General features: G+C 40.6%; 133 protein-coding genes and 5 long non-coding RNA genes across 242 annotated transcripts; 73 read left to right on the top strand and 65 right to left on the bottom strand.

Moving 5' to 3' along the window:
• Window positions 1-1,746: 1,746 nt before the first annotated feature.
• Window positions 1,747-15,353, top strand: LOC108102753. 3 transcript variants are annotated; one of them, XM_017207912.1, is made up of 5 exons: window positions 1,747-1,871; window positions 2,485-2,632; window positions 13,796-13,911; window positions 13,973-14,392; window positions 14,476-15,353. In XM_017207912.1, exons 3-5 carry the CDS (start codon window positions 13,889-13,891, stop codon window positions 14,993-14,995), a joined length of 963 nt encoding a protein of 320 aa, XP_017063401.1. In that variant the 5' UTR covers window positions 1,747-1,871; window positions 2,485-2,632; window positions 13,796-13,888; the 3' UTR covers window positions 14,996-15,353. The 3 variants fall into 3 exon arrangements, with proteins under 3 accessions (XP_017063401.1, XP_017063399.1, XP_017063400.1); XM_017207910.1 differs by having other exon boundaries at window positions 2,482-2,632; XM_017207911.2 differs by lacking the exon at window positions 1,747-1,871 and having other exon boundaries at window positions 1,922-2,632.
• Window positions 15,354-15,558: 205 nt separating this feature from the next.
• On the top strand, window positions 15,559-16,558 carry LOC108102740 (mediator of RNA polymerase II transcription subunit 4). The gene is made up of 2 exons (XM_017207889.2): window positions 15,559-15,887; window positions 15,945-16,558. The coding sequence occupies exons 1-2, from the start codon at window positions 15,651-15,653 to the stop codon at window positions 16,479-16,481; spliced, it is 774 nt and encodes a 257-aa protein (XP_017063378.1). The 5' UTR covers window positions 15,559-15,650; the 3' UTR covers window positions 16,482-16,558.
• Window positions 16,559-16,850: 292 nt separating this feature from the next.
• Window positions 16,851-20,588, top strand: LOC108102742 (cell division cycle protein 27 homolog). The gene is made up of 3 exons (XM_017207890.2): window positions 16,851-17,466; window positions 17,524-17,599; window positions 17,669-20,588. The coding sequence occupies exons 1-3, from the start codon at window positions 17,443-17,445 to the stop codon at window positions 20,281-20,283; spliced, it is 2,715 nt and encodes a 904-aa protein (XP_017063379.1). The 5' UTR covers window positions 16,851-17,442; the 3' UTR covers window positions 20,284-20,588.
• Window positions 20,589-20,704: 116 nt separating this feature from the next.
• On the bottom strand, window positions 20,705-21,815 carry LOC108102743 (meiotic recombination protein P22). Its single transcript, XM_017207891.1, has one exon. The coding sequence runs from the start codon at window positions 21,683-21,685 to the stop codon at window positions 20,711-20,713; it is 975 nt and encodes a 324-aa protein (XP_017063380.1). The 5' UTR covers window positions 21,686-21,815; the 3' UTR covers window positions 20,705-20,710.
• Window positions 21,816-22,048: 233 nt separating this feature from the next.
• LOC108102762 (39S ribosomal protein L50, mitochondrial) lies at window positions 22,049-22,853 on the top strand. Its single transcript, XM_017207920.2, has 3 exons — window positions 22,049-22,118; window positions 22,173-22,282; window positions 22,340-22,853. Exons 1-3 carry the CDS (start codon window positions 22,065-22,067, stop codon window positions 22,767-22,769), a joined length of 594 nt encoding a protein of 197 aa, XP_017063409.1. The 5' UTR covers window positions 22,049-22,064; the 3' UTR covers window positions 22,770-22,853.
• Window positions 22,854-22,869: 16 nt separating this feature from the next.
• On the bottom strand, window positions 22,870-24,250 carry LOC108102761 (nuclear receptor coactivator 5). The gene is made up of 2 exons (XM_017207919.2): window positions 23,742-24,250; window positions 22,870-23,685 (listed from the first exon to the last, which is right to left on the bottom strand). The coding sequence occupies exons 1-2, from the start codon at window positions 24,161-24,163 to the stop codon at window positions 22,998-23,000; spliced, it is 1,110 nt and encodes a 369-aa protein (XP_017063408.1). The 5' UTR covers window positions 24,164-24,250; the 3' UTR covers window positions 22,870-22,997.
• A 590-nt stretch (window positions 24,251-24,840) lies between these two features.
• Window positions 24,841-26,019, top strand: LOC108102756 (60S ribosomal protein L18). The gene is made up of 4 exons (XM_017207915.2): window positions 24,841-24,896; window positions 24,961-24,990; window positions 25,278-25,364; window positions 25,432-26,019. The coding sequence occupies exons 2-4, from the start codon at window positions 24,988-24,990 to the stop codon at window positions 25,906-25,908; spliced, it is 567 nt and encodes a 188-aa protein (XP_017063404.1). The 5' UTR covers window positions 24,841-24,896; window positions 24,961-24,987; the 3' UTR covers window positions 25,909-26,019.
• LOC108102755 (folliculin) lies at window positions 25,955-27,616 on the bottom strand. Its single transcript, XM_017207914.2, has 3 exons — window positions 26,385-27,616; window positions 26,221-26,323; window positions 25,955-26,162 (listed from the first exon to the last, which is right to left on the bottom strand). Exons 1-3 carry the CDS (start codon window positions 27,547-27,549, stop codon window positions 26,042-26,044), a joined length of 1,389 nt encoding a protein of 462 aa, XP_017063403.1. The 5' UTR covers window positions 27,550-27,616; the 3' UTR covers window positions 25,955-26,041.
• Window positions 27,617-27,904: 288 nt separating this feature from the next.
• On the top strand, window positions 27,905-28,783 carry LOC108102720. The gene is made up of 2 exons (XM_017207860.1): window positions 27,905-28,585; window positions 28,642-28,783. Exons 1-2 carry the CDS (start codon window positions 28,065-28,067, stop codon window positions 28,781-28,783), a joined length of 663 nt encoding a protein of 220 aa, XP_017063349.1. The 5' UTR covers window positions 27,905-28,064.
• Window positions 28,784-30,689: 1,906 nt separating this feature from the next.
• On the bottom strand, window positions 30,690-31,665 carry LOC108102719. Its single transcript, XM_017207859.1, has 2 exons — window positions 31,126-31,665; window positions 30,690-31,002 (listed from the first exon to the last, which is right to left on the bottom strand). Exons 1-2 carry the CDS (start codon window positions 31,641-31,643, stop codon window positions 30,861-30,863), a joined length of 660 nt encoding a protein of 219 aa, XP_017063348.1. The 5' UTR covers window positions 31,644-31,665; the 3' UTR covers window positions 30,690-30,860.
• Window positions 31,666-92,023: 60,358 nt separating this feature from the next.
• Window positions 92,024-124,541, top strand: LOC108107817 (Down syndrome cell adhesion molecule-like protein Dscam2). Of its 17 annotated transcripts, none has more exons than XM_017215564.2 (22): window positions 92,024-92,716; window positions 98,475-98,807; window positions 98,880-99,041; window positions 99,667-99,813; window positions 99,930-100,047; window positions 101,791-102,239; window positions 102,497-102,641; window positions 106,737-106,888; window positions 108,699-108,971; window positions 110,269-110,553; window positions 114,054-114,173; window positions 114,316-114,489; window positions 114,604-114,754; window positions 114,816-115,096; window positions 115,163-115,648; window positions 116,794-118,110; window positions 118,359-118,649; window positions 118,704-118,850; window positions 119,041-119,204; window positions 119,651-119,777; window positions 120,526-120,616; window positions 121,929-124,541. In XM_017215564.2, exons 1-22 carry the CDS (start codon window positions 92,668-92,670, stop codon window positions 122,350-122,352), a joined length of 5,886 nt encoding a protein of 1,961 aa, XP_017071053.1. In that variant the 5' UTR covers window positions 92,024-92,667; the 3' UTR covers window positions 122,353-124,541. The 17 variants fall into 17 exon arrangements, with proteins under 17 accessions (XP_017071053.1, XP_017071052.1, XP_017071040.1 ...); XM_017215563.2 differs by lacking the exon at window positions 110,269-110,553 and adding an exon at window positions 109,569-109,856 and having other exon boundaries at window positions 92,025-92,716; XM_017215551.2 differs by having other exon boundaries at window positions 92,025-92,716; window positions 120,526-122,025.
• Window positions 124,542-125,048: 507 nt separating this feature from the next.
• LOC108107663 (arginine/serine-rich coiled-coil protein 2) lies at window positions 125,049-125,819 on the bottom strand. Of its 2 annotated transcripts, XM_017215251.1 has the most exons (2): window positions 125,426-125,819; window positions 125,250-125,370 (listed from the first exon to the last, which is right to left on the bottom strand). In XM_017215251.1, exons 1-2 carry the CDS (start codon window positions 125,685-125,687, stop codon window positions 125,339-125,341), a joined length of 294 nt encoding a protein of 97 aa, XP_017070740.1. In that variant the 5' UTR covers window positions 125,688-125,819; the 3' UTR covers window positions 125,250-125,338. The 2 variants fall into 2 exon arrangements, with proteins under 2 accessions (XP_017070739.1, XP_017070740.1); XM_017215250.2 differs by having other exon boundaries at window positions 125,049-125,819.
• A 1,120-nt stretch (window positions 125,820-126,939) lies between these two features.
• Window positions 126,940-139,888, top strand: LOC108107957. 3 transcript variants are annotated; one of them, XM_017215795.2, is made up of 9 exons: window positions 126,940-127,560; window positions 127,631-128,099; window positions 135,790-137,690; window positions 137,750-138,059; window positions 138,124-138,421; window positions 138,480-138,689; window positions 138,750-138,921; window positions 139,375-139,596; window positions 139,658-139,888. In XM_017215795.2, the coding sequence occupies exons 3-9, from the start codon at window positions 135,807-135,809 to the stop codon at window positions 139,886-139,888; spliced, it is 3,327 nt and encodes a 1,108-aa protein (XP_017071284.1). In that variant the 5' UTR covers window positions 126,940-127,560; window positions 127,631-128,099; window positions 135,790-135,806. The 3 variants fall into 3 exon arrangements, with proteins under 3 accessions (XP_017071284.1, XP_041673853.1, XP_017071285.1); XM_041817919.1 differs by having other exon boundaries at window positions 126,940-128,099; XM_017215796.2 differs by lacking the exons at window positions 139,375-139,596; window positions 139,658-139,888 and adding an exon at window positions 139,256-139,372 and having other exon boundaries at window positions 126,940-128,099.
• A 1,048-nt stretch (window positions 139,889-140,936) lies between these two features.
• On the bottom strand, window positions 140,937-149,126 carry LOC108107958 (protein melted). Of its 2 annotated transcripts, none has more exons than XM_017215797.2 (10): window positions 148,284-149,126; window positions 144,354-144,509; window positions 144,048-144,299; window positions 143,182-143,983; window positions 142,371-143,119; window positions 142,070-142,307; window positions 141,799-141,968; window positions 141,610-141,738; window positions 141,264-141,545; window positions 140,937-141,207 (listed from the first exon to the last, which is right to left on the bottom strand). In XM_017215797.2, exons 2-10 carry the CDS (start codon window positions 144,456-144,458, stop codon window positions 140,950-140,952), a joined length of 2,985 nt encoding a protein of 994 aa, XP_017071286.1. In that variant the 5' UTR covers window positions 144,459-144,509; window positions 148,284-149,126; the 3' UTR covers window positions 140,937-140,949. The 2 variants fall into 2 exon arrangements, with proteins under 2 accessions (XP_017071286.1, XP_017071287.1); XM_017215798.2 differs by having other exon boundaries at window positions 141,799-141,950.
• Window positions 149,127-150,059: 933 nt separating this feature from the next.
• Window positions 150,060-151,582, bottom strand: LOC108107580 (acyl-CoA-binding protein homolog). Its single transcript, XM_017215140.2, has 3 exons — window positions 151,539-151,582; window positions 150,732-150,763; window positions 150,060-150,416 (listed from the first exon to the last, which is right to left on the bottom strand). Exons 2-3 carry the CDS (start codon window positions 150,744-150,746, stop codon window positions 150,168-150,170), a joined length of 264 nt encoding a protein of 87 aa, XP_017070629.1. The 5' UTR covers window positions 150,747-150,763; window positions 151,539-151,582; the 3' UTR covers window positions 150,060-150,167.
• A 360-nt stretch (window positions 151,583-151,942) lies between these two features.
• LOC108107649 (acyl-CoA-binding protein) lies at window positions 151,943-152,474 on the bottom strand. The gene is made up of 2 exons (XM_017215235.1): window positions 152,436-152,474; window positions 151,943-152,271 (listed from the first exon to the last, which is right to left on the bottom strand). Exons 1-2 carry the CDS (start codon window positions 152,442-152,444, stop codon window positions 152,026-152,028), a joined length of 255 nt encoding a protein of 84 aa, XP_017070724.1. The 5' UTR covers window positions 152,445-152,474; the 3' UTR covers window positions 151,943-152,025.
• Window positions 152,475-154,203: 1,729 nt separating this feature from the next.
• Window positions 154,204-154,703, bottom strand: LOC108107623 (acyl-CoA-binding protein). The gene is made up of 2 exons (XM_017215192.1): window positions 154,644-154,703; window positions 154,204-154,581 (listed from the first exon to the last, which is right to left on the bottom strand). Exons 1-2 carry the CDS (start codon window positions 154,650-154,652, stop codon window positions 154,342-154,344), a joined length of 249 nt encoding a protein of 82 aa, XP_017070681.1. The 5' UTR covers window positions 154,653-154,703; the 3' UTR covers window positions 154,204-154,341.
• A 609-nt stretch (window positions 154,704-155,312) lies between these two features.
• LOC108107622 (acyl-CoA-binding protein) lies at window positions 155,313-155,680 on the top strand. The gene has a single exon (XM_017215191.1). The coding sequence runs from the start codon at window positions 155,360-155,362 to the stop codon at window positions 155,612-155,614; it is 255 nt and encodes an 84-aa protein (XP_017070680.1). The 5' UTR covers window positions 155,313-155,359; the 3' UTR covers window positions 155,615-155,680.
• Window positions 155,681-155,702: 22 nt separating this feature from the next.
• Window positions 155,703-158,476, bottom strand: LOC108107899 (Bardet-Biedl syndrome 1 protein homolog). The gene is made up of 4 exons (XM_017215701.1): window positions 158,467-158,476; window positions 157,359-157,643; window positions 156,235-157,302; window positions 155,703-156,172 (listed from the first exon to the last, which is right to left on the bottom strand). Exons 2-4 carry the CDS (start codon window positions 157,636-157,638, stop codon window positions 155,703-155,705), a joined length of 1,818 nt encoding a protein of 605 aa, XP_017071190.1. The 5' UTR covers window positions 157,639-157,643; window positions 158,467-158,476.
• On the top strand, window positions 158,061-160,090 carry LOC108107898 (protein male-specific lethal-3). Its single transcript, XM_017215700.2, has 6 exons — window positions 158,061-158,262; window positions 158,360-158,538; window positions 158,602-159,159; window positions 159,212-159,708; window positions 159,764-159,848; window positions 159,902-160,090. Exons 1-6 carry the CDS (start codon window positions 158,161-158,163, stop codon window positions 160,017-160,019), a joined length of 1,539 nt encoding a protein of 512 aa, XP_017071189.1. The 5' UTR covers window positions 158,061-158,160; the 3' UTR covers window positions 160,020-160,090.
• On the bottom strand, window positions 160,037-189,432 carry LOC108107897 (formin-J). 3 transcript variants are annotated; one of them, XM_017215699.2, is made up of 11 exons: window positions 189,307-189,432; window positions 172,696-173,090; window positions 171,948-172,122; window positions 168,447-168,480; window positions 165,609-165,756; window positions 164,291-165,315; window positions 163,878-164,228; window positions 163,440-163,819; window positions 162,812-163,376; window positions 162,569-162,702; window positions 160,037-162,506 (listed from the first exon to the last, which is right to left on the bottom strand). In XM_017215699.2, the coding sequence occupies exons 2-11, from the start codon at window positions 172,876-172,878 to the stop codon at window positions 160,564-160,566; spliced, it is 4,938 nt and encodes a 1,645-aa protein (XP_017071188.2). In that variant the 5' UTR covers window positions 172,879-173,090; window positions 189,307-189,432; the 3' UTR covers window positions 160,037-160,563. The 3 variants fall into 3 exon arrangements, with proteins under 3 accessions (XP_017071188.2, XP_041673825.1, XP_041673826.1); XM_041817891.1 differs by lacking the exon at window positions 189,307-189,432 and adding an exon at window positions 188,865-189,290; XM_041817892.1 differs by lacking the exon at window positions 189,307-189,432 and adding an exon at window positions 173,281-173,389.
• A 1,164-nt stretch (window positions 189,433-190,596) lies between these two features.
• LOC108107675 (pupal cuticle protein Edg-78E) lies at window positions 190,597-191,212 on the bottom strand. The gene is made up of 2 exons (XM_017215263.1): window positions 191,141-191,212; window positions 190,597-191,073 (listed from the first exon to the last, which is right to left on the bottom strand). Exons 1-2 carry the CDS (start codon window positions 191,150-191,152, stop codon window positions 190,702-190,704), a joined length of 384 nt encoding a protein of 127 aa, XP_017070752.1. The 5' UTR covers window positions 191,153-191,212; the 3' UTR covers window positions 190,597-190,701.
• Window positions 191,213-195,528: 4,316 nt separating this feature from the next.
• Window positions 195,529-196,606, top strand: LOC108107619 (pupal cuticle protein Edg-78E). Its single transcript, XM_017215189.1, has 2 exons — window positions 195,529-195,611; window positions 195,679-196,606. The coding sequence occupies exons 1-2, from the start codon at window positions 195,600-195,602 to the stop codon at window positions 196,213-196,215; spliced, it is 549 nt and encodes a 182-aa protein (XP_017070678.1). The 5' UTR covers window positions 195,529-195,599; the 3' UTR covers window positions 196,216-196,606.
• Window positions 196,607-196,718: 112 nt separating this feature from the next.
• LOC108107620 lies at window positions 196,719-197,423 on the bottom strand. The gene is made up of 3 exons (XR_001772446.1): window positions 197,310-197,423; window positions 196,901-197,243; window positions 196,719-196,812 (listed from the first exon to the last, which is right to left on the bottom strand). It is a non-coding gene; the product is annotated as an uncharacterized LOC108107620 (long non-coding RNA).
• A 402-nt stretch (window positions 197,424-197,825) lies between these two features.
• Window positions 197,826-198,514, top strand: LOC108107651 (pupal cuticle protein Edg-78E). The gene is made up of 2 exons (XM_017215237.1): window positions 197,826-197,959; window positions 198,028-198,514. The coding sequence occupies exons 1-2, from the start codon at window positions 197,948-197,950 to the stop codon at window positions 198,397-198,399; spliced, it is 384 nt and encodes a 127-aa protein (XP_017070726.1). The 5' UTR covers window positions 197,826-197,947; the 3' UTR covers window positions 198,400-198,514.
• A 3,941-nt stretch (window positions 198,515-202,455) lies between these two features.
• Window positions 202,456-226,868, top strand: LOC108108102 (GTP-binding protein Rhes). 3 transcript variants are annotated; one of them, XM_017216007.1, is made up of 5 exons: window positions 202,456-202,681; window positions 222,526-223,317; window positions 223,644-223,837; window positions 224,687-224,870; window positions 224,933-226,868. In XM_017216007.1, exons 2-5 carry the CDS (start codon window positions 222,818-222,820, stop codon window positions 225,339-225,341), a joined length of 1,287 nt encoding a protein of 428 aa, XP_017071496.1. In that variant the 5' UTR covers window positions 202,456-202,681; window positions 222,526-222,817; the 3' UTR covers window positions 225,342-226,868. The 3 variants fall into 3 exon arrangements, with proteins under 3 accessions (XP_017071496.1, XP_017071495.1, XP_017071497.1); XM_017216006.1 differs by lacking the exon at window positions 202,456-202,681 and adding an exon at window positions 207,136-207,431; XM_017216008.1 differs by lacking the exon at window positions 202,456-202,681 and adding an exon at window positions 216,390-216,441.
• LOC108107544 lies at window positions 209,439-211,282 on the top strand. Its single transcript, XM_017215085.1, has 6 exons — window positions 209,439-209,704; window positions 209,763-209,911; window positions 210,003-210,127; window positions 210,295-210,474; window positions 210,919-210,955; window positions 211,131-211,282. The coding sequence occupies exons 1-6, from the start codon at window positions 209,496-209,498 to the stop codon at window positions 211,280-211,282; spliced, it is 852 nt and encodes a 283-aa protein (XP_017070574.1). The 5' UTR covers window positions 209,439-209,495.
• On the top strand, window positions 215,651-216,877 carry LOC108108103. Its single transcript, XM_017216009.2, has 5 exons — window positions 215,651-216,049; window positions 216,109-216,253; window positions 216,316-216,441; window positions 216,498-216,647; window positions 216,713-216,877. Exons 1-5 carry the CDS (start codon window positions 215,838-215,840, stop codon window positions 216,875-216,877), a joined length of 798 nt encoding a protein of 265 aa, XP_017071498.1. The 5' UTR covers window positions 215,651-215,837.
• Window positions 216,890-219,045, bottom strand: LOC108108104. 4 transcript variants are annotated; one of them, XM_017216010.2, is made up of 3 exons: window positions 218,699-219,045; window positions 217,760-217,969; window positions 216,890-217,112 (listed from the first exon to the last, which is right to left on the bottom strand). In XM_017216010.2, exons 1-3 carry the CDS (start codon window positions 219,021-219,023, stop codon window positions 216,892-216,894), a joined length of 756 nt encoding a protein of 251 aa, XP_017071499.1. In that variant the 5' UTR covers window positions 219,024-219,045; the 3' UTR covers window positions 216,890-216,891. The 4 variants fall into 4 exon arrangements, 3 of the variants coding, with proteins under 3 accessions (XP_017071499.1, XP_017071500.1, XP_017071501.1); XR_001772459.1 differs by having other exon boundaries at window positions 217,089-217,112; window positions 217,192-217,969; XM_017216011.2 differs by lacking the exons at window positions 216,890-217,112; window positions 217,760-217,969 and adding an exon at window positions 218,366-218,647.
• A 6,315-nt stretch (window positions 226,869-233,183) lies between the features above and the next one.
• Window positions 233,184-289,444, bottom strand: LOC108107865 (collagen alpha-1(XV) chain). 10 transcript variants are annotated; one of them, XM_017215634.1, is made up of 24 exons: window positions 289,322-289,444; window positions 288,424-288,637; window positions 275,159-275,268; window positions 274,339-274,877; window positions 252,612-252,707; window positions 252,067-252,102; window positions 251,905-251,973; window positions 251,536-251,602; window positions 251,276-251,421; window positions 250,708-250,845; window positions 248,406-248,552; window positions 245,142-245,255; window positions 242,286-242,531; window positions 240,971-241,048; window positions 240,617-240,863; window positions 239,376-239,530; window positions 239,208-239,300; window positions 236,637-236,759; window positions 236,030-236,056; window positions 235,415-235,429; window positions 234,897-235,027; window positions 234,154-234,333; window positions 233,855-234,088; window positions 233,184-233,604 (listed from the first exon to the last, which is right to left on the bottom strand). In XM_017215634.1, the coding sequence occupies exons 3-24, from the start codon at window positions 275,247-275,249 to the stop codon at window positions 233,511-233,513; spliced, it is 3,066 nt and encodes a 1,021-aa protein (XP_017071123.1). In that variant the 5' UTR covers window positions 275,250-275,268; window positions 288,424-288,637; window positions 289,322-289,444; the 3' UTR covers window positions 233,184-233,510. The 10 variants fall into 10 exon arrangements, with proteins under 10 accessions (XP_017071123.1, XP_017071124.1, XP_017071125.1 ...); XM_017215635.1 differs by having other exon boundaries at window positions 288,424-288,632; XM_017215636.1 differs by lacking the exon at window positions 289,322-289,444 and adding an exon at window positions 289,112-289,240.
• LOC108107867 lies at window positions 260,021-261,025 on the top strand. Its single transcript, XM_017215645.2, has 2 exons — window positions 260,021-260,360; window positions 260,411-261,025. Exons 1-2 carry the CDS (start codon window positions 260,115-260,117, stop codon window positions 260,873-260,875), a joined length of 711 nt encoding a protein of 236 aa, XP_017071134.1. The 5' UTR covers window positions 260,021-260,114; the 3' UTR covers window positions 260,876-261,025.
• Window positions 289,445-293,683: 4,239 nt separating the features above from the next.
• On the top strand, window positions 293,684-298,555 carry LOC108107972 (sterol regulatory element-binding protein 2). 2 transcript variants are annotated; one of them, XM_017215815.1, is made up of 7 exons: window positions 293,684-293,877; window positions 294,473-295,912; window positions 295,968-296,779; window positions 296,846-297,237; window positions 297,298-297,424; window positions 297,656-297,823; window positions 297,915-298,555. In XM_017215815.1, exons 2-7 carry the CDS (start codon window positions 294,481-294,483, stop codon window positions 298,278-298,280), a joined length of 3,297 nt encoding a protein of 1,098 aa, XP_017071304.1. In that variant the 5' UTR covers window positions 293,684-293,877; window positions 294,473-294,480; the 3' UTR covers window positions 298,281-298,555. The 2 variants fall into 2 exon arrangements, with proteins under 2 accessions (XP_017071304.1, XP_017071305.1); XM_017215816.1 differs by having other exon boundaries at window positions 294,470-295,912.
• Window positions 298,556-298,636: 81 nt separating this feature from the next.
• On the top strand, window positions 298,637-303,034 carry LOC108107975 (ionotropic receptor 21a). Its single transcript, XM_017215819.1, has 8 exons — window positions 298,637-298,904; window positions 298,958-299,202; window positions 300,984-301,146; window positions 301,204-301,472; window positions 301,532-301,655; window positions 301,716-301,824; window positions 301,899-302,403; window positions 302,491-303,034. Exons 1-8 carry the CDS (start codon window positions 298,850-298,852, stop codon window positions 302,980-302,982), a joined length of 1,962 nt encoding a protein of 653 aa, XP_017071308.1. The 5' UTR covers window positions 298,637-298,849; the 3' UTR covers window positions 302,983-303,034.
• LOC108107973 lies at window positions 299,200-300,779 on the bottom strand. The gene is made up of 3 exons (XM_017215817.2): window positions 300,195-300,779; window positions 299,389-300,095; window positions 299,200-299,337 (listed from the first exon to the last, which is right to left on the bottom strand). Exons 1-3 carry the CDS (start codon window positions 300,706-300,708, stop codon window positions 299,215-299,217), a joined length of 1,344 nt encoding a protein of 447 aa, XP_017071306.1. The 5' UTR covers window positions 300,709-300,779; the 3' UTR covers window positions 299,200-299,214.
• LOC108107974 lies at window positions 302,970-304,224 on the bottom strand. Its single transcript, XM_017215818.2, has 3 exons — window positions 303,613-304,224; window positions 303,401-303,534; window positions 302,970-303,344 (listed from the first exon to the last, which is right to left on the bottom strand). The coding sequence occupies exons 1-3, from the start codon at window positions 304,139-304,141 to the stop codon at window positions 303,105-303,107; spliced, it is 903 nt and encodes a 300-aa protein (XP_017071307.1). The 5' UTR covers window positions 304,142-304,224; the 3' UTR covers window positions 302,970-303,104.
• Window positions 304,225-304,606: 382 nt separating this feature from the next.
• LOC108108056 (protein MIX23) lies at window positions 304,607-305,422 on the top strand. The gene is made up of 4 exons (XM_017215931.2): window positions 304,607-304,755; window positions 304,824-304,970; window positions 305,029-305,151; window positions 305,203-305,422. The coding sequence occupies exons 1-4, from the start codon at window positions 304,720-304,722 to the stop codon at window positions 305,305-305,307; spliced, it is 411 nt and encodes a 136-aa protein (XP_017071420.1). The 5' UTR covers window positions 304,607-304,719; the 3' UTR covers window positions 305,308-305,422.
• Window positions 305,423-305,424: 2 nt separating this feature from the next.
• On the bottom strand, window positions 305,425-305,686 carry LOC108108057 (DNA repair protein SWI5 homolog). Its single transcript, XM_017215932.2, has one exon. It carries the CDS (start codon window positions 305,651-305,653, stop codon window positions 305,447-305,449), a length of 207 nt encoding a protein of 68 aa, XP_017071421.1. The 5' UTR covers window positions 305,654-305,686; the 3' UTR covers window positions 305,425-305,446.
• Window positions 305,687-305,718: 32 nt separating this feature from the next.
• On the top strand, window positions 305,719-309,163 carry LOC108108054 (importin subunit alpha-7). The gene is made up of 6 exons (XM_017215928.1): window positions 305,719-305,823; window positions 306,446-306,670; window positions 306,731-307,233; window positions 307,294-307,557; window positions 307,617-308,116; window positions 308,177-309,163. Exons 2-6 carry the CDS (start codon window positions 306,470-306,472, stop codon window positions 308,356-308,358), a joined length of 1,650 nt encoding a protein of 549 aa, XP_017071417.1. The 5' UTR covers window positions 305,719-305,823; window positions 306,446-306,469; the 3' UTR covers window positions 308,359-309,163.
• On the bottom strand, window positions 308,963-311,792 carry LOC108108055 (probable cytochrome P450 305a1). Its single transcript, XM_017215930.1, has 3 exons — window positions 311,588-311,792; window positions 310,678-310,715; window positions 308,963-310,584 (listed from the first exon to the last, which is right to left on the bottom strand). Exons 1-3 carry the CDS (start codon window positions 311,679-311,681, stop codon window positions 309,202-309,204), a joined length of 1,515 nt encoding a protein of 504 aa, XP_017071419.1. The 5' UTR covers window positions 311,682-311,792; the 3' UTR covers window positions 308,963-309,201.
• Window positions 311,793-312,223: 431 nt separating this feature from the next.
• LOC108107570 (protein cycle) lies at window positions 312,224-314,581 on the bottom strand. 2 transcript variants are annotated; one of them, XM_017215130.1, is made up of 5 exons: window positions 314,386-314,581; window positions 314,065-314,139; window positions 313,259-313,713; window positions 312,761-313,190; window positions 312,224-312,692 (listed from the first exon to the last, which is right to left on the bottom strand). In XM_017215130.1, exons 1-5 carry the CDS (start codon window positions 314,403-314,405, stop codon window positions 312,431-312,433), a joined length of 1,242 nt encoding a protein of 413 aa, XP_017070619.1. In that variant the 5' UTR covers window positions 314,406-314,581; the 3' UTR covers window positions 312,224-312,430. The 2 variants fall into 2 exon arrangements, with proteins under 2 accessions (XP_017070619.1, XP_041673927.1); XM_041817993.1 differs by lacking the exon at window positions 314,386-314,581 and adding an exon at window positions 314,264-314,358.
• A 144-nt stretch (window positions 314,582-314,725) lies between these two features.
• On the bottom strand, window positions 314,726-316,403 carry LOC108107944 (acidic fibroblast growth factor intracellular-binding protein). Its single transcript, XM_017215775.2, has 8 exons — window positions 316,315-316,403; window positions 316,185-316,263; window positions 315,803-316,121; window positions 315,634-315,741; window positions 315,348-315,581; window positions 315,223-315,291; window positions 314,981-315,166; window positions 314,726-314,921 (listed from the first exon to the last, which is right to left on the bottom strand). The coding sequence occupies exons 1-8, from the start codon at window positions 316,315-316,317 to the stop codon at window positions 314,843-314,845; spliced, it is 1,077 nt and encodes a 358-aa protein (XP_017071264.1). The 5' UTR covers window positions 316,318-316,403; the 3' UTR covers window positions 314,726-314,842.
• Window positions 316,404-316,598: 195 nt separating this feature from the next.
• On the top strand, window positions 316,599-321,199 carry LOC108107941 (deformed epidermal autoregulatory factor 1). Of its 2 annotated transcripts, none has more exons than XM_017215773.2 (4): window positions 316,599-317,085; window positions 317,570-318,341; window positions 318,937-319,568; window positions 319,624-321,199. In XM_017215773.2, exons 1-4 carry the CDS (start codon window positions 316,957-316,959, stop codon window positions 319,792-319,794), a joined length of 1,704 nt encoding a protein of 567 aa, XP_017071262.1. In that variant the 5' UTR covers window positions 316,599-316,956; the 3' UTR covers window positions 319,795-321,199. The 2 variants fall into 2 exon arrangements, with proteins under 2 accessions (XP_017071262.1, XP_017071261.1); XM_017215772.2 differs by having other exon boundaries at window positions 316,600-317,085; window positions 317,570-318,350.
• Window positions 321,200-321,618: 419 nt separating this feature from the next.
• LOC108107943 (serine/threonine-protein kinase tricornered) lies at window positions 321,619-325,114 on the bottom strand. Its single transcript, XM_017215774.2, has 5 exons — window positions 324,402-325,114; window positions 323,625-323,834; window positions 323,456-323,562; window positions 322,913-323,397; window positions 321,619-322,849 (listed from the first exon to the last, which is right to left on the bottom strand). The coding sequence occupies exons 1-5, from the start codon at window positions 324,882-324,884 to the stop codon at window positions 322,755-322,757; spliced, it is 1,380 nt and encodes a 459-aa protein (XP_017071263.1). The 5' UTR covers window positions 324,885-325,114; the 3' UTR covers window positions 321,619-322,754.
• A 319-nt stretch (window positions 325,115-325,433) lies between these two features.
• Window positions 325,434-327,173, top strand: LOC108108242. Its single transcript, XM_017216212.1, has 3 exons — window positions 325,434-326,061; window positions 326,130-326,815; window positions 326,881-327,173. The coding sequence occupies exons 1-3, from the start codon at window positions 325,572-325,574 to the stop codon at window positions 326,995-326,997; spliced, it is 1,293 nt and encodes a 430-aa protein (XP_017071701.1). The 5' UTR covers window positions 325,434-325,571; the 3' UTR covers window positions 326,998-327,173.
• Window positions 327,052-327,437, bottom strand: LOC108108243. Its single transcript, XR_001772468.1, has 2 exons — window positions 327,397-327,437; window positions 327,052-327,251 (listed from the first exon to the last, which is right to left on the bottom strand). It is a non-coding gene; the product is annotated as an uncharacterized LOC108108243 (long non-coding RNA).
• Window positions 327,438-327,547: 110 nt separating this feature from the next.
• Window positions 327,548-335,856, top strand: LOC108108048 (mediator of RNA polymerase II transcription subunit 12). The gene is made up of 8 exons (XM_017215922.2): window positions 327,548-328,260; window positions 328,324-330,979; window positions 331,032-332,745; window positions 332,804-333,172; window positions 333,232-333,525; window positions 333,589-333,891; window positions 334,118-334,418; window positions 334,484-335,856. Exons 1-8 carry the CDS (start codon window positions 327,648-327,650, stop codon window positions 335,770-335,772), a joined length of 7,539 nt encoding a protein of 2,512 aa, XP_017071411.1. The 5' UTR covers window positions 327,548-327,647; the 3' UTR covers window positions 335,773-335,856.
• A 400-nt stretch (window positions 335,857-336,256) lies between these two features.
• Window positions 336,257-342,714, top strand: LOC108108098 (bifunctional 3'-phosphoadenosine 5'-phosphosulfate synthase). Of its 3 annotated transcripts, none has more exons than XM_017215997.2 (4): window positions 336,257-336,610; window positions 340,361-340,475; window positions 340,633-342,158; window positions 342,224-342,714. In XM_017215997.2, the coding sequence occupies exons 1-4, from the start codon at window positions 336,569-336,571 to the stop codon at window positions 342,428-342,430; spliced, it is 1,890 nt and encodes a 629-aa protein (XP_017071486.1). In that variant the 5' UTR covers window positions 336,257-336,568; the 3' UTR covers window positions 342,431-342,714. The 3 variants fall into 3 exon arrangements, with proteins under 3 accessions (XP_017071486.1, XP_017071484.1, XP_017071485.1); XM_017215995.2 differs by lacking the exon at window positions 336,257-336,610 and adding an exon at window positions 338,306-338,620; XM_017215996.2 differs by lacking the exon at window positions 336,257-336,610 and adding an exon at window positions 339,213-339,457.
• A 477-nt stretch (window positions 342,715-343,191) lies between these two features.
• Window positions 343,192-346,848, bottom strand: LOC108107568 (ras-related protein Rab-8A). 2 transcript variants are annotated; one of them, XR_001772445.2, is made up of 6 exons: window positions 346,205-346,848; window positions 345,178-345,238; window positions 344,912-345,116; window positions 344,410-344,550; window positions 344,132-344,328; window positions 343,192-344,060 (listed from the first exon to the last, which is right to left on the bottom strand). XR_001772445.2 is itself a non-coding variant. In XM_017215127.2 (5 exons), the coding sequence occupies exons 1-5, from the start codon at window positions 346,326-346,328 to the stop codon at window positions 344,236-344,238; spliced, it is 624 nt and encodes a 207-aa protein (XP_017070616.1). In that variant the 5' UTR covers window positions 346,329-346,848; the 3' UTR covers window positions 343,192-344,235. The 2 variants fall into 2 exon arrangements, 1 of the variants encoding a protein (XP_017070616.1); XM_017215127.2 differs by having other exon boundaries at window positions 343,192-344,328.
• A 75-nt stretch (window positions 346,849-346,923) lies between these two features.
• Window positions 346,924-357,900, top strand: LOC108107555 (ubiquitin carboxyl-terminal hydrolase 32). 2 transcript variants are annotated; one of them, XM_017215110.1, is made up of 14 exons: window positions 346,924-347,221; window positions 349,664-349,898; window positions 349,956-350,232; window positions 350,428-350,656; window positions 350,715-351,574; window positions 351,662-352,793; window positions 352,902-353,204; window positions 353,269-353,525; window positions 354,830-355,476; window positions 355,536-355,702; window positions 355,766-355,953; window positions 356,010-356,195; window positions 356,258-356,725; window positions 356,786-357,900. In XM_017215110.1, exons 1-14 carry the CDS (start codon window positions 347,161-347,163, stop codon window positions 357,062-357,064), a joined length of 5,289 nt encoding a protein of 1,762 aa, XP_017070599.1. In that variant the 5' UTR covers window positions 346,924-347,160; the 3' UTR covers window positions 357,065-357,900. The 2 variants fall into 2 exon arrangements, with proteins under 2 accessions (XP_017070599.1, XP_017070598.1); XM_017215109.1 differs by having other exon boundaries at window positions 353,269-353,582.
• Window positions 357,901-358,001: 101 nt separating this feature from the next.
• On the bottom strand, window positions 358,002-386,866 carry LOC108107554 (chromodomain-helicase-DNA-binding protein Mi-2 homolog). Its single transcript, XM_017215108.2, has 5 exons — window positions 386,710-386,866; window positions 364,399-364,475; window positions 364,091-364,334; window positions 358,574-364,024; window positions 358,002-358,511 (listed from the first exon to the last, which is right to left on the bottom strand). Exons 1-5 carry the CDS (start codon window positions 386,744-386,746, stop codon window positions 358,372-358,374), a joined length of 5,949 nt encoding a protein of 1,982 aa, XP_017070597.1. The 5' UTR covers window positions 386,747-386,866; the 3' UTR covers window positions 358,002-358,371.
• LOC108107558 (RNA polymerase II elongation factor Ell) lies at window positions 366,785-386,363 on the bottom strand. Of its 3 annotated transcripts, none has more exons than XM_017215111.2 (5): window positions 385,760-386,363; window positions 373,307-373,401; window positions 372,894-373,247; window positions 372,783-372,832; window positions 366,785-371,011 (listed from the first exon to the last, which is right to left on the bottom strand). In XM_017215111.2, the coding sequence occupies exon 5, from the start codon at window positions 370,720-370,722 to the stop codon at window positions 367,435-367,437; it is 3,288 nt and encodes a 1,095-aa protein (XP_017070600.1). In that variant the 5' UTR covers window positions 370,723-371,011; window positions 372,783-372,832; window positions 372,894-373,247; window positions 373,307-373,401; window positions 385,760-386,363; the 3' UTR covers window positions 366,785-367,434. The 3 variants fall into 3 exon arrangements, with proteins under 3 accessions (XP_017070600.1, XP_017070601.1, XP_017070602.1); XM_017215112.2 differs by having other exon boundaries at window positions 385,853-386,363; XM_017215113.2 differs by lacking the exons at window positions 373,307-373,401; window positions 385,760-386,363 and having other exon boundaries at window positions 372,894-373,287.
• Window positions 386,867-386,953: 87 nt separating the features above from the next.
• LOC108107562 (U4/U6 small nuclear ribonucleoprotein Prp3) lies at window positions 386,954-389,172 on the top strand. 2 transcript variants are annotated; one of them, XM_017215120.1, is made up of 3 exons: window positions 386,954-387,095; window positions 387,165-388,179; window positions 388,233-389,172. In XM_017215120.1, exons 2-3 carry the CDS (start codon window positions 387,189-387,191, stop codon window positions 388,985-388,987), a joined length of 1,746 nt encoding a protein of 581 aa, XP_017070609.1. In that variant the 5' UTR covers window positions 386,954-387,095; window positions 387,165-387,188; the 3' UTR covers window positions 388,988-389,172. The 2 variants fall into 2 exon arrangements, with proteins under 2 accessions (XP_017070609.1, XP_017070608.1); XM_017215119.1 differs by having other exon boundaries at window positions 386,954-388,179.
• Window positions 389,173-389,257: 85 nt separating this feature from the next.
• LOC108107564 (exosome complex component MTR3) lies at window positions 389,258-390,901 on the bottom strand. The gene is made up of 2 exons (XM_017215122.2): window positions 390,179-390,901; window positions 389,258-390,120 (listed from the first exon to the last, which is right to left on the bottom strand). Exons 1-2 carry the CDS (start codon window positions 390,327-390,329, stop codon window positions 389,297-389,299), a joined length of 975 nt encoding a protein of 324 aa, XP_017070611.1. The 5' UTR covers window positions 390,330-390,901; the 3' UTR covers window positions 389,258-389,296.
• A 91-nt stretch (window positions 390,902-390,992) lies between these two features.
• Window positions 390,993-394,140, top strand: LOC108107560 (26S proteasome non-ATPase regulatory subunit 2). Its single transcript, XM_017215114.2, has 2 exons — window positions 390,993-393,087; window positions 393,147-394,140. Exons 1-2 carry the CDS (start codon window positions 391,165-391,167, stop codon window positions 393,981-393,983), a joined length of 2,760 nt encoding a protein of 919 aa, XP_017070603.1. The 5' UTR covers window positions 390,993-391,164; the 3' UTR covers window positions 393,984-394,140.
• A 166-nt stretch (window positions 394,141-394,306) lies between these two features.
• Window positions 394,307-399,310, bottom strand: LOC108107561 (polycomb protein Su(z)12). 3 transcript variants are annotated; one of them, XM_017215116.1, is made up of 7 exons: window positions 398,657-399,310; window positions 398,548-398,594; window positions 397,879-398,368; window positions 396,972-397,818; window positions 396,077-396,900; window positions 395,365-395,493; window positions 395,175-395,290 (listed from the first exon to the last, which is right to left on the bottom strand). In XM_017215116.1, the coding sequence occupies exons 1-6, from the start codon at window positions 398,850-398,852 to the stop codon at window positions 395,369-395,371; spliced, it is 2,529 nt and encodes an 842-aa protein (XP_017070605.1). In that variant the 5' UTR covers window positions 398,853-399,310; the 3' UTR covers window positions 395,175-395,290; window positions 395,365-395,368. The 3 variants fall into 3 exon arrangements, with proteins under 3 accessions (XP_017070604.1, XP_017070605.1, XP_017070606.1); XM_017215117.1 differs by having other exon boundaries at window positions 395,180-395,290; window positions 395,362-395,493; XM_017215115.2 differs by lacking the exon at window positions 395,365-395,493 and having other exon boundaries at window positions 394,307-395,290; window positions 398,657-399,309.
• A 206-nt stretch (window positions 399,311-399,516) lies between these two features.
• Window positions 399,517-400,280, top strand: LOC108107569 (probable prefoldin subunit 6). Its single transcript, XM_017215128.2, has 3 exons — window positions 399,517-399,734; window positions 399,803-400,028; window positions 400,084-400,280. The coding sequence occupies exons 1-3, from the start codon at window positions 399,662-399,664 to the stop codon at window positions 400,160-400,162; spliced, it is 378 nt and encodes a 125-aa protein (XP_017070617.1). The 5' UTR covers window positions 399,517-399,661; the 3' UTR covers window positions 400,163-400,280.
• A 237-nt stretch (window positions 400,281-400,517) lies between these two features.
• On the top strand, window positions 400,518-402,632 carry LOC108107563 (Golgi reassembly-stacking protein 2). The gene is made up of 2 exons (XM_017215121.1): window positions 400,518-400,721; window positions 401,100-402,632. The coding sequence occupies exons 1-2, from the start codon at window positions 400,676-400,678 to the stop codon at window positions 402,422-402,424; spliced, it is 1,371 nt and encodes a 456-aa protein (XP_017070610.1). The 5' UTR covers window positions 400,518-400,675; the 3' UTR covers window positions 402,425-402,632.
• Window positions 402,633-402,782: 150 nt separating this feature from the next.
• LOC108107565 (metaxin-2) lies at window positions 402,783-404,144 on the bottom strand. Of its 3 annotated transcripts, none has more exons than XM_017215124.2 (3): window positions 403,963-404,144; window positions 403,181-403,890; window positions 402,783-402,902 (listed from the first exon to the last, which is right to left on the bottom strand). In XM_017215124.2, the coding sequence occupies exons 1-3, from the start codon at window positions 404,044-404,046 to the stop codon at window positions 402,896-402,898; spliced, it is 801 nt and encodes a 266-aa protein (XP_017070613.1). In that variant the 5' UTR covers window positions 404,047-404,144; the 3' UTR covers window positions 402,783-402,895. The 3 variants fall into 3 exon arrangements, with proteins under 3 accessions (XP_017070613.1, XP_017070612.1, XP_041673879.1); XM_017215123.1 differs by having other exon boundaries at window positions 403,122-403,890; window positions 403,963-404,143; XM_041817945.1 differs by having other exon boundaries at window positions 402,783-403,890; window positions 403,963-404,142.
• A 104-nt stretch (window positions 404,145-404,248) lies between these two features.
• LOC108107566 (rho GDP-dissociation inhibitor 1) lies at window positions 404,249-408,564 on the top strand. 2 transcript variants are annotated; one of them, XM_017215126.2, is made up of 6 exons: window positions 404,249-404,450; window positions 406,420-406,619; window positions 406,687-406,796; window positions 406,858-406,972; window positions 407,525-407,530; window positions 407,603-408,564. In XM_017215126.2, exons 2-6 carry the CDS (start codon window positions 406,436-406,438, stop codon window positions 407,797-407,799), a joined length of 612 nt encoding a protein of 203 aa, XP_017070615.1. In that variant the 5' UTR covers window positions 404,249-404,450; window positions 406,420-406,435; the 3' UTR covers window positions 407,800-408,564. The 2 variants fall into 2 exon arrangements, with proteins under 2 accessions (XP_017070615.1, XP_041673880.1); XM_041817946.1 differs by lacking the exon at window positions 407,525-407,530 and having other exon boundaries at window positions 404,254-404,450.
• Window positions 406,981-407,518, top strand: LOC121529893. The gene has a single exon (XM_041817947.1). It carries the CDS (start codon window positions 407,347-407,349, stop codon window positions 407,452-407,454), a length of 108 nt encoding a protein of 35 aa, XP_041673881.1. The 5' UTR covers window positions 406,981-407,346; the 3' UTR covers window positions 407,455-407,518.
• Window positions 408,565-414,885: 6,321 nt separating the features above from the next.
• On the top strand, window positions 414,886-452,728 carry LOC108107887 (adenylate cyclase type 2). 4 transcript variants are annotated; one of them, XM_017215678.1, is made up of 21 exons: window positions 414,890-415,204; window positions 425,336-425,680; window positions 441,124-441,257; window positions 441,478-441,675; window positions 441,739-441,861; window positions 442,509-442,703; window positions 442,854-443,081; window positions 443,226-443,353; window positions 445,404-445,562; window positions 447,071-447,825; window positions 448,111-448,209; window positions 449,017-449,135; window positions 449,504-449,730; window positions 449,817-450,024; window positions 450,094-450,410; window positions 450,465-450,627; window positions 450,704-450,916; window positions 450,985-451,089; window positions 451,209-451,223; window positions 451,709-451,951; window positions 452,017-452,728. In XM_017215678.1, exons 2-21 carry the CDS (start codon window positions 425,500-425,502, stop codon window positions 452,146-452,148), a joined length of 3,942 nt encoding a protein of 1,313 aa, XP_017071167.1. In that variant the 5' UTR covers window positions 414,890-415,204; window positions 425,336-425,499; the 3' UTR covers window positions 452,149-452,728. The 4 variants fall into 4 exon arrangements, with proteins under 4 accessions (XP_017071169.1, XP_017071167.1, XP_017071166.1 ...); XM_017215677.1 differs by having other exon boundaries at window positions 425,332-425,680; XM_017215679.1 differs by lacking the exon at window positions 451,209-451,223 and having other exon boundaries at window positions 414,891-415,204; window positions 425,332-425,680.
• On the bottom strand, window positions 426,484-427,107 carry LOC108107893. Of its 2 annotated transcripts, none has more exons than XM_017215690.1 (3): window positions 427,000-427,107; window positions 426,778-426,945; window positions 426,484-426,726 (listed from the first exon to the last, which is right to left on the bottom strand). In XM_017215690.1, exons 1-3 carry the CDS (start codon window positions 427,070-427,072, stop codon window positions 426,515-426,517), a joined length of 453 nt encoding a protein of 150 aa, XP_017071179.1. In that variant the 5' UTR covers window positions 427,073-427,107; the 3' UTR covers window positions 426,484-426,514. The 2 variants fall into 2 exon arrangements, with proteins under 2 accessions (XP_017071179.1, XP_017071180.1); XM_017215691.1 differs by having other exon boundaries at window positions 426,616-426,726; window positions 426,785-426,945.
• On the bottom strand, window positions 427,822-430,214 carry LOC108107892. 3 transcript variants are annotated; one of them, XR_001772453.1, is made up of 6 exons: window positions 430,001-430,214; window positions 429,757-429,933; window positions 429,223-429,698; window positions 428,981-429,157; window positions 428,444-428,912; window positions 428,267-428,376 (listed from the first exon to the last, which is right to left on the bottom strand). XR_001772453.1 is itself a non-coding variant. In XM_017215688.2 (3 exons), exons 1-3 carry the CDS (start codon window positions 428,526-428,528, stop codon window positions 427,899-427,901), a joined length of 495 nt encoding a protein of 164 aa, XP_017071177.1. In that variant the 5' UTR covers window positions 428,529-428,961; the 3' UTR covers window positions 427,822-427,898. The 3 variants fall into 3 exon arrangements, 1 of the variants encoding a protein (XP_017071177.1); XR_001772454.1 differs by having other exon boundaries at window positions 428,293-428,376; window positions 428,448-428,912; XM_017215688.2 differs by lacking the exons at window positions 428,981-429,157; window positions 429,223-429,698; window positions 429,757-429,933; window positions 430,001-430,214 and adding an exon at window positions 427,822-428,131 and having other exon boundaries at window positions 428,200-428,376; window positions 428,444-428,961.
• LOC108107889 lies at window positions 430,494-432,060 on the bottom strand. 3 transcript variants are annotated; one of them, XM_017215682.1, is made up of 7 exons: window positions 431,643-432,060; window positions 431,555-431,590; window positions 431,415-431,500; window positions 431,201-431,363; window positions 431,056-431,147; window positions 430,716-430,751; window positions 430,602-430,660 (listed from the first exon to the last, which is right to left on the bottom strand). In XM_017215682.1, the coding sequence occupies exons 1-5, from the start codon at window positions 431,761-431,763 to the stop codon at window positions 431,056-431,058; spliced, it is 498 nt and encodes a 165-aa protein (XP_017071171.1). In that variant the 5' UTR covers window positions 431,764-432,060; the 3' UTR covers window positions 430,602-430,660; window positions 430,716-430,751. The 3 variants fall into 3 exon arrangements, with proteins under 3 accessions (XP_017071173.1, XP_017071172.1, XP_017071171.1); XM_017215683.1 differs by lacking the exon at window positions 430,716-430,751 and having other exon boundaries at window positions 430,562-430,660; XM_017215684.1 differs by lacking the exons at window positions 431,056-431,147; window positions 431,201-431,363; window positions 431,415-431,500; window positions 431,555-431,590; window positions 431,643-432,060 and adding an exon at window positions 430,807-430,915 and having other exon boundaries at window positions 430,494-430,660.
• LOC108107890 lies at window positions 432,283-434,273 on the bottom strand. 3 transcript variants are annotated; one of them, XM_017215685.2, is made up of 4 exons: window positions 432,861-434,273; window positions 432,704-432,798; window positions 432,495-432,651; window positions 432,283-432,439 (listed from the first exon to the last, which is right to left on the bottom strand). In XM_017215685.2, exons 1-4 carry the CDS (start codon window positions 433,003-433,005, stop codon window positions 432,339-432,341), a joined length of 498 nt encoding a protein of 165 aa, XP_017071174.1. In that variant the 5' UTR covers window positions 433,006-434,273; the 3' UTR covers window positions 432,283-432,338. The 3 variants fall into 3 exon arrangements, with proteins under 3 accessions (XP_017071174.1, XP_017071175.1, XP_017071176.1); XM_017215686.2 differs by having other exon boundaries at window positions 432,283-432,430; XM_017215687.2 differs by having other exon boundaries at window positions 432,704-432,966.
• Window positions 452,729-454,013: 1,285 nt separating the features above from the next.
• LOC108107888 (uncharacterized protein C16orf52 homolog A) lies at window positions 454,014-455,236 on the bottom strand. The gene is made up of 2 exons (XM_017215681.2): window positions 455,058-455,236; window positions 454,014-454,987 (listed from the first exon to the last, which is right to left on the bottom strand). Exons 1-2 carry the CDS (start codon window positions 455,161-455,163, stop codon window positions 454,587-454,589), a joined length of 507 nt encoding a protein of 168 aa, XP_017071170.1. The 5' UTR covers window positions 455,164-455,236; the 3' UTR covers window positions 454,014-454,586.
• Window positions 455,237-456,873: 1,637 nt separating this feature from the next.
• Window positions 456,874-459,335, top strand: LOC108107543 (putative mediator of RNA polymerase II transcription subunit 26). Its single transcript, XM_017215084.1, has 3 exons — window positions 456,874-456,956; window positions 457,023-457,196; window positions 457,262-459,335. Exons 1-3 carry the CDS (start codon window positions 456,874-456,876, stop codon window positions 459,333-459,335), a joined length of 2,331 nt encoding a protein of 776 aa, XP_017070573.1.
• Window positions 459,336-459,531: 196 nt separating this feature from the next.
• On the bottom strand, window positions 459,532-461,032 carry LOC108107660. The gene is made up of 2 exons (XM_017215247.1): window positions 460,729-461,032; window positions 459,532-460,657 (listed from the first exon to the last, which is right to left on the bottom strand). The coding sequence occupies exons 1-2, from the start codon at window positions 460,932-460,934 to the stop codon at window positions 459,613-459,615; spliced, it is 1,251 nt and encodes a 416-aa protein (XP_017070736.1). The 5' UTR covers window positions 460,935-461,032; the 3' UTR covers window positions 459,532-459,612.
• A 115-nt stretch (window positions 461,033-461,147) lies between these two features.
• LOC108107578 lies at window positions 461,148-463,130 on the top strand. Its single transcript, XM_017215138.1, has 2 exons — window positions 461,148-461,797; window positions 461,869-463,130. The coding sequence occupies exons 1-2, from the start codon at window positions 461,242-461,244 to the stop codon at window positions 463,032-463,034; spliced, it is 1,722 nt and encodes a 573-aa protein (XP_017070627.1). The 5' UTR covers window positions 461,148-461,241; the 3' UTR covers window positions 463,035-463,130.
• Window positions 463,049-464,194, bottom strand: LOC108108247 (N-acylneuraminate cytidylyltransferase A). Its single transcript, XM_017216218.1, has 5 exons — window positions 464,114-464,194; window positions 463,871-464,061; window positions 463,613-463,817; window positions 463,382-463,549; window positions 463,049-463,328 (listed from the first exon to the last, which is right to left on the bottom strand). Exons 1-5 carry the CDS (start codon window positions 464,185-464,187, stop codon window positions 463,220-463,222), a joined length of 747 nt encoding a protein of 248 aa, XP_017071707.1. The 5' UTR covers window positions 464,188-464,194; the 3' UTR covers window positions 463,049-463,219.
• Window positions 464,195-464,835: 641 nt separating this feature from the next.
• On the bottom strand, window positions 464,836-466,476 carry LOC108107614 (flightin). The gene is made up of 4 exons (XM_017215184.1): window positions 466,383-466,476; window positions 465,518-465,793; window positions 465,307-465,462; window positions 464,836-465,248 (listed from the first exon to the last, which is right to left on the bottom strand). Exons 2-4 carry the CDS (start codon window positions 465,787-465,789, stop codon window positions 465,116-465,118), a joined length of 561 nt encoding a protein of 186 aa, XP_017070673.1. The 5' UTR covers window positions 465,790-465,793; window positions 466,383-466,476; the 3' UTR covers window positions 464,836-465,115.
• Window positions 466,477-467,115: 639 nt separating this feature from the next.
• Window positions 467,116-471,097, top strand: LOC108108051 (neuronal calcium sensor 2). Of its 2 annotated transcripts, XM_017215925.2 has the most exons (6): window positions 467,116-467,178; window positions 468,334-468,387; window positions 469,269-469,892; window positions 469,964-470,107; window positions 470,578-470,706; window positions 470,817-471,097. In XM_017215925.2, exons 3-6 carry the CDS (start codon window positions 469,782-469,784, stop codon window positions 470,991-470,993), a joined length of 561 nt encoding a protein of 186 aa, XP_017071414.1. In that variant the 5' UTR covers window positions 467,116-467,178; window positions 468,334-468,387; window positions 469,269-469,781; the 3' UTR covers window positions 470,994-471,097. The 2 variants fall into 2 exon arrangements, with proteins under 2 accessions (XP_017071414.1, XP_017071415.1); XM_017215926.2 differs by lacking the exons at window positions 469,269-469,892; window positions 469,964-470,107 and having other exon boundaries at window positions 467,119-467,178.
• On the top strand, window positions 467,123-472,834 carry LOC108108050 (neurocalcin homolog). Its single transcript, XM_017215924.1, has 6 exons — window positions 467,123-467,178; window positions 468,334-468,387; window positions 471,908-472,007; window positions 472,068-472,186; window positions 472,261-472,449; window positions 472,508-472,834. Exons 3-6 carry the CDS (start codon window positions 471,938-471,940, stop codon window positions 472,700-472,702), a joined length of 573 nt encoding a protein of 190 aa, XP_017071413.1. The 5' UTR covers window positions 467,123-467,178; window positions 468,334-468,387; window positions 471,908-471,937; the 3' UTR covers window positions 472,703-472,834.
• A 408-nt stretch (window positions 472,835-473,242) lies between these two features.
• LOC108108049 (4-aminobutyrate aminotransferase, mitochondrial) lies at window positions 473,243-475,352 on the bottom strand. Its single transcript, XM_017215923.2, has 5 exons — window positions 475,219-475,352; window positions 475,040-475,164; window positions 474,707-474,878; window positions 474,416-474,578; window positions 473,243-474,318 (listed from the first exon to the last, which is right to left on the bottom strand). Exons 1-5 carry the CDS (start codon window positions 475,253-475,255, stop codon window positions 473,355-473,357), a joined length of 1,461 nt encoding a protein of 486 aa, XP_017071412.1. The 5' UTR covers window positions 475,256-475,352; the 3' UTR covers window positions 473,243-473,354.
• An 845-nt stretch (window positions 475,353-476,197) lies between these two features.
• On the top strand, window positions 476,198-477,678 carry LOC108107585 (mitochondrial import receptor subunit TOM20 homolog). The gene is made up of 3 exons (XM_017215146.2): window positions 476,198-476,399; window positions 476,461-476,536; window positions 477,054-477,678. The coding sequence occupies exons 1-3, from the start codon at window positions 476,270-476,272 to the stop codon at window positions 477,361-477,363; spliced, it is 516 nt and encodes a 171-aa protein (XP_017070635.1). The 5' UTR covers window positions 476,198-476,269; the 3' UTR covers window positions 477,364-477,678.
• A 477-nt stretch (window positions 477,679-478,155) lies between these two features.
• Window positions 478,156-481,254, top strand: LOC108107542. The gene is made up of 3 exons (XM_017215083.1): window positions 478,156-478,642; window positions 478,696-481,064; window positions 481,129-481,254. Exons 1-3 carry the CDS (start codon window positions 478,156-478,158, stop codon window positions 481,252-481,254), a joined length of 2,982 nt encoding a protein of 993 aa, XP_017070572.1.
• A 409-nt stretch (window positions 481,255-481,663) lies between these two features.
• LOC108108197 (equilibrative nucleoside transporter 4) lies at window positions 481,664-486,282 on the bottom strand. The gene is made up of 4 exons (XM_017216149.1): window positions 485,683-486,282; window positions 484,881-485,442; window positions 483,750-483,995; window positions 481,664-483,691 (listed from the first exon to the last, which is right to left on the bottom strand). Exons 1-4 carry the CDS (start codon window positions 485,895-485,897, stop codon window positions 482,708-482,710), a joined length of 2,007 nt encoding a protein of 668 aa, XP_017071638.1. The 5' UTR covers window positions 485,898-486,282; the 3' UTR covers window positions 481,664-482,707.
• Window positions 486,283-486,966: 684 nt separating this feature from the next.
• On the bottom strand, window positions 486,967-502,865 carry LOC108108027 (WW domain-binding protein 2). Of its 7 annotated transcripts, XR_001772456.1 has the most exons (8): window positions 502,703-502,865; window positions 489,082-489,381; window positions 488,782-489,020; window positions 488,209-488,625; window positions 487,619-487,664; window positions 487,361-487,455; window positions 487,158-487,258; window positions 487,079-487,094 (listed from the first exon to the last, which is right to left on the bottom strand). XR_001772456.1 is itself a non-coding variant. In XM_017215892.1 (6 exons), exons 1-6 carry the CDS (start codon window positions 502,756-502,758, stop codon window positions 487,050-487,052), a joined length of 1,158 nt encoding a protein of 385 aa, XP_017071381.1. In that variant the 5' UTR covers window positions 502,759-502,865; the 3' UTR covers window positions 486,967-487,049. The 7 variants fall into 7 exon arrangements, 5 of the variants coding, with proteins under 5 accessions (XP_017071381.1, XP_017071382.1, XP_017071384.1 ...); XM_017215892.1 differs by lacking the exons at window positions 487,361-487,455; window positions 487,619-487,664 and having other exon boundaries at window positions 486,967-487,094; XM_017215893.1 differs by lacking the exons at window positions 487,361-487,455; window positions 487,619-487,664 and having other exon boundaries at window positions 486,967-487,094; window positions 488,209-488,544.
• Window positions 502,866-502,901: 36 nt separating this feature from the next.
• LOC108108026 (ecto-NOX disulfide-thiol exchanger 2) lies at window positions 502,902-508,699 on the top strand. 2 transcript variants are annotated; one of them, XM_017215890.2, is made up of 7 exons: window positions 502,903-503,003; window positions 503,288-503,866; window positions 503,919-504,644; window positions 505,838-505,944; window positions 507,151-507,270; window positions 507,328-507,945; window positions 508,015-508,699. In XM_017215890.2, the coding sequence occupies exons 1-7, from the start codon at window positions 503,000-503,002 to the stop codon at window positions 508,279-508,281; spliced, it is 2,421 nt and encodes an 806-aa protein (XP_017071379.1). In that variant the 5' UTR covers window positions 502,903-502,999; the 3' UTR covers window positions 508,282-508,699. The 2 variants fall into 2 exon arrangements, with proteins under 2 accessions (XP_017071380.1, XP_017071379.1); XM_017215891.1 differs by lacking the exons at window positions 505,838-505,944; window positions 507,328-507,945; window positions 508,015-508,699 and having other exon boundaries at window positions 502,902-503,003; window positions 507,151-507,236.
• A 1,195-nt stretch (window positions 508,700-509,894) lies between these two features.
• Window positions 509,895-528,535, top strand: LOC108107886 (facilitated trehalose transporter Tret1). 3 transcript variants are annotated; one of them, XM_017215674.2, is made up of 5 exons: window positions 509,895-510,210; window positions 517,913-517,949; window positions 525,769-526,389; window positions 526,713-526,964; window positions 527,082-528,535. In XM_017215674.2, exons 3-5 carry the CDS (start codon window positions 525,793-525,795, stop codon window positions 527,646-527,648), a joined length of 1,416 nt encoding a protein of 471 aa, XP_017071163.1. In that variant the 5' UTR covers window positions 509,895-510,210; window positions 517,913-517,949; window positions 525,769-525,792; the 3' UTR covers window positions 527,649-528,535. The 3 variants fall into 3 exon arrangements, with proteins under 3 accessions (XP_017071163.1, XP_017071162.1, XP_017071164.1); XM_017215673.2 differs by lacking the exons at window positions 509,895-510,210; window positions 517,913-517,949 and adding an exon at window positions 520,816-521,491; XM_017215675.2 differs by lacking the exons at window positions 509,895-510,210; window positions 517,913-517,949 and adding an exon at window positions 525,417-525,489.
• On the bottom strand, window positions 528,502-538,621 carry LOC108107884 (titin). Of its 3 annotated transcripts, none has more exons than XM_017215672.1 (11): window positions 538,013-538,621; window positions 534,311-536,694; window positions 531,518-534,235; window positions 531,145-531,458; window positions 530,782-531,086; window positions 530,669-530,723; window positions 530,415-530,605; window positions 529,875-530,362; window positions 529,659-529,815; window positions 529,412-529,603; window positions 528,502-529,356 (listed from the first exon to the last, which is right to left on the bottom strand). In XM_017215672.1, the coding sequence occupies exons 1-11, from the start codon at window positions 538,353-538,355 to the stop codon at window positions 528,842-528,844; spliced, it is 7,662 nt and encodes a 2,553-aa protein (XP_017071161.1). In that variant the 5' UTR covers window positions 538,356-538,621; the 3' UTR covers window positions 528,502-528,841. The 3 variants fall into 3 exon arrangements, with proteins under 3 accessions (XP_017071161.1, XP_017071160.1, XP_017071159.1); XM_017215671.1 differs by having other exon boundaries at window positions 531,518-536,694; window positions 538,013-538,394; window positions 538,460-538,621; XM_017215670.1 differs by having other exon boundaries at window positions 531,518-536,694.
• Window positions 538,622-538,909: 288 nt separating this feature from the next.
• On the top strand, window positions 538,910-539,953 carry LOC108108060 (splicing factor 3A subunit 2). The gene has a single exon (XM_017215937.1). It carries the CDS (start codon window positions 539,017-539,019, stop codon window positions 539,797-539,799), a length of 783 nt encoding a protein of 260 aa, XP_017071426.1. The 5' UTR covers window positions 538,910-539,016; the 3' UTR covers window positions 539,800-539,953.
• Window positions 539,945-548,404, bottom strand: LOC108108058 (pneumococcal serine-rich repeat protein). 3 transcript variants are annotated; one of them, XM_017215933.1, is made up of 11 exons: window positions 548,279-548,404; window positions 548,012-548,108; window positions 546,502-547,479; window positions 545,856-546,443; window positions 542,281-542,738; window positions 541,366-542,223; window positions 541,067-541,308; window positions 540,733-541,006; window positions 540,506-540,676; window positions 540,342-540,449; window positions 539,945-540,285 (listed from the first exon to the last, which is right to left on the bottom strand). In XM_017215933.1, the coding sequence occupies exons 2-11, from the start codon at window positions 548,082-548,084 to the stop codon at window positions 540,136-540,138; spliced, it is 3,900 nt and encodes a 1,299-aa protein (XP_017071422.1). In that variant the 5' UTR covers window positions 548,085-548,108; window positions 548,279-548,404; the 3' UTR covers window positions 539,945-540,135. The 3 variants fall into 3 exon arrangements, with proteins under 3 accessions (XP_017071422.1, XP_017071423.1, XP_017071424.1); XM_017215934.1 differs by having other exon boundaries at window positions 546,502-547,374; XM_017215935.1 differs by having other exon boundaries at window positions 546,502-547,242.
• LOC108108059 (sentrin-specific protease 1) lies at window positions 542,863-544,499 on the bottom strand. Its single transcript, XM_017215936.1, has one exon. The coding sequence runs from the start codon at window positions 544,428-544,430 to the stop codon at window positions 542,928-542,930; it is 1,503 nt and encodes a 500-aa protein (XP_017071425.1). The 5' UTR covers window positions 544,431-544,499; the 3' UTR covers window positions 542,863-542,927.
• A 389-nt stretch (window positions 548,405-548,793) lies between the features above and the next one.
• On the top strand, window positions 548,794-569,952 carry LOC108107969 (serine/threonine-protein kinase unc-51). Of its 2 annotated transcripts, XM_017215810.1 has the most exons (12): window positions 548,794-549,488; window positions 556,130-556,303; window positions 566,047-566,134; window positions 566,206-566,331; window positions 566,527-566,600; window positions 566,664-566,824; window positions 566,891-567,027; window positions 567,088-567,237; window positions 567,295-568,491; window positions 568,553-568,689; window positions 568,747-568,882; window positions 568,942-569,952. In XM_017215810.1, the coding sequence occupies exons 1-12, from the start codon at window positions 549,399-549,401 to the stop codon at window positions 569,016-569,018; spliced, it is 2,547 nt and encodes an 848-aa protein (XP_017071299.1). In that variant the 5' UTR covers window positions 548,794-549,398; the 3' UTR covers window positions 569,019-569,952. The 2 variants fall into 2 exon arrangements, with proteins under 2 accessions (XP_017071299.1, XP_017071298.1); XM_017215809.1 differs by having other exon boundaries at window positions 566,891-567,237.
• Window positions 558,058-564,199, bottom strand: LOC108107971 (keratocan). 2 transcript variants are annotated; one of them, XM_017215813.1, is made up of 8 exons: window positions 564,132-564,199; window positions 562,675-562,872; window positions 560,213-560,412; window positions 559,903-560,156; window positions 559,572-559,847; window positions 559,150-559,435; window positions 558,921-559,082; window positions 558,058-558,681 (listed from the first exon to the last, which is right to left on the bottom strand). In XM_017215813.1, the coding sequence occupies exons 2-8, from the start codon at window positions 562,725-562,727 to the stop codon at window positions 558,527-558,529; spliced, it is 1,386 nt and encodes a 461-aa protein (XP_017071302.1). In that variant the 5' UTR covers window positions 562,728-562,872; window positions 564,132-564,199; the 3' UTR covers window positions 558,058-558,526. The 2 variants fall into 2 exon arrangements, with proteins under 2 accessions (XP_017071302.1, XP_017071303.1); XM_017215814.2 differs by lacking the exon at window positions 564,132-564,199 and having other exon boundaries at window positions 562,675-563,474.
• A 34-nt stretch (window positions 569,953-569,986) lies between the features above and the next one.
• LOC108107970 lies at window positions 569,987-572,798 on the bottom strand. The gene is made up of 4 exons (XM_017215811.1): window positions 572,645-572,798; window positions 571,002-572,588; window positions 570,580-570,885; window positions 569,987-570,522 (listed from the first exon to the last, which is right to left on the bottom strand). Exons 1-4 carry the CDS (start codon window positions 572,692-572,694, stop codon window positions 570,078-570,080), a joined length of 2,388 nt encoding a protein of 795 aa, XP_017071300.1. The 5' UTR covers window positions 572,695-572,798; the 3' UTR covers window positions 569,987-570,077.
• A 329-nt stretch (window positions 572,799-573,127) lies between these two features.
• On the top strand, window positions 573,128-575,819 carry LOC108108184 (putative mediator of RNA polymerase II transcription subunit 26). The gene has a single exon (XM_017216129.1). It carries the CDS (start codon window positions 573,144-573,146, stop codon window positions 575,595-575,597), a length of 2,454 nt encoding a protein of 817 aa, XP_017071618.1. The 5' UTR covers window positions 573,128-573,143; the 3' UTR covers window positions 575,598-575,819.
• A 17-nt stretch (window positions 575,820-575,836) lies between these two features.
• On the top strand, window positions 575,837-580,790 carry LOC108108183. The gene is made up of 6 exons (XM_017216128.2): window positions 575,837-576,186; window positions 576,246-576,343; window positions 576,402-576,676; window positions 576,734-579,127; window positions 579,178-579,240; window positions 579,300-580,790. Exons 1-6 carry the CDS (start codon window positions 575,958-575,960, stop codon window positions 580,750-580,752), a joined length of 4,512 nt encoding a protein of 1,503 aa, XP_017071617.1. The 5' UTR covers window positions 575,837-575,957; the 3' UTR covers window positions 580,753-580,790.
• A 178-nt stretch (window positions 580,791-580,968) lies between these two features.
• LOC108107966 (huntingtin-interacting protein 1) lies at window positions 580,969-586,299 on the top strand. 2 transcript variants are annotated; one of them, XM_017215806.1, is made up of 8 exons: window positions 580,969-581,243; window positions 582,062-582,483; window positions 582,541-583,271; window positions 583,328-583,437; window positions 583,493-584,239; window positions 584,296-584,731; window positions 585,264-585,668; window positions 585,725-586,299. In XM_017215806.1, the coding sequence occupies exons 1-8, from the start codon at window positions 581,208-581,210 to the stop codon at window positions 586,210-586,212; spliced, it is 3,375 nt and encodes a 1,124-aa protein (XP_017071295.1). In that variant the 5' UTR covers window positions 580,969-581,207; the 3' UTR covers window positions 586,213-586,299. The 2 variants fall into 2 exon arrangements, with proteins under 2 accessions (XP_017071295.1, XP_017071296.1); XM_017215807.1 differs by lacking the exon at window positions 580,969-581,243 and adding an exon at window positions 581,946-581,964.
• Window positions 586,300-586,427: 128 nt separating this feature from the next.
• Window positions 586,428-600,035, bottom strand: LOC108107965 (vacuolar protein sorting-associated protein 13D). Its single transcript, XM_017215805.1, has 19 exons — window positions 599,886-600,035; window positions 599,035-599,825; window positions 597,664-598,710; window positions 596,700-597,610; window positions 596,360-596,490; window positions 596,083-596,223; window positions 595,393-596,017; window positions 595,217-595,336; window positions 594,831-595,155; window positions 593,982-594,774; window positions 593,676-593,928; window positions 593,477-593,621; window positions 590,081-593,419; window positions 589,808-590,020; window positions 588,896-589,750; window positions 588,530-588,838; window positions 587,976-588,470; window positions 586,800-587,918; window positions 586,428-586,610 (listed from the first exon to the last, which is right to left on the bottom strand). Exons 1-19 carry the CDS (start codon window positions 599,980-599,982, stop codon window positions 586,560-586,562), a joined length of 11,760 nt encoding a protein of 3,919 aa, XP_017071294.1. The 5' UTR covers window positions 599,983-600,035; the 3' UTR covers window positions 586,428-586,559.
• Window positions 600,036-600,322: 287 nt separating this feature from the next.
• Window positions 600,323-601,877, top strand: LOC108108148 (hsp70 nucleotide exchange factor fes1). Its single transcript, XM_017216077.2, has 5 exons — window positions 600,323-600,434; window positions 600,493-600,567; window positions 600,897-601,437; window positions 601,497-601,705; window positions 601,764-601,877. Exons 1-5 carry the CDS (start codon window positions 600,393-600,395, stop codon window positions 601,815-601,817), a joined length of 921 nt encoding a protein of 306 aa, XP_017071566.1. The 5' UTR covers window positions 600,323-600,392; the 3' UTR covers window positions 601,818-601,877.
• A 25-nt stretch (window positions 601,878-601,902) lies between these two features.
• On the bottom strand, window positions 601,903-604,477 carry LOC108108147 (ankyrin repeat domain-containing protein 11). Its single transcript, XM_017216076.2, has 3 exons — window positions 604,218-604,477; window positions 602,178-603,793; window positions 601,903-602,118 (listed from the first exon to the last, which is right to left on the bottom strand). Exons 1-3 carry the CDS (start codon window positions 604,348-604,350, stop codon window positions 601,945-601,947), a joined length of 1,923 nt encoding a protein of 640 aa, XP_017071565.1. The 5' UTR covers window positions 604,351-604,477; the 3' UTR covers window positions 601,903-601,944.
• A 448-nt stretch (window positions 604,478-604,925) lies between these two features.
• On the top strand, window positions 604,926-608,512 carry LOC108108159 (kinesin light chain). Of its 4 annotated transcripts, none has more exons than XM_017216093.1 (6): window positions 604,926-604,979; window positions 606,422-607,048; window positions 607,194-607,314; window positions 607,380-607,859; window positions 607,925-608,230; window positions 608,292-608,512. In XM_017216093.1, exons 2-6 carry the CDS (start codon window positions 606,447-606,449, stop codon window positions 608,307-608,309), a joined length of 1,527 nt encoding a protein of 508 aa, XP_017071582.1. In that variant the 5' UTR covers window positions 604,926-604,979; window positions 606,422-606,446; the 3' UTR covers window positions 608,310-608,512. The 4 variants fall into 4 exon arrangements, with proteins under 4 accessions (XP_017071582.1, XP_017071583.1, XP_017071585.1 ...); XM_017216094.1 differs by having other exon boundaries at window positions 604,962-605,048; XM_017216096.1 differs by lacking the exon at window positions 604,926-604,979 and adding an exon at window positions 605,190-605,211.
• A 55-nt stretch (window positions 608,513-608,567) lies between these two features.
• LOC108108160 lies at window positions 608,568-609,805 on the bottom strand. The gene is made up of 4 exons (XM_017216097.1): window positions 609,686-609,805; window positions 609,205-609,401; window positions 608,890-609,148; window positions 608,568-608,827 (listed from the first exon to the last, which is right to left on the bottom strand). The coding sequence occupies exons 1-4, from the start codon at window positions 609,744-609,746 to the stop codon at window positions 608,646-608,648; spliced, it is 699 nt and encodes a 232-aa protein (XP_017071586.1). The 5' UTR covers window positions 609,747-609,805; the 3' UTR covers window positions 608,568-608,645.
• A 218-nt stretch (window positions 609,806-610,023) lies between these two features.
• LOC108108244 (protein ABHD18) lies at window positions 610,024-613,286 on the bottom strand. The gene is made up of 7 exons (XM_017216213.2): window positions 613,070-613,286; window positions 611,796-612,063; window positions 611,359-611,471; window positions 611,162-611,300; window positions 611,014-611,103; window positions 610,252-610,961; window positions 610,024-610,189 (listed from the first exon to the last, which is right to left on the bottom strand). The coding sequence occupies exons 1-7, from the start codon at window positions 613,156-613,158 to the stop codon at window positions 610,066-610,068; spliced, it is 1,533 nt and encodes a 510-aa protein (XP_017071702.1). The 5' UTR covers window positions 613,159-613,286; the 3' UTR covers window positions 610,024-610,065.
• Window positions 613,287-613,678: 392 nt separating this feature from the next.
• LOC108108115 (tyrosine-protein phosphatase 69D) lies at window positions 613,679-620,009 on the bottom strand. 2 transcript variants are annotated; one of them, XM_017216030.2, is made up of 12 exons: window positions 619,689-620,009; window positions 618,762-618,864; window positions 616,831-618,674; window positions 616,530-616,775; window positions 616,229-616,472; window positions 615,267-616,161; window positions 615,062-615,208; window positions 614,895-615,005; window positions 614,654-614,833; window positions 614,282-614,589; window positions 614,085-614,220; window positions 613,679-614,029 (listed from the first exon to the last, which is right to left on the bottom strand). In XM_017216030.2, the coding sequence occupies exons 1-12, from the start codon at window positions 619,783-619,785 to the stop codon at window positions 613,952-613,954; spliced, it is 4,389 nt and encodes a 1,462-aa protein (XP_017071519.1). In that variant the 5' UTR covers window positions 619,786-620,009; the 3' UTR covers window positions 613,679-613,951. The 2 variants fall into 2 exon arrangements, with proteins under 2 accessions (XP_017071519.1, XP_017071520.1); XM_017216031.2 differs by having other exon boundaries at window positions 615,267-616,158.
• Window positions 620,010-620,353: 344 nt separating this feature from the next.
• Window positions 620,354-621,358, top strand: LOC108107596 (probable small nuclear ribonucleoprotein Sm D1). Its single transcript, XM_017215159.2, has 2 exons — window positions 620,354-620,481; window positions 620,913-621,358. The coding sequence occupies exons 1-2, from the start codon at window positions 620,468-620,470 to the stop codon at window positions 621,271-621,273; spliced, it is 375 nt and encodes a 124-aa protein (XP_017070648.1). The 5' UTR covers window positions 620,354-620,467; the 3' UTR covers window positions 621,274-621,358.
• A 91-nt stretch (window positions 621,359-621,449) lies between these two features.
• Window positions 621,450-627,370, top strand: LOC108107541 (phospholipid-transporting ATPase ABCA1-like). Its single transcript, XM_017215082.2, has 8 exons — window positions 621,450-622,591; window positions 623,104-624,003; window positions 624,059-624,320; window positions 625,971-626,097; window positions 626,158-626,286; window positions 626,344-627,000; window positions 627,107-627,142; window positions 627,196-627,370. The coding sequence occupies exons 1-8, from the start codon at window positions 622,451-622,453 to the stop codon at window positions 627,368-627,370; spliced, it is 2,427 nt and encodes an 808-aa protein (XP_017070571.2). The 5' UTR covers window positions 621,450-622,450.
• A 20,127-nt stretch (window positions 627,371-647,497) lies between these two features.
• On the bottom strand, window positions 647,498-663,426 carry LOC108108084 (homeobox protein caupolican). Of its 2 annotated transcripts, XM_017215970.2 has the most exons (5): window positions 663,025-663,426; window positions 660,389-660,892; window positions 652,163-652,269; window positions 649,953-650,251; window positions 647,498-649,661 (listed from the first exon to the last, which is right to left on the bottom strand). In XM_017215970.2, exons 1-5 carry the CDS (start codon window positions 663,064-663,066, stop codon window positions 648,685-648,687), a joined length of 1,929 nt encoding a protein of 642 aa, XP_017071459.1. In that variant the 5' UTR covers window positions 663,067-663,426; the 3' UTR covers window positions 647,498-648,684. The 2 variants fall into 2 exon arrangements, with proteins under 2 accessions (XP_017071459.1, XP_017071460.1); XM_017215971.2 differs by lacking the exons at window positions 660,389-660,892; window positions 663,025-663,426 and adding an exon at window positions 653,780-653,825.
• Window positions 663,427-707,743: 44,317 nt separating this feature from the next.
• On the top strand, window positions 707,744-709,190 carry LOC108107668. Its single transcript, XR_001772447.1, has 3 exons — window positions 707,744-707,802; window positions 707,874-707,959; window positions 708,023-709,190. It is a non-coding gene; the product is annotated as an uncharacterized LOC108107668 (long non-coding RNA).
• A 3,987-nt stretch (window positions 709,191-713,177) lies between these two features.
• LOC108108225 lies at window positions 713,178-730,647 on the bottom strand. Of its 2 annotated transcripts, XR_001772465.1 has the most exons (6): window positions 730,233-730,647; window positions 724,561-725,149; window positions 713,891-714,139; window positions 713,722-713,819; window positions 713,617-713,665; window positions 713,178-713,551 (listed from the first exon to the last, which is right to left on the bottom strand). It is a non-coding gene; the product is annotated as an uncharacterized LOC108108225 (long non-coding RNA). The 2 variants fall into 2 exon arrangements; XR_001772466.1 differs by lacking the exons at window positions 724,561-725,149; window positions 730,233-730,647 and adding an exon at window positions 718,317-718,356.
• On the top strand, window positions 718,569-719,774 carry LOC108108226. Its single transcript, XR_001772467.2, has 3 exons — window positions 718,569-718,640; window positions 718,711-719,631; window positions 719,691-719,774. It is a non-coding gene; the product is annotated as an uncharacterized LOC108108226 (long non-coding RNA).
• Window positions 730,648-738,894: 8,247 nt separating the features above from the next.
• Window positions 738,895-750,245, bottom strand: LOC108108107 (homeobox protein caupolican). Its single transcript, XM_017216016.2, has 5 exons — window positions 748,916-750,245; window positions 742,458-742,940; window positions 742,058-742,176; window positions 741,110-741,432; window positions 738,895-740,211 (listed from the first exon to the last, which is right to left on the bottom strand). Exons 1-5 carry the CDS (start codon window positions 748,964-748,966, stop codon window positions 739,133-739,135), a joined length of 2,055 nt encoding a protein of 684 aa, XP_017071505.1. The 5' UTR covers window positions 748,967-750,245; the 3' UTR covers window positions 738,895-739,132.
• Window positions 750,246-763,799: 13,554 nt separating this feature from the next.
• LOC108108142 (homeobox protein araucan) lies at window positions 763,800-778,936 on the bottom strand. Its single transcript, XM_017216069.1, has 5 exons — window positions 778,434-778,936; window positions 773,324-773,875; window positions 770,124-770,239; window positions 765,519-765,850; window positions 763,800-765,452 (listed from the first exon to the last, which is right to left on the bottom strand). Exons 1-5 carry the CDS (start codon window positions 778,482-778,484, stop codon window positions 764,413-764,415), a joined length of 2,091 nt encoding a protein of 696 aa, XP_017071558.1. The 5' UTR covers window positions 778,485-778,936; the 3' UTR covers window positions 763,800-764,412.
• A 7,732-nt stretch (window positions 778,937-786,668) lies between these two features.
• On the top strand, window positions 786,669-817,113 carry LOC108107766 (fibrous sheath CABYR-binding protein-like). Of its 2 annotated transcripts, XM_017215457.1 has the most exons (6): window positions 786,669-786,892; window positions 787,004-787,659; window positions 794,333-794,473; window positions 810,812-810,824; window positions 815,307-815,309; window positions 817,033-817,113. In XM_017215457.1, coding segments are annotated over exons 1-6 (942 nt in total). In that variant the 5' UTR covers window positions 786,669-786,765; the 3' UTR covers window positions 817,035-817,113. The 2 variants fall into 2 exon arrangements, with proteins under 2 accessions (XP_017070946.1, XP_017070945.1); XM_017215456.2 differs by lacking the exons at window positions 815,307-815,309; window positions 817,033-817,113 and having other exon boundaries at window positions 810,812-813,718.
• On the top strand, window positions 817,036-820,584 carry LOC108107768. Its single transcript, XM_017215459.1, has 7 exons — window positions 817,036-817,124; window positions 817,224-817,229; window positions 817,778-817,850; window positions 817,946-818,035; window positions 819,054-819,099; window positions 819,524-819,550; window positions 819,636-820,584. The coding sequence occupies exons 1-7, from the start codon at window positions 817,114-817,116 to the stop codon at window positions 820,301-820,303; spliced, it is 921 nt and encodes a 306-aa protein (XP_017070948.1). The 5' UTR covers window positions 817,036-817,113; the 3' UTR covers window positions 820,304-820,584.
• A 172-nt stretch (window positions 820,585-820,756) lies between these two features.
• Window positions 820,757-822,621, top strand: LOC108107765 (kelch domain-containing protein 4). Its single transcript, XM_017215455.1, has 4 exons — window positions 820,757-820,959; window positions 821,023-821,328; window positions 821,382-821,802; window positions 821,865-822,621. Exons 1-4 carry the CDS (start codon window positions 820,846-820,848, stop codon window positions 822,545-822,547), a joined length of 1,524 nt encoding a protein of 507 aa, XP_017070944.1. The 5' UTR covers window positions 820,757-820,845; the 3' UTR covers window positions 822,548-822,621.
• LOC108107770 (phosphomannomutase) lies at window positions 822,548-823,518 on the bottom strand. Its single transcript, XM_017215460.2, has one exon. The coding sequence runs from the start codon at window positions 823,395-823,397 to the stop codon at window positions 822,633-822,635; it is 765 nt and encodes a 254-aa protein (XP_017070949.1). The 5' UTR covers window positions 823,398-823,518; the 3' UTR covers window positions 822,548-822,632.
• A 159-nt stretch (window positions 823,519-823,677) lies between these two features.
• Window positions 823,678-824,069, bottom strand: LOC108107772. The gene is made up of 2 exons (XM_017215462.1): window positions 824,056-824,069; window positions 823,678-824,000 (listed from the first exon to the last, which is right to left on the bottom strand). The coding sequence occupies exon 2, from the start codon at window positions 823,994-823,996 to the stop codon at window positions 823,820-823,822; it is 177 nt and encodes a 58-aa protein (XP_017070951.1). The 5' UTR covers window positions 823,997-824,000; window positions 824,056-824,069; the 3' UTR covers window positions 823,678-823,819.
• A 303-nt stretch (window positions 824,070-824,372) lies between these two features.
• On the top strand, window positions 824,373-827,680 carry LOC108107763 (melanotransferrin). Its single transcript, XM_017215453.2, has 7 exons — window positions 824,373-824,539; window positions 824,628-825,055; window positions 825,130-825,263; window positions 825,328-825,488; window positions 825,547-825,998; window positions 826,070-826,234; window positions 826,300-827,680. Exons 1-7 carry the CDS (start codon window positions 824,479-824,481, stop codon window positions 827,356-827,358), a joined length of 2,460 nt encoding a protein of 819 aa, XP_017070942.1. The 5' UTR covers window positions 824,373-824,478; the 3' UTR covers window positions 827,359-827,680.
• Window positions 827,681-828,004: 324 nt separating this feature from the next.
• LOC108107764 (phosphoacetylglucosamine mutase) lies at window positions 828,005-830,847 on the top strand. The gene is made up of 3 exons (XM_017215454.1): window positions 828,005-828,230; window positions 828,849-830,292; window positions 830,358-830,847. Exons 1-3 carry the CDS (start codon window positions 828,130-828,132, stop codon window positions 830,454-830,456), a joined length of 1,644 nt encoding a protein of 547 aa, XP_017070943.1. The 5' UTR covers window positions 828,005-828,129; the 3' UTR covers window positions 830,457-830,847.
• A 309-nt stretch (window positions 830,848-831,156) lies between these two features.
• Window positions 831,157-832,584, top strand: LOC108107767 (eukaryotic translation initiation factor 2 subunit 2). Its single transcript, XM_017215458.2, has 3 exons — window positions 831,157-831,294; window positions 831,496-831,895; window positions 831,994-832,584. The coding sequence occupies exons 1-3, from the start codon at window positions 831,280-831,282 to the stop codon at window positions 832,515-832,517; spliced, it is 939 nt and encodes a 312-aa protein (XP_017070947.1). The 5' UTR covers window positions 831,157-831,279; the 3' UTR covers window positions 832,518-832,584.
• LOC108107771 lies at window positions 832,519-833,339 on the bottom strand. The gene has a single exon (XM_017215461.1). The coding sequence runs from the start codon at window positions 833,232-833,234 to the stop codon at window positions 832,587-832,589; it is 648 nt and encodes a 215-aa protein (XP_017070950.1). The 5' UTR covers window positions 833,235-833,339; the 3' UTR covers window positions 832,519-832,586.
• A 411-nt stretch (window positions 833,340-833,750) lies between these two features.
• Window positions 833,751-836,659, top strand: LOC108107821 (histone acetyltransferase KAT2A). Its single transcript, XM_017215568.2, has 3 exons — window positions 833,751-835,121; window positions 835,173-835,825; window positions 835,885-836,659. The coding sequence occupies exons 1-3, from the start codon at window positions 833,866-833,868 to the stop codon at window positions 836,412-836,414; spliced, it is 2,439 nt and encodes an 812-aa protein (XP_017071057.1). The 5' UTR covers window positions 833,751-833,865; the 3' UTR covers window positions 836,415-836,659.
• Window positions 836,660-837,804: 1,145 nt separating this feature from the next.
• On the bottom strand, window positions 837,805-842,581 carry LOC108107822 (protein LSM14 homolog B). Of its 7 annotated transcripts, none has more exons than XM_017215571.2 (7): window positions 842,054-842,581; window positions 840,591-841,100; window positions 839,749-840,272; window positions 839,486-839,683; window positions 839,106-839,335; window positions 838,685-839,040; window positions 837,805-838,618 (listed from the first exon to the last, which is right to left on the bottom strand). In XM_017215571.2, exons 1-7 carry the CDS (start codon window positions 842,172-842,174, stop codon window positions 838,611-838,613), a joined length of 1,947 nt encoding a protein of 648 aa, XP_017071060.1. In that variant the 5' UTR covers window positions 842,175-842,581; the 3' UTR covers window positions 837,805-838,610. The 7 variants fall into 7 exon arrangements, with proteins under 7 accessions (XP_017071060.1, XP_017071058.1, XP_017071059.1 ...); XM_017215569.2 differs by having other exon boundaries at window positions 839,456-839,683; window positions 842,054-842,580; XM_017215570.2 differs by having other exon boundaries at window positions 839,456-839,683; window positions 839,749-840,260; window positions 842,054-842,580.
• Window positions 842,582-842,673: 92 nt separating this feature from the next.
• Window positions 842,674-849,512, top strand: LOC108107819 (citron Rho-interacting kinase). Of its 2 annotated transcripts, none has more exons than XM_017215567.2 (7): window positions 842,674-843,236; window positions 843,343-843,587; window positions 843,652-844,002; window positions 844,074-845,441; window positions 845,668-847,170; window positions 847,232-847,427; window positions 847,492-849,512. In XM_017215567.2, exons 1-7 carry the CDS (start codon window positions 842,951-842,953, stop codon window positions 849,093-849,095), a joined length of 5,553 nt encoding a protein of 1,850 aa, XP_017071056.1. In that variant the 5' UTR covers window positions 842,674-842,950; the 3' UTR covers window positions 849,096-849,512. The 2 variants fall into 2 exon arrangements, with proteins under 2 accessions (XP_017071056.1, XP_017071055.1); XM_017215566.2 differs by having other exon boundaries at window positions 843,652-844,014.
• Window positions 849,513-849,565: 53 nt separating this feature from the next.
• Window positions 849,566-852,232, top strand: LOC108107824 (zinc finger protein 436). Its single transcript, XM_017215574.2, has 2 exons — window positions 849,566-850,335; window positions 851,354-852,232. The coding sequence occupies exons 1-2, from the start codon at window positions 849,844-849,846 to the stop codon at window positions 852,035-852,037; spliced, it is 1,176 nt and encodes a 391-aa protein (XP_017071063.1). The 5' UTR covers window positions 849,566-849,843; the 3' UTR covers window positions 852,038-852,232.
• Window positions 852,030-853,459, bottom strand: LOC108107825 (ubiquitin-conjugating enzyme E2 C). The gene is made up of 2 exons (XM_017215575.2): window positions 853,130-853,459; window positions 852,030-853,057 (listed from the first exon to the last, which is right to left on the bottom strand). Exons 1-2 carry the CDS (start codon window positions 853,234-853,236, stop codon window positions 852,628-852,630), a joined length of 537 nt encoding a protein of 178 aa, XP_017071064.1. The 5' UTR covers window positions 853,237-853,459; the 3' UTR covers window positions 852,030-852,627.
• Window positions 853,460-853,751: 292 nt separating this feature from the next.
• Window positions 853,752-855,140, top strand: LOC108108220 (EARP-interacting protein homolog). The gene is made up of 2 exons (XM_017216187.1): window positions 853,752-853,990; window positions 854,042-855,140. Exons 1-2 carry the CDS (start codon window positions 853,820-853,822, stop codon window positions 855,023-855,025), a joined length of 1,155 nt encoding a protein of 384 aa, XP_017071676.1. The 5' UTR covers window positions 853,752-853,819; the 3' UTR covers window positions 855,026-855,140.
• Window positions 855,079-856,128, bottom strand: LOC108108221 (kxDL motif-containing protein CG10681). Its single transcript, XM_017216188.2, has 3 exons — window positions 855,930-856,128; window positions 855,702-855,874; window positions 855,079-855,644 (listed from the first exon to the last, which is right to left on the bottom strand). The coding sequence occupies exons 2-3, from the start codon at window positions 855,866-855,868 to the stop codon at window positions 855,164-855,166; spliced, it is 648 nt and encodes a 215-aa protein (XP_017071677.1). The 5' UTR covers window positions 855,869-855,874; window positions 855,930-856,128; the 3' UTR covers window positions 855,079-855,163.
• Window positions 856,129-856,304: 176 nt separating this feature from the next.
• Window positions 856,305-859,163, top strand: LOC108108188 (1,5-anhydro-D-fructose reductase). Of its 3 annotated transcripts, none has more exons than XM_017216136.1 (5): window positions 856,305-856,482; window positions 856,605-856,772; window positions 856,835-857,004; window positions 857,088-857,400; window positions 857,465-857,774. In XM_017216136.1, the coding sequence occupies exons 1-5, from the start codon at window positions 856,411-856,413 to the stop codon at window positions 857,648-857,650; spliced, it is 909 nt and encodes a 302-aa protein (XP_017071625.1). In that variant the 5' UTR covers window positions 856,305-856,410; the 3' UTR covers window positions 857,651-857,774. The 3 variants fall into 3 exon arrangements, with proteins under 3 accessions (XP_017071625.1, XP_017071624.1, XP_017071623.1); XM_017216135.1 differs by having other exon boundaries at window positions 856,307-856,482; window positions 857,058-857,400; XM_017216134.2 differs by lacking the exons at window positions 856,605-856,772; window positions 856,835-857,004; window positions 857,088-857,400; window positions 857,465-857,774 and adding exons at window positions 858,101-858,268; window positions 858,323-858,838; window positions 858,892-859,163 and having other exon boundaries at window positions 856,334-856,482.
• A 1,196-nt stretch (window positions 859,164-860,359) lies between these two features.
• LOC108108208 (clavesin-1) lies at window positions 860,360-865,746 on the top strand. The gene is made up of 4 exons (XM_017216169.1): window positions 860,360-860,526; window positions 864,225-864,682; window positions 864,747-865,037; window positions 865,178-865,746. Coding segments are annotated over exons 1-4 (1,005 nt in total). The 5' UTR covers window positions 860,360-860,525; the 3' UTR covers window positions 865,433-865,746.
• Window positions 865,747-867,977: 2,231 nt separating this feature from the next.
• Window positions 867,978-872,130, top strand: LOC108107985. Of its 2 annotated transcripts, none has more exons than XM_017215829.1 (6): window positions 867,978-869,032; window positions 869,674-869,777; window positions 869,837-869,969; window positions 870,044-870,239; window positions 870,517-870,653; window positions 871,371-872,130. In XM_017215829.1, the coding sequence occupies exons 1-6, from the start codon at window positions 868,811-868,813 to the stop codon at window positions 871,995-871,997; spliced, it is 1,419 nt and encodes a 472-aa protein (XP_017071318.1). In that variant the 5' UTR covers window positions 867,978-868,810; the 3' UTR covers window positions 871,998-872,130. The 2 variants fall into 2 exon arrangements, with proteins under 2 accessions (XP_017071318.1, XP_017071317.1); XM_017215828.1 differs by having other exon boundaries at window positions 867,984-869,032; window positions 870,023-870,239.
• Window positions 872,131-872,252: 122 nt separating this feature from the next.
• LOC108107983 lies at window positions 872,253-883,048 on the top strand. Its single transcript, XM_017215826.2, has 8 exons — window positions 872,253-872,933; window positions 877,617-877,770; window positions 879,362-879,660; window positions 880,074-881,003; window positions 881,295-881,770; window positions 881,832-881,946; window positions 882,008-882,224; window positions 882,285-883,048. The coding sequence occupies exons 2-8, from the start codon at window positions 877,708-877,710 to the stop codon at window positions 882,519-882,521; spliced, it is 2,337 nt and encodes a 778-aa protein (XP_017071315.1). The 5' UTR covers window positions 872,253-872,933; window positions 877,617-877,707; the 3' UTR covers window positions 882,522-883,048.
• A 129-nt stretch (window positions 883,049-883,177) lies between these two features.
• On the bottom strand, window positions 883,178-885,935 carry LOC108107984 (protein odr-4 homolog). Its single transcript, XM_017215827.1, has 5 exons — window positions 885,747-885,935; window positions 885,478-885,652; window positions 884,960-885,050; window positions 884,775-884,900; window positions 883,178-884,411 (listed from the first exon to the last, which is right to left on the bottom strand). The coding sequence occupies exons 1-5, from the start codon at window positions 885,837-885,839 to the stop codon at window positions 883,418-883,420; spliced, it is 1,479 nt and encodes a 492-aa protein (XP_017071316.1). The 5' UTR covers window positions 885,840-885,935; the 3' UTR covers window positions 883,178-883,417.
• A 3,045-nt stretch (window positions 885,936-888,980) lies between these two features.
• On the top strand, window positions 888,981-894,296 carry LOC108108172. The gene is made up of 5 exons (XM_017216114.2): window positions 888,981-889,523; window positions 890,891-891,202; window positions 891,842-891,982; window positions 892,142-892,725; window positions 892,834-894,296. Exons 1-5 carry the CDS (start codon window positions 889,391-889,393, stop codon window positions 893,632-893,634), a joined length of 1,971 nt encoding a protein of 656 aa, XP_017071603.1. The 5' UTR covers window positions 888,981-889,390; the 3' UTR covers window positions 893,635-894,296.
• Window positions 894,297-925,205: 30,909 nt separating this feature from the next.
• Window positions 925,206-935,279, top strand: LOC108107573 (paired box protein Pax-6). 2 transcript variants are annotated; one of them, XM_017215133.1, is made up of 6 exons: window positions 925,206-925,787; window positions 929,832-930,098; window positions 932,556-932,696; window positions 933,655-934,101; window positions 934,187-934,371; window positions 934,541-935,279. In XM_017215133.1, the coding sequence occupies exons 1-6, from the start codon at window positions 925,568-925,570 to the stop codon at window positions 935,153-935,155; spliced, it is 1,875 nt and encodes a 624-aa protein (XP_017070622.1). In that variant the 5' UTR covers window positions 925,206-925,567; the 3' UTR covers window positions 935,156-935,279. The 2 variants fall into 2 exon arrangements, with proteins under 2 accessions (XP_017070622.1, XP_017070623.1); XM_017215134.1 differs by having other exon boundaries at window positions 934,558-935,008.
• Window positions 935,280-939,849: 4,570 nt separating this feature from the next.
• Window positions 939,850-942,501, top strand: LOC108108206 (ADP-ribosylation factor GTPase-activating protein 1). 2 transcript variants are annotated; one of them, XM_017216163.1, is made up of 5 exons: window positions 939,850-940,217; window positions 940,283-940,833; window positions 940,890-941,094; window positions 941,526-941,585; window positions 941,668-942,501. In XM_017216163.1, exons 1-5 carry the CDS (start codon window positions 940,158-940,160, stop codon window positions 942,193-942,195), a joined length of 1,404 nt encoding a protein of 467 aa, XP_017071652.1. In that variant the 5' UTR covers window positions 939,850-940,157; the 3' UTR covers window positions 942,196-942,501. The 2 variants fall into 2 exon arrangements, with proteins under 2 accessions (XP_017071652.1, XP_017071653.1); XM_017216164.1 differs by lacking the exon at window positions 941,526-941,585.
• A 240-nt stretch (window positions 942,502-942,741) lies between these two features.
• Window positions 942,742-955,437, top strand: LOC108107916 (probable calcium-binding mitochondrial carrier CBG00135). Of its 3 annotated transcripts, XM_017215736.2 has the most exons (8): window positions 942,742-942,863; window positions 943,443-944,078; window positions 945,211-945,337; window positions 945,395-945,482; window positions 945,543-945,654; window positions 952,889-953,047; window positions 953,112-953,685; window positions 953,771-955,437. In XM_017215736.2, exons 2-8 carry the CDS (start codon window positions 943,623-943,625, stop codon window positions 954,004-954,006), a joined length of 1,752 nt encoding a protein of 583 aa, XP_017071225.1. In that variant the 5' UTR covers window positions 942,742-942,863; window positions 943,443-943,622; the 3' UTR covers window positions 954,007-955,437. The 3 variants fall into 3 exon arrangements, with proteins under 3 accessions (XP_017071225.1, XP_017071226.1, XP_017071227.1); XM_017215737.2 differs by lacking the exons at window positions 942,742-942,863; window positions 943,443-944,078; window positions 945,211-945,337; window positions 945,395-945,482; window positions 945,543-945,654 and adding an exon at window positions 949,450-949,984; XM_017215738.2 differs by lacking the exons at window positions 942,742-942,863; window positions 943,443-944,078; window positions 945,211-945,337; window positions 945,395-945,482; window positions 945,543-945,654 and adding an exon at window positions 952,582-952,671.
• A 644-nt stretch (window positions 955,438-956,081) lies between these two features.
• LOC108107915 (SET and MYND domain-containing protein 4) lies at window positions 956,082-958,516 on the top strand. Its single transcript, XM_017215735.1, has 5 exons — window positions 956,082-956,797; window positions 956,859-957,201; window positions 957,259-957,795; window positions 957,879-958,100; window positions 958,167-958,516. Exons 1-5 carry the CDS (start codon window positions 956,227-956,229, stop codon window positions 958,483-958,485), a joined length of 1,992 nt encoding a protein of 663 aa, XP_017071224.1. The 5' UTR covers window positions 956,082-956,226; the 3' UTR covers window positions 958,486-958,516.
• A 299-nt stretch (window positions 958,517-958,815) lies between these two features.
• Window positions 958,816-964,273, top strand: LOC108108174 (RNA polymerase II-associated protein 1). The gene is made up of 13 exons (XM_017216116.1): window positions 958,816-959,001; window positions 959,065-959,369; window positions 959,430-959,658; window positions 959,715-960,162; window positions 960,219-960,704; window positions 960,758-961,070; window positions 961,131-961,216; window positions 962,035-962,272; window positions 962,361-962,518; window positions 962,575-963,112; window positions 963,169-963,307; window positions 963,380-963,792; window positions 963,857-964,273. The coding sequence occupies exons 1-13, from the start codon at window positions 958,875-958,877 to the stop codon at window positions 964,028-964,030; spliced, it is 3,654 nt and encodes a 1,217-aa protein (XP_017071605.1). The 5' UTR covers window positions 958,816-958,874; the 3' UTR covers window positions 964,031-964,273.
• On the bottom strand, window positions 961,084-961,951 carry LOC108108175 (general odorant-binding protein 69a). Its single transcript, XM_017216117.2, has 5 exons — window positions 961,831-961,951; window positions 961,700-961,778; window positions 961,548-961,639; window positions 961,386-961,488; window positions 961,084-961,328 (listed from the first exon to the last, which is right to left on the bottom strand). Exons 1-5 carry the CDS (start codon window positions 961,900-961,902, stop codon window positions 961,228-961,230), a joined length of 447 nt encoding a protein of 148 aa, XP_017071606.1. The 5' UTR covers window positions 961,903-961,951; the 3' UTR covers window positions 961,084-961,227.
• Window positions 964,274-966,772: 2,499 nt separating the features above from the next.
• LOC108108019 (solute carrier family 12 member 1) lies at window positions 966,773-989,117 on the top strand. Of its 3 annotated transcripts, XM_017215876.2 has the most exons (19): window positions 966,773-967,333; window positions 978,018-978,544; window positions 981,213-981,392; window positions 981,688-981,802; window positions 983,268-983,526; window positions 983,611-983,864; window positions 983,929-984,043; window positions 984,105-984,247; window positions 984,305-984,470; window positions 984,543-984,685; window positions 984,746-984,855; window positions 984,921-985,056; window positions 985,117-985,927; window positions 986,097-986,156; window positions 986,450-986,497; window positions 987,155-987,252; window positions 987,315-987,544; window positions 988,266-988,501; window positions 988,569-989,117. In XM_017215876.2, the coding sequence occupies exons 2-19, from the start codon at window positions 978,270-978,272 to the stop codon at window positions 988,811-988,813; spliced, it is 3,624 nt and encodes a 1,207-aa protein (XP_017071365.1). In that variant the 5' UTR covers window positions 966,773-967,333; window positions 978,018-978,269; the 3' UTR covers window positions 988,814-989,117. The 3 variants fall into 3 exon arrangements, with proteins under 3 accessions (XP_017071365.1, XP_017071366.1, XP_017071367.1); XM_017215877.2 differs by lacking the exon at window positions 986,450-986,497; XM_017215878.2 differs by lacking the exons at window positions 986,097-986,156; window positions 986,450-986,497.
• Window positions 989,118-1,013,122: 24,005 nt separating this feature from the next.
• On the top strand, window positions 1,013,123-1,021,923 carry LOC108108108 (gonadotropin-releasing hormone receptor). The gene is made up of 5 exons (XM_017216017.2): window positions 1,013,123-1,014,104; window positions 1,018,381-1,018,564; window positions 1,018,622-1,018,827; window positions 1,019,939-1,020,090; window positions 1,020,443-1,021,923. The coding sequence occupies exons 1-5, from the start codon at window positions 1,013,313-1,013,315 to the stop codon at window positions 1,020,873-1,020,875; spliced, it is 1,767 nt and encodes a 588-aa protein (XP_017071506.1). The 5' UTR covers window positions 1,013,123-1,013,312; the 3' UTR covers window positions 1,020,876-1,021,923.
• Window positions 1,021,924-1,023,656: 1,733 nt separating this feature from the next.
• Window positions 1,023,657-1,024,281, bottom strand: LOC108107682 (U6 snRNA-associated Sm-like protein LSm2). Its single transcript, XM_017215271.2, has 3 exons — window positions 1,024,197-1,024,281; window positions 1,024,067-1,024,134; window positions 1,023,657-1,023,992 (listed from the first exon to the last, which is right to left on the bottom strand). Exons 1-3 carry the CDS (start codon window positions 1,024,197-1,024,199, stop codon window positions 1,023,776-1,023,778), a joined length of 288 nt encoding a protein of 95 aa, XP_017070760.1. The 5' UTR covers window positions 1,024,200-1,024,281; the 3' UTR covers window positions 1,023,657-1,023,775.
• A 406-nt stretch (window positions 1,024,282-1,024,687) lies between these two features.
• LOC108107603 (LIM homeobox transcription factor 1-beta) lies at window positions 1,024,688-1,031,234 on the bottom strand. Of its 2 annotated transcripts, none has more exons than XM_017215168.1 (3): window positions 1,030,297-1,031,234; window positions 1,025,438-1,026,313; window positions 1,024,688-1,025,379 (listed from the first exon to the last, which is right to left on the bottom strand). In XM_017215168.1, exons 1-3 carry the CDS (start codon window positions 1,031,000-1,031,002, stop codon window positions 1,025,120-1,025,122), a joined length of 1,842 nt encoding a protein of 613 aa, XP_017070657.1. In that variant the 5' UTR covers window positions 1,031,003-1,031,234; the 3' UTR covers window positions 1,024,688-1,025,119. The 2 variants fall into 2 exon arrangements, with proteins under 2 accessions (XP_017070657.1, XP_017070658.1); XM_017215169.1 differs by having other exon boundaries at window positions 1,025,438-1,026,310.
• An 18,022-nt stretch (window positions 1,031,235-1,049,256) lies between these two features.
• On the bottom strand, window positions 1,049,257-1,049,508 carry LOC108107540. Its single transcript, XM_017215081.1, has one exon. The coding sequence runs from the start codon at window positions 1,049,506-1,049,508 to the stop codon at window positions 1,049,257-1,049,259; it is 252 nt and encodes an 83-aa protein (XP_017070570.1).
• Between the last annotated feature and the right edge of the window lie 6,512 nt (window positions 1,049,509-1,056,020).

Below are 1,056,020 nucleotides of genomic sequence, written 5' to 3'. Positions count from 1 at the left end.
ATTTTTTTTCAGCCATTCCCAGCCCATAAGGTACAAACGACTTGGCCTTTAAAGCAAGTGGCAAGGGTCATGTTAAAGCGATCCTTTGAGACCTACACACGTGCATAGATTGCATAGCATTGTATTTAAAGCATATCCTAAACTTTTTCACGACGCTCAGTTTGAAAAATCTGTGCAGTTTTATGCAACTTTTATGACACCAGCCGAGGGAGAGGACACAGAGCGCACACAAAACGAACTTTTTACGACTTGCAGTGCCAAAGAACAAACATCAGACGTTCTCGAGCTGCGCCTGATGCGTAAAGTAAACAAAAAGTAACATACTACCAGGGACCGAAACAAATTTCACAAAAAAAGAAAGAAATCCTCACATATAAGTACAAAAAGTGCTGACACAAGGAATCTTGAAATGGAATAGACAAAGCTAGTGCTCACAGGATCCTGTTCGTGTCAGAAACAAGGATATTAAACTTTAAATAGCTCAACATTCGCTGAATTGAAGGAATAAGAAGAAAATGTTAAAAAATGTATACATTAAATTTAATTTGCTTAACTAGAAGGTTATCTTTATCAAATGACCAATAAATTGGTTAGAGCTTAAAATTCAACATCTTAAAATCACCATCCGCATTCTTTAATTACATTTAATTAAAAATAAAATTATACTTGATTATTATTCCCACTTTTGCTTTCCCATTTTTGTTTAAAGTTATGACAGTCCCCATCAAAAACTTCATGCCAAATTATATTTCCAGCATTATGATTCAGCCAAATAAACTAAAAGCAAACTACGCTAGCGGAAGTTTTACAAATTTTGTTGAATAATTTGAGCAATATTTTTATAAATATTCTATGGTGCGCGAGTCTGAAGTAAAAGCTGGTGTTTATGTACGGGAATGTAACGCGAACTAGCAGGAAAAATATGGCATGCAATATTTATTTACATGAGTGACCATTTTGAATACCATCAACAGTGCTGAAAATGCAACCTTAAACGTTGAATGAAAAGGGGGGAGATTTTTGGGGAAAAGTGACCCAGAGAGCCCGAGGTCTGGCCCCATTATCGATGCCACTCATCCTAATGACATGATGCAAATTAAGCCCCCAACTTATAGAACCCTCCCTTACCCAGCCTGACCCCTAATGCTCCAGCCAACAGTCAAAAGCATTGCACAGTCACGTGCGGCAGCTGGCCAAAAGTGGTGCCTGTCAGGCAATGAAGCCTAATGTAGTAAGCCTCCAATGCACCTCACCTCCAACCCCTGTAACGTCAACCAAAACCCCATCTCCTCCCACTCAAACTCCTAATGCACTGAAAACATTTCAATATATATACTATAATGATAAATTGCCACTTGATATGATAATAACTGTAAATATATCATTTATCTTGTAACTTCCTCAAACAAAAGGAGAACTTTACATCACACTATTTTCCTCAGTGCATAAATAGAGTGCACGTGTTGCAGAAGTTTCGGTTAACGGTTATTAAATGCAGTTTTTGCAGTTTGACAACAAAATGCAGTCGCCAAAAGTGCAAAGTGCAGATGGTAGAGACCGGCACAGTCACAAAAACCCAGAGAGAAATGTTGGGAAAGAGCCCCCGACCAACGTTAGAGAGATGAGATTATCTTGGCCAAGAGAGAAACCAGTTCGAGTCGCGTTTTAGACCAGTTTAGACCACACTCACAGGTGCTGGAACGTTGTGGCAACTGCCGAGCGATCAGTTTAAGCCGAGATCGCGGCTCGTTCGCTTCGTTATTATAACCACGGTCCGCGGCGCATTTGCAATCTTGCGAGATTGAAAAACAATACAATAGCAAAACAAAGTTGTACTCCAACGAAAAAATCAACTATTTTTAGCGGATTACGTGAGTGTCATTTGAATTTTTTCGGCGTGAAGTAAACGCCTAACCCGCTGGCGAGAAAAAATAAAACAGAACAAACAGAGTGCTGGCCAAATTTGCTCACCATCTGTATATCTGTGTCTAAGCCAGAGTTTGTCGTTGTGTCTATGTGTGTGTGTGTGTGTGTGTTGGCCAGCTCCAAAACCTGCTGCTATTATTAGCCTTAGCCAAGATTATGGGCGATTTCATTATGGCGCTGCAATTTGCTGTGCCGCCGCAAAAATACCAAAAAAAAAACAATATAAGCAAAGTTTAGGCCGAGAAGATTTGAGCTAAGTTAGACGAGTTCCGAAGTCTTGGCCATTGTGTTTGGGCCGACTCGAAACCGATTCGAACCAACTTGGGAGAAGCTGCAACGCCTTTCATTCATTCATTCATGCCAAGCTATGATGATTATATCATACACCTCGCGCTCTATCCCAAGTATTTAATGTGTTGGCTGGCATTTTGGTCAGAACCAGTAAAGGTTTTTGGCCCACACACACACCAACACGCATGGAGACGACGTCATCGCCTTGATTTTAATATTAATATTTCTTAACATATTTATGTTTGTCGGTGTTTTTCGGTGCAGCAGTCAAGTGAAGTGTGTAATGTAATGAAATGTGTACAGCAGCCAGAAACTAACAACCTGTCGCACTGGCTGGCAAAAAGCGTTAACAATAAATAAGAGAAACAATACCAACAGCAACGCCAGTTCAACTGTATAACAATGAGGAGAGAAGGTAAGCCAGTTTTTGTATTTTTATTTATTTTTTAGCCCACAACCGTGTGCCTCGGAGTACATTCCCATATATATAGAGAGAGGAAGTTGGATGCATAGACGAGTATACAGAGTGAGAAATCCAAGGACATACGACTTAAATGAGAATTAGACTAGCTTAACTTGGCTAAAATATTCTAACTTAATTGGGTACCATTAAATCCGAAGAGTTTTTATATAAGTTGGTTAGAGTTGGCCAGATTACATCTTTGTAATGGAAACATATTTAAAAACTTTAACTAAGTTAAGAGTTTTTAACTGTAATAGATTTTCCCAGTGTTTAACTTATCTTGTTTATTTTGCCATCAATTTGTTTTTGGCTCAGTGGAATTGCATTTTGATCATCTTAAGGTTGTCTTCCACCTTCGGTTTCGATTTCCGCATAAATGTTGAACTCTTTTTTTGTGCGGGGGCGGTGATTCAGTGATTCCATTGATTACGCACCAGTTGACCCTGAAAGTGTCAGCAAAACGGCGGCTAAAGACTGGCCATATATGAGCATGATTCGGTCTTTTGTTGGCCATACACAAACACAGTTTGTTCGCCTTTCGATGGATGGCTGGGAGTGCTTATGTCATTTGTCAACAGACCAAATAGTTACAAAGACCCCGGTAAGGAAGCCCAAAGTGAAAATTCGAGTGAAAAGGCTTTTTGGTCATTTGGCTGAAAACTGCAATCTATGGAATTGGCTTTAGGCGACACCGACCAGTACAAATGCCAATACCAAATGGATCAATGAGTGAAATTTAATGGCTTTATATGCATTTAATTTATTGCTTTCTCTTTTGCCCGGAATGACAATCGTGATGGCAAAAGGCAACCAGGGAAATGCTATTGACATAAGCCCTTACCTAACGATATTATCATATCGCCGATGTCAGCACAAAGAAAATGAAAATCGTTTAGAGTTTTTATCTCCAGTATATCTGCAGCTCCCACAGTTAGTTCAGATACACAATATGCTTTTCAGGGGAAAACCACCCATGCAACCCACTGTGCATAACAGAACTTGCTTTTTGGGTTTTGGTTCGTTTTTAGTTTGGTTTGTCTGGGTTATTTTTCTTCTGTATATTATTTTTTCGTGTCTTCGCCGGCGGCGCTGTTTATGCTTAAAAGCCAGCCATGCTTAGCACGCTTGCCATCCAATAAAAGTTGCACAGCAGTTGGACAGCAGCAACATCTAGAAATTCAAAACCAACGCCAGCGGCCAAGTGTTTCTAGTTTTTCTCTCCTGTTTTTTCTCTGATGACAATGTTTTGATAATAATGATAATTTTCTGTGTCTCTTATTGTGCAGGGGTTTTGTGTTGTTTTTTTTTTGGGGTCATCTTGGAGTTGTGTACACTTCGTGATTGCGCCAAATTCGGTAACAATTAGAGTTTGTTTTTGTGATGATAACTTTTGCACTTAAAGACTGCTCATGGTCACTACCTACAAGCGTAATTCGCGAGATGCAGCGAAAGTTACGTAATGCCCATGTTGCGGTTTATAGCAGACAGGTTTTAAACGGCCAATTTGCAGCTGCACATGGTGCGTATGGTGGTGTTGCCAGAAAGTAAAAAAAAACAGCGAATCATTGGCTACAAGCCAAAAGAAAAAAACCAAACTTCATTTTGAAGAGGGGTTATATGCAAATGTTCGAAGACCATAAAACAAAAAAAAAACACAAATCAATCAGAGCTAATCACCCTGGGCAAGTCGGTTATATAAAGTCAAGTTACTATCCGCAAATATGCAATCCACAGGCTCCCAGCTTTCGCAATTTTCCCATCTTTTGCTGTTTGCGTGTGAATCTGACAATGGAAAACAGAAAAAAACAAACCAGCTATTATGCAGGTACGAATTATTAAGCCAACTGCAACTTTCGTTTGACATTTGAGAGCGTATGCATATGCAATTGAAATCTGCAAACAGACAGTTGACGGTGATGTCATCACATGTAATTAATGCCTCGTGTCGCCTGCACACTCATTGCGTGCAAATTATAAACGAAAAAAAAAAAATGATATCTCAGACATTCCGCGGTTGCACTCGGGCTATATAAATCAACGATCGACTCGCAGATCGATGCTAAATTGAATGCTTATTGAATCAGTGATGCCAACCGGTTTTGGCATCCAATTGCTGAATGTGCAGGCAGCCAGCCAGAGTCAAATTCCTTGAGATCACTGTTTTTAGGGTATCATTCAACGGAAAATTATGGGTTTCATTATATTCTCAACGCCGATTTTAAACGCCATTACGGGCATTTTTATTATATATATTTTGAAATTTGCATATGTTTTTGAAAATAAATTAAGTCAAGAGATATTTAAGGTTACAAAGTTGAAAAATGTTTTTAACGTGTAATTTGGCTTATAATATCATTGTTTTTCCACCTTGTTTTGCTTATAGGCAAGTTAATATCTTAGTTTTTTTGGTATATTAAAAAGCCATTAAGCACCTTTAACCTTCACATTTGGTTTTCACTCAAACAGACAAAAGGAACTTCCAATTAAAACAAATATTTGTACACATATTTTGATCTATTTCATTTACTTACTAGATTTCGCAAGCAAACCACCTAAGAAATCCTATAAATAGCCACATCAAATTTAAATTCGTTCTGCTTGGGAAACATGGGAAACAATTAGAAGTGGACAAACAATAAACAAAGCTCAATATGCACAAGCTCTTCACTTCTCAATCCATAGCATAACTCAAATAGGAGGCAAAAATCCAGAGCTATGGCAACGTCCTCAGTTTCAACATCTAATTGAGTGAACAAGCATTTGATGAAATGTGCCCATAACAGAGAAGCAATCAAGTCATACAGAAAATATAAAAACAAAAAACTTGTTGAAAACACAGTTTTTGGCTTCTCGAGTGCCTTAAGCCTTAACAATGCCAGCCAAGACGAGATTCTGTGAGCCACACTTGACATTAAAGCATTTTCTCAGGGGGCCATATCATCCACGCCCCCACAGATCTTCCACGTAGACCGATAAGTGGCTTGGAAATTATATATGTATTCCGAGCAAAGGCAAATATTACACAACATCAACAGCACAAATAACTTTGCCAAATTATAAAAGGCAACACCCCTCGCATAAATCGCTGTCTGAGTCTGTGCCGCCAAAAGACCTTGACGGCGGGCCAAAATATAAAAAAAAAGCAAAACTGAATGGAGAAAAACTTTAAATACAAATAGCCGACAACAAAGGCCAAAAAACTCTCAAGATTGTGTTTGATACTTAGCGGACATTTGTTAAGTCTAACATATTTAGTTTATTTGCTTCTATGTAAGGTATATTAGTTATGTTCATCTTCATCTCTATCAAGAGAGTGGCGTCATCTCGCTGATGATCATATAATACGATGATTACTACTGGGAGATGTCATGCAAACATTAGACGATAATTAACTTGAGACCAGCTTTTAAAGGAAACCCAAACCCAAATGGAGTTCCTGAAATGGAGAAAAACTGGTGTTGGAATTTCCGCCATGCCAGAAAAACAAAAATTGTGAAACAATGAATTTGCAAAAAAGCCTGGTTGCCACCTAACGAGTTGCAATATTAATTAATCTCTATCCGTGTCCCGGGCGCATTAGAATACTGGTATCAGCCACCAACTGGGCATTCTCGACATCGCCAATCCATTCCACTCCGATCCGATCCAATCCAATCCGCTGCGATCGGAGCAGCTGCACCGTAGCGTGGGAAACCGATGGCGATGTCGATGGCAAACTGGCCAAGGCGGACACAAGAGGCCCGGGATGCTAGGTGGTGGATGTGGAGCCACGATCTGGTCTTCGGTGCCTCGAGTTTGCATATGCTTATGTGTCGATTACTGCCGCATTGGCTTATTATTTGATATTTAAGGTATACTTTTATTTGTTACCACTTTTTACCTTTTTTTATTACCTGGTCAAGTGTAGCTATACAGACGTTGTTGTCAACTTGCCAGTTGTGTAATCGAAATTAATGTAACCCACATGAAACCAATACTGAAACTACAGGCCAAATTCTCTATAATCAACATTTGGTAAAACTTTTTCAATTTAAGGAAAAGTCAAATTTTAACAACACTTTAATGATTTTACTGGAATTTAAGTTTATTTTTTTAGTTTTGGTTGCCCAAATTGTTAAAACAAGAAACGTTTAATTAAAAATTAATCTGAAGGAAGTTATTTTGGTCAAAGCAAGTTTTTGTTATGAAAAAATGTCTTAAATGGTTGGAGCTTTAAGAGCAAGGCTTGAGGAACTTCGATCCATAAAGGGCAATGAAAACATTTGAAAATTGATTTTTATATAAATGCATGTTGTTTACTGTTTTACATAACAGGCTACCCTTTTTAGATATAATAATCTATAAAATATTTCCATTAATATCTCAAAAAACCATCTGTCAGAGGCACTTTTGACTGTATTTACATTCCCTCGATTGTTTGTAATTCGATCTGTATGAAAGTCTGTAGATCAATAGATTACAGCAGCCACTAGGTTTATGAGGTCGTAAAAATGGCGCACGGTTAGTGTGTGTCTGGCTTTGATGGCTCGTTGAGGCACTTGTGCAGTTATTTGAACTATTAATGAAACCGAATTATGTGCACAGGCCACAGCCGAATAAGAAAAGAGCCGCATACAGGGGCACAAAAACAAAAGTTATAACGGTTTGGTGGTATGGCGGTGGCATGCAGTCAAACAGATAGAAAGATATATATATAAATACATATATTTACAGATACATTTGGGTTCCCTACTGCCTTGGCTGACTGCCCATAAATAAGGGGAACAGGTTTACCCAGCAGCACCCTGACTAAAACCACTAAGCCACCGAGCCACCTTACCCCAAAAACCCGCCGACAAGAATATTTATTATGCGCATTGTTTCGGGTGCCATTTAGACCGTGCGCCGCAGATACGAATCCACACGGATTCAAGAACGCAGTTAGAACTGAAAAGTACTGAATAGCACACACTGAATCAGTGGAAACACCTGACGATCTCTATCTGGTATCGGTTCTGCTCGGAGAGCTGGTTAATGCGCCACAGAAGTAATCGTAATGTGACCACAAATCTACGCCGTCTACGCTGTCTAAACAGATCATTGTGTTTTCATAACGTACGACACCCTTGCTGTCTGCACTCAAGCCAAAGTGAAAATCAATTTACTTATGCCATATACTATACTTACATATATACTCGTACAGAGAACCTATTTCACTGGAGTGCAATTATGCCGGAAGGCGACACCATTAACCCAGAAGGGGAAACAGCAGGCGCCCACATAACCATATTGGAAAAGTGTGCTAATGAAGTGCGAATGGCGAAGAGTGCCCTTCACATATTGATACAGAATGGTAATGAAAGATGTGAATAGGGGCACTAAAATATTGGATACTCTTCCTAATACTTAATATTACATTAGTTCAATAATAATCCCTCTTAGTTGGAGCTCAGAAGGAATGCAATAAAATCTTAGATCAATACAAATTCCATTCCATCAGCAGATTATCTCAATCTATTACTAAAAATAGAACAATGAATGTTAACTTATGGCATCAGAATTGATTCTTTAAATCAACCTAAGAACCTTTTGTATTTTCAAGAGTGCTAGCTCAACTTCTAAGCCCTTGATGCTAACTGTTTTTGTTTTTTTGTGAAGTTGGGAACCCAGAGACAATCCCAACCATAGAGATTACTCCTCGGCAACTGTTGCGTTTGATGTGAAAAACGGGGCATATAGAGTCAGATGTGAGTCGTTCAAGTACTTACCCATCCGCAGAAAAAGTGGAAAAGGGCGTAAGACGGGGTCAGGTTGATTGAAATTGATGTGGCAAACGTGACGCAGTCGAAAAAAAGGGACCTTTCAGACACCTTACATGCCCACTTCATCGTTTCTTTGGCCATCGGACAGCAGATGGCCAACGGCTTCATTCATTTGCTTTTGCTAGTTGCCACAATTGCAGAACCCAAGGCGGAGTTAAAATAAAAACAAAACACAAACTTGTTGTAAACAGTTTTTTGTTGTTTAAAGTGAGCTTGCAAAAAAAAAACCATCCAAAAAGAATAATCAAGGGAAAAAATTAAAAGCAAAGGTGGTATTTTCTGGGTAGGAAGTGGCCTTAGCTTAGGCCGTTAAGTCAACTTTCTCCGCACGAGTGTTGAGATTTAATATTGTTTGCCCACACAATTGTAAGCTTTTTTTTGGAGTCCCTTTCTGTTCGATTCTTTTGAGCAGCAGACATGGTTGGCCATTGATTTTAATGGCTTACTTGACGCAGCGCAACATCAAACGCCGCAAATAAATGGCTTAAAAATTAATAAAAGAAATATGGCATCTTTATCGCACTTTCATCGCCCAGTCCAGCACTTGGCCATAATTAATTTTGTTCCCTTTGCCTTGCCTTTTGGCCAAAAAAAAATAAGGCCCGACGACGTGAGCGAGCATTTATGGCTAGAAAGTTTTTGAGCGGGGTGAACTTAAGTTTTTTTTTTTTAGGTTTTCGCATGGCTATTGTCGTTGTCAAAATGTTTTGCCAACTGACCGCCCATTTGAATTTTCGGCCAACTTGTTGGATTACCATGGGTCGCATTCGAAATTTGCCACAGTCGAGTCAACTGTTCCCTTTGCCACACAACATGTCCGTTAAAAGTTTTTAGCCTCCGATAGTTGGCCAAGTTTGGCCCAAAGTTTGCTTACTTAGCCATTGCTTTATGAATAATATATGACATTGTAGGAAATGTATTGTATATATTGTATGTGAGTGAGGAGGAGAGGGGATCCCAGGATCGGGCCCACGGTACGTCGGGAACTGAATAATTTTAAACGCTGCTCATTTTTCAAGTCTGCGCGCCCTTTTTCAAAATGCCTCTCGCTCCGCGGCGGCCTCTTTTTACGTCGGTCGGTTGTGTCTTTAATAGCCTGCAGGGTTAAAAATTTAATGGAAAAACGTTTTAATAAATCAGTTAAGTGGTCTTGCCGCTTTTTTTGCGGCTAATTACACGCATTAGTGTTGGCCAGTCCCAGATCCCGGGTCTTCAGCGGTGTTAACAGCCACAACAGCCGTGTCTCCAGCATCTGCCTCTAAGCTCCAACTCCATTTTCCACTACATATATATATATAGTATATGTAGCTTCTAGACTCTCGTCGCAATGTCGGCCATGCAGCGCGTAATTTAGCAATTAAAAGCGATTAACGCGCAGCAGACATGGCTACTTAGTGTCTAAGATCGGTGACTGGACCATATATATATCCAAGACAACCACTTCCAGTTCTTTCTCAAAAAGCCAGTTTGAAGACCGAACAAAATCAGCATTAAGTGCTTGCCTTAACAATGCAATCAAATTTTATGCTGATTATCGAACACATGCAGTCAAAACTAATAGTCGTGGGCAATAAAGAAAGGGTACTTTCTTCGATTGCATTTGATGTTTCTGATCCGATTTGAATAATCATAAACTCCCAGCGGTATTTTATGATTTTAGTGGTAAAGATAAAAAGCTATGATTTTTATAGCTTTTCATTAAAGGAGTTTTCAGACCTAAGCTACTTTTAGCTTTCCTATTCAAAAGAAGTCACGAAGTTTCTATCCACCTTTTTTCGATAGCCATTAAAAATTTGATAGTTGAAAACCCTGGATTTTATTAGAACAGACTGCTCAAGCTGTTCATGACTGAAAAAAAACAGACAACAATAGCTGATTTATGGATATTAAAAGATTACTTACTGGTCAAGCGAATCGAATGGTAATTCTGCAATGCACATATCACAAGAAACTCAAATTTCGCAGAATGACAAGGTAAAGTGTGTTATTATTTATTCTAGCAACTTCTGGGGGCATTGTGGGGATATTTATTGTATTGCGGATTGGTGAATTGTAGCTGGCAATTTTCGATCAGGTAATGGAGCATAGGCTATAAAACCCCACCCGTCTCCACATCCTCCTGCAATCTTCCGTACGTTTTTTTTTTTTTGTGAAAGGCGCCCGACTGCGGTTGAATGTTACAGATTTTTCGGTCGCAGGCTGCTGGCCTGCAGTTCTAGTGAATGCCTTGCCCCAGTTTTCCGGGCACATCTACTATACATCTACTGTACACATCGGGCAGAAAAACTTTCTAAACCGCGCCCCGAAAATGAAAAAAAAATGGCGCTCTGGCCATGAAATTTGCATGCTGACCACAAGTTTTGGTCCAATAGCAAGTTCAAGTCGTTCGTTCAACCTTTATGACACTTGACCACAACGAAGTGGAGTGCATTTTTGTGGTTAAACCCTCGGCGCCTCGCCTTGTTTCTCACCTGGGCATTAGTGTTACACAAATTGCCGCGAATTAACTTCTCGTTTTCGCTCCCCAACGACTTCCGCTCTTAACCCATTGTTGCCACTCCAACGGCGGAAGCAGCGAAAGTGGTGAAATCCATCGAAGACAATGGCAGAGGCGCCACCTCTTTAACGGTCGAACGACAAAATGCAAATCTCGTGTAACCTGGTCCATCTAAAATGCTTTACGAGCGATGGGGCAACAGCATGTAGTACACACAGAGAACAAATTGGTTTAATTGGTGATTAATATATATTTCAGAATACTTAATATTGGCAAAAAGTAATGAAAATGTAAAGGGAAGATAATGTAGTTCTCTTAAAATATGATTATCTTTATAAAATCACAATCTAATATATTTTAAACACTTTCCCGGTGTAGATATAGTACTCTCTTGTAAGTATAGTTCATATATTTTTGTGCATGAAGATAACGATGCTCTCAAGTGGGTTCTCGAGGCTTTCACGGTTTATTAAGGCTGTTTATGTGGCGTTAAATGTTAAGGCCAAGGTAAACGCGAGAGCAAACACATTTTAATGGCATTCGCATTCCATTTGCCAACGCCGCAGAAAAGGAAAAGGCTTTAAGGCAGGCCTAACAAAACAAACCCCAAAAACCGCATAAACAAATCAATGTGCGGAGTGGAAAATCCGACGCATGGGAGTTGCAAGTCGCTCCGGCTTTGATGGCCGCCAAGTGATAGAAGTGGTCAGAAAATCAGAAATACTTGCAAGGAAAGGAGCGGAATGGAGCGGTCCAAATCCAACCCAGAGCCATTGGGACCACACAGGCCCAAGTCGAGATGAAAGGGTCGCTCTTTCCGTTTCGGTTTCGGTTGGGTTCGTTTCGTTTTCTGTCTCCCAAACTTTCCGATCTCCACCCAATTCGATTTTTCATTTGACGACGTTCCCGCCCACACCATAAATGTGGTGTGTGTTTGTGCCCGTCCCCAGGCGCTGAAATCACCGCATTGAACTTGAAAGTTTGCTGCGAGAGGACCGGACTCGAAGCCAAAACTGAACCGCATAGAGACCCCCACACACACAGATCCACAGATCCAGATCCCAACTGACAATTGTATCGCGATTGACCGCCGGGCAGGGCACAAATGTAAATGCACTCAGAAATTGGCTTCAGCTGAAATAATAAGAAGGCTGGCCGCGAGTCTTTAAAGAGCCGGGTTCTTATCTGGAGGAGCACAAAAAAAGGAGCAGGAGGAGCAGTCCAACTGCCCAGATAACGACACCCTTTAATTGGCCTAATCGAGGCAATAACTCAATTTTATCAGCTGAAAAGCAGTAATGATATGCTGCTAGAGTCGTTGGCAAATCATAAACACATTTACCAGGCAGATTCGTTAAAAAATCCCAATCAAATACATACCTGTTTAGAATTTTCCTTGATTGACACATTCGAATGTCGTAAAAAAACACTGATTTTTCTTCAAAGCAATATGCTAATAAAGAGGCTTGCAAATTATGGACAGATTTCTCAAACTGGTTTTCTGAAAATGTTCGAAAAATACACCTAAAGGTGAGAAGAACTCTTGCTTTCGTAACACATGCCAGTTTTTGATTGGCATATTCGAGTGTCATAAATAGATCTCATGTTTTTGTAGGCTTTAATGATACACTAAACAAAATTGGGAAGTTTTAATAGTTTTCTGCAGAAAATATTAACAAATAAGATTAAAATATGTTACCTGTTGATTGACATATCCGAATGTCATAAAAATACTGATTTATGAGGAGCCAAGGTGCGTAAACAAATTCATGGGAACATCGACCAGAGATTAAGTTTACGGCTGGTGAGAACCAGTTTTGCCCTTAACCCGCTGGCGCTCCCTTTATCAACTGTCACCTCAGTTGGAGTGACGCACCCAGAACCGAGCACTACGTGACCAAGTGACAAATTGCAGGCGAACGGCGACGAAGGACGGGCAACTTCAATTTCTCTGCCATGAACTTGAAAGAACGAATTTCTCCAACTTTTTGAGTGGCTGCGGTGGGCCAGGAGTTAAGGTATAAGGGGGAAAATTTAACGGGACGTCGTGGAAAGTGCAACGAACTGCAATTCCAATCATTAAGCTGGGTGTGTCCTTCGCTGAAGAACCATAAATTGATATAAGTTATGCAAGGCGTAAAAGAAGTTTACGCAGCTCTGTTTTGATTGCAAAAAGGTATTAATGGCATCCTCAGTATTCTCCGTGGGCTTAAAGCTTATCGAAAGACCCTTTAGTTTATGATCCTTTGTTGCTGTTTTCTGTTAACACCCACGATTAGCTGGGGAAGAATAAGATACAGAAATAATATCTGAACCTAAGTAGTGAAATTTTAAGGTATACTTAATGTAGTGGCAGTGTAGTTTTTTTAAATTTAATCTGACAACCATAAATTTCGAAGCCATAAGCAAATCAGTACTCAAGTGTGTTAAATATTTGTCAGTTCAAACTTATAAAAAGGTATTTCTACTCGTTAAACTATAAACATTTACACCTTTCTGCGTTGCTTGAATTTTCCATAACTTGATTTTTTATGTGCCAGATGGTGTCTTTGAGTTCGATTCTATTAGTAATAAATATTTTCCTATTACATTTTTTTACGAGCACAGAACACTGAGCCATAAAAGTTTGAATTGCGTTTGTAAAATAGAAACGAACTAGTTATTTGATCGAATATTGAGGTGCAGTCTATAGGTGCAGCAAAATAAAACTTTCATCGTTCTAATTAAAAGTTCTAAGCTGTCCGATAAAGTGCAGCCAAAAGCTAATTGCCATGAAGCCGAGCTCATCGTCTCTTTGTTTTATTTTCCACATTGCAGGCACCTCGAGGAATTGCTAGTCGGGTCCATTAGCAGTCAATCAGCCGAAGAGCCAGCAGAAGATACAGATACAGCAAGAGTAAAAGGTACAGGATGCACGAGAGACAAGTGAAGAAGTGAGTCGCGGATGAGCCACTTAGCAGCCAATCGGCGATAACATTTGCGATCCAATTACAGGTTGAAAGGCAGCCATTATGTGGCCACGCACGGTCGCCTCACTCCGGATCCGCCCTACGTGCACTCGAATCGGGGCTATTCAACGGACGGAGATGAGACGCACTCCCATCGGGCTCCCTCAGAGCGGACATACTCGGAGTACACCCTGACTCACGAGCGCATTTCGCCTCAGTATAATCCGTCACGCAAGAAGCGCTCCTCCTCGAATGGCCACCATCAGCACCTCCAGAGCAGCTACAGCCACAGTCAGATGGGTCTCTCCAGTTCGCCGGATAACGGAGGACCCCGGTCGCTTAGTGGTCCACCGCCCACGCGCCAGCCACCGCGTGCTCCATCCGCCTTGAGTTATGATCAGGCTGGGGATGCCGGAAGTGACATCTATGTGACCAGTGCCGCATACAAGGCTCCCTCCGAGATAAGGTAAATTATTTGAGAGGAGTACAACCGAAAACTGAATTAAACTTACTATTATTGCAATATTAAATGATTTCTTTCTATTGCAGTCGCTATAGCCAGCGACCTGTGTCGCGAGGAGCTCCACGAAGTGTCTACTCGGTGGCCAGCACGGCTAAGACCGGACGGAGTGCCCGCTCGACGACCAGGAGGGGCGCCAAAGTTGAGACAATGTCCGCGCCGAATCCATTCTGTCCAAATGTGAAGGGCGTGTGCTGCCTGATGCTACTGCTGAATCTGGGCCTGATCCTGGTCACCTTAGGATTCGTAATAGTGGTGCAGTTCTATGAGCCGCTTTATGTATGGATCTTGGGCATTGTATTCCTGATCTTCGGATTCATAACGCTGATCGGCTGCATGATCTATTGCGTATATGTGTTCCGGGACGCCAAGACGCCGTCCCAGGTGCGAAATGAGGATCTCTATTGGACGCGACACTGGCAGAAGAATATTGGATACACGCCGCAGGAGATCAACTACAAGGCGGACAAATATGATGCTTATTCCGATCGCTATTCGGTTAGCAAGCTGAGTGGAAAATATTCGGATCGCGAGAGCCAGCGATACTGATTCATTGTTATTACATATACGGTTTGATTAGGGGATCCTTCAGCCAGAGACGAAAATATATCCATAGAAACGTATAAACCACTTATATCTTAACTAATTGTAAGACTATGTACTAGTTCTAAACGGTTATTAACAAGGCCCCTCAACGTACCTGCTGCAAGTTGCTTGCTAGTTTGTATGTTCTAAGAAAGAAACTGGAAGGAAACGAGAGGATACATCAGAGTATTGTAATCTGCCATATTTGAAAAGGTTTACCGCTCGTTCGGCTAATCAACAAGAGAGTTTTATTCTAAAATTGTAACTGCAATTGTAACACATGAGAAATAAACAAGCGAATAATACGTAATACGGAAAGCAATCCTACTTTTTTATTTTAATCTTATATTCTTAATATAGCTTTGCTGGCTTTTATTATGAGAAAATGTAATCTATTTTTTGGAGTGTCGCCTAATTTCAAAAGGTTTCGTCTCTAAAAGAAATCGATATGGCAACTTCGTAATGATAGAGTCTGGCAACTGTTAAATTTGGTATTTTATTTAATACTTAATGTCGAAGTAATGGTATACCACCGCTTACAGAAAACGGTCACTTTGCGGTGTGGAAGTACAAAACAAATTGCAAATATTAGGCTTGCGATTTGCCAATATCCGTTATTATGTCGTTCCACTTGAGTACAAAAGAGCGCCTTTTGCTCCTGATCGACGACATCGAGATGATAGCCAAGGAATTGATCGAGCAGGCGCACCAGAAAATCTCCAGTACGGAACTGGTGGACCTGTTGGATTTGTTGGTGGCCAAAGACGAAGAATTTCGTAAAATGTTGGAATTGGCAGAGGAGCAGGCCAAAGTAGAGGAGGCGATGGATAAACTCCGAGCGAAGGTTGAAGTGCACGTAAGTGAAAACCCTTTAGAAAAAAAGAAAAACTAAATAATGAGATTTTCCAATCAGGACCGTGAGATCCAGAAGCTGCAAAAGTCTCTAAAGGATGCCGAGCTCATCCTGTCCACGGCTATTTTCCAGGCACGTCAAAAACTAGCCAGCATTAATCAAGCCAACAAACGACCGGTGTCCTCGGAGGAACTGATCAAATACGCCCATCGGATTAGCTCCGCAAATGCGGTCAGTGCTCCATTGACCTGGTGCATAGGTGATTTGAGGCGTCCCTATCCCACGGACATCGAAATGCGCAACGGGCTGTTGGGGAAGTCCGAGCAGAATATCAACGGGGGACCAGTAACTCACCAGAACAGTGGAATGCCTTCGGAACAGCAGAGAACATTGTCCGGAAGTGGAGGAAGTGGGAGTGGTAGTGCGGGCGGTGAGGTGCCCAATGCCTACCAAAATCAATTCAATTGGAACCTGGGAGAGCTGCACATGACCATGGGGGCTTCTGGTAACACGGTGGCCTTGGAAACTCGTGCCCAAGACGACGTGGAGGTCATGTCCACAGATAGCTCGAGCTCCAGTTCCAGCGACTCACAGTAGATTCGAAAAAATTATTCTAATTAAATCTCGTTTAAGCTAGTATTAATAGGTATTTAATTAAAGCGCTTTATAAGGAATGGAAAATGTTTTAGTTCAAAATCGTTTTTCGTAACCTTCGTTTAGTTTTATTACCATAAAACTTACAAATTTAATACAATCTTACAAATCTTTCTAATATATGAGGCAGATTTTTCTTCTCTCCTTTACCGCAAAGGTAGGATTTGTAGCCCTAAAATATTGTGAAAATATGTGTCAGTGGAACCCTCCTATTAATTTCAAAATGTACCCACCATTGAAAACAGAAAATGGCCTTGAGATTTTCGTACTACCGAGGAAGGGTATCATTAAACGAGACAAACAATCGATTGGCAGGGTCGCGTGCAATCGATACTTTGACAGCTCTCACATATTTTAGTTTTGGTTTTTAAATAAAATGAAATGCAACGCGAATGCATGGTGTTTTAAGTAGCTAAAATGTGGCCAAGGTGTAGTCCAGTGTCCGCGCCAATTATAGATGTATACCGTGTGCGTCTATAACGAAAGTGAATACCCGAAAACGAGAGTAGAAAACCGACCCCCAGTACGTAGTGTGTGTGTGCAGAAGGCGAAGCGAAGCGAAGGCTCGACTCAACCAATTGCAATATCAAAAAGTGGAAGTGGAGTGGAGTGGTCAGGGAGCGAAAGACACCGCCATCTCCACTTGCAGCACCCCGCCGCATCCGCAATCGGGTTACATACAACATTCATAATATAACAAGCCACACAATTTTACTTTTCCCATACGATATTATTGTTGGGTAAAAATTGCCAAAAAAAAAAAAAAGCGTGTGCGAGTGGCGATATGATATTTTGTTTGATTTCTACACACTGCATGATAGAATTTTTCTAAGGCCAACAACTTTAGCTAAGTTACAAGCCCGTTCATCTATAAAGCCTCCCTAGACATTCGCTCCTGTCAGACATGATGATTCAAGAGCCCGTGCAGGTAAATCAATATCTCCTCGGTCCACCTGGCCTCTAAAAACTCTCCCTCTTTTTAAAGGCCGCCATATGGCACTGCCTGAACTACTACGACTTCAAGGATGCTGTTTTCCTGGCGGAGCGCCTATGCTCAGAAGGTAAGGGTTCAAGGCCTTACTGGACTTCCATGTACAGTACTAATATTCCCTTTACTTGTGTTGTTTCAGTGGAGAGCGATGAGACGATATTCCTGCTTGCCACCAGCTATTTCCGATCCAATCAGGTGCACCAGGCCTACTGGTTACTCAAGCAGAAAATGCGACATTCGCCGCAGTGTCGCTTCCTTCAGGCCAAGTGTGCATACGAGCTAAAGAAGTACGCCGAAGCGGAGGGCTCCCTAATCTCGGCGGGATTCGCGGACGGTAAGAACTGCGATGAGCTGCAACGAGACTTTGGCGATCTGGCCTGCTTCGCCTATCAACTTATGGCCCAGATTTGTGTGAGAACCGAACGCAACAAGCTGGCCATAATTGCTTTAAGGCGGGCCCTCAAACTGAACCCCTTCATGTGGCACGCTTTCGCGGATCTGTGCCTGCTGGGCCAGGACACAGATGCGGCGGCAATATTCCAGATTCACAGCACTGATGTGTTCAATACTTGCCAAGGCAGCAGCGCCAACGCAAACTCCATGGTTCTGTTTGGCGCCGAGCAGCAGAGTCACCAGCACCATGAGCGCCAATCGTTGATCACCAACCTAAGCAATATCTCCAACTACATTTTGACCACACCCGTAGATCAGCAGCAACAGAATCAACAGCAAGTGCAACAAATTAATCAGAATCAGAACCACAACAGCAACCTGGTGACGCCTATCAACAATAACAACAATAATAACAATCTCAATAGCTCCATCAGCATGCTGCGCGGCGGTTTGGTGCAGAACTCCAGCATGCTGGCGATGCTGGAGGATACGCCCATGGGCTATCCACAGGACCCGGTCGGCCAGAATCAGCAACATCAGCAACTGTACGACATGAGCAGCGGCACACCGTTCCGCAAGCAGTTCAAATACCTTTCGGCCATCTCACCGCCAACTCCGAGCTTCGGCATTATGCCGCTTACTAGTCCCTGCACCGGTAACGATGGCTCCTTCATCGGTAACCACACGCCCGTTATGAATATAAGCTACTCGCCAATGCCACAGATGCTTGTCGAGGTCAACCAGGAACCCAAAATGATGGGCAAAAAGCTGAAGACACATGTCGGAGGGCTCATTAATCGCAAGGAGGGCAGCCTTAACAAACCCGCCGTGTTTACACAAGCTGGAAACATAACGCCCCGCACACCAAACAACAATAATGTGGGTAACAATGGCAACATAAATGTGCCGCCTAACCCAAATGCTGCAGTGCGTCGAAGCTCTCGGCTGTTTAGTAACTCGTATTCGGTAAAGGAGAACAATAAATCGCCAAACATAGCCAACAAGTTCGTGCAGCCACGATCGCCTCCACGGAAAACCAAGTCACGGATGACCAAGATCTGCCTGAATAACGAACTGATCGAAGAGAAGTCCCACCACCTATCGGAAAAGCGCAAGGAAAAGGTGGAGACCATCACTTCCTCGGGAGCCAATAACAACAGCGGAGGGCGCAGTGCCGCCGAGGAGGCCAAAGTGCTGTTAAATAACAGCTTAAACAATGCCCAGACGATGGCCCACCAACTGATGGGGCTTAAGAAACAATCGGCAGATGGGCTGATGACCCTGTTGCGAGATTTGGCTGAAGCTTATCAACTGTTGTCAAACTTCCAATGTAAGGCGGCCGTTAAACAGCTGGAGTCGACGATACCAACGCACCAACTGACTTCCAGTTGGGTGCAGTCCCTGATCGGACTTGCCAAATATGAGATGCGAGAATATGAGGCCGCGGTGGCGATCTTTGAGGGCATACACAAGGCGGAGCCATGTCGCCTGGACTACATGGAGATCTACTCCTCCTCCCTCTGGCATCTGCAGCGGGAGGTGGAGCTCTCTGCTCTAGCCCAGGACCTGATCAACCAGGACAAGACCAGCCCGGTGACCTGGTGTGTGTCAGGTAATTGTTTCTCCCTGCAAAAGGAGCACGAAACAGCCATTAAGTTCTTTAAGCGAGCTGTCCAGGTAGATCCAGACTTCGTCTACAGTTATACACTTCTGGGGCACGAACTTGTGCTTACTGAGGAGTTTGACAAGGCTATGGATTACTTCCGGGCAGCCGTGGTCAGAGATCCGCGGCATTATAACGCCTGGTTCGGCATTGGCACCATTTACTCAAAGCAGGAGAAGTATGAGTTGGCCGAAATTCACTACGTGAAAGCTCTGAAAATCAATCCGCAAAACTCAGTAATCCTTGTGCACATCGGGGCCATGCAGTTTTACATGAAGAAAAAGGATTTGTCGCTGCAGACGCTGAATACGGCCGCAACACTGGACCCCAAAAACCCGCTCGCCCGGTTCCATCGCGGCTCCATATACTTCTCCTTGGGCAAGTACCAGGAGGCGCTGCGCGAGCTGGAGGAGCTTAAAGAAGTCGTTCCCAAGGAGTCGGTGGTCTTCTACTTGATTGGTAAGATCCACAAGACGCTCGGTAACATGGACCTGGCGCTGATGCATTTCAGCTGGGCCACCGATCTGGATCCCAAGGGTGCCAACAATCAAATCAAAGATGCCTTCGACTCCATGGCCCATCCCAGTTGCTGCCCGGCCAATACTACGGCCCTGGACGTTGACCAGGAGCCCACCTCGGAACGTTCCGATGACTCCACGCAGGCGCAGCAGGACGGAAGCTACGACAGCGACTACTAGGGAGCTGCGACTCCAAATTCACGCGGTTGTATATACGTTAAACAGAAACATAGTAAACAAAGGAAAACATAGTAACAGATACAAAGCCCAGATCGATTACTGCTGTATTGTCGTAGAGGAAAGCAAACCAATTATGAAGTATAATAAAGTCTAGATAACGTTTAGCATTAGTAATTTAAAATATACAACAAATTGAATGGTTTAAACAAAATTGTGCACTCAGAAAGTCTAAGGCAAAATAACAAAATGAAAAAAAAAAAACAAATTAAATACCACTTAAAAATATACAAGAAAAGATTACATTTTAAATGTTATAACAACAAATATTTTTTGGGAATGACCTGACTATTACACATGTTGGACCTAGTCAACAACTTCTAAAACTAAAAAGTCGGAACATTTTATATTATCAAAAAAGTGAAAGAAATTACTTCGACTTATCATCTATTTCTTCCACTTCTTGCTTAATCGAAAAACCCAAGATCTGCTCATGAGACAAGCCCTGAGTGATTTCCATGACACTTCGCAGTCGCTCTAGGTCTACGTTCAACATGGTCGCCATGGCGGGCAAGTGTTCCTCAATCAAAATGTATTGCCGTGGGCGCTGCATCGTCAGTATGCTGCTTATGTCCTTGGTCCCGAAGATCTCACCAATAGAATCGGAAAGAGAAAAGTTCATGGATATATCGGAATCGATTTCTGATGGTGTCTTGTTCTGAATTCCACAATAAGTCTCCGGAATTTCAATATCCTCCCTTTTGGCACTCAAATCACGAAGTTCGGCACTCGGTGCAGATAACGGACGTAAGGGAAGAAACGTCGAATCAACTGCAGGCGGCAGTTGGTGAACAAAATGGGCTGGATATTGCACAGGCAGTTTTGATGGAGGTGTAATTTTTAAATTATAACCAGGATCGGTTGATTGAAGTTTTGCCTGCAATTCCGCAGCTGGTTTCTTTGGTTTTCGACCTCGTTTTTTCGGTTTGGCCTGTGCAGTTTCTGTAGAGTCTGCTTTCTGAACCTGATTCTTATCTTCATCTAGTTTTTTACTTTCGTTATCTCTCTTTAGGTAGATAATCTTATTCGAAAGCATTAAGCTGTCGACCTTATTTGAAGGTTTTAGGGGAAAGTTTTCTTCTGAATATTTCAAGCGAACAACTTTATCTGAAGACTTTAATTGTACAGCTTTCGAAACCTTATCCTGCTGCAAGAGTAGTTGAGTGTAGTCATCTTCAGAGTTTCCGAACAACTGAGGAGAAGAGCTTTTGAGTAGAATCTTTTTCAGATCTCGGTTTTCTTTGTCGATCAGGCGCTGCGATCTCCGTACCGGCGAACGCTGTGAACTCGCTCTAACAGAGCAGTAGGTAGAGGCAGGACTCGGAGTCAATTGTATCCTATCCATATTTTATTATAATAGAAAATAAACTGAACTAAATTACAACATTCTCGTTGTAACGGAATTATGATATTGAAACGAATGGGCGAAAAAAGCTTAGTGATGCCACACTATGTATAAGTTTTTGAAACAATATATTAATTTTAACTTTTGTCCTAACCTAATTAATCTTCAATAGTACTCATATTTTCTTTATGTTTACGCTTCCTGAATTTTAAATATACTATTGAAGATAAGTAAAATCCATATATGTAGTATGTAGTAAAATATTATTTTTATTCCTAATTTCAATACAAAAAAATATATTTTTAAAATAACTTAACGTATATGCCATCTGGCAACGCTATGATTAGTAATAACTACCACTTTTTTGGTTTATTTTTATATGGTCACACGCGGTTTACTAATGGCAGCAGCGACTTTACGTAAAACCCCAATAGTGAGTAAAAATATTACATATTTTAATTAAAATTAAAGGAAACTGTCATTTTAGATTGTGGGATGCCTGCAGAGGAGTTTTGCCTCCACTGCCAAGGCTGCAAAGAGGAAGCCCATTAAGACTGTGTCATTATCTGCAGTAGGCGAATCAATTGCCGCCAAGGGGTCAGTACTTTGTACAGCTAAATAGCCAAAATCTCTAAATGTATTTCACTTATTTAGTTTCCTGCGTCCTCACAAGCCGTATTCACCACCTAAAGATGCAGCCAAACGTATACGCAATTTAGCCTCCTCCCTCCAGTTGAAAAATGATGAATTGGGAAATCTTTCCGAGAAGTTCAAGTTCTTAAATGCGTGCTTTCAGGAGCTACAGCATGGAGTGCCCAACTCCCAGGTTCATGAACTGCGCACCATCAGTGATGTTATAGCCTTCTACGAGACACCTGTGGACACAACAGTTCCATATGATGCACTGAAGCGCGTTGAACTGCCGGAGAATTTGCATATCCAGTACGAGTACTTGCGCTTCAATCCCGAAACAGATACCAAATTCGGCGGCAAGACGGCCTTCCCCAAGAGTTCAACGCTGGTTACGGGACTTAAATACCGCTCAAAATACGAAGGGCACGAAGCCAAGCGATCTTGGCCTTAAAATATCCCATTTGTTAGTTGTTAACATTTTACTTTTATTAAATTTCTGGTGTTTATCAGATCTCGCCTACCGTTCAGATTTAAACCAAAATTGTTTGAAGTCGTTTAGTTGACTAAATATTTATTGAATACCAGGAATTCTCTTATCTGGAACTTTTCGTCAAGCTATTCTTGACATAAAAGCCTAAATCTGGTAATAGTAAACATATACTAACTAAAATCCTATAATCTATAAGTACTCGGCTATAGTCTGCCTGAGATCAGAATTGTAAACGCTCTCCAATGCCGCGATTACGCGTTCGTCCCTCAGCAGCTCCATGAGCCTCTTGTCCTCCTTGACTGCCTCGAAAGTGGGATACATAAGCTCGCTGGCGATCTCTGTCACCGCCGGTTTATTCATAATGCTTAGAATTTTCTTCTGCAGCTCTATCTCTGGATCTGGAGCTTGGAGTTTGGCAAGGGCGTTTGCCTCACCAACCTCACGCTTTAGTTGCTGCTCACGTTCGCCCTCGAGGTACTTTAAAATTACGTCATACTGTGAGGCGGTTAATTGATGATTGTCAGCCAGCCTCTCCAGAAGTTCTTGCATTTGATCGGGATGGCGTCGCTTGCGATTGGAGGTCACTGTCTCTGGTGTGGAAGCATTTTGCTGGTTCTTTTTCAGAAAATCGGTGGCAATTAGAGTAATGGCGTCCTCCACTGGCATGTTACGATGCTCGGCAGGAACTCCGTACAAGATGTTCACGGTGATGCTGTTGTGTAGCTCGTGCTGGGGAGTGACTACGACCGCATACAGGCAGCCCCGGGATGATATGTTGGCCAAGACCTTTCCCAACAGGACGTCCTCGTTAGGAAACAAGACATCAACTCGCAGACCCGCATTCTTAAGTCGCTCCTCAATGTACTCGGCGTACTTGCTGCACATATTAAAGGATAAAGAAAATCTGATGAAAACTGTGTGACTATTACTCACGTATTCTCCCGATTCTTGACTATAATCTCGCAATCGTTAATGATTGGCTGACCAGCAGCCGCCGCTGCTGCTGACATAACAATTCCACCCTGTACTGTGACCTGAGCTCCTTGCAGAGGATTCCTTTTTGTATTTGCATTGGATACCTTTCCTTTTATGCTGGCGTTGCGTACAGTAAGTAAGTTTTGTTTAAAAGTGGACTTGTGCAAGGCAGAAGCGGCTTTATTGGCTAGCTCCTCCGTTTCAAACTGAACGAATCCGTAGTTCTTCTGAACCATTGACCCAAGAACATTGCCGTACGGCTGGCAAATGCTAACCAGTTCCTCGCGGGTACATGATGGCAGGTTGCCCAGGAAAATTCGATTCTTCACCAATTTTGGATCCTTTGTTATGTTATAGCCAACCGCCCCCGAATCGGTCATTATTTATTTTAGGCTTTGCAGGAACCACAGTTGGAAAAAGGATTTAATGGATTCCAAGTGTGGCCAGAGAAGTGTATGGAAAATGGTTACAGACGAGAATGTACTACTTCCATTTAGATATTATAATATATTATTATATATATTTTTTAAATGATTGTATTGCTAAAACGTAAAGTAAAAGTTGAATGTAATAATATTAAACTTTAATAATTCAATAACAAAATACGGTCCTATATTGAAGGTAATTAAGTTTGAAATAATAATGATAATTACAGAAGGTATTTTTCGGAAATGTAAAAATTTTAGACAACCAACCTCAAACAATAATAATTTTAATTCGATGATGAAAATATAATGCTTGGGATCAATTTAGACTTACTTTCACATTGGCATGTTTTTAACTATATTGAAGAATACCTCTAATAAATACAATTAAATAATAATCACGCAAAATATGTTAAAATGATTCTGGCGATGCCAGACTGTTGCACAAACCAATAATCGTTTTCAAATTATTCAGATAATTGAAATAAATTGTTGATTAACCATATTTGAAACATACATTCTTGCTTTTTATCTTTATTTAGGCTCATTTAGACTTAGGGAAATAAAAAAGTCTTGCGCATTAACAGCGCACTGTTAATATTAACAGCACGCACGGATATTTTAGCGTCTTATTTGTGGTCAGTGCAGCCACACTATTTTCTTTCTTTTGGCTTTCGTTTCCGGCGAGGTATGTGCAAGAAATTTCTGCTCCACGTTTTTAGCTTAAATTAATGTCTTATTTTCCATTTTAGCGTTGATTAATACATTCAACAAAAGAAATGGTGGGTTCCCTAAAAAAAAAGTTCCAACCATATTTGCAGGGAATAGGCGAATAACCTGCAAAACCGCAGCGTAGCCCCATCCCACGTGCACTGTGAAGCTTCTTGGCGACAAAATGAAATAAAAACAAATTATCTGTGCTCGGCATCTTGTGTGTGATCCTAAAATACCACAAGAAACGTGGTTAAACCGAAAACGTCAAAGAAAATGGAGTAAACGCTTGCAACGATGCTTGATAGTGCTTTTCCGGTCCAAAACACTAGATCTAATACGTGTTTTTCGTTTGCAGGGTATTGATATCAACCACAAATACGATCGCAAGGTTCGCAGAACCGAGCCCAAATCCCAGGATGTGTACCTGCGCCTGCTGGTCAAGGTGAGGTTTAACACAAGGAAACATAATAGAGGATTGTATTGACTGATTTTCGATTTTCGTCCCTCAGCTGTACCGCTTCCTCCAGCGTCGCACCAACAAGAAGTTCAACCGCATCGTCCTGAAGCGCTTGTTCATGAGCAAGATCAACCGCCCTCCACTATCTCTGCAGCGCATCGCTCGCTTCTTCAAGGCGGCCAATCAGCCGGAGTCGGCCATCGTGGTCGTTGGCACAGTCACCGATGATGCCCGTCTCCTGGTGGTGCCCAAGCTCACCGTGTGCGCCCTGCACGTTACCCAGACCGCCAGGGAGCGCATCCTGAAGGCTGGCGGAGAGGTGCTGACCTTCGACCAACTGGCCCTTCGTTCGCCCACCGGCAAGAACACTCTGCTGCTGCAGGGTAGGCGTACCGCCCGCACCGCCTGCAAGCATTTCGGCAAGGCTCCCGGTGTGCCCCACTCGCACACCCGCCCCTATGTCCGCTCCAAGGGACGCAAGTTCGAGCGCGCTCGTGGTCGCCGCTCCAGCTGTGGATACAAGAAGTAAGCTGCTGGCTGACTGGACTGGATTCGGCATCCTTTTGGTTAAGATATTGATTTTTTTCGTCGTCGCTTAAGCAGCGCGGCAATAAAAAAGTTTTATTCCAAAAGGTGAAAACGAATGTCCTTAATCTGTAATCTTAGTGAAGGTGCGCGCTCCAGTAGTTTATCAACGGTTGATCCTGTGGCTGCACACCGAGGACCTTCTTCAGCTTTCCCTGGACGCTAGTGGATTTGGCATGGTTAAGGCAGGTCACTTTGCTGGAGGAGGGAGTTCGATTGAGTTTTGGCAATTTTTAAAATTCTTTCGCCTACTCACTTTTTCCATTCTTCGATTAGCACCTTGGTCTGCTTGTTCAGTACCAACTCTGTAAAGTTCTTTTCCTCAACCGCCTTTAGAAGTTTTACCATGAGATCTGGCACTGCATCGATGAATTTATTTTGTTAAATATGATTAGATTTTATGTATGTATTTAAGCTTACATTTTCGTGGCAGCTCTCCTGGCCATTTGACTGACATTTCGTGTCCGTTGACGTGTTTGTCCAGAAAGTCGATCCGATATACGGAGCTACTTGCCATGGGCACGGCTATATCATTGGAGACCGAAATGATCTTGTACTCGGAGCTGATAGAATGCTGATGCTGGGCATCGATACGCATTAGATTGTGCATGGGCTCGGGCAGGAGTTTCTTAAGGCAGACCATGAAACGGAAGGTCTTCATTGGATCCCCTCGGACTACAATTTTGACTCCAGTCAATGCGCAAAAACACACCGTAGCAAACTCATCTTTTCGCACAACACTCTTCAGATGGCGCAGCGAAAAGAACTCCTCCAGATCTGGGTCATCAATGCTTTCGATCATGGGAAGCGTGGAACTGTTGTATGTGAGTGTTTGTGCGGGAGGACGGCCACTACTTTGTGGTGGTAACCAAGGAAGGTTGCCGAAAGTAACGTGCTCGGTTAGGAAGCGGGATCCGGCCAGCAGAAGCCAAGAAAAATGCGAGTGCAGCTGGGCAAAGATGTGCTCTTCGCCTGTGAGTTCCAGCAAAGAACGGGACGTGTGCATTAGAAACTGGGCACCGGATAGGCGCCTCTGCCTTTCCGAGCAGGTCAACTCCTCCGTCTCTTTGGTCTTTTTTGCAGCCGCCTGCAGCTCCGTTGAAACCTTCTTCAAATGCTCAGCCAGAAAGGGCTTGATGTTCAGCAGGAAGTACTTATCTTTCATCAGGACAATGATAGAGAAGAGTTGAGAGTAGCCACGGGCCTGCAGGTCGCTTACTCGAAATGTGTGGCTCAAAATATGCCCCCTGGCCGAATCCCCGAAGAAAACGAACTCGCCATCCTTGCTGGCATCCGTACCATTGCTCAGACTCAAGACTGCTGCCTGCTTGACCAGATTGGCAACTTCCGGCAGCACCGCCACCTTCGTGCTTACGAAAGTTGCTCCACTCTCCGTGTCGCGGCTATAAATGGCATTGTTATTCTTGCCCATCGAGTAGTTGCAGGCAGAGCAGGATTTCGTGGTCTGCTGTTGTTGCTCCAGGGACAGGTCCTCCAGCTTCGTGTCTCTTAGCGTCTGGGTGCAGAAAATGGCGCAGGGACCGTGCGCTTCGCAAAAGTGGCACAGCGCTATCACGGCGTTCATCGCAGTAAATTAATTTGACGATTTATTCGTTATGTTATTGTTTACTTTATTAGTTAATAATACTAGAGTGACCAGGTACGCGAAAGCGGCGTAGCACAAAAATACTAGAAATAGCTCCGAAAAACATCGTAAAAGTCCTTTTATGCGATAAGTAAACTTTTTAAAAAGCAAGAAAAAAAATGTTTGGAATCAATTATATTTTTAAATAAAATAATAATTGGTGTTTTAATTTTTAAACCAAAAAAAGCTTAAATTATGTATGCAGAAAAAAATTTTTAAGTAGATCAAAGCACAGTAAATGAAAATCAGTGAAAAATGAATTTATTTACAAAATTAATAAGGCTGAATGAACTGTAAAGCAGATACGTTTTCTAGATGTCTTTATAACCCAATTTGTTTTGGATGTTAATTGGATAGTTAAATATGTGCTTAGGTCGCAGAGAAGCGCAGAACGGTACCAATTTAAGTGGGTTTCATTCTTGAAAGGTGTTGAGCCACTGCCAGTCGTTTTTACAATGCAATTGGTGGCATTGATTTACATCTTGGCCTGTTTATTATTACCTATGGTTAGGAGTGCATACGATGTGGTGAACCCTCCAGTTGGACAGAACATTTCGGAATATTTGCATGCACGCCAAAAAAGACATCAACTAATCTACAGAAATGGAGGAACTATCCGTTTAGTAGTGGGTCCCGTAATGGCCACACAACTTGAGGATCCTGTCGTCTGGCGCAGTATGGTTTACTATTATACTCTACACTGTGGAGTATTTACACTGCCATCAGCACCACTTTATCCGTGGGACAAATGGGAGACAATCTACGCCCGCGCGCTACAGGAGAAGATCAGGAAGTTAGATGAATCCCACGAGGATGACACTCGCGTGTTTGTTTATGCCGCTTTGGAGATTTATATGGACCAAGTCAGTGGATCGATAGGTCAGGGTCGGCAGTGCTTGTTACGCGGAATCTGTGAAAATGCTCAGGTTAATCACCATGTGGGAATCATGGCGGAGTTATTAAACGTTCTTCTCACGTAAGTTTTTGTTTTTACTTCTTTGAAACATTTTAAAATTGGAAAAATATTTGCAGACCCGGCAAAGCGAGATTGGACGAGGCCTATACAGAAGCTTTAACAGCTGGCAAAGCTGGGATCGATTGTTTATCACATTTTCAGGATTGTCCAAAGGGTGAAAGTGTCTTAGATGGTTTTGCTGTTGATTTAGATTATTAAAAATAAAAAGATATATTTAAAAACGAAATAGCTGTTGTAACGTTAAAAATCCTAGTTAAGAAATCTCCAACAGAATTTTGACATCATCCTTCATCGTATTACAAAGCTCTAATAAATCTGGTTAATTTATAGATTACCACTGATAGCACTTTTCAGTTAGATCAACACCAATCACTTGTCAAACTTGCAGTAATCTCATCTACCTGAACTATCTTGGTACTCTGATGAATTTTTAACACTAATTGCAAGTGATTTGCGCCCTTGTCGTCGCCACGCCCTTTCAAGCTCTCTCAAGTTGGGGATTTCGCCTTTGGTAAACCAGAAACATGAGTGCATCCCAGCATCCCCCAGCCTCTCGGCGAAAAATCCGTTAACATTAATGGCTTGTGGCTGGTGCAACTTGGGCTTGGAAAGCGGTGCAGCGAAAGCCAACACACGACCGCCATTTTGTCAACAATGGCGTCAATTAAATGGAAAATGCAGCCCCACCAACAACCTCCAAGCTGCAAGAACAACAACAGCAACAACGAAAGACAATAAATGCGTCTTAAGTGGCACATTAGGCTCGCAGACGCTGACTGGCAAGAGAAGAAGATGGGGGTTTTTTTACAGGGTGCAGTAGGTTCCATTTTGCTAAAGGAATTTAAGACACTTATGTTCTTTTAATATAGACTTATCATTATCAATTTATCAATATCAATGCACAAAAATGTGAATTTTATGTTGATATGTATTTTATAGTAAACTAGTTTGTATGCTTTTGTGTTCTTAAAGGATATTTTAAAGTTTATAATATTCGGTTCGAAAAAATGTTCGACTCGATAGATCCAAAGTTGAAAGCACCCTGTTTAGAATCCACAGCTGCGCCTTGTGTGCACAGCTAATTCAAATGCGATTATGACAACGCGAACAAGGAAGGAGCTAAGCGGCGGAAAAGACAAGGAGAGGGGTGAAAGTGGAGAAAGTGGAACGAAGGAACCATGCAAAGTGCAGTTGGCGCAGCGAAGGGGGTAATGTTGGGGGAGGCCTGCACAACTTTGCGGTGTTTGAACTTGTGATGGTGCAGAGGAATAGGTAACTAATGTCTGCGGCTGCCAAGTTTATGCGGCAACATTATCGCAACGATTAAATAACGATTTTTCCACTGATTTATAACCCATAAAATAAGAAGAAAAATTGTAATAAATTATGTTTAATAGATATAAAACATAATTACAATCCCGTACTTCATTGACATACGAGGTGTGTTCCAAAAGTAAGGTGACTCTTCAAATTTCGCGAATTTCAAATTTTTCGATTATCGAAACCTTTTAGAAGTTATACGAGGTGTGTTCAAAAAGTAAGGTGACTTTTCAAATTTCAAATTTTTCAAATTTTTCGATTATCTTCAGTTTTGGGAACAAGAAAAAGTCACATGGGGCCAAATCCGGTGAATATGGTGGCTGAGGCATTATTGTGGTGTTGTTTTTGGCCAAAAAATCCAAATCCTTTGATCCATATTTTTCGATAGCAAAAAATCGCCGAGCTCGCAAAATAACTTGTAACTTTACGCCTCTCACAACCAAACAAAAGAGGATGTTCCATTGAAACTTGGTACAGATGTTAGGGAAGAGTGTACCAATATAACAAAACAAAAAAATCGATAATCGAAAAATTTGAAATTCGCGAAATTTGAAGAGTCACCTTACTTTTGGAACACACCTCGTATGATGCGTGTTATCTATATTGCGTTATCATTTTCGTGGTTTTCTGAAAAGTTCTTAGCTTTGAAAGAGATTTTATACGTGCATATCTTTATTTTATATGTTTCGTAGACTGAGCCACCGCATAAACCGTCATGCATCAGAGTTGCCTGCATCGATGTACACACATGCTCATCCTCGAGCCGAGTCAACACAGTTTCCTGCCCCTCAGACATGCTTCCGTGCATTTCCGCCCCAAATTATGCAGCAAGAACAAGCGAAATCCGACATCAGGACAAGACCCATTAGACATGCACTTTGATTTGGCTGAAAACTTTATTGCGGATCCCCATTCTCTACCGTATTTCCCAGAAATCCGAAGCAGCAGCAGTAAATCAATCATCTTCTTCAATCAAAAGCCCGTCAAGGAAGTTGAGACCCCGGGGACAGGATCTGTAGAGACCCAGGCAATTGGCTCCAGCTTTTCCGGCGGCATAGGCCTCGTGGTAGGAATTATCCAGATCTGCTTTGCCGGGGCTAAAAAGGATTAGTATGATTATGATTATTGTTAATAGATTAAGTCGTATTTATCTAATCTCATTATCTAATTCGTTTAGAAAAACGAGTGGGAATCATTTTTAAACATAAAATTTGATTTACCTGAGAATAATATCCATTATTTCTGAGAATACACCGATGTGATGGTGAATTTGGGCATTCTCGCAAATGGACCTTAACAGGCATTGTCTACCCATAGAAAGATCATTGTTGCTCCTGCCGATATAGTCCTCCAGAGCAGTATAAACCAAAAGCCTGGAATCGTCTACATATCTTACTCCACCATTGGCTGTATGTCTTTCAATATTTTTCCTCAACTGCGTCAAGGATCGAGCGAAAGTGGACTCCCACTTATCCCATGGCCAGATAGGTGAAGTGGGTAGCGAATAGGTTCCTCCTTGGAGCGTAAAGGAGAGTACACATGATCGGAAGGTAACCTTATCCTCCAATGGTATGGGTAGTGAAGGACCAATGCTGAACTTCAGGGAACCACTGTTCTGGTAGATCAGCCATCGCTTCTGTCGATGTCCCATAAACTCCGTTAGATTTCGAGAGGTGAGTCCCGGGGCTGGCAGGGCTAGCAGACTCACCGCCAAGAGCAGACACGTTGACCACATCATGCTCTCAACGACTAACTGCAGGTGTAGGCGTCACAGCTTTAACTCGTTTGGAAATCGCCCGTGAATTAAGTGAGCCATCAACTCGGGATGACAAGTGGACGTTTCGGAGGCACAAACATTTGGTCAGGCAATTAGCATTATGAATTTGTCAAGAACTGGATTACACTGTGGCAAGAATTTCGACTATAGTTCAGTTATATAGTCAGCTGCTACTATTAACAGTTTACTAACCATAAACTCAGCTTATATACAAGTTGCACCTAGCACTTTCTAAATTGATTTTTGCTATGCCGTGCACATTATTTTTCCATGTGTGCTCGGTCCGTTTTCGGTTTTCTATTTGCACACGTGAGTGGAAAACTGAGTGGACAACAGCAACCTATTTGATTTGGGCCCAAATGAAGTGACCCAAAGAGCCGAGAAGATCAAGATGAAAGGTCACAAAAATATGGAGAAAAAGACCCACTTAGGAGACCATTAAAATGCGGGAAATCTTTGCACACAATCAGCACCGGAGAGCGATGAAACGAAAAATGTTTTGCAAATTATTTAGACAAATAGGGGAAGTAGCACCAACCACTGCCCCACCGCTTTAGGCGGAGATAATATCCTTTTTCGGGTTGTTTTGTGATTTGTCGACGTGGCCGGAAATGAAAAGCAAATAGCAGTAGCAATAGCAACAGCAGCAGCAGCAGGCAAATAAATTTTCCTTAAATAACAACAGTAGCAACGGCAATGGCAACCATCGGAAAACAGCAAACACTGATGCAAACCGCAAAGATGAAGATGGAGGAGGAGAAAATGGATTCAGACCGCAGTGGCACACACAAATGGTTACACGATATAGAAAATCCATGTGGATGGGATATATATGTCTGACAAAATCACAATGCCGCGCAACTTTTCCATCCCAATATACCCATACCTGTCCCCAGTCCCTTGGACATTTCCGCTTTCTGTAAACAACAACAAGCAACTCGAACAAGAAATAAATTCGTGTTGACAATTTGAATGATTTATAGAAAATGCGTGCAGACGAAATTTTCACATTTCTCAAATAACTGGGCAAAAAAAAGACGTAACCCATTCCAATGTGTAGGCGTAAATAAGAAAATCAACAAAAGTCGTCGATTTTGAGCTCTTAACGCGGTTGGAAGACAAGATTCCAGATATTTATGTGAAAGAATTTAGAAGTGGCCTGTCATTGTTGATTTTTAAGAGTAGAAAGTTGGAGTGTCACTTATTCTGATCATTTTTTAAAATAGATTTTTGAGTGATACTAAGAATGATAGTTACAGAGTGAACTGATCTTTGAATGTATTACTTAAAACCAAAAATAAGATATATATTATATATATTATTATCAGAAAATCAAGGTTACTTTCCACTTTCACATTAGTCCTGTATTCAAGTAAAATAAAAAACAATTCAGCTTGGTTAGGAACAATATAATTCCATAGCTAATAAAGAGAAATTTTCATAGCCTTTTTCCTTTGGTGTTAAATGCCCAGCTTGGAGATTTTTAAGTCCTCTGGTTCATCTGCATTGCTTGAGAGTAGTCCTGATTTATTAGTGCATATGTGCTCCTGTTTGCAATATTTTTTGGCCAAAAGCTTGTTCCATGGCAACATTGCCGTATCTCATGCTCTGTCATATGACATTGCACATGTTTTTCCCTGCTGTCTTACCATATTTTTACTTGGCTCGTTCGCAGCCGCTCCTTTTGCCCAATTTGGCACAGCCAGAAACTTTATTTTTCTTGGCCGCAATTAGGCAGCGGGTGTTGGGGGGTAAGGTCTGGAAAAACAATATCTGAAGCGGGGCGTTGGACCGCCCCTCAGAACATTTCTCCAACTGTCACAGCCATAGTCGGTAAAAAGGGCGAAAAGGACTGAGGACTGAGAAAAAAGGAAGTTACTGTGACACCCAATGGACTCGTAGCTACCTCATTCGACCTTCTTTAGCCATCGTTCCTCCCCAAAAAAACGGCTCCCTAGAGCGAAGTTCTTCTTCTTCAATTTCTCACACAAACTGTATATAATATTTATTATGTTGGCATAATAAATTGCAACATGAGGCAGATTCATTTTCGCACTTGCGGACATTTTTCATTTTGTTGCCCGCCGGGCAGCAGCTGCTTGGACTTGGCGGAGCGACAAGAAAGGTGGGGCGCTTGTTCGGTGTGTGGTTTCTTTTTTTTCGGTGCCTTGTGGGTGGTAGAAGGTGGCTGAGTGCTAAAGAAGCGTTGGCGCCACATTCATGTCGCCACCGTTGTCCTCGTTGTGATGCTGCAACTGATGAGCAAAAAATACTTGTTGCCATTCGGTTCTAGTTCTGTTCTGGTTCAAGGAGCCATTGAATGTAAATGATACTTGAAAAATGAATATAAATTTAAGATCCTAGCATTATCAATGATTATTATTCGTGTAATTTATATTAAACTTTCGATATATATTAATATAAAATAATAATTTTATAAGCTTTAACCCCAAATATGTATTTTTTAGAATTTTTGTAATATTTAATATTATTTTAATTATATTCCTGATATCAGATTGACCAACTGGTTCCTTTCTTGGCAGCACTGTCTCACCTGTTATTCCTTCTTCCAGCGTAGCCTTGGCATGTGCACATTTTAAAAGGGAAATTTAATAAACCTTGTCCTATTTCATGCTCATTAGTGTCATGATAAATTGCGGAGCCACGTAACCGGAGTGAAGAGGAGACCCCGTCTCGTGGCCATTTCTCAGGTGAGAACACAGAAAAGATGGGAATCGCGCGGACGCCATGTAAATGTGGCAAGGGTATAAGTTCAAAGGCCAGTGGTGCTTAACTGTTGCACAATGCACAGACACACACACACACACACACACAGACACACACAAATGGCTATAAATTAGAAAAGTTCTCCTCTGATGCGGACAAGTTGCCTTTGATTTGCCAGTTTTGTTTGCCGTTTTATAGCCGTTTAATGTGCTGACATGTCGGCAATTACAAGTGAAAGATTGTCTGCGATCGGAGGGCGGGTAATGTAAATGTAAATGGGTATGGCTGTTGTGGGTGTATCAGTTCATAGAGCTCACATAAATTCAAGCAATAATCTCATTGTTTTCACATGCGCTTCATTGCGCGGTTTTTATCACGCATCGGACGAGGCGAGAGCTGAAAATCGAGACACTTTTCCCCATCTGTTTGCTGTTTCCGTTGATTTCCTTTCTTTCTTTTTTCTCTCTTTTTGTTGTCAACAAAGTTTTGCAGACACAATATGTCTGCGGCAGTCGGTTGTCTATATATATAGTATATATCTATATGGCATGAGGTATCCCAGCTCCCTTCCGTAGCTCTGTCTGTCCGTCTAACTGAGCTTCCATCTGCCAACTGATGTAGCTACTTTTATGGTTGATGTTATTACTTTTTTGTTGTTGCCTCCCGCCTTCTGTTGTCGCCCTGCTTTTCCATTTCCTTGCAGGTTTTCAACCCCCCCAGCTGATACTGCGGCATGCAACAGCATAAAAAGTTAAAGGTTGAAGACAATCAGAGGCACAGGATGGGAATCTATTCGCATATATACTGAAACGAGTAGAAGGTAAGAATGCAGCTTGAAAGATTTCTTAAAAATTAGTATTAATATAACATCATAAAAGTAAAAACAAAGAAGACAGAAACTTGATTTTGAAATAAATTAAACAACTTTATTACTTCCTGGATAAACATTCATTACCTTTCTCCCAGTGTATCTAACATAACTAACTTGAGCAGCTGGTTATTGTTTTTTATGCTAGTTGCAGCATTGCTTTTTTGCCTTTGTGGCTGCTGCATCTGCACTTCAGACGTCGCCGTCCTCGTGGTTTGGCGACGACATTTAAAGCGCCATGAATATGCAAAACTTTTACACTTGCTTTTTATGCGCAAATGTATAAATTGAGGGAAAAAATGAAGAGGCAAGGAAAACAAACGCCGTTGGCTCCAACCATGTTTTTTGTGCTCTCCGGGCTCAGCACTATTAGTCGCCAGCATTGGCAACTGGCAACTGGCAACTGCCGCCAGGATGCTAGGATCCTGGGATGTTGAAATTGTACGCCCCCACCATCGCGTAATAATTCTTCAATAATAACGGAGAAGAGTTGGCGGAGGCCAAAGCGTTTGTCGGTTAGGTGGGAAATGGGTTCCGGCAGATCCGGGTTTTCCGGCGTTTCCACTGCTGCAGCCAACTCCATTGCGGGCTATAAAATAAACACTCACTCACTGTTGCCACTGCTCCTTGTCGCGTTATCCTTTTTCCTGCAGCTTCTCATGGTGCACTTGGAGAAAATAGTATAGGTTTTGGCCTGAACTAACTAAAATTGAAGTTACATTTTTGGATTTTTATGGAGTTATAAAATATTTATAAATTCTACCTTTATTGGAAATTAGGAAATGTTTATTTAACGACTTTGATATCGTCAAAAAGGTAATAAGAAACTTAAAGGTTATCCTTTATAAAAATATCTTAAACGTAAACTATTTATTTTTAGTGTTCAGCTTCTTCTTTGTGTTTGTTTTTGTCACTAGCTGCGGTTTAAGTTTTTGTGCTTCTTTCTCGGGCTTCTTTATTTTTTTCGCAACTGCGGCTTGCTGAAATTTGTTTGCATTTGCAATGCAGAATTAAATTATTGCTTCCTCTACGCCCGTCCCTGTCTAACTTTCTGTCTGCTGCTGTTGCGGTTTTTCCTTGCTGCTGCTGTTGCTGTTGCTGTTGCTGTTGCTGTTGCTGTTGCTGTTGCTGTTGCATGTTTGTTGTTTTGCGCACCGCAGCAACATTATCGCCGGGTTTTGGCTTGTTATTTGAACGCCGCTCAGAGACACGAAACTTTGGACCGCGCGAAGCACTGCGGTGTGCGGGCCATATTGATTGGAAGGCGTTTAAAGTCGCCAAGAGCTGGCCAAGAAACTGTGGCTCCCCGAGCAAAGTTTAAGATGTTGCCGCAAGATGTTATTGATAGCGATCTCATCTATTAAACGCTTTCCAAAGTAAATGACTTGGGGTAAAAAGGAGAGCTCGATAAGGGTCTTGAAAATGGCCAGGATGGGAATATACTTTTTACCAACCAATTTTACAAAGATATCTTGTTATGTAATTTTTATTAATGGTGAGAGAGAGATGGATGGAGAATGATTATTATTATTTATGACTTTTTAACAATATTTAAAAAAGAGTTGTCTTAAAATAACTTAATTAGAGGAGGAAACTTTTCAATAGTAACTACTCTCAGTTTAGTTTTCAAGCAATTTGTAATAAAAAACTATCCTTAGTTATTCCGCCACGTTTAGCATTTTTCCAGAATAATAAACAAGGAATTTCAGATATTTTGTTTTATTTCTTCGCCATTTTTTTGGCACATCCTGAAGCTGTCGCTGTTCTGTCGCTTATTTGCCGCTTTGCATTCATTCCAAATATTTGCCGCCACATTTTCACAAACAATTTTCGCATGCATACTTTGGCAGAGTAAAAAAAGCGGGCGACTCCAGCTGAAAGCCAAAATCCGGCAGTAACTGTCTTGAGTCTGGATTCAAGACTAGCCAAGGATGCTATAGCTACCGCGCACTCACAACAGGACACCCGCTCGCAGCTCCCAAGGTTCCTTAATGCGTTTGTCTAAATTATGCGCGGCAGTTCGGAAGGAGAGAAAATCTCAATGACGAAGTTGATATACTCTGTTAGTTACTAAGCTACTTTCGTGTTCATGTTAGACTGTCTATAGTCAAAGATAAAGCATACAGATAACCATTTTGTGCGAGACTTTCAGTCTAAAGAAACGTTACTCATCATTAACTCAACTAAATGTAGTTCTAAAACTGCTCAAAGGAATTTTCCTACTTAATATATCTCCTGACCTTAAATACCCCCTGCAAAGGGTATTGAAAATATAAAAAAAAAAAGGAGGATATCAACCCAAGGAAGGAAAAGTGGCGACGAGGTAACAGCTCGGTTCCTGGCTGGCGAAGTTTGCCAGCTTGCAGGCCATAGTCATGCCCATGGATGAGTTGGCCCGGGCATGAACTGTGACCCCGGGACAGGGAGCAGAAGTCAAAGCGAGCGGGGGTTAAATATGTTTTTTGTTATTTATGCAAATTCGTTTCTGTGTTGCCAGCGACCTGGGCTTTGTTGTAACTCATAATGGCCTACACGCGGCAAGAGGGTGAACCAGAGGGGTAGAGGGACCCCTACAAAAGGGGTTCTTCTGACTTCTAACCTGTTGGCATTCGGGCTTCGTGTTTATGTGCCAAACACTCGTGCTTTCCCCTTGTTTTATGCAAATTTCCTAACCGGCCGCATTTTCTCGTCCATTTTTCACAGCATCTCGGTGGCTGAGCTCTAGCAATAGCACTTGCTCTACAACTTTGTTGCAAGTTTGTCTTTGCCGGCATTCTATTTCCCCTGCTACATATTTAATGCCCAACAATAGGCTTGAATAATGAATACGTTGCCCTGCGACATCTAACACAACAACCATACACACAAACATACACGGAGAGTCACATTCCGGTTCAATATTTGACACTTTGGGGCAGCACTTTAATCTCAAATTTGTGCCTGGCTCTCTCAGTTTATTAGATTTTATGTCATAATTTATAATATATATACCCGGGCCAACACGAATTACACTCAAGGACGAACAAGAGCCCCCAACAGCTAGGCCAGCAAGTTGGTAGCTCGAGGACATGGGTAATTCCGGCCGTTTCTGGCTGCATAATCACGAAAAACACTCGAAACATTTTTAATTAAAATTTGTGTTGTATTTGGGCTGAAGTGTTGGGTCGACTTAATGGGTTATAGGGTGTTGTTCGCTGCAGGTCAGCTCTCTTCACATTAATTTATGTAACCGAAAGGGGTCCCCTTTTTATATTAAATCAATTAAAACGAATTCGCTTACCTGGCCATTTAATGAGAACTAATTAATCAGATTGGGCTTAATAAACGAGAGGTTATAAATCAAATTGGGATATACTAGTATATAGCAGGAGATTTAATGAGCTTAAAGTGAAATACTCCTTTTTATTTTAACTCTTTTAAAAATATGATTATGTTAAAAGGGTTTATGGGGAATATCCAACTATATATATTTATATGTCCTTTGTATGTCATAAATTAGTGTTCTTAAATGTGTTCTTAGTAGAGATCAACCCTCTAATATTCTAATATTCTTCATAAATTCATTATCTAGAAGCTAAAGGTGTAAGAAACTCATTTCCAGTTAATGATGGAAAGGATCCAACTTCCCCTGATGATGGCTTCGTTGCTTTCGGTAGTAACTCTTGCCTTTTCCGCATGTGCGTGAGTTAATTTATTTAAATCTCACCTGTAATTCATATTTCAGAGGCAACGTCGGGCGCATAATAAGCAATACAGCCGAGTAATAGTGAGCTACGAACTAAGGAACAGCCAGGATCTGTGCTACCCAGCGTGCTATTTTCGTAAGCATCCTTGTTCGTAGCGTTGGGTGCGTGTGCGAATATTTGAGACATAAATTTGGCAAAATTCGGTAGAGCTACGTGTTGTGGGTCTTTCGTGCCCGGGACAGGACTCGTGTCGGGTGTAAATTCGCAGATAAGTAGCATTAGTTGGGCCTTCCATACCGCTGCCTCAGCACGGTTATTATGTAGTTAACGAGTGTTTATTAGCATTTTAATTACCTTTTGGGCGCGTGAAAGCTGCGCGCATTAGCAGACCTTTAGTCGCAGATATGCCGGCGGGCTGGCAATTTGCCCCAGGGACTTGCCCCGACAATGTATGGCTAAAACTTTAATTATGTTTTTAAAGTTTAATGAGCGGCATCGGCTTTGAGCTTTGAGTGGTTTTAAAATATTTGCTCATTTAAACAGAACCATAAAATAAAGAAAAAATCATTGAATTTCAAATTCGTTGAATAATCCCGTCGGGTATTGTAGAAATCGCTTTTAGCTGTAGATTTTTCCTTTAAATTTCTTATTTTAAATGAAATTTAAAAATGAAAAGGTTCATTGCATACTTTTCGGCATATAGATAAATTTGCAAAAATAAAAGGATTTATGATTTCACATCTCCAAATTAAACTTTACAATAATATTTACTCAAATAAACAATAATATCCACAAAAGACAATTTATTTTCATTTTTTGGCAACCCTTGGTACTCAAAGGGCTTAATTTAAACGAACTTCACTACAACATATTCCATATGGTCGAATGGTAGAGAAATATTTGCATTGCGCTAATAAAAACTAGGGAAAAATTGCAAAAACTAATTGGATGTGCTGGGCGGAAAAAAAATTGCACCACGCAGCGGTAAGCGTAGGAAACGATGGGCGTGGCACGAGGGGGAGCTTGTTAAAAGTTCATTAAACTCATAGAATGCTTGTAAAGCGAGATGATAAATTAATCTACAGCAGGCAACGAAGCGCGCTATTGAGTGGGCGCAGCGAAAGGGACAGGAAAATAAGGAGTGTAAGCGAAAGAGTGGAGGGGTAGAAAGAGTGAGAGGGAGGCGAGGAGAGGCAGGGTAAAGCGAGATGGAGAGCTAACATAAATGACGAGTTTAATTTGTATGCAAACAAGTTGGCGGCGTCGTCTCGACACAAACACGCTCCTGCTGATGTTGATGTTGATGGCGATGAGGATGATGTTGGACCTACAGTAATTACGCACACATTTAAAGAAATGCAACGGACACATACATTCCAAGAGTGAGAGAAAGAGGGAGAGAGCAAGCGAACGAGTGAAAAGCAAGATGGCGAGGTAGCCATGATGGTTGCTAACTGTTTCCGCTTGATGCTGAGTGACGTGCGAATGCCAGGAATGAAGAAGCATGCCAGAGAGCGAAAGGGAGAGAAGAGAGAGGGGAGAGAGAGAGAGAGCGCAGGAGAGAGGGGTAAGCTGCTGAGAGAATTATTGTGATGAAATAGTATAGTGTGTGCATTAGTTAAAGTTAGAGGGGGAGAGAAGCATTTTACAAGAGGGTCCATGATAATGCCAGCGAGGGGACTCTAAAGTAATGATGCAGAAAACATGGCAACTTTGTCATTGCTCGTCTCCTTTGAATGCCAGAGATATTTCGATGCAAGCTGTATACACTTTGTAGGTCAGTAATATGATGGACATGATGGAAAATTCAAAGAAAAATATGATTCGATTGACAGGAAATACTGAATAGTATTAGATCAGGGAGTGGAATGGTAAATGTTATACAATATTTTAACCCTTTAAAGCTTACTTACTTCTAGGTAAATTCCTAGACATTTATGTTTCCAAGCTAACAAATAAACTTATTAATTAACCAAGCGAATCAACATAGTGTTCTAATTAGAATGTGCTCGGACTCCATGGCGTATGCGTTATATTTCAAAGAAGAGCTGGGATCAACCTTTTAATTGGATTCTCGGCAATAAAATGATTCGCTCGACTTGCAGCGTGTAATTAGCATAAACTCGTACAGTTAATTAGCGTAATAATTGCGTTCATTCAAATAAACACAAAGACAGAGGGGGATTTCAACACCGAAGGGAATGAGAGCAGGGCAAAGCAAAAGCCAAAACCCAAAATCCAATGTGTAACAAAAACTAAAACTATTGGCATCTTAATTAGCGTGCGTGTTCAATTACAATCAAGAAAGGCAACTGGCTGCATCGAGTGGGCTTGGATTCCGGTCTGACTTGGCTCAGATTGGGTGGTGTTTGTAGTCCTGCTAATAAGCCATTATCAGCTGCTGTTACTTGAATTTATTTGCCAGACAAAACACGCAGAAACCAAGCTGAAGACCCGACCAGCACGTAATTCCAGGCGGTGGAGGGCGGTGCTGAAGGACGAATGCCGTAGGACAGGCTGCCATTCATGAATTTCAAATAATGTCGAACACTTTGACTTTGTCCTGGTGCCGTACAATGTGATGCGATTGAGGCAGGAGGTCCCTGAACCTTCGCTACCTCCTACTACTACACAATGTCGTGATTTCATTCCGTGATGCCTGGCATGCCAAAATCCAATGAAAGACGTTTAGTTTGCCTCGGTGTCGTAGTCCTGCGACGTCTCGAGGAATTCGTAAAGAAAACAAGCAATGAAATCGCATAACTAACAATGAATTCCTAACTTGAAGCTACTTGAGCAGCCAGCCACCAGCCACCAGCAGAAAGAAGCCATGAGATGAGATGAACGTGGTCTATGTCTGTGTTTCTACCGTGGCCCAATTCCCCTTACATCTCCATCTTTTCATCCGACATATACGTAACTATACAGAGAAAATATATATTACTTTATATAGTTTTTATCGTAAGGAAAAGTCACATAAAATATCTAACTTCTTCTAAAAACTCTAGTTTTAATGTTGTCAATACGTTATTTTTTCCTGTTCTTAGCATTAAAGTCTCTTTAAAGGAAAATTTAAGTTCTTAAAGTTTCTTAAAGAAGACTTATGACAGTTAAAAATGTTTATAGACTTCATCAACCTTTTCTTCCCGTGCATAGTGTGCAAAAGTCGACAGGGAGTTCCTTAGAGATTTCATGGCAAAAAACAACTTGAAGCGTGCTATTCTCCCGTGTGTCCTGCGGGCGGGCCTTCATTCCTATGCTGCCTGTGTGCTGCCGGTCGCGATTTGCTTTTGCTTTGGCTTTCCCATTTTCCAACTACTCCGGATGGAACGTGAATTCTTTGCTTTGCTTTCTGTCCGCCGCTCGGTTTACTTGTGGGCGCATATTTGATTTCTGCTCGCTGGAATTTCAAGGAGGGGGGGCATCAGGACTCGTTCCGGCTCCAGATTCATATTGCAGCAGCTCAGTTTTTACGCCATTTGAGCAAATGCAGTCGATTCATTGCATAACATTGAATTTATCTTATCGTCATGCCACTTCCATAACTCAGCAAATATTTATGGAAATTGACGTTGCAGAGTTTTCCATACTGGGATTGCTTTTCTCTCAAAAAGAAAGCCGTTTTTGGTCAATTAATAGCTGGCATTTAAATTGATATCGGATATAGTAATCTTCAAGCTCCTAATTTTGCTTTTCTTATCTGGGTGGGCTAGGATATAATGCTGAATATTCAGCTATATACACGAGTATATATTTGCCCCCTTAAAGTAAATATGTACTTGGTCCAATACCTATTCTAGCTACCACTAAGCCAATAAACATGCGAGTAATTTCATCGGCAAACAAGGTACAAATCCCTCGCTGTTTTGCTTACATTTAGCCAGAAAGAACAACAAACGAAACCAATCTGAATTGAGGGTTTTGTGATTCCAACTTGTAGCCCGAATCCGGTGCATACTTCAAGGGGTGGGATGGAATCGTATGCGATGCCACTGCCACTGCGACTGCAACTGCTCTTGACTTGCATTTCAAGTGCATGTTGGTTTGCTGTCGCTGGTGTTGTTGTTGCTTTTGCTGTTGCACCATTGTTCCATCGCATTGTGGTCTTCTTCATCTTCTTGGGCAGCTTCTAGTTTTAACAATGCCACTGACTGCGGATGACAGCATTTCGTGTCCCATTTGTTCCAGTTGTTGTTGTCTTAACGCCAGAGCCTACGGGCTCTCAAGCTTTTGTGACCATGGTGATGTGTATACGTCTGCATGCCTCCACTTCTACGACAAGCTGAAAAACATGTTAATTCCGATCCGAAAAGGCTGAAGGATGCGGGGAAACGATTATCACCGCCTAAGGCAAAACGCCACAACTGTTGATGCATAATTTAGGTGGAAGACAGGGCTCTAAATGAAAAGACGGCTTATCAGCAGCGCCTCTAATCAGGGCAAGGTAACGAATTCACCTACCACCCTCCACCACCAGACAACCAACAGCCAACAACAACCCACAAGAACATCAAGAATAAAAAAATAGAAAAAAAACAACAGCACGGCAGGCAAATAAGCGTTATAAAAACACGGAGGAGACAGGAAAAAAGTGTGTACAAAATAATTCCACAACAGACAGAGGGTAAAGAATAAACAACGAGAAGGCAAAGGTGCAAGTCAGGTCGCAACCATGGGTGGTAAAGGAAAATATAAAGGTAAAACTAGAGAGTGTCTTAAGATCAATATAATATTTCCGATTCTTAAAATGGATTTCTGTAGATATCATAGTAGTAAGATTGTCTATTTGTCCAAGGGGATTCGTTATGATAATAAATAACTTTTTCTTTAAATTTAATTTTTATGAATGAAGCCCGTTATGAGTTTTGTGATAGCTGAGCAGGGCCTATCTATCTTTTTCTTAGCACTTTAATGTCAAAACTTTTGAACACCACTCCCATGGTGTGTGGACCTTTTGGGGGTGCCGTGCCCGTTGTCGCCAGCGACTTGTTGGCAAAAGGCATTTTTACGACACCTAAACAGAAGACGTCCGCCCTGGCAGGAGATCCTTGGTCCCGTGCTGTTAGGAAGAGCCCAGACAGGAGACGGAGCTAGAGATGGCGTTGGCGTTGGCGTTGGAGAAGACGACGCTGTTTACATACAGGGATACTGGGTCTGACAGCATTTTTGAGTGAGGAGAGGAAATGGCAGAGCGACTGCTCGCAAATTCTAATAAATGTAAAAGAAATTGAATGAGGGTATGGGGAAGGTTATGCCACGGCAGCTGTGAAAATGGCAGAAATTGCCAGGCAAACGCAATTTTTAGACTCATCTTCCATATATATATATTTTTTTTTCGTTTTTTTTTTCAGCTCTGTGGGTAAAATGAAAACTAAACGAGTTTGTGCTGGCCTAGGCAACATCATCCTTGACTTGGATTTGATGGCAGTCAGCAAATTGCCAAACGCACTGCGGATTCGTGGTGCTGTTGGCGACAGTGAAAATTGCTGAGCCAAAATGGATATCGTTTTAATTTTTTCCAAATTGGGGGGACTCAACGTCGTTACGTGGATAGACAGGCAGGCAGACCCCAAGCTAGGCAGATTTGTCTGCGGAATTTATGGCCAGGAATTTAAATTATAATTGTAAGCGATGAGGTTTCAGCTGGCACAAACCGGACTATTGAAACTCGATAATGTTGTGAAGAGGAATTCCTGATTTGCCAGTCGGATATGCAGCTGCAATTTGGGAACGATTTAAATTGGGCTGGCCGAAAACGCCACATGGTGCAGTAGTAGCTGCTCCTGCTGGCTGACTGACTTTACATAATGCCTGCCTGATTAGAGCAAAGGGCATGGCCTGCGTTTTGGCCCCATGCCACTCACTTTGCACCGACCACAGTTAATAGCGCCCTGCATGTAGGCCTCAAAATATATAACCGGACCATGTGGCCATTTGCTTGCGTGTGTGTGTGTGTGTGTAAGCTACATAATGCCCAAAATGTGTATTTGCATGCGAGCATGCATGTATGTATGCATGTACGTGTGTGTGTGTGTGTCGAGTGCGTACGCAAAATTCATGTCTCTATACGCACAGGCGGCAACATTGGCGAATCAATAATGATGACCTGAATACGCAAAAGCTGCAGCCGATTAACTCTGGACCCAGCCATACGCACATACATGCGTACATTCATGCTAAGAGGCATGCATTCAGATATTACGTATACGCACTGATATAACGTATACGCACGCCTTGCCTCGAAATAGGCAACGGAAATGGTATTTGTTGTGTTTGGTTTGCTGCCTTTTTTTTTCTTTTCGTTTCATTTTTTGTTGTTTGCAATTGCTGTTTTGCTTCAATTTGCTGGTCTTCCGTTTGCCAGTTATACAGTTTCATTTGCGCTCTCTGGCCAGCGTCTTGTGCCTTTTGCGAGAGAGTGTGTGTGTGTGTTTCAGTTTTTCAGCTCTGTGTTCTGTGTTTTCATTGTCTTGCCGCTTGATTGTTCAAAGCGCAGCTTTCGGCTGAAACATTTGCAAAGTACTTTTGGACTCCCTCGTCCTAGTCCTCCTTCCCACCTGCACCTCTTCCTTTATTGTTGCAGTCACCTGGCAGCGCGTTTTACTACGACTCGGACTATATACAGCAGGATGGTCTGGTTGTAGGTTGTGCACAAGTACATAGGCCTCTCCCTCGCCGGTGAATGTGTGTGCTATATTTATAGGCATGTGCATTCCATGTGCAGTCCGTTTTCATTGTGGGTCATTCCCGTTCCCGTTCCCATTCCCGTTCCCATTCCCATTCCCCATCTCCTTTCTCTGCACCCTCTTGCTCTCACGTTTTTATGTTTTCGACGCCTGCCTGCTTCCATTTGCATTCGCACACTGTGCACACGAAATCCGCTTTGCCCACTCACACACACACACACATGCACACATGCACATGCACATTCAGCAGGCAGATGCACAGACAGATACAGATACGGATACATACAGTGCTCGGTCCAGTCTCCGGCTGACATGTGTGCCTGTGTATTGCGTATACGCCGCGTGGCCCATTGTGAGCCGCGCCTCGCTTCGTTCACCCAGCCTTTCCCCAACCCCTTCACCGCCTGTCCACTTGCATTACTCATATGCAACAGCAAACCAACGAAAAACCAACAAAAAAAAAAAAAACGGAGAAAATAAAACGAGAGAGGGAGTGCAAACGAAGAAGTAATAAAAAAATTGCACAAAAAATTTATTCATTTACGTGGCAAACCAGGGCTGCACCACAGCAGACGATAAACGGGCTGAAAGTCGAACGAAACTGGGTCAGCAATCGAAGCCTTTAAAATGCATTGCAAATTGATGAAGTCCCACTCGAAAAATATTTTAATTTTAATGTGCAAACAAGCAAACGGGCGAGCTCGATTCCAACAAAGGGCATACATATTGCCGCAGTTATCAGAATTTTATATCACATGAATATGGGATTTTTATTTGCCAATGGGTTGTAAAATTACTGTAGTAAAAATGACGAAATTAATATTGTATACTACAAAGAAGTTTGATTTTTTGAAAATTTTGTTATTTTTAAATACATTTTCCGTTTTCTGCAAACGTTAAAAACCTTCGTGATTTCCCCCCAGGACCTTAGTAAGAGTTTAAGTTCATTAAGCTTTGTTTGTTTCAAAGTAAATCTGTCATATCATACTCAGATTTAACTTGTCCGAAATGTAATTGTTTTACCTTAGCTTTAATTGCTCAAATATTCTGATTGTGTGCGGCCGGCCAGGCTTTTAATAGGTGGGTCTGCCCTAGTAGGAGCCATCAAATATTTAACTTGAATATGATAAGGCTGCATTCTGGCATCTATTACTTTCTGATTCTGCTGCATATTTCTGCATCGATTCCTGCGATATGCCATTTATCTTTGTTATGCATAACAGGGCTACTTCTAGCCCTTGCCCTCTGGCAGCCCTTTTCCCATCTTCGGTCTTACTTAACCCATTTGTTATGGCTCTTAAAGCCTGACCCCTTATTGCATTCTACGGGCATACACACGCTCACACCTACTCTATATACGAGTGTGTATATATACGTTTGCTGCAGCCCTGTGTATGAAATGTATATACATGTGTGTGTGTGTGTTTGTGTGTGTGTGTGTACTGGTCGTCATTCGGTTCTTCTTCTTTTTGTTCATCTTCTTTGCAATGCATTTTGCTGCATTTTATTTATTGTTCCACAGGCTGGATGTTGTTGCATGCATACATTTTGCATTGCCACCTCTGCATGCGTGTACGTGTGTGTATCTCTCTCCCATTTCGAGTGTGTGTGTGTGTGTGTGTGCCTGTATGTGTGTGAGTATGCATTTTGTATTTACGCCTGCTCCAATTTATTTATTGTATGTATATTTGTTTATATCGTATATAGAACTCTCAACAAATTGCCGCTCCTGCTGCTGCTGCTGATGCCGTTGCTGATGCTGATGTTGCTGTTGCAGCTGCAATTTTTTTTCGACATTTTTTATTGGGCGTTGGCCGCTTTATCGATTGGTTTTCAAGTGTTTTGCGGCTGCCTTCGCACCGCTCCACCGCCGATGCAATTTCAATTATGCACGCACAAATAATTAAATTGTTTTAATTGCCAGAAACGAAGTTGCCATGTTGTTAATTAACGGCTGAGGGGATGGAATACTAAATATTTATCAGTGGCCTGCCACGCAGGACACAGATCCATCCTCCCTTCAAAGATATATTTACACTGAAATTGAAAGAAATTAAAGATCAGTTAAAGAAACAAGTGGAAGTTGTAGAAAAATCAACTACATGTATAGAGAAGTTAACGACTAACAAGTCCGCTTTGCTGTAAAGGCTATGCTTCATCCTTAAATGTAGGCAATGAAAATTCATATTTGATAATCTGTTTCATTGCCTACTTTTGAGCAGAAAAATTATTACTATGACCATCAATTATGTTGATTAATTTATTTTCCGTGTACATTTATAAAAGGAAAGCATTCAGCAAGCAATGGGCATGAAAAGTTTTCATTTTCATTCCCTTTGCTTCGTTTTCAGCTTATCTAAAATTACTCCTTCGCACAGACACACACACACAAACACACAACACTCACACAATCAAGCAAAAGGAAAAGGGACAGGAATGTGTGGATAGCCTGGCAGCCAGATTAGAAAATATTAAGGTCAACAGGTTAGTGTGCTGTCCCCAAAGGACACAAATAACGGCAGCTCCGGCAAAACTGTTTTCAAATTTTTCTCTAAAAAAGTAGGTTGGCTTCCGCCCCTTTTTCATTTAGTGTTGATATATGAGTACGTGTGTGTGTGTGTGTGTGTATTTTGATTACTGCCTAATTTGGTGACGGAGCGAATGTAACATGGCGTATACTTAACGCGGCGTCTGCAGCTTGGCTCTTTCATGTGAAGTGCGGTTTCTTGCTTGAGTGAATGAGCGAAACCTTTCCTCTTATCTGCCACTCCCCCTCCCCTCACCGCCCCCTACGCAATTTACGTACAATTGCTCTATGTGTGTGTGGAGATTCGGGTGTGTTAGTCAGAGGGTGAGTGTGTGCGTGCTGATGACGATGTCAGCGACGTTTCAGCAACACTTGTCGCAAAATGCCGCATTAAGCAACGTGCGTGGTATATAAAGTCGCCATGGGTGTTAGGCCATGTTAAGGCAAAGTGCTGGGATACAGAGAACTTTTCGGTGCTGAGGGGGAAGGATTGGGTTTTCGGGATGTGGTGTGTGGTGTGTGGCTGCGGAACTTGGCCAGGGCGTAAAGCTGATGAGTGGCGAGAGCACTCGGCTTGCCCGGACCGGAGAATGCTGCTGCCGCTCGAGTGGAGTCGGCTTGATGGGTTCCCAGCCACGATCGGTTAACACTAAGCGGTCGTGTAGGAGATTATCAAAAAAAAAAAAACACACACGAAAAAATAAAGTTTTTATGTGAATATAGAGTTTACTTAAAAATAAATAAAATATATTCATATATAAACTAACTTAATTTAAGTTAATTTTGACTTTACTTAAATATTTTATTCTTGTTTTTCAGTCTTAAAAAAGCTTGGAAGCTGTTTTTGTCAGTGATTTTCCCAAAACGTTTATACAAAAGCGGCTTTTCCGTCCTGCAAAGGAATACAATACACGCACACTTCGGCAAACACGTTGTGACTGAGAAACCCTTGCAGGACGAACTGAGACCGTCTCACGGACAAAATGTTAGCATAATTTTAGGCACGAATGCGCTGCCACCGTCCTCTGTCTGCCGCAGTAGTATCTTCCGACGTCCTCAGCCAGTTCCTGCTACTTCATCCCTCTCAGCCCAACGTGTTTGTGGTCTTTCCCTCGCAGTACAAAATTGTGTAACCGAGGCGAGTGCATTTGGGGGAAATTCTGGAAAGTCGGGGGAGAGATGCGGCATCTGAGCATAACTCAACGAGTCAATGACTTCTTGGTGGCAACGTTGATGTGCCTTAATATTAACAACATCATGGGCAGGAGCTCTGTGCACACGAGGCGGCATTTGAAGAGCCACATTGCGCATCAAACTGCCACTTACCCGAGCACACACAAATAAATTTGCAAATGAACACGTTCCAAGCGATGCTCAATGGGTGGATAGTTGGGGGACCAAACGGTTGGTGCTAACCAGGCTCCACTGTAGATGTCTGATAAGTGTGTCAACAGCTCGGTATCCCCACCTCTCCTCTCCAGAGAGAAAAATAATTCAAGACCAAGACTATTTTGATTTAGGAATTGGTTTTAACTTAAACTGAGACGGAGTGCCTATTAAAACCCAATTATGCTTCACCCACCCATACTTAAGACCCTAATCTTATCTTAAATTCGATTTTGATATCTTCTCTCAGTGCCCAACTAAACTAAATCAGCAAATTGGCTCCACTTGACTCGTTTTCGCTCCCTTTGGCCTGAGCCTGCTTATTAATAATCATCTTTTTTTTTTGTGGGTCTCCTCTTTGGGGAATGGTAATTAAGGAACACAATAATAATTATAATCATCATCTGGCAAGAGATGCATAAATCAGCAAATTACCAACGGATGCCGCTGCTGCTGCTGCTGCTGCATAATTAAATAAAAGGCGAACGTGATAAATAACAATCTTTCAGCAAATACGCTTGGGAGATTTTTGCATTAAATTGATTAAATGCGCAGCACATGCAAAAATGATAACAACTACAGAAGTGCCAGAAACAGGCAGGAGCAGAAATTATCAACTTGGACCGAAAACCCGTTGAGACTCATAAAAATGTGCCACTTAGCAGGGACGTTGGGTGGGTGGCTGGTGGCTGTTGGCTGGTGGCAAGCAGGGGAATTCGTTATGGGGGCGGTGTAGGATTGATAGGAGGAGAGGTTGGTCGCAATGGGTAATGGGTGGCTATGTGGATGGATGTCGCACGCACACTGCGGCATAATATGTTGCCTGTTGGTGTTGGCTTTATGCGGCTATGTGGCTTTCAAGAGCGGTTCTCTCTTTGTGTCATGGTGAGCATGCGCACCATCTTCAACTGCCAAAATGGCGGCCTACACCAACAAGAGAAATGTGGCTAGCTGAGGTCAGGGGGCGGGGATGGGTTTGGGTTGCAACAGGGGGTCTCCAAGCCAAGTTAACAAGAGAGTTGAGTTTCTGCAGTTCGGAGCCGTAAATGTCAAGTGTAATGTCACAATCAGCAGCAATCAAATACGCAAACACACACATATACACCCAGACATTCACACGCATCTACGCAAAATACTAATGTGTGCGAATGCAACATTCACAGGAAATGGAAATGAAACAACATCAACTCTGGGGGAAAATCTACTTCTAGCCTTAGAAGCTTCCACACACTTGTAACTTGAAACTTATAAGGTCAAATAAGGGTAAATTATTTGGTTTATATACGCAAATCTTAGAGGAAATATTTTAATTATTGGGTAAAGTTTTTATTCCAAAATTAATATCTTAAATATCAAATTCCTAAAGTTTTCCGCCTAGAAGAGCCTCCTTTCATATTAAATTTTATTTCAAACAAAAAATATTACCAAAAAGAGGGTTTATCCTTCTGTAAATATTAAAATATTTCTGAGTAATACAGCCACCAAAATGTTTCCTTGGCCCTTGAAACAAATTTGGATTTTATGACTTTGCCCATTAGGAGCGCGCCAAAAAAAGTCTCACTCATTTGTGAATTTTGTTTGGCATTTCCTTTGGCACATTTCCTTTTTTTTTGGTTTTCTTTCCCTTGATGTAAAACTTTTTCGCGAAAATCATAGTGTGCGGGTCACAAAAAGGGAGGAACACAAATATATATATAAAAACTAAAAAAAAGAAATATAAAAAAGCTGCTGCCCAGCTGGCCAATCTCCTCTGGGGTCAACCTCAAGTCTTGGCTCTCAAGTTTCCCAATGGTCAGAGGAGAAGGTTTGTTTTTAGAGGGAACGATGGCAGATGGCAGATGGGGTATGGGGTATGGTGCTTGGGGTGCAAGGGCCAAAAGTGTTATTAGTTTTTGCGGTGCACGCTCATAAAATGTTGTTCTTTTTCAAGTGGCCGCAGCGCGAAGTTTGAAACGTTCTTTTTGTTTAATTTTTTTTTCTCTCTCGTTACTTGCAAAAGAGGAAATAATTAAAAATTTGGAATAGCTGGAAGCCTCTTAGTTAGAAAGTTTCAAAGAGCTGCCTGCAAGTAGTTGAGCGGATATCTGGTTTGGTCATGACGGAAATAATATGAAATATCTCACCAGAAAGCTGAGTTTGAGCTTAGAGTAAAAGCCACAAAATTCAACTAACTGAATAAAATATTACCCTCTAAAGTAAATTATCTGTCATTCCTATTTTTCAATTCAATTCATTTTATTTCTTTGACTTTTATGAAGCACCGACATTAGCCTTAATTAATCTACGCGTGGGCCTGCCCTTGAGCTTTTTTGATTGATTGCCTATCATTTATCTTCCAGTGTTTTCTTGACATTTAAGAATAATATTGTTAAGTATGAGAAGGTGAAATAAAATCAGATCTTTAATGTTTTCTTATTGTAAAAGTCTATTTATGAGCACACTCGATGCGTCTCTTTTACTGCACTTCTCATCCAAGACTGCAACCAATCGAAAAAATGCTGAACTATCAATGATCTTAGCTTAACCAAGGTTCATCGGTTATCGGAATTATATCGATATTTAGGGTGACCATGTAGCCAGGCTTCTACATTATTTGCTTAAAGCAAGCCCCGCTTGCCATAGAAAGAAAAGTTTCCTTAAATGCACATTTTCCTAATAGAGTTTTCCCCCTTCGACACAAACTGCCAACTTAAATGTCCCTCCCATTGTTTAACCTCCCCTATTGACAATTTTGTTGCACTTCATTTTAAGATGTTTATGTTTGGTTTGTAATGCACGAGAAAGTTGCATTTTTGTCATCACATTACTGGGACACTTGTACACTTGAAGAAAAGAGGAAAAAAGAGAAAAGTTCCATTGTGTGTGTGTGTTTGGCATATGCATGTCATAGCCCATTTCCTTCGTTCTGCAGCATTTGGATGAATTCTATGAGTCAGCCAAGGGAAATATGTATGTGGTGGGCAAAGTTGAAAAGACCGAAGGAAAACCCATCCTGCTGAGTCCTTTTCCTGGCCACTCAAAGACCGTTGAAGTGTGCCAGTGTGTGTACGTGTGTTTGCTAGCTTGGGAATACATGGACATAAGTGTCAAAAGCCTTTGTGGCAACAACACTGAAAAGCGTCAGATTTTAGGAATTGTATTCCTTCGTCCCTCACTATGCAGTTTTTCCCCAAGTGGTTAGCTTACAATTTTTAAGTCCGCTTCACATTTACGGTAATTAACAGACCCCCATTCGCTGGGAATATATGAAAAAAGAAGATGGAATGAAATTGAAGAGGTTCGCTTTCCCTTCCAGCTCCTCTGGCAGTCACAATTTTCTTTCATTTTCTAACGGCTCTTTTTCTCTCTCTCTCATAATTCCGGTTGTTTTGCTTGGCTTCTGTTTGGCTTACTGCTGGCACTTCGGGGGCTTTGCCACGCCCCCGGGGAAGAAGATGAAAACCCTCAGTTGTGGCATTTGCCAACGTCAACTTCAACTTCAACGCCAAAGCGGAAGTTTTATTGTTATTTCCCCCAAGTGCGTGCAGGAGCGGCGCTTTATATTGGCCATAAAATATGTCATATGAAAAATGTCGCCAACACGAATGCCTGGACCCTCTGGTTTTATGGTCACAGCATCCACTTACCTCTTTCCCCTCTCTCTTTCTCAACGACATTTTACAGTTCAATCAACCTTTCAATGCCCCGCTTTTGTGCGCAAATTGTTTACAAATGCAACAGCAATTATGCAATCATTTGTGGCCGGCAAATGAAAAGAGATTTACATGCTGGCTCACCATCTACTCCCCCCTTTCCCAAAAAAAAACCCTACAAATCGATGGTGCAATAGAGCAAATATATATCGAATGGTTGTGTGTGTGTGTACTTTTGAGGGGTTTTGACCAATGTTCCAATGGGCCAGGTCAGTATTCAGGCGGCCAACGCCCAAACCTCGTCCTCGAACCCGATCATGGGTCCACATTCTGCCAGGCTCTCCTCTCTGATTGTATGCAATTGTGTTCTGCGTATGAATGACCAGAGACCACATTGCGAATGAGTGCTCCTGACTCGGCCTCCACAGCTGCCTCATCCCTGCCTCCCCTTTTTATCCTTCATCGGACCACAACTCCACCCACTCAATCCATGTGCATGTGCTTATTTGTATGTATTGTATTAGCCAACATAATGGCCGCAACAGCAGCAACATACAGCTCAAATGGCAATGGCAAAAGTACACTGAGAGAAATTCTGATTTGGATATATTGAATCATAAACCTATTACACTATCAAGCGAAAGACAGGACGAAAGATTTAATTTCATACACCGGACTCTGATACATTTATTAGTACTTTTCTACTATTTTTAGTAAGTAAACTTTTTCTTGCAGTGCAGCAAAACAGCATCCTGCTGGCAGCAATTTCGCATTGGTCATAACGCTGGCTTCGCCATGGGTCAGGTCAGGCCGCTTCCGTTTCCGGCTGGTGCCTGTTGTTGGTCCTGGCATCCGTGGCATTGGGGGGGGAGTTAGGCTGAGTATTCTAGATGGGAGGAAGTGGGGGACTGCTAGAGGTGCTGGCTGCTCTTACTGCAATCCAATTTTCGTTGCTGCTATGTTTTTGACACTTACAAAGTGGTTACGGCTTTTGCTTTGGCATTTCTCACTTCAGCAACCGCACAAGCAGCGTACAAAACCCACACGGCACCCAAACACAAACACAACAACACACACAAACATACACAAACACAAACAAACAATGTCGAGCGGGCCGAGCAATTTACCAAATGTGTGTCAAAATCCTCCCTCCGGCTGGATGCCACTCGGAATGCCACCCAGTTACCATTGACGAGGTCAGTTCTTAACAAGTTATTGGATTGCCATTATCAGGCGGCCCTCCTCATTTCAATTAATTTGTTTATTGCCTGATCTGTGATTGATTTATCTTTATCTTGGCTGAGAGAAGGAATTTTAAGGAGACGCAGACGACAATAAATTTAATTAAAACCATTTCTGACTTTAATGTGAGTGTTAAAGAAATAATCGAATTTATAAAGCTGTTTATGGTTAATGGTTGCTCGCAAGGGAAGTAGATAACAGTTTTTAAATTTAATAAATAATTATTTTGGCATTTACCTAAAGGCTTAAACAAAAATTAAGTCAAAGGAAATCTTAATCTTAAATCGTTCTCAAGACTGAAACCAAATAATTACTATCAATGATCTTATCTTAGCTTAGTTCATCGGTTATCGAATTTATATCGATACTTAAGGTGACCATGTAGTCAACTACAACTACAACTATTTTATATTTTGTTTGTGTTGGAAATTGACATAGAAAATGTTAGCTTATTCGGATATTGGTGTCAAATGCAATTTTGAGAAAAGATTTTCAAAGATAACTATTTTATATTTCGTTTCTGCTTGGAAATTCACATTTCAAACTTAGTCATTTAAATTCTGTCAATATTTCCAAGGAATGTAGGCCATAAATTTCATTTTTAACTCATTTGTAGAATTGACAAACTGTTCAGGAAACTTCATGCCAAGATAAGCCAAAGTACAGACAAATAATCAAAGATCTGATGACTTCCAAATGCTAGCCCAGGAATCCCATTCATTAGGGCATACCAGTATGACTTTCATCTTTCATTTAAAAAAAAAAGGAAGATAATTCTGAACGTTAGCTAACACATTTTACAAATGTTGTGCATTAGGGGCATTAATTTTACACACTTATGACACCCAAGCGACTCGTAAAAGCGAACCACACGCAAATGACATTGGGCGAAGATGTTTTGCCTTGAAGCGGAATTTGCGGGTGGTATGTTAGGATGGATAAAATGGCAAAATGGGGGGCAGTTCTGGGCTGTCAGGGATGTCAGCTAAGCTGTGGCATTTATTAGAGTTGCCACGCGACAGTCGCTGGATCCGCAGCCACAACCACAACCGCATAAGCTCAATGGCTGTCCATGTGACAGCTATGAAAAAGCAACACGCAAAGGAGAAAGAGGCAGCCCAACGTCTTATTGTTTTGAAGGGAGGGATAACCCGGCAAAAGACAGGATGCTGATGCCAGAGCCCAGATCCCAGTACCCAGATCACAAGCAGTTGCTAACAAGCCAGCCAAATTGTATTTGCATGCAAGGCGCTACATCCTTCGTCCTGTCAGCTACAAATGTATGCAGATGCCTGCAGAAACCAAACCAACGCACACGACAGCCACGACATTCTAAGTGAATTTTATGTCGAAAAGTTTGAAAAGGGTAGGGATGGTAAGGCTAAGACTGCTAGGACATCCTACACTCTCTCTCTCTCTCACTCTCCTGCTCCTCTGGCGGCGGCATATCCTTAGGCAAAAGACGCAACAAGTGCTCTGCCGAATGTTGCAACATGCAGTGAGTCGCAGGATGAGTGTGGTTCCACAGTCTGGCCCTGTTGCGGCATTTGCATTTTCGGCTTTCCTGCTCTCGTTTCGGGAGTTGTGAATTATGTAAATGCTTAAATAATAAGATTCACCCTGATCTCCATTGCCCTCTGACCCTCTAGCCCTTCGCCTGCGTCCTTCCAAATGCGGTGTGGCTTAAGCTAATTGAAATAACAAATTTGATGCCATATAGCCCTAAATAAAGTCAAAGGGATATAACAAATTTGATGTAATGCAATCTTTAGGCAAGTCAAAGTGGACCAACAAAACTGATTTAAAATAACTCTTTTCTTAATGCTTAATTTTCTACCTCACTTTCTCCCCAAAGTGGCATAACTTAGCCAAAAATGCTCGGAACATGGAATGCCATAGCTCGTTGAGTTTGTCTTTTAATTTCTGTTCGAATTGCATTCACAGTTTAAAATGTACAATTTTGGCCATTTTTTGCAAAAAGAGATGATGTTACTCCCAAGCGAAAATGCGATAATTGGTTATCGCAGATTTTCTCCTTAAATTGACAGCATTATGCCCATAACTAAATATCACAATTTTCTTAATTACACCGAAGATGGTCGTATCATGGAATGTTATATCTTGCTGAGTTCGTATTTAAATTCCCCGTCCAACTGTGTACCACACTTAAAAAGTGATTTTTTCAGATTTTTCGTAAAATTTTATGATGTTACCCCTTTCCAAAAATGCGAAAATCGGTCTGTCCCGATTTTCGGTCTAAAATATCAGTATTTTCTTCATTACACCGCCAAGGATGATCGTATCATGGAATCTTATATCTTGTTGAGTTCGTATTTAAATTCCCCGTCGAACTGTGTACCACACTGAAAAAGTGATTTTTTTCAGATTTTTCGTAAAATTTTATGATGTTACCCCTTTCCAAAAATGCGAAAATCGGTCTGTCCCGATTTTCGGTCTAAAATATCACAATTTTCTTCATTACACTGCCACAGATGATCGTATCATGGAATGTCATATCTTGTTGAGTTCGTATTTAAATTCCCCGTCCAACTGTGTACCACACTTAAAAAGTGATTTTTTCAGATTTTTCGTAAAATTTTATGATGTTACCCCTTTCCAAAAATGCGAAAATCGGTCTGTCCCGATTTGCATCTCAAAATATCAGTACTTTCTTCATTACACCGCCAAGGATGATCGTATCATGGAATCTTATATCTTGTTGAGTTCGTATTTAAATTCCCCGTCGAACTGTGTACCACACTTAAAAAGTGATTTTTTTCAGATTTTTCGTAAAATTTTATGATGTTACCCCTTTCCAAAAATGCGAAAATCGGTCTGTCCCGATTTTCGGTCTAAAATATCAGTATTTTCTTCATTACACCGCCACAGATGATGGTATCTTGGAATGTTATATCTTGCTGAGTTCGTATTTCAATTCCCCGTCGAACTGTGTACCACACTTAAAAAGTGATTTTTTCAGATTTTTTTCGTAAAATTTTATGATGTTTCCCCTTTCCAAATATGCGAAAATCGGTCTGTCCCGATTTGTGTCTCAAAATATCAGTATTTTCTTCATTACACCGCCAAAGAAGATCGTATCATGGAATGTTATATCTTGTTGAGTTCGTATTTAAATTCCCCGTCAAACTGTGTACCACACTCAAAAAGTGATTTTTTTCAGATTTTTTCGTAAAATTTTATGATGTTACCCCTTTCCAAAAATGCGAAAATCGGTCTGTCCCGATTTTCGGTCTAAAATATCAGTATTTTCTTCATTACACTGCCACAGATGATCGTATCATGGAATGTCATATCTTGTTGAGTTCGTATTTCAATTCCCCGTCAAACTGTGTACCACACTTAAAAAGTGATTTTTTTCAGATTTTTTCGTAAAATTTTATGATGTTACCCCTTTCCAAAAATGCGAAAATCGGTCTGTCCCGATTTTCGGTCTAAAATATCAGTATTTTCTTCATTACACCGCCACAGATGATCGTATCATGGAATGTTATATCTTGTTGAGTTCGTATTTAAATTCCCCGTCGAACTGTGTACCACACTGAAAAAGTGATTTTTTTCAGATTTTTCGTAAAATTTTATGATGTTACCCCTTTCCAAAAATGCGAAAATCGGTCTGTCCCGATTTTCGGTCTAAAATATCAGTATTTTCTTCATTACACCGCCACAGATGATGGTATCTTGGAATGTTATATCTTGCTGAGTTCGTATTTCAATTCCCCGTCGAACTGTGTACCACACTTAAAAAGTGATTTTTTTCAGATTTTTCGTAAAATTTTATGATGTTACCCCTTTCCAAAAATGCGAAAATCGGTCTGTCCCGATTTTCGGTCTAAAATATCAGTATTTTCTTCATTACACCGCCACAGATAATGGTATCTTGGAATGTTATATCTTGCTGAGTTCGTATTTCAATTCCCCGTCGAACTGTGTACCACACTTAAAAAGTGATTTTTTTCAGATTTTTTCGTAAAATTTTATGATGTTTCCCCTTTCCAAATATGCGAAAATCGGTCTGTCCCGATTTGTGTCTCAAAATATCAGTATTTTCTTCATTACACCGCCAAAGAAGATCGTATCATGGAATGTTATATCTTGTTGAGTTCGTATTTAAATTCCCCGTTCAACTGTGTACCACACTTAAAAAGTGATTTTTTCAGATTTTTCGTAAAATTTTATGATGTTACCCCTTTCCAAAAATGCGAAAATCGGTCTGTCCCGATTTTCGGTCTAAAATATCAGTATTTTCTTCATTACACCGCCACAGATGATGGTATCTTGGAATGTTATATCTTGCTGAGTTCGTATTTCAATTCCCCGTCGAACTGTGTACCACACTTAAAAAGTGATTTTTTTCAGATTTTTTCGTAAAATTTTATGATGTTTCCCCTTTCCAAATATGCGAAAATCGGTCTGTCCCGATTTGTGTCTCAAAATATCAGTATTTTCTTCATTACACCGCCAAAGAAGATCGTATCATGGAATGTTATATCTTGTTGAGTTCGTATTTAAATTCCCCCGTCAAACTGTGTACCACACTCAAAAAGTGATTTTTTTCAGATTTTTTCGTAAAATTTTATGATGTTACCCCTTTTCCAAAAATGCGAAGATCGGTCTGTCCCGATTTTCGGTCTAAAATATCAGTATTTTCTTCATTACACTGCCACAGATGATCGTATCATGGAATGTTATATCTTGTTGAGTTCGTATTTAAATTCCCCGTCGAACTGTGTACCACACTGAAAAAGTGATTTTTTTCAGATTTTTCGTAAAATTTTATGATGTTACCCCTTTCCGAAAATGCGAAAATCGGTCTGCCCCGATTTTCGGTCTAAAATATCAGTATTTTCTTCATTACACCGCCACAGATGATCGTATCATGGAATGTTATATCTTGTTGAGTTCGTATTTAAATTCCCCGTCGAACTGTGTACCACACTGAAAAAGTGATTTTTTTCAGATTTTTCGTAAAATTTTATGATGTTACCCCTTTCCGAAAATGCGAAAATCGGTCTGCCCCGATTTTCGGTCTAAAATATCAGTATTTTCTTCATTACACCGCCACAGATGATCGTATCATGGAATGTTATATCTTGTTGAGTTCGTATTTAAATTCCCCGTCGAACTGTGTACCACACTGAAAAAGTGATTTTTTTCAGATTTTTCGTAAAATTTTATGATGTTTCCCCTTTCCAAATATGCGAAAATCGGTCTGTCCCGATTTGTGTCTCAAAATATCAGTATTTTCTTCATTACACCGCCAAAGAAGATCGTATCATGGAATGTTATATCTTGTTGAGTTCGTATTTAAATTCCCCGTTCAACTGTGTACCACACTTAAAAAGTGATTTTTTTCAGATTTTTCGTAAAATTTTATGATGTTACCCCTTTCCAAAAATGCGAAAATCGGTCTGTCCCGATTTTCGGTCTAAAATATCAGTATTTTCTTCATTACACCGCCACAGATGATGGTATCTTGGAATGTTATATCTTGCTGAGTTCGTATTTCAATTCCCCGTCGAACTGTGTACCACACTTAAAAAGTGATTTTTTTCAGATTTTTTCGTAAAATTTTATGATGTTTCCCCTTTCCAAATATGCGAAAATCGGTCTGTCCCGATTTGTGTCTCAAAATATCAGTATTTTCTTCATTACACCGCCAAAGAAGATCGTATCATGGAATGTTATATCTTGTTGAGTTCGTATTTAAATTCCCCGTTCAACTGTGTACCACACTTAAAAAGTGATTTTTTTCAGATTTTTCGTAAAATTTTATGATGTTACCCCTTTTCCAAAAATGCGAAGATCGGTCTGTCCCGATTTTCGGTCTAAAATATCAGTATTTTCTTCATTACACTGCCACAGATGATCGTATCATGGAATGTTATATCTTGTTGAGTTCGTATTTAAATTCCCCGTCGAACTGTGTACCACACTGAAAAAGTGATTTTTTTCAGATTTTTCGTAAAATTTTATGATGTTACCCCTTTCCAAAAATGCGAAAATCGGTCTGTCCCGATTTTCGGTCTAAAATATCAGTATTTTCTTCATTACACCGCCACAGATGATGGTATCTTGGAATGTTATATCTTGCTGAGTTCGTATTTCAATTCCCCGTCGAACTGTGTACCACACTGAAAAAGTGATTTTTTCAGATTTTTTCGTAAAATTTTATGATGTTTCCCCTTTCCAAATATGCGAAAATCGGTCTGTCCCGATTTGTGTCTCAAAATATCAGTATTTTCTTCATTACACCGCCAAAGAAGATCGTATCATGGAATGTTATATCTTGTTGAGTTCGTATTTAAATTCCCCGTTCAACTGTGTACCACACTTAAAAAGTGATTTTTTTCAGATTTTTCGTAAAATTTTATGATGTTACCCCTTTCCAAAAATGCGAAAATCGGTCTGTCCCGATTTTCGGTCTAAAATATCAGTATTTTCTTCATTACACCGCCACAGATGATGGTATCTTGGAATGTTATATCTTGCTGAGTTCGTATTTCAATTCCCCGTCGAACTGTGTACCACACTTAAAAAGTGATTTTTTTCAGATTTTTTCGTAAAATTTTATGATGTTTCCCCTTTCCAAATATGCGAAAATCGGTCTGTCCCGATTTGTGTCTCAAAATATCAGTATTTTCTTCATTACACCGCCAAAGAAGATCGTATCATGGAATGTTATATCTTGTTGAGTTCGTATTTAAATTCCCCGTCAAACTGTGTACCACACTCAAAAAGTGATTTTTTTCAGATTTTTTCGTAAAATTTTATGATGTTACCCCTTTCCAAAAATGCGAAGATCGGTCTGTCCCGATTTTCGGTCTAAAATATCAGTATTTTCTTCATTACACTGCCACAGATGATCGTATCATGGAATGTTATATCTTGTTGAGTTCGTATTTAAATTCCCCGTCGAACTGTGTACCACACTGAAAAAGTGATTTTTTCAGATTTTTCGTAAAATTTTTATGATGTTACCCCTTTCCGAAAATGCGAAAATCGGTCTGCCCCGATTTTCGGTCTAAAATATCAGTATTTTCTTCATTACACTGCCACAGATGATCGTATCATGGAATGTTATATCTTGTTGAGTTCGTATTTAAATTCCCCGTCGAACTGTGTACCACACTGAAAAAGTGATTTTTTTCAGATTTTTCGTAAAATTTTATGATGTTACCCCTTTCCAAAAATGCGAAAATCGGTCTGTCCCGATTTTCGGTCTAAAATATCAGTATTTTCTTCATTACACCGCCACAGATGATGGTATCTTGGAATGTTATATCTTGCTGAGTTCGTATTTCAATTCCCCGTCGAACTGTGTACCACACTTAAAAAGTGATTTTTTTCAGATTTTTCGTAAAATTTTATGATGTTACCCCTTTCCAAAAATGCGAAAATCGGTCTGTCCCGATTTTCGGTCTAAAATATCAGTATTTTCTTCATTACACCGCCACAGATGATGGTATCTTGGAATGTTATATCTTGCTGAGTTCGTATTTCAATTCCCCGTCGAACTGTGTACCACACTTAAAAAGTGATTTTTTCAGATTTTTTCGTAAAATTTTATGATGTTTCCCCTTTCCAAATATGCGAAAATCGGTCTGTCCCGATTTGTGTCTCAAAATATCAGTATTTTCTTCATTACACCGCCAAAGAAGATCGTATCATGGAATGTTATATCTTGTTGAGTTCGTATTTAAATTCCCCGTCAAACTGTGTACCACACTCAAAAAGTGATTTTTTTCAGATTTTTTCGTAAAATTTTATGATGTTACCCCTTTCCAAAAATGCGAAGATCGGTCTGTCCCGATTTTCGGTCTAAAATATCAGTATTTTCTTCATTACACTGCCACAGATGATCGTATCATGGAATGTTATATCTTGTTGAGTTCGTATTTAAATTCCCCGTCGAACTGTGTACCACACTGAAAAAGTGATTTTTTTCAGATTTTTCGTAAAATTTTATGATGTTACCCTTTTCCGAAAATGCGAAAATCGGTCTGCCCCGATTTTCGGTCTAAAATATCAGTATTTTCTTCATTACACTGCCACAGATGATCGTATCATGGAATGTTATATCTTGTTGAGTTCGTATTTAAATTCCCCGTCGAACTGTGTACCACACTGAAAAAGTGATTTTTTTCAGATTTTTCGTAAAATTTTATGATGTTACCCCTTTCCAAAAATGCGAAAATCGGTCTGTCCCGATTTTCGGTCTAAAATATCAGTATTTTCTTCATTACACCGCCACAGATGATGGTATCTTGGAATGTTATATCTTGCTGAGTTCGTATTTTAATTCCCCCGTCGAACTGTGTACCACACTTAAAAAGTGATTTTTTTCAGATTTTTCGTAAAATTTTATGATGTTACCCCTTTCCAAAAATGCGAAAATCGGTCTGTCCCGATTTTCGGTCTAAAATATCAGTATTTTCTTCATTACACCGCCACAGATGATGGTATCTTGGAATGTTATATCTTGCTGAGTTCGTATTTCAATTCCCCGTCGAACTGTGTACCACACTTAAAAAGTGATTTTTTTCAGATTTTTTCGTAAAATTTTATGATGTTTCCCCTTTCCAAATATGCGAAAATCGGTCTGTCCCGATTTGCGTCTCAAAATATCAGTATTTTCTTCATTACACTGCCACAGATGATCGTATCATGGAATGTTATATCTTGTTGAGTTCGTATTTAAATTCCCCGTCGAACTGTGTACCACACTGAAAAAGTGATTTTTTCAGATTTTTCGTAAAATTTTATGATGTTACCCCTTTCCAAAAATGCGAAAATCGGTCTGTCCCGATTTTCGGTCTAAAATATCAGTATTTTCTTCATTACACCGCCACAGATGATGGTATCTTGGAATGTTATATCTTGCTGAGTTCGTATTTCAATTCCCCGTCGAACTGTGTACCACACTTAAAAAGTGATTTTTTTCAGATTTTTCGTAAAATTTTATGATGTTTCCCCTTTCCAAATATGCGAAAATCGGTCTGTCCCGATTTGTGTCTCAAAATATCAGTATTTTCTTCATTACACCGCCAAAGAAGATCGTATCATGGAATGTTATATCTTGTTGAGTTCGTATTTAAATTCCCCGTCAAACTGTGTACCACACTCAAAAAGTGATTTTTTTCAGATTTTTCGTAAAATTTTATGATGTTACCCCTTTCCAAAAATGCGAAGATCGGTCTGTCCCGATTTTCGGTCTAAAATATCAGTATTTTCTTCATTACACTGCCACAGATGATCGTATCATGGAATGTTATATCTTGTTGAGTTCGTATTTAAATTCCCCGTCGAACTGTGTACCACACTGAAAAAGTGATTTTTTTCAGATTTTTCGTAAAATTTTATGATGTTACCCCTTTCCGAAAATGCGAAAATCGGTCTGCCCCGATTTTCGGTCTAAAATATCAGTATTTTCTTCATTACACTGCCACAGATGATCGTATCATGGAATGTTATATCTTGTTGAGTTCGTATTTAAATTCCCCGTCGAACTGTGTACCACACTGAAAAAGTGATTTTTTTCAGATTTTTCGTAAAATTTTATGATGTTACCCCTTTCCAAAAATGCGAAAATCGGTCTGTCCCGATTTTCGGTCTAAAATATCAGTATTTTCTTCATTACACCGCCACAGATGATGGTATCTTGGAATGTTATATCTTGCTGAGTTCGTATTTCAATTCCCCGTCGAACTGTGTACCACACTTAAAAAGTGATTTTTTTCAGATTTTTTCGTAAAATTTTATGATGTTTCCCCTTTCCAAATATGCGAAAATCGGTCTGTCCCGATTTGTGTCTCAAAATATCAGTATTTTCTTCATTACACCGCCAAAGAAGATCGTATCATGGAATGTTATATCTTGTTGAGTTCGTATTTAAATTCCCCGTCAAACTGTGTACCACACTCAAAAAGTGATTTTTTTCAGATTTTTTCGTAAAATTTTATGATGTCCCGATTTTCGGTCTAAAATATCAGTATTTTCTTCATTACACTGCCACAGATGATCGTATCATGGAATGTCATATCTTGTTGAGTTCGTATTTCAATTCCCCGTCAAACTGTGTACCACACTTAAAAAGTGATTTTTTCAGATTTTTTCGTAACATTTTATGATGTTACCCCTTTCAAAAATGCGAAAATCGGTCTGTCCCGATTTTCGGTCTAAAATATCAGTATTTTCTTCATTACACTGCCACAGATGATGGTATCTTGGAATGTTATATCTTGCTGAGTTCGTATTTCAATTCCCCGTCGAACTGTGTACCACACTTAAAAAGTGATTTTTTCAGATTTTTTCGTAAAATTTTATGATGTTTCCCCTTTCCAAATATGCGAAAATCGGTCTGTCCCGATTTGTGTCTCAAAATATCAGTATTTTCTTCATTACACCGCCAAAGAAGATCGTATCATGGAATGTTATATCTTGTTGAGTTCGTATTTAAATTCCCCGTTCAACTGTGTACCACACTTAAAAAGTGATTTTTTTCAGATTTTTCGTAAAATTTTATGATGTTACCCCTTTCCAAAAATGAGAAAATCGGTCTGTCGCGATTTGTGTCTCAAAATATCAGTATTTTCTTCATTACACCGCCAAAGAAGATCGTATCATGGAATGTTATATCTTGTTGAGTTCGTATTTAAATTCCCCGTCAAACTGTGTACCACACTCAAAAAGTGATTTTTTTCAGATTTTTTCGTAAAATTTTATGATGTTACCCCTTTCCAAAAATGCGAAGATCGGTCTGTCCCGATTTTCGGTCTAAAATATCAGTATTTTCTTCATTACACTGCCACAGATGATCGTATCATGGAATGTTATATCTTGTTGAGTTCGTATTTAAATTCCCCGTCGAACTGTGTACCACACTGAAAAAGTGATTTTTTTCAGATTTTTCGTAAAATTTTATGATGTTACCCCTTTCCGAAAATGCGAAAATCGGTCTGCCCCGATTTTCGGTCTAAAATATCAGTATTTTCTTCATTACACTGCCACAGATGATCGTATCATGGAATGTTATATCTTGTTGAGTTCGTATTTAAATTCCCCGTCGAACTGTGTACCACACTGAAAAAGTGATTTTTTTCAGATTTTTTCGTAACATTTTATGATGTTACCCCTTTCCAAAAATGCGAAAATCGGTCTGTCCCGATTTTCGGTCTAAAATATCAGTATTTTCTTCATTACACTGCCACAGATGATGGTATCTTGGAATGTTATATCTTGCTGAGTTCGTATTTCAATTCCCCGTCGAACTGTGTACCACACTTAAAAAGTGATTTTTTTCAGATTTTTCGTAAAATTTTATGATGTTACCCCTTTCCAAAAATGAGAAAATCGGTCTGTCGCGATTTGTGTCTCAAAATATCAGTATTTTCTTCATTACACTGCCACAGATGATCGTATCATGGAATGTCATATCTTGTTGAGTTCGTATTTAAATTCCCCGTCCAACTGTGTACAACACTTAAAAAGTGATTTTTTTCAGATTTTTCGTAAAATTTGATGATGTTACCCTTTCCAAAATGAGAAAATCGGCCTGTCCCGATTTGTGTCTCAAAATATCAGTATTTTCTCCATTACACCGCCAAAGATGATCGTATCATGGAATGTTATATCTTGTTGAGTTCGTATTTCAATTCCCCGTCGAACTGTGTACCACACTGAAAAAGTGATTTTTTTCAGATTTTTCGTAAAATTTTATGATGTTACCCCTTTTCCGAAAATGCGAAAATCGGCCTGCCCCGATTTTCGGTCTAAAATATCAGTATTTTCTTCATTACACCGCCACAGATGATCGTATCATGGAATGTTATATCTTGTTGAGTTCGTATTTAAATTCCCCGTCGAACTGTGTACCACACTGAAAAAGTGATTTTTTTCAGATTTTTCGTAAAATTTTATGATGTTACCCCTTTCCAAAAATGCGAAAATCGGTCTGTCCCGATTTTCGGTCTAAAATATCAGTATTTTCTTCATTACACCGCCACAGATGATGGTATCTTGGAATGTTATATCTTGCTGAGTTCGTATTTCAATTCCCCGTCGAACTGTGTACCACACTTAAAAAGTGATTTTTTTCAGATTTTTTCGTAAAATTTTATGATGTTTCCCCTTTCCAAATATGCGAAAATCGGTCTGTCCCGATTTGTGTCTCAAAATATCAGTATTTTCTTCATTACACCGCCAAAGAAGATCGTATCATGGAATGTTATATCTTGTTGAGTTCGTATTTAAATTCCCCGTTCAACTGTGTACCACACTTAAAAAGTGATTTTTTTCAGATTTTTCGTAAAATTTTATGATGTTACCCCTTTCCAAAAATGCGAAAATCGGTCTGTCCCGATTTTCGGTCTAAAATATCAGTATTTTCTTCATTACACCGCCACAGATGATGGTATCTTGGAATGTTATATCTTGCTGAGTTCGTATTTCAATTCCCCGTCGAACTGTGTACCACACTTAAAAGTGATTTTTTTCAGATTTTTTCGTAAAATTTTATGATGTTTCCCCTTTCCAAATATGCGAAAATCGGTCTGTCCCGATTTGTGTCTCAAAATATCAGTATTTTCTTCATTACACCGCCAAAGAAGATCGTATCATGGAATGTTATATCTTGTTGAGTTCGTATTTAAATTCCCCGTCAAACTGTGTACCACACTCAAAAAGTGATTTTTTTCAGATTTTTTCGTAAAATTTTATGATGTTACCCCTTTCCAAAAATGCGAAGATCGGTCTGTCCCGATTTTCGGTCTAAAATATCAGTATTTTCTTCATTACACTGCCACAGATGATCGTATCATGGAATGTTATATCTTGTTGAGTTCGTATTTCAATTCCCCGTCGAACTGTGTACCACACTGAAAAAGTGATTTTTTTCAGATTTTTCGTAAAATTTTATGATGTTACCCCTTTCCGAAAATGCGAAAATCGGTCTGCCCCGATTTTCGGTCTAAAATATCAGTATTTTCTTCATTACACCGCCACAGATGATCGTATCATGGAATGTTATATCTTGTTGAGTTCGTATTTAAATTCCCCGTCGAACTGTGTACCACACTGAAAAAGTGATTTTTTTCAGATTTTTCGTAAAATTTTATGATGTTACCCCCTTTCCAAAAATGCGAAAATCGGTCTGTCCCGATTTTCGGTCTAAAATATCAGTATTTTCTTCATTACACCGCCACAGATGATGGTATCTTGGAATGTTATATCTTGCTGAGTTCGTATTTCAATTCCCCGTCGAACTGTGTACCACACTTAAAAAGTGATTTTTTTCAGATTTTTTCGTAAAATTTTATGATGTTTCCCCTTTCCAAATATGCGAAAATCGGTCTGTCCCGATTTGTGTCTCAAAATATCAGTATTTTCTTCATTACACCGCCAAAGAAGATCGTATCATGGAATGTTATATCTTGTTGAGTTCGTATTTAAATTCCCCGTTCTACTGTGTACCACACTTAAAAAGTGATTTTTTTCAGATTTTTCGTAAAATTTTATGATGTTACCCCTTTCCAAAAATGCGAAAATCGGTCTGTCCCGATTTTCGGTCTAAAATATCAGTATTTTCTTCATTACACCGCCACAGATGATGGTATCTTGGAATGTTATATCTTGCTGAGTTCGTATTTCAATTCCCCGTCGAACTGTGTACCACACTTAAAAAGTGATTTTTTCAGATTTTTTCGTAAAATTTTATGATGTTTCCCCTTTCCAAATATGCGAAAATCGGTCTGTCCCGATTTGTGTCTCAAAATATCAGTATTTTCTTCATTACACCGCCAAAGAAGATCGTATCATGGAATGTTATATCTTGTTGAGTTCGTATTTAAATTCCCCGTCAAACTGTGTACCACACTCAAAAAGTGATTTTTTTCAGATTTTTTCGTAAAATTTTATGATGTTACCCTTTCCAAAAATGCGAAGATCGGTCTGTCCCGATTTTCGGTCTAAAATATCAGTATTTTCTTCATTACACTGCCACAGATGATCGTATCATGGAATGTTATATCTTGTTGAGTTCGTATTTAAATTCCCCGTCGAACTGTGTACCACACTGAAAAAGTGATTTTTTTCAGATTTTTCGTAAAATTTTATGATGTTACCCCTTTCCGAAAATGCGAAAATCGGTCTGCCCCGATTTTCGGTCTAAAATATCAGTATTTTCTTCATTACACCGCCACAGATGATCGTATCATGGAATGTTATATCTTGTTGAGTTCGTATTTAAATTCCCCGTCAAACTGTGTACCACACTCAAAAAGTGATTTTTTTCAGATTTTTTCGTAAAATTTTATGATGTCCCGATTTTCGGTCTAAAATATCAGTATTTTCTTCATTACACTGCCACAGATGATCGTATCATGGAATGTCATATCTTGTTGAGTTCGTATTTCAATTCCCCGTCAAACTGTGTACCACACTTAAAAAGTGATTTTTTTCAGATTTTTTCGTAACATTTTATGATGTTACCCCTTTCCAAAAATGCGAAAATCGGTCTGTCCCGATTTTCGGTCTAAAATATCAGTATTTTCTTCATTACACTGCCACAGATGATGGTATCTTGGAATGTTATATCTTGCTGAGTTCGTATTTCAATTCCCCGTCGAACTGTGTACCACACTTAAAAAGTGATTTTTTTCAGATTTTTTCGTAAAATTTTATGATGTTTCCCCTTTCCAAATATGCGAAAATCGGTCTGTCCCGATTTGTGTCTCAAAATATCAGTATTTTCTTCATTACACCGCCAAAGAAGATCGTATCATGGAATGTTATATCTTGTTGAGTTCGTATTTAAATTCCCCGTTCAACTGTGTACCACACTTAAAAAGTGATTTTTTTCAGATTTTTCGTAAAATTTTATGATGTTACCCCTTTCCAAAAATGAGAAAATCGGTCTGTCGCGATTTGTGTCTCAAAATATCAGTATTTTCTTCATTACACTGCCACAGATGATCGTATCATGGAATGTCATATCTTGTTGAGTTCGTATTTAAATTCCCCGTCCAACTGTGTACAACACTTAAAAAGTGATTTTTTTCAGATTTTTCGTAAAATTTTATGATGTTACCCCTTTCCAAAAATGAGAAAATCGGCCTGTCCCGATTTGTGTCTCAAAATATCAGTATTTTCTCCATTACACCGCCAAAGATGATCGTATCATGGAATGTTATATCTTGTTGAGTTCGTATTTCAATTCCCCGTCAAACTGTGTACCACACTTAAAAAGTGATTTTTTTCAGATTTTTCGTAAAATTTGATGATGTTACCCCTTTCCAAAAATGAGAAAATCGGCCTGTCCCGATTTGTGTCTCAAAATATCAGTATTTTCTCCATTACACCGCCAAAGATGATCGTATCATGGAATGTTATATCTTGTTGAGTTCGTATTTCAATTCCCCGTCAAACTGTGTACCACACTCAAAAAGTGATTTTTTTCAGATTTTTTCGTAAAATTTTATGATGTCCCGATTTTCGGTCTAAAATATCAGTATTTTCTTCATTACACTGCCACAGATGATCGTATCTTGGAATGTTATATCTTGCTGAGTTCGTATTTCAATTCCCCGTCGAACTGTGTACCACACTTAAAAAGTGATTTTTTTCAGATTTTTTCGTAAAATTTTATGATGTTACCCCTTTCCAAAAATGCGAAAATCGGTCTGTCCCGATTTTCGGTCTAAAATATCAGTATTTTCTTCATTACACCGCCACAGATGATGGTATCTTGGAATGTTATATCTTGCTGAGTTCGTATTTCAATTCCCCGTCGAACTGTGTACCACACTTAAAAAGTGATTTTTTTCAGATTTTTTCGTAAAATTTTATGATGTTTCCCCTTTCCAAATATGCGAAAATCGGTCTGTCGCGATTTGTGTCTCAAAATATCAGTATTTTCTTCATTACACCGCCAAAGATGATCGTATCATGGAATGTTATATCTTGTTGAGTTCGTATTTCAATTCCCCGTCAAACTGTGTACCACACTTAAAAAGTGATTTTTTTCAGATTTTTCGTAAAATTTGATGATGTTACCCCTTTCCAAAAATGCGAAAATCGGTATGTAAGCTGCACAAAACAGTATTTTTTTTGGTTCTGCGTCTTAATTTTACGAAGCTTTAAGCAAATTAGTGGAGAAAAATATCGCAAATTTTATTAAAAAGTCATCATTTTTATTTGATTACCAAACTATTAGTATATTTCCCACAACATTGTCAAAAATGTCCGATATACAGAGTGTCATACATCGTTAAGCTCGTAATTTAACTGTTTACCAGCCTCAAAATGAAAATGCGAAAATTGGTTATCTCAGATTTTCTCCTTAAAATGGCAGGTTTATGTCCATAACTTAACCAATAATGGTCGGAATTCGGAATGTCATACCTCATTGAGCTTGTATTTTTTATTGCCAATCGAATGATATTTAAATCTGATAAAGTACATCTTTACAAATTATTTCCAAAAATCGATAAATTGTAAAATAATTGAGTTTTGTGCAAGAAATGAATATTGAAAAGTGAAAGTTATATAAACTTAATATAGCTTCGAGTGATAACAACTACAATTAGCAATAAATTCCAAATGTCAAAATTGTGGAAATGCATCAGAGTAATTAACAGGCGAAGCAATCGCGAGACTCATAAAGATAACAGCCATTTAATGTTATGAAGCTCAGCTCAGAACTGCCATTAAAAGCTCCGTACGAACTGATTTAGTTGGTCGGAATCCCGCCCAGACGGAATGATGTTGGAACCCTCTAGCAGCTGCCACACAACAAGTTCGGCTAATTAGAAATATTTCGAGCCATAAACAACATTCGTTGGCCATTTCCCAGAACGAGTCCTTTGGCTTGTTTCGGTTTTTATTAAATTACGCGTACGCTGTGTTCTGCGACAATAATTTCCTTGGCCGTCGTCTAATGAAACGCAATAAAATATGAAACAGCCTGGAGACTCCGAAAAGCTTCAAAGGTTTTTCCATTTCCAGTTGTGGAGGAAAATGTTAATGGGTTCTTCATTTTTGATGATGGAAGTTAATCAAGGATGAAAGGAGTAACAGCCAGATTTTAAAAATGGTATAAAATTATGAAATTTAGTTGGGAAATATTGCATTGCTAACTTTTATGGCTTTAAGGTCTTGGAAAAATAATAATAATCAAAATTAAATTGTGAAAAATCAAGAAGTCAAGTTTTCTTATTCTTTCGCCTGCAAAACCTCTTAAAGATTTCTGTTTCCAAAACAGCTTTGATTGGACTTTCCCAAGAATAGTTTAAAATTCATATATGCACTCGGATTGATCACAAAACCAGGCAAGCACCGAACTAATCGTAAGCGCTCCTTGATGTGCAAAACTTGCTAAAGACTTCTACGAACCCCCCCTCTTTAACCACCCACTTAGCCATGTGCTGGAAGAGCAGCACTTCCTCTGTTTTTGGGGTCTTGGTACGCATGTTGCATATTTAATAGATTTTGACAGCCTAATCCATTGCACAGAGGCCCGGCCTGTCTGGGTTCCTTGTGTGGGTTATGCCCGGAATTTCAAGCATAATTTGCCGCATATTTCTGGCTACTGTATTATTTAACTATTAACGTTCAATTGCCGCCAAGATTTATCGTCGAGCTTACAGTCTCGGCATTTTTTCATATCACCCTTCGTTTGGTTTCTTGGCACTCCGGGTGGCAAGTGAGAGTGTATCCGTATCCGTATCCGTCTGCCTCTTCTTTGCCGTCGCCGTCTTAGTCTGAGCTGCACGAACAAAAAGGTAATTCAATATCTTAATATCCGCATAGATCAAGTGCAGGTACGTGCAGGTTTGCACAGTTTGACTCGGGCGCCGTTTAACGTGGGCTGTCTCATTGCTGGGGCTTCTTCTTTGGATTCCAGCTGGCTTACAAGAATAACGGCTGGGTTAAGGGGAAAATGTTGGGAAAACACCTTTCATGCTAGACGATTTTTGTGGAATATTTGCCTTCGTCTTTTTTTGAGAATCATTATCTTAACAGTTTTATTTACCTGAAATATTTTTAAGTTAAACTTTTATTAAGACTGCCTTTTTCTTTTTCATTTTTATAGACCTATTTCATAATCTTAAAACTCAACAACTTGCCTGCCCTTTTCTGATTTGCAAAAAGACTTGAAGTGAAAGTGTTCTTACTGATTGCTCCTTTTTGGCGGCCAATTGTGCCCAAAATGCTTTTGCGGTTATTATTATACATTTACGAATTTCCTTTGTATTTCTGTTTTTTTTTTATATTTTTTGGTCTTTTCGTATTTTGTTTCGACCGAAAATCTCGTCGAAAGTTTCGCAATAAAACTAAAAGTTTCAACGTTTATTGTCGCCAACTTGAAAGTTTAAACAATGAGCACAGTTCATGAGCCACAATTTTTGAGGACAAAATGCTGGGCGTGGGTGGCTTGGGTGGGTGGCTAGTGCAGTGGCAGGATTGAGTTTTTGTGGCAAAAGGGTTGTCGGCATCATCAGGACCAGCACGAGCAGCATAATTAAAAGCCAGACCCCGAGTGTGGGGGCCAAAAACTTTATGTAATTCTAGTTTTAATTTCTTTTTTCGTTATACAGGAGATCAATTAATATGAAGAGAGAGTGAGAGAGAGTGAGAGAGAGAGAGAGAGGGAGGGAGGGTGCTAGATAAGCCGTCAGGGGCAATATAAACTTTTATAAATTATGCAAAAATTATGAAATATTAAATGCGTGATATAGAAAGCCTAGGCTGTGCATTGGCCTGATATTTAATTTAAAACGACAAAATTATAGCTGCCGCTGACGTTTTTATTGACCCAAATGCTGGTCGCGGTGGGCGGGAGCCGTGGGCTTAACAAAAAGAATTAACAAAATCCCAACTAAAATTGCCATTTGCGGCAGCTGAATCGTTATAGTCCCCGGTTTATATATACACACACACACACAGTCACACATGGCAATCCCTATATATCGTTTTAAATCTCTGATTTTTTTTTTAGTGAATAAAAATAAAATTTATTTATTTAATTTGCTGTTTGGCGCTGCGTTTTGTACAAACAAATGGGCGAACAATTCATTTAAAATGTAACGTTCACATGTGCAGGTTGCACGAAAAATGCATAAAGTGTAGTGTATTTGCACACACACACACACACACACACACACACACAGTCATGGCAATCACATATACAGGCACACTCACATGCATAAATTGCAATCGCGTTATTTGCATTTAAAATTGCCAGGCAACGGAAAGCCAACTTTTTACGAGGTTTTTGGCATATTTTTTCCAGGTTTATTTGCGGCAACTTTTTGTTTTTTTTTTTATTTTTAAATTGGTTTTTTTCTTATTTTAGTTTCATTTTAATTGAATGATAGGGTTGATTTGGAATAGAGTTTGCTATGCACAACCCGATTAAATAATTATACGAATATTAAAAAGCAATGGAAAAGGCATTTGCAGTCCTTCAACGTTAATTAAAATATTTGTTGGTTAAATATTAGAAAAGAGTGTAAACTGGAAAATTAATTAATATGAAGTTTATTTGTATAATATTTAGGTTTTTGTAAGGCTTCTAAGCTTCTAAGATACTTAGATTAAGTTTCTCTAAGGCAGAACTCTCTGAGAGAAAGCTATTAGAATAAGTTTCGTTAAGGCAAACCTTTCTGAGTGAAAGCAATCATAATAAACCAAATTTCAAAAGACCTTCTTATTCAAAATTCTAGTTCCTTGACCTGACAGCCCTTCATGTGGTCCTTCTCATTCGCTTATTCACCATCATTTATAGCCCTCGTCAAAAGCAAAACTAATAACATCCGTTTTGCGGTTCGTTCGATTTGATTTCCATTCTGATCCTTCAACTGCGAATGGAAAGCGACTGTCAATTACACACAATTAAGCCGGATTTCTATGTATTTGGATTTCCATTTCCGTTGCGTGCTACGATATTAAACGTCGGCCGCAAATCCACAAACAAAATTGAACGATCTAAGCCCCTCCTGGCTCCTCCCGGTGTCTGGGATTTCTGTTTGTACACGAAACGAAGAACGGAAATTGATTTGGTTTTTATTTGTTGTTATGGAAAATCAACTTTGTTTAGGTAACATTTTCGTTTTGGGCCCGCCCGCATCGGGTCAATGAACTCGGGTCAATTCAATAAGCATATTATAATAATCAGGCCACAATGATGATGACCAATCCGAAATGCACATAAGAGATGTGTTGACACAGGGGTACAGGGGGGTACTGCTAGGCGATGAGTGAATGGAAAAACTTTTTGATATATTTTGCAAACAATAATGCCAAAGGCAAATTGAGTTGGTAGATGGGTGGATGTATGGATTGGAGAGATAGAGGTCCAGGCAGCTGGAAGTGCAAACAGCGCAAAGAGTAGGAAGAGGAAGGAGGAGAAAGTGGACATTTCGCATCTGGGAATGCGTATCACATGGAAACCCATCGGGATTACCCTAAACATAAGCTACACGACCAACTCTCGAGGCAGTCAGAAAAGATGAGGAGAATACAAGGAAAAAGTAAAACAATCATAAGCAGCAGCAGAACTTTTCCATATTTCGCCAGTCCTATCCCAACTATCTCCACTTCTTCTTCTCTTCGGCTTTTCCGTAGAACTTTGCCTCTGTGTCTGTGTGGCATACATTAGAGCGTGTTGAAGCGCATTGAATTGTGTATTGGGAATTGTTTACAATGCTGAAAAAGTTTTTACGTTCGCTTAGCCAAAGGCAAAGCTCGACTCGAAAGTTTCTTAAGCAATTGCCAGGACCCCTTCAGGAACAAAAAGCAGTAAAGGATGGTCGGCAAGGAGGTTTTTGGCATTTATTAGATGCTCCAACCCCCAGCGATCCACTGGCCTGTTTTACTCAGTTCGCAGTCCTTAGTCCTGGGTCCTTAAGCTCTGGGCCATGACATAACTTTTTAGCCACAGCATTTCGCTTTGCGGCTGTCACCGAAGGACTCTGGCCTGGGTTTTTGGCTGGCCCTTTTTAATTTATTTAAAATACTTTTAGCTGCAGCTCTGCGGAAAGTTGTAAGTGCAACAAGTTGTAACAACAAAGGACAAAGGCATCTGCCTTTCAATAGGAAAACTGACTAAATGCTGAATAACTTTTTAGTCCAGTCCAGCTTGTTCCTTACTTACTCTGAAAATTTATGCAAATTTTTCCAATTATTTTATATGTTTTTTCCTTTTGGCCAGGTCAGACGAACTGATTGTGTGGGTGTTTTGGCTAATAAATCAAACAAATTAGTCTGGATTATCGGTCCCTTTGGACAAAGTCAATTTCGCCTTGACTTTCAGCTAATATCCTGTCGCCGAAACTATAATCGAGATAGACCATCACAAAATGCTGTTTGGATTTGTAATTGCTTTGGCTGCGGGCCATGTTAGCTTAATTATATCCAAATGTCCTTTTTCCAGGACCCGGCAATTATTTTGATTGCCTTCAACTAGCAACTGTTTTTGGTTTTATCTCTCCTTTCCTTCTTTTTTTGGTTATAGCTTTCCCACCATGTTAATTTTTGGGTTGAAAACTTTTACGGCATGCGTCGCAATATTGGTTTTTATGGCCATTAATTAGAAATACAATTGGCCCGGAGCGGTGTGCTTATGTGTTTTCGAGGAGGAGTCAAACCGGATGCTGGACGCTCTGGGGCTACTCTTGACACCTGAATAACAACAGATTCACTCTCGGTCTCTGGGTCTCCGTCTCCATCTCGGTCTCCGTCTCAGTTACATCCGCCCGAAGGACACAAACGATGCGAAAACTCTGGCTCTGATGCTGATGCTGATGCTGACTGATGAGATTAATTAAGCAAGGCAAACAAAAGGATTTTAGTTTCATGTAGATAGATATAGATACTCCTGCAACACACACACACACACACACACACATACACACACGCACGTACATTGTTATTGCTGCTGTTATCCTTGTTGGATTGACAGGCAGCATTGCGTATGCCTGTTGGCATTTTTATTGACAAGGACACATTAATTACTCAATGACATTGTAATCAAATATAAGCATTGCCTGAAAGCATTTGCTAGTTCATGTTCATCGTCTTGTTGTTGTTTTTCCTATTGCTATTATCCTTGTTCCTGACTTTGTCAGTGTGTGTGTACGTATGCGTGTGTGAAAGTTCAACGTGGCTTCCGTAAATCTTTCCCCGGTTGTCAATATTGCGCATACGCCACCGACATCGCCACGTTGCACGAGTGTTTATTTAAGCTACACCGCTGCTGTCCTATGTCCCGTGTCCTACATGCCCGGACACGCCCTTATATACATATATACATATACACAGATATCTGCATGTGGTCGTGTCCTTAGGTCCTGTGTTTTATTAATTACGTAATTATGTAACAAATTAAATGCATATACGAGGGCAACGGGTGAAAGGGTCGAGGAAGTCGAGGCTCGGAGCTACTTAGACCGTTTGCTGGCATGTCGATGGAGCTAAGTGGGTTAACTTGTGCCCGAGCATCCTCCATATGATATGATGCATCTCATGACACACATCCTGCTCAAAGGATTCCGCCGCTCCAGGAGAGTGCTTCGTGTTTACTTGGTCCGCAGCCTGGAGTTTCAGCCAGGCAGCAACTCACCAACTCAGGTACAAAGTGAAAAACATGTTTTGAAAACGAGCCATGAATGGCATGCGAAATACTTGAAATTCAGGATAAGAGCTTGACAAACAGGCTGAAACTAAATGAAAATGATAGATAAACAAGTCTTGGCCAGGTTAAGCATTGAGATGGGTTAAATAAGTTTGGGGAATTATATTAACTAAGCGATCCAAACATTTATTTGGCTTGCATTAAGGTTCTTAAAGGAAGCAAACAAATTAAAAAAGAAAACATTTCCACGACTTAAAATCACAAAACTGATTTGTGTTTCGAAGTTAAGATAAAGATAAACAACCGGCAGACCGCAAATCTTCAGCCAGCAGACTTCACACAACACAACTCCCAAAGAAATCTGAGTAATTACAGATCCGACACTCAAAGTTTATCCAGTCCTGCACCTGCGATGGCAAGGACATTCCAACTCCATCCAACAGCCATAAAAAAGTTTCGCTGCGAGGTGTGAGTGTGGGCTGCAACATTTGTCTCATTTTCCCCTGTCGCCGTCAAGAGTCTCCGGTACGGTCCTCAGCATCTCCATCTCGTCGCTGCTGCTGGTCTTGCTCTTGCTCCTGGTCCTTGTCCTGGTCCTGGTCTCACATTACACCACGGCACGCATTTAAAATCCAAATTAAATATTTCCGCATGAAACTCAAATCTTACAACTGATTAAATAACCCACGACCGGAAGTAAGAGAGAGCAAGATAGCTGTAGAGTGAGAGTGAGATGGCGGAGGAATCCGGACGGAGGTTGTTGTTGGTGTTGAAATGCTGCGGGGCAAGTCAAAAAGGCAGCGAAGGCAGCCAGGACTTAAAATGCGACAAATATGCCAGCGAATGTACACAAAGAGAAAATGTTTACTTAAGTTTAGTACTTATGTTTAAGTCTGATTTAATTGTTTAATAACTTAAACTTAAGTTTAGTTAGTTTTTAACTTTAACTTTTTGATTAAGAAAACTTCAATTTAATTTCGAAATTTCCTTTTTAATCATTTTTCTTAGTGCTTTCGTGTTAAATGTGTTTGTATAATTGGCATGCCAGCCAACATACGTTTGCGGCAAGTTTCCTTCTATCTCGCTCTGTCACTTAATCTGCCCATCTCTTTCCCTCGGCCGATGTTATGTGTTAAGAATTTTTACCATTTAACAAAACTCTGCACTGGCATGGCGTTGTCCTGGGGTAATTGCGTTGTTATTTGCCAGCGCCCCGAAACTCACTCACTCGCTGCTCCTTGCGGGAAAACTCATTTGGCCTGGCCAACGGAGACGGAGCACCTGGCCAGAGATGTGTGTCTGATTGTGCGTTTTATGAATGAATTTAGACTCCTGCCGGCGGTGGCTCCTGCCAACACACCACCTTGCTGATTGCACAGAAGGACGAACGGAAGATGACAATGCGGGGGGGGTGGTAAGGGGCCAAAACTTTGCCCTTAGCTTTTTGGCCAGCTTGGCGTCCTTGCTCTGTCACTCACTTGCCCATTGCTTACAGTTACAAGTTTTTCCGACAACTTCCTGCTAGTCTTCACTGAAAATAAAGTTCCTTTCTATCAGTTTGATACTATTGTTAGCTTTTCTTAAAAGAAGAATCAATGTCCTGCTTATTCTTAATAATAAGATGGAAATTGGCCAAACCTAAGACCAATATTGATCTTGATCCTAACTTTTAATATTAAATCAAAACAGTTCTTCATTTTTCCCTGTGCTGACCAGGCTAAGACAGTCTTGGACTCCTGGCTATCACGGGCCAAAGTGAAAATCATTTGCACGGTAAAACGTTTTTCGGTAAACTCGTCTTGACTTGGATTTCGGAATATAAAATAAAATTACCAACAAATTGAAAATTGCATCCTGCGTGCATCCCTTCCCCTTGCCCAACCCCCCATCAGCAATCCCTTGACATCCCTTGGCCCCTTGGTTCAAGTTGCTACACGAAAACTTTTCTATTTTATACCCAAGGATTATGCTATGAATATAAAATCTTGCGAAATTACACTCGCACAGACACAGGCACACGTGCCTAAAACTACACGTAGAAAGTAACTGAAAGTTGCGGTCGTGACGTTGCAGTGGGCGGGCCAAAGGTTATGACTGTGCGAATGTGATTTCAGATTGTGTGACTTAGTTAGTGCTGCACTGGAATAAAATGTGATTGAAGGGCATTCGATGAGTTATTGTAATGAAATAGTGATTGATTAACATGAAATAATATATTTTATGGCCGAAGAATAAAAGTAATTTGAAATGTAAAACCATATACCTTCGGTGATTCCCCAAATCATAAAGATTAAAGTGCAACTTCCAGTCAGTCTTTGGGTTACACACCCAAAACCTAGTCTCACCTTTAAATCCTAAGGATACTTGCCTCTTCAGCTACCAATGTAAAATGAAACTTGTTATCTGATCGGTGAGTCGACGCTTACCAACAAGCTTGTGTCCCCCGGCAGAATGCAACAGCTGGCATTTAGCTGAAAGGTCGCACTTCGTGCTGGCCCTCGGGCTAAAAGCGCTCAGTGTAGCTCGGCAGCAATTTGAGAAACTTACTTGCCGTTTCTTCCGCTGCATTCAGCAGCTAGGTGAGGTAAGGAAAAGTAGCATCTGGCAAGGCAGCTGCAAGCGCAATCATAAGCCAAACACCTAAGCACGTCAACAACATGGCACCTGAGGCGGGGGAACACCACCTTGGAAAGTAGCGGGATGGAGGGACTGGGACATCCACGCCCTCATCAACTAACACTATTTAGTGTGAGTTGGAAGCTGCGAAACTTTTTCCAGCTACTACAAGTAAAACTAAAATTTGCCAGATCATTGCTTCCGCTACGTGCAAGGATTCTGGATGAAGGAATGCAAGGATTGCCAGTGCAACGTCTGGTGTACGTGAAGAAAGGTTTTCTGCCCCATGGGAGCTACGTAACGTAACGTTATTATGCATATGGAGTCCTTGCCTTGGCATGGCATCCTTGTGTTGTGATTGTCAGTGGGAGAGAAAAACTTAATTCGTATGCAATGCAACGCTTTGGAATTTGGTTTTTCTTTTTCCCTTTTTGGCCAACTCCTCGTTGCGGATTTGCCTAGGCACAACTTTCAGGCCAAATTAAATGTTAATTAAAACGTTATCAGGCGGGGTTGCAATTGCATTTGCTTTTTGCCGCTCTACTTGAATGGAAAAAGGCGGTTGCCGGAGCCGTTGTTGAGCATTACTTGCATTGCTGGGGCTTTGAAACTAAAGTTAAACATAATTTCTGCACCAATTGCCACTTGGCAAGTCTTCGCCTGCTTACTGCTCGCTGTTTGCTGCTGCCTGCCACTTGCTACTTGAGCGTAAATTGCACAGCTCCGGACTTGAAGTCGGAGTCAGTTTCAGAGCCGCAAACATGCACACCCACACACACACACACACATCCTTGCACACACACAAAGCCGGGCAGTCAGGCGAGTAAAGCCCGAGGGGTCGGTCCAAAAGGGCAGCAAATGAAATAAACGTGAGACCAAGGAAGGCATCGAGCGAGTTCCAGTTTCCAGTTCTCAGTTCGTGCACAGTGATAAGTTTTGGGGTTTTGTTAAGATCAGAGCTTAATATTAAATCAACCAAAAGAGGAATGAAAATATTAATTAAATTCCAAAAATAATTGATATATCTTTCTGATATAGCTTAACTAGAGCTTAATCCATAGACTTCTTCTACTATTTTCTCTCTCTGCACCTCTCCCATTGAGCCACTACAAAACTGCAATGAATGGTTAATCAAGCAGCCGGCTTGAACAGCTTTTGGCTTCATTTTACAGCAAGTTGCACTGGGATTGGGATTGGGAACGGGAAAGGGAATGGGAATGGGACTGGGAATGTTAGTGGCAATGGGTGGCTTTCGGTGGTGTGGAGTTCCAAGTGCCGGCTGCTTAACTGCAAATGCAGGGAACGGGTATATATTATGTGCAGAAAACGCACATAAACAAAAGCAGCCCAAAGCCGGAGCTAAATAGGCCGAGTGCAAAAAGGCAAATGCTGGCAAAAGGTGTGCCATGCTTGACATGGCCATGGACAGGCCGCAGAAAGGAGCTGCCAACAATACGGGAATTAGTATAATGCCTGGCTAAACTTTTAAGTATATAGGAGAAGGCTGCAAAAGGCCATTGTGCATTGATATGTAATTGATGGATGCACTTGACAGGCGGCTGAAACTGAGACTTTGAACCACTTCGGAAAGCCCAAGCCCGATTGTTCGCCCACAATAAAGGAAGTTGATGAACAAAGAGTTTCAGTAAATTACATTTACACACATTTTGACGGGTTTTATGACTTGGAAGTTTGCTTAAGTTTAGCTCGAGCCGAGAGATAAGCTTATCTAGGCATCAACGTGTCAGGTTCTAAATCAAAAACTTAATATTTACCAGAACCAAATTCCGATTCTGCAGGAAATATATATATATATTTTTTTTACGACTGCAGTAAGCTGCTTTATGGATCAAGCTAGAAACGAAAAAAAGAGCAGCTGAATAAATATGACCAGATGCAGCAGTAAATTCCGCAGCTACCCTGCATTACCTTTTGGCCATATAACTGACAGTTTAACTATCTGCTAAAAAAAAAAAGAGAGAGGGAGAGAAGGTGAGGGGAAATACATTTTCCAACCGTTTTATTGGCTGAAAAGCTTAAAAACGTTGAATTTCTATTAAATATCTGGCGCACACGTCGTATACGTAATATCAGATTACGGCAACGGCTTAAAGGCAAACCAAATACAAACGAAAGAAAAAAAAAGAAAAAGAAAGCGTAAAAGGGGGGCACAAAAAGGGAAAAAGGAAAAAACAAAGCGCGGATACAAAACAAAAAACAAAACAACAAAAGGTAAATACAGAAAAGGAAAGAGTGCAGAAAATACAACAAAAAGCGTTGGCATAAAATAAAATGCAAATTACACGGAGTGAGATGGGAGTTGGCTTGCTATAAAGGTGCTTACGTTTTTTAATTACCTCGTTTAAGGCTGGTGTATGTCTGTGTGTGTGTGTGTGTGTGTGTTAGCCGAAGCAGCTATACGACTGTATTTGTGCGCTTTTATCAACTCGTTTCGCCGTGTTTTACTCACTCGCAGACGTTGCCATAAGTTTTAATTAAAATTACTTTGCTCGCTGCCTGCCGGCTGATGATGGTTTGCTCCTGCCTCCATTGGCCACTTTTCCATTACGGCCATGATGCTACCCGGGCCCGGGGTAGCTGGTGCCTGGTACCAATGCTCCTTGTGATTTTTGTACTCCTCCTGCAGGCCGAGTATTTTGCCGTGTGCTTTTTGTTATTTGCTGTTTGGCCCGCTCTCTCTCTCTCTCACTCACTCGCTGACTCACTCATCACCTGGCCACTGTTTACGGCGGAGTTTTTGCGGTTCAGCCAGCCTCGGTTTTTTGTTATTGCCCTTGCATAGGCCTCCAGGCGGTGGCTTTTTCTGTTGTTGTTGTTTTTTGTTGCTGCACAGTAAATGCAATCTACCGGCATTTCCAGCCTACGCCTCTGACATTGCCCCATTACAATGACAATGGCAACGTTGCTGGTTGCTGCCTGCTGGTCATTGGCCGCATTCGGTTTCTGGCCGGATATTAAAACGCTGCGGAAGTTGGCAAAATATTGAACAATTATCAGGCTGCAGGAAGTGCTTACAAAAAAGGGTATATACAAATCGGACTGAGCCTGCGAAATGGGAATATTAATACTTTAAGCTTATTAAGGGATTAAATATGATATTTAACAAGAAATATATACATTTTTGTAGACTTTAAATGAAGCGAATGAAGTGGCTGGGAATCCAAACTATTTTCTGTATTAAATGTTATATTTTCTCTGCCCTTCTAAAGTTATAAAACTTTACACAATTTACTACTTACCATACCCATCTATACCCTTAAATTCCAGATTTTACAAAAGCTTAAATAAATAATCTTTTAGCATTACAAAATTAGCATTAAAGCTTCAGTGAGAATTATGAAAGGCGGATGTATTTATTGAGCGCTGATATTCAACTGGGCATGACAATCCGCTGGCATTTAGTTTCCAAGCCCGGCTTTATGGACTCCGACTCCCCAGCGCCGCCGTCATCATTCAAACAATCAGCCAACTGTAAAGCGGAGCAGCCAAACGAGCGGCTCTAAACGCGCAGTTCAACGCTTGGCTTGTGTTGGCCCCACAAGCCCCACGCAGGGGGTCCAAAGGGGTGTGGTAGTTCTGGGAGGTACTGCGGATGGAGCCGGAGCTAGTCCTAGAGCTGGGAGCTGGGAGCTGGAGTATATTTGCCACATGCTGATAAGCAGACATAATAATAAAAAATGTATGAGCTGCCTGGCAAGCGGCAGTCATAATAAAATGTGCAAAATAAAATGGAATGGCGAGCAACCACAGCGTTGGGAGCCCGGAATGAGCTAGGACTTAGGATGAGGACCATGGCCAGGACCATGGACCAGGACGAGAATGTTGGCGGCAACGGATGTGCGCCAAAAGCAGCAACGGAAACGTTGCACAATTTTGCGGCGACAACGGCTAAGATGAGTGGGGCGTGGTTGAGGCTAGAGGCAGACGTCGGAGGCAAGGGACAAATGCGACATAATGAAGTCAAAAGTTGTGGCAGCAAACGGCCCAAAAGAGTTCTGAACGTTTTGCTAATGAGAGCTTGGAAAGCTGGCTGCGATTATCAGGGCCAACACACCGATGCAGTTGGCCTGAGACTCGGATGATGGCTAATACCATCTCTCAACTTTTCCATTGCAATTTTTTGAGGGGGAAATATATTTTTGAAGTCAAGAGTAGTTGGTAAGGAGAAGTCACTGTGGAAAATCAGTGAACTTTTTGGTAATATATATATTTTTTACCGTGTAAATTTCGAAATACTTTTACCAGAGTCTTGTTTTTCCTTCTATATAAACCAACTTTCTGACCAACTTTGTTCCTGTTCGAAAATTGTTCTCAATGTAATGCAGCTTGGAAAAACAACATGTTAAATGCATAACTTACTTAATACGAAAAACCAACAAGATAAAGCAGCAAAAATATCCCCACATTATGCCACTCAACGCTGTTCAGTTGCTCGGTGCCGATGCTGTTCATATTTTCCGACAGGGGCGACAACATTCATGGCCTTTGGCATTAAGAACCTTCATAAATTCCAGAGAGCAGCCAATGAACAGTGGAGTCCCCTCCATGAGATGCTGTCGTTTTCTGGCAGCAAAGTCTGCATTTGATTGATACTTGATGGGCGGCAGCGGCAAGGGCAGGGAGGGGCCACACCAAAATGTGCGACCAGGCGTTGGTGTTGATGTTGTTGACGTTATTCGTGTTGTTGTTTGTTTGCCCCATCAACCATGGCCCCTCAACCTACTTGTTTTTGTTGTCAGAAGGCACAACAATTTAATAATAGATTCATTACACATACATACATACATGCATACAAACACACACACACAGACACAGACACATGTCCTGTCTTGGCTAGAAAAATAACGAAACATCTTTCACATGACAGTTGGGAGGGCTTGCCGCATCATGCGTATCATTATGTCAACACGAAATAAGTGTCTCTATATACTCGTATCGAATATAATAAATTGAATAAATTTTCATCAGCAATAGGAGCGAAAACAGCCGCAATAATAACATTGCCAACAGCAACATCATGTTAACAAATAAAGTTGGCCAAGGGGAGGGAGCCTAAGGCTCGAAAAATTTGCGTGGGCGTTGTATTGATATGGTAAGTGTTTTGTTAGGGAATTGAACTGTAGAGACATCGAGGTTAGGTTGTGATTAGATATATAGAATATATATAGTTCAGAAATATATGGAAATAAATATATTAAAAATCATTTCTTAACTATATTAACTTCACATTTTCTGATAGCATCATTTCCCTGTCATTTTCTTTCAACTTTCCAATTCAACACTAAAAACGTCCTGCCAACATATCCCTTTTTCAGATCCCGAAGCCTGTCAGGATAGCGAAACTTAGTCGAGGCGTTGAGGCGCTAACAGTTTTGAAGTTTATGTGGCATGTGGCAACATACAGCCAGCAGAGGAGAGTGGCGGCTTCTGTTTATCTGCTTTGGAGGGTTATTATCTACGAACAGTCAGTCGACTGGCGGGACAGAAGATATAACCCAGAACCGACCCTTCATTGAGAAGACCCTTTCCTTGGTTGTTGGTTTTTGGTTTTTTCAATAATGTTCCTTGCGGATGGGGGAAGTATAAAAATTTCATAGGAACTTGCTTTGATATTTTATTTATTTTTATTTGGCCATGCCACAAGCAGCTTTATCTTGCTCTGCTCTTGGCTCATTTTTCCTTTCCTTCTTGCTGTTTCTAATCAATTCCAAATCATTTAGCACACGCATGAGCTGTCAGTGTCTGCATTAGTGAGCGTGTGCGTGTGCTTGTGTTGGTGTTGGTGTTGGTGTTGGTGCTTTTATATGTAAGGACGCCATTTTGATTGCGTTAAAGTTGGGCGGCTTTAAGCCGCTCAAAGGCAAATGGCGGTCATAAATCAGGAGCGTGACAGGGCGCAAAAGCCAGCCGACAAAAGCCAAAAGCTGTGCGGGTAATTATGGCTAATTAACGTGCCAAAGCCAAAAGCCAACGGCACTCGTTGGCCAATTCGATATGGCGAACCAAATATCGACAAACTTCTTTTAATAAAATCATCAAATTCGGCTCGAGGCGGCATAAAAGGCTTTTGCGGCAGCCATAAAAACGTCGTCGTCAATGTCGAATGTCCAAAGTCCCAGGCCCTCGAATGTTTATGGCCAGCACATGTTCCTTTTCGGGAGTTGTAGTGTAGTGTAGTGTGGCTTCAATGGGTCTGTAATTTAAGTGGCGTAAATTATGGTCAAGAGGTTGCCTTCTTGCCGCCTCAAACCCTTGAATCCAGAAAAGGGCAACTGTATGGGCCATTATCCTGGTTCTTGGTCACTTTTTCTTGGTCCATGCTTTGTTACATATGTGAAGGAAGGTCCTCCTGCTGCCTTCCCAAAAAAAAAAAGGAGAAGAACATGTATCTGCCCAAGGCAATTTCTGGCCATTTTATGTGCGTAGCAGACCAGGACTTACCAAATATGACACACAGAATGTAATTTCAGCAGAGAAATTATAAACAGCAGGGACATTTTCCAGTTTCAGTTTCCATTTCTTGTTTTTCTTTTCGTTTTTCTCTTGGTCCAGCAAAGAAGAAACTTCTGCCAAAGTTCATTTTCCCAGCCAAAGTATTTTTCCGTCTCTTACGTTATTTACTTTGGCCCGCTGCGGAATGCGCAATTCAGCACGTTTCCATTGTTCATAATAAATGTTCATAAATAAGTTGATTAGTTTTTTATGTGGTTAGCTGGGCGCCATCTCTTGCCCTGATTCCTTGAGGACGGTAATTGAAAATGGCTCTTAGTGCGTGATTATTACATTCTTTTTTTTTCGGCCACATTACAACGTGATGGGACAAAAAATATAACAGACAGTCTCCATTTTTCAAGATGTTTATTGTGTATTAACTTGAAATGGAAAAGTGCGTGGTAAGCGGCTTTTGTGATGATCGAAGGGGGGGGAAGAGACTTTTCGAAACATATTTTAAAGTGTAAGGGAAGTTGAAAAGATTTAACAGATTTTTAGCCTTTACTTCGAAAAGTTTTAAAGGAATGCTGTTAAAGTTAACTAACTAGTTTAACATTCAGATTTCTCTTGAATTTTCTTCCCACTCTCACATGTCTCATGAACTTTTCTTTTCGCATTTGAAAACTTAAATTTAGCATTCATTTTGCTTGCCTTCACGAAAACTTTGACTATTTGAAAATGTCCTATTTTATGAGCAAATCACTTCAAATAAACTTTTCTTTAATAGAGTTCTATGTTGGGCCGTTATATGTAGTTCCATTCCCTCCACCGATTGTCTCTGGCCAAAAACGGAAACTAAGTAACGGTTATTTCATTTTAAAGTGTGCATTTGTGTATGTTATTTTGGCCTTCTTCATCACAATTTCCGCTACGCCAATAGAAATCCGAAATTCAGAGGAAAACTTTGGAAAACTTTGCCACATTCGGCTAGAGTCGTCTCAGCTGAAATGCTCAACAACTACTTGGCAAATTGTTTGCCATTGCAATTTCCGTTTGATAGAGACAAAAACGATCTTAAAACAATCTATTTTTGATAGCTGGTAATATATTTTCTTTCAGTCTGTTTAGTTTTACTCTTCGATTGGGTAATTTGCCTATCTTTTCGGTGTTTGTTACACGTTTTGGAATCTTTTTTTTTGCGTTTTTTTTTATTATTAGTAGGAAGTTTCTAATACTCTTTTTAATCATCTTTATTTCTAGATGAATGAAGAGTAGTTTTTGTGTATTTAATATTTCGATTTCGACTTCTTTCCCTGCCTTCCACTCTTACCATTGAAGTTGCAGCCATCTCAAGCGATTGTTGCAACAACTTTTAATTATTTAACGTGCTACGTTTGGCACACACAATGCCATCATCTTCGAGTTCGGCTGCAAATGCATTTTGCATAATTTGTTTGTGCGCTGAGGCGTGTGCAGGCTTCATCATCGTCATTCAGCAGCCCATTCCCGTCGTCATCGTTTCGAGCTTGTCATATCAATCTTCTGGCTCAACCCATTTGCCGACTGTCAACACGGTGAGGGTGCAATTGAGGAGTCTTCCCCACCTATACCCCACTACCACTACCTAGAAAGATATATGTGTGTGTGTGTGTGTCAAACATCAACCCTCTCGTACCACACACACTTACACTCTCACTTTAATTTATGTGCCACGACCCTCCGTGGCCCAAACAATGTCACTTGGCTTTTGTAAGCTCACGTGTTACATGCAAATGCGCTTCCTGACTTGCCATCCAGCCTTTGTTTTGTCTTCTCCATGGAAAGGGTTAAGTGTGGGTAAATATTGTAATGATGTATGTATGATACCCTTTGTGCTGCAGCTCAACCCCTTCTATCATCAGTTGATTGAAATCACTCCTTATCCCATCTATGTATGCAGAACTTCCCCGCTTTTAGCTTTTCTCAAGTACTGCCAACCACTTGAAGAAAATTTTTCAAAAAAAAAAAAATGGATACATTTTTGCCAAACATCTCGCTTAATGAAGTAACAACATGGTTGAGGAAAAATGAGAAAAAAAAAATCATTAAAAAATGCTAAATGCAAGTGCCAGGCAAAAATCAATAAACAATCAACGAGCGGAGAGGTTGGGGTAAAAAAAAATATATATGAAAATATGCCTGCTGCAGGCCTCAAGGCTGCAATTATGTCGAATGACGTTTGCCATGCTGTCAAAGGAATTGCGGCGAAAAAAAAAAAGAAAATGTGGGGGGAAAAAAGTAAGAAACGCTGCAGTTGAAATTGAAAAACATGTAAAATGCGTTGACGATTGCGTTTTTCAAGTGCAGCTGCCGTCGTCGCATTTCAACTCACATGAGCTCGTTCGCGCACGGCCAGCTGTATACCAATTAAAAATGCAGTGGACAACGCCCAAAAAAGTATGCTACAAGATGGGCTTCCAAAGTGGGGCGGCCTGCAGGAGGAGCACCCACACACACTCCCTCTCTCTCTCTCTCTCTCTCTCTCTTGCATTCACATTCACATTCACATTCACCATGTGGCGACTGCTGTCAATGACAGGGCAAATAAAATGCAACAAAGCTTGTTGTAAAACGCGCAAAAATGAAAATCAATAGTGATGCCTACGTATGTATGTATATGTAGGAGAGGAGTATGTATATATCGGCCGTATATAACGCACAATTCATACGATGATGGTGTAGGGCAGGTTTGGGCCTGGTCAGCTGCTGCTCCTGCTCCTGCTTCTGCTGTCTTTTACATAGGAATCGTGGGTGTTTGTCATAACAACAAAAACAATAATCACACTGAAAAAGGGGGCGGCGGGAGGTGTAGAGGTGTGGCAACAACATAAACACGGGAAACGGAAACGGGCAAGGGTTGGGGGTTGAAAACAGGATAATGGGTGGGGTGTGGTCTGTGGGCTGGGGCAGGACATTCCCGGTCCATGTTGACGTCAGTCATAGAGCGTGCAAATGTTGACCTACATACAAAACGTTGAGCAAACAGGCGCATAAATGCCACGTTAAACAACTGCAACTGCAAGAGCAACAGCAATAGCACCAACACCATCGCGCACTGCAGATAAGTCCTCCTTTTTGCCCAGCTGCCAACGCATTGTTAGAATTTGTCGGTGGACATGGCCAGCCGGCATAGTTAATAGCCCGTAGTTGTAGTTACATAGCCATAGCCAGAGCCAAATCTATAGTTTTGCAGATGCACAGCTAAAAAATAATCCCCAAACTGGGAAAAACTGGTAATGAGAAGAAGAGTATAAAGAAAGAATATATTTTAACCTTGCCTAGAAAGTTCTAGAAGTTTCTTAAATAAAGTTCTTTGCTAAAGAAGTTTCTTAGCTGATAAGTAAGTATAATAATTCCTACAGAAATTTCAAGAGATTCAACTTTCTAAACCCTTCTAGTAACTACCATTTTCATTTCTGTGCACTCCCCCATTGTTGGTATTGTTTTTAATACTTACCAGCATCATAATTGTTATGTAGATTTATAGAATTGGGTTGACAGGCCAACGGTGACCTGTGGCCAGCATCGGATATGAACCGAACAACCATTGAATGCATCCGAACAATGCTTTGGCCGCATTGTGAGCCAAGAAACGAATGACCAACTGAACTGAATAGAATAGAATTTTAAAGGAGACTTCTCGAAACGTTACTTTTCTGGCCTAAAATTTATAGCCCCAGTGGGAAGATGCCGATGCTTTTTGGCACGTTGCAATGGTCAGTGGCCAGTGCGGAGTGGTTGAAAGTGCCAAGGCACCTGGTGCTACCTACACCAACTCACCAGTGTACCAATTTTAGCAATCTACCATCCCACCTGGCCACATCTAATGATGACAGAGTGGGGCGAAGTGGGCTCAAAATGAACAGTGGCCATAACGGTTGACGGTACCCTGAACGCCGGCGGTGTTGTTTTTGCTGCCCGGTGACTGCACTTACACTCTACTCCTGTTAACGCTGCCAACGTGTGCAGACACGCATTGGCAGTCAGTCAGTTTGCCAGTTTGTTAGTTTGCAAGTTTGTCAGTTCGTCAGTTTGGCAGTTTGTCAGCCAGCCAGCCAACCAGGCAACCAACAAACAAACACGATAACGCTGCTTGAGCCAAAGAGTGTGGCGGTAAAGGGTAGTAGAAGTTGAAGATTCGGAAAACGAAGTTGGTAATACCCTTGATCTGAAAAGTTTTTGCAGGTTATAAGGTGTGGCTATCATAAGTATAGTATAAAATATTCTTAGCAGTGTTAATCTCTCACCCTACTTTATACCATAAACCCCAAAAGTCTCAAAGCATCCTTGAAAAGTAACAACACCCACAGTGAGGGTATCTAAAGGTTCTCCCCTTCAACTTTCTGCTAACGCACACATGCACAAACGCTCACCGGGACAAAACTCAATGAGTCAATGACTTTTTGGTGTCGCTCGTTGATGCGCAACGCGGTCCCGTTGTCATTAGCAGCGACACCAGTACCAGTACCAGCACCAATACCATTACGGACACCATGACGCTCACAAATGCACGTCACAATCACACACTAACACACACACAAACAGAGAATGGCATAGAGAACTCATGAATATGGTTACTGTTCCTTGTTGTTTGTTGTTTGCTGGCGTTTGGTGTTTGGTGTTCCATTGGCGTTGCTGTGGGAAATGCTACCGTGTCCGAAATAAATTTGGCAGGCAAACACGTTCTGGCTTATGTTTTATTGTTGTTGCCTTTGTTGTGGCTGCGGCTGCGGTGGCCACTGTCCTTGGCACGCCTAATGTGGGCCAAAACCAGATCCAAGCCACCAGTCACCCCTTTGCCTCCCGTTGCCTCCTTGCCTCCTTGCCGCTTTTTACGCATTCACGCGTCCTAAAAACAAGGAATTGGCCAGCGTTAAATGTCCACAAAAAATCTGTGCACTGAAAATAAAATATTAAAAATAAATAGAGATTGTAAAAAAGTTATTAACTTAACAAGACATTTTTATTCTTGGTTTTTAAGGAATATTTTTAATTTTATTTTCAGAAATTTCCAGGTAACTTATTTTTCCTACACTTTAAGATAGATTTAAAGACATACTATAACCTGAGTTACTTTTTCTAAGTGCTTACCATTCGAAAAGCACACTTTTAGTCTAAATATTATGAATCTTGGCAGCTGGCTGGCAGCGATGTTGCTGTGGCTCATTTTCCTGTTGCGAGTAAATACCCCGCCTTGTTGGCCATAATTTCCCCCGATGCTCATTAGTAGAAATGGCCAAAAAAAAAATAAAAAACCGAAAATGTAGACAACATTTATGCTTTGGCAGGAAGGGACTTAAGTGTGAAATTGCTTTGCATAATGCCAAGTAAATTATGCGAGCAAATATTGAGTCCATTAACTGGGCTGCCAAAAAGAGAGTTGGCCAAATGACGTTCGTTATTAATTGAAAGCAAATTTATGGTAAGCATTATTAATTGAAAGTAAATGAGATTGTTAACCCATTCCCTCATAAACGAAAAAGTCATCAACGTCAGGGAGTTTATGATGCCTAATCTATGCCAACGAAGATGAAGCTGGACGGAATAATTGAAACATTGAGCTAGGCGGCACTCACGCATGTGGCTGCAGCACCCAGCCACCCACTTTTATACCCATTACCCAGCTAGGCAGCACCACCATCCAAATGGTCCAGTGTAAACACAGCTGTTCGAAAGGCGCTCGAAAAAGGTCGTGCCTAACCACAGACAACAAATGGTGGTGCGCAGGCGCCGAGAGTGTGTCCAACGATGGCGGTGCTGCCAACTGCACCGCTGAACATTGTAATGTAATGGAGCTGTCAGGAAAGAGCTGATGGTCGCCGCCGCATCCGGCAGTTGCTGTTCGAGGCTCGAAGGATACGCACGGCTCTGGTGGACGACGGATGTTGATTTGAAAATGCAACGGGACTGAGTGCGAAAGTGAGTGCGCGTGTGGTGAATTTCCGCCGTAAAGAGAGTCCGGAAGAGAGCCGAATGGTGTCCCTACTTTTCTAGTAAGAGCTCCTAAACGTGGCCAACGACGACCATTCGACGGTTTGGTGGCGCGCAGTCAAGTCGAGTCCTTGCTGGCAGTCGGTTGTCCTGGCGGGAGTGCTTCATTTCGTTTAGGAGAGTGTGCCGGCACCGGGTCATGCAGTCCCCTAAAAAAACATAACAAAACACCAAAAAATCATACAAAATCATCCAAATCAACAGAGTGAAAAGAAAAAAGAAAATATTAATCTTAAAGATACAAATGTGCCAAAGAATGAGAGAAGAGTCAAGTGTCTGAAATGTAAAACCTGCTCAAAAGTGAAAGCCAAATCAAAATTGTACAAGTCACTGCCCAAGGAAATTCCTGAAAAAGAAATTAAGCTCAGCTAAAAATAAAAAATAAAGGAAAACCCAGCAAACAAAAGAAATAAAATTAAAAAAAAAATTTAAATCCAAAAGCAAATTCAAATTCAAATCAGAATCAAAACAGAAGCCGGAAAACATGTGGATTAGTAGCCGCTTTTTTGTGATTTTCCTGCTGCTCCATCTCGGTAGGTGCCACCATCAACATCTCTCCGGGAAAAACTCTTAAGCCCGGCTGCCGGCATTTTAGGCGCCTCTTCTTGGTTTTCCTAAGTCGCTCGGCACGCGCCGCAAAGTATGCTTAGTGCTTTTTTGTTTTTCCACCGGCAGTGCGTGTGATTTTCTTACCCAAAGTCCCAACAGCTGTCGGTGTGTTTTCTTTCCTTTTTTTCCTTCCCTTTTTTTTTGGTGTTCTTCCCCTCGGTTAACGCCTCCGAAACGGAACTTATTATTAAGTCTTGCGAGTAAAACAAAAGGATTTCGGGGCTTTTGCGGGATATTCATGCCGGCTTAGGCGGAAAAGAAAGGAAAAAGAGTGAGAGAGAGGGGGCGGCGAGGGGATTATCTTCAGTCAAGGCAATTACTCACTTTATTATCATTCAAAAGAGAATCTTCAGTGCCGCATAGAGACCTGAATTTATGGTGATTCATACGAGTGAGGAGGTGCCATAATTTATGATATATGTAGAGAAGTACGAGTGTCTACCATCCAGAACTAAGTGCAAATGACTTGGTCGCTTTATGGAGCAGCCACAGGACCGGAGACCATAAAATTGCCAGCAAAACTAAAGCCGAAATGCCTGTACATAATATGAAATTGCCTTATGATAAAAACCAGGCGTCAATTTATGCCACACAAACGACTATCCCATCTCGTCGTTATATGTGTCTACACTGAAAAAAACTATCTTTTTAAGAGCTTAAACTTGATATTTTAAGTTCATTTTGAAACACAAAACTTTTTCTTAAAACAATGATGATGATATGTAAAAATATTTCCTTTTAAAAGGTGGGGATTGCAACCTTCGCTTGTAGACTTTTTCCGAACTGAATCTCTTTTTATGGTAAAGACATTTTCTCTCTGTATTTATGAAAGTGTGTGCGGGACAGCCTAATGAAATGTGTCAGGAGCAGAACACTCGATCGACCCACCGACCTTTTCATAACCGACGGGCTCCTTGTGCGGGGTAAAAACCTCTTTTGGAAATTTGATATTTTCCAATTTTCATTGCCTAGCTCCGGCATTCGATGGCGACTGGCTTACATGTCTATTCCCTACCAAAGAAAAAAAATGGAAAAAAACATTATCAAAATGCCGCACAGATATTTCATGTTTCATACTCACCCATATATATATATATATTCGCACCCTCGTCGGTGCTGGAAGCTGGGAGCAAATGAAAAATATGCAAATGAAATTGTTGCTCAATGTCTAAGCTCACACACTTTTCACTCGGGCGTTGTGAGAGATGGCTCACATTTTTCGGTGCTGTTATTCCATTTCCATGCAGATAATCATAAAATATAATACGTTATATAAAATCACCAGCACCGACAACAACAACAACAACAACAACACCCATGATAACACAAATCCGATTAAAGGCGAACTGGGGGAGGGAGAAAAAAAGGTTTGGTATTGTGATGGTAAAATTATGAAAAATTATGGCCAACGCCAAAGTTTCCAGCACACTATGATTGATTATGTTTTAAACCGTTTATGACAAACGCTTTAATTCGTTGTAGGATTAATGAAGTGCAAGGGATAAAGTTTAAATTAAATGTTCACCAGATGGCAATCAAACTTTGAGAAGCCAAAATGGTTCAGAAACCTTAGTTTCTGTAGCTGGCATTATTAATGCAAAAAGCTGTCATATTATAAGTTTAAGTTTATAACTTTTACTCACAGAATTGATAAAGATGCATTACGAATTTTCGTTTCCAAACTAATTTTAAGTTTCAGTGACCGAAAATAGTCAAAACTCTTCCTTAAAATCTTCAAAAACAATTTTCGATCTCTGTAAGCTACTCCTTTTTTTATCTTTTTAAAACCAAGCGATTGCTTCAGATTTCTGAAAAATATTACAGTTTTAGATTCTTTTAAAACTCTTTAAAATGATTACAATAGTTACCCAAATTATCCAGCTCAATCTTACAAAAAGGAACAAACATCTTAAACTCCAAACTCTGTTAAACTTCCACGTGTACCGCTTTGGTTTTTCCAAAAAATTCACTCCTACATCTTCAATATATACCATTTTAGTTCCCTTGCTCTTGTTTCGCAAAACAATTCGGCCAACAAAAGATTTCGAACATCTTATTGGACTTGAACCCGTCCTGGCCCCCATTCCAGCCAAGTCCTGTGTGCACTTCGGGCCAACTGGAGCAGCACATCTTACTAGGACTCCGGCCAAGGCAGCAACAAAATCAAGTTATTTACAATTATTATTCGTTTGGTGGCTGTTGCTGTTGTTGTTGGGCTGCGCGTTGGTCTGTAAACGTTTTAACTTCTTTCAAGTTTCTGCTTTTATTTTCTTTTTGGCCAAGCAATATTGAGTCGATATCTTTGGGTGTTTGGGTCACGCCTTCCTGCCGCTTGTTTTTGCGCATAAAAATTGAATTTCCTGTATTTTTCAAGCTGATTGCTTACAAGGTTCGTCCTCCATTTCCGCTTGAGACCCGGGAATTTTTTTCCTTGGTCTTAAAGTGCCACGTTTTCTATACCTAACATATATATATATATAATATTTTTTCCTATTTTTTGTGTGGCTTTAATGGGTGACTTGGCCTGTCCCTGGATCGTGGGCCATTAGAAATATTACCACTGCATTGCCAGGAGAGTGCAGACACATTGCAGCCACACAACATGCATCACGCCCGCTCGCCTAGAGGCAACGAAATAATTTCGAAAAGTGCCAAAAGGGCATAATCCAAACAGAACTGGGAAAAAGTAGAAAAAAAAAGAAATAAAGAACACACTCACACACACACACATAATGTCTGAGAAGCTTGGCAAAGTAACCCCTCAAGATTCGCACAAGTGGATGGGAAACACATTCGGAGTGAAAGGAGTGAAATGTACGACACAAAACGAGCGGAAATGCGAGCCAAAAGAAGAAAAAAAAAAGGGGTAAAGAGAAAGAGAGAGGGAGGAAGGAGGTTGCCTGTGGCGGTACAGGGAAAATGACAAGGGGCCAGGGACCCAGGGGCATTTGCACATGCAGAGGTAGAACCGAAAGTTCCATGACTGCTGCAGGTATCAGAGAAAAACCGAGCTGGGAAAACAATTTGGAAAAGAAATTTGTGGCAAATGTAGACAGTCCAAATGCGCTTTTGCATTGGCCAAAACTATGCTGTCGAAATTGATTGGCGAACCCTCAATTGTATCGTCATAAAGGCGATGCAAATTGTTCTCTACTAAGTAAATACAGAGAGATAAAAGCATTGGGAAATTAACACATTAGCATAACCATTTGCCTGTGAGATTCAATATTGAGTTTGGTTGGTTATAAAATTCAAATTTAATTGGAATTTAAGGGATTCTTTTACTTATAATGTGAAATATTCCTTAACGAAAGGATAAATTTATATATTCTTTAAGAATTATTTAAATTTCATAATTTTGAATGCTTTAAAAATCTGAATTTTTCCCAAGCTTTGGTTTTCCCAACTCAAAAGAACCTCACAAATCCTTCAACGTAGTACCTTGATTTTTGATTTCTTCATTTGAGCATTGCAATAGGCCGACTAGCAAGTTGAGCAGGCAACAAAAAACAAAAAAAAAATAAAAATAAAAATCCCAGTCCCGGAACAAAGCTCACCCACACATGCATACATGCATGGACGTTCAGGAAGAGCGCACGCACAGGAATACGGATAGGGTGGACTTTTTGTTTTCGCAGGAAAGAATAAAACCCCTACAAGTGGATGTGTATACATCCCGACTCACATGCACCCAACCACATCCCACATCCCTATATACACGTACACCATACATGGGAGCCAAGCCAGCTCTAAGGCACAAACTCGTAAAACATACCCTTTCTACCGAAAAAGCTGAAAAAATGAGAAACGAGTGCCAAGCATACTCAAGACATACTTGCAATAATTTTATGGCCTGGCAGAGGCCTCGTCTTTATCCATGTCCTGGACCAGGAGCTGTGACTACACCGGGGGAAATAATTATGAGAGAGAATAGCTAAGCAATTTGAATTTGTATTTTTAGCAAATTTTGTATTTTAATCAATGAATGGAAAATTACTTCATTATCTTAAATACTAAATATAATCCTTGAAGGTTTTTAGTGGCATTGGCATATTGGTTCCAAAAATATCAAATATTTTAAAGATATTCTTTAATACTTGAATAATATTAGGAACTGGAATACCTTTAATAAAAATAGTTTAAGAATTTCAACTTTCGTGCTAGTGATTACCAACTTTTCTGATAAAAAGACTATTACTGGTAATTTCGATAGCAATTTTCTTTCTTCCCGTGTGATCCTTGCCGCTGGAGCAGCAATGGAGAGCTATGAAATCAACGGTGATTGCGGGGGGAAATGGAAGCATCTCGGAGAACGAGGCGATGAGACAGACGGAGACGAAACCAGAAAGCAGTTACATAAAAATCCATGCTGTCGAGCATAAAACAAAAAGCGCCTGGCCAGGCACAACAAAAAGCGTACAAAGCCAAAAAGAACAAAACACAGAAAGGCAAAAAACAAAAAGAAAATCAGGAAAAAAAGGAGAAAAAAACAAAACCAACAAAAAACAACTCTAATTGCAGACACAATGACTTGTAGGGACGGGGAAAAGGGGTTGAGGGTCCTGGGCAGGACGAATGCTGGAGATTGAACGAGTTGCAAGGATTTGCACAGCGCCGCAGGGAAAGATGCCCGCTTCGGTGGCAGACAGACAGCCAAGGCGCATTCATGTGGAATATGAAGCGAAATGTCAATTTGGAGATATATATATATATATATACATATATATATATAGATGGATATATATACCCTCTTACTACTCTGCATATATGTATTTGGGTCTGGGGGCCATTTGGGAACAAGAAAAAGACTGCCTCTGCTAAAGACGAAATTGTTATTCTAATTTGGGATAAGGCTAAATCTGTTTGCTCGCGAAAAGGGCTCTCTGATGAAACGAAAACGGGCTTCGAATGCGACAATGGCAATGGGTATTATGAAATATGTAAAATGCTTATTAAAGTGCAAAAGGGTCTCAAGGGATTTGCACACCCAAGAAGGCCAGCCAGCGGCCTTTTATGAATTTTTGATATCTCTCCGGGATTATTGCTTTTGTTTATGGCAGCTCACAATTTTAAAATACGTTCTCCTGCATTTTTATGCGGTTTCTAAATGATGTATGGGCCAGTAAAATATTTTATGCCCGTAAAATGCATTTAATCAAGAGAAAATCTAGAACAGCCATTGCCAAATTCTTTTTTCTATGCATTTAGGTCTTTAGAAGTTTTTCAGTGATTTAGATGGTTTTTTAATGATAAGAATTTAAACTTCATGGAATCAAGAGTCTTTTTTAATACAATGATTTTGTCGTTTAACTTCTATATACTGAAACTCTATTAAATGTTTAAGAATGCATGAAATACTTAGGAGAAACTTTTGTGAAAATAACCTATCATAGTCTTATTTTGATTTATATTTACATATTGTAAGAGACAATTATGAATTTTAGTTCTAAACTTTAGAACTAAACTTTAGAATCTTCTCGTTCATTCAACTCGCTATTAAGAAACGAATACAAACGAATGAATTGATCTTAGCTTAACATCGATTATCGAATTAATATCGATAACTAAGGTGACCATCTACTAGTCCCGCTACAATATAATATAAACAGTGCAAAATTATTATTAAGATCCATTTATATCTTTACCAATAATTTGTATTAATAACAATTTTGCATATTCCAGACACCACCTGCAGTGAACCGTTCGAAGCCCACCTGCGCGGTCCTGGATTTGTGATGGAACCACCGGGTCGGGTAGAGTTCTCAAATTCTTCTGGCGGATGGCTGGATTGCTCAGCCTCCGGAAGTCCACAGCCGACTGTTGACTGGGTGCACGCAGATGGTTCGGCGGTGACCGAGATCCATGGCGTACGAAGGGTTCTGCGGAACGGAACCCTGGTCCTGATGCCATTTGCAGCAGCCGCCTACCATCAGGATGTGCACAACACGATCTATCGGTGCATCGCCAGCAATTCAGTGGGTCGCATCGTTTCGCGGGACGTGCAAGTGAGGGCGGGTAAGTGGTTATAGCAGGATAAAGAAGATGTGACAGCATTTTAACAAATATTGTATACATATAATTCTACAGTTGTGGCACAGGCCTACAAAGTGGATGTGGAGGTGCTATCTGCGGCGCGGGGATGCACCGCCATTCTGCGCTGCGTGGTGCCCACGTTCGTCAAGGAATTGGTACGAGTGGTCTCGTGGGTTCATGAACCCGCTATCTACATCTATCCCTCGTTGCAAGGCGGTAAGTTACCCGGGGGCACTGTCGTCCTTCTGCCAGAAACCGAAAGGAAACGAAACGAAACAGAGCGAGGCTCAACTCAGACGGCATCCTTGTCCCTGTGCCAGGCAAGCCAACAAAGTGCATTGTTTGTTGGCAGTATTTGCCTCACATGTTTGCCTGCTTAACTGCCATTTTCATCCGCACCTGCACTCTCTCCACTCTCTCCGGTCCTTTGGTGCATAATTAACATTGTCCTTTAGCAATTTGAGACGAGCTTTTGGCTTGCCTTTTGCCTTAAACCTAACCAACTCCAGCGACGAGGTGCCACTCCTGGTTGTCTATATTACAAAGAGCATTTTCTCTCCCCGTTTTTCAAAATTCATCGTTTTTTTTGCCCGGCTTTTGTGGCGGGTCAACTATTCGGAAAGGTCAAGAGTGTCTGGCGGAAGATTTAAATCAGCATCATGCGACATAATAGAGGCATCCATCTTGATTAATCCTGTCAGCAGGAATGTCAGTTAAGAGTCTCTATTGAGACTTTAGTTACATTTTCTGTTTTGGTTGGTTTTCAAGTTGGTTTCTGACAATAGTTCCTTTAAGGGTAGAATATTCATCACTATTTCCATTTTTTTTGTCTATCCCCCAGATGGCAAATTCCATTTGCTGCCCACCGGTGAGCTGCTCATCCACAATCTGCAGGAGAGCGATGAGTCGCAGTCCTTCCGCTGCCGCAGCATGCATCGACTCACCCGCCAGGTGGTCGTCAGTTCGCCCACTCGACTGCGTATTAATTGTGAGTATTTCCCACCTAAAACCATGCCCAAAACCTGAAAACCCAGAAAACCCAGCCAAAACGAACCGCACCAATGTCACATATATCTCCATCATCTCTATCATCTCTCGCCGCAGCGCATCGCGGCATCATTTCGCCGAGCGTGGTGGAGCACACGGCTCATGTGCAGGTGTCGCAGGACGAGGGTGCGGTGCTCCTGTGCGTCGCTCAGGGCTGTCCTTCGCCCGAATACAGGTGTGTATAGGTGCCGCAAATCGATGCCATCCACTGGCATACCCACTCCACAAAGGACTCCCCCACTCACTCACCCACCAACTCATTCGCTTGCGGAGAGCTTTAGCACACATTTCTGGCGAAACTTTTGACGTTGACAGGTCCTGGCCGCACAAACACTATAACGTTTGGCTCTTAGTTATTAGTGCACTGGGGGAAACTGAAGGATCTTAAGTCATTATCCTTGAAGTGCCAAAAAAGTTGCCTTTTCAATTTTTAAAACTAAACAGTTTTCAAGACGTTCGTCTTAGGAATTACCTATGAACATTTTTCTATAAAATCTTTAGGAAATCTGAAATTCATAACTTAAAATCCTTTTCCCCAGTGCACTGGCAGTTATGCTCTGTTGGTGTGAGTTAATTGGAACGCATACATCTATAAAATGTGCGGCCAGGGCATTTAGTTTGCCAGCCAAATAAATAAACAACCGCTCTGGGGGTCAAAATAAGAGCGATGTGGCATAGAGACTGTTAGCTGACGTGCACATTATTTTGTAAAATGTGTCTAAAGAGTTGGTAATGTGTTGCCTTAATTGGAATGTGAGCTAAAAGCGTTAGTTAACTTTCTCGACAGCCAACGGGTCGTATGCGTTATGCAGCGTAACGTACACCCTTGTTGAGAAACAATGGCCTAGGTAATGATGTGTATATAGTAAGGATAGAAAGTCTCTGCAGCCACATCGAACCCACTGACAGCAAATATGTGTATTCTACCATAATTACGCTTTGATAAGCAGACAAGTAATGTTAGATCTGATGGGTTTTAGGAGGGAGGTGGAAAAAACGAGGGACAATGTCAGACTCTGCTGACAGAAAACAAAAGAATCTATAAGCGATGGTATGTTAGGGTGCACACATATATATATATATATATATATATCTATATAGATTGCTGTGTCAGGGGAGAAAAAACTTGTAGCCATTTCATAATTAATACAGCAGAGCGGGATGATGGGTCCTACCAGAAGAGGGATAATGAGCGAGGCAAAGGATTAATGCAACATTAAACAAAGGCACCATCAGCCAACATAGACAGGTTGAGGATGGGAAGATTGCGGATAAAGAATGCCAAAGGTAGTCAGTCCATCAGGCCTTGAACTTCGCTTCACTGGCTGATAGTTACAGCAAAAATACTCTTTTAATACTCTGCAAAACTTTGACAGCCATCGGATGCTAGATTTGCTCGAGTAGACCAGATGGTCCGTGATAAATGAGCTGCAGTTGCCCAAAAGCTAAGCTCCATTAATAAAAGTCGGTCTGGAAATGTATTCTGTGCTCAAATAACAAAGAGAATTTTTCAATTATAAATGTTAAATGTACATTTTAAATGCAGAGGGAAAATTAATTAGATTTTTCTCATTAAAAATCAATTTTCAAGTTTTAACTTCCAACGAAAATGTGATTTTATGTTCTGAAAAGTGTTGAGTTTGATTTGTATTATTTAATATTAGATTTAACTACTTTTATAGAATAAATTCTTTATTCTGAAGTTTTCAGTTCTCTTTTTTTTTTTGGGTTGCATAATGGTTTTCCCTCAGACTGTACTGAATAATGGAATAGTTTGCAATAACCACAATTTCTCTGTTCGTTCCCCCTTTTTTTTTTTTTTTAAATTTTCCAATTGAAAATTCGCGATTAATGGAGTCGATTTACAATAGTCTGATCCACATAAATCTTTCATTTCATTCTTACTCTTCCCCCTTAGCTGGTTCACCCACAATGGAGCCGGACCCCTGCCCGTACTAAGTGGTCCCCGTGTCCGTTTGCTCGGCCCTATCCTGGCCATCGAGGCCGTGACTGGTGAGGATTCCGGAGTCTACAAGTGCACGGCCGGCAATGTGGGCGGTGAGGCTAGTGCCGAACTCCGACTGACAGTGGCCACGCCCATTCAAGTGGAAATCTCACCGAATGTCCTCAGCGTTCACATGGGTGGCACTGCGGAGTTCCGGTGCCTGGTCACCAGTAACGGCAGCCCTGTGGGCATGCAGAATATCCTGTGGTACAAGGACGGCCGCCAACTGCCATCGTCGGGACGCGTGGAGGACACCCTGGTGGTGCCGCGTGTGAGTCGCGAGAACCGGGGCATGTACCAGTGCGTGGTGCGACGGCCCGAAGGCGATACATTCCAGGCCACCGCGGAGCTCCAGCTGGGAGGTGAGTTCTGAAAATATTAAAGTTCGGGGATCAAAATGGTAGTAGATTACCTTTTCTTTGAATTTCTCATAACTAAACTGAACTAAAGTTAATTTTTCTAACACTATATAATAACCTCAAAGTTCCTTACATACAAAATGCTTTGGACCCCATTTCGAGGTCCTTGATTCCTTAAAACAACATAATCTCCCGTAAATTGTACTAGCTAACGGCTTAAATATTAATGTGACCTCTTGCCACCACATTCTGTTCCCCAGATGCGCCGCCTGTACTCCTCTACAGCTTCATCGAGCAGACCCTGCAGCCAGGACCAGCTGTGAGCCTCAAGTGCTCCGCTGCCGGCAATCCTACGCCGCAAATTTCATGGACACTGGACGGATTTCCGCTGCCATCAAACGGAAGGTAATTGAACTTGTTGAAAGGGGGCAAGAAGGGGCTGAAAAAGAGGTTGAAAAAGAGGGGCCGGAAAAGAGGGGGTTGGGCTTGGCAATGGCACCGGCAGAGGCGGCGCTGCGGGCTCCCAGCAAAAATTTATCTCAACTGCGGCTCCTGACTGTGGCTGCGGTTGCATTTATTGCACTCGTTCTGTCTGTGTGTGTGTATATGTGTGTGCTTTCTGCTTTTCCCCTTATTTTTTATATTTTTTTCCCTGCGCTTTCCTTTCAAAAACATTGCCTCACGAATATATAGAAAAACATATACATATATAGAAAGTGGCTGCCGACTGCCGCGCCTACAAAGGTGGGTGGTTTGGGTCGGCCTCGTCTGCTTCAGCGTTCATTCACTCCTGATCCAGCGACTGTAAATGTATCTGAATCAGAATCTGAATCCGGATAGGTACGTGTGTATCTGTATCTGTGTTTGCCGTCTGGTCCAAGGTTTCGACTTTGCCTTTCTATTTGTTAATTAAGCCCGGTCGGCCAAAAACCCGGCAGTAGCCTTACGCATTTAATTGCATTTTTAGCTGGCACATTGCCAACTAAATTGAATCCCAGGCAGCTCTTTAATGACATTGACATTTGCATTGGCCGAATAAAATCGAAGAGATCGGATCAAATTGAATTCAGATAGTTGGGTTCCAGCTCTCTGGGCAGTGTTTGATGCAAATAAAATGCAACAGCGAAAGAATCGATTGATTGGCAATTCGGTCTGGCGACATTGTCAGTGCCATTCATTTGGTTTTTATCGTCCTCCCTGCTACCTGCTGGCAAACTGTTTTCTTTTCTTTTTTTTTTATTTTGTGGGGAGTTCTGCTTAATTTTCAGTTCGTTGGCAGCTGCCACTAATTGTTTGAGTTACGTCTGTAATGATTTGCAAGTCAAAGTTTTCCACCACGCCCCCCATCACTGTTGACTTCTGTTGTTGATTAAAAATACCGAGCACCATCATGAAAATCAGCAGCAGCGTTTTATTTGCACTCGCTTTTTGGCTTTGGCTCTTGCTTAGTGAGGCAGACCGGAATGAAAACTAAGGCAACCGTGTCCTGATTGTTGTCCTGCCTCGACCAGCTGTGCTATATTTTAATTAAAACTTATGCAATATGTCGAGAGCCCGATATGAGATTCTATCAAGTTGATGGGATATTAGATTTTGGGAAAAGAGTATTTGATACCTCTTAATGATTACCCTATAAATATAAGCTTTCTAGAATATATGTTCCGAGCATCATTAAATGTCTTATAGCTAACGAATTTAAGTCCTTAAATAACCATAGACATGATCCCTAAGACATCGGGCTCCATTAGTCGCAAGCCATTTAAAAGTTCATAAAAATATGACTCGATTTTATGCATGTAAAGCACTTGAAGTTGCAACTTGGGGCTGTCGACGACATTGCCATGAATTTGCTTCACTCAAGTGGTAATCCTTTCCACCCAGGGTCCTTCAGTCTTGACCATTCTAGAATGGGGGAGGATGGAAAAAGGACCAGGACCAGGAAGATGGCTTGACCACAAGGCAAAATTGATTACAAAAATTTGTGTGTTATGTGGTCGGTGTGAAAATTTGCTTTTGGGAAACTTGTGCGGACATGCAGATGCCGATGGCTTTAATTTAAAAGTTATCTGAGCAACACAATTTTGACACATAATACCCGCAGGCATTATCCTGGCGTCGCTGGCAACCTAATTTGCCAGCCAGCAAGCATCCTTCCCAATGCTGCACAAATTCTCCTGCTGTTTGCGTTGTTATTGCCAAGTTTTAAGTGGTTTACATTATTCGGTTTAAAGGTATATCAACTTGGTAAGTGTATTTATTTAATACACAGACATACTCCTGCACACACACACACACACACTTAAGTTGGAGTGGCAGACAGACAGGCAAACAGGCAACGAGTCGGTGGAAATGCTGGGAAAAGCCTGTTGGGGTGGGGCGCGGGGAATGTTTGGGGGGCAGACGCCTCGAGGCGGAAATTAAATGATTGCGCGCACGAGGTAACGCAACACTCAAACGCTCATTTTACGCCATTTTCAAAAGTTTGTCTGCGGCGGTACCAGAAACTCAGGCCCAGCCAGTTGAGGAGACGTCTTCCTTCGAGCTTTTCCTCCCGCCAGGTTTCCCTCGCTTTTCCTGTCGAGCTGCTAAGACATCGTCGGAGGCGTGTGTGCGTGATGCGTTTGTCTACAACTGCAGGCGTTATGGAAATGTGTGTAATTTTGGCCTAAATGAGAAAGCGCTTAAGCTAGAGGAGGAACAGGAACGCTTTTTAGCCAACACAATGTCATGTGAATTAGGGTGAACCTTGGTTTTAATTAGATTTTCAGGATGTATTAATACAGTCTAATATATAAGGTGATCTAAGAACATTTCTGTGGTAAAACAAGTTAATGAAAAAAGTAATTTATTTATTGCCAACCAAGGTCCACCCTGTTCCTCACCTAGGTGCCCTTAATCTGAGCTTGCAAACTAACCTGATTGGGATCCAAGTGCAAACTCGATTCACGTAAATTGAAATTCATAATTTTTCGTAAACTTTCGCCACGAAACTTTTCGCCTGAGCCCCTTAAGAGGCTGGCAAACTGCAAGTGGCACCTACACTCAAAATTCTTATTCCTGTTTTTTCCTTTAGTTTTTCCTTGTTTTTTTTTTTTTTGGCTAGCTGGAATTAAGCCACCCACAGAGCCGGGCACTCACTCTGCAATCAGCTAAAACAGCACACAAAAGCCGCGCCAAGCTATTAGGTTTATATTGTTGCAGCCAAAGCGTTTTACGCTCCACACACTGCCAAACACACACACACACACACACGCAGTTAAACTTCTGCAATGCCACGTTTAAGCCGGCGATGTGCGGATGTGAATGCGGATGTGTGCGACTTTGTTGCAATTTTGTCCTCGCCATTGTTTCAATGCGCTCAAGTGCTCTGCGGACTGCAGTCCACGACTCAGTGTGTGTGTGTGTGTGTGTGTCTTGCTCTCAGAAAAAGACTGCGTCCTTTTACCATCTCCATTTCCATTTAACTACAGTTGCTGTTTTTACAAGCCTGGGCACACTCCATAAAGATTTTTCGGCTTGACTTGGCCACTCTTTCTGGGGAAATCAGCGTTTGCTCGCCGGGCTTATGCATTCATAAGCCCCACGTCGCCATTATCCCTTCACCCCTCTAGCCGCAGAATGCGGCTGCTGCAAAAGTTAATTAAAATTGTAATTACTTTGCCTCCGCCATTATTGTTCCGGCTTGGCTCCAACTCCAACTCCAACTTCCATCCAACTGCGGCCGTAATGCCAATTGAAAAGTTGCCACCGAGCTGGGCCACAAACTAATGAGCCGGCGGGTGTGCTGGCTTAGATCGCAATCCCAACCAACCATACACAGACATACTCGTGCATATAAGATGCCGCAAGAGCCGATTGTGTGAGTGCCACATGGCGTATGCGTAACAATGTTGCCTGTAATTAATGTCTGTGGCAATAAGAAGGCGAGGCAAACAAAGGAACAAACGCAGAACTTAATGCCAACTTGAGCGCTTCGTGAAATCCTTTTTTCCTCTCATTATTTGAGCCCGGGCGTAACGTAACAGCCGCATTAAGTGGAAGTCGTATTCGTGGGCGTGGCACATGACATTGACAGCAATATGGAAACTATGCTAAGCCCCGACAGCTCGACTGACAGCCTTCATTACGACTAAATATGGCAACGAAAAATAGAAAAAAAAACTACGGAAAAATGCGAAAATCTAGCGCAAAAATACGACAAAAACAAAATGAAGCCTACAGCCAAAAGGGATTTGGGTCATACTGCATTTTTGAAGTGTGCCTAGCTGATGAGTATGCAAGTGCAGTGGTTTGTAAATGTCTGTGAGTGTGTGTATATGTGTGTGTGATACGCTTAAATATGCAGCGGCAGCAGCAGCAGCTGAAAAACAAGAAAACAATTGTAAAACACCCGCACATTGCGCATACGCCGCATGCAACCGCTGAAAATCGCAACCAACCCAATATTAATGTGTTTTTTGTGCTCTCATCCAAAAACCATCCTCTTTTTTGCCATTTCAGATTTATGATCGGACAATACATCACCGTGCATGGCGATGTAATTAGTCATGTTAACATAAGCCACGTCATGGTCGAGGATGGTGGCGAGTACGCTTGCATCGCCGAAAATCGTGCAGGACGAGTGCAACATGCGGCCCGCTTGAATATTTATGGTATGTTGTATTCACACTTAAAACTAGCACTCAGACATAGTGATGCACATGGAAAAAAATATCACAAAAAAACGTTTATTAGCTGGTTTAAATTTTGAAATCCATAAGTACTTAGATATAGTTTATAGAGTTTCTACCGTTTAGGATATTTAAGCAGAGATTCAGTTAGAATCTCTTAGAAAACGATAGGCTTATCTTGTCCAATTTCCCTCTGTGCAGATACAAATATGGCCAGCTACTTACATATGCACTTAAACGTTCTCCATGCTCGAGGCTGGCTCCTCTTTCTTTCTGGCATTTGCCTACTTTTGCTTGATTTTGTTTTACAACACGTTTGCCATGTTCTTGCCGTTTCCCCAAAGATCCTTTGGGCCATCCCTTCCCGTTCTCCCTACAAGTTTACTTTTGTGCCTTTGCAGCACAGTGAAGTGTTGTTCGAGGCGCACACTTTTGTTGAACATGGCTCTCGGCTTGGCTGCAGTGCTTTCCCCCCCTTACAAAGTCCCTCATGTCCCCCCCGTGTTCCTCTCGAGTCCAAAAAGCGAAAATCCACCCGAAAAGCCACCCAGTTTTCAGTTCCCAGCAGCACGCGCACCATCTGCCTTGTTTTTGCAAGAAATCAAATATTTTTGTGTCGCCAGGCAAACAAAATGGCGTTGCCAGCGAGAAAGATTCAGGAGCAGGAGGAGAAGGAGGAGCACTGGCAGGAACAGAAGCAGGAGCAGGAGTGCAAACACAAAACGACAGCGGCGGCAAAAACTGCGCCATGTTTACAAAGTTTTGCAGTGAAAAAGTTGAAAAATAAAGTCAAGTAAATTCACGAAAAATCTGTTCTCGACTAAACGATGCTCTGCTGGTGGACTGAACATGAAAAACGAAAGAAAGAAAAATCAGGGGGAGAAAATCTCTTCCCTGTTCGACATTTATCACTCAAATCAAATAAACCAAACGAAGCCTTATCCTTGGGCCAAAGTTAAAGACCCAAGTGATTTGGTATGATAATCAAATAAAAACAAAAAACTGTGTCACAAGCTCTGTTCGTACCTTCCTTCCTTTTCAAGCCCTTTGACAATTTCCGCATACCCTGCAAACATTGTTTGCCGCCTCTAAAAAAAAAAGTAAAGAACAAAATGAATCCCGCTTCCACCATCATCATTTAGTTTAAAGCCTGGCGATGCCGCTGATTGCGCGACTTGGTAATGGCGGTGATTACAAAAATCTCCATCCACTCCGCCGAAAAACACGGACACAGAGACCACGTATGACATGCTCGCAAAATTATGCATATTCCGCAGAAAAAAGGAAAAAACCCCAGGCCACAAGGCAGCCAGAGGAGATGCTGCTCCTTCAGCTGCTGCCACCGACCGACAGTTGCTGCATTATTTCCTTCCACGTTCCCGAAAAGTGTTTTGGCGGAGGGCACAGGAGACAGGACGAAACCAGCCAGGATATGCATATTACATTGTGCTCCGCTTCCTGTTGTCTGCACGGGGAGAAATTCCATTGGATTTGAGTGTGTTTTTTTAGGGCTTATAAAACAATAGAATTTTCTATTTTAAATTACTAAAAACGGAAGGGTTAATACAAGCCACTAGGAAAGTTAATATTTTCAAAGTTTGTGATGTTTTTTCTCAGCGTATCTGCTCTTTGTGATACCCTTTTCTGCTCTTTGTATGTGTAGTTGTTTACTGCATTATTAAAAAAGCAACGTACGCGCAAATCTGTCAAGCATTTACATTCCTCCATATCTCTTGGCGTTCCAACCTCTCTAACTCACCGCCTAAACTTTTTTCACCCGTTTCTGTCACAGGTCTTCCGTATATTCGACTGATTCCGAAGGTAACCGCCGTCTCCGGCGAGACATTGAATCTGAAGTGCCCGGTGGCTGGCTATCCCATCGAGGAGATCCATTGGGAGCGTGGCGGACGGGAGCTGCCAGATGATATACGACAGCGTGTTCAGCCGGACGGCTCCCTGACCATCAGCCCAGTGCAGAAGAACTCAGATTCCGGCGTGTATACGTGCTGGGCGAGGAACAAACAGGGTCACAGCGCCCGGCGGAGTGGCGAGGTGACGGTCATAGGTTAGTATGTGAGGCTGGGGTCTATCAAAAAACATGAAAAACTAAAAAACCCAAAAGAAAACCCAGGAAAAACAAACAAAAAAAGAGGAGGTCGAGGTTGGTTTCTTTCACAGCTTTTTCACCCAGCGATGACATCAAGCAGCGGGCTACGAAACGAAGTGAAAATTGCATTTTAATTATTAACAGCAAACTAAGTAGTTTCCTATGGCGCTTCAAGTTGTTCCTTTTTGCCAACCTTTTTGCATACCATTTTCCTTTTCTTTTTTTTACGGATTCTGCTTAATTTTGTTTTGTTTTGGCTCTCAGCCGGGTGTGTACATGTACATTTTTTTTGCTTTTGCTGTAATTAAATATGCGCAATAATCTAAGCTTAAAAGTTGGTAAATTAAAAAAAAAAAGAAAAGAAAACAAGAAAAGGAAGCTGAAGGAGAGCAAACGGTACCCTTTTCTTTCATTAGTGTTAATGTTAATGAATTCGCGCCCTAATGAAGCGCCGTGCTGATTAAATTTTCATAAATCGCAACCTTTTTAACGGTCGCACTGATTGCTCCTTCCGCTTCCCTTTTGGCTCATCAATCCTTGGCTGATCCCTTGCAGTGCCGCCGAAGCTCAGTCCCTTCCAAACGAACATCCTGCAGCTGAACATGGGCGATCGGGCCTCGCTCACCTGCTCGGTGGTAAAGGGCGATCTACCCCTGACTATTAACTGGCGCAAGGATGGCCGACCCATCGATCCCACCCAGCATATGTCGGTCAAACAGGTGGACCAATACAACAGCATCCTGGTCATCGAGAATCTGGGCAGCGACCATACTGGCAACTATTCCTGTGTGGTCCGAAATTCCGCCGCCGAGGTGGAGAACTCACAGGCCCTGCTGGTCAATGGTAAAAATAACGAGTGACTTGAGTCTGAGTCCAGTAATCCAGTATCCGTAATCCCGTTTAGTTGCAAGTAGTTGAGTTTCCTTTCGTATGCACTTTGATTCATGTACCATGTAACACAGAACCATTGAATTGCATAAACATACATATACCTTTATATATATATAACTATATATGATCCTTGCTATCCTTTGTAAATGATGTTTCCATTTTCGGAATGTTTGTACAAGATTAAGTAGCGTTTTCATTCGAATGTGTTAACAAATCTGCGAAGGTTTACAGAGAGAGAGTATAAAAAATTTACAATCAGCAAAACTAACTCAACGTGGGAATGAATCGCCAGGTGTCTCCGCTCAAGTGTCGCCGTCCGCCAGTGTCAATCTTAACCCATTTCGCCTGATCTTTCCTCTTGCAGTACCACCGAGCATAGAACCGTTCGCCTTCCAGGAGGGTTTGGCCGAGGGCATGCGGACGAGGACCGTCTGCGGGGTCTCCAGGGGCGATGCGCCGCTGAAGCTTATCTGGCTGAAGGACGGTGATCCGCTGCCCGATCTTTTGGGGGCCAATGTCACCATGCTAGACCAGTACAGCTCTCTGCTGAGCATTCCATCGCTATCGGCCACGCATTCCGGCGAGTACACGTGCGTGGCCAAGAATCCGGCGGCCGAGATCAAGTATACGGCCCTGTTGCAGGTCAAAGGTAGCGTACTAGCGTACCCATCAACACTATTAAACACACCAGACACACAAAGAGAAAGGCACAAAAAATATCAAAGCCATTAGTTATGTAAAGTAATTATAAATTAAAGTATTTTAAAGTCAAGGCTTCCCTTGATCAATTACTGAACTATCTGTAAGTATGCAATACAAATTTTTCAAAACAAGTTAGAAGGATAACGTAATTATATTGCATACTTATGCGCGGAAATATATTTTCGTAACCTAACTCAGATTAGGATAACTTCTTTAAAGTACAAAAGTTCAAAGAATTTTAAGTAAATTAATATATAATAGAAAAGATAAGAGTCTTAAAAGATAGTTCAAAGTTAAAGTTACCAAAAATGGCGATATTATTTCTCTTCACACACACTTACCAACAAAAACACACACGCATACAAACTAAGCGAACTTCACTTGCCCCTCAATAACTTTTTGCTTTCCCGCTGATGTATTCAAGAACAGCTTCTTAATGGTATTTTCATTTGTTGATGATATATTTTTTGGTTGATTTTTAACAACAAATATAAATAGGGCTAACCAAGCTTTTTTGGAGCTCTCTGGTTGCTCCGGCGTAACTGAACGTTGCCCAGCCCGAAGGCGCTTTGATTTTTTGACTCTCACTAAGAAAAAAAAAACTCCCCATAACTCCATAAATACGTACCGCTTAAAAACCCCCCAAAAAACAAAAAAAAAATACCCCTACTAATCTACAATTAAGAGTTCCCCGCCACCCTTAAGTCGCTTTGGCACGCTGTGGGTTTTTTTGACAACCGTCTCACCAGGTAAACCGTTTTAACTGCACTGCTTCTTATGCGCTTCGTAACCAAAAATCTAACAAATTACGTATATAAAGCTTATGAATATCTCGTTTTTGATTTGCTGCATATTTATTTAAAACGCTTCTTACACGACAAGTCGGGTGCTTAGATGCATAAATTAAGTGCGCTCTCCGGGCGAAATTCAATTGGCGGTCTTTCATTTTCACTTGGAACTTGGAGCTCTGGAGGGCGCACCGCATTCGTGATTAGCTGTAAAATTATAATTTATACAAATACTCTTGCATAAACATGGAAAAATAAGCTGCTTTAAGATTCATTTGCCTTATTCGCTATATATATATATATATATAACCTTTTTTTGGTTGCCGGCCAGTGGGCTGCTGCTGCTGCTGCTCGGTCTGCTGGATAAATGCAGAAGCTCCTTTGTTACCCTTGGCTCCTCTCTTCATTTTTGACTTGCAGCTTCCGAAAACTCCACTTCATCTACTACTATGCTCAATGTGCTGTGCTTAATTAACGAACGAATAAACAAGGCGAACGCTCAAAAAGAATGAGTTCGCAAGAAAAAAAGGAAACGATTCCGCCTGAAAATCCTTCGAAGATGCTATGAAACTCGCGCTTATGCTTCAATTTGGTTTTGGCCTCTCTAATCGCTTAATATATTTCCACACCGAAAAAATATGAGAAGGGATTGTAGTTCATTTCATATAATTACAAGTCTATGTAGATTTTCATAAATTAAACTGAAGTAAAAGTAAAAGTTTTCTAATTATTAAACAAATCTCTAAGTACTTAACTTGCTCCTAGACCAATTTTTTTCGGTGTATCAAACCCCTTTCGCTTGTGTGAGTCTGCCTGATTGCCTGTGTGTATGTGTGTGCGTGTGACTGACAAAACGCTTAAAACCTAATCTTATTGCAGAGCAAAGTGAATTAAACCGCAAAGAAAAATAAAGAAAATAAATTAAGGAAAACCGACCGAAAAATAAATGGATAAGAAACTTAAAGCTTCGCAGTATTTGCTAATGTAGTTGAGAATGAATGTTTTTTAAATAGAAAAGCGGCCAGCTGGCTGACGTTTTTGTTTCAGCATGCCGACTGTACATAGTAGAGATGCAATTTTTTAGTTTGCTCTGTGCCATCTGCATGCGCGTAGTAGTGCTGTGACAAATGAATTTTAATTTCCATTTATTTATGATTTGCTTGCTCTCCATTTCGTTTCGTTTTCCTCGGTTCTTAAGCTCTGGTTTTAATTCGTTTTTTTGGTTTTTCGGTTTTTCCTCCTCTACTTCTCACACACACAGAGAGAATTGCTCCGTTAAGCTTTTTCCACCCGATTTCGCCAGTCAGCCGCCCAGCCTTTGAAGGGGGAGGTGGTGTTGGCAATTATATTTATTTTCATTTGCCAAGCGAAGAGCTTGACGTGCACAGTTTTCCCCAAAAATTTAATTTATTTATTTTGCCAATGCTCCATTTCCCAGGCTGACGCTGCTGCTGTTGTTGTGTGCAAAGATTTTTTTCCGTATTCGAATTAGACACGCTGTCACCCAACTCCCAATCCAAAAAAAACGCTTTGTACTATGCAAAATAATCCTTGAAAAAAGCAAAAAAAAACATAATAACCAGAAATCATTTTAATTAATAGTGAGCCCTGGGCCAGCTGTTAATTTCATTTGGTGCTCTATAATTTACTCCTTGTTCGGGTTTAATTTTTAATTAATATTTTTTTCGTTTCATTATTGGTGCACAAACAAAGGCTGGCAATTAAATGCAGCTGCTAAGTAAACAGTTTATAATTTATTGAAAACGCTCCAATCCACTGGAATGGGATCAATCTTTTTTTTTATTATTATTATTAAAATCCCATTTCATTGTTTCGCTTTTTTGGTGTTTTTGTTAGCTGCTGCTGCGTGTCCAAACTATAAAGCTCACACCCACGTTCACATTTATGTTGCGCATTCTATAATTTCTATGCAAATATATATTTTCCATTTTGCTTCTGGCATGCCTTTGTTATTTAATTTATGCGCCGAATATACCAGAACATATTAAGCCTTTTTTGCGATTTTTTCAAAACAACCAACATCGAACAGTGAGGCACAGAGCGTGGGCGAATCAAAGAAAAACACACAAAAGAGAAAGCGATCAATTTGAATATAAAACGAGAAACGAAATGAAAAATAAAATCCTTGCACACCAACAAATTATAATAATTAATTTTCCCCACGGACATTCCTAAATGATTTTCCTTAAACATCAAACATAAAACATAAAAACATCAAAGAATAAACATTAATTTTTGTTCAATTTTTGACTGAGTTGCATATGAAAATTCTTTTTGTATTTGATTTTGAAGCAAACCACCCAAAAAAAAAAAAAGCAAACTATCCTTTTGTATATTAGTTGAAAAGTTCCTACTATATTGCTACCACTATTCAAACAGTTTTTACATTTGTGCTAGGCACAATGAAAATCTTAAGATCGTAAACAACAAAATTCTTTTATGCCGTTTTTTACTTTGCCAGAAATCTTCACTTTTCCTCTCTGTCTCTGTCTCTATCTCTCTATATCTCTCTCTCTCTATAAGAACCATTACTTTTACTGTATGTCTTAGCAGTTTTCTTTTGAATCATTCGTTCTACGCTCCTAGATATTTTCCGTGTAAGCTAACTTTCTCTTCATATCACGCATACGCCCCGTAGTGCCACCTCGCTGGATTGTCGAGCCCGTCGACGCGAATGTGGAGCGAAATCGACACATTATGCTACATTGCCAGGCGCAGGGTGTCCCCACACCCAGTATAGTGTGGAAAAAGGCTACAGGTAAGATAATTCAACTAGCAAAAGATACGTTTTGGTAAAGTTAGGAAGGTGTAAGGATTAACAATACCTATTTTAAAAAAAGAAACACATATCCTTACCAAGTTAACCCACATTTTCTGGGGCTTCAAATGACTCTTAACAGGCAGTAAATCAGGAGAATACGAGGAGGTACGCGAGCGTCCTTTCACTAAACTCCTGGGCAATGGTTCGCTGCTCCTGCAACATGTTAAGGAAGATCGCGAGGGCTTCTATCTGTGCCAGGCCAACAATGGCATCGGCACCGGCATCGGAAAGGTCATCCAGCTGAAAGTGAACTGTAAGTATTTAGCTGAGAGGTGCGCTGCCGTGGCAATTTGGTTAATTGCAATGCTGAGGGCCCCGGAGGAATCACCGCCGTAATTAAAATGGGCAAAATGTTCGCCATTTTCAGCATCGCCGTACTTCTCCTCCACGTCCCGTTCCGTAATGGTGAAAAAGGGCGACACAGCGCTGCTGCAGTGCGCCGTTAGTGGGGACAAGCCGATTAACATTGTTTGGATGCGCTCGGGCAAGAACACCCTGAATCCATCAACCAATTACAAGTGAGTGCACTGAGGCGGGTTTCCTGGGCAACGAAAGTAATCTTGATGCATTCGCTTTTAGGATCTCGGTGAAGCAGGAAGCCACGCCGGACGGAGTATCCGCGGAGTTGCAAATACGTACTGTAGATGCCACCGATAGTGGTCCGTACTTCTGCAGGGCCAGCAATCTCTATGGAAATGATCAGCAGCTGGTGCAACTGCAGGTACAGGAGCCCCCACTGCCACCCAGTGTGCTGGAGGCGGCCATGATTAGCAGTCGATCGGTGAATATCAAGTGGCAACCTAAGACCTTGGGCACCGGCGATGTAACCAAGTACATAGTGGAATTCCGCGAGGCAGATCGTACGTATAGGATTTTAGTTATAGAATTAATATAGCTTACATCTTAATAAGGTTCTCTCCCACCAGCATTGTTTGTGGAGCAATGGCAGCAGATGGAGGTCAAGGATCCGCCGCATTTTAATGCCATGATCGAGAATCTTAAGCCGGCGACACGTTATGCCTTCCGGGTGATTGCCGAGGGTTCGGCTGGGCGAAGTGCACCTAGTCAGGAGCTAGTAGTTCGCACGGAACCACAGCGACCAGCAGGACCTCCCTTGAGTCTTTCTGCCAGACCTTTGTCTTCCACGGAGCTGCTCATAAGTTGGGTTGCTCCTTTACCAGAACTACGACATGGTGATATTCAGGGCTATAATGTGGGCTATAAGTTGTCAAGCTCGGGAAATACGGCTTATAACTTCACTTCTGTTTCGGGAGATGGTGATGGCGGTAATGGAGAGCTTCTACTCAGTGGACTGGCAAAGTTCGCTAGATATACTGTCGTGGTGCAGGCCTTTAACCAAGTTGGACCAGGACCCCTTTCGGAACCCACTGCTGCTCAGACAATGGAGGATGGTAAGTGGAATTCTATTAAATCAGTATTTATACCCGTTACTCGTAGAGTAAAAGGGTATACTAGATTCGTTGAAAAGTATGTAACAGATAGAAGGAAGCGTTTGCGACCCTATAAAGTATATATATTCTTGATCAGGATCAATAGCGAAGTCGATTGAGCCATGTCCGTCTGTCCGTCCGTCCGTCCGTCCGTCCGTCCGTCCGTCCGTCCGTCCGTCCGTCCGTCCGTATGAACGCTGAGATCTCAGGAACTACAACAGATACAAAGTTGAGATTAAGCATGAAGATTCTTGAGGTCCCGGGACAGCGCAAGTTTATTACAGCATCTTGCCACGCCCACTCTAACGCCCACAAATCGCAAAAAACTAAAATTGCTGAAATCTCACGAACTATTGGAGCTAGAAAGTTGAAATTCAGAAATTATAATCTTTAGATGCTAGCGCATCTTAAAGTGGTTCTACTATCCGGCCACACCTACCCATACGCCCACAAGGCTCAAAAGACCGTTTTCGGATTTTCTAGAAAAGTTGATATCTCGGTAACTATAGGAGATAGAAAGTTCGGATCAAGCATGTAGGTTTTTAAAATGCTCCCAATGCGAATTGGTTCTTTCCGATTAAGCCACGCCCACTCTAACGCCCACAAAACCCGAAAAACCAAAAATGCAAAAATCTTGAAAACTATAAAAGCTACACAATTTTGCTTAGGAACACGTATTTAAGAGATGTCTTTGCAACTTGCCACGAAGTTGCATCCGGCCACGCCCACTCTAGCGCCTACAAACCGCGGAAAACTGTGGCGTCTATAATATTATTATGAATGCCTTCGTTTGACCTTGTGTAACTTATTTCTGTTAATATCTATCGATTTACCAAAGATTTTTCAAATTGAAACATTATTTCGCTATTTATAAAGAAATTAAGGTTATAAGCCTCACATGGGCAGTGACGTCACTATAAGCATACTCAACATACTTCCTCTGACAATAGGTGGCGCATTGTGAATTTCCACTAGCAAAATAATATTTTAAAATTTTGTAAAACAGTAACGGGTATCTTATAGTCGCGGCACTCGACTATAGCGTTTCCTCTTGTTTTTTTTTTTAAATTTTAAAAATTTTATCGACTTACTTACATTTCCAACAGTTCCCAGTCGCCCGCCGGAGGATGTACGTTGTGCCGCCTTATCCTCGCAATCGCTTCAGGTGTCCTGGCAACCACCGCCAATCTACCATACTAATGGCCTCCTCCAGGGATATAAGCTGATATTTGAGCCCATCATCGATGACATTCAGCCAAGCAAGGATGAGGTTGAGTCACGGAAAACCACGGCACTTACCATGGTGCTGACAGGACTTCGAAAGTACACCAACTACAGTATTCAGGTTCTGGCTCATACGCGAATGGGTGACGGAGCCGTATCGAAACCATTGTTTTGCCACAGCGAAGAGGATGTCCCGGAGGCTCCGGCGGATATTAAAGTGGTGTCGAGTTCATCGCAATCCTTATACATCTCCTGGCTGCCACCCACCGAACCCAATGGAGTGATCACCAAGTTCAGTCTGTACACCCGAGTGGTGAACGGTCGTGAGGAGCTGAACAATGAGAAACGTAGTCTTCCATCCCAGCAGGCTTATTACGAAGCAAAGGGTCTGCATCCGCATATGGAGTATCAGTTCTGGGTGACGGCGAGTACTCGAGTGGGTGAGGGTAAAAGTTCCCGAGTATCCTCACAGATCACTACAAATCGTGTGCCTGCAAGGATTATATCCTTCGGTGGTGCAGTGGTTAGACCCTGGAGATCCACAGTGACTTTACCCTGCACAGCGGTGGGAAAACCTAAAAGAGAGTGGTTCAAATCGGATGTGGCACTGCGTCAGGGTGGCATGCATAATTCTCAACTGCTGGACAGCGGAGATCTGATCATCTCCAGCTTGCAACTGGCTGATGGAGGAAACTACAGTTGCCAGGTGGACAATGGCATCGGCACTGATCGACTTACGCACGTTCTTATGGTCCAAGTGCCACCAACAGCTCCGACTTTGTATATAACGAGTGCCACCTCCAGTAGTATACTGATGCACTGGAAATGCGGCTTTACGGGCAATGCACCCATCACCGGTTACACGTTGTTCTACCGGAGAGCTAATGGAAACACGGACGAGATGCAGCTGTCACGGCATGCCTCGAGTCATGAACTTAAGGGCTTGGTGTGTGGCAGCCCGTACCAGATCTACCTCAGTGCCCAAAACAAGGTGGGCACCTCGCCAACCAGCACCATTCTGCACGTGCGCACTCAGGGTCATTCACCGGGTCATCCTGCTTCTACTGCCCTCTTGGCACCCAACTCAACCTCGCTTATGGTTCGATTGCACTCCTGGCCGGACAATGGATGTCCCCTTCTATACTTTGTCCTGCAGTACAGGGCGGTTACCGATGATCCGGAATCGGAATGGGTGCTTGGTAAGTACAGAGATATGATATATCCCTTTACAAATTAAACATCAAGATTGGAAGCCAAGTTTGCTAACAAGCGATCACACTAATAGGTGTAAGAAACAGTCACACTAACTTATCTTAGCACACAATGTATTCCTCTCCCTTACTCTACCATAAAGATCGTGCTAACGAACACTATGTGTGTCCCGTTCGCACGACAGCACATTCATTATGACGCCTACCGTTAATATGCTTTTAACCTTCTGCTGCAGTATCGAATGCCCTGAAGCCACAGCGTCGTGTGGTGGTCAACAACCTGCAACCATCGACCCTTTATCAACTTCGCATGGAGGCACACAATGTAGCTGGACTCTCGCAGGCAGATTTCTCATTTGTGACCCTGACCAAGGATGGAGATCCACCACCGCCGGAAATCATTCATCGTGGACATCGCGGTCAAACCACTGTCATATTCGCCAATATCAATCTGCTCATCCCAACCATCGCAGCGATATCCGGAATGTTATGCACCATTATCATGGTCATCGTCTGCTACAGACACAGTAAGTATAGCAGTTCGTATTTGAGTAATTGCAGTGATCCACTAATTGACTCAGTGCTTAAAAATGCACAACCGCCCGCAGAGCAAAGTAATATTCAGAAGGAATCACTCGAGAATCGTGCCAACTCAGAAGCTGCCCAGCGGGAGCGCTATTATGCCACCATTCACAAGGTGTCCATGCAGAACAATGATAAGATTCCAGGTAAGTCAGCTTACAAGGGGTCCACAGAATTCTCTGCAATATAATAAAGATTTAGTACAAAACAATAATTTTAATTTCTTGGAAAGTTTTAGCAAAGAACTTCCATGAATAGCCCTTGAGATTTCTGTGACACCCTGTTAATACTATTCACTCGATCAGCATCGCTAACAGCCCGAGGACTTTTCCACAGAAACCTCTGAGGACATCTCGCCATATGCCACCTTCCAGCTATCGGAGGCTGGGGGCAACATGTCACAGCCGCACCATGGCGGCCCGGCCAACACGCTGCTCCACTCGTTCATGTACCACGAGCGGGCCTTGGCCGAGGGCTGCTCGTCGCCACCACCAGCCGCGGTACTGAACCCACCAACCACCACCCATCACCACCACCACCACCAACGTCCACTAAAGACAATTCATAATTATTATCAGACCTCACCGTTCCATAATATCGTGCGTTTGTTTATTCATTTCTTTGATTTAGCTCTCTCTCTCTCTCTACTTCCATTGATCTGTGTGGTCCTGCCACATTTAGTGTTTTCCTAAGTGTACTACGTGCTTTTTATGTTGTTCTCTGCTCGTGTATTTTTTTGCCCTTCAGTTCACATTAATTGCAATGCCGTAAATCATGCGAAGGGGGTACTGACTGCCCCTGGAAACATGTCACCTGCCAATCTTGAGTTACCCTTTCATTTGTTCGAGAAGCGTACAATCCCCAGGCGCTTTTGTAGTCGCTAGATGCTACATACCCGCAGGGTGATCCAGATCCAGACTAATTTCATGCTCTGTTCCATGTGCAGTCCAAGAACCGGAGGCGCCACTCAAGGAAGACGGAGCCGGAGAGCGAGGAGTCGGAATCGGACCAGGACCAATTGACCTCCAGTCGCACCGAGTCCTCCAACCAGCACGAGGGCAAGATCAAGCACAGTAAGTTCAAGTTCAGGAATGGATATATGTATTTTATTGGATGAACTTAAAACGGGCTGTACCAGAGCCCTTTGTTCAGATCATTAAAAAAGTTTAAGCTCTCTTTTTTTGTATCCATCTGCAGTAAAAGCTCGAAGGATGCGAATATTACCATATTAGTTTTTACATTTCTGAGATAATTATATTTAAGCTTTCCTACTTCTTTCGATTTACAATTTAGTTTTATTTTTTATTTATATCAAATTTGATAACCAAGATTTCGAGAAAGCTTTCACTGCAGAAGAACGTTTCTGTTCTCAGTTCCCAGGCTTTTATGCTAAAGTAAACTGCCAGCTGAACTCTCTTTTTATGTTGCTTTGTTTTTGCAGACTCTAGACTAATACAACACTTTCCAAACCACAATATCTCGATAACATATCTGTAGTAGGCCAAACTGACACAGCACCACAAAAACTACACCAACTACTAAGATCAGGCCAACAAATAAGACTAAGCCACCCAATTTTGTAATTGTTAGTGCTAAGTTAGCGATAAGTTTTTTTTGACGTTTCTTATTTATTATTATTATTATTGCTCCCTTGCCAAAAATGACAAAAAAAAAAAAAAAAAAAAAAAGAAAACTATCTATCAGCCCGCTCTTTATTTTTCTGTTCTTTTCTTCCCCTACTAACATCTCCGCCTGCGCTGCGATCCACCATTGATCCGTTGATCCGCTGTTGCGATAATGCTAATTTGTCATTTAACGCAGGCATCATCTACCATGGAGCACAATCAAGCACCTCCTCCGATCTGTCACCAATGTCCGAACAGAAATCATTGCCCCGCCGCGGTCGCTCCAGGTATCATCATCAGCAATATCAGTTTTCCACCAATACCACACCGCGCCACCACAACAGCAACAAAATGAACAACAACACCACCAGCAACACGAACACCACAGCCACCAATACGACAGCCACACCATCGACATCGAGCAATTCGAACAAAATTTTATCGCCGCGCGGCGGAAATTTAAAATCCATATCGAGCACCTTCAAATCGCAAGACTCCATACAATGCCACATACCCACATTGGTCAAGTCGCCATCGATCAGTACACAGCAGCAGAAACAGTTCCACAAACAGCAGTTGCAGAGTAGTAGTAACTCCCAGCATAGTAGCTCCAATCCAAACAGTAGTAGTTTGAAGCAACAGCAGCCCCTCTTGATCACGCCCAAGCTCCATCAGCTAGAGGCCAATGGCCAGGAGCTGTTGGGATTGGACGGGATCGGTAATAGCCCGTTGGTAGCCTGCATGCCGCCCTCCTCACAGTTCCGACCCATTCCTCACAAGTCCATAATGCCCGCGCATGAGCCACCGCACCACCACAACCATCAGCAACCACATCCTCAGCAGCAACAGCAGCAGCATCCGGGCACGTTGCTCAACCCCTCGACGGCCATGCTCTCCTCCAAGTTCTTCACAGCTCCAACGCTGCCCAAATAGGATACGGCCAATGGGGGGAGTGAATATGTTGGTGGTGCCATGGAGGCCATGGACGGTTTCGGCTATGACAGTGGCGAGATCTCCTGCACCTACATGGACCCAATAGATCAGACATGAGACCTGGCCTACGGTGAGGTGTGTGGTCCCCCTGAGGGGGCCCGTTAAGGCTTTTTTCGCGACATGGTTGATCAGCTGAGAAAAGGGTTTTTAACTTTTCCTTGAAAGATATAAGTTATAATCTTTGTCCAATGTAAAGTTTTCATTTCGTAAGAAATGAGCTAGAATTATGCTGGGAAAATATAGCTTTTAGCTATCATGCATTGGACTTCCGGTTAAACAAGAAATTGCTTAGCATACTTTTAGGCACATCATTTTTGAATTTACTTAACTTTTGAGAGTATTTATATCAACTTCATATCTTAAAAATTCCCAAAAACCTCAGCTGATGAACCAGTTCATGAAATCTGTGCCCACCCACGCACACCCAACCACACAACCAGACTAGAACTACACCACTAGGTCTTTAACCGAATGAATGCTTGAATGCTGTGGTTGCAATCAGAAAAAAACCAACTCTGGACCCTTTCTTGTACTTGCACCCCCTTCACCCCCCAACGATCGTCACCCACCAACCTCCCAACCCAAAAAATAAAAACACGCATCCAGGGCCGGCATCCTGCGCACGCTGCATCCACTCCAGCTGCAGGCCGAGTGCACCACCGGCGCCTTCCATCGGACCGAGGACGGCGGCCTTGGCGAACGGATTGAGCTGGCTGAGGTTGAGGTCGATGTGGATACGATTAAGAAGTTGAAACTGGGGCAGAGGTCATCGCTTTGGTCTCGACCTTCGTCCACCACCTCCCAGCTCCAGCAGGAGCACCAACAGCAGCAGCAGAAGCATCACCAGCAGCAACAACAGCACCACCAGCAGCAGCAGCAGGCACCACAGCAACCACACAAACGAGCGCATTCAAAGTCACCGCAGCCACAACAACAACAGCCACTGCAACAGCAACGCCAACAACAACATTCACCCGCTCCTGGCCAAAAATTGCTTAGCGAGAAATCGGATTATTCGATATCCGTCTGAGACATTGGTAAGATCTGATCGCAAGATCAGCAGATAGGATGAGGCCAGGCCCCCTGATAGCCAGAAATTTAGCAGCAGCCGGGCCGGTTTTTTGTACATTTTTATAATGCATTTGTTACCTTACCACCCACCCCCCAGAAAAAGAAACAAAAACAAAGACAAACCTCCACTCCACCACTTTCGGAAGAGCCCTAAACCCAGTAATAACCTCCTGCCCCCCGCAAAAAAAGAACATGAATAACACTCAGTAAACTTTCGGACAATCAGTATCAAAATTTTTGCACCAACCATCCAAAAACCAAAAACATACCGAATCAAAACACTTCCCATTATAAACTCCTGCCCGTATTTATAGAGGTCATACTACATTTAAGTATTAACGATTGTGCATGCTATATATACCCACTTGTATGTGAATGAATATGGCATGTGTCCAGAAAGAACCCAGGTCAGTTGTCGAACTTCCAGAAATGTTGTATGTATATATACTAATGTAGTCTCTTAAGTATCCAAAACGACTAATGCGTATATCACTCGAAACTGTAACTCAAACTACTAACTGCAAAACTATCGCAAACTATCGTATCGTATCGAATCGAATCGAACTGTTTTTCATCGTATGTAGAAAGGATGATCTTCTAAGTGTTGATGTCTCGAATAGTAATGAGTGTTTGGCCTACATAGCTACTCCTAAAGTAGTTTTGCATAAGTTTCGGTTTTTGTAGTGCACCAGGGCGATGAAACGAGGAATTTAATCTTGAAATTTCAACTAAACCAAAAACTCAGATATATGCTGTGTACAAATTTATATGAATGTATATTTATATGTGTCCGTGTACGTGTCTACGTTATGAGACAGTCGTGTGCTCATGTATATAGGATATATACCGATATATATACAATCGAAAGAATACTCATTTAGTTGTTAGCAAATCCACATAATATAATTGTAGAGTATTGATCATATTTTGTAAATAATCAAAAGTAAAACCCTCAAAGGACTGACATGACTCCACTGAGAGAAAAACTCGACTCACACAGAGAAACCAAGTAAAGCCACAATGAAAATGTTAACTAAATATATTCGATATAGCCGATGTACACACACACACTCGAATATGTCGCCAGCTGAATTTGAGTATCAAAGCAGTAATCATAGATAATATGACATGATATCGCAGTAACCACACATTAGTGTTTCCATTACAATAAACTGTCATTCGTCGAGTTGTAGATAAATGTTTTTAAAAGCGAATTAATAAAATGAAAATGAATGAGTAGAAGAATCAAATACAAGTCGTAATCAAATTTCGAATTATTACCAACACTCAATCAAGCAGCAGCAGAATGAAACGAAAGCCAAGTTAGGAGCAGACAAACAAACTACAAATTAATATAACTCTTAGTTTGTATCGAATAATCCAAAAAATAATACGAGTACATAGCTGTATTTTAAACTAGCCTACAAAAGCATAAGAAACCCCATTAAACAGTCAAATAAAATCGATGAGATGGATAAGGAGAAGTCGACGGAGTAGCAGAGGGACGAATTGAACCCATTTCGGAAACCATGTGCCAAAATTTGTTTTTAGACAAAGCTCTCTTAAATTACGAGTAAACAATAAATAATGCAAGCCATGAAAAGCAAGTAAATAGCAGCCATGAAATATGAACATACGAATTAGAGCCACAGAATCCACAAAATAAAGTCGCAGATTAAGGTGTTCACTTGGGGCAATTTATTGGGCCCACAGCATAAATTCTTTTCTGTCTCATTTAAATTAAATCCAAAAAACAAAAAGAAAAACGAAAACGGAAATTCACGAGCCAACAGCACTCTTTGTTTATATAGCGATTGCGGCATTAATGCCGCAGCGATTTTAGTCGGTTTTTATATGAATTTATTTGTACGAAATGCAATGAAATGGTTTATTACATTTAACATCGAATTTTACGAATTTATTATAACAACAGCGAGTTGCGACTGCAAGGAGCAACCTCACAGCAAAGTCTACAAATCAAAAGAGAAATTAACTTAATAGATCACAATCAAAACGAGAACAAAACCAATTACTTATACGAGAGGAAGAAACAATTTTTATGTTTAACATATAATTAGCACAACAACTACAAAATAAAAACTATTAATGTAAAAACAAACGGCATTTAAAAAATATAAGAAATATTTAAAAATAATAAAACATTTGAATTTCATTTCCGATTTTTAAAGGTAAGAAAAATATACATTTTTTATACGAAGATCTAATTTTGGAAAAAATTAAAAATTAATATTTCTCAATTTTAATCCCAATGGATTTAAATTCCAATTACAAGCTCTTCAAGGTATCAGATTCCTTATTCCAACCATTTATGACTTTGTTATGATCCAAATTTAGGTTTTTGGAGAGGAAAATCTGAGATAACCAATTGTCAAATTTTCGATAAGGGGTATAATCATCTTTTTTTCCAAAAATAAAGAAAGAAATTTGACATTTTTATCTGTGAATGAAGTTCGACTAGGAATTAGAAAACAAACTCAACGAGATTTGACATTCCATATTGGGACCATTATTGGCTAAGTTATGTAAAATGTTTAGGGGAAAAGTCAGGGAAAATATTGGTAAGCAATAGACGCTATTTGTTTTCTGGTCTTTTAAGTTACAAATAAGTTAAAACGCAATTTAGAAATTTCATAATACATTTTTTATTTATTTTTTTGTAGATTTTTATTATGTGCTCTTAACATTTAAAATGGGTAATGGATAATACTGAATGTAACCAGATACTCACACTGAAATCCGAACGGGCAGAGCCAGGGGCAGTGCTCGGGATCGTCGGGAATCGGTGTAGGACCTGGAACGAGAACGTCCATGAGAACGACCACGCGAGTGACCACGGGAGCGGCCGCGGGACCTAGAACGATCCCGTTTCCTATCTTCCCGAATATGTCTTCTCCTGGGCATTATCTCCTCCTTCTCCGACGCCATCAGTTCGCAGTCACTATTGCCGGAACTGGAACTGGAAGATGAGCTAGAGTGATGACCATGTTTACGTCCCCTGTGTCGTTTTTTACCTCCATCGGAACTTCGGTGCTTAGGTTTGGTCCCCTTGTTGGCGACCTGAGATTCCTGCTCCTTTTGGATTTGCTTCATCACATCGTTCAGCATTTTCTGGGCCATATTGGCCTTACGAATGAGTTTCTCCAGCGACGGGGTGGCCATGTCCTCCACTTCAACGGGAGCAGAACGTGGCAATTGGCCGCGGCAGCCTTGACATGCCTCGGGCACCGAAATTGGCGCAGTTTGCTCACGTGCTGCGTTATCAGATTGCGACATTTTCGCACTAGTTTACACCTGACTCGATAAGAAATTCACTCAACACCTTGTTTTCTGATTTACTGCTGCTTCTGGACTGGATTTAACTGCTGTAACTGTTAATGCAGCTGCGGGAACTGCTTCACTTGAACACTCAAATTTGACTGGCTTCTGCGGCATTTAGTTGCTCAGCTTTTATAGGCGATTTTGGCGCCAAGCTTATCGCGAATTTCGCATTGTAAACATTTGCATTTGCTTATCAGTCAAATACTAATACAACCATACTAAATAGGTGACGTCATTTGGCTATTTTTAGCCAAATTCCTTTTATGTTTCTATTAATCACGTGTTTATATGGTTACATAATTTCATAGTAAAACGTAACCTTAAAAATATTTCAAAATCATGTGAAATAGTTGAGATTTTAACTAATAATATCACAAAACTTTAAATTGAATTTTAAATATTAATATATATTAATATCATTATGCAATTTAATAATACCTTCTATAAATAATTATTTTATATCATGGAATTATGAAATAGGTCCCATCACATGATCCGAACATTTCATTTATAATTTCGCATGAAAATGTAACCTAAAATTTGTGAAATATTTCATAACTTGAAAAGGCTGTAAGAACTTAAAGATTAAAACGTGAATTTTAATTATTTTAATTAAATAAAAATTTAAGATTTAATAATCACTTTATAAAAGTCTGAACCTATTGGGGCATGATGTTTTCAAAAAATGGAAATCAAATATTTTTAACTTTTTGTAACATTAAATTAAAATTTGTTTACAAAAATTTGACTTAACAAATTTTTATAAATCTTTTATTTTTTAAAATTCATTATTTTATTTGATAATTTTTATTTTACTAAGTATAAGAGATGACCGCAGCAATCCGCATGCGATTAGTATATTTTCTAGTATTTTTTCGGTTTTTAAAATTGCCCGCCAATAATATGATGAATTACTAAAAACCGGTTTAAATTTGTTTTACTTAATGTTTAAAGAAATTCTGAACAATTTATTGAAAGCAAATTAGTATAATTATCCTGCCACTGGTCTAAAAGAAATAAAAAAAAGATAAGATATTTTTGGCATCCAATAGATAAATATAAGAGCGGGTGAGACTTAACAGTGAGACTTGCCAGGCTGTTAACGTAATGAGGGGGTGAAATCCCCGATTTTGGTATTTTTACGTTACATTGATGCGGTTTCTCTAAACATTTCAAAATCTATATAAGCAACCCGCACCTTATTCTCTCTGTAATTTTTCGAGAGAGCGCTGCAGCGCGCGCTGTTTTCGGTTCCATTCCTTGAAAAATATTATTAAAGAAACGCTGAAATTTCTTTAAAACAACGTTCGAAGGGATTTTTATTAAGGAACCGGAAAGAATATTCTAGTGGTAGTGTGTTTTTGTTTGTTTCGTAAAAATCCAAAATATATGGATACTTAAAAAAAAAGAAAAGAAGTGACTTATATTATGTTTTAGTAAATATAAATCGACTTAATTAATATTTGAACTTGTTGTTTTTCCGCGAGTTACTTAGCCGCTTTTCGATTTTCGTTTTTCCGACTTTCCTGTGCGCGGAACGGGTTTTTCAACGAAGCCTTGAGGTCTGTTTTTGCTCTCAAACTGCACCAAACAAAGCTGAAAAACTAAATTAAAGCGACAGGCTTTTGCGGCAAATTAATCGATGTGTGGTATAGACTTTTAATTTGCAGATTCACCATCGATTTTTCCTCCAAACTCAGCTGCAGAGCGCTAGTGTTGGTGTTGGTGTACGTGTCTGCTTGTGTATCAGTGTGTGTGTTTGGGAGTCCTGGCAATACAAATAAACAGTTGAGTTAGGTAAACGGAACAACAAAAGGAAGTGAAAAGAGTAAGAGAGAGAGAGAGGAAACGGCAGGACAAGGCCTTGAGTGATCACTCATTCTATCCATTTTCTACAGTTGCAGCTGTCATCAAAATTCGCGCGAGTGCGTTTGTGTTAGTGTGCGTGCGTGTGGGAGAGCAAGAACACCGGTGATAATTTCTCTCCCTTTCTCCAGTGTTTGTGCATTCAATTTGCACAAAATTGTAGCGACTCGCTAAATTCGCAAATTTCCGTCCGCGAATTGCCATCCATTATTTTGCACTCCCCCCAAGAGAGCGAGAGCAATAATAGAATTATCAGAGGCGGAGTTGAGAAATAAGAAAAAATAAGCGAAAAGAGAATGCCCTGGGTGGCCGTAATGCCGCGACCCTCTGACATTTCCATCGTCGCCCACCAAAGGAACAGCAGTAATAACAACAACTGAGCCACAAAAACAACAATTCGACAAACAAACAAACAAAACAGCAAACGAGCGAATCAACGAACGAAACTCCAGCAGCCTGAACCGCTGGCACAGTTTTCCTCCTTCAACTCCAACTCCGTGGGTGAGTAACTACAGTAGAACTTCAATAAGACATAATTAGTTTTAAGATCAATAAAAATGCACCAATTTTTATAAAATGAAAACAAAATCATATGCGGCTTACATCGATTTCCATAAGACCATCCCCAATTTTCCTTGCACCATATGGAAGTTAAGGTTATTGAATCTCCACTGTAAGTCATTGGCGGGTAGAAAGTGGTTATCGAATATGAGCTGCGTCTTAAGTTGAAGCCACATCGGCTGGTGGTTGAGAGAGGGGGTGGTTGGGGTGGGTCAAAAGTGGCAAGCCTCATGTCTTGGCGTCGTGTGGCTTTGTGTTTTAGCTGAAATTAAAAAGGTCAGGACGGCTCGACATGGGGCTTCCGGATTTCATATCCTAGCCACGTCGTCCGATTCATATGCAGCGTTGACTTTGTATGCATATGTATATGTGTATGTGGCAAGCGATGAATATAATTCCAGTTGCATGACTTCGCCGATAATCGATTTTGAAGCGACGAAGCAATCAGGAAGAGTGCAATTTAATGTCAGTCCGTCAGTCAGTCAAGCAGTCACAACTTGACACACTGGAAAAAAGTTATAGAGGTCAACGTGACGTGTTGGCGTTCGTGATACAAAGAAAACTTCAGCAAAAATCGATTAAGTACACTTTTATCTTTGTTTTTTAGAAATAATATAAATAGCTTTATGCCATTAAATCGCTTTTGAATGATTATTTAGTTTTTCGTTTTACATATATTAGATATTAATGTATAACGTAGATTTTTTCTGTGTATTATGGGCTGCTTAAGTGGCGTTTACCATATTCATAAGCCCCGATTGATCAAGCAGCGGACATTGCAACCGTTACTCCATAATGCGACAATTTGCTACTTGGAGTGGGTGAGAGGGAATGGCATAATAGAGAGTGAGTTGAGGAAAGCGTTAATTAAGCATCAATTAAAGCAGTTTCCGCCGAGAGTCGTAAGAAACAAGCCTCCGTTCTTGTGATTTTTCTACAAAATCACACACAGCGTGTGACACATTTCGCTTTCCCACAGGCCTTTCCTCGATATGAGTTATCAGCACTTTCCTGTTTTAGCACTTCTTACCACTTTGGCTTGCCAAAAGATAAGCACTGCACTTTCTATGTATTTCCCCTGATAGCCGGCATATAAATGTCCGATTAGCGGGTCTCTCAATAACAAAGGCAATAATTTATGATAATCAAGTTTTTAAAGTGTGCGAAATTGAACAGTCCACTGATTTGAGCCTGTTTTTTGTGACACTCCCCACTCCATCTACCCCAGCCAAACAAAAAAAAACTTGTTCAAATTTTGCATTGTTTATAAATCAGTAACGGACTCATATACGAGCACATGTCTGGGGGGTTTTCAAGGTCAGTTGAATGGCCAGATTTGCTTCGTTTTCAGTTTTGGTTTGGAGGGAAACCCTTGAAACACGATAAACGAGGGCAAACAGAGCAGAATCACAGGCTGCAGCCTCAGCTCGTCTTACCCCAGACAATGGGCATTCTGTTATTGCGTTTCAGAGGGTTATGCCTTGCCTTAGAGAACGGTTCTGGAACCCTGCCTGGAACCTTGCCAAAGCTCTCGAGACACGCGTTGACAATGAGCGAGGCTCTCAGGCGAGACATTCTGGCGTCTCCAGATGCTTTCCATTCGCTTTGTCTGTGCCGCTTTTGGCGATTTATGCACTAGGAGAAAATTATCTAAAGTAAGAGTGATATATTGTAGCTGATTTTTTATGGTGTGTCATGGAAATATTATCAATTTTATAATGGTTTTCCTATTTAACTTTTTATAGAGTTTATCTTTGCCTTATAGAGAAAAGATAACACCACCAAATGTGTTTAATGCATTATTTTTTATATCGAAAAGGGGTTGGCTTATCTACCAGACATTTTTGGTACTAAAAATATACACTGTTATCATATCACAAATGTATCTTAATGGTAGCTTTTGATTTTCTCGCTGTGTGGTCTCATTACTTTGGCTCGGCTTTATGGATTGCCTCCAGTCAAGCTCAACTCTGAGCGGCGCTGGTCAATGGTCAAGACCGCCGTCCCGCCTGCCGCTTTTGCCCACTTTTCGGAGGCGGAGAGTGTCGTGTGGCGCATGCCGCTGAAAAACTTCGCGGAGCGTGAAGTACACCACTCATTGTTTTTACTCGCATTGGTATGAAAACTATGTGTATTATGGCATGTCGTAAAGAGCCATTTTCTTGATATCCAAACTGTTAAATATAAAAAGACCAAGTTGCCATAGGCCAAGTATTCATTTGATGGAGATCAAGCCGCAGCACTGGAGTCGCAATCTCGACTTTCTCCGTCATATGACAAATAATTTTAGTAGTTGGCGTAATTGCCAACGCAATGAGTTGTTAATTAAGCCGGAGAGTTTCACAAAAAGAGAGCGCTGCATGTGAGTGGGAAAGAGAAGTGCTAGTCACCATTACATTCCGGTCTATTCCGGTTCGCTTTTGGACCAGGCCAACGAACGATATTCCGCCCTCAGTTCCTCGGTTCCAAGAGGTTCCGCACATCTAAAACAAATCAAGTGCGGCACATTTGTCACAAAAGACTCCATTGGCGGAAAACATTTCAATCGCTGACTGCCTATTAAAACTATTTTTAGACAAAGCGCGAACATGATTTATACGGTCTTTCAGATGCAGAAAGTGTTTCCAGATATGGTGACTTTTCTTATAAAACTTGTGACGGTTTCCGATTGTAAATGCAAATTTCTGGTGAAATCTTTTCTTATGAAGTATAAGTTTTCCTACGCACAATAAGATTTAAAAGCCTTTCTTGTAGACCAGTGTAGTCCTCAGAATTTGAAGTATTTTCAAGCTCTTGGAGTTGCCTACTTTTTTCACTGTTGCCCAATCTGCTTTTCGAAAAAAACTTTCCAGTAAAATGCAAAGCGAAACTTTTGCGTGCCGTTGCCGTTGACTGAGAAGCCGCCAAAAAATTGTTTATGGCATACGGCACTAAACCAAACAGCAACAACATCGGCGTCTAAATCAACAACAACAAAACGCCAGAGGCAAACTTTAAAACTTCAAAAGCGATGAACGATCCAGTCGGTTGATTCTTCCTGCTACGCCGACTACTCGTATTATTGTTGCCCAATATCAGATGCCCAGTATTGGGCATATTCCCGATGGGTGCCGGTCCCCGTTACCCGTTACCCGTTACCCAATATTCCCGATCCCCAAAAGCAATGTTCGTGATAGCCGGCTGGCACCGCTATAAGGCGGAGGCACGCCCCTCAGTCCGCTTGCTTTTTTTTATAACCCCGCCTCCTTTCGGTTTTAGTTCTTGTTTCTTTGATACCCCAAAACAGACTGGGGGAGTTAGCCCCAAAAACAAATTGAAACTGTTTTGAACGAAAAAAAAGAAAGAAATAAATAAAAATGAAGAAAAGCAAAGCCGCAAAGTCGAGACAAGGGAATCGGCTAAAAATTAGAAAATCATGCTTACAATTTTCTGGTCCGCTCTCTGTGTGCATAATGCGCGATAAGTCGGCAGGTGCAATACAGAACGAAAACACCGAAATATAGGCGAAGCCCCGATGGAGGGAAAGAACCCGGAAGAGTCGGAAAGTTCTTCGACTTCCCTCACTGCCCAACGCCATGACTCCTGCCCCTTCTCCGAATAATAAACTCGATGCACTGAGGAAAATAATCTTGATCCTAAAGTATAGGTAAATTTGGTTTATTTTTCTGCTAATACAAATTCATTTTTATGCCTTAATTAAGAACATAAACATATTGATTGATTTCCAAAAACCAAAGAGAACATATATTTTCTCTCTGTGTGCGCAGTTTTGAATTGACGTTGGTCCCCCAGACGAAAAACTGTGCGCACAACTTGCAACTTGCAACTGCAACTCATTATAACTGCATCGGGGAGGAGGAGTGGAGATAGTGTTTGGTTATGAGATGGGGCAGGGGGGTTTCGGCTGTTCAGCAGATGCGGGCTGTAACTAAAAAAAAGAGGGTGTGCGGTTGGGGGCAGGGGACACCGACCGGGGGCAAGTCGATTGTAATTCGCGGCACAAATGTTTCACTTCATTTGAGTTTCGTGGATCGCTGGCAGCACAGGAAGTGCTTTGACAAACAACAAAACGTTTTTCGGGGAGTGGACTCCACCGGGGGCGTGGCAATCGCCCACGCACGACCACCTGTTTAACAGTTAGAACGCGGGTCATTCTTCAATAACACTCGGTTCCATATCAATTAACCAACGCCAGAATTAACTCCAATCCCAGAGGGAAGCCCTATCAATTGAGTTTTACGAGCTGCAAGTATCTGGGATTCCGCATACAGCAAGTGGGCATTGAAAAAGGGGTTCCGCTAATCCCCTTCCCCAATTTGCGACACAAAATAAATTGCTGTATATGCTCATTGTATGTGGAAATAAATTGTTTTCAATGCAACTGCCACAACAGACAGAATAAAACGGGAGGAGAAATTTATGCAAGTGAACGTTTGTATTTCCCCTTTATAGTTTGAAAAAAAAGTCCAGAACATATGGCACAGAATCACTGACCAAGGAACTGCAATCGCATAAATAATTATATGCATACAGTGCGTTACGAGAATGTATGACAAAGTAGTAGATTATTATCAAGAAACAATGTAAGCTGATGTCAAGGAATAAAATTCTATGCTTTTGTGATTTATATTCAGATATGATATGTAGCCTTATAGCCTCATAACGCACTGTCTATGCAGATGGAGCTCTGAATTGTCATGCGATTTGGAGTATATATACCCATATATCTGCTTGTGTGGGAATGCATAATTGAGGAACAAATTGCTGAGTGGTTCCCAGAAAACAGATTGACCATGGTCTGAGATGTGATAACCCATAGAGATCTGCAGATCAGTATTCAGATTTAGATGGGAAAAAGTAGTAGAAATGGTAGTAGAAATAGTAGTTACTGAAATCCCAAAATGGAAAGGAGCTATGGAAAGCACCTGACTACCTGCTATCACTTTTCTTAATCCAGCTTATCTTAACGATCCAAAACTCTCACCCAGGAGTGGGTTGTAAAATCAGCGAAACCATTGGGATCAGGCCTCCTCCTGTTCAATGAATGGCTGCTAATCCGAGATGAATGAAAGATGTCTGGGAGATGGTGAGATTGGTGTGTGACCGTTGACAGTCACCGCCAGACGCATCAGAGACATCAAACGTCGCAATTAATGCCGAGCGAAGCGTTAAGCGCAGCACTTGTGGCACTTGCATCTCTTGCAGCTTTTTTCCCCCCATTTTCCCCTTTTTCATTTCCCCCCACACACACATACACATGCAAGCAACCCGGCTAAGTGCAATTAACTTGGCAAAGTCAGCGACATTGCAACGCCGTCATCGGTGCCCCGGACTATATATTTTTGCTCTGCCGGGCGACTTAATCGAATTAGTAGGTCCCTCGGTGAGGAGTACTCTGCCCATTGATTGGAGTTAATGTGCCGTGACGAAATCGCCCTCAAGGGTTTCTATTCTCCCCGGGCCATGAGAGTGGGTTTCTATGTATTTTTATAGCTTTCGCCTTGAACTATTATTCGCTGAAACATTGTTGCATCGTGCAACATCGTCCAGATAGGAAAACAGCGGCGGAAATTCAGAAAATGTATGTGATATTATGCAGATTTAAGTATTTTCTGCTCTCAAAAAACATAAAATGGTTTGATTGCTTACAAAAGGGGTATTTTAAAAGAGCCAAAAATGTAAGAATAGTTTTTCTCAGTGCACAAATGTGGCGTCAGTTCCGGTTTATTCACACAATTCCGCCAAGCGCCTTGGCACCGACATAGTGACAGACTCGAGACTTCGATAAGGCCTCAACCTCAGCCTCAGATGGGAAACTAGTTTTTCTGGCATCCCGGCAGACTTGCATCTTTCACTGCCAGGGCCATGGCTTTTCAATCGATTCGTGGATTAGCAGAGACAACTTTATTCCCGTTCCCAGTTCCAATCTCAATCCCGACTACCCATCCTTTTCTCTTCTTTCCTTTCTCTGCCCTCGGACCTGATGGCTCAATGTGTATCCAGTAGATAGTATTCAGTAGATACTTTGTGTGTATCTTTGTGTGGACATGGGACTGTTTATGGCTTCGCTTTGCCTCTTTTAGCACCCTACTGTGGGGGGCCAGTGAGGAGGCACTTGGAGTCTTCCCCATCAGCGCTTTCGAGTGGTCTTCATTAGGGGGGCTGTCTTGTCTGGATGTCTAGATGCGATGGCAAAACGAGCCAAGCCGGCTGCAACGTCTCTTTAAAGTCAACTCGAGCATTGCCCGAGTGGCGGGCACGACTTGAGACAGCCTTTAACATATCGTAAACAAGGTCGTTTGCAGGATCCTCCTCGTTCTCGTTGGAGAAAATTGAAAAATTCTGGCAGACGGGTAAGAAGAAGGGCATTCCTACCAAAACCGGTTGGCAATTGGCCAACTCGTCTGGGCCACTCGCAATATACGGTAATTCACTTCAAATAAACTTCCAATTTGCGGAAAACTGGAGCAACTTCATTAAGATCTCCCTTCGCACTCACCTCCACCGTGATGAAATCGTCAAAAATTTGCCCAAATCTCTGGGAGATCGCATAACAAACATGACGCTAATGACGTGTGCCTAACTGGGACTGTAATGTAAAGCCAAACAAGCTTGAACTATATAGCAAGTTAAAATATCCAACTGGTGAACCGTGAATACCCTAACTTACTTGCGTGTTTTCTTTTAGAACTGAAAAAAAGGTTGTTTTCTTAAATTTTTATTCAGGTTGTCTATAAAGTTATGATCTAGAATATTACCCACTTATATAACCATTACTTACTTGCTTTTACTTAGCACCTTTCGCACCTTCTAAATTAAAAAGCACTTTTCAATAAGCCTCCCGAACATCTCTGACCTGGTCTTTATATGAATATTAATGCGAATCAACTAGAATGATGATGGATATGATAAAGTGCGAATTGCGACGCGAATTTCTGGCAAAACAATGTGGCATACCAAATTGGATGCGAATTTGGAAAGTTCCGCAATGATGATGGGCCACAACTGTCTGCGAGGTGGGTCAACGTGCCACAGCCACATAAATGTGTGCTGGCAACCTCAGGTATTTCGACGATGACGACGACGATGACGATGACGACCCCACAAGACAATGCTCCTCATAATTTATTTACGACAGACCCAGGCGATGGCCCACTTCGTTGGGATGTCGGCAGGTGCACATTTCGTGTCGTGTCAGTCTCCTGTGAACTAGTTCAAGTCAATCATAGCCTGGGGGCCATACGTTTTGTCCTGGTCACGATGCATCCAACCACCGTCCGTCGCCCAACGTCCATCGTCCAACTGTTTTGGGTTGCGTGCCGGGCAACTTGACCGAAAAAATGAATTGTATTCGAAAATCCTATTTTTGCATTCGGGAAAAGGTCGGTGGCATGCAACTTGTTTGTGTCGCATGCCGAGAGAATGGGAGCGGGAAATGGGGATCGGTCCGAAATGCCAGCATCCCAAAAATACGCATCCCGAAATGTGGGTCGCCCCAAGTGAATCACTGCACAGAGGGAAAATATTGGGAAAAATAAAAGAAGAGAAATGAATACAAAAAATGAAAAATAAATTATTTCCAGTGCTTCTGACTAATAACCTTACATTTTCTCCTTTAATACATTCGCAGTGGATTAGTGCTTGGCCATGTCCGCCACTCTCTTTGAGATGGCATCGCAATCGGATGAACAGCAGCCAATAGTGTGCCTGGAGGAGCAGCAGCTAATTGTGGGCATGACCAGCCTGGAGCTAAGTGAATCTGTGGTCACCCCCGGCAATTGCGATGGGAGTGACAGTGGGCTGGATGTGGCCAGTTGTTGCCATTCACGAGTCACCTTACAACGTGGCCTGAGCAGCACCAGTGGAGGCTATACAAGTAGCAATGGTTTGGAGGAGATCTACGATAGCTGCGAACTAAAGGTGACCACTGTGACGCAGACTCCCAGTGAAACGGGCAGTGAAAAGACTTCGCCTCCAAGGAGAACTGGTTCCGTGAAGAAGAAAGTGGCCATGTTTGAGCCGGAGGCGACGGGTACTCCTGTCAGGGATCAATTACGTGGAAGAGTGGCGAACCTAAAGAGAGCAGAGAGCCTGCCCAGGAATAGCGCGGGACAGGGACCTCTGGCCACACCTTCAAGTCACAGAGACAAGTCGCGCCTTTCGACCTCCGCCTCTTTCCGAGTGCCCAGTGCCACAGCCACGCCCACTTCGGCTCGTTCGGCACGCCCTCAGAAACCGGATACGTTGCCCAATGCCCTGAATCGAGCGCAGTCTGTACAACGGCTTACCCAGGTACAGAGAACGCCCTCCCTGAGTCGGGCCAGGACTCCGGGAACTCCCTCGGATGATGGCCGTTGGCCCGCGAATCGAGGAGCCGCTCGTCGCGGCATGTCAGTGACCCCCGAAGTCACTGCAAATCGAATGCGCGGAAGTCCTGCACCCGGTGGAACTCTCCCACGTCGTCGGAAACAACAATCCGTGGAGGATCTCACCGGGGGACGATTGTCCAGGAGTAACTCCATTAGCCGTGCAGCTGTTGTGGATGCCCGCATGACTTCCTCGGTTATGGTGGTTCCTACAAGTCGTCGAAGTCTGGCTCCTGCCACCGCAAAGGTCAATTCCCTAAGAAGACCCCAGCCGCTGACTCCTAGGACGCGAATCTATCACGAAACTGCAGTGCAAACGGCATTAACTAGTGAGGATTTGGAGCAAGTCCTGGGCGGTGGTCTCCTGCAGACTCGAGCCTTGGACGCCGTAGAGCAACGACATCAAAGTACCCAAGCGGAACCCGACCAACGGGACTTCGAGCTGGAGCAGCTGCGTCAGGAGGTGCGCCAGCTCAGTGGAAAACTGCAGAGGGAACGAGAGGAAAAGCTGGCCATGCAGCAGGAGCTGCACCTTAACACAGAGCGGGTGATGGGAATGCTGGAGCTGGCACGAGTAGTAAGTGCCAGTGCGGGAACGCCCACATCGGAGGACAGTGGCGATGGCAGTGGTCATGACAGTCTGCTTATGTTGGAGTCCCAGATCCAGATCAGTGGCCATGAGCTCTTTGAGCGTCAACAGGAGATTGGACAGCTGAGGGCCATGTGCCGAGCCTTACAGCTGGAGATGAGAAGATCCTTAGCCACTCAGCAGTTGCTGATTCAGGAGAAGGCCGCCATCGAACTGGAGTCCAGTGAGCTTCAGGACTTCCTGCAGCACGAGAAGGCAGCTCAATGCGATGCACTACGGGAGTTGGAAGCGGATTATCAAGCCGTTAAAGCGCAGTTGTCCAATCGCGAGGAGGAGGCCAAGGTCCTGCGAGATGAATGCAGACACCTTGTGAGGCTCAACGAGCAGAGGCGTCAGGAGAACCGCTTGCTGCAGACCAAGTTCACCGCTTTGGAGAACAAGTCCCGGGAGCTTATCCATCAGCAGAATGCCTCGGTGGCTGGAGCATCCACTGCCCTGTCGGGATTGCACTCCCGTTTGGATGGTTTAGTGGAACAGCTGGTCTACTCCTACAGTATTTCCGAGCAGGACTTGGAGGTGGGTGTTCTGTTTTACTAAATTTCCTTTTCATATCCTAATACCTTCTATTCTTCCAGGACATACGATTCCAGGCGGAATCGGAGCAAGTTCAGAACGGTCAAAGGCCAAATGGTCTGGATCTGCCCATTGGTCCTGCAGCCACTGGCGATGCCATGCACACTCTGGTCCTGGCCAGTGATGGTTCCTTATCCCCGCAGCGCAATCAATCGTTTATTGCCGCTGTCATCGGTGCCATTCGCCAAGCTACCACTCATTCCGGCAAACGTTTATCTCTGCGACATGCGGGAAAAAAGAATGGAGTGGGATCAGGATCAGCTCAAGGGGTTGCTACAGCACCAACGGGTCATGAGCCGCAGGGAAATGGAGGTAGGACTGTTGTTAAATATCAAAAAAACTTAAATATTAATATTCTTTTTATAAACTTCTTCAGACGATTCAGATTCAACGGAAATGCTTGACTCAGAGACGGAACCCTGTCTGCTGATGATGGACAACGTTTTGGAGGATGTGGTACACCCGGATTCGCATTCACACAACATGGTTTCCTCATGCACGGGGATGATCTCTCAAATAGAGCTGCCCACAGAGTTGATTAGTCAATGTAGCCATCAGATCAATATGAATGGGGGAACAGGCGGCGATGACTCCCTGCAACAATTATCCCAGGCCATCACCAATCGCCAGCAAATGGAGCTGCACATGCACAAGATCAATGGCATGCCCATGAAGTGAGTTTCTATAGGAGATTCCTAAACTAATTACTAACTTATATTACTTTCTTTCTAGTCCTCGCGATCAATGCAACACGGAGGAGCTGAGTTGTCATGATTCATTGGCGGAGCTGGCGGAATTGCCATCACTAATGGAATATAGTACCGCACAGGCTGTGGTAGACCAGGTGATCGAAGTGGACACCTTGGTGACCAAATTGCTCAAGGTGTTGAGACTGGTTCAGCTGGACAACGACAATTGCATACAGCAATTGATAGTTGATAAGTAAGTTCTAATTGCATTGATAAATCATTTACATTCTAACTTATTATTTATCTGTTTTAGGAACAAACTGCAGCAGCACAAGGAGGACATGCTGGAGAAACTAAAAGACTTAGAGGACGTCAACCTGAAGTTGCAGGACGAACTCATGGATGCCACCCAGGAGCTGATGATCAAGGGCAGCGATCTCAGCGGGGCCAAGGCCGAAATGCAGCGCCATCGCAACGAGATCGACGTAAGGTTTTAAGACTTGATCGCCGCTGAGCATTTTGTGGACTTTTCTGTTGCGCATCCTTCGAAGACATTTCTATATATCGTTATCGTTTATCGTCAGATATATTCTCATATGTTGTACACCAATCTCGATCGCGATCTTATCTTTATTTGATTGATTTAGTTTAGTTGTAGTCTTAATTTTGAATAAATTACTTGGCTTATTTACATCTTGAGTTGTGCTGTAGTCGTAGCTGTTGAACGATCTTACGATATAATTTGTTTCACCTTATTTCATCATCACCTCAATCATCAAACTACCACCATCATCAATCGACATCTCGATGGTACGACAGTCCCAAATCAAGTTCAAAAGTGCACTATTTCGTTTAAAATGAGAACCCAAACTAATTGCCATGTAACTACTACGCTACTGCTTCTCCAACTCCACATCGTCTCTAATAATCCTGACCAGCGTCTTAACGAGGACATCTGCACGCTGAGCACACTCTGCAGCAGCTACAAGAAGCTATCGCCCACTACGGAGTTTCCGCCCATGCGCCTGCTTTCTCCCAACCAAGACCCCGATCAGGGTGATGTCCTGGGTATCTTGAATCTGCTCAAAATGTGGCAGGCGGGTGGGCAACTAAAGGACCCACGAGTCAGTGGATACCTCGAGAAAGTAAATGGCAGTCAGGTGAGTCTTCAAAATTATATAAATTAATATAAATTAAAAAATAAAATCGAATATATACTAGGTCCAAAATTCACCTCAGGATAACAACAATGTGGAACGCCTTAGGATCTATGCCAATCAACTGGAGCATGTGTCCCGCGTCCTGGACGAGGGTTTGCCCATGGAGTTGCATGCCCCGCTCCAGCAACTGCGACAGGACATCGAGGTGGTCAGGACGAATGCCAACTGGACTCAGCTGCTTGAATCAAACGAAACGGATCACAATGCCAATGGCGATGTGTCCACGCCTTGAATTGTGTCAAAAACTGTTGTTAATTGTCTAGTTAACTATTAGATCTTGACCGTTGTTTACTTTTATGTAGTTAGTTACAAATGTTTGCGTCCAATTCAAAGCGAAACAACGCGACAAAAGCATTGATTGCAGTTGTAGATGTTTTAACCACGTCCAAAGGAAATAATATTTTAACAAAATCATTCCATTCCATGAAACTACTAGACTTCTATAGGCCACTGCACCACAAGTGATCCAGTAATGAATTTTAGTTGGATTTTGCATTTAACTTATATAGCATACCCTGCGGCATTTAAAATTTCTATGCTGCATACTTTTCGTCTGAAAGTCTTTTTCTCTCAAGTATTCGGTCCCAAGTATTATGAAAATTTATAGAAATAAATTTATCCTAGAGTTAAGTTCAACTTTGTTGAGTAGCACCCCAAAATTAAAAGCTCCTTCATGCCACATCAGTTGAGAGTAAAAATAACGCCAATTGCTAAGCAGATTAAGAATAAATTTAGCTTGGTTTAAAAACGCGAACATTTGCTTATGAGAAAACGCCACCAAATATCCTTCGAGATATGGCACGCCTCAAACCGAATTCCTTGCCGCATTGCCAAAAATTATGATTGCAGCTACAATTTGATATTCAGTCATTAGGGGAAGGTGAAAGGGGGTTAGGTGCAAGCCAGGCCCCGTGTACTGAAAAATAACTAAAGCATTCGATTTTGAAAGCAAGCTGTTTGTTTAATACACGTACAATAAATAAGCATAAACTAAATATATATGTATAAAAATCAACTATAAATGAAAAAAACAATTTCGCAAAATTTTTGAAATCCCTTGAAATGGTAAGTACACGCTAGATAAGTCTATGGGCATAGGCCTAAGGTATGTATATATATAGATATATATAGAATGAGATATTGTATATATATATATGGTGTGTATATATAGACAGCAGAGTCCTGTGATCAACACTCCTTTGTCTGTTTGTCTTTTGTGTGTTGCCGTTGCTCTGTCTTTACATTTACAAATAATCTCACATTGGGTTTGGGATGGCATCGCATCCTAGAATCCTAGAAGGAGGGCTTGCTGCTGCCCATGCTGCGGGCTGGCAAGCTATTCGTCTTGGCCGTGGGATTGTCTCGGGCCTGCGAGTGGGCCACCACAATGCTAAGGCACTGCACCCACTCTTCGGCATTCTTGCCGTCCTTGGGCTTGAGTATTAATGTCTGGTCGGCGGTGAAGATCTCAAAGGCTTTGGGTATGTTTCGCGCACCTCGCGATACCTTCACAGATCTTATCTGATTCACATCAATGCTTTCGCCACCGCTCTGTAATAGTTTTGAATTTATTAAGGTCTCGGATTGACTTTCGCTTTTAAACTCACCGATCCCTTGCAGGACAAATGCGCTCCGGATAAAGTAAAGTAGCGCGTTCGCCAGCGCCTGAAAAGTCTCCACTTGCCCTTCTTCTCCTTGAGCTGACCTTCGATCATGGGCTGATTGCTGCCATTGAGGAAGCCCACCGCTTTATCCGGATGATTGCACAAGAAGCAACCCCACTGGTACTCCAACTCATTGCAGTTTGGATTGGACTTGTCAGTCTTAGAGACCTCAAATACGTCCAGGAAGCCCGAGTGGCGCAGCTCGTTTACCAGGATCTCGCGGTCCTGAAAGATGATTAAGCACAATCGGTTAAAAAAGATGTTTTTTCGGAATATTTAATACACCTACCTTGACCTGAGGAAACTGGCTGGTAACCAGCTCGGTGAAGCTGCGGTTTTCGCACTTGAGTATCTGCCAGATATTCTTGAGATTACTAATACCAGACTCACGCGTGCTCAGCACACACTTCTCCTTCACCTGAAAAATTAAACCATAATTAAAAGGATATTTCTAGGCTTGAAAAATCCTGGTACTCACGAAATGCCTCACTTGGAAGTCCAGGAACATCATATGTATCCAGGTCTTGGGGTTTCGAGTCCGCATCGTGAAGCAAGTTTTGGAGTACAGGCAATGGGGTCCACGAATCTGGCAGGCGAAATGCAGTTTGGCCACCTTTTTGGTACGACGCTCTGCAAATTCATTGGAAACTGTGTGATGTGTTTGTGTGTGTGAAGAGGTGTGTGTTTATGTGAGGGATGGATGGGGAAAGGAGTTAGAGATTGAGGGAAAAGGACCACCAAGGACTTACCCTCGATGCTGCAGCGTGTGGGCGGTGGCAGATGCTGCGAAACCTCATCCATGTACGACTTGATCGAATTAAAGTTCTTCTCGCAGAATTGCTGGACGGGATCACGCATAATCTGATACGGCTCGAAAGTGCTCATCCGCTGGTCCATTACACTGTTGGCATTCAGTAAGGTCCTGCTGGTATTATCGCTGCGTCGAGGTGCCACATTGGTGGTGGGTCCTGAGACAATCACTTCGCTCTGCAAATAGGTTTTTCTATCAGTTTATATCCAATATCATAGGGCTTAACTTTTCCCACTTACATTTCCATTGATAGGCAGCTTCATCACCGACTTGGCATTGCCATTGGTGGAGGATTGGGGCAGTGCTGGCGAGGCATGGTGTACGGATACCGCATTCTGTGTCTGCGTCGGTGGCAAAATGGGCGCCGTAGAAGTCTGTGGTATGGAGATCGAGCCCACAGACTGGTTCAGTGCATCCGTACTGTACTTCATCAGCACCGTGCTCGAGTTCAGCAGCGTGGAGGGTCCTTGAGAATGGGGTCGTACCTTGGATGGCGAAGTGGTCACAGTTACTCCTCCAGAGGTCACAGGTATTCCATGCCGGTTATGTCCAGTTATGACCACATTGTTACTTAAAGGCGGTACTGGAGTTACGGGCGGATTACTAAAAGCAGTTGGTGTCTTGGGTGTGGCACCCGATTGAACGATCACATTGCCATTGGAGCTGCCCCCAGGTTGCTGGTTAATCTGAGAATTGCTCAGGCGGGTCATGCTCTTGTGCAGTCCGCCAACTGATCCAGTAGCCACATTCAACCGGGTCACACTCCGGTGCGTGTTACTGGCGGGATGTAGACGACCTGTGCTCCGGGAATCTCCCAGTTTCACCCGCCTCGTGTAGCCCGCATGCTGCGGTGTGGGTGTGGCAGCTGGCACGGGCGTGGAGGTGGCAACGGGCACCGAGGCAGATGCGGGAGGTACAGTGGGTGTGGCACTGGCTACGATGGCCGGCTGGATGATGCTGGAATTGGTGGACGGTGTGGCAATTGGAGCTGAAAAGTATTTAAAGTTATGAATTAAAAAGGAATTTTTCAAATTGCCAAAATAAGTTTACCTGGCTTAAGAGGCGGACTGGGACTGGAGCTGTTTAAGCTGACAATAGTGACACCACCGGAAGTCTTGTTTCCCAAAGCATTACCCATATCCTGTTGAGGGCTAAGAGCTGCATTTTTTTGCCGCACACAGGCCAGGACCTTGTCGGTAAATAAAACAGGATAAGCGGAACAGAGGCGAGTGGCCTCCTGTTGCAAAAGTGCCTGGGTGGGCAAATGTTCCAGGACAAAATCCAAAGCCTGCTGGGCCGTCTCCTTGCTTCCGATTCCCGCCGTAGTCATTATCTGGGCACAGAGTGGAATCGTTCCAGGATTAGTCTTGGCCGCCAGACGAAGTTGCTCAAAGTGATCGATTAGAAGGTTTGGCGAGTGCTGGGACAGTTTCAGAAGAATCTGCATGGTGATGCTGGAGGTATCGCTATCAAGGAGGAAGCCACAAAGCTGTGGAACGCACGATTCCAGAACCTCAGGCGACTTCTGGACAATCAGTAGATACAGCTGGAACACCGCCATCCGCTCTTGGGAATCACACTGTGGCAGCAGGGGCATTAGAAGTGGGGCATGTGGCGTTACCGCCTCCGGAGCCACCTCATACACCTGCGAAAGCACTCGCAGTAGTCCATAGTTTCCGGACAGAATCGATTCCATGACGGATTCTGTATGAGGACTTAGTAAGCAGGCGTAATCAATGGCCGCCAGAGATAAGTAACTGGCCAGGTTTCTTGACAGCTCTCGGTTTCCTTTAGGAAGGAATTGTACGGCGACAGGAAGGGCAATTTTCATCAGTTCTTTTTTGTCATAGTTCTAAGCGAGAGTTAAAATATAAATATGTTAATAATTTATTTCAATTTAGATAAATTTTGTTTACCAGAAAAATGCTAGAGATGATATCGGCGGCGATCTTGGCGTGGGGTGGTTCTTCTTTTGTGGTTACCGAAGGTTGGAGGTTCCACAACAGGCAGGTCTTTAGAAGATCAACCAGAGCAGCGCAATACCTCTCGGCAGTGCGTGTTTCCCGGATGCAAGACAGCACCCGTGTCACACAGATTTCCACCACGCTCTGGTCATTGTTGTTATTCACATAGTCCGCATGCGAGATGATCGGGCTGATCTCGGAGAGCTTAAATAGCAGTCAAATTAATAAGGACTTAAGAAATAGTTCGAGATAACGTACCACCTCCGTGATGTCGTCGACAATATCAGCATCTGGCACGGAGAAAAGATCTCCGGCTCTGGAGAGATCGCGCTTGGCGAGCACTTTGTTAAAGAGTTCGTGCATCTTGGAGGATTCTCCCAATTAAGGTTGCTCAAATAGCATCATCTGTGGCAGCTAAAAAGAAATTCAGGATTATAAAGTATACATAAAGTTGATTATTATTTTGCAATGGAATGCAACGAATAAATCTCCGACTACATCAAATGAGATTTAGAGTGTATTTGTTTACTTTTAGCCACTGCATTTTTTCACTGCCATGTTTGGAATTGGCCCATTGCCAAAGTTCAGGGGCCTCTGGCAGCCACTTTTTATCTTATCGCCAGGCATTTGCGAATGCAAACTAGTCCGAGTGTAGAGGTTCCGCCAAAATACGAGTACTTGTTGCTCCAGAGCAGTTCTATTCTCGGGTTCCCCGAAAGTGCATATATAGCTGTATAAATATAGATATTTTCCGCGGACACCAAATACTTGTTGCACTGCCACCGATGCTTATCTTAGATACTCAGAGCGAGAATGCCATTGCACAGGCTGTGATGGAATTTATATAAAAGTACTTGACGATTACCCATAGACATTGTGATACTAGAAATCCTAACGATATAACCCTTATCTCTATGGCATCCAAATATGGGTCGATTATCTTTATGGAACCTTCAAAAAATTGGCAATGAGTGCAGGCTGGTCCTACATTCACATGCCCAAGCTAGTTTGTTTACCCAAGAATCTGCACAGTATGCCTGGGCATGAATTCTGCGAATTGATTCGGTTCTGTTTTCCGTGGGGTTTCCCGCAAACGCTGTTTGTGTTTGCCCATTTGCACTTGGCCGCTTGTTTGTACCGCTGATAGCCCGGTAAATTCTTGGCCAACTTGCTGTCGACGTTTTCTTTGGACCTTCGTGGAATGCAGGTGATGCACGGTCTTTTGATTAGATGAGCAAAATTCCGGCAAGGGATTAGCCGCGACTTAGCGGATCACCCCGGGGAATTTGCTAGCTGGCCAAATGAGTGGGCGCTAAAAAGCTGGCAGAAAAGTCATTTCTTGCCGCTGTCGCGCCATCAAGGAAGCAGACGCCAACGCCAACGCCCGGGTTATTAAATTTTCAAATAAAAATCAAAACCAAAACCAAAACCAAGAGTTGCATAATCCATAGGGGCCAGTCAGGCAGGCAGGCAGGCGCAGGCAACACAACAACTCTGCACGCGAATTGCAGACGGTTTGGCTTTGGTATGGGTTTGGGCCTCTCGACGGGCGGACCGACAAGCGGGCTGGCAGACTGGCGGACTGACGGACGGACAGACATTTGCTTCCTGGAAACCGGGACAGAAGACAGCGACTGGGCTGCTGTGGTTGTTGTTATTTATGGCTCATTCGCGCTCAGGTTGCAGCACCAACAACAAACAGAAAAACTGGTTAAAAAATAAATAAAGAAGCAGCAACAAGTCGCAGCAGCAGCAGCAACAGCAACAGCGGCAGCAGCAGCAACTTTGAGCGCCCGAGAGAAAATTAAAAGAGAAATAGAAACACACATATGTACGGGCAGGGGTATGGGTATGGGTTCGGGTTCGGGTATAAGTAATGGATGATGGCGTTGGCTAAAACATAAACCGAAACCGGTGCGGCAGGTTAATACACACGAAGCCCCGGGCTCAAGATCTGTGAATAGGGGGCAGGGGTTTTCGAGGGGCCCCGTGGTCTCCAGATTTCGGAGACAGAGTGGAAACAAAGGCTGTGCCAAAAATTCGAGACCCCATAATTCTCCGCTTAGATTCTATTTGCATTGCTCCACAAAATGGCAGAGTTCAGAAATGGAATAAACACAGTCACTAAATATCTTAGTTCGTTAAGCCTCATTGTTACAGTCAAACTTCTTTGGCTAAGACAGCAATTTGACTATGAAAGTATGATTACAATTTACCATTGTTCCATTGACTGACCATCACTTCTGGGGCTTTACCAAAATTACTCCAAAGGCTTTCCATATATGTATGAAGAAAATATTACGCACTTTTCTTGGCATAACCAAATGAACTTTCAAAATAACTTTAAAATATGAACTAGATACAAAATTACGTTCACTTGGCAAAATCCTAAAGAAATGTGTAATACCTGATGACGCAAAATCCGGAGTGAAAATGATATGCACGCAATTTGTAGATCTTGAACGTGACAAGATAGCAGTTCGATTTATAGAAGTCTGTCTGTATTTCATAAGAGCGTGCGAATGACTCAATTTTCCAATGGTGGCAGATCTGAGATGCTTCGCTATGAGTAACCCTACCTGTTGGTCCAGGGCTAAGCCAACCGACCAAGTGGCACGGCCTTTGGAATCTCCTTGTTGGGAGTTTCCGCGAACCGGGCGACCGGCTCACATAACCGTCACACTGGACGTATACGTATTCTGATCCAGCGAACATTCCGCTTTTCCGAATCCGAGTCTCATTGCGTGCTTGGCAAGTGTTTGGTTCTTGTTTGTGCATTCCATTGTCATACCTGGCCAATGTGCCTCTGCCTTTGCCCGGAGGAGCGTCAAGTGTCTCGGCAGCCTGCCGCTGGCCATTGGTAACTTGCAACCTGCAACCAGCAACTTCCAACTTGCGACTGCAATTACACGACGGTTCAAAGTCTGCCCGACGGCCGGGGGAAAAGGAGTTTTTGGCGGCTGGCAGTCGCAAAACATAACTAGTATTAGTCGCTGCTCGGAAAACTTGTTTTCCACTCACTACCTCGAACAATCCGTTCTGTTTGTGACTACCCTACGCATGCGCAGACAGTCATCGCCACCGCTGGGTGGGATGGGTGACGGGGTTTCGCTTCGATTGATAATATATTTGTCTGGACTGTGAAATCTGGGTTGCAGATGTCATTGGTAATTATTGGTTATCGAGTGTGAAGGGCAGTTGATCCTATTATCATTTAAGAGCTATCTTTGATCAGGGAATACCTGAATTACTTTCCTTATGATTACTTAAAAGAGATATTACATGAAAAACAAATTGCCAACTCAGCTGTAAATGCTGATCATGTTTAACAAGTTTTATTCTAAATATCGTTGGTAAATACATGATAATTAATCAAACAAAATATAAAACACTGAAAATCGAATATCAATCGTCTCTATCCGATTCCTTAGGCGTATTGCATCACCAGTTAAATTATGTTATCTACCCCAATGAAAGCCGAAAAACTACCTACATGTACGAATTAGCAAAAAATAATAATTTATTCGTCCCACTTCCCTTATTCCCCCTCGCCAGCATTTGGGGACTGCGAAAAGTAAAGACAACATCAACACGGTAATCCGATCCAGAGACGAGGTGCTTTAGGGGGACAGGAGTGCGAGTATGTTGAAAAATGAGCGGCGCGTGAAACTTATTAATGAAAAGGCCGCGAACGAAGAAATTGCTGCGAATTAGCACAACAACAAGAAGCTCGTACGAAAATACACAAATATCCCCCACCAATACCCTCGCACATTTTTTGGCACTTTTTAATGGGTTTGCGGAGCCTGAGAATGTCGATTCTCTAGATTTTGCTACCTGGCCAACTTTTTACCTTCACAACTAACTGGTGAAATTAAAATGTAAAATATTTCACTTTAAATTTAATATAAAAACGCTACTAATGGTTATATCCGTTGAGTCTTAAATTTAATGTTTAGGTTTTTAAGATATGAACCAAATCTGAATAATGTGAAAAACATTATGAAATAGGTCTAGTTTTTCGATTTTATCTAATGACTACCTTAACCCATCCATTCAAAAATCATAACACAAAGTTTTGATCACCAAAAAAATTAAAAACCAATCGAAAGGCACTCAAGATAACTTCAAATTATACCTTTGGGTCTACAAATTTGAATGCGGCAACGGTGAATGGGCGAAACTCACCGGATTGCATCTGTGGCTGCTGGCAGACAGCTGGTCATATCAGTATCACTTCGAGCAACTGGAACTGGTTGAAGTCGAAGTCGGGAGTCGGGAGTCGGAGTCGGAGTTAAGCCCCGATCTGGCCCTCTCTTTGTCTGCGGCTCCTGCTCTCCGGATCTCTCTATATATCTCTCTTGCAGCAGCAACAAAAAACACACACTTGAAAAGGTAAAAAAAAAGAGGTAGACAACGTTTATGGTTGTTGCTGTTGCCGCTTTTCGTAGTTGTTGTTGTTGCTGTTGTGGTGGTGGTGTTTTTTTTATGGCTGCTACTTTTGTTAACGTTGGGTGTAGTTCAATATTAATTTAATTGTTGCTGCTGTTGCCGATAAAGCACAAAATTCAGAATTGTCGTTGGCGTTTATTATTTATTTTTTTATGGCCGCGCTTTGTTGCCGCGCCAGCGCATTGCTTTTTATGCAAATTTTCGCATTTCGTGTATATCTTTAAAAATTTGTTTTTTTTTATATTTTATTTGTTGTGTATGATTATTATTGTATTTTTTTTGTTTATATGCATTGCTGTTACCGTTGACTGTTGTTTCAGCCACAATGCCTTGTTCCACTATGCCTGATTTCTTTGTATTTTTGCTAATCACATTTTGTTAACACACACACACGCACACACATGCACACACGTAGGCAGGTGCACGCATACACTTGAAAAAGGCAAGAGAGTATGAGCGAGGGACGAAGGGGGCGAAGCGGCAGCGGAGTGTCAAGCGCGCTGGCCAAGCGAACGCGTTTGGGCCCAAATGAAGACTGAACTGACTGAACTGAAACTGAAACTGAGCGGAATGGCAACGCAAAAGCAAAGGCCCAATTGTCAGACTGGCCGACACCGACTGGTTGTTGTTGCCTGTTTGTTTTGCACGATCGCTGCCCGCTCACCAGCTCTCTCGTGCACTCTCTTGGCTCTCTCTCCGGCGGCCAAGTTCTCACTGATTCTCCATCTGACTACCTTTCTTGTCGGAATACCTTTGGTACTCTTTTTTAGAACAGGTGTATTGGTTCTATGAACATCTAGGGACTCTTAAAAATGTTTTATTATTTGCTCTAAAATATTTAACGTGGTCTCTTCAGCTTCACAATAAAAAAATAAAAGCCCAAAAGTAGACAAAAGAAAAATCCGTTCAAAAAATATTTCCTATAGGGTATCGATTAAACGAACCCTCTAAAATACCCTAGTTTGCTGCTCTTTTTGCCCGCACACAAGTTTATCGCTGTTTTTCCTTTGCGCTTTTCATTCATAAACAAAAAACGCAGACGGCATTGTTGTTGTTCTGTTATCCTCTCCCTTTTTGTGACTGTTTATTCTTCTTCTTCTTCTGCTTCACCTGTTGCGCGCCTCAGCAACCGGCGGCCAGCAACATGTTGCTACCGGTTGATGTGTTGCTTCGCAACTAATGTTGCTGAAGCGTTTAAGGTAATGACATATTAATCCCAGAAAATCGTGGCTAATTATGGAAAGCTTTTCGTTAGTTTTAACTAAGTATTAAATGGGGTATAGATGGACGCCTCAAGGTCGAAGATTCGAATATCTTCCCCTCGACCTCGACTTTGAACCCGGTTGCCAGTTAGTTTGGACAAACACACTCGAAGATCCATTAACGATGCCCGGCTAACAAGCGCCACTGTTGGTTCAAAGTACAGAAAAACGGTGCAACCACTTCCTCTATTTGCCGGGTAAATATCCACAGGCTAAGCGAATGCAACACTTGAGTCACCGGGTCAACATCTTTTAGTACAAAATTAACATACAAAGTTTATTCCGCATTATAGGTAAAATTAGTGTGTATAGTCTCTAGCTGGTTTAAGATCGCTAATTGATGGTTGGGATTGGGGTTTTAGGCGTACTTGGCCACCAGACCCTCCACGAAGGTGATGTACTCCTGCTGGGCAGCATCGCTGCTCTTGCCCTTCTGCTTGTTCCATGCCTCCCACTTGGCCTTGCCCTTCAGGTCGAAGACTCCTGGCTTGGCAGTGTCGTTGTCACCCACGCTGGCCTGCTTGAACAGGGCGTACAGCTCCAGGAACTCGTCATCGCTGGGGCGCTTGGTCAGGCTCTTCACCTTCTCGGCGGCGGCGTTGAATTGCTAGATAAATAATGGTTTGTTGTTTTAGTTTTATTTGGTAAAGAATCACTAAAACATTCTAATTAGAATGTTAAGCTAATTATACAAATGAAAATTTCAACTTTCTACTTGTCACGTATTAACAGAAGTTTAATCTAATCTCATTTTACAAAGAATCTTTGGAGGAGTGAAATACTTTATAAAGGCTGATTTCTTTCAGTGTAAAGTAATCGAACAGGTGATTAGCACTGACTGGCTTATCACTCAGTTAAGGGGCGCTCTAAATCTAGCAGACTGTTGCGATCAGAGCACAATCCAATGAGGGGAAGTACTTACCTCGGAGAGGGGCATTCTGGGTTAGATTTTATCTGCAAGAAGTGGAATTGTAAAAAAGTTAAATTAGACATGTTTATAAAGCGGTTAGTTTTATGTTTATTGTCATAATAGTTAAAACCAGTTTCGAGCGAGGAGGCTGGCGTGTGCCAAACAGAGCCAGGTGGATTTGAACTTTGGCCCCGTGAGGCGATCTCAGAGAACTTATGAATGTTTGCTAATGGATGTTTGTCGGGCCACACACATGTCCGACTTTCTCCCAGCAGAAATACATAATTTGAGTAGAACTTCGAAATTATGCTGCGGAAGCAGACGGCGCAAATATGTGTCTCTAGGCCGAGATTTTTGAAAGGGAGCGGGCAACCGTTAGCTGACGCTTATGGCCGGCAAAATTGTGACCAATATGGTTTCAGGCGTGGGCTTTGTACGTGTCGAGCACTGCCATATATGATTTTGCAATTTATGATTACAAAAGCTTGCAATCCGAAAATGTTCTGTTTAACATTTAAAAATACTCATTTTTTTTAATGAGCCAATAAAACATGAGAAACCACAAATGTCAAAAGGGTAAGTGTTTCAAAGTTCTTGATTATAAATTTTGATTCACACAAAACACAGTTTTTGCTGAGTGTTTATTGCTTTGAAAATTTCCATAATCGAATTTTACAGGTGTCCAAAATCGCACAAGTTACCATTATCTTAATGAGTACTTTATGTGTCACATCCACAATTACGGAATACAGATAGAGGTGGCAAGGGCTTTTGGGGCAATTGAATGCAGACCGCGGCCAATTTAAACTAAACACTTACTTTTGTGTTGGCTGTCACAGAACTAAACAGTGTCTGAATTCCAATCTGGCGGTGACTTTCAATTTAAGTCATTCCATATCGCACGATCGCAAACACCGAGAAAGCTTCTCCCCGATGAGAAATCGAGAGAGTGGGAAGCTCCAGTAAAATTCTCTGTGGATCATAGAGCTTTCGCTTGAGTGGGTTAGGCAATCATGGTGGTGATAATGCAGACCCACTGATAACAGCACCTGATAGGCCATCAAACTAAAGCGAAGCCACGTAATCTTATTCGGATCGAAGTTCGAGCGGCCCTCCTATCACAAATAGAAATCCAGTGGATTCAAGGGTTGGGCGGAAGATGGGCGGTGACTACAATGCACGAAAGCTCCAATAAAATGCCGCTCAGGCGGACAAACACTTGATTATTGCTCATATCTCGGATAATCTTTATTGTTCAACGTAGTAGTGGGCAGGTGTATGGGGGGTCCGGAAACCGGTTACCGATTTAAGCGTACTTGGGGGCGTACTTCTCGTACACCTTTACGTAGGCCTCCTTGGCAGCCTCCTTCGACAGACCCTTGTTGGAGTTCCAGGCCTCGTACTTGGCCTTCTCCTTCAGAGCCAGAGCGCCGGGCTTCTCGATGTTGACATCGCCAACGGTGGCCTGCTTGAACAGACCGTAGAACTCCAGGAACTCGGCATCGGTGGGCTTCTTGGTGAACTTCTTGGCGAGTTCAGAGGCTTCTTCGAACTGTTGGGGAATGGAAAATAAGAGATTATATGGGAAATCATTCATTATTGATTGAATAGTGCCTTAAGTTAAGGAATACCAAACATCAAAAGCACTGTAATCCTTTTTCTTAACTGAAACATTCTCCATAATTTATAGATATATCCATAGAGTTTAATACTTACAGACACCATGTTGTTAGGTTTGGATTCTTGTTGGTAATGCTAAAGAACAGAATAATGTCTTATTAAATTTCGTTATGCTTCAAGGACTTGTCGATGTGCTTACCACAGGAAATAGCAAAGACGATTGAATACTTCTTGGCCTTTCAGTTGCGTTTATAAAGCTTTCGAACCCTTTCAGTTTTCTATTGGTTTATTGGACCAAGTCAAATATTCCCATTTTACTGGTAATCAGCAGATATCGATATCTTTATTTCGCTAATTTCGTTTGCCCAACTACAAGCGAGCGACATTGTCAAAGGTAGCGATATTGGAGATAGCCCCCGGATACCCTTATCGTTTATTGCTTGTTTTAGGAACCAAGGGCGCGCTTTGCCTGGATTCGCCTGCAAATTCGTCTTCGAACTAGAAAACTTTTACAATTAGCCATAAATAATGACGAAATGGTTAGTTCCCTAAGTTGGTCTAAGATACGCGCTAGTAATCTAAGAGATTATAAATGGCAAATATACGTGGCTTCTTAGTCAGCATCAGCTGTTTATGGCACGATTGTCCCCTTTCTTATTTAATAGGGACTTCAAAATATAAAATACATATCAGAAATTGCTGTATTCGACTTTAACCAATCAGTTTAAAAAGCGCTTCGTAGATAATGATATATTTTAAACTTATTCAGTTTCTTGTAACTTTATTGGTCATGGTCAAAATGTATAATTCTTAACACTTCTAAAAATTAAAAAAATAAAATTTGCGTATACTTGATTTTCTTTAAAAAAGTGGGCCAAGTAAAGTCTCCATTCTTTTCGTTAACTAATCACATGAAGAAAGCACTTTCCTAAAAGTATGCTTCAAAATTGTGCTTTATAGTTTCGTTCAATATAAGTGTAAAAATGGTGTAGAGAACTGTTCTACATATTTGTATAAAATTAAATATATAAAACGTTATAATAATATTTAACACCATAATTTTAAGTTTATTAAAATATGTATATAAGATTTAAATACATACTTGTGAGGTATAGAACTATGAAGAATACTCCTTATATATACAAAATATATGTGTATTATCTAATTAAACTTACCGACGACGTTGGGTTAATTTGCTTCTTTATTTCACCGGAAATTGTATTCATTAAATTCGTTGAATCATATCAAAGAGAACTTAATCTTTCATATTATGAGTAACTTTTTTATTTTAATACAAGTAACATGTGATTACGACAATATTGAGGGAAAATCCTCATATAAATATTAGTCATAAATTATAAATCAAGATCTAGAACATTATTATTTTATAAATTTGTTGTACTTTTAAAATTGGATCACACCGGCATTTTTTAGATAACAGCTCACCTCATATGATTGACACGTAGGAAGATTAAGAAGCTTTTAAGACATTATGCCCAAAAAAATGAGCTGACATCAGTTCAAGACAATGACCAGATCATAAACTAACATATTACAAACATCTTTTTAAGAAGCAGCTGTCCGATGAAATATAAAATATAATTAATTAAACTTTTTCTTTACATGGAAAACAATTATGATAGTAATAAATATTTTTATATTTCAATTATTTAGTTTAATCAAAGTATGTTCGCGATAGGAAACTAAATAATATAAAGATTTCGTTTTCTATATTTATAACTCCACTTTACAAGGTAGGCGCTAAAATTCGGTAGCCCATAATCAGATTAAGATAAGTATGGTGTGGGTCATATGATCGTATTCGGCAACTTGAGTGGAAAGTTAGGAATTGATAAAGGTGCCATTTATGTTAAATGCATAAGTGTTTTGTTTATTATAAAATTACAATAAATACATTGAGTTACAACAACTATGCACATGCATCTTTAGAAAGGTCACAGGAAAGGGTCTAAATCTAAGTGTTGACTGGAAAATGCATTGCTTATTCGTACTGGGGAGCGTACTTCTTGTAGACCTCGATGTAGTAGGCCTTGGCATCATCGGCGGTCAGACCGGCCTTGCTCTTCCAGGCATTGTAGCGGGCCTTCTTCTCCTCATCCTCTGGCTCCTCGATGTTGCAGTCACCAACGGTGGCCTGCTTGTAGTAGCCGTAGAACTCGAGGAACTCCTCCTTGCTGGGCAGGTTCTTGAAGTTCTTGGCCTTCTCGACAATCTCCTCAAACTATGTTTTAAAATACAAATTTTTAAACAATTCAAGGAAAGGTTTAATGGTGTAAAACTTACGGTGGGCATGTTGGTAGCTAGTTGGTTTCGGTAAACAAAAACAATCTGTGCGGATTTCGGTATGAACACCGTTTATATATTGGCAAACATGGCTCACACCTTTTGGTAATCTTATCTGGGTCCCAACTGCAATTGTAGTTCCCACAGGGGCTTATCGTAAAGTATATATTCGGGTAATCATTAAAAGTGAGAGTTCCTCTTACGGGCATTGAAATATATAATTAGTCAGCCTTGGCTTATCAGCGCACTTGCACTTGCCAAAAATTGAATGAGCCATTTGCATAGCCTCTATGTACCCACTATCTGGTTGATTGATTAGGTCGACGTTCGAAACTGTTGAGTTGGCCAGAATATACAGAAATCTGGATAACCAACAAGCCAATAATTAAAGGCTAGCACCGATTTTCAACAGTCATCGATTCTACTCTTACACCGAATTCACGTGAGTCAGGGCCTAACATCCCATATCATGGTGAAGTCGCACGATTTGTTACTAAGAATAGTGATTCGGTCTTCTGTGCAGATAATAGTATCTACCTCAATATTAATTAAACTTTTTAAACGGCTTTGTGGTCTCCAATTGTAGATATACCATTGGGTAATGCACCTGAACATATTCAAATTAATTAAATTTCGTAATATCAACTAAAAGGGGCCTATAAAAGGCAGCTGTTGGCGGGGTGAAGTACTTTAGTATCACTTATAAATCAAGCACCATGGTCAGTTTTGAGGAAGCCGCCGAACTCGCCAAGAACTTCTCCAAGAAGCCCACCGACTCCGAGTTCCTGGAATTCTACGGTCTGTTCAAGCAGTCCACCGTTGGTGATGTGAACATCGAGAAGCCCGGCATTTTGGATCTCAAGAAGAAGGCCATGTACGAGGCCTGGAACGCCCACAAGGGTCTGTCGAAGGAGGCCGCCAAGGAGGCCTACATTAAGGTGTACGAGAAGTACGCCCCCAAGTACGCCTAAGTCTGACCCTTGGGACTATTCTCCATCTGTCAAATAAACTCGAAATCTTATTATGAAACCAGAAAACTTATTTGCTTACATATCCTGCTTAGAAGGCTGCCTCGGACTGGGGCATTGAAACAGCTGCTGCGATGAGAGGCTTGGCTTGACCAGCTTTCATCAGCATAACCCGAATTAGAGAGTTATCCGGGGTAAGGCTAGCCGGGGGCAGCTTGTCCATGGGATCCAACACGGCCACTACCTCGAAGTCCACTCGCAGGGGTACTCCCGGCAATACACTGGGTAGGCGGGCCAAGGTCTGCGCAATTGTATAGTGGCGTCTATCTGCGTGAAGTAGAACCACCAGGTTGGATGCCATTTTGAATGTCGACAGATTCTGGACGGTGAGGTAGAGACGAAAGGCAGGTCCACTACCGCAGACCTCGGCGGATAGTTTGACAGGGGCATGGGTTAGATCTCCGGATATCGTGCTCTCGGATGAGTTGATGGCATCTATAGTTGCCCTCGCTGCCGTGTGTCTCAGACGCCACAGCTCCACTTGAAAACTGCCATAGGTTGCTAGGTTGTAGAAAGAACAGAATATTTAAAAAACAAATTTTTCTGCATGGGCGATGACTTACATTTGGCGTGCTGTTTCTCCCGTTCCGCCTGCTCCACAAAGATTGAGCTCTTCTTGGGTTTGTCAAGAATGGAGGAATCAACGATAGACTTTTGATCGTTGCCTGATCTCTTGTTGGCCAAATCTCCGGGCTTGGGCTCAAATCGAGATACCCGTCTCAAGATCTTGACCACAATCTGGCCTGATTGTGTGACGAGGGTAAGGACGTGATCCTCCATACCCATCCTGCCGTATAGCATGGCATCCACTGTTTCATCAAGGGAGAACTCATCGACCAGATAGCGCTGCAGATAAAATTTAACCACGCCACCTTTAAGAGCAATAGCAACCAGATTGAGTCCCAAATGGGTCATGGGCAACGGAAGGAGGCTGACGGGCAGTTCGCCAAGTTGCACTTGATATAACAACTTGCCGCGCTTCGAGTAGCACAAATAGCGATTATCCATAGTGGAGGCGATTATCGTTTGATCAATAGGCAGGAGTAGCAGACCTGTTAGCGGTATTCCAAGCTTAAATATCTCTTGACCCTCGGATTGGCTCTTGCGCAGGAGGTAGACACCGCCATTTCGCGTTGCCACCACTATGCAAAAGTCCGTTTCAAATGTTCCCTGTACGGAGATCAAGCTGGGGACGGCGGTTTCATCCTGGCAGGTACTGCCCTCGAATACCAGGTTAAAGCCCTGCGGCTCCAGTATCAAGATATGTCCAGTATCGGTGGCCAGGACCAAGTGAGAGGGAGGATTAGCATCGCTGGAGATGCGCTTTATACAACACATGGCCACAATACTGCCCACCCGACCCACTGGTGACTCCTTGTGCAGGGTAATAAAGTCCTCACGCTCCTCCTCGCCCATTTGCAGAAGTCTCTGGGATTTTCGCGACAACTTGGAGTGGTCAATGTTTCGCAGGGACTCTAACAAGGCGGGATGGGCATTTGGTTTCATTACTGGCAGTTTGCGCCACACCTCCAGCTCGAGATCCTCAGAATCCTGGGCAGGAATCGTGTACTTAAAGTACGGTTTTAGGTGGCGATAAAAGAGCACTGACTCGGCGATGGCCACGGCAATTACTGTAAATTTCAAACTCTTATTGGTGGAATATTTATAAATGCACAATTTTTCTTGCCCGGTGTTTTGGGTTCCGATTCATCTATGTAAAGACTTTCAATGGCCGTGGGAATTCCCGGCAGTGGTTGCTCTTGCTTCAGCTTCAGTCCCCGGAAAACTTTCAGAGTAGCACTAGGTTCTTCTGAGGCATCATCCAACGAAATGTCCGCCGCTAACATCCGGACGTAACCATCGCACTGAACATCGCTCAAAGCCATGCAACTAGAGAGGGTGGTAAGTTGCGGTGGAGGACTATCGTCCTCTGTGTCTACATGGAGCCAGTTGGGAGCACCGGCCATGGCAGAAAATTGTGGAATACTTGGTAGGACAGTGTGAAAACGAACAGGTGATTCAGGATATGCCTTTGTTTTGGTTTTCCTTGCCCTTAGCAACCAGAATGACCATACATTTCTGGTATATTGAATGGTTTCCCATTTCAATAATAGCTCTACATTACTTTTCCAAGAAAAGTACGTTTTTATTAAAGCTCCAAGAAAAACTATAAAAATTTGAAATAACTTTTTATTGAAGTGTTTGATTGTTTATATTTTAAAAGACCGCGAAAATGAAAACATGATATTGCCGAAAGCTGCCTAAGCACGGTCACATTGATAAACGGTACTCTAGAGATGTGAAATTTTCGATTTTACCAAATCTTATATTATCGATGTTTTTAAGGTAATAGTTGATTATATTTTCGATAGTCAGTTGCCATCGCAATTATTCGATAAGTCCAACAGCTAAGCGACGCCAGACGTTGAATTTAATATTTAAATTTTTTAGAAATAAGTGAACTATTTACGTTTGGTTTTGCTAAAGTGATGTCGGAGCTTAGGGACGAGGTGCCGATTTTCCACAAAGGCGAGATTGTCCTTTGCTACGAGCCGGATAAATCGAAGGCTCGTGTTCTTTACACTAGCAAGGTAACACACACGCACACAAACGCGTGTTGAAACGTCAAACAAACGTCAAAATCGAAGTTTTCACCGCTGTTTTTCCTTTTTCCCACAAACCCTGTAGGTTCTTAACGTTTTTGAGCGTCGCAACGAACATGGCCTGAGGTATTACGACTACAAGATCCACTTCCAGGGCTGGCGGCCGTCCTACGATCGCTGTGTACGCGCACCGGTCCTGGTGAAAGACACCGAAGAAAATCGCCAATTGCAGCGCGAGTTAGCAGAAGCGGCACAGTTACAGATGTAAGTACCACAATTTTTCCATATTAATACTAGCAATATCATCTTTATTTATTCGACTTACAGTAGGGGTGACTACTCATATAAGGGAACGCCTGATAAGCCAGTGACCAAGAAAAAACGCGGCGGGCGTGGTGCCCACGTTGAAGAACCTTTGGGAGATCCTCTGGACACAGGACACCTAACGGCCGAGCAGGAAATGCCGCCCACTCAACGCTCAGCTGTCAACCGTCCGCGGGACAATAGCGGTGGGAATAGAAAAGAAAAAGCAACACCCGGTGATGGCAGATTGAAGGGAAGCCGGGGTCGACTCACGGAGACCGCCCATCACAATGACATTGTAGATCCCAATTCAGAGTGCTTCGTCCAACAAGAAGACCGCATCATGATGCGTGTTAGTGAGCGATTACGAGAGATTATAGAATATGATCGGAATATGATCAAGAAACTCGGCAAACAGCATGCACTACCCTCCCGCGTGCCCATCGTGACCATCATGGAGAACTTCGTCAAGCAAAGGGCTGTGGAGCTAGCCATAGGAATCAAGCAGGACAGCTCCAGGGCTAGGAACACGCAGAGCCGGAATGCCCGTATGGAGCGGGAGTACGATCGTGTCATGTCCAAGTTTGTAAACCATAAATCTATCCCTAACAATGTACTAACTTAGTGCTTTCAGTGTCTGCATGCTAAAAGAGGTGGTCGATGGGCTGCGCATTTATTTCGAGTTCCATGTGGACGATCACCTGTTGTACAAAGAGGAGAAGGAATACATCCATAACTACCTCACAGACGACAATATGCGCAACTGCAGCCTAATACTGAACAAGTCGTATGACTTTATTAATCCCAACGGCGACACAGACTTAATCGCTTTGGATGGCACGCCCGTGGGAGGAGGATCGGGCAATACCAATGGACAATTAGACGGTGGCATTCTCGGCGGCACGGAGTACGAGAAGCAGTTACAAAAGTGTCTGCTCTACATCGTTACTAGTAGTGGCAAGAACACGGCGCAGGCCTACGAGCGCTCGTCGCCGTACACAGCTGCTTATAAACTTCCCATGGAGATGCGGGGATTCCTTAACGAAACATTCAAGTGGAGAATGCTAACAGCAGAATCTCCACCCGAAAAGTCCATGGTCTTTGGCGCTCCCCACTTGGCTAGACTGATGTGTAGGTATTATCCCATAGCATCCTTTCAGCATTATTAAATCAAATCTACTTTCAGTAAAAATGCCAATATTTTTAAATGCCTCGCCGATAAGCAATAAGAAGCTTGAAGATTTACTTCCCCACCTCGACTCCTTCATTAAGTAAGTCTGAGATCTTACTGACCCATAAGAAAACTAATCTGTTTTGTTTGCAGCTACTTAGAGAACCACAGGGAGTGGTTTGACAAGGATAATTATGTGAATACCACCGCCATGCCTCAGGAAGAGCTACAGCGGGAGCTGTTGGACTCGCTGGATGGCCTAGCTGCTTAGTTGAATTAGTTGATCGTAGTTATCTAGTTTATTTATTATGAAGATTAAAGCTTATGTTTTTTTATTTTAAAGATTTGTAATTGTCGTTTTGGTTTCTTCAACTACACACTTTGTAAACAACGCGCTTCTATAAAAAAGTCTCCTAACGTGATCATATAATCGAATAATGCCTACAACTATATGTTAAATATGGAAAATACGAGTTTAACATTTTTTTAACTTAATCTAAGTTTTAGTTGAGTAGTACATGCTAGTATTTTTGTCTTTTTTTTTTTTTTTTTGTGATCAAATATATTTAAGAATTTGAAAGATTTTGTCTTTTGTATTAAGGATTCGCGGACCTTCAGTTGGAATGTGCAGGGAATTCATTAGATTTGTATAACTTCTCAAAATATTTCAACTGTAACAATTATATGTGTGTTGATTTGTGTTTCAGATCCTGCTTAGAAATTCGAAATTGTCGCTTGGACGGCTTGGATGCGTTTGTAACATGTGTAAACTTGGGACGTTAACTTGGACGAGGACTGTACTGAACCCTGTGATCCTACTTCTGGCGCTTGGTGGCACTGCTGGCCGTAGGTCGCATAAAGCTGCTTACAGATCGACTGCTACTGGTACTCCTCTGCTGGGGACTCGGGTTTCCATTCATCCTGGCTTGCTGCTGCTGATTCAGGGCATTCTTCACCAACACTACACTGCGAGCAGCACTCATCCGGGACTGGGACTGTGGTTGGGACTGGGACTGATTCTCTTTGAAACTGGTGCTGCCGTTGATACTCGATTTTGGAGCAGTGGTAGACATCTTGCTGCGCACCAGGATCACACTGGGTCCTACACTGGAGCCACTGCTGCTGCTTCTGCTGGCCGGTACTCCACGTCCTTGCGTAGGCCGCAGATTCTGGGCAGCCAGTGGTCTCTTACTGGGAGAGGAGTCAACGGATACTGTGGCTCCCGCACGCTGGACGGCTGGCAGACGTCTGACCACTGTTTGCGTTGAGGCTCCACTGTTAATAGACGATCGCGAGGATCGCAGGCTGTTCCTCGAACTGCTTCGTTCCACTCCCGCAAGAACCTGTTGTTCCTGCGGCGAGCGTCTTACTGCAGATGCGGATCGCAGCGGTGCAGCACTAGCCAACGGCTGACCGTTGGGCATGCGCAGTGGTCTGCTTGCGGACAGACTCCTCTTGACGGTTGCCGGTTGAGTGGCAGGGATTTGGTTTTGTGACTTGCTGACTGTCGATCCTGAAGATCCTGAGCCCTTCAATCTGGCCTGCTGCAAGCGATCGGCCAGGCGACTGCCTATTTGGGTGATGCTGGTCGTCGTGGGTTTCTGTTTCTGCAACGGACGCTGACGGGCGGGTGTCTCGCTGACACCCTCGTTGCAGGAGGAATTGGTGCTCTCACCCTTTCCATGGGAGGGAGTGTCCGATACCAGACTCTGGGTCTCCTCAAAGCCTTCATCATTCAGTTCATGGTGACCACTGGCGGAGAGCTTCATCTTGGAAGGCGTTATCTCTCGCGGTGGACTCCAAGGTCGCTCTGGTGTTCCCGTGGGCGATTTAAGATTTCTGATAGCTTCCCTGACATCTTCCTGGTTAATGGAGCTTATGTGGCGACCAACCTTTTCCAGTTTGTTAATCGTACGCTCCTTCTGCTTGGATTTCTCAGGCGGAGGTGGTTCTGGTTTCGAAGGCGAAGTTTTCAACTCTTGTGTGTTGGTGGTCAGAAGCTCCTCATTTCCACTGCTGTAGTCAGTAGGCCTCTTGTAGCGACGTGTCCGTCGGGCCAAGGCATGGCGATCAAAGTGACCAGGGGCATCCTGCTCCGCTGAGTTTACTTTTTCCTCCGTGACCACCTTTGGCTTATTCGTCATGCTCACAGTGACCACTGTAGTGGTGGGCGTGGCAATCACCCGACGACTAACTGGGGGTGTTTCGATATTATCCGCATCCACTTCTTTGGAGGAGGCCTGCATCTCGTTCTGGCTTTTGTGGTGACTTAGCAGGCTGGCAAATGTGTCATCGGAAACCTGTGATTTTGGTGACTTCGGCGGCAATAGCTGCTCCTCCGGTTTCACAGTCTGTAGGTCCCTGCTCGCAGATCTTCTAATGTATACCTGCAACCGCTCGTTGCTTATGTCCCTTTCGCCCATTTTTTGTATTAATGATTTCCGCCTATCTTCTTCAGCTATCGATTGAAGAGCTAAGGGACTGGACTGGTCTTGAGATCGCTGGCGGCGATACTGACGCAGTGAATCGTGCGGCTGGGCATCGGCAATGGCCTGCAGGTTGGCCACTACATCCGTCTGCTCGAGCGTCTTTGAGGGCTTCCAGTCGGCGTAGACTCGCTGGTATTTTCCAGAATCCTGATCCGTTCTGTTAGTGGAGTTATTGGGATTAGTGGTCGTGGGCGTGTTCGTTGGCGTAGCTGTCGTCGTCGAAGGCAGTATCTTCTCCTCCGGCAAGGGGTCCAGTTTTCGTTCGTTTTCTGTGAATAGATATGGGTTATATCTTGGATATCTAATAATTTGATTGTTGGGGTTATCTCACCAGTTTCGTTTTCGAGCGATCGCCTGTTGGCGTTGACCAGACGACGCTTGCGCCTGTACTCCTCGTTCTGCTTCTCGTCGCTTTCGTTGGATTGCAGCCAGGTCTCGATTTTCTGGCGCCACTCACGGGATATTCTGGAAAGGTAAGAATATGATGTTTAATAACAGTGTTAAACTAGCTCAGATAGGCAATCAAATTCAATATAAAAACTTAAAGATTTAAAGTTTATTTTTGCTCTATAACCTTGGTTTCGCATCCTCGTTGATGGGCGGCGTCTGGCCAATCGCCGATCCACTGCCAGTGGGCGTATTTGCTGCTGTTGTAGGCGTGCCAGCTGCACTGGCCAACGGAGATTGGAGTCGCTCATGCGCCTGCTGTTGTTGCTGCTGGAGAAGAGGAGCCGGCGAGCTGGCCCTTTCCCGATCCAGGCCAAAGTCAATGTTGAGCAAATCGGGACGCTTTCGACTGGAACTTCCTGAACGGGCACGTCGGGCCCACGAGCGATCCAAACTGCCGTAGGCTGCCTTACGCTCCCTGCTGTTGTGTCCATCGTGAGGGCCGGTCGAGCTCCTCAAGAACTCCATCAGGTCATCCTCCTCGGCCAAAACTCGACTACGCCGGCGTCTTAAACTGCCATTGGGTGTGATGTCCGGAGAGGCACCGTCCTGTTCAAGGCGGATGAAACCATTGCTGATCTCTCCGGATCCCAAATGCCTGCGACTCAACGCCGGACTAGCCCGAGGATCGAAAAGAGCATCGCCGAGGAAGGAGTGCTCCGAATCGGAGACCGGTGTTCCAGCTTGACCAACTGTGGGTTGGATTTAGAGTTAAATAAATATTAGCTTCCTCTGACCATATATGAGCCACTTACTCTGCCTGGCTCTGCGGGCCAGTTGCTCCTCGCGCTGCTTTCGTCTTAAAGTTGCCTGCTGCTCCTGCTGTTGACGGCGCTCGTTTTCCTTGACAGCCTGCTTGAACTTATCACAGAAATTCTGGAAGATCTTAAAGCACTCCTCCAGCCGGAAGGTGGCTGCATCATCGCAGAAGAACTCGGACATTTTGAGCCGCATGGACTCAACTTGTTTCATTCCCGATTGCAGAACAGTTAATTCCGATTCAGCGGCCTGCAGGAAGTCGGCCATTTGATCTTTGATATCTGCATCCGTTGCTGGCTGTTCGATTTGCCTGGCTATTCTCCTGATCCTGCCGTCCAAGGTGTTGATTTCATTGTTGATCTGCTCTGAGGTTGTTCTAAGGAATAATATTTTGAATGAATAATAGATTCTTACAGGATCCTCCGCTGACTTACTTGCTAGCACTTTCAAGGGTGCTTAGTTGTCCTGTGAATTGCAGCAACTCGGGATTTCGTTTTTCCGCCTGGAGGGCCACAAAGTGAATCAGATTCATGCCTGGCTTATTCGCACGGATGTCTGTAAGTTTTTGCAGTGAGGATAGCTTAACGCCGGCAGCATTGCCCGCATATCCGCCGGAGTTAAGGAAATTTCCAGCCACAACAACCATGTAGAGGACCTCTTGAAGGGTCTTGTTATTGAGCAGTTCATCGCCAGCGTACAGCATGGCATTAATACAAGGCTCCAGATAGGCCACATTCGCCGCGAACTCCTCCATGAGCAACATGCTCTCAATGCGCAATTTGTAGCTAGGAAAAGAATATTAAATTGATGATTAACTTAGAATCACTCGTAATAATTAAATACTCACTTGGGAACCTCTAGCAGCTGTAAAAGGAACTTCTCGGCATTACCTAGTCGTGCCTTGTCCCCATTGAAACCCTTCAGCATGTCCAGCTCATCCACCTCGGGCATTATTTTCAGTAGGCCCCTTAGTCTTTCCGCTCCGATCTCCTCGTGGGCGCCTTGCCTTATTAACTGGATGATGTCGTCGTTGCTGGTGCGGAATTGCTTTAGGAATATGTTCACATTCAGACTCCTTTTGCCATCGAGCAGAGTGATCTCCGTGCTTTCCTTCTTCGATTTTCGGTCTAAGGTGTCGCAACCATTGGAACCAGAGGATGCTTGGTTACCATCTCGTCCCAATTTCGGTGATCCCTGCGCACTGGCTGTTTGCAGGCAGAAGAGTCCCTCCATCTCGTTCCAGTCGATGTCCTGCATCGGGCTGTCCTGATGATTGCTAGCCACGATGCTCCAGATGTTTTGTTTGCCAAGGACCTTGGTGTGCGGAATTTTTCCCCAGTTGATAGTCTTCATCTTGGCCTTGGGAGCTGGAGTGTCCTGCTGTGGTAGCAATATGACAGTGGCCACTGTCTCTGCGGCCAAAGGATCTGGAGTCCTAGGTCGTGATGCCATTTGCATCGAAGGCGGAGGCGGTGGAGGGGGCAATGCGCCGCCATTGATCATGGGCGGCGGCGGAGGTGGTGGTGTTAGGCCATTTAACGGCGGAGGCGGGGGGGGTGGTGCTGCGGGTGCCATGGGCGCCGGTGGTGGGGGTGGTGGCGGCGTCGTCTTAGCCGCCGCGCCCACCGGCTGGGAGGGTTTGCGGGTGGGGCTGCTGGCATCGCTTCCCCGACAACTCTGGCAGGCGAACTTCTGGCTACTGGGCGTGCGTAGCAGACGCACCGAATCCTCATGACTTTCGAGGAGCGTGGCGCGATGGACCAACCGCTCTGTGGTATCCCAGATGATGTCGCTAAGCGGCTCCTTGGGATCGATGCGCAGCAGGTGCTGCAGAATATTAAGGAATGGCACTTCCTGCGGCGTATCAGCCACCTGAAAAAGTAAAAAAAAGTTGTTTAATTTTAAGAGAAAAAACATTTGTTTAAAAAACAAGTTGAAAGAATATACATAAATTAGTTTTCATGTTCTTCATTACAAAAGTTGGTACACAGGAAAATTATTCTTCTTCGTGGACATCATTAGCATTCAAATTTTGTCCTTGCTCTGCAGGCATGGCCATAGCCTTGGTCAAGTCCTAACGACCAATATGCGTATACGTAATGTTCGTTTCATTGCCGAACATTACGCATTCGCTTGGTTGCATTGTTGCAAATTAAAGCGCTCACCTGTCGCAGAATCGCGTAGAAGACATCAAGATGCGAATTGAGATTGATGCCATCGGGCGCCTGAAGGCTCTGGGCCTCGTCGCATTCCTGCTGCTCCACGAATACGTCCAATTGTACGATGATATCGCCCACACTTTGTGCGACTTTTCTGTAATGATAAAGCAAACCACACAGGTTAATAATGGGTTAAGATCTGATATTGATTCTGTCCATAAGTCCGCTCTAATTATTCAAGCTAGTTATAGTTGTCAATTTGTAGGTTGTAGGTTTCGTATTTTGCATGTCGTTGACAATTCTCACTGCGTTTTAATTGATTTTTTATTTATGCATTTGTTTTTACGATAAATGGGAATAAATAAATGTATCTCGTATTTATGGTCGACAAGAAAGGGCAGGGGTACGTCTACAAGTAGTTGATGGTTGCCAGAATCGATAGAGAACAACAAACTTCATGGCTGACATTGAGTAACCTCCGGAGGCTGCCAGAGAAAAAATAAAGGAAGAGAATCTCCGAGCGACTCACTTCAGATTCTGCACTAGTTGCAAGGCGGCGCAGCTGTAACGGGACAGCGAGCCGCAAAATGTCACCCGCCGCTGCAGGTGCAACGGCGATGGCACTGGCGATGGCGATGGCGTCACGGAAGCGGAAGCAGAAACGGATGACGTCGCCGTGGAAGCGGACTCCGTTGAGAGGGATGGCGGCGGTGAGGGCGATGCTGACGACTCCACGTTGCCTGCCTGCCTGGCTCAGCCTTGGCAATCAAAATTCTTCCTTTACAGGCACACCATTTTGAGCGGCGTGCAAAATCGTTAGCCTTGCGCAATGTCCTTGCTGGCAGCTCCGTTTTTGGCCTTTTGACAATTGATATCCATACATCGACTGGCACTTATTTTTTGTATTTTTTTTTGTTTAATTGCTGCCAAAATCGCTTTTGCGGTTCGAACGAGAGAACGGCCAGAATGGCAATAACGAGGACGAGACAGCCTGGCACGATTCATATTTGAGCTATGGCCACGACTTGGCGATTTGGCGGCACGGAGAGCCTCGTAGCCAAATCCGAGTCCTTGTTGTTTTTGGCGGCCACGTGCTGCGCGCGCAGGAGTTTTCCACAGTATTTGCGAAGCGCCAGGCGGCGGCAGCGGCCTCTTTTTATTTTGTCGAGCAACTTCGTCAACAACCATCGGGCACCATTTGGACACCCGGACACTTGCACGTGATTCTCTTCATTGTTTTGTTGTTTTGGCCACCAGTTTCTATTTTGGTCCGTCACGGAAGTTGTTACATGGGTTCAGGGAGTTTTTGCGGGGGCTCGTTTGTGGGGCCAAGGAAATTGGGCAATCCAAAAGCCAAATTACAAAACTTTAAACGGAAGCATCGACTAACCAAATGAGAAGTAGTTAAAGCTACCGTTTGGGGGATATACTTTAAAAAGTATGGGGAATTTTAAATTTTAAATTGTAGTAAGAAGTGCCTTCCATTAGCTACCATAAAAACCTGCTCAGACCAGAATTTCATCTCAAACCTTTATGTAAATAAAAGAACGTCAATTTCCAAAGTTGAAGTGCCTTGATCTTAAGAATATTGTTTCCAATTCAATTTCCGACTTCTTCACACTCCCCATTAAAATACCTCATCAATTGAAAATGTCTATTCTTGACACGGTTCTGATAATCCCCCTGAAATGCGATACTTTAGGAGTTTATTTTTAGAAGACATTTATGAGTTTGGCGGTAATTCGATACTAGCGCACATCCATCATTCTCTGGTAGATAAACAACTTAGATTCGGATTTCGATTCGATTAGAACACATTATGTGGAGAACAATTAAAAGCCGCTTAAAGCAACTGGGCAGCTTCCAAGCTACGCAGAGTCAAGATTCGAATGAATCTCAATGGGTTCCTCCACCCCGCGGTCTCAAATCAAAGCGCGTTTTGGCTGAATGAAAACGTTTAAAGCGATTCAAAAAACAAATTCCAAATAAATTAAATAGCGCCAGAAACTACGCATTTTGTTGATCTGTGTGCGCGTTAAAATTTTAATAACAATAGAACTGACGGGGGTCCTCCTCCTCACACCAGAGAACGGAAAAATGCCACAAGATGAATGGCCCGGGACAATCAATTAGTCAACTATGCTCCGAACTGACATGCTGAGGAATCTGCCAATGCGGACAGCTTGTTTGTTATTGTTCGCTTTTGGGCTTGAACTATTTAAGAAATTAATTGAATTTGCTAGTTTCTCTTGTTTTTGAGAGCCCGACGGCACAGAGCCACAAATTTGTCAACCGGAGGGCCATAAATAAACCCGTTTTGAAGGGTGAGGAGATCCGACTAATTGATTTATTGTTGACTAATTAAATATTGAATTAATTGGTTGACTCGAATGCGGCGCAAATTATTTGCATAAGACGCGATCGTACATCTCCTCCAGTTTGATGAATATTTGACAAGCATCCCAGCGGCGTCTTGAGCGGTCATTAGCGATTCGCCCCCAGATCCTCCTCCTCCCAGCCTTTTTTCTTTTATTTCTTTTGCAGATAATCAAAAACCCACTGAAAATCCGTCGAAACCTTGATCTTGTCTTGTTGGTCGTCTCCTCATGAAGTCGCATGCAAATTAAATGTGCGTCCGATTCGAATAAAGCATAAAAGTCGGCAAACGGCAATCGTTAAACTGTTTGTGATACTCATTTGCTTAATTGTGGGAGACTTTCAGGGTTTTTCACCCAACTCGAAGCGGTCTTCACACGCTTGATTTGGAATATCAACGACGCCCTCAGCAAATCGTCTTTGGGTTTTTATTGACTGTCCTCCTGATTGATGCACTTCAACACTCACCTTAGGTTATTGAGCAGCGGCAAAACTTTGAGACCTGCAAGACAAAGGAGAAAATTATTAATTGAGGGAGGTGTTGTGAAAGAACTCTTAACTGGTGAAAAAAAGGTTTATCATGGATATAAAATTCTGAGTTTAATAAATGGAAAGTCATGAAATAACTATTAAAATGTTAAGAATTTGCCATTTAAGTGCTTTATTGTGTTTTTCATTGTATTTTATTCTAAGTAACAGAAGCCTTAACCTGCAGAATATTCATAACTCATATATATATCTGAACTTTATGGGTTATTTCAATTGTTTCGCCTCTTGGCTGCCTGTGAGTAATGTGGAGATGATTCGTTGCCCCTTGGACAAGCGGGATTTCCATAGACAGCAAGTCAACTAAGGCCCGCCCAATGTCCAATGAATCCCGACCGACTTCCGGTCAAGCTCGTTTTTTCGCCTTTTTGCTTTTATTGGCGCACTCACCAATCAATTTATGCACCCAAACACAGAGGCACACTTCTATCCGTGAGTTGTAAATACAAATAAATAAGTAATAATAATAATAACAATAAAAAAAATTAATTACGAAAAGCTCGTGAAAGTCGTTGTCGCTTCTGTACTACATGTCCCTCAGATCCCCATCGATCCGCCTTATTTGGCGCCTTGACGTTCATAATTTCGTTTTACGACTTCGCTCCGCTGTCATTTTATTTGTTTGAAATTGAAATCCATAAAAGGCGTACAATTAAAATGCGTGTGTGCGATTCTGTGTGTGAGTGTATAGTAAAAGTTTCTTTGTCCAGATCTTTGTGTTTTTTCATTTTTGGATATTCGGAAGTTGAGAGATCTTAACTAGAAGGAGAAATCGCAATGATCAATACCCCTACCATATACATATACAAGTATTTCTATCCATTGGCAAATTTATATTATATTACCCTCTTGGGTTTTTGTTCTAGGTAGAGGTCGATCGATTGGCGATTGGCCAAGCTCGACCATCTATGCCCTGCAGCCAAAAGAGCGGGGATTTATGTACACAAAACAATAGTTGAGATCGGGGACACGCCCAAGTCCACAATTAATTGTTTAATAACATGCCAGGCAAAGGAACTCAACAACTCGAAAATCAATTCTCGCCAAACGATTTAAATATTTCACTCAATATACTCGGTAAATCTGTTGATGATTTATAAATCAATTGAAAATTGAATTTTGCCAGCAAAACCGTTTGTGCAAATACAAATTTATGGTCGACTATGGGAAAAACTGTTGCGTGCCAAAGTGGAAAATCATGGGGGCATAAATCAGGCACAAGCAAATGCCTCCCAGCCTGACAGATGACATACAGCAGATATGATGGCTATATGGCTGGGTAGTCAGTTGGAGAATGGGAATGATTCCGAACCGATAATTGGGCACTTAAGTGGCATTAGCGAGAGCCTCGCAGAGTTTTTGAATTGAAAAATGCAAATATTTGCGGGGCGTTGTTTGGTTGCCGTTCCTGGAAATCCAAACAGAGAGCAGAAAAATCTGAAAAGAACTGAAACTGAAATGGCTGAAGACAAAGTCAAAGTCGGGCCAACAGCCTTGAAACTGAATACTTCGTTTCATTGCCAAACAAAATGCGGCCGTTGCTTGTCAAATGTGTCGTTCAGGAATGCCCCAGGAGGAATCGGTTTGCTCAATCGGAATCGAAGTTGTGGCGGAGGGGCGTGACTTACATTTTGTCAACAGTCGTTGAGATTTCGAATTTGTCTTGCTACTTCTTTGCTTTGTCACTGGGTTCTTGTAATGCTGAAAAAGCGCAGCTCAATTTATTTTAATTAAGAACAATAAAAACGCCGCTTCTCAGTAAAGTTACCCATCCGTTCCCCTTTCCCCCCGCTTTCAGGCGAGTGCATCCACAGGCATTCAATGCAACACATTTTGGTGGTGCTGCGTTTGCGCAGAAGGAAACATCGAAAACAACAGCCACCACGCACGCACAACCGCGCTCAATCAAAGTCAGAATGTCGGGTTGACGACTGCCAAGTACAGTGGAATTTGACTAAAACAAAAAACTTCTGGCCCCTTAAATATTAGGTGATTTTTATAAATTAAAGCTCTTTATAATTCTTCTATCTTATTTAACATATTATTAAAAATAACTTTTAATGATGGTATAGGAAGAGGAAGTTCTTTCCAGGGATACCCAACTGTAGTGGAAAATCTATAGAAGATGAAGGTCGAATTCGGGGTTGGTGGAGTTCGGAGGCAGTTCATGAACTTTGAACAACTTGGGACCCAGAGCCCTCGACGAGGGTCAATGAAGGGGGTAGTAGCATCTGCCTCTGACAGGATGTAAATGTGTCCCTTGTTTGTCAACAGACTTCTTGTTACATATTAAGTACGTTTTGTTTATTGGGCGCTTATTCTCCTCTTGGAACTCATCTGTATATGAGGCAGATACAAAGGGGTTTAGCGATGTTGTAGATGTCTTGTGGCACGTTCAAAACATATTAAAAATCTAAGTACAAACACGATTTGATGTTCAACACTATCGACATAAATAAGCAAAACATAATCTATGCCAACTGCCCAAAAAATTGTCACGTTTCATCGATTTATCCCTTTGTCTTACAACTCTGAAACTATCATAGAACTCGGACCAAACAACCATTTAGGTTTTAATGTTCTTCTGGGGGTTGTCATTATAAAGTTTTTAGAAAAATTCATTCATTCTTGAAAACTAAATTAAGATGGTTTGCTGGTATTGAACCGGCTATCTCTATGTAATTGAATAACATAAAATAAATATGTAGGTTAAAAACTACAATCAAAAGTAGATCAACAAAAATCATTGAGATCCATTTAATGTTATTTTCAAGTGTCATTAAGGTGTAAATGAGCATTAAAAAGTCTTGCAGTTAGCTAGCAAATAAACGATCTCACTTTCAAAATCTTTGTTTGGTATGAAAATGTCCTCAATGACCCGACAACTTTTGCCAAAATTAATAAATCAGCAATAAATAAACAATGTTCGTTTGACCGATTTTCCCAGATCCAGTTCAAATGACTCGACGAGCAATTACTGGCTTAAAGACGCGCCTCTAAATCGCCGGCACGTGCTAAGGTTACTCGGCGTCGACAAAGGCGATTTGGCATTTTGGGCTCTTCGAACCTATCATTATCTAACCTCAAGTCAACGAGCAGCCCCTGAGGGTCGCTGGTGTGGCTGCCTGAAATATGAAAACCGGGTGACTTGAGTCTCTGCGACATGCAAACAGTATATTTTGTATATCTGTCTATATACTCGTATATTGGCCAAACAGACAGCCGGGCACATACGGTCAAGGGCACTGGCACTGGATCAGCGGGCACATCAATCAAATCAATCGAAATCGAAGACAGCACCAATGGCACAAACAATCGTGGGGGAACAACCCGTTGACTTTTGCGGGTTTATCTCCATTGTTGCGAATTATGACTGTTTTTTCTTAACTTCTTTGACTTTGGATGGATGGGAATAGCTCTCACCTATAAATTCGTTCCGGATGCGGATCCGCTCCTGTAAAGTGGCCGCAGAAATGATAACGCAGTTAATGAAGGCCAGCAAGGCGGCTTGGTAATCCAGGGGCGGCTGTGCAGCGGCACTCGACAGCTCCAGTTCGTTGATGACAATCTTGAAGCGGTATCGCTGCTTTTTGAGATTCTGTAAAGGATTGGATTGGATTACTTATTTTATTTATTACTATATAAAATTTAATTTAATTTAAGGTAGGTTTCGTTACAAATTTAAATTAATATATGTATCTTCGCTTTCTTTTTTGTGCGTCTTGTTTTGATAAAGATGGAACTTAAAAGCCGTTAGAAATATACTGATTTTCCCTCTAAAGGTTTAGTATTTTGTCGATAACAAAGCCAAAAATTGGTCGGAATGTGGAATGCCATACCTCGTTGAGTTTGTTTTTGAATTCTTGTTCGAACTATATTCACAGTTTAAAATGTCAAATTTTTTACTTTTTTTGCAAAAAAGAAGATTTTATTATCCCATAGGGAAAATGTGAAAATTTGTTATCTCAGATTTACTCCCTAAAATGAAAGCATTAAGTCCATAACTTAGCCTAAAATAGTCGGAATATGGAATTTCATATCTCGTTCAGCTTTCCGCCTGAATGCAGAAGGGATCCTAGGTTTTGGTTATTCATTATATTAGCTGTGCGTCTTGTGTTAATCAATTTATAACATAAAAACCGATTAAAAATCAAAAGCGTAACCAACTTACCTTGTAAAATTCTAGGGTTTCAATGGCACGCGCATAGCCATCGGGGCTGTAGGCGCACAGCGCCGAGAGCAGCTCGAAGACCTGCTTCTTGACAGTGGCATTCTGCGTGTCCAGGGCAGCGCCTAGCTTGGCAATGTAGTCACGATTCTCGACAATGTAGTCCAGGCCGATGCGTGAGTCCATGGCGTGGCGGGTTTTTCTATTTGGTTCTAGATTTTTGGAGGGTTCTCTTCTCGGGACTGATCACGTCCCCAAAACGGACGCTTTTCGGGGGCAATCGGATCGAATCGAAGCGAGACGATCGATTGGGTTGGCGGCTAGTTGCAAAGGTTTCGGTTCTCGCATGGAATATCTAAGCAGTTCACGTCATGCCGAACGTTCCTCGTGCTCTGAATCTGAAAGGAAGGAAAAAGTTGGAAAATTCAGTTAGTTATTCAGTGGTTACTGGGTGGAAATGGGGTTCAAGCTGTGATTGCATTTTCGGGGACCTAGGCCCTTCAATTGTCGCCCTGTCACGCGTTGTTCCATATCTTGTGGGCCTTTGGAAAACCCCACGTCCCTCCAATACAGATTTAATTAATTTACGATCGAGTTTCTAGGCCTCGGGCTGCAATTGTCATAAATTAATTTGTCGAGACAAAATGCCATGGGGGGCGTAACAGATTTGGAATTTTGTTCGGTTTTTTGATTTTCAATTTTAGGATTACGTTTTGGAGGCATGATCAAAGGCAACCTTTGGCAATGGCGGTGGGTTCCGCCTTCTAGATCGGCATCGGCATCGGCATCGGCATCTCAATTACGAGCAAACGATCTCGTTAATTTGTTTACACTCGAAGCAGTCGATACTTTCGATTAGTCGCCGTCTAAACTGCCGACAAAGTCTGTCATTTAGGTTCCCGCATATTAAAATGCGATTTTTCATTAAAATACAAAAAAGCCGATAAAATGCTTAACATTTTTGTTAAGAGCTCTGATCTCGAGTGGCACTTTGCGTTATTTGAAATTATAATTTGTGTGTGTGCGCTAAATGCTCATGTTATAGCTATTGTTTTATTTTTTATTTTTGTATTCTCATTGAGTTGACTTTTTAAAATGCCGAGATACGTCGGCTGTGGGATCGGCTAATGAAATCACATACAACGACATCAAATTAATGGACAGACATCACAATGTGACATCCTTGCGATATGCCTTATTGTCGGTCGTCACTTAACATGATATTTCCGATAATTCCCGCAAAGTGCCCGACTCGAGTGGATGGTGAATTCTCTGGAGAAAAACAAAAAACAAGTTCTCAATCAAAACACAGATACATTTGCCACTCTGTATCTTGTTCTCTGCTTGGCTTTCTCATTGGAACTTCGTCTTAAGTAGATCTACACTGTGTCACACAACTGGGCTATGAGCTTTTCCAATTAGCAAAATGATAGTAATCTCATAGTTAAACTATGTAAATTTCACTCTTTAAGCCATTCATTTTTGTTTTTGTGATACACATGATAAAAAACAGGGAATTTTGCCAGGGCATTGCGAAATGGCACAGATTATTGTGACAGATAAATGTTTTTCAGTTTTATTATTAGTTTTAATAGGATTTTGTTTAACATTTGATCTTTTAACTATTCAGTCTACTAATCGAAGGGTGGCTGTCTTTCGTTTAAAAGTAAATACTTTTCCTTTTCTTAAACCTAACTTAGTTAATTCACAATTTTTTGCCTACTAGTGTGAACAGGCCAAGCGCGCTGCCAATGGGCTCTAGATAATTTAGTACAACACCCGCACACACACGGGCAGCATCGGAGAGTGATAGGACGATAAATTAATAATGCTTATCTCTAAACTGGTTCCATTAGCCCAACCAGCCGTAGTGCTGGACATCACATTATTGTTGCTATTTATTGCAAAACAGCAGCCACGTAAAAGCCAATTGAGTTGTTGAAAAGCTGGCTAAAAGGGAGCTGCCTGGGAATCGAATTCAGATTTCGAATGGAAATGGTCCAGCCAGCCGAAATGTTAATGAACCCGCCCATAACTAATGGAGGGAGTCTAATTAGAATTTGACTGAAACGCGACTCGGTTGCCCATTTATCTTGCCACAGTGCTGTGGTTACACGAAAAACAAAACAAAAAACAAAAACACACAAATCGGGGCGTTGACAGGCGCAAATGACTTGCCCCCTCTGGAGGACAGGTGGCGACTCACTGGCGTCGTCAATAAAATGTCAACCACATGCCCACAAATTGCTCGCCCCGCGCTGCCATTGTGGAAATATTTCCGTCGTCATCGCCTCGCTCCCAGCCATGTTAAAGTGCAAGTAATAATTCACGAATTTCAAAAGTTTTCTGTCTCCTCCGTCTCTCAAGCGTTTTCAATGTCTCGCGACATTATAATATTGTTGTATAAATTATGTTGTAGCCCACGGGGCGTATGCCGAATGGCTAAATGTGATTAAATGTTGTGCAAAGTGCATGTTTATGGGCTGGGCTGTTTCGAGTTTGCAATAGAAAAACCCACTGGGTTGGGCAGGGGAACTGAAGAGAGTCACCTGATCATCAGCAGTGGGACACTTGACCAACTTGGCTTGGAAAATCAAGACAAGTGCTTGAGGAGATCTACCAAAGTAAACAGTTGAAGATCAACTACCGTAGCATAAACATCTACCACATCTGTGGCAATAGGCGCAAGGTCATTCCACACAGATATACATATATATATATTTCTGATTTTTTATTTTTCTGGTCTGTCTGCCACCTGTAACGAATTGTAGCAAATGAAGCTGCAGCTCAGCGAAGTGGTCGTCTCTGGGTTTTTTTTTTTCTCTCTATCAACATTTTTAACGGGTGTGTCCGTCCACAGGTCTAATCTGAAAAGCAACAACAGTTGCTGTCGACTGCACAGTTTTCATAAATTTTTATTGAATTTTTATGGCTGCAGGCAGCCGTCATCGTCGCATTGAATTTGCATGTTGATGTATACACAAAAGCACACAAAATAAATAAACATAAAAATCTAAACTAAACAGCCATTGTGGAAAGTGTTTGGCACTCAATACTAAATGCCGCTGATAAAAGTGCTACGAAAATGGAAACTTGGTAAAAGTCTCATTAGGCTAATAGCATAATTTATAACTTCCACCCTAGAGAACATCTTGATCTCTTGGTTCAAATAGTTTAATCTGCATTCGAGCAACTTCATTTGAGTTGCTTATAAGATGCCTTATCAACAAAATGCCACAAACTGTGAGAATGCGTCTGGGAACCAAGCTGAATACAGAACAGACGCTTTGTTCCAGCTTTCGATTTGAGAAAATTAAAATGAAAACGAAATGGAAAAAAACGAAGAAAACAGACAGACTTTGGAGTCGCGGAGGAGACAGAACGACTCATAACACTTGACAACAGACAAGGCACAGCAGCACAGCAGCAACATCGCAACATCTCAGTACAGCGGCAACATCGACGTTGTCGCCGGCTTCGAGTTGCAATCAAAACACGATCTTGGCTCTCAGCATTGACCTTATGACTTCTAAAATCGGTAAAAACATCTTTACAGCTCCATGTGGCACTGTCGATGTGTTTCCAATATGAGCTAAAAATACGAAACTCAAGCTGAGAAGCGGCGTACTTGAAATTGGGATACATTTTATAGCCTTTACATATATATATTGCCATTTTCAATTCGATGCGACTCATTCATGATGCGAAAAAGTGGAAGGCACTCGTGAGTTGCGAGCTGCGAGCTGTTCAATAATTTTAAAGGATACTACCTTGCACATTTTCGGTTATATGTCAAGTTTAAGTGGCAGACGCGAAGGTCGTTGCAGCAGCGCGAAGGCGTCGCAAATTGAGCAATTAGGGCGTGGCCAGAGTACGCCTCATTTGCACTTACTTGACTTAATTCCTCAATTAGCCAGAGCTAAGGTAATCACAGCTTCAGCTGCTGGAACCAGCTGGCCAACTGGGAAACTGGACAACCTCATCCACTTCAGATTCACAGATTCCAATTCCCAGTCAGTCGATCGTGGGCGTTCAACAGCCAAATTCAAGAGCCACACAACAAAGCAAATAAGTTTAATGATTCGGTTCGTCTGTATTGTATGGTCAACAAAGAACGTTTGACTACGAAAATAAATAAAATGCAGCCCACGGACCAGAAAAACAGACGAAAAATTAGTAAAATAGTGCGTAGGTTTTGCATTTCGATGATGACCACTAACTACGACTAAAGTCCACCGCAAAACCACAAAGACCCCACAGTTAGCAGAGCTTGTTAAAGACTAGATGATTCTATTTGGTTGGGAATTGAGCCGTAATGTGATGACTTTGTAAATTTGGTACTCTACCAGAAATATCCTCTTTACTGGCTTAAAAGATAACAAAGCAAAAATCTTAATGTACCTTGTAATAACAATAATATTTTCTTAAGTAACAATTAAATGCGTATTAAATATATCTGGTTTTTCAAGTTATCTTAATTCAAAATTATATTTATTTTTGGATTGGATAGTTTATGGTATTTTAATTGAGATTAGCTAATAGTAGGTCAGCTTTGTGGAGTTTTCTGGTTATTAATGGATTTTTTAATCCGTTGTTAAACACATAAAACTATATATATGTTTTCCTTTTTTTAAGTACAGAAAATGTACCAATGAAACTACTCTCCCATTGTCAAAATGAAATGTTATATTTCTATTAATATTTATTCTGTTCCATTCCCCACTCCTCACTTAAAAAAGGGAGATTATCCGTGACTTTCTTGATTGGATTTCATTGAGTTCGCCGCGTGGCGCTAGTTGACATCTGACAGCAAAAGCGGGCAGAGTCACAGTTTCGGAAATAAACACTGGGGAACTCCCCCAACTCTGTTTGCCATTGATGAGAATTTATGAACGGTCTCACAGGCTTTCGGGTTAAATAGACTCAACTGGCAATGACAGAGCTCTGTGCTCTTGGAACCTTATGAAAAACCCATCAAATGTGTCAAAAGCAGTTTCATTGGAAAATTTTCTATTGTTTTAGGGCTCTGAGCATTTCGGTTTTTCGAATTTTTAGGGGACTTTACGCAAGCGCCGCGAAGTGTGAAAATCAAGCGAACAGGTTGAGTATCAGAAATTGGGTCTGTTGGACTGTTTTAGGCCTATAAAATCAAAGCCGCTAATGGGCAATTTTCACGCTTATTTACACAATGGAAAAGCGAAAGTTTTATTTATGACGGGTCATGGATTTCGACTATACTTCCATGCACCTGGCCGAATCCAGGCGCTGTCTCAAAATTCTATGCGCACCAAAGTGCATAAATATGTTCAAGCGCTTGCACTTATGACAGGCCCCGAAACATGCAACAAGTTTGGTCGCATTTACAGGTGCCCAAATAAAAACAAGAAAATAATAACAAATTGTGAGACAAACAAATGTACGTGTAAAGTGGTCAATGTCCACTTGAGTGCCCCAAAAAAATTGAAAAAATATTGAAAAAAATATTACCTAGCATGAGCCGGCGCTCAGACACTCAGGGCCAATCGACAATGAGCGCTAATTATGCTGAGACCGCTTGCCAAAAAAAGAAAAGGTTCAATGCACCGCTGCAGCATTTCAAATCCCTTGTTGACCTTAACTTTGAATTGTCAAAATACAAAAGTTCAAACCGACACAAAGCCCCAAACAATGAGCACAAAGCATAAGACACACAAAAGAAGTGAGCCACGGAAACCTACATACTTTGGCCCAAAACTCAATGAGCTACACGGAAAATAAAGTTAAGCTTGTATTAGATTTGATGTTACTATCAATCTGTAATTTAACCATGATATTTTAATCTATAACTATAAAGATAAGTAGCTTTTGTTTTGACTTAATAGTATCTCTATAGTTTATAAACATAAGAGTATTTCTAACAGTGCCTTTCTGATTCATTTGAAAAGTGTTGGCCATATGCAGGCTGCACAGATTCTTGAGTTTGCCGCTCGGATGAATTTGGATGCTGTTGCTGCTGCCACCGCTTTCACATTGACTTGTGGTTTCAGTTGCCGACACCGCAGCCGCTGCCGCATTTCCAGTTTTCAGCTTTTCAGATCTTTTTTTCAGTTACCAACATAGTCACTGTGTGTGGGCTGGAATTGTTTTCCTCACTTCATTCATAGAGTCGAAACTCGCGCTTAAATGATTAGTCAGCTTCTTGGCTTTTTGGGGAGCAGCTCAGCTGGTTTTGCAGCGATTTAGGTGCGATTCTTGCCACAGTTTCTGTTTATATTTTGCGTGGTATTGTGGTATCTCGTGTTTGTCCTTCACAAACATTTGTTTAGATCATTTGCTCACGGTTTTTGTTTTTATTTCTGCTTGTGGTTTGTGCGGCATCTGAGCCCGAACTTCCGCATGAATACTCGTACATTATACATGGCTTATCGATATATCTTGTTACTATATTTAGCCTGCGAGATTAGGCGAGTTTATCGCCTTTAAGTCTGTTTGTCATTGGATCGCCCACAAATGGCGGCAATGAGTCACAGAGGGAGAAATTCAACATCATCAATAACTATGATAAGCTAATTGTATTAATATTTTTCAAGCTGTTCTATCTATTTGTTTAATCCAAATACTAACTAATATATTATAATGTAGAAGGTTGATTTATTACAGACAGCCGACAAATTGAAAGAGAAATTTATTCTCTGTGCAGTCCACATTTAGTGTTAGGCAACCAGTTGCCATTTATGTAAGTTCAACATTTTGCAGATCTATCCCGAACAGCTGCACTTGTCTATCTCGTTAGAACAACAAACTTAAACAAAGCTCGCACAGACTGCATAAATTAAGTGTCGAAGGGGGAAAAAAGATATCAGGTGACAAGCGTGAAAAGCGCTGTTCTGACAGACAGACAGTCGTATATAACTTATAACCACGCGCAGATTAAAGGCCAGCCCAGGCACCTTCGTTACTTTTACCTTTCGGCCCCAGCTCTAGATGCTGCACTTGCGCAATTCCCCGATTCGCCACAATCCACAATTCGCTGTTCACAACAATCCCAACGATCCTCACAGCGCCAACTCGAACTTGAACTACATTGCATTGGACATCAAAATAAATACATAATCGTAAATATAAAACCAGAGCCGAATGCTCTCATTTCTTGTGCTGCACAGGCCACACCACGTGACTGGCGAATTTGTTGGTCAACGTTTTGGCGGCCGTTGTTGTTGTTTTTGCTTATTTGGGGCACAGACCGAGACAGATTGGGCAGCTTATGAGGCAGCTGAATGAGAGATACATCCACAGATCTCCAGGCAGCCGCATCGCCCACAGCGCCGCTGGTTTGCCTTTGTTGTTTACCACCGAGTGGCAGTGACAGTGGCGGGTTGGGTAGGCCAAATGGGGCAATCAATAGGGAAAATGTTGCTAATTTTATTGGAAATATATTTATTATAATGAAAGTTTTACAAATTTTATTTCTAGCATATGTACTAGGCACACTCCCAAATTAGTTTTTAATTAACGCGATTAGTGTATTCCATATTCATCACGATCTTCCCACTATTTATACCTCATTGTTGCCTCGTGAACTTGTAAGTAACTTGTAACCCGATATTTGCCAGCATTAACTTTACTTTTTTTTTGTTGCATTGTCTTCTTGGCTTGGTTTCTGCTCGCTTTGGGCTATTTATAAAATGTTAAAACGCTTTAGCTGGCTTTAGCGCGGCCATTGTCTCACAATTAAGATTTCATTGTGAGATTTTGTGGCATGGGCCACACGGCGTATGCGCGATTCGAATCAAACGCAATTTGCGCTGCCACTTGCAGTGCGCTCTAAGCATCAGCATGCAATAATTTGTTTAATTAGGCGTAAATGACGCTGACAGCGCTGCCAGCGTCGTCGTCGCCGCCGTCGTGGCTCTAATGGAGCGTGGCTGATTTTAATAGCTTGTCGGGTTGGCTTTAACCTTACCGTGCGGCTTGTGTTGCGGTTGTGGCAAGTGATTCGCAATCGCAATTCCACTGGCCACAGTTGCAACAGCCACACCCCATCGACCGATCGATCGTTGGAGCCATGCTAATGCCATATTCTTGCAGCACTTGCTGTGGTAGTGGCAGTGGCAGACCGAAATGCCATAAAAAAGAAAAAACCAGACACATGACTGCCGAACTGACGATCGCACGGATCGCATTTGATTGCCCCCCAATCGATCTTTGGATGCCTTTGCCATTCACGACGATAATTCAATTAATTGCGAAAATGTCCTAGAGACAAATTCATATTCACAGCAGACACAGTAAAAGCAACCACAACAGCAACAGCAACGATTTGTTGCAACAAAGTGCAAATGTAGCGATCGTGTAGCTTTTCATTAAATTTCATTAAATTCTTTTATGCGATAGCAAAGCAAAATCAGCAACATTAAGCATTGCAACATTTGTGTCTGGACTTGGGAGCATGGATTGTGCCCAGTTGGTGGAGAGTGGAGAGTGGTGAACGTTTGATCGGCTGATCTTGGCTGCTCCAAGCTCTGTGCATTTTATGACTTTGATTTATTTGAGCAAATTATTTTTAAGCTGTTACATGACTAGCAGGGATCCCTGGCACTCGAGGAAGTGTCTGTGGCCGATCAGCAATTTGCCATTTCTCATCGCTCATCGCTCATTGACTCGACCAAAGTTATTAGCTGTCTGCAATTGTCAGCGTTCGTTTGACGGCTTCGCTCCCAATTCCCTGCTCCAATCCCAATCCCAATCCAATCCTATCATCTCCCCTCCAATCCCCAGGCATTTTTCCAATTACATAATCGAGTGATCTCTCCATCTGTCTGGCTGAAGATCAGCTGTCTTAGCTGTGCATAATTTCAATTTGACAAAGCACATACGATCGATGGCTGTGCTGATAGGCGCCGTTAAACTTGCTGTCCCAGGCCCCCAGGCTAGGGCTTTTCCCCGGACTTACCCCATCACCCAATCTAAGTCTATTGCATGCCCGTTCAGCGTGCTTAATTAGTTTTTGGGGGAGTTTGGCTATCGATAATCGACGCGGTATGGGAACCAGGATTGGATATAGATTTGGGATGGGTATTGAGCACGGACATCCGCGTACGTGCCAGGCATTGGCAAACTCAATATCTGGACAAGCGGCAGGCAGCTGGGCAAATCCACACTGCCTCTTTTTGGGGTATGCTGACCTATAAATTCCTAGCTAACACTATCGGTAGGCATTCATTATTAAGTTCGGCATAATGTTGAATTAAATCCATAAAAAGAAGTTACAACAGGAATGTGATAAGTCGTAAAAATGTAATAAAATATTTATGGTCTTTAACCTTTAACAATTGTTGTAATGTATCTGGAGTTAAGATACTAACTAGAAGCAATACATTATAGAGGATGTCCTAAGGAAACATTCCACTCCAAACTTATGTTCGTCAATTACTCACAAGCATTACGTTTTCTCTGTTGTTTTTGCATAAAAAATAAAAAGTCTTAATGCTATTATTCACATGTTCGCTTATAAACAATGGCCTAAGTAAACAAATTGCCAAAGTTTGGACAGCATTTGAAGTGCTGCAAAAATTACCCACCCACGAGTTGAAGAGCATTCGAGTTTCGATAGCTTGTTTCCTTCCTGTCTGAGGCCTACCCCCTCACCTCTCTCTCCAAACCACAACTCACCAACAAAACTGTTGCTTAATGAAAACAAATGAATTTATGAGTCGTTTCTGTCTGAGTTGGTTTCTTTCTGTTTTGAACCGCAAATCCCCTTTAAGTAAAGACTTATCCCAGCGATCACCTCTCGGAAGATTGGAACTTTGAATTGGCATTGGCTGGGCCATTCTGCTTTGTCTCCCACTCGCCGATTTATGGCTGAACACCGTCAGAAACTCGGTTTACGCACTTTTTTCCAGAGCGGAGAGCGCTTTATTAGCAATGGCCGTGCTTGTTGTTACTTGAGTTATTGTAATGCGAGTGAGGCGGTCGCATAAATTATTGTTATTTACCGTTGCAGCGGTTACATTCGCTCCAAAGTCAGTCAGCCAGCCAGTCAGTCGGGGTCTAAGGTCCGCCCCATTTGGGGACGATCGATGTGATGGATCGGTTTGTAATTGGCTTCGGCAGTGTTTTGATGGGCCCATGGAATAATAACATAAAAATCTACGGATTTTCGCTTCGGTTGCAAAGTTCAAATGAGTTTCCTACAAAGAACCTTGGACCTGTGGCCTGTTTTGGGCCACTTTTGGTGTCGAGCGCAATTTTGTTGAGGATACTTGAATATAAAACTCAATTTAGGATTTGGGAAACCCAAAAACCAATATTTTATCACTATTTTTAAGAACCTGAAAATCTTAATTCGAAATAATAGCCAGCTTAAAGCATACCTTTTAATAAACCTATGCCCAGAAATATTTGGCCAAAATCTTATGTGTACTCATAATCCATGTAATCCCATAAGAACGATTTTTTCTCTGTGGAAAGAACAGCAAGTTGGCAGAGCAATCCGGCAGAGACTGAGATACAAAGATACACAGATACTTTCAGCCGCACACGCAGCTGCGGAAACGTAAAAACAATGTAGGTGAAACAAGTTCCCGCAAATGCCAAACTTAAGAGCCCGGCAATCCGAATCCACTCGCTCGTATAGATGCAAATCAATAGCAGATTTTGGGCCTTAATAGAATTTTGAGGCGGCAGTTGGTAACCGCAACGGCAACCGCAGCTCAGACAAACAAACCCAAAAGGCGCCGTCGCAAACACTTTGCTCGCAGAGCACCACAAATGAAACCCCAGGGCGGCACTTGTCTCTCGAGACAGAGGGATTAGAAATACGCCGAGAGTTGTTTATTTTTTAAGCCAGTCGCTCTAACTTATGTGGTCGATTAGCCAAGAATTTCCGCTTTCAATCGAATGCTGCTCGTAAATTAACGAAAATTTAATAAGAATCAGCAACTGAACGGGGGAGATGAGATCTTCAGAGATGTTCCCAGAATACCCGAGTGACCTTGGGCAAAAAATAAAATATCATTCAGCCATATGTCGCTCCATCCTCAGCGAATCAAATAAATATTTATGCTCGTGCTTGAGGGTAATAAAATCTCAGAAGTAGGCAAAAATAAATTAGCTAAATTAGCAATGCGAGGCACATTGAAGTTGGCTACACCCAGCTCTTACCCATTGATCAATTCAGCGGATGGCTGTGAAATATTATTATGCAACTTACAGAACACAAAACGAGTCTTTATTAGCCGATAATTGGCGATCAAATAAGGCCTGATCGCGGATCGTACAAATAAGTACGTTTCCATTTGGTTTGATTGATATTAGCCATCCATCCAGCCATCCATAAGGCAAAGCCAAATATTTCCCCCAACTCGTATTAATCGATCGCATTGGCATCCGTGACACAGTCTTTCTGACCCTGCGTGATTCACAATGTTCTTTACACTAATGTCGTTTTTTGTTATGCTATTTACCTGTGCGGGAGGGTAATAACATTAAATAATGATTTTTTTCGCCGTTCGTCAATTGTTTGCACAACCTTCGATGCTCGCTTGACATTTTATTGACGCATTATTTGTCTCTCGGCCTTTATGAATTTGCTGTCTTCAGTCTTTGCAAAGAATGCAAATTTCGCGAGATCGGTGATTATGGACAAATTATGCAGAATGCAAAAAAAAAAGTGGCAGAAGCAAAACAAATTAGGCGGGCGTATATAAAAAATTTCACCTGTTGACAAGTCGGGCCAAGGTAATCGACTCCATCGCCGTCGATGCCAAATTTGGCCTAAGCCGCCCTGGAAATTGTTTTCAGATATACTCGTATTGGCAAAGTCGGCTAATGGATGGTTGGTTGGTTCGCTAGAAAGTAGTGGCCGTACCCCAAAAAGCAAACTGGGCCAGCTAATCGGGGGGCGGAAGTGCCAAACTCTCTATACATATATACGAGTATATATATCTTTCCATATCGGTTCTGCGAATTATCTGAGTTTGTCGGCTCAGCAACAAAGTCAAAGACTAAGTCAATAATTACACAGTGCCCGGTGATGGGCGATTCCTCCAATGGCATTTAAGCGGCTCAAAGCGTGAAAAACGCTTCCTATTATTAGTTTAATTTGTTTTGGGCGCGCAATTTAATTTATATAACAATAATCGTTTATAAATGATAAATTAATATGGGAAACAAATTGTATGGGCGGTCGAGAGCTGGAAGCTCAGAGCTCGGGGAGCTTCGAGCAGCTCTCATCTCTCGATCGCTGATGTTCAAGCGCCAAGTGGTCGACAAGTTGCCAAAATTGGCAAGGCTTAAATGGACATAACAACAACAGCTTGCATAGAGATGGGTAGCTTGTAATCAGTATTGTTTTTTTGTTATTTTCTGGTGGCCAACTTGGATCTGGTTAGTTATTTCCTATCCGCCTTTGTTCGTGTAGTTTACGAGAGAGTGTCTATGTGTGTGGGTTGCCATTTGGATGGGTCAGTAGTCAGTCTTTGGGCTTTTGCCTTTCGTATTACGCATACGCCACACTGACTTTGATTTCTTATTTGCTGCTTTTGAATGGACGGACAGGCGAGAACTTCCAAATAGGGAACGCAGCTGAGCAGGGCGAATTTTGGCTTTGTTGCGATTTCTTTTTTTTATTCACATTTATCAGCTAACAAAGGGGAAAACTGAATTTATGTGGGGTATCTTAGGTTTGGAGTCCCCCACAAAAACCCAATTAAATCTCCGCTTCCTGTATTAAGAATCCTAAAAATTATTATTTACAACATTCACACACCTTACAACATTCGGAAATGACTTTCAGTTCTTCTCGCACTTTAAATGAGCTGATTTATGACTATTTGATGAGCACATTAACCGGAGGAGCAGCACCCCCGCCCTCGCCTTTTATTTTCGTGTGCTACTGCTTTAAAGTTATTACATATTTAAGTTTATTGTGGCTGCTTTTGTATGCCAGGCACACGAAATAAAAGAACCAGCAGCTTCACTCAAAATTCTTATAGGTCCGTTTTTTTTCAATATTCAACTCTTTCGCTCTGTGTGTGTGTGTGTACTGAGTGTGTGTACTTTATTATTAATTTTAAACGTGGGCTCACAACAACACGAAACACCCACAGCATTTGTCAAGTTGCTTGGATTCTTTTCTTTTTTTTTTTTTTTCTGTTGAGTTTTGTTCTTGGCTGCTGGCCGCATTTGTTATTACTTTTTGTGGTTTTGTTAGTTGCTTTTCGTGGCTGCAGCTTTTTGTATTCTCTGATCTGTATGCCGTATGCTGTATTCTTTGAGATTAATACTTGCAATTTGAACATTTCAGCACGTCGACGTCGGCGCCTGTTTCTAATTGCAAACGCAAATTACTCATACGCCGCGTTGTGCTCGCATAATTATCGCTTATTGCCACATCAAATCATTGGCTTGCGTGGGCAGTTGGCTTGGCTTAAAAATTATAATGAATATGAATGGAACATGGCAAAAAAAAAGTGGTTGCCAAGTGGCAACGGCGCATCCTCCCGTCATCTGCTGAATAACAATTATTCTCGCATTTCGCAGCCATTTTACCTTATTGTTTAGCAAATATCTTGGCTTCGCTCTCCCTGCAATGAATTGCCTTTATGCGCTCATTTGCATATTAAATAAGCGGCTGCCACTGCATCGGTGTTGGCTGCACTCGCAGTTGTTTTTGTTTTTATATATTTTTTTTTGTATTATTTTTATTTATATTTTGTTGTTGTTGCTGTTTGGTTAGTTTCTAAGCGGCAGCAGCTGCCGTCAATGCAAAGAACGTCGTTGGCTGATCGTAGGTTGGCCAGCCAGCGTATTACGCGAGGGAGCCGCGATTTTTATTAGTATTCTCCATTTGGCTCGTTGACGCAAAAGAACGAAACGATGTTGCATAAGGTGGAAGTGGTTTAGTGTGCTACTTGCCCTTCGCCGTGGAAGCCCACGGAATTTATTATCATTAGGAATTAAAAAAGGTAAAAAAGAGTAGTTAAGAAAAAATGTACAATACACTTTCCGTAAACAATTTGCTTTTTAAAATTTATATTGACTCTAAAACTTGTCTAAAAAAGTGTTAAAGAGTTTTTTAAGGTCATGTTTAGCATGGTGAGGAAAGTTCTAAGAAATAAAAATATTCATAAGTAGAAAGAAGATGAAAAGAGATAAAAAAAATATAATGAAGTGATCAAATTTATCAAGATTAGCCACTGGCAATAATATGCCGAATATTTGGGTTATGAATATTTGAAATACTAATCGCAAACCTAAAAAACCTTATCGAATTGTGGAAATCAGAATTCGCATTAAATCGGAAATAGATTACAAATAAACATATTCAGCTGAGATCAAAGTGAATTCATAATAGATCGGAACAAGATTATAACTAATATAATGTATAAAATCAGAAGCAGTTTTCCCTGCGCAAATAAATTCTATGGCAGATCATTGGAATCGATTTAATTATTGATTAACTGCCTTAAAGCCCATCCCTCACTTGCGAACGAGCTGGTTGGATGCAATTAGTCAAGCTCCCCGCCAATTAGTCACAGAGAATTTCCACTTAAAGGCCAGCTGAGCTCTTTTGTAAGCTGTTTTGGGTGGTTCGGCACACTCATCCGCGGATCGGGTTGGATCTGGATGCCCTTTTTGGGGATCAGCAGCTTAGATAACAATTAGAGAATAAATTTAGTTGGACGCATGCTAATTTCAATATTTATTGGAAAGAGACAAAGGAAAGGCAGCTAGCGAAGCGCCAATGTTGGGTGACTATTTCAGCGACTTTTGGTGAAACAAGTAGTTGAATTTCCTTTTTTAAAGCTCAGCTATTGACAGGCAGAGAGTTACACTTATCTTTCAGCCAGTGTGTGTGTGTGTGTGTGTTTGAGTGTGACATTAAACCACACACAAACAAGTCCACCATATTTGGCAATTGACTTTGCAGTCAGCCAACAGTGCTATTCGCGATATATATCTACTATATATATACATTGATCCAAGTGCACGGAAAAATAATGAAACCACTTCAGATACGATATCGACTTCTTTTCAATAAATTATTCAAGTCATTTTGAAGCACTTTGCTTTTAAAACGAATTTTGGATATCATAAGAAATCAAATTTAATTAAAAACGTGTAAAATCGTCAAGTTTTTTTCCTGTGTACCAACGTAATATAAATGCGTGCTTGGTTTTTTCTTCTTTTAACTGTTTACGCTGCCCACATGCGATGGCCTGGGCTTGATAAATAATTTTAGTTTTATAAACACAAATTGACACTTCAAATTGTTTGCCAAAAAACAACGAAGCCGAGAGAGAGAACGAATCGAAAAATGAAATCAATTTGAATTAAGCCGCCTCGCTTTGAAGAGTTGGCGGAGATTTCTTTGGCCTCGAGGGGTGGAACCCCGTTCAGATTCAGATTGGGCATATCATGACCGAAAACACTTCTCGGAATCCGAAAGGCAGGTAGCCGCCCCACTTGTTCTTGTTCCTTTTCGACGCCCTGGGCTCCCATAAAAAATGCGAATCCGATTCGTATCGGCAAAGATCAGAACATAACTTCTAATTCCCCCGAGCTACGAAATGGTACGGTCGTCTGATTCGAACACATTTAAGAGCTAAAGCTTTTCAGATCTAAAGAGCAACGTAATCGGCGTTGCGAGGCGATCGTTATTGCCGCATTATGCTCGCGTTAATTAATTGTTTATTTGTCTTGCGATTACCACCGATTTTCGACATACAAGTGGGGTATTTGTACTTATAGACTGGCTTCGCTAAAGGTAACAGAAAGTCGTAAATGGAACAAGTTTTGCCATTTTCTACTTTGCAATAAATATTTTAAATACATTTTTTAAATGATTAAGAAAACGAAATTAGTATATTAAGGCTGGAGTATAACAAAATAAGATCAGATCAGATCTTTCAGAACTTTTGTTTATGCGTAGAAAAATGTTGTTAAGGGATCAGTAAATGAATGCATTATCGATATTTCAGAGAGGGCGCCAAGTCTTATCAGCGTTATGGTTCCGAGTAATTGATCTAGTTTTGTGGCGTTCGTTGCGTTCTACGCTGCATGGAAGGAAGTCTTCGGATCGATTGGTAATAAATATTATCACAGCTGACCGCGACTAATGGGCAAACAAAAGTGCTCAATATGGGCCGCTGGTCAACGTTTAGATAGCGATCGGGTGGAAAACTCACCATGGGAAATGCAATGGGGAAAACACCTGCTGCTGCTTGTCTGTCGATCCAATTTAGTGCTCAGATCGGGTTTGGATCGGGAATGGATTTCGGTTATCGTACTTATCGAATGCACTTTGTTTCGCTTTTGTCGGGGGTTCTTGTTGCTTATTGCTTGCTGCTTGTTGCTGCCACTTTGCGGTTACTTTTGCTGCCGTTTTAATTAGCAATACAAACACATTAGCTAATGCACACACGAGACACAGCCACACGAATTGGCGCCCACGCAGCGTGCCAAAAGCCAAAAGCAAACGCGTTTATTGAAAATGCAACGCGCACAGAACTCGCCGTCGCGCAGACTCAAAATCAAATTCAAATTCAAAATCAAAATCAAAACCAAAACAAAACAAGAGCCAAACAAGCTGGCTTATGGCAGCAAAAAATAAAAATAATGAATACTGACCGCTGCACATGCACTTTTTTTTGCATTTGCCTCTGCCAGCGGAGTTCTCGACTCAAAACAACTAAAAACACCACAAAACACCTCACAACACCTTTTGCCTGCTGCCGGATAACCGATTCGTTCGAGTGATCGCGAGTGACTGAAATAACGGCGAGCTTGCGCGGTTTGAATCTCGACCGATCGCCCGGTTGCGCGCCTCTGTGTGAGCGTCAGTGATGCGTCAACTTCAAAAGCTGAACAGGTCAGCTACAATGCTGAAAGACAGTGGTACCTTTTGTACGTATGAATATATTTGCGTGGGCACGAATTGGGAAGCTGTTTGTTTTTAAACTGAATTTACAGTATATCTACTTTATATTTTGAATGAACAACTGAAATTTATTTAAATGTTTCTACGAATCACATTGTGTCACAAATGATATATTAACATGTTTTTGAAAAGTAACTGATTTGTAGAGAAAAATGCCAGCACTGACAAAGGCAGCTGAACCAGTTCAGAAAACAGTTCCGAATAACAGAGTACTGCTGTGGACGGATGCGATCTTAGGAAACTCTGCTAACGCAGCATATTAAAGTTTATAATTTTAACATTGTAAAAGAATATTTTTTAATAATTACGAACGAACGATAAAGAGGAAATATATTTAAAATTTTTGAACTATAAAATAATAAGATTATTATATTAGTGACAGTAATACCTTGTTTTAACAGTGCTTTAAATATTTAGTCCACAAAAATATTTAAAAGCTCGCGCCACAATGAGTACCGATTAGATAGATATCGATAAGATACATGAGTGCGTTTCGCTGTGAACGCCAGTTTGCACTGCTTGGGTTACATGTAGCCCTGGTTGCCGCCAAACATCTTGCCGTATGAAGTTATTCAAATTTTTAAATACATGTTAGATTTTAAAAAAGAATGTTAACTATTTTATTATCCTGTGGTTAGCATTAAATATTTAAAATATATATATTATATATACATATAACAAATAACATATATAAGGATAAATCCAAAAAAGCAAAAATATAAGTATGAAATGAAATAGTGTAATTGGCAACCAGTGGTAATAAGTTATTACAATTAGCGAGATTTGTAGAAAAAGAGTTAAATAAAAAGTCACACACAAGATAAAGGTATATATATATAAACGCATATTTAAGTTCCAGTTTAGAGAAACTTTGCTTGTCTTGAAAAAGTTTGCAAATATTTTGCGAATCTGCCAATTAGCGAATCTTTCGCAATGCCCCCCAAATGCTATGTGTATCTCAATTAAACAACAGTCTCAACTTGTTTATGGAAATGTTTGTTATATCAAACGATGTTTATTTTGAAATGACTTAAGACTAGCTCGAATAACGCTCAACATGTGGTGATTGGCAAGCCAAACGTGGTCTAGAATCGTCCTTGACCCTGGCGGGACTCCTGATGAGGATGGGTGCGGATGTACTCCAGGGACTTGAGAATGGCCGCTGGGATTGGTGGAGGAGTGGGCAGATGGGCACCGGCTGGGTGGTATCCATTGGCATCAGCGGTGTAGGTCAACTGGATCAGCTGGCCATCGGGGGCGTAGTAGGCATTCGAGCCACTGGCATAGTATGCACCCACGCCCGATTCCTGTCCTGCGATTCCATTGGATGTCTGATACTGGTAGGCATAGCTGCCATCCTCCTTCAGATCGCTCTTGTATTCGCGAGTCTCGGCTCTCGCATCAAAGGAATCGGCCTGAACGCAAGAAATGGCCAGGGCGGCAACGGCAAGGACGAACTGTGGGCCAAAAGGATACTGATAGTTAGAAGGGCTCCTCACACTTCGAAAATCCTTCTTAACTTACGAATTTGTTCATTTTTGGGCTGGATTGGGTTGGGCTGACTTGTTGTCACTGTGAACTCGCAACGAGAATGAATGTGACCGAATTGGCCTGGCGGCGCATTTATAGCATTTTGGCACGCCAATCATTTTGGGCCGGGCACTCGCAGTCGCAGTCGCCGAAAACGCGTATAATTTGCAGCATTGAACATGAGCTGCCCCTCACCGATACAAAGAAACCCACACATGTACGCGACCCAAGACTCCGCTGAAGACTCTGCCGTCGCTTCATGCTTTTAGTATGTGTTTGTGAGATAGTTTTTTGTTGGCCATAAACTTTATGCTCCTTTTTGCCCAAGTTGTGGTCAGCCGGTTAATCAATTCGAAGCTCGGTGGAAGGGGTTAATTTTTGTTTAGCACCTACGCAAATTATTTAGTTAGCGGAATATATGGTCAATATATTTCCTGTCAGTCAAAAAGAAAAGATGCGTTTCATGAGGTGGCAAATTGTTTTAAAGCGCCTGGCTTTATGGCAGGATAATTTATTAATGTTGCGCCTAGTCCTTTGCCCAAATCATATGCGAGACTTTATAATAAATTGTTCGCAGAATCGGCAAAATCGATTAAGAACCTCACATGCTAGGTCAACGCATTCATTTATTACAAAATCACCAAGCGCGCCCAAAAATGGAAAAGGCAACAGCCGAAAGCCAAAAAGAAGAGGCAGGCAACCTAAACTTTGTAGCAGACGAACGACCTTGCCACCAACATTGGCAGACTGTCCGAAAGTACGACAGCTTATCGACAGCGGAGCGGGCAAGTTTGTATTAAGTTTTGATAAGAAAACTTGCGATGAGCCAGCGATGACGTGACTCACGAAGGAGAAATTAACGATTATCCAAGGGGATATTCTTCTGCTTTGGGGCTTTCTAGCATTATTTTTAATCAAATATCATTTTTAAATAAATCATTTTAAGATTATAATTTTATTATGTACTGAGCTAAAAAAATGTTAATATTATAAATTTCCTTAAACTTCGAATTTGTTGAAGTCTTTTGAAGGTAATTATGGAAATCAATAGATAATTCTATCTGACTTTAGGAAAAGTGTTTTTTATAGATACAAAAAATATAAAAAATCAAGTCAACCAGACCTCGACTTTGCCATAACTATAACTTATAAATTTTCATTATATCCATTAGCAATTTGCCACTTTTATTTGGGCCATATTAAAGGTGTCAGCCTGCCATCACTAAAGTGGCCAGCAGAAATCAGCGACCGGCAACAAAATCGTCGACAGCAACAAGAGGAGCTTGACTCGGAGCGCATGCTGTTTCCCTTATAAGATTTGTGTTGGCCTTTTATAAGTACATGGATTGCTGGGTTGGCAACCAGACTGCGTCTGCGATTCCGACTGGGAATGGATCTGAGGGCGGGTCTCGGGTGGAAAGTGAATGTGATGGAGGGACGTTGTCGCATGACGGGAGAAGCATCAGCAGGAACAGCATTATCTGCTTTTTGCTGGCCTTTTTGGTGTTACTTTCTGCTTTTATGCCCCAAACCGGCTGTTCGGCAATTTGGCATTTTTTCCCCTCCTATTCCTTTTTTTTTTTTTTTTTTTTGATTTTCTTGGCCAACACAATTGTCCGGTGCCTGCCGCTTGGGCGGCTTTAAATGAAAGCAAAAGTTGTTACGATTCGATGGCGTTTCCTTGCGCCTCTGCTGCCGGTTGCCTTAAGCCGCTTCCGCTGTACTTAACCATTCTGCCCCCTCGATGTTCTGGCATTGCTCCTTCTCCTGGACCCCATCCATCCATTAGGGCATCAATCCATCTTCGCGCGCATTAAGCGGAGACAAGAAGTACCAGCGGAAAATGTACATAAAAAAAAGGGGACACGATGTAGGGCAGCGACTCCTTGGCCAATTCCTCACGCTCACCTGCTCCACATTAATTGACCCACATTCGGTGGCGGCAACTCGTCCAGTCCGTTCAAGACTGGTCCCGTCCAGTCCAGCCGAAGGTCGTTTGGGCGCTGCGTTTTAGCCCTAGTTTGGGCATGTCTTTGGACATTTACTTAACGACCCTAGCCGCATCTGCACAGAGGAAAATGTTTATAAAGTTTCTGTCAATATTTGTTTTATTAGTATACATGGTGTTAGTTTAGTCAATACTGAAATTCATCAAAATTTTATTCTATTTAAATGTTTAATTCAAGTTTTCCTCCATTTTTTTGTTATTTTTTTCTCTCACTGCATTTTGGGCAGGTCGGCGATTAGTATTTGAATTTTTATTGCCAATCCGTTGCTCTACATTCACTCATCTGATATGTACATTCGGCGATGTTAATTAATTAAAACACTGTCAACGCAAGCGAGGCTTGTAGACTGTCTGGCCACTTTTAATGGACCGTTTATACAGTTTCATTCATTGGTTAGTTAGTCACTTGGTTTAAGACCTTAGTGATACTGCAGCAGATGTAACCCTAGCTAACGGCCAAAAATATCGAGCAGAAAGCGTTGGCGTTGGGCGTGGAAGGTCGGCCCTTGGGGGTTTTTTTTATGGCTGGATGGATTGCCGCCAAACAAAGTCAACGACTTTCGAAAATCTTGTAGCAATGACCTTCAATTCGCTAGAGACAAAATGGGTCTGCTAATTGTTTGTAGTTGCAACTTTCATTTCGATTTGCTTTGGAAATTGGTTTGTGGCGGGGATTTCAGCAAGTTCGGCGGCACTTGTAGCTTCAATTTAAATCAGCACACGGCTTTATTGAATAACCCAATTAATTGGTTTTTCATCCATTTTATTTTTAGGCAGCCAAACTACAGCGTATGTATATATGTATACTCGTAGATATCTGCATTTCTGGTGTGGCCAATTTTTAAGGCTGGCTGATGGATTTTTAATCAAAAACTTGATTCAATTTGCATGTTTCAAGTCCGTTTCCCTTTGCCGTCTGCTCCAACTTTGAATGGTTCCACATCTTTTGACAATTCATTTGAATTCCTAAATTTGCCATAACATCGCACTACTAATTGATTTAATTCGTTGGCAATAAAAGCTTTGAACAAATTAAAACAGTTTAACAATAGCTCACTATTTATCTGTTATCTTTGCTTTACTTTTTTTACTTTCGTTTTTCTCTCAAATGAATTAAGTTATGAGAGGGCGAGGGCGATGGATTCAGAAATATTTATTATTTATTTAAGCATATCGTAACTGAGAGAATTTTTATGGACATGCGTGTGTAAATGTCAGAGTAAAAATAACGACAAAAATTATATTGGCTTATTTATGAGGGCTGTGCATCAGATGCAAATTTAATGCACTTTCACAGCTTTCACACCATAACGACAGAAATATGGACTTTTCTGCCGTCATGAAAAGTGAAGATTAAATTCATATGGAGATGAAGATGGAAAATTCATGAACTTTAAGGATATAACATTCATTTGTTCTTTTCGTGAGGAAACTTTTAAATAGCCTCATCATCGGGTAATGTTAATAATACAATATATCATTTCTTAAATTAAGGCCAAAGCAAACAGTAACAGTAGCAGTAAATATCAATAGGTTGTCCCATGACCTATATTGCCGAGTAAAATTTATGAACGGAACCAGTTGCTGGCACAACGAAACCAGGTGCAGACTGCTTTCAAATTCTGATCGATTAGCATCTCCCGATTTCCCATTGCCAGGGCTAGGGGAAAATTAGCAATCATTTGTAAGGGGAGTAGTGGATCCATTGGCCATTTCACGCCCCATGAACCCACCAAGCCAACCAAACCAACCCAGCACGAGCCATACGTATCTGTTTAATGTGTCCACTTATCTCGATCCCATGGCATAATGCCATGCTCCGCGAGTTGATATATGTTTGGGAACGGAGAGGAGAATCCATTACGGATTTCGTAAAAGTGGTCGTCTTACATACGAATATGCCCCGATAAGTATGTGCAACTTGGTCGTGGATAATTAATGAATTAACACAAACACTTAATTACTCAAGTGCCGGCAGCAAAAAGAGCTGCTCGGTTGGTCGTAGAGAGTTTCTTGACCCGCGGGGAGTGGAGTTTAGGGGTCATCCGGACCAGGTGGTCAACGGGTCGGTTTCATTTTCACTCAAAACTTTTAATGGAAATTACTGTGGGGAAGCCACCTAGAGTCGAGATAATTGGCGTTGCAACCGTTGCTGGCTCTCGGCTGTGAAATCCAAAATGAGCTGCCATATGTTTCATGATGTGATGTGATGTGATGAGTTCCATTCCCCCACCTCCAGACCACCGCATATCCCCCAATTATCATCACCATCAGGTCTAATGGCTGCACACCACTTTCCTCACTTTCGTTGGAGATCAATTTCGAGCTTTTCTGGGGTATAAAAGCGCCGGGTCGAGGTTACTGAGGCATCAAACACAGCTTAGCTCTTAGGGTCAAACCAGCAAATAAACCATAAACCAAATCTCAAACCTAAGCCAGGCGAAAATGTCGAAGATCGTAAGTCAAAGGTTTCAAAGGCGCTCCTTAAGGGATACAATGGTAATAATAACTGATGTGATTGCAGAACGTCGTTGTACTTGTGGCCGTGTCCATTCTGCTCGGAGTCCAGGCTCGTCCCTCGGATACCCCGGATGCCCATGCCGAAATCCGAAGCTATGTGAACGAGCTAAAGCAGGATGATAACAGCTACAACTACCAGTTCGAGACGTCCAACGGCATTGCCCAGCAGGAGCAGGGAGTGGGTGGCTACTATGCCAGTGGTTCATCTCAATATTACACCCCCGAGGGCCAGCTGATCCAGTTGACCTACACGGCCGATGAGAACGGATTCCAGCCACAGGGCGAGCACCTGCCCACTCCCCCACCAATTCCAGAGGCCATCCTGAAGTCCCTGGAATGGATCCGCAACCATCCCGAGGAGAATGAGGAGTACGAGCACCATGACCATCATGAACATCATGAACATCATGACCATCACCACCACAACCATGGTCAGGAGCAAGGCAAACAGTATCTGCAGCCAGCCGGTGCTCTGCTGGCGCCTGCGTCAGCACCAGTAGTGTCCGTGGGTCAGGTCCTGCCCTACGACAGGAAGGTATAAGCCAGCACCAACCATAGCTTTCCATTGTATCCGCATCCGCATCCATCCCGTCCAGCTGCCTCATGTTTTTGGGTGTCTGTTTGCATAGTCAAGCCATCCAACATACAGCATCCAACATATCAAGCATCCAGCATATAGTGCCCATCAAACAGCAGAAGGAACATCGAAGCGAGTACATCTGGAGGCGGTGGCACACTCACTCATACCCGTGCCCGCACTGTATATATAGACCCTCATACATTTACATCAACATGCTGCTCCCGGGCTGCTCGGAGGAGGTCCTTCGTCCTCTGACCCGTCTCCTCTGTCCCGTGTCCGTTGTCGGCTCGACTGACGTTGACATTTATTGCCAGAGATAATAATAATGTAATAAAAGAAAAATACAATTTAATATGCTTGTTTATACTATGAATGCCTTTTGCCGACAGACGAGAGAGCATATGGCCATGCCTTGAGCCATCGCACAGAGAAAAAATGATATATATCAGCGATTCGGTGGGTAAATCATAACAGTGGCCCACTAACCCATGAAATGTTAAATAAACGATATTTTTGGTATATTAAAGATAGAGGGGTAATTCCCCTTCATCGCTTGATCTGAGGAATATGAAAATTGATATAAAATTTAACAAACATTTAGAGGGTATTCCCCCCCAGACAAGGTAAAAGTGATTAACTTGCTTACATGTGTGAGAAACAAGTTTAACACTTGCTAAAACTAGTCAATAACCGAGATAGATTTTGACACCTTCAAACCATAATATTAGTCTTTTAAGGTAAACAGAGTTTTTCTCAGTGCCAATGACATCGCATCGCCCACATGCATTATCGCAATGCCTTACCCCATGAGATTTTCCTTCAAGTGTGCAGATCTGGTTTGACCATATCAATTCCAACTGGGGGAAGTTCAATCAGAAATTAATAAATGCACACTCGTATTTGTTGCTGGGCGGTTGTCTTATGCAAATTGGCGTTGGCCCTTCTTCGATACAAGTTGGAGCGCGTTTCGGTCTCAAGAAATGTTGTAACTTCAAATATCATTGTTGAGTTGATTAAATTAACAAGTTGTTGTTGGTTATCTCGATAGGGTTTACCATCACTGGTGTTGGCCGAAGAGCAAACATTCGACTTTGATTTTGATGCATTGAGGTTGTGTCATCAGCTCCACCCAACTCTTTGATTTTAATGGGTATACTAGTTTTGGCAGCTGATTTGAAAGAGTATTTATGGAGAATGTCAGAGAATAAGTTATTGAGTTTTAGACAAACTTAGACATTTTTAAGAAATAATTCAATTTTAGTAGGCTTACTGCATGGCCACCTTAACTATCGATATTATTCCGATAACCGATGTTAAGCTAAGATAAAATCATTCGTTGGTAAGCATTTTCGATTGTAGTCATTCTTGGTTGGCGTTATACTTAAAAAAATTCATATTCATATTTTAAGTCTGAACGTTTAAGACAAACCACTCTTATTTTTAAAGAGTATCCATAAATCGGCATCAACTCACTATGGGAACTTCATGTCTTGCATTAATGACTCAAAACGTGTGGCCAAAAGCAGTTTATTGGGCGAAATATGGGTCGCTCTGTATGCTCGACTTGTTTGCATATTCGGAGTCTGCATATTGGCTTTGTCTTTGACTATCCGAGCACTATAAATAGTCAATCGGGGGCCCAGATTGACAGCATTAGCCTCTCAGTCAACAAATCAGAAGCATCAGCAGCAACATGTACAAGCTCGTAAGTGGATAACAAGAGTCCAAGATTTCGAGTAGTATAATTGACAATCCTTTGAAAAACCCTAACAGCTCCTTGTCGTCGCCCTTTTCGGATGTGCCCTGGCCGCACCCTTGAACGATGATCAGATCACCAAGTTCCTGGCTAACCAGGATACCGATGGAACCTATGCCTACGAACTCCAGCAGGCCAGTGGTCTCAGCATCCAGGAAGAGGGTCAGGCGGGTCATTATGCTCGCGGAGCATACAGCTACACCTCTCCCGAAGGCATTCCGGTTCAAGTGGTTTACACTGCCGATGAGAATGGTTTCCACCCACAATCCGACCTCCTGCCCACTCCCCCACCAATCCCACAGGAAATTCTGGATTCCATCCGCTTCATTCAGGAGCATCCCACTCCCGAGGAATTGGCCGATCGTGCCGTGCGCGCCCAGCAGATCTAAATACAGGAAAGCCAATCGTAGTCATAAGTCTGCCAAAAAAGTCATCACATGATGTGTTCATTCAATCCATACGATTAAATCTTCATCCAGCATCGACTGGTGTTAATTCAACTTATTTGCGGTCTAACTAATTTGCTTGGGAAAGAACTAATTAGTGGGGCCATAACATAGATTTTATTTGGGCTGAAGAGGAGAGACAATGCCTCGCACTTGTTACTGAATATTTAATGCCGGCATCATGACATCTTCTTTTGTGAACAGTGGGTCCAAAGTTACCCAAAAACGGATAGTTTCGCCCTTTTTGAATGCAGCAGATTTTCGAAAGTTCCTTTTTGTTTTTGGCTTACAAAACGAAAGAAACTTTCTGTGATTTGTATTGGTTGCCAATGAAGGTCAAGGCCAACGTGGGCGAAACAAGAAACAATACCTTCAAGGGAGACTTTGTTTCCGAAAACATAGGAAACGTAAAGATATTGGGTTTAAACTTGTTTGTGGCCAAAACAAGTCTGCAGTCTCAGTTTGTTTTTCTTTTTGGCCCCACGTGCTGAAAGTAAGACATTGTTGACGTATTGTAAGAGATTTGCATGTTGAAAGTGAAATCAAATCGAGTTATCAAATTGCTTTTAATGGTATAAAACTAAAATATTTTATAGTTATGGGGTTAAATGTAAAATAATGTTCATAATCACTGATTTTTTATTTTATTCTCCCAGTAAAATATTCATAAAATTTGTCAATCTTGGTCATAAAAAAAAAGTTTAATTGGGCGTTGAAAACACTGTGCTTTCGCTGCTCATTAACATTTGACATGAGGCAAGTTAATTTCTGCTTTTGGCTGCGATTTTATGGGCGGGAATTGAATGAGTGTCTGCTGGAAATGGAAATTCATTAAGACACTTACAGGCAGCGGAGCAGGAGCAGCAGAGAACCAGACTCACTGGCACACAGAGGATTCTTGGCTAACACGCACATAGCGCCATTGAAGCGTGATGGTTTTTGGAGGAGGAAACTCAGAGGGAACTTGGAGGGAAACTCGGAGACCGGGTCTCTCATATCAATTAGGCACGCTCAGCAGCGGATATGAGTAGTTAATTAAAAAGATTGGGACGCAAGGCGACTTAATATGCTATGTGTGTGAACTGCTATAAAATTCAGGCTTGCAAAAGGTTTGCCGGCTTCAATTTTCGGTCTTTAACAACGCTTATGCTAATGCCAACCCATTATATATCTGTGGATCTGTGGTCACCACTTGAGGCACAGGTGCTTCAGGATTCTGCTTCTGCTGCTGGGGACACAACACGACACAAAGCTGTGCTTGCTGTGTAATCAAAAACTTTTATTTATCATTTTGCTGAAAATCTAATTATAAATGCGTTGTGGAAATGTGGCTCTTTTTATCCGGTTCACCTCGCTCGGGTTCTGGATTCTGGATTCTGGGTCCTGAGTTCTCCAGAATCATCTGCATTGTTTTCGTGACTACCGTACCCGAGTATCCTGCTGTTTATTCCCGGTGATTTTCGTCCATGTGCCAAGTCGTAAATGGCAGTCAGCTCGGTTCTGATCTGCTGTTTGTGTTGGAAGGGCAATAAATTTTGAAATGAATGCGAGATTTCAGCTGTATCGTAAAATGCCAAACATGCATAAACAGTTTGTTAAGTTTAAATAATTGAAACGTGCCGATATTTCCGCATTTCTTTAAGCATTTAAAGGCTCGTCTTTATTGTGTGGAAAATCTAAATAACTAATTTACTGACTCTTGAACTGTGTATAAAAGTTACGAGTTGGTGTTTTTAATCAGAAATCAGATGGGTTCGATTCGCCGCTAAGCCTTTGAGTAATGCGGGTGTAGATAAGCCGGTGCACTCTCCGGAAATTTAGCCCCTATATAAGGGCATTAAACAAATGGGCCAATAACCCTAAGCTCAGTAACCGTGCAATTTACTTTTATGGTCATGGTATAAACTATGCACAAAATTAGCTTCTCTCTACGTCTTTTATTTGGCCATAATTCAACCAACTGTAGAGCATTTGGACCGATGTCTGGCCTACTTTTCTCCCCTTCCCCCTATCACACAAAAAGAAAGAAAGCAGACAACAAGGATAGATAGACAAACACACAACTACCCTTTTGTGACCGTTTCAATGTAAATACGTTTGTGGGTGGAACTAGGGATACCTTTTCTATTTTTCGGGACAACGAGTGGCCACGGGGCGGGATTGAAGGGCTACCATGTCCATATTTAAGCAGCCAAACAACGGCGCGGATGAAATAAAAAAAATTACTTTGTTTGCAGCTACCGGGAACATAGTCACGGCATGTGTCACGTAGCTGCCAAAATATGCGAGCGAGTGCTTGAAAATGACACAGACCTGCCCATCCCGGACTCCTTTTTCCAGTGAAAAGCATAACCCGGAACGGGTGAGCATTTCAATTAAGCAAAAACTGAAGAGGCCAAAAAGAATGGCCAAGGAAGGGGAGCCCTTTTGTTATAGTCATATTTATAGGGATTCCCGTTAAATGAAATTTCCTTTAACATTCTTCAGTTGGCAAGCAGAGGGGAAAATCCAACTTTAATGCTTTACTTTGCAGTTTTCACTTTTCATTTGCTGTGCAATTTTTCTCGCACAGAAGAGCAGAAAAAAAAAATAAGAAGAAAAACGGAAAGAAAAACATTCACTGGCTGGTATTAATAACAATAGTTCCGGCCATTTGCGATGGCCAGTTGATGGCGGGTATAAAAGCTCGGTTGAAGACTTTTTGGAAAGCAGAAATGAAAAATAATTTCCAACAATAATTGCCAAAGAAAACTTTCGGCCAAAGTGCGAGTGAGTGAAGTGCCAAATTCCCACCATTTCTTCAGACATACCAATACGAATGACAACAGCCATAGCTAAACAGACAAACGAAACCAATTTATTTCCAAGTAAAAATCAATAGTCAAGTAGGAGGAGGTTATGGGGAACGGGGGCCAACTAGCGTTGAAATCGTAAAAAACGTCAAATTCTGGAGAGGCGACAAAATTGTGTGTCCAACTGTATGTCTGTGTGTGTGTGGCTCCATCAACATGTGTACGTGAAGATGCCACCTCGAATCGTGGACTTGCCGGACACTCGGCCGTCATTCGATGGCCTCCATCATCTTCTCTATTACGATTCCCAGTCCCCTTCTCTGCACTTTGCCGTACACGGTGCACTTATATCCGTATCGGTCGTCCGGCTTCCGGAATCCGTTTTCGTTAACAACTGCGCCCGAAGTAGCGCACAAGGATATAGCAGCAACAACAGCAACAATAACAGGACCAGGACCACAAGGACAACAACGGTGGCGCTTAATAGTAAAATATGCATTTGACATGCGATGAAGTACAATGAATGCACAGAGAAAAGTGCCACGAAAGGTGGCAGTTTTGCATATTAAAGGTGATTCAACGTCAGCATTATAGTAAGCGAGTTCAATTTTGAGCTTCTGCACCTGGAAGAGTTGGCTTACAAATCATTTTCTATTTGATTTCTAAGAAAGCTCTGCATTTCGTGCTAAACCAATATTATTTTAATAACCAAATCATTTATTTCCCCCAGTGTATAGCAACACCACTGATTGCTTTGCTTATTCGCGGTCATTTGTTTAAAATTCCAATTAATTGGGCCACATTTGCTGGAGGCAGTGGAGCGGACTGGCGATAAGCCAGAAATATGTTCTTCACTTTAGATTTGACATTTTGATTGCGGCCGCATATATATTTTAATTTTCACCCTCAGCTGAAAAGTATGTCATGATTTTTTCATTTTTTAACTACAATATAATTATGAAGGCAATGCTGTGCATGGAAATTTAATAACGCCTGCTTAGCGACGCACACATATGGATGGAAGCACTAAATTTGATTTCAATAATTCAATATTAGACAGGGCAAAAGTAGACAGAAAGTAACAGCAACAGTCTTCTTCAAGTTAAGAGCGAATGTTGGCTAACAGTTGAGAGTATATGCCGCCTTTTAACTGGCCAACATCGACCTCGTATCCTCAGTTGTCTGCTGTTCGTGAGAGGAGCAGGACTTTCCGAGCTATCCGATTGTTTTTAAATTCCCCTAAAAAAAACGAGTGGATTTCGTACGTAAATATTTATGTTTGGAAAACTCGCATTCCGAGCTCGAAGTTCGAGAGTTTGGGTTTGGTTATAAAAAACTACGAGTGCGTTAAAAAGTTCATACACAAATTGCATTATTTCCGTGCTGCGATATATTGGCGCGTTTTTCATGCTTTGCATATTTTTTTGGCCGTTGTAAGTGGAACAAAAAACGTAATGTATATGCGGGAAAAAAGTTTGGAGCGATTGTTGTGGATGTGAATTTTGCATAAGGACATGAGAAGCAGCACCCAGGAGAACACAAAGCGGAAGGGGAAACTTTCATTCCGGACATGAGCACTCAAAAAAATATAGTTAATGTTGCAGAACACAGATTTTTAAATTCCTAAGTAGCTGAGTATATATATTGCTTCAATCGCTGCGTTTAATTACAAATATATAAATATTTCGTTTAAAAAAAATTTAAAATAATTAAGACATGTTCAGCATTTTTCTCACTGCATATGTAACATACTTTCTTATGTGGCATCCAGCTCGTTTATTTAAAAATTTCCATTTAAACCCAGTGACTTAGTTCCCGCTGTTGTTGTGGGGATCAAGTAACTTGTGATTCCCGGGGCCAAGTGGTTTCTCGCCACCTACAAATTAGTCGAGAGCTACCTGATTTACAGCGAATTTAAGTGTATTAAGGCATTAGGCCAGGTCCTTGCCTCCGGCCAAGAACTTCTTCCTTCCATGTGGCCAAAATGTAATTTTCTTAGCACTTTTGTTCACGCCCGACGACACATGTTGTGGTTCACACACCGACTCACCCGCATTTACCGCACCCATACAGTTGACGGAAGAGACACACACAGGAACACAGACTGACACACACACACACACACCCCCAAAACCGCAGACACCGATACTAATGCCCCCCGGTAGCATTTACATACTCGCCCGAACATAAGCATAAGCGCAACTTAGCTTGCCAAAGTTTTTTGTTCAACTTTCCGTTGCCGCAAGCATGCTTAAAATGGAAGTGGACTGCTCCTGACTAATTGATACCCTAACAGTTTGTGACAGATGAGGGGAATGTAGAAAGAATGGGAAGTGTACTTAAGGCTATTACTTATACGCAGTGTGGCCTTTACTTGGCGGGTTTTATGCCAAAGTCAATATATTGCTGGGAGAATTTCGTAATTTTGAATTATCTGAATTAATGAGGGATTAAACTTATATTAAAGAATAATATTTAAGCTTTAAATAACATATTTTATGTAATTATTATATTCGAAGAGAAATCGTAAAACTTGATGTAGCATACTTTTAGACACATTAATAGTTTATAGCCGTTCTAGTGATTTAAGATTACCCTTTAACCAAACTAAAATACCCAAAATTACACCCTTTACTCACTGGTTGGCATATTTAAATGATAGAAGTCCGGAGTTCGAAAGTAGCTGCCAGAAATAATGCTTATAGTACAATCTCTGTCCTGAAATCGGTTAGCTGACGACACGCTTAGGTTTAGCCCGTGGGCTATGGCACATTGGCACTCTGGGATTGCGGGGAATTTAATCGATAGCCTCGCTAATAGTTGGGCCCGTGCGACATATGTGAATATCTGATGGGGCTGCATTTCAACTCCTGCCTGCCAATCATTTCACGCTTGATTGCCATCCAAGGCCGGAGGCCCCGGAATCCGGTGGCATCCCAATGTTGTCCATAGGATTTGGGCTGCCAAGTCAGACATTAAGTCGGTGACGGAGCCAAAGCCCCGGCTGAACTGCCGGCAATTCATCTAAATCAGGTTCGGCCGGTCAGCTCTGCGGTTGTGGCTTCAATTAATTAAAACAAATTGTATTTGCCCATGGCCCTGAAACTCGTCCGGCAGCTGATGGCCAGCCATCTTCCCTATATATATATAGTATACACACTCATTCTCTTTTTTTTTCAATTAATTGTTATTTCATTAGCTTCCATTACTCTCTGAGCCACCCACGCTGGCTATTAATGAAGTGGGAGCCCATTCACCTGTCTAGAAAGCGGAGGGGGTTGATCCTGGGTAGGTAAGCGTTATAATTTTCACTTTTATTGGCTTTTAATGAATGCGAAATTGCCAGGGATTATGAATACACTTGCCCATTATCTGCTGCAGGGCCATTAATTAGATTACAAAACGTTTTACGGGCTTTGGTTAGGGTCTTAAGAGATTTTCCACCCGAGACTGTTTAGAGGAAGCTGGCTTTCTCAGCTCACTTTCCTAGTGGTTTTCATAAATTAAACAGCAGTTTTTCTATCTGGTCTATTTAAATTTAAAAAAATCCCATATATAGATTGTTATCTGTACAATAGAAAAACAAAATATGCTATTCTTAAACTAAAAAGTTTGCATTACTTGCTTGAAATAGCAAACCGCAAGCTGAACTGAAATTGGAAACACGAGTGATGGCCTCAGGTGCATTGGGCAAATGTGATCGGAATAGCATTGTCACCGATTCAGTGGTGGGATAGTGATTGTGATGGTGATGGTGGATAGCTGCGACCAGGTGTCCTCCTCCGCTTGACTTGCATTCAGAAGCCGTCTCATTGACTTGTCAAGTGATGCTATCAAGCCGGGCTTGTGGTCGTTACAGTGAATTTGCTTATTTGTTTGTCCGCTCGGCTGCTGATTCACTTGTCTGCCGCATGGCAATTGAATGCCACTCTGTGGCAATGCACTCCTGTGGGCTCCTGCCAGTCTGTCTGCATGTCTGTCTGACTGCCATTCTGCGTGAGTCCTTTCAACACTTTGCACTTCCCGGCAAACAATCACATTCATTGACTTGCATTACGGTGTTTTGCCATGGTATTTCACTTACATATCGGTGAAAAGAAATGGGTGGTCGTTGCAACTGTATTTCCTTTCAACTGTGGCAACACCACCACTTCGCCTGATTATTGCTTACTTATTGATAGCGAAACTGACTCTCCAAGTATGCGGCAAAAGCAGCGATAAGTTTGTTTCCCTGCGGATTCGAACCAGTGGAGCGTGCCACTTGGCAGCAGATACTTTCCACATGCCCACGTATCTGTCAGATAATTTTCTGACTTTCAGTCGGTGGTAATCAAGATTACTCGCTACAGAGATCCCGCTGAAAGGCGTTAAGCAAATCTGTTTTAAATGGCAAAAAAGATATTTAAAGTAAATATTTTACCTAATGGTCATGTGTGACCTTCATAAATGCATACAAATCCTGTTGAAAATCACACAAAAATGTTTAAATTCCCATTAAGATTCTTAAATCAAAAGAGCAAATATTGATTTCAACTCATTGATATGCAAAATGTTATTTATTTTCCATTTTGCATATTTTTCCATTATTGATTTGTGTTATAGATTGCGTTGAATGGCAAGTATTTATGTTGGTGTTTAGTTATAAATGGTAGCTTGAGTCTGGAAAACTGTGAGGCAAAATGGAAACTAAAAGCGAGTAAAAAGTGGCTAACCAGAGAAAGCTATGCAACCGCAGGCATTTCGTATTCACTGAAATGTTTCGCAACTGAAAATATACTTTAAAGTGAGCATATGATGGTCGTCCTGCTCTGCTTATCCTCTCCAGTGGCAGTTAACTTTTAATTTCCTCACCTGAGCCCCGGGCACTTGGCTCCCCAGCGGGGGATTCCCCCACGCAGTCGTGCTCAATCCTGCTGAAACGTGAATCACCGCCGCAAACCGCAAAGGACACGCGGCAGACCGCAGTCAACAGGAATAAAAACAAAAACAAAAACAAAAACAGTTGAGCCCACTTTAGAGGTAATGGCCCGGTGTTAGTGAGTCTCTGGCATTAGCCATTCAGCGTAAAAGGCACTGGCTTATTTTCATAATTGCCGCGGCTAAGTCGCGTTCTTGGTAAAACAGCAAGATCGCAATTGCCGCTAATCAGGACGTTCCCTGACTTCTCTTAGCCCACTCAATAAATGACTTGATAAACATGCTGAAATGATTACAAAGTCAACAGCTTATTTGCCATGCCAGAGACATTTCGAATTCTCAACTCGCCACTCAACTGAATCAAAGTGCGTGGAGTAAGCACGATTTCTTAATTATGTGTACCCTCGAGTGCACATGAAGAAATATCTTGATTTTATTAAATATTAAGAAAGATTCTGGAGTCTCTATGTCTCTATGAGACTCTATGGGCTTACGAATTGATCCAAAAAGTATGCAACAAAATATTTTGTGTACGGAAGTGGATTTCCATAGGAGCGATCTCTTTTTAATATTATTTTAACACTTTATAAACACAAAGTTCAAAATGAAAAACATTGAATCGATCCTAGAAACCGCCAATATTGTTCTGTGTGTGCCGTTGTGTTGACATTTAAGTTGGATGAAGAATAAAGTATCCATTGTGGGTGGAGATGAGCCAAACACCCGCTTGTTGCTGGCAAAAACTTTTCATTATATTTATGATACAGCTTGACTTTTGTTTTGTTTGTTTAACTTCTTGTCAACCTACATAGTCAGAGCCTCTCTCGCACAGTCTCTCTTCTCGGCTCTGTTAGGACACTCTCTTTGGCTGTTAGCCAGTGCGCAGGTCGCCGGAGTTGGCAATTGAATTTCACAGTAATTTCCTGGCCACGACTGGCATACGCTTCAGATAATCGCTCGTCGGCCTGCGAGTCGGACGTGTTTTAGCCGCAAAAGAAAGGAAAGCCGAGGGAATATAATAATAATAAGGGAGAATACCCATAGCTTTCGCTAACCGTTTGTTCATTCATAAAGCCGTGTCCTTTTACGCGAAAGCCACAACAAACTCGCTTCCTCGAGGACAACGACATCTCTCGTGTGTGTTAGTGTGTGTGTATGTGAGTGCTCTTATGTATTTTTGTGCCGACAGGAAATACTCGACCAAGGTGATAGAGAAGAACACATAATAATTGCAAAGGACAACCAATTTAGTTGATGTCCATTCAGGTGAGCCAAGAATTTGTCGACAGGACATTGTTATCGCGGCGCCATTATATCCTATGTGATTTCTACTAATGCAATTTGGGGGCTATTTCTATTCGCATTTCATTCGATTTGTTATTTTCTTTTATTTGATTTTATTGTACTTGCTGCGTATTTGATTTGTGGCCGGACACCTGCGGGCAGGGCGTATACTTGATATTAAGACACCCCAAAGAAAACCCCAACAACTGTCCCATAAAAGGCTTTCGGGGAGTTAGGTTACAGCCACATTTACCCACTCGAGGTGGTCCAAAATATTTTATGGTCCGCCACTTAAGTGCATCGGTGTCTTGGCCTTTGTCTCCGCTTTTATAGTTGGTACTTGAATTTTAAACGGCTGTCATGTGTCTGCTCTTATGCTAAGTGAAGAAGAATTTAACCGTAAATCTTTGCTGATTAAGTTGCTTCTTCGGCAGTTAAAAATTCAACAAGCCCAGCACAAAATATTTATGCCAGGCCAACAAAAAGCGAAAAAACCAAGCAGCAGTCACACATGCTTTGCATATTCCTTATCTAAATTGTTGCGCTGTTGGTGGCATGAGAATAAAAACACGTAAGTGGCAAAAAGACGGTTGGGCCATTAAACAGAAAACACACACACACTCTCGGCTAGGCAATTTTTCAATGTCATTTGAAGGCAGCAGAGTTTTGACATTGGCCATTAATAAATTAGTGAGCTGGATTCTCAGCCTTGCTAATTGAGTGGTAAATGCGTTGGCTGTCCTTTGAAGTTGAAGTCCTGAAAGCTGAAGTCGTGGGCTTCGATATCGCAGCTCAGGAATCAGCATCACGCAAAACCAAATTAAAAAAAAATAAGAAAAAGAAATAAGAAATGCCCAAGATCCAAAATTTAGAGCCATCAACAGCTGCGCCCAGGCCTCCCGTTGAAAAAGTAATTTGAGGCGCTTTGGCCAACCTTTCACCCTCATCCGCCAAGCTCCATCCTTCACTTCCGTCGCAGCCTTTCGCAGCCTTTCACACATCTTTTAGCACTTTGGCCAAAACTTTGCAGCCGCTTCGGTTCAGGGTATATAAATAAATATATATATAGGAATTCTCTCGATGTGTGCGAGTTTGTGTTTGCCTGTCTTGTTTTCCTACAAATCTTTTCAACAATTCAAAAATGTTTACTGGAACGAATTTATGGGTTCCCTGTTGGTTGGCTCACATCTGTCCCCATTTCTTATTCTTTTCCTTTCGTTATGTTCCTTGGCTTAAACCCTTCGAGGCCGTATACTCATTACACTCTTGTTGATTCTGGATTGAATGGATTTGTAAGAAAACACCAGGAAGCGCATATCAAATGCAGACACGGAGAGTTCTGAGAAGTATTTTCCAGACCAGGATAAATGTTATTCTTCCAGCGAAAAGGAACCAAAATGAATCTTATAAAAAATTGAGGTATTTAAAAAGACCAAGAGAGAATAAGAAGAAGGTTCTTGGAAAAAAGCGAAACCTGTAATTTAAGATACATGAACATGAGCTTAACTTCAGGGTGTAACAAATTGTTCGGCGCTTACACAAAAAGCGAAATAGCAAAAATCCAAAAGGGCATTGGTATCTTAAGCCAGTTGGGAAGATAAGTAGATAAATCAACCTGCAGCATAATCCACAAAATTTACCCATTGAAAATCGAGCCATCTATCATCCGGGAAATCTATTCAAAAACTCAGAACAACAAGCAGAGTTCCCCTTCTCCGAGAAAGAACTCCCTCATGGCTGTCATGTGCTGCCGCCGTAATCATTTGATTTGGATACGGCTGCAAATTCCCGCAAAGTGTGTTATCTGTTCTGGAGTTTGGGGTATTGTTATGAGCGGGAAAAAAAGGAAAAAACGTCCCTGAGATACCTCTTAAATGCCAGATGTTTAAACCGGATGTGGCAGTAAAGTGAGTTGTATGCCCCAGCAACAAATGCTTTTCGTGTCGGGTTTCTTTTGTCTGTTTTTTTTTCCTTGTTGATTGTTGTAACTCATTTTCTCCGCTCTATATCCTTTTTGGGGGGTGTTAATTCACAAGTGCCCGCGAGATGGCGACGACTAGTTCTTGGAGTCCTGGCTCTAACAATAAACCACCAAGCCAGGCAGTCTCAGTTACTGTGCCACGCCCCAGCATGCTGCATTTTGAGCCCTACGAAAGCCAGAGATTCTCCAGAGGCAGATATATAGTTTTGGTGTATCTACTCGTCGTGGTATTACTACTCCTAGCCTTGGTACAGTGGGAACTAGTGTCTGGCCAGTGAGTTTCCTTAGTAGCTAATATGATCTATTATCCTTATAACCCTTTCTCACTTCAGTAAACCATTTACCGATTTCTTTTTGGCCAACTACTGGCTAAGTGCATCCTGCATGCTGATCTCAGCTCCACTTTTAGCCATATATTTGCTTGTTCGACGAGCTCGATATATGCCAATCCTTGGATGGGTGCTTCTGTGCCTCATTGTGGGTATATATTTAACGGAGTTATCTGTCCCAGAATAACCCATATTTCAGATTACAGATAGAACTAATGGTTATTGGTATTTGCACTTTGGCAGCTTACTGCCGTGAATGGCTATTTTTGTTATATTTCGCAATAACTGCAATTCTGGTGGCTATCTCTGTGCTCATTGGTTCCTTTATCCCTTGGGATTTGACTGCCAATGTGGCTATCCTTTTCCTGGTTGGAGTGCAGTTATTTCTGGTCAGCATATATCTACTTATGATCTACTTGATGATTGAATCGGGTGATGGCTTTTACTACACTTTCGCCCTTCTGATCGTGGGTGTTGTGTGTATGGTAAAGTTATCTTTGAGACATTGAGTTTTCCTTAATCATAAGTTTCTTAGTTCATCATGTACCATGCCCAACTGATCCGAGGTTGGCGATATGCGGAACTGTACACCACCGATGGTCTTCTTGCTGTGATCGTTCTCTTCTGCCACTTCTGCATTATCCTGATGGTTTTTTGCTTCTTGGACTTTCATAAACCAAAGGATGTCGGTTACTATGATTGTTTGGGAGAAGCAGTTTCAGAATGCGATGATGAAGAAGATAAAAATGAAGATAAAATATTCAAAAATAAATTTGGAATAACGAAACCGAATGCCGAAGAAAATACTGAAGACGTAATAAACCTTTAATGGCAAACATAAATGTAATAATAATTGAAATTAGAATTTAATTTCAGTGTTTGATTTCCTTCCATTAAAGTTGTTCTTACCCTGGAAACTCTATAAATTCTCCTCCTCCTGAAAGACTGTAATTTTATGCAAATGTGCAGTGGTACCCACCGTTCACTTATTATGTATTGCCAGGATAATCCTTGTCTTGTTTTAATCAAATTGAGTCGGGAATTATCTCTCTTTGGCATCACCCACAAAGACGGACCGAGCGAGTAGTGGCCGGCCATCTGGCATGTGGCTCAAAGGATTCCCCGGCAGGGAATATAAATTATCGCATTATGCTTGCAGCTCAGCTTTTTCGCCCGCCGCGCCATGATACCAATTAGTATAATTGCCAGGGGAAGGAAAATAAAAACAGTACTTTTAGTTGATAAATACTTCATGAAAAGCGCAGTTCTGCTGCCTTGCTCGCTCCCCCATTGCTGTGCAGTGGCCATTAATTTTTATTAAATTGTTTTAATTTTTAAGCAGCTTACAAGAAGCCGTTCACAGTGGCCAAGCTCAACTGTCATTGTCAATTTCTTCTTTTTTTTTGGGTCAGACCACTCAGGACGTCAGGCGCCTGCTAAGCCTACTCGTCGACATTATAATAACATCCATCATTCTGGACCATACTCGAATGACAACAACTGCCAAAGTAGCAGTGAAATAAAAATATATAAACAAAACAGGAAAAGCACAAAAACACAGAAAAACAAAAAGCCAAAAACAAGTTTTGGCTCGGACTGCTGCGGCTGCTCGCTGAGTAAACATGACATATTTTTGTTTACCCAAAACGTTTTTCCTCGTTCTTGTTCTTGTTAGAGCGGCGGCTGATGGGCCTTTTAGGCCAGGAATGAATGGCTCCTTTGACCACCATTTAACCTGGCCTTTTGGCGCCTTTATACACTCGGTTTTTATAGGCCAAGTATGGTATATATAGGGATGGTTGGTAGTATGAGTGTTTATGCATTCAATAATAAGCAATTTCGTGCACATAATTGGCAGTGGCAGTGGCAGTGGCACTGGCTGTGGTAGTGGCATGAGCCCAAGCGGACAAAGTAAATAGCCATAATTAATGTATACAACATAAATGTGACCTGACCGAAATACGAAAAAAGCGGTCGAAGCGGCACGAAACGACAAAGCCTCGAAAACTGTTTGTCTTCAATGGAGTACAGTGGTTCAAAAGGTTAACTGCGAAGATGAGTTATGTCCTGCCAATAAGTAAATGAACTTCTGAATTAATTAAACCATATTTTTAAGAGTTTTTATCACAAAAGTTCTTAAAACATCCTTTGAATTGTTTTTAACTCGTTATTTAATCTGTTTTTAACCTTTAAATTCATTAAAACCTCAAATTATTAAATTACAATATAAAATAAATACAAATTTAAAATAAAACTTTTCATTACACATTCCACATAATACAATCACCCAGAAACCTTACCACTGTAAGCTTCAGAACGCTTTATATGCTGTATAATGCGTATACGCCACGTTGTTCACATTGGAAAATGTGCAATAAAGACGGTTTCTTCATTGATACGCAAAGCAGCGATATGGGCATCTATATTGTATAATGCAAACTGTATATTGAGTGCCGAATGTTTGAGCGCCAGCAATCTCTGAAATCGTCGAGTATGAAAAGTGGGACGAAAACGTGGAGAGCAAAATAATAATAAAAAAAAAAAAGAAAAGCATCAGCCGCAAAATTGGCAGAAACAACAGGAAAATGTTTTTCGCCGGCGTCGCGATGCTGTTTTCGCTGATGTTTCTCCGGCTGATTGCGTTGACGAAATCGCATTGACGGGCGACAACACGGCGAAAAAAAAATCAAAGCAATATTAACTTTTTATTAAATAATCCATCAATGACTGACTTAAAAAAATAACCTACAAAAAATCTAGGCAAGATAGATTATTGGATTTTTCAACCGTACGGCTTTTAAGGAAATTTAAGCTATGAGGCTGTTGCTTAACTTTTGCAACTTAAGCTTAAAGTTACTTAAATACAATATTAATATTGGAAATTAAAAAAACAAATTTCCTGACATTTTTTGGTTATTTTTCCCTGTGCCAAAACAGGGGCAACGACACATCCTGCGGATATTCGGCGGCCTAGGGTGGAGCATTGCCGGAAGTGCTGCTGTGTGTGCTCGTACTTGGACAGCCATCAAGGGTCTGGGAGCATTCTCATTATTATAAAAAAGATGAGAGACTGTTGTTGGCGCGGGGTAAAATCCAAATTAGATTTGCACGTTGTGTCAATGAAGGTTTGCCTACACAACGCCACCCGGTCGTCATTTAATTTTCATTTAATTTGGGAAAACCCATTTAGGAGCGCGGCCTCTCCCGGCAAGCTCTAATCAGGCGCAAAGCCTTTTTATTCTGATAATAGTAAAATTAAATAAATGCAAACTGCTGTGAAAATTTGAATTTGAATTTTTGGAGCTCGGGCACAAAAGATGTCGGCGAAATTTATGCGTTCACCGCTGTGGTCCTACGGTCCTCTAAGGGTAAGCTATTGTCATTGTCGAGCGACGGCGTTGACAGCTGCTCTTCCCCGTCTCCCACCCAAAAAAACCATCAGGCCTCGTCTAGATTTGCCCCAAAAAACCAGGCAGATGGGGGGGTTTTCCCCACCCATTTGATGGCCGCCGTCTTTTGTAGCCTGCATCGCTGTGACATTTTTATTACAAGGGCTCATGAATTTTATTTGGCTCGCGAGCAAATGCTGTCGATTTTATGGCGATTCCGCCCCCGCGACAAGAACCTTTCTTGGTTCCTGGCCACCGGACATTAGACGTTAAACGTTAAAGCAAAACTATTCGGCCAAGACGATCGAAAAGAAATTGTGTGCACAATGCGCTGCCCGCAAACAACTCTAATTAAAAAAGTTTTACGTTTAACCACTTGAGTTGGCTCAAACACACCCAAGCCGGCATGTGTGTACGTACACTGAGGGAAACTTTAAAAATAAGATTGATTTTCTCTCCTAATTTAAGACTCTGAAATATTCAGATTAAAATGCTTTACTTATCACAAAGAAATGTCATCTGTCCTCCGAAGAAGTCCAAAAATATGACAAATTGCAGCCACATTTGTTCTCTGTGTGGCATGCGAGTGTGTGGCTAGACAATCAAAACTTTTGCCACAACTGAGGAAACTTCAAAGCAAAGACAACAGGCGGCCTAGGCGAAAAGGCAGTGGTATTGTAAGCGAAGAATCTGGTAGAGGGAATGGCCCAGGGAAAGGGAAAAGGGGAAGGTGGCAATAAAATTAATGAAGCGCCTCGGCTTTTAGCCGGCAGCCATGAGAGAGACATTAAAGCGGTTTGCCGGAACAGTTGTAGGTCATGTCATTGCCAATGTCTGTTTAAGTATGCGCACAAAGACTGCCGTTTTGAAGGAATTACGAGGATGGGGTTGGGGATGAGGACAAGGACAGAGACCAGAAACCAGAAACCAGGAACCAGGAACCAGGACAATTTCCCCGCGGGACAGCGTCCGCCTTGTTTTTGTTGATGGCGGTGGCTAATCTCTGATGTACACTTAATTATGTGGCACACTTTTGATTGCCGAAGGGACTTGAGCTGGGTGTCCAGACGGGTAAATGGCAATGGCAACCCTTTCAGGTTTGTGTCCGCCCATTTTCGGCCATGTCATGTAAATTTCATTTAGCAAATGCTGTTAGCTTGGCAGTCGGAAAGTATGCTACACTTTTTGACATTTTCATTCGACTTGGCAATGCAAACAAAGTGAAGCAGGAGCAGGAGTGGGTCGGGGAGATTCATGAATGATAGAGGTTCAAAAAGGACATACTGAGAGAGAGAGAAAGAGATAGAGTAAGAGAAGCTAGCTTACCTAATCCGCCTGCCAGCTGAAAAAGTTCCCAGCAAAGTTTTCCAAGTTGAGCGCCAAAAATTCTTATCACAACTTGCAGTGCATTCCATCAATTTTGCACCACTTTCAGTCCAGTTCACCTTCCTGCTTCTCCCCGCCACCATCTTCTCTATCTTCACGCCATGCTGCAATAAAGCAATCAATTTTGAGTCCCACCTCCGGCTTTTCACCGCCTCCATGCTCACTTTTTCCATCCTGGATGAGCGACACCTTTGACACGGGCCAGTGAAAAAGAAAAATATCGATGCGCAACGTCGAGTTATTCAACCGAATTCGTAATTGTTTTTAAATGAAACTCTTTGTCCTTGGCCATGGCAAAATGGCAGCAATTCAGCAGTTCACCCGGCCCTCAATCAATCAATCAAACAATCAAGCAATGTTTATCTACAGCCCTCGATATAGTATCGACAATAAGTAATGAACACGAAGCGCGAGTTTGAGTCTCTTCTTATCGGTTTGTCTATGCCGCAATATTGTCTGCTCATTTGGACTATTTCTGTTTGCATTATGCGCTATTTGCACATTTGATTGAATAAAGTTATGTACACTTGTCATGCAATCGAAAGATTAGAGCTCAGGCGATGGGCAAATCGTTGTCCTAGACAAAACCCGTCGGCTTACATTGGCATTGATCCTAGTTAAGCTTGGAAGCTAGCAAAGTTAAATGAGAAATATATATATATAAATAAATGCCACCTAGTTTTGACCTTAAGAATGTTAGAATAAGTTTAAATTCAAAAGGATTCTGTACTATATATTCTATTATTCTATGGAACATAAAATCAAAATAATGCCAAAAGCTCCTTTCATCCATTAATTAGAAATTTTTAAACTTTAGTAAATAAATGCTATTAAATGTGCACTGACAATAAGATTCAAATCTAATTTCTCATAATCTCAAATACTCCTTCTATCCTTCATTTAAGCAACTTACAACTCCTGTTAGGTGTAAGTAAGCCATAACCCAGACTAAGTATAAACGCATTGCGCATACGCACTATTTCCCAGCTATCAGTCGCTACAAATTAATGCGACATGGCAGCAATTAGTCCTACCCTGCTAAATGATTTAAAACTTGCGCCAAAACTTTGTCCGTCCCCACTCCTGTTTGTCCGCAACATTTTGCGCAAACTTTTAATTATTACACACTTGCGAGTTGTTGTTCAATTTGTTCGCGATGCTGCCAGATTATAAACTTTTGTCGAGTTCAATTATGTACGCCGAATCGTCGGCATTGTTTGTTCTAATTCGCTCCATAAACTTTTTGGCTCCGGACGGCTCATTTTGATGTGCAATTAGTGTCCGAGAATTGTGTTAATTTTTTATGAAATTCAGTCCGACTGTATCGCAGAGCTCCTGGCAAACAAAATCAAACTATTTATATTTCACCATGTTCGATGGGGTCATCATCTGGCCGTTTAGCCGCAGAGAATCGGAGGAGGACCGACGGAAATATATCATAAAGGTTTTCCTCGAGTTTGGTGGTTTCCTTCTCATTGGAATTGTACATTGGATCCTGATGCTAACGTTATTGCAGTAAGATTATTGGATAAATAATATCTGTAAGAGGTCTTTATTAATATATATTTTGGTAGTGATTGGTTCCTTGACATGGTAAAAGATAACTTACCTGCCCTGATACTCGCCTTTGTCATGGGTATGTTTCTTCTCGCGATATTCTCCGTTAGTACACAACTGCGAAAAATATCCTGTATCAATTGGATTATTACCTTAGTTATCGTGAGTAAACAATTTTAAGCTTAATCCAATTGAGATGAAAAGTGTGAACGAATCTTATACAGGTGGAATGTGTGGTATTTTCTCTCAGTTTGCTGATCGTATCTTCGGGAATACTTTATATGCTAGCAGGATTTTTGATAGTGTCTTTGGTATTTGTGATGTGCACTATAATAGCTGTTTTTATGACGGTAAGTAGATGTGTGAAATTAAGTATAAAAACTCTAGATAACTCAAAACCCCACAGCCTGATCTCACAGAAGCAGGACTTTATCTATATATTCTAGCTACTGGTGCTTATGTGATGAGTCTATATTCCCTTTTATTCTATGCAGTTCTTGGCATGACCTGGGGATTTTATGCATTCGCAACCTTAATCGCTTGCATTGTACTGCTAGTAAGAGTTTTTCATTATTTGCATAGTCTGCAGCTGTCCCCCGCTTAAACACAAATCATTTGCAGTTCCTGATGTATCATGTGCAGACCATAACGGGCGGAAGAGTGCTCTCGGAAGGTCTGTACGATGACAAGTTAGCCGCCTTGCTGCTGTTCCATGAGTTCATAGGTCTCTTTGTGCTAACGCTCTACTGGCGGCCCATAATGCAGCGCCTGCAGTTGAAAGAATAAACGCCCAGTCGGTTCTATGTAATCTCCCTGTATTTCAAACAGTTTTCCAAACGGATTTTAGCCTGGGGCTGCAGTAGCTCTTGTCTCCGGCAGCCGCCTGGTCCTCGCATGTGCAGCATCACATGATCCCGACACTCGATCCTTCCATCTCCGTTGCAATCACCACCATATCGCTGAACATAGCTACGGACAATACTCTCGGCGCAGCGGTCATCCACTACGCACCGTTCGTAATCTGATGGAAGGAGGGAAGGGGGTATGGGTTAGTCGGTGGTCATTACACGCTTGTGGCATTTTGACAATGGATACTACACTGGGAAAAAGTGAAATCCTTAAATGAAGAACATCAAAAACTAGATTGGCACTTATGTAAATTTATTTCTCTTTGAGAAAGCACGTCGATTTTTCGCGTCCTTTCTTTCCCGTTATTTGCGTAAAAAGTGCCCGTTTCTTTATTTTTGAAAAACCTTTACATATTTACTTGAATATCTTTTATTTAGTATTTAGTGTGGTAGCTCCGCCAAGCTGTTTAAAGTTAGTTTACACTATAAAAAGCTTAAAGATATTTAAGCTGAAATAGGAAATCACATTTTAAACTCTGATGTATGCTTTCAATTAGATTAAACAATGTTCTGGGTAAACTAAATAAACAGCTTTTTGTTATTTTGTCTCCAAATTGTCAATAATTCAATTATCGTTGCTAAAGTTTTGCTAATGGCCTTGTCTATTCCTGTTTTTGCAAATATTTGGTAATAGCTTTCAAGGCTTTCTATTGCTAGCTTTAATAAATAATGAAATGCGAATTACTTAGACAAGAAAGTAATAATTAATAATCTTTTGTAAGAAAAATGTTTAGGGTATTTCCTTTAGTGTATACATTACCCTGCGCAAGTGAGTTGTCCGGCTGGTATACCCCCTGTGTGTCCTGCCAGTAGATGTGGGAGATGCGATAAATGCCGCACGGCTCTTCACTCCGACCTCGGTTCCTGCACGTTGCCGAAGTATTATCCGTGGCAGTGGCGGCAATACAGGCCAGGCATTTGCCGCTTAGCTCCAGAGTATCTGGCTGGAATGTTGTTATCGTCTGGGCAGCTGGAAAATGCATTGCAAAGACCGGGGCCAATTAGCCGTTTAATCGAAACTATTTACCACATACACACAATATAGCCAACTGAATTGTTGGCAGAAGGTTCCGCCGGAACTAAATAACTCGTAGACCTCACGTTTTAGCCACACTCTTCTTAAGTTGGAAACTTCTAAGAAAGCACCAACTGCAAACTGGGTATGTTTTATTAGCAGTTTTGGCAAAGCAACTTTAAATTGCAGTTTTAGTAACTTTTTAACTTTGATGTTAAACATAGTTTGGAATACTTTTGCTATATAAGAGCACACTTGTATACTAAAACTGGAATTCAGTTCACTGGGATTGCTCATATACAGATGTACGTGGGCTAAATTAACATACCATATAGTATAGTATTTATCATGCAAGTCTAATTATTTTTATTGGCCTTTTATTCTTCTTATTCAGTTTAGTGTGACTGAATGACTAATACAGTTTAAATTGACCGATCAGATAATAAAATTGACGCATATAATAAAGTCAAATAAAAAAATAAGGCTTCTTTATTTATAATCAGTATTTTGTCGGAACGCAGAGATCTCCTCGTTCTCTTAATGGCATTTCTAATCAGTCAGCTGGGAAAGACAGATAGAAAGAGAGAGAGAGAGAGAGAACCAGCCAACAATGTAAACCGCTTATAAAATTATCTGATGGGTAAGAGCTTTTAACGATTGAACAAGGGTCCTTGAGGCACTCACCCACTCCGGCAGCGGTGACCACGGGGAAGTCCTCCTCCAAGGCATCCACCCTCTCCGGATTGATGTGCAGTCGGCCCAGATGGGTCTTCTGTCTTAAGTGCATGTAAATGGCGCCGATGACAAGTAGCAGGGCGATGAAAATGGCGCCTGCACTTAGAACTTGACGAGTGCAGCAGGACTTTCGACTCCATCGACCGTTAGGCCTAGCACGGCCGGACATTGACAGGGCTTCGGCATACTCCTGATGATCTGCCACCCTGGAGGCATCCGTTTCTAAATCCTCAATGTTTTTGGCCAGCTCTGCCACACTAGAGGTTTGCTCCATTGTCCGTCAGCTTCTCACCCTACGGCTTCCGTAAACTGACTAACCTGACTTAGTGCTAGAGCAGCTCAGTGTAGATGTTACAGGTGCTGCCCGAGATAACCTCCCTTCGATTATCGCTCAATGCTGGCGGCGTAATTGATGCTCGCTGTTTGCGGTTTCTCCTCCGCTCTTGTATGTTTTTTTCTCAGCCGGCTAATCTGTTCCAGCTTTTGTTCTCAGTTCCTCTGACATTTTGGCATTTTTTCTCCCATTCAAGTGGCGCTCACCCTGTCAGTTTTTCTTCAGCTCTCGAACATCAGTCGTACACCTGAATAAAAACCGAAATTCATGTGGTTTTCATTCACAAAAGTTGCATGAATTTAATTTAGCGTTGTGTTTAGTTTGTAAACACTTTTATAATGGTGCACTGCCACTGCAATAATCCACAAACTAATTTAGGGGAAGTTATTTTTAGGAAGTTTTCGGTATTTTCAAAGTTTGGTTAGTGCATGTCATTAAAATTGTATTTATTTTTAAAGCACTTTAATGGTCTTTTAAGGACGTAAAAGGTTTATATATACCGAAACTCAAAGACTTCGATATATATATATCTCTTTTACAGACAACTTAAAGATTATGGTTGTTATGGTTCTTATTTAAAGTTCGATTTTTCAAGGTGTATCCCTTGGATTGGGTGTCGATTGCACACCGCTACCATTTGCGACATGACAACTTATGGCAGGCGTCCACTGAAAAGGGGCGGAGGATGCCGATGCCAATGTTTGCCAAATGGGAGGTGTTGGGTGGTTTGGCTGATAACCTTGCGCATTTGTATGCGCGAATTGTAAACAAATATGAGAAATTGTTGAGACTCTTGCGGCGAAATTGGAACGAAAGTGGGGGCAGCAAACAACAGCAGGCGCTTGTGGAGAGCTGGATCCAATAGCTGGGATGGTGGTGCCATTCAAAGGGGTGTGAACGGGACGTGCTCAGGACCCTCCTGAAGTGACACTTGTCATACGCAAACTTACTTCACGACCATCGTAATCTGTCGACAGCAAAGTGTGGGCTCGCCCGTGCAAAGCATTCCAAAGTACAAATCTTTGTTTATTTAGTTTTTATTTATATTATTTTTTAAAAATCATCGATCAAATCATTCGCAAATCTATGTGTGGAAAACTGATCCTGATTTTTTACCTACAAGCTCGGTATCTGGTCCATAGCAAAGCCAAAAATGGTCGGAATTCGTAATACGGAAAAATTAATACTTCGGTAAGCTTGTATATTAGTCCCCATGATAACTAATTTTTTAAAAGATTTTTCAAAAATTTCACGACGTCTCTCATTAAGAAAAAATTTGGACCGCTTAGATTTTTGCATTTAAACTTTTTTTGAAGTTAAACTTCAGTATTTTTTCGATAACAAAGCCAAAAATGATCGGAATACGGAAAGAAATAACTCGATAAGTTTTTATTTTAGTCCCCATGATATCTGCATTAAAACCTGGAAAAGTTATTAAAAAAAATTTTTTTTTTTCTAATTTAACGTATCTTATAATTAACAAAAATTGAGCCCTCCTCATTTTTGCCCTATAACTTCAGTATTTTGTCGATAACAAAGCAAAAAATGGTCGAAGCTTAAAATGTTATACCTCGTTAAGCTAGTATTTTAATTCCCAATTGGAAGTAGTTTCTTTATCTGTAAGAAAACCTTTTTTTAAATAGGCATAATATTCAGCATATAAAAAGAATGTCCCCTTCTTTGGGGACGCCCCTGAACACCTCGTGCACAGGTGCTCGGCAAATAACAGAACTGCTCCGTCACTTAGTTGATTATTCTTTCTGTTTTTGTACAGCAGCCATTTCCACATTGCCTCGCAAATGTCGCCATTGTCTCAAGGCGTTTCCGTTGCCATTTCTGTGTGTTTTTCCTCTTACGGCCAAGGCAAAAAGGCATTTGTGTGTGTGTGCGGAGAGGGTGTTACGGTCCTGCCCCACAAACACATGGCCAGTGAAAGGACGAGCCAAACCGCAAGCCAAAATCAATTATGGAAAAATTACCAGTAGTTGGGCTAAATGGCTTTCATTCGGCCTGGGGACTGGGACTGGAAGTGAAACTCGATTTCGAATTTGGATGAGGGTGTCGCCTTGTATGTGCAATAATATGCGGTGAATTCTTTTCTTGCAAATTTTCCACTCGAATTCCTTTTGTGAGCTGGCATTTAAGCCCCTCGTCCGCCTTGTTTTTTCAACCCTCCCTGTCAAACCAAAAAATCTGAGAGAGAAGTGCAGGAAAATGGGAAAGGAAAATGAGCTGAAATCTGAACGCGAATACGAGCACTTGGTGCACTCGATTATGGTGGGCGCCAAGCTGCCGTTCGGCGGTAACGGTAACGGCTCTTTCCGGTCTGATTTTGCCACCGACTTCCTCTTTCCGTCCAGCATTTTCCTCCCCCTCGTCCTGCCGCTGCATGCGATATGCATGAGTTGAGCCAATGTGGCCATTCCGGCTGATGTACACGGAGCACGTAGCATGCTAAAACAAAGTTAATTAGATTTGCGGCAAGATGCCCATTATGGCTCTTTGAATGAGAGGGGGTCAGGCAATAGCCCTTTTAATGTTAAGAGTGCAGCTGGTTTTTCAAAATTTCCTTTTCATTGGCTCTGCTGAACTTGGGGTTTTGCCAATTTAACGCGATTGACGTAAAGAACGTCGTAATTTGGCTGATTTTATTTCAATTTTATATGCTTTTCTCAATTCCCTTTAATCAAATTGGTTTCAATTTTAAAATATTTAATATAAATATAGATAAAACTGATTTTAGATTTTTAAAAAGCAATTTGCTTAAGAACGTTTCAAAAAAATAATCTCTTTATGATTGATTTTAATTTGGAATTGTTCGATTTTTTCATTTTTAAGCCGATTTTCATTGCCTGCTTTGGGATTAAATTAAAACCACAAAATTTTGTATTTTTAGGCCAACATCAATTTGGCCACGAAGGCAGCTTAAGTTTACTTACGATTTCGATTTGCAAAACTGTTTCTGAAGAAGCCCCACAAAGTTCGTATCTATCTGGCTTAAGGTAGTTAAAATCACAAAGTTCACTAAATTTCTGGCAACTGCAGTTGAGCAACAAAGTGGTAAAAATGTAAAGTAAATTCGCTAACAATCGGATTATGTTTGCATTTAGGTAGGAAGAAGAATACTTTTTCCCAACTGAAGATAATCTGGTTTTTGGGTGACGGGTATGTAGAAGTCGAGGATTCGTTTTCCGGTTGCATTTTCCTCTTATTTTTCACTATGGGGTTTTCTCTGGTTTATTCGTTTGGATGGGCCCGGGGCAATTACCGTGCTTAATGGCCTCCAAAATGTTTACCACCCTCCTTCTCCCCTCCACGACCAGACTTCAACTTTTTCCCATCTCCTGCTTCTTTGAGCAGATGGCGTAACTTTTTTTTTTATATATATTTACGAGCTGAATGCATTTTTTGCAACTACATCTCTTACATCTTTTCCTTGCAGTTTTCCTGCGGAGAAAGCGCGGCTGCTAATGCATTTGTCGTGGGGATAAAGTTTATACCATTAAGGCGGCGTGAGGTACATATGCAAATGTCAGCTTGTTAACGACAAAGTTGAATGATTGAAAATGCAAATTGCAAACGCCACTGACTTGCTTCGGTGCTCGTTGTCGAGCTAAACAACAACAAAAGTAACAAGAAAAACAAAAAACAAAAGCGGTGCATCAACACCACAAATTAACCCACCGGCGGTGCCGACAACAACCAGTTAAAGTGGCGGAAATGACACAGTCAAAATGTATCGTTGCAAAAATTGGTTTTGTGCGCGCAGCAACAACAACAACTATGTCGATGTGGCACTAAGTGAGGCGCCACCCATCCACACAACAACACCAAATAGCCGCAACAGTAGCGCCACCAACAACAATAACGTAAGAAGCAACAGCAGCAAAAGCAATCAACAGACAGTGGGCTATAGAGGTGCTACCAGTGCCACCACCCACCCAACCTCCACCCATCCAACCGCCCCCCATTCGACCGATGAACCATCACCGCCACAGGCCCATGTGGTCACCTTTCTGGACGAAACCACTGCAAGCGGTAGCAACGGAGCCGTGACCAGTAGCCGACTGGTCACCACCGCCGAACTGCACCAAGCCCACATGCTGGAGCACCACTCGAATCTGGACGCCATTGAGCAGGCGGATGACTTTATCTATGGACCAGGAGCAGGACTATCGCTCTGCGACGACAGCCTGCCGTCGGCCAAAAACTGCTATCGGCTGGTCATGCTCGGGTACGTATACGACCTGTGGACGGGCACTGAAATAAATTGGATTTAACAAATTTAGTTGCATACTTTTAGGCATAGTCAAGTAATTTCTTTTTAGTTTAGAAGTTTCTTCATTATTGGTTCTTACTCTTACCCTGGGTAAATTATTTTGATTTTTGTTTTATTTTGGATTTTCCAAGAAACACAATTTTGCTGAGTGTAAGAATCATCGAGTAACTGACGCCCATTCGAGTTAATTTTGAACTTTCATTGGCGTCTCTCCGCATTCACTGAATGGACAACGTCAATTTCAAATCCAATCTCGATTTGCAATTTTCCTTCCCATGCAGCTCATCACGCGCCGGCAAGTCATCGATTGTGGCACGTTTCCTGGGCAATCGGTTCGAGGAGGCCTATACGCCGACCATTGAGGAGTTCCATCGCAAATTGTATCGCATACGGAATGAGGTCTTTCAATTGGATATTTTGGATACTTCTGGCTATCATCCGTTTCCCGCAATGCGTCGTTTATCATTTCTAACTGGTGAGTGCGACGTCTTGGCTATCGAAAATAGTTGCATGTGTGTGTGCGGCATTCCAAGGATATGCGGCAATCGTTGGAAACGCACGTTCTATCACTTAAGTTGTCGACATTGCCGTCATTGGGTGCCATTTAATGTCCTATAAATTATCATAAAAATCAGGCTCAGCTGCTGGTAAACAAAGTTGGGTTCTATACCCTTTTGAAACGATATCGCGGCATGGGGGTAATTTTCGGTAACTTTCCTTGGCCATCAAGGGTGTCGTTAATATTTGAACTACGAGACCAGGACATGTAATTAGCTGAAAGGACCTTGAAACTAACTTTACATAAATTAGTTGATAGTTGTGCATATTTTATTAAGGAATGTTCAGATAAGGAACGAAATTAATGTATTTCAGCACTAAGAAGTCAGACTTTTTAACTATTATTTACCTGACGACCAGCTAAATATAGAAAAAGATTTTTATGAATTCGTTTTGGTCTCAATAAAAATGTTTTATTTATTGTTAAGTCACGCCTTACCGAAAACTTCAGAAGTATAAATATATATGAATGCCAAATAATAAGCAGGGTATTCATGTATCAGTGGCATGCGGCTATTGATTTTCCCATACCCGGATTTTTGGCTATCCGAATTATCCTAAACAACCCAGAGCCCTCACACACAATCCCAAACACATTAACACAGCGAAGATGAGCTTCAGATGTCAGGAGCGTTTTATATAGTGTCTGGAAAATTGCCAGTGCGTAGGTCATAGATGCGGGGCCATAAATAAGCAATAAATTTGCATTTGCTAAATCAAACGACGATTAATGTTCCCCTTTATGGTTTTCGTTGGCGTTTTCCAGGGGATCTCTTCATCCTTGTTTTCAGCATGGATTCCCGAGAGTCCTTCGAAGAGGTGGTACGCCTGCGGGAGAATATCCTGGAGACCAAGTGGGCTGCCCTGAATCCAGGCTCTGGCTTCAAGAAGAAGAGTCTTCCGAAGATACCCATGATATTGGCAGGAAATAAATGTGATCGAGACTTTAAGTAAGTGATGGTGATTAGGAAAAGTTATAAGTACCAAATCTAATGCTGATTTTTTCCTCCAGAACTGTCCAGGTGGACGAGGTGATGGGCTACATTGCTGGCCAGGACAACTGCTGCACCTTTGTGGAGTGCTCGGCTCGTCAGAACTACCGCATCGATGACCTCTTCCACTCCCTGTTCACGGTCTCCAATCTGCCGCTGGAGATGACCCCGAACCATCATCGTCGGTTGGTCTCAGTGTTTGGAGCACCCTCGCCACTCCCACCTCATGGATCCGCGGTGGGCGGGACCAAGAAGAATGCACTGTCCATTAAGCGGAGATTTAGCGATGCCTGCGGGGTAGTGACCCCGAATGCCCGGCGACCCAGCATTCGCACCGATCTCAATCTGATGAGATCCAAGACCATGGCTTTGAATGAGGGTGAGGGAGTGAGAAATCCCTCGCGTTGGAACCGCTGCGCCCTGATGTAGACTTTAGCCAGGGCAGTGTGATAGTAGTGATGAGCGGATCCTTCAGGGATATCAGGGTAATCCCCGCAAATGGAGCAGCAGCAGCAGCAGCAGCAGTAACTAATTATAAACGCAGCGTTTGGGTGATTTCGATATTATAGTGTAAATACTCGTTTAGTCAGGACGCGGCAAGTGTGTTGAAACTATTAATTAATTATGCATTTAGCACTCTCTCGCCATCTCTGGACAAAGGCAAAACAGAAACCGCGCGAAATGTACTTGTTTCATAATTAAAATCTGAAGCGATTTTTGCATTTGCAAACCGAAACAGAAGCACCCACTCACCACCTCTGCCGCCTGCCCAATGTCCAAACTGAATATTCCTATGCACTTGATGCTCAGTTTTTCCTCTTCATTTTCCTATTTTTATTATTCGATTTCTATTTAATTGTATTTATTATTCTAATCGTTGTAATTGCACATTTACTCGACGCACACTCACAAAGAGAAACTTAAAACAGAGAAAAACTTAAACCAAAACGCAGAGGACAATAATGTTAAAACGTATTCGGAATTGCGGGAACCGTAATTGTTATTCAAATTTAATTTATAGATTTAACCAATTGAATTTACATGAATTTACATTCAGCTTCTTTAATGTTATCGTTGATTGTTGAACAATTTGAAATATTTGACCATTAGTAAGTCGTTCTGTTAAGGCACACACTCTACTCAATCCACAAACTACAAACTACAAACTACTAACAAAAATACCTTTCGAAAGATTGCATATCAGCCAAAACTGGAACCGAAATACACCGAATCAAAACTATTGAAAGGGAATCTTGACCAACTTAACATAACAACTAACTCTACTGTAACACTTGTACACCGATCTAAGCGAATCTAAGCCCAACTATGGTTAACTATGGATATGGATATAACTTATAGGATAAACACACACTTCTAGCGTTAAACCGAATTTATCAGATCTGTTCTCGATTCGATATCTGAGATTAACATTCTAGTAAGACGGATTTCCAATCGAGAACAGCTCCGTAAGTTTAGCAAATTCGAGTTTCAGTCTAAACTAAGCAACAGCAACAATTTTCGCGAGTTTAACATTTATCAAGTATTATCGATAATGGAATTACAGAACATATGCGTTTCATCGCGAAATGGAACCAAGACCAAATGATTACTCTAGCTATACTAACTACCAGCTAACCCAATGTATTAACTAACAAGTTATTGAGATTTCAAGCATATTTTAGGCAATTATCGTTAATGTACAACTTAAAACTAAAAACCAAAAAAACAAAGTGCAAATATTTACAAAATTCGCGTTGGGCCAAAGTGCACGAATATAAATAAATATAAATTAAAATGAGGATAAAACCCAAGATTTGGGGGTTTTATCCGACGAAGTTAAATTGATTTACGGTTAACCATGAAAGCTAACTTTTTAATGCTTTGGATTTGCATTATTTATTTACATATTATGTATATTGCAAACGATTGAATAATGATTAAATAAAATTTAAAACATAACTTAAAACGGGGAACTTTTCGTTGAAGGTTGGGAAAAATAGCTTTGGGATCAGAAATCAGTTATCCTTGCAGCTTTTAAGCTTTGTAAGGAAGAAACTTTCACCGAAGCTCAACTTTTCTGAAGGCTTCAAGTTCCATAGTGCTGCGAAACATAGTTCACTCGGAACTAGTGGTTCCCAGATTAGTTATTAAAATCAGATCAAGTTGAAATCAACAAAGAATGACTTTTTAATTTATAGAATAATGCTTGATATCAAAAACAATTTCCTGCAAAGCATTATTTACGATTTTTATTAAATATATTTAAGGTTCCCTATGAATCCAAAGCTTGAAAAGGTTGTAAAAGTTGGAATCTCAAAAGCTTTGATTTGCAAACAAATAGTATTTGCCATTTTAAAGCTAAAAGTCTAGTTATGGTTCACGACTCGGAAAAGATGACTTTTCGGTTTACAAAACTTTTAAAGCTTTCAGTTTATATTTGAAAATGCATTTCTTTTGCAGAGACGTCCTTTACTAAGAATATTGTTGTTATAAGAGGCATAAAGGATTTAGTTACCTGAATAACAACAGCTTTCTCAAATGTGGTAGACGTCACACTTTGCGTATACTTGATGTGACAGCACATCCTTTCTCATATTCCGAAACAACAAATCAAACTCCATCCTGTCAGATGACAACAACAATCTGCCACACATTGACCCAAAATTACAAGACATATGCTGGGTAAAAATTTATGTTTTGCCAACGCGTCGGCCTGGTCCTAAATAATTGCCAGTTGCCGGCCTGGAAAAGTACGGGAAGCACGTGCACGTGGCGATGACGCCGACACATTTACGCCCAATTGAACAATTTTCCTGGGAAAGTGAGGAAAATGGGGGTGGAAGGGGTGAAAGGAGATGGCCGATGTGGCTGGAGGGCATCCGCTCAAAAGTGCAGTCAATTTTAATTGCTTGTCTGATCGCAGACAGGGGCTATTAATAGGCTTATGGTTTGCATGATATACCGATATCCCGATGCGAAAGCCTCTGCCGTGTGGCATTTGGCAGGGGACACTAGGGAGGCGCGTTACCAGTACCTTGCTTATGCAAGTGGATTGTTTCAACCAGCTGGAACTGCAGCCTGCCACCGCCGATAATCGCTACGAGTTGGGTGGTCGCTGGCGAAACCCCAGAAACTGGCCATTTTGGACACCGGGAAATGAACCTCCCCTGATACCTAATACAATTTGCATATGAAATTTTCGTCTGCCAATTACATTTCGGCCAAAATAGATTAGTTCCCAAAAAGCCAAATCATAATTTTAATTATGTATTTTGGTCGCTGGGCTGGGTCTCTCTCCTACTCGACTGCTAATTAAAAGTTAAGCATTTTAGCATTTCGATTTGATTGTTTTATTTCGATGATCCTAGTTAGTTTAATTAGTGGCAAGATGGCTAAGCGCTGTCATGGCCATTGCACCTGCAGCCCCGAGGTAAATACCGATTGCCGTGGTAGTAAATATTTGCCCAGAAGCAAAATGGAAAACTTATCGCACGTTTCCCAGCCAGACTTTGCTTAGCGCTGTTTAACTATCAGTCGGCCGAGCCAAAAGAAACGGAGAGCGGAAAAACTTTCTATGTAAACAGAAGTCGTGTTGACGATGTCGTCTTTAAGTCAACTAAACCTGTTCACTAGCAACAGAGAGAGAGAGTCACTGGAAAAAGTTTATAGTTTTCAATTTAGAAAGTCAAAAGATTTTTGTTAATTTTTCTGGATCACACGATCAATATTTCCTGACCAATTAGTTAATTTGCTTATTTTTTAAATGCTTTTTTACCACTTTTATAAGATTAATTTGAACTAGATTTTGGTCTCAGTGGACTTGTTGTTGAGCCCGCTATCGCTGGCGTATTTGCTTATTGTGTTTGTAAACATTGCTAACAACTTGAGTAATGCCGGCGACAATGCCAGTATTGCCACTTGCCACTCTGCCACGCCTACACCTACGCCTGCAACTGCTAATAGAGTGGCATCGAGGGAGTAAGAGAGAGGAGGGCGCAGTCACCACCGCTTCCTTGCAAGTTGTAAGTGCCCAAGTTTTTCAATTAAAAGTTGCTACCTTTTGTGTGTTACTGCGGCGGCATAACATAAATACGCATGTGTGTACACATTCTCAGTGAACGTGGGCTTATATATTTCCTGACTTTCTGCCTAATCACGATGCCGTTGATATATCAATAAACCACAGGGCCGAACCGAGGAGGATCGCCTGCATTATAAATCAGCAACAAACCAGAAACCAAACTCCTGGCAAACCAAACAAGTACGAGAACGAATACAAACAAACAAACAAAACGAACGGCAAACGACAGGTGTTGAAGTCGAGGGCATTATAAATTCATACGAAAAAATACCGAAACGTCAAACAAATTGCAAGTTTTCAGTTGCATTTCCGCAAAACGTAACTGAAATAATACGTTGCCGGCAACGCAGCAAAGTATGCAACAAAAGCTGCTGCTGTTGTGGTTGGGCTTGGGCTTGGGCTTGGGCTTTGGGTTTGTGCCTCTGCCTTAGCCGGGCCACGGGTTCTATGTATTTTCCGTGGTTATCGGATGGCGGAGCACACGGACAAATTGAAGGTAGGCCATGTAGCAGCCCGGGGCAACGTCTTCGACTTTACGGTACGACCCGACCCGCCCACCTTTTTTGCACTCCGACTACCCGCACCATCACTTTCCACGCTTTCCCGCTTGCATGACAAGTTGAAATGTTGACGGCTCACTGACATTGTCTGCCAGTGTATACGTGCCCTGCTGTATAGGTGCACTAAGAAAAATTCGTATGCTTATTATAGCTTTTAGAAAATATTTTCAAAAGTTAACTTAGGAGCTTAGGAACTTGAAACTCGCTGACTTTTAATCAGAAAGGAACTCTGTTGTGCTTCTTAGAGCAAATAATATTCCTGTTTTTTCCAGTGCACATGATTGTGAGCTGCATGCATGTATGAATGATATTGTGGCTCGACATGGCTCTGCGCTGCAAGAATCTCATACAAAGTTATGCAAATTCCGATTCCGTTGTCGCTGTCGCCGCTATGTTGACGTCGCGAGGGCTCTGCTATGTGGGCTGTGGGCGTGGCATCGGTTTCTGAGGTTTGGCATGCATAATTGTTGGTTTTTAGTTACACGTGAGCCGGCCGAACGGTCCACCCCACCTCTTAACCCCTCTTATCCCCATCAAAGGCATATTCATACATGTCATTTGTTAGCCGTAATTGTCTGTCTTGGGTGAGGCCATCATTTCGGTGATTTAAAATTAAATAATGTCATTAAAAATTATACATTCCTTCGGTTGCAATATAAGATCTTCATTATACCTAGAAAATGTTTATAAATAATTGTCTGCCTGCGGTGAAGGTTACGGAATTTCATTTGCAATTTACCAAAAATATAATCAAGGATATTATTTTTTGGTTCTCCCAAGTCTGCACATTTCCATTTCTGTTTTCTAATGGGAAACACTAGAACTCATTCAGTGAAGTAGACTAGACCATCTGTTTTGATTGGAACCCATTCATAATTCTGCGTAATTCGAAATTCCCAATGGCTATGATAGATTGTAAATCACATGCGGGCATAACAATAATCATTTCTCAGACATTTGTGTGTTTCGCACACCTAACGCCCACATAACACCCTCTTCCCAGCCCAAAAGAACTACTACATCTTGGGGGGGGTTCTATCATCAAAAAACAATTCTCTGTGTAGCGTCCGCAAAATAATGGACGTTAGGCCGCGCGTCTTGATAAGCTAAATGATAAATTGTTTTCACTCGTGACATATGTACGCCCTTGCGAGTGGGTGTAACTGTGTGTGTGTGTGTGTTTGTGGAAACTTGTTACGGATGCCAACCTCGTATGTGTGTTTGTGGGAAAGTTGTTTTGGGTTTTTCTTCTCTCTTTCAATGATAAAAAAAAAAAAGGAAAATGGAGCAGCAATGAAGAAAAAAGTAAGAAGCTGGAAAACAAGCTTGGAAAACTTGTAAATGCGCTTGGGCACTAAAGTGGAATCTAATAAGCTCACGGCTAAATGTGTTATGATGAATGACATTGTCAGCCGCACACGGAATTTAAACTTTTCTGGCCTGAGACCTCGAGCAAGGCTTATAATTGAAAACTCAAAATACTTGTTACGAGTTTGAATGGTTCTCCTTGGCGGTGGGTACTGGAATTTGATTTGGCTTCGCAGCTAATCAACTAATACTCGTACAACAGATCCGGATTCATTCATTAAATTAAAATTTCATCCCGCTCATCTGGCTTGATTGCTTTGTGCCTAAGTGGCGGCCATTCCCACAGAAGTTCCCTCCACCAAATTCCCTCATAATATTGCGGTTTCCATCACAATTGAGGCTGGCAGTCCCAATCCCAAACGGAATCGCAACTGTTGCCAACTCGGCGGCTTCTTGGCTCGCTCTGTTTGTTTATTTGCCTGCCTGACAGCAGCCAGATATGTATACCCCCATGCCAAAGTATCTGAATCTCTGAATCTGTTGGAGTTTTCTGACTCGAGACGAAATCCGCATCCGGAAACTATGTTGGCCCGCCATTGAAATTCATAAAGCATCAATGGCCCCGCAGAGCTCGTGGCTCTCTTTGTTCGAAATCATTTGCTTTAATTCAAGTGAAAAATTATTTAAATTGGTTATCAAACGTGCGGCTCAGACAGGCATCAATTGGGCAACAGATATAGATATAGGTTTAGCTTCCCATACAGATTCACAAAAAATACAGATACAGGTAAACGTGCTATAGACATCCGCATTTGTTTTTCTTCCCTTCATGCAAATACCTTTTGTTGCTGGGCTGCGGAATGGAAATACAAATGAAAATTGATTCCAACTTAAATGGAAAATATTGATCACAGTAATTTCTTGCCATTTGCCCAGGCAGATGAATTTGTAATATTTTTTTTTATTTAGTGAAAAATGTATGAGCCACATAAAATATTTCCAATGCAGATGGACAGCGCAGAATATCCATGAGGGATTTGTGAATATGCCAAGTGAAATTTCGATGCGTGTTTATGGATATTAATATTTTAAGGTCAAAACAACCGAAACCAATTTGCCATGATTGCAGTCAAGTTTTTAACTATCCACTTTAAATAGATTGCAATCTGCAAGGCACTTTTCAAATAATAAGACTTTTATTTGCATTTGATAGTTTAGTTTTTATTGTTTTTTATTATTCAATCATATTACGCTATTATGTATCTCTCTGTTATGCGCTCTTTTCTTTTCTTCATGTTTTAGGCTTACGACTAGAGGGTTCTGCACTTCAGTTTTGATTTCACTAAATATATATTTATTTATATATATATATATATATTACTTTAATCGTACTATATAATGTCACCTTGCGGCTGGCTACCGCGCCGTTCGCTTTGTGTTCTGCATTTTGTGGTTTATTGTTTTAAATTAATACCTTAACTGTCATTACAATTACGTTTAATTACATTACAAAATTTGTAGTTGGAAATGCATTTGGTTAAATGCAAAAAGAAATTATTATGTAACTAACTATGCTCGGTAATTATAATTAGAATTTAGTTAAGTATTCGTTATCGAATGACAATAAATTACGAATTTACCATCCATGGATGTGCATGTATTAGGTGTGTTTGCTCGTACGTGTGTGTCTCTCTGTGTGTGTGTGGATTATGCTATAATTTCATTATCTTTACTCATCATGATGCATATAAAAACTGCGATCCGAATGTGGATATCGATTACGAGTATTCTGGGGAATCGCGCGGGCTACGCTGTAGAAAATCTCTGGTCTACGATAGGAGTAGAAATCGGTCGTAAAACATATATCCTATATATATTTTATTTAATTATATATATATATCATATATATAGAGTGGGCAGAAAGGGCTGCATGCGATAGTTTAAAAACGTTTTTCGTATCGTTTTCTTATAATTTACACACACCTAGAAGTCTTTTTGACAAAAATACACATTTATACACGCATATACAGGGTCCTGTGAAGAGTCCTCGCATCTCGATACTCGTTTCGGGTGCATTTTGCCATACGAGCTATATAAGTAGGATACTAATTTGGCCAGTAATGCGTAGGCAGAGGCGACCGTGTGTTCCGCTGCTATTTCCGGGGTAAGCTTACGTAATTACAAAAATTACATTACTTCGGTTACGGCTAACGGTAAGTTACAAATTACAGATTACAAACTACGAATACGTTTTCCTGCTTGTACAAAAATTGCTGTTTGCCGATGCCTTTTCCTGAACATAAAGTACAACTCATACATATATATATATCCATGATATATATATATATATATATCATATCTATTTGTGTTTATGATATACGCGTGGAAATACATTAGACATTACCTACGATATAGTTAGTGTGTGTATGCGTATGGGTAATATAAGTATGTATTTATATGCAACATCCATCTGTCGTCTGAGTATTCGCTTTTTGGTTTTTGTTTGGAATTCGCTGATTATATGCATGGCCATGATTTACGTTTACATTCAATGTATGTACGTGTGTGTGAGTGTGTGCTGTGATTTGTTTTGTTTTTGTGTATGAGAATGGTTTGGTGTGACTCGCTTTTTCTTCCTTCCGGTTCCGCTTACAGCAGTAAATTTTCTAAATGCGCTGCATACTCCTCGGCTGTGTTGAACTCCAGACTTTCGCTCTCGCCGTGACTGTGACTGTTGCCGTAGCTGTGAAAAAGGACAAAATGCAGTGAAAATATTAAGAATTTATTAACAATATGCCTACTCCATTGTCTTAAATAAAAATATATAAATTTAAAGACCTAAATCAGTTTCAAAAACTAAACATATTCAAAATCGAATAAGAAACATTTTCTCCCTCTGTACAAGTGCTTGTGGCCATCAGAGGTAATGAGCAAACTTGGCAAGTAATAAAAAAGCTTAATGCCAAATCAATAAGACACGTGTAAGTACATACCTACTGCCGCCGATTTCCCGCTTCTTGCGTTTGCGATCCTGCGACAGGGCCTCAACGCAAAGGATGATCAGCTTGCTGTCGCAGGACTGGCGCTTCTGTTCGAGCAGCTTATGACCGTCCAGATTGCTGGCATAGCCAGATTTCAAATGGTCACCTGAATGCCAGGCATCGCAGTAGGTGTCCATGGAGCGCTCACCATTTGGCAGCGAACCATGCCAGACCATTTTCATGGGCCTAAAATAGGATTAAAGTATTACGATTTAAATAAGGAATTTTTAAAGAATTAATAGCAATCTTACCATGATGAATCCGTCATCACATTCTTGCCACTGAAGCTGTAGATTCGCGGCGCCTGCGAGAAGAAGCCACCTTGACCATTGAATATGCCCTTCCATGAGTTGAAGAGCACATCGCCACGGGTATTCACTACGGGCAGATCCCGGTCAGCCGGACGAACAATCGTGTCCAGATTCTGTACCCTGCGGACGAGAGTTAAGCATTTCGTTTATGTACAAGTTATTGCCAGCGCATACGAGCGGCAATTACACGCGAACAAACAAACTGCCATCAAAAGATGTCTGAAGGGCAGGTGCTGCTCCTTGCCAGCTCTTTGTTCGTTCGTTCATTTATTTATGTTTTTTGCACGGCCCCCGCCCTTCGGAAAACCCGAAACTCGGCAAAGAACTCCAACTCAGACCCCTGGTTGCCGGAAGCCTGGGTAAATAAATTGCACGAAATTGTTTTCACAAGCTTTTGTTTTCATACTTGGAGCGTAGCGCGCGCTTTTTTCGCTTTTGCTCCGCTTCAAATATCAAGATTATGCGGCAACTAATGAGTTCCCAAAGTGTCGGCTCAGCCGGGAAACGTGGCGTATGAGCAACGCCAAGCATTGAAGCAGAAAAATGCTCTGGACTGGATTTGTGGGAAAATCTTAATAGCCTGAGTTGGGAAAAACTAAACAGGAAAACCGGCCTAATACGCGTGAAAAAATCTTAAGAAAGATAAGACACACTCGCCGAGGAATCAAGTACTGTGTACTTACCTGGATGAGAGGAATGCCTTGAAGGTGCCCAGGAGGCCGGCCCGTCGTCCTTGCCGATAGCAGGCAAAGTCCGCCCCTCGAATTCCCTGCAAATCGCCGGTGGAGGGCTCGTTGAGCGCGGCCACGCGAAGCTATTCCGTATCCAAGAAAATATGGCATGAAATTAATGCGGAATTTATGTCAAGCATTTTAAGATCTAATTAATACAGAATTTAATAGCCAGGAATTGTTTGTTTAACAAAGGTCGCCAGCTGAATGAGAAGGGCAAGCGCAAACCCTGGGGGGACTATAACAGAAATGATAGGTAGGAGTAATGGATAGTAAAATATTTCAAATAATTGCCGGAGCTCTAAGGAAACAATAATAGACAGAAAAAAAAATGCCAAGAACATCCTGCAGGGCAAAAAAAAACACAGCACTCATAATGTAAAAATATAAAGAGATGTGGGTGGCAGGAGCTCAAAGGTCGGATCTCTAGCTTAATTGAAGGGGACAAGGCACAAGGATGGGTGACTCACCATTCGCGGATACCACTGGAAATGCGATTATAATTTGATTTTATTTTCAAATCCGTTAATTTCGTTTGAAGACGCAGCCATTGGATGTGGGACAAAAATATTTGTATTTTAATAAATCTAAATGGAAATTCTGAGCACATTCTAACACCGAGAGACACACAGAAAACAAAAGGAGCCCTCAACGTTCTTGACTTTCGTGTGGGATGCGAATCGTTGAGAACTAAGCTTCATGGATTAACCAAAAGCAAAAGGACAAAATTCAATCAAGAAGCGTCTAGTTATTAAATAAAGCAAAATGACACAGAAAAACACAGAAAACATATAACTTATTTAGCTAGGCAAAAGATCAGATTTCCCATCGGTTTAATGAAAATATAAAACCATCAACGGATACAGACAAAAGCAGGAAATCAGACTACACCAATTGTTCCGTGTTTAACAGAACTTCGAATGCAATTTTCGCTAATTAGAAATATTTTCATTGGCCAGCAAACAAAATCAAATTATTTATTCAACGAGTGTGTGCAAGAATCGTTGGCTATTTTACCGTTCGTTTTTGTTATTTTTTTATGTTTTAGTCGACACTACGATATGCGATATTATGGATTTAATTACCGTTTCGTATTCGGGCGCGGTTGTAAACTGCATTTAACGACAATTAATTATAAATAAGTTTAGTAGGTTATATCGATAGCATTGGCTTCAGTTTCAGTTCGTTTCACTGAGTTTAAATTGAGAAATTAGGAACAAGTAGTGTGTAAATTTGTCGTGTAATCTTGGATAAAAATAGCAGTGATAGTTAACAAAGTGTAAGAGCTGACAAATTATTGATAGTAAAATTTCATATTTCTTTATAAATATCATTTAAAATCGATATATCATCGAATAATCAGCCAGCTCTACTGTTAGTAGTGGTTTCTGTTAGGCACTGCCGGCGGGAAATGACATACAAACGGGAACATCAATGTCAGAGCTTTTCGATTTATAAATAATTCATTTTGAAATCATCAAAGTCGAGTACAATTAATACACACAAAGGGAATCCCAACTAGGACTTCTGATTTCCATTCGAAACGCTCTTAATTTTCCTCCTCATCAATGTCATTATCCCACCGACAGATACGATGCGAGTAGATGTGGAAAATACAAAGTGCAAAAATAAAAAAAAAAATAGAAAAAATGAAAAAAATGAAGAAAATAATGACAATTTTCCATCACTCACCGTTGGCGTATTGAGCAGGGGCGGTGGACTGTTGAGCAGGTTCTTCGACTGCAGATCGAATCGCATCGAAGGAGCCACCGTTGTGGGCGGAGCGGGCGTGGCTATCGGGACCAGGGTACCCAGCTGCAGATGGAGATACACAAAGGGAGAATTAAATGTGGAATCGTAATTAAAAGGCGCGGAGACAAACAAGCGTTTGACGAATTTGTAATTAATAAAACAAGAGCTCTGTGCAAATATGCTCGACAAGAGACCCTTTCAAGTAGTTAATATTTCAGCAGGAACAGAAGGCAAACAGCACCGAGCGGCACTCCACCCGTTATGCGATGATGAAATCAGCGTTGTATTGAAACTTTTCCTCAAATATTTGCATTACGTGTAGGAAAATATATGTATGTATGTATATTTGTATGTAGCGAAACTGTCCTCAGTCTTTATCGGAATCCCAAAGACCAGGAGCCTCAATTCCGTCTCCAAGCTTTTCTGCGACTATATTAGGGTCAAATTTTCGACAGCCATAATGCGCGACGGCGTCTGACAAAAGTTTTAATTACTATTTTGAACTTTAAGTAGTCGACTCGTGTACTGAAATCTAATTAGGCTGCCGCCTCGGCTACCATCTCGGTATCTCGGCAGACAGCTGTGTATTTTGCCCAGACGAATGCGAAATGCAAATGGGAACCCTAAAACACTGGAAAAATAATAAAGTTAACTTGCAATACAAGCTTTATGTAAAATATAAACTTCTGCAGGTTCTTAGATTAAATATGAAAAGTGACATGATTACGAAGGATTAACGCTGTTTTAGCAAGCGGCCACACTAACATATGTTATAAACAGTTATACTTATCTATACACACTGAGTTGTAAGCACAAAATGTTTTCCTCTCCCTTACTCATTCAGAAAGATCTGTTGAACGAACACTATGTGTGTCCCATTCGAAAGATCAGCAAAAGGCTCAGATAAAATAAATAAAGAACAGTTTGTTTTTGACACTAGAAGAGAGCAGCACGCTCATTGCGACGCCTACAAGGGAGTTGGCATTTCTGAATTTTAGTGCCCCTCGTTACCCAATTAGTCATACTGACTCGCTTGTAGTTAAGAAAAACAGAAACAAATTTTTAATGGCAATAATATTATGTAATATTTTATTTCAGTGTAGCCTGACTTCCTGACTCCCCGACTTGTTGAGATTTTGCCAACAAAGGGTCCTTTTGCTTTGGCCCGATTTTGCCATATTACTCGTCGCGCCCTGACAGTTCATGGTCCTGTGCCGGGTTTTGTTGTCAAAAGTATTTAAATGCTGCCGTCAAAGGCAAGAGATTTCGTTTTCATTCCGGGCTGCCTTATGCACATGCCAGTTGCCAGGATCCAGGATCTGGAGCCAGGCGGCCCGAAGCTGGCTCCACGCCCACCAGGCACAACCCTGCTGTGCTGGCTTTTGTGCCCTGCAACAACGGAAGCGGAAATCGAATCTCGAGCAGTTTTTTTTTTTCATTTTGCAGCTACCAAATTCTGAGAATTTGTACACTTTGGCTGAGGCACTAGTTTCCCTTCGCTTGGCTTTCATTTTTCAATTTTTTGATGACTTCAATAACGCAACAAGCAGCCGAAATTGTGACCACTTTAATGTTTAACAGGCTATTGAGAAATCGACCAATTCTGCGTGTAATTTGGCCAACTTCAGAGAGAGCTCCTAAAAATGCTGAGCCCAGCAAATTGCCAGGATGAAAATCGGGTAATAAAAGGTTCCCACAAGGCGCACAATTTCCCCTTGAACTGAGGTGAGCGAGATTAATTGGCATGTGGATTGTCCAGGGAAGGACAATAAAAAATCTTCGATTTTCGTTTAATATTATTTTTAATCTGGCAAAGGAATTTATGGCTCCAAGGAGGGTCCAGCCTACTTATCCCCCCCAAACCAGATCAACTGATGCATGTTTTATATTCCATCAATAAATGTTTTGAACCTCCGACTCACTGACTGACTGACGGACTGTCTGACTCAAATTGCCTGCCACATGCCACATGCCACATGTCTCTGGTATCTCCTTGCAGCCGTTAACCAGGAGGAGGAGGACAAGTGAAAAGCCAAGCGCAAGTCAATATAATTGAATAACGCAGATACACATACAAATTCTAACATGTTACGGGGGGGAATCCAATGGCAATCAGTCTGTACGTCTGCAACATTTAATGTGCAAATAAAAAACGAGTCGATACAAGGGCAATGCCAAACAAACCTTACTTTATGGCAGGCAAGAAAAAAATAAATAAATAAATATGGCCAAGAGCAGAGGAAGACAATCCCACACGCCTGTCTTTTCTATTTTCGCATGCATTTTTCCGGAGAAGCTTATATCCATAATGGAACAACAGAGGACGACGGAGCGGGATCCATAAAATAATAGCCACCCGCCAGCGCCTGTCATATTTGGCATTTTAAAAGTGCTACCCAAAAGAAAAAAACCCTCCCTCTGTTTGCTTAGGAGCCAGAAATCAAATCCTGGCCCTCAAACCAAACCAAACTGAACGAAAAAAAAAACGAAAAGGATTTGGCCCAAACTCACCGCAATATACTGCCAGCCCTTGTTGACGCGAACCAAAAGCGCCTCCTCTTCGGTGATATAGGCCAATGTGCCCGGTGGATTGAGGGCCGATTTCTGCGGAAAATATCAAACCAAAAAAAGAGTTTAAAAATACATGGCAGTTGCCAAATTTAACCAATCGACACCCACTTTTGTCATTTCATCGATGTTCTGGAAGGTGACTGCGCCGGGCACAATCTTCATGTTCATGTTCGATGAGGATGCCGAAAAGTAAGGCTCCTCGCCATCAACCAGCCCCAGGGTGTCTTCATGTTTGTGTGAATGTCCTGGCTGGCGTGGTGGCTCTGGAAAGGATAATTCATGCATTATGACATATAATTCAAAATCCTGCATTTACTTCAATTCTTGTTTTCAAAGTGCTAAATCACAAACAGTGAGGGAATATAAATTCTTATTTATTATTTTCTGTGTGTATTTTTGGTCGTTTCTTTTACAAGAATATTATAAAATTCGGTTACTAAAATCTTTTTGAATTTTTAATAATATAAATTTCAATAATATTCAATTCTATGTATTGTATATCATTTGTACTTTTCTAATTATAACCCAGAGTTCATGCAATGTAAATTTTGTGTCATTTAATTCATTACTAAAAGAAGACAAAATAAATTTATATTTGTGCCTTAAAAGTTTAACTTAATATTTAATCTGCACATTCACCGCCCTCTCTAAACTGACTGAAAAAGTCAAAAACTGGCCAAACTGGTAACTGAAAATGTAATATCAATATGTGTGAAGCCATGAGTTGTGGGTTTTCCTTTTTCTTTATATATTTGGCGGGGGAAAAGTCATGACGGTGTGAAAATACGCGCATAAAGAAAATGTTTACACGTTGTACTCTATCAACGGCAAATGAGTTAATGATGATGTGCAAATATGAGGAAAACTCACTTTCCCCATTGAAAAGGAGCTAACATAGTTCATGAATGGCTGGCTGGCTATGTGAAGGCATGCCGGTGAAAATGGTTGATGGGAATGGAAAGGTGTGTTTTGGGAACTGAAGGCAATTAGCAGCTCCAACGTGGAAGTCATGCAACATTCCGTAAAGGTAGGACTACAAGTACAGCTAATATGGTATGAATGGAGTTGAGATTGTAGATTTTAGTTAGTTCGATTACCGGCTGTGCCATCGGGACGATCGCGCAGATCTTGCAGTTCTCGCAGTGCTTTGAGTTCGTCCAAGGATGAGCGCGCTCCTTGAGGACGAGTACGATACAAATGACATGGATTGATATCGGTTGGATAAGTTAGGTTTGGCTCTTGGGCAAAGGATAATGCTAACTATGTACAGATATTGACCACTAACTAAGCTCACATCTCACATATATACAACAGATTTGAAGGGATATTTTGTTTCAGGATTATCTCACCTGGTCGCCCGTAGTAGGATGCATCGCCAAAGAAGGAGCTTCTCGAGTCCATGCCTGGTTCTCCCTTGGGCCCTGAAATCGATAGACCTGGGAGGCCTGGTGGTCCCGGAGGTCCTGGTGGTCCTGGCATGGGTATGTACTGTACTCCGCTGCTGTCACCATCCCCTCCTCCGGTAGAGGGCAATCCAGGAGGTCCTGGCAAGCCATCACGACCATCCTGACCTCGGTCGCCTTTGTCACCCTTGACCTGCGAACACGTTTCACAAGTCAGTATCTCGGTAGCCCTTTTGGTGATCCATCACCATTCTCTGGCCAGACAGGGGCGTATACTTGACATCGACTTTTGGCACTTACCCCTTCTCGTCCGCCGGAGTCACCTTTTGGTCCCTTGGGACCCATCTCACCCTTTGGTCCTGTCATACCAGGCCGGCCCTGTGAATCAATTAAATTAAGTCAAATAAAAATCAGGGAATAATGATAGGAAAAACCATTGAATAAGCTGAAAAGATATGTATAGAATATTATCCCATTTTAAAAATCGTTCAATTATATATTTGATATCCTTTATATCGCCTAAATGACATCAGCACGTAGCAAAGTTTGCAGATGGCCAGGAAAAATCACATTCGTAAGTGGGAAAGTTGAGAGCAAATTATAAGATCATTGGCAGCAAAAGCCGTCAGCCTCGCGTGGAGTATCCAAGTTTCTAGTGCAACGAATCGGACCAACTGGGAACAACTTGAACTGCGGCCAAAAAACTGGAAAAACTTTTGCAGTTCCAAGAGAAGAGTGCAACAGTCCTCTAGTTGCAACGCTTTTTTGTCTCTCCTCTCGTTCCGGCAATTGAGCCAAAGTTCCATTTGGCTGGCAGCTCATGTAAATACGTTGCAAGATTTTGATTTCGCGGCGGTAAACGATGCCAGTTGGCATAGAATATGCCAAAGGACACCATCGCCCATTTGGAAAAGTGCAGCACACGCGCCTGCCTTTCAATTCGTTGACTCTTTCCCCACCACCCCCTAAAAAAAGGAAACTTTGCTCCTTGCTACCATTGCTTAGCAGTTGTTATTGCCAAATAATGGCGGAAATTCTGAAAATTCTGGGTGAACTGCAATTGGAATCGTGCGATGCGCTGACTGCCATCCTGCGTCCTGAATAACCGTGATGAAAATGCACTTAAAATACTTTTCGTTTGAGTTCATTCCGCCGCTCTTGTTCCTGTTTTTCCGTGCGTCTCAACCTCCTTTAGTGCCCTGATTGTCTAGATCGCGAATGCGGCCAGAAAATTTCTGTTTGTCTCTGAACTTTCTCAACAGCAATAACATTGGAGCCAGAACTCATGGGCGTAGTTGTGATGGGAAACTAATCCTAAATTCGATTTATAAAGTTTATATCAAATAGTATAAATTTTATTACCTTTTCAAGTATAGTATTAATTATGAAACTATTTATCTTTGAAAATAACTTAATGTACATAAAAGCAGAATTTTCTCGCTACCAAAACAATATTTTCTCTTTACCAAAACTCACAGCTTTCACCCATAAAAGAATTTTGACTACGCTTCTGGCCAGAATGGGTGAAAGCATGTGAAAGTTGGTCAATCTCATGAATATGCATGCAAAAGTTCCGAGTGGCCGAGACTTCTATAGCTTTTCCCCTTTCACTTACCGAGTGGCCAATATCGCCCATGGCTCCGGGTTTTCCGGGCGGTCCAATTGGTCCAGTTGCACCCGTTCCGCCGCGCCTTCCCCTCATGCCCTTCTCGCCCTTTTCGCCCTTGGTTCCGTTGGCATTGGCCAGGCCCTCGAGTCCGCCGGGCTGTCCAGCCTGTCCAGGCAATCCCGGCAGTCCGGGCGTTCCCGGTTCGCCGGGCTCACCCTTTGCGCCACTGGGCCCGTGTGCACCTTTGTGACCCTGTTTTTCATTTCGTTGGAAAGATGGCGAGAAAAGGAAAGCAAGTGTGTGAAATGATTTACGGTCTTAAATATATGGCTACATGTGCCCAGGGGGACAGGATGGAGGATAGAGGCGAAGGTTGTACTGGGACGGGGATTGGGCCTAGCAGCCGCAGCAGCCTCTTGCCTAATTTGGCCGTAAAACTCAATTTCAAACGTTTTGTCGACGACAGAAAAAATTCAATTCAAACTCATTTTGAAATCAAATCAATTCCGAAATCCCGCACACCACACACACACGCACACACACACACACACACGAAAGCATACACACGCAAAGCGAAATTTATGCAATGGCTGGGTGACAAGCCCGAAAACACAAAACCATATTCCTTTCGGGTGGATGGGTCGTGGTCCTTTTGGTTTTTGTGTGGAAATTTGCTTCCTTCCTTCGGCTCGACTTCGACTCAATTCATCCCCAGCGAGTCGAGACGTCTTCCACATCATCAGCGCCTTAAATGGTTCGCCATAAATTCGCACGCCTGATGTTAGGATGTTGGTATTTGGGTTGGGAAATTTCAGAGGTAACTGGCTGATCCGACTGCTGCTTTCCTTGAGCTTTCCAAGCTTGTTGCGGGCGTAGACCTTGCTCCATATCGCCAACTTAATACCAACTAATGAATAATTAATAAGGCAACACACATACATAAACACACACGAGTGCTCCTTAGTTGGCTGTCTTTCAAGATCCCTCTGTGTGTGTGCGCGCGCGTCTGTTTTTTAGGCCTAATGAAACGTACCTAATTGTGCGTGTATTCATACGTTTAAAATGCTAATTTCCATATTAGTTTTCCCTGAAAATTGTAATGCAATAACTTGGGCTGCCGGCACATGCCGCCATCTCCGCCATCTGACAAATTGGGCGTGAAGTTATCATAAAATTTCAATCGATTTTTTCATAATATGAGTGTGTGGCTGTGTGTGTAAGCTCAATGGGCGGCTGTTTGCATAATTTCTTTTTATTTTACGCACGATTAATTCCGGGTGTGGCCACCAGGGGTAAACTACTTAAAAGCGACCTTGTTACACCGAGATTCCTTTGCCACATAAAGCCGCATAAATATTACTTATGTATATGAAAAGGTCGTGGATGTGTCTTTATGGGCCCAATTTGGATGTTGTTGCTCGACAGAGTAATCTGCGACACCCGGAAGCCGTCCACGTGAGAGTCACCGGTCCGGATAATTTGCACAACCGAAAGCTAAAGCCGAAAGGAAAAAACCCGGCAAACCGACAAACAAACAGACTAACAACAAGCACATTATGCCAGTCCTGCTGGCAGATTTAAGTTTTTGAGGTTGCACATAAAAGAAATACGTACTTGGTGAGGGAGGAGCGAGGAGGAGGAGGATCCTCCTTCAGTCCGAGGGTGCAAAGCCACCCCAACTAAGCTGCTAAATGGCATACAGGGTAATGGCTGGGAAGTAAGCGTCTCCTAAGCAGGATGAGCTTCCCAAATGGCCAAAACTTATTATGAAAGTAATGCCAAAACGAGAAGTGAAAAGAAACGAAACGAAATAGTTTATGAAGGGACGCCCCATTCACGACCCCCTTTATTTTCGGGGATGTGATCCACAACATGACCATATCCACTGAAAATCAAATGAGCTATAAATGCACACAAATTGGCCCCCACGACCGGACAAGAAATCAGCAGACATTTCGTCCATCGTCTCAAGTGACGCATTTCGGGGACAACTCTGCTGATAGAAATTTATGTCCCAAATTGTGTATTTCCTCTGCACAAATGACTGCGATGCCATAAATATGAAAGCAGGGAGTAGCAGAAGGTGGAGCTCAGCTGGAGCTGAAGCGTCCTGGAAAGAATTATTATTATCTATCAAAATGGGTACAATTTGGCTTGAACTCAAAGAAGTAATTTAGGAGTTTGGGGGCGTTTATCCTTTCACGGGGTTAATCGCTTGGCATTTATTAGATAGATATTTCGTTTTCGGGTAGCAGTAAAATTTTGAAAGGAGATAACAGAAAACTTTTACTAACCTTAAGTATTATTTATCTTAAGAGGAATATATAGCCTCTATTGTAAGGAATTGATTTGAAATGGTTATTAAAAGGTATTAACTGGACCATTTTTCGTTAATTTTCTTTTATTTTATGAACTTTTAAAAACGTTATTAGTAAAGTTTTATTGGGAATATTAACTATATAATTATTTCTTATGATACCTCCTTGACATCAGAACAATATCTAAAACCCATTCTATTCCTTCCTCATAAATGGAAACCTTTAACCTTCTGCCCTAAAATGCCCTACCAAACACGAATAAAAATTATCCTTGCAGACTGTTTTGCTCATTTGGGCTAAGGGCGGCGAGCTCCTTGGCCCGATTGCCCTTTTAAGAAGCCTCAAAATCAATTGAGTAGTCAATAGGGCAGAAATTATTATTATATATATTTGAAACAACAATCGTGTGGGCACAAGGAACACTTTATAATGCATACACCTACGCACACACACACACACACACAGAACTAGGAATTATTGAGGGTTGAGGTATATGGATGGAAGGAAAACCCAGGCCATTTATTAGACATGCCCTCTGACTTACCGGATCGCCACGCTCTCCTTTCTGGCCGGCATCACCTTTCTCGCCGGGCACACCTTTGGCTCCCGGCTGCGTCGTCCCCCGGAATGCGCCCATCGAGTTGACCATTAGGGATTCCTGTGTATGGGTATGTGTATAGGCATAGTAATTTGTTAAATATTTGCTTGTTGTACAATTTATTTTCGATACATGTATTTTTTTTTTGGGCCCCATTTTTCTGATCATTTTTTCACTCCACAGCAGGCGTCCCTTTTTGACGAGGGACACCATTGGACAGCACATGCAGCAAACACACGGCGGAAATTTGATTAATGATCTTCGGAGCTTATTTTTTTGCTGTTCGTGGGCGTAGTTCCACTCAGATTTCTGGGCGGGACTAATGATGCCAAGTGGTTCTAGTCCATTAAAGGCTATATGACCATCGCTTACCCCCGACAAACCTTTTTTGGTTTTTGTTTTATTAACGAGTAAGTGGTGGTGGTGGTGTTGGTGGGAACATAAGATGAAATTGTTAAAATGTTTATACCTTGAAGGTCCTGGTTGGATTCCAATTTATCTGTTATTTATGTGTTGATTGTTACAAGAATACATAATTTTCGATACGATATACGTTTAACAATAATATAGAGCAATGGGCGTGAAATTAGAGCGCATTAGTAGATGATTTCACTGGTTCTTAAATCAGAAAACGATTTTTATTTTCTTTCAAAATTGCAACTTTTAAGGGGAAACACTCATGTACGAGTATATGGAAGTAACTTGGTAAATTTTTGTGAATAAAACATCTGAAAAAGTGGAAGTCGTCGTGTCGACAATCAAAAGACGTTCTAATAAACATAAAAGCATTTCCCTTACTTGGGGACTCTAAATGTGTCTTTAGAAAGTCTTCGGTTTTTCCATATTAACACCTATTTCATACCCTATAAAAGATTATATTTCAGTTATTTTTTCTAAAATTTTATAAAAGTTTTTCCTTAACATTCTTTTCCCTTTTCTTCCTGATTTCTATTTTATTATTACGTTTAAATTCCAACCCATTTGTACAACTGCCAGTGGCTTCCTAGTCGGATCTACTGGCACCGCCCCAATCCCGAGGATAACACACAGAGGGTATGACACCCACAGAAAGCTTTTAAAAGGCTCCACAGCTCTACGGCTCTGGGGTGATGATAATGATGATAAACCCTCCGACATTAAACAATGGGCGGGCCGACAGAGGCGAGTGGCTGTCTGATTTTTACTGCCGCCTCGTCGACCACAAGTAGCTTGACACTTTCATAAACGTAACAGTGCGATAATGATTACGGCCCCAACCAACCGCCCACCGCCCACCGTTGCCACCACCCATACTGTTAGATGGAAAAGCGGGCAACATACGGCGTTGAAATGCGGTGATAAAGCCGAGCGGCAAAAAGAAAAGTTTCACTCTTCCATGAAAGGGTTCAAAGTGGCAACGGTGCGGAGTGCCACGACGAGTGATATGTTTACGTTTGTGTGGGTGACTGGCAGTGTTGGCTACTCCCTATCCCTATATCCGTATCTGTATTTGTATCTGTGTCTGTGTGCGTGTTACCGCATTTAACCGCGTGAACTGCGCGCCGTGCTCTGATAACGGTAATTGCCACCAGCTGGAACACCGCCATCGACATCGACATTGCCATGTGGCATGCGGCACCCCGAATCATGAGCCCATGCCTGCCTAAAGGCTATTCTAAGGACTCCAGCTGCACGGAGAATAAATCTATTTTTAAAACATATTTTCGTGTAAATAAATGTGGAGGCTAATTCCTAACTGTAATATTACCCAGGAAATACTTTAGTCTTGGCTAACAAGGAACTAAACATTATTATATTTATTTTTGAATAAATGTTTCCTAAAGCTGCATTCTTTACTTACTAAATTTGGCTATATACTTGCTATTTGCTACATGCCACTTGTTTTCCAATGACTTAGAACGATTAGATAAGAAACCTTTTTTTCTTTCAGTGTAGACTCCACTTGACTTCAACGTCGACACAACGACTCCACTTCAATTTGGGTTAGGACTGGCGGCTCGCGTGCTCAAGACGCTTACGTTTCGGCCCTTTCGCCAGGAGATGTTTCCGCGGAACCTTTGCGGTTTTAAGATTATTAGCAGAGATAGGCCATTTGTGGCATTCGCGACAACGACAATGTTGGCCACTGAACGTGCCCGCTTTTGGCAGACTCTCACACTTGGCTGTAGGGCTTTGGACTCTGGACTCTGGACTCTGAGTAGGGGAATCTGATTCGGAATTTGAAGCTGGCGTGACGCCACGAGCCACTAGGGTGGTAATTTTTCACAGTTACTGCGCGAGCCAGGAAGGAAATTAGTTTAGGCAAATTGTGCGGCTTGTAAAACACGACGGACGTTTACCTTGGCCAGTCGCAATTCATAAAGATGTGCGTGATTGAAAAACAGACGGACAATGGACAAGGAGTGCAAGACGTGGTAGGACGGAAGGATGTGGTCCTGGTCCCTGGACATCGAGCAACTGCATTAGCCCGTCTCACGCCTCTGTTTGCCCAGTGTAAAAGGTGCAATTTTGATCGAAAGCAAACATAGAAAGAAGTAAGGGAAATTAAAAATAATACTACCTTCGATTAGTCGAAGATTGAATACCCTTACCCTCTAGGTTTCAAGATTTCTTTATTTTTATTAACATTTTTAATAATTGAATGCAAAAATGTTAGATTAGAGGGCAAAGGTCTTACATCTTAGCTTAAATAGTTTATTTATTTTAAGACTTAGAGCTTTGGAAGATCCAAAGTATATTCTGAGAGTTTCACCGAAGAAGAAAAAAGTATTTTACAATATTTTGTATAAAATATCAAAATAAAATTTCCAACAGATTTAAATCGAAAGTTGAAAAACTAACTCGATAGGTTAAAAGTTTTATTATTTATCGACTTCGGACCAAATAAGTGTAGAAGGCTTACTGGATGGTCACCTTAAGTATCGATATCATTTCGATAAACGATGTTAAGCTAAGATAAGGCCATTTGTTTTGTAAATATTTTTCGATCGTTTTAATTCATTGTTAGTCAGTAAAATAAAAGAGACCTGCTTGAACTAAAATACATAATTGGCTTTTACACAAGAAAGTAAGCTTCACATGAAACACTCAATGAACTTTAAAATTGCATAATAAATTTAAAGTTAAAACCCGTTAAGACGTAATTTAGCACATAAACTTGTAAGTAAAAGTAAAGTGTTTTTGTATTTTGTTTTTGAATGGAATACTTACATCGTAATTCTCGGGCAAACCAGGCGGTCCCGGTGGTCCCGGCGGACCAACGACTCCGGGCAGTCCGTCGACGCCTGGCTCACCCTTCAGCCCCTGGGCACCTTCGGATCCCCGGGCGCCTCGAGCTCCTGGCACTCCGGTGGCTCCCTGTATAAATGTAAACGGAAACAAGACGGAGAGAGATCCGGAGGGAAGGAAAAGAGAAGAAACGTCGCCGGCAGCGACAGAGAAATAAATCACATTAGTGGGCGTGCATATAACGTGTCCTGCGTCCTTAGAGCTACAAATCTACGTCTACATGGCAAGTTCTACTACAGGAGCTGTTGTTGTTTCTGTTATTTTTTTTTGGGATTCGAGTTCAAGCTTCAGTTTTGGGCTGCCTAACTGGCTGCGGTCGATTTACATAATCGTTGCGTTTTAGTCCAAGCTCATTAATCTACGCGACTGGGCCCCGTTCATGTGGCATGCGGTTGGGTTTTCTTAGGAGGAGGCGGAAAGCCCTTGGAATCGGATTGGATTGGGTTTTGGGTTGGTTTAGCTTGGGGTCTCGACATTCCAATAGGCGACATGGATGGGTACACAAAAAATATGTGTGTCTTCCAATGTTCTTAATCTTATGCAAAATGGTCACGCTGTGTGCCATTTGCGTGCCATGTTCTAGTAGCTGGGTTGTTGTAGCCGTTGTAGCTGTTGCTTATCGTCGTCTTTTAAATTAATTGCTATTAGTTAAGGGATTAGCAGTGGGGCAACAAAGTTGTCGCTGGAATTTCCGGTATGCGCGCCAGCTTGCCATATTTCACCGTGCCGGCAAAGCCTTTTGGGAGTTGGGGGGGGGATTTTGGGTGGGTCCTCGTTTTTTGGGTCGACGGAATGGCTTGTGAAAGGAAAATGGGGGAAGGGGTGGTGACCCAAAGCTGGCATATTTCCCTTAGCTGTTAGCTGCTGGCGATGGACCGCAGAATGCCCAGCATACCGCTTTCCTTTTGATGTATTGCATTGCATTGAAGAGGCTGCGTTCCACAGGTTGCTGGAGTGCCCCAGAAAATGCGAGATTGAATGGGAGAGACAGACGGCTTTAGAAGTGAATGTCTTTGGCCTGCTTTCGCTTTTTGAATAATTCCCATTGCCCCATACCCCATGCCCGAGTAATGGACATGCATTCAATGTTTTTTCTATACTTTCGGTTAGCTGCTCAAAGTTTTTGGCCCTGTTGCGTGATAAGCACTTAAGTGAGTCGAGTCGAGTGGCCCAAACGAGAGAGAGAAGGTTGTAACATTGTGGACTTTGCCTTTGACCCGAGCATACAGACACACATCTACTATATCATATATAAAGTAAATGGCAAGTACATAGTCAAGTGTAGTTGAACACACACAGACACAGGCATGGAGACATCCTTTGTGTATCCAAAGTGAACTCTTATGGTTGCCAAAGACGTTCCCAGCTGATGAGATAATATAACGAGTAGCACCCGGAGAGTGGATAAGTGTTTAAGCGTGAGCTGGCGCATAAAGAAATTTTCGTTACGATTCCATTCCATTTTCTCGTTTTTCTCATCTTCTGCGCGATTGTTAGAGTGTGTGTGTGTGAGTAAGTGTACGTTAACGTTTTTTCCATTTCCGGTTACACGCACACTCCCTAACGCACACACACACACACACTGCACTGTGCAAATTATGATGTTTGACATAGGAAAACATGCAGCCCCTTTTGCTGAAATCGCCTCTCAACTCCCCTCCCTTGCCAATTCCCCAGTCCATCCTCCTTCAAGCCACTCACTCTTGGAGATTAGACGATGTGTGTAATGAAATTGAAAATGTGTTAGATTCATGTCAAATATTGCCTTTTTGCCAACCCGTTGTAACATGAAATTGCCGTACACACAGATAAGCCCAACGAACGGAAGGAAAACATGAAAGAGAGTTTAGCTCCAGCTATCCAGCTATCCAGCTATCCAGCTTCAAATACCTTTTAGTTCGATTATATAGTTCGTTCAAGTATAACGACAGCTTGACTATACTTCTTTAGCTTCTATATACGATTTCTGAGATGGAAACTAAGCTCTAGACTTCTACTATCTCTGACTAGGGTTAAATTAGTACAACCTACTCATTCTTTTAACTGATTTTATAATTTAGTATCTCGTTAGATAAGACTTTAGTCTGTTCTCCTTATCAAAACTGGAATAAATAATCCTTTTATAACTTTCATCTATACTATTTTGCCATCGTTAAATAATCCTCTGCTAGAGTATGAAAATAAATACAGAAAATCACTCGAAATGAGATGGAATGGTACTTACGGTGTGACCAGGGGTACCTGGCTTTCCATCCTTGCCCGCCGCACCTGGCGCTCCTCGCAACGTTTCCCGCAACGACTCATTTTCCTTGATGGCCTCTAGGATATCAGACGCATTACATGTACACTCGCCAGTGTATTTCTGTGGAGGAATGGAATACAAACTTAGCACCTGGCTAGGGATCGGATCACATTACCACGGCACATCGTTATGACAGGCAGGCAATTTCGCGTTGCCCACCACAACGGCACAGAGAAAAATCTTTTATATGTTGAGTTTCTTTGATTTCAGAATCATAAAAGAAAATATATCTAACAGATAAACCAAAAAATTTTGAAAGGTTTGAAATTGCTAATTGATTTTCCCAAAAGTATGCCATAAAAACTTTAACTTTAACTTACAGATTTTCGGATTTCGAAAATTATTTCGGATTTCAAGCAATGATTGTGGCATTTTCTGTAGATTTAAATATGTAAGTATTTGTAAACTTTTTTTTTATTTATTGTATTTTATCATTATTTTTCTCTGTGCAGATGCTCGCGGCAGATAAGCTTCAATTTGCAATACTCACAGCCCCCGCACTCGTTGTCTCCACAAAGGGCGGATAGGCGGCCGTCTCACCTTTGGGCCCGGGCGGACCCGGCGGTCCCGGCGGACCGCGAATGCTGTCGCCCTTGGGCCCCCGCTCTCCCTTCTCGCCCTTAATGCCGCGGTACGCTGTAAAAGAGCGGAAAAAAAATGGAAAAGGATGCGGTGAAAACCATTGCATTAGCATAGAAGAGACACATTAGCCAGAGTGGAATGGATTCCTGCGGGATTGGTTGCACTTACGTCTCTCGTGCGTGTATTGCGTCTGTCCCGGGGGCTGCATACCGCTGGCGTCGAAGATTTCTGTCGCCTGCGGAATGGGAAATCGAAAACTCATTAAGACCAGAGTGCAAACTGTTGTCGTTTATTCATCGATTTTCATTTCGCCCGGCATGGGTATTAACTTATAACTAAATATATAAATATTTAATTATGCAAAGTGCAGCCACACAGCTGACCACTGCCAACCAATATGCCCATTTTATGGCTTTTCAAGAGCACTGTCAATAGCAAATAGCAAAACAATGCCAATCTGCACTTGTCCAATGCACTGAAAATAACTTTACTTAATTGTATTAATAGAATTCCCTTCAATCGAGGCTGCAGACTAACCTCTTCGCCTAGATTCCAAAAATCATCTCCTAAAATATTCACTTCCGTTGAATCTTCGAAGGGTAAACTCTTGGGGTTAAAAATATAGAAAGAAGGAAAGGTAAAAAGTTAAATAATAAGGGGAGAAATTTAGGTTAAAATAAATGAGATAAATCAACATACCTCGCCAGATCCTTCATAAAGCAAAGAATCCTCATCCTTAAAAACATAAAACGAAATTAAGAAATAATAATTTAAAGAAGGGGAATGGTTAAAACTAAAATGTATATGGACCTAACCACTTTGTTAGTTAATTCAAATGTCTAACTAGGATTTGCAGACATTTCAAAGGACTCTCTCTCTCTCTTAGCAAGATTTCTAGTGCAAAATAAACATAGAAATAGCAAATTTGCAGAGTAAAACCAAGCAGATTATCCTTGATGAGCTGCTTAATTCAAAAATATAACTTAATAGCGCCTGGATTAAAAATGCATCATTACATAAGTGCATCTGATTACATGTTATTTGCAGCATTAGTAGTCTCAATAAATCAGGCAGGAAATCCCAGGCAAATATTCTCTCACTTATGTGGACATAATGCAATTTTAATGTAATTTATCAGTAAGATGATTTGCCCGGCTATTCATTAATTAATTTAAATGCAAACCAATGCCAATTCTGTTGGTTTAGTGGTGACGTCGTCGTCGTTGTCGTTGTAGATGACTTACCGCCGTGGTGGGGGCAACCGTTGCCTTTGGGGGCGGCATGCATGTGACGTTTATGGCATCGGGATTGCCATAGACATTGATTTTTTCTAAATAGCCCTGGGTTAAATATTAACGTTTGTGTTAGGATATATAAGCAGAAAATATATATAATGGCTGGTGGAATAATTTTCGAAACGCTTTTCATCGAACCATCGAGCTGCACAATGAATGGCCACAGATTTATGTATTTACCTCATAATAAATCAATCAATTTGTATGTATAATATATAGGGACTGTGCCCTGGACTACACCCATTCGTAATTGCCGCAAATCGAAATTTATTATTGATGTTAATTTGCAACAGTGACTGCCGCCCGGACAACTAATGTGCCGTGGTTTCGGATTTAGAATTACAATTAAGCATGCATATTTCACATTAGCCCAGAAGGGGCCCTGGAAAGATAACCACTTGCAGGAGGCATTCGAACTGCTAACCGCAGATACTAACTATGGAATACGAAATACGAAATACGGAATACGGAATACGGCCTATGAAGACAATGAACCACAAACAATGCTGCTGGGTCCAGAGACCTGAGTCTCCCGGAGCTCTTCGTCCTGAGTCCTGCTTCTGCTCCTGGCTGCAGACTCTGTACCCCGCAGATAGAGACACAAATGCTCAATGCACATTTGCCCATAAACTCAAAGCCCTGCAAATAAAAATGGCAGCAAACACTCAGGACCAGGATTCCAGTTTTAGGACTCAGGACGAGGAACGAGAAGCCACCAGGACTAAGCCACCCGTAATAGCTGCCGGTTATTGTAGTTGTAGTTGTTGGCCCTGTGAATGATAGTAATGGCCGAGGAGCTTTTATGCTGCAGCTCAGTTAAAAAAGTTTTGTCTGAGACGCTAACTCGTTGAATTTCGGGTTAAAAGCGTGCTGGCAAGGCTCACAATGGCTTAATATTCGCCGAGTCTGCAGAGGACTCACAATCTGGCTTTTGGACCCTAAGTTTATGGGGAAGGAAAAATAAGTAGTTCTCCATTTTAGATAGCAGAAGTATAGTACAAGAAATCCAACTTGGATTCCTTCGAAAATAGTGACGAAAAAAAGTCGAAAATATTATATATTTTTAAGAAAACAGTTTTAGTTTATGTTTTGACCATTCCCCAAAGTAATACCTTAATTTTCTCGTCGCATAAACGATCCGAAACCCAGGTCAATGACAATAGCAGAGGTTTCAGCGAGGAACTATGTATAGAGGTGGCAACCGAGGGGTAGATAGTGGGTTGTAACACACACGTGGCCCATCAATAGACATTGAAGTGGGCATTGTTCGCCATGTAGCTTGTTGCTGTTGTGCCATTGAGTGCGGATATTAAAGTTTTCGCTTTGTTTCTGGCATTGCTTTGTTTTGGTTCAAGAAAACTATGCGCTAAACAAATGGCAAGCCGGCGAAAATCACTGGTCGGTGAGAGCCGAAGCATGAAAGCAATGTCCGTGTCCGTGTCCGTGTCCGTGTCCCTGTCCGTACTTCTGTCCGTGTGGCCCAGTTTCCATTCGAGCAGCACTTGCTCTTTTTGACTGTATAGGTGTGTGTGTGTGTGTGTGTGTGTGCAACAAAATTAGCAGCAAGGAAATTCACTTGAAACGGAAATTAAGCCGCAGGAAGTGGCATTTTTGGGCGTGAGTCGACGTCGACATTTTGTATGTTTTTTCACTGCCGCTGGCTTGACTCTCATTATTACCTGCATTTTTGGGGGCTAACTAAATTGACAGCCCCTAACCATTGTGCAGTTGCCAAACAAGGTAAGAGTGAGTTGTCCCTTCTACATAGCATTTCTCTGAAGCTGAACTGCAGTTTGCATTCTTTTCAAAGGGCTATCACATTCCTTGTTGGAATAATAATTGCCATGACCATATTATTACGTGTACATTTGCTTAGCCAAGTATAAAGTTTTCCATTCCGACTGGTTCTTTTATTTCAATACGGATCTGGCAAAGAGAGGAAAAAACTATCTGGGCATCGCAAAAAAGGGCTTAACCTCGACGGCAGAGAAAACCCTTTTCGACCGCTCCTTAAGTGCGACAGCAATTCAGGGCGATGAACTGATAAGAGGACATCAAAGCCGGTCGCCTCCGCAATATTGTGCACAACAACGAGCAGCTGCAAAGGCAACTGGTTAAGGGAAAAGCGCAAATGTAAAGGGGGGGTATTGAGAAAAAATGTAATAAAATATAAAAATATAATAATATTTCATGGTTTCAATGTTTCTGGACAAAAATATCTCTTCAAATCTTAATTTGGCTAAAAATAAATCAAGGGAAACCATAAACATAAGAGAAGATACTTTTTAAATGTTTTTTGTTAAGCTGTGGAAAAAGTGGAGAGTTTGAAAAACAATTCAACAACATCAAAGGCAGTGTTTAGAAAGTTTTTTCACATTTTTGTTTCTCAAGCTTTATGGTTTTTTTGCAATTTTAGTTTGTGTAAAATTGAAATCCCCAAAAGGTTGAATCTTAAATCTAAAAGATGCTTCTTTGCTCACTAGAAAACATTCAGGCAACTGGAATACCATGAACTACCCCTGTAAATTAAAAACCCATTAAAATTACTTAAACTTTCTTTCAGTGCAATCAGGACTTGTAGGGGCGGACGACAACAGCCGTTGTGACAGAGGGTCAAGCGCAGACAAAGGTCGTTTTAAATAACGAAAAACTTGCCGCAGGCAAAAGAAACATTTTCAGAGTCCCAAAAGAAACTGTTAGAATGTGATTTTAAGGTGAGCATTTAGTTTAAATAATGTCAGGCCAAGAGAGTAGAGGTTTGAGGATGATGTACAATGGTAGGATGGCAGTCGCAGGACGTCTCGGCAGCTGCAGCAGCAGGTCGGTCAAGTGGCGCAGAGAGAAAGAGAGAGAGAGAGAGAGAGGAAGGGAAGCCTCCGAGTGCCATGAGCAATTAACTGGGCTGAAACTGCATGTGCACATGGGCTGCATGTGTGTTTCTGTTGCTGTTGCCAGTGCATTTGTTGTTTGTTCTGTGCCGCACATAATTAAGGCCAGAAATGAACTGAAATGTGCGAAAGAAGCGGAGCAAGGACACAACCGGTCGCAGGCCAGGCAAGGAGGCATGTGGCATGTGGCATGTGCTGAGGGAAGAAGTGGTAATATTTGCGCAGCGACGAGGCATTCATTGCCTAGCAATGAGTCCTTTTGGCTCCCTGACAAGGGTTCGTTCTGCGTATTGAAAATAAAGCAAATAATACGCAAATCGTTGACCCTTTTCCATTGAGCCATCCAGCCAAGGAGCCATACGCCAATCGCCATTCGGGATTCGCCGGAAAAACCAGAAAGGTAGACTGCCCTTTGTCCGTGCTTCTCAAAAATGCGAGACACGTTTCAGTTGCGAGTTGCAGGACAAGAAAAAGGACTTACAGAACTTCTGTCTGCCACCTTCTTTCTTCTGTGGCTATCTGGCAATTTGTCAAAAATGTGTCAATAATGGAGATCGATTGGGGCGGCTCTTAAAAATTAACCGAAAATGGATTCGGATTCGGTTCGAATGTGTCGCAAGACGAATGGAATCCATTGCCAGGCAATAACTCTCCAATTGTCTCAATCAGAAACTTCCTCAATCGATGTTTGTAGAAACTATAAAATGTTATTTGTATTTACTTACTGGACAAGATTTATTTATTTTAGTCGCTGGCAGGAGAAGCTTTTGTGTATTTCTACAAAAGGCTTTTTATTTTTATTGAATTTTTGGTATAAAACATAGAAAGGAGCCTTTAACTGGCAAGTCTTCTCCTTTTAAACTCCAAACACTTTCCTAATGATTTATAATCTGAAATCTAAATGGTTATGTTTCAACTTAGAGCTTGCCAAACTTTTAGTGGAGGTCATAACTCAAGGCAGCTTTATTTCTGTGATTTTAAGCACTCATAACCTGGCCTGAATTATATATATAATTAAAGTTAAAGCCTAGATTGAACTGTGTGCAAGCCCTCCAATGCCATTGGAAGTCTGGTCTTGACGTCACTTACCTCCCAACAGTCCCTCTCTCTCTCTTGTTGTGAGACTTAAATTCTTAATTAAGCACAAATATTTAATAAGTGAAATTTACGGCATGCAGCGGCATCAAAACAAAGGAAAGCTTTAGGCATTAAGATTACCATAAACTTGTTTCCGCTGACGCTGCTCCTATACGCTATATAACTGAAGTACATGCTGGGGGTATATCAGCTATAAAAGTTAGATTTTAAATATTATTATTCTACCTTTAGTTAAATATCTTTTAATTTAATTACAAGATTTAACAACCTCTAAACAGAATTAATTAAATCAGAAAAAGGAATTATTTCGAGGAAAATGTTCAGCGAAAACATTCTTAACTTTCCATTCCCTTCACAAGAGTATTAATAATTTCACTTGATTCCTGGAAGCTTTTGAATTTTTCGCAGTTTGCTTTACCTCCCATATAATGACAATGGCAGCCACTGCCAGGACAACAGCGGAAACGGATGTATATATTTTCGTTGGAGCCTTCTAATTCGCCTGCGTGTGTCTGTGTATCTGCAGTTTGGCTGCGAGTCCTGAGAAACCTTCGCCCACACCACACCCCCAGAAAAAGTTATGCTCAAGTTAATAGATAATTAACCATGCAAATTGCCGCGCAACAGTTTACAGATACGGGTGTCTCATCCTCATCCTCATCATCATCATCATCCTCATCATCGTCGTCATCATTTTCAGCCTCTCACCTCAGCTCCGGCTACAGCTTTCACAGCTTCAATGTCGCTGTGTCACCGGCTACATGCGTAAGCACTTTGACAACCCACTACCGAATACCGTCGACTGACTACCGACTACCAACTGCCTTCTACCACCTGCCAGGTGCTCGCTCAAGTACAAAAGAATTAACTCTAATTACTTTGTAATGTTGATTAAGCCTGTTAGAGCGCATTAAATATGTAAGCGACATTTTGACATTTTCAGCATATTTGCCAACGGCATTTAAGGCTAGCAAAAACTATAAACGAGTCTCTGAATTAATATTAACATTTTGCCACTTGACTCACGTTAACATCATTTTCGGTTTGCTGGGGAATTTTGCTTAAATTATCTAACCGCAGAAATGTGAAAACAATTTGATTTCAATTCGTTTCAAGGCATTTTCAATGGCCCACACTGAAATGGTAATGAGAATACCGAAAATGTTGAATTTAAATTCAACTTTATAGCCGCCAAACGACAGGCAGCCGACAGGCCAACAACAAACAAAATGCCAATCCAGAGAACTCGGAACTCGCTCTCTTGGAACTCGGCTTTCGACCTGGCCCAAGGTACCCAGGTCATAGCATAGTTTCTAAATCACTTTCTGACAGCCGTTTCGGCCCTCAGTAAAATACAAAAAAAAGAAAAAAAAAGGAAAGAAAAAAGAAAACACCAGAGCAACGAGGATAACAATCGCAACGTCAAAAAGTTGCGCACTTTTTGTAATTTTATTTTATTTCCGTTTAAATGCGTGGCCCGCCCCCTGGCTGCCACTTTTCACTTTTCGGATGAGCTGGGTTGAGGTTTGGTGCGATTTTAAAGCTAAATTATAGCAACATAAATTTTTAGGGCCCCTTTGAAGAGACTTTTTTTTGGCCAAACGAAAATAAGGCAGTGCCCAGGTGCAGGACTTAATTCTCTTTACTCTGCACTTGACTCCAAAGCTCCGCCTTTTTTTCTTGACACTCCTCGGCCGTTTCACATTTTATTTGATGCCCATTTTCATTTTTTTCTTTCAGACGGTTCTTGTTTTGCATATAATCAGAATAAATTACTTTGCACATTTTGCGGCACATAAATTATTTAAGGCATAGTCGCATCAAAGTGCCGAGAGAACTCATCCACACACTCGATTTTATGTTCTATCTAGAGTTATGACTGAGATAATGTTCCTTAAAGTCTAAAAAATGATAATTTAAGCTTAATTAGAGAAAACAATAAAAGTTTTGGTTAGGGAAAATCAGAGAAAAAGTTCCACAAAGTTCAAAAACCTCTCTCAGTTATTAAGAGTCAGCTAAACTTAACTTAAAAACCTTTTTCTATAATTTTTGAAAATTTCTATAATTGTTCAGCAGTTTGAGAGTTCTTTCTACATTTTTTGAGAAAACTGGGAAAACATTTTCATATAACATTATTTTAATGTGTACATTTTCCAGTGTCCATGTGCAGCGAGCAGAAGTGACTATCTAAATAGAGGCAGAGAAACAGAAATGGAAACACAAACTGGATCTGAAGGGGAAACAGTTGGGCGGGGATACAGTGGGCGGGGATACAGCCAGCCAAGGGGATCTGGGGACCAAGTCGGGGGACCGAAAAACAATGAGACGGCAAATGCCAACCGCATAGTGACAGATTTTTTTTAATTTTGCTAAAAACCTACGACTAATTCTCAAACGAGCTGACACAAATCTCGAAAAGTTTTTGCGCCAACGTTTTTCCAGAAGCGTCGTCCGTCGTCCGTCGTCTGTCTGCCGGTCCTTCAGTCACTTCGTCCTTCTGGCTCTCCGACTTTCATAGTGCCTATCTACTGCCAGCCTGTTTATCCTGGGGAGAAAGAGGCTATATATTATATTACATACATGTATATATAAAAATATACACAAGAGCCAACTGCAGCTGAAAAACTAAGCAAAGGAGCTGTCGGGTTTTTAGCAAATGCAAAAAAGGATTTTATACTAAATTGCTGCAGTTAAAAGAAATGATTTTGATATTTTTTCCAGGAAAAATGTTTAGTATTTACAAAAAATAAACAAACACAGTTTTTCTATAAGATTAACCCATTTGTTCCTGTGCACAGATTTTATCACATAAACTAATTACGAACCACAAAAAACCCAGAGATTTAATGCCTATGAAAAACTTTTTGTTTAATGAATTTATTAGAATATTTTCCATCGTTTTTTTTTCTGTTGATTTAGGCTTTTGTGACACTTTTCTGCTCAATGAATTTATTACGATATTTGCACCTCTATATTTATGTTTGGCTGGCCCCAAGACAGCATACTAAGAGCGTAAGGGTCACAATGGCATTTTATTGTGGGTCAAAAGTGCCGGCTACAATTAGTTTAAAACGAGAAAAGCTCACAAAAACACAACAAACTAAAAATTTAGCATGTGAATAAACCAACATGTTATGTGTATGCTCAAAATCTGACAGTGTGTGTGTCTGTGTGTGTGTTTGTATGTTGATTTAGACAGTTTTATAAACCCAAAGCAAACAGACTGTGACAACGTTGCGTATACGCAGAGTTAGCCATTCTCCTGAGGCACCAGCACCAGCTGCACCAAAATATTCGTCATTTTAAAAATATTTTAAAGCTGATGTGGAAAACGTAAGTCCAGAAAACCGGAAGGAAAATTGTCAGAGTCAAAGGTTTTCAGAAAACTACTTCAAGTGTCACAGAAAAACATTAAATATATATTAGTTATACAAGCAATTTCAAAAAGTTGAACTTTGTTTCCCAAATGGCTTCACCTAAAATCCTAAATAAACTGCTAAAAGAAGCTCCCAAGGATAGCAAAGGTAGCAAAGAGCTTGCAGAGCTACAGAGACTGATTGTAGAGCTGATGAAGCCTCGCCTGGGCCAGCTCAGTCACATCTCAAAGGTTTGCATGGTGCCAGCCACCAGAGATCAATTCCAGGATCCCTCCGAGGACTGGTGGCCAGATTATGAACTGCAGTCGGATTGGCATGCCATAACCGATATGAATGTGAGTTATATAAGCTATTCAAAATGTTATACTATCTTTTTTCCCAACAGGGTCTTCTGGTATACACTCAGGAAGCTCTTAAAGGAATGCCGGATGATCTAAGAGCCATCAGTGAAAAATTTGATTATGCTTATTCGGTAGCAAAGCCCGAAACTATTCACTATAGACCAAAAAACTATATCATAGTAGGCGAACTAATAGAAGACATGCAAGACTTTGTGATTAACTTCGGTCGCCTGTGCACCAAGAATCTCGATGAGCGGAGAACCCTTCTCGATCTAGCTTTGCTAACCATGGACACTGCTGACCGGATTAAGGTGAAGATCTTTGATGAACGCACCTTTGTCCAACTGCAATCGCGAATTGATAATCTAAGCAACTTCATCAAGGACTTCTGTGCCCTGTTCGATGCCAAAGTGGAGTTGAAGAAGGATTCGAAATCTGTACACTTTGATAAGCCTGTTAAACGCCAGGGACCGCTTCCAACGGTAACCATTGATAGGGCTAGGACTTAAGCCAGATCGATCAGGAAGTCATCTCGTTCTTTATTCCCAAGGCATGGCTTCCAACCGCTTTCATTGTACAATACCCCCACACCACCACACTCAAAACAGGCACAGATACATGACTCCTTGGCGTGGGCGGTAATAAAGAGTTCGCCTCCAGTGTATTGGAGTATCTGGGAAAGCTTTTTATGCTTCAAAGTCAATATAGTAGTGTGCCATGTACAGAGCGCACAGTTTTAAAACGGTAAGTATGCCTTTCAGTTACGTGGTCGTGTGTGGTGACACACTTGTCCCTCCACCCATCTCACTGGATACCGCCCATCGGCCCAGCCCGAGCCCGAGCCCAACAAACCCTACAACCCTCTAGCCACCCACCCACGGCCCCTTGTCAATGGGCTGTTAGTTGCTCCGAGCACAGACGCCATTCAAGCGGAAATGCAGCACCGAAAGCCAGCTATGAGGTACACTGAGGGAAATTTCCAGTAAGTTGGTAGACTAACAATTATTTTTAGAAGAAGGTTAAAAGTTATACTAATTATTAATAGCTAGATTAATAATTAACTTTTCATTAGCTAAAAGATTTCTTATTTTTTAACTTTTTCTTTTTTTTCTAAATTTGTTTTTATGCCTAAATCTTAAGTTCTTTCAATTTTTTTCTCAGTGCACTCTGTGAACGGGCACACGGCAACGAAAAAAGAGCCAGAACCAGAGCCAGAGGCAGAAACCTCCATGTGAAGTGTGTCATCAGTTTAAGGTTTTTGTGGGCAGCACTCATACACACACATACACACACACACACCGAGACCAGCAGGAGAATCCACACGCATACAGATACAGGCTCACAGAACCGGAGACAGCGATACGGAATACGGAGCTACCACTCAGGAGACCGAGCAGCCAGCCCGTATTTTCATAATAAACAAATGGGTTGTATGGTTGGTTGGCTTAACTTTCGGAATGCCAGCAAGTCGCCAGATAGCAGATAGCGACAGCCACCGCTCCGTATTTGTTAGCGCAAATCAGTGCTATTTATATTGCGGCAGTGGAAAGGTATATCCTCGCATATCTCCCAACATATCTCAGTACCAATCCCAATCCCAAACCCCTGGGGGGCCATCGCAGTGCGTGGCGGCTGTCAACACGCTTGCCAACTGCAGTTCGGCTCGGCGAGGTTTGCATCCAATTTGCAGAGCAGCGGGAAAAGTGCCGCATACTCAGATGCAGATGCATCCGCAGTCGCCGAAAAAGAAATGAAAAACCAAACTAAAAGTTACCTCTTTGCATTGCTTATATTAAGAAGGGTATTTATCTTGAATTCAAGGTGTTAACATGAGAAACTATAAATTACACACCAAACAATGTGTATTAAATAAACTTAACATAAAAGAAGAAAATTCGTCCAAATTGAAATTAGGAAAATTGATTTAAAATTTGGAAAATTGAGTAAAGTTGGCAGCTCTGATCAGTTATAGTTGGCAGCTCTAGCTCTTAAAAGCTGAGGGAGTATGTGGCAACTCTCTATAAACTAAGCTGGCAGCCCTGTTTTAAACAGTTAAATTTGAAATTTTGTTAATTTTCTTTTGCCGTCCTTCTCATTGAAAGGCAAGCGTGCCGAGCTAGTTATTTCTTAAAAAGAAGCAAAATTTCATATCTCTATCATATTCCTTATCAGTTTTCCCCCTAAAATGCAACACAGTTGCAATCTAAGGGTAGCAACTTCCGTTGCAGGTTGTCAATGCAACAAGTTCAAAAGGCAAAAACTTTGTTGTTGTGCCTATCGCACCGTCAAAACCGCCAAGAGTCACCCAAAAGGCAAAAGTTGCCCTATCTATGCCATCAAAATTGAGCTACCCCACCAACGTTCTCGAACTTCTGGCGCAGCACAATAATAAATTTATTATGGACGCTTGGCGGGGCGTGTCGACGTCGTCATCGAGGTTCGAGGTTGGAGGTTTCAAAGTTGCCAGTTCCAAGTTTCCATGATTTCAAGTTTTTCCATACCATACGACTCCTTGGGTGCGTCGATAACTCCCTTCCATTTGCCTGCCGCTAACCCGTAGTTTTAGTGGCATGCTGCGCTTTAATAAAATATTATCATAAACGTAACGGAAGCTAGTTTTTCATATGCTTATTCCCAGCCCGTGGAAGAAGCTTTCACAAATATCCGTATTTCTACTCCGGCTGTATGTTTCCCTGTGCTATCCAGCAACGGGAGTAATATGTTTTCATAAATCAAATGTACGTAGAGCGCTGCTCAATATTTAATGTTTTGCCTTTCGGAATTTATACACATCAGGAATCTCTGTATGTGTGTGTGTGTGTGGGGATTGGATTTGAAATTTTGTAAAGTAAATCTACAGAGCACGACACTCATGAATATGAGAAGCCTTTCCCAGGAAAAGCTAGCAAGTTTCAGTCATTATTTAGTAAGAAACAGTTTTGAAGCCATTGGATAAGGCTTAGATGGTATTTAGGAAAGGAAGGAAACTATTTAATAACTGCTGCCTGGGAGAGGAATTTAATTCCAAAATAAAAATAATGCTAGTAAACAGAGATTCGTTTCCCTGAATTCTTTTCAAGCATTTTGTTTTCCTGTGTGTGTCTGTGTTAGCCGGAAACTTTCCTTCTGCTTCTGAGGCACTCGGATATTTTCATTATTTATTGCCAGCCACGAATGCACATCCACGTATGTTTGTGTTTCTCTAGGTAAATCTAAGGCAATGCTTTTCCGGTAGTTTTTTATTGCTCAATCGAGACGCGAGGCTAGTAGGTTGTAGAGGGAGCTAATGCTAATGGCTGGCTACTTTGTTTCCATTTCACAGACATGTCGATGTCGAAGGGCTAGTGTGAATGTCTTTTTTATGCCTTACAGGGATACCACATAATATACCAATATATATACATATAGATATATACTTTATTAATTGGAATTGCGAAGTTGGTAAAATCGAGGAGGGGGAAACTGTAACACAATGCTTGACAGGCCATAAATGTCCAACGACTTTCGACGAGTCGAATCGCTAAATGCATTAACTATAATTGGCTTTCGGCTAATTTCGCTTTTGGGTAATTAGCCACTAATGAAACCTAATAGACCTTCTTGCCGCCAAAAGCCACATATCTAAGCCACGGGTAGTTTGGGTGAATCAGTCAATAAGCCAACTGCCTTTGGGTCTGTGGATACCCACCTCGTATTAGCTAAGGACAAATTGCCTGTCAATCTACGTGTAATTTTTATAAATTTCCAATTGTGTTCGCCAGCCGGCTTTTCCTTTCGTTCTTTACTGATTTTCCTCACCCCACCCTCTTTTTTCCTAACCCTGATTTCAGCTTGGGGTCGTAATTAACAGCGCCAAGGAAACTGGGAAAATAGCGACAACAGCCACGGCAAGCTTGTGTAATGTAAGCTACTGCTAATGAACCCATCGCTTGGTTGTTAGAGTGGGTTGGGATGGGTTCGTGGTAGTGGGTGGTTTGGTGGCAGGATGGTTGGTGGTTGGGAGGTGCCAGGTGAGACAGCCCATGCCGAAATGGCTTTATTAACAGCCTGGCTTCGCCGCAACTCTCACGCTCCCGTTTTTAGATTTTTATTGCTAAACTTTGTTTCTTTGGTTCTTGGGTTTGTTTTCCTTTTCGCGTTCATCACGTTTATTTGGTAAATGCACTGCGAGAAAGTTGTCTTAGTTATAATGCTTAAATAATACCTAAAAAAGAAAAGTTTAACATTGAAACGTTAACAAAAAGAATGTATTTTTAAGCATTATTATTTCCAAATACAAAATAACATAGATTTTTCCCACTTTTCATTTAAGTTTCCCTATTTTCCCTAATATGTATCTAAAAATAAAAGAGAAAATAGAATCAGCCACTCATTTTCCATATCGAAGGCAGCCCGTTAACGCTTGTCGACATTCACTTCGCCCGTTCTCATGCGACACTTTGAATGTTTTAAATGGTTTTTTATTGCCTCGCCCCTTCGCCATTTGCTCGCTGCTTTCCGCAACTCCCCGACTCCTTGCTCCCTGTATCCTTGTTTTCGCCCTCGTCCTGTTTCGCTGCTGCATAAAATTAGTTTAATCACTGTTTTCAGAGTTGAAAAGGGGGGGAGGGCGGCAGGTGGGGGGTGAAAAAGGCAGGTGAGTGCCAGCCAAACCCATAAGTAAGCGTAAATAATGTCAAAGCAGTGCAACTATAGGGAAGGACATCGCCCAGACTGGCCCCGCCCATACTGCGGGTGTCAATAGAAACATTAACTGGGCGTGCTGACAAAATTAGCACAACAATTATGCAGGTATTAGTCGAAGTTTTGCTGGTATTGTGGCTGTGTATTGGCTGCTCCTTTTGGGGCAGGTCCTTTGAAGTGGAAACAATGGTAAAAGAAGGTTTGACAGGAAGAAGAGGTTATATTAACAGGGGAATGGCAATCCCTTGCTCTTTTCTGGTTCTTTCTTTAAGGATATGTCATTTATTTAAATTCTGATGAACAGCTAATGGGAAATAAATAGTTTAAAAAGGTTTTAAAGTAAAGAAAACTGAAACAACCTGTAAGCCTTTACATTTTATACAAAATTAAACCAATATATCTGACTGAAGCTGCCTTTTCGACAAGTTCAAGAAACTGCTTAGTATAAAACATAAGCCAAACGTATCAAAGTCAAACATTCATCAAACTTCATTAAGCTTAAGTGTGTTTTCTAGCCATAATATGCAATGCTTTGCTATTTTCAGAACACTATTAAATTATTTTCTCTGTGGCTGCCATTAGATTATCATGCTGTGTGATAATATTTTGTGGTAAACCAGTTAGCCAAGTTTCATCAATTTAATTTATATACTAAATAAACATATATATATTCCTGAAAAGCTGCGACTAACACATTTCCAAGGCCACAAAAAGGGGAAATGATGGCCTGCCAAAGACTTGGTTAAATCTTTTGGGTAAAACAACCAAAATCCATTAAAGGGCAGTGGAAAAACACTTTCCTAGAATATCATTAAGCATTTTAAACCGCAAGCAAACCATTCGCGAAATGGATGCCGTCAAGCCGGTTGAAAAGGAAAAACTTCCATTGCGTATACGCCGTGGTGACAACAATAAAACTGACAAAACTTAACCCCAGCTCGTCCTTACACCGCGACACAAGGAGCAGTGGACAGGTGAGCAGACCCATGTCAGGTTTATCAATTTATCTTGTGACCGAGCGTCGGCAACAAAATGCTTATAATGTGCTCTAATAATTGCAATGGCTTTTTATTTGTACGCTTTGAAAGAAGAAGAAGAACAACAACAACAGTAGCCTTTCACCTGCGGGAGAAAGTGGTAACGGGAGGCAGGTGTGCTAGACCAGAGCGAAATGTGCTGTTGTCATGAAACATTTGTCACAATAAACTTTATTTGTTTTCGTGTACTGCCTGTATACGTGCACAGGAAATAATAGTATTGAGACTTGTTATGTGTTTTCCTTTGTCCAACTTAAGGTGGAAAATAGTTTTCCCTTTTAGCTATAAGATATAAATAAGGTTAAAACTCAAAACCATATTTATTTTCAACTAAGAACTAGATAGTAATAGAATCTATCAATTTCCCTTTTAAACAAATTCTAATCTTTATTTTCCGTGTACTTGCTAGCATGCTTTATTTGCTCTCCTCTCGCTGTGACTGCGGCGATGTTTGCCAGTGTGTGTGTGTCTGTTTAAAAGTTTCCCTAACTTGTTGTGGGTGCTGGCTGTTAGTTGCCGGTGTGTGTATGTGTTTGCTGTGTGCGTGTTGGACGGGCATAAGCCGCGCTATAGGCGCACACTCCCCCAACCAACAACACAACCTCATCCTGGTCACTACACGGAGTCGTAGTATTAGTAGCAAACCCCGGCCAGGAGCTCACAGCGGTGACATTTGTTTGCATTTAAAGGGCCAGGATGTCAAGCATTTAGCATTTAGCATTTACCATTACACATTACACAGTTCGTCGTAATGTTTAGATGCTTGGCGAGCCTCGTAAAGTGGTTGTGAAAAATACAAAAAAAAAAAAACAAAGAAAGAGGGCAGAAAAAATTGTGGGCAAACTGTGAGCCAGACACGTGTTGATTATGATTATAATTAATTGGCTAGTTCTTTTTAATTAGTCTGAAATGGCATTCGGTTTAAACGCAAAACCCGAAAAACTTGTTGCGGTCATAGAGGTTGGTTAAATGGGGCTTGTGTTTAGCTTTACCTGAATCCTAGCTGCCACCCTTTCGCCGTTGTAGCGGTTGGGATAGAACCATCCCTTTGTGGAGCCCGTTACGAGGACGATGCCCAGCAGGAAGAACAGTATCAGCGCGGCAATCACGAGCTTGGCACGCGTCGATATAACCATTGCCATTTTGTACGTTATATATATTTACACGTCCCGTATCGACACCGTTTCCGTTTCGTTCGATATATATAACACTTAAAGCACTACGAAATCAACGCAAATCAAATGAACAACCGACAACGGACAACGAACAACGAACCAACGAACCAACGAACCAACGAACAACGAACAACCGGCGACGAATCGAATTGCCTGAAAGAAAATGCATAAATTGGAATATTAATTAGCTGAGGGTGGGAATATTGCTTTGCCACGGACGCACAAATGGTTTGGTTTTCGCTTCTGGTTCGATTTGGGTTCAATTTCATTGTTAGATAGTGATGGGAGGATTAGCCTTGGGCAAGAACACTTTAATTTCTAGGCTTACAAGAAAATTCTCTTCAAATTCTTCTTCAAGAACTTTGGTTTTTGATTGTGTATTTAGCGTAGTGTTAAAGCCAAACTAAAACCCCCTTAAAATCAGTTCCATTCCCCACATCTAGTTACTATTTCTAACTTGCCATCTCTGGTTATTGAGATGTCGGCAAGTGTATTTGACCCGCTTGGACTTAGGCTTAGGGATATTGCTGGCACTGATGCTGATGCCTAATGGCTTTTGTGGCCAAGTCTTAACCTTGCGAACTCCCCTTAACCTTGTTTTGTTGGCAAGAAGGAAGGAAGGAAGGTGGGTAGGTGCCTTCCCGGCCACAAAGCGTTTTTGTACACATGCCACAAGCACTTGCACATGTATGTATGGGATGACAAGGAGCTCACACGCACACACTCCCCTTAACAGGCACTCGACCAAGGACCAAGGACCGACGACCTCTCCCTCTAACCTCATGCTACAACTTCCTGTAAACGCTACAAATGTAATACGTTTTATTTAATTCTGCTTCCCGTATATTTTTTTCGTGCCTTTCCACCCGTCGCCTGTCAGCATTTTCTCACTGATTTGCGGCCCCAAGGGTGGCGGCTGAAAAATATGACTGAAAGTAAGGAAAGGGCTAGTTGATATCCTTTAAAAATGAGATTTTTAAGGGTGAAACATGCTTAAACCTAAAGAAGAAATCATAAAGTCAGATTTTATCTTTGAAGGAAAACTCATTCAATCTTCTCATCAAAAGTTAATTGCGGAATTTTCCTTTCTTATCCACCCAATTTATCATCAGGTTACAACATTGGAAATCCCAAAAGTCAGAGGTAGCACCTGAAGTAAACTTTTGGAAAAGTTAAGCTGCCAAGAAGTTTATTTTGAAAAAATATTGAATTATAGCAACGTCAAAGGCAACGCTGGAAATTGGTCACATGTTCGCAAGATGTCTTGCTGCGACTTTTCGTATATATTTTGTACTTGTTCTGTTGCTGCTGTTATTGTTGTTGTTATTATTATTTTTTTTGGCAACCGCATAAAGGCATAAGCCGAATGTTTAGCAGCGGGTTATGAGGGTGTCCTTGAGCCAGTGCACCCCCCGAAAAAAAAACTGAAAGTAAAATAAAAATAAAATAAAAAGCGAGCAGCAGCAACTTTGCCAACCTACATAATTGCGGCAAAAGTTGTGCCAACACACACACACATATATATACCCTCCTTACATACAGATGCAAGGGATACACTAACACAGAAACAAGAGCTAAGAGTTGGCTCACAAAAGTATGCTACAGCCAACGCATAATTACGATAATCGTGTCAGTCTAAAGCCACCAGCAGCGTCCATGGCTAGCACCTTAAGTCTTTAACACCCGGCCACGCCCCCTCCAAGTCTGACACGCCCAGCCATCGCCCATCTTTTGGGCCTTCTTCTTTCTTTCTTTTTTTTTTTTTTTTTAGAGGGGGAAGAGCTAAAGCCAACCAGTTATTGAGTCAACGAGTCGGCGGCGTAACACAAAGTTTTGTGCGCGCCCAAAAAGTGGAAGCCCAAAAAAGAAACTTTTTTATGCCAAGTCAAGCGACTGGCCCACACCTCAGCACTGGATCCTCCAGCCAAACAGCCAACCAGCCTGGCAACTTGGCATTCTTCACGCAGCATTAAAATTCTCCAACTGCACGGCACACGAGCCGAGTTTAAGCTTAAAGTTTGACGCGGTTCAAGTTTTCTAATGAAATTACCTACCGCCCTAGTCCTTCAGACCGACTTTTAATGAAAAGGGGAAAGCCTTTCTTACAGGAAAAAATGAAAACATGGCAGGGCGATAAGAAGGAAATTTCATATCTTTTACCAAATTAAGTACACAAAAATGAGTAACGACTTTTGAAGTTGTCATGGTAGCCAGAAAGTTCAAGTTAAATAAGGACGAAAAAAAGAAAGTTACAAAGGGCGATAGTTGGGCTGGCGGAACCTTTTTCTTGGACATTAGCGCCTAATGAAGATAATGGGGCGACATATTTAAAAAGGGTTTTCCTCTCCACTTTCAAAATCTAAAAGCTTTTGTGCCAAGTCATCTCATAGAGGTTTGCGTGTGTGTGTTTGAGTTTTGGGTTTCCTTTGCTGCTTTTCCGTTTGACATGTAATTTTTAATAAGCACCGTTTTCCGCACAAATTTCCCTTTTTCTGTGGGTCTCTGTGCCGCCTTTGTCTGCATTTATCTGTGACAAGGTCGGGAAAAAGAAAAGGGAATGGAGTGTGAGGTAAGGGGAGTGTGGGGAGTGGGGAGTGAGGAATGTGTCACACATGTATCCTTAATATGAAGGCGGAACAAAACAAACCGTCAGTGCAAGAAATGTCTAATGTCTAACCTCAGGCTTCTGTCTTCTGTGACTTTCTGTGAGCGTTTGATCGATAAGCAGAACCGGCCTGACAGCTCCTCCATATAGCCATATATACACTCGTATAAAATCCAAGATATCCTTCATATATATATATATATATCTGCTGGGAACGTTGACGCGTGTTCCCAATGATTAAAACGCGCTCATGAAGCCTCTGCCTAATTAATAACAACTCAAATATAGGGGGAGGCGGTGCTATCAGCTCAGTATAATTAAAGTCAAAAATTTGCATAATTTATGTTTATTGGTGACGCCCCATTGGTTGGTATAGATATCCGCCCAACGCCCTCTGCCACTGCCTCTGCCTTGGGGTAGCTATAAAGTTACAAAATAATCATAGTTTTGTCGTTTTCCTCTCCTTACCCTTGTGTCATCGAAATCATTTCCGTTTGGTTCGCATTTTTTGGTAAGAGGTTTTTTATGTCTGTGTGTGTGTGTTGGTTAACAGAAATCAGCAGCAGCAGAACCATCGGGTTCATAAAATGGGCACCGTATAAGTACGACTTTAACGACCTGCAGCTCTAGACGTAATAAAAAACCCATTTATGGGCATAAATACAAAAGGTATATACATCTGCTCTGGCCCTGGGGTAAAAATACTCATGGCCTTTCGTCAAGCAGAAATAAATTCGGTAAATGAGTACTGGAAAGCAGATCCATTGACAAATAATGTTCGAAAAATCAAATCATCCAGGCCTTTGTATTGAATCTTTCCATTTATCATCAGTTTCAAAGTTGATTATTGCTTTTTTTAGAGGTAAATCGTAAGCCTTAATTGGGAAAAAGCTAATAAAGCAAAGTTTATTAAACTTTTTAAGAATATTTATTGGAAAATAGTTCATGCTGGCAAAGGAAATTAGTAATTACTTTTCTTTAGGCTTCTCTAAAATTGAAAATAAATGCTTGTAACCCCCCAAAAAAGATTCAAATAAGGTATATTCTATGGCAAGTCAACAAGCTATGAACTAGTAAGCGCATCTGCCGGTTAATAACCTTTTTAAATCCAAGAATCTGAATTGAAAATCTCACTTTACTAACTTATATCCAAGCAGGGAAACAAATAAACAGATTTCCCATAGAAAAAGCAAATCAATTATTTTTAAAACCAAGGGCCTTTGTGTGTTTTTCAACATGAAGCATATTGGTCAGCTATGAGCTAACAAAACAATACAAACTGGTCGATTTCATATATATAACATATACTATATATATATATAGTAAGTGTGGGAGGAGCAGGACCAGGAGTGTTTAGTAGAAAACTAATTTGCAACACACAATCGAGAGTGTGGCAGTGGCCGTGTCAGTGGGTGAGTGGATGTAACCAAATGTGTAAATAAATCTTTCAAATTCAATTTCAAAATTGTGTCAGCATAATGGGCACTAATATTGCATTATGATGATAAATTGTTAAATTTACAAATCAAAATTACATATTCCTGAAAGCTAGGCTGCACTCGGCTGATGCAAGTCAATGCAATGTTGCCAAACAACAGCAAAACAATCATCCTGTGATATTTAAATGCATATTAGCTGTAAACACACACACACTGAAACACACACACACACTCAATCACACACACAAGCATAGCTACATGAATATTTATGATCACTTAGGCCAAGAACTGCAGAGCAAAGTTTGTTTTGTAATTGAAATTTTCCTGTGCCTCTTGTCCCTTCTGCAATTAAATGCAGTCCAAATGGCCAAGGACTTTAAAGTTTAAGCCTGTTTGAAAAACGGCCAGAGATATATGGATATATATTTTCCCAGCCTTGTCTAGTCTTTTCAAGGGTTTAACTTTCGCTCTTTATGGAGAGAAACATTTTGTTTGATCCACCCGAAACGCACATTAAACTCCAAGCCTTCGCCTGCCCGACTTGTTCTTTATTTAATAAATAAAACGTATTTTCCTTTGCCTTTCGGCCATATGCGAAGAACGCGAAACGCAGAAGGCAAAGACAAAAGGCGGCCCACAATATAATATACATCGTATATATATATATTACGCATACGCCCAGTGCTGCTTTAATATGCATATGCAGGAGCAATGGGTGGGGTGGTTGGGAATAAAAGCTGGGCGGGAAATGCGGGATGCGGAAAAGGCCAACTCTGACTGGCAATGCTTAGTGAGGCGTCGGGGCAAAAACTGTTTTCGCTGGCTCTTTAATGAGTTTGCCATTGATTTAGGCCTGCCAACGACGACTAGAAAGCACACACAGCCAATCCACAGCGGCCTTATATCCTGCCTATTTGAGTGCCAGGACTGTGGATATCCAAAAACCCAAACAGCCGCCCTAGCACGTCATAATTTATGCGCGAACCGTGTTCAATTTGATGGGCGACATTCCAAAACCATTTATGCGAAGGGGTACGTAGCCCTAGTAAGCTGACCAGCTGGCCATATTTACCTTTAAGCCAAACACACTGCAACTTCCATTCACTTTATATTCACTTTAAATAATTGGCTAAGGGTTTTGATGGGGCGGGGGGAGGATTGGTTTGACCACGCGCACGCAAAATATTTAATATGTTGACAAAAATCACAGATAATTTAATTGCAAATACTTTGCTTTATAGGTATGAGTTTTGCTTTAAAATTTATTGTAATTGTGAATTATGTATGCCGCTTTTTCAGGCTCATTTGTAATTACAAATGACAGTCGTGTTATGTCGTTTTTAAACTTTTATTCCGTTTTTTTTTTTATTGTTAAACTGCTGTTCGGTATGTTTCTTAGCTTTGACGTCCTGCTGTGCAATTAATTCACTTTTTCACACCGCCTGCACTCTGGCATTGTGCAATTGATTGATTTCCATTCGAACAAGCTCGCTGAGTGGGTTTTCTTTTTTCATTCGTTTGTTGGTTTTGTTGGTTGGTGGGGGGTCATGGACAGTGTTTGGATTTAGTTTCGTATTTTAGCCACCACTTATTGAACTCTTACAACCGGGAGTCGCAACGCGAACGACAAACATAACAAGGATATGATAGTAATTGCAGTTTTGATATATATATAGCGCGATATATCCTTGCAGTTGATAAGTCTGGCACACGATATGTACTTGGCTTCTCCGGCGATATGATCGATTGCTAGGATTATGTTTTGGGAACACTTTTCTATGGCAGTTTAAACTTCCGTTTCAGTCAGGAGTTGTTCAGCGGTCGAATTTTCAAACGCTTGCGCGGCCTCTCCTTCATTTTTGGTCGCATAATTGAATTTTAATTGACTCGATTCCGGGCTGGTCGGTTCACTTAGGCGAGCATATTTCATTTGGCCATATAAATCACTTTCATTTTTTGCGGCTTAGCCAGCACAAGGGCTTCATTTGCAGTTGTTTTTGGGGCTATAGATGTTGTTGTTGTTGTTGTTTTTGTAGTAGTAGCAGTAGTAGGGAGAAGGAGTAAATATAGTACTACCAGCTGCCACCGCACACACGACGTCCGAAAAACTGGACGATGACGAGCAGGACGAAGATGCAGACGAAGACGACGAGGACGTGGCTATGGATGTGGATGTGGACGAGGACGAGTACCGACCGCACGGCAGCAACGATAGGCTCATCTTAAAACCGGCCGCGTGGCCATCTGAACTGCTGGAAAACGCGAACGCAACTGAAAAGGTAAACGCACTCGCTGCCCAAGGAGGCCCATCAAATCACAGCAATCTGTTCGGGCCACAGACAACACATTGGGTCTCGTGCCAGCCGCTCGTTCACTCGTTTGCTGAATTTCAAGCTGAGCGCTGAATTCCTCACTTCGTGAGAATCGAGTGAATCTCCGGCCAACGGGGGGTATACGCAATGTTAAGAGTATGACTCAAGCCCACATGGCGTATACGCTATAAAAAGAGTTCTGGGTTATGAACTCAACTCAAGAGTGGAAACCATTGAGTTGGAACTACTGAGGGTGGTTTTGAGTGCCTTTGAGTGGCTGCCAACTTCTACCGCCAGATGGCCAAGTGGCGCCACTTAAGGGTGGCCCAAGACCAATGTGGTGAAAAGCTTTCAGCAGTTGCTGAATGAAATTGCACAGAAAGAAAATGGGTTAAACTTATTTCTGGTTGGTAAAACCAGCAAATCAAGAAGTTTACCTCACATCAAACTGAAAAGCAGACCAACTCTACCAAGCAGGTCATGTTTCGGTCCCCGCAAAACATCAATTTCCCAGAATAAATCAGTACTTTTCTGACCACAAATTAAAAATCCACTTAATGGTTTTAAGATTTCTAAATTTTACCCCTTCCGGAGGTAATAAAATGCCACTTCACTCTCAAATCTTAGGCAACTTGTAAGTGCTCGCTTGCGTTTCGAAAACTATTCCCCAGCCATGGATCATAGATCAAAGTTAATCAAACTGGCCGCCGCCAGAACTTACCTCGAATTTACCACCAATAATAGAGCCAGCCTGGCCAATGTACAGCGTAGATGCTGAATCGAAGACCAATTCAATGGGTTCCCTGTTGACCAATGTGGTATTGCGCAGTTCGCAATCATAGTAGAAGGACACCTTATCGCTGAGCACCTGGAGGGCAATCGAGTTCCACTTATCCGGCACATGAGCCACACTGAAGCTGGCCAACTTGCGGCCAATGTTCTGGTCCGCCTGCGTGTAGACCAGCGATACGTTGTAGCTGTTCTTCACGACGGGCGATAGATGAACGCCCAGCTGGACGACCGTGTCCAGGGGATTCACAACGCTGAACAGATAGCCGCCCTTCAGCGAGCTCTGCCGGTAAGTGATGAGGATGGCGAACTCGTACAGCTTCTCTGGCAATAGCATGCGGTATGGTGACTTTACGTCCGCCGTTTGCAGGAAACGGAATGCGGGAAATCCATCCTCAGCCTCACCGAACTCGATGCCCGTAAATTGGTTGTTGTTCATGATGTCCGTCAGCGTGTATTCGGCCAGGGCGTCTGAAAATGTCCAAAAAAGGTGTTAAAGTCGAACTAATTGCAAAACAGAAGGGCAATCGCTCTTAATTGCAGTTTGAGAGGCATAGGGGTTTAATAAGGGGTTCACTAAAAGTATGCTGTACTATTAATAGTAGCAAGGAAATCTTTTACAGCCTATGGGTATGCAATGAATTAGTATTTTTAGCAACAAAATTTCATTTAAATTGATTTAACACTCTTTTATGTTATAATATTAATAAAATAATAATTTTAAGCAAAAATATATGTAAACAGAATCTTACCCTTGATAGACTGCCCTATCAGTTCAAAAGAACCGAAGGCTGGCACCAGAAAACTCCAAATTAGTCCCAAAATAAACATTGCCACACGCATCTTGCTCAAAGTCGGAATTCTGCAATAAAAAAAAGCAATAAAATCATAAGCTATCATCCATTTGAAACTGTAAAATTAAGATTAAAGCGGCACTTCCGTTTCATACGGTAATCAATGCACAAATGTGGCCAGTTCGAGTTGCATCCACAAACATTTCCCCTCCAATGGACACTTGTGCGTGGAAATAAACCAACCGCAGACACTTTATCCGCCGCCCGCAATTATGGGCACCCAGTATTGGCAACACGAGCCGCACACTTGACTCAATACTCAAATTATATGCACACGGGCATCCCTCGGTTTTGGCCCACTAGGCTGGTTGGCAATATTTTGTAATTACCTCCCAACAAACCGCAAAGCCCTTGTCCCCTCTCCCACTCCACATTTCAGCATTTCAGCATTTCCATTCCCGATTCCGATTTCCATGCCATCGCACACACCCAAAAGATAGTTCATCTGGAAGCCACACAACTTTGCGGTCGGTCTTCATTCATTTGGCAAACGAAAAATTGAAGACTTCAACGGAACCAAACTATGATTCATTCGTGGGGATCGCAGAAGGGAGATCTTCTGGGCAAGATTACAAACTATAATGGTAATTAGGAATGGCAGATGGGTGCACTCAAAAAAATATATTATTAAAGTTCTTTAACAATTTAAAGCCTTTTGAATATGTAGTTGAAAACTATCAGTAAAATATTACAAAAACCTATCAATCATTGTAAGTTTATGAATTGTTAAAGTTTGTTAACTTAAACAAAATAATTTGACATTTTTCATAACACATATTGTTGTATTTTCCATCAAATCAGTATTATTTAAGACTCTAAGCCCTTCTAAAACAAAAATCCAACAATAGAAGTTCAAAAAACATTTCCCTGTGTATCTGTTTGCCTACAAATTAAGGGACACACCTAGATCTCCGAAAGAACCGAAGATTAAAATGACTTTGTTTATGAGGGGCACTGTGTCAGCTGGTATGTCAGAGATCAATGTGAATCATTATCCCATAAATACACACATTTTGTCAACTGCTCAGCACTGAGTCTGTAATCGCTTAGCCAATAAATCATATTCCGATCCCAGCTTCTACATGTTGCGTAATTGGCCGTGTCCAAGGGCAGCTGATAAACCCATTCTATGTCGAGTTCCCAAGAAACTTTTAGGCATAAGTCCATATGCCATATGTCTATGCATAGCAAATATACAAATAACACAAAAATATAACACAATTAATGGGCGCCAGAGTTACCCAGATAGAATTTACATTCGGAAACTGTGTCGCTGACCCCGAACTGTCGCTGGCCAATTAATATTTATCAAGCGAGACTTAGGGAGCAAGAAAAAGATGTTTGAGGACAACACTTTCACACTTTATATCAAATGCAAATTACTTTCAATTGTGAGCATTAAGTAAAAGTGTAGTCATGTCTCAATTAGTCAAATGACAGCTCCCTCAAAACATTTCGGCAATCGAATGATCTTCGAAATCATTTTCCAAGCAATTGAGGAATGAAATTGCAGAACATTTACTTTTGCAACAGACCGCTGATCTATATCTTAATATGTCGATATAGTAGACTTTTTTTAATAGGAAAAGACATAAAATATGATGAGCTATAAGTTGGCAAAAAACTATAAAACAGCTTAAAAGCTTTCGGCTCATTAAATGTGAATAGAAAAATTATGTTGATGGCTTAAAAATTAAGTAATAAAAAGTAAAGTAATGGAAAAATGTACCAGATATGACTTATTCCTTTTTTATTTACAATTTCTTTAAAATTTAAGTAACAAATATACTTCCTCTAAATCTGCCAAAGCACATTGTTCTGTTTGGTTTGTTGATTTCTTTAAAAAAAGAACCCGAAACATGCAGAATAAGTATACGATTGCGTCACGTATAAAAAACGCAGCCTGAATAAAACTGCGATAATTCCAAACGTTTAACATTTCCACCTCGCACCAGATCAAGTGCTGTCTGCATATGTGCACTTACATCATTTTTGGCCGACAGACTTCCTTCTTCAAACAGCTTGTTCGCGGCAATCTGCCCTGGCCACTTAATGGCATCATTAGGCGCCAAAAAAAAGAAAAACAAACAGCCATATACAAATTGAACAATCCAACCGATTTTGAAGCATTATCATATGAATTCCTGGCGATTCTGGTTGCGTGTCTTTCCTGTTACTTGGTCTTTTCACAATTGGCTCCCTGACATAATGAGGCAACGTTTATGCAGTTCACAGACGGAAAGCCGCCGTCACGTGCAACATGGACCGCGTGGGCAATGTCAGAGGCAACCCCTTTTGGCCTTGTTCTGGGCACCTACCAGTACAGATTCCTAATGGAGTTTCCCCCCCCCTCTAGAAAGGCACAACGGAGGAGGAATTTATAGAGAAGAAAAAGTGAGATTTCATTATTTTATGGTTATATAAAATATGGATTGCTCTTATTACCGAATAATCTTCAACTATTTAAATCAAATTAAAAGCTGTCTTCTTTCCCATTGATTGAGAATCATTAATGGTTTCTATTGCCTTGGCCTTATCTGTGTGTGTTTATAAGGGGCGCAATTCGCTGGCTGCCCGGGAGGCCAATAATAATACTCCGACTGTTTGTTTAGAATGGGACGCACGTACGACCGATTATTGGGGCCTAGCCGGCAAACATGGGTGTGGACGGGGCAGGGCTCATGTAAATGCCCACGAAAGTGTCGAAAGAAGGGTCATAATAAATAAGGAATGGTGTCTGGCCAAAATCAAAGCACCCAATGCATTTTACTTATGAATTTATGATTTTCCGGTTTTTGCATCCGTCAATCATAATCACAGCCTGGCCCTTACCATATGCAATTCCTAAAACCAATAAGCAATAAAAATTCTATTCAAATTACCAGCAACAGCTGCTGGAATTTCCCCAATTTTTTGTATTTTAAATCAAATTTGTCTTTCCCCTTGAACCTCCCTCCCCCCTTTTTGTAGTAAAAAGTTGCGCACATCAAATTCAAAAGTCGTCAGAGCGTTGCACATTCAAAAGCGGGAAAACCTCGTGCAGAGAGTCTCCAATGAAGAGGAAACCCCCGGAGAATCGAAGAAACCGTAGGAGAGACATTCACACAGAAAAAAGTGAGGAAAATTCTAATAAAATTTTATTTTCAATAGTAAATCGGCTCAATATGACTGGGGGGCATATGAAAGGGCTCTCTGGTCACAGACAACGGCCAAGCGGCAACAGAGGGAAAACTGTGCCACTATGTCATTTGAGGCAGGGACCAAAAGACCCATCTTCCACTGACAGCAGAAAGTGAAGAAAAGAACCGGCAATTGCCGCAGAGACAGCTGCAGTCGGGAAATACTCTTACCAAAAAGGGTAGTACGAATTTATAAGTCTATTTGTTGGGTAAACCAACTTACGAGTTTTCTTTCCTTTTTTGTTAGCTTTAAAAGCAACACGAAAAAGAAAATGAAATTTATCTTCAACTTTTTAAGGCTTAAATTAATGATTTGAAAAAACTTATTCTCTTTGATGCAAATATTTCTTACCTATAAAGAAAACAGTAGAGTATCTAGTCTTCTACATCCCCCATTCAGTTTTCCCTCTGGCTCTATTCGGTTCGTCGCGTACTTTTTGTCGCCGGTTCTGCGCCCCTAAGTGAACTATTAGCTTTGTTGATTTTATGTTTTCCAATTTGTTTTGTGATGTACTACTGGCTGAAAGGATGGGGTTGAATGGGGAGGGGCTGCAGAAAGCTGAGGGACTAAAAGTACCACCAAAGAGTTGCCTGTCAGCTGGCGTGTCGCCTGCCGACGTTTATTGGCCTTGGTTTACTTGGTAACGCCCCCGTAACGCCTCGCCTGCAGTTTTCCCTTTTGTTTGATTTAAAGGATTTACATGCCAAATTTGACTTTATTTATTTTTAAGGTTAACACGTACAGGCACACGCTCACGCACACGCACATCCACAAATCCCAACACATCATTGAGTTTAAAGGAAGTCTGTTTAACATTTTAAGGTGGAAAATATTTAACCCTCAGAGCTTTGCATAAATAAAATGGGAATGCAACGAAATACAAGTTAGCAAATCCGAAAACTGAAAACCACTTCCACAAAGCCAAAAGCCAACTGTTGCATGTTGGCCAAAAACTTAAGAGTGTGTGTGAGTGTGGATTCGGCTGAGATATAAAAGCCCAAAGCGTAATTTGATCATGGCCAGCTGACAGCCCAAAAGCGGAGGCAAAGAGTGGGATTTAGTTGCAGAAGCATAATCATAATAAATGCATGATAAAGACCCACATTCAGGGCAAGAAATCCGAATGCCTGAATGAAAATGAAAGACGAACAGAATGGAAAATGAGACGAGTGGGTTGTATAATTACTGCAATGCTTTACCGGTGATAACAACACAACTTTTTCATGTTTTTTTAATAATAACAAACAAGGTATTTATGGGAAATAAAGAAACATTTAAACAAAAAACACTTTTCTCATGTCATTCGCAAGGGCAAAGTCTTCTCTTTGTACTCTCAGAATCTTGAACTTGAATATTTTTCTGGTAATTCCTCAAATTTATTTATACTTTCCTCACGTTGGGGTCATTGAAATAGCAAGTGAAAAATGTGTTAAAATTAAATATTTGACTGACTGTCAGAATTGATAGGAAACAATGCCAAAAATTTGCTCTTAGATTTAAAGGCTTATCAAAGAGTTTGTCAAAGACAAACGATTAATTATGCCAAAAAACAATGGCAGATAAAAAAGACATATTGGTTGGCTTGGTTGGCCAAGATTGATGTACACCATGTTGTGTCGTATAAATATTAGCCGTTTTCTCATTTTTTACGACTTCTTCTGATCCACAAAAAGGCATCGCCGCTGTGTTTAGCATTTGGGTTAATTCCCTTGATAATGATGCTGGCGAAATGGCAACATAAAAAACTGAAAAAACTGAAAAAACTGAATCGCCAGACACGAGACGCCGCAGAAAAATGTGCAGAAACACAAAAAGTATAAATATCCGCCGATCTCGATTTTGATTCCCATTTACTTACTCTCTGACCCCGATCTACCCAAGTACGTGGCTAAGTTGCAGTCCTGCTAATTGGCCACATATCTTGGAAGTCGCGGAACAGAAGCTGCAACTGCAAATGTGGCACTTGCCCCCCAGCTACCCTTTCAACAGAGTACTTTTCCTTTTACACTGCTAGAAAAAATGTTGTGTAAAATAACAGAAATGCCATTATTAAGCTTTGAAAATACTAAAAAATTTCAATGAATTTTCTATTTTATAAAATATTCTTTCAGTTATTGTTCATTGCAGTTCCTAAACTTGCTTCAACAGCTGCCGGGGAGTGATTTAAATAATCTCTAAGCGACGAGTGCTACTCATATTGCACTTAGCTGGAAGGCGGCCATGTGCAACATGTTGTCGCAATCCCAAAAACCAAGGCGCAGACAGCGAAAAAGTTCAATGAAATGTGCATCATGAGGGGATTGGAATTGGAATTGGGAATCAGAATGAGAGATCTCCAGATCTTGGAGGCTGCGGCCGTGCGTGTCCCATCGAACTTGATGAATGGGGTGTGCCGAGGCATCAGCCTGTTCGTTATTGCTGTCATTATAATGCTTTGCATTTATTTATAGCTTCTTGCCTCTTATCTTGCATGCAATATGTGTGTTTGTTTTTTGTTCATTTCATTTTTTTTTGGACATTTGAGGCCGCTTGAAAGTGGCAGCCAAAAGAAAAAAAGATTGATCAACGATCTTTGGCAAGGCAAAACCCCAAATAGGTAGTTGAACTCTTTGCCTGCCGCACGGGATTCAAGGTTGACTGGGTGGCCCCTTCATTTCACGCAGTCTGGTATCAAAGAAATCGCATCAGAGAAAGAGTTGGCTTCTACTTTTTGACGGTATTTGTTTTTTTTTTTTTTTTTGGGTGTCTCCATTGCTGGCAGTTGGCCAGCCAGGCAATGCAAAAATTTGTAACTCGAAATGGAGCAAAAGTTCATAAAAATTCTAGCCGCAAAATGTTTGGCAGCCGCTGCCTAATTATTTATTTTGCTTTTTGTCCATGGATATTTCTTAGAAGATTTCAATGAGCTAAAATTATACCCTAAAAGTATTTTTTTATAACTTTAATAACTTGTAGGAAAATTCCCAAAGGCAATCATTTTCACACTTCCACCGACGACAGCTGGCAGGAGGACAATTATATGTCCATCAGTCTGTCCAATAATTGTGATGTAATCATTTGTCTGGGCTGACCTTGCGAAAGCAGATGTAGGGCCCGGAATGCATGCCACCATAAAAGACCTATAAACATTTCAGTTGATTTTCAAATTGCCTTCTCCTTTGTTGTTATTGCTTATTTTCGCATTAAATTAAAATGTTGGCGGGAAAAGTATTTTTATATATACGACAGTCTCTCTCTCTCTTTTTGCCGCGAAAAACAAAAGACCAAGAGTTATGTTATGGATGTGTTGTGTGGGGGAGAAAAGAGGAAACATTCATCATGCTAGTTTTGTGGTCTAGGATTCGGTGGCGTATGCGTAATGCGGCCACTGATATGAACTTGCCACAGGCTGGAAAAACGTATTTATGGCCAGAAAGCTACTCTAAGTCCGTTATCAGCTTGGCAACAGAAATCCGGTATTAAAGTTGGGTGAATTAAAGCCTAGACGGAGGCAGGGAGAAAGATAGAGAGGGAAACCCATTTGATTTGGAGTTGATTGGCAATCAATGAGTGCGCCCTCCACCTCCCCCTCCCCCTCCCACTGTCACCAGATAAACACAAAAAATCTATTAACCGGACTTGGTGTCCTGGCCGAAGAGGAAATCTAATATCCATTTGGAATGGATGCGGCCTGCTTGAGGCAACATCTCTTTGCCAGGACACGCACACGAAAGTCGGCAATAAAGCGTCCTGGTCTTGTGTTAATAATCAATGGGCGCCGAGAATGGGTGACGGAGCATTACTCCTTGAAAGGTTAAGTAGCGAGTTGTCGAGTGGCACTTGACTGCCAAAAGCAGGAAACGGAAGCCAGGACACGATAGATGTCGATAAGTCACATCCTTGGCCCCGGCTAAAGTCGCATTACACATACGTGGCTATTAGTCAAAGGTTTTCTTCATCTCCATCTCCATCTCCATCTCCACCTTCGCTCCCCTTCTAACTAATTGAAACGAGTTCCATGAATGCTCTCCTCAAGAGCCGACTAAGTGACCCCCAACCCCGCCGACGTGTCCCTGCCAGAGATAATGAAATGAAGTAATAAATAAATATATTAAAATGCTCACACGTCTCGCGTATTTAGCTCATTGTCGCTGACTATAAGTAGAAAAAATAATAAATATGCTGCATATATAACAATGAGTAGTGAATAGCTAGAATTTTCTGCATTGTAATCTGTTGCTAGTCTGGGTATTTATTGGACAGCTGGACAGCTGGACCATCAAAGAGGAAATGCCTTCCTCATGCTAAATTTTGTAAGCTTCCCCATTAAATTTGTGAATTTATGGAGAGCACGCGACGAACAGGTTCATGGCATAAGTTGCCGTCTGCCTTAAGTTTAAAAATAACTCTGGAAATATGGCAACAGAAATAGCTTCTTTCGATCTAATTGGATATATCAATCTGCTTGTCGAATATCTATCTATCTGCATCTTAGATTTCATTTAAACACATCAACGGTTATTACGCAATCGGTTTAATCTGCATAGAAATCTTAAATGCACTTTGTTTACGAGCAGACTAACGCCTTGAGAGGCTGAGTAAGCCATTAATGACCTGCCAAGCCATTCAATAGCAAATGGATTCTACAAAAGAGCCGATAACAGAAACAACTTCAAGTTTACCTTCTCTAGAAACTCATCTAAATAAAGATATTTGTTAATTTAAAAATCTTAATAAAATTCTCAGCGAAAACTCTTACCAAGGAGTGTCTTATTTCATAAATTTTATTGCCTTTGATATTGGAAACTTTCCTATGGCACGTGTGCCATGAAAATACCATTTATGTTTGTTTATATTTTGCCTTCATTTATTTAGAAATTCAAATTTATAATCGTGTCTGGGAACTAAGATCGTTAGCGGTAGAACTAGTTTCTAGCCACAGATCGAGAATATATATTTTCAGTAATTGCAACTCAAACTTCGAGCAAATTTAGTCGTAATATGTAAAGTAATTCCCATTACGTCAAATTGATGTCGGGCCAATGAGTATGCATGAATTTCAATTTCCAAAGTTTGCATAAATTGGCGAATGAGAAGTTGGCAAAAAAAAAAAGATCAGTGGCTGGAGGACAACCGCAATCCGATGGAAACCAGACTCCAAACTCTAAGCGATCTGATAAAGAAGGCATTCGAGATTTATGATTTAGTGCAGAGAGAGAAAAGTAGTTAGAGTTCTTCATAAAATAATAAAGTTTCTGTTAAGTTAAGATTTTTTAAAGATTTTTCTCTTTTCAAAACAACTTTTGCCACCTTAAGCTTTTAGTTTACACTAATATCTCTTAGACCTAACCCATTTCCCTGTATTTTCTCACAGTGTAACAAACTAAACCGGCGCTTTTGCATAACTCCTTTGTCGCGCCAATCGAGGCGGATAATCGCTGCCAACTTGGCATCGCATCAAGTCGAGTCGTCGACACACACAATGCATGCCAATTAATTAAGACCTGGCACGGGTCTGGGCACCCCGCTCTCCCCTTTCGACTTATTTGGCTAATTGTCTTTCGATCGAACAGATAGTGGCCAAAAAGATATAAATACATATACATATTCCACCCCACATTCGTTGAGCAAATTCAGATTAAACGGGTTGAGTTGCGCGCACGCGCATGAAAGACGTCAGCCGCCAATTATTGTTAACACGGGCAGGTGAGTAGATCGAAAAAAAAAGCCAACTGATTCAGAGGCGCCAAGCTCAGGTGACGGAGCTGAGCGTTTTGCATAAATTAAGTTGATATTATTTAGCCAGAGATTGGCATCGTACAAGGGCAATTAAAAGGCGCGGGCCGGGCAGCTCTGTTATTACGAAGGGGGGAAACTTTAAATCGTTCTCGTAGGTGATGGAAATGTAATAAGGCGGAATGTGGGGAATTATGATTAAAGGCAGGTCTTTGTTTTGTATATTTGTAAGTTAAATGCATAAAGAACAAGGCACAATGGCCATTGTCCTGCAGCCAGTAAACAATGACTTTTAAATCCGGAAAAAAAGAACAATAAAATACATAAAATAATGGCAAGGTCAGCAAAATAACGACTTGATGATTCACTGATATGGCAGAAGGGAACATGTTCTGGGAAACCTCAAAAATATATTTTTATATATTTTAACGACAGCCCTAACAAAATGCAAGACTACACCCCTTGGGATCGTGGGAAAGTAGCCTCAAATGCAAAATGCTGATTAAACTAATCCAAATGCCCGCATGCCACGCCCACTGCATATAATTCACGCCAATCTTTCACAACAATTATGCGCAACACTTGCAAGCTAATATTTATGTAAACACGAACACGGACAGATATTTTCACTCGCCTCTAAGACACGAATCAGTGGGATGCAAATGCATCTCCATCTCAGCATCTTTGTATCTTTGCATCTGAAAGTCAATCCGAGTGTAAGGCCGCGTTAATGCCCCAAACCTGTTCGTCTTCTGGCTATTTATTTTGCGGCATATATTTTGTTAATTTTGTTACCTTTAAGGCTGTTTTGCCCGGCTGCTTGGCTACTTGATTTAGTAGCTTACTTTGCTCATGCACCGAACAAAAATATGTTTTTTGGAAACGCAATGAATGAGCTAAAGAATCATGGTTCTGTTTTCAGTTAAAATTCTTCACATTCTTAGAATTTTTTTAACAAACTTTCTGTTTAATTAACGCTGATTTTTACTTCTATAAATATATTCATACTTCCGTGAATTAACAACAACAGGAAGGAAAACATAATATTCCCGTGGGTCAGCTTTATAGAAATATATATTTTTTAGCCTTCTTTATCTGCCTTTTTATTTGTACAGTTTTTTGGCTTGACAAAACGATAAAAAGAGTTAGAAATGAAATATTTTTTTGATAAGTTTAATGGAAGAAATAATATTTTAAAACATTCCACAGAAACTAAGGAACACTGAGTGTTGGTCTAAATATTGAGAACCAATTTTTGCACTCTCATACTTTTTTTTTCAAACAATGGCAAAAATTTGACATTGTAAACTATGAATGCAGTTTTACTAGGAATTAGAAATCTAATCCGACAAGGTATGGCATTCATTATTCAGACCATTATTGGTCATAATACTGTCATTTTGAAGAGAAAACCTGAGATAACCAATTTCTCCATTTTCGCTAAGGAGCAACATCATCTTTTTTTTGCAGAAAATGTCAAAAATTCCACATTTTAAACTGTGAATGAAGTTGGGCCAGGAATTAAAAAACAAACTCAACGAGATATAACATTCTATATTCCGACCATAAATGGGTTCGTTATAGCCAAAATCCTGAATTTAGAGGGTAAAAATAATTAAAACGTCATGAAATTTTTGGAAAAATGGGAGCAAATGTTAAACTCTTTCAAGTTTTGATTGAATTATCAAAAGAATAAAAAAACAAGCTCAACGAGGTATTAAATTCCATTTTTCGATTATTTTTGGATTTTTATATGCCAAGTACTGAATGTTTGGGGAAAAAATCAGGAATGTCTAGATTTTAAACTTGGGAAACATCATAAAATTTTGGAAAAAATGTGACAAAATTTTACATTTTCTTTGAATAGAATTATCAGAAAAATCAAAATACAAGCTCGTCGAGGTATTACTTTCCGCATTACGAAGAGTTTTGGCTTTGTTATGACAAAATACCGAATTTTTCACAGATAAAATCCGAATCCGAATTTGGTGCTTTTTAAGGGAAACATCATAAAATTTTGAAAAAAGGAAAAATAGACTTCTTAAGATTTAAAGGCAATAAGCTCACCGAGATTTCCATATTCCGATCATTTTTAGCCTCGTTATGAGCAAAATTCTGAAATACGTTTTCTCCCAGTGCAGCATTAACTTGCAGACGGCCGGTTGCTGAGGGAGCCTCTCCATCTTTCAACGCCAACTGCCTGGTTTCATTTAACAATATTAATATGAGATGCGAAAATGCGGCATTTATCGGGCAACAAGTTGCTCGTACTGGGCATGTTTCTAATTTAAATATTTCGCAAGTGCGCGAATCGAACCCGCTGAAAAGCCGCTCACAAGTGACCTAATTGAGACGTAAGTTCCTCCAGTTATCTCTGCAGTGATTGTTTTTGCACTTTTTGTCTGAGTCAGAATACGAAATGACGACATCGAGGTGGGGTGTGTGTAAGTGGGGGTCACATGCAAATTTGTAACCAATTTTAATTAATTTGTACATTCATCTATTTATTGCTTTTTTAGTGAAAAGTCATGGAATGTTCACGACTGACTCATGAAGATTTATACTTTATTTTCCAGCCACAATCTTAAAGTGGCACACATTCTGATTCGGATTCTGGTTCTGTTTTTCATAACAAGGCCTCTCTGGGTTTTTTTTTTTTTTGCTATTTTTTCCCTTTTTAGTTTGTGCAACTAATATTGGTGGCATTCCCTTTTCTGCAGCTATCCACATCGTGCAAATGTTCATGTGTATTACATCAAAGTACATTTGCTTTTCAGCCCGTTGTCGGTTGTCGCTGCCGGTTGCTGCTGTTGCCGTGAATTAGAGTCACAGTGGCAACAAAGGGGGGGGGGCACTTTCAACACTGTTCGGCCATGTCAGGCCCACGAATGTTAACAAATGTGTACCGAAAATGTTTGTTGTCAAAACTTTTGCGTCCTGCCAATTTTCCGGGGGACAACATTTGTCATTTGTCATTTAATTAAGACAGCCGGCATTCGGTTAGCCAAATTGGCTTAGAAAAGTAAGTAAGGCCAGAAAGATCAATGAGTCAGCCGCTCAATTAAACAGTTTTTGCCTTCTAAATGAAGTCTTTTCTATGCATATCACACCTTGCTTTGTCATTTACAAGAAAGTCTTTCCAAGAAACCAACAATAATAGTTAACTCACTCAAGAAGCTCTTTCAGACATTAATATTTCATCATAAATATATATATTTTATAGCTATAAATCGATTAAATTAGAATGCATTTCACGCCTAACAGAAAATCAAGCTATAAAAGAAGCCACCCAAGATTTAATTATAGATTCAATGAGTTGCGACAGCTCTCACTCTCGAGATTTATATGCAATATAATTACAAGTTTATTTCGACATGATTGCAATATGCAATTATCGGGTTTTAAGTTTATATATATATATAAAGCTGTGCCCCCATAAATCGGCAAATTCGCAGGCGGCAAGTTGACATATTGCCTAGCCCCGGCGACAGCTTCAATTTCCGCTGCTAAACCAGAGATCGTTCAATCAACATAATGCCATTGGGAGATCATTAAAGTCTGTGGCTCTTAATGCCGGCTAAAATATTCAGAGAAAAAAAAAAGAACCAGACAAATCAGGCAAGGCAAACATTGCAGATGGTTTAATGCAGTTTTTAAAAGGTTTACTTAGTTTTTAGGCAACCATATAAATGCTCTTTGTTTTTATATAGTTTATTGTTAGATCATTGTTAGATCTTCAATGATTCATCCTCCCGAAACGTTAAAAGGTAACGTAAACATCTTTTTTTTTTATCAGTTTTAACTAAGATTACAGACATACTGCCAATATTTGAGGCAACATCTGGCCAGCCAATACCCATCAAGGGCAACCAAAAGCCGAAATTGCGGAGTCTCTTAATGTTGACTCAAAGTTATATTTATTAATGAGCTGGGCAAATATGCATAGTTAATTTTCAGTTCATTGCCGTTGTTTTTGGTTTATTTGTTTGTCGTTGATTTTGTTTGCCGTTTGTTATGAATGGCCGATGATATGGGCAGAAATGGAGAAAACTAAATGTTATTTAATAAGTAAATAAAAGCAACGCTAATCGCTTGTGGTGGGCACAGAGAGATTACCACAAAATGAAATGCATTTCCTATGCACTGGCTAATTATCATTTCGGAAATATCAAAAATCAAGTGGATTTTTCAGGCCAATGTGGAATTTTTTGATGGCTTTGCCATCAACAAAGGTAATCGCAATCGCTTAAAATAGTTTGTGGTCTTACCTCAGCCTCCAGTTGAAATGACAATGAATATTTCCACGTATTTTCCCTGGTTTTCCTGCTGGTTGTGGGCCTTTTTACTGCTGCATAGTTTCGGGCGACAGTTTCCGTTAGCAGGACACTTTTCACAAAGCCCCCTTCGGACACTTTTCTTTAAGCCCGTTTCCTTATTTTTCTTTTTGTATTCTCAGCTATTCCGTTCTTGTGATTCACTGCACTACACAAAACGGGGCAAGAGGGGGGTGGGGGGGGGGATTTTGATTTAGAATAAAGGGGTAGTACTTGTGGCTGATCAATGGAAATGGCCAAATGGACACACAATGATTGGTCATTTAAAATTGGCATTGACATTGGCCAGTCATTGTCCAGAGATGTGGACAAAGCAGGAGCCACAAAGGCAATCCGAAGGATTTCTGCACACAAAGTAGACCAATCGGCACTTCTCCACTAGTCGACTATATTAGGTTCACAGGAAGACACTGAGTAAAACTAGCACTTTCTTTGTGTTTTTTTTTGCAAATGATTTATAGTTTTGATTATTATAATAAATGTGAAAAAAGTTATTTTCTTGGCTGAACGTTTGAATGGATATGTTAAAAAAGCAAATAAATTTCATTTAATAAAAGAAATCAGATCTATAAATATAAATCAACACGTCCTTAAACCGATTAAAGTATATTTATAGATTTACATTTATTTCGCTCAGGTTCTGGTTCTTGTTTGTGATTCGAAAAAGTGAAAATTTATTTTTCTTTTTCTTTATTTTTCAACGAATTTAATTTTTCACTCTTAAGCGTCCTTTTTTTTAACCAAAGTTTGCATGGAAATTATATTTTTTAATTATTTTTCAGATATAATTTTCATATTTTCAAATCACTATTTATCTTTTCTTTCTGTGTACCAATCTCAGCCGGCAAAAACGCGTGTTGTATGTTTATATGAATCGCACGGGGAGCACGCTTCGAAGTCGCCGGCACTGGATTCGCGTGTGGGTGCCCTGCGATGCGCTCCGTTCAGCGTTCAGACTGAAACTGAAACTGAGACTCTGCGACAGAGGCCTGAAAACGAAACTTTCGACTGATTGTGAGAAAAGCAGCTGGCGGCGGCAGCGAAGCTAGCGGCGGCCGAGGATGACGGCAGAGACGTCGACGACATCGAGAGAATGCCAAGCCAAAAATGCTACTGTTTTCCTCTGTTTTTCCCTGTGTTTTACCGCCCGATACTGATGGAGTGCAAAATTCGAAATGCAATTAAAAGCATTGTTTGAAAGAATTCAAAATAATAGATAACTTTTCATTGCAGGCGAGGGAGATAGAGAGAGCCTTAAAATAAAACGAAAACTCTGTTTTGCAAGCAACTATCACTGCTTTTCGTTAATCGAATTTTCGGACCAGAAATTAAAAGGTTTTTCATGAGTTTCCATATAAAGTAGTATGGTCTAAAACGACAGACTTTCAAATTAATTCGGTTTATAATTTTTAAGATTTAAAAAATTAAACAATAGGTGGAATTATTTTTAAGGGAATAAAACTATAAGTCGCTGGTCTAATAATATCGTTTTTCATAATACTTAATCTTATCGCATCTTAAAATGCTTACAAAATATGCTCTTATCTTGGTCAGATGAAGATCTTTTATCATTTTCATAACAATAAAAGTCTCCTTCCTAACAATGGAATTTCGAAGATTCTTGGGAAAAATATTTAAGTGATACCCAAACACTATAATAATATAAACAATATAAATATAGCCGATGAATGTTTTATGCCCCATTAATAAAAGTTTTTTAGATACATTTTTATATGGAATTCTGAATTACAGAAACTTTTTGGGTCACTGAGGCCCTTAGCAACAATCAAGAGATCAAGTTTGCGGGAATTTAGATCACATTCAAGTTCAAACCAAATGGAGTTTTCTAAGTGAACAATAATTGGCGAATGCAAGACATGAATTTTATGTATGTGTAGTATTATTAAGTTCACAATATATTTATTTTCATCTTAAAATAATCCCCCCTAAGTGATCTGCAACCTTTAAACCATTTTCAAGTAGTTCTGCAGTATTTTCCCCCGTCCGTGCGAGTCAAATCAAAGCGCAATTTTCCGCCGCATGACGGGCAAAGACTTCAGGTGCTTTTGGCTTCTGCATTTTCCGACCTTACTCCCCGCCACCACCATCTTGGCTGCAACCACTTGGCTATAAATAGGACCAACTGAAGACGAACCCAACGGGCAACACTTTCGTTTAACTTTTCTGGTAGGATAGTAGCAGAAATTAGTTCCCAGGCGGCTCTATATGCTTTGCCATGGCGAAAGGGTGAGGTCACAAGTGTGGAAATGCCGGAATATTGGAAGGGATTGGGGCGGTTAGTAAATAGACAACAACATGTGCCCCTGGTCCCACATGTGCTGTGGCAAGTTGGCCGTCTTAATTATTTATACGTAATAAAACTAAGCATAATTTTCTAGCAACAACTACGCACTGGCGCCTCATTTCAAATTCTATAAATAATTTGAAAAGCCGTTGATATAGTTGAATCGCAAAAGGCTCCAAAAGGCTCAAACGGAAAAGCCGGAAAAACTGAAAACACATTCATACAAGTTGTTGGGAACCAAAAAAAGAGAGACGAAAACTGCGAGAGAAAGATACAGAGAGAGAGAGAGAGAGAGAGAGAGCGTTGGCAGAGAAACGTAGAGCTGCTGCGACTGCGACGTCGGCAGTAGCGTCACATGCGGCGTATGCGTAATTTTGTCAGCCTTATCAGAAAGCCATTGCAAGCAAACTTTATTTTAAAGAGCCTGGCCATTTATCGAACTTGCAACGTGTTGTCTCCTGCGGTCCCAGCCACCGATTGCCTTCCCAAAACCCCCTATGGATACCCCACATTCAGCCATTCCTGCCACAACAGTCGCGTTGTTTGCACGCCGGCTGCCCAAAGCCCGCCAATTGTTTATTCAAGCAGCATCCCAGCATCCCAGCAACCCAGCATCCCAGCTCATGCTGCCCATGTGCACTTGAACTGCCTTCGTCCGATCTCCTCCATCCGCTACCCCTCTGCTCCCTTTTCGCCGGCATGCCTGTGCATTCATTTGGCCGGCGATGTGCTTGTCTGGCCATTTTTTTCCGGCTCTGCAGCCAGCCTCCGCCTAGAACACTGAGAAAAACTTGTTTCATTGCCTGCAAGTTGATGAAGTGCATAAAAGGATGTTTGTACATACCCTTGAAAAGGTTCTTATATTTAAGAATTTCTAAGAAAAAGCTTCATATATTTCGATTATTACTCGAAATGGTAAACTTTTTTCACCGTGTAGGAAGCGCTCATTGCAGTTGTTATCGCCGCAGTTTGTTGTTGTCGCCGGGCTTAAGCGGCTCTTAGCGGCAGTGAATCAGTGGCCAAACATGTAATCTGTTTAATGGCCAACTGACCGTGCATTGGACCAACTGGTCCTTCACGCCCCTGAACCGTTTTAGCCGGTCGCGTATACGCACCGTGAGCCGGACAAAGTCTTGGAATTTGCATAGATCTTTTTTCAAATGCTTGCACTCTTTTTTTCTCTTTTTTGGCGGCTATATAAAATGCCCACCTGTTGAATACAACAAAATGAGAAAAAAAAACACCAAAAAACGAACCCAAATGCCATTTGGGTCTAAACAAAAAACGTGAAAAATCGTTAAACAAAATAACAGCAACAACAAAAAAAACCCAAACAAAGTAATATTGAAAGCGGACGAAAACTTGTTCAGCTGCGTCGCCATTGATTTGCATAAACGGCAAAAACGTAAGCTAAAAGAAATAAACATTTGCAATATCTGTGAGTAAAGCAACGATTGTTAGAACGATATGGCTAAGTTGATTTTTCAATTAGTCTCGGTGGCGAAATTGGCTACTTAAAACCCTTAATCTGAATCTTCGATCTCGACACTTTTTGGGATTTTATTACACTGGCCAAACCTGGTCTACAAGCTTTTTCGGGCCTTTTGATTTGCGTTCATTTTTCGTTTTAAGAACCGTTTATTGACTTCCAATAAGAATTTTAGAATAAATGACCTAAATTATTCCATATTCGTATCAAATCATGCCCAATTTAAATATATAACGACGTGAGTCGCCTTGACTAGTTATATCCTAAGCCTTCTTTTGATATCAAGTGTTTTTAATCATCGTGAGCTGAAACGGATTTGCATTTTAAAACATAGATAGTAATCTTTGCGTAGAATACGTTTTATAGAGCAGCTGACAAGCCAGAATCATCTTTTTAAAACAAAATAAAAATGTTTTTATATCAACCGATATTGTTAACGAAATGGGTCCTAAACAGTTAATCACCCATTAAATTTCACAAAGATCGGTTTCTGGGGAAACTGCTAAACCTGCTTGCCCATTTTTAATATCCAAGTTTAGTCTTTCCAGACCGTTTATAGATCTCGTATAAAAGCGCCTAATAAGTGTTAAAAATGTAGATGAAGCTATTCCAAAATGATTAACATTCAACTTGACTGGCATCCATTGGGATTATCCGTATAATTTACGATAAAAAAAATGATTAAAACAAAGGCTGACAATTTTCCAATTTTATCCGGACTTCAGCTCAAATTTTATATTCCTCTGCAATACTGGGAATGCTTAAGGGAAATCACCACCAATAGATGTCTCTTTTAAAAAGGGAAATCGATCTTATACTGTTCGTTGACTAAAACCCCACAAAATGCCAACACAGGAAAATGCAAACATTGAAAATGCTTAAGGGAAATCACCACCTATAGACTTTTTTATAAAGGGAAATAGTTCTTATACTTTTCGTTGACTAAACCCCCAAAAAATGCCAACATAGAAAAACGCCAGCATTGGAAATGCTTAAGGGAAATCACCACCTATAGACTCTTTTAAAAAGGGAAATCGGTCTTATACTTTTCGTTGACTAAACTAAAAATGCCAACATAGGTCGCTGCTTAAATGGTTCAAGTAACCGCTTAAAACCGCAATACTATATATTTGATTTTCCATTTTATTTTAATGTTTTTATTGTTTTGATCTATATAAGTATAATTTCAATATAATTCTTTAATTTTTTTTAATTACGTTAATTTAATTTTCAGGTATTACATCTTAATATATTTTTTAGTATTCCTGCGAAGCTTATTTCCCAGTGTGACCTTAATAATAACCAATCAACCCAGGGATGGGTGCTAGTAGAGACAACAACCCAAATGGAAACCAAATGGAAAAATCCTGAACCACTAAATATACCCATCCCTGGTCAAAGTTAACTAGACCTTCAAGGCCCCACTTGTTTATTAATTTACCAAAATACTCTTGGACAACAATAAAGGAACATGGACAACAATAAGTGTTCAAATATTAACTAATGCTGGCATTAAGCAAAGCTCGTTATCATGAGCCAATAGCAGTAATGGATAAATCAAAGCAAAAGTGAAATAAAAATAATCTGATAAAAGGTGATAAAGGTGCTATTATCTTGGTGTTGGTCAAGCGGATAGTAACTAAAAGTTCGATTTTTCGAGGAAAACATTTGGGAAAGCCAGAGCCTGTGGGAAATGCCTTTTTGCAGCTGCAAAAGGCTGTGTGGCGTCACTAAAAACATCGTATGATCCGGTCGGGCCCTCTGATTGGTTGAAAGTGCTTACGCATGCTTTCCCGGTCGCGTGTGTGTGTTTGTAGGGCACAGTGAGACGAAAATGATGTAAAAGCTACAAGGACCGTGAAATATTTAAACTCACGAAGGGTGTTTTAAATTATTCTATTGAATTGACATAGTTAACTTTAAACCTTAAAAAATAATTATAAACTTTTTAAAATGTAAAAAAAAAGTGGTGTTAAATTTGGGTCATTAATTTAATATTATATATGTATAACCGTTTTTTCTTCAAAATCAAAATTTGTCCCACTGTTTTCGCTGTGTAATTGCGCCGCTTAGAAACTTAATAAACAATTCCCCACTGTATGTACATACGTGTGACCATACATGCATACATGTGTATGTGAGCCCGCCAGTATTTAATTTCAAAACATTTTTGTTGTTTTCATCAGCAGTATAAACAATGGAAACGGATCCTTTGCACTTTATGGATGCTCCGATGGACGAGTCCATGGATTTGTTCAAGACGGAGGACGCCTTCGATATGATCAACGAGGTGCTGCACTCGGATATACTGGACAGCTTCCTCAATGAAATCGATATAGAGCCAGCACAGATGTACAATATGCTGCAGATGGACGACCCTCGAACGCATGCCCAGGCGCCGATCGTAGAACAACAACCGCACGTGAAGAGCGAGCACTCTTCACCAGTCCACGTCAAAGAGGAACTGCAACAGCAACAGTCGCCACTGCTCGTATACAAGCCGGATCCCCTAATTGCGTCCCATTACAACCTCCCCCAGCACCAGCAGCCAGCGCTCCTGAAGGCTGCTCAGCCAACGGCCACCATTCACCATATGGATGCCCAGCGGTTACCGCCAAGCAATCCGGTTTATTCCCCAACTTTAAGTAGTAACTTTGTGTATCAGTCCATTTCCCCGCCTACGCCGCCATCTGACTCTTCGCCTCAGAATACGAATGTCATGCAACCTATTGCTTCACCTCCGACACCTTTGGCCGTACAGACGCATCCGCAGCCCTTCATGATGTACAATCCGACGATACCGGTCATGCCCGGGGTGTTGGGATCTCCGACTACAACTACTGTTTCCAGTCCAAAACCGTCTCCACCTGTAGCTCCTCCTTCGGTAGCTGGTAGCCGGGCCAGCAAAGTGCGAGTAGCTCCCCTGGCACCATCTCCCGTAGCTATGGAAGTCCAAGGTAAGGTGGCTATTAATCGGGTGCAACCCAAGGTTAAGGAGGTGAAGCGCTCGGCACACAACGCTATTGAGCGGCGGTATCGCACCTCAATCAACGATAAGATCAATGAGCTAAAGAACTTGGTAGTGGGCGAGCAGGCCAAGCTGAACAAATCCGCAGTGTTGCGGAAATCCATAGACAAGATCCGGGATCTTCAACGCCAGACGCATGATTTAAAGGCGGAGCTGCAGCGGCTACAACGGCAACTAATGGACCGTGATGGCTCCAAGGTAAAGGATCTCTTGCAGCTAGGCACACGGACAGGTCGAGCATCCAAGAAGCGTCGCGAAAGTTCAATGACCTCCACTACGGATGCTGGGCTTACTCCCCCTCGCAGCGATGTATCAGATCCATCGCTCTCGCCAATGCACTCGGACATCTCGTTGCCGCCGTCGCCCTATGGCGGATCCACGGCCAGCTGCAGTAGCGGCAGCACCAATGACGAAATACTGGTTGGGCCCAGTTCAATGCGGGGCATGGCCACGCACTCTCGGCTGGCACTCTGCATGTTTATGTTTGCTATCTTGGCTGTCAATCCCTTCAAGACGTTCCTCCAGCGCGGGCAGTATGGCAACGATGACGATATTGGCGAACTGAGCGGTCAGAGACGTATTCTGTCCTATGGTGATGGTGGTAAGTTTACCCACCTGATTCTACCAAAAAATTCTAATTTTTCAATTTAATCCAGGTGATGGCATAGTTGATTGGCAAAATAAGTCTTTGATATGGCTGTTGAACTTGACAGTAATGCTCGGATGCCTGGTGAAGCTTTTTGTTTACGGTGATCCTCAGCTTGATTCTGGGCGAATGACGGACGCCTACTGGCAGCACAAGCAGCGGGCTGACTGCAACTTTAACAAAGGACAGTGGGCTTTGGCAAACTCCGGTTACATGAACTGTTTGCATATGTTTGGATTAAGTTTGCCAGCATCGCGATTCGAGTGCTACCTGCAGACTACCTGGCAGTTTTTGCGGTTTCTTTTTCATCGCATGTGGCTCGGCCGAGTGCTGTCACGCCGGACTGGAGGACTGTTTAGGAATGCCGACAGCCGGAAACAGGCACTATCTTCGGCACGGGAATTGGCACTATTGTTTAACCGACTTAATCAACTTCACTTAACTGGTAACGGAAGTCGCGTTGATGGAAACGGCATAATGATGGCCCTGTACGCTAGCAATATGGCAGAAGTGGCTAGTCATCTACTGACTCCTCGCGAGATTATTAGCATCCATATAATGACAGCTTTGCGAATGAAGCACAGTGCTCCCAAGTGGTTAAAGCCTCTTTTTGCCTACTATTACATGAGTCGGGCGCGCCAAGAGTGCGCTCGCACCCGGGCTGCCGAGCAAACTCAGGACGTGCGTTGGGCATTCACTCAATACGGATATCGGTATTGCAGCACGCACGACTTCAGCTACGATATAATTGACTCCAGTGAGCAGGATGACTTTTTCACTCGCTTAAGGAATCCTTGTGATCCCTCTGCCCACGTCATGAAGGTGGGTTTTCTTATATGTAGTTTTATTTAGAAGATTTCAAACTAACTAGAATTTCTTACTTCACAGCAATACCGCGAGCATTTGTTGTTCAAAGCTATTCAGTGTTTGGTAGGTGCAGGTCATAAGTCAGGAAACTTGCCCACATCATCAGCAGGTGGAGGCAGTGATCAATTGCAGCAACAGGAACACAGCGGCACTATCGTCAGCAATGTTCTTAAGTACACCTCGCTTCTGAGAGACACACTGTGGGCGGATGAAGATGACCGCGACACAAATGTGGTTTGGTGGGCGAATGTCCTGGAGATCGCAGTGCACTGGCTTCTTGGTGAAGACACGCTGGCAGAACAGTTATACGATGGCATCAAGCAAATACCAACGCACCATCCGCAGCACGGAGATAATGATCATCTGCCAAAGGCGCTACATGCGGTGCTTCGAGCGAAGATGATCCTGTTAATGTAAGCAATTGTGGATTCACGAAACAAAAAGTATAACCTATCAATGTACAATATTTGTAGGAATAATGGAAACGCACTGGACAAAAGTCTTAAGCAGTCGGTCAACGCCCTGTGCGATGAGTCAAGTGCACAGTTTCTAGAATGTTTGACGGTGAATAGGATTACCAAGGCAAAGGGAATAAAGCTGGTAAGAAAGTCTGCTCCCCGATTAAACAGCTATTGGTGACCGAATGCCAGCAGGCTCTATCTCCAGAGATGACACGCAGGTGCATTGTAGTCGCATTGTCTGTTCCACTTGCTTCAGGCAATACAACTTCAGTGCAAACTCTGTGCATTTCACAAACAACGCCGACGGCCTCTGGCAAAAGTCGCCAAGTCTGCAAAGGAAACACATTTTCATTGCTTTTTATCTTTCTAGCTTTTCCAATTGCTTACCTGTGATTGGCTGCTTGAAACTCGAACTGCATTGTGGGAGCTGGAACACATGAATATCGAGGATGATGGCTTCTACCAAGTGCCTGGTGAAGTGCTCGAGAAGTTTCAGACCGATTTGAATTCGTTACGTAGCATTGTGGAAAATATACCCGTATGTTTCGTGTTTGCGATTTCACATTAAATTACTTTAAATATCCAATATGGCAGTTCTGATAATCTAAATTTCTGCTTTTTCATTATAGAACGCCCAGTCGCGAATATATTTGTACGAGGCGGTTTGTCGACTGATGGCCGGAGCCTCACCATGCCCAACTCAACAACTTTTGGACAGAAGTCTACGATCCCGTAATTCCCACTCGTCCATCTTCTGCGGCAGTAAAGATAGGCGACATCAGAACTTTGAGGGAGGGGAACGGGAACGGGCGTCGGCTATGTACGTGGCCTGTAAGTACCTACCGCCTGCGCTGCTAAGCTCCCCGGGTGAACGTGCTGGCATGTTGGCTGAAGCGGCTAAAACCCTCGAAAAGGTTGGAGACAAGCGAAAACTAAAGGAATGCTACCAACTAATGAAGTCGCTGGGTAACGGTATTGGTAGCGTGAAATCTTAGAATAGTGTTAAAATATGTATAACCATAAGTGTCTAGAAACTGGGATGGAAGACCGAGCAAGTCTACATTGAATTTCCAGTACATTATTTCCCTATTTGCTTTCCCAAGGAAGTGGTACTTTCTAGGCCCTTTTATTTACGCTTTTACTTTATTTTCCCCGCCAGATTATGTTTAGATTGTAATTCAACAGTAATTTAATATGGAAATTCTTATTTGTTTATTCATTACCGTAAAGGTAAATCATATTTATAACAATAAATATTTTAACAGATTAACAATGCGTTTTACTGGTTGTGCATGCACTTAATTTGTTAAATAGTAATGTATGGAAGACCTATTACTATCGACTTGTCGATTAATTTTGCATAAGAGAATTGTCTGTTTAGTAAGAAAATCTTGAGTAAACTTAGGTGCGTTTAAAATAATATTATTTAAAGGCATAAATAACATATAAATAATATTGAATTCGTAAAGTCAACCCCCATTTGATAAACTATAAAAGCAGACTTAAATTGGTCAGTTTTTAAATCCTTCGTATTGAGATATTAGTCATAGGAAACACAGGTAAAATGATCGAAATATTGGTAGGTCCCAATTATTGGAGTGCCGTTCTAAGTTTTCTTGGTATGTTATTTATATATTAAACAATAATCAAAAAGTATAACGAATATAATTAGCTCAGCAATATTTAACGGATTCACATGCGACTTGTATTTTTTGGCATCCAGCGTTTAATTTTCGCTTGGATACGGTTAAACCGCTACCATTATTAATTATGGACTCACAGAAATGGTTAACTTATCCTGATGACAAAGATGTGTATAATTACAAAGGAAAACGAGATGACTTTGAGGGGAAGGGAATCCACTACAATAATTGGACTATACGATTGACTGTGGCCATAGAAAAGTCCCACTGTGAGGTATGTGTTTAGTTAAAAGTAACACTTGTCAAATATGGTATCACATTTGGAGTGGGTGTCAGGTTGGCAATGATGACAGGTGGCTCCATCAAAAACTACTTGCAAGTGTTCATAATCCCTAAAATGATTTTTAAACTGCATTTTTTAAATTGTAGTACAGCTGATTAATATATAAAAATATATTACCTTTTCCTTGATATCCGCTATGCTAACAAAGTCAAAGGTAAGCAGGAGTTTCTTTTTTGGATACGATCGTATGTCCACAACTTTGTTCAAAAATCTAATTACATCGTTGATGGGCATCTGCCAACGTTTGCCCAATTTTAGGTGACTCAGCTTGCAACAGTTTTCTAATAAAGATTCTAGTTGGTGACTAGGTTTTGCAGGTGAGTCAATGCAATCCAGGGCCAGGCACTCGAGATCTGATAACTGGCCCAGTTGGTCAACCGATTGCGCTGGCCAGTTGTCACAATCCAAGGCTTTTAATCGGGTAATGGTCAGAATGTGATGCACTTGATCTCCTCTGACACGAATTGATATGAGCTGTAACTTCTGAAGGTCATCAATACATTTGGCTACCGATCTGTAAAAATCATTGTTCACTTCAGCTATCCAACGAGAGATCAAACGCAGTGTGTGGAGAGTTTTAAAGTCGCCCAACTCCCGAAAGTTAACATCAAAGTTTTCTAGAGTAAGGTGCTCTAGGTTCGGAAACTTTCCTGCCAACTCGGGCACCAGGTGCGATCGCCTCCGATCTCTCCCAAAGTTAAGTAGAAGTCTTTTTAGGCTAATCTTGTTCTCAAACATCTGCAGGAAGGCAGGGGCACTAAGGTTTGGATCAATCCCGTCTAAGTCTAAGGTCTGCAGCTTAAGGAAATGTTGCAATTGCTCTACTGAAATTCAAAAAATGCTCTTAGAGAAAGACTTTACTACCTATGACAATCCTGAAAAGAACTACAAGTTTTTAATTCGGATTGTTATATTATACTTACATTGCGCAGATCTGGGATCGATTAGTGTGAGATCGGACAGACTAGGTAGCTCCAAGAGTAATTGCATTATGTAGCCCCTGTCCCCGGATTCCGGCGGCGTTTCTGTGACGGCGTGCATGAATATTATAACTGCCTGGCGCAAATTAGGGCAGTGGCGCCCAAGAAGTTTTAGGAACGGGTATGTGAAGGGCTCGTCCCAGCGACCGTGTGGCACCTCACATCTGGTCACTTCCGAACCACAAAGCTGCAACAGGAACTCCCAGTCCGGAATGGTTTTTAAAATCCGTACATTGATTTTTCCGTAGCGAGTTCGCAACAAGTCCGATAAAACATCCCGGAACAGATGATGGGCGCGGCCCAGATTTAGTTGATCCTCCAGCGCATTGAGATAGGAAAATATCTCCAGGTAGCAATCATAGTTAAGATCCAGGAAGCCGGGTCCCCCGCCCCCAGTCAGTTCCTTCGGCTTTCCGCCCAGAAACGAAAAGGGACAACCCAATCCTAGTTTGTCCATTCTGGTGGGATTTTATTTTACATTCACTAATTATTTTAAAATCTTTATATATTCACATATATACTGCTGTAAAGAATAATCCTCTATTTGATTTGCTATCGATAACATAACGGAACAGCTGACGATATATTTAGCGTTGGTGCATTTTCGGTTAATCCCCCTTATCTTTAAACCGATAATAACTTAAAAGTTTTGAGTTCGCATTGGAAAATATTTCATAAAATATCATTCACGACGTTATACATACTTCTTATACGCGCTTATTCTTATTTCAGACATTTCTAGCATTTCAAGAGCAGATTCCCCAGTTCGCCAGATATTTTTATCATGCTAGCATCTACTCCATTTGGCGATCTCTGAGAAATCGTTTTATATTTGCTTACACCGAAGAACTTGTAAAAGAAAATGATAACTATTTGGTTGGTTTTATATTCCAAGGTTGAAATTATTAAGACTTCAAAATTTTATAGTTATTTAATAACATCAACATTTCAGATCAACCCAATATTTTAGTAGTAACCTCTAGATTCCTAAACTCTAGCGCTTTTGACATTAAAACAAACCGTTTTGTGGGACCGCGAAACTTTGATTCAACGCCGGTAGCCGCAGAGCTCGACGTTCTTCAGCGGTACGATGCTGCGAATAAGGAGAAAATGTATAATGTTGGGATGAGGACGGCAATGTCCGCTAAAATGCGAAATCTTAAAGGACGCGAGATAGTCATAGGCATCTTTGACTATAAACCTTTTATGCTATTAAATTATGTAGGTTCTTTGTTTGTGGTAAACAATATCAAATCTTATCAATTTCTTGTTTGAGCTAGGAAAGACAACCGTTTTTTTACGATCGCTTCGAGAACACAACAGAAGTCACAATCGATGGCACTGACATTCGACTAATGCTCATATTCTGCGAGCGATATAACTGCTCCATCCAGGTGGACACATGTGAATAATAAATCATACTCCTTTAAAACTTCAATTTAATATATTTACATTCAACCACAGCGGAAACAACTGACTGGGGTGATATCTATCCTAATGCATCGGGATACGGTCTTGTGGGAATGGTACTTAATAGACGAAACGACTATGGAGTAGGTGGCATGTATTTATGGTAATATTCTTGTTCCTGTCTTCTAAATATTTATCAAGCGTTCAATAGAATTCCCAAATTATTTAATTTTCTAGGTATGAAGCATATCAGTATATGGACATGACCCATTTCCTGGGTCGATCTGGCGTCACTTGCCTAGTTCCCGCTCCAAATCGCCTAATCAGCTGGACCCTCCTGCTGCGACCGTTTCAGACTGCCCTCTGGATGGGGGTGATTCTCTGTTTACTGCTCGAGAGTCTGGCTCTTTGTGTCACTCGTCGTTTAGAATATTCTTCCGGTTCTCATTCCAATTCTTGGATTTGTAGTCTGCGTTTCGGTTTTATCATTACGCTGAAACTCTTCGTTAACCAAAGCACCAGCTATGTGACTAATTCGTATGCTTTAAGAACGGTGTTGGCCGCCAGTTACATGATTGACATAATAGTTACGACCGTCTACAGTGGTGGACTGGCGGCCATCCTGACTTTACCCACATTGGAGGAGGCGGCGGACTCTCGGCAACGCCTATTTGACCATAAACTTATTTGGACAGGTACTTCACAGGCCTGGATTACCACCATTGATGAGCGGTCAGCAGACGTAAGTAGATAACTAAAGAATAGATAAAGCATTGGGTTCAATATTATTTAAGTTTTCAATAAATAAATAGCATAACTTTTTTTGTAGCCAGTTCTGCTTGGTTTAATGGAGCATTATAGGGTGTACGATGCCGCTTTAATATCCACCTTCTCGCACACGGAGCAAATGGGATTTGTTGTCGAGCGTATGCAGTTTGGACATTTAGGAAACACAGAGCTCATAGCAAATGATGCCTTGGAGCGCCTAAAGCTAATGGTGGATGACATATACTTTGCCTTTACAGTAGCATTTGTGCCACGGCTGTGGCCTCATTTAAATTCATATAACGACTTTATCCTTGCTTGGCATTCTTCTGGCCTTGACCAATTCTGGGAGTGGAAAATCGCCGCCGATTACATGAACGCACACCGTCAAAATCGGATTGTAGCTTCTCAGAGACCAAACCTTGATATAGGTCCTGTTAAGCTGGGGATAGACAACTTTATTGGTTTGATCCTTCTTTGGTGTTTCGGCATGATCTGGAGCCTCTTAACATTTATTGGTGAACTATGGAAAGGTCAGGATCATACCGTACTTTAAGGACTTTATTTTCCCCAAACATAACACAAAATAAAATTCTAAAAATTTAAAATGTTTACAATTTATGGCTTTGTTGGCCAAGTATCTGAAGACCGAATGGAAAACTACGATTATGAAAGAGTCTAAGTTGTGCTACTTAAGTAGAGCACTTGATCGGTAACACGAGTTATAAGAGGATCCAGCTCATTATCACCCAATTCGGTGTCCCACAGATCATACAGGGTATCCGTGGCTAGCTGTACAGAGTTTCTTACAGCGGTTGTGTTAAATGTGCGAAGTGTGAGGAAGATGACAACATCCTCTACAATGGGACTGTAGGTATCGCATATTGTGTGCAGAGCACGTGCACCGCTTGGAGCAATCTGTGAATTAAAAAGTACTTAAGAATTTTCAAATATTACAAACGGAAGACACTCACTTCATTAAGGTTCACTATTAGAAAAACCTTTCCATCATTGACTTTTTCCTTGAATCGCTCGATTGCCAAACCGTGGTCCGTCGTATCCGAACCGAAGTCGTCCTTCCTCATATGAATCAGCTGTCGCGGACCACCTGTTGAAACGGTATATGCCGAAGAGCTTTATAATAAAATACATAGTGCTTTGAGGCTATATTCCGTTGATCGCTTACCGAAACACATAGAAGTTTCGGACGCAATCGCATCGATCAGATTCTGGAGCTTTGGATCCTGGTACAGGAACAAAAACACACTTGGATGCTGGTCCCTCTTGTTTATTAATCCCTCAACTCCTTTTTGTAGAGCTTTCCAGACTTTTTCCGGTTGTTTGGGCGTTAGCTCACGAATATCCGAGAAGGCACATTTCTTCTCCGAATCGTTGGAAAACGTTGTTCCCCAAACTTGGAAAAAAATTAAACAAGATAAACAAACGATAAAGGCTAGTGAAAAGTAAAGTCCATTTCCCCCTAGTTTCTGGGTAACAGTTGGAGGAATGCTTGTGGAAAGATTGTCTGCTTCAGGTTCCTCCAGAGTCTCGCTGTATTCCTCATCATGTTCCTGTTCTCCGGCTGAGGAGGTGCCTTCTTCATAACTGTTTGCCCCATCTAAAACGAAGGTATTGTTTTGGGTCACTTCTTCCTCTAATTGGGAGAGAGGTCTTGGCGATTCGCTGTGCAGTGGTCGCCTTTTCAGATCACTCATTCTGTTAAATTTTAAAAACAAAGATAATAAAGGAAAGTAAATGCCAACAAAGTGAAGTTTACAATAAAGTATCGACTTCAAAGGTAATATCGATAGCTTTCATAAAAACAGATTTAGGACAACATTATCAGACATTTGTTATTTTGAAATGAAAAAATAAATTGTACTAAAAAAAAATATATCTATTTAATTTCTTAAATGATTATTTGGTTTCAATCGAGGATTTCGCTTTAAGACAAAATATTATCGTTTAAACTTGTGAATAGAAGGATTACTTAAACCAACGCCTTCTTTTGCTTGCTGTTCAGTGTCAGACGTCGTAAACTGCACAATCCAAGGCTTTCGTTAACAGTTTTAGTGGCTTAGATTTTCTGATACCTCGTCCTGTAAATCTAAAGTACGAATCTCCTTCATTTCGTTTTGCATTCTCTTTTAGAATGTCAGCTTCAATAGTTGGTAAACGATAGTTTCTGGTAGGTGGCAACGTTAGCCTGTGGCACATTTCGCCGGCAATTTACATATATCATTTTGTTTTTATTATTTTTAAAAGTTTGTACTAGTTTTCTCGGCTGTTTACTATGGCTGCTTTGTGCATGGACTTTCTTGGCTTCCAGGTTGGGATAAAAATGTGGTTAAATGAGTTTATAGCTGGCATACTTCATGGCTTTAAGTTCATAAACAGGAGGCGCTCAAGAAGATGCGAGATGTGGACGACAAAATTATATATGCACTGAATGCCTTGCCCACAGAATCGTTCAAGGGTCAAGTGAACAGCGAAAGCACCTGCCGCGATCTGTACTCTAAACTCCAGCAGTCGCACCTTTCCAGAGTAACGCCCGAATATTTACTATTTATTTGGTTGCCTAAAAATAAATGCTTCCTTGCAGCAAGATAGCATACGCAGTTGCATAACAATATCAGCCAACAATCTAAAGCAACTGAGAGAAAAGCGGGAAGCTCATCCGGATGATGTGGATACCGACAGCCAGTTTAAAGCGGAGCAGCGCAAGGTAACGATCAGCGCTGAATTAATTTTTTACTATATCCCAAATCTTTTCCAGCTTCGAGTTCTTCAGGCCGAACTTAATGTGGAGGACATCATCAAGGAACGCAGCTACAAAACCTTTAACGAGCGATGCAGATCTTATTTTCACGCTGGCCAATAAGTGCAATGACTAGTTCTAGTTGGATTTATTAGTGGTAGACTAAAAGAACTGCCCAACCAGGAGGCATTTACATGCACTTGGTTGTATTTCAAATTATTTACAACAAGTACATGAACATTACATTGAAAAAAGCTTTTTATTATTCGCAATTGGGAAGGTTGTAGGTGTCATAGACAGATCGGACTGGAACGCTTTTCAGGGTCGCCAAGGCGCCGAGGACCTGTTGTGTAGCATCTTTCAGGTCGTTGTACTCGTGTAGTAGCTCTATGATCTTTCTTTTCTCATAATCTGATGCCTCCTTAGCTTTTATGGCAGCTTTACGCGTTTGTTTCTTTGACTCCTTCATATTTGAATAAATTGCAATTGGATTGTATTTACTGTTGTGTATATTGCTATCGATAACACATCAGCTGTATGCACTGCATTCCCGACCGTCTGGCAACCCAGTTATCCAAAACGTGTAAAATTTCCAATCTCTTTGCATGATTAAAACGCGAAAAGGATTTTCTAAAACAGGTAAATTGTACTCTAAAAGCGTGTCGGCGGGAGCCCTATTACAGTAGTTGTGGTAGTTCGGCAAAGGGCGTATCCAAGAACTAGAGAAATTGTTAATGCTGACCTAAGCTCGCACCCATACACACGCAATCAAACCAGCCGTGTGTGCACATACAATGTGGAATGTGAAAGTGTTGTGATTCTGCATTTTGCCAGGAAAACTAAATAGTTCATTAAAAGTGAACGCGTAATATGTAAAATATTTGCCAAGCAACGTAATCTAAAGATGTAGAATTAATTAATTGCTGGCGTTTAGTGAATGTTCAGTGGGCTTTCACGGTTTATAAATCGAATTTCAAATTGGTTCAGAATATCGGTGAAAACCCCAGTAATGATAATTCACTGTTCATCCTACTATTTTCCACTTAATGTCAAGGTCTAACTGTAACTTCATCTTAATTTATTTTTATTAAACCATAATTTTACAATGCCATTTTAAACATTTAAAGCGAGGAACAAACAGTAAGGTTTCAGCGGACTTCAAAATCTAGTTTTGGTTTAGATCAGAAAATCCAAGAAAATCACTTTCCATCTGGCGATCTCAAACTTGACATCTGAATTTGAAACGAGTTTTTTTTCTTAGCTTTTATATTTTCAAGAAGACAAAATGTCTGCCACCCACAAACAGCGCTATAAAAATACTGCCTTGGACTCTACGGAGATGCGGCGTCGTCGTGAGGAAGTGGGCATCCAGTTGCGGAAGAACAAACGCGAACTGCAGCTCATTAAGCGGCGCAATGTGGTCTTAGAGCCAGCTACATCTTCGACATCAACCGGAATGGAGAGCGGCGGTACCAACGAACTACAGGTGAACTTATAAAGGTTTTTTCCTAGCGCTTACCGAAAACTTGAATTTCTTTCTTCGTAGGCTGCTGACATGCAAATGGCTGACAGCACTACTGGACCGTCTCCTTTTCCAGGCGGACTAAACGAGCCAGGTACCGGAATCGGAGCTCAACCATCCGTAATTAACAAGGAGATGATCCAGATGCTTTACAGTGAACGTGAATGCGACCAGCTGGAGGCCACGCAAAAGTTCCGTAAACTGCTCTCCCGCGATCCCAATCCCCCTATCGAGGAGGTCATCCAGAAGGGAATTGTACCACAGTTTGTCACCTTTCTGCGGAACAGCTCGAATGCAACACTGCAATTTGAGGCCGCATGGACGCTGACGAACATTGCTTCTGGAACCTCGCATCAGACCAAAATCGTAATCGAGGCCGGAGCAGTGCCCATTTTTATAGAATTGCTATCCAGTCCCCATGACGATGTTCAGGAACAGGCTGTGTGGGCCTTGGGTAACATAGCTGGTGACTCACCCACATGCCGAGATTATCTGCTTGGCTCCAATATTCTAATGCCCCTCCTGCAGTGAGTAATTATAAAGTTATGTTTCTGAGTTTGTGTGACGTATTTTGGAACTTCTTGCAGTGTTTTGAGCAAATCGGAGCGCATAACCATGATACGAAATGCCGTTTGGACGCTATCAAACCTCTGTCGCGGCAAGAATCCGCCCGCGGACTTTGCCAAAATTGTCCACGGCTTGCCCATACTTGCACAGTTACTGGACTACGCTGATGCGGACGTGCTTAGCGATACTTGCTGGGCCATTAGCTACCTGTCGGATGGACCCAACGATAAAATTCAGGCTGTAATTGATGCGGGAGTTTGTCGACGTCTAGTAGAGCTTTTACTGTATGTAGTCCTCTTGTTTTCGTGGTAGTTAACCGATTCAGACCTGATTTTACTTTTAGACATCCTCAACAAAATGTAAGCACAGCCGCTCTGAGGGCTGTGGGCAACATTGTTACTGGCGACGATCAGCAGACCCAGGTGATATTAGGGTATAACGCCCTACCCTGCATTAGCCACTTGCTGCGATCGACGACGGAAACAATTAAGAAGGAATCCTGCTGGACAATCTCGAATATTGCAGCCGGCAATCGAGAGCAAATCCAGGCCATAATCAATGCCAACATCTTCCCTCAGCTGATGATTATTATGCAGACGGCAGAATTTAAGACTCGCAAAGAAGCAGTATGGGCCATTACCAACGCCACTAGTAGTGGAACCTCAGAGCAGATAAACTACCTAGTACAAGTAGGCTGTGTGCCTCCTATGTGCGATTTCCTTACTGTCGTTGACTCGGATATTGTCCAGGTGGCGTTGAATGCACTTGAAAACATTTTGAAGGCAGGTGAAAAGTTCCAAGCACGACCAAATCCATATGCCATTACCATAGAGGAATGTGGAGGTAAGTACATTTATAAATAGGCGTTACATTTAATTTTAATGTCCTAAACTTTTAATTAAGGTCTGGACAAGATAGAGTATCTGCAGGCACACGAAAACCGCGACATCTACCACAAATCGTTTTACATTATCGAACAGTACTTTGGCAACGAGGAAGAGGACTCACGGGTGGCCCCCGTTGCAGGTGCCCAGCAGTTTGAGTTCGATCCGGACAACATGCCCAGCACCGACTTTAACTTTTAGCACCATACTGGGCAGCACATCACCAACACTATCAAAATTCAAGTCCTTCTGAAGTCCGCAAAACATAGCACACAACAGGAAGCGAAGGCTTGCTGCCTAACAGGATTGAAATGGACGCCAGAGCACGGAACATAGACGGCAGGAAAGGGCAGACAATGCCTAAGTGCAGTCACTACTAGCATTTAAGTAAAGTTGGTCTTTCAGTCGGCACGTTTTCGTTTCCTAGTTACTCATACTCGTCTGCGGTTTAAAATATAATTTTCGAAGTGGTCCAGGACCAATAATGACCTTACTCGAGCATTTCTCCAGCGAAATCGCTTATACCTAGTTCGTATATACTATTTTAATATGTTATACAACCAATTGTATATGTTTTTGATTTTCTCAGATTGAGTTTGTAAATATTTTTCATTAAGCCCAACTACGTTGAAACCCTGACATGGTGTTGTTATACATTCATACAAACAAACGTACTTTACGATCATGATAACGAATAACTTGAGAAGTTTTTATTTCATTTTGTTACGCAAATCGCTGAATGTAAATTTGTTTAAATTATGAAATATTATTTAACATAAAGGACACATTAATAAAGAACAACAACTAGACCACAACTATATTTATTCAAACTTATTTGACCTCTTTAAATGTGTGAAGATTGAAATTCAAACTAAATGTAAGAAAATATTTTCGTATGCCCGTAATTAAAATTTCACAATGTTTTGAAATATCTTAGTGTAATATAATTATCACCATATCTGGTTAATAGCTAAACAACGAAATATATTTATTCTATATTCCTATATTTGACACCTACCGACACAGCATAATCCAGTTATGTATTCAGGTACGCTTCACGAACTGCACCTTGTAGGGTTTTGGAGTGAGAGTTATTCCAGGGAGAAGGACCATCGATGGAGTCTCACCAGGCGGAAGGACGATAATGAAATGCTGCACGATTCTTACCAGAAACGAGAAGATGCAGGCACGGGCAAGGGCATCGCCCAAACAACGGCGTCTTCCCAAGCCGAACGGCATAAAGTATTCGTCCTTGAAACACTTGCCAGCTGAATCAATAAACCTCTCCGGGCGGAACTCCAGAGGATCCTTCCAGTGCTCCTTATCCAGATGCACAGAGCGTAGGCTTATCAGAATGGTGGTATTCTTAGGTATATCAAAGCCCCCCAGCTTGGTTGGCCATAAAGCTCTACGGGGACCTGTGATCGGGGTGATGTGGAAGAAGCGCTGAACCTCCATAATGAAGGCATCCATGTAGTCAAAAGATTCCCGCCGACTTAAGTGAGGAAATGCATCAGAGCTGGCAGCAGCCACACTGGCGGTCACCTCGGCAAACAGCTTTTGCTGGACATCCGGTCGCATGGCTAGCACCATTAAGCCAAGGTTAATCGTATTACTGGTAGTTTGAGAGCCAGCAATGAAGAAATCTAGGATTGTCATCACAAGCTGTGTCTCGTTGAAGCTGCTGTTCTCACCACCGGCACTCCGATCCTTCATCTCCTGCAGGTAGGCAAAAATAAGATCATTATCCTTCGGTGATGGATCCTTTGCCAGCTGTCGTCGGTGCTCTTCAATGGTTTCCATGAAAAAGCCGGAAAGCTCTGTGTTTAGTTGCTGAATGAGATTAAAACCGGTACGATTGGGCGCCACGTGGCGCAGCCAGGGAAATTGGGACAGAAGGCCGCCACAGATGTCAAAGAGTTTTGAACGCCGATTCATCAGGTCAAGCAGACGGTGCAAGGTGCCATCCTCCTGACTAGCAATCCTCTTACCGGCGATCAAGCACCACAGCACATTGAGGACACTTTGAGCTAGCCAGGTGACAGGTTCAATCGGCTGCTCATCCGTGCGCTCCAATTGACCGAGCAGCTCCTCAGCTTCAAGTTCAATGTGATGCTCCATCTGGCTGCGTCCGTAGCCAACATGGCGCATCTGCTTCATGGCGAAGTGGCGATGCTCGTACCAAAGTTGTCCATCTGTGCAGGTGATACCCTTTCGTGTTCCCATGGTGCGCAAGCGCAGAAAGAAATTATCGGGTCGTCCTTCGAACACCTCCTGCAGCTGCACCTCTTTAACCATCTCATGTCCTAGGGCAACAACAACGTACTCTCGTCCCAGTTTTAGTCCCACCAGATCACTCTGGTAGTCCTGCGCATAACGCTCGAACAGAATGTGCTGTCCGCCGAGAGCCCGGGCCTCCTTACGGAACTGCCGGATAAATATATTCATTCGTTAATTCAGCTTGATATACCTATGTATATAAAGAAATAAAATTATACATTTTAATTATATGGGTTTTACCTGTAATGTGTTACCCAGCCATGGAAGAAAGCGAGGTCCTATTTAAATAAATGTTTTTAAAAATTCATATTAGTTTTTGTATATTATGTTTATTAAATCAAAAAATATTTTTTAACTCTTAATACCCGTTTCTAAATCTCAACCCGTAATTTTTTAGGGTGTACACACAAAAATATTGCTAATCTAATCGGTTGTAAATCACCGAACCGAAAGTAAAAACTCTATCTTAAAATCAAGCCCCTTGGTAATGAACTAACAATACGCCACATGTGCGTAAATCTTGTTAATTTACTGCATTTCATAACTTACGTATTTCTTTAAGTGATGGCAATTACTGAACACAATTTAAATTGCAAAAATGGGAAATATAATATTGATATAAATCTGCCTATATTCAGGAATGGCTGTCATTACAGCCATACGTACTCCCAATCCTAATGCAAAAAACTGCATTTGTAAACGGAATAAATCAGCCTGGCCCTTGTTATTAGCAATTTCAGACCAGTTAGGCAAGGTGTCACTTATGTGCGACGATTTTATCAATGAGATCTATTGGCATTCGAATCGTGTGCCGTCTGGTTCTCCACCAATGTCTCGGATCACCATTACAAGTTGCTAATGAGCTGACCAATTGGTCGTGAGGCAGGTCGTCTGCCTATTTAAAATTTATAAATAATTTTGTATATGTTAATTCATGAAAAATAAATGTATTTATGAAAACTATATTTTTTAATAAATAATCATTTTTGGTTAAGTAATATTAGAAAAACGATATTTTATTTATTTAAGCAATAAGGTATTGGCAATCTAAATTCTTAGGAAATTTTACCCATCTTATCTTTTTGGTCTTCAAGCGAAAAAGTTCAATTCCTCTTATATCCTCACTTGAACAACATGAACTTAGTCTTACCTGGGGGAAAATTCTTGGGACGCCGCAAAGAACTTATAAGTGAATAAATCACAAAGCCAATTAGAATCGCACACAGAAATATGAGGGCACTCATTTCAATAAATCTTTGGTGACCACCGAAAATGAAACCGTCAGCTTCACCGAAGCAAGGCTTTTGTCCAGGTTATTTAATGGGGAGCCAAAATGCCAGAGCGTCCGTACAGCACGCTAGCTCTATGCCAACTAATTCCGAACCCGAATCCAATGAACGAGAGAGCCGGCAGACCCAGACCCAGACAAACCCACGCGCCTGGGCTACCGCCTCTTTATGTGGGTCTATTGATAGTGCAGGCAAAAAAAATAAAATAAACAAAATGAAACAAAAAACGGGCGAAAAAGCCCGACTCAGTTGATAAACCAAATACACACATGTTGCTATATATATATGTATATACATTTGTATCATGAGTAGTTATGTGCCCAGAGAAATTCGAGCAACGTTCACGTGCTTGGCTAAGAACAATTTGTTTTTTATAATTTACTGCGATCTCTCTTTACGACAATTTCGATTGCCAGAGAGTAATGTAACCTGATTGTTGGGAACTAAGATTATTCCCACGATCATATAAGATTAAAAAAAAATCGTATCTAAGTATATCATCTTTTTAAAGTTGTCTGTTAATTTTATTGATGCAGTACAAAAATTATAATCTTATCTTAAACTAGTGTTTATACATCGAATATGAAATTTCAACCGCCGGCGCCAGCAACTTGATACGGTAGATGATCTTTGGAATGTATACAAATTTTGGATTGTAAAAGAATAAATAAAACAATAGCTCCCATAAGGAACGATCGTATGTCTTATAAGAAGACCGAGTTTTTAGCAATTATATAATCAATCTCGCTCGTCCAGGGATTCTTAAATGCACGCCATTCGCTTTGTAACTGAATGTAGCTATTGTCCTTGCACCGAAAGCGGTATACTTGCGTGGTGACCTTATCGGGCATCTGCATTACCATTTTATGAGACTCCATCAGGGCGGCGATGTCTTCGTTGTGAAAATACTCGTAGAAGCTAGTGCCCAGGATTTCCTGAGGGAGAAAACCGATCACAAGGGTGGCGCTGTAGCAAGGAAAGGAAAGAGTTAAGGTTTTTGCAACTTTATAGACTTATACAATTATATTCTATACCGTTGATCGATGAACAGAAACTTTCCCTCGCCGGAGTGCCGCGAGATGAAGAGCACGTGCCGAATGTTCGGGTGATTGTCCAGCGAGGTAGGTACTGTAGAGTTACGAACGTTGGGCGGTATACGGCCTATTGCCACTAGGCAGGATAGATTCGTTGTTTGTTCGTCGCTGTCGCCATCCTGATCCTCGTCCTTGATGGGAGTCCAAGATTTCAGATAACCTGTGCACTGGATTACCTGGTACCTGTGTCCCGTACCCAGCCTTGACTTGCGTTTTGTGGAGCTACGGGAGCTAGATGACGTGTCGGACTCCTCCTTGATCTGATTGTTATTGGCGGCGCGGAGCTTCATGCGGCAGAAAAAGGAGCGCCGGGCGCCTGGACACAGGCGGCACAAGCTTTGCGGAACGTCGGTCTTCACGGGCAACATGGCTATGAGATGTACAAAATGAAAAAATCTTTAATGACGTTTTAAATCGAAAACCTATTGGCTCACTCACTTTTCGCATCGATGAGTCTTTCCCTGGGACACTGTTCCAGTGACGAAAGTTGCTCTTTGACCTTGCCAATATCCTTTGGGTGTAGGATGTCAAACCAGCTCTGACCCAGCAGATCTGACTGGGTGCTGTTAAGCACACTAGACACTGAATCGGAGACGTATAGAATGCGTCCCCGGTCACAACCCACAACGAACAGAAATCCCTCCGAGGCCTGCAGAATGATCATCTTGAGCTCCTGATCAGAGAGGAAGCTCGGTCGATAATCGGAACCGTTAAAAGGATGCAAACTGCCGCTGCCACGGATCCCTCGCAAATGCTGCACTGCCATCCGAAGTACTGTCAGTTTGTCCAACTTCCTCTGCATCGCGAAGCACATCGGGATCATTGAGGATAGCTCATTGATGTATGTGTTCATCTTGTCCCGCCGTCGCTTCTCGATCTCACTGTGATTCTGCCTAAAAGGGAGAAGAAAAGTTTTAATTTATTTTCTCTTAAATATAGGAATAAAAAAATAAATACTGGTTACAGGATTTAAGAAAACATTTATAAATATGTTAACATTTAAAAGCAGTAAATGATATATGATCAAATTTTTTGGGAAGTATTTAAATTTAAAAAATAATTTTGAAATTATTTTACAGTAAAATAATGTCACGAAACGATTTGAAAAGCTCTAATTACAATATTCGAAATACTGAATACGAAAAACAAAATTATTATAATGCAAGTCCCAATTGGAATAAATTGTGCATCTCAGTGATCTTAAATTCAGTTGAAATTGATAAAATGCGAATAGATTCCCTTACTTTCGATTTTCATCTGATGTTCTAGCTGACTTTTCGTCGTCGAAAGTTTCATCTTCGATCTCCTCCAGGTTTTCGCTGAAACGGACCAACACAAAAATGGATTAAAAACAACCCCGTTATTTGGTGAACCAGTGGGTGGATTTCCCATGTAACGGGCGTAAACTGTTGCTTCCTCTTCCCTTTACACCGACACACCCACCTGGTAGAAGTTGTGTGTGTAAGTTTCGCGAATGTTTGTTTGTGTGGGTGCTCAACACATACACTGGAACCCAGTTTTATGTAATGTGTGTAATTTGCAATGCACTTTTAAGTGGAACATACCAAAACTCTTGTACTTCCATCACAAATAAAATAACACTTCTATATGACGAATTACGTTCTTTCTAATAGACACCCGTCGGTTTGTTTACTAACATTAAAGGCGCTAGCGCCCCAATAATAACATTCAAAACGGAAGTGTGTGCCGACAATTTGTTGCAAGCTTTTCCTGCATCTTCAGCTTGGAAGCTTCAGTGTGAACGTCTCTGAATAATATATCATGTAACTTTTAGAAGTATACCAAAATATACCATTTTGTTCTATAAATATACCATTTTTTTTAAATTAAACAAATTTGGCGCGAATTTGTAACGGTATAAAAGGATTTAAAAAACACATTATCTTTGTATTTTTTTCTTATATTTGGTATTATACAATCTCATGTCATAGATAAAAGTCAACACAAATTCAAAAAATCACAACTAAACTACTAAGTACACAAACTATTTAAAGTCACAACTTATATGTGATACATTTTATCCAAGCATATTGTAATGACTTGCATGTACCGATCCCAAAGACACCGAGTTTCCTGGTCCCTGTAAAAATATATTATAATGTTGATCAATGTTCTGAAATAGATCTTGACGGATCTTACCTTGATATCTCAAGATCTAAGACGCTTTGAGTTATGGAAGCCAAGAACTTATTAACTTGCTCGCGATTCCAACCATTCTGACGCCAAGGATCGATCAGTTTCTCACAGAGATCCACAAATAAATCACGCAATTCCCGATTGCGGTGTAAATTGCAGGCAATTGTAATCAAAGCGCGCCAGTATGAGCTAAGAAATAAAACAAGCTGCACAATAAAATAGTAAGAAAATCGATATGTGCTTACCGAAAATTTCCATCCAGCTCATGAAAAGCGCGCTCCAGAAGAACGGGTTTGAGGCGCATACAGACGAGACTAAATAAAAAGACTGAACTATATTAGAGTTCCTCAATGTTATGTATGTTCCTTACTGCTTTATTTCCTTTTCCTTATCCAGTAGACACCGCAATTCCCGCAAGTCCAGAAGAAACTCTTTGTCCATTTCTGTATCATAGTATTCCGGGCCAGTGTGCTGGTAAGTGTAGGTCCAGTATATCATAATGGCATGGGAGCAGGTCAATAAATCGCTGAAACTCAGGTATTGTAGCTTCTTTTTAGTGGTTTCGAATCGCAGACAGGCCAGAAAAACAATGCATGCATACTTTCTGTAACATTTAAATGTTTAGTTATGGGAAAATTGAATATGAATTGTTGTACTTGGCCAAGTCGGTGGATATGAAGAAATGCTGCTTTATATTGTTGGTTAGCGTGCCTGGCATCTCCTCCACTGACTTAAATATGCGCTTAACATTGTCAAACTGTCGACTGATAGAAATACCAAGCAATTAATAAGATTATCTATGTATATATTTAGCTATATACTCACCGAACTGATTTAAGCTTTACACAAGTCTTCTCGGCCACCTCGTCTAAATCCTTGCGGTAGCGTGATGTCAGTTTCTTCCCGAGTATTTCGCGGGCCACTACATCATCGATAGAGTAATACTTCTCGGTGATTAGGTCACGCATATGTGGCTCCAGCTGGAAGCAGGATTGCTCCATAAGCTTAGTGGGTGCATTGAGATAAAGCTCAATAAGGGAATATGTGCGGTAGTGGTCCAGGACATCAGAAGCAATCAGATCGCTGGGAGCCCCCATTGAGTGACCGAACCCCTTCTGTTTCAGATAGGACACCGCCTCGCTGGCTGGAAAGGCAAATCGGATGCGTTAAAGAAAGTAAGTTGGGCGATCAAGAGCTCTAAACTTACAGGAGAAGCCTTCGATCCATAGCTGGTAGATTTCGGGGTCCACTAAAGTATAATTACTTATAAAGACATCCACATCAGCCTAAATACAGAGAGTTTTAATCAGAGTTTGAATGAACATCTTTGTAGTTACCATTTTAGTGTTAGAGAGACCGTTTTCTGTAATTGATTGAGTTAGATATGAGACATCGGCAAAATTATATACACATGTACAAATATTTAAATATGCATACTTTCTAGGCTCTAAAGTAATAGAAAGTTACTACGTGAAATTGGATAATTCAATTTTTTTAGGAATGATGAAATTGTTGAAGGTGTTAGTAAATATTTCTTAATTACAAGATTTAGAGGTGTCAGAAAGCCAAAATCACGAAATACAGTTATCGATAGTTCCAATAAGAAACGATAGCTGCAACGCGCATGACAACTCTAGTTATCATGAGGAAGAAGAGGAGGATATCAACTTTTAGAGACGAATTTTAATAAAGTTTAAGCTTAAAAAATGTAAATTGCAATGAACCAGAAGCTATAAGTAAGGCAATGCAACGAGAACGCGACCAGCGCGAAATTCGTATGTAATTGGTGAGCGCGGGAAAAAAACGCGGATCGCGGCGGCAGCAGTAACAGCAGCAACAACAACAGACCGTCCGTCGTCTCGTCAGACGACGAATAATATATATCGTATATCCAATTGCAAGTTGCAATTCGATGAACAATTCAAGCGCATTAATATTGGCCCGAAGAATAAGTGAAAGTGAACTGGCATAACAATAATATGGAACAGGTCGACTCCTCAACTGAGCTGCACCTGAGGAAAGATCTGGCCGCGCTGGCCGATGATGTTGTGAAAGAAGAGGTGATATTAGAAAGCCCGGGCCATCACCATCATCATCATCACCATCAGGTAAAAAGGAGCAACAAACGCTGCGCCTTTTCGTTTTGGCTTTGGGCTTTGGCGGGGTGGCTTTGGTTCCAGACCGTGTGGTTCAGATTCTACATATCTGGATCCGAAATCGAATCTAGCTCGAAAACCAACCGCTCCGCTTCGCTCTGCGCAGTTGTGGAAAGTGGGTGGTGGGTGGGATGGGCGGTAAGGCGGCCTGGGGGTGGCGCAACTTGCGCCCTACGAACGCTCCATGCGACCCACTGGGCCACAGCCACCCCCACCCATCACCACCTTCTCCACCCACCGCATTTGTGGCGCACAAATGTTGTGTATACCGATTTTCATTTTTCCCATGCTGTGTTGTTTACTTACATTCGAATTTTCTTCCCCGATTCCTGTGCAAATCACATCGAATTAAATTGCTAACGTTACCAATTGGCCGCTGGACATTCATCCACATACATGTGACGAACGTGGGAATATGTGCGCTATGGTAATGCAGTTGGACACCAAGGTTCGCATGGTCACATCCTCCTCCAACGACAACAGCGGCAGCGGCGGCGCCAGTGGCGGAACTAGCGGAGCGGGCGGCGGTGTAGTTTCTGTGCCCGTATCCCTGCCCATCGGATCGATGATAACCGGCACCACCTTTAATGTGATCACGCCCGACCAGCTGCCCCACTTCAAGCCGATGCTGTGCGTCGACAACAATGGCTACCTGTCCGGCAGCACGGTCAGTATGGGCAATGACCTCAAAACGATCGTCATCCAGCAGCAACAAACGCAACCAGGCAACGGTGGTGGAGGCGCCAATAGTGCGGGCACCAATACAACCGCCACAAATACGATTGGACTGAACCACGACGGCTCCGGGAGCAACAATAGCCACGACAGCCTAGCCACCTTAGAGCACGCCGCCGGTGGAGCGAGTGGCGTTGGCGGGGGTGGCGGTGGAACTGGTGGTGGCTCATCAGGCTGGTCGGAAAACCCGTCCACCCAGCACATGGAGGTCTTCCAGATCCGTTGCAAAACCACCTGCGCCGAGCTATACCGCAGCAAACTGGGCTCTGGCGGTCGTGGACGCTGCGTCAAGTACAAGGACAAGTGGCATACGCCCAGTGAATTTGAGCACGTATGCGGCCGGGGCTCTAGTAAGGATTGGAAGCGCTCCATCAAGTACGGTGGCAAGTCGCTGCAGTCCCTTATCGATGAGGGTACGCTTACGCCGCACGCGACCAACTGCAGCTGTACGGTCTGCTGCGACGATGAAGCAGGTGAGTCAGGTGAGACGAAAAAAAATTACTACATACTGCGGCATGGCGGATTGGGTTGACCTGGTCATAAGTTCGTCATGGCGTCACAAGTACAAGGGACTCGCAAAACCCAAGAACAGATGACAATAATTCATATAACTAGCTTTATCCTTTAAAACTCACATTATTATGAGCAGTTAATTCATGAAGGGCATAATTGTTGGAAGGTTAAGAGAAACATGTTATGTGGAATTTAATTCAAAAAGTTCTTGATACTACATTTTTTGTACTGGCAGATATGTTAAAGATGGAGGCAAAAACGTTTACATATCGTCTGTTAATTAAAAGCAATCAATGTTAAATTGACTGCTCTTGACAACAAGAAATAATGTTACCTTTACAGCAAATCAGGCCCTTAATGCCAAATGTCATTTTGAGGTGTTACAATGAATTGTCAAAGTAATCTTTCGAATAGATTAGGAGCATGTACGTGTATTTAGTCAATATTTAATTAAAACCCTGCTTGTTCTTGAGTTATCCTATGCCGAGCCCAATGTACACCCAAAGATCAATGAAAAACATTTAATTAACCCCCTTACACGCTAATCTTTTTTAGCTTCCGGCCCTGTCCGCCTCTTCACGCCCTACAAGCGGCGGAAGCGGAATCAAACTGATCTCGATATGGAGTCTGGACCCAAGCGCAAGCGTAATGCACATCATAGTAACAACAATAATAGTAATACTAATAACAACAACACGAGCGGGAGCGGGGCCAACAATTGTGTAGATGTAACGGCCGCCGCTGTCGCCGCAGCAACAGCCAGCGTAGTGGATGAGAACAATATGTTCCTGGCGGAGGAGAATATCACGTCAAAGGACGAGCCGTGGGCAGCACTTAACGACAGCCTGGACACCTCCACCGAGTTGGTCGACCAGTCACAGATGGGCAACACATACGAACGGGAAACGTTTGTGGTGAACATCAATGATGGATCTTCCATCGCCGTCCTGGACACCAGTCAATCTATGAAGAACATCGAGCATGTCTACTGCACCATGGTTAAGGCGACCAATGACTTTAAACGCATGCTAAACGACATGAAGCAAAACTATGAGCGACGAATCGAGGTTCTGCAAAAAGAACGTGATGCTGCGGTCAGCGCGATGCGCGTCCAGGTCCATGCGGACATCGACGACCCTAATATATCCGGCTCTCTGCACGGCAACGAAATTATTTCGGCCAAGAAGGTACTATTGAATTATATTTTCCCTGGACTATTTAAGAACATTTTTATTCCAATAGTGCGCCAACTGTAACCGCGAAGCGTTGGCGGAGTGCTCACTGTGCCGAAAGACGCCGTACTGTTCAGAGTTCTGCCAGCGCAAGGATTGGAATGCTCATCAGGTGGAGTGCACAAGGAATCCACAAACGACAACGCAGCAGGTCATGCTGTTGATCGACGATCAGTCCTAAGCAACGTAACGAATTGTACATACAAATTTTACTACTAATTAATACGATTATAGGAAGTTCCCCCAAAAAGTCCATACTGAACGGTCAAGGCCACCTGCCTATAGTCCGCTCCAACGCCCACTCCCACTCCCGTTTCCCTCGATCCCCATTAGCAAGCCTGCATCCTCTTAGTCGTATGTCCTATATTAATGTAATTCTTAACGTACATATAACTATATAAATATATATACATTTTACTATTGAACGTAGGACAAGCCAGCAAAAAAAAAGCAACAAAAACAAGCGAAACGAGAATAAAATTAATTAAAAAAAAGAGAAAAATGTAGCAAGCTAAAATCAAAGCAAGTGCAAAGGCAAAGGCGTAGAGAATTAATAAGGCTACGATTTGAGAGTAAAAGAAAACTAAACCGATTACTTGTAATTCAATTTAAATTAAATTAAATTAATAATAGTTGCAAAGCGCATAGCATAACTAACAAGTCCCGATCCCAAAACATGCAACCTCCAAGCTCCCCGCACCCCATACAAAAACATAAAACACACACAATCACCGACAGTGAAAAACAACTAGAGAAAACCTAAGCGAAGATAAAAAGAATTCTGAAATTACCATACATAATCGTCTATGTATACACTTTTCATTAGACTCTAAGCGCATAGTTAAACTTTTAACATTTTACCATTATAATTTTATGGATACTACTGCCCGTTACAAGCATCCAATAAAGATTTCAAACAAGCAAAAAACATCACAATACGAAGTAAACGCAATCCGAATTCCAATTTACATATATGTATGCCCGCACAGTAATCGAACCGGAATGTAAACATATAGCTGAAAATCGAAAATCAACAATTTACAGTTTGTTAGCTGTGTGTAAATGTGTCTCGTAGGGTTTTTCCCCCGTTCTCCCGTTTGTAAAGTTTTTTGCCTACGCCCCCCAGCTGATGTAACAATTCTTATAGTCTGTAGTCTCCATATGCTAATACATTTATATATGTAGTATATATATATAGATATATATAAAATGATATCTTTAAACAACTAGATATATATTCCGATTCACGCACACACCCGACACGTAAACAGAGAGAAACCACAACCGACACACACAACACACACAGACAAATGTCGCATATGCGACAAATCGCAGATGCAAAGCAATTTACTTTCGATTTTCAGGTTCCCGCCTGAGCAAACCAATTTGAAATCTTTATTTTTATGTCTGTAATGGTTTCGGATGTTGCATTCAATTAATACCGAAAAAAGCTCTTCAGATACACTGAGAAAATAAACTCACACAGAGCACACAAAACACAAATCAAAAATTGAGCGCAAGTGCAGATAGAAGGGATAAGTGCAGAAGAAAAGATCAACAAAAATATATACATACATTTAAATGTACAAAGCCTACCTTTGTGTCGTGTTACTTTCTGGATTTCTCAGGCCTTGCATACCATATATTTCATTCATTTTGGGCGCCAAATACAATACTTTCTAATTTAGATCAAGCTTCTTATTTGCACATATTGTTAAACTCCTGGCATTTTGGAAAGCAATCAGAATCAAGTCCCTTCATAGAGTTCAAGGAAATTTTTTAATAAAAATTAAGAAATAAGCGATTTGAAAAAGAGTTAACTTTAAAAGGCAGCTGTTGAGCATTTTCAGGTTCTCAATTCTGTATAATACTAGGAAACTTATAAGGATTTGCTTTACTGCAGTCGTTATATTAACAAGGACATAACGAATTGACGTCATTAATCCCATTGTAAGTACCATTTTCAAGTCCAACTTAAACGAAATTCTTTAGTTGTATGTATTTGTTAGTTATTATGCACATGTTTCATTTATTATTGCATTTCATGTTGCTGTGTCGCATTATTATCGAATTATCAGTATGCTTACTATTATTGTATTCTATTACCAAAAATAATTTCTTAAAACTTGTTTACTCGTTTAATTTATTTATAGGTATATTATCAATTATTTTAAGTTTGCATTCTGCAACTGCTCGGGGTAGAGTGTTTGCTATGTAATTAGATTTATACTTGCCAGCGCGGTAACTCGGTAACTTGTTTCAATAATTCACTTTTTGCTCAAACTACAATTACGTGGAACTCAAAACTCCAGCGGGAAGAGCTACAGTAGGATGTTTTAAATATATATGTATATTCGTATTCGCGGGAGTGGGTGGGGAAGAGGTATACATAGAACGAAACCGATATTTAAACATACTGTTTGTTTATTTTTGATGTCTAGATTTGCATTTGTTGCTATTGGCATTTAGTAACTAATTTGTGTGATAGATTTTTCGATCAGTTTTTTGCGTATTTGCGATTTGTTTTTGAGTGGTATTTAGGTTTTACTATGTTTAAAGACTTTGTTTCATAATAAATTGATACAAAACATATACGTACAATTAACGTGCCTAAAAGTTATAACATTTCTCAATTGGCTAAATAATAAATTTATGGGTATTTTGCTGCTGCCCAATGAATTAAACAATATATATATATATAAAGAATTGCCGAATGGTTTTCTTAAAGGGGTTTTGGTTTACAAACACAACTTTTAAACGGTTAAGATTAGGATTGAACAAAGCCAATGGGAGGACATGGGAGGATTAGTATAGCGTTTAACCTAACCCGAGGCGCGGGTGACGCTTTAAGCAAAACTTTTTTACATACAATACATCGTTTGTTCGCGTTATCATATTCATCATCTTTTTGTTTGGAATCACAAATGTTAGCTAGTATTTAAATACACATGTAGGTAAGACATTCAAAAAGGAAAATTGGGGTTTTCGTTTAGCGTGGAGAATGCTCTTGGTGGTGATGGTGTTAGAGAGGCGACGGCTGTGGTGGTGATAAAATGGGTGGCAAAGTGCGGCAACCTTCAAGCTGCTTTTGCTCCTGCTTCGGATCTGGCCCTGATATCTATTCCAGCTCCTGTTCGGACTTCACTCCAAATTTCGCACTTCGAATCTCTTGTACGTGTAGTTGATAAAGACCCAGTCCTTGGCAATTTCACCGCCCTGCGGTATGGGTGCCGATGCTGCAATAAGAAATGGAAAATCATTAGCTACCTGTTTCTTTTTTTCGTTAAGAGTTTTCTTACGTATCTCCAGCGACACATCGGGAAAGTCGTCGAAATTGGACGTATCGTCGATCGAGCGCACCTCAACGGGTATGGCCGCAGGACGTTCGCGTATGTGCTCCCAATCCACACCCCGGAAGAACGGCACTGACTTCAGATCCTCTAGACCCCGCTGGGAACCCAGCCGGCGATCGGCCTCGCAACAAAAGTTGATAATCGTCTCCTTAGCCTCCTCAGAGATAGGGATCTCTGGGGGAAATATCAGCGTCTCGCGCCAATTCATCACCTTTCGGTAGGTGTCCTGGGGGTTGTCCGAGCAAAATGGGGGATATCCCATCAGCATTTCGTACATGATAACACCGAGGGACCACCAATCGCAGGCAGGTCCATAGCCAGTCTGCAGGAATACTTCGGGTGCAATATAGTCCGGCGTTCCCACTGTGCTGTAGGCAAGGGCGCGTCGGTTTCGTTTCCACGACTCGGCACGCCGCTTCGAATCCATCGGACTGTATTCCACAAAGCCACTTTACAATAGAGCACAAAGTTAAAAATGTATTTTCTTACCTGGCACAGGTGCCAATGAAATCGGATGGTTTCGCCTGTGACAAATCCCGATAAAAGTCTGTCCGATGCGACTTCTTTAAGCCAGTGCAAAGTCCGAAGTCCGAGAGCTGAAATACAAATGAAAAGCGCTCTTGGTAGCCATATCCAAGTTAAATAGTTTTATGCTCACCTTGAGATGCCCTCGCGCATCCAGCAGCAAGTTATCGGGCTTTATATCCCTGTGTATGAAACCGAGTTTGTGAATCGAGTCGATCGCCAATGCCGTCTCACTGATATAAAACTGTGTGCCCTCCTCGGATAGCGTGTCCTTCTTCATCAACAGCGTCATCATATCACCACCAGGCAAGAACTCCATTATCAAATATAAATTGACCTGATCCTGTTACGTAAGAAAAATGTTGGTTCGATACAAGAGGAAAATATTGGAATTAACATAACTAAGGATGGGTGCCAACAAATTTTAAAATTCAGACAAGTTTAAAATCTAAATCTTCGTAAATATATATGTCAGGATATAGACGACACAAGTCAATCAAATAATAATAAAGTGAAAAAGAGTTTCCCATAACCAATTTATACTGTAGTCCTGATGCATCATGATGGATTGTATGTAGGTTATCCAATCATTTAACAAGCCGGAAATAAGCGTTTGCATTAGGCAGTTACGCCTGTACAAAGAACTTTCACCAAGAAGTGGAGAAAACAGAACTGAGAAAAACAACAACAAATGCGACCAGAGAGAGGGAGAGAAAGAGAGTGAGGAATAGAGAATGAGAGACGTGACCATATGATTGGCAAGGCGCTTTTGGCATTTGCACTTGTATTGGTTTATTGATTTTTTTTGTCCGTGTTTTAACACAATTCTTTTGTTATGCGCGTTGTCCGCCCCCTTTCTACCACCCACCCGATATTATTGTTGTTTTTGCAGCTGACGTTCGTCACTCACCTGGAAACTGTAGTACATCTTGACCACCCACTGGTGATCGGCCTCGACGAGAACATCTCGCTCGGCGCGGACATGGGCTACCTGCTCCTTTTCCAGCATGTCTGCTTTGCGCAGCACTTTCATGGCGTACACATGTCCCGTGTCCTTTTTCTGGACAAGACGCACTTCACCGAAGGCACCACGACCAATAACTTTAAGGGCCTCAAAATCTTCGACGCCTAGGCGCAATCGCTTAAGGCGAAGATATTCCGTCTCCTTTTGAGCATGCTGCAGTCGTTTCTCCTGGCGCTGCGCCTCCGACAGGCTTTCATCCTTCAGCTGCGCCTCCAGCTTCGCCAGGCGCTGTTTCCGCTCACCATACTGCGTCACCAGATTGCTGTAGTAGTTTTCCAACGTCACCTTGGCCTTGGTGGCCTTGTCCAGAGTGTGGTCGCTGAATCTGATCGAGGCACCGTCTGCGTCCTGCGTTCTGCTGCTCATCATCTAAGCTGGGGTTTTTTGTCCTTTTCACCTCGGTCGTTTGTTTTGTATGATTCCTGTCCAAGGTATTGGTATATTGGTGTTTGCGGTGTGTGTGGTGAGGAGTTATGCACTTGCCAAAGCACACACACTGCTCTTTTTGCCCGTTTCTTGCCTTTTTCCTTCGTAATTTGTTGAAATTCCTCCCTCTGCTGCTTCTTCTATAAGTGCCATTCGCATTTTGCAGCCCCAACAAAGTAAAGTTGGCTACGCTTCCGTGGGATATCGATAGTTAATCGATAGCTTGTAGTGCTTTTGGGAAGATACCAATACTGAAAGCTAAACATTTCCTATCATCAGCTTTAGCTATTTACGGTGATTCAACGCTGATCTTTCTCTACTTAAAAGCTAATGCAAAACAAACAGATGCGTTTTGTAAATACAAGGCTTACAAACTTTTAAACTATTTATCTTAGTTATCTGTGATTAAAAGCATCCTATATAAAATTTCGTGGATTTAGCTATCTTTTTTCCCGCTAAAAATGTTTTTTCTTAAAATTTGACAACACAGCTACCCAATTAGTAAATAAATAGAGCTTACCGACTTGTCGGTGATTTTTCAATGTTGAGCGATAATCAACCAACTACATTTATTAATTTGGTCAATTGGTGCCTGTGACCTCTCCAGACAATGACCAAAGTCAGCTAATAATGGCCCGCATTACCAGTATCCTGGATTTGGAACCCAGTTCCATTTTGTACATTTTCAAGCTTCTTAGCTTGGAGGACCAGTTGCACCTTGCCCGATGCTGTCGCGTGTTTAGGGACGCCTTCCTGTTCCTTCACCGCTACCATTTTCAGAAAGTTATTGACAAGGATATGAATTTGAGGACTCTTGAGGACTGGCATACCTTTTTGTGGCTGTGTGGCGGGCGTGTTCGTACTTTGGAGTCCCACTTTGACGATGATCATCCACTGCAATTGCTCCCCCTGATCAGCAGGCACTGCTACCGACTGGAGGGAATTTCTATATATAATGCAACAGTAGCCCGGGCCCAGCCGTTTTTGCTAAGAATGAGTACACTGGAGAAGGTGCACGTGCGCAATTATAAAAGCACCAGCAAGGACCTAATAAAGGCTATAAGAATTCACTTGCCGCGAGTCATCAGTCTGAGCTTGGAGAGCTTCGACCGTAGGGAATGTAAGTAGAATTGACCATTTTTAATTTGATCTAAAGATCTCCATTCATTTTCACATTCAACCTGGCAGTACAAGAAGTGCGACACTTTAGTGAGATGTTGGAACTGGGCCTATACGACGAGGTTACTGCCTCGGAATTCGCAACAATCGTAAAACCAATGAGAAAGTTACGTTGCCTACAGCTGCGTAACGCCAAACGCTTTCTAATCACCAGTAATCTTAGGATGCTGGCTACTAACTGCCGACAGTTAGAAAAACTAACGTTCAACGACTGCGAGGCCGATCTGTTAGTCCTGCCTCAGTTTGCGAACCTAAAGTACCTGCAAATATACTGCCCGGAGGACTTAAAGACCCGCCTTTTCAAAGCACTGGCCAAAAGCTCAACTAAGCTGGAGTACCTAATCCTGCACCGTAAGCGCTGGATTGACGAAGAACAGGCCCAGTACATCAGTGTTTTGAAGGCACTCCGATGGCTGGTTTGCAAGCCTCGGGATGATCAATGTGTTCGCCACTTGTCAGAATTAAGACAGCTAGAGTGCCTTTCCCTGCAGGCCGCTCGGGAAATCGGGGAAACACAGCTCTCCCTTCTAGTGGCCAACAATGACCGGCTGCGTTATCTAAACATTTGCTATTGCCTTGGCATCACAGACGCCTTCGTCCTGGACACCCTGAGCAGTTTATCCAGACGCACAGTTCAACAACCTCTGCAGCTTTTTACTGCTGCCACGGACATCAGACATGACATCATGGAACGGGTAAGTAATCAAATGCGTGTACAAAAGTCCTTTGTTTAATGTGACGCCTTGCGCTTTGTTTAAAGCTGTCAAATGACTTTCCACTCAATATGCTCTGCCTTCACTTCGAGTGCAGCGAGGGAATGACCAGCGGCGAACATTTATATGCAGACGAGCCTGAATTCGACCGCCAAACTGTATGAGGCTTTGTTTGTCCGACTTTCTTTTGACATTACCAAAAATCCAACCTAAATTAATACATCTTTATATACAGCTTTATTCGTGATCCTATCACTTTGAGTGATATTCTTTTGTTATTGCACTACAATGTATTCAATTTTTTCACTAAATAAATTAAACATATGATATAATAATAAAATTTGTGTTTTTTATGTACTCAGATTACATTGTAGGTGCCAATTGAACAATATAAACCATATAACAGTCTTTATTACACCTGAAAAATATTAATTAATATTGGTTAGTTTGGATAATCTTTTTGGATTCTTTAATCATTGGTATCATCTGATAATATTGGTTAATTTACTTAACTTGGGTGTTCATATGAACTAAATAATTTATTATTTTTTTATTTTAATTACCGTCAGCTGACTTCCATGCAATTTGTACTGGTCAGTCTCTTGTCATGTAAGCTGATTCAACAACAATGCCGGTATCGATAGTTTGTCTTCTAGTTTAACGTAAAATATTTTTTCATCTGGTAACACTGATTGGATTAGGATTGTTTACGAATTTCACAAGTCAGGAAAAAATATAAATTCGCCGAATGGTAACACTAAAAAGAAAATTCGCTTACAATTTTTGAGAAAAACGCAACTAAAGGGCTGCAAAGATGCTGTCCATGTTGCAGGAGAAGCGTCCGCTGAAGCGCACCCGTCTGGGTCCGCCGGATATTTATCCGCAGGACGCGAAACAGCGGGAGGACGAGTTGACGCCCACGAATGTGAAGCACGGCTTCACAACGACGCCGCCTCTGTCTGATGAATTTGGGACAGCCCACAATTCGAATGTGAATGCTAGCAAGGTAAGCACCTTCTTCAACGGCGTTTTGGCCAAGAAGGAGGAGCTTATGACCCTCCCAGACACAGGGCGCAAAAAGCAGCAGATCAACTGCAAGGATAACTTTTGGCCCGTATCACCGCGACGAAAGTGCACAGTCGACGCCTGGTTCAAGGATCTCGCTGGAAATAAACCTCTACTTAGTTTGGCCAAACGAGCACCTTCGTTTAACAAAAAGGAGGAAATCTTCATTACATTGTGCGAGAACCAGGTGAACATGCAGCGCGCCACATGGTTTATCAAGCTCAGCGCCGCCTACACGCTCAGCTTCACCGAATCCAAAAACAAAAAGCGCAGTATCTATGACCCTGCCGCTGATTGGACAAGCAACATGATCAAATTCATGAAGGAACTGCTACCCAAGCTGCAGGAGTACTATCAGCAGAGTTAGTTTGGTCTTTTAAACTTATCTTTTATCTGCATTCATTAACACATCTCTTTTGTCTTAGGCCACGAAAAGTCCTCTTCAAATGGCAGCACTGTTGGAAGCCTGACTGCCTCCGGAAACGGAACTGGGTCCAATGGTACCTCAGCCCCCGGCACTATTAATTCCGTCGCAGGCAGTGCTCCAACAAACGTTATTCCAGTGCCCAGCATGGCCAGTCCTTTGCCTCCTATTCACAGTCCAGCTAATGGCCAACAAGGAGCACCTGGCGGAGGAGTGGGTTCTGGTAGCGTCTTGCCGAATACGGGAAGTCTTGGAGGAGTTGGCGGTGGGCCCGGATCTGCAGTTGTTGGAGGCGTCGCTGGCGCCGGAGCTACAGTGCCACCGGGCTCTACAATTTCCGGGATTGGCAGCCAGTTCGAAGACAGTCGTAATGCCCTGAAATATTGGAAATACTGTCATCAACTAAGCAAGTATATGTACGAGGAGTCCCTGCTAGATCGACAAGAATTTCTTAATTGGATCCTCGACTTATTGGACAAAATGCGCACCCAAGCGAGCTTCGACGAGCCGCTAAAAAAACTAGTACTTAGCTTTGCCCTTCAGTATATGCACGACTTTGTCCAGTCGGAGCGTCTCTGCCGAAAGATGGCCTATATAGTGTCAAAGAAACTTGCTCAACTGCTCAATACTTTGGTGGAACAACAGGCCATCAAGGAGCTGGACGAGCCAAAGTTGCAACAGGATCCCTACGAGCTTGCGCTGCAGGAGCAAATGAGTTGTCCCCATCACAGGGATATAGTGCTATATTTGAGCACGATCCTGCAGATCATTACCATCGAGTGTCCTACAGCACTGGTCTGGAGCGGTATAGCAGCTCACCGAGCACCATCCTCTCTATTGGGTAGTCCCCTGGACCACCTTCCGCTAGCACCCTCTGTACTGCCGATGCCTACGCGATGTCCTCGAACTAATCAGGAGATCCGGCGTCAATTGAGAGCTGCTGAATCGGACATCGTGCTGCGCACTCAGCACGCAGAGCAGCGCTGGTTCGCCGCAAAATGGTTAAGTGCTGGCAAGAATCAATACACCAGTGTGCTGGCCACGCTGGACCACCTGGACACGCACTGCTTTGATCGTATGGAACACAATAACAGCATCGACACTCTGTACGCCCATATATTTCCCAGTCCAAGCGCTAGTCGTCGGCGGGAAGAGGATCAGATTGAACCACGTCCAGCCTACGAACCGAAGCAAGATAAGGACACGGTGCGCATTCTGTGCGAATGGGCTGTGTCCGGGCAGCGTTGGGGCGAGCACAGGGCTATGGTTGTGGCCATTCTACTTGACAAGCGTCAGATCGATGTGACTAGTACGCCAGCAGACCAACATTCCAGTGATAAGGACTCGCTGGCATCAGGCGCCGGCTTAATCGATGGCCTGCCTGTGTTTCAGCACGTGTTGATGCATTTCCTCGACCATGACGCTCCCGTTTTGGATGAGCATGTGAGCAGCGCCCAGCAACGAACTGAGTTCACCAATCTTGTACAGCTATTCAGTGCCTTGATTCGGCATGATGTTTTTTCGCACAACGCCTACATGCACACGCTAATTTCGCGTGGAGATTTACTACTTGAGTCTGTGCTGGTGATCAAATCGGGAACAACGGCCACGAAAACATCGCCCCCACCTCCAGCTCCACCACCGACAACAACGCACGGATTTGATGATGACGGTTTCGGCGGAGGACTTGATTTTAAGCACAACGATTTCGACGATTCGAATGTGGACGACGACCTAGACAAACTGGTGCAGAATATTAAAGAGAAGGGACAACAGCACGAGGCTCCTGATAGTCCTAAAATCGGTCCCCCAGGGGATGGTGAAACCGGCACTGGTGGAAGTATATCACGGCACTACGTTTACACCAAGCACTTTCCCATTCCACAAGACGATCCCAGCATGAGTAGCTACAGTAGCGAAAGCAATCAGCGCTACATCCTCCTTTTTGGAGTTGGCAAAGAGCGGGATGAGAAAAAGCATGCTGTTAAGAAGATGTCCAAGGAGATTGGCAAGCTCTTCACTAAAAAGTTTAGCATCGATGTAGCAGCTGCCGGCCATGTGAAAAAGCATTCGCGCAATGAGTTCAATTTCGAGGCTACCACGTCCAAGTGCCAACAAATGGCTTACTTCGACCAGCACGTGGTCACCGCTCAATGTGCGGCCAATGTCCTGGAGCAACTGAACGGATTTGCCTTGGGAAACAACAACTATCTTCCGGTGCAAGAGCACGTCGCATTTTTGTTTGATCTTATGGAGCTAGCACTCAATATCTACAGCTTGCTGGAACTGTGTGATAGCCTGTTGAAGGAGTTACCTGAAGTGGAGCACCAGTTGCAACTGAAGAAATCAAATCTGGTTCGAAGCTACACCACCTCGCTGGCCCTATACATTGTAAGTATCCTGCGGCGCTATCATAGTTGTCTGCTTCTTTCGCCGGAGCAGACGTTGTCGGTTTTTGAGGGAGTCTGTCGCACCATCCGTCATGTATCAAATCCGAGCGAGTGTTCTTCGGCAGAGCGTTGCATTATCGCTTACCTTAGCGACCTACACGAGTCTTGCGTTTTGCTTCAGGGCAAGGAACAGTCCACGGAGTACTATCAGCAACTCCAGTGCATCAAACGTTTTAAGGACATTTTTAATACCCCAGAGCAGCTTGGGTGAGTTTACATAGTAATTTCTCCTCTCAGTTATTAGAAATTCCCTTTTTAGCATACCTCCACAGGGTTATAATCCTCAGTTGCTGCAGGAGCTCTTTATGGCTCCTCGGCGCGGTGGTAAACTGGATCCCCATTGGCTGGGAACTCTACACGAATCTCCTGCAAATGTGTACAGCTTCGTGTCTAACGCTTTAATTGCTGTATGCCGAGAGACGGACAACGAGCGACTAAACGATGTTGCTCTTGCATGTGCTGAACTGACTGCCAGTTGCAACGTATTGTCCGAGGAGTGGATTTACGCTCTACAAAGCCTGTGTAGCGGCAGTAAGAGTCCGCGGTATCCACACCTTGGCGGACAAGTTGACATCGGCCAGGGCAAGACGCATAACGCCCTTGCCGTGTTCGTCTGTATCCTGGTGGCCAGGCATTGCTTCTCCCTAGCGGACTTTGTAAGTAAGTTTGCCTTGCCCACGTTGGCCCGATCTGTTAGCGCTGGTGGTGCCGAATTGAGCGTGGACGCTGAGGCTGGTGCACGTCTTACGTGTCACCTGGTGCTAAAACTATTCAAAACCTTGGAGATCCCACAACCGGGAATGTACTCAGTGAGCACGTCTCCGAATCCCCTACATGCCGTAGGTAACGACTTTAGCATCCGACTGAGCTGCGATCGTCACCTACTTGTGGGAGCCCACAAAACAATACCCATTGCTGCAGTGCTGGCCGTCCTCAAGGCAATTCTCATTGTGGTGGACAATGCGGCGCTTAAGACTCCATTGGCTGCTGGCAGCGGCTCCTCCTCCGGTGGATTGGGTGGTGCTTTTGGAAGTGGTAAGCGGAGTGGGTTTAATACCCCCGTTCATCCAGGTAGCACGCCGAAAAGCAACGAACAACGACCCGCCGATCTCAGTCAGATTCTGGGAACCAGCGATCTGCAGTTGGGCAGCAGTTTAACAAGCGAACCGGAAGCTTTGCAACAGCCGTCGGTCGGCGGAATGGAGCAGATATCACTACTGGAGTTCGCCCAAGCGGTGCTTAAGCAGATCTGCGCTCAGGAGCACGTCCTGGAGAGGTGCCTTAAGAATGCAGAGCAGTTGTGTGACATGATAATCGACGAAATGCTGACCGCCAAACAGGCACAGCGAGTTTTGCACATGATCTGCTATCCGGAGGCTGAATTTAACATAATATCCGAGCTAGACCAACGTTCGATGATTGTTAGAATTCTAGAGAATCTGGGTCAATGGACACTACGAATCTCCTGGCTGGACCTGCAGCTTATGTACCGCCAATCGCTCAGCAATAATGCGGAGTTGAATGTGTGGCTTGACACGGTAGCACGCGCGGCCATCGATGTCTTTCACATGGAGGAAGTTGTTCTACCCGGTGCTCTGAAGGCAACACACAAGCCTAAACCGTCAACCTGGCTGGTAGCACCACTCATAGCCAAACTTACGCCGGCAGTTCAGGGTAGGATTCTGCGAGTTGCTGGACAAGTTCTCGAGAGCATGAACTATTTCTCGAAGGTATCCAAATCTGATTGCAATAGTTCAGGTAGCGGTGATGAGCGCGAGAAGAGCAACAGTTGCCACAGTAGCAATAGTTATGGTCTCGGAGGTATGGCCGCACGCAACAAGAAGATGCCGCTTAATTACCAACCATTCCTGGGTCTCATCTTGACTTGTCTGAAAGGCCAGGATGAGTATAAAGAGAATTTATTGGTTTCCCTCTATTCCCAGCTTTCGCAATGTCTGCAATCCTTTGCTGAGGTGAGTGCTTAATTAATTATTTTGCCTTGAGAGCTGTTATTAATATTTTCCTTTTTAGTTGGACACAATTGGTGGTATTGATGAGCCGCAAGCACGCGAGGAGATTCTTGACGCTTTGCAGTTGCGATTTTCGTTAGTGGGCGGAATGTTTGAGGCTATCCAAAAAAACAGCACTCCCACCACAGATTGGGCCATTCTTCTAGCTCAACTTGTTTGCCAGGGCGTTGTGGACCTCAGCTGCAATCGCGAGCTCTTCACAACCGTGGTGGACATGCTGGCCACTTTGGTGCATTCGACGCTAGTCTCTGATGACGAGCGACACTATATGAATCTGATGAAAAAACTTAAGAAGGAAATTGGAGAGAAGAACAACGCTTCCATTCGGGTCATCCGACAACTTCTTCCGCTCTACAAGCAGCCCACCGAGGTAAGTTGTTGACTTACCATTGGATACATTTGAAAACCAATGGGCATTTTATCCGTTAGGTGATTGCTTGTGAACACGCTGGAATGGACACCAAGGACAAGAAACAACTGCGCATTTCAGACAAGCAGCGGATCAGTGTTTGGGATATTTTGGAGGGCCACAAAAACCCGGCTCCTCTTTCGTGGGTGTGGTTCGGAGCAGTAAAGCTGGAGCGAAAGCCCCTTACGTACGAGGAAGCTCATCGAAATCTGAAATATCACACGCACAGTCTGGTCAAGCCCAGTAGCTATTATTATGAACCATTGCCTCTACCACCAGAAGACATTGAGCCCGTGCCTGAGAAGATTTGCCATGTAAGTTCTATCTATTGATATTTTTTTTGCTGATTCCTAAAGCGGATTACTTTTACTTCACAGAAGGATGAAATGAAGGCGGACACTCCCTCGTCGGTGGATCAGTCGCCCAGTGCTGGAGCGGGTGGCACAGGAAGAGGGCGCGGTAAAGGAACGACGACGCGGAAACGTAAGGCGAAGAACCCGAAAACACCTCCTGTGGTTAATACTCAGCAACAGCAGCCCCAGCTCGCTCCACAGCCGCAACAGCCTCAAAATATCCAGCAACAGCAAATGCAGCAGCAGCAGCAACAGCAACAACAGCAACACATGCAACAGCAACAGATGCAGCCCAATCCCATGGGTCAGATGCCAATGAACATGCCGGTAAGATAAGGATATTAAATACAACTGCCCTTTATGAGAAGCGAATCTGTTTTTTATAATTTTCTTTACTAAGTTTGTATAACCAAAAACTAAGCAACCAACAGCAATCAAAATAATGACACAAAAATTCAAAAATTTTATAATTATAATCCAAATTTTTTTAACCTTTTTCGGTGCTTAACTATTTTTTTAAATTCCTTCGAATTTAATCTAATCTCTTCCACAGATGAACATGCAGCAGTTTGCACCCAATCCGAACAACATGATGCAGCAGAACGCCATGATGCAGCAACAGCAGCAAATGCAGCAAATGAGCAACAATCCGCTGCAACAGCAGTTGAATGTGGGCGGCGGAAATGGGCAGCAGAATCCGCAGATGAACTTTATGCAGCAAGGACCGGGAGGAGGCGGATCAGGACCGCAGGGTATGCCTGGTCAACAGCAACAGTGGCACAATGCACCGCAACAGCAGCAACCGCCACAGCCGTACCACAATCAATACGCTCCTCATCAGCAAAGTATGCAATGTAAGTCGGATTTTAACGGTTTGAGGCGAACCAAGTTTCAAAATCCTTGTTAATTATCATTATAGCAAATCGCATCGAACGGCCGGCGCTGAATGCCAACTCGAAACAAGCTCTGTCTCAGATGCTCCGACAGCGACAGGGACCTGGTGGTGGCTTCAATCCTATGCAACAGCAACCGAATCCCTCGCAGCAGCAACCTGGTCCTCAACAGCAGATGAATCCCAACCAGATGCGGCAGCAGCAAATGAATCCACAACAGAATCCCCAGTCAGTGGCCGCTTTCAACGCAATGCAACAGCAGCAGCAGAATGCCCAGCAACAACAGATGAATCCCAATCAGCAGCAGCAACAACAATTCATGCGCGGCGGCAATCTGCGGCCTGGCATGGCGCCCAACCAGATGAATCAAATGAATATGGGCGGCCAGGGCATGCCCCAGAATCCAATGATGCAGCAGCAGATGCCACAGAATATGGTCGGCATGGTAAATCCGAATGCCAACCAAATGATGCAGTCCGCTGGATCACAGGGAGGCAACGGTGTGGGAGTAGGAGTTGGTGTGGGTGTTGGTGGAGCTGGCAACAATCCCAACATGGGCATGGGAGGCATGCCTCAGCAGGGTATGATGCAACAGCAACCGCAGCAACAGCCGCAGCAGCAGGTGCAGTTCCAAAACTTCCAGAATCAGTATCAGCAGCAACAACAACAACAGCAACAGGGAATGCAGCAACAAGGCGGCGGAGCTGGTGTTGGAGTGGGCGTGGGCATGGCGCCCAATCAGCAGCAACAGCAGCAGGCCAACATGATGGGCAACTTCAATCCCCAGATGCAGCAGGCGAATCGCAACAATCCAGACTTTATGGCGGTCGCAGCAGCTGCCCAGCAGCAGCAACAGCAACAACAGCAGCAGCAACGCGTTGTTCCCGGAGGAATGATGGCTGGAAATCGAAACCAGTACATGAATCAGGCACCCAACGTAACTATGTCCAATATGATGGGTCCGGGTCCAGGCGGTGTGGTCGGTCAGGTGCCTCCGTACGCTCGTCAGCAGTCGGCGGGTGGCGGCAAACCGGGTGTCTTAAACACACAACAGCAGTTCCAGCAGCAGCAGCAACAACAACAGCAGCTGAGGCACCAGCAAATGATGCAGATGCAGGGTATGGGTGGTGGCGCCGGCGGGGGTATGGGATCCGGGCCGCAGCAGGCGGGTGGAGCAGTTGGTGGAGGAGGGGGTGGCGGAATGGTGCCGCAGCAGCAGAGCATGAACCAGCAACAAACGCCGAACCTGGTTGCTCAGCTCCAGCGGCAAAATATGATGGGCCAACAACAACAGTACCAACCGCCACCGTATTAGATCGTAGACACTCCTTAATCGTAAGCCTAGTCCTAATCATTTATTTATCAGATGTATTTGCAATAAACGTACATTCAAAACAAACTTTAAATAAAATCTGGACTATATGAATTATGAATATATAAATGCGTTCATTTCGGGTTTAAAATGGCAAGTGAACGTATATTAATGTAAACACAAACAATATATAAATTGTATTTTTTAATAAATTTAATATCCTTTAAATATCCGTTTTATTTGCCTGTTGGACTAATTACGGTCAATTACAATTCTTTAAAAAGAATTGAAGAATAACCTAATCAAAATATTTTCTTCGAAAAAGTAGAAAAGTAACTGTAAATATTTTTTGTATGAATCATTATTTAAAATTCAAATGAAAAAATGAAAAAGTTTTAATTTAAAACAAAAGCTCTATGTTTCCTCATCGCTTAATATCGAATGTTTTCCCATCTCTAATCAGCTGTTTGCTGCGCTGGTGTGCGTGGGTGTTTGTATATGGATGTGAATTAGAAATAATACATTTTTCGGTGGCATATTTTAAACATTTGGTTACCAAAGTTTGGTATAATTAGAACTAAGTTTTAAACAAATAAGTGCAATAGTTCTGCTCCCGAGAGAGAATCATAGTTTTCAGGACTGAAAAAACAGCTTCAAAACGCGTCCGTGGAACATTTCATTCATCGATTGGGTTGAATCTCGATTCAAAGTGCTACTTTTCACAGTATTGTTTGCAAGTGCTCGGCAAGAGGACGTGTTCTTTTAGTGGGTCACATCATAGATTGATTCCAGTCAAAAAATGAGCGAGGTGCCGGAGAGCAGTAAAAAGCGCCAGAAAACGGTAACTATTCGATATGTGGCCCTGGCCGCAAAGAAATTAATTTTTTTCTAACTTTATTTGAACAAGTGATCCAAAAAGAGTATGGTTGCAGCTGTGAAATGTGTCTTTATTTATTATTTTATTTAAACAGCCTTTGGTTCTTTGACAATTAATCCAGATCCCATCCCAATCTCCAATGCCCCAAACTCATTGTTTACGTTTTTCACTTTTACTTAATGCAATGATGTTTTTCCATATGGAGCGGAAGACACGTAATGCTGAAATTTCCGTCCCAATCTTATCTCACTCTATGACTTTGGTTTCCTAACCCAATTTTAATTCGCACTTCACTACCAAAAAGCATCTAAGAGGCAAACGTTATAATGTATTCCGGGAAGTATTGATAAGGCGCAATGAATATCAATTTAAAAGATTATTTTCCCTACACATTGTATTTTTGAAGTGCAAAGTATGCAAATATTGTCTTCACTGATTGTTGATTCAACAAAAACATTTCGACACATGCCAATAAAAACGCAGACCTTTGCATTGATCTAATTAAAAAGCTTCATTTCTAGTAGTCTCAAAAATATAATATGATTAAAAATAAGCTTTTATTTAAACGTACTTTTTGTAATTTTGAGATAGGTTAGGAATTCACAGTAGTATTAAAAGAAAAAGATAATCTTTTTTATTGTATTCCCAAAACGAAAGTCTCCATTCGCAATCACGAATAATCTTTAAAGCTTTTAAAATTATTAACTACTCTTCAAATGCCTTATGCAATATGCAACTATTTCCTTTATAACAACTGGTTACCACAGCAAATGTTATTGCTTTTGACTAAAACAGGTTCAAATTAGAAAGAAAGTCTTCCGAGCCAACTAAAGTGGTACCAGTAAACAAGTCAAGTTGAAGACTTGGGCTCAAGCTGGCCAAAAGTAGTTGAAAACTTGGTCAACAACCCGGCATCACAACACTTGCAGGTTGAATGACCACAGTGATAACTTATGGTTGTATCTTCTTTCCGTGACATTGTTTTTATATTTGCTAATCATATTTCGTAGGCAGATCGACACCGAGAAAAAATATTACTACCTTATAATTATAAAAAACAATAATTATTTTCGAATTTATTAAAATTGAAAATTAATTTTCCCTTAAAATTGCCATTTTGTCATGTATTGGCATTTTGTTTATGGTTTCAAACAACTTTCTAACTTCCTATTAAACCTAGTAATTTGCAACATTAGGCTTTAATGGCTATTATTTTGAATTGTCATTGCCTAATGAATATTACTTTAACCATTATTAGTGATTACCTAATTCAAGGACTTTTCCAATTTAAATAGATAAATGACAACAGCTAATTTGCTATTTCTAAAGAATTAGAGAAGTTTAGAGGGAAACATAAGTTTAACAAAATAAAAGTTTTTGTTGATAAAATTCTGGCCTATTTTCACTGTTGTGAAGACTATTATTGATTTAAGTTAAGTCCCAAAATATATTATTTACGCATACATCAAAGTGGTATGTACTTAGCTGTTTAAACGACTGTTTGTCTGCAATAAAAACGAGGCAAATTTCAGTCTCACTAAGAGGGGTTTATTAGCTAAGCACCTCCATAAACATGTTCCCCCATGTGGACCACCAGTGCCATATCATACGTACGACTCCACTCCGTAGATCTCTGCCAAGTGCCAACGTAGCTGCCTGGTTTTCTTCTCGGTTGCAGTCCGTGGAATTTCAGTTGCAGTTTCGAGCTTCGGCGAGAAAGTTCATCGTTTTTAGCGGTTGACTGTGGTTTCAACTGTCTGTGAAAACTCTCACTTGTTTAATTATCAAAGAGTACATTGTTCGACTGCCGCTTTCTTTCTTTTTACCTGCCAAGAGTTCGTTTCGTTTTGTGGAAAAATGTTTACCCGATGTGCCAATTCACTTGGCCACTATAACAATAATAATAACAATAACACTGGCTATGCTGCTTCCCCGAAGTGCTGCCTCCCGAGTGTGGCAAAACCAGAAGATGCGGTAAGTGCCATTTGGATGAGGCATTTTAAAATACTAACCGCAAGTAGAAGATGTCGGTTTGTTTCCTTGAATTGGTTAAAAGATCAGATAAACAAAAATGTTCAGATATATTTTTCTGATTGTATTATTTATATACTCTACTAACTATTTTAGGGTGGTTTTTAAGTATGTATAACTTGCTCTAACATTTGTGTCAATATTTAAACTTTTTAACATTTTTGTACAGTAACGGGCTTAATGTGTTGTAAGAGCCCTTCAACTTACTTAAGCATTTCGAAATAGTGGAATTATGTCAAATGTACCTTTGACCTCATAAGAACCAAAAATTAAAAGAGAATACTAAGCAGTAAAGGTTTTAAAAGAGAAAGAAAAAACCAGATTAATAATCAAACAAACGCTGAAAAGACTGTGCAAACATTTCACCATATGGAACCGGAGAATGTAAATGATGCGTGCGTGGATCACCGATCGAGAGATCAGGGCAAGACGAACTTATAGTGATCTCTCAGCTTCTCACACTCTCTTTGGGTTTCCTTCTCCAGTACTTTTTGGGCCAGAGCGCGCCATATAATACCATAAATATTATTGAAAACTTTCAGTTCGCTTTCGACGCTCGTCGCGTGTCTATGACGAAAACCATTTCGCATCCGTGGTCTCGTTTTCAACGTAATCTGAATCGAAACAGCTTCGCTATCGCGACTCAATGTAAAACAATTGATCAACCAAAAGAGACCAAGTGAAAATAGATTTACTTTCATTGAATTTTAGAAAACAAATCAAATATAAACTATAATGCCGAACCCTCCCATTGGATTTTATCCCCATATTAAGAGAAGGGTAAGCCCCAAAACGGCTAAAAAAAAAAATACATATACCAGTGCATAACTTAGATATTACACTTTTCTATAAATGGATACCTAGAGATAAAAAGCTATAGATAATAAAAAAGATAGAGGTTCATATAAACGAAATCACTGTGCCACTAAATACTTAAATCTAAATTAGCCTGTTCAGTAAGCGTGAACCAGAGGTGGTTTGCTTTTTTATGAGAGTGAGATCAGCGGTAAAAGGAATATGCACATACATTTAAATGACAATCTAGCACAGTGACCCACTTCTAAACCATATACCAAGATTGCTCGATTGATAAGAATTTTATATAAAAATATTGTCAATTTTATATAGGATTTTTATTAAAATTAAAAACTAAAACTGAGTCATTTTGTAGCAAGAAATAAAGAAGATACTAAAACTGATTCATTTTATGAAAAAAATGCGGCTCAGAAAGAAATTGAAATTAGTTTAAGGTCAATCCAATCCATAAACCCTTATCTGAGCAAGTAAAAAAAAGGTTAACGAAACAGTAACGTGTAGTATACATATGCGCACTCCCAGTGTGAAATCACTTTGATAGAATCCATACCCTTGGGTTTGCCCATATCGCAGAATTCCATTCGCGATTCTGCACAAGCAAGCTCCAGCGGAAGGTCAACAAACTGAACGTTGAAGCTCAGCACGAATATCGCCCTGGGGTCAACTCGAACTATTTCGATGATGACTCGCCTTTGGCATTGGTTTCGGCAGCTTTTTGGTTTTGTGACCGCCTGTAAAGCTGAAAAGACCCACCAAGAACCCCGAGGCAACCATCCATTGCCATCCCAACTTGACATGAATATTAATTTATGATAATTTCGAAAGCTAAACCCGATTTGTTTTTGTTCCGCTTATTTCTGTTTGCAGTGCCTACAGGTAGCAACGAATGTGACCGAGCAGAAGCACCATGTCACCAGGGAGACTCGAGGCAAGAATTTGGGCCTGTGCCGTGGATTCAGAGGATGCACTGTTTGGCTGACTGGTATGAGAATAAATTTAGCAACATTGTTTCCCATTAAATATATAATTAATTAAGCCGTAATTCTTAGTAACTGAAATTATTATTTTTATAAAAACATTTTGAATGAAAATCATATAATCGCAAATTTATTACATAACGTAATATCTTTCGTTCACAGGCCTCAGTGGCGCTGGAAAAACCTCGATCGCCTTTGAGCTTGAGGCATATCTGGTATCGCGTGGCATTCCCGCCTACGGGCTGGACGGTGACAACATCCGCACCGGACTTAACAAGAACCTGGGATTTACGCCCGCCGACCGCGAGGAGAATATTCGGCGGGTAGGCGAGGTGGCCAAGCTGTTCGCCGACAGCGGAGTAGTGGCCATCTGTAGCTTCGTTTCCCCCTTCGCCGACGATCGTGAGATGGCGCGCAAGATCCACAAGGACGCGGGTCTGAAGTTCTACGAGATATTTGTGGACACTCCGTTGGACGTATGCGAAACGCGCGATGTTAAAGGACTTTACAAAAAGGCACGTGAGGGTGTCATTAAGGGTTTCACTGGCATCACGCAGGAGTACGAGCGACCCCAAATGCCGGAACTAGTGGTCAATACCCACGGCTATACGGTACGCGAGTCCACACAGAAGCTAGTGACGCTGCTTGAGCAGGAAGGCATTATTCCACGATCGCTCCGTGACGTGGACCAATTGCCGGAGCTCTATCCTAGCGAATCCATTGCCACGGAGGCTTTGCGTCATGAGGCCGAGTCTCTACAGGCCATTGAGATCAGCACTGTGGAACTGCAGTGGGTTCAGGTTCTGGCCGAAGGCTGGGCATATCCACTACGCGGATTCATGCGTGAGGACGAATATTTGCAGACGCTACACTTCAATACACTCCAAAGCGGCATGGATGGTTCCTATCGAGAGAACCATTCCGTGCCCATTGTTCTAAGCGCCAGTCAGGCTGACAAGGATCGCTTGGACGGGTCCTCATCGCTGACACTCAAATATCAAGGCAAAGCGGTGGCAATTCTGCGCCGTCCCGAATTCTACTATCACCGCAAGGAGGAGCGGCTAGCCCGGCAGTTTGGAACCACCAATCCAAATCATCCTTACACCAAGCAGGTCTACGAGTCCGGCGATTATCTCGTTGGTGGTGATTTGGCTGTGATCGAGCGAATTCGCTGGGAGGACGGATTAGATCAGTATAGGTTGACCCCCAACGAGCTGAGGCGCCGGTTTAAGGAGCTTAACGCAGACGCCATCTTCGCATTTCAGTTACGCAATCCCATCCACAATGGACATGCCCTTCTCATGCAGGACACTCGTCGTCAGCTGCTAGATCGTGGCTTCAAGCAGCCAGTGCTCTTGCTACATCCTCTGGGTGGTTGGACCAAGGACGATGATGTGCCACTAGATGTGCGCATGAAGCAGCACCAGGCCGTCCTTGACGCTGGTGTTCTGCGACGCGAAGATACTGTTCTAGCTATCTTCCCTTCGCCCATGATGTACGCCGGACCCACGGAGGTTCAGTGGCACGCGAAGGCTCGAATGAACGCGGGTGCCAACTTCTACATCGTGGGGCGTGACCCGGCGGGCATGCCGCATCCAGACAAGGAAGCTTATCCAGATGGCAACTTGTACGATGCCACACACGGAGCCCGGGTGCTGAAAATGGCCCAGGGCCTTGACAGCATGGAGGTAAATTCAACTTAACAAATCTTCTTAGCCGTGTATATATTTTATCTCTTATTTTTATTTTTTAGATTCTTCCATTCCGAGTAGCTGCCTATGACAAAAGCTCCAGTAGAATGGCCTTCTTCGAGCCAAAACGCAAGGATGAATTCGAGTTCATCTCTGGGACAAAGATGCGCACCCTGGCCAAAACCGGAGCTAGTCCGCCGGATGGCTTCATGGAGCCGGAAGCGTGGCGCATCCTATCCACATACTACCAGAACCTACCGCAGGCGTAACCCGCTGCTTATACCCGACCAGCAACGTGCAATTCCTCTTAGTTATAGCTTATGTGCTTATGTTCTTATTCCCCTAATCACTTATCACATATGGAGTCTATCGTTATTAACCCAAATCCGGGCCTGTTCCTGTGTGTGAATGTCTGTACTCCTCCCAATTAAATGTTCGTATCGTACAATCTACTTTTATCTAAACTTAAGTCACCCAATTCTCTGTTTATCTTAAGCAAAATGTCGTGCAGCTATTTTGTGGACTGTTTTTTAAATACATATATAAATAATTATTTACTATCAGAATTTTCTTATTCTACCGAGCTTTTGTGGATCTATTTTTTTATTTCAGTATTTAGAGATCAAAGAACGAAGAGATTCTGAACGGTTTAGTAATTATAAGTAATATGGTCGGCTGAAATAATATAATAGTCGCTGAAGAGATAAGCTCCAAGATTGATCAACTTATAAACATCTTGACTTTAGCAACATGTAGAGTAGTTTCAGTAAAACATGGGGCATAATGAATCGGAAATGTGCTGTATTTGAGTCGTTCTTTGTTTTTTATTAAGATAATTATATTTATATTATATATATTTTCTATATATTTAAAAAAAAAAGTTTAAAGATCATTAAAAGTGGCTTTCAGTTTTTACACATCCACAATGTGTATCTACAGAACTCTAACAGATGTCAACATTGAACAATGACAAAAGCTCCCCGCTATAAAAAAGTCTTAAATAAACCTTCATCAGTAAAAACCAGTTTTCTTTGGTTTTGCACATGATTTATTTTTATAAAATTGTATACGTTTAATCATTAATATTACAAGTAATTAATTAATATCAAATATGCATTTAGTTATCATTTATGTGTTCATAATTGTTTATTGCTATCCCATCGATTTAACTCGATCGACTACCTTTAATTGGTGATCTCGTCTGCAATTCTTCATTAATGATTAATTATTAGATGTAACGGTTTTATTGACAGAGTCGTGTGGTGTGCGGCAAAGAACAAAATAAATAGAGTACAAACTAACCAAATGAAATGTGTGTGAAGATTACGAAGAATAATAATATAATAAGCACCTTCAAACTGTGCGATACTACCACATTTATGATATAAAGTTAGGGGGAAGGGCGATGCGGAGGGCAGGGAGGTGTGTGGGGCGGAATTTGGGAAGTACAATTTGGGTAATTGTGCGTCTGGACATCCTCCATATTCCTAACATAATGGCAAAAGGGTTCGCATATCGATCGAAAGTACACACAAGCAATGAGCAAAACAAGGACAGGTGAACTAATTAATCATATGCATACATAGTACATATATATTTGTTTTACAATTAATAATTTACAAATCGACAACAACCATGGCTGCTAGAGAAAATAATAATTCCGTAAATACTAAAAACCTCTTCGAGAAGGACGCGGGCGGGTTGGATTGGCTGCTCTTCGCTTTACGTTATCGCTGGATCATCTTTTTTTAACTTGAGTTATATACGTATATTTATATATATTATCATGCCTAGGTATATTTCGTACACGCTGTCGTCATATACTTTATTTAATAACTGTTTCATAATGCAATTTGTGTTCTATTCCATTATCGCGCTTATTCGGTTAGGGAGAGCCGGCTGTTGATGGTTAAGGTTGATTTAGATGTAAGTTAATGATCGCTTGTTCGGGGTATCTGATGTATTCGAACCTAACAGGAGTTAAGAAAACTACTACCTCGTAGTTACCACCATAAACTACCAACACGTAGTTGTTGCCACCATGCCGCATCAGTGCCAAGCGAACGTTGCCACGTCAAAGCAGACTGCACCTGGACAACCAACTGTCCTTCGTCCGACTGTCCATCGGTTTCAGTTGATGGCCGCCCTTAGGTGGGTTGTTCGCCTCCTGTATGCACACAAAAGATGTTTAGGGTTTAGCTAATAGTAAAAAAAGCTGCTTTGTCGGGCTTTCCCCCGCAGCACTCACCATCCGCTTTTCCGTTTTCGCTTTGATATCACTGGCTAGGGTGAGGAAAGCTTCTTCCACATTGATGCTGGCTTTTGCGGAGGTCTCCATGAACTTGATGCCATACTCGATAGCCAATTGTTCTCCGCGCTCCTTTGAAACCTATAATAGTGAGAAAATTGTACCTTGTAATTGTAATTTATAAGAGACAGCTAACTATACTTATATGTATGTAACTGTACATATAAGCAGCCTTTCGCAGCTCAAGTTAAATAAAAAGTAATTAAAAATGGGTCCAGTGTTAGTTAGGAAAATAAGACTAATATGCAAAATTCGTCAATTAATCATAATATGGATAAGGAAAATCTGAACTAAAACTTATGAATCATCTTTCAACGTCAATTAGATCCACCAAGTTATAAGCGAAATGTTTACGGATAAGTGCGGAGTTAGCATTGAATTGATAAAGCCACTTGGAAGTCTAAGAATAACCAGTGAAATCATTAATTTCTTTTTGCTATACCTGTCGCTTATCGGTCAATTCACACTTGTTGCCCAGCAGCATTTTCTCAACATCGGCGGAGGCGTTTTCTTCAATATTCCTGATCCAGTTTTTGATGTTCTCGAAAGACTTCTCCTGGGTTATGTCATATACCAGCATGATGCCCATGGCACCTCTGTAATAGGCCGTAGTGATTGTGCGAAAACGCTCCTGGCCGGCAGTGTCCCTGTGCAAATGTTCAAGATATTAATATTAAGATTTCACCGATTTACTGTCTTATCACTCACCATATTTGCAGCTTAATTTTCTTGTTATCTAATTCAATTGTTCTAATTTTAAAATCGATACCTGAAAGAGAAAACAGATGAGCATACATACATACACACACGATAATTAATTTGAATAATTTGGCAAGTGGCTGAACCTGTTTGCTCGGAACCCATGACGTCGCATAAAAAATAAGAGAAACAAAGAGCGGGACAAACCACGCAATTGAATTAAACAATGTCGTTAAGTAAATGTCCCAAAATTGGAAGTGTCGCAAGGAAAACGTGCCAAATACAAAAATAAACAATTATTAGCCACGAGGCATTATGGGAATCGTTCGACTTTTGTGTTTACAACTACAGGAAGTACAAGGTACGAATACATGTCAAGAGCTATAAGAAAATTGCTTTTAAGGAATTACAAGATTTTGTTATTATCATGCTATGATCTTGCTATTATATTTATTATTTTATAATTCAAAAGAATTTGAACTCTGGTATTATTTTATTTATAGTTTTCCAAAAATGTAAGTTGTTTGTTTAATGAAAGTTTTTTTGCAAACAACTCTTGGACTCTTTCCATTACTGGGTATGAGTCTTTAGTTTTAATACTACACCCGATTAGGTGAGTTTATGGACACTCTTCGTATCACAACAATCCTGCTTCTTGGGAGATAAGAGCTGGGAAAGTATAGAGACCCTGGGTGAGTCCGGTATTTATTTCTGCCCACTTCCCCATGCGGGTGTGAATCTAAAGCTTGAGATAGCGAAACACATCCGGATATCAAGTTTTTGGCTGGTTCTCTACGGGGATATCTTTACAAATGCGAGAAATCAAAGATGGGGGTGTTGGAAAGCCCCTCCCTTTAAAGCAACAATAATTATGACAAATGCTTGAAGGGCAGTGAAAAGAAAAAGAGGAGAACGGAGAGCCGTTTTATGAGTCATTGGGTCTGAAGCTTGAATTCTGAATTCCGGATGAGTTCATGCGAACCAAGAAGTCATAATTAATTACAAATTGCTGTCGATGGCAGAGATTCACACTCACCTATTGTGGATATAAACGTCGTGTTGAAGGCGTCCTCGGAGAAACGAAACAGGATACAGGTCTTGCCCACTCCAGAATCACCGATCAGGAGCAGTTTGAACAGATAGTCGTAGGTCTTGGCCATTTTTGCGGTAGGATCACAGTTGTTCGTCACTCAAAGAGCCCCCGATGATGATGGATGAAGGGTTTGGGTAAGGGTTAAGGGTAATACTCTGTACACGTCGCCTCCTTTATCAATTGACTACACAGCACTTCGATTCTTTGCTAATAACACTAATCACAAATATTTCCCCATGCGTGCCGCTGAATATATTTTCCTAGACGTAACCGCACACAATTCGCAATCGTATATTTCTTTTTTCCTCCTCTTCGCAGCTCTTTTCCTTTGGGTGTGTGTGTTGTGTTTTCGATTTCGGAGCCGTGTCAAAAATGGCGACGTAGATTTTAAAGACCTTTTTGTCTGCGCCCGAGTTTCGCTCTTCACGCGGCGACTTTTCCGGTGGGAAAATGTGGAAAGGCGCTAGCTTTGTAGTGCGAGTGTACGTAAGTTTGTTGTGGAAATAACGTGGAAATTAACTTAATTACTGCTTTCTAATTACGCCCGTACAAAAAATATGATTGTTTCGATGTTTCAGTGTTGCTCAACACTGTTGTATTTGCAGTTATCGATAAGCTATTGGTCGATAGGAAAACAGCTGCTTAGAAAAGTGTTGCAAAGTGCCCGCAAGCAGAAAGAAACAGAAGAAAATAGCACAAGACAAGAGCCAAAAAGACAGGTGTATTATATACATAGTCCTGATCCTGCACCTGATCCTTAACCCCAGCAATTTGTTCCGCCCGCGACTGTAAAGTGAAGTTAAACAAATGTGAACAGTGGCGTCGTCAGACGCAGCAGCCGTAGCAGCAGCAGGAGGAGTCATTGCACTTGCACCCCCGCAAACAACAAATTCTGGGCCATGGGCACCAAGGAGTCCAAGCACTCCAATAGCATCAGCTATGAGGATTCAGTGAAGCGCGGTGAGTGTCCACGGGCTCGAAATTTTTGATTGTTATTCCCTGCTGTAGGCATTGGGAAAATGGGTAACTGCTAATCAAGAAAAAGAGAACCCCCGAAAAGCAACAGCAACAACAAAAGCAGGTGCAATCGATTCAATTTGTGTCCAGTGATTATTCCACCTGACCAACACCATCTTCTCTCTCTCTTTCCGTTCCTGGATTTATACAATCTTCTTAGTTTTTGCAATTAATTTTTGCCATTACACTGTGCCTTTCTTTATTTGTGTTTGTGGGTTCTCTGTGTGCATGGGTATTTGCGTCGCCGCCGCCAGTGACGTCACAATAGAAAAGCTCAACGAGGGGGGTGGTTTTGTGGGTGGAAATGAGGGGTTGGGTGATGGGAGATAGCTGGGAGACAACAAAGCAAAGACGCACAGGAAAACAGTTAAAAAGCCAGTGCAATGCAGTCCATACTTAGGGTGACTGAAATGCGCGGATTCGAATGTTTTATTACGGATTTCAAGTTCAGCATGTCATTCCAGTGTTCAATTGAATTCACAAAGGCCTCTTTCACAAACATTTCATACAGAAATGGAAAAATGCAAATATTGACTTTACAAAGTTCTAAAATTAGAAAAACTCTGTTTGTAATTTAATTACTGAGCTTTCAGGCTTCTTTCTTGCACGTCATTCCCTTATTTATTTCGATTTGTAATCAAGTGCATAGCCATTCTGAATAGTATTTTAGAAAGAAATCAGTTTCAAGTGGGTTTGTAGATAGGAAAGGAAACATTTTGGTTTCTAAAAGCAGGCTAATAGGGAAATTACAGTTCTACTTCTTTATCTACACTCCCCAAAATGCTTATGCTTTGTGCATGTCAAATATGATTTTTACATAATTTAGGATTTTAAATAAAGTTCAAAGTCTGATTAATGGTTCCCTGTTTGAAAATGTTTTATAAGAGTACACCCCAATATCAACTGTTAATCGTCCAAAGAGTTGAGATTATTTTACCCAACAGAGGGAACATGTGAGCCAAACTTGTCCACTCCGTCGCCCCATTCTCAATGACGTTTAGCGTTGGCTTTGTATTTGACTAACTTTATTCCACATTCCCTTTTCGCTGGCATTCATCTCACTACTGGTGTTGTTATGGTTATGGGTTGCTGATTTGCGGCCAGGCCAACCAGAGTTAAGAAAACGAATGTCGCTGATAAGACCCTGCCCCGGCACACCTGACCACTTCCCTCTCCACACCCACCATCACAGGTATGAAGCGTGCGACCAGGTGCGTGTGTTTCTTATTAGCCACTCCAGCGACCGGTTCCAATAAAACCAATTCAACTGGAGAGAAATCAAAGAAACGGCGAGAGAAAATAAATGCTGGCATGCAAGTACGGCCAGTCACAAATCTCAGATCCGAGTTGCAGTTGACATTCAATAAAATTCCGCTTCCGTGACGTCGCATTATTCACCCTGCAATATTGCCCAATTAATTGCGGAATGTATTTTCACGCCCCATCTGCCGCTTATCAGTAGCCTGTGTTCTCAACCTGATCGTTGAAATTAAAATGGTTTATTTATTGTCATTTTAATTGCACTTCTTGTGGTTATTTTTTTCCTACATAATTTAATCAGCATTATGAATTGTAAACAACGAGGAGGAATGAATGAAAATTGTTTTATAATGACTTCAGAATTGGTCATAGAATTTTCTCATATAAAGAACATTCCAATGTAGTTAACATTTTAAACTGAAATATTTATTATATGATTAATGATCCTCTCGTTCCCTCTACAGTCGCTTTATGACTTAAATGTGATAGGATTCCTAATCATTGTTTAATGTGTGTTTGTGCCTATAAACATATGGACGTGCACTTGTGATTTCTCGCTGAGTGATTCACAATAACTCGAAAAGTAGCGAAGAATGATGTAGTAGGCTATGCAATACCCACTCTATACTTGCCAATTGTAAAATATGCTACATGCTTTATAGATCGTGTGCCTAGATTTTATTTAAATAAAAAAAAAAACTAAAAATTCTTGGCTTATGTTAATGCAACTTTTGAGCACTGATCATATATATATATCAAATTATATATCGGGTTGGAACAATCTTTTCTCTAACAGTAAGGGGTATAAAAATCAATTACTGATAATGGTCAATTAGGTAACAGCGACACTTAATCCTATAAGTGATGGAATAGATAAATAATTTCTGAAATTATGTTTATTGCTGTTATTAGCGATTACAGCAAGTGTGTGTACTTGATTTATTTTTTGGTTCTTGATTTTTGTCCCAATAATCTGTTCATTATTGACGTCATGTCGGTTGGTGTGAAAACGAGCTCGTAAATCGCATTAAATACGGGGGGCTCCCAAGCACATCGACTATTAATTAGAGGCATTTGGGATAATCCCTACCGCAAACGTTACTCATCCACCAAATTTCGTTCCAGTAAGCGATGTGGAGCTTCGGCGACTGAGGGATGCCTTCAAAAAATCAGCGGGTGTGGGTCGGAATTTCCTCAGTCGGAACGCCTTCCAGCAGGATGTGCTATGCGAGGGTGTGCCGCCGAAGATCACGGATATGCTATATGTCGCATGTGGTGGCACCCAGCGCGGCATATCTTTTAATGATTTGCTCTGCGGTCTTGTCCTGATCACACGGGGCACTCAGGGGGAGAAAACAAAGTGAGTATACCATATTATACAAATTTTAACTATAATTATATCATCTGTTCCATCTAGATTTCTTTGGAACCTCTACTGCAACGATGCCGGCACATTTATTATCAAGTCCGACTATTTGCGCAACGTCAATCTGGCTCCCTTCGAGAGCGTCTCCCTGTTCGCCCAGAGCGAACGCGTCAATTTTGAACAGTTCCAGGACTGGATCATAAAGAATCGCAATGCCACTGTTCTATCCAAATGGTTGCTGTCTGACAACTGTGTCAGTCTCACTTCGGAGCTGGAGACACCAACGTTCTACCAGAGCTTAGCTGGAGTGACTCACCTTGAGGAGAAGGTTAGATTCCGCGAATAATATACCTTTAAGTGTGGTTGATAATATTTAAAAACCACATGCGCTGCTAATCATTTCTTGGAAAATACCCATTTGTTTTTAATCTGTTTTGTTTTCCGTCACTTTAATTAAAGTCGCCTGTCATTTCTGTCCGCTCTTTTGCCAAGTAATTATTAAATTATCAAAATTCTTTTGCAGGACATTGGCGACCTGGAGAAGGAGTTTTGGCGGTTAAAGAACACCTCGCAAAATGGTCAAATCGACCTGCAGTTTCTGGGCCCATTGATCAGCCCACCCATACCAAAGAATGCGCTAGCAGGACTATTTAATGCCTTCGATGAGAACCGCGACGGGCACATCGACTTTAAGGAGTTGTGCTGTGGCGTAAGTGCCGCCTGCCGGGGACCTGGAGTAGAAAGAACACGATGTTAGTACCTAAATACCACCCCATAAACCATTTAATTATTACCCTTATTTACATACAGTTTGTTTTAAAATCTTCGATGTGGATCGAGATGGAGTCCTTAGCCATGACGAGACGTTACAGATGATCAATGTATTGCTGTTGGTAGCCAAAGAGAACCGAGAAGCTCAGCAGTATAAGGAGCTGACCAAACAGGTGGTTATAAGTGATCTCCTCGAGTTTGGCCAACGTAGAAGTCCGGATGGGACGCCCAGCAAACTAACCCGCGACAACGTCTCGCTGACCGCCGAGGACTTTATGCTGTGGAATGTGCAGTGCGACCTGAGACTTATGCAGCCCTTGCTGGATCTAATCTTTGAGCTCTGCCACATAGTTTTTGGTCTGTGGCCGCAGTGCAAGCACATGGAGAACGACATAGTTCGGGGATGGCTGCGACGCGAAGAACGGAGGCCTTACCGCGTCGGACAGTTCTGGTACTTAATCACACGCGACTGGTGGTTAGGATGGATGCAATACACCCAGCATACGGCTCACACCTGCGACTATTGCAAGCGCACCGCCAGCCAACGGACCGCTGTCGATGAAGCGCTAGTCTGCGATGAGAGCTTCAATACCCACAGTCTGGAACAGCACGACAGCTACTCACTTGGTTCTGGCACGGGATCGGCATCGGGTTCCGGGTCGGCGAGCAGTGGGTTCTCAGCTGGACGGCATTGTGGACCAGTGCGACCAGGACCCATCGACAACAGCAATCTGATCACAGCAAATCCGTTTAGGAATGTACGTACCCTCACCGGCGAAGGTGGTCACCTCAAGCGGGACACCCCACTAGTGCAGAGTCACGACTTCGAACTGGTTCCCAAGTCCCTGTGGAAGGCCCTGAATCGATGGTATGGCGACAACCTGCCACTACCCCGACAAGTAAGAATTTTATTTCTTGATTTTAAAAAAGTTTCTAAGCCTTATTACTTCAAATGCTGATCCAATTATTACATTAATACTCTCCAGGTCATTCAACCACCCAACTCAGATGTGGAACTTGAGCTATACCCGCTTAACCTCAGAATCCTGCTCCATCAGGCGCAGCCATCGCAGACAGGCGTTGGTGGAGGCACTCAACTCGGCAGCTGGGGCTCTACGGTTAGTGGTGGCTATGGGGTCTTGGCCTCCGGAGGTGGGTATGCAGCCATTGCAGCCAGCAGTGTGCTTCAACCGCCGAAGCGATACCTGGCATACACGGCTGCCTTTAGCCGACTGGCCACGGTTCGACAAGTCGGCGAGTTCCTGTGCGAACAGTTACGTCTCAAATCGGAAGACATCCGGCTGTGGCATGTTCCGCAGGTGGACAACGGTGCCATATTGCTAGAGGAGGATGCCATGTGCCTGAAGGAGCTACTCATCCGGGACAATGACCAGCTACTGCTGGAAATCCGCAACAAAGATTTGACCTGGCCGGAGGAACTTGGTTCTTTGGCCAGCGCTCAGAGCGGCCAGGGGATGGGAACACCTGGTGACCGGCGACGACTAACCCGCAGCTCAATTATGTCAGTGCACGCACCGGGAGCAACTGGGTTGCATAATCTGGGCAACACTTGCTTCATGAACGCCGCGCTCCAAGTGCTGTTCAATACCCAACCTCTGGCCCAATATTTCCAGCGCGAAATGCATCGCTTTGAAGTGAATGCGGCCAACAAACTAGGCACGAGGGGCCAGCTGGCAATGCGCTATGCGGAGCTGCTCAAAGAAGTTTGGACGGCAACAACGCGATCAGTGGCACCGCTCAAGCTACGGTTTTGCGTCAACAAGCATGCGCCACAGTTTGCTGGTGGTGGTCAGCACGACTCCCAGGAACTGCTTGAGTGGCTGCTTGATGCACTGCATGAGGATCTAAATCGCGTAATGGAAAAGCCGTACAGTGAGTTGAAGGATTCCAATGGGCGGCCGGACAAAATTGTAGCTGCCGAGGCTTGGTCACAGCACCATGCCCGTAACCAGTCCATCATCATCGATCTGTTCTACGGCCAGCTGAAGTCCAAGGTCAGCTGTCTGGGATGTGGACATGAGTCAGTGCGCTTCGATCCTTTCAGTCTGCTTAGCTTGCCATTACCAGTAGAGAACTACGTCTATTTGGAGGTCTTGGGTGAGTAATTTATTGTAGAGACTATTGGTAGCTCAAAAACCTTAAGCATCTACATAGCTAAAATTATGTATCTGATTGGTATTATAAGAATTCCTTCTTCTTCCTTAGTAATTCTGTTGGATGGAAGCGTGCCTATTAAATATGGTTTCCGCCTGAACTCGGAATGCAAGTACTCGCATCTGAAACATAAGTTAGCCACACTTTGCTCCCTGCAGCCAAATCTAATGCTTGTCTGTGAGTTGTGGAACTCACAAATTCGGCAAGTGCTATCTGATGAAGAGAAACTTAGGACGCAGAGTGCCAAGGAGTTGTACGTCTACCAGCTGCCCGAACAAAGCGTGCGGACACGTTCCAATTCAGTGCTCAGCATGCACATAGAGCAGGGTCTTAAGGATATACAGCGTAGTTCTGGTAAGTCTCTTGATGTTTATAAAGGTTAATATTTTATTTTTTAAACACATTTATTCGCTTTTAGCTCTTATAACGAGCGCCCAGGACTCGCTATCTTCGCTAAGCACTCTGCAGACCTCTAGCCAGCGCGCCTCGTCTCGAGTTCTTTGTAATGGCCATGTCTCTGGCCTGGAGGTTGAAGCTGAGGCAGAGGTGGAGGCGGATACTCATCACTATAACAACAACAACAGCAATAATTACAATCCAATTACTAGCACTTTCAGCGGAAATGGAAGCGGAGATAACCAAGTGCACGAACTGCTGCCAGATGAGGCCGGAAAGGTAAGCCGGTGCTTTGGAAAGAGAGAGTGCATGCCCCACAGCCTTTTCTGCTTCAAGGTATGGCTTCTAAACTATATTAACATACACGTATTTAATATCATAGATTTACGCCCCAGTTCAATTATGGGGCCAATCGAATTCTAAAATTCAGAGCTTCAGAACTTCCCTTGCCTAGGATAGCGAACTTGCTCCTCAGCGGCCAATGTGCTGCAATGACAATATCGTCGGGTAATCTTCGATTGCGAATGCGAAACCAGAATCCGCTTAAGATTCCGCCTCTGTCTGTTTTCCGAGTGTCACTTTACAAGCGTTTAATCTAAATATATTAAATACCACTATGTTAAATGAACAGTTGCCGTCTGCTGCGTGGTTTGTGGGCTTCCCTCTTAACTACTCAAAACTACTAGCATACTCTGTATATTCTCCCTACTTTCGTATTCGCACACTGTTATCAAATTGATATCAATTATTTGTAATCTATACATATATCTTTCTACTAATCATTTAATTTGTTGCTGGCCTTTATCTCTAACTAATGTAAATTTTTTGCTTAAAAATCAAAACAAACATTTCAAATCACCTCTTTGCTATCCTTGAGTCTTTGTTGTTGTTGGTTATCAAGTTGGAAGTTTGTGAATTATAATTTCTTTTGTAGTTCTTAGTAATTCTCATAGCTTTGCAATTCCACTCACTATTAAGGGCGGATTCATGTTGACCATATCATGTGTTTGTTTTTTAAAAAGTTCGGAATATCCAAAACAAATATTCTTAGTTAGATGAAGAAAGTATTTTTGATATATAATATTTCTGGATCAAATTTAATAAGAATTATTTTTGTAATTTATGTAGAACAATCTTAAAAATGTTTAGAATTTTAAACATAATATGTTTCTGTGTTATACTTTTGTATAATATCATAACTCAAGTCCAAATGAGGGCCAAAACTATTATTTTAAATCAAATTCCAAATGGTATTTAAAAAACCCAACTTCATTTAAAATCTGTATAAAAACTAATTCACTTTTATTTGATTTAACTAAAGTTTCACTTTCCACCGAACCCACGGAATAACCTAAATCAACCAAAAGTTAATTTTAAAAACACCTTCCATAAACAATTTGTAAATTTATACGTAGATTTTGAATTTAAGCGTTTACCCTATAGACATTTTGTAAATTTACGAGTAGATTGATCCTTGGTTAATTGAGTTCCTAAAGCTTTAAAACACGACTACACCTACCACACCCTTTAAGAACTAACTCCAAACCCAGCACATCCAAGTCTAATACCAACTCTCGGTGTAGGAGTCGCTCATCCTGAGCTCCAGCCCGGAAAATACTTTTATGCACGGTGCGGCCGCCCAACAGAAGCGTGTGTCCTCCGCCAAATTGCTGCACACGGAGAGCAACACCAGCTCCATGTCCTATACGAATCATTCAGGCGAGAACTCCATGGAGAGCTCGCTGACGGAACCCATTCCAATGGCGGACCTGGCGCCGGTGAGTAGCCGCCATGGAAGCGGCAGTGATGACAGCTCATTTCGGACGTCACCCAACGATTCCAGTGGCCTGAGCACGGGACACACACTAGGTGCTAGTTTAGATGTGGACGAACAAGCGGAAGAGGGTAATGAAGAAGAGCATGATCAGCCGGATCAGATCACCACATCGCAGCCGGAGACTAGCAGTGGCGTTTATTCGCGCCGCTCTTCACAGCCGCCGCACAAGGCGGGAAAGTATCTGGTGGCAGTGCATCGAAAAATAACACGGCATGACAGCTACTTTCTTTCCTACCACAAGACGCGACCAAGTCTCTTTGGAGTCCCCCTTCTTATTCCGAACAGTGAGGGTGGCACCCATAAGGATCTTTACTGCGCCGTGTGGCTGCAGGTGAGCAGATTACTCAGCCCACTGCCTGCCACCACGGAACAGGCAAATCATGCCGCCGATTGGTAACTAAATTTGCAGCTATTTGTTACTTCTACAAACTGATTGTCTAACTTTTTCACAGTGATGACAGCCTGGGTTACGATTTTCCCTTCACGTTGCGTGCTGTCAAGGCAGACGGACTAACGTGCGCTATCTGCCCCTGGTCGAGCTTCTGTCGCGGATGCGAGATCCGCTGCAACAATGACTATGTACTGCAGGGAGCATTACCGCCCATTAATGTCGTGGCCAGTAAGTGGAGAATTCGTAAGCTACTAAACAGGGCACCCAAAACAAAAAATATACTTTTTCCAGGTAATACGTCGACGCCAAAAATGAACGCTAAATTCCCATCGCTACCAAATCTAGAGGCTAAACGGACGCCAGAGTATACCGCCTCGTTGTCGTACACACCGACAACAAAATATTTTGAAGACTTTACCATTGCCATCGACTGGGATCCGACCGCCCTGCATTTGCGCTACCAAAGCACATTGGAACGCGTATGTAAAATCCTTATAAATTTATCTCCGAAGCACTTATATTTTATTTATTTTAGCTATGGGTGGATCACGAAACCATTGCCATAAGTCGGCGGGAGCAAGTAGAACCCGTTGACCTTAATCATTGCCTGCGCGCTTTCACCTCCGAGGAGAAACTTGAGCAGTGGTATCACTGTAGCCATTGCAAGGGCAAGAAACCCGCCACAAAGAAGCTCCAAATCTGGAAACTGCCTCCGATATTGGTGAGCCAAAAATTCTCAATGAAAAATAAAGGCCATAGTTAATATTAATTTCTTTCTTGTAGATTGTCCACTTGAAGCGATTTAACTGCGTCAACGGCAAGTGGGTAAAGTCTCAGAAAGTGGTTCACTTCCCCTTTGATGACTTCGACCCTACCCCGTATCTGGCCTCAGTGCCTCAGGAGACGATACTGCGGCATAAGGAGCTACTGGAAATGAAGAAGGATGCTGATTTGCCAATGCCAAGCAACGAAGTTGTTAGCGAGTTGGACGAGATTGAAGCACCCAACAAGCAGGATACGGATGAAACTTCAAAGCAAACGGGAACAACTCCGGCGACCGCGTCACCATCGCATGCCGGAAATATCCTGCGGCAGAGCAAGACCATCAATGCTGCCCGGCGACAACGTCTTATCTCGACGAGTCTCACCAAAACGCCCATCGTGGATGGCGAGTTCGAGGACTATCATCAGCACCGACTTAAACCTGAGGTGGATGAGTTTGATCCTAGATACAAACTCTACGCTGTTGTGGTAGGCGTAGCCTGTAACTCTTTGTTTACTGGATAAGTGATAATATTCCTTGTTTTACAGTCTCACTCGGGTATGCTGAACGGTGGTCACTACATTTCCTATGCATCAAATGCAACTGGTTCCTGGTATTGCTACAACGACAGCTCCTGCCGTGAAATTTCACAGAAGCCGGTCATCGACCCGAGTGCTGCATATCTGCTGTTCTACGAACGCAAAGGCCTAGACTACGAACCGTATCTTCCCAACATCGAGGGCCGGACGTTGCCGAATGCGGGCAATGTGCCACTTGAGGTGGACGAAACCGAGGGAGAGTTGAAGAAGCTGTGCTCAATTTCCTAACTGATGTCCACTTCCTGGTACCAGTGGTCATCATGGCTATGAAGAATATATTTTTCATCCTCCCTGTTTTGTTCTGTATAGATTGTATTGTTTCGCACCGCGTATGTTTTGTTATTTACTATTTTAGTTGCTTAGCGTCTAGTTAGTTTTAAACATACTTATTTTTTCTTTACCAAGAATTGTTTAACTGCATGTAATATATATATATATATTCAAGTTTAGCTTTGTAAGTAATATGTTAAATTGGTTGGCCAATGTGAAGTTTTGTTTGTTATGTCGAACAAATCCCTTCTCAATATTTTCTTGTTGCTTTGTTTTTGTTGTATATAATTTTAAAATTATATTTGTATTAGGCCAAGAGTGCCAGGTTATTAGCTTATTATTCTTAATTATGCCAGACCATGTCGGGAAATTCCATTTATTTTGTAATTATTATTGTAAATAACAAGCGGAAGTGAAACCCGAACGGCGAAACGTTGTAGACAGTTTGATATTAATCATTGATCAGCAATATCAAGATGTTACGAATTTCATCCCAAGAACTCGCAGACTATTGTTGCTCTACTCATACGTATTTACATGTATTGATTGGCTTTGTGTGACGCACCGAGCGGATTCGGTTCAAAATTAGTATTGCGCTTATCAAATATGACTTCAATATGTCTAATGATTATGTATTTGATATTTACAAATTATATATATATATATACACCCACAGATATATATATATATCTATATATATATACAAAACTTAATTAATTTATATTAATATACATGAACATGATGATATATTCGAAACGAAAAGCTATGAATAAAATAACTTTTATCGCTTGAAACTAATCGCATTTTTGATGAAACTAAAATGGTATAAACCGTCAGAAAAATGAATCTTGTTCCACGACCAACCCAAGTAAATAAGTCTTGACAGAGGCCATTCTTTGCAATGGAATTCAATACATTTATATTTTGTATCTAGATTATGTAATCACATAGTAAAGAAGTAAATAAGAACTATACTTGTCGTATGTGAATTGGCCGCGAGTCGTGTTCCGCTGAGATCCGCCCCAGGAGCAGAATCCGAAGCCTGGAAGCACCGAACATGCCATTCGCCAAGTGTCAAACGTTTTTTTTTTTATTAATTATTTGTGTGAACGCGACGTTATAGGGATTTCATTGCAAATGATTATGATAAATATAAGTTTTGGGTGTGCGGGGTGTGTTATCGTGTAGAAATTTAAATTCTTAGCTTGATTAAAGTATATTTGCATGGAATACGAATGCTCTTAACATAGATATTGAGGAGATACCTAGACGCCGGAATTATTCGATAGCTGGCCGGGCACCGAGAACTGTGGCCGGAAGTTGGCAAAGTTGCCGGCCGGTCCGCTGGTGAATGCGGGCAATGTTGTGCCCTGGAATCCAGCCGGAAATTGTGCCATCAATTGAGCTAAAAAAAAAAAAATTATAAGTATCAAAATAATAAAAACGTTAAGGCATAACAAAACTCACCTGCATTCGAGGCATTACCGGCGGTGGCCGCCAGGCGGGAGAGAATCGATCGCTCGGACATCTGGAGCCGTTGGGCCACCGGTGGAATGCGGGCCAGGGTGGCTGGCAGACGGGAAACATCGCTCTTCATGTCCGAGAGAAGCTCTTCGAGCTGATTGAGCACCTTGTGCAGGACAGCATTAGCTGGCTTGTTGCCCGCCAGCGATTCCTTGCTGAGATGCTGATGGGATTCGGCCAGGCATTCGACCTCAGCGAAACGGGCATTCAGCGACATTGCTGGATGGCTAGGATCTTGGGCGAGATTAAGATAGGCAGCACGTCGAAGTTGCTCCTCAATGACCAGTGCTTGTTCCAGCAGCTTGAAGCGCCGGGCCAAGAACTTGTTTTTGATTTCCAGGAAGTTGCCCTTGCCAACGTCCATCTTAAATGGTTCGTTGATGATTGCGAAACGGATATCGTTCTGGATGTCCTGCCAGCGTCCATAGCCGTGGGTCACGATTCCGGCCAACAGCCAGTAGTCGTGGCGACGGTGCCAGATCTCGTATTCCCTGCCAGGAACCGCAGCCTTCTCCTCGTTCAGCCACAAAGTGTGGAGTTCAGTGAATCCGCCGTCGGCGATGTTGAACATAAATTTGCGTTTCAGCACTTCCAAACTATCCTCCACTCCCTTGCCAGTGGCTCCAGTTGCAGCGGCAGCAGCAGCAGCGGCGGCAGCGGCTGCCTTGTGATCCTTTGGTGAACTGGCACTTGGCTTCTCTAGCTCACCATCTTCCTTGACGATCATCACATCGTCATCATCGTCGTCAATCACGGTTGGTGGTATTGGCTTCTTATCCTCAACCTTCTCCTTTTCCTTCTCTTCCGACTTAGGCTCTTCCTTAAGCTCTGGGTCCTTGGCCTCTTCCTTCGGCTCTGTCTTGGCTAACTCGGTTTTGACGTCCGCTTCGTTTGGCTTTGCATCACCGGAGGCTTCTTCCGCAGGATGCTCCTGCTTGACATCCCCTGGCTTCTTGTCTTCCTCAGCCTCTTGTTCTTGCTTCACCTCGCTCTTTTCGGACGAGGTCTTTTCCTTCTCCTTTTCGGAGTCCTTGTCCTTGTCTTCGCCCTTCTCCGATGCTGGCGCCGGGCTAGGTGCCGCACTGGTAGCTGGAGTTGCACTGTTGCTGGTAGTAGCGCTCTTGTCCACATTGCCACCGGCTGGCGGAGCTTCCAATGCTGCCACATCCTGCTTCAGGGCTGATCGTACCGGTTCGCAAGGCTTGAGGATCAGTTCCGGCATGCTGTAGTACCCGTTAATATGCTCGAACTCCTGCACCTTCTTGCGAATAAGCGACATTACACCGATCCGGGTGAGCACATGCTGACGGGAAAGTCCCTCGCGGGGCACACCATCAGCAAAAGTCTCCGCATTGTCCGCTCCTGGCTCACAGAGATGCCGCATAAACAGCGAAACATACGCCTTAAAGTTGCGCTCAGATTTCCCACGCAAGTCGCGGACTAACCACTGCGAATTGAAAGCATCCTGCGGAGGCATTCCGTACCGCATGATGGCATTGAGGAAGCTCTTGCGTTGACGGGCATTGAAGCCAAGCACCTCGATGTTTCCACCGACGCGGGCAAGCAGTGGAGGCAGTGGGCGATCATCGCGTCGTTCCAATCGCCGCTTGGCCTTCCGTTCGCCGCCATTCTGGTCATCGAAGTCATCGTCGCCGCCATCCTCATCGGAGCCTGCCGAATACTCAGAGTTATATTCGCTGCCATTGTCCTGCCAGTTAGAATCATCACGCGTGGTATCCGCAGCCACGACTCCGCCGTCCGTATAGTTGACTTGTTTGCGAACTCGCTTTCCTTTGCCCAAGCTTCGACCCACATCTTCTTGGTGCTGTTCATAGTGATGGCGCAGAAGCTTCACCCAGTAAGCCGGATCAGAGTTCTCTGCATCCTGTTTGATAATCTCCGTTTCCTCTTCTTCCTCCTCTTCTTTGGTGGCATACGAAGCCACCTTAAACGAGGAAAGATATTCGTTAGCCCAAGATTCCTTCTCCTCAATGCCACGATTAGTTCGGTCCAATAGCTCGGCCACCGCCTTGTCGTCGTAGTGGATAGCCTCCTCCTTGTCGTCTTCCTTGAACAGATCTTCGGTACCAAAGCGAAGGATATCGTCCAGCTCTTGCTTAGTAAAGTTGGCACCTTTACCGCCCATACCCGGGCGTACCACAAGATGTGTCAACATCATCTTGCGCTTGGCCACTTGCGTAACACGTTCCTCCACGGAATTCCTAGTGACAAATCGATAGATCATGACCTTATTCGCCTGTCCGATACGATGGGCTCGGGAGAAGGCTTGAATATCGTTGTGCGGATTCCAATCGGAATCGTAAATGATGACAGTGTCGGCCGTGGCCAAATTGATACCCAATCCTCCAGCACGAGTACTCAGCAGGAAGACAAACTGCTGGGCTCCAGGGGCATTGAATCTATCAATGGCCTCCTGACGCAACGTGCCTGTGATTCCTCCGTCAATACGTTCATACTTGTACTGCTCGCCCTCGAGGAAATCCTCGAGAATGTCCAACATCTTGGTCATCTGTGAGAAAATCAATACACGATGATTTTGCGATTTCAACTGCTTTAGCATCTTGGAGAGCAGAACCAGTTTGCCAGCGGCCTTGGTCAGCGAATTGATCTCGTAGAGACCACCGGCAGCTGTAGTTGCCTCTTCGGCGGCCGAGGGGAAGAGATACGGATGGTTGCAGCACTTCTTCAGATCCATCATTATGTTGATCAGTGAACAGGAGCCACCGCCGCTCTTCGAATTCAAAGCCTCGTAGTTCTTGGTCAAGATGAACTTGTAGAACTTTTTCTGCATGGCCGACAGCTCGACGCGCACAATGAACTCCGACTTGGAGGGCATGTTCTTCAACACATCTGTCTTCAAACGACGCAGCATGTGCGGTCCAAGCATCTCGTGCAGACGCTTAACCTGCTCTTCCTTCGAAACATCAGCGAATTCGCCTTGGAAGGCCTGCAGATCATTGAACTTATCGCGACTCAAGAAATTGAGCAGATGGAACAACTCCTCGAGATTGTTCTGCAGCGGTGTGCCGGTAAGCAGAAGCTTGTAGGCAATGTTATAGCTGTTCAAGATTCGGAAGAACTTGCTCTGGTTACTCTTCAGACGATGGGCTTCATCCACCACTAGCACGGCCCAATCGATACTGCCCAGACAAGCGGCATCCATTGAGATCAACTCGTAGCTAGTCAGCAACACATTAAACTTATACTGGGTTGTTCGCAAACGCGAAACTTTGCTACCACGGATGGCTCCCTCCTCGAAGCTCAACTCGTTCTCCCGTATAACAGCTCTCGAGTCCTTGTCACCGATATACGTAATGCAGTAAAAGTCCGGAGCCCAGAGCTCAAACTCACGTTCCCAGTTCACAAGCGTGGATAGTGGCACGGCCACAAGGAAGGGTCCGCGGCAATGACCCTCCTTGTACAGAGAGTACAAGAACGTGACGGTCTGAATGGTTTTACCCAGACCCATCTCGTCGGCCAGGATGGTGTCGATGCCCTGGCCCCAGCTGTAGCGCAACCAGTTGATACCCTCGATCTGGTAGGGATGCAATTGCATTCCAGTGCCCTCCAAGAATGCAGGCTGATCCTCGTACTTCTTTTTCAAATCAGTGGTTGGTTTTTCTGGCGGCGGTGTATAGTGCTTAACCGGGCGATCCTCGTCGTCCTCCACCTTAAGCTTGGACTTGCGACCCTTCTTGCTCTTCTTGCTGCGGGACTGCGTGGTCTCTGAGGTGCATACCGCACGCAGATCCTGGTAGTAATCGATGGCTTGTCGTAGACCCTGAATATCATCACCCTCTTCCTCCCAGGTAGACTTATCGTAGGGCAACTCTCGCCACTTCACCAGATACATGGTGCTGCCATCCCGCGCCGTACGATGGTTAATTACACGCTGGACGATAAGCCATTCCGGCTTCACGCCGTTCTTGTAGAATCGCTCCTCCAACAGCTCAGTGTCATCATCAGCCTTCATGCCAACCTTGTCCTTATGCCTCTGAATACGCTTGAAACGGGTGTCAGCCTCATCCAGGGACTCTTCAAACTTGGGCGGCTCCTCCATATCGTACTTGCGTTGGAACGAACGGATCATCAGGGGATGGTGAACGTCTAGTTGCACCTCCGGTACCCATTCGCAGTGCCAGTAGGACATATTGTGCCACTTGATGAAGTACTCGCGCACCCGCGAGTTACTACTCTTCGATCCCTTTGAGGTGGAGGGTCCATCCTCATTGCCACGCACTGCCCATCGCCAGGTGATGATCTTCTCGGCCTTACCAGTGAGTGGAGGGCAACTGCAGCGAGGACAACGCCAGTCGCCATCGGGTATGGTGTCTAGTGGCGGATTCAAACAGAACGTATGGTAGGCAGAGGGGCAGGAGTCACAGCATAGCAGCTCGCCGCCATCCTTGCACACCCGACAGAATTCCTGGTGCTCATCATCGTCCTCTTCCTCGGCAGCACCTCCATCCGCTTCGCAATGTGGACACGACCACTTGCCCTCTGGCGGCTCATCCAACTCGGGCTCCAAGCAAACCAAATGATATGCCCGCGGGCAGGTGTCACAGAGAATGATCTCGCCTCCTTGCTGGCACACCTCGCAATAATCCTGGTGCTCATGTTCACCATCCTCGCCCTCTGGGAAATTCTTGGTCTTCTTGAGTTTGTTCTTCTTCTTGAACTTATTGCCAATCTTGGTCTTAGCCTTCTTGCGCACAACTGGAGCGCCATCATCCTGTACGGCGGGTGCCGAGGTGTCTGCCTTGGTGGAAGCAGGAGCCTCCTTCTCATCGGCACTGTCATCCGATTTCTGAAGCATGCGTTCAAACTCGAGATCAGAGTCGCGTTCGGATGCACCGCTTGCATCTTGTTCTTCGTCGGAACTGTCGCGCTTGCGCTTACCCAGCAGCTTGATTTTCAAGGTGGGAACCTTGCCAGAGGGACGACGTCCCTTCTTGCCACGCCCGCTACGCTTGCGCCTTGGCTTTTTCTCCTCCTCCTCCTCTTCTTCCTCCTCCTCAACAGCCTCCTCATAAATATCGTCCGGTTTTTCGTTGCGAGAAGAGCGCGATGACCGCGGTTCCTCTGGCTCATCGCCGGCTACACTGCGTGCCTGTCCGGCGGAAGTGCCGGAACCGGCAGCGCCGCCCTCCTGCTGGATGTGCGGATTGCTTTCGCAGAATTCACGCCACTTGGCCGCCACCAGCATCATTAGCTTCGGTGCCGCAATCTTGGGATTCTCTTTATGTAGAATGGGACGCACATGCTGCATGAATGCCTTGTAGGTGGTTAGGCTCTGCAGCTCCTCCTCACTGTACTCGATCTCAACATCGCAAACGCTGAATGCAGCACATACATCTTCCACGGATGGCATTCCTGAAATAATATGAAAAACCGTATGAGCAACTTCTTTTTTAAAAAAAAAAGTACTTTTCCTCTTACCGGATGATGCTGACTCCTTCTCCTTGGCAGCCTGCTTTTCCTCCTTACGCTTCCGTCCGCGTTTCGAGGTGCTAGGGTACTCCACTTCTTCATCGTGCTGGACAAAGTCGCTGTCCTCCTCGCTCTCGTTCTTCTTGCGCTTCTTCTTCTTGCGACCCTTCTCCTCGCCCTTCCTGGTCTTTCGCTTCTTACCCTTCTTTTTCTTGCGATTATCCTCCGGATCGTAGTCATCGTCCTCGTCATTCTATTAGGTTAAATTAGGTTTTTAGTTTATTACTATGGTTATACTGGGGTAGAGATCAACTTACATTCGGCTTTAGAGGCGCATCGGAATCGTTGGACAGCTCCGCAGCTGGTGCATTGTCCTCCTGGGCCTCTTCTTCTTCTAAAGAGAAAGGTCATAGAATAAAGAAATACTAACGATTAGAGAAATTCTAAGAATGTAGATCGCTGTACTAAGCGACCTTGATTTACCGTGAGTCATGTTCAAGGAGCTGCAATCTCGATCTCAGGGGTAAGGTCAAAACGAGGGAGAAATGAAAACCAAAATAATACCCAAAGCAAATGTTTTTTTTTTTCGATTCAATATTTTATTTGATTCTATTTTTTTCTTTTTTTGTCAAGTTTTCTTTTCTCTTTCTTCTTTTGTTGTTTGTGGTCTTAATAATTACTAGTATATAACAATATCTCTTTTTTTGTAAGATTTTTCATTCTGCTGGTCTTGTCAGCGGTTTTGCTCTTAGATTTACAATAATAATAATAATATTTTTCTCATGTCTCTTGATCTGGTTTACTCTTCTTCTTTTCTCGGCTTACACAATCATTAATCGTTAATAAGTTCCTTTTCAATTGCTGTGTTAGTTCATGTGTGTGTGTAGTATGTGTGTATGTCTATGTTTGGTGTGTGTGTGTGTGTGTGTCATATGTGGTTTATTTATGTATGAGGGCGTGGCATTTATATAAAACTAGTAAGTTTCTTTTGTTGCTTATCAAATGTCAATGTTGTATATATATATATATATATATATATATATATTTTATGTATATATAGTTAGTGTTTGTTTTTTGTTGTATATAAATTGTATATATGATTTTGTTGTAATTGCTACGAATCGATTTTAAACGCTTGATTTTTTGCAACTTGATCTCAATGTTTCATTTGATTTTCCCTTTCGTTTGGTTTTCATCCCCTACTACTTAAATATCATATATAAAAAATATTGCAACGAAATAGCTAAAATTTCATGGTTTTTTATTCAATTTCGTGTTAGTTCTTAACCTTCTTCTTTGTTTCGTTTACTTTTGCTTTTGTTTCGTTCCGTCTTCTTCCTATCTTCATTTTGGACACTAGAGTTTCAGCAAATAATTTGATAATTTTTAAGCGACTTTATGTTTTTTTATTTATCCTTCATCTTTCCTCTCTCACTTTAGCTTGCATTTCTTGTTGTAGTTTATTTATTATTATTTTACTTAAGGAAGCTTTCGTAACATGCTTAGAGTTGTCCTAAAACTAAAAGCAAACAACTTAAGGGGTCGCCATAGCTGTGATACAACCATTAAGTATATCATTTCTATTAGTCCTCTCATAGTTTTGAGCAATAACTAGTCCAAAGCCGCAAATAATATAATATGTATATATGTAAAGTATCTCTGTCTTCGGTCAGTATGAAAGATGTCCCTATATATTCGTTTAGTTTTCGATATAGTTGAAAAAATTGGAAAGGTACGATACGGTACGGTACGGTTATGGTACTCTGCTACTGTTGGCTATATAAAAAAAATAAAAGCTACGTACGCGAAACAAAAACCTGTGTATAATTAAAAACACAAAAATATATAACAAATTAACTAGTTATCGATAAAACAGAAGAATTTTTTTTCTACACAAGCCGTTTAAAAGTTCAGTCTATTGTTTAGAGGCACGCCCGCATGCAACACCACCAAAGGGAAATATAATTTACACACATTATTGCACATTTAATGGGGGTTGGTCAGACCAAAAGAGGTTTTGGGGTGGTTGTAAACGATGCAGCAGCGGTAGCAAGTTCAAGAAGCCGCCTCATCGCTTATAATCAACTTAAAGAAACTTTTAAAAATGCAGTTATAAAATAAAGTTTGTAGATCCAATACTTATATTGTAATTGCAGTTGATAAACTATTTGATGTCTAGAATTTTTGATAATATTTAAATGGACCTTCCCCAAGAACATGCAATTGATATTTTAGTTTGTTTCTGTGGTGCTCTCTCTCTCTTTCTCTCAGTGTGTCCGTCCTGTTTGTCGGTTACGGTTTTCAGTTGTGGTCATCGTAGGCCTAGGCAAACATTGGCTCAATATCAGTTAACTCTACTCGCACCCATTCCCGATCCCAAACCCAAATCCCACTACTTTATATCCTGGATCTAGGATCTTGGGCACGTGCAGTCGGCAGCAGCGAGGACACTTTGTGCTGGCCCACTCGCTCGCTATATATCTCTCTCTCTCAAATCTCTCTCTTTCTATACACAAATCTAAAACAAAAGCTATGCCCAAAAAATGCAAAAAATTTGTCGATGAGTGTACTGCGTAGTGTAGTGTAGTGTGTGTGTGATACTTTTTTTTGTGTGTGGATTTTTGCTGTGTGAGGTGTGTGAGTGTTTGCCGTTTGTAACAAATGTTAAACAAAAATCAAGAATAAAAATAAGAAGAGTCTAGATTAAAAACGAAAAACATACACGCTATATTTAAAAGTTGATAATAATAATATAATAATAATAATAATTATTACACAAAAAACGCAAGGAAAAACATGTGTTTTCGTTTTCGTTTTCATTTAGTTACTTAAGCTGCTCAATATGCTCAACAAAAAATTAAGTCTACAACTCGTATATAATTTTTTTTTTGCTTTCGCCGTTTTTTTAAAAATATTGATTTTGTTTCCTCCTCAACTCGTCTTCTTCTGGCTTGTTGTTATGCATATAGTTCATATATGTATGTATTATATGTATATTATATATGTAGAAATCGGTGGCAGCAGAACTGGCCCGCCGCCACCATCGTTTTTTAATGTAATAAAAATTATTTTACGCGAAAGTTTGTATTTTTTGTTTAGTTGTTTGTTAACATAATTTCAACATTTTTTTGAAGGTTTTTTCTTTGCTTGTAGTACAATTTCTTTTAGAACGTTTTTGTTGGTGTTTTTTTTTTATCAGTTTTTCATTGTTGATTTGTTTGTTGGTTTTGTGTTTTTTTTTTTTTTTTTTTGTTTTTACTATAATAGTTTGTAGTATTTATAATAGTTTCTTGCTTGTTTTGCCTTTTTACATGGGGGATCAGCGGATGGTCATCGAAGTAGTCCCAGCAGGATCAGTAGCGTGCCTCATCGTCATCGGTATTGGAGTTGGAGTTGGAATCATCGCAATCCTCGTCATCATCATCATTGGAGTCCGAGCTGTCCGAACTGTCATCCGAATCACTCACATTCTGCTGTTGATGTTGCTCTTGCGGATTTTGCTGCTGTTGTAGATGTTGCTGTTGTAAGTGATGCTGCTGCTGATGTTGATGTTGATGGTGCTGCTGTTGTTGCTGCTGCTGATGCTGCTGCTGGGGATGGTGTCGTTGCTTTTGTTGCCTCTGTTCTATCGTCTCAACGGCGTGATGTTGCCTCCTTTGCTGCTCGGCTAACCTGGCCGCGGCCTCAACCACAGCTGGATCTGGACCTGGAGGTGCAACCGCTTCCGTCGAAGGCGCCACCGCCGTTGTCGTACTCATCAAAGTCTTGTCATAATCCATCACCAGCTGCTTGATATGCGCCAGCTTAGCATGCAGGTAATCAAACCGCTGCTTGTTCTCCCTAATCGTGCGATCGTTATTGATCCTTTCATACTCACACACAATCTGCCGCTTGATGTGATCGTAGTCTCCATATCCGGTGTCACAGCGCCTGGCGCTTTCCAGACGCTCGGACAAATCTTGGAAACGATTGCGCACATCCTCCACTCGCGTCAACAGCTTGCGGTACTCATCGTAGTCGCTCTCGAATTCAGTCTTATAGCGTCGTCGCACCTCCAGCGTTTGGATAGGCACGTACTGGCTGAAGTCGTAGCGGGGCATGGAGGATGAGTCCGCATCCGCGGTTGCATGGGCATATGCATGGGCAGCCGCCGCCAACTGTTGAGTGGGCGACGGATGCTTGGCCTGCTGATGGTAATGGTTATCCTGTTGCTGTGGCGCCTGTTGTTGCTGATGTTGATGTGGTTGCTGCTGCTGTTTTTGTTGCTGATTCTGCTGCTGGAGGGAAGATCGCGAGCTGGAGGACGATGAGGACGAGGGTGGCGGTACCTGCTGATAGCCAGAGTTAGAGGCACTGGAACTCCTCTGCCGCTGGCTATTTGAATTGCCACTAGGACCACTACTACTCGTCCTCTTCTTGCTATTGGAGGCCGCATGCTGCGTGTTATTGCTGTTGTACGAATTGTAGTCACTCTGCTGGGGCGGCATACGCTGTTTGCTGGAACTAGAACCAGAAGTGGCGGCAGGCACAAAACTTGCCGCCAACTTCGGCGGCGACGTCGAGGAGGAGGCCGAGGATGCAGATGAGGATTTGCTGTTGCTACGGTTTGATGGCATCGCCGCAGATGTCCTCTGGCGATCCTGTTGCGTTTCATAGGAGCTGGAGCCACTGGAGCTGCTCGAATTGCTGCCCGTGGAGTTCCTTTTATCCTTGTTGCCACCTCCATTGCTGGCGCCTGCCAACGAGGAGCTGCCTCGTCTACTGCTATTGCTGCCCCTTGGATGCTGCTGCTGCTGCTGCTGTTGCTGCTGCTGCTGATCAATCGATTGCTGCGTGGCCGCGGCCGTAGAGCTCATAAACTCTTCCATATTCTCCAGCACATTGTAGCTAAGGTCACTAGTACCGTGGTCATCCAACGGACCCGGCTGGCGTTGTGGCGGTGTATATCGATTGCGACTGGACGAGGAAGAGCCCAGAGACATCGATACTGAAGAGGAGTACGACGTTCCCGAGGGTGGAGTATCCTTCTTGTAGTGACTGATGCGCTGCTTCTTGGGTTGAACAGTGCTAAACATAGTCTCGTCATACTCCAGGCTGGTCCTCTTCATGCTACCACCGCCGACTCCACCTCCGCCAACTCCTCCCGGACCACCATTACTCGAAGGTGGCGGTGGACTGCCCGTGTGCGTCGATGTGGGACTCTGACCTGACGTCGAACTGCCCGCATCCGAGCTCATCGGCGGCGTCAGATTCTGCGGCTTTCGACGCTTCAGCTGCTGCACTTCCTGTTCGCTGAAGAAGGGCCAGTTCTCGTCCACATCGTTCCACATCTGGCGACGCAAATTGTACGTGTTGTGCGACATAGTGCTGATGTCCATGAGTATGTTGGTGATCTGATTGCGCTCCCGATCCCGTATGCCTTCGTTCTTCAGCCGCGCAAATAGCTCTGGCTTCTTGAAAGCCTTTAGGGCCAGCAAATGGATAAGGCGTTCACGTATGTTGCGCCTGGACACATCCGACATTTTATTGCCGCCCGACGACTTGTTATTGGCACTCCTGGAGGACGATGAGGAGTTGGAGTTGGAGGAGGTAAGGCCTCCGCTTGGCATCTTGTTGCGTGAGGAGATGGCTGATGATGCTGGCACAACAGATGATGCTGCTGGCATCGAATCCCTTGGCGAGCTGCCGCTCAGGTTATTGTAGCCCTGCGAGATGCCATTGGCGAATGTGGAAGCTAGCGAGGAGGCTGCACCACCGCCGTAGCGACCACCAACACCAGAGCCATTGACTGTGCCGCTGGCGCCCAGCGTGCTGGGATTGGGCGAACGCGAGGAAAACGCGTTGGAGGAGCTGCTGGATCCTACGCCTAGGCCATTAAATGGCGATGAACCTAACTTACGACTATGGTTGTTGCTATTAAAACTATTGCTGCTGCTTATGCTGCTGTTGTTGTTGTTCCCACTGTTGTTGCTGTTGCTGTGATGATGAAATGCCGTCGTCGTCAAACCAGAGTTAGAGGAGTTGGAGGAGGAGAAGGCTGAGGCGGTGGAGGCGGATACGGAGGACATGGAGGCTGAGACTGCAGATGGCGGCTTCTTCACCTTACGCCCGATATCCGACTGATTAGGTTTAATCTCCCTGATGCACTTGCTCTTCTCCGTCTCCTCGGCAATGGCCATTTTTGTGCGTGTCGTATCGTAGACATCGTCATTGGCATGGATTCGCATTCGCAGGGCGACTGCTCCGAGTACTCCGAGGTTCTGTTGCTGTTGTTGGACGCATTCCAGCGTTCCTTCCATATTGTTAATTGTGAAGCCGAATTTACGGCCTCCTCCTCCTCCGGCAGCGTCGTTGCCATTGCCATTAGCATAAGGGATGCCATTAGCATTCGTCGCTGGCCCCGGGAACTGAATGACGCCCGTGTTGCCCACGAATTGGATATTGGCCCGCTGGCCAGGCTGCAAGCGCTTGGCATTGTCATCGCGTTGATATTCCTCGATCGCACGGATCGCGGAATCGGTGAGCTTGACGATGATGTACTCCTTGCTATCATCGGTGTAACGGTGGCTCTGGGACATTCCATAATTGCCGGTCGATAGTGCATTGGGCAGGCATTTCGTTGACGCAATCGAATTGGTCATAACGTGCGCGCAGCTACCCGCCAATTAGATAGCAATTAGATATCCCCTTGATCGTTCCCGGATAATGGATAATGATGGACCAGATCAGATGTTGGAAGGTTGCTGTTTGTTGGTTGGGCCAGCTTGGAAATCGTGGAAGGGGGGCTGGTTTTGATTGGAAGTTGGTAATGGGTTGGTCTCGTGGAAAGGACGGGAAAATTACGGGAAGCACTCGTTGCTTAAGCTGACGTCCTGGAAGCTGCCACTGGAAGTCCCTCTCTCCTGATGTTGTTTGTTGTTGTTGTTGATTCTGTGCAAATATTGCTTGATTTTAGTATGTTGTAATCGTAACTGAAATTTACGTTGTTGCTAAGACGTGACACACATGCACAGCGCTCTCTTTTTGACACACACAATTACACTAACGATAAAGGCTCTCTTTTTCTTTTCGTTTTTTAAAGCTGAGCTTACACAAAAATCTTTTTTGTTTAACGAATTCAGACTCTTTTTGTATTTGCTGTAAGAATTTCACTTCCGTATGGCAAAAGGCAATAATTTTTAAAAATTTACACTTTCAAAAAGTCATATTCTCTCTCTCTTTCTTTCGCTCGTTCGCTTGCTGACTTGCTTACTCTCTTTGTATGTGTGTTGCTTGCAAATAACACAATTTCTTTTGTTAAATAATATGGTATTTTAATTGGGTTAAGGTAGGCATGTATGTTTGCTCTCTTGTCCCTGTTTTTGTTGCTTTTTAATGTTACTGAGCAAGGGAGATGGGTGGGGGGGCGGTAGGCTGCTCTCCCTCTCTATCTCTCCGTTGTTTTTGTTGCTGTTTTTGGTTGAAAGTGCCGCAAGCATCGACTCCTGCGCCAGGTGTCTTAATATTTGTGTGCGTGCGTTTGTCGCATGCTCGCTCTCTCGCTCCCACTCGCCTGGACGATGATGATGTTTGTATGTATGTACGTAAGAGAGCACCTCAGGTCATAAGCAAAATCAAAGACAGCAAATCAATGCTCTGATCCGCTCGCACACGTCCGTGACTGGCCTCGTTCTCTCTCACTCGCTCGCACGACGATCGCAGGGAGCGCGTTGAAGCGAGACAACTGCTGGTTTGATTGGCTTCTCTGCGACTTGTTATTGGTGTTGTTTTTGCTGTTGTTGCTGCTTGATCTTTTTTTCCTTTTCGCTTTTTCGCTAAAAATCATCTGTGTTTGTACGCTGATTTTTATATATTTTGCTGGCACTGGCTCTGCTTATTATATTTTTTTAGTTGCACATAGATACATAAGTACGTTTTTTTTGGTCTATAGCAGTGCGCACAGCCATACGAACTAAAAAATCTTTCTTTCTTTCACACGCACACGAATTTTCAATTCCAACACATGAAATATTGTTTAATTTTAATAGCTTTTAACCACTTTTTTGCTGCGATTGTATTGGATGGCAAAGATAGGCACACACTTATATATATAAATATATATATTATTCGTACGCTTTACGCGTTCGAGACACTTTTACTCAAGACATATTTGGTTAAGTGGATTTTTTGTACTTTCATTTGGAACGGTTCTGATTTTATGTTTTTTTCTTGTATTATGAAGTGTGTGTTTTTTAAGTGCAGTTTAGTTGCCTTCTCTTCTTTTGCAGTGCGTCTGTGTGTGCCAAGGTATCTTAATCAACGTACAAAAGGTATCTGCTAAATGAAATCGAAACGAGTTGCTTTCAAGTGGTTGCCCGTCGCTAGTAGTTGTTGTTGCTGCTGCTGCTCTCTTTGCACTCGTTTATTACAAGTGAGGGAGAGTACGGAAATAGCGAGTGATCTCCCTTAGGCACTCTCTTTGAGTCTCTCGCTTCTTTTGGCATGTACGTGCCTTGTATCACTTGCCGTATTTTTTGCTGTTTTTTGTTTTTGCCAGTCAAGCAAAGCAGAAATGAAAACAAGTTTGCAATATTATTAATGTGCGCACTTGGCACTCGTCAATCTCTTAGATTTGGCTCTCTTTTAGCGCGCGTGTGTTTTTTGTGATCTGGGCACGTCTTAGCAAATGTTACAAAAAAAATAAAAGACAAAATTAGCTTACTTTTGATTGTGTATTGTGTTTGTTTTTATACTGGAAAACTGCGGGCGGCACTACAAAAAATGGTTCAGCTTAATAGCGGTTCAAAAAGCAAACAGGCACGGGCGTACTTACAATTGATTATGTAGTATTCTACTAAAAAACAGATTGCTTTTGCTGTTGAAACAGCTGTTTTGCCACCTGTATGCCCCCACACCACGTCACACGTCGTAGTTTGTGCTGCTCTCTTTCTCTCTCCGCTCTCTTTCTCGCTGCAGCGAAAAAGTTCCAACAAAACAGAAGAAAACAAAAAAAACAGCGCGACTGCAACAACAAGCGTGTGCCAGTCGCAATCAGCTGTTTTGCGCTCACTCGTTTCTTCTCTCTCGCCGAGCAGTGTTGGTAAATGCGATTTATCGATTTGTTTTGGTCTAGTGCTATCGGCTAATCGATAAATCAATTTTAAAATTTAACGTTGATTTCTGGTTGCTGCAAAATTATGATCAACTTTAGTATATAATCACGCTTATGATTTTTGTTTTTCATACTTGTGAGTTGATTGTTGCTTTTTAGTGCGAGCGTGTGGGTGTTTTGCTGTTTCTGCTCCGTTGCCGTGTTGTTGCTGATTTGACTTATTTTCACTCTACACATTGGTAATATAAAAAAAAGGAAAACACTTTAATATTTTATTTACTTTGCACTTGAGATAGTTTTTCCACTCTCCCATTCGACCGCGAAACCGTTACAACTTGTTATTTTGTTTGTTTTCCGTTACGCAGCTCGCGATCATACGTTTTTTGCACTCAGCTGTTTTGTGTTTACGTTACTCGTTCTTGTCACTCGTTGCTCTTCTCCCGCTCTCTTTATCTTATTTCAAGGTTCTCTTAGCAAAGAAAGAGCACGAGTGCAGAGCACGCGACATTCGCTCCGTCATATTTTGCCCCGTTGTTGTTTTTGGTATTTTTTGTTCACTTTTGACATTTTTGCATACGAAAATTTTCCGCTTTCAGGTAGATTTACCGTAGCGCAGATCTTCTAACTTTTAAATGCGAGCGCGCTTGTATGTGTGCGCGCGCGAGTTTGTTTTGAGTGTTCGCATTTTCGTCGTGCCTGTTTTTCTGCCTTTACCGTTTTTTTTTGCCTGGCTTATCTCGGTTCTGTTTGTTTTTTCGCTAGGAATTTAAGCCGCACACGCAGACACATGCACAGTAACACGTGCGTATACGAACGTAAGGTAGGTGTACTTGTATATTCCACAATGAAACTATATTTCTATTTCGTTTTTCCCAACTGCCAGTGGTTAAAGTAAGGTAAAACAGTCAAGGGCGCACACCTGCCTGTGGGAGTGAGGGAGAAGGCAGTTAAACAGCCACTGGTCAAACAAAAGGGAGCGACAAGATAGGAGGATGTCGTCTCGGGTCGTTGGAAAAACCAAGAATATTACCTCCCATATTTTTCCATATACCCCTCAAGAAAAGGATGCCCATAAATGAGGTTTAGAGAAGTCACGACTAACCCTTACTTTACTTTGTCAAGGCTAACACATACAGCTGTGTTCGAAACTATATTCTCAACAAAGTTAAAATATTTATATATTATATATAAATATACTCGTATAAAAACCAAACACCTCTCTGTAAATCTCTAATTTATACTTTAACCCTCTTTATTTGTAATTAAAGTACTAATTTCTTCCCCTCAACTGTAAATGTTGTCCCTGGGCGATCTCTCTATGTGAACCGTGTGTACGCCCCGCCTCGGTAACAAAAATTTCGCAGTCAACTTTAAACAAATTAGCTGAAATATATTCAACTGTGCATATAAAACAACAAAGACTCGCACAGCACAGCCACCAAGCAACCATAATACAATTTCAAGTTTCGTTTTTGTTCAAATAGCATTGAGGGAAAAACGCCGAAAGGCCAATGCACTGATACAACACAAAGTGAGGTGAGGTGAGCTGAGCTAAGGAGGGGAATGAAAACGAATGGAAGGAGGAATAGGAAGAGGTGGCACCAGGGTCAGGGAGCAAAGGACAGGCAAAAGGAAACGCGAGGACATCGACAACAGCTGGCCGCAGGAAACAGTAGCGCAGCCATCATCAACCGCTAAGAATCCAGGGAAAAGGAAAACAATCAGCAACTAAGGAAGTGCACTATTCCGACCTCCGAGATACTTAGCAATCAGTTGAGCACAGATGGCCACCAAATAAGAATTGTATAGATTGTGAGAACATAATCTTTAGAAAATGTGGTTTGATATTATCAAGGATTTTTTGAAAAGGGTTCAAAACAAAGCAACTATTAACTTGATAGTTGCTTGGGTGAGAAACCACATATGTAAAAATATGTAAATCCGTTCTTAAAAGATAACGAAAAAACAATATTTACATTTGATATAAACAATTTTCTAATAAAATCATGGATCTAGCTCGCACATCCGAACATTAAAAGGATACATTTTTCAATTAATCTCCTTGAATTGAAGTGTCTTTCATTCGTTCAAAACAACAATATACCCTCACTCACTACGAGGTGTAATAAATGGAAACTTTTTGAAAACGATGGAAGAAAAACGTGTGCAATGGAATGCTCAAGAGAAAAGACAAACGCACACGCTCACGAATGCGAACACGCTTCCCTAAGCCCGCCACACAATCCATTCCCCTAGGTGGTGTTGCATACACATACATATGTAAAAATGTATAATCTCACGGGTGGAAAATAGATGACACACTCGTCGTCTCTGTGGTTCTTCATATATATTTTTATATATACGTATATATATATATATATATATATATATGTACTTGTGTTCGTAGAACGATGCAGCTGTCAGCTGTGCACGAGCAGTTTTCTTTGTGCTACACTTCTTTACAGCAAACCGAGTGATAACAATGCCCAATGAGGAAATGGGGCAACAAGAACCACATGAAAATCATCGGGGACGGGCCTCTCAGCTATGTTTGTACATACATATTCATGCACATATACTACATCCATAGGGTGTATTTAATAGGAAATCTTTGCAGAACACCAGGGTTGCCACCTACAATTGCTTACATATACTAAAACGAAAGATCGATCGATAAAAACCGACCGACGAGGGCTAGACTATATAAGAAAAGAAAAGCGAGCATTTGCTATCAAGTTAGCTCCTTATCGGGAAGTGGAAAAAGTATTATAAAAACACAGCTATTCTAGGAAAAGGAGTATTTCCCAGATGGAACTACTATCACAATTAAGTCTTAAAAAGAATCGCCATATAATCTTATCACAGCTAGACATTATTATAACTAACTAAACTCTGTTGTCAGTGGAAATTTATACGGCATCATCCAGAGTAAAATGCATTTCATACAAGTTAACAGAGTAACCAAATGTCAAATTTCAAAATCAAAAATAAACTAATTAAATCAAACAAAATTCTGTGTATGTGTAAACACATTAAAACTATTGTTCTTATCAGGAAAAGACTAGTTATTCAAATTAACATTTGACCTTATTTTATGATCACTAGTAATAGCAGGCAGACTAAGACTATGTGCCTGCAATCAACTTGGGAATATATTAAATTATTTATCAGGCAAACATCTTTAAATTACATCGTAAAAGGGCAAATAATTTCATCTAGTAAATGGGATTCAAAGAAAATGTTCGAAAGTGAAAAACGGAACTGGTCTGATAATATTGCAGTCCCCAACTAATTAACAGACTTTGCACCTAGTAAAAACGAAAAAAAAAAAAAAAAAAACAAGCAAAAGAAACACAAGTGTGCTTGAAATGCAACCCGACTGAGAGCAATAACGACTATACATAAGTAATCGGGCCAGTACATACGGGTGGGTTGTGCGAGTGTGCGGAGTGAATAATCAATTGCCGGAGCGGCCGATAATGGTGGCAAAACCGACTGACTGGGGCTCGGGTCCGGGATCTGGGGATCGGACTGTTGGGGGACTTATGGGGCACCGATTCCGGGCAAACCGACGCACGCCTTATTGGTAATTGCCCACACGGGAATCCCAAATACCTTGGACATTGTACGACCAAACAACATACAAACATATTTCGTATTGTTTTTCCCCCATATCGGTGCATTTTCAATATTGAAAAGAGAACGCCCAGAGAACGAGAGTCAAATCTTATACCCACATCTCTATTTTATATAATAAAATGGCAATATTTTAAATTTTATCTTCGGCACTGGTCTATTTATAGTCCAGAAAACAACAACGACAACAACAATGACGCCAACAAAAACGCCAGAGAAGGCACCCACAACACGAAATGCGCTCTCAACGCCTGCCAGTATTTATTTGTTCGAGTGTGTGAGTCACACATCAAGTGGGAAATATTTCACGATAAAAAGTAAAAATAAAAAGGTGCTAAATGCCGTCGTACCTCACTCGAAGTTCAGATGCCGATTGCCGGGGTTAAGTCTCAACAGCAGTGATGCACAAATTGCTCAAGCAATTTATCGAAATAATCGATTGAAAAGAAATCATATCGAAAGAGTAATTTTTAAAGTCGTAAATTGAAAGTCATTTAAACTGCAATCATCAATTTTTTTTTTCCACATAATCTAGTTAAATATACTTTGTAAAATCTAGAATTAAGCTTCAAAATCTGTTATCGAACCATATAAGTAAACATTAAGCAAACTAATTGTGCAACCAAGTTAACTACAACAATTACTGGAGTCTGTAAAATGTCATGAATTATAATTCTGTTGTAAACTTTAAGCGTGCTTCCTAAATGCTTCTCAGGAAAGCAATTATTCTTTCATATGGGAAATACTAAGCTCGTTTTATAGGTATTTTTTAAAAGTAACAGAACCTATGATGATGCACACACCATACGTCCTAAGCCTTATCTGAAGGCACTGAACTCTCTCAATCACAAAAGATATATCGAAAAAATAAGCAGAATGAGGCACATATAAAACAGTGCGTACATTGAACTTGTAGCCCGTTCAAATTCTCGATTCAGAATGACAAATGCAAAAAGGAGCTAACAGCTGAAGAATCGATACTGTTCGTTCAACGACCGATCATTGCATAATTCAGATTTGCTTGTTTATAGCGAAAAAGTGAAACGGAAATGCGTAAAGCTTCCAAAACTGATACGTATGTGTGCGTGTATAAAGAGTTACGAGCGATTCGGATCGGAAAAACATTGACCGTGAATTGGCATAAATTGAAATTTCAACATAGACCCACGACATAGGCAATCCAAGATTAGATTAGGGACTTGGACTCGTATATGAGAGCTTATTTACGTGACGGTCGTTATCTATCTACGCGAGAAAGAAAAAATTAAATAATATAAAAAAAGCGACCACACCAAATCGATGGATAAAGAAAGCTTTCAGCAGCTGTTTGAAGTCTAGAAAATCGATTTCAAACAAAACGAGATCTCCACTTTGAAGTGTATTTTCTACGAAGCTCGGTATTAATGAGCCTCTCTCTCTCAAGTAGAATCTGGTTTTTTGGGAACAACCAGCAACCAACAAACGAAAACAAATGAATCCGACAATAAAAAGCAATTTAAATTTAATCAGAAAAACACACGAAGAGGAGGTTTCGAAAACAAAACTACCGGCACACGTTTTCAGTGCTGTTTTACGTAGCCTGTGGGGTTAATAAAATAACAGGTTTTCTGTTAATATTAGAATCAGACTAGGGTGTTTAAGAGACTCACAAGTTCTCTAAAAAAAGTTCTTTGAAAAATATGGGAGTGGATGTAAGGCCAATACTGGATATAGGGCAATAAATGGCCGAAATGTAAAAACTTTCTAATTAAGTATAGAAGAGTCAGAGAATTATTTTGTATTATTAAAATATTTTTGCTCAAAATTACAAATAGTAAAATCCCATTACTAAATCATAATCTGCCATCCATAAATTATTTGAAATTTATAAGCAAGACTGCAAAAAAAAACTATTTTGTAATGGCTTACTTAAAACTTTGGCTAAACTTATGCCGCCGAGTTAAAAGTCAGAATACATCTTTGGACCAAACAAATACAAAAAATCCCCCAAATTGCTTCTCGTTGCTAACTGGTCTTCGTTAATCGCCTGTGTCTATTCAATTTAAATAATAATTAAGCTCTTTTGATTTTCAAAAAAAAAAACCAAAGAAGGAAAAAAAAGACGAAAATAAATAAATAAATAAAGCACTTTGGAAGTGGCGCAGAGGCAAAACTTAAATAAATTTCGAATAAAAACTTTTTATATGTGGTTTCGTAACGACAAGTCGGCAGTGCGATATCTTCAGCACAAATACATATGCATGCTAATCAACGGCCAGCAAAAAGCCACCAACAAACAACACCCAAAAAGCCCGAAACACTGGAAAACCCGATACGAAACATGGCCAACTCAAGTGGCGATGTGGTGAAGTAGTGGAGTAGGGTGGTGGTGGTGGGGTTTCGACTAGAAGGCTTTGCCAGGCCAGAGATTCGAATTCGGATTCGATACGATCCGAACCGCGACGAGAGTGAGCGGTAGCGGCGGTGGTGCTCAAAACGTTTGCTTCGAAAACTTGTCTTCCCAGATTCAGTTTGGATTTCTTCTTCTTATTGGAGAGCAGCGGCAAGACGAGACCGACAACAACACCAAAACATGAAAGTTTCGAGTCCAAAAAGACGAAATTGTTAATACACTTGGCATAATGTGCTTTTCAAAAATCATCTAAAGATCGAATTTAATTCTTATTTCAACTATCAGGTTTTCATTTTAAACAAACTGGTTGGAACCTCTTCCGTATAATAAAAATTAGAAATGTTCCAGTTTTATATTTAGTAGATCTCAAATCTAATCTAATTATAATTAAAAAGAAGAAACATTCTGTCAGTGTAAACGTTGCAGAAACTTCAATTACGATATTAAAAGGTTGGTAGCAAGAATATATATATAATTTCATATTTTAGTCAACTAATTTGTTGGGTGGTACTTTGCCTTTCATAAATAAACTTTAAGCCTGAGACGTGGAGTAGGGCCATAGGAAGTTTTCCGGCTAAAGAACATATGGGAATCCAAATATATAATTAACTGGGTGGACACACTCATTATCCACCCTATAATACCCAATATTTCAGGGTATAAATGAAAGAAACGAAACAACAGCGGTAAGCAACAGTGTTGGCAATTTGGAACTGGACTACAAACGGACTTGAAAGAAACCAAATAACAAAAACAATAATAACAACAACACAACAGCAAAAGCAACAACAACCACCAACGGAGCGAGTCGCGATTGCCGACTGGTATTTCCCTCTCTGAGTTGTTATGAATCTGTTGTAGCCGCTGCTGCTTGCTGTCTTTCATTATAAAAAATGAATATACATTTTGTTATATATATAAAAAAAATATATATAGTATATGGGTACAAACAAACATATACAGCACACGGACAGACACACTTTTAAACGTATCTGAGGCTATATCTTTAAAAATTACTGAAGGTCAGTCAAATTGAGCGTACAATCAACTTTTTAATATTTCATTAAACCAATTTTACTGCTGCTTTATTGGATGTTTTAGAGTTATGACCGATTTATAACTTCAAATGCCAATGTATTAAAGTTTTTCAGGCATTTGAAGTTCACGAATGTGCTAAAATATCTTTAAAAACAAAAGGAAAAAGTTTATTCTCAAAAAATTTGTTAAATTAACCAGCTTAAATGACTCTTTAAATGCAAATGCAGTCAAGATATAGCTTCGAAAATCTTAACAAATTAACACTTGCTCGCTTGCTTTCGCTTCCTTTCTCTCTTTCTACCCAATTAGTAGGTTACTAATTGAACTTCCGCAGAATACTCCACTTCTATGTCAGCCTATTGTGTGTCATACACACACACGCGAACATAAAAAGTTGCTTTTGAAGCTTCGGCTTTGGCCATCACCTTGCCTTGTCTATTATGCCGGAGTTTCCGGTGTCTGTTGCCATTTTATTTAGCCAAAAAATAAGTCAAATCGGAGCAGTAGGCAATGGTTCCCAGCAAACGAACGACCTTTGAATATAAATAGAACCTGAAATAGGCTTAGGCGGCGGCAAACAACGATTTCGGGGAGCCCCAGTTCCATAAATAACAAATTAGTTAGAATCGATTAAGGGAAAATAAATATATAATCTTTAGCCGAAAAACACACTAATATTGTCGGCATTAGCAAGTTTGAAATTATCTCATTCTGAGTTATTCACTCAAGAATTTCTGACTAACTAATGTGTCACATATGAAATGTTACTTTTAATACATAGCATTGGTTTCGGATGAAATATTAATAAGAAAACCCATCTATGATTTATACAATCTTGTATTTAATTATGCAACAACAAAAACATTCCAATTTGTATATAAAAAATTAATATCAGATTGTTTTTTAATTATAAATTTTGTTGAGGCAGTAGCTAACGCCTAAGCCTCAATTTATGTTGCGGTCGGTTTTCTTATCAAGTACTATTTTTGTACCATCGAAAGGAAAGAGCGCGAGTTGAAAAACGAAAACAGAAATAAAACGACAAAGTCAGCACTCGAGTTGCGCTTTTGTAGAGTTGAGTGCACAAAACCCAAAACCCAACCCACAAACGAGCCATAAAAAACCTCGCGCGGTATGCATGTGAAAAATAAAAGATACGAAAAATTATATAAACATTATAGGCGAGCGTGAGTATGACTAAACCGACCGCAACCAACAACTATACACACTTATAACCACCGTCGCAAAAGCGAGAGCAACAACTACAACTACAGGTACAACTGTAGCAATATGTAACAAGTCGGGTGGCAACAACAACTAAAACAACAACAACAACAACAACTAAAACACCAACAACAACTATAACAACGAAAACGAGGGCTTGCTGTCAACTACTTTTGTTTCTGCCTCTTGGGTTGGTAATTTTAATGTTGGTTTTTCGGTTTTATTTTCTGGTTTCTCAGCCATACAAAACTATGCCAAAGTTAACGACAGATTACAATAATCACACATTTACAGGTGCGGTTAAGAATTTATCATTAATATTCTACTCTAATCATCGCATTTACAAGCAACGCTTATTTTCTATAAATTGAAAAAAATAGAAAGGAAATCGACGATTATTAACCGCCATAACAGGAAGTCAATAAGCCTTTTATGTAAATAAAATTTAGTTTTAAACCAGAAGAAATTTATTGCTAAAATAATATTTCTTTTTAATATTGGACTTGTCTTAAGTAAAAACATCTCCATTATTAATGACGTCAAAGTTTGATTCACTCTTTTTAATGGTTATTTTTAATTTGTCATAATTTCTGATATTTTGTACACCCATTGAAGGAAATTCCTCAGAAAAATACGTCAATTCAAATTGGCGAGTTGAATATTTTTTATTTTGAAGATACTGATAAGAAAACATTATATTTGGCCGACAATATTAATAATTTTATAGTGGACTTTTATGTTGAGCTGATCTCTGTAACATTTAAGAATTTGTAAAACATTCATAACAGTTTTTTTTTTTTTAGCATTTTGTGCTAAAATTCTGACCGCCACTGTAAAAAGAAACACTCAAACAAACTTACAGTGGGCGCTGGCAATGTCGTTGGCAACAATTATGCACCTTGTTGGCAATGCCGAGCTTATAAGCTGTCGCTTTGGCTTAGCAAGCAACTAATTGGCTAATTAGACAATAGTGAAGAAAGAGAACCGATTGAAGAGTTGATTTCGATTAGATTCGCTGATACGATAAAGTAACAGGAACTAACCAAATCCGCTGACACAAATACTCATGTTTTGGCATGGAAATGACACAAATAGATTCGCGTGCTGTTATTTTTTCTATTTACACACCCAGAAAACATAATTGTTACCATAAACCTATTTTTGGTGACAATCGAAGCACAAACTTGGTTTTGCTGTGGGCCGCAAGCGGAACCCGATAACAATTACAAAACTATTGAACCAATTAAGTTAAGGCTATTAAAAACAGCAACAATAACAGTGTTTTTTTTTTTTGTGGCAGAAACAAAAAGAGCAAGAGCAATAAGAGTAAAAGAGAGCAAAAGAGAAACAGAAACGGAAACCACAATGGCGACTGATGGCAAGCGAAAAACACTACGAAACGAATCGAAACGAGTCAAAAACGAAACGAAACAGCATTTGCCATATGACCATTTATGTTTCGGCATTTTCGCTGCGTAAACATTTCCATATGCAAATATTAATGACCTTCACTTTCACCTCCCTTGCTGACCAAAAATAAAAAATGAACAGAAATGCAGAAGGGACTACTGTATAGTAAGATGATCCAATGTATAAATGGTAATTAAATATGTCAAGATGATACAAGCCAATTTAATTTTTAATATTTTAATCATTTGGCTAGCTGGTAGTAAAATAGTTTAAAAGTATATAGACCTAAAAAAAATATATTTTTCAAAAATCCCCTCTTATTTGTTATTTTCTAATAGTTTGACAACCCTAAAACAATTTAAAACTCTCCCACAAGCTAACGAAAAGATCGATAAATGTGATCAGTTCAACAGTTGATAAGCTTCGATTAATTTTCACATTCCCATACAAGTACATTGAATGCTTTAAAAATAAATTAACTCGTACACAATTTGATGCAAGAGTATTTGTTTGCGGTGGCGGCGACTTCCAAAAAGAAATAACAAATATCAATTGCTGCCAGAGCTTTGTGACAGTGTGCGAGACGTGTGATGGGTTTGCATGTGTGTTCGAATAATCTGAAACAAATAGCAACAACAACTGAAGCGCGGCCTTCTCTCCGAGCGACAACAAGACAATTACTGTAAATAGGTAAAATAACAAGACAGCCAGCAGTTGCACAAATATTAAAAAAGCACACACCAACCATACATATATGAAGCCAAAGGTATTACGGTAATCAATGTCAAATGCTGCCGATTTCATATGAGTGTGTTTGTGTACTCCAACCGAAAACAACAAAAGCAACACCTTTGGAAGAGCGACACACACGCTCCCATCAAAAAGCAGACAGAGAGAGAGAGAGACGGAGAAACAGATAAAGCGAGACAGAGCGTGAAATACGCGTCAAATGTCAAAATCGAAAAAGAACAACAAAAACCACAATCGACCTAGTGTTGTTCTATTTGAGAGAGCGATTTTCAAACGAAATGAACGTATTGAAAGCTAAAATAATATTTACTTTTCCTATTTGTGTTTCATAGTTTTGTGGATTTTAAGCGCAAGTAAACTTTTCGAAATGCCAGCACAAATACATATATATATGTAAGCTTATATATGTATATACATATATACATGGCGGATATAAAAAAGCACCACTTGTTGTTGCCTTGATTGAATGCAGTGCGTGCGAGCGGGATGGCATGTTGTAGTTCGCCAAAGCAAGGTAAGATCGACACCAATACACCAACAAATGCAGCTCTCATATACACAATATACTTTCACTTCTTGTATTGAATTTTTGATTTTATTTGTGCTGGCGCCACGTTGTTGTTGTTAGATATGGGTTTCTTAGGCAGATTTATGCAGTCGGCAACAACGAAGCTTTTAATAGAAAAACGAAACCCAAACTGGGCAATTCTGAAGTGTTAAAACAACAAGAACGTTCGATTTTTAGAGAAAATGTTCAAATAAATATAGAGATTTTATAAAATTCACATTTGAATACTAATCATAAGCAATCTATTTTACTTATTTTTACATAACAAATGTTACAGATGTAAATTTAACAAATTGATCATATTAACCAAACAATCTTTCTTTCTGTGTACGTGGGCAAAATACATACGTCACTGCGGATACCTTCCCTCTCCCTCTCACACCCTTTTATTGTTGCATTACTGCATAAATAGTGACACTCACTTACATATATACACCCCTCTCTCTTTTGCAATTTATGCAATGTCGCATTACTAGCAATTGTTTACTTGTAGTAGAGTAATCGTAAATTAGTGTGCAGTATTAAAATAAACTCTTTCTTCAACTATTTACCAAAGTTAGTACTTAAATCGTAGAAAATTGATCGTAGAACCGGCAAATGGTGAAATCAAAGAGAAATGGGTAAGAACAAACCAATGCTGACGTCACAAACGTGAGAAGGGAAAGAATGGGCTCGTTTAGCATCCTATCAATATATCGAAGGATAACGGCAGCGGGGCATAAATCCAATTAGAATAGAAAATAGGGGGAAGAAAGCAAATGTTAAAATTAGACACTGAAAGTTGCTCCCACGCTTATATTCTCTAGGATAACTTCTACACGCACACACTATATACATACACACACGCCCACAGTGCAACAGCGTCGAACGGAAAAAAGAGAGGCGAAAATGGGGGCAGGGACAGAAGAGAGAAGAGCCGTGTAGACAGAAGAGGAACAGCTGCGAACGAATTAACATAAATTGTAAGCGAAATTGGGGTGGATAATACTGTTTTACTTAATTTTTTTTAACACGGTGGCTGTATATTGTTTATTGGTTTTTCTAAAGCTACTACATTCCAGCAATTTCCCTGCAAGAGACAGGCACCCTTCCACTGCCACCCTGTCTTTCCCACACTCTTCTCTTTTGCTCCTTCTTCTTCTTCGTCTTACTTGTGTGTTGGCATATTTTGGTTAACTCGTTTAAAAAGCTATTCTTCGGTTGTTTTTCAGGCACTTTTATGATTGTATTCTTGTTACTGCATTTTTTTTCGGGTTTTACTAAGTTTAATTAAAGCGCGTCGAGGTTTTGGGGGTTTTTAGTACGTTGGACCGACAGAGACGGGGCGACAACGACGTTTCGCTGGAGCGCGCGTGCATAACACGCACACATACAGGGACGAATCTACGCGAGAGAGTGGAGAAATCAATCAAGAGAGCACGTCGGCGAAGGGGGAGTGGAAAAAAATCACATATGTATGTGCGTCAGTGGAAGTGCGACAAGATTTTCCACAATATTCCACGCATCTTTGTTTCGTTTCTTTACATATGCACATTATTGCTTCGTTTTCTTTTCGCTTTGCTTTCTTACACAATATATATTTTGTGGTAATTTCAGGTTTTTAAATTTTTTGCACACACTTTTTTCTTTATCTTTTTTTTTAATAGTGGATATATTACGCACTGGATTTCTGGCTTTACACTGGCAGTCGACAGGCGGTGGCGAATAATGCACGTATTCCCCTTAATTAACAGTTTTCGCTAGAATTAATAATGTAATCTGTTTAACAAAAACTCAGAAATCACGTCATGGCTGCCACGTCCAAGCAACAATGGTACAGTGTTACCAGATAGTGAAACTGCTTTTCCCCTAACTTTTTTCGATATTTTAAAGTTACCTATCGTAGCATGCGATAATTTTCATATTTGAATTTTGTGCGGGAGCCCATGTAAATGGCTATTTTCGATAGACACTGATAGGACCCCAATAAGCGGTCACTCCACATATACGGTCACACCGGCGTTAAAATAACAAAATATGAATTTCCTTATATTGAAACATACACTTTACGATAAACAGGATTGATACACATTTTAACTTTTAAAATACTTAAAAATACAACTTAATTTTATATAACTTAAAGTTTTTCCCGCTTTAAATTGCCAACCAAAACAACCATGTAAAACAGATGTTTTGATGTGCGAGCGGGACAGCTATTAGGCTGCATTCGCGAATCATGAGAACACAAAAATGCAATAATAAATATGTGTGGAATGAAGAAGGCGCAAAAGCCCCGAAAAAAACGCGCCACACATGTACAAATTTCACCAGTAAAAGCAATAGTTATGGTTTTCGACGGCCATAACAGATGACAATTGCCAATTGGGCATTATCAGTTAACAATAAACAATAAGAGAGGGGAAGCACGCTGCGCGGCATTGCGGCTCTTGAACATGACCACGGTTTCTTGGCCGACCGATCAACCGACCGACTAAATTTTTTTCACGCCAACATTTGGCCGACTAAAACAATGCACTTACCCTGGAAATTATCGTCATTTTCTTCCTCCGATGCCATTGTAGCAGTCGAGTGCAACTTTTTCGCTATTTAAGCACACGAAATTGTCTTAATTTCCACAACAAATAATTAGGCACACACAGACACGACGAGAAAAAAATAGACAGTTGTAAGCGGCTTCAACAAATATGGCGGAGCGGAGAGCGACAAAAAGTGAGAGAATCAGGGTTGCACGTCGATAAAACGAAGCGAAACGGTCACTTTGATCTGAGGACAGCCCTGCTCGATATGCTGCAACCACCCTGTCTTTTCTCGTATTGATAAAATTCTTAGCGAAAAAACGTCGTGTGCTTTTGTTTTCCTTTGCAAATCGCTGATTTATACAATCGAGGAATGTGCAAAGCAGTTGGTAAATAACTTTTACTTTTTAGTCAGACCCATTTAATTGCGAATTATGTCGTCCATTATTACGCGCAAGGATGGCGACGTCGACGACCAGAAAATGTCCAAAAAGCGCGCTGCCGCCTCAGATTCTGGAGGTGGTGGCGCCATAGACGCGCCGAAGAAATCCCGCTTCGATGTCCTGCAAAAAAATGGCGGTGCGGGCCAGAAAGAGGATGCACCTGTATCCGCTTCGTTGAGTTCCACCCAGATCAAGCTGATGATGGCCCATGCCCAGCGGGAGATCGAGGAACGGAAGCGGGCACTGAGTAATCTGCGAGACAAAGATCCCTTGTTGGCATCGGTGCCATCGATTGGAATGCCCGTGGCACTTGCCACCCAGGCGCTGGCCAAAAAACCTACACCGGAGGACTCGGAGAAGGCCAGGAAGATCGCTGAGTTGCAGGCGCAGATCAGGGCAAAGCTCACCGGCAATTTGGTCAACTTGATTCAACCTACTGCAGTGGCAGCCGCAGCAGCAGCAGCCGCCCAGGCACAAGAGCGTCCCAAACCTCTGATCTTGGACGAAGAAGGACGAACTGTAGACAAGAGCGGCCGAACCATCAATATACCCACGGTGACACCTACTCTAAAAGCCAACATTCGCGCCAAAAAACGTGAGGTGTTTCAGCGTCAATCGGGATTAGGTGATCGCGGTGAGCCCGCCACATCAGCCCAGGATGAAGCCATCAAGTACTTTGACGACCGCATAGCTCTTAAGCCCACTGTTAGGAACAAAAGAACTCTGAGGTTCCACGAGCCAGGAAAATTTCAGCAGCTGGCTGAACGGATGCGCATGAAGAGCCAGCTGGAGCGTCTACAGAATGAGATATCGCAAATAGCCCGAAAGACGGGAATCTCGTCGGCCACCAAGCTGGCTTTGATTGCACCCAAGCAGGACATGCCCGACGATGTGCCCGCCATGGAGTGGTGGGACTCAGTAATACTCACCCAGGATCTGGAGACGATGGACGAGGCAAGCGGTAAGATAAGCATACGCCAGACGTCCATAAGCAACCTTATAGAGCACCCCACACAAATGAAGCCGCCTAGTAAGTAAATAACATAAGACTTCGCAATAAAATTTAACGCTTTTATCCTTTAGATGAGCCCATGAAGCCTGTGTATCTACCAGTTTTCCTTACCAAAAAAGAGCGCAAGAAGTTGCGTCGGCAGAACCGTCGGGAGGCCTGGAAGGAAGAGCAGGAGAAGATCCGCTTGGGTTTGGTTGCCCCACCAGAGCCCAAGCTTCGCATATCAAACCTCATGAGAGTTCTGGGATCAGAAGCCGTGCAGGACCCCACGAAGATGGAGCAACATGTGCGAGAACAGATGGCTAAGAGGCAGAAGGCGCACGAAGATGCCAACAATGCCCGTAAATTGACCAGCGAACAGAAAAGCGAGAAGAAGCAGCGTAAATTGAGGGAGGATACCAGCTGCGGAGTTCATGTGAGCGTCTATCGCATACGCGATCTGCAGGACAACCAAAGCAAGAAGTTCAAGGTGGAAACCAATGCAAAACAGTTGCAAATGACCGGCAGCGTTGTGCTGTTTCGAGATTGCTGTGTGGTCGTCGTGGAAGGAGGACCTAAGCAGCAGAAAAAGTATCGCAGACTAATGCTAACCCGCATTAAATGGGAGGAGGACCTGGCCAAGGGTAACGATGGCCAGGATGTGCCCAACTCATGTGTGCTCGTCTGGGAGGGAACTAGTCAGCGCCGGCATTTTGGAGAGATTAAGTTTAAGATCTTTCCCATGGAGAAAATGGCACGCGAGTTTTTCCAAAAACACCAGGTTGAGCACTACTGGGATCTAGCCTACTCAGGGGCTGTGCTAGAGGCCTCTACAGATCAGCAGTAGAAGTGTTAACAAGCATTTTAGGAATTACTAGACTCACAACATTACTAAAAATTCATTTTCGAAAAGATCAAAGTCTGAATTGATGTTTTGAAGCGCTACGCATTTGATATGTTCTCTTTCGGAGCTTTTCGGAACCTATTAGAAGTGCAAAAAAGTATAAATAAAAGTTTTTTCGGAACTCTAAATATTAGATTCTTTAATTTTTGAAGATGATTTGGTGATTGATCCGGAATGATTGGCAATCTGAAATGTAAATGAAACAAGCTCAACTTATCATTTATAATTATGTTTTATTTTTTTTATAATCAATCACTGCCTTTTAACATAGGGATCTTCCTTAATGTTAGACTGTATAAACTCATCTAATCCTTGCGTCTTCAGCTTCTCTATAATACCTTCCAACCGCTGATCTTCTAGGGCATTCTCCGCCTTTTCGCGCAAATCCAGTTCATGTTGCTCCTTGACACGCTTGGTCAGGACACCTCTGACTATTTGTCTTAGCGACTTGTTGACGGCCAGCGTATAGTCCAGCAGTTTTACATAAGTGTCAGGGGTTAGATATCCGCACTGTTGACACTGAGCAATCTGTTCAAAGGTGTCCATGCTAGCTGTGATAATAAGACCGTGCTCCTGGTCAGACGGGGTGCTAGTGTTACTGCTATTTCCTCGATGCTTCCACAGAAGCTCCTCCATCTTGGCACTAGGATTGAGGAAAATGTGTTCTTGATATATACAAGCCGTGGAGGCCGTAATCAAATCGTAGGTGGAAATACCGCATTCCACCAAGGCAACGCCACAGCAATTGATGGCTGTGCTGAGCAAGCAGCCATCATCGTCTAGGATAAGGACACGTATGTCCAGCTGAAAGTTGAGGAACTCCGTCCGGCAAACTACCGGCTCCATGGCCTTGGTTAGCATACTGGCTAGATTCCGTTCTCGTTCTGGCACGGACTCCAGATCCCCTGTGGCAAACGCAGCAAAGTTCACATAGCAATTCAGCACTCCCATGTTCATCCGTCGGGCGCTGGCGCGGATTAGCTCTTTTGGCGGAGCCACAATGGCCAGAACTTTGGTGTTTCCATATTCCATGTACGCAGAACCCCTCACGGTGGTTAAAACGCCAGCACGAATGACTGTAATTAGGCCAATATTTAATAATTATAACATAATTTACGGATGTTTTAGACCAACAGGTGTTTCTTGGTGCCAGTTTTGTAGGTTCCTTTGCCGACTTGTCCAAACTCTCGAAGAAATCCTTTCCATCTTGTGGCGTTGTGTAGAGCTCGTCCGCTACGACAGCACCATCGAGCAGGCTATTCTTGGTCTGCGTCACTTTTAACATATTAAATAACTGACTTTTTAATTAAATCAAAAAATAAACAAACTATTTTCCCATGTGGATCACAAAATGTGGCTTTCAAAAAAAATACTTGTTTGGTATTTCAGCAATATTGTGGTATAAGTTAAAATAATATAAATACTTAAATTATCCAATAGGTTTCTTAAAGGTTTGTAAATTTCCTAAAAATTCAAGTGATTTTATATTTCAAAACATTTTTTGGGCGTGAGTTAAGGGATATGTAGCGGGCGCACTAGAATATGCATACGTTATTTTTTGGTTTTCCATATTTTAAATGTTCGATATATCGATACAATTTCTGGTTGGTTCCCCAACCAAGTAAGAAAGTTTGGGATGATTACGCGTTCCTAAAATTTAAAAATCTTTATTATTATTCTAATAAATCTAGGAAAATAATTAATCACTTGTTTCTATATAAAAAATAAAACTACTGTTCTACTTAATATGTAAAATTTAAGACAATCAAGAGAAGACAATTATTGGCATTTTTTAAATCAGAAAGCTTATATTAATAAAGAACTTTTGGGTTTTCACACGCCAACTAACTGTGCTAGGGAATAAATCACTTACTTCGCTACTATTATGTGACCAGTTCTCATCGATTATTGGAAATCTAGTATGTTAGGTAACAAACTCGATATATCTTGGCGTTCGTGTCTCGGTCACACCAGCAAAAAGCGCTGTGTAATTCTGCTGTTTCAACAACGAAAAAAAGGAACAAAAGCAATCGCTTCATTACAGTCGAAATTAAAATAAGCTAAATTCAGGTACATTACGTTGTGGGAATAGTAGGCATCGCAAGGCATAAAACGCAAACATGACGGGTGAGACCAAGCAGGAGAAGAAACAAGCGCTGCCGGCGGCCACAGGCGGCGATGCCAAGGACTCGAAGGCCAAGAAGGATGAAAAGAAAGACAGCAAGGACAAGGATCAGCAACCCGAGCTGTCCGACGAAGATCAGCAGTTGCAGGAGGAACTTGAACTGCTGGTGCAACACTTGCAAGAGCCAGACACTAAGCTCTACCAGCAGACACTGGAGATGATGGCCAAACTGATACGGGCCTCCACAACGTCGATGACCTCAGTGCCCAAACCGCTTAAGTTCATGCGTCCTCACTACGACACCATGAAGACGGTGTACAAGCACATGCCGGATGAGAGAGCACGACAGTTGTGCGCCGACATCATCTCGGTGCTATCGATGACCATGGGCAGCGGTAAGGATTGCCTAGCCTACCGATTCCTCTGCGATCGCAAGCAACGCATCGGGGACTGGGGCCACGAGTACGTGCGTCATCTATCCGGCGAGATATCCGCCCATTATCACGACACTACGGGCGACTTTCGAGTCCAACTCATTGAACTGGTCAAGCAGATCATTCCCTACAACATGGAGCACAACGCCGAGGCAGATGCCTGCGATCTGCTGATTGAAATCGATCATTTGCACCTTCTGGGCGACTATGTGGATGAGTCCGCTTATCCGCGCGTCTGCCTCTATCTGCAGTCCTGCTATCCTTACGTTCCCGAGCCGGATAACACGATTATTTTGGAGACTGCGCTTCAGCTGTCGCGCAAGTTTAACCAGCACACACAGGCTATGCGATTGGCTTTGATGCTAAATGATATGGACAAGATTTCTGAGATCTTTAAAGAGCCCAAGGAGCCGGCCATGCAGAAACAATTGGCATTCATGCTGGCCCGCCAACAGATATGCCTGGAGCTAGACGAATCGGTGCCAGACTACGACGATCTCATGGAAATCATGTCCAATGCGAATCTTAACAAGCATTTCCTGAATCTAGCCCGCGAACTGGACATCATGGAGCCAAAAACTCCCGAGGACATATACAAGTCGCATTTGGACAACTCACGGTCCCGCTTTGCATCAATCCAAGTTGACTCGGCCAAGCAGAATTTGGCCGCTAGCTTTGTCAATGGCTTTGTCAATGCCGGCTTCGGTGTAGATAAGCTGTTATCGGAAGATGGCAACAAATGGCTGTACAAGAACAAGGAGCACGGAATGCTTTCGGCCACGGCTTCGCTGGGTTTGATCCTCTTGTGGGATGTAGATGGTGGTCTGACCATGATCGATAAGTATTTATACTCTACAGACGACAATATCAAGTCTGGAGCTTTGCTTGCTTGTGGAATCGTAAACTGCGGTATTCGGAACGAAGTCGATCCGGCCCACGCCTTGCTCTCAGACTATATTGATAACCAGAACTCTTGCATGCGTGTTGGCGCCATTCTTGGCCTGGGCATTGCATATGCTGGTTCCAATCGCTCTATTGTTATCGATACGCTAAAGACGGTATTTTCATTGGGCAGCAACAATAAGAGTTCGGCTAGCGTAGAGATCCTGGGTATCACGGCCCTCTCGCTAGGTCTAATCAGTGTTGGATCCTGCAATGCGGAGATCACCGAGATCCTTCTGCAGACCATTATGGGTCTGACTAAGTCAGACCTGAAGGACACCTACACCAGGTTCTTGTTTTTGGGATTAGGTCTGCTGTACTTGGGTCGCCAGAAGTCAACAGAGGCTGTCATGATGACCCTGGAGGTGTTGGAGGAGCCGCACCGCAGCATGGCCACCACCATGGTGGACATTTGCGCTTATGCTGGTACTGGCAATGTACTCAAGATCCAGCAGCTGCTCCACATCTGCTCCGATCACTACGAGACAGCCAGCGCCGAAGACGAAAAGGAAAAGAGCAAGAAGGATAAGAGCAAAGAGAAGGTAATAAAATAACAAAATTGTTGGTAAACATGTTTGCTAATTAAGTTTCATCTTTGAAGGATAAGGAAAAAGAGAAGGAGAAGGAAAAGGAGCGCGAGAAGGACTTATCGGCCACCCAATCGATCGCAGTGCTCGGCATTGCCCTGATCGCGATGGGTGAGGACATTGGAGCCGAAATGGCATACCGCTCCTTTGGAAATCTGCTGCGCTATTGCGAACCGGCAATCCGGCGGGCAGTACCACTGGCCTTGGGCTTGATATCTGCCTCCAACCCTAAGCTGAACATCATCGACACCCTGAGCAAGTTCTCCCACGATAGCGATGCCGAAGTAGCCCACAATGCTATCTTTGCAATGGGTTTGGTCGGCGCCGGCACGAATAATGCCCGCCTTGCTTCCATGCTCCGCCAGTTGGCGCAGTACCATTCAAAGGATCCCAGCAACTTGTTCATGGTGCGCATTGCTCAGAGTCTGACGCACTTGGGCAAGGGTACTCTATCGCTGAGTCCCTATCACAGCGATCGCCAGCTAATGAACCCAATGGCCGTCGCTGGTTTGATGGCTACATTGGTTTCCCTGCTGGATGTTAAGAATCTGATTCTGAACAGGTCGCACTATCTGCTCTACACGCTGGTACCAGCCATGCAAGCCAGGATGCTGATCACCTTTGATGAGGACCTTAACCAGCTCCAGGTGCCCGTTCGGGTCGGTATCGCTATCGATGTGGTCGGACAGGCCGGCAAGCCGAAGACCATTACTGGCTTCCAGACGCACACCACTCCCGTCCTGCTGGCCATTGGCGAGCGCGCTGAACTTGCCACCGATGAGTATCTGGCTCTTACTCCGGTCATGGAAGGCTTTGTCATATTGAAGAAGAACCCAAACTTTGTTAAATAGAAAGTGCATTCAAACATCTAACGTTTAAGGTCATGCGAGAAATTGAAGTTCAGCAACTAACTCCCAATAATTATTTGTTCCCCTCATTGGCAGTTGATTCAAATGTCATTAATAAAAAGTATATCTACCTTTAAATAAATAAAAATAAATATTCATACTTTTTAATGGCTTGCTTTTGGAAATGGAAAAACAAGCGGGATCCCCCTCTTATATCTTCAATGCAAAGGAAAGTTGGTAAAATCATCATCTGCCTGAAGGCTACATCTTTCCTTCTCAGTATCCTTGCCAATCCCACATGAGCGTCTCAAACAAAGCCATGTTAGTGCATTGTAAAAATATATATGCATACTTTATTCAGTGGCTTTTAGCAATGTTATTTTCGTGTGTTTGAAGTGAATTTTTATTTACGCCCGCATGTTTAAATGTAGGTGTAGGCTGTAGTGAAATTGTTTTTTGTGTTTTTTTTTTTTGGAATTACAATTATTACAAGTATGTTTTGCTTGTACGAACTTCACTTTAAAAATAGATTTGCTTATTTCTGTAAATATATATTTGTATACAAATCTGCTTATTAATTAGAATCAATTTGTCTCTTTGTTTTCTCCACAAAAAGTGAATTTACATGAAGCCAGATGATATTAATAAATTTTTGAAGTAAACATATTTTTCGTAAGCCCTGTATATTCTGTATTATTAAGTAACTGGCAAATAAAAGTTAAATATGTATATTTGATTTTGGGTTTACGATTTTGGTGTCGAACTAAAGAGGTTTAGAGAGTCGGTATTAATATAAAAGCAACGAACCAAGTGAACGATTTTGAAGTCAATTCGAAATTTTACACACGTTTTTTACATATTTCCAACATCATAAATCGATTAAGTTATAACACAACATAATAGAAAATAGAAATAAAGATATTTTGTAAAAATTGCCGATTACAAATTAAAGCCCTGCGATCTATATGGTCAACGAGAGGCGATTGTTGAGGAGGAAATGGGGCAGCAGCAGCAGCAGCGGCGACGACGCATGCGTCAGCGCCTCTCGAATTTAGTAGGCACCGATAGCCTGGTGCGGACACCACCGGCTCCTCCCGTCGATCCTGTCGCCTTTGTTCTCTCTGATGTAGATCGACGTCGGGCAATTGGACGCTTGCTGCTACTGGTGTTATTATTGTTTACTGGCAGTGAATAGTTATTGCTTTTGTTGCGGCCGACGCCATTTCCATTTCCGTGTCCATGTCCATTTCCGGCCCCTGTCCCGGCACTTCCGTCGCTGTAGCGCTGCCGCTTGGTTAGCACTGTGTTATCTATACAATGATCGACAAAACATTAACAGTTAACGACGAAGATCAAATAAATGATTAATATAAGAAGTTACTACTTAATTAATTGCCCACACAGTTGTCGTCAACTGCTCTAACTTCGCCACAATCATCATCATTAATACCAACATCGACAGCATTATCGCTGTGGGTCACCACTTCTGGCACATCCGCCGCCTGCTCCACATCTGCCAAAGACCGCGCGTTCACATTGAGATGAAGAATTCAGATAAAGTCCAAAAAGTGTAAAAAGTTCAAAAGAAAAAGTCCAAAGAATAAATTTTGATTGAATTCTTGATTTGCTTTTGATTGGTGGCTTTCATTGTGAACTCATGACGATGACGATGGTTGGATGCACAGCTAGTTTTGTATGTACATATGAAGGTGCATACCGATTCTGTGATATATGGTTTATTAAAGCTATCTAGGTGATGATTACCATTAATTTTTGTTCTATTATCTATGGTTGAAAAGGGGATTAGGATTACAGCGGCTTTTTGAAAGTGCAAATTTCGTATTTTTGGTGATGGATTATTAAATTTCAACAGAGTTGTATTGAAAGAGGTTTCCATGTAATACCGTAATAAAAGTAACTCAATATTTACTGAAAATTAATATTTAACAAAAAAGACTAGTATTTTTTTGTTTGCGCTTTCATAAATTGCTCAAATTATGGCTTGAAATGTCTGGCCAGGACAGTGTCCAAGCAAATGACTACGATGAAGATGAGACTAGAATGCTCGGCAGTGTTCCTACAGATTTTTCACTCACCTTTGGCGCTCAGTTTACGTTTTGAGGCAGGTGTTGCCGCCAGTCGCGTTCCACTGACATTGCGTTTCTGGCCAGGATCGGAGCGCCGCTCTCTTGTGTTGGCCAGTGTGCTTAGGGGCTGGTCGGCGCTTTTCTTGGCCACGTTTTTACTGTTGTTGGTGCTGCCATTGCTACCATTTTCCGTTGTCTTTCCCTGATTTCCATTGGCAGTGCCTCCGCTGGCTCGTTTCAAATGAGCCGGCATTCGTTTGGGTGGCTGCATCGAGCTAGTCACCGCTCCACTTCCAGAGCTCGATGCTGAGGAGGTTGAAGCTTGGTCAGCGGGAGCTATTGGTTTTTGCGGCGACTTGAGCGTCTTGGGATCCTCCTGCTTCTTATGCATGCCAACGTCCAACCAGAATTTTAGCTGTTCCTCGCGTTGGCGCTGCATCAGCTCCTGCCCTGCGGTGAACTTGCTTAACATACCTTGGAGCTTCTGGACCGTCTTGTAGACAGTTTCGGCTGCTATAAGGCCGTAGTCGAAAAGTGAACACATGTGCAGGATAAAGTTACGATAGAGATTCTTCTTTACAATCTCGTTGCCTTTGGCGTCCAAAAACATCTCGCAGGCAATTGGGAGCTGGCAGTCGCCTACAAATCCGTGACGCATCACGTGCAGGTTCCACAGCTTCATCAGCTCCTTCTCGCCCTCGTTCACGTCGGAGAACTCGTCGATCATCTGGATTGTCTTCTGGCGCAGCCAAAGTGGATCGCTCTCACCTTCGGAGTCGATATCCAGCTCTTTGGGATGTACTGGCAGGCAAGTTTCAGTATGATGGTAGAGTCTAAATTAAAAAAAAAAAAAGATTTGTGGGTGCTAAGAAATGTTTTAAAATTATTCCACTCAGCTAGTTACCTGTTATGACCCGTAATGTACGAACGCTGGTTGCTTATCTCATCCTCGTCCAGTTCTAAAAACTCGTCCAGGCAGGTCTTTTGTCGCCTTGGCCGGCACACCATTAGGCTTGTGACCGAAGTGCGACGCACGGGGCCACAGGTGCGGGCGAAGGAGGAACCAGATGGACCGGCCAGGTCGTAAGGTGATCCAGCATACGATCCATCGTAGGCATCATTAATTGTGACATCGATGCGTGCGCCACTTCCAGCCGGTTGATAGGTGAAATTAAAGCGGGCGTGGCAAAGCTTCAGATGCTTCAGCAAAGCATAAAGACGCAGGCAGTCCAATCCGCACCACGGGCAGTTTAACTCCTGAGTGTACTCGGTCTGTTGACGTGTATTATTGCTGTACATGAAATTGTACACGATTTGAATGTGCTCTGGCGTGGATTTGCATAAGGTGCTGCTTCCTCCGCCACCACTCTTTAATCCACTGCAATTGTTGTTGTTGCTGTAGTTATTGTTATTGTGATTCATTTCGGAAACCGCATCCAAATGGACATATCGCTGTAGCTCCGGGGCAGAAATAACATCGGGCAACTGCTCATTGGAGAGCGTAAGATGGAACTTAAGCATGGGACTCTGCTGGTAAACATCATAAGTCAGCGAGAGTGGAATGTAGCTATCGGGCATCGTTTCCCAGGTGCATTTCTTTGGTGAGAAGGATTTGATACTGGTTGAATTTAGAGGCTGCAGCATGGCCTCATACTCTCCTTCGGTAATAAAGCCGCTGGACTTCTCATACAATATCAACTCCGAGCCGAAAATCTTTTCATTTCGACGTGACCGCTTATTCGGGGGTGTTTCTGCAAAAGATCAAATACTCTTGAATTAGGTGGACAAACTAGGAGAAGGAAGACACCCACCTGCGTTTTCATCGTTGCAAGTACTAGGTGCCAGCACTTTGATGCGAAACAGTAGTTTGTACAGTGTGTGCTGATCACCCATGGGTCGCATCGTCTGCAGGGGAATGCTGATTGTGGCATGCTCAACAACGCGATCCTTTGGGTTGTATACAATCTTTGAGTTTTTGCTGAGGAGCTCCTGGAAGTCCAGTGTACTATCCTTTCGCTTGCTGCGTGTGATCTTGTAGAGTGTTGTCTCCACACTTACAGATTCCCCTGCGTCGCACAGCAGCTGTTCCTGAAGCAAATCTTCCCCAGAATCGTTGGTAGTCGTCGTCTGGTGTTTCTCATTAAGTGAATCATAGATGACGTGCAGGTAGTTTTGGCTCACCGCCTCCGATTTTTGAGTAATGCTATCGAGCATTGAGTTCACCTGAAAGCTGGCCCGCTTTTTGTTGTTCCGCGACATACGTTCTTTCATATAGCTGAGCGTTCGGTTCAGGAAAATGGGCTAAATTTAAGGATTGGTATATTAATAAGAAGTGTATGGATTCGGTCAGGCTATCGGGACTATCCCAGATATCTCAGATGCGTTTAAAATCAAATTGACAGTTTGTAGGTATAGATTTCTGAAATACTATCCGATTCTTGGAAGAGCTGTCTCAACCATATTACCAAGTGTAAACTTACATTTGTCTCGTGTCGGTTGCGCAGGTAGCGATAGATTTGCGTGGGTTCTGTAAGGTACTCAGTGGATTACTTAGTGTCCCCTAGGTAAATTGGTGTTCTTTTGACTTACTCTCAAAGGCCTGCAAAAAGAGTTCCTGCTCCTGCTGGTGTCCATTGAGTTTGACCTGACTCTCGGCAGTGGGCGGTACAGTAGAGCTAGCATTTCCTGTATCCTGATCATGTGATCCATGGGACATGCCATTTAGGCCATTTGCCATAGCCCCATCAACATTATTGTCTTTTTCGCGTTTTTTCGTTGGGGCCATTGTGTTTGTGTGTTGGCAAGGGGCCGGGGTGATGAGGGGTGGTTATGGTATTGGGTCGGTACGGATTCCACGGATCACAATTACAACCGCACGCACTAGCTTTCAGTTTCAACACATTTTCCCAGCAACAGAGTCCATTTAGAAACGGTTTACGTCAGTTTTTTGCAGATCTATGCGTGTTTTTGCCGTTCTCCTTTTCGGCGCGAAATCTTTTGCTTTAGTCTCAGCGTTATTATGGGCGTACTTGCAACGCTACGACTGCATGATGAATGTTTTTACTTTGATTACTTGCCGTAACACACTTTACCTTACTATTTGTTCATATTATTCTTTTGGATTATTTATATGTAAATGAGTTTTAAGCACTTTCAATTGACATCAAATAACGCAAAGCAATTTTTCTGCTGTCTATCAAGCGGCATCATATGCCACTTTGGATGTTAGCCAACACTGTATTTAATGAAATTTTTATTTTAAAAACACTATAATTTATTTATGCTCTTTAGGAAAAACATTTTAAATATTTATTTTTGTTATATTTGAATATAAAAATATTATTAAAACAACTAAAGCCAAGAAATGAGTACACAATACAGTCAGCTGTTCGTACAATGCTGCAAAACTCTTTAATTGAATTCATGTGGCATCGCGAAATTTGTTTTGGTGTATCCGAGAAATCCAGAAACGGGCACACTGCACAATTCTCACATGCATTTAGCCGAATTTTGTTAAAATTTTTAACAACCTGTAAAACAACTGCTTTATAAAAGCTGAAATTTAATATTAACGTCTGTGCCAACTGATTCAAAATGGACAAAAACAGCGCAGCGTTGTACAAAAAGGTGCAGACAGAGATTGAGTCATACCAGAACCTGCAAAAATGTGAGTAATATTGCTAGCCATCTGGTTATTAATTTCGGTTTATATGGAATATATATTATCCTTAACAGCCTGCGTCAAGATGGTTAAACAGCGTGCCTTGCTGGAGAGCCAGCTAAACGAAAACAAGTGTGTCCTGGACGAACTAAATCTTCTGGGACCCGACAACAAGGTTTATAAGCTTTTTGGCCCCGTTTTGGTTAAACAGGATTTGGAGGACTCGCGCCAGAACGTTGGCAAGCGCATTGAGTATATCTCCAAGGAACTGAAGAGTTCCAACGATACCCTGGAGAATATGTAAGTGTCTATCGCAATGATATGGAAATATTTTTATAATTTTTTATTTTTTCAGGGAGAAGGATATGCTGAAGCACCGAGAAACCGTGACCAAGTACCAGCAGCAAATGCAGTTGGCGGCGGCTATGAAGTGAAGTCCCAGCATACAAAACTAATTTACATTTAACTTATTTGAGATAGCTGAACGGCTTTAAAAACTCACCTGGCATGATCGCGTCATCTTGAAATTAATAAAAACAATAAAACACTAAACTTGCAAGGGAATATATATATTATTTGCTGTTAAGGAAATTACAGTAACTTCTATCATATGATAACTATTTAATAAACATCGTTGTTAACAAGTGCCTTCCATCTAGGGCCTGTAAATACTAATCAGATTATTGCCATTCGCATTCCAAGCTTAAATTATTTTTTGGAATTCCCTTATTATTTTTATGAAGTACAGATCAGCTGTAAGTTTCCAGCACACCCACTGAATGATGTGGTATTTTAATGGAAGAGAACTGCTGCCACACTAACTTCTACGACGAGATTTGCCACGAAGAACAGAATTTATTTGTTGGCCAAATTAAAACGGGGCTAAAAAGTGCTGCAAAAGTCAGTACCCGGTTTTGGAAAAGAGGTTGACTTGACGCAATCGAACGATGGGCTCCAGCCACAGCATCCATGTTCCCGGCGGCGGCACTGAAGGTAATTGGGTTTACAACTTGCTCTCCATGGACCACGTAAACGTAAACCTGCCGCTTGTCCAATCAGAATAAGGAGTACTATAAACGAATATGTGACACCCTGTTTTCTTTGCCATGATGCAAATATGTATAAAGAGCAATTCAAGATTACTTGGCTTAGAATCATTTTCTTATTATTAAAAATTTCAAATCCTACTTGCGCTGCGTGGGTATTACAAGAATTTGTGTACTACATGAAAGTTCTCCGAGATCTCTACAGTTATATTATCGGCTATAATTATATTAATGATTTTTTTTGTAGAGAAATCTCTAGATATCTGAAATACACCAGTTTTACAATAATAACAATTTACAATTTAACAATAATCTTATTCCGCAGGCTACCACGTACTGAAGGTGCAGGACAACTCCCCTGGTCAAAAAGCAGGACTCGAGGCCTTCTTTGACTTTATCGTTGCGATTGCCGGGACACGTCTGGATCAGGACAATGATATGCTGAAGGAGCTACTGCGCCAGAACGTGGACAAGTCTGTCAGGCTCACCGTGTATTCTAGCAAGACCCAGACGGTGCGCGAACTCACTCTAACACCTAGTAACAGCTGGGGCGGCCAGGGATTGCTAGGCGTCAGCATTAGGTTTTGCTCTTTCGAGGGTGCTAACGAAAGCGTCTGGCACATCCTAGAAGTCCATCCAAATTCTCCCGCCGAGTTGGCTGGATTGCGGGCCTACAGCGACTATGTAATTGGGGCAGATGCCATACGCCACGACAACGATGACCTGTTTACCCTGATCGAAACGCATGAGCAGCAGCCGTTGAAGATGTACGTCTACAATCTGGATGACGACGCTTGTCGCGAGGTTACCATTAAACCGAATACTGCCTGGGGAGGAGAAGGAGCTCTGGGCTGCGGCATTGGCTTTGGATATCTGCATCGGATCCCAGTGCAGGCAGATCCTGCTGCTGGTGGTTCGGCTACTGCGGCTGCTGCTGAGTCCTCTACTCCTCTACTGACTGCCGGAGGAGCGGGTCCATCTAATGCTCCGGTAGCAACTGCTGGATCCGCCGTGGTCGCACCAACGTTGCCTTATATACCGCCGCTGGCTAACACTTTTGGATCCACGAATGCTGAGGTCAGACCACCAACCATTGAACCTCCAGCACAGAGTCTGTTCAAGACCTATTTCAATCCGGATGAGGGCACTGATGCACTTACAGCAGCGCTGGAAACACAGGCAAACATTTCTGAGCCCGCTCCAGTTCCGCCTGCAGTCGCTGACGTGTCAGTGGCGCAAGTTCAAGTTCCCGCACCAGCGCAACCCTTGCCGCCACCAGCTAACATCTTTATACCCGGAGTTTTTGATCCCAGCGCGCAACAAAACGTTACTCTAGGTGGAATACCCGCAGCTCAGTTGCCATTCCCACAGGCCACGGCAGCGCCAGCGGCAGTGCCTATGTTCTCTGCACCACAACAGGCTTACATGTCGGCTCCGGCTGTTCTCTCCTATCCAGCCGGCGCCCAAACAGTACCGTCGTATCCACAGGTGCAACCCTCTATGGGCGGACTGTTTCCCACACAGCCAACGCCGTTGCCGCCACAAATGGCCCATGTGTTTGCGCCACCAGTACCATCGCAAGCACCGCCACCTGCTCCAGCGGCAGAAAACGAACCATCTGGACCGGCAATAAATCAGGCCGGAATCTAAGACTTCAACTGGGCTACTTGACCAACTGCTACACCTGGACAAATTGTCGTTAAGCTTTTATTTTCAAGAATTATTTTGTATGATTGCGTTACCAAGAATCACAAATAGCGCGAAAATGTTACCAGAAACGTGCAAAAATATGTACATTGATTGCATTCATAAAAATAATCTAAACTAATTATAATAAATAAATAAAAATATATATGTATTTAAGGTCTTTACATAAACAAACTTTTAATATATTTTTAATATTGGTCAGAGTTTTGGGGCAATGTTTAAAGAAATCGTTTTTCGAAACGATTTTCTTTCTTCATATCAAGTAAAGATTTTAACCTGTAAAAATATCAACAATTTTAAATATGTTAAACAATTTCCTAAGCGTTTATTAAAGTCAACAATTTATTGGGACGTATTTAACTTTATAAATACTTATTTACACACTCGCCATAAAAGTAATTTTAAATATTCAAATTATTTGCTGAAAGTAAAAGGTGTAGAATATTATTAGTTTTACTGTTCAATTTCAAATATGACTGCGAGTAAGCAAGGAAAAGCGTGAAAATGCGGATAGCTCAGAAAAGCTTGGTGATTTAGCATATTTATACATATGTAGTAGAATAGCTATTTTTTAAGCCTTAACAAAATATATAATTGCAGATTAAGGCGCTTGTGCATATTCATAGAAAATAATAATTACATCTATAACTTGGCCAGCAGCTTAGTGCGACAACGACATAAAACTAATTTTGTAGGAACCTGGTCTGAAAGTATTTCTCATCGACGAAGCGACAAAACTCGACCAGATGCTTGAACTTCTGCACCGTCTGCGCCAGAGCCATGTTGGGCAGTTGGGTGGTAAGGATGCTGAACAGGTGTCCGAAGGCGATAGCGTCCAGTTCGCAGGGTTGATCACCGTAGAAGAAGGGCGTCTCCGGTGACTCCTTCAGTTTATATTCGAGGGTCTCACAGCACTTGGCCACCTTCTCGATGACGGTATCGATGTCTAAATCATCCCACTGGTATACCTTAAGCAAACGTAATGCGTTCCGCCGCTTTCCATAGTTCTGCATGTGATTGAGGGGCCAGGGAAAGACAACACCATTCCTTGGAGCCGTGACCTCCTTATAGACACGCTCGTTCTTAAAGCTAATGTAGAGCTCGGCCATGGTAAAGATGTTTTCAACCAGTGACACATAGGTCCGCATATCAGCTTTCTCGTCCTCGTCTTGCCAGGTGCCAATGGCCATGTCCTTCTGCTCCACAAAGTTCACAATCGGTTCGAACTCGGCAAAGATGAAAGCTCCTGCGCGGATGAAGGGAAGCTTGGTCATTCTGCCACCCGGGGACATGTGCTCGGCATTGGCACAGGATCGGATCCCAAAGGGCAGGTTACACATCTTCAAATAAGCCTTCACAGCCAGGCAACTAGCATTCTCCGGCAACAGAATCTGTTCAGCCTCATATGGCTTTTGGTTTGAGATGGAATAGAAATAGAAAACTGTTTTTAAAAGGATTGAGTTTTTGGTGACATGACTTACTTGGTAGAGGGTGGCGTCCTCGGGCCATGGCTCGGCGGACAGTTTGTCAGCCGTGTTAAGTTGGCTCAGGTACTGAGATGTCATTTTAAATCAATTAAATTAAATTGTACAATCTGCACTCAAAACTCGCCGATGAAGTAATAAGCAGCTGTTTGCGTTGATGATGCCAGACCGTGAGAATAGGTTGCCGACAATGCTGCCAATTGCTGAACAGTGTTTTGAAATATTAAGAATTAAACAGTTTGGGAAGGCAGTGTGAAAAGCTGCATTTTCAATCACTTACTCGAAGCGTTCGGTATTCTACTCGCAATAGCGTGCTGTCACACTTACAATTCTTATTTCGCCGAGTGTTTTTCGTTATATTTTGCTTTGTTTAAAAGTTTGTTACCACAAATTGTAAAAAATAAATAAAAATTAGTTTGAGTCGACTATCCAAGAAATAGTTTTAAAAGCAGCGTAGTTTTTGAATAAATTTGCATATTAAAAAGGTGAGTGCGCGTCGTCGCTGATTTGTGAGTGTGTGTGTGCCTGTGTGTGCTGCGTTCCAATGCATATTAATAATACTTAACTTGATTTTAAATATAGTTACTTAATATAAGTTAGAATTGTTAGCAAATATTAAGGGGTTATATGCAGGCCCAGAACCACTCCCAAAAAAATTTTACTTGAGAATCAGTGACTATTCACATTCATGTGCCGGCCTTAGTGTATGAGTGTGTGTGTGTGTTAGTGTCTGAGCTGGTGTATGTGATTCATACGTCTGGGGTTTTAACATTCTTCGTGCACATTTCTTTATCACAAAAAAACCAAAAAAAAAGAAAAAAAAGAAAAAGAAACTGGCATGGTTCGTACTTTTCTCTGAATTATCATTATCCCCACACATTGGCGGGGGGTCGGTTCGCTCTCCCTCACTCACGCTTCCTGACTCGCTCACTCTTCCTACGATTCTCGAATTTTTGTTTGGAATTTAAAATTTCTGTTTGGTTTGGTCAGATTTGTTCTTGAAATTACCTTTTCTCACCCATCCTTAATTATTCCGATTGTATTTATTGGCCCAAACTTTCGTTGTTAGTCTGAAAAATGTTTATGATTTTTTCGTTATTCCCACACATACACAGAAAGAAACATTAAGTGAAATCGATTTTGAAATATGTGCACTTGATTAGATGATTCAAAACAATGCTTCTCAGTATAAAGATATTTATAACAAATTTTATAATTTTTGATAAGATAACAAAATGAACTTGTTTTATTTAGCAATTTTGTCTCGTTGATATGAGTATATTAAAATTCTTAAACAATTAGAAGTATATTTAAGCAAAAAAATCAAAAATTACTTTGTATTAAAAAGGAACATAAAACTTTTAAGTAAAATTCAAAAATGATCTTTATTATTACTTTTCTGTGTACACATGTGCCTCCTGCTGAATCTTTTGTATAGATACATTTTTATTATCTCACAAGTTGATGTCAAGTAATAACATTTCAATTTGATGTATATTATTTTTTGCACCGACCGTGTATATATAAAGCCAAATCTGGAGAATTGAGAATTATTATTGGGCCAACATTCGTTAAAAATGGACATATAGTCAGCGACGTGTATTTAGATAATGGAAAACAAAGCAAGATAATAATAAAGCGGTAGCGGAGGGCGGTGTGTTCTCTGGTTTTTGTCGCCCGTTCTGGTCAATATTATTCAATGCCGATATCCGCTCTCTCTGTCTCTCTTTCCGTCTCTTGCCTTATCTGCCACTCCGTATTTGGTTGGACCTTTTTTTTTTTTTTATATATTTTCCGAGCGGACCAGCTGCAAGTCGACCGACCCCATTGCCCCGCCGCGGCCCGCTGCCAATCAACACGTCAGTTCATCAATGCGTTAATAATTGAAATTTAATCAATATTATTGAACGGGCATATAAAGTGGCTAACATTTGTTGGCCAGCAGAAGCGTTGGTGCTGCCAAAAAAGTGAATAAACCACTTGATGTTAACTGAATGATAACGTAATCTGAGCTAAGCAATATATTGAATATGTTTTCGATTTCGTTTTGTAAGGAATTATTTGTTTTCTGTAATAGTTTTTTTTGATTAGTCTTGTAAATGCGATTATGAAACATTTTTTGTATTTATTATTTTACCAACAGTATAAAAACTTTAATCTTCTAAGATAAAAACGAGGGTTACAAACATTCCCAAACGATTGTACTTGCATGGAAGCGAACATACTTTTATATGGAGGAATATATATATATATATAAAACAATATCATTATCGTCAACATGTTACTCACACTACTAAAAATATGCCTATGACCCACATGCTTCTCCCAGAGCAACTAAGAAATACTAAACAAAATCTGAAGCATCAATTTAACAATACAACGCGAAAGAAAGAAAGACCGGGGCTACTCAGTTAAATGTAATTGATTGATAAATAAACAATTCCGCTTGGACAGTTCTAGGTTAGAAGCCATGGCCGAAACAGAAACGAAGCACCAGCCCGAGCACCACGATGAGGATGTCCATGATGCCAACTACCAGGCGCCGCCTGAGAAGACCATCGAGGAGATAATGGCTGCCGATCAGGAGGATGAGAGCTTGCGGCGCTATAAGGAGGCACTTTTGGGTGCCGCCCAGACCGAGAAAATTATTGTTGGTAAGGAAATTTTCTTTTTATCCAGTATAATATGAAGAATCTATAAAATTGAAACTTAATTTTCCAGATCCCAATGATCCTCGAAAGGTGATCGTTAAGAAACTTGCCCTCGTCGTAGAAGGACGTGATGATATGGAATTGGATCTTACCGGTGACCTTACTCAGCTCAAAAAACAGGTAGATATTATTGCTATATAATAGTTTTTATTATTTGTATTAATTGATCTTATTTTGATAGCTTTTTGTGATCAAAGAAGGTGTTCAGTACAAGGTGCGCATTGATTTTATTGTGCAACGTGAAATTGTCCATGGCCTTAAGTATGTTCAAAAGACTTCTCGCTTGGGTGTTACTGGTAAGTAACATTATTACACATTAGTTTATCTTTGGCAGGTTAGGTTTAGGTGAAACAAATCTGATTGAAAGTATTTAAAACTGAATTTTACTTTATTCCCATCAATTTTTTTTTATTTTACTGTTGGCACAGTTTTGAATCTTTACCTTAAAGTATAATTTCATTGCCTATTTCTAGAGTAGATATTTCCCCTAATTTTATGAGAGAATTAAATACAAGGTAACACGAAGCATTGTTTTTGTGCTTGTCTTTACCTTACACGATTGAAGCACTTTTGGGACTTCAATTTTTCTAGAGGCCCAAGCACAATTGTTAGCTTACGCCTCAGTTCTTGATTGACTTTTGCATTGGCAAGTCGTATTTTGTGCTTTAAAATGGGAGGAAAGAGCTGGTTTAATGGCACGAACTTATTGGTGGGATTCTGCGGTGCTGCTTATATCCTTCTTTTCACTTTTGCAATATTAACATTAGTCATGTGTTGAGAATAACTTATATCAATATCCTATTATCTCCAATGCCAAACCTTAATTTCGGAATATATAATTTTTTAAGTTGTGGGTAAGCTGGATATGCTGTATGCCCTAAAATGGAATTTGTTATTAAAGAAAACTTTATTTTATCATTCTCTAGTTGACAAAATGAAGCATATGGTTGGATCTTATCCGCCTAAGAAGGAAATTCAATTCTATTTGACGCCCGCCGAGGAGGCACCTTCTGGCACATTCTCCCGCGGCACCTACTCGGTCAGTTCGGTCTTCACGGATGACGACAAGCATATACACTTGGAGTGGGACTGGACCTTTGAAATTAAAAAGGACTGGGCCTAAAGAAGCAAATCAAATAGCACACACACACACATACATACACATATACGAAATACGCTTTTTGTTTTCCCCAACAAGTCTTTGTAAATGAGTTTATTTTTGTTCCAAAAGTGTAAGCAAGATTTTCCAAAATGTAATTGATCGTCAAAGTATTTTTGTTAATGGTATTAAATTTTAAATATTTTTGTAACTAAAGTGTAATGAAAAAAGCCATGATAAGTATTTTTGATACCCATTGCTAATTGAATGTGTGCAGATGAAGAGTATTTCTCGCCTAAGTCCTCAATAAGACGCCAAGTCTATCAGTCAAGTCAAAACCAAGTCAAGTCACTAGGCCGGCCAGTCAGTCAGTCGTTTGGTTCTAAATGCCATTGCCTATGTTTAACATACATATTTTCAAACAGATTAACAGATTGAGTAATGAACTTTAAGAAAGTTATTTGCATTTCGCTATGTATTTAAAATAAATGAACAGAAAAAGTTTATGTTAAATGTAAGATCAAGTCCCCCCCAATTAAAAGTAAACAATACCCAAAGATGTTTCCGCAACATAAGTATCCATCTAGAAATCATGCAATACGAACTGTTAAATGTAAACTAAAGCTGATACTTTATAATGCATTTGCTGTTTTCGGAGCATGCAAACACTGAAGTCAACATTTATTCTAACTATATACTATCTCTGTGTATTTTTTGTGTACAATATATGCGAATGCCGATTGAATGCAACCGAAAAGCAATAAAGAATAAAATATACATATTTTAAAATCAGTTTTTTACTTAAACTTATTTATATATGTCAATAAATCGATTGTAGCGACAATCTGTGCACAGATTTACCCTTAGACAGAGATAATTTACGCATTTCACACTTTATAATGCTTATCAGTTCACATGGCCAAGGGGTAAACGTCATAAATTCTTGCCATAAGGCAAGAATTACTCATCCGCCATGTGAGCAACTACAAAATATTTTTTCAAGGTGTATGGAAGAGAGAGAGAGAGAGACACATAAAACCCAGAGAGTCCAATGAAGATACCTTCTCTGTTTACATTTGACTCTATCAACATGTTCTCCATTCTTTGAGGCCGGCCTGTTGCACTTCACTTCGGCAACTTGTTGCCCAACTTTAGCGACTTCAATGCAGAAAATAATAACCACATTTTATATTCCAACGCACATTTGTCTTAAGAATCGCGAAAGGTAGCATGAATAAATAAACTGCTTATTCGGAAATGGCTCGAGTTGCCAGGAGGAAAATCGTGTAATTTACGAAAAACAACACAAATATGTTGGGGAAAAGCCTGGAGCCTTCGTTTGTATGGGAACCGTTGGGCCTGTCCTTTCACAGGACGTGGTAAAACAACAATGAAAAAAATATCTTGAAATACAATTCTTATTTTTATTTCCTTGATTGTTTTCATAAGGTAAAATTTAATTACAAAATAAGGTGATACACTAAATTTTTAAAAAACTCGAACCTGCAAAATAAATTTTCCAAAGTAAGTAGTAAAATAATCCATTAAATAACCCAATAAAATATAACATTTTGGTTCAGCGATCAACTTGATTGATGGCAGCACTTAAATTTTCGCTTCATATTTGATTCAGCATGCCAGTAACCGAGTTCAATTCGTTTCCTGTTAGCATCAGCTGTATGAAATGCCAATAATTTTGCATCCAGTAACCAACGTCTATCTCCGTCCTTCAAAGATGTTTTGATTGACAGACGGCCCGTCGATTTTTCGCCCCCACCCGTATTGTTCATTTCGATAGAGCATTGTCTGCCGCTGCGGCCTTTTAACCCGATGCTGCCAATTGTCCGTTGCCTCCTTCACGGTCCATTGCATCCCATCCGGTTATAAGGTTCAATGAAATTTGTAGGGAAAAAACAAAGGCTGCTAGAGTGGGGATAATAAAGTAGAAATGAAATGAAATCAAAAAGGAAACCAGAAAACGCAACAGGCTAAGTGCACACACATACACACACTCCTTCCTATATGCACACGCAAAGGGAAATAAAAATGGCGAACATTTTGTCCGCATATAGGCAGTGCTGCCGAATGGTGCCATGTTGTTTATACTATAGTGCAGACTGTGGCATAAAATATCAAACAAAATTGTTTTTAAAACAACTCTTAACATACATTCTCGTTAAATATATTCAAAGTTTGCAATAAGTTATATTTATTAGAGAATATTTTTCAAAGTAAGTGCCACACTGTCAGTACCCTGTTGCACTGCAAATGGCTGGGAAAGCCATGAAATGCAGCCGTTGCCATGTTTAATCCATAGGAATATATATGCATGTTCTTGTTCTGATAATGGGCTTTGGGTTTTTGCTTTTAACAAACTGACAGTTTTGCCAGCTATTTAAAATTTTTAAATTATTTTACATATTTTTTTCTTACACAAATATGGGATAATTTTCACAATTTAATAAATAATCCAAAGGATTTATTTATCGATAAACAAAGTTATTGTCTGTAAAATAGTACAAAACTAACAATCTAATTAAAACTGGTCATATGGGAAAATTAAATTTCCTTTTGTGCAAAATTCAATTAATTTCATTTTAGATCTGATGTATGGCCACCTTTATTGGATTTCCATTGCCTCCATGGCAAGTTTGGCTAAGCCTATTTAAACATAATTAAATCTAACAAAGATTTGAGCAACTTTTCGGTTTCTGCTGGCCTCCAATTTAGTATGCGGGTCAGCACACGGAGCAACGTGCGAAAGTTTCATCCTGTTTTTCTGCCCAAGGCGCATACATGGCGTATGATGAATTTTATTTAACATTGGCAGAGGATGCCTGTGGAAAATAGATATCAACAGGGGGGCAGCTTATTGTTTTCGTTATTAGATTTTCTTTAATACTATGTTGGTATTTATGAGTGCCAAAATTAGTGGTTAAATATAGTAAGGTGGAAGGGAAAGTTAGAGAGAAAGAGTGGAGAAAGAGTCCTTATTTAAGTAATAAAATATAAAATAGCTTATAATAACAATAAGAGACATTCTTAAGTATAATTTATAAATAAAAATGGTTTAGTGGTTTACTTAAATCATAAAATGCAAGGCTTTTTTCTATTACCTCACTTTCAGCTGCCTTAAATCGTAAATTTGTTTAAATCACTCTTTTTATTACTTTAATACTTTTGTGGCTTTAAGTAAGCACACGCAACTTGGCCAACTTTAAAGGGGAGTGTCGAACACGTCAGAAAACCGTGGAGTTAGTCATCAGATTTATGCGTGGCCGGCAGGACATAAAAAACCAAACACAAACACCCACAATTGGCATACATTTTTTCAAAGCTTAACTTTATTTTCGTATTTTTTATGCGTTTGCCTCCCCCCCTCTGGACAGAAAAAATAATTTGCGTTTATATTGAATTTGTTTTTTGTGAGTTGTTGTGTTTTTTTCTGCTTTTCTGCTGGAGATTCAGTCCAAAGCTGGCAAGAAATTGCATGATTTGTGAATATATATTTATTCAAATGGACTTGCGGTGGGCCCCTCATTTACATTTTGACATTGATTTTTGCTATTGGCAATCCCAGTTTGTGTCCATTTTATGCGACTTCTTTTTCCTGAAATGTTGTGAAAGGTAAAGTTTGATTATTCTACAGGTGTGTGTCGATGTATAGTACAATTTAAAGTTTATATTAAAGTGTTAAAAAACTAGTAAAGTGAAACGGCAGCTTGTTTTAATTTGTTAATTATTCACGTAGCCAGTGTTCATTATGGTTTATGGCGTGTTCCCGGAATAAGTAATTTTAATTCACGCAATTTAACCCTAATTTCCAACTTGTTAGACGGTTCTGCTTAAAATTGCAGGCGAATGTGTCGGATATCAAGGGACACAGCATACTTTCAGGCGCTTTAAAGGACGATGTCAACAAGCTGTTGCCGCAACACACACACACACACACATACACATACACACACTTTCCAACGACAGTTAATTGTCTACCAAAGGGCACAGATCCCGAGGCAGTGAGGGTTTATTATTGTTGCGAATTCTGCTGTTGTTTCTGTTGACTTTGCAGTTCTGTAATTAAGTCGAGCGCACTAATTAAAGAATATTTTCGTAATTAGGCTTTATGTCCTAGCCAACTGTCGTCAGTTTAGCCATACGAAGTATGTACATACAAAATTTAAACAATCTTTGACCTAGCTTTTGTTTAAATTGATTTTTTTCCGCACGGGAAAAGCTCAAGGGAGGCCATTAAATATGCAAAAAACCTTAGCGGCTATATTGACTATGACCCCCAAAGCAAATGCCATTGACTGACATTTAATAGCCGTTCATTAAATTATCATTTACTTTTTTTTTACTTTCATGGTACACACCAATGCCGAAGAAAGTTAAACCTTGAAAATGATTTATGGATAGAAAAAGGGGATAAGGGAAAGGCTTTATGGGTTTTCATTAAAGATAAAGATTCTCTGAAAAATATTTATAAATTACACAAGATTTAAAAAATATGAAAACTTTAAATAAGGAACATATATTTATAACTAATTAACTATTGCGTTACATGCATAGCACATAAATATAAAGAAATATTACCAAATGTATAGTTCAAAAATGAGAAAGCATGTCTTAAAGCATTTACGAGTTAAAGTCAAGGACGAAACTCAATACCTATAATTGACTGTTTCGACTTTTCACGCTAAAATATTACATAATTATCTTTCAGAAGTCAGCTTGAAGTGCCTGTAATTCTGTAGAAAATATTCATTTTAAATCATGCAACTCATTTCATATTCAAGACCAAGCCACCTAAATACCAAACCAAAAAGGAAGCCCCGAGGGGCAGGAGCCTTCTGACTTGGCCACCCGACGCTGTCCTGTCTGAAGTGGTCATCCTTGAGTCAGGACTAACTTTCCTGAACGGCGTGCGAAGGTAAACATGTTTTGATTTCGATCTGGTAATGTATTATGCATGCCACCAACCCCAGGAAGACATGGAATGCCGCCCTGACCTTGGTGTAGCGGGTATTACCTTCGGCATCTTTAATCTATCAGCCGGCGAGACACCTTTATCGACATCGGAAATGTATGCAAAGTCCATTTGAGCCTTCAATTAGTTAATTTGCCTTGATCCTCCGGATACTTCGGTGTTCGGTGGCTTTACACATTTCAAATTGCCTTTTAATGGTGGCTGATGCTTAAAGCTGCTTTTATTTTTGTTTATTCACCGGTTGAAATTTCATTATTATTTATGCAAATCCAAAATCCTCCAGCAGCCTCATGAAAATGTTGCCAGCAAATTTGTTGGTCCACAGAAAGTGTGGAGAGTACTCAACCTAAGGTGTGTGTGTGTCGCATACATTTTGCGAGTTTTTTCGTTAATAATTTAGTGAACTCCAAATGAATTTGCGGTGAAAGGTCACCAATTAATGTTAATGAAAGAAGTTGTAAGGAATGTGTAACACATACGTATGCATTGGTGTTAATACTGAAATTAAATAAAATTAAATTTGTTTTGAGTTTTTTTTATATAAATTTGTATATTTTTTCCCATTAAAAGAGATAATAGGATTGAAAGTAATTAAAAGAACGCCATTTAGTTTGGAATTAAAGCTTTTTTCCATACATATATCTACCCCTATAATGGCTAACTTTGCGGACATCTGTTGCCGATGCTCTGTCAAAGTTCATTACGTATACGCCTCGTGTTGTCAGACGGAAATTGCACAAGTCAGCAAACACAGTGCAACCAAAGTGCTTGCTTTGTGCAGGTGTTTGTGTGCCAACAAAAGCAGTTCAAACATTTTCCTACACTCGGGCAACAGGATACAGAGGATACAGGGACAGGGCGTTGGAAACGAGTGTTGACAATATCCTGCTTAGTTGAAATTAACAGGTAACAGCCAACTGAGCTGGTAGTAAGTAATTTCATTTCAGGAAATTGAGGTTCAAGTCCTGTTGGTGTCAATTGCACAAGTTACAAATCAAAGTTCTACCAACTACATATTAAATGAAGAGTCTTTGTTAGCAATCATTTGATTTTATTTCCAAGGGGTCATGTAAAAGCAATGAAACGATTTATTGAAGATTAAAATCAGTATCAGTCATAGGAATACCCTTATTAGGTAACCATCCACAAGTAGTTTTATAGATTGGAAGTTTTCTTGATAACATCACCACGATTGCAAATTGGATTGCACTTTCAAGAACATATTTGAAAAGATTAGAAAGAATGAATTAAAAGCTGAAACTGGCGTTTATGGCTTTCATTATACAGCTTACCGTCTGATTTTATAATGATTGATTCATTGAGCAGTTCGAATTATGAGTTAATTAACAACCTTCCACTTCATTTGAAACTCTGAAAAAGATAATTTGCCTTACCTTCAAATAGAATTCATTTATTTTAGTTTTTAGAAACTGTTTCAAGTATGATTTCAAATGTGATTATGAGGAATTAGAGTTCTATCGGTGTTATGGCTGTATTAAGCATTAGCATAAATTATTTTTTACTTCAGTAAACACACATTATTATGAGTAACTTCTTGAAAACTTTTTAATAGAAACTAAGAAGTCTAAGTGTTACAACGGTAAACTTCGAAGGTCGCTTCCACCCAACCTTTAAAAAATAAAATAAAATGACACTACTTTGGCTTTAAAGATAAAGATCTTGAACAACATATAACTATAAAATAAATGTGGCTGATGAGTAATGTTTGTTGGTTTTTGCCAAGCCCTTCACTATAGTTTTTTAGCTTTTTAGTGTGGTTTAATTATTACCTCAACAGGGGTATATAAAACATATATAAGAATATATAATATTATATATATTTTTAGTTCAAAATAATGCCATAGTTTCCTAAGATTGTTGGTCAATCACCATCTACGGGTCATCGAAAATTGCCGGCGCCTCGAATTGTTATTGTATTTTGAAAATGAAAACACGAAAACCAAACAGAGCGGCCAACGCTTCTCGCACAGTCTTACTCTATTCGCCCCTCTCACCCTCTCATTCAACCAACTTACTCTCTCGAGAATGAGTTGTTGCCGCTCAGTTGGCAAGGTCGGCAACATGTTGCTGAGAGGGTGAGAGGGATTACAGCCTGTTGGACTCTTGGCTGCTCAGTCTCAGTTCTGATTAGAACGTGAACGGGTGCGGTTCGCTGACGTGTCGATAGCGGTTTACAAGCGGTTTTAAAGGCGGACGCGTTTTTCGCGCGTTTCCTTGCCAGCGGAAAAATAAAGTGTGTGTGTGCATGAGTTAGTGTGTTAGTGTTTAGTGTTAATGTGAATTTTTTAAACAGCATGTGCCATTGGGAAATGTCTCCACACATATATAAAGGCACGAATATATAAATAAATAAATTTATTGATACAAATGATTAGGAAATAAACAGCGGCAAAGGAGCAAACAATCAACAATAATCATAAGGTAAGATGCACTTCAAATAAGGTGAACTTTTAACAAATAATAAACTTAAATTTATTAATGGCCCACAAAGTTTCCACTCTAAATAAAATAATTCCACGCATAATTATTCCAAATGGAAACTTTTTAACAATAATTGTTGTTAGCCAAAATGGATGTAAAAACCAAAACAAGCTAAAACTAGTTTATAAACAATAAATTATCGATCGAAACCGAAGCGAATGATTTTATTGGTATCTTAAACTTAAAATTTACATCACTTAAGTATTTTATTTCATTGTTAAATTATGAAAACAATTAGTGTTTTCCGATCATTTAAGACAGAAGAAAAAGAAAACAAACGAATACGAGCAGAAATACAACTCGACAACAAAATAAACATCGTGCTTGGGGGACCGGCAAGTGTTTATTCGCGATCTGCTTTCCTATAATCAAGTGTAACTAATTGCCAAGCTCAATAGCAACTGAAATTAGCTAAAAATACAAAAAAAAAAAAAAGAAAAATGCGATGCCGCGACCAAACGAAATCTGAATGCTTGGCGACAGATCGAAATATATATATTCTCCTTTCTCTCTCATTCGCATTCGCTCTTCTCGTTTCATGATAGTGCTAATCGCATCCGATTTCGCTATTCTATAAAATATTTATTTTTATTTGAATTTTCGGTTAGCTGTTTATTAATTAAAACAAAAGGCCGCCGCAGCAGCAGCAACAACAACAAGAAGTGTCCCCAAATTAAAAGTAAAAAAAATTAATGCTGCTTTCAACTTGGCAGCTGGCAGCGAAATTCTGCGTCAGTTCTGATCGTTATTGTTGCTATTTCTTGTTTTTTTCAACATTCATTTTTTTATTTGCAATTTTTTTTCATCAGCCGAACGAGTTGATGATCGCCTGCGTGTGTTTGTCTGATGAAAGAAGTGATACAAGAAAAAACATATGAGTTCGTTTGTGTATTTATTTTCCCGTACAGCTGAGTTCAAGTTATTGTGGAGGGGCTTGTAAAATGCTTGGGAAATGTAAACAAATTTAGGTAAAGATTAATTTTAGGATTAAAACAAACAAAATTTAAAAATATTTCAGTTTACTAAAATCCAAAAAACTGTGTTGGCATAATAATAATAACAAATCAAATCGAAATTTATCAAAAGGAGTCAATAACTTGACTTTTTGTGAATAATTTAAGAAAAGGCAAAGTTCTGAAAAAGTTTATTTTTGGCAAATTGAAAATCTAATTATAGTAATAAAACATAATTCGACTTTAATAGTAGACCCATTATTTTGAACTCAGCTGTTTATTTATTTATCTTCTAAAGTATTTCTCTGTTGACTTTGGCATTATTCGAATTTTTAAGGATTTTTATGTTAATACAGCTTAGGCTCAAAAATAAACAATCTAAAAATAAAAATGGTTCAAATTTATAGATCAATTATGAAATTTAAGATGGCTAAGATTTGTTTTTAAGTTTCTCAAAAAATTTACTAGCTAATTAGGCTCATTAATTCATCCAATCTCTTAATATCAACAACGACCTTTGCCAATGTCCTTCTGTTTATGTTTCATAATTTCAATTTATTTTTAAATCCTAACCACAACACCAACTCATCTGATTCGTTTGCCAAAATGCTGTTGTCTTTAAATAAATCAAGTTATAAAAGTCTTCTCGCAGGTTTTGTTTTGGCTAACGGCTCCGCATTAATAAATTAACGCCCCCACTCAGCGTTCCTCATTTTTTCCAACTTTTATTTTATATCTTTATGGCCAAGAACAACGAGTTAAGATTCTATAAAAAAAAGTGTCATGCTTTGTATATATAGATATATATATATATATAAATAAGTTAAAAAATAAAAACCAAATCAAAGCCACTTGGCATAGGTTGCTGCTGGGCCGATAACAAAAATTGAAGAAGCGTTCGTTGGGTTAATTTTCGGGCTTTTTGGGCAGGGCCATTATCAAAAGGCGATAGCGTCGATAAAATACTTTATTGAAGCCGGCAGTAAGTCCAATAAGACAAATTGTATTCTAAATTTCCTTTTTTTTTTTTTTTTTTTTCCTGCGCCAAACCTTTTTTCATATTTCCTAATCGTATATCATCAAATTATAAAGTGATTGTCAGCAAATGAAATGTTTGGCTTATCAAGAGTTTTTAACTAGGAATGAGTAATACCGCAGACTTTAATAAACATATATTATATTTAAAAATGAAATATTTGTTTGTATGCAACCTGTGGTGAGTCATTATAAAGGTTGCAAGATTTTGTCTTATCTTTTTGCTAGTCTACATTTTAAAGACCTTATCTGCGTTCTTGGTTATAAATATAAATTAATATACATAGTATGTTCTATTTGGGGTTTCGGCTAATTTAGAGCATTTTCAGATCCAACTTTGTGCAGGGGCTTCTGTTCTTTATACACTAGTTAGCCAAGAAAAAGTTTATCAACTTTTCTATCATATAAATTAAGGGAATAAACAAAGTTTATATTAATAAAAGAAATATTTCATGAACATATTTATGATTTTTATATTAATTAGTTCTTAAAATTTGTTGCCAAGTGTACTGTTTGTATGATTTCTGTTTTTTTTTGCACATTTCCTCTGTGACTTGACTTTGTCAAGTTTAAAAAAATTTGTGAAAATTGCGTTTTTATTTACGTACACACAGAAGTGCAGCAGCACTGTTGTGTTTGTTGCTTTTCCGCAGGTCACACAGCTTCTTATTTTCACAAGATCTCCCCTGCTATATACTAGTATTAACCCATATATATATGTACAAACATAAATGTGAACGAAGCTTATTTATATTTATTTCTCGTTTGAATTTAATTAAATTTGCACATTTGTGTTAAATTTTCAACACATGTGTCTCTGTCCGTCTCTCGTGGTTGAGTGTATGGGTGTCTATCTATGAGGGACTTTATGTCAGTCGGTGTTTGTGTGCCCCCTATGTGTCAACCTAGACGCCTAATCAAACAGCAACAACAACAAAGGCTATATAAGCCAAATTCCAAACCATGCACTGAGAGAAATAAGTAAAGAAATAAGAAATGAATTTGGATAAACGGTAATTAGAAGTTTGAAAAGTTTATTTTATGTAAGGGAACAACATTATTATTTTCTAATAATTTATAAAACCTATCATTTTTTTTTTCTCTCTGCATGACACAGCAGACAGCCTCTGTAGAAAAATTATAATGAACATGTGTAATGATGGGGAACCAGAGTAGAGCAAAACCCAAATAAACACAAACAAAAATTAAGTTAAAAAATGTAACAAAAAAAGAAGGCGGATTTACTAAAAACATTCTCAAGGGATTTGCTTGTAATCAACACAGATTAAAAGACTATAAAAATAATAATAAAGCTAAGAACGAAACCTGTTTCGTGTTAATTAAGTGCAATTATTAGAAACAATGTCTTAGCTTTAAGACTAATGTGAGAAAGTGTTTTGAAATTGTGATAGAAACCGATTAAATGCTGTTGTAATTGATAAATTACAAAACGTCGTAGATCGTTGCCATTAAATTGAGATAAATAAATTGCGAATACAGAGACACATTTTTTTTTTTATCAAACTAAATTGCTTTCAATAAAAGTTTCACTTATTTACGAACAGTTTCCGCAGCACAATTTAAATTCTTTCTCTAAATTTCATGGCGTTTCATATGGCATTTATCTAGCTGGCGAAAAAACATACATACATCACCTTTAAGAATTTTAAAATAATTGTGAAGAATAATAAATATCAAGAATTAAAATGTGCAATTCATGGGATTTAAATGCAAATATTTCTTTGTTTTATAGAATATTTAATGAGCCACTTAATTAGATTCCCCTCCCTAAACTCTACTATTTAACTTCCACATTGGGATTTGAATTTTTTTAATCACTTTTCTTTTATCTATTTTCCTCGGAAGGTGCAGTTTGCTTACGTTGCTTGCCACCCGTTGACGTAAATAATTTGCAGCTCGAACTTTGCTGAAATATTGCCCATAGAAATTTGAAATTTTTGCAATCAATTTCTAAGCGTTGCGAATTTGTCGAAAGTTCTTAGACGTAGATTTGTAAGCATTTCCTTTCACACTTGTCCGTATTGAGAATGTCAAATATGATCGTGGAACATTTTTCAACAGATTGCAAATTGATTTATTTGGCCAGACTTTTTGGCCATAATGCAGAGGCCGCAGCCTCGCCAGAAGCCAAAAATTGATTATATTTGCACAAATCTTTGGGCTGGGCCGCTCCACTGGTCCTCGCCAAATGGGCGCGAAATTTAATTTTATGGCAAATCAAGTTTGTCTTGCACATTGCACAAATATTTCATTCTGACACAAACCCATGCACTAGTAAGTATTTCAAGAAATTAAAGAATCCAAAATGAATTGCAACAAAACCAAAAATCAAAATCTGAATCAAAAATCCTCATGGAAAGCGATTTTCTGCATTTCGGAAACTCACAATGTTTTGCCATTGTTTATTTGTATTCTTAATTACCTGTTGTTTTGCTTTGGCAGCCCCGCTTGCCTTTCCTTTTTTCCTTGATATTATTTTGTGTTTTTGTTTTTGGCCAAGCTTATTTTTAGACTTTTGAAGTCGCCGGACTTTAATGGCCCGGCGGTAGCTAATAAAATCGCTTAGCACATGTTTCAAACATTTTTCTTTTTTTGGATCCATAAATGAGCAATTAAAGCATAACTTAATGCGATCATCCCAGGGAATGGAATGCAGATGCCTATGGTTTTATGGGTTACTGGAGAGAGACATTTAATTAAATTGTCCTATCAAGGTCTTTGTGCTTAATGGGGTTGTCGGAAAGTCGGATCCCGAAAACGGTTAAAACTGGTTTAGCTGGATCAAATTGGTTTTTTGGTACTTCAGTGTAGTGAGAATCGACTGCAATATGCAGTCATTACTAAAAGCCTATACTGTAAGGGGATCTTCTATGTGGTTTATATGGTCAAAAGATATATAAAATCGGATTATGTGTTTATAAGCTGTGTGATTGCTTCTCCAGCTTGTTAGAATGAAGGGTTTGGTTTATTTTCCTCTCTCGCATCCTCTCGTCTCGTACCGCCTCTTAATTAGCTCAAATACATGCCAGACCCTAATTGATGTTTTCCTTATAAGTAGTTTATGCATTCAGTGCCAAATCAAATTAAACACCATCCAGCAAAGCGGCAAGAGTCACGCATCCGCCCACCAATTGCAATTCAGGGAGAGGATAGGACGTGCCAAGGCGAAACCGCAGAACTAGGGTCTTGGATCCATTGGATCCACCCAGACCGCAACAGCCACACCCCCAAAACACACATATACAGTCCTATTTCGAAAACACACACGCAACCAAAAGGTCGGTTAGCCTAATTCACATTTAAATGGCCCTCTGTCTGTGGATGAGAAGGTTTGGCTAATGAATCAGCATTCATGGGCCAAGAGCAATAGAACTTTACCTAATAGCTGCTGTTCTTCGTCCATATTTATTTATTTTTTCTTTTTTGGCCAGCAATTTGAGCTTAGAAAACAAAAATTAGCCTTCTATTGAAGAGTTCTGACCTGCTGCGGTCCAACATGGCGTATACTCGTTGCCGTTACGGTCGAGCACTTGGCCCTTGATTGAAGTTGAAGAATGCAAGGATCCCTGCACTCCATCTAATTGCATTGCAACCAAATATCCTATGGCTTTTCGTTTTTTGGGCATTCAATTAGTAAAGTTTCCTCTGAACCTCAAGTTTTGATTCGCACTTTTGTTTCCTTGGCTCGGCTTTTACTAAACGTTAATTTAATTTTCAGCTTGTTATTTGGACAACAGCTTTCGGGGCCACTGACATAAGACAAGCCACGACAAGCCACCCACAAAATTTTGAGCAAAACTTTTCACTTACTTTGCTTTTACTCTTTGATTAGGTTTAATAGTATTTCTAAGAAGTTTAGGAATCTAATTTGCTGTCAGTAGGAGAGAGGTTTATAATGTTTTAAAATTCAGTGGTTAGTGGAAAGTGCAGAGATTTGTTGATAATAATTTGATAGGTTTTAACTAAGTGTTTTAATATATAAATAATATAAAAATGTGTTGGTAAGAGGAGTATGTGAGAGGGTATTCCTAACTTTGTGCTTTTAAAATCCCAGTTCTTAGTACGCAGTTTTAGTCATAAACAGATGTTCATCTTTATGACCGTTTCATTAAATGTTTCAGCATAAGCAAAAATTAGAGATGACCTGAGGTTGATAAGAACATAAAACAAAGAAGAAGATGAGCAGGAATTAATTGGATTTTGATGTACATTAAAACAAATCTAAACAAGCCACTTGAAAAGTAATAAATGTTATGAGAAATATAAACTAACACTGATAAACATTATTAATGCTGATATCCCATTCATGCAGTGTTGGTTATTTATAACTCAAGCTCAGCTAAAACATATATTTTGTTAACATAAATCTTTAATACCTTCATTTTCGATATGATATATATATATCTATTGTGCGTCCAAGTTGGTCCAATTATATATAAATGATGACAAACGCACGAATATAATACGCTGCCATCTTAGTGTAGGAAGAGGTGCTCAAGTTGAAATATGAGAGCGACACGCTGGGCATCAAAATTCCCGAAAAAGCAGCGGAAAGAAAACTTTTATCACCCCCAAAAACCCGCCGCCGTGCGAATCCCTTCAAGTGGCAAAGGCAATAAACACGGGCGTAATCATTAATCATGCGCGATCAAAGTCAAAGATACAAAAAACAGACACACGTACGTATAGAGGAACACACTGAGACCGAACCCACTGACACACTAACACTTGCACTCACGCTTATTCAATCAAGTGTACACTGAGAAAAATATATTACCAAAAGATGTTTTGGTTTTTAAATATAAACAAAATATCAAAGAAAAATTCATTCATTATTCAAAAATTGAATGAGAAAAATTCACTTTAAAATTATAATGGCAAAATGTTAATTATATAAATATTAACTTTGCTTATTTTTGTTTGTGCAGAATTGTTTGGCGAACAGTCGTCGCTTTCTGTTTCTGGATGGATGGTTGGGGGCTACTTTAATCAATTTCAAACAACAAACACAGAACACTTGGAAGCTCATCGTTCAAAGAACACAAGGTTCTTTGGCCAAATATTATTGTATATAAATGTTTATTAAAAGAACGAAAAGAAAAGAAAGAAATAATATAGCTGGGGGCTTGAATGGGTATATTGGGGGAATTTTTGAGTGATAAATGCCCGCGGATAGCAAACAGGCGACGTCACATTTGCCAAATTGGAAATATTAAAACAACAATTTTTTATATTTTTTTTTTTTAGTATATAATACGTATACGTACCCTAGACATTTGTGCACCTTTAAAACTGCAATTAAAACAAAAAAAAACACACACACACAGAAATAAAAAGAAAATTTATGAGTTTCCGTTGTACCCAGTCCTTCGTTTGCAAAAGTTGATAATTATGATAATAAGTTAAGTGCAAAAATTATGATAATTGGCCGACGAGAAAGCTACGCCCTCGCTTTCAGTGCATTCTCCAGTGGAACGAGAGCAAAATATATTAGCAAGTGCGAATGAGATTGCTCATCCGCCGCGTTCGCCGGCTAGCTATAAAAATATTGCAATGCTGATTTTCAAGGAAATGCACATTACACAGCCATATTTATGGCTTATGGCTAATGGCTAAACTGCAGATAATTTATATAATGTTTACCTAAGCAAATTAGATGCAGGGTGCCAAAGGCTTTCCTAGGGATCATTTCAGCTAGGATTGTTTACAAAGTGGTTAGAATATATGTAGAAAATTTATATTGGAATACCTGAAATTGTGGGTTCCAAAAAGCTATTACTCGGCTGGTGGCTTTTCTTTTGAAAAATTAAGAAAATGTTTAATTTTCAGTTTGCTGATGTAATTGTAGAATGAAAGTAAGGAAAGTTACTTAGACAAATACTTTGTATTTAACTTCATTTTTTAGGAATATAATATTAAAAATAACATAAAAAGTATTATCTCATTTGAGAAATCTGCAATTGAATATTTGCCAAAATCATAAACAAACTTGAACCTAATCTTAATATGAATTTAAGCAGCCTGCAAATCGCTTTGTTTATTTATTTCCATTCGGCTTTATTTTTCCACCGCTGCTGCACTAAACTGAAGCACCCCTCGCGGCAATGGCGAAGCGTAAACAAACCCACTTGGAAAAAAAAAAAAAATGGTAAAACAAAAAGCGAACACATGAACCGGCGAGCAAAGCCAAACAAAACAATTCTCACAAAAAAAAAATGAAAAATAAAAAAGACGAGAACTGAACCCATCCAAAAACCCAGCAAAATGCGGCAGAACAACAATGGATCTCTGTATATTTATTTATGAGTAGTTTCAGCGAGTGCCCCCGCCTCTTTGAGTGTGTGTTCCGTGGACTGGGGTCAAACGCGTGGTCGCCTTTCCCTAGTCGTTCATTGTGCAAATGCGAAATTCCACAAGTGTCCACAATAAAAACGAGACTGAGGTGAAAATGACAATGAATTTGAGTTGGACTTGAGGCTTATCAGTGGCTTTATTATATGTCCCATCTAAGGTCTTCTAGCAAGGCCAAATGAAATGAGAATTTTCTAGGAATTATTAAAGTAGACTGTGGAATAGATATAAAAATTTTATAAATTTTTAAAAAATTTAAATAATGCTAAACAAGTCCTAAACGTTATAGTTATATTTTTAGATTTTCTGTCTTTTTTGAAATCCATTTTTAGCTATTTATTTTCACAGATTTCCTACAGAAATCGAAATAAGACTTTCCCCCTCTGTAAGTCTGGACTTTCTCATAGCTTTAAAATAAATCTTCACTTTCCATAAACACAATTTCAAAGTGCAATAATAATAAATAATTTCCAACGTTTGTTTACCATAATACTCTGCTAACACTTTGATATTTGTAAGTGATTTCTATTGAAAGAAAACAGATATTTAAGAAGTCTCGCTGTATTTATTGAAGGGTAAATTCTGAGAGTTAATTCAATTTAGTTTCTGTTTTGACTGAGTTCAGTACTCGATTTCCTCGAACCGAAGTTTATTTATGTTGACTCCCACTTCAAATTAAACGGACACAATTTAACTTGGCCCAAAGATGCAACCGTAGCAAAAACTTTTAGGAACTTGAATGAACAACGTTGGCGCCAAAGTGTAGTTAGTTCGGTAGCTTGACAAAAGCAGAATAAACTTTTTCTCGGTCGCCGTCAATGGGAAAAAGGCAAAGGACGAACGGAGGGTGTCGCATGTCGCATGCCTTAAGGATATGCGAGAACTTCAACCGAGTCTCAGCTTGACATACTGACATTTATTTCACAGAGATATGAAGACTTACAAATATTCTTCTTAAATTTTGCCAAGCTTTAAACTAGAAAGTTTCCTAAGCTTAACTAATAGAAAGTTCAAAATATATTAACTTCTTTTAGGAAAAATCAAATACATTTTTGGATAATTAAAGAATTTTTTACTCTACTTCGTAATCACCATTTAATTAGAAGTAATTGCTAGAAGCTTAATTTAACTTCTACGCATTTTTGTGAAATTACTTTCTTTATTTTCTTTTTAGTGTAATGTTATCTTCTCAGGCTGTTTCACAGAAAAAGTTACTTTTGTTTCGTTCTCAAGTGTGTTGGTTGGTAACTTTTCTAATTGCTGCATAGACACTTTCAAGCGAAGCCCACAAAAGCAAAACATATTTACATACAGAGGCACATACGTTGTGCTTTGTACAAACAACTGCCGAGGAAAGCGATGTGAAAATGCTTTAGGAAAATGCTGGGTCTAAAGCAACATTTAAGAGAATCAAACTAAACAATAAGTTCGAAGCTGTCACTTGTTACATCTTGAGTTTCCTTTTGATTTTAGTTTGCCAACGGTAAAGTAAGCAACTAAGATGAAAATCAGATGGTAAAGTAAAATCTAGGGTACTGTGTTATGATTATTTTTGGGATTTTCTATACTAAAACATAAAAACATATTGAAAAACTAACCATTTTTTATAATAAATGGCACTTAATAAAAACACAATTACTTTACAAATGGAAATCTCTGAAACTAAACCTCTACTCACTCTCGATTTTCCGTTACGTTTCGCTTCAGTTAGTTTTCTCCATTTCCGCAAGGAAGGAAGGAAGTTGGCAACAAGTGTTGGATCCCCAAGAGCAGAAATCACGGATACTTTGGGCCAGGGTGAGGCAATCAGGACGCGCAGCTGGCGGCTGTAAGGAGGAGGAGTGCCACTAGTTTTCCGCCCAAACGTTTTTCGCCATGGTAAATCACAATGGGGATTCTGCGAAAACGGAAAATGGCACAAGTGCAACGAATCTGATTGTTAAAGCCGACGGAAATGCAATGCAGACCAAGACGATGACGTCATCGGCGGCTAAGATGACGGAGGCCCTTTCGGCATCTTTGGCCGATTTGAGCGAGCAGGAGAATGGAACCACGGGTGAGTGTGAAAATCTTTGTTAATCCTTGAGTGGGAAAAGCTTCTTCAAATCAAATTAGTTTCACAAAGGGAACATTTCTGTGTACAGTGGAGCCTTGAAAAAAGTAACTGCTGTGAGGAAGATATTCGCATTTCAGTGCTAAAGAGAAGTTTTCATTACTTAATTCGAATGTATGTATGAACATCCTTCGACACTTATTTCACAAATTATTGCCTACTTTTTGGTGTCAAAGAAAAAAGCAGGAGAGCAGGAAAAATTTAATAAAAACAAATATTTTATTCTTCCCTTTAAAATGCGTTTTAAAGGTTTTAACTTACTCAATGTCGCCTGTAAATTTTAATTTTTGGTTTCGGTGTTGGTCTATTAAATGAGCCTCGGGCTCGGTTGCCATTCATCTTTTGACCAGCTCAGGGCCATATTCGCTGGTTGCCTTGGTTTGGTCTTTAAATTGAATTGCCCAACCCCGAATCCTGGCCAAGCCCCTGCCCCTTAAATTCTATCCCCTGACTGGCTGATGTAACCCCGTGCGCTACTTAATTTGGGCTTGTCACGATAACATCAGGCTCTTCCCATTGCCATTTCCACTTCCACTTCCACTTCCAATTTCCACTGACGGCTGCTTTCTTTGGGCCAATGCGCGTTTGTTGTTTTAATTAAATTTACCCTACTCCGGGCACAGTTCATAATGATAACAGTAATAATGATGACAAAAAACAGTTACTTTAACTATTCATTTTTGATTAACTTGTATCTGTTAAGTGGGTTAACTTAGAAAAGTCAAAAGTCAAAAGTCAAGTTCTGCTTTGAATAATACTCAACATTTTAATGGAATTTTAAATTCCTTTTTTTAATTTAATACCAATAATAATCGAAAGCGATATTATGTATTTTTGTGCAGATAATGAGTTTTTTCCTGACTCCCTATTCCTTTCACAACGACATCTGCAACGTTCGCAAATATCTTTATCATTATAATACTTCTCGTTCACCAATATCGCGCAACCCACTTTCGGTGACCAAAAACAGCAATACTCTTTAATGGGATCTAAACGGTTAGAGTTGGTTATAAAAATGTTATCTTTCAGTTCTTACATACATTTTACTTCGTAGCATTTCGGCATGCATTTCGGGAACGCACTTTCATAGAGACATCTGTTTTTCAAAAGCGATTTTCGGTCCGATTCGTGACAATAGGATCCTGTGACTTTGCCATTATCGTTAACAATACCCGAGCAGTCTCCACAGTCATATGTATCATTACCCGCTAAGATATATAGATAAAAGGAATGTTGAAATTTCTCAAGGTTAAAGTACTTACACGAACCGTGTCCCAAAGAATATATGTGCTGTATTAGGAAAACTAAGAGGTAAAGCGATCTTTTCATTCTCATTATAGTATAATTCAAGGAATATTTTTATTAATATTTTGAAAGCAGTGTCAAAGTCAACTTACGTAACTCGAAGATGTTGAGATTTCTTGAATAGTTTTAGGTTCACATATCCCATAACTGCTCTTAATAAACAAAAATTGTGAAGAACAGAAGAAGTAAAGACAAGATGTCTCCTGTATTCTTATCCTTTGAGCTAGTGTCATCAACATTATCCTGCGGAGAAGTGCAAAACTCTCGGCACAGATCACAGACACGTCTGGGAAAAGTTTTACGACTAGCAAGTACAGAACAGCCCGATTCCGGTGACCAAAAGCAACAAAATTCTTTTATATCCCCTAAAATTATAGATTTAACATTCACGAATGGTTATATATTATCATTAGATTCCATGGCAGACTTACGAGTTATTTCAAAATTATTTGGTACGCAATCCTGAAACTTATTCTCATTAGATACAAATTTGGCTCGAACTGCTGTATCATCCTCATAATGACACTGATAACCCGTTTGATTGCGGTGGCTATTTTGTAATGTCAGACAAACACCACAGTCAAAGTCTTAAAATAAATAAATATCTAAGATGAAGCTTAATTTATTAAAATATAAATAAGATATGCCTACTATTATTGGTAATGCTGCTTCCCTGAACCAAAATTAAAAGTAAAAGAAGGATTAACATTTTTTATTTACGGAAATTTCAAAAACTTTGAGAGTTATATCTTTGTGTACGTAGGTGCCATTCAGTTGTACGTTTTAGGAAACTTTTATTTCAATTTACAAACAATTATAATTCAATAAAAGTTTATCCATAGTCTGCTAGTATTACTCAATTGTGTTCTCTATGACACATCCAAAGTACGACCAAAGCCATCGCAATTAAGCATCCAAAGGCCGAGTTCTTATAACTTCCGTCCTTATCATCAAAAAAGTTTTTCGATCCAAGACAATATTCCTTGCAGACTTGACAGTACAGATTCCTTTTATCATAGTAAAGCCTACCAATAACTTCTGTGCATCCCGTTTCTGGCGACCAAAAGCAGCAAAAATGGTTTATATGGCCTGTTAATTATATAACGTGGAATACCTCTTTAAAAATATTGGTTAAATTGTTTTATTTTTAAACTTACGATCTAATTTGTAAGCGCTTGGTAGGCATTCTAGTTCTGACTTTTTATTAACGTCAATTAGCCAAACTTTAGACACTGCAGATTCATCTGCAGAATGGCAAGCGAAGCCCAAACCTGCATGATCATTTCTTACTCTTGAACAATTTCCGCAAACAGGAAACTGTAATCCTCCTTCAGCTGATTAAAGTATTTTGTATGTATTTTGATGGCTGTAATATGAATATTCATTATTTTATTAATTTACCTACAGAAAAGGGATCCGATTCAGCTTTGAGATGCATTCCTTGTATCCCAAAGGTAACGTAAACAACTACCGTAAATAATATCATCGTAACAAAATAATTTTGCAAAATTAAATGAAAATTTTGTAAAGTTATAGTCTGGCTACTTGACAAGTTTCACTCTGGCAAATTTAATATATTTTTCAAATATACAACAAATACAGCTATACTTTACTTAACCACAGTCTGCTAATATAACTCAATTGGGTTCCCTTGGACCCATCCAGAGAACGAACAAAGCCATCGCAATTAAGTATCCAAATGCAGAGATCTTATAACTTCCGTTCTTATCATCAGCAAAGTTTCTCGATCCAAGACAAAAATCCTTGCAGACCATGCAGTAGAGTCTCTTTTTATCATAGTAACGCCTGCCAATAATTACCGCACATCCCGTTTCTGGCGACCAAAAGCAGCAAAAGTTTTCTATATCGCCTATTAATTATATAATGTACAATACTTGTTAACCATTATGGGTTAAATTGTTTTATTTTTAAACTTACGAACTAATTGGTAAGCGCTTGGTAGGCATTCTAGTCCTGGTTTTTTATTAACGTCAATTAGCCCAACATCAGTCACGGCAGAATTATCTGCAGAATGGCAAGCGAAACCCAAGCCAGACTGAAAATTTCTTACTTTTGAACAATTTCCGCAAACAGGAAAGTGTAATCCTCCTTCAGCTGTATAAAGAAAATATGTCTTTTTATGGCTGTAATATGAACATTCATTATTTTTTTTAATTTACCTACAGAAAAGCGGTCCTTATCAGTTTTGGTATGCATTCCTTGTATCCCAAAGGTAATGCAAAGAACTACCGCAGATAATATCATTGCAAATCAATGAAAATATCTAATTTATTTAGGTTATTGTCTGGTTATTGACAAGTTTTACTCTGGCAAATTTAATATATTTTTCAAATCAACTTTTTCCTTTTTGGATTAGACTATAACTAAGACTAGTATACTTAACCACAGTCTGCTAATATAACTCATTTGAGTTCCCTTGGACACATCCAGAGTACGACCAAAGCCATCGCAATTAAGTATCCAAATGCAGAGATCTTATAACTTCTGTCATTATCAGCACCTAATTGTTTCGTTCCAAGACAATAATCCTTGCAGATCTGGCAGTACAGATCGTCTTTACCATAATAACGCCTGCCAATAATTACCGCACATCCCGTTTCTGGCGACCAAAAGCAGCAAAAGTTAGTTATATAGCCTGTTAATTATATAAACTATAAACACTATAGATTAAGTTGTTTTATTTTTAAACTTACGAACTAATTTGTAAGTTTTTGGTATGCATTCCATATGTGAATTTTTAAAGACTTCAACTTGCTCAACACTAGCCACTGCAAATTCATCGGCAGAATGGCAAGCAAAACCCAAACCAGACCGAACATTTCTTACTTTTGAACAATTTCCGCAAACAGGAAACTGTAATCCTCCTTCAGCTGTTTAAAGTATTTTGTATGTATTTTGATGGCTGTAATATAAATATTCATTATTTTATTAATTTACCCAAAGAAAAGCGCTCCTCATCAGCTTTGGGATGCATTCCTTGTATCCCAAATACTATAATGTAAGAAACTACCGTAAATAATATCATCGTAACAAAATAATTTTTCAAAATTATATGAAAATTTATTAAAGTTATTGCCTGGTTACTTGACAAGTTTCACTCTGCAAATGTGATATATTTTTGAAATCAACTTTTGGGGACTATATCTTGGACTATACGAATCCGGCTTTCCCTTTTCACTGCAGATTTTCTGCATTGCGTTTGCTTGTCAAACAGAGTGAAGTGGCAACATAAATGAAGTATATTGTAATCACTAAAAGCAAAGCTTTATAAGTAAAATCGATGCTTCTCAACGATTTTTCTGATCTCACCAAAAAGTGTGCCTGTTATAATCCAGAATAAAATACAGTAAGTCTGACCGTAGTTTATGTACGGATTTGTCTCCTGAGCAGTACTTATCCAGGCATAAAGAATCAGGTAAATTGCGTTAAATAACTCATTAAATAGGTATATCCCCATGGCGTAGCAATTAGCCTAAAAATGTTAAATTATTTATAGGCTATCCCTGAGTTAGCTTTTTAAACTTGCCCTCAGCAAATAATAAAACAAAGAAAAACCGGCAAGCAAATGCGTGGCTCCGATCATAACGTTATACCAATCTGAAAAACAAGGTAAAACATGAATTTAAAGAATTGATAATATAGAACAGCTTACAAGAATCATCCTTATAGTCATTTTCATCGACTAAGCCTGCAATATAGAAAATTTAATGCCAACCAAAGATATATATTTTATATAATCTAACGATAGAACTCCGCTAAGTATAAGATACCCAGGAATAGAGTGAACAGTGCTATAATAATGCAGCCAGTTCGCAATTTTATACAAAAGCAACATTTTTTGGCTAGAAACATTTTACAAACTTAATTTTAGTTTTTCGTTTTTTTACATTTTTTTGTAAATTTGACGGTAAAACCAGAGGCAGTTATAAAAATTGTGTTTTACGTAAAAATGAAATTTAGATTTCTTTTAATTTTATTTTGCTAAGATTTACCTATAAGTTATTTACATTCTCAGTTTCTCTCTCTCTTTCCTTAAGCTGTCGATAGCACGAAAAAATGATGTACAAAAAATATGCTGTTAAAGCTGAAACAAAGAAAATATTTAAAGAATTAAAAAAAATATTTCATATTTCTCACCCAGCCAGATAAGCACGTATATCCAATAGGTTATATTATGCCAAAAGCTGATATTTACGATTAAATTTGATCCGATTGAAGCTGAAATTATACTGAATAAAATAAGATATACGCCCTGAACGACTTGAAGGGACAGAGTTGCCCAAAACAGCCAAAAATATTGCTAAATAAGTGTACTTTTAATAACTGACATTTGTTATAAAGTAAGACTCACCGTTATTATAGCGAAAAGTAGCAAAACCGATGCCACGATGGTCAATAAATCAGTGACCAGTTGTAGGGAAGTAAAGAGCACTGCTTCTAGATAGCCAAAATAAATGCTAAATAAATGAATTAATTCATTTTGTATGTTACCTGGGAATTTATATTGGACTTCTCGTTTATAAGTGTCTGTTAAAATGTTAGAATTATTACAAGAATTTATTATTTACTCTTTATTTACTATTAAACAGAAAGAATATATAGTCAATATTCATGCCAGACAAAAATATTTCGAAAATTGCAATCATTATACAGCCCATTTGCAGAGACAAACAGAAGCAGCATTTTTTGGCCAGAATCATACTTTAAGATGTTTTGACAAGAAATGCAAAATTAACTAGTCTCTATTAAGTCAACTTTTTTTAAGGTATTCCCAGAAGTCCAATTGTTTTCTGTTGAACACACGGCGTATACACAATTTATGAACATTGCTGAAGTTTTGGGAAAAAATTTGTTTGATTGCTTGGCCAGATGTTGGTGGCAAACTTAAACGAAATTGCCTACATCTCATTTGGCGGCATATCCTCATGACTCTGATATGGGGGGGGAGTATTAACTTTTTTGCATAATTTCAATTTAAGCAATTTGTATTATGGCCTCATTAGCATTAGCCTAGAATTTCCCGCCCGATGGGTGCTTGTGTGTGTCAGGCACGCGTGGAATCGTTTTCAGTTCTCATCAAGATGCTAATGAAATTATAAAGAAAATTGAGTCTGCCATATTAGCACAGCCAGCACGTTATGCACGCTTTGACATTCACTAACTTGCTGAACACATGTCTTAAAGTGCACAGATCGAAAGGCCATTAATTACATGAAAAATACATTTTGATATTATTTTAATTTAAAGAATGAGTTGGTTTCGGTACCAAGCAGTATCATTTGTTAACACACGGCGGGTTGAATTCCTCTGGATGCTTCTTAACGTAATAATATGAATAGACCTTGATTATGCAATACAAATCTAAGCCTAAACAAACTTTTACAGTTACTCATAAGGGCTAAAGGACATTATAATAATAAATAGAGCTTACCTAGGGTCACGAGATTCACCAAGACATACACGGTTGCAGATAGGGCGCCTTTGAGGAAGGGATTGCGAACATTTATCAGTGCATTGAAGATGATATAGTATGCTATAATGTGTATTGCAAACATTGCCATCCATACGAAAACCACTTCTAAATATTTCTAAAAATAGTTAAGATTTTAATGACAATCAATAAGAGGACTTGTGGCTCACCGTCATCACAGTAATCAGCAGGATAACTGCCGCCGCAATCATCAGAGCTATATGAAATACATTAAACCATTTTGCATATACATCAGTTTTGAATGCTGTCATTTGATGGGAAACTTGATTTATTTAAAACTTCTTTTTATTGCCTTTTCGAACTTACTTTTCGTGTATATAACTTCATCGACAGCGGTGCCAGCGTTGAGGAAACCAAAAAATAAGGTGTAGAACGAAATTATAATGCATCCAGATGTCAGGGAGAGACAAAAGCAAAACTTTCGTCTGATCAGCTTTCTTAAAAATTGCATTCAAAAAAAAAATATTCGTTGCTATAAATTTTCTATAAAAAATCCCTCATCTTTGACAAATAAATCTCAACTCTGTTAAACTTGAAAACTTCTTAAAGTTGAAGCTCTTAATGATTATATACAAAACCCATCAGCTGGTGAAACACAATCGTTGCATCTCCTCTTGTTTTAGGTCACTGCAGTCCATCTTTTCCCACAAAGTTTCAAACGACCTCGACTCTGGCCGAGAAACTTTAGCTTTAGCAGAAAGTTGGACAAAGTCCCTTGGCCTTTTTTGCACATCCACCACTGAATAAAGCCAAATGGCTGCCTTTCTTCTTCGCTTTTTTTTATTTTTTTTTGCTTAAAACGTTAATTGAAAGCAGCAGCCGTCTAAAAAATGATGCTTCCAATCGATTGGCAAATAAAGGAGTTTTGGCTTGTTTAGAGAAAGGAAACTCTTAAAGTAGCTCTGCTTAAATGGGTAATTAAAGAGGCTTCTGCTTGCTGGAGTTATAGAGAAGTATCAGTACTGGTAAATATGTTAAATTAAGACTTAAAAACTGTCAATTAACCTTTATCAAAATCAAAGCAAACTCAAATAGAGTATACCCCTGAAAGACAATATTTCTTTGAAATGACATTATTACCATGTGGTTTCCTAATGAGGCTAATCAGATCAGTGTATTGTTTTCCCAGACTTCATTATCTTGCTGAACCATATGGTAGCTTCAATTTTGATTGATTACAGCATCAATTTATTTGTCATTAATACCCCGATATCAAATTGGGTAAGCAACGTGTTGATGGCCCATTAAACGTCAGTGAAAGAAAGACCAGACAGAGGAGTAAGTTAAAATAGAGAAAAAAAAAAAGGCAATGTCACATATCATAAGGCTCGTTAAAGAGTCCTCCTCTTGCCAATAAATCGATCGATGGCAGGACCAGGACCAGGACCAATACGAATCTCTTTCATCCCCTGCCACCAGCCATTGGCAAGCTCATCTATCATCATTGGCATGAGGAGACCTTTCTATCCGAGAATGCTTTTACAGTATCCTGTATCCTGTATCCTCCTTGCTGCTGCCCTCGTTTGACACCCTAACACCCCATCTGGCGTATTTATAGCATCTTAATTGAATTTCAATTTTCAATTTCGCTTTTAATTGAATTCAATGAAAAAGTGTCGATGAAACGGCATTCAGCATGGTCCCATACCCTCCCTCGAACACCCATTCCCCCAGCTTCGTTCCCCTGCAGTTGTTGTTGTTGTTGTTGATGCTGTTTATTCAGCTGCCAGTTGAACGCCGCCTGGCTGGCTCTTGATGGCGCCGTCCAGGCCACCAAAACGTCCCCAGTGGGCCCTCGTACCTGCACTGAGAAAAAGACTTTCCATGGGTTATGTGATGTTTATTCCAAATTTCTTATCTTAATATTTGTATGGTGATGAATTATCTGTTTTTTATATACCAACAAAAAGTGAAAGTTTTTCGATTAACACTAAAGTTTACTTGATTTTCTCTAAGTGCATATCTAAGTGTACTAAAACGAGCCACACAATTGGCTTGATGTGATTGCGCTCATATTTTGCACTCTGATTGGTTTGTGATTGACTGAAAAGTTGTAAATTGATTCGACTGTGAGGGAGAGAGTGGCTCAATGCAAGATAAACAAACCAATTTCGGTGGTTAGTGGGTTAAGCAATAAAGCACCAAAAAGTTTAACCCTCGCACTATGTGAACAATAATTATGGTCGGTTGTTTTCATGTTTTATTATGTTTGCCTAAAGATAAATTGGTGGCCATAAAATCGAATCTCAGAAATCGTAGAGGTTGTAAAAATGCCATTACCCTTCTCACTTTTATTAAAAATTCCAGAACAGCGTAGACATGTGCCACGTGCTTCATAATCCTGTTGAAAGCAAAAAAAAAAGTCTGTCACCAGCGTAGCGAGTCAGACAAATAGAAATTCAAATGAATGCAACTTGCATGCGAAATGAGAATTCCGGTGCACACACCTCCCACCAAGAAATGTCATAGCAGCTTCTGGGTTTTTGTATCTGTATCTGGCGATGAATCTGCATTTTGCTGGTGGTGTCTGGCTTATTATGCGACCACCACTCCTCAGCATTGCTTCTCGACCATCTGTTTATGAGTTGGCATTCATCATCATGTGTGAGAGTGTGCTTCTGAGGCTCAACCGATATGAGATTTATGCCACTCAACACAAGACAAAATATATCCCCAACAACAATAGAACCCATGTGAAATTTGCATGCTGAGGTTGAAGGTGACAACGGAGTAACCCCCCCCTTAGGAAATTCTCCACGTTTTTCCCATTTCGCGAAATTGGCCCCCAAAGATAAAGCCAAGCGAAAATAGCAACCAACAAAAAGATGTATGCAAATTACTTTGACAGTGAATATGCGCCCACAGCAATGCCAGCGTTTTATTGCTAAAATATGCACATTACGAATCTAGATCCAGATTTGTGGACTCCTTCCTGGAGAAAATTCACTTTGCATAGCTAAAAGAAATCATCGTTTAATAGCAAATTGATAGCGATATGCGCTAAATTCAATATTCAAGTCATGTCAACAGAAGATTTTTCATAATCGATTTGCAAGTTAAGTGGTTTATGGGTTCAGCGGTTGACATCTAGACGACTTTTGCGGGTGGAATAATGTGATTTAAATGTATTTTACCAACAAGCTAGCTCTGATAAGATTCTAAAGAGAAATGTATTATTAACCCCTTTTTTTACACATCTTTAATAAACTTTTCTGTAATCGATTATTTTCTTGAAAAACATTTTTAATGTTTATTACCTTTTTCTAAAAATAGTTTAACTGCTGGCTTGTAACCTTTTGGTTTAGAACCCAAAAGAGGGTCGGTCCAAAGGTAACTTAAGGGACTTCACATACTATTTGGCCATAACAGAAATTGAAAGCTTAAGCGTGTTGGGTCTTATAGTTGATTGGCTTGCGTGCCTTAGAACCGAAATAAAGGTAACAAGAAGCCACAACACACATGACAAAAGAAGTCACATTACTTAAGCTAAAGGATACCTGGTACTTAGTGAGGTATTTGAAAATATTTGAGGCTTACTTAAAACTACAAGTGGTAAAGATTTTAGAAAAAACTAAGAGTTTTGAGTATATTTTTCTACAAAAGAAAACCAAATGTATGTTATAACGTTCTTGCAATATACCCAGAATCGCTGTGATTACCCTCTAGAAAAAGTATCAACCCAAGCAAATGGGCACGGGATAGCTAAAAGAGCTGGCTGGAAAATAAGTTCTCGATGTCAACGGCAGACTGTTGAGTTGCGACTGGCTATGGCTTTTGTCTTAGCCATGACATTATTTACGAGCATCGTGCCAGCGACACGCACAGAAAACCAAATAAGCAGCTGCGTTCTTCTTTGCCAGTAGAACTACGAGGATACGGAGTATACGTGCCCCAACGGGTCGGCTTCGTTGGCACGTCTATTACCTTTAAGCGTCTGTTGCCAATTTGGCTTCCTTTTTTTCGCCACCGCATGGCCAACGGCTCTGTTCGCATTGACTGCACCTTGATTAATGCGCTGCCAGGATATGCTCTCTCTTCTTTTTTCCCAGCCATTCCAGGCTTTATCCTTTCAGTTTTTGCCATTAGCAAAAGCGGTGGCTACGGGCATTCGCATTGTTTCCGTTTCCGTTGTTGTATTGTCACCAATTTGTTCGGATGTGGCTTCTTTTTGTTCTGCCCGGAGGACTATTATTTTTTCCGAGCTAGGTGTTGATGATTCCTGTCAGAGAAGTTGATGTATCTGCTGCTTACGGTAATGGAAATAAGATGAAACTATGCCATCATTAACTAGATCCATTTCCTGAACACAAGAAATAGAAATTATTTTATTTAATGGAGTGGCCTAGAAGGGTTTAAATAGAAGGATTTAATAGAAATTAAATGTATTTTTAAACTCTACCTTTAGGCACATCTCAAAGTAAAGTAAATGGAGGCAAAGATGAGGGAACTCTCTCGTTTGCAGGTTAGAAAACTGTTGAATATCCGAAATCATAATGTACTAAAAACATGTTTTACAAGCGGGTATAGGGTGAAAACATTTGACCCACATCACCCCGATAAATTGCCACTCTTAACATGTGCGAATGGTTGTTTTCAGATAAACATAAAAGCTCCTCGAATACATCTTCGTATTGAATGGGCTATAAAATCAAAGTGAATGCAAACAAAACGCCCATCGAGTAGATCGCCCGACTAAGCCCCACAAAATGTGGCTCCACTCGGAATCCACTTCAAGGCTACGCGCTAAAATCGCCAACTTTCAAATCCTTGACAAGGACATGCTACTAGACTATGCTACCATGTGCCTTGGTGTCTGCCATCTGCTTGCCATGCGGCCCACGATTCAGCGCAAAAAGCTTGTAATTCCTGTCTCAGCCCGAAGGATGTAATTTACAATGTTGCAGCAGGTGGCGGTTGCAACTTGGAGTGGCTTGGTTTGGTCGGCTGTCAGGCATGTGCGGCATTTGCAGCTTGCATTTTGTTGCATTTTATGTTGTCGGCATGGGCCGACGGGTCGTATGTGCAATATTTTTCGTATCTCCATTGCCACTGGCAAATGGTGTTGCATACTTCCAGGCTGACTTAAAACATTAAAGTATTTGAAAAATTTCAATACAAAAGTTGGGGGCATACGTTTGGCCCAGTAAATGAAAACTGGCAGGAGCTAACGAGCCAGAGATAAAATAAATAACGAAACCATAAAATCCAACAGGTATTTAAAGTTTAAGCAAAGCTGCAAATACAAATACACATGCGTTTGTGCAGAACTCTATGCAATTTCAATTAAGAGTTATGGAAAAACTGTCAAAACCACAAAACATAAATCACTTAAATGTTCAATTGAGAGCTATAAATTGTTTAATTTTTAATTGTAACTGATAATGGAGTTGCAGGCAGCTAAAAAATAGATAACGAGTAAAGCTATTCTAGCGGTGAGAATTTTAGATTATTCTCTAAAGCAAAAGCACGTGGCAGAAATTTATATTTGATAAATAAATTGAGTTACCAACACATTAAAAATACAAAATTAGAAGTTATAGAGATATTTACAGATTACGTTTATATAAATCATCGAACTTGCCTTGCTCTAAAGTTATTAAAGTAATTCGAGCGTAAATTTTTATAAAAAAAAAAAATGTATCGAATTTTTTACACTCACTTGAATCTAATTCGTTCTCCTACTAAATTGCGTTGCCCTTGTGGCTGTGGGATGCAGTTTCGAGGAACAGCTTCACCACTAAGCCGGTTACCCAATAGCTTAACCCGAGGCATGGATTTAAGCCATCTTGGGCTTCTGTTCAAGGACTGCTCTGCATCTTTAATGTGATGACAGCCCACATGAAAATTCGTTAGCAACGAACTCAATCTCCCTAATCGCCAGCCCCCCTCCCCCTCCCCTTCTCAATGGCTTGCCAGGATGCCTTGACAATGTGTCCGCACATACTTAATCGTATGGGAGGGGGGCAAACGTTGTGGATTTCAGCGTTTCAGCTTAAGGATGAAATAAAATCTATGCCAAAAGCTTCGGCAATGTCGCTGTTTGCTGTCGTGTCTTCGTCTAGGTTGTCTGCAACTGTTTCACTTTGGCCGCTTTATTTTTTATGAGCCAACGAACAGATAGGGTGATTCGATTTGATTGGATGGAAAACTGTAGTGTGGACTTGGTAAGAATGAAATCTAGAAAAGAATATCTCTTTTAATACCAAAATACTTCTTTCATTTAGTCTTGCAGCATTTTCTAGCTTAAAAATATATTTTAGGAACGCATTTTTAAGCAGTTTTATTTGCAAATATCCTATAAATCCACTTTTACTATGTTTCTAGATAAAAATGTCCTCAATTTCTCTAGATTATTTAGTTCTTTGGCAACAAATCAGTCCACCCTAATACACGCACAGCCACATCCAAACGCTTACACACACACACAAGAGCATCTGTCACTCTGCAGTGCTGGCGCTTATAAAAACACAGACACACACGCTTACAGTCTCAGCATCTCGGTTCGTGTCAAAAGAATTTCTGTTTGATTGCAGAGAATAAACAAGTGAAGGCAGCTCCATTCCCCATATAACATAGTGGTTGTATGTGTCGCTGTCCTCTGGTGTTTGCCTCTCGACTTATTTTCCCGTGCCTGTGGCTTTCCCTGAATTTTTCACTTAGACCTTATGCAGCAAATGCTAGAATCCTAAGCTTAATGCTATGTCGACGAGGCGGTTAAATGTGGTTTCCATTTTTATAACCCGCCCAGCAGTTGTAATAAATATTTTATACTTTAGCACCTACTTATAAATATTAATGGATCTTTAGCGCTTTTTCAGTTTTCAAAGCCTATTTATGGGTTAAGCTTTTGGTTAAAAAAAAAGTATTGCAATAAATATAATGCCGAAAGGTATAAACTTATATTTATGTAACCGATTTTAAGCTTTTCTGAAGGATAAAGCCAGCTTATCTAAAGAAATTATGTGTTCCTGATTCAGCTTAAGCGATTTATTGCCCGCACTTCCGGTTATGATTTATGGCTTTGCCTCTTTACTGTTAAATCGCATATAACATTGCAAAAGTTTCAATCAAACGTGACCGAAGCACTTGATTTTAATAATTAATTTCTAATAATAACACTTTTATGGTTCTTAATATTAAATAACAGGGGTTAAGCTGCTTAAAAAGCAAATTAGGTTAAAGAAAACCCAAACACCCCTTCTGAAAAAGGAGCCACCCTTTTGGGATGTGTAAACATTGTGATTGCACGCACAATTTGCGGGATTGTCTCTCATTAATTAAGAAGACATATTTGGGTCTAATTGACCCCACCACTCAGACTTGTCATCATTACTTTTCATTAAGTACTCTTAGACCGGCCATATATTGATTTATCGGAACGGCTTGTTGAAACTGATAAATGGGGCCCTGTGTGAAGAGGAAAAAATCAATTCAGCTGGCAGACAAAAAATCAAGTCTATAAATAGATTGACCACATTGAAAACAGTCTAATCTGTTGCCAAATATCCACTCTGGGCTTGGCTTATCTGGCATGTCTGCGGCCATAAATAAATCAAACACTTTAAATGCCCCCGGTCAATTAGCGAGCCATAAATCTGTGCATATCGATTTACAAATTGTACAGAAAAAAAAAAAATGTAAAAGAAAATATCAACAAAGCCCAAAGCTCAATATGCTAATTTGGATGTTGAGTGAAATTTAAGTGCGTGTAGCAATACTTTTATGACCGACTGTGTGTGTGTGTGTGTGTGTTTGTTTGCCTGTTGATTTATGAAAACGTGGAGCGTGTGTTGATACTATTTTTCCCTTAATTGCAGCTTTGCAAATGTTGATATACGTACAAATTTCAGTTTTTCCAACTGGCAGGCAGGATTTAAAGCTCCACAAAATCTCCACAAATAAACGATTAAAGTTCGGCTTTTATTTCTGCCATGAAAATATTTCTTTATTGTAACTTGCATATCGATTAATTTACTTGTGAATCACCTTCAGAGGAGACTGTTAATTTACCCAATGGTGATATTTGATTCCATTTGTATGTGGCCCCTGACAGCTCAATTAAGTTGCTTTTCAAAGACAATTGTCTGTGAAATTGAATGGATATGAAGGTGAAATGAACTGGAGGTGGTCTCCTGGCAAAGTATACAATTTCTTTGCGTGAGCGTCTGTGAAATGTATGCCAGTGTTAAATGTCAAATTTAAATGCCAGACAAGCGGCATTCATTCAGTGGGCGGTCAATTAAGTCTCTTCGAGTAGGTGCCCATCACGTACGAATCCTGGCATAGCCAGGAGGCTGCTGAACTTTAACTCAAGATAAACCAATTATGATAATAGATTTATGCGAATCTTAATAAAGTTATGAAGAAGTTGGGGACTTAATTACGGTAATTAATTGTTAAGTCTTTGTTTTAAAAGTTGGAAGCTTTGATAAGTTGATAAATTTAAATACTAAGCGAAACTCCTAGTAATTCACATTTTTCTAGGATACTTACCTTCTAGCTCTTCATATTTCAAGGATATGATTACCTAATGGATGCTAATACACCCAACTTCTGTTCACTTTTGCAGCTGAGGACATCCATTTAAACGATTTATACACCCGCTACCGCCAGAGGCTCCGCAAGTCACTCTTCAGATCGGGGCTGTTAACTTCACTGCTGGCATGTGTTGTGTCCATAATAATTGGCATCGTTTACGACCAGGTGAGCACCTACCGCTCTTATGTTGCTGCAAATAGGTAACCCAGCTCTTACACAGAAATAAAAATGAATAAAGAAGTTGATATTTCAGTTAATTTTCGTAAAATATTGAATCTGTTACGGTTTCGTAATAAGTAAAGTACCAAGAAGTACAAAATTTTCAAACTTAAAAGTGATTTTCCATTAAGAAATTGTTCTCTCTGTTCATATATAAAATCCACAGCTCCTGGTGCAGACTTTACTGCTTGTGCTGGCGGCTCTAATCTCGGGATCCATTCTGACGGCTCTGCAGTTTCCGGCTGTGCTGAGCTCACCAGCTGCCGCCTTGGCCTTCGCCATCGTCACCACCTTTTCGCTGGGCACAATTGCGGCCATCACGGGGGATGAACTGGCTCCCCTGCCCATGTACGCCCTGTTCCTGGTAAGACCACTGCAATCCTACTCATCCACAGGATTATAATACTCACGCGTTGCCCCATTGCAGTGCATCCACTCGATGCTGCCCATTTCATGGCCCGTTTCCGTGGTACTGGCCCTATTCATGACCGCCATCCACATCGTTTACCGGATCGGCTCGAGCCCGGACTACGCGCCCAATTTGCCAATGGTAAGTCCCTCCATTCATTTGCATTCTCCACAAAGCCGAGTTCCATTTGTGTTGGCCACACACCAGCAATTGGATTAGTTTTCATATGATTGGCGATTACCATTCTAACGAGTGCGGAGCAAAATGGGAATTACCGCGGATCAGGGTTCACAATTAATGTGAGATGTCTGTGGTGCAAACATATTGGAGCTTAACTAAGAATATGTTAGGAGTTTGCATTTTAATGTAAAACAAGTGGGGATAGAAGACCGCCCACTGAATGCTTAGCTATTAAATACAAGATTTCTATTTATCCATATTCTAATTATCTTTGAACAAGAATCCAGATAAGCTGATATTAATTTAGTTGAAAGAAAAAAAGTAACAGTCAAATGAAATTCATCTCTTAAGCAATCTCAATTCCCCCAGCTCCTACTAATGGGTTGCGGTTGGAATCCCCGTTTCCTGCCAATCCGCCAAACTCCTCCCCCCTCCCCCTTGCTCCGTGATTTGTTAATTAGGTTGCATCGTGTTCTTTGCCGCGCTGCAAGGACACAACGATGCGCTATGTGCCGCGTGGTAATTGCCATTCCGGGTTTGACATTCATTATTTATGGAACGTGCCTTACCCGCTCTCTCTCTCTCTCTCTCTCGTTGGTATTTCTTAGCTCTTCGGGGAGATTGTGATGCTGGCCAGTGCATCCATTTCCGGGCTCTACTACCGCATCATGTCGGATGCGGCGCACAACCGGACCGTGGACGGTACTAGGACGGGAATCGAGCAACGCGTGAAGCTCGAGTGCGAGCGAGAGCAGCAGGAGCAGCTCCTCCTCAGCGTCATTCCCGCCTACATTGCCGCAGAGGTGGGTACATAATAAAAATAATAATTTGAGTATAAACAGCTCTCTTAAGTCTATATATGTTTTGAAATATTTATTTTTTGAGTGTAATCCAATGCCAGAGGGTCAAATTCTATTGTAACAATAATCCCAATGGTTGCTTTTCCTTCTCAGGTAAAACGCAGCATCATGCTGAAGATGGCTGATGCCTGTCAGAGAGCTGGAGGACAGGCGTCCACCTCGGCCACCCGGTTCCATGAGCTCCACGTCCAGAGACACACCAATGTCACCATTCTCTTCGCAGATATTGTCAACTTTACTCCTCTGTCAAGCTCCCTGACGGCCAGTGATTTGGTGAAGACCCTGAACGATCTGTTTGGACGATTTGATCAAATAGCACAGGTAAGATTAATAAATTTTAAATATTATTTTTAATCGAGTTTTTCATGACATTTTGTTATGTAAACATGAAAAACATTCTAGCCTAATAGAAAGTGTGTTATGTGTGCTTAGTATAAATGGTAATTAATTGCTTTATTCCCGCAGGAGAACCAATGCCTTCGCATCAAGATCCTCGGGGATTGTTATTACTGCGTGTCCGGCCTGCCCATTTCCCGGCCCCAACATGCAACCAATTGTGTCAACATGGGCCTGCAGATGATCGATGCCATCAGGTGAGTGGGCTTTTGCGTTGGCCGACTAACGCTTTTGGCCCTTTTGCTACGTTTCGGTTTGGGCCAGTCCTTCCTGTTGGCTATGCAAACGTTTGCATTGGAGCCGTCATCGTTTGTACGATGTACGAGTTGTTTGTCTTTCGCTCCTGGCCAGCCTTTGACTTTCAGTCGTTCGATCCTTTGGTCAAGGCCATTTGACACCGTGATTGTTGGTTTTGTGGCTAGAAGGAAATCTTTGCTGCACTCACTGTTAACTGGGCCGAAAAGCGTCCTTTGTTTGGTTTTTTGCTGTCATGGTTTATGGCTAAGTGTGTTTATTCAGAGTAGTTTTAAATCTTGAAAAACTTAATTAAAGTTTAAAATTTACTTAATGGGGCCCCATTGATATTGTTTTTTCATCTTCATAAAAGGTTTCCTTAATTAATGTCTTTCACCATTTGAATATCAACGACAGAAAAGAGAATAAACAACAACAATAAAGGAAATAAAAATATGAAAAAAACGTATAATCTCAAATTGCATTGCAATTAAACGCGTGACACCAAAGAGGATATGTTATATCCATCTGTGACAGAGTTCGGGGCTTTAATTGCTGGCAGATATATACTGATATTCCGTATGGAGTTACTGCCTCAAACCCTGGACTTTATGGGGGCCCATTAAAAAGGTATTATGCAATAAAAGCACACGAACGAAATGGGAAAAACCAAAAACAAAAAACAAAAAAGGAATAAGAAAACGAATGCCGAACAGAAACATCATAAAATACAATAAACAATATCGACACAAAGGCCATTTTATTACACGCGAGAATTTATGCACAAGTGGCCGCAGGACCAAAAGGAACCTCTCATTTTGACTTTTTGCTGGCCTTTTTTCATGCTTTTTATTGGACTCTGTGCTTATTCTATTGTTTATTTTTTCCGTTGGCCTTCCTTTGTGGCGCTGCTGCTTTTCGGAGACGTGGCCCTTTAATCTTAGCCCCGGCCAATGCCCCTCAAGTTGGCCCAGACTCTGGCTTTGTTCCTGCCACAAACTTGGTCAAAAAGATACTCATGCTGTTGACTTTCGGGCTGCCTAACAAGCCGCCAGGGAAAATGCCAAAAGTTTTCAACAGAAAAGGAAACATTCATTTAATTATGAATTGCATTTCCTTTCTTGTCGAAAAGTCAGAATAATATAAAACTTTAATGCTGCTCGCGACTTGCCCGAAACTGTATGCTACGGATTTCGTCGCTAAGCCACTGGATTTTATCTCTTTTTAGTTTGGAAAATATTTACATGAATTATGCAGTTCAATCAGAAAATGTTGTAACTTTTTGTTGGTTTTCTGAAACTTTGGCACTCAGAAATTCACAAGTCCTAAATCCGGATCGAAAATCCGATTGCTTGTTTGCCTTGTTTGTGGCCATATCCATATCCTGCTCCTCCATATCCTAACCGAATGACCAGGAAGGGCAAAAGCAAATAAAACCCTGAAGGGCTCCCAAGTGATTTGGCCTTCGATGCGGCTCATTTGACCCCGACGGCATTCAGGCCAAAGAAAAACCTGGTTAACGTTAATAACTCAAGAACTCGTTCTTGGCCGTCCTTCTAGCCATTTTCTGTGTTACTAAAGTTCCTGCAAAGGCAATACTAGATGGACACTCACAAAAAGCCATTACAAATATTATTTCTAAATAAGATGGAAGAAAACTTATCAAAAATATTTGTTAAAAAGGTTTTAAGTTATACGAATCATTACAAAAATAAGCTGCATTTAGGTTGTTTTACCTTTGTTTTAGCCCCAAATTATTCTTAGTGTAACTTTAAATAGTGTTTTGTTCCTATTCGCTGACCGATTCCCGCCCATATCATACTCGTACATCAGGCTGAGAGTCGACCTGGTCTGCTTGTGTTTTATGGCCCATAAAATTGTTAATACGACGGCACCAACTAGCCTGTAGTTGAGCACACATATAAGAATACATATATATCCTTAATAATACATCTGCGAATGTGCTCCTGCTTTGTGCTCCTTTCATTGTTTGCCCTTCGTTTATTCCGGCAGACACGTGCGTGAGGCGACCGGCATAAATGTTGACATGCGAATTGGCATCCACACTGGCAACGTTCTCTGCGGCGTCCTTGGCCTACGAAAGTGGCAATTTGATGTTTGGAGCGACGACGTTACATTGGCCAACCACATGGAAAGCGGCGGTGTCGCTGGGTAAGTGTTTGTCCCGTCACTGGGGAAAAATATTTTTAGTTAACAATTTTAATTGCTTATCTTTTTATGAGCATGTGTTTATTTTTATAAATTAAAGGCAAAACAAAGATACATTCTAAGGAAATTCTTATTCAGTTTATAAGTTTTTCTAGCAGTGTCTTTCCTTAGTTTGCCATTATGCTTGTACGAATGACAACGATGACGAGCGAGGCGAACAAAAATAAATAAACAAAACGCATAGCCCGCGGGTGGCATAAAAATGGGGTTTGAGAAGGCGCCTCTAATGGCGGTGGCAGCACAAAGCGAGTCAAGCAGTCGTAATGGCAATTTAAATTAGCCACAGTGTAGCCCCAATTAAACGGGTTTCAGCTCAAGTCTATATAACAACCAAAAGCAAAGGTTCAGTCAGAGGAGAGCTGCAGTGCAGGAGGGCAGAAGTCAGAAGGCAGAAGGCACCCTTAGTATAAAAAGGAATTCCCAATTGAAGAATTCTTACATATGCTAAAATTAATTATACTCGTACGTACTGCCAAGGTTTGCTTTTAATTAAATTTTTGTATAGCACTGCAGCTTGAGGAATTTCAAATGAAAAGTTGTATTGTTTAAATTAAATTCATATTCCAAGTCACTGACTTAATATTAACTGTGGTGTAGATACATTGTTATCGAGAAAATAGCACTTCCTATTCCAAATCCGATTTACACTCAAGCCATTTTCTCTAGGCAACCTTTCTCATATAATTAAATTTAAAAAATGTTACAGCCCTGCTATGTTTTTTTTACCAAGAAATTCTGTATGTTTACTTTGCAAATACCAAAGTCTAAAACTCTCCCCCTTTGCCCTCAACAGTTTGACTTTTATTCATTCACAAACAAACAATTTTCTTTTGGTTTATTCATTTCGCGTACTTAAGCCGCAGTCGAGTCTTTCAGATGAATGGTAGCTGAACATGTTGAAATGTTCTTCTTTTATCTAACCTGCGGTCACATACGCAGACTTCAATTATTTCGAATTGAATTGAAATGCTACAGTCAATGAGCCGGAAAACACTCAGACGCCTCAATTCAGGCTTCATGCACGAATTGCTCTTCCCGAGCCAAAAGTATAAACAAAATTACGTCGAATTTAGATAAATAGACATAGACAGGGGAGCAGCCTAAATTATTTTGCATAAACCCGGTTTTGGGTGTACACTCAGGCAAATAAATATGTAGAATTTGGTGTATAAAAGATAACTTTCTTTACGTAAATTCATTTTTTAAAAGAACTTTTTGTGATATTTTTAAACTAAAATTAATTAAATAATTTAATATTCATGTATTTAATTTCAAACTCTTGCAAAACATCCTTTATACATATACGCCATAAAGTAAATTTTATTTCTCTGTAATTGTTGTTGGGTGATAACCTATGAATAGCGCATAAAAGTAGATTGCTCATACGCCTCGTATGCCAGCACACAAACATTTATCATCATTTCTCATGTGTGTTTGCTTTTCTCCTGCAGGCGCGTTCACATCACCAAACAAACTCTGGACTTCCTGGGCGACAAATTCGAGGTTGAGCAAGGAGAGGGTGGCAATCGGGATGCCTATCTGGCGGATCACAAGGTAGAATCTTTTCTCATAGTGCCACCAAAGCCGGCATACACCTACAGTGTTCCGCGAGTGGTGGAGTGCATTGAGCAGAATGATCCCAGTCCCACGGAGGAGACCAAGGAGATAAAGGAAGTGGAACACACCAATGAGGGCGCTGATGTCACCGATAGCCTACTCCCAGTGACTGTGGATCCACCACCGGTGGTCGTTGATGAAAAGATGTCACCTACTTCTACGAATAGCCAGGAGATTCCTTTGCACGCTCCTCTTGCCTCTACCGCCTCTATGTCCATCAAGGAGTTGTCTGAGGAGGAGGACGAGGCAGATGAGGCCACTGCAGTTACCGAGCCCCTGATGGTCAAGGATCAGGACAACAAAGATGGTCAGGAGGTCAAGGCCAATGGCGCTCATCGTGGCAGTGGTGATTCTGCTGCTTCCGAGTCCGCTGCCAAGTCCACTGCCCTTTCCCTACCTGCCGAGGATTTGCTTAGCATGAGCGGTTCGGAAAGTGGTATCTCTAACAGTGGAACCCCAGCTCCATCTTCGAATCCAGCTAGTGTCACGCCTACTACAGCCGCCCCAGCTGGAGGAACTTCCCCCGCCACCAATAGTCTAACGGTGGCCGAAGCCCCAGAGCGATCAAGACGAAAGTTGTCCGTTCAAGGTGGGAAATTTATCAGCAAACTTCGGTTCACTATTTTACTCTATACTTATCTACTTTAAATTTAAACTTTAAATATGTACTTTCTGCTTGGGAGCTCCCTCTAATTGGCTTTCTTTTTTTAATAATAGTTCACCTGCACAGTTTACACCTTCATCCACATGCCATCAATCACAGCCAGTAATGGGCATTAACACTTCGGTGTTGCCGCCGAAGGCTCTTATTTATGTGACCGCCTTCTCACCTCCTTTGTTTTTTTCTTTCTTTTTTTTTTTTTTTGCCCAACAGGTCTGATGTCCTTCGCCGACCGACGCCGCTCCTCCGGAGCCTTCATTGAGGGACGAAAGCTGTCCATCCACAGCGGAGAAAGTTTCCGCAGTCATGCGGGTAAGTTGTCCTCCAACCCAGGGCATCGTAAAACGCAACAGTTGAAAATCACTTTCACAAATGAGCTCAGGTTATGCATAATTTTATCGCTGGCAGGGCAACTTTTGCATCGTAAATTTATCGCAGGCTTGCATTTGTTTGTGGATTGGCCTTTGTGAAAACTTTATCCATGGCCATGGACCACGGACACTAGGGCAATTAAGCTCCTTTGACAGCCAGCTGGGCTTCGTTGGACCTTTTAGTGGTATATATTTTGGATTGGATGGGGTGATGGGAGGTGGTTAAAGGTACTGCACGTGAAGCCATGAGGTTTTGTGTTCGTTTATGAGTTTTAATTTGCCAAGGACATTGAGTACGGCATGTGGCAAAGTCACTTTGATGGCATTTTTAATGCGAATGGGTGACTTTTAATGAGCTTGTCTGGCTGGACCCCTCAACTAGCTGGACTGGTAAAAACTCTGCAGCTTTTCAGGTGTAATAATCCAAGCGATTTCGGAGAGATTTTCCAATATTAATGGGATTTTTCTGGACCGAAAAGTTATCGTAAAATTGACAAGACATTTGGAATATCTGTTGGGCTCATATAAAAACTATCACAATGTTGAATGGCATTTAAACTAGTTTACATTGTGCTTTTTCCAGCTTACGTTTTAAGTTGAGATTAAAGCTGGTAAAGCCGTAAACTTTCCTAATAAGTTAAAAAAAATGTGAAACATCCCTTAATACTAATTTGTGATAGCTTATTTGTTAGGTGGATAAAAACATGGTCATTGCACTAAATTTTAATTTTACATTGGTCCCTTTCAGGTCATGTCACACGCAATCGTCCCTCATCGAAGATGACCAAATATGTGGAGTGCTGGGGGGCAGATCGACCCTTTGCCAATATTGCCGAATCCAAGCTGGTCAAGAACATCGGACTGGCGGTGAGTTGTAAACTAAACTGGGTGAAATGGGGTTTTTATGCCCAGGCTGTAGTATGGAAAATCAAATTTAAATGGCAAGGAAATATCAGTAAATTGGATAAGGCAAAGCAGACCATTTCCTTAGATTGCTTGGGCTATAAACTGTATACAGTAGATATTTGTTATATGCGAATGAATTTCCCCAAAAACTAAACACGACTAAAATGTCCGTTTAGTCAACTTATTTATGTTTTTCCTTATCGAAACTTCATTTTAGTATGAAGTTTGCTTATAAGCAATATCTACTGTAAGTGAATTTAAGCACCAGAAGCAAACTATATTATTTTCTGTCCTCTATTCATTTCTCCTCCCCTTTTGTCTGTACGCAGAGCATCGCCATGATTGAATCAAATTTACTGCCGCCAGAGCGTAAATGTTTCAATTTTAATTTCTTCGGACCGCCCACGGAGCTGAAGCCATTTACCATGTGGTACCGCAATACGCCCCGGGAGGCAATGTACCGCGCCCAGCCGGATACGCACTTCCGGTTCGACCTGATATGCGCCTTCGTTCTCTTCCTCTCGCTGGCCATCGTCCAGTTGATTGTAATCGAATTGTAGGTGAGATCAACTCGCATTAACGAACCCGTCGACTCATCCTCGTTCTTTTTATATTCCCCTTGCTTCGCCTTGTCACGCCCAGAAACCTGGCCCTACTTGGATCCCTCTTGGCCAGCTTTATGTCCCTGGCCCTGTTCCTCTATCTGAGCAACATGTCCGTGCCGGATGTCCATACCTCGACAACGGAGAGAAACGGCCCTGGACAGGTGGTGGCCAGCAGTCGGTATTTGCGACTGGCCATGTTCGTCGTAGTCAACATCCTCATCTCCTCCTGTGCAGTATTCAGTGTGGTAAGTTTATCTAGGACTTTCTTAAAAACCCAACAGAATTATAAACTTTTCATAAAATTTCTATTTCAGATCAACTTTACGGTGCCAGAAAGTGTAAAAAATGAGCCAATACCTAATGCCACCATTATCTTTGCCAGCAATTTATCAAGTGATTTCTTGAACGCCACTTTTGAGGAAATGCAGCCGTTGGATATCGCCCGTGCCATACCCATTGCCCCAGTGTTTCTCTATTGCTGTGCCATTAGTTTGGCAGCAATTTCTGCCTTTTTGCGATCTGGTTTTATCCTTAAGCTCATTGCCATGCTAGTGGCTGTAATCGCTCAGGTCACAGTTCTTGGTTACAGCGATCTGTTCGAGCAGTACAACCTACATATGAACGAAAAAGGGTAAGATACTAGTTAATATATGGATCATATATTAATAATAATTTCCTTTATCAGTTTACCCCTGGAGATCAAGGGATTCCTGCTGCTCTTGGTGATTATTCTAGTGCTCCATACCCTAGATCGCCAGGGTGAATATGTGGCTCGCACTGATTTCCTGTGGAAGGCCAAGTTGAAGGTGGAGCAGGAGGAGGTGGAAACCATGCGTGGCATCAACAAGGTATGAACAACAATAATATTAAAGAGAACATAAAAGCAATTTCATGCTAATTGGAAATGGATTTTTTTTTTTTCAGATTCTGCTGGAGAATATCCTGCCGGCCCACGTGGCCACCCATTTCCTGCACCTGGAACGCTCCACAGAGCTATACCACGAGAGCTACTCCTGCGTGGCCGTGATGTTCGCCTCCATTCCCAACTACAAGGAGTTCTATGACGAGACGGATGTCAATAAACAGGGCCTGGAATGCCTGCGCCTGTTGAACGAAATCATTTGTGACTTTGATAAGGTAGCAGTTGATTTTCATGTACTAACGTTCCTACCACAAAATATATCAAAACTCTCTATTACTTTCAGTTACTCTTAAAGCCAAAGTTTAGTGGAATCGAAAAGATTAAAACTATAGCCAGCACCTATATGTGTGCCTCGGGACTGAGACCCGGCAAGGAAGATGGCGCTACCGTAAGTGAAATGTGCCTTAAGAAGCTCGCAATAATATCTCCCTATCTTGTCTAATTCGTATCTTTACAATGCTTTCACTAATCCTGTATTTAACTTCCTGACTTGTTTGTCCAAACTAGTCGCGTAGCTTTGCGGTAAGTCTTTAAAGTTGTTCTCCTTAAAGTTTTCACATTCCCTGCTCAAAATGATTTATCAATTGGCCAACAATATCGGACACCATCAGGTTCAAATTAAATGTTTCCAATTCAATCAAAACGAAAAAAAAAACGAAAAAAATCCGGAATTCAGTTTAAATTTCAAACTTTTGCCCCTTTCCCTTCGAACAAATCCCAATCGACCGAATGTTATTTACTGTTCAAATGCCTTTTAATCGCTGCTTAGCACTTTAATTAAATTTTTACAACTACCAAACAAAGAGGGAATCAAATCACATTGGCTCAACAAAGGCCAAAGAGAAGGCAATAAAAAAAAGGGTCGCCAAATGAGGGTCGAACTGGGGGGCAGGGATTTGGGATTAGCTGAATCCGAAGGGGCGGAGGATTCCTAGGAAGAGGGCAATGAGGTCTAAATCGAATCGGGACTAACTTATTTCTTCTTTTTTTATTTTTCTCTTCTTAAGGATGAGAAGCGAACGGAGGAGCACAACGTGGTCATATTGGTTGAGTTTGCGATTGCTTTGATGTCCATATTGGATTCGATTAATCGCGAGTCCTTCCAACGTTTCCGTCTTCGCATCGGACTCAATCATGGTCCCGTGATTGCCGGCGTGATTGGCGCTCAGAAACCGCAGTACGATATCTGGAGTAACACAGTTAATGTGGCCTCACGGATGGACTCATGTGGCGTAATGGGGCGGCTTCAGGTGAGTGGTTTTTGAAAACCCAAATCATGAAACCATAAGCCTAACCCGAATTACTATCTCCCTAGACAACGGAAAACACGGCAAAGATATTGATGGCTGCTGGTTATGAGTGCGAATGCCGGGGTCTGACCTATGTCAAGGGCAAGGGCAATCTAGTCACCTACTTTGTAAAGACACCTTTCGATGGGAAATTGTAAATCACCCAATTGCTGTTGATACTATTTAATGGATATTTATGATCATGTACACGTAGCCTAGGCCAAAAGTCACTTCAAAGCATCTTGTTATTTATTTTGAGCTTATCATTTTAGTTTTAATGAATTTGCAAGCATTTAAAAGTACGTTGCTCATCACACGCACATGTTAAGTATTTGTTAGCAACAATTTGTTTTTTAGTTAGCTATTAGAATTTAAATGTTATTGACTATTTCGTACAATTTGTTAGCTAATCTTATGCGTAGCCATCACTTAAACAGCGAATAATTATATACGATTCGAATTAAAAACAATTTATTATAGACAAAGAAATGCAAATTAGCCCACCCTAGCCCAAAAATTAACCAACAATAAATTAATATAGCCAAAAAAAAAACATATCTATTTACTAACTGCTCTGTTAAATTCTTATCTAAAACTCTCAAGATATGTTTCTATCGCTATCCTCTCCATTTCGAGCACTATATAAATCAATTTGTTAAAACTATACTATTTCTGTTAAACGACACTAGTTAAATATTCTATAAAAAGAATCAATTAAAAACTCTATATATTTTTTTACTCAAATGTTTTTTACTGTTACTGAACTATTCACTACATGATATTTTGATAAATTTATGTATATAACTATATAAGAAAAGAAAGCCACCAAAGCGAACTACTTTTAAAGACAAATCTAAGCTCAACAACCGCATCGTGTGTACCTAACATATCCCAACAAATTACACAATACCTCCGATCAAAACTGACCTGCTTCGATGTGCAAATTGTATCCCCCAATGGATTTCAATCAAACTCCCAAGATTTCGAAACTGTTTTTTGAAATATCTATGCTGGAATATACAATAATTATATAAAATGTTTGTGAGCACTCTCTAAACACGCTGCAGTAGTTCTTAAAGTAGATTCATTGAACAATATTTGATATTATTAAACAATTTCATTGATTTTTATTAAAAGATAAATAAAGGAAATCAATAAACTATTATGATGTATTCAAATAAATAGTGTTTACTTATTTATATATTCTAAAAATATATACAATTTTTTGTAAGTATAGACATTTCTTTACAACGTTCTCCGATTTCGAACTCTTAGCTCAAAGTCAAGTGTAGGGCAATCTTATCTATAAGAAACTCCATCAATCAGGGCATCAATGTGAAACTGATCCGCCAGCGAGTAAGTAAAGTATACGGAATTCCGGCGACCACAAACTCAGTATTTAAGATAGTCTTGACAGCTAAACTTCTCTGCATAAAAAGTATTCGAAATTGAAAGGATTTTATTTATATATTTGATGAGCAATCTCCGTGGCAATCTCAGTTTACAAACAAAATTTTGTAAGCATTTTGCTAAAACAACAAAGTCCCGGCGGATCTTAAATGCTGCTGGGGTCAGCAGTGTACCCCAGCCACATCACATCGCGGCTCGTATGTCACAGTCGTTGTTAGAATTGGTTCGCAAAGGAGCTTGGTCAGCATTCTCGGATCTCAGATAGCCATGTGTATATAAACACGACGCATTCTCAGACCACGAGACTCCGAAGAGATCCAAACTCAAGTCTGCCTTGACTTTCAGTTGCCGTCGCGACCTTCGAAGTGGCAGTGTCTTCCTCGCTCCATTACTTTTTTTTGTGTTTCAATAAAAAATGTTTACGATTTTAATAAGCCTTTGATGGTTCTTCTGTTGAAATATTAATTAGTACATGTGGAAATTTTGTAAGTTTAGTGTAAATTTTACCCATGGACTTTTAATGTTAATAAATTAATACACTTGTGTTAAATTCAGATTAAACTAAAGTTTTCACGACAACTAACCCTTACTCCTAACTAAAACGATATCAAAAAACATTATAGATAAATTTTAATCAAGTGTTATACAAAAATTCTTTTACAATTAAAAGTTGGTAATTTAAGACTTCCAATCTAAATATAAATGCAATCTGATCTAGGGAAAATTTGATTCCTGATATGACAAATTGGCACACAAAAACACTTTTTCTTCTTTTAAATTACTAAATGTATATTCATATAACAAAATTGTACTAAGTAAATGGCCTTAAAACTAACCTTAATTATGAAAATTAATCGATACACAAGATCTTGATATTTGAGCTGAAATACTGCATTACATCAACTAAGAATTATCTTTTAGTTAAGATAAAATGGGTTTTAGAAACACAAAAAGATTCGATAGGTACTTCAGTTTAGCAAAATAATAAGTTTTGAGATTCGTTCGCGACAGTTATTTTCGAGTTTCCAGCTCGGATGCGAGATACACACTTATAACTAAGATATAGAGCTACAATTTGACTCTATGGTTTAAGGGCTAGAAAAATCAGGGAAAAACAAAATGTATAACAAATCACAGAGCAAACTGCAAAGGAAATCAGGAATCTAGCAATGCCCACGTCTCGTCTCTAGAAATGCGGCAGACACACCTTGCCGGCAAATAGTTCGGAGACCACGGTTATCCAGAGTGCCAAAACGAACATGATGTAGGATATGCCGATCTTGAAGGTATTGGGCAGCTGATAGGCCTGCCCTCCAATTTCCTCTACGTGGAATCCTAGAGGAAAGACAACAGCTGCCATGCAGAACAGCACCATGGCCGTAAAGCCCACCCAGCGGGCATAGGGAATAACATTCCGGTTGCAGGAGGATGAGGCTAGTAAAATTACGGTGGTGGTAACGCAGATGCAGCCCACGAATATGCAGATCAAAGCAATCAGCCATTCCGGTTGCAGATCGGGAGTGTAGCACACCTGGGGTCGATTATACAGAGTCATGCAGGTCCACATTAAGCCCAACCGAATGTCACCTGGAAATATTATGGTTTTCTTAAGTCCAACACCTGCCACTTCCGTGTTATCCGTAAGGTCCGTATTTACCCGTTCCGGACTCCGTAATTATCCAATCCGGCAGGGCCAGACTCACAATAGCAAACACATCGGCTGCCATGAAAAGTGTTGCACTTATTGTCGTTAGTTTATCCATTATAATTCGGAATTTGTGTTTTTATTCGCTTATTTTGTTTTGCCTTTTCTTTCTGCTGCTAAAAATACACTAAAAATGCCAAATAGCGATAACTTGTTATTTCTTTTATCGATAGAACCAGTTCTTGGACATTATTTGGAACTAGTTTAAAAGTAGTAGAATTGAGCGCAAACATTCAAATTCCATTTTCAAAATTGCAAATTAAAAATTTAAAAATTAAACAATTATATCAATTAGTTATATGCATATAGAAGCCATATTTAATTTCAATCGCAATCTTAAGGTGCTGCATTATTAATCAAACACTTTATAATATACAATTATACAACAATAATATGGAAAGAAAGTCTTTGGAAGGTCAAAACGATTTCAAGATACTCTATATTAATATGGCTATCATAGATATACAACTAATTTTTTAGTAACACAAAAATATATTACTAAATAAATTAACCAAATATTTATCATGCTAACGGTTCTTTGAAACAACATTGTTATCCTGGTAAAAAGCCATTATCCTCAAAGTAAATTGAAATTATAAATGTAATTTGAAGTCCAAACAGAATCGTATACAACTCCCTTGGTTACCAATATATTGGTGACCCTGTGATATGCACCGGCATTTCAGGCAGTCCGGCGTTTAAAAATAAAGTTATAATTCCAATTATATGCGAGGGAATTGAATTGTGGCCACGTCACATTCACATGACCGCCGCTGACGTGTCCTTAGTGTACTTAGTGTGTCCAGGTTGACCCAGGTTATGCGGCCGGTCAGAATTATAAACGGGGTGGGTTTAGTTCAGGTGGATAGGTAATGCCAGAAGCTATATCTGTCCAGTGATATCTGTTGTGCGAACCATCGGGTAGCGCTCTTTCTGCCCCTTAAATGCCCCATAATTGCCAGTCAGGAGCTTGGGGGTCTGAACTTTTTTATCGCCCTGCTGGCCATGTAATTCTCGTATTATTAGCAAATTTCATTTGCATTCCCACTCATTCACTTTTCGGATGTGCAACTCAACACTTGCGCGGCTCGGTTATCCACCGGCATTGGATTTCGTCGCGACATCGAGGAGCCCAAAACACGAAATCTAAGCACACCGCCAAATCCTGTAGAAAAAGGGTTGTCGACTAATGGAGATTTGTTTGTTGATTAGTCCGATTCCTGTTTACAAATGCGGCTAAAATATGCTGGGCTTTGATATCTGGATATTGGATTCATTTTCATATGTATAGTGAGCTAGTAAGCATGCATAGAGAGAAATTGACACATTTTTGGGTAACAAATATAGATATAACATTAAAAAATTTATAAAATATTTTTTAAAGTATATTAGCGGTAATAATAACTATTAAAACTATCTTTTCTATTTCAGTTTTTTTTTTATTTAAGTATAAGTTGAGTCTTTACTATATTTTAATATTTAATTATTATTATTTTACCACTTTCGCTAAACTAATTTTCTAATCTTAAATTCTATGAAAAATCATATTACCTACGAAGTTAAAAACTTTCCCATGTTTACTTAATTTCCCTCTCAATTTTCTATTTACAGAGCCACATTTCTGTCCAAAACTAATTACTCCGCACAATCGGAAAGACTAAACCTGCCATTCGATACTACAGCCAAACAAAAACTTGGCTTTTGTATACAACATTTTCATTTATAGTAGGGAAACGGAAGGCTGCTTTCTGGCAGTTCTTAGCACGACATGGTCGTGTCCGAATCAGAATCCGAGTTTGTGCCTGAGTCTGAACCGCAACCTAAGAAAAAGCAGCAGGAAGCTACTGAAGGGTATGATTGAAAAGCAAAAGAAAATTATAAATTGTTTATTTTCACAACTTTGTTATTATTTTAAAGAAATCTACTTATAACTCATGCCCATGACACAGAGGTTGAGGTAAACCCTGACAGCGAAGAGGAAAGAGAAAACAAACCCAAGGATCTGGAAAAAAATCAAGAGGATATAAGTAGTTCAACGAGGGAGGACACAACAAGACCTCTAGTTCTAGAAGAACGGCACTCGCTGTCTATGTAAGTTTTACCAAAACTATACATTTATTAAAGGTTAATATTTAAAAAAAAAATTGTTCTTTTAGAGCTGAAACAAAAAAGCGCAGGGCCTGTGTATTTACCAACGAATTACTCTTTATACCCAAGGAACTTGCTCGCAGTGAGCTTCAGCAGCGCACAAGGACTCTAAGTAGATACACCAAGAATAGGGATTACCATCTTCGAATGTTGAAATATCCCGTGGGATCAGGTCGTGCACGGTACTTGGCCAAACAAATGAAGCAAGCTCGCCATTCTACATCCAAAGAACGCGATAATCAATCTGAAACGATAGAATGCACTGCTAGTATTAAACAGGAAGAGTTCAAAGATGAGGAATCCCAAAACTCAAATGAGTTACCCCTGAGTATGCCAGATTTGGGTGGTGAAAGTGGAGATAAAAACCAACTGACGGCTGATAATGAAATGAGCATATTTTTATTTGATTTTGTGAAGAAAGAGGCCGAGACTAACAAAGATCTGGAGGAGATAAACCGGAAATACCTTCAAAGTCAGCGGGAAAGTGTGATAAGAACCAGCAGCACAAAACGCCATCATTATCCCTATCTAAGCTGGCACAATCCAGAACGAGAAGTCAAAAATATTAAGAGGGAATTTGTGGAGCAGTGGAACTCCAAGGAGAAGCCTGATATTCAAGAGGGCTATTGTGAAACGAATGATATAAGTCCCACAGAGTGCAAGCAGGAATTCACGGGAATAGAAGAACAAGCGCAAGAATATATCCAAGAATTTGGAAACCCTGAACAGATTGAAGAGCCCCCCGATATAAAGCCTCAGTTAGAGCAACCGGCTACAATCAGTTACTTCTGCCCTTCTTCCCAGGTAACCCATGAAATTGAACAGCAAGTTACTGAAATGCCTGCCAATATCATTACTCCGATAACATCTGGATCCCCTGAAGATCCTGGACAAACAGCTCTGCGTCAGCAGTTAATGCATCACATTGTCCAACCGAATTTCCACAACGAGGAAGTATATAACTCCATTAATTGTAACAACAACGCCATCGATAGAGTCAATCAAAATCTCAGAGAACATCAGTTTGTTGAGGTATCTGTAGCCAATGAGCCAACTCTTCAGTGGAATCCACAAAATGTTGTAAATTACACAAATGAATCATTTCACAATCAACAATTGCAAATTCAGCAGCAATATCTGCAACAGCAACTTAATTATTCATCAAACCACCAGCAACAGGAAATTATTTACCAGCAACATCAGCACGAGGCGGGGGATAAACTGCAGCAAATGAGGGTCATGTATCAAGAGGTCAAATGCCGGGAGAAGGAGCAAATGCATCAGCTAAGCAACTCCTTAAAGAAGATCTTGGATGAACGAATGACCTGCGAACGCCAGCATGCAGAGGAGAACCGTTTGTTTCTGCTAAAAATTGAGCACTTCAAGAAGGTGGAGGCAAAACTAAAGTTGGATAAGGTGCAGCTCCAACGTCAACTAAGATCCGATTTAAGGACTTTGGAGCTGAGAATTGCTGACCTGCAGCGCCAGCAGGAAGAAAAAGCATATACCTATTCATGGCAGCAATATCAGCAACAAAATCAACAGCAACCTCAACAGCAACATTTCATGCATCATCCAAATGGCCTTGAAAACCAGGCGAATTCAGAGCCATATATGATGCAGCAACATTCATTCCTATACAATACACCACCCTATACGAGTATATACCCAACTTCGTATCAAGAATCGATTGTATATCAACAGAGCACAAATGCATATCGCAATCAGCATTATTACCCTGCAGCCCAGTCCCAGACAACAGCAGTTGATCTGCAGAGAAGATTGCTCTTGCCACCGCCTCCATATTCCCAGTCCAATAGAAGGACCTCGACTGAAGTTAGTTCTACTTCCAGAAAGGTGAAGCATCGCCATCTAACCGCCAACCAAACGTTAGATCCATATCCTGCCCCAATGAGAGGTTGTCCTTTGCCACCAGCAGCTGAGATCCTGCAATTACAGAGAAATCCCCAAATCATTCCATCCGCTACCCAAGCCCATGAGCCCAGAAACGCCGATCTCGGTATTACCCCTGTCATGGCCACTTATGTCGCAAATTTTATGAATAGCCGAGCTGATAGATAATTTAATAGTAAGATTTGAACCCACTTGTGATATAAGTAGAAATTCTTTAATTTTTTTTTAAAAAGAGAATATTTATCTATTATCAAAAAAAATTTGAAACTAAATAAAAAGTCTAAAATGCTTTTTGAAAAATTTCTTTTAAATACTTTGCATTTTAATTTTGCATTTACATTTTAAATCAAAGGTTTTGGAGTCCTTAGAGTTTCTAATTTTACTTTTTATTATATTATTTATTAGTTACAAATATTACTTTCTTCGGGTGATGAATTCTAATGTTTTATCTACTTTCTCTCGGAGGAGTTCGCCCCAAGCCGGGATGCCAGAAGCAATTCGAGCAATTGCATCGCGGACAGTGCCAGCAATTGCCGCACTTCATGCACACATTGCCAGCTCCATGTTGGGCGGCCGAAGGATACGGGGTGTGGCTAGTAGTTGGACCACCACTTGCCCACATATCCTTATTCCGGATACAGGATCGACTGGGCTTCGGGCTGTCTGAACGAGCTCTGGACAAACCGACGGAGGAGGACGATGCTCTTGGTCTTGATGGATGCGGAGTTGTTGGTGGGGCACAATGAGTTTCTAGTGGATCACGGGTCTCCGCCTTCACGGGACTCGGTTGTGCTTGATCCACAAACTTTACCGTGGGCGCATAAAGTTGGATAGCCAACGGCTGTGGGATCTGGAACTCGCAACCTGACCTTTCCCGATCTCTTCGAAGTTCGGCGAGCAGGCGGGTGAAGGGCATGTCACATCGCAACAATTGCTGCGCCGGCAGCTGTGAATCCTGTGCAGGATTCGTCATCAACTGCCGCTGAGGCAATTGCTGCGCTTGGAGCAGTGGCAACACATTCCAAGATTGAGAAACTGGGATCAGGCTGCATAAATAAATAGGAGCATGATCCGGCTGATACAAGCCGCCATCTGAAATGGGTGATGACAGGCAAAAAATTTGCGGCATTAAAGCAGGTCCTCGAGTTTGTGGGGCCATAGCCATCACCGGTGCTTCTTGCCGTTGAGTCATTGTTGGTGTTGGCAAAGGACACATGGGAGCCTTAGAAGCTGAGAGCGAATCATACCCGGAGCAAGCTCCTCCAATGTTTGAGCACTGACACTGAAAGCTGCAAGCAGGCGACTGGTTAGGACTGGGCTTCGGATTTTGATTTTGATTTGAATTCGGACTGGTACTGATTGCCCCCTGCTGTGGCGGGCCATAACTATCCACGAAGCCACCACTGAACTGGCAACAACTAGAGCAAATCATCTGATTCCTGTACTCGTCCAAATTAAAGGAGTTGGGCAAAGGCACGTTGCAATCAATGCTGAATTTGAATAAGAGGGGGAAAATAAGTAAAAATAAAAGAATTTGTAGAAGGTAAAATTCTTAACCCACTTCAGACCCTCTGGACATTCGGTGACCAAGCACATTCCCACCCGCGGTGGCTCCATCTCGCACTTGCTCGCCACATCGTTGCTCGACTGTGGGGCACAGCACATATTGAACTGCGGTGGCTGCGAGGCATTTTCATTTCCGCTGGAGAGCAATCTTCCAGAGGATGTTGCATTGCATCCATGCTCACAGCTCTCTGTGCAGAACATCTTTAACACTCCGACTTGGTCCCAATGTTTACCACCTAAAGCGGCTAACTTTGGGATATCTGAATTTTGTACATGTTAAGCCACAAATACTGAACGAATTCTTGACTATATGGAGTTGAGTGTTAAGGATTGCTAGGTTATAAAATTGCTCGATATGATATGTGGAGTCCGATTTAAAGTTCTTTCAAAATTGACATTCCCATTTAGTCACCCAAAAACATAAATAAATGTTTTAGAAAAATAATAACTACACCTCCCGAATAAAACATCGAAATTCGTGGTAAATACCAGATAAGTAGAGTCAAAAATGGAGTCCCAAGGCGATAGTGAATCTTTGGGGCAAACAACCAAGACAACTAGAGAAACCGTGGCCAAATGCAGTTTTATGATCACCGTGGGAAGTGATGGCGTAATCGAAATTAATTCGCATAATCCAGAAAACGACTGCCAAGTATCATCAGATGGAATAAGCAGTGGTAACTCACTATTAACGAACAAAAAGCAGCGTTTTACCATAGCAGTGCTTAAAGAAGAAGATTCCAATGATATCGATAGTGATCCCAAAAACAGTCTGGAGAAGATCAAAAATAATATTGATTCGCCAGACGAAATGAAGACCACAAAAATGTCGCCTAGCTTCATCAAGATCTGTAATAAAGATTTAGCAAACAGACCATCTTTCGTGGTTCTTGAGGATGCTTGTGCCCGAAATCGTATTGAGCAGAATCTGGAGCAAGCAAAATCAGACCAATCTGTCCAATGCCAAACTCAGCAGACCTCGCACTCTGAGACTAGCTGCCATACTGGATCCCAGACAGACAAAACTCCTCATTACCCAACAGCCAATAATAGCACTCAGAAAGGTAATATATTAATTACTATTAAGGTATTACTAACCTATATGTTGATATTCACTAATATTCACTAATCTTAGGTCCAAAGGTATCATTGTTGACGGCAGACCAGGTCATTTCCAACTTAAATTATAAGAAAACGCAATCGGTTTTTGATATAAGACCAAAAGGTGGTAATTTTTCGATTGGTCAAAAGGACACACAGCAGCCACATCCGACCCTGAATCAACATCTTCAACAGCAAGAACAGCTAAATCTGCAGCATCATCACACCCTACAACAGCAGCAACAACCCACCAATTCTCCATATGTAACTATCAGCTTCTTACCCATGACCCAAACGGGAGTAACATCTACAAGTCCTGTGGCATTTCCTTGCCAGCAATTCCTGAGTGCCACTTCGAGCAACATATCAAATTGTTCCTGCTGCACCTGCAGAAATTGCTGTCCGCCAAGGAAACCTCAAGTCTGTCAAGTTCCAATGCCCAATGGATGCAATCAGTTTCACAATCCGCTACAAGACAGCAAGTGCTGCATGCTGAGAACAGATAACTTTCAAAATAGCTGCCTGAATAGTTGTGGATCCTGCTGTCCTATACCAAGTGCAGAACCACACTCTTCAATGGGATTAGGTGGCCAATTCAGTCCGCAAATGATACCATCTTTCGTGGTACCATCTTCGAATTGTACATTGCAGCAACAGCAACCAAATATTCAAATTTCCGGCTGCCCCTGCCAACCGTTGTGTACATGCAACCAGTGCTCCCACTATAGGATGCAATCATTTCATCATCCTTGTTGCCACTGCCTAGGATTCTTTAACAATCAACAGATGTATCAATCGCAACAACCACCATGTGTCAGCTGCCCTATTAAACTAAATCAGCGACGGCAGTGCTCATCTAAAGGAGGAAAGGTATTGAAAGCCTGTGAAAAGACAACAAATCTTAATATACATCACAAGAAGCCGGAGATTCTGAAGCAGACAAACCTGGAGCCATCTAATGATCAAAATAATCAACCAAACAACAAGAAGACACCTCGATCGATTGGCGGAGCTGTTACTGCGAGGAACAATCCCAACTACAACCCTTTTTATCTGTCTCGATATGGAAGAACATGCCTGATTCTGCGGCCCACTAGCACCGCTCTAGTGCCACGTCTTTTCACCAAGCGTATCAGTCGGTATACATCGGTGATTGCCTGGCCCACAAAATCTGTCAAATCAAATATGGAAACAAATTAAACTGGTTCACAATATTCGCCAAAGGACATTACCCAGACTCTATTAAAAAATAACAATGTTAAAGGTGACTATTAAAATTAAACCTTAAAAAATAGACTTAATTTACTTTTTAATTTACTTTTAACATGAAAAGCTCAACAAATATTTAAAGAGCACATCAAAAACAATGGAAATAACTTATAAATTTATAATTCTGTTTTCGTTTCGCTACTTAAAATGTATTTAGCTAAAGTAAGATCATGATTTGAGTCAATTTCTAAACCGTCTTTGACATCAATTTCTACAATGGAGCACCTAGAATGGGATAATATTAGTTTAAAAACACTAGAAGTTTGACTGGATATTACCTATTATTTTGTAATAACCCACTTTTTACCAGTTGTCTTCTTGAGAAATAAAACATTCCTGTTTCCACTATATCACCCTTCCAGTCCTGACGTCTTGGCCTGGCATTTAAATCAAACTCTGCTGGAATCAATTCATCGTCAACGACTTTCCAGCGTAAATAATGTGATCTGAAATAGTAAAAAAAAAATTATAATCCTAGAAGCTATATTTAAATTTTTAGAATTTTTCACCTTTTGGCTGCAAAAACACAGTCATGTGACTCAAATTTTTGGACAGCTTCTTGAATATATTTAGTTTTTAGAAAAACGGAAGTGCATTGAAACAGGGCGAAGTCTTGAATATTTCTATGTACATTTAAAAACTCCGTTATTGCATGAATTGAAGGAGTATCGTCTTGGGCGAATTTTTCAGGACGACGATGTACGATGGCCCCATCTACAAAATGTAAATGTAATATTAAATATCATAAAAGAAATATCAAAACTTACACTTCTGAGCTTCAAGGGCAATTCTTTTGTCATCTGTGGATACCCAAATGTGTTTAAAACAAGTGGAATTTTTAATTGTTATAATAGTCCGAGCTAGCAAAGATAAGCCACCAACTTCAGCAAGATTTTTAAGTTTAATGCCTTTGCTTCCTCCTCTGGCTAAAATCAATGCGTGTATATCATTTTTCAAACTGAAATAAAAATGCTGTATTACTGTTCTCAATGGGTTAGTATTTTCCTTACCAAACTTCTGTACAATCTGTTTTAAAAACAAACACTAACACAACAAGAGAAATTACCGTTTTAAGTTTTATCATTGCGTTGTGCTTTACAGTTCAGTTGTGAATAAAAAGAAGAAACAAACTTGTAGCCCATCTGAAAACTATTTGTTAGGGTGACTCAGTAAGTTCAAAATGTAATTTAGTTAAATATTTTAACGGTCCCTTATAATACACTTTTTATAATCTATAATAATTTAATGCATATTTTCTGTAAAAACATTTTTATATTTATAATACAATAACATAACACAATGTTTGTTACTTATCCACCCTGAGTATTCAACTAATTCAACCACACACAATAGCCTAATTTACTGTAATGTGCGTTATTAGGGTGAAAATAAGCTCTGTATTTGGTGGGACTTTGGACTATTTTGATTTTGTATTATTCTTTTCATAGAAAGTAGTAACCAACCTGCAGTCCACCGAAGGAGGTGTCACTATTCAATATCCAGAATAATATTTATGACGATTTTATAGCACTTAATAATATATATAAAAAGTTATATTTTCTACCCTTTAATCAAAAAATTAATAAAACGACGATATTTGTTTATTTTCATTTATTGCACAGTTTTTTATTTTAAGCTTTATAAATAAGTTTTTAAATTTATTTACTTTCCTAAAAATGAAGTAAATAATCTTAAAAATACGCTGCCTTGAGAGGTAAGTTGTGTTAATATATATAAATATATACATATATATAACAATATATTAACAGAAATTACTGGTTTAAGAAAATATACAAAATATATTCTTTGTTTATTGAAAAGTGTGTTATCGGGCGTTATTAACATCGATATATATGTATATATAACGCCGATATTAGAGTTTGGAGATGCGCAGATATACAAACGCTTACTGACTGACTATATGTATAGATCTTTTAAAAATGTTATTAATTTATATAGCTACGAGTATTCATCCTTTATAACGGTTCTATTATTACATTTAAGTGCACTTACTAAAGGACACTGGCATACCTTTGGTTAATGTATGCCTTGGTGTGGTAATTATAAGTTCTTATCGAGGCCGCCAGTGTTTGAATTAATTGTTTATCCCTCTTTGCTGGTGCATAGGAATCAATGTCACTGCCACTAAAAAAAATTAAGTATTTAATTAAAATAATATATCAAATATATTTTTTAATTTTACCTGATATTTCGTGTGCGCAGGACACGTTCTGCCCACGTCTGAGGTCTGGGTATCTCTCTTGCCACTCCAGTTTGTTTTTTCTCAATATAATCAATTACATCATCATAATAATTGGTTCTGTAGTTGTACATATATTTGTATTGGAGAAATTTCGGCCTAAAAAAATACAAGATTGCATAATATATTCAATATTTATTCGTAATATACTAACCTGACCCAGTGTCGGTACAGTTGCACTGGTTTCCTATAGCCATCGTCTTCTGGCGGAGGTGGTGGCGCTTTGATTTCTTCGATTTCTTCAGGAGCAGCCTCCTCCCCAGCCGGAGTGCCTGCCACTACGCTGTCAGCCTTGTGATCGGATGCCACACTCGGTGCTTTGGAGGGTGGGGCCGGAGTTCCCGCGTTCGATGCCTGATTCGATGAAGCCGCCTTCTCTTCCTCGCCGCCATCGTCGAAACCCCATGGATCTTCTTCGTCTGCCATATTACTGGAATCCAAAGGGCGTTTATAAGTCAAATATCCTTCATAGAAGATGAAGGCTCTCTAAATTTATAACTTATCTCCCGAAATAAGGCTATCATCTTTTAATTATCATTATAGGGTGACCTTTCCAAAGGTTGCATAATATTACACAACCTAAATTGTATTTTAAATTAACCAATTAATTATTTCTCAATTTTATGTAGAAATAGGTTAAAAGATCCTCGAATTTTTCGAATTCAGGACGCCCAAATTGTTGGCATATCTTTAAATGTTTCGAGTTCAGGACGATTGAAATGGTTCAATGCATTTTAGTCTATATATAAATTATTACATAAGTTTTCAAACGTAATGCTTTAAGAATTTGTTTATGTTTGAATTCATTTGCTTTATTTCTTAAAGAAAGTAATATTCAACCGCTTAAGTCACAAATAATATTCCGAAGGACTAAAAGGCATATCTTAGATAAGTCCTTGTAATTTACTTATTGGCAAATATAAATTTCTATGTTATTGGCAAGGGTATCACATTGGCTTTCTATCACCTAGTACAGCTAACTAGGATATTGGGTTCACTTGAAAATTAAGCGATAATACCTTTACTATAGTGTTTATACTGATATAAAAGAAAAAAGACTAAATGATCGATCTGCTGCTCGCAACAAATGCACTTAGAAAACTTAATCTAAATATATCAAGAGGCAGAAACTATGTACATAGGTTGACATATATACACACATACTAAATTTAATTGCTCAAATCAATATTAACACCTATGTATCTCTCGCAATCAGCAAATAGTGAAACAATTAAATCCTATAATTGCAGTAATAGTGTGAGACAAAGATATCAAGTTTCATTCTAAGTGCAAAATAGATTAAATCTTTTATTTTCAAGCTTTTTTCAATTTACTTTTTTTTATATATAATGTATATTTTAAAAAGACTCATTACTTGAAGTTCTTAAAAAAAAAATATAAAAAATATAATTGAAAAAAATTTTAGAATTTAAAAGTTCGTTTTTGAACAAATAAAAGCTAATAAGTAAATTTTGGCTTTCTAATTTATTATTAAAATATTTTTTATAATTATTCATATTACTATATTAAAAATGAGAATACTTCTGTTCTCAAAATTCCGTGCTGTTTTAAAAACGGCCACCCCAATGTTTTTGCTGTTTTGTGAACTGCCGTATCGATATAACAAGAGCAACAACAAAAATGTATCGATATAACTCTAATTCAATATATATCGCTTCAATTTAACCCACCCCTAAATTTGTTGTATTGATTGTGTTTTGGTCGAATAAGTTTATTGCATTTGCAAAAAGTGGTATTGTTTAATTTAGCAGGTGGCAGAAATGTGCCGAAAATCAATGTGTCAGCTTTCTTCAGGTAATAATCACTTATACGCCCATGGAGGCATTCGAAATACGAGTGATCTGAGCCATATACACACTTTACTCATTTTGCGTGCATATATTGTATGCGTATATGTATATATATGTATGCACTCGAGTATATATATAAATATCAAAAATAACAATTTAGGACGAATTTATAGTGGAAATAAAAAATGAGTATGTAGCTGAGGCGTTTATTATGGATATTTTTTGAGGGCATTTATGCCCATGTGACAAAAACATATTCGCTACATATGTACGTAAATATGTACATATGTACATACATATGGCCAAACAACAAACTACTTTATTTAATTTGAAAGCTTTGCTTATTTCAAGCCGGTTTATATTAATGCATTTCGATTATTGAGCGAAAAATGGTGTCAATTTATGTAAGAACGACCGTGTCCAAACCCCATTGGGAGTTAAAGCGTGTAGTAAGCAGTTGGACCACCCACAAAAACCATCCTGCTATAACGCCTGCCTTAACTTATGCGGAACCTTTGGTTCGGCCTGATTCGGATTTGCTTTATCTAAATCGAAAGCCTAACCCGATTGAGTGTGATTATATTATATGCACAAAAAAGAGCAAAGGCTTTGGGTCAGAAAAAAAAAATGAAAGAAAAAGTTATAGGCGCGGGCCGTGTATTTTACCCACGTGACACGCAGGCGTATGCGTGTGCCAAAAATTCCACATTTCCTTTGGCGTTTCCATCATGAAAGGGGATTTAAAATTGCATTGGCTTCGCATTCGCATATTCCGGAATACAACATAGAGTGTACTAACTGGCTAGGAAAAGCAGGCCTTAACAAGTGACCCAGATTAAACAACTTTATTCTTAATCATTGTTTCAAAATACGCATTCAAAATAAAACAGGAAGCACAATAATTTCTTTTCGATTGACCCTGACCTTAGCGATTTTTGATATTTGAGTATTAGTTTGCCAACATGTTGGCATATTAAAAAGTTTTTAATGGATTTTTTGAAAACGTAGTAAGAATTTATACGTTGCGCGTAAAAAATCAATATTTAAAGTTTAGTTTTTAGATTTCCGAAAATCTTTTAAAAATGTATTTCTTAAAATTTATGTAAAAAAAACTTATTGTGATATTTTTTTAATAATCTTTTTTTATATGTATTTTCAGAATATTAGCCTCAGGAGGTAAATAATGACTATGGTCGTCGGAAAATAATCTCACGTAAGTAATAGATCTTAAATAAAACCAATATTAAATCCTATCAATAATATTCGTGCCTAGCTTAATTATAGCCTAAAATGCATGACTAACCCTGATACTTAAGCAGCCAATTAAACAAATATGATTTGTATTAAATATACTCGAAATGTGTGTGTAAACCTTTAAGATAATCATTCATACTAACTGATCATGTTTAATACCCATTCGGATTATATAAAACCACCAATAAAATATTTATTAATAAACCATAAAAGGAGATACCCTTGCAGATGGTTAATATTAAAATTAATATTAACATTTTGATAAATACATTTTTCACAAAAGAAAAATGTGTAATGGAGAACATATACTTACTGTCTTTTTGGTATTAAATATATAAAGCAAAATTTAAACAAATGGAACAAAGTCTATTCTTAATTTATCGTGGCTCTAAATTAAAAGCAATTGTTCGTCGTTGGGCGAAAGTAAACCATTGTTTCATCGTTTGCACTATTAGATCATTGATCTTTGCTTTCTCCAGAATGGCATTTTGCTTTTTCTGACGGGATCGCAATTTGTGTGACGGTTTGTTTTGCGGGTGAGGTAACCGTTCTACGTGGGAATTGACTGACACAACCTTTTAATTTGCAGCTCTGCATCCGCTTTTTGTACATTTTCGTATAAATAATTATTTATAACAATAAAAACAAGTGATTTATAAATTACAGTCTGCCTAAAATCGATCGGTTTATTATCATAAACAACTTAAAAAGCGGAAAGCAATAAGCATATTTTGCTATTAAACTTTAAAAGCTTAACGCGTGGGTAATAACCATACTAGGGGGAAATTGTTTCGACATTCATTAATTTCTTTTTCTTATCCAAACTATTTTACTTTTTAGCATTTGTAAAAATTGTACAATTAAAAATAACGTCATTTTGTATTAAATGAATTGAAGTAATTGATAAATGTTGTGGGTGAACGTGGCAACCCTGTTTCCTTTTTTAAAAAAGTCCTACCGTGTACAGAAAATATGGTTAACCAATAATCGTCCTGTATAGAGACAATTTCCGCGCATGCGCCTCAACCATTTGATTAGTCCTTCGGTACACATCAGGTTTGAAATATACAAGTTAATAGTCAAGTACATTTTTGCTTATTATTATCAAGAAAAATTTATAAATGAGTCGCTCGTTCAATCATCATTTGTTCGTGCCACAATTCATACATATCGTTAACGTAATGCTATACAAGCACAATTATTGATTTGGGAGTTTTTCTGTCCACAAATAAACATTAAGTCAAATGTACAGGCCAGGCAAAGCAATTTAAACAAAGAAAAACCAAACTAAATAGAAACCAATTAGCTCCTAAAACGTTTATAAAACAACAAAAAAAAAAAAACAGTGAAATCATGGGGTGCTTAAGTAGTAAAGACCGTTTAACTAAAGAAGACATGGAGTTTTTAAAAACGCATACGAGATATGACGAGGCCACAATTAAAGAGTGGTATAAAGGATTTAAGGTGAGTACAAATATTACCACATCAAGCGAAAAAGTCTCAAATTGTGTACGTTCGTCTCGTTTTTAATATAGCAAGATTGCCCCAACGGCCGATTGACGCCAGCTAAGTTTGTCGATATGTATAAAATGTTTTTCCCCTCGGGAAATGCGGAAGAGTTTTGCGACCATGTTTTTCGTACATTCGATATGGACAAAAATGGATATATTGACTTTAAGGTAATTTTTCGTCAACTAACATTTCTCTGTTCTCAATACAGAGGTTACTGTGTATGTTTTCTTTTCGAACTATGTTGCCTTAGATACACAAAAGAGTACATAAAAGGTGTGCTTATATATCAGGCAGTTAATATTAATTTTTTTTTAATATATGAGAAATATTATTTCAAACAGGAATATGTGCAAGACCCTTTAATATACCTTAGGAATTTCTGGGTAAAGTCGTTTGTACATACTTGGATGCCACTCATTTCATGAATCGAAGTGATCGAATGTATATTGTATATGTGATGAGAATGCATATTGTTTGATTATTGTATAGCTATGTCAGTTTGTGGGCCCCCTTCGCGCATGTTAGTTTAAATAATAAATCAACTAAAATAATGAATGCATACCTCTTGACAGTGAAATTCTTTTCTCTACTGGTTAAAATATTATTTTACTATTTTAAAATTGTTTCGTTTTTTTAGGAATTTTTACTCGCAATAGATGTAACTTCAAGCGGAACACCGGAGGAAAAGTTAAAGTGGGCTTTTCGAATGTACGATGTTGATGGCAACGGTGTTATAGACATACAAGAAATGACCAAAATTGTTCAGGTAGGAACCAAACATAATTTACTCAAGGATGATTAATAAATAATACGAACCTCTAATCCTTCGTTTGTTTTTGATTTTTTGACTTTAAATATAAATTTCTGTGTTCCCAGGCAATTTATGACATGCTAGGAGCGTGCTCATCTAATCGTCCAGCTGATTCAGCAGAAGAAAGAGCAAAAAATATTTTTGCAAAAATGGACGAAAATAACGATGGTCAATTAACCCAAGATGAGTTCTTAAAAGGATGCTTGCAGGACGAGGAGTTGTCAAAAATGTTGGCACCATAAACAATTATATCCTACAATATGTGTGTATTTGATGAAATCAGTAATGAAATGTATAAATATTTAATTTATATTTCTTATACTAAAATTAAACTACTATAAAACTATGAACTCATTAAACTATTTTCAGTGTGTCATTAAAATTAATTCATTAAAAAATTTCATCACATTTAAAAAAGAAAACAAGTACATGTCGTTTATAGTTTTTAAATTATTTGATTTTTGCATTAATCACATTAATAGATGTTTTTCTCAGCTTGGTCTCAATGGCATACGAGTTGATATGTTTTAATAAAGAAATGCATACTGACGATTGGACACTCTTCAAACGGCGAGAGAATCTTTACTTTATTAAGTAAAGGGTTGTAAGAATATTGAAAATAAAAAGTGCTTTCTTTTATATATTCTTTCGATATTAAAGCAAATATTTTACCTTTAGGGTGAATGCCTGGAAAATCTTTAGTTTTTTTTATACTTCTTGAAGTTATTGAAACTCATTATTTGGATAATAGAACCAGATAGCATTATACTTATATATTGCATGGATGGTATGAGGATTTTCCTCATCTGCGGTAGGAAAATATATACTCAAATTATCTGACTTCGGGAAGATGTTAAATCATATCGGGAATGCTTTCGTTTATAAAATTATATGCTTTTAGTCAACTAGTAGTGTTGTTCAACTATATTGCATATAACTATTAAATAAATAAAATATTGAAGTAGAGATTATCTGGTTAATAAAGGTTTACACTGCAGTAAGGTCGTACAATATTCTCCATTGGCAATCTGCTTAATTTGGCTATCCATAAAACAATCAGTCTGCAAGGGTATCTAAACTTCGGTAACCGATGAAAACTATACTTTGTTTTTCCAAAATATAGATGTTAATTTTATATATTATATTGCATTTTAAGATAACTGTATAATGAAATTGTCCTGCAACAATGGGAAAGCAAAATAGTAAACTAAAACCTGAGGTTTTGGAGGATCTCAAACAAAACACAGAGTTCACAGGTAAGTTGATAAGACAAAAGTAAAAAGAAATAATTAACTAAAAAGAAATATATATTTTAGATGCTGAGATCCAAGAATGGTATAAAGGCTTTCTTAAGGACTGCCCTAGTGGGCATTTATCAGTAGAGGAGTTTAAGAAGATATATGGGAACTTCTTTCCATATGGTGACGCCAGCAAAGTAAGACTTGTTTGCATCTTTCTCTATTAATTGGTTTTTAATGAACTTTATTGTTATATTCACACCATATTCAGTTTGCAGAACATGTTTTCCGGACATTTGATGCAAACGGCGATGGCACTATAGACTTTAGAGAGTTTTTATGTGCACTAAGTGTCACATCTCGGGGCAAACTCGAGCAAAAACTGAAATGGGCATTCTCAATGTACGATCTAGATGGAAACGGATACATATCGCGGCAGGAAATGCTAGAAATTGTTACAGTAAGTTACTGAAAATGAAGTCATAGATCATTAAAAACCTTATTTTTTCTTTCTCAAGGCAATATATAAAATGGTCGGGTCGGTGATGAAAATGCCAGAGGACGAGAGCACTCCTGAGAAACGAACCGATAAGATTTTTCGGCAAATGGATCGAAACAAAGATGGCAAATTAAGCTTGGAAGAGTTCATAGAGGGAGCCAAAAGTGATCCATCAATAGTACGATTATTACAGTGTGATCCACAGTCTCATTAACTTAATTACTATTGAAAAGCAAGCAATAATCATTTAAACGTGTATAGAGTAATTGCGAATTAAATTGTTTTGTTTCAGTATGGCCATTATGTATATTTCTTTCTAATAATAAACAATTCTTATAATATTAAATTATAATATTAAATAATATCTATTATGACCGTTCCAAAACACCCATGTTGAGGTTTTAAATTTTTCATAATAAAATGATCATAAAGGAAGCGATTTTTTTTCAATTTACAAATATAAAAGTATTAAGAAAGTAAGTAAACAAAGTTTATTAATCTATATTTGGGTTTTATCTATCAACAGCCAAAATGTTACTACCCAGTTTTATTTATCGTTTTTTGTGTTTGTGTTTAGGAAAATTTACCAAGATTAGATTATGATATCTGATTTGGTCTTTGAATAATTTAATAACTTTTTTATTACCATCGTAAATTTACGGGCTTTGTTTATTTTGTTATTAATCGATTTGTGGCTTATTTGTCTTCCCCTCTAAAAAGTTCCTAATTATTATTTCAAAGAAAACAACTATTATTAACAGAGGGATAAAATAAATTCACTTTATTATTCATTTTGATAACATATATTGCATGCACTAGCAATTTTCAGAGCACTATCATTTTTCTTTTTATTTTTTTTTTTGTTCTTAAATAGCTTGAAGAACCTTGCGGAAGCGATCTAGGACAATGTTTGCATGATATTCCTTAAATATCAAAGCTGGGCGGAATCGAATGGAAATCTCTCCACATCCCCCCGTTTGAATGCCGTTCAACTTCAGGGCGCCAATTATTTGATCTCGCACCTTGGTGTTAGTACAGTTAATGGCCAAAAATGTTCCACGGCCACGTGTGGAGTTCAAGATATGCGGGAATTCCTTCTCAAGACTCAACAATCCATTCTTCAAAACCTTACCAGCCACATCGACATTAGCCAAGAGGTTTTCTTCCTGAATCACCTTAACCACTTCCTCCAAAAGAAGGACCTTTCCTGGATCACCCATCCAGGTGTTGAAGATTCTGTACGGTTCATTCGGAATGAAGTCATCGTTGTGGAAATAGCCCCCCAACTGTAGCTTCTTACTGAAGGTAACAACATCTGGTGGACTCTCCAATTCGAAGTGCTCATGAGCCCAGAACTTTCCGGTGCTACCTCCACCGGTTTGTACTTCATCGATCAAGAGAGCGATACCATTCTTCTTGCAAATTGCCTGCAGACTCCTGAAGAACTCAGGCGATGCTTCGTTGTCACCTCCCTCGCTTTGAATGGGCTCTACGACAATTCCGGCGACAGGATTCTTGCTGGCATATTGCTGAATCAGATCCTGTACTTCGCTAAGGCATTTTTCATCCTCCTTCTTGTTGTGAGCAACGTTTTCGTCCAAAGGATATTTGTATTCGGGAAACGAGGCAATTGGCCAATCAAAGGAAGGAACATCCAGCTTATGAATGTACTTAGAATGTGTGGTAGATAGAGCGCCTAGAGTGCGTCCATGGAATGCTCCCTTGAATGAGAGAATACTTAGTTTTGGAGCTCCTGGCGGAATGTTAATCATGCAAGAGTTTTTCTCCTGCTCGGTAAGGGGTGCATTGCCGCGAAGTTTGTTTTGGTACCTATTGATAAAAATATGATAAAAGTTTACAATGCAATAATATGTATATCTGTTATCTTAACTACCGAAAACACAAATTCCCTATGCTTATAACTCACCAGATAAAGATGCTCTTGTATGCATTTTCATTTGAGCACGAACCACACATCATCGTTGTGATTTTGTTAAGTCCTTTCGGTGCAATGTTCAACAGAACTGAATGTAGTTTTTCTGGCCATTCTTTGCCAGGGAAGACACCAAGTGCAGGTCTGTTGATCAAAGCTAAAAATACATATATATGTGGGTGTATAAGATATAGAAATCCAGATAAAAACAGAGCATGTGAAATGAGAAATCAGTTTTGATACTAATTGACAATCTAAATGAATTTAAAGGTGACCCCCACTTACTTTTCAGGTTTTGCTCGTTGTTAAAGACTTTGAATAATCTGGGATGATTGTAACCCAATGGAACCGAGGAAATTTGTGTGTAGACATCTAGTAATACATTTCCATCAACGTCGGAGATGTAATTTCCAATTGACTTTTCGTAATCAGCAAAGAATTGGATGGTTCCGGTGGCCTATAAAAAACCAATTCGTTTTAATAAATAAATTGCATATGAAAAAAAAGTTATCTTTAAGTGGTCCGATGTCGAAGAAAAGTTCTTAGCAATTTATTTATGCGCTTTTAAACTTTTAAATACTTTTACAGTTGATAGGCAGAAATAAAAATAAAACTCACCTGAACAGAATCCAGTTGCTTTTTAAGCTCAAGTGATTTGGGGCCAGGTATCGATTTAGTTTTTACCAAGGGCTCCTTTGGCTCAGTGTTGGTGGAGTACCGTTTGGTACTCAACCGATATAGACCTAAAAGGAGACCCCATTAGATCCAGTAAAAACCTAGCCATTCTTTTTGCTTACTTTGCTTGGTCAACGTATTTAGCCACAAGCTCCGCATGGTTACTGTCGATTTGAATGCTCCGGGGTTAAGTGAAGGAATTGTTCAATAGGAGGGCCAACAACGACCCACTAATACTTATTTATTAAAGAGAAATGTATATTTACAGAATACAAACATATAGGCTCTTATGTATGCGGGTATATATACACATATCCATGCTCTTCGGCACAACCACACACTCGCAGTTTGGAACTTATCAATTTAGCTTTTGGAATTCATCATGGTTCTGCGTCAATTACATATTTTCGGGTGAAAGTTATGAACAACTCAAGGTTTATGTTAATTTTTGTATAATACACCTATATTTATATATTTTTTATTCTAATAGAGTTTAAAAACTTTTTTAAAATAGATTATTTGGTTTTTTTTTCAGCGTACTCTTTTAACGTTTTAAAAAATAACGGTTTTAATTTCAATGCTGAGATAATTTTTGATAAAAATATAAATTTGGTCAATTCTACTTATTACGTCAAGGATATACACTTTTATTATTTAATTTTATTTTCTTTTATACCATAGATTAATTTTTATGTTGAGGGTGCGAGATTGATAATACATTTATTTCGCATGGAAGGAAAATAACTTGTAAATTATAATAGTTATAATAGTTAATGATAAGCTGGTGTCAGCTGCTCCATGCGGTTTATGTATTTTAAAACATTAATGTTAGAAAAAAAAACTGCCTAAGTCCAAACGCAAATTTTTGTAAAGTGTAGGCCGTTTCGCTACTGATTTTTAAAAACAACATACAAATTAAGAATATGCTTTAAAGAAAAGTGATCAAAGTAAAATCTTAATACAAAATCTTAATTTAAAAAATTAAGTTATTAAATTAATATATATTAAAAATAAAAAAGTGTTCCTTTCCACAGTTTCAAATTTGTTGAATTCAACCAAAGAACATGAAACGCCTCAAAGCTGGCGATATCGATTTTTGTTTTATGTAAATCGATGGCACATGCGGAATGTAAAATAAGACACAGTTGATTCGGAAAACATTGTCGTAATACTATGATAGAAATGAACAAGACTGCAATTGGCATTGCAGCGGGAGTTGCCGGAACACTGTTCATTGGATACTGTATTTACTTCGACAAGAAGCGCCGCAATGATCCCGAGTACAAGAAGAAAGTCCGCGAGCGTAAGAATACTTGTTAGTATATTTAATTATGAAAGAAACTGAACATTTCAACACATTGTAGGTCGCCGTCGCAACAGGAAAACCGGCACTGCCAAACCAGGAATTCCAAATCTAAACGACCATGAAGCCATTGAAAGGTAGGATTCCTCCATGGGATACGCATTATATAATTCGGCACGTGTAGAAGTGCCGATTCATTACACCTCCATTCATACACGCAAATTCATGTTTTCCCAACCAAATCGATGTACATATGTATGTACATATTTTCGTGCATGTGGATGGGTTAACTAAACAAATGTCTTCTTTGCAAAGCAACAATCATGGAATTTTCTCCAATCTCCAATAAGAAAACACATTTACGTGCTTATAAGCCCAAGCTTTTCCTTTTGTGACTCATAAAATGTACCATATTTTAACTTAAATCCAGACATCTGCGATAGCAAAGTTTTATGTTAATATGAAAAGCTGTAACTGGAAGCAAGTAGTAGTTAAGCTTGTGCTTTAGACTTTCGAGTGAAAGGATCTACGAAATATGTTTAAGATGGGCATAAATAATACAAAAAAAGTGTTTTCTTACATGGTATCCATATTTATGTTTGTGCTATCATGTGTACTAAACAGTATTTAATAATGAAATTCCAATCTTTTCAGATATTTCCTACAAGAAATCCAACTGGGAGAAACGCTGATCGCCCGTGGAGATTTTGAAACTGGCGTGGAGCACTTGGCGAATGCCATCGTTGTGTGTGGCCAGCCAGCTCGTCTGCTGCAAGTGTTGCAATCCTCCCTTCCAGCTCAAGTATTCGCGATGCTGATCGTGAAGATGCAGGAGTTCGGGAATCGGGCAGCCGAGGGTAACGATGGGCCAATCTCGTTGGGGCAGAGTTCGGGACAACAGCTTGACGGCGCCAAAATTATAGAGTGTTCATCTGGAAACGCAAATATCGACGACCTTGAATAATACTTGGCGATGGCTAACAGAAAGTGAAATATAGATTTCGACAGTAGAAATTAAGGGCTTCATATATAAACATCATATTTTTTTTATATATTGATTTCTCTGGATGTTCCCAATACATAAAAATAAATATGCGTAAACTGTTAACACTTAACGGTTGTGCTCTTGTTCTGTTCTTTGTTTTGTGTGGTAGTAACGTTAAACGAATATTAAATATCAACTCTACAATGCTATATTTTGTCAAGCATTATCATATGACGGGTATGTTAATGTATGTGAAAGAATATCAACAATAAAAGATTATGAAAATGTTGAAAATATATTGTTTCTTGGTAAATGCTCCTTTTAGTTCTTAAGTTAAGAACTTAATTCAATAATACCTTATGTGCTTAAAACAGGACATTTTTCCATATGCCAGCATTAAACCGGATATGTAAGGAAATACCTACTTTCAAAGTAATAAATACTATTTATTATTTAATTTACCACTATATGAATTCTTACACGACAAAGCTGCCTGATCCTTGGCAAAAGGTCCCTTTAGCCGCTATTTAATAATTGGGTTTTTGCAATTTACCATTATTAAAGTTTATAAAAATTTAACTATAAATTGTTTATAAAAACACATACAATTTTAGCAAGGGTATACAAACAGGAAACATTTTATAACACAGACAGGGGGGTTTTAGTTATATTTGGCCAACGCTTATCACTGACGACCGATAACCGATTAGGCAGAATAAACATTAGTCAGTTCCAAACTTTAGCTTGGAGAGGTCGTGTAAAGAAGAAGCCATGGAGGAGTATACTGATTTAATTGGCAAAATAGGCATATTAAACTTAAACTCTTATTGTTTCAATGAAATATTTCGCCAAATTAAAAGCAACTGCGACTTAGAATGCAGTAAAGATGATCTGTTAAGATACAATGATCTCATAAGCTTTGTGATTAGCAGTGAAGAAGTCACCAAAGCTTTCAGGGACTGGAGTCCTGATCTGTATAACAAACTCTGCTTAGAAAATACATTTTTGAATAGATCACCATGGATAGTGATAGATTTTTCCAACATTTATCAACATATGAATGGCTTATCAGTTAACGAAAGAAAGCTATTCTGGAGTAATTACCTAAATCAAATCACTGAAAACGAGAATTTGAAGTCGGTAAAGTTGGTCTATGAACCCGCAGAACATTACCGCGAACATATGGATAGGTTTGAGGAGCTCACAAACTGCCTCAAAAATAAGTACAAATTGCGAGAGCTTTTTCTTAAAATGAAAGGTGAGTCAATAATATAGATAATCGAAAACAATTCTTATATGTTAACTTTTTAGGATACACCCTGGAGAGTGTTCCCCAGATCAGACATCTGGAAACTCTTTACTTAGACGTTGGAATGAGGACCAACATCCTGGTTCAGTTTTGCCAATTAAATCCAAATCTACGCAAGCTCATTCTGAGTAATAACGAATTATATGGAAGATTGACGGATATAGTGCCATATTGCAATCAACTGGAGCATCTAAGTTTTCTAATGAAACATGAAGTAGATGCCACGGAATATGCAGCTCTCGCCAAACTGCCAAGGCTCAATGAATTAATCCTGCTTGGCCAGCATCAGGAGGGATCGCTACTAAGACTCTTTCAAGGCTTCAGGGACAAGCACATCCACAGGATATGCATACCAGAAACCTATGTTAGCAACGAAGAAGCCTTGGCCCTGACCTCCATCACCTGCTTGGTTTCTCTTAAGTGCTGTTTGCGGGATAATTCCATATACGCTGACTTGCCTCTTACAGGCAACCTAATAGATGTCCGCATTCTAGGTCATCCCAAGCAATACGATTTATATGATCCAATATCAAATGATGAACAAAAAGATCTCTTCAAGGTTACCTATAGAGGTAATACAGATTTGAACAAAATATCTGATGGATACTATCAATCGATGCTCTTGAAAGATCCAAAGTTAATGTACAAAGCCATGGATCAAGATTTCGCCCAAGCTGCGCGACTTTGCTGCGAGGGCTGGTACTCTACAAGCTGTCTGCTAGCTCTAATGCAAATTCAATCACAGTCTCAACTGCGGTTAATCGAGAGGATAGACCTCTATAAGAAAGATCCCATTTCCGAAGAGGAAATTTTAACCTTGGCTTCCATAGCAACGTTAACTGACATTCGATGTTCCATCCTTCAGATAAAACAAATGATTGCGGTGAAACTAAAGCAACTTGAAGGGATGACTGAGACTGAAAACCGAGTGGATCGTATCAGAACTGAATGCCTAGAGATTCGTCTAGTGCATGACCATGGATTCTTGACTCTCATATTGGACTTTTTTGGCAAATATAATTTTTATAATGCAAAAATCTTTGCTCCCTTTGCCAAGCTAAGAAATCTAAAAAGACTAGAGATAAGGGGAAACCATATAACTGGCTCATTTGTGCCATTTTTTAAGGAATTTACTTTACTGGAAACACAAAACCTACGGGAATTGGAAGCTGTAATCATCAGTCCAGCAGAACTCAAAGAGCTGGTAAAGATTCAGAGCTTAAGAATCCTCAAAAGTGGCTTCTTTTGTTCTAGAAATTTCGATCATGTAGCCGAGCTGAATCAACTAGAAAGCCTAACACTTATCGTCCATCCGCAAGGATCTCTGACCAGATTGCTTAAGGATCTTTCTTCTAGAAAAGTTCAAGTACTTAAAAGTCTCTCCATTGAAGGGACAAGACTGAGTACCGAAGAGATTGACGAGCTTGCTGGCATAAGATCTTTGGAGAGACTTCGGCTTGGCCTGCCGGAAGCTAAATATTGGGAACTCAAATCAGGAACTAAGACATCTAACTTAAAAGTTCCTTATTGTCAAAAGTGTCGTCTGCGTGGAAATGCATCTAATTTTGTAAAGCACAAAACTGATTTTCATACTTTGAATGCAGTACCAGATGGAGAAGCCTTAGATGCACAGTATTCTTTTTTAACGGAATTAAATAGTCCCTTAACTCCGATCAACTTTGATCTTTTAGCCAAGTTGCCAAAACTAAATGAACTGCTAATTTATCTTGATTATAAACCACAAGCTGTAGAAAACCTATTGACGACCATAGCCTTACAGTCACCTCAAAAATTACAAAAACTTGCCTTTACATCCCAGGACTTCAGATTGATAACAGCTTTTAAGAACTTACAATCTCTAGAATGCGTTGTTTACCACACCAAAGATATTAATTTTATAGCTGATATCAAAAATCTCACAGAACTACAGATACATAATCCCCTCAGAATATCCCTATGGGCGGTTCTTAAGGAGCTGAAGGCTTTACCAAATCTTCAAAGCTTGCTTTTGGATAATACAGATCTAGATTTTTTAGACATGGTTGAGGTAACAAAAATAACTTGGCTAAAACGTATAAGACTTGGTCTCGCTGATAAAATATTTATCTTTTTTCTGATCCAACTGAAAGATCTTGAAGTCATGGAAATCACATCAACTCATTTCGCTGCCAAAAATGAAAGCAACTTTGTTTATTCGTTTTTGGTAACTTGCAAAAATATTAGATCAATGTCCCTCTATAGATACTATGACTTCTTCAGCAAGGACTATGTCAATGGGATCCTGAACACTATTAAACTTTTTAGGGATCCCGCTGAGCACCCGCCGTTCAAATTATGTGGAATTTGGAGTGATTTTAACAGTTTGAAACAGGTTAGTTTCCTATTTTAATAAAATTCGTTCTTTCCATAAACCTAATCTAAATTTTATACTTCAGTTGGACATGTATAATGAGGACTTCTTGGTATTGGAGCGGTGCGATAGCATTTATGAAAGTAATCAAGAATCCGAAGAAGATTTGAAATTTTCGAGAGTTTATTCTTTGAATGATAGCCTAGAATAAAAGGCAATGACAAAAAGTAGTTTTAGAAGTGTATAAAATTTGTCTCCTGTAAAATTACCAGAATCTTGTAAAGAAAAAGTAATATTATAAAAAACTCTACCGGAGTTTTTAATTAAGGTTAATTCTTTATCGTAAATGCGTAGAAAATTCAAATTCTCAGGATGGCGCCACTAACCTACGATAAAAAGGATCCATTTTCAATGAGTTGGCAGTCCAAAGGCCTTACAGAATTCCGCAAGGATGGAGCCATAAAAACGGCATTCATTAAAATGAGTTGGCAGTGCCGTAGGCTTTAAAAATCTCGCAGAAGGGCGCCAAAAATATATTTTTGCTAAAGTTTCTACTAAAATTTCCCACATAAAATATATTTATGACTGCACATTTAGCTTAAATCAAAAACTCTTAAAGGTTACGTATTTAAATATTTCTATGTTAACATTTATTTAATGTTTTCCAGGTTCAGTTGTCATAATTTCTTGCCTATCAGATTTTTCAGATAGATTTTACATTACACTTCTGCTTACAAAGTTATCCAAAAAATAAATATATAAAAGCAACGAATAAGATTAAGACCAGCTTTTGCACTTGATGGCTTATAATGCTTACAACACTTATGTTACCCACCATTCGGTTAACGCACACTCTTCTAGTTTAGACAACAAACAACTTAAAGAAAAATATGATATAATATTAATTATTACCTTTCTTATTGATAGTTTTTCTCATTTTTGGGAGTATAAACTGCATCTTCAATAGACATTTCCCACTTTTACAAAAATAAACAGGCAATCACTTGGCTTGCACAATCATTCACACTTAAGCTTTTATAATCTAAGTCAACATCTTTGCATTTTGAAATCCTTAGCTTGAGTATATTCTCGGAGATTAATATTTGGGTCTTCAGACTATTTAGGACAGCTGAGAATCAAACCGAAAGCATTAATACCCTAGACACTTTATAGTTATAGATATATGTATAGTATTAAGTACATCAGGAGTAGTATTGCCTATAGTTCGAAGTTTACGCTTGCTATTAATTGGAATCTTTGTTTACATTTTTTATATCTTGAGCTTTGAATATATAATCGGAAAAGTTCACAATTCACCTATCTTACTAGCCATATCGAAGCTCTAAAAATGTTTGAAAACAATTTATAGAATGATACAAGTTGTTTGCTCTTCCATTGCTATTTTTTAAAGGTCAAAATTGCCCTATTTAATCGGAATATATTCAAGTTAATCGGTCATTTTATACTCTTTTCTTCGACAAATGTTTTTTACTTTCAACTTTGTAAAACCTTTGAAATTCTGGCAACTTTTTCACAATTTCCTCATCAGAACTGGAATCCTAAGATCTTTAAATATAAATATTTTTCCAATTAATGAATAAATAAATATTAGATATGGCTGTGTAGAATGTAGAGTTCCAAATCCTTATAAAAGTACATTCCCCTTAGATATTTTCGAGCAGTGCATCTGGCGTCTGAGGATCTGTGGTCATCTCGTCGCTGATATCGCCCACTGAACTGGTGACTGTGGACAGGATCGAGGATATGGTGGCGTTGATAATCTCGGCACTACCACTAGCCACCGTGCTATAGAGCGCCAAAGCCGTAGTGGTTATCACGGTGGCCAGTGCCGGACTGGCGGTGCTGGTGGTGGAACTGGAACTACCAAGCGTAGCCAGCGTGGTGTTGAGCAGGAGTGGTGCCAGCGTGGTGGCCCCAGTGGTTGGTGGACTCATCGTACTGGTACTAGTCAGCGGTAATGGATGTGGTAGATGGCCATGTCCGTGTCCGTGGCCATGGAACTGCTCCAGCATCGAGGCGGGCACATAGGGATATGAGGGACATGGATTCACCAGCTGTGGACCCAGCATGCTCTCGAAAACGTATCCAATCAGAGAGCCCACCGTCAGACCCACATTATACGATAGGGTCATTATATTGCCAGTGACCTCCTTCAGAGTTCCCGGTACCTTTGCCGGGGCCAACATCATGGGCAGACTTCCAGCCAATCCATTGGTAATACCCAAAGCTATGGTGAAGACAAATGGCGCTGTTTCGCCGGAGATCACGGGACGCTGTCGTGGTGCACAGCAAAGGAGCAGGAGCGGCACTAGTACAATCCGTAACCCGGACAGCAGGATCAGCTGTCGCCGCGACCAAGGATATGGGCTAGCGGCCAAGATCTTGCCCACGACGTCCGACGTGTTAAAGCAAAACATCAACAGCACGGGCATCCAAGATCGAAGGGCGCAGGATTGCACTTCCACCTCGATTCCCGGATACAAGGATAGAGTCACGCAGTAAGCCAGAGCGATGCAGACCATGTGCGGATAGATCACCTGGGCCACGCGCCATCGTGCCGCAAATCCCTCGCGGATGTCTCCCAGCTTGCTTGGCCGGCAACGGCGTGGGGTGATCACGTGCTCCACCTTGGAAAAAGATTTGTTTATGTTTAAAAATGTTAATAATAATATATATATAATATACCTTGAAAGCCACCGTTGTGGGCGTTGTGGGCTCCTGGGCGGGAGGCGTGGCCGGTAGCTCAGGTAGTTGTCCCAATGCTTCGATGCTACTTTCGCCGGCTGTCGGATTGGATAGCTCATAGACGGGATTGCTGAAACTGAGCGTATTCCCAGTGCCTGGAGGTCCCACCGATGTGGTCGTAGTATGGGTCCCATCCATCGAGAGTACTCCATATCGAGTACTACTTGGTACACCGTCAATATCCTGCTGTATTAGAGAATATTAGTCTAGCAATGTCTCTTGACTTGGCAATTGGTAAGTAGAAAAAAGGGTGTCTGTTAGTCGGGACATTCAACCATAGTGCACCTCCAGATAAAAAGCGCAAAATAAGAAAGCTTAAAATTCGCTAGATGCAAACCCAGTTTGTTCGAATCGCTTTGGCAGATGAGTACTCCAACGGACTGTGACGATAATAAGAAGATAAGTTAACAGAGCCAAACAAAGAATCTATATGGTGGAAAGAGGAAGAAGATCTTTCCATATGTCTAATAAAGTAAAAACATGAATGCAACGCGAACAATCTTTGATCTAAACACTTTTTGTTTATTTGAGATATTTGATTGGATTAAAACAAATCGAATAGATCATTTGGCAAGAAACCAAAGGTCATGGAACATGATATGAAAGTTAAAGCAACACGCAGGACCCTGGATGAGGCTGATATGGTTTCTGTAGAATATTTTACTGGTGATCTATCAATTACTCCGGACAACTTGGAACTCTTGGCCCAACTGCCACACCTAAAGCAACTGTCTATCCATGTTGTGTGTTATGAACATTGCCTTGTGAAGCTTATAGAAGCTTACGCTATGCCAAATCATAAAAAATTGATTAAATTATCCTAAACATTAAACCCAATTAAAGTCATAGAGTTTGATCAATTTATGGAGGGAATTGAAAATATTTCTTTACTCGAAAGACTAACTGAATTACATATAGAAAATCCATAGGGATTCCCTTTGGGAAGACTTCTTGATTTACTCAAAACTAAAATTGAGCAGCCCCCTGAAGACATTTTTCGAAGAGGGAACAATTTGAAAATCCTTGCCGCGACAACACCTTTGTCAAAATCATATATTGCTAAAGACTCACCTCATCTGGCCGCAAGACGATTTTCGAGCAGGCCTCCACATGGAACCGCACAAAAGGCGAATTGATGGTTGCCACATGCAACAGGTAGCTGAAGAGTATGTAAAGCGTCGAGGTCAGAAAGAAGATGACCGTGGACACGCGATCGTTGTTGATCAATAGTTTGGTAACGACACGATTGGAAGACACCAAGAATCCTGCAATACTTTCACCAGCCATCACCGCCTGGGTATATTGTTTGGGCAGCATCGAGGCAAATCCATAAAAGCTCGACTGCTGCACAGTGCATCCGATGGCGGTCAAAGCTACCGCTGACATATTAACTAGATACGCGGTATTCGTGGCAAACATGTGCCAAGCCACCTCACAAACGGCCACAAAGATCAGTGTGGTAAAGGATATCATGTAGCCAAAGAGCACACGAGACTGGAACGGAGCCACCGATAACACTATGTTGTTCATCAGCACAGTGGCGAAGGCCACGAAGATATACGTCATCGACATGTCTAACGCCACCGGACGACCCGGAAATCGCGCCTGCCAGTAGTCCGCGGCAATGATAAAACTGCAAAGGAATAAAATGTTGTAATTAGTAAAAAGTATTTATTTTTATAGTTAAGTTTAAGTATTTGTAAGTTTTTATTTAAAAATCGATTTGCTTTTAATATTTTAATAATACGATTTAAAATGGTTTCCCCTTTAAGAAAAAGTCGAGAAATCTTCATGTCTGTTTTACATTTTTTAAAATACAAAAATAGCAAAGAGTTACCACAATTGAAGGACTTATCATCCACATACTGCTTACCTATTGTAGGGTAAAACAAATCCAATGCCCGCTGCCAGGAGAGCCAGATAGACGGAGTGCCTCTGATCCTTGGGGGCACGAGTATCAAACTCGGGACTGTCCATACTGCCAGGATGCCTCAGTCCCGAACCAGTTGTGGAATGACTGCTCCTCGAACGCCCAGAGCCCCGTCCATCCAGCGGTTCGTAAGTGGTTTCCTGCCCACCCACATCCATGCTCTTGTACCTTCTTAGTTTTCGTAACTATTTTCGGTGGCAAATCCCTTTTTAATTGTTGCCTGCTCTTAGATGACCCAATGTACGTTGGACCTTGGCATTATTTTCCAGATTGGCCACTTAGTGGGCGTGATGGCTCTGTTGTTTTGCCTGCGGTATTCACATACAGGGTGCGGATTTCACGGCAAGAGTTATACACAAATCGATACAAAAAGAAAGGAAACAGACACACAAGTGGCTGCCCTCGCAATTAGCCACTACGCATTTTTATTCCACCAATACTAAGCTGCTTTGATTATGTTTTTAAATTAAATTAATCCCTAGGGGAAACACTTATTTACTGGATTTATTTTAACCGCTTTTCGGGAGACATCTGCTTGCCAGCTTTCGCTTGTCAAAGTCCTGGCACTTTTCTCACCACGCCCGCCACTGCGCATGTGGCGTATGATTGATTTTACATAACTGACCAAATCAGCCTGTTGTTGTTTGGTCGGCTACCATAGAATGATAAACTTAGCTTTGAATGAACACCTTCTACTTTTTCTCGTTGCATCTTTTCCTACCTACTGGTCATCCGATTCGATCTTGATTTTTAAAAGGGTCTAGATCATAGTCGAAATATTCTTTGCATATAATCTCTAGCAGAATATATAGCCAGGACAAAAGTTGCCAAGAAGCTACAGTATATATAAGGGAGGATTAGTTTGAAACAGGTGATTACCAATAGATGATATAGTTTTCAGCAATACACCGTTAATGAATTAAAAGTAATCATTGATATCGAAAACCCTTCTCCCATCTATTATTTAAGCAGTGAAATATTCCAAAAAAGTTTTTATAATAAATTGACATATATTTAATATTGGTTAAAATAGTTTTCATATAACAATCATTTGATTAATATAATATTCAGTATTAAATTAACAGAATTTATCGAGCTAAAAAAGCTTATATTAATTTTGTGACCAAAAATTAAAGCATTTAAGGAAAATTAAAGCATTTAACAAGAAATTCAATAAACAACATTTACCAATATCAAACATTTTCAGGATGCTCGAAAACAACAATATTAATTTTGTATATAGAATACTTTATGTTTGAATAACCTCAACGGAATGAGCTTTTATAAAGAAATATAGTATGTAGGCGTTATCAGTGATTCTTTTTCGATGCATCATCGTAGCTGGGTGGCAAGTTCTACAGGTTAGATCAATAAATCAGAATAAAACATTGTTAAGAAGGAATTTGTATTAAACTTACCATATATGAAGGCGGTAAATCACTGTTTCCTGATCCACTGGGTCCTCCTTGGTTATAGGGTGTGTTATAAGCACTTGCTGCAGCCTCTGCCTCTTTGGAATCTGTTCAAAATATAAGAATTTTTAAGTCCTAAGGAATATAATCTATTTAGTAATAATTATCATAAACTTTAAGTAGACACCTTTACTCTTAATAACTCTTACAATTTGTGTTTATGGTATCAGAGCTGGGAGCAGCACAACACACATGGGTCTTTGGATTGGATAGAAATAATGATGAGTGCTGCCAAATCTTGCTACTAAAGGTTCGCATTTTGTGGGTGGTAAAGAAAAAGTTGAAGAAGAAACCATTAAACAAGTCACTAAACCAAACGGGGTTATACTAAGCTACTTAAAGACTCGGCTTTTGTTAGTAATTGCTTTGGGCATAAATAACAATAACATCGAAACCAAAAATCTTACTTGTCGGGATGGCTATTTGAGGTACAGTAGTTTGCTTTTTATTACACTGTAAAATAGGTCAAAAGAAAAATTGTTTTCTTTTAGGATTGGAAAATGATTTTGTTCGGTTTAGTAGTTGGTTAAATTGAGTTTTGGATATTAGGTGTGAAAACTAAAGTACTGAAATTAAAATTTGTTATTTAAAAGAAAAGATTTTTACAGGTTAAACCCACAAACTTATTATTTTAACTTTTTTATACACACTATTAACAACTGAACAATTTTATAAGCTAGGGAAATATACAAAGAAAAAACTAGAGATGCCTTGATTATGTTAGTCTTGAATCTTCTTTGATCTATAATCATGCTTGAAACTTCTTAATGCTTCTTGATTATATATTGCATCTTAATGCCAAATAAAATATAAAGCTTCCATTTTAAATCTTCCTTAAATATATTTCAAATAGTTCTTGAATTAGTTCTTCAATTTACTTTATGATTCTGTTTTTTCTTCTGCAATAATAAAACCAATTTAATAATGTGCATAATAGGAGGGGAATGTTAAGTAAATGATGGGAAATATAATTAGTTTAAGGATGAGTTCTACTCACTTCCTGGTGGCAAGCTGAAACCCATAAAGTTAGCTCCAGATGCAGCAGCTCCTCCGGCTGCTCCTGCTGCTTGTTGAGCCGGAGGCGGTGGTCCACCTGGATAGCCATTAGGATACCCAGCTGGCTGTTGAAGTCCCGGAGTGTTAAATCCACCGGGAACATTTCCGTAACCTCCATAAGGCTGTGGTCCAGTGTACGTTTGAGCCGGGGCGGCGTAAGGCGGTCCAGGTGGACAGTTAGGAGCACAGGATGCGTACGGCGGGGGCTGAACATAGCCACCAGCCCATCCTTGGGGCCCATAACCTGGCTGCTGTTGTTGCTGCTGCGGTGGAGGTGCTGAAAAACCGTACCAATTGGGTTCATTCGATGACGGTCCCTGCGGCTGTTGTGGTGCTGGTGGCTGTTGTGCCGGTGGTGCTAAGATGATAAAGAGAAAGGAGTGCCCCAGTGGGTTAAACGAAGCGAGTGCCGAGCGTGAATTTCGTGATAAAGCCATATATTGCCAATTCGCGTTGCAGTGCCAGAACAAAAGCCGAGTGTTGGTTGGGCAGAATGCCAGCCAGATTAACTTACCGATCCCGGGATATGGCGGCGGATTGTCGCTCATAAACACCGTATTCGGTGCAGGGCCACTGAAGGCATCGTGCTGCGGCAACCAGCCGTAGTAACCAGGTGGCGGCTGATAGGCTGGTGGTGGAGCCTCGTTCCAAGCGCCAGCCGGCTGGTATGGTGGAGGATCATCACCGACCAGTCCTCCGCGATGATAGTTGTTCATTGCCGTCTTGGCGGAGCGCAATAGGGCCTGGCCATATCTAAAAAAAATAGATATAGTAGAATCAATTTATATTGAAAATGAACCCAAAATAAGCTTACTCGATGGCACCACCGGCCTTGAAATGAAGCTTGAACTTGACTTCGCCGACGTAGTTCCCATTTGGCTGAGCGCGGACCTTTCCCTTGATGTAGTTAGCCCCAAACACCGGCTGTTCAATCTCCACATCTGAGAGGGCAACAAATGGAGCACTGAAGGACTGCATCGCATCCGAGGACTTCTTGCTGTTGAAGATCATCCGATGGGAGGTGAGATAAATCCTGCCCCCTTTCGAGCCCTTGAAAATGGGATTATCTTGACCAGAAAACTCCATCGAAACGCTGTCGCTGTGGAGCAGTATGCTAGAAGGAAAGAGGAATCGCTGGTCAATGGGCTATACATATTCCCAATAAATCACCAGACACACGCCAGTGTTTACATTTATGACGTCAGGATGTCTAGAATTTTCATTGGTAATTCAAGGAGTTTTTTTTGTGCATTTTTTCAGATTTTTCGTAAAATTTTATGATGCGAAAATCGCTCTGTCCCGATATGTGTCTCAAAATATCAGTATTTTCCTCATTACAAAGCCAATGTTGATCGTACCATGGAATGTTATATCTTGTTGAGTTCGTATTTAAATTCCCCGTCGAACTGTGTACCACACTCAAAAGTGCATTTTTTCAGATTTTTCGTAAATTTTTATGATGTTACCCCTTTCCAAAAATGCGAAAATCGCTCTGTCCCGATATGTGTCTCAAAATATCAGTATTTTCCTCATTACAAAGCCAATGTTGATCGTACCATGGAATGTTATATCTTGTTGAGTTCGTATTTAAATTCCCCGTCGAACTGTGTACCACACTCAAAAAGTGCATTTTTTCAGATTTTTCGTAAATTTTTATGATGTTACCCCTTTCCAAAAATGCGAAAATCGCTCTGTCCCGATATGTGTCTCAAAATATCAGTATTTTCCTCATTACAAAGCCAATGTTGATCGTACCATGGAATGTTATATCTTGTTGAGTTCGTATTTAAATTCCCCGTCGAACTGTGTACCACACTCAAAAAGTGCATTTTTTCAGATTTTTCGTAAATTTTTATGATGTTACCCCTTTCCAAAAATGCGAAAATCGCTCTGTCCCGATATGTGTCTCAAAATATCAGTATTTTCCTCATTACAAAGCCAATGTTGATCGTACCATGGAATGTTATATCTTGTTGAGTTCGTATTTAAATTCCCCGTCGAACTGTGTACCACACTCAAAAAGTGCATTTTTTCAGATTTTTCGTAAATTTTTATGATGTTACCCCTTTCCAAAAATGCGAAAATCGCTCTGTCCCGATATGTGTCTCAAAATATCAGTATTTTCCTCATTACAAAGCCAATGTTGATCGTACCATGGAATGTTATATCTTGTTGAGTTCGTATTTAAATTCCCCGTCGAACTGTGTACCACACTCAAAAAGTGCATTTTTTCAGATTTTTCGTAAACTTTTATGATGTTACCCCTTTCCAAAAATGCGAAAATCGCTCTGTCCCGATATGTGTCTCAAAATATCAGTATTTTCCTCATTACAAAGCCAATGTTGATCGTACCATGGAATGTTATATCTTGTTGAGTTCGTATTTAAATTCCCCGTCGAACTGTGTACCACACTCAAAAAAGTGCATTTTTTCAGATTTTTCGTAAATTTTTATGATGTTACCCCTTTCCAAAAATGCGAAAATCGCTCTGTCCCGATATGTGTCTCAAAATATCAGAATTTTCCTCATTACAAAGCCAATGTTGATCGTATCATGGAATGTTATATCTTGTTGAGTTCGTATTTAAATTCCCCGTCGAACTGTGTACCACACTCAAAAAGTGCATTTTTTCAGATTTTTCGTAAATTTTTATGATGTTACCCCTTTCCAAAAATGCGAAAATCGCTCTGTCCCGACATGTGTCTCAAAATATCAGTATTTTCCTCATTACAAAGCCAATGTTGATCGTACCATGGAATGTTATATCTTGTTGAGTTCGTATTTAAATTCCCCGTCGAACTGTGTACCACACTCAAAAAGTGCATTTTTTCAGATTTTTCGTAAATTTTTATGATGTTACCCCTTTCCAAAAATGCGAAAATCGCTCTGTCCCGATATGTGTCTCAAAATATCAGTATTTTCCTCATTACAAAGCCAATGTTGATCGTACCATGGAATGTTATATCTTGTTGAGTTCGTATTTAAATTCCCCGTCGAACTGTGTACCACACTCAAAAAGTGCATTTTTTCAGATTTTTCGTAAATTTTTATGATGTTACCCCTTTCCAAAAATGCGAAAATCGCTCTGTCCCGATATGTGTCTCAAAATATCAGTATTTTCCTCATTACAAAGCCAATGTTGATCGTACCATGGAATGTTATATCTTGTTGAGTTCGTATTTAAATTCCCCGTCGAACTGTGTACCACACTCAAAAAGTGCATTTTTTCAGATTTTTCGTAAATTTTTATGATGTTACCCCTTTCCAAAAATGCGAAAATCGCTCTGTCCCGATATGTGTCTCAAAATATCAGTATTTTCCTCATTACAAAGCCAATGTTGATCGTACCATGGAATGTTATATCTTGTTGAGTTCGTATTTAAATTCCCCGTCGAACTGTGTACCACACTCAAAAAGTGCATTTTTTCAGATTTTTCGTAAACTTTTATGATGTTACCCCTTTCCAAAAATGCGAAAATCGCTCTGTCCCGATATGTGTCTCAAAATATCAGTATTTTCCTCATTACAAAGCCAAAGATGATCGTATCATGGAATGTTATATCTTGTTGAGTTCGTATTTAAATTCCCCGTCGAACTGTGTACCACACACAAAAAGTGCATTTTTTCAGATTTTTCGTAAATTTTTATGATGTTACCCCTTTCCAAAAATGCGAAAATCGCTCTGTCCCGATATGTGTCTCAAAATATCAGTATTTTCCTCATTACAAAGCCAATGTTGATCGTACCATGGAATGTTATATCTTGTTGAGTTCGTATTTAAATTCCCCGTCGAACTGTGTACCACACTCAAAAAGTGCATTTTTTCAGATTTTTCGTAAACTTTTATGATGTTACCCCTTTCCAAAAATGCGAAAATCGCTCTGTCCCGATATGTGTCTCAAAATATCAGTATTTTCCTCATTACAAAGCCAATGTTGATCGTACCATGGAATGTTATATCTTGTTGAGTTCGTATTTAAATTCCCCGTCGAACTGTGTACCACACACAAAAAGTGCATTTTTTCAGATTTTTCGTAAATTTTTATGATGTTACCCCTTTCCAAAAATGCGAAAATCGCTCTGTCCCGATATGTGTCTCAAAATATCAGTATTTTCCTCATTACAAAGCCAATGTTGATCGTACCATGGAATGTTATATCTTGTTGAGTTCGTATTTAAATTCCCCGTCGAACTGTGTACCACACTCAAAAAGTGCATTTTTTCAGATTTTTCGTAAATTTTTATGATGTTACCCTTTCCAAAAATGCGAAAATCGCTCTGTCCCGATATGTGTCTCAAAATATCAGTATTTTCCTCATTACAAAGCCAATGTTGATCGTACCATGGAATGTTATATCTTGTTGAGTTCGTATTTAAATTCCCCGTCGAACTGTGTACCACACTCAAAAGTGCATTTTTTCAGATTTTTCGTAAATTTTTATGATGTTACCCCTTTCCAAAAATGCGAAAATCGCTCTGTCCCGATATGTGTCTCAAAATATCAGTATTTTCCTCATTACAAAGCCAATGTTGATCGTACCATGGAATGTTATATCTTGTTGAGTTCGTATTTAAATTCCCCGTCGAACTGTGTACCACACTCAAAAGTGCATTTTTTCAGATTTTTCGTAAATTTTTATGATGTTACCCCTTTCCAAAAATGCGAAAATCGCTCTGTCCCGATATGTGTCTCAAAATATCAGAATTTTCCTCATTACAAAGCCAATGTTGATCGTATCATGGAATGTTATATCTTGTTGAGTTCGTATTTAAATTCCCCGTCGAACTGTGTACCACACTCAAAAAGTGCATTTTTTCAGATTTTTCGTAAATTTTTATGATGTTACCCCTTTCCAAAAATGCGAAAATCGCTCTGTCCCGACATGTGTCTCAAAATATCAGTATTTTCCTCATTACAAAGCCAATGTTGATCGTACCATGGAATGTTATATCTTGTTGAGTTCGTATTTAAATTCCCCGTCGAACTGTGTACCACACTCAAAAAGTGCATTTTTTCAGATTTTTCGTAAACTTTTATGATGTTACCCCTTTCCAAAAATGCGAAAATCGCTCTGTCCCGATATGTGTCTCAAAATATCAGTATTTTCCTCATTACAAAGCCAAAGATGATCGTATCATGGAATGTTATATCTTGTTGAGTTCGTATTTAAATTCCCCCGTCGAACTGTGTACCACACACAAAAAGTGCATTTTTTCAGATTTTTCGTAAATTTTTTATGATGTTACCCCTTTCCAAAAATGCGAAAATCGCTCTGTCCCGATATGTGTCTCAAAATATCAGTATTTTCCTCATTACAAAGCCAATGTTGATCGTACCATGGAATGTTATATCTTGTTGAGTTCGTATTTAAATTCCCCGTCGAACTGTGTACCACACTCAAAAAGTGCATTTTTTCAGATTTTTCGTAAACTTTTATGATGTTACCCCTTTCCAAAAATGCGAAAATCGCTCTGTCCCGATATGTGTCTCAAAATATCAGTATTTTCCTCATTACAAAGCCAATGTTGATCGTACCATGGAATGTTATATCTTGTTGAGTTCGTATTTAAATTCCCCGTCGAACTGTGTACCACACACAAAAAGTGCATTTTTTCAGATTTTTCGTAAATTTTTATGATGTTACCCCTTTCCAAAAATGCGAAAATCGCTCTGTCCCGATATGTGTCTCAAAATATCAGTATTTTCCTCATTACAAAGCCAATGTTGATCGTACCATGGAATGTTATATCTTGTTGAGTTCGTATTTAAATTCCCCGTCGAACTGTGTACCACACTCAAAAAGTGCATTTTTTCAGATTTTTCGTAAATTTTTATGATGTTACCCCTTTCCAAAAATGCGAAAATCGCTCTGTCCCGATATGTGTCTCAAAATATCAGTATTTTCCTCATTACAAAGCCAATGTTGATCGTACCATGGAATGTTATATCTTGTTGAGTTCGTATTTAAATTCCCCGTCGAACTGTGTACCACACTCAAAAAGTGCATTTTTTCAGATTTTTCGTAAATTTTTATGATGTTACCCCTTTCCAAAAATGCGAAAATCGCTCTGTCCCGATATGTGTCTCAAAATATCAGTATTTTCCTCATTACAAAGCCAATGTTGATCGTACCATGGAATGTTATATCTTGTTGAGTTCGTATTTAAATTCCCCGTCGAACTGTGTACCACACTCAAAAAGTGCATTTTTTCAGATTTTTCGTAAATTTTTATGATGTTACCCCTTTCCAAAAATGCGAAAATCGCTCTGTCCCGATATGTGTCTCAAAATATCAGAATTTTCCTCATTACAAAGCCAATGTTGATCGTATCATGGAATGTTATATCTTGTTGAGTTCGTATTTAAATTCCCCGTCGAACTGTGTACCACACTCAAAAGTGCATTTTTTCAGATTTTTCGTAAATTTTTATGATGTTACCCCTTTCCAAAAATGCGAAAATCGCTCTGTCCCGACATGTGTCTCAAAATATCAGTATTTTCCTCATTACAAAGCCAATGTTGATCGTACCATGGAATGTTATATCTTGTTGAGTTCGTATTTAAATTCCCCGTCGAACTGTGTACCACACTCAAAAAGTGCATTTTTTCAGATTTTTCGTAAATTTTTATGATGTTACCCCTTTCCAAAAATGCGAAAATCGCTCTGTCCCGATATGTGTCTCAAAATATCAGTATTTTCCTCATTACAAAGCCAATGTTGATCGTACCATGGAATGTTATATCTTGTTGAGTTCGTATTTAAATTCCCCGTCGAACTGTGTACCACACTCAAAAAGTGCATTTTTTCAGATTTTTCGTAAATTTTTATGATGTTACCCCTTTCCAAAAATGCGAAAATCGCTCTGTCCCGATATGTGTCTCAAAATATCAGTATTTTCCTCATTACAAAGCCAAAGATGATCGTATCATGGAATGTTATATCTTGTTGAGTTCGTATTTAAATTCCCCGTCGAACTGTGTACCACACACAAAAAGTGCATTTTTTCAGATTTTTCGTAAATTTTTATGATGTTACCCCTTTCCAAAAATGCGAAAATCGCTCTGTCCCGATATGTGTCTCAAAATATCAGTATTTTCCTCATTACAAAGCCAATGTTGATCGTACCATGGAATGTTATATCTTGTTGAGTTCGTATTTAAATTCCCCGTCGAACTGTGTACCACACTCAAAAAGTGCATTTTTTCAGATTTTTCGTAAATTTTTATGATGTTACCCCCTTTCCAAAAATGCGAAAATCGCTCTGTCCCGATATGTGTCTCAAAATATCAGTATTTTCCTCATTACAAAGCCAATGTTGATCGTACCATGGAATGTTATATCTTGTTGAGTTCGTATTTAAATTCCCCGTCGAACTGTGTACCACACTCAAAAAGTGCATTTTTTCAGATTTTTCGTAAATTTTTATGATGTTACCCCTTTCCAAAAATGCGAAAATCGCTCTGTCCCGATATGTGTCTCAAAATATCAGTATTTTCCTCATTACAAAGCCAATGTTGATCGTACCATGGAATGTTATATCTTGTTGAGTTCGTATTTAAATTCCCCGTCGAACTGTGTACCACACTCAAAAGTGCATTTTTTCAGATTTTTCGTAAATTTTTATGATGTTACCCCTTTCCAAAAATGCGAAAATCGCTCTGTCCCGATATGTGTCTCAAAATATCAGAATTTTCCTCATTACAAAGCCAATGTTGATCGTATCATGGAATGTTATATCTTGTTGAGTTCGTATTTAAATTCCCCGTCGAACTGTGTACCACACTCAAAAAGTGCATTTTTTCAGATTTTTCGTAAATTTTTATGATGTTACCCCTTTCCAAAAATGCGAAAATCGCTCTGTCCCGACATGTGTCTCAAAATATCAGTATTTTCCTCATTACAAAGCCAATGTTGATCGTACCATGGAATGTTATATCTTGTTGAGTTCGTATTTAAATTCCCCGTCGAACTGTGTACCACACTCAAAAAGTGCATTTTTTCAGATTTTTCGTAAACTTTTATGATGTTACCCCTTTCCAAAAATGCGAAAATCGCTCTGTCCCGATATGTGTCTCAAAATATCAGTATTTTCCTCATTACAAAGCCAAAGATGATCGTATCATGGAATGTTATATCTTGTTGAGTTCGTATTTAAATTCCCCGTCGAACTGTGTACCACACACAAAAAGTGCATTTTTTCAGATTTTTCGTAAATTTTTATGATGTTACCCCTTTCCAAAAATGCGAAAATCGCTCTGTCCCGATATGTGTCTCAAAATATCAGTATTTTCCTCATTACAAAGCCAATGTTGATCGTACCATGGAATGTTATATCTTGTTGAGTTCGTATTTAAATTCCCCGTCGAACTGTGTACCACACTCAAAAAGTGCATTTTTTCAGATTTTTCGTAAACTTTTATGATGTTACCCCTTTCCAAAAATGCGAAAATCGCTCTGTCCCGATATGTGTCTCAAAATATCAGTATTTTCCTCATTACAAAGCCAATGTTGATCGTACCATGGAATGTTATATCTTGTTGAGTTCGTATTTAAATTCCCCGTCGAACTGTGTACCACACTCAAAAAGTGCATTTTTTCAGATTTTTCGTAAACTTTTATGATGTTACCCCTTTCCAAAAATGCGAAAATCGCTCTGTCCCGATATGTGTCTCAAAATATCAGTATTTTCCTCATTACAAAGCCAAAGATGATCGTATCATGGAATGTTATATCTTGTTGAGTTCGTATTTAAATTCCCCCGTCGAACTGTGTACCACACACAAAAAGTGCATTTTTTCAGATTTTTCGTAAATTTTTATGATGTTACCCCTTTCCAAAAATGCGAAAATCGCTCTGTCCCGATATGTGTCTCAAAATATCAGTATTTTCCTCATTACAAAGCCAATGTTGATCGTACCATGGAATGTTATATCTTGTTGAGTTCGTATTTAAATTCCCCGTCGAACTGTGTACCACACTCAAAAAGTGCATTTTTTCAGATTTTTCGTAAACTTTTATGATGTTACCCCTTTCCAAAAATGCGAAAATCGCTCTGTCCCGATATGTGTCTCAAAATATCAGTATTTTCCTCATTACAAAGCCAATGTTGATCGTACCATGGAATGTTATATCTTGTTGAGTTCGTATTTAAATTCCCCGTCGAACTGTGTACCACACACAAAAAGTGCATTTTTTCAGATTTTTCGTAAATTTTTATGATGTTACCCCTTTCCAAAAATGCGAAAATCGCTCTGTCCCGATATGTGTCTCAAAATATCAGTATTTTCCTCATTACAAAGCCAATGTTGATCGTACCATGGAATGTTATATCTTGTTGAGTTCGTATTTAAATTCCCCGTCGAACTGTGTACCACACTCAAAAAGTGCATTTTTTCAGATTTTTCGTAAATTTTTATGATGTTACCCCTTTCCAAAAATGCGAAAATCGCTCTGTCCCGATATGTGTCTCAAAATATCAGTATTTTCCTCATTACAAAGCCAATGTTGATCGTACCATGGAATGTTATATCTTGTTGAGTTCGTATTTAAATTCCCCGTCGAACTGTGTACCACACTCAAAAAGTGCATTTTTTCAGATTTTTCGTAAATTTTTATGATGTTACCCCCTTTCCAAAAATGCGAAAATCGCTCTGTCCCGATATGTGTCTCAAAATATCAGTATTTTCCTCATTACAAAGCCAATGTTGATCGTACCATGGAATGTTATATCTTGTTGAGTTCGTATTTAAATTCCCCGTCGAACTGTGTACCACACTCAAAAAGTGCATTTTTTCAGATTTTTCGTAAATTTTTATGATGTTACCCCTTTCCAAAAATGCGAAAATCGCTCTGTCCCGATATGTGTCTCAAAATATCAGAATTTTCCTCATTACAAAGCCAATGTTGATCGTATCATGGAATGTTATATCTTGTTGAGTTCGTATTTAAATTCCCCGTCGAACTGTGTACCACACTCAAAAGTGCATTTTTTCAGATTTTTCGTAAATTTTTATGATGTTACCCCTTTCCAAAAATGCGAAAATCGCTCTGTCCCGACATGTGTCTCAAAATATCAGTATTTTCCTCATTACAAAGCCAATGTTGATCGTACCATGGAATGTTATATCTTGTTGAGTTCGTATTTAAATTCCCCGTCGAACTGTGTACCACACTCAAAAAGTGCATTTTTTCAGATTTTTCGTAAATTTTTATGATGTTACCCCTTTCCAAAAATGCGAAAATCGCTCTGTCCCGATATGTGTCTCAAAATATCAGTATTTTCCTCATTACAAAGCCAATGTTGATCGTACCATGGAATGTTATATCTTGTTGAGTTCGTATTTAAATTCCCCGTCGAACTGTGTACCACACTCAAAAAGTGCATTTTTTCAGATTTTTCGTAAATTTTTATGATGTTACCCCTTTCCAAAAATGCGAAAATCGCTCTGTCCCGATATGTGTCTCAAAATATCAGTATTTTCCTCATTACAAAGCCAAAGATGATCGTATCATGGAATGTTATATCTTGTTGAGTTCGTATTTAAATTCCCCGTCGAACTGTGTACCACACACAAAAAGTGCATTTTTTCAGATTTTTCGTAAATTTTTATGATGTTACCCCTTTCCAAAAATGCGAAAATCGCTCTGTCCCGATATGTGTCTCAAAATATCAGTATTTTCCTCATTACAAAGCCAATGTTGATCGTACCATGGAATGTTATATCTTGTTGAGTTCGTATTTAAATTCCCCGTCGAACTGTGTACCACACTCAAAAAGTGCATTTTTTCAGATTTTTCGTAAATTTTTATGATGTTACCCCTTTCCAAAAATGCGAAAATCGCTCTGTCCCGATATGTGTCTCAAAATATCAGTATTTTCCTCATTACAAAGCCAATGTTGATCGTACCATGGAATGTTATATCTTGTTGAGTTCGTATTTAAATTCCCCGTCGAACTGTGTACCACACTCAAAAAGTGCATTTTTTCAGATTTTTCGTAAATTTTTATGATGTTACCCCTTTCCAAAAATGCGAAAATCGCTCTGTCCCGATATGTGTCTCAAAATATCAGTATTTTCCTCATTACAAAGCCAATGTTGATCGTACCATGGAATGTTATATCTTGTTGAGTTCGTATTTAAATTCCCCGTCGAACTGTGTACCACACTCAAAAAGTGCATTTTTTCAGATTTTTCGTAAATTTTTATGATGTTACCCCTTTCCAAAAATGCGAAAATCGCTCTGTCCCGATATGTGTCTCAAAATATCAGAATTTTCCTCATTACAAAGCCAATGTTGATCGTATCATGGAATGTTATATCTTGTTGAGTTCGTATTTAAATTCCCCGTCGAACTGTGTACCACACTCAAAAAGTGCATTTTTTCAGATTTTTCGTAAATTTTTATGATGTTACCCCTTTCCAAAAATGCGAAAATCGCTCTGTCCCGACATGTGTCTCAAAATATCAGTATTTTCCCTCATTACAAAGCCAATGTTGATCGTACCATGGAATGTTATATCTTGTTGAGTTCGTATTTAAATTCCCCGTCGAACTGTGTACCACACACAAAAAGTGCATTTTTTCAGATTTTTCGTAAATTTTTATGATGTTACCCCTTTCCAAAAATGCGAAAATCGCTCTGTCCCGATATGTGTCTCAAAATATCAGTATTTTCCTCATTACAAAGCCAATGTTGATCGTACCATGGAATGTTATATCTTGTTGAGTTCGTATTTAAATTCCCCGTCGAACTGTGTACCACACTCAAAAAGTGCATTTTTTCAGATTTTTCGTAAACTTTTATGATGTTACCCCTTTCCAAAAATGCGAAAATCGCTCTGTCCCGATATGTGTCTCAAAATATCAGTATTTTCCTCATTACAAAGCCAATGTTGATCGTACCATGGAATGTTATATCTTGTTGAGTTCGTATTTAAATTCCCCGTCGAACTGTGTACCACACACAAAAAGTGCATTTTTTCAGATTTTTCGTAAATTTTTATGATGTTACCCCTTTCCAAAAATGCGAAAATCGCTCTGTCCCGATATGTGTCTCAAAATATCAGTATTTTCCTCATTACAAAGCCAATGTTGATCGTACCATGGAATGTTATATCTTGTTGAGTTCGTATTTAAATTCCCCCGTCGAACTGTGTACCACACACAAAAAGTGCATTTTTTCAGATTTTTCGTAAATTTTTATGATGTTACCCCTTTCCAAAAATGCGAAAATCGCTCTGTCCCGATATGTGTCTCAAAATATCAGTATTTTCCTCATTACAAAGCCAATGTTGATCGTACCATGGAATGTTATATCTTGTTGAGTTCGTATTTAAATTCCCCGTCGAACTGTGTACCACACTCAAAAAGTGCATTTTTTCAGATTTTTCGTAAATTTTTATGATGTTACCCCTTTCCAAAAATGCGAAAATCGCTCTGTCCCGATATGTGTCTCAAAATATCAGTATTTTCCTCATTACAAAGCCAATGTTGATCGTACCATGGAATGTTATATCTTGTTGAGTTCGTATTTAAATTCCCCGTCGAACTGTGTACCACACTCAAAAAGTGCATTTTTTTCAGATTTTTCGTAAATTTTTATGATGTTACCCCTTTCCAAAAATGCGAAAATCGCTCTGTCCCGATATGTGTCTCAAAATATCAGAATTTTCCTCATTACAAAGCCAATGTTGATCGTATCATGGAATGTTATATCTTGTTGAGTTCGTATTTAAATTCCCCGTCGAACTGTGTACCACACTCAAAAAGTGCATTTTTTCAGATTTTTCGTAAATTTTTATGATGTTACCCCTTTCCAAAAATGCGAAAATCGCTCTGTCCCGACATGTGTCTCAAAATATCAGTATTTTCCTCATTACAAAGCCAATGTTGATCGTACCATGGAATGTTATATCTTGTTGAGTTCGTATTTAAATTCCCCGTCGAACTGTGTACCACACTCAAAAAGTGCATTTTTTTCAGATTTTTCGTAAATTTTTATGATGTTACCCCTTTCCAAAAATGCGAAAATCGCTCTGTCCCGACATGTGTCTCAAAATATCAGTATTTTTCCTCATTACAAAGCCAATGTTGATCGTACCATGGAATGTTATATCTTGTTGAGTTCGTATTTAAATTCCCCGTCGAACTGTGTACCACACTCAAAAAGTGCATTTTTTCAGATTTTTCGTAAATTTTTATGATGTTACCCCTTTCCAAAAATGCGAAAATCGCTCTGTCCCGATATGTGTCTCAAAATATCAGTATTTTCTTCATTACAAAGCCAATGTTGATCGTACCATGGAATGTTATATCTTGTTGAGTTCGTATTTAAATTCCCCGTCGAACTGTGTACCACACTCAAAAAGTGCATTTTTTCAGATTTTTCGTAAATTTTTATGATGTTACCCCTTTCCAAAAATGCGAAAATCGCTCTGTCCCGACATGTGTCTCAAAATATCAGTATTTTCCTCATTACAAAGCCAATGTTGATCGTACCATGGAATGTTATATCTTGTTGAGTTCGTATTTAAATTCCCCGTCGAACTGTGTACCACACTTAAAAAGTGCATTTTTTCAGATTTTTCGTAAATTTTTATGATGTTACCCCTTTCCAAAAATGCGAAAATCGCTCTGTCCCGACATGTGTCTCAAAATATCAGTATTTTCCTCATTACAAAGCCAATGTTGATCGTACCATGGAATGTTATATCTTGTTGAGTTCGTATTTAAATTCCCCGTCGAACTGTGTACCACACTCAAAAAGTGCATTTTTTCAGATTTTTCGTAAATTTTTATGATGTTACCCCTTTCCAAAAATGCGAAAATCGCTCTGTCCCGATATGTGTCTCAAAATATCAGTATTTTCCTCATTACAAAGCTAATGTTGATCGTACCATGGAATGTTATATCTTGTTGAGTTCGTATTTAAATTCCCCGTCGAACTGTGTACCACACTCAAAAAGTGCATTTTTTCAGATTTTTCGTAAATTTTTATGATGTTACCCCTTTCCAAAAATGCGAAAATCGCTCTGTCCCGATATGTGTCTCAAAATATCAGAATTTTCCTCATTACAAAGCCAATGTTGATCGTATCATGGAATGTTATATCTTGTTGAGTTCGTATTTAAATTCCCCGTCGAACTGTGTACCACACTCAAAAAGTGCATTTTTTCAGATTTTTCGTAAATTTTTATGATGTTACCCCTTTCCAAAAATGCGAAAATCGCTCTGTCCCGATATGTGTCTCAAAATATCAGTATTTTCCTCATTACAAAGCTAATGTTGATCGTACCATGGAATGTTATATCTTGTTGAGTTCGTATTTAAATTCCCCGTCATAATTTTATAATATTTTTAATTTTATGATGATTATTAAAAATGCGGAAATTGCTGTCCCGATTTTAGTGTCAAAATATCAGTATTTACTTACTACTCTCCCGCATGGATGAGCACGCCATTGTTGGCGTGGGCCGTATTAACCGACATGTCGAGTGCTTTATCCAACTATAATCACCAAAAATTTGCACTAATTTCACACAACTACGTTTTGTTTTTCTCTAAAAACTGACGACAGCTGATGAATCATAGATAGAAGTCTGGCAACGCCAAAGAAAAAACTGGTAGTACTCGATATATATCGCAGGGTGACCATATGCAAGCAATCGTTTATCTCTAAGAATAATTATTTTTTTACCACTACCTGTCGTACAATTATTGGGGCGTTAATATGCGTAAGTGATAAGATAATGAGTTAAAAAAGCCCTCAATATGTGTAGCAAAACAAATGAAAGCTAAATAACTATTCAGAAAAGTCAGGGACCGCCGTATTTTAGTATAAAGTAACTTTTATCAGCGGGGTACTTACGCCATTTTGGAGCCCTGCCACCCCCAGTTTTCTGGTGCTATCGAAAATTTGGGTCTCTCAGCTGATTGGCTATTTTGTTTTGCTACCGGCTTCGCTTGGGCCTTTCCTCTTGACTATAAATCGAAATATTTCATTTATTCTTATTTTTAGTACCGCTCTTTGGGACCATGCCGAATGGCGTCAGTTTGCCAAATCACCCAAATTTCCTCAACCAACTTGCGGCCGCAATTTCCACAGCTGCCACGACAACCTCGATCGTGGGAAATCCCTCCTCGCCACCCAAGCAAAACCAAAATAAGATGGTAAAACCACAACAGCAACCGCAGGGAAGTGCGCCCATGGATCTGGAAAATGAAAATGAGCATTCAACAGATGTAAGCTCAACGACGGTTCCTAAGGAACCCAAAATGCAGGCCTCCTCATCGCTTACACTACCCGATTCGGCGCAACTATATCTCAATGGCTTGATGCACACGCCACCTGGATATCTCTATTTTCCGGCTGCCCAGGCGGGTGGGGCTCCTGCCCCGGGAAGTGCATCATCAACAGGAGGTGGAAACTCATCAGCAAATTCAGGAGGCAATTCCGCCAATGCCCAAATGCTAATGGATCCCACAGCTATGATGGCAGCGGCCATGCAGCAAATGCAACAGATGCACTATGCAGCGGCAGCAGCCGCAGGAATGACCACAGAAGCAGGAGCCGGTCTAGAAGGATCACTTAGTGCTGGTAAGAAAACCAAACAAGAAGAAAATGTATCTCTATCAAAACTATCCCTCAGATGGCGTTACACCAGCTGGTCTGAAGGAGGTCATCAAGACCAAGAACTGCATCCTGTTTCCACCCAATCCGAATGCTCCACCACCCACAATAAGGGAGCGACCTCCTGGCTGCCGGACAGTATTTGTGGGTGGACTGCCGGAAAACATAACCGAGGAGGTGATACGCGAGATTTTCGAGTCTTGCGGTGAAATCACTACGTTGCGCATGTCCAAGAAGAACTTCTGCCATATACGCTACCGCCAGGAGGGAGCAATAGATAGAGCCATCTACTTATCTGGTTATAGATTGCGTATATCGGCGCTAAATGAGCCACCCAACTTCGGGCGCTTGCATGTGGACTATGCCCAGGCACGGGATGATCAATACGATTACGAATGCAGGCAAAGGCAGCATCAAAGGGAACAGCGTCATCGTGAGCGCATGTCGATTGACAGGATGCGATCGCAGTCGCCGCCACCAATACCACACTATACGGATCATGAGGCCACGGCCGTGGCGGAGCACCTACGCACCAACGAGACTTTCGTGAAGGCCATTCAGACGATCACCGCCTGGCTAGAACGTGGAGATTGCACCAAACGCAATGCCAATGTCTTCTACTCGATGATCCAGAGCACTCATGCCCATGTGCGAAGACTTCATGCCGACAAACTGCAACTGGAGGAGGACCTTAAGAAGGCTAGAGACAGCTATCGCAATCAAATGGGCACCATGTCCACGCAATGTAAGTATTTCGGCCTTTAAGGGCAGAAGACCAGCTTTCTTAGCTCTAGCTCTAGACGGGAATTTAGGTGCCGCTCCCACTTTGAAATTCTATTTTTCTGTTTTCGTTGCGCCCGGGTTAGCCTTTTAGCGTCTGTATATCTGAACAATCTACCAGCGTACTACACACCCAAACACATACATACACACATAAACCTACACCTTATGCCCACCCAACCAACACACTCTTTAGCAAATATAGTCATCGAATTGTTAAATGCCAAAACTCCATATAAGAATTTACCGTCTAAAATTTGCTCGCCAAAGTCGAAGGAGCAAGCCCAAAGAATCCAAACAGGATCAGGTAAAGCCCAGCCAAAAAGGACGATGCCCAAAGCCGACGCACAGCCAAAGTCATTGGATGGGGCAATCATCGAGGTTTACTTAATATAGAATATCATTTTAACACATTAAACTAAAATTATCATCATGAAATCAGGCCTTGACAACACCGTTTGCCTTTGATTAAATAGATTCAAACTAAAGCAGATCTAACTAGAAAATATAAAGGTAATATTCACATTATAAAGAAGATTAAAGTTATAACTTAAAATATTATATAACCAAGAATTTGAAAACAAGGTATACAAATCAGTCTATTCCTCGTGTAAGATATAGTTGCTGCAGCTAAGTTAATTAACGATTCTGTGATGCACCACGTTGATCGCCCGATTCACTGATTCGTTCCACTGTGCGGCTGATTCTCACTCACTTTCACTGTGTCTCGACACCAACACAAAAGTCTTAAGTCTTATTTGGCCCAAAGGTTTGTAAGCTGCAAGGCAGAGAGAAAATTCAAGAAATCCGTTGGTATAGTAAAGGACTAAACTTACTTTGTAGATCCAAAAAGATAAAACTCTCAGACTCCTTGGACAAACATAAAGATAGGTAATCACGCTGTTGTATTCTCTCTAGATTGTACCTAATAATATATAAACCTTAAATAACCGTAACTATTTTACATATAAATAATTGCTATGCGAGGGTCTCTCCTGTAGTTTAATTCAATTTTTCATTTCTCACTCATTTTATTCTCAAAATGAACAAGTCTAGTTTGACAAAGGTGAAGAGCAAAACTGAAAAAAAAAACAAAAACAAAAAAAATACCCTCTGTCCTCCCTTAATATTATTATATATTATTGCATTATTGTTCAGTCACTCAGATTGAAAAAGTGTTCAATGCCGCTAGTCACAAGAAGGTTTGGGACCATTTCACCAAAGCCCAAAGAAAAAACATCGATCAATGGAAGAAGTTAGCCACGGTACGTACTAAAATGTTCAAGTAATCAAATACGAACAACCTCAAAGATGTTGCAAAATGTGTATTCAAAAATCAAATGTCATTTACTGTCCAATAATTTCATATCCGTTGTATCCGTTCTTGTTGATGTTGTCGTTGTTGTTGTGGTATTCCTGTAGTTGTTTTAACCATTAAACTAACTCATGTTTTTGTGTTATCAGTTTCAGTCTGCATGTCGCCCATTATTTACCCTTCCTATATAATCATAATGTTCGATTTGATTGCTGACGCTTATAGCTGCTAATTGCTCTTGATTAATTGTTAATTCCCCGTATTTGTCCCGTGCATTAATACTTCATTTAGTTGTTTATACTTATGATTATCGAAATTCCCATATTAGTTTGTGATGTCATTTAATAAAATTAAAACAAAATAAATATTTTAATGTAGATGTAATTTGCAAGTGAAGAAATTGGTTAACTTATCATTTAACTTATGTAGAGTTAGTAATAAAAATAAGATTATTGCAATGGAAACTGTTTAGAATTTATTTTTAAGTTCTTGAAAAGTTTATTCTTTGTAGTTAATCCAATATTTTAGACAGTTTCCTATTCATAATCCCTCATAAGTCTTTTTCTATCAGGTCTTTTCACATTTATAGCTTTTGCTCTCTTTATCTGTAATGCTTTAGTCTATATTTTCTTCGCTTTAATATCATTTGTTTATGGACTTTATCCATTTTTAACTAAGCATTTGCATAACATTTCCAATAAGCTTTAAATACTTTGAACTAAACGTAAACTTTAGCTGAGTGTCAAACAATCCTTCAATGTTCAATTGGAATTGCAATTTAATAGCAAAATATTGAGGCTTTAATGGGCACTCAGTGAAATCGATTGGTTGTGGTAAATAGCAAAAGGAAGAACTAAAACACTTTGCTGCTGAGAAACATAATTTGTGCAACAAATACAAATTAATTATTAATAGCAAAAAGAAATTAATCGAAACGAATTCTAAAACTTTTTGAATATGTGGCGAGGTAAGTAAGCGGACCAGAACAGAGTCGTTAAACAGGAAACAAATTTGATGCATTCTTTAAATACACAAATTTTATAGCTAGGTTATAGTTTATATATAATTTTGTAAGCAATGGAACAGAAACCAAAAAGAACCCCTTCAAATAGTCGAAATGGAAAATTAATTAAGGTTCTTTTCGCATGCCATACAGGAACTTCGAACTGTCCAGATCACCGACGATGATGAAATGGAAATCTCAGACGATGAGCGTGACTACGAGAGACGCGGACCCAGCGCCAAGCGAATTCGCTATGACAGTGAGGGTTTAAAGGTAATAAAAGTCACAATTAAAACTTAGAAGCATCTACTAAATCCAACTAACTATCAGGACGAGAACGACTCACTGCGTTGTCAACTGGAGGCCATTCGACATGAGATGACCCTGGAGCGCAGTGATTATGTCCAGCGTGAGAAACAGATAAAGGTTCTTCAGGAAACTATTCGTAACATGCAAACTCAGCTGCTCCAGACGAAGCTACGCGAACAGAAGGACACAAAGATCATTGAGCAGCTGGAGCGGAATCTCAAAGATGCCGGCGTCAAGCAACTTCTCTTGAAGACCAAGATCAAGGAGACGGTTGACAAGTTAAAGGACAAAGAGGCAAATAGTACCGCAGCCTCAAATGCTTCTAACGCGTCAAATCTAGATTGCAGCAGCGGAGACTCATGTAGTCAGGAAGAGGCGGAAATTATCCGGCAACAGCCACAACCGGAACCGGAAATAATAGATATCGATAAAGTAGACGATGATGTGCGCATCATAGAGCACCAAAGCGGTGTAGTGGAGATTCATGAGATCGAGGACGATGAAAAGCAAGAGCCTGCTAAGGATTCTACGGAAATCAAAGAAATTGAGTCAATTATAGAAGATAGTTCAAAGTCTAATAATGAGGAGACTGTGAACAAATCCAGCAAGGAGGGCACTCCGAAATCGCCAGGAGAAGATGTGAGTTGAGATTTGTTTAGCTATTTTAACGTACTTACTTATCCCTTTACTTTCTCATCTTTATTTCAGATAACCTTCAAATCCCTTGTCCTATCAGAGGCCAAGATAATTGCTTTAGCCTCCGCCTATCTGGTGCTCCATCCTTATGGCGTTGATATCGCCAACATAGCCAGTTACTTAAGCGGAATGCTGTGCAACAACGCTGCCACCAGTAACCATGATGATCTTGCCAATATACTCGGAAAGTACACAAATCTCTTCAAGCTGTTTCAGGCCAAATGGAAATTCTGTGGCTTCAATACAGAACCAACTGAATCTCAGTCAAAGTCGAAGTGAGGCAGAGAAATTTGGAATGTAGACTCGAATAAGATGACAATTGAATGCTTTAAATATGTTACAACTATATCATAATGTCTAGCAAAGTAAGCGGGAGGGCGAGATGAAAAGTGAAATGTTAACCAAAGGAAAAATGCAAGTTTTTGATGCAATCACAACTCAATGAGACCAGTTCCAGTTTAAAGGGCAAGTACTCGTAGTTAACTCTATCGAAAGAAAGACACCACAAACTAACTACCGTTTCAATTATTTAAATAACTCAACCTAAAGAATATATATACACTTAAGCTAAATGAATTCAATATATACAAGATATATATACATCAATATTTTAAATAAGCTGAGTGGCCGGAAGTTGTGTTGCTTATATTGAAGAAGAAATAAAAGAATGGAACCAAATAAATTTTATGCTAAACTATATAATATTCTTTGAATCGGAAGGGTTTCTATTTATTTTCAGTACCTTTTCTTTTAACCAACATTAAATCAAAAAATTAACTTGATAATCAAAAGCATTACAAATTGATTTCCATATTTATACTTGATACTGAGTTTTATTTTTGGTGGTTTATCTGAAGTTAAATTAAACTTAATTTATATGATCAGTTCCAGATATAATTTTTGAATTTCCTGACTCAGAACACGTTCCGTTAATTCAAATCTAAATAAATTAAAAGTGAAATGGAATTGATGTTTAATGTTTTTTTAAAGCGAATAATTTAATATAAGTACTTTTTGATAATCTAAGGAAAAACCAAAGGTTTAATAAAGTTTTCTGTTTCCTTAAGTACTAAGCAATAATTCAAGGATTCTATGAAATGTCCTTTCACCTTTCTTCAACATCTGATGAAATCAGTTTTTATCCTTTAGCTTACTTCAAAATATTACGTGATAAGCTTACGTTGCTTGCGTAAGCCGTTATAAAGTGCGCTAAAAGAAGCTGCGCGTCCTCTGCAAAGGACAATGCCAAGCAGCATCCTGCCTATTCCTGTCCTTTCACCCTTCCTACTCCCACTCATTTTGGAGTAGTGTGACGTGATGAAATTCCACTCTCTGCATTTGAATTTTCCCAATATTTGTGACGTCAACGTAGCGTTTATCGTATTTAAAGCGCGTTTAGAACTTAAGCATAAACCGTAACCGCAACAACAACAATTTACTGTAAGATGAAAGCACAGCAACAACAACAACACCAGCAGAGGGGAGATGAAAGAGAGAACAAGAACATGAGCGTAAATTTCCCACAGCAAAAACAACGTACTACAATACACTGGAAAAAAGTAGATGCACAAAAACACAGACGACCTTGGTAAAGATATATATATTTTCAATGTAAAGACTTTAAAAAAAAAAAAATAGGGTTTTCTAAACATTTTAATTAGAAAAAAAAAAAAATTGTTTTAATTTCCTATTTTTTTTTATATTTGGATTTCAATTGTAATGATGAAGAAAATAGTTTTCCGAATTTCAAACAACAAAATGAACTTGTAAAATTATAGAATTTAGAAATGTTCTCTCTGTGTATGGGTGTTTTTCGAGTGCTTTTCTGCCGCTCTGCCTCTGCAAACGTCGACGTCGACGAGGGAGGCCCGTCTATATCAACGCTATCAGTCGTTTTTGCGAATTCGAGGCGTGCGGTTCTGTTCCAAAAATCCGCAGCAGGATTCCATCGGAATAAACCACTGATTTTTTCGTACATGTCCATGTAACGGTGTGCTGTCTGTGCGTGAATGTGAACTGTAATTTTGTCTGCTGCTGTATATTTTAATATAATTACGTGCACTTTCTTTGTGCAAAATAAGAAACAGGAAGAAAACAAAAGAGAGCCCTCCCCTTTCCCGCTCTGTCAAAGGACAATTCAAGTTCAAGTATTCAAGTGGGAAGCTGCGAAAGCAAAAACAAAGCACGTGTATTTGTTTTTTTCGGCGGGTAAGTTTGAGTTTCACCCGGTCTTTTGAATGCAGTTTGAAAGCCACTGACTTTTCAAACAGCGAAATGAAACAGAAAACAAGAATGTATATGAAATAGGCGAAGAAAGTGATAAATAACCCGGCAGAGGGAAAAATAGGAAAATATTTGAAAACAGAAATACGAATCATGTATATGTACGTTTAATAATGTGGGAATTTTGTGCGAAAAACATTTTTATATTTTGAAAACCAATTCAATAATTTAAAAATGTCAAGAAAATAATAGCAGGACCAAGCTTATTATATATTTATTTTTAGAAGTTTTTATAGTTAAAATATTAGAAATTTAATACAATATTTTTAACCTTTTTTAATAATACTAACTAATACAAAACATAAGTATTATGCTTAATTTTTTTTTAAATTTATTCTCCCAATATATTTCCTGTTAAATAAACTGTAAAAAATATGATCTGCTTGGCGCCATAAATATATACTTTTGAAGTCTAATATAGGGTTTACTTGTCACGAGAAATTGAAAACCGTACAACAAATCAAAAAGATTAGCAGAAAAACATTCAAGAAACTTGTTGAGCATTATGGAATATATTTTTTGACGTCAAAGTTTAAACCGAAAATGTTCTAATGAGCGTCAACCATAAATATATACAAAATGTTTGCACATAAATAAGTGTATAATGAATAAGTTTCTTAGAAAGAAAAACAAACTGTGTAGAAATGGCATAAATTCATAAGAGTAAAAAGGGAGAGGCGAACATTTTCTAAGCCGCTTTTCATGTCAATTCTGTGTCAATGGGTTAATTTGAAAATGGTGCACTCAGTCAATCAGTGCATTCCCCTCTTACGGTAAAAGGGCAAAACTCAGGGGTTGTAAGCCCCCTAGTCTTAACACTTCCCCTCCGAATGTTTTGACAGTCAACAATGATTAATTAGGGACTGCACCATGCGTTTTTGGAACTGAACTATCTATAGAGAACCGTGTTCTCCACATGTTATTCCGTTTTCGATGGGGGAAAAGCTTTGTGCTGAGTTAAGCGTAAATTTGATGAGACACTGGAACGTGCCAAATGTCAACATGGGCCATAAACAAATTCGATTCATAAAATACACGATCTACACACTTATTTATGGCATGATCCCACACTCTTTTCAAGTTGAATTCCCGATCATAAGTTTCCCCAACCGCAAAGTACTTCCAGGTATCTACCCACAAATCTGGAAAAAACCCCCCGATCAAGCCTTTCTGCTTTAGTTATAAGTAGTTAAAATTCTGCCTTACATTCAAATGGCAAATAAAATGTTAAAATTGAAAAAAAGTCACGTACTTTGGTGAATCGTGAGAAATTTCCAAGTTTTTTTTTGTCAGAAAGTAAAAGTATTATCCTTTTATTTGAGTTGTATTCGAAGATCTATTGATTGGCTGATAGAACTACTAACGATTGCCTTGGCAACAACTGATAAGTAGATGGAATGATTTCATGGGTATTACTGCCACTTAAACTTATAGACCCTGATCCAAAATAAAATGGTAGGAAGTTCTCAAGTAGGGCGGTAGAAATCAAACGAAACAATGTATGAGATATTTGTTTGTTTATCAAAGTTCTTAGGTTTGGACTTTTAGTTAGTGGTAATGCCGCTTTATCATCTATCAAAACATGAAAGACAACTTCCCTTAGGTATGAAATATTTGAACTTATTATTAATATTGATTTGGTATCTCTGCTTTATATCATATTAACTAAGACTTTTTATTGATTTTACTGTAGACTTAGCACCGGAATCCCTTTGAATATTTAACGTAACTCAGAAAATAAGTGGGGAAACATTACTTAGAATTTGTTTACACTACCACCCCCTTTTCCCGATTTTCCCCCAATTCGAAAGCAAACTCGGGTAGTTCAATGAAGTCAATTCATTTGCATTTTTACGAACAAGTTGCTTATCCACAAAAGGCACACTTTTCGCCAAATTAACTATGCCTAGTTCAAGTGCAAACTACTTACTAGTGCTACTTTGTTAGCAGCTAAAAAGGGGATTTCTTTTTGGCGAAATGGAGATGCTATCCCAAAACGGCAAACTCAATTTGCACATTGAAAATTGCCACGGGGGAATTAGAGATTTTCCCCAGACACAATAAATACAAAAACGCAAAGGGAAAAATTAACATCACGTGTCGCGGCGGAACAGGTAATTGACAAGGGGTGGCATAGTGGGCGGTGGGTGGAATGTAATTCAATCGAATCATTGTGACGTCAGAGGGAACTGGGGCGTTTCACCTGCAAAATGTAAACAAACTGCAGTGACCCACACATAGATACAATTACAAGATACAGATACATTCCGGTGGCCTTGGCCATGTTGACTCATTTGTGTGATTGGCTTTTAATCAATGAAAGGTGTTGACAATTATTTGCATAACGAAAGTAAGATACTTAAATTTCTCTGTCAAGTTCAACTAGCTAATTTTCCATTTTTCCCACATATATCCAAATACGTTTTTTACGTATTTAAATCAAGAGGAAAGTGCCTAAAAATAGTGCGTAAGAAATTTGTGTGACGTCAAGTTGGGAAATCAAAGGCGCATAAAAAGTTGGCGACACCCACACAATGGCTTGGGATATGTTAGATATTTTCCTTCATCCAAACCAGAAGATAATTTCTCAGCAGAGAGCAAATGTTGGGGAATTTATTGCTAGAAATATTTATAGACTTCTGGCTGGCTGGTATATGTACAGATAGATATAGGATATATTTCCAATTCATAAAATATCTTTTACATATCAAAGACCAGGCCCCTTTTGTTAAGTAGATAGAAATTCTACATCATTTTATGCTTAGCAAAGTTGAAACAAGTTCAAGACTTTAATTTCTGGTTTTAAAATTAACAACTTTGACACGTTTTTATGCGGCTCTGGATCAATGATCTCTGTTGTTAAGTGCAGTTACGAAATTCCGTTCACGTTTCAGATATTAAAATCATCTTTTAATATAAATGAAAAATTTATATGAACTTAATGTGTGAAGTGTTTTAAAGTTAATCTGATTTATTGGTTAGTTAAAAGAATTTCTCGTTTAAGAATTTCATGAATTTAACATGTAAACAATATTATTTTCCTGTAACATGACGTGCTAGCATTTAAGTTATTTTTTATAATTAAAATTCTTTATGCACTTTTTGAACTTTTGTTAATAACTAGTTCCTCTTTCTCTCTGTTGTTCTATCTAAGGAAGTTTTTTGGTTTTTCCGTAAATTCTCTGGGAATACTAATCAGATCTGAGGCAGACTCGTCACGTCAACAATAATTTTCACACTCCCCACCTGGTACTAAGTCGTGCAACAATCAGTCAATCAAGTGCATTGACGTTGATGACTGCTTTTCAGTTCACTTTTGTTTTTTATTGGGCCTGCCGAGCTACGCACTGACATATATCAGATTACCTATAGTATTTGGCTTACAATTAGGCAAACGGAAATGGATCATTAAAAGTGAGATTAGCTGTTGGGTGGGAAACTAAGTGCAAATGTGAAATGGTAATTTCCTGTTATAAATGTCACTTCAACTTTGGACTAAACTATTTTCGTTTTAGTTAATCTAAAGAAGTAAGAAATTATCGAAATCTATAAGCTACTCATTCTGCTAAAATCTGATATTTAAATAGTGAAACATTCTAGTTCTGTGTACATGCCTCATTAGCCCATTACTACGACTCGCTTCAGTTTCATTTTACTGCCTTTGTTCTCAATGACAAGTCGCAGAACCATCTCATTTAAGTCCAACTCTCCATATTTATCGTTTCGGGAGGCGGCCTTACATTAATTTCGGATGTATTTATAAATGTACATCTGTTTTCTTGGTGGCTTCGTAACGGTGTTGGCTCATTATCGTTGCAGCTAAACTTGTTTTGTTTTTTTGCTGTCGGTTGATATCAAAAGATTCTTTGTTCTTTTTTAAGTTTGTCTTCTAATAAATTGAATGTCAGGAAATAAGGAAATATTGAACTTTAAAATTCCAAATCGTAAGACAAATAATTTGAAAACAAAACTATTATTTGTAACCTTGGACCTGGGTTCTTATTGATAAGAGATTTTGATTTTAATAGGCGGAGGCGTTAATTATTCAATAAAATTCCTAATTTAGTGTGGAATAATTCGACTAGCTAGCCAGCTCTCTGGGTGGTCTTTCTTATCAATGTTTCCAAGTGCCATTTCATTTCGAATTTTGTTTGTCGTTCGACACGAAAGTCTCTTATTTGCCTAGTTGCTTATTTGGTGTTATCAGGCAAAGAAAACACATGACATGACATACTGTCAAAGCTGATTCTATCCACACGAGCCACAGAGCAGATAGTAAATCAAAGGTTGGGTCTATAATTTTTCAGTCATTTTTCACTTTACCATAAATTGTAAATTGGCTAAAAATGAAATTACAGATCTGGGAATGTAAGAACATGCGATTAACTGATTGAAAAGCCCTCAAGTGGGGCAAATATTTGCCCGGCATAATCGAAAACATTTACCATGAATGCTATCTTGTTTATCCATCGTCACAGTTGATAGTAGCTTGTTGGATTGTGCAATTGGGCAATTAATCGGGTAAACAAAAGATATATCAACGGTACTTTGCAATAACCCTCAGCGATAAGTTGATAGGAGGTGAAATTTTGAAATTCAATACGACGATAATCATGTTAAAAATTAGGCCACTTTATTAGAGTGTAAACGACAAAGCTCAAGTGCATGAAAGTAGTAATGATAAGAGGATCCCTGATTAAAGTGTGCTAATAATGTATGGAAATCAAATAAAATACATGTGCGACACATTAAATCTAATGGGGATCTCACCGAGCATCTTATCAACTATTTTAGTTAAGTATTAATCAACTGCAGCTACCGTAGAACTGCTTATCAACAGTGGCACTTGGGATTACTGCTTGGACCTTGCGACTGGTACTCACGCTCGGTAGAGCTTTCAACATTTTCCAGTCACTAGGATCCCAGAACGAAATGACGGTGAACGAGATGAAAATGTGCACAGCCAGCAGAAGTAATATATTTGTAATTAAAAATTAATAATCTGTATTTATTGAAATCGCCTGGGACCAGACGTCGTTACACTGCGCTGCTGATAAACCCAATGAACTGCCGGGGAATGCACTCGTTTCAGGCTAAAAACTCACGCCTCTTCCGTCGACAAATGATTGACCTTCTCGCCATCTTTTGGGGCTCGTCCCCAAGACTCCAGCCTGCGTCAATACGAGCCCACAAATCCGGCCTATAAATAACAATCAAATCAACATGCGGATCCCACCACACCACAGATTATGTCAATCGCAGCTAAATAATATAATTAATCTGAAAATTATCACACTTTTTTTTCATTGCCTCATTACGCAAATCAAAAGCTAAGACTTTGAACTTGCACTGGCCAAGAATATTTATACTAGGCTCATTGACCAGGCTGCGCAACTTCATGGTTGATCAACGCCGGCATAGCCATAGTCATAGTTTAATAATACGTCCATGGGGCAATCCAATTCTTAAGCCACAGAATAGCCTCACAGTTGGTGCCATTAAGTCGTGCTTCGTACTCGTAGATAGACTATCGCTGTTCATTTAATTTTGCCGAATGGAGGAAGGACGAAGTGTTGTTGTTTTCAATAAAGTTCAAAGATTATTTGTGGGGAATTTTAAAGTGGTAATCAGAAAAAATGATAACGATGATCTTGGAGAATTTAAAACAGTGAATGGTGCTTAGCCTATAACTTTTATTTCGAAAAAACTTACTTGTCTTAGAAAATGGTGATATATTTTTGAACCTAAAAGTGATCTTTAAACCTCTTTAAGATCAGTTTTAAAATGTTTTACAATAGCAATTATATCTCTTTTATCACATAAAAAGAAAGATTACAATCTAAAAATCTGTTGACTTTACAAAATGCACTTCCTATTACTCATACGCCCCAGTGTGGTATCCATTAACCTGTCAAATCTTATCATGCCTAGCTATATCTTTGGCCTAACTTTCCTCGCAACGCTTTTATTTTCTTTATCTGAGCTCAGGCAGATCATAAAGATTTCTTTTAATCAAAGTAAAGTGCGCTCAATTGTCACTAATAAATTCCCAGCTAGAGGTAGACCGGCAGATATTTAAAATATTTTCGCTTTTTCACTGAATTTAATAAGGAAATCTCTTGTTAAGGTTGCGCTGCGTGCGGCTATCGTTGATGATGATGTTGTGGGGGTGTGTTCGGCGCCAGTTCTTCATCGAATGGGACTATTTTATGGGGGTCTCATTTCATATTTATAGCTCTACAAGCTGTCAATCAAATGTATTTTTGGTTGGGCAAAGTACTTATAGTCCTAGGCCCCGATTGACCGATCAATAATGCACTCGATCTGCGATTTGTGGCCTGAACATAAATATTTCGAAAACTTAACGTGAATCGTGGTGCGATGTGAGAAAATCTATTGGTTCGTAAAACGATTTGGCAGTCAAAATACATTTTTGGGGTGACATAACTGCGATAAGGTCAGGCGATAAGCCCAATTGCCCATATCGATACCGAACTAAACCCCTTGTGGGAAGTAGAAAGTGGATCTAATATCGCCACGCTGCAGCTTCATGTTTTGGGCCAATTTTCATGGTGATAAGGATAAGCGATAAAATCACCCCCCACATGTCTAACAGTTCAGTTTTCTTTCTTCTGTCTGCCTGATTGTCTGACTCACATAAGCAATTTGATCGATGGTTATAGTTATAGCCATTCAATTCTGTTCTTTTTTTTTTTTTGGCAATAAATTTGGAATGTATTTTGAGGGGGGGCAGATAAGACTTTGCACTTCGTGGTGATAAAATTTGACTTGACAAATATTTATGGGTTAAGGTGTTTTGAAGGCTTATCAAGGTAGCTGTTGGAGCAATTTAAAGATATTTGTTGAATAAAAGGTCGTTTAGATTGTATTTAAAATATTATTCAGGAAGTATAATAAACTTATTAAAAGTACATTAATCCTAGAAGTTTTATTAGCTGAGATATATAAAAATTTTAATAAAAATCTAATTAGGCTTATTTCGAACTGTTTCTACTGTGTGTTAGTTTTGTGAATCATTGAATCAGAATCAGAAAGCGATCAGGCAACAAGTGTTCCAAGAATACAAGTATAACTCTCCGATAAAGTTAAATATTTTGTTTGTTTTTTTATTTACTTCTATTGCTTGACTTTTTTACAGTTTTATTTTCCATAACTCGAAACCCACAGTTTGAGAGCAATTGTTACAGGTTCGAATATAGGATTAAAGCTTTTTGACAAGGAAAGCTTTGAAAAAACTTTATGTCCGTTAGAGGAAAGAGTTTCGAACTTGGCAATTCCTAAAATTATTTTTCATCTTAAATTAAAAATCTAAATATTTATACGTTTGATTTTGAAAAATAAGGGAAATTAAACTATAGTTTGAGTTTTAATCTAATATTTTAATACATTTAATAAAGCAGAAAACCGCTTTTGGTTAAGTTTTTTATTTTTAAGGTATAAAATATTATAAAATAAAATATTTTAAAAATTTAAATATAATTTTATTACTATAAAACATTCATTATTCATATAATCTAATTTTAAGATTAAGATTAAATGTGTTAAATATATATTTAAAGCATTTTTAACCTCATTCTGACTTGTAATTTCCCATTTTTCATTCCAGGAACCGTAATTTTATTCGCAATCTGTGAGCTTTAACTGTAAGTAAACAAAGACAAATTAACAATTAAATAAAAAAAAATTTTAAATTATACTATGTAAGCTAGACATTGACCTACAATTAAGATTTTAATTTACTGCAAATAACACTTTTTAACGATAAACATAAAAGTCGCATAAAGAACAGAGATTTTTAAACAAATTTCACCAGTTGGCCGGGAAATTGCATGGAAAATCACCAAGGACAAGCCACCCACAATTGTGGCCCAAAACGTATCTATAGATACATTCACCTTGGGGTCGTCGTTGAGGACGAATTATTGATTTTGGGCCTCCCCAGCTGGCTGGGGTGATAATCTAGAATTTATCAAATTTGGAGCTATTTACATCATGCTGACCCTGTCGCAAGTTCAAATGTAGGTCGTTGTGGATAAAAAAGAATTAAGACAATGCAATGGTCTTAACTAGAGGGTAATTATGGTGGGTCAGCAGAAATATTTGGTGCCTGCACTTGAACCAACAGCCAAATCGCGTGATTTTCGTGGGCCAACAGCAAGCAAAGAAAACTGCAGAGAAAATATTCACATCTATCCGAAGGCAAACAGACGTAAAAGTATTATGAATATTTTGTTTAGTTTTCTTTGCTCATGCGATGGGGGCTCGTTCTCTGCTCGCTATGGCCACAATTTTCTGATTGGTTGAGATTTTTGGGGCTTGGCTTCTGTGACGTCACACGGCGCACGCCCCTCTAGCAAGCGTATCTATCTTTCAGATACATGACTGCATGACGTAGCCAGCTGCTGACGTAGTATGACCTATACATATAGTCAGCTAACAAATCACCGAGCCTATGTCAACTTGGCCCAGTGCTAATGAGCTTTCTGTTGCATAACACCGGTATTTTATCATTTCACCCTTTTGGTCTTTTTTATCTGCCCCCCACATAATTAGTATGTACGAGTTTGTAGTATACTATACCGAACATTGCGTGTGTTCTGTGTGTAGAGAAACAGATATAGATACTTTCTGTAGATGCAGATACTTTCTGTATCTGTGAGCGAAACGCTTTCGCAGCAGGTGAGCCTGCTTTTAGGCGCTCTGTGAGCCTGTTCCAAGCGTGGAGCGTGCCAAATGTTTGGTTGTATTCCAAGTCCCGCCATGAGCCGTGCGTTAATGCCTTCGGCGACCAGTGGGGTTGTTTAAGGGTAGCAGGGGGCGGGCGGACAAGGTTAAGGCCGATTGCTAAGCGTGCTCACAAAGCGATAACAGGGTTGCGTTAGAACCAGCTGCTCAGCATGACCAAGTTTTGAAGTACACAAGTGCAGAGAGAAAAACTTAAATCAATAAAAGATTTTTAAGTTTTTATACATTTTATTTTGTTGAAAATAAGGAAAAAGAGCTAATAATAACTCAACAAACAAAATATTCACTTAATAATTATATTTATTTTATTTAATAAAAAGTTGTTAAACATAGCTTGTAAATTTCTTAAAGAAATTCTTGATTATCTTAAGTTCTTTTTTATAAAATTATGAATATTTTGTAACCCTGGACTGAAAGCTTAATAAGTATCTAAATATTTCTTCAAATTACTTTTTTATACAAACCAATAAATTATAAAATATGGAAAGCATTTCACGTTTCACATTTTAACGCCTGAGAGAGGTCTCAATATAAATTCCTTTCACTTGCGCGTAATTTCATGTGCTTATTTATATACCATTTGTATGCACCGAAATTTCCATAAGTTCTCTTTAAGACATTCCTTTATGGCTCTTAGACATTTCGATATAAGAAGTGTATGCTCATTATCTGACCCATTTTATAGCTCGTAGCAGTGTCATGTTTGTTTATTGAAAAGTCCCAAAGCATGGAAATGCCTATTTTCATCCGTTATGAGCCACCGTAAGAGGCAATCCATTATTCTCACAGGCACAGGCGTATTTTCTATCCACAAAACAACAAACGTGATCCATTGAACGTACTCACTGGCAGCTAGATAAATAGTACTCCTCGCCCCGGCCAAATGGAATTGGAAATGATAATGGAAATTGTACAATTTGAACAAGCATCGAGTGTTCACAAAGATATCTGTATCTACGAATATCTAAAGGCACATACTATACTATATATATTCCCCTTATTTTGTGGATGGAAAGAGAATGCGTTTGTTCGGCTGCCTTTATATCTGTATAATCTGGCTGTGCATACGGAAGCTACTATAGTAAACAGAATGACACGTGGCCGGCTACGTAGTATAACTGCATTTTAATTTCCTTTTTTTAAAGATCTGCAAGCTAATAAACAAATAAATTTGTTTGTTATTCTGTTAGGGATTTCTTTAGAACTTAAATTGAACTTTAAAGATAGTTAATGGCTTAATATAGTACCATTTATGCAGGCTAATTGCTAGAAAGAACATCGCAACTTTCCTATCAAAGTTCTCAATCAAAGCAAATCATGAAACTGTCCTTGGCGAAAGCTAAAATCTTCCATTGCGAAGGGCATTTAGTAAATTTACAGATCAATTGCAGATGCATAAATTTGCATTGCCTTGAGTTAATGGAAAGGCAGAAGCAACAAGCCGAAAGTAGCGCAAAAGTTGCATCCACAGCCATGCCGTGTTGAATGCAATTTCGAGCAGAACGTCTGAAAATCTGAGCAACGAAGGCGCCATGCAATTCCAGTTTGGATTTTGCCGCCAAGAGTCAATAGCCTCGTATGGATATAGTATAGTATAGTCTTCACCACCGATACCCAGACTGCTGGAGAGCGGGACCAGTTTCCCGAGGCCCAAGACCAAAAATTGAGAGCGGCAAAGAGAATTCGGGAGAGAGAGAGAGAGAGAGCGGCGGCGTATCCAGTCACATAGAGCCCGGCGGAGGCCTTTTTATTGTTTGGCGCGCCATTTGCTAGCCAACATTCGTTGCGTGCGGTTAAAGATACAAAGATACTCGTCGTCGCACAAAAAGATACTCGCGAGTGGCACTAAGGAAATACTCGAGGAAATCACCCAATACATATCCAAAAATATATATCTTAAATACAACAAATTTCCCAATATATCACATTAGTTAGTTGGCTAATTGGAAGTGCTAAAAGGAGAAGCTAAAAAGAACAGATTTTTTGGCCAGCAACATGTTTGATTGTTGATGCGCATGCGCCTTAAAGTATTCTATGCTACGTGGGTGGCCGACGTGTTAAAGGACAAAAAACCACAAGCCAAAGGACATTTCTCAGACGTTGACGTATTATTCAACATTATTATTATCACAAAATTAAAGTGCAGTGAAAAGTGCTAAGTAACGGATTTATAAAACTGATATTAACCGAAGAATATTAAAAACATATCCCCATCGTAACCTTTTGACGACCCCACTGAAGTTTACATAATCCTTTTGATATGTCCACCGCATCGTCCAGCAACTCCAGTGGCGAGGAGCCCAACAAAAAGGCTAGCTCCAGCAATGAGGAGAGCTCCCACCTGCTGGAATCCGCCGAGAATGGTGCCAAGTACGGCTCCAGGCAAGCGGTCAAAATCGTCAAAGCCAGCGAAAATGGACGCACCAACTCCACCCCACATGTAGGCAAAAATTCCCATGATATCGTAGATATGAACACTGAGAGAAATCGGGAGAAAGTCAGTTTAAAGATTACTTATTTTGTTTTATTATTTCAAATGAACAGCCTTACACAGCTTACAAATCCCAAACTGATGACCAATTTCTCTCAGTGCTTTCTTGACTTAAGTTAATTTGCGTTAAACAGATGGCTAGCCAAGTTAATGCATCTTTTGGTTTTGACCTTGGCCGGAAGACACGGCGAAAGTCCAATTAACGCAGTGCGAAACACGAGATAGGAAATCATTATACCATGAACAACATAGTACAGATACCCTATAAACAAACTGATCAAATTATGAGGCTTCTCGAATGCTAGAGTATTCAAAAACTTGGTAATTGTGGAAAATGTTTGCCAAAAACAAGCAAACAATCTCATCTGTTGGTAAAGTTAAGTAAAGTTAAGTAAAGACGTAGTTGAAAGCGGAAAGATGTTGCTGCGAAAAAGATATGAGATATAAATAGTTTACCAGGCAATTATGAGGCTGAAAAAGCTATCTCCATCAACAGCGAAATCAGAGTACAATTTCAAATTCGTTTTTTTCTGCGTGTATGAGTTCAAATACCTTTCACACATCATTTCCGCTTTAAATATTTTCAGCGATAAGCAATTATATAGCAACAATTATGTGTAGTTTTATCTTAAATTCAGTTTTTTTTTCCTATATTTATGGAGCTTAGCGTTCATTGATGGATGGCAGAGCTTATCAAGCTAATGAGTTCCGAAACAAATGTGGAAACTTTCTATTTTTGTTTGGTTTATATGTTGGACAAGGTCATTATAGTCGAAACAAGACTGTGGAATACCAATCATTATCCATAGGAAAGTCATAAGGAGAATGTGTTGGGTAGCCACTTGACCGAAAAAAATACAAGGGGCGTATCTCCTATTCCCAGAGGAGAGAAATTATAAATAACAATAAGCACGGTTACGGATTTGTTATGGTAAAAAGGCAGTCAGATATTATTATTTACTCACTCAAATTCTATTGAGATTCGTTCCAATGAATGCCCAAAATGAGTCAACAAATTTGTTTGGGGTTTTTTTTATTTTAGTTAAAATAACACCCCTTCGAAACCATTAAAAATTCTGTGCTGTGCACCTTATACGGACTTTAAACTACGCACAACAACAGAGTTTTATGACCGACATTTGAATACGTTTTAAAATGTGAAAACTCGACCAGTTCGATAACATAGTTTGGCACATTTCTCGAATAATATATGAGTTGCCCTAAATGGTTCGTTATAAAGTTTATAATATCATTAAGTTGTTTTCACTTTCATTGGTCATCGTAGTAATCACAAAATTAACCCATTATCGTAACTGCTTTGAATTTGAATAAGTTTTGTGTTAAAAGTGACATGAAATGTTCAAGGTTTTAGTTTATTTTGGGATTATTTTTAATGAGATGGGAATCATTTCAAAGGGTAATAATCCATAATTGATCTCATTTGGAAAGAAAACTTGATCAAGCTTAAAACATGAATAGTTTTCTCAATATATAAAACATCTTTTTAAGCGGCTAACTAACTTTTCTATTATTATAATAAACAAAGAATAAAAAGCCAACTTCGTATGGAAATTTATCCCAATAGTTTCCTAGAAAATGTCACAGAAATTGTTCCAATTCCCCTTATGCAAATTTTATTACTTTAATAGCTCGGGATTATTGTACATAAATTAACCAAGACAACTCAATAATTATGAAGTATGCTTTGCTCATAGTGAACCAGTTTAGTGGAATGCCACGGGGCATATTAAATTACCCTGTTAACTTACTAATGACGCGCACTGTTGCGCCTGCCACTGACATTGAAACGAACTTGGACCCATCGCCCATCCAGTTGACATCTTTGGGGTGTGGGTTTTAGCACCCCAAAAAGTATACGGGGACTCGGTCTCGTATTCCTAGAGCTGCCTTTAACTACTAGCAGTAATGCTAAATTTAGATACCAAACGAACGAGCGACAGGCAGCCAATGGATTGACCACATTAGCCGCAGACGGAACTCACTGGCAAACGAACCAAGGCACAGAATCGAGGCAGAGATATCGATTTCAGACCTTTCAGACGCGATTTGAACGCTTCGTTTAACTCTCGACTGGCAATCCGGAGGTGTGTCCCCATTGGAGCCCAGTAAAATGACAGTTAATATGTGGGCGTATACGCCATAATCCGCATGGCCTTCTCCTTTTTCTTTTTTTTTTTTTACACAGCTGCAAATCTTGGCTTGCATTTTCACGGAAGTGATTTGTTCTCTACTCCTTGGTTTCGCGTGGGCTGAGATTGGCAATGGCACTTTGAGTGGGCACTTTGAGTGGGCGGCAATACACATGGGCTAGATCAGGCAATGGGCGAAGAGAAAATGGCCATAATTTAACCATATGCGCCAGGCGAAGTGGCTTTTACGACGGTCTCTTGAGAGATATGAATGTAATAATTGCAAATCCTATTATAATGCATATGCTTGTGTTTATGATCTTTAAATTTGGACCTTTCTTTAAGAGAAATTATTGGCATTAAAGGAAGGAAAATAAGTTTTCTCTGCCAATCGAATGTAGTAGCTTTTCTATAGATCAGTCAGCACAGGCCTTGCTCAAAAATACAAATCACGTATCACACGTTATTTTGAATAAAATAAAAGAAACTTCGTAATCATAATGCATTTTTATGTGTAATAATAATTTGTATGTAAACTTGCTTATAAATTACTTATTTAAACAACTTTTATAAATAACTTTGATATCATAGTAGTAGTAAACGCATTAGTAAAGACTCGTAGATGACCAAAGCTCCTTGTCAAAGGTCAAGTCTTATGAAAAAAAAATGCAGAAAAAAGAAACCAAAACACACCCCCTTTTGGACAGACAAAAAAGCTCAAAACGTATATCATAGACCCCGAATCAGTTCTGTTTATAAACATGGAAATATATTTGGAAAAGCTTTGATAAAAAAAAGCTCTGATATAGCCGGCTGATTCCGCGTTCACTTTACTTCTTGTTCATATCTGTAATTTTGACAATTCACTGATTAGGCACGCGATAATCTTAGCTATATTTATTCCAATTCTACAATAATTTATGGCCCAACGAACGGAAGTCCATGAGTATGGCTAACAAGGTGGTCAAAAATGGTTAATTGTTGCTGCTTGAGTGATTCTTGAGGCATTGAAGAGGTGCTAAAGTGAAAGGGGAATGGTATTTTACTAAGAAATATCTATAAGAAGAATGCAGTCAAAGTGAGTGGGAAATTCTGATGGGGGTATTTAAGAAATATAATTATAGTTTAACCCTGATAAAGGTACTTTGAATCCAAATATGCCATTATACTTTTAATTAGGTAATCTCAATCTTATCTCAGTAGCTCTATCAGCCTATGCTTATAAGTACAAGAAGTTTCATTGATCAAGTGCCTAGCCCTAAAACTCTCAAGTGGAAACACATGAACATAATTATAGTAAAGTACTATAATCTCTCTCTCGAACTTTAAAGAATTTGACTTAACTTATTTTTCACGCGGCATCCCTAACTTCTGCTGGGGTCTTATTGAGGATTTTGCCTGTCTCAAGCGTAAAGATCCCAACCACTAGGCGTATGAATGATATCGGCATACCGAGTATGCGTGAACTTGCTCAAAAATTTCAGGGGCTACTTCTGTTTATGAGACCATTGATATAATGAAATAATGAAGCACTTGAGCACAATCGGAAAGAGGAAAGCATAGTACCGAGTTTTTGGGGCTGAGAGAGTGCAATAAATATGGGTACATGGGCATTGGACGGAAGGCTTACTATCGGAGCGCCAATAAATGTCCTAATCACTGGGCGGGGGGTTTGGACCTTATCAATAACCATGCCATGATAATACTTGTAGGTAGCTAATAGCTGGTCCTCAGTCTAAATAAGTTGGTCACAGCAGAACGATCTAATTAATAGCGATCTCTTGAGAGTTCAGAAAGGTAAAATTGTGATAAAAATATGGAAAAATATTCAAAATCAACAAAAAAAAAAGGAAATAAGCAAGTGTTTCACTTATTTAAAGTTAAATAAAATTATTCATTAAATAAAGTTTCAGATTTGTTAGGCATTATTTTGATAAGAAGTTGATCTCGCTGGTTAATTAATTTAAGAAATCCAAGTGAAAACATAAGTTTTTTACATATATCTATCCAAAATCAACATTTTTAATACAATACTGTGCAGAAAAGTTACTTACAAAATCTTCTCGTCCTTTCCAGGATCAAGAAAATCTACTCGGCAACATGGTGCACACATCGACGTCGAACAATTCCCGGAAACTGCCGCAATATGTGGCCGCATTGGCAGCAGCTGGTGGCGCTTTTGCCTGTGGTACCGTCTTGGGTTGGACATCCCCGGCCGAAACGGCGATCGTAGATGACCACCAAAGATACGAATTTAACGTTGATAAGGATCAGTTCTCGTGGGTGGGATCAGCAATGACTCTGGGTGCCGCCTGTGTATGCATTCCCATTGGTTTCCTGATCAATTTGATTGGCCGAAAGTGGACTATGTTGTTCCTCGTCCTTCCCTTCATTGTCGGTTGGGCCATGCTTATCTGGGCGGCCAATGTGGGTATGCTGTATGCCTCACGTTTCATCCTGGGTATCGCCGGTGGTGCTTTCTGTGTGACTGCGCCCATGTACACGGGTGAGATTGCCCAGAAGGAAATTCGTGGAACGCTGGGCAGCTACTTCCAGCTGATGATAACCATTGGTATCCTGTTCGTTTACGCTGTCGGAGCTGGTGTCGATATCTTTTGGTTGAGCGTCATCTGTGGACTTCTGCCTCTCGTCTTTGGAGCCATCTTTTTCTTCATGCCGGAATCGCCTACCTATTTGGTAAGTTCTTACGATTAGTTTCTTAGTTGATCCTTTAAGATACTTTTTAAGTGTCTTTTCTTTAAATAAAAAACATAAACAAGGTTAAAAACTTTTCCAAAGCAAATACCACATAAGCACAAGGGTTTAATGATGCTTGTTAAAAAAGAATGTAATCTATTGATCAGATATAATCAGCCAGTCAATCAAGAATTTATCTAGGGCAAAACCAAACTTATATATCTAAAAGATATGAAAGACACCACGAGTTTGCCGTCAAAATCAGAAATTCCTACTCAAGTGGTTATATTAACGCTTTTAATTTTTATAATTCCCATCGACAGGTTGCCAAAGATCGGTCGGAGAACGCCATCAAGTCCATTCAATGGCTGCGTGGCAAGGAGTATGACTATGAGCCAGAACTTGCGGAACTGCGTGAAACCGATAGGGAAACCAAGGCGAACAAGGTCAATGTGTGGGCTGCTCTGAACCGTCCTGTCACCCGGAAGGCTTTGGCCATCAGCATGGGTCTTATGTTCTTCCAGCAGGTGTGCGGAATCAACGCTGTCATTTTCTACGCCTCAAGGATCTTTTTGGTGAGTGTGGATGGTACTTATTTTGTAAAATTAAGAAGATTCCCTCAAAATAAATACATTTTTAGGACCAATAAACATAATCGATCGTTAAACTTAACCAATTTTCTCCTATTCCAGGAAGCCAAAACTGGCATCGAAGCTGAATGGGCATCGATCTTGATCGGCATCATGCAGGTGGTGGCTACCTTCGTCTCCACGCTGGTTGTGGACAAACTGGGCCGCCGTATCCTTCTCCTGGCTTCTGGAATTTGCATGGCTGTATCCACTACCGCCATTGGAGTCTACTTCTATCTGCAAAAACAGGATGAGACCCAAGTGGAGAATCTGGGCTGGCTCCCAGTGGCCAGTTTGTGCCTCTTCATCATCATGTTCTCGATGGGCTACGGACCAGTGCCATGGCTGATGATGGGAGAGCTCTTCGCTACTGACATTAAGGGATTCGCTGGCTCCCTGGCAGGAACATCCAACTGGCTGCTGGCCTTTGTGGTGACCAAGACTTTTGTAAACCTAAACGATGGCCTGGGCATTGGAGGAACCTTCTGGTTGTTCGCCGGTCTGACGGTTCTTGGAGTGGTATTCGTTTTCCTTGCCGTGCCAGAAACGAAGGGCAAGAGTCTTAATGAAATCCAACTGGAGCTGGCTGGCAATCGGTCAACTCCTGAAGCAATTCCAGCGGAAAAGTAATAAGGCAATTTCCCAACTACGCGGAGCTCAAAACGCAAATCGCAAAACCGGAAGCCGAAAGACGGACCGGAAATCACTGTTAACTTGCTGTTAAATTACATTCGATTTAGGTTCGCGTTAAGTCCTTTTGCGTTTTCGATGGATGAATTTGTTTATAGAATTTAATGTTCGCATAGATTTTCGGTTAGGCATAGCGAGAGATTCAGATTGTGAAGTTAAAGATGAGGAATATTGCAGCAAACTATAACTAAGAGCGAAGACTGAAGGTCAACTGCAGAAAAGCCGCGAGAATTTTTGTTTTTGCAGCCATAGAAAAGACAACAGCAATTTAAGAAAAAAAAACATATATACCTACATATATATATATATATATATCTGTATAATGTATGTATGCTTATTTAGTGTTATTCAGTCAACCAACGAAATCTGTTTTACAAAATTTTAAGGCATATTTGCATTTGTTCGGGTTTTTAAAGCGTTTGAAAAGCATTTGTTTGATAATTCTTAATCTATTTGTACTATATGTATGTCTATGTATATGAACTATATATATATATATCTAGCTGTTTATGTCAAAAATCCAAGAAGCATTCAGTCGATTCACTTAGCATAGCCCGTTTACGTTGTAAGCCACGCCTTTTGCCAATATATATTTATTTACGCCCAAGTTAGCGAGAGGAGATGTTTATATTTTATTTAATAAAAACACCGAAATATACACATTAATTTTAATAATTTTACATCCGATATTTGAAATTGATTTTATAATCGCTGAAAGCTATAGAGAAATCCCCGTCTATCATTGTTAAACTTGCATATAGTATTTACGGAGAAATAAAACTACCGATAAAAATAAAAAATATATCAATATATTTAATATGTTGTAACTGATTGTGTTTTATTTATTGCAATCCTTTTAAGGATTGAAATATTGGTTTTCGATTTTCTAATTTATAATCTTTGTTAGCAAAGTAAATTTCGTTATAAACTACAATAACTCCATATAAAATACATTATATTTCCACAACAGCTATAAATTATTTACAACTAATCGACTTTCGCAACGTAATTTTAACGGTCCTATGAAGAGTTAGAAATCTATTTAGCTTATATGGTAAAACAATAAGTTATAATCTCAGATGATGCTTGTTCAGAAGATATTCAGTTGCCAGAGCAGTTCTCTGGGATATCCTTTAGAAGAATTTATCTCGATCGAAGTTAAGGATTCGCAGCAGGCCATGTTCTGCGCCCATGGCCACCCAGGTGTGGGCAGGCGAATTCCAATTACAACGAACGCAATTGAATCTTGTTAGGGCAAGAGAGTGCAAGTTCTTTGGCCGACGCTTGGCGTCCAAGTATGTAGATTTGCTTCTATGGGGTTCCGGGGCCACTGGCTTGATTTGCACGCCATAGTCCTGGATAAACTCATCCTCACTGATGAGTTCCGTAATCTTGGGAGTTGTCTTGCCCAGATGATGCAACTCGGTGGTGGATACTGCCCGTGTATTAACCGTTGACTTTAGCAAGACGGGGCCACAGTTGAGATCTCTCACATCTAGGAATATCAGGTCACCGTTGTCCGTCACAAATACCATGTGATTTTGCTGGCAATTCGTGTGCATATCTCGTGTCGTCGTCAGGGTTCCATCCAAAGTTCTGTGCTCGAATTGTATACCCGATGGGCTAACTGCTATTGTGCGAGAGAAATCTGCAAACAAGTTTTAAATTAATAACTTAATCTTAGTTAACGAGATATAGCTTACGTGAACTGCTGACGACAAGAGCCTCACAAATAGGTGACCAGGTTAAGTTTGCCATATATAGATTGCAGATGGTGTCTTGTGTGAGGATACGAGGGCTAGACCAGTCTTTAATATCATAGACTTTAAATTGTCTAATGGAGGTGCCAACTGCCAGCCAGCGAGGACCATTATTATCATAATGGAGATCCATATCTAGGTTGAAAAATCATAGTTAGACTTAAAGTAAAACTTTACTAACTAAACTTACATTGAACATTCCGCTCGCCTATGTAAAAGTAATGCAGCGGCACAAAGTAGGTCTGATTATTTCGGCGGAAACTATTAAAGTTGTCCTTATCGTCAATGTCCCAAAAGGCAATATAGCCATTGCTATAGCCTGTCGCCAGAAAATTATGTCCCGAAGACTGCACAAATAAGTTTACATTTTATTATAGAAAGTTAAATATTTATGCAAGAAACTCACCTGTGACCAACAAATTTGAGTGCACTGCTCCTCTACTGGATTATTGATATCCAAACATAAAGTTATCAAAGATTCTAGTTCTATAACCACATCTGCACTTCCCTCTTCCTTCGTCAGCTCCAAAGGCAGTGCATAAATATGAACATCACTCAAGGAATTTGCAACAGCCAATAGGCCCAAACGATTGGTGGACTTATCATAACCACTGCTTGGCAAAAAGCAGAAATTGTGAATTGGTCCATGTGGCACACGAATGCCATAATGAAACTCCGGTCGTGGTGCCCAAGTCTTGGTAATATTTTGGCTTTCGGGCACCGTACATTTAAGTAACATCAAAAGGGCATCTTCATCTTTGAGTTTTGTATGTCTTGCAAAGGATTTCATTCTCGAACGAAGGGAACACAGTAGATACTGATCGGCCACTTTCGGTGGTAGAGGAAGCCAGGCAAGTTTGTTAATAGAGCTGCCCAGATAGCTCACATATTCACCTGACAAATTTAAGGTTAATACTTATTTGATTGTTTTATTATTTACGTATACCTTCTTTTTTAAAGCCCTCCATTGGTGCCATTTGTTTCCAGTCGTTATCCGATTGTACCTTACCATAAGCATAGCGCACGGATGCGGCATCCTTAGATGGCAGTAAGCTAGTAGCTTCCTTTGAAGAAATCTTCGTAAAACTAGGCAGCAGTTGGGTAAACAAGGATCCAGTTCCATAATTGAGTTGCACGCTTAAAGATAGAAAAAAAGTATGATATATTTTTTGATAAATGGCCTTCGTGTCTTTCACTTACAACTCGTTCCACCTATGGGTTGCCCTAGCCTCCAAGTGGTGATATCGGGAAAGTACTGTAATAGATCAAATATAATTATTTTAAATACCTCTCATGTTTATGATTTTACTTACAAGGCTGACGTTCTGACATGTTTTGTGGCTGTTTAAGTTTCCTTTTTCTGCCAACGTCTCCACGCTTATTTGTTTTTGATTTCTTGGTTGGGGAAGAACCTTCAGTTAGGCTGGCCTCATCCTCGGAGCTGAAAGACTCCTCATTGGAATCAGCTCCTTCCGATTCATACTCTTCAGACGACTCCTTGTCCTTGGCCATATCGTAGTCTGATGAATCGCCATCGAAATCGTTTTTGGTCGAAGTTTTCTCCCCACCCTTTTGCAATGTAAGTTCTTCTCCAATTTTCCTTAATTTGGTTTCAGCCCTAAAAAAAATATCATTAGGTAAAATGTAAAAAAATTCCATACGAATTTGGTACTTACTTAATGGTAGACTTCCGTTTGGCACGACCAGCATTGCTGAGTACCGTTTCATTGGCATCTTCTTCCACAGTTTCCTCCATCTGGTACATCTGACGCTTTGGACAGGTTCGAATATGTACCGGTAGAGACAGTTTGGTGTAGGATCGCTGACAAAAATCGCAGAGAAGTCGCTGTTTATTGCCACAACCCTCCAGATGGAGCATCATGCCCAATGCAGATCCCAATTGGTGATTACAAAGACGACATGCTAACTTTCCAGAGTTATTTTGGAGATATGTTTTTATCATTGTTATTACCCAGGAACGTGTAATTTTCTGTTAATAAGATAAAGTTTAAGCTTTTGCGATATAAAATTTATGCTTATTAAACTCACCTTGGGTGTTTCACCCACAAGCCAACCCACTCCATAATGCTCTCCTAAATGTCGTTGCCAATTTTTCTTGTCACTGCGAGCCAAACACAAGCCACATTGAAGAGGACCCTCACCCTTGCCATCATCCGTCACATCTTCATCCGTTTCTAACTCATCTCGTTTTCTTATAAGCAACAGTCTTAAATTAAATTCAGCTATGGTTACGGGTTCCAAACTCTCCTCAGTCTTAGCTTTTTTAGCTGACTCTGATTCTGTATCAGGAGGAGCTGCCCGCTTTCTTCCCCTTTTCGCTGGGACCTTCGGTTCTTCAGATTCTGTTGGAATTGATTCACTAGTTGGTGTTGAAGTTTCTGTTTCAACTGGAGCGCTATTAACCTTACTTCTTCTGCCTCTTTTTGGTGCAGAAACAAGAATCGTCTCCTTTTCGGTGGTAATAACTGAAGAGGCGGAACTGTCTATTGGCGTATCCACTTGTTGAGGTTCTTCTGGTGGTATCAAATCCGTTACGGCCTGAGTATCCACAGTAGCAACTGAGTTTGATTTAGGTTCATATCGAGATTGCCGTTTTCCCCTTGATTTTCTAGTTGATGTCGGAACGTTCGAATCCTCTGAATCCGGAACTGTTTCTTGTGAAACATCTGAAATCGATTTTTCTGGGTTTAAGTTAGGTTCTGGAGCCGGTTCAGTAAGTTCTTTATGTTTAACATTCAATGTACTACTCCGAGATTTCCGTTTGTTCTTTGATTTTTCCTGCTTTTTATCTTGAATAGGTTCCTCCGCAGCTTGAACCTCTTCTAGTTTTTCTTGACCATCTGTATTAGAAAGGGTTTCTTTAGATACTACAACTTTCGGAGTTTCGGCCTTGTTTGGCGATTTACTGCAAGATTTTTGACTGACTTTTGTATTAACATCTACGGTGGCCTTTTCTTCCTCTAAATCTTGACTAACAGTTGATTTTCCAGGATCTGTTATCCTTTCCTTTTCAGAAGCTGCAGGAGTTATTGAAACAGACTTAGCTTTGCTATACCGAGATTTCCTTGTTTTCATTTGATTTAGAGCGCTCTCAGCCTCGTTCGTATTTTCTGTTTTTTGATCGGGTTCAGTAATTAATGGTACTTTCAGTTTCGGTGAGTTACTCCTTGTTTTTCGCTTATTTGAAGAAGTTTGTTCTGGAACTTTAGCTGCCTCAAGTTCAGAATTATGTTTAGAACCAGGCCGAGATTTTCTTTTTCCCGCAGTGTTTGCAGTTTTTACAGTGTCCTCAAGGGGTTTTTCTTCACTTTGCACTAAATCTCTATTTTTCGGATTTTCATTATCAGACGCATCTACCTCTTCTATACGATCTTTTTGTTCATTGATCCCTATAATCGTTATGCTATCTTTACTTGTGGAAGGTTGATCTGGAGTCTCTGTTATAGAAATTGTATTTGATTTCTGTGACTTTCTTCGGCCTTTTCGGGTTTTAACATCAACAAATAAATCCTTTTCGTTTATCACAGGTGTTTTATCTTCGTTTTTATTGCAAACATCTACGAGTGGCTCTTCATTATGAATTTTACTTTTATTGCCAGAACATTCTGCATCTGAATCAGTGTTTGGTGGATCCTCTTTTCTAGATATATCTTCTGCAGGTTTAACAGCTTCGTTAGTGCTTTCTGAAGCATGACCCTCTTCCACTTTGGTATCACTTTCCTCTTTATTATCCAAACCATCAGAAGGCTTTTCGTTTACTAGTTGTTCCCATGAAATTGTTTCGACCTTCGGAAACCCTTCACAAGGTGTGTTTTCATCCATCGTTACAGAATCGCCAAAATCCATTGGACTGGCAGGACCGCCATTACTTATATTTGAATCATCAGAGAAAGATCCCAGAACCGTATGTTTTTTCAAAGTCGTAACGTCTGAATTTTTTTCTAGTGGTTCTATCTCTGCAGAGGGCTGCTCCTCCTCCGTCTCATCGTAATCGGGAGTTGCATCATCGCTTATGTCAGTTTCGTTGATCTTCATTTGTTTCAGTCGCTTGCTTCTAACCGGAGTTTTGGAACGCTTTTCTTCTTTGTTATCAAAGCCCAGAAATATGGAACTATCGTCATCACTTGTGCTGGAAGTAGGAATGCGTCCTCCCACATTTGCACTAACCGGATGAAGAAATTCAAAATGGTTTGGCATTTCTGGTGACTTCCTCTGAGCAACTTTTGAGGATCTCTTGCTAAGCACTGGCCGCGTTTTTACAAGTTTCTTGCGGGGCATTGGTTTCGGTGGTTCTTCTGATTTAGGCATTGAAGATGGCTTCTGAATTTCGGCAGTCAAGTGCACAATCAAGTTCTGTATTCCTTTAGCACCGGTTGAGATGTGCGTATTGCTATTTAACTCTATGGACTCCTTGCGAAACGGCACTTGCGCCTCGCCCTGGGGTTTGGGTGGATCCTGTGAAAGGATCTCTACTAGAGAGATACTATTTTTTGAAGTTGTTGGTGGCGGATCCTCCAGAGTCTCCTGACTACTGCTTTGCTTACTGGATAGATTTTTGGGCATTTTTGGTGGATGATATAGCTGGGTTAGATCTCGTTCTGTAGAGGATTTGGTTGGAATTTGGGGTTCTTCCTTAATGTTTTGAACTCCCCCTTCATCTTCTATTCTTGGAATACTTTCTTGAACTGGGTCTTCTACTCTGGCCTCACTGACTTCCTCATCACACTGCTTCTCATCTACTGGAACCTTTGGATTGTTTTTAACTCTAGATAAATTCAGATTTATTTTGTCTGAGCTTAGCCTATCAACATTGACAATTACCTCGGTTCCCGCGTATCGGTCCTCCGCCAAGCTGTGATCGATACCCATCATCGTCTGCTCTTCATCCTCCTCAAAATCTAACTTTGTTTTCTTGACTTCAATTGGCTTTTGAATGTTTGGCCTTTTATTACGTTGCACTAAATTAATCTTAGCTTTTTTGGATCTCATAGGTACCCTTTTAACAGGAGGATTAACCTCCTTGACAGGCTCTGGCTCAGAAACTGGCTTGATCTCTTTCGAAGGCACTTCGGGCTCCTTAGATTTTAAAGGTTCTTCTGTCAAATTTGTAGAGGCTTCTAGACTAGGTTTTTCCTCTTTGGCTTCTTGAGGTGGAGTTTCGGTTAACAGGGATTTCACATTTTCCGTTTCACTTGCAACTTTTTCGAGTGGTTCTGGTAAGTTGATGCTTACATTTGAATCCTCCATCACTGAGTCTGATACGTCGTCTATCTCCATCAATGGTGTATCCAGCCTGGCCATGCTACCTTGCATCAGCATTGCATTTGGACTGATTCTTAGTACGTTAGTACTGTCGCTATTTACATCTAAAGTAGCGTGCAATATATTCATATCGTCCAATTTCACAATCTTTCCAATGGGCAGCTCTTCCTCGGGCTGCAAAGTCTCCTTGACGGGGGACACATCAGAAAATGAAAAATCGCCTCCACCAAAAAGAGCACTCAATCTTTGCTCTTCCGGCGATAAATCCATAAAACTGCTTTCGTCTAGAGGATTTTCAGCTGTTAGTTGGGCTATAAAATCCACGGCAGATTGAATCTTAGGCACTGATGATGTGTCAGCGGGTAAATTTGTTTGTATATTTTCCTCAGGAGATGTAACATCAAGTTTGGGAGTTAAAGATAAAGATGTTTCACAAGTTGAAGGAACGCAGACAGGTACTTCCAGAAAACTTGGTGCCGTTTCCACTTTATCATTCATATTTTCTGGTTCAACATTCGATTTTGAAAGTACCTTTTCTGGTATTTCTTTTTCCGATGTAAGTGGAATATATACTGAAGTGTTCAATTCTGGATTTTCTTCAGGATAAGATATCACTTCAGTTGACGGTTTTATAGGACTGGACTTTGTGTTCGGGGCGGCAGACAACTGCTCTGAAGTTGAGGGAATATATACAGGGAAATCAAGAGGATTAGCAACAGTGTTCAGTTCTTCCACTTCCGAAGTTGAAGGACTATATTCTTGGTTTTTGGGGGCCTTAGATACCTCTTCAGAATATGGTTTCCTTTCAGGAGTATCAATATTATTTTCAGACGATGTTTGTGGCACTTCTGCAGGTATATCCTTAAGCTCAGTTGTTGTCGGAATAAATTCAAGAAAATCGGTTTTCGGACTTACTTTTGGTTGCACAGTTTCTATTTGATTTGATTGAATACTTAAACCAGTACAAGCTGGCAAATCATTTGTTAGATTTGGATTATCCACAGGTTCTGCAGTAGGAAATAAAGGCGTCTTATTTCGTTGAAGTATGGAATTAATAGTAAAAGGCATTTCAATGGTTTGGTTTAGGTCCTTTGATGTCAGATCTGCTTGAGTGCGAATCTCTTTGGCCATCTCGGCTAGCTTATCCCGCGACACTTTTAACTTATTAGCGTTAATGATAACCTTTCCCTTGTTCACTTTGGATTGCAGATTGGATTGAATGGGAATTTCCAGAGGTTTAACCTGGGTCAGTGCAGTTGTAACTGAAGAATTTGGCAATCGCAATCTACTCAAATCGATCTTTTCTTCGGGTGCCAACACCTTGTTCTCCAACACAATCAGTGGTGGTGAAGGACTCGTAAGGAGTGTTATGGGAATTGCAGAAGCTTCTTGTACCTTAGGAACTTCTGGAGATGGTTGAGGCAAATGTTGTGGTGAAAGTGTGGTGGAAATAGGTGGCGACTGCTGTACTGGAATCCTTTGTGGACTTTGTGAAACTTGTTGTACTGAATATTGGGCAGAATGTTGTTCAGTTGTCTCTGGCTGATTAACCAACGGCTTGCTATTTGATCTGCAAGTGGCTCTATGTCTGGGCAGCTGATTAACCAGATTGAGCAGCAATGGTGGCTGCTTTGAACGCACAGTCACGTCAGCCTTAGCAATGGGTATAGAAAAAGCAGCAGGAGTCGTTGCAATCCCTGGATTCAGGCAAGCTGAACCCTGAGCGGAAGGTCCTGGCATGATGGGTGTCGCCTTGGAGGTGGTCGGCTTTTGCTGTGGTGATGTATGTGGGCTTAATACCATGTTCTTATTAAGGATCCTGTTCTTTAAAAGCGCCTTTACTTGCTTAGACCGGTCGACATCTGACGGGTTTGGGGTCATTTGCACGGGCACCGTCTTTTCTATAAACTCCGAGATCATAAAACGCTTCACAAGGGTAGGCGCTGTTGTAAAATTAGAAAAATATATTAATGTCAATAATACCTCAAATACAACATGCTATTAATAGCGCATCCTAGCGTAAGCATGTAAACAAAGTGTAGATGTAGATGTATCAATACATACGCTAACGAAAGTGAAATCTGACATCTGTACTTCTCAAAGTGGCAAATCATAGTAAACGAAAACAGCAAATAAATCCGGATGGAAAATGTATTGTATGTACATATAAGCACAAAAAAAAACCCACACACAAATTGCATTTGACCATGCTGGGACTTGAACTCGGGCCAAAAAACTTCGTCCCTAACCTCATTCGCTGGGCGCACTTACAGGTTGAACCACAGAAAGAATATAACCTGGAGTAGCGAGAGTGACACTTGAAGTTAGTTTACAAAGTAGGAGTTTAAAAAAAATATATGCCCTTAGATGGGCAGTGTATTTTATAAAATCAGGGTTTTTGAATTATTTTTTAATATCTTAAAATATCTTAAAGAATTTCATTTTATTTCAAGTAAATGTTTTTTAACAAAATGTATACCAACCAAAATTAATAATTAATATATTCAGATAAAAAATGTACTTAGGTTTTTAAATTAAGGTTTTTAAAAAATAACTTCTGTCAACGCTGATTAGAAAATAAATATGTACCCAGTTTTTTTTTAAATAAATACTGTCACAACTAAATATATTCATAAATATATATTTTTGGAAAGCCCTTATATCTTGTTTTAGCATTTCAAAAAGGATAAGGCTTAAATTAAAGATTTTAAATTTTAATTTAACTTTCAGATTTTATTTAGAAAATATATAAAATAAAATAAATCCAAGCCGAGTCTTACCAAAAATATTATTATGTAATCTCAACTTTTCTAAACGAAATATAATCCGTGACTAGCATACATAGTTAACCTTAAAAGCTGATCAAAGCTGGTATTTTCAAACTAGTATAAGACATTTTCCTTTCCTCGCTCAATGATGGTATTTTATTTGTACCCTTATTCTATAGATATAATTATTACATTTATATATTTCTTAAATTTATAATAAAATAAAATAATTGAACGTGAAAAAATAAAGCTTTTAACGTGGGACGAACTCGAAAAGAAACCCCGAAAAAACTAACTCTTTCAGTACATGCCGTCACCTTAATCAGCTGCGCCATCGCTTTGATTCTCAACCCAATGTCCCAAACTCGTACAAACATTTAGATGATTTCAAAAATATTTGCCAAAAACCCCAAATATGTAACGGTTTTTAATAATGCCAATAACTTTAAAAAATATAATTTGTAATTTATATTAAAAGAAAAAGCTTTTTTACCAGGCTGATGCAATTGTTGTTGCGACGGCTGCAATTTGCTCTCTGCCGCAGTCGACGTTGGCTGCGCGGTAGCTGGGGGTGTAACATTGCTGGATGACGGGGTTTCCACTTTTTTGGCTGCGAATTTTTGCTTCCTAAGAACTTCGGCCAGTTGCCTATCGAGTCCAGCTTCTTTTAGCTTGTTAAAGTCCAACTGAACCTTCTTAATTATCCGCTTGGGCGGAGCTGCACTTTTTGTGTTTTGCGAAGGAGAGGCAATATTGGGGTTACCGGGAATTGGGTGTATGGTGGGAGTCACTGCCGCCGGAGGACCCATGACCACCTGCCTCCTGGAGTCATCCATATCAGCGAATGAATATAAATTTCGGCAAGACTGCAATAGCTATTTTATGAATGTGACGACACAAATCGGAACTGTTTCACTATTTTCTTGCTTGCACGCCTTACGTTTGATTCCTTAAACTTCTTTCCGGCATTAGTCAAAACTTTGAAAAATTGTCAAATCTTGCTAATCGCGGAGAAATATTATTCACAAACACTATTTCTACATTATTTCTGACTATAGTCTATACATTTTTCTCATTTTAAAATATTGAAAGACCAAGCATGTGCAACTCGAATGAATAGAGTTACCACATCTGTTTTGCGAAATATACCAAAAGAATTTTAAAAATATACTAAAATATATCGTGTTTTTTTATGCCGTTTTATAAATTAATATAATTATATTTAATACACATTTTAATAAAATATAGTATCTATTAAATCTGAAATCGACGAAATTAAATTATTTCAGCTTAAATAAAGCAAGCGGAAGTAAAACATTTATATTTTTATATTTAATCCGTGGCATGAACTATCGTTTAACTCACCACTAGTCAAAAATTGTCTAACAACCCTATCTTGTACAGTGTACACCACTAACAACATTTTTCCGGGAGATTTTTACCAAGGCGAAAACGTTTTTACTTCTTACGGATTAAAAATAAAAGAAAGCACAAGCAATGGACTTTCAGAACCGCGCCGGCGGCAAGACCGGCAGCGGAGGCGTTGCCTCCTGGTCGGAGACAAACCGTGACCGCAAGGAGCGACTGCGTCAACTGGCCCTGGAGACCATCGATCTGAACAAAGATCCCTATTTTATGAAGAACCATCTGGGATCATACGAGTGCAAATTGTGTCTTACGCTGCACAACAACGAGGGCAGCTATTTGGCTCACACGCAGGGTAAGAAGCATCAGGAAAATCTGGCCAGAAGAGCTGCCAAGGAGGCCAAGGAAGCGCCTTCATCACTGCTGGCACCCGAAAAGCCCCGCGTGGAACCGAAGAAGTTCGTCAAGATCGGACGACCCGGATACCGGGTGACCAAGCAGCGCGAACTTAGTAACGGCCAGCAGTCGTTGCTCTTCCAAATTGACTATCCAGAAATCACGGAGGCCATCGTTCCTCGTCATCGCTTCATGTCCGCCTACGAACAGAAGATAGAGCCACCAGACCGTAAATGGCAGTACCTTCTCTTCGCGGCTGAGCCATACGAAACCATTGGATTTAAGGTGCCCTCCCGAGAAGTCGAGAAAAGCGAGGGAAAGTTTTGGACGCATTGGAACCGGGATACCAAGCAGTTCTTCCTGCAGTTCGCATTTAAGTTCGAGCCTAAGATCATGCCGCCACCACCGCCGAATCTACATAGGGCGCTTGGACCACCTGGTGGTTTTCCAATGCCGGGACCTCCACGTCCCGCCATGCATCCAATGTTTAATGGTGTGCCTCCACCGCCACCCATCTAAAAAAATCAACCTATCTGACAGGTGTGTTTTTTGGTATCCTTCGGAGTCGTTATTGTGATACACCAAAGTCAAGGTAATCACTACACTATGAAAGTCTACATAAACATACCCATAACACTTCAAATAATAAATAATTTTTACTTAATACAACTTATGTTCTTTGTATTTTTGTTTCTGGCTTACGAAAATGAAAAAATATTGCTGGTTTTCATCGTAAATTTACGTCTTACAAATCGATCGCGTTTAGGGTACAATAAGCTTAAATCTATTCTGATTTCTTAAACTAGAAAATGTACACTTTATCAATACACTTGGCTGGGCTTCTGTCAACAAATTTTAAATCTTTTCACGCTTCTTAAAATTTCGCTTAGAAGCACATCGTGTAATTATGTCCGAGACGTGTGGCTTGTGCTCAAAGATCTTCATTAACTGATTCTGCGCCTCGTTAATGCCATCGGTAATTATCTTGCTACGCTGAATATTGCCCTGCAAAATAAGTTCGTTAATTCAGAATTCATATATGAAATGCTGTAAAGTCTCACCTTTAACAACTCAGTGACGCGCTCCATTTCACTGTTCTTTTCCTTGTCCTTCTCAAGATCTTGCAGCATGGTCTCCAGCCTGCCCATACTTACAATCTCGGATTCATTCTGTAAAAGGACAGTTTAGAAAAAACATCACAAACAATTACATCTATATTTCTTACCAAGTCCTCCATTTGAGAGCGCAAATGATATATTTTCCATCCATTAATTTTTCCCTGGACATTTGGCTGATTGGCTAAATCAATAACTGTGGCCCGACGCTCTTCCCTTGGCTTCACATCCGTATACCGATGGAAATGGTTATTGGCCAACTTATGCGTGGGTTTATAGGTCTGTAAAGTAGAAAAAATATAAATCTCTCCTGAAGTAAAATCACTATTCAACTCACATTAAGCAACGCACAATTGCGTAAACGACGGATTACGAAGTCCACAGGATTTGCGTTTTCCTTGTTGCCTGCCACAGCAGGTGTACTGTTGTTCCGATGGCTGGCGTCACCCGGCACACTATTTGGGGCAACTCCCGGAGCCGCCGCTGTCACCAGTAGACCTCCATTGTTGTGTTTCTGTATGTAGGATGCGCCAGCCGGCGGCGTTGGTTCTGCACTAGGAGGAGGTAGCGATAAAGATGCCTGACTCTGCGTGGATTGCTGGCTGTCATTGCTGGGGTATACATTTATAAATTATTTAATTCCATATAATATTTGAAATCAATTAACTCACGTTGATCGACGTGGCTTTTTCCTAGAGGAGCAATCGTAGCTGGAGCTTGAGCTATTACCAGTGCCATTCATACGAGCTCCCGTCTGCAGTTGCGTTGATCCCACCAAATGAGGCGGTTGCTGATGAGGTTGCTGTTGCTGTGGCGTCGGCGTTTGCACGTCCACAAAGGCACTGGACCCACTGCGGGCTCCAAGTGAGGAGTGGCCAGTGTTCTGTTGCATCGATTGGTGCGAAGAGTACAACTGTGATAAAACAATTATATAGTCAGCTATATTTTAGTGAATGTTTTTGGAACACACCTCGTTGATAGGATTAAAATGCGTAGAATTATCACGTCCACCAGGCCCTCCTGTGGATGGCGGATCACCGATCCTATCCTGCAATTGCTGATCCACACCAGGTGAGGAATTTGCCGACACCGTCGTTGAGCCGTCCGACGAAGCTGGCGAGTCCGCCCGCGAATTTCTCGTTGTGGAAATAGGACCTATTGAGGCAGGCACGCTAGATGCATTACTTCCTACCACATGGGCGATACGCTCTCGTTCTTTCTTGGCCAACGCTTCTACAGTCAGTCCGGAGCTAACAGATGGAGGCACCGACACGGACACAGGCTGAATATTAAAAGTAGTGCCCGGAGCTGGAGGCATATTTTGACCACTGGTATTGCTAGCCATTGACAGTAAGGTGGGTCCCAAATTTTTGGCCGCACGGATAGGAGAACCATCCGCATCCCGCTTGCGCATAAAGTTGGACACCAGTGCTGCACTTCCTGCCGCTTGCTGCGGATTCCCTGCGCCTGTTGTTACCTTCACTGATGTATGCAATGGTATAACCATGTGCTGCGGGGGTGCACTGTTGGGTCCTGCTGGTATTATCAATTGATGGTGGCCAATGGTCCGTGTTGTCGTTCCTGCAGCACCCGAGGGCAAAACAGTGAATGTAGCCTGCGAACCGGCTCCAGCTGCTCCAGTTGGCGCATGGCTGGCAAAAGGCAACGAAGACACAGACAAACTAGTACCACCGGCGCTGCTAACCAATTGTGCCTGCGCTTGGGTGCTCTGCGTCACAGTTGTCGTGGTCAATGACAGAACGCCCGTAGAGGCGGAGGCCGGCATGGAGTCGTAGTAAATCGTGGCAGCACTTCCCTTCTCATCGATCTGTGAATATAGAATCAAATGATACAAAATACTTTACACGTCTTAAATAAAACCAACCTTCATCAACTGGCTCTGTGAAGCCACCACTGGATTCCATGCGCGTTGGAAGCCTGTCACTGTTGGTCCACTAGTGCCGGAGCCGTCTGCTCCGGGCGCGGCTGAGGCTGGAGTCATCATCATTTTGCCCAAGGTTATACCACTTGCATTCTTAATGGGCGTTAGAGTTCCAGTAAGGATATTACCACCGGGTCCCACTCCTGCTCCTCTACCACTAATGGTTAATGGTAGAACAGTAGCTCCTCCGGCCGCTGATGTTGCACCCGCTACTGAACTTGGATTGACCACACTGGCCGAGACATTCGGTACTGGTACCGCCTGAATGCTGGCCACACCCTGTGGTGTCATTGTGGGTCCTGTGGTTCCTCCGGCGGTGGACAATTTTCCAATGGGATTTAGCTGAGTTATAGTTAACGATGGCTGTGCTTTGGCGGTCATTGTGACCGGTGGTCGAATGCCTACAGGTTAGTAAAAAATAAGATTTTCAGTTTATATGATAATAAATAAGAGATTATGAAATAAGAAATCAAGTTAAAAAAGTTTATGTTAAACGACAGCAAGTGGAATCCACCATGGGCTAGCCTTTATTATAAACATATCTTTTACATAAAAGCTTTCTTCTTTTTAGCAAAGTTTGAGAGGAACGCCTACTGCCACAACTCACAGCCGAGAATCTCTAGGGCCATCTTTTTGCGAAAATATATCATGTTTGCCTGAGAGAAGGTAATCCAAGCATCTCGTGATAAGTATTCAGCAAACATACAGCTGTAAACGCCGCAGTCGTCGGAGTTAGTCTGTCGTGGCACGTTTTTGGCTTTCTCAATGCGAAATTTGCTGGTGTCAAAGGCCTTATTGTGTTTATCCAACGACTCTAGCCGGAGGTATTGTTCCAATGCGTCCAGAACTCTTTTATTACACTCGAGAAGGGAATCGTAATACAGGATTGTCTTCTTACGCATATCGATTATGGCCATGCACCAGTGAGAACCTCTATTATGGACAGGCACCAATATGAGATCCTTGCTAAAAAGATCAACCTTCTTTGTCCAGCGTTTTACGCTATTGTATCCACACTGCAGAAGGCGTGGCATAAAGAAAGTGTTCATGCCATACACACTAGGCAGCTGGTAAAAACGTTTCTCCGAACGCTCGGTCAATAGCTCCATGTAGAAGTTAATTATTATGTCGTTAAACCAGGCGCCACTAACTAAAATTTTAATTTCGCTGCGATGGACATTTAAATTGAACTTTGAAACCATAACATCCTCTGGAGAACCGTCATCTAACCGACATAACAGATCAAGATGCTCTTCAGTGAAAGGTATGAATTCACTTTTTTCTTTTTCAACAGACTGAAGAGCATCCTCGATGATCATGACGATGGGCTTGGCTATAGGACGGTTAAAGTGGACCTTCTCGAAAGCGATGCGTTTAGCATGAGCTTTGTCAGCCCTGCGTTTTGCGTGTTCCAAGTCTTCTCTGTAAACCTTTAGTTTTTTTTCAGCCTTCTGCTTGAATTGCTCGACATAGTTGATCTTCAAAAATTTGCAGCTTTTTGATAGACTAAAAAAGATTGGTGTATCCACCTCGGGCTTAGGCAACTCGATGTGATTCTCTACGTTCTTCTTGACCTGACTGTTATCCTGGCTGTTCATTTGCTTTTGTGGAGTCTCGACTTCGGGGCATTTCAGAAAAAGTTGGCAGAGAAAGTTTAGTTTTTGCCGAATAAGAAAAATGTCCTCCTCTATGGTATTCTCTTTATTCGCTACTTCGTTATTCTGGATAGGATTAAGGCTCTGGCTAATGACTTCAACCTTGGAGCGCTGCTGTGGAAGTGGCTTTATCTCGGCGTGTAGCATTGAGATGTTACAATGACTTTGGACAAGATCCGCGTACCGCTTACGCTCTATCTGGCGCCGCTCCAGAGCAAGTAAACTTTTTTCCCCTTGGGTCTGTGATCCAGAATTGTTGGCATTGAAAAGTGTTCTACAGGCTCGTGCCTGATGCTTAATAAAAACAGGTGTCTTATATATGGACATCGGCATGAAACCTTTTGATTGATTATCATATTTTTGCTCTGTCATGGTTTTAATGAAAATGGCGTCTGTAGGAGCTCCGTTTGCTATTAATCGGTTGACAAAATATTCCATGCACTGATATTTTCTCGGCTGAGAACTATTGTTTTGATTCTTTCGCTTTCTGGGAAAAATAAATATGTTAGACTGGTAGTCTTCTTTGGGTCCTGTGCCCGGTCCGATATCAGCTTGTGCGACCATCTCGTTGATATAGATAGACATATTAAAGGTGACGAAATAAATTGTTGTTGGTTGTCAGTTGACTTAAAATGACACTGTGCTTTCTAGTTAGAAATCGTAAATCGATAGTCTGTACATTTACATATCAACAGTGTTGTAATATTATCCTTTGTTTTTCAACACTACAATGTTATTAACATATCAAGGGATCCATCCTGCTGTCGTTTTTATACCCGTTACTCGTAGAGTAAAAGGGTATACTAGATTCGTTGAAAAGTATGTAACAGATAGAAGGAAGCTTTTGCGACCCTATAAAGTATATATATTCTTGATCAGGATCAATAGCGAAGTCGATTGAGCCATGTCCGTCTGTCCGTCCGTCCGTCCGTCCGTCCGTATGAACGCTGAGATCTCAGGAACTATAGCAGATACAAAGCTGAGATTAAGCATGAAGATTCTTGAGGTCCCGGGACAGCGCAAGTTTATTACAGCATCCTGCCACGCCCACTCTAACGCCCACAAATCGCAAAAAACTAAAATTGCTGAAATCTCAGGAACTATTGCAGTTAGTAAGTTGAAATTCAAAAAGTATAATCTTTAGATGGCAGCGCATCTTATAGTGGTACTACTATCCGGCCACACCCACCCATACGCCCACAAGGCTCAAAAGACGGTTTTCGGATTTTCTAGAAAAGCTGATATCTCGGTAACTATAAGAGATAGAAAGTTCGGATCAAGCATGTATGTTTCTATAATGCTCCCAATGCCAATTGTTTTTTTCCAATCACGCCACGCCCACTCGAACGCCCACAAAACCCGAAAAACCAAAAATGCAAAAATCTCGAAAACTATAAAAGCTACACAATTTTGCTGAGGAACACGTATTTAGGAGATGCCTCTGCAACTTGCCACGAAGTTGCATCCGGCCACGCCCACTCTAACGCCCACAAACCGCGGAAAACTGTGGAGTCTATAATATTATTATGAATGCCTTCGTTTGACCTTGTGTAACTTATTTTTGTTAATATCTATCGACTTACAAAAGATTTTTAAAATCGGAACATTATTTTGCTATTTATGAAGAAATTAAGGTTATAAGGCTTCACATGGGCAGTGACGTCACTATAAGCATACTCAACATACTTCCTCTGACAATAGGTGGCGCCTTGTGAATTTCCACTAGCAAAATTTATATTTTAAAATTGTGTAAAACAGTAACGAGTATCTTATAGTCGCGGCACTCGACTATAGCGTTTCCTCTTGTTTGACTTTGATTTCTTTCACTTTCATTCATAGTCCTTTGGAAGAATTGTAACTTACCCATCTTAGCCGCCGCGGTGGTGCTCATCAAGAATGGCTGCAGCATTACATTTCCCGCAAGACGTGCACCCGATCCGATGATCTGCTGCGTCGTTCCCGTTGCAGGCTGTTGCAGTTGAATGATCCGAGTGGTGGGCAGATTAGTGGCCGTCAGGGCAGTTCCTCCAGCACCGGGACCCCGCCCGGGCGCCACTGTTGCTCCTCCAGATACACTAACAGCCGTTGGTGAGGCCGTAACACTGGTATTGAGCTGAGGGATGCTTGGAGCTCTAATACTTATGCTCGTGGTGTTCAGTTTGCCAGCTGGAAAACTCTTGCCCAGTGGGATGGGTCGCATCTGTCGGGGTGTTACTGTAGTTCCACCGGGAGTCGTCGTTGTAACTCCACCAGTGGGCGTGGCCACAGCGAAACGTGGATTAAATTGTTGGCCCGGATTCTGGCTGGCATTAGATGTAGACACATTGGAAGAGTAAACTAGGGTGGCCTGATGCTGCCTTTGTGGCAAAACAGTGGCCACATAAGCCTGAGGACCTCCTGGTCCTGCAGCCTGTTGTGGTGTCAAGGTCTGTCCAGCCGTAACTGATAGAGCTAAAACAGAAGTACGATTAGACTGTTGTTTTAACAAAATAACCAAATATTAACTTACCTGTTGGCGCCTGTACTGGCGTTGTAGTCACCACATTGGCATTAGATACCCCCGCGGATGTCGTTATTATCCTTTGGCGTGGCTGATGAATTGCACGGATCAGTTGTACCTGTCCCGTGGAACTCTGCATCCAAGCAGCACTATTGCTGGACGATATCACCGCCGATGGTGGTTGTGATGAGAGCGCCACTCCACTCCTACTCACCGAAGCAGTTGCTCCGCGAACAAATCCACCAGTTGAGCTGAGCACTGTGGGTGCAGTGGGCGTCACAGTAGCAGAGGATGTGGCCCTCAAAGGCGTCACGAGGCGCTGTCCTACACCAACGCCAACGCCTCCTATTTGAGTGGCCGTCACACTGGCTCGGGGCAGATACGTGGCTTGTGTTACGGGCCTGGTGACCGTTATTGAAGCATTTGCCCCACTCCTCGCTGGAGCAGCTGGTATGGCCGTAATTTGAGTCCTTCCTGTGGCCGTGACATTCTCCAGCTGCTTAATCATGGGCATCACCACCCGGACTTGTGTGGACTGACCACCGGCTCCGATGGCCCGTATCGAAGCAGCCGTTGTCGCCTGTCCTGCATTTAAAGCAATCGGCGTGCCTCCCAGGGAACTTTGCTGAACTGAATTGGCTGCTGCCACTTTGATTGTGCCTCCACTAAGGATCGGTGTGCCCGAAATAGATATCCCACCGCCGCCGTCGGATTTCACATGGGTGATCTTGGCGGCCACCGCCGGGTGCGCTGCAGAGGATGGCAAATGGGATGGCAATGAGTACTTGTTTATGACGCCGCGCAGCTGCAGGGGCGGATGTGATTGCGATACCAGGGATGCGGATGCGGATGCAGATGCTGAGGCGGATAAAGATCCAGTTGCTGCCAATGATGATGATGATGGATATAAGGATGGCAGCATTGACAACGATGGCAGTGCATGGCGATGCAGTTGTTGTGTGCGTATCTTAATTGTTTTCAGAGGGGCTGTGCGGGTGGCATTTTGTGGCTGTTGTGAAATTTTGGTTACAAGTTCCACATGGAACACAATCAATGGACAGACATGGGGATTATGGACCGATTTCGACAATGATTTATGAGTCTGGTTTACTAAAAAACACTTCAATTAATGTATTTATATAAATTATTATTTAATTTATATATGTACATATACAAACATCAACCAAAAATCATTGCTTTAGTCGAACTCTTTAAAAAGTCATTACTTTTAAGCTCCAACATATTAAGGACAATTTCACAGCTTTTGGCAACTCTGCCACGAATGCACAGTAACAACAAAACAAACACATACACACAGACGCACAAAGAGAAGAGAACAGCTTTTGCTGCGAAAGTGAGGCACACAGAAGAATGGGAAACAAACAGTGCGCGTATGCGAGAGCAAAAGAGAGGTGCACAAATGTTATGTATACACACGCATACAAGGGCACACTGCTCATACGTATATACATGCATGTATATAAATATAAATATTCCACTTGGATATCGGTGAACTTACCTGATGGCGCTGTAGCTGTACTTCCGCCGCCCACCGGACCTCCTCCCGCGCCGCCTTCACTCGACGCACTCATTGTTTTAGCTTAGTTTTGCGATTCCTGCAACACACAACAAATTTGGAATAAGTCTCCCGTTCCACGTTTTACATGTTCTCTTCTTCTCCCACTCTTTCTCTTCTTATCACTTATGTATCTATTCTTCGCAGCATACGCACACACGAAAAACAAGAAATTAACTGTAGCATTTACATGTTTTCATATTAACTTGCCTTTTATGCTTTTTAGGGGCACTGTTACGCCCTACGAGAAGCGGTTTACAATTTTTACCAGGGCTTTTAATATTTGTCAAAAGTTCCTTGTTTTTTTGCTCTTCTTTTCACTCTGAATATTGTCAGTGTTACCATTTGTTGATGAATAAATAATCCCATCTATTGAAAACAACACTTATCGATAGTCGTCCAAAAATTATTCAGACTTAATACATATGAAGGAAACAGCTTAAGTTGTTGCCGCCGCACAGTTTTTAAAAATTAAATTTAAATTAAAATTTATTTCATATTCAGTCAATATTTAAATGACTATATCACATTTCATTTACATTGAATATATGTATAATCGACGTAGAAACTGCTTTAAATAATTTGTTTATACAATGTAAATGTTAATAGAAACTAGCGATGGTATTTTTATAGCCACCAAACTTATATTCTAGTATTTTTTTGTGGGGGTGTGAGGTATTGTTTGGCGCCACCTGCAGCCACACTGGCCAACCCACCACCACCACTTTGCTTAGTTGTGTTTTCGTCTTGCCTTTTTCCACTAGTCTCTCTCTCGCGAAGTAGTTGGAAAAATCATTTTTGCAAAGTTTTTCGCTGGGACCAAAAAGCTAAATTTTTTAAAAACAAAAAGGAAATTGTACAGATCGTCGGTGTGTGTGTGTGTGTGCGCGTAGTGTATGAGTGTGTACCATCCAATCCTGTCGCGTGTGTATGTGAGTGTGGGGCCGCAAATTAAAAGCAATACCACACTGAAAACCGACACAATCACACACGGAAAAGAACAGTTTAATTCAATTACAAGTGAAATTAGAGTGAGTGCCCGATAATTGTCAACTGGTCAGGTGGACAGGAAAATCACCAGAGGTGTTACGTGAAAGTTCCGAGGATCGTCAAAGGCCACAGAATCACCTTTTAGTGGCTGGCTCAAAAGGAAAGAAATTGATTTTCCATTTTCCACAATTGCAATTGGAAGCAAAGCAAAGCAAAGCAGAGAAGAAGAGAGCAAGTGTGTGCGAGAGAAAGAGCGAGGGGGTGTAAGCGTGAGAGAGAGAGAGAGGGAGAAAGAGAGAAGCACTTCCAGGCGTCGCATCCTCCTCCTTTTTCGCATGCAATGAATATTGTCGGGGAATATGAATATAGCTCCAAGGATATGTTGGGCCACGGCGCCTTTGCCGTCGTCTACAAAGGACGTCATCGCAAGGTAAGAAGAGAAACTCTTAAATCGTATATATGTACATATTTATATATATCAAAACCCTAAACAACAATTCCGTCATGTTATTAACCTGTTTTCCCCGACTTATTCGTTGTTATTGTTTTCAATTCAATGTGGGGCTTGGTCGCATTTGTAAATAATACAATAACAAGCCCCAAAGCTATTAAAATGCGCCATTGTCAAAGGTAAACACGCAGAAAACGCAAAGAGCCTAAGCCTCTCGCCAAATGTCGCGAAAATAACGAAAAATCAGCTGATTACAGTGCAGCTGAAAAATATATAAATGGTGGTAAATAAATGCAATGAGCAACAGATTTAGACTGGCCGAAAGTGAGTAAACAGTTCTAAAATATAAATATATATTTATATTACTTATTTCTTGCGAAAAAACTATATCTGTACAGGTAGAAAAATTTAATTGAAATTCAAAATTCTTCAAAAAATGTTTACCTGCATTTTGTAAGCAGTTTTTATGACTTGTTATTCGGAAAATATTTTAAAAAGGGAAACAAAATATTAAATTTCCAAAAATTACAAACTTTAATGAGTTTCGACCCACTGTACCGATCCCAATAAAACTGCTAACCGAAATCACAGCCCTTTTGTTGGAGGCCTCAGGCATGGCTCCATTTTTTTTGTTTTCTTTCAAATTTGCGTTTTGCTTTTGTTTATTTTCTATTACTGCCTCTGGAAACCCTCTCTGTTTTTCTAAGCAAAATTTGGGAGCCACACGCACGTGCGATTTCTTTTTTGCCATACAAATAAAATACGTAAACACCACTGCGTATGATAAATATACAATATGTGCGCGTTAGAAGTGTGTTGAACTATTTCAGGGTCATCTAAGAAATAATGGCGCGTTTCGGGTATCAAAAGGGTGGAGTAATTCCAAAGGGATTACAAAGTAAACAAGTTGATGGTTGGTTAAAAATGTGTTTTTATTAGTCACTGCAACTTAATTGTCTTTTAAAAGTAAAGAAACGCTTTAAGTGCACCTTGAAAACAAGCAATAAAATTAGTACCTTTTGATGTAGTAAATAAATTATTTATTAACCGCCATAATAGGCTGTTTTAATAGCCACCAGCTTAACCAGTTAGACTAAAAAACATGCTGCAGGTCAAGCAACTTTTATCAAATTTGCGTCGATAAATAAACAAAAATTTGTATAAATAGATAGTCAAAACGAAGCTAAATTGTTGTTGGCTATGAATGACTGTATTTTGTTTCGATTTTGTTTGGTATAAAATAAGGAAAACAAATCTAAAACAAACGAAAACACGCAAAGTGAAAAGCTTGAAGTGAAAAGTTTTATGAAACAGCTGCCAGTTATTGCATCAGCTGATTTCTGTATCCATTAAAGACACGCACCTACACACCATATGTGTGTTTTTCTCTTAAAACAAGATATATATATTGATATATATATAATACTTGCTTGTCCATATGATTATGCCAAACAATGTGAGTTTTTGTATTATTTTTCTTGCCAGTCGGTCTTGTTTTTGTTAGTGCAACAAGGCAAAGAAGAAACAAATGCTCTTATCATCATCATTTGGTTGTTGTTGTGTTTTTCTAAATTGCTCAAGTTCGTCGCGTCAGTAAATGAAATCACATTATTAATTACAAATGCAGTGTGACAACAACAACAACAACAACTACAAAAGCAGTGGCAATAACAATGGCACAATCGGTTCACACGTAAACCAGACATTCGTCGCGTCTCTTTTTAATGATGTAAGACCCTCTCTTTCTGTCTATTTGGATTTGTCGTTAATGACTTCTCTTTCTCCCTTTTGCTTAAGACCTTTTCGCCTTTCTTTCATGTTTTACTGATCGTTAATCATTTAATTGAAATACCTAAGTGATCTGTAAATGTTTGGAATTTTAAATTTAGTTTGTTTTTTGAGTAAATAGTGGGAGTCTTTTGAACAATTGCTTTTTTAAAGTTATATTTTTTATTATTAAATGTATTTTATTTTTAAAGAACAATCTAGAGATTGTAAATTTTTTTCTTTAAATTTTTATAAATTTTTTGCATTACAAATCCAGTTTTTGGTGGATCTTCTGCTTTTCTTTGTTTTAATTACTCTGAAATCACTTTTTGAAGTATGTATGACTAATTTCTTTTGTCGCCATGAATTCTTTATTTAAAAACAAGAAATTTTATCTGTTTTTATATACTAAATACTTGATGAACTGTTTTTTGAATTTTAAAAAAACCTAAATTGTAATTATTTTTTGTTTAGTTTTTAGTTTACATTAACTAGCTTTGAAAAAGATATACTCTTTCTTTTTAGAACATTTTTTTCTAATTTAAATCAATATTATTATATTTTCTTCAATAAACATCTAAGAAATATCCTTCATGGTTGTCGTGTAATCAAATTTGTAGACAATTTAACTACCATTTTGTGTTTTAAAAACATTTATGAATATGTACATACAAATTTTATAACGATTCCACACACTTGAGCGCACTTTGACGACAGTTGGAATGTGAGTTAAGTTGAGCTCAGTTCACTTCCCGCGTCTTTCCTTTTATGGCCATTTCTAGTAACTGGTTTCGTGGTCCAACAATTTTTTCGATTTCTATCCATGACTTAACGTGGTCGTAATCACTTGGGTTACTTAAGCAGCCCGAAGGACAAGGCATTGCTGAGTGCCTGACATTTGTGTCTCCAAAAGAGTATCTTTTGCCTGCACGTGCTCGGTGCATTGGCTAAAAATAGAATGAAACATGTGCAGCGACGAAAGATACACACCCAACAGATACTTGTACTTGCGGATAGAAAAGGAAATCCTCTTCAGAGGATCTGCCTAGGCATCTGCTTTGGAATCCAAAAATAAATGTCACGGTACTAAGTACCGTCTGGTAGTTTTACTTCAGTTTTTCGCTATGAATGAATCCCATCAATCTTTATCTGGCGGATATGTACGCTGGCATGTGGAAAGCCAGACGACACGTGTTTCCATATTTCACCGAATCCAAACGCTCCGTTTTATCGCCAATTGCATAAGCCAGTCGGTCGTCGTTTGGAATCATGCAAAAATTACGTTCTAAATGTGTAATGTTTATTGTTATTCCGACAACCCTCCCCTTTCTAACATTGCGCAATGTGCATATTCATATGTTTGGTTTGTTAATAGTTAAAATACAATGACAATTTGCATTTGATTTTGTTGCGGTGCCTTTGGTTGGGAAAATGCGTCTTGACAAAGTTGTAACCTATAAAGATTGATAGGGATCCCTTTTAATCGATTAGACTTTGAAATACTATAGTTATAGGGCTTAAAAAGGTTTTATAATGAACTTTCTGGGCAGGCCCCTTATAAAAATGATTAGGAAAACGAGATGGGTGTCAAGGGGAAAACGTGTAAATTGTTTCTTTGAAATTTGATTACATTTTCCCCCTTGATAAGAAGTCATTTACGAAACTCTCTTAGGTTAGGTTTCTTCAGGTTTGTTTTGTTAATAAATAAAAATAAAAACCTATTTTAATCACAATTTAAATAAACGGAAGTCTAATGTTAGACAACGAATACGAAAAAAGAAACCCAATCTATTAAATCGAAATCACCTTTCCAATTCGAGACGGTGGGAGCAACAGGCTGAACGCTAAACACGTGCAGAGCAAAACCAATCGAAATGAACGCTTTAATTATTTCGTAAATCCCGCCAGACATCTTCCAGCATATAAATATTATTACTCGCATAGAAACTAGTTTGTCTTGTTCAGCTCCAGATCGGTAGTATTCTATATAAATTAGCCGGCTGACTTGTGATCCGATCGGGTGTGAACTATGCGGTATTGAAATAAAAGTTTTGCGTCGCAAAAATATTCGAGAATTTCCGCGATTTGTATTTGCCAAGTTTATGGCAAATGAGCATATACATTTTCACCCGCCAAACCAGTTGAAGTTGTTTGTATCCATCAGATACTTTTGGCCTAGCCTATGCCTATGATGTGTTGCACTTTTTTTTGTTTCTTCATCTCTGCTTTTGTCTCTGGCTTCACTCTTTCTCGCATTTTCTGCGCAATTATTATCTTTTTCGCCAGCTATTTTTGGCCAAAAGAAATGTTTTCCTTTCTTGTTGTTAGTTGAGGGGCCATTGCACCTAAAACCCCCCAGCAAAACAACCAATTTGCCCAGCCTTATCGAGCCTCCCTAGTTCGTTGAACCTATTTTTGGCTGTGGGTCTTGATGAAATATCCAGCTTAGTTGCTGCACCCAATGACTTGAAGACCTGCAGATATTTCTGGGATCAGAGGTCTTGTCTGTAATTTTCCATTTTCTTCAGGCCAGGTGTGTGTGTTTGGGGCAACTTTCCCATTCGCTTTTGACACAGTTTTCGCCTGCGCTTGGATGATTGAGGTGATTGGGTCAAGAACTGCTCGGTTTCCGTTGCACGACGATGTCCGCAATTGTTTTTATAAGTAATCTAATCTCTGGCGGTTTTATTATCTTTGACTAGAAGGTAAACAGAATTTAATGCAGTGACGTAAAGTTCCAAATTTAATGTGTATGTAAATCGGATTTCATTGAGGTTTATTTGGTTTCGATTAGTGAATGATCGTGGAGTTGTTTATTTTAAAAGAAAGAAAAATAAAAGGGTTTCTATATGATTAAAGTTGTTCATAAGATATCTACCTAAACTCCTCTGACCACCATATTCTTTAATCTGTTAACAACTTAATCATTTCTCACAGACCTGGTCCAATTTCCATCTGTAATCTTAAGAAAGTCACAGGTCAAACCCCATTAAACACGAGCAGATGCTTGGCAACCAGATGCAAGTTGAACTCGTTTCAAGATTGTCTCAAACAAACAAAAGTGCAGGAGCCTTATTATCAGTCAGTAGCTGTAAGAATTGCTTGATTCATTGCAATTTACCAAACAGAAACAAATAAGAGTGTGGATTTTATAAAAATACATCTGGCGAATGCACTGTGAAAGATTATGGGATGCCTCGTGGGGGGAACATATCGATTATCATTCGATTTCCATTCAAACAACACGTGAACGTCGCGTAAGGTGATTCGATATTCGATAAGGGGAAACCTATAGAATGTCTGGTTATGGGTATACCTAGTAGTTGTAAGTTGGGAGGGTATGCCCAGTGAGGGTATGAAATGTATATTTTTGGAATTAATAGATAGATAAATATACTTGCTGATAAAACGATAAACTTATTACTCCCTAATTATAGACTATTAAAAACCAACTCATCAGAAAATTAGTCAGAACCTGAAAATTTCATAATTATCAACCCAAATTGACAGCCCAACTTATGGCCAATTAAAAGCTGTTTATGGCATCATAATTTTCTCAAAACGAGCTTCTTATAACTCAAGATAGGGATAGGATAAATCCCAGTCTATACTTCTCAACAAGACTAACCACTATCCAAAGTGTGCTTCCTTGTAGTAGGCAAACTTGTTCAAATTTACACTTTCGTCTTTTGTTTTGAGTTTTAGCCAGGGGCAGACGACGGAAAAAGGCAAACACAGACAAAGAGTCATTGTCACCTGGCTAAGTTGAAAGCAAATAAGGTGGTGACCACCTTCAAGGGGAAATCGAAAGGCGTGCGGTGGGAGTACCAGGAGGTGCAGTTAACGATGTCGGCCTTATCAGTGAGGCGATTCAACCGGTTAACGCGACTCAGTCCAGCCCCGTTAGCTAGCACTCTCTTGGCTTGCAAGTCCCGGCCAAGTTCGTCACTCGAGCGCTTGAGTAAACAATCTTATTCACTGCAATTATGGACCCTTGTGCCCCACCTCCGTTTTGCCTGCCCGCCGGTTGAATGCGTTTTTGCGTATCTAATAATAACATTTAACCGAGCGAGACCCTCCAACGTGTTGGTCTTAGTGCAAGGGGATTTGCATTTTTCCGCATTTCCTTTCCTGTTTTTAGTGCGTGCTAATTGTGAAGCAAGCCAAAGACATTTGCCCAAGGAGAATGTAAACATTTTGTAGGCAAATTTATGGCAGCAGCTGTTGGCAAAGACTTTGGGTTTTAGATTAAAGTAGAGGAACTTCTTGGGAAGTCTGTGATTCTCACAAAGAAAGAGGTCAAAAAACTAAGTTCTAAAAAAAGAATATAACTTAAGTGTATGTATATGAATTATACTGTCTTTATGTAGGATGTTGTAGGATGTACCAAATATTTGAACGCCCTTCTATGCGATTCTCAATATAGCCAGCTAGGGCCTAGGTACCCACGACTCACGATTTTATTAAGAAATATATTGAAGATGGTTTAATGCAAATAATAATTTTAAAATTATATTTAAAACTCAAAATATCAAGAAAAAGTCTTTAATTGGTTCCAAAGTAACTGATCGAGCAATATTTGTTATTCTTTTGTTAATCAAAATGTTTTTATCATCTCAATAATATTCCTTTGTGGTCGATATCAAAACAAATTCAAAATGGAAAATGCTAATCCATTCAGTGTTTTTTGTTTTTTGCCCAGTTTTGTGTCAATTAAATTCCCATCCGAATAAATTGAGTCATTGCGGTGACTTTGGTTTGTAATTGGGTTAGCCGTGTTCAATGACTTTGAAGTGAGTAACCCTTGATCAAATATTAATGAAATGCATTCCCTCCTTCTCTCTCTCTTATAGAAACACATGCCGGTGGCCATTAAGTGCATCACGAAGAAGGGACAGCTGAAGACGCAGAATCTGCTGGGCAAGGAGATCAAGATCCTGAAGGAGCTCACCGAACTCCACCATGAGAATGTGGTGGCTTTGTTGGACTGCAAGGAGTCACCGGATTGCGTCAGTCTGGTCATGGAGGTGAGTTTGGCATTTAAACTAAAAGCATAGCGAAGCGAGAAATTCATAAATATTTAATGCTTTTATGGCTAAAACGTGTGTGAGTCAGTTTGAAATGGTATCGTATAGCAATTGCAAACCGAAGTGCACGTCGTCGGTCAGTTTCACGTCATTCCCCCAATTCCCCAATATTACCACCCACCTACCGCCTGCTTTAGACCTCCTTCTCTTGACCAAATTGCTACGCCATTAATTGCGGAAGTTGCGAAATGAATTCGTAAACAAAAATAAAGTGAGAATAGAATTGGTAAAAGCGATTTGCGCCGAATGGCTGCTACTCATGGCTGTTTATACTTCAACTGACAGCTCAGGGAACAAAGTTTATAATTATTAAAGTTATTTACAACCAGGTTAATTGGCCAGAAAAACTTTTACAGTTCTTGGAAAAGTAAAATTAGTGGTTATTAATGGTTTATTCCGTAATGTAAATCTCTAGTCTGGAATTTCTTTTCTATTACCAAAACGGTTTTAATAAATTTATAAGTTAGATGAACAAATTGTGTATCCCTAACCAAAGATACTCTACATTATGTCTGCTTTATTTGGCTTTCCTTATACTTTTTTGTTGATTTTTCCTGTTTTCCGTATTTTTGAAACGCATTTTGTTAATTTACGCCAACTCTAGAGCACTTTCGGTACCCAAATTTATCCCCAAGTTTGTTCAACTCAATTTTGGGTTACAGGTGTTTGCTTGCTTTTAGCGTTCAGTGTTTATAAACAATCTATTATCTTGAAATTAGGTCAAATGCGCGTGCTGGGAGTATTAGCTGCTATTTGGCGACCATTTTCACTGATAAGATTGGATAGGGTTGTTTTCTTATGAATACCCTAGAATGGGGAAGGGTTTATTGCGTTATCAAAATGGATATATAGTAAATGGAGGGGAATTAGATTATTGAACTATTAGAAAGATTATATATTAAAAATGTCTTATAATCTCTTTATAAAAAAGTATAACTTAAAGTCTTTAATTTTTAATGCTTCATTAAGTTAGAGGCTAAGTTAGAGCTTGCTTATGCTTATTTAGGTTAGAATATAAACTAAATATTTAACATATGTCGTAGGGTATTTCCAAAATAGTTTCAATCTCTTGTTTTGTTTTTATTTTTGTCTTCCAACGCCCCATAGTTGTGGCCACACGATTGCATGTCATCGGCATATGTACATTCATAGGTGGAGCAGATTCTAGCTGATGGGGGTAAAAAAGCGATAGGAAGGGAGTGTAGTGTTTCGTTTCATCTGGTGTATACAGTAATAGTTGGTACATATAGTCAATCGTCTGACTTTGGCCCCATTCGCTTTGTTTGCTTTGTATTCTAATTTGTTTGCCATATGTGAGAGAGAAATAGAGAGTAGTCCGCGCTCCCCCTGATTCTAATCAGTTCGTTTTTGTGTTGTTGATGAATATTTATTAGTTTTGCGGCCACGTGTTATCCCATCCCGCTTTTCCCACCATTCTGGCTACTTTCGGTTAGACCGGATTTGTTTATTTATTTTTTGCCAATATTTTACGATGTGTTTATATGTTGTCTGAGGAGATAAATATGTGATAGGAGGGGGAGAGGTGGTGAAGGTGGAACAACAATCAAGGTTATCAGCTGTTATGTTTTTAGGGAGTTTCTCAAAAGTTATTTTTAAACAAGGTAAATATGTCAACGCTAATGGCTTTACTTACCTACTTAAGTACTTAAAATATAAAATAAACACGTGTCCAGTTTCTTTACTATTTACAATAATTACTTTTATTGTAGTTTGGCAAAAGTCTAAAGCTAAGAACTAAAGTACCTAGGGTTTACATTAATTAATGTGTTGCGATGGAAATTTTATTTTTGGATCTAAAACTAGAACAGTGCCAGGAGGTTTTGTGGGATCCCATTTACCGAGTTCCCCCTAAGGATATGAACGCTAAGCGACTAGGCGGCGGCCTAACTTACTCCGACTAACAACTAGTATCTAACAGAGAATAGCTGTTGTGCGGGCAAACAATATTAGGAGAGACTATAATTAGGCATGATGCTGGTTAAGAACCAAGTCAAAGTAGTTAACTAATTAGCCAATATACATAGACGACGTATACCTATTTATAATCTATCAAAAATGCCGGTAATTTGGAATTTGTTCTCAAAACTGAAGGATAGGACGCTCTTTTCATCGTCGTTTGTTTTGGTTTTTTGGAAAGTTTTCTTAGGCTAGCTTATTTAATGGTATCTCCTCAGTGGGATGGACCTGATCCTTTGGCTCTGGTTTACTAGTGCGGCAGCATTTGGTTTTTATGCCGCCAATATCCTTGCGGCAAATGAGGCCGACGACAATGCCAATCACGGCCAAAGCCATGATGCCTATTGGGAGAGATTAGGCTAGTTAGTAATTTTATACAGATATATATCAGAGTAAAACTTTACAACTCCATTTTTTGTATCAAAACAATATAAGGTTTAAATCTTTATAGATTTGGAGTTCATAAGTGAAAACCAGTTTAAATTACAGACAAAATATGTGAAACCACGAAACCTCAGTAACTTGTTTTGATCGCAATAGCAGTTGAAGTTGTAATACGTGGGTTTTAAGCTGTACTCACAGATGAGCAGCGTGTTGATGGCCTCAGGGGAGATCTCCACCTGGTTGGTCTTACTTTCGGCAGGCGATTCCACTGACACACCGCTTGTGTTGGTCACGGAACTTAGGATTCCGGCTTTGACCAACTCCGTGCTGTTGTCCATTTTTCCTCGATTGCGATTGGCTGTAAGGGAAACAACCGCCACGTTCGCACATACATATTATAGAAACTATTGTTATAAAGATCTCACCACTTCGCGGCTGTGCGGGCGTGGAAGTAACTGGCTTTGGAGTACTGCTAACCGCAATGGGAAGCTCCGAAATCCCTTTAAGTGGCTGTTCCGTGGGATAAATTAGACTGCCGTTGAAGGGAGTGCCCAGTACGAACTCGTAGCAGCTGATGTCAAAGTTGAGGAAACTAATAGTATCGATGGAGGTCAGCAGGTTACACAGCTCCTCAATATTCTGTTGCTCCAGTTCCGGCAGCTTCAGTTTAATTATTTTTGTTAGCGGCGAAAAAGCTTTTGTATCGATTTGCTGTCGGAATGAAAAAGCGAGAGAGCGGGACAACCATATATTATAGAGGCAAACACAGCTGTTTTCAGTTGGGTCTGCTACAACTATCGATAGAGCGATAGCTTGTATTATCGCACATTTGGCGCTCGATTCTTACCTGTTTGAAATCATTTTTGTTCAGGCGGAGTACCTCCAGCGCGGTCATGTTGTGGAAGGTCTGTTCCGGTAATTCTGTCCAACTGCAATTGACACAATTGAACTCCACCAAATCGGGCTGATTTAGAAACGATCCATCCAATCGCTGGGTTATCGAATTGTTACTTAAATCCAAGAGTGCTAGTTCCTTGGCTGCCGAAAATGTATCGGGATCGATTTTGGTTAGACGGTTGTTGGCCAGTCGCAGACGCCTCAAACGCTCCAGTCCTTGAAAGACCTAACAAAGAAAAAATTGAAATACTTCTATAATTAATGGAATTACAAAGACCTACCTCCTTGTCTATATTGCTGATTAAATTGTGATTCAGATTGATATCCACCGCTCTGGACAAATTGGCGAAATCCTCTGGCCTCAGTTCGGCAATTACATTGTGGCTTAGATCAATGATGGCCGCCGTTTTTGGCAAGTCCAGGGGTACATGGGTTAAATGGGCATTCGCACACTGAACGTACTTAAAGTCCTCCAAGCAAAGGCAGTTGCGCGGGCAACTGGGCTCCAGGACATGGTTACTGCGTCGTGGTATATCTGTAAAGGAAAAAGTCCTTACATTTTGATCATAATATTTTAATAGTTTTACTTACTAAATATTGGTCGAAATGTGGTGGTGGTCGATGTGGAGGATGATAGTGGCATCAGTCTATTTTCTGCTGTCTCCGGCGCTTCATCGCCTGTCGTTACATCGCTATAATCATCGTCGTCCCTATAATTACTGTCCTCAGAGAAACTGAGCGATAGATTCGCCTCGTCACTGCCCGATGGAGCGGCATTTGTGTGGCTAATGCTGCAAATATAAATATTTAATTAATTCTTATTAAAAAAGCTGTCTCGTTATTGAAAGACTTATAAAGCATTTAATTTTAAATGAATTCTCATTACTTATAAAGAAAAAAAAACTGGGCAATTACATTTTCGCATTTCTGATAGAGCAATTAGTTGACAAATTTGTAAAGTGGTTTTAGCAAAAAACCCAAAAATTGTCAATATTTGGCTTTAGATTGTCGGTTGTTATTGGTTCTAAGCAGAACGTGCTTACATCATTCACGTCTTGAAGGCGAACACACCTCGCTAATTTGTCCTGAAAACGCTCTTGACCTATTTTATTATAGCCACGCCATAGTCACACAGAAACGTTCGTTTTCCCCACTATCATTATACGCTTTTGTTTATGTTTGCGCCACGGAAGAGCATGAATGAATATACTAACATATGTGAACAAACATATATGTGTTTCTCTCTATACAGCTGTGTGCAAAATAATAGCCCTTAAATGTATACGAATTAAATTGAACAGGTTAGGTGGCTAATATGCATTTCAATTTAGTAATTAGTTTATAATTAAGTCGATAAAACTATTAAAAAAATGTAAATTGGTTTTAGTTAAAAGGAATTTTTAAATGAGTTCAAAGTATATAAAATATTATAGAAAATATTTCCCTTAAGTCATAAAATTTAAGTAAAAAATATAATTTTCTTGAAGAATGAATATTAACTTTATAACCTTTTGAAATAGTTGATGGCTTTTACGGTCAAGTTTTAGTAGGTAATAAATTTAATGTCTGGAAAGCTTAATGGCTAGTTTGCTGCTCACTGGTCTTACATTGCTGAAACTCACTGTAGATACTTCAGTACAAAAACACAGACGAAACCAGTTTACTTCATGGCAAAAGAGGCAACTTGACCGGTTTTAGCTTACGATTTCGTTTACTCTCACTTTTTCTGTTTTGTTTTTTTACTTTTTCGCTGAGATTTGTAACCCCTCTTCATTTTTTTTTTTGCGATTTTATTTCGCCTGATTCTAAATCGTTCGTTATCCTGCATTAAACAACTTCAGTTCTAGTGGGTGTGTCTAAAAAAAAAAGGTGAAAATTGGTTGGTAGAGTAGTTCAAGTGAGTCTTATGTTTGCCATTTAGAGTTCTCTTCAGTTGCGTGACTTTTGAGTGAAGTTTCAATGATTGTTGAAGACTCTTAAAAGTCAGTACATAAAAGTGCTAAATTTGACAGAAAAAATAGACCTCATAGAACCGATTACTTGTATAACAAGTGCTGATAAGAAATGCATTAATTGATAATATTTCTACCGGATAATAAATATATATTTATCGAACATTACCGAATTGCCTTCAAGCTTCAGCTCACTTAAGTTACTGGCCATTGCGAAAGATCTGCAAACTGTAACTAAGCATGACGACCTAGTCAAAGTAATTCCCTTGACTACTTGAACGAAATGACTAAAATTGGAAGCGGCACACTTAAAAGCACTCTACTTTGACATTTCATTTGAAGTGGCTAAAACAAAAACTGTAAAAGGCCCGAAAATCAATAGTGGAAATGATTTTAAGTACCCTTGAGAAGGGTATGTGATTTAAGAAAGCAGTTTTAGTAAAAAAAAAGTTTAAAAATGTTTCTTCTTTTAAGACAATTAGAAAACTTAAAGACTTAAGTCCACGGAAGTAGTAAGGCAAATCTGAGTCATAAATTGATGTTACTAGAAAATATAGGAAATCGAGACAGTTGTAAATTTTACGGCAATTTTTTAATGGTTCGATATTTGGTGAGAAATTCAATGTGCTGACCAAACAATTTTGATAAGGAAAAACGGTATAAATAATCGGGCAACCGTGGATTGTTATTATTTTTATCAGATTATGCGATATGATTAGAAAGAGTGTAAATTCGTGCACATAATATATAATAAGCGGCAATTAAGAGCTGTTGCCGTGGCCTGCCAATAAAAAATTTGCTATTTTTTTTTTATAACCCCATGCGTGAGTATTCCGTTCGGCATTGATATCTCAGTTGTGAGCGGGTCAAAGTCCTGTTATTCAGGTTCACCTGTCGTTATTTCGATTTGAGTGAATTAATCATTACGAATGTTGCTCAACGGAAACTTTGCCCCTGTCATTCAAAAGGGTTTATTCTTCTTTTTTTTCGTATATAATAAATAAATGTATAACTTTTCCCCAAGCCCAATAAGAATTTCAAATTGTTTTTTTTAACACACACTAGGAAATTTGTAAATATTTATTGGAGTTTGATTTTTACCTTACGCTTAGCAAAAATATCAAGAGTAATCCAAACTTGTAATACACGTGCATTATTGTTTAATATTTGTTTAGTTTGTGTTTGTTTAACTTTTGTTTTCACTGCGTTTTCAGGGCTTGTTGTTAATATTTGTGTTTATCTATGGGATTTCATTTCATTTTCGTGGTATTTGCCAAAGTTGATGTGGAAATTTTTAATCTGAAAATAGATTGCAATAATATTTCTCAGCTGTTTTGTTTTTTGCTTTGCACTTTTCGGTTTGCACTTTTAAAATGTTCTTTTGTTTTGGTTTTGAAATTTTAGTTTCACAAATTATTTCTCTATTAGCATTTGCCGGTTTACTTTTGCCAAAAGAATCAAATAATTTATTTTTTCCGAGCTTTTCACTCCGCTCACACAAACTTTTCCACTCGCTGTCGTTTCTCAAATGAGCAAAAATATTCGCCAGCAAATCCAACGGACTGACTAAACAGGTGTGTGTGTAAGCTTAAGTAAAGAGAAACAAGAGAGTCGAATGTTAAAATATTATCGCTCTCTTTTTTAATCTCTCTCATGTTTAGTTTAATGTTTAGCCGCGGTTATCTTATCAGTTTTTAATATTTAATTGCTTTGTCTCTTGCTCCCTCTCTCGTTTTTAATTCAAGCAACTTTAGACATAATTAATTGATGTATTTAAAATTAAATAACATAAATTGAGTTCTTAAAAAGCCATGAAATATGTTTTATTATTTATGTTGTTTGAGTAAAGAACAGATTTTATGTATTTGTGTAATTATTATAGAAATTAGAACATATTAATTAATTAATTAAAAGGAATTGCGATCGTAATGAATATTACATCACAACATATTGAGTAAAATTGAAAGGTATTTGTTGTTTCAATTAAGAAATGGTATCAGACATTGAACATTGTTAATCTTATCTCATAAAATTTCTTTTGTAAAGATTTTACTTAACAAACTCAAGAGAACAATAAACCCTTTAGAATTGCTTATTATTAAAACATATTTCATCCTTGTCGGATTTGAATTAATGTCAATCATAATTAACTTATATGTCGGTGTCTGTCTTTTGATTTAGCACATAGAGTCTCCCTTCACAGTTTATTTACATAATTTGCTGGAAAATTGAAACACTGAATCATTCCGATTAAATTAAACGTGATTTGAGTGATAAGTTTGTTTGAATATTTGATTGAGAACCACTTGATTCACCGAGCACTAAGTTAAACTCTTGTTTTATTTCCGTTTCTAGGTCTTTGTGTTGTGATTACTGTGAACAATGTATAGGAGTGTTGAGCGTTGTTTTTATCGCCTAGAATATGTTGACCTTTAGTCTATTGGGTTTACTTGGAATGACTCGCGTTGCCTTATTATATTTCTGTTATTATTATATTATTTATATATTTAGGAAACACATTTGGGAATATTATCTGTATTATGTTTAAATTTCACTACCAAAATTTGTTAACTGTTTTTCATTTGTTGATTATTCTTAAGCGCGATGGAGTGCGATTCGAGCGAGCGTCAATTTGAAAATGAGCTACAAATAAAATCGCAGAAGCAAGGAGCTCAAAAATTCTGATTTACAAGCGACGGCCAAAGAGAGTCTTCTCTTAGCTAGTGAAGCTCTCTTCTTACTTCTTTTAAGTGTCTCGACTATTAGATACTCTGTTAATCAAATATAACACAATGTTATGCTACCATCCAATGTTTAATACATAAAGTGTAGTTACGGTATAGGAATTCAAAAGCGCCATCTGTTGATTGAAACACACACTAGGAAGTAATATACTTTAACGCTTGAACCTTGTTACATTTCAACCAGTACTATATACCCTTTTACTTCAGGAGCACAGGGTATACAAATTGAGAAATACTGAAGAGTGCTTTCCTAGCTTATAAAGTTCTCTTAGTTTAGCTCTTTAGCTCAGTTTTTCAAAATATAATAAAAACAGAGAAGCCCAATTGTATTTTTAATTACGCAAGTGCATTTTCCAATAAACCGCTGACTCATGCGCACTTGTTGCCGGGAAATAAATAAAATTTTAAAACTCTATCTGGTATTGTATATATTTTAAACTATTAAAAACCCCAGATAAAAAACCCTCTATATAGTGAGTGTTCCCCACATTTCTTTTGGACTTTTACTTTTATATTTATGTAGATATTGTCATTGCCTGATGTTGTCACTTTACATGTCAATGACTTGTTTTATGTTCTTTTCTCTTCGCTTCTCTTCTGGGCATTTTGCGATTTCACAAAAAACCGAATGGAGTGAAATCTTTTGTCATTTCAATTTGGCTGTTTAATTGCCTAATGTTGATGTTGTTGCTGCCATTGCTGGCTTTGTTTGCTCATTAAACTGTAAGTGGTCCATATATTTTCTCATGGAAAACAAAAAATCCATAAAAATGTTCGCTACGCACACACACACACACACATGCCTAGCCTAGTGGGTTTTGTGTAACTTTATAGTCATGTCTTTGATTGGCGGCCTCAAGGTCAAAAAATCGCAAATCCTTTTTGGCAACTTGCTCAGGCCAAAAATAACGGCATTTCGGCGAAACTGGAGTTCTCTTCATTTACATTTTGACGAGGGTTGCTTACACAATTTATTGTGTAAAATTAAGGATGTATTGCACTACCTTTAAAAATATTATTTAATTTTAAGAATTGTTAAGGAGAACATACTTTTTGAAATTAAATACTATTTTTCTTTTATAAACTTTTAAACATTTCTAAATACAATATATACTAGAAGATAATAAAGAACCTATTTTCATAAGTTAGAAAAAGGGAATTCCGTAAAGTATTTTATTTCATGAGTGTGCATAGTTAACTTTTTTAATACAATTTTATTGTATATTATTTTCAGAAGTTTATTTCATATGTTATAATTCTCAAGTGTAAAAGTTCCCCTAAAATCTCATTGTTTTCCCTGCTGACGAAAATAAACCGGAACTATACTTTTGTTAGGTAACCGACAAAAGAAAAAGCAGCTGGCTGATCCATAAGCATATTTCCCTAATTCCAGTTCTTGATTCTGAAAATTGCCATAAATCATATTCGCTTTGACCTTGCCGTTTTCTCTGATTGCCAGAGCATTGGGACAAAAGCCGAGCAGCTGAAAAGCGAAAGACAGCTGGAAAAAGACCGACTGAATCTCGAGTCTCATGCATTTTCGCACTGATTGAACTTAATTCATTTGCATGGGTCACATTTTGCTTTTGAGGTCTTTGGGGTCCCCATAAGATTTATCTTCGCACTGAACTCTGGCTTGACTCGTGCTTGGGGAAGGAGCTCTCTTAATTTGATTTTTCAATTAGCTTTACTCACTCTCTTTCCGTTTCTTGTGACTTTCTCTTTACAGTACTGCAATGGAGGCGACCTGGCGGATTATTTGAGTGTTAAGGGGACGCTTAGCGAGGATACTGTGAGGCTATTCCTCGTGCAACTAGGTGAGATAGATTATCATAGAATTTAAAATCTTAAAAACTAACCAATCTATTTTGTTTTCTTTAAACTACAGCTGGTGCTATGAAGGCACTTTATACCAAAGGAATTGTGCATCGTGATCTCAAGCCACAAAACATTTTGCTATCGCACAATTATGGCAAGACATTGCCAGCTCCATCGAAAATAACCCTGAAAATTGGTGAGTTTAAATCACAATATTTAAAAATTGTTAATATAACTTTTTCCAATGTAAAACAAGTCTTTTCTAAAACCTACTTTTACTTCTTGTGACTATAGTCTTCTTTTAACAAACAGGTTATTACCAACTAATAACCTATATGGTCATGTACTTTCTTCACTTTAATTGACTAATATTAACTCTTGTTTATTACAGCCGATTTCGGGTTTGCGCGTTTTCTGAACGAGGGCGCCATGGCAGCCACTTTGTGCGGCTCTCCAATGTATATGGTGAGTAAATTAATATCCAACTAGCTAATATCAAAACTAATCATATATATCGTATATCAATAGGCACCCGAGGTGATCATGTCGCTGCAGTACGACTCTAAAGCGGATCTCTGGTCACTGGGAACGATTGTTTACCAGTGTTTGACTGGCAAGGCGCCATTCTATGCACAAACACCCAACGAACTAAAGTTCTACTATGAGCAGAATGATAACCTGGCGCCCAAGTAAGATCTCTGAATATTCGAAACAACCCAACGGATATTAATCCTTTCCTTTAATTTTCTTTTAAGAATTCCAAATGGCGTGTCGCCGGATTTGAGGGATCTGCTACTGTGCCTGTTGCGCCGCAATGCCAAGGACCGCATCTCGTACGAGAGCTTCTTTGTGCACCGCTTCCTTCAGGGCAAGAAGGCGGCCGCGTCGCCAGGTGAGCCAAGCCAAGCAGCTAACCTGCGACGGCGAGTCTCTAAGAGTGGTGTTCTTGCAGTTGACATGCCACCGCTGGGCGGAACCCCGCCGGCCAAGGCCAAGAGCCCCTTGCAGCAGCAGCTGGAGCAGGAACTGCAGCTGGTCAAGCTGGCCGAGCAGCAGCAGAAGGAGCGCGAGGAGCAAGAGGCCCAGGAGGAGGAGAATACGGGTATGTGCATCCATTGCAATTTGCTAGGAAAACCTATCTAATCATAAAATCTTTTAGTGTCCGTGGTGGCCAATCCGGCTATATGCGCCACCATTACCAACGTTGGGGTGCTGTGCGACAGTGAGAACAATAGTGGATCATGCAGCTCCCATGAGGACTCCGATGACTTTGTGCTGGTGCCCAAGAACCTTCCGGAGGATCAGCGCCAGGGTCTGGTAGTCCAGGGGCAAACCCAAGCCCAGCCCGCTTCCGGTGGCCAGCGTCCACAGCCGCAACAAAATCAATCCAGTCCGCCACGTCCCAGCAGTCTACCCATCTCTGAACCCAAACCAGTGCCGGCTCCAGCCCGTCGCCAGGTGGCTAGCAATCCGGCCAACTCTCCGGCCAGGCAGGGCACCGGACCATTGACGGTAGCCACTCTGGGCGGCCAACAGATACCACGATCCCAGCCCATTAGCGTCAAGCAACCGCGACCGGATCAGCGTAAGAGCAGTGTAAGCAGTGACATCAACTCGATCTCACCGCCGGCGGTACAGTTTGCCATTGGAACGCCGCCAACGCGGATGCGTTCCGCCTCGGGAGGATCGCTGTCGGAGACACCGCCGCCTCATGCTCCAAGCACTTGGCAGGTGTCGCCAGGACATTCACAATCGCCGTTGCGCAGAAGTGGCAACAGCTCCCCAGTTCTGCCGTCCGCAGCGCTAACCAAGCTGCCTACTTTGGGCAGTCCCACAATGCTGGTGGCTCCGGGATCCCTGGGTTCGATTGGTTCGGCGGGCAGTGGATCGGAGAACAATAATCAGCATCATATGCTGGGACCGCGAGCTTTTACGCTGCCCGAACTGGGGGCCACTGGCGGTCTACACAGTCTGTTGGATACAGGAACTGGCGCTGGTGTGGAACCACATGCATTCCAGGCCCCAGAGTTGTCGGAGGAGACGCTGATGGATCGCGAACACAACGAGACACTGTCCAAGTTGAACTTTGTGCTGGCCCTTACCGATTGCATTCAGGAGGTGGCCGACTCGCGTTGTGCACCCCTTTCCACGCTCATGGTGGCTGGTAGCCAGTCTGCAGCAGCAAATGCGGCGGCGGATACCCAACAGATATCGCCACACGCTCCCGAGCATTGCAAGCGGGCTGAGCGCCTGGTTCTGCTTGTCCGGGGTCTCCAGCTGCTCTCGTCAGGGATGAATCTGGCCTCCCTGCAGCTGCGCAACGGCCAGCTGAAGCCGTCGTCCAATGTAAAGAATGGTAAGTGATGGGATTTCTAACTGGATCATCAATATCTATAATGTCCTTGGGTTATCACTAGCTTTGCTCACCATGAACGCCAAATACCGAAGCATGCTGTTCGAGTCGAAGCGCCTTAATGGCAGTGGACTATTGCAGAAGGCGAATGCATTTAATATTACAGCGGACAAGATTCTCTATGATTACGCACTGGATATGGTAAGCAAAACGATGCTAAATCTTATGAAGAATATGTTATTAATGATTTTGTTTCAGTGTCAGGCAGCCGCTTTGGATGAGCTATTGAAAAACACCAAGAATTGCTTTGAGCGTTACAACACTGCACACATTCTGCTCCATTCGTTGGTGCAAAAGTGCAATCATCCGCAGGACAAAATGCTGCTGAACAAATGTAAGTTTCAAAAAATAAACTTGATAAACGAAATATGTTAATTTGAAAACTATTTATAGATCGCGATGCCGTTGAGAAGAGGTTGAGCATATTGCAGCAGCATGGCTACATATACCAGACCGATGAGAATGCTTAAGTATTCGGGCAGAAAGAGCTTTATTCCAACCATGAAGCATCGGCAATCTTCACAACATCAACAACATTTCCTTAAGTTATTCACCGTTTTTCGTTGGGAGTGCAAACATGTGATTCAAAAACAAAAACTACACTATCCATACATAGACATATAATTTAAACACCACCCACACATCATTTCTGGAGTTCTCAGTCCCCACCCAAAAAAAGAAACTGTCCAATGTAAATAGTTTGAGCTATGCAGATGTATGTAGTTTTTGTTTTTCTATATAATTTTCGGCCCTCGTGGCGACCATAATTGTTAAAGCTTATATCGAGTGCAGATGCAACATGAATAAGGGCAGATAAGAGTCCATATAGTCGTAAGATAACCATAATATAATATATATATATATATATATATGTTTACATATATATGTACAACACGAAAGCTAACCAAGCAAACCACATTACATAACGTAAAGGGCAATATGCAAGCCAAACTCAGTTTAAATCTATGTTTAAAGGAAGATAGAAGCGGCAGAACCCAGATCCCATATATCATGTGCTAGAATTTTCCCCCTAGTTATAATGCCTACTTTCTTATTTAACAATCTAATATTCCCCCTATTATTATATTATATAAAGAAAAAGAAACACATACCATACAATATTTATGGCTGCACTACACAAACATGTTTACAATGTGCTATGTTCATAGTTTTTAGTTAGGTCTTTTTCTAAAACAACTTTAAAGTGGTATTTAATTTTATGACAAGAAATTTATATTTTAAAAGAAACTTTTTAAGTTTTTCTACAAGCGAAGCCCACAAAAAGAAAACTTTCGAAAAAATCTATATATGTATATGGTATACAAAAAGAGAGAAACACATAAAAGAGTGTATAAAAGGGAAAACAAAATATCGATTTGAACTAATAAAAAGTACTAAGAAAAATCATGGAAAATTGTCTCTCACATAAATTCCTTCCTTTATCTTTTATATATCTTTATTCAGGCAGCGGAAAGTTGTGTTAAAAGTGTAAAATGAAATTCAACGTAAAATTTAGACAAGATGAAAAATCAATTATGGCGCACGCAACTGAAGTTGAAAGGTCTTTGGTTATGATGATTCCGATTAATATCCACTCCGCCCGCCTCCCAACGTCCACTGTAGGGAGAGCTGTATTGGGGTGAGGGTGAAGCAGTTCGATTGTATCCTGGCATAGTTGCACCCCACATATTACAGTTTACAGCTGCACCGGCGGAATTTCGCTTGCTGGTAATAACTTTCTCTGGCTTTTCCCTGTTCTTTGACTTTGGCTTCGGCGGTACTGCCTCCATCTGAGCAGAGGAGTTGTTGCAACAGCAACTGCACGGACTGCAGCTGTGATTGCAGCAATTACGACAGCCATTGCAGCAGTTACCGCAATAGTAATAACAGCCAGTGCAGGGATTATAGTACCAGGTCCAGCAAGCTGGACCGCTGCCACAAGGAGCTGAAGTCAGGTTCTCATTTGAGTTTTCTCTAAGGGAAAATCGGTATTAATATTATTATTAACATCTTTAGATTTGGTTAGCTTACTCAGGCAAATTTGCAGAGCAGCCACAGTTGCGCGTTTCTGGTTTCGGAGCAGTCTTTGGGGAAGCATTTTGACCCTCATTTGTGGCGTTTGCATCTTCAGATACTTCAGTGTCAGATGCAGGTGTCCCGGCCGTTGATGTTCGACCATTCGTATCACTTTGGACTATAGAGTTCTCTTGGTTCATCTTGGAACTCCGCTTTGACTTCTTGTTCTTCTTGGCAGTGGGTTGATTTTTGTTTCTGGCCTTAGACATTAGTAGATCACACCACCTCTGTAGATCACTCGGAGAATAGGACTCTGCGATGCTGCAATGTAAAACAACATTCTTAAGTGTTTGGTGTTGTGAAAAATATATGTGTGTGTGTGTATAGTGTGTGTATGCCAGATTTTAGAGCTAAAAGAGCTCTGACATTAAACTCACCGGTTGAGAAGCTCAGAGCAAGCGTTGTCCTGCGATTTCTGCTTTGCTGACCTCGATGATGATTGTCCTTTCTTAGAGCTCTTACTCTTTTCATGTTCCTTGTGTGATACATTTCGTGTTCTTTCAGATTGCAATCCGTTCATATCCTGGCAGTTCTGATCATTGGGTGAACCTAAATCATGCACAAAGGTAGCGTTTAATGGAGCACAATCATTGTATGGAAAGTACTGATTGTTGGGGTCGATACCCATGCCCATGTACTGTTGGCTATAAATAATATTTGAATCCGGTTGTCTATTTGCAGGAGGTACCATCGACTTATTCCGTGGTGGCATACTATCACCTTGACGCCCTTGACCAGCAGATGGCATTGATTTGGGAACTGACCTCCCTCCGCTATTTTTAGAATAATAATCAGTTTGCGGATCCATTTCTCTGGCTGGACTTTTCATGACATCGGATGGAACATCCCTTGGTAAATGCCGTTGACCTACAGACTTCGATCTGTTAGCTAGTTTACTTACTGGAACCGCAGATGCAATAGGCTTAGAGGTTGGTCTAAAATCACTATTAGGATTCTGCTGATTATAAGCTTGAGCTCCTCTAAATTCAAGCTGATTATCTGTGGAATAGTTCCTGGGCTCATTCCGTGGACTGAGAGACTTCGATCTGGTACTACCTTGGCACAATCGTTCCATTGGTGGTTGAGATGGTGGGAAATTCTGATTGTTAAGTCCAAGGGGCATTTCTTGATTTTGAGTGTACACAGGAGGAGCTTCCGCAGATAGATTATTTTGGATGAATTGCCTTTGATCCACAGGACTCGGTTCTACAGCTTGTCCTGCGGCATTAAAAGAGTAATATTGATTGCTGGGACCAAAACCCGTGTCAATATCTTGACAAAATTGGTCATAAGACGGAATTTCTCTTGTATCTCTTGGTCTGCCAGCTGGCATTTGTTGATTTCCGCATTGAACAACTTCTCCGGTACAAGGATTGAACTCAGATGAATACTGCGTGGGCAGACCTGCCGCCCTAAGATTTCGCGCATCTCCCTGGCCTGCTGAAGTTGCCACTGGCAGAACAAAGGGTCTAGGAACTCCAAAGCTGCCATATTGAGTGGGAGGCGGAATTCCAAAAATCACGGGATTTCCTGTCGGGCCGTAGGTACCATAGCAAGGTATAATAGTCGGTTGTCCTGGCTGAAAGCCAAATCTGGGTCCTGTGACTCCTTGAAATCCTGCTCCTGGATCTTCCTGTAATCTGGGACCATAGCCTCCATACCCCGCTACACCATCTTGACCGTATTCTTCAGCACCTTCTTCCCCATTTTCCTTTTCGGCATTTTGATTTGGATGCTCACTCTGTTCCGTACACGTATCCACACACGGATCTTGACATTTGTCCCCGCAGGATGAGGAACTCTTCGAATGCTTCTTTTTTGGCTTCGGTGGCTTTGGCGACTTTAGAAGAAAACTGGGTGGCACCATTTCCGAGAACTTTTGGAACTCCCCAGGAAACACCACCCGGCAATTTCTTGTATTTATGGAACATGATCGCTGACAGCAACTGGTTCGAGGACAGCATCTGAAGATGGGTAAAAGATGAGTCCACTAAGATAGTAACTATTGATTTATACTTACCCATCATGGCAGCTTTTGCATTTCCTTAATAATCTACATGGCTCGCACATCTTGAACGTAAAAGTGTGGTCTATAACTCCTTCTTTCCTATGATATTCTGGTTTTACTCATGGCCAATTACAAGAATTTTACAAAAAAAAACATACATAGTCAAAATACTAAAAAAAAGGGTGTAAATGATTTTTGATTTCCTAAACTAAGACTGATCTGTTACAGGAATTGCTAACATAAGGATGGATTAAGGCGTAATTTTTTATAAGTTTTCAATACTGTAACCCAGATCGCTGATAACGGTGGGTCAATCTAGCAGTATATGATTTGAGGCACAGGATATGAAGCAACCTCCTTTGGTTCTCATCTTATCTTCAACCAAAACGCTTTTTGTTGGCCGTAAACTTACAAAATATGACATTACAAAATTGTATGTCATGCCAAAAAAGCAAATTTAAACGGAAGTAATTGTATAATAGACTCGCATAGCCCTAAAAGCGATCGAAAAATGCCCACTGGCGAGGTCAGGCCAACCAGGGCCAGTCCCTATTGGCGTCATGCTAGTCCCGCGAGAAGAACAACGATGCCCAAATCGGATTTAACACCAGAGCAGGTCAATAATCGAATTGGACAGAAACTTTTGCGGACCCTAGTTCAGAGTTTACCTTCTGGCAGGGAACCCTTGCGATCCCGATCATCCTGTCCACGCATATATCGTCGTAGCAGGCAGCCCAGTAGCTCCAGATCGATGGGTAGTCCGGAAAAAATCCCATTTACTACACAGATCAAGACAAAGGCACCGGTTAGATTGCAGGCAGGAATGCCGGTTATTCAAGTGTCAAATAGAGATCGACCAAAGACTATAGGGTTGGGCAGGAATGCCCAGCAATCTTTAATGGGTTTCGTTAAGCGTCGCAGTGAAACTCCGACAGATCAGGCGAATATCAGGGAAGAAGAGGTCGATATGATGCCGGAGATGTTGACTGGGACAGACGTCACGAAAGCCAGACAGGAAGAGTTTGAAGAGATAACATCCGAAGTACCAAGTATAAAACAAGAAGGACAAAAATCTGAACGCGTTAGTCAAAGGAATTCCGATGCAGAGGCCCAAGAGATTTCCAAAAATATTGACCAGAATGCCGAGAAGAAGAGTTACCCAGAAAACGCAAAGACTCCAATAGAGGAAGAAAAGCCTATCGAGGAACCAACTGCCACGGAACCAGAGCCACAGAAACCAGAAAATGTAACGAACTCCAAGATAATACCCTGCTTTCGAGGGGAATATCCAACGCGACATCGTCCTGACTCGTATCAGTGGTTTCAGTCCTCGGGTCCCAATATCGTAGCCATCTGTGATGAGGAACACCAAGTTATGGGCGAGGCGGAAATAGTCACCGCCTGCGAGGTAACCGAAGCTCACTTCCTGAGCCTCGAATGTGAGGATGATAATATGAACTATGAAATGACATCGATGCCAAGGTGTAGTACTTGCATGGCTTGCCCACAGAATCAGCAGAATACGAATTGTTTTGGTCAGCAAAGATCTAGCTTTCATCAGCAACCTTACTTTCAGGTGCAGCAACTTAACCTTCAGCAACAGCAGCCATGCTTTCAGCAGCAACAGCAGCAGCAGCCTTACTTTCCGCAGCAGCAACCTTGCTTTCAGCAACAGCAACAATCTTGCTGTCAACAACAACAACCACCTTGCTTTCAACAACAGAAACTACCTTGTTGCAAGCAACAACAACAACCTTGCTTTCAGCAACAAAGGACTTGTAGCCAAAGTCCTTCTTGTCCCAATTCGCAGGTGAAACAAAGATGTCCCAAGTGTCAGGATCAAAATCAGTCTGGAAACTTTGTTTACAATCTAAGTCAGTCAATTCAGCAACAAAATCTTCCGCAAATCCAGCAACCAACTCGTCCGCAAATGCAGCAACGAAATCTTTCGCAAATGCAGCAACCAAATCTTCCGCAAATGCAGCAACCAAATCTTTCGCAAATGCAGAAACCAACTCTTTCTCAAATACAACAACCCATCCAACAAAGGAATTCTCCCGAGCAGGTAGACTCACCTGGCCAAAATCAAGTGCCAATTTCAATGCAAATGCAATTGCCGATGCAACAGAAACCTGCTCAACAGGAATCCCTCGTGGAGGATAACAATTGCCTGACCGAAATTTTGGCGGAGGAGTTAAAGAAACAGATGCTAGAGGCACAGGCGCAGATTGCCCAAGTCCAACTTCAGTTAAATAGCGCCTGTGGAGCCACAAGAGTACGGCAGATGCATGTGCTCGCTCAGAATGACACTGGAGCACCCACTTGGGCACCAGAAAACCAGTTCGTAAGTTCCTTAGGTGAAGAACAGGATACGGGCGAAGATCTTCCAGAAGAATTTCGAGATAGCAGGGAGGAGAATAACAATTCTTTTCGTTCATCATCATATACCTACAAGAACATGGGTTCTGGCGAATCGGATAGGATGTGGTCTGTTCCAATTGCTCCTCCACCTTCCCAGGTTGGTCTGTATCCCATGCCATTAACGATGCCCAATCAGAATGCGTACATTCTGCAAGAGTCTCAACAATATACTGCTCAGCAGCAGAAGCCACCATCTATTCTGTCCCAGCGAATGGGGTACCAACAGTCACAGCAAATGAATCCTTACCAGCAGCCACAGCAAATGAATCCTTTCCAGCAACCACATCAAACGGGTACTTTTCAGCAGATACGTCAAATGCCACCTCGACAGCAGCAATGTAGAGCACCTCCTTGCTTGCCACAGAAGCCAACTTCTTTTCAACAAAAAACACAGCGATCTTGCCCACAATTGCAGACCTCTATGAGATCTGGTCAAGGATCCCAGTCCAATAAGTTTTCTTGTTCTCCACAATATTGTCCCAGTTGTTGTTGCCAGCGATATGCCCAAATGCGATTCATGATGCCGCGATGTTGGCCACGCTAAAGTCTAAAACACTTTCTATTATTTGTAAAGTAACTTACCATGATGAGTCGAAATACAGTCTCTTCAAGGTAAGATACCTTACAAAAGGTTTTTCCACTACATAATTGTGCAATTCTTCCGTTTAAAATTGAGGCCAATCGATGAAGTCTAAACTTGGCTTCAATAAAGATTCGATTTTAAAGCTAAAAACTTGAGTTTTTTGTCAACTGGTTGAGTTTTGGACTTAAACAAATAAAATTCCAAATTATCCAAACTTTGGGACATCAGAAGCTGAGAACTAGATCTGCACGCCCCATTTTATTAAAATTACAGATTTTTTTATTAAAGATATAAAGATAAAGATTTAAATTTAATCTAAAAATGTGTAATTTAAATCAAATGTCCGGCGGTTGGCAGAGATATCACTATTCTTGCTGTCGTCAGAGAATGCATCCTAATAGATGGGATAATTCCAGGAAAATGGTTGGAACAGCTCCACTGAAAAATACGAAGGAGTCCAAGGCTGGAATGAATTTTGAAGATAAAAGCCAAGCTCTATCGAAGCCAAACTCTGTAGCTGGGAAAGTTTCTCCCCGAACTTCTTCAACTGGTAAATCTAATAAAATAAAGGAAGAACTTGAAATAATATAAATATTTCGAATGTAAAAGGTAAAAAGGTATGTGAAGGAACTTCAATACTAACCAGTTTGTACAAAAGAAGTTCTTGTAATAACTCTTTGACTAGTCAAGTGAAACAAAGAAGCAAGGTAAACTTCTCCTTACCTACGTTAAGTTCTTAAAACTTTTAAACAAATTTAACTCTAGGGATCTGTAAATATGGAAGATGAACTGTTGTCTGCCACAAACTCAAATTTCCGTACCTCAAATATGAAGGTTTTTCCCAATGTAGTAACACAGAAGAAGAAAACCCCTTCGGAAGCATATAAAAATATGAGAACATATCCCAAGGCCAAACCTGTTTTGGAGGAAGATAAGAAAGCTCTTGTAAAATCTAAGCCGAAACGTAAAAAAATACAAACTAAAAAGATAATAGCAAGATCGACAGCAGGAAATATTGACGAAGTGGACGATGGTATTTGGTGAGTTGATTTCACTGATTAAAACTTTATTTAAACTTAAATTTCAATATCCCTTAGGTTCGAGTGCAATGTACCCTTTCGTGTAAATATTCCATTTCCTTTTAGTATTAAAAATCTCTTTGGGTTCCAGTCATTTCCAGGCAATAACAATTTACAATCCCTTAAAGCCGTTGTTCCAGCAAGACCCTTGCAGAGGGATAGAAAAGTAGAATGGCCTTTCAACTTCTCAATGTTTCCTGCTATAACAGCACCAGATCCTGCCTCCAACACGTCTTCCGGCAAGGCGTTAACACTCCCAAAAAAGAAAGGATTAAGACGTGGAAGAAAATGCTTTCCCTGCGAAACAGCAACTCAAACTACTGAAGATGGAAAAGACGATCCTGTTCTATGTTGCCTGGAGCAAATCAGAAACCAACTAGCTGTCAAATCTCCTGAGAACCACGAAAAGAACTTGAGTCGCTTCTTTTCCGAAAAGTCCACAAATGTAAGGAGTATTCAAAGGCAGAAAATTGAAACGGATTTAGAAAATACAAGCAAGTCAACCATAAAGGATTATCTTCAATCTAACAGAGCTAGTGAAAATGGAAGTTTTAAACAGTCCCAAAAGAGACTATCATCAGTGGTCTTCCAAAACATTTTACCAAAACCTAATTCCAAGGCTAGGAAAATGGAAAATAAAAATAAGTTACCTAAAACTATGTCAAAATCGAACTCCAGGTCTTCTTTAAGTATCAGAGGATCTAGAAAAGATTCACAAACAACAAAGGAAAGGACTTCTGGTTCTATTCTGGATGTGGACGATAAGGAAAATGATTTAGTAAATCCTACCAAAGAAGTTCCAAAATCCCCAACTTTTCACACTTGTCATCCACATATTCTTCCGAAATTTACAAGGGTAGTGCTACCCAGAGGAATGTATCCAAATAATTTTATGAACAGATGTCCTATGATGAGATGGCAATGCCCTAGGCAACCCCATCAACAATATTACCAACCGCAAAAAGTTTGTAAGCCCACGTTTTCTACAACTGCACCCAAAGAGACTCCTTGTAATACTAATAAGAGCTGCCAAGATAATAAATCAAATGATCATATATACTTAAGAAAACGGAGCTCAAGTTACAATCCATCAACTGAAAGCCAAAAGCCAAAAGAAGACTATTCTGAACATAGTTACGATGGATCTTATAGTTCCAGCAGAGCCCAAAGTAACTACGACTCCAAGAATCAATCCTTAAGCACCGTAAGAAGTAGATCTTACAAGACATCTAATAATACTATTTCTAAGGGGAAGCCCAGTGATAGAGACCGTTATTCTGATAGATCAAATACGTCATACGAAAGCTTAGAAAAATCGTCGCAGAAAAAACAAAAAGGTACTAGCAGCTACGTATCCCTGGCATCTTCTAGAAGATCATCCACTAGGAGTACAAAATATCCAAAGTCAGTTAGATCATCCAATGTAAGCGAGGTTGAAAAGGTTAAATTAAAAAAAGAAGTATCGCAAAAAAGTCAAAATATGAATAAACCAAATCAACAGGAAAAGAATCGTATAAGTTCTGGTGGGGAAACCTGTAATAAGGAAGGTAATAATAATGAAATTTGTGAGGAGATGAACTCACAGTTTACGAATTCATCGCAATACAGTTCTTTGGAGGCCATAAAAGCCGAAAAATATAAATGTGATAAGAATGGAAGTGATATTAGTAAAGTTTCGGAGAGATCAGTTTCTGAAAGAAAAGAAAGAAAGTACTACAGGCAGAGTACGGAAAAACCAATAAGGGATTGTTATATTCCCTATAGACAGAATAAAGGAAGTGATTCAAACGAACTGATATGCAGGGACCAAGGCATTGAGAACTCAGATGAATCCAAAACAGAAAGCTATGCAACGAATTCGGAATATACTTCTGAGGAACTGTCCATGTCGTCAGAAAGCCTATCTAAAGATCGCTCAAATCAAATTCCAGTTTCCGAAAAACCTAATTGCATTAGGATAAATCAAAATCGTAATGTAGATAGGGGAAGCTGTTATAGGCAGCGATCCCAATCGGCGCCTGAATGTTGGATACTTCATTATCCCCAAAGAAATCATATAAACAGATCTGAAAAGTCTTACCTATGCCAGCCTTTTGAAGTCCCATCGTCAAGCAGAAATAAAAATTGCACAGTAGGAGGCCCCACATGTCCTGAAACGGTCCTTGTTCTTCAGGACGAAACTTGCGAAAGCGAATCAGATGATTATGAATTTGTGCCATGCAATAAATTTTTAACACAAATGGGTGGTGAGGATGTTTCGTGTAAAACCGCAGATTATAGTATCAATCCTGAGTTTTTAAAGCAATTTGCAAACCAAGAAAGCCCTGGTAATAAATACAAGGAAAGTACTTTACAGCCGAGGGAGAATCAATGCGTAGATGACAGTAAAATTGTACATAAGGGACAAGAAAGGTAATTAAAACTAATATTAAAATAATTATTATTAAACCATTTGTTCTTAGAGAAAACCCACCTCTAGTACTGGTTCCTTTTCGTATGAACGATATTCCCCAACCAAAGGCATTGTAAGATATACTTTCTATATATAGGCTTGATTATTCTTCTTAACGTTCACTTATTTCAGGAGAGATCTGGGCCTTAAATTAGCCATGCTTAATCAGAACCAAATGCAAATGACTGCAAAAACAACCAAATCTCAAAGGAAGTCTTTTGAAAGGATTGAAAATAATATACAGAACACGACCCCTGAAAGCAGTTCACGTTCCTCAACTCGCTATTCACCTTCATCACGATCTAATACTTCGATAGAAAGCAGAATTAAAGCTAAGGCCCAAGAATATCCATCCTATACTGTACTCAGAGGATCCCAAAAAGACTCTATTAATTCCTGTAACTCAAATGGAATTAAAAGGACTGCGAACGATCGCCAGCGCGAAGAAGATAAAAAGATTTATTTCGAAAATGATAAAAAACGAACCAATCCTAATGAGTCCGATATTTCTTATAGGCAATCTCAGGTTAGAAGTGATAACTACAACCGAGAAAGTCATCAAAGCTTTAAAACGATACGTAAGTCAGGCATGACTGTTGCATCTGGTTATTCTGCAGTCCAATCAAATCACACTTCCCTAACTTGGACTCAGCCAGAACAAAATTCCCACTTAGAAGTACGGTTGACTGCCTCTGGTCTAAACAAAACTATTGAACGGTCAAATGCCACGACTGATGTGGAAACCCTGGAGACGGTGACTTTAATGCAACCGCGAAAACTACGAAGCTCTGATAGTGCGGCGGTTAAAACCCAATTTACCGGGATTGAGAACACCGTTCTAATGGAGACAAGAACCCCATGCAAAAGGGAAAATCTACTCCAAACTTGCGGACGGCCTCCCTGTAATTTCTGCCTTCGGCAATACACGGGTCTTCCCCCAAGCCTACCTCAGGGATTTATGATAACTAGTCCTGCCGGGCATCCAATTCAACCGCAAATCTCCATGAGCGCTCCGCAATACAGAACTCAGTTTGATGAAAATTACCTTATCGATCCACGGGATCAATGGAGGACCGTTAAATCACCAGCTTCAGCACCTGTTATGAATTCTCAAATTCATCAGCATCAACCAACAAATATGCACTACACCAACACCAACTTACCACCAACAAATATTTCGATCGATCAGTATCCTCGACCTTTAGGTTCCACTACTTTTTACAGTTCAGGCCATTATCCTCAAACTTTGCAAGATAATATAAAAATGCTTCCGGAGGGATTTTATGATCGAACAGTCAATAAATATAAGATCGCTCGGATGGACTCGAACTTTCAGCCGCCTTCACTAAGACAGGAATTTCTTCAGGCACAACAATATTCATATTATACCCAACCACCTAGTCCATATGATAATCCTTATCACCATCACCTTATGATAGAGCCAAACGGAACACCTAACCTGAATCGTTCACATATTCCACCGCAAAATCAATGCCCATCTGATCTGCAATATCAGCCTTCGATGTTCTGCCCAAAGCAAAGTGTAAAGTTGGATGACTATGATCAATCGGAGTACCAAATTTAATTACCCAACTTGTAATAAATGCATAAAGTTTGGAATAAATTTCTAGGTTGACATTAATTTCTATCGATTAAAAATCAAATTAAATTGCTTGAAAAAAATATTTCGCGCCCAAAATAGTGTTGAAAAAATTTAAGTTGCTATCGGAATTCAAAAATCGATAGAGGATTTCCTATGTATCGGCTTACTGATTTGCCCAGCTCTATAATATAGTTTTATCGATAAACGAAAACAAAATTTGTTTATATGACTAATTTTAACTTACACCTGTGAATATACACGCACACGAAGTTCCGAATGAATACGAATGTAGCCAATACGACAACAATGGGCAACATTGTTGATAAGATAAGATAACTCCCGATCCCAATGTCTTTGCTACTCTAATGCACATATATCGCGGTGCGAATGATTCGAATTTGTTCAGCAAGTACGCCAAGAATCGTCGTCAGTAAACAATGGCAACTCACGCCGAGAAGGAATTCTACCATTTGGTATGTAAGCCAGAGGATCTATTTATCTTCACGCCCGCCAAGAAAATCTGTATAAGTTTATACACACACAATTTGTATACCTCGAAATGCGGGTGTTGTCATATGATCATGTACATAGTGTAAATGTTTAAACACACACCCACAGGCGATTCCAAATTAGCAAAACCATTTCACTTTAAGCCAGAATTCGGCCTTGAACTAGATTGTATAGAAGAGCTCAAAATATCACTGATTTTTCACACGGTTTGCAATATCATAGTGGCTATACATGTTAATTCCAAGTTTCTCCTTTGCTTCGCGGATGGCGGTGACCCAGTAAATTAGAAACTTCAATATATGCTATGTGAACTACATCAACTTTTGTCAATCTCTTGAATCTGCAAACAAAGGCGCTTCAAATTTTGCGATTGCCAATTTAATTTCGGTTAAGATAAGATTTGCACCCGCCATGTATTAATAATCTCTAGAATGCATATCTTAAGATTGTAGATGAGTGGAATAAGATCTGGATTATTTCTTACATTTTTAAATTTCATAGTCTGCATACAAATGTCAATACCTCCTATCAAAATACCAATCAGTGAATCACCCAATTTCGACCGAATTCCACTAAAAATTGTTTAGTTATTATCGCCCGCCAAGACCGTCCATATCTTCTGAGTCTGTAATTTTGCATAGGGAATGAAAATCGGAGCATATTTGCTATTAAAATGACTTGAACGTAAATAAATAACAATGAATGCTGATAACAAATAAAATATGAAATACAACTTACCAAATGAATGAATGATTAACTTTATCTCAACATTTAATTTCAGAACGTCAGCATATCTAAAGCTTTAAATGGCCTGGAAGCGCCACTTAAAACCAAACATGCCCGCTCCATTATTATTATGATCCACAAGGCCAAGGAGGCCAAAACATTCTGGACGATAATCTCCCGACAGCCGTTGATGCAGAACAGATTTACCGCCTGGAAATTTTCACATCTCCTGCACAAGGTCTTACGAGAAGCCCATGAAAGTTCTATAAGGCATTCGCAGAGTCATAAGAAAATGATTCTGGAAGTCGGAAAAATGTGGGGGCTACTGCAAGATGACATTGGATGCTGTATACAGGCGTATAGCAAGCTCTTGGCCACAAAATTGAATTTCCATGACAAGAATCGAATGTTTCCTGGAACCCTGAACATTTCGTTCACTGAACTTTTTATCGCAGTTGATCGGGATTTGAATTATTGGTAAGCGAATTAGAAAAATCAATGCTAATAATTTTAATATCTAACTTATGTTTCCAGTTTTCAATTGTGCGTTGAAATTTTCGACTATTTGGAGGATATAATTGCCCTGCAGTTGACAATATTTTCCTCTATGGAAAAATATAGAATGTCTTCGATGACACCACAAGGCCAGTGTAGGTTAGCGCCTATAGTTTGCCTTATCCAGGATTCAAATGCGCTTTACGATTTAAGCGTTCGATTAATGTTTAAACTACATGATGGTGTGCCCTACGATGTTGTTTCCGGGCACAGAGATCGTTTTCATGGTCTGTTTTTAAAATTAAAGAGTTTTTACAACAATGTACGACCGCTTCAGTATTTTAAGGACTTAATTACAGTCCCGGAATTGCCGGACTCAAGTCCTAACTTTAAATCCCAAAACGATTTCACCAGTTATGTACCGCCAGTGGTCCATGTTCCGCAAGAACCCGATCCGGTTGTTGAAGACCTTGTCGATACGAACAATCATGAATCTGAGGCCTTTAGTCAAGCTCAGCAGCAGCTTACCATGTTGGAGGGTATTATAAGCGAAAAAGAGGCTGACATTGAGAAACTTTCATTTAAATTAGTTGCCTTGCAAAAAAATTACGATGAACTACAACAAAGTTACCGGCAAGAAATTCAGGAGCTACAACAAAACAATACTGTCTTATCAAATGATCTGGTTTTGGCGAGAGAAATGTGCGCAACCTTCCGAATGCAAAACGATGATCTTGAGCTGCAACTAAATCAGAACCCAATTCTTTTACGTAGGAAAGATTCTTTACGAAATACAAATACAAATTAAAATACTTCTTTGTTACAGAGAAAGCCATGGAGGAAGAAGAAAAGCATAAGCTATCTTCGGAAAAATTCAATAAGCTGAAAACTCTTTACACGAAAATTCGGGATGAGCACATTCAATTGCTGAGAGAGGTAAAAGTAAATGTTGTATTTTCATTTTTCCTATTTAAATATAAAATATTTTCAGCAAAGTGATTGCAATAAATCTTTAAATAAAGAGAAGCAAGTAAACTCCCAGCTATTGTTAGAAACAAAGGAACTAACCAACGAAATTTCCAAAATAAAAGGAAGCGTCGAGGAAAAAGAAAAGGTTAACTTAACTCTGCAAAAACAAATAGATGAGCAAAAGGAGAAGTTATTACAAATTGAAGCGATAAAAAACGAAATAAAGGAGAAATTTGATGATGTTGTTAAGCAAAAAGAAATTCAAGAATTAGATATTAATTCCACCTCTGAAAACCTAAGGCTTAATTCGTTGAAAATCGATGAACTTAATGTGACTCTCAATGACACTAAGGAAAAACTCTCCAACGCCGAAAGGCAAATAAATGCCAAGAGTATAGAAATCGAAAGTATAATAAAAGCGTTTGAAGAGGAAAAGGCATTACTTTTAACTAAGATCGAACAACAAAATGTCGAAAGTAAAAGCAATACAGAAGCCCACAACGCCCAATTGCAGCAAACAATAAATACCTTGGAGCAAAAAGATAAAGATTTTGTTGAAACAAAGGCCAAGCTCTCCAGCGCCGAAAGCCAAATAATTTTAAAGACTACAGAAATTGAAAACAATTTGAAGGCTTATGAAGCTGAAAGGGCATTGCTTTTAACCAAAATCGAACAATTGAATGTAGAGCATAAAAACAACAGCGATGTACAAAATTCTCAGCTGCAGCAAACTATTAGTAACTTGGAGCAAAAGGAGTCTGCATTGCAGGTAAATATAATAGAATATAGGCGAAAGAAGTTAGTAACTATTACATTCCTCCACAGCAATCCCAGGAAATTGTAAATCAACTAAGGCAGGACAATATATCAATGGTTGAACGTAACGAGGGTTTGCAAAGCAAACTCTTGGTTGTAGAGGAAAAACTATCCCAGGCCACACAGCAAATCGAGTCAGTGACAAGTTCTTATCAAACCTGTAGTACCGAATTAAGTGAACTAAGGAAATTGGTAATAAAAACAGTAAAAGAAATCTGCAATTCCAAATTAAGCAGTTCGGATCAACAACCATTGGATTCTGTACCAAACATAATTAATGAAATGGAAATCATTTTAAATAAGTTTAATGACTCATCCGCTATAAACAAAGTTGCCTCAACGGAAGGAATGCAGGATGTTATGTTTTTGGGCTATGTATTTATAAAGCTATACGATCAATGTGATGTGATCTACAAAACTACTACAGCAATTGAGACGGGTCAGGGTAAGTTGATTTAAGCATACGAGGTGTGTTCAAAAAGTAAGGTGACTCTTCAAATTTCGCGAATTTCAAATTTTTCGATTATCGATTTTTTTGTTTTGTTATATTGGTACACTCTTCCCTAACATCTGTACCAAGTTTCAATGGAACATCCTCTTTTGTTTGGTTGTGAGAGGCGTAAAGTTACAAGTTATTTTGCGAGCTCGGCGATTTTTTGCTATCGAAAAATATGGATCAAAGGATTTGGATTTTTTGGCCAAAAACAACACCACAATAATGCCTCAGCCACCATATTCACCGGATTTGGCCCCATGTGACTTTTTCTTGTTCCCAAAACTGAAAATAATCGAAAAATTTGAAAAATTTGAAATTTGAAAAGTCACCTTACTTTTTGAACACACCTCGTATAACTTCTAAAAGGTTTCGATAATCGAAAAATTTGAAATTCGCGAAATTTGAAGAGTCGCCTTACTTTTTGAACACACCTCGTATATCATAGCATATATACTAAACATTTTTGTTTTTACTTATTTAGAGATTTTCACGAAAACATCTTTGATATGTACAGATGTTTGCCAGTTGTTCCAATATCTATTAAATAATGATACAAAAGACAACGAAAGGCAACAAATTATAAGTGGTATACAAACAAAACTGAGAGATATAGGAAAGTTGATTGAAAAAATTAAGGCCAGCTTTGAACAAAAGGTAGATTTGGACAAGCTTCTCGAAATAGAGCTTCGCGAGATGGATGCTGCTATCGATGATGCCGCATCCAAAATAACAGATTTACTTGCCAAGGCTCGTGAGAAGGACAATCAAACCAATTTGGAGGTTAATGGGAAAATTGTAGATGCATGCACCACTTTGATGGAATGTGTGAAAGCTTTAATCCAAAAATCACGCCTTCTACAACACGAAATTGTTGCCTCCCAAAAAGGTAGGTATATTGAGGATTAACCAATGAAGTTTTCTGACTTATTTTTATTATTTCAGGTAATGCAAGTGCCAATGAGTTTTATAGAAGAAATAGTCAGTGGTCTGATGGCTTGATATCCGCTTCAAAAAGTGTGGCAAAGGCAGCAAACTATCTTGTGGAAGCCGCTAATAAAGCCATTGAAAGTGAATCTGGTAAAAACTTTGAGCTCATAGTGGCTGCCCAGGAAATTGCTGCCTGCACAACCCAAATGGTTATAGCGAGCAAAGTCAAGGCGGAACGGAATAGTCAAAAGTTATCCGACTTAACGAAGGCGTCGCGCAGTGTAACACAGGCGACAGGAACTCTGGTGGCCACCGTCAAGGATTGCAACTCCCAACTAGAGCAGCAAAGTGAAATCGAACTGGCGAAGCTAACTCCATCACAAATCAAAACCATGGAAATGGAAATCCATGTTAAAGTACTCGAAACCGAACAGGCTCTTCAAATGCAGCGACTAAAACTCTCATCGTTTCGGAAAGAGCATTATAAAAATGCAGATTATTAAATACCATATTTATAAACGTTACTAACATTCTGTTTTTTTTTAAATTAATGCACGTCATGACAAATAATATATGTATGTTTACACTAATTACACTACGGTCATTTCATCTAAAAATGCTTCCGTAAATTCCATTTTGATCACTTTTAGATCTTTGGTTTTTATTAAACCAATATATTTTCGAAATGCCCATTTACCTAACATTTATAGATCATGGGTTTATTAATTATTAAATGTTTATTTTGCTTACTAATTGGGAAATAAAATAGCACTCATTGCCAAAGAAAATAAAATGTAAAACTTGTTGTCAAAAGGTTTATGTTTATTATCACGAACCGACTTATTGCATTTTATAAAACGGCATGTTCACGTTCATCAAAGACACTTTTAGCGTAGTTTATCTAAAAGAAACAAATATGAAATATATGTGATAATCATTTCAAAATTTGTAAAACTAAATAAAGTTATATGCTAAACTAAAATTAATTTTGAGTTAAAATGCCAAAAGCAGAACTCAATTTAAAGGCTTAACAATAAAATAAATATTATATATGTGCTAAATTATAATTTTTTCGATAGGTTTTACTTACGCATCTTGATGCAGCCTCAGCACATTCCTCTGATCGACAACGTATCCTCGGCCTGGTAATCTTCGGAAGATTTGTTGATATCTCGATGTAGTGGCTCGCTGCTGTCGCCCTACTACTCGTAGACGGCGTTGTGCCAACATTCGTTACTACTGGATGGCACGAAAGTATCTCACTAACATGACATTCAAACATAATGGTTGGATTGCCGTCGGTCAATGAAAATATCCGTACATATTCGGTAGAAACTAGCAAGCGCAATCTAGCCTCTTTATCGCTCCACAGATTCGCATCGTAAGATATTATCTTTTCCGAAAAGTTTTTATGATTGATTAGGTATAGATATTGTTGTCCTTTGCTTTGTCGATTGGAATACAAAGGCAAGAGACCACCAGGAGCACCAGTTACACACCTGGGAAGTCTCTTCCTTTCTGGAGCATTTCTCTGAGTATCCCGACTGGTTTCTCGAACTGCACTGGCTGTTTCTGAAGCCAGATCTAGCACTCCAATGATTGGTTTCGTTACAGTGCCCACCAATCCCTTTCCCAATCCACTAAGGAAGCCAGGAACTCCATCTGCTTGTGCCCCGTCGTAAGTGTGTCTCACTATACTCGTGACTCCTCCCAGCAATCCGAATCCGAGACCCTTCAGACCAGCTGCAAGGTGACCTCCGGATGTATTGGACTGCAGTTCCAGAATTCGTTGTCTTGTCTCATTGTCGTGATCGTCCAGCACAACTTTTCCCAGGCTATCGGACAGAGTTTCCGTCAACTTTGCCGTGGAATTCGATATGCCATGCGTAACATTTTTCACCAGACTCTTGACGGAGCCCTCAAAAATCAGTCCTGAAACTCCTTCTGAAAGATCATTGGCGAATCCTAGTGGATTTCCAAGGAAATCTACACTTCCCAATATAGCAGCTGCATGCCATTTAATTTGGTTGATGTAGTGCTTTTTCATGTCCTTCAGATAAACGTCCATGGTCTCAAAGTGTAGTTTATCCGAGTACCTGTCCAGCTCAATCAAGGCATCTTCGAATTTGATTAAAGTAAGTCCAAGTGTCTTTTTCGTTTCGTGCAGTTCCACTGGTAGCTTGGATGAAGTGAATGCTGAGAGTCGAACCTTAAATGAAAACTTCCGTAAATATTAAAGTTTTAAATTAATAGTTTATAAAAATACCTGAGTTGCGCCTATAGTTAAATTCTCAAAGTAGTATCTCTTCATATCCTGCAGAATGGGCTTATCATCAGAGTTTTCAAACTGATATTGTACACTTAGATTCTGTCGATTGATTTTGCCATATCCCAAAAATGAAGCTACTTTAAGTATCAGCTTCTCCTCCAGAATCGCCGTTGAGGGTTTCAAGTCCAGGGTTAAGTACTTAAAAATGATTGCGTTCTTGTTGGGACAAGGTAACATTTTCAATTTAAGAACCACTGCGTTTTGCGTTTGGTCGGGGTCGCTCGAAGTTTGCGTATGCAACGCGATTGGACTCGCCGCATCCAACAATTGATTGTCGATTTGTATATATAAAATATTCAAATCTAATGAATTCTCCAGAGCACTTTGCACTATATCACAATGAATGTGATCGAGGGTTATGAACATGATTTCCTCACAAGGCTTTCGAGTTATGATTGAAATACCGATTCCTTTAACGAGCTCTATATTAATCTGCAAGTAAGTTAATTAATTAAACTTTTGTTATATTTCAGATAATTAGTCTTACTCACCAGATACTCATGCACGAATGATACTTTTCCCTTGTCCGTAATTTGCCTATTATTCAGAGAAGCATGCATCCATAATAAATCGGGTGTTAGGAATACTGAATTTTGTTTAATTTTAATATCACATATTTCTATCGTGGAAATGGGTCCATCCATTCTCGTTGAAAGCTCCAATTGACCCGAACCAGGCCTTAATTTCTGCGCCACAATATGCTGTCCAATCGGTATTGTATTACACGATTTTGATCTATTTTCAGTTCGCCCCAAAACTGCTTCGTAGTTTGGTTTTAATCCATTCTCTCCAAATCGAGACTAAAAAAGTTTAATTTAAAAAAAAAAATCCATACAGTTTCAAGAAAGATTTCTCACCTGAACGCACATATTTGCATGGCACATCAATCGGCCATTTTCGAATCTCCATGTCTGCGTTGTAGCCCTTTGCTTGTTGGGTGTTCGCACCACCAAGCTGGTAAACTCCATTGGATTCGGAGCCTTTTCCAAATCCAGTACAAGTCGCACAGCATTAGCATCGTTTGTTTGAATCGGTGGAGTGGATCCTTCATGTTCCAATTGACCATTCGAGTTCATAAGCCACAGTTGGGAGCGATCACCCGAGTTCTTCTCCATTATCACAACTTTTTTACCACGTACGCCCAAAACCAAATGTCTATGGGTATTTTCCTCTTCGTTGGATCGTTCAAAAGTGCCATGAAATGCGATGTATATGAAGTTGGTGTAAGTCAGTGTTTTCTTTATATTGTTAACGTTGTTAATGGGAAACTCTATCATGTTTCCTCCAGGTGCTTCCATCAGCAAAGTTTGCGCACCCATCGGATCATCCAAGACGTAAGAGAGAGAAGATTGTGGTCTAACTGGCGTTATCCAAACTGGCTTGGATCGCAGCTGTGAGAAATTGACGACAACTTCTGAACAATTATCAATTCGTATCGGTGGTGGCAGAGTTCGAGCGTCCGTAAACAAAAGTATATAAGTTGCATCTTTTGATATGATTTCCAATCGAAGGAAAAACATTTCGCCCCATTCATTTCGCACATTGATATACAAACTCTGGACATCATTGATGGGAATTCCCTTTGACCAACAGCAACACTCTATCTCAGGTATCCTAACGCAAATGACTTGCTCCTGATCCCAATTGGGCCAATGGAAAGCGAAGTTGCAATCAATAGGTGCTGCAATAATTTTACGCGGATCGGGACGGTCCTGTTAAAGAATTTTGTAAGTTATGATTGATTTAGATTCATAAGAAGTATAACTTACATAGTTAACTATATCGCAAAGTTGCATAAACTCCAGCTTATAGCCACTTCGATTGTGTAAATGGAATCTGGGTGACAGAGTTACGAAGGTGGTGCAGGCATATAATCCCCTACCCCTTCTAACGCTAATACCAATCGCATAGCTTCCTCTCGTGTTTTCTGCTCGCAGTTCCCTGTGAGCCAAGTCCTTATGAGTGCTAAAACTTTTGCACCACTAAAAGGATATAAAATAGAAAATTAAGATTTATAAAATAAAATATATAAGTAAACATACGATGTTGTTGGAGCCAAAAGCATTTCCCAATCGCAGAACCAGAGCCGGTGAACCTTCCTGATCCGAAAAGGAGAACATCAGAGGTGCTACTTGTCGCGCAGTTTCATGCTCCTCAAACTGTCCTGCAGCTGTGTGATTGGTTCCTTCTTGTTTATAAATCAGGGGAAGTCCCGTTTTATTGATTATCCAAACCGGGGCACTGATATAAAGTTCCATGCCCTTGCCTTGAACCGATTGTATGGATACGCGCAGGTGCAACTCCCTCTTTTTAATATCAAATAATTTTAGTTTCGGCTCGATGACACCCTTATGACTCACTGGAATCTTAAGTTGTCCAGAAAGTTGAAAGTTATCCAATGTGATGCTTAAGTTTAGAGGTTGACATATGTTAACGTTGTAGATATTTATACTTTCCGATGAGTTTATCCTTCCAAAGGCGTGCTCGTGGATCTTAAACATCAGGTCACAGCAGAGCATATTATTTATCTTTAAGGGCGGCAACAGAGTGATCTTATGCCCAGGTAAATTCTGTTCCTTAAAATGATAAATTTCTCTGCTGATGTTGACCAAAGTGTACACTACACTCTTAGTATTATCATAGCCAGCAAGAAGTTGTCGAGTGTCCTCTTTGCCACAGGCTTTCCACAGAATTTCCTCGTTGCTAAAGCCAGTTTCCTCATAAGCCTCGCTTTCACTCGTATTATGTGCTACATGCAACGATGCATCAATGAACTTCAGTGGCAAAGTTAGCTCGTCATTGGGTTTTATAACACTTATTGAACTAAGTCCATCACTATGAGTACTCTTCAGGGACATTTTCAGGAATACATTGCGGTCCAGTTTGTTTATCACCCCCAAGGAAGACTTCACTTTAATCAGCTTCTGGGCAGATCCAATCAATGAGATATCGAAGACTATCCGGCTCTTTGTTAAGAACTGCGAATCCAACTTTGTAGTTCGGAAAAACATTCCAACTTTGTCTACCGATATGGGACCAATCAATGTCCAACCATGAATTTGTACAAAAATCTGATGTAAATTTAATTGGTGAGAATGTACGTGTCTTAGTTTACTTTTCTGACTAAAATCAAAGGTTTTGGTTTCGTTGGGCTGCACAGAGTACCAGTTCTTTATCAACTCAAACTGCTGTAAATCGGAGCATGTTAAATCTCCCAGAGGAGCGTAGATGGGCTTAAAAAGAAGTGGTGTTCCGCTGAGATTTTGAAGGGCAAATGGAATAAACGGAGAGCGTTGCCTAAAGTTCTTGGCATTGTCGTTAAAGTCGTTTGTCCAGTTCTTTAGAACCATATTGAAAAGTTCTATGAATGTGGAGGTGACATTTAGCTTTAGCATCTGCTTGCTGGAAATTCCAATCTCAAAACGTTTTTTATTATCCAAATGACCTTTGGTGTATTTCCATTTCAAGTTGGACTCCCACGTCTCCGCCACTGGTTCCCATCCACTAAGACGACGATTATAATAGTTCACAGCAGCCTCAGTGTCAATATTGCCCAAGCTATAGTGCCGAATGTTGGTCTCCTTGGGATTGGGATCCTTGGTCTTGAAAGTAAAGTTCAACAGAAACTTCGAGAGGGAAACCTCGAGCAGTGGCACATCTGCATCCATACAATCGTCAATGATGAACACCGATATAAGACTGGCGTCCACTACAGCGGTTTTCATTTCCAAGGCGGGATTTCGGTACGTATTCTGTTTTTGCTGGGACAGCCAAAGTGCAGCATCGTTGATTCTCCAATTGTTGACTTGCATGGCATATAGACAATCGGAAAGCTCAAAACCCATTGCCACGAGTGGAGCAACCTTCTCTATATCCGAATCAGCCTTTGATATAACATTCTTTGGTCGTGATGTTTGGGTGGGCAAAAGTCGTGCCATTCTCGAAAATAATTTGACATCCACATAGGACAACCGAATATTCAAATGTTTCTGAATGAGAATGTGTAAGCAATTACTCCGCAATTCAATGATCAATGTAAAGGGATCGATGATTGATAAAGCGCTTTCATCTTCGGCGTCTAGGGTGCAGGAAAATATCTCCAAATGATTGATGTCCAACGATAGGGGTACAATATTACTATTTGGTTTATAGCATATAACAGTTGTACTTTTCAAAATGATTGCATTCGAGTCCAGCCGACTGCATTCCTCTGCGAATATGATTTCAGAATCTGTAATATTCACAACGTACTCCGTGGAAATGTTGTTATCCATTTGCGGTTTCTGTGGGACTTGGTTTGTTACACTATTTACAACGGGTGCCGGTGAGTCTTCTTGCAAATATGATTTTAATTGGTCCAGAAAACTGAGCAGAGCAAAAACTCTCATGTTATTGAGCATTATTGTGTACTTGCAGAAATTGGCTTTCTTTCTGCAATGGACTTCGACTTGCACGGAGTTCTCAACACGAACCTCCTTCTTCGATGGTTCCAATATGTTTTTAAACATGTTTTCATTGCTCTTATCGGGTTCGTTTCGTTCATCAACAATAAGAATATTACTCGATATCAAATCTATATCTTGTGAACCATCGCTGAATAAATCGATTTCCAAAGTAGACTTCAAAAAGTGGATACACGCCAAAGGTTCTATGACTGCACTTTGCGAGGTATTTAAAGCCAAGAGTAGTGAGACATCTTCCAGTAAGATTCTTATCGAAATTAGTATTGTAACAGTTTTAGACACTTCATTTTTGGGTAAAAGGTTAATTGTTGAAAGTCTTTCAATGGATGTACAACTGTTATTATGGTAATTCATGTAGATGTCATCGGTTTGCTCTCCAATATTGTTGTTCAAAAAACTTCGTATTAATTTGTATTGCTGAATATTGATCATGCCATTCAGTTTGGAGAATGTTCCCTGAACACTGATGTCAGGACAGACGCGATGAATATCTGCGGAAAGATTCCGCTCCAATTGCAGGTGAAGGAAGCACGACTCATTAAAGAATGGCTGACCTAATCTCAGGAAGTTCATATCAGCGATTATAATACGATCCTTTTCCTGTTCAACTTTTCCTTTCGATGAGGTCCTTTCCCCGGAAAACAGGTTTATATTGACCAAATCGATTCTCATTACATCCAGGATTTCGTTTTTACTTGGCGTTGAACTCATTTTGCTTATTATATTATCGTCGCTGGCAAAATGGAAACTATTTTTCAAAGTAAACTGCCCAAGGTAGGCGATAATCACTTCGTTTCTGCTATAGGATGCCGGAAGTACGATTACTGGTGAATCGGCTTGAATTACGAGCTTCATTTTCGATGGACGCATATTCTCTTCATTTCCATGACTTTGCTTCTTTAATTTTCTTATAACAGGCTAAAAAATATAAAATGGTAATGAATAAACAAATCTGAAAGATATTTTAAATATTACCGTTTGCAATTGTAAAAGATCTTTAACAAAAACATGTAGTTCGGTGGAAAAACGTTTGGTGTGTATATAATGCACTGCAGACATGTTAATACGCAGGGTTGAGTCGGTATCCAAGGTTTTCAAAGCTTCCAAATCAACGAGTTTTCTAATCAAATAAATTTAAGAATGGACACTAAAACTGATTTTGATTCAAACTTACTTCTTATAAACAAAGTTCAAAGCTTCTGTTCCACTTGTTAAAAACTTTTGCTTATAAATGTTTCCATATTTTGTCAGATCATAAACGGACACAGATCCTAAGCAGCCTTCAACAATTTTGGAAAATGGATCTTGAAGAATCATAAAAACGGCATTCGACACATTCACCCTGGATAAAAGCGACTCATTTCGAATCAAGGTAAAGTTAAAGCTCCTTATAGAGACCTTTAGTTTGCTGCAAAGCTCATCGACATCTGTAATATAAAGTATTAGTAATAAATAAGGTGAGTTATCGATAATAAATTACGTTTCTCAACAAGTTTCTTCTCCTCGGTATACTTTTCATTGGAGTTATCAACAGAAACAAGGCCAAAAAAGTCGAAAATGGTATACCAGCGTTCCACGCAAATGGCCAAGTTCAAGCAATTAAATTGAATTGAACTGGATTTTTCAAGTTTACTGTTTTGAGCCAATCGTCCTGTATGTGATTTGTAAATTACCAAAGTTTGACTTTCCTTTTTTCTGCCCAATTCATTTTTGTTGCTAGATGTAAACTTCTTATCTCCGCCAAACACCTTCACCTGCATGTGATTGTAGAAGCAAGACGGAACTGAGTTAGATCTGTTTTTCAATGAATTACAATAGCTTGGCAAATCGGGACATGAGGACGATGTCATTTCATTTTTCTTAATATTTTTCTCAAGATCTATTGAAGTCACCATATTTCTAAACGGTGATGTCAGATCCGATTTCAAATCCTCCATTAAGACAGACTTTAACACCACTTCCATATCCTTGTCGTATCCTTTAGCAATATGCTTAACATTGAAGTCTTTAAATGTTAGATTTATCAAATCATTGTGGTATTCATTCTGAAGGTTTATTTGAAATACAGGCACTGAGAACTGAATAATCGTGCTAATAATGGGTTCATCCTCAATACTTGAAGTTGGTTCACTCTCCCCGTTTTGATCAAGGTCTACAAAATCATTTAAAGCGCCATTTGAGAAATTGGTGGCATAACGAATGCTCTCCAAAAGTAACTCATATTGTTTACGGTTTAGGGACACTTTCAGGGCTTCAACCATACTTCCCTTAATCTGCGAATTTGTGATAATTATTTAAAAACGGTTTTATATTAAATACAAATACTTACTGAGAAACTACTTAGTTGTCTTTCTTGGCCATTATCCTCACTATAACCGGCATACAGATGTAAAGTGATCGCTGTGTCATGCAATATGGGAATTGCATCCTTATTTTTCGCAGGATGAACATTAAAACTATAATCATGTTCATCAATGTTCAAGGAGTATACGTATGTGTTCTTAATCTCAATTGTATAGGATTCATCGAAATCATCCGAATCGCATTTAACTGCATTTGAGCAGCTTATTTTGCCCAAATTAGCAATCAATACATTTGTACTCATGTTGGAAATAGGCAGAATGATGATTGGACTACTAATTATAATATCAAGCCTGAAAATATAAAACATTTTAGGTCTATAATTCTTAGTTTTAAAGTTATGATTTACTTTACCAATTATCCTGACGATTTGGCTGTGAGTAAACTGGTCCAATTTGCTCAACTGCCCTAACCTGTTGCACAAACTCCTTGGCCATATCTGTAGCTTTATTACCAATGGAAGTGGCAAATTCTCTGCAATTATATAATTAAAATTATATTTAAATATATTGCAAGCTTTTCTAACTTACCTTAAACTCCTCTTAAAGTACGTAATGCAAGCATTTACATCCCTTAAAAACCTAGGGCAATGAGTGTAAGAAGCCGAAGCCATTCGCATTTGGAAAGTGCATGTAGTCTTGTCACTCCAATGACTTTGAAAGCTAATGGCATCACTTTCGTCGCTTTTTTCTTCATTGTAATTATTTGAGTATATTTCATTGGAAAGTTGACTTAGAACGGTTTGTTTATTTGTATCGGAAGCTCTTAAGATTTGGTCTCGACCAACAGAAAGAATTCTCGGATGACAGAATGCCTCTGAAGTGATGTCAATAACTTGTATGCCGCCAAGTGAACCGAAAATCGACAGATCCGATTGAAAAGATGCATTGATTTTGGCTTCCGTCAAAGTAACAGTTCCAACTTTTCGGCCAACATTGAATTTATCTCTCTTGATGGTATATAAGAGGAGAATATTCAAACGGAAAAAATCAAAGAATATTTCGTTATGATTTTTATGATCAACTTGATCATCCGATTCTAGTGGTACTTCGGTGGATTCTATTGGTGGGTCAGGGCTTTCACTTGAAAATATATTTTGGGCCAAAAGGGTTCTTTTTGCGAAGTTAAGAATTTCAAGAATAGTATCCTGATTAGCTGCATAAAGAAATAATGAATATATTAAATAAAATCTGATTAATATAGCCATAAATTATAATTACCAATTATGTCCAAACTGTTAAACGTGATGTTGGTAGTGTGATGTTGCATTGAGTTATTTTCATTGGGTGGAACAATTTTGATGTCAACCGTGATAAGAGCCGTTGAGTCCTCATCCTCGCAGAATTCTGTCGATCTATCTCCTAAAGAAAATATTAAAAAATAATGCAGTAAGAACGAGTTTTAAGTTGACTTAGAATATTAATAAATTATTGTTAATATGCATTTAGCTCGCATTTTTAGTAAAAAACTGAGATCCGTTTCTTATATTATACATACCCATCTTAATATTTTGAACTGCTTTTGTAATCATGTGCGGACTAGTAGCCCTATCAAAAAAATTTGGCGATCCAGGCGAAGTTGGCGAAACAATTGCACTATGTTTAAGGCTACCAGATAAACTATCCATTCTATAAAATGCATAAATATTTTTGAAAGTTGTTTTGATTATTATAAATTTAGTACCAAAATTTACAATGCATAGACACAATCATGCATACAGATAAAAATACTCAATCGGAATCAGGTTCTCTTAAGAAATTTACTTTGATCAAGCTGAGCAAACAAAATTAAAAGGCTTCTAACAAGCATTTTCTTCAGATATTAATAATATACATACCCCACATGCCGATGACTGGCCACCAATAACTCAAAATCTGGACCAAAAGATTGAATGGCATCCACTAAGAGCAATCCATGTACCGACATGGAAATATTCATCTCATTTGATTCTTTTGTTAGACCAGCTCGTGCCCCGATAATTTGAAGCTCAGCTATACTTCTTTCTGTCGATTGCATTTCTATCACCAGTTGATCCATTACAAACTCAATCACAACTCGACTTCTGTCATCCTCTGCCAGATTTTTAATTCTCTCACTTGCGTAGATCGTATTGCCTCCTCTGTAAATATTTTCCATTTCCTTCGAAGCTTTTATAATGGGTTTCATAATGTTACAGCAATTATTTATAAGTTCTTCATTCCCGTGGATTAATATGGTCGGACAGGTTCCAAAAAGCATAAACGAAGGATATTCCGGATCAACAGTGAATATATTCCTCTGCTCAAGAGTAAGGTTTATATTAAATTTATCAATAAGATGAAAATTCGAGGATGTTTTTAAGCAAGCTTGCCACCTTTCTTCGTATTTGCAAACCAAAACTTGAAGGTTTGTAAAGTTTATCAGATATTTATCGTAGATCTTATTATGTAGAACGTACTCCAATTGGACATTTTTGTTTAAAAAGCTTTCCATTTTGGAATTTTCAAGAAGTGTCGGAGAATCAGAACCACTTTTCTCTGAAGCTGGGGGCGTCGAACATGGAGTCAAATAGGTTTCATCGTCATCACTCGTATTCTCCGTTACAGCCGATTCTATCACAGGTATAACTCTTTTAACCTCCATTTTCCTCATTTCCAGTTTCCCGAAATCCAGCAAGACCATCAGCGAATTGCTAACTTTGTAATTTTCCAAGAAAATAATACGTGGCGCGAAAATTTCGATTTCGAACATCCAAATCTTTCGATTAACCTGTAACAGAAATGGGTAAGTATCTTAAAGCAAACTTTTGATGATTTTCTTACCTCATTACCACTAAACATTTGATTCCAGTTTTTCATAAAATCTGTTTTCTTCTCGACTCTGTCGCGCGGTGAAAATCTATTCGGATTTGAATCAGCCAAGAAATCCAGAAGCCACTGAATTGCATCTTCATTATAGATAAGATCTAAACCTTTTGATTTTATATTAAGCTGAAATCGTAAGTGGTTACAATTTTCGTATTGTAACTGAAATAGAGTGTCCTCTTGCAGTGCGCTTTTCACTACTTGGTTTGGTGTAGCTGTATTCCCTGTTTGTGGCTTAATTAGATAATTGTGCATCGTTTCACAACTGGTTTTATCAATTAAATAAACTTCTTGCAATGATATGCCCACAGTATAAGAAGTTAACTGTGGGCTCAACTGGAGGTAGGCAGAAAAGTTATTTAATTGCATTTCCATAGATTTTCTCTGCCCATCACTTAGTAAATCATCGGTCTGAAGAATTACCAATCCTTTGAGTAACTTGATTGAAAAATACCCGAATACAGCATCGCTCTTTAAATCCGAAGAGTTCTGAAGTGAGTTCTCCAACGCAACCAGAATATCATCTTCCAAATGTTTCAATGATTCATCCTGTTCATTATTTGGAGTACTGGGACTGTTTGCATACCAGCCCATCCAGTTGGGAAACCAATGGAATAGCATATTCTTCCCTTGCTCGTTCTGCGATTCGAATGAGAAACCTTTCGTAAACACATTTTCAAAGGATATTCTTCTCATTATTGTTAAGTCCGAGATCTTTCTATCGCTCTCGATGTAAGCTTTAAACTCTTTATCTGCGTTGGATAGATTTTCATTTGGATTTAAAATAATCGCCTTGTAGAGTAACATATATCGAAGATTTTCCTTGAGAATAGACCAATTTTCCTCATTTTTCCTAAAGTCAAAACCATGACAAACGGTAGCGTATTTCCACCATAATCTTGGATTACTTTCCACGCTGCAATTTGGTCGCTTTAATCTATACTGTCGAACTTCTTTAACTTGACGGATTTCTGAGAGCTGATCTAACATTTGGAGCCGCTGGACCTGAAGAATTTAAAATAATTTATTATATAAATTAGTTACCAAGGGAAAAACGATAATATATAGAAAGAGGTGGAAAATTTATCAAAATGATTATCTATTTAGGGTATGTATGCTTGTTCATTTATATTTTTAAGGCTAAGTTTGATAGGAGCTACCCAATAAAGTTTTATTATCTGGTAAACAAAATTATTTCCCGGTCAAGGTGCAAGTTCTTTCACTTGCTAAATCATTTTAGTAATACTTAAAATAAGCTGATTTTTGTTTTGAACTTTGAACTTAGGTTATACAACTTCTCTTTACTAACTAAACGTGACTTTAACTCACCTTGGATATGTCTATGACCACCTCGGGAACCAGGAGTTCGCAAGAAACTCTGGGTTTGTCTTTGGTACGTATCACCTGTTGACACTTGTCACGCTTCCACCTCGCTGTTGCGCAAATGGGCTTGATGATGAAGTTATGGGGCCTCAACTCGCAGGTTGAGTGCATTTTTTCGAGAATCTCCTGGTTGGAGTACGACTGACATTTTATGTCATCGTGTAGCAGATCCCAGTACACCGACAGCTCTTTGAGCTCCACCAGTTTATAGTTCATTTCGTTATTGGTCATTTTGTAGGACCCATTTGTCCAATCACAGTCGCAGCTCTGAGCGGTAAGAGAACCAATCTTGATGCCCGTGCATATCTTGCTCTTGCCAGTGTCCACAATGTCCTCGAATCGAAAGTGAACATCGGATATTTTAAGTTCGATGTTGTCAATTATGTTTGTGGCCATGTTAGTGCCATACTTAAGCCAATTATTGTATGATGAAAAGTAGTAGGTCTCCATTTGCTTGCCCTTTTCGGACCGCCATCCCGCCTCTGCTGCATCCAAAACGGCTAGCTTGTACTCCAGATCCTGCATCTTTTCCTTCTCGTAGTCCCAATTGTCCAGATTCTTTGGACAAATGATGCAGAAAAGTCCCTCGATGGAAATACACCATGGTGAAGTCCTAAACTGACGGACAGGAATCTGCAGTTTGATTTTGCGTATGCTGCCAGCGGTGACTTCGACCGGTAAATTGAACGAACGGAGAGCATCTTTGCGAATGGGTATATTCTCAAGCTCAACCTCGCCTGCAGAAAAAGATATTTACTTTCGGTGCGGAGTAAAGATAAACAATTATATCACATTACCCGATAACAGTGCCACTGACAATTGGGCGGAATTCAAGTTCTCTAGATACTTTCCAAGATATGTATTCAACACCCACGTTATGAGGTCCCGTAACATTATTGTTTATTTACCACAGACGCTAATCCTATTTAATATTTGTTTTTAATATCGTTCCCCAAATCACAACTATAAACATATGTTTGGGACCTATCTACACCACGTAAATATTGCCGAGTCACAAAAGAAACGTGGACTTGAAACAGGTTGGAGAAATGGATAGGTCATGAACAGGTGGTTTAAATGTTTAAAAATAATTAAACATTGTTTATTAAAACATATGTAAATATTGAAATATAAATTTGAATCTCTTGTTGCTTGTGTAATTTAATTACAGAAAAATGAATGTCTTACTTTCTGATTGATCAAAATCTTATCGTTTTAGTGCGATAAACTTAAAATACCATCACTAAATTGTCAAAAACAAAAACTTAATTTGTGATCCCGAGGCAGAGTGTTTATTTTGAATAATGACTGATTCAAACGTACCAAGGGGAGCTCCGAGCTTGCAAGTAAGTAAATTAAAGACTCTATAATATTAAAAACTTCATTCATTTCTGCTTTCTTTAGAATGTGCTGAAATATACGATGCAGCACCACGACCCAAATGCTACACCCCAGTTGGCCGAAGAACCAGATGCTGAGGTATGTAAACATTTCGATTTATAAGTTTTTAAAGATTGTATAAAAATTAAAATATGGTGCAGTGTGATTCCAAAATATCCAGAACTTTAATACACTTTTTAAAAATCGGTCACCGCTTCATCAGCAGTGAGTCAAAAGAATAGTCTAGAAATGTTGTGGCCATGTGCTTGCTCGGATTGGGTTTACCTTTTGGAATAAAAATAATAATCATTCCAAAAATTTCAGAAATTTCATTTTTTAACCGTTGACTCTATTTTATTCTGCTAAATACATTTTCGACTTGTAACTTAAACTAGAATTCTTTTTCATAATTTATAATTTTTTTTCAGCGGACACAATTTTTGGCAAATGCACTAAATGCAATGACAGTAGATGCTGCAGCGGCTCTGAAAGCAGCCTTGCTCATATTAAATACTGATGAAGCCAGCACAGACGACCAAATGGAAAGTCTGGATGTCATTAGGAGCCACATCGATGACATCGACAATGCCATTACTCTGGTGAAGCTAGGAGGAACGAAAACTTTACTTCGCTATATAACGCATTCAGATTCCGAAATAAGATCTTCAGCGCTTAATACTGTAGCAGAGGTGGCCCAAAATAACGAGTTTTGTCAAAACGTACTCATAAACGATCAGTTTTTGCCTGTACTTGCAAAGAATTTAACGAATACCAACCAAAATATTGTTCGGTGTTCTTTATACGCGATATCATCGCTGATACGAAACTTTGAGCCTGGTTACAATGAGTTCAAGCGTGTAAATGGCATAAGGGCCTTGATACCCTGTCTGAAATCTACAGATTTAAATGTCTACGTCAAGACTGCGTTTCTAATAGCATCTTTAACCTCTGGCGACAAGTCTATAAGAGGTATTTGAATTCACTTTTATAATACCGTACGTGTTAATAATACCTCCATTTTCTTATAGATGACTTTATAAAGGAAGACATATTTCCTGTTCTCGTATCAAATTTAAAACCTGTTGACGACTTCGATATCAGACAAGAAACTACTCTCTTCGCACTATCATCTTTATCTGTAGAATCAGATTTAAAACTTTCAACAGAAAAACGCGAGCAAATCTTGTCGGTTCTCCAACAAATAATAACCAAGCACAAACAGGCGGAAAACTGTGAAGTAAGTTTTTACTAAATCTGTTGCTGTTTATCAAATTGTATACCTACTTTATTTACAGGACATGGTTAAATATGCAAGAAACATTGTGGACAACTTAACTCACGTTAAGTGATAAAATAAATCCAAATTTCACGTAAATTGTAGGCTAAATACAAAATGTTTTTAAAAAGGACACTAATTTATAAAACACATTCTTATGCTTTTAATTTTGTAACAATTTATTCATTTCCATTTGTCAGTTATGTTGGCAATGTGTCAAAATCTTCTCCAACTGAAACGATCGGAACATGTTCCAAATTAACTTCAATCGGGTTGTCGCATAACCTATTTCGTTTTGCAAATATATTCCAATCCATGACCTGAACAGCATGCAGACTTTCGGCCTCGTTATGATGTCGCAGCACCATAGATTCCTAGAAAAAAATAAAACATAAAATAATCTTTAGGAACATATATTTTCAGGTGAACGTACCTTGATTTTTTCCCACTTATCGTCGACGTCTTGCAACCAGCTGAGTAGCAATCGTCCATTAAATCGACAGCGAGCACTCTTTTCCTTCTCATCCTGCTCAGGTGTGATCAGGTTATAGACTTCGTCGTCTTTTAAGTATGTACAAACGGAATAAGGAGCTGGTTGGCCAGATATACTCCTAGCTGCTTTAGAATGGACCCGAATTATCTCCTGCTCAACGTTCATACAGAGTTTTTCCCGTTCCACGGTATGGGCTTGGATCAAGTCTCGCCTGGCCTTTTCCTGATCCTGATAAATTCGCTCCATGGCCTGCGGCACAGTACGAGGTATATCGGGAATTGAAGTTTCAACATTGCGACTTAATAAGTAGGATTTCTTCGTCAGTAGATAATCGTTGTATCCCTGCGGAGGTCTCGGCTTCACAGGATACAAGCTCTTCCACTTCTTCTCGATCTGACGTCGGATGCTCAAGAACATCTGGAAACCATTGGTGAATGGATGATCATGAGGGTGTGACTCTTCGGAATTCACACCAGAATCGGCCGCATTTGAATTTTTCGAACTGTCGTCGGTGTTCTTCGGCCGTATTTTTCGCTTCCGGGGATGAAGCTCGACGTTCGAAGGATTTATTTCCTTGGATGAGGAAGTTGACGATGTTGAGGGGCTCGGAACATTGGTGATTGTCTCTTGGTCAAACTGGTGGCCTTGCGGAATTGGACTAGAAGTCATGTTGCCATAGGATAGCTTTACATCCGCAGGGTCGTTGGCATGATTGGATGACGCTGGCGAAGGCGAGCTGCTCTGCATTTGCGGGGATGAGTTGTTGGAACTGCGTTCAACACTAGTTACTCCAGTGCGATGTGAGCTACGCAGGACCCTTAAATTCTTCTCATCATTAAAGAGCTTTATGTTCTTGTCGTCCAGGACTGTTGAACAAATACTATTGCTCTTCTGGGGACTCTCGTGCGGGCTAATAGATTGATTGGTTATGACGGTGTCGATGGAATCGCTGTTAGAGCTAACCACATAGGGCAGGGCCGCATTTCGGGAGGCAGTTACCTTGCCGGTTCTCAGCACATTGCCCTCGGTGTCAATTGAACAGTTCTGTTGCGGTATCACAATCTTCAGTGGCGGCACCTTAAGTCCTCCGTTGTACAGGCTGTCATTACTCTTGTAATCATCACTGCACTCAGTTTCATTCTCAATATCCACATTCTTTGTAGTCTCTGCCTGCTCCTTTTCGGCGTTTGCTGCACTGCCTTTATTTCCAGATGGGGATCCCTTCGCTGCCGCTAACTTGGAGCCTTTCTCGACCCTGGAGGAAAGTTTTAAAGAGGCTCCCTTCAAATCCTTTCCATGCTCTGAATCCTTGCGCTTCTTTTTCTTTACGTCCTCCCCAGATTCCTCGTAATCCTCCTCTATGTCTGAGTAACAACGCTTGGCTGCCGAAGTTCCTTGATGATTCGAATCACTGTTTTTACCATCGTTACTGCTTTCCTCCGCTGAAGATTTGTCTTTAGTGTCAAGGACTTCTTGCTTTTCGTTCAGACTGCTCTCATCATTCTCTGTGTCTCCTTTTTTGCATTCATTCTTCTTTAAATTGGTGCGGGATGAATCTGCAAGAACGAGAATCTTATACAATACATTTGATGGCTGTGTAATATAGTTTTTGAAAATATTATATAGTAAAAGGGAATTATTAATGGCTCAATATTTATATTTACAGTATATTAAAATATTTAAAATATTTTTATATTAATAAGTGTGCTATTACTTGAATATAAAAACTCGAAACCAGTCTTTCGGCTACTTCACTTAATTCCTTTTTCACCTGCGTAGATATACAGATCAGATACATTTGTGTACATATGTAGATGGTGTAGTACCATGTTTATATGTATGTATGAAGTTCTCGCGATATGAATTGCAATTTTATGGCCAGAGGTACACGTCCTCAGCTTTGTAAACTAACTAACTTATGAAAGCACCTTAACACATATTTTAAGTAATGTTATTTCACTTTTTTTTTTGTATATTTACCTGTCGAGGAGGTAGCTGTCATTTGGATAAGTAAAGCCATTTGTTGCCTTTCCGACATGGGCGTATTTGAGTTCGATCTGGGTTGGGTAGCTCCTGTATTAAATCCTATCCCCTTCGGTCTTGGGGGTGGCATACTCTTTTGTTCAGTTTTATACGGTAAAAATTAAAATATAGAACAAAAACGGAGACTTGTAAAAGTCTTACAAAATTACAATTTAATACAAAAAGAATAGTGTAACCGTATCTTGAATGCAAAAATATGCCCGCTTGCAAATATAATTTTGTTCAGTAAATAACGATTTTTTTTTCAAATACGTTAAAGTTAATAAAATGAAATTAAAATATATGTATGTATATATTTTTTATAAAAAACTTATTTTCCCTAATTTAATACCTGCTTTTCCAAAGTATTTTTGTTTGTATCTTTCGAACATTTTAGTAATGCCTAAATGTTTCTTGGAGATCATGATTATGTGTAAACTTTTTATTTAAGACGTTGTCACTTATATATGGCTTTTATATTATTGGTCTCGCTTATGTTTTTAAGATCCGCCAAATTCTTAACTTAACTTCACTGATCACTGATAAGAAATACTGTTGATCAAATCGTAGTTACATATTTAGTTAGTGTTTCAATTCCACTCTATTCATTTTTTGTTACTGTGACCGCTGATACATTATTGCAAAATACCAAATTGTGTTAAAGACATCTTAACGCCCCAGCTGCGGCCACACTCGGTTTTATTTTAGAAGTGTTGCAGTGTAAGTTATTTTAACAGAAAACTTTGTTTAATAGCGATTATTAAAGAAGTTAGGAAAGCAATAGAACTGGTAATAAGTTATCATAATAAAAAACACTGCAAGATTATTTACAAAAGTAATTGCAATTGAATTTTGAAACTAAAATTCTATTCACACACACATAAACATATGTACTTATGGGTATGTGTGTATGTTGCAAGTAAATATAACCACGGCTGCCACTTGAAGAAAAGTTTGTGCTGGAAAATATGATCCATTTTACATAAATAATTAAGTTTCCCCTAATTATGTGCTTCACCTGCATCGCTTGTGGCAAAAATAAACCAAGTCTAACGCCTACACTTATCCCATATTCATGACGAATATGGATTCGAATGTCTAATGCACTGAAACTTTATGTTTATGTGTTAATGGATAAATGTACATAAAATGACTCACTTTTTTAATACACTGGAATAAGTGAGCTAGCCGAGAGTGTTGTAACCGTATACAAAATAATATTACACTCTGCTTGATGTTTTTTCGACTAACTAACAGATTAACTTTCTTGATCTTGATAAAGAATATAATAATCTCGTCATATTCGACCCACCATCTCTTTTTACGCAATCTAGATTTCCAATTGGAAAGGCGTATGACTAAAGACAAAGATAATGGAAAAACTAATATAATAACAATGTCTAGTACAACTACACTATTTATGCGATAATATATTGAACAAGTCTGCTAGGGTATTAGTAGCTTCGATCTATAGAAATATCTAATTTCTTACTGTTGATGTAAGCAAATAAATATTTTTCGCTACTCGTTTTTTTGTTTATTGCATGACGCCAAGTGTAATTAACTTTCGCCCATAATTATAGGTATAATAAACGGTTTTAGTAGCCATTTATGCTTTTTAACGAAGTGACATGTTTATGTAAATTGTACCGGCTCTATTGATAAATAATAAAAAAAGAGTCTTACAAGGACATATTCGATATAAATCGAATGCATTTCCACCCTTGTGTTGCAATTCCAAACTTTTTTAAATCCAACTGGATTTTTTAAAGAAAAATTCTTATTGGCTTGCATAATTGTTTTAATTTAAATTGTACACTAACTACAATTTTGTATTTTAAATCAGTTTATTAATAATTTCTTTAGATCTTATATTTATCGGTAATACGAGTATAATAAACCGGGAATTTTCGATTTCCACCCCTCTTTTTTAACGTACATGCGCACTGCCAGTTTTCTTTTTCATTGTATTGATTAACGCAGCTTGAATCATTTTATACACGGTTAAAATGATTGTCTCCAAAGCTATAAAATCATACAGGATGTAAAACACATTATATACCTATACTAACTTATTTCAATTTGGAGATCATTCATCTTATAAGTCTTTAATATTTCCAAGGTTCGTTAATTCTAATCAGTATTTTGTATACGTTTTGCAGACAGAAAATCGAGAAAATCGGCAAAATGACGCAAATGTCGCAGGACGAAATAATAACCAATACGAAAACAGTCCTCCAAGGCCTCGAAGCCTTGCGAGTGGAGCATGTTTCGATTATGAACGGAATAGCAGAGGTCCAGAAGGACAACGAGAAGTCAGATATGCTGCGGAAGAACATCGAGAACATCGAACTGGGGCTGAGTGAAGCTCAAGTAATGATGGCCCTGACATCTCATCTGCAGAACATCGAGGCCGAAAAGCAAAAACTTAAGACACAGGTGCGCCGCCTTCATCAGGAGAACGCCTGGCTTCGAGACGAACTGGCCAACACGCAGCAGAAGTTCCAGGCATCTGAGCAGCTGGTTGCCCAACTGGAAGAGGAGAAGAAGCATCTTGAGTTCATGGCCTCTGTGAAGAAGTACGATGAAAATCAAGAGCAAGACGACACATGCGAAAAATCGCGCACAGATCCTGTTGTTGAGCTATTTCCGGACGAGGAAAACGAGGACAGAAACAACATGTCGCCCACTCCGCCCAGCCAGTTCGCCAACCAGACTTCCGGCTACGAGATTCCAGCACGTCTGCGAACTCTGCACAACTTGGTTATTCAGTATGCCTCGCAGGGCAGGTAAATCTCATAAATAAATATTATTTTTTCTTTGAAATAGAATAAACCTGCGCTTACAACCGTGCGTTCTATTCTAATTAAACATTAACTTTCCCTAATTTATCTTTATAATTAAAATCATTCTTATAATTATAAATATTTCAAGGTACGAAGTAGCCGTTCCCCTCTGCAAACAAGCTTTGGAAGATCTCGAAAAGACAAGTGGGCACGACCATCCCGATGTAGCCACAATGCTGAATATTTTGGCCCTCGTGTATCGTGATCAGGTGCGTCTTGCTTTGATTAACTTAATTTATACAATCGTTAATTAAAAACACTTCATGCCATTTAGAATAAGTATAAGGAAGCCGCCAATTTACTGAACGATGCTCTGTCCATTCGAGGCAAGACTCTTGGCGAGAACCATCCAGCCGTGGCGGCCACGTTGAACAACTTGGCCGTCCTCTACGGCAAACGTGGAAAGTACAAAGATGCCGAGCCTCTTTGCAAGCGTGCCTTGGAGATCCGAGAGAAGGTTCTGGGAAAGGATCATCCCGATGTTGCTAAGCAACTTAACAATCTCGCCTTGCTCTGCCAGAATCAGGGAAAATACGACGAGGTTGAGAAGTACTACCAGCGAGCTCTTGACATCTACGAAACAAAACTGGGTCCCGATGATCCCAATGTGGCAAAGACAAAGAATAATCTAGCTGGATGCTATCTGAAGCAAGGAAGATATACTGAAGCTGAAATCCTCTATAAGCAGGTCTTGACGCGAGCCCACGAACGTGAGTTTGGGGCAATCGACAGTAAAAACAAGCCAATTTGGCAGGTAATATTTTTATGAAGCATTTTATTAGTAAATATTACAAATTCCTTACCATCTTTCATTGTCAGGTGGCTGAAGAGCGTGAGGAGCACAAATTTGATAACAGGGAGAACACTCCGTATGGTGAATACGGTGGATGGCACAAGGCTGCTAAAGTGGATTCCCCAACGGTCACAACCACTCTAAAAAATTTGGGAGCACTTTATCGGCGTCAAGGCATGTTTGAAGCTGCCGAAACCCTGGAAGACTGTGCAATGAGGAGTAAAAAAGAAGCATACGATCTAGCTAAACAAACAAAGGTCTCACAACTGCTAACATCAAATGAAAAGCGACGATCGAAGGCAATTAAAGAGGATATGGATTTCTCAGAGGAGGTAAAAGATCCAAAATGCATTTTTATATCTGTCATTAATATTATGTATTCTTTTATTACAGAAAAATGCGAAACCATGAAAATATTATTTGTTCATCGCCCACAACGGAATCTTTATGTTTATGATTGGAAGTTAACAACAAACACACACTTTATTTATTCATTCCTTAATATACATAAGCTCTCAAGCATACATTAGCAAATAAACAACGTTTTATACCTTGTTAATTCGTCAAAAAATATGTACCGCTTTTAATAATAAACCAAATATATTTAACGTAAACGTGTTTGTTATCGAATTATTGGAACCATCCATTTAATACCGATTAAAACTTTAATTTACGATGGAATCAACTTAACATTTATTAATAGTAACAAACATTATAATAAGTTTGCCTATGATAAGTTGTATTGATTTAGTCACTATCATTGTCATTTAGGATTGAGGAAACTATGCCAGCGAACTGCTCAGCTCTATCGAGAAATTGTTCTCTAGTCAGGCTCGTATCATTACGTAAGCTTTGCGCAGTGAGGAGTAGATTTTCAAAGTCTTTCAACTGACTATCCAATTCCTCTGCACTAATTTCTTCTTTTTGATCTAAAAATAAAAAATATAAGAGATTAAATATTGTTTAATTAGTAAAGTTGCTTTCTAAGTACCAGAGCCAAATTTGACATTGGACCAAACTACGTTCTTCAATCCTTCTACAACTTCTTCGTAGTCCTTTTCTGGTTCATCTGAGTCACTTTCAACATTGCTTTTTAATGTTATGATATCAAAAAAGAAATTTGTTTTCTCTTTTAATTCACCGAAAGATAATCCAGATTCTTCTCCTGTAGTAGGAGACGTTAACAGGAATCCCAATTGAATCTGTTCGTTCTTTGCTAACGTCTTAGGAATGGTGTCAATGAAGGATGTCTACAAGTAAGTAATTTAAATATTGACAAACACGCTAGTTTATTTAAAGTACTTACATCTTTTGAGTCAAAGTAAATGATTAAAGCTTCAGTTGCTTGAAGAATTTTCTCAGGAACACTTTCCAGTTTTCCGGAAAAAGGAATTAAATTGATTGAGGTTTTATAGTACTTAGTTTTTATAATACATCTATAACAATTTAATGAACACTCCGTTGAAGTAACTTCGTTTGGTTGATTCACTTCGGAGAATATGTCTAAAATAAAGAATTTAAGAGTATATTAATGGATCCCTTTAAAATTATGTTCGGGTATTGTGCTAGATATCATTTTTTAACTTCAATTTATTGTGACAAAGATCCGAAATGATTAAAGTTAATTAGCATGATTCGGCAAACTTCTCTGTATCCGTATTACTCACAAATTTTTAGTCTTAGTTTTAAAATCAAATAAACAGAGCCGTAACAACGTGAGAATTTATAGTCATCGAATTATCTTTTTATCAATTAATATCGTAGCTCCTTAGTCAATCTATACTTACTTTCGATAATTTCCGTAGGAGTTGTTGATCCGTAGGATAATACTAAAACGACCGGATCCATTTTATTCTAATTTCTTTATTTATTTCAGTCAACAAAAACAAAAAGCTAAGGACAAGTGTGACCAAATCTTAGAAACGAAAAGTTCCGATTTGTTTGTAATAAAAAAGCTTAGACTTCTTTAACGGAATTATTTTAACATTTTATTTAATAATAAATTAGAAATAATTACTCACTTAATTTGATTATTTATTTTTTCAGTTTTTAAAACATCAGCTACCAATGCCAATTTTAAAATAAATTAAACTGTTTACATGGCAATTAACAAACCTTTTTTATATGGCAACATATTCTTTATTATGTTTAATTTTTTAACCTATTACTACTGAATATTTTTGTCATATTGTTTTAGCAACTGCTTATAGGTGATATCACATTTTAGGCCTTCGCTAATCTCATTTTCGTAGATCTTCTTGGCCCTTTCAAAAGCTTCTATAATGCAGGATCTGCAACGAAATTAATTAAATTACTAAACACATCTGATCATAGAAGACAATAATATACAAACCTAAATAGTTTTTGATGCAGAACGTAGGCGCTTACATGACCAGCATCCAAATATCGTACTTCTGCTCCAGGCCATATATCTTCGAGGCTGGAACATCCTTCCCGCGGAACATAGGCATCGTCTTTCGCGCACACCGCAATGATCAAAGAGGTGTCGAAGGGAACCGAGAAGTTCTTCAGATGGGTGCACTCATCCATCATACCGCGCATAAACTGCAAAGCTTCCCGTTCCCACCAATTCGTTTTGGTTATATCTATTTTATCGGATTTGTTTTGCGCAGACAGGGGAAGAATGAATTTCATAAGATTCGTCAACGCTGAGCTCGATTCCTTTGCCGGTTCAACTGCATCGATTGCCACATTTTTATTAAGGGTGTCTTTAATATCTATGGTCAGTTTCTCAGAGTCAAGTTTTGTGTTCTTCAATGACTTGGGCAAGAATATTGAGCTATTTTCTTTACACCCGTTGCCCTGCATCTCATACTTATTACCACAGGTATTGCTATTTTCATCTTGTTGGATCTTTCTCGTATCACTTATGTCTTCCTTTAGCTCGTGCAAAGATTGATTGAAGTTTTGAATAAAACTTTGGCCCGCTGAAAACGCATCGTCTATCACAGTGACCATTTTCGATAGCCTTTCTCTATACTGTCCATCAGAAAAGTATTGCGTTTCCAGCATATCCCAGTTAATGGATTGGCTCATAACACCCTAAAAATGAGTTCATATTAAATGTATATTATTATATTGCGTCCCCACTTACAGTTGTAAAAACAGCAGAGGCGGTGGACCAGGATAGGCAGGGCACTAGAACTAAAGGTTTTGGCCAATTTGTAGCAGCTAGTGAAGCCATCTATAAAGTAAAAAATATTAATAAAATATCTTAAAGGGTTTCTTGCCTATTATCTTACATGACCTCCCATTGACAATCCAGTAACTCCTAATGGTCCAAATCCATTCCTTTCACACCAATGAAAGAGGACAAGGCATTCCAGGATGAGACACCCGCCCATTACAAATATATCAGACACATTATGCAGGTTGGATCGTCTAAAAACAAAGTAGTAAATATTATTTAACCGAAAGTATATTATTTAAGAAGACTAACGTTTGGTTATTTGGTTTCCTTAAACCATAAAATGGGTTTTCAAGTATTATGGATCCTATGTTGGCGTCCTTCAGAAGGGGTTTCGCTATGAAATTTCGTCTTCGCCAAAAGAACTGCAAATATTTAAAAAGTTACTTGATTACAAAAATTTTATATTTTACATTTAATGTACAAATATTGTTGAAAATGGTCCCAAACAAATAATTCTTTAAAGATTATACTAATTTAAATTAAATGACTTTTAAATTCAGGGCGATCAAATTAAAAGAGCAAATGAAAAATTAAAAGAAAGGTATAATAATATATAGATTTTTTCTTTTAATGGGACCCACTTTTGTCTAAGTGTTGATAGGCCGACCGCCAGGCGTTTGGCCTCTATTGAAAGTAAACAGACATTATTTCGGAATTCGAGCCATCAATCTATCAATGTTACTCACATGATCACCAGTTCCAGCCAAATGAATGCATACTGGCTTGTGCTTTTCATTTTTCCACTTGTTAGGAATCAACAATTGAAAATGCGCCTGTTGGGACTCTTTTGGAACAACTCCGGGTATATGTAACTCAAGGGGCGTTTTAAATTGGCCTTCTATCAGTGTACTTTCTGCAGAAATTTCTTTTTTCGTGATCTCCACTGGATAATCGCGAGGTACAAGCTTGTAACATGATTCCCTATTGGATATTATTTTTCGGAACTGAAATACTCTGAAATAATTGTCGTGATGAAAAGACAATTAATGAAGTTATAGTTAATTAATCAACGGACTTTACAATCAATATATACGTTGCAAAACAATCTAATATAAAGCATATGAAAAAATGGGTCCTTTTCTTGAAACTAATGAACAAATGTAAAACAAAATTATATATTTGTGATTGAACTTCAGGAATCTTTTTCAATGAATTATTTTATTACTTCTTGATCAGCATCGAAACTATTTTGTTGATGAAAGCAACTTAGCAAAAATAAAACCAAACTTCCTTAAAGTGCAATGATATCGTACGTTCTAATACTTAATAAACCAAATTCTGTAAATGACCCTAATAAAGTTTGTTACCCACTAACCTGTATGTAAGATATAAAAATTGCTGTTATATCCAGAGTATGGCTGAAGGGAACTGCAATTCAGAATTATAGTGCCATCGTAGTACAATAAAAATAAATAATCTGCTTTCCAAAAGAAGGTAAAATAAAATGTAATGAATTGATTTAAGATCATAATAATATTTATTTAGTTTTAAGTTACTTTACTGAATAATATAACCAAAAATGTTAACCTGAAGTTCAATAAATTACGAAATTCATAGGATTAACGATATACATTTTATGATTTTTTATTTGGGCCATATAAAGGACCATTAAGATTTATTAACAATGAATTACATTAGTAATTAAATAGTGGTTAGTACAGCATGTATATAGATTTGGAGTTATAGTTTTCATTAAAGATGGAAGGAAACAAAGTTTTTGGAATACTAATAGGTACTTGTGATAACAGGACATCGTTCCATAAAACCTTATATTTGTTTTTGGTAATACCCATGGTTTGATACCCATTACTTATAAAAAGTATGCCTAGTTACCAAATATTTGTCTTTTACTTTATACACCCAAATGATAACCTACACCAGATCTAAATTATAATAGTATTACGTAAAGAAACAGTATGGGCCTAATTTTTGAGATTCTTTTTTATAGTGAAACACGTACCTTCTTAAGTTCTCCGGCTTTCCCCATCCCTTTTCGAAGAACCTCGTTATCAGCATGCGGCGATATAAACTATCTAGTTTACTAGGCATATCGCACAATTTTTTGTTTTGCCGAAATAATAATAAACAACTCGTCCGATAGAGATGGTAAACGGCTTACAGCGCTATCGATAGTTGTGTAAAAACTTCCATGGCGATAAGACTGGCAATTTTAAAATGTTTTGTATTGCAATGTATTTTTTGCAATAACTACCAATTTGTATAAGTTAAATGAAATGACCATTAAATTAAAATTGATCTCTGATTTTTATGTCAGTGTCAAAGTTTATCGAGGATTTGGAATGTTGAAATGGAACTATTTAAATTATCCTGACCCGATAAAATGAATTTGTTTTAAACCATTTTTAAAAGTTATCAAAACCCTAAAATTGTTATTTGTTTGTTTGAATACGATATAAAAGAACTGATAAAAAGCGAGATTAAGGTAGTGAATTCCTAATCAGAAGGCAGATCCATACCACAAATTCATAAAATAAAAATGTAAAGTGCTAGCACCAGCCCATAAAACCAAACAAAAACAAGAGTTCAATCCACTCAAGCTCATAAAAAGTACAATTCTTATTCTCAGTTTTATTACATTGTATCTTATAAAATATGTTACTTATTTTCCTTTGGTAGTTTTATCAATACGATACGTATACACTACATTTATATTTGTATGTATATTATGTTTCGGGCAAACCTAATTCGTTAAAAAAATTACATTTGCCCTTGTAAATACTTTATTAAAAGATTTTATAAATATACAAATAATTTATCATAGCACATTATGCATTGATGTACCAACACGTGCATTATGTACTCGTATATATACATAACTAACTTAATCCAATGTTGACTCGGCTATGTGATGTAAGTCTGAATAATTAATTATTGCGCGATGTAGGAACTCGTATTGTGCCTAAAGAATATATGTTATTATTATTTGAGGACTACATATATAGGTAATAACTTACGTATGAGTTGATAAGTCCCGTTCGCTGAGATCGTAATTTTCTTGTTGTGGCACAGATGTCGACACACTTCTCCAATCTAAGATGCTGGACTAAAATGCACATTGCGACGAAAATAGAACTTCGATCAGTTCCCAGACTGAAAAAAAGTATATATTAATAAGTAGTTCATAAACACTTAAATATATATAGTTAAATACCTGCAATGAACTGTAAGTGGAGATCGACAACCAGAATTTTTATTGTTTTTGTAATGGTTGTATGCTTGATCTACAAGTTCTATAATGCCCCGGCAGACTTCAGGAACTTCTCCGTCCACAGTTGGCCAACCATTATACTGAAATTGTGTGACTTTCAGCGTATCATCTATTTTGCAATTCGTAACGTAAAATTCGCGGCGAGTATAATATGGACAACTTTCGCTGTGCACGTATTTCACAAGTATGTGGTCATATTGAACTTCATCGTCCGCCCAATACCGCGGGCATTTTCTGGGGCCATCTCCGATCTATAAAGCCAAATCAACAATAAGTTAAATAACAAACTATTAAAAGAAAAATGGATATACTTACTTCAGATATCATTACCAGGGTGGTAACACTCTGTTCTGAGATCATTCTCCAGAAATCGCCAATAGTATTCTCGAGTGGATCTTGGGCAATAATAAAGGTTTCGCTATTATCATAGCCCTCTATGAATGATGCGTTAATATAGGTCGAGCTCTCTCGTATTGGAAGTGGTGTCAGTATTACCTAGATTGATGAAATAATATCTTTATATAGAGCACATAAAAGTAAGCCAATATTTACGTACTCTGTTACGATCGTAGGGTATAATCTCTTGACTTCTATTCTTCATTGCGTTTTCTTCGTTTTCGCCCACACAACACGATTTGCTTATCTCATCCGCTGTGACCAGTAGTTTCTGAAGCAAGCGATAAATAAGTAAATCGCCGGAAATTATTAACACAATGTACAAACCTCGAATTCCATTTCCAATTTGCATTTACCCTCATTGGGTTTGCGTTTGAGTGATTCAATAGCAGAAGTCATAGTATCAATGCAAATATCGGTATTTCCAAAAGTTCCAGTATCTAATAATGCTCGGTAAAGGAAGATGTATTGTTTCTATAAACAAAAATAAGATATTATATCTCTCAGAAGTAGAACTTTCGTATATATTTACCAATGACTGAACTAAAAAGTTTCGTTGGTGCCGTAAATCGCACACCGTGTTGTAAATTGACACCGAATCTTCTTCCTCCAGTTGTTGGATCAGGGAATCTAAAGCCACCAGGGTCCCAGTTCTACCCACACCAGCACTACAGTGCACTAAAATTGGACCCCTTTGCAGGGAGTAGACGGAATTGATTTGACGTATGAATTTAATGATGCCATGGGGATGCTCTGGTGCCATAAAGTCCTTCCACGTTAAATAGTGGTATTGTGTAATTTGTCTACGATCTTCCTCCTCGCCCACATTGGCTTTGTTCTTAGAAACGTTCAGGGTTCGTTCAATATAATCACCAGTCTTTCGTTCTTGTGCAAATTTCACTAAAATATCTCCAAACTGCTTTGTATCAAATACTTTTTCTGGCCAATATTTCGCACACTTGGCCTTGTTATATTCCTCCAAATTGGTAAGCATCACAATAATTTCTAGATGTTGTTCCCAAATCATTCGCCAAAAATCGTCGATGGTACTCTCCATTGGACCCTGTGCACAGATAAACTTCTTTCTCTCCTTGTAGCCAATCACGAAGTTTGCATTAATATAATCCGCAGTCTGTAGTCCATTTATGGCGGCCAACTTAACACGAGTTTGATCGTAAGCTTTAATATCGGGATACCTATTTTTGCAGGCATTTTCTTTTAAATCACTATTTTTAGTGGTTCGATCGCTAAAGCGATTGGGCAGCATCTCATATTCACGAAGGAATCCATAATCAGTGTCCTTATGGCGGTTCTTATAGGCGTTTTCTAAATCTAATCTATGAATGGGGCCAGCATCGAATCCTTTGTGATTTCCAGATGTAATAAAATGACTGTGATTGTGACTTCGGCGACCGAACAATGCCCTGCTTGGTAGTAAAAGCATAAGTTTAATATTAAATATTGACTTATAAAGAAACAAGATTTAGTAGTTACCTTAATGAATCTCTTAAAGTTAAAGTATCTTCGCCCTGCAATTCGTTTTTCGTTTTTTTGTGATGGAAAATCCACAGCACAATCAAAACGAGAATAACGCCAAATAGTACAGCTCCCGCTTTGATCCCAATATTAAGGTAGTAGTCCATATTGTTTAAGGATGGGATAGGTTCTGCTTCTGTCGCCGGAGTAATTATATCAAAGTATTTACTATATGCCATAAGCACATTATTTCTATCTCGAACTGTGGGAGGGAATACGTTTAAATATACTTATTTTAAACAATTCCATCATCACTTACCTATTATCTCTAGGAAACCAGTGTAGTTTGAGTTTATATCTATCTCACCATCGAATACATCTCGACTAGAATCGTGGAGTGGCACATTTGGGGTGACGGAGCTTAGAATTGTATTCTCATCGCTGGTCACCGCGTTTCTTTTATCTCTTAACTTATTCTCTAAGATCTTCAGAGCATGCTCTGTTAAATTTGCTCCTTTGATCAAGTTATCCTTTTCTTGTGAATGTGGCAGCTCAGAATCAGAATCTGCAGGGAAAACCAATATTAATAAAAGGTTTAAAAATATTTTTAAATACATTACTTGATAGTGAACTCAGTGGAGGTTTGTGGGTCACCTCGGGTTTCCTCAGAAAAGGAGTACCCTCCAAGCATTTGCGGCAAATTTCGTCATTGTCCCTGATTATCTCATTGTTTTCGCTAAATCTCTGTTCATCGCCCAAAAATATTTCGGGCCTAAAGTACTTGCCACTGATCATTTCCGCTATGTATGCACTACTCCTAGTAACGTTATCGCTGTGAACTTCCTGATACGTAGCGATATTAAGCTTTTCCGGCTCCGGCAATTCCTTGTTGTCATTGTTAATCCTAACAAGATTTAATCTGTAGCAGCATATGGGACCGTTTCGTTCACTGATCTTGGGTAGGTATAACTTCAGGATGTACTTTGAGCCCAGATTAACTTTTGTCCACATCGTTCGGCCAATGGTATCCGGCGTGGAGACGGGCATCAGGCAACTTCCGGCGGCCGGTTCACCGTTCTTCTTGTGACGCGTTATGGCGGACACCGTCACTGTGTAGTTTGTGTTTGGGCTAACACTTTCGTAAAGGGTCTTGTGATGGGGCTCGTCGATTCTTCGTATCTTCGGTCCCCACATCTCTCTATCTACAGTGCTCATTGGGTTGCCCAGCAAGTGAATTAAATATGACACAACCTTGCCATTTGGCGTTTTGGGAACATCCCAATTAATTGAGATTGAGTTACCTCTCGTTACGTTGTCATGGTGACAGTTGATGGTCAAGTTGGTGGGTTTCGTTGCCACGCCGTCCATAGTGGTGCCATTTACATTCTCTGACCATGGTCCACAGGTCTTGGTTAGATCACTGCATGCTCTTACCCTAAATTCGTAGTCAGTGGCGGTCTTAAGTTTATCAAACATATATGGCAAGTTCCTTGAATTCTGCTGGTAAATGGCCTCTTCAATCACTTTGGGCACTTCGCCCGATTCGGACACAATCAGTTCGTAGTATTGTATATAATCAATAAGATCTGGTGGCGGGGGATTCCAGCCAATTGTTATTGTGGACGCTGTGCTGCCCGTTGACTCGACTTTCGGTATAAATATGGGATCAAAACTGAGCGTGGTGATTCCCTGGGGATACTGGGTGGGCTGTCCATTGCCAATCGAGTTCTTTCCGATAATTCTTAAAAAATATGTCGTATTCGGTTTAAAATGGTCTAAAATATAAGAAGTATGGCTTCCGTTTATAAAGTCCTTATGGTAGGTAAAAGTCGGTGTTCCAGCCTCCTGAAGGGTGACGAAGAATTTTTGAATTGGATCGTTGCCATCGTTGACGGTCCAATTAAGGTAGATTTTTGTGGCACCGACAGCTTTGGCGAAATCAATGCTAACTTGTGGCACTTCCATTACAAAAAGAGTTATCTCTTTTGAGGTAATTTCAAGTCCTGTATCATCAAAGACGGCACATTTATAGGTACCATTCTCTTTCTTGTAAACCTCTGTAAATTCCAAGGTAAAATTCAAATGTGTTTCGTTCAGCTTCGAGGTGGATGAAAAGGTGTCCAGAAACTCAAATTGGCTGCCGTCTTTAAGCCATTTAAGGTTTTTAGCCGACGTCTCGTTTTGCGGATACATCTCAATCAAACAGTGCAACACAACAGCCTGTTTGATTTTTCTCTTTATCTTGTCGCCGGTACTTTGTAGTACCTTGGATGGAAGGTATGGGCTTACTTGGAATTCAGTCGAAAGATTTTGGCCCGTTTGGGATATACAGGTGAAGTTTCCCGAGTCCTTTATATTTACATCAAGAAGCGTAAGGACATTTTTATATTTAATGAAATCTGGACTTTCGTTGTTTTCATTAATGTCGTCGTTGGATTTCTGGGGTTCAGTTCTGATTTTAAATCTAGGAGGGAAAATAGTGTAGGGTTAAAAATTTATTAATCATTTATAAAGGTTAGATTTTTAAATTGTTTTTATACAAATTTCTTACCTTGTATGGTTTTTATCAATAGTTTGATTTCCCAATTTCCATATTACACCTTCGTTTTCAGACGCACACTCTAATGATACGTTTTTTCCTATTTCTGCCCATTCTGAAATAAAATATAAGGCTTTAGTTTTCTATATGTTAAAAACCCCGTCGTATATCATTCATGAAATGTATTTCGTAGCTCAGACTAAAAGATCACAAAAATGTATAAAAGGCTTATCAAAAATGTCATTTTTATTAATTCTTTTTAATATATATTTTATCTTGACTTTTAAAGCGTTTTTCTTGTTATCACTTTATTATATTATAGTTTCCCCTTAAAACGAATACAACTTTTATCTGCTGTAAAATTTAAAATGAAATCCCAAAAGGGGGTTTTGGGTGGTCAACGATGGGCGGTAAAGCCAGACATAAAAATAAAACTCCACCCACGCCATCGGCCATAAAATTCAAGATAGTAAGCCAATGTATTTCCGGAATCAACACGTATTTCGTTGCACAAATATTACAAATAGATATGTTTTAGATAAATCACACAGATGTATGTACGCAGAGACGTATTTTATATGTATGTGCACCGGAAAGTGTGTACATATGTATGCTCGACTACTTTTGTTTAGCCCCAATTGAAATCTCACCCCATCGCCGTAATCTTTGGGCGTTACCGACATAGTTAGAGTTCCGATGTACCTAACAATCTTTCACCTAATTAGTTTTACAGCTGTCAATTGATAAACCCTGTCAATAACTATTTTAAAACACTTTCCATTCACATTTGCAAAAACAAAAAGAAAAAAAAGAGACACTGCAATTTGTTGACACCCACTAAACGTTCTTGTTGTATGTTTGTATGTATGCATGAGACACTTTTGCTACCTGGCCATAAATTGATTTTAAAATTTTATGAATGCCAATTTGAAACATTACCTTGCTTCACAGATCCCTGCACACAAATAGCACAAAGGAAAATACATGCAAGGATTATATTTAAAAGCATCGACATGCGTCGGTAGAGTAACGCCATGGCTTGCTAATTTCTCACTCCGAGCCGGATAAATACATATGTCAAAAATTATATTCGATGTCTGTTGCTTGTAAAAAAGGTCTTCTATGTTCAATTAAGGACGCGGCGACTATAAAACACCGAAAACTGTGTTTTTAAAGAACCATTTAATAGACGGCAACCGCGATGAAGTATTCATTAATCGTTATTTTCTTAACACTGGATTGTTTTTTTTTTTTTTTTTTTGATATGCGGCGTTATCGATATGCCAGTCGAATATGTCCTGGGCTCTGCAATTTATATGTTGGAACAATGGAATGGGAATATAAATTTTCTCTAAAATGTCATGTAAAAAATCTTACAACAAAAATGAATGCTAAAATAATTATATCTTAAGTTTGAATTAATAAATTATTAAACTTATTTGTATAATAAACATAGAACAACAGAGGCATATTAATTATATTATGATATTAAATTGTTGGAAAAATTTTGATTTTTAAATTCCCAGTGAAAATAAACAATTTTTTAATTTAGTATTTTATTTTCTGATTATACACTCGATATATTTTTGCAGAATCAATCGAGGTTGCTATCTTAGCACGCGATAGTAAACTTCACCGCAACCACCAAAACCCAAGTAAAATAGCCGGCGTTGTTTGTGCGCGTTTTTGCAGAAAATCATTAAAAAACAGATAAAAACATGAAATTAGTAAGGTAAGCTAAGTTTCAATCACTAAATGAGTAGACGGTTCTGTTGGATACGGAGTCTTTATGAGATCCATTCAGTTTCAGATATGTGCAAATAATGTACACATGTACGCATGTAAAGGCGATGCTGCCAATTGTATATGTACACAATACTAACGGTGACAATATAAAAATTTATTCATAATAATAGTTTCAGAATTACATATGTATTAATTGGGATACTTAATTTTAGGTTCCCAAACTTTAAGTTGTTTAGTTGTGCGCTAGCTTTTCTAGCCGTCCAATAAGACACTTGAAGGTCCGTGTGATGCACATTGGCAGACTATTGGATTATAGTCTATATATTAAATATTTTTTTTCTTATATTAGAACTTTATTTAAGGATGATTGTTTTTAAAAAGCACCATTTCTAATAACTTGTTTTTTAAACCTTACAGATTTCTTATGAAGTTAAGTCATGAGACTGTAACTATTGAATTGAAGAACGGCACCCAGATTCACGGCACCATTACCGGTGTGGATGTTGCCATGAACACTCACCTGAAGAGCGTCCGGATGACGATCAAGAACAGAGATCCCGTCCATCTGGAGACTCTGAGCATTCGCGGCAATAACATCAGATATTTTATTCTGCCGGACAGCCTGCCACTGGAGACTCTACTCATAGACGACACCCCGAAGTCGAAGACAAAAAAGAAGGACAGCGGCCGCGTTGGAAATCGCGGCAGGGGCAGAGGAGCCCGTGGTCGAGGTGGCCCAAGGGGTCGTGGAAGGGGCCGAGCTACAGGCCGACGTTAAATTTTTTAACTTGTACAATTAATAATCAATATTCGATAAATATAGAATATAAATATCCTTTGGATAAATCAATCATTTATAAAAACCATTGACAATTGTCTTGATCATCTAGTAAACGAACTCTACCTGAACATCTTGTTAAAGCATACTTTTTGTAGTAGCTCATGAGAAATGTGTTTTCAAGATGTGGTTTTCATTAAAAAATAATTTAAGGAATGATGCAAACTTTATTAAATAAGTGACATAAAACTGATTGAAAGTGTATATAAACCAGTTAATAACTTTAGAAAATGGCCATAAAGTTCCTAACATTATTAGGAAAAAACTTTAGAACTTATACTAGATTGGAGATTTTGATCTATTTGCTACTTCCCTTACTAATGCTACATTTAGTTTTTTTGCGATGTGATCAAAATAACGAAAATCCAGTACATTGCTTTGCGCGTCGAGATGGAATGCTTGGGGATAATGTTAGACTTACTCCACTGTAGTAAGTACCCAGAAATTACGTTTTTTTATATTATTAATTCATATCTTTTACATGTTAGTAATTCAATGGAAACAATCAAGAAAGAAGCTCCTTCAAAAGAACTTTTACTGTATATAAACCTACAATCGGTGGCAACACAACTGAAATCCGCTTTAAAACATATTTTAAAGATCAAAAAAATTACACAGATAAAATCCGAGGGAGATTTTGAAAGACATCTTAGAGACGAAAATTTTTTGGCCGGCATCATTTGGAAAGCTGATGCTAATAAAACTGCTGTTACGATTCGATTTCCCAGCTCATTGCGAACTAAGCCAACTGATCTTTGGAATACGGATAGATTAGAAGTAGATGATAATATTGCATCGTCCAGTTATACTAACGAAGGATTTCTACAAATACTATATGCTATTATTGCCTTTCTGAACCAACCAGACTTAAGTAAATCTGGTCAAAACTACAGGGATAAAGCAACCATCGTATCAAATCCATTTTTTACCGATGAAAAATATAAAAAAGAAAGGGATCGTATGCTGATGGACCCAATTAAAATTCCTCGTGAATATTTTTTGCCATTTTACTTGGGTATCTTATATATTTATCCTTTCGTTCGATTAGTTATGGTAAACACGTATCTTTAATAATTATTTTTTTAAAACTATTTATATTTATTTATCATTTCAGCATATGCAGAGAGAAAAGACTAAACAACAAGTAGATTTGATGAATTTAGCCGGTTCAAATCGATTTCTACACTACCTCTCATGGTTCTTTTCTACTTTTATTATACTAACTCTGATTAATTTTTTAACTATATTTATATTAAAGGTAAGTACCCAAATTAACCAAAATTGAATTTAAATTTCATGGGCCATAGAAACTGGTTCCGATTATTAATCGATGTACAAGCTTGTGAGGTGTGTTCCGATTTCTTATCGAGGCCGGGTTTGGATATTGGCTAAATGTTTGGCGCTTCATTTTTAAAATTAGAAAACTAAAGTAAACTATTTAAATGTTTTTTCTCCTAATAATAGGCCCCATTTTGTGAAAATGGAAATGTGTTAAATTGCTCCAGTTTCACAGCGTTATTGTTCTTCTTTGAAGTCTGGGCACTTTCTGGCATATGCTTTTGTTTTTTAGTTTACAGTTTATTTGGAAATGTTATTTTAGCCGCACTTGTGGTTGCATTTTTTTGCATACTAAGTTTTCTTTTATTTGCATTTTTGCAAGAAGTATTTTTGGTTTTGAAATATATATTCTGCATATTGTTCCATTATGCATTTTTAACTGGCTTAAGTCGAATTCTATACTTCGAATGGTTTGATAATACCGGCTTGCAGTGGAGTCATATATTTCACGGAGATAATACTTTTAGCCTTCCTCCAAATAATGATAATATTATTTACAATTTTGTGGATATTATAATAATAATGTTAATAGTGGCATTTATATCTTTGCTGCTCTGCTTACTGATCGAATTGTGTTTACCGGGAAGATATGGAATTTCTAGATGTCGAAAATCAAAATCAAATAGGTATTCGGATCATCAATCCCCGGCAATCGTTCAAACAAATATGGTGAGGAAATGGCAAAAAGGAAAAGCTCCTTTAAAAAATTTCACTATGAATATGTACGATGATCAAATAACAGTTTTATTGGGTCTCTCCGATTCCGGAAAGTCAGCTGCTATTAACTCTATCACAGGTAGCATTCCTCCGCAATCCGGATGGGTAAAAGTAGACAATCGAAATATTATCGAACGCCGCAGATACTCCAGGCCTTCTTTGGGACTATCTCCACAGCACAATGCCTTATTTAAATCCTTGACGGTTAAACAACATATGAACTTTTATTCATCGCTGCGAAATACCCCAAGAAAGTATAGAAGTCAGTCTATTAACTACTTAAGAGTATTGGACTTGTGGACTGTAAGGGATGTGAAAAGTCGAAATCTATCGCTAGCGGACCAAAGGAAACTATCGGTGGCATGTGCCTTTTGTGGAAGTCCCCGTATCATTGTTTTGGACGAACCCAGTGAAGGATTGGAGCCCTGTGAACGGAGATTAGTGTGGGACTTACTGCTGACCGAGAAACGATGTCGTACTATAATTGTGGCCACCTATCAAATCGAAGAAGCCGATGCTCTGGCCGATCGAGTGGCTATATTATGCGATGGGCAATTAATATTCAATGGATCTTCTGTCTTCTTGAAGAACTCTTACGGATCGGGATATCAGTTGGTAAGTTATAGGTATTTTGATTTTTGTAGTAATTTAAAGCTGTTGTCTTATTTAGGTATGTTCACAGGGTGAAATCTTTCCTGAACAGCAGATAACCTCCTTGGTTTCTAAATATATTCCCGATACCAATGCCTCCTGTGATAGGCCTTGTGAAATAGCCTTTAATATACCCCAAGAAAGTTGTTGTGGAATTGCACCTCTGCTAAAGGAACTGGAACTATCGGAGAGATGCGGTGATATGGAATCCATTCAAATCGGAACCACTCCTGTTGTAGAGAAATTTTTAAATGCCGCTTCTGCTGGCTGTGATAAGCTAAGTAAATGCAATAACTTTTGCAACTTACCAGAACCCGATGAATGTCTATTAAAAGGACAAAAACTATGCTGTAATCAATGGAAAGCCATGATGTTGAAAAAGTTCTACCACATCAAACACAACGCTCTGTTGTTCTTTGGTCTTCCCTTGCTTTTGCTTATGGGTTTTGCGGCCTTACTTGCCTATTTTTCTAAGTCACCTGATTTGATGAAATATCATTACGTGGGAAATAAACACTTTGCATCGCAGAAGTCTCTTAAACTGGATTTGGATTCATATGGCGAGGATTGCAGTTATGCATTTGTGGAAAATGAAAGTCCTGAGCATCCACTCGTATCTGTTTTGAAAAACAAAATAAAACTCTGCTCGGCTGATGTAATATCACAAAATGATTTAAATAATAATCAAGATTTGTTAAATGATAAATACGTTTTGGCACTAAAAATGAGTAAATGTAATTATGAAATATTTTATAGTAGAAAGTTCTTGCATTCGGAGGCCATGGCAGCAGCACTAATGGGTTATTTAGCAAATAAGTAAAGATTTTTTTACTAAAAATATTTTTAATATTTATTTCATTTAACCCCTAGTAACTTATTGGATCGATATTGCTCTGGTTATAACAAGGAAACTATATTGCCTGAGAGAAACATTGAATTTTATAATCATCCCTATCGCTCGATTCAGTACAGTAGAAACTCTAAAATGTATGATATTGAATGTTCTAAAAGTGGAAAACTGTATGTGCTTCTAGCCTGCTTAAGCATTTTTACTGGATTTTTTGCTGCTTATATAATAAGAGAACGTATTATTGGCTATAAGCTTATGCAACAAGTTGAGGGCATAAATATGGCAACTTTTTGGCTGTCTCATTTGCTTTTGGAGTGGATGTGGCTTTCTTTATTTTCAACTTTGTTAGTAGTTTTGATGACTCTCATTCTAGGAGAGAGTTTAAATAATGAAATATGTAAGGATAAATGTGATTTACTATTAGTTTATTTTTTAATTTTATTGATTTGCAGTTGCCTATATAATAGCATTAAATTTCTTTAACCTGGCTCAGTTACCTTTCTTGTACCTTTTGTTGCAACTCTTTAATTGCAAAATTTTTGGCTGGATAATACCAATACTTTTACTGATGCTTTTGGGTAAGTTAAATGTATTATATGACTAACTTTAATATATATATCTTTAGCCATTCCCTTTGAGCTTGATGCACCGGACATACCTTTTGGAATTCTCTATTTAATACCCATCTATACAGCCATTGCCCTGCTACATGCGATTTGCCTTCAGGCCGAAAAACATAGACTTTGTGGTATATATATATCGTCTATGAATGATTTTTGCCGTAAGTTATGAAATCAAGACAATCTAATTAAATCCATTTTTGAAAGTGCATTCACCCTTGAAAAGGGGTTGAAAGCATTTCGTTGTAACTTTACACCCTTCGCACAGAATAGGGGGTATAAAAATAAAGGGAAATTATTGCTGGCAGAGTTTTTGTCTATCAGTAACTAAATTAACTCAACATCGTTTTGGGGTTTAAGTAAATAAAAACAATTGTTAAATGAACATCTCCATTTACGCATTGTAATTTTTAATAATAACATAAATTTGTTATATTTTCTATAATCCCCATTTTTTTCAGAGCACTCACACTTGTCAGCCATTTGGGTTGGAATAATATACGTGGCCATACTATCTTTTTTAGCCCTATTTTATTTTATATTGCTCATGCTCTACGAGAAGGGATTTCCTTGTAAAAAGAAGAAAAGGTATTTAAAGTTAATGTTATTTAATAAAGGTAATGAATTATTTGTTTACATAACCGCTAGTTATGATTTTCCAGAGGATGCTAATAGAATGACTAGAAATGAGGTGAGAAATCATACTTTACTTTTGGAAAACGTAAGATCAAAACGCTCAAGAAGGTCCATCAAGGATGTGACCTTTGGTCTAAGACCGTAAGTTGTTTGAAATAAAATTTATAAAAAATATAAATAAATAAATACAAATCCCAGTATGGATGTTCTCGGATTGGTAGGCGAAAGATCTGGCAAGACAACTATAAATAAAATGATCATATCGGAAAGTGATATATCCAGAGGTCGTATTACAGTAAGAGGAATCGAAGTTCATGAAAAAAAGAAGAGTAAATATAGGTCTTTCAAGTACTTGGGTTATTGTCCGCAGAGGGACTGCTTTGAGCCGAATTTCACGGGTAGAGAAAATTTGAAAGTATTTTGCCTAATTCGCGGCATAAGATCAGGAAAAGTACGGGATGTATCCGAAGAACTAGCTGAAAATCTGAACTTTAAAGAAAATCTAAACAAAAAGTCGAAACTGTACACTGTAAGTGACAAGCGAAAACTGAGTACAGCCATAGCAGTGATTGGTACTCCTCCTTTGATAATTTTGGATGAACCCACGGCTGGCATTGAGAAAGCCCATCGATCGGATGTTCTGGAAGTGCTGAAAAGTGTTAATAATTGTGGCTGTTCGATATTACTATCATCTAATAACATTGAAGATTTTCAAACCCTTTGCAATCGATTAGCTTTGATAAAGCGCGGAAAACTGATAGCAATTGGTTCCGTTGAAAGCTATAAAAATCTGTCAACTAGGGGATTGATCTTAATGGTCAAGGCTAGACCGCAGGCTATAGTAGGGGAATTGGGGTAAGTACTTGTTTTTTTTATTTAAATTTAGTAGTTTTATAAATATATTTTATAGATATGGACAAGCTCAAATCAACAATCATGCTATAATAAATGTTATTTCCAGATTTCTGCTCACCAACTTTGGAAGCGTTTACTTGCTGTAAGTAGTTAAGTTTTCTTTGGTTACTTCAATTATTTTCCCCTATTTTCCAGAGAAGAAATCCAAGGCGATATGCTGTTTTACATTCACAACACAACCATTCCTCTAGCCAAAGCCTTTCAAATCATAGAGAAAAACCGACATCAGCTGTATATATCAGATTTCTATTTGAAACATGAAAACATGGAACTATCTTTTGTTACCCAGAACTTTAGGATCTTGCGATGAAGTGAATTTTGAGTTACTTTTCTAAAATAAAAATCAGAAACTCAAATTAGTCCGGATGTAAGTTGGTATCGTAAAAAATTAATGGATATACCAAGAGTCAGCTTCAACTATGTAGTAAGTTGAGCCCTTACTAAGGCAGTTAAATAATGATGCCTCGGCATGAAACAAAGCCGAATCGTAATTTAGTGCCTGTATAGTTCCATGTGAGAAAGTTTGTATCGCCTCCTTGTCTTTTTTACTGCGTAAGGCCGAGGTCCTTAGACTAAATGAGCATCGGGGCCAAACAGGTTCAGGGCAAATTCATTGATGAGCAAAACATGTTTCTCCAGAAGGAACCATCAATATCAATCGAAAATGCATGCCGCGGCCTGATCAAAATAAATTATAAAACAAAAAGGGCCGCGACTGCGGTCGCTGCAAAAGGTTTGCAATAAAATGAATCGCAAAATTAACAAGATAAGCATCTTCTTAAGATAGGAGAAATAAAATCCACTGGGTACAAACCAAATTAATTTTGACATAATGTCAGACAAACAAATGTTTGCACTTAAGGATATACCCGTACAGTGCCTTTGTTAAGTATCTTCCCCACCGTCTGCCCTTGCTCTGTTCACTGTGAAGTGGTATGCGTTGTAATATTTGTCTAGACATAAATGCAAACATAGTGTTCCAATATGTAAGCTGTAAAAATACAAAAACTGTGATATCAAATTGTATTTTATTTGGTTTAGTGAAAGATATTCGAGTGGCTGTACTTTTTCTTAGATTTTGTGTCTTTTTTATTTTGTTTTCTTTTTCATTTCTAAAGACAGAGCTAGATATAATGTTAGAATGTTATCAGATATTCAAAATTACTATAAAATATATCTAACATTTGAGTTAATAACAACAATGTAGTATAAAATATACCCCATCTATTAATGACAAAACCAAAGATTAAATTTCTAAAAATTCCCAGAAAGAACCAGGCATTTCCCACTGTTCCGATGCTCCCTTATTTGGGAAAAACCGTTTCCCCATGCTGACGGTGTTATTTTAAGTTGGTGTCATAACTCAATCGCAGGATAATTCGCAGCAGGGTATATCCATAGCGAATAGAAACGAAACGCACCCACCGCGATTCGTTATAAGTCCAGCAAAACTGCTGAACTGCTGCCGGCTGAGGAGAATCGAAACCGGCTTTATTAAGGTAAACAAGGACCAACGTTCGCTGTTTATGTTTGTCTTTGCATCACTGTCACTGCAGTGAGTACTGACTTTGACACGTTTTCTGACTTAATTTTAGTTTATTGCTTTTTATGTGAAAGAGCGCTGTGGGATTGCGCTACGGTGGAGTAACCTTTGTGTGCACTGCGTATCTCAGGCAGGACGTCGGCCAAGTGACACGTGTTGCGGATGAGGACCATCCGCCGAAATGCACAGCCAAAAGCAACTATGTAACTTTTTTCTAGTCCTCGGTTGACTTTTCCGTGTGGCCTAGATCTTTGAACGTAATAGTTGAGTCTCTATCCGGCCAGCCTCCGTTTGATTTTCAGTCGTTTCTGAGACTTGAAAGAGGGTTGGCGGGTGCAAAAACTCCATCCCAGGGCTTGCCGGCTCACCGGCTTGTTTACCATTCTCACGCATGTGACTTCCAAATGACGGATTGAAGTAGGCAAATATTTGTGGAAGAGCCGTGGGTTCCCAATGGTGGCCTTATTAGATAACGATGATTATAGCCAGTTCGCGCACGCGTTCGTCTATTGCCCATTTGCCGGGCGATAATGTTAATTATTTCTGTAATATATTCATGGATTTGTTTTTAACTCGAACAGAGACATTTTCATGCAGCACGTGGCGCGTTTTAACATTGCGATAAGGTGCACATACAAATAAAAATAAATAAAAAAAACGATACTAAATTTGATAACTTGAGTAAAGTTGCTTTCATGTTTGAGCAGCCCTTTGCAATGGTTGTGACTCAATAAGGAGGGTTTAATTAAATCAAAAAGGGGAAGCAATTTTCATTAATTTGTTAGGTTTTCTAATACATTAACATTTCTCCTTTTTAAATAAATAATTTTTAAGACATAAGAGTGGATTTTAATGTAAGCAAAAACACTAAAAAACGGTTTAGCTTTTAAGCTTATCTTAACTATATTTATTTCAACACTTTTTATTTACAACTAAGAATATATAAATAAATATGAATATCTTTTTATATACCTTGAATGCCCTCTAAAGTGCAAACTGCTGCTAAAGTGAGTAAATATCAATTAAAAATTAGCTTAATTAGTTTCTGTTTATTATATTCTTACCCATTTTTCCGCATTTCATAAGTAGTTTTATATATATTTAACACATCAAATGTACAAGCACGATATGCACATGTAAATACGAGGGCAATACAGAGCTGTGTCGAGAGGACTCTTTAGAGCTTGTGGCAACAGACAGGTTTCATTAAATTAATTAGCATTCCTTTTGCAAATACTGCCAGCTGCAGGCAGGCAACTCACTCGGCCATCCGGCGGCCATCCCGTCCGTTTTGAGTTTTGAATACGGAGCATTTGCGATGACACGGTAGCCACTTGATTTCACGGCACCCTCAGACGGAAAATTATGTTTTCAGTTAAAACTCAAGACTTATGTCAACACTCGTCCAAGCTCCGCTTCTACGCTATTTCAACTTAATGAATATTTGTGCCCGTGACTGTTGGCAAATAAACATCAACTGCTAGTATTTCGCTTTGATCCTATATGTCTATATACATATATATTCGTTTGTAGGGATATGTAGAATGGAATAAAGATATTCCGTTTTTATGCTAACATATTGTAGCTTTACAGATGATTATACCTGATAGATAAGTTCTACTTTGAAGTTAGAAGGCTCTCCTCTCTTCAGATATCAAAACCAACTTTATTAATTTATTTATATTGATCTAAGAATATAAAGTTAAAATATATATAGCTCCCAAAAAAGAAAACCTTCCTTCACTCCTAATAAATTATACGAAACTTCTGATTCTGCATCTATCAGATACCAAAAAGTATCTTTTTTTAACGACACGAACAGAGGATGTTTAATGGGTGTTTACAAAAGGCAACCCATAAAAGGAAGCATCTATTGTGCGGACCAGGACAGCCATTGGCGCAAGATACTTATCTGGCTGAAGAATATATATATTAAGACAGAGTTCGTCCTCAGCCATCCATTTGGTACGCATCCGGTTGGTGACACTTACCCTTCGTTACCGTAATTAATTTCACTTTCAAGCCCCCGGTCCGCTTGTAAATATCTCGCCCAGACGAATTGCGACACGTGTATCCAGGAGCCGGATTTAAACACAAACCGATCCGATCCCACACACACACATTCTATATGTTCTATAGCCCAACCCTGCGAAATCTTTCGGGCGGTTCCATACTGCGAGTTAATTCGTTCGATGTGGTTATGAATTAGGCACAACTCATCATTTGCAGCATTGATGGTAGAGATGGTGGTACAGATGGTGGTGTGAGGTCTTAGGAAATGCGAAGCAGACACACGATGATTGTGTTAACACCCCAAAAACACTCCCACCCAGTCTTCGGATAGTAGCCCCCGGGTTGTAACGGTAACAATATGGCAACCGGCACGTGTTTTAGGGCTCTCCAGCAGCGCTATTCATAACATTTCTGGAAAACTGGAAACTGGCACCTCGAACCCTTTTAACGCATCCGAAATGGAAACTTGGTCTGCGGGGATGAGAGCAATAATATTTGATTTTATGTTCGAAGGCCTTTCAAGGCAGCGAAACCTTTTTTTTTAATATATTTTGTAATAAATAATCATAATAATGTTTTAAAAATATATTAAAATAAGTTAATCTGAAATTTAAGTGAGAAAAGATTAGAAATTACCCATTACGAGGGTGTTTTTAAAAATCTTTTTAAACTCCCTTAGGGTATGCAATGAAATTTTATCACTATATTATTCACCCCTAATCCGAAGGGGGTCGATTTTGGCAGGGATTGATCTTTATCTTATCAGCTTAAAACCGGATAAATAAGAGTTATATGCACATGGTATAATTATGATTATTTTATTAACTTTTAAGGTCAACAGCCGTCTAAACTAAGTTAAATTGACAAAAGTGAAAGATCTTTTGTTAAATGAATTTTAAATTAATAAAATATTTGCAATTTCTGTTCAATAAGAGACATTTTTAAGTGTTTCCCTTCAATCGATTTGATTATTTGTGTGAGACATAAAATCAAATGTGTGTTTTGATATCCGAAATTTTGAATGAGAACCCCAAAAAAATCTCGTCAGTTTCCTTTTCAGATTTTTGGCGCTGCGTGAAAAATGTTTTAATAAGGCAAACAAAAGACCGCAACATAAACATAATAATTATTTATTGTTTCTGCAATTGTAATAGGCTGAGCTCTCTGGGTCCGATTGAAATCCAGCCAGGGATTTGCAGTGTCGTGCAGAGCGCAGGGCAACCGAAGTCCAAGTTGCGATGGCACAGCGGGCGCTAGTTGACTCTTGGTACTGGGATTTTTGGATTTCTGGATTTCTGGGTTCTCAGCTCAGGCGCATCCTCATCATCCACCATCGCAGCCCATCGCCAGATCTGGCCAGTGAACATAACACAATGCTCTTTGGCTCTTTGGCTTGCTTATTTGTGAACTTGTTTATTTGCGGTGATCGGGCGGGCTAATCTACAGCGAATGCTGCCAGTTTGTCGTTGTCTTATTTCCCTGTCATTGCTGGTATCGACTTGGTTTTGGCTTGGCTTTTGGTTCAGATCGGGATTGTTTCGCCAGAACAAGTCCAAACATCCAAACAATGGCCCTGACAAGAGGGTTGCAGCTCGCATATCGCTTTTTTTTTTTTTTTCCTTTTAGCTTCTCGCCTGGGGCATTAGTTCGCATCCTCGACCAGCGGACTCCGACCCCCTGGGCAGTGCAACCTCAGTCACATCCTCTTCTGTTTTGACTTGCTCAGATACATGCTTCCTACAGATACATTTCATCGTTTCCTTTTTTTTTTGACGAAGTACTAAATTGCTGAGAGTTACTCTGTACTCTACACTAGCAGAAAGAAATTATTACTTACAAGATTGATGTGTTGTTAGTTAAACTTATCAAAAATATATTCTATAAATAAATCTATATCAAATATATATCTTCTATTGTTACCTTTACAAAGAATAGTTTACTTTGTGCTTGCCTTAACTAGAAAATACCTTTCCTTTTCTTGAAGTGCACACTGCCTGCTGATACTGATGAGCAATGCATTCACGCATTCGTTAACAAAGTGCGAAATACTTCCTTTTCTGCTTACAAAAGTGAAAAGATATTCTCGAATAAATAAATAAATAAATTGCAATATGGGTAACAAGAACAATCGGCCAGAACCAGAACTCCATTCACCGCGTGACAGTTTACACTCGCTTACAGGCAGCAGGCGCAGGCACTGGAGGCAGTTATGTGAATGGAAAGTGATTTCTAAAGACCACTTATGTTGCAAGCATGAAATGCAATAACGCTTGTAGGAGTCAATATTTTGGGTTCACGACCACCAGGATAGTTAGTTAGATAGCAAGAATCCTTCAGAGACAACAACTGCCACACATGTTTCCTGAATGACCCGAAGAATTATTGCCAACTCATTTTTGACGGCTCGTTTTCTTTTTTATCATTACTGTTTGTGGCAAACAAACAGCCTTCGGGAATAATGCGAGAGTTGCAACAAATACTTTTGTTCTATTTTACTTTCTCTGGGTGTTCCCCGGATGAAATCACTTCAAGTGTCACGTTTGGTTGTAAGTAGGTAGTCTGGGAAAGTATAAGGGAAATGCTCTCTTTTTTGTTAGAGATCTGGAAAAGTGTCAATTGTTTTGAAGACTTTGCAGGGCGCAGAAGAGGCTTTCCCAAGGAACAAAACATTTTTTGACATTATAAAAAGATTTTTAAGGTTTTTTTTCTTAGAACAAATGTAAAAAAATGTATTTTTAATAGGCCACCATTATAAGTCAATTATAAAGCACCTAAAGACTTAGTTAATATAAAAATATATTTCTACTTTTAAGAAGAAGCTAATAACATTTTCACTTATTAAAATAACAATTTTAAGAGCTAAATTTTATTAAAAAATCCTAGAAAGTTAAAGATTCCCAAAACTGTATATTGATTCCAAGTAAATGCTTTTGCAAGTACGCACTCTTCTCAAAATCTCGAAATCTCAACCTACCTTCTCGAACTTTGTGGCGGCCTTCAAGGCAGCCCCTAAACCAACAAACAAATAAGAAATATGCAAATTCTGGTGTATTCCACAATGGACTAACCGTTTAAGTAATTGGATCTCCATTTGGCTCTGTTTACATTTTCGGCACCAGCATGGCCACTTTGCCGGGGACACAAAAGAAGGAGTCGGATCGAAATCCCGTTCTCCTTTCACTTCGGCATGTCCTGCGACACCGCAATTGAACATTTGGCTGCCACATTAAGTGTCCGGACAGTTTCCAACCCCGGGAAAACTGCAGGAAAAATACTGTGGAAATGGTAACGGCGGATGTGTGTGGGCGTTGCTTTGCAATCCAATTTTCGGATTTGATTTCATTTATATGTACTGAAGGATTAGGAGTAGGCGAGAAGAGGACTTCGAAAAGGCCAACTAGACAATTTCATTTGTCGTCGTGCGCTTTAAAGGGGATTTTCTTCTCGCCTCGAAATTGATGATGCTTTCTCATTACATTTACATTATATTACGCATTTCGGTGGAAGTATAGCCCCTGCCACCCCCTCACCAACCATTCCCTCTTGCCACTCTAAAGATACACAAATGTTCGCTTATGCTCCGCCAAGTCTTTCATTGAAAATGCGAACATGTGGTTCTGACAAATACATGTCTTTTCTCACTTAGATCGGGCTTACTTAACAAGTGTTTCTACTTTATACTATACTTGGTATTTCTGCTAACTATGTAGAACCGAAGGGATACAGCCGGGAAGTTTTGGATGGGCCTTGGGGACTTGGGAGTGACACGTGTCACCTGCGGAATCTCTATCATAATGTTAACGTGTCCGTCAGATGTTAATTGCAACATAAAGGTTTGTCAGACTTGATTGTTTAGGAATCAGAAAGCTGATGTAGAACAACTTCTACAGATGCTATAAAACTGAGATATAGAGGTTGCAAGGCGTAAAAGGGGGATTACTTTTATGCAATATGTGGTAAAACTTGAGGTAAGAATATACAAATATATTAGTAAGGAGATTATTTTTGTTTTTTTTCCAATGTAAAAACTTTAAAAAACATGTAAAATATTTTAAAAAAATCTTAAAAACCTTTAGTCACGCATAAGTCCTTTTATTTCAAATGTGTCTGTCATAAAGTGGCAAAAATATGTTTCTAAAGTTCTGAATAAATCTATGAAATTGAGACCTTAACAAAACCATTGTCCGTTTTATGGCAGAATATAAGTAACAATAAGGAAAACACTTCGTCGAAGAAAAGGGAACATTCACTTATTGTGGCCATAGGTTTTCCTTGAGAGCTCAGGATTTACACATGAGACGTTACACACACGTCCATATGCGAAAGGATATATATATATGATATATATATATATGGGTTTAAGTGGTTGTTGGGATTTTACACAACAATGCACCTTTTTACTTCTCATTGAATTCCGTGAAGCATGGAAAATTTTAAACAGGATTGACTTTTTATTCGGGCGTGCGTGTGTGTGTGTGTGCGGATTTTTGATGTGCTTATTAGTCCACGGTGGTGATATCCTTACGGCTTGCTGAAGATTAGGTCAATCACACCTTTTTCAGGCTTCATGTAGACGGTCAAAGAGGATTTCAGAGTGACATATTGGCCAGAATAAATAACCGGAACTTGAGCCAGCTTTATGGTCCACCGCAAAAGTACATTTGATAATGTACAATATTCCGCATTGCTTTTAATGTTGTAATCAAAAAAAAAAGAAAAATATCCTTCGACAGTTTAAGTCGGCCATTTGGCACGCCTAAATATGTACTACATAATATAAATAAACTGAATAGCCACTCCCCGGGTTTATCTGGCAAGGAATTGTTGGTGAAGCCAATGGATTTCCGTCGACGGTTGAAAGTATTAAAAATGCAAATCATGGCGGATGAAACAAGCGACCTTAGAACCGCCAACTGAGCCCATCTACATTATCCTTCCTTGATTTTTCCCCACCACGGATGGGTGGTATACATAGGCGGATGCTCATTTCCCAATTAAATGTCCCTGGGTTTTCGCGATTTCTTCGCTGTCTATCCCAGTCTATTCCTGGGCCTTCCTCCTTTTTGGCGGCGGTGGCAACGTCGGCGGCATTGGCCATTTGGAGTTTCTCGAGTTAATGCGATAAATTTGCATATTTTGATTGTGTTGCGGTCAACAATGGGTTGCTCTGTGAATTAATGGGATTTTACAAGCTTATGCAAAATCCGACAAATATTTTACAATTTTAATTAAATTATGCCGGCTTTCTTCGCGGCCGTTTAATCCAAACAACGGACGACAGAGCACTGGAGTCTGGCAAGTGTCAACCAGTGCCTAGGAGGGCATTAAAACATCGCTTTCGGCCGCCCACGTAGAGTACTCTCATGACCACGCCTCTTTTACATCATCGGAAAAACCACATCAAGGCCGGTGAAAATTCAATTTCCATATGGAAATTGCAACTGAAAACGCGGTACCCGCCCCGTCATCGAACGCTTTAATGAGCCCTCAGCCGTCCGACGAAATTGCGAGTATTATGAATCCAAATACCCCGCAGGCATGTGTGTGTGTGTGCATGTGCATCCAGTGATGCCAAATTGGCAGATTTCCAGATAATTGTATCCATTTTGTTGGGAACAGTTGATATGGAACAATAGCAGAAAATTTTAATGTAAATGTTACGCAAAAAGCTTTATTGACCATTTACGTTCTTTCTTTTTAAATCCCTGCCATCACTGATGTGCATCCGCAGGCTCCACCCACCGCTCACCTCCTCGCACCACTTTTTTCTGTACACCTGTCGGTGGTGCAGGATCCCTGGCAATGGACTGGGTGTATTTGCGGCAACGTCAACACATGTTTTGTATTATCCCCGGGCTGTGTGTGGACTCCGCCAGTTGCAAAATGGCCCACACCCATAGCCTTTTTTGCGGAATGTATGCCCAGAGGCAACCGAGGATGTAACATCATTGGGTTGCGGCCATAACAATGAGACTGTGAATGTGTCACAGGGCGCCGAATTTGGTTATCGTCTGATGGAGATTCAGCTAGATGAAACTTCCGGCCAACTACAGAAGTTAGTTGGTCGGCGCAAAAAGGGATTATCTGACGTCACGTGTCCAACGGCCTAATCGAACCGCACAAATGTACTAATTAGCTAGGAAAACGAATTTTCCAGCATAAACATACAATTTGCAAAAACAGCAACCGGCTGAAGGGCATGGCTTGCATAATAAGCTACACATTTCGGTCTGAATAGCACGTGCCGACCGAATTTGGACACGTTTCCAATGCCAAGTACCCAAATTATTCTGGAATAATGTTTTTGCCTAGTATCTGTTATGGTTTTATTAGTATTTTTATTATTTAACATAAGGCCGATTTGCCTAGAGTGCAAATAATGTTTTTCCCTTATTGTTTGGCCTTTTATGTTGGCAATTAATTTTTGTGTTTTAAGTAGAAGTACTTTTTGTTTTTGCAGTATTGGTTAAAGTCTTTTGAAATTTTGTGTTTCCTTAACTTCAGCTAAAAGTTAAAAATACATGAAAAATTATTGTAAATATTGAGATGAGATTTTAATGCTGTTAATAGTCTCATGAATTGTTAGTTACCTTTGCAATTTCTCTATGTTAATGGAAAATTGAACAAGATAAAAAAATGTATGATGGATGTGGGTAAAAACTGAAATCAACCCCTTAAAATGTCAGATGCGCAGAACACCCAAAAAATGTAATGTCATTTACTTGCAGGGTAGAAAGGTGTAAAAGGATATCAATACGCAGAATCCTTATAGTTCATTCTTTCAATACTTCGCGTTAATAAAGTTTGTTAATAATATTAGTAAATATTGGTAAGTAAAGTAAGTTAGTATCTTAATGTATCCACTTTGCCATTAAAGGTTTAGTATTCTATTTCGACAGATAAATATATTTAATATTATTTATAGGGTATCCCTTAGCTCAGCAAGGTATATTATCATAGCCATCCACGTAAGCACATTGTGTGTTAGAATGAAGCCGTTTGTACGTCAGCTTATGTGAGTTGCCAATTCATGCGTGTGCATTGAGAGGCATGCTTGGGTAATCAGTCAAATTATAATTTTGATTATCCCCGGCAACGTCGAAAGGTCACGAAGTCCCTGTCCAACCGAGCATAATCACTTCTGTACCGACAACTACAGGATCCACCGAACAATGGCTTTGTAAAACCACAATGACAAGAATCCTAACTCTGAGTGTTTCGACTATAAAGTTCCCTTGCCCTAAATCTGATTCCCATTCAAACTGACCTTTACAAGCTGTATAAAAAAAGTGCCATTAACTTCAATTTAATGTCAATCAAAAAACACCTAAGCTCGGTTATCCACCCTGAAATTTGTGCAATCAAACTGTTAGGAATCTAATAAAGAAAATAATTTCACACCAAAACATTTCTTTGCGTAATAAAGACGGGAAAATAAGTATTTTCCATGAAAATACTTATAGCCCGACATCTTGACAATTAATTAAGTCTCAGGATTAACGAACGCATGTCATAAATAATGATGAATCCAGGCATTCGTTAATATAAATGTAATGAAGCTGTTCCACCAAGGGTTACTTAGTTCATTTCCAGGGTCCACAGTCCAGGGAAAACCTTCACTTTGCGGAAAAAGAAAAATGCTGACAGTAAATATTTTGACTCCCAAATGCTTTTCCCTGACCGGGAAAAGCAAACAAAATAAGACAAACAGACTCGTTTTCATTCGGACTCCTTCTTCATTCGATTCCCAGTTTCATCCCTCGTCCTAATGATACCACTTCGAATAACATCATGGCCAGATTAGGGGTTTCCGTTTCCAAAAAGGAAAAAATATATATAGAAGGCGAGTAGACAATGCTCGAAATTAAATGACAGCGAAAAGGTCATCCCATTCAATCGAATCTGGCCGAACAGCCTTGGGTATTGGTATTTATTTATTATGATAGTGCGAATGGAGGAACTGATGGCCAAGCTGATGGAGATGTGTGGCACAGTGAAGCGGGAAATGGGTTCAATACGATGCCAATCTTGGAGTTGGACAATATGCCAAAGTGATAAATGGCCTGGGCATTGTGTGGGTCCCCGTATCTAGTTAGCAAGGACACCACACCAGTATCCTGCTGTCTGCCTTCTGCTCCGGTTCCATTGTCGCAAAAGGATATTGTGGCGATTTGGACAGGAAAACCAGAATTTAGTGCTGGACCACAGTGCTGCTGGTCGCCAATCAGGACAGGATGTGTGTGTGTGTTCCTCCTTCAGCCGTCCACGGGTGGTCCATCACGGCCAGTTCCTGGTTCCTGGCGACAAATGACAAATGTATTTATTTTCCTCACTTCGAGTTATAAGAACATGAATTAAAAACTCCCCCGGACTGACTCTCTATTTATGATCTAGGGTTTAGTTACTAAAAACAAATGCCAAGCCACAGAATGGTCCGTGAAATTTTATTAGCCTCTAATAAAGGACTAGACCTTGGTGGTCAAGCTGGTGACCATAGCTAAATGTTCTGGGTAAAAGGGTAATGGGTTTATTAGCACGGCTTTAGAGGTCAAGGGTAACGAGTTTGATTGCTGGGACATGCAAAACCTTTTCTTAAGCCTTGGTTATGCTGGTATTAGTAGAAAGAAAATCAACTGCTTAGCTAAGAATTTTATAAAAAATATTTTAAAAATGTTTAAAAATCTATTATTTTCAGATCTGTATATTAAAATTGCTTTGAATTATTTCAGAGTGTTTAGGGAACATTTAAGAAGACATTTCTTAGCCAATCAAACCGAAACCCGCAGCTTAGACCATGAAATTCAATTAGCCACTAATAAGGGTCTCCACATTAGTGGTCAATCTGATGACCAACCATAAGAGATGAATATATATTTCCCTTTTACTCTACAGAAACTTCCAAAAACGGGTAACGACTTTATTAACCCCCCATTAATGTGCATGAAAAGTGAAAATTTTGTAAGGTGATTGAAGAGAACTGGAAAATATGGCCTAACCCTTTCTGTTTTGGGGGTGGGTAGAGGGGGGGTTGTTATTATTCAGACATATTAACATTGTAATTTTGTAAAATATATATATAGTCGAGGCCTGTTGCCAGAGAAAATGGATGGCTATAAATTTAGAACAGCCGGTGACATTTTAAAACGAATTTCAAAGTTTTATTGCACAAAACGCGACGAGTGCTCGTGACGTGGGTGGCCCATTTAACCCTTAAAATATATTTCCCTGACACATTATTAAAACATAAAGAGCGTCAATAATCATTACAGTTTTAAGCCATTTATTCCTGGGCCGGGCCACATCCACTTGTGGGCCCTTTCGCTTGTCGACATTGTACCCTGCTGCTCGCTGTTGATGTTTCAGTCGCCGTTTTCTGTTTACTGTTTTTGCTGTGTTTGTCGACAACACGACAATGTTTGGATGTTTGAATGTTTGCCAGTTTTGCCAGTATTTTGGCTGTATTCAGCTGTTTGGAGCGCTTTTTGAACGGGGCGTGTTCCGTAGATTTCCCTGACGCAAGCAGCGGATGGCGGTTGTCTGAACATTTTACACAATGTAGCAGATTGTTTCGCTTCGACATTTCCCCGAAAGCGTGGCTACAACGATTCAAACAATCCTTTACACATCTGCACAAGTGTATGCGTTTTGTACGTTATACACTGCAAGAAAAAGGTGTAAGAAGTAGTAAAATAAAGGTATTAAAAATACAATTTGCCTGCCTTACAATATCTTTAATATTTAGAGTTTAAACTCTAACTAAAGAGATTACAAGAATATGATTTGCTAGCAGTTTAGTTTCAGTATTTTTAACACACATTTTCTCTCTGTGACATAGGTTGCCTTTTCAAATCATAGAGAAGGCAGCATAACTCTATGGGGTTAAGAAGCTGTCGCCACCCAACCACTGTTTTGGTAATCAATGTAGAACAGTGTTAAAACTTTACAGCCCGAACGAGAAGGGGGAATAAAATTGATTGTGACAGCAGCACGTGCTACAAATGGCCCAGGCCCAGCATAATCAAAGTAATCATAAGTGCCTTGCCACTTTCTCGAGAACTGAAAACCCATTCATATACATATACATAGTAGTACTAAGCGATGGGGTTGTGTGAACCCATTCACCCAGTGAGCAGAATTATTGATCATCATCATCATCATCATCATCCCGTGTATACAGGTTACTTTCGAATTCTGGCCATGTTCTGACGCGTTTACCGCACTTTAACACCTTAAACCTCATCACAAATTCAATTCTTGGTTCGTAATTCCTGCAGGAAGCAATAATATTACCCCCGTGTTTAGACGTTCATATTTTATTCCACCTGATAGCCTTATTATTCCACCAAAATTGAGGTATTCCGAAACAGTATAAAAAGTATAAATAATTTGAGAGGGGAGTGTCCGTGTCCGTGGCGGTGGCGCGTTTGCAAAAATGCTTGGGAAAAATGTGTTCCGAGAAAATGTACCGGAATTCGGTGTAAAGAGCAATATTCAAATCTAAAATCCATTCATCAGCACTCTTTTGGGGTTTAGTCGGATTTCGGCGACAGTGAACGGGAGCAGAGCGGCCAGACTGGAAACCAGAGACGTCCTAGTCCCATCCAGTTGAACGGTGAGCGGTACCAGGTGAGCGGCAAGCGGTACAAGCGGTAAGCGACGACAACAGCGGTGTTGACATTACGCTATTAATTTGAGTGCTCAGCGAAAAATCATTGCCGCATGTTATTTTTCTGTTTTTTCTTGATTTTTTAACAGCCTGTGAGTTGTGTTTTTTATGATGGGTAAAGTATTTTATGTTAATGATGAATATATCTTTTATAATAACACCTTAATTTTCTACGATTTTATAATGAAAAGTTAGCCAAGTCAGGAAAAACAATATTCCTTCTTGGAAAGTTTACTAAATTCCTCTTAAGACTTGTTAAATATATAGAAATTCTTGCAAAAAACTAAAAAAATGTAAGCAAAGACATACCCTTAGAACTTTATAGAACCATTTTTCTTGATTAAGAAGACAAACGGCGATTTTGAAGTCAAGATAGCGATACTTAATGGTCAGCATGCTTTTTTCCCCAACAAGCATTAACAAGCCAATTCTGTCAGATGCTCATATTTATACCAATTCATTTATACAGAACCCGTTTATAATTTAAAACAATGGAATTCATATACATTTGTACAAGTTGTACTTTGGTGGAAGACAATAAATATTCTCATACGTTCGACTTTGGATGTTTCTACTCGTGTTTTATTGTTCATATTTTTGTTTGTTTTTCATTCCCAGTCCGGCCAGCAAACATCGTTATTATGAGGCTTAAGAGGACCAGACCGAAAGTAACATAAATTAATAAATCTTAAGTGAATGGAGGCAGGAATATGAGGAGCAGTGTATCGGGGAAAATGTGGAGCGCGGACCGTCAAAAATTACTCCCGGGACAGGCTGTGATGGGCAATCGATGGACAAAAGTCGGGGATGTTTGCTCTTTTTGGACAGGCGGACAGGACGCGGTAATCTAGTTCTTTGACAAGGGACATGGGCACAGGTCCAAACATTGCCGATTCTCGACTCGCTCGATCTCCAGACAGTTCAGCAAGATGGACCAAAGATTCCACGCTCTCGAAAGCGATCAATTAGTGCGCCTGACTTGACATCATTTCAAATGTAAAGCACGTACCGCCTGTGTGTTCCGACAGTTGGACGTTCATATTTTTGTGGGACTCCTTGTTGGTCCCAAACCAACGGCGGGCAATATGAATTCATCATAATTCGAGATCGTAAAAACAACTGGTTTTTCTGGCGATCAACATTTTTGGCCTTCATAAATATAAAGTCATCAAATATATGACAGTTTTATGTTCATTTCGATGCGGTAAATGTTTTGGCGACAAAAGACATGATTTTCAAATTATTAATGTTTATATACTGGAACTATAGTTACTCCACAAGCAGCCCTATACTCCACCATCGATTAAGAAGATATTTTTAAAAGCCCAAAACGACTGGGCATAATAATAATTAAAAAGCTTGAGTTTCAGGCAATTGAGATGGGAAGTACTCCCGTCTTGAGTTGATGGGCGGATTGAGTTACAAAATATTTGATTATCTCTTTGCGGAGGCATTTCAGCCAGCTATATACGTATAGTGCTGAGGTTGTTTAAACATTTTAATTATACGCCTAATTTATGTGGAATAAATTAGTGGTCTGGCTGGGCTTGCTCTCTTTCTCTCTCTCTCTGCTGTTCACAACTTCCAACTTCCAACTGTGCCTCGACACAGGTCTTTAACACAGGGACGCTCTGTTTTTTTTTACGGCCGAGTCATCTTCATCTTCGTCTAATGGGCGCCCCTTGTGTTCCAGTGCGCTCAATAATTTTCCCCAATTCCAGCTGTCAGTCGAGGTGTCAAATCGCAGCTACTCATGCTGTGCGCTCTCCTCGCAGACTCGCTCGCGTTCCCGCCCCTCGGGTAATTTAAATTAAGCATCTGACGCACACCTCTACGGATCGGATCGTTACGGATCCCCTCTTTTCGATTCCCTTCCGTATACCAACTAAAAAAAAAAAAAAGAAACTCCAGATCCGACAACGACAATGCGATGATATGGGTATGCATCCACTTAACCATAGCCATAGGATGAGAGGATGCCTTCTGTGATACTGATTAAGATCATCCACATCAACAGAACCATCGTGTTCATGTGGCGCGATCACGCTGACAACAGCTCAAATCCCCATGAGGAACTTGTTGCCGCATGTACCACTTATTTGAGCGTTAAACAATTTGCTATCCCCAACTATCGCGTCCATGTGCCCCCAAAGTGTTCATCCGAACATGGCCTAATCAAACGTGCTGGCCACAAAAGGTGTCTTTCAATTAACTTTAACTTTAAGTATAAACGAGGAACAGTCGTTGTTGTTGTTATTTTGTAATCCAAAGTTCAATGATGGCTTACAGGAAACTGAATTAACTTAATGACTTAGACTTTAGGTACTGCTATTAGTCTTAACAGAACTATCTTAATAAGTTGGGATTTGTATGGTTTTAGCATTTAAAAAACTAAATATTAGATGAGTTGTCTCTCAAAAAAACTAAACCCAAAGTTCCAAGTTAACCAGGAAGAGCTGGGCTTTTTAGGGTCACGATGGGCTGTCGACACTTCGGATTCAAATTTAATTGGAATGAACCGTTTCGATGGTGTGGCCTGATAATTTACAACTTTTCAATTTGAACATTGGGCCGAGAGAGCATTATACACAACAATGATTGGTTGCCGCTTAATTTTTTCGCATTTGGCCGCTGGAGCAGACACCAGGAGGCAGACACTGAAGGAGACAAGCTGACGCAATCACGACATGCAATAAGGAACATCCGAATTGTGGTATCTGCGACAGCGATCTTGGTTGCCATTGAAATGTGGCAGTCGTTGAATGAACCAAGCGACTCCTTGCTGGCAGTTTGAGTTCGACTTCCAGTACGAGTACGAGTACGAAGTACCATCAGCATCACAATCACCATCACCGTCACAGCGTAACAACCTGAACCACCACCAGGCACTCCACCCACATGCGAGTAAACAAGAGCTCATGTTGTTAAGACGATCAGGCGATCGACTCCTTGCCTGCTTGCTCTACCCCTGAAAATGGTCACTGAATCCCAGTTACACTTCACCCGTGGAGGCGGTACGGTGGGAGATGTTTGTCAATTTCGTATCAAAATTTTGTGGTCCTACAGTCAGAGAAATAAGTTAGAAAAGTTTTAGCTTAAAAGGTAATCATTACCCTAAGAACTTGACCATAAGTCTATCACTTTTTTCAGTGCCTTTAATATTTTTTAGGTAAATCTCTTCAACTACTGTTTACCCACTATATTCCAATGATTTTTCATTCCCCAATATATCTATATTTGTGCATATATATAGTAAATAACTTACAGATACAGAGATACAGATGTGAAAATGTATCTGAGGTGAATAAGCGCAGGCTTGCATATGTCAGGAAACGCTTTGATCTCTTAATTTTCTGCAAAAATACAGTTTAAATCAAAGGGAGGCCGCTGAAGTGTTGGAATACGGCCACGTGTCATAATATTTGTGACAGCATTAACGAAATTATTGTTGAAAGAGTGCAATATAATTACCATGCCGCAAAAGGTGGCATACTCATACCCTGCCCCCTCACCGAACAATGTTAAACAAATGGGATTTCCTGATAAAAACTACTTTGTAGTTATGCGCCAACGAATAAATCATCTCAGCAATGCCAGGCTAATTGTTTTTCTGACCTAAAATTAGTTAGTTATTTTGGCTAATTTATTTATCACTTTGTTTTTGAGAAGGGGGGAGGGGGGATGGAGAATCGAAACTGCGGTCCAAACCAAACACACACAGCCATCCGTTTGATGGAGATGTTGGCAAATTTAATTTCGAAAAAACAATGAACTGTCTTTGGTTGAGAGACCTGGACATGTTTTTGAGTCGCAGTTCCACATGGTTAAATACGGAAATGTGGGTTTTACTTCTTCCTCGCGAAAGCTGCACATCACCTATCGACTGGAAAGAGGCCCCAAAAAGCCAGCCAGCCAGTCAGCCAGCCAGCCGTCGTCTGCTGCACTCTGTTTTAGTCCCATCATTGTTTTAAGTTCCAGTGTGATCGTTGTCTGCATAATAACATGTTATTATCATTTTATTTGTTTGCCAGCTCAGCTTAGCTCAGCTCTCTCTCTCTCTGTTCTTCTGGGATCAGGCCAAGAATCTTCAGATATCATGGTAGTTTCAGCCAAGAAGGTAAAAAGCCAATGTGCTAAATGCTCGAAACACATGTTCTTATGTTAAGTGTGTCTGCTGAAATTAGCATAATTGTGGATTCAGTTTTCGAAAATATCATGCTTTCAGGTGAGATCTAAACAACACCTATAATTTTCTTCAAGTTCTGTAAATATTAGTTACTTTCAGTTAACTATGGTTACTCTATATCATCCTTATAGAACCCCAATTTCCATGACCAGTGTAAGTTTAAACAAATTTAGTCAAACAATAGAGAAAACACGCCTAAGCTGGCAAAGCATAAAGGCCGTGACTTTTCGAATGTCGACAGTTTCTCAATATAACGTGGGTATATAACTATATATATACTATAATCATTGATCTGGGACTTTGAGAATGCTGTAAACCGATTAAAGACGTAGAGAGAGACACTACCAATAACATTGGAATTTCCCTAAGCTGGCTGAGAATAAACAATTTGTTGGGGCCAAGATGAAAGTTTCTTTGTAATGGAAATTATGCTCAACGCTCTACAATAATTAAATCATTCCGCCTATAAAACTATAAGAAGATACACGATTGATTTAAGCTGACAACCAAAATCCGTTCCAATTTCCAATGACGATTGAGTTTTAACGGCGCTGACAATATGGATTTGATACTTCTCAGCAGGGCTTTTGTCCCCGCGGAACAATGCAACAAAGCGCTCTCTACCCGTGAATTAATAATCTACTCCATAAAAACAGTTGTCAGCTTAAAAAAATTTTCGGTTACCGCTTTTGTGTCTGCTACTGGTTTTTCTTTTTCCTATTCAAAAAGCCGAGATTACGCTACTCGTATTGAGTCAGATCTATAAAGACGACCTTCAGGGGAGTCAAAAAGGCGTTTTGAGTGCAGGCCAAGAAGGTAGGAATGCAGTCAGGGCGTGTTTCGTATTTGTTTAACAACTAAATTAAAATGTTTGATTGGTTCTTAGAAGGGGGTAATGTGTTATGGATTTGATTCTGAAGAATGATCCAATTTCCAGTTTTCAATGTTGGAAAAGTAAGAACTAGTTAATATGATTCGATGTCAGGTTAAGTTATAAAGTTATGAAGTTGTAAAAACTTCTCCAGTTAACTATAAAATGTTGCAAGAACTTAAAGCCATCTCAAGCCTACACATTTTATCCCCTTCCTGATACCATAAGGGATACCATACCGCATCTCCTCAAGCGAATTCTCACTTAACCACGGATGAGCCGAAGCAAATCGAGCTTCGATAGTCGATAATGGAAGACCATAAATAACTTGTAGGGTTTATTAACCCCTCAGCTCACTCCAGTCACTCTCTAGCAATAATGTATATATATACACTCGCATATACCGCCTTTTGTTAACTCCATTCATAAGTTTTCTGCCCAGTTTGCTCTTGTTCTGTTTATGTCGGCGAATGCGTTTCCGGTCAGCGACACAGGAAAACACGTTTATAGCAAAAATATTGTTTTTGTTTCTCTTGCGTTTATCGTACACCATCGCCAGCCCTTAAATCACTGTCTATGATTAACCAATAAAAAAATATAAATGAGACTTAAGAGTTAAGCGAAAGGAAATGAGACAAGCCGTTGGTTCGCATTTGTGTTCCATTTTATTAACACCTCTTTGTTTTTTTTTGTATTTTTCGTTTAATTGTTATAGCTGTTGTTAGCACTTTTTTAATTTTCAATTTTTTGCATTTGGACTTTAAAGTATTTTCTTTCACTTATGCTGGTTTGCGGTGATTGGTGGCAATCTCAAACCTCATCAAAAGAGACTTCTTTTTTTGAGTGGAAACTTCAAATTTTTGTTTAGGTTTGTTTATTTTCATTTCGGATTTCAGATTTATTTGATATTGAAAAAAGAAATCGAAAAGCACGGGTAAGCTGCCCCATTAAAGTCAGTCTAGACATCTTTATAAGAAAAGTAGGATTGGGATTTCTGTTTTTTTTTTATTAAAGAGTTTTGATAATAAAAAAATAAAGTTGTTAAATCAGCAAACATAAATTTTATATAATTTTACTCGCCCAAAATCACTTTCCCCTTCAAACAGTGAAAAACATTTCGTATTTATTTATACCAATAATTGTGGCTTTTGTTTAATGTGTCTCATTATCGTTCTTTTATTATAAGTATATACAGTTTTACTAATTTACACTACGCTTAGGGCGCTACAATTACGCGAGCTTACATACTTACAACTTGTGCATAAAGTACAGCAATACATGGATCTCTAGTTTTACGAAATAATTCATTAATTACACACACGTACAAAATTATGGTACACATACGAAGTAAAATAAATTAAATTTATAAACGACAGGAACAAATTGGTAACTTAAGACGATAAAAACAATAACAGCTAAATCAATGATTGCTCGTGTACATTTGGCTTGGGTTTGGGCTCGGTCTCGGTTTCGGTTGGGAAAATCAAGAGGGGAAAATGAGGGGGGGAGGCATATTCAGCAGACTTGGGTTGATATGTTTTCGGGTCCTCCCACAAGGGCCGTTTTTTTTTTTTAAATCGAACAAAAATCTAAGATATATATTTAATTAAAATCTACAGAAGTTATAGACCTTAGCTGCCAGCCGATTTGTGCTTCTATATGTATAATTTAGTGGGGTGTCTCGGATCTGCCATTTTGCCATATCGGTATATATGTTTAGTGGTCGGGTATGTATGTTATGTATGTATTCATTGATGTCGCCCTGCTATATATCTTCCAATTTACATCCTATAAGCTCTGATTGCATAAGTTGTTAAGTAATTAAATTAACGTATCTTCAAATGGTTTTTGGATTATCTTCTCCACAAAATTGCACAACGTCTGGGGGCAGCGGTTGGGTTTTTCATTATTATTTTTTCTCTCTTCTTTTTTTTAGTTTTGTTGAATTTTCTTGATAATTTTTTCATTATTTTTTTGGGGGCCCATGCCAAAGGAACCGCTGCGTTTCAGCTGGTTTTGTTTTTGTTTCTTAATTGTTTTGTTATTTTTTTTTTGTTTGCTTGCTATTTGGTATAAGCGGCGTTAATCAAAATACCGAATAATCACATTGTAAATTATTGTCCGAAAGTGTAATTATACCTTTCAAGCCCGGGCCTCGAAATCGGAATCTGTATCGGTATCGGTATCGAGATCGGAAACGAAATCGTTGTCGGATTCGAAACTGGAAGTGACTACGGTCGCAGTAGCGTTAGCTTCTGCTGCTCCCGGAAGGCGATCAGCGAGCGGAAGGCGGAGATGGGCGAGGCAACTGGTGCTGCCGGATCCGGTGAAGCCGCCGATGGATGTCATGGCTTTGCACTCAGCGAGGTCACATTCACGCCGGGCGATATCTTTCCGGAGTGCGAACTGGATGACGAGGCGGTTGAATTGCTGGATATTGGTCCCATCATGTGCTGGGCCGCCGATTGACCACTGGTCGTGGGTATATGGACCACATCGCAGCCCATCGATGATGACGAACTGGAGGCGGAGGGCGAAGCGACTGGTGGCGGTGCCACTTGCTGGGGTCCACCACCGGATCCACCTGATGTCGTCAGACTAAGGGGTGCAAAGTGGGGTCCATTGGCAGCTCCCGAAACGGCGGCCTTCCACAGAAGCGGATTCATGCCGAGCGGTCCATTGTGGGCCGCCAAACTGGCTCCGAACGTGCGCTGATGCTCGAGGAACTCCTGCGTAGGAGCACTCAAGTGCGCCGCAGCTGGTCCATAGAATCCTCGATACAAATCTGGGCGGACATAGGGTGAATAGTTGGGAATCCTGGCCGCCAGGGGTGATAGAATTTTGCCGGGCGAAGGCTGTTGACCTGGATGACCATAGAAGCCGGGATGCGTGGGCGGTAGCTCGGGCAGATTATCTTTGGCCCCGGAATTCGAGTCTTTACTGTCCTTAGAAGCCATGTCAGCTAGCGACCAGATCCTTGGCTTTGCTGTTCCCCCAACTGCGGTCTGCAGCGAGTTCTGCTGCGCCTGCTGATGCTGCTGCAGCAGCTGCTGTTGATGGTGGTGGTAGGCGGCGATGTCTGGCGGAGATCCCGCTGGCGGTCGGAAGTGGTGGTGCAGGGCGGCGGGATGGAAGAGTGGGTGGGCACCTGGCGGCATGCTGCCAGGGCGGTCGTACAAGTCGGGTGATCCATTCGGCGATCCTGGCCTTGACTCAGACCATTCACTGTTGTTGCTCTCGCCCGGACGGTCGGCCATCATGTCGGCCAGACGACCGGAACGGTCCTTGTCGTCCGTGGAGCCTACGCCAGAGTCCTTGGCATCTGGAAGGAAAAGAGGAAATAAGGAATAAATTAAAATCTAACTAAGAAAGGAAAGTAATATAAATTATGTAGTTTAATGTAAAATATCTTCATAGACGTCGCTTTCTACTACCATTTTTCCCAAAAATGTTGCCTACTTAAAAGGGATTCTAATTTTAATAACTTTTCTATTAGACAACTTAAGCAAGATATTTTAGTTTTTAGTAAGAACGGTTAACATATTAAAGCCCTTTAGATCCCTATTAGTATAAACTTCTTAAATTTAATATATATAAAATGTTCTTGTCTTACCTAGCAGATCATTTTCCTCCGTATTCTTATCATCGTCATCATCGATATTAGCATCATCGTCGTCGACACGATTCCTGGGCTCCCAGGTCATCTTGTTCTCCTTTTTCAGTCTTCTTCTCGCATTGGCAAACCACGTGGACACCTGCGTCAGCGTCATCTTGGTGATAATGGCCAGCATTATTTTCTCGCCCTTGGTGGGGTACGGGTTCTTCTTGTGCTCATTTAGCCAGGCCTTCAATGTGGAGGTGGTCTCGCGGGTGGCGTTCTTCCTTCTTGCCCCATTCAAATCCATGCCGTAGCTGCAACAAAAAATGTGAAAAGAAAATGCCAAATTAGATGGGGGGGTTTTTCAAGTCTGGTGTACGGACATCATTTGTGCGATAAGAGAAAACCCAACGACCATTCCCCGAATTGCCAGCAGGTGATTAAGGCCAGAATGGAATGCAGACCCAGCTGTTGCCAGGTCGTTTGGAGTTCTTTAAATATGCGCGCCGGTCCAAACAATTGTTGCAATTTGTTAAACTGGCCAGCCGACGGTGGGCGGGCGGCTTTGTTCTGCGTTAAATTTGTTCATCATAAACGCATTTGCATGGGCCCGAAACATTTATGTCCGTGCAGTTTGCGGTCTGACACATTGCTCCCCATCCCACTGTACCATCGATGGTCGATGGTCGATGGTTGAATGTTGCCGCATGCCTCTCGAATACGACAACTGTCCTTTATCGCTTTTTGTGGGCAGTTAACATGAACGTTTTTAGTATATTGGTATATATACATCGCGACCAGGAGTATATATATGCCCAGAGTGCTTCACTACACTGAGGGATATTGTTTTGTATTTTTTAAGATTTTAAAATTTGATTTTATTCAAGGCAGAAACTAACCTACTACTTTTAAGAGGGCTAACTTGCAGCTCCTTGCCGTTTCTAATCGTGAAAGCTAACTATTTCATTTCCAATAGGGATATATCATATCCTCATAAGCAGACTACATCCTAACCATAAGAACTGTAGCATATTTTTGCCACAGTGTATGGAATGCAAAACAGCGACGGGGGAGAGACATCGCCATCTCGCATACATGTGTAGCTGTCTCATTTGTAGTTTTCAGACAGCTGCCCGATCCGATCCGATCCGAAATGAAGTGAAAGAGAGGATGAGAGGATGACAACGATGTCAACTGGATGCTACGTATGTATATGGGAACGAGACTCTGTGCGTCCGCTGCATTAATTAATTTAAGTTTGAATGCAAAGTGTCGCCGAGTGCGAAACACCTGCGCAGACAGGCACTCTGCCTTTGATCACCTGACAGCTGAATACATTTTTTTAATTTTTCCCTATCAGCGCTGTAAATGATTGGTGACGACAACAACGCCCCCAACAACGCGCTCCAAGTTCGTAATGCTGCTGCTGCTGTTGTTGCTGCTGCTGCGGAACGTATATAAAGGTGGGGCCAAACTTAAGTATTCCTTATGAATTTTGAATTCAATTTCGCCAACAACTACCAGCACGTCACGGCGAAATAACTCAAAATTGATTTATGGCGAATATGTATATATGTGGATACCATATAGTCGATAGACAACAGAAAACACACATCACAATACAACGCATCGATATCAACAGTAGCTGCATGAGTCAACTATCAAATTTTGTTATGAGTGTCAATTACAGGGGAAACAATGGGCCCAACGTTGTACCTGTCCGAACGTGAGGTGACGTGACGGGATGTTGTCGATTGTTTAACCGGCAATTGTGTTTGGAAATTTATGTCACTTTGGTTGTGGTTTTTGTTTTTGGTCTTTGGTCTTTGGTCTGGGTCTTGGTCTTGGGTTTTTGGTATTGGATTTGGAGGTGCGCTTCACTGCAATCGGCGGAAGCAACACGCCGACGTGCAAACGATCAATTACAAGCGAATAAATTGCCGGCAAGCGGGGAAATTCGAAATTCGAATGCCATTGCGCATGCGTGCCAATATGCCAGACTTTTACTATTCGAACGCACTTTTCCGAAACGGCATTTAAATGCACCTGCACGCACCTGCAGCACCTCAATCCCAATCCCAATCCCACTCACGTTCCGATCGACGCCTTTCAACGGACCACCATCGGGGTTTATCGATTGGGAATGAGAATAGGAATTGGACATAGTCCGAGGGGAAGTATCTGTCGTACTCGCACTTTCTGCAAAACTTATGACTAATCCTCACCTGTTGAATGGATAACCAGCGAAGGCCGTATCGTACGGATGATACATCGCTGGATATGGCCAGGGCGATGCTCCGGCCACCAGGTTCTCTTTCAAATCGATGCCAGCCTGAAAAACCAAAAACAAATAGATAAGACACCTCATTAGTTGTTTTGTTATTTTTAATTTTAGACTAATTTCTAGACGAATTTCTGATTTTAGATTGAACTCGGGAGCAGCGGGCCAGACCTTGAACCAAAATTATTAAAAATCATGTTAAACAAATCATTAAGACATCTTCCAGTTTATTTTCGTGGCGATGGATGGCTTGTTATTATGTCTGTGTTATCAAAGAAAACAAGGCACAGTGTGTGTGGGTTTTTTGATGAGAAAAAGTGACTGTTCATCATTATTGAAAGGAATGTTGTATTCTTTAATTAATATATACAATTTCTGTATCGAAGTCTAAGAAATTATCACCAAATATTATCTTTTATCTTCTGTAAGCTAACCTAATTAAATAAAAACCTTTTTATTTCCTAAAGAAAACTACAACCATAGTCCATAAATGAGTTATTTATAATAACACACCTTAGTGACACTGTGCAACAAAATGTAGATGATAAGGCCATAGCAATCTGACCAGCATCAGGCGAGCATGTGGCCATGTCGTGACTCTGGCAGTGACTTTAGGAGCAAGTAGCTCACGTTAGCACTGCGTTTTGGAGTTGTCAGAGATTGGCTCCTTAATCGCAGCACTAGAACATGCACATTTCGCCATTAGACACTCGATAGGGAATCGCAACAGAAAATCACAGAAAACATTTAGGAACACAGACTTTGGCACTGATAGGCGTGGGACAGGCGTGTAATATATAGAGCGCTGATTAAGTTTAACACGACAATTATCTACGCGTCTTGTCTCAACTCGCTGCGACATTTGCCAGCTGTTAAGACGATAATGGAGTCGAGTGACAGAGGCAGCTGCCGAAGCGCACTATAACTATACTATAAACTATATAGTACTTGAAAATCAGACGCATATTCGTCACTGACAAACTGCCGCCGCAGTTATGACAAGCAGTTATGTTGCAAATAGTCGCCAGCCGAACAAAACAGCGGGGGTACGAAAACAAGATGCGAAATCAATGAGAACGAGCCCGATACGGATCTACATGGCACCGCAGGATGAGTACGAGTACAGGATGCACTCGGATGCAGGTCCCAAAATCTATTGTCTCGGTGTCGCGACGAGCGTCTGGCCAGATTGCAGCAAAAGCGGAAATATTTTTATGTCGCCAACACGAAAATGTTGCTGTTGCCGTTGCCATTTGCTGTTGCAACATCGCTATCGCCGACCATCGACTCGGGAGTAGGAGTAGGAGTTATTCCAGGGGCCTGAGTCTGGGATATCTGGCCAAAAAGGTTTCGGGTCTGGTTGCCCAGCATGTGGTAAGTGCGAGTACAGCGGCGATAGACTGATAAACAGCAAAAGCAACAGCCACAGATCTCGAGGGCCAGGTTAACTCCAACTCCAGGGCTCGACACTCGGAAAAAATAATAATTAAATGTATACTTTAGTGCCACTTGCAAGAACAAGTTTAAAAAACTGACCTCTGGTTTATGTGTAGCATATTACCTGTAGTAAACCCATTTTATTAGAAGTTATAACAGTAAAACTTTATTTGTTTGTTTGTAATCTATCAAATAGAGAAATATGGTAACGCCACGCTAATGACAATTTTAGAAGTAATGGTATGTTATTTCTGACTATTTTCAAGCTTAAAAAGCTGTTTTATATTTCGATAATTGCAATTATCGATTCCACTGATCTTTAAGACGATAAAAGCTACGGTAAATATTTAAAGTAAACACATTTTATCAGAAATAAAAAAATTAAATTAAAGTTAAAATTAAAAGTAAGAACAATATTTTTAAAAGCAACAGCTACATTTTCTGAGTGGATGAGAGAGACTTTGACTCCTTTGCCATTGCAGAAGTCAGTTAGCCGAACATGGACAGCGTTTTGGGACAGACTATATTAAATTACACGGGCTGCTCCTATTTCTCAATGGAAGCTCGATGCGAGACCGAGTCCGATAAACCGGTTTACGTTTTACAACCTTTACAATAATCACGCCCGGCTATCACGGGAATTGGCCAAAAGTCAGGGCTAGGGATGGGGATGTGAATGTGAATGTGGATGCGGATCCTCCCGAATTCGAATCCGAATCTGTGTCGTGCGTGTTTGGCAACGAGTGCGTGTAGGCCATGTCGATGCGGGCAAAAGCGCATATAATAAATTGTTGCCGGCTACCAGGAAAGTAGCAAAGTAGTATCTCCATGGAGCAACAGTAGCTGGTAGCTATTGCAGCTCGATTCTCTGGTGAAAAACGCACCCGTGCCGGGATTTTTTGCGCTGGCGGTGGTTAATATTAACAACATTCGACATGTTTGCGTCTGCGTTTATTATTACCAATACAGCAATGTGGCAGCAACAGCAGCAGCACCAGTTGTAGAAGCAACATCTGCAACAGCAGCACCAACATCCACAGCCACCGCACAGATGCAACTCGTTTTCGAGTTAAATATTGCATTACCACTGGCGACGACAACTGCAATTGTAAAGATCGCATATTGCCGATAGCTTGTTCTTCCGCAACAAAGTTTATGCATTTGCAAAATGTTTGTAGTTTTGGCACTCGAGCTTGTTCCTACGGTTTGTAAATTGTGTACTTGGGCATTAAGTGCCCGCAATGTGACCACCGTCAACGAACAGAGAAAGATTTTAACCTTTAACCAACGATTTCTTTAAATAACTGAGTAAAATAGAGTTAAAGTTCAAATTATAGGAAATACTACATTCCATTACAGAACTTCAAGATTTCTTCTCATTGTTACCAAAATAAGAGCCTGCAAATAGAGTTTGCTTATAATAAATCGAAATCTGATATCCCACAAATACTGGTAATCACCTCCCATATTAAGGCCTGTTAACATTTACCATTAATCATTTCTGTGTGAAGGAAAAGCTAATATTTGTGTAAGGAAACTGAGTTATATGAGTTGAACAAGCTCGAGAAACTTTTCCCCGCCCAACGGACGAACATGAATGAGTGACCACCGTTGGCCGCAGAGACCTCAAGTGGTTAGATGTCTGATCTGTTGGATCTTAACAACCGGAGTGCGTCGTTTCACGCATCGGGAAGTGCGGTTTGCCGGCATCCAGATCTCAGAATCCATATCCCCCCCACTCATCTTCTCTCTTTTTACCGAGCAAATTAAATAATTCAAATTAAAATGGGACTTTGTCTTCATTACCAAGGAAATTCTGCGACTGTGTTCCCTTCACGCCAAAACGTCAATGGGCAATGCCTTGGGGATTATACGGTTAGGTTGATGGGGTAGAGGAGATCTTGAGGGGCCTCCGGCTCCTGTGGTCTGTCGCCCTGATGCGCCACGATTTGAGCGATGCGCGTAATGACGGGTCGAGTTAATTAATTGCTGCTTCGATTTAAAAATAAACGCACGTTTGCCCGCCGCATTCCCGCCTCTACAGCGAAGAATGAATGGAATCGGAATTGGAATTGGTATCGGAATCGGATTCGTATTCTGAATTGGAGAGTCCGAATCGAAATTGAAATTGAAATTGACGACAGCGCGGAGTTTGAGTCGCGCCAAAGAATGCGTTTCTGTTCTAGGAGAGCTAATCTACACTGGAAGTAAGTTTTTGGTATTTTAAAGAGATAAATCTATTTCAAATCTTAAACAAAATTATATGAAATGCCTAAGAACAAGGTAATGTTGTCTGAACTTGACTTACTTCACTTGCAAAACTTTTGTTCTTGTTTTTAGTAAAATATTCTGCTTGTTTCTTCCAGTGTACCCTTGTTTTACTCCCCTTTTAAAACCAGAGCTCCCTACTCCCGATGACACTTTTTTTCACAACTCGCTTATAAAGTTGTACCTCTGAGGTTGCTGTTGTTGGTGTTGATGTTGCTGGTCGTGTTGCCTGTTTGTTTGTACGTTGTGCGTTGCCATGACTGCTAATTTGTTTGTTGTAGGCAGGTCGGCCATTCAGTCCACACACACACAGCCCCCCAAACAAATACCAAGGCGCAATACTTCCTTTTTCCTTTTGCTTAACACCCAACCAACCCACATATATAAAAGTGCAAAATTTACTGTTAACGAACATTTTCAACTTTGCCAAAAAGCCAAACAACAACGGCAGCAACACAAAAACTTTCCACAACACTTACGGCAACAACAATGAGATTGGTGCTAGCAGTAAATGTATTTAGTACTTTGGCACACACAACCCCCCAACCTCCGAATATCTCAACCCCCTAGGAAAAGTATACCGACCCCCCTCCCCCCATTTACCACGTCACCTTGCCATTAGAAAAGCAACCCCCAAAACAACACGACAACACTTCGACATTTTCAAAAGTTGACAAATCAGTGCATGTAGCCAAGGTTCCAAGGAGCAGCAGGATGTTCTATAGGATCGGGAGTCGGGAGGCTGGTCGTATCTCGGGGTTGTTTTCTCTATATATAATGCCCAGAGTGCGAAATTTGGAGTGGGACCCCAAACTGAATGGTTCAGAGCGAGAGAAAGAGAGTGGTCCGATTTGTAGTTGCTTTCTGCTACATTTTGTAGAAAACTTGCCAGGGGGCAAAAGTTTTTGTAGCTCCCACAGGATATGAGCGTATACCGCACATTTGAGCCAGGCAGCAGGAGCAACAGCAGCAGCAGCAGCAGCCTTTTGTCGGAGTGAAAACCCATTGCGACTATGTTGTCGAGTGTGAAATTTCATGCTTGCATTGTTGTCGTTGATGATGTTGCGGCACTTAAACTGGGGAAAAGTCAATATACCATTTTGGCTACTTGCCCAGCGTCAAGTGTCTAAAAACACCCATCCCGTCGCCCCGTTTTCAGGATGGCCTGTGTATGTGTTAGCTTTGGGTTGAAGGCTCTAGGAGGTTCGGTTAGAAAGTCCCTTTTATCGCGTAGGGAAAGTTTAAGTGTGACTGGGCGAACCCACTCATTAGACTTTGAAACTAAAGGCACTTAAAATTTTGAAAAAAACTGGTGTTGGGCTTAGTCCTGACTTAATTTGTTCTTTCGTTTTGGAGAAATAATATTGTGATAAAGATTTAAAAACCTTTAGTGTACTGCAGAAAAGTATGCAATGAAATACGTTTTTAGAACTTTCTCATATTAAGTAATTGAGCTGTAAGAACAGCTGAGGCATTTAGTAATCTATTCCATCAGGCAAAACCTCTCTCTCCTTCAATTACTCCTATAAATTCCCAGTTTTCCCTGCCCAAAAAAGACTTTCCCAAAAACCCAAAACATGAGACCCATTTTAAATTAAGGCCGACATTCGGCAATTAACGAAATTAATTTCTTCGAGTGTCAGTGAACAGCGCAGTGCAGGATGCAACATATGCATGCGCCGGGGTCGAAGTCAATTTCGGACTTAAGGATAAACAGATAAACGGATGAATGGATCTAACGGAGCTGGGAATGGGAGGAACGACGGGCAGGACAGGATGACAGGCTGTCACTTGCGTGTTGACAAATTTATTAATAAGGTACGAGGCGGCGTCGGCATCGGTCGTCGACGCCCCCGAAAAACACTAGATGAAAAACAACCAGAGGACAACCGGGAAAACGGAAAAGCGAAGCAGGGCAAAATACCGGGCGCGGCCCTGGGGTTCGGCCTATTTGTTACCGGGGCGGCTCTCTTCAAATGTATCTTGCCATTTGAAATGACAGCGGTGCACCATCTCATCCACCGGAGTGGAAGACGTCGTCATCATCCACCGGAGTCACATTTGGAGACGGGAGTTTTTTGGTTTTTTGGGAGCGGGATATATATTCCCGCGCTGCGGCAAACTGACAGCCGCTTGACAGCTCGTGTCAAAGTAATGAATCCACCGCATTGAGCAGACACTTTTACAACTAGGCTGTATCTACATCTCTATACGGCCGTGCCGTGCCGTGCATGTAGTCGTAGATGCAAAGAGAAATCGCTCCAGTTTAGCGCCGGCGGAGGCGGCTGAAGTGACTAATTACGACCCCGGATGATTTATTTAGCAGATGCCACGACCCGACCTGTTTTGTCTTCTAAACGCTGCCATCAATACGGCCCCAGTGTAAATCCTCGGTGATCTCAAGTGCCCCGGCCACATGACACTTCAATCACATCAAATACTAAATTGCTGTGTCAGCGGGTGGATGGGATATATATACATATATCTATAGCCACGATTGAGATTACTGATCGATGCTTTTCTCGTTGTGACTTTCATAATTTGTGTTTGGGGACAATGGCTAAATTTATACAAAGTGCCAGCTACTGGCCGGCAGACCGGTTCTCTAATTTTATCACATTATTCCCTCGAAGTAAACCAGTTCAGATGCAAATTAACGTTTTGAATATATTACAACGAGCATGTGTTTGATTAGGCCAAACACCAATGGTGGACAGCGATTGCACTTAAATCACTTAACTTTGATAATATTTAATCACACATTAGCAGAGAGGGCACACATAGAGATATAGCAAATAATTATTTCCACCCACTTAGTCACAGTCACTAATGCAGACTCTGGCATTTTCCCTAATTCTTTATGCCATCTTCATCTTAAACAGCGGCATTCTAAATACTCAACGGGCCATTCATTAAACTCTCAGTTTCAATTTCACAGTCGTCAGCTCGTTTCGAGTTCTGCTTCTGTTTTTCATTTTGGCCCGAGTGCCGTCAGCTTTTAAGACCTTTTTTTCATTTTGGCTTGTAAGCAAATAAATTTATGTGTTCACTTTTGAATGCGACATTTTATCGGATCATATTTAATGGGCGCTGTTAGGGAGCCGAGTATCCAAAGAAGGAGGCCCAACGACTTTGGTGACAAATTTGTACATTTTATTTGAAGTAAATATCGGTGTTTAGTTTGAATGACATTTCTAGAGTTTTTGGGAAATGTATTTAAGGGGAAGTTGAAGGCTAAACAAGGAAAAATGGTTCTAAAAACAAACGTTTAATATCCCTCATTAGTGCTGAATATAAATAACAAAGGTTTAAGTTACAAATCCCCAAAAGAACTTCAACTAGTTAGAAATTGAATTTTTACCTATTAATCAATGCCTTTTCCCCACCATTCAGTTACTTTCCCCTTAACAGTTTCCCAGACAATTAAAAATAAGAAACAACTTTCTCATTCTCAACTAAAATTCCCTCAAAAGATTTTATGAGACAACCCAAACCAGGAACCAGGTCAATACATTGTATGTTTTCAGTTCAATTGACTGGTAAATGCAGTTTTCCTCCAATTTCCATCTAAATTTTCGCCAGAATCGAACACATGCTGGAGACCCAAAACCAAAAAAACCGAAAACCAAACCAAACCACTGGGTGTCCAGGTCCTTGGACTCGGCATGTGGTCCCCGAGAACATTGTGTCCAAATAGAATTGTTGGCAAACAAAGGCAAATTACATGATGCTATTAGAAGCGAGTCGAACAAAGGGCCGACGGCGAAGCGCCGGACATGTGGTGACCAAGACGTGCCACAGCACCATTGTCCATAAATTCGGACAGTGCAGCATAATATCGGGATGCCCGATGCCGGCATCAGTTCAGTGCAGATCGAGTTAAGCCAGCCATATTTCGCAACTTGGCCAGACCAACACATTGGCAACAATTGGCTTGAAATATCACTGAAGGCGAACCCAAAAGGTCAGGCATAGGCTTAGGAGCCCTAAGTACCGGGGACCCTGTGGCCCCGCAACGGCCTGACAAATCGCTTCAAGCGAGGCTCTGCTGTAGGCCCAGCGCACAAGTTCGGAAGCATAGACGACCGGGGGCATGGTACAGGGAACACGATCAAATGACGACGCGACTTCAACTTCAACTCCGACTTCGATGGTGGTCTCCCGCTCCTCGAGTCGACAAATTCACAAATTTATTGCGCCATTGTTCGGGGAATATGACTTATGAACAGGCTTTATTATGCACAGGAAAAAAAATAGTTGAGAAACCGAAAATACTTTCAAAAAATATCTTTTACTTAACTTTCATAACTTAACTTCCTGCATTTAGGAATCACAAATTTTAACCACAAAAGCAAATATTTTCTTCTAAAATCTGACAAGTTTTAAAATATTTTCCCATTTTGTTTCAGTGTACGACCTATGTCTCCCCAATTCTTGAGATTCTTTAATGACTGAGTTCACTTACCGGATTGGCGTAGAACGGCGGCTGATCCGCTGCAATCCCCGAGAGGTAGGCGGACATGCCCTCCGGATAGACACCGAGTGGCACTCCACCGGCGGCGGCTAAACGCTGGTAGTTGAGCATATCGTACTGGCAGGAGCAGATCGTCTGGCCGCTAACCGGATCCGTGTAGATGGTGCGACCCGTATCACAGCAGCGATTGGGTGGATTGCCAGCTCCAGGCGCCGGTGCGCCTCCAGGTCCAGATGAGTGAGGTCCTGGTGGCGGTGCACCGACCAGGGAGAGGGCAGGCAAACCGGTGGATGGACCGCACGGTGAGGTGGAGCGGGCGCCCGGCGGCACCGTTGAGGTCACCATGCCACTATGACCTGGCCCGGAAATACCGGGTGCACTCAGCGGCTGGGCGGCGGGACAGGCGAGCGTGGGCAGCGTCGAGGGCGGACTCTGTGGAGCGTTGGTTGGAGGCGTGTTGGGCGACGAGGTGGCAAGGTGAGTTGAAACGGCATTCTGAAAGTTCAATTTAATGGGGGAAATATTTAATAAGTTTGTGGTTATAAGGTTAGCATTAGAAATTCGGAAAAGTGCTTGGCTATGTGAAGGTGTTCTATCTGAAGACTTTATCCTACAAAAACTACCTAAAATTTGATAACAATTCTTATTGACTAGATATTGAAAGACTTTCTAACACTTTTATTGTTAAAATCAAATAAAAACTTTAAAACTAAAGCATAGGCATTTCCAAAAACGAAACAAACTTAAAACGTTCTCCCACAAAGAGTTTCTTCTACTCAGATAATTATTAAATAAATTTGATTATCCGACTTTGGTCTTTTCCAATCCATTTCTCAAGTTTATGGCGGGCCATTAAAGCGCTGCTTCTTGCGATGGATAAAAAGCCCCATAGACGGTCTACTGTACTGTGCTACCAGCTGGCACTAAAACTTAATTAAAAACGTTCCCCCTTATCAGCGCGATAAGCGCGACTCTTCAGTGGGCTGTGGCCTGTCCACGGGCCCTTCAGAACCCCAGAGCTCAGAACATCAGAATCAGGGATCCCGGACCGCTGTCTCCAGTCAATAAAACGTAACTCTTTCCCCCGCGCCCATCTCCACGATCCGCGGACCCCAAACCGAACAAACCCAAAGCCAAAACCCCTTTCCTCTTAGGCGGATCTTCAAAGTGGGGCCGCCATTACCAACAAATCATGTTTTCGATTGACAACATTGATTTAAATTACACAGCCGATTGCTGCCAACGACGACAGCGGCAACAGCAACAGAAACAACAACAACAACTGCATCGACAACTAGCAACATCGACAACCAGCAACGGCAACGGCAACGGCAACGGCAACGTCCTAAGAGCAATTTGATTGTAAGTTGTCCAATGACTGCCTGGATCGGGCCACTATATAGTATAGTATGTGTATGTGTGCACATAAGCCTATCGCGCACTTTTGTCAACACTTTTAGTCAACTGCAACAGCAACAACTACAACAACAGCAACAGTGGACAAGACCAACGTACACATTCGCACATTCGACATGGGGGTACAAACAAGTTTCCAGTTTGTTTATCGCTGCCTCTTTGGTTAACTTCTCCACTTCTTGGGGCCGCTCTTCCCGTTTAACATTTTACAAATGATCCGAGGCGTAAGATACGATTTTTATCGCAGGCCGGCGGTCACAGTGCTGCACTGTATGTTGTTGTTGTTGTTGTTGTATCGTTGTCGTGATTGATACCGCCGCACTATTGGGATACCAAATGTTGCTGTTCCGTCTCGTGCTTTCATCAAGTGACAACTCAAGTGGCCCTATGCGATTAAAAATTAATTCCCGGTGTTTGCCGGATGGATGGATCCACAATACGCTGCCTTATCAACTAACTCTTTGAATCAGCCGCTGATGATTATCGACTATCTAGCTAAAGGCAGTATATATATATATATAATGAGGAAAGTTATTTTTTGGGTAGCCAATATATAGATAGATATAGGTTTAGAATGACAACCACTGGTCATGTTTGTTTAAAGAGCATTTCATATTATTTTTTTTGATATTCTGTTTCAGCTTTCGTGTTGCGCCACAAGTTGCCTCTTGCACTCAACGATCGAGTGTCTATATAAAAATATATATAAACTCAAGTGTCGAATGATTTAGGGTATCGGATTACCAATGGCCAGAGATTATTATAAACAGGAAAGAAATATATGGCTAATAGGATCTCTGTTGGGACTAAAGGAAAACGCGATGCTGTGACCTTGCCAGTTTGGTTAACAACCAAAAGAGATTTTCCGAATTGGCAGACAGTTTTTCGTGTGTTGTACGGCTAATGTAGCACACACTTGTGGTCCTGACATTTTCAACGGCAACTTGGCAGACATCGATTCGAACATTTTGATCCGTTTTATTTTTAAATCCATGTCTTCCGTTTGCCAAATCAAAATGTTAAGGCATTCGAACCCAGAGTAATCCCACTGTTTGTCCACTTGTACATATGTTGCACTTAAATCGCTGATCTTAAACGGGTTTGTTTTTGCTTTGACTACAATCTAATTGCCACTAACCAAAGCTAAGTTGCAGTGATTAAGTGGCCCATCTTACAAGTAATAAAATTGACTAGAAAATTGATATACGCACCATTACTAAACAGATACCGGTTTCATTACTGTGCACTGTCATTTAATATTAATTTTTGCTTTTAACTAAAACTATATAAAGCAAATCTTAAAGTTACGATGCACCGATCTACTCGCGCACTGAACTAAATGGAATTATAATCCGTGAGTGATTAAATCCGAACTAGTTTTAGTTTTTTTTATGTAGATTATCAATCCGTTTTGGTAGTTAATGTGTGTTTTTCTTTTTCGTTTTTCGATTTCACTTTTTTGCACTTTGCCGACGGCTAAATAAGGAGCTGGCCAAGAACACGGAGTCACCTGGCCAAGCAAACAAACAGTCTACTACCGCTGGTCACCGAGAAATCCGTTAAATCCGTCGGTTGGCAGTTACGAGAATCAATCAGCAGCTGTAGCCGCCAGCTATCCGGAGGATGCGATGCGAGGCCGAAAACGAAGCACGAATGGCAGAGCCAGGGAGCAGTAGTAGTAGTAAAGTAGTAGTATCTGAATCTGATTCTGAATCCGAATCAAAATTCTGAATCCAGCTCGCAGAACGAAGGCGAGCGGCGGGCAGAGAGCACTATTTTCACACTGGCACTGCGGACACGAACGATACGAACAATCTGCGTAACAGTCAAAAGTAGACTAACATGAGTTTCTTGAGCAACTACAAAGTGTACGACAAATGGGAATTACACGACAACCGACAATCGAAAAACAGCGCAGCGGCAACAACAGCAACATCGGCAACAACAACAGGGCCCACGCACCACCACCAACGTACAGCGTTCGTCCTGCATTTGTATGTGTGAGCAGGAGAGAGCCACAAACGGGTTTCTCCCCTTATTTTTACTTCATACGCTCAAGTATTAGTGCGTTCTCTTTGCTCTTTTTGAGAGTAGCAAAGTATCTGTGTATATCGTTGGTTGGCAGTAGTGTGCGTGCAAAAAGTATCTGTGAGTGAGGAAAAGCAAACGAAACGAAAAAAAAGTAACAAACGAGGCGGCACGACGACAACACGAACGGCAACAACGGCAATAATGATTATCATTATAAGTGGGCTGGCGCTCTGGCTGTGTGTGGCAACTGGGGATTGGAATCGGAGTCGGTATCGGTGGGTATAACCTCTACCCCCCCTCTCTCTCTCACTCTTTCCTCTCGTTCCCGGCAACCCCGCCTCTGTTTAAGTGCAAGTGAGACAGCGAGAACCGGTTGGTTAGTATGGAGGGGGGGCAAAAAAGTATCTACCGCCTTGTGTGTGACCATAAATAAAGTATCTGCCAGCTGCTAACGGCTAGAAAGGGATGGCTATAGCCGCTGCTACGACGGCCACGAATCGCATCCAAGCGGCAGCGACGGCAGCAATATCGCAAGTTGCTCGCGTTGGCTGTCGTGTTGCTGGTGTGCAAGCGAGATGGCGAGGAAGCAGGCAGCAATAGCAGCAACAGCAGAAGCAGCAGCAGCAACACCGAGCGGCAGAACATGAAAAAATTAACTTAACAACTAGAAAAATGGCTGTTATTGCGTGTTGTTGTAAATGCCGATGTATGTATTTGTAGGCGATGTTGTTGTAGTTGTTGCTGCTGCTGTTGCAACGCTGCTACTTGCTGTTGTTGCTGCTGCTGCTGCTGTTGCCGCTTCTGCTGTGCTGTGCTGCTGCTGCTGCTGCTTCTGCTGTGCTGTGCTGCTGCCGTGGGTGTTGCTACGTGTAGTTGTTGCCATAAACAACACAACAACACGAACGTCGCGACGTATGAAAGCAAAGTGTTTACGCTCGCTTCTCGCTTTTCGCCGCCGCGCTGATGAAAAAAGAAAAGCCTGATGAACATGAACGAGAGACTCGTGAAGAGGTTGGGCCAACGCGATGGGTAATGTTTTATCATCCGCCTCTGCCGCAGTCGCAGTTGGCGTCCGACCCCCTTTCCACCCCCCCTCTTGACCGCTTTGGCTCTTTGGCTGGATTGGTGGCATCTTTCGCGCTGCTCCAACAGAAAAAAAAAGAAGAAAAACGCCACCGCAGTTGCCGTCGCTGCTTTTACTGCTACAACATACGCTCTTACATTTTATTATGTAGGTATTTGTTTTTGTTTTTGTTGTTGTTTTTTTTTTGTTTTTGCCTCCTGGCGTGGCGTTTCTTTAACTTTTTCTAATTAATTGAAACGCCACTCGAGAGGAGTGACGGCAGCTGTTAGAGCGGGATGGCGTTTATGTGCTACATATGTATCTACGTACTGAGTACATTCGAAAGCTACTTTGTCGTTCCTGGCAATCGGTGGTTATCCACCACCACACCCCCTTTTTACACTCTCCAAGAGCCACCACCACCATCATCCGCCCACCTGAGCTCGGTGTCGCACACGCAGTAAACAAATTCTTACAACATTTAAATGAAGTCACCAGCAGCTTTATCCTTTTCCATTGCCCCCGACATTAACGATTAGTTTTTCGATAGTCATTTATTAGGGGTTTTCCTTCTGGTCCGCGGGGACGATGGCCCGTAAGTTTTCATGAAAATTAATGGATTGACAGTGCCAAAATAAAAGTTTAACCAACCACCGTATTAAGGTCACTAACATGAGGTTAAGTTTATTTTCTTTTTGGCAGCTGAAGAAGGGAATTTCATCTTGAAAAAGGCTTTAATATTTTTTAGGGGGAAAAAATGTTTTTTTTTTTTTTAATCAGAAATAAAAATAGTTTTTTTTTTATACTTTATTCAATATAAATTATTTTTTAATAAAGAAAATATATTTTGTGGTGCCTTTTATTAAATTTTTAAGCTTTAATTCTTTTATTAAAAAAAGATTATTTTCCGTAATTTTTAAGTTGGAAATAAACTATTTCAAAATTAAAGTTTAGAAAGATTAAATTTTGAATTTTCTTATATATTTTTATATATGAAAGATTTTAATATTAAAACAGTTTAAAATACAAACAAAAGACTACAAATTTTGGAAAGAAAAAGTTTCAAAATTTTTACATTTCAAGTCAAAACCTCTCCCACTTTTGATCACTTTTAAATCAATCTTATTAAGTAAAAGAAAATGGTGTTTCCTGGTTAACCCACTTTAAGTGACTTTTACGATCCGTATCTGTATCTGGCATCAGTATCTTCTTTTTAATTCGGAGCGACATTAATTGGCTTGCGAGCAACAAATTCAGATCACGTTAACCCATTGGCGCGCCTACAAAATTGCCGTCGCCTTCTGTGCAGAAATACAGCAGCACCAACAAGAACAACAACAACAACTGCAACGAGAGAAAGAACAACAACAACAACAACAATAAAAAGAAGAACTGGCAACCGCAGGAGCAACTTCTGCCATGGACGGGGAAAATGGTGGAAAAAAGGGGGTCTCAGATAGCGGTGAGAGGGGTAGGGATTGGCCAGCAAGTAGCAACCTTTTTCGAGGCGGGCTCACTGGCGCTAAGAGAGTGAGAGAGCTAAGTAAGAGTGAGACACAGTGAGTGCACGGAAAAGTTGCCCCAAATGGCCGCAAGCGCAAAAGCAGGAGGGCAAGATGATGCCAAAGCCAACTCCCCCGAAAACGAATACCCCCCCGCCGCCCCGTCAATCCACATGCCCCCAACCATAGTCGTTAGTCGCAGTCGATCCAAATCCAGAAACAACGCCAGTCTTTGTTTAACGATTTTTATATTTCGAACACGAGATATATTTGTATCCTTTGTACTACGCTTGTTGCCACAGAGTACGAGTATCTGTGTGTGTGTGTGTGTGTCTTTCATGTAGTTGTATCTCTGCAGTCGTCGTACATACGTACGGCTTGTATTGATGGCTTCGCCTCGCTTCGTTGAGCTTCGTATCTTGGGGATAGGTGGGTTATCCTCAGCTCCCCTACCATGCCATCCCATGCCATGCCATGCCATGCCTTCAATGTATCTCTACTTGTTTGCAGATAGCTCGTCGTTGCCGTTGAGTAAAAGACCATACCAGACCAGACCAGACCCGACCAGGCCAATGATGATGATTGTCGAGTTGAGAGCGCCAAGGCAAGCTAAGCTTGGCCAGGCAAAAACCATTTTCCGTATCTATGTATCTTTGTATCTGGAAGCGCGTGTTGCGGTGCGGAGTGCGTACGCGAGTACGCGTCTACAAACGTCGACATGAATTTTAATCTAATAGATACAAATGAAAAGGTGTTTGTGTGCTCCGCTCCGGTGTAATCGCTTTGACTCGCCGGGCTTTTTGGGGCGTATAGTTGCGGTCGGGGCCTGGCTCTGGGGTCTGGGCCTTGGGTCTTCTCAAAGGAGTTTAGTTTGTGTATTGATTCGTTTTTTGTTGTTGCTGTTGTTGTTTGGGGATTTTATTGCCTTCCCATTTCTTGGCCCCAAGCGTTAGCGCTTTCCCGGAGGACTTATCTGGGGAGTTCCCTTGAGCCTGCGGTTATGCCTGTGCGTCTGCTGCTGGATTTTGCCTCTTTATACAATGTTTTTGATTGATTTTCCATGAGGAGGCTTATTGAAGAGCAGTGAAAACTTGTAATAAGTACCGAAATCGAGGATTCTTATTGAAAGAAAGTAGTGAGTGTGTGGGTTGGAGATCCTTGTTGTGGAATTTAATGGGAGATGAAGGTTACTTTGATTGCTTTTAATGTGGGGAATATTTAGTTTTTGGGTGTTTGGTATTAGTTTGAGTTGAAAATGTTATAGTTGACATATGTTACCTTTAAGTACTGATGGATAGATGTTAGAATTATAGTTTTCTTAAAATAAAAATATGATTAAAAGACAAGAAAAATGCCTAAGATATTGATTAAGTTGGTTTTGATATAAGAAAACATATTCGGATGAGAAAAAGACTTGAAATTTCATTTATTTTTAAGGGTACATAAAAAGAATAGAATTTTTAAGATAGCATCAATGACATCTAGCAAAAAATAATCCCAATGATCATAAATCCGATCAATTTCCAAGGAATAGGAAGGAAAATACCAACCATTCTAGGGGAGGAGCAATGGTAAAGCGCCTGTCGTCTTTGCGATTACACGGCTGCAATCCGCGATGTTGCAAGAGGCAAGTGGTAAGCGGCAAGTGGCAAGTGGGCCATGATGCAGCCAACCAGCTAACCGACCAACCAGCCATTAATGAACGACCAGCCCGAGTGGAAGACAAAAAGCGCTACAAAGGAGTGCTCTTCTCTATCTGGGCAAACGAATCGTTGCAACTTGGAGTCTGAAGATAAAGGGGGGCTACACTCCATCTGTGTATATCTGTGGCATATACACACATACATATATATATATATATAACTGCAGTGGTACCTGTATGCAATCCGGGGGCATGGGTTTAATGCTCGGAGTGGTGCAAACAAACCAGATAGATACTGATGCTCTCTATACAGAATACAGCTGAATGCGGCATCGGCATACAGCCATCATCGACATGCGATGAACATGGAACAAGTTGTACACAGATAATCATAAATAAACGAGGCACCAGCGAGACGAAAGAGTCCGAAAGGTACGAGAACCGAAGACACGACAGAGCGAGGACGAGATACAAAAGCTGCCTGAAAGATACTTCGGGGGGTGGTGGCTCTACGATTTTTTCTTCCAGCTTCCTTTTTCTTTTCTTTCTTTATTTGGTTTCCCCAGGAGCAGTGGCAGTGGCAGGAGCAGGAGCAGAGCGAGCAAGCACGAGCGCCGGAGCTAGCGCCAGTTCGGGGTTCGATTGGCACATCCACACAGATACATCCTCCTCCTGCAGAGCGAAGCTTTAGCTACAGCCACATCCCTGCTGGCTGCTGGCAATCGTAGAAACACAGGCACGGCACAGCAGTTTCAGATAAAAAGATACTTTTGCACGGCGACATTCGTGTTTGCTCTTGGGCCAGAACGAGAAGGACGAATGCCACTTGGGAATTCAGCTCGTTGAAATCAATTTCGCCAACCTAATTAGAAAGAGCGCTCATCAAAAATAATAAGGGTTAAGCTTAGTAGAATGACCAATTAGATCAAACTTTTAGATTCTTTTTTCCACCCGTTTTTTGTTTTACGGAAGGCCGCAAAAGTGTAATTAAATTTAAAAAGGTTTAGAAGGAACTTTTCCCCTATCCCCCAAAAGGAAAATCCATTTTCTTTACTTTTTTTTTGGTATTTTTGGCTGGGCTGTGGTTGGATGTACATGTAATAAATTTAATCATAAACCGAAATAAGCGCGTTTAACCACGCTATCTTTTTATTCGTTCATGGGCGCGTGCAGTTCCCCGAAAAAGTTTTCCAGGAGGGGTGTTCGTTTTTTGGGAGAAAGTGGTTCAAAGGGGGTTGGGTGTTGGGTGTTGGGTGTTGGGTGTTGGGCTTAGACCCATGGATACAGAAATATCTATATCCCAGAGAAAGAGAAAAAGAGACCGAACAAAATGTAACTGATGTTTCTGTGTTTTTTCGGCCGTCTGTTGCCACCTCCCAAAAGAATAAAAAAAAAACAGCAAAAAAATATGGCCAAAAAACCCCTCTCTTGCTTCCTCTCTTGGCCAGATTTCAATGTTGCTACTTCATTTTTATCGCGTTAAGAGAATATTGGACATGTGTGTGGTGCTGGCCCCCTTTTGGCTGGCATCGCTTTTGGCCATAAAACATTCTACATAGATTGTTACCTTTGGCAACTTTTCCTCCTGGCGGTTTTATCGTTTTTTGTTAGGCTTAAGTGTTTATCTTGGCTCTTTTCATTCCGACTTTTTCGCTCGTATCTAACAGTTGTTCGTGCTGTTGTTGTTGTTGTTATTGTTGTTGTTGTTGTTGCACTCGCTTCAACATGCACAGGGCGTGGCTTACGGTCAGCGAAAATTGGAATGGAATGGCAATGGCATGGCATGGCATGGAAAACGGCAAACGGAAAATGGAAAAACGGAAAAATAAAGCCGCTCCTAGGGGAAGCTATATACTCGCTGCTCGAAAGAGGGTTGCACACGTACCGCTGCCGTTGCCGCCGATTTTCCTTTTCTTTTTAGCTTTTTTTCGCTTTTTCCGCTTTCATTCCGCCATGCAGGAGCTGCCAGGATCTGCTAGGATACGGGATGGGATGGGGTATCTGGGGGGATCTCTGCTGCATTGTCATCGCTTGCCGTGCAGTTGTCGGCTGCTCAACCACTCGGACATTACGCAACACGGCAAACTGCTGGCTCGTCCACATCCCCACTCTCTGGCCATCAAAACTTGGTTTTTCATCGATTTTATTTGGCAGCCCACAAAATAGTCGCAACTATTTTCTGTTGTCTCAGCATAGAATCAAGGTAACAGTAAACAAGTTTGTTAAGCTTATTTATTTTTATTTGCTAGCAAAGTTTTTTGATCCAATGTTTAGTACTCGGATTTAGCCCTTACTAAAGATGTTGATTTTTAGGGGAAAGACTAGTAAGAGATTAGGGAGATCTTTTTGAAAGTCTTAAAATCTCTCCAAATCTCCAATGTTAGATAGATTAAAACTCTTTTAAAAGTTCTTTCCAGTTCTAACTTCTCGACCTCAAGTTAGAGTCTAAGTTAGACAGTCTAAATTACCTTCGAGATATCCTTAAGTTTTCGAAGACTTAATCCTACTTTTAGCTTATCTTAAGGACTGCAATCATATACCTATAATATCCTTAAAGCTAAAACACTCTAAAGTAATGAACTTTATGTAGACTTAAAACTATCTCATATCTAACTCTAATCTCTCTTTATCTCTATCTAATCTTTCTCTCATTTTGATCCCTCCACTCTAAGAAACACTTTCAACTTCTGATTACTCTAATTTCTTATCACTTAGATACTTCAATTAAGCCACAGAGAACGAGAGGCAACAATTGAGCCAGATTGTCAATATCGTCTTTCATAAAACCAATAAAAATGAATAGCCTAATGGTATACGTCGAAGTTCCGCACTCGGTCAGGCGATAAAGTGGAAGATTTACTTTTTAATAGACTCCCAGAGAGCAGGAGCTGGAGCTGAAGCGAGCTCTTTGCAACGCCAATTGACAGCGGGCAAAGATTTTAATTTCACATGTTGACTGCGGACTTTGTTTATTTTATGAACTTTATTAACGCTCTCGCACGTTAACAGCTTCACGCCGACCAGGGAGTTTTTTTTCCAGCTCAAGGAGAGGTAAGGAGGGGATCCAGTACCCAGTACCCAGTCTAATATTAATAACAAGCTTGAACCTAATTCCTTATGATAAATGATATAAGTCAACAACCCTCGACTTGCCAGCGATGCTCCCCCATTTTCGCTTCTGTTACCACAATCGCAGTCGTTTTTCCCCCTCTGCTCTTTAACAATCTAGAGGGGGGAGGGTGGACAGAGGGGAAAAGCAAGTGGAAGTCGGGCGGCAGACAAGGAGAATTTCATTTACACGCGGCGGGATAATGTTCTGATGATGGCATGTTTTTTTGCATACAAAGTATGCAAACGCAAAGAAGCGGAAAATATTTATGAAATTGCCGCAGAACTGGCAAAGCGAATGTCGTAAAAAGTTGGAAAATTAGATTTTTTCTGTGTTATACACAGGCCGAGGACTTTCCTTTGCCTCACCAACCCCCGAAAAGGAAAAGCGGCGGAGATAACACAATGCTTTCTGAAGAAGATTTTGGGGAGGGAGAAAAGAGATATTTATACTACGTTAAATATTTGCCAACACTCAACATAACAACTCAACTTGAGCCGGCTTGAGGATTCACTGCTGAGTGGACATTCTGGGGTTTATTATTGGGTGGTCCCTGCTTATATCTTCGTTTAACGTTCAAGTTTTAAAGGCCATTTCACTTAACACTTCTCGTACACGATTTGGTCATGGGTTAAGACTAGACTGGGTAATCTTAAAAGCAGCCATTTGGCCAGGTGTTTGGGCCTATCTGCCATGCAAAATAATGTTGGATATTATTATTATCGCCGTTCACATCGCAATCGCCAACGGAGCCACCAAAAACGCTGCGTTTCATAATCGGATTAACTGCGGTGGGTAGCAACATAGCAGCCTAGCCCAGCGGCGTACAATATGTATTTTTCGGAATTTATGTAGACCCATAAATCGTGGTAGGGTTTTTTGATTGGACTCGCTTCCCCTCTCACTCTCTCTCTATGCGCGAAATGGTAAGGCCATAGAGGAAAATCACTCGCTAGGCCATCTAATGTGAATTTCATATACGGAAAAGTCATTAACAATGTTGAACTTTCTACTTCTCAAGTAGACTTTATTTTCAAGATTGAACTGAGTGAGTTATGTGTCAGAGAAGACGAGGGTTTACTTTGTAAATGGCTTAAAAATTATTGGAAAAAAACCTTAATAAATCTAAATTGATATATCAAGAAGTGCTGACAAGCTCATGGGTTAAATATCTCATAACTAGAACTATCTTAAATTAAATTAAAATAATTTCCAGAAAGCAAACTCTTGAATAGATACAGCCAACCCTATAGATATAGTATCACCTCTTGAGATATTTCCCTAAAAAGATAACAAAATGCAATAAGAGAAGGCTATTTGCTTATTTGATTTGTTTAGTAATATAGAAACCATGTTTTTTTTTGGTAAATGTTGTCCTAAGAAAGTGGTAAAGTTTGATTTCCAAAGCGAACAAATACAAAAGGTCAACCTGACCGAACCTCAGAGGTTTAATGAAGTTTTAATGAAACCGAAAGGCAGTCATTACCCTTCCAGATCTGATTGGTCTGAAGTCTTCGCCTCAAAAGGGGAAGTGCCTACAGCTAGGCGTTACTTTTGTTTGGCCTGGCAAACAAGACTTTTATCACCTTCCACTATTTGCCTTCACTTATCGCAGCTACAGTATACACATATCGCAACGCACAGAGTACACACTGTACCTTAGATGTCGTGTTAATGTGTAAATCGCCGCATTGGTGGATTGCTATGTCTGTCACAGAGTAAATATTCGTGTATTTAAAAGCAACGCCTCGACGACAATGGCATCTGCCTTGAAAGCCCTTGGAAAAGCCACAAAACCAACCCAGCCTGCTGCCTCTGTATCAGATGCTCATGTTTGGAGATCCCATACCCATATACGTAGTTAACCATTCACATTCTCATTCGGCCTCGCACTTAGCTATTTAACGTGTTTTCATAATTGATTGCTAAACTGTTTTGTTTAGACCTTTGCGTATATATTTTTATGCAAATAATTACGGGCGAGCGCACATAATGGGTTGCTTTTGGCCTTTTTGCTGTCTATTTGCAGCTCCATTCCGGTGGTGGTTTTGAGCTGAATTCGGGATTCGGGATTCCAGAGTTTGGGCCTGGGACTTGGCACTGCATATGCATGCTCGCTTTGTTTGCGAACATTTGGTTTTGTCATTAAAATATTTTTGGTTTTGTTCAGATTTCGCCGCAGTCCTTATCACACACAATGTACTCGAGCCTTTTTCTATTTTTGATTCCCTTTTTTTTTTCTGCCATGCACATATTTTATTTCATTTTCCTTAGTCGTTTTTCAGCCAACTTTTTGGCGCTTTTCTATTTTCATTTTTAGGTGGCAGGAGTCAGGCGGGTACTGAGTTTAATTATGCTGCGGCCAGAGTATATTTTTGTCTCGTCTCACTTTTTGTTTAATGATTAACAATAACGCAGAGACAGAGAGAGAGAGGGAGAGAGAGAGAAAGAGAGAGAGAGACCAACAGCCTGTCAGGATGCGGTACATCGGCATGTGTGCATATTTATATTAAAAAAGTTTCTAACAATAAGCCATTATCTATGCTTATTACATATTATGCTGCTGCCACTGCTACCACTCCTGCTGCTGTTCCAAGAAAAGAATTTCAATTGGCTAAAAAGCAGGGAGAGGAAGTTGGCTGGGAAACAGACTTTCCTGGCTGACAATTCTTAATTTACTTGAATTAAATTAGCTTGCTTAAAGGTATAAATAAAAAAGAAATCTTTTATAAGGCAACTGGAAAATCAGGTGCCTTAAAGGTGAAAGGTTATATCGTACACCGCCAGCAAGTGAAAAGGCCAATGTGCATTCTGTTTGCCAGCCCAACAAGTCCCACGAAGGGAAATCCGCTTACAATAATTAAAAAGTTGCAAATTTAAGTATTAACTCGGCGAGTGCGCAAATATGGGCAAACGTAAGCGGATTTCGCATTAACTGCAGACAATCGGCAAAACAAACTGTCCGTCGGCGGTGGTCCATCACCTAGGATTCACATCCTCATCCTCTGGCAGATGGAAATTAGAATGGGCATGGTCATGGGATGGCCTGGCAAAAGAGACATCACTAGCAACATTGCAATTATTAAACGGATGAAAACAAACAATGTCCGGACAAAAGGGGAAGTGACGGTGACAGGCGACGGCAATAATAATGGACTGATAGGACAATAGGTACGAGGATTTGGCGGAAAAATGGGAAAAACTCGGATATTGTCCGAAGTCGAAGTGAAAAACCCATGAAATGAGCAAAAATTTTTAATCTTCACAGTAATCGCTGTGAACAACGTGGGCTGCTGGCATTTTTGACTGACTAATCATTAGGAATTATGGAATATGCTTTGAGATGCAGGTTTTTGATCAATCTTTATAATCCTGAAGGGAAAATTAAGGGGTTTTTATTTAGATAAAATTATTAAAAAGTAACGGGACTGTAAAAAAGGGAGCTCAGCTCCTATGCTCCTCTGAGTAGTGCTGATTTGTTTTTATAAATGCTCGCTGCATATGGGCTTGCTCTCTTTTAAGCTATTCCACTAACAATTTTGCGATTTCCTCTTTCCGCCTCATTCCGTCGCTAACGGTTCTTGTTCTCTCCTCGATCATACTCGAACACTTGCACTGGAATTTATTCTTTTTGACTTCTGTTTGCAATTTAGAGCTTATTTAGCAGCATTCCATCGACGCGAGTGTTTGAGTCAGTTTTATGAGAGACAAATTGGACAGCTAAAAAGCTTTCTTCTTTCTCTCAGTGCATTACACTGCAAACCAACACAAAAGCGTCACTAAATATGTGGACGTTTTCTTGTATTTGTGTTAGTAAATGGTTTACAGTAAGAAAACTCTTGCTGTAGAGCTATAAAAACAATCAAAATCAAAGAATAATCAAAATATATTATACAAAATAAATAACGACCCAAACTGAATGTCATAAAGAAGCTTTAAGTAGATATTATTTTTATTAATAAACTCCTTTAATAAACTGCATTAGCAGTCTGGTATCTGAGTTTATTTACGCCCTAATGCCTGTGTTGCCCCCTTTTTTTCGTCAGGGTAGACATTTCAGAATCGTGTAGACGGCGCAAAAAGGACAATCTCACAGCTCTTTATCCTTCCTGTCGTCTGTGCTGGCAACATGTGTCTCTGCTATAGTTGAATTATGTCCTTAATAGGATTAAAGTATTTGGCAGTTGTTTTGACCTTTTTATCGCCGGCTGCCGATACAGGAATTCCGCACAACAACTCACGATTTTCCCTTTTGTCCCTCTCTGCCTCTGTGCATTTCTTTGCTACTTTTTAGATGGTTTCTCATATCTCTGCTGCAGATATTGTTGTTTGTGCCTCCTTTAATCTAATTAGTGCGGAAAAATTGAACAGCACTGTTAACTAAAGTTCACAATGAAAACGCCTATCCTGCGGCAGTCGGAGTCGAGACGAGTCGAGTCGTTGACGTGACGAAGCCAATCGGATTTTCAAATCCGGAACGCATTACCCAGCTAAAAACGGAGCAAACGGCAATGAATGTGGCAGATTGTGAATGGTCTCCATTCGTTAGCCTTGTGCAACTGCGACAGGATATTCGGATATAGCTCGGTGATGTTTGCATCCATTTCGCACTTGCCCATGGGGAAGTTTATATGGAGAGATACTATTGGGTTTTGTTAGGGATTGGGGAGGAGAATGTTGATGTAGCTTGGTGGGGTTAAATGTATTATTACCTGGGAAATATTAAAAAAAAAAGGTTTAAGAGATGGATATATACCTACCTATCTATGAACCATCAATAACATTGAACTTAAAACATCAAAAATGTTGCTTTAGAAAATCCAAAATGAAACACAAATCACTTTTCAGTGACAAATCAACAGCCATTGTTACTTTTTCTACTTACGAAAAATCGGTTTATGGCTGTGTACGAATTATATATATACCATCCACTCCCTATATACGCAACCAGATCTTGGTAATGACAACGAATATTTTGTAAGTACATAAATTGAGTTACATACAAATTGGCTTGGGCGTAACCAACCCCCACCGAAGCCACCACCCCGCGCCATTATCTTCATCTTTGCCACCCCGGTGGCGGTTTTTCAAATTCAAAAAGTATTCCCGCTCTATAAATTCCCCGCGCTCCCCGTTGCGCAACCATAATGATCGAAGGGGAGGTGGGGTGTACTCGTATTTAGGGTATGGCATTATAATAAATACTGTGGAGGGTAGGCAGACCCGAAATTTGTTGAGAATGTAAGGCTGCAAGTACTCGTATCTGCCACGACAATTCGAGGATTCCAATGGAATAATGGCCGACCATTATGCCGGACGCCGATCCCTCGTTCCGCTCGCCTTATTTACCCTGACATTCATTTATTGCAATATTACGTAGTCGGATTATAAATGCCATGGTCCTGGTTATAATTTGATTTCGGGAGTTGCATGTCATTCGTTTGTAGTTGATTGGAAATTGCTTAAAACATGAATTATTTCTGAAAATTACTAACAGAAGTTTAACAACATTTGGAAATTGCAATCATTACGTAGTCCAATAAAAATGTTATATTTGTGTAAAAAATATGTTTTTGCTGAAAATTTTCAGATTTAACTTAGACAAATTCAGTCGGAACGATAAAAGATATTTTTTCCGGTTTTCTAGTTCTTGCCTTGGAAAAAAGATAAAATATATATATTTAATGGCCAGACTTTTCCCCTTTCATGATTCTTCCACATTTAAATTTTTCATCACTTTGTGATTTTCAATTAGCAATAAGAACGGATTACTCGATATATAGAAGGTCGTGGGGCCAGAGATCCCGAGACTCCACTCCAGACTGCCAGACAATTGCAGAAGCCGGCGCAGGTGCTGTTAATTTTCCGCGCTGCACTCCGGACTCCGGAGGACAGTTGGCATGTCTTCTGGCTGGTGGGGCTGACGCGGAACACGAGTTCACCTCACCCGCAGCTCGGAACAAGTTGCGTGTCGTAAATTTGCCTTTGCGTTTGGGTTTTGGCAGTGCAGAGGCACTTCAGACCGAAGAACCGAAAACTCCTTGGGTCTACTACTGTCTACACTGGTAGCCACTATTGAACAGGTGCGAAGCATATTTCCCGTCGACAGCTTCGACGATGCCTTCTGAGTACCAGTTCCTGTCCCCCAACTAGGCAGCAACTCCAACTCCAGCGAAGAAGAAATTCGTATTCGAGGCAAATGTTATGTTCTCGCTGCTGAAACAAAAGCAATTATTTTGTTTGATTTATTTCATCATTGCGTGTTCTCCGAGTGCTCCCTGTATTTGGTGTGTGGGTGTGCGTGAGTTCAGGTAGGAGTCGCGAGGTGTAATTGCAACTTAGACCTCTTCCTTTCGGCCCCTGCGATGCAAGATAAGTGCGACCTAGACACTCAAATTATAGCTCGGTGTCTTCAGTCTCGCCATTTCTTGGCAATCGGTTTGACATAAACGGGTTCTCACCTGAAATAATTCATTTTACTTCCAATCTTCATGTTCTTGGCTATGCAGTGAGGAAAAAATGTGATGTAAATCAGGATAATAAGAAATATTAGGAATTTATATCATTTAAAAGCCATAGTTAGATCCTTTAAAAAGAAAACTTCTTCACATTCTTAAAGGTATACCAATGATCTATAATAATATTAAGTCATTAGTTAGTCTTCTAAGGAATGGCCTAGGTTTTCGGAAAGAATAAGTTATAAGAACTTAGTTTATGGTCTAAAAAGTGATCAGTTTTCTTAGAACTATGAGAGGTTGCTATTACCAAATATCCAAATTACTTCTACTGACTTGCAATTTACAAAATTTTCAATAAATTATTAACCTCTCACTTGATCTTCTTGGAAATATATAAAAATTTTAGACTGCTAGTGCAAATATGAATCCATATACCTACCCTAAGGCTAACATCCTTTAGCCAAGAAATTCCAATTTCACCCTCAAATATCCAACTTTCTAACCCATTTTTTCTCTCCATGCTTTTGGAGGTCGTTTGGGGAAATGTAACGCGGTTATCCGTTCCATTTCTACCAACCGAACTTTGTTATTACAATGAAAAAAGCAGGCAGGTACATAAATTGCCGATGTTATCTGCTGACAATTGGGGCGGTTGGCCCCGCTGTTCCTTTTCCATATATCTGACGCAAGTGCGAATGTACATATATCTAGTAGATACATATGGCATGATGTTACCTATGTCAGTACGTGACTGATCCAAATCCTTAATGTGCCAGCCAACGAGTGCTTTTTGCGGTGTAACAAAGTTATGGTGGGCCATATTCAAATATTATTCAGACTCCCATATATAGTATTTATCCGACTGTTGGTGTTGCGTAAATTTATTAGTATTTCTGCTCTCTTTGTTTGTTTTTTGGGGGGTGGTAGAGGAGGGGGGGTAAACGATTACGATTATTTGCTGACCGTATTGCGGCGGTAATTGTGTATTCATTATCGCTCCTGATAAATGCCACACGCTGCTATCTCCGCTCTCATTGCCATACATTAAAATTATAGATTACTTTCGCAGATGCAAGCGAAAAGCGAGCTGATAGTAAATTAAATACAACTACTTTTTCCTGGAAAAGTATTAGCGATTGCGAGTTCAATTAGGGACTGGATCACTTAGAGTGATGTTTATTTGTTGAAGTTTTATATATATTAACACTGTATCAATGGTTTTTGAGTTATTACCAGAAGAAAGTTTCTTAATTAAGGGGCTCTCCTCCTAGTTAAGCCCTAAAAAACCCAACACCTGTCCAAACATTTCCCTCATTCACGCATTTTTAATGGCTTTTTGAAAACCCATAATGCTACCGTTGGAAGACACCTGCAACTGACTAATAAAGCGAGAAAGGATTAAATATTAAACAGCCTAACAGAGACATAAAGGAATTCCTAAGGCCAGACACTCGCCGGTGGAGGGACCATCTTGGATCTCTGGGGCTTCCCCTTCAATCCGGCTGCTGGCTGGAAATTATGAGGCGCGGCGGGTGGTTTATCTGTATCGAGGAGATATACCCAAAGGGCGTCAATAGCTCCGCCGAGCCAGACACCAAGAGCCAGACAGCCACAGCTCTTAAATGGCTTCCAAATTAATTATTTACGCATTTGAATTGAGGCATTCAGTTAAGAACTGATTTCGAAATGGCTGGCGCGAGCAGCGGGTTGCCGCGTGCCGAATTACGACGATCCGGGACCGGGACCAAGTATCTTCAACCGCCCCGGGTGCCCAGCCTTAATTTACCAATCAAAAACTCGTAATTAACCTAATAAGCCGGGGCGAGAACGCGGCGCGTTAAGAGTCGCGTGCCCTGCCCCACCGACTTTCCGGCTGAATTTTATTTTATTTTATTTTTTCCTTTTCATTTTTCCAACGCATGAGAGGAGAGTAGCCCTAAGAGGCTCGTCATATTTGGATTTACTGACGCAACTCGCTTCAGAACAAATTATGGCGTTTACTGCTCCCGACTAAATTGAAAACAAAGCCAAAAGCGCATGCGGGTAGTGCAAACATGGAGGTCGAAGTCTGTACTTTTTTGTTAACTACGTGCACTGAAAGAAAAACAAAGGTTTTCTGATGTCTGGCCGCTATAATAATGATTTTATGAGAGCAAATAGTAAAAAAGATTATCTTTTTATCAAGTTTTTAGTTGGTAGATGGTTGATAAAGTCTTAAGATAGTGAAATTACTATAAATAAGTAACTACTTATAAGCAATATAACTTAAGTATGAATTTTGGCATTTATGTTTTCGATTCCGCTGTTCCGATAAAATGTAAAAGTAACTTGAAGAAAGCTTGGGATTAAGTAGAAGATCGGTGAACGGACACACTGCGTTTGAAGGAAGCGAGAAGACGTTGTAAAAGTAACGGTAAATGAAAGCTATGGAGAAATACAAGGAAATGAAAAAGGCAACCAACGATAACATTCTATAATCTGATTTTTCTAAGTGTGCTTTCTTCTTTAGGTGCATCTTAACACTCTTTCAGTATTTTCTAACTGAAGTATAGTTATATAAAGAATCAACGGAACGTACCACCCTGTTTCTCTGACTGCAACCAGCTGGTCTATCTGTCAACCGTTAAATTAGCACATACGGTTATATAACCATAGATGTACTCATACACTCCGACACTTTTGGGTTTGTTAAGTGATGGTTACGCCGCAGCCCGCGTTGCTTCCGGTTGCCATTTGATTCCTCCACTGCAATACTCACTGTACCTATACAAAAAGCCTGTTTACATTGGAATTTTCGTGCCTACTACTAGGTCAATAAATTTAAGCGCTAGGCACAAACACAGATTTTTCACACAATAACTAACCACTGTTGTGTGTGTGTGTGTGTGTGTGTGTGTGGCAACCACTAAATCCCTGGCAAAACAGTCGTTTAACAAACATCGCATTAGCAGGATGGGCTAAACCAAAGCGGCGGCTCTGCGCAAATATTTACTTAGGACTCGTTGCGGTTTTGCGCATGCGCAGCCAGCCAGCCAGAATGACCCGAGGTCGTGTGCGTCCCTTAAAGGTTGTCAATGCAAGGAGCAAAATGTGTTGGTCAGGTTGAACAGATGTCTGGATGACCGAAGGACACTTCATTGCGCATGCGGCATTGTTACCAGGAGTTAACCGCAGAATATCCAATAACTTAACATGTTAAGTAATCTTGAAGGATAATAAATACAGGCTGTAATGGGTATGCAAGATGGTAAATTCGGAAATGAAGAGATGTTTTCATATATTATAGAGTTTATTTAAGTACTAAGCCAACTTGTGGTTACTTTTGGAATACTGTTTTTACATTTCCTATAAAGATTATTGCCTTACTTACATTTTAAATATATAAAATGCAGAATAAAGGTCATAAAAGGTGTAACTGAAAGACAATTTGATAGCTTAAGTGTAATATTTGTTTTACAAAATTAAAATCAAGGTCTTCTTCCTTTAAAAACGTTCATAGTAACTCCCATTTTCCTTCTAAATTGCATACCAAAAGCAGCCAAAATCAAACTTTAGTTAAACAAACTTAATTCCCATTTGACTTATTTATCCCCCTGTCATACTTTGATTATTTGGAAATCATTTGGAATATATTTACTATATACCCAGCAAATATGTTCAACATTAACAGCAGAGAGAAAAATAGAATATCTATGCCCCTGGAAAGACAATAAAATAATAATTCGAAGACCGGAAAAGTCCGTGACATCATAAATTATCAATAATCACACTTTGTTTTGACAGGATGACGACTGTCGGAACTGAGCCGCATTGTTGTCCTTTACCATATTGACAAACACACACACACACACACAGATACAGACACACACATATTCACACAGAACTTGAAAAATAAATAACTGCACAACAAGGACTAACAGGGAGGTAGAGCCATCTATTCAACTCTCTCATTGTCAACAGCCATGATGCGGCTGTGCGAAGGCTACCAAAACCAAAAAAAACCCAACCCCCTTGCCCATCTCCCATCCTGAATTCTGGTCCTGCCAGGAGAGCTCGGTAAATAAGGACAAATAAATGGCAGGATGCTGGAGTGATACGGCATCCAGCACTGCATTTCCTCCGATGGATATTGCATATGTTTCGACCACCGGGCCACGTTTCCCGTTGCCCGTTGCATTTGATCCCCCCCTACCCCCTGCCACACGCATTAGCCATGACAGCGAATTTCCATCGGTCCTAAGCTATATATCGTTCGATTGGTCGTCGGTTTGAGTATGTGTCCATTACTTTCCAAAAGCCTTGTGCCTCCGGATCGATATTATACGGTTTTCTACAGGGCTATACATCCTGGTTACTTCTATCTTTGTTTTAGTTTAAGTTATATAAGGTGGGATAAGTTTTGGTTAAGAAGAAGGAATATCTTTTTGGGGTAACATTATAAATCAGACATACTTTTCTTTATCTTTAATCTATATAAAAAAGTTTTTAATAGGCAAACAAAGCTGTAAAATACATGAAAATCTGATTAAACATTAGTATAATCTTTGATTTTTAGTAAAAATGTTATAAATTATGAAAAATTTTAAACTCTGCAGTGGCTTTGTAAGATAATAAGTGGAAAACTATCATAAAATTGTCCAACTTTTCATCTAAGTTAGAGTAAAATACGGGCTATAAATTAACCCTATGTAGTGCCTATCTAAATCTTAATAATATATATTAATAAAATATGTTATTTTAATAGCTCAAATTTCAAGCCTTCACACTTTCGAGCACCAAATTTATTCAGTTTTCAAAAACATTTTACCGCCAAAACAAAGGCCAGCTAAATACTACTCGTTATAATCAAATTATGCATAAATATTCATTTTGGAATGGAATTGGAATTGGAATCTTGTAAGGGCCAAATGCTACCAGAAAGCCCAGGGACTAGACTGAAATATGTACAAATTTGAATAGCTATCAGCTGGAAGATAAAACGGGGGGCAGTTACTAGCCATTAGACACACCACTAAATAAGCGAACATGCACACGTTTGCGCTCCGGAATCGAATCAACATTATTAATAACAATGATAAAACGCGAATAAAAACGTATATGGCTAGCCATTTGTTTTTTAGGCCTTTCGCCGACCAATCGACTCGGTGAGGAGGCAACTTGGGGCTATGAATTCAGGGGAGAACGCGACACACAAAATCCGATACCGAAATGACAACGAAACACAGATACAACAATGCCAACAATCATGGGAGAGTAGCAACAAAAAGCTTTTTAGTCAGCGATAACACTTATGTATGTTTGTATTGTACACGTATTATTAAATGTCATGTTTTGTTAACGGCCGAAACCGAAACCAAAACCGAAAACCAAAAACTGAATCTGAATCTGAAGCTGAAGCTGAAGCTGAAGCCGTTCCCAAAATTGTCAGCATCAACAACCTACACACAAAAAGGCTGTGGCAGGCAACAACAAAAGGCAGCGACAGCAACGACAACGACAACGAATGTTGTTCATATCAGTGTTATTTGCCGAAGGGTCTGGCTTTTTTGGGGCCCACTGTATTAATGTATTTTATAGCGATCTGAAAAAGGGTACAAAATAAATAGGCGTAAATTAAGTATTTCGGTTGCCACTGGTTTTTGGGGGAATAACATATGTATATTATTCATAACCGAACAAATTCAAATGGTTTGTGGCAAATGTTGATTCGAAATATGCAAATTATTCGAAACTATTTCCTTTCGACCATAACAGTCAGCCGTCAGTCAGTCAGATCTTTCGGATTATAATTGCTGGCAAGCTGTAGCTCTCCTTAGCCCTGGCTGTAGGCCATGAACAAAACACCTTAAGTGGGGTGAAGATGTAATTGAACTACTGGAAACGGCTCCTAACTTTCCAAAGAAAACATCGTTAGAGATATAGGCACTCATATAGATGGCCAAAATCTCGAAAGCAGTTCGGATGAATGACAATGACTGAACTGGGGCGCTGAAAGTGACTTGCCATTAAACATGAAACTCTTGCAACGTCAGTTCTCATAATTGTGTTGAGAGTCAGACGTTGTTGTTGACTCTTAATGTTGTTTTCTTTGCATGCTGATTAGTTGGGCTCGGGGAATGCCTCTCTTGCTACTCCTCCTCATCCTCATCCTCCTCCATCTCCTGCGTTAGCAACTCGATAGCAGAATGAATATCGTTATGGCCGGAGATATGAATGTGTAAGGAAAAAAAAAGCATGGTAGTACTGGTTACTCCACCTCCTTACCAAAACTCATATCAGCTCACAAGGCAGCGAGTGTTTTGATTAATGATGATACATGAAATTAATTTCAATTCCTACTCAGCGCGATTGTTTGCGTTTGAAATGAAAAGCCTTTTCACACTGCCGACTCCCGACTCCCGACTGCCGCTATCCCCCCATCGGTTTTCAATTCTTATTCAAAAAAAAAAATATTGTACTTTTTGTTAATACCTTCTTTTCACTGCAACTGCATTGGCATCGGCATTGGATCGAAATCAAACCCGATACCGATACAGGTTCAGATTCAGATTCAAATTCAGATTGAGATTTTCGTTTTGGAATCGAAGAAGTCGTGTCTGGTGTCATTAGCGCTGCATCATCCTCCTGGACGAGCACTTAAAGCTGCTGAATAAATCTCGTCAGAATGGCTTTGTTGTGCTTACATTAGCCTCCGTAATGAGCTGATTTCGATTCGAGAATTCTACTTTGCACTCTATACAAGCCATGGGCCTATAGTTCGAAATGTCGGAGTCATCAATATTGTTCTACAATGTACACCGGAGATGGCACTCTACAGATGACTCTTTTATCCATTTTTGACTGAGTCAGCGATCAAGGTTATTACAGACATTCCATCCTGTCCATCTTAGGATCATTAAAGAATGTCTAAACAAGTTGGTCATTTGCATGTTGGCCTCTTTGCATGTATTATTAACCAAATATTGAACAGCTGTAATCACAAAAAGTGAATTTTTCTTAACCTCTTACAGCAGCTTTACCCCTTTTATCTTAAAGTTTTAAGACATGTTATTAATTATTTATTTAGGTGACAAAAACTACGATTTGCTTTTATCAAGAACATCAATGGCCCGACCACCATTACGTAAACTCTTAAATTAAATATGCAGAATAATGAGTATGGTTCTAATGAATCCACCAATAAACTAGCAGTCACCTTACCAGGTGCATTAAACTACAAGGCAAGCCCATGAAGGAAACCGAATCTCCCGTTCTTCCACATAAACAGGACCGCCGCATTCCACTAATGAGAGAAAGAGACCTGAGAACCGAGAGGCAAGTCCGGGACTCCGGAATTAACGACACACACGCATGGGTGTACCGAATGGCTAGAGTTGTCGGGGTATTAACATACGCATGTCCGTGAGTATATAACACAAATTTAAAATGTTAACGTTTCTACAAGCTAACATTGAAAATCGTTTAGCGGCAATTACCATCAAATGTCCGCGGCTCTTTGATGTCCACCGATGTTTGGACGCCAGTAATCCCAACTCGGCCTAAACATTTCAGGCATTCCTTTTGCCAGTGCCGCGGATCAGCGGCTGTTGTGGCTGCAACTGCAACTGCAACTCAGCTGCAGTTCTGTAACGTGAATGCAGGCACACGAAAAAATCGCTTATACTAGATGGAAAAATCAGGTAAGAAATGGTAGGTTCTTAATTTGTATAACATTAAGATCCTTCAATTTTAATTTTTTCTTAAATTGAAAAGAAAATGTCTTTGGTTAATCTTTAAAAACGATTTAAGGAGTATAAATATGATATTTGTAGAATATATTTTCTATATCTTACTCTATTTCTTTCCGTGTGATCTCATGAACTTGTGCCTGCGCCATGCACGACCACAGTGAGCCATGTACAGTGAACACGCGCACGCGCACTAAACAAACCGGCGGCGTCTTATTCGCTAGCCCCCTCTCACCCTACAGCTGTCTCTCCGTCTCTGTCCAACGAACTAGCCAAAACCCAAAGCATTAGCCGGGAAAAAAACACGCCATGAGGCCATGCAAATCGCCTGGCAATGCAAATACTAGTAAATACCCGGCGAATGGGCAAACAGGACGGATGATAAATGCAGCCGAGAGTTGGGCCAAAAGAGAGACAACCGAGCCGAGCTGACGGTTGTTGTATTTGGACACTTGTCATTCAACGACTCGGAACCGATACCCGGAGATCTGAGGATCTAGAGATCTCAAGATGAGATGCTTTCGAGTGCTGGCAGCCATCGATTTCTATTTGCCCATCGACAGATGCAGATGCGGATTCAGATGCAGATGAAGCTATGTATCTTCACATTTGTTTGCCGAAACGCATCCGCAAAGCCAACAATCCGTTAAATGTGCGCAAACAGCAGTCTCGAATGTCATAATGGAGCCGACATGGCCGGGTTGTCAAAGCCTAACCAAATATTTGGAGTTGTTTCTCACACGATTTCCCCTAATCGCACACACCGCATCGGATGGCATCTGCGGCGATTTTGAGACTCCACTCCAGGTTCCTAGTTGCACTCCAAATGCGCTTAGACTCTTGTTGTCAAAACAATCACAAACGCCGTCGTTGGCCAATCATTTGACTGTCGTCGGCAATGGGCAAGATGTAAGCCCTAAGCCTTTTGGCTGACACACAAAAGCGGTGCGGAGTACGTACTTGGCCAGCGAAGGTGCTCGTTGGTTAGGAAGGACAAAGTCCGCTTGTAACACCAGTGCTTCGAAGGAATATTGGGATGGACCTTGATGGGAATTTGAAACAAGATGTGGGTATTGAAAAAGGAATATTCTTAGTTTTAGAGGTTTAAGGTCTTTCTCCAATAAGTTAAGGCATACGCTGCGAATGAGTAATGATCCTAAAAACTTAAAAGAAGGCAATTTCAAGGTAGTTACATATTAGTAAACCATTTTTAAAGTATTCAAGTTTATAAATTGATCTTAAAGGTATAAACATAGGGGGTTCTATGCACTTTCAAGGCCAATCAATAATCCTTTATGCTATCTTTTTAACATACCACCTTTAATAATCTCATTATCAGACTACCTCAAGGTCCACCTCATTGTGAATAATGAATCGCTTTTAGCATTGCGGATTAATGGACAGGCTGCTCTTTTCTTTTTTTTTGCGTGCATTGGTGGCGACATCGGCATATAGCTATCGGGCGATCGGACAAATCGAACCATCGCACAGGTGACGACAAGGCCCATTGGCAGGCAGCGCATGTCGTCGCAATTAAAAAACGCCTTCTTTGGCCGGGCATATCTCTGCTGGATTTGGCTCTGACTTTGGCATGTAGGCGCAGGTGCGGCATATGTATGCAGGCTACATACTGCCAATACCCCATGACGCACGACGTTGGGCTCTCGTCAATATATATACTCGGTTCATATATCCCCCATACCCATACCCATACCCATATCCATATCCATTCTGGGGCGGAAGAGGGGTGGCCCACTGAGTAAGCACGCACAATAGCCATGCAAATTCCGCGGTTCGACTACAAGCAAATTAACGGCCAAACAAAGTCCGGCCAAAGATCAATCGGGAAATCGAATGGCGACACATATATTGACAGGGAAATGAAAGGTAGTCAGGTGGAACTCATTGGAAAGCTGAAAGTAACTGGTATACCATGGGTGATAGATTAGAATGTGGGATCTAATGATTATAAGTTATGCTTATGAGATCGGATTAAGTACTTTACATTCATTACTATACTTAACAAGCCCTAAACTAATCTCCAGAATCTCCATCATCATAAGATTTAAGATAGCGATATCCCAAAAACTACTAACTCGGCGCCTGGGGCTATAACCCATGTCCTACGTCTAACTGAAAAATAACGAGAATTATGAAACAGTTTTATGTGGCCATTAGGAACGCATAAGTGCTGTCTTCCCGTAAAAGAAAACTAAAAATTATGTACACACCATTATCGCCTGATGGTTGCCATGCAGAGAGCATTTCCTCTTTAAAAAAAAACAGCAGCTTTGCTCCGTTTTGTATGACTTTGTTCCGAGAAAAGTCGTAAAATTACTGCGTAACTGGCAACTGCAACAAGGTGTTATGAAGGTGCAACCCGGCAGCAGCAGTTGGTAACATTGTTTTGGCCTAATAGAAGTAAAATTGTTACTGGCCAAAACGGTTGACTTGGGCTTGCGCTGCGGTTGATTTATACCACGTCCAGTGGCCGGGACAAACGTGAATAATTACCATTGGGTTGGATGCTCCAAATGTCGTGGGAACGCTCTTTGAAAATTCATGGAGGAAAAGCTTTAGGAATGCATTTAACTACGACACCTCTCAAGCGAGAACTTCTAGTTTTATGCCACTGCTGCCGCAGTTTGTTCGCTGGCAGTTTGTGCCACATGTCACATGCGGCATTCATTCAGCGGCTATTCAATAGCGAATTAATTTCTAATTCGCATGCAGCCCGGCGCTGGCTTTTTGGCCCACAGTGGCACTACAAGCGATTTTAGCAGTTACCTACACATGTTTTTCCTCCAAATCCGAGCTGTCGCCCTGTCGGCACGTATAACACCTCCGTCCGGAGCCCGATCCGCCTCTGCGCATGGGCAGTCGATCGGGTGCGGCATTAGTGCGGAAATAGTGTTCCCAGGTTAACCCTAGAGCTAAGGCTTGGAAAATCGCCCACATGCCCTGATCTGCATTTTTCCCTAATTGATTTGGGTTGCGATCATGGGCACTAAAAGGTCGTATCCGTTGTGTGAATTAAATTAATTCTGCTTTGAATAAATATCGCTTAGACAGGCAGTTTTCAAAAACGTTTTCCTATAGGGGTTACATGGGGAAACAGCAGGGAATACTCTGAAAGGACTTTCGGATATTTTTCAGTGAGAAATACTAAAATGGGAATTTTTAAGGAATTTTAAAAAGGGCTAACGTGAGCCAAAATGTACCAAAAATTGGGAATTTCTTTACGTTCTGATTTAAATATTAAAACAACATAAAATATTTAAACTAAATGTATAGCTTGGACTTTAATCCTACTCCTGATACACCATTAGTTTCTATATCTTTGTAACTACAATCTTTTCAAAGCGAATCCCACTGAGCTAGCCAGTTAATTAGAGAGCTGAAGAACAAGTGTTTAGACCATGTTTTTGTACGAATGCTTGAGCAGGCAACAGAAAATAGTAAAATATGCACTGGCAGAATGCTTAATGCATAAATTGCAGCCAGGCAGACGTGTCTGCAGAGTGCTAGATGCACTGCATCTTGAGCCTCAGCTTGGATTGCTCACGCAAAACGCTGATAATGAGCTGGCAATTATCACTTTAGCTGCGACTCGAACACGGCGAAAGCACAGTTATCACTCTAGAGCGGATTCACACGGAATTATGTGATACACGAATGGCGAGAGAAATGCATAAAGCACACTATATGCACTATTAGTAACGGTAGACTTCCAAGCCAGGCCATGGAACATACTCGTTTCGTGCCGGCAATCTGAAGACCAACTTTTGCCTCGACTCATGGATCACGGATCTATAGCTATGGGATATATGGTATATGGAATATGGGATAATGAAAAGTGTATAGTGTAGAGTCAGTTCCGGAGAAGTGAAGCTCCAGTCGCGTGCACTGGCGCTAAATTGAGCAGAGATGGAATCAGTGACATCGCCTCCAACAGTGTCGTCTCCCAGCGGAACAGACTTGGTTGGGGTATCAAAAAATAAGGAAATTTGGCTATCACTCTGAGACTTTAATACCCTTTAGATAGGTTTTTAGTGAAGGCATTCTAATTCCGAAAGTCGTTGTATGAGTATATACTACCAAGTGTAAGTTATTTCTTAATGGAAAATAGATTATAGATATAGATATGAATAAGTTTATCATTACTATCTTCCATATCTAACGATAAAGATATGCAAAACAAGCCTGGTATTGATTAGGAAACTTTTCCGTCCTTCAATTTATCTTTCATACACATTTCTCCATCATGATAGATTAAAAGCCATATAGTTAATCTAAAACTAATCATACCCCTTCACATAGATAGAGTATTATTGGTCGAAGTTTAATAACATGCTTCCATAAACAAACTTGTTTATTGCCGGACAGAAAGATGCGAATAAGGGCTTCGCTGGCATCTCCCACTGTGACTGCGAATGTGACGGCGAGTGTGAGTTGCTTGGCTCTGCATTCATTTCTGCAGCATTTGCAAAAGTCAATAACACTGCCGCCCACAAAATAAAAAAAAAAACCAAAATCATATACCCCGCGGGGTTGCACGGGGCAAACGGAGGGACGGAAATGGCAAGGGGGGTTGGGGCTGTGGCTGAGGGGGAAGAGGAGTAGGAAGTTAGTGGCGAGTGCCAGTGAAATTAATAATAATAAGTGCTGAAACAAAACAAAATGTAAACAATTAAAATGGGCTCGGGCTTGGCGAAGCGGCGAGCCGTTGCCAATTTGCAATTCCAAGCACCGCAAGTTTCAGAGGCGGAGCTGCAGTTGCAGCTGTTTAATGGGGGCGGGGATGGCAGACCCCTTCCCCCCTTCATTTACCAACACTTACGTGTGACATTGAGGCGCGAATCGGCGAACGGCGACGCCAACTGTTCGGTGCTTGTTTGTAAAACAAGCGAAAGGTCACAAACTATTTATGTAGAGTGGCGACCTCTGGCGCTCAGTTGCGGGTTCCACGCAGTTCCGTTTCCCCCAAACCAATACATACACGCACGCACATGCACGGGGAGAAAATTGGGTACATAAGGTAAAAGAAATGCGAATAGCAGAGTTTAAAGTATAAGAAACGAGTTTGGAGGTTTTTTTCAGAATAATTTATAATATTCATCATATCTTTTACTTTTGATAAGCTTAAAACCCATATAGAACTCATTTTTATTTCTCTCACTGTACCACAAGTACCAAAAGCCTAAGTACATTATACTTGAGAAATAACAAAAATATTTTCTTTTCGCTGTGTAAAGCTACACCAGTAATTATGGTGATAAAGATACAGATACGGAGAGCATTTTCGAGTAAGTGTTTTAATTGCAGTTGCGCAAATAGGACAAAGGCAATTAATTAATTGCACCCACCCACCGCCCATCTGCCCCGCCCACATCAGACACACACACACACACACATACAGACACAACCATAGCTAACTAGTTGCATGGGTGAGTGTTGGTATGCGTACGTACATAGTACATGTGTTCCTGGAATGTTGACATGTGTTCCCATAGATGTATGTACAAGCACGCCCGCACATACTCACAGAACGAACACACACTGAAACACCGAAACACACTGAAACACCGAACAACGTAGATTGAACAACCTACCAACACTATGACATTTACCCACTGCCATGGACAGTTGCAGTTGTCATGTTCATGAATTGCCAATGGGGAGCAAAACTATGCAAAATACAGAACACACTCGCTACACACTCTACACATTCTACATAGTCTACACACTCTACACTCAACTCATCTGGCGCCCATTTAAATGCCCAACTAAGAATATTAATGCTACCCACCGATCGGCGCTTCGACACTCTGCGTTACTTAATCAAATCAAATCCGCATTTGCATATGTATATACATGGCTAACAAAATACACGGGCATTGTGCAACAACGTCCATATTTTCCGTTTTCCATTTTCAATTTGTTTGCCATTTGAATTTACACACCCATTTGCACATCTGCATGTAATGGACGGACTTGAAAAACATTCCGAATGTAATTATTTTTTAAGTTAATGCACAGACCTTAATCAGCTTGGTTATGGTATAATGAAGTCGCGAGTGTTGAGTTCGTTTTCCAAAATTCAAATTGGGATCAAGAATAGGCTTTTAGTAAAGGTTTTTCAACAAGCTTTAAGTTTTGTTCTATCGAAATTTATTGATTGGCAAAATAAATTCTTTATCTTCGTAAACAAATTCCTCACTCCTTAACGTTGTCTAAAAATAAGAAATGGAACTTAGACTTTCCAAGAATTATCCAAAGAATGTGAGTCAGCCAGACAATTATTTCCACATATTTCTAAAAACTATCAAAACAAAGACCACCTGTACGAAGTCAAGTTATTTGTGAGCACCCCTTTTCAGCTATATTCTCCTTGATCTTTCAGGTATGCAGATACACACATTGTTCATTAGTGCTAAGCCATCTTGTATACAAAGATCCCAGAAAACGGGGATCTCGCCAAAGCAAGTCCAGCCTTGCCTTTTCGCCCCGATCTGAATGCGTAACTCTTCTTGCACTGCGATATCAATCTCTCATCAAACAAATTCCTAAGCTGCTTGAACAGCATTTAACAATCTTTTGATCATTTATCTATAATTCCCTCTCTCTCACCCAATGGTCGACCACCATCTCGTCAGACATTGTGTCGTCGTTGTTGGATCGGGCGAAGGAAGGGATTGGATTCCCGACATAGATGGGCATCCGATAAGTGCGTTTGGGGCTACCGACACTGCCTAATTTGTTTTCAAAGAAAAAGCCGCGACAAGCCCTATTTTGGAAATGCCATCGAATGGACTCTATCAACCGGTCGTCATGGGCAGCAGTTTGATTAATACTATAGGTCTACGACCTCTTAAAGTAAAGTATGATAAAAAACAAGATCTCTCTTATGAAAATAAAACACCTTTAAGTAATCTTCTAGTTAAAAGTAAGCATAGTAAGATTATGTTTTGATCTAAATATTCAATATTTTTCTTCCCATACTTGTTTTCTGATATATCCCAAAAACGTAATAGGTAATTTTTCAATTTTCTGGATAATCTTATCACTCGATCCCCCACGACTTCCGCCCAAAACTTTCTCTTAACAAATTCTAGATGAAGATACGCACTTTCGGAAGTGAGTGTGTGTGGGGTGCTGATGTCAGCGATGATATGCCCTGTCATCTGCGGCTCATTATGCGTATCTGCCAGATCTTTCCTGTTTATTAATATTTACCTACCATCTCGCTCCTTGGCCATATTAACCAGCTAAAAAACCCCCCGCGTTCCCTCCAACTCCTACGCCCATTTATCAACGCCTCCAATCTAAGGGAAAAGCAAAATTGAAAAAATTACTCATTTCCACTTCCAAGGAAACGATCGACAAGCCGCTGGACAAGACTGGACGCATATCGGCTGCGTATCTCCGGCACATTAATAAATTTTAGTTTGCTCACCTCGGAGTGTGTTCGTTAGCTAAGCTACCGGGCATTTGCCGAGGCTCCTTCTTACTTTTTTTTATATATTTTTTTACTATATATATATATATATATTGGTTTAAGCATTTCTCTTTGGGTCTGGCACCTTTTCAATTTGTGGACGGGACCACCCCGAACGGCAGTTCGCGCGCTCATTTGACTGCTATTCGTGGCTGGAAATTCTTCAAAAACAATAAACTAAAATTAAGCAAAACGGCATTTTAATAATGCCGGCTACTGCTACCTTTCTTTCCCTTTATTCAGGTGTGTTGGTGGTGTTGGTAATGGCCCATAATGGATCTTCCTAACAATTCGATGATTTATGTTGTGCACATAGCGGTTGCTGTTTTCGTTTTGCTTCTTTATAGTAGTTTTATGATGTTAATAGCGTTTTTTGTCCGTGTCTTTATCGCCGAAACCCACACTCTGTTTCCCCAAAAACGCTAGTTAGTGTTGCTGGAAACGACGACGACGACGACGGCGATGACGTGACGAGGTCTTCGGCATGAGGCCAGAGAAGATGGGTTCAAGTCGCCGGATCTCTGATGATCCCCAGGCCGCTGCGCATGGTCTGTGCCGTTCCCTTAACCTTTCGGTGTGCTCGAAATGCTGTTTGGGTTAGAGTTTGTTTTGTCATAATAAACCACTAAAAACGAGCATATAAAAAGTAATTTTCCGCACCTGTCCGCCAAGGTGGCCAACTCCAGTAGCAGCGGTACTTCAAGGGCTCGTCCCGTCTCATGATTTACGATCCTCAGTCTTTAGATCTAATCGGCTTGACAATGGTGCCATTCAATGGCAATTGGCTTAATTGAATAAATATACTTTTGAAATTATTAGATGTCGCATAGAAATAAATAAACGGAAAATGTGATTGTTTGGTATGAGGTAATAAAGCTGTCATCATAAAGGATTATCTTTAAGGGCTATTAATTTAACACCTAGATACTTTAATAGATCATTAGTTGATTTTAAAGATAAAACGGAGATTGTGTAATAAAATAAGCCATGGAATATCTTCTTACCTAAAGTTCAGTTAATAATTTCGAAATTATTCCACACGCCTTGAAATCACGATTTCCCCTGCATTGATGGAAACTTAAATACTATGTAATTCGGTATCCAAATTTCCTGTCACATTTATGTTAATTTAAAATTTATTATTAACGATAAGACTTACTCATTGCAAGACCAAATATGAAAATTGTTTTTCCCGCCAGGTGTGACGGCTTTTATCATAGCGACAGAGTCCATTAAGGCCGAGTTCGATTCGGGTGAAGCTCTTGTTTGGTAACGAAACAAAATGTTTGCCATGCTTTTGGGTCTGGGAATGGGGTTTTTTTTTGTTTTTGGGTAAAGGAATGAGGATGAGATTTTGTAAACGGGGGGGTAGAGAAACCGACAAACTAGCCAAAACGACGACACGCTGTGCATTTGAAGCGGAACATTCAAATATGATACTCCATCGATAGATCGAGCGAGCGATCCGCATCGCGTCTGATTTTGGTTGTCGTCGCACGCAGTTAACAATCGCATTACAAACAGCAAATGTGTCAGAAATATTGTCGTGAGTCTTTCTTATTTGCTTTTTTTTCTGGTACAATGCTCGTAATTTGGGACTTAAAGAGCTTTCAATGTGTCGTTTCGGCGTGCGCCGATGGAATTTTAAATTAATTACTTCTTTGACCCCACACAAACACACGCGCTTCGTGCTGTCGAGTTTCTGGTTATTCAAAAAAGTACTCCCATATCTGAATATCGATACTTTGGTAACCTGGCAATGACTGGGTTACTGACATAATATTATTTGATTTCCATTCAAATGCTCGATCAGGCCGGCCGGATGACCGCGCCACTGTGCCACTTTCTGTCGACTCACGAAGACATGAGCATATTTTGTTTGTAATTTATTAGACAAAGCCCTAGCTTTGCCTACCAAATTAATATCGAATTGTGTGCATTTCACACTGCTTGTCCAATGGGCTCAAGCCCAAAAGGCCAAAATACTTGAACACATACCGTGGGCAGGCTGGCTGGCTGGCTGGCTTAATTCGTAAGAAACAATTTGCATATATATGTCTTGTCGTTCAACAATGGATTGGCAAGGTGTGAATTAATTTGCTCTGCACGCCAGAAGTCAACCGTTGAGCAGGAGAGCCACACACAAGGGACGGATTCCATCCTTCCGTCCGGTTTGGGTCTTCTTTGGCATCTTTGGTCTCTGGGACACTGGGACCTCGTTTCTGCGAAAAGCCCGCATTTGGCATCCCTTTTACCACTCTGGCCGACTTATCAATGACAAATCTCCAAAATCGTTTACTCTGCCTTTGCCTGTCAATTTGGCTGCCTGACACTTCCCCGGCTTTAACACTAGAGCGTCATCCTCTGCTCCTGTATCCCAGTTACCAGTTCGCCGCAGTTCCCAGTTGACGGTGTTAACAACCAGACAGGTTTTCTGTACCGCCGCCACACATACCGCACTTTTTTTTTTTTTGGTGTGATTTCTTGTCTCGACTCCTTATTTTCCCGGTGGGATTTAAGGGGGGTCTTCATGAATGAAAGGCAAAAGCCTCTGGAGCGGGACTCCTGAGCCCCGAAATCGTCAGCGGACAAGCGGAAGTTGCCGAGCGTCTTAAGTCTCGATTGAGACAATAATCAAACACTCTGCAGCAGTTCCCCCTTGGTGAAAGTGATGGGTGTGGTGTGAGCAGTGGCCAGTCTTCGTTCTGGACCTCACACACAGCCATTAGGTCTCAAATCGCCTTCATTTATTGAGCGGACTTTCGTTGATTGAAGGGGCTTGCCTGCCTCCAAGTTGTATTCCTCAGGGAGACGACCTTTGGCTGGGCTGTGCACTGGAAAGAATGTCTGATAGGTTTTATAAATGAAACTAGGATGTTTGTTTTCCTTTCCTTAACTTATTATGACGTTTTAAATGTAACGTTAGAAAGCTTTAAGATCAGTAAGCAAGAGAGACAGGAACATCACTTCAGTGTGACCAATATGATTAAAGATAAATATACTTACCTACATATCTATAAAATTAAATGGTATTTTAGATTGTTAGCTAGGTAATTTCCAACAATGAATTTACTTATTACCCAAATCTATATAACCCATTAAAGTTCCCCAAATTTTCTCTCACTGTTTAACCCCTGAGATGAACCATGAATTTGTCGCCTGCACGCCGCATTTATTGTGGCCCCGCTGGTGCCGATGGTGATTAGATCTACGAGCTCCATTGAGCAAAAGCCATGCCAAAAGCTACAGCTACAGCTACAGAAGGAAAAGCTGAAGTCGGAGCAGCAGGATAAATATCGGCGGGCGCGTTGTCAGCGTGGTCCGTCGTCCCAATCGAGACACATTTATTTAAGCCTCACGTTGCTCGCATTGCAAACGGTGATTGCCGCTGCCGCCGTTGTTGCTGCTTAAATATTTCGCCACAGACAAAGCTAAAAAGCCAAGAAGGAGCAACAAAAACAAAAAACAGTGAAATAAAAATAAAACAGCGACACAGACACGCTGACAATCGAAATTCGAAATTCTGAATGAAGGCGCAAAGTAAAACAATATCTGATTTGAAGCATCCGGTCGCGATTGTCATTGCCACCTATGCCATGCCACCGACTTGGCGACACGCGTGGTGGTTGGAGGAGGTGATTTTGCCGAAGGAGGTGGATGAGGCTAAGGTGGCTCAGTGAGACACAGAGACCGGGTTAAAATGAGGGCCCCAAACTCACTTCCTGCGACTGTCCAATTGTCGGTCCGTCCATCCATTCTGGCCATTCTGTTGCCATCCTTTGCAGCTCTTAGCCTGCTGCTGCTGCTGTTGTTGCTGTTTTGCTGTCGCCATTGTCAACTGCTGTTGTTGATGGTGATGCTCTGCCTCCTTTACCTCTGCCCATTTCCAAAGATACAGAGAGATACATATAGGAGCAGGAGCAGGAGCAAGAGCAAGAGCAGGACCAGGACCCAGATACAGATACCGAACACCGAGGGGCAAGAGTGTGAGATCAATCGTATTTGATTGCAGAATGCGCGGTAGGTAAGCGTTAACGACGTTTTTGAAGTCTCGCTGCTCTGCTCTTTGGTTTGCCCGTTGTTTTTCGAACATTTCGATTCGATTTTTGCTTTTGCTTTTGTTTTTGTTTTTGTTTCTGCAACAGCAGAAGGCATCAACGGGGCAGCAAGGAGCAGCGACAAAAAATTGCGACACGTTATTTCAATTTAAAATGTTTATAATTCAGTGTGTTCTGTTTTTTTGTGTGCTACCTCCTCGTGAATGTGCTGGCTGGCGAGCTGGCGAGCTGTCGCCACTTTTGTCATGCTCGACGGGAAACAAAAGCGCTGGGAAACCAAAAGGCGAACGTATATACACAATCCCAATCCAAATCCTATCCAATCCAATCCAGATTCGGATTCAGATCCCGGCACAATGCCATGCCATTAGCGTATTGTATTTAAAGTTTGCACACCGATGTGGTTTTCAGCCTTAACCCGGGCACACACTAATTCCCCTCCCAGAGAAACTCCACAACTCCCCCAGATGGCTACATTGTTAGCGTTTGCTTATTAAGTGTACGGATGCAGGCCTTTATATAGATTACCACATCATTTTGTTCCTGCGGCGTCTTGCATTCGCAATGGAGATGGTGATGGTGATGGTGGCGGAGATGGCAATGGAGGAGCCACAGTTTCAGGGGGCAGACGTGCTAATATCCAATAAATGCAAATTAAATGCACTCACGGCGCCTCCACTGGCAACACTCCCCATACATCAGGATGTCTTCACGGTTTTATCACTTTATAGTTGGCAGTCAACAAAAGGTTCTCGGCTACCCGGCAACATTGTTTTCCTGGGTGGCCAGCCTCACACGCAAAAAAACAATTTTTGTCTAAGGTTGGCAGCACTGGAAAAAATATTAACTTAATATTGTTATTTTATAATAATAATGGTTACCATTAGGACAAAGAAGAAGTCTGTTATGTAAAATGGAGGCTTTATAAAGATACTTTTATGAATGTTTTGAGAATAAAAAATTACAAATATTTATTAATTTGTCATTAAAAAGAAGGATAAAAATTGAAAAAATGGATGCTTAAAAACAAAAATTGCAACCTTTTATTTCTGTCTAATTTGCATCAAACATGTTTACATATTTTAGCTTAAATTTCTTATATTTTACGTTAAAATAATTTTAAAAATAGTTTTAAGTATAAAATGTCAAACTTTTTGTTGCCGTGCCTGGACCCACACACACACACCGTCCAGAGCCTGGTCCATTAAACGGCAAATACATTTATGACCGTAATTACACCATAAAATTCAAATTATATCAACAGACCAAAAACCGCACATTGTGTCCAGGCCGTGACTCAATCCTTGGGTAGCAAACAGCACCAGCAGCAGCAGCAACACTGCCACAGCCTTGGGGCTTCATTCTGGGGGTCTTGGCCTTGCGGTTCGCCGGGGACATGGAGTTTGGACATGACACTGGCCATAAACAGCCAGCCAGCCAGCCAGCCAACCAGCTGTGTGTGCTGACGGCTTGGAGCCAAGGCCTATTTAGCATCACCATTGGCATCAGCATCGGCATCAGCATCTATGTTCTGGCCACTTTTACTCATTTATTTTTACTTTAGCAACTTGTAGGACAATAGTCGGAGGCTTTGTGTTGGCACGCCCACGCTTGTGGCACGCCCCCTGCTTGGAGAAAGTCACCGTTGACTTCACTTGGCCCGGCCGGATTATCCAGCAATGCTAAAAACTTTTTAGAAGTCATTAAAACCTTGTAGTGGTAAAATTAATTACTTGTAGTTGCAAACAATGTAGCCACGCCGCCGCAAGCAACATTTCCATTCCATTCCGTCGTCGTCTTCTTGGGAGCCCCACATCCTTATAAACACTCCCCAGAACCCCAACACCCCTCCCCCCCTGTGCATTTGTGTGTTTGCCTTTGCCGCTGGAAAAACAAGGTCCGAAGTCGCCAGACGCCCCGAAAAACATTCCCGGGGCAGACTAAATGCATGATGGTGAAAACATATTCACTTTGAAATTTATTAACTTTGCGTGTTTTGTTGAATTAAGAATCCGAGAACGTAAAAGTTTCGAAAATGTTAGCTAAAAGCCATAGTCGTAGTTAGTAAGTAGACCCACTCAGGGCTCAGCTCTCATGCATATTTATGTAGCATTTCCACAACTTGGACGCGAAAGGCAATTCGTTTTTTGTGAGCGTTAAGCGACTTAAAGCGATTCCATTAAAGAGTACACACTTTCATTGAGTGATGATCGCCGAATTACGACCAAAACAAGTACTTAATCCAGGCCCCAAACAAGGAAACCATATGAAATTCCAATTCGGCGGCTTTTAATTAAATGCTGTTGCTTATTGGCGGTTTTTATAACTTGTTTTTGGTTGTTTTATGTAATTTATTGGGTTATAAACTGATCGGGAAATAAAATTTAGTTGCCATTTAATTTTAAATGCCTTAAAGGAAGGCAAAATTAGCCAAGCGAAGAGTTATAAATGATTATCATTAAAAGAGAAAATATTTCCTAAGACCTTATAGATCGATTTTAAGGTAGAAAACTCTTTAAATAATATTTTTAAACATCACACCTTTAGCAATGATTTCGCTGACACGTAACATATGCCCAACTACTTATTTTTTAAATGAATTGTTATAGGTGGGCCCCTCGTCGCGAAGTGCCACTTCCGCGTTCCGCCGTTCCATTCCATTATCGATAAATGTTCATTACTTTCAATTAACGGTTCTTAATTGAACATGACGTATTTATGAGTTGGACATCGACCAATCGGAGTGCCGCCAGGACGTTCCGGGCGACAATTGCCTGGCTCACTTAATTGGCGGCCAAGCCCATCGTGGTCTCATCTCTATGGGGGCATATTACAGCCGCGATATCGGGGGCAAAGAGATAACTCATCGTCGTTGTTGCATCGTTAATTGTTTATAGGCGACAAAAGCAGAAAAAAAAAAAACTGCAGTGGCGGCAAACAAAGCGACGAAAGTGCAAAACGCCATGAATCATATTTTGCCAATTAAGCATGATCCGATGTAACCCCAACACACAAGGGCTATATAGTAAGCATAAGCAAAAGCCGATTCAGTATCAGAATGAGAATCAAAATCGTAAAGCAAAAGCAAAACGAAAAACTTTAAAATCAAAAGCAAAATCAAAAACCATTGAAGGCATTTCTTACACCACGCCGGAAATCCAATGTAGACAGCATTGGCGACTGGGGCGTCGACAACGCCGTGGAAGCAGCGTTCTGTCCGTCCGTATCGCTGCCCTGTCCGTCCATCTGTCCATTCCGTCCGACCGGATGGGCTATTGGGACCACCAAAGAACAACAAAATGTGCACACTTTCGACTGCAGAGAACTGCGAGAAATGCAAACGCTGCACTTACATTCGCGTTTGTAAATGCGATCGCCGATCATATTTCACTCCGCTCTCCCGCAAAATTTGCTCCCTCTTGGGCTTTTATTTTTTCCCTTTCATGTGGGGTCCGACCCCCCAAGAACTTTCGTTTAATTACAATTTGCATTTGATTTGCATAACACAAGCCGCTGTAATAGAACCAAGAAAATTAGCTCGCGCCTTTGAAGGTCGTGATCGGGAAATGACGTAGGCTTAGTACGTGTTGTATGTACGACATGTACTCATCAAATAGTTTGTTAAAACAACAGCACTTTCTTAATTACGCAATTTGAAAAGGTAATGAAGAGGCAGTTCTGCAGTGCGAAAAAATATTCTAAGTTTCTCAATAATATCAGCCCTTTTTTAGACATTTTTTCGTTATTATTTAAAAATATTGTTGAAATGTTTAGGAAATGCAGGCAAGGAAACCTACGTAAGAAAGGTATATTTATGTTCTTATCATTGGCTTTCAAAACCTTAATATATACTAATAATAATGTGTATTTATAGTAAAGTCTATCTAAGTTAATGTATTAAGCTAAACCCCAAAAATAAATGTCTAAAGAGAACTCGCTTCCTCCCTTTTCCTGCTTTCAACTTAAAGATGGAAAAGAGGTATTTAATAATAAGAATAATATTTTGCTTATATACAATCTCCTTCTCTTAATAAAATTCCATATAAATTCTAATAATTTCCCAACCCCTATTAGAAAATTTTCACTGAACAGCTGAAATGTTTCCATTACTTTTGGCATATACCCAATCCATACACATGCCAACCCCCATTTCATCTGCGTCATCGGAATTAATTCACAGCCAGCTAACATACTCATTTAATAGCCGAGAAGTGCAGTTCTTAACTGCTTTCTGAATGAAAACTCAGCGCTGAACTTTCCGCAGTGTTGATGTCAGCAAAGTTAATTGATCAAGAACCCCCTCCCCTCTCCTACCATGCCAAAGAACACACATGCAAAGTGTATATAAACACCGTAAAACCAAGAAAAACGCTGAGATCGGGCTTTAACAGTAAGGCCAATAAAAAATCCAAAAAGTAAAGAAGGCAATCTGAACGAGAAACGGAAATTGACTATAAGTATATATAGTTGGTAATCAAATTAATTCAATTTATGTAAGCAGTTTATCGGCTTTATTGAGAACTTTTTTTTAGTTAGATATATACTCCAACCTTTTCTGCACTTTTCAATTAATTTGGGAGATCGAATCAGCCGGTTTAAGGAAATTAAATTTACCTGCTTATGCATTCATATTTGCCGCTTTATAATTTGAATGATTTTATTAAATTCTGTGGGTAAAGAAGGCGCCTTGGCTTATCGCTGTCAAAGAAAGCCGCTGCTCACCGCCAGACGGCGTTCAAAGTGCAGAAAGTTTGGCATTTGTGGTTGGAACTCGTCTGCGCTCCAACAGCCTGACAGAGAGTATAGCCAGTTTGGAAATTAATTGCCGAGCATATGGACATGACAACAAAGATCACGAGACCGAATAAAATCGAACTATTAATCGGCGCACAAGAGAGTGACAAACATCTATTAGCCGTTTAATTAAAAGTTTCGCATGAAGTAGGAGTAGGCGGATGGATGGATGGTTAGCTATTGGTTGGCATTGATAGCGACCATTGGTGGCGACCAATTCTCCTACTGCCTCCAATGGTCAGATGGCCGATGTCCGATACTCGGACAGAGTGTCAAATTCGAGCATTTCAAGTTACCGCTTCAGATAGCGGCAAAGAGCAAACACAAATATTTGCCTACAATTACTTACTGGCCGGATTAGATAGGCCCGTGGTCAGCTGAAGTTGGCCGGATGAGACAATGGCTTCGAAGTTCTCTACTAGCTGAATGTCCGTGTGTGTATGTACATAATTGGGCTATCTAGTCGATGGACGATGGCGACAGAGGCGCTCGGTATAAATACGGCAATTAAAATTCGATGGACAGATAGACCATCCGATCGAGCATGAAGTGGCTATGGCGACAGGCTGCCGATTAGACCTCCCATTCCACCCACTGGCATATCTTCCTGTCATCGCATTCTTTGGGCTTTACACTAAGAACTTAACTTTAAGCTTAATAACAAAAAAGTTAGCTTTCCAGACTGAATTCTCCTGCAAATGTGGTTCGGGAAATAGCCCAAGTTAACTTGATTATATTACCATGCCCTCTAGTCTCGCTTAATGGAAAAGACATCCCTGCTTTCAGCCATTAAATCAACGTTAATTAGTGCTGAAGGATAGACGGGCCTCTTTTGCTCCTTCCTTCCACTGAAAACCTTTCCCGAAATTGCAACACCTGTCCGATGGTCGAGCGGTCACCTGGCTGCGATGCGGAAAGTCAGTGACTATGTAATACACTGTGTTTTGGTCAGCCTAACCGCACGGACTACACTCATCCGATTAAACTTTTAAATAGATGTCAAACAAACTACATTCTGCTAACTACAAGGACTTTCGATGTCATCGTCCAGGTTCGCTCCACGTCGATGTCTTAGGCCTGCTTGGCCAGTCTGTGTGTATATATCTATATATCCATATCCATGTCCATGTCGGCGGGTGTGTCCTTGTGTGTTATCCTGGGCATCCGACTGCTGGCCGTTCAACCACCATTGTTCGGGTCGTGACGGACAAATGTCCGAAATTTGAAACTTTAAATAGCAGTCTTTCAAGCATGATTTTCGATGGAAGGGAGAGCTGCAACGAGGTAAGGTGACAGGTCATGAGGTGTCTATTCTGTCTACTGGGCGGAGATCTGATGAGTTGGGCTACAAAATTAGTTCTGATTTACCACTGTCCTAACAGAATGTCAGGCCGGTGTGACAAGGATTGGCTTTTGGGGCATATGTCGCAGTCTGTGTGCGTATCGTGTAAACATTGCCAAGGACCACACCTGCTGGAACACGTGTACATAATTATACGTGAAGGAAACTTCACACAGCCTATTAACTAACTTTCAAGAGTTGGACTTAAAATTTGTAAACGGTGATTAAGTGTAAAGTAGGATTTAAAGGTATATAATTTGGGTATTGGTCGTAGCTTTGATTGATTCCTTAGGTTGACTTTTAGTACTTTTTACAGTTTGTAGCTTAAAACCAATACAGCTGTTTTCATACATTTCCCTTCATCTTCTTTGATTTCCCATTGACAGAGCACCTTTTTTCTTTTAAAATTCCCAAAAATTACCCCAGCAAGCTGTCGTTCAGAATATTCACAACGAATTCATCTTCTTCCCCCCCAAAAACTGGAATATCAATACATTGGGCTAAGGCTGCCCTCTTTAAGTGACAGCTCTTCTTAATAAAAATGAATTATCCAACATCCAAAAGAGCGACGCAAACAATTTGTTTCGCTTCGAAATGAAACAATTAGATTCTAATTTTAGAGTGTGCCTCGAACAAGTCAATTTCGTATTCTGAAATTATTTGGGGCGTAAGATTTATAAGATGTGAGAAGTGGATGTGGGCTGAGATATAAATTGGCTGATTTAAAGCAGGCTTTCATCCCTTGTTAGGAGATGTGCTTCTTAATTTAAACTTCGATTGGAAAGAACTTTTAGGTTTCTTATTAAAATGTTAGAAATCAGTTTGTTTTCTCTTGGATTGGCTGTCTTTTTAGATTTTTCTGTGTGAAAGCTTAAGTTTTTGTTAAAATGTATGAAATATTTAAATTATATACTTTAAGGGCAAGAATATTCCTTCCTTCTTGACTCTATACTTCTGATTCCATTTTAAGTTTACATTAATTTATATTTCGATTTACTTTAAGACTTTCCGCTGGCTGAGTAGCAAATAGTTTTGGATCTGTCTTAAGAATATTGTTTATAAAACATAACTTAAAATGACTAATTTGATATTTATAATATTAATCAGGAAAATTGTATAAGTTTTCTTGCTTCTTTGACTTGTACAAGTTTTTTAATCAATTTTTAAAGATATTACCAAGCTAATAAGGCTTAACTGTGTTTTAGCTAGTCATGATACAAAACTATCTATTTAATAACTCTTAAAGAATGTTTTTCAAATGTTTAATATTTCTTATTAATTATGAAGTTTCTTAAGACTAACTTGATATGCTTTTTAGCAAACTATTGCCTTTTCTATTTAATGGAAACATTTAATTAAGAAAAAACCCTCTAAAATCATTAAAAAACACTTGCTAAGCACTAACTAAAACAATCTCAAACATCAAACGTTAAGAATTTCGCTACGCTTAGTTGCACAACCAAATATTGCCGCTGTGGGCTCATAAATCTGCGACTCTGCGACTCTGCTAAGTGACACATATCGCAGATCAATATTATCGCTGGGCTTTGGGCACTTAACCCCCGGTTACGGGCGCACACATTTACATGTGTTTCGACCGATTTCGAGTGTATACAAATGTCTCTTTCTGTTGCGATTCGGGTCTAATACACTCCCAGGATCCATTAGAAGTGCAAAACACCAATTAAAGTTTTCCACGGCTTACCAGGAGGAGTGAAGGAAAAAACAGTAAAAAAAAACAAAAATAAACCAGTATCATGGTCTTACTGCTCTATCATGTTTGTATTCGTTGAGGGGAAAGGAAAAGCGGGTGCGAGCGAGCTAGCTGCCACGATACAGCTATCCCTCTTCCACTAATGCTGCGCATGCGGCAGATAAATGCGCAGCCATTTTTTAACAGGCGGAGCCTAAGCAACGGGAGCGCTTGGTACTTTATGGTGGGGGAACAAAAATAATGGGAAATTTTTTGGGGGTATTTCTCTGCTGATTAGCCAGCTGTGCCGAGTCTTTGAGTTTTCCGTGAAAAGTCGAAGAGACTGCGCGCTTTTCGAGGCAATTTCCCACGTACCCAATGCATTTGGAAAAGTCGAACTATCGGGTCCGTGTGCAGTGCTTAGAGGAAAAGCTTCGCAAGTCCCCGAAAAAGCTCGGGAGGGAAAGCTCGGACTGCTTTTGCAGATGCAACTTGTCAAGCTGCACCTACTCGACCAAAATGGCGGCGCTGTCGGCGGAATGCCGATAAATCAAAGTTCCTCATTTGAAAAATGCCAAGTGTCCACCTTGGCTATATATTTTATACACTCGCGGTCAAGAAAGTGGTGATGATTAACTTGAAAGGGGATTTTAAAGTGAAGAAAAATGGCTGTTTCTATGGAATAGTGGGAACATGAGTTGATCTCTCATGATATTGCTTAAAGGTATAAAATTCTACATTATTTTTATTATTTAAGACTATTATTGTTAAGTTGTATTATGGTATTTTCTGATATATATAAAATAAACCTTAATTTCGCCTTCTAATCCTAATATACTTCTTAGTAAAAGTTAAAATTGATAGCTAAAATTGCCATAAACTAACTGCTAAAAAGGCACTATTAAAATTTCCCCCCCAACTGTAAAGCCATTCACAGCATCAAGTGGCTGTTGGCTGTTAACTGTTGGCTCTTGTACCGGTGACTGGTGACTGGGGAGCGGCATTTCATCAGAGGAATTAATCAGAGCAGATGAAGCGACAACCGAAAAATAACGACGCGGCATCTCCCAAAGAGCCCGCCGCTCCTTATCTCCTCAATCTGAATCGCCGCAGCCGCAGCCGGCTTTTTAGTGCGTGTCCACCGTTCTCGCTGGGACTCGCCGCTTTCCAGATGCATCCCATTTACAGAGGAGTATCTGTATCCCAAGGTGTGCTCTGACCGTGTGTGTGTGTGTGTTGCGAGGGACTGGCGCTTGGAGGCGACATCAGCGGAATGTCAACGCGGCAAGTAAACGGCGATCCCGAGACCCTCTTCTTACAGTTTTTTTTCGTTAGGGGTTTGGAATTTTTTATTGGCCGTTCCAGAGCATCCATCAAATGCGCGCCCGTTCATGTCAAATTATAAAAATGTGGAAAAAATTTAAATCTAATTTTGCCATAACCAACCGACCGACCCGCGGGCCATATTCAAAACAACCTCTAATGGATTTTACTTTGTCCTGACAAGTACAAGCCCATTTAATCAATAATTAACGTAATCCATCACGAACAAAGTGTCAAATGCACTCGCGAACGGCGGAGAGCCCATCAGGCCTAAAAGGATTTCCCTGGAAAAGCGCATCGCGCGTTGACAAAAAATCAAGTTGTCGCAAAGATATACGAAACAAATCCGCGCCCGTCACATCTGCATGTCGAAAAAACCAGCAATAGACCCATCTCGAATTCGAGTTGCCGGGTTTATGGAAAACAACCCCTAACTTTAACCCCTGCCTGCCGTCTGTCACTGTCGCGTTATCCGCAGGGTAAAGGGGGGAAGAGACACAACAACAGCAGAAGCAGCAGCAGCAGCTTATCTAAGCCGAAAAGTCGACCCTGATCAACCACTTGCACAGCCAGGCTAAGAGACCATATAACCAGATAGCCCTTGTCCTACTCCAAATGGGTATCAAACTACAAATGTCCATTTTTCAATTTACCTGGCCCTTACGCACTCCAGTCTATACCATGGCCTAGCATACCGTATCGCACCACTCCCCCGCCGTAAATTGAATCTGAAATGGAATAATATATGGCCAAGGGGGGTGGGGGAGGAGGAGGTAAGGGGAAGTGGACAAACAAACACCCACCGAATCGCCCTATAAATTAGCCCCTGGCCAGCGACCGTTGACCAGTTGGTTAGCTGGCGGCCAAAAGACCGTGAAATTTTCCCAATATGCTGCGTTTTATTTGCGTTTCCCTCCACGGATCCATCCCCCATCCTCATTTCTCTCGTTTGACATTGCACTGGCCATATACCATAGAAGCTAGGGGGATGGGGGAAAAAAGGGAAACTGGGAAAGGGAAAACAAGGGAAATGCTCGCATTTAAATGGACAGTTCTGTTTGACGTATGAATAAATTATGTTCTGGCCCTTAGCGGAGCCCGCACGATCGATTCTTCGGCTAGTTAACATAATTCCAAAGACAAAGGCAATGCTCTACATTATGGCCATGGCCAAGGGGAAGCAGTCAGTTGACATCTCTACGGTTCAGTGGGGAAAATTTATATGCCGCAATTTGTCAATTGTTGCAATTTCACATTGTGTGTGCATCTATTTATTTCGTTTTTTTGTTGGTTTTTTACAGAGGATAACCCCTCATAAATAATTGAAATGTTTACTCTTAGCTTGGTGAATTAAGAAACTGAACAGCAGGTTGAAGGTTAAGAATTTTATAGATTATTTATTCAAAATATGCCAAACTAGAGGTTGACTTAAAGAAGATTAATGTAGTTGCAGTTAAGATGAATTGGAAACTATATCTTATAGCAATTTGTTATATTTTGTTAAGATTTTTAAACATTTTTCTTCTTTACAAATCAATGTTTGCCCTTTTGTTCTCTTAAGTGATCAAAATATTATTAAAATGATTTATATTTTCAAAGAATATCCATCTTAAAATGATCTTAGGACTGCAATTTCTATAATATTTCTATATTTACATAAATAAACATAACTATTAATTATAAAAAATCTTTTCTTACAGTAATAAACCATCAACTCATCCCCTCAATCATCATCAAGTCATGTTAAAGGTCTGTTAGTGGATTATAAAAAGTATCCAAATTATAAAATCCTTAACTCCTTCACTGACTTCTCCTCTCAGGTATACATTTCCCTGAAATGGCTAGCAAAAAAGGACTCAGCCGAGAAGTTATTGTAACCCGATCCCGTGTTGCTGGATGTACATAAGTAAATGAGCTTTAAAATAATTTAGCTATCTCTTAAGCACATGTGTTTGTTTTCCATTCCCAGATACCAGTTACCAGTTACCAGTTACCAGTTAGCAACGAAGCAGCCCATGTTTATACGAGTGTGGATGGGACTGGGCTGACGTTTATGAAAAGCCATCGCAGCATCAAAGCCAATTAAGATACCGGGCATATACTGGGTACAAGCTCTAAAGGAATACGCGGCTAATTTCTGCGACAAAGCCGACAAACGATCGGAGTCTCCTCCTCTCTCCGTTTTTGGGGGCAGAAAGGAAGAGGCAAGCGAGCGAGCGGCACTTTTGTCGCAAACACACAGGCCATAAAATTAAGAACTCTGATTGGTAACAAATGTTTTTGTTCATTCGAGTGATAAAAACGTAGCGAACCGAAAAGATATAAAGTTCTCTTTAGTGTCTTCTCCCCAGTGCGGGGATGATAAAATATTTAAATGAGCGCCGAAATGGTATGGTTCTCGGCTTGCTGGCGATCGTCTTCGATCCGATCGGATCGAATTGGACATTTGGGAAATCACAGAAAGAGGGAGAGAGAGAGGAGGAAAACAACCAAAAAACCTTAATGGCCGCGCACACACGAACCCTAAGACAAACAGTGGGCTTAAAGCAAAGACCAAGGGCAAAAGTGTGAAACAGCGAGCGGCGTAACGCCAATAGCATTCGTTGATAACCACTGTGTGTCGAAGGGTAAGTCGGTCGGTCGGTCGGCTGTCATGATTAAGCAAAAGTCCAATGCCAGTCCTAGGATATTAAATTACAGGCCATAACAGAGGAGGGACAGGGGTAAGGACCCATTCCAAAGGCTTGCCCAGTTTCTCTTTGGGACTGGCCGACACAGAGACGACCAACGACCAAGCCCAAAAGCCAGAGACTTGGAGACCTGAAGAAACGAAACGAAACGACATGAAACGGCCACGACAAAATCATAAAAGGCATAAACAGTTGTAAAGACCCAAACCACAAAGGGCGTAGAATCAAAATTGAGCACTAAAACGTTATCGAGGTCGGCACAGATTAACTAGCCTTTTTGCTGTTGACTCGACGATGGACGAGGGACATCGGACACTGGACACTGGACAAGCGGATGCCACAACCAGGCATTCAGCAGGTAGGTAGTTCATTCTGAAATATCGAATGCATCTTAAAGATACTTGTGCGACATTACGATCATTACTCTGTGTAACAGATATATACACTTCTAGGGGAAGGAGGAGTAGGGATATGTAGACAGGTCGACCTGTCGTGTAATCCTGGTCCTGCCTCGGGCAATTATAACCATATATAGCCCCCGCTGGCTATGGTGCCGCGTTGACGACCCACAGCCGAGCTATTGTCCAACCAAAAATTGTCATTCACAACTGTCTCGCCGATAAGGAACAATTATCAGAGGCCAAAAGGACTGCGAGGTGAAATCACATTGAATGGCGCCAGTTTCACAATGAATCTTCACGAGAAGGGACAAGATTTCGTCATGGCCCTTTTCTCAAATCTGGGTTACATAAAAATCTTTATGGGTTATGTTTTGGAGAGCGACAAGTGAACTATTACTACTGCCGAGATCTTACAACGTGGGAATGAGATTACTGGGACTACTTAATGAGACTAATGGAATTTGTGATATATATTTAAGTTTCCAAGCTAAATTAGCATTGATTTAGTAAGATTATTAAACCTTTGTGAATATTAACTTAGTGTCCTAAAAGTATGCAAGTTTTTCTTCTTTTCTTAGTTTTGTATAAACATAAAAATGGAAATAAGATAATTATTTGTAATCTATCACCTAACTAGTTACATTTTTGTATCACATTCACCCTTTTTCACCCTAACATCATTTAATAGAACATCTCTTTAGATTTTGGGGAGAGTCCAAGGCGCCCTTGTCCTAATGGCAGCCCTTAAAGGAACATAATTTAGTCCACGTGTCGGGGATTACATATTAACTATGCCACTGTACTCATTTGGTGGGCGTGTCGCTACAAGCGTCTGCTCTTAATCTTTACCTTCCTGGACTGACATTTATATTGCCATTTAAGGAAGTGTGCACTCGCGTTTGTTTATATTATGATATTTGTTGTTGCCACTTTTGAGGGACAGATATATGTAGGTATCAAATTTCACATTCAGGGATGATCTCAACTCAACTTTTAGATTATGATAATGAAAAAGTAGTTTCTCGCCAATATAGGCATTGTTTTTATGGGTTTTCAATATTTAAATTAATATAAACAAGACGCATAGCTTAAAGAAGAACAAAAAAGATTCCAATAGTTTTCCTGCAGACTTTCGTAAATTCCACTTTTGAAACAAAACATTTCTTATAATGAGTGGTATCAATAAATTTTGAGAAAAATGGGAAATATATTACGTTTTCAGGTTTGAATGCAGACCTGCTGGGATTTAAATAACGAGCTCAACGAGGTATGCCAATCCATATTACGACCATTTTTAGCATTGTTATGGGCAAAGTACTGATTTCGTAGGTGAAATATCAGAATTCAGACTTTTGTTGGAAATTTGCAGTGTTTTTTGTGGTACTTGAGTTTTAAGTCAGTTAAAAATAGACGCACAGATATATGACTTGTGCAGACTTTTGTGCAGTTAACAACAAAAACTAACTTTGTGTAGTCCAGAAGGCGGTCCTTCTGATTTTTAAAATTTCAATTTTGGTGAGATTTTTGCATTTTCTGTAAGAGCCTGTTCTAATTTTAGGTAGAAAATTAGTTAATATAATAATAATCTGTCAATAAAATTGACTACCTAATATTATTCAGTTAAAAATCCATATACAATTCTAGAATGCAATTTTTATGGCTACATCCTTTACTTCAATACATATATACATATTTAAAATATACACATCTGGCTCATACATTCCTTAGCCAAAGTTATTTCCAGTGAACCCTTATTGAAAGCTCATAAAAACTTGACTCTGCCCTGCTCACCATACAAATTTGCGAGCCCTTGGTCTGGACTCCCTTTTCATATTCAAATTCGAATCGGCGCCGGCGCCACCTGCCATCCCGTCGCTGTACTTTTGCACGATCCATGGCCGTCGTGTAGTTGTTAACCCCTCATCTGGTTACAGATCCTCCTGATCCTCCCCAGATCCCCAACTCCAGCCAGAAACTGTGAATAAAGGCGATCGCCAACGAAGCAACTACGGTGTGGCCAAGGCTTGCGAGATTGCAGAGAACATTGTTCTCGTTAAACAGAATCATGTACAGGGACCACTTGGAGGTCGGTCGTGGGCAAATATATATATGTATATAGACGATCCGATTGCGCATGCGGGCCACACAGGAATCCTACCCCCGACCATTCCCAGATAATAAAGACAAGCTGGCCATTTCATTGAGAATCAGTTGGGATGGCATCGGTGCCCGGTTTCTAATGACATCTATGCAGTCTAGTCTAGGTTATCTCGTCCTGCAGATTCGGGGGAGACGGTCCCGAAACCGCAATGACCCCGATCGCCGCAGGAATCATTGTCCGATCTAGTCTAGCATTAGGATAGAAGGTAACTCCGAGGTAAAGGGGCCAAGATATGGAGGAGTGGCTAATGCGCCGACACCCCGCTGCGAGGTGAGCACACAGCCGCCTATAATTGAGTTATACATTCGAGAAACGGGCCAACTGACCCCTCGGGTTCCTTCCCCTTGCCTTTTGCCTGGCCAAAAGGTTCGCAGCAGCTAAACGGACAATGTTTTGACATAAATAAATGCTTGAATGACTTTAAGTGATGGCAGTTTACTTTGACTTTCTATACCCGAACTCCGTTTTGGCATGATTTATGGGGCACGATCCAGGGACTGCTCAAGACATTACTTTCGTATACGAATATATATCTATATATATATATATATGATGGCAGGGATGGTTCCGATGCTAATTCGTATTCAGGTAGTAAGCAGAAAACAATAAATATATTCGCAGCCGTCCTTTATCGTTTTGGACTTGGGTCTGGGATATTATGACTTATAACAATGCCCAATAACTGGATCAAATTTATTGTGGGTATTAAGGTGATTGAGCATTGTTCTTTAACAAATTACTTTGCTTTAAATATGCAAGCTTTAAGATATATTACAAAGCCTTTCTCATGATTTTTGGTTTTAAAGGTAAATCAAAATTCATTTTGGAATTCACAAAATTTTAGGTAATGTCATAAACTGGATAGTATAGATTTAACTACAATATATTATATAAGTTTAAAAAGAATTCTTAAATGATTTGGTCCTCTAATAGTCATTTAAAATTTTAAAATATATATATTTTAGGCAGTTTTTGATTTCTGATTTAAGACCATTATTAAGGTTTTTCTATAGCTTATTGCTTAAGTTCTCAACCTTAATGGTGAGTCGTTATGGATAATATTTTACTGCATTTTTTATTATTTATTAATTAATAAAACTACTACTTCTATATATAACATAAACTATACTAACAAGCAGCTATTGTGATATAAATATGCGTCAGAGAATAATTAAACACATAAGTATGCTATACGAAAATCATTACAGTTCGCGTTGCATACTTTTGGGCTGAACGAATTTCACGTGATTATGCGTGATCATATGTAATTGAATGAATCATAATAAGCAAATACAGGAACATTGTATATTTAGCCATATTCAAAATGTAAGTCCATCTTGTACTCTTCACTTAATGTGTAGATATTTTTGAGGATCAGCTGTCCTTAAGCCAGCCAATGCTAATTTTGTGGAATGAAATAAAACTTATTGGAGTTCGAGAAAACTGGATAGTGTTAGCATCATAAAATTTAAATGATAATCCTTTCTGATAATTATTTTCTTTGTTGATAATAATCATATATTTAGGTTATCTGACTAATTACTGGAATAAGTTCATTTTAATTACTTTTATATTTTGTATCTTTAAATTCTTTAATTTGGCATCTCTTCTTTTAGACTTTATTTTTAGATTGATTGAATTCAAGCTGGGCAACTGATTTAGAGACTCCTTTGCAAACTAGTGTTTGTACACATGTAAATATACATTTTATTTTTTATAAAAATTATTTATAATCAATTAATATTTCCGATTTTGTTGAATTAATTAATAACATTTTATAAGTATAATATTTAAAAGTTTTATAGAGAAAAACCTTCGCTTAGATAAGTCATACTCTGATTCACCAATAGCAAATAAGACAAAAATTATAAATTTGGTAGTTTATAGACATTGTTATCCTGAAGTTATCTAATCAGAATCCGCTTTAATTTAGTTATATTTTTTACAATTAGAAAGTGTTTGAGATTTACTCATATATAATACAAAATAATACAATTTATATTAAAGAAATTTGGTGACCCTTTTTATTTTTAGGTAGTCTTAAATAGATAAATATGCTTTGATTTCTTGTTATTTCAAGATATTATCAGTTTCTAATTGGGCAATATATCGCAACGAACATTGTTATTGTGTCAGTTTAGGGAATTTTTAGTAACTTTTAGTATTGTATGGTAAACTTAAATACAAATTTCCACTTCATTCCTATACGGTCCATTGAAATGTAGTCAACATGTTTATAAAGCGATCTGTAAAAAATAAAAGTTTTAGTAAATGTTCGAACTTAGTACATGAACTAAATTGATACACAAACCATATAGATCCAATTGGGCGTTCTTATTTCCATAGAAGTATTTGATAATCTGAAATAAACAAATTTTTACTATAAGAATTTGTAAGTTTTCGGTTATGTACAAACACTTTAAAGGTCCAAGTAAATCCAAAGTCCAAGCTCAAGCTTCAAAGTCCTCCAAGAAAAGGGTTACTGTTTCTCATCCTTCAATATAATTTATTGACCTAAAAGTAAAATGAAATCATTAATTATGAAAATATATGTTTACCTTTATTCAAAAATTATGCACTCTTACGCTTTTAAAGACCAAAGAGGAAAGGAAAACGTCTCCGAAAGTCGCCAAGTGGAGACAGTTTGTCTGGTTTGACTACCTGTTGGATGTGCTCACAGTTGGAAGTGCTGATGCTGGTCCCCGACACATCCAGCGGATAAGAATCTTACTCAATGGATTGAAAATGAATGAATCAATTTCATACCAAAATCAAGTTTATTTTTGTCTTAATGTCACGAATCAAGAATGCATCGGCATTTGGGCTTTTCACATCTGAAATATCAAGAAGATTAACCGTAAGATAAAGAGTTTCCGGTCAAACAAAATAAATGACACAACAGAGTTGAGTACAGTGGTGTTTGGAAGTCAAGGATGTTATTAAAATTTTAAATTTTTAGAGTATTATTTAAGCAAAGAGTAATTACTAAACTAATCTTATTCATAAAGACATATAACTTGACCAATTTGATTTATCAATCTTTGCAGTTTTCTCTTACTTAAAGGCCCCACTGTACCGAGCGGCAAAATATTTGAAAACAAAAGAACTCCTAAATGAAGCCCCAATACATTTGGGCTGTTGAACGGGCATACAAACCAAATAAACACGTCGGTTTCCATTCGTTCCCCACACTTCACGGCCAGCTAATTAATGACGTTGGTCAGTTGGCCGGCACGGATACCCTCGATCTCGATCCCAACCGATCGTAGCGGGGCAATATAGAGTGCAGGGCCTATAGAGTGATGCCATTTTGGTTTTCCTTTTCGTTTTGGTTTTGGCCCTGTGGTTTCTCCCCTCTCACTCTCTATATAGCCATATATATATACAGTCTTTGGTGACGGTGTCGTAAGTGAAGTGCCAATAAACACGTGATTTACTTAAGCTGCGATCGAGCGGCAGGGACGTGGGCTCTCTGGATCTCTGGGACAGTGAAAATCATGGGGCTTATCGCTGCCATCGGCCATCAAGATGCCGCTCATTAATTTTAAAATTAGGCGGGTTTTCAAGAATAAAAAGAGAGCCCCAGAAATGATGTCCACCTTTGCCAGAAGACCGACTAAACTGGCCATCCCTGGCCCTTCCCGTTCCCGTTCCCATTACCATTTCCCATTCCCATTCCCGATCCCCAACCACCGATCCCCAATCCCCGATGCCCGCTGTCCGCTGCCCGATCCCCGAGAGACTCCGATGCATTGCGACCGACCATGAGTGCATAAATTAATTAAGTCGGTCGGAATGGGAACGTGTCGACCTTTTGTCTGGCATTGTGGCGAAGATGGCGGCTGTGGCTCAGAGCCGGGCCACTCTGAGTGCCCCACTCTGTGGAGTGTATGTAAGTGTGTGTGTGTGCTGTGGACCACAGTTGCACGTATAGATACATATACATGAACGTAGGACGTAGGACGTTGTAAATTAAAAGCCGCGGCCGGGTCCTTTATATGCAGCTCCGCCGTCGAGCAGACTGAGTCATTTGCATTTTGCCGGCCAGCCTGATTATGAAAGATGCTGCGTGGGTGATAAATGGTCGTTGTCAGTCGAAAACCACCAAAAGCTGGCCCCGATTGTTGCACTTTCAAATCCTGGGGATACATCCCCCTTATGCCACCGGTTATTTCAACCCCATCGTTAAGGCCAAAAAGGCTAACCCCTTGCTGGGCGAAGATTAGCCCCGGACGTACTGCCAAAATGTATTTGTGTGTGTTCATCCCTCAACACTCGCTGACAAGGGCCATGGCCGAAAGCCAATGTCGAAAGGCTACACCAAAATCTAATAGATCCCGATTGAGATTTAATTATTTCACTTAATTTTCTGGCTGACTTCGTGCTCAGTCCGCCTGTCTTCTTCTCTGACTTCGGTGAACAAGTTAATGAAGCGAATAAATTTCTTGGCAATTATTTTGCGGATTGTTTTAATTGACCGCAAGGGCTGCCTGCATAGATAAATGAGTGACTAGCCCGAAGGAATCAAGTGGTTAAGACGTCGAAGGCCGCAGCAGGAGTTTCGCTAATTAACTAATTGGCAAGTCGTTAAGTCGTGAGCTAAAAGGGGATTTTCCTCTTGACTACCAACATCACCTGCAATTTGTTTAGGTCCTCATCTAGTCCATTATTTAACGTAGCCATAACTTTTTCTCTTATAAAAAACTGACTTTGTTTATGATGAGTGATTGTTATGAGTTGTCAAAAAGGCATGCCACCCAGCCACATGTGTCTTAGGAGCGGGGGTTGTTGTTGTGATGGCCGTGGCCGTTAAGCAGGAAATCCACCAGGATCTGTTCGAGTGTGCCGTCAACATATGCAAATAGACTTGTCTAACGGAGTCAAACTGAAGGTGGCCAAAAAGGTCCCAGGAAGCAGGGACCAGGAACAACTTACCCAAGGACCGACCATGGGTTTTTCCACCCTCGACAAGGTACACCGCTGTCGACACCGCCCCCTGATAACAATCAACCCTGTGCGGCGGCATCGGCGGGAGTTTACTTTAATGTTTTGACAGTAAAATAAACATATCCAAGTGCGGCTCTCATCACACGAGTGTGTGCCTGTGGGTGGTTCGCTGGGTGGTTCTTTGCTGCGCATGCACGAGCTCTCGTATTTGTCCTCATACCTCTGTACGAGTATCAATGTGGCAGGGTACACACATGTTAATGCCACAGGACGGGGTGCCCAAGCCCATAGATGTCAAATATAATTCATCATCCTGGCGAAACATCAAAGCCAGCCCCTGCAAAGGAGCAAGGACTCTGGACCAGGGCACAAGGCTACCGGCATAAGCAAACACAAAGTCGCCAACAGCATCATTATCAGCTTTTGGGCGACTGTTTTTGCCCGGTCAAGTGAGCCAAGCCAAAATCCTGAGTGCTGAGCCTGGCCAGGGTGACCAAATGAATGGAGTACACTGGGAGATCTGAAAGGGATGATCTTGGGAAGGACTGTATTATTAAATGTTTCTTTAAGCATAATGGTTGTGTTTATAATGCTTAAGAGAACGACGTAAAACTGACTAAACATATTAAACATATTGTTTCCTTAAAACTCCGACTCCATAACTTCAGAATCAAGATGATCATAGATATAGATAGTATTTTGTTCTCTTTCTCTATGTCCTGAATAGCTTGTTACTTTGAATACCAATTGGAAGTTTTTAAAGGTATCCCGCCAGACTTTTTCCCAATTCCTAAAAAACTTATTTGTCTCTGACTTTTTCGAGCAACTCTGAGGACTCAGAGCTTTACCGCAGCGCAAAGAGCGGCACTTAGGTCGAAGGATTCGCACGACGTCCTTTTAAATAATTAATGTCAATTAGAGCCAAATCTAACTTTGTCCATCAGGCCGACTGAAGGACCAAGGCTGTATGCGACACTTAAAAAGGTATGAACTCTAACTTGACTACCTGTTTCTGTTCTGTTCGAAAACGAAACGAAACGAAACTGCCTGATGTTGGGCTGTCTGTCATAAATATTTTATAACATCAATTACCAAGCACTTAACTTTCATGAATTTAATACGAAAGCTTCAGTTTCTACTGAGGGTAGCAGACACTCACTTCCTCATTTATCTTATATAGAAAATGACGAACAATCAACACTCAGCACTCGATGTCACTTATTCCCTGTCGTTTTTTCTTGGATGCGACAAGTGTAAGCCGGATTGAGACACACAACCACATCTGCCATATGGTTATAGTGTCGATATATCGAATCCCTAGTCTAACAGGATGGACCACCCCCCAATAAAAAGTACGGACCAACTTGGGTGTGGAAAAAAAAACCAAGACTTCTGCCGTGATTTACTTCCCCCAATCGACTGTGAGAAATCCCAAATAAAATAAAATTAAATACGCATCAGGAGCACAAGTGCTTAAGGCTCGCGACCAGGTCGTACTCCAGTCCCTCGTCTGGCTGATAAAAACAAAAAAAAAACAATATCAAAACCCTCCCCCAAGTTGGCCAACCAAAAGGACGACCGTTTTGGGCCAAGATTGGAGGCAAGGCTAAGCCACAGAGTCACTGTATCGGATGAAGCGGCGCGTGCCGATGACGCACAATTCCCCCATTGATATTCATGGTCGATTTTCGGCCCGATATACTATATATATGTATATACCGTTCGGAGGGCAGCAAACAGAAAACAGAGCGGAAAACAAAACGGTGCACACACATAAATAAATAAAATTTATGGCAGCTAGCATCGGTGTGCCGTCCCAATTGGATTCCGATTCCGGGGCACTTGTAGTGGGGCTTTGATATGCCCGATTATTTCTGTTTGATTGTTTGATTAGATCGAATGGCCCTGGAATCCGGTGAAATGTGGCCAAAAGAATCAGCCACGCTTAGTGGCATATGTATGTTGACTAAGTTAGTCCTTCGGTAGTGATTAATTCGATTGTTGGTACAGTGATAGAAATATGTTACTATTGACATTTAAATGGCGCTAATTGGATCTACTTACAGAAATTGGATATATGTTGTCTTGTTTTAGGTTTTTAAAAAGAGTTAAAGTTTTAGATTTTTTAGGTTTTGCTTTTCTTTATAAAAAATATTTTTATTTCAGCACAACACTTAGCTTGTTATTAAGAAGTTTTTCGTCAGTCGATAATCGATCTCGATAGGCTAATCTAGCTTTTAATCGCATCTAGTATTTTTAACCAGTATTCTGATGGAGAAATTTTACAGTTTGTGAACCCATATATATACGGGCATACTTTAAGCTGCAATGCCGGGAAAAATGTGTTAAATCTAATTGTCGCGCAGAAAGTAGGATAACATACTGCAAGTATTACCATATCTAAAACCATTAATATTTTCCCTAATTGTATTTCCCTTTTCCACCCCCATTGTATCAGCTATTAATTTCAATTAAATGAGCAAAACAAAGTCATGGATCTGGGATCAGTTCTCTCCCCTTGAAAGACTATTTAACTAATCTGGCTACAACGTAGGCAGCCCCGCGAAGAAGGATTGATTTCCGTTACCCAGCCTCCGCGATACAAACTCCTGACATTTATTCCGGCCAAGTCGAAAAGGGCTCTAAAGTCTCGGTTTATCTAAATGCTGCATTGTGCTGCTAGTGTCCCCTGAGATTTTCCGAGGCGTTGAAGCGTGCCACCCCGGTTTTCGGGCCAACAAAATGCAGTGGTTTCCGGTTCGCCAGCGACCCCAGGCTCAGGGCACAAGCAACATCAACAGTGGGAGTTAATTCGCCAAAGTCAGTAACCTCATCAAAGAACGGCTAACCGTCTGTCTGAAGGGGAGGTGGGTCTTTAGCTTTCGCTTGGCTGCTGGGGGTGTCGTCTACTCCACCGCCGCCACATTAAATTCACGCCAAACGACGTGAGGCGCATATGTTTATGAGTCTCGTCGAGATTGAAAGCCCTGGAAGTGGAATCGAGTGGAGTGGTGTGGCATGCCCATGGTTAACCGAAAGCGAAGCAGGACGCTCCTTGCATAAAAGCCTCATGGTCACCGTTTGCCGATGATGATGCCGCTAGCTGCTCCTGCCTCCTGGCTGCTTTCCTCCTCGCCGCACGCTGCCTGCTAATGGATTTCGTGGCACTGCCAATTGAAGGGTTAGGGCTACGGGAGAAGTGGAAGTCCTCTTTTGGCCGCGCAGCATGCTTTCAATTTACTTCCACTTCCTCCACCGAACGCCCGGTTTTGTTATTGTTGTTGCTCTGACTTACGCACCGTGAATGAATGCCAAAAGGGCGCAGGAGACGGGGCAGGAGGTGTGGTACTCGGGGATGCGATGCCACAGGACGATGCACGTAAGAAAATTATTTCATATTTAGTTAGGATTTAACAATTATTTAATATATCTTTTAAGGTTATTTTTTGACCAAGAGGAATATTAAGATGTTTTAAGTCTTACATATGTATAAACCAATATATTAAGAAGTTATATTCCCAACTTAAACCCATCTTTATTTTCTCCCAGTGCAAGGCCAGGCTTTCGGTGCACGCGACTTTCACACTAACGTAATAAAGAGCTCAACGACACTCAAATTGAATACGTCTCATGGTGCGAATGCCGTAATGATTTTCTATGTGGAACTCGATGCAGATAATGGAGCGACCTAGCCAGCCCATGCCACCCATCCACTCCCCCTTTTCAAGGGCCACCCCACGTAGCTCGTCTGCGGGCTGGGCGTTTTTGTTTTTGTTTGCCTGGTGATAGAAATTAACCCCTCAATTGAGGTTGAATTTAATTTGGCGCAAAATGGCAAGGGGGTGTGTTCCATCCGGCAAGAGTGTGTGTGTATGTTTGTGTGTGTCTTCCGGCGGCTGCTCACTTCGTCGCTGAAAGTAATATCGCTGTTAACGCTAAAGGGCCATTGTCAAATTGTCTCTTATTAATTATGATGATGCGTGTGCCGCTTTTCCAAATGGGTTCTGGGGTGTTTTTGGTTGTGAATGTGGAATGCAAATTTTTGGTGGGTCTGGTCCTGGTTCTGGTTCTCTGGGCCTGGCGTCTTTAACGTAATTTATTGCGTTCTGCTCACGGCCTGGCTTACGGCTTACGTGGTTCCCCCACCACTGCCACCACCATAGTGAAAAGTTAAGGCCGAAAGGGTGTTGCAAGGTCTATATCTGGTGTGACTTTCCAAATCCTTCTGCTGTTTTTTTTTTTTTTTTTAAGTCGGAATGAGGGGGATGAGTGAGTGGAGCCTGGAGATAAGGTGGGCAGAGGGAGAGATGCCCGGAGTTCTCGACTACGGGTGAATTGATTTGGTACGAAACTATGCACGGCACCCATACAAAGTTTGCTTAATTTAGCTCAGACAATGGGGAATCCAGGGAACAATGGAGCACAATGCCATCGACGGGGCACACACTCTTGTGGTGACCAAAAACCCCACAATCGGTTCGGTTTTTGGGGTCCCTTCGAATGCAATTCGACAGCTTAAACTCTCCGGGGAATTTCGAATTAAGCCGGCTAAATATTTCTTATGCAAAATTTAAATTAAAGTGGGGGAAGTTTCTAGTCTAAGAAGCTTTAAGTTCTGAAAGATTGGGTTAGGATCTCAAACTACAAGACTACTTTAAGACCTGAGTTCTGAAAGATTGGGTTAAGAAAAGAAATTATTTCCCATTTTAGGTATCTCTTTGTCTTAACCATAATTTGTTTTTACAGCCTCTCCTAATTAGCCATTCACATTCACGTCTTGAATTTCAAGAAACCCAACGATATGTGACCAATATAAGTCAGTGGACACCTCAGGTGTTGCGGGATGCCACATTGCTGAGGCACTGTCTGACCCCCAAAGTGCCACAATTTATGGAGACGCAGCAAGTCGCCTAGCGCGCCCGCTGATCGCGTCTTGCGAATCGCGTTCCATTCACTGGCGATATTTCACTGGTTTATTAACTTAATTTCATATATCACAACTCCAGGCGCCAGTCGCTTGTAGGGCATCTCAGTGGATATTCCCGGACTCTGGCCATGGTTTCCTTCTGACCAGGACAAGCTGTGGTGCGCAGCTTGAGCTCGTTACTTTGATGCATTTGGGGCGAGCGTTTATTTGTGGACGCCACTTGAACAACAGCGGGGCACTGCACTGAGGGAAAAGGTTTTGGGGTTCTTATTGATATTTCTTTAGCTAAGCTCCAGCACTAGATATAGTTTCACACTTTTCTCTAAGTGCACTTCGTACAATCTTAAAAAAGCTAACTTATTCCGACGTTTGCAGCTGCACTAAAACAACCAACTTGGGCTCGATTAAGATAGCTTACCAAATCTGTGCCCCGAACCATGCCCAAATTGGCAACATCACTCAATTGATTGGCGACGACCCCATCCACTGCCTTCGCTCCTCTCCCCGAAAAAAAATTCGAATGGTTTTTTATGCCACCGACCGCCCATTAGCCACATGCGCGCCTGCGTGACACAACGGCATCAATCAAAGTTTCACCCGTTCCCATGACGTATGGTTTGAGTGGGTGGGTGGTGGTGGCTTAGTATTCGCGGTTCCCGGGGCGACTCTACCATAGGCGTGTTATATTGGATTTGGTATTGCCTGTGACTGTGTATGGGCCTTAGCCCTGTGCTTGTGCCTGTGCCGGCTGTGCGCGTAAAAAGACATTTTGACAAATTCAAGTAGCGCCATCTACACTCGACTTTAATAGGTTTTATACTGCTTGTCACGATATTTCATCAGTCAAAGGGGCCTTGGCCCAAACCAGGGCCAACCATGGCCAAGAATAAATGGATTGACACACATGCCACTGGCATTCGTATAGAGGAAGCGCGAATTTTATTCGATGTTATTCCCATTTGAAAATGAGTTATTGACACATGTAGCCACCCCCCCTCCCCCTCCGTAAAAATAAAGGGACAGCCCGCAACCGCAGGATCCCCAATCCCAAATCCCGATCCCCGGGAAAACTTGGAAACATTGCGTGGGAGCGGCCGGGCAAAGAGCGCGCATAAATTTTGGGCTGCCAAAAGGAAAAGAAAAACAGGGGGACTCCCCTTTGTTTTCTCCCTCCTATTACACACTTGCGTTCAGATTGCGATTTGCCTGCTTTCTTTCCGCCGATTTGATTTATTTTATTTGCTTTGTGGCGGCGCCGCAAGTGCTTCGCCCAATGGTTTATTAATATCGTAGGCGTTGCTAGTAACGTGCCGCTTTTGTTTGCCCAAGTGATTCGCCAGCCGGATACGTTATTATATTATATATATATTGTATTAGATTCCCACTAAAGGGGGCCGCTGGAGAGCGGTTAATCAAATATCCCTCATTATGGTCGTCTTACACAAGTTACTGGCCTTGATTTGGGAGGGGGTGTGTGGGGATAGTTTGGCTAATTTGGAGATTTTGTATAGGGTAAGTTACTTATATAGCGGAAAATGTTTGTGGTTAGTATTTAATGACCCCGCAGAGTCATAGAAAGTTCGCTAAACAGGTGGAAAGATTGATTTTTTAAATTACGGCTGTAATTGAAGCCATTATGATGGGGAAATCTCAGTTCATATAGCTCTATATACAAGAAGCGTGTCTAAAGCTTCCCTCCAATCATCCCTATCAATCTGTACTTTAAGCTTTCCAACTAAGACTAGAAGATAGAATGTCTTAAACGACCCTGAAACTCCTTAAAAGTTTAAGTATTTACTCTACAAATAGCAAGCCTTAAAGAGTGTTGTGGCATTCCCGTCCAGACTAAATGGAGCAGGCTGCCAAAAACTAGTTAGATGACTGATTGATGAAGTAGATGGACAAACGAACGTAACAAGTGATGAAGCGGTATGTGTGTGCCACATTAGATATTCATACGCACCGTGAACGTTGCTTTCCAAAGGGCGATGAGACGAATGTCCTGGGGCCGCCCAGGCGCTGTTGCTGTCTGATAAATCACATATTTTCGCTGATCAAATCAATCTAATTGACATCACTCAAAATGATGGCGGAAAAGTTTCCACATTCATTTTCGCATTTGCAAAAAAAAAAAAAAAAAAGAACTGAGGAAAAAATGCGAATAAATGAGTTCCACCCCCTATGAACGCCCCCGGGCTCTGTTTTGGTTTAATGGTGGCTCTGTTTTGCTCTTGTGGTGCGTTCCCATTCCGCAGCATTCAGGACCACATCTCCACATATCCCATTTACCTCCCCAACCTCTCCCTCTCCGTTGCCTATGCGGTAAGGCAGCGTGATTTATTTTCATTCCGATGGCAACGCCACCCAAATTCGACGCTCCGTCATCCTGACATTCGAATTGAAATGCAAATTCTGACGAATGTGCGCTGGTTTTGCGCACATGGCCCGGGACGGACGGTGAGGAGCGGTACAAGGATATGGATGTGGGGGATATTCTGGTAAGGGAGGAGGACTACGACTACGACGACGACGACGACGGATTGACTGACGAATGACTCCCGGCAGCCAGCGGCGACAGTAGGCGGTAAATGAGCGAGCTATCCATGTGTGTTACTTTCTGGAATCAGGAACGCCACAGTCGTATATACACCATGCATCAATGTACTCCGCCAACCACATAGATATGGATTTGAATTTGTATTTGTATTGAGATGTAGATGTGGATGTGCGGCATGGCATATGGTTGGCCGTATACCTTCGCATGTGCGTATCATTTCACATGCATCCCACGCCATTTGAATTCAATAGCATCTCATTTACTCTCGCATCATTATTTTTTATTCGAGTACCTAAGATGCTGCAGGAGGAGAAGGAGCAGGAAGGAATCTGAATCCGGCTGCCAGGCCATGTCCAATCGATTACTGGGAGGTGTGGTGTTGCCTCCAATCGGAATAAGTATATCCCTTGAGTTATCATATAAAGAAGAGCTTTCTAAGGTTGTGATTTCTAACCATTAACTTGAAAGGATTATTTTAAGTCTCTTTGTGATATTAACAAATGAAGATGGTTGCAGGTTGCAAGAAATGCTTATTTGATTAGAAGAATCTATTGCAGATGACTTGGAGTTAGAGTTAACAGAGCTTGTTGTATTGTGTTTTTATCACTTAAACTGAACTAAACTAATCTGCTTAAACTAAACCTTTTACTGTCATTGAAAAAAGTTTTAACAGACTTTAAAATTGCCATCGATATTACTTCCCTAAAGGAGTTCAACTTAAAGAGCCATCTTTCTCTACTACCCCTTCCTTTAGCCCCACTTATTAGTGCATAAAACCTAAGCTATATACTAAGGACTATGTAACACATAAGTTAGACACTCACCCCATAACTTTTGTCTGCTCTCCATCCTAATGAAATCTGCCGGTTTCGTCGGTTAATTCAACATCTGCAAGCTGCAAGGATGTACATATTTTTAAAACAATATCTGCTAGGCAGGCGGGTCGGACCGGGCCTACTTAAAGCCGGGCATCATCATGGCAAGCCTGGCAGGAGACCGTCCATCAGCCAGGACGTATGTAGTACGTGGTGTCGGCCAGCATGTAAATGCTGCTTACAGGCCCAGACAATATTAACAATTCCCCGCAACTTGGAAGGGTTCCTTTCTGTCTATGGGTGTGGATGTGTGTGTGTGTGTTTGGGTGAGAGCGGACATTATATGCACATAAAGTGCTCTGCTCCTTCAACTGCAAGCGTCCTGCGGACCTCGTACTCGCCCTCATTCTCGTCCTAGTCCTTCACGATACTCGTGGCAACCATGTTTGTGTTTTTGTCCCCGCCATAGTCGCTGCTCCTTGGCCACGTTAACAACTGTATCCCTTGTGGGCGCTCTCGTTTGATGTAGACGAGGATGTCCTTCGTGCCCTGTAGGAAATGCCGGCAGGCTGTGTCCTGGCATCGCCCTAAAAGTATGCTGTAATATTTTTTGTAGTTTTTAGCGAAATTCTTTGGGAAGATCGTTTGGGGTAGAAAGTTTGAGGACATTCATGGATGAAATTTCTATATACATTTTTTATATTTTGTATAGAAATATATTTATATTTAAGAATGTATTACCAAAATATCAGAAGATATAATCAAAGTTCAAGATTTTTAGAAATATTTTAAAGTGTAGAAAAACTACCTTTTTCCTTTAGTTTTTCTCCTTAAAATTGCATAAAAAATCTTCAAGTCTTCACTATGTACACCATAATATCACATATGAACAATCGTGTGTACCTTACACTCATGTGGATGTGCCTCATGTGTGTTGTTCTTGGACTGCCAGTGGAGCTGCCACTGACGTCGTCGTCGTCGCCGTCGTCGTTGCCGTTGTTGTTGTCAGTGTCGGTCTCGGCGGTCCAGTCGCTGGTGGAGGCAAAGTTGTTCAAGTGGCAGCTTAATTCGCATAAAATGAAAACACGCTGTCTACATTGTTCCTACAACTTTTGGAGTTTTTTATGGCACTTAAAATGGCTGCTAGACAAAGGCTTAACAAACGGCTACTGCAGGATCTACATCTCCTGCGCTCTCTCTCTCTCTCTCTCTTAGTCACATTTGTGCTGGCGTATGTGCCCACATTTCATTTTGGCCAACTTGAAGACAATAATGGCGTATCTAACAGGCTTATTAAAGGTGCTGCTGGTCTATTCACCCAACGAAATTGCAAACTCTATGTCTGAAGCTGAAATAAAATCCAATGAGATTTTGCCTGATTCGCTACGTGGATATGGATATGACCTCTTTTAAAAGTGTCGCCACCACAGCCCCAACACTGCTGGCCAAAAAATCAATAAATGCAAATTCATTTTTATTGTTAACATTTAAATAAAAGGTTGGACTTCATGGGCAGTATACAATGTAAAAAGCCGGGGAATGCCACCTCCGATAAACCAACATCAATGAAAGCACTCACAGTTTTTTATAAATTCACTGTTCTTCATCCGCAAGCGCCAGACCTTTGCGGGCGCACGGATCTCGCCCAGTCCACCACCTGGCACATGGTTGGACATCAGACATCGGAGTGTTAAACGGAAAGTCCGCAAATAATCGACTACGGTGAATCACGTTTTTAAAGTGGAAAATTTAAGGCATTTTAAAGTCTCATTTACGGTAACGGCGGTTAAGGGAAATTTGTTGATTTTTTTTTTAATTTTTATTAAAGAATAGTCTGACACGTGTTAATTTTGATTTAATTTGGGAAACTTGAGGGTTAAGTAAATATTCTTTCTTATAATTTCATTCAGGAAATAATGAACTTAAAGCAAAAATTTCTTCCGTTGTTATATCTTTTAAAATATGAAAGTGTTACCATTTAAGTTTAGTTCTAGAATATTATTTTTTTAGTATTTTCTTCATATAGTATATCTTTCTTTAGACCTCATTAAATTTCAGTTAGAGAAAAATATTAATTTAAACTGAAATATTAAATTACTCTTCCAACTTATGAGTGACTTAGCAAATAACTTATCACCCCTATGACTAGCTGGGGATGATAATAAAGACATTATATAAGAATTTTTACAGAAAAAAGTAGCATTTACTTCCTGCAATTGGAGGCTGGTATTTTTTAATGACAGCCAAAGGGGGTTGCCGCAGAAAGCGTGCCAAGCGAATGAACAGCTTAATCGCCAGCACGAACGCTAAATACCCACTGTGGCAACGGTGGCTCCCGTTAAGTGCGACCGACCCCTAAAGGCCATAAACTAAACCTGTTCCCCCAAACTGATAGTTGGTCTTTTTATAGCTGGACGGTTTTAGTATTCAGTCTCAGCTGGTAACTCAGCATTTGCTGAAAATAATTTGAGATTTTTGAAGAGGAAATATTGGTAGTGAAATGGAAAATAGAAGCAGGTTTAATCCACATATTTTAAGTGTTCAGGAAACAGCATATATATGTATACCAAGCATTATTAACAACAAAAATAGTTTTTCTTTGCCATGACTTAAACTTTTACCCAAGGCAACTTATTAATCATAAAAATAATTATAACAATAACCACACCCAGTGATTTCTTAGCACTGCCTCTCATTCGACAACAAATTCCACATTTTATGGTGAGAATGGGTTGAAAGCATTAATAAGTTATGTTTGTTTTGAAGAAAATTAGCAATCTTTCGCAATAATTTACACACTTAACAAGGTTTTCCCGAAGAAATGTGCGTGCAATGCCGCCTCTCATTAAAATAAAAATGCATTTTCGCTGAAAAGTATTCATATTGCATATGAGAGAGAGGTTGGCTGGCTGGTTAGTTGGCAGACGATGGACTCAGTCTACCAGCAAATGAAACAAATTCTATTTTAGTCGAACGCGAGAAATAGTTGCATGCCAGCTACAAAGTAGACTTCTGCCTAGACGCTTGGATTATGAATATTCAAGTCATGGTTTTATTTTCAGTTTTCGAAATCTAGAAATTGGAACAAATGCCAAGACTTTGTGTAAGAGAAAAGCGTGTTATATTGATATATATAGTTCCTATATTGATAGAATCAATCGGGTATATATACAGAGATAAGGTAAGCAATTCCCACAGCCGAAAGCAGGCAACGACCCTTCGTGTAGGGCCAACTTCTTGCTCCACTGCACCCAAGTGCAATCCGGTTGCATGCGGCCAACTGGCCGTCGCCGATCTACGGTGTTGCTGTTGCAGTTGCAGTTTAGCGGTTATATTCTGCATAAATGAATATGTAATTCATTTTATTATGGTGCAAATTGCGAATTGAATTGTTTTTAATTATTCCATATTCCAGCGCTGTACAGCGCATTTTCCTAACCGCACACAAAGTCTAGCCACTCGGTTAGTTACGACCGTATGAGCACGAACAATCCCTACTTATTTCGCGATCGGAAACAAAATACTTTTGGACACACAAAGACCAAACAAAACTGTTAATTAACTTGGCTTTACTAGCGGGTAAACAAAAGGCTTACAGAAGGAAAGAGTGAGAAGACTTCAATCCAAATTGTTGCATGTTCGTTGTTTTGAGATTTTAATTATATTGTTTAAGTCAAAAATAATGCAAAATATAAAATTCTTTGATCTATTTATTGCAATTAAAATTAATAAGAAGAAATACGAAAAAAAAATTGGGGGGATAATTAAGGCGCATATTTTATACAATTTTTGCAATTATTTTTGGAAAGTTTTGGTAAAAAATGGGGAAAATAATTAGGAATGAGGAATGCATAGAAGGAAATATGTGAATGGATTAAATTTAATTATTATTATTGTTCTTGCTTAAAATTAAAAGAAAGAAATATAAATGGGAGAAAGTTATAGAAATCATTTGAAAACACTAAAAGAAAGTTTGTACTTAGAAAAAGCTAATGAGATCAGAGATTTGTAAATCCTTCGCTTTCATCTTATAACCAGATTGGTATCAACTTTAACACCCCATAAAAATCCACATAGATAAATCATAACACTAAAGCATTTGACCTGTGACATGTGCACTTAACACATACTTTAACTTAATACATTTTATGGCATTTACATTCTCGAAGACCTTCAAAGTAGCCCATCATCAGGAGAAGGCAGTATGCAAATTTTGCTTGCGTTTCGTGTGCGCTTCAGAGGATATTATTTCGTTCTCGACTGGTTCTTTACCCCAGCGTATACCTTTTGGCCATAACAAGAGCGAGTGTGCTTGCTACCTGGCCGGCTGCGGCTTTTTTCTTAGCCAAACTAATTAAAAATTCCAGCGCCGCAATTGCGAAATTGGTCTCTTATCGGTTGTATCATCGACGCCACGAACGCTTAAACATGATGCGCTGATGAATAGCTGCCTAGGCTAAGGGTCTGCTCTCTATATATATAGTATATATAGGAGTTTATATATGTGTGGGGAAAATGGAAAAGCATATTTATGAATACGATTATTTAGTCCATGATAATTTTTTGTTTCTCTCTCGCTGTGCAGGTTTATTTTGCAATGTCGACGGAGGCGTTTTGCGAAACAATTTCTGTTTATGGTCCCAGACACGCGACGAACATAGTTGCGTGGCTTTTCATCATACGAATAAAAAACATAAATAACAAGCGCTCTGGTGAAAACTCTTGGCCGCTGCTCTACCTCTAGCTCTAGCTATTTTTTAAACGCATCGCACGGCATTTCTTAGCTGGCCAAGGGAAATTTGTATGCCACAGTTTGATGGTCCAGCAGCTGTTTAAGCTAAGAATCTATGTTATTGGACTATAAAATAAGGTATCGACTGCCTTACCCTAACTACCTTGTGTATATCTTTGTCTTTCCATTAATATTTAAATATTTAAAAATATTTTTATCACATTTTTAAGGTATATTTAACATGTTTAAATCATGAAAAAGAAAACATCTTAATAACTAAAGACATGCGTTTTATTTTATTAAAGAATATCATTATTAGTTGGTGTCAAACAGTCAACTAGTTGGTCTTGATTTAATAATGTCTAATAATAAATATATGTTAAAGCCACTTTAACTAAATATTCATAGAAATGATAAGGCTAATTATAGTAATGTCAGCAGTTACGTTACGTTTTCTGTTAATGTTACGTACGTTTGGTTACGTTTTCTGTTTTATCTGAATATTTTCAGATTGAAAGCTAATGTAGTCTAGTCACTCGCTACTCCTCAAATATAATCATAGTGGACTTCTCTGCTCCTTTACTATATTTAAATAAACTTTAATAATCGTTTTTATTAACTTAGCTACAAAAAGCTTAGAAGTTTCCATATGATAACGTTATAAAAGTGGATTTAGAAAAGTTTTTTAACTATTTGTTGTCTCCACAAGGTAATAATGAACCTCTTTCATTATGCTTAACCCAATGTTTTATTCCTAGGATAGTTTAAATAAAGTATAAACAACTTTAGCGGGCTTCCCTTTAAAGTATATATTAATTCATAGAATAATAACAAATTTAATATATTTAAAGAAACCCCTTAACTTGATACAGAATCAGCACTCACTTTCTAGCCCCGACTGCTTATTTTCTAACAACATCATCACGCAACGGTAGTAAACAATACTTACATGAAAGCGCTGTGGGCCTTTAGTTCAGGTACAAGAACTAGTATTAGTTGTAGTTGCCGCTGGTCGGGTGCAAAGTCCACGCAGCCGGGGGGGTCACTTGTAAAGCTTCATCGTGTCCGGGGTCAGGGCGTTATAAAACGCCAAGACTCTTCAGCTGTTGTTGTTGTTGTTGTTGACAAGCACGTGACAGTAAACTTTGGCACTCTCGTGTTTGTTTACGTCATGTGGAATTGTTGATCTGTAGCGTTACGTTACTCCCACCTTGGCCCAATCAGGGGCACGCACTTTTGGGTTATTCACAACTTTGGGTTATAGGCGGCACAGCCACCCAACACCCACCCATCACCCACCTTCGCCACCCACTTTCGTGCGGCAACCTGTTTCGGCCTTGCGCGCCCACTCTCGCCCATGATGTGCGCATTACCGAGTTCGAGCGCATACTAGTTGTGTTGCATGTTCGCTTTTGGCCAAAAGCACTCGTTGCAAAAGAGAGTGAGCGAAAGAAACAGAGAGAGAGCATGAGCGAGAGCGAGAGAGCGGGGGTTCAAAAGTTGCGCATGTGCAGTGGAAAACGGGTTTTCTCCTTCGGTGGAACAGAGATGGGTAGTTATTCGCGAAACGGTACTGCTCTTTCCAGGTGGGCGGCAGGCGTCAGGCGGCGGTGGGCAGTGGTTGCAACTGGAAACCGTGGAAAATGCTCCGCCTCTTTGGTTGCCACCTCGAAATATGGCCAAAATGCTACGGCAGCAGCCTTGGTATTTTTAGGTTACGAATTTGCCAGTTTTTAATTAGTACACATGGCTAGGAAAAACCAGAGGGGCCTGTTCATATATCGCCCCAGTGGACGGTGAGTGGGGGTGGTTGGTGTGTGCTGGGTGGCCACTGTTTATGCTTCTCCATCATACCTTTGATCCAATTTAGGAATAGCATGCAGCCTGCCAAATAGCCAATTAACTCACTTCTGATCAAAGGCAGAACACTTCCCTTTCAAGGACTCCAAAAAGGCCACAGGCGATCCAAAAACTAGACAGCTATCCGTGGATTTTGGTGCACAGAAAGAAATTTTCAAAAACTGGGGACAGTACGTTAACTGTGCTTTGTTTTGTTTCAAGAAACAGTTATTATTATGTTATGGTAATCAGTGTAAATGAAGAGAAGAGATGCGCAGTATTTTTTTTTTAGCGATTTATAGCTATAACTTAGCCAAAGTTAGTCGCACAGCTAAAATACTAACAGTTTTGTCCAGTAAAGGACCAAAGCTAAGGATCCCTATCACTTATTTTTCCAGATTTGGTAACAGTGCTGCTAGGAATTTAACTAAGAGCTTAACGAGATATTCCAATCCATATTTCAACCCATTGTTATGCACAAAATACTGATTTTTTGGGTCAAATATCAGAATCCCAAATTAAAAAAAAATAAAAATAGATGATTTCTATGTGGTATTTGATCTTTAAGTTAGTCAAAATTAGATACAGAAACAAATAAAAGACTGAAGGATTTTGCGGAGCGACAACTGATCCTCATCATTTTTAGGATTATATTCGAAAATCAAATCAAATAAAATTTTCAAACAATACCTACTTTCCGTAACTTACACCTAGTAACATATGAATTTTCAATTTTGAGGCATTAAGTTTCCAATTTGCTTTCCTCCGTGTACGAGTAACCCCCGTACATATATTAGCTGGTCGGGATGGGATTTTGGGCCTGGGATATGGCTGCGCAGAACATGAGATAATCAGGCGAGTCCAGAGAAAAGGGGCCTAGCCCGGCTCTTTGTCGAAAATTGCATCCATGTCATGCATGCGCATCCATTCATTACCTAGTGGATGAGTGGTTGGAAGACACCGTTTGGCGTTTTGTATCCCAGCAAATATGCCGTGTTCGCATGTTATCCCAAATGTCCCTGGGAGCTCAACACACAGCCCCCAAACTCCCTCTTTTTTCCAAGCCCCTCCCTGGCCACCCTCAGCCGACCAGACAGTGTGTACTTTATTTTGCCGAACGAACAAACATCTTGTCGGACGAGCAAGCAAATGACTTTTCCCGTCCCAACTTTCAGCCGTTGTCCTTTCTGCGTGCCGTGCTTTTTTGTTACCTCTATCGGTACTAGTTTAGTCTCGGCAGTTAGTGAGGGTTAACGCCACCGAAATCCTTTCAGGTGATGCCAGTAATGCCAAAATATTGCATACAGTTTGGTTGGTATTATAGGAGCCAACGAGGTGCAACAGTGATATGGGGGCAATGATAATTAAATGTTTAACTAGGTTTGTTAGATGGTGATGTAATAAAAGCTAAGTTACCTCGTAGATATAGTCTTTAAATGAGGTTTTAAGATGCTAAATAAGCATATAATTTTGTGGGTTACTAATCACTCCAGCTAAGTTTTGACTTACATAAAATAGGAAATCAAAGAATATTATCTTTTATCATTCAAAGTTTTAGAAGTTCGTACCTAAATCTTTAGGTGAAAAATATCATTGCAAATTAATAGTAAAGAAAATCTTACGTCCAGAGACATTATTTGATTAATTATGTATTTAATCAATCTAACAAATGCATTTAAAAATAAGAGAATATCAAACTTGGGTGGGCTTTGATCATAAAAACCAGACCAAACACCTTAACAGCCCAGCCAGACTTGAAAAGAGCAAATGCTGCTCCCAAGAAGAACCCATAAAATAATTTATTTATTTTACAGCCTATAATATAAGCCAACTCATTAGTATAAGCAGTTAAAAATACAGTGGCAACATTTATACGGCAATTAGCCGAAGATCTAACAAAGTGCATTCCGATTAGAATAATTATTTAAGCTGGCATTTAGGCAGCTTCCTTTAAGTCCGCCCCAATGGGTTAAATTCGCTTATAAAAATCTCGAGCCAAGTAGGTGCTTTTTTTAGTTTTAGCATTTTATGAGGCGCTCAGGCACAATGGGGCAAATAAATTGTGAACATGGGAGCATGGAAGCCACCATCTGCTCGGATGCAAATGCTATCAGCATATTTATGGACATGGAACAAGCTAAACCTATGACTCGCCTATCATCTGCTGGCTCCATGATCTCAACGATGGCGAATTTCCGCAACTGCTCATGTCAGCGTTCGAGTTTAAATGCGATCTGTGGCACAGGTATCCACCAGATATATACATATATATATACATATATATATAGGTAGGAGACAGCCATCGCTGGAAGAAACATGAGCCAAATAAAAAGCCCATTTGCACACAAATTTACTTCCAAAATGACCAAGATGCGCATCATTCAAACCGAGTGTGTCCGTGGAATGGGAATGGAAGATGGGAATGGGCCCCGGTAACTGGACACCGGATGCAGATAAATCTTTGGGCTGCCGCCGGCTCTCCGCACTCTCTACCCCGCACTCCTTATCCGATCCCAAGTCTCTCTCTCTATATATATATATATGTTTTAAAAGCAAGTTGCGTATGGCGAAGCCCGGGCATGGCTATCCACATCCAGGTGAAGTAGTCCCTGGGATTGAAGCTCGATCGGAATCACGAGATAAGCCTGCCTGGCTTGCAACAATCCCTGCTGGCAGCGAGCGGCGACAAACTTAATTGCGCCTATTCCTGCATTAATTGCACACACACGCGCGAGGATGGCGTCGCTCGGACGCCGGAATGTGTTAATTAAATATTTAAATTATTCGTATTCGAATTCGTACATCGTACCCAATGGATCCTTCATTACTTAAATATGGGACTCCTCTGTAGGAAGTTTAAAGATCCAACACGCACGGTTTGGGGCAGAACCTATACCTATAGCTATACCTAGCCTATCCCGCAGTCCTTCCTCACAGGACACATTGTACACTTTTTGGTCTAGACTGTTTGTGGTCATCGGGAAAATAACAACAACCGCAGCGGCAGCATCTGCATAGGCATCTGCATCTGCTGCCCGGAGACCCAGCAATCGCGTTCGATCAGCGGGCATTTTTATTTCGCCATTCAACATTTTCTGTTGCACGGAGGGAAAAGCTGGACATCAGGTGGATTAGTAAGGGGAAATCCTTATATGTTTATTGAAGAAATCAAAGTTCATAGTATTTTACAAAGTCATTGAAGTATTTTTAGCAATTACAACCTTTCCATAAAATGTTTTCTTTAGAAGAAAAAAGAAGTCAAATAGTTATAAGATTTTTGCCTGTATTTCCCAACATTTACTGTCATGTAATCCTTTGAATTTTCATCTCAAAAACATGCTTAAATTATAAATGAAATGAAAAGTGTTAAAAGTATTAAATAACTTAATGAAAACGTCACTTAGGATCTACCATTCCATGCTAATTCCTGTCCCAATAACTTATTTCAACTTAAAATATTTAATCCTTTTAGTTATAAAATGAAAACCACTTAAAAATTCCCTTAAAACATTTTACAATTTCATAATTTTTCTTCCTGTGCTGCCTTTATTGAAAAGTGGAAAAATGATGCCACGCGTCCTTTGGGCCAAAGCCACAAAACATTTTCATTTTATTTTTACACGAGCCAAAATAGAAGCCATCGAGGCGGCTGGCAATGTCCTTGCGGTGGTGCAGCAGCAATTGGAAAATATATATTAATTAAATGTTGTGCCCCACGGCACCGAAACTCATTGCCAATTGTCCAGTTTTGTTAGCCAATTTTGTGAGTTTTTTGTTAAGGTTTTTTCAATTATTTCTTTGGGCTTTTTGGCCGGTAACTGCTAATGCAAAACGACGACAGGCGGGCAATAAACATGCAGGCCATCAATGCAGGTTTCGGCATAGATAAATTTGAAAATAGCAGCAGCAGCGCCGGGAGTGGGAGTTCCATTGGGGGGGTGGCTACAAATTAGAGCTGCTGGCCCAAAGCTGGGCTATATATCTAACGATATGTGGTAGTTCCATCAGCGGGCGCATTGAGCCGTTTAAAAAGCCAGCAAAACGGAGTGCAGTGTGTATGTTGCATTTTGTGGCCTGTGAATGGTGCAACCGCGGAAGTTTCAGGGGCGCCAAAACGGGGGGAACGGACAGGATGGGGGTCAGCTTGAACAGAGGCGTACCGTGTAACCGGCGGCGGGGGCACTCTTGCAACTACTACCAACTACCAACTGCAACTGCCGCCGCAGACGCCAACGCTGCCACCGCCACCGCCACCGCCGTTTGCCGCCCTGCAGCGCCAGCGCTCTAGAATGAGTTATTGGCCTTGTTGGCGATTTTATTGCCACGGCGCAGCCATAAAATATGGTAAATTATAGCGGTTTGTTGTTTTGGCCATTTTGTAGCCGAATAATGTTCTACGTGTGCGTCCTCTGAAGCCCCAATAGACCTGTTCATGTTCCAGCCCCGGATTCGCTGCACACGCCCACAACACAAATGTGGTCTTGTCAAATGGAAACGCGACAAGTTTCTTTGTTTAACAAAAAGGCCCGAACACGCGCCGTTATAATATATCAATACAATAGCCCCCACTGCAGCCAATGTTTTATTATTTCAAATTTTAATTAATTGTATTTGCAACGCGATAGGCAATTATCAGGAAAAAACGAAGAACATTGCAGTTGCAAATAAAGGTTTGAGAACGTCACTTTAACATTGATTAATCACTACGATTCCTAACAGGTTTCTACTTTTTTATAATTCAATCAAAATTACGAGAATTTCTTTGTAAAATTTACTTCTTAAGTATATATCTTGGTATTTTCTTCCCCCTATTAACTGTATGATAAAATATTTGCATGCGCTTGATAATATTAAAGAGTTTTTAGGCAAATTTTTCTTGTAAAAATGTATTAAACAAACATTAATCTTTTGTCACGCCTAACAAATCCTTTTTTATAATAGATTTCTTAATAACCCCAGATTATTTATAAGGCACAACCGTTCCGCAATTAAAAAGATGCAATTCTGATTATATGCACTCCCTCTTCCCTTGCATTTCCTAAAAACCATCTCATTGTTCCTGACTTTTCAATTACAACCACCCCGAAAGCTAAAATGGGGGGAGCATCAGATGCTGTGCTGGACTGCAATCCTTTATGCAGCCGGACCAGAAATCCTCTTTGCCACATTGCACCGAAGGGGCAATTGTGCGGAAAACCCCTAAACATGTTTTGGGTTAATTTAAAATGTGGCCCAGCCCGATTCGCACAGAACAAAGCGCTAAATTAATGTTGTCATTTTCCACTCGGCGGATAAAATGGCCAAAGCCAGCGCAGCCAGCCAGCCAGCCAGCCATCCAACCAGCCTCCCTACAAAAACCCAAAAACTGGACTCATTATGATCTGGACTTTGTTGCTGGCGGCAGTTGGCAGTTGGCCGTTGCCAGTTGCAAGTTGCATGCCATATCCCATGCATTTGCTAAAAAGTGCAATTGACTGCAGATGCTACCATGATTCAAGCGGCTAATTTGAAAATTCCGAAATTTATCTAATAGTCCTTACGGGGCAAGCCGAACCCCACTGCAGCTTTAATGAATTTTGTGTGGCTGTTTCTGAAGGTGCATTGAGAGTTGTGAGTAACTTAAAGGGTTAAGATATGTTTATTGTAGAAAATTAGGAACTTAATTGTAGTCTTCATTTGAAACAAATGATCTTTGTAGAGCTTTTTGTTTCTTTTAGGTTTACTTTTGAAATTTAAAACAAGCCTAAATTACGATACCTAAAATCCTGTTAATCCCTATCTTAACCACCCCAATTTATGAGATATTTCTTATACTTATCATACTACCTCCTCAAACCATTCCAAACACATTCATTAGATCATTCACACTCCGTGAAAGGCGTTAGGCGAGTTCCTATGATTAAGAACGTGTTTCCAGTGAAGTATATCAATCTGATAAAATAAAGTTGTTGGCTTCCCAGTTGGTTACGCACAGGTAGCTGCTGCTTGCCCGACTCTTTTCTCAATATATTGCGATCATTATAAAGGGATCAACTGTCAATCGGAATTACAGTATTGTCCGAATCAGTATCCGAATTTGAATCCAAATCCAAATCCATGGAATTTCATTGCTGGGCAGTGCTTATGGGTAGGTCGATAATTATAATGCGACACCGACGATTTATTATTCTCATTTATAGATGTGACACACGACACAGACATGAGGCCCGTGATTGACTGTGTATCTATATCTACATATTTCTTCGAAAAATGCGACCGCTCCCTTGTCCGCTGCGATTAATTAAGTTCATTGGGTCGCAGCGCACACTTTTATTTATATGTCAGCGTAAAAGTATTTTTAATATGAAAGGGTTTGTAAAGAAAGGTTTGTTTTGAAGAGCTTTGAGATGAAAATTAGTATTTAGGGGTATGAAATCAGATGATTGTTGGTTTATTTGTGAATATTTTTAAGTATTATTGTTTGAAAATTAAGGAAACTTGGACTCTGGTTAGTCATCAGGATTGAAATATGTAAATTGAACAGATTATTGGGATATAGTTTCGAAAAGGACAAGCTACCAACTTGTAAAATTATTTTCAAATCGTATTATTTTGGATTTAAGTAACTTAATTGATTGAAATAATAGTCAAATATCTTTTAAAAAAAACTCTCCTTTCCTATTTTTCTTACTTCAATCTGACTAAACCATGGCAAAACGTGTCTTAAACGTCTTAAACTATTCTCCTAGTCTAACACTTCTATCTGCTAATTAACACACTCTCCACCTAAATCAAACTCTTATCTTAAAAAATACATAATAATTAGAAGCTATTAGCGCACATAATAAATCACTTTACAACCTAAATAAATCAATCTAAAACTCCATCCTAAGCAGAACTAAAAATTCCGCAGTAAACTGCTTCCGGTGTTAAGCCAAATAAGTAACACAAAACTAAATGATTTTATTCAACTTTATTTATAATTAAATTTGCAAATTTACATAAATACTATTTACAATTAGAAAATGTATGCCATTAGAAGTGTCTCAAACCAGTTTGCCGAACGCAAGTGCCTTTGTGTACGAAGAAGTATGTGTGAATTAACTAAATTACCGCAGTTAATTGCTCGTATAGTACGTATATTATCTTTTTCATATGCATATATCACAGATACTTAAATTTCTCTACATGTTTATCAAACGAATGGTTTAACTAATATATAGTAAGTAACTATTTATGTTTGCACGGATTAATTATTATTTGGCCGAGTATATGTCTAAGTCAAAGTTATAGGCAAAAATCTTAAAGTAAGTTTATCTTAGGGATACAGGATATTAGCATTAATACAACGTGAAATGTGCTTAAGTTCTAATGCCGTAGCTATTTGAAATTATTAAGTTGTATGGATTAAGCACTTAAGGTAGGAAATGTTAGTGTTTTGTTTAGCTTTCAGTTAAGACAAAAAGTTCGCTTGATTTATGGCACGGTGGAGTAATACGAGGCCTGGCATTATTAGGCCGTGGTATGCCACGGAGACTCACTTCTCGGAAAGATGAATGAGTTCGTGTGGTGTGCGTTCATTTCGAGTCATTAAACCCGGAGCCACCGGAGTGACTCAACCCCAGGCTTCTTATTCTTAGCACCCAAAAAGTAGGCGTTTAGAAAGACGCAAGCAAGCCCCAACCGTCGCCGTCGCCACTCCACCACCTCTCCATCGAGACGTGTCTCGCAAATTTCCAGCGGTTGAGTGTAAATATGCTAATTAAAGTTATAAAGCGAAATAATTTATGTGATATGGTAGGAAATAAAGTTTTATTGCCGTACTTAAGCTACATTTATTGCAAAATAATTAGTGTAGTTATCGCTATCTGGTAATCGTAGTCGTACTCGTAATCGTAATCGTAATCGTAATCGCGGATTGCCCGCCAACTTGCACTTGTCCCGCCATCGAAATGTGTAAGTAGTTTCGCTTGCTATTTGGTATCTGGTAACTGGTTAACTCTTAACTGGGCTAACTAATTCAAGGTCGAATTACGACCCAGAACGTCCCTCTGTTAAGTAGGCACTATGCCCATGTCCATGCCCGTGTCCAAGCCCATGATTAAGTCCCTGGCCATGACCATATGCTCCGCCATTCTCATTACTGTACAAAATGTTGACCATGGAAGCCACCGTCACCGGAGCGGAATGCATCGAAGAACTGTGACTGCTCCCGCTGCTGCTGCTGCTGCTGCCGCTGCTGTTGAGCTTCATAGTGGGTGGCGTTTGGGGCGGTGTATCGGGCTGGATCTCGGGAAACCCCACCCGCTGCGGCGCCGGATGGATATGATTGATGGGTAAGGGGATGGGTGTGGCTGTAGGCGGCACCTTGACGGAGGAGGAACTGCTGCTGCTGCTGCTGGGCAGATGCATGCCCATGGCCTCGGTGTACGCCGTAGGTATCCGCGAATATGGCGATCCGCCGGCGTAGCTGCTCATCATACTCAGCGGCGAACCGAGCTCCATCGAGTGGTGGTGCGGGTGAAGAGGTTGCTGCTGCTGCTGCTGCAGCGGCTGCTGGTGATGCGGTGGTGCCGACGACAGCTGATGGTGGTGGTGGTGGTGGTGCAGCTGATGCTCCGCCGATGATGGCGGGTAGAAGTTCTGGCCGAGGTACGCCGCGGTGGGCGGTGGTGTCTTGCAGGCGGCTGTGTCGGCCACGCTCCAGATCTTGGGCTTGCTCGCCGGAACTGGGATGCCACAGTCTCTGCTCAGCGGGTTTTTTTGAGCCGCAAAGTCCCCCGACTCCTCTTGGCCATAGGCACCCGGATGGTAATACGGTTGATCCATCTGATGGTGCTGCAGCGACGACTGCTGTTGCTGGTTTTGCTGCTGCTGCTGGTGATGCAGTTGCTGGGGATGTGGGTGCGTATGCGTGTTGTGGGATTGCGCATACGAACTGTAGGCGGCGTGCATGGGATGGGCTCCGGGTGGTGTGGCATAGGGTGCCAGTCCACGCATCGCCACCAAATTGTGTGGTTCCCGGTCAAGATCCAGCTTCTGGTCACCACTGCTGTCCACCTCCTTTTCCGTTTTGCCCAACTCGGATTTGATAAGTTGATTGCCGGGATCTGGAGATTAAATCGAGAACGAGAGAGAGAGAGAGAGACCATGTGGAGACACAAAATAAATTTAATTAATTTCAAGTCACTGGCAGGAAGCAGACAAGTTCTTAGAGGACTGCAAAACTTGGCACTTCCAGGAGGTGGAACTCTTGGCAGCTGGCAGCTGGCAGTGGCAAAAACCCTTGAAATTGTTGGTGGGCGTTGATGCGTGCAACCCTCGCAGCCAGCGAGGAGAAAGCTTTCAGCAGCAAAATACTCGAGTTTCCGCCGACTGCCGCCCAAGCTCCCACCCCCTTGCACCATTTCTATGTGTCGCCAACTCGAACAAGGCCACTTTGGAGTCGAAATACACATAGGGAAAAGTGGGAAAGGTCTAGTAACTGGCATATGACCTTCTCAGAAAAAATTATAAGTTCTTTTTTGAAGTTTTCCTCAGTTTTTTAGTATTAAAACTATAACTGAAAGCCACTTAACTTCCTTTATTTTCCCTTTCTCTATCTCAATCTTTACACACATTTTCTGGCAGTGCACTTTTGAATCGGAGTGCGGGCGCAAGGCCACTTTGCCAACAATGTGCTGTCAACTTCCGGGGAGGATGTCGCCTAAGCAGTCAGACAAATAAACGGACGACGGACTTCGGACGGCGGGCAGACGAATGTTGCATAACATTCGCTTCGCCACATAAATTGTACTTAAAAGCCCAGTGCCACAAATCTGCTGAAGAGGCGGGTCAGCCAGCCGAAAGGCGTACGAATCAATGGGGCAAGGCGTTTGGAAAACAATATACAGTGGGCTCAAGAAATTACAAAACCAGAGTGAGAGATCTCGTTGAGGACTACTAATTGAGGTCAGGGATTGCAGAAGGGCAGGAAAAGGGGTTTTGAAAATATACACATGAACTCACCGAAAGCTTCTGTGGAGAGTTTGGCACCATCTCCGGACTCTTTTTCCTTCTCATCGTCCGACATCATGCCATCATCATCGTCCTCGGTTTTATTTTTGGGCTCCCACGTCATCTTGTTTTCCTTTTTCAGCCTACGACGGGCATTGGCAAACCACGTGGAGACCTGAGTGAGGGTCATCTTGGTGATGATGGCCAGCATTATCTTCTCGCCTTTGGTCGGATACGGATTCTTCTTGTGCTCACTCAGCCAGGCCTTCAACGTGGCCGTGGATTCCCGCGTGGCGTTCTTCCGTCTGGCGGCGAGATCATAGTTGGGTCCGTATCTGCAGGTTAAAAATCAAACATCCCAAATCAATAAGGCCCATTGAAGTTCTGGTCTACGCCCTATCATGGCCACTAATGAGTTTGCTTAGGCCAACATTGATTTTCCGGCCTGTTATCAGACGTTTTGGGGTAAATAAAGCACAAAGACAAGCACACCTTAAAGATAATAATCAGTTATTGGTGGCTGATAAGGATCGCCCCCATCAAGCGGATTGCATTGGCAACTTCCTCTCTCGTCTAGGTCAACAGTAAATCGTTAAGATAGTATTCTATTTTGGCCAGAACCGCGCCTCAGGGCTCAAACTCTAAGCCAGACATACCCTTTTAAGCGATAAATAAAAAGAAACCCGGCAGACGACACGACGCGAAAGTTTCTGTCCCATGGCAACATTTTAAGCCCACTTAAGTTTACCATTTGTATATTTATACAGTGAAGATTCGTTAACTGGAACTCTAGAACTATATCTCTTCAACTTAAAGTGTTATGGGTTAACGTTTCTTAAGTTAAAAAACTAATTTAAGCTTCCAAAACAACTTCTTAACAATTTTCTTAAAATGTTCACCTAATGAAGCTCCACTTTAACTCTACTCCTAAGCCAAACGTCTTAATTTTTAAATCCTCACCCGTAGGCCGCCAGCGTGGGGTCGTAGGAATAGTATCCGGTGGTTGACTGCAGACTCGCCGATGTCCAGGCGCTCATCTCGGTGCTGGGACTGGTGTCCTTGATCCCATAGGGATTGCTCTGCAATTGGAAACGAGAATCAGGGATTAGTCAAAACTTCTGACAGACGGCGGCGGCGGCGGCGGCTGTGAGCCTCGTGTAAGCTGGAGTAGGTAGTCTGTGAATTTGTCAGCCCCCAGGTAATCAGGTAATCGAGGCAGTTACAAGTTACCGGGCCTAACGAGCTGACGGCCAACATGGCGATATCTGCTCGGCCTGTCGACTCGCATTTGCGCGGACTTCCGCTCACTGCACAAAGCCAATTAGCCAGAGTTTCCAATACCCTTTTCCCCGATCCTTACCAGAGGTGCATAGAAGGCCGAGTTATCCACTCCGATGCTGGGGTAAGGATTCTGCTCGTTGGACGGATACGGTCCACCGTAGACACCCACTCCGCCGGAGGGCAAAGCCATTCGGGAGTAGCCACCAATGGCCAGTCTAGCCGGATCGTATTGACACGAGCAGACTGTCTGTCCCGATACGGGATCCGTTATGATGGGTCGTCCATTCTCGCAACATGAACCGCGGGTGGGCAGGTCCTGGGCGGCGGATGAAAGGCCTCCTGGGACATCGGCACCACCTACCACATCTTCCGCCGGCGATGTAGAGAGGCCTTTGTGACCCGCATGATGCGACGACTGGGAAACTGCACCTGGACTGAGAGGACCAGCGGTCAGACCGGTGGCCGTTGAACCGCCTGAGGGACTCAGGGAAGCCTCATTCGTCCCAGACAGCGGCGATCCTCCGCCATGGCCGCTCTGGCTGTCGGTATTGGCGGTAGTCAGCTGCAAAGATGCCAAAGGTAAAAAAAAGAGCACATTTTAGCAATGCCGAAAAAAGTACGTTGGACCCGAAAAATGTCTGCGGTGAGGGAATGGGACACTGAGAGAAATTTATGGAATATATCTTTGAAAAAAAGAAAGTCTTAATAAGCTAGCTTAGTATAATTCCCGGGTTTTCAGACTAAAATATTTACTTTTATTTTAAACTTTTGAAATTTGTTTTTTTCGACAATTTCTTGCAGTGCCCGAACAGGTGAAGTTGGCAGGACGCGACAGAGCAAAGAGGAGCGAACCCAAAAGAAGGGCCAAAGGAGAGGTAAGCGCAAAGGCATGTCCCTGCCGACCAGGTCGAAATCAACAAAGCAGATTAAGATGATAACTCCAAATGTCAAAATATTTTATTGGCCTGGCGCATTTTGCGATCCGTTCCATCTATTTTCACTTCATTAATTTTCAATTTATCACAGTCAGATTTCAGATACCGCTTCGTCCGAAGCACATCGCACATCGGGATACGAGTATCCAGAATCCAAAATCCAGAATCGAGAATCGAGCATCGGGGGATCTTTGAAGAGGGTTCATTCTGTTCCCGACTCGAGGAGTATCAGTGGACCGATCGATCGACCGAGAATGGGCACGGCACGGCAAGGCACGGACCGGCCGAAAAGGGCAATCAAATGATGAGGGACGCAGGTAGGCATCGCTCCTCAAGCCTCACTCCCCACTCTCAAGGTAACCCATATCCTCTGAACCGATAACCGCAGCGAATCGGAGACATCTGAGCCGTCGGTTCGAGAACCCCTTGATTCGTATCGATCCGAGAGAGCTGAAAGATCCCGAAAAGTGTAAATAGAAGGTCGGCCCATATGATGACTGCCTGTCAAGTCCCACTTCACGCGCTTCAAGATCGCTTCCTAAATCTTACAACTGACACCGGTCTTTAATAACAATAATATCTTTCTTATATATTCGAAATGCTACTGTTTTTTCCTCCTACCTTTTACCATTTCTCCGCCTATCTTGGCTACTGGACAATCCTGGCCATATGATTTAAATAATAATGGTAATTCAAGGCTAAACGAGCTGATTCGCTAACACCTCCTGCCTGGGTATCTAATCGACGGGGCAATTTCGCGCCAGCGGGGAAATTATTGCATAATAAAGGTGTTTCATGAATGAAATCTAATGAATTCCGAATGAATGAAACCAGGAACCAGGCTGACTGGCTCTCTTCTCCACTGTCTCCTGGCTAATGTACAAAACGCTGGGCGCGCTCCGCTCATTTCTTATTATTCTTTATATTTTTTTGTTGTTGTTTTTCTTTTTTTTTATGCGATTCGAACATCAATTTCAGTTTTTGTGGCCGCCCATAAAAAACACATATCGGCGACGACGACGACGACGACGACAGGGACCTGGAACCTGGACTGGCTGGTCAAGTTTGGTCCGAGTTTTGGGCTCGGAACAGTGCTTATTATCGGCACGCAAGTCAGTTTATTTTTAATGGTTCCCACTCACCCACTCTGCTGAAAAATCGCAGGAAGTGCAGCGAAAGAGCGCCCAGTCGCTGGGTTTATCGCAAGGTGACTGCAGATAGGATAAGCCACACTCTGGAGGAACCAACTCGGTGTTTGGGTTCTGGGCTTGGGTTTGGGTTTGGGTTTCTATTCTGCGGAAATGCTGAAACTTGTTGGCAGCTCCTAAATGCTGTCTTAAAGTTGTGCGCACTTTTTTTTATGACTTTTTCTCGGATAGTTTGGAGTCGGTGTCAAATTGCGGCAAGTTTAATAAGGAATATTTCCTGAAGTTGCCACAAAGAGCATTTTATATTCACACTTGTGGCTAAGTGCTATCTATCTTAATGATTTTTACAGTTTTTTTTAAGGGGTTTACTTTACTAGATAGAACATTTCTTAACGATTTTCAACGATTGTTTATCTTCATTATAACATTCTGTTGATTCCATCAAAGGTGATGAATGACTTTCATAACTACTTATAAAAAGATACAATTTATTAACAAATAAAGTATCTGACTACATACTAACTTTACTGCACTAATGCCCCTTACAAAGTCCTAACCTCAGACCTTTCCCATACCGTAATAGACTTAAGTTACTTTTCTAAAACAATGTCAGGCAGATCTGCACCATTCCCAACCATATGCAACAATCTTCGTTGAGGCATGAACATGTTTTTTTCTAATTGCAAAAGTATCTGCAAACTTATCCAAAGGGCAGGCAGCTTAAACGTGGAATACGAGACCGATTTTTATGCGCCATGACCAAAGTTCAAAGTGGCAATTCAACCTTGCATCTTTTAGCCGCAAAGCCAAACATAAAATCTGCAAAACAGCTGGACAAGCGAAAGTCTAAACGAGCCGAAAACAAAAAAAAACAAAAAACAAAAACAAGACAAAGCCAAAAGCGAATATTCATTGACCGTAATTCGGTTGAACCGGCATGGACATCGTGTAAATCTCTATCTGTGCCTTTGAAGTGCCCATATTCATGCCCAGATGCAGATGCAGATGCAGATATATATTTACAGATACCGATACAGATGGCCACCCGCACCCAGATTGGAGGCCAAGATGTTGGGCGAACTGGTGCCGTCACTTTACGGTTATTAATTTTATGATTTATGTTAAAGCTCACGAGTCCGCCTACCAAATGCCCATTCTCATTTCACGAACGCACGAGTACGATGCGGTACGATATGGTATGGATATGGTGTACTATAGGATAGTACCTATGTATGTATATTTGCCAAACCAGCCAAGACAAAGGAGATCGGCATTGTTGTGGTTATTGGTTGCTGCTGCTGCTGCCGTTTCGCTGCTGCTGCTACCGCTGGGGATGCGTTTATGGATTTCGTTTTTGCACTCCTAACAACGACTACGAAACAAAAGCTATTGGGTGGGAGAGGGGATGCTTTTTTCGTTGGGGGGCCTTGACGCCAGGCCCCGGACAATAAGCGAAAATATGAGGAGCCTCTGGCAGCAAGGAAGCTGGCAGTCGAACGAATCCCTGTCCCTGTCCCTGTCCCTGTCCCAACAAACAAACACATGTTAGCATTCACATTCGCAGTCAACGGCTCCGGCGACTGGCTCTTGGATTTGGCATATTCTCACATTCATCCGCAGGATTCCGCTGCCAAACGAGTACGCCATATTCATACAGATACCCATTCTTAGGGGTGCACAGAGGAAAATGGGGTAAAACTTTATATTCGCTTAAGAAATTTTTGAAAAATACTAAATAGAAGTCTGAAAACAGACGTTTTCTTAGGCATTAATGCTGATTAACCTTACTCCACTTAGACTCCCAAGCACACCTTCTAAGATACATTTTTTAGATTTGATGGCAAGGTATAAACTTTGATTGATATTCAAGTTAAAGCTGTTTATGTTAAAGTAATTTTTAAAGGCTAAGTTTTAAACAGATGGTGCTAGAATGTCGGATTAGAGCTTTTTTGTGTTTTTACGTGCTGGGCACACTGACACGCACCGGTACAAGACGTACTAAGCTCACCAATGAAAACAACATTATCTCGACTAGCACTACGATTATGTTCTTTAATTTAAAATTCTGAATAAATCACTATCACTTTTCTCTCTCTGTATTGAATACCAAAAGGACAGTCCTGGAAGTGCGTTTTTGCTAATGCGAATAAGTTGCTTTTGTTTTTTGCCCTCCTCGCTTATTGAATTAAGTCCAGGCGCGCCGTCGTAGCCGTGGAACAACTCTTTCCCAACTCCCAACGGCGGTCTCAATGTTTGCATTAAAAATTCATAAATCAATTATGGAATGCACACTGCGAAATATTAGTTTTTTCTCGCATCATTTACGGACTTGTCCTTTTCTGTGCTAAAGAAAAAAAAAAGGAAGGAGCTGGATGTGGAGATGAAGCCTATACAGGACTCGACATCGTCGCGCCGCTTTTTGCGTCCTTAGAATTTGAGTTATTTTGCCATGAAATGCGTAACAGCTCGCATGGGAAGTTAAGAATTCGATGTGCCTTCGCTACTTGCCAACTGTCAGCCGTTGATTAAATTCATATATATATTTCCTTTTTTCTTGGCTCATTTTTGGAATGCCGTCTTGGCGTTGAAATTAAAATTAAATTAATGAATTCGCTTGCCGAAGCACTCTGCTGTGCTGTGCGCTGCATAAATTCTGAGGTTTATAAATTTGGCACCCAGTCAGACAGATACTATATAGTATAGTACTGACCAGTCTTTAATTGGGCTTAGTAACCGACTAAATGGCCTTTTGAGAGGCCAAAAACGAGAGCAAATGCAAATGACGACAAAATCCTGGTGGCTTTTAATCGATCGGGGAAAGGCTTTGCACATCTGCAGCCATAATTATAGTCGATAATCTGAGCGTTCATTATTTTAATTATTGTAATTTACCAAGTTTGCATATTATAATAAATGGTCCACCACTCCGGCGGCTTCATTAGCATAAATTTATGCCACCAGACGTGGTCAGGGCACATATATATCCTCCTATATATATATATATAAATATATATATATATGAACAGCAGGACACAGAGGCCGGATAAACGCATAAGTCTAGCATTGACGCATTAGACCACATAGTAGTCGTTGGACAAGGCATTACACAGCCATTGAAAGGGCTTTGTAGTTGCAAGTGTTTCGGCCCTGCCCGTCTTGGCCCGGCCTCAACTAATTTGAATTACTGAGCTCGGAATACCGGGTAATTATGACCAGACCTCGGACGATGCACCACAGGCACTCCTCCTCGGAAACCCCTTACTACCATCAATTTGCATCCAAGGCGAATGGCGAATGGCGATGGCGGTGACGGCTGTCCTAAATTGTGAAACATTTCTTGGCGGCGGGGCGGCCATTATGGCTATATGGATATGGGATCCAGCAGGAGCTCCAACCGGTGCCAAAAAGGCTTGAATATTCATGTGGCTCTTCACTCTGCTCCCTCACCCGCCAGCTTAAAATGTAAATTTAAAGTTATTTTCACCGTCCATTATTAAAGATTTCCCTCGCACATGCCAAAAAAAAAAATCTTAACTGACTCACTAAATTTCTGGTTTTATTAACCAAATATTTTTCTTCTTTGTGGCTTTGCCAAATATTATTTTAAACGCAGACTAATTCTAGGGGCCAACATAAATTTCGTTTTAAAGTGTCTATTGGAATGATTAAGTTATGGTTCCATATTGAAACGACAGAGTTATAAATCAAAATGTGAGGAATATTTAAAGGGTTAATAAATAAACGGGAATTTTAAAAATAATTTATTTAGGTTTCTTATTAGCTGTTTCAATCATTTGTCTAATTAAATTTAAGGCCAAGCAGTAGCTTTATAAATACTTTCCTTAAATTATTGTTTTTATTGGAATTTTAACTCTAACTGGTTATTTTGGTTGCTTTAAATTTAAACAAATGGGTTTTGTAATCTTCAATAAGATATTTATGATTTTTAATTAGCAAAAATATATGGTTTCACGGTTAATTTTTATAAAAAACGCTTTTAACTTGAGTGTTTTCAATGTTTAAATAATAAGATTTAGATTCTTAATGGTTGAAAATTGGAAAAAGAGAAAAATTACTTAATTATTTTACTTATCTCTTTATTTTTGATAGATTTAAGTCTAAGTTCTTCTTTAGATCTTGGATTAGGCTAAACGCCTTGGCATTAAAAGTCTAAAGTATTAAATTGATGTTAAAACAGAAAATTAAGCAACACTACAGAAAGTATGATTAAAATACTTCAATTTCCTATAGATTTAAGTTCTCAAAGTAGAAATCTAACATTTGTATTTTCATAGTTCCCTCAACTAATAGTTCCTAAAAAATCAATACTAACCCTAAGCACAGCCCATTAAAGCTAATCACTTAAGATCCAAATCAAAGATAAACAGGAAGTTAACCCTATTTGTGATATCCCAAAAGTGTGACCTGTCCCCGGACTTAAACCTAAAACCCACCTGATTTGCCGTCGGGTAGCCAGCGTATCCAAACTGCGCATATGCAGCCATTGTCTCGCTCGCTGAGTTGGCTTTAAAAAGCGGCGACACGCGAGTTCACTGTGCCTGGCTTCACTGTGGGGCGTCCGTTGTTGTTTATTTGTGTTTTTTTCCGCTGTTTTTTTTTTTTGGCTATCAAGGATGCGGATGCGGATGCCGATGCGAGTACGGTTGCGGATGCTGGCGGAGCCCTCGAAAAAGGGGTTTTCGTGGGGTGGATGCCGAAGGATGAGTTGAGGGGGATGTGATGGTTAAGGGAGGTTCACGGGGGCTGGCAAGTGGGTGGCGCTGGGTGGCTTTGGCGTGCGTGCTCGACGGCTAAGCACTCTGGGCGCTTTTCTTGTTTGCTGGCTTGTTGGGTGTTGCTCTATTGTTGTTGCCGCTGCTGTTGCTGTTGCTGCTGCTGCGGCTGGCCTTGTTGAAAATTGATAAAACAAATTGTCGATGTCGAGCAGTTCTGTTAATGTCGCCGGAGCCGGAAAATGTTTTGTTTGTTTTCTGTGACTTTGCTGTTTTTTTCTTCTTGCTCTTGTTCTTGTTGTTGTTTTTTGTTTCATCCGTTTTTACTTTGCTTTTTTATTGACTCTGTTTGACTCTTTGGCGGCCGATTTGAAAATGTTTGAAAACAAACAAAAATGCCAGAACAGACAGCAAGCCAAATTGGCTTCAAGTGTTTGCCGCAAACAGATTAACAAATGTCTGTAGTCGAAGATTGTCAGCGGGTCTTAACTGTTTTGTTTTTACTAACTGATTTGGGTTTTAGTTTTTGATTTTTCAGGAATTTAAGTTGATAGTTTTTGTTGGTTTTTTATAACACTAAAGTCAGCTCTTATTATAGTCAGTTGTTGGATTATCCCGATATTCTTTTGTTATTTGAAGAATGTTTGTTTATCAGAATCATTATTGAAATTTTTTTAAGTAAGTTTTTGAATTTTATCATACAAAAAGAGGTTGATTTTGAAGATTTTTTAAAGTGTTTAGACTTTAAGTTCCTTCTGTAATTTTCTTTTTATTTTTAGTAACTATTGCACGCACTTTATTATTTATTAACGGCTGTTGCATCTGCCGATCCGATCCGCTGGCGACGCTCCAGTTAAACGGGTTCCGCCAACCTGTCAGCGGGATCTCAACGGTGACGGCAGTGACTGCGACTATTGAGAAGCGACTGTGACTTATCCAGTGACTGTAACTCGTTTTCGGGATTTTTCGTTTCGACGTTTTCTTTTTTCGGGCGACGCGGCGGAGATGCCAAGATGCGAAGATGCGCACCTATTCGCGTTTCGAAACAAACTGTTTTTCGGCTGCTCAGCGAGCAGCGCGTTTATGTGTAAAAGAGAGGGCAGCAGATGTGGGAGAGGGATGACTGCACGTAAAGAGAGCGTAAAGTGAGTTAACTGCTCGCTGATTGGTCAGCGTTCCAATCAGACAGGGAGCCACGTATAGCAGCGGTCTCTCTTGCTCTCTTTAAATTGGGTTGGCTGTGAGAGAGATGGGAAATCTCTCTGGGGCTGTTGTTTGTTTTTTTCTAGAGAACGCCCACCTCCACGTCACTGGAAAGTGAATCGATGTCGCTCTCTTTCTGCCTTCCCCTCTCTCTCTCTCACTGACTGACACTGACAACGTTGGAAGCGATTTCATGGCGGACCACGATCGAAAGGCTTCCCAATTGGATAATGTTGCCAAAGTTGGCTAAGAATTTTCCGATTTTGATAAAGAAAAACAATATGAAAATAATTGGGTAAAAAACTAAGGAGTTAGAGGAGATTTGCTATCATAAAAAGGTTGTTAAAATGGGAATAAATAGTGGCCGTTGTGCAGAAAATATTTTGGTTCTTTTTTCTCATAATCAATGAATTACATTCTAATTCAAAACTAACATTATAATTTCAAGGAAACAATATTATTGTATAACAGCTTTTTGATATTATATAATGTTAATATTATATACAAAATAATCTATATTTAATATAAATGATTTACTTTTGTATATTTCAACGAAAAAATATATTTTTGTATAGATAAATTAATCGCCCAGATCTAATTTTTCAGATAATAATAATTTTGTATATTTTTAAACACATGTTTTCAAAATTTGTTTGATTTATTTATATTTATTTCTATAATAAACATTTTCCCTCTTAATAAAAAATTCTGAAAAGACAGTGGAATGGCCCGTCTTATATCCCAATTAATAGAACATTCGAATTCCCCTTCACGAAAAATCCCAGCTAATTGGCACTAGTTAATCGTAACAAGAAACCGAAATGGGGAAAAAAACAAACAAACAGTCCGATTCCATTCGATCCTGGGCTGAGGGCGTGGCCCTGTCCACTCAAGAGTCCTCGACTCGAGTACGTTCTAATTAATGGTAAGCGTAGCAGCTGGGGAGGGCAGGGGAACATTTTTGGGGAATTTCTGTAAAATGAGTATTTTGATGTTTTGGGGTGTTAACGCGCTGCCATTTATTATAAATGCGAACGCATCTCAAAGTCAAAAGAGACGCACATGTGTCCCTTTTTTTCGGTACTTACGAATGTACTTCTATGTAAATGTGGGTGTGTGTGTGTGTGTGTGTGCTGCAGTGTGTCATTTGCATACTCCACAACTCGATGCATCGAGTACTTTTGGGAAAAGTGCCAGCCTGGCCAACTTGTGATCGTTATGGTTATTCTACACTCAAATTGCTGGACGCTCTCGGCGGCGCCAGGAAATTCTACACCTACTTCATGAGACCTACAAGATTTGGAAGGATGAACATGAAAGGAGTTTTGAAATAAAGAATGTATTTTTGAAACTGGAAAAAGAATGATAGATAGGAATAGGGATTGCCTTAACTAGGTGCTTGAGCTAGAAAGAAATTGAAAAAATTATAGTCAAGAATGTATGAAAAAGTTTTCTCCTTTAAGTCTTAAATCTTCAACCTAAAAATTCACATTAAAAGTTTTTCAAATCTCCAATAAGTTTCCAAACAATGTTTTTTACGTCGAAAACTTTATTTAACTGTTCATAAAAAGCTGTTTCTTCAGTGTTTCCCTCCTTTAAATCGATTTCTATCAGTGATTTGTTTGATGATTTTGGACATGCGAACTGTGGCACATGTCGCAGTTCCTTGGGAGCACCTTACCTATCCCCCACCCATAAATGTCCCCTGATTCCCATTGTCTGAGCTCTGTTTTCATTTAGTGCAACATAAACTGGAACATTCCTCACTCGGTGGACAGGACATGCAGATTATATTGAAAACAATTTAAATGTAGATTTTGGCGTTAAGAGATATTATTCTTCGATGCCAGGTGCGTTGGTTCAGGCACATTCGCAGCACACACACACAGTCTAATAAATACGAATGTGTACAAATTTAACTGCTAATGTGTGTGAGAGTGGGTGGGTGAATGGATGTGGGTGGCATGAATACAGATGCACAGTGAGAGTTGCAGGCAGCAGAGAGTTCCCACCCAACGCCTCATCCTTTCCCCTGAAAGGCTTCTTACTTAAGTGTTGTTTCATGTCACCTGGAAAGCATTTGGACATGAAATTGTCGCTTTTCAGTATGTGGCACAAACACTCACACATACACACACACACACATACACTTACCTCTCGGCGAAAAATCTTCTTCACACATCTACATACACAGGCAGAAGGATAGTGCTTCTGGTGAATATAATAAAATCCTTTTCGCAAAACGATAAACGATAAAGTCACCGTAACAAGGACAAAAAAGGACATTCTTTCTCTCTCTCTCTCGTCATGCAAATTGCCTTAAATGAATTTGTTTTCGTTTGTGTAGTTTTGGGCCTATGTTATGAGTTTTAAGCCACGACTCCAGGGGGAGTCCAGAGTATGTGTGTGCTTGCAACACTAAAGATTCTGTTACAAATTGCCAACATAATCCTTTTTGGCATATTCTCCATTTTTGAAACTAGAACTGAAGATAAGAGCTCAGCAACTCCCACAAGAGCCACTCACCACCAATCAGTGTTATCGGCGTTATCAGGCATTTGTAGATAAGTTGCTATTATCATCACCTGGCCATCTTATCGGTGGAGCAGCACTTGAAAATGAAATTGCTGATCAAACAGAACAAAAGCGCACACAACATTCACCAAACATTCACAAATGGAAACATACTTATTTACTCACTTCTCAAAACAAATCAACAAATCGGTTCTCTTTGTAGCTCAAGTGCCGATCGCCGGAGTCAAAAGCATCCCCGATGTGTTAGAGACCCCGATTTTGGAATGGGTATAGGGAACGGGCATAGGGTATTGCTTTCATAGACCCTTTCCACCGAATTCTTTACGCGTGCGTTCCCTTTTGTCGGCATTTTGACATCGACATCCCATCCGCAGTCACGATTGATTGTCGCAACAATTGACGTGATTCCGAATCTCCAATTGGTTTTTCGTAGACCGCTCCGCTCCAGAATTATCGGTGCCAAGCCCAGTCAGCACGTGATAAAGTCAGGGACATGGAGAAGTGGCCGTTTTGTGGAACCCACGGCAATTATAAGTAGATGCTTTGTATGGACAGCTGTCTGTCCGACGGTGGCATGCGTCACGACCGACATTGCCACATGCCCTGTTGACTGACTGACTGTCTGACTGAGTCTTTGGTATAAAGATCTAGGTGTTTGGCATGATTAGCACGTCGGAGGTGACTCCGAGTGTGTTCACATTATTCTAATTGTGTTTTAATGAGGCAGTTGAGGTAGTTCAGCAAAAGAAAGTGAAGAGGAAGTGGCCTAAAAGAGGGCTAATAGGAACGAAAAGTGGAATATAATGATCCGAAATGTTAATTTTCCTCCCCATAAGAACTACAATAAACATATTTGAACTCTGCATATAATAATTAAAATTAACATGGCTACAAAATAAAAATAAATCTATATTAGGTACTCAACTTGCAGTCTGCTTAATTGACTGCAATCTTGGCTGTGTCCTTAAGCTTCCGCTGGAACAAGAAAAGTTTTCTCTACCGATGTGGCTTGATGTTGCCAAGTTAAGTCCCTCCAGAGGGAGTGGCAAACATGGTTTTAAGCTCACACACACCTGTACTTCAGAGAAACGAAATGAGTTCAAGGATATATTCGTACAAAGTTTTTCAAATTACCCAAAAAGTTCATTCGTTACGACAAAAAAGTATGCTATAAAAGAGGATAATTAAGAAGTTTAAGGAGTTAGCTGATAGCTTGTAGAATGGCAGATACTTAACTTTCAGTTTAGCTAATTGGAAGTTATAGTTTAAAACTTGAATTTACAGCTGTAAATCCAAGTAATAAATATAATAAAATTCCAAGAAGATCACTGCTTGCCAAGTTAATTTATTTGACAGCTTCTTCAGGGCATTTAACACTCCCATTTGCCGCAAAATACTCTCGTGTAAATGCCAACTTAAAAATAAACATTTTATATAAGTAGCAGAACACCATGACGGATTGACTATGATAGCACAATTATAAATAATGTCCACTTACTTATCCCAAGGAAATGGAAATGGAAGTGGAAACCCCCTGATGCCAGGGGAACCAATTTTCAGGCCATGTCGCCCTCCGTTGAAAAGTGCGAGATTCATGTTTGCCACCCAAAGTGAACAACATTTGCGAATTTCGAAATTAAATTCCGTGTCATTCCGTGTAAATCATTTGCAAAATTGCCGCGTTGTCGCTGCATCAACTCAACCGGAGGCCGTGTGGCAATTTATCAAAAATAAATCATTTTGACGAGTTTGCCAGGCCGAAGTTAAGGCCATCCACGTTGCATATTACATATACCTAGATGATGTTGCAATGGATCCAAAAATCTTCATAAGTTAGATGGAGGAGCAGTCTGTATATATGTACATACCTGTCGCCAGGGCTGTGGCTCGGGGCGTAATAAATTGCAGATTAGTTTGCAAATCGCAGAGTGCGTCATTGAAATATGCGTACTTGCCTCAAGCGTGTGTGTATTTATGTCCGTTGACGCACCTTGACAGGCACTTTACGCCGCAGCCAGAGCCGGAGCGGCCTTCCCCTATTTCCTCATAGCACTCCGCTCTCTCTCTCCTCTACCCATTTAGCAACGCAGCTCAGTAATTAGTGCATCACATCCCGTGTTGCGCTGCATTTTGGTACATCGCCATGTCAGTTGCATGTTGTCATGTGCCCTAGCTCTGTCTCTGTTCATTCCACAAAGTTTTTCCTTTCCACCGGGTTAGCCTGGAAAATACTTTAATTTTTATTTCCAACATGTTTATTGAGTTTGCTGAGGGAGGTTAAATTGGGAACGAAGAGCAATTATAGGTTATGCTATAGGTATTTTATTTTTTAGTATTTTTAGGGATTTTTTAGCTTTTAAGCATGTTTATTCCGTTGGATGTGTAGATTGGGATGGCAGAGCCATTATAGGTTATGGTATAGGTATTTGTTTAGTATTTCCTTTCGGATTTTTTAGCTTTTAAAATATAAATGTAAATTAGTAAAATTTGATGTCGAATTGTGATTTGATGATATGCTGATCTATATAATATTATTATTATCTATATAATATTATCGATTTTTCATTTAGTTTTCAATATTTTTAGCAGACTTAGAGACTTTTCTTGTTCACATTATTAAATTTCTTATTATGACTGACAATTAGATGAAAGACGGTCATTTGTTATAAAGATATATATAGGAATTAACAATAATAATACCACCCATATAATAATCTGTAATCATTAAATATATAACAAAGATATAATAAAGTAAACTCTATAATTCATACAGAAATATAAATAAAATATGCAACGACATAACATATTGCCTAACAAACTTTTAAACTAAGCCTAAAAATTCCTTAATAATTATATATAATCAATGCTGAAATACAACCACTCTTTACAATCAATAACTGATCGATTTTTTTAATTAAAAAATAGCTATAAAATACAACATTTCCCAGCAAACAAAACCGATTACGACATTACTTAAAGGTTAGCTAAGGCATGTTAGTGTCAGCAATTCATGTAGCCAAACGCCTCTGCCAGCCAGTCAGTATAGAAAACTCATTCAAAAGTAAAACAAGATTTTGAAAAAATTAACGTGAATCGATTAAAACAAATTGAAACAATGCTGAACTGGCGGCTGCCAGCATTAGCATCGTAAACTAATTGCGGGCAAGTGTAAATGCTCCGTGGGGCTGTAAAAAATGGTTTTCCACTGGTGACAACAGTCGCATGTCGGCGCATTTTAAAAGCAATCATCAATTATGCAGCCGGGAGTTCAATCCGCCGGGGCCAGGGCAGCCACAAATGTCTCGGCATTAACGATGATTAGTCGCGAGCCAGAAGCCATCGACCCACTTACTCTGCCATATTGTTTTCAAGTGCGATTTCGTAGTTTTTCTCTGTCAATTTTATGAAAAATTATCCGTGACTTAACGAGTTTTTTTTTCGGCGAGTGGCAAGTGTCAATTTGGCTAATACGTTGGGTTTATCAATGTTACTAATTTTGGTATATTTGTTTATTCAAAAGAAGAGATACTGATCGTTAAGTCAGAGAGTGAATAACTTTTACTGAACTTCTTCTAGATTCATGTATCTTAACAAGCATTAAAGGCCGTTCCTAAGCTTCTTAAATCCCTATTAATAGATAAATATCATTAAATAATTATTTGTCAATCAAAACTCTTCATTATAAAGTTAAAATCTATCCTTTTCGCCTTTTAAAATGACAAACAACAAGTTAAGATGGCCTTGGCTTATCATCAACCAATCCAATTTCCATCAAACTCTCCACCTCAACTCCATTCCAACTTAAAGTTTCCGATTAATTCTGATCCATTCGAGTGTCAGATCAACTAAAATAAGGCAACCAATCGGACAATCCGATGTCTGCCATGAAAAGCACTTCATTTGGTAAATAACATTATACGGTCGTCCGTAAATTCAATAAATAATTATGTGTTGCGTTTACCAGGGCTCAGTGGGCAGGATGCCAGGGATAACCATTGGTAATGGGTTGCGGGGGTAAAGAGGGGACTATCTGGGTCTGCAGTTAATGTACCTATTTGGCGGCCAGCCGCAGGGCAGCAGGCAAAAAGGCATCCGGCGAGCATCGAGCGGCAAGCGGCCACGAGGCGTATGCGCATTTATTAAATGCCCATCGCTTGTGTCTCCTTTCTTGGCTGAACGGACAACGAACGGAGTTCCAATTTGCAGCACAATGCAAATTGCATTGTAGTCGAGTTATTGTATAATTGGTGCAATGTAGCCGGGAAAACGATGGTGGGGCACCAGGCCTCGAGTCCTGCTACTACGGACCATGGACTGCGTACGTACTCCGGAGTCCGTATCCGTGTCCGTGTCCGTGTCCATTGCCGTGCAATGGCGCTTGTGTTCGTGTCAATAAATTAAAATGAGAATTGATTCGCTTACGCCCAATTTAAGCAACAACGGGCTATATTATGGGCCAGATATTCACAGATACAGATACAGATACAGATACATTTGCAGATGCAGATGCAGTTTGAGATACAGATATGGAGTTCATTTCCATGACTGCAAAAAGGGTGCAGCCTGGTGCACAGGCATTTCGAAAACTATTAACAAACAAATTAAATGTTGGACCCGCACTTTAAAAACCAATTTCCAGAACGCATTACAAGAAAATTCCATTAAACAATGCCACGAAACGTGTGGCATCGCCCTTTCTCGAACCAGGCTCTCTTGACCAGGCCAACAAAACCCAAAAACCCAAACAGACCAGACATACTGTCTCCCAATACACAAAGTTCCCTCGCATTAAGATAAGAGAAATCGTCTAACAAAACGCATAATCTGAACGAAGCTTAACAGAAAATCGGTAACACAATTTAAATTTATTTCAAACAGCGTGTATAATACAAATCATGGATGAACATAACACACTCGGACAAGATAACTGAGAAGAATCGAAGCTCTCGTATATGTTTTCCCTTTTTCCTTTTTTTTTGGATCCAACTTGTCTGCGGGTCGAGGTGGATATCTTTTGGGAGAACGGCGACAAACCTGTAGATAGTAAATGTCAGCCGCATAATAAAATTAGCTGTTTTAACGACAGCCTGAGTGCCTGCCTGCCTGACTGTAGGCTCTAGGTTTTTTTTTGGGTTCCAGATTGCCAGGCTTCCAGACTCCAGACCCTTGGAGAGAACCTGAGATCGTTGAAATATTGGCGGCAAAGGAAATCGATTGGTATACCAATCAAACGGCATCGTAAATACCATCATGGCCATCTGCAACCTTGCAGCTCAGCTACAACTCCAACTCCAGCTCCATAGTGCTGTCCATAAATTTCCACACGTGACATTTCTTTGTCATGTTAATTAGACCGCCAAGTTGATGCTGAAACCCGATAGGGCATCTTAAATACCTGCTCTAGGAATCAGAGACACCCATTAACTGCATACCCAAAAAGGTTATTCCCGGGAAAAGATGCGTGGAAAACGCAGACGATCTGGCGACGACATATTCTCAAGTTCTTTTTCTTCACATTTAAAAACCATCTCATTAAGATGTGAAAAATTCTGTTTCATTAATAAAATATTCGTTTTCCCGGGTCGTCCCGCATAATTAACTTGATGTTGGTTTTGATTTTTCTTTAGTTTATTTGTTTTAAAATATTTATTTTTTTCATTATGTTTTGAGATTAACAAGGAAATAGTAATACTCGCCTACAAAGTGGTCATGTTTAGATTATTTTTAAGCCCCTATAACAAAATATTTTAAAGAGGAGCTAGGAAAGTGATTAAATGTTAACTTTTTTGTGCTGGAAAGTAAAGTTAACACCACTTTCTATATAATAAACCCTTATATACTTTACTTTTAATAACATTGTCCTCTAGTCATAAGAAGTCATTGAAAAATTATTCTAAGAATAGGAAAAACCATTTTTAGGAAGATTTTTAAATACTAAAATACAAAAAACAATTAAATACCAAAAATATTAATTATTATGCAACTTATTTTCACTTTATAAAACCTTCAAAAAATCCAATTTAATATGGGAAAACCATCAACCATCTCTCAGCAAATAGTAATCTCCGAATCTCAAGTGTTTATCCCACAAGGTGCCGGCGATCGCTAGGAGGTGTAGGCATCCCGCAACACCAGGGCCTAATGTGCCCTAATGGTCATAATTATTTTAGCTTGTCTTATCAATGGAAGTTGTCTAAATATACATTTGTATAGACTCGAGTGTACCACCACTACCACCACCGTCGCCGCTTCGTCGATGTCAAGAATAATCAGCTGCCTTGACAAAGGTGTCTGTCCAATGGCCTGGGTCCCACATACTCAATGGTGGGCGCTTATTTTTGGGATTTCTTCTCTTGTAGTTTAAGATTTCTTGGTTTCTTGAAGATTTCTGGTAGAGAGCAGAGACCAGAGAGTCATGATTGATTGCCCACCATACATGTCCATTAAATATGACTCTAAGCCGAGGCGTGCGGATCGTAATAGATGATGATGAAATGTCTTTTGGTTGGCTGTAATCAATTATTCACCAAATCCATTGACAAATCGTATACATTGTCGACGAGAAAAGCAACCAGTCAAGGTAGGAGAAGTCTTTTTAAGAAACTTTTAACTTTTCGATCGTTTCTAGCTTAGAGTTAGATTTTTATCCTTCTAAACTTGCGTGTCTACGAAGAGTAAAAGTTCTTTGAAAATTGTCATTCAAACTCAAGCTGTTCTAGAGCAACTAAACCCCCAATCTCAACCCATCAAATCCATATTTAGCTTACAATTATAACACTGATTAATATCTTCTATCGGTAATCTTAATGCCAGCTTATGAAATTTACTTAATTAAATGATTTGATTGGGATTTCCTCAAGTTAACTTCCTTTAAGCAATACTCCGCCCCAAGATCTGTGGCCATAAAGCAAGGGTGGCCCATTGAGTTAAGTCTATAACTCACACACACACACACACTTTCGTGCACACGCACAATCGCAAGGATTCTCGAGGAAGGCATTAGGGAAATTAGCATACGCCATCAAGTATACGCCCTCGTGTGCGCTGTTCCTTTGGCAGAGGCAGCAGTAGCAAGAGCAGCATCAGTAGCAGCCGGAATAGACAGACTATATTAATTGTTATAGTTGCCGAGATGTGTCTGCTTGAATTGTTCCTGAGGCTTTTGTGCGTTGCAACGAGTTTCTAATCCTGTTGAAAACAAACGCATCGCCCAGCCAGACTCTGTCAAATTCAGAAGGCGAAGGAGAGTCAGGATCCTGGCATCTCGGCTGCACTGACACAAGGATTTCCGTACATGACAAGCGGCAGCTATAATTTATAGAAGCTGCGTAAGTAAGCTGCGTGGTTGTGGATGCACCACTGCCACTGCCACTGCTGCTGCCACTGCTGCTGCTGCTCCTTGGGGTTGGTCCTTGCTTGGCAGCCCACATCCCCTTCCCCCTAGCCAACATCGAAGACTGCTGTGTATTTGTTCTCGTCTTGTTTCACTTAAATGACACTTTGCATTCTTGTAGCATCTTGGAACTCTAGCCAGCCCAGCCAGCCCAGCCGAAAAAGGACCCCTCATTCCTCTCAAGAGATGGGGTGACGTCTATTCCAGCCAGAATGTTGGGAATCTCAAGGAATTTTCCCTTCATTATTCTGAGGCAAATTTGTGTCCTTTGGTATTTTATAATTGAGTGTGAATATTTCCGATTAATATGAAAATTTGTGAAAATTTAATAAAATATCCCCAGACTTGGCTTTCTTTACCAATAACTAACTGCCAGAGCTCATCTCAAGTATTTAAGCAGCCTTAAGATAAGAGAAATCTTTGGCTTAGGCTTAGGTTTCGAATGTTTATGCTTAAGCGGCACGAACAGTGTGTTTGTTTCGCTTAAATATTTGCGAATTAAAGCCAACAGAAAGGCGGGCTAGTTGGCATTGGAAATTCAGACAACATATTTGCTCACAGCTACGCTAGGCTGGTTTATCAAGCAAAAGTATTCCATGAGTGCTGGCTATTTGTTTTTTGTTAGTTTTTATATTTTTTATTACCTCTTTTGGCTTGGAAAATATTATAATAAATATATTTTTATGTTAAAAATGTGATTAAAAGAGTTTGTAATGTTAGTTTTCTATAGTTATTGGCCTGAAAAGTTTTACATGAATCGCTTTAGTTTAGTGCAGATTTTAATGGGTTTATGTTTATTATTAAAAGCAGCCAGTCGAAGGTCAGACTCATATGAACTAAATGCAAGCCAGTTAAATTTAATATTTTTAAAGATTTTTTACTAAAAGCTACTAATTTTTAAGCTTTTTGTTATAAACGTTTTGTTTTAACCCAGTTAAGAGCTGCTGCCTTTAGTTTTTAATGCCCATCATAAACAACAAATTATAGCCATAAAAATAGATTTCATTTCAGCCAACTCAGTTACACAAATTACCATTTTTAAGTACTTCCCAAATGTTGCCTTCACCAAAAGGAAATCAAATACAAACCTAATGACTGATAGTAAAAAGCCTTTAACTTTCAATTAATCCCAAGAGAATGAGACAGGGGCTTGTCTTAAATCAACTTAACTTAACAAAAAAAAAGAAAGAAAATTGATGTGGGGCCTTGTGAAATCCTAGCAAGACACTAGAAAAGATGCCCACTTGACCATGATAAGATGACTACCCAAAAATAAAAAAAAAACCAATAATTCCCGCGTCAAGATTACTCGTCTGGGATTTAGGCATAAAGAAGGCAACTAATCACAAATACGACTCGTACCTACTACTGCGACTGTCAATAATAAATTACCGTGATTTTCACATGGTGTTGAAGGATTGCCCACACACGACAGTCCAAGCTGTAGACTATACTTGGAAACGGGGTAGAGGAGGGATCGAGGGATCGAGAGACTTGGGGCCGAGGAAAGCAAATGCGACAAGTTTCCAAATGGGTAACAATTTTCAAAGTGATTAATTCGCCTGCTGGCTGCCATCGAGCATTCGGCCATAGGATTGATTTATGGCCGCAAGACGTTAAGTGGATGCAAGATAAGTTAACTGTCGTATATCCTCGCCGCTGGTGACCAACCAACCGACCGTTCGACTGACCGTTGAGATCTCCGAAACAATACCGGGAATGTCGAGTGGTTGCAACCGGCGCGATCCCATGGTTTATGACCCATAAACGAGATCGCTTCACAAGCGCGGCACAGCGAAGGATCTCTCTCTCTGGTATGGTATGGTATGGCATAGTATCATATCTCTTGGATACGATTAATTTAACCGGCTTACTGATTGGCCCCATGTGTAATGGGGGAAATTTTATGCCCAGTGCGGTCATTTAGCATTGTAAAACAGACCATAAAGTGAGGGGAGGCCCGTAAGTAGACTCTGGGAACTGAATGAGAGGTATAGTATATGCTAAAGATCGGAACTAATGTCCCGCTGATGGAACCATAGAATTACTGAAAAAACGTTTAAGAAAATTAGTTAGCTGGAGATGTGAGCGCCGCTCGGCATGTGGCATATCTGTGTGGCATTTAAAGTCCGCGTCCGAGTACTACTACCTGTCCGTCCACTTACATGTGTAAACTGTGTCAAACGAAAACCAAATTAATCACTTGCACTTACAAATCCGTATACGCGGCTAATTCGGGGGCACCATTATCATCATCATCAGCAGGATGATGATCATCATCGCGGCTGGGCTGCCTTCGTCGGCTGTCAATTTCAATTGAATTGGCAATTTGTTGCATAATCGAGCCACTGCTAAATGTTAATTTATCAAACGGCGATAGTCGTTACAAATTGTTATCCCCATAAAAGCCAACTTCCATCCATGCAACAACAGTGTTGCAGGTAGAGAAGCCCACCAACACAATCGCAATCGCAAAGATGCCGGGTTTTTGGTTTTGTCTCGCTTGCGGACAGCGTTGGCCATGTCCACGGCATTTGACAATTTCTGCATCAATTCGAACCACAAAACCTACACACAACGAAAATATCTGATTAAGGTATAAAGCACTGAGAGAAATTTACAAAAAAAAGTTATAACATCTATGGAAAATATAAAAATTATGACACATTTCCCTTGACAAATCAGCTTATTCATAGCTTTGGCCTTTTATCACTTTAATCTCTTTAAAATTTGATTGAGTACCGTAAAATGTTATAGTCAAGATCTAAATTAATGTAACTCTTTTAAAAAAATGTTCATTTTTAACCCATTTAAGAAGGTTAGGGTAAGGATTTAAGAACATTTCACAAATATTCTTCGTTGGCTTACTTTTTTGGAAACTAAAAATGGGCAAATAAAAAAATAATTTTATATTTTATTTAATAATTAAATGGCTTTGTTAATCTATAAAACATATGTTGCAATGCTTTTGTAGTTTCCGCCAAACTAGAACAAAGCCATAAATTTATGTAAAATCATGCAAATTTGTTGTAAGGAAAAAGTGTAATTAGCCATAATTCGTGAAAAAATGTTTCAAGCGAATAATTGAAAAATCAATGAGAAACAAAGTGCAGGTATGTATGTACTACATGCATTGCAATTACCAAAATATATACATTTTTTTCCATTTCACAAACATTTGAGAACGTCGTGTTAATAGTCAAAAATGTCATTAAAGTAAAAGGTAAAAAGGGGAAGCCCTTTTAGGTTTCTTAACTTTTGTGGCCTTAGCTATCAGGCTCTACGGTTACTCACACTTTCTAATGTATTTTATTAACTAAATACATTCATTTTCTGGAGACAAAAATATATAAATATATTCAATAAATCTGTATGGCAGTGGTTAATATAGTTCACTTCCAAAAACAATCAAAATCCCTGACAACGAAATACCAAGAACGACGAGATGTCAATATAAGCAAGCAACGAGTGGCCATGTGCCGAATGAAGTAGAAAACACGGAGAAGATTAAGACGAAAACGAGAAGTTCAGCGAAAGAAGTAGAAAAGGACGAGAGAAGCAACGAGGACTCAAGTAACGAGAAGAGTTTTCGAGATGATCTGCTGAAGTGAAGACGCCCCCAAGCAGAGCAAAAATGAAGTGAGTAATATTGTTAAATAATATAACATCTCTAAATATTATCTTTCTGTTTATTCCAAAGACAAAATAATACTTACTTTAATGATCCAAACAAAAGAAACATATTAATAACACCTTGAAATTTTCATGATTATAAAGAATTTTATTAAACGATTTAAAATTATTTAGATTATGTGTTCATATAGACGAAGTGTTTAGTGTGTTGAAGTCTGTTAGACAATGAAAAACGTATCACAGTTTACAATCTTATTGCGCTAGTTTAGTATTTAGCCTAAGCTTACATTGCAGTTTGAAGATAAACATTTGATCCTTTACTCTAGATACGATGCATAACTTGAATGAAACTTGAAGTTACTTAACGCGCTCTAAACGGCTACATTTAATATTACACAATCCGTCTGATTCTTGCACGATCCCCATATAGTATATATATATATATGCAGTCCGATTAGTTGGTGAACTTTTTGAAGAGCGGCTTAAACTCATTCCTCTGAAGCTGCGGCGAGGAGGAGCTGCTACTGCTGCTATTCCCGCTGCTGTAGTCATCGCGCGGGGAGTACTCCCCAATTCTGGCCGAGAAGTTCATGGGATAGGTGGAGGTGGAGAAGCCGAAGGCGTTACTGCTGCGACAGGTAGCGGTCATAGGGACTTGAGAAGCGGTAGGCAGGAGACTCAAAGCTCCGCTCAGCACCTTCATATTCGGCGGAGTTTGGGGTGGAGTATCTGGTTGGGCTTCGAGAAACCCCATCGCCCGCTGACTCGCTGTGGACTGAGATTGCAGCAGCTGCTGCTGCTGCTGCTGCTGCTGCGGATGCTGCCGATTGTGGAACTGCAGTGGTCCGTTCGAACTTCCCGTAGTATGGATGGTACCGCCCACCGGCAACTGCTGCTGCGGGGGCATATTGCTGTAGGGGATATTGCTGTTCGTAGTATGCAGCTGCTGGGTCGTAGCCCCTAGAAAACCCCCGTAGGCCGTGGTGTGCGGCCTCAGGTAAGGAGCTGCGGCCCCATTGAACAGCTGGTGATCTCGTCCTGCATCCTGCGGTGGATATTGCTGCTGCTGCTGCGCCTGCTGCTGCTGTTGCTGCTGCTGCTGCTGCTGCAGCGGCATCGATTGATGACCCATGTAAGCCGGCGGCGGTGTCTTGCAGCCAACTGTGTCGGCCAGACTCCAGATCTTCGGCTTGGTAGCTGGAATCGGCACGCCACAGTCCCGGCCTAATTGGTTTTTTGGATCCCCAAGATCACCCTGTAGTTTGGAACCTTCCCCATGAAAGGGCAACATACCCTGTTGGCCAGCCTGATAGTAAGCGGGATGTTGATGATGATACGGGTGATAGCCACCGGGGTGACCGCTAGAGGAGCCACCTCCTCCAGGATAACCACCACTACCAGCTGAGGGATAACCAAAGCCAGCTCGCAGTATGTTCGCTTGACCCAAGCACTTCTGGTCCTCGTCAATGGCATCCTCCTCCTCTTTGGTCTCATCTGGTTGAAAGAAACATCTTCTGTAAGTTTTTTTATCCTGAAAGAAAACCCTCTAAGATCCTATACCTTTGGCCAAGCTGCCACTCTGGCTTCCCTTGCTCGGCTCCAAGTCCTCCTTGTCCTTCTCATCATCCGACACCATGGCATCATCATCGTCATCCGTGCGATTCTTCGGCTCCCAGGTCATTTTGTTCTCCTTCTTCAATCGACGTCGGGCATTGGCAAACCATGTAGAGACCTGGGTGAGGGTCATCTTGGTGATGATGGCCAGCATGATCTTCTCGCCTTTGGTCGGATACGGATTCTTCTTGTGCTCATTTAGCCAGGCCTTCAAAGTGGCCGTGGATTCCCGCGTGGCGTTCTTACGACGAGCAGCCAGGTCGTAGCTGGCTCCATAGCTGGAAGTAGAAGAAGGAAAGTTTGTGGTTAGAAAAAGAGATACTTAGGTATGTACTAGTCACAGTTTAAGTTCTACTACTAAGTGCTTAAAAGGGAGGAAGTTAGCAGTTTACTATCTGCTTTTTACATTCGTACTCTCTTTCTAATTGGAAGGCCCTAAAAAATCTTTACCAGCAGCAGCGGAAAAACATGGAAATTCATTAAAAATGCGGAAAACTCAAATTGATGTTTTCCTACCACCTGCCCCTCCCTCTGTTCATCCCCATGGAGCTTTGGGGTCCTCGTCCTGCCAGTGTAATACAACGTCAAAATATTGTAAAACATAGTTGTGAAACAGGGCACGGCCACAGAGAGGAGCAACAAAAACAGCGTCTCCGGCAATAACGAGGACGACAAGTGGGTGCAACCGGGTGATCCAGTTGTATTCCACTCCGCCAGTTCTCTTCTCAGCAGCAGTGCACTTATCGCATTTTATTTTTTTTTTGTAACCCACCAGAGGCTGTGGTATCCCCATCGTCTCTCATCTCCCATCCTGCTATCCATCCTCTGCAATAATGGTGTACGGCGGTGTGGTCCTGACCCTTCTCCCCCAGAAACTTCCTAGCTAAATTAAGCCCCCAGACCATGCGAACTCCGCTGCACATCCGGCTCATCCGCTTTTCACTTTCGGGTTTTCCCCAATCCCAATCCCCATCCCTTTTTCCTCCTCCTTTATTTTCCTTTTGGCTCTTTTTCATGGGATTTTTATGGAGCCACAATCAACAGTTTGTGTGCGGTGAATTTTACAACAAGATAAAGAACGAATCTCGGCTCCGCTGCCCGTCGAATGTAAATTCAACGTCCTTTCTACTTTCTCCTTTCTCCACTCTACTGCTGCCTTCTTTTTTATGCCTTTTTTCCTTGTTTTTTTTCTCTTTGTCCACCCTGATTGCGTGCAGTGTGGAGGATGTCCATAGTGATTAGCGGTAGAGTTTGGAGGAGGACTTGTGATTTTTAAGTATAGTAAAGGTTCTGCCCGAGAACTGTGATTAAGGTAGCAGGGAACTTAATTTAAGTACAGTGAGTATCTTGTAAGACATTATAATTTGTTTTATAGCTAGTAAAGTAAAAGATAGAAAATTGTAGGAAGAATTAAATTCAAAATTAAAAAAAAATAAGAAGTATAAGATCTCCATCCAGAGATCTCCCACTGTAACCCCATAAAAACCCAAGATTTGTCCAATAGCCGTGACCACAAGTTTGCCAAAGACCATAATTTTCGGCACGTAACCCGGCAATATGGTCCAAAAAGGCGGTTGTTTACGAGCTGGCATATGGCCTGGGATATATGATTAGCGCGTAGGTCGGTAGTTGGTACTCCCCGAGATCGGACGGAACCAAGTCGAGTGATACGCTTTGTGGGCTTTTTGTGCTGTTATGTTTTACAACCTAACAAACATCAATTTGTTCGTAATTGGCACGCATCCTATTTTTGTTTTAGCCATTATAATTGCAGTGCACAGCGAATGCATGTGTACAATGTGTCTGCGTTCTTTTGGCATAACTCGTAAACAAAAAAAAAAAAAAAAAAAACAGCGAAAATGATTTGGCTTTGGCTGCTGGTATTAGCTAGTAGCTACTGCTGGTGATGGCGGGCCATAATCTTGTTAACAAATCACATTCTTGTTCACACAAACACACGGACACGGCTATATGGTCACATATATATATATAGCCAGCCAGCTAAATAGCGGTCGGTCGAATGGGCCGCTTATTAGTTTTAGACCGGCTTACACCCATTTACATTTCAGCTTTTATACGTAGCACATGCAATTTGGTCGTGGAGCCACCAATTACGGGCGGCCATTATCTGCTAGTCGCGATTTACAGTGGCGGCGGTTTCGGGCCGCATTTCGAACAAATACTCGCTTCGAACGTACAGCGAAATGACATTGGCTCTCCCGTGAGCAGACACGTTTCATGCCTGTCACTGGGTAATTACGATGGCTGTCATTCCAACCAAGCCACCCACAAACCACCCTCCTGCCCGGCTGCTCACTCCTTCTCAACAATTGCCATCTGCCAGACAGTGAGACAGCGAGAGACAGTCAGACTGTCAGTCAGTCAGATTTTCCACCTTTCCGTCGAGCTTCCCACTTCGGAGTTTCCCACTCCGTTGCCAATTTGCGACGATGAACAAAACAAAGCGCAACCGTTCCTCTCTTAAATGTTTGTCAACCCGTAAATATTGTATGTACAGGCCTAGGTACAGAGAGAAATATATTTTAAAATTAATGTACATTTTTCCAAAACGTTCTTTGTTTAAAATAATGTTGGAAAATGGCACTTCTTGATAGGAAGAACTGAACATGAAATATGTTTTTAATAAAGAATAATATATTTCGTAGAATGAAGAAGGCTTTGCATGGTTTCTTAGAGTTTAAGGATCAAATAGTGTTAAATATTCTCATAATAAGTATGATCTACGTTATAGAAATTCTATATTTTCGCGTCGATTTTGCGTCTCCCCAGAAAAGTACTTAAAACCCAAAAGATGTTGACTTATGTCTTAGTACTTCCCTTAAGTTTAAGGAAGTAAATAAAAATGTAAACTAATAATATCCATAAAATCTGAATAAATCAACTATAATTTAAGATATTTTCCCAAAGTGCAGTACCATACAGGTCCCCGTGTACATACGAACACCGGTACATTGGTAAGTACGTGCGTATGTACTGCCGCTCAATATGGCGGCCAACATGGCGTTCATTTGCGGCTCACACCTCTCCACCCTCTTACCCCTTATCACCTACCTCTTACCTCCTATCCCTGCAACACACACTCCCTCCCTCCCCTCCCACCACAAGCAACATGCATCGCTTACAACTCACTCACTCATTCATTCACTTAGCTGCAGCTCGATTTCATGGGCCTTCCGCACGCAAGCCGGGCCCCAAATGAAAGCAAACCGAACCGATCCAATCCAGCCGTCCACGTCCACATCGTCCGCAATCGGCCAAACCGTCCAACGGGAAGCCGCAGCCGTTGCATGCCACTCAGCCACTCCACCAGCTTTACCCCCGATTTGAGTTCGGAATTATATAGGGGAAGAGAGGACTGACTGCAACCTCCTGTCCATCGAATCACTCTGCGACTACTCCTAGTATATGTATGTGCGTACGCACTTGTGTATGCACCCACGTGTGTACATACTTAAGGCTTAATGTATGTGCATACACACATACACATGCACAACAACAAAATCTGATGTGTTTTTATATGCTCAAAATATTTATTTAATAGGTGCTAATTATACAGCGCATTCCAGAAAATCACGCACTTACACAGGGGGGAAATAGGGAGTAGTTACAAATTAAAAAAATATTTTTTTATATTTTTCTATAAAAGTGTAAACAGTTTAACGGTTCTACTTTCATAAACCGTTGTTTCATTTTCATTTGTACTAAAAGAGGTATGACCTCTCTGTTGTATGAAAAAGTTGTAAAATATTTCAAATAAAATACTAAAAATATTTTTTAAATATACTAAAAAAGATATAATAGGCTCTCAACAATGAAGAATGTTTTAAACTGTTTTTTTTTTAATGAAAAAATTTAAGTTTCCATCAAAAACAGAGAATATTCTTATATGAATTTTTACATCTTACGTTTCAAACTTCATTAAAACTATTATAAACTAGTTCCATTTTAACTTTTTCCCCAACTTTCTTTCAGTGATTTAACACACATGTATTTATATATATCTATTTATATATAGGAAGCCCCCTTCCCCCCTGGACTGGTGTGCGTGGCTCGCACTGGCGTGCAATTAACTGCTATTATTTTTGCAGCAATCATAAATAAATAATTTCGCGCTCTCATACAGCTTCGAACAATTCAAATTTTATTATCGCCCTTCCCTAGAGAATATTGCCCCTTCTGCGGATGGTAGACTATCAGAGGGAAAATCAGAGGGAAATTGTATGAAAATCGAGGAGCAGGGCAACGCAGCCGCCGCAAGCAATTAAATTCAAATCAATTTCAAGTACTCGCAAATATTTTGTAATTAATTATGGCCGCACGATTGCATTTGATTCGCGCAGCCATGTATTTAAATTGGGCTAAAAGGCTTTCTATTTATATTCTATTAGACGCAATTAATTATTGTACGTTTTTTTTTAGGCAGAATGCTGCCTTAATTTGTGGTGCCGAGCCACGCAATGCTATTTAAATCTTTATTTGCTGTTTTTAGCACAAAAACTAATTAAATGAAATGCAAATGTTAATGCTTACCCATAGGCCGACATGGGATCGTAGGAATAATAGCCAGTGGTGGGCTGTAAGCCAGCCGAAGTCCAAGCACCCATCTCCGGACCCGCTCCCGTGTCCTTGAGTCCATACGGATTGCTCTGAAACGATTAAGAATTCAGCATTGTTATTGAGTTATTGAGTTATTATGGAGGAGGGAGCTGTGAACAAAGCATTTTCCCACAGTTTCCGAAGTTGACAATTTTGTTAAACATGGAATCTATAATTTGGCAACATATTTCGCAGCCGAACAAGCAAATGCCAACTTGTTGGCCATATTTTTTATTGTTTACCAAAGACAGATACAACGATCGATACAGAAAGAAACATATTTTAAGGCAGCAAGTATACGATCGTTATATTATCTAAGGCGAAGCGCCGATTATTGTTAATACTATATGGTAACAATATGAAAGCAGCAGCACCGCAAAAGGCAGACACTTTGAATTTTAATTTGGCTCGATTTTTGTGTGTTTGTGGCATGCTGCTGCGATTTATGCCCTCGGAAAATGACAGCCGGATTTATGAGCGACAACTATTGGCCAGATCGCCGCTGGTCGAGCGCCCAATCTGGTTGGCCCTGTCGAGCCGGGCTTTTGTGGTCTCTTGATTTATGAAACGGTATTAACATTTTTAATTGCTTAACATCATGTATGCCGTTGTTTATTAATTTTTCACCCCACCCTTTGGGCCGCCGCTCCCGCTGCCGAGTGACAAATATATTTATCAAAATGTCGTATAACGAACAGGTATTGGATAGCCATCGCCCTATCCCAAAAATATATATATATATTTACCAATCGAAATCGATTTGGAAAATGTCACAAGTAAGATTTTCGCTAGATACTAGATTCCCACCCAAAAATACTCGAATATTAACACCTCGCTATCGAAAATTGAGCGACGACATCTTATCAAAAGACTTCTGAGATATTTTCTTAATTAAAAGTATGCGCTTTCTGACGACCGATAAAAAACAGAGATACTCAGGTGCCCACCAGAAAAGAAAAAACAACAAAAATAAAGAACGAATGAATTTCCTGTTGTTGTAAATAACAATTTAACATGACACTTTGGTGGCTGCCGCTGCCAGTCTCCGCCCCATTTGCTTTTCCTCTCCTTTCCGCCGGGGGTATCCCTCGCTTACATCACCCGTTGAGGAGGTTTGTCTTTGAAGTACTCGACGAGAGCCGCCCAAGTTGATTAGACTCCTCTGTTCGTTCATATTAATTAGATCGTTCAAACTAATGTGCTTATTACAGCCATCGTAAACATTGGGGAAATACTGTTGACAAAGTCGGGACAAGTGTTTGGAGATTTTGTTAATTTAAGAACTATTTATGAAAGGTTTTTCTTTTAATTTGATGAGAAGTTGGCATGAGATGGGATAGAATGAAGGCGAAAGATGTATTTTAAGAAAAAATTAAGTTAGATGTTGGTTTTAATTTGACTATTATGACTACATATATTGTTTATGAAGTCTGCCTGTGTTATTAAAAGTTTACAGCTAGCTTTAATTTGTCGCGGATATAAAATACTAAAAAAAATACCCAATTTGGTTAATGTCATAACTAACATAAGCAATGCCAAAAGTTTCATAAAATTTGAAACCAACAACCAAAAATTATGAAAAAATATTTAAAAACTTTAACAAGAACTGTTTAAGTGGAATATAGATTGATCAATAATTGAATATAAGGGCCCAATCACTTGAAGTCCTACAAATATCTTAACAAATTAAGAGGTTAACTAAAAAAATTGGCAAAACAAATTTCCAACAAAATCTCGAACAAATATTATTATGTACACAAACCACGTCGATGAAAATATTTATCTACCAAACGACGAAGCGGCAACATGATGTCCTTATAAAACACACTTGCTCGATTATTTGGGCACTTCCAGGCCGGGCTAAGCTGTTTGGCCTATCCATCTCGGGCAGTTAGTTATTTGCCAAGGCTAAATACTGTCCACATTGTTGTTATACATATTGTTGCCAATTTTATGTGTTTGTTTGTGTTTGTGCTTGCCTTTCATTCAGGCCAACAGCAATAGCAAAAGCAAAAGCAGCAGCGTGTGTTTTGCTTTCAGTCATGCTGTGCTCGTGTACATTTCAGCGGTCACTTAGTGGATGTATGAATACAGTTGGGGGCAGAAAAATAAGAGTACTAAGTGTTTACAGAATTTATGATTTAAAAAAAGTGCAAAAACTGTTTAATAAAAAAATTTAAAATAATGTATAATTCTTAATAAAAAAAAATGTATTTATAAAAAACTACTATTATTTCAAAGATTTGAAGGAATTATTAAAATATATTTTGTATTATTTCAATAGATTTCTTCTTTTTTTCGTTAAATAGTAAATAATATTCTAACCTACTGCTATTATTTTGGCCCCCAACTGTGATGGTGCTCTCTTATACACAGACACATACAGCGACATGAGCTTGATTAGCCCACACATACACGAAGAGAGTGGAGTGTAATTGAGGCCATGGGGCAATATGTTTTGTTTCCAATGATTTTGCCTTTCTTTATGCAAAGTATCGAATATCGCAATGGAAGTCGGCAGTTGGGTTGTTGGCAGTAGGGAACCGGCGGAGTAAACGGGCTTATAAATTAGGTAGATGGATAGATAGAGATAGAAAAAAGAAGGAGAAGGAGATGGTGGTGGTCAGGGAAGTGGGTCTGGGGAGAGAAACTAAACCCCCGATACGGAGCCAAATGAGGTTTGACTGAGCTTCAGTCAGCCATAATGATAATTCGATTTAGTCGACTGCATTGACAAGCCATCGTCGTTGTCGTTGTCGTTGTCTTTGTTGCTTTGTTGTTGTTCTGTTGCTTTGCTGTCGTTTGTCCGTTGTTGTTTTTGTTGTTTTTGTCTCCCTCCTAAGCTGCGGACAAAAGCCACTGACTACACAATTAAAGTCATACGTTGAGATAATCCATTTAGCCCTCTGGCCCATGGCTCTTGGCCCTCTGGCTCTTGGCCATAACACTTAGAAAAAATTATACATTTTGAGGGGGTAAAGCAAGTAATTAACTAATGGCAGAAGGCAGTTGAAATTGCCATTTGTCTTATTTTATAATTTAAATTAATTTTTACAAAGTTTTCTTTTAACTTCTCAGTTCTAGAAAGTTCTAACTTATCCTAACCCCTTTGAAATTCTTTCAAGTGCACTTACCAGCGGCGAATAGAAGGCGGAGCTGTCCACTCCGATGCTCTGGTAAGGATTCTGGTCCGTCGACGGGTAAGGCGTTCCGTATACGCCAACGCTGGCCGCCGGCAGGCGAGAGTAGCTGGAGAGGGCAAGGCGGGCGGAGTCGTACTGGCAGGAGCAAACCGTCTGACCCGACACCGGGTCGGTCATTATAGGCCGACCATTCTCGCAGCAGGAGCCACCACCACCACCACTAGCACCACCGGCCGTGGGCGTCGTGCCCACACCGTTGCCGTCCAGGGAGCCACCAGTGGCCAGGTCCGCTCCACCACCTCCAGCTCCTCCACCCGCGGAGGATCCACCAACCACAGTCGCCGCATTCGAGTTCTGCGAAAGAGCATTTGGACTGAGCGCCCCCGAGGAGACATCTCCGCCAGCTCCAACGGGCGGCTGACTACCCTGACAATCCTGACCTCCCGTGGGGCTCATCGCCGGGGCGTTTGTCATCACCAGCGCCTCGTTCACATTCACGTTCGCGGAAGCGTCCTCCGACGGCTGGGCACTTGGCGGCAGGAGCTGCAAGAGATCGGTTAGGAAGAGGGTCTTGAGTCTGACTTTAATGCAAATTGAAACACAATTTTGGGTTTTTTAGTTTCTTAGCTTATGAGTATATTAAGGGGAATGCACCGAGAAAAAGTTTGGGAACTAAAAAGAATATTTATTTGAACTTATTTTATTGTATTTAAGAAGCCACAAAAGTATATCTTTATTGCTGTAACTTATAGTTTAAGTAAGGTGTGTAAGACTAATCTTTTGATTAAGTTTATGCACCCATAAACTGTTATATAGCGCCATAAAAACTGAGGTGCAACACTGGATTAAATACACCTCAAAATAAAACTGATAAGTCACAAATTAATAAACTAAGTGATATTTAAAATGAAGTTAACTTTATCAAACTGATATTCCACCTGTTCAGGTACGTAAAAAAAACCCAAAAAGCATTTACAGATAGCCCTAAGTGATATATAAACACACATCGCCACTGGTTTACATAACTAATGCATGTTAATCAAGGGGCCATTTTAATTTTATATATATATAAATTTCAAACACCCAAAAGGCCGATGATCGTGGAATATTTTCCCTTTGGCTGCCAAAGGGTCATTTCGAACACCTTTAAGAGATACGGAGTCCCCGATAAGAAGACCCATCCACACTTACTGTGCCGAGGTGGGGGTCTTTGGTGTCTTCCAAGAAACCTCCAATCACTGGGCTTATGGAGGAAAATATTTCATTTTGAACACAAAAAGCTGTCCCTAAACTGACAGTGTTTATCTGAAAACATTTCGCCAATGAATTAGTTTTGTGTGCCTCGCAGGTGATAAGAAATTGTTGGTTGGAGAGATTTCAGGTGCTCCTCTATCTTTTTTTTAGTAAGTACATATTCCTTTGTTATTTTTAGTTCAATAAATACATCTTCAAGAACTCTGTTAACTAATTATTTCTAATTACAATAAATTACTTTCTTAACATCCCAATAAACTAGATGTCAACTTAGCCGGCAAACCTGCCTGGGAATAGATTCCTCCGCCTCGTCACAGGAAACGCACGTACATGCATAATGGCTAATTTTCCAGAGCATAAAAGCCAAGTAAGTCATGCTAACTGCCGTACTGGAAACTTCATAAATATTGATGTCCGGCAATGTTGTTAACCCACCCCACATCGCATCTACCCCATCCTCAAACTCATCTTCATCCTCATCCAACTCCTTTAGATACAAAATCCGAGCGCGAGCGGGTGCTGGCTATGAATCGTTGGGTAATTGCGAATTTAATTCGAAAAATCGACAGAAGGCCCATTACAAGATGCATCGATAACATGTAAGCGAATATGGTGTTAACACACAATCAATGCCGACGGCATACGGAAAGCGCAGAAGCTGTACGGGATTCATAATCCCGCGGCGATTAAGTTTCCCTTAATCAATATGGTCACAGGAGCTGCCTTTTCGATTTAACTCCTTCTTTTGCAATGGCGGCCAGATCAATTACCCCAGCAAATCGATTTCAAGTGCCTTGGATCTTGGAGGCAACCTGATGATGTGATGTCCTCCATCTTTGCTGAAGTGCCTACTCTTCGCCTATGGCATGCGCCAGTCACTTGGCAATTAATATGCAAAATGCGCCAAGCCCAAGAAGAAGACTGGTTGGGGCATTTAAAAATGCCAGAAATCAATGAGGGTGTGGCAGCCGACGCCTATAGGTCCGAGGGACCCATTCAAGATCGATATGGGATATAAAGGAGATGGAGATGGAGTTGGCCAACATGCTGGCAAAGGCTTCTGAAAATTACCGCGGGCAATCTGCAAAATGAGCGCGCTGCCTTAATTTCATAAAAATACTTTTAAAAGTCTGAAGACTGGTGAAGACTTGGAAGTCTTGGAAGACTGAGAAGTGGCCTGAAGTCTGGCTGGCAACCGAACCCATAATTAAGTTGAGTGCTCCGCCTGACGGACAGGCAACAAATTGATCGAATGCCAGCAAAAGGTCATAATAATCTGGCCAACAATTTTCCAGCCGGCTTACACGGCTTCTGTGGCCAGAATTTTGCAGGCCCAAAACGCATAATTATTCCGCGCCATTAACATAATCTGACAATAGAACCGAAAAATCGCAGCCCCTTGCATATTATATTATAATTATCAGCTGCGATCGATTCCCCAGATCGGATCCTCCTTATAGTCTGCAGGTGATTGATCCACTAGAAGGCCATTTGATCGTCTCGTAATTAATATAGGAAAAATCTTGTGAGTCATGCTGGAGAGCGCTCAAATAATAGAATTTCGAGGCCAGGCCAAGACCGATGACTATATATAGGGACATCATAAAAAAAAAAGAATTATATAAAAAAAAATAACAACCATTTATCAAAATTTTTACAAATGAATGATTCAGGTGTTTTTTTTTTTCTGTGTTTTTGCCGCGTGATTTTAATTAGTAAAAAGCAAATACATTTCGTTTTCTTGATGGTTTTCGGTATGGGAATGTTTCGACGTTCGGGATGGAGGCTTCTCCGTTCTCCATTCTACGTTCCCAGAGACTCTCGCAGAATATGAGAATTATGACAACTGATCTGATAGGCGACACCATATAGGGAGCTCTATGCGCCTGCCAGATTCCTCAGCTCCTTGGTGCGAATGCATTATTCATGAGGCGAAATGCAGAGGACTCCATTCCTGCCTTTCCGCTTGGCTCTGCAGAGGAAGCGCCAGTCCAGTGGGCCATGGTCATGTGAATTGGTAGCTTGGTAGTTCGCAGTTGGCAGTTGGAGGCTGGTAGAGAGTTGCGACGACTTGCAGACGACTGGCAGGCGACAGTGCACAGATAAGATCTGCTGCTGGGCCATGTGTGCGCGCCCAGTAACCAGTGCCGGAGTGCTGCCGGTGTACCTACCAATACCAGAGATACCACAGTTCGAGTCCCAAGTCCAGTTTGGAAATTTCTGTGAATCGCAAACGCAGCGATCTAATCGCGACTTGTATCTCTGGGTCCCGCTGCCAGGCTCCCGATTCTCGATTCCCGATTCTTGAAGCCCTCCCCCGACAATCTTCTGCTGCTTGGACCATCCAGATGACCAAGTTGATAGGACAAGGCTATAAGCGCCACTTGGAGTCAAGAGGAGCCACTACCACCGTCTTTGCCGCTCAATGTAAAGTAGATCAGAGAGAGAGAGAGAGAGTGTGTGTGAGAGGGAACCAAGTCATTGGTCCATCGATCTCGGTCTCGTTTTGTGGGATCTCTCTTGGTATCTGGGATCGAGAATCAATGGATGCTCCTCACGTAGCTGGCAAGGCATTCCCAGGGCCTGCCCTCAGCTGTCACTTTACGGTTATGAATTTTATGATTTACGATCGCCGCAATTGAATTTTATTGACTTTTCAACAGTTTCACCTGAGAGCGTGCTTCAATCGGCACCTCCCATCGTCTTGGCCTTCTGATTGCCTACAAAAGATCTTGGCTTTAAGCTTTTTTTTCCAGCCTGGTTTTTGTTTTCGTTTTCGACTGCACTTAATTGGACTCGTGTGGTCTGAAATGGGCAAGACTCCAGAGTTCTGCAGAGGAATCCACACACACTGTCGCTTTTAAGCCGCGACGATGCCAAGCAATTATAGCCTGGGAAAATTTAAGTTAAGCTCAGGTAGTAGACCTCCTTTACCTAGGCAAACTCAATCAATGGAATACTAATTTATATAGATTCATAAATCCATCATAAGACCTATAAAATATTATAGTTGCACCTGCAACCCTCCTCTCATATCTTTTGCTTTAAAAAAAATCTTTAAAGCGCCGAACAGTTTTTTGTGATTTTTCAAAGTTGACAAAAAGTTTACAGTCCTTGGAGTGTTTTTTTCTCAGGCCATTTATCAGCCATCTGATTTATTATGGTTTTTTTTTTGGTTTTTGTTTTGGCCTTCTACCAATTTACTGTCATATATAAACATGGAAAAAGTTGGCTTTAGGCAGCTGTTTTTGCTTTTTAGTGAAAAGTCAAAAAGCGCAACAATCAAAGACTTTTTAGCGGTTTGGCCCTATAGTGGGTCTTCAAGATCAAATGATATGAAGGATTTGAGTGGGGTTGGTTAAAGTACTCTTAGGATAGTGTGTGGTAAGGAGTTTTAAAATGAAAGTTTTTGTCAAAAAAGGTGGCTAAAAACAGGGTTTTTAATAACTTTAAAATATCATGAAAGAAGAAGAAAAAAGTGAAGTTACTTTAGATAACTTTAAGCCAAAGTAGTGCCTGTTTCTTATCTATTTTTAAGATAAAAACTAACTTAACTAACCAGCAATATAAACAAAACAAGCTATTAAAGATTTTTAAAAGTAATAATTAAAGTACTTAGCGAAAAGTTACGGTAAAGAATAGCAATTCCTTAGATCTCAAAACCAAGATACGCATGAGAACTTGTAATTACTTAGACTAATCATAATCATATGATGTTACTATCAAGTCTAATGAATAAAATGAAATCTTAATATCCTGATATACTCATTCTTCTTTTGATATCTCAAAAATCTCTTACTACTTAATGACTATAAATATTAATAGACTTTATTAATTAGAGACCCACCTGCGAGGCCGACGGAAAGCCTCCGTATCCAAATTGTGTGTAGGCAGCCATTTCGCTCTATGACTATAAGAAGCTTTAAGACTTAGTCTTAGGATTACTCTCTCTCTCTCTCGCTCTCTGTCTCACTTGGGCAGTCTTCTGGAGGATATATAGTATAGCTCCTACATCAAATGATGTGTTTATCAAGTTAAGAGCTCAGTTTCGATTGGGTCTGTTCACAGTAAACGGCATTAAAGACAACAACGACATTAGAAAGTATATCACTTGGTTTTGGTATTACAATAGTAGCTGTCACTTGTTTGGTATTTGAGATTTATTCTTGGCCAACACTCGGCGGAAAAACGCGGCGGCAACACTCGCAACAAACGATAAAACGACGAAATATCGACGGCAAAACCCGCGTTCAAGCACACGCTCTCCTTTAGATGTGCACCTTATAACGTTCGAACACGAACTGGTTGCGAATGCCGTTGCTGTTGCTGCTGTCGCTGTTGGCCGTGTTGCTGTTGCTGGCGCATTCCGCTGCAGTTGCTGCCAGAGAGAGACAACGCTACTGCGACCCCCCCAAAAAACAAGAATGCCGCTCGCCTTGGAGCAAAAGCAAGAGCCGGCGGTTGATGGACTGGAAGTGAATGAAGTATTTTGGGAAACGCCCACCATTCTCCCGGTGGCACTGGCAGTGGTGGTGGCATTTTCCTCTCTCTCTCAGCCAGGCAACTCGTATTCGCAGCTCACTGGAAAGCGAGCTTGGCTCAACCACCAATCATAGTACTCCATTGCCTTCGGCTGGTTGATTTAATGGACAGGTGCGAGGCCACCAAACAAAAGAAAGCAAATACCAAAAACAAAAAAAATTCTTTTCGAATTTTCACAATTCTTTTTTTCTGTTTTTTTTTCCTGTACATTTCCCTGGCTACGCCCATTTGTTTTGTTTGGCTAGTCATTTGTTTGTTTACTTTTCACAAGTCCAGGAGACGACACTTTTGGTCTGGAATACGATCGCCAGCTGGAAATGCCAAGTGGCCAAGTGGCCAGAAGTGGCGACACAAAAGCGTTAATACGATCACCGAATTCCTCGGCAACTTGCTCGTGTATTTATCACCCGTCATTAGCTTTATCGCTGAATTGCGCGAAAGTTAACTCCAATTATCGATCCTAACTAATTAATCTCGCTCCTAATCGGGTTTATAAATAAATATCACGCAATTTCTTTAGCAAGTTTTTGAAATATCAACGGGGTTTGAAGTGGTTTATGGCAGGAATTAATATCCTTCCTTTCTAAGGTAACTTGATTCTTTTGTCATTTAAACTTTTACACTTAAATGGCAAGAGAAGTGGTTGGAAGTTACTTTGGAATTAGAAGTTTATTAGAAAGTTTAGGGTTTTCCCCACATTTCATTTAAAAGGTTGATATATATTTGTTCATTTTTGATACTTTTCTTAACGTTTAAGAGTGTTTTTATTTGTAGAATGTAAATTAACACAACTTTCAAGAAGCTTTAGAAACCATTCTACAACCTGTAAGGTCTAAGAAGTACATTTACCTATTTTTATTAGATTCACTACTATGATTAATCTTCTTATCTCACCTCATAATATTAAATTTAGATCTTTTATAACATTTTTACGCACTAAACTAGAATAAACCGAATTTAATCATTAAACAAACATTTTAGTTTTGCCTTTAAAACTCAGCAAATATCAAAACCCGTAATACCAATTTCTAGCCAATTTATTTCCTTCAATTTAACACATTTCTAGTATACAAACAATTTTAATTGCAATTAAATAGCTCTTGACGTGTATCTGAAAAACATGAAAAGCCTGACCTAGTTTCTAGTTCCGATGAATATATGTTTTAAAATGAAGATAAATGATTAACATGAAAGTTGACTTCACGAAGATATTTTTAGAACTAATTGAAAGGGATTTTTCGTATTAGTTTTAGCCCCTCAATTTTCAATACTCTTCAGTTTACTACAACTTTTTAATACACTTTTAAAATCCCATACGTTGAGTAGATGAAAAAATCTGACTGATTACCCATGTGGATATGAAAAGTGCTGCCATTTCTGGAAAAAAGTTTCCCTATTAATACGCACTAACCTCGTTGGACTTCCGCTTTATGATCTATTTTTTACGATTCTCTGTTAGGACGAAGGACTAGCAGGGGGAGCTGAACTAATGCCTGGGTCCGGGTGCACACAGGACACACATTCCGGAAATGGTACTCCGGCGAGAGTCCACTGTGGATGATGCCGTGAGGTAAACCTCAAATGTTTTTTGCGGGTGTCGCGGATGCTCTTGTGTGTGTTGGCAAGCTTGTTTGTTGTGTTTTTTGTTTGTTTTTCTTGTGTTTTTTTTTTGTTGTTTATTTTTATGATAATGTAATAAAAGCAAATTAACCTATAAAACCGAAAAAGTGCGACTTACACGATGGAATTGCGCCATAAGGTCTGGGCGTGTCCTCACCTCGCTCAGCGAAAGATATATATGTATGACAGTGGGCAGGAGGGGAAAAAAAAGAAGAGAAACGATCCACGTGGTGCTGATGGAAGCAGTGTGTGGGTGTGTTATATGGAGTGGGTGGTGGTGGTACTGCACATGGTGGTGGCACCACCCACCGCGGCCAAGCATCGCCGGAAAATGAGAGCAACGTGTTAGCTCAAAGCAACAAATGACCAAAGCTGTTGCCCCTGCCAAACGTAAATGTGAATTAATTCCAAGGGAAGCCAAGTCATGCCGAGGCCAAAGGCAAAACCCAGCGGTAAATGGAACACTTGGGCAAAATTTAGGAACAAATAGTTTTGGTAGTTTTTCAGTATTTTATAAAGATTTTATTAGCAGGTTATGTTTTGTTCTGGAATTTTGAAGTATGATAATAATATTTATGAAATTAAGAAAACATTTTCATAAAATCTCTTCGAAAAATCGATTGTAAAATCTGGAAAATCTGTTAATTATAATTTTGATGCATATTTTTAATGTGGAAATCTTATTTTAGAGTGTATTTTTTATATTTTTTATAAATTTTAAAGTTTCTGAATACAGATAGCTTCTATATTAAAATATATATAAAATCTAAAGAAACATTTTCTCCCAGTGCAGCAGCAGCAACAAGAACGTAGAGTCCGGGCCAAGTGCCCCTCCGGGTGTTAAGTACAATATTTGCTGTGTTGCGCGTTTTACGAGTGGCGCTTTTGCAATCGCCTGGTTTTCAGAGCGCAAAAGGGCGATGGTCAGGGGAGAGCAGTGGCTAAGAGGCGGTGGCAGGGGGGCGTGGCAGCGGCAGGCCAAATGCAATCAATCAATGGGTCAGCATGATGGTACACACCAGACGAGTGGCACAACCACATGGGGCGTTTCCATTTGCGGCAGCCACACACTGACCACCCTCTGAGCCAAAGAGAAGAAGTCCTGAGCTTGAATCGCAGGCTTGGATTTGGTAACGCAATTGGCAGTGGCGTTGCCAGCGGCGGAGTGGCAAGAAGTGCACTTCACTTACAAATCAGTCGACGGCACTTAAAACCTATTTTGACAATTGAGCTGTCCTCCTGTCAGGCTGACAGCGCGCACTTTTCACGCCACTCGATATAGGATATGTATATATATATTTAATATATATGTGTAGATATATCAGGGTTATAGAAGGGATGGTGGCATTTCCTCCACCGTTTTATGCCGTTTTAATTGCAACATCTGTCACTGCGGTTTATGCATATATCAATTTCAAAATAGCCAGCAAATGGCAAAGGCAATCCTTGAATTCGGGAACCCAAAAACGCCGAACCCCTCACACCGTGGAAAATGAAATATATTTTTATTTTTATTGTTTATTCGCTGGCAAAAACTGTCACAACACTCGCCGTTGACGGCTGTCGAGTTCGGTTCCGTTCGGTTTTCGGATCTTCAAAAAGAGCTGAGGGGGTTGCCACGGAATCCGGGTCTGAGAGAAGGGTCACAGGACTCGATATACGCACTCGATATAGGCAGCCAACCTTTCCCCCGGTTTTTATTGTTGTCATTTTCAGCGGGCACGACTTTAATGGTTGTCACAAAACATTAAAAATTGTCACATGAATATATCGCTGCGTTACGCGAGCGTAATTGAGTTCTACTCATTATGCAATATTTGGCTGATGGGAAAGTAAGTACATACAAATGTAACATTCAATTTTCCGGTGAGAGCATTGATTTTAGTTTTTCATTTTAACAATGTCAAATTTTGGGGGAGAATTATAGCTTAATTAAATGAACAATTTAAGACACATTTTTGGTAAGGGATGCATTTGTTTTGTTACTAAAATATATGGAAAATAGAAAATCATTTGCATGTGCCACAGTTTGTTAGAAAGTAAGTTAGACAGCTAACTATGAAAGCTTGTCAAATTTTGCATTAACTTTTGGTAATAAAAGAAAGGATTTATTTAGACATTTTTCAGACAGTAAAAATATGGAAAGGCAATTCAAATTGAAGGTGTTTTGAGTTATTAAGTTTAGTAAAAGTTACTACTACAGACCAACAAGAAATGATCAATAAATCACTTTAATATTACATTTTATGCTGCCAAGAAATGTAGACAAAAATGTAAAATTGAAATTAAAATTGATTGGAAATTAATTGAAATTGAAAAGGAATTCAAAATGAAAGGTTTAAGGCCTACTAAAAATACTAACATTTTTGAATACCAGAAAATTGAAATGAAAAACAAAAGTTGAAAAATAGCGGTGCCCGTAAATGTAAACAAAAGTAAAACAAAATTAATTTATGCACCTTTAGTGTTTCAAATTAAGTACTTTATAAACTTTCCTAATAACCCATTACCCTCCAATCTCAATACGAAAGTTAATAACTATTATCAGCTTAACCCACTAGCACCCCCGAAAGTGTAAATATTCTGAATCGCAGCATTTAAATACCTTTTCATTGTTCCTCGAAATCAGTGTAATTGAAAATCTCTTAAGCGCTTGGCAAACACACTCAAAGGACGATGAGCCAGAGGGGGAAATGCAGACGCACAAGGATGCCAGGACGCAAGGACGAACTGCAGGCTCTCAAATGAGTTTGTCAATCAAAATGCAAATGTCACCGGGAAGTGACATAATCCCACTTGGGAGTCCCACGGCTAAGCCGAGCGAAACGAGCCGAAATCCCGGTGCGAGCTAAAGCATTTGACCGCACTCCTTCAGAGCCACCATCAAAATCGAAACACTCTCTATAGTACTATATACATATATATATATATATATGGCATCTGATTGAACTCCCGTGCCGCACCGTCGGAAATAGCAACATATGACGAGCTGAAACGTTGACGTTGATACTACAAATTCCGGACAAGGGATGAGGGTCGAGTGAGTGGGGGTGTTAAATTGCATTAATCGGCTCTCGAGCCCGGCGACAACGTTTATGTTTTATGTGCTCATTTATAATGCGAACTGCTCATTTGGTAATGGCTCAATAATGACTGTCAGACTACTTATAAGGCTGCTCCTGCTGCTGATGCTGCTGGCCAGGTCCGTGGAACCACAGACATCTGCTAGGCATTACGGACGAACCCCGGCTATTTGACTTTTCCAAACCAGCCAAAGACGAACCAATCGAAGCGATTCGAATCCAAACCAAACCAATTCCCGGTCACAATAAATCTCCCGATTCTTGAGCAATCCGCGGTGACAGCTCGTGTAATTTTAGGCGCCACTCTCCAGGGGTCAAGGAGGCAAAGAGGCAAGGAGAAATAAATAACGTCGATTCGCAGGTTAGAAATGAGGGAATGAATCTCTTGGCTAAGCCGAACACAGAAACAAACTCAATCCGGCCACGACTTCGATGTGACTGGGCCAGATAGACAGCCGGCGTTAGTTGGCACACTCGAAAAATTTGATGAGATGAAGGAAATCTGAAAAAATAAGAGGGTCGCCCTTTCATTGATGATGGTTAGAACTTCATGGGGTTTCCCCATCAAAATGTTTTACCTTACGATAGAACATTTCTGTAAGATTTCTGAAAATATTTAAACATTAAAAATGAAATTTTTATAGATTTAACTCAAACATTCATTTTAAGTAAATAACAGAAAAATTTAATGTCATAATAGTAGCCACAATTCTTCGAGTGACTCCGCCAGTTGGCAAAAAAGTCATAAAACCGATTAAGCCCAGTGCCATTCTCAGGCCCATTTCGAATCCATTTCCAATCCACAGCCCAATCCATTCCCCCAGCCATGGCCATTTCCACTCCCGTTGCCATACCCATTCCCCAATTGCCAATTATGCCACAGCAGCAGCAGCGGCAGCAGCCCATTCCACCTTATAGCTTACTATAGCATCCCCAACCTCAGGACAAGACAAACGCTGCAAGTTGCAACTATCGAGGATCGTTCGCCGTCGATCGCTGTCTGCAGCATTCAACACTGACGCCAACCGGTGTACAAGCAAAAAAAAAAATAGTAGGTAAAGAGGGGAAAAGTATCTGTGGGATACACCACTATCCACAGCTACAAGATGGCTGCTGCCAATCCTCGCCCGCACCAATGCCAACTTCCCCTTTGGATCAGAAAAATGCAACTGCCTGCCCAGACGTTCTCTTGTCGTGGATGTCGAGTTGGGATGGCATTGGCTGGGAAAACTGCCTCCAGATACAGATACTGGCACTTCAATATGGCATATAAATTCATTTGCAACGCTTATCAGGCGCCACTTTGCCACGCAATCGGTGACAATTGCCTAATCCAACTGGAAATGCCGAACATAGCTGTAATCGCACTGACGAGCCATTTCTCGCTTCCTTAAGGAGATTGGAATGATTTTCTGTTGGGAAAGTGGGAAAAGCTTTTAGGTAATTAATGTTCTTGGAGGCAGTAACTTTTAGTTAATGGGATTATAGAGGCAGCTTTATAAACTCTTTCTCTTAATGTATTTAATGTATATATAGTACCATTTGTTACAAACAAACTTAAAAACATAGTTATTTTTATTTAGCTTTGTAAAGGTGAAAGGTTTTACGAGCAAGTTATAAGCTTGGTAAGCTTTGTGACCAAACCAAACTCAATCTTCCACTCCACATATAAAAAGTGATAAATAAGAGTAATTTATTTAGCCACATTTATGACTTGGAGCACGCTTCCTTCCTCCTATCCACAAGATACATTTAACCCAATCCCAAAACGAAGTGCAGGCATACAAATTAGTGCGCATCTGCGCCATCGAGGCATCCCCAAGGAGGGGATTGGAGGGGCAGAGAACGGAGTACGACACGTCTTGACATTTGCATCTTGAAATGCAAGTGAAAGATACAATCCCAATCTGTGTATCCAGATGCGCCATTGTCACTGTCATCGACTGTGGCTTCCTCTTGGCTAGAACTCTCCGTGCGGATGATAAATGACGTCGATTCAACAAATTGCCGCACATACAGGGCCCGAACCGAAACCATTTGGCCAATTGAGAAGGAAATCAACTCACTCTATGGCCCACATATACAAGTTCTGCAAAGTTAACTCCCAGAATCCAGAGGATGGAGGTTATTCCGCCTCCCAGAATTGCCATTTGGTTGTCTCAATGTCTTAGGAATTAATTTCGGAACTGTTTTAAATATTTCTTTTGCATAATCAAATATTCTTGACACAGACGGCTTCGAATCGAATTGAATTTTATGCAAATTTATATCGAATTTGATTTGCAAGTTTCATTGCTTAAGGGATTTCATAATGGATTATAAACCATTCATATACAGTTTGTCAACAAACTGTTTACACAAGAAATTCTACTACATTTTTGTACTTTGCATTCAGAAAATACAACTTTATATTCAATGTAAAAAGGTTTAAATGGTCAAAACATTGCAATGGGATGGAATAAAAATTAAAACTTAAGTTTACAAAGGTTTGACACAAGAAATTGTTTAGCCAATCTTATTTTTGGATTCTGTTTTGCTCTTCTTAAGAAAAACGGTACTTTACCGTGTGCTTTCGTCGATATTTTTGCATTTCTCTTTTATGTTTAAAAAAAAATTGCCTCTAAAAGTTAATTTTTTAGATTTTTAAAATGTTTTTAAAAAAAATTTACCTTTGAGATCACTTAGTTAACTTTTTCACCGTATATGTAAATAATTTTATATTCAATTTTATTTAATTCATAAGAAATCAAGGCAATTTGTAATTTCAGAGCATCTAGCCTTTAGTCATTCAGTGAAATCAGCGAGCTTTTTTCCGCGAACCACGAGGGATGCAAGAATCCACACAACTACAGTGCCCTGGTCAAATGTTTTTGTTTGTTGTGTTATTTTATTTTTCGCGTTTTTAAAGTGTTTTAAATTAAAGTTTGAAGTGCAATGGAGCTGCCGAAAGAGTTGTCCATTTCGGAGATCCGTAATTACATGTTGGCAAACGATTGCAAAGTGACAAATCACGCGTTGGTGAAGCACTTTAAGAAATTCCTCACCCATCCGCAGTCCCAAAGTGAGTCATTTGTGTTTGTCTTTCGGGTTTGGGGAACCTGTTGAATCTAATGACAAACAAAAACCACGGAAACTTGGTTATGAATATGGATGTTTCTATGATTACTTCCAGATGAGGCTCGCAAGCGTTTCAAGACCTATGTCACACTGCTGTCCACGATCAAGAACGAGAACAATCAGAAGTTTTTGATATTGCGCAAGAAATATGTGAATGAATGTCCCACGGAGGAAGTTGTGGAGCGTGCAGTTGCCGCTGCATCCAGTAACCCAGAGCCCTCAAGTCCAGGCGGAGGATCGCTGAACTTTGACTCTCCCATGAGGCAGCCACCACCGTATAAACCCCCTCCAATGGTCACGTCTCCGCCTGCTGTTTCCATTACCAAGGAGCACCAAGAAAACTATCAGGAATGCGTGGACGAATTTACGGCTGCTATAAAGCGCATAGAACCTGCCCGTTTGGAGAAGCAGCCGTCGATTAAGTCAGAGGATCCGGATCCTCAGGAGAAACCACCATCTTCCCGATCCAACTCCATCGATGTGACCGACAACAAGGAGAATATACCTCGTTTCTCCTTCTCATCGGAGGCATCGACGGATTCCTCTTCCAATGAAAAGCCGGAGAAGACCGATCTTAATACTCCCTCCGGCGAGGGCGATGTGGCCGAGAATCCCATCAGCGTAAAGGAGGCCACGCGCAAGTTCAACCGGATGGCATCTGAAGAGGAGGCTAAAATCATATCGCCGCCAGCCAAGAAGAAGCCAGAGAAGGTGAGTGACTGAAAACCGGTTAACCGGTGCATTACACCCATCATGCGGGTAATGGTTCGGGTTTGGGCGCGGGTGCGGGTGTCTTTTAGGGCCCTTACCTCCCAGCGGTGCCACAATTTGTTCCATTTCCTGTGTGTCAGTGGGAAGATTCGCTCGAAGACAATTCAGATATGCGACGTTTTTTAGCAAGGGCTTAGTTGTGATTAATTAGCAGAGGGTTAAGAATATTTCCATGAAAAGTTTTTAGTATGGGTGGTAGAAATGTAAAGTTTTTAAGTTAATTAACTTAAAATTTTTGTTTGAATATTTAGGTTAGAGGCTCTTCTTAAGTGAGTTTAGAGAAATCTTCATTCTTTATCTTTTACAATTATAAACTGCAGACTAGTTCTTGGTTTTGACTGCTTTTTATCAATCCTAAGGGCACTCTTTCGATTACACAATAGGATTAAGAAGTAGTTCCTTTCCCATCACTGCCTTATGACTGAATGGCAAAAAAGTCCATATCGCTAGTTCACTACAAATCAGGGTCAGATTAGATCTGTTGGCCCCTGAAACCCCCGTAGTAATTATTGTCAATGCATCAGTGACCGTGGCAGGCATTTGGGCCACCTCAAGTGGAACTGCTGGCAGAAAGCCATGGCTCTCACTAAGCTGGTCACCCAAACTGTCTGTCACAGTTTTCCCAGAGCCTTGTCACGAATTGCCACCAGCACAGCACAGCAGAGCATACAGCACCAGAGCCCGAATTGAATAAATCCATTAATTTTATTAGTGGACAATATAAATGTAAGTCTCATAAAACTACATGCGCCTGCATCGTTCCGTTCGCTTTTCTGTCCACATTTCTGTCCCGGCTTTGTCGCCGCGCATTCGAGAGCTGAAGGAGAACGGTATTGGAGAGCTGGTGAGCTGGAGAGCTGATGCCCGACATGTGTACGTACATGTACGGACACATGTACTCCGATTCCGAATTCGATTCCCGAGTCAGATGTGTTTAGTAACTTTGTTCCATCAACTGGCCATGACGACACTTCTCGCCGGCACTTAGGCTGGGTATTTGTTACCCCACCCCCCCTTGCGACTTTATTTTTATTTCATTTTTTTTTTTTTTTGTTATTTGTTGATACCCCAAAAGCCTATTATGTGTAGCAACACATCGAGGACAGTCCCAGAATGAGTTACGTGAGAAATTTTGCGAGCAATAAAAGTTTGCATGCCAGGATGGCACTCAGAAAAATGGGCAATGAAATGGGATCAGGGAAGTAAAAAAGGGATTTTTTAAAACTATATATGTACTTTATCATATTTAAGAGAAATATATACGTTATTTGATTTTGTTAATCAGGGTTAGGAAAGGTTATACTTCATCATACCTAACAAAGTTTATCCCCCATAACTTGTTAAGAAAGTTTGATTATGAATATTGTCCTCTGCGTTCTACCAAAAAACCTTTATCTTACACCCATTTTCCAAACCTAAAACATAGTTTTTCTTAAGAATTAACCAACCTAAACATAAAGCAACATCAACCTTCAACACTTCAAAAAAATCCACCCAAATCTCTGCACAGACTCTTACATATATAATTTGTTGCGTGTCCATTTCAAGATTCTAATTTCGAAAAATCAATCTCCGAGAGCATGTGGCAATGGAATTTGTCAAGCGTTACGGAAAAATCGTTTCTTAGTTAATGTTACAAGCTATATAGTCTATAGTATATAGAATATAGTGCAATTGGGCCGAGTTGTCAAACAACTGTCATCCACTTAGGCCTGTCAATCAAGCAATTTGGAGTTGAAAACGTATATCCCCAGTGCATAAATCATCCGAATCTGTCTGTGGAGACGGATGATGGTGCTATCCCATTCCACACCATCCCTTTTGGATCATGTTTTCGAGGAAGATGCTCTGCCACGAAGCAGCAGCAGTGGATGTACGTCAAACGGAGATTGTCAACGGCACGTCAGATGCTATAAAATCCCACTAAAACATCGGGAAGCGAACTTAAGTGCCTATTTGTACAGACATTCGGACATGGAGAAATCATGAAAACTCGTCCTTATATTGGAAATCTGTTTTCAAAGCATCAATGATGCCGCGTAACTTTGGATTTCTCACGTATTTCATGTTTCTGGATTTTTCACATCCCATTTTTCGAGCAAAGAACAAAATTAAAAATATAAAATTTAAGTTCAAGTTAAAGTGGAAGCCATGGGGGATTTTTTACTAGCTAAAGCAGCATGGAATATGGTTTTTGAGGGGCATTTTTAAATTAGTTTTTTAGTTGTCTTGTATTAAAAATTAGTTCTTAAGTGGAATAAGATTTATAGATTAGTTAAATGAGTATGTAAATTAAGAAAAAAAAGGGAAAATGGTAGTTTAGGAAATATTAATTTCGCCCCCATTTTTCCACAAGTCATTATTAATTTGTCTGCAACATGAATTCAGTTAAGAGAAAGGTCTAACCCCCACTTGATACTGATCGAGTTGATGGCTCCTATTTAGATTATAAAGAAAGTATAAGCTCTTACAGCTTGTTAACAAATTGATTCGCTAACAAGGTACACCATCATTTCCGATGGCGCCAACCGTCTTCACGCAATTATTAAAATTCAGTTGTTAACAATATTGGGATAGGTTTTGATGATGGATGTTGCTTTGGCTGCTTTTTTCGATTATCAAAAGGAGAGAAAAACTAATCATTGCAGGGCGAAAAGAAAGTGGCTCATCATGATGTTCCTAGGAATGCCAAGTAGTGAATCGAATTCATGGGAGTTTTTTCCCTCCAACCATGACTAGGACAGCAAGTGGAGTATCATGATCCATCATGATGGACCGTGAAATTTTTGGCGTTGCAACTGTAACTATGGGATCTTGGATCTCAGCTAGCTGATCAATTAAATTCGTTTCGATCGTTTTTAATTAGCTCGATGATTTTGCATTTTGTACGCTCACTCAGCGCCGTTGTGCGATGGCAAAGGATTGATTAATTTTACGCCCCAAACAACGAGCTGGTTTTCGTTTTTTTTTTTTTTTTGTTTTGTTTTTAAATAACTAATATTGATAGAAAATTTATAATTTGACTGGTTTTGATTGATGAAATTTCGGAAGGTTAACGGGGGAATACAGAAATGTTGGGGTTCAAGTTTTTGGTATTTAAAAAGTGTTTCCTGGTAAGCCTTCAAAACTGAATGTTAATTTAGGCAATTTTTTAAGTCGTGCTTAGCAAAAGTTGATATTTTGATGAATAAACCTTGAAGTGACCCTCCTTAAACCCTTAAACTCAAATTCCTCTTCCATCTAAAACAAACAAACCCAAACTAAAGGAAAGTTCCGTTGATTTTCTGTGACTCTAATTTAAAACCCCCTGCCAAAGCAACCCAAACTATCCTTTAAAGCAAATCCCCATCCCAAAACACAGACTGCAGCATCAAACAGACCGCATATATTCTTATTAAAATAGGTGGAACCTCCAGTGTCCCAGAATGCATATAAAACTGCCAACGCGACCCATATAGAAACTGTGAGGGGCGGGTCCACTGTTGGGGGGTTCAAGGCGAGGTAGGGTTAGAAACGAAAAACCCTTTGCATAAAACAAGTTGGTGAAACATGTTAACATAGCCAATAAGCAGCAATAGAAATTAGTTAGGCAAAGCTATTCTCATCACGGCCATGCCAGCCACAAAGGACCCAATTAAAAATGTAAGGAAACAAACCAAAAGTTGTTATTGCTGTTAAACAACAACGGACTGTGTCCCGAAGCGGTTAAATTTACAACAGCAACAATTTCCAACCGTTCGCCGGACGAGTTGCCAGTCACACCCCCTTCTTTTTACTACGAAAAATGGACGGAGTCGAGAATCCAACCACCCGCCCATGGAAATGGCAAACACGACCATTTTGTGGCATCGGTCCAAAGGTAAGACTCGCCGGGGCCAACGTAAACACTGAAGGGACATGGCCCAGACCCCGATGAGAGTCCTAGTCCTGGACCCATGGCCAAGTCCACAGCCTGGACAAAAAGGACAACGGCCAGCTGTGTGATATAATATCGGGCATCAAGGGACACGGGACATAAGAAAACTGGCCAACAAACAAGCGTTCGGGGAGGATGACTGGGCCGAATGGACTGGGCCATAGACAAGGGCAACCGGTGCTCAACCCACCAAAGTCCCTGTCCGGGAATTGAAAGTTGGAGTTCGAGTCAGAGTTCCAGTCCGAGTTTTGTCTTTCTCTCTTTTTTCTTTTTGTTTTTTTTTGGTCTCCACCCAAAGCCATAAAAAAGCTAGGTAGCCTTGATAGGGGGGTTCCTTTTGGGGTGGGTGACTGCAGTGGGAGAAATGTTACGCTTATATGGTAGAAGAGGTTTTATTATTACTAAAATATATAAGATAATGCTTAACAAATATTGCTTAATATTGCTTAAACTAAAGGCAAAGTTCTAACTATTTTTTCTTACTCGTAGTTTCAGGATCTCTAGTCTGGGCTATGATCTAACTAGTTCCTATCTTATCACAGACTTAAGCTATATAAGAAGGTTATAGAAAATGAGTTTCCTACTAGAATAGAACAAATCTATAGCATTTCCTTAGTTTATTAGTTAATTAGTTGCAAACTTGCTGCTCTACAAGTCACTGATTAATTTGCAATAACTTTTTCCAAAGTGTGGTGGGCGGTTCAGTTTAGCTCCGTTCGGTTGGGCTGACTCGTTGAATGGGTTTATGTTTAGGGTTGGGTTCTTTTGTTTAGCATTGACATGGCCACTTTGCCAGGGGCCTTGAGTCTCAATGTTTGTACTGTTTTGTGATGTTCTGCTGCTGTTTCTGTTCTTGCAACGCCTGTCGCCTCGCTCGCTCGAATGCCGGAATGCCCGAATCTGAATCTGAATCCGAAACCGAATTCCAGTTACCAGTTCGACTTCTACAGAGAGTTTCCCATTGCAAATGGCGACTCCTGGCCTGGCCCTTACCTGGGATAGAACACCAATCCGGCCGTAATTGGAAAAACGTGAGCACTCCGGGAGTCAAGTGGCGTGTAAATAGAATAGAGGGCATGAGGTCCTGGCACGCGTTCTGCGCATCCTGCGGCTAAATGCGGCATTCAAATGTCGTCGTCCTATTTATTAGCTATGTAATGTTAGGCCTGGCTAATAAAGACCACGGGAGTGGATGATGTTTGTTGTTGTTGTTCAGGTGAAGTTTTCGGGCTTGGGGATTCACACAGCTTGTACCGCCCCGCGAACATTACGCGAATGGATAATTAGTTGCCGAAAATGTGTTGCACGCTCGTAAATATGAGGCACACATGTCGACTGCTGTACCGCTGCTGCTGCTCTTATTGTCCCTGGCTGAATGGCACATGTGTGTGTGTGTGTTCGTCCCCCACTTCCCTCCACCTTTCCATTCCCCTCGAAAATCATTAGAGGGCTCATTATCAGCAGCCGAGTTTTGCGGGTGTGTCCCCCGCCGCTTCCGCCTTTTAGCCCTAAAAAACTCTGTAAATCACTGAACCAAAAAAAAAAAAAGAAAGCATAGCTACTTTCTTTTCGAGGGAGATATCCTCGAGAGCAAACGAAGAACGAACCCATCGTACTTTCTGCCTTAAGCACGCGTCTAATAAATAAAAATTATTACCTTCATAATTAGTGGAGGAACATGGCGATGGCGCCGTCGAATGCGTGAGCATAATTACCATCCAGCTTTTACGCCCGTGTCTGCTCTCCATCCTCCACCCTTGGAACAACACATATCCCAATTTCATCCCCATCATTGGCATCCCATCTTGACACTGAGGGAAATGTTTTGGATTTTTATTGGAATTTTAACTAAATTTTAAAGTTCTTAATTGACATGTTAAAAATCTAAGTTAAATTACTACTAAATCTCAGATTCAAGTCCATAAAAACATGATTTTGGTATAATATAGAACCTTATTAACTAAATTAATGGTTAAAAGAACTTAAAAGTCTGCAAATATTACAAAAATATGGAATTTTAAAGCAAGACTTTTCCCATTCTTAAACAACAAGAAGAAAGTTTTCATTAAGTTCTGGCAATTCTTTAGGCTTATTATGCCAATCCTTTAAGTTTTCATCTAATCACAGCATTAAATCTATAAAAATAGTATTAAAAAAATAGTTATTATATATTTTTTATAACCACCAATTAACTTAAAGCAACCTTTTTCCAACTTGTTTAATTTTTTATAACTAAAAAGTCTTATCTTCCTCGCTTCACTGAGTGATCCTGTTCGTGCTTGATCTAATTATGAAAAACAGAGATATATTTTTGAAAGTGCACCGCACACCCAACCCATTCCACATCCCTAACCATATGCACATCCATCGGATGCCACACACACTGGGCTGATTGTGGGGCAATGTTAGCCCCGTGTGTGTGTGTGTGTGCGAGTGTGTTACCGAGCGGGTAAATTAGAATCGTAGATTCCGGGAGGCGACGACTGTGTTGGCGTTAATGCTCTCAATGGGCTTTCTATGTTTTATTCCCGCTTCGTGCCGATGTTTTTCATTTTTTGTTTTTCAGTTTTGTTGTTATTTTTTTTCGTTTGTTACCACTACGGCACCGCCCCCGCCAAGTCGTAGACAAAGTGGCAGAAACATGCATAATTAATTTATGCCCCTCTGGGCGCGCTCCTCTTCTCTCTTTTTTTACAGCAATTTATCGAGGAGAAGGATTCACCGGAGGTTACACTGTCGCATCCCAAGGCAAAGGAGTGGATCGTTTCGATGGCTAAGGCTAATTATCAGGAGTTGGCCAAGATGGCCAGCGAGTACCCGGAACTGGTTAAGCTGCAGGTAAGTCAAAGTTTACAACCAACCTACCCACCCACTAACCAACAAAATCCAAGATTCCCCCCACTAACAAATGCGACAAGTACAAACTATTCATAAGCATTAATTACGACAAATTAAGCAGCAACGCGTTGTTTTTGCCATGTCGAACAACACTTAAAAATGCGAGGAAAATATAATAACGACAACGGAGGGATATCGAGGGGGTGTGGCACAAAGGGGAGTAGGGGGGAGGGAGCGTTTGTCGCATAGCAAGAAGAGTGAGAAAGAGAGCAAAAACAACAAACGCCAACGGAGGCGACAATTAATTGTGAAATATGTTTTCAGCATTTTTAGCACTTGTAGCGCATGTTAAGAAGTGGGCGTGAGCGCGACTCTACGGACAGCATAGGCCGGCCATAGATATAGACGTAGATATATAGACATTGCCATTGGGCAACTACCACTGATGAGTGATCTTGTCGGGAGTTTGGGATGAGAAGGGGAAGATCTGGATGCGACAAACACAAAAACAAGTAATTTCCATTTTTCGCAGTTTTCTTGTCTGTCCAGAAACCATTCTCTGGTGCTTGATTGTTATTTCTAGCTTAAGTGCATAATTTTAAATTTTCTATTTAAGAATTTCAAACAAGAAAATCAAGGAATTTTACTACCAATTAGTTAATTTCTATACATCATAAGCCCATATGGGCTTTAAAACTTGCTAAAAGCAAACAAAATTATTATTAAAAGCCGAAAAGGTTACTCTGAAAACGTCGGCTTACTTTAATTTAGCCTTAAACATTACTTCTAAAAATGAAATGATAAATTAATGTTAAAATTTATTATATTTAACATAATATTATTTACATAGCTTCTACCAGAATCAACCTCAAAACTACAAAATGTTAATACAATTATTTATTCCTCAGACAGCTCATAAGATTTATAAGTTTCTGGTAAACTTTGTCCCCAAAAGAGGTGTTTTCCTAAAAATTATTACCTTTGCTTTTTTAGGAATTGTTAATTGTTGGTAATCAAAAATGTTTTGACACAAAGTCTGAATGCATTTCCCCTGACTTATAGCCATGGAGAAACTTTGTTTTAAAGGATCATAAATAATGAAAAACAAGAGCCTTATTTCTGATTACTAAATTATTTATAGCAACTTAGGGGATATTCAGACTACACTAGAAAAAATCTAAAGAAAATGTTTATAAAGTTTATTAGAAATATTAAAAATATTTTCAACTTTATTAATCATAAGCATTAGATACCAATTAGACGTCTTAACCAACTCTTTTCCTTAAGCATTTTAATATCTTTGATTTGAGGAGTGGGTATTCCCTAGTCCATCACCCCTAGATCCGTTTTTTACATTTATTTATGACGTGCGTGTGACCCCACTCAAGATTGGGGAAAGACCGAGTCCCAATCACATTTCTCGAGGGGTCGCCGCAAATGAGACATGGAAAAATGGCTCCGCTCGCGACATCTCGAGATTGGGATTCGGGATTGGGGTATGCAACGTGCGGGCTAACTGTGAGAACTCAATATACCGATCCCAGCCAGATTTTCTGGCCTCGCTGTGGTTGTGGCCTCTCAATTAGACAGCGTTTTTCGGAGTTTTGGTACGTCCCCGGGTATTTATGTCCCATATATATATCCAACACTGATACTGGGGCGTCGTCCCCGTTTTTGGAAGATGATTTATGCCGTCCGCAGTGGAACATGGGCCCCAGGGTCCGGGTCTGCGGCGAAGGCGTGGTATATTATGTTCGCGAGCGGACTAATTGCCGTACAAATGCACTGTTCCCGGAAATAATGAATTCCGCACTCGGTACTATACATTCTGCATGCGAATCATGCAAATCTTCGAGGGCCATAAGTGCAATCAATTAATGAGCCAGAAGCAGTACACCCCGGAGGCCGTTGGATGAGCAACTGCCAACTGGCAGCTCATTTGCGGCGCTACCAATTCCTTGAATCACTGAAATCCCAACGAGACGGAAATAGCCATAAATCAGACCGCGATTGCCACTTAACCTAATGCCTCAAGTTGCTTCGAAGGAAAACTGAATGCAAAATCTGACTTTTGCTCATTTGCAAAATGTGAATGGCCGAAAAAAAAACGGTTTTTATCTTTTTTGAAATTTTAAATGTTTGTTTTGAGTTAATCTCTGGACTATTAAGAAAGGATATTTGCTAATGATGGGGCATGTGGAAACGTAGATAATGCTTAATTACGTTTAAATTTGGCATTAAATTACCCAACTAATTAACTAATTATAAGGTTATTATACAGTTACTTAAGTAATAGATGAAAAGAGATAGAATACATGAATTCTGAAACAGGACTGCTCAAATTCGTCTTACGGCAGAGCTTTTACAAATACAAATACAAGAAAACGTGCACAAATTGAGCAAAGTTTTTGTGTTGGTTTGGAGATGTGCACTGAGAGAAAGAAAAATATTTTGTTTTGCTAACCAATTCATCACTCATTTTACTTACCCTCCGCATGGGAAATAAACTCTAAAACAGAAGTTACAAAGAATAAGTTCCAGTGCAAGAGCTCAAGAAGGACCCAGAAAAAAAACAAGAACAGTTAGCGACGGAACGAGGATGAAAGAGGATAACGAAAAATTGTTAGTGGAATAGCTTATGGGAGGGCAATGCAGGGAGCTTTTGCAAAAACAAATCAGCACTAAGCGTTTAGCACTTCACAGCACCTGTAAGAATCTGAAATAACATAATAAAAAATTCTAAAATTTAATATAAAACTGTAAGTTAAAAACTCTCAAAAGAGACTTTAAAACTACTACACTTTCCCATTCCCGTGCCAAAAATTGTTTTTCAAAAACAAAAATATATTCTAAGTGAAATTTATCCGTTGGCCAAAAAGTTATGCAGATGGATTCAGTTACACTTGTATGCTAACAGGATTATATACAAAGTCCGGGGCTCACATGCCGACCATTTACATATGTACGCGTATGTAAAATAATGGTCGAGAATTGCGGAGAAACTCTACAAAAACAAAAATATTCCCGCAGTCATCGGCGGTGGCGGTGGGGTGAAAAAAAAAATAACAAAAAAAAAAAGAGAGAGAAAAAATATTTTTAATTTGAATAAGTAATTCGTACAACGGGCCAAAATCAAAAAAGAAACAAGTCGAAACAAATGCGAAACAACGAAAATTCAATTTACCCGCATGTCAAACCGAATTGCCGGCTAGGTCAAACACGTTGATGGATGGTTGGATGTTGGATGGCCGGAATGGATGCACGGGTAGGGGATCCGGAATGGTGGTTTCAACCCAAAGGCAACACCAGCAACGTCGACAAGCTTAAATTGCAAAACGGTGCATGCTCGTCTATTTTGGGGCGGTCCCAACGCCCTACCAAAATGACGGACGGACGGAAAACAATAGACAAACCCGCGCGCAGCTCACATGGGGGAAAGTCCAACCCACCTACCAACTACATACATATGTATATATAGGAACACCTGAATGGCAAAGGAGCTATATTGCAGCAGAAAAAATGTTTATGTATATATATATATATATATAACTTGGTAAAAGTACACACACGAGCCGAAGTTTTTAATTAATACAAAACTTGTAACATTTTATAAGCCGCTACTACATATTAGCAGCGACTGGCGTTTTGAATATGCACATACTGATACAACCACCTATGGTGGCTTCTGGACAAGGGCATTCCATCAGCCCATGCCATTCCGATTCCTAAAAACATTAGGCACTCTGGATTGGCCATGGATGTGGATGTGGATGTGGACTGGCTGATGGCATCCGCAGGTGGACTATTTAACCGAATTCAAATGTGCATGTGACTGTGCATCTAACCCATGGTGACGTAGCCAAAGCCATAGCTAAGGCCGATGCCATGTTGCCGGTGCTTGATTGCTGATGTCGTATGCCAGAAATTTAATTAAACTTGGGATACAAACAACCTCAAGCGGCTGGACAAGCCCATATTTGAGTGCGACTACATTTGAGGCAGTCGTTAGATGGCTCTCTCTCTCTCTGTGGTTTCCACAATAATATGTTTGGGTATTAAAATAGAAAAACAAACAAGAGTTTTGAGTACTTAAATTAAAACAAATAACATAAATAGAAGGATTCTCTAAATGGAAGTAGTTTTCTTTTATTGAGTTTTTTATGAGCTTTTTAATTTTAAAGAATGGCTATAATGTTGGCAATATTTTAACCATTAAGAACATTTCAGAAATGTACAAATATTCAAATCAACTTTTAAGCAAATCAAAACTTTATTTAGTAGCCACAAACTTGAACAACTTCTATAAATACTTTTGATACCCAATATACTTTTTTATTTAACCTTTTTATGACATCTTTTAATTGACTAATACCAGTGCAAAATGCATGAACTACCATTAAATGTCTTAAGATCTAAGGACAATCATCAAAGTCCGCCTGTAAAGAACTCACCACACATCGTGACCATGAACTTTTCAACAGGTCGTCTGCAGAGGCAATAAAACGTCTGACACCTTTGACAGTCCCTGCGGCACACTCACAATGAATCCCCCCTCTTCTGTCTACAATAGTTTCTATGTATGTCAGCGGCGTTGGTGGCGCCTTTGGCCAAGTGGCATATGATTTCTACCTCCCCTACTTTCTGGGATGAATGGAAGAGACATCAAACCAAACGGCGGCGGCTTGTGTGAAAGATACTTTCCATGGGTGTCATTAAATCGAGGTGACAATTCAATCAACAATCCGCCCGGACAAACACCGGCGAAAACTGTCAAATGAGTGAAGCCTTTCCAGAAATCAAATCAAAAAGTGTTTACGACGTCCCTGTGTGTGTGTGCCACACCACGTTGGTGGCACAACTTTATGTCGCTGCGCAGCTATTAAATTTAATTAGAGCTCTGTGTCTTCGGGCTGCCGCTGCCGCCGCCAGTTGGACGTCAACGCATAAATGTCATCAAAATATTTCCCTCGAACGGCGGCTTTATATTTAGTTATTCGCTGCAGTTTAGAGTTCACTGGTTGATATATATATATACGAGTTATATTGTCAGTTGACATGCGAAAGGATTTCCCTTCTGGGAAAGAGCAATGGCAGTGTCTGTCGTGGCAGTCGTGTCATCCGGCCATCACTCTGGAGGTGATATACTCGTACTTGGACATAAAACCCCATTTAATTGTCGTTGTCGTAAATGGTCTTTGAAGTTGCTCTCTGATTTGGGTCATGAGCTTTGAGTTAGTGGGGTTCCTTTTTGGGTTTTAGATTAGATTAGATGCAGGGATTTTGCTTTTATTTTCTATCAGATTATATGCTGAAATGTTACAATTTTCCAAAACTTAAGTTACTTAGAATTAGGTTAAAAGTTGGAAAACTTTCCAGAGAAATGGTCTCTGAATGTCATCCCAAGCCAAGTGGCAATGGCACTCGAAGTCCAACCATTCAGTCTCTGGAATTCGTCTTTATTATTATCTCGCTGGCATTATTGGGTGGCGCTGTTGGCGCCAACATCTTGCACGTTCCAACGGATGTCTCCTGGGCAGAATGTGGCCAAAATCACCTCTACACGGGTCCGAACTGCCGATTGTCTCCACAATTATTGTCATTCACAATTACTGGAGGCTGCGTTGGTAAATTGCTATTAAACACGAACCGAATAGCATACACCCTTTAGCCCCTAAAAAACCTCTGAATGAAACTGCATCCTAAGAGATCTTTTGCCATTAACCATTTACGCTATATATGCTATTATGACCATTGACCATTTATAAGTCAAAAGCATTGAGAAAACGGTTATGACCATTAAGGAGTTTTCGGGGAGCTAAGGAAGACTTTAGCGTGTTTAGCTCCGTGACTTGGTTAGTGGAATTTTTATTTTTGTGCCATCCGAAATCGGCGACATGTCTCTCGAAAACGTGAATCCCGGCAATGCAATGCTCCGTTCGGGCCCGCCGGTAAAGTGTCAGCAAAAACGAAATTGAGCTTATCTGTAAATGCATCGGCGGGAGTTCGTCCAGACTGAAGACGTCCTCGTCGCTCGCCGGCGACTTGATGCAATCGTGCAGTCGTCAAATTAGCGACATTCGAAAAACTTCCCAGATAACTACTACCAAAACCCCCAAACGAAAGCCACAAAAGACCAGAATACAGAAGAAAAAAAACAGAACCTTGGCAGCCTGTGTAGAACCAACCACAGCCGTGCGCATTTTTTCCCTGCCACAGAAACCACCAGAGATCTGTCACAAGGCTTGAAAGAAAAAATAAAAAACAAAATAAAAAATCCAAAAAAAAAAAATACTTAAAAAACCAAAGCCTGGTCCACGATCATTGAGTCCGTTCTACGTGATTTATTTGCTGCCTCAATTGAATTGTTTTAGGAGTGGACCCAACATCGAGTGGATCCTTCAGATTGGGGCTCGGATTTGGTGGGACTCACTCGCCACGGAGGAGCACCTACTTTCGCATAGTCAATCAGGAAAGCGATTTCTATGACTTGATTGACATTTCATGAGCCAGCCATGGACATCCATTTGCCGCAGTCGCCGCCGTCGCCAGGTAAAAAATAAAGGAAACCAAAAAAGAACAATGGATGTGGCAGACAAAGAAGTGGAGGGAGACAGAGAGAGAGAGAGAGAGAAAGAGCGTCAAAGTCATTGACGATCATCCCGACTGATGATCCGCTGACAATTCCCAAAACGACAAACTCAGGCGCCATGTTAACCACCAAGAAGTCCGGCAGACAATCGCCTCGCCTGGCTGACGAAGATGGATTCCTTGGCTTTTGATTCTTGGTTCTTTATTCCTGATTTCTGATTTCTGATTCCTGATTGACTGGCTTCCGAATGACCATTGTTCCTCTGGCGATCTGAAATGATTACAATCGGGGGATCGCGAACGCTTTGCATTTTATTAAACACGATCCTTTTGATTATTACGCCCCGGCGGAGTCGATCTGCGATATCGGTTTGATGGAGGTCATTGCTGCTTTATTTGGACATGCAACTTGTCACGTTTAATGGCATGAACCGGCGGAATAGCGTGTGTGCGATTATCTCTACACTCGAGGAAAATAAATCAAGAAGGTCTTGGCTATCATATTATTTACCAATCTGCTGGGATAATATTTTAAGTTTTCAGGTGTTAACTTATGTTTGTCTTTCAAACTTACACAGAAATTAATGAAGATTGAGATAATTATTTAACAAGGTTTAGTAGAAATATTAAAGATTCCTTTACCCCTATTTTTACCAGTGCATCAATATCATGGAGTGTGTGAGCATCGGCAAAGCAATCAACGCCGATCCCAGCCAGGCAACCGTATGTATATTGATTAGCTTTCGCCTTGGGAGAATCCGTGTTCCTGTCGCAGCCAGTGCCACCGTTCCATGTACTAGCGCCAGCTACCGATTTCCGATCCTTAACTTGGCCCCAAACAAACCCAAACCCATTCAGAATGCCTGTCAGCAGCAGAGGGTCCCTGGAAATTTGTCAATACATATGCCAGCGAATGCTGAGAAGGCACTTTGGCCGGGTCATAAATTGTGCAAAAATAAATATGAATAAATACATTGGCCATTGCCTGGCCCTACGCCACGTTGAAGCTCCTCCAAATCGCCGGCGGCTGTCGGAAAGACCTGGTTACCCCACACATTGTTCCGTATACACCTTGGACAAAAGGAGGTGTTGCCTGGTTGTTATGAGTTTTTAAATCCGACTAAGCCCATTCGCCCAACATTTATTCGAATTTAATCGATTTTTCAAATTGACTCCGCACTCGCCGTTCGCCGTTCTCTCCACATACGCCTGTACAGTGTAAACCCAGTACAGAAATCGCTGACCGCCCATTCGGTCCGCCCTTATTGGTTTTTGGCTTGTTTGTTTATTTATTTTTATTCATTTTGTTACTTCTGGGAGATAAAAAAAAAAAAGTAAACAATTATTTATTGCCCCTATCCTTTCAACGGCCTGTTGGTAGAGTAACTACCTCTGCCACTCTACTACCCTGGGCTACTTTGGGCCTAGAGTCTTGGCTGTGGCTGTGACTGTGGCCAAAAAGTAATTAATTCGCTGGGCTGGAACGCGTCAAATGAATTGAAAAGGTACAAATGATTGGTAATTATTAAGGGGATCGTTAAATGAAGTTATATTTCTCACATCGTAATGAGCAGGAACTTTTTAAGAACGAGGTACTTAAAACAAGATTGTAAATTAGTTGCAAGTTTGTGATATATTTTTGGGTGAGATACTAAGTACTAATAACTGTGCTATTCTGTGGTCCAAAACTGTTCTTCATTCCTTTATCTTATTTTATCCTATCCTAATTTCTACATGTATTGGTGACATTTGCTGATCGTGCGAACAGGACACACATAGCTTTCATTAGGATATCCTTATGCAAAAGTAGGAGAGAGGAATACATTGTGCTTACATTTATTGTGTGTATAGATAAGTTAGTGTGACCACCTGCTACAAATATAAAGTCGCTAATTCATTATATACTAACTTAACAAAAGGATATAGTATATACCTAAAGATCATCCTCATTTCTGTCCAATTTAAAGAGTTATCCTGTTCCTCAATGAATCCTCTTCAACCCTTTTATATAATAGTTTAAAACAATTGGCAGTAAGGCTTATGCGTGGGCCCACTCCACCAAAAGGATGCCCGAATCAAACATGGAGTTGTGCATAATTAATGAGGGAACCAAGGCAGGTGTGCTGGATGCGTAGGACGACAACCGTTCCCTGTCAAACATGATGACAAAAGATTACATTTCGCAACTTGTGGCAGTTGCTGCCGACCCAAGATTTCCGATGTTAGAGACTGGCAGGCAGGCAACATGCTTAAAAATTTACATAAAACTTCTGATAATAGTTTTTCCCCTGCGCCCTGTGGCATTGCTATGTTCCAGAGGGTACCTCATGGTCCTTCTTATACTCCTCTTCTGGGTTTCGCACGTTACCTAAAATCCTTGGACTGATGCTGCGATAGCGACATCATAAATTACGAAACTAAACTTTGTGTACGAACGGGACGAATGCAGATGGAGCTGCTGATGATGAGGACGATGTGCGACTGGAGCTGAGCTTCGGGACTTTATCCTCAAACTTGGAGTGGGAGATGGGGTTGAGGTCTTAACGAAAGACCAAAATAAAAAAGACATGCAGCGGGTTGCGATCGCGCAGTCTGAGAAACCATCTCCTTCAAGAAGAAACCTCTGCAGGAGAAAAAAAAAAAAGGAAGAACTGTGGTACATTTTTGGGCTGAGTGCAATTGCTTGTCAAACAGAAAAAGGTTATACGCTGCCCAAAAAGCCAAAAAATATAAATAAAAAATCAAAAAGGCACAACTCTTGACCAACTATGCAAGGAACTTAACCAGGAAATTGGTCGCTGAAGTCAGTGAAAATCAATTAGCAGAGGAAGAAGGATTGGATTATGTTCCTTAACAGATATTAATGATCAATAAAGAGCTTATGAAGAATGAGAAATAAATCTCTAAAGGATAAGCTAAGGTTGATACTCCTATAAGTTACTGAAGTTACTGAAAATCTGAGATTTTCATTCCCCAAATCAAAAATAAGGCATAGATCAAAAGGGTTTCCTTTTCTCCAAACCTTAAAGTTCTTAATTACAAAACTCCCTCAACCTACAGATTAAGTTTAATCATTAACGCTGGCGTTAATCTCGGTTGCTTTATTTAAGCATTCGCCAATTACTCAATGGCCGCTTATCGAGAATTCAATAATTAATTAGCAAAATTAACAAACGATTACGAGGTCGTGGACGGGACCCACTGCCAGCACGATTCGCAAAGGGAGCAAAGGAGTCGCCGTCGTCCGGGAATAACAAAATTCTGTTAGTCACGCATGCTAATCTTCGTGTTGTCTCAAAAACTGGCAACCAGAAGTTGCAGCAACCTCAGCAGCAGCAGCAGCAGAAGCTTCAGTAACCTTTAAGAATCAACAGCAGCGGAAACGACAAGGCCAATATAAGAAGAAGAAGATGAAACCGACGACGGTGGTGGCCGCAACTTGGTCATGAGCAGTGGCGGTACTCCGTTCAGGCCACTCTGGTGGCTCCTGCCTTGCCCCGCTATCGATACTGCATTGTTAGGGCCCGAAACAAATGATTATTGTGGGGCCTATTTAAGGGTAATCGTGTCGTCTGAGCAGGAGCCCAAAGTCTGTGCCCCTCGTGAGCCTGTGTTGGGTCCTGGTGGGTCCCTCTCATAGTGGCAGCCAGCAGCGGCTTACTATATGCCTAGAATAATTAAGGACAGTGCCACGTTTTTGGGTTAATTATGCTTACGGCCGAGCTAGTCAAACACTGAGAGGAAAACTGGATTAATATTAAAGTGGTTTATTCTTTAGTAAGCTATCCCTATACCTGAAGTCTTATGACTGATCAACGCACTAATTGCTTTTCCTTTAAAAAGATTTCCCCTGAAATCCTTATCTCAATCCAAGAATACTTTCCCGAAGACGCCACATTTTTCCGTTGTGCATTTCATGTTCAGTGGCTCAAATTAAATACGCCATTTAATAAATATGGTGGCCATTATCGGATAAGCTTCTGGATCTTTTACTTAAACATGTCACTTCGCATTAATCTGGACTCGGAGGCCTGTGCCGGCCAATCTCTGTGGCAAAAGGTAACGCAGGCCAGGAGGTATAGAGGAAGAGGAAGACCAGTCTTTGGGGGCCACACGCAGTGCTCGATGTTCGCATGCGCAACGCCAGTGGCTTGGCTTACTTCGTCAGCCAAATGACCTGACGGACTGACTGACGGACTGGCTCACCTCGAACCAAAAACTAAAAACCAAAAAAAAAAACCTGGGATCTCTCAGATCTGAAAAAAGCGAGGTCTGTGGTCTGGGGACTGCCACAGAATCGAGATTATCATAAATAATGTGGAGTAACAGTTCCACGCGGCTACCACGGCCTAGGATCGCTGGGCCATGCCCATTTGTTGCACGTTCCGCCGTTGCTGTTGCCGTTGCTTTTGATTTCCCAGAAAGGATGAGATGAGGTCACTGTGGCCCGTCTCACTCTTAATGACGTCTAATTTGTCATCGTTGAGGAACTAATTTTTTAGCTCCGCTGATATAAGCCCAATAGAGCGCTACCTGTCTTGAACACGAACCTCGAGATTTCTGCGTAAGTTACGAAACTTCAGGCAGGGTCCACTGTGCTGGTGCTGGTGCTGGGACCCTTGAGATGGGTTTTGGGTTTTAGGGTATTGTACTGCTGCGCTACCTCTGCTGATGGAGACGCATGTGAGAAGCAGAATTTACATACCCATAGTTCGTGGAATAATAAGTATTTCCATTTAGTCGCTTAAAAGGAAACCCAAAACCAAAACCAAAAACAAAATCCCGCGATAAGATAAAGCTGTTTTTGGCTTAAACAAAATTTTCCCTGTAAGTCGCATGGTTAAAAAAAAATATATATACTTAAAATGCGGCGTGAAATCTATCTGGTGTCTGTAATTTGACAATTTATTTTATCTTGCAGTTAGTGAGAGGGCCTAATTTACATTTTCAAGGTACAAAATGAAAACATTAAGTTTTTAATGCGCATTTATGTACGTATCGGCTGCCGATTTCCGAGAAGGTCTGCGAGATATTACACTTAATTATTAGCTTAAATTTTGGTGTCTTTCTGAAAAAGCTTAGGAAAAGCATATGTAATGCGTAATATAGATTGTTGTAAATGATGTGGGAAAGGGCTTTTAAGGGGGCTTTTTAGCTAATATTGATTAGGTGGGAACAGTGCTAAGAAATGGGAAATTCTAATCAGTTTATTATTATCTAAAGTTTGGGTTTTACTAAAGGTAAAGTCTTAAGGGTAGTGAGTTTAAATATCCCTATTTTACCGACTCTACCTATGAATATTATAACTTAAAGTACCACAATTTGTTGCATAACTATTATAGTCCTTGTCCTTTTTATTTTACTTCATTTCTTAGCCAAAAAGTCATATATTCATTGTAATCTTCAAAGCATAAGTGCACCTCCTATCGCCGTGTTCTCGATAGGAGAAAACAAGATAGAAGACCCCTCCACAAATCGGCTAAACGATGGGTAATGGTTGGTAGGGAGGCAGTAGGCAGGCGGTAGGCGGCATGTGGCATAAGGCAGGAGGAGCATGTTTTACCGATTAACATATCCGGCGCTTATACCTGTGTACATTTCAGCCTGTACGATTGTACATAGCCACAAACATTCAGTTTTTGTTTAATGTTAAATGTTTTTTGTTTTTGTTTTTGTTTTTCTGTATTTTTGTGGCAGCCTAGCGCCATCTGATTGTCTGGCTGCATGTTCAGCGGCCATATTAATAATTTTGAGGCACTTTTTGATTTAGGGAGCATTTAAAGCGTGAACGACTGCATCAATAATTTCGCTTGCAATTTTATTGTGCATAAATTTCATTAATTTATAATTTTGGCCGTTTCTCTGGCTGTGGCTAACATCCGACCCGCTGATCTCGCTTCGCTATGCACGTGTATATGTATGTGTATATGCTGCTTGGGTTTGCCTTTCTTTACTTTGCCTCCGCGGAGCATGTTGCGCCAATGTGTTGCCGCGGTCCGTCGGCTGGGGCATAAATTATTTTCCGTAGTTTTGGCAGGCGCCCGATGACCGCGCGCTGCGTAGATTTTGCGATTTCGCGATTGCGCATGAGGTGAGGGTTATTCATTTGCCTGCGTAGTCGACTCCAGCTCCTCGACTCCCCAGCTCTGGTCTCCATTCTCGCCCCCATCTCCAGGGACTGCTCCTCTTCAGAGCGCGAATCTGTGACCGCCTGTGCCGAAACATAAGCACTTAGAGAAATGGGAAGAATAACTTGAAATTAAGAACTAGATGGATTTTGTTAGTGATCAGGCTGGCTATACTGAATGTTAAAAATGTATTTATAAAGCTTTAAATATTTATGTCGTGACACGATGATTTAATTTGGATGTAACGGCAACTGTGTGCCTCTCGTTTTTTGTTGAATGTCCCGTTTCTAGGATATATCGTTTTGAGATGTAAAGAGTAAGTGAGATGAAGCTATCTATTGCTGTTCGTGGAGCCTTGCCTTGAGTTGCTTAGTAAGTGAGAGTGAATGGGATAACGATAGTGATGCGAATTGGCAAATAGCTCAGCTGAATTACTCCTCACAAAATTAAAAGAGAAGGAGAAGAATAAGTTTTCTTCGAAAAGACAATTATAGCCCCAAACTTCAACACCGACCATATAAACCCCAAACCGATCCAATATAATACTTTCTAAACAGTTTCCCAAACAGTTTTTCACAGTGCAAAACACATTGCTGATTTGACTGTAGGAGTATCTGCGGTTGTTGCCGGCGTTGTCGGATGCTGGGGAGCTGCAGGCTTCATTGAGAAACTCGCGATTATGCTCGGGCTTATGCTGGTTGTCCGGGTTAGTGTATTTGCCTGGATCAACAGAACCAAGAGTCCTGGGCAACTGGGCCCGGCATGTCGCCTGCAAAATGTCTTCGGTTTCTGGCCCCGCAGTTAATTATAAACGCTTGGACATTTTCGCTTGACTTGGCCCTCGCCTTGCCTTGCCTCGCTTAGCCTCGCCACATCGGTTTGTTTTCATTTCCAGATGCAGATTACATTATGATTTATGCAAAATAGTAAATGCGTCTGATGGCAACATGCGCCAGCTGCCAGACACGAAATCTCTGGCCAAACTCTCCTCATTGGGCCATGTTCGAGTGGCAACAGCCATCGCGATCAACTTGGCAATCGGAATCGGAATTAGAATGGGCCCAGCCCAGCTTAGCCCTACCTCGTCAATTGACGGGGGACAGGGGATGACTACTAACTCCAACGATTACCGAATGGAGAGTATTTAGCATCCCGGGATTTTATTCGAGACCATTTGAGGCCAATCGTAAAGCAGCATCGTCCCACTGGCCGCCAATAAATCAGGAGCGCCATGAAGCGGCCTCGTAAAAGTGCTTAAATTAATCATCCCGAATGTGTGTCTCGGGTTTACGATGCCCAGATCGACGGGGCGCCCCCATCAGGTCGCAACAGGTTGCCCCCGCTAAGCGCCATCCATCCCGATCATAGGCACCATAAACTTAACTTTAACTGCCCCGGATTGCTGGCATTTTGCATAACGAGACGTCCATGTCCGGTTAGCTGTATCTCCATCAGCATCTTCAGTTGTATGTACAATATCTGCATCGAAATCTGCATCTGAATCCGAATTTGAGTCCGAGTCCTATGCAAGGCATCATTCTGTCTGTCGTCGGGTTGTGGCTGAAAAATAAAAACAAAACAAAAAATGAAATTCCTTGGGAAAATGGTCAGCGCTTTATTAAATACTCACTTTGATTTACTGGGCCGGGCGATGGAAAATTGCGCTTGAAATTGCATTGTTATTACATGTTTGGGTCAGCGCAAATTAAATTCCATATAGAAAAGCAATCTGCCCGGCGTCGAGTGTATTTATTTTACAAAGATCGCGTACGTGACAAGGGGGACGAGACGATACGCGACGGTAAAGCGGTACGGTACGGGACAAGATGTTTAACAGCGAAAATGTGGTGCAAGTTTCATGAAAGTCCGGAAAGGGTTCACTACCATTGGATAGGGGCACAACGAATGCACTCAGAATCGCTATTAAATTAGTTTAGTGGCATTTAACTTAATCGCCTACAAGGGAGTTAAAAATTTTCCAAGACCAAGAGCCGACGGTCTCTCTCACTCTCTCTCTCGGGTTCGGAGTTTTGGCCTGTGCAAGGGCAAGGGCTGGGTTTTGCAGGTCCAAAAATTGGGCGGACGTGATTCGATTTTAAAGAAGCTCCCTGGCCTGACGGCAACAAGTGCTTTCGCCTTAATATCTTTGAATAGGCCACTCGGCATTGGCCCTGTCCAGCATTAAGGCCTAACTGCTGGCCAGATCCGCTCTTGGCCAAATTGAGTTGTGCATCAAAAAAGCGACGGATCCCCGGGGAAAATGCAACTGCATCGTGATGTCAGCAATGTGATACGACTACTTCAGCTCCTGATTCTATATTTCTCCTGCTCCCACTGCCCAGTACAGATATTCCCGATGCGTATGCTTAGTCCATATTCTTTGCATAAATCTCACCGATGTCGGTGGATGGAGGGATGGGGACTTGTAATTAAATTGCGACACGGGGCAGCTAATGGCGCCACAACATAGATTTGCTGGCAAACAAGCAGCCGGCATATGCATACAGATGTGCACTGAAAAAAAAATACTTTTATTCAGTTAGCTGATTATTGAGGAATTATAAAAGCAAAGTTAAAATTGAAAAATATCTTTGAAAACCTTAAAAGAAAGTCCGGATAAAAACTTATTTCTTGACTTTATTTATCTGTTTTTATTATTTTTTTTTACCTACTTGTATATCCTATTTAAGTGTATAATTTTTGTATCAGTGGATTGACCAAAAACATCGGCCAAGTGGAGATGTGCTCATGACAAAGCGGCGGGGACACGACCTCAACGTACTGGGCACGTTTCTCAATGAAATTCCAGACCGCTCTCGTCGAGCGTTTCTGTGTGTTCCACAGCGTTGTCTGCCCGGTCATCAAATATCATGGACTCTGGGAGTCGGAGCTTGGAGTTGGAGTCAAAGATGGAGCCACAAAAACTACTACGCCTGGCTACTTGGGCGGCGGCGACACGAAATGAGCGCCAGCAGTAGCAGCCACCGCCGGTTAATTAATTCTGCATGAAATTTAAGGCTTTTTTTTTTGCGGCTACCCAGATGTAGTGCATATATGGCGAGTCATTGTCGCCGATCAGACGATGGCCAGGATGTTGGCCACGTTACTGCACGTACTGTGCTGTGTCTCTGGATCTGGATCTCTTCCCATCTCCCAACTCCATCTCCAACTCCAGCGCTACTGTCCTGTTTTGTGTCCCCCAGTGCTTGCTAATCAGCCGCACCTCATCAGTCTGGCAAATCAAGTCATTAAGTTAACCGAGTGCCAAATGGAGCAAATAATACTGCAGCTTCTCGTGGTTTGGATGCGCGTCTTGGGGGTTCGCCTTTGAGGCAGTAAAAAATCTCTCAATTAGTCAAACAATTAAATCAGCTATCGATCTGAACTGATTCCATACAGGCATTACGTATTTAATTATGTACTTGATTTGTGCTGAATGAAGGAATGAGAACGCACAACTTAATTGCAATTGGGAGTTTTTATAGATCACAAAAAGGGGAGATCTCAAGAAGGTTTCCTATTATTCATTATCTAGATAAAGATCTATTATATTCTATCTTAAAAACATTCAAATTGCCTTCAAAAACCTTATACTAACGACTTCTCTTCTCTTTACTTTCAGTGTCCAGCGACGGTAAGTTTATAACCATTTTAAAACTTATCCTTAAATGTTAGTATAAAAACTAGTTAGTACCTATTAGCCACCATCTAGCAATTTAATGCAAATGATTGCACATACAAACCGTTTTCACGTTATAAAACAAAACCATTGACACGTTACTTCTGCAACCATCTTTTCTTAGCCGTCAAGGACTTTTAGTTTTGGCCAGAACTTAAACCTGTTTTAATCGAAATTCATTATCTGCACAAAGTTAAAATAATAACCACAAGGGTGTGCAACCATTGCCACTTAATGCAAGGGTATATTTTGCAATTATCTTTCCTTTTTCGTGTAACTGCAACATGGTTACCCTGAAACTTAACCGAAAGTTAACACACAAAATATGCAGTTTTAATTAGAGTGTAGGTAATATTTTAATAAATACTTTATGAAAGAAATTAAAATGGGGAATGGTTGTCTTTAAATGAACTTTTACCTTAACTAAATGCTATTAAAAATATGAATAAGATGTGACTAAAGTTACGGACCTATACTAAGAGATATTTCCTTTTCATTTAGAACAAAATCTTCGCTAACTTAATACCCATTTACTGAATAAACTGCCACATTGTAGTCATTTGTGTTAACATTTAGATATTATTGTACACGCGTGCTTGATATGTTGTTAATAGGTCTTGTCGGACAATATAAATGCACGAGCTGTTAAATGTCGCCAATGGCGGCGAGGAGGCAAGCACAATAAATACATAAACTAAAAAAAAACGGGAAAAACAATAATTTAGCTTAACAACTTAATAACAAAAACAGCACTCTGCTCGGACGATCACCTGTTCGTTGGTCTCCGATCGCCAGCCGACGACGAGGATCGTCATTCCTTTTGGACAGGCACAGGAGTGAACCCTCATCGCCGCGACTACTGTGCAACTGAATGATGCAAAAACCAAAAAAAAACAAAAAATGGAAAAAAAAATATAAAAATAAAGCAACCTAAGCCCGTTCGCAGTTATGAGTTTCCACCTGTTCGCGAATTTATTGATTGCCACATTGACAAATGAGCCACCCTGCTGTTATAAAACCAATTAAAGGAAGGCTCCCTTTTGCATGCCTCCAGCTCACTGGGATATTACGAATAAATTAGGTCCGGTGAGAATTAATTGGACAGTCGGGCCACCGGACACTCGGTGTGATATATAAATCATGGCAGCAATGCGGCAATAACAGGATTATCCCAACTGCGAATTAATTTTGCTTAGAGAAGAAGCCAAGTGCGTCGGCCAGCGATCTAAATGCGTCAGAATCTTGATTACAGAGAGAGAAATTTAGAAAGATAATAAAAGAACAACATGAAAATATATAGACATATCTAAAGTCTCGGAATATTATTATTCTAAATACGTATTTTAAGAGGTCCTAATTATTTTTAATTAGTTGAATTTAAACATCCCGCTAGAATGTCAAATTCGACCTTTTTGTGTTTTCCCCGCTGGGCACACTGACACGCACCGTTAGAACGCTTACGCAGAAAAAGCAGGCAGGGTCGATAATCCGAGTTTTAATTTTATTATAACTATTTTAGAAGGATCATTAAGGCTGTTAATAAATATAACAGGCAATAGATTATTCAGTAAAATTTTAAGTATCACTTATACTATAGATCTCTTTAAGTGCTTCCTTTTCTTTAAGTGTACTAATTAGAGACACTCTCAGAGATGCCAATAAGTAGTCCCCGCGAGGCAGCCAAAAGGCCAGTGTTGAATGTCCAGTGGCCAGGAAAGAGCACCTGCCAAAGCGGTCGACGCATCATTAATAATTCCGAGGGAGCGGCTAAGTCAGCCGCACGCATAATAACCACGATTAAAGCAAACAAGGCTCATTGTCGGTTAAATGACAAGTTTTGACAACTTGTGAAACGACAAGTGGCCAGCGAGAGCGATCGGCCCACGGACCTCGGACCAGTGACCACTGACCAGGGGACTTATACGGATACGGATTCGGGTGGGGAAATGGACGAGGGTATCGCCGTGGCAGGCAGGCAAGCAGCAGCAGCAGCGGGCAGCGAACGACCCAGTTAAATTAATAATCCGCATAATTGGATAACTTAACTTGGGAGCGAAAGAGAAAGGACATGGTGACGACAAAAAGAGCGTTATTTGCTTTGCGCTTAATATATCATTTAGATTGTTTCGTTTTGATAAAAAACGCTGTGAAGACTTTGGCTGTCATTATTATTGTTGTTGTTGTGTTTATTTTATCGTATCCCCGGTGATTATTGTTGTTTTTGGCTTGTCAAGATTGTTAGCTATTCTATTCGAAATGGCGTGGCAATTAGACCTATGTAGTTGTCGATTTGGTCAGCTTTGATATTGATTAGGTTTTATTTTTGTTCATATACTCGTATGTGTATCATGTCCAGTTTAGCGTAAATAGAAAATAATTGTTTCTGTTTCACAATTATGTCCCGAAAGATTGGTGGCTTGTCTCTGATCACTCTGGGAACTAGCACACCTTTCGAAAGTGATAGCCTAACTAGATAGCTTAATTGGAGGCTTAAATATCTGGGGTTAAATTAGTTTAGCATTAGTTTAGGTCTGAGCATGTCGATGGTTTAGGTAGAGCTTAAAGTTGGTGCTAGGATGGAGGAATTATTAATATTTCACGTTGATTAGGTGATTTTTTCCTATTTTATTCACATTTTAAGGAAATAATATTGTATCTTAAGTTATTAGATATTATAAAACATTTAAATACTTTTATAATCATTTTAAAATTTATCCTTATCTATTATCTACATCAACTTACTATTCCAACCCCCCTTGTCATTCACTTTTAATTACTATTCCCATTCTAATGCTTTCTTTTTCGGTAATTTACAACCATGTACCAACATTCACCGATCGGAAACAAACAAACCGAAAATATAAACAGGGCGTAAGTATAAACATGACCACTCTAATATGTAACTAACTCGGAAAAACAAACACAAATTAAACTCGCATTAATGACTTGAGTCTAGGAAAAACATGACTCTTGTTCGTCATTATTTCGAAAGATTGTTAAGGTCTTGACAGTCGAAAACGGTGCGAGTGTGCACCTTTAATGATAAATTAATTTGCGAGTAATCTCCAGAGCAATGTGCTGCCCACCGATCGGTGACACCAGATCCAACTGCAATTACGGAAAAGAACAAGGGAGTCTTAATTATAACCAGAGTCGGAGTCGGCGGAGTCAGAGCCAAGAGCTGGGCCATGTTAAACATGACAGTTTTCGTGTCCTGGCGATTCATCAAAATGACAGCTTCTGGGTTACAGGCGGTCTCGTTTGCTCCCGTCCCGTCAAGCGATCACCCATTCCCCTGTTATCAGCGCAATATCGAATTTCGATCAAAACGCCTCCGAGCGACGGTACGTCAGTGGCATGCAGCGCAAGGCACTCTACTCGACTTTTGGCGCTAAACGAACATCCGCACTTCTGAAGGAAGAAAGGAAGGAAGCAAGCACTCTACTTGATCCACAAGGACCCGCATTGGCATTCCAGTTCCTCTGACCCTCATTATCATACATACATAGTTGGCACCATTAGGGTTTTCTGTGGCACAGTGGCAAGGACACTTGACTAGTGGTATGACTAGCTGCAGTTACTTTGCTGGACGGCGATATCCATCTGCCAGAAAAATGAAATGAAGGGTTGTAATTGCCGTTGAAGCTGTCTGGATGTGTTATTAACTTGTTAAGCGAAAATGGCACATATAATAATATGCACTTGCTTGGGTCTTATCCAAATCCTGCCACTGGATCCATCAGTTTTTTTTTAGTTTTTTTGAGGAATTTGTGTCTGCTTTTCTGAGTGCTTTTTGGCGCTTTATCTTGAGTTTAATTATTAATTAGGCCTTCTGTTTTTATTTTACATGTTCAATGGATCGCTTGGAATGCAGTATGTAAGTATAGTTGGTTTTTAATTTATAATATTTAATATTTTAGATAGCAAATACTGTTAAGTCTATAAAAATATACTTCAATGCTCCTTGAAATCTGTGAGATATACCGAAGTATGCACCATTAACACCTTCCAAACTTAATGCTGCGTGAAATATTTGCAACATCCTTTTATGATCATGTGGCAATAACGGATCAGCAACACGGTTAAATGTCGCACGACCTAGGTATTGGAATCTCTGCGCTCCTGGAATTTCTGGGCATTTGGTTACGATGCGATGCCAGGCAAGGAAGGATTCGGCAAACGGATCGGAGGATTGCTGATCCAGAGGAGAGGCAAATCGCTCTGTTTGCTTGCGGTGTGCCAATACAATGCCACAGCTGAACGAGACACAAGAATTTATGGCATTTCACTTTCAAAGACACAAAATTCCTGTCCCTTGCCACCATTAATGGAATGGACAATAAATTTAAACGTGCAGACGGACAACGTGCCATATGTAAAAAGGCTCGCTCAGACACTGTAGCGGCCAACTTCCCGAAATGGCTAAAATCGCTACGAAGCTCTTGAAAGCTGCGCGTGAGACGATTTGTAAGCCCCAAAACCGGTCGTCGCAGCCAGCCTTTCAGCATCTGCCAAACTGGCCAGGCTAACAAGGCGATAATCCACGGACAATGCCAACTTCGATGCGAATCTCGGGCCCTTTTTATAATTAAACGTAGACGGGGGAAAGATGAAGGCAGCCTGGTTATAAATTCTAAGTTCTATTTATTGGGGAAATAGTAAATGAAGATCTTAAGTAGGACCTTGTATTTATTACTTAGAAAGATTTAACTAGTTTTCCAAACTGAGCAGGAAGACCTTTGCGCACTTGTTAATAAAACTATCTTTATTAACTGATCAAAGGCAAGAGAAGATTATAAGATAACTAACTACTACCATAACCCAATAATCAGCAAATAAAGAGCAAATCCCTTAACCGCTTTATTAGCTCATCGTATACTAACTTAACTTTTACCACCATGTCGTATCTGTTGAGAATTTAATTTCCCTTATCTAATTCGACAAAAAATGCGCTAATTGAATAGAGACGAGTCGGAGTATCACTGTAACCAAATTATACCCACATTCCATCGCCTCACGTTGCGACTTCCCCAGCTTCCAAGTCCCAGCTCCGTAATTCTCAACTTGCAGCTCCTGGCCGTGATCATTGGTTTGGTAAAAGACAATGGACGAGATTAAATGCCAGGCTGGGCAGATTAAGATGCATCGACAGCAATAACTACGTCAGCAGGAGGAGCTGGAGTTGGAGTTGGAGCTGAGGCTGGAAGCTTCTTAAACGGGAGACACGAAACAAATTTCCCTTGAAAAGAATTACATACCGATCGCCGGATCGGCCAGACTATGGGAATTGACTGAAGCTGAAACTCTATTTGTTCGACCCGATCTTGGACCGTTTTGCGATCCTCGCGTTTGTCGCCGCTGTTGTCCAGAAAGTCAGAAAGTGACCGTCTTCATTGTCAACACATGGGAGATACGTACGTGGGCTGCTGCTGCTGCTGCAGTGCGGCGGCAAACAATTCTATAGAAAATCAGACATGCACCGCCGATGAAAATGCACTGTGATGGTGGTGATGGTGGTGGTGGTGGTGGCGATCTGGTCAAGATCTGACCGGCGATTCACCAGCGGCCCAGCTCCCAGCTCCAATTCCGTTTAGCCAGACCAGCCAACAGCTTATCGCAGTCGGGCGAATCGTTTTGCCATACTAAATTATTATGTTAACATGAAAATAATTGAGGCAACAGGCATTCGGCGGTGGCTGGCCAATTTATTTATATCGCTAAATCTCGGATACGGCAGCTGAGTGGAGTCGTCCTCGTCCTCGAGTTCGGCGGTCCCAAAGGCCAATTGATGGCGGAACAAATAGTTCCAGAACTGGGGCATCTGCGACGCGATTGGGACAACGACATTCAACGCAACTACCGTTTCAGATGGCGTGTTTACAATTAATCCCTCAACAAATATCCTAACTGATATAAAAAAAACATAATTTATAAGTATTATATGGTTTTTATAAGTTTAAAAAGTTTTAAGGACAATATTCTTCTAGTTTTCATGCTACTTGATAGAATGAATGTAATGTAACCATTTCAAAGTACTTAATCTCTATCTAAATCAGTCAGTTTTATTCCATTTTCCAGGAATAATTAGCAAAACTATTATTATAAAACGTGCACTTCCACATTTTATAACGATATGACTTACTTAACCCATACTAATTCCTTACAGACCGCTCTGCACTGGGCAGCCAAGCACGGCAATGAAGATGTGGTTAAGCTAATTGCCGGCACCTATAAGGCAGATGTAAATGCCAGAACGGTAAGCGATTATCTAAGATGGCAACGTGTTAAGTTGAAGATTTTAATATACATTCTTTATTCCATGTGATCGCCTTCGCCAACTGTTGACGCCTTTTAGAACGGGGTGAGTGAGTGATATGATATGTAAATCTATTGAGGCAATTTTAATAATAAACGACGAACCGACTTATTGGCTTGTCCCAGTCGCGCGTAAATCTGCGTCACATGTCACAGAGTCGCGTAACATAACCCTTTCCCAAAGGGGGTTTCTTTTTTTTTTTTTTGGACTCGAAACTGAACCAAGAGCTCCGGCTGTGACAAATCATGACGAGCATATCCAATTGGGCATCACCAGCCTGTCACCTCCAATTTCAAACTCAATCCTTTTGCCTTCGTGCATTCAAGTTTACAAAATTTTAAATTGAACGGTGCTTTGTTACTGCGAAATTAAATTCACTCAAATGTATTAAAATGTCACATCCACATTTGAAACAAAGTGAATTGTCAATCACAGCCGCAGGATTCGATACGGTTCTTGCAACACATACCGCAAGTGGCAAAACATGGTTATATATGGGTTCTTATTGTTTATCAAAATTACAGGGGGAATAGATTAAATATTAATATTGTAAAAATCTGTTATTAAAATTCATATTTTTTATTGCTATTTAGGGATACACACCCCTCCATTTGGCCACCCAGTTTGGCAGAGACAACATATTTGAGTTACTCTGGAATGTCTACAGTAAGTATTTATTAATATAATATATATATTAAAGTAATTATCTAATATAATAGAAGATAAAAATAGGTAATCCACTTTCTTTTAACTTTCAACAGAGGCCAATCGGGACATCATGGACTGGAGTGGCAACAAGCCACTGGACTACAGTCGCCAGCGGTCGAGTGTCTCGGCCTCGACGTGCAGCAGTGAGTATGAAAAGTATTTCTTCAGTGCGGAGGTGAACAACAACTACCACCTGGGATTCATTGAGAGTAGTCAGATCACTGGCGGTACACTGGGTAGTGCACTAACCCGCGGCAAGAAACGTGCTCAGAATCGGTTTGCCACCATTAGCGGTGGTTCGCTTGGTGGCGGAGGTGGTGCTGTGTCGCGTACACAGTCGATGATGACGGTCCATCGTCGACCCAAAAAGTCGCCAGGGCAACCGCTGTCGGCTGTCTTTAAGCCCAACAGTGAGGATAGTGATCTGTTGCCCTGTGAAATGGAGGGACATCCGGTACCCTTTCGTGGGGCCACCACTCGACGCAAAGAAAGCTTTCTCCGCAAGACCTTTCGAGCCACCGCGGGTGGCAGCCGTCGCCAGTCCACCAAAGATGTTGTTACTAACCCACCAGAGCATGGTTAATTGCTGCACTGGCTTGTTTTTATAATCTTCCACCTGTATTTACCCTTTCCAAAAAATTTTGCTAATGTATATATGTAACAATTTCAAAATAATTAGTTGGGTCTGCTTAACTAAAAATATTATTTCAACTTTTTATGAGAGAAAAACTACGAAATATTGTAAATTAACTACACCTTCTGCACTAATTTTTAAGTATCAAAGCATGGCCTTAATATGTTATATATTTTTTACCAATATTAACTTAATATAACTAAGTTTTATGTACATATCTAAAAATTAATCGCATGTTTATTGGAACAGTAAAACACAATAAAATATTTGCATTTTAAAAACTAAACTATTAAGATTTGAATGTCTTAACCGAACTGGTGATATTAAAAACATAAACCCTAAAAGATTTTTCAAGATATTAACTTAAATCATAAAGAGAATGCGCTTTCGGAATTAATAATATTCTTGCCCCATCATCAAACAAACTTACTGAAGAAAAGTAGAGTATACGAACTTTAAACTGAGCTAGTAATTAATATAAAATGGGAACCTCTATCTATCTCTATTTTCAATTTTGCTGCATGTAGAGATTCAAGCGATGCGATTCAGCGGCGGACTCAACGGTACCTGGAGGCAGGTTGAGATTTAACGATCTTGAGTATTTCAAAACCATTAGTGTTGATTAAAGCCATGTTCAATTTATTTTGCCAGCTTAACCTTCAGTTGCAACCTTAGCTTCAATATGTTAACCTTTCGTATTTTTTAGCCTGTAAATATATATATATGCTTCTTCTACATTTGGTAGATATAAATCTTTTTATTTGGTTTAATTTTTGGCAAGCATTTTGAGTTACAACATTTCCGTTGCTATTGGTAAGTTTTCTTTTGAGTTTTTTTTCTATGTTTTTCCCATCGCCTGCATTATTTTATATTTGTTTCCAAAAGTCCGCTAACTTAAGGCATTTTTTTTAAGTTTATGCACGTTCATTTGATATTGAGATTCTAAAATATATTTAAGTATTAATAAATTATATATCTCTTTTTACTTCACTTACAGAAATCAAGGCTCGCAAAAAGCATGCAAGTAAGTAGTAAGAGATATTAGAAATATCTTAATTGCCTAACATAAAAATGTTAATTTTATTAAAATATTAAATATTAATTTTCAGTCGAAAAAGATTTGGGCTTCCTGCGGATTGGTTCGTTGAATGTCCGGGTAAAGAAGACCACCGAGGCGTTCAGCAATTTCTTGGGAGTGGGCAATGGCAGTGGGGTGGCACCGACGGGCTATGGCAGTGGCGGGGGAACTGGAACAGCAAGTCGCCATCGGTCTCACCGAGCCCCTCATCAGCGTCATCATCACCACGTTGGTACGACACGGAGTCGACATCCGAATCAGAGGGCAGCGATGAGCACACCATACGGAACGAACGGCGGCCTTCCGTCGAGGGCGAGTGTTCCCAATAACCGGAATATCTATGACGGAGTGCACAAGTCTTGGGGATCGGCTGACAATATACCACATCGATCGGAAGAGCTAATGCCACCGCCGAAAACCGTTGACTATATAAGCAAGCGAAATAAGTCCTCTAAGCGATCATCCTACGCCTCGAATGCAACCGATTCGCCCCGTGATTCTATCTGCTCCTCGAACTCCAGTTCAAATTTAAATGGTGGATATAGCAGCATGCCTACGACTCCAAATCAGTTGCGTGCCCCTAAAGGTTTAGCACCAACCTTCGCCGTTGATTCGGATTCGGATTCCGCCTGTGGATTCGACTCCAGTTGGTCGGTCAATTGTCGCGGATCTTCGAGCAGCAATCCTTCACAATCCTAATTACCTGAATAAGTGTGTTAAGCCACAAATGTCTACATACCATACTACTTATAACATTGACCATTTAATAATCAAAGTATTTGTTTTTCAATTAACTAAAGTGTGTATTTTAAGAAGTTAACTTCATTTAAGATTAACATTTCCTTGTGTTTGTAAAAGTTTATTTTCGGAGAAACTTATGTTTGTTTTGATGTTTGAATTTGTACTCTTTTATTTATAACCTAACTTATACATGTATTCTGATTAAAAAGGTTTTATGCTTTTTTGTTGCATTTATTAAATAAATCTTATTTTGATGGAAGAAGGATATTTTATTAGTAAGTTGTCTTCTAAGTAAACTCAACTTTTTAGATTTAAATTCATTTTTCGCGCTCACTTTTAAAAATACCCGTTAGTATATTTCTCACAATTGCGTCCGTACTGCTCAACAAGTATCTGACAATCCCAATAATACACATCTTCTTCTTTCAATTCCATACGATACACGTGCGGCAAAAATTGTTTGTTGATTTAAACATCTTAACATAAATTAAACCTTAAAGATGGGCAAGAAGGACAAGAACAAGAAGAAGGGTAAAGGAGCCGAGAAGACAGCCATGAAAACGGATAAAAAGCAAGCGGCACGGCAAAAGAAAATGCTTGAAAAACTTGGAGAAGTAAGAGGAAATATAGGCGCGAGCTCATATCAAACTTACTAATCATAATCATATTTCTTACAGGCAAATATAGCTGATATCATTCAATTGCTGGAGGCCAAGGAGGGAAAGATTGAAACCATTAGCGAATCCGTGTGTTCTCCACCGACTCCCCGATCCAATTTCACATTGGTTTCTCATCCAGAAAAGGAGGAGCTCATTTTGTTTGGCGGAGAACTTTACACGGGAACCAAGACCACAGTTTATAACGATTTATATTTTTACAATATAAAAACTGGTGAATGGAGGGAACTGAGGTCGCCTTCAGGACCCACACCAAGAAGTGGGCACCAAATGGTGGCTGTGGCCAGTAATGGAGGAGAACTTTGGGTAAACGGGAACCGTATATCTTATGAACTAAATTTAAATTTTAAACTTTTTAGATGTTTGGAGGAGAGCATGCTAGTCCCTCTCAGCTGCAGTTCCATCACTACAAGGACTTATGGAAATTCTCCCTAAAGTCCCGCAAATGGGAAAAGCTAACTGCCCCTAATGGACCAAGTCCGAGGAGTGGCCATCGAATGACAGTCTCTAAGAAGCGGCTTTTCATCTTTGGCGGCTTTCATGATAATAACCAGTCGTATCACTACTTCAACGATCTTCACATCTTCTCGCTGGAATCTTATCAGTGGCTTAAAACTGAGATTGGGGGAACTATAGTCCCATCTCCTCGATCTGGGTGCTGTATAGCAGCATCTCCGGAAGGCAAGATCTATGTTTGGGGTGGTTACTCAAGGGCCTCTATGAAAAAGGAAGCGGATCGTGGAGTGACTCATTCAGATATGTTTGTCTTGAGTCAAGATAGTAAGTTTTTAAAGCATATATTTCAATGAACCAATCTTTAATATATTCAAATTTTTGATTAGAAAACTCTAGCGACGCTGATAATAAATACAAATGGGCACCCGTGAAGCCCGGAGGATATAAGCCCAAACCACGTAGCAGTGTTGGTTTCACTGTAGCAGCGAATGGCAAGGCATACACATTTGGTGGCGTTATGGACGTCGATGAAGACGACGAAGATGTACATGGACAGTTTGGCGACGATCTCCTGGCTTTTGATTTAACCTCTCAAACGTGGAGATTACAGGAGATTCAAACGAAAAGTAGTCCCGCTGAGAAAAAGGAATCGGACGAGTGCAAGGATGTTGAGATGTCCGCTCCTGATAAGCCAGTAACCACTACCACAGATGGCATTTTCACAGTTACCGTTGGCGGACCCAACACGAGTTCCAATTACGTGTCCAAAATACCAAGTCTTTTTGGCAAACCCAAGCCAACTAACGTACCATCTCCGCGCATGAATCCCGGCCTCTGCGTATGCAAAGGAACACTATACATATTCGGTGGACTCTTTGAAGAGGACGCTAAGCAATTGACCTATAACGATTTCTACTCCTTGGATTTGCACAAACTTGAATGGAAGGTGATAATCCCCAATAACTTAAAGGCCCACGATTGGGAGGACAGCGACAGCAGCAGCAGCGATGAGGAATGCAGCAGCGGTGAAGAGGAAAGCTCCAACAGCTCTGATATGGATACGGATTAGTACTTTCAAATGACTATATATTAAATTTGTTTAACAATCGTACACATATATCAAAATGGAATATTTTAAAGTAAGCTCAATTGTCTCACAACTCAAGAATCTCCGTAAGAATGCGTTGAGTGTCGTCGGGAGTATATACCCTATGGCTGATAGTTCGAGGATCGCTGTAAATCTCATAATCATTGCCGCCCGGTTCCGTTTTATCACCAAAGAAGTGGATTTCCTTAAACTTATAATAGGCTTCGATATGACGCAGGCAGTAGGTTTTATCCCAACCATGGGGAAAGACATCAAAACTTATCTGACCACCAATAGAGTACGTGAGATCCACATCAGCAAATTCCTTCTTGAGGTCCTTGATCATTTTCTCCCGCACCTTGTGTTCAATGTCGTAGGCCGCGAAAGTATTCCGCTCTTCCCTAGTGCACTGCCTTCCGATGGGACATACGTTCATCATACCGTTTCGGAACTCGATAAAGGTTCCCCTCTTAATGGGCACATCCAGCTCGGATAGATACCTCAGGACAAAGTTGATGAACCGTTTCAGAGTATCCTCTCCCAGATGCTTGATAATATTCTGCTTGCCCACCTCCTTTCCACCTTCAATCTGCACCAATCCATTCTCCGGGAATATAAAATCAAACTCGTTGAGGATCTTCTGACCATTCAGCTGTTCGAACATCTTTTCCAGGTCGGATCCTCCAACAATTCCGATGGTCGCCCTGGGTTTCACCTTTGTGTAAAAGAACTCCTCAAACTGTGGAGTGACTACAGATCTGGGCATAGTTAAAGTCCCATCCACGTCAAAAAGCAGAAGGATTTCGTCACGTTTCAGTGTTGCGGTACTCATTTTGCATTAGACTAATTATAAACTTCCTCTATTTATTATCCAAATAATTATGTCCACGTATGATTCGAGATAAAGAACCTTATAAGCGGCAACGAGTTGGTGAGAAATACCCTAAAGCTTCAGCTGCACCGGCTGAGAACTAGTTCTGGAACCATATTGCACTCATAATTTATATTTGAAGTTGAGCTTTTGTTGATAAATAAATTTAAAATGTTATTTAAAAACAATATTTTTGTTAGTAATATAAAGGAAAAAAAATGTAAAGTAAACGATTAATCAATTGACTTAGTTCATGCTGCTAAACGACGAACAGACTTTCTTGTATTTCTAAAAGGCTTAGAATATTTACATTTTAGTGCGCTATCATGTAAACAAAAATACACATATTTGGGTTCTTAATTAAAGTGCTGTAATCGGTATTTTTACTGCCTTTTAACATGTTGCAGTTCATCTCTTTTTATCTTGCTGTATTCCTGCAGGGTTTTGTATTTTTCGGTGTTCAGCATGGGGTCTATAATCACAGGATATAGGGTTAATCCCACAGCTCCAACGATGCAGGACACGAAGCCAACGAATCTCCATCCACGTAGAACTGCCATTTAGCTAATAAAAATAAATTTAAAATAATTTCTCGGTTTGTTATTATAAAACACAAAACACCTGAGTTGCTCGTAATATGCTACAAAATGACAAATAATAGGTCACACTACAGTGGTGTGTTTGAGGTAAGTTACTGTAAACACTAACTACAAAAAACGTGGTAAAAAAAAATTAAATCTGATAAATGAAATGAATAAATTATCATAATTTTGGTATATATTTAATAAGGATGACACTTTTTATTTAACATATTTTTTGTCAACATAGAATAAAAAATTGGTATACTTTTCACACACTCGAATCGTAATTAAGTATGGTACACTGTAGGTACCTGTTGGTATTTTTGTGAAAATACTTAGTATTTTATCTCTTTTCTGCTTCGGTGACACTGGCTATCTTGAGCTAGGCTTGGGTGTGGTGTATTGTTTGAGTAATTGTTTTTAGGATTGGTCTTTTTAGTTAACTTTCTTATATCTGAAAAATGGCTAGAAGCCTCGTTTTTGTGGCTCTAGTCGGCGCTTTATATTTTACCCTCGCTAACGGTAAGTTTTCTAATGGAATTCAGATATTGGCAATTTCTTGGGCGTTGGCATGACTTCAAGTAATTTTTTGTGAACTACGATTTTACAGCACAACATCAATTCGATGAGCACAAAACTAGCCGAATGATCTGGTGCACCAAGAGCCAGGCAGAGCAGTACAAATGCCAAAATCTCACTGTGGCTATTGAACGCGATCGAGCCTTGTTTGACGAGGTGTTCCTAAATCTCACATGCTTCATGGCTTACAGTGCCGATGAGTGCATCCATCACATAGATCGTGAGAAGGCCCACATCACTTCGCTGGACGCTGGTGATGTCTTCACGGCGGGAAGATACAACTCCCTGATCCCAATCATGCAGGAAAAACTGGAGGGTGGCTTTTCAGAATATCAATCCGTTGCGGTTATCAAGAAAGGATCACTGCCGAATTTTAATAATCTCCACGACATGCGCAACAAGAAAGTCTGCTTCCCCTGGGTGGGAAGTCTGGCCGGTTGGATTGTACCCGTTCACACGGTGAGAATTACACTTCATTAATTATTCTTCCACAATTTAAACAAAATATGCAATATTTAAAAACTACATTTTAGCTGCAAAGAGAAGGTGGTATGGAAGTTGTGGACTGTAACAATCAGGTGAAGACCGCTGCCAACTATTTCAACAATTCGTGTGCCTCCTACTCGCTATCCGACAAATACAATCCCATTGGCGATAATTCTGATAAGTAAGACTATAAGAAAGTTTTTATTTTAAAGATATTGACTAACAAGTAATGTCTCAATAACCAGACTGTGTACACTTTGCACTGGCAAGATCCCCGGAGGTCGTTGTTCAGCTTCAGATCCGTACTTTGGGTACGAGGGAGCCTTCAAGTGTCTACTGGAGAAGGGAGATGTTGCCTTCTTGCGTCATTCGACTGTAAATGAAATGCTTCAGACCACTGAATTCAGTAAGAAATTATGACCAGCCCCCTAAAATCCATTACTGATATTTAACGGATTTTTTAGAGAACTTATCACCAGACACTTTTGAGCTGCTTTGTCGTGACGGACGTCGTGTTCCCATCAGCGATTACCGGCAGTGCAATTGGGGTCAAGTTCCCGCGGACGCCATTGTCACATCTTCAGCTCGCAGCTTCATCGATCGAAAGCAATATCAGCAGTTCTTAAAACGGATCGCGGAACTGTACTCTGATGGAACCCATGATGACCAGCAGGGCAGGCAGGGACAAGGTTTCAGCAACCGCAACAATTATAACGATCGAAACTCCTACAACCAATACGATAACAATGATCCATACAGACAGGATAATCAATACGATCAGTATCGCAGCGAGCGTTTGGACAGCAGTTTTTCCGCCGAAAGAAACCAGCAAGACGGCACCAACACTTCCATTGTCTATGAAAAGTTTCGCATCTTCGAGTCCAAACGCTATGGCAAGCCAAATTTGCTCTTCCAGGTTTGTAGTATTTATAAATTTACTGTTCTTTGAGATGTATTTTAAATTTAAAACTCCTAATTTCATCATAGGATTCCAGCCGGGCTCTTACTATCATCCCTGAAGATGATCAGTCCTTTAGCAAGTATTTAGGACCTGCCATTAATTATATTTACGGAATTCGTGAGTGTCCGGTACCGGCAATGACTCTTTGCGTAACTTCAGAGAACGAACTCGAGAAGTGCATCAAGATGAGGGTGAGTTAATTTGAGGTAATTTAAAGTGATTTATTCTAATAGAATTTTTGTTTAATCCCTTACAGACTGCACTAAAAGCGCACCTGTTGAAACCGGAACTCATCTGCAAGAAAATGCACTCTCACATTAACTGTATGCAGTTCATCGAAGCGGGAAAAGCTGACATTTCTGTTTTTGATGCTGGAGATGTTTACACTGGCGGATTAAATTATGACCTAATACCCTTCATGTCGGAAGTATACAATCTGGGTGAGCCCGAGTATTATGTGGTGGCTGTGGCCAAGGAAGAGGATCCTGATACAGAGTTGACATACCTAAAGGGCAAAAATACCTGCCATACGGGTATTAATACCGCCGCTGGATGGACATATCCAATGGCTATGTTCATTTCAAACGGCTGGATTCGTCCATACGGATGTGATTCAATTCGGGCTGCTGCAGAGTATTTCACCAAGTCGTGTGTGCCGGGTGCTATAAGCAATGAATATAACACAGGAGTGCCCTACGATAGCATGTGCGATCTGTGCCATGGAAGTAGCTACAGATACTGTCGTCGTGATGCCTCGGAGGATTACTATGGACATACGGGTGCTTTCAGGTGCCTCGTAGAGGGTGGCGGCCATGTGGCCTTCATGAAGCACACCACGGTGATGGAGAGTACAGGCGGAAAGCGAAAGGAATGGTGGGCGAGAAATGCCTTAAATGACGATTTCGAACTTCTGTGCACAGATGGTACTCGTGCCGAGATTCAAGAGTACAAACGCTGCAATCTGGGCAAGGTTAAAGCCAATGCAGTAGTGACTCGAGGTGGAGTCAATTACAACGAGACCCAAATGAATGCTTATATCAACCTGCTTACCTATGCCCAACAACTTTATGGTCGCAAGGAAGTGGATGCCTTTAGCTTCAGCATGTTCTCGTCGCCGATCGGACACTACGATCTGATCTTCCAGGATGCCACGCGGCAGTTGCAAATCATTCCCCCAAATAAGCGACGCTACGATGCCTATTTGGGTAGCGATTTTATGCGGGCTCGCCGCATCACCGATTGTTATGCCGGTGCCTCACAGTTGGCATTATCAATGAGTCTGCTCCTTGTGGGATCCTTAGTTGCAATGCTCTAAATCAAGAGACTCAGTAAGATTTCAAAATTGTACAATTATCTCTAGCACAAAGAGAAACATATCAACGTTTTACATTCCAAATACGTTTAAGTTTAAAAGTGAGATCCATTCCGTCCGAATATATCAAATCAGAGTCCCCTTAGCTGATAATTATCCGAAGAGAAGTTCTATACTTTTATTTATATAGTACATGTGCCTTAATATAGTTCTTGTTTGTGTACATACCAACTAAGTCCGTCCAAAAAAGTGTACCTAGGAGATATAAGCCGAATCTTTTACAACAGCTTTTTTAAGTATACAAATAAAATAACGAAATTAATAATGTGTGGACTCTTCTTTAATAAAATTTAATTTAAAAATAAGTATAAAAGTTATTTGAGTATCGAAGAAACCTATTATCTTGACCTAAACTATAACCGCCAAATTCAAATTCGTGTCAACGCTGACGTCATTATCACAATAATAGATTTAATAAAACTTTTAATTGAGCACAAGATAAGTTAAATTCTTTAAAGCATTCTGTAAAGCCTATTGTTTAATAATAACGAAGAAAATTAAAAACCATTTTAAGTTTCTGTGAAATGTGACCATATTGCGCCGTCAAAGAAATGCATTTTTGGGTGTAACGTAGTGGCGCTAAGGCTCGACGGTCACACCCGCCTGCACAATTCCTCACATCTGTGGAATTCGTAAATTTCGAAAGTCCGGAAAAACCGGACGGAAACTTCAACCTTGCTCTGGACCAGTTGCACCACCTTTTGAATCGCAAAAATGTCTATTAATCTCCGCACCGTTTACGCGTTCGCTAGGGAAATGTACCCGAAAACCTCTAAGGAGACCATTCAATATGGAACAGCTGGCTTTCGCGGCAAGTAAGTTGTCTTAATTAACGATCTTCGAAGTTAATCATTATTATGTTAACACCCACACGTTGCATACGTCGCCCGTATTTGATTAGCAAATGGTGTTTGTTTGTTTTAAGATAAGTACATTGATTGTAGCCCCTATGTTGTCGGAATCTGTGATTTATTTATAGATATTGTTCACCTTTTATCAATGGACATGCCCTTCTTTTGCCGATGTAGGTATATAAGTAACTAGGTGCGTGCATGTGCATGGGCCCATACATACGAACATACACTTGGGGTCAACAAAATAGTGCAAATAGCAATGGTTGTTTCAGTCTTTTGGGATAAAGCATTTTGGTTCCCTTAAAAATATTTATGCAACTTTGAAAAAATTAACATTTTTTTTAACCTATTTTGTAACCACTAAGTCAGATTGTATAGTTTACCCAACACGCCGACGTTCGTAGCTTACTGATACATTACTAATAATGTAAAGAGTAGAGTACCGTGTCTTTATTGGCTGCAGAGATAAAGAGTTAAAATAGATAGTTACAGTGATAACTATGATTGCGGTTCGTCACCAAAATCTCAAAAAGTTTCATACATATCTTTGTATATATAACATTTTGTTTTCTGTTATAGAGCCGAATTTCTGGACAGCGTAATGTTCCGGATGGGAGTTTTGGCCACCTTACGTTCCAGGTATCGTGGCGGATCCGTTATCGGCGTGATGATCACGGCATCTCACAATCCGGAACCGGATAACGGAGTCAAACTAGTCGATCCCAAGGGAGAGATGCTGGAGGCCAGCTGGGAGGCGATAGCCACCGATCTGGTCAATGTCAGCGACCAAGAATTGGAGCAACAGGTGGCTAAGATCATCAAGGACAACAACATCGATGTGACAACAAGTTCCCAAGTGTTTGTGGGCATGGACAACAGATATCACAGTCCAAGATTACTTAAAGCGGTGGCCGATGGCGTGATAGCACTGAAGGGAAACGTCAAGGAATATGGAATTGTTACCACACCTATGCTGCATTACTTTGTGGTGGCGGCGAATACGAAGGAGGCCTATGGCAAGCCCACTGAGGAGGGTTACTACGAAAAACTTATCAAAGCTTTTGAACTGCTGCGAAATGGACGATTAGAGAACGGAAACTATCGAAACAACATAATTTACGATGGTGCTAATGGAGTGGGTGCCCGCAAAATGCTGCAGTTCATCAAGCGTATGAAGGATTCCCTGAAAGTGACAGTCATAAATCAAGGCATTGGCGCCGGCAAGATCAATGAGGACTGCGGTGCTGACTACGTAAAGGTCCAGCAAAGGCCGCCCAAATCCATGCCCGAGGTAGAGCCCTTCACGAGATGTGTCAGCGTAGATGGAGATGCCGATCGGGTTGTGTATTTTTTCAGCGACGACAAAGGAGAGTTTCACCTTTTGGATGGCGATCGCATAGCCACTTTGGTGGCCGGCTACCTTATGGAACTGGTAACGAAGGCCGAAATTAGTTTGAAGTTAGGTCTAGTGCAGACTGCATATGCCAATGGAGCCTCCACAGACTATATAGTCGACGAACTAAAGTTTCCCGTTTCCTGCGTTCCTACGGGCGTTAAGCATCTGCACCACAAAGCCCTGGAGTACGATATTGGTGTTTACTTCGAAGCGAATGGTCATGGAACGATTGTGTTCAGCGAAAATGCTAAAGCCACAATTGCTCAAGCTGCCGAAACTAAAGATAGTGCTAAGACTTTGTTGCTCCTGATTGATCTGATCAACGAAACCGTGGGTGATGCCATCTCGGATATGCTACTGGTGGAAACTATTCTGAACCACAAGGGCTGGGACGTCCAAGACTGGATCGCGTCGTATAATGACCTGCCCAATCGACAACTGAAGGTTAAGGTGCAGGATCGAAATGTCATCGAGACCACGGATGCGGAAAGAGTGTGTGTAAAGCCAGAAGGTCTGCAAACGGAAATAAACAAGGTGGTTGCCAACTACAAAAGGGGTCGTTCTTTTGTCCGTCCCTCCGGAACCGAAGATGTGGTGCGGGTTTATGCGGAAGCAGGCACAAAAGAGGTAAATCTTAAAAAACAAATAAATAAAAAATCGAATATCAATATAATTCATAATATAATTCATAGGATACGGATAATCTTGCCTACGAAGTGGGACTTCTGGTGCAGAAACTGGCCGGAGGAGTTGGCCCGGAATTGGCGAAACCCAATAGTGCCCACCTTTAAACGAACCAACCTCAAAGGAATCGATAATTGACACACACAGGTCCTAGCTGGAGCAATAAATCTCTGTACTTTAAGGTGCTCAGTAACTTAAAAGTCTTAACTCTCAAACGCATTTATACTGTAACTGTTCACTGTCTTGTATGTTCTAAAGATGAGATGTTTTTTACCACTTTATATAAAGTTCTATTTATTTTGACGTTACGGGAGTTATTAAGCTGATTAAGTAGCTCGTTAAGCAATATTGGAGATCCTTATGCTATTGCACATTGATTAATTTTTTGAGCTATTAGCGGAAACCATTGAAATTAGAGAAAAATGATAATAGAGATTAATGACCTTAAATAAATTTTGTATTGCTATTTTCTAAAAAATATATTTTAAACAAATTGAAGACTTGCTTTTAAACTTATGGGAGTAGACATTATATATAAGGTAATACAAATTAACATGTATAGAAAATGAACCATTAAATTATTATTTGCCTAAAATCATTTAAGAGAATGGTTTAAATTTTTCAAAACGATTTGCAGGTTGTTTAATTAACATATGATTCTAATTCTGTTAGTTAACACAGTAATTTAGCATGCGCCATCTAGCGGTCAGTGGCCAATCGACAGTGCCAACCATATTAACGATATCTATCATCGAGAGTTGAATCCGATATCCCCACCCCTATTATCGATGACTTTTATCGAGAGGACTATCATCGTTATTCCAGCTCTAATCTGATTGCCGTGCTGTCACTTTGGCTGATGCAATTGCAGTTTTTTAGTTAAAACAAAATTAATATCCAGTCAACAAGTCTTCAGAAGGCCTAAACACAATGGACGCGGAAGACGTAAGTTAAAAACAATCAGGATGCACTTTTAAAATGTTCAAAAACTTGGCTGGAAAACTCGCATATGTCCGTACATGTGCGCCGTTGGGTGTGTGTGTATGTGTATTTACATATTTGTGTATGAGAACTGGGCGAATAATGAGGTTATGTTTTTCTTACCCGGATTTTACCTTACTATTTTTTGTTTGTTAATTTTTACAGGGTTTTGATCCCACTTTGCTGAAAAAGAAGAAGAAGAAGAAGACCACCTTCGATCTGGACGCCGCTTTGGGCCTGGAGGATGACAGCAAGAAAGAGGATCCACAGGATGAAGCTTCGGCAGAAGGCGGTGCCGCCGCTGAGGAAGATAATCTAGATCTGGAAAGTTTTGGCAAAAAGAAAAAGAAGAAGAAGAAGCCCTTCAACATGGACGAAATCGAGGCAGCAATCCCAAGTTTCGGAGGCGATGATGCGGCCGCCACCGAAGAGCCTGAAGAGGAGGAGATCAACCTAGACATGGACTTCTCGATGGCCAAAAAGAAGAAAAAGAGCAAGAAGAAGGATTTGGACGAGCTTGTCGCAGATAAACTGGACGAGGACAGAAGCGAAGACAAAGAGAATGGTAAGATGACTAATGGAAAACAGTTTCACAGATTTCATTGGAAATCTTGACCAAAGACACCGTTTTCTATTCCTACTTACGGCTTCTTTTTCTTTTAGTTGAGGACAATAGCTCAACCTGGTTTGGTTCCGACCGCGATTACACATACGATGAATTGCTGAAGCGGGTCTTCGAAATCATTCTCGACAAGAATCCGGACATGGCCGCCGGTCGCAAGCCAAAGTTTGTGATGCGACCACCGCAAGTGCTGCGCGTAGGAACCAAGAAGACCTCCTTTGCCAACTTCATGGACATTGCGAAAACCCTGCATCGCCTGCCCAAGCATCTGCTCGATTTCCTGCTGGCCGAGTTGGGTACCAGCGGGTCTATGGACGGCAACCAGCAATTGATCATCAAGGGCCGTTTCCAGCCCAAACAGATCGAAAATGTGCTGCGTCGCTACATCAAGGAGTATGTAACCTGTCACACCTGCCGTTCCCCGGAAACGATATTGCAGAAGGACACGCGTCTGTTCTTCCTGCAGTGCGAGTCCTGCGGATCACGCTGCTCAGTCGCCAGCATCAAGTCAGGTTTCCAGGCTGTAACAGGCAAGCGTGCCGCCATTCGAGCAAAAACAACCTAAATTCTCCTTATTTAAAGTTTGATTTTTTATTAACAGTAAAATTTCAATACAAGAAAAAAACAATCAATATTACTTCTTAGTTTTATTTTGGTTCTTATACTCCTTGTGCCAGTCTATTACGTTATCTGCAAAGCAAATTTCCATTTTTCTGGATCTGCCGCTGTCTATGAAAAACGAAAAAGCATCTAGTCCCACCATTCCTCTGAAGATATTAGGACGACCGCGTAGAATCAGATTATCTCCTCTTTTTATGGGCGAGGGATCTATAAATTGCATGGCAAGCTTCAAAAGTCGGATGCAGCTTTCGACAACGGGCTTGTTTGCTTCGTTAGACGTCAATGAAGAGACTTCATTGTAAAGGCTGGATATGACATCTCTATCTCTGTGCTTCTTTGGAATACTCGCTTCCAGTGATCCTGTACTATCATCAATAATGTATTTATTAAAGAAGTCATTGTGGGTTCCAAATCCGGCCACAAAACCATAAACTATGCAGGTGCGAAAGTATATCGGAACGGCACCACTTATTATGTACACCTTTTCCCTATCCGGATCTTGAGTAACGCGTAGAATATCCCATAATGTTAAAGGAACATTTTCATGAATCTTAGGTCCAGACTTTGCAGAACAAGCGGTTTTTTCTTCTGGCTTTTTCTTGCGAACGATAAAATTATCCAAATGGTTTTCAATATCACCTAAACTTTCGTTAACAGCCATTTAATTGGATTAGTCAGCTGTAATTTCAAAAGGAATGTATTAGCGCCGCGTATTTGACATCAGCTACAAACAAAAACAGATGTACAAATGGGCGTAGCCAGATTTGGTTTTAAGGTTGTCAATGGGGGTCAAATATCACCAAGCTAGCTAAGCCTATCTACATTCATATATGATATTTGCTTCAAATAATGAAATATATGTATAGAAAAAAATTTTAAAAATTAATAAGTAATTAAAAAAATAAAAAATTACTTCAAAAACAATTCAAAAATCTTAAATTCTACTAAAAATATACTATCCAATAATAATACTAAAAACCCCTCTTAAAAATCTAAAGATTTTTTCACAACGCTCATAAAAGTTGTTGTTGCTAGAATAAAACCAGGACTGCTAATAAAATATGAAATTGTCACAAAGTTAATTAAACTTAAAAAAAAAAAAACATATATGTACATATATGTTTATTAGATATTTATTTCACCACAAAGAGAAATGCAAGCGTGTAAAACCCCAGGTTGGCAGTTTCTTTTGGAAAACAGCAAGTGGACAGGCTCGTTGTGTTGCTTGTGAAATTAAAGAAAAAGTACACTTTGTGCAAAACTAACAGATATAATTATCTGGTTATCTTGGAATGTCTGGTGGTCCATCCATAACGCTTAAAACCCAACCAATTGATGGTAACAACACAGGGAACGCTGCAGCGCAGCAGCAGCAGCAAAGTGCGAATGGCGCAGCAGCTGCTGGGGCATCTGCAGCGTCTGGCTCCGCCCAAAATCCAGGAAATGGAGGAGCTGTAGGCGGTGGTAGTGTACCGGCGGAGGGAACGCGGCAGAACAGCTTGCAACGAATCCAACAGCGAAAGCAGAAGGTTTTCAATCTGCCCGTTTCCCAGAAACTGGCCAAAGTCTCAATGTACTCCGCTTGCCAGTCGGAAGGATGCCGCTGCACCGGATGGAAAACACCGCAGGAGAACCGCCACCGTGACGTGGAGTCCTCCTACTGTCCCGAGTTTAACGAGGAGTGCCGAAACGCCAGCTGCCAGCATTCCTTAAAGATGCATATTGCTCATTTGGACAATATATCCAGCTCCAGCATGAACGAGCTTCTGGGTGCCATTATTGACATGGAGAACCTATTCATGTCCATGCAGCGCGTCGAGGACGAAGACACCAAGAAGGTTTACCTTTATCTCTTCCGTTTGCTGCGTCAGTGCGTCCTAACGCGCCAGCAGGCAGTCATCCGTGGTCCTCTGGGAGATCCGCCGTTTGAATCGCCATGCATCACCAAGGCGGTTCTATCGTTGGTTTTCTATAAATACAACCACCTCAACCCGACTGAACTCCAAACCATGACCGAAGTGGGCAAGACGTTCCTGAACTTTCTAAATCACTATAACTTTGAATCACCATCGACGAGGAGGGGAGATCTTACCCATGAGGATGCCTCGAACTACAAGATTAATTACACTAGGTGGTTAGTTTTCTGCCACGTGCCAGCCTTCTGTAACTCTCTGCGCCAATTCGAAACGTCCTTGGTATTTGGACGAACTCTTCTGCGCACTGTGTTCCAGTACATGTCCCAACAGCTCAAAAAGAAATGCATTTCGGAGCGAGATCGCTTTCCCGAGGATAAGCGTTCAATAATAACCCAGATGCCCAAGTTTTTGGAAGCCCTTCGCGCTGAGCTCCTAAAGGATGATTCACCCATCTGGGATCCCAACTACCGTCCACCCAATTCTTTCGTCATCCAGCAGAGAAAGCGTCATCAGGAAGCCGTGCCCGTAACTCCAGGCCCTAGTGTAACAACTATAGGAGGTGCTAAGCGAGTCAGTGTTGGCGAACCACTTCATAAGAGAATTAAAAAGGAGCCGACAGATCGCTCCAGCAGGTTGGTTAGCATAATCTTTATTAGATTTTGTTACTAAAGTTTCTATTTTAGTGAGAATTCAGATGATCTGCCCACGGATGTCGTGATGCGCGCCATGAAATCAGTGTCGGAGTCGAAGACCACTAACAAAGCGGAAATACTCTTTCCAGTTAATGTTTCACGCGATGAGAATGTCAAGGCGGAGGAGCAGAAGCGGGCCATTGAGTTTCATGTAGTGGGCAATTCGCTCACCAAACCAGTGGACAAGCAACAGATGTTATGGCTTCTCGGCCTACAGCTTGTATTTGCCTATCAATTACCCGAGATGCCACGGGAATACATCAGTCAACTGGTCTTCGACACGAAGCACAAAACATTGGCGCTCATTAAGGAAAACCAGCCCATCGGTGGCATATGCTTCCGCCCGTTTCCCTCGCAGGGTTTCACAGAAATTGTTTTCTGCGCAGTCACAATGTCGGAACAAGTGAAGGGCTATGGAACGCATTTGATGAATCACCTGAAGGACTATAGTATCCAACGAGGTATTAAACATCTACTCACGTTTGCAGATTGCGATGCCATTGGGTACTTCAAGAAGCAGGGTTTTTCCAAGGACATTAAGTTGGCACGACCCGTGTATGCGGGTTACATTAAAGAGTACGATAGCGCCACTTTAATGCACTGCGAGCTGCATCCGAGTATTGTGAACACCCAATTTATTGCCGGTTAGTCCACTAAATTCTGCAATCATAAACAAATTTTACTCTTGGTTTCTCCTTTCCAGTTATTCGCTTTCAGAGCGAGATTTTGAAAGAGCTAATAGCACAACGCCACAACGAGGTGCAGAAAGTAAGACTTGGCTTGACTTGCTTCAAGGAGGGCCTGCCCTCGATTCCCGTTGAGTCGATTCCTGGACTGCGCGAGATTGGTTGGAAGCCACAAATGCGTCCAGCTCGGTCATCGAGACCCCTTGAAGAATCCTCCGATCCGGAGAAACTTGCCACATCTTTTGCATCGGTGCTGCAGTCTGTGCGCCAACACACTACCGCCTGGCCTTTTTTGCGTCCGGTCACCGCTGCCGAAGTACCGGATTACTACGACCATATCAAGTACCCAATGGACTTGAAAACCATGGGGGATCGTCTAAAGAAGGGTTACTACCAGACACGCCGCCTTTTCATGGCAGACATGGCCCGTATCTTTTCCAATTGTCGATTCTATAACTCACCCGATACCGAGTATTATCGTTGTGCCAACTCCCTGGAGCGCTACTTCCAAACCAAAATGCGAGAGCTGGGTCTGTGGGACAAATGATGCAGCGATTCTGAGGAACCTTGTATAAACCCGAATACTTAATCTTCACTGCCGAAGATAATACTTTTTAGTTATTTTATAATTTTCTGCGAAAAAGACATAATGCGATATTTAGTTGTCAAGGAAATTGATATTAGGATTAAGCGTTTTCTGGAAGGTATATATCAAGTGCCCCGTCTTGTTAATTTAGACGGGCTTGAGAGCTTAAGTTATTTTAAAGGAAAATAAATTAGACATTTCATTTAGTAATAATTTGCCATCATTTATGACAGTAACGCACTCGTTAACCAACCATCAAAAATCAAAATTGGTTAAATGATTTGTAACCTCTACATTTTGTCTTAACTTTTTATTTCACTTTTGATTTCCTACATTCATTGTTTGCATGCTTTTAAAGTTAGGAATTTTTTTATTTTCGTTTGGTTTAGTAAACTTTTGTTTAATAATGTACCAGTTATAAAATTATACTGTATTTAATATTAAGGGCGGGAGTTAAATCGAAATTCTAGGTCATTGTACAAAGGCTCATGCATACATATGTATATCCGAGTGTTTTTCGTTCTATACTGTGTTGGAAACTGCGAAAGATCTCTGGAATATGCCAATGGTACAATGAAAATGTTAACCGTAGTTGCTTACTTCTTGAATTCAATTATCCTTTATTACATGTTATTAAGTATTAATTTCAATATGTGGTAGTCTTTACAATTTAGCCATTACTCGCGAAACGTTTTTTTTTTCTTCCGTGTTTAACTCGATAATTGCGTATTTATATATACATACATACATATGTAGAGCTAATCAGGGTGAGCATATATGGAGATATACATTTTACATACAATTAGATACATAATTTATGATTACATAATATTGAAATGTGTGGTGTCGGTAACTTCTCCTCCTTATCCCCTTCTGTTTTACTGAAAGTGCGTGTTAACTACTTGTCCTCCGATAACCAAAACTGCACTCTAATTCGGCACTCGGCGGTTTGTGCTGAATTCGTTACAAATATATATTTGGGGGATACAAGGATAACAAACACATATCTAAAGGATTTCAGCTGAAAGCATAGGCATGCTCCTACTCGGTTTCACGGCCTCGACTTCAAATGGAGCAGCCAGTAGTGATCACACAATCTTAACATTTACACATCGAGAGAACATCGTATCGTTTCAAAACGTAAGTATAAATTCCATTACAGGCGTGGCGAAAAACGTTATCTTTTTGTGTAGCCCAACCGAGATCAGCAAAAATAAATTGTACGAAATATTAAATGGATGACTTTTAAATAATGAAAAATTTACTACTGGTTGGCTATTTTTTTTTTTTTTTTTTTTTAGATATTTTCATTTGGAGACTTCTGCTGGGCTGGATTGACTTTTTACAATTGTGCTTTTTCCAACAAGCATTAGCTGCCGATTTTATTTCCATTTTCATATTTAAAATGCTCTTAAATAATATATTTAAATGCTAGTAAAACGGTTCGAGTGTTGGTCGATGTTTTACGCCCACAAGAAATACAGTATTACAATCGGTTTGTGTTTCTCTTTCATTCAAATAAAAACGTATTAATTAGCTTTTATTTTGTAGTTTTGGGAATTCCATGGATTTAATTGGTTTGCTCCATTAATTTCATTATTGTTATCGACTCATCTCCGCTAATTCTCCGTGCATCTGATAAACTCTTGTTTTGTTTTTTGTAGCTTTTCATATACTTATGCTTACTATGTTCTTCACATCTATTACTAAATATATGTATGTATGTAGGCATGCCATCATTATCTCCTCCTCCTCTCGTTATCATCATTACCGTGTTTTTTGCTCAGCGAAAGGCGTTGGAACCAGCCATTTACACAAAACCTAACAGATGGCCGGTTCACAGTCGCTAGTCGTTAGTTAAGCGCTTATTATCGCCAAGCATACGGTGTTGGTGGTGGGCAGGCAGCGATGTGTGCCCCAGGACGTAGTGAGAATTGTAACACTAAATTTAATTATACAAATATATTATGCCGTTAGATCCATAACTCGAAATTCCTGATAATAAGAGCCTGTGTGTCGTCGATCGTTCGGTCGGTCGGTTGATTGGGTTGCTTCGAATAATTAGCTTTGCAAAGAATAGGATATTTACTTTTTTCTTAATTCGCATCTATTACTTTGTGTTTTTATTTAAAGTGGTTCTCCACTGGCTGGGCGGCACTATTGAGCTGTTGAAGTATATACGTGTTATTTACACTTTGGAAAATAATAATAGCGATGTAATTGCTACTTACAAACTGCCGCCACCTGTTGCGTCTGCTCTGGCAAGAGGGACGTAGACTTTGTCGTCGTAGTTGTGGCGTTAGGCGCATTAGATTCCGTGGTATTTGATCCCGATCCCACGTTGTTGGCCGCCTTCAGCGCAGCAGCCGTATTGGCATTGCCGTTGGTGATGTTTGGAATTCCGTTTCCTCCACGGCCACCTCCGTTGTTGCGATTGTTGCTCCGATTGCGGTAGTTGCCACCGCCGCCCATGCGATAGTTGTTACGGTTATAGCCAGACGCTCCTCCGTATCCCGAGTTCATGCCACCGTTGCCCGTTCCTCCCATATTACCGTTGTTGTTGTAGTAATGGTTGCGTCCGCGGTAACTGGTTTAAATATTTATTTAAATTATAAAAAGTTCTCAGATAAATCATTTACTTGATTAACTCACCTTCCACGTCGTGTGGAGGACACTCCAAAAGTCTCCGTGTTCAACTTGCGCTCCTGGCGCCAATCGTTCTTCTTGTTCTTGCTGCGATCCTGGGCAGCCTCGCAAGAGATGCTGTCGAAGAACGACTTGGTCTTGTCGTAGCACACAGCCACATCATCCTCTTCCGGTTCGTGTTCACCAGCACCGGTCTCATTGCCAGAGTCATCCTTCTTGTCGGTCTCGCCATTCAACTGAAAAAAAAATGGTAATGTAAGTTATCACTTTCGAAATCGATCAAAAATTCATTTTTTATAAAATATGTTAAAGTGTACCTTGTGTTTAAAAAATAAATAAATTTGTGTTTGACTTACTGTATGGACGCCTTCAACCTTCTCACCCACCTGCTCATTGGTTGCAGTTGCAGTGGTTGCCGTCGAATTAGGTGTTGGCTTGGTGGCGGCATCCTCGCCAACCTTAAGCTTAGCCAGCTGGGAGCGCAGTTCCTCGAACTTATTGTTGGCCTGCTCAAAATCAAAGTCACCTTCGAACTTGATCTTGTTACGGGGCTTGTTTTGATTGGCCGAGTTCGGACGATAGCCCTGTAATTGTAATCGCAAAAGGTCAGTAAACCATCAATAGAGATTTGAGTCACTAGAAGATGTACCTGATTGGGTCTCATTGGGCCGCGGGTTCCCATTCCGCGATTACGCATCATCATGTTGTTTGAGTTCTGGCCACCGCGATGCATGTTCCAGGCTGGGTTGTTACCACCTCCGTTTCCGCCACCGCCGCCGTTTCCTCCTCGCTGCTGCTGCTGTTGCATTCCATTACCGCCACCGCGATTACGCTGATTATTATTATAATTGTTGCTGTAGTTATTATCCATTTGACGGCCGGAATCACGACGATCCCGCTGGTTATAGAAGTCCGCGCCACTGCCTCCGCGTTGCTGCTGCTGTTGCATATTGTTGTGGCTGGGACCACCGCGCTGCTGTTGCCCTTGCTGCTGATTCTGGTGCTGCTGATGGTTCTGGCGCTTATGTCCTGCATCGCGTCCGTTGCCACCCTGGCCAGCGTTTTGTTGCTGGTGCATCTGCTGCTGCTGGGTCAGCTCCGCCGTGGGACTCACAATCAGGCTAATAGGCGTCGTCGAGCGCGAGGCTCCGGCCAGCATGTCTAGAACGGAAACTATATACATATAGAGGACGCAACGAGGGCGAAAAGGAAAGAAAATAATGCGTGCATGTACCGAAAAATATTAGTCAAAATATTAAAAATATTTTTATAAATTTTGTTATCAAACTTGTGAAGGCTGTGGTTATTCGAGTATCAAACATGCGGTCTTATCTGATAAAATGTATATAATGAGGTTATAACCACATCCTGAGCTGAATTATTTAATTCGAGAATAAAACTACTTTTTTTATGCTAATTTTGGAAATCAACTATGCAGAATTCTATATATAGTGTGTAAAGTAATTTAAATACTGATCTAACCCAACTCACTTGGCTGTTTCTGCTGCTGGGGCTTCTGCTGTTGCTGATTGCCGCCGATGTGCATAAAAGGTCCACTACCCGGGGCTCCGGATCCGGGAGCCAGAGATCCTCCCGCATTGCCCACCATATTTGCAAGATTCGGGCCGCCCAGATTGCCGAACGGGTTTCCATTGCCATAGCCAGGGGCGCCCCCTCCGGGAGCATTACCGCCGGCGCCACCATTACCACCTCCACCTCCTGGCATTTGAGGAGGCTGCTGCTGCTGCGAGGGGACCTGCTGCTGTTGCTGTGGCGGAGCATTCATCCCGCTTGGCATGGGAAAGTGCTGCGGCATCTGGGGCGGTGCATTCTGGAGCTGCGCTTGCATGATCGCCGGGTCATTGTGGTGCGGCAGAGTGTGGTTGTTGACAACGCGAATGTCCTTGATGTCCGATCCCCGGAAAAGAATGTAATCGTAGATCTGCGACTGCGGCGCTATCTGGAACTGGGTGTCCCGATCTTCCGTTCCAAAGGATCGCACTAAGTTAGGGAAAAGAATTAGAAAACGTTACTTTTTTATTAGTTTGCTTCAATTTTAAAATGCAAATACACGTGGCTAATATTAGTAATTTTAAATAATAAAATGTAAAGCATTGAAAAGTTAAAGAAAAAATAGAAGTAAATCACTAATAAACACAATTTTTTAGGTATTGTATTTGTATTTACAGGTGGTAAGAATTTATCAAAAATTAAATATAAATATTCGGATAGGTGAAACTTCCAGAGGCTAATCTCCTAAATTTATATTCCAATTGATGTTTGTGTGACATTCTAGACAAACTATATTTTTAACCGAAATTTAGTGATTTCGCTCATTTTTAAATTGTGAAATCCATGTAAACCCATTAAGGTTAGGCCCACAATTCCAATTTAACCTCAACTGGGAAACGCATGTTTTGCCGGTATTTGTGCGTTCTCCGTTTCTCCTTTTTTTTTTTTTGCCTTCCAGGGCACTGACATCCGTAACTGGAGCCCGTAGATCCCGTTATCTGGCGCCAAATCGAAATTGTTTTTGCAAATAAACAAATTGCATTGGAACTTTGCAATTGTGTGTGTCGATTTTGTAGTATGTGTGCCTTGTACATTGCAAAAGCAACACTGTACAACAACAAGAGAGGGGGCAAAAACAGGCCAAAGCCAACATGACAAACAAAAAGCATAAGTGAGAGAGTGTGAGAGGGAGAGGCGGCGGCAATTGCACTCTCACAGAGTATGAAATTACTGTAAAAACTAACAAAAAAAAAAAGAAACGAAAAAAACGAGGAGAATACACAGAAGAGAAATGAAAAGAATCCATTTTCTTTTGCGATGAACCGTTTTTTTTTACAGGGATTTTTTGGCGCAGATTACGGCACCTACATATAATACCATATATGTACGTACATATAAAGCGACATGGCAATTACGTGGGAGCTTTCTACTTAAATACTTACCACTCGAGAGCGCAATGGTGCACTCCTGCGGATCCACGGTGTACAGGCGGCCCTCGTATCGAATGTCCGCCTTGGAAATGAGGCTTATTTTGGAGCCCAACTCCGGCAATCCCCCGCTCATCTTGTACTCTACTTCACTGAGCACTTACACCGGAATAAAAACTCTTATTAAGTGCTTTATGCCAACAGGCACACAAATTTCTCTGGCCAAAAAGCAAACAATTATAGCGAGCGCGACAACGAACGATTTCTCGACGGTTTCAACCTCTGCTCTTCTTTTCCTTCGTTTTTTCTTTTCTTTTTTTCACACGAAATTGCCTTCCAGTTTCGGGTCAAATTTGCGGCCAATCGCCTTATAGCCGCGTTTTCTTTGTGGATCTGTGTTTTCGCACAAGTGCGGTAGACGCTTTTCCAATGTCTGTGGTGCAGCACACACGGCTTTAAATGTGAAAAATTGCAATTTTCGATGCACAAATCTTTGCTCCGTCCGTCTGCGAAAACCTACCCGTCGAAAATGAACGATGAAAACGGGCGAGTGTTGTGACGGTGTTGGGAAGCGCCCTTGGAAAGCAGCGGGGGTGGCAGAGATAAACTATTTTACTTTATTTTTGTTAAATAATAAAGTTATAGCTTCTACATTTTTATAAAATTAAGAATTTTTTATAGAAACATATTATTTCTCTAAATATTGATAAATTATTGTTTTAGAAAATACAGCCATGTTTGTAACCCTAAATGCAACTCTGCTAGATAAGCATGCATCCCTGGTTTTTCGGCTTCCCTCGGCGCTTCTTTTTTCTCTCATTCAAAGCAAAACGGCAACTGAAATGCTCTAGCATTTTTCGGGTTTCTAAATAGTTTCTTTATGTAAAAAGTTATAAACAAAAGGGTTTCATCATGCCACCCAAGTTGGAGCCGATTAGTGTGCGCACGGCACGCCTGAACAACCTAATTCTGGGCAAAGGTGCTGGCGTCTGTGCCAAACCCTCTGGAAACGCCAGCGGATCGGGAGTTTCTGCATCTGCCAGGAGGAGTATTATTCCTGTAAGCGCAACAAGCGCCGCTGTGGCCGAGGCCATCTGCCGTGAAGGACTTCTGGACGCCTTTTGCCTCTTGTACAATGAGTGCGACAAGGACACGCTGAAAAAGCGCGATCGCAACATCGCCGAGTTTGTCAACAAATGTGAGTCAACTACACTGGACTACTGGGTTTTCCGCTAGTGGAAATATTCTATGCTAAAATGATCAAAAAATTTGCATTTTTATTCAAAACCGTGTCTTTTCTCCAGTTCGTCCCATTGTGGAGGAGACCCGCAAACTGCGGGTTAACGCAGATGACTTTCTTATCAAAACGCTTATTGGTCAAGGATACTTTGGCAATGTCCATCTGGTGGTCGAGCGGCAAACCAATGATATATACGCAATGAAAAAGATCAAAAAATCGGTAGTGACCACCTCGCAAGTCAAGGAGGAGCGAGATATCATGTCCACCCGTAATTCTGAATGGCTGATTAATCTGCAGTATGCATTTCAGGTTTGTTAAATGAAATTTATATTATCTTATTTTTAGTGTATTTTTTGTATTTTTTATTTTCTAGGATAACGATAACCTGTATCTTGTGATGGAATACATGCCTGGTGGGGATCTTCTCAGCTTAATGTCTCGTCATGGTCCTTTTGATGAGGATTTGGCTCGTTTCTACCTGGCTGAACTCACAGTGGCCCTTCACACTTTGCACGAGATGGGCTTTGTACATCGAGATATTAAGCCAGAAAATATATTGATTGACCGGTTCGGGCACATCAAATTGGCTGATTTTGGTAATGCCGCTGCCTTGGATCGAGATGGTCATGTTTTGAGCTTGTCACCTGTGGGAACTCCAGATTACATAGCTCCAGAGCTATTGCAGACCATATCCACCTACAAGCTGTCCAAGTCGATGCACGATGTGAGTAGAACTGTACGATCGCAGAGTTGGCTTTGGCAAGTTCATAGCTAAAACATAAAATTAATTATTAGGTCAGCTGCGATTACTGGTCCATGGGGATAATCGGATACGAGCTCATATGTGAGACAACACCTTTTCACGAGGATAACGTACACGAAACGTATTCAAAAATTCTGTCTCATTGCGAGGAAAGTCACCTCAAAGAACTGATTAGCTTTCCTACCGACTTGAAGGTGTCTATTAACTATAGGAATCTGATTGAGGGACTGGTTACTAATCCCTCGAAGCGATTATCATATGAGCGTATTAAAAAACACCCCTTTTTTGACGATGTTCCATGGAGTTCCATTCGGTCACAGGTGCCTCCTATTATACCAACTGTTAGGTCTGACGATGATACCTCAAATTTCGAGGATGGGTCTCGGCATAAGACTCGCAGAGAACAAGGAGTGGCTAAGAAGTCGCTAACGACAAACATGAAATCAAATGATTTTAGTGGGAGGGATTTACCATTCCTTGGGTATACTTTTGTGCACATGGAAAAGTCAGCTATAACCGCCACTACTGATGAAAAGTTGCAGGAGAAACTAAAAGATTTGCTGCAGAAACTTAAGACTAGAGAGAATGAGATTTCTATGCTTAAACAAGATCTTTTACGAGCTCAGCAATCTCTCAAAAAGACCGATAACAAATCTCAGGTCGTTGCCGATGCCAAAATGGAGATTAAGAAACTACAGCAAATCATAAAGGAAAAAACAATGGAGCTAACTACTTGCAAAACGCAGATCAAGACACTTCAGAGTTCAGCCAAGATTGACGAGGAAATGTGGTCCAAGAAAGAAGCTACCATAACCGATTTGCTTCGCTTGAATCGCCAAAAGTACGAAGAAGCCAAAATCGCTTCAGAACAACGATATGAGAAACAATTGGCTGACAAAAAACAAGAGCTTGCATCTACACTGCAGAAGTTGGATGCCCGAGAACTGGAGTTCAATGCTAAATTCGAAGAGTGCAAGCATATTTCCATGAAGTTGCAGAACTACAAGGATATGCTGCAGCAGCTTAAAGAACAGAACCTCAAATCAGAGACCAATAATGAAGAGCAGAAGCGCAAAATGGCTGAATCTTATGAGCAAAAGTTGGCAGATCTTCGGAAGAAGGTTCGAGACTCTCAGGATACACATCGTCGAATGACAATGGAGATAAAGGAAATCCGTACTGAACTGGACGAGTCCATATGCTCTAGCAAGTCAACACAGGAGGCAAAGAATGCTACGGAGCGAAACATCGAGGAAATATTAAAGCGACTAAATCAGGAGATCGCCTCCAACAATGAGCTTCATGCGGAAAAGGTTAAACTGGAGACGAAGCTTCAACTAAAGGAAAATGAAACCCAAGAAGTAAAAGCAGAATGCCATCGCCTTGAGAGGGAACTACAGGTAGGTGGTTAATTAACTTACAAGAAAAAAAAACTAAAAGCAAGCTATGCTTTATCGATCGCATTTTATGTCGAACTGCAAGTCAAATAAACCTATGTTATTTATAGATATTTAATAAGCTATATACAAATGGGTTGTTAAATCAATAATTCAATTTAGTGACATTTACCAAAACTTATAGATAACCGATAAGTTTAACAATAACTAACATATATTGTTTAATTAGCTCGCCGAATGCCGCTGCCAGCTAGCCGAATCTTCGTTAGCTTCTCAAACTTCTCCATACGAAACGGCACCAGGATCTTTGACTGAACTAAATGCCATTGAAGACCAACTGCGTGCAGACTTAATAGCCGCTAAAGAAGGTGAAACACACCAAAAAGGACGCGCCGATCAGCTTCAGACACTGGTTACAAAGCTGGAGCAAATGCTAGAGCGATTCAACGAGCAGAGTCTCTCGCCTACAAAATCGCACTCATCGCGTAAACAAGAAACTGAAACCGTGGGTGATATGCTCGAGCGGCAGAACGAAAAACTGGAGGATAAATTGGCAGCAGTGCGGGAACAAATGATTGTGGAGCGTCAGGCTGCGCGTACAGCAAATCTTTCACTGTGGAAGGTGGAGAAACAGCTTGAGGAAGCGTTATCCGAGAAGAAGTTACTAGCCCGTCGAATGGAACTCACCGAGGATCGGATTAAAAAGGCTCAAAACGCAAATGAAGAATCGCAGAGACTGCTGAAGTCATCTCAGGAGGAAACACGCCTGCGCGAGTCCCGCATAGATGAGCTCAAGCTGGAACTGGCGTCCGCTAAAAGAGATGTCCTTAAGGAGCATCGTCAATGGGAGAAAGCTGAACAGGAACGCATGAAGTGTAAATCAGAAATTATCGAGCACTTGGCTAATGTTCACAAACTTGAACAGCAGGAGAGCGAATTGCGACAGAAACTAAAGCAAGTCCAAAGCCGCTTCGATGGATTAACGTTGGAGCATAAGAATACCATGAGAGAGTTGCAGGATGAGCGAGAGAAATGTAGAAAAGCCAATGATTCCAGTCTGGCTCTACAGAAGGATCTTAAGCAGCTCACGGAGAACTTCCAGAGGTTGAAGTACGCTTGCAGCATTACCGACGGGCAACTAACAGAGGTGGAAACCATGCTGAAATCCGAGCAGGACCGAAATAAATCCCAGAAGTCTCAACTAGAAACTCTTCATGGTAAATTGAGAGAAAGGAATGATCAGTTGACTGAGCTGCGAAAGGAACTTTCTGCGATTGAATCAGAAAAGCGTCTTGCAGAGCAGCGCGCCCAAGTTTTAGCATCTGAAATTGAGGAAATTCGTCTGAATCTAAAAGATCAGCAAAAGAAGTTGGTGGCGCAGCAGGATCAGTTAATGGAGCAGACTAACGTTCTGTTTGCCACTCAAGAACGAGCGGATCTTCTAGATGGCCAAAATGCGAATTACGAAGCCCAAACTGCAGATTCTAATCGGGAAATGCTTAGCCTTAAAGAGGAAAATGCTAGAATTCTCAGCGAGCTTTTCCACAAGAAGGAGGAGGTGGGAAATCTCCAGGCAGAGATAAGGGATTTGGAATCTGTCCAAGCAGATTTGCACGCAGAGATCGATTCTCTTCAGGACACATTGGCAGAGAAGGAACAGTTCTATGTGCAGCGCGACATCAAGTCAAATGCAACTCTTGCCCAGCATAAAAAGCTAATTGACTATCTTCAGGTATTCTGTTTTCTATTTTATCAAAGAATTAAGGACTAAATGTTTTTATCTTAAATTTTAGCTTAAAGTGGAAGATCTGTCCTCTAAGAAGAAGAAAACACTGGCAGACAAGATCTTTGGTACCAGCCACACCAACAAGGAAAATATGTCCCCCAACGATGTGGAGTCTTCTATTCTGTATCGAGCTCTAAAGGAAGAACTAAAGCGAGAACAGAAGCTAAACACCATGCTGAAGGAGCAGCTGGCACAATTGAATGGTAAGTTTTGGTAATTATAAAGCTTGTAATCATGAATATTAATAATGAATATTTTGTTGGTTAGGAACTGCGACATTGCGCTCTCCTCGCAAGTCAGCGGTTGTTAACGGCGACTCCGATGGAGTCAAGCAAAGACCAGTAAGTATTGCTGCCTTGCCACGCTCTCCACAAAAGCAGCAACCTTTGAAGCGCACCACTAGCCAGGTGGAGTTTAAGACCACGGAGAAGCCCACCAAATCTATTAGTGAAGATCACGCCCATCATCGTTTTGAGTTGGCCTTGCAGGACTCCAAAGTAAATGCAGCCGACTGTGTAGTTTGTGGGCAGGCCATCGTTGCCGGTTCCCCATTCTGGAAATGCAAAGAGTGCAAAGATGTGACGCATCGCAAATGCCGGGCCAATGTTCAGGGAAATTGTGGTACGAAGCCAACTGCGCCGTCAGTTGATGATCTTAGCAGTATTCCATCTGTCTCGAGCTTAAATTTAAATAGTGTAGATGTTGTTGGTGGAACAACTAGTAGCGAGTACATGGGATCTCTGGTTTACAGTTCAGATGGTCCAAATGATCAGGATAAAAAGGAGATCGAAGTAAACTGCGCCTTCGAGGTGGCTGAGCAGCAAATACTCCTCTTGGGCTGTAACACGGGATTGTATGCCTATCACTTGGACTCCCAGCGACTGGTGCACATTTCTGGCATAGAGTCTGTGAGCTGCATGTCCATCTGCAAGCGTCTGGCGAAGGCTATTATGGTGGGCACGGTGGGAGAGAAACTTTACCAATGTGACTATAGGCAGCTGGAGTCGCGTTGCCAGAGTTCTAATGCTTGTCATAAGCCTGTGCTGGAGACTTCTGCCATCGAACTGCCTTTCGCCAATCGCACGCCCTCTGAGAAATGGAAGATGGTGCTGATTTCGGATGAGGCAGAGAACGCTTTGGATTCGGTAGCCATTGCGGCAACTTCTACAAGGATTGTCATCTTGAAGTACGACCTTAAGTTGCACATGTTTAAGCCAGTCCGAGCCTTGGACACGGCCACTCCAGTTACTTCAATATTCTTCACACGTCATTCAGCTATTGTTAGTTCGGATAAGTTTTACGAGATCGATTTGGACAACTATGCAGCTGAGGAATTTGTGGATTTGTCAGATAAGTCGATGGAGAGCACTGCAAAGTGCCAGCCACTTACAGCTGTGAGGATTTCTCGTCAGGAATACCTTCTGTGCTTTGCCGAATGTGGCGTCTTTGTGGATGAGTTTGGCTGCAGATCAAGGCCATACGATTTAAACTGGGTTTATGCACCCACTGGTTTTATTTATCGCGAGCCCTTCTTGTTTATTGCCCACTACCAGAGCGTACAGATCGTGCGATTACATCGGTCTTTCAGCAAGGAACTGGCTAATGGAGACAATGCCTCCGAGACTTCTGAATCGCCGGAGCTACAGCGCGTCTATTTGCCCCACTATATGTCGACTTTATTGGCCAACAGTGGAGATGTCAATCTGTATGCCGTGGCTATTGACCAGAGACCCTGCAATGGAACACAAAAGATCTATCATTTGGACACTATGCAGGCGTTTAAGCAGAAGTTCAATGTTTCAATGGAGACCATTTCATCAGTGGCCACTTCCGTAACATTGGGTTCAACGGTGACCGGTAATAGTTTGTAAATGGTGAAGAGTATTTAGTAAGCAAGAGAAACAAATCGTATTACTACAATCTCAGTAGTACTTAATTTAAGGTTAAGACATATTATTTTTTATATTGCCTATCCTTTTTTTTGCCACATCCCAATCACTTGACGAATTTCAAATAGGAAAGGCATTTATATAATTAAAATTACTTCTTTGTGTGTTGTAATCACAAATAAAACTTTGAACATCATTGTTTCATTAAATATAAGTTTAATGTTTAAAAACAAACGTTATTATCCCAAAACATATATATATTTTAACCACTATAAAATATTAAGAGCTTATCCCAGGAAAATATTATCCTAAACTTAAATAATCTTAATACATGAATAAAATTATAGGTTTAAGATATCTATAGGAACTTAATAAAAATTGAATATTTAAAGTTTCAAATAATTTTCATCATATTATCATATATAAAAAATTATAATCAATCGTTAGATGCAGGATAGCTTTTTGAATAGAAAAGTTGCGGCATAACGCCATCAAGCTTTCGAGGCTGATCCCAAACAGCTTTCCGGCAGCAGCTTTTAATGTCCCGCAATGTGAAAGCCCCGGAAATGAAATCGTGTTGTTTGGGGTCTGCTCTCCGCCGCTGGCATAACTGTGATTGAGGGGGTGGCCGATGGACGACGACGGACTACGGTATAGGCGTAAATTGTGATAATTGATTTCAATTTGTTCCATGCCGGTTGAGTTTTGAGTGGAACGCCCGCCGTCAACGATGTTTGAATTGAAGCTGAATCTTTGCGCAAGTCGCATGGCCGCCGATTCCACAACTCTGGATGTAATGGATGGAGGAGATGTGACCAAAACGATGATTTGCCGAGCCTGTCTGGTACTGCTTGGCCCCCAGGATATCTCTTACAACCTGGAGAGCGAAAAGGATTTGGCTGGAAAGTATTTTGGCTGTACTGGCGGTGATCCAGGAAAGGTCTTTCGCCTGCAGGATGAGGACTTACCACCCCAGTTGGTCCTGAAAAGCATCTGCGAGTGCTGCTACCAATTGGTGCAAAAGTTCCATGACTTTCAACGCATGTGCGAAGAGTCGTCACGCAATTTTGAGAAGCTGCTGCTTGACATCGACTTTGAATGCATCAAACAGCTGGAAGATAACTTCAATACACCTGTCTTGGATACCCCCTCGGAAAGTAATCAAACCACTAACGGGGAAGCCTCAATAGAAGCACCCTGCATCGAATCAACGGGGGAGATTGTGAGTTTTATCTATGCACAAGTCTGCCTCTATGCCTCTGCTATAATCTAATCTATAATCACATTCGGTGCTTGAGGTGTTGCCTAGCACCAAAGACAATACCTCCCCAATATTTCACCGCTATATAAACATAAACATTTGGGCTGTTGTTTGTGTTAAACTATTTTTGTTTGTGTCTGAATGTTTGGTGTGTGATTAGAATTCAAAAAGGAGGCAGGTCTAATCTATTGGTTATTTTTAAGTTTTTTTTTTCCGTAGCATATATAGACAATAATAAAAGTAAGATAGCGCATATATATTGAAGGCTCCTAAATTAAAAACCTATTTTTATTCAAATTCAAAAATATCTAGTTATAACTAGACCAAGGTGTTGAAACTAAAAATCAAAATGTGATATGCTGCTATTTAAAATGGTTTATTGTTGGTTTTTAATAAAAAAAATTAGGTAATTTATAAGGATACCATAAGGTATCGTTTAGCTAAGCGAAGAATATATTTAATTAAAAAATATATTTTGGTTCCTATTGATTTATGTTAGAAAAATTATAACAATATATAATATTGAGCACATCAATGACCCAAAACGAAAAAGTCTTGTATTTTCATTTAACGCAAACGATAAGATAGTATAGAAATATTTTATAAGAAAAGTATACGTACATTTTTAGGTATTTCTAGGAATAAAGTGGGAAGTTTATATGAATCTAGGATAAGTTAATAAAGATCTATTTATTTTTAAATAGGGCCCTAAAGTGTTGACCATGAACTTTAAAGTTTTTGGATTTAAGTTATCCCACTATCTAAGGAGAACGATAAGAAATATAAATTATCTGATAAGCGATTAAGCCTACATGAGTACCTTACTAGGGTTTAAGAGCAAATTTACTTTGCAATGACACTAACAGAAAGGAGCCGATAAAACCTTTAATATCTATAGAATACCTAGAATTTTTCCTAAGTATATATATACCTCCAAAAATACATCATTGTAATCTATAGTATTTCCTTCAATTTCCAGGAGGAAGTGTACGTCATTGAGGACGAGACGGCAAAACAGGATCTTGGAAAGGAAAAGATACCCACTTTATCCATTAGAAAGTTGTTAGGCCAAAGAAAGCGAAGAGGGGTGAGACATACCCTCGAATGCACCATATGCCATCGTGGCTTCTACAAATCGTCGCTGCTGGAGGCCCACATGAAGCAGCATGAGGGTTTAAGACCGTATACCTGCGTCCATTGTGCCAAGAGTTATGCCAGAGCCAATCTGCTAGACAAACACCTGCGGGAGATGCATTATAATACCTCGGCAAGGGTAATCTATCCCTGCCCAAAATGCAATAAAGTGTACACAGCGGACCGAAGTCTCAAATATCACTTAAAAAGGTCGCACGACCGGACTCCTAAACTAGAATCCCCTGATAGCCGGCACATTTGTGAAGAGTGCGGAAAATCCTTTGTGCGAAAGGCCCATCTAACTCGCCACAAAAGAATCCACAGCAATCTAGAGGATCGGAAATACTCCTGCCAATTATGTGATCATAGGTTTTACACCAAGGAAAATATGATAGATCATCTGCAACGTAAGCATGGAAATAGAAACCTCCTGAGATGTAGGAAGTGCGGACGCACCTTTAAGAACAGTGTAACCCTTAACAGTCACCTGAAAAAACATGACTTGATCGACAAGAGCAATATTATGTAGTTCAATAATTTGTTTTATTTGTGGTTTCAATAACATCAAGCTAACTCAACTGTTACAATGATTCGAATTACTTGGAATTTGTTACACACCAGTAGTTGTGGGAGAATACCGCATAAATGGAGATACTAAGACGAATGGTTGAATCGATGAGGCTGCCCTAAAATTAGCTAACATTCACATAATGGCCGGCGCAGCACAAACGCTTATAAATCATCAGTACAGAAGGCGGGCGGCGAAAGCGCTCGTTTTCAAAATCATTCGTATAAAAACAATTAACTAAAATTTATGCTTATCTTAAAGAACGGACAGTTTTAAAATTACATTACCAATACATTCATATATATCATTAATTTGTGGGGGAGGAAAAAATGAGAATAAAAACCAGATTATCCGTCTATCGATCGACAATTACATAAGAAATGCATGGGGTTTAGTTGCCAAGAAATATCAGCATTAAACGATGTTGAATTGATACGGTGGTGATTCATAATGATTGGCAGTAGGATCGGATGAGTGGAGTTTTGCTTGCACTATATGTAAATAAATACGCCGCAATATGAGCATAGGATTAGGACTTCGAATAGCCAACTCTAAGTGTCCTTGTGTTTCTCATAGAAGGCGTCTAGATATTTTTTGTACTCCTTTTGATCGTTCCACATCATCGCGGCCTGCGCATTCAGTGGACTCTCATTGTTCGGCTCGCCCAGCAGGGATTGTATGGACAGCAGAATGGTGCGAACATCGTATAGGGCCGACCATTTGTCCTTCAGGATGTCCAGGCAGATGGCGCCCTGCAGATCAACGTTGGGATGGAAGCAGGACGTCAGGAACTTAACCACAGGTGCTGCATATGGGTAGGAATTCGGAAAATCTAGAGACAGGCGATACGTCTGCCCGGAATACACGGTATTCCGTGGGCCCGCTATGGTGCCCACCCACTTAAAGATGTTCTCGCCGTCCGGAAACGCAGATATACCCTTCTCGTTGGCCATCATTAGATTCATCAGTTCCTTATGCAGTCTGTATGTACATGAGATTACGAGGGATTAGCTGGTGTAGACAATGGGTCAGTCAAAACCGTGTTTTACTCACCTTTTACTCACGGCGTGATTGTCTTTCACGGGCAAAGAGTCATCGCTGTGCTTACTTCCCCCGCCTCCTGCTCCACCACTCTGTTCGGGGCTGATATTCTGCGCCATGGCTATCTAGGATGCTATATGTTATCCGCTATTTGGCTTACGTTTAATACGTGTCCTAATTTTGCGCTCTCCCTGGCAGAACGGATTCAGTTATATGTAATGATTATATGTACTGTATAGTGGAAATTTTGTTGTTCGGTCGGAATACGCGTCTGTTGCTTTTTCAGATATTTTTTTCACTTTTGTGTGAAAACAAAATGGAAGGAGAACGAGAAGAAACTGTGTTTGGGCGTGCACAGGGTTGTATTTCAGGTTTTTGGGGGGAAACGATGTCGACTGGCCACACTAACATAATGGTAAGGAAGAACAAATAACTAATAATTTTAAGTATATCTGAGTTTTTTTTATTATATACCAGTTATTGAATTAGAATGAAATAATTTTTTTATTTAAAAGTAAAGTACTATTTAATTTTATGTTAATAAATAATAATAAAATAACGGACTGCTCTTAATTTTTGAATTGGCCATAGAGTTGCCACCTGGGTTTCAACGTTTTTAACACTTTTAGGAACAACTTAATGTTTACGTATGTCGTGTACCTATTTCGTCCCAAAATCTAAACATTGAAATATTTAAGGAAAATGGACGAAAACAGCTTAATCTACGGTCTTGAACTGCAGGCTAGGGCTTTAACACCTCAATATGGAGAGAACAATGATGTGTGCTTTTTTATAGCCACCAATTCCTTGAAACCCACGAACCAAGTGCATTTAATTCAGTACGAGGAGGAACAGGTATCTGTTCAATCAAAGGTAAGAATTTGAGATTATCAATGAATATATTAAAAAGATATTTTATACCAGGTCTTTGAACACGCCTTGGGTGAGGTATGGAAACTTAATAGCTGTCCTCATAATGCCCGTCTGCTAGCCTCCGTCTACAATGTCCAAAAGGGAGCGCAGGTGCTAAGCCAATCAGCTTTACTAACGCTCCCAGAAGAATTAAACCCGGATCCGGAACAGCTGAAGTCGGAGTACCTTCCATGGGAGAATGTTGAGGTGCTGGACACTGAATCTCTTGGAGAACGTGTAAAAACCATCGAGTTCCATCCTAGCCAAGATGGAGTTCTAGCTTGCGTCGTGGACAACAAGGTGGCGGTGATGCAGCGAGCGGAAGCGTCAACCCGCGTAGTAGCCGAAGTTCCGGCGAGTGGGTCCTCTAGTGGATCTGCTAAACACACGTTACACTTCACTACCGGCAAATGGTCTCATCATCATCAGGGACACCAGTTCCTCACGCTACAAGATGGCAACCTTAGTGCTTACGATGTGAGGGATACACAGCATTGTGCCTGGAGCATCAATGATGCCCACGGTCAGATGGTGCGTGACCTGGACTGCAATCCTAACAAGCAATGCCATTTGGTCACCGGCGGGGATGATGGTTACATGAGGATCTGGGATTGTCGGATGCCCAAGGCTCCCGTTTTTGAACGCTCCGATCACTCGCATTGGGTGTGGTCCGTACGCTTTAACACATTCCATGACCAGCTTCTGCTCTCAAGCTCCAGTGATTGCAAAGTTCTGCTCACTTGCGCAGGATCTGTAAGTTCAGAGACGCAGGTTCAAGCAGGTCTAGATGATTCCAATTTTAGTGGTGCCGAAACTGAGGAGCGGCACAAACTCTTGCCAGATGGATTGTTGCAGACCTTTGATCAACATGAAGACTCTGTTTACTGCGCTGAGTGGAGCAATGTGGATCCCTGGATCTTTGCTTCTCTCAGCTACGACGGTCGAGTTATAATCTCAAAGGTACCCAAGCAGTACAAGTACCAGATAATATTTTAACCTATTAAGTTCTTAGCGTACACCATAAAGGTAAATCTAACTAAACTGTGTCCTTGGTTATAGCACATTATATATTAAACGATTAAGTTATTATAAATTATAAACATATACCATATATATATCTAAAGCTAACTAAATTCAGCCTGTGTCCTCGGATGTGCAATCGGAGGAATCATTAGGATTGGCCGTTTCCACGGAGCAAACGCGTTTGATAAGCTCGTTTTCGATCTCCACAGTGCCATTGTCCACGGCCTCCTCCATTTGCACATACTCAATGGTGGCAGCACTTTTCTTAGTGGCTGAAGAGGTTGGAACAGATTTTCCTGCCGATGAAGCAGGTGTTTCTGTGTTCTTTTTGGCTTGGGCTTCTGTGTCGTCCTCGGCTTCCTCCGCCAAGCTGCTTCTTTGCGGCTGTACTTCAGCATATATGGCGGGAAACTGTAATTGCAGCTTCTGTTTGATGACCCTTATCTTTCGGAATATGTAATCCAGATCCTTTTTCATATCGTTAAGGCATTTTACATGTCTTTTGAAATCCTCGCTGGCACTTTTCAGCCGACTCTGGGATAGGGCATTGCAGTTAAGAAGCATCTCATTGGTTTTTTCGAAGCGTTGCAGCCTGATTAATAAATTAAAGATTATTCAAATAATATGTGGCATGAACTTTGTAGCTTACATTTGCTTTTGAGCCCTTATCATGGTTTCCACATCTCCCTGATTCACCATTCCTGCGAGACTTTGTATAAAAGCCTCTGCAGCGGAATTACCAAAACCTGTGAAGGATTCCAAATCCGGAGTAGCATCCTGAGATTGATGCACATCCGTAAGGCCCAAATGGCTCATGATTGGCTATAAAATTGCTTTTTATCAAAGTGATGAAAAAGAAATTGATTTGTTTAATTACGTTTCAAGGCCTTTTTTGTGATAAGCTTATAGGATTTTCTGTGCGTTGCCTGGCAGTTTTTTATTTAATTTTTAAAGTACTTGTACAGCCTTTCATTTTCTCATATATATATATCTTTTAAAACTTCTTTTGTTTAGATTTAGATATTAAGCTAAAATATTTTTCCTAACAGCTGTTTTAGGTACCAAGTTGTAGTACCTTGATTAAAGGCAGTGTTGTGAAAGTTCAAAAGAAAAATAACAGATCTTTTTTTGTAAAATAATTATCAAATTATATTTTTTTGATAGTTTTAGTGTTTTTTCATCTTTGGCTTATAAGAATTTAATACTTTTTACTTATTATTCTAACTTTTCATCATTCTTAAATAATAACGTTTAGAAAATGGTGTTATTTATTGCTAAATCTTTTTGGTCACACTAAGTTTAACCGGCTCCATTTAGTGATCAAATTATTTCATTTATTCTTTATTTAAACTTTTAAAATGAAGCTAGCTCCGACTGTTAAACTGAACAATGGCTATGAGATGCCAATTTTGGGTCTGGGAACCTATAATGTAAGTTTATACTTATAATCAGTGAAGCTTATCAATCAATTGGGTTGGTCCATGGAACATTCTACCTTCCATTTAAGAACAGTTGTGAAATTGAAAAAATTAATTATTCACGTTATCTGTAGCTAAAGAAATCGCGTTGTGAGGCTGCAGTGCGCCACGCCCTAGAACTGGGCTATCGGCATATAGACACCGCCTATCTGTATAGGAATGAAAATCTTATAGGCAAGGTATTGCACCAATTTATAGGCGAAACAAAACTAAAGCGAGAACAGGTGTTTCTAGTCACAAAGGTAGGAATACAAAAAACAATTCAAGGCATATATAAAAATATTGGAAATCGATATCCAATTAGCTGTGGGACATATATCACGAACCCAAGTGGGTGAAATACGCCTGTGAACTGCAATTAAAACAACTAGGTGTGGACTATATAGATCTGTATCTGATACATTCGCCTGTTGGTGTGCACTATATATCAGATGATGATTTGATGCCCCATGTTAATGACGAACTGCAGACCAAGTGAGTTTTGGATAGACCGATTCCCTGTAAGAAACTTATCTTTGGATTTCCAGTGATGTGGATTATTTGGAAACCTACAAAAGTATGGAGCAACTGGTGGACCTGGGGCTTGTACGCAGCTTGGGATTGTCCAATTTTAATGTTAATCAGCTAAAGAGATTGTTGGAAAATTGTCAAATCAAGCCAGTTGCTCTTCAAATCGAATGTCATCCGGAATTGGTACAAAGTCCATTGATTGACCTCTGTAAAATGCATAATATCACCGTTGTGGCCTATTCACCATTGGGTCGTCCTAAGACCTGTAAACCCTTACCCGAATACTACAATGATCCCAAATTACTGGCCTTGGCAGAGAAATACGGCAAGACACCTGCTCAAATCATACTAAGATACTTGGTATAAAATCCCTAAAATATTCAACCAATGGAATTTTAATAGCTAAAAAACAAATGTTTCACAGATCGACATTGGAACGGTGCCCATTCCAAAAGCTGCCCAACAGGTTCATCTAATCGAAAATTTTGATATCTTTGATTTTCACTTGACGCCGGAGGAGTTGCTTCAGTTGGGGACTTTCAATCAGGGCCGGCGAATCTGGAAATTTGAGAAAGCAAAGAATCATCAGTACTATCCTTATGAAAAATAGCAAACTAAGATTAGGGTTTAAAGCACATAATATTTAAGAAAAAATATCTTAATACGTTCTAGTTATATTAGTTTAGCAGTAACGTTTATTTTGTAATAAAGTTAAATTGTTTAAATTCAGTTAATCCATAAAGTTTAAATCGATTTTAAGAAACAGCCACATCAATAGGAATCCTTATTGATATTGTGCTAGAAATTTTTGTAAAGTGCTTACTTTATGATAACTTATATTCTCCTTTCGAACCCTCTCCAAGTTTTTCGCCGTTGTCCATTCATATAATTTTGTAAGTGGTTTTGATTTTCCAACTCCAGGCTTATCGATGTTTTAACAATATTGTTGGGTTTGGGTTGAAATTTACAAATTATTGATCTCCAAATACGCATTACAAAACATATTTCTGTTTCTGTTGAATAGAAAGCATATGCTAAACTTTATTTTCTATATCTGCAGTCCAAGGACAATGAAGGCGAGGCCGCTGTAAAGCACGCAATCGATGTAGGCTACCGCCATATAGATACGGCTTATTTCTATCAAAATGAAGCCGAAGTGGGCAAAGCGATCCGGGATAAAATAGAAGAGGGAGTGGTCAAGCGGGAGGACATTTTCCTCGTTACCAAGGTAAGCTATAAGAAAATATTCTAGAGCGACCTATTAACATTCGACATCTTACAGCTTTGGAACGTTTTCCACGACCCAGAGCTCGTTGAGGGCATTTGCCGTAAACAGCTAAACAATTTTGGTTTGGACTATATTGACCTGTACCTGATGCACATGCCAGTTGGCTATAAATATGTGGACGAGAATACCCTCATGCCAAAGAATGAGGATGATGTGCTCCAGCTTAGCGATGTGGACTACCTGGATACCTACAAGGCCATGGAAAAGCTGGTTAAACTGGGACTGGTGCGCAGCATTGGAGTTTCCAATTTCAATAGCGAACAGCTGGGACGAGTTTTGGCTAACTGTGAGATCAAACCCGTCACCAATCAGGTGGAGTGCTCTCCTGCCCTCAACCAGAAGGCTTTGACGGCCTTCTGTAAGAAAAACGATGTCACCTTGACGGGATATACGCCTTTAGGAAAGCCGAAACCCGATATCAAGAAGCCGGACTTTATTTATTCCCCGGAAGTGGCTGTTATTGCCAAGAAATATGGCAAGACTACCCCGCAGATTGTATTGCGTTACTTGGTAATTATAAAAGTTTCCTTTCTTGATTGATAACAACTAATTATTCTTTCTAGGTTGGTCTGGGTGTGATCCCCATTCCTAAGTCATCAAATGCTAACCGAATTTCGGAAAACTTCGATATCTTCGATTTTGAGCTGACCGCTGAGGAAATGAGTGTTCTTGATGGATATCACACTGGTGAACGTGTTGTGCCATTAAATTTAATCAAGGGCCTTAACCACAAATACTATCCCTTTGCAATCGAATTTTAAGCCAAAGCCGAGCTTTGTTGCTGAATTACAAATGTGAAAACACAAAAATTTATAATAAAATTGTTAAACAATAATCTATGACAACAATTTGAATTACTTTAACAACAAATGTCATTGTGCTTTGTTGCTATGTCTTGTTGTCAATGATCCTCTCGCCCCCGTTGAAAGTATGGAATATTCAAGAAAAGGGGAGCGAATGCGAGCATCGATCTTTGGCACGGCACGTTTGACACTCAAGCTAAAAGGTGGAAAATGTTTGAATTAGACCGAATGGAAATATAACGCTTTTACGACTAATAGTAATATAAGCTAGGCAAACTTAGAGATCAGCAAAGGAGAGTGACCTGAGCTTAATTTAGATTATAGTTATAACTGGAAAGTACTGAAGTGCCTTCATAATTCATTCACTTGAATGGTTGTTTAGTGTAGACAATGATTAATGAACATTTTGTATACAAATTAACTTTTCTGCCTGGAACTTAAAATTCCTTAAGCAAGTTTTTAAGTTGATCTTAAAAGTAGTTTTGCGCAATGAAAAGTTTGTATGAGAAAAATATGTAAATCATGTATATATATTGACTAAATTTAGGTGCATATATACCTAAAAGAATTTTTACCTTATCACCAATCTAATATTCTGATATTTTCCAAAAATATCATCCGGAAGCTATTAGTTGCGCCAACCGCAGAAATGAAGCATGAAAGTATTATGGCTATTAGTTGATGTACCTATTACGCCCTGATGGCTAATTATTTTTGGATTGTTTAGTACATTTTGGGTTAATCGCAGCCAGCGACCTTTGTAAATAGCACCCAAGTCTGAGGTGACGTCACCCTAAAACCGCTTACAGATGACCAGATATAAATAAGATGAACACGCGCCGAATGTAATTAGGGTCGCCTTTACCCTTTGAGCCCCCTTAAACTGTGACTAGGAAGCGAGTAAGGGATCCAGTTGGAAGTTGTGTGTGTGAGTTTCTAGCCCCGCGTTGAGGCATTTAAAGGGGAAGATCTCTGGCATGCATCACCTTGACCCAGGCCAAGAATAATATAATGAAGACGACAGCCTTTCAAAACCACTTTCCATGCGGATAGATGGCTATCCCCAAGTTCGGTTAGTGCTGCTCGGGTTGCTCCACTATATGAGCCGCCACTCTCCACTCAAATCTTAAATCTCACTCAGCCAACCGAACGACTGAGTGCAATGAGCTTCGGCCAAGAGCGAGGTTTAAATAAATTTTCAGTCAAAAAATTGGCAGTTTCGCTCAAAGCGTCCCCACGTTCACATCGTCGTCAGTTCAGTTGCGAAGCTCACACGGATATTCCGGCGATCAATTAGAGCCCGGATTTCAGCCATATCCCCCTGCAACGCGTATCAATATTGTTATATAAGATTAACAACTTCTGAAATCCGCAGTGCCAGTGCTTAAATCAAAAGTGAGTTGAGCTCAGAATTCCTCTCCATATACCATTTCAAATTAGCGAGGATGGCAATGGGTAAAAAAGAAAAAAAAAGCTAAAGGATGGAATCGTGTATTATGTAAAGGCCCGAAGAAAAGCTCGTGGCGGATAAAAACTTTCGCTTTCACCCAAGTACTGCTCTTTGCAGCTGTTGCGCATGTGCAGAGACATTTGTAGATTTGCTACTGTTTACCTGGGATTACCAGGCCACACTTTGATTACACGGGAAAATATTAAAAGATGGATTAATAAATTAATGATAAAATATATCAAATAATATTCAAATATCAAAAAGGATAAAAAGAAAGGATAAACACAATGAAGATAAATAGCAGATAGAAGATAAATAGAAAATCAAGTTTTCAAAGAAGTTTTCAAAAAAGTTTTTAGATCAGAAAGGGATAATTTGAAGAGTAGGAACTTACAAATATTTAATAATCATTAGTAAAGAATTTTTAATCCTTTGCTTTTATGCAAGATTTACATTTGAAAATAGGATTTTTCTTCAAATATCTTTCCTATTTCCCTAATCATAATTTTTTCTCTATGTGCATTAAATACACATCTTAGATGCTGACACCAAACTAGGTGCGTGGGTGTAGCCAAACAACAATCTTCAGTTTCTTTAGAGCCTTTTAATAACGTTTTATTGACCCACTGCAAGTGTTTCGCGGCAGTCAATTATTTTATGGTTGATAGTTTTTGAGCTCTCAAAGCTCATGTTTTGTAATTCTGTTTGGCTGGCTTAATTACCGAGCGGCAAGAGGCCTGCAAGGTCTTCTCGGCCGAAGTTGGCCAACGCCGTAAAAGCCAAGTGCTTGGAAAACGTACTCGTACAATGCAATTTGTGTTCGCATATAAATATTCATGGCAAGTGGTTATTGTGTAATTGCCAGGGACGCAGCCATCGACGTGACGATTTCCTTTGACCAATAGTCACCACGACCTCGAGGCTATAATTCTGGGTCTTCAAAAATATCGTAAAGCCCAATCCCCCATTTTGGTGGCCAGTTTCCAAATGCAACTAATGGAGTTTTAAGGCAAATACCTTGACCAACGTACTATACTGGGCCCAAAAACAACCTTGGCTAGTGAACGTGTTAGGCCTGGCTAATGAATTCCGCTGATTACAGCGCCATTAGATTCTGACACATGAATATAAAGCACTACTCATCCGGGGAACATTAGCGAACTTTTGCCGTAATTGTGGCAAAATGCAATCTGCATGATAATCCGGAAAGGTAGATGCAAATCGCCGAGTCGTAAATCCCCTTTACCTATTTGAAATTCGAAATTGAGCCAAAGCCATCCAATATTGCCAATGTGCACGGTCATGGGGTGGGATTGGGCAAGTGCACGGTGAGAAATTCGGGGGATCGCATTAGCTTAAGCCTTGGTCTTGACTTATCTTGTGCAAGTCTTATGAGGCAGGTTTGTATATCTTAAGGGACAGTTAAAAAAAGCACAAGTCATTTGGGTGGCTACTAGTTAGTAGCTATGGTGTTCCGTAATACTTCATATGATTAAAGATCATTATCCTGAGATTATAATAGAACCTTCATTAACTGAAATAATACTACGGATAATATATAAGCAATTTAAAAGAGTCATCACTTTTTTTTTTGTCATTTTCCCTTAGTGAGTAATGTTTATAGTTCGAACAATGCCTTTTTGCTCACCGGATGTAGTTAGTTCAACCTTTTTTCTCCGTGTAATGAGAGTGGATAGGGTCGTACGCCAGTGGGATGGGAAAACCTGTTTTGAGCATTTCTCGGGCTTGCACTCTTTACTCTTACCAAAAGTTGGCGATATTGCCGCGAGGTCGGTAAGACGGACGTACTTCGGTTTGGCAGCTTTTATGCTGTGATATGATGTAACCAACGGGCTAATTGGCGGAGCGGAAAACGAACGCAAAAGAAACGATAACGAAATTACAAATCGCATGTCTCAGTGGACGGCAGACATCTTCAGCACGCCAAGGCATGGCCCATAAATGATCGAGTTACCAAAGCCAAACTTTCGGGCCATATAGGAATATATATATGTTTACTACTTAAATTGGACGTATTCAAAGCAGGGCAATTCCACACGTTCAATTTTTTTCTTTTTACATCAGCGATCCGTCGATCTGGCGATCGATTGCGTTGAAAACTGTGTGAAGGCCATGAAAGTGAACAAACTGGTCATAAACAGTTTGTTGACCAAAAATAGTTGGACCATCCAACCAGGTGACGCCTTGTTTGCCATCCGTTGATCCGCAATTACAGGGCGGCAACAATGCTTCGCGCATCTTTCTCTCGACCTTCGCCAGGGTTTTTACGACTAGAAATTTAAATGGCCGCTGGAAAAATGACAAAACCAAAAGCAGTCAAATTCATATGCAAAGCAGTCAGCCGGCGGATTTTGGGTCACGGTCAATGATGGACCTGTGTAAGACCACAAAAAAAAAACAGCGGAAATGGCAGCATCTCTCAAAGATTAGCTAACCGTATTCAAATCGCTGTGGGCAGGGTCTACGAAGTTTGAGATTTAAAACTTTTTTGGCCCACGCAAGCCATTGCACTCTGGCTCGGTTGAAGCCAACACAATCCAGTTCCAGTTCCCCCAATCATCGGTCCGGTCCCCTGACATTGTGCAGTCAAAAGTCAAGTGGGATTAATTGGTATGCATAGATGTATGGGCATATATGTATCTCGGGGTGTTGAGAGGTGGTCCAGTAAACTGCGCTGACCCTTGAGAGTTCGATGAATTTTAACATTTCGGATTGCACAACCGCCACTGACCAAGGGCAACTGGCCAATTAGAGTCGGTGGTGTCAGCCGTGAAGTAATCTGACCGCGGCCACTGCCATTTTAGCCCAATATTTCGCTTACAGCCAGGCCAAAAAAATGTGGTTCAATGTGGTTAATTGATACCGTATCAACTTGGAATGCGCTTGGGTGGATTAAATATTTTAACTGGTTTTATAAATTGCTTAAATGACTGCAAGGGATCTGAGCTTAAGATAGTTGAGAGTTCGTTTAACTTTCAGTAAGATTTATCTAGGCTCATTAAGTTCAAGTTTAAATCGGTAATTAAAATCTGAGAGGGAATTGAGTAATTTGTTTGGCTTTTATTTTTCAATGAAAATAAATATTTTTAAATAAAATTAAATTGTTTTGATTTTTGATTTGTGGGAGTAAATAGTTTATTTACATTTTAAAAATTATTACACTTTTTGCCGAATGATATAGTTTTTTAATAAATAAAGTTGGATTTAAATGTAGATTTTTTAACATTCCCTCCAAGTATTTTAAGTATTTTAATTTAGGTCGAAAATACATCCACAATTTTATTTAAAAAGCGAATCCATTCATCATGATCTTTTGTTCAGTGCAATTAAAAGGGAAATTCAGTAGGTTGATCGTAAACATTTTAGGGAAATCGAGTTAAATTTTGGCAGCTGCGGCTTACCTACTGAAAGTGAAAGTGTTAATTGGTCAGATAGCATTTCAAGCTTTTCATATCTTTATTTTAACAGCTTTAGTGTGTGATTTCGTGAGTTCTGCTCTCTTGATTTTGACCATTCATATTATGTAATATAGTCTTTAATTAGGAAGTAACTTAACATCCGTTTTCAGGGCTACAAATTGTGAAATAGAACATTAACATTAATTAATTTTTCCGATTTGTAGTGCTTGAGACCGAGGTGCTGCAACAACCCAAGCTGAACGGACCACCAGCTAGTACCGGTGGCGATTATGACTATCCGTATGTTTGCGGACTCAGTCCGGCCATGAAGCAGGTGGCCAAGGAGGAGCTACACGAGGATGACAACATCAGGCGGCAGGCCTTGGCCCAGTTCCGTGAGTGGATCGACAAGCATCCGCATATCAAGAAGTGCCGTACGGACACCGTCTTCCTGCTGCGTTTCCTGCGCACCAAAAAGTTCTCCGTTCCGGCCGCCTGTGAAATGCTAGAGCGTTACCTGACCATCCGACAGCTGTTCCCGCATTGGTTCAAGCAGCTGGACATCAACGATCCGGCCATCAACGAGATCTTCGAGAATGGGTACTTGTTTCCGCTGCCGCAGCGCGACTCCACCGGGCGCCAGGTCATCTTCTCCGTGGCCGCCAAGTTTGATCCTTACAAGGTAAGGAAACTTTTATAATTCTGCAGAAATTTGAAAATTAATCTTAATTTTTTTCTTATTTAAGTTTACCTCTGTGCAAATGGCGCGCGTTCACAGTCTGATCTGCGAAGCTCTCCTGGACGATGAAGACTCCCAGGTGGCTGGATATGTGTACATCAATGATGAGAGTGGCATGAACATGGGCTTTGTCAGCTTGTGGTCTTTGACCGACCTGCGCAGCATTGTCAAGTGCATCCAGAACTCTACGCCCATGCGGCACAAGGAGACGCACTTCGTCAACATTCCCCACTACGCCAACAGGATCATCGAGTTGGGCGTGTCCATGCTTAGTGACAAACTCAAGAAGCGAATCATCGTGAGTTGTGAAATCTCTGAATCGAAGAAGATGCCTAGTTAATATACGAGTACACAAGAGCCTAGTCTTGATCCGTATCATAAGCTGATTCGATTTTAAAAATCAAATTTGAATACTAAACAGTTTGCTTTTCCTAACAGGTTCACAAAAATGTTGACATCTTAAAGACAAAGATCGATCCCGCTATCCTGCCAAAGGAATATGGTGGCACCGTGCCCATTGCTGATATGATCGCCCAGTTTAAACAGAAGCTGCTCCAGCGCCGGGCGGCTATCCTTGCTCTGGACGATATGCAGATCGAGATCACCAAGGATGCGGCTAATTTCGCTGGAAATGATATTGGCGACATCGATGCCGGAGTCGTGGGCAGTTTTAGGAAACTGGAGGTGGACTAAATCCCAATTTTTGATAATCCCCATCTCCTTAGGCTAAGCTAGGATAGGTCAGGATACCATTGAGACAGTCGACAAGACACGCGGGCATGCACACTTCGTACCTATTTAAAAGCATCAACACTAAATTTTATAACTAAGGTCTCGTCGGGGATTATGTCTCACTGTCGTGGGTCATATTTCTCCGATCCTCAGAATCCCAATAATGGATGGGACTGTGGCTGAGCTTCCCAGTTGTTTAATCCATCCATGCGTTACGTTATGTTAAATGAATGTCTATTTAAATATATGTATATACTTATTCTTGTGAATTTGAACTTTTGTGGAATGAGTTTTTTATTTACTGAATTCCGATTTGGCTTGGATAAATTATTATTATACCCGTTACTCGTAGAGTAAAAGGGTATACTAGATTCGTTGAAAAGTATGTAACAGATAGAAGGAAGCTTTTGCGACCCTATAAAGTATATATATTCTTGATCAGAATCAATAGCGAAGTCGATTGAGCCATGTCCGTCTGTCCGTCCGTCCGTCCGTCCGTCCGTATGAACGCTGAGATCTCAGGAACTATAGCAGATACAAAGTTGAGATTAAGCATGAAGATTCTTGAGGTCCCGGGACAGCGCAAGTTTATTACAGCATCCTGACACGCCCACTCTAACGCCCACAAATCGCAAAAAACTAAAATTGCTGAAATCTCAGGAACTATTGCAGTTAGAAAGTTGAAATTCAAAAATTATAATCTTTAATTGGCAGCGCATCTTATAGTGGTACTACTATCCGGCCACACCCACCCATACGCCCACAAGGCTCAAAAGACGGTTTTCGGATTTTCTAGAAAAGCTGATATCTCGGTAACTATAAAAGAAAGAAAGTTCGGATTCAGCATGTAGGTTTTTATTATGCTCCCAATGCGAATTGTTTTTTTCGATCAAGCCACGCCCACTCTAACGCCCACAAAACCTGAACAACCAAAAATGCAAAAATCTCAAAAACTATAAGAGCTACATAATTTTGTTTAGGATCACGTATTTAGGATATGCCTTTGCAACTTTCCACGAAGTTGCATCCGGCCACGCCTACTCTGACGCCCACAAACCGCGGAAAACTGTGGCGTCTATAATATTATTATGAATGCCTTCGTTTGACCTTGTATAACTTATTTTTGTTAATATCTATCGATTTACCAAAGATTTTTCAAATCGGAACATTATTTCGCTATTTATGAAGAAATTAAGGTTATAAGGCCTCACATGGGCAGTGACGTCACTATAAGCATACTCAACATACTTCCTCTGAAAATAGTTGGCGCCTTGTGAATTTCCACTAGCAAAATAATATTTTAAAATTTTGTAAAACAGTAACGGGTATCTTATGGTCGCGGCACTCGACTATAGCGTTTCCTCTTGTTTTTAAGTGTGGACGCTTTTTAAGACAACTACCGTTGTTTTTCCTTTGATTGCGCGTAAAAGTATGCAGCACCAATATGGATGTTATAAAGTAAATTATAAACGTTGTCTTAACTAACGGACCACAATTTTTAAAGTTCAAACAATTTCTGAAACAAATTTGTTGTTGATGAGTTTTAATAATGGAAGATTTTTCAACATTAAGTCATCAATCTCTTTAGGCCCTGTTTATTTTTAACACACATTAGTACTTCGGATCGTAAGCCCTGTGACACATCGTTAGCAGCCACAGGAAACCACTTTCTTATCACCTCACTCATCTTTACAGTAAAAGCTTGCAATAACTAACCAAACGGATGTAATATTAAAAATTAAGAGCGATTTTTATAATACTTAGAAATATTAACTTTTACAAAATTTATTAAATTTAAGTATGAAATTATTTTCCAGAAATTAGATGTTCAAGCTAATTTTTAGTGTACCAAGTCAATTGACATATGACTCAAGAGTTCCGTAAGTGGGCGGCTTTGGGTGGTTGAACGAAGAAGTCCCAATTACATTGAAACCGCTAAGTTGCTGCTTCCGCGATGAGCTTTCGAAAAGAAGCAGCGAAAGAGTCGTGCCACCGATCTTTGTATTCCCAAGAGGCATGTAACGTATATATTTCTACTGTCTTCTTTAAGCGCTATAACTGTGACACAAACGGTGATGAGAGAATCTCAGTGCATTCTACAACAACCGCAATAAGAGAACAAAAGTTCTTCAGCCTTAAGTGTGAGCGTTTGTTCTGTCTCGACACTCGAACTTACAGTTGGGGTCAATGAAATAGTACTAACTCTTTCACAAAGGGATTTCTTTTTATAGAGTTTTAATTTCAAATCTGATTTGTTAAAAGCAATTGTTTGTTTGAAAAATAGAAAAATTTTATAAATATAAAATATGGTGGAATGCTTAAAAATATTGTATTTTTATCAGTGAGCTAATCAGAGTTCTTAGTAGTGAGTTTCATAAAAAAGTTCGGTACACATATGTTCATACATTTTGGTACGCAATAAGTAAATAACAACGTTTGTATAAACAATTTTTTAACTATTATCTTTAAAAACTGTATTATCCATTTGTCAATGTAAAGAAAAATTAAAATAACTTTTATTTAATTTATATTTATGGTCCTATTTTCTTAGCCACTGTTGTTGGTGTGAGCGCGCGAATGTGTGTCGGCATTATGATTGTACGCTTATTATTATGGCCGCATACGAAGTAATTTCCAAGTTAACTTTTCAGTTGAGCGCTGGAACAGCTGAAGAACGCGAGCGAGCGTCCAGATCAGATCGCCGTCGGATTCTCGTTCTTATTCACGATTTAAGTCGTTAATTGTCGTGCTAAGTGCTCCGCTTTGTGTTTTCTGACCTCAAACACTTGTTGACATCTCAACATTTCGCAACTCAAGTATTTCTGTGAAATTCATCAGTTCGGATAATCTAGTTCATCTTTCTGTATCTTCTGCATCTGTCAGATGGATTTGTGAACTGCATCTTTGTTTTAAGCGAGTGATCTTTTGTTAGTAAACTATACTTACAGACTTTTACATATATTTATGAGATTACCGCTCTCGCGTATCTAATTCCAACGGTCACGATTACTTATTGGGAGCGATAAAGAGTGAGCTTTTCGGTTTTCAAAGTTCTCCCAGTGAACAGCTGTTTGGTAAAGCTTTGGGGTTTATTTTTCCCCAGCCCAGAGAGCACTGCACCTTGCAGAGAGATAGAGAGAGCAAGAGAGTGATAAAGAGCGGGAGTGGGGCAAGTTTTATCAGTTTTGAAGTACGATTCACAGATAAGAAAAAGTCGGCGGCGGGTGTTAAGTCATTTACACAATTTATCGCTTCTTCGCTTTGCGCAATCGAATGGAAAACCGGAGTCCATTGCATTCCGGATTGGAGTAGAAACCGGACACCGCACACGACATCAACATGAACAAACTACGGGCCTTGTTGCCCGGTCAACATTCGTCCAATGGAGCATCCCGACATTCCGTCACGCTGGAACCGGAGATCGGTTTCCAGATCACAATCGATAGTCCAAAAGATGGTGATCAGATCAAGGCAGTGCCAGAACTCAATGTTCACCTCATCGCCGCTCGACATCTGCCCTCCCTTTTCGGCTTCAAGATCGTTCAGGGCTATTTGATAAAGGTAAATTAGTGCTAATTAGTCATGATATGAGGCATACCTGCGAAAATAACTTATGATAATAAGACTCAATTTGACTGAAAGGAAAATAGTTGTTTGTTTATCGCTTGTTACATGATGAGTTACAGTCTTAAAAAAATAACTGTCATTAGGAAATATTTTGTTGTTGGGACTATTATTGGCTATAATAGATAGGTTTAAAGGGAATTTGCTTCTTACAGTAGGGAAATATTTAATGACGAACTATAAGTTTTCCATTATCAGATCAGAATAAAGCACCTTAAACAACTTTTTGTGGAATTCCAATTTATAAATTATTTGCATTGCATTAATAGACCTATTTTTACACATTTCCTTTTGAAGTATTGAGCTACATTTGTTTATTTAAAATTCAATAGGAAAAGGGCAAATCTTCTGCAGAATCTGTTAATGAAAACTAAAAAAAACACATGAAGTCTAATAAAAATAATCGGTCAAGAAAAAATGTATTTAGACAAATATTTACACAATAATTTGCAGTTTATTTATTAAGCCACTAATTTGTGGCGCCTTGTTCATTCATGTACTCAATGGCCCTGAAAACATACCTTAGTTTATTTATTATTTCTATCTATTTCTGATCTATTTTCTTTCCCCCTTTACAGGTAAAGCTATTTCCTGGTTCAAAACGCATGGACAGCAGTATTCAGACAAACACGTGGCCAAAGTTCAATGAAAACTTCAAATTTCCACTGGTGCCAGATATCAAGTAAGAATGATAAAGATGTAGTTAACAAGAGTATCATTATTATAATTGAAAATGAATAGATCCTCCATGAAGCATGTAACACGACGTCCTACCAATGGTCAGGCAAATAGCTCAGAACCTGAGCCAGAACAGCTCTTTTCCGGACAGTTTGTGGTTTTTACGGTCTACGCCTTACTAGAACTACCGGCAACAGTAAGTTGGTCATATTTATCTCTTTAACGTGGATTAAATTCGTTTCTTAACAGAATTTCAATCGCTTTAATAAGACATACCGTTCGCTAAAGGACAGGAGCACTAGTTTTGTCCAACGCTTTGTGGATCCAACAGCGAGTATGCCAAGTGAGGCTAAGACTGAGGCTGGTGGCAAGCCAAGTGATCAGGGCAAGGGAAAGAAGAAGTCTGAGAGTTCGGCAAGGGATGCGATGCCACCGCTGACTATAAGTGAATCAAGAAGGAATATTGGTAATACTTTAATATTGATATATTGTACGATTTTAAATCTAACCCTTTAAAGTTAATTTTTAACTGCATACTTTTAGGCGACATAAATGTTTTAAATATTTCATAAAATTCCTCATTAATAGCCTTTCTTTCATTCATCTCCTAGACCTGATTTTCATTACTTTCAAACATTCTATATATCTACAATTTTCTTGAAATTTGTAATCTAATAAAATCATTTGTCATGTTAGAAGTTTTCCAATCTCTTATATAGTATCTTTTCTAATTTCCCCCCTAGGTTCCGTCACCTGCTACCTGGAATCCAAGCTCTTTCAGCGCAACAGCCGAACGGGGAGCTACGCGACGGAAGAGCTGTGGCTGCCTATAAAAGATATCACCACAACGGTGGCCAAGTCGTCGCCCAGCAACAACAATGTGAGTAGGAAAAACATATGTACCTGACCCAGAGTATTGCCAAACAAGTTCACCCGAACTTTGGTGTTACAAAACAAATGCGACATGTAGCTGCTCTGCTGAGTGTTATTTTTTTTTTTCCAAAAGTGTAATGGAGATGTGTTCGCTTTAATTGTACAAAGTGAAAGCTTACCGCTTGGGCGGGAAAAACACAACAAACGTCAACTACTAAACAACAATTTTTAAATGAAAGCAAATTTTTTAATTGCACGCCAAGCGAAAAAAAAAAGAAAAATTAATGTGCAAGATGAGTCAATATTATTCCGGAAAAAATGAATTGAAAGGCAACCCTCTGTCCAGTCTCTACTTACCTAAAGGGTTGCGATATCTGTGGAAATCATATGTTTGAACTAATTTTCCAGTATGGGTCAATTTAACATTTATCTTATCACGGCAATGCGATTCCAATTTGTTGACTTACCTTATGAAAGCGTAGGCTTTTAAGCCAAAATGGGAAGTATATCGAGACCTAACCGTCAGCTGAAAGTAAACAATTTTTGGTTTACGAAATCTAATTATTGATATCGAATTTGTTGTCATAAAAGCTGTAATTATAAGATAAAGATGTAGTGCAGTTTATTATAGAAAAGTTATAAACACATTTTAAGATTTTCCAAAATCCTGGAAGTTTGCTTTTTTTAAATCGTTTTTCTTTCTTATTCTTACCTTTCCTTTCAGTTTGTCAACTCCACCAAGGGCGTAGTTGAGCTGGCCCTCGAGGTTCGAGATCTCCTGGAATGCGAGTCACCTGTGGATACATCAATACCCCCTCCGACGCCTTCAAATACGCCCACTTCGCCAAATCCGCCTTCCGCCCCCTCGGCAAACAATTGGCAAAGGATGACCGCAGAAGTCAAGCGGAAGATGGGAATAAGTAATGCTGGAAATTCCGATTCCGGAAGGTACCTGCTTCGGGTGACCACAACGCGGATGCGATGCTCCAACAAGGTCAAGGATGAACTGGAAGCCACGGCCAGTTCCGGAGTATATGTGAAAACGACAGCCTTTGAGCATGGCATCTATATAGATGCCTGGAAGTCTCCAATATTCTTTCCCTCACTTTCCACCAAATGGGATGATGGATCTGGCGAGGGAGCGATAGACATTCCACTCCAGAGACTTGAACAGTTAGAGGATATAGTTCTTCGGATAACATTGGCCACCAAGAAGATGGGCAAGAAACTGGTTTTAGGTACGGTTATCATCGGCGGTGATCAAGCGGGTGATACGGGCTCTGAGCAGATGCGTTTGATAAGGGAATCCCCGCCTGGTCAGCGGGTGGCCGCCTGGCACTGTTACCATTAATTCAAACTCAAAGCTATACTCCAAAAGCAATGTAAATAGTTATAGTTAATTCATATCCAAATTCCTTTGTGCATCTGCGTAGTAATTGCTTTTCGAATGCTGAAAATATTAAATTTCATTGCGAATTGTTAAATGCTTCTTTGGGAAAGTTTGGTTCATTGCAAAGTCCATGGCTTGTAACACTTGGTTAACTGCCCGCTCTGAAATGAGAGAAGCTATACAGAGGAAAACTTTTGGAAATAAAATATTAGAAAATATTAAATTTTCGAGATATTATTATGGTTAAAAGGGTTATAGAAGCCCTTAAAAGTAAATATTTTTCACATTTTAATTGTTAAGATTTATATTTTAAAATATTCTTTAAGAACCTAATACATATGTTCAGGGAGAGTTTCTAAAGATCATTAACTTAAAAATCTTAACTTTCTTAGACCCCAAATTTCTTTCAGTGGATTAGCACCCTCGCTTTCTTTGCAATTCGCAGAAATATTTCAAACATTTGTGCGTTTTGGCTGGGATTTTCGCACCCATCCGTACGTTTTTCACGTGGTTCCAGTCCACTGTGCACGGCCAACATGTGTGTGGAAAAGTCAACGGCAAACGCGACGTTTTTTTTTTTCAGCTCGCCGCGGAGCGTTGGCGTTTCGCTCAGTCTCAGTCTCAGTTCTCGAGAAGACGTCGGTTGGATCGGATCGGATCGGTTTGGAACGGAACGGAACTAAACGGAGATAGGATCGGTTCGGTTGGTTGTTTACGTTGCCCATCGTGCAGTGGAGTTTGCGAGGCGGCGACATCCGCGACGTGGTTTATGCTGCTCTGCCCCTGCCGAAACCACAGTTCTCCAATGTAAAAATAAAATTGCTCCAATATGTGTGCGCGAAACGGCTTTTGAAACATTTTCGAAAAAACCCCGAACGAGACAGTAGTGCGAACCAGGTAAACGCTATGTAAATTTACACTAAACGGTTTGACAGTTCAATATTAAAGTCATAAAAGCCAACTTATGGCCAAAGTTATCATGCGTGTTGGAATATTAAGTGTGTCGTTTTGGTTATCCATGGAATGCTCCCAAGTCTAAGCTAATCGAAGTGCAGCTGAAGGAGACATGGTGCCAAGTGATAAATGGAATAAAAAAATGTTTCATTCATGAAAACAATCCTCATTCGTATTTGAAACTGCACGCCTGCTACTTCTACAAGTGCAGTCAAAATAATAGCAATTCGGTGTATTAATATCTACATTTTGAGTCAACAACTTTCCCATGAATCACTTGAGATATATCTTAAATATTCTATGAAAACAAAATAGTGTTCTGAAAAAGTGTATAAGAATGTTGAAAATTTATTAGTTTGCGACTTTGTGGTTGAAATATTTTATGGTCTTGGAAATAAATATTTTTTATGAGATTTCTGAATGGGAATTTTTATAGAACTTTGTGGAAATACGAAATATTTTAAGATTGGAAACATACTTTGATTGAGATGTTTTAAAATATTGTGATTTATGTGAATTTTAAATTGAAAAAATAAAACGGTTTTTTTATATAGTTTGTATATTTTGGAAAGCCACCAATTACGTCTTTATAATAATACTTTTTTTATAATTTAACAAAAGAAAACTTTAACTTTTGTGATGGTTTTTGACAAAAAGATCCCAACTTGACAGACTTTGTGTTTGTTTTTTTATCAATCTCCAATCTTTTTCCTCCCTGCTGCTATCATTTTGACCCCGTCTGTTGCTGCATTTGTGTTTAAAATGCATTTAATTCATCTGTGGAAAATTGGGTGTTCTGGTGGTGCGGTGTGGAAGTGGATCCATGGATGTGCATGGATGTGGTTGCCCGGATGATCGGATGCTGAATGTCTAGGGGATGCAAGGGGATTGGCGTTGGCCAGATCGTCGGCTTCTTTGCGATGCCATCGAAGTCGATGAAATTGTGCATTTGTGTAGAGTACAGCAGTGTGCGTGGATGCGAAGCATGATTTATTTCCAACACTTCCGCTAATACTCATGTGGCTGGTGATGTCGTACAAGCGACATTTAATGCGTAGCCGATTACAAAAGGCTGACTAATAAATTAAGCCAAGACCTAAGCCGCATAGACAATGCCCAAATGCCCAAATACTGCCCACGAACTGCCCACTTAGTCGGCAGATAAATAGGAAAAACAAAAGCCAACGACAGAGGCAGAGATTTAGTTTAGTTTTTTTGTTTTTTTTGTTTTTTTTTTAGTAGCTGGTCACGTCATTAAAATTGCATTTGGTTAAACGGGCCCGCGGACATGCAACACACACAACGACAACGTTGATTGGCCATACCAGACATTGTGGCTAGCCAGCCAGGCCAACAGAAATAAAGCAGAAAAAAAAAAATGTAAAATAAATCACCCAAATGCAGTGAGAAAAAAAACAACTTAATTTGACTGAAAAGGAAATCATTTATCTTATTTAAAATGACCTCCCACTTAATTAAATATTATGAATAATGTTATAAACATTTTTAAAATTTATCTTTTTTAGATAAAGTAACCTTTAAGTGAGCACCAAAACAAAGATAAAGGAAAAGCTTGCCTTAATCATGTTGTTAACTCAATGATATCATATTTAAATCTCATAAAACGTTAATTAAATTTAAAAAACACATCAAATTGATTCATTTTATTTACAGTGCAGGGAACTCTAGTCGCGAAAAGCTGGGCCAAAAACCAAATTTGTACATTTTCATTCATAGAAAATCACAGCAGCAGCAATTTAAGAGCAAATAAAAAATGCGAAAAAATGGTTCGACCACATGCCGATCAGGCGTGGGCAGTGGGCGGTGGGTGGGCGATTCACCTTATTTGCGGAACTGGTAAACACACATATGAGTAAAGCTAATAAGTGCACCCCCCTTAGACAGACACCTGAGGAAACCGGTCACTGGATACTCCGGCCATCTGGGAAATATTTTGATATTTATGAGATGCGTACTCGACCCCGTCATAGTTGATTTTTTTAATCGCACTTTGTCAAGGTAAAGCGGTACGAGGGCGGGTGGCAGGCAGCTATTGCGGTTTGTTTATATGGAATAGAACGGCGGAGAGCAAAGCGGTACGTATGCCGGAGACAGAGACAGAGACTGAGACGTAGGTTGAGGTTGTTGCTGCTCTGTTTGCTATGCGGACGCATCGCATTCTAAATTAAGAAGACGCGTCGCCGTTCGCAGTACACACAAATCTACATAAATATTATGTTTGAACGCTGGGGTGGACATTTTGATAGTTTAAAGAAAACTTTTCATCTTAGCTAAATCAGCAAAAATTAAGAAAAATAGAGTGTTAAAAATTAATGATTGTTTGGGTTTTGTTTTACGCTTTTGGAATGACTTAAACGTGCAAAAATTGAGGAAATATGAAACCTCTTGAGTGACCCTCTCAGAGGAAATGTTGGCCATCAGACAAAAGCCATTTGAAATTGAGTAAGCAAACAAAAAGAAGGAAGTATTGAGTTCAGTTTGGTAAATAAAAGAAGCTTCTTTTTGAATATTGATTAAAAAGTGTGATTAATTTTGAATATTCTTGCAAAAATTCAAGTTTTATATTAACTTTATATTGTTTGTTAGAAAATTTTTGAGTTAGACCTTATTAAACCTATTTTTCCCATAAGTTGTTCTTTAGGTACTATCTTAGGAATCATTATGATGATATATTTAGACAACTAATTACATAAATTTCACTTCTACTTACTCTAAATTCTAACTTACTACAATAGTTAATGAGTTCCTTAAAAATGCTTAAAAATAATCTGCAATTCAACCCCATAACTAGTTATCATTTTCCACTCCCTTCCAAACACACTTTTCTGGCAAATCTTGTATAAATCATTTTTGTTTACCATTGGCCAGGCGACTTCCCATACATTTCAGTGAGGAAATGTCCGGTCTCAGCGTGCGCTTATAAATCATGTGTCGTCAGGTGTGTTAAAATAGTTTTCTTGTGGTTTGTTTGTTGTGGCATTTCATTTCCATCAAACAGGCGAAAAGATTCTTCACGCTACGCGTTGTTACTCAATTTTGAGATGCTTATAAAATTGAATATATATCCGCAAGTTTGTTTAGTGGGGGCGCTGTTTTTTTTTTTTCACATTGTAAATAAATCACAACGAGTGATTGGTACACCAGGGAATTGGTTGGTTGGCTTTATTGGAATTTAGCGCGGAATATAAATGGCCAATAAGCTTGTCAGGATATCGAATTTGGTCATTTGGAATAACCAGAATGGCCAATGTGGGAGAGAGGATCGTGAGATGCATTCAGTTGGGCAACTTGCTCCAGCGCATCTGACCTTATATGATCGTAAGTAGTTGGAATGGGATGTTTGGGGTCTGGATGTGGCCAACATCCAGTGTTGACGTAAGTACTTTGTACTTGTATTCCATTGCCCCGATCTCTCTCTTCTGGTTCTACTTAAAATTCCGCAGTGCAGTTCGAGAAAAGTTAAAATAAGAACAGACCTTTCATACAAACCCACTTATGCAGAAGCATAGCATCAAAAGCACTTTATGTTTCCAATTTTCATTCACCCCCGCAGTCTTCTGTTTGTAATTACATGTTCGGGGTATGTAGCTAATTAATTTCACTTTTTTTCAGATTTTTTTTTAATTTTACTTTTGATCGCTTTGGGCTAAGGTCTCAGACAAGTTCAAATATTTGCTTTGTAGTTGGCCAAGTAGTTGGCGGCCGCAAAGATAGGGAGTCGGGAGAACGAACAGATATAGTGGATTCACCAGATCCGTCAGAGATTCACTATATATATTCACCAGATCGGCATTGGCATCGTTTAATTGTGCAGAGCGTGGGGGGCACTCTTTATGTTTTTGGCTGATTTTACTTTGACGCAAATGAGTCGCTTAGTCAGGCTAAATTAACCACTCAAAAGCATAATAAAACAACAACAAAAAAACACAAAAATAATACATAATACAGTGCTTAAAGTACAGGTTCAAGTACGCATGCTGGTGGGTGGGTTATATAATTTAATTGGGCTATCTTAGAGTGAAGAGGAATCTTAATGGTTGGCTATGTTGGGCAAGCCTGTAGGTTATCACTCTAAAATATTAGAGTTTGTTAACTAATTTTAAGCGATACATTAGATTAATCTCTATTTTTAAACACTATGCTAACTGAATGGGAATCCTATATCAGATAAGAAATCCTAATCTTAAAGTCTTTGAACTGGCACCCTCAGAAAAAATGATCAATCTATCAAATCGATAAGATTGGAGGTGCTTAATCAAAGAGGTTGCAATTTTTACTATACTATAAACCTTATCAATCTTAGACTTGAGATTTTAAATGAATTTATGAATTAAACTTTATTAGCATAAAGAAAACTATTTATTGAGGAAAGTCAAGATAAGAGTCTGAAAAAAACAAAATAAAATCATTAATAAAATGCCACTTAGAAATCTCTCTCCCTCTACTGAGAGGTTGTTAAAGACTCTTTTTCTATAAAACTTCAAACAAAGAGTTCAAGGTTAAGTTCAAAATGACTTTAAATCCTATATAGACTTCTGGAACACCCAAATCTATATGTCAATCCAATCGAATTCCACTTACCCGACATTTTATTTCTATTTACAGTGCATTTGTCAGGGTCTTTGGCTTCACGGATTCGTTACGGTGGTATTACGGATCGTTTTTCGAGCGACAACAAGACCATAAGCAGTTAAGCATGAAAGTGCTGTGCCTGATATTCGAATTCCTGACGGTGGTTCAGCTGCTGGTCCAAGCTCAGGTGAGTGTATGGATCAACATATATATATATATATATATAGATCGATCGATCTAATGAACGCCCACCCACTTGTCGAAAACCGCATTACGTCAACCCGAAGCAATTCGATTGGGAACTGCGAACTGCGAACTATTTACGATTGCAAGGTCAATTACCGCTACCAAATTAGTCGCACTCTCGTTTTTCTATTGTTGGTTTGGTGGGTGGGGTGGTTGTAGGGGGAATCTCCATAGGTAGGCTATGAAATCGAGTCCGGAACATAGTTCTCCTTGAGCTTGAGGTGTGCAGAGAGCGTTTCGTATTTCCGCATGATTTGATGGGAATGTTTGGGATTTCCATTTACAAATTTTCCGATTTTCCGTTTAAGCTTTTTTCCATGACCTACGTTCGATTTCAAGTGAGGCATTTAAACGTGCCTGATTTATTGGCACCTCATTATGCAAAGCCTGTGTTCTCCCAATCATCGATTGTGTGTTTAGTTTACTTAATTCGACTAATTTAAGCTGTAAACATGGTCATTAAAATAATTCCAGTGATGTAATTTATTCACTTGATAGTTTCCAAAACACATCTCTTGATTGCCCAGAAAACCTGAATGATAATAGCTTCCTGTTTTGGCAAAAAAGAAACTGAAGATTAGGTGAAAGAATTTAAGTAGCTAGCAGCATAAATGATCTATTTTGTTGTTGGCTCGGCAAAACTGAGTACCGGTTATGGTTTTAGGCCCATCAAGAATTTTAGAGCCAGTCATTGAACTAATAAAACTTTTCGAAGCTGTCTTTAGCTTCGAATCTCTCTCTAAGGTCATATAGGCTTTTAAACTAACACCAGTCTTAAATGGGGTTCTAAAATGGACTTTACACATGTCATATTTAAATTTAGAATCTTTTATTCAGATTTTATAGTGGAAAGAACTTAACTCTTAGTAAAATATCTTACAATGTTACAATGTTATGAATACTTCTAATCGCTAACTAAAGTAAGCCTCTCGAAATGGTTCATGATCGCGTTCTAGTAAAAAACATTACCCTTATCTTTTGTAAAACTTAAACCATTTACTCGACTGACTACTCTGAGTTCTGAGAATATGTCCAGTTTTTTTCTTAGAGTCTTGCAGCTGCTGGGCGTTGGTGAAGAGGTTATGGCAATCATGGACGATCCTCGACAGACGTCGAAGCCTATTTTAGACTGGCACGGGATGCAGGGATAGGGATCCGTCGAATCGGTCGGCGAAAAGCGTGTGTTATTTATAGTTTGACGGCGCGTCGCCTGGCGTCGCACATTTGGAACTGGAGCTGGGACCGAAGTGTATATGGTACTTTCCTCAGGGATCACAATCCGAACGCAGACACCGCCGAACTGTCGAGAGCAATGACACTTCAAATAAAAAGCGGCGACATGTCTGATTTATAGTGGTTGACTGAGGCAGGAAAACAGGGAAGCTGCTGCTGCTGCTGCTGGCCAGCGAATGTGGGCTCCTTGAGGTTGAGATGTCGTAGGGCGCAGATCGCATTTCATGCTCGACCCCGAACCAAAAGGGAAATCCAAAACCCGATCTTATACTTACGTTTTTTCCATTTTCATCTTTCAGAGTGGATATGTGCAGGAGGCGAAGAGAGAGATATGGGACGTGATGGGTCACCATCGGCATCATCACCATCAGTATCACGGATCACATTGGGTGGATGGAAGGCGGGTGCATCGCCTGCGAATGCCCCACCAGCAACGATGGAGTGGGCGACGGCGATCGCTTAATCACCATCAGCCCTTCAGCCGTTGGTCACCGTGGTCACCCTGCGACGAGGAGTGCGTCAAGCGGCGGGAGCGATTCTGCAAGGTGAAGCGGAAATGCGGGCACACCAAGCACGTGGAGCAGAGCAAGTGCAGGCAGTGAGTTTTTAAATCTTAAAAAAACTTAAACAAAACTTTTCTAGAAGAAAAAGTTAAAATTGAAACATGAAATTAAAGCTTACTTCATTTTTTGTAAATATTTTTGAGTTTTTCTAACGCAAATTGAAAGTTTTTTTTAAGTATATTGACTTATTTTTAACTCTATTTAGCACAAACTATAGCACAAAAGTACATGTGCATTTCCGAGTTAGACTATTTTTAGCATTAGTTCACACAAATATTAGGAATATTTTTTAGGCCATCTATTTTTTTTAGTTTGTTTATTCCTAAAGAGTTCTAATTTGGGCAGCATCTCCCATTACATTGGCTAGCATTTACCTGAAATTACACTCAATTAAGATCTATTTAGGTTGCTTCAAGGAAATTGATTTTTAAAATTGAAATTTTTACAGCTGTCATCCTGCTCCTCCAATAAAGTGGCAGCAGCCTATAATTCTGGATGATAGCCACTATCGGGAGAGAAACCACCCGCTGCCTCAATCACAGCCACAGCCACAGCCACAACCGCTGCCACAGCCGCAGCCGCAACCACCACCTCCGCCACCGCCGTCGATTATCATAAATGCCGCGGCTGCTGCGTCAAGTGGTCCCACTGTGGATTACCGATATAACGAATACAAACCTCCACCAGTTTCGGCAGCAACTTATCCACCAACTCATCCTCCAATTTATGCCCCATCTTATCCCCCAACTCATCCTTCTATTTATGCACCAACTTACCCCTCAACTCATCCCCCAACTCATCCCCCAACTTATCTCCCAAATCACCCACCAACTCCTCTACCAACTTCTCCGCCAACTCCTCCCTCAAAAGCCGTAGATTCGGTTCGCCACCTACCAAGATATCCTGGTCAAGATATATATATAGAAGATGATGAGGAGGATGAACTCCATAACGAACCCGAACCCGAACACGAACTAGAACCCGAAGAAGATTTCATTAGCTCCGATGAACAGGGTGACTTCTTTGTACTAAAACGACATCGTCACAGGAGAAGGCAGAACCGTAGAAAGCCAACCCACAAGAAACCACCAAAGGTTGACTATGAAGACGATGACTTTGTGGATTTTAGTGAAAGAAAGTCATTGAGACCTAAAAATATGGGCGATGATAGTAGTGTGGAGGGAGATGTTTTCCAATATGAGGACTTCGATATGTCTGATCAAAACTACGCGGATTCCGAGGAATTGGATAACGAATTCCGGAATATTAGTTTGGTTCAGCCAAATAAGGATGGCTTAGGTCTTAGAAGAAGGAGGGTATACTCAAAGTGGAGTCGATGGACAAAATGTTCACCAAAGTGTACAACAAGGAGATATAAGTAAGTTGAAAGAATAATCTATATACTAATAACCAGTTTGTAGTTAAGTTAACTTTTAGGTATAGAAGATCGATCTTTCTAATTAACGCCTGATTTTCTTAAAGATTATTTTTGAGATTTGTTTTTAATGATATTTCAGTAATTTCAGTAATTCTACAAAAATGTACGCAATTTTTCCAGAACAAAGAGATTTATAGATCAAAGAAATGAAAAGAAAATTCAATCGCAAAACAATTAAACTCATTTCTTTCTTTTTGTACACAAAAATTAATAAGTTTTTTTTAATTCCAGAAAATGCCGCATCACCGATCAGTGTGGACGAGAGGTTCTCCGGGAGATCGCCTACTGCTATACGGAGGGCAGTTTCTGTCAGCAGTGGCTGCAGACACAGTTCCAGAAGACGCCCGCCTTCGAAACGAGGCCAGCATCTGGGTCACCGGCCAATGCCATGCGAAGAATGCAATCGGAACAGCCAGAGGTGTCCATGAATGACCTGAACTACATTATGACGGGAAAGGGTTATCGAGGAAAGGAGTACGCTCCTCTGAAACTGAACTGCGGTATTGTTCGCAGCGGAACTGGAAGGAAGAGCATGTCCAACATGCTAAAGATCATCGGTGGTCGGGCGGCGAGGAAGGGCGAGTGGCCATGGCAGGTGGCCATTCTAAATCGCTTCAAGGAAGCCTTCTGTGGTGGAACTCTCATTGCTCCTCGATGGGTTTTGACGGCTGCCCATTGCGTGAGGAAGGTGCTCTATGTTCGTATTGGTGAGTATAATCTAAGATGAGTTTGAAAATTGGAAATATATATATTTTCTTCCTCTATCAGGTGAACACAATCTGAACTATGAGGATGGTACGGAGGTGCAGCTAAGGGTAATGAAAAGTTTTACACATCCAAACTTTGATAAGCGAACAGTGGACAGCGATGTGGCACTGCTAAGGTGGGTCAAATGATAAGATACAAACTATGAGGATCTAACTAATATTCTATTTCCCCTAAAGGTTACCCAAAGCTGTTAATGCCACCACTTGGATTGGCTACTCCTGTCTGCCACAGCCTTTCCAGGCGTTACCCAAGAACGTGGACTGCACGATAATTGGATGGGGCAAGCGACGTAATCGGGACGCCACTGGCACTAGTGTCCTACACAAGGCCACTGTTCCCATCATACCAATGCAGAATTGCCGAAAGGTTTACTATGACTACACTATAACAAAGGTACTAATCTGAAGATATATCTACTATTTGATCAATCTAAAACTGAGCTATATCCTGCAGAACATGTTTTGTGCTGGACATCAGAAGGGTCATATAGACACTTGTGCCGGAGACTCTGGAGGTCCGCTCTTATGTCGAGATACCACAAAACCCAATCATCCATGGACAATCTTTGGCATTACTTCATTCGGCGATGGATGCGCCCAGCGAAATAAATTTGGGATCTACGCCAAGGTGCCCAACTACGTGGACTGGGTGTGGTCGGTAATTAACTGCAATGGCAACTGCAAGATGTAGTAGCATCTCGCTGGGTACTTAGTAGACACGGACTTGGGTCCGTCAAGTTGCAGAGGCTGTGAAAAAACTAATTTACACTTTAAGTGTCCGATCCGTGAGGGAAATCTTCGCTCGATCACCATTTCACAATTCATAATGTGCTCATTTTACGATCCTAAAAACTAGTTAACTGCAAGTAAAAAAGGAACAAAGTCGATTGTAAATGTAGACAACCAAATATTTATGTAATTTAACCCCCTAATTAGGCACCTACTAACTCTTGCAATTTATAATTTTAACTCTCCTAATGTACATAACTGAACTCCCTATGTTTATTGTTAAAAAGATATTAATAAGCTAAGTATAATGAAAGTTTGCTTAAGTTGAAAAAGAAATACGAGATGTCAGATTGAAAAGTAATCTGTGAAAATCCTAAAAAATTATATAACTTCTTATATAAAACTAATGACAATAATAAATGATTAGCCATATGAACTGTAAGTAAAACGAAGAAACATTATAATAAGCTTCTTTTCTGAACAACTATATCTAAAAATCGATAAATACTCAGATCAGTAAAACAAATTAGTCCCAAAATATATAAAATTCGAATAAAAGTCTAAAGCAAAGGACTTCTTCCCTTAAAGGCGTACCAAAGAATCACAGATATATATATATATATATATATATATTACTTATTAGTTTATTATATTGGTGTTAAATGCTGCACAGTTTTGCTTCCACAATAAAACTATTTAACGTGATCCCTAAACACATCCTTTTTACTACTACGAGTACACAATGAATTATAAAAAACAAACGATCACAATAGAGAGGTGAGTGCCTCGGCACTCTTGCAAATAATGTATCTGTATAAAAAACATGTCGTATAAAGAGGTCTTGGGCATTCCAGCTGCCTACCGTTCGGCCAGGATATAGTGAAGAGCAACGGATGCAAGGAGTACCAGCAAAGCCACCGCAATTCCCACCATGTAAAGGCTGCGCGAAAGTTCTGGCTTTGGCATCGAACTGGGCATAATCCTAGAGTCATCTGTGCGATCGGCACCTGTATTTGCATTGGTGAAGTTTGAGTCATCTGGGAGTCCTTCGGCTTCCACGGAAATAGTCTCGGGGTCCAGTTCCACGTCCAAGATTTGTTTGGCCTGGGCCACCACAACAGTGGGAGCCTCGCCACGAAATAGGTATTCGGAAAACTGAACCACCGCTCCGACTGAAGTACTGGGACCCTCCGAGGGAAGGCTGAAGAATACCCGCCTAGGTGGCTCACTAATATACAGAGCTTCATTGGTCACATAGGGATCGGTAAGTCCATCGCAATATACTTGAATACGTGTGATCAGGGATCGCAGGACATCATCGCGCACGAAACGCTTCACATCTGCTATACTGTTCCGTGGATTGCAGAAAACCTTTGTGGCTATAATGCCGCTCATATGCAGGGTTCCACTAAACTCGCGCACTTTAATGTCCGTCGGCTTGCTCAACTGACATTTCACTGGGAGCACAATGCTTGCCCGGATTGGTTCGCCACCACCGATGATTGCTTCCGAAGCTAGCTGGGGCAGGGAGTTTGTGGTATTGCTGGCAACTGTGGCTGTACCACCGCTAGCAGATGTGGGCTTATGCTGGTCAACTTTCGTCTTTTTCTTTTTAATATACGCCTGAAGATCGATGGTATCCTCGACGACCTCATTCTGCAGGAAAACCTCACTGGCTAGCAGGTTTTTGCGCACCGACACTATAATATTCTGGAACTGATCTTCGATGTTGACACGTCGCGATGAATCCAGTATGGGTAGCACATCGTCCAGATCGTAACTGCACTCCAGCTGAATCCACTCAAAGGGCTTCTCCACAAACTTGTATTCCATGTTGGTGAAAGTGCCGCCGCTGTCAAAAGAAAGTGCAATGATTTAGTTTATGTTAAATAAAAAGAGTAATTAAAATCAAACTACCATATAAACATTAACAATCCTAAAGGTTAACTAACACATAAAATGCATTCCGAGAAATTAGAAACGTAAGGACAAGGAAAGCAAAGGAAGTGATTATTTAACATCAAAACAGATAATAGTTATGAAAGTACAAAGTTCTTAACATGTTAGTTACCATATGATGCATTTTATGTTTGCCGTAAAATACGTATTTTTGCAATGTCTATTTTATAAATTGTAAGCGATTCGTTTGGTGAAAGAAAGAATTCACAGTGAGACCTGTAGCTGTGATTAAAGGGTTAACTATTTTGATACTCACTTTCCATAGCTGTAGTTTTTGCACAGCACTTTCTTGTCGGCCAGCGAATACGAGAGGAATACGAAATCAGTCTGTGCAACGTCGGTGGTGTAGACACCAAAGGAGCTGTTGCTTTTCAAAAGCAAGCTGAAACGTAAGAAGATATTATTTATTATTTAGTTTGGTTATATGATTTTAAAACTCACTCATAGATGTCTGAAAACAGCTTTTTGGCATTCTTAAATTCGGCACTCTGCTCATTAACTACATCGGATCTTACTGAAGACACAAAGATTCCTGCAAGAAAAAGGATTTAAGTTAAGTATAAAAGTATCATTGGTATCTGTTTAACAACATATAACAGATACAAATTTCATGGGAAAAACTTGCTTTTTCTATTCACTTCTCAGGCATTTCTGAGATATCTCTATAGATATCACTTCTCAAGTTCTCAGATTTATCGGATTTTTTAACATGAGTTTTACAACTTCTTATTACCGGAATATTTTTGAAGAGTCTCTAATAAACATACCTTACAAGATCAAAAGATACAATCTTACAGATACTACATATCTGTGGTGAGTAAGCGACATATATATACGACATGGGTTGGGCAGCAGCTTCTACTTCTAATGATAGACATCATCCTATTAATAATATTCCCTAGCTCAAAATAAGTTATGGGTAGGGCATATAAAACTCCGGGGGCCGCACGCAAACCCACCGATGACGTCAAAGGATCCGGGACACATTTTGCTGGCGCTGAGCCACTGAGAAGCCAACGCCTGTGAGTTAATATCCGAAATGGTAAGCCGAACATCCGCCAGGTCCTCCACATCCGCATCCTCTTCATTGTTCCTGGCCAGGTGTACAACAATGCTCTTGGTGAGGTCCGCTTGCTATCGAATGTGAAATCCCGGATGCACAGGGGAAATGGAAATTCAGTTGAGCGGGTGAACCAAACAAAAAATCTACGTGGCGGATGGTACTTACATGGCCGACAATTATGCCGTACGAGAACTGATTCTCCTGTGCGCATTTCTCCAGGTACAGCTCATCGTGTTTGCTCAACAGCACTGTGCGCATCTTAAAATAGTTATTTTTCGTTAATATTAATGTTAACTAAATTCGTTCCAACTGGACAACTTATCAGTGTATGGGCTGGTGTGACCATAATTTTAAGCGGCTATATTTAGGGGAAATTCAAGGGAGTATCGATGGGGAATGAAATTGTTATCGATATTTAACAGTGCTGTTTCTAAAAGTTGGCCATCTCTAAGAAAACCGTTAGACTCTGAAAATGTACTTTTTAGTTTTTTAAGGGGAAATTGCGGTTCTTTATTTTCATTTTCATCCAATTAATTTTTACTTGTAACTTTCTAATTGTAATTTTGAGTAAAACTTAAAAAAATAAAATATAAAAACTTTTTAAACTTCAAGTAAGTACCCAGAGTTAAGGAGAGACAGAAATTTTGTACTTAACATTAAGAATTTAGGTTTTTAAAGAAAAGAGTGTAAAGGAATGTGAAATCAAATTAAGTTAGCAAAAGCCAATTTTGCATATTTTGATACTGACAAGGTTTTATTTTCTTATTTCTGATAACTTTTTATTTCAATTTGCCCATCTAAACTCCTTTTTGACTCCATGAAAAGCTTGAGTGCTTACTTTTCCTAATCTTCAAGTTATTAAAACTTAATTTACCTCCGCGGCTGTGAATCGATGAAAGTATGTAGCCTCTTGGCACGATCTTCAATTAAGGCCCCAGCTCTATATCCATTACCATTAGCATTTCAATCTCCATCTCCATCTTCAAGTCCAGCTGCAGTGCATCTGCTGCTGTGGTGCGATTACGCACGAAATCTGACCAAAGAGTGGACCCCATAGGTACGGCTCTGTGCCACCCAAATGGTCAAGTGATCGCCGGACTATGGCGCGAACGGACGCGATCGGTAATCGAATTAGGTAAACAAACACTCAATAAGGCGGGCGTACGTTGATAATGTGTGCATAAGCAAATAGGAGACTGGACTCTGGCAGGGATTGATAGATGGAGGGAGGGATTTCGAGGAGCGGGTTGCGATTGCGGCAGCGATGACGGGCGAAAACTAAATGAAATTTCATTTAGGTGGTCGCCAACGGCCAACGGCTGCGGACCATCTGCTTGTGTGAATGCTTGATTGTTGAAGTGCCACTCGATGGGGCGAGGGCGCACGCTACTCGCAGGGATCACACTTGGGGAAAAATCTGAAGATAAATGGTTATAAAATCAATACTAAAATTGGTTTAAAAGTAAGTTATTATTTCTTTATTTGAATTAAATCGAATGCATAATTTTAGAGCTTGTTATTAAGCTGTTCTACTTTCTTCGAGAAATCCCTTAATATCATAAAAAATTAATACTAATACTTTATTTCTTGCCGTGCAGCGATCAGTATCCAGATATTATTTACTTAGTAAATTATTCCTGTTCGATTGTTTGCGTTTGCTCTGGATCTCTGGCATGAGGGCACTCGAACGTCATCGTCAGCAACGTTCATTCATGATTTGCCTTTCACAAATCGAAGAAACATATATGTACCTATACATCCGAGTATCTTCGCCGCATTGTGCACTTTGCATTCGAACAGACAAATAAATACAAAGGCAGTTCTGATCAGCTTAGTGAGACATCTCATTATCGCCAGGTGAGTCTGTCATATCATATGCCATGCCATACCATACCGTTTCACAGCCAGATTTCTGGATTTCCTCTTTACCCATCCCGATCGATCGTTTGGGGTAATTGCTTTTTAACTCGGCATTCAGCTTTCAGCTTTCAGTTTGCAATCCTGCAGCGCCGGGAGCCACTCAATTCGTGGGCTTTGATGCAATTTGGCTTCTGTGCAGGCCACTCTGCCATTCGGGACCATGTTCTGTGTGGCTCCCCGATCACGCCATGTGTAGTTTAGTTGCAGTTTCGATTCACATCGGATTGCCTTGCCCAGGCAGCGCATCAATCATCCATCACGCACCAAAGACAACGACCTAACCTAGCAGAACAAACCTGTATGGCAAACGCATGCGAATGGTATCCATGGTTCAGGTTTTGGCCGGGATTCATGACTGTGGTTTCGGTTTGGTGTAATTTGGCTACTTCGCTGCACTCAAGTGACTTTTATAATACATTTCTCTAGATATACGATTTGGTCCTTTAAAAAGGTTATTAATTATCGAGGTAGTGGTTTCTGGTGATTCTTACCAACATTTGATTTCAAGAAAATAATGTTGATAACAGATAAGCAGTTATTTGTCCTTTTTTTTGCAAAACCAATAATTGATATATGTAAAGAATAGTTTTTTAACTTTGATATAAAATTATCAATAATTTTTTTTTAAAGTGATAATCAATAACTGTTAAGGCTTCCCGTCTAAGCCTTAGCCAAATAGTTAAGAAAATTGAGTAAAAAATGTATTAATTGTGTAAAAATTAATTTTATTTATTTTTTTATTGTATTGTGTTTAACTTTTTAACATTTTTAAAAAATTTTCTATAAAAGTAATTAAGATTTTCTAACATATTTTAGAATTTAGAATTAGGACTAAACATATATATTTTAAAGCTTTCTTAAACTTAAGGGGACTTCAAAAAGCAAAGATTTTGTAATTAAGAATTGGAATTTGAAAGTGCCTACTTATTGGGGCCATGGTCTCTGACTTAATGCGACCAAAAATCGAATCCATCAATCAGCAGAGAACATAAACTAAATGGTCTTTAATGATACAATTTTAATTCAACGTTCTATCAATTTGAATGCTAAATTAGGAGTTAAATGCACGTAAAGGCTGACTTCTAACGCCTGATGTTCGAAGTTAATTTGTTGTAATGAAAATAACGAGGGTTACCCTGCTCTTCGTCTTCTTTCTTTGGTGACTCTGCTTCTTCGCCATCCCCTACTCTATACATCTCACTCACTCGCTCTGCTTTTTTGTCTGCTCTTCTTCTTCAGTGTTTATACTTAGCGCTTTACCAACGAGTTTATAATTGTTTGATTTGTGTGCGCGCAGTGTCTCTATAGTTGTCTCCTTCGCCCCTATACGAGCGAAAGAGAAAGAGTTTCCCACAACGGGCGCCATTATGAAAGTACGAAACTCGCAAACCGGTTGGGCATTTCGAAAAACACTCAAATGAAAAAAACAAACGAGTGAAACGGTTCGAGTGGAGTGGAGTGACCCGGGCGACCAGGTGAAATTCAAGCGCTCATTGTGCTGAGAGCAGCTTTCGCGTGAACAACGTTTCAACGGAGCGCAGTGTTCGAAAGAAATTCTACAAAAAAACAGAAAAAAAGGAGAAGAAAATTAAGAAAAAAAAAATAAAGAAAACGTTTTCTAACTGTTTCTGCCGAGATCGAATATGTGCCTGTGTTAGTGAGAGCAGCACGCTATGAATCCAATTGACCGCATTGCGTTTCCATTTCCGTTTCCGGTTGCATTCTCTATAATCGATACTTCTGTCTTGGATGTGCAACTTTTGTGACTGTGATTGTGACTGTTTTTCTGTGTTCCATCCGCTGGAAAAAGTCAAATAAATAATAAATAAAAAAGTGAAAAAATAATAACATTAAATAAAAGGAAAACTTGATCAGAGCGATTCTTAGACATGTTGATTGAGCCGACTTTAAACCGTGACCTTGGCTCGCTTACTGTCGCTAATTCTGGCCTCTCGGCCGCGCACTGGAAAATGGAGCCCCATCCCCAACGCATCACATCGCTGGCCCCTCATGCTTCCAGTGGTAAGTGTCGTCAAGTTTTTGTCTGGAAATTTAGCCGTCGGCAAAGTCAAGCTTAGGAATTTCTCAATAAGGCAAATTGTGATGAAACTTAACTCAAAAATTGCACAAGAAATTAGGTCAAAGGTGGCATATATCAAGCTTTTGAAATATAGCAATCATTCCTTTACATTTTAAAGTTTAATTAAGAAAGTTAAACTTACTTTTTCAAGAAATAAAATAAGTAAAAAAGTTTCTTTTCAAGTAACTTGATTTTTAGAACAGGAAAAATCATCTTTCAATTAGTTTTTCTAAAATATTTAATAAGTTTAAAGTTGAAAAAATTAAAATCTTTCAAAAGGGGCGTTTATAATTCATTTTTGTTTACATTTTGTCTTTGCCTTAAGATATAGATTGAATATAAAAGAGATCCGCCTAAAATAAAACATTTTAATAGCAAATTTACTTTCAATTGAATTTAAATCCACTTTATAATGAACCCGTAATTATGTTAGTTTTTTTTAAGAACTAAAAATCAAAAACTGCTTCCCGTAGTGCCTCGCCTCAAAACGTTTTGCCTTGTCAAAAAACGAAATTACAACTTTCTTCACTTCAAAGTACTTAACAAATAATTAATATTAAATAATAACAAGCTTAAATCTATAAAAATTAACAACCCAAAACAGTTAGGCATATCAAATAATAGCAAGTGCGTGGCCCATTTAGCCTTACAGTTTCCTTGCTTTTCACCTTTCTGGCTAATAGACAAAATATAAACAAAACTGGTTCTCATTTGATGAGAGCGGCAACAATTGATTATGGGCCCATTTATAATGCCAGTTAGGGACGTATTTCTTAAAAAATATTTACCCGACAAACAACAAAAGTGAAACGCGCATTTAAGAAAGCTAATTGACAATTTGAACGACGACTTGGAGTTGCCCAAGTCAAGAATGATATATGTAGGTAAATAATTTAATATTCTGTCGAATTAACGTAATACACAGTCGGTGTTTTATTTTCTTTTTTCTCTCTCTCTCTCATTTAAGCCAGCTGAGTACATATTTTAATTTTCGCCTTTTGTACTTGGACTGGCTCCTTGTCGTCGTCAATTAGCTTGATAAATCTGCCCGTGCCGCGGGGGAGAGATTCGATTTGCGTGTTGCCACCATTTTGGCGATCAGATCGAAACGTCATTGGTTGTTGTTTCTGTAATTGTTGTTGTTGTTAGAAAGGGGATATAGAAATACAAACTCGTAAACCCATCAGTCATTTCAGTTCAGTCAACACAATTAACTGTTAATTTATCATAATTAACCATTGTGGCCGGCACAGCTAAAGCCACAATATAATGACAATGGCCAATTATCATTCAATTCGTTCAATTGCAGTAGCGGCGGCATCCGTGGCAGCAGCAGCAGCAGCAGCAGCGGCGGCAGCAGCAGCGGCAGCGGGAGCGGGTTCCGGAACGGCCTCCACATCACCCACATCTGTGCAAATACCGCCCGGCTTTGGCGGTGGTGGCAGCGGCGGCAGCATCTCATCAGTAGTTCCACCTGGAGCAGCCGGAGCCACGGGGAGCACTCTCAACAACCTAATGTCACAGCATCGCCTTCTGGAATTCTCACGTTTCGGTGGTCTGCGTGGCTATGACATTGCCCAGCACATGCTAACCCAGCAGGGAGCTGTCTCCAAGTTGCTAGGTAAGTGAGTGCTTAAGGAGCCTTTAGGTGAAGTTCTACCCTTAAAGATCCGCCAGCGGATAACTAATAGGCACTTTGTTCTCGATTTGTTTGCTAATTTTGATGATAAACATGTTATTATCCTGCGAGTTCCCCTACTCTCTGTTAACTCGTATCCCTCGTGTGCGCAGCCGTGTAATTTAGCCACTTAAAATTGCATAAACTCCTTGACTGGCGGTGGCCAAAACGCGGTTGGCTCATTAATCAAAATGCGGCTTATACGCGGGCTGGTTCTTTTTCAGTTAGTGTGGTGGTTGGTTGGTGCGTGCTGTGAGGGCACTGAGAGAAAATAGGTTGTAGTTAATATTGGTAAAAGAAAAGAGAACAGAAAGTTAGGAACTTTGAATTATTAAACCAGTTTTTCTTTATTTACAAAAAGATAAACCTAAACCCTGTATAGCAGTGTACATATAGCTTCCCCTTCTCATGTTTTCTTCTTAACACTTCCTTGCTGATGAGGTTAACAGATAAAGATATTCAAAAATAAGGGTTAAGCCTTGCTGGCAGTCAATAACTTAAATTGATTGCCAAAATCTGCCTGGCAATGGATCATAAATCGATTGTCTCATAATTTTCTTGGTTATGCTCGGATTTTTGCAGGCTCGCTGCGACCACCGGGCTTAATTGGTGGCTCAAAGCCCAAGGTGGCCACGCCGACGGTCGTATCCAAGATCGAGCAGTACAAGCGAGAGAATCCAACGATCTTCGCCTGGGAGATACGCGAACGCCTGATCTCAGAAGGTGAGTGTTCCAGATATCTAGATAATTGGACTTAATCCGGGTGTTCCGGGTGGGGAGGGGGGAATGGGGACCCAGATTGATCGCTGATTGATCGGCGGTCGCTTTTAGCTTTTAATCTCGATCTGGATTGGTTGGTAATTGCGTAATCCCGCCTTGCAGGTGTCTGCACCAATGCCACCGCACCATCGGTGAGCAGCATCAATCGCATCCTGCGCAACCGAGCCGCCGAACGGGTGGCCACCGAGTTTGCCCGCACCGCCGCCTACGGCCTGTATCCGCCGCCCCCTCATCCGTATGGCAGCTTCACCTGGCATCCGGCTGGCAGTGTTCCAGGTGGCCAAGGGGTACCACCACCACCACCTCCATCTGCCTTGTGGTCTGTTGCGGCTCCCACGCTGGCCAATCTACCGCCAAGTGCTGCCAGTGCAGTGCCAGCTCCCACTTGTGGTTCCCTGAGTTCTGCTCATCTCATGGCTGGTGGTGCAGGAGGTGCACCCTCTAATAGAGCCATCTCTCCTGGTTCTGGCAGCCATGATACCTTGGAGTCTGCTGATGAAAACAGGCACATAGACTCTGACTATCTGGATGATGATGATGAGCCTAAGTTTAGGAGAAACAGGACCACGTTTAGTCCGGAGCAGTTGGAGGAGCTGGAGAAGGAGTTCGACAAGAGTCATTATCCGTGTGTCAGCACTAGGGAGAGGCTTTCCAGTAGGACTAGCTTGAGCGAGGCGAGAGTTCAGGTGAGTTGGGTTTATCAGCTAAGATTTTCCTTAAAAAATTTCCCTTCCTCTACCTAAGAAATCCAAGAAATTTCCATCATTTAATTCCTCTTAATTTTCCTCCTTCAGGTTTGGTTTTCCAATCGACGAGCTAAATGGCGTCGCCATCAGCGCATGAATCTCCTGAAGCGTCAGCGCTCCAGTCCCGCCAATCCCTTGCACTCTCAGCAGTCCAACGATGCACCGGCCGGTTCGCCCACGCCCAGTAACCACAGTAGTGCCTCCACCTCCGCTCCAGTGGCTCCGGTTCCGCCTCCTCAGCAGCCGTTGCCACTTTGCGGTGACCATTCCCCGCAGGCTCCGCCGCCTTCGGTGATGTTGCACCCCCTGCATGGACCGCCTGGTGGCCATCATCATCATCATCCTTTGCACCTTCCCACGCATCCAGCAGCCTTGCAACTCCTGAGTCACTATCACCAGCAACAGCAGCAGCAGCAGCAACAGCAACAACAGCAACAGCAGCAGCAACTCTCACCTACTGGCTGCAGTCCAGCGGCGAATCATTTGTCCATGGGAGGAGAAAGGAGTGCCTTTAGGAGTCTGGTTAGCTCTCCATCGGCGGCTGCCTTCCTGGGATTGGCCAGGCAATATGCAGTGGCTGCCTCCTTAACGGTGGCCGAAGAGCAACGCTCTCGATTGCATTACACGGCCGCTGGGGGATTACCAGTTGGTGGAGAGGGTACAGGACCCATTGGTGGCTCAACCATGACGGTGGACAACTCGTCGTCCGATTCGGATGAGGAGATCAATGTCCACGACGATTCAGATGGTGAAATTGAGTCGTCGTCGGCAACGGCGGCAAAGGTGGCCCGCCTGTCATCCTCCGATGCGCCGCCGGCCACGTTGCAATATCTAAAGCATGACCGCTAGGCGGCAAAGTCTAATTGAAAACTTGAGTTGTGCGCGCCTCTGTGATTGACAGCAACAACAGCAATAGCAATTGCAATTGTAACAGCAACAAAAACAACAACTACTTATGATATTGCAAGTGCAACTTGGTGGACTGAAACACGAGAAGCGACTACAATGTGTGGGCAAAAAAAAAAAAACAGAAAAAACAAATCGAAAAACCAAAGTTAAAATGCTGCTCACCTACTTGCCTGCGGTTCGGGGTCGCTAGAAAAAAACTAGAAAACAAAACTAAAAAAAAACAACAACAACAATATATAATGGGTGGCTTAAGATTAGCAAGAAATTGTAACTAATACTAGGCACGAACACGCTTGCCCCATTTTAATGCACATATCCATTGTATACCCTACAGTTATGCATAATTACTAGACTTCGCCGGCTGCCGACTTACCTCATCACCATTTAAGGCTATAGCATATGCAATATATAACTATATCTTATATTAACTTTAACTATAGTCCTAAGAACGATCTATTTATGAATGCGTATTATGTAAGGGTTTCCCTTTGGGTTGCGTTTGAACTGATATTTGGTAGGCTAAGTGTTTTTGGCTCAAATCGAAAGGCAACCAACCAAGCACCATTGAGTGAGAAAGTAAATAAAAGAAAAAGCAAAAAATATTTAAAAATTGTTTAATTATTGTTTATAAAATAATATTAACAAGGAAGTGACTTAAGAACAAACCTTGCTTTGATTTGACAACAAATACAATTTATTCGTTCGATTTCAGGCATAATTAACCACTCAGAAAACACACAGAAAACAGACATAAATAAGCATTTAACACTCGAAAGCTTCTTAAAAAAGGTTATTAAATATTAATACAATCAATATTCATTGTGTGACCGAAGGCAGGCATTAGAAATGCCAACGAAATCGAAATCAAAAGCCAAGATACGCGCATAGAAATCGCTTAAATTTCGAACGTAATGGCCAATATGTCCAAATCTTGGTAGATAACATCGACATTTTAATTATAACCAAATGAAGCCGCTCTCGAAGACAAGCATACAGTGGGGACAAACTATAGGAGATGTGGGGAGAATGGTTATGGTATTGGTTTTTTTTTTTTTTTAATAGGAGGAGGGGGCTCTCGCCGCTGACCGATTAAAAATGCCGAGCCAAACTAAGCACATAAATCAATGTAAATTATGGTGTTAACAAAAGGCGAGCTTGCAGGCTTGGATTGGATCGGATCGTTGACTTTTTTAGGTTGCAAACCGGGTGGATGCGCGTCTTTATTTCTGGCTTGGCTCTGACTCTGACTCTGGCCGAGATTTAAATGAGCTTGGCCTCTACCGGTGTGCCTTCGCATCTGATAAGCGGAGAGCGTGGAGCTCTTTCGTGTCGATACTTACAGCTCCGATCGGGATTGGGATCAGGGAACAGCATTGGGCATCGGCCATCTGGCATCGGGTGTCCACAAATTCAATTTGCTTGGGTTTTTATGAGCAAATGGCTTCCCCTCCTGCTCCCCCTGCCTAACCAACACCGACTTATTCTAATTTAGTGCGGAGCTGCTCGTGAGCATTCCTTTAATAAATTTAAATCACCTTCTATTGAAAAAATTTTCACCTCGCGACCATAAATTATACATTATACGATATTTATACAGTCTCCGCCCCGGCTGTGGGTCACTCCAAAAACAAAGTATGTGTATATATTTATGTCTACATATATCTTTTCAACATTGGTATGCCTTGGTTTCAGCGGCTGTTCAGTGATTTCGTTTAGTGTACTAAAAATCTGATGGGGATTCCATCAGCTCACTTTTTTTTTGAGGGAAAAGAGGAACCCGAGGAGGTGGTATAACTTCCTTTGATGGACCAGGGCAAAGTGGCGCTCTCATGAGCGCCATATAATCGCAGTCAAACATTTTTACGAGCCAGCTCAGTCCAGGTCGTATATCCACAGCATCCTCAGCGAGCTGATCAGTTGGCCACTTGATGAGTCTTGAGTCCTGGTGATTGTCCTGCAACAAAGTTGCCAAATCTTTGTGGCCCGCTGTTGGCTTTTGAGCAGTTTTTATTGTTTTGGTTGGCGGAAATCGATGAACTTTACCAAGGCTTCAAAGCCAGACTTAAAATGCACTGAAAAAATAACCATGTATGAAATTTCAGAACCTTAAAAGGTAAGAAAAACGGTTTTATAACATTCTGATTTGGTAACTTTTTTATTTATAAATATTTGAAAAATGTTTAGTTACAATTTCTCTCAGTGCATCTTGTGGACTCCCCAGGCAAGGAGCCGGTGATAAATCTGTTGGCGAGCCAACGCAACATCGCCATTGCATACTTCTAAATGGACCATAAACGTGCGAAGTCGCAACACCAGCAATAACTAAAGTTAGTTACGTTTACTAATATGACAACAATGTTGTGCTCGCCCCTAGACCCCTTCCCCCTCCTTAACCCTTCTCATTGCAAACAGCGAGTTAACCAATGCCAGACGCAGGCAAATATCATTCCCAGATTGTGAATGGGAATGAGTGTCGTTATTCCGCCATTACATTTACGGCTTACAAAAACAAATACTATACGTCAAATAGAAGGGTCTCCTTGGGCCTGCGGTGCCCCTTTTGGTGTCTCCTCCCCGGCAATCAAACACGCAAAAGCAATTAAGTCGCACGGCACCCATGGGTTAAAGGATCTGCAATTACATAGCATAGGGTTAACATATAGTCACGAAGTTTTAGTTAGTTATAAGGAATGTATGTGCTGGGAAATTTGGTGAAAAGTCAACTGAAAGTTTTGATGATTGAGTGGAAAAGAAAAGACTTGGGCAGGCTTGAGCTGATTGGTAGTAAAATTTAATCAGAAAAAGTTAGTATTGCTTAAATGAACAAAAAGGCAGTTTAGGAAAGTTTGTGATAGGAAAATTGGCAATTTTTTATGGGTTATAAGTAGTAGTTGTTTTCATTTAATATTAATTTTTATCTTTTAGTGCAGGGGCGTTGAGCAACCTATGCTGCCTATGAGAGCTAATTTGTTTTTGTAAATGCTCGCTGCATATGAGCTTGCTTGCCCTGAAGCTATTCCACCAACAATTTTTCGTTCTCCTCTTTCCGCCTCATTCCGTCGCTAACTGTAATATATTTTGTTCTTGTTTTCTCCTGTATAATCCTCGAGCACTTGCACTGAAATTTATTCTTTGTAACTTCTGTTTGCACTTTAAAGTTTATGTCGCATTTGGCGGGTCAGTAAAATGAGGGATGAATTGGTTAGCAAAAATGAGTCTTTTTCTCTCAGTGCACAGTTGCAAACCAACACAAAAACGTCACTAAATATGTGAACGCATTCTTGTATTTATGTTAGTAAATGCTGGGTCGTATGAAGAATTTGAGCAGCCCTGTTTTGGTGTCTAGTATTTTTAGCGTTATAGATTTGAGTTGTTATAATTTCCTAAATGATGATTAATTGATTGATATTTAAATATACAGAAACTTAAAAACATCTATTAAAGATGCTAAAACGTTAATAATAGATTAAGTTGCTGATAAAATCGTTTATTTAAAGCTAAAACTAATAAATTATATCTTAATTCATCTTAATCTACAATTTGTTCACCAAACATGTTGCATTTGAATATAGAACTCGTTTAGTCAAAGTAAAAGAGCTTTTGTTCTATAAACTCCTGGCTCTAAAAACTGAAAAATATATAATACCTACATATATAATATATATATATATATATATATATAAATCCAAAGGTATGCCCGTGAAACATGTTGGGATATTGAAATGCGTGAGAGTGTCGCCATCCAGTCGACTGATTTATGCTCAAACTTAAATGGCCACAATGGCGATTCAGATGACCCGACCCAGGTAAACCCCCTCCCCCACCTCGTTGATTCCCTGGGTTGAGTCTCTGGGCCCCTCTGTTAATGAGCCGAGCGATTAAAAAAATGTGCATTTGTGTTTGTCCGCTCCTTAAATGAGCTCGAGCTTTTAACGCGCAGCCCTAGGATGGGGCCTGGGAGAGACGGGAGATGGGGCTGGAGTGATTTTGTCTCGTTGTCATCTCATTTGGAATTGGGCGATAAGACAAATTTGTTTTCTTTGTTTATAACTTTATGCAGATACAGGTTTCGGTTTCGGATGCGCTCCTCCACCGGGTATCTACGACTTCTTAAACATTTTCAGCCTCAAAAACGAAGAAGAGTATTTGAACTTCGCTGGCAGTTCAGCAGAGTTGGTATTTAATCTTTGTCGCCTCGCAAGTTGGAGTCTCTCGGAGTCGCAGAGTGGAATTCTGAACATTGATTTGAATTTTGAATTCAAATGTATCTTGTATCTTTTGGGGTTTTTTATTTTATTTTAGTGCGGCGGCAGCAGCTGCCGCTGACATCTTCATTAACGAGGAGTGTGATCAAAAGAGTAATGAGGTGTTGATAGTGACCAGAAAAAAGCGAAGGGGCTTTATGCATTCCCCCATGGATTAATTAGGAACAATGCCCAGCAGAAGTTGTTCTAATAAGCCACCATTGGTAATTGTGGCCCTCTTGTGTGTGTCTGTCTCCAAAGTCTTTGAAGTCTTCTCTTTTCAGATCTTCTATGATCTTCTGTGATTCCGCTAAAGTCTGGCTCTGATTCCGATTCTTGTCCAGTGCTCGGAACCCGTATTCAACCCAGCTGGGTCTATTGTTATGCCTGAGCAATTTGCATATGATAAATCTGCTTCCATATTTTGTTAAATTGCTGTGCGGGTTTTCTCTCTCTCTCTCTCTTTCCGTCTCTTAGCCTCTTTGGCCTGGCCAAAAAGCATTGGCGCGTGGTAAATTGGTTGTATTGTAAAGCATCTAATTAGTGGCCGGCTACCGAATTATGACCAATTATAACTATTGATTGATTGTGGGCTATAATCACGGAGCTACCCGAACTCCCGTTGCTGCGGATTTTGTTAACAAGAAAAGGTTTTTTGGCTTTCGCATTGTTGTGAAAGTTTATCGGTCAAACCAGCATGTTAAGGAATAGGAATAGAAAATGTCAAAAGGTTAAGATTATCTACACACCCAAAAGTGGTGTTAGAGTGGTGTCTACGTTTAGAATTTGTTATTGTTTTTAAGTTTCATTCAGATTCTTATGGAGTTTATTTAAGAAATTATCAAAGAATGCTTGGAATTTAGTCTTAAAGTATAAAAAATATATTTTAAGTAAATATTTATGTCTCTTTTTATACCATTTTTATCACTTATTTTTTCCCAAAGAAGTCCTAAATATTTTATTTTAGTTTGTTTTGAGTGCCGGGCGCGGTGTTTACCATAAAAAAGCACACTTCTTGGCCAACTGCCTGGCCAAACAATGTCTAATTAAAGGCGGTAATCGCCTGGAGTCGAACCACTTAGTCCGCGCATAAATCTCAGGCTTCTAATGGACCCAAACCCCTTTTCTCCTAAAACAGAGAAGAGCTCGGCTGCCACAATTAACCGAGACTTATGACGCTGCACCTGATTAAGATGCAGCCCCCGGACCAGTCCTGGCCATCAAACGAGCTCTAAACTACGCCTATTGTTTGGCAAGATGAGAGGTAGAGAGATGCTAAGAGTTGCCGGCTGCCGACTACTACAAAAATGTTAAACGGCTTCTCGGCCAAGATTTATGGCCTGTCCCAAAATCACAGAAGACCCGTTGCTGCCGACCGGGAAATCGATCGAGCTGGCCTCCAATCGGATTCAGAACAATTTTGGTAAGCGGATCTGTGGATGGCTTCGATCGCTTCGATCACATTCCGGCGAATCACATCACACGCATAAACGAAGTCACCATATGTCGTACGCATTAAGCCCTGGCATTAACGTATTAATGCGCCTACATCGCCCACTAATTGAGCCAGCGACACCGGGGCCCAGCTGATAAGTTGGCTAAGATCTGGGTAGAGTATCCCCGCCACTTAAACGCTGCGATGAGAACACTCTTCTCTAGCCCTGCTCCATAATGCAAACAATATGTCTCTATAGGATTTCAGTGGCTTCATTGATTCTTATCACCCTATAAAATACATTTCGTTTGATTATTTGTATTTCTCTCGCTTTTTATAAGCCTTCTTCGGGTATGCACTGAGAGAAAATTATAAGGAAGTTATATCTTATGAGAGATATTTGGGTTTTGTGAGTGAAACTTTAAGTTTTTCATATACTTCTTAAGCTGAAGTCTTTTTTGGGAAAAGTTAGTTTGGTTTTTTACTCTTTTTTTTTTACAATTTAAAAATATTTAAAAAATTTTTTAAGCAAATTATATATTCAAATGTTCAAAAACTATCATAATCTTTAGAAATTTATGGGTTTTTGGTTTTTTTAAAATTTTATTTACAATTTAAGAACAATTTTAAGATCAAACTTAAGAAACGTTTAAAATGGTTTTTCCAGATAAATACAATATAATTCTATATAAAACCGTATCAATAGTTATAAAATGATATAAATCAATCTTTAACATTTTAATAATCTTAACATTTTCATGTACGAGGTGTGTTCAAAAAGTAAGGTGACTCTTCAAATTTCGCGAATTTCAAATTTTTCGATTATCGAAACCTTTTAGAAGTTATACGAGGTGTGTTCAAAAAGTAAGGTGACTTTTCAAATTTCAAATTTTTCAAATTTTTCGATTATCTTCAGTTTTGGGAACAAGAAAAAGTCACATGGGGCCAAATCCGGTGAATATGGTGGCTGAGGCATTATTGTGGTGTTGTTTTTGGCCAAAAAATCCAAATCCTTTGATCCATATTTTTCGATAGCAAAAAATCGCCGAGCTCGCAAAACAACTTGTAACTTTACGCCTCTCACAACCAAACAAAAGAGGATGTTCCATTGAAACTTGGTACAGATGTTAGGGAAGAGTGTACCAATATAACAAAACAAAAAAATCGATAATCGAAAAATTTGAAATTCGCGAAATTTGAAGAGTCACCTTACTTTTTGAACACACCTCGTATTTCTCTCAGTGCATCCCCTCGCTTGTTGTCGTTGCGGTTGTCGATGTCATGCCGCTTGTGTCGTTGTCACCATTGTGGCTCATCGCCGGCTTTTGTGCGCCAACATTTTATTTTCATTCAACATAGATGGCTGCTTTTTATTTGAAGTCGATTTCGGATCGGATCGGATCGAATCGGATCCGATGTTCGGCTTGGGCTTGGGCCTGGGTCGGTTTCGAGTCCGGTCTCCATGCCCATAGACCGATTCAGAGTGTAATTTATGTCTTTATTTAGTAAAGATTTCGTTTCCTAATTTATTGTGATATCTCTTTGGGCAACGGCAGCAGAAGCCTCACAGAGTTCCATCCACTCCATCCTCTGTGTTGTTTTTGTTTTTGTTTTTGTCCGCCTTGTCGACACCTTGGCCCAAAGTCTCTTCCTCTTGCTCTCATTTGGGCCCTGGCTTAGAGATTGTGGCCATGCGATGATGTTGTTTGTGCTCACCTCTTTGACCGCTCGTTCGTTCCCCCGGTGATTCCCTTGACAGTTGGCTGGGCCATCATCACCTGTAGCTACTCCTGCTTCTGTCGGGTTGTACCCCTTCCTTACCTCCAGTTTCCTCCAGATTTGGTCCCGTTCCCATTAGGAGCGTGAAGTGATCCCAATTTATCTGCTATCTGCTGATAATGCTCACCGAACAAAGTGAATTAAATTGAATTTGAAAATAGCCGCAAATGAGACGAACAAGGTTTAAATAATTTTTTAGGTTTTTAAGTTCTTTAATTTGAAATCTTAACCCTAAAGTGGCCATTTCAAAGGGCTTGTTAAAAGGCGGAGACTGTTTTTTAAGGTGTTTTCTTGTGTTTCTTACTAAAAACTATCTTAAGTCTTTTTAAATTATTATTCTTTATACACTTTTAGTCACCTTTTTAATCTATTCTTAACTGTCTGTTAAGTTATTGAAACTTTTTAATATTTTTTCTTTTTAATTTTTAAATTTCTAACAAATTGTCATCCTTATTTTTAATAGTTAATAGTTACATTGTCAATTTGAAGATAACAATCAAAGAAAATAAACAAAAACATAAAACCTTAACCTTTGGTTAAGCTTACTGTTAACCAAGGGTTATAATCTCCAAAGGAAATTGCCTGACTGACCACTTGCCTTATTTTCCCTTCGGTGAAAACGGTGTGAAGTCCTTTATTTATGTCGTCGTAATTTATAGATTTTTTATTGCCCGCCCTGACCAGGTCCGGCAGCCAGAGCCGAGAGTGACGTCAGGCGTTAAGTTAACCCGAATGGTATTGGCCGCGGGCCAATCGAAGACATCTTCATTAGGAAATGGCTGTGAGTCCGGGATTGAAATTTCGCAAAGAGACCAGCGACCAGAGACCAGGCGACAAGTGCTTTTCCTTGTACCGAATGTCTGCTGGGCTAATTGGATTACTCTTGGCCATTGGCCAGGACCGCGAGTCTGTCAATGAAACCCGCGAACGAAATGCTTACATAAATTCCGAAATTGCTTGCGGTGCGCATCGATTTAAATGGGAAGCGAGACTGAGATGGTGGTGGAGGCGGAGGTGGAGGAGGAGGCTGCAGCAATGCGGCAATTTATATGCAAATTTATTTCACCTGCGTGTGCCCACTGACCGCCGATCCGAGATTCCGACGCTTTAGAGGCTGGCCAGGTGATAACGATAGCGCCCCGTAACTATATGACGGCGATTATGATTGCACCTAAGCGATGGCGAACTTGGTGGAGTTGGAGGAGTTGGAGGTGTCTATAGAGCTGAGACTTCAGCCCCAAGACCGGAGCAATTTGCATACAAATGTTGAATGCTCGTGGTCGCCTGCGCTTCGTGATTCCGTTGAGATTTCGCTGAATTGGATGATCAGCGATGCACTGAGGAAAAAATTACAAAAACAAATCACTAAAAAGGTTAACTTTAGTTGGTAAATAATGAAATTTATAAGCTAAAGTTATAGGTTGTAAGCTCTGTTTGGTTAAAACAGAATTTAGGGAAGTTAATTTCGATAAAAAAAGTTTTTGGTAAGCAATCTTTTTGTTTAGGCTAGCAAATTCAAAGGAAAACTTGTCTATGTTGTGTTTGATAAATATTTTGATTACGCTTTAGTAAGTATTAAATGTTACTCTAATATAAAATATGTAAAAAGTGCATCTTTAAAGTGTTAATCAAAGTAGATCTATGATTTTGCGAATAGGAAAACCAAAACCACATAAAGTTAGTCAAAAATATTAAAGCAGAACTTCGACTCACCTCCTAGTCTTTTGTTTTTAAACTATAGAAAATACATACACAAACTGTTCCTACTTCCTATTTTTGGTATCTAAAACCCATCCTTGCTTTCTCTCAGTGTTTCCTTTGCAATTAGATGGCTAATTTATGCGATCAGCTTTGGCAAAGTCACATATGTAGAACAGAGTTAGCGGTGCGATCTTCCGGCGAAGACAGCTGCAACTCTCTCCTGGATCTGTGATCTTGAATCAGTTGGTTCTTGGCTTATGTTACCTTAACGTTACGATCTCCAGATCGAGATTCCAATGGGCCTGGAGTCATCCCGATGATTTATCGCAGTGACGGTGCGTTTTATGTTTTATTTGCTGGGTGACAATGCGGGACACGGCTAAGGTGACATTTGCATGGGTCGCCACTTGCGACATTAAAGGGCATTCTGCTGTCAACCTCGGAGTGTCGTTGCTGCACTGACACCTGTGAGCGGGATGATACCTTTACGCCACACCACCCCACCTCACCTCATATTGCTTGCATCTCTATTAGCGGCTCTATCAAAGGCGAGAAGGCGCCAATACAGATTATGCAGTAAGGTAATTGCAAAATGTTAACCCCTTCTTACCCCTTCCTCCTTCACTATAGCCAACTAATTGCCGGCAATTAATTTAGTCGTACTAGCTGGTATTTTACACATTTGGGTTATGTGCTAATTTCTACACAATGTGCATGACGGATGGCGATAAACATGTTGCAATGACATAATAAAGCCGACAACGACAATGACAACAATGCAGATGCATCAAGGAGAGCGTTGCGACTGTGGAATATGCAAATACCCCGCCATAGCCGATAAAGATCATGGCAAGCAAACGAGCAACAACAACAGCAACATCAAAAACTTCAGCAGCAGCAATATCGCAGGTTGCTAGTTGCCGCTGTCATGTTGACAATTGGTTGAACGCTTTGTTTCTGCGGCTGTTGTTGTCATCATCATTGTTGCCACAATGTTGGGCACTCAACCCCGCTGTATGTGTCCTTTCAAAGCGCAGGTGGTCCTTCCCCCTTCCGCCATCACTTATGCAAAACGAATTCAATTAACACCTCGCCAGCAAACATTCAACCGATCTGGCCACGAATGCTGAACACGGTAGCCCCCGGGAACGCCGACACGCAGGACGTCTTAACCTTTCTTTCGTCACCCCTGTTGGTCAAGAAGATATGGCATATTTGTAGGGGACCACAGAGAGTGTACAGTGAGGGAAAAGAGGGTAATGGTTTTAGACTAAAATATGACAGTTTTCTAAGGTAAAATCTTCTAAAATTCCAAACTAAAATCAATCCAAACTTTTTATTAACAAAAAGTAATCACTAATCTAAGCTCAAAGATCAAACTAGAAACTACTCTAGATTTCCCGCAGTGCATACTAAGACAACACCCCTCACAGCGGGTGATCCCTGGTCTCAGACTTCCTTAGTAATCACCACGCCAGCGCAACTTCCGTGGCCACCAATCGCAATTGTTGGGGGAAGAGACTTGACCACCATCACCACCACCAACGGACAAGCAGCAAGAACCACCGCGGTAGTGTTCCTACGACAGGTGAAAACGCGAAAGGAAATGCTTGCTCTGCGGCCCGCGATCGCCTAGTTATTTATGTGACAAAATTTTGCAAATAATTGGATTGACTGATCAAAGCGATAGTTGGCAGAGCGAACGGCAAACGGAATTGGAATTTAATTCAATTAAATGCGTACTGGCCTGCAATTCCTCAAGTGACCTGCCAGTTGTCCTCGCTATATAGTTCTTTTCTTTATCTTTAAGGCCACTGAACCAGTTAGCAGAAGGCAGCTGACCCAGTTGACCCCAAGCTGATGATGTCTTCATGCGATTGATATATGATCGAAACCAGAAAAAGGGGACGCTTATTAAATATGTTATTTGTGCGACAACAGAAGGCGGCTCTTGGGGTTCTTTTTTTGTTTTGTTTTTTGTTTTGTTTTTTGTTTTGGACAAAAGCTTTCCCATAATTTGGGAATTATTAGGGCTTTATCCAGCGAAGCACCCATCGGATTGGCTATCCTAATTGGATTAGTTGGAATCGAAAACAAAATCAAACTCAAAATCGAACTTGAAATCTCCGCTAGCGATATGCGAATCATGTTTGTCATTTCTTTAGCTGGCTGGATTTTACCTGGAAGCATTCCCTTTAAAAATTTAGGAAATTGTTCACTTGAGCGGATCAGCCGTGTCGCAATCTATGACATCCGCGTAATGCTGATATCCATGGGAAAATGATCACTAGATATGAAGGAGGTATACTTGATATTTTTTTTTGGGGGGGTCTGTCTGAGAAGGTTAGCCAACCAACCTGTGTGACTCACCTATTAGAGGTTTTGTTGGGACAACTTAGCATTAATGATCGTGAAGTCAGTCAACCCATTCTTGAGACCAGTTGAGTGTGTCCCTCTGATGAAGTAACCAGCAATTTCAGGGCTTTACCTTTAATTTGTATCATTTGGTCTTGCCCAAAAAGCTATTAGGTCATTGTACCTCTGAATCTTTTATGCACCCCACGTAAGTTTTGATTTCCAGAATGCAAATTATTAAATTCGAAATGCAAATTATTGTTACGATTAAATGGTGGCCACTTCCCTAGCATTAACCTTAATCGAATATAGAACTGAGAAACCCAAAAGGTTTCCTTCTGCGGTTGGACATGTGACTTGTGGTTGCTCCTGGTAGTCCATTTCCTACCTCAGTGCCTTCTCATCGTCAACATTGCCTCAATTATACGGTTGGATTGTGAATGGGAATGGGAATCGGAATGGAAAAGGGGTTTGGGGATGGTCTTAGGGATGGAGCAAAAGAGAGTTGGGAGTCCGGAACTCGGTCAGATGTTGGTTTACCCTTTCGGTCATGGGTTACACCTCCTGAAATACTTTTCAAGTCAATTTTCAAGGAGTCATTACTAATGCAAAGCAGTCATTAAAATAACAAATATTACTTAGAGATGACTACGAAATGAAGGTAATAATTTTTAAGAAGTTTCTTGGTTTAATTAATGCCATGTGTTGGGGAGTAAGGTTAAGGTTATTTAAGGGACTTACCATATTCAAGTTTACTATAGTAAGTATAAAGACGTAAAGGCATCAATCATGTATTTGGTAACTAAATTAAACCTTAAATCTGCTGTTAACATCGCATTTTACCCTTGAGGCTAGGACTTGCTAGCTAAGACATCCACCTTTCGTAACTTGATCTTTAGTAAAGTTTCAGTTCAATTTACTAAGTTTAAAGACATTTCCTCATTGATTACTATAACTAATCAATAATAATGACTTAGAACAATCATCAAAACCATTAAAGAGTTGATCTACCCTAAACCCCAATGTTTACTAAACCTTGTTTATATACCAAATGAATTTTCCCCCATAATAACCACCCATACCCACCCATACCCATAACAACTGCAAATGACAAACTTAAGTAGAGGTTATTCGTCTTGGTGGCGGGTCAGAAGTATTATCGTTTGAATATAATTATTTTCGTGGCCATTTTCCCCGTACTTTTCCCGCACCAAGCTTGGTTATGGCCCAACTTTATGGACAGCCAGACAGGCACAATAAATAAAGATAGCCAGGCAAGTCGCGTAGCCAAGAGAGGCGAGCTGTCTGTCTGGCGCATGATTATAATGGCATGGCTACTGCAGTGGCAATGGTAACGTGTGCTCCATTCCTTGGAAGCCGACTCCGGATGGTTATGGCCGTAAGCAGCGTTGGTAAGTGCGCTGATCGCCATCGCGAGTGCTTCCTGTGTGTGGGGGGAATATACCATATTCCGCTCTAGCAATAGGTCGAAGGAGAGGAGGAGGAGCAGCGGTTCTGGGACAATTGGCATTGCCAAGACGGACCCCATCCATGGACGACTCCATGGAACTCGAGTCGCGCTTTCGAGTGCTATTCGTCTACGAAGGCGTTGTGCGCCGGTTAGTGGTTGCCTGGTGCTCGAATTTGGACCAGATAATGACCATATTTACCATTTGCATTCGCTATCTTTATATACATATATATACTCCTATATATATATATAACTATATAGAGTACGTGTATGCGTGTATGTGACTGGGTAATTACGAGCAATTTTCACTCCTTTCCATGAGCCAGCCACAGGCTGACTGACTGACTTGCCCAACGCCAGATGGCCCGATACAGCCACGCCCCACTTTATACCCCTTGAGTGGCCGCATTACACAACCTCCATTGTTTCCGTTTTCCGCACAATTATTACATATACAAAATGTATAAATTAATAAAAAGAAAAGGCCATTGCAGTTGGTTTTACCTTTTGCCTTTTTGCCATTGCCGTGACCGCTTTTACGGCCACTTAACAAATATATAAATTGCCCTCAAATTGCCAGGCAAAACTAAAAAAAACAGGCAGGACGTTATATCTAACCACACTGCAGGATCTGCACATAACTGGCGGACCAGCCCAGTCGTTTGGGCCAAGATTAATAGCTGTAATTGTTATTCATTGAGCGCCTTGCACTGCCATTGTCTCAACACTTGAGCCTTTGAGCCGAAAAAGGGCTTAAAACCAGCTGCCTTTTCATTTAACATTTCAAACCACAAGATCCGGGGTCATGAAATTGACCATATTTTTGCCGATCTTCGTTTTGGCCATCTCAAATTAATATGTTTCCCTGCAACTCCGAAAATGTTTATTTAATTTGCAGTAATTTCCATAATTTTCCACACAAGATGCTCTAAATGAAGACGTCAGTGACACATCTGGGTCTTAATTGATTGGTAAGGGTTTAAGGCTACGGTTTGGGGGTAAAACTGTACTATTAGTAATACTACAAACCAGGAGTGCTCAAATTCTTCTTAGGGCAGCGCATTTACTAACACAAATACAGGAAAGCGTGCATATTTTTGTGCTGGTTTGTAGGTCTACACTGAGAGAAAGAATAACACTTCTTGTGCTACCCATTCCGAACTGCCAAATGCGAAATAAGCTCCAAAATGCAAACAGAAGCTATGAAGAAAGTATTTCAGTGCAAGTGTTCGAGGATGATCGAAGAAAAAACAAAAACAGAATATATTACAGTTAGAAACGGAATGAGGCGAAAAGAGGAGAATGAAAAATTGCTAGTGGAGCACTGTTGGGAGCATTTACAAAAACAAACCAGTACTCAGAGAATAGTCGTTGAGCACCTCTGCTTTAACTGATCTAGACTCCATATCATAGATATTATTTAAACAAAACTTTGACTGGGAAAACACAATAACTCAAAAGTTTGTCTTTAGTTTTCTTCATAGAAGTTTAATTTCTAAGCCCAAACCATGTAAACACCAGCTTAAATCAAGGTTGCTAGAAGAAGTCCTTCATAGCTTAGGCCCATGAAGATATGACAGAAGCATATGGCGTACTCAAACAGGGCGACAAATGTGGCAAAAGCTGTAAAATGGGGGCCGAACAGCAACACAGGCAGTGACAGTGGCAGACAAATAAAAACGCCGAGAACAAAGCCAACTTGGGGCGGATTTGTCCAGGTTACCAGGTGGCTCTGATGGATAGTTGGCAAAAGGTGACTTAGAATCGCGGCCGTGTCCAAGTAGACGTCGATGGCAAAACCCGGGCGCAGAGCCAGCGAACAATGTGCAAGTGAAGCCCCATAAATATTGTTTAATCGATGTTTGCTCTACGTTTTATTGCATTTATGGCGTTTTTAATGAGCGCGCCGGGTCGCCGAAGAGGCCTAAAAGACTAAAAAAAAAAAAAACGACTCGGAGACGGACTGGGATACGGACCCGGATGGCCAGCGTGCAACATTTTAATTTTATGCCTCGTATGGGGCAAACTTGTAAGCCGCCAAACAACAGCTAAAGAAATTGCAACAGCAACGGCCACATCGACCGACCGCGGGTGGAGGCATTAAAAAATCGCACAACAGTCGGCTGGTTAAGAGCAGCTTACAACATTTTTGTCAGTGACTCGGTGACTTTGAACCAGAGCTCCAAATAGTATGGGGCATTACCGTCTAAGGGTGTTTTCTTGGGCTTGAAAAGGGTTTGAAAATGCAAAAAAAATGTTGGGAAAGGGAAAAGTCTAAAACGAGATGTTTCTTTTCGGTTTAATTTTTTGTTTTTAAACAAAGAAAGAAGAGTTTCTTAAACGAAATATATATTATTCAAAATCTGAACCGTAGTTGTAGAAATTTTTGACAGTGCCCCTGCACTTGCCACATTCATCAGCAGTTAATTTTGCGCGCCTCGGCAACAAAGTAAGGAACCAGGACTACGACTGAGATTGGCATTGGGTCTCGGGACTGGGGATTTCGCTGGCAATTGGCTCGTAAAATGGGGATTTCGACCAAGACTGGGTTCGAGAGACCACGGGTATTGTTTGTATTGGCTGGCATAGTGCGTTATCGCTTTAACGGTGATTTAGCGATCCTCAAGCGATCGCCTCGGCGTGCCATTAAAGTTTCTCATCAAGTTTTATCGGCCATTAAAGCGAAATCCGTATTTAATTAACCAGCCCAAAATGTGAGCTTGAATTGGCCAACGGCGATTACACTAGGGGGGATTCCTATTTAGTTTGTTGCTGATTATGGGCCATAAAATGGTTTCTTTTGGTTGGCCAACACAACAACAAGATCCACTGCATCCATCTCAGGGATCCCATTGCGCAGGCGTGCCAAATTGGTTAACAAGCGCCGAGCGCAGACTTAATACCAAACTCAATTCAGGACCCCAGAACCGGACGAATCTGGCAGGGTGTTGAGTGGCAGATTACATGCATTAGGCTGCCCAGGCTGTCTGGATACCTCCTTTCCCTTCCCCTGCTAACTCCACGTATCCAATTTATCGCGCCATGACAAATTTACGGCTTGTAATTGCAGTCAGCTCGAAAATTAAACCGGCGAAAAATCCACAACTTCATAAAAGCTGCAGACGCAGATCTGAGCTACACATTCCCATTCCATGATCCCCAGATCCTGATCCAATTTCTGCTCCAATCCCAATCGACAGACAATTGTCGGCGGTGGTAGCAATCCGTTGCCCCATCCGCCCGCTGATCTTTCGCCTGAAATGGCGCTACCCTGCAATTTGCGTCTTCGGTTTCCTGCAAGCTCTCGAACCCTGACACCGTCTGGCATTATTCAATATTCGATCTCTGCACTGAGAGAAATCTAGAAAAGTTCAACACATTTTATTATTATATCACTCTAAAGTCTTATCTTATTTTCCCTCAGTGCATTTCAGTTTCGGACGATGCTCACCCGCCGCCTTTCACTGCAACACCGCGTTGCGAGCTCAAATAGCTGGTATTGACTACCGGTGATTGGCGATTTTAATGGCCGTCGAATTGCAGCCACTTCGCCCGCATAGTGTCACATAATTTATTCGTAAATTAGCCTGGCCAGCTGGCCTGCCAGCCACGTCAAAGCAGAGCAGGCCACAACGCACACCCCCACTGTTTGTGGATGAATAAGTGGATGGATGGCTAGATGGATGGATGGATGGATGGATGGCTGGCTGACTGGCTGCCCGGCCAGTAGCCACTTAGCACCCACACAACCCCTGGACTGGCAGGCTAAGGGGTGGTATGTATATAACCGAAGGGGAGATGAAGGCTGAGGGGTCTTTGGGTGAGTAAGGAGCGGATTTGGGTGCCGCCCATTAGCGTGCGTCCGACGGCCATGTTCATGTTGCTGTTGCAATGTCCACTGGAATTTCTGCTGCCAAAGGGGCTGCTGCTTAAAGGGGCTGAAAGTATTTCAGAATTATACTAACTCTGGTATTTCCACCCCTCTTAGGTTATGGCCATTAATGGTTAGTTTTCTAGTATAAATTACTAATACGAGTATGCCAATATAAGCTTGGGTAACTGCTGGTTAGATATGAAGTTGCTTGCACTTTTCATTTAAGTAACTTAAGTAAGATTTTCTTATACATAGGAAAAAAGAAAGATTTCAGGCTTTGCACTTACTACGCCGTAGTAGCGAGATTATTAAAATTTTGCTTTGCTATTGCTACCACTCTCACTTTGACGAAAGCTGGAGCTGAGCCAGAATAACGAAAACTGATGTGCTCTGCTTTGCTCGGAACTTCGATGAGTTCCAAGCTATAGCTAGGGCAATAGCAGTAAATTATGTGCTGTGCTCTGTTTACCCATAGACATAGCCGAAAATTGAGAGAGAGATAGCAGAAGAGCAAATTATGTTTTTTCTTGTGCTACGGCTTCGTGTATTTCTGTTTTGACTATTCTGCTTCTTATGCACCGTTAGTTTGAGCTTTCTCTGAAAAAGTATAAACTTTTTCAGGATTTTGGTTTTAAGTACAGTCAAGTGTAACAATAACCAACACAAGTCACGAAATTGTTCCAATATTAGCAATAGATAAGGCTGTCTAAATCTGTATCTAAATCGAAGCACTTTTATGATTGACATCTCTGAACAAACAGTCACATTCCTGCTACTCGTATTTCCCAAAAAGAAGGAGTAAAGAGTGTCTTGTCCAGGATGCAAGACTACACTCTCAAGGCACCTATTCCCAGCTGTCCATCCGCAAGTGGCGGTCTAAAAAATGAAGCCAACGTGATCGACAAAAACGCAAATAAATTATGAATTGCCGTCACAGGAGGAGGAGACGAAGAGGAGCATTGTGTCCGGTGTTTTGTTGCGGCGCTATCTGGAGGGACTGATTGATGGTTCCGCGCCTACGCCGCCACAACGGGGAATTAAATGGTATTATTAAAAGGTAACAAGCTAAACGCCTTTTAAAATTTTCGGTGAGTGGCCGCTGTAATGGCAGGAGCTGCGATCCAACCAACAAACACAAAAAAAAAGGGCTGAGAACGTGTTATTTATGCATTAGCGGCGTTGCAGAAGGGTCAACGTGATGCTACCGATCCCGAGGAGCTGGTGGAGGAGCAACTGCACCTGCCAAAACGTAACGGGGGCGACGAACCCCCTCAATGTGACTGACTGACTGACTCTAGAGTGAATGACTGACTGCACCCTACCCATTCCCTTGCCCATAGACCTTTTTGTGGATTTAAATAAATTCCAAATTAAGAAAAACCAAAAAGGGTTCGTGGTGGTTCGCTAGGCGTTTTTCCAGCGGACCAGACCCCATCATCAATTCATCAAAGAACATGGCAAGGTGAAAGAAGAAGGGTCCAGGTTGCAGGCTCACTCGCTTGGTGATTAAAACAAAAAGGACGATAAGCAGCGGAAAAAATTAGAGCAAGGACTCGCTGAATATGGAATAAATTTGAGAAAAAATGTTCTCGATAATGACGAGGTTTTTGTGCGTTTTTACTCTTTTTTTGAATAGCCGGCGGAAATGCCAATGAACAGACAGGTGAGTTTCAGCTCTTGACGCACGACAAGATACTACCAGTCAGGAGTAGCCAGAAGATACTATATAGAGATGGGGATACCAACCGATCCCAGATACGCATCATGCGCGTGTCCAGCGTGCGCTGTCTATGAAAATTAGCCCACATCGCGGTGGTTTTTTATAATCAATCGCGTGAGCGCTGAGCAAGTTTGATCTCTGAAAGATCGTATATAGAATCATCCCCTCCTTCAAATTGGGCTTCTCATCGATGAGCTCTAATGCCAAGACGTAGCTCGCATGATGGCCCATCACCTGGCTGTCGGATGAAGCAATCGCAATCGACCTTTCGCAGTTCGTGCTCCTTCAGCTGCCGCCGCTACATTTTAGCTCAATGGAAGTTGCGTGATTTTAGCATTTGTTTCCTGATCGACTTTAATTACGGACTCGCTCTCTGCGATCATTTACAGCATCTGGAGTTGTTCTCTATATATGTATGCTATCCATGAATCGAAACCCAATGAATGGGAGCATCTTCGATAGGCAGGTACATCATAAGTAGTCAAATGTGGATTGGGTTTGAAAATATTTCACTAGGCGGATATGGAAATAGGTACAGTGGTAACTATGTGGAATTATTTCTATTAATATACATAAATAAGTATGTTATTTAATAAGTAGCTTTAGCTAATAAATGTAAATGTGTAAAGTGCTAAATGCTCGCTGCTTATGGAATTGCTCGCCTATGAGCTATCCCACCAACTATTTTTCGTTGTCCTCTTTCCGCCTCATTCCGTTGCTAACTGTAATATATTTTGTTTTTGTTTTTTTTCCTGGATTATCCTCTGGTAGTGCACTGAAATTTATTCTTTGTAACTTCTGTTTGCACTTTTGAGTTTATTTCGCATTTGGCGGATCCGTTAAATGAGGTATGAATGGGTTAGCAATAAAATGTATTTCTTTCTCTCAGTGCACAGCTGCAAACCAACACAAAAACTTCACTAAATATGTATGTGCAGGATTTCTTGTATTTGCGTTAGTAAATACTCTGCCGTCTGGCGAAAGCGAATACGCCTCTCCCAGATTATTCTCCTTTCTGTGCATGTTATTCCTAATTTCATTCACTAGATCGTTCTAACCTGTAAGATAAACTCTTAATAAAGCCTTTCTAAAGTTTTAACACCTTCTTTCCATTAAAATCATACAACATAATGGCCTTTCTGTCTCAGTTTACATCATATTACATTCCTCCTCGTAAAACATTTATAATCATAGCTTAACAATAAAATCTATCACCTGTTTATGTCAATATGTAATTCAATGACATAATTTTTTATTTGACTACCATTATCCCAGGATGACAATGACTCCGATCACATGTGTTTCATCTCGTTGATCCCAGGACTTGTCTGCCAGGCAAACATCTTTAATGATGCGTTTTTATTGACTTGAAAAACGGTTAATTGGTCACGTCTCCGCTTTATTGATAAATGTTTGGCAATTTATATGGCTGTGATCGCCGCGAGGAGGGGCAACGAGCTGAATATATGAGGCAGTCAGAGTCGCGCGACTTCAATCGGTTAGCTGCCACACCAATTTACAGCCGGATAGTTAGCGCTGCTGATGTTAACCCTCTGTGAGTGTCACGTTGCTCATTATTAAGATTGATTCGAGGTCTAATCACGTGTTAACACAAATGAACAGTCATTACAAAATACGTGAGTGAGTGAGTGTGAGTGTGTGTGGAGGCTTTTCCATACTCATAATTTTCACCTTAAAGGCAAACGACAAGTGCGACAGTTTGTGGCACTGGGAGAAAGCGTAATGTAAATTAAGGCTTATTTTTTGGAAAGAAAAATATAATTTTCATGGTAAATTTAGTGTTAAACATATCAGGAAAATATGGGAAATCTAGGCTAGGAATTAGTTTAGTTTTTATGCTTAAACTTATGCCGTATTAACCTAGTTAAGTTGTTTTTGTAAATATTTTAGTTATTTTCAAGAAGTTAGTAAAAAAATCGACCTACCATAATTTTTTTGTAAAATACTTATTATAATCGAAATGCTATCTTTAAAATGATTTCCATGACTTAAATCACCTTTCCCCTCAGTGTTCACCCACCCCATTGGCTTCTCTTTCCTAACCTTTTATCACAGATTCGACGGAAATCTCTTGTTCAACCCACACAGCCACTGCCGGCTCGTCCTTTATGCTCTCTGATACCTCAATACAAAACATCGATCCCTTGCCGATGATGATTTTTGATTAAGTGGCCTGCGATTTGTCAAAATATTTCACGCTGCCGCCAGAGGAGTTAAAAAAAAAGAAAACACAAAAAAACTGAGATGAAAATGGTAAGGGGAGCGCACGTGAGCGGTGGCAAGAACTCAGTGTCATCGATGGAATCTGTCTCTATATCTCGACTGGCTGTCACACGGCGGCAATATCCAATATCCACGTTGACAGCGACACCGACAATGACAATTGCCGGCCACTCGGTTACCTGCAACCGTGCGACTCCCAAGCCGATGTACAGGTGAGTACTCTGAGACTGCAGATAGCCATCCATAGCCAATCTGGGTTTGACATTTAAAAATGCGTTATACGCTTTATGTTTCAATAAATGGCCAGGCAAGACAGAAATCGTAAACAGTGAAAAAGCCCCGAGGACCTGATTCCTGATTCCTAGTCCAATAGCCATGATACCAAATCCATGTCACTCTGACAAAGAGTGACTAATCGGTGGCAGGTCGGCAGGATCGAATCTGCATTATAGTATATCAATGATTTGTGCCACATTTACTGCCCGACAGCGATTTGATTTGAGCCTCAAACTGAATGCCAGCTAATTGATGTTCATCAATAAATCTGAAATTCGGTTAGTAAGGATTTGAGTTGGTTCCCAGGGGCCATTTTTTTTCTCAAAGAAACTGAAACGATATTTTGGCAGTGCGAATGAGGTGGAGAGGGAGATGCCAACTCAATCCAATTACTCGCACCGCCCCAAGAGCCCGGTTAAGTGGGGCTAAGCCGCTGCCCCGGAACGGAACCAATGCCAATGTCCAACTCGATCGAGGATCTTGCCAATGCCAAAGGAGGTGGATCGTTAAGGGGGCGCCGCGCCGGGTGACACATGCGAGCTATCTGCTGCCATAAAAGCAGCAACAGCAACCTGGATAAAAGCGGCTTTCACGACACCAGGGACAGTGGGTGTGGTAGGCAATTTAGTAAACAATATTTGATATTTGTGTTTATGGTTTGGGTTAATGAAAGTAGTTTTAGTGTTCGATATATTAAGTAATAACATCATTAAGATCTTTATCAGATATCAGTAACTTAACTTTACCACTCTTTTTATAAGAAAACCCACCGAAAGGGGGAAGTTTTCTACTTTCGCAATCTTCCCTCCCATCCCACTGTACGGGGGACGACCAGCTCTTCGCTGGGGCAGCGGCGACAAAGGCTGACGCTGAAGTGATGACCGGACAACAAACTACATTCAGCAGATAAATACTGAATTTATGACTTAATTTAACTGCGAGCCAACGACAATTTTGATGATACAAAGGAGGGCGGAGGAGGGCGGGACGAGAGTGAGTGGGCAGTGGCAGCCACGGAGCGGACACAGCCACGAATCCAGTACATTAGCCAATCCTGGTCGCACATCGCTTCATTCACAGCCCGAGACACACATAATTCAAGTGGTTGCAAGATTCGGAACAGAGAGAAGGGGGGGGTCAGAAGGGACAGGGAACTGCGATGGGTTAACGCCGATGGTGATGTCTCTATTGGCTCGCAGATTCAGGGAAGCTTGGGCAGAGTTTTTTTTCCCCCTCTCAAAGCCTAAATGCGATCGCGGAACAGGATCTGGGAGTGGAGTTGGTTCAGTCAGCAATGGATGGCGGGGAGGAAGCGATGGTTATCACTCAGCTAGCTGGCCAGGGCATCAATTAATTTATGGCCATGGGCAAGGCACAAATTGAGGCTGAATTAGAGCAGAAACGAGATGAAAAGGGGGGGGGCGAAAATTCTCTATTTACACAGGGAAAAATTTAAGGTTTTCCCATGCACTTTGCAAAGCCATATGTTGGATCAATGAAATCTGGCCAAGTGGGAAATCCATCACATTCGATATCAGCCAACTGACGGATGGGGTCACGAAGTTCACGACAGGAAGGAAACGGAGCTCACTCACACAAAATGTGTTCTGCACCTCTGACTGGCCTTGCGTGTTAGGCCCCGGTGGGTCTTTGTCTTAGCCACAAAAGATTTTCACCTGCCAGGTTCAACTTCAATTCCGATTCCGATTCCGAAACTCCATCTCCATCTCGTAGCTGGTCTTTTGTGACAGCAATTAACCGTCTCAGTCAGCCGGATTGTTGCGTCTTCGGAGGCGGGTCAGGTCGCCTTTTTCCTTCTGGCTTCTTTTCACCCAAAAAATTGTACAAACTGTTGCCCTCGAGTTCACAGGGCCACGATGAGCGTTTCGTGACCCAAACAAATTATTAATTATTAATTGGGGAAAATATGCTGTAATTGTGGTGGTCGCTTCTCTCTTTCTTTTTGGCTGACTGGCTGACAATGCCCGAAAATTAAATGAAATTAGCTGGTAATTTCACTTTGCATGTGACGAATTTTCCCCCCAGGAGAAAGGTGCTGCGTGAGCTTGTGGTTGTATCTTGGTTGGCTGGGTGATCCGTTTGATTGAACCGACAGCTGGGAAACTCAACTCATCCGCACTTTTGCAGGCGATAATTGAGGCACTAAATGCAATAACCAAAGGATTTTCTTGTTTTGTTTTGTAAAGACAAAACCCAGCTAATGGAGTGATGATCCCGGGACTCGAACTTAACTCAAACTGCCCAATCAGTCGCGACAAGTTTGCAGATTGAATGCATTTAACACTTTCGCGGAGTTAACAGACTGTCTCCCTCCCTTTTGCCATTTCGATTCCATGGAGAACCAAACTTAAAGAATTCTCTCCCAGAGTCTGGGTCGATAATTTTGATTTATGTGGGTAAATCATGAAGGGAACGCAAAGATTTACGATGGATCAGCGGCAGATTTATTACTTTTTGATAGCGGGCGAGAATCGAGGCAAGTGAAAAGGATTCGCAGGTCGCTTGGCTCAAGAGAGAAAAAAAATATAATGAAAAACAGCCATCGAACACTGAACAGAAATCGAGAGGAGCGGAGCGGACTTGGCCATGCCGATTCCTCAGATGGTATCGCCTGCAGCCGCTTAATGCGTGCCGCCGTGTATTTAAGTTATTCTAATTTGCCTGCCGCTGCAGATGCCTCTTGTGGCTGCTGCTGCTCTTCTTGTTGTTGTTCTTCTTATAGTTGGTTCTCAAGGTGTCAAGCGGCACAAAAGTGTCCCATTGTCGTCGCCCCAAAAGGTGGATAAGGTGCCGCTGGAACTGCATTCAGGTAACAGGTCAGTTTCGAGATAAACATCTGTGGCGGTGCCATTGCCACAGACTCCTTAATATGACCAATTTATTCAAATTCAACGCTCTTTATCGGTTTGGTGAAACAAACAGAATTTGTTGTGTAACATATAAGGGGTTTATGAGGTTAAATGGGTTTACATTTTTGGGAATTTAAAAGAAGTTTGAACTTTAGTTACTATAGGTGATAGGTTAGGTTTTTGTAAGTAAGAATATTGATAGGAATATCATCATCAAAGCTAAGAAAGTAGTAGATGGGTTGTTGTACTTCAAGTTAAGTAAAATCTTTGAAAGAGATTGAGGAACATGAGTTACTTGATAAGAATCCACAAAGCAGAAGAAAAGCATTCTTTCTCCACTTCCTTAGTTGGTTAGCTGGTTTCTGGTTAAATATTTTCTAGACTTAATCCATCTACTTACCCAAAAGAAAGTACATAAAGCGTAAAGCTCTTTAAAAATTAAGTTAGCCAAACTAACCCCTTTAAAATCTCTAAAAAACTGCAATACCAACCATCTCTTCAGTTTGTATCTGCCATTTTAACCAAAGTTTCGAAATAGCCAAGAAAACTTCGCATTTTACGGATTGGGCTGCCAAAGGGAGTCTCTCTACTAAGCAGCGCTAGCTACTGCAATTAGTGGCAACAACATCTTGTTGGCGGTTTCGATTTTCCAACGTTTTTACATTTCGGCTGTTAGTACAGCCAGCTAAAAAACTGAAAACTGAAAATGGAAAACAGAAAACTGCGAACTGCGAACTGCAATCGCGATTTCTAGCTGGGCTTCGAGTGCAATTATAACGGTGCAGCGTGGTAATTACCTGTGAATGGCATTTGCATAATAACAGCCGTGCCGGCGGCACAATGGGTGATATCAATGTGTGGTGTGGTGTGGTGTGGGTGTGGGAGGTGGGAGGTGGGTGGCTTGTGGGTCGAACCATGGGTCTGGCATTGGTAGTGGCGTACTAAGGAGTTGGGGGACGCGGGTGGTCGCGTTTCTGCAGCCAATGCCCCGCCATTCGAACAAAAACAATTGCAATTACCAGAGTAGAAGAGCGTAGGGCGGTATTAGCCGATGTAGAGGGGGGTAAAATGGGGTAAAAGGAGGACTGGGAACACCAGCAATGGAATGGATTTTTACACTGTAATTAATATTTAAAGTTTATTTTTAGTTTGTTTTAACTTTACATCAAAAAAAGGTAAAGAAAACTCACCCTAAGAGTTAACTAGCAAGAATAACTTTCAGTTTATCCAAAAAATTTTTTTCTCAGTGCACTTTTAGGTCGAGGCCATCGGCTTGGCAGCTCTAACCGTACCCATAGACCCTTGCCCACCGACCTAACACGCTTGATGGCATCACCATTACCAGCGGCGGGGTGTTGGTTTTGGCTTGGTTTTGGTGTTGATGTTGGGAGTTGCAAGACCTGGTTGCTCCCTGGTCAGGAGAGGGAGTACATGTTTTGGGGTCGGAATCCAGGCTGGTTTCGGTGTTGGTGCCACGCTCTGACGGCTCTTCCGCCATTTTGTTGGCAATGTTGCCACTGCACTTGGTTGCAGCCAAGTTGGCTTGTGAGTTGCTGCGGCTTGCTCGCTGCTGGTTGCCATTGTCGCCCCTCTGCGGCGCCTCGGCCTCCCACGCCGCCCTCCTTGGGGCTTTTTTATAGGCGGTCGACAACAATGTTAATCGCTCCTATGGTTTGCTCAAGATTCGGGTGACTAAAGACGTTTCTACGTCCATTTATATGCAAATTGCGGTAGTTATCGCCATTTTGTTTTCCATGTTTTTCATTTTCAGTTTTTCCCGTCGTGTGTTTTTCCTATTGCGCTTTTTGTGCAACTTCTAATTGCAGCTGCAGTGGAGCTTGCAGATGGATAGCTCTTCATGGAGAAACCTTCGTGGAAATGGGAGCTACTGGGATCTGCATTTAATTAACCCTATAACGGTCCGCTACCCATTCGATAGTTTGAATTTGAATTCGTGAATTATATGATGCGGTCACTAAGCACACAGATTTTTCCACTATTTTCCACAATTTCCCTCACACAACAAGACTTTGAATTCAACTTGAAATGTGGCTTTGGCTCTGGAGGAGCGGCTTTTGTTATCGAATGCAAAACTATTTAGCCATTGCATGTTGTTAATAATTTTAAAATCAGATTTCCGCAAGTTTGACGCAGACACGAAGGTAGTCGATAGTCGGTAGTCGGTAGTCGGTCGTCGCCTTAGCTGGAGGAGTTTTTTGTTTAGTTTTTTGTTCCCCCCAATGACGTGTCCGTGTCTTGATTGCGGTTTCTGCCCTTAAAAGCGGCTACTCCAGGGCCCAGCCAGCGCCAACTGCTACTTAAGGAGGGTCATTCAGGAGCGTAACTCGAAGAAGGGGTGGTGTAGAGGGGGCAGCTTTGCTCCTGACAATTGTTGCGCAATTACACAGAAGACCTATGGGCACGCAACTTTTGGACGGTTTTGCGGTCCTCACAGTCTGGAGACTTTGTCTCAACTTGAGCTCGGGAAGAGAGAGAGAGAGTCAAATGCAAGCCAAGTCCAGGCAGACGCTTAAAATCAAATCACGCCTCAGAAAAATGCAGCAGCCACAGAAGTTGATATGTGGCTAATGTGGCTGCTGTTCTGCATGTTGCACGGTGAGAAATTTGGGCTTAATAGGGTGTTAAGATACATATTTGAGAAAAAAACTTAAAATCAGATTATTTAATAAAGAAATATGAAGAGAATGCGTTATAGTTAAAACGGAAAAACAGTTTTCCAGGACAGTTTTCCATGCTTTTACTTCAACTTTTATTGTAAGGAAAATCATAAATGAAAATGAAAGATCTTTCCAATTTTTCCAATATTTTCACATGCATCATATGACTCCCGTTTGCTGATGTTGCTGTTGCCACCGCTGCCACTGCCGCTGCTTCTGCTGCTGCTTCTGCTCCATCTACCGCTGCTGTCCTCGGGTTCGTCCTCAATCACGCCATCGCCATGCACATGAACTACATTCTGTCCGTCTTTGTCTTGGGGATCCGCTTAAGCCGCACTTGCCCCCCATATCATCCGACGTCCGAGCCCAAGACCAAGTCGGAACGAATCCCTCTCTGTTTGGATGTTTCTGTTGCTGCAAAATCAATGTTGACGCAAATACGTGTATGTAGAATCATTTTGCCGACAGTTCAGACTTATTTCTTTCGCTACCGAATTTAATTGGATTTTCTCCCTGACTTAAGGGCTTTAACTGCTGTGGTATGTGGAAATCATTTCTGTCTCAGACACGCAATGTCCCTCTTTGGCCACCTCTTTTTAGCTGGCCAACTGCAAAATTTGGTCTTGTCGATGATGCAGGAGAAACTAAAGCTGGAGCTGGAGTTGGGATTGGGGCTCCACCCGATCCGGGGGCAGCAGTAAAAACTCACTTAATTTAGCAACTGCGAAAAGTTAATCATTACATTCCGCCGACCGAGTGGTGCGTGCTGGGCGTGATATGACGAGGCACATGACTCAGCCGCCCGCCAGTTTTAGTATCTAAATTTGAGTGACGAAGCTGATGAAGGGATTAAGGTTAAGGGGTTAAAACTAACTAGTGAGTATAGATAGTTTAAAGAAAGAAAGTTTGAAAGTAACACCTTTTTTACCTTCTCTAAGAGAATCTCTATTAAAAACCTTCACCAAACCCATTTAGAACGTCCAAGTTAATGGCATTTTCGAAATCAATTTCCCATTTACATTTACTTTTGAGAGGAATCAGGAAGTCTTTGTAATCTAACCCACTTTGGAGTACGTAGATTTGTTAGCTTTTGCATTAGTCAGCAAATTTTGAGTAACATTTGTATGCAAATGGGGAAAAAGGCAACCGGAGCCAGACAAAAAGCGACACTTTAATCATTCTGGGCAAGCGCTAAACATTTCCGACCAACAAAAAACACAAACTTGAGCATATTTCCGTTGGCATAGGTCTGTCTAAAAAAGTAGGTCTAACGCTGAGAAAAATATTGGGATACTTTCCCTAACAAAACCAAAATTTTCTTTCCAATTTGCCATCATTTTAGCACCTTTATATGGGTTAAATTTTCTTTTTAAACAAGAAAAGTCTTTGGTTAAGCTTAAAAAATAAATCAAATTCTTTATGTATAAAGTTTATATATAATATTCCTTGTAAAATATAAGACTTATTACTTAATTTTAAAAGATTTACTTAATTTTAGATAATATTTAAGGTTTTTTATTATGAAAAATAACTTGGGAAATGTATTTTGCAGCTTCTTTTAAGACTTCTGGACCCTTTAAGTTGGATTAAACTTTGCAGTTACGATTTTCTCTCTGTGTACAGTTCTACAGGCGAAAGGTGCCCTCTCTATAAGAAACCTACAGCGTTGAGCCTAAAAGTTATTTTCTATTTGTTTGTTAACATTACGAAATTCCGATTCTCTGTCTTTGGTAGGAGAAGTAAAATTCTACCCCAGTGTTTTTTCACGGTTCACCAAGTCCACGGCCCACTCCCGCTGCCCGCTCACCACTCCCCACTACCCCCAAAAAAATGAATATAACCCCCGCCTTTGGTGGAAATCAGCATATGCATATGCCTACATGTGGGTAAACACCACCGCGTCGCTAACCACGGGCACAAAAACTCCGCCCGGCTCGAGCACTTCTTGTCTACATTGTTTGGAATATTTTCAGCCGGACAGGCGGACAAACGGACTGAGGGACAAACGGACAGAGGGACAGATGGACTGAGGGACAGGCAAGCAAACAAAAACAGGAAGCGTGGCTACCACAAATATGCATGGCAGAGAGGGCTTGGCTCTAAGTTCGGTTAAGTTTCGGGCCGGGATGTAGATACTAGATGGCTATCTGGCTAGAAACTTGGCCACTTTGCTACCGAAATAATGGCGGCCGGCAGGCGTTAGCCAAGGCGGCCATAATTAATGCGCCCATCCCCGAAAAAAAAGCTGCACGAAACGTAATTAGAAGCGGGCTGACAGTAGAACGTCCCTAAAATGGAAAACTCATTAATTCAATGTTCTTAGAACATTTTTATTTAAGTTTAAGTTAAATAGTTATAATATTGTTAGGGTAAAACTGACATTATCATCAAAGATTGAGTAACAATTTGAGACTTACTCTCAAAATATTGTTAATAACTAACTAAATATACCTTAAAACTTCTTTAAATAAGTATAAAAACCAAGATTATAGTTAAAGAAGTTAACCTGTACCAACAAGCTGAGTTTGCGTTACTTTGTGAGGGTTAATTTGAGCCCCTTCGGGCGGTTTGTTAGATACAGTGATAAATGTTTAATTAGCCGCGTTATTAATCTAATCAATCATGCAGGCCTAAATCAATCAGGAGGGGGGACAGAGGGGTTAGGCATGGCCTGTTAATTCCGCTGCTTAACATCCGATTCCCCAGTTGTCTCCCCCAAACTCCCCTTCATTCAAAAACCTCTGAAATTCTGGCCTTCTTTGAGTTTCCTTAGCATTTTCTTATTGGTTATGCTAGTTACTTGTATTTTACAAGCGTGTAAGCAGGACAACTATAGTAGCCAATGCGCAGCTGCGAACCTGCTCTACAGACACGCCTCTCTTTCGCTCTCACTCAATTTGCCAGCCAGTTTGAGTTTCAACTCAAATTATGTAAGGTGAGTCGAGAGCTCAGAGCTACTTTTATCTGCTCTCCTTTTCTCTCTCTCTCTCTCTTTAGTGACATATAAATATTTTTTAGTGGAAGCAACTTTTGCCTAGTCTTTTATCAACATAAATAAATTAATGGGCAAAGTTCTGCGTGCGTGTATTGTCATTTTGAATGGCAAAAGTTGTGCCTTTCAATCTGGAGAATCATTGTTATTTCGCGCTGGCAAATTATAGGCCATTAAAATTGATTATTTTTCATTATCAGTGTGGGAGGTTGTCCGTTCACCGCCTCTCTGTCACACCCCCTTTACGAAAGAGCACAGAGGAGTTGCACTAACAACACCTTCGTTAGTGCAAAAAAATTAAGGTCTAAACTTAAAGGGTTAAGAGACACACACACACGCATACTAATACAATTGGCGGCCATTATTACATGGCTCCTGATTTCTGTAATTCCAGCCAACCAGCGCTGAAGTGGAAGTGAGAGGGGAACAGTGGGCGAAATAAATCAATTAGCCGACCCATCTTCACCTCGTGCCGCTCCTGTCACTCCACTGCATTTGCATGACATCCCGCTCTCACTCTTTTGGCTCCTTTTGCTGCGCAGTCTGTGCTTTCTCTTTCTCTGTCTCTCTTTCTGTCTTTCTTGAGTGGCGCTAATCGGTTACGTTGCTGCTTACCACCTTCTTACCTCCTTAACACCCTACTTACCAAGTAACCACCACCGCAGTGTTGGTTGGCCAAAACGAGTGGAGCTGCGTCCAACGCGGATTCATTGGTTTCTCGTCCGGCCAAAGTCACTTATGTCCGCCAATGTCCCGTGTAATGCGTTTTTTGCCAGTCCCCATCTTTGGTTAGATATTGGGGGTAGGGGTAGTTAGTAGCTTAAATTGTTAGCACGCAGAAAAATTACTAGTGTTTGTCACAAAAACTGATTTATTTGAGTTTAACTAAGACTAAGTTACAAAGCTCTTTAATTATATAAGAAAATGCCATCTCAAGATCAAAATTAACTAAGAGACATGTGTCTGTTAGTTTTTGTCTACATTTTTATGTTAAGTTATCATAATGTTAACTAAATCGTATTGGTAAAGTCATTTTATTAGGGCCTAAGCTGTTAAGTAACATTACACTATATTCTTGATTATTTTTTAAATCTTTTTATATAAAATATAAGAGAAAATGAAAAATTATAACTTAGATAAGTTATAAAATCAATACTTGGGAAATATAAGGATATAATGAAGATATTTACTTTGAATAATATTTTTATACTTAACTAATTTTACATTAAAATTAACTTTAAACATAAACTCATACTATCTTCAGCTACTACCTCTTTACAAGTCCCTCTAACCTAATTAATCCTATTATTTATAATTTCCCCATAAAAATAATACCTCCGAAATCAAATCCCAATCCTTTGTTCTTTCCCCAAAACAACACATTATTTCCCAGTGTCTTCACCAGTGATCGATGATTGACAGCCATTTCTCGTTGTCGGAATTTCCACAAAAATAAAATACAAACTTTTCCAACTGGCCAACACCACGTATATACGTATTACCAAACAAAATCGCTCGTCAATTAAAAGCCCGAAAGCAACTGGTAGCTTAGGCCTGGCCTGAAAGTTTGATAAACAATGCACTGAAATCGAATGCCCGAGTAATTAATTATTGAACTTTTACAACTGTTTCGGTTTTGGTTTGGTTTTTATTTTCTTTATACTTTTTTTTTCCCTCTCATTTCCACACTGAAGCGCTCAATGAGGCGACGCTCAAACGTACACACACTCATAGGGCTAAGAAAAAAAAAGAAAAAAAAACCCCTGAATGCTCAGTGGCAAACCGACCACAACCACAGGCAAACCAGAATGCAGCAACAGCAACAGCAACAGCAACGACAACGGCCAAAAGCAACCCGATCCCAGTTTTAGCCAAGTAAGATATTGCGCTGCCGGTGGCTCTGAGCTCAGTCTCATTCAGCGAGTCGGCGGGCGTTGAGTTTGAGTGCGAAGTGCGGTGCGCGTCGAGTCAGCGAGCGTTGAGCAGAAGCAACAACACGACGGCAACAGCAGCAACAGTAACAGCAACTAGCAACACCAACGGCTGCAACACAAGCCAACGGTTCCGGTTCGCGTTTTCGAGTGGCGTTCGGGAAAAAAAAGAAGAAAATAATCCCTTAAGAAAAACCGTCGGAAAAACAGGGCCCAATTAAAAAAAAAATGCCGCCCGTTCACTAAAGATCCCCCTTAATTTAATCCATCCTACTTGCTGGTCTTACCATTTGGAAGCGTGGCATGGCAACCACCACATCCCCTGAACCCACAAGAACAACCAATAAAGTTTCTATACCAGGAACCGCATCTGGAATTTCCGGGCGCACTGAATCCCCGGTAGCAATCATGCCCATGGCCGCCGTGCCATTGCCGTCGCATCTACAACTTTTGGGCAGTTCCGCTGGCGGCATTGGTCAGCCGTCGGCAATCACGCCCGTTTCGCCCACGGCGGCGACGACAGGTGAGTGGGATAAGATTCAAATTTTTAAATTTTATTTAAATATGTTTTCTGTTTTTAAATATTATATAATATAATATTATGGGAAGCAAAACGTCTGTGCTTGATTAAACAAAAATATTGATTTTTAGACAGATTATCTTAAATTTCGTATATATACATACATTTTTAATATTTTAAAGAATTTTCCTTTAATTCCTTTTTTATATTATGTTATAAATATCACTGATTGATCATAAGCTTAGCTTGAAGTTGGAAAGACTAGATTAACTATCTACTAAGTTTATTATGTTCTTTAAAAATAAAAGTAATTCTATTACTGACAATAGTTACGTCGAACGGCCTTAAGCTCTTAATACATATTTTTGCTGTAATTTTTTACAATAGATTTTTAATCTCAAATTAACTTTAATCTTCCTTTAACACATGAAAAGGTATTATAAACTTGTCTTACAAGCTACTAAAAACTACTAAAAGTCACTAAAGTGTGTGTTTAAGACTATGTAAGTAAGTAAACTGCTGATGTATTGGTTGAAAAAGATATTAGAATTTCTTCATCAATAAAAAGTGGTTTCTAAAATGATAAAATAAATACAAATAATACCAACTTGGTTATCCAATAGAGACATTAAAACCAAATACTTAAAATTTGTTTTGTTTTATATATCAAACTATATTCAAAAGACACTTTATAAAGTCCATAAATTAAGTTTTAGCTTTGTCTACTTCCCTGCCTACCTTAGTATTCCTTCTAAATCCACAACTGCCACTGTTTTACATAGCCACTAAAACTGCAACTAGATCCACTGACTTGTCTGTTAATTTTAGTACTAATTTTGCTCCCAAAACCACCGATGTTGCTACGTTGTCTAGCGATATCGCTTGTGTTATTGCTGTTGCCGCTGTGGCATTGCTATTGCTGCACGCTCCATGTGAGCGGCAAGATTCGGGTGAATTCCATTAACTGACAGGGATATCGGAATCGGGGGCCCGAAACAGTTTAAAACAAAAGCCAGCCACAAGAAACTGGTGGCACTAGTCAAATGCCTGCTGGAGAAGTGCAATGATTTGGAAATTTCACAACAGCAACAGCAACGCAGCAGCAGCAACAGCAACAGCAACAACAACATCACTGCTGCAGCAGCAGCAGCAGCAACACACAACTGTGGCAACTGTTTTGGTCTTTCGCACATCAGTGGCAATTTGTTTTGCACAAGTATGGGTTGTCAAATAAAATTAGTTCACGTCGGCGGCCATCGAATGTATCTGCAAGATACACACAGTGTCCCGGATGGAAACTAAGGGGACTCTTAGGCGAACGGTAAGGAGGGGGTGCAGAGAGCAAAGCTTTGACTTGTCTCTAGAAGGTGTTGGAAGTTGCACAATAAATAAATAATTATAAAAAGAGACCCAGCCGAGAGGGTAGAGAGCGAGAGACTCTGAAAAAGAGACACAGGGAGACCCCAAACCGGAGACCCAAAGGCGGGAATCTAAAGGGGTTCCGAAGGGGGCACACAGGAGGCAAGGTACATGGCATACATTGAAGTTTAAGCATAGGGCAGAAACCATACTTAGGGGTCTCAGGTTACGTGGTGCGTGTATTCGCATTATTCTTAGAAAGCCAAGCGTATAAAAGGTGTGCACAATGATTTTGAAGAGTGACTCCGGCTTGGCTTAGTTTGGTTGGCAAAAATGCACATGGTCCGAACTCCTTACGTTACTCTTGCCTTGCGTTACGTATATGAATATGTGTGTCACCCCAGCTAATGGTTGTTGCCGGCTAAGGAATCGAGGGTTATCATTTCATGACGCTTTTGGTAGTTCTTAAGAGTCTGGAAAAGGAAATAGTTATATTAATACCGGAGGTAAGTTTACACCTAAATTTACACCAAAAAGTGAGACTTATAAAGAAAAGGATAAGAAAACTGTTTATATTCTTAAATCCCATAATTCTAAAACAAACAATTCAAATTACAATCATTAACCCCTTCCTAACACCCGTTAAATAAACAAAAAACAGTTACACACTTCCATCCAACAATTAATTTAAAGTTCAATGTGTTTTCGAATTTAATTTACATATTTACACACCGCTAGTTAAGCACAGTTTAATAGCAAACTATAATCCACAACCGTACACAATAAAATCCAATAAAGGATGGCATAAAATTAGAGTGACTTATGTAAGAGTACATCTCCCCGCCGCGGAATTCTTGGAGCTTAGGAAAATGTGCGAAGATCGCAGTAATGTGCAGTGCCAGTAAAAACCAGAAGCTTTAGAGGACGAGTAATGCGCTGCGCGCGACAAACAAGATCAGCGAGCAGCACTAACTGAAGGGGCAGGTGTTGGGGATGGGTATTGGGGATGTGGTTAAAGATGTGGATGAGGGGTTAACCTCCATCCAGATGAGGATGCGTTGAGGAGCCACATAAAAAGCGAGCAACTTTAATTTATATGCAGTGCCTGGGCAAGGGGCACAAACGGGCGGGTAAAAAAAAGGGGGCATGCAGCGGCAAAAAGTTACCGGTAGCAATAAATCAAACTATCAATTGAATTCCGAGGCGATCATCACTTGTGGCGAGCTGCGATCCCGAGTTCGAGCTTCAGTCCGACTCCCGTCTCCCGACTCCGATCGGCATCGCTTCTTGTTATAAGTCTCACGGTGACGTGCGATGGAGTACACTGTAAGAAAGATAAAGCTGTTGACTTTTGTCAAATGAAAAATGGGAATGGAAAATGAATGGAAACTTAAAGGTAGAATAATATATCTTATTATCAAAAGTTAAACCAAGAAACATCAAAAAGAAATATTTTCTCAGTGTACAAGACGAAGGAGCACGGTGAAGGGTCTTACTTTTGGGCCGTGGTTCCAGCGATTTTAAGCCGCTTTTGCAATTGACTGAGGCGCATCGCGGGGCAGTCGGAGCTGTCGCATTGCGTAGTAAATCATCGGTCGATCCGGCTCCGACTTTACCATAGAATCTGGACTGTAACTGAGGCTGAGGCTGGAACTCTAAGACTGGGACTGGAGCAATGGCAATCCGGAGGCACTGTTGACATCCAAGTTGGCCGGCTGTTGCGGCGGCATAAATCAAGCATGTGATCATAACCATAACCATCGTGGCCACAACAATTGGCGCAACATGCGAGTGCAGCAAATTGCCGCAGCGGCTACTTTTAAATGGAGTAAGCCCAGACTGGTTGCATCTGCATGGAGTTTAATTAGCCAAAGAGCTGGGAAGGAGATCCTTGATTCCGATCCGCGATCACCAGATCACCGATCTCCGTTCGAAGTGCATACTGGAAACCCGATGGCATGCCGTCGCCACACACGGAGCCCGATCGCACCAAAAAAGAGGTGTTAAAATGTGTGCAGTTCTCGCGATCAGATAAAATGTCAAAATGAACATAAAAGCTTCTACATCCGAGGAATGGCCAATTGCTGCCACCACGCTGACAAGCGATCTTCCATCCCATTGCCATTCCCAATCCAGAGATCCAAAGATCTCAGGTCCAACAAATTGCCAGTGAGAATTTCATAAATTCCGACTGGAATCAGCAGTCAGTGTCAGCGGTAATGGACCACACCGCGTCCATTATGCCCATAAACGTTGACACTTCCGCCACTGGACTGGAGGAGGAGGAGCCCCTCTGCTCCGCGGCACATGGGTCGACATTGACTCTGACTTTGACGTCGTCGATCAAAAACACAAACCGAAATTTGTCCAGCCATCTCGTTGTCCCCCGCCAAATCCTTGGGGCCACCAGTCGATGATCGGGCTACAAATTTCTTGGTGTTTCTGTGTCACGCGCGGAATGCCGGCAACAGCTTCGTTTAAATTCCAATTGACGTTTAATGATTTTGCGCCTCTACACTGGGAGAAAAAAATATAGAATGAACTATAAAAATTATAAATAATTCACAAAAACCAGAAATTATGACCTAAAAAATAGAAACTTTATCTTTAAGATATAATTTGCTTAGATTAAGAACAAGAATGTAATTTCTCTCAGTGTATTAATCTTTTCTTACCCTTCAATTTCAGTTCTCGCCCAACCGCACAGTTTGAGCCCCTCCACGCCCATCCTGACCCAGGGAACACCCCCTGCGCCAACGCTGGGTGGCATCTTCTGCGGAGGCACTGCACCAGCTGGACCTGGAGCTGCAGGGGCAGCAGCAGCGGCGGCGGCTACAAATCTCAATGCCTTGGCCTCCCAGCATCGATTACTAGAGCTATCCCGCTTTGGACTTCGAGGATATGATCTGGCCCAGCATATGCTATCCCAACAAGGAGCTGTATCCAAGCTGCTGGGTAAGTTAAGGGGGATAGAAGAAGGGGAAAGCAGGAAGTTCAACGTGGTCTAGACTCTAGACCACCCTGACCAATGAAATTAGCGGCATAACGCGGAACCACAAAACACGCGCCCCAAATGCAATCGCCACATGTCCCCAAGCGTCCCAATCGATTTGCACGGCTCCGTTGTGGGGTCACGTAAACACGACAAATCGATTGCCAATCGACATTGCCATCGCCTACACCTGCATCTGGTCACCCCTTCATCTTGTGCTCCTACTGGTTAGCCGCTTTTCCCTTAAGGAAATCTGCAGCAGCAGCAGCTGCACACCTGTTGCCACCTGTGGGCATAACACTCAGCCATGTCATTCTCGATTTTCAAACTTCTGCTCTCAAATTGGCTAATTGGAATTGCAAGCTTACAGCTTGAGACGGAAGTTTGGAACTCTAAGAAGTTGGATGATTTGTAGAAACAGAAAAATGGAAAATATTTCATCAAAAAGAATACATACATATGTAGGTTATTACCAAATTATGTTACCAAAATAGGCAGCCACTATATCAATATTGTAGTTGTCGGAAAGAATGTGCTGTTATCTTAATCAAAAACGAACTGTTCTTTATTCCTTTATCCTATTCTATCTTAGTCTAATTTGTAGATGTATTGGTGACATTTGCAGATCGTGCAAACAGGACACATATAGTGTCCGTTAGTATCATCTTTATGAAAAAGTAAGGGAGAGGAATACATTGCTTAAAACGTAGCGAGTATAGATAAGTTAGTGTAACTGTTTTTTGGACATGTTACGGTGACCGCCTACAACAGTGTCCTATAAAAGTTTAGAGTTTATAGAACAACCTATTCCGACTTTTAAACTTTAAAAATGTCTTAAAGCTAGGATTTCCTATGGCTTACTCTAGCTTCTAGCCAAGCAATCCAGCCTATAATACTTCCTCAGTAAAAACAACAGCTTTAGGCAATTTTATTATTAGTTTTTGTTCAAAAAAAGAAGAAAAGTAACTAAGTAGTCCTACATTATCACCACCCAGTTTAGTGTGTCAGAAAAAGCTACGCCAAATAAATCTGCCCATTCACAGATATTCATTAGCGTAACTTCCAATCTCATCATTCGATCTGTGTGTGGATGCCATTCATTCCCATTCAAGTCAATTTAAATTGTGTAAATAATTTCCGTTTTGCCAGAAAAAAAAAGATAGAAAAACAAATGTACAAGTACAAATTTTGTGCCCATTCATTAATTTAAGCCAACCGAATGCACGGAAAACAAAAATGTATTTAAATTCCACATAAATTAGTTAGCTAATTAGAAACTATTCGTATAGATAATAGTTTTGCCACTCGAAATGAAATTAATGACATGTCCAAATGAGCCAGCTAATCCGGTGATTTGAAGAGATATCATGGGAGGGATTTTCTCTGGGTGTAAAATTCAGCGACAGAGCTCAATTTACAAGATAAACGCGCCCGCCTGTCAACTGCTTCCGACGAATTATCATTTGAGCTGAGTTTGTGACTCTGTTGACTCCAGTGTGCCTCCAGTGTGTGTGCCTCGCCGCAGTCCCCCCACCCAATGATTGCGACTTGGAGTCTGAGCGGCCTCAGACTGCTGATGTTGTCAAATATTCAAATTAGCGCTCCACTGAATGGACGCCGGCTGCTGGCTTAATTGTCTAGTTAGTTAGTGGCTCGGAGCAGGCAGTCAACAGGTAGCCAGGTAGCTAGTAGGCAGGTATCTGCTATTCGGCATCTGGTATCGTCTATCTGGAAGCACAATGCACTGCCGCCTGAGGGCTTTTGACCTGTTCGAAAAACGCCCACACGGCCGGGCTTTGAACAATGTGAAAATTATGCGAGTCGCACAATACCTAAGCCCAAAGGCATAAACCTAGGAAAAACAGCCAAATTGATTGCACAACTGGGATGGGGAGCTATACTATATATATATATATATCTACCAAAACACAGCTGGCACGCCCTCGAACGAACAGATTTCGGGGGCCCAAAAATAAATTTATTTAATTACAAACATTTTTCAAAAACAATGAGGGGTCAGAAAGGGTCTTTGATTTTACATAAATCTAGTTAGGAGCTTAAAAAAGAAAAGGAGATATATCAGTTTCTAGATTTTTAAAGTTTTTAAATAAATCATAACTTAAATATTATAAGCCTTTAGCCAAAATGTCAAAGTTTTACCTCTTTAAGACAGGAAATAATTTCCATTCATGCGTTGTTAAAATTATTAAACATAAAAAGTTCGTAAAAATTGTTTGGCAAACATCCATAAAACAGCAAAACACATAAATTTTTCATATTAAGTGAATAATAAAAAAGTTAAAATTTAATTCCCTTTCTTTTTTTTTTTTACCAAACTATAATCTGTAAAAGGCCTCCCTTCCTCATTATTCCCCAAGAAAATGTCCAAATATTTAATCCACAATTTCTCAATCTTGCAGGCACACTACGACCACCAGGCCTAATTGGCGGCTCCAAGCCCAAGGTGGCCACCCCGACTGTGGTCTCCAAGATCGAGCAGTACAAGCGCGAGAATCCGACGATCTTCGCGTGGGAAATCCGCGAGCGACTGATCACCGAAGGTAGGCGAACAATGAGTCCACTGGCAGATGACGATCAATGGGCCAGAGTCATTGGATTATGGAGTAGGGATACTGAGTTGGGGGTATCGAAGTATCTCCTAGGGAGAGAGACACAATGCGAGTTGGCTGGGCTAATTAACTGACAGGGAACCCCCGAAAGCGAAATTGCCCAACAAAATGACAACGGTCGCGACAAGTCTTCTGGTGATCTGCTCTTGGGCTCCAAGTTGCTTACGCGCTTCTTCCTTAGGTTCCTTAGTTCCTTTAGCTTCTTAAGACCCTAGATTGACAGGAGGAACTGCAGAAGAGCAGCCATCAGCAATCGGGCAGGCATCGGTTGCGGATTGATGTGTTTATGGTGCTCGTAATGCGAATGCCCGAGCCGAGGGCTCATTTAATGTTGTAAGAATCAGGAGGAGGATATATATTGTTTCACCGTCGTCGGCAGATTTAGATTTATCGATTGGCTAATTTATGAACATCCGCTCCCGAGTCCGATTGATATGTAAATGTGCTCACATTTGTGTCACTCATTTTGGGTTCCCTCCTCAGGAGTTGCGAGATAATCGCGGACAGAATGGGAGGCAGTAAGTAGTCCAGTTGCCAGTAACCAGTTGACTGTTTTTTTTACTGGTTGCTGCTGCCGCTTGACAGTTGCCCGTGGGCAGTGGAAATGGTCAGTGGATAGTGGACAGTGGACACTGGACAGAGGACACTTGGTCAGTTCGCATCGCTCGGGGCAATGAATCGTTCCGATAGCCATCTCTCGCATGAGACGCACGAACACACACACAGCGAGATCCCAATCGGTACTCTCATTACAGTCAATCTCCAGACCATTGCGGGGTCATCAGCAGGTCATGATGCACAGCATCCGGTGGGGTAAAACAAACAAGAACAAAGGAGGCGCCTTCTTATTGGAAGATTTCCTAATAATTTCCTTACTATTTTCTCCCAGGTGTCTGCACCAATGCCACAGCTCCTTCAGTAAGCAGCATCAATAGAATCTTGCGGAATCGGGCTGCTGAAAGGGCAGCAGCGGAGTTCGCCAGGGCTGCGAGTTATGGCTATGCGATTCATCCAACGCATCCTCATCCTTACACCAGTTTTCCCACTTGGCCAGCGCATCATCCGCTTTGGGGTGCAGTTCCAATGCCCGCGGGATCCAGTGGAGCCCTGCAACCGGGCGGAAGTGGCAGTAGTTACGGCAGTGATGGCAACATGAGCTCAAATCCCAATAGCAGCAACAGCAACACCACCCACAGCAATGGCAACAACACCAACAATGGAAGTGGCTGTGGAGATAGTAGTGCGGGAAGTGGACGGCTTTCCCTGCCGGCCCTTTCCCCTGATTCGGGAAGCCGGGATAGCCGGTCACCCGATGCGGATGCCAATAGGGTGATAGGTAGGTCCAACTTGGAAACTTTTTATAACATTAAATCCCTTTATTTCTGAAATATGTTTATAAATCACATTTCACTCTTGCGCAGACATCGAAGGCGAAGACAGTGATTCGCAGGACAGTGACCAGCCAAAGTTCCGGCGCAACCGCACCACCTTTAGTCCGGAGCAGCTGGACGAGCTGGAGAAGGAGTTCGACAAGTCACACTATCCATGTGTGAACACCCGCGAAAAACTGGCTGGCCGGACGGCCTTGAGCGAAGCCAGGGTGCAGGTGAGTCGTTAGAACCTTCTTTTACTCGATACCAAGATCTCCCAAGACACCCACATTACACCCTACTAACCACACTCGGAGCTAGCAACTCCGGAGATGATGAAAACACCGTTCCCCGGCTCTTTTTTTATCGACTAACAAATTGTCTCTTCACCGATTGATCAACCAGGTTTGGTTTTCCAACAGACGAGCGAAATGGCGGCGCCACCAGCGGGTCAACTTGCTCAAGCAGCGCGACTCGCCATCGACGTCGAGCTCACCCACGCCGGTGGTCAGTCCGGTGGCTTCAGCTCCGGCTCCAGTACCAGATTCTGGCCAGCCGAAGCAGCCATATCCCTACAATCGCAACGGAGGGAGCAACACCAGCAGCAACAACATCTGCAACACCAGCAAGAGCATCAGCAACAGCAGCAGCAACATCGCCAATCACGGCAACAACATGAGCAACAGCAACATGGACAGCAGCAAGCACGTGGTAGAGCCAGCGGTGGTGGCAACTGTCTCACCCACAGCATCAGCTCCATTATCAATGGGCGGTGAGAACAGTGCCTTCCGAGCTTTACCCATGAACTTGCCGATGCCGATGCCCATGACTTTGCCCTCGGCTTCGGCGGCGGCCTTTGCCCTTAGCTTTGCCCGCCAGTACATAGCCAAATATATGGGTACACCTAGCAATCTGGGTCATAATCCAGGCCGCAGTACTAATCAGCGGGAACAGACGGAAGGGGAGGATGAGGAGGACGAAGAAGTTGAGGTTATCAACGTGGAGCACGACGCCGAGTGACCATTTTTCCTATCGCTTTAAATCGAGAATTTAGTGCAATTTTTACTTAATTTATTCAGTTTCTACCACAACTAACCGCGTGCTGAGTACAAATAAAATCGAAACGATGACATGCGTGCGATAAGTTCTCACGAGTTTCGTATAATTGGTTTGGGAATTCAGAAGATGACACCCTTTGACACCCGGGTAAAGGAGCGATGGGTGGGGGAGGGGGGACAGACTCCGAAAGAGACTTTTCGAAAATAACTCAAGTGGACAAATCTGACAATTTTGTGGCTACCAAAAGCGAAGTGAAAAGCAGACACAGAGGCAGTGGCACAGGCTTCAGCTCCAGCTCAGAGCTCAGAGACTCGAACTCAAGTACCTGGCATGGATGGGTTTGGGATCGCTCAGTTCAGTGGGGAGAGGGTCTTCCATCCATTGCTGGAGCCGGGTGATTAATGTGGCTTTAATTACATGCGCTGCCGAGTCGTCGCCCGTCCTCGTTTTTGTCGTCAATGTGTATGCTCGGATGGATCACTATAATTATATAGATGGCCGAATTAAATTTTAATTTAACGCCTGTCAAATCAGAAAACCACTGCCATAATCGTTCGCTCAAGAGATCCCCGATGTCCGATCCACACGGGGGCAGCACCCGAAACAGTTATTCCATTTCATCATCATTGATCGCTGATCGCTGATCGTTGATCGGTGATCGGTGAGAATCAATCGAACTATGCGCCAGCCGCTATTTTACTATTTTACCATTTTTTTTTTTTACCATCCTATTCCATTATTGATTGTTCGGATTGTAATGAGCCACCGAAGGCGTCAACTCCAGCGTCGTTCGGTGATGAAAGAAAGACGCCTGCCAGCCAAGAGAATGCGAAACAATTAAAGCCCCCAATCTCCATATGGATCCCGAATCTCGGATACCTGTGGCTTTCGATGAGTCGTCGAAATGATTTGCGCCACAAGAAAGGGATACACCGGAAAATATTTGATTTAAAATCAATTTGTCATTAACTGGTTGCAATGTTCGTTAGCTGTAAAAGTTAAGATTTAGGTTGTCATCAAGGCGCCATTAGATTGACAAACAAAACTGTTATTAAAAGGCGATTGCTTAGCTTAAATCACTATAATTAGTTTAATTAGTATTTTTAATATGTTTTAAAATCTTTAAGTACTAAATACATTTTTATCTCAGTGAATCTCTTAACTGAAGTAGCTAGCAACGTGAAATAGTTTTTCCCCTGAAATTTCCTTTGTGGTAGCCAAAAGTGGCGCTTTGGGGTCATGTGTGTCGCTTCACCTCTTCTTTAGTGGCAGAATCGTATGGCAATCCAAAGTATCTTTTGAATGGAACTCCAAACGAAACTGGACTGCATATCATCCAAGAGTTCCGATTGCATCCTTAACGCTTTTTTTTTTTCAACCGTTGTCCGTTGCCTGTACCTGTTAATTGCCAAAGGCGTTAGTATTAAGTGGTTTTCGTGCTTATTATAAATATCTCTTAATTTTCGCCATCCCCACGTTGTGTGCTGGTGTGAGTGGCAAAATCTTGAAATGGCAATCACCGACTTGCAATTCCCAACTCCCGACTCCCTACTCCCGACCAAAGGCAGCCAAGTGGACAACGTCTGCGGACTCGTCGTCGTCGTCGTCTGCTTTGTTGTCATTATGTTGTGTTATTTGGCACGATTTGTTAAGCTAAGGAGCAGGAATGGGACTGAGATGAGGATTGGTGATCAGAGGCGAATGAAAGGGGGATTTTTGGGCGAAAATTTTGGTGGAATATCTTAAAAATAGGTTCGATTTTTGGATGAAAATATTCTAAAAAACCAAATAACTTTATAATATTGTATGTTTTAATGGCCATTTTCCCATTCATATTCAAGTTTGCTATGATCAGAGAATCTTCTATTAAACAAGATCGGTTACCAAAACCCCATAAAACCCCTTAATGTCGCCTCTGGATCTCCTGAATCTCGAGTCGAAACAGAAACTGAAGGCTGTGCGCGGTTGCATGATGCTGCCGATCGATTGGGCCCGAATCGATCAGCGGCAAAGAGCGGCACCAGGAATGGCCAAAGCCTTGTGACTCCGGTAGCCGGATCACTAGTCCTGACACCGGCCGCCGCCTCATCCCTCCCCTATTTTGGCCCTCTTTTTAAGAGAGAATTGCCGCTTTTGGCCATGAGATCGGGAGCCAAACTGGCGTCGCACAGCACACAGGGCCTATATAATTGTCGCATGCAAGATCGCGGCCATCGACATCGGCATTGACAACTCGGAAATTGGCTAGGGGGAAGGATGGTTGAACTGGGCAGTTCAAGAAGGGGGGATCTCCGAGACAGGAGGACATGAAAGGTAACGCATTGCTGCGACCAGGAGAATAAGTAATTCACTTAACGCTTTAATATCGCTGATAAATGCAGACCAATCTGCATTCCCCTTTTCCCCATGTCTTATGTTTTATTTTTATTTTTTTTTAGTTTGGATCGAGAGGACCCATACATTTCCCCTTAATTGGTGCAATTTCGAACGATTTTATTTTATTTCGCCTGCGTTTTTCCTTAGATCAGAGGGCTCTTACTGCGGCTGCTGCTGCTGGGAGATCACCTGTGCCTGCGCAGACTTTGTGGCTGCGGCGTGCGAACAGTCCGCTCATTTGCATAAATTCAAATTCATTTGCACGTCATTGGGAATGGGAATGGGAAACCGAATGCGAATGCGATTCGAGCATTGTTTTGCACGTGTTGACAAGTTGCGAGGGGACTAGTGGCTCGAGGAGATGGAAATTAACCATAGGAGGGACCAGACCGGATGCCCCGAATGATAAAATGCCCATCCTCTCCAGAACCCTCGATAGCAGCCTTTAGCCTTACAGTTCAAACCAATCGACGACGTCTATGCGAGTTTAATGCAAGCCTAAGCCTATAATTTGATCGTATCCACACAATAACTCAGGACCCAACCCAAATCGGAGTTGGACTTTGGGAGTTGGACTTAAACGGACCTCAACGGAGTGCAAAATGCCCAGTGGCGCTTTTGAGGGCGTGGCCACGCCGAGCAAGAGCAGTGACAGAGCCGATAATGGATGCGCAGCAATGCCATTTCTGGCAGATCGGGGAGTACTCCGCGGCTTCTGATAAGACCACCAGCGGGAAAACACTCGAAAAAGTGTATGATGTAGGTGAAAGGGGAATTTTTTTTTTTTGGATTCAGGAAAGGCTTAAAATAAGACTTAATAAAAAGTAAGAACTATGAACTCCCAAAAATATTACTTAAAACTTGTAACTCATAAAACAAAAAGTTTAAAGATAATTATTATTTTTCCGTTTCCGTTCCCTTGAACTCCATTATTTTCCTCAGTGCATTGGATCTGCTCCAGCAGCAGGACAAGTAGTTGTTGAAAGCGTCGAGCGAGTGCCCAGCCAGGAACGCCCGGCTCACTTAGCGGGCAGGAGTCGTAACTTAACTGTGGGGACCTGGAGACCGGGATCGATCGATCGGATTACCCGGCAGGCTTTTCAATTCAACACATCCTCCGGTCGCCGCTGCAATTATATGCTCGTACCCGCTCGCATCCAGATCGGATCTGCCACGCCTCCAACGATTGGGCGTGCGACGCCAATTATAAACGCAGAGATCCCAGGACGCTGACTTAAATAAATGCGCAAGTTTGAAAATTGAAAGGGAATTAGCGGTGGGCAGGCAGCCGATCTGCAGAAATATTGTGCATAATTATATGCTAATCCAATGGCATTGAATTATGTGCGGCCATGTGTGGTCACATACCTTCTTCTTTATATATTGAAAACTAGGGAAAGTAGAAGGAAATGCTTTTCAAGCGGCGCCTAAGCTGAATAATTGGGATTTCCAGGCTCCCTTTTTTCATCGTCGGTGGGCATCCCACCCGCGGTCTGTTTGCATTGAAGTCGATCATGTAAGTAATTTCCCCTGTCCGGGATTCCAGACCCAAAATCCAAATCCAAATCCACCGACAATCGGTAGGAGATTGATTACTGTTAGGAGTGTGATAAATCGTTGTTTTTATTAACTTTTTCGGGATGACGCAGCGAAATTGGCGCTGCATCTCCAGTCGCCAGTGGTCGGCACATGAATACTGTCGATCTGGAAATCAGATCAGCGTGATAATGTATAATTTGTCGGAGTGTTTTGGTATGCTCGAAACAAAGGCGATGCCATCGCGTAAGGTTAATTGAATTCGCTGGAGAGTTGGAGAGTGATTTTCTGCAATATTGAGACGGCCATAGGCCTTTAACATTTTGTTCTTTGAACTCAAACTTTTTCAAAATTGTGTACTTAATTTTCCGTTTTTGGACTTTGGCCTTTTATCATCTTCAAATCATTATCATTATCAAATTTCAAAATAGCAATACACCAACTGCTTTCAAAATTATATAATGAAAGAATCAGATAGCATTTTTTTAAATTTAAATAAGATTTTTGTTAGACTAATATTTTTATTCTATATTATTTTAATATGAATTCAAATTTATATTCTTCTCGAAGTTCCCCGTCAAGATAAAGTAATTAAAGTTAAGTTCAATTTGAACTACAAATGTTCAAATTGTCCGCCTATGTTTTACAAAGTATCGATATATCGATATCTTTTTGTTTAAACGCAGAATTGCTCACCCCGCGAGCTTAGCACCTAGATACCCTTTGGTCACATTGCAATCCGATTCCAAGTGGGACACGCTTAACATTTTTTTTTGCCAATTTGCCATTAATTCCAAGCGTCTCAGCTGTTCCGAAAAATTCGCAACCCAATTAAATGTGTTTAACTAGGCGTTTGTCGCAATCCGTGGATTTTAAAGGCTCTTAAGCGACTAAGGAAGCTTAGAACCCCGCTCTGTTGCAAAGATTGCACCAAAATCAGCGCCAGCGTCAGCAAAAGTTTCATTAGCAACTTGGTTATCAGCTGCGGAAACGAACTATAGAGTTGGTCAATCCACTAGACAAAGGGCAGAAACCATAGAAACTAGTTGCCATGGCGAGTCCAAGGACGCGACGAGTGCTCCAGGAACTGAAGCCTCAGGATGAGAACTCGGTGGGTTTGGTCCTTCACACATATGTCACTTCGAGTGTTTTAATTTCTTTGTTTTCAACCCACAGAAATGTTTTGAGTGCGGAACCCACAATCCCCAGTGGGTTTCCGTTACCTACGGCATCTGGATTTGCCTGGAGTGTTCCGGCAAACATCGTAGTTTGGGCGTTCACCTGTCCTTCGTGAGATCCGTTACCATGGACAAGTGGAAGGACATCGAGCTGGAGAAAATGAAGGCAGGAGGCAATCGCAATGCCCGAGAGTTCCTAGAGGATCAGGCCGACTGGAACGAACGGGCTCCAATCACCCAACGGTACAATTCCAAGGCTGCGGCTCTTTACCGGGATAAGATAGCCACTTTGGCCCAGGGCAAAAGCTGGGATTTCAAAGAAGCCGAAGCCCGAGTGGGCAGCACCAATAGCTACAGCGGAGGCGGTGGTTCCAGCAGCAGTAGCTCCCAGTCGCGACCCAGTGCAACAGGTTATGGCGGAAATGGAGGCTATCAAAATGGAGGAGGCGGCGACACTGGAGGCTATCAGCAGTACCAAACGCAGGAATTTAAGGACCAGAAGGAGGAGTTCTTCAACAGACGCCAAACGGAGAATGCTTCGCGGCCAGAGTAAGTTCTTTGTTACCTGTTTTGAAGAATTTTGCATAATTTATTTGTAATTTCAGACACTTGCCACCGAGTCAGGGCGGAAAGTATGCAGGTTTCGGGTTCACACGCGAACCCCCACCAAAAACGCAATCTCAGGAACTGTTCGACTCAACGCTGTCCACTTTGGCCTCCGGCTGGAGCCTTTTCTCAACCAACGCCTCCAAGTTGGCCAGCACCGCCAAGGAAAAGGCCGTTACCACAGTCAATTTGGCCTCAACGAAGGTAAGTTCTATATTTTCCTGAACTTGGTTCTTCATTTGCTTCATTTCTCAGATTTTGTTTAATTGAATTTTAATTTCTTTGAATTTCAATATAATTGCTTATATGTAGTAAATCTTTAATGTTGTGGAGTATTTTAAAATGTATTTAGAAAATGTATTGACATGTTACACATCCAAAAACTAAAAAATCGCTGAATTTAATATTGCCTTTCATATTATTACTCTTAATTTATATACTGATCTAGAATTTGCTTAAGGTATTATACTTCATATAATTTGAATTATAAAGTTTTTGCAATTTGTAATCCATAACTTAAAATTAAACTTTAAAGAAATCGAAATCTGTGAAAGTTGGCTCCCAATATTGATTTGTTTATTTAATTATCATACATTTTTATTTGTATAATTTGTTTGCGTATTTTTTGGTTGTAGATTAAAGAAGGAACTTTGCTAGATTCCGTACAAAGCGGAGTTACCGATGTAGCCAGCAAGGTCTGTAGTTGTAAAAGCTTCCCGCTTAGTCTTCTAAAGCTACTCAAAAACTTATACCCTTACATTATTTTACTTACCTTAGGTCACCGATATGGGCAAGCGAGGCTGGAACAATTTGGCGGGCAGCAACATCTCGTCGCCACAGGGCGGCTACAACGATCCCAACTTTGAAGACAGCGCCTATCAGCGCTCTAATTCGGTGGGCGGAAACCTGACCGGAGGATTGGGACAACAGAGCGGCGTTAGCGACAGCGACTGGGGCGGCTGGCAGGATACCGCCAACAACAAGTCGCATTTGACCAGCTCCAGTTCTTACCACAATCAGTTGAGTAGCAGCAGCGGCAACGCAACTGCAGGCCTCACCCGCGATGCCGATTGGTCTGGTTTCGAGTCGTCCAATTACCAGAGTGCGGAGACATCCTATCAGAACGCTCCGTCCGGCGGTTCAACGGCCCGGCGCAATATGAAGTTGCAGGACACTTCGCAAAAACTGAGCGAGGGTTTCGAAAACCTGGATGTAAAGAATGTAAAGTCCAAGCCAATGACAACCTCTTCGACGGGTAACAAAGCCAGCGCCGAGGACGATGCCTGGGACCTGTTGATGAACTAGAATCCGAACCGAGCCCATGCGATTGTATTTTGTATTCCATTCAGTTTGTTGTGTCTCCTTTGTTATGTGTCTTGATGTCTGGCCGAGGCTGTTGTGCGCGCATTTAATGTAACTAACTGAATATGTATTCCCCAAAACTACCGGCATGCTCCAATTTCAAACATAAAGTGCAACTATTCCCTTTTATTTCCACAGTTTAGACCAATTTTGTATAGATCTACTTAACGAATTACTTAGCTTAAAATATATACCAGGATTCGGAGGAATGCGAAATGAGAAAATACATATTATGTTAACAAGTGTAAAGACTTGCTTTGTTTTTGTCGGTGTATATAAAATGTTCTGTCTATCATTTTGTTTGCAGTAAAGACAAGCAATTCATTGACAATTTAAAATATTTATAAATTAATTTAAAATAATATGTGTGACCTTGTACATCCCAGGAAAATTGTGAGTCTTGGCTAAGCGAAGGCACACACCCTTCATTGGTATATATTAGGGTATTCCTGGGACCTTAAGAAGTATATCTAGATAAACTTTCGTGGTCACACTTTTAAACCCAAATTCGATTTCGCTAAAATTAAAGAGTTCTGTATGATTCGCTTTAAGTCATAAAGCCACAGAAATAGCGTAAAACCAGACGGTATTCTCTATAGCCCGACCAATAGGTAATGGCCATAAAACTAGTGTCAATGCAATGAAAGTTTATCGCTTTCTTTTGCATATCCACATTCCATTCGTTTGCTTGTGTGTGTGCATGAAAATCGAGTGCAGAATAAAATTTTGCCAAATTGGCAACAATGCGCTAGCGTTTCCCTAGAAATTTGAGTCACACCGGTCTGGAGAAACGCTAAGAAAAGCGGAGAATTTAGAAAAGAAGCGAGAAAGTGCATTGGAATACGGAGAATTGCTCGTTTTAAGCTACACTTGCAAGTAGAAAGTTCGAGTTGCTGAGGAAACTCTCCCTTTTCCCTTTTACCCCCACCCCGAATTTTGGAGACATGTGCGTGAGTGTGCGTGAAGCTGTGGGATTTTCAAGGTTTTCCGGAAATTTGTTGGCCTTCAAATTAGCAGCGAAATACAATGGGATGTTCGAGGACCTCAAATTGGCACCTCTTGTTTCCAGCCAAGGGGACTCAGGATGACTTCATCACTAGGAAATTCGATACTCTAAGCTTGTTTATTTATCTTTCGTCCAGACATAACACTAAAAAACTAATGTATACAATTCATAAACCCACTTTCAGGCCACCGATTTTCCAGTTATTTCCCCAAGGAGACCAAAATGAGCCGGCCATAAGAGCAGAGCAGCAGTTATCCCAACACGTAATCCCCCAGAGAAACCAAAAACGAGCAAACCAAGAGAAATCCTTCAGCTGCCTGTTCAAAGAAAAACTCAAGGTAAACTGTAAGCACGAGTGTGGAGAATGGTCAGAAAGCAAGTTGGAATCGAACACAGTGCATCCTTAGCAGTAAGCAAGCAGCAGGATCAAAAAGAGCAGGATTATAAGGTAGAGGATCAGAAGCCCAAGGATAAGGAGCACCACATCGACATTGACTTGACGCCCGATCCGGCCAGAAACTTTAACTTTGCCCAGCAAGCGCAGGCCAATTATTCCGCACGCACCCTAACCACCAACTATGAGCATGGCCAGAATGTTGGTCTGCAACATGCCCATCTTGCCACTAACACGCCGTTGCCATATGACCTGCACGAGGTCGCTAACTCCGGCTCCATCCTGCCAACCGAAATCCCCATCGAGGACGAGGAGCGGCTGGAGCGGATCTTCAACAAGTTGGACCGCGACGGCGACGGCAGGATTGATATCCACGACCTCTCGGCGGCACTCCACGAGTTCGGATTGTCGAGCGTCTACGCGGAGGTGAGTAAAGAGTACAAACTAGAATCTATACTCCAAAATATGTTTAGATTAGAGCTCGAAAACTATGAAAACTAAGTTTTAGCACATAAAATATTTGTTCGAAATTATCTACGGTTGCCATGACTTAAACAAATATGTTAACATCTCAAAAAGCCTTAACAGTTTCTTAAGGATAGACTATATATTTAACAAAATGGTAAAAGTTTCTTTTACACGTGCCCGGGGCTCGCCATTCTCTCGGGAATCTGCATTGCCTTTGTTATATGCTTTTCTATAGAGAACGAACAAAGGTAGAGATCAATAATATGCGACCTTGACGAGTGAATTTATCTGAGTATCTTAATTTATACATTGTACATTATTAGTTTCCCATGATCTGGGCAAAAAGATTTGGCACGGCTGCTGACCCTGGCCAACTTAACCCTATCAATGTGTCATATCTGTACTTGCCAAAAAAGGGCTCATTAAATCAAGAGAAATGTGTTTAGCCAAAAAAAGAGAATAAAATCTATTTTTAGACGAGCACAATATTTTCACCCGTAGGAAATGTTTTGGTATTGGCTATCAGATTTTGTTCGTGGTATTATTAGCTTTATTTACATTTCAGCTAAAACAAATAGTTATTGGACACGAAAATGCAAATATTAAGATTAAAATGTTTATTTCAAATGGATAAGTAAAAGTTATTTTACATTCAAGTTGGTTCTATTAGTGTTAATGAGGTTTGTTTAATGATTCCGATAATGTATCTTCATCCAAAATGGTTCTAGTAAAATCCTTAATCTATGTTTTATCAAGCATATATCATCAGATTGTGAAATGACATGCAACAAGTATTTTGAAATGTTTGAAAAGCAATCAGAATTGGATTAGCTGGTGCTCAGAGGGTTAATGTGCAGACGACTGAGGATAGTTTTATGGTTTCCGCTGGCGAAGCCCTCATGATACGGGAAATTGATTTGTTTTAACGATTCAGGTCGATACTCACTCTGGTCATGGGCTCATTATGTGCCAGGCCTGCGAAAGTGTGACATTAATTTCTAGTAACATTCCGGCCGTGAATCTAGTAATATTCCATAATTAGGGTGTGATAAACCAGCCAGTAATATTCCGCACTTTATTTCTATTACAGAAATTCCTTCAGCAGTCGGACAAGGATCAGAGTGGCAACGTGGGCTTCGCCGAGTTCCTGCATTATGTGCGAGAGCATGAGAAGAACCTGGTCCTGCAGTTCTCACACCTAGATAAAAACCGTGATGGTGGGTTATTGCTGCAATCTAACTCGAACAATTTTTTTAAAATTGAAATCATTGCAGGCAAAGTGGACTTGGAAGAGCTGATTTCGGCATTCAAGGACCTGGGCCTGGACATAGACTTGGACGAGGCTAGGAATCTGCTAACCAGGTTGGCTAAATATTCTGCATATACTTTTATGTCTTCTTATAAATACGATTTGTCTTCCAGAATGGATAAGGACGGCAGCCTGAACATAAGCTTTAACGAGTGGCGCGACTTTATGCTATTGGCGCCCTCAACGGATATTCACGACTTGATTAAATTTTGGCGGCACTCTACTGTAAGTCCTTCGAATGTTTATCCAAAACTTAGTTCTTAGTGCAAGTTCTTGAGTTTAAAAGCAGTAAGCAGTGGGTCTTCAAAGGGGACTCACTGCCAAGCTGAAATAGTTTTTGTTCTGTCGCATTTGTTTTTCTATACCCATGTACATTACATTTAGTATCTTTGTAGCTGTTTAACGTTATCGTATTTAAAACTAATTGCCAACTTTTACCCTTCTTATCCTCGCCCATATATCCAAAAAAAAAAAAAAAAAAAAAAAAAAATTAAACCAACAAAAAACACTCCACATCCTAACGATCTAAACTGTCGATTGTAGTTCCTACACCCACACTACTCCTGACTAACTGAGGAAGATCTGAAGGTACATATCCGTCAAGTTACATTTTACGATTACCATTAATATTGTTGTAGTCCCTCCCACGTAGAAGCAGGGCACTCGATAACACATACTACGTACAAAAAACACACCCATCCCACCCACCGAGAAAGGCTTTATCATCATCAGTCCCATTTGCTAATCAGCCACAAATTATATTGCCTGCATGTGTATTATTTTCGTTGTATTTTACCTTCACCTGAGAGAACATCGGCCAATTTTCGAGGACCGACTTGCTTGAGAGTTAAAGCTTTTCATATAATTGTTCGGACTTCTCTCTCTTTAATTCTACTCTTTAGTCGCCACTGACGTAAATGTTACAGTTATTTCATCAGACTTTTTAAACTGGCGCTTTATGGGAAGTCCGTTTTTGATATCGTTCCGCCCGCTTATCGGGATGATATTCACATTGTCATAAAGATCCAGCATTTTTGGTTACACAGCGAAAAAATGTTATATATTTAAAAGATAAAATGTAGGGTTAAGCAAAGGGATTTCTGACTCACCTTAACTTTGAGATACAGATTCTCCAATGTATTTCTATTCTCAGTATTTGTAGTTCTAGCTAATTTATATTATTTTTGGAAAACAGTTGTTAATTTTGTAAACTTAATTAACGTAAACAAGAACTTCGTGATTCAGCATGTAATGAAAAAGTGTTCTTGTGAGTTACGTGTTTTTAAGTGCTTCGTTTTAAGGTTCCATAAGTAGCTTAATGAATACTTGCCTAGGTAATCCATTTAACAAAAAGCTTTAAACAGCTAACAAAAACTTGAAGCTCTAAATACTTTTCAAATGAATTTTAGTTAGTCCAAAAATCAACTTCATTAGAAAATTAAAACAGAATGTCACCATCACCACTCTTTCCCTTGAATACCCGATTAATTTAAAAAATATCATGATAATACTTTAATATTGATAAGTTAAACTCGGGTTTTTGTTTTCTATATCATCGCATTATCTAATTTTTTTCCGTGTGCTGAGGCAGGTGACGATGTCATCGCTTTGTTGTCTGCGTAATCATTCTGTTTACTTTTATCATCTTTTGCTCACTGTCACTGTTAATTTCCACAATTTATATCAATTCCATGTAACTGGAATATCACATCATATAAACGCCTCTGTATTCTTAGCATTTAGAGGAAAAGCCAGATTTGTCGTTTGTCTGGAACAGCTTTTTCCAAATTTTAAATTATCAGTTGCTGTTTTTGTATGTTTAACTTTTACTGGCAAGTCTGCAGACTTGAAATCTTAAGGTCAACCGGCTCCAGAAAGATTGTTGTCAAGCAGACTGGCTTTGGCAAGTTCTCGGCAGCCGGTTCATTGTCTCTGACGTACCACCAGCTAGACAGGTCCCGTTTCTGGGCTATTTTTAGGAGCCGTGCAAGGGCACAGGTCCGGAGTAGCAATCCCCGCCTTGCATTAGCCTGATGAACAGGAAAAGTGAACGGCTGGCTCAGTCGAAGCCTGCGCACTAACTGGGCTTTAATTAAGTTGCTTGTAATATGATTGACATGTCTACAAATTGTAGGCCTTTTTGCACCGATAAGTTCTATTTATTACATACATTATTTGCTCTGTTGTTAGTGTAATGCGAAAATATATTTATGCTATTTGTACCCACTAATCATTCTTGGCCAAAGTCCGCAGTCTAGAAGTTGTAATTGTCGCGCACTTGCGATATTTTTCGAGAAGTCCACAGGCAGCTGTAAGCAGTGATTGAATCCCTCCGTCTGGAACGTCTCGCAGTGAGCTAACAAACTAAACATTGTATAAGTTTAGAGGCATAACAAAGAGTTATCTCAGTCATTCGACACGCAACTAGGACTTGGACAACTCTATTTAGCCAAGTATTTGGAAGATAATTGCACGACTGTTGCGCTAACATATAATTGAAGAGTGTTTCTGGGAATTGTTGTTTCTTACTCGAGAAATTGGCAATTTGATACCGTGGGGGCTCGTTAAGTAGGCAATTGAATAGCCAACGGTGCAGTTAACCACATGTATTTATTGGGCATCGTAAATTAATTCCAGCTTGTTAAGGTATCACTTACAGCTGCTGCTGGCACATCTCTAAACCAGGGGCCGGCCGTAAAAAATGGGTGTGTTTGCGGCTTTTCCTCGGGTGACTTTATTCCTTATCTCGGGCAATAGTCTAGAATCTTGTGGTCAGAGCTCAGTTTTCAATGACAAGCTACTTTTTTCTTTTTTTTTATTTTGGCTTGATAAGAGTTTGCCATTTTTATTTTGCGTTCTAATATTGCATATTTTTAAATTTGTTTTCTGTTGACGACACGCGAATAGTTCAAAACGAACCTTTTGGACTGCGCCTGGTCTAATCGGAGAACCTATTTACAAAAGTGACGTTTGAATACTAATGAAATGGAAAAAGTTTCCACCGTCTGTAAACAATTAAGATCACCTTTGGGTAGGAGAGAGCGTCTCCCAAGGAAAGAGCTAATAAAGTCACACGCCCGTCATGTGGCTATCAGACCCTCGAGATGGTGTTAAGTCAGTGCGATCCGGTTTGGCATGCGAAAAGTGGCTTTGTGATAAAGAATCGAAACGTGTAAACAATAACAGGCAAATAAATGCCAAAAGTGTCTGGCCCATTGACTAAAGGTATCATTTATTAGCTATTATTCAGATACCCCTTGTTTTGATATGAAAACAACGGAATATTCCCTTTAGGCTTTCCATTTTTTCCTCAAAACTCAGATTCGTAGAAATACTTATGCTTACAAAAAGTATTCTGTAAATAAACTATTTAATAATATTTTTTAAGAGAATTCTGATTAAGGGTAATGTTAAAAACAATTGTTTCTTGGAAAGTGCATTGAATAAGCCAGAAAGTTTAAACATTCAAACTGCAAAGAACATTTATCATTACTTTATTATAAACTCAATTCGGAGTTACATAACATAGCATTCGATTTCAGTTGTTTGAAACATATTTTTCTAATAATAACATAATTTAAATTTTATATTCTTTGACATGAATCCCCCATTATTAAAGAAAACTTCTTCTTACTAAGATAGGGTATGCATGCCTTCGATCCCTTATTCCCAGACAGACTGATTTTTCTTTTATTTGATTGTTTTGACTGTCACATAGAGTGGGGAAAATACGTCGAGGGGTATGGGTAGTGCGTGTCAAATAGGCCCAAGCAATGATAGCTAATTGGGAAGAAGCCGATTCTAGGTGGTGGAGTGGGTTTATTTTCCCACTGGTAGGGGTTGTTCAGAGGCCGCACGCGCGCTGTCCCATCAAAATGGGAGGGCAAAAGAGAGAGGAGGTAGTCGCAAAAAAAAAAAAAACTGGCCCACGACGACGAGTGTACTTTGCTCTCGGGAAGCTAGTATATCACGAAGCTTCGTGCGGCGATCGCCGTCGCTCTTTATGTCCCCGATTGCTCACATTCCGATTTAGTCTTCAGTCAGCTGGCTCCCGCGTTGGTTGTGCGCGCGTTAAATCCCAAAGCCTCTAAAAATATATTATAAAGGCCTCTGCACTGGAGCGTAGTTATATAATTGAGCTCGAGAGCTGTTCTCTTTCGCGACAAGTGTAAACACAATTGCAATCAAGCAAATCGAGCAAAGTCTGGCCGCTGTTAAAGGCCATATAGCATCTACAAGATATATTATATCAAAAGAAAAGTTATTGAAAAAACCAAAGAGAGCTGCACAAATATAAATTTTGTAACAGCTTCGAGTGAAAGTTTGCAATTGTTATTTTTTTGAACAGTGAAAGCCACATTCCGGCGCTAAAATAGGCGGAAACGGAAAACGGAGTTTGAGATCGGAAGTGAATCAGTGCAAACTAGACAAGATGTTGCGGAATAGCACATATCAGTACAATCTGCCCGTCGATTACCACAATATTCAGCAAATGGCAGTCGCTGGCGATATGATGGAGGATTTCGTGGTCATATTCCGCGATATGATGGGACGGGTACGTTGATGACAGGCCCCTTTATGACCTTTTTGTTTCAGGCCTGAGTTCTGGGAAACGAATACTTGTTTTATGGCCGAGTGCAGCGGAAGCTGACTCATTCCTCAATTAACGGCTGGGTTAATCTTATCGTTTGTGGTTTTCCCCTGGAAGTTTAGTGGGGATGTCCATTAGGGAGTCTCTGTTTTAGAGGGATTTACCAAATATTAGATTTAAAATCTGTCAATAAAGCAAAACTGATTTTAATGGCTTAAGTTTCAAATTCGCTTCCACAGATGCGAGCCGTTTCATTGATATTTTCTCCCTGCTCATCTAAAAATACCCTTCAAAATGGCAGCGGTTTAATTTCCATTCCGCTATTTAACTTCGCAGCTGTTGCAATTGTTCGCTGCACTTGTACTTACACAATAATTCATTTGGTGCGGCGTTGTGGTTTTGGTATTCGTGAGTGTGTTTTTTTTTTTAAGTTGCCCCATGGACGTTAAAGTCGCATAGCAACAGACGATCGATGGATCGATGGCGGGCTGAAACGAGCTCCGTCGGGTGACGTGCTGATATGGAACCGGTCTGCCCCCTCCCCGAAGACACCCTGCTGCACGAGTCTTCAGCTTTAACGATCGGCGAAGACGACATACTTCGCTCACACATACGCACATGTCGGTTGGCCTAAGATTTGCTTTTCGCGTGGCTCTCCCTCTACAGTTCTCTTTCTGTTTTTTATAAAATTTAAACTTGTTACCAAGCGCATGCAAACGTCACGCTTTTGTGCTCTTGGCCAACAGGGCGTATGTGTGTTAAAATTTCTCAACATAATATGAGTGTAACAAGTATACGCATAGTGGGCGACTGACTCAGCGCCATGTGATTCCCCTCCCGTGGCCCCTTAACCACATTTCGGTCAAGCCCCCACAATTTGAGTGACGTCAACAGTTTTCTCTCTTTATGAACGTGTTGATATTTACATTACACTGATGTTTACTTTGAAACTCGCTGACGTCGACGGGGTGTTTAAACCGCGTCAAGATCGCCCCAGCAAATTCTGCGTGAATGAGTCAAGTTCATCGGTCGGTCGATGATCTACTCTACCTATATACCTTCATGCCTTGAAAAAACTCAGATATCGGGCTGCCATAGCCTTCGTATCTTGGTTGATCGTTCATTGAATGGTGGTTACCTTGAATTTTTTATTAGTCCATGGCGCTTGTAAGTGGCTCTTTGTTGTCAAACATAGATTCATTCATGGTTTTCCAAAAACAAAAACCAGGCTAATCGTCTATTAACCTGTTTACTTCTTCTTACTTCTTCAAGACTGCGCTCCTTTCACGGCCATTTCCACGTTTGTGCGCCAAATTCACGGCAAATTTATAAATAGATCAATGTGTATAAAAAAAGCTCTTTTTTCGCAGTCATGTGACTCGTTGTTTAATACATAAAGTATATATAGTAAATCGGAAATGATAAATTCCATCAGGAATGACGTTGCATCCAGGGGCCAATTTACATTCCGTAAAATTTCCATCGCTCGTTTTGCGTTGGATTAAAATTCCATTTCGTTAATTGGCCAACTAATTCCCACTGAATTTTGCTGAATGGTGAGGCCATGTGATTGATACTTGCTAATTATGTGTGCAAACTGTGGGAGTCGGTTTAAATTTATTAAGTACACTTACTTAACCCATTCAGTGAACTTAACCCTAATTTTCCATCGTTATCAAAGGTAAAGCATAGCGAAGAGTCTCTTCCGAAAGTGTCATCGTGTGAATGTGATAAACACGCAAAATGATTTGGCATATTAAAAGCGGACGTGTTTACCGGGATATACTGGATATATCTTGTTTTGTCAAATAGATAAACAAATCACTTTAGTGCTGTTATAATTCGCATGTCTATTGTCCAAATTAGTTTTTCAATGTCAGATGAACATAGCGGGGGGAAAGTGTAATAACCTTTTATATTCGAACTGTGAACTTCTGGCAATTTCTTTTAAAACCTTCCAACTGGGATCAATCGAATTCAGTTCGGTTTTTGCTCGCACGAAAGCTTTTAGACATCACAAGACTTGATAATTGTTATCAATTTCAGACAGCTTTCCGACTATCAGCGGCATTAATTCGGTTTAAAGCCAAAAGCTGTGCAATTCATAGAAACAAACAATATTTCATTTCATTGAGGCCCATTCGGCGTTAGTTTTTAAAAGAGATCTGCCAAATTGCACAACCAATTGCTGGCTGACAAAGGCGAGCCAATTATAATTATTTTCGGGGTGGGGCACGTCTAAAGACAACACAAATCGGGAAAATAAAAGTACATAGTTGCGGCACGAAGTCGATATATAGCTGCACGAGCTGCAAAACTAATGTGAATGATATAACATTTGTTTACGGCTGGTTGCATCGTTCTTTCTCGCCCGCTTCCGCAATTCTCACTCAGCCGATGGGGATTTTAGTGGCGCGTGTGGATTGCGTAGTTCTCCCATCGCATCACTCTTTTGCATTTTGCATTCTGCCTTCTGCACTTGCAACCTGCATTATTATTTAATATTACAGCACCGGATAATAGCCACCATTTGGTTATATCTAAGAGAGACCAGTCAGTGGTTGATTGATTAGATCATGGCGCTAGAGGTTCTCAAGGCTGACTTTGGGGAAGAAATCCAAGCATGTCGTCGTCCTGAAGAAGTTGTGGTAGTTCGTATAAACTAAATTACCATTGGCTATGATTATGTATTTTATTCGCCAATGAGAATGGAATTTTAATCTTTCAGTCGTTTTTGCTTGAATCTAATCTAAACGTTTGTTCAGAATGCTTTCATTCCATTCAATATAGATTAGTTTAAAATTAGACTTATAACTACAAACCCGAAGTAAGCAAATATTCTAACCATGAACCTTTTGATCCTTGCAGTACCTCGACATTGGCGAGGATATGAATGTACCTGATGACTTCACACAGAAAGAGATGCAGACGGGCCTCTGGTGGCGACACTTGGTGGCAGGTGGCATAGCTGGAGCAGTTTCCCGTACATGCACAGCGCCGTTGGACAGAATTAAAGTGTACTTGCAGGTGAGTTTCCCACAAAATACAAACTTTAAACCGCAAATATTAACAAACTATTTCCCTTAACCAGGTACAAACGCAAAGAATGGGAATCTCAGAGTGCATGCACATCATGCTGAACGAGGGCGGATCGAGGAGCATGTGGCGAGGCAATGGCATCAATGTGTTGAAGATTGCCCCCGAAACGGCTTTCAAGTTCGCTGCCTACGAGCAGATGAAACGATTGATCCGCGGAGACGATGGTAGTCGGCAGATGAGCATCGTGGAGCGTTTTTACGCTGGCGCTGCGGCAGGCGGAATTTCACAGACCATCATCTACCCCATGGAAGTATTAAAGACCCGTCTGGCGCTCAGGAAAACGGGTCAATACGCGGGCATCGCCGATGCAGCTGTGAAAATCTACAAGCACGAAGGAGTGCGCAGCTTTTACCGCGGCTATGTACCAAACATCCTGGGAATCCTGCCTTATGCCGGCATTGATTTGGCGGTATATGAAACCCTCAAGAGACGATACATTGCCAATCACGACAACAACGAGCAGCCTAGCTTCCTGGTGCTCCTGGCATGTGGAAGTACTTCGAGCACACTTGGACAGCTCTGCTCGTACCCGCTGGCCTTGGTGCGCACTCGGCTACAGGCACAAGGTTAGCATTGCTACATTAATGTGATTTCTTTTTTCTATCTTTTAATCGTATTGCTATAATAATTTTCTCTCATTTTCTTTTGCAGCTGCCGAAACAATTGCCAATCAAAAGCGGAAAACGCAAATACCCCTGAAGAGCAGCGACGCGCACAGCGGCGAGGAGACGATGACGGGCCTGTTCCGCAAGATCGTGCGGCAGGAAGGTCTGACGGGACTGTACCGTGGCATTACACCAAACTTCCTCAAAGTCCTGCCGGCGGTGTCCATCAGCTATGTGGTCTACGAGTATACAAGTCGCGCCCTAGGCATTAAGATGTCGTGAGATGTCTGTCTCAATCTCGATCCGATCAGGTTAACTCGGCTCGGCCCGGCCACCTGGCAACGGCCCCGCTCTGCAGGGCGGATCGGGCTGCGGCCGGGTATACGGCTGGTGATCCAGCTGACGCTGTGCTCCATTTTGTATAGTAGTAGCGGTAGGTTAAGTCGGCGCGCTCGCCACTCGCTCTCTGCTGCAATGAGACAGTCTCGTGCTGCTTTCCTTAAGTGTAAAACAGGCCTCTTCCATGTTCTGGGTTAACCTCTTTAAGTTTTTATAGTTGAATTAGTTTGGTTATTTTCTTAAAATACAAAATAAGTGATACTATGGCTAATTTATTTATAAATGCGAATGAGAAAATGTTACATTTTGACGCGTAGACGACGCGAGCTAATCCCACACATTTCTTAGGCTATCCTGCGACCTACAAGTAGGTTTAGGCCACTCTATCTGTTAAGTGCTAATTTATTTACAATCATACGTAGACTACTACAACGTGGGCTATCGCCCTCAGTAAACTGCTAAAAAATGAAAAAAGGAAAACAAAAAAAAAAACCAAACATACCAAAAACGGAACCGGCTTCGAAAAGTTTCACGGATTTTTCAGTTTGTCCCATCCGACTGCTTTCGAAAGCGAACTAGCGTAATTCAGAGTGAGCGAGTCAGGCTGAAAGTGAAGGGGAATCAGAAATCTAATCGACGGATATTCGGCAGGCAGCGTTTTAAGCTTAAACACAAAAGACATTAAAAACTACGATGTACTCGTTTTTGCTTAGATTAATGGATTAAAACAAAATAATGAGAAACACTTAACGTTTACAATGTGATGATAATAGTTTATAATATACACATATATACATATATACCTACTATAATACCGACTTGTAAGCTTCTCGGAGCTGTCGCAGCTGTCTTGAACAAGTTCGGCGGCGAGGCTGAAATTTTGTAGCATTTTATTTGTTAAGTTTAGTAACACTTTCTCTTAGATCATATTTGCAATTTGAAGCCAACGAGATTAATTGTGACTAAAGCTAACAAACAAAACAAAAACAAAAACAAAAAACACAACAAATACCCATACACATACACACAACATGTAATTTATTTTATACGAGTATATCATTGTGAATCTGAACCCGAACGCAAAACCGACCAATCTTAAGTTCAATCCTATTTTTATATACATTGTAACGGTTCTGAATTTAAAAGTATATGTATAATTTTTACCTTACTCTTAATTAGCCAATTGAATTTTGTACGTCTTAGTGAAAATAATGACTTTAAATATGATTTTTCATTATCCCAAAACAAGAATATGCTTTACCACGGCACCGCATTTTTATGAAGTCTATATCATCTGCCCCATTTAAATAGTCTTGATCATTGAAGACCACGCAATCATTATTCGAGCAAATAAATACAAACATTAAAATGAAATCGAAAACAAAAATTGTTTATAATTTTTTAGTCATATATTCTAATTCCTAATTTCACAGGTTGTTCTGATACACCTAGTCAGAGATAATTTTAAGTTTATCCCCAAACATTCTTATGGCCCCTGATATCGGAGTGTCAAAGGACAATGTTGATTAAATACTCTTCTACTTTCTTTAAGGGTTTTTCCAAACTGATAAACTAATGGTTGACAAAGTGTATCTAGTCCATGAGAAAATCTATATATATATAAATTAATGAAAATTTAAACTCAACTTGAATATTTTCCAGGCAAAGAAAATATATACTTAAAATATTTAACTACGAATATATAACTATAAATACTCTGATATACATATTGTTATATTTTTGTACGTTTAGCTAATTTTTAAATAAATTATTTAATGTGATTTATAAGCCCGATTCCAGTTACGAATAAAATGAATATTATAACTGATCGCTTGCATTTTAAGTGGAATAAAGTTTATGAAAACTCTATAAAGTCAAAGAACAAAATGTAAATATTTCTATTTGTTTCAAGAAAATAAATGAAAAAACTTTAAAACGAAACTTTATCGAAAGTGAACACCGATGACGACTGGTACTAGTTCAGTATTTATTCCGAATATTTATAATGCGGCTGAACTGAACGATCAGTGCTATTTTTGGAGGGCGAACGTCCGCCAGCTGTTTTCAATACTCAACGGGGCAGTGTGGTGATCAGAAAAGAAGATTTTTTCCAATCCGTTGCACCGAAAATCTGAATTAGATTTTATATAATTTAGATCAATAATGGAGTTTGACACCACTTACCATCAGATCTGCTCCGCGCAGACCGTTCAGTCGGAGAAGAGGGGATTCTTCAACGAATTCTGCGGGGATGTACGGGATGCATGTGGCGACAAGTGGCTGCGAAACTACTTCGGCAAACTGAAGTCCAATGCGGCTCGTGTTCTGTCCATCTTCAGTGATCGCGAGGTGTGTGATCCTGTGCTCGGTGTCCTGGAGCATGTACAGCCAGTCTTTAAGCAGAAGGATGCCCTTTTTTCCGCCCAAAGACGTGCTCAAGCCGATAAGTTCTTTCTGATGAGTGGCAATGGCGAGAGCGAGGAGAGCAAGGAGCTTCTGCAGCAGGCTCTAATGGCCGCCAACCTGGCCATAATGAGGGCCCCAGACCGTAATGCCGATCCAGTCATTGATGATGGCCTCTCCTTGGCATTGGCCTATAGGTCAAGGGCTTCGATTCTGATCCGCCTAGGCGAGGGTGAGGCTGCTCTAAGTGACCTGAAGTTGGCTATCAACTTTGGGCTGGATCTCAAGTCTAGTGTGGATTACTACTGCAAGATGGCCAAAGCTTATGCAGGTGGGTATCCTTCAGATTAACTACGTAGCTTGGGGTAGCTTCTTAAATTTGTATCTTACAGTCATGGGTGAGCCTGCCCGTGCAGAGATCTCATTAAAGATTGCCGAAAAGATGTCGGGCTCCGATCCCACCCACATTGCCCTATGCAGGACGGAAATTGCTGCCGTGAAACCGATTCCTAAGGATGCGTCTTCAGAGAAGATTCCACAATTGGCACATGGCGTTAATCCTGAACTGAGTAGTGCCTCTAAGGTAGTGAGGCTGGTGGAGACTAAGGATAAGGGCCGTTTTGTGGTAGCCAACGAAGGTCTAAGAACTGGTGATACGTTGCTCTGCGAGGAACCAGTGGCCGCTTGCCTGGAACCCATTTATTTTGGCACCCACTGTCATAATTGTTTCAAGAGGTGAGATTAGGTCCATCCTTTAGAGGTAACCTTGTTTAAAATTCCTATAAATTACAGACTGCACACCCCAGTCTCCTGTCTTCATTGCTCTGGTGTCGCCTTCTGCTCTGCTCAGTGCATGGGTGAAGCCTGCTCCGGTTACCATCGTTTTGAGTGCGAGTTCATGGATTTGCTGATCGGTTCCGGAATGTCCATCCTATGCTTCATCGCACTGCGAGTTTTTACACAGGCACCAAATCTGGAGCAGGGCTTGGCTACTGCCAATATGCTTTTTGATCATATGTGCTCTCACGAGGATGAGCGTCAGCCGGAGGATTACTTACAACGATCACTGATGGCTGGTTTTCTGATGCGAATTCTACAGAAGTCCCTGTACTTTGGTCGCCGGAAGACAGAGGGGGTGAATCCCACGGCTGTAGAACTACAGGTAGCCACCGCCTTGCTGGGTCTGCTGCAGGTGCTCCAATATAATGCCCATCAGATATATCAAACGCAAGTCACTGAAGAGCATCGATTCGATGGTAGCAAGACGGTGTATTTGGCCGCTGGCCTTTATGGCACCGGTTCCTATTTTAATCATGAGTGCTGGCCCAGGTTGGTTAAGTATAGAATTGTCTCTAGACCCTGCATTTCTGAATATGAATATTCATTATTAAAATCATTTATATTAACTCTAGCACTGCTTGCCATTTTGTCGGCAAGAAACTGGTTCTTACGGCCACTAAGCCACATCGTCCCAACGAGATTGTGGCTGTAAATTACGGACCAATTTTCATCAAAAATAACTTAAAGGAAAGGCAAAGATCACTGCGAGGACGGTACTCTTTCAACTGCAATTGCATGGCCTGCCAGGAGAACTGGCCATTACTCCAGAAACTGGACAAGCAAGTTCGATTCTGGTAGGTATTTCATCTAAAATGGAGAAATATATCTTAATATACATTTTTATTGCAATTTAATTAAAGGTGCACTTCAGCCAACTGCGTTAACCTTCTTAAGTTCCCCAAGGATTTGGCTAAGGATGTTCGTTGTCCCCGCTGTCGCAAGAACGTCTCTCTTAAAGAAAGTGTAGCCAAGCTGATCAAGATCGAGGAACTATATCGGGAGGCTGCACGAGCTATGGAAGCTCAGAAGACCAGTGAGGCTATTGAGCTTTTCAAGGAGGGACTCGAGATGTTCTTCCAGGTGGCTGCTCTGCCCCACAAGGACACCATAGTGGCACAGCAATCGCTTCATAAATGTTTGTCCGACACGGGCACCACTTTTAAAAAGGAGGGAAAATAAAAAACTAGTCACTTTTTCATGTATTATTAAATTGTTTTTTCTACTTGAATACAAAATAAATTTGAATTAAATTATGAGATGGTTTAATCTTTGATAAAATATGTGAAAACTTACTTGTTTGTTTTTTTCATTTTAGCTAAATGTTATCCGTGAGGAGAAATTTTTAAAATTTCCTTTAGTTTTTCACTTTTTAGTCCAATTGCGAATTTAACTGCCAAATTTCAAATTCCATGTGTACTAAAAACAACTAGCTCTGTAAGCGCTCTGTTCTATTACAGTTGATGTTAAGAAAAGGTAATGTTTATGGTATATTTCAACGTATAAGTTACGGTCACACTTTCGCCGACAGCATTTGTTTTGAAATATTTTATTTTGTTTGTCTGGCAAAAATGTTTAAAAAACTTAAGCCAGGTGAAAGTGAAGAAGATGTCCTACGGATGGCAGCTGAGTTTAATGCGGAGAAAAAGAAAAATCCTAGTTTCCAGCCTGCTGCGGCTTTTGTGCGTATGGATAGAGGTGGGTTCATATTTTTGATTTGTAAGAAATGATAAAGTATTCTTTACTTATTATAATTGATAGCTCCAAAAAAGTCCGTGTTTGCCCAGAAACGCGAGCAGGCCAAATTGGGACGTGTAACCTCTGCAGCAGTTAAAAAACAGGAGCAGATTATACCGGCAGCCAAAGAAACCCAAACTATTCCAACAAGTGTCTTGAAAGAAAGTGTAACGCATGTCAACCAAGTTCTCCTTGATGAAATCCAGGAAAACATTCTAGGCGATATAAAAGGCAGTAAAATGGACCCTAAATTCCTATGCAATGTATTGGGTGAACTTGTAGAAAGAACTGGAGGGAGCAATAGGCCTGCTTTCCAGGAAACCCAACAGGTTACATTAGTTTATCAAAAACACGTTTTTATAAAGTAATAATAACCTTTCTTATTTTAGGCTAAAACCAGCAAACCCCTTAGCATTTTTGCTAAAAAACTTTTGGGAGCAAGTTCAACAAATCAAGAAGTCCCAAAGAACCAATCTGATTCAGCAAGAATTGAAAGAAGTTCTATAATAAAAGACGCCAAACTGGGACAGGAACTGCATCAGGAAAATCTAAATGTTCTTAACCAAATGAGCGAACAGGACATTTTGGCGGAGAAAGAAAAGTTGCTGGCTTCTTTAGGTAAACAAGTTGTTGTAGAAAGTTTTTTCTTATAATTATACTATAACGCTCTGCAGATCCTTCATTGATTGCTTTGCTGTCCAAAAAACGCCAAGCCAGCCAAAACTCTATACAAAAAAAGGGATCTCCTAAATTAATTGAGCCTCCACCACAGCCACCGATGCCCGCGCTGGCATCTAAAGTTGAAGATCCCCATATTTCATTTCTACCCGACTCAAATCCAGCCATTGAACTTTTGCAACAGAGCGACAAAGGAAATTGGGTTAATTTTAATCTCGTGGAAGAACACAAATTGGCGTGGATGCGTGATATTCCTGCTAAGATAAGCGAATTGAAGCCCGGAGAGCAGTTCAATGCTCGCTTTGACTGGAAAGGAGTACTCTTACCTCACTCGCTCAAGGAGCAGGAATCTTCAAGCCATTTAGACGAACGAGAGCTCTATTTACATGGCGAGGAAGCAGATCGACCAGGTTATGCACTTCAGGAGCTGTTTCGATTGGCAAGGTTAGCGTTGGATGTTTTATATAATAATGGGTATTTATTTTGATTTACTTTTCCAGATCCACTGTTTTACAGCAAAGAATATCTGCCTTTGGGGCCATAGCTGGGATCTTCAGCATTTATAACCAGGGTTTCTATGACCAAGTATTGTCACTACCAATATCAAAAATATTCTTTCTACTACGTTTCGGACTCGATGACAATGCCACCGCTCAACTGGAGGTAGTAAGCCGAGCTTTGGCCAACCTATTTTATAACGAAGCGGATGAAGTGCTTCTTGATCACATTCACGATAATGCCTACTGCCATTGGCAGCCCACGCTGCAAGTTTTGGGAAACGGCAGCGATGATAAAGAGGGAAATACTGATACCAATTCTATAGCTTTTTTGCAAAGTTACATGAAGCTATTGACCTCCAGTAAATCAGTTCGAGCAGAGGTGGATGAAGATTTTTCGGAGAGTCGAATGTCTATGGATGACTTTCAACTAGCTGAAACCGATCTTATAGATTGCCTGATTAGAACAAATATATTGCAAAGGATCCGGTAAGTAATAAACATATTAACTATAGTTTTCCCTAATAATTATGCATTTTCAGTTATATCTTTGAGTCTGTGAAACCGGATAATAGCACAGTGGAGTCCTGTATGAAATTACTTATAAGGATCGCTCGAACAAGTGTCAAAGTGGCTCGGCAATTAGCAAATGAAAGTCAACTTTTTGATGTGCTTTTCAGCCATTTTCTACCTTCCTCTTCCAATGGGAACAATCAGTTTTATGGCCAGCCGCAAATTCTTTTTCTAAAACTAGTTCGGGTGATGATTTGCCAACATCTGGAAATAGCCAAGAATCTTTCTAAAGAAGTTCTTATTGTGCGGCTGAAACAGTACTTGTTCCTTGAAGATAATAAGGTTTGTATACGCATTTGTTAATGAAAGTTTTTTTTTTATTTATGGAAATATTCTTGGCAGGTTCACATGGTGCGCGTTCAGATCGAGTCTTTACGCATCCTGCGCTGCCTCCTGCTTTTGGGGATCGTGGATCGGGATGTATTCAGGTGGGTAAACTCTATCCAAGTAGCACTATAATCTCCTCCCATATAAACCGACCATTTACATCGATGTAGCACTTGACAGTTTCATAGGCGGTTTCACAGCCATCTTTTCCTTCTAAAGGGGTTACAAATTATTTAATCCTTTCTCAATTTACCAAAACTCTTTACATACTCTTAGTTCCACATGAGCTGACTAATCCATTAATGGTATTGTGTATTTCTTCTGGCACAACTTCTAGAAGTGCCTCCAAATGCATAACGTTCTGGGAGTCAATCTATAGGACAAATAATATTTAATATAAAATCACTTTAGAGAAATCCAGAAGCTACAAACCAATCCGAACATATCAAACATGCAGTGTAGAAAACAGTTGACATTTGGATCAGCGGGTAATACTCTTTTCTTTATCGACTGTTCCATAATTTCTTTTGTTTCGGAGAGATGAGTTAGTTTTGTCTGAGGTTTCAAAAAAAAAATGCACTTACCTAAGGAAGCTCCTGTTTGGTTTAAGCATCGCAATCGCAGTTTTTTCACTTGTTTTATGATCATAGGATTAATTTCTATCTATCAAAAACAAAATTTAATTAAAGTTGAAAACTGCTTTGCGAGTACTTACTCCTTGATTTTCAGGAATTAAATTATTTACTATGAATAATGCTAGTAGAAGTCCAAACTGCCAAGTCGCCATTATCCAAAAGATTTATAATCCGTCCTTAAAATTGCTTAAATAAAACTGAGCTTTGTTTAGGCAGCAGCTCATTTTTATAGCCCAACCAAGTAGCGACTGCTGATAATAACTGTTATTGGGGATAATTTACAGGCAGTTCCTGCCCGCACTTCGACAGCTGCTGGACTGGCATGGAAATCACTGTGCTTTCGATGGAGTAGGCGGATCGGGGCTGGTGCGCCAACACGCAGCCGCCCTGTTGGTGGCACTAGTGGCCAGTGGCGAGAGCGGAGCATGCGACATTGATGCACAGAAGTTGCTCGTAGAGCCGCTTAACAACTGCTGCTGCGGCTGGGTGCATTCAGCATCCCGCATGGAGAAAATCAAAGATGTAAGTTGTCTTTATATAAATATATAAATAAAGTGAATTGATTAATGAATCGTTTTGGCCACTTTTTCAAATACTATCATAATCCCAGTTTAGCCAGATCACCCTTCTGAGTGCTGTCCTATATGCCGTAGGTTGGTTTTCTCGTAATAGCTACTTAGGAACCAGCAGTTTCCAGCCCTTCCTGCGCAGTATCCTGCCGAAATTTGTACAATCCAGCGCGTTTATAGCCGCCGTTCACGACATAACGTAAGTTAAGCATTAAAGATACCTGTTAAATCATACTTTTAATTGCTATTTTCCAGGAAGGGATCCATAATGATGAGACGCCCTCTTGATCGGCGCCACGTGCACGCGCCGTTGCCTAATGTGGGCTCAGTGCTGATGCACGACTACGGGCCGCAGCTGATTGTCAGTGAGACGTATCCGGTGCACCTGTTAAGTAACCTCTGGGCCCTCCTCTCCATTTCGTTGGAAAGCAGCGAGAAGGCATTGTTCGCCGCACTTATGCAACCGCCGGTGCTGGAACCTTTGTCAGAGTATCTGCGCCAGTTAAGCTCTAAACTGAATCGTGTCCTGGCCACAAACTTTTTTGCCCGCAGTGAGCTAAGATTTATACACCAATTGCTGACCACGGACGGAATGGAGACCTACTTGGAGCGCCAGCAGTTACTGCAGTTGGTCTATAACTACCTTTGTTGTCTGTCCACTGCCCATGCCACACAGATTAAAAGTATCTTCGAGCGCTTCATCTTTAATGAAGAGTTTGTTAAATTGGACGAGGCAAGCCTTAAACTGCTGCAACAGTCCTGCATGGAAATGGTCTACCCACACATAATAGCTGTAAGTATTTTAAATATTAGAAACCCATTATTGATTAAATTTAAATTTTTATTTAGGACAATTCGGAGCCGTCACTATCCTTGAGCTATACCCAAGCACCCATCCTTCCCGCCGACTGGCCTTTTTTCCAACTGCGGCTTATCCTTAGCAATTACTTGCAAAATGTGCAGCAGCAACCGGCGGCAATATACTCTGGTGAGTTAGCTCACTTCCACGTTTGCTTTTCTTGGGGATAAAATATATACATATATTTTTTTCTGTGAAAAGAAAACCAGGTGGTTCGTATGACGCTGACTTTCGTGCGGCAATTGGAACGAGAGGGCCTGCAGATTGTTAGCCCGCTGGAGAAGCTTATGTATTTGATGATTGCGTTCATGGGTCCCGACTCACAGTTTCTGGCACCGGATTTGCATGAGCTGCTGCATGATTGCCTGACGGATTTCTATAAGCAAAATGCCAACCATGACTTTGACTTTGATGCAGAGCTGGTGGATAAGGCTAGATTCGAGCCACTCTACTATCTCTTTGTCGAACACTTTGAAGCGGCTAGCTATGGGGATGAGCTGTTCAGTTCACTAGTACTTGTGCCATTGGCCCAAAAGTATGATAACAAGTGGCGAAGGCGTCTGTGGTCGGAGCATGTGCAGGCTGTTCGATTTATAAACTGCGATGAGAATTTGGTGAGTTCAAAAATGATATAATTTCAAAAGAAGATGAAGCTAATGCTTTAATTTATTTCTATAGCTGATGGGCGGCTTGTCTGCCTATTTTGAACCCGTGGAAACGGAGTCTTCACTGGTGAAACTGTATGGCGATGCATTGGAGCAAAAGATGGTTCGTCCTGGGAGCATTGCTTATCGGATAGCTCAGCACCACTTCAACCACTCGACGTCGGTGCATAAAGCCAAATTGTTTTGATTATCTGACCAGTAATTGTTGATAGTTCTAGTAGCTCTTCAGAGTGGTGAAACTGCGATAAAGCCATTTAATTTTGGAATCCAAAGTCTTTCTAATGTGACAATACTCTATTTTTAGCACAAGCTGATTTGGGTAAACTTGCTGACTGTTTAAAGTGATACCTTGGAATAAGAGAATGAGAGGAGTTGATTGATATTGACATTGTAAAAAGAATATTGAAGAAGCTCGTTAAGTGAAGTTTAAGTTAAGTTATATCATTATTTTTAAAGGTTTCACTGTTTGTTTAACTGATAGTTCGACCTCAAACCATTGGGTATTACTGGGAATTCCAGATCTAATAGACAGGTCGTTTGTCATTATTAAGTTGCACTTTGGCGAGTATGGTCATGGATATCTGGGGCGAATAATTAGTTTTTGCGGCTGTACTATCGTTTGTAAGTTCCCATTTGTTACGTAACAGTGCGTTGGGACTAATTACGACAAGCAAAACGTAAACTGGCCCTGGCAGGCTGTCGGTTGCAGAGAATTTCACTATCGACCTCAATTAATTAACATCATTTGACTTATTGACACATGGGCCACGACAAACTTGCCTCCTCCTTTGCGACTATCGCTGAGACCGTAAGCTTTGACGGCTGATAAAATATATGTAATTAAAACGAACACAATTGAGGGGCCAGTGCTAATTAAATCATTTGATCTAAGTACTCGTGCATGTTGGTTATTTGTTACTTTCCTATATATGCCTTGGCCAGTGTTTCAGAGGCGCACACACCCACACTTGGCAAATGGCCTGTCACGGGGCTTTCTTTTGACACATGGCGTATGCGCAACATTAGGGCACATAATTCAACTTTCGCATGATTTACAGTCATCGTTTTTTTTTTTGAAGAACGAACCTAACACCGCGAGGCGTGAGTCTATGAATGTTTATGTGATAATTGCTATTAAATGGACGCTAATTATTTGATAACTGCTGGGGTTAACGCTGTCGGTAAATATTTGCAAAGACCTCATAAATTTAACCAGCGCTAATCTGTTAAGTCAACTGAAATTAAATTTCGATCGAATGGCCTATTAATAGGCTGTACAAACTTGATTGCCACTTCAAAAATCAAACTGATATAGAACGAATTGCATAAATTCTATAATCTCAAAGCTAATTGCATGCTTATCATTGATTTCTTGAAAATTAATTTTTCGGATTGCGGTTTTATGAACTTTAGAATGATTTATTAAACAATAATGTTAATGTGGAAATGAAAAATCTTTTAAAAATAGACTCCAACTGTTCGTAAACTTTATTCAAAGTTTATTGTTAAAAAAAAGGTTTTTCCTTTACACAACAAAATCAATAAAGTGGGGCAATGTTTTTGTTTGATAAGGTGCCAAGGTCTAACAGAGTTACATTTGCCCACTTGGAGGGTTGTAGGCCAAATTCACAAGGCATTTGTATATAGTACGAACGCCGGTATCCGGAGGTTCCCGCTTATCTTTGATAAAAACATTCGAAATACTAGATAGCGAGCACCTATTTATTGGACGCCCTCGATATGACTGCGCTTGCCACTGTTAATAAAAACGTATTGGCCTCAGTTGGTGATCATCACGTCCAAATATTTGCATGGCATGCACTTGACAAAGAAACCGGTTTTGATTGCTACCCTCCTCTTGGGAATCCCCAATTGTCATCCAGCTCCTTGGCAAAATATTTGCCCAGCCAACCAGAGGTGTGTTAAAGAGTAATAGTGCGGTATCCGACTCTTGTATTTGACAACCAGCTGGTAAATATTTGTTATTAGTCGTGATGAAAAAACAACTGTCAAGTTTAAAAAATTATTTCTTTGTGACTTCCTTTGAGTAAGCTGTTGTTCTCTTTTCCAGATTAAGTTTTAAAGGTGATTTATTGGATATTTTTCAAGTTAAATTTAAGTTTAACATAAAATAATTTGATATTTTATTAGTATAATAATATATATCAACAACATTAATCTCCTCTTTGCTAATTAATATTAAGAAGTCTGTCTATATAGCTAAAATAGTGTTGATTTTTATCTTCAATAATACACTTTTTCAAGGTGATTAACTACATTTTCATGGGTTACAGCGTATCTAAAAGGCATACAAAGATGACTCATTAGAAAAGTTCTGGTCACTGTTACCTGAATCATCTTGAAATTCACTTCACGGCACAAATGTTTGAACTTCCCCGAGCGATCTAATATGTCATAAGATATATGGAACATTTGTAAGGGTGCAAAAGCCACCACCAAGGGAAGTCGAGATATTCCACAGATACCCATACCAACCAAGACCAAGACTCACTCCAACTCCAGTTGCGCGTGTATGAAATGGAATTTTTTTTTGTTTGGGCAACTTGGGTTCGTTTCGATCAGACTATATAGTATATACCCATACTATATAGCTTGTTATGCTGTTCGTTTGGTGCCTCAGCATTTGTTTGTTCGCCGCATTCGAACGAACGAACCGAATTCGCCGCCGCGGCTTTTGATATTTTGTGGCGATCGCGGGCCGAGTTTGCCTCAGTCAGTCGTCGACTCTCTGCACGTGCGTTTGGATAGCTATAGCTATTAGCTATATAGCTCCTCTTCGGAACCGGGAATCGGATCAGCTGCCACGTTTTGAACCCAACAAAACATCCATCTCGATCGGCGAAGTAAACACACTCGTTTATTTTCGGTGCTGGATATTTATTTTCGAAACAGGCCCCTCTAGGCAAGTGCTCGAAAGTGTGCAAGATACAAATGCTTAAAAGTATCTCCCAGATACAAAGCCATATGTATTATTTGCCCCACCTAGGAAGCCCATCCTAGCCTGCTCATCCTACTGGAACACAATTAATTATCTCTAAAAGAAAATAGCGTTTTGCAGTGCGAGAAAGCGGAACCTCAATGTAAATGCAAATGCCAATGGCAATTGCCACTGTGTGTGAAAGCCAATGAAGTGCCCTTCTGTACAAACCAATTTGTTTTGACGGTGCAAAAGTACTTTTGGGGAATTTTAAGTGCGTCTCTAACAGTTCGTTTTGGAATTCACCCGAATCTCAAGTACTTAGAGCTCATGGAACAGCACTGATAATACAGTAATTATTTGTATGCCCATTCGTAAAGCGATCTTGGTTTTCGAATTCGAATTTCGCTGGCGCGGGTAAATATTTACCAAAAGAGTACGTACTAGTGCGTGTTTCAGTGAAAAGTGCATTAATTATTGGAAATTTGGCAGTCAGAATTAAAAAAGAAATATTAATTACCTGCCAGTTGGATATTCATTTGTTGCCTTTCGGTGAGTTTGCAAAGCAGACAAATGAATTTTATAAAAAATTCTGTACACTGTGGTTATATTTTGGTGGGCCAGCTGTGTTGGCTTTGTTTATCTCTTTGTGTGCGAACTTCGCTTCTTTTGTCTATGCGCCCTGCAGTAATTTAATAAAAAAAACATACCTCTCCGCCCGCAGTCAATTTAATTATGAAAGCTTTTAAAAAGAATTCCTAGAAAATCTCTCCCTCACTTCCGATTGCTCTACTCTTTATCATTTCTGTACAAAAATATCTCAGAAAGTGATTCATGCTCTGGTCAGCTGTTTTATCAAACTGCTTTTCCAAGTTTTCCAGCCCGAGAAACGCACTTAAACCCAGTTTTTTTTTTCGAGTATCTCTTAGTTGTGATTGCCATGCACTTGAACTTGAAAGCCATTACCAGTTTTCCGGGTCCGGTCTCGTCTATCTTTGGCAAGTGCTCTCGTTCATCTCCATATATTTGTGACACTAAATAGGGTAATAATTCATCGGTGCAGTCCCGGGCTGTCTTTCTCAAATTATATGACGACAATCTTGAAGACGCCGTAATAGAATCATCCAGCTTGGATTGCGGTCAGTTGTTATTTGATGGAGAGCATTCGCATATCTGGTTATATTTTCGCATAGCTCGGGGACTTGGAAAACGCTTTTCAAATGCCGACATTTGTAGTTTTTTTTTCGAAATTGGTTGAGTGTTGTTTTTATCAATCCCTTGAGGCTAGTCATTGTTTTTTAATAACATTCTTCAAGTATTTCTTTGGCTTATTAAAGTGTATTTTTATTGTTGAATTTGTAATTAAGCCCTTGAGACTCCAAGTTGCTCTTAAATTACTTCTTTATCATCAACTAGTTTTGAGAACAAAAGTTTTTAATTGCTATAAAATTGGATTCCTAAAAATAATTGATTTGTTATGTTGTTCTCTCAAAAATCGAAAAAACATGGAAAATGTTTTAATTGGAAGTGCCTATAAAAGTTTTCCAAATAAAAAATCAAGTTCTTTTTAAAATGATATACAATAAAAAGTACTCTTGAAAGTGTAAACAAACTTTCAGCACAAATGGAGGCCTAAAAAAACAACATTTTTTCATTTAAACCGTTCAATAAATTGCAGCTCTTGAAAACAACAATAAAAAGTAGTTATGGAAAATTGCTATCAATTGCAAAATTCAGTTTGATTTCTTTTCCAAAAATTAATTTTTTTTCAAGCCATGAAAAACGATTGCCCATTGCAAACTTGACTATAAAATAATCAGCTTTTAACAACATGCGAACTCTTTGAAATTTAATATTTTTCTGGACAAACAATAAAAGACTGATATGGGAAAACTTTAAGGCAGCAGAAATCTGGCATTTGAATACTCGGAAAATGTTAAAAAAGACTAAGGAAAGCCGCTCTTAAAGCAGATTGCATAACTTTTGAGGCTACACAAACAAAAGAAGACCCTATAAGACTGAAATGCAGCTGCATACGAGTAGGACCCTCAAAATCGCTCCTGGCAACAGAAATCCTAGTCCTGGGGTTGCACTCTTTCCACCCCGAAACCCCGTATACCGATCGACATTTGTTTCCATGGGGTTGCATTTGAAGGTCGTGGCCTATATAAACATATATCCATGTACATGCACATACAAAACTGAACTGGATTCGACGGGGCTCAGCTGGTCGCTGGTCGGCAAACGGAATGGAACGGAACACACATGCCTCGATTAACTTGTCCATTTGCCAAGCCATTGACACAGACCGACTAATGGAAATGCAACTCAAATTGTCACTGCTTCTCTTAATGATTGTCGACTGGCGGGTGCTGCGCGGGGGTCGTCGGATTCAGCGGCTCAACTGGCGCTAAAGCCGCCTCTGATCCAAGAGCTTTGGCTGTCAGCCGCAGACAATAGGCGCTCCGGAATGACAAAAAGTACGGAGAAAGCAAGACAACGAACCGGAGATCACAACAGAACGCAACGCAATGGCGAACAAATAAACTAATAAATCATTGACCTTGCGAACCTTGACAAAGCGAGTGAGTGGCCACGGGTTAGATGGGTCGACCAAAAAGTGCACGGATGCCATTTGGTGACTAGACGGGAGTGCACTAAAAATAATAGATTATGGTTGAAGGTTCAAGGACAATCCTTCTTTTGGGATAAAAATGGAAAAGTATATAAGACATCTGTCCAATTATTTTACCATATTTTTAAGTCTTAACAAACTTGCTGATTTCATCAATTAAAAAATGCCAAAAAGGCAATAAAAATTGATAAACACAGCCGATTGCTCCAGAAGCACATGATCAAAGCTATAATTTACGGAAAATACCGAGCACTCTGGCAAAAATGTATTTTCAAAAAATATTTTTGTTTTTCTCAAAGATAAAGTTTAATTGGGAGATAAAATATTATTATATCTTAGCATATTGAAGAATTCAAAGTAAAAACTTTAAAACACATAAATAAGTATCTGTGTAATTTAAAGACTTTTAAAATGACTGAAGCCCAGAAAATAAAATATGATGTAAGCTCTTTTGGCCTATCATTCAGTGACAGAATCTATTCAACATTTTCTTAGATAAAAATCTACAACTACTTCTCCCAGTGCATTGAGAAATTGCTGGGCACGGCGGAAATGGGAATGAAAATGTGAATGGGAACGGGAATGAGAATGGGAATAAGAATGAGCATGGGCCCATATGAGTGGCCTGGGGTACAGCTGGAAATTATGCAAGGCACAGCGCCAAGTCACAAAAATACCGAGTGCCAGTGCAGTGAGTGCTACGGCGTTGACAATTTTCACCTTTCGCCTTTTTGTCTTTTCCACGTTTAATAAAGATTTATGCCAATTGACGGAGCGATTCCCGTCGCGATAGCGATTGCGTGGGCGTGTGTCGAGCGTCCAGCGAAATTCTTTTGCGTAAGAAATCCGCTAATCAAAGTGAGATGTGACGTTGCCTCCCCGTCTGCCACCGCACCCCGCGAAATACAATTCATAAATTGAAAAAGCATAATAATTGCAATTAGCCATTGTAACCTTTTCTTAACCAAACCAAATACCCAGTGTGCATTAGCATTTAACAATTTTTAGATTAAAGCCAGTTTGCTTGGCTTTGATGTTGCCTTCGCCTGATGGCCAACAAAATGATGGGTTAGAATTAATGGGGATGGGGGGTCCAGTTGAGATATTTAAATTCCTGTTGAGTGAGACTCGGAAACAAATGTTTTGTTTGGCCAGAACCCAGAGAAACCCATGGCCAATTGGCCAGGTAAACGGTTTTCGTTTCTCTGCTTTGCTTTGGCATTCTTATTGGTTTTTTAGGGCCACAAACTTGAAATTTCACATGTCTGTTGGGTTCGTATTTATCATATTTTGCTTTGTTTCCACTTATATATATATCTCTTTGTATATATATATATATATATATATATATATGTGGAATCTTTTTGGGATGGGCAAAAGGAATGATCCATAACGAGTGCTGAATAGTGTGTTTGAAAACTGACTGAATCATCCTGACGCCGGTTCTAACAATCCGTGCAATGACCTGTGAAATTATGGAACTTATATGAACTTAGTCCACCCTCTACTTCTATGGGATTCCCCGAGGGCTCAACCAGATTTAGTGTTCCTGGAATCTCTCCAATTCTATTTTTTGGTTTTGTCTGAATGTTATTTTAAAGCTGAGTTGGTTTAAAATTACGCCAAAAACCCGACTGTTAACATTTAATATCGTTTTATACACATTTCATTCGCAAATTACCTACTTAATAATGTGTACTGACTTTGATTTGCATAGGAAACCTGAAATTTAGACGGGTTTGGTCGGGTGAGGCCGCAAAGTTGCTGATTAGTCGGCTTAGAATTTGCTAATTGGCAGCCAAAGTTATGCTGCTGTCGAGGGATTTACTAACCAATCAATGTAAATAGGGAGAACGTGCAAATGACCCTAAGCCCACATCGATATCGTGTTTTCACGAAATGCCCGGTCGAAGTTCCCTCCATTCGGCACAAGTTTCCAATTGCCCAAGGTGTTAGCTCGGCTTATTTAGTGCTGTAATTTTCTCCCTAACATTGGGCTTATATGGAAATCTCTGAAATACCCACCAACTTGGTAATTTGTGTGTAATTAAATTACTACTATTTGGATGGTTGCTCATAAATATTGGCAAAAACCTTAAACTAGACCTGCTATCCTTAGAGTACGTGCCTAAACTTAGAACATGCCATTGCAAAATGCACAAAGAGTGAAGGAATGCAAACATGCAGTATTTGCATCGCTTGTTGTTTTTTTGCATTGAACATGGCTTTGGAGTCATGTGATGATGATGTGCACTGGCAACTACTGGCTACTGGCCAAGAATTGATACCACCCAAAGGTAGTAGTCACTGGCACATGCCACATGACCCATATCCATTTTTATTGCACACTTAGCTGGAGTCATTAAGCTGCGGTTAAGGCGACAATATTCATATGAGAGACGCCGCTCGGCTTTACGATTCAGCTCTGGCATATCGCCGAGGTTTGTAGCTCTGTAGCAGGTGCTTACTTTAATAAGCTGCTGCTGGCAGACAAACTGAGCAATCAGCACGATTTTGGACCGCCATCTCGGATCATTTTGCTGGCTCAACAGAAAACAAAATATAATACATACTGTACAGACTTTCCTCTGTTCATCTGTCACTTAACCAATTCAAGTTATGGGTTTCCGAGAGTAGCAAAATGGCATTAAATATTTTTTGTTTTATTCATTGTATAAATTTTGGAATATCATCAAAGGAATTCCCAAAGTGCTTCTTCGTTTAATGATTAGAAATTCTTTCTTTATTTTATTTATTCTGATTAAGAATATTCTTTATTCATTTAGTTAGGCACTTGTAGAACATGTTTTTGGTATTTGTTAAATGTCTTTCTTTCACATGAAAAATATTTAGAAAGTAATACAATTTGTGTATATTTTTTCCAAAAATTAAACTAAAGAAAATTCAACTGCAGCCAGTTAATACTCAGAAATTTGATGAGTAATGAAACTCATACGTAATCGATTTCTTCGAACCGTCTTTAGTTTCTCGGATTAGTAAGGGGGGCCTTCTTGGTGCAGGTTGTTTTACGACTGACAGCCTTGAAATTCCAATCAGCTCTTGTTAAAGCTTTCCTTTCCTGCGAATCGCACAAAAAAAAAAGTGTTCATCACGAGTCTTCTCTGGGTTTCGCCCTAAGTAATTTTTCTTTTCTGCGAACACATACTCTTCTCCTTCGTTCATATACGAGTGGGTAGGTATGAATATCCCCCGACCCGTGGAAATTGCAATATATTTTTATTAACCTTCCTTTCGATTCCGAAGCTTTTGTTTTCTGCGCCTGGCGTGTGATTTGTCCCGTGTTTGCTCTGCGGCGTCTGTGGGCTTTTGCACTTAATTTATGCCGCCACAAATGAAGCGGAATAAAAACAGTGGACTCGCTCGTTGCCCGGGGTGGCCCCACCCATATTTTTCGGGGTCCAAAAGTCAGCTGGGTACTTACCAAATGGCATGATATTTCCATTTCCGAGTCGTAAATACTTGCTGGCTGCTTGCTCTTTACGACTTTAAATCATAAAAAGTTGTCGGCGCTGTCCCCTTAGACCCTCCAGATCTCCAGAACCTCTTGAAAACCCACTTACAAGTATCCAGTATCCAGTACCCTGTTGTATCGTCCAGCCCAGAGGCTTCTGTTTGGGGCATAAAAAGCCCGCGAAATATTATTTATGGTTATTTTCATTTGAAATTTATAACCGAAAAACCATATGATATATAAATAAGCAAGTGTGTGTGTGCCGCAAAACGCGGCCAACTTGTCCTGGTCCCCGGATCCGGTTTTTCATATTGGGTGAGGTCAATCCCCAGTGTCCCACAAACTTGTTACGTTTTATTGTTTCACGCTTTTCTTGAGCAGAGAAACTTATTGTGGAACACTTGACTGCCTTCGTTATTCCATTTGTTTAAAGCATTTCACTTGCCACTTGTTGTTTACCATTTTAACTTCAGCACGTCACACGTTTTGTATCGACTTCGGTGAGTGGAATAACTATTCAAGTGGGAGATACGTACTCGTCAGATCACGAACTCCAACGGCAGCGTTTGAGGTGAATTGATTTCATTTGAATTTTAAACAACAAAAATAAATAGTTCAAAATAGTGTAGTAAACAAATAAACAAACGCTTACAAACTGTCAATATAGAGTTTATGGAATTACTTTTCAATTTATTACAAAGGAAATCAAGGTTTAGGAGTTTATTTCTAGATTATTGAGAAAGTTTTTCATGGTTGCTTCCTTGAGCTATTGCAACATTTTCTCTTGCTTTAATACAGATGATTTATTTATATTTACTTTTGAATTTATTCAAGCTTATATCTGTCTGACTCACCTTATGCTAAAATAACGCTAAGACAAATCAATAAGACATGGCTCTGTGGGAAAATCTTTATTTTTATGGCAGATGTTCAAAAGGAGTTGCTTTCGGCAATCAAATTGTAATATCTTTTACACATGATAAAGTTATGTTGACTTACCAAATTTATTCAAGCCGATTAATTACAAAATTGTTCAATTAGTTTCCGTTTAAGGCAATTGGCTTTCGGCGAAATTGGGTCAGGGTTAAACAGTGATTGGCAGTGGTTAACCATTTTAATTTTAAATTGATTTTCATTCCTAGGAAATGAGTCACTTGAATCGTTATTATCCCTATTAAAACCTCTACTATCACAAAATATAAACATTTAAGCTTGTTAAACTGATATCATAATCTAATTAAAATGACAAATTATCAGATTAATAACAAAGCCTGCTTACTTCGTAGATTAAACATTTTTAGTGAAATTGCTTTGCAGTGACTCATATGGAGGAGGTCTTTCATTTACTCAAAATGAATCTGAGTCTTCCCCCTTGGAAAGGATTTATGTCAACATGGTATACAGTTCATGCGAAGGATGCTTATTTTTCCCAGAGATGCCATTAAAATGTGCGTGGATACGAGAACCTGTGGGCGGAATGAGAAATGTTGCATCATTTCTCAGGACTGACAACATGGACGTTAACGCTTTAATGCCTGTCAGTCACATAGCTCCTTAATCGCTTAAGCGGTTGAAGCTCGCTGGAGGCGAATTCCGGGCAACCCTTTGGGCCAGGACATGAAATGTGGGCCAAAAGAATTAGCCCGATTGCCAAAATGACTTCCATTCTTGTTTATTACCAAACAGTTTGCATTTTTTGGCTTAAAGGGAGCTTCCTTCTCTTGGGTATTCTCGTATCCATGCCACATCCTCTCTGCCCCTCCCCAGCTACTTTGCATTTTTTCCACATTTTTTTCCTTTATTCTCAGCTTGTTTTATTTTTTTTTCTTGCTTGCCAAGTTGCTGGCTAGTTGGTAGTTTATTTGGCCGTTTCGGTGGGCGTACAATAATGTAATACAATGCGGATCAGCACGCTTGACTTGCTCAACTTCTGCTGTGTGTGTTTTTGACACTTTGTTGCTACGGATTTTCCGCTTTTCCCCAACTTACAGATTTTCTTCGGGGTCTTCGTTTGTTAATCCGCTTTGATGCCTATCTGTGAGATACATATATATATATGTGTATGTCTGGCCAGATGACCTCCTGTCATCCACTGATGAACGGATACGACCGATATCAGTCAGTCAGATGGCTGGCCAAAAGTTTTGTTTTTTGCTGGTGCGTGGCACATCAGTGATTGCCGCTTGGGATTGTATTGACGGGGGCATAAAAACGATTGATATCAATATAGGGGCAATAGCGACTAACACGTGACATGCGATGTCCTGTCATTAGGTCCTTCTTAGTTTGCTGACGACCAGTTGCCAGTGTTTTATGGCCATCGCTCTTTTTTGCTGCCTCGAGCATCTTGTAATTGAGGTCATGCAATAAAATTTCCCAGGCACTTGTATTTTAATGACCTATACCCCTCTGAATGTTAGCCTTATAAATTATATACGCTTTTACTTTCTCTGCATTTGCTTAACTTTAATATTATACTTGTTCTTTTCTTGTCTACAAAGTTATATCCTTGATGGGTTGAACTTTTCAGCTGATGCTGTCAAAGAGTTGGCAACTCCGCGGATGGAGCTGCCTCAGCCTGCCTTTTGGAACTGGGGAAAATGCCCATTAAATCTAAGCATTTAATTCGACTCTGGGCGTAGTACAAGCTTTATATGCAATTGTTGCCAAATACCACCGACGTTGTAAAAATCGTATTTTATTGTAGCAATTGAATTGCGAATGGGCGTGGAATTGAGTAATGAAAAGCAAAGCGGCGGGCACTGCCTCAAATAAAATTTCCCAAAACGCGAGGCAACCTCAGTGGCAATCACAACTGGATCCCCAATGTCGGTGGCACTGTCAACAATTATTATTCTGATACGTTTCCTTTTTTTTTTATATATTTTGTTTACAGCAAGCAACGCCTTTCCTTTGTTGCCATTGAATTCATGGCCAAAGTGGAGCAATGGCTTGCTAAATGCTTCGTTTTCGGGAGCTCCACGGCTCCCAACCCCACAAATGGCCAATTAATCAGAGATGGGGTCATAAATCAGGGGAATGTCGTTGGGAAGTGGCTATAACTTGACACATTGAAAGAAAGATTTATTCGGAAGTGTAATATCATAAAATTCTAGAATAAAATAGGGCAGTAACCACCATCAGGTTTAAAATCATTTCAGATCTTAAAAAGTCTCACATTTCCCTAGCTAGAAGGGAATTTCCTTTCAACTGTGCATTCAAATAAAAAGCTAAAAACTTCCCTAGCTAGAAGGGAATTTCCTACAATTTCTAACTGTGCATTGGGCAGAGGACTGGGATTTGTTTGCTATCTGTCGAAGGCCAGCTGACGCCATGGAAACTTTTAACTATGCAGCTTTGGCGCCTCTCCATGGCTAACAGCTTTGAGGTGAAGGGTCAACGGGTTGGCCTTTTGTGTCTGAAGCTGATAAGCTGGCCAAAAAGTTTCGCTGCACCTGCCCAGGATGCCTGTCAACTGTCAGCGGACGACTGCTTGCCAATGGGAATGGGACACGGGAGCGGGTTCATTGAATTAAGTTCTTAATTGCCTGCAATAAATTCGTGCAAATTCTGCCCTGACCAAAGCTGAGCAAAGTTCCCACAATTTGTGTAAAAATGTCGTAATTGGCGTAATTAGCCAGCGTTTTGCAATCTCTTTCTCGCAGTTTATCTCGGTCTCTTTCAGCGCTTCTGTTTGAGTTTTTCATTATGCGATTTGGGCGTTTTGTTATGGTAATTGTCCGCCTTTGTTTGCCTTTCGCACTTGTCTTGCTCTCAACTTGACCTATAAACGGGCACATGCAGGCCAACAGCAGCACCAGCTGTCATGGAAAAACTGTGACAAATTGCCCGTCAGTTTGGGGCGAACTTCTTTGTCACTTCCGTTTCCGCATTTTCCCCTTTCACTTTCGCTTTGGTATTTCCTTTTCCGCTCTCTCCAGAGGGCGGCAGGTGGAAGCAAAGGGATTCCCATGAAGCATTCTTCCACCTGGCAACTGGCAACCGACAATCAACCGACTAATCATGATTAATTTGCATCAATTTGAGTTCGGACTATTTTTAGTCATTCGGCATTCGGCACTCGCTGCATTGTACTGCCTTAATCGTTTCGAGTGGAGGTCTTTTATTACCTCACGGGAATGCCAGCGCGGCTTTCTCGGATTTCGTCACCCAAATGTGACACTCAACTTGGCGAAAGCCGATATGACATGGCATGGCGTGGATACCAGGCAATCAAATCGCAATTTCTGTATCGATGAACTTTGAAGTCCCTAAAAAAAGATTATTTTTTATATGTCACTCAAAAACAGGGTTGCTTAAAAGTGAAATCTGATAGCCAGAAATCATTTCTATGTTTATATCAAACTCAGTAATAAATTTCAAAATTGCCTTTCTCATTTTTCTGGCTTACGCAAAATTCAGGGTTTTTAATTTAAAGAAAATTTAATTTTCAAAGGTGTGTATGGCTTTGTGTTTTGTAAACTTACTTTACGAACTTCTAAGGTTATTTAATTGATTTTTTTGGAGACTAATATTTTCATGAAAATCAGAAAGTTATTTCATAACATACTGATTTATGGAAATACAATAACAACAAATCAAGTCCAGCTTCAGGAGTTTTAGTTTTAAGTAATGCCTTTTATTAATTTTTAAATTTAAAGAGCTAATTGAATATAAGTCTACCTAAGGCAGGACATTCAAACATCGATATGATAAAAAATAACCATCAAGCTATTTTTCCTAAGTGGCCAAGAAAAAGGGTTTTGTGGGAGTCTCGTCATCTGGTCCAAGCAGACGGGTAAACTTCAGACAACTTGAGAAACACGCTTACTCTTATATTTTCTTTGTCTGCGCAAAAACAAGAAAATGTTTTCATTTCAGTGTCCTTAACCAAAATAACAACAAAAACCGAAAAAAGGACAGAACTGGGACTACAAAACTATGTTTAATTGTGTATGCATGGCTCCCCCCAAATGTCCAAATGCATAATCGAGTTTGTTTTCATTAGAAAAAAGGAAAACCTTTTCGTTTTTGGCACACTCACTGATTCAGCAAATTCGGGTCTTTTTGATGGTATTTCACTTCATCTTGATTTATGGTTTTCCTTTTTTTGCTCTCCTCTTTTGCAGATAGCTTTAAGCGCTGGGAAAGTGCCACTTTAATCGTCAGTAACGGATGTCCTGATTTTGCTTTGCCCACCAAGCCACACACACACAGGAATACACCTACCTATACATACAAAATTAGCCACTGTGGATGGGTCGATTGAATAGGCTACCAAAAAGTTCCGACCCGCACACGGAAACCGCAAAGGCACTCTGTGAAATCTTCCCGGGGCGAGGACCCCGAAAAACAAACGGCAAACAAAAACACAGGCCCAGATGTCGGATACAATCTCCTTCGAGTTAGGCTCGGCCGCCGACCGGCCACCCAACAGGTTTCAAGTGAACCCCGTCAATGGAAACAGTCGCAAGTCACAGGGGCCGGATGGCCCAGGTTCGGGATCCGGATCAGGAGCAGTAGGACAAGGAGGACACGGAGATGATGGGCCGCACGAGGTCTATCGTCGTCTAACAAACGCCGACGGCGAGCTGCTTGAGGACGACACATTCGATGCGACACAAATGCTCAACCAACACCAGCCCAGGCAGCAGAGGTGAGTCGGATGGGTGACAGGGTCAGGGGTCAAAGAGGGGGATGCAGCTTAACACTGGAAGAAAGTGAAGCAAAGAAGTTGGGAATTAGTATTTTATGTTTCCAAATATATTAATCGCATCCTAAACATCGGTAATTAATGAGCTAAACCTCCCTTAAAAAGACAGAATTAGAGCGGGTTCTATGACCTAATTTTAGTTACAAAAAAATAGTTCCAACGTTTTTCTCTGAGTGCAGTCCGGATTTAAAACGGTTGCGGTTTCCTTGGGGTCCCTTTCTAGTCGACCTTTTCCTTTGTCTATTGTGGCGGAGAATGGAAATTTCTTGAATTTTTCATTTTCATTTTCTGGTAATTGTTTAGTGTTTCATCAAACAAGGATTGCTTTTGTCGCCTCCTGTATTTTGTCCTCGCTTAATTATGGCGTTAACATTCCGCCCTTGTTTCATCCGGTTACAAAGGATGCCGAAATTCTCCTCCTTAAAGCACCCCGAGAATTATCGCTCCGGCCGAAAAGACCCTTGAATGAATTATCGAGCTGGCAAGGATCCAGAAGATGAATATAATTTGGGTACAATATGGGTGGAAATGCAGATGAGATTGATATGAGGAGGCCAAGTAACAAGTAACTGGTTGGTGGAGTGCCAACATGTCGGCTCAACGAGATGCCAGTTAATCATTCACGCCACATTTGCTGCAATTGTAATTTTCAGTCCATCACCTTCGAGTGCAATCGTTCAACATTGATTAAACTCTGTAGAATTCCACGGCCTCTGAACAAAGTCACGGCTCAAAATCGAAATCGGAATCGGAATCGAACCATTCGCATCTATAAAATGGCCAACAAAGTTTGCCGACCTGTGGCTCAGGTTCAACAGTCGACTGGGAAAGGTTCAACACTCGCCTGCAGAAATCAAACAATACCAGCAATCACAGTCTATATAGTAATAACCATCATTTACGCTTGTGTTCCCCATTTGACAGTGGACAGGCAATTTGCATAGTCCTGGAAGTGCTGAAGGAAAATCGTCAGGGACACGGCATTCTTTGTCCGCTTTTTTTTTTCTCTTGGCCAACTATAAAATGTTTGGATTCGATATGTTGTCGTGACATTATGACGATGTCTGGCCAAAGTTCCATCCAAGTTATGGTAATGAGGGCTCATGAAAATATTATGGCCCCGTTTATTGCCAACCGCACATCCTGTGAGGAGCACTCCCTGCGAGTGCCAAGGCAACTGAGTTTTCGTATTATGAGGAAAGCGATTTCGTATAAAAATGCCTTTTAATCGGCTCAAATTGGCAGGCATTGAGCAGCGTTTTCCTGCATAAATTAATGATAAGCTTACTTAAGGGTCTTCTTGAGTTTTAAGCGACTGCCTGCCCCTTCCTTCAGATTGATAATTAATTCCTGAATTTTTCTCGGCTTCTTCCCCTGCCAAGGCTGCCTTTCCCAAATTAAATCAATCTCATTGACATACAATCGACTGGATCATCATTATGGCTGCTTTTCACGTTCTCGCCGCTGCCAAGCAATCTCAAAAGCCAACCAGACAAGCCACCCATAAATTGCTCCATCGACATCAAGACATATATCATATAAATATCTTGAGGCCATTGAGCAAAGACGCTTACTAAATTGGAAAGAGCTTGCTGCGGGTTCTAGCTCGACTAGGAGATACTTTTTGATTTACCATATAAAACATTTAATTATTTAACTTTATTTATAGTTGATTAAATGGTTAGAATCACATTTAAATGTTAATAATTGAAGTAAACCGCTGTAAACCACAAAAACTGCTAAATTATCTATCAGCTTACAAATTTATTATCCATACGCAATGTTGGTTATCAATTTACAACCTTTTTACGTATAAAATTTACAACATTTTAATTTGCTTATTTATTCCTAAAATGCAGGTGTAAAATGGTGTTTACCATTTTATGGCTATTTGTACGATATATGTTCTAAATCAATATATTAAGCTTATTATGTGGAATCTAAAAAAGCAAATAAACTGACAAATTTAATAGGCTTAATAATTAATATGTACATTCCGAATGCCCAAATTGGAAATTTTATTCATTGCAAATAGCATAGAGTAGAGTTTTCCCACAATATTAAATTATGGTTTGGCTCATTTGAAGTTTATAAATTTAACATTTGATTCACGGGTGCTTGAGCGCCTCTCGATTAGCGGGTGCAGCCAGCAGGGTGTCAGGATGTCAGACGCTCGCTCATGCAACACATTATCGTCTAAAGCCAGGGGAGCTCGGGGTTGAACGTCCTTCTAGAGGCGTGGGCGTGTCCCGGGGGCCGTCTGCTCTATGCCAGACTGGCAGGAATCATCTGGGGCCACGACGACACAATGGGCGGCAATCAGAAATCGCAAGTTTGGGTTTACGGGGCCGCCAAGCTAACTAAATCGAAATAAATTCAATTGAATTTCGTTGAACTGAATTGGCTGATAATGAAAGTTATTGGCTGCGGATTTAAAATTGAATCCTTGTTCACTGGCTGTGTCAAGACGATTGGCCTTTTAAATCTAATCCCAGCCTTCGGTTCAACTCCCCAATTAAAGTGGTAACCAAGGGGAACGGAGAGAGAGAATGGGGATGTGACCTAAAAATAATGAGCTGCCTAATAGCTTGCCTTTGTCTCCGATTCTCAGGCAATCCATCAAATCAAGCTTCCGCGACAAGGATAAACCGTCAAGGTTCAAGGATCTTCAGACGACGACCCGCTTCCAGGTGGACCCGCAGAATGAGGAGTCCGACGAGTCGAATGACTCGCAGGAGGAGCGCGAGCTGCTGGACAACGAGTATGACACAAAATATGGTAAAAGTTTCCGGTCAGTTTGCATTGCTCCCAACCTTCTTACACAGAGAAAAATATATTTCAAAATGTCAAATTTACATTCAAAAAATTGGAAGTCTTAACAGTTAACTCAAGTAGAAAACTCCTTTCCTAACTTAAAAAGAAACTTATTTTAATATTAAGATATGGAAACAAATTTCAGATAAATATCATTGGAATGTCCAAATTCCTAAAACAAATTGATTGATTGGTTTTTTCAATATTTTTCACTGTGTATTCTCTGCTTTGCTTTCGAATCTGTGATACTAAATCCGCTCACTTTCCTACAGGCACTTCACTCGCGAGGCCTTACCCCGTTTGGACAACTACCGCAACATGATGTCCATCCAGGCGGCCTACCGTCCAACGCTCGACGAGCTGCACAACGCGACGCTGGTGGGCAAGGTGAGTTTTCATACCATGCCAGGGATCGCCAGAACTAAATGAAAATTAACGTCTGGGTCGTAAACACACCGCAGGACCCTCAAGGGCAACAAATTACAATTTCGCAAGACCCATAAATGCTTTACGAGTTGCAGGCAAAGCCATAGTCGCAGTGAAAGTCAAATTTAAATTTACGCCTATACGCCCCCACGAAAATTCCGAAAAAAAAAAATAAAAACAATATTCAATACCCTTAACCCAAGAAGTGACCCGGACCCGGCAGTGTCAATTCTCCGACGGCAAGTGTCACCCCGGCTGAGCCAGAAAGCCATTTGCCATTTTCCATTTTTGTCGCAGGCACATGAGCGTGACTGCGAATGCCATCAGGAGTCAAATTGGGCGGTCGTTGGCACTGCAGGCTGGGAAATCCCTGGGAAATTGCTTGTCAACTGCAATTCATGCGGTTGGGCTACACAGTTTTCCTAAAATTTATTCCCCAGAATAGAATAACTTCGGCAGACTTAACGATTAAATTTGACTATGCCACTAAGAAATCTGTTGACGACAAGTCCATTGACTTTTCATTTGACTTCGAAGCCCTTGTTTATGAATCATTTCGAAAAGTTTTCTATCCGAAAGACACCCAGTGCAGTCACAGCCACCAATTGGCACTAATTGATTTCCACACTTTTCAGCCTAATTGTTTATGTTTTCGCTTCACAATTGGCCGAGCAAATGACTGTCAATAAGAGAAAAGTAAATTGCTTCGGGCTGCATCTGAAGGTCCATTGAGAAATTGATGCGTTGCACAATAATATATCATTCGCAGACATGTAATCCATGAGGCAAGCTCTTTTTCTTTTCTTTTTTTTTATTAAAGATAAAAAGATGCGCATGTCGTGATAATTAAGTAGAATGTCCGATGTACTACGAAAAGAGCTCTCTCAATGTCACTTGGACATCTTGGAATAATAAGCAATTAAGATGGGGTCTCGTTAAAAGTGCAAAGTTCGGGAGGTCAATTGGCTGAGCGGGTGCTGCGGCTTCGGGGCGTATGATTAATCTATTAATAATGTCTTGACTGCGGGAATGCGCCGGCTTGCCAGAATTCCCCTTAGCTGAAGTCATCTGTTTTCAGAGGGTTTTTTCCATCGGTTCCTTTAAATTTCCATGTTCCTCCCTGATCTAAGAATTACCAAAGAAAAGACAGATATTTACCCCACCTTTGCCCCCAGGTTGTTTGCCGAATCATTTATCAACACTAGACAGCTTTATTGAAATTTTCTCAAGAACACTCTACCCTTTGCCCTTTACGCCCACTAATGTACAGAGGAAAAATTAACTTGACTTTTAATTTGATTAAAATCTTAAAAATCTTAAAAGTTTAAACAGAAACAGATTGAGTATGGTAAAAGCTTTTGATAATAACTCATATTTAACATTAAAGAACTAAGAAACCTCTTTTTCTCTCTGTGTAAAAACACAGAACACGCACAGCTTGACGCGTAATCAGGACCCGGAGTCGGGAATCCTGAATGGAGTCTTGAAATTTGGCTGGATCAAAGGTGTCCTCGTCCGATGCCTGCTGAACATCTGGGGCGTGATGCTGTTCCTGCGACTCAGCTGGGTGGTGGGTCAGGCGGGCGTCATTGAGGGCTTCGTATTAATACTGACAACGACTGCTGTCACGACCATCACGGCCTTGTCGATGTCGGCGATAAGCACTAATGGTGTCATCAAAGGAGGTGAGTTAACAGCCATCATCCCTGCCTGCTGGTGGTCGCTTTTAAATGGTTCTAAGTGGTTTTGACACACTCCTCCTCGTCTAGGTGGCACCTACTACATGATATCCCGGTCTCTGGGGCCAGAGTTTGGTGGCTCCATTGGACTGATTTTCTCCCTGGCGAATGCGGTTGCGTGTGCCATGTATGTAGTAGGCTTCTGCGAATCAATGTTGGCCATGATGGCGACCTTTGAGTGGGAAATCATTGACGGCGGTGTTCAGGATGTACGCATCATAGGTTGCATCACCATCCTGTTGCTCTTAATCATCGTGGTCGTCGGCATGGAGTGGGAGGCCAAGGTCCGTATGCGTAATGTGCATCCTAACTAGCAGTTATGCACTTAGTTACCTATCGTTTTATCAGGCCCAAATCGGACTACTTATTATCTTGCTAGTGGCGATTGGCGACTTCGTTATTGGCAGCTTCATCGGACCAAAGAGTGAATGGGAAGTGGCTAAGGGTTTCCTGGGATACAATGGTGAGCTTTTCGAATGACGAAGACTTCTCTTACTAACTTTAATTTTGTGTTTTCCTTACAGCAACTTTGTTTAAAAATAATCTGTTTCCTGACTATCGGCCGGAGAAGAGCGGCATTCAACATGATTTTTTCTCAGTGTTTGCTATATTCTTCCCTGCAGCTACGGGTATTCTAGCAGGAGCTAATATCTCGGGAGATCTGAAGGTAAAATTACCTTTTAATAACCAAACTTTAACCTGAAGTACACTTTTGCCTTTCTAGGATCCCTCAAAATCCATTCCCAAGGGCACTATCCTTGCTATCATCATCACTACCGGAACGTATTTAATCATGGTCCTGCAGTGCGGTGCTACAGTGGCTCGCGATGCCACCGGTAATGTGACGGATATGGTCAATGGCTCCTTTGCATTCCTCGACTGTCAGCCTGGTAATGGTTTTTATTTACAATTTTTATTAAGCAGAGTGATTAATTAACATTGTAATATATAATCCCCTTCAGGTGAATGCAATTACGGCTTGCAGAACTCTTTTCAGGTGATTGAGTTGGTTTCTGGCTTTGGTCCGCTTATTTACGCAGGTTGCTATGCTGCCACTTTATCCTCGGCTTTGGCCAGTTTGGTTTCTGCACCAAAGGTTTTCCAGGTAAGATAATCCACATTCGATATCGAGATTAAAATTATATATATAAATATTTTTTTATAGGCTCTGTGCAAGGATGAACTGTATCCAAAGATTGTTTGGTTCGCCAAGGGTTATGGCAAGAACAATGAGCCCGTTCGTGGTTATGTTCTTACTTTTATCATTGCCTCGGCGTAAGTAGATATGTCAAGCTATTGAAAGTGTTAAAAAATATCTTTATCTTACTATATATCTTTAGCTTCATCTTGATTGGAGAACTTAACTTGATTGCCCCGCTCATCTCAAACTTTTTCCTGGCCGCCTACATGTTGATCAACTTCAGTACCTTCCACGCCAGTCTGGCCAAGCCAGTGGGCTGGCGACCAACCTTTAAGGTGTGTAAATAAATTTTAAAATTCTCAGATAAATATATAATATTATTTTATCCATTCTAGTATTACAATATGTGGCTGAGCCTGCTGGGCGCCATTCTCTGCGTGGCCGTCATGTTCCTCATCTCGTGGGCCACTGCACTCATCACCTTTGCGGCAGTGCTGGCTCTGTACTTAATTGTGGCCTACCGGAAACCGGATGTCAACTGGGGCTCCACGACACAGGCCCAGACATACAAGAATGCCCTGATGTCGGTGCAGCAGCTGAATAATGTGGAGGAGCATGTGAAGAACTATAGGCCACAGATCTTGGTTCTTTCCGGCTTGCCAAACACTCGACCTGTCCTCGTTGACCTGGCTTATATGCTTACGAAGAACTTATCGCTGCTTGTTTGTGGTCATGTCCTCAGGGGTTCCAGTTCCCAGAAATATCGTACATATCTGCAAGAAAGAGCAGCCAATTGGTTCCGCAAGCATCGTGTTAAGGGTTTCTATGCTTTGGTGGATGGTGAGGACTTCGAATCGGGCACTCGGGCGCTGATGCAGGCTTCGGGTATTGGCAAACTTAAGCCGAACATTATCCTGATGGGCTACAAGACTGACTGGCAGACATGCGATCACAAGGAGCTGGATCAGTACTTCAATGTGATGCACAAGGCCCTGGACATGTACCTGTCGGTGGCCATATTGCGAGTTCCCCAGGGCTTGGATTGTTCACAGTTGTTGGGTTCCCAGGATGGTTGGAAGACCGCATCGGATGTACCAAGAACCCTGCAGCCGAATGAGAGTTCCGGGGACTTGCAGGCTGTGGATAGCAGTGCTCGAAATGGTTTGGGTGGCAGCATTGATTCGCTCAGCCGGAACGTATCGCAAGGTAAGGAACAGGAATCCATTTGGGTTTATAGGAATTTTTTATAACTCAATTACAATTCTGATTATATTCCGCATGTCTCTCTCTCTCTTGAAATACCCCTAAAATCGCACATGTCTTACCACTCCACCCAAATGCACCTACTGCACCTCCACAAATTGCAATCACGTAGAGGACCGAAACCGCAACCAGTTGCTCCAAAGCGAGCAGAGCAGCCTGAAGATAGTCAAATGTGAGTAGCATGCTAGGTGAAATGGTAAAGGTCAACAGTAGGGTGGACCAACTGTAGCTAAAATGGGTTATCAAGTTTAACATTTAATCAAAAAATCAACATTTATGAACATAAAATATTATCTATTATGAACTGAACACGTAATCAGTAATTAATGAATAATAAGCCTAGATTCAAAGAGTGGTCCACCCTACCAAACTTGTCATAAAGCAAGTTGCTGTCCCGACCAGCAAATCCCCGTAATTATATCGGTATTTTCATCGTATCTTCTGGGAAATCGAACCGAACCGCAGTGCGATTCAAGCAGAGCCTGCGGAGAATGCGCTCGTGGCCAGGTGCAGGTGATGTTATGTTTTTGCTAAGATTGCGTGTCATAAAGCACTTGAATGGAATGTGAAGTTGTTGTAGGCTGAGTAGGTAAATATGAATACGAATGGGCTCCATGCCGAAGCCATCCACAGTGACACACACTTTCACTCTACCACGCATGTCAGCTGCCTGCATGTTGCCTTGCCTCGCAATCAGGCCATAAAGTTTCAAGCAAATTAACGACATTTAACAGCCAAACTAACCTCAATCTATGGCCAAATTGAAAGACCCCTAGTTGGCCTGGTCCTGGCGAACCCGTCAGCGGTTGAACATCTGGGCGCGTAGAAAACCTTTTTCCGGACTGTAAAATTAATGCAATGCTCGTAAATTTGAATTTTAAATTATATTCGAACAATGTCCGGTAAGGCGGCGGATGTCGTTGGGGAATCGGTACTCTAACTGGCCCACATGGTGGCAGCACGTGGCCCAAGGGGTCCGTTGTTGTTTGTTTTGAATATATAGATATATATATATATATATATATGGATGGGAAAATGGCAAATCAGTTGGGCTGTGCTGCTGCACTGTTTGTTGTCTGTGCATGCCCGGAATGAAATGATGTTGTCAAGCTATTTTCCATAGCTTGTTGGATATTTTTACTAAAATTCTACTTCATTTTTTCCATTTAGCATCCAGCACGAGCGACCTGTCCTTCATAGCGGGCAATCAGTCGAAGGATGTCTCCGGCATGCCTGATCCCTTGGACGCTAAGACAGCCAATCTTGTGGTAACTGTGGAAACTCAATTACTTAGTGTGTTGCATTTGATTAACTATTGTGCATTTGGCAGAGCAATTCGCTGCGCAAGTCGAAGCTGAAACATGATGACCCGGCCTCCCTGTACAAGGGTCCCGGGGGAGTTGAGCTGCCTAAGGAGGTCCTCTCGGACCTCACCCAGTTCACTAGAAAGCGTAGCCACGCCGTCATCGATGTCTGGTGGCTCTACGACGATGGTGGGCTCACTCTACTGCTGCCCTACATCATCAGTACCAGGCGCACCTGGCAATCCTGCAAATTGAGGTGAGAATATCGCGAATTACCGCGAAATTGTTGTCTGCTTTATCTCTGCTCTTCTGGCTAACGAGGAACTTACACCAGGTAATTTTCACTCTGGGAATTTCCAGCCATGTTCTCGTCCTTTGAGAGCTGATTTTCTGATTATCATCTCAAGGTCGCCAAGTGGGGCCTCGATACCAGATGCTTAAGGGAATTTTTTATATTTATTCCGTTTAATTTCTCACACTACAATCGCTGTGGAATTCTGATGAAGGTTCATTTTCACTTTAAAATCTTTTGTTATTTTTAATACAATTCCTGCTGGATGCCAGTCTTTAAGTTATGGACTTTGTAATTAAAATTGTTCATACAAAGTTGTTATGAGAAAAAGTACTGACTTTTTGTGTGCTTTAAAAGCTAAATTTTCATACCCAAATGGCATAGCCCAAGGTTTTGGTTTCTGAAAGTTCACACAAAAAGAACTAAAAACTTTAATTAAAGTCAACAATGCGTATGTGTGATAAATTTAATGCCGTAAATGCATTTCATAAAAGAGAAAAGCCACCAGAGTTACTCTCAAATGTTCAACAGATTTTTCAAAAGTTGGACATCTATTCAGATGCACTTGTCTGAATATCAACTAGACATGACTCAGTTTGTATATAGTGTTCCATGACATTTTATGCCAGCAGCATGCTGATGGTCTAACTACAGTAATGGATTCTATACACAATTTTGCTTGCAGGGTTTATGCTTTGGCTAACAAAAAGGCGGAGCTGGAGTTCGAGCAGCGCTCCATGGCCAGTTTGCTGTCCAAATTCCGGATTGACTACTCGGATCTGACGCTGATTCCGGATATTACGAAGAAGCCTCTGGAAACATCCACACAGTTCTTTAACGAGCTGATCAAGGACTTTGTAGTGACCGAGAAGGAGGGCGAGAATGGTAACAGCAGTAGGGCGACCCTCAACGAGGATGATGGTGAGTTTAGTTTTAGTTCTTAATCTTCAATAAATATATTTATATAATTTGTTTAAAATCTTCACAGTTCACATCACTGATGACGATCTGCTGGCGGTGCAGGACAAGACGAATCGATACCTTCGCCTGCGGGAATACCTGCGAGAGCAGTCGACCAAATCGGATCTGGTGGTGATGACACTGCCAATGCCCCGGAAGAACATTGTATCCGCACCGCTGTACATGGCCTGGCTGGAGAGTCTTAGTCGGGACATGCCGCCCTTCCTTTTCGTGCGTGGCAACCAGACGAGTGTGCTGACCTTCTACTCGTAGGATCAGCAGGCCAGATTGGATCTATTGTATTCTACTTACACCTACTGACACTCAAAACTCACCGTTATTGTTAGGCGAACGAGTATTTTATCTCTTAGAAGTACCACCCATGTACATAAAATTAGGGACACCCCACGGAACGCACAGAGGCACTGGCACCAGCAGAGGGATCGGGAATCATCTGATGGCCCGCAACTAGATGTTTCATATTGTTTAATGGAGGGGCTGCCTTTACCCCGATCCATCTCTGCCCCGTCAATATAAACATTGTTCTAGAAATCGTATTTAAATGCAGTGCAAATAATTTTTAAAATGGCTTTTTATTTGGGTATAAAAGTTGTTCGGAGGGTTCTACCTAAGATTTATAGTTTGGTTTAAAGAAAATCATGTATACTAATACATGTTTTACAGATTTAGCAACTCGACCCCTTAAATAAAATTGGCCTTAGATTTAGGCAGCCTCGATTCCTTCGTTATCCCGTAATCCATCAAATTATCGTCAAAATATCTTCTAATATGTCAACTTGGGTGACTGTCTTCTGCAATTTAAAACTGAGTAGGGTTTGCCCTTCAACTTGAAATTGCTTGCAACATGTTCGAGTTGGCTGATGTTGCGACACAAGAGCTGCGCGTGGGCTTAAAGGTTGGCATTTTGCAGGGAAAAATGAAATTTAATCTAGGGATCGGGCTAAACTGATTGTTTTATTTGCATAAACCAAATAATGTTTATACTGTTGGGAAATTCTTTACTTAATTTAGTTACACTTTGTTTTGTGTTTGTAAATTAATTTCCATTCATTAAAAAATGACTGCATCTGAAAGAATGACATAGAAAGAAGAACTTTATTAAATTAAGAGTAGCCAAGCAATTTGTGAACTTTTTCAGTTTCTAACCAACCATAGAATGCGTCAATTAAATTTCCGAAAAGTTGCTCTTCAGCTAAACAAATGTTTTTTCTTTTTATTTTTATATATAATTTAAACTTTTTTGATCCAGAGACAAACTAATAGTTCTACATTACCACTGCTTTTTAAAATTTGGTCAAACTTTTTAAATAACTATTTAGCAGCTTCCTCTTATCCTGCTTTTACAAAAAGTAAATCCTATAAACCTAATTAAACATAAATACATTTTAAATCTGATTTCTTTTGAAATATGAAATTTGTCAACATGAACCTTTAGTGACGCAAGCTAGCCAATTAACAGTTACCATGTAATTCCGTAAAATGACAAAAAAAAAGTTGTTCTGGTCCAATCCCCCGTTACCACAACCAAAAACTAACCAACAAAACACACATAAGTATTTTAGTTCAACGAATTCACTCGACAACCAAGAATCCAATCGATAATCCATACAACTAAATAACATCATCTTAGCTTAACATCGGTTATCGGGATTGTATCGATTCTTAAGGTGACCATCCAGAAAGTCTACTACATTTTGTTTGTACATATTAAGACACACAGAGAATAAAATACTAATTTAAGGGTATTTGCTACTTCGTCTAATAATAGTTTCAAAAAGCGAAAAACAAGATTACAGCGCGTTGTTATAGAAACGCTTAAAGGACATTTTGCTGACTTGTTTTTCATTGAATGGTAGTTATTCATACGTGGACGCGTAATAATATGTAACTTTATTCATTGTTCGCTTCACGGCCTCGCCATTAAACTATAATGAATCTTTTCATAACAGCTAACTATGACGACTATTTCCATTATTAATGATTGTTATGTTAGTGGACATTTCAGACTTTTTTACTTCCTTCAGCCCAGTACGTGTTTTAGCCTTTAGGCTGTTTCATTTTTGTGGTTTTGTTTAGCCAAGTTTTATTGTCTACGCAATTCGTTTTTGCCCTGAATTACATTGTTTATTTCTGGTGAAATATTAGGGCTTAACTTTATGTCTTCCTTTGTTGAAATGAGATGGGTACGACATTTATTCGTTTTAAAATGCAAGTTGCACGAGGGCTTAGTAAATTGTTATAAATTGACATAAAACGTCGCAATTGCGGCATTAATATTAATGCCCTTGCTTGGGTTTAATACTGCGGAAGTCGCAAGGAAGGAGCAGGAAGTCTTACGGCGATTACTCCTTCCACCGGGTAGAAGATTACCTGAAGGAACTTTTATGGCAGGTCGAGGTTATCCTTGAGTTGTAACTCTGGCTTACCTTGAATTGCATTCAATCGGTATTTCAATATACGGTAATAAAGTATAGCTGCTGATTTTTAACGTTCGATGTGACCCCCCCAGGGGAGTTGGCAAACCCACAATCGAAGGTCACCGCCCGGGTGGCAACGGACTTGTTGATTTCTTGCTGTGTTTTTCTTGTGTTTTCGAAACATGAAAACATAAATAAATATTTAACGAGTAAGCCATTGTCATTCGCACGACACCACAAAGGAGTCCAAAACGAAAAAGTGTTCGAAGTATCGGAATCGCATCCATCGAGTCTCAAGCGGCCAACAAACTCGGCGGGCCCACACGTGGCCATTTTCGAGAACTTTGCACTTTGTCTTCAAAAGTAAACAACTTGTGGTGGTCGGTCACTCGACTTTGGATGGAGATTTAAACATATGTATCTGTTTTTTTTACTTTCTCGTGGCTAACTAGTGACTTGGATAATAACTTTTCGACCCATTTATCTTTTTCTTTGGCCAGAAGGTTAAACCAAACCTAGGCTAAAACCATTTTTTTCAAATCTCTTTGCCACGCGCTCTTGCCACTTTTCACATTTGACAAAAAAGCCACACAAAGAGCTCCTTTCGTTAAGGTTGAATGAAACTATTCTTCTGTATTTCAGGCTTCCTGCTGGATTATCTACCTATTTCCGCTTGTCTCCCCATGAATATTGCAATCTGAATCCTTTATACTCGTTGGAAGAACAGGTAAATATGTCTGCAAAAAAATGATTACCAGACCAGATGAAATCTCTGCTTTAACTTTGAGAAATGTTTACAAATCTTTATTTTTATTTTATTCTCAATGGATTTGTAAGATATCCACTGCACATCTTTCGCCAGAAGTGACCTTTACTTTGTGCTGAAAGGCACTAATCTGTACGAATTTATAAAAGTTTGCTTTTCCCGGACTTTCTTTCTATTTCCCCCGTTTCGGCTTGCAGGAAAGGCAAGCAGAAGCTTCACCTGCAGACACTAGTTTAAAGTTTCTACGAAAAGCGCATTTTCAGCTAGTTAGCCTTAAATGGAAGTTGTTTTCCATTCGGACTTGTTAAAGTGGCAATTTAATAGCAGGAAATTGTATAGGAAAAGAATTGCTAGAATTGAAAGTTTTTCCCGCTACTGTTTGTAGTTTCAACGCTTTCCTGGAATCGGAGTGTTATTAAAGCTGTGTGTTCATTAAAGCCACCTGCACTTTCAAAGTTTCCCCTTCGGCGTGTGCGTTGGTTAAATCAATTAGCAAAAAAACAAACGAAGTCGTGCGTCACCAAGCGGTTATGTGTGGTTCTTAGGTCTCAGAACTGAGATCTTGGAAGCCAGGACCCACAGTGCTGAAAAGAGGACTCAACTCAGCTCCTTGCCAGCCGATTAAGCACTTTACGTGCTGCAGTTAACGCTGCTTGGTGGCTGACGTGACGGATGCTGCCTCCCAGAGAAAACATACGTTCTCGTACATCAAAACTAATGTTAAGTCGGGTGGAAAAGGGGAGGGGGCAGATGTCACGAGGAGTAAAAGTTTGTTATTTGATTGCCCGGGCCTGTCAACACATTGCGGCCTCTTAATAAGTTGCCCCTTGGCCGCAACTTGGGGAATGGTCCTTCATCGGGTTACATCTGCCGGATGTCGAATGATGGGTTGCCTCACGCTAGCGGGAAACTAACAGGCAAGACACGCAGGACCTGTTTTCGCCCCCCATCCCAATTCAATTCCCAATTTATACAATTTTCTTTTTTCGCCCAACTGTGATGCTGACTGTGACAGCGACAGAAGAGTTTCTAAGGAACTCTTGTTGTCTGTAGCTTTTGTGTTAACAGGAGTGCGGGCTCAGTGAGAGAAAATGTTTTTGGAACAAATTTGTTAATTGCTTGACTTTTAACTTTTCCTGTAAACTCTTCATTTCGGGATTAATTTTAATTCGCAATTTCCTATAACAAGGTAAAACAAAGTCCTCGAAGGGCATGTTCTGCTTTCTTTAAACTTTTCCACTTCAGGGTAACATTTTATTCCCCCTTTTTTTGCCGTATTTAAAATTGTTTATTAAAGGCTTTCGAGAAGGAGTTCCTTAATGTGAAAAATATCACGTAGAGGAGTTTCTAGCCGAGCTCCTTTTAATTTATGGCTTGCGCAACCCTTTTTCAGCCAGATTTTCGTATTAGGTTGTCCCGGAAGGATTTTATTCCAGTGTTCGCGGATGTGTGTAGTTCCTGGTGGCTGCTGTACTCGTTATGCAAGATGTAAAATGGCGTTGACGTTCTCGGTTTCAACGCGATGTTGCTGTCACTGTCTGTTTTATGAGATTCACGCTCAGAAGACAGCCGGGTTCCTACTCCCTTCGAGCCTCCTATACATTTGAAGATGCTCCATAAATCTTATCACATTTTCGTTGGCCCTCAAATTGAATGTGTGTGCGGTGCAGATGAACATTCTGAAGTGAGCCCAAGGGTGGGGGGCATTTGTTATTTGTTATTTGCTGCCGCAGCTTCACTTTGTACTTTGGCAACAGAATGTCTTTCATTACTTTCAAATGAAAAAGTTAGTCCTTGTTGGAGATGTCTTATATGCAGCTGATTCATTGATTATCGCCGTAAAATTACACGAATTCTTATGAAATGCGAAATGGCCATAACCTGACGTCGACATATTGGCTTTCCTGTTCCACTTACCCCAATTTCCTATTAAAAGCAAATTACTGAGCCGCTTTGCTGGGAATCCATTGTAAGTAGTCTGTCGCTGGATGTTGTCTATTGTTGTCAATTTGTTCGATAAGCCGCTTTTGAAAGTTATTAATGCCATAATGACACATTTCAGCCTCAAGTTAATGGCATTAAATTTTCAGTCTGCTCGATAAGCCTTTTGCTTTGATATTTTCCCCACTCAAACAACTCAAGACAATTGCAATCGGATTTTCATTGTTCAATAAAGGCGAAAATTGAAAAAATCTAATTAATATTCCCCTGCTCTCAATCAATTAGAATCACAAATGAACTGCACAGCAAAAGCCTTTACTACTGAAATGTAAGTAAAGTCAAAGGAAGTTCCTTGAGCCTTTAAGTACAGTTCACTTTTTGCACTAATCGCTTCACTTCTCTGTATTCAGATTCATAAGAAACCAATTAAAAGGCTTTTCTGCTGCCTCAAATGGCATAGCGAAGAACTTCATTTCTAAATAACTTAAATTCTCTTGAAATGTTCTTACGAAGTTTGTCTTCCTCATCATCTATATTTAGATGTGCAAATGAAAGGGCCTACCTAGAATTAAATCACAAAGAGCTGATGACAAATCGACTCAGTAAGACTATTAAACTAAGTTGTCGAATTAATGTACCTTTAGGTGACTGATACATCAAACTCTGCACCGCATGCACTTGAGATTCTGAGGCTTACTTCCAGTTGTCAGGCTATTTCCGGCGATACCTTCTGCTCTCTGTGACCTACATCAATAATTCAGTTGTGGGCCCGACAGCGGGAAAGCAATTAAAAACTGGCAGCACGCACATCCTGCCAGTTGGGCGTTGAAGAGTGTTGCCTACTTCTGCGGGCGGGAACCATAAAGCATAAATCACACGCACCGACGACACGTGCCCGCCGTAAATGCGGCAGCCCGCTCGCAGTTGAGCTGTCAGCGGTGGTACGATACAGCGGAAGTAGGCGGGAGCACTAGGCGGTGTAATTGCAAATTCCATGCCACGCACTATAGTCCTAAATCAAACCGAATGCGAACCATTAATGTGACCGCAATTGCATAAAATTATCACGCACCAAAAACACGGGGTGAAAAGTCAATGGAATTTTTCGGGGATATAAATTGAGGAAGCTTTTAAGGTTCCGCCTTCTCAAAAATCTCAAGTCAACAGCCGGCGGCATCTAAAAAGAAAACTGAAGCGTACCGCACGGCGTATGTGCAATATTTTCGTTTTTACATTTTAATTAAATTGCGGCCTAGCTGCTGTCTGAAAAGTTACCGAAAAACACAAATAAATATCGGCAATGACTTTTCGAAAAAGCCGCGAACTTTTCGCGAAAAGTTTCCAATACTTTTGGGCTGCTATTAATTGGCATTCGCTGACTTGGCAATTTTCATTGAACATTGAACATTGAACATTGAAACGACTCTTAAACGATTTCGCTTACGGCCAAGTGCCTAAATATAAGCCTCGCTGTGAATGGATAAATTTGACTAAGTATATAATAAATATTTTATTGCCGCGACCCACGACCATTGGCGGCGGAATAAAATGCTGTCTAAAATAAATTTGCATGAACGAAGGCGAAAAAAAAGTAAAACAAAATGAAAATAGGTCATAGGACACTCTTCTGCGGTCCTGATCCCCAAGATGCCCTTAAGTGACTCTTCACAGGCAGCAGGGGGAAAAAAAAGCAATATAACGAAAGCTGCTAAAAGTTGGGCACTCAACATTGTTTCCGTTTTGTTTAATATTGCCATTATGTGAAAAAACAAAAGTTTTTCGCTATTTTAAAATGTCCTGCAACGGAAGTAAGTCATGAGGTCAAAATGCAATAATTATCCTGCGGCACTCGGGTGGGGTCCTTTTGCATTATTAATCAAGTCGGAAGCCCATTTTAGCTGGTTGCCTCATCCTCGACTTGACTCACATTTCGCGTTTCTGCAGATGCGTGAATAAAGCACTAAACATTTTTAATGAAGCCTGAAATCGAATGCTCGTGCTGGTGGACTTGCCCCTGGGGAACACTTTCATGCCGAAAAAACTCGACCCATCGTGTGTCACGTGTGGGCTTTAAAACTGGAAAAGGACGAGTCAGTAACGACTGAGCGAGAATAAATTGTCGAGCTTATTTATAACGACTGGAATTTGTCGTGTTTTCGTGAAATGGGTACTCCCTGAATTAGAAAAAAAAGGAGCAGGCTACGGGAAGAGCGAAGGAAAAACACTCAATCCACCGGAGACTTGGACAGGAACTCGGTCTCACATGAGGCATTAGCATGTTATTTATTCTTAAGTACGAAAGCTCCGTACTTGCCCACAAACACCACTCTGTCCCATGTACAACAAAAAAAAAAGACAAAAATTCCTTCACATTCTGAGCCATTTATTTTTGCAGACGCATCTGCTCCATCTGCAGGCAAACAAGACTATGACATGATTTGAAGAATTTTGATGATATATTCATTTTCCGAGCTGACTGAGAGCGAGCGTTTTCTTGGTCAGAACATGTGTGGCAAGCCACTTGCCTCTGCCAAAGGTATCTCGTGCCACATGAAATGTTTATTTGGCTTGTGGCAGCATAAGCTCTTCTTTGCATGAGTTTTTCTAGCCAACTTCCTTTTGCCAATAAGCAAACACAAAAGTTGGATTTATCAAATACTGACACACCAATTCCTGCATTCAATGGAAAACATTTATTAGTTTCATTTCCGAAATTTTAGAAAGCATATTTCTCCTATTTACACTATTCATATGCATTCGAGCGAAAGTCTTAAAGCTCTTACTTAGACTTAACTCCTAGCTATTCACTAAAGTAATTGGTTTCGTAGAAAGGATAGTTCTCTTTACCCATTTAAGGCCGGAATATTACCCCTGCCACATAGCAAACATTATGTTGTTGGCTGATGCTGATGATGATGATGTGTTAATGAGCCCAAAGGGGTAACTATTCGGTAATGATTATAACAGCATCGAGCCTCAGATGTGGGAAAACTTTTGGGAAAACACACACACGCTTACAACCTAATGTATTTGGATACACATTCTCCTACGTATTAAAGTAGCTATGCATAAATCATGGCACTCTCTCGAAAACTATATTTATTTGCGGATTAGATTTAAGCCGGGTCTGTGGACCCAAAAGCATTACCAAAAACTTACCAGAATGACCTTGAAATGGGCGAGGCAAACAATAGCAAATTTAATGTACATTTCATTCAACTTAATTGAATCGACGCCGCCGTTAATGAAGATGCTACCAAGAACGCAGAACCAAGGACCAAGGACCAGTAACCAGAGTCCTCGGGCTCCCATACGCTACAAGTACTTGTGTAAGATGGGAACAGCTCTTCGTTCTCCTCGAGCAGTTTGTTATGATAATAATGTAAATTAATTACCGCTAGGAGTCATGGATTAGGCTGTGCGTCCCTTTGGCCAGCGGCCCGTTAAAGTGCTGCCGTTTTTTGGGGCATCAACTGTAATAATAATTTCCGTTGCGGAGGCGCTTAATGGGAATGTCTTAACTTCACATTTCCGCATCTCTTCAGCTGACGCGGTGTAAATGCCAGGCATAATCACTTGCCTCCTTTCTTCAGTTAACTGCAATTTGCCCAGCACTTGGCCTTGTCTGATCCCCGTAATTGCGATCAACTGCCCCAGGTTGTATAGCCCTCTGGAATTAGGGAAATCCGGCGGTACTTTAATTTATTGGAAGACCACTTAACTATTTTTTGGGGTTGATTTTTATTACTAATTAGCTCTGAGAATATGATGTATAACGACTCGGACATAAATCACGGTCATCCGGCTTGCACAAGGTATTTATTGCCTTTTTAACTAAATGCCACTAATTACCAAAAGTAGCTTGGCGGCAGTGAGGGGGCAAGAAGAGTTTTTATAAGGCATAAAATATTTATGACTCGGCCGGCCAGGTTCATAAAAAGCCAGACTTTTGGGCTTGCCAAAAATATACCGAAACACTCGCCAAAAACCATTAAACCCCAATAGGCGATACTCCGAATGGCTGAAATGTGGGTGACATTTTGGGGTGGCATGAGGGACCATTGCTGGCCAATGGCCCGAAGGCGTCGCAGGGCAACCCACAAAGCCACTTTGTATGCACAGTGTTGTCGTCGTTTTGTTTGCAATAAATGTTTAAACTCTGCATAACTTCATAATAATTAAGCGAGGGCCATAAATCACGTAGCCGACTGGTGGGCCGCAGTCGCCCAACTTGCGTACATTCCATTAATTAAATCGCTGCATTAAATGTATTATCGTGCTTTTGCTGTTGCTGTTGCTGCTGCTGTTGCTCCTCTTATTGTTATCGTTATTTGCTGTGGCCATTCCCAGCTGTCCTCCGAATTTCGTCGTCCTGGTTTATTTATGCTCCTGTCTAATTGGCTCTGCTAATCACAATTTGCGGTGCCCGGCATTTCGGGCTGAGGACCGCAGCATGTGTTCCCAGCTCTCTGACTTTATATTTCGAGCGTGGTATATTTGGGTCTACCACAGAGCTAACGTTTATAAGGAGTTTAAGTCGATTCAAGGGCATGTTAAATAATTGCAATTTGTAATACGCATTAGTTAACAAATTTAATTAGTGCAAGTACAATAACTGGTTTCTGCTTATTAGCCTTTAAGAAACTTGCTTGATTTACTTGTGATTTGCTGTTCTTAATGAGTGCAAGTTCCCCAATTAGTTAGTAAGTGAAAAGCATTGATTCAATCTTATGATTTTGTGATAAAGTTACAGAAGGAATTCAATTCATGTCCGATGAAAAAGCTTAATATACCATGACAATTAAGTTATCTTTTCAATAGTGCATTCCCCTTCCCAGTTATTGTAATTAACGACCTAAAATATTTCCCTAGTTGCAGGCATTTTGATATTTAATCACATTAATACTCTCGAATTTTGCTACTCTACACTATAAATCTTACCAACATACTTACTTTGATCTGCGCAGCCTTAAATGAGAAATGTTAACAAGTTGTTTTATAAGATACCGAGCTTAGGATATGAGAAATGCCGCAGCTTTCGCCTGAGACACTGATAAAGAGTTTACCTCGCAAAATGGGGTGCAGCACTGCTTAGCTTGATGTAAAAACCCTTTTGGGAGTTCAAGAGAGGCAGATGTGAATCTGCCGAGTGGGAAATCGCTGGAAAAGAACAACAATCCGCACAGGAATAATATAAATAAGCCGGCGTTTTGCCAGACTTTGCTTTCGACTGGCTGTCATATTCCTCGAAATCAGGTATTCACCTGCTGCTGCTGGCTGGCTGGAAATAAATGTTATTGTGGTTTGTTCTTTTGCTTAACGAATGAGTTTCTTAACCCTTTACGCCGTTATTTATTGTGCCAGGTGAATTAGCCTCAGGCTGTGTTTAAAACATAGCATACTTTTTTGGGGCACCACCTCTTTGACTGACTGACTAACCAAGAACATGTAATTAATTGAATGCCTGGCCCAGTGAAGCGATTTTATGTTGAATATTCAAGTGTTTGCATCCAAGTCTGAAGAAATCAATTACCGAGACAGACACCACTGAGTGATCAACTCCATTAGCTGGCTCTTAAACGATTGTATCAGCAGTGATTAGACATTTTCACTTAGCTGTCGTGACTCTTGATTACTCATTTACTTCACAAGCTAGCTTGGGGACACTTAAAGTTGCTCTTGAACTTGAGTTCCTTGAACTGGCTGGGAAAACAACAAACAGTTGAGGAGGTGTAAAAATAAATCCCTGCCACACCATAACCCAAACCTTCTGACATTTAGCATATTCACGGTGTCATATGAATACCCAAACATACATTTGTTTGATGTTCACGTACGATTCCATTGCTTTATCTTTTTGTGTTCAAAGGTGTATCTGGCTGCTTTGTGAGATTCCATCGCACTTGTTTACACTGCCCATCGGCCATCTACTCCATCCACAAGTCTCTATGTCTGCCACTCGTTGGAATGTCCTTGTTTTTGTTCTGTTTACTTTGCGTTTAAGGCGGCCAAAATCAATAGACTGCCAGCCACTTATGCACGTGCCCAAAAGAGCTTCGCATTCAAGTTTCTTACAAGGAACTAGTTCTTTGTAGTATGGTAAACACCTGGTCTTTTATACATATATATATATATATATTTGGTTGTTTGGCTTACAAGGCTCACGCATTTACAACGCCACTGAATGGGCGCCACCATTTCCCTCTGTTGGTCGAGAATGCTTTATTATTTTAAGTATACCTTTTCCGTGTTTTGATTTAACACCTTTACAGGTACTTTGGTTGAGCCTGGCGGCCCATCAATTCTCCGCCCTCCATTTAATCGGGAATTTTGCCTGGTCGGGTGATTTATAATTTTAATGATGCTGCCATACCTGGCATAAAAACAGAAATCGGCAGCGCGTGATTTGCTTGCCCGTACAGCCTCATCCAAGGGCTTTTTTTGCCACATTTCCACTTTCCCAGCAGTCATTATTTTGCACGCACACTGGATTGAGTTCCTGGTTCATCCTCTGCAATGTTTATTTTGCCAAGTTTTACCCTAATTTCAGAGCAAAACACCTTTCGATTTTGTGCCGATCTAGGCCTGTTGATTAAGCTGTTTACCAAAATAGTATCACTATGAAAGCAGGAAATTCAAAGGGCGCACAAGTGTTGGGGCGTGGGCCAATTGACTGTGTGTGTGTGTAATGGACGTGGCCGCACGGCGTATACTTAATGTAACAGCAATTTGCCAAGTGTATTGATTTTGATTGGACAGCCAACGCCCGACCGCCATTAATTTTCCCCAGCAATCCACTCTCTTTGATTTCAGAATTTGTTGTGGACCAAGTTAAGTGTTTTGTGAATTGCGTTACCTGCTGATTTGTGATAGAATTTTGTTTTTAAAGTGTCGCCATGATAGAAACGTGTAGTAGATTAACTCTCCCAGTAGGAGTGGGCAAAAGGTATTTAGGTCTTAAGGGTGTTTTCGCCTCCAGTCAATGTGTCAATCACATTGAGGACAAAGTTTCTGTTTATCTATGTAAAGGCTTTTCGGCTTGTCCTTTGAGTTTGTTTAAACAACAAAATCGGCTTAGGCGCTTGTTCAGCAATATTGGTGTATCAGCGGTGACCCCAGAAAACACCTGCGTTGTCCTCGGGCCAGAAGGCTAATACCAGAATTTGGTAGGCGATGACAGGATAAGCCAAGCTCAGGAGCCACCAGACAACAACAAAAAAAAGGTGATGCTATTACCAATTTCCTTTGTTATTGCTGGAATTGACCGTTGACGCTTTTGCGTCGAACAGTCACATTTTTAAGCGCATTAAAGGATGCTCCATGCCCCTCCATCCTGCGACTCCAGCAAATCCAGCTGACGTGGCATTTTTCTTCTCTCATTGACATTGTACATCGAGTATGGGTTTAAGGCTTATCCTTACGCAGTATATGTCAACACTGTATACGGTGACATAAATTGTATCTGGTTTTGTAAATGTTGACCTTTGAAAAGGTGAAGTTTTTGAAAGTTAAAGAATGCCCCTATGGCTTACAACTTTTCTTCTTTACTTTGGAACTTTGATACTTGATAAATCTCTTATTAACTATTTGTTTCAGTTTCCATTAAGTAACTTACATTAACTTATTCTGATCAATTCGATTTCGTATCGATTCTTATATTTTCCTTGGTGTATCCACAGCCATCTGCATTCACTACTTTGGTATTAGGCCCGTCGTTGCTGCCTCTTATTCTGCATGTATTACTTTGGCGATGATAAAATTTTATTCGCACTTGACGGGCCTGTCTGCCAAGTGCTTGGCCCTCCGGGGAAACTTTTGACTCGCCAGCTGGCGGTTTGAGCCGCAGTCATTTGGTTGCGGTTCATTTTGCGTTCAACTCAACATTATCTCTAAGGATATCCATAGACCGAGCTAGGCGTTAGTTTCTGCTACATTGGGCAGCACGTGATGCATACAGAGCCAGCCCGAGGATTCGAATGGCAAAAGGACTCAGAGCAGGACTCTGAAACAAATGCTTTGACATTGCCCGGCAAGGACGACAGATAATTTTGTATTCATTCCGCTTTTCATTGAACACTGTGTGTGCGTGGGTGGGTAGATAGGTGGGTCCTGCGCCAATGTTCTGCCTATTAGCCGGCTCATTTATGCCGTTCGTGTTCGAGAAAAGCAGCTAAACGTATGTGTATCTGACAGATTTGTATGTGACTCCCGGCCAACCCATTCAATTCTGCATGTGTGAGTGAATCCTTGAAGCACAAAGGCAGGATAATAAGACAATGGCCAATGAGAGCGCTTAGTCGGCTTTGCTTAATTAGTACACGTGACCGGTGACGCTTATTAATTCAACCTAATTGAAGGCATTCGTCACTCGGTGGCATTTAATAATCGTGATAGATATTTTATTATTAAAACAAAGTAAAGTCGCTGGACAAGTGGGTGCCTAATTAATCGGCTGGCTGGCAGTGTGATATTTCAAGGGGCCCAGATCCAGCTAATTATTAGGGCTGCCAGAAGAAGGAAAAGAAAAAGCAGAGAAAGGGGAAAATTCAAATTTAATTATACCGAATGCCTAATGGCCCCGCGTATTTAAAGCCCAATTCCTTTTTACGACCCTCGAAACGGAAACTTCCCCTCTTCGAGGTGCCTTTATGAGTGCGACGTTTCTTTGTTTCCTTTATGTCGAACAATTTGCAGCTTGTCCCGCTCCTTGTTTGCATGGCTTTTGACACGCCAGCACGGAGTGAGTTGTCGTCGCAGGATATGGAGTTGGGGGTCTTCGTCTCTCACCCCCCACCATATTCTTCGACTAGACCAAAGCCATACCTGCTGGCAAGGCCAGGCCGCAAGTTGCCGGCAAGGGAAATCTCCCGTCAGGTTTTTGGTCGAGCAAAACTGGCTGGCTGTCAGAAACAGTCAGGATCAATTCCTCGGCTGCTCATTCGAGCTGCTGTTTATTTGATTAAATCAATAAAAACACTCATAGCGCTGGCATACTGCTTAAACAGCACCAGCTTTATGTTTGATGAATGTGCCAGGCGCGAAGTGGAATGACTGCCGCTGACTTTTGAATGGGGATATTTCCTGGAAATGTCTTAAGTGTATTATTCATTCTTCGTGAAATATCAGAGTAAGTAAATGGAAATAAATAAAGAAACCATGACAATCGGGTTGGGGGTCCAAGGCCCCTTGAAATTGAATTTTCTTAATAATATCAATAGAAACATGCTGCTGCAGCTCGAACACTCAGCCAATATCAATAAAATACATTTCAGTGTCTAGAAATTTCAGATATCCTTTCATCTGCTTAAGGAATTTTCATATTCCATATTATTAAAATCAATCAATCTTTATGAGGAATGCTGGGCATTGGCTATTTAATCTGTTTGTGGTTTGCTAAATTTCCAAAACTTCCCAAATTAAAACCGATTAATGTAAAACAAATTCATGGTGAAAGCAAGTACTGTGTAGTGACTGGGCAGCCTGACTGTTAGAGTGCCAACCCTTTTGTTTTGTTTTAAGTGGAAAAGGGTCGAGACTTCAATGAGGACCAGACAGAAATTATGGCTACAAGATTGTCAATTGCCTGAACGTGGACCGTCCGGAGTTGAATGACAGCCCAAGTTCACTGCCCGCCGCCCGTGCATCGAAATCCAGATTGGCTATGCCACTGCCATTGCCATTGACATCCCATCCGTTTACCAGCAGGCCACGACGAGGTCCCAAAAATATCAGAACATCCGTATCTGGGCACAATTAGTCACTTGGAATCTGGGCACGCACGGTGGCTATGTCTCGCATCTGCTGGCCCAAAGCTCAAATATATATTTGCATGCGTTTATGGCTCTTTTATACGAGGCTCGTAAAAATGTTTAATTAGCGTTTCACAAGTAATTCTGTCAAATGTTTTCATGGCCCCGAAAGCAGTCATAACAAACATTTATGCACGTAATTGAGCTTGGCTTTTAAAACAGGCGATGACGTTGGGTGGCATTTAATTGCAACTACATTGCTACATGCCAAAGAGGCAGGGTTTTTATTAGTAAATTAGTTTGGAATATTCATTTATGTTGAAAATATTTACGCTGCTGTAAGCCCACAGACATGCTAACTTTGTAAAAATATTTACATAATAGTTTTACTTTTCATGTCAGCTTAAAAAACAAAATACAAAATAAGCTATTGGAAGCAGTTTTTGTTATTTCAAAAATATTTTATTTCTTTTTATTTATTTTTTTATCTAGGGCTAACAATTAGTTAAAACTAAGAGCTAACAAATGGCTAGGAGCAATAGCAGCTAGGGCCTTCAGCTCGGCTTAAGTTAGAATATGGCTTGTGAATGTTTGGCTAGGGAGGTGATATGGGAGTTGTTTAGGAATTTGAGGATGTTAAAGAGTTTCGTAAAATTTTATGATGTTACCCCTTTCCAAAAATGCGAAAATCGCTCTGTCCCGATTTGAGTCTCAAAATATCAGTATTTTCTTTACTACAAAGCCAATTATGATCGTATCATGGAGTGTTATATCTTGTTGAGTTCGTATTTAAATTCCCCGTCGAACTGTGTACCACACTCAAAAAGTGAATTTTTTCAGGTTTTTCGTAAAATTTTATGATGTTACCCCTTTCCAAAAATGCGAAAATCGCTCTGTCCTGATTTGTGTCTCAAAATATCAGTATTTTCCTCATTACAAAGCCAAAGATGATCGTATCATGGAGTGTTATATCTTGTTGAGTTCGTATTTAAATTCCCCGTCGAACTGTGTACCACACTCAAAAAGTGAATTTTTTCAGGTTTTTCGTAAAATTTTATGATGTTACTTACCCCTTTCCAAAAATGCGAAAATCGCTCTGTCCCGATTTGAGTCTCAAAATATCAGTATTTTCCTCATTTCTAAGCCAAAGATGATCGAATCATGGAATGTTATACCTTGTTGAGTTCGTATTTAAATTCCCCGTCGAACTGTGTACCACACTCAAAAAGTGAATTTTTTCAGGTTTTTCGTAAAATTTTATGATGTTACTTACCCCTTTCCAAAAATGCGAAAATCGCTCTGTCCCGGTTAGAGTCTCAAAATATCAGTATTTTCCTCATTACAAAGCCAAAGATGATCGTATCATGGAGTGTTATATCTTGTTGAGTTCGTATTTAAATTCCCCGTCAAACTGTGTACCACACTCAAAAAGTGAATTTTTTCAGGTTTTTCATAAAATTTTATGATGTTACCCCTTTCCAAAAATGCGAAAATCGCTCTGTCCTGATTTGAGTCTCAAAATATCAGTATTTTCTTTACTACAAAGCCAAAGATGATCGTATCATGGAATGTTATATCTTGTTGAGTTCGTATTTAAATTCCCCGTCAAACTGTGTACCACACTCAAAAAGTGAATTTTTTCAGGTTTTTCGTAAAATTTTATGATGTTACCCCTTTCCAAAAATGCGAAAATCGCTCTGTCCTGATTTGAGTCTCAAAATATCAGTATTTTCTTTCTGCCAAAGATGATCGTATCATGGAGTGTTATATCTTGTTGAGTTCGTATTTAAATTCCCCGTCGAACTGTGTACCACACTCAAAAAGTGAATTTTTTCAGGTTTTTCGTAAAATTTTATGATGTTACCCCTTTCCAAAAATGCGAAAATCGCTCTGTCCTGATTTGTGTCTCAAAATATCAGTATTTTCCTCATTACAAAGCCAAAGATGATCGTATCATGGAGTGTTATATCTTGTTGAGTTCGTATTTAAATTCCCCGTCAAACTGTGTACCACACTCAAAAAGTGAATTTTTTCAGGTTTTTCATAAAATTTTATGATGTTACCCCTTTCCAAAAATGCGAAAATCGCTCTGTCCCGATTTGTGTCTCAAAATATCAGTATTTTCCTCATTACAAAGCCAAAGATGATCGTATCATGGAATGTTATATCTTGTTGAGTTCGTATTTAAATTCCCCGTCGAACTGTGTACCACACTCAAAAAGTGAATTTTTTCAGGTTTTTCGTAAAATTTTATGATGTTACCCCTTTCCAAAAATGCGAAAATCGCTCTGTCCCGATTTGTGTCTCAAAATATCAGTATTTTCCTCATTACAAAGCCAAAGATGATCGTATCATGGAATGTTATATCTTGTTGAGCTTGTATTTGAATCTATTTTCAAAATATTGAAATCCCGTTCAAATCTGAACGAAAAAATATTTTTGGAATTTTTGGAAAACTTTACGAAAAAGTGAAATTTCAGAATTTTTTTTTTTCAAAAAAAATATATAAATAAACAGTCAAATTTTTCACCAAATTTTATTTTAATAACCAATTCCATGAATGAAAGTTATATTAAAATTCAGGGTAAATACTGTGCATGACAGCGATGTGTACCATTTTTTATGAGAAGAGAAAGAATTCATATACATTTCTAGGTAAATCTCTCTCTTCCTGTTGCTATCTTTTGTAGAGAATAAATCCGTAGTTAGCTAAAACAATATACTCCAGGCCATACAAATTTTAATTATCCAAACAATGTCCGACAGAAGTTGCGAACTTTGATTGACAACAGACTGATTGGATTGCTATAGAAATGCAAGAACCTTGACATGGGATAACAACTGCCTTTGTTGCTTAGGGAATTTGTTTCCTGACCCTTAGAGCTATATATATTTAGAAAGTAAATAAGTGCTGCCAAGAATAAAATGGAAGAAAAACTCTTTTTATAGAAGCCTAGCAAGAAATATACCTTCTAGGCCAGGTCATTGTCTCACAATATAATGTCATTCCATTTTCCATATTCCCATTTTAGCTTGAATTATTAAATTAGGACTATGCAAGGCATTTAAAGTATAAACTTTCTTATTACAAGATACTTATTACACTTGGCATATTTACCTCTCATCTCCGAGGACTGCAATTTGAGGCATTCCAGCCGAGGGGAATTTATGCTTACGTTTCGGCATGTGTCCTCCGAAATGCTGCCTTTGTGCTGGTTTAAAGTCTCTCCAGGAACAGAGCACGGCAGCAAAAACAAACACAAACGTCGGCAGGCACTTCAAACAGCCAGATGTCCAAATAAAGTAGTTTGAAGCACTCGGAAAAGCAGGAAAGCGAGGAAAACTCGGGGCAAAAGAAGGAAAAGAAACCGGCATAAGCCAACATAAAAAATGTGCTTGAATACTTTTCAAAATGAACAACGCCGTGCAAGAAATGAGGGGAAAACGAATGGAAAATGATGAGATGAGAGGGCTGTGCGACAATTTTCCGGGTCCTGGGACGACAGCCTCAAGTGGATCCCCGGCCACATCTGAAGCCACAGCCGCCTAAAGCTGGACGCCGCAGCCAAAAGCTAGCTGAAAATCAATTTGTTCGATAAACCAAACCCCAACGAAAACCCACGCACAGTGGGTCGAAAACGAAGGATAAATACTGGACCCAAACAGCCGTAAGTTGCCTAATAAGATTTGCATTATACGGCCGTGTCTCGAGATGAACTTTATTGAATTACCTTTTAAGGGCAAAGATAATTTGTGCAATGCAGAACTTTTGATTTGGGTCAATGGACCACACTGTCAGTTATCGGCTAAGGCTAAGGCTATGGCTATGGCTACGGCAGCATCCCCCATTTGGAATCTGTGCCAATTTGGGATCGGTATCGGGATTTGGGTGCCATTCGTGCCGTTGCTCATAAACTCTATTATTTATGCGGCACACTCTAGCAGCACATTAGTCGTTGGCACGTGTACGACGTGGACTTCGCCCAATATTCGGGGAATGTTTGTTTATTTTCTACTTCTTTTTTTGTTCCCTGTTCCTCGGTAATCAGCGAGGCATCCAGAGCTAATGATGGCTGAGATGCGAGGCTCCTGAGAAGACCTGCCTCCATCTCCACATTACCTGCTCACTCCTGGAAGCCATGCGATTTCACTTTTTAAGCTGGCCTCCTTTATTGCCCCGAGTTGTGGGTCTGGCATACAAAAAGAAACAGACATGCTTTACATAAAACTCGAAAGATTCTGGCAACAGTGACAAACTTTTGCACAGTCGCCGGATGCCGGATGCCGGTTGGCGAATAACAATCCCGCCGGGTCCCGGACCCAATTCACAAGCATACATGTTCCGCATAGAACGGAATCCAAGTTAAATTCCATGACAACTTGGCGCAAAAGTGATATAAATCACCGAAGAAACAGGATGCGGGAGTCCCGAAACTCAATGCCATAATTTTCTACGGCAAATTATGCACTTTTGCGAGGATTACGCAATTCAAACTGGAACGAAGTTTGTTTTAAGGACCCAGAAATAGCTCAAAACCCTAGACTCGTTCACACACGAGTTGATAGGAGCACGCGTGCATGATAGTTAATGTAAGTATTAATTCAATTATTTGCCAACCACGGAAGTTTTTAATTTCACTTGCCCAAATCCCCGGAAAATTCGCAGAAAATTTGCAGAAAATTCGCAGAGAGCGCTCGCGTTGGCATGGAAATACAGGCAGTTTGAGTAATTTAAAAGTGATTTTCGTGCCAATTTCGTAATGCCATTACGAAGGGATTAATCTGCCAGCTCGGAGAAAAGGAAATCTTCTGTAAACACAAGCGGTAAGCCACTCGTGGTCATAATGTATTACAATTTATTTTGATTGTTAACCACAACGCAATAGCCACATTTGGTTAAGAAAATGTTTGCCCACTTTCCAGCAGGTTACATGATCGCTTTGCAATATACATTCAAGTATTCAATCTGCATAAATCATTTTGTATAAACTCGTATATATATAAGAATGATATATTTTGTTTATCGGTAAGCAAACAATATGCTTTCGGGATGAGAAGAAATTATTTAGTCATCAGTTGTCGCTGCTCCCTTGATGAGATCACGAAATGAACCTGAAGAGGCGCCTCACAACTCCTGACAGCTGCCATTGGGTGTCCTGGCATCGATATCCGTTGCTCACATAAGTGTCTGGAAAACAATGGCCTAAAGGCGGGGCATGGGCTCTTTTTTGTGGGTGGGTGATACACTCCGAATTGGCTGACATTGTTGTCGGTTCATCACACGTGACTGGGCTGCCACTCAGTGCGTCATTTGTCATGGCACGGTCCTTTGTATCCTGCCAGTGGTATTTACACGCCTCTGCTCAACCTGAGAAATGAATGTGTGTGTTTGGTGTGCCTGTGTTTGTTCCTCGGGCGACTCTGTAGTTTCTCCCGCTTGCCTGGAAAATGTACTCCATTTCGGCCTAATGACGACAGGTAGAAGTCTTCTCGCTTTCTGTGTGAAAACCACAGATGGAAGCATTCGTCTCCTGTTTTTCTTTTCCGTCAGATTTCGTTTTCCTCGCTAAAAGCTGGAAAAGTACTTGTTTGTTGTGTGGAAACTCAATTAGGGCCGCCGAAATGGAATGCGGCTCGTTGTTTACTACCTTAAAAAGGGTTTAGCTGAGGTATATCCTGCGCACTTTAATTGCCCCCCTCGGCATGTGCGTAAATTAGCTAATTAGGGTAAATAAAATAAATACACTGGCCAAATGGCATTGCGGTCCATTAAAGAAAGATAAACATTTCTTAGTAAATCTAGACACGCCAGTCCCAACAACTATCGTTGGAGCAACTTGTTAGCACCGACCAAAGAGCCCGGAGGCAAGGAACATGGTAAGGTTTATGGTTGTGAAGGCAGTTTAAGCCCAAGTCGCGTATGAGTTATGTCTGGCGAGCATTGCCCTTGACAAGGAGACGCCAACAAGTTGCATGTCGTACGAGCGAGGGTCGCTCCATCAGGTGTCATTGGTTTTATGAATGAATCTGAACGCAACATGTTGGCTGTTAGTTCGAACCTGTTCGAACCAAAGGCGCGATGATTTGACTTTGCCGCTTCGGTTTTTCAAAATCAGTTGCTGGAAAACGACGGACCGAAACGGTTGAAAAGCGCGGAAAATTAAGTTTTGCTTGCTTAAGTGATTTTTGAAGTTGAAACCAGAGATTGACGTTGCCAGATTTTCGGGCTCAACTTCGGCAACAAAGTGATAAGATAAACGCGAAGCCAGCCAAAAAGGGCAAATAAAGGCCAAAGTTTACTAAGTGAATTTTTGTGCATAGAAAAAAATCGTATTAAGTGAAATTTTTTTGGAATCCAAATTAAGTGTAATTTGAAATTTTAATCACCTCTTTTATACAACAATCTAAGTGTGCATTTAACAATCTTTATACTTCATCTTAATAAGCAACGAAAAGTCGATTAATTAGAATTATTCTTACTAAAAAGGCAAGTTTTTTGGTTTTAAATTGAAACATCATTATAATGATTACACTTTGTTAATTAAGATTAGTGAAATAAAGTAAGTGATGGTCTTTTCAAGACCTTTTCATGTATAATTCCACGAGGAACTTGCAACTTTTTAGTCCGTTCCAGCGCTTCATGTACTTTCTCAGAGTGCTGAAATAAATTTCAATTAAATTCTGCATCTGATCAAACGGCGGAATGACTTTTTTATGCGTGTGTGTTTGCTGGCTTATCTATGTGGTTAACCCAGGGCAATAATCAAAATGGCATCAAGTGCTCAAGAGCTCATGAAAGCTATGTGATGTTAAGGCAAACAGTGAATTGTGCACACATTGGAGATACAGATACATAATGAAGTACTCGGAAGCTCAGATATACTCCGCGAGAGTGCCAGAGTTCTCTGACAGGGCTGCCAAAAAAATTAATGACATGTTTGTATTCAAGCTGGAAAGACAAGTAGCCCGCGGAGTTCAGTTTATATTATATATATTTCCCTCCAACCCATGTACGAGTATTTGGAGAAGCGGCCCAACTGTGCAAATACCGCAGCTTCGGCTTAGACAAAGCCCAAAGTGTCCAAATAAATGTGAAATGTGAATGCAAACAAGAAACGCCAACTTGGATTCGAGTATTAGCCAAGTTGAATGCAAATATCCCGACAAGTGGTAGTAGTGTGTTGTTATCGTGAAAACTTTTCGGGACACTGTACCCTTAATGAGAATAGCTCTCTCGGAAATGTTCCTTAACTAAGCAGGGGAGGAGTGAGGGATTGTCTGCCTACAATCCGTTGGCCAGTTTATGAACTCGCCAAGTAATTACAAAGTAACGCCGTAAGAATAACAGAAAATTGCTTTAGGAATTAATCCAATCCCAACTCAATGGGCAAAGTTTCCGTAAAAACAAGTCGGACAAAAAAATGAACTGTAAAAGCGACTCAACTAAAATGTTTTCCATTCGCAGAAACTTTTGCCAGAGGCCAAACTTTGGACAATTCAACGAAATAAAAAATAGTGAAATTCAGCATCAGCAAAAGTGGAATTGCGAATGATTTTATTGATTCGGGTTGCCTCGTCCTGCTGTTCAGTTTTTACATATTCCCCCCGTTAGTAAAAACAAAAGATTGCCCACCAATTGTGTTTAATTGGAATTCGTTGCCATCGATATCTTCCGTTTGTATTTATTTGGCTTTTGGTGTATATTTTTTATTCCCTCCCCACAGAAGTCTTTTAAAAACAGATTTTTTGTGGCCAGAATTTCGGTAATTCAATTTATTCTGTTGCACTTTTGCAGAATCAATTAGATCGAATGAAAGGAGCGCCTTTGTCTAGACAATTTGGACAGGGATTACTTTTTTGGGCCTGAGGCTTTTACTGCAGGAATGCAAATCAATCAAAGAGCGTGCAAAGAATTGGCTGAAAAGTTTTCTCCGCTCATCTGTCGCCGCCATGGGGATTATAATCCAGATCCCAAGAACATGGCACAGATGTGGTGTTTTTTTTTAGGGGTACCAAAAGTTCCTCGTCTCGCTGGCTGATCAATCAAATGCGCATTTGTGTATTAATCGCGTTGATTAAACGGCCTGCGACGGTGACAAGGAACGAGATGGAAATTTCACTTTAAGATGCGGGCCACGGCAGCGGCAACGGCAATCAAATACAAATTGCTTTAGTGTCACCGTACAGGGCAGGTCATGAGCTATTAATCTGTTTTAATCGAGATTTGCCCAGATTGCACACGGGTAATTAGCGATGAAAGGCTGCCATCATATCGTTTGATACATACTGGATCAATTTATTAATTAATATTGTATCATATTGCCCTATTGAATTCAATTGATCTGCCTCTATTGAGCAAAAATGTTTTTGTTTTTTATTCTTTTCTATCCACGAAACTCGATAGATATATATTTTGGACACGCGTTACGCTAAATTGGTTCGATTGCTTTCCCATTGGCGGGGAAACGCCATAACAAAACGCAAACCAAGCGTCCAATTTAATTTATGAACATAAATTAATTTGGAAAATGAAATTTTATGGAATTTTACTTTGAACCTACACTTGCAGAACAACAGGCAAGTTCAGCCAGCATGTTCAAAGTCGAGTTCTAAGGCGAAAACAACACTGGAAACATCGTTGTATCTATTAAAATTAATTTGAGCAGCAGTGCGGTGCAGCGAACTTTTCCGCGTTAACCGCACTTAATCGCAAATACTCAGGGCGAGTAATTGCTGCCGTGTAATTGCAACTGTCCAGGTCAGCCATTATGAGATTGTTACCTCTATGGTTGGCGTCATTATAGTGCTGCAATAGAAAAGTTAACCAACTGGAATTGGCCACCAGAGCCATCAAATTATCTTAAAAGGCAGACCCCGGTAGGGGCTAGTTTGTGGTATAAAGTTGCACTTTCTCTTATTCCAAAGAACTTTTCATAGAAAGTTAAGCCATTTGATGACTTAAAACAAGCTTTGCCTGCATTAAAAGCTGTTTAAGTTACGAATTAACTTGGTTAATGGCTTTCATGGTGATATTATTCTGTCAGCTTTTAAATTAAAATATTAAATCCTTAAACGTTGTAATGCCAATCTTCTGACTTATTGCCATGACTAATGGGTTGTTAAAAGGATTTTCATTTTGCGTATCGACTTTCCTATCATTCTCACTAAATTTTTAAATAAATTGCACCTAGGCAATCAATATTTCCATTAAAAACAATTAAATAAACAAGACAGCTGAGTGAAAGACTTTAACAACATATGATGGATATTTTTTTCATTGAATTTACAATGCTCGGCTTAAAGTTGACTTTTATATAAGCGATTGCATGGCAAAAGTAGATTTTAATCACCTTTTAATTTTCATTTAAGCACGTATTTTTCTGTTTGAACAGGAAAACATTAACATAAATGGAAAAACAAATCATTTTCTGAGAAAAGCAGAAAGTAATGCATTTTTAATATAATTTTAATTTAAAATCCTTCTCCGGGTGCAACGTTTTATTTGTTCCTATGGAAACTGGAAGATTGTATTCCTCAGAAGCTTTAAATATTGAATTAATCTACCTTTTTCCCAGGCTTTTTCATGAAAAAGTTTTCCTGGAAAATATAATTATTAAGATTCTCATATTCCAAAATGAAATTAATATAATGAAGTCTATTTATTTTCCCTTTACTTGCAGTTTGAACAGTCTTAACCTATATTCATGTTGGATGAATCAATGATGGATGAATGAAAATTGATGGAGAAATGCATTTGAGGTCATTGCCTGAGTGAAGAAATCAGAATGTAACTGATTGCCTTTATGGAAGCACCTATCCCTTAACCACCGTCCAAACTGAAAAAATCAATTAATTAAGAAGAAGAGCTACTAACCAAAATGGAGGACGAGTGGGGCTTGGAGGAGCAGACGGCCTCCTTTGGTCGCCTGCCCACCGTCCCTAATGCTTCGATGGATTTGGAGACAGACAACGAGGTGGCCAGTAATTGGTCAACATTGGGCAACTTTACTCGTCTGGTGGCTAACGCTGCTCCGGAAATCATCAACTATACGCTCAATATGATGGACTTGAGTGTGGGCGTGGCCACGGATATAGTCAATCTGAGTGTTAGCACCACGCCCCTGCCCGCCTTTGCGATCGCTAATAGCTCCTCGCTGGCACACACAAATAGTCGTCATGAATCCCCACCGATGGCCGAACAGGTTCCCGAGCACGTGATGGACCACGCCCCCCAGTTATCCCGTTCTGGGCTACTCAAGGTGTATGTCCTGGCAGTGATGGCACTCTTCTCCCTTCTGGGCAACCTGCTGACCATCTGGAATATCTATAAGACCCGCATTTCAAGGAGAAACTCCAGGCACACGTGGAGTGCCATTTACTCGCTGATGTTTCATCTGTCAATTGCCGATGTCCTGGTCACCTGGTTCTGCATCATTGGGGAGGCAGCTTGGTGCTACACGGTCCAGTGGCTGGCCAATGAGCTCACCTGCAAGCTGGTGAAGCTCTTCCAGATGTTCAGCCTCTACCTGAGCACCTATGTCCTAGTGCTGATCGGCGTGGATCGGTGGATAGCGGTCAAGTATCCGATGAAGTCACTCAACATGGCTAAAAGATGCCATCGCCTGCTTGGTGGCACTTACATCTTGTCGCTGGTCCTCAGCTTGCCACAGGTAAGTGCACTGCGAGATATGCCATTGAAGTTTCATATCACAATATATTCATTTAAATGGCTTTAAAGACCTCCTGAATTTATAAAAAAAATCTATTTAAAATGCAAAAACTCATCCAAGCAGAAGGGGAGAAAAAACAAAAGAATAATAAAAAGGGGTCCTACCAATATTTCTGCATTTTAATATATTTTTTAATGGAAAATTTCTAAATACTTTTCCCTTTAAAATATATGTACCTTAGAGCAAGAATTAAAGCGTCTGCAGCTGATCTCTTTCCAAGAAAAAGGCACTCACCAGAAGGCATTTCGCGTCAAAGAATCTCTGAGATGAGTGGCATGAGGACACACGCTTATGAAAATAATCTGGCACTCTTGCAATCGCTTTCAGAGGGCGTTCCATTACGCTAAGTTAAAGCTGGGGATCAGGGACGACCCACTCCATATCACTTTGCCACCGTGCTGATGAAGTTGAAGTAATATGTTTACTTTATAACACGCATACGCCCCGTGGCAGGGCGCAAATAGTCTTGAGTAGGCGCCAGAATGTGTGCAGACATTAAAAATGATTGCCTTTCGCACAATAAGTGTGCACTAAATGTGGCTTTAGGCCTCTGCCACGCCCACACACACGTGCCTGGGCGTCCGGATGGGTCGGCCAATCGAACCCTGGATGCCAGGACCAACAAAAGGGTTTTTTTCCTTTGGGAAACCAACAATCGGAAAAAAAAGGTCGGGACAAGTGTCTGCCTGATGACAGACATTATTCATATTCCCGATTCATTGTGTGCAGATAGGCAGGCTGGGTGATATATTCTTTTTTTTCCCACTGTCAGCTGGCGGATAAGCTCGAATGGGACTGCATTAATGGGAATCCCTCGCTTTGTTCTAGGATTCGGCTCCAGAGTTCCGGCACATTGATTGTATAATATATGCCGCGTGTCTTTTCAGCCCGATTTCATACTTGATTCGCTGGCCTGTCCTTGATTTATGGCCTCCGGGTGAGGCTCCTGCTTGGCCCGTTCATTTATTTAATTCAGCTAATCTAGGCTGGAGTGTCGTGTTCCTGACTGCTCCTCGGAGGAGCAACTTCCCGGGTCACTTAAGTTGAGGCAGTGACTAAGGTAGGTAATTAGTTTGAAAAGACCACTTCAAAGTTGCCAAGGAGACTGGATATAATTTAGTTTGATTGAAAAGTGGAAGTGAAAACTTTGCCAGGCTCCTTTGTGACCCGATTCATGAATATCGTCTAAAGTGTTTGGCTTGCCATAAAATCGAGTGGGCACAAAGGTTTGACCTTTGGGTCACCAAATCACTCACCTAAGAGATTCCAAAAATAGATAACTGCTTGGGATTACAAGAAGAGGAAAGCAAAGGAAAGTTTCCGTGAAAGCAGTAATTTTCCCCAAAACCCACCTTATGCAACTTCTACGTTTTCCCATATTTTTCCTCCAGCAACGCTCTCAAATGTATGCTATAATTTAACGCATTTCATTAGGAGAGCTAACCAAACTGACGCCATTCCTCGCGAGCCGTGTTTTCTTGTATCTGAATAATATATGGCGTGGAACAATAATTACCGGCGTACTGCCAAAATCGAGGCGAGATTATGTTTGCACACTTCGTGCCAAAATGTTTGTGTGGGCTTTTGGGGGGTGTGAAAGCTTGTGCGTGTCGGCTTGTCAAAAGTGTCTGACTTGTTTAAATGCCGCAAAAAATGTTAAGTCTAATTACGTTCTGATGTTTATTTTTCTCCACTCAATGTTGAGTAGCAGATTTGACAGATTTTGAAGTGGGCTTGGGGTCAATGACGATGACTTTTACTCCAGACAAACCCATAATAAAATGGACACAATGTATTGGTTTGAATTTTTAACAAAAGTCTCAAGGACTTTGGTAAACTGTCAGTTTAGGTGTAAATATTTCATTCAGCTCGTTACGAGGAGCATCAAAAGTTATGTGACATATTGCAGAAATCCATTTTTAGCTGACCGCCAATATTGTTACATAATTAAAGGACCACTGTCACCCAATTAAAAGAAACTTTGCAATCATTATGCCAAAATTTTATGGTCCACTTTTCGGCCCCCGAGATGACTGTCCCGGGGAAACTTTCTTCATTTCGTTTTATTGAACATGCGACATAAAATTTATGCGGCTTACAGACGTGACGTGGCCAAGTCAGTCAGTGGGACCAAGAACGTTAGAGCCAAAAAATAAGGGAATCATCTCAAACAATTTTCCGGACAACTTTTCCGGTGTCACACGTTCATGCACCACCCAGCACATGTCGGTAAGCAGCCACATCGAATCCAATATGAGACGCACCGCTGAGCTCGTTGGTTTCAAATAAAAAAGCGAAATGAAAATTCACTTCGACTGCCAATAAACAACAAATGTTTTCACCAACAGCATTTATTTGGCTACGGTTCCATTGCCTCAAGGAAAAGGGACTACGGCACACACAACGACTCTCCCTGACACAATAATACCCAATGCCAGCCCAACTTGGCACAATGAAAACACTTCGACATAATAGAGTCAGACACAAGTTTGTTCACAGGTCTTCAAGAATGTTATTTTGTGAATTTAATTGTGACAACAATACATGGAAAATATTAATTGGAGGGAGTGAAATTAGAATTTTCCAAGAATCAATTAAATTTTGGCAGTCACTAGTTACATGAGTTCGAAACTCTATGTCAACATGCCAATTAGCTTGAGGTCACAGAATGCTAGAAGTTAATCAAAAGATGACTTGTATTGATCATAAACTCCCCAGACTTTAAATTTATTCGTATTTATATTTAAATTGCTGCACTTTTTAATTTAAAAGGACTTCAAAAGTGTAAATCTAGTTAATATTTCCTTAAATTAAAACTAAGTGGGTATAAAACCCTAACAAGTGAACCAAATAAAATTGAGAAATGCATTTTTGTTTTAAATGAAATTTTAAAAGTTCTTCCCAACAATGAATACATTATTCGAATCCATTTGATGCCTTCATGAAAAGTTTTCCATTGCAATTTGCCAACTTTTGTGCAAATAGTGCTCAAGACTTGTGTGGCATAGTTTTTCCTACGAAGAGAACCGTTTAAACTTTTTGCTCGTTTTTACTGAAAATCAAACGTAGAAATAATAATGAATGAACACTTGAAAAGTTTATTTTTGAAATAAGTTGAACTAGGCTTCGGGGCATTCAGTTTAAGAAGTAACAATTTGAGTGTTTGAAGGAGAGCCACACTAATCGTTCCTTACATCTGCTTCTTTTTTCATGGCCCTGACCTACATGGATCGGATTTCGAAATAAGCTACGTCGTCTTCTGCTTCCGCGAAGGCAATGGCTTGGAAGTTATAAATGTGCGAAATTAATAAAAATCAACCATTAGACGATTATCCGCTTCTCGTTAGTCCCTGGGGTTTTATGTAGTTTTACTATGCGCCACAAGTTTATCCATTTGGGTCAGCTGTTGACACAGCGGCCGACAAGGAGCCCATAAAAAGTGCAAATAAAAAGACTTTTAGCGTATTAGTTATGCGCCGACACATCCATCCTTAGCGAATATAAGACGCTACATTTGCTTTATCAGCGCTGGCCAGACACTTTTCCAAAAAGGGGATTTTCTTGGGGAATACTTTTCATAGAAAGGTACAAAAACGAACTGTGCAACAATGAAATATTCTTTTGCTAAACTGAATACAGTATCACGAAAATGTTCCCTCAATTAAGGACTTATTCAGAACGAGCAAGGAAAGCAGCCTTTCGGCTTTCACAAGTCCTTCCCCCGTCCAGTGAACAGCAGATCAAAGAGTCGCTTTGCGTCAGCAATTTGTTACCATGGGCCACATATGGATTTCCATGTAAACACGTCTGTATTTACAGTCTCGTTCATTGCAACCAGTAATGTAAATTATTTACCTAGGAAAATATGTGGAGATTTTTGAATTAGTGATAGAATCTGATTTATTTTTAGCTTCATTTTGTAACAGGCAATTACATATATTATTATTTAGTATTTAAGCTTTATAGCTTTTATATTATATGTCTTCTTTATTCAACTCGCTACAAGGGAATGAATACAATAAAATTGATCTTATCTTAGCTTAACGGCCAGATATCGAAATAATATCGATAATTAGGGTGACCATCCAAAAAGCCTACTACCATTTCGTTTACTGTAATTTTTACTACTATATCAGTCCTAGCAATATAAAACTGACCTTTAAAATTCTTTCTTCTCCTACGCTACTTACTTTGTTGTTTACGGATTTCACTGAAGTTTTTCATATTCCACGTGGCGCGTGGTCCGTTTGTGGAGGAGTTCTACCAGTGCGTCACCCACGGATTCTATACAGCTGACTGGCAGGAGCAGATGTACGCCACGTTTACATTGGTCTTCACCTTCCTACTGCCGCTGTGCATTCTGTTTGGCACCTACATGTCCACATTTCGCACTATATCAAGTGAGTTTCTGGCTAACAAAACACAGACTTCAATTCAATTTCCATGAAATCCAACAGGCAGTGAAAAGATGTTCCAGGGATCAAAGTTGGCCAACTACTCCACGGCCAAGTTGCCAACGCAAACGAATCGCCAAAGGCTGATTCACAAGGCCAAAATGAAATCGCTTCGGATTTCGGTGGTGATCATCATAGCCTTCCTCATCTGCTGGACTCCCTACTACGTCATGATGATTATGTTCATGTTCCTCAATCCGGACAAAAGGGTGAGTCTTCATATCGAAAGGTTCCGGGGCATGGGCAACGAAATTTCCGGCGAACTGAATGACAAGCAGATAGCGATTCCTGGTATCGCCTAAATGCGAAGGCACATCAATCAGCAGTCGATTTGTCAGTTTATTTTTGAATTGGTGTGGGTGTGGTTTAGGCCGAATCCTTTGTTATTCCCTTCAATATTTACGGCTCGAGGACGTTGTAAAGAAAGAAAACGCCGGGTATGGGAAATCGACACGGCTTAGTCGCAGATGGCAAATCCGTTTAGGGCCACAATCTTTTCCACGCTTTTCAACGGGCCGACGCACATAAAAATGATTTCTTATGCTCAATTTTTAATTAATCGTTACGGCACCCGACCGGCCGGTCGCAATTTCTCCTTTAACGGCGGACACGGCGTCCCAACTTTGATGACTTGCCAGAGATTGCCCGTAAAAGCTGGCCGAGGTACAGGATTATGGCCTCCGCAAGAGGGAATTGCAAAAAAAAAAAGAAAAACACAAGGTCGGCTTACCACCGCCTGAGCATCCTGTAAAGCTTAGGGAAACGATTAATCAGGAAGATTTTTTTTCCGGAAAAGGTAAAGAATTTGTCATCATAGGTTCTTAAGGAAAACCAACTCCTGTTGCCAATATATAAAATTAATAGGAAATGTGTATACGTATTTACTTATGCTTACTTTTTTAATCAACTTAAATATTCAAATTATTAAAAAGATTGTTTGCAGTTTAAAGTTAGTAAATAATGAAAGTCTTGGAAATTAAGTTTTAAAAGCACTGATATGTTAATTAAAGTTCCGAATCTAAAACAAGACTATAAGAATGTTAGCCTTGATTGGATGCATTTTCATAGAAAATTCCTTTCATTGAATTCTGCTGAAATTCATCATGTAGGAAACTTTTTTTTAAAAACAGGAGAAGAGTGGTGTGGAATTAATTCATTTAAGGTACTATTCGAAAATCCTCTTGAAGAAAAGGGTATCCTGAGGAGGCCAGGACTCAGTTCAACCACAAAACGCCCACAATCTGCCCACTCAAACAAAAACATGCTCCAAAAAAGGGTCTGAATGGGGAAATTAATTTGAATTTTCCGCATTGCTTGCAGCTGGGCGACGATCTGCAGGACGCCATCTTCTTCTTTGGGATGTCCAACAGCCTGGTCAACCCGCTCATCTACGGCGCCTTCCACCTGTGTCCTGGCAAAGGAGGCAAGTCGAGCGGCGGTGGTGGCAACAACAATGCCTACAGCCTAAACAGGTGAGTGAGGTATTTGGGCAAAAATAAGTAGTATTAACTTTTAATTTCTAACTTTTTCCGTATCAAAATAGTAACCTTTCACAAAAGAAATGTACGTTTAAGACGGCTAAACAAGTTGTTGATAGTTGAAATCTCAATTTTAAATTAGCTTTGTTTTATTTGATTTATTAACACTTAAACTATATCATAAATTTCAGTTTGTGGCTTATATGATTTCTCGCACTTCTATGATTGTTTTGATACCGCAAAAAAGTACATAAAAAATGATTGGCAATAAACTGATAAATTTTTTCCGTCTGGTTTTTATCACCTTACCTCATCGTCCATTCCCCCGCCCACTCACCATCCTTAGGGGCGACTCGCAGCGCACTCCATCCATGCTGACAGCGGTGACGCAGGTGGACGGAACAGGTGGCAGTTCCCGTCAGATGCGGACCTTCCGCCAGCAGAGTTACTACCGGAGTTCCAGCAATGGCACAGGCGGACCTGGTGGTGTTAGTGGTGCGCCCTTCAAGGAGCAGGTGGGCCTTTTGCATGTGGGCCCTGGTAATGGAACTTCGGGTGGCTCCGTGTCCAGCAGTGCAACGCCGCAGCTAATGAGAAAAGGTTCAGCACTCCTGGCTCGACATCCCAGCTGCCTAAGGGAACAGGAACACCAGCAACGGCTACTGCTGCAGGATAAGCCCTCGACGTTGGTCCTCAGCTACGATTGCCAAAGGGGAGGCGTAGGCGTGGGCGTGGCTAGTGGGTTGTTGGACAACAACGAGCGGGTGTCGAGTGTGTGAGAGCAGCTGGCGATGGCGGCGGCAGCGTTGGCGACAACGGATGCACCGTATACAACAGCAGATGCGGATGTGGCGACGGAGGACGCCTGCTCCTGCTGCCATTGCCTGAGCAGGGAGCTGGTGCGACGGCAGCTAGAACTCCAAGAGCTTCCAGTGCAGTAAGGCGACTGCCAGAGGATTTGATCCTAGTGGTCCTCGGGAATAGATTCCCCATGGCCAATGCGATGAGGAAACAGAGATCGGAGGCGTCGATGATCAGATCACCAGGGCGCGTGCAACTTGTGCTTAGATAATGCTAATCGAGAGTTAAGTCTTCAAACACAATGGGTGTGCTTAGGAGTAGCGTAGGATTAGAATTAGTCTGTATGGAACGGTTGCCCTGCACTGGCAGAAACTCAAGGTCACTTCAATTAATTTTATGTTATTTAAACAGGAGTTAAAAAGTAGTTAAAGTTTAATCTAATATTCATAGAAATATAATTAATTTACTTCACATAAAGTAATAATAAACCAATTCCGCCAACAAATCAGGTTGTGAATGTTTAACATCTTAAACAGTTTGCAAGTATGTTTTAGTGTAAGCCCATAAAGTGCACTAATTACAATTATAATCAAAGTGTAATCAGTGCCAGTTCAAATGCAATTCCAGCTTAATTGATTATTTGATTGGGTAATAAATATATACGACCTCAAATGAGTTTCTCTCACTAGCTGGGCAACTTTGTAAAGTTAATTTTAATAAGTTTTCCATTTTGTTTTCCTAACCAAGTTACTTAGAAATCAATTGTCTAATTGTGTAAAAAATAAACAGCCAAAAACAGGGTAAACATAAAGATTGTAAATATATATAAATGCATTATTTTGCCAAGAAACTGTGGTTACCACATCTTCGGAGATAGAACTAATTAAATAATGTTAAAATTATTATATAAAACAATATTGGAATAAAATTAGTTCAAGTTCAAAAAATTAAAAGTAAGGCCTACAAATTTAAGATTTTCTAATTCTTGATTTAACTTAAGAAACTTACCAACTATATCCAAATTCATGTTCATATCTTATTATTTCCTGAGTTACAATTAGTTTCTGTTGATTTCTGTTCTCGAAACCCTCAAGGTCGTCTCACTCTGAATCGTATTTTCCCCTTGCAACTGGCACTCTCCCAAAGGAATCCATAATTTACGACCAACACTGCAAATATCAATTTAAAGCTGAAGCCAGAGCCGAAGTCGGGACTTACTTTAAACGAATTACAGTGAACACCACAATTCAATTTGGCCGAAAGGTCCCTGGAGAGGAACGGATGCTTCTGGCCATTCCGAAGGAAGGAGCCATACACACATATGTCATTACAGGATTCCACTGCATTATGGCGAATCCTCCGGCGGGACGGTTAAATTTCCACAATGCCGCATGTTTACGCTCATCTATCCCACATCCCGTTTGCATATTCATGTGCTCCGCACTTCGGCGCGTACTTATGTATAAATAATCTGTGTCAAATTTGTATAGTTTATTTTTTAATAAAACCCGAATGATCCTTGCAAAACTTTACGAGCCAACTTTTACGCGCCAAGCCACGCACAGCTCAACACGTTGATGAACTAGCTGTGCCAAGCTTGTGCTCCATAAATCCTCTGGGGCTCACGTCCACCCCGAGCACGGGTATATTACAAAATTTTATGGGCGTCACAGGCGGAGGTCGCCCATCGCGATAGGCCTTGGTCGGGGACTATTGCCCTTACCCAATGACAGCCTCCACCCTACTCCCTCCGCCAGCGAAAAAATACAAAATCCATTCCCCTAGAAAAGTTTTTGGCCCAAATGCAAAACAATTTTTAGAGAGAGCCGACGAACAATGCGCCCAAAAATGCGTCCTGAATTTGGAAGCTGCGCCGGAAACGGGAACCCAATTACCACAAATAATGAAAGATGGACTCTGCTGGGGTGGCGGCGACGGCCCCTTCCCACCGCAGAAACTCGCCCTTCAATTATGCGCAGTCAGACGAGCTTGGAGTCTGCCACACTGACCAAAAATCTTTAAAGTCCAAGCAAAGTCAGTAATTTTCCTATGAATAACAAGACTTTTTCTCATGAGTTTCCCCATTTTCAACATTTTCAAGAACAACAGTGTGCGGCACAATATTTTAAAAACTAAAATCTTGACGATTTTTCTCTCCCTGTACCCCAACTTTTGATTGCTTGATTTTCCGTCAGGTTCCACTGCCCAACTGCCAAAGTTTAGAACGCGAGTTCGGGCTATTCCGAAATGAAAATGCAAAATGTAGGGCCAAAAGTGTTCCACGAGTGCGTATTTCATTTTAAGTACGCATTCCGGCCAACAAAGCAATTCGATGACGGACGGGGAGGCACTTAACGAGCGGGTCGAGGTCCAGAAATTAAAAGCATTCCGCCAGACTCCTCCATTTTATTGGGGATAAAAGGTTGAATTCGAGGGCCGGGCAATAATAGCAATCGTAAAACGGGCTGTGCAAGTACATATAGTCCTATAATACATCCCATTCCGGAACCTGCTTAAGTATCTATCTGGTGATGTGCAGACAAGACACAAAGACATCAGGACATCGTTACAACAATTATACAAATTTATGGGCCATTATCAACATGACGCAATTTTGGCCCACAACCTACAGACATACATGCTTCATTCAACCGTGGAGCGATAAAACCCGATACATATATGTGTAGAAGGAGGAGCAGGCTTGAAAAACCTCAAGACTGACTCATCAAAAACTGATGGACCGTAAATAACGCAACGACTTCTTGCGGGGATTCCTCTTATTGGTTTTGCTTTAACAACAATTCACTTAGTTTTTAGGGCAGATTATCGAACTATGGGATAGCTCTAGTGGTATTGATATTTGTAGGTAATGGTATCCTTATCTCGTGCTCACAACGGCCTCTTTTCTTGCTGCATCCTGGAGTAGCTGGGTGTCTACCTCGTCGCCCGGAAGTTGCACGTAGCGTACCACAGAGCCCCGGATGAAGCAGTTTTTCACACTCAGCATATGCGGGTACTTGTCAGGATCCGTAACACTGATGTCCGTCAGCTTGATGTTGAGGTACTGATCCACCGAATGCAGCGTGCCACATATACTATATAATTAAAAATAAAGTCATGGTTAAGTCTCACACTTTTACCGGTAAAGCGGTAAAGAAACCGGACCCACCTTAGGTCGTTCTTGAGTTCCACGACAACTTCTTTGCCCACTAGCGACTTGAAGAAGGAGTAAAATAACTGGGGAATACACAAAATATAAATGTTAACTCCTAAATAATTTAGAAATTCCAATTTCTCACCATTGTTATTGTTTATTGCAATTTTTTTTAGAACGCGTTGTTTTTGGTGACTTTTTACCGGTCTGGCAGCCTTGCGTGAGCGAACAATAAATATCGATAGATATCGGCAGAGAAAGAATGGCTACATTGATTATATTTTTGCACGTCTGGCAAGGCTTTAGTGCTGCCGTTGGTATTGTTTTGTAGCTGTGAGCATTAGACAGACAGCAAGTGCGCGGCTAAAAATTAGATTTAAAAATTTAAATGAGAATAACAGTTTTTTTTAGAATTTGCGTTTTTCCCTCTTTTTTAATAATCAAATATATACAATTTATTATAATATAATATCATATAGATATAAATTATTTATCAATTTGATTGTGCGTCCACTTTTCGCATCGATTCACAAGCTAAAAAATATATTAAATTAAAACCATATTTTTAGCCAAAGGCATTACCCATAAATTTTACTTGAATAAAAAAGTAAAACACAGAGACTTTTGCAAGAATTCGGTTAAGATGTATATTTTAGGGGAACAGATTAAATTGCACTTGCTAATACAATTATTGACTTTTAAATTACATTTAATAACAATTTTCTCGGGTGGTTAAATCTATTTACAAACATAAAGGGGGGCACATTGACCATTTTACCATTACGGGTGTTCTACATTTTCTGCCTCTAGAGTCTAGACTAACAACAAAATGTACGGCCCGCCACTTTCAAATCGCCATGAATCTTAAAATTTCAATTAGCTTAAAAAAATCACATTTCATGTATCTTGTATCTGGTTCTACAACTCCAACTTAATGCTCGAATGCGGAAGGTGCCAACTACGCGCTACGTGTAAAGTAACAGCAAGGACACGATGTCCTTCCCGATCGGAGCCAGCCACTCTATCGCTAATAAATTCGTCTCTATCCATCGATCGCCTCCGTAGCCTCTAATGCTCCGAGCTGAAGTACGAGTTCTGCATGAGATACAGCTTGTCGATGGGGTTTATCAGGCTGTTGTTCAGGTTGGCCAGCATGTCGTGGGGATTCGAGTGGGAGTGCGAGTGCTGGTTGCCCGATGAGCTCGTTGACTGCAGCTCCAGATTGTTTAGAGATAGCGAGTCCGCGTCGTCGTCCAACTGGTCGAAGTTACTGCCATCTAGCGAAAGGTCTGAGCTGCAGAAGCTATCATTCGAGTTGGCCGGATAGTCTGTAAAATAACAAATAATTAGGACTTATCCTCTTCTTTGAAATTAAAAAAAACTTACCATCCGGTGAGAAGGGCAAGTTGGGATTCAGTGGCTGGCTGGCGAAAGTGCTGTCCAAACCGCCCAGATACCCAGAGCTATCTCCGCCCAGTTCCTGCTTGACACATTTTTCCTCTTTCTCGTTGCTATCCTTGTCATCGGTGGCGCTTGAATTTCCCGTGCCACGCCCACTGCCGGAGCCTCCGCCTGAACCACCATTCTGCTTGGCCTTGCGTTGGATCTTCTTCATCTTGGCACGCTGATTCTGGAACCACACCTGCACCACACGAACTGAAAGTCCAGTATCCTTGGCCAATGCTTCGCGGACTTTGCGACATGGCTTGGGTGATTGATCAAAGGAGGCCTTGAACTGTTTCCGCTGCTGTGAAGTGAGGATGGTGCGAGGTCGTTTTGGACCCCTACGCCCATCCCTTGGCCTCAACAGATCATCCTCATCCAGACCGACAAAACCACAATGCTGAGCAGCAGCAGCCAAGAACATCTCCTTCTCGAGATCGTGGCGGTAGCAGAAGAGCTGACCATCTCGCATCAGAAACTGCTCGCCCTTCTGCAACGGTAAGCGGCAGGCGTAGCAAACAAAGCAGGGCAGGTGAAAGACAAAGTTCGGAATCGGTCGCATCACCAGCTCCTGCGGCAGAATCGCATGGCAGCAGGAGGAGCACTTTACTCCAAACAGGCGGTCGTAGTCCATCTTACAGTAGAGCTTCGAGTTGCGAACGTAGCACGTGTGGTGCAGCTGCATTCCGCAGTAGCAGCAGGCCAAGCACTGTTCGTGCCAGTTGGCCTCGCCCACGTTCATCAGGAAACGGTCGTGGATCTTCTGGCCACATCCCTCGCACAGCTCGAAGTTCTTCTCGCACTTGATGTGGCCCACTTCTGGGGATGAAAGAAGTTGAGGGGAGAAAAAGTTGCGTTAGTAAGTCACTGAATCGATTTTAGTCAACTTATACACTAAGAGAAAAAGTGGTTTATATCTAAATCTTAATGAACGGCTATGTTTTTGTTTCTAAAGAAGATTTCTAAGTGCTGAAAGTTGTTTCCCCAAGTGTAGCTCTGCTTATTCGTTATTCCCCGTAACCTCCGGTGATGGGCGTACGTGGCGTATACGTGCTGGCAGCACATGTCGCTACGAAATTATCATGACATGTGCTGCCAATGGCACAAGGACCGCGCTGACAATCGAATCGTGTGAAAATGCTTCAACGTCTCTCTTGTCTTTCCGTTCGCTGTTTCGCACTTTGGAGAAAAACAGAAAGAAACTCTTCAAGGAAAAAAATTATCTGTCGCTCGATTGCAACAGCTTGTATTGAGAGCTTGTTGATGCGTAATTGAAACGTAAAGTTTTCCGTATTTGTTTGGTATTATTGAACATCCACCTCGATAATCTGTATATGAGTAACCCCCTAACAATGACTCAATTGACTTCAAATATGCCACCAAATTTAAGCTAAAACTTAATCCCTAAACTCTCTTTAAAGAAATGGTAATGTCCTATTACGGAGGTTCTGGATGTCAGCTTCCCTTTCCCAAAGTAGAACGCTCCTAATCCTCCCGTAGACGCGCGCTCTTGAAACTGTAAACCAGTCATAAAAAGTAGTACCCGAAAACACAACAAAAGCTGCCTGCAGTAAACATAAAAAATATATGACGACCGCCACGAAAAATGTATGGAAGCATTTGAAAAATGAGCAGCGAGTTGGGGCAAAAGTGGAAAGCGGGAGGGAAAAGCGAGGAAAAGTGGAGGGAACTGTGGAAGTGGAGTGTTATATTATATGGCTGTGGCTCAGTGGCAGAAAAATGTGCATGATTTATGGTTGGCACAATGGCGTCCCCATACACACACACACACTCTCTGCTGTTATATCTATGCAGATGTGCGTGTGTTATATATAGTCGGTATAGTGGGGAAATAGGGACGAAAATCTCTCTATAAGAGGGGCACCCAGTGCTTTGTGAGCTAAGCCAGTGCAGCAGAAAGTTGACAATGTCCTCGGGGCTGGTTTTTTTTGCAGTCCTTTCCCATTGTGCAGTATCCATATCCAATCGCATTGCCGATAAAGGTTTTTGCAGCCCCAAACAAAAAAAAAAACGGATGAATCATTTGATAGAGACCAGAGGGGGGTTGCGTTTTGAATTTTGCCGGTTTTTCTAGAGCTTTGAGCATCGATATTGTGACGGGATTTCGTTTGTGTAATCTAATCGAAATTTATGGCATTTGGCTGCAGTTTTATGAATGCTTTTTCGACTATTTTTGTTTTCGTTTTTCTGTTTTTTGTTTCAGCCAACAATGGAAACTTCATTGAGTTTGTTTGGGCTTTTCTAGTCTGGGTGTCTTTCCATTCAGGCCTTGGCAAAACTTGTCCAAAAATCAACAAACAACAAGCGCAAACAGTTGGAACAAGTGCGGCACACTCATGTCAAATACATAGATTAAACAGCAGATAAATCCAAAATCAACTCGATGATAAACAAAAAAAAAAAAAACTGAAAAAATATATAACCAACTAATGTCCTCGGCGTTATCGGTGATAAAGGGGGCTTATCTGACGAGCGCCCCTCGATGGTCGGACTATATGGTGCATTTATTGACACATTGACAGGCAGGCGTTGTATGGAGATAAATTGAGGAGACAGCTCCGAACTTCTGGCATTAATTCGGGCGCTAACCGGAGTCCAGTCCACGTGCCACGCAGATTTTTGGCAGCAGTTCGTCGTTGACAGACAGCTCATAATGGGACAGCTTTAATTATGACTGACGAACTGGCTGTTTAAAACTAGTAGGTGTTATCTACACAATGGAAAAAAGGAAAATGGAAAAGCAAAGTGTGGTTTTCTTACACTGGATTTGAGAAAGATAACTTTAAAGTCTTTGCCTTAAACTATAATTATTCAGGGAATTAGAAGCAAATAAGTCTTTAAATTCTCTAAGAATTATAGAAATTAGTTACAATCTTAAAATCCTAAAGCAAAAGCTAAATTTACTTCAGTGTATCTGGAACGGAAAGTGACATGGAGCTATGCGTATGGCGCATACTTCCGCCACACAAATGCACACCTACTGGAGACGGGGCGAAGTTGAAGCCACCGCAGAAGCCAGATATGTATGCTGATACGGTCGGTGGAATACCTGACACTGAGTGTGCTCATTTCCGTGGTCTGCCCTCCAAACCCTCCAATTCCTCCAATCCCCGACCCATAAGGCTCGCCCATTCGAAATTCCTCGACCTCGGCAAAGTGTGTGGGGGCACTGATAGTAGTTTAGCAGTCGACAGGCAAGTGTTTGCCGAGGAAAGTAGAGTTTGGAGAGGGGGCGAAAGGCAGATGGTGGAAACGGAAACGGAAACTATTTGCAGCCATTTTGGCATTGGCAAATGGCAGAATTCAGGCATTAATAGAAATTTCATAGGCAAATCTAAAGTTTGCCGGCAAAAGAGCATTTATGGGTGAACGAGTGGTGGATGAGAGCCCCTAAAAAACCCAAAAACACAATCCACTTAGCCTCGGACGAGGTCTGGTCTGCATATGCATCACACATTGTTTGCACACTTTGCATTTCGGAGGGAAATTCGCAAAAGTTTTCCCAGCAACACTTTCGTTGCAGCTCAGCTGAAAAGTGTTGCCTATTTTGAGGCTGTCGTATAAAGCTAATGTGTGTGTGTATGTGTGCCTGCCTGCATGCCGACGCATCAGTTTGTGTGTGTGTGTGTGTGTGTGTCTGGATGAGTGGGAGGATGTGGCAAGCCTTAATAGCCTTTTACTGGTCGAACCACGCCCTCTGGCCGGGCGGATGTCAGACAGGTTCATTGTCAAAATTATTTTGTGGTCAACTTGCGTTCATACTTTTGGAAATACTTTCGCCCAGCTTCCCACACACACACACATCCGCCCACTAAACTATCCCCAAAACATGTGTGCGACATCGAAAATTCATAATTTATTGCCCACTGTCAATGTCTGTACGTTTGGGCAGGAAATTGTTCATTTTATTTGCCTGCCCTTCGAAGGCCCAAAACAAATTGAAATCAATGCCTGCTTAAATTGAAAATCTACCTCTGGCTATTTAATTTGCAAAAAATGCTTTGACTTTTTGAGAATGCTGCAATCTGAACTATAATTAAGTCATAAAACAAACATAGTGGTAGGATTATATTGACATAATAATAATTAATGCAACTTATGTAAATCCTACAATTACGTTTGTGAATTTATCAATTCGCAGAAAAATTATATAAACAATTTTTATTCATTTACAAAAAGTTGGGTTTGACTCTTTTTATAGTGCTAAAACGTGAGTTTTAATTAAGTCCTTAAACAAACATAGTTTGATTTTAATATTAATTAAATAGTAAGAAAAGTAAATATTTTTTAAAACCACAAAACCTTGAAGCCATGGCTTTACATTTTTTAGCACTGCAAAATATCTCTGGCTAAATTTTTATTCTTTTTCAAGAGAACTCTTTCCGAAAGACTTCACTTAAAACTATAAAATATCTTAAACAAAAAGCAGATGATTAAATATTTAAAATCAAAAGGCTTAAGGCCAGCCCCACAACTTTTAAAGCCCATACGAACGAACACCTTTCGAATAAATACTTAAACTTTACCCGTAAAGAAAATTCAAGCATTCCTTCGGCCCCAGAAAATCCAAGAAAATCGCACGCAAACTGACGGCATAGTCAGGTGTGGGCGGTCGGTCGTACACAATCTGGAGCCTCGTCCAACCAACTTGGACTCACGGAGCTACGGACCCGCAGGCCGGGCACACGCAACTATGCCAAAAACGAAAAGCGTGAAAACCCCAGAAACGGACGAGCCGGTAAATGCCTCGACTGCCGGTGCAAAATACTTTTGGAACATACCTGTGCGTCCACTACAATCGGCAGACAATTTGGATGCCGCTGCTGCCGAGGCCGTTGCTGCTGCAGTGGCACCATTGCCATTTCCGTTTCCTGTTGCCGCGGGTCCCGTCGATGTTGCTGTTGTCGCAGAGGTAGCAGCCGCCGCAGCAGCAGCAGCAATGGCAGCAGCAACTGCTCCACCTAATTGTGAGGTGGCAACTGAGGTTGCTGTTGCCGATGGAGCTGCCACAGCAGCAACAGCAGCAGCTGTTAATGTGTTGCAGGCGGAGTTAAGGTTGCTGCTGTTGCTATTATTATTATTATTGTTGTTGTTGTTATTATTGCTGCTGCTGCTGCTGAGGGGGCTGTGTCCTGTGGGCGTGGGGCAGCTGTTAATTGGCACTGGCGTGGTCGAGGCTGCGTGTTGCTGGTGATGTTGCTGGTGGGGGTGTTGCTGATGTTGATGCTGCTGCTGCTGATGGTGCTGCTGCTGCTGCTGCTGGCCCGTTAATGAAGCCGTTGCTGTGGTACTATTGTTGCCGGAAATACTAGTTGGCAGATTGTTGTTGCTGTTGCTGAGGTGCAGGGAATTGCTGCTGCTGTTAGGTGTCATGCTGCCAGGATTGGGATTGTCCAGAAAGCGTGCCCCGCCATGATTCTGCTGCAGCGAATACAAGCTGCCACCGACTGGATTCAGATTCGTGGGCATTGGGTAAAACTCCAGCATCTTATACAAGTTCCCACAAACAAAACACTATTCAGTTTTTAGTTTCGAGTCTTTCAAGGGTCACATGCACCACTGCACACAAAAACACACGCGACACACAGTAAGTAGGACTCAGCGATTAGTCTTTGCTTATTTTCACTTCGTCTATATGCTGTTCTCGATTCGATTCGGTTTGTTTTTCCGTTTTCTCGGGAGCGAGGACAACCAGCCGCGTTCGCTGTCAGTTGGCGTGTGATCGAACCATCAGCGAAATCAAAGCATTTCACTTTGCCCTTCCGTCGACGGCGAAAAAAATCCCAGCTGAAATGTACCCCCGCGCAGTGCGCCTGCGCCTGTTTACAAAAGCAACGGAGCAACAACTGCCGATGTCCCCGCGGCAACAGCAACAGCAACAACAACAGCAATTGCCGTTGCTGTTGCACGTGACGCCAGGGGTTGCCCCGGTGCAAGGGTTACAGCAACCCCCTCTCCTTTCGCTCTGCGCATGTCTCAAGTGATTATTAGCAGCGAGGGAAATTCTGCCGGAGAGGATATCCCTCGGAAATCGCAGGCCACACCTCAGCTTCATTGTGATTGGCTGACGATTTCCCCGGCGTCCATTTTCCACCACTGCGCATGTGCGCAGGGGAAGTGTGTATGATTTTTTTTGTCTTTTCTTATATTCCCTGATGTCTTGGCTTTAATTCGATACCAAGTTGGTTTTTGGGCGGCCATCAGGGGGCGTGTTGCTGCTGAATGTTGCTGGTTGTTGCTGGTGTTGGTGCTACTGCTGCTGCTGCTGCTGCTGCTGCTGCCGTTGGGGCACAAAGACATACTTGCACTTGCACTCGCGGCAACTTTGGCGTGTTCGCCGCTCAACGGCGACAATTTCCTGGAGTTGTTGCTGCTGCTGTTGGCGCTTTGAGTGGCACGACTGGACCAGAATGCCAGCAACAACAACAACAACGACAACAACAACAAGAGCAGCAGCAGCAGCAGCAGAGGCAGAGAAAAACAATGGCCTTGTCTTCTTTTGCGCTTTTTTGCACTTGCATTTTACTTTTTGCGGGTGAAAAAAGTTGGCGATAAACAAGATGGGAAAGGGTGCTCCTTAAAATCCTGAGAAAGTAATTTAATAAGGGGTCTTTAAGGACTTAAAACCAAAGGTTAAATATTTTTTTGCTAATCAGCATAAAGGTATCTTTGCAGATAAAATAACTAATAATAATAATAGATGAAAATTAAAAGCTTAGAGTTAGTTTTTTACTAATTTTGATAGTTTTTCCAAAAGCTAAGACTTTTCTAAGTTATTTTCTTTTCCTTAGACTCCAAGCGCCACTAAGAATGTCACCCTGTATGGCCATCAAGAGGCAACCGACAACTGACAGGCAACCAGGCGGCCGAAGTCCCCGTTCCGTTGCCCCCAAAAAGGCCAAAGCCAACTATCCGCCCACGCAAACACGCACACACTTACACTCCTACACTTATACTATCACACACATAGAAAAAACAGAGGAAACAAGTCGAGCGGTAAGAACGAAAAGCGGAAGCTGGAAAGACAAACCAAACATGGTGCTGTGCATAAAAGTTTGGCGCTACTTCTGGAGTCGAAGCTGGATTTCTTGGCCTCCCTTTTGTGGGCCACCTCCTGGTAACTTCATGTTTGGTCCTCGGCTTAAGACTAGGCTTTGGCTCAGCGGGCTGCCAGCCTTTTTTTCTTGCGCCTGGCTTAGGATGGATACGTAGTACGTACCTGGCAGAAAAGGAGCCGATGGTTGCCAGTTGGCCAAGTGGGGAGAATTTTGCAAAACTTGTTGGCATCGAGCGGCACTTGTACAAGGAATTGGCATGGCTAGCTAGCTTCTTTTTCGCCTTGTTTTTCCTGCTTTCCAGATGCTCCGGTTCACTTCACCTCTCTGGATTTGTTGTTGTTCTCTGGCAGTTTGTGCAACTTTGAAAACTTTATTTACCGAATTCGACTGGCACAAAGGCCAACGAAGCTGTAGCAATGTGCGCACTTGCTGCGGAATTATAACAAAGCAGCGGAATAGTATCTGCTGCACGAATTTTCCTTCAATCTGCACGGAATTGAAGCGAATGTTTTCCGTTTTCCCATCCACAAAACAAAGTCGGTGCCAAGTGTGCGCTGAATTTAAAGCAATTATTAGAAGTTTAGGAAGGATACTTTCGAGATCTGAATCTAAATTGGTGGCTTGGACAACTTTTCTATAGAAATAGAAAAAAGGAACCATACAGAAATCTCTTATAATGTCTCCTGCCTGAAAGTCTCTTATATGATCACAGGAAAACCAGAAAAAGCGGAAGTAAAATTTTCTTTCTTGTAATTTCTCATGAAAAAGCAGACCGTCAACCAGCCAGCGATAGCAAAATAAAACATTTACGGCTATTTCACGGTATTCACTCAACTTTTTCAGCCAAAGTCCACCTCGAAATGGCCTGGTTTTATGACGGCAATCGACAAAAATTCGGAGGCGTGTGCATAATTAATCCTTTGCCGTAAAAGCCATTGGACGGGGGATCAAGGAGATAACGTTAATGGCGAGGGTCATCTCATGGCTAGACTCCAATGGCCACTGCTGTGGCGAAATTATGGTTTATTGGCCCACATAAAGATATAGATATAGCTATAGATATACGAGTAGTTGGCTTATATTTTCCGGTCATATCTGGACGATAGCAACAGTAAAAATGCAGCAAAGCGAAAATTCAATTAACCTTGACGTGGAGTGTTCGCCCAGGCCATAGAACTCCCCTTCCACTTACTAATCGGCATAATGATGACAACATTAAACACTCGATAAGTTCGACAACAGGCAGACAAAAAACCGAGAGCGGTAATAGAATCAAATCGACAATGGCAAAAAGTGGAAATTGTCATAAAACTGGTCGTCGAACAGGAATCGAAAAGGGTAAGGGCAAAAGGGGAGGATAATGCCGAGGCACTGGAAACAAATTTAATAAAACATCGACCACGAAAAAATGAAAACAAATGGCAAAGGGTAGGGCCAGGGTTTTGGGTTTGGGTTTGCCTTGGTTTGGCATTCAGATTCTGATTCGGGTTTGGGTTCAATGCATCCATTGTCTGTTTCCCCTCCCTCCCTCTTCCCTTTGCCCTTTATCAAGGGACAACGAGTGAGTAATATTGAATAACCACAAGAACAGCAACAACAACAACAACAAAAACAACTACAACAGCAAGGAGCACGCTCGGCAGCCTCAGGATAAATAGTTTTTGTATGGCCCTTCAATTACCATTTGAGCATGATAAGCGCTAAAGAGGCATGAAGGGCGGCGGGCCAACATAGACATTGGCATTGGAAAGTGGTAAGAAAGAAACCCAGTTGGAGGAACCGCACAAGACTCCTTGAAAATATGCCTTCAGGACCTCGGGACCACCATCTAGAAGAAAGAACTGGGTTAGGGATAGGGGTCATTAGATGGAAACATTTACTCTAACTCAACAGCTCAACGACTATTGGCGGCCAGTCAAGGAGAAATTGCCCAGATGGGGCGGGTGGTGTCATTGTTTGTTTTGGCAAGGGTAGCCAGTCGGGGGTTTTACTAGGATCGGGTCCCTAGATATAGTCATGGACAACCATCCACCACTGCAGCTGCTGAGGGGGAACTGTGAAAAATACATAAACTGTCAACACTACACGCGCCTACTACACGGAGAGAAACTATAGCTATTTCTGGGTTAGTTTGAAGACAAAAACATTGTTTAATCTCTTTTAAATACAAGATTTTGGTATGACATTTTCTTAAGAAATATCACTAAATAAGTTGCCCTTAAACATCTTTCTTAATATTCTTTAATTTCCGTGCATCTTTCCCATTTGCCTCCCCCAACCACCAAATCTGAAGTGTGTAAACAATGGACATGAGATATGCTGCTGCACTGCACCCGCTATGAGAAATGAGTCCTGAGCGAAATGAGCGAGAGAGAGGAACCAGAGGAGGGCGCGCAGCAGGATCGACCCTGAAGTGGGCTAATTTGACGGTGCCCCGCGTGGCAAATGCAACCCCAACAATGGCTTGTCTAGTGTCCAGGCGGAAGAAAAAGTGTTAAAGGATTTATGCGCGTAATTTTGCAGATGTTTAGATTTCGCTTTCTGCTCGATGTAGCTCAAATACACTGTTATATAAATATACAGTACAATATAGCCAGTCTTAAGTCTATTAGCTTTGTTACCTAAGAACCTGAATTTATGAAGACAGTTTTTCAGACAAACAAACATATTATGATAACCATTTTATTTCTTCCAGTGCAGTTCAACCCAATAATCTTGAGCCTTGTGTGCCGATCTGTGTCAACAGCCTCCGCCCGTGTCCATCTCCAGCCTCTAACCTCCAGCTCCCATTTGAATTTGGGTTGCAGGCAGGCGACCAGGCAGGCAGGCATTCAGGCAAGCAGGCTCTGACAGACATGTTGTCTCGCCTCACTCATAGCCAGGACATGCAGGATCTGGATGACACGCAGGAAAGCCAAAACTCAGTCCAAAAACGGACCTGAGTCGAGTTTCGAGTGGAGAGAGGCTGGCACTGTGAAGTGGCGCAGCATGTGCTCAATTTAGTTTTGAATATCGTCTGTCTTTTCGAATAATATTCCCTGTTTGTTCAATGTCAATTTTAGTGCTGTTTGTTAATGCCCCACATCTCGAACCTCTTAAATCCAACTCCTCATCCGACATGGGAATGGCCAATGATGACTCCCACTGATTCTCTGTTTATTATTGGTTATTTGCGGTTTATTTGTCTTTGGATTTTGGTCTCAGGCTTTGTTTATAATCCGGAATCGAAAGGAGTTCAGAGCCCTGCTCTGTGGACAAGATGTTTATATTAAACCATAGCTGGGATTTAATGAGGCTGGGAAGAATGAGTCAACCCATCAGCCCAACATTGGCAATCACATTCGATCTGTGCATTCTTGCATTTCAGGGCACAAAACAAACATTTTGGTGCAATGGTGTGAAATTTTTGAATTCTGTGTGAACTGCAATCTGTGGCCAAAGGATGGCCAAAATCCATGTTCCCTTTTTCACTTTACCCAAAATATTTAAGCGCCTGTGGGCCACCAAAGCTTTCCTCTGTTTCCCCCGAAACTCCCTTCCTGTCTGTCAAAATGAAAATGATACTTTGAAGTTTTTGGGCAACGACAAACGCCAAAGACAAATACAAATATTGGCAATACGCTAAAGCCAAAATCAAATAGAACCTCCCCAGTTGGCCAAACCGAAACCAATATTCATTTGGCGTGCGCTGGAGCGGCAATAAATTGCTCAGCTGCCAGTGACTGGCTACGCCGGAGATTTGGGGCGGAGGCTGAAGCCAAGGGTCAGAGGGCGGGGGGCATCAGGGGGTGTTATGCGTGTTTAGAGGGCTGCCCAGCATAAGCCATAAAACTTATATTTCCAAATGGCCAGCGTCAAAAGCTGTCCAGGCACTGTGATTCACAGTTTATAGTTTTTGGTATTTAAATTTTGAAAAATAATATAGGGTGGCCCACGGAAGATTTGCGTTTTAAAATAGCTATAAAAATTAACCATTTCGTAAGCCGCAAACCTTCTACTAAATATCTGACACATTGACAATGACATTTGAAAAGTCAAAGTCAAAATTATCGATAGTTCAAAAAGCAAACGCTACATGGTCCACCCTGTAATTAAAACATAGATAAAGCCCATTTGTAGGTTAAAATAAGTATATAAAGTTGGTATATTATATATTTTCTAAGATTAAAGAAAGGTTTCCAAGTGGAATTCTTAGCACACTTCATAATCTTTCTCTCTTGAAGAGGATAAAGGATTTTTCTAGATTTCATAACTCAAATATGGTTTTATTTTGTTAATATTTAACTTAATTTCTTAATAAATAAGACAACCTATTTAATTTTTAGAAATATTATATATTAAATTATTAATTTTTAAAAAGTTACTATTACCCACTGCACTGTGCCACGCAGTATCGATGGTTCCGCAAATTGTTTGCGTGCTGCTTCTGCTTGACTATTTTTCATTTTGCTAGTCGCCGATCCGGCCGCGCTTTCCCATCTCCCTTCCGAAAATAAAGCTGCCCTATGGACCCACCCCACCTTGCGTTGGGTAGAATTTTCTTTTTGCTTGCCAGAACATTTTCCAATTTCATTTGCGTTGAGAACGCGGAATGTGAGCGCGAACGGGCTTTGGGCGCATTCATCATTGGCAGGGCGCCATCATCAGTTGCAGGCTTGGCATCATCGCCATCATCACCATCATCGTCACTAGCACCATCGCTAGCTCCATCTCTGGCTGGAAAAACGGGAGCAGCAACAGCAGCAGCATTATCATCATGGCCAGCCAGTTGGCCAGCCGTTTGAAAAAGCAACATTTCAGCCATATTTTTCTTGCTTTCAATTTGGCGTATCGCGCTTTGGCCATTTTTCATACGGGCGCTTTGATGCGTAACCCGACAAATGCCCCCAGTCATCCATTTGGAGCCACACCCACACCCACTTTGGATCTCCTTCCTTGGCTTCCCTTTTCGCTGCTGCTTTCCCTTCTCCCTTACTTTTTTTTGTATCTCGTTTCTGGCCAAAACGCAAACGCATAAAACGCGTCCTTTGAGCGATTTGAAGTCAAGTGTAAAAAGCGTTTATGCCAAAAAGCGGAGAACAACAACAAATTGGGGGCTGGCAAAGTGTTTTAAGTTTAATTTGAAAAATATTTGAATTTTGCGCATTTCTTGGGTCAGTGGTCAGTCATTAGATCTTTCTCAGTCAGCCAATTGGTGTGAATTTTCCTTATTAACCATTTGACAATGGTTATCTGGTGGGAAAATCTACTCGAAACCAATTCAGTCTTGGCAAATAGTTTATATTGCTGTGACATTAATGGGAAAATGGGTGGCAAACAGGGCAGTCGTCCTTTTGAAAGTTTCACAGCAAACAGCATCCTCCCCCTGTTGACTCCCCCTAGTTGAGTCCTTCTTTCCAGTTTGGCAACTCCAATCAGCCGCACAATCTCTGATTGCTCACAAACGTTTCAATATTTACACAAATTGCCGTCGTACGAATACGGATATGGATCGCATCTGTGCCCGCCCAGCCGTTGACCGTACTTCATGGCCAATCTCCGATACTAAAAGTTGTCATTTCAATCTGTCCCCTCGAATGTGTGTGTGTGTGTGACTGTGTGTGATCCGGCCCATGGGAACGATTTCGAGGTTTGTTTAGTGTGTGGCATCAATGAGAAGGGAAAGGGCATTGCCTGGGCTCTGAAAACAATCGTTATGACCCTGGGTGGCATGGGCTGTGATGATGAAAGATACTTGGGCGCGGGAAAAGTGCAAATCAGTTGAGAGTTTATCTTGGATGAGATCTTTTAAGCTGATGTCAATTTTAGGTTGATTTTTGATTTGGAATTATAAACATGTTTGCAATAACATATTCTTATGAGAAAATATTTATCTTTTTATAGGAATAGTAGGTCTTCAAAACGTTATTTTAGTTAATAATTCTATTGGTATATCAATTAGTAAGTTATTCTTTGATTTTGGCTTAGCAAAAAATATATTTTATGAAACATTTTTCACTTTTCCATGCTTCTAAAACCCTATACTTCCCATGAACAGATCAACCAAAAACAATCTCGAACCATTGGCAATCCAAAACCAAGCCATCTGCCTCTCAACAAATATGGCCAATGGCCATAGCCAACCAACCCGCATAGAAGCCAAAAACCAGCTTGAGGTCAGCATAAAAATGCAGAAGCATAAAAATACTGACCAAGAGTGAATAAACAACAAAAAAAAAAGAAGGGAAAAATAGCGAACCAACGACGTCACTTTCGGTAGTAGTTTTCCGTTGTTACCACTTGTTGTGGTTGTTGGAGTTGTTTTTATTATTCCCAGTGCAGGAAAGAAAGAAAGCAATGGCGAAATGGCCAGAAAAAATACGAATACATGGCTAACACACACACACACACAGGATACATCTCATACATATTCCGTATACGTAGCCCGTTCGCTTAACTGTTGTTTTTATGCGCTGCAGACAAATATTTGCTTTCCGACAATAGTCATAAATACCAAAAGCTACATGCTCGGCATACTTAGAAATACTCTAGCACACACGCTCACTACTGGCTAACACAGACACGCTGGCTAACACACACTACCGCCTGGGGCGCAAATAGAAATCGAGGAAAGCAAATAGCGCACAGGATATGGTTTTTGGCAGCACCAGGATAGTGGCCAAAAAAAGGAGCAGGGCAAAAAAATGCGATGCCAGCGAAAAATGCTAGCGACTCGATCCGAGTCGAGTGCCAACGAAAAGGAATGGGTTTCCATGGGGGGGTTACCAACAAAATGGCTGCGCAAAAAGCGGCAGCAGTCGCCAAAAATATTAGAAGGAAAAAGTCCTTTGGCAGTAGAAGCAATAGTGGCTATACACACATACACAGCCATCCCGAACACGTCGCCACATCTACAGAAACAACACACAGTAATGGTCATGGGGACATGCCGAAAAGGTTTAACGGAATGGCGACCAACAGGCAACGGCAATATGAGAACTACAGTGAATAACTTTTAAGGAAACTAAATTGTCTTTAAGAGGTAAAATACATGATATGGCTAATACATATTAGATGTCTTTTAACATCCTAACTAATCAATCAATTTTCTAAGACTTCACATAGCCCCCATCTAGTGTCCACTGTATGTTACCCCATCCTGTTTCGATTTTAGCCAACTTAACTGTGCCGCAAAGTTTTGACCCGCGAATTGGAAACAAGAAATGGGAAATTTGGGCAAGAGCAAAGGCAGAAAGCTTATCCATGTGAAAAATCTGTGCCGCGTGTCCGGAGCACGCGCTCCTTGTTGCCTTTAACATATTACACCTTCCCATTGGTGGAGACCGTTAAAAACTGAAAACACTAAAGAACTGAAGAGGAGCAGCCTGGCTGGCTGGCCGGCAAACAAATAAACAAACAGAGAGCTCACGTGCCTCGCTGGAGATTATCCGCGCATCACAATCGCAACAGCAACAAACAAACTACCCGCCGGCGAGGATTTGGATCTGCATTGAAGTTCCATTCACATTCACATTCCCATTCCCAATCTCAATCGCAATCCCATTGTGAGGACCTGTTTGACTTGCGAAGACCACACCCCGAGTCCCTCGTTCGTTTAAACTTCCCTCTTTCGCTTTTTGCGATGCTAATCTCGGCGAAATGTTACAAAATGTTTAACAATTAAGTAGCGACACGCGCTGCCACGTTTCGAGTGTGTGTGCTCATGGGAGTTTCTCTTTTTTTTTTTGTTTTGTTTTGCATTTTTTATTGGGAGATATCGCTTACAGATATGGACTTGGCTATGGGAGGATTGATATAGATACACGCCACTCGATGCTCGATTGAGCGGAGGGCAGCGACGACACTTAATGATGATGGGACCATGGGACCGATGTCGATGCTGATCGCAGCGATAAAAAAATGCAAAGAGCTAATCAAGAGTTCAAGTTGCGCGGGTCTAACATGTGTAGTCCTTGAGGTCCTTGAGGACAAGTGCCCAGGCATTGGGTTATGGTAAGAGGAAATGTTAGAAACAACAATGAGACTATAGAAAATAGGCATTATGTATGAGGCACTCAAATTTATATTCTTTTTCAAATCGTATTTATGATTTATTAGGGATTTACAAGGAAATATGATAATGTATTTATGATTTATGGGTTTCAAGTTGGAAATCGTACAGCTTCTGTATCTTTTAGTTTTAAAAATATTCTAATATTTTATTTAGAAAGAATAAACAGCAAGAGTTTTGATAGTTCAACTTATAATATTTCAAGTTAAAGTACTTAAGAAATTGTTATAAAAAGCTGTCTGCGGAACTATTTCCCTAAAATATGACCTACTAAAAATCCAGTTTTAAAGTTAATCTAGAAAATCTGCTTAAATATCAACCTTCTCTGCCCCAAATTGATTTCCAAGATCCCGAAACTTATTAAAAAAAACAGAAACTTATAAAAACCAGTCAAACTACTGGCGCAGCCGCAGGAAGAATAAGAAAAAGGAGTTAAAACCAAAAAAAAAGGGACAAGGATATGGCTGGCAGGATGGGCGAGGACGACAAGGAAACGATAAAAGACCAACGACAAGCGACAACAAAAACGAGAACGAAAACGACGACGACAAAGTGCGGGAAGTTTGCACAAGGACATTGCATGCACACCACATGCATGCACACAAGGATATGAAGGTCCCCACACACAAACACACACACCGACACACTCACACACAATTACAAGCACACACACACCGATGGGAAAGCACTCGTTCAACCGCATGGCAGGCAAATGACACAAACAACAACCCGACGAAACGAAGTGTAACCAGTGAAAAAAATCAACATGGCTTCAGTGGAAAAGCAGTTAAACGGCCATGGCTTTTTGCCTCTCTATGTATCCATGTGTGAGTATATGTATGTGTGTGTGTCTTCCTGGCAGGACAACCAATTGAGGCTCCACTTGTCATGCACGTACGGACATGAAAAGAAACACCCACACTCGTTTACGTCCCATGTCAATATGGCTGGTTACATTTCGGCGTTACAGAAGCTCGGGATCCAGGATTCTGGATTCTGGATTCAGAACCAGGGGCAGTTACACTCTATCTCCATCTCATACTCATCCACCAACTTTTGCTATAACCCCACACCCACTGTCCACTCGGTGGACGCTTCACTGCGTCCAATGACAAACCAAATATGTTTGGTGGTTTTTACGCAAGACTCGTTGCCGGCCATCAGAAAGGTTATAGGTTCAGCTCAGCTACACAGGAAATATGTATATCAACCTTATTGATTATAGTTTTCGATTCAAATATTATGATGATGATTTGATGAATTCCCAATAAATTGATATTCTATTAACTTTACATGATTAACTCTGCCTTTAATATGCAATATAGCTCTAGTTTTCTGTCAGTGTCCGCACACGCACTCGAAATCAATCAGCCTCTGTGAGCTGGACATGTTCCATGGACGCCCAGCCCATCGGCATCATTCAGTCAATGTAAATGTAAATTTGCGCCTTTTTGTGACTGGCACTGTAACTGTGGTGGACTCTGGACTCTGGAGTCGTGACTCCCGGACCAGTGATGAAGTGCAGGCATGACGTCAGCGGTGGCAAAGGAGTCGGAACCGTTAGCCATTGTTGACATTTCAACGTTTGACCACCGGCCGGCTGACAAGGACACACATATTTGCTCCTGCCACGACCACCGCAAAAAGCTTCGTGCAGCATGCTGCGTGCATGTGTGTGTTGGCCAGGTTCCCATTCATGGCCAATGCCACTTTTACGGCCACTGCAAGTGTTGCAAAGTTAATTACCAACTCGACTCCAGATTCGGTTAGTGCAGATGCAGTGGCAGTTTGGGTTGCAGTCGCAGGATGTCAAAGGACTCGCAAATTGCCACCCATTCGTCAGCCTTTGCAGGATATTGAAACGGTTTGCCTTTCCGAAGTCAATCGTTTATTTGACCAATTGATTGAGAGTAAAATGATTGAAATCATGTCTTAAAAGGTTTAAGTTTTTGTATTAAATGAGCATTCATACCATTTCGGTTTTGATTGATAGAAAAATATGTTAGAAGGACTATAAAAATAACTAATATTATACAAATTTCAATCCAAAGGGGAAAACCTTCTTTTTGGGATAGTACTGCTTCCGCGGCATCTGGCAACGCTGATGCAAAAGAATCGATAAGAACTATCGCCCTTGATGTTAAACCTCTATTAAGCTGTAAGCCCTTGATGTAAAGTCTCTGCTAAGCTTTCAGCTCGGATTTAAAATATCTTTCTTTCTTTTTATTTTTGACACAGAGAGAAACGGACGTAAAGTAAGATGATGATATATTATAAGCAAGAATTGTTAAGTACCAGCGCTAAACCAATTCAAAGATACGCAACACTTCTTCTTAAAATAAAACCGCACACTTTATTGTCATTTGAGGTTGATGTTTTTGGGTGTTAAACACAAGTCAAGTTCAACTCTACCAGTTTCTACAAAAGTCAAAGGAAAACACAACCCGGTGAACGCCACACGTTTCGAGTTCCAGCACTTATTAAAATTCATAGAAGTAGCGGAACGCCTCGACAAGATTACCCCCTTAGAAGAACCCCAAAGAGCCGCCGCCAAGGAAGTCAACATAAACAAAGTAGTTGCCTTGGCTCGACGCAAAGTAAACATAAATAAGGGCCAACGGAAACGGGGAGAAGGCAAAGCTCTGGCAGAGCTCCGATTAAATAAATACGAGGTGAGCAAAGGAGGCGCTTCAAAGGATTCGGGATGCCATGACATCTTAATGATGATGTCATGAATAAATTAGTTGGCCTCTGACTGCCTGGAAAACTACAATCTTCGCCAGAGTTAAATCATCTCCACGTGGCGGGGCGTTTCTATAACGGGGCATGGGAGAAACTTCTCTTGCCACAAGTTAATGACAAAAACGAAGTGAACCGCATTGCGGTCGGATAGATGGGCGTGGCAGGATCAAAAAATATAGCACACACGTGTGAAAATCCCCACAATACTATTTTCCATTCAACCCAAAGAAGTCATTTAAATTGAGTTGGAAATTATGCAAATGTACAACATTCTTGCCATTCGCTTAGCACCCTCGTACAGTATATATTATATAAAAAAAAAGGATCGTCCTTTTTGCAGGTGGCCACCGGTTTGACATCATCGATGCAGCCACGCCCCCTTCTACACCCCCCAAAAAAACTGCCTGGGTCGAAAATTAATTAGTTGCGCCTATTTTGCCGATCAATCATTCAATTTTCTGCGCCATAAAATCTGGCCAGCAAAAAGAGTAGAAACAACGCTATCCGCAAAACAAGGGCGCCACTTGTCCAACAAGCTGCCTCATCGCCACCGCCCTCGATTGCGTCCTTACCACTCCGTTCCGCACTGTCCCGTTGGAAACAGCCTTGTCATTTATGCTCTGCGATGCTTTTTACGATGCGGACTACAACCACCCGAGGTACTGCTTGGGGTGGGGTTATGCTGGGTTTTCCTGGGTGGTTGAGGATGACCGAGGCGGGAACTCAGCTTGTCAGGCAACGCAATCTGTCACCAGCGGAATTGTAATGAGCAAAAAGGCGATCATGACTGATATTGAAGCTGAATAAAAAATTATATATATTGTTGCCAGTAATTGTCATTGTCTATTCTTTAACAAAAACGATTTGCCAAAACTGTTAAATCAGAAAAAAAAGCTATGTTATTTTAAAATAAGGAAAGATGTGACTGTTTTGAATGGAAGCCAGTAAACACATTGCTTGCAACTTTAACTATTTAATATTAAGCAAAATTATACTTTAGACTTATGAAGATTAACACCAAGACTGTCTAACTGCCCAGGTTTATTAAAATATTTTGAAGGAAGTTTTATGAAAATCACTCAGCAAAATATTATTCAAAAACTTTTTTAGTCATGTCAAAAATGTGTGGTAGGACAAGTAATATTATGGCCCACTGTACAACTTTTAGCATAACGTATATGTATAAGACCCATGCAGTATAAAATAAGAAACAACTTAACTGTAAAAACTATCCAGTTATACTGTTATTTCTTTCTATCATGTATGTTAGCTTTAAGAGATCGTTTTGTATGTACATCCGTCTCGCTCACGGACAAGCGAGCAGGGGGAACAAGAATTATAAAGGGACTTTGGGACTTTTTGGCTTTCTAGAAAAAAAGTTGTGAAAATAAAGTAAACGACATAAAAGTCTAGAAGTGTGTTTTCATACAATTACATATGTATATTCCAGACATGGCAACAAAAGATTCAACTTTTATATTCAAAAATATCTTAATAAACTTTATTTATTTAGAAAATAAACCTCGAATGCTAGACCCCACTGTATCCAAATGTATACCCCACTAAATCGTGGTATTCTTACCGAAAATGTAGACCTTCGTTAGCAAATTGTTTTATATAGAATAATTCGAAATATTCGAGGCCGCAGTGAAATTAGCCAAATTAACACCTTGCTAAGTCTGGCCAGGCTTAACCCGGCAAATAATTGAAATATTTTTTGTTCTAATAAAAAGACCCAAGGCCGAGGAAGTTTTCCACGGGTATGAGATAAGCCAGAGTTGTGTGGCACATTTAAATGAAAACGCCAGCGGGTTAACGGGGGGAAACGTAGATGTGGGTGCATGTAAAAAAGTTGACCTTTTGTGCCTCCTTTTGTTCCCTCACTCAATTACGGCGGACACGCCGCGGGATTCAGGAGTAAGGATTCCCTGGACCCGACCAACTCGGCCAGAGCGGCAGCAGTCTATTTGGGCAAATACTTCGAGCCATTTAAACAATTTCCATTAACAAATATGCGCAAATTGCCCATCGGCGGTTTTACAAATAAATTGCACAGAAAAATATTTGTCAAAAAAGGAAATGTTTAATCTTTTTCAAACGAAATGCATGAAATATTTGTAAAAATTATTTTTATGCACTTCATTAAATATTTCAGCAATTTTTGTTAGCCTCGAGCTGGGGCACAGCCTGGCGCACTTTAATCAACCGTAAAATGTTGACCTTTTTTGTACTCAGGCCCGCAACATGTTGTCCAAATTTCTGGAGCACCAAAATGGAGGTCTCCTTTTTGGCTGTGGATGTGGGCGTGGTAGTGGTGTGGTGTGATGTGGTGTTGTGGGTCAGGGATTTTTGGGCTGAGCGTGTGGTGAGCCTAATGGACCGGCGACCCCGACGACTTGCACTAATAGTACGGGTTCCCAGAGATTGAGACAGTATTTGCCCAGCCAGCCAGCCCAGAATTTACATAATTTATGCCGCCTGAAGGAAGGAGTTTCGACCGGAGATGGATATAGAAAGCAGGCCATATCTCACTTTATGACATCCTCAAACATTGTCGTCTCCAACTGCTACACTTTCTCATAATTTCCACGTGACGAGGGCGAGTGACTTTGAGGTTTTATGACCGAATCATTTTAAATGAAAAACATTACAGTATGAGAAACACAGGGCATTGTCATCACTGAATAGAATATTTAACATTTATTTATGCGCATATAAATGCACTTGGATATATAGAGATCATATATATTCAATGGCCATTCGGTGGCACATGCATTATTTATGCATTTATCCGTGCCACAAAATTCATAAACATTTGTTGTGCAAATTTTCCTGGCATGTTTCTCACGCCCTTTTTCCCTGCCTTGGCCAGCCAGCCAGTCTTCACCCTTAACTCCACCCGCCCTTTTTGTGACCTTCTCATCTCTGGCGATTGCCAATAAATTCACATCAAAGGTCTTTATTTGTATTTGCTTAGCAGCGAGCCCCGAAAAGGATGCTCCCAGACTCATAGACTCAGAGACTCAGAGACTCACGGCCACACAGCCAGCGGCCGGGCCTGTGCAAATATCATTTTCGTTTCAATTGAGCATCTCGGCTTAGGGCATTACTCGTCCCAGAACCTTAGAGCGACACTCCCGTCATCGGCTAATCCTGCTGCTTCTGCTGCCTGGCAACTAGAAAATCATTTAGCAGCAGCCCACAAGGATGCCAATGCGAGCACATCCTCCGCGATGCGGCAGGCACGTGTCAATTGAACCAACCTGGAGGCCTGCTTACACAGAGAGAAACCATTACATACTTTTACTAGTTTTTAAAACCTATTAAGAAGTATTTAGTCAAGTTAACTGTACAGAAAATAAACCATGTAAAATTAGTTTCGTTTTCAAAGTTTGGTTCATAATTGGCTTCATATTTCTCCCAGTGTAGGGGTGACTAAATCCGTCGCTAAAACTGTCGAACGCCTTGCATTGCAATGAACTCAACACTTGAGCCGCCGGACTGACAAAGTAACTCTCGGCTTTAGCCGAATGACCGCCAATGGATTTTTAAATACCCAGCACACGCTCCTCAGGCTTCGGTGGGCGGGCTAAATTAAATGCTCTGCCGCCCTCGGCGGAATGATGCCCAAATAAATAACTCAATTGTTTTGTTGACATTTTATTTGACACGTGACTTTGACTGGTTAAACACACGACCTTCCCAGCCTCCTTTTATATATCTATATATATATATATATAGCCTGGTCGTGGGCTTAATGCTTTGTTCTTTTTGCGGTTCATGTGGTCGCCATCGTCGTCGTCGTCGCCAGCAATTAATCTGGAAGGTGTCCATTAAGGCAGGCACGCGTTCGCCGGCTGTGAAAACTGAACATACAGGTAGGCCAGTTGGGCGGTGGGCGTGTCCGGCGGGGTAATGCTGTGAATGGCCGTGTAATAGTGTCAATTTGGTATTTATGGCCTTTTGCCGGCTGCCTTATTCAGTGATTTGTATTCACTCCTTAAAGTGGAGGTTTCCTTGGGATATTTAGGAGGGAGGTTAGAAGGCAAGACTTTAAGGGTGGGCAAATAACATAAAGTAGGCTATAAGCTAAGGTTTTTAATGCCTTAATTAAGTAAGTATTTGAGGTAAAGAGAATCTTGAATGATTTCAATATCTAAACTTAAGAATTCTTTTATATTAATATACAACATATGAAACCAAATGATTAAGAAATATCCTATCGGAACGATTAGGAGTAGGAGTTCTCTGCCTCCCTTAGAAGTTTTCAAGTGAAATATGTAAATGGGTGCAGAGTTTCCGGCAGGACTAATGCAAATTTCCTCAAAATAACCGGCAGACGAACATTCGAGGCATTGAAAAAATTAGCATACATATGTGTGTGAATGTTTGGGTGTGTGTGTACTTGTATTGCCAGGCAGCGGAAACGGAAACGGAAGTGTGAGGCACTCACAACCGCATACAGGCAAACAAATACACACACACACACATACAAAACGCCAGAGAGGGAGGCCGAAAAATGTGCATGACTTGTTTAGTTTGAAAAAGTTTTTGGTCCGCCCGAGCCACCTATTTGCCAGGCCGCCCATCTTTCTTGTTTGTCTGCAAAGACCTTTGACTTTCTTTTAAAACAATTTGGCTTTGTATGGATGCGCGTGTGTGTGTGTGTGTTTATGCGAGTATGTGTGCGTTCGTGTGGTTGCTGACACAAAACCAAATTTTAAACAAAAGAAAGCTGAAAGCATTCGGCGCTGCTCATGAGACAAACCAACTTAGGCTGTTGGCTAACGGAAACCGCACTCACACACACACATACCTCGCCAACGCATACACTGCCAGACTGGCACACACACACAGATACGCATCCTTCTAGTGCTAAGTGACTCTTAAGCTTTGTTGTTCCTTTGAAGCGGCAGCCTGAACGGCACTGAAGTATATTGTTAACAGGATATATAATACACAAAATAAAGTTTTCAGCCAAAGTTACACAAAAGTATTTTACAAGTCCTCCTCCCTGCCACACTGCTCCTCTGCTTCCTTCTTCGTAAATCCTGATTCTGGTCCTGCGCCAGGACTTTCCAAAATGGAAACGTGCATCACCTTTCAGTCGTTTTGTGTGTGTTTGATTTTTGGTATTGTTTTACTTTTGTTGATTCTACGTCCTTGCCGCATAAGAGGGAAAAGTCGAAGTTGAATTAAATAAAAAGAATATCTGGCTGGTTTTTCTACTTTCGGGGAGAAGAAGCAGTTTTTGGGGAATTTCCAAATTGAACTAGGCAGGCTATCGGAAAATTTGAGTTTCCTCTGAGATTTGTTAGCTATTTGGCAGGGTAAAATATAAAAATATAATTGGGGGCTTAGTAAAGGTTTTTATGTTGAAGGGAAAGTGGTTAAAAAGATATTTTATTGAGAATCTCTTACAGAAATACCCATCCTAGCTGGAGATGTAATTACTGTTGATTATTCTACTGAAAGTAAGTAGCGCCTCCTTAAAAATCTAAAATGTTTATCACAATTTAAAACATTTTCTAAATCTAGCATATATTTTGCACTTTTTTAAGCTTCTCTCTCAAATAGTAACTTGTACATTTTTAGCCATTCCTACATTGGTAAAATGTTGGCCATAAACCACCGAATGGAGACAAATAGAGGGCTCCCAGTGGCCCCCATTTATCAGGACCCATTCACCTCCGCTTTCTAGGGGAATGAGAAATTTCAGGACTCGCAGGATGGGCAAAAAATAAACTGGCAACTGGCAACTGGCGACGAGCTGTCAGCTGGGTAAAAGCTTTACGAGTATTGAAGCATTCGTACGGGGCAAAAATAAATGTTTTCAAATGTTTGACGCGTACTGACAACAAATAAGCACATCCGAGTGTCCTCCCTCCTCACTACCCACTACCCACTGCCAATACTATTGCACAGCCAGACTCACACACACACACACTCTTTTTGGCCAGGATGGGGAGCCGAGAGTGTGTGAGTATGCGTGCGTTTAATGTCTGTAATTTACCGTTAAGTAGACAAGTATTAATGGTAGAATACCAACGGAATGCGTAGCAGAACGCAGCTCCACAAACATACAAAACAGGGCCATAAGAGTCACAGACAAGACGAGAGCAGTCAGCAGTCATGGAAGCCATGGAAAAGCAGCAGTGCACTGAGGGAAATTTTTGGGAAATTATTTTTATAAGTTTTTTTTCTTTTATTGCGAGAATCAAAGGGTTATGTCTTTAAACTCTCTGAATTCTGTCTTTTTCTTACCAAAATTAAACAATTTGCGGCCTTAATTTATTAACAAAAACTAAATATTTAATATATATATTAAAAAATAAACATTTTTAATATAGAAAACAAGAACTTAGTTAATTTCTTCAACATTTTCTCTGCGTGGCATTGGCTAAAAACAAAATGGCGACGAGGACGAGGACAACATTCGTTTGACTTGACGTTGAAGTTACATGTTAACTGTGGCAGTGCCACCCCCACAAGCACAACCACCCTCCACCCTCCACCCACACATACACACACACACAAGCACAAATAAGCAATTGTCATTGTGGCGCGCGCATGTTGCCTCCCCAGAAGAGATGTCAAAAAAAATGCGAAGAAAAAAAGTAAACTGAACCAAACAGCTAAGAAGAAAAAAAAAAAACGCCAAGAAATTCCAAAGAAAACTCAACTTTGGATTGTTGGCATTTTTGTTGTGTGCTTTGAATGCCAAAGGGGGTGGCAGTGGGTGGTATTGGGGGTTCTATTGGGAAATTTTCGGCGGCGTGGAAGGAGGCTGGAAAGGCAGAAATACTTGAGCGTTAAAATAGTAGATAAGGCGAATGACAAGAGAGAGCGACGACAAAACAAACGCGCCATTTTCCCTGACGTTTCGCAATTTGACATTTTACGTGATTTTGGACCGACTATGTGACTTGCCATTTGCCGAAAATTACAAACTGCCAAACTGCTGTTCCTACTGCGAGTGCTACTGCCACTGCTGCGCTTATGTAATTGAGTTCGAAAGCCGTTGAAGAAAAAAAGAAAAACCAAGAAATAAAGGAAAATCCCACCCACAATAACACACAAGACTACCCGCCCGGCCAAAGAAAAGCTGAAGAAAAGAAGCTGGAGCACATTTTTCACAATTCATTTCATTTAGCGGCGTTCGCTGCGAGGCAACATTATTACAAAAAATATTGCTCAAAATAGAAGAAAGCGGCAAAGGAAACGAAAAAATGGTAGCATAACTTAAGGCGCTTTCGCATGAACACACAAAAAAATGGAACGCTTTAAAAAAATGAAATAAGAAGAAAAAAAAAAACAACAAAAAAAACAATGGAGGAAAACGAACAAATGCTGCAGAATAATTTCGTTTTTTGTTTACATTTGCGCTCCATCTCCGAGAGCAGCTCCGGCAACATTTCAAAGTCCTCGTTGTCGTCATTCCCATCCTTATCCTTATCCTTATCCCTATCCTCATCCATATCCTTAGCAGTGGATGTGACTAGACTAAGATGGATTAAGCCCCCCAAGTAGAGCAGCCAGGCCATTATTCTCCAGAAGCTGAAAGCTCGAGAGTGGAGCCAAAGAACTAAACAATTTTTCTTGATTTCGCTTCGACTTTTTGCCTTCTGTTTTTTTTTTTCCTTTTTTCTCTCCTTTAGCCATAGCCATCCATTTTTGCCTCCAGTTACTGGCTTTGTTTGTGTCTTCGAGCATTAGAAAATAATATTTTATTCGCTTCACTTACAATTTTTCTTGTAGTGTTTGCGCTTGACTGCATATATTCCCTGGACGAGCATGAGGTCCTTCCTACCATTGGTGATGGGTGTTGCAGAGCGGAAACACGCCGCCATATTGTTGGAGTTGTTGATGTTGAAAAATGTTACATGCCAGAAATTGCTGGTTACCCACATGGAAATTACGTTGCATGTTTCATTGAGGAAGCCCAGTCACCATTTCCATTTCCCCTTCAACCAAAAGTGCAGCTGTTAGCTATTGGCTGGCACTTTTTACATGACTTCCGAGGCTTCCTTTGGCGTTTTAGCTAGTAATCGTCGATATCCAGCCAGACAACTAACATTTTTGGCCAAGATATGGCGCATCCTTGACATCCTTGTCAAATGATATGAACACAAAGGGCAAAGAAAAGCTATGACGACTTGAAATGATTTCAATTACGAGGTATAATAACCGTTTTGTTTTGGGTGAACTTAAACTTGGGTAAACTTAAAAGAAATACTGCAAATATGTTTTCTATTTTGTCGTCAAAAAAGTCAGTATTTTAACCAAATCAACCTTGAAAGTAATACCTCGTTGTACTAAAAACTATTTTGATAAACCTTTTCCTTTATTTTTTGTTCATATAATTCATCAAATTTACACTGTTTAAGCCTGTTCGTGCACCTGAGCGAGATTGAAAAGATTTCTACTAATCGGCATACCGGCGAAAGAATTCGCAGTTAGGGCAAACATTTCGATCACATGCAGCACTCATTTTGCAAATGATTTTGTTGGGCCGCATAGCTCGGTGGTTAGTTGGGAAACCTTTTTGCATTTAATTTTCCAACTATGCATTGAGGCAAAAATTCGCAATATGCGCGTAAATGCAGGGCTCACATGTACAGGCTCACGCACACACTTGCACACTCGCAACTCGTGGTGTAAGCCAACAAAAATCAATTTTATTTGAATTTAACAATTTAACCGTAAAACCACAGCAAGCATTTTAAACGCATTTTTAATAGACTCAAATATGTGTTGCATAAAACGCGGAGCCCTCAACCGGAAGGGGAGGTGGGGATCGCGGGGGCCGTGTAACCCATCGATACATCCGCCATTTTGTTTTGTTTGTTACAAAATTACGCGCATTTACAAAGCGGCGTTAAAATATCGTTTGTTTTGTTAGCATCAGAAGCTGTTTTTCCGCTTTTCTGATTTTCCGCTTCTCTACGCTCCCACACACGTTTTTCCCTTATTTTTCTGATGAAAAATTAGTTTTTACATGCACATACATACATAGATCTATGTGTTGTTGGGGGAGTTTGTGTGTGTGTGTGTGTGTTTGCACATTGTCTGCATACTTTCGGTGCTGGCACAAAGTCGCGTGCCTTTTTGTTTGCCAGCGTATACGCGAACAGCAAATATTTGTGCAATAAAAAGCACTCACCTACGCACGCCACTAAGCGGCTTCCATCAGCAGCTTAATAAGCGATTCGTCTGTGGTCCCCCCAGTGGAACTTGTCTACGTAGTGGTTAAACAGTCTATAAATAGTAGGAATACTTAGTATGTTTTGGATAAATAATCATTGTGTTGGGGTAAGTCCTTAGCACTAAACATATTTAATATTTAAGCATGGATTAACTTCGCAGAAAATATCTTTCAATTGGAATGAAAAGAGTTCTAGTATGCTCAGATGCTCAGAAGATTTATCTGAAACAATAAAATTGTTGTATTTCTTGTAGTAAAGTTAAACTTTATATTTGTAAACAATCTCTCCCACCACTTTACAGTTAACTGTATTAAGCTGGCTACATGGTCACCTTATTATCGATATAATTCCGATAACCAATGAACCGACGTTAAGCTAAGATAAGATCATTGATGGTTAAGCATTTTTCGATTGGATTTTCTTCCTTGAGAAGATACATGTTGAGTATTCCTATAACTGAAACGAATATTAAGATATTTGTATTTACATTTTGTGAACCCAAACTCAAAGGATGTTTATGAAAAGGGGGTGGCAGAGGTCGACCCCGACTCCAAACAATAGCATTGGCCACACATGTTGCTCGACCCGAAACCATAACGGCAACTGACCATGAAATGAAAGTGCATAAAATACTTCTATGGCGCTGTTTCTGCTGACAATTGCACGTTGTGCGGTCAAATAGAATGGAAAACAATAGGAAAAAAGTAAAGAAAAGAGAAAGAGAGGAGCAGCCCTCTTTTGGGTTTCTGTGTAGTCAGGACAACCTATGAAGCTCTCATGTTGGGGAAGAGATATCAAAAGCTGCCAGAGTTGTAACTATGGTTCAGTTCCCAACTGCCACGTGCAGTGCCACACCCACTGCTTGCTCTCGGGGAGGTGACGAAACTTGCCTTCTGCTTTGACAATTTCAACATAAATTTCGTCAATTTTTACTTGCGACAACTACGTTGGGGCGCTTCGGTAGAACATCTGCCGCCGTTTGCAGTTCAATGGAAACATATTGGCTGGCAGGAAGGGGGCAGACACTCTGCGTCACTCCCTATATAAATACTATATAGTCGGGGGCACGAGCAGCAGGGGAAGAGACCATGTCAGCACCACGGGATGCACGGGAGGCCATCGACGCTTTTAATTCCTGTCTAAGCCTGTTTCCTGTACAGGGTTTGTGCATATTAAAAGGAAAGATTGAAAAGATTTTTCAACTTCATTTTTTTAGAAATTTTATACTAAATATTATATTAGAGTAAAGACAATGAAATGTTTTTAATAATTTTAGCTTATGGGAAGTTATAAGTCGCTTCATTACCTAACCTTTAAGATGTCAAAATATAATAATTCTAATATATAAACTAAAAATATGTAAGTTAATATAAAAATATGCCTAATCCAAATTTCATTTAGATCACCCTGTTTTAGGCCCGTAACGAGTACACTTAATATGGAGCTCAAGTAGCGGCCAAGCAGGACAGCAGAGAACAGGACGAAAAGCAAAGCCGTTTGGCAGGCAGGACCATAGCAAAAGCTATGGCTACGGCAACGGCCATCGCAATCTAAGAAAATGCTACAAGCTTACACACTGACACTTTGACTGGCTGGCCCAGCCGGACTTCTGTGCCATTTCCATTTCCTACGTGCCAGCAGGTGTGTGGCGGCCCGTCCTTGGCTCCTGGCCCAGATAGCAAAAGGAGCAGTTGGCAGGACTAAGGGAGGTAGAATGAGATCGAGGACGAGGCCGGGTATAAGAGAGTCACGGCACTGGAACTGGCACTGGCACTGGCGTCACGTGGTCACAACATAAAAACGTGATGAAATTTCACAAAAATAAAAGCTCTCACCCATACGGTTCCTGGCCGACAAACGACTCCCGACCCCGAGTGACAACCAGAACGACCAAGAGTACAGGGAGAAATTAATTTTAGGATTTTTAGTATTACATGACTAGCTAAATGTAAACTAAATTGTTGTCAACGAAATCTTATGGCTCCTATAAAATGATAGAAAAACACACAATTTTTGAACAAATTTTATAATTTTTCTTAAAATTAAAAAGCTGACTTGATTTTTGACCCAAAATTGTAACTTCTCTTAGTGCATTTTGGATATCGAATGGGGGCGAGGTCTGGACTTTTACGACCTGGGCTATGCGATTGCTTGACACGGCTAAATGCGCCGTAGTGGCGTAAATAAGTAGTAAAAAATTTATAGGATTTGGGTTTTTGGGGTTCGCACAACAGTTGCAGACGCACAACACGGGCGAGGGCAATTAATAAAAAAAATCGCTGCCATCACTTGACGACGGCACCACCGAAAGCCGTTTGCTTAAAGCTGCCCGACCGCGAGACATGATAAACAATTAGAAATGTCACATGGCGGTAGGGAAAAGGAGAAAAGAGAGGGAAAGACTAACCAACAGAAACCATAATAACGTAAGCTGGAAATCCACGACCCATAAGCGCAGCTCATAAAAAGCAAAAGGCAACAAACAAAATAGCAACACCAAGCGGCGGCGGGCAAAGTTGGAAAAAGAAAGGGGGAGGAAAGAGTTCTCCTCGGGTTCGTCCATTTTTATAATCGCATTTTTATGATTAAGACGCATTTTATGGGATTTTAACTGCTATTATTTTCGCTTTTAACTGTCACAATAAAGTCAAACTTAAAGACAGCAAAAGCTGCACACAGAGTTCCTTTGTTTATGCGGCTCCTCCACAGACCCTCAGTCCCTTTGGATCTGGTATCCCTTTCCTCGGTTCCCTAAATGCCTTAAATCCGACCGGAGGCACTGAAAGCTGAAAAGAATAAAAAGCTACAGAAAAAGGAGACGATTCATCTTGGTTGAGCCAAGTTTGTTATGCAGATTTCCAAAGAGGTTTTTTGTTGGCGATTGCCTGGTGCCTGGTGCGATTAAATTATGCTCCGGCATATTGAATCGAGTATTGACCTCGGGGGAAAATACCAAGAATGGCGAACTTAGTCTGCTGAGTTATTAATATTGTCACTTAGGCTGGGCAGTTTAGTCAGCTTAATTATGGCAGACTTGTTATGGGAAGAGATACAGAGGATGGCACATATTAAGATACATTCCTCGATTATTATCTTGCACTTTGGTTTGTCAATTGACTTAAAACTATTTTAAATACTTCTAACTAAGCTTATCCAACTAAACAAATAAGTTAACTTTCATGAATGAACTGCTTACCGGTGCAATAACCTTTCTGATAGTTCAGTGTGCAAGCAATATAATTTAGTAACTTATATAGCTCGATATTTTTCGCAACTCAGCCAACAAGTTCCCTAAACTAAGGACCAGCAATTAATGCTTTTATTAAAAGACCATTTTATCATTTATGTGGTCGAAGCCAAAATGGCAAATAAATATTGTTGTAAAAATTGATGTGCACTTCGATGCTTTCGCCATGCTCGACATTAACATTTACGGCTGGCCAGTAAAA

Source organism: Drosophila eugracilis, unplaced genomic scaffold (genome assembly GCF_018153835.1).
Source record: "Drosophila eugracilis isolate 14026-0451.02 unplaced genomic scaffold, ASM1815383v1 contig_2088, whole genome shotgun sequence".
Taxonomy (NCBI): Eukaryota; Metazoa; Arthropoda; class Insecta; order Diptera; family Drosophilidae; genus Drosophila; species Drosophila eugracilis.
Note: the sequence above shows the minus strand (reverse complement) of the source record. Positions and strands in the feature narration are given on the sequence as shown.

What these genes read in the sequence shown, in the direction of transcription:
- LOC108107865 (XM_017215634.1), bottom strand. Translation starts at nt 275,249, where the DNA reads ATGCGTGTGGCAATGTTTATTTTGGGACTAATTTGGAGTTTTCTGGTG. An exon ending in TTATTGGTGGTAAATTCGAG is followed by an intron (nt 252,708 to 274,338) that starts GTAAGTTCTGGC and finishes TATTTAACCCAG; the next exon opens with GGCTATTTAGAAAAAATCAA. An exon ending in AAGGCATTCCTCTCATCCAG is followed by an intron (nt 234,334 to 234,896) that starts GTAAGTACACAG and finishes TCTCGTCCGCAG; the next exon opens with GGTACAGAATCTGGACACGA.
- LOC108107541 (XM_017215082.2), top strand. Translation starts at nt 622,451, where the DNA reads ATGCAGAGAGAAAAGACTAAACAACAAGTAGATTTGATGAATTTAGCC. An exon ending in TGCTGGCTGTGATAAGCTAA is followed by an intron (nt 624,321 to 625,970) that starts GTAAATGCAATA and finishes CATTTTTTTCAG; the next exon opens with AGCACTCACACTTGTCAGCC. An exon ending in TTTGGAAGCGTTTACTTGCT is followed by an intron (nt 627,143 to 627,195) that starts GTAAGTAGTTAA and finishes CCTATTTTCCAG; the next exon opens with AGAAGAAATCCAAGGCGATA.
- LOC108107622 (XM_017215191.1), top strand. Translation starts at nt 155,360, where the DNA reads ATGGTCAGTTTTGAGGAAGCCGCCGAACTCGCCAAGAACTTCTCCAAG.
- LOC108108160 (XM_017216097.1), bottom strand. Translation starts at nt 609,746, where the DNA reads ATGGATCCGGTCGTTTTAGTATTATCCTACGGATCAACAACTCCTACG. An exon ending in TCCTACGGAAATTATCGAAA is followed by an intron (nt 609,402 to 609,685) that starts GTAAGTATAGAT and finishes TCTTTATTTTAG; the next exon opens with ACATATTCTCCGAAGTGAAT. An exon ending in TTTACTTTGACTCAAAAGAT is followed by an intron (nt 609,149 to 609,204) that starts GTAAGTACTTTA and finishes ACTTACTTGTAG; the next exon opens with ACATCCTTCATTGACACCAT.
- LOC108107985 (XM_017215828.1), top strand. Translation starts at nt 868,811, where the DNA reads ATGAACAAACTACGGGCCTTGTTGCCCGGTCAACATTCGTCCAATGGA. An exon ending in TTCAGGGCTATTTGATAAAG is followed by an intron (nt 869,033 to 869,673) that starts GTAAATTAGTGC and finishes CCCCCTTTACAG; the next exon opens with GTAAAGCTATTTCCTGGTTC. An exon ending in CCACTGGTGCCAGATATCAA is followed by an intron (nt 869,778 to 869,836) that starts GTAAGAATGATA and finishes GAAAATGAATAG; the next exon opens with ATCCTCCATGAAGCATGTAA.
- LOC108108184 (XM_017216129.1), top strand. Translation starts at nt 573,144, where the DNA reads ATGCCCACTGGCGAGGTCAGGCCAACCAGGGCCAGTCCCTATTGGCGT.
- LOC108108051 (XM_017215925.2), top strand. Translation starts at nt 469,782, where the DNA reads ATGGGGTGCTTAAGTAGTAAAGACCGTTTAACTAAAGAAGACATGGAG. An exon ending in AGTGGTATAAAGGATTTAAG is followed by an intron (nt 469,893 to 469,963) that starts GTGAGTACAAAT and finishes TTTTTAATATAG; the next exon opens with CAAGATTGCCCCAACGGCCG. An exon ending in ATGGATATATTGACTTTAAG is followed by an intron (nt 470,108 to 470,577) that starts GTAATTTTTCGT and finishes TCGTTTTTTTAG; the next exon opens with GAATTTTTACTCGCAATAGA.
- LOC108107543 (XM_017215084.1), top strand. Translation starts at nt 456,874, where the DNA reads ATGGTCGTGTCCGAATCAGAATCCGAGTTTGTGCCTGAGTCTGAACCG. An exon ending in CAGCAGGAAGCTACTGAAGG is followed by an intron (nt 456,957 to 457,022) that starts GTATGATTGAAA and finishes ATTATTTTAAAG; the next exon opens with AAATCTACTTATAACTCATG. An exon ending in GAACGGCACTCGCTGTCTAT is followed by an intron (nt 457,197 to 457,261) that starts GTAAGTTTTACC and finishes TTGTTCTTTTAG; the next exon opens with AGCTGAAACAAAAAAGCGCA.
- LOC108108060 (XM_017215937.1), top strand. Translation starts at nt 539,017, where the DNA reads ATGGACTTTCAGAACCGCGCCGGCGGCAAGACCGGCAGCGGAGGCGTT.
- LOC108107957 (XM_017215795.2), top strand. Translation starts at nt 135,807, where the DNA reads ATGTCCGCCACTCTCTTTGAGATGGCATCGCAATCGGATGAACAGCAG. An exon ending in GCCATCGCAACGAGATCGAC is followed by an intron (nt 138,922 to 139,374) that starts GTAAGGTTTTAA and finishes AATCCTGACCAG; the next exon opens with CGTCTTAACGAGGACATCTG. An exon ending in AGAAAGTAAATGGCAGTCAG is followed by an intron (nt 139,597 to 139,657) that starts GTGAGTCTTCAA and finishes AATATATACTAG; the next exon opens with GTCCAAAATTCACCTCAGGA.
- LOC108107561 (XM_017215115.2), bottom strand. Translation starts at nt 398,852, where the DNA reads ATGGCCCCAACGAAAAAACGCGAAAAAGACAATAATGTTGATGGGGCT. An exon ending in CTTTTTGCAGGCCTTTGAGA is followed by an intron (nt 398,595 to 398,656) that starts GTAAGTCAAAAG and finishes AGTACCTTACAG; the next exon opens with AACCCACGCAAATCTATCGC. An exon ending in TTGCAACGATGAAAACGCAG is followed by an intron (nt 397,819 to 397,878) that starts GTGGGTGTCTTC and finishes GATCTTTTGCAG; the next exon opens with AAACACCCCCGAATAAGCGG.
- LOC108107573 (XM_017215133.1), top strand. Translation starts at nt 925,568, where the DNA reads ATGGCAACCACCACATCCCCTGAACCCACAAGAACAACCAATAAAGTT. An exon ending in GCCCACGGCGGCGACGACAG is followed by an intron (nt 925,788 to 929,831) that starts GTGAGTGGGATA and finishes CTTCAATTTCAG; the next exon opens with TTCTCGCCCAACCGCACAGT. An exon ending in CGAGCGACTGATCACCGAAG is followed by an intron (nt 932,697 to 933,654) that starts GTAGGCGAACAA and finishes ATTTTCTCCCAG; the next exon opens with GTGTCTGCACCAATGCCACA.
- LOC108107958 (XM_017215797.2), bottom strand. Translation starts at nt 144,458, where the DNA reads ATGCACGAACTCTTTAACAAAGTGCTCGCCAAGCGCGATCTCTCCAGA. An exon ending in TCGACGACATCACGGAGGTG is followed by an intron (nt 144,300 to 144,353) that starts GTACGTTATCTC and finishes CTGCTATTTAAG; the next exon opens with CTCTCCGAGATCAGCCCGAT. An exon ending in TCATCTCTAGCATTTTTCTG is followed by an intron (nt 143,984 to 144,047) that starts GTAAACAAAATT and finishes ACTCTCGCTTAG; the next exon opens with AACTATGACAAAAAAGAACT.
- LOC108102720 (XM_017207860.1), top strand. Translation starts at nt 28,065, where the DNA reads ATGCAATTGGTGGCATTGATTTACATCTTGGCCTGTTTATTATTACCT. An exon ending in TTATTAAACGTTCTTCTCAC is followed by an intron (nt 28,586 to 28,641) that starts GTAAGTTTTTGT and finishes AAATATTTGCAG; the next exon opens with ACCCGGCAAAGCGAGATTGG.
- LOC108107544 (XM_017215085.1), top strand. Translation starts at nt 209,496, where the DNA reads ATGGCGACGACTAGTTCTTGGAGTCCTGGCTCTAACAATAAACCACCA. An exon ending in ATGTGGCTATCCTTTTCCTG is followed by an intron (nt 210,128 to 210,294) that starts GTTGGAGTGCAG and finishes TAAGTTTCTTAG; the next exon opens with TTCATCATGTACCATGCCCA. An exon ending in ATGATTGTTTGGGAGAAGCA is followed by an intron (nt 210,475 to 210,918) that starts GTTTCAGAATGC and finishes TTATGCTTGCAG; the next exon opens with CTCAGCTTTTTCGCCCGCCG.
- LOC108108107 (XM_017216016.2), bottom strand. Translation starts at nt 748,966, where the DNA reads ATGGCTGCATATGCGCAGTTTGGATACGCTGGCTACCCGACGGCAAAT. An exon ending in GCTACCCGACGGCAAATCAG is followed by an intron (nt 742,941 to 748,915) that starts GTGGGTTTTAGG and finishes GCATCTTTGCAG; the next exon opens with CTGACTACCGCCAATACCGA. An exon ending in CCCACGCTGGCGGCCTACGG is followed by an intron (nt 741,433 to 742,057) that starts GTGAGGATTTAA and finishes TTTAACCTGCAG; the next exon opens with ATACGGACCCAACTATGATC.
- LOC108108056 (XM_017215931.2), top strand. Translation starts at nt 304,720, where the DNA reads ATGGCTGCTTTGTGCATGGACTTTCTTGGCTTCCAG. An exon ending in TGGACTTTCTTGGCTTCCAG is followed by an intron (nt 304,756 to 304,823) that starts GTTGGGATAAAA and finishes GTTCATAAACAG; the next exon opens with GAGGCGCTCAAGAAGATGCG. An exon ending in AGCAGTCGCACCTTTCCAGA is followed by an intron (nt 304,971 to 305,028) that starts GTAACGCCCGAA and finishes GCTTCCTTGCAG; the next exon opens with CAAGATAGCATACGCAGTTG.
- LOC108108147 (XM_017216076.2), bottom strand. Translation starts at nt 604,350, where the DNA reads ATGCCACCCCCAAGACCGAAGGGGATAGGATTTAATACAGGAGCTACC. An exon ending in GACAGCTACCTCCTCGACAG is followed by an intron (nt 603,794 to 604,217) that starts GTAAATATACAA and finishes TCGTTCTTGCAG; the next exon opens with ATTCATCCCGCACCAATTTA. An exon ending in ATAAGTGGGAAAAAATCAAG is followed by an intron (nt 602,119 to 602,177) that starts GTACGTTCACCT and finishes ATTTTTTTCTAG; the next exon opens with GAATCTATGGTGCTGCGACA.
- LOC108107771 (XM_017215461.1), bottom strand. Translation starts at nt 833,234, where the DNA reads ATGGCTGTTAACGAAAGTTTAGGTGATATTGAAAACCATTTGGATAAT.
- LOC108102743 (XM_017207891.1), bottom strand. Translation starts at nt 21,685, where the DNA reads ATGGATAGGATACAATTGACTCCGAGTCCTGCCTCTACCTACTGCTCT.
- LOC108108172 (XM_017216114.2), top strand. Translation starts at nt 889,391, where the DNA reads ATGTTGATTGAGCCGACTTTAAACCGTGACCTTGGCTCGCTTACTGTC. An exon ending in GGCCCCTCATGCTTCCAGTG is followed by an intron (nt 889,524 to 890,890) that starts GTAAGTGTCGTC and finishes GTTCAATTGCAG; the next exon opens with TAGCGGCGGCATCCGTGGCA. An exon ending in CGAACGCCTGATCTCAGAAG is followed by an intron (nt 891,983 to 892,141) that starts GTGAGTGTTCCA and finishes CCCGCCTTGCAG; the next exon opens with GTGTCTGCACCAATGCCACC.
- LOC108107867 (XM_017215645.2), top strand. Translation starts at nt 260,115, where the DNA reads ATGGCTTCACCTAAAATCCTAAATAAACTGCTAAAAGAAGCTCCCAAG. An exon ending in ATGCCATAACCGATATGAAT is followed by an intron (nt 260,361 to 260,410) that starts GTGAGTTATATA and finishes TTTTCCCAACAG; the next exon opens with GGTCTTCTGGTATACACTCA.
- LOC108108208 (XM_017216169.1), top strand. An exon ending in CCAAGTTTGATCCTTACAAG is followed by an intron (nt 864,683 to 864,746) that starts GTAAGGAAACTT and finishes TTCTTATTTAAG; the next exon opens with TTTACCTCTGTGCAAATGGC. An exon ending in AACTCAAGAAGCGAATCATC is followed by an intron (nt 865,038 to 865,177) that starts GTGAGTTGTGAA and finishes TTTTCCTAACAG; the next exon opens with GTTCACAAAAATGTTGACAT.
- LOC108107663 (XM_017215250.2), bottom strand. Translation starts at nt 125,687, where the DNA reads ATGTCGCAATCTGATAACGCAGCACGTGAGCAAACTGCGCCAATTTCG.
- LOC108107897 (XM_017215699.2), bottom strand. Translation starts at nt 172,878, where the DNA reads ATGGACTCACGCATCGGCCTGGACTACATTGTCGAGAATCGTGACTAC. An exon ending in CAGCTGCTAGAGGTTCCCAA is followed by an intron (nt 164,229 to 164,290) that starts GTGAGTATTTAA and finishes TTCTTTTCCTAG; the next exon opens with CTACAAATTGCGCATTGAGA. An exon ending in ACCCTTGAAAGTGCTAGCAA is followed by an intron (nt 163,820 to 163,877) that starts GTAAGTCAGCGG and finishes ATTATTCCTTAG; the next exon opens with AACAACCTCAGAGCAGATCA.
- LOC108107983 (XM_017215826.2), top strand. Translation starts at nt 877,708, where the DNA reads ATGAAAGTGCTGTGCCTGATATTCGAATTCCTGACGGTGGTTCAGCTG. An exon ending in AGCTGCTGGTCCAAGCTCAG is followed by an intron (nt 877,771 to 879,361) that starts GTGAGTGTATGG and finishes TTCATCTTTCAG; the next exon opens with AGTGGATATGTGCAGGAGGC. An exon ending in AGCGATGTGGCACTGCTAAG is followed by an intron (nt 881,947 to 882,007) that starts GTGGGTCAAATG and finishes TTTCCCCTAAAG; the next exon opens with GTTACCCAAAGCTGTTAATG.
- LOC108107554 (XM_017215108.2), bottom strand. Translation starts at nt 386,746, where the DNA reads ATGGCATCGGAGGAAGAAAATGACGATAATTTCCAGG. An exon ending in GAAGGAGTCAGCATCATCCG is followed by an intron (nt 364,025 to 364,090) that starts GTAAGAGGAAAA and finishes ATATTATTTCAG; the next exon opens with GAATGCCATCCGTGGAAGAT. An exon ending in CGGTAATGCCTCGAATGCAG is followed by an intron (nt 358,512 to 358,573) that starts GTGAGTTTTGTT and finishes TTTTTTTTTTAG; the next exon opens with CTCAATTGATGGCACAATTT.
- LOC108107915 (XM_017215735.1), top strand. Translation starts at nt 956,227, where the DNA reads ATGGAGTTTGACACCACTTACCATCAGATCTGCTCCGCGCAGACCGTT. An exon ending in GATGGCCAAAGCTTATGCAG is followed by an intron (nt 956,798 to 956,858) that starts GTGGGTATCCTT and finishes TGTATCTTACAG; the next exon opens with TCATGGGTGAGCCTGCCCGT. An exon ending in AATCATGAGTGCTGGCCCAG is followed by an intron (nt 957,796 to 957,878) that starts GTTGGTTAAGTA and finishes TATTAACTCTAG; the next exon opens with CACTGCTTGCCATTTTGTCG.
- LOC108108026 (XM_017215890.2), top strand. An exon ending in AGAAGGATCACTTAGTGCTG is followed by an intron (nt 503,867 to 503,918) that starts GTAAGAAAACCA and finishes ACTATCCCTCAG; the next exon opens with ATGGCGTTACACCAGCTGGT. An exon ending in GGGCACCATGTCCACGCAAT is followed by an intron (nt 504,645 to 505,837) that starts GTAAGTATTTCG and finishes ATTATTGTTCAG; the next exon opens with TCACTCAGATTGAAAAAGTG.
- LOC108107767 (XM_017215458.2), top strand. An exon ending in AAGCGAAGACAAAGAGAATG is followed by an intron (nt 831,896 to 831,993) that starts GTAAGATGACTA and finishes TTTTTCTTTTAG; the next exon opens with TTGAGGACAATAGCTCAACC.
- LOC121529893 (XM_041817947.1), top strand. Translation starts at nt 407,347, where the DNA reads ATGGGAGGAAAGAGCTGGTTTAATGGCACGAACTTATTGGTGGGATTC.
- LOC108107763 (XM_017215453.2), top strand. Translation starts at nt 824,479, where the DNA reads ATGGCTAGAAGCCTCGTTTTTGTGGCTCTAGTCGGCGCTTTATATTTT. An exon ending in AGCCAAATTTGCTCTTCCAG is followed by an intron (nt 825,999 to 826,069) that starts GTTTGTAGTATT and finishes ATTTCATCATAG; the next exon opens with GATTCCAGCCGGGCTCTTAC. An exon ending in AGAAGTGCATCAAGATGAGG is followed by an intron (nt 826,235 to 826,299) that starts GTGAGTTAATTT and finishes AATCCCTTACAG; the next exon opens with ACTGCACTAAAAGCGCACCT.
- LOC108108206 (XM_017216163.1), top strand. Translation starts at nt 940,158, where the DNA reads ATGGCGAGTCCAAGGACGCGACGAGTGCTCCAGGAACTGAAGCCTCAG. An exon ending in GAGAATGCTTCGCGGCCAGA is followed by an intron (nt 940,834 to 940,889) that starts GTAAGTTCTTTG and finishes TTGTAATTTCAG; the next exon opens with ACACTTGCCACCGAGTCAGG. An exon ending in TCAATTTGGCCTCAACGAAG is followed by an intron (nt 941,095 to 941,525) that starts GTAAGTTCTATA and finishes TTTTGGTTGTAG; the next exon opens with ATTAAAGAAGGAACTTTGCT.
- LOC108108019 (XM_017215876.2), top strand. Translation starts at nt 978,270, where the DNA reads ATGTCGGATACAATCTCCTTCGAGTTAGGCTCGGCCGCCGACCGGCCA. An exon ending in ACGCGACGCTGGTGGGCAAG is followed by an intron (nt 981,803 to 983,267) that starts GTGAGTTTTCAT and finishes GTAAAAACACAG; the next exon opens with AACACGCACAGCTTGACGCG. An exon ending in CAGCCTGAAGATAGTCAAAT is followed by an intron (nt 986,157 to 986,449) that starts GTGAGTAGCATG and finishes ACCGAACCGCAG; the next exon opens with TGCGATTCAAGCAGAGCCTG.
- LOC108107558 (XM_017215111.2), bottom strand. Translation starts at nt 370,722, where the DNA reads ATGACCAATTCGATTGCGTCAACGAAATGCCTGCCCAATGCACTATCG.
- LOC108102755 (XM_017207914.2), bottom strand. Translation starts at nt 27,549, where the DNA reads ATGAACGCCGTGATAGCGCTGTGCCACTTTTGCGAAGCGCACGGTCCC. An exon ending in AGGAGAGCTGCCACGAAAAT is followed by an intron (nt 26,324 to 26,384) that starts GTAAGCTTAAAT and finishes TCATCGATGCAG; the next exon opens with TGCCAGATCTCATGGTAAAA. An exon ending in CTAATCGAAGAATGGAAAAA is followed by an intron (nt 26,163 to 26,220) that starts GTGAGTAGGCGA and finishes TCCCTCCTCCAG; the next exon opens with CAAAGTGACCTGCCTTAACC.
- LOC108107614 (XM_017215184.1), bottom strand. Translation starts at nt 465,789, where the DNA reads ATGGCAGACGAAGAAGATCCATGGGGTTTCGACGATGGCGGCGAGGAA. An exon ending in CTGTACCGACACTGGGTCAG is followed by an intron (nt 465,463 to 465,517) that starts GTTAGTATATTA and finishes GTATTTTTTTAG; the next exon opens with GCCGAAATTTCTCCAATACA. An exon ending in CTGCGCACACGAAATATCAG is followed by an intron (nt 465,249 to 465,306) that starts GTAAAATTAAAA and finishes AATTTTTTTTAG; the next exon opens with TGGCAGTGACATTGATTCCT.
- LOC108107660 (XM_017215247.1), bottom strand. Translation starts at nt 460,934, where the DNA reads ATGTTCTGCACAGAGAGCTGTGAGCATGGATGCAATGCAACATCCTCT. An exon ending in GAATGTCCAGAGGGTCTGAA is followed by an intron (nt 460,658 to 460,728) that starts GTGGGTTAAGAA and finishes ATTCAAATTCAG; the next exon opens with CATTGATTGCAACGTGCCTT.
- LOC108107770 (XM_017215460.2), bottom strand. Translation starts at nt 823,397, where the DNA reads ATGAGTACCGCAACACTGAAACGTGACGAAATCCTTCTGCTTTTTGAC.
- LOC108107822 (XM_041818014.1), bottom strand. Translation starts at nt 842,174, where the DNA reads ATGAGCGGGGGATTGCCGGAGTTGGGCTCCAAAATAAGCCTCATTTCC. An exon ending in CCAGCAGCAGAAACAGCCAA is followed by an intron (nt 840,273 to 840,590) that starts GTGAGTTGGGTT and finishes ATATGTATATAG; the next exon opens with TTTCCGTTCTAGACATGCTG. An exon ending in TCCTCCACACGACGTGGAAG is followed by an intron (nt 839,041 to 839,105) that starts GTGAGTTAATCA and finishes TATTTAAACCAG; the next exon opens with TTACCGCGGACGCAACCATT.
- LOC108107540 (XM_017215081.1), bottom strand. Translation starts at nt 1,049,508, where the DNA reads ATGGCTTCCATGACTGCTGACTGCTCTCGTCTTGTCTGTGACTCTTAT.
- LOC108107562 (XM_017215119.1), top strand. Translation starts at nt 387,141, where the DNA reads ATGTCGTCCATTATTACGCGCAAGGATGGCGACGTCGACGACCAGAAA. An exon ending in CACACAAATGAAGCCGCCTA is followed by an intron (nt 388,180 to 388,232) that starts GTAAGTAAATAA and finishes TTTATCCTTTAG; the next exon opens with ATGAGCCCATGAAGCCTGTG.
- LOC108102756 (XM_017207915.2), top strand. An exon ending in ACCTGCGCCTGCTGGTCAAG is followed by an intron (nt 25,365 to 25,431) that starts GTGAGGTTTAAC and finishes TTCGTCCCTCAG; the next exon opens with CTGTACCGCTTCCTCCAGCG.
- LOC108107971 (XM_017215813.1), bottom strand. Translation starts at nt 562,727, where the DNA reads ATGCACGTGTATTACAAGTTTGGATTACTCTTGATATTTTTGCTAAGC. An exon ending in CACATTTCGACCAATATTTA is followed by an intron (nt 560,157 to 560,212) that starts GTAAGTAAAACT and finishes TTTCCTTTACAG; the next exon opens with ATATACCACGACGCAGTAAC. An exon ending in CATCAACACGCTGCTCATCT is followed by an intron (nt 558,682 to 558,920) that starts GTGAGTACAGCT and finishes CTCTCCCAATAG; the next exon opens with GCATCATGGCTTTGGCCGTG.
- LOC108102761 (XM_017207919.2), bottom strand. Translation starts at nt 24,163, where the DNA reads ATGACCGATTCGGGGGCGGTTGGCTATAACATAACAAAGGATCCAAAA. An exon ending in GTCAAGAATCGGGAGAATAC is followed by an intron (nt 23,686 to 23,741) that starts GTGAGTAATAGT and finishes TAATATGTGCAG; the next exon opens with CAAGTACGCCGAGTACATTG.
- LOC108107887 (XM_017215678.1), top strand. Translation starts at nt 425,500, where the DNA reads ATGGTAAATCACAATGGGGATTCTGCGAAAACGGAAAATGGCACAAGT. An exon ending in CAGTTGATTGTAATCGAATT is followed by an intron (nt 449,731 to 449,816) that starts GTAGGTGAGATC and finishes TGTCACGCCCAG; the next exon opens with AAACCTGGCCCTACTTGGAT. An exon ending in CTACATATGAACGAAAAAGG is followed by an intron (nt 450,411 to 450,464) that starts GTAAGATACTAG and finishes TTCCTTTATCAG; the next exon opens with TTTACCCCTGGAGATCAAGG.
- LOC108107825 (XM_017215575.2), bottom strand. Translation starts at nt 853,236, where the DNA reads ATGGCGCAGAATATCAGCCCCGAACAGAGTGGTGGAGCAGGAGGCGGG. An exon ending in AATCACGCCGTGAGTAAAAG is followed by an intron (nt 853,058 to 853,129) that starts GTGAGTAAAACA and finishes ATGTACATACAG; the next exon opens with ACTGCATAAGGAACTGATGA.
- LOC108102762 (XM_017207920.2), top strand. Translation starts at nt 22,065, where the DNA reads ATGGTCACACGCGGTTTACTAATGGCAGCAGCGACTTTACGTAAAACC. An exon ending in CTTTACGTAAAACCCCAATA is followed by an intron (nt 22,119 to 22,172) that starts GTGAGTAAAAAT and finishes CTGTCATTTTAG; the next exon opens with ATTGTGGGATGCCTGCAGAG. An exon ending in GAATCAATTGCCGCCAAGGG is followed by an intron (nt 22,283 to 22,339) that starts GTCAGTACTTTG and finishes TCACTTATTTAG; the next exon opens with TTTCCTGCGTCCTCACAAGC.
- LOC108108055 (XM_017215930.1), bottom strand. Translation starts at nt 311,681, where the DNA reads ATGAGTGCCCTCATATTTCTGTGTGCGATTCTAATTGGCTTTGTGATT. An exon ending in TCCCAAGAATTTTCCCCCAG is followed by an intron (nt 310,716 to 311,587) that starts GTAAGACTAAGT and finishes TTATTTAAATAG; the next exon opens with GACCTCGCTTTCTTCCATGG. An exon ending in GGCTGGGTAACACATTACAG is followed by an intron (nt 310,585 to 310,677) that starts GTAAAACCCATA and finishes TTTATCCGGCAG; the next exon opens with TTCCGTAAGGAGGCCCGGGC.
- LOC108108054 (XM_017215928.1), top strand. Translation starts at nt 306,470, where the DNA reads ATGTCTGCCACCCACAAACAGCGCTATAAAAATACTGCCTTGGACTCT. An exon ending in ATTCTAATGCCCCTCCTGCA is followed by an intron (nt 307,234 to 307,293) that starts GTGAGTAATTAT and finishes AACTTCTTGCAG; the next exon opens with TGTTTTGAGCAAATCGGAGC. An exon ending in TACCATAGAGGAATGTGGAG is followed by an intron (nt 308,117 to 308,176) that starts GTAAGTACATTT and finishes CTTTTAATTAAG; the next exon opens with GTCTGGACAAGATAGAGTAT.
- LOC108107984 (XM_017215827.1), bottom strand. Translation starts at nt 885,839, where the DNA reads ATGCGCACAGTGCTGTTGAGCAAACACGATGAGCTGTACCTGGAGAAA. An exon ending in CTGTTTTCAGACATCTATGA is followed by an intron (nt 884,901 to 884,959) that starts GTGAGTTTTAAA and finishes CTTACGTTTCAG; the next exon opens with CTTGCTTTTGAAAAGCAACA. An exon ending in AAAAACTACAGCTATGGAAA is followed by an intron (nt 884,412 to 884,774) that starts GTGAGTATCAAA and finishes TTCTTTTGACAG; the next exon opens with CGGCGGCACTTTCACCAACA.
- LOC108108108 (XM_017216017.2), top strand. Translation starts at nt 1,013,313, where the DNA reads ATGGAGGACGAGTGGGGCTTGGAGGAGCAGACGGCCTCCTTTGGTCGC. An exon ending in CACATTTCGCACTATATCAA is followed by an intron (nt 1,018,565 to 1,018,621) that starts GTGAGTTTCTGG and finishes GAAATCCAACAG; the next exon opens with GCAGTGAAAAGATGTTCCAG. An exon ending in AATGCCTACAGCCTAAACAG is followed by an intron (nt 1,020,091 to 1,020,442) that starts GTGAGTGAGGTA and finishes CACCATCCTTAG; the next exon opens with GGGCGACTCGCAGCGCACTC.
- LOC108108188 (XM_017216134.2), top strand. Translation starts at nt 856,411, where the DNA reads ATGAAGCTAGCTCCGACTGTTAAACTGAACAATGGCTATGAGATGCCA. An exon ending in ACATTTTCCTCGTTACCAAG is followed by an intron (nt 858,269 to 858,322) that starts GTAAGCTATAAG and finishes GACATCTTACAG; the next exon opens with CTTTGGAACGTTTTCCACGA. An exon ending in AGATTGTATTGCGTTACTTG is followed by an intron (nt 858,839 to 858,891) that starts GTAATTATAAAA and finishes TATTCTTTCTAG; the next exon opens with GTTGGTCTGGGTGTGATCCC.
- LOC108108220 (XM_017216187.1), top strand. Translation starts at nt 853,820, where the DNA reads ATGGACGAAAACAGCTTAATCTACGGTCTTGAACTGCAGGCTAGGGCT. An exon ending in AGGTATCTGTTCAATCAAAG is followed by an intron (nt 853,991 to 854,041) that starts GTAAGAATTTGA and finishes ATTTTATACCAG; the next exon opens with GTCTTTGAACACGCCTTGGG.
- LOC108107975 (XM_017215819.1), top strand. Translation starts at nt 298,850, where the DNA reads ATGATCGAAATATTGGTAGGTCCCAATTATTGGAGTGCCGTTCTAAGT. An exon ending in TGCCGTTCTAAGTTTTCTTG is followed by an intron (nt 298,905 to 298,957) that starts GTATGTTATTTA and finishes GAATATAATTAG; the next exon opens with CTCAGCAATATTTAACGGAT. An exon ending in GTAGGTGGCATGTATTTATG is followed by an intron (nt 301,825 to 301,898) that starts GTAATATTCTTG and finishes TTAATTTTCTAG; the next exon opens with GTATGAAGCATATCAGTATA.
- LOC108108057 (XM_017215932.2), bottom strand. Translation starts at nt 305,653, where the DNA reads ATGAAGGAGTCAAAGAAACAAACGCGTAAAGCTGCCATAAAAGCTAAG.
- LOC108108049 (XM_017215923.2), bottom strand. Translation starts at nt 475,255, where the DNA reads ATGCGGAGCTTGTGGCTAAATACGTTGACCAAGCAAA. An exon ending in AAATACGTTGACCAAGCAAA is followed by an intron (nt 475,165 to 475,218) that starts GTAAGCAAAAAG and finishes GTCTCCTTTTAG; the next exon opens with GTCTATATCGGTTGAGTACC. An exon ending in AGCAACTGGATTCTGTTCAG is followed by an intron (nt 474,879 to 475,039) that starts GTGAGTTTTATT and finishes GGTTTTTTATAG; the next exon opens with GCCACCGGAACCATCCAATT.
- LOC108107970 (XM_017215811.1), bottom strand. Translation starts at nt 572,694, where the DNA reads ATGTGCGAGCCATGTAGATTATTAAGGAAATGCAAAAGCTGCCATGAT. An exon ending in TGCTCTGAGCTTCTCAACCG is followed by an intron (nt 570,886 to 571,001) that starts GTGAGTTTAATG and finishes TTTACATTGCAG; the next exon opens with CATCGCAGAGTCCTATTCTC. An exon ending in TGCTCTGCAAATTTGCCTGA is followed by an intron (nt 570,523 to 570,579) that starts GTAAGCTAACCA and finishes ATTTTCCCTTAG; the next exon opens with AGAAAACTCAAATGAGAACC.
- LOC108107578 (XM_017215138.1), top strand. Translation starts at nt 461,242, where the DNA reads ATGGAGTCCCAAGGCGATAGTGAATCTTTGGGGCAAACAACCAAGACA. An exon ending in CAATAATAGCACTCAGAAAG is followed by an intron (nt 461,798 to 461,868) that starts GTAATATATTAA and finishes CACTAATCTTAG; the next exon opens with GTCCAAAGGTATCATTGTTG.
- LOC108107886 (XM_017215673.2), top strand. Translation starts at nt 521,312, where the DNA reads ATGTCCACCGCATCGTCCAGCAACTCCAGTGGCGAGGAGCCCAACAAA. An exon ending in CGGAATCGCCTACCTATTTG is followed by an intron (nt 526,390 to 526,712) that starts GTAAGTTCTTAC and finishes TCCCATCGACAG; the next exon opens with GTTGCCAAAGATCGGTCGGA. An exon ending in ACGCCTCAAGGATCTTTTTG is followed by an intron (nt 526,965 to 527,081) that starts GTGAGTGTGGAT and finishes CTCCTATTCCAG; the next exon opens with GAAGCCAAAACTGGCATCGA.
- LOC108108183 (XM_017216128.2), top strand. Translation starts at nt 575,958, where the DNA reads ATGTGTAATTTAAATCAAATGTCCGGCGGTTGGCAGAGATATCACTAT. An exon ending in TCCCCGAACTTCTTCAACTG is followed by an intron (nt 576,187 to 576,245) that starts GTAAATCTAATA and finishes CGAATGTAAAAG; the next exon opens with GTAAAAAGGTATGTGAAGGA. An exon ending in ATTCCCCAACCAAAGGCATT is followed by an intron (nt 579,241 to 579,299) that starts GTAAGATATACT and finishes CACTTATTTCAG; the next exon opens with GAGAGATCTGGGCCTTAAAT.
- LOC108107768 (XM_017215459.1), top strand. An exon ending in CTCGGCCTCGACGTGCAGCA is followed by an intron (nt 818,036 to 819,053) that starts GTGAGTATGAAA and finishes TGCTGCATGTAG; the next exon opens with AGATTCAAGCGATGCGATTC. An exon ending in GGCTCGCAAAAAGCATGCAA is followed by an intron (nt 819,551 to 819,635) that starts GTAAGTAGTAAG and finishes ATTAATTTTCAG; the next exon opens with TCGAAAAAGATTTGGGCTTC.
- LOC108108050 (XM_017215924.1), top strand. Translation starts at nt 471,938, where the DNA reads ATGGGAAAGCAAAATAGTAAACTAAAACCTGAGGTTTTGGAGGATCTC. An exon ending in ACAAAACACAGAGTTCACAG is followed by an intron (nt 472,008 to 472,067) that starts GTAAGTTGATAA and finishes TATATATTTTAG; the next exon opens with ATGCTGAGATCCAAGAATGG. An exon ending in AAATGCTAGAAATTGTTACA is followed by an intron (nt 472,450 to 472,507) that starts GTAAGTTACTGA and finishes TTCTTTCTCAAG; the next exon opens with GCAATATATAAAATGGTCGG.
- LOC108107824 (XM_017215574.2), top strand. Translation starts at nt 849,844, where the DNA reads ATGTTTGAATTGAAGCTGAATCTTTGCGCAAGTCGCATGGCCGCCGAT. An exon ending in TCGAATCAACGGGGGAGATT is followed by an intron (nt 850,336 to 851,353) that starts GTGAGTTTTATC and finishes TTCAATTTCCAG; the next exon opens with GAGGAAGTGTACGTCATTGA.
- LOC108107765 (XM_017215455.1), top strand. Translation starts at nt 820,846, where the DNA reads ATGGGCAAGAAGGACAAGAACAAGAAGAAGGGTAAAGGAGCCGAGAAG. An exon ending in TGCTTGAAAAACTTGGAGAA is followed by an intron (nt 820,960 to 821,022) that starts GTAAGAGGAAAT and finishes TATTTCTTACAG; the next exon opens with GCAAATATAGCTGATATCAT. An exon ending in GTAATGGAGGAGAACTTTGG is followed by an intron (nt 821,329 to 821,381) that starts GTAAACGGGAAC and finishes TAAACTTTTTAG; the next exon opens with ATGTTTGGAGGAGAGCATGC.
- LOC108108247 (XM_017216218.1), bottom strand. Translation starts at nt 464,187, where the DNA reads ATGATAAAACTTAAAACGGTAATTTCTCTTGTTGTGTTAGTGTTTGTT. An exon ending in TGTGTTTTTGCAGCCAAAAG is followed by an intron (nt 463,550 to 463,612) that starts GTGAAAAATTCT and finishes TTACTATTTCAG; the next exon opens with ATCACATTATTTACGCTGGA. An exon ending in GGGTTATTACAAAATAATAG is followed by an intron (nt 463,329 to 463,381) that starts GTAATATCCAGT and finishes ATCCCATTCTAG; the next exon opens with GTGCTCCATTGTAGAAATTG.
- LOC108107766 (XM_017215456.2), top strand. Translation starts at nt 786,766, where the DNA reads ATGGAGCTGCCGAAAGAGTTGTCCATTTCGGAGATCCGTAATTACATG. An exon ending in CCAAGAAGAAGCCAGAGAAG is followed by an intron (nt 787,660 to 794,332) that starts GTGAGTGACTGA and finishes CTTTTTTTACAG; the next exon opens with CAATTTATCGAGGAGAAGGA. An exon ending in CGGAACTGGTTAAGCTGCAG is followed by an intron (nt 794,474 to 810,811) that starts GTAAGTCAAAGT and finishes CTTTACTTTCAG; the next exon opens with TGTCCAGCGACGGTAAGTTT.
- LOC108108027 (XM_017215892.1), bottom strand. Translation starts at nt 502,758, where the DNA reads ATGTCGGTTAATACGGCCCACGCCAACAATGGCGTGCTCATCCATGCG. An exon ending in AAGGCCGGTGGTGCCATCGA is followed by an intron (nt 489,021 to 489,081) that starts GTAAGCTTATTT and finishes TATTTTTTTTAG; the next exon opens with ATATGGCCAGGCCCTATTGC. An exon ending in GCCGCCATATCCCGGGATCG is followed by an intron (nt 488,626 to 488,781) that starts GTAAGTTAATCT and finishes TTATCATCTTAG; the next exon opens with CACCACCGGCACAACAGCCA.
- LOC108107585 (XM_017215146.2), top strand. Translation starts at nt 476,270, where the DNA reads ATGATAGAAATGAACAAGACTGCAATTGGCATTGCAGCGGGAGTTGCC. An exon ending in CAAGAAGAAAGTCCGCGAGC is followed by an intron (nt 476,400 to 476,460) that starts GTAAGAATACTT and finishes AACACATTGTAG; the next exon opens with GTCGCCGTCGCAACAGGAAA. An exon ending in GACCATGAAGCCATTGAAAG is followed by an intron (nt 476,537 to 477,053) that starts GTAGGATTCCTC and finishes CAATCTTTTCAG; the next exon opens with ATATTTCCTACAAGAAATCC.
- LOC108102742 (XM_017207890.2), top strand. Translation starts at nt 17,443, where the DNA reads ATGATGATTCAAGAGCCCGTGCAG. An exon ending in TGATTCAAGAGCCCGTGCAG is followed by an intron (nt 17,467 to 17,523) that starts GTAAATCAATAT and finishes CTCTTTTTAAAG; the next exon opens with GCCGCCATATGGCACTGCCT. An exon ending in GGAGCGCCTATGCTCAGAAG is followed by an intron (nt 17,600 to 17,668) that starts GTAAGGGTTCAA and finishes GTGTTGTTTCAG; the next exon opens with TGGAGAGCGATGAGACGATA.
- LOC108108175 (XM_017216117.2), bottom strand. Translation starts at nt 961,902, where the DNA reads ATGGCGACTTGGCAGTTTGGACTTCTACTAGCATTATTCATAGTAAAT. An exon ending in TGTTTGATATGTTCGGATTG is followed by an intron (nt 961,489 to 961,547) that starts GTTTGTAGCTTC and finishes TTTGTCCTATAG; the next exon opens with ATTGACTCCCAGAACGTTAT. An exon ending in CAGCTCATGTGGAACTAAGA is followed by an intron (nt 961,329 to 961,385) that starts GTATGTAAAGAG and finishes TAACCCCTTTAG; the next exon opens with AAGGAAAAGATGGCTGTGAA.
- LOC108108197 (XM_017216149.1), bottom strand. Translation starts at nt 485,897, where the DNA reads ATGGATGTGGGTGGGCAGGAAACCACTTACGAACCGCTGGATGGACGG. An exon ending in TTTGTTTTACCCTACAATAG is followed by an intron (nt 485,443 to 485,682) that starts GTAAGCAGTATG and finishes ATTCCTTTGCAG; the next exon opens with TTTTATCATTGCCGCGGACT. An exon ending in TCGTCTTGCGGCCAGATGAG is followed by an intron (nt 483,996 to 484,880) that starts GTGAGTCTTTAG and finishes TCTCTAATACAG; the next exon opens with CAGGATATTGACGGTGTACC.
- LOC108107603 (XM_017215168.1), bottom strand. Translation starts at nt 1,031,002, where the DNA reads ATGCTGGAGTTTTACCCAATGCCCACGAATCTGAATCCAGTCGGTGGC. An exon ending in CGATTGTAGTGGACGCACAG is followed by an intron (nt 1,026,314 to 1,030,296) that starts GTATGTTCCAAA and finishes TTTCATCCCCAG; the next exon opens with AAGTGGGCCACATCAAGTGC. An exon ending in CTTGCCCTTCTCACCGGATG is followed by an intron (nt 1,025,380 to 1,025,437) that starts GTAAGTTTTTTT and finishes GTTATTTTACAG; the next exon opens with ACTATCCGGCCAACTCGAAT.
- LOC108108059 (XM_017215936.1), bottom strand. Translation starts at nt 544,430, where the DNA reads ATGGAATATTTTGTCAACCGATTAATAGCAAACGGAGCTCCTACAGAC.
- LOC108107892 (XM_017215688.2), bottom strand. Translation starts at nt 428,528, where the DNA reads ATGATATTATTTACGGTAGTTGTTTACGTTACCTTTGGGATACAAGGA. An exon ending in ATCGGATCCCTTTTCTGTAG is followed by an intron (nt 428,377 to 428,443) that starts GTAAATTAATAA and finishes TACTTTAATCAG; the next exon opens with CTGAAGGAGGATTACAGTTT. An exon ending in AAGCGCTTACAAATTAGATC is followed by an intron (nt 428,132 to 428,199) that starts GTAAGTTTAAAA and finishes TATAATTAACAG; the next exon opens with GCCATATAAACCATTTTTGC.
- LOC108102740 (XM_017207889.2), top strand. Translation starts at nt 15,651, where the DNA reads ATGTCGTTCCACTTGAGTACAAAAGAGCGCCTTTTGCTCCTGATCGAC. An exon ending in GAGCGAAGGTTGAAGTGCAC is followed by an intron (nt 15,888 to 15,944) that starts GTAAGTGAAAAC and finishes TTTTCCAATCAG; the next exon opens with GACCGTGAGATCCAGAAGCT.
- LOC108107889 (XM_017215683.1), bottom strand. Translation starts at nt 431,763, where the DNA reads ATGATTCTGGCCAAAAAATGCTGCTTCTGTTTGTCTCTGCAAATGGGC. An exon ending in TATATTCTTTCTGTTTAATA is followed by an intron (nt 431,591 to 431,642) that starts GTAAATAAAGAG and finishes ACATTTTAACAG; the next exon opens with ACACTTATAAACGAGAAGTC. An exon ending in ATACGTGCTTATCTGGCTGG is followed by an intron (nt 431,148 to 431,200) that starts GTGAGAAATATG and finishes TCTTTGTTTCAG; the next exon opens with CTTTAACAGCATATTTTTTG.
- LOC108108174 (XM_017216116.1), top strand. Translation starts at nt 958,875, where the DNA reads ATGTTTAAAAAACTTAAGCCAGGTGAAAGTGAAGAAGATGTCCTACGG. An exon ending in GAGCTGTTTCGATTGGCAAG is followed by an intron (nt 960,163 to 960,218) that starts GTTAGCGTTGGA and finishes TTACTTTTCCAG; the next exon opens with ATCCACTGTTTTACAGCAAA. An exon ending in AATATATTGCAAAGGATCCG is followed by an intron (nt 960,705 to 960,757) that starts GTAAGTAATAAA and finishes ATGCATTTTCAG; the next exon opens with TTATATCTTTGAGTCTGTGA.
- LOC108107564 (XM_017215122.2), bottom strand. Translation starts at nt 390,329, where the DNA reads ATGTTAAAAGTGACGCAGACCAAGAATAGCCTGCTCGATGGTGCTGTC. An exon ending in ACTGGCACCAAGAAACACCT is followed by an intron (nt 390,121 to 390,178) that starts GTTGGTCTAAAA and finishes GCCTAATTACAG; the next exon opens with TCATTCGTGCTGGCGTTTTA.
- LOC108108244 (XM_017216213.2), bottom strand. Translation starts at nt 613,158, where the DNA reads ATGCCTAGTAAACTAGATAGTTTATATCGCCGCATGCTGATAACGAGG. An exon ending in CCTCTGCTGTTTTTACAACT is followed by an intron (nt 610,962 to 611,013) that starts GTAAGTGGGGAC and finishes ACTCATTTTTAG; the next exon opens with GGTGTTATGAGCCAATCCAT. An exon ending in CTGCATCAAAAACTATTTAG is followed by an intron (nt 610,190 to 610,251) that starts GTTTGTATATTA and finishes ATTTCGTTGCAG; the next exon opens with ATCCTGCATTATAGAAGCTT.
- LOC108107965 (XM_017215805.1), bottom strand. Translation starts at nt 599,982, where the DNA reads ATGTTACGGGACCTCATAACGTGGGTGTTGAATACATATCTTGGAAAG. An exon ending in AAATGTTTAGTGGTAATGAG is followed by an intron (nt 597,611 to 597,663) that starts GTAAGAAAATCA and finishes TTTCTGTTACAG; the next exon opens with GTTAATCGAAAGATTTGGAT. An exon ending in CATTCGTGCATGAGTATCTG is followed by an intron (nt 588,471 to 588,529) that starts GTGAGTAAGACT and finishes ACTTACTTGCAG; the next exon opens with ATTAATATAGAGCTCGTTAA.
- LOC108107542 (XM_017215083.1), top strand. Translation starts at nt 478,156, where the DNA reads ATGGAGGAGTATACTGATTTAATTGGCAAAATAGGCATATTAAACTTA. An exon ending in GCTTTTTCTTAAAATGAAAG is followed by an intron (nt 478,643 to 478,695) that starts GTGAGTCAATAA and finishes TTAACTTTTTAG; the next exon opens with GATACACCCTGGAGAGTGTT. An exon ending in ATTTTAACAGTTTGAAACAG is followed by an intron (nt 481,065 to 481,128) that starts GTTAGTTTCCTA and finishes TTTATACTTCAG; the next exon opens with TTGGACATGTATAATGAGGA.
- LOC108107568 (XM_017215127.2), bottom strand. Translation starts at nt 346,328, where the DNA reads ATGGCCAAGACCTACGACTATCTGTTCAAACTGCTCCTGATCGGTGAT. An exon ending in GACGTTTATATCCACAATAG is followed by an intron (nt 345,239 to 346,204) that starts GTGAGTGTGAAT and finishes TTTCTCTTTCAG; the next exon opens with GTATCGATTTTAAAATTAGA. An exon ending in CGAAAACGGAAAAGCGGATG is followed by an intron (nt 344,329 to 344,409) that starts GTGAGTGCTGCG and finishes GTGTGCATACAG; the next exon opens with GAGGCGAACAACCCACCTAA.
- LOC108107569 (XM_017215128.2), top strand. Translation starts at nt 399,662, where the DNA reads ATGGACAAAAACAGCGCAGCGTTGTACAAAAAGGTGCAGACAGAGATT. An exon ending in ATACCAGAACCTGCAAAAAT is followed by an intron (nt 399,735 to 399,802) that starts GTGAGTAATATT and finishes TATCCTTAACAG; the next exon opens with CCTGCGTCAAGATGGTTAAA. An exon ending in AACGATACCCTGGAGAATAT is followed by an intron (nt 400,029 to 400,083) that starts GTAAGTGTCTAT and finishes TTATTTTTTCAG; the next exon opens with GGAGAAGGATATGCTGAAGC.
- LOC108107888 (XM_017215681.2), bottom strand. Translation starts at nt 455,163, where the DNA reads ATGGATAAACTAACGACAATAAGTGCAACACTTTTCATGGCAGCCGAT. An exon ending in AATTACGGAGTCCGGAACGG is followed by an intron (nt 454,988 to 455,057) that starts GTAAATACGGAC and finishes TAATATTTCCAG; the next exon opens with GTGACATTCGGTTGGGCTTA.
- LOC108108115 (XM_017216030.2), bottom strand. Translation starts at nt 619,785, where the DNA reads ATGGCGTTACTCTACCGACGCATGTCGATGCTTTTAAATATAATCCTT. An exon ending in ATTGATAAAAACCATACAAG is followed by an intron (nt 618,675 to 618,761) that starts GTAAGAAATTTG and finishes TTTCCCTCCTAG; the next exon opens with ATTTAAAATCAGAACTGAAC. An exon ending in AATTGGAAATGGAATTCGAG is followed by an intron (nt 615,006 to 615,061) that starts GTTTGTACATTG and finishes CGCTTGCTTCAG; the next exon opens with AAACTACTGGTCACAGCGGA.
- LOC108107772 (XM_017215462.1), bottom strand. Translation starts at nt 823,996, where the DNA reads ATGGCAGTTCTACGTGGATGGAGATTCGTTGGCTTCGTGTCCTGCATC.
- LOC108107821 (XM_017215568.2), top strand. Translation starts at nt 833,866, where the DNA reads ATGTCTGGTGGTCCATCCATAACGCTTAAAACCCAACCAATTGATGGT. An exon ending in CCGACAGATCGCTCCAGCAG is followed by an intron (nt 835,122 to 835,172) that starts GTTGGTTAGCAT and finishes TTTCTATTTTAG; the next exon opens with TGAGAATTCAGATGATCTGC. An exon ending in GAACACCCAATTTATTGCCG is followed by an intron (nt 835,826 to 835,884) that starts GTTAGTCCACTA and finishes TCTCCTTTCCAG; the next exon opens with TTATTCGCTTTCAGAGCGAG.
- LOC108107899 (XM_017215701.1), bottom strand. Translation starts at nt 157,638, where the DNA reads ATGGCCGGTGCTCCCAACTGGCTCCATGTAGACACAGAGGACGATAGT. An exon ending in ATCGGAACCCAAAACACCGG is followed by an intron (nt 157,303 to 157,358) that starts GCAAGAAAAATT and finishes TGAAATTTACAG; the next exon opens with TAATTGCCGTGGCCATCGCC. An exon ending in GGAGAAACAGCACGCCAAAT is followed by an intron (nt 156,173 to 156,234) that starts GTAAGTCATCGC and finishes TCTACAACCTAG; the next exon opens with CAACCTATGGCAGTTTTCAA.
- LOC108107764 (XM_017215454.1), top strand. Translation starts at nt 828,130, where the DNA reads ATGTCTATTAATCTCCGCACCGTTTACGCGTTCGCTAGGGAAATGTAC. An exon ending in ACAGCTGGCTTTCGCGGCAA is followed by an intron (nt 828,231 to 828,848) that starts GTAAGTTGTCTT and finishes TTTCTGTTATAG; the next exon opens with AGCCGAATTTCTGGACAGCG. An exon ending in CGGAAGCAGGCACAAAAGAG is followed by an intron (nt 830,293 to 830,357) that starts GTAAATCTTAAA and finishes TATAATTCATAG; the next exon opens with GATACGGATAATCTTGCCTA.
- LOC108107890 (XM_017215685.2), bottom strand. Translation starts at nt 433,005, where the DNA reads ATGCAATTTTTAAGAAAGCTGATCAGACGAAAGTTTTGCTTTTGTCTC. An exon ending in TGCTGATTACTGTGATGACG is followed by an intron (nt 432,652 to 432,703) that starts GTGAGCCACAAG and finishes AACTATTTTTAG; the next exon opens with AAATATTTAGAAGTGGTTTT. An exon ending in GGTGAATCTCGTGACCCTAG is followed by an intron (nt 432,440 to 432,494) that starts GTAAGCTCTATT and finishes TAACTGTAAAAG; the next exon opens with TTTGTTTAGGCTTAGATTTG.
- LOC108108102 (XM_017216007.1), top strand. Translation starts at nt 222,818, where the DNA reads ATGTATCGTTGCAAAAATTGGTTTTGTGCGCGCAGCAACAACAACAAC. An exon ending in TATCGGCTGGTCATGCTCGG is followed by an intron (nt 223,318 to 223,643) that starts GTACGTATACGA and finishes CTTCCCATGCAG; the next exon opens with CTCATCACGCGCCGGCAAGT. An exon ending in AAATGTGATCGAGACTTTAA is followed by an intron (nt 224,871 to 224,932) that starts GTAAGTGATGGT and finishes TTTTTCCTCCAG; the next exon opens with AACTGTCCAGGTGGACGAGG.
- LOC108107884 (XM_017215670.1), bottom strand. Translation starts at nt 538,355, where the DNA reads ATGGATGACTCCAGGAGGCAGGTGGTCATGGGTCCTCCGGCGGCAGTG. An exon ending in ACAACAATTGCATCAGCCTG is followed by an intron (nt 536,695 to 538,012) that starts GTAAAAAAGCTT and finishes ATTTTACAACAG; the next exon opens with CGCCTACCCTTGTGAAGCGT. An exon ending in CTCAAATTTGTTGGTCACAG is followed by an intron (nt 529,816 to 529,874) that starts GTGAGTTTCTTG and finishes TTATTTGTGCAG; the next exon opens with TCTTCGGGACATAATTTTCT.
- LOC108108084 (XM_017215970.2), bottom strand. Translation starts at nt 663,066, where the DNA reads ATGACAGTGCACAGTAATGAAACCGGTATCTGTTTAGTAATG. An exon ending in CGCCGTTCTACGCCAATCCG is followed by an intron (nt 652,270 to 660,388) that starts GTAAGTGAACTC and finishes TTGGTTTTTCAG; the next exon opens with GCTGGCATCGATTTGAAAGA. An exon ending in GCTGGTTATCCATTCAACAG is followed by an intron (nt 650,252 to 652,162) that starts GTGAGGATTAGT and finishes TTTTTGTTGCAG; the next exon opens with CTACGGCATGGATTTGAATG.
- LOC108107555 (XM_017215109.1), top strand. Translation starts at nt 347,161, where the DNA reads ATGGGCACCAAGGAGTCCAAGCACTCCAATAGCATCAGCTATGAGGAT. An exon ending in ACTCAGGGGGAGAAAACAAA is followed by an intron (nt 349,899 to 349,955) that starts GTGAGTATACCA and finishes TGTTCCATCTAG; the next exon opens with ATTTCTTTGGAACCTCTACT. An exon ending in ACAAACTCTACGCTGTTGTG is followed by an intron (nt 356,726 to 356,785) that starts GTAGGCGTAGCC and finishes CTTGTTTTACAG; the next exon opens with TCTCACTCGGGTATGCTGAA.
- LOC108108098 (XM_017215995.2), top strand. Translation starts at nt 338,504, where the DNA reads ATGTTTACCCGATGTGCCAATTCACTTGGCCACTATAACAATAATAAT. An exon ending in TGGCAAAACCAGAAGATGCG is followed by an intron (nt 338,621 to 340,360) that starts GTAAGTGCCATT and finishes TTCTGTTTGCAG; the next exon opens with TGCCTACAGGTAGCAACGAA. An exon ending in AGGGCCTTGACAGCATGGAG is followed by an intron (nt 342,159 to 342,223) that starts GTAAATTCAACT and finishes TTTATTTTTTAG; the next exon opens with ATTCTTCCATTCCGAGTAGC.
- LOC108107565 (XM_017215123.1), bottom strand. Translation starts at nt 404,046, where the DNA reads ATGACATCTCAGTACCTGAGCCAACTTAACACGGCTGACAAACTGTCC. An exon ending in AGGACGCCACCCTCTACCAA is followed by an intron (nt 403,891 to 403,962) that starts GTAAGTCATGTC and finishes TCAAACCAAAAG; the next exon opens with CCATATGAGGCTGAACAGAT.
- LOC108107563 (XM_017215121.1), top strand. Translation starts at nt 400,676, where the DNA reads ATGGGCTCCAGCCACAGCATCCATGTTCCCGGCGGCGGCACTGAAG. An exon ending in TCCCGGCGGCGGCACTGAAG is followed by an intron (nt 400,722 to 401,099) that starts GTAATTGGGTTT and finishes CTTATTCCGCAG; the next exon opens with GCTACCACGTACTGAAGGTG.
- LOC108107944 (XM_017215775.2), bottom strand. An exon ending in ATGGATCGAAGGCTTCTCCT is followed by an intron (nt 316,122 to 316,184) that starts GTAAGTTTAGAG and finishes TTGCCTTTCCAG; the next exon opens with CCAGCGAGGCGGTGTCCTAT. An exon ending in TTAGATCTTGAGATATCAAG is followed by an intron (nt 314,922 to 314,980) that starts GTAAGATCCGTC and finishes ATATTTTTACAG; the next exon opens with GGACCAGGAAACTCGGTGTC.
- LOC108108104 (XM_017216010.2), bottom strand. Translation starts at nt 219,023, where the DNA reads ATGGAGCAAACCTCTAGTGTGGCAGAGCTGGCCAAAAACATTGAGGAT. An exon ending in GGTCACCGCTGCCGGAGTGG is followed by an intron (nt 217,970 to 218,698) that starts GTGAGTGCCTCA and finishes TGCATTTTCCAG; the next exon opens with CTGCCCAGACGATAACAACA. An exon ending in GGACAACTCACTTGCGCAGG is followed by an intron (nt 217,113 to 217,759) that starts GTAATGTATACA and finishes TCCTTCCATCAG; the next exon opens with ATTACGAACGGTGCGTAGTG.
- LOC108107916 (XM_017215736.2), top strand. Translation starts at nt 943,623, where the DNA reads ATGGTCAGAAAGCAAGTTGGAATCGAACACAGTGCATCCTTAGCAGTA. An exon ending in AATTTTGGCGGCACTCTACT is followed by an intron (nt 945,655 to 952,888) that starts GTAAGTCCTTCG and finishes TGATCCTTGCAG; the next exon opens with TACCTCGACATTGGCGAGGA. An exon ending in CACTCGGCTACAGGCACAAG is followed by an intron (nt 953,686 to 953,770) that starts GTTAGCATTGCT and finishes TTTCTTTTGCAG; the next exon opens with CTGCCGAAACAATTGCCAAT.
- LOC108107972 (XM_017215815.1), top strand. Translation starts at nt 294,481, where the DNA reads ATGGAAACGGATCCTTTGCACTTTATGGATGCTCCGATGGACGAGTCC. An exon ending in CCTCTGCCCACGTCATGAAG is followed by an intron (nt 296,780 to 296,845) that starts GTGGGTTTTCTT and finishes CTTACTTCACAG; the next exon opens with CAATACCGCGAGCATTTGTT. An exon ending in GCATTGTGGAAAATATACCC is followed by an intron (nt 297,824 to 297,914) that starts GTATGTTTCGTG and finishes TTTTCATTATAG; the next exon opens with AACGCCCAGTCGCGAATATA.
- LOC108107893 (XM_017215690.1), bottom strand. Translation starts at nt 427,072, where the DNA reads ATGAGAATGAAAAGATCGCTTTACCTCTTAGTTTTCCTAATACAGCAC. An exon ending in TTCTTTGGGACACGGTTCGT is followed by an intron (nt 426,946 to 426,999) that starts GTAAGTACTTTA and finishes TATATATCTTAG; the next exon opens with CGGGTAATGATACATATGAC. An exon ending in GAAATGCTACGAAGTAAAAT is followed by an intron (nt 426,727 to 426,777) that starts GTATGTAAGAAC and finishes CTAACCGTTTAG; the next exon opens with ATCCCATTAAAGAGTATTGC.
- LOC108108103 (XM_017216009.2), top strand. Translation starts at nt 215,838, where the DNA reads ATGAAATTCAGTCCGACTGTATCGCAGAGCTCCTGGCAAACAAAATCA. An exon ending in CTGATGCTAACGTTATTGCA is followed by an intron (nt 216,050 to 216,108) that starts GTAAGATTATTG and finishes ATATTTTGGTAG; the next exon opens with TGATTGGTTCCTTGACATGG. An exon ending in TAATAGCTGTTTTTATGACG is followed by an intron (nt 216,442 to 216,497) that starts GTAAGTAGATGT and finishes AAAACCCCACAG; the next exon opens with CCTGATCTCACAGAAGCAGG.
- LOC108108142 (XM_017216069.1), bottom strand. Translation starts at nt 778,484, where the DNA reads ATGGCTGCCTACACACAATTTGGATACGGAGGCTTTCCGTCGGCCTCG. An exon ending in GCTTTCCGTCGGCCTCGCAG is followed by an intron (nt 773,876 to 778,433) that starts GTGGGTCTCTAA and finishes GATCTCTTGCAG; the next exon opens with CTCCTGCCGCCAAGTGCCCA. An exon ending in GAGTGGCAGCTTGGCCAAAG is followed by an intron (nt 765,453 to 765,518) that starts GTATAGGATCTT and finishes TCTTTCAACCAG; the next exon opens with ATGAGACCAAAGAGGAGGAG.
- LOC108107819 (XM_017215566.2), top strand. Translation starts at nt 842,951, where the DNA reads ATGCCACCCAAGTTGGAGCCGATTAGTGTGCGCACGGCACGCCTGAAC. An exon ending in GCCTTGAGAGGGAACTACAG is followed by an intron (nt 845,442 to 845,667) that starts GTAGGTGGTTAA and finishes TTGTTTAATTAG; the next exon opens with CTCGCCGAATGCCGCTGCCA. An exon ending in GCAGCTGGCACAATTGAATG is followed by an intron (nt 847,428 to 847,491) that starts GTAAGTTTTGGT and finishes TTTGTTGGTTAG; the next exon opens with GAACTGCGACATTGCGCTCT.
- LOC108107973 (XM_017215817.2), bottom strand. Translation starts at nt 300,708, where the DNA reads ATGGACAAACTAGGATTGGGTTGTCCCTTTTCGTTTCTGGGCGGAAAG. An exon ending in CGATCCCAGATCTGCGCAAT is followed by an intron (nt 300,096 to 300,194) that starts GTAAGTATAATA and finishes TTTGAATTTCAG; the next exon opens with TAGAGCAATTGCAACATTTC. An exon ending in TAGCGGATATCAAGGAAAAG is followed by an intron (nt 299,338 to 299,388) that starts GTAATATATTTT and finishes TAAAAAATGCAG; the next exon opens with TTTAAAAATCATTTTAGGGA.
- LOC108107941 (XM_017215772.2), top strand. Translation starts at nt 316,957, where the DNA reads ATGGAACAGGTCGACTCCTCAACTGAGCTGCACCTGAGGAAAGATCTG. An exon ending in CGATGAAGCAGGTGAGTCAG is followed by an intron (nt 318,351 to 318,936) that starts GTGAGACGAAAA and finishes AATCTTTTTTAG; the next exon opens with CTTCCGGCCCTGTCCGCCTC. An exon ending in AAATTATTTCGGCCAAGAAG is followed by an intron (nt 319,569 to 319,623) that starts GTACTATTGAAT and finishes TTATTCCAATAG; the next exon opens with TGCGCCAACTGTAACCGCGA.
- LOC108102753 (XM_017207912.1), top strand. Translation starts at nt 13,889, where the DNA reads ATGCACGAGAGACAAGTGAAGAA. An exon ending in CACGAGAGACAAGTGAAGAA is followed by an intron (nt 13,912 to 13,972) that starts GTGAGTCGCGGA and finishes ATCCAATTACAG; the next exon opens with GTTGAAAGGCAGCCATTATG. An exon ending in AAGGCTCCCTCCGAGATAAG is followed by an intron (nt 14,393 to 14,475) that starts GTAAATTATTTG and finishes TTTCTATTGCAG; the next exon opens with TCGCTATAGCCAGCGACCTG.
- LOC108108242 (XM_017216212.1), top strand. Translation starts at nt 325,572, where the DNA reads ATGGCCCGCATTACCAGTATCCTGGATTTGGAACCCAGTTCCATTTTG. An exon ending in GAGCTTCGACCGTAGGGAAT is followed by an intron (nt 326,062 to 326,129) that starts GTAAGTAGAATT and finishes TCAACCTGGCAG; the next exon opens with TACAAGAAGTGCGACACTTT. An exon ending in GACATGACATCATGGAACGG is followed by an intron (nt 326,816 to 326,880) that starts GTAAGTAATCAA and finishes CTTTGTTTAAAG; the next exon opens with CTGTCAAATGACTTTCCACT.
- LOC108108159 (XM_017216092.1), top strand. Translation starts at nt 606,269, where the DNA reads ATGATTGTCTCCAAAGCTATAAAATCATACAGGAT. An exon ending in GCTATAAAATCATACAGGAT is followed by an intron (nt 606,304 to 606,421) that starts GTAAAACACATT and finishes TACGTTTTGCAG; the next exon opens with ACAGAAAATCGAGAAAATCG. An exon ending in CCCTCGTGTATCGTGATCAG is followed by an intron (nt 607,315 to 607,379) that starts GTGCGTCTTGCT and finishes CATGCCATTTAG; the next exon opens with AATAAGTATAAGGAAGCCGC.
- LOC108107817 (XM_017215562.1), top strand. Translation starts at nt 92,668, where the DNA reads ATGTGGATTAGTAGCCGCTTTTTTGTGATTTTCCTGCTGCTCCATCTC. An exon ending in CATCGTCTGCTACAGACACA is followed by an intron (nt 118,650 to 118,703) that starts GTAAGTATAGCA and finishes TAATTGACTCAG; the next exon opens with TGCTTAAAAATGCACAACCG. An exon ending in CCTCACCGTTCCATAATATC is followed by an intron (nt 119,304 to 119,650) that starts GTGCGTTTGTTT and finishes TTCCATGTGCAG; the next exon opens with TCCAAGAACCGGAGGCGCCA.
- LOC108108048 (XM_017215922.2), top strand. Translation starts at nt 327,648, where the DNA reads ATGCTGTCCATGTTGCAGGAGAAGCGTCCGCTGAAGCGCACCCGTCTG. An exon ending in TGCCTGAGAAGATTTGCCAT is followed by an intron (nt 333,526 to 333,588) that starts GTAAGTTCTATC and finishes TTTACTTCACAG; the next exon opens with AAGGATGAAATGAAGGCGGA. An exon ending in AGATGCCAATGAACATGCCG is followed by an intron (nt 333,892 to 334,117) that starts GTAAGATAAGGA and finishes TCTCTTCCACAG; the next exon opens with ATGAACATGCAGCAGTTTGC.
- LOC108102719 (XM_017207859.1), bottom strand. Translation starts at nt 31,643, where the DNA reads ATGATGTGGTCAACGTGTCTGCTCTTGGCGGTGAGTCTGCTAGCCCTG. An exon ending in ATAATGGATATTATTCTCAG is followed by an intron (nt 31,003 to 31,125) that starts GTAAATCAAATT and finishes AATCCTTTTTAG; the next exon opens with CCCCGGCAAAGCAGATCTGG.
- LOC108107974 (XM_017215818.2), bottom strand. Translation starts at nt 304,141, where the DNA reads ATGAGTGATCTGAAAAGGCGACCACTGCACAGCGAATCGCCAAGACCT. An exon ending in CGAAACTTCTATGTGTTTCG is followed by an intron (nt 303,535 to 303,612) that starts GTAAGCGATCAA and finishes CCGTTTCAACAG; the next exon opens with GTGGTCCGCGACAGCTGATT. An exon ending in TAATAGTGAACCTTAATGAA is followed by an intron (nt 303,345 to 303,400) that starts GTGAGTGTCTTC and finishes TTTAATTCACAG; the next exon opens with ATTGCTCCAAGCGGTGCACG.
- LOC108107969 (XM_017215809.1), top strand. Translation starts at nt 549,399, where the DNA reads ATGAATATTGTCGGGGAATATGAATATAGCTCCAAGGATATGTTGGGC. An exon ending in AATGATAACCTGGCGCCCAA is followed by an intron (nt 566,825 to 566,890) that starts GTAAGATCTCTG and finishes TTTTCTTTTAAG; the next exon opens with AATTCCAAATGGCGTGTCGC. An exon ending in CAAAATGCTGCTGAACAAAT is followed by an intron (nt 568,883 to 568,941) that starts GTAAGTTTCAAA and finishes AACTATTTATAG; the next exon opens with ATCGCGATGCCGTTGAGAAG.
- LOC108107943 (XM_017215774.2), bottom strand. Translation starts at nt 324,884, where the DNA reads ATGATGAGCAGCAGAACGCAGGACGCAGACGGTGCCTCGATCAGATTC. An exon ending in AGATGTACTACAGTTTCCAG is followed by an intron (nt 323,835 to 324,401) that starts GTGAGTGACGAA and finishes CTTACGTAACAG; the next exon opens with GATCAGGTCAATTTATATTT. An exon ending in TTCATTGGCACCTGTGCCAG is followed by an intron (nt 323,398 to 323,455) that starts GTAAGAAAATAC and finishes TGTGGAATACAG; the next exon opens with TCCGATGGATTCGAAGCGGC.
- LOC108107966 (XM_017215806.1), top strand. Translation starts at nt 581,208, where the DNA reads ATGGCAACTCACGCCGAGAAGGAATTCTACCATTTG. An exon ending in GATCGGGATTTGAATTATTG is followed by an intron (nt 582,484 to 582,540) that starts GTAAGCGAATTA and finishes TTATGTTTCCAG; the next exon opens with TTTTCAATTGTGCGTTGAAA. An exon ending in AGCAATTGAGACGGGTCAGG is followed by an intron (nt 584,732 to 585,263) that starts GTAAGTTGATTT and finishes TTACTTATTTAG; the next exon opens with AGATTTTCACGAAAACATCT.
- LOC108107570 (XM_017215130.1), bottom strand. Translation starts at nt 314,405, where the DNA reads ATGGAAGTACAAGAGTTTTG. An exon ending in ACATCAGATGAAAATCGAAA is followed by an intron (nt 313,714 to 314,064) that starts GTAAGGGAATCT and finishes TCTCCCTTTTAG; the next exon opens with GCAGAATCACAGTGAGATCG. An exon ending in TTTCTGTTCATCGATCAACG is followed by an intron (nt 312,693 to 312,760) that starts GTATAGAATATA and finishes TCCTTGCTACAG; the next exon opens with CGCCACCCTTGTGATCGGTT.
- LOC108108058 (XM_017215933.1), bottom strand. Translation starts at nt 548,084, where the DNA reads ATGAGTGCGTCGAGTGAAGGCGGCGCGGGAGGAGGTCCGGTGGGCGGC. An exon ending in ATTTTAATCCTATCAACGAG is followed by an intron (nt 541,309 to 541,365) that starts GTGTGTTCCAAA and finishes GTTTTATCACAG; the next exon opens with TTGTACTCTTCGCACCAATC. An exon ending in GCAATTGTGCGTTGCTTAAT is followed by an intron (nt 540,677 to 540,732) that starts GTGAGTTGAATA and finishes TCTACTTTACAG; the next exon opens with ACCTATAAACCCACGCATAA.
- LOC108107560 (XM_017215114.2), top strand. Translation starts at nt 391,165, where the DNA reads ATGACGGGTGAGACCAAGCAGGAGAAGAAACAAGCGCTGCCGGCGGCC. An exon ending in AGGATAAGAGCAAAGAGAAG is followed by an intron (nt 393,088 to 393,146) that starts GTAATAAAATAA and finishes TCATCTTTGAAG; the next exon opens with GATAAGGAAAAAGAGAAGGA.
- LOC108107566 (XM_017215126.2), top strand. Translation starts at nt 406,436, where the DNA reads ATGGCCGAAACAGAAACGAAGCACCAGCCCGAGCACCACGATGAGGAT. An exon ending in GACCGAGAAAATTATTGTTG is followed by an intron (nt 406,620 to 406,686) that starts GTAAGGAAATTT and finishes TTAATTTTCCAG; the next exon opens with ATCCCAATGATCCTCGAAAG. An exon ending in TTACTCAGCTCAAAAAACAG is followed by an intron (nt 406,797 to 406,857) that starts GTAGATATTATT and finishes TTATTTTGATAG; the next exon opens with CTTTTTGTGATCAAAGAAGG.
- LOC108108221 (XM_017216188.2), bottom strand. Translation starts at nt 855,868, where the DNA reads ATGAGCCATTTGGGCCTTACGGATGTGCATCAATCTCAGGATGCTACT. An exon ending in ATAAGGGCTCAAAAGCAAAT is followed by an intron (nt 855,645 to 855,701) that starts GTAAGCTACAAA and finishes TTTATTAATCAG; the next exon opens with GCTGCAACGCTTCGAAAAAA.
- LOC108107898 (XM_017215700.2), top strand. Translation starts at nt 158,161, where the DNA reads ATGTCGGAGCTTAGGGACGAGGTGCCGATTTTCCACAAAGGCGAGATT. An exon ending in GTGTTCTTTACACTAGCAAG is followed by an intron (nt 158,263 to 158,359) that starts GTAACACACACG and finishes CAAACCCTGTAG; the next exon opens with GTTCTTAACGTTTTTGAGCG. An exon ending in TACGATCGTGTCATGTCCAA is followed by an intron (nt 159,160 to 159,211) that starts GTTTGTAAACCA and finishes TAGTGCTTTCAG; the next exon opens with TGTCTGCATGCTAAAAGAGG.
- LOC108108148 (XM_017216077.2), top strand. Translation starts at nt 600,393, where the DNA reads ATGACTGATTCAAACGTACCAAGGGGAGCTCCGAGCTTGCAA. An exon ending in GGGGAGCTCCGAGCTTGCAA is followed by an intron (nt 600,435 to 600,492) that starts GTAAGTAAATTA and finishes TGCTTTCTTTAG; the next exon opens with AATGTGCTGAAATATACGAT. An exon ending in CCGAAGAACCAGATGCTGAG is followed by an intron (nt 600,568 to 600,896) that starts GTATGTAAACAT and finishes ATTTTTTTTCAG; the next exon opens with CGGACACAATTTTTGGCAAA.
- LOC108107682 (XM_017215271.2), bottom strand. An exon ending in GAACTCAAGAACGACCTAAG is followed by an intron (nt 1,023,993 to 1,024,066) that starts GTGGGTCCGGTT and finishes TTAATTATATAG; the next exon opens with TATATGTGGCACGCTGCATT.